This window comes from Triturus cristatus, chromosome 3_2 (assembly GCF_964204655.1).
Source record: "Triturus cristatus chromosome 3_2, aTriCri1.1, whole genome shotgun sequence".
Classification (NCBI taxonomy): domain Eukaryota; kingdom Metazoa; phylum Chordata; class Amphibia; order Caudata; family Salamandridae; genus Triturus; species Triturus cristatus.
In genome coordinates, this window is record NC_140584.1 from 1234190791 (window position 1) to 1235344223 (window position 1153433).

General features: G+C 47.5%; 1 protein-coding gene across 2 annotated transcripts; it reads right to left on the bottom strand.

The window, feature by feature from the left end:
• Positions 1-97830: 97830 nt before the first annotated feature.
• LOC146859549 (CD5 antigen-like) lies at positions 97831-854564 on the bottom strand. 2 transcript variants are annotated; one of them, XM_085650247.1, is made up of 8 exons: positions 854459-854563; positions 852122-852170; positions 746127-746191; positions 576208-576525; positions 513756-514070; positions 432755-433075; positions 343095-343127; positions 97831-98666 (listed from the first exon to the last, which is right to left on the bottom strand). In XM_085650247.1, exons 3-8 carry the CDS (start codon positions 746179-746181, stop codon positions 98098-98100), a joined length of 1611 nt encoding a protein of 536 aa, XP_085506373.1. In that variant the 5' UTR covers positions 746182-746191; positions 852122-852170; positions 854459-854563; the 3' UTR covers positions 97831-98097. The 2 variants fall into 2 exon arrangements, with proteins under 2 accessions (XP_085506373.1, XP_085506372.1); XM_085650246.1 differs by lacking the exon at positions 852122-852170 and having other exon boundaries at positions 854459-854564.
• Between the last annotated feature and the right edge of the window lie 298869 nt (positions 854565-1153433).

Genomic DNA, 1153433 nt, shown 5'->3' on the forward strand with positions numbered 1-1153433 from the left:
CAAATTGCAACTTTTCCTATTCTGAACACTCTGCTCCATCCGTGCCTTTAAGTCCTCCCTATCAGTTCTGGAATATCAATTGCAGATCCTTGTCTAAAAATCGTGACCACATATATGATCTACTATCCTCCACCAAGCCAGACGCCCTGTTCCTAACGGAAACTTGGCTGCACGCTGGCTCTGGCCCAGACGTAGCTAGCGCTCTACCATCGGGATATGTAACAGTCAGGCTTGATAGAAGCACGGGAAAAGGTGGCGGGATTGCGATTATTTTTAAAGATCTACATTCCTGTTCTTTGGATGCTGTCCCTTTTCCTAATTGCGAAGCCGCTCTGTTTAAATTAGCAGTTTCCCCCCAACCGATGCTATCGGGCATCCTAATCTATCGTCCCCCCGATCAGCCTACACAGTGGCTTACCTCATTTGCTGAGCTGGTGGCTCCTCTTGCTATGAAGGCAGCGAATTTTACCATCGTGGGAGACCTCAACCTCCACCTAGAGGACTCACAGAACGGACCCAGCAGAATGTTTCTCTCTGATTGTGAGGCCATCAACCTCACACTACGTAACAGCGGCCCCACCCATCAGGCAGGACACTTACTCGATCCTGTCCTCTCAAACATTCCGCTCGACTGCTCTTCTCCAGCTCTTCCCCTAGACTGGTCCGATCATTTTGCCATACATTTCACTCTCCCCGCTGACACTAAAAGATGCACGCCCCTTCCCGGCTTCAGGAACAACTATAGACCCTGGTCCAAGCCGAATATTCCAGCTTTTAATGCCTCTCTCATGGATTCCTGCCCCGATATCAATCTTGGGTGCACCTCCCTAGCTCAAGAAGTGTCAAATTGGTTAACCTCTAATATTAACCTTCATCTACCGTTGCGCCCGAGTCCACAGACCCCTCATCATGCTCCTGCCCCATGGTTCACAGATGAACTGAAGGTATCCAAATCTAAATGTAAACATTTAGAGAGATCCTGGAGGAAAACTTATGCCCTGAACGACAGACTGATTTACCGTTCAGCACTTAAGCTTTACCATCAAGCCTGTCGAAAGGCTAGAGCCCGGTTCGTCTCTGAGTCAATTGAAAAGGCCATCAATCGCCCAAAAGCCCTTTTCTCCATGGTCAAAAAGTTAGCCGGTTCTAAGACCGTTCCCATCCCACCTGCGTTAGGGGACGCAGAATGCAATGAAATTGCCGACTTTTTTATATCGAAAGTCGAAACCATCTACACTGCCTTATCCTGCGCTTCCCCTATACCCCCTTTCAAACCCCCTTCTAACCTTTCTACCCCGGACTCATTAAGCCTGCAATCCCAAGCATCTCTGATTTCAGAATGGCCTCTGCTAAATCCCAACACGCTGTCTGCCTGCTTGATGAAGGTCAACTCGGGCTCCCCCCTTGACCCGATTCCTTTGAACACCCTCCGCCTGCTTTCCCCTGATACTCTCCTTATCATTCAAACACTTCTGAACTCCTCTTTGCGTGAATCCACTGTTCCGGAGGAATGGAAAAGGGCCCTCGTAGTGCCACTCTTAAAAAAAAATCTGGTGCAGACCCTAAGATGCTCTCCAACTTTCGACCTATCTCTTTGCTGCCCCTGTTTTCAAAAATCCTGGAAAGGCATGTTAACATCCACCTCACATCTCACGTGGAGACTTCAGGTTTTCTTCATCCATCCCAATCGCATTTCCGTTCTCATTTCTCCACCGAAACTACTCTTCTGGGGGTCACCGAGAATCTACGCTCCCGCCTTGACCATGGCGAGACCACGGCACTTATTCTTCTAGATCTAAGCGCCGCATTCGACACGGTCTCACATCCCATTCTTCTGAAAGCCCTAAGATCGGCGGGAGTGTCGGGCTCCGCTCTTGCCTGGTTGGCCTCCTTCTTAAATCAACGCACTTTCCAGGTGGTTTCCTCTGGCTCCTCCTCCTCCGTTCGTTCATCTGCGTATGGTGTCCCGCAGGGGTCTTCACTGAGCCCTATGCTCTTTAATATCTACGTGAGACCCCTAGCTACCATCGTGGAAGACTCTGGTCTTTCCCTTTACTCATACGCCGATGATACTCAGATCCTTTTCTCCCTCTCCTCGGCTGCTGAAAACTCTCCATCTGCTCTCAAATTAGGCCTCAGCCGAGTAGCAGAGTGGATGCAGGCTAACTTTCTGAAACTAAACGGAGATAAGACGGAGGTGCTCATTCTGGGCAAGCAAAAGCATCTCTGGAGCTCTGCTCATTGGCCATCAGAAATGGGCCCTCTACCCATCCCAGTCTCCCAGGCTCGCAATCTTGGTTTTATCCTGGATGACTCACTTTCCATGCGACAACAAGTGGTTAAAGTGGCGGCCACTTGTTTTTCCATCCTAGGGTGGCTCCGTAAAATTCTATGGATGCTTCCACTCCCGACCAGACGCTCAGTGGTCCAGGCTTTAGTCACCTCTCGCCTGGACTACGGTAACGTGCTGTACCTCGGAGCCACCCTAGAGCTTCAGAGGAAACTTCAGCTCGTTCAGAATTCTGCTGCCCGTCTCCTCTGTAAGGTCCTGTGGCGATCTTCCATCTCCCCTTATCTGAAAGACCTTCACTGGCTCCGTATAGATAGCCGTGTTAAATTCAAGGCCTTCTGCTTTTTTCACAAAATCAAACATGGCTCGGCTCCTGGCTACCTGAGGGCCCTGGTCCAACAATACTCCCCTTCCCGCCCCCTCAGGTCATCCACTCAAGGCAACTTCCGGATCCCACGTTTTAAACTGACGAGAATGGGCGGACGCTCCTTCTCCTGTGTTGCGCCAAAGTTGTGGAATTCTCTTCCGACCGTGCTTAAACATGAACCATGGTTGTTAAAATTCCGCAAAGACCTCAAAACCTGGCTCTTCTCCCACTAACAACTCTATGCGTAATCATTAATTCTATTGGCTCCGGGAGACCCCCTGCGGGTAGCTGTGTGCCTTATAAATTTAATTACAAATACAACTTCTCACATTGGTGGACAGCGTGTGGGATTCCAGCTTGCCATTGTTTTTAGGGGTGGGCGAAATTTTCGAAATTCACTTTCGCAAATTATCGCGAAGATGCAGAAGTTTTTTTCCCACCCGTTCGCGGTATTTTCTGCGTGGTCGCGGCTCGCCAACTTACCCATGCGGTTGCTCACGGACGCGGCCATCTTGTTTTCACTTATCTCACGGTGCATGATCGTGAGAAGAAAGACGTGATCGCGCGACGAATGACGTTACTGCGGGCGCGAACTGTCACAAGACAGCGCAAATGGCTACCAACAATCCAACATCTCGGGGAGAACGCGACCGGATCGGGAAAACTTGTCGGCGAACACGGGGATTCAGGTAATGCGATCGCACGCACGCTTGAATGTATTATTTTACAGCGCGAGCAAGCAAAACATTTCCAGTAAAATGCGGATTGCGGAAATTTTGACATTTTCGCGCTCTCCGCGGAACGCGAAAATGTCAAATTATCGCAATTTCCGCCAGCGGAACGGAATTGTAGCCCAGGCCTAATTGTCTTACCAGAAAATCTCTATTTGAATTACTAACTGAAAACCACTAAAGGTACTCAAGGTACATATAAAGTCAAGCTTAGTATCAATACGTTCTACTGAACTTAGAGCTGTTTGTGAAGGGATAAGCACACCCTTGCTACAGCTCAAGCTAGGTTCAGTAGGCCACAAACTAGTGTAGGTAGTACAACACTGCACAATACTAGAATGTCCTTAAAAGGTGGAGCCAGTGGGTCCACCCAGCCTCAGTACAAGGACATGGCCTACACTGACTTGAAGTCCATGTGTGTTGAAAGACACCTGAAGCTAGGATGGAGTCCCTCATCCCAGCACCTGATAGATCAGTTAGTAGCAGATGATCTTAGGCTAGCTATAGGATCTAGTGGGTCTGGATCAGGGGGTGGGTCAACCATAGTCTCTGGGTCTGATGATGAAAATCAAGATGACCTGGAGTCTGTGGGTGAAGGGCCAGACTCAGAAAAGTCTGAACAGGTCAGAGGAATTATCCTTAAGAGAGTTGACAGTGTGGGAGAGAGGCCTAGGTCCCTATCAAGGGTCTCTGACCACTCATATCACTCTGACAAGGATTCTGTCTATCAGAGGAACTCCTACTTTCCCAGAGAGACCTCCTCTGAAAGAAGGTACAAGATGCTCCAGTATGAGGAAGCTAAGCTTAGCCTCAGGACCAAGCAATTGGCCTTTGATAGAGAAGCCTTTGAGCTCCAAAGAGCTTCTAAAAAGGAGGCGTTTGATACCCCTGGTGGCAGCAACAGTGTCCCTAGAGGCTGAGATTACATTCCAGACCATATGAACCTGTCCAAGGTTGTTCCTCCCTACCAGAGTGGGGATGATATCCACAAATGGATAACTTCTATGGAGAGGGCCTGTAAAGTTCAACAGGTCCCCCAGAAACAGTGGGCAGCAATCTTGTGGCTCTCCTTTTCTGATAAAAGTAGAGACAAGCTCCTCACTGTTAGAGAGGAGGATGCTAAGGATTATGAAGCCCTGAAGAGTGCTTTGATAGATGGGTTTGGCTTAACCACTGAACAGTACAGGTTGAAGTTCAGAGATACCCAGAAAGCACAGACTCAGGATTGGACTGACTTTGTTGATTGTGCAACCAAGGGTCTGGAAGGTTGGCTGGTTGGTAGCAGTCAGTCAGTCAATTTAACTTTATTTAGTTTGTTACAACCATAAAAGTGTACATTACATCTGTTTCGTCTATTAAAATACATATATAAAATATATCACATATTCATCATAGCTAAAATAATCCATATCCTATAAAATATTCTAAAATTAATAAAACCAGGTGATTCCTGCGTTTGTACCTTTACATCCAGTATTTCCAATAGATCAATTGCAGGACTGATGTCTTTTCGTTGTGCCATCTCATAACAACGTTTGCGTACACATACAAAGGTTACTCTAAGCCCTTAAGAATCGCTTTGACCTTACACATAAATTTCCCCATGGCGCAAGCTATGTCTAAATTCCTCATTTCCATTAAAAGTTCAACAGCTTGCATCCTACTCATTATTCTGTATTTTATGAATATTGGGCGTAGAATCTCCTTTCGTAAATCTAAAAATTTCATACAATCCAATAAAATGTGTAGAATATCACAGGGGGTCCCCAAAGTGCAAGTGCATTTCCCCCTAAGATCTATCATGAGATTTTTCACCCCATTATTCATATAACAGGGGTTTATCCCCATTCGCACTCTTAGCACCTCACGTCGTAAATAGTGACTTGGTAACCTATCTATATAAGGGTAATGTTTATCCTTTTCCCAAGCCAAAATCATATGTGATACTGAAATTTTTCGTGAGAGATACTCCCGGTCATGTATACATGACGTATCAAAACCCAATGACCTGAGTTCTTTCTTATCTATTCGGGGGTGACCTAACTGCGGATCCAGCATTAAACCTAGTATTCCATACGCTTCCTTTATTACAGATTTTGCCTCTTTTGCCCAGGACAGCTCACTCGTGGCAATTTCTGCTTTACACCACTGGGAAACTTTATGAGACTCCTCTGCCCCTAAGCGCTGCCAGAAGCGTATTAGTGCCATACAGGCTGTTATGGCCCATGAGGTGATCCCCCAACTCAAGCCTTGCTGCTTGTACCATTGATGATTTTGGCAGCGAGAACAAACTTTTTAGGATATTTCCCTCTTCTTTATCCCAGCTGGATTTTCCGCTTAAATATAGTACTTCTATCCCGTACAGGAATTGTGGCGGAACCATTGCTATATAGGCCTTTATAACCGGCCTATCCGACATCTCCCCATATACGCTATTAAATCTTTTTAGGCCCTTCACAGACGCCGCTGCCCGTATTTTTAGCGCTTCCAGATGAGTATTCCATTTTAGATTACTCGTAAACCATATACCTAGATATCTATACTCCGTAACTCTCTCGAGGCGTTCTATACCAAGATTCCATTGAAACTTTGTTTTATTCTTTCCGAAGCATAACATTTTTATCTTCTCCATATTCACTACTAGTTTTTTATTCACACAGTAGTCTTTAAACCTATTTAATTTTCTCTGGAGACCTATCTCCGTCTGGTCCATAATCACCAGGTCGTCTGCATATAGTAAACAGGGTACATGATTCCCTCCCAGTTTCGGGCTAGCCCCTCTGACCTCTCTTAATTTTTGAGGTAGATCTGCTATGAACAGGGAAAAAAGTAGGGGGGCAAGTACACACCCCTGCCTCAATCCATTTCCAATTTGTATCCTCCCTGACAGACCTCCATCCTTATCCAAAATTATCTGTGCCCAGTTTTCAATGTGTAGGGCTTGGATCAGTGCTAAAAGATCATCCTTTATTTTATATCCTATCAGGGTTGTCCACAACTGCTCTCTGTCCACAAGATCAAAAGCCGCGCGGAAGTCCACAAAGCAGCAGAATAAATTACCCCTCTGTTCTATCGACTTCCGCGCTATGGCCCAGAGAGCAAAACAGTGGTCCACCGTCGAATGTCCTTCTCTAAATCCTCCCTGTTCTGGGGGTACTATCTGATTATCATATGCCCAATCCTTTAGCATACCTAGGATTACTTTGGAGAATACTTTTTCGCCTATATCCAGGAGGTTTATCAAGCGGTAATTTTTGGGATCTTTTACATCACCTTTTTTATGTATTGGTCTAATTATCGCCCCTTTCCAGCTATCTGGGAAAATTCCTGTAATCAATATCCTCAGAAACATCTTTGAAAAGAACTCGGCCCACCACTCAGACTTCGTTTTTATAACAACTGCTGGTAAATTGTCCGGACCTGCTGCTCGTGTTAATTTTAAATTTGATATGATACTCTTAATATGATCGGTGGAGAAGTTCTCTTTCACATTTTCCCTGACCCCTGGCCAATTATTTGATAATATTTCCTCTTTCCTTGGCCATTTACCATAGATTTCTTCAAGGTGACTTTCCCAATTATCTTCCACAACCGAACACTGTAGAGTCCCTACAACTTTTCCCATACATTCTTGTATCATTTTCCAGAAGCCTTTGATATTTTTATCTTCGATTGCCTCCAATAAATTCATCCAGCATCTATCTTTATAGGATCTTTTTTTTGCTCTAATGGTTGCCTTATATTTCGTCCTTAATTCCTTTAGTTCATGCAATAGAGCATCATTATAAGTCTTTCTTAGGCGTCTTTCTTTCTGCCTAATAGTGGCTTCTACTTTTCTGCAGTCATCATCAAACCATGGTTTACTATTTGAGGGTGCTTTTGGTCCATTTTGAGACCCATTGTTACCCAGTTTAATATTAATCCTAAGTCAATCTACTAGTTGCCTTATCATATCCTCATACCAGGGTAAATCCTCTCCTGCTAGTTGATTTTCTATTTCCACTAGTAATTGGAGTGCACTCAATTTCCTTATGTGGTCATCACTAATCCTAGTTGTCAGCCGCTTCGGGTATTCCACATCTACTTATAACACTTTTTGCCTCTGCGGGCCCCTGTTTACTTGTAGTTTTATCATCAGTGGGTAATGGTAGTAGAGTAACTGATTTTAAGGGATTGTATAATTTTATAATGAGAGAACAGATCCTTAATAATTCCCAAAACCAGTTGTTGCATCAGTACCTGGTGGACTCTGATCTGACCACTCCCCAAGAATTGGGAAAGAAGGCAAACTAATTGGTCAGAACCAGGGTGAGGCAGAAAACCCAGAACCAAGGGGGTGGCACCAAGAAGCAAGATCCTAAAGGCTCAGATAAAGGTGGGGATAAGTCAAAAGACCAGAAGTCTTCACAAGGGCCCCACAAATCTGCATCTGGTGGGGATTCACAGTCTACAAAGGGAAAAGGCCAAAAGAAGCCCTGGTGCAAATCCTGTAAACAGAAAGGGCACTGGACTTCTTATTGTACCAAGTCCAAAGACCAAACCACCACCACTCCAGCCCCTAAGGCAACTGTTCCCCCTAGTGAAGTCATTGGTGGAGGTAATAATCAGAATAAGGTTGTAGTAGGGTTGACCCTGGTTTCTGATGTGGAGTCTGGCCTAGTCAGAGTACCAACACAGGCATTGCTAGTTTGTGAGGGAGACCTTGATATGTCCTTCCTAGTGAGCCCCAGTAATCTGGGCAAGTAAAACAGCAGCCTATCATAAATGGCAAACAGTCTTTGGCATTCAGGGACACGGGTACTAGTGTCACCATGGTGACAGAGGATCTAGTGGACCCTGCACAGATCATCCTGGGTGAAAGGTACCAGGTGACCAATGCAAGCAATGTCAGGACCAACCATAGTCTGGCAGTTGTGAATTTCTCCTGGGGAGGGGTAACTGGCCTCAAAAAGGTAGTAGTCAGTGCAGACCTGGAGACTTCAGCCTGGTCTGAAGTGGAATTGTGGACTCATGCTGAGATGTTGGGCATACCTGCAGAGGTATTTGCTGTGACCAGGTCACAAGCCAAAATGCATAAAGCTGAACCAGCTCTGGATCCTGAAACTATGGACCAGATGCTACCCAAGAGGAGGAGCAGTAGGGTTAAGGCTGGGCCTTCCCCTCTGTCTAACATCTCAGCTTCCCCTCCTGAGGGAGGAGAAGCAGATCCTGAAGAAGGAATTGCCCCAGAGGGACTTGAGCCTGATCAGGTTGAGTTCTTGGGGGCAGGGGGACCTTCCAGGGAAAATCTGAGTAAGGAGCAACAGTGCTGCCCCTCTCTTGAACCCCTCAGACAGCAGGCTGCTGCTGAGGCTGCTGGGAGTGCTAGTGGGTCCCATAAAGTTTATTGGGATGATGGGCTCCTATATTCTGAGGCTAGAGATCCTAAGCCTGGAGCCACCAGGAGGTTGGTAATACCTCAGAAGTTTAAGGGGTTCCTTGTGACCCTAGCACATCACATCCCATTGGCAGGACACTTGGACCAAAACAAGACCTGGGACAGGCTTGTTCCACATTTTCATTGGCCACACATGTCTGAGGACACCAAGGAGTTTTGTCGCTCCTGTGTCACTTGCCAAGCCAGTGGCAAGTCAGGTGGCACAACAAAGGCCCCCCTGATACCACAACCTGTGGTGGGGGTCCCCTTTGAAAGGGTAGGGATTGACATTGTTGGTCCCCTTTACCCTCCAACAGCATCTGTGCACAGGTTTATCCTGGTGGTAGTGGATCATGCCACCAGGAACCCAGAGGCAATTCTGACTGCAAACACACTTTTCCCCCTCCTGAGGCGGAAGCCGGGAGGTCTCTTGCCTTTCCACTTTATTTTAGCTATTTTAAAAAATCGAATTGTGTATTTTTCACTGTGGCTACATCTGAGCAGTATTTGATGTGCTGTGTCCCCCTGCGCTCAGTAGCGCTTCAGATCCCTTTCACCCCCTCCCCTCTTGCTCCGGTCCTGCTCTCGGCCGAGTGTTGACGCCGAGAGCAGAGCACCGGTTTTGGCGGCCATCTTGGGTCGGGTTGTGGTTCGTGACGCGATTGGCAGCGTCATAAAAGGGACGCTAGGGTGAGTGCTGGTAATTCTGACTGCAAACGCACTTTTCCCCCTCCTGAGGCGGAAGCCGGGAGGTCTCTTGCCTTTCCACTTTATTTTAGCTATTTTAGCTGTTTTTAAAAATCGAATTGTGTATTTTTCACTGTGGCTACATCTGAGCAGTATTTGATGTGCTGTGTCCCCCGCGCTCAGTAGCGCTTCAGATCCCTTTCACCCCCTCCCCTCTTGCTCCGGTCCTGCTCTCGGCCGAGTGTTGACGCCGAGAGCAGAGCACCGGTTTTGGCGGCCATCTTGGGTCGGGTTGTGGTTCGTGACGCGATTGGCAGCGTCATAAAAACGGGCAGGGATGTCTCCGCGCAGCGGACGCGAGCAGCGGACGCGCCGGATCTGTGCCGGAGTCGTGCCAGAGTCCTGCCCGTCTGCGCCCGTCCGCGTCACGGCAGCGACCGGCGCGGCGGCAGACTCTGGCCATAGGCTTACCTACTCCGCAACGGATTTATTATCCTATAACTTGAATATTACGTCCTGTCGGCCTGTCTTTCCAGGCCGTTACAAAGGTAAATGTCGCTGTCCTGGTTGTGGATGGTACCCTAACATCTACCGGGTTTCTGAGGGACCCCACTTACTCTCCGTAAATAATTTTTTAAGTGTTTACTGTTAAATACCCGTTCTTTGCATAGACACGCTCTGGACATTTTTGAGCTATTGACCGTTGAGAAACCACTTTGTCTAATGCTTACAGAAACCTGGCTCAATGAGTCTTCTAACCCTGATATTGCGGCAGCCATTCCTCCCGACTATATAGTCTATAGACAGGATAGGGCACTGGGTAAAGGTGGGGGTGTGGCTCTTGCAGTTCAAAGATCCTTTGCTTGTGCAATCATTCCTTCCTCACCGATCTCTGGCTGCGAATCCCTCGCCTTCTCTATTACACTTTCCCCACACCAATCATTCTCAGGGTTCCTAGTTTATAGACCTCCTGGTCTGCGTGGTTCCTTCTTCGATGAGCTTCAATCAGCTATTTCCACTCTATGCCTGAAGGTGGAACACTGCATAATGCTTGGGGATTTTAACATTCACATGGATGTCGAGTCGGACAGTGAAGCTATTAAAATCACGGACATCACTGCTCCCCTTGGTCTAACTCCCTACATCTTTAGTGCAACTCATGATAAGGGTCACACTCTTGACCAAGTGTTCTCCACCATTCCCCTCATTATGTCCCGTCCCACTCCTGTTTTGTGGCCTGACCACTCCCTGCTCAGCTTTCTAATTCAAGGTAGAAGCAAAATCTCTTGTACTAACTCTGACCAACTGAGGCACCCCAGTAGACCCTTTCATAAAATTACTCAGGAGAGCCTTGTTCAAGCGTATCAAGAACATCCTTGTATCCTATCCGGCCATCTCGAAAGAGACCTTGAAACTTTTCAGAAATGGCTTACGGATAGGCTTGATGATCTTGATCCTCTTTCTACGCCTCGCTCATCCATTAAGCGTAGCTCGGCTCCTTGGTTCTCTAAATCACTGACTCTTGCTAGGCGAAACTGTAAGTTAGCCGAAAGACTCTGGCGGAAACAGTACGATCAGGAAGCTAAGTCCGCTTACAAAGCATCTATCAAATCTTATCATGCGGCTATCCTAGAGGCCAAAAAGAATTATTTCGCCAACAGAATTGAAGCTGCGTCAAACTCGTGTAAAGAAATGTTTTCCATTGTCGAAGAGTTTGTTTCTCCTAAATCGAGTTCAGTCCAGCATAAGTTCTCTGAACCTTGGGTAAAGGAGCTGGCCATCTTTTTTAATATGAAAATCAAACTCATCCAAGAATCCTTTCCTCCAGCTGTCCCCAATGTACCTATGATTGATTCAAATCTGTTGTCTTTTCCATCTGATACGTGCCCCACTCTATCGGAGTTCCCACCTTTATCGGAATCTACTTCTTTGGATCTCCTACTCAGAATTAAATCAGGCTCTCCGCTTGACCCCTGTCCGGCGAGTTTTCTAGCTAGGAATGCCAAGATTTTTAATTCCCTGATCTACCCTGTCTTGAATTCATCCCTGTCCAGTGGCATGGTTCCGCCAGCATGGAAGAAGGCAATGGTTGTTCCCCTTGTAAAAAAACCAGGCCTTGATCCAGAGATACACGCGAACTATAGGCCCATATCTCTCCTGCCCAGTCTGGCTAAGATCGTCGAGAAGCACGTCCACTCTGTGCTTTCTTCCTTCTTGGAAGATCAGGGGTTACTCCACTCTACCCAATCTGGCTTCCGCTCCAATTTGAGCACCGAGACCGCTCTTTTGGAAGTAAACGAAGCCAATAAGGAAGTTCTCGACGCAGGGGGAAGAGCTATGCTGGTGATGTTGGATCTGTCGGCGGCCTTCGACACCGTCCCGCATGAGGCCCTCTTGAGAAGACTTCACGAGATTGGTCTCCGTGGAACGGTGTTGAGCTGGTTGAGATCTTACCTAGCGGGTCGTCGACAAGTGGTCTGGGCCCCGCCGTACTCCGCAGAGGTGCCGCCTATGGATGTTGGAGTCCCACAAGGGTCGGTGCTGAGCCCGACCCTTTTTAACATCTTCATGACTCCACTGGCGGTACTTGCGGAGTCCATGGGTGCCCAGATCATATCATACGCTGACGACACCCAGCTTCTCTTCACCTGCAAGAAGGGCATGGAGTTTGACGGGGAGAGCATCCGTGGTTGCCTGGGGACTGTTTTCGACTGGTTTCAGCGAAGCAGCCTCAAATGCAACCCTGATAAATCTGAGGTGCTTTTCTTCGGCTGTCAAGCAGATCCACCGTGGCAGGAATGGTGGCCGGTGTGTATGTCACCCCCTTCCTCTTCCTCTGTGGTTGCAAAAAACTTGGGGATCAAAATCGACAACACCCTTTCGCTGAAAACACAGATCACAGGTCTCTCCAGCACCTGTTTTGGTCTGTTAAAAATGCTGCAAAAATTTCTTCCTCTGCTCCCTTTAGTCCACAGGAAGCTGACGGTACAGGCTTTGATTTGCTCCAGGATTGATTACTCAAATGTCCTCTACCTGGGTTTACCGGACTACCTCCTGCACCAACTTCAGGTAGTTCAAAACTCCGCAGCAAGGGCGATCTTTGGCCTACCTCGACAAGCTCGGGCTTCAGAGCTGCTTTCTTCCCTTCATTGGCTCCCAGTTAAGAAGCGGATTCCTTTCAAGGCTCTCACTTTAGCCCACAAGGCACTCCATTTGGTTGGGGCCTCGTACATTCAGAAACGGCTTCTTTTCTATAAACCCACCAGATCTCTCCGATCTGAATGTCTTGGCCTGGCAACGGTTCCTCCCATTAGAAGGGTCAGGATAGGTGGTCGTTCCTTTATACATCTTGCCCCAAAACTATGGAACTCCTTGCCTGTGGATCTGCGCCGTACTTCTAATCTGCTTGCCTTTAGAAAGGCCCTGAAAACTTGGCTTTACATGCAGTAACTTGTTATGTTTGTGTTTTCTTCCATCTTCTTTCTCAGTTTGGGGTCAGAAAGCGCCGGGACACTCCCTGGAGTAGCCGTGCACTATATAAGCAACCCCAATAACATAACATAACATAACAATTCCCCTGAGGACCACCACAGCCCCTGTGGTGGCAAGAGCCCTCATTGGAGTCTTCTCCAGGCTGGGTTTCCCTAAGGGGGTCATCTCTGACAGAGGTACCAACTTTATGTCAGGATATCTAACAGCAATGTGGAAGGAGTGTGGTGTCAATTACAAATTCACTACTCCCTATCACCCACAATGCAATGGGTCAGTTGAGAGATTCAACAAAACCCTAAAGGGAATGATTAAAGGCCTCCCAGTAAAGCTTAGGCGAAAATGGGACCTTTTACTTCCCTGCCTTCTGTTTGCATACAGGGAGGTTCCACAGAAGGGGGTTGGCTACAGCCATTTTGAACTTCTGTTTGGGCACCCTGTTAGAGGACCCTTATGTGTGGTGAAGGAGGGATGGGAGTTACCTCTCAAACCTCCCAAACAGGATGTGATGGACTATGTACTTGGTCTCCGCTCCCGGATGGCAGAGTACATGAAGAAGGCAACTAAAAACCTTGAGGCTAGCCAAGAATTGCAAAAAGCTTGGCATGACCAAAAGGTTGTCCTGACTGTTTACCAGCCAGGCCAGAAAGTGTGGGTGTTGGAGCCTGTGGCCCCTGCAGCTCTCCAGGACAAATGGAGTGGCCCCCATACAATTGTTGAGAAAAAGGGAGAGGTCACCTACTTGGTAGATTTTGGAACTCCCAGGAGCCCCCTTAGGGTGCTCCATGTCAACAGACTCAAGCCATATGTGGACAGAGCTGACGTGGGCTTGCTCATGGCAACTGATGAGGACCAGGAGGAGGAGAGTAACCCTCTCCCTGACCTGCTCTCACAGAACCCTGATGATGGGTCAGTTGATGGTGTTGCTTTGGCAAGCAGCCTCACTGAGCAATAGCAAACTGAATGTATTTGTATTTGTATTTGTATTGGCATTTATAAGGCGCATAAATCACCCGTAGGTTTCATAGCGCCCGCAGAAAACTCCTATAATAAACAGATGGTCAAGTGGAATCAGAATAACCAGGTTTTCAGAAGTTTACGAAACTTTAGGTGGTTAGATTCAAGTCTCATAGGGAGAGGGAGAGAGTTCCAGATCAGAGGGGCTATTTTAGAAAAGGATCTGTCTCCATTTCTGACCGTCCGAACTTTGGGGACGGAAAGGAACTGCTTGCAGGATGATCTGAGAGTTCTAGTCGAGTGATAGGCTATGAGCTTGTTGGCAAGATATAAAGGGCCTTTGCCGTTTAAAGTTTTGTGAACCAGGCAACAAAGTTTGAATTCAATGCGCTTTTTTATCGGAAGCCAATGTAACGACCTCAAACTGGGGGCCGAGGGAGTGCGAGAGGGGAGATTGAGGACCATCCTAGCCGCAGTGTTTTGCAGGACCTGTAGCTTGTTCAGTAGATTTTCATTAATGGAAGCAAATAACGCATTACCATAGTCCAGGCGGCTGATAATTAGTCCCTGGACTAGGGGCAGACGGGAGGGAAGAGGGATCCATTTGAAAATTTTCTTCAGGTTGCGCATAAGCCCGAAACTGGAACGTACGATGGTATTAATATGGTCAGACATAGATAGTTTGTTGTCCAACACTATTCCCAGATTTCGGGCTGACGTTTTGGGAGGGGGACATGGGCCTAAGGATGGGGGCCACCAGTCGTTGCTCCAGAATTTGTGAGCATTTCCGAAGAGGAGAATCTCTGTTTTGTCTGCGTTAAGTAACAGATAATTATTAGACATCCATTCTTTTACTGTAATCATACATTGTTGAAATCTGAGTTTGACGTTGCTGGGATCGGTTCCAAGAGTGATGAGAATTTGTGTATCATCGGCATAGGACACGGTTTCAAAACCGTGCGCTTTAATTAGTCTAGCCAATGGGGACACATAAAGACAAGTGCTACAGCAGTTTAGACATGTGTTTAGCCTGACCCCAAGTCAGACTTCCTGGTGCACCCATGAGGTGGACACTGGAGACAGTCTGCCTGTAAAGAGTAAAATCTACAGGCAACCTGACCATGTCAGGGATTGTATTGGGACTGAAGTCCAGAAAATGTTGGAACTGGGTGTTATTGAGCCTTCAAATAGCCCTTGGGTTAGCCCAGTAGTCCTTGTGCCAAATCCTCATACCCAGGGTGGTAAGAAAGAAATGAGGTTTTGTGTTGACTACAGAGGCCTCAATGCAGTCACCAGGACTGATGCCTATCCAATTCCAAGGGCAGATGAACTTATAGACACTTAGGTCAAATGTACTAAGATACTTGGCTGAGGCCAAACAGCTGGCTATTGGCAAATCAAGTTAGCTGATGATGCCAAGGCCAAAACAGCATTCTCAACCCATGGTGGGCACTATAACTTTGTGGTAATGCCCTTTGGTTTGAAAAATGCACCCGCCACTTTTCAGAGGTTGGTGAATAAAGTTCTGACTGATATGGAAACTTATTGCTCAGCTTATCTTGATGATATTGCTGTCTTTAGTTCCACCTGGCAGGATCACCTGGTCCACCTCAGAAATGTTTTGGAGGCCCTGCAAAAAGCAGGCCTCACTATCAAGGCCACTAAGTGCCAGATAGGGCAGAGTCAGGTTGTGTACCTGGGCCACCTTGTAGGTGGAGGCCAGGTTCAACCATTGCAGAGCAAAATCCAAACCATCATGGAATGGGTAGCTCCAACAACCCAGACACATGTTAGAGCCTTTTTAGGCCTGACTGGGTACTATAGGAGGTTTGTTAAAGGATATAGATCCATAGTGACCCCCTTAAATGATCTGACCTCTAAGAAAATGCCAAAAAAGGTTCAGTGGACAGCTAGCTGTCAAAACGCATTTGATGACCTCAAGCAGGCAATGTGCACTGCCCCCAGCAGAGTCTAGATTACAAAAATAAGTTCATTGTTCAAACAGATGCTTCGGACCTGGGTGTGGGAGCTGTACTGTCTCAACTTAATTATGAAGGTCAAGACCAGCCAATAGCTTTCATAAGCAGAAGGCTGACCCCTAGAGAGAAACGTTGGTTAGCTATAGAGAGGGAGGCCTTTGCTGTGGTGTGGGCCCTGATGAAGCTGAGGCCATACTTGTTTGGCACTCACTTCATAGTTCAGACTGACCACAAGCCCCTCCTATGGCTCAAACAGATAAAAGGTGAACATCCTAAATTGCTCAGGTGGTCCATTTTCCTACAGGGGATGGACTATACAGTGGAACATAGACCTGGGACCCAACATGCCAATGCAGATGGACTCTCGAGGTATTTCCACTTAGAACATGAAGACTCAACTGGTCAAGGTTAGTTTAATGTCCCTGCGTATGGGGGGGGGTTGTGTAGGAGAGTAGGATCTGCACTTATGTTGCCCCCACTTTTTTTCTGATGTATACACTGGTTTCTGGCTATAGTCTTGCTGGGTCGCTGCTAATCAGGGCTCCAGTCTCTCTGTTCTCTCTAAACAACTTGGTGTGCATAGTAGATGCACTAGTGATTGGATACTGTGGTACCTTATGAGCCCCTAGTATATGGTACCTTAGGTACCTAGGGCATAGACACTTCACAGGCCTACCAGGGTCTGCAGCATGTATTATGCCACCCCTGGGAAGCATTCTCAATCTGATACCACAGGCCTGCTACTGCAGCCTGTGTGAGGTAGTGTTAGCACTCCTCACTGAGGTATAGGTTCCTATATCTCACCATGCACACACATATAAACCTATCAGCCACCCCTATAGCAGGCCCTATCAATCCTGAGGGCAGGGTGCTTGGTTTACTATGTGAGGGGGTGCTTCTGCATGAGCAGGACCCCACTGGAGCAGGACCCCACTGCAGCTGGCAGAGTCTATTCTTTGTTGCTGTGTGTGGATGCGGTTAAACCATATACTCTTAAGTGCATTATAACCTCACGGTAAATGCTAACTTTGGAATGGCTGCATCAAAACATGTTGTGTTTGGTGTGAAACAACTTGGAATCATACCCCCACACCAGTAACTGGTGTGGGAGTATGATCCCACCCTTCTAGAGGGGATGACATGTACCCACTGTACTTAAACGACAGAAATTTGAAAGAGCCCTGGCATCACAAAATGGATGCCACCAGCACAGACACTGGGCTGCCCTCCTGCTGCTGACTGAAACTCGCAGTGGAGGTGGACCAACAAAAGGCATCCTGTCACAGGGAGGTGTCACCACCTTCCAGACAGGATTTAGTGCTTTGAAGTCCTGCACTGTGGGAGCAGTAGGCTCCTCTGTGCATATGCCAGCTCAAACCGGTTCAGGGGCTACCAGCCCCTGCTCTGGCATGAAACTGGACAAAGGGAAGTGGGTGTAACCACCCCTACCCTGACCCTCCTAGAGGAGTGGTCATAGAGCTAGTCCCTCCCTATCTTCACTATAAGATAGCAAGCATTGCCATTACAAAGCAGATAACCTTGGACGACGCTCTACAAAGAAGAATCCTGGCCCTTCGACATTCCACTACATTTGGAAGACAGAATAATCTCCCTTGGAGTCAAGGGGTGACTCTCCTGCTTGGCAGGCACCAAAAACCTTAATCAACTGTTGCAAACGTTCCCGCTCCCGCCAGAGTTCGAAGTCCCTGCTGCTCCAGAAGTGGATTTCCTGACTTCTTGTCGGCCATTGTGAGTCTTCAGCAAAGCTGTTGTGAGTGGACCCCACGAGTGACGAGGAACAGCAATACCTGGGGACCTTACACTAATGTCGAGTGCAAACCCTAAACCACATTCTACGAACTTCTGCATTGGACCATTTGTGGCCCAAACCTCTGGCAGGTCTTGCACCAAACATCAGCAGCCGACCCCATACCGAGTGACCATGGGCTCCTGTGAAGCATTTCCAGAGGAGACGTCTTTGCGATCACTTGCCTGTTGACTAGTGGGTCCCCCGAAGACTTTCTCATCCACTAAAAGGGCTCCCCTGATTGCTCTAGGCCTGCCCTCACTCACCCTCACTGGGTGAGTCCATCAGACCTTGCTGGTCTGCACCATCGACTTTCATCAGTCTACACAAGACTTGCAGTTGGCAATGCTTGTTGGCTCTAATCCGGTTGCCAACACCGTCATCAGCTGCAGACCTTGTGGGACATTTCGAATCCAGCTGCTGGTCATCATCGATCCTTCCTGGACCTCGTGAGCGAAGAGTCAAAACACCATCGACAACCTGAAATCATGCGACATCTGTGGTCATCCATCTTCCTGGCCACCGGTCACTGCCAAGTGACTTTGAACACTGTCCCTTCAATTTTCAGGTCTTCTGCATCTTGAATCCACGTTCGGATTCCACCGGACACTACTTCAGTCGACGCAAGCAGCAAGTCTTCTTTCGTCTCCATAGAAAAGAGCGACTCGACCCGATACCAAAAGACAGCTATGCACACAACTTCCCTGGGTGAGGTAACTCGTGCACTCTGGTGCCCTAGTGTGTGTTGGCCTTCAAAGTACTTACCTTGTAAGTGGCTTGCTTGTAAACTTCCTCAAAGTACCCTAGAACTTTAAAAATCAAACCGCGACTTGCTCCATTGTAATCAATAGGGAACCCGCGGCTGTGTTCACACACTGCACGCGTCTCCCGTGGGCCTGTTACTTACCTGCTAACACTGCAGTAGTGGAGCCCCAGTGAATCCCCAGGCCCTAGGCATTGTCATTTTGCAAGTCGACATTCTTATACCATTTTTTTTAGTATATGATCTGGTACGCCCCTAGGGCTCCAGCCATATTTGTGCTTAATTTATTGTGAAACGTTGACATTTGAATGTGTACCTGGCTAATCTCATAAAGAGATTAGTAGAGTGTGTCTAGTAATAAATACATATATATTTGATATATATACCTGTGTGGTGTCCTTTCATTTGGTAATTCAAGAGATTATAAGGTAAAACAAGCTGCTTTACATTCCTCAGAGACTTAGCCTGAAGGCTGCTCTTCACAGCTACCACTAGGATAGCTTTCTTTAAAAGGTTGTCTTAAACCTATTTACCATAAGAGTCGAATTGGACTGGTGCAAGGTGGCCACTATAACTAGTGACCAGCATATACCAGGCCAACTTCTCACATCTGGGATGCCCAACATATCTGCCAGGGCTGCGCCTCTCTGCCTGCCACGAGGCCGGTGCCATGAGTGGCAGTGCCTGCGATCCTATGCGTCTTCTGCACCCTAGGCCACTGGTCCCTAGACCCATCTTGTCTGCCCCTGCACACCCTGGCCTCACTGCTCACCTGCCAACACCAGTGTGTGTCATAGAGGGCCCACAACATGCCGGTGCAAGCTCCAAGCCCGATGCCCGTGACCTTGGCAGTCTCCTCAGACCTTCACGGCCTCCACTACACAGGCCCCCAGCTTCCTTCCTCGTTGACATACTCCACCGCTGCCACCGGCCTACAGTGCGGTCAAGTAGGTCACACTTTGAAAGTGAGTCTTGATTTCATGATGGCCAAGTTCATATGTTAATGGTAGTATTTATATCACTGTACTCCCTTTGATGTGGTGCCAACAACTCGGTGAAAATCATTTAAACCAAATGTTTCTGTGGGCCTTGCGGACAATGCGGTCCAGCACTGTGGGGACATCTGTGTACTGCCTACACTGCGGTCCAGCCGGACTCACACAAATCCTATACAGTCCGGACCAGGCAGGACAAGACATCGTCGCAGGCTGCACACACGCTCAGCTCTGGTGCTTCTACCTTCGTCAACCACAAATCATCGCCACATGATATTTCAACGTCATGTGTTAGAGTTCCAGAAGGAGCTGTCTAAACAGCGGTTGGCCCGCACTGAGCGCTGCCTCCGGCCTACACTGCGGTCAAGTAGGTCACACACATTTGGAACTGAGTCTTGATCTTACAATGGGAGAGGTCATATCAGTGTACGCAAGGAGAGGAGTAAGAGGAAGACGCTGTTCAGTCCAGGAGGAAAATGGGATCATCTTTACGGAGGTGATCAAACACTACCAACAACTACAATGGTGCTACTGACTACAATGGTGCTACATTGCAAGCCAACAACACCTGTCTGGGCCCTTGCTGACCACTGGCTCCGGCCTACACTGTGGTCAGGTAGGTCACACATTTGGGACTGAGTCTTGATTTTACAATTGCAGAGGTCATATCAGTGTACACGCCTCATTACAGTCTGCATCACATTTCACCCATGGTGTCATTAACTCTGTGCACCGCAAATCATGGACACTCTCTGGTTGAACTTTGGTGGCGTCTGAGTCTATGGCCTGGGGGTTGTCTTCTTCATCTGCATCATGTCCTGGAAAGACACCTTCCACTGTCTCTCTATACACTCCGCGGCATCCACCTTGTACATCGTCAATGACCCTACCTCAGTGCACCGCAAGTCACCGTCCCATGGAGGCGTGCCTGTGCCTGTGCCAGCTGCAGTGCATCCGAGACTGCTAACTCTGTGCAGCTCAAGTCATGGACTCTCTCTGAATGATTGTTGGATGACCTCTGAGTCGATGGCCTGGGAATCATCAATGCCATGTGTCTGTGTCCCTGCTCTGGTCGCTGCCTCCTGCCTCAACTGCGGTCCCCCAGGGCTCACTCATCAAATCGAGTCCTGACCTGCCCAAACGACGCATCACAGCAGGGTGCACACGCTGCCACCACAAGTACCACCTCCAACCAACGACGGCAAGAGTCGTAAGTGTCTTACAGATGGACTATCAAAGTTGCTCACACCTGTTTGGAATAGCATCATCAGTTTGATACCCTGCTCAGCTCTTCAGGTACCACTAACTCAGTGCACCACAAGTCTTCGTCCTGTGTCGGTGTGCTTGTGCCGGGCGCGGTGCATCCAGGGCGATTAACTCTGTGCAGCTCAAGTCATCATGGACCCTTTCTGATTGTATGTTGGGTGACCTCTGTACTTGCTCCGACTACCACCATGATGCTACACAGTTGATTGTGTGTTCTGCTCGATTTTCTCGGCCCTTTTGTGTTGTAGGGTGATTACTGTGACTTCAGTCTCTTACCATCCAAGTCTAAGGGTTAGAGTAGTGAATGGAGCCTATCTGCTGGGCACTTCGACATGATCCTGTGCTCTTCCCGTAGATCAGGGCTTGCACACATAACCTAGGGGATAGATTTGTTAGTATTAGGGATAACCTGTCCTGTAGTGAGGGGATTTCCTGGAGCCGTGCTGAATTCAGGCCTGGTAGGCCTCAAACGGGAGAGACTCCATCTTTCTTTCTGCTCCGGCAGCTTGGGATGCTTCTAGGTCAAACGCAATATTTTAGTTATGAGGTGTTATTCGCTTGGAGAGAACCGGTTCAGGCCGGCCCTTATCGAAGGATTGTATTTTTCTTCATGCCGAAGACACTACATCAGGCCGGCCGGCTGGGAAAGTGTCCTTGGTACGGGGAGGTACAAGAATTTGGTGGGCGGCAGGTTACGGGCCGGAATTTTCCATGAGGAAATGCACCTCTATATTAGTGAAAGTCCGAGGCAGTTGTTTGGCACTTGTTTCAGTCCGTAGGCGGCGTCTGGCCGTTAGCAGTAGAGCTACTACTTATTCCAGGGAAGACAAACGCCATCTTGAAGGCGGAGAAGAAACCGAGAGACAGATACTCTCCTAGTAGAATAGCCAGAGAGGAGAGAGTAGCCGATGAGGAAGAGGTCCCAGTGGCTCGGAGAAGGGTGAAGGGAACAGATCCGTGCGCGGAGGTGTGACTCCCAGACGAGCCGAGGCATAGACGAGAAGGGAACCTAGATGACCACGGAGTGCAGGCTACACACTATTAAGGTGATGTCGACCCTTTCTTATTAGATTGTACAACTTAATCTTTCGCTTTTCTTTACAGGTTGTGAGTTATATTGTAATGTTGTAATGTTATGTGATTGCGTAATAAAATACCCCAGTTTGTAGTGAACCAACATGTACTGCGTGTTTTTGTATGAGAGGGTAGCCTATTCCTCTAGTCAGCTGCGGCTATATGAACAGATGGCAACCCTGATCAGGTAAGTGGTAACTGAATAAGGGAGAAGAGGAGCCCCTCAAACCAGGGAACAGGTTGTGCTCGAACTAGCAATCTTTGTGTGATCTGATGAATAATGATACCCCAGTTTGTAGTGGACCAATGTGTGCTGCGTGTTCTTGTATAAGAGGGTAGCCTGTTCCTCTAGTCAGCTGCGGCTATATGAACAGATGTTAATCCTGATCGGATGAGTGGTAACTGAATAAGGGAGAAGGGGAGCCCCTCGAACCAGAGAACAGGCAGTGCTCGAACTAGCAGTCTTTGTGTGATGATGTTATGGTAATCATAGGATGAACTTGTGCTGATACTGCCGTCTGGGTAGAGAGTCCTGGGTTCGTATGGGACCGCGAGGCCGCCACTTGTGATACTGCCGTCTGGGTAGAGAGTCCTGGGTTCATATGGGACCGCGAGGCCGCCACTTGTGATACTGCCGTCTGGGTAGAGAGTCCTGGGTTCGTATGGGACCGCGAGGCCGCCACTTGTGATACTGCCGTCTGGGTAGAGAGTCCTGGGTTCGTATGGGACCGCGAGGCCGCCACTTGTGATACTGCCGTCTGGGTAGAGAGTCCTGGGTTCGTATGGGACCGCGAGGCCGCCACTTGTGATACTGCCGTCTGGGTAGAGAGTCCTGGGTTCGTATGGGACCGCGAGGCCGCCACTTGTGATACTGCCGTCTGGGTAGAGAGTCCTGGGTTCGTATGGGACCGCGAGGCCGCCACTTGTGATACTGCCGTCTGGGTAGAGAGTCCTGGGTTCGTATGGGACCGCGAGGCCGCCGATTGTAAGAGGTCTTGGTATGTGTATTAGGAATTCCCTGTCCTTAGGCGGTAGATATATGTGGTTACCTATTGTAGATGGGTCCTAGGGACGAAGAAACGTTCTGGCTGGGTTAGTGAGGCTCTGATGAGCGAATTCCACCTGATCCAAAAACCCAAGCAGAACATTGTGTTAAGTTGGTGTATTCTTTTTCCGCTTTTATAGTGATCACTGTTCAAGTTGTTACCAGCACCAACAACTCCCTGAGTGCTGGCTCACAATCACCCCACACCCATCCAGCACAGGAGTCACTGGTCAGGTGATCCTGCTAATAAAAAGGGTCCGGGCACACGTGCCCGGAGCCAGTTCAACTAGCTATCACAGTGTGTCCGTGTGCCCATTAAGTATGCATGATGGGCCTGGACCCTACCACATTACATTGTGCTGTGTACAGCAGAATCAACCATGTCAACTCAGGCAGTGGTGGTGCTCTATCACCTCAGTGATGATGGTCCTATTTTCCTGCGGACTGAACCTAGTCTTCTTCTTCTTGCCCTTCCGTGACCCCCGAGGTCAGTGGCTGGTCCTCTTTGGGGCTTGTGGTGTTCTTGTCAGCCTCTGTACTTGCTCTGTCTTACTCCGTGGTGCAAGGCATTTTCAATTTTTTTGTTTGTGTATTTTGGTGCTTTTATAGTGCATTTTCCCGCATGATGCGTGTGAGAAGATGGCCTGGTATATGCTGTCCACTAGTTATAGTGGGCACCCTGTACCAGTCCAAACAACCCCTTATTGATGATAGGTTAAAGACAACCTTTATTGAAAGCTATCCTAGTGGTAGCTATAGGGAGCAGCCTTCAGGCTTAGTCTTGAAGGAATGTAAAGCAGCTTTTTTTTACCAGTCTATAATCTCTTTAATGTCTAAATGAAAGGCAACCACACCAGGTATATATATAAAATATATGTATTTATTACTAAACACACCCTGCTAGTCTCTTTATGAGGCTAGAGGTCAAAACACATAAGTTACACTTCAAATATTACAGTAAAATAGCACAAATACAGAATACAGAAAGGAGAAAGATGCTTTGCTGCAGACCAGCAACGTCTGAGTGACTCACCACATACTGGGAAGTCAGGGCATATCTAGAGCAACCAGGAAAGCCCAACGAAAATCAGAGTTGCCTTCACAGGGACCCAAAGGTCGACAAACCAGGGATCACGAAGGAGCCTCGAGCCTAAATGCAATAAGCAGGCTCACGGAACACTTGTGGAGTGTAGGCCCACAATCTTTGGTGCAGATGGTGCTCAGGGATTGGGCTACATGTAACCCAAAGCACGACTTCAAGAGACATCGGGAAGTCAATGCACTTGCAAATGTGCACGGTGAGAAGGAGTTCCAGTTCCACATTACTCACGAGGGCTGTGAGTCTCATATTTGCTGAGGACTTGGGTCGGCCTCTGAGAAGTCTGGAAATCCTCTTCCTGGGCTGCAGATACTTCGGAGTCCATCGGGAGCTTTGGAGATGCATGCTGGCAATTGCTTTTTTGGTGCCTGCCAAGCATGGGAGTCACTCCTTGACCCCAAGGGAGATTTCTTCAGTCCTCTAATCTGGAGTAGAGTGTTGAAGTTCCAGTATTCAGTTGCAGAGTTTCATCCAGGGATATCTAAAGTCCTGTTGCCAGGGGTTCCTTACTTATATCTAAGAAAGGGGTTGGACTAACTCAGGGGACCCACATATGGGAGGGTTTGGAAAGAGGGGCGGCTACACCCATTTCCTTTGTCCATTTTCGAGCCAACGCAGGGGCTGGTAGCCCCTGAGCCAGTTTGAGCTGGACTATGCACAGGGACACCAAATGTGCCCCCAGTGCAGGACTTCAAAGCACTCTGAGAGTGCTCCCACCCAGCCCCAATACACATCAGCCTGTCAGGGAGGTGGTTACACCTCCCTCTGACAGTAAACCTATTGTCCAGGCCTCCTCTGCCAGAGTTTTGGTCAGCAGCAGGAGGCCAGACCCATGTCTGTGGCTACAGCATCCATTTTGTGATACCAGGGCTCTTTTAAGTTGGAACTGGGTATACCGGTGCTGTCATGTCTCTCCCTCTAGAAGGGTGGGATCATACTCCCACTCCAGTTACTGGTGTGGGTGTGTGACACCAAACACGACGTTTCAAAGCAGCCAGTCCGAAGTTAGCATTTACCGTTTGGTTATAATGCACTTAGGAGTATATGGTAAGGCTGCACCACTGACAACCCCGGAGGATTGATTCTGAAGGCTGCAGAGGGGCTCAGTTCATGCCTGGGCACCCTCTCACATATAACCAAGCACCCTGTCTTCAGGATTGATAAGGCATGCCATAGGGGTGACTGATAGGTTTCTACGTGCGGTGATAGGTGAGATATAGTGAACCTATATCTCAGTAAGGGGTGCATGCACCACCTTACCCAGGCTGCAGTAGCAGACCTGTGGTGTCATTTTGGAGAGCTTCCCAGGGGTGGCACAATACATGCTTCAGCCCCTGGTAGGCCTCTCGGGTACCTATGCCCTGGGTACATAGTATACCATATACTAGGGACTTATAAGGGCACCCCAGAATCCAATCTGTGGTGTACCTAAGGTACAAGGAATCAATTTATGAGAGAAAGCAGATAGGCTGGGGACCTGAATAGCAAGTTCCCAGCCAAACTAAGTCAAAAACCATCAAACCACCAAGAAAAAAGTGGGGGCAACCATGTAGTCAGATTCCACCTTCCTACAACGCGTGGGAATTGCAGGCCTGTCGCTGGTTATCACTGAATTTTTTATCGCGTTTGGCCACATCACAACTTTTTGGGCATTTGTGTCTCGCGTTTTTTAGGCGTTGCGTTAATTTTATTGTGAACATTTGACGCGTTATTTTGAGACTATCGCATGCTACCGCCGTGTTGACAATAAAATGTTGACACAGCGTTATTTTCCCGCGATAGACTGTGATATGCAAAGTTGCGTTAAGCAAATTTTGCGATAATTGTCACACGTTCTTGAGAATATGCCCCATAATGTACAAATGGCTCCGCACTATTTGTTGCAATGTTCTGAGAGTGATTCAGATTCATCTCAATGATGGGGCCTGAGGTGGGAGGTAGAGTGCGTGCTTGGCGCATCTCTAGACGTAGATTAGTCGGGTCCCTTTGTTGATGGAAAAGTGGAAGGTAATGATATTACATTCCTAGTACAGACTGGTGCTACCCGTTCTTCTGTGAGAACAGCAGAAATTCCAAACCTACCCCTCTTGGGAGAAGCTATCAAAGTTGTTGGAGTTTCAACTAAGTAACTAAACCAATAGAGGTTCATATTGGAAGATTCAAAGATTTGCATCGGTTTGTGGTATGTGACTCGAGTCCAGTGAATCTTTTAGGTAGGGATTGGTTGTGCAAGATGAATTGTACCATCTATTGTACACAGGATGGTATTGCTTTTCAAACACCAGATGAGGATGCTGCTTCTAAAATGATGATGGCAAAACAAGGCACAGAAGTGAATGATTTATATCCTTTGTTTACAGTAAATGATTTGCCTGTTGAATTAAGAGACACAGTGACAGCTTTTTCAGAGAAGGACATCGGATTGATGAAAGGTGTAGATCCTATTCAGATTATGGTCAAGAAGGATGCAGAAATTCCAAAAACACCACGTATGAGTTGAGTCCTGAGACTATCGTGGGAGTTACTCCTGTAATTGAGCAAATGATTGAATAGTGAATTTTTAGAAAAATATTTGGAAGTCCTTGCAACTCACCTATAATGGGAATTAAGAAACAGAGTGGGAAATATAGAATTGTGCAGAATTTGCAAAAGGTGACTAAGATTGTGGTACCTTGTTGTCCGATAGTGCCCAATCCAGCAGCGATTCTTTATCAAATTCCTTGTGACGTAGAGAGGTTTACGGTGATTGATTTGTGACACCCTTGCAGCTGGATAGCCAATATCTCTTTGCATTCCAGTTCGGAGACCGTGTTTTGGCATGGTGCCGAGTTCATCAAGGGTACACAGAGAGTCCTTCGATTCTGAAAAAATGTCTAGAATCATCAGTTATGCCAGAGGATCATTTTTGGTCCAGTATATTGATGACCTATTGGTGGCATCAAAGTTACGAGAGGCATGTGTGACAGATACAATTGTCTTTCTGAATCATTGAGCAGTAGTTGGGCATAAAGTGTCACCAGTGAAATTGCAGTTTTGTCAAAAAGAGGTTCTATATTTGGGACACAAAATTGAAAAAGGAGTCAGGAAAGTATCACAGGATCAGATGGCTGTGATCTTGCAAATGGGACCTCCCAAAACGCAGAAAGAGGTTTGAATGTTTCTGGGTACCGTTGGCTACTGTAGACAATGGATAAGTGGGTTTTCATTGACAGCTAAGCCATTACAGAGATTGACTCATAAAGATGTGTTTGATCCAATTCAGTTGGATGAAGAGAGCATGAAAGTATTCCTGGAATTGAAAAATAATTTGTCGAGCACCTGCATTTGGAATGCCAGATTATAGAAAAGAGTTTGCATTGTTCTGTTGTGAGAAGGATGGGTGTGTGCTTTCAGTCCTGACACAGACACATGGAATAGCTCGTCGTCCAGTGGCATATTTTTCTGCTACTTTGGATTCAGTGGCTGCAGCGTTGCCAGGTTGTTTAAAAGCAGTGGCTGCTACTTGTGTGAGTCTGGAGCAGAGTGAATCAATTGTGATGGGACATCCAGTGAAAGTGTATATGCCACATTCTGTTGAAATTCTACTAAAGCGCACCAGGACTCAGAACTTAACAAGTAGTCATTTGACTAGATATGAAAGAGTTATCTTGGGTGCCGAAAATGTGACAGTAATAAGATGTAGTACACTGAACCCAGCAACATTGTTGACGAATTCAAGTTGCGAAGAAGTGAAAGATGAAAAAGATCATCATTGTTTGGATGTTACAGAATTGTGTATGAAACCAAGGCCTGATGTAAAAGATGTACCGTTGTCCGAGTCTGATTGTGTTATGTTTGGGGATGGTTCCTGTCTGAGGGACGAAAGAGGTGTTTTGAGTGCTGCATATGCAGAATGTACAATCGCCATGGTTCTTGAAGCATCTTGTATAAGAGGGATAAATTCAGTCAGAATTTCTGTATTGGTTGCTTTGACCAGGGTCTTTATAATTGGCAAAAATCTGAGAATAACCATATTTACGGACAGTCAATATGGTTTCAGAGTGGTGCACGATTTGGCCAATTGTAGATGCAACAGGGATTTCTGACTTCTTCAGGGTCACCGATTCGCAATAGTGAAGATGTAAAAGATTTGTTGAATGCCCCTCAATTGCCCATGGAAATTGCAGTGGTCAAATGCCAAGCACATAAATCAGGAAATGATTATGTGACTAGTGAAAACAGACACGCAGAACAAGTTGCAAGTTTCTATGCACAAAATTCAATTAACAAAGGATCAGAAAAAAAGAATAAGGATTGTTACTTGATGTCCTCTTCAGTTGAAACATGGGATGAAGTTGGAAAATTGCAGGTACAAACTAGTGAAGAAAAAAAAGAGCTTTGGAACAAATCAGGGTGCAGAAAGAGACCCGAAGATGAAGTATGGGTTTATACAGATGAGCGAGTAGCGCTGCCAGATTGATGATTGTCACAAATGGCTAGGTTTACCATGATGAGATTACACATGTGGGAAGAGATGCCATGATTAGACCCTTTAAACAGTTGTGGTTCAATCCAAAATTGAGGGTCATGCAGAGAGTCTGTGCCAGAGATGCGTGACATGCCAGCAGCAGAATCCAGGGAGGAAAACTATTGTTAGTTGGGGCAGAGTTGGGAAAGCAGCAGGACCTTTTACTAGGTTGTAGGCCGATTTCATAGAACTCCCTCCTTGTAATGGACTGATATGTGTTGGTTTTTGTCTGTCTGTTTTCTCGTTGGGTAGAAGCATATCCAACAAGAAGAAGTGACACTCTAACCGTTGCTAAATTGCTTTTGAGAGATTATTACTAGGTTTGGATTTCCATTCTCTTTAGAAACAGATAGAGGTACTCATTTCAATAATAATTATCCATCGTATCCCCGTATGACTGGACTTAGGAATCTGACTAATCGTGGAGGAGATTGGACTCAAGCCATTAACCTTCTGGCGTAGATTGTGGGTGACTCCGGAACTAGCAGTCTATCAGTCAGAGCTAACGGAATTATTGGGCCTCCCGGGTATTTATAAAATACCATGGCTTTCATATATAAAGGATGAATGCTGTAGGCTGGGTATCCCAATCTTATGGAGTAACCCTGAAGAAACGTGCCCGGTAATCTCACGCTCAGAACTAGTAAGAGCCTATAAGTCACTCAAACTAGCAGACATTCAGGGGAAATCGGCACTTGGTCATCTGGCAGTTGATTTTTTAAATATTAAATCCGAGTACCTGATTGAGTCCTTTCTGGATGATATCCAACCCACTCTGGCAAGGAAACTATATATTCAGTTCAGAATAGGGACGTTGCCGCTTCGTGCTCTCACCAACAAATGGCTAAAAGCCACTCCCCTTGGGTGCCCCACTTGCAATTTTGTCGATGAGTCAGAGCTTCATGTTTTTTTTCTTCTATCCTGGGTCGTCCCACTTTGCAGGAATTTGGGGTGTCTACACTGTATGGGGAATTTTGAATTTTGAAATTTAATACCCACCCAGCCATTCTTTTTGACGTATCCCAATTCTTAAACTCAATGTGGCGTAGTCGTAGGGTGCTGGTAAACTTGCCACCGCACTTACAAAACTCCCATAGTGCATGCACTGGTACTTTTTAATCTTTTAACTTACATTTAACCAATTTCATATTTTAACAATTGAGCTTAGTGATGAACTGAAATCTTACTGTAGTTAAATTGTATTTGTTTTCTTTTATGGTTTTAGTGGTTCTAGACAGGATATTCGATTTGGTAGCTTGTTGAGGATGAGATAAAGGCTTGTACCCCACAAACCTCCCACCCGGTGACTACTGTGATGCACTTCAATGCTGTTAAATTTGTGTTTTTATCTTATCTGTAATTTATTGGTTTGTGTTATGTGTTTTTATCTCAACTGTTTTTACAATCTACTTTTTATGCTCTATATTGACCGAAATAAAGTTTGGTGGAATATATATAATGAAATAATTCAGATGATTTGTGCAGCATTACAAATTGAGCTGCATTGTGCCTATCAACCGGAAGCATCAGGTGTGGTCGAGCAAATTAATGGCACTATTAAATCTAAGGTGTGTGCACCCATAACACTAAAATGGCCAGATGATGGGGCGTGACTTGGTCAGCCAACATGGCGGGCGCAGCATGAAAGTGCTCTGCTCATCCATCTCGTTGATATGCCATAAATCCTTCAAATGTTCGCTAGGTCCAGCCCATCCGTAGTCTTGTGGACGACTATTCGCACTGGTGCACCCGGTGCGGTACTGAAAACCCGTTTGCCGGGGCAGGATCGTTGAGACGCCAGTGCGTGGCTGGTGCGTCGCGTGGATTGGGCCCAAAGAAGCCAGCCTGCTACCCGAGCCGTGAAGAGTGCAGCCGGAATGACATGGAGTCATGGACCGCAGCGTGCGGTGAGGAGTGTTGAGATGCGGGCGGGGCTAGGGCGGGTGCTGTGTTTGTGCTGACATCTCGCCCCGTGAGGTCTTGGTGTTAGGTGGCTGTTTCTGCCTTCGGCCACGGTGCAAGTCGCGGGGGAGTCCTTATGGCCCAACTGACTTGCTGTGGGGGCCGAGGGGTTCCCTCGTGTTTGACTCCGGTTGGTGGGGGGGATTGTAGTCCTGGGCCTCCTGCGGTGAGGGTAGGCTGATGCGGCTCTCAGAGCAAGCACATTCCCCTGGGTGCGGCACTCGGGGACTGGACACTGAGGACTTGTCATCTGGGCCTATGGCATAGCGGACCCCATTGGACTTCAGACTGGACGCAGGCAGTTCCCTGTGGCTGGAGAGTCTGAAACAGACCTGGGACATACGCTAGTGCCCCTGGATACATACAGTTCTCTGATACCCTTTTGGAGCCCTGTGAGCCATCGTGAGTTGATTTTGGGCCCCATCCAGACCACAAAAATTATATTTTGCTGCTGAGGCGGGGCTGCACTGTCAAGGTCGAGGAGTGGAGCAATACCACTGAGCCGGTTGTGGGGAGATGTGGTGGGACCACATAACGTGTCCTGTGGACAGGGGGCCTCCGCACATACATAATTCAAGAAGATAGCCTGCAGCACGGGGATGGTTGGGGGTGTAGGGCAGGCTGGTGGCCAAGCGAGCTAGGTCCAGATAGAAGGGCCTGCTTGGATTTCTGTTGCGGGTTGCGGAGGTGGCTGCGCTAGGCCTGGTGCAGCTTGTGGCCTGGAAGTGGGGGGATTCCGGGAGGACCGGCTCACGGTTCACTCTTGAGTGAGTCCCCAGAGTGGCTGTAGGAAGGTGGAATCAGACTGCATGGTTGCCCCCACTGTTATGATGGTTTTTGACTAGTCTGGCTGGGATCCTGCTATCCAGGACCCCAGCCTATCTGCTTACTCTCTTAAATGACATGGTGTGCATATTAGATGCACTAGTGATTGGATACTGTGGTACCTTATGAGCCCCTAGTATATGGTACCTTATGTACCAAGGGCATAGGTACTTCACAGGGCTACCAGGGGCTGAAGCATGTATTATGCCACCCCTGGGAAGCAGACTAAATCTGACACCACAGGCCTGCTACTGGTAGTGTTAGCACTCCTCACTGAGGTATAGGTTCCCTATATCTCACTTTACACACACATATAAACCTATCAGTCACCCCTAAGGCAGGGCCTATCAATCCTGAGGGCAGGGTGCTTGGTTATCCATGTGAGGGGGTGCCTCTGCCTGAGCAGGGCCCCTTTTCAGCTGGCAGAGTCTATTCTCTGTGGCTGTTTGTGGATGCGGTTAAACCATATACTCTTAAGTGCATTATAACCTATTGGTAAATGCTAACTTTGGGATGGCTGCATCAAAACATGTCGTGTTTGGTGTCAAACACCTTGGAATCATACCCCCCACACTAGTAGCTGGAGTATGATCCCACCCTTCTAGAGGGATAGACATGTACCTACTGTGGAAACACGGTAGAATCCTGAAAGAGCCCTGGCATCACAAAATGGATGCCACTAGCACATACACTGGGCTGCCCTCCTGCTGCTGACCGAAACTCGCAGTGGAGGAGGCCCAATAATAGGCATCCTGTCACAGGGAAGCGTCACCACCTTCCAGACAGGATTTAGTGTATTGGGGCTGGGTGGGTGTACTCCTAGAGTGCTTTGAAGTCCTGCACTGGGGGAGCAGTAGGCTCCTCTGTGCATATGCCAGCTCAAACCGGTTCAGGGGCTACCTGCCCCTGCTCTGGTGTGAAACTGGACAAAGGGAAGTGGGTGTGACCACCCACTCCCCTGACCCTCCCATAGGACTGGCCATAGAGCTAGTCCCTCCCTTTCCTTTAGTATAAGATAGGGAACCCTTGCCATTGCAAGTTAGATATCCCTGGATGACGCTCTACAAGAAGAATCCTGGACCTTTGATGTTCCACTACCTTTGGAAGACTGAAGGATCTCCCTTGGAGTCAAGGAGTGACTCCTCTGCTTGGCAGGCACCAACACTTTGAATCAATGGTCGCCAACTTTCTCGCTCCCGCCAGAGTCCGAAGTCCCTGCTGCCCCGGAAATAGATTTCCTGACTTTTCGACGGCCATTGTGAGTCCCCAGCAAACCTGAGGCGAGTGGACCCCACGAGTGATGAGGAACAGCAATACCCGGGTACCTTGCACTATTTTTGAATGCAAACCCTTCACAACATTCTACAAACTTGTGCATTGGACCACGTATGGTCCAAGCCTCCAGCAGAATTTCCACTGAAGATCAGAGGCCTACATTGTCCCGAGTGACCGTGGGCTCCTGTGAAGTGAATCCTCATGAGGCGTCTTCGCGATCCCTTGTTTGTTGGCTTGTGGGTCCCCTGAAGACTTTTTCATCAAACCAAAGGGCTCCCCTGGTTGCTCCAGGCCTGCCCTGACTTACCCTTGCTGGGTGAGTCCCTCAGATCTTGCTGGCCTGCACCGCTGACTTTCTTCACATTCCATGAGACTTGCTGTTGCCAAGGCTTGTTGGCTCCAATCCGGTTGCTGAGACCTCAGTAAGCTGCAGATGTTGTGGGATGCACCGAATTCAGCTCCTGGTTGTCGTCGACACCTCCTGGACCTTGTGGCTGAAGAGTAAAGACACCAGTGATCACCTGAAATCACCCGACGACTGTGGGCATCCATCTTCCTGGGCCCGGGTCACTGGCATGACTTTGACTTTGACTCTGCTTTCTTTGAGGTCTTTGAGGTCTTCTTTCTTCTGAATCCATCCTTGGATTCCACTGGAGACTTCTCCAGTCTTCAAAAGCAGCAAGTCTTCTTTGGCTCCCATTGAAAACGACGCCGCGACACCAAAAGACACCAAATGCACCCGGCTTCCCTGGGTGAGGTAACTCGTGCACTCTGGTGCTCCTGTGTGTGTTGGCCCTCGAACTACTTACCTTGTAAGTGACTTGCTTGTAGACTCTCCCGAAGTACCCTAGAACTTTAAAATTCCAACCGCGAGTTGCTTCATTGAAGTCAAAAGGGAACCCACGGCTGTGTTTTCACACTGCACGCATCTCCCGTGGGTCCTTTACTTACCTGCCTTGGGTGGATTAGTGAGGCCCCAGCGATTCAGAAGGCCCAAGGTCTTGTCCCCTTGCAAGTCGATATTCTTATACCTCTTTTTTAGTATTTGGTCTGGTACGCCCCTAGGGCCCCAGCCATATAACTGCTTAATTTGTTGTGAAACGTTGAGTTGTGCATATGTTCCTGACTTCTGATCTCATAAAGAGATTAGTAGAGTGTGTCTAGTAATAAATACATATATATTTTATATATATATACCTGTGTGGAGTCCTTTCATTTGTTAATTCAAGAGATTATAAGGTAAAACAAGCTGCTTTACATTCCTCTGAGACTTAGCCTGAAGGCTGCTCTCCACAGCTACCACTAGGATAGCTTTCTTTAAAAGGTTGTCTTAAACCTATCTACCATAAGAGTAGAATTGTACTGGTGCAAGGTGGCCACTTTAACTAGTGACCAGCATATACCAGCCCACCTTCTCACAATAACTATATGTGAGAGTCAGTAATTGTGAGAGTAGCTGCATGGATGAGTGTGTATTTGTATCAGTGACTCCATAAGAGAGTAATTATGTGTTAGTATCTGTATGAATAAGTGAAGTTGTGTCTGTATAACTGTATAGGTGAGTAAATGGATGTAGTATTGATTCTTTGCATGACTGACTAAGTGTGTGTGTAACTCTGGATATGTGGCAGTGTGTGAGTGTCTTATAGGTGTAGGAGTGCATATGATAGTGTTGTATTGATGAGTGACTGCATGTATGAGTGACTGTATGGGTGAATGAGTGGATATGTGTGTAGACCTAGGAATCAGTCAGTGCGTATTTAGTAACTGGTTTTGATGTGTCTATTTTTTCAAAAATGGTAGTCTGTATTATAGAGTGGGTGTATCAGAGGTTATATTCAGGTGTGAGGAGGTGCATCAGATTTTCACGTGGATGATGTCATCAGTGATGTCACTGACCATGTCATGAATAATGTAATATGTGGGCCTGCCCATAGAATATCTGCCATCTGTGGAAGAAGGTAGACATTGGCCAGGTCTGGTAAATAAGGGACAGATGCTACAGTCTATACAATTGCAGACCAGGGATGTCTGCCTGCCGTTAAAATATCTGCCATGACTAAATGAAGGTGGAAGGTGGCCAGGTCTTTCAAATGAAGGACAGATGTTCCAGGATATACAATTACAGTCACTGGTTGTCACAGTCACATGTCAGGACCACACTCTTGGACCACAGGCTCTCTTTAATCCACTGTACGCAGCATAAGGTGGAATCACAAAAAACAATATCAGTGATTTCTCACAAGCACCCCCAGCCAACAATGCGGAAGCACAGCAACTGCTTCATCTAGGTCATAGATCATGATAAATCATTTATAGAAAAGGCAGGATGGCATGCTTTTGCCATAACACCAACACTTGTAATGTCACATGTTAGCACACATATACCTGAACAACCAAAATACCTGGAGATATATGTACATAAGAAGTCAGGGTCCATACATCCAACTGCTGTTCCTGCTGTCTTGGTAGCAGATGTGTACTGCCAACCTCTAGGAGACTCTGCTCCCAGGATTAGTCCATGTCCACTTCATGCATCTTAACTGCACCACATACATACTGAAGTCACAACTCTGAAATGTCTAAGTGAAAACGACATGCTGCAGACACCTAAAACTGAACAACACAGAGACATCAGTACAGCATGCATACCATTGACTGAATGCACATTTAGCAATGATGGTGAACCCAGCACAGCACAATAGTACCAAGTGCTTTGGTGGATACCTCAATAAAATACACAATCTGCCGTGTGTCCCATAACCCACATAGTCCCACTCACTACACACTGGATGTATCTCGTCACATCATCACATCAGTGCTCTTTTTGTCCCATCATCACATCTCACAACATACCTGCTATTGGGAGAAGTAGTTCTGGATCAGGTACTGTTGGAAATCTTCACCTTCATCTCCATCACTTTCATTGTCTTCACTTGGCATTCCGAGGTCCCACCTGCTGGTGCTCCGCGGCCTGCCTCCTCATCAAGGAGAGGGATGATGCGTCATAGGGCAATGTTGTGCAGTATGCAACAGGCCACTGTGATCTGACACACATTCCGTGGTGAGTAGATGAGGGATCCACCACTTTTGTCCAAGCTTTGGAATCTGTCTTTCAGGAGCCTAAAAGCCCGCTCCATTGGCTAATGTGTCCTGCTATGGGTCTCTTGGAAGTGGACTTCCCCAGTCATTGTAGGATTTCTAAGTGGGGTCAAAAGTCATGGGCAGTAGGATACACTGAGTCATCTAGACGTGACAAAGATAGAAGTCCAACATGTAATCGCATGCACTCAGAATACCTTACTTCACGTTTTACAAGACAAAGCTAAAAGACTTCACACTTACCTACAAGCCATGCTTCTCCGGTCAGAGATGTGACATCAGTTGTGGAATTCTGCTGTTCTGCAGTACGAAGCCATTATGTGCTGATCCTGGGAACTTAGCACAGACGTGGGAGATGTACAAATCTGCCAGACAGACAACTTGCACGTTTGTTGAATGATAGTGCTTCCTGTTTCTGTACACCTGTTCACAGTCGTGTGGTGGGAACTAGTGGTGGGTGGAGCCTGCGGAGTTCCACTCCGTGAAATTACACGGAGTTGCTGAAAAACTTCATAAAATTCTGCAGAGTTTAGCAAGCTGTTGGAGAATATTGTTTGCTTCCCTCATCTTACCTGTTCCCTCGCCGGCCCGGCACCTCGGCTCTCCAGACTCCACTTTGGTCGGTCCAGCTCAGCTTGCTGCTGCCACGGAGACAGCTTGTTTACTGACGTCATTACCATAGGTGCAGGGACTGACTGGTGCCTACAGGAACATTGAAAGAGCAAAAGGGCTTGCCCTTCCTACTCCTACCCATACCCGTAATTCACCCCTACCCTACACCTACCCACCACCTAAGTAGGCAACATTGCAGGAAATATATTAAGTTTTATTGGTGCTGTGAAAGCTGTACTTGACCCCTCTCTATTGACATGATTCTCACTCCACTATGATGACCCTTTCCTGAGTCTGCGTTCCATGTCCATGCTCGTGGTTACTGGAGCTGAACGGAGATTCGGAGGAGCAGTAAATGATTCTGAGCCTGGGATCGGATTCGGGATGAGCGTTGAGAAGGGCGTCGGGTACTTCACCCCCTGAAGCACACCAGTACACTACGCTCCACCGGCAGGTGACAGAGTTTTGCTGAACTTCGCAAACTTTGCAAACTCCACCGGTGGAGCGGAGTTTGTCTCCCACCCCTGGTGGGACCAAGCCTATATGTGTGCCATCAATGGGTCCACTAACATTTGGGATGTGACCAAGCACAAAGATTTCCCCCTTTGCAGTGGCCAAATCGTCATGTTTGGAAACTGGAAATGGCTGCCTACATGTTTCAACAAAGCTGCTAGCACTTCTGCATGGATATTGCTGAACATTGTCTGTGATATCTCACCAAATGTGGCAACTGTGAATTGTAAAGAACCTGTGGCAAACAAATGCAAGACAACCATGACATTAACAAGTGGTAGGATATTGTGTGGGTTGTTGAGGTCCTGTAAAAAGTCTGGCTTCAGCTGACTAGTCAGGTCCATTTTTGACTGCCGATGAATGACGTGCCATTCCTGCGTGGTCTGTAGGTCTGAGAATGGCCGGAAAAGCGCAGGCCGACATCTCCTTCTCCTAGGGTACCTAGGTGAGAGACAGAAGCAACATGTATAGTGATGTGAGGTAGCTACCCTACATATATGTCAGCTGTCAGAGAAATGTCCTGTGACAGTACAGTTGTAGCTACAAGAAGGACAAAACATGTGACATCATGACAGTTTGACTTAACTGAACCACCAGTGATTCACGAGCTGACATTCTCAGGCATGTAACCTAAGTCTGTGCACCTTCATATCCAAGTCAATACATGTCCGTCAATTACATGTATCAGTGCACAAGTTCTGCCACATATTGCAGACGACATCTTACAGATGAGCACAAGACTGATGTACACAGAATCCGATTTGCTGGGGACATGACGTGTTTACTGCCTACATATTGTAAAGGCCTCATCAAGCACATGTTGCTGTGATATTGCAGACCATTTAGCATCGCATGTCAAAAATAAATGAAGTGCTATGTGGGATACACTTCACATAGCCGCTAACATGGCGGCAGCTTTACATGGCACAAATGACAACTGGAGCCTTCTACTGCCAGCGGTTGATGATAGTGCATCTGGCGGTTGTTTCCACGGTGGTCTCTCCCATAGGATAACATTAGGGATTGTGACCGCAGTGGTCCAATGGCTGTGTGCGTATACGCGCTTGACTGTGTCTGCGCCATACAAGTACTCCATGGTTTCAATTCAAACACACTTGCCTTCTTACATTACTGTCGTCAATACCTATTAGCCATCAGCTGCTGTGTGTCACCTCTGGGAGCAAAATGCCAATCCAAAGAGGTGGGAGGGCACCTGCCTTCACTATGGAGGAGCTTGAAATCCTAGATGGAGAGGTCCTTCCCCTGTATGGCCAGGTCTAAGGCTCGTCAGAGGAGCAAGAAGGATTTGAATGATGCTCGCAGGTTAGCGCAGTCTGTCAATCAACATGTCTCTTGCCTAACACATGCTCGTTAGTATAACATTTTAAGTACTGACACATAAGTTAGGTGTTGACAGCCTCATCAATGTCAGGACTGTGTGGGATGTTGAGTATCTGTACCACAGCTGCACACACTACACACCAATAGTAAAACTTGCACGATATCCAAAGTCAGTGGCATGCAAAATCAGCACCATGCATGTGGTTATGTGGATTAAAAGGGCCTTAACAAGGCAGATATGTGCCAAACTGCCAAATAACCATCATTACATTAGATTGAAAGGTTGGAGATGTACCCATGTCTATGTGCATGCCCATCAAAGCAATCCACAGATAAAAGCACACCCCGGTGCCACGTGGACATGTCAGATCACTATCACAACCATGATAACCACATAGTTGTACACTGTCTTGCTTGACCACTCAATCGCTTTCACTGTCGTATCCATCCAGGTCAACGCCCATCTCCAGCTTCACCATTGGAAAGCCACCGCTCGGAAAGGGCAGTCCTTGGGAGTCCATCACCGGTGCAGCGTCCTCTGCCGTAAGAGGTGGGAAGACCTACAAGGAGTAGCCGCAACTTTGTTAAATTTCAGCTATGTGTTTTGCCCTTTCTCTGGATCACTCTCCATGTTCCATGAAGGCAAATGCCGCAATGTTTGCGGAGCCTAACTAAAATGTAAATGTAAATTGATACTTGTATAGCGCACTACTCACCCGCAAGGGTCTCAAGGCGCTTGTACGAATACCGCTGTGGAACCCATCCTGGCTTTCTCTGTGAGGCGTCTACTCCTGGGCACCCCCAAGGTGGAGGCCAGGCATCCTTAGCGTTGTGGGGGCCGTTGTGGAGATTAGGCAAGCTATTGTCCAGAGTTGCAGAGTGGGACTCCATGATTGGAATGGCACCGAGGCGAGAATTATCAGGTCCGTGGAATTTTTGAGCCCAAGACCCGCCGAGGCGGGGAATTGAACCCTGGTACCAGGCTAGACCTCTGCATCAGGGTCTGCCACTCTAATCATTGAGCCACACTTCTCCAACTACAGTTCTTAATATCCTTTTTGTGCATGTCTGTAGACGATGTTCAGATGTGTCCACTCTGAAAGAGCAACCCACTACTGCAGGACACATGGTGTCTTTCAGCAATGTGCAACGCTGATGGTGAACCTAGTCCTCAATGCAGTCAGTGACCTACATGTTGCAATGAGTGGCGTCATGACATAGAAATTTCATGTATTGGTGACATGTATGCTGACATGAGTCATTTACTTGAGGAGGCTGTCAGTATTTGAAATGGAGGGTGGGACTCGCAGTCCAGTAAATGATCTAGGCATACCATATGTTTGCGCTACATATGTATAGTCAGGGATGTGAGTGTCAGCTGTGAAATCAGTGCTGTGAGAGTCAAATTTACATAGTGTGCACAGACAGTCCAGCAATATGCAGTTACACTACACATGCTTTTTGCACTGTGTGCCTACTTACGGATGAGTTGTTGGGGACGTCAGTAGCATTGGAATAGACATCAGTGTATAGAACAGATTTTCAAAAGGAACTCATTCAACACTATCGGTGTACATGTGGGGACATGGCTGAGGGCATTGTGTCACTGAAGGTATCATAAGGTATGCTCTGTGGACGACGGACAAGATGACGCCTGCCTGGTCGCACTTTTAGTACATTTGTTTTTCAAATCCCACCAGTGGAAGTTCACCGTCCAGTAGGCGGTCTTGACCACAGAAAGCACTTCCTTTAAATGGCATTAGTTGTATTCAATCCCGCGGTCCTATGGCAGTCTCCATGCATGACGTATGGCGACTATGTGGCGTATATGCAAGTAAACGTGCCCATACCTCTTAACTTGCCTACTGCCTCACTGTCATCAAGACCTCCTCAACTGAAGCTACTGTTTTCCTTCTCTGTGAACCATCATGTCCTGTGCAAAAGGGTTGAGGGCCCCAGCCTCCTATCCTGGAGAACTGGAGACGTTGGTAGAAGAGGTGCTCCCTCTGTATGGACAACTCTATGGCTCAGCAGAGGAGCAGGTAGGAATCTAACGTTGACCATTTAATTTGTTGGTCTACATGACTTCCTGTGTCTGGGTCTATGCCGTTGCTCATGTGTGCTTTGTACCATGTGATATGTGAGATGGTGTACCTGGGTAAGATAGTTACAGAACTTTTGAAATTGGCATAGGTGGTCATATTTCTGATAGTTGGTGTCCATTGCCTCAGTGTTTGTGCTGTGTATTTATCCTGTGATGTTAAGGTGGGGATGAAGTGAGGCATGTGTAAAGATGATATACTGACACATGATCGAGCAGTGCTGTTAACACAATGTAAATGAGACCACCTACATGGCACTGGTTCCCTTACTAGGCTCGAGATACATACAAGGTGACACATGTACCTTTACGCAGTCAGTGTACTAAAGATATCTTGGGTATCTGTTTTTCTGTTGTACACTGGGTGCAGGTAATTGTAATTGTAAAAATATTTGAGAGCGCATGGTTACCAAAGGCATCCCCGTGCTAGAGGCCAGAGCTAATGAATAATATGTGTTTATGGGAACAAAAAAGTTTTTAAACATTTACGAAAACCCAGATGGTTAGTTATGCATCGAATATCAAGGGAAAGTGAGTTCCAGAGCCGTGCTGCATTGTAAGAAAAGAATCGGCCACCGGCACAAACTTTCCTAATTCTGGGAACAACTGCCAGCCACTTATTACCTGAGCGAAGATGTCTGGAAGGATGATAAAAGGAGGCGAGAGAACCAATAATAGAGGGGGCAGAGCCTGATAGGATCTTGTGTAAGATGCAGAGCGCCTTGAACTGTACTCTCTGCTGGATGGGCAGCCAATGCAGAGTGGTCAGTGCTTGCCGTGCTGACTGTCGCTTGGGGATGTTCAGTAGTTGGCGGGCCGCACAGTTCTGAACAACTTGCAATGTCCTGACCGTGGAGCAAGGTGCTCCCAGGTAGAGGGCGTTAGCATAATCAAGCCTTGATAAAATCAGGGCCTGAATTACCACCTTTCTTGTACTGGAAGGGAGGATAGGAATGATTTTCCGAGCCATCCTCAATAATCCATAGCAGCTGCCAGCCACCTTCCTCGCTTGTTCCCCAAAATCAAGCTTACGGTCAAGCCATACTCCCAGACTTTTGATATGATCTTTGGGAAGTGGGGGGGGGGACCAAAACAGTTTGGCCAGAAAGATGTTAAATTAGGTATGGTAGAGTTACCCAAAAACATCAACTCTGTTTTTGAGCCGTTCAGCTTCAAAAAAGAGTGGTCCATCCATGCTGATATTTCTTCCAGGCACGGTGCAAGATCTAATGTAGAGTCCTTCACCTGGTTGAAGGCAACAATCAACTGTGTATCATTGGCATAAGTGACTATTTGTATACCGAACGGTTCCACAACCTCTGCCAAAGGGCTCATATATATGTTAAAAAGTGTGGGGGACAAGGAGGATCCCTGAGGAACCCCACACCGAAGTGGTTGAGGATCAGAGATACAGTCTCCGTAACACACTTGAAAAGATTTGTCTTCCAGGAATGAGTGAATCCACTCAAGAGCCAGGTTAGTTACTCCTACCTGCTTGAGCCTATGGATGAGCAACTGATGGTTGACTGTGTCGAAGGCTGCGCTGAGATCCAAAAGGATAATAGCAGCGCAGCCTCCGTTATCCAAGTTTTTTTCAAGGCCGCAGTTACCATCAGGAGGGCCGTCTCTGTACCCTGCATAGGTCTAAAACCGGTCTGTGACGGATGAAGGCAGTTGTTGGTTTCCAAAAACCTGGACAAGACCCGGTTTATGTACCTTTCAGCAATTTTGCTGATGCCTGGTAACAGGGAGATAGGGCGATAATTTCCCAATACCTCCGGGTCCAGATTACGTTTTTTCAGCAGTGCCTTCACCATAGCTTGCTTCCAGGAAGGGGGAACAATACCTTTCTGAAATGAAGCGTTGATCACATCCAAGATAACAGTAGAAACTGTGTCAAAGATGGAGTTTAAGGTAAGAGGCGAAACAGAGTCCTTAGGGGAACCTGACTTCAACTGGCCAAGTATATCTTGAAGAGAGGGAAGATCCATGATAGGGAAGGCAGTTAAAGTGCAGGTATCAGTGCCTCCTATATTCTTAGATGATAGGGCATCTGTTGAAAGAGTTTGGTGAAAGGATATGTAAATCTGTTGAATTTTATTATAAAAAAAAGAAGCTAGCTGGTTGCAGCGAGCTAACATGTCCTCACACAAAGTGGGGGGAAGGGGGTTTAATAAGAGAATTTACAATGCGGAATAGTTCCCGGGAAGAATTAGAGGCTGACAGTATTAGATTTTCATAGTAGAGGGATTGAGCATACTTAATTTCCTCTTTGTACTTTCTAATGTTTTCCCTGTACATTTTTTTATGAGCGATGGAATAATCCGTTCTCCATTTCCTCTCCGATCGCTTACAAGCCTGCTTAAGTGTACGTAATTTAGGAGTGTACCAGTCATTCTTGTTAGCTCCATTTTTGTCCTTGAAACATTTCTTAGGGAGTACTATGTCCAAGGAAGAGCTCAGCCAATGTTCCAGATTAAGATGGGCAGTGGTTGGATTAGGCTCTGGTGCCGGTCTAGTGTCATTAAGTATCGCTACCCAACGTTCTAATGGGAGTTGTGACCATGGACGACAACTCTATGGCTCAGCAGAGGAGCAGGTAGGACCCTAACGTTGGCCATTTAATTTGTTGTTCTGCATGACTTCCTGTGTCTGGGTCTATGACGTTGCTCATGTGTGCTGCGTGCCATGTGATATGTGAGATGGTGTACCTGGGTAAGATAGTTACAGAACTTTTGAAATTGGCATAGGTGGTCATATTTCTGATAGTTGGTGTTCATTGCCTCAGTGTTTGTGCTGTGTATTTATCCTGTGATGTTAAGGTGGGGATGAGGTGAGGCATATGTAAAGATGAAATAATGACACATGATCAAGCAGTGCTGTTAACACCATGTAAATGAGACCACCTACATGGCACTGCTTCCCTTACTAGTCTTGAGATACATACAAGGTGACACATGCACATTTATGCAGTCTGTGTACTCACAAAATCTTGGGTATCTGTTTTTCTGTTTTACACTGGGTGCAGGTGGCAAGTAATGCTGCCTCTTGTTGCACATAGTATTCAAATGACAGAGGCAGGGAGACACCGTCACTGTGGCATTAGCATGTCAGTCCATTGTTACTCCATGGGTTATGTGTTTGTTCTGCATGTCCCCAATCTCACTCCCTTCCCATACTGTATAGTGTAGTTTAGTAGGCTCCCACAAGTAGTGACGTTTGGTGCAGGACAGGTAAAAGCTGTGACCCATTTCTTTGTTTGGCCCTTGCCATACTACTCTCTCTATACCTTGTGTACATGTTTTACAATAGGTTAAATGTTGGCAGCCCCTGATCAGGGGCTTGTCTCTGTTGTCCCACACTGTGGTAATATATATTGGGGGTGATTCCACCTGTGATCTTCCTATGGTGTCTTTTTTCTGTTATTATGGCAGAGGAATTGCTGGTTGAGTACTCATGTCACTTGTTTGACAGTTCTTGGACTAGGCCATGTCTGCCCTCAATCACTTGTTGAGTTTAGCATCTTGTCCTGAGTTATGCTTTGTAGGTGACTTTGGTGATTTATGTATTTGTCTTCCTTGTGACAGTGGAACTGGTAGCAGAGGGTATGTCCTGTGCAAGTATTGGTAAGCACACAGATTCTAACACACTTGTCTTGTACACCCTTTAAGAGGTCCACATGGCCAGAGCATAACAGAGTGTCTCCTTACAGTATGACATATTGTGGCCTTTGTTTTAGACATGATTGTGCTCACCACTGTCATGCTGCATGTGGTATGTGCTTGTTGTGTATGTTCCATATGGCGACATAGTGTGTAGAGACATCTCCAGGTGGCTTCAGTATAATTGGCTGTGTATGGTATTGTGTGTGCCTCTGTAATTCAAGCAGACTACATTTGTGTACAGGCAGAGTTGTTAGACGGTAGTGATTAATGTGAGAGTCTGGATGCCTCATGCAGTGGTAGTATTCATGTGAGGCCTACTCGTGTAGATTGTGAAGAGTTGCCACATCCTTGTGCTCGCTGTCAGCAGTAGTTATGTGTGATTCCAAAATTGTACTAGCCAACAAGCAGTGATCTTGTCTTGCTTGATGTGTTGTCTCTATACAGGTCAATACCCATCAGAAGCAATCATTGTGGAAAGCCATTGCCCAGAAAGTTGGGGCCCTGGGAGTCCATCACTGGTGCAGCGTCCACTGTCGTAAGAGGTGGGAGGTGCAGAAACGCAGCTGGGAAGGTCCTCCCCACCCCAAAGGGGTGTGCGCTGGACCCTGACTCCCCTGATGGACCATGTTCTGCCGGTGCCCCACCCGTAGCTAGATGGGCACTTGAGAGCACACCAGCAGCTTGGAGAAGGTCAGTATTGTGCATGCTCTGCCATTGTGCTCTTACATTTTTCTCCTTTTACAGGTGGAACATTCTATACAAAGGATAAGTGTGACTCATATTTTGAAGCTGATAATTTTTATACCACGGGTGTCTTCATCTTGCACATGACGTTTGAGTTGTGTTCTATATTCAGAGGTGATGAAGGGACATCAGAGTATAAGAGACACATGACTTGGTAATGAAGCATGATGCCTACAAATGTGTAGAGTTGTGTGTGACTGATGTCCACCAAGGACACGTTACTCCTTTGCGTAATGAGAGATGTTACTCAAATAATATGTGCCATTTCCACTGAAGTTCTCACATGTGCCATAGTTGACAATGGGAAGCAGATATATTTCCTGATTTGAGCTTTGAAATGGTGGTCATGTTTGACATTGTGGGATGCGCATTCACACTAGTGCCATGTGTTTTGCTGTTTACATGATTGTATGTGTACCTTGTGATTTTATGTTTGCTTTTTTCTGGCCACATACATGTTCAATGGTAAGGGCCTGTACATGTATGTTGATGATGACAGTGATTGGCCTTTGCATGTGTTGTTAAATGTGGCAAGGGCAATGTTGATATGTTGTGGTTATGTGGGTTGTTGTGTGCACCCAAACAGTGTGTGACATGTGTGAGTTTCTGTGACCAACGTTGTCACGATGTCAATTTCTATTCATAATGGCCTACAATGGGCTATGTTTGTAATGGAATGTGTAGTCACAGTTGTGTTCCACATCCAGGTCATCTATTCCAAAGATGTGGTAGTGAGTAGTTATGTGGAGTACCCGTGTCCAATGTAGAGGGTGCGCTCACATAAAGCTGATATTCATGTGGCATGCGACATGAATATGTGGTGTGGTTATCTGTGGGTATTTGTACACTACTGTGGCCTAGTTTTAGTGTGTGCAAATCATTGATGCTGGTCATTTGCCTTATATATTGGTCACAGATGTACCTCTGTTTCAATGTGTTGTCTTTTAATCTACATCCTAGGCCTTGCAATACTGGACCGTGATACGGAGCTAGAATGCGGTGATGGTGTAGCCAAAAATCTCAATGTGTAGTTGGGATGTCCGTGGCTGTGTTAGGGGTCTCCTACCATGGATTTATGTTAATCATCTGACAGTAGAAATTCAGCCCCTTTGTGCCCATACAAATTGTAGTGGCCCATGTAGGTGCAGTTGTGTATGGCAAATTGATGATGTTATTGTTATGATGTGTGTGGGATGATTGTGGCCAGTAGTCTCACAGCTGTTTCCACTGTCTCTTCAGCATCAACCAAGCAAGGCAGAGGAGACCATGCAGATGACTTTGGAGAGACAGCTGGATAGAGTGGCTCTGGTCAGAAGACTGACAGCAGCGGTGTCACAGTCTCGGAGAGTGAGGGGCATGCCCTGGAGGATAAAGACTTGTCATCTTCATATTCAGTGGACTCAGGCTCCTGTGGAAGCTCTGTGGTGGTGGACCCCACAGAAACGGTGTCTACACCACCCTTGTCCACCACCTGCGATTCAAGCGTCACCCTCCCTGCTGCTCCCCACCAAGTTGACCTCATCTACTCCCATAAAGAGTGTGACGGCTCTTTTGCCCCAGGCACCTCATCCCCAGCCCCAGTGCCCCCAGCTGCCCTGGGTGAGGAGACTATTTCCCTCCTAAGGCAGATCTCTGTAGGGCAGACTGCACTGCTGAGTGCCCTCCAGGGTCAATCCAACGGCATGACATTGACACTGGAGTTCCTGGAGGGCATTCAGAGTCGCCTGTTTGCGCTACAGAGTCCTGTTCAGGCAATGGCCTTCTCACAGACAACAGCCTTTCAGCAAGGCCATCCTTTTACCCCTCCACCTGCCTCTTCCACATCCCATTTCCCTTTACCCATACCCATCCCACACAGATGCAAACATAGGCACACGCAGACACCAACATCCACATGCACCACACCAAAACACAGAAAGACTTTCATACATGCACCCACCGAACAGACACTTACCTCTGTCAGTAGCAGCACAACACACATACTCACAGAGCACCCACAATCAGACACAGCCCAATCACAACCATATTCAAACTTACAAACACCAGCAACAGGTACACAGCCTCAATGGACCTTTGTGCAACTGATGCACTCAGATGATGCAGGGAATTTCAGCAGAACGACTTCAGTGCACACTGATCCATACAGTGCAACTCGGAATAGGGCAGGCGGAGGACCACCGTCAGTCTGCACGGTGGTCCATGGATCACCAGACTTGTAATTAAGCCCTTAGACTAGGGTAATCCTTCCCACAACTCTTCCCTAAACTAAATAAAGACACAAAAACAATGTATGAACATTTACAATACAATGTTAGACTATTTCCAAATAGCAAAGGACTACAGTACCTAGAGGCAATAGCCAAATCTTTTCTTTAAACACAACCTCTAACCAACAAAAAATAGCCCTAAACATAACATCAAACACATACCTAATTTGTAATCATTTAAAAAATATATAAAAATATTATGTTGAGAAAACTAAATATTAATGTAGCAGCAAAAATTGACATAACAAACATATTTTTAACATTATTTAAATAATAGTGCAAATTAAATCAACACCAAAAAAGAAACTACCTAAACATGCTTATACTAATACATCCTGGGGTATATTGACAAGAACATGTGATAACTACCGCAAAAGTACTGTAACGCAACTTTCAATATCGCAGCCTATCGCGTGCCAACGTGGAATCCACAACAAGGCGGTAGCATGCGATAGTCATAAGATAACGCGCCAAATGTCCGCGTGAAAATCAATGCCACGCCACATAAATGCGATACACGAACACATAAAAACTTGCGATGAGGCCAACCGCGGTACAAAAAGTAGTGAAAACCAGCCACAGGCCTGCAAATCCCACGCGTCTGGCGGAACAATGCACCATAAAAACCACAGAAAAAATACACCAAAAACAATCCAAAGTGCGTAGCAACATGGATGGACCCTGACACAGCGCAGGGGCCAACTCGAACCCCACAACCTCCAGAGACTACCAGCAAGGAACAACGGGGTTGGGGAAGGCCAAGGAGAAGAGGGACAGGAAGACAGGATGCAGACCGCAGGAAAACAAGACCAGCGTCACGGAGGCGACAGAACACTACCAGCAACTGACCCACTAGCAGACCACCTGGATTGCAGTCGGAGTGCCGAGGTGGCCAATCCAGGAGGCCAATAGGCGCCGGCATGACATGACCACCGAAACCAGACACAAAACCCGTACCAACAGGAAGGCAGCAATGGCGACAGGAGGTTGCAGTCCAGCACCACCAGAGGAGCTGAATGAAACCCAGGCCACAGTCATCAGTGTGGAGACAGTGCAAGGAGTAGGGAGTATGGACACAGCTCGAGAGGACCTGATATACCATCAATAGGGCGTGCAACAAACAGGGACTGGGGGTACGGGGGGAGTGGGCACAATGGCATTACATGTACACCTAGGTGTAGAACACTGCACACCCACAATCACCCAGGTCCATGGGCCCGATCCGCTTGGAACACTGCAGCACACACACATAGCATGAAGAGCACACCCACATTGACGACAACGAAAAACAACGCGCATAGCCGACACTGCAGAACAGAGGACACAACTGGCTCCGCACATGCACAGAATCATGCCTTCTACATCCGACAGAGCCGTAAACTGGGAAATGGAAATGTACGCATCTTCATCACATCCATCATGTAGACCAAATGTACACTGTCCCGCAGAAGAATCCGGCACCCCCCAAACAGTCACAATGTACATTACCATTCAGTCTGCATGCAAACCTGCACAATGCGCCAACATATATGTCATCGCAAAGTCAATACGCAGCTCCCCGTCACATCGCAGAGGGGCACACAACACCTTCAGCAGAGCACAGAATACAACACTTCAGTGATGCCGGAGAGGACCACCACACCGTCGACACTGACACCCTACAACAGCACATGGATATCCCATGCAACCCTCCCACCAGGAACCGGACAGCCAAGCTACTCAGAGGAGAACACAGAGCCTGAAACAGACCACACAGCAGGAGGCACCCGCAAGTACACATCGCACCCCAATGCCATGTTCCTGCACACCAAAAGGAGGTGGCCCAACAGATGTGGGTGGGGGCAGAACCCATGGAATGCAAATCAGGACACATATGTAGGTGTCCATCACCCTTCAGGGGCCACCAACACCCCACTAAGGAGACCCACACTGCCATAGAGACACATCCAGTTGCACATTCATAGTACAGAACCACGGGCAGGGGCGCTCAAATAGCAGTCACACACCCATGTTGGCTCTGCGTACGATGGCCCTGGACACTCCCCTTACAAACTGAGTGGGTGATGACAAAGCTACATGTCCAAGCTCCAACCCACTGCCTGCAGTGACACGTCTGCATCTGATGTACACAGCACAGGGCCCTCATGCATACAACAAGACCACAGGGACACACGCAGATATCATGTTGAACTGGCTACGGGTACATGTGCCTGGCCCCTTTATTGGCAGGGCCACATGTACAGTGACGCCTGTGCTGGATGTGTGTGGGATGAGTGTAAGCCATTCCGCACGGAATGTCTGGTGCTGGCAACACCTTGAACATTAAACATCAGTTAAACGGAAACAGAAAACATATGCATAACAGAGTCAACTGCTGAGCAACATGGCGGGAGCCGGAGAAAGTCAGGAGGACACCCAACATGCAAACAGAGATGTCTGTGAGTTGCAGTGCACTGGGGATGGGATACTAGAGATGACCGCGCCCATGTGAAGAAAAGATCTTGGATTGTGTCCCTCTGACAGATACCTGATGCAGATGCAGTGGGGTGCATCATACCTGCATCATCTTCCCCCTCAACATCTCAGGGCCCCCACACTGTTTGAGGTCACATAGCTGTGCAAGCTCTCCACAGCTGAAAACTCAATCAGTAACGGACAATGACTTGTGGTGCACTGAGTCACTGGCACATGGAGTGCTGAGCAGGGTATCCACTACAGGTCTGAGCAACACCGTAAGTCTGTCAAGACCACCGTGTCGACTGTGGCAGATGGCTGTTGGAGGTGGTTCTTGCGGTGGTGGCGTTTACCTTCTGCGGTGATGCCACATCCGGGCCGGTAAGGACTAGATTTGGTGTGTGAGCCCTGGTGGGACGCTGTTGGGCCCAGAGGCTGGGTACAGTGCAGGACCACAGAGAAATGCCGTTGATGACCCCAAGGACAACACTTCAGGGGCCATCCAATATCTCAGAAGAAGGGGGTCCCGGACCTGACAAGTACAGAGTTAGTGGCCCCGGATGCACCGCGGCCGGCACAGGCACCCAGCCACAGGAAGGTGACTTGCGGTGCAGTCAGATGGGCCATGCGGCCTGAGCAGGTCACCATCAATGTCCGAGGTGTATGTTGTGGAGGGTTTCGGGGGACAGTGGAAGGTGTCCTTCAGGGCATGATGCCAAAAGGTTTGATTTTATCCGGTAGCAGCAAATGGAGAAGTGGAATGTGACAGCCTCGTTGCCACCACCAATTCGGTATGAGCTACATGAGGATGAAAACTGCCCCCTAGTCCATAGATTCAGACGCCACCAAAGTTCGACCAGAGAGTGACCATGATTGTCGGGGAACAGACTTAGTGGCACCGGGGCTGAGAGGGGATGCTGTCTGCGATGATGCTGGTATGAACTCAGCCATTGCAAAATGAAGAGTCTGTGACCTACTGGTCAGCAGTGGCCCACAGCAACATGTCGTTGGCTGGCGAGGCACAGAGTTAGTGATCTTGTTCCCTCCGGATTGCAACGAGTAATCCTATTACGCCTCTCTGTGCGTGCGATGACATGTATTCTGCCTTTTGAATAACCGATGTTCAGTTTCAAATCTGTGACCCACTCATGCGCAGAGTAGCTCAAGGGCAGTAGTCATGGTGTAATCTAGACTCAGTTCCAAATGTGTGACCTACCTGACCGTGGTGTAGGCCTGAGGCAGCGGTTAGCATGGGCCATTCCCCGAGTGTCGCTGGCACTGGTTGGATTGCCCCACCTGCATGCGTAGTTCAGGTTTAGTGGCACCACGTGTTGGTACACCTCCGTGTATGTGACCCGGGTTTCGTCCGGACTGAGCCACATCTTCCTCTTACTCCTCTCTGTGCAACCACTGGTGTGGACGCTGCCATTTGTGATTTGCACCTAGGTGCTGGATGTGGGACCTACTGGTCCGCAGGGTAGTCCTGGTCCCTCATCTACGTATCACCGGCTGGTGTTGAACAGGTTTAGTGGCACCACGTGTCACCGGCTGGCGTTGAACAGGGTTAGTGGCACCACGTGTCGCAGGCTGGCATTGAACAGGGTTAGTGGCACCAGGTGTCGCCGGCTGGCATTGAACAGTGCTAGTGGCACCATGTGTAGCAAGAAGCCCATATGCCATATACCTCACTGATCGGGTGGGGCCTGGTGCTGTTGCCGCTGGCCCGTATCTGGGGTCACTGCCATTCATGACTAAGGACACAGTTTTCACATGGGACCTCCTGGGCCGAGGAGTAGGCCTGAGGCGGCAGTAGAGTATGTCAATGAAAAAGGACTAAAGTGGCACCGGGTCGTGGAGGCCGTGATGGTCTGAGGAGGCTGCCAAGGTCGCGTGACTTGGGCTGGGAGCTTGCGCCGTAACGTGGTGGGCCCTCCTTGACACACGCCGGTGTCGCCAGTTAATCAGTGATGCCTGGCTGCACTGGGGCAGGCCTGACGGGTTCGTGGTCTGGCAAGCACACAGCATCGCAAGCAATTCTGCTCTTGAGTACAGCATCAGCCTAACGGCGGGGTGAGAGGCACTGCCCTGGCAGAGATATTGGGCTTTCTGGAAGAGGACCACACCCATGGCTACATGCTTCCTATTCACACCACTACGCTGGTGTGGCGTACGCCGAGCCTTCCCACTCCGGTCACGCTTAGGGGGGGATGTAACAGGCAAGATTTCCACTGGCTGTGGTGACATGGTTGCATCTACTGTCCACTACACTTCATACACCAGAGGTGTATGTTGCCATGGATATGTGTGTGTGCTGCATACTGTGGTCTGTCCAGCACATCTCTGCCCCTCTTGGCGTTGTGTAGCTACCCAATCATGGTACTACTGCATCCTTAACACATGCCTGTTTGCCACCTATCCCCACATTTGGCTGTTGTGTGACTGAGGTGCCATGCCGTTGATGGCTCATGTTCACGGCTTGGCCAGGTAACCATTGTGAGTTGTTCTGTCGTGTCTGGTGGATGGGAATGCGGTTATGCATGTTGGTTGTGACTTTATGACGTGCATTGCCAGAGTTGTGATTTGCATGGTTGTGGAGTTGAGGTGAGTGGGGTGTTCATTTGGAACTTGCCAAGGGGCTGTGCATCCTGGGGATGCTGGTTACTGATGGACTGTCGGAGGATGGAGGAATCATGCACACTGGCTGTGTATTTGAAGGTGACATTGTTGGAGGTTCCACGGTGTTCTGTTCTTGCCTGCACATTGGGGTGGGACGTGTGCTTTCTGTTGCGGTGATTGTGTGCTGTGTCACCAGGGGTCACAGGTGGGACATGTGCGCTGTGGATTGCCCCCGACGCGTGCTTGCATCCTGCTATGGTGTATGATCCTTGCTTGGTCTCCGGCGCGTCCTGCGCATTTTGTTGGATGTTCATAGTCAGTACATTGCATAATAACTATGTTCCCCCTTATCTGCCTCATGCATCGTGATGCTCTGATAACTCATAAGGTTCTTTAGTGCTTCACGTTCTCTATGTGTCAAGTTGTCTCTCATACTACCTGTATGTTTCCTTTTGTTCAAGGTCTAAGAGCACCAGTTTATGAAAGATATGCATATTATTACCTGTTAACCCCTTCGGTGCTCATGACGGAACGGTTCCGTCATGAGCCACGGTTGAGCTGTGCTCATGACGGAACCGTTCCGTCATGACCACGCCCGCGCAAGATTCCGTCAGCACAGCGGCGGAATCTGCGCAGCATGGAAGGGGTTAAGAGAGTCGGTGTCCATTTTGACTTTTCCTTCAAGTTACTGGTGATACTCAGATCGCTAAATATGTGCAGATCTCGCATGATCATATCCGAGGTCACTACCTTGTCTTCACCATCAGTTAATGATACTAACAGTCTGGTGTCTAAGACTTCCTGTGTCGAAAGTGCACTGGAGGCAAAGACCCCATGACTTGGTGTCAAAATTAATCATTTGGAAATGTTTCTTAATTTTCATCCGTCTACCAAATTTATATAGATCTATTTTCAGGTCACACATATCACCGATACTGTAAGGGCCAAAACTCATCCCCTTAGTCAGAACAGATGGAGCATCATTTGAAAAACATTTGCCAGTCAAATTCACCACATTTATGTCATCTATTTCTTCTCGTTCCGCTCCTCTCCCTCAGCCCCCTCTCTTTCTCCTCATTGTTTTGCCACCGGTACGGAGTGCCTGCTCTCTCTGTTGCCTTTCTTTATTCTCTGAACCTCTTGTAAAAAATGATTCTCGCTATTAGGAGCATTGTTAGAGCCCTCCCCCCTGTCTGACTCACTGCCACTGGCCTTAACAGTATCCAATGACGTGGAACTTGAACTGATTGTCCCTCCTTATGTCTCTGCTGATTGTCTTTAGGTACTAAGTGATCGTACTTTTTAGCTAAAATGAAGATCCTGCCGTTTAAATAATCTTGCTCATCCCTCCTTAGTTTTCTAGTTTTTCGCTGTTTAATGTCAGATAGATGACGTCATCGTATGTGGGAATTATTTGTGACCTTAAACCCCTGGAAATTCTCTTCACCTTTATGTATTGTTTTAAAGTGGCAGAGTCCCACCATTTGGAAATTTCACTCTTCCTCATCCTCTCCAACCTAATGAATTTCTCCCCTAGACCCTCTTGTCAAAGAGGTTGTCCACCCTCTGCTGACAAAGTTGTGGCATTGTTACCTGACACATTATTAAGAAGATTCTTTGCCTCTGTGTCCCTGTTCATCCTTTCACTTGTAAAGGTTGTCATCGTGCCTCCTGGGCGGCCACCTATAGGACTTGATGATCTTTGAATGGGCAGTGGTATTGAGCTAGGTGAGAGGGCGCCACTCAGGAAAATCGCACATATATTAATAGATCCTAAATTCTGGATAGTGCTGTAAGGTGAGGAGAACCACCAACCTCCCCCAAAATTGTGGTAGAGGCCACTGAATACACAAAGGAAATCCTCAGCACACGTCTGTAGTGTCTCTAAACAATTATCTGCACATTGTACGCATAAATAATAACACAGTATTGTGAGTTTCTTGTATTCCTTTCTTTATTCTTATAGTTTTTCTTCAGCCGACACGTTATTTGTCACATAGACTGGGAAATCATCCTGCGACTTTCTCAAGGCTGTATGAACACAAGCAAAAGACCGATGTAACACCATACATAGACTGGTGTACATTATCACACTAGAAGTTCCCCATATCACAAAGTATAATTATACACCTCTACCCTGCGCCCAATGGGAACAGTCCAGCCCAAAATGCCAGGCCAGGTGAGCAAAAGGACGATGGATGTAACCCAGATCTTTTGACTGGGGGAGAATGTTTGATTTGTCGGCATTCCACCCAACATTTGTTTGCTGTAACACTTATTGCCCTAAGAGGTATGGGTATGCCAAGACTGTCAAAGCCCAGCTCACCTGAGTTTCTGTTCAGTTCTGATGGAGGTTGAAGACAGTCCGTCTGTGGTACTGTAAATTTCGGAACCATGTTGGAAGCATGGTCCTACCATGCCGATTTTGGTATCAACAGACCGGAAATGATTAGAATACTATGCACAAGCATTTGCGTCATATTCGAGTGACAAATTCGTCCAAAATCAGAGTTTCCGTCCTGAACCCTCGGGTTCCATTTTAGAACGACAGCCATTTTAATGATTGCCCTCACATGGGCTAAGGACTAAGGCCATGCATGGGTCTGAAGGACACGCACTCCTTCGCTGACTCCTCTGTGACCTGGGCGAACTGACTCCATTGCCTGGGGTCAAACCTGTTCGGCCGGTTCATTTCCCAGCGGCCTAATGAGATTGGTATCAAGGCCCAACGCATCACGAAACCTTTTCATCTCACACAAACCATGCCTAATCTTCTACACACCTGTCCCTGTTTCCTTCTTTATGACTTGCTTTACGAGGAGGAGGTGCTCGTTTTTATTGGGGGTCCGTCGATATCTGTTGAAAGTACTAAGCCTTGCTGGGTAATTAATTAAGGGCTGGATAAAATGAAATATGGGCTTGTCATCATGACTCTGCTTTTTCTTTGTAGTTAAAAAATGTGAATGATCAACTGTAAAATAAGGAATGTTTGCCTAAAGCATAATATTTAGTATAAAAAGAGAAGGCTGGCTTTTGTTAGGGAGCAGTCTCCTAAGAATATACACAGTGTTGTACTTCTCGGATACCTGTTACTGGCTGCAGCCAATAAATACGATCTTTGACTTCACCTAGAAGACTCTGTGTTTCTGTAGTCTGAAACAGGAAGAACTCGAAGTCTTCGGGTGTGTTCCCTGGCACCGCTGGGTTCCGAAAAACCCAGTACTTCACGACCCCACCCTGAAACCGCTTGTTCCAGCACACTAGTGTAAACCGTGCACTAAGAACCAGAAGCTCAAGGGAAGGGGGGAAGTGGATAAAATAAAAAAAGAGAGAGACAACACCGTTCTTGCGTTTCCACTGTTGAAGTGCCGTTACAAGCTGCGGCCCTCTCTGATTTCTGTAGAAACGGGTGCCTATTGGAATATAAACAAAGAACAGATAAGTGCAACCTATTCCTACATGTCTTCCTGACTAACCCTTAATCTATTAGAAATTCCCTTCTACAAGTACTTCTTGGATCCTGGTCTTTAGCTTCCAGGTTTGGTATGTGTTACTGTTCTGGGATGTGTTTTCTATTACTGTAAAATTCCTATATTCCTATAAAAATCAAACGAATATCATTATCAGAGTTATCAACATCTAACATTCACCTTAATATAACTAAAGCCGAAGTTCTTAATTGTAAACTCACTTTTCACACATTTCCAGACTTTTATAAAACAAATACTGTACTTTAACATCAAGATAACGCAGGTAATTAGTTAAAGTCCTTGCTTTACTGTTGGCCTTGCTGCCAATGATTTCCTCTGTTAGATTTTCAAAAGTTCCAAGTAAAACAATGTTTATTTCACTAAGATCCACAAAGTATTCTTCCACAAGTTCATGGGAGCTATCTTGTTCCAAATTGTCTATACATGAATCCAGAAATCGCCGTCAAAGTTCTTTCAGGTAATAAAAGGTTTTGCACTTACTTGTTGCTGGAAAGGGATACTGATCAGTCTAACCTTGTCCTCTTTCTCTTTTGCAGGTTGATTGCAGTGGGCAGAAGAGGGACTGAGGCAGGAAGGAGCCGGAAACCGGAAGAAGGAAGAGCCAGCAATCACGCCCTTTGAAGCTAATGAAGGTCAGGAGAGAGCAGGAATGCCAGCGCCGAAGGATACGTCCTCAGGTAAGCAGGAGGTAGACGAGCACAAGCACTGGATGAGGCTCAGGGGCTGTCTTTTATAGACAGGACTGGGGGTGGTTCGAAGAGCTGGGTGTGGTTCGAAGAACTGGGTGTGGTTCTCACATGCCGGTGTGCAGAGCTTCTGTTATTATGCTAATGAGTAGCATTAACACATGCTGCACATGTTCTAGAAAGGGGTGCAGAGCTTCAGTTATTAAGCAAATGAGTTGAAGTAACACATGGCCTAGGGAGGGGTTTTCTAAATAAGACTTGGTAAATGCAAGGTCCAATGTGCAATCAAACAGAAAAATCCAAACTTGTGAATACATTAAGCAACATACACAGAAGCCTAGGGAGGGGGCTGAGATAACAAGAAAGGCTTTCTATAGTATGTTTAAAAGAGAGCTATTACTAAGAACACTATTGCAATGAGAGGGGACATGCTCTTTGCTGTGCGCAAACCCTAACAAAGACGTGGATCCCTTGCTCACTGTGCCACTGGATTCAAGCTAGTCTGGCTGATGAAGGGTGCCCGGTGTCGGTGATGCCCGGTGTCAGCGGTGCCCGGTGTCAGCGGTGCCCGGTATCAGCTGTGCCCGGTGTCAGCGGTGCCCGGTATCAGCGGTGTCCGGTGTCAGCTGTGCCCGGTGTCAGCTGTGCCCGGTGTCAGCTGTGCCCGGTGTCAGCGGTGCCCGGTGTCAGCGGTGCCCGGTGTCAGCGGTGCTCGGTGTCAGCCGTGCCCGGTGTCAGCGGTGCCTGGTGTCAGCTGTGCCCGGTGTCTGCAGTGCCCGGTGTCTGCAGTGCCCGGTGTCTGCAGTGCCCGGTGTCTGCAGTGCCCGGTGTCAGCGGTGCCCGGTGTCAGCGGTGCCCGGTGCCCGGTGTCAGCGGTGCCCGGTGTCAGCAGTGTGCGGTGTCAGCTGTGCCCGGTGTCAGCAGTGTGCGGTGTGAGCTGTGCCCGGTGTCAGCGGTGCCCGGTATCAGCGGTGCCCGGTGTCAGCTGTGCTGGGTGTCACCTGTGCCCGGTGTCAGCGGTGCCCGGTGTCAGCGGTGCCCGGTGTCAGCAGTGTGCGGTGTCAGCTGTGCCCGGTGTCAGCAGTGTGCGGTGTGAGCTGTGCCCGGTGTCAGCGGTGCCCGGTGTCAGCGGTGCCCGGTGTCAGCTGTGCTGGGTGTCAGCTGTGCTGGGTGTCACCTGTGCCCAGTGTCAGCAGTGCCCGGTGTCAGCGGTGCCCGGTGTCAGCGGTGCCCGGTGTCATCTGTGCCCGGTGTCAGCTGTGCCTGGTGTCAGCTGTGCCCGGTGTCAGTGGTGCCCGGTATCCGCTGTGCCCGGTGTCAGCGGTGCCCGGTGTCAGCTGTGCCCGGTGTCAGCAGTGTGAGCTGTGCCCGGTGTCAGCGGTGCCCGGTATCAGCGGTGCCCGGTGTCAGCGGTGCCTGGTGTCAGCGGTGCCCGGTGTCAGCGGTGCCCGGTGTCAGCTGTGCCTGGTGTCAGCTGTGCCCGGTGTCAGTGGTGCCCGGTGTCAGCGGTGCCCGGTGTCAGCGGTGCCCGGTGTCAGTGGTGCCCGGTGTGAGCTGTGCCCGGTGTGGCCCGGTTTCAGCGGTGCCCGGTGTCAGCGGTGCCCGGTGTCAGCGGTGCCCGGTGTCAGCTGTGCCTGGTGTCAGCTGTGCCCGGTGTCAGTGGTGCCCGGTATCCGCTGTGCCCGGTGTCAGCGGTGCCCGGTGTCAGCGGTGCCCGGTGTCAGTGGTGCCCGGTGTGAGCTGTGCCCGGTGTGGCCCGGTGTCAGCGGTGCCCGGTGTCAGCGGTGCCCGGTGTCAGCGGTGCCCGGTGTCAGCCGTGCTCGGTGTCAGCAGTGCCCGGTGTCAGCGGTGCCCGGTGTCAGCGGTGCCCGGTGTCTGCAGTGCCCGGTGTCTGCAGTGCCCGGTGTCAGCAGTGCCCGGTGTCAGCGGTGCCCGGTGTCAGCGGTGCCCGGTGTCAGTGGTGCCTGGTGTCAGCAGTGTGCGGTGTGAGCGGTGCCCGGTGTCAGCTGTGCCCGGTGTCAGCGGTGCCCGGTATCAGCGGTGTCCGGTGTCAGCTGTGCTGGGTGTCACCTGTGCCCGGTGTCACCTGTGCCCGGTGTCAGCGGTGCCCGGTGTCAGCGGTGCCCGGTGTCATCTGTGCCCGGTGTCATCTGTGCCCGGTATCAGCTGTGCCCGGTATCAGCTGTGCCCGGTGTCATCTGTGCCCGGTGTCATCTGTGCCCGGTGACAGCGGTGCCCGGTGTCAGCGGTGCCCGGTGACAGCGGTGCCCGGTGTCAGCGGTGCCCGGTGTCAGCTGTGCCCGATATCAGCAGTGCCCGGTGTCAGCTGTGCCCGGTGTCAGCTGTGCCCAATGTCATCTGTGCCCAATGTCATCTGTGCGCGGTGAGAGCTGTGCCCGGTGTCAGCGGTGCCCGGTATCAGTGGTGTCCGGTGTCAGCTGTGCTGGGTGTCTGCAGTGCCCGGTGCCAGCTGTGCCTGGTGTCAGCGGTGCCCGGTGTCAGCGGTGCCCGGTGTCAGCGGTGCCCGGTATCAGCTGTGCCCGGTGTCAGCTGTGCCCGGTGTCAGCTGTGCCCGGTGTCAGCGGTGCCCGGTGTCAGCGGTGCCCGGTGTCAGCGGTGCCCGGTGTCTGCGGTGCTCGGTGTCAGCCGTGCCCGGTGTCAGCCGTGCCCGGTGTCAGCGGTGCCCGGTGTCTGCAGTGCCCGGTGTCAGCAGTGCCCGGTGTCTGCAGTGCCCGGTGTCAGCAGTGCCCGGTGTCAGCAGTGCCCGGTGTCAGCAGTGCCCGGTGTCAGCGGTGCCCGGTGTCAGCGGTGCCTGGTGTCAGCGGTGCCCGGTGCCCGGTGTTAGCGGTGCCCGGTGTCAGCAGTGTGCGGTGTCAGCTGTGCCCGGTGTCAGCAGTGTGCGGTGTGAGCTGTGCCCGGTGTCAGCGGTGCCCGGTATCAGCGGTGCCCGGTGTCAGCTGTGCTGGGTGTCACCTGTGCCCGGTGTCAGCGGTGCCCGGTGTCAGCAGTGTGCGGTGTCAGCTGTGCCCGGTGTCAGCAGTGTGCGGTGTGAGCTGTGCCCGGTGTCAGCGGTGCCCGGTGTCAGCGGTGCCCGGTGTCAGCTGTGCTGGGTGTCAGCTGTGCTGGGTGTCACCTGTGCCCGGTGTCAGCGGTGCCCGGTGTCAGCGGTGCCCGGTGTCATCTGTGCCCGGTGTCATCTGTGCCCGGTGTCAGCTGTGCCTGGTGTCAGCTGTGCCCGGTGTCAGTGGTGCCCGGTATCCGCTGTGCCCGGTGTCAGCGGTGCCCGGTGTCAGCTGTGCCCGGTGTCAGCAGTGTGAGCTGTGCCCGGTGTCAGCGGTGCCCGGTATCAGCGGTGCCCGGTGTCAGCGGTGCCCGGTGTCAGCGGTGCCCGGTGTCAGCTGTGCCTGGTGTCAGCTGTGCCCGGTGTCAGTGGTGCCCGGTGTCAGCGGTGCCCGGTGTCAGCGGTGCCCGGTGTCAGTGGTGCCCGGTGTCAGCTGTGCCCGGTGTGGCCCGGTTTCAGCGGTGCCCGGTGTCAGCTGTGCCTGGTGTCAGCTGTGCCCGGTGTCAGTGGTGCCCGGTATCCGCTGTGCCCGGTGTCAGCGGTGCCCGGTGTCAGCGGTGCCCGGTGTCAGTGGTGCCCGGTGTCAGTGGTGCCCGGTGTGAGCTGTGCCCGGTGTGGCCCGGTTTCAGCGGTGCCCGGTGTCAGCGGTGCCCGGTGTCAGCGGTGCCCGGTGTCAGCTGTGCCCGGTATCAGCCGTGCTCGGTGTCAGCAGTGCCCGGTGTCAGCTGTGCCCGGTGTCAGCGGTGCCCGGTGTCAGCGGTGCCCGGTGTCAGCAGTGCGCGGTGTGAGCTGTGCCCGGTGTCAGCGGTGCCCGGTATCAGCGGTGCCCGGTATCAGCGGTGCCCGGTGTCATCTGTGCCCGGTGTCATCTGTGCCCGGTGTCATCTGTGCCCGGTATCAGCTGTGCCCGGTATCAGCTGTGCCCGGTGTCATCTGGTCCCGGTGTCATCTGTGCCCGGTGACAGCAGTGTGCGGTGTGAGCGGTGCCCGGTGACAGCGGTGCCCGGTGACAGCGGTGCCCGGTGACAGCGGTGCCCGGTATCAGCGGTGCTGGGTGTCAGCTGTGCCCGGTGTCAGCTGTGCCCGGTGTCAGCTGTGCCTGATATCAGCGGTGCCCGGTGTCAGCTGTGCCCGGTGTCAGCTGTGCCCGGTGTCAGCTGTGCCCAATGTCATCTGTGCCCGGTGTCATCTGTGCCCGGTGTCAGCGGTGCGCGGTGAGAGCTGTGCCCGGTGTCAGCGGTGCCCGGTATCAGTGGTGTCCGGTGTCAGCTGTGCTGGGTGTCTGCAGTGCCCGGTGTCAGCTGTGCCCGGTGTCAGCGGTTCCAGCTGTGCCTGGTGTCAGCGGTGCCTGGTGTCTGCAGTGCCCGGTGTCTGCAGTGCCCGGTGTCAGTGGTGCCCAGTGTCAGCGGTGCCCGGTGTCAGCGGTGCCCGGTGTCAGCGGTGCCCGGTGTCAGCAGTGTGCGGTGTCAGCTGTGCCCGGTGTCAGCAGTGTGCGGTGTGAGCTGTGCCCGGTGTCAGCGGTGCCCGGTATCAGCGGTGTCCGGTGTCAGCTGTGCTGGGTGTCACCTGTGCCCGGTGTCACCTGTGCCCGGTGTCAGCGGTGCCCGGTGTCAGCTGTGCCCGGTGTCAGCTGTGCCCGGTGTCAGCGGTGCCCGGTGTCAGCGGTGCCCGGTGTCAGCTGTGCCCGGTGTCAGCTGTGCCCGGTATCCGCTGTGCCCGGTATCCGCTGTGCCCGGTGTCAGCGGTGCCTGGTGTCAGCGGTGCCCGGTGTGAGCTGTGCCCGGTGTGAGCTGTGCCCGGTGTGGCCCGGTGTCAGCGGTGCCCGGTGTCAGCGGTGCCCGGTATCAGCGGTGCTCGGTGTCAGCAGTGCCCGGTGTCAGCGGTGCCCGGTGTCAGCGGTGCCCGGTGTCAGCGGTGCCCGGTGTCAGCTGTGCCCGGTGTCAGCTGTGTGCGGTGTGAGCTGTGCCCGGTGTCAGCGGTGCCCGTTATTAGCGGTGCCCGGTATCAGCGGTGTCCGGTGTCAGCTGTGCTGGGTGTCTGCGGTGCCTGGTATCAGCGGTGCCTGGTGTCAGCGGTGCCCGGTGTCAGCGGTGCCCGGTGTCAGCTGTGCCCGGTGTGAGCTGTGCCCGGTGTGAGCGGTGCCCGGTGTGAGCGGTGCCCGGTGTGAGCAGTGTGCGGTGTGAGCTGTGCCCGGTGTCAGCGGTGCCCGGTGTCAGCTGTGCTGGGTGTCAGCTGTGCTGGGTGTCAGCTGTGCTGGGTGTCAGCGGTGCCTGGTGACAGCGGTGCCCGGTGTCAGCGGTGCCCAGTGTCAGCTGTGCCCGGTGTCAGCGGTGCCCGGTGTCAGCAGTGTGAGCTGTGCCCGGTGTCAGCGGTGCCCAGTATCAGCGGTGCCCGGTATCAGCGGTGCCCGGTATCAGCGGTGCCCGGTATCAGCGGTGCCCTGTGTCAGCGGTGCCTGGTGTCAGCGGTGCCTGGTGTCAGCGGTGCCTGGTGTCAGCTGTGCCTGGTGTCAGCGGTGCCCGGTGTCAGCGGTGCCCGGTGTCAGCGGTTCCCGGTGTCAGCGGTGCCCGGTGTCAGCTGTGCCCGGTGTCAGCGTTGCCCGGTGTAGGAGAGTAGGGTCTGCTTTCTATGTTCACCCCCACTTTTTGCTTTTGCTTTACTGGTTTTCGACTTAGATGTGGCTGTGGGCCTGCTAACCAGACCCACAGCCCTGCTGTTCTCTCTCTAAACTGACACTATGTACTTTAGGTGCATAACCCAATTGGATAGGGTCACCTTATTGGCCCCTGTACAGTGTACCTTAGGTACCCAGGGCATAGGTGTACCCTAGGCCTACCAGGGGCTGCAGCATGTATTATGCCACCCCTGGCTGGCCTTCCATTATGACACAACTGGCTGATCACTCAGCTGGGGCAAGGTCGTGTAATCACCCCTTGCTTAGGTGTAGTATTCCTATACCTACTTTATATATAGACACATGTGTACCTATCAGCCACTCCTATGGCAGGCCTTAACAATCCTGGAGGCAGAGTGCTTGGTAACATGTGAGATGGTGCTCTAGCATGAGCTGAGCCTGTCTGCAGCTTTCGGAACCATGTCCTTATAGCTGTTCTATGATATAGCCTACCATATACTCTTAAAGTGCCTTATAATCTTAGACGATTATGGTAACTATGCTTTGGCTTTATCGAAACATGTTGTGTAAGGTGTCTAACACTGTGGAATAATACCCCCATCCCATTTCTGGGGATGAGGATATTATCCCTCCCTTCTAGAGAGAGAGACATGTTGAAACCTACTTACCCGGTTAGAATTAACCAGAGCCCCAGCATCGCAAAATGTATGCTGCTGCCACAGACACAAGTCTGACCTCCTGCTGCTGGGAGTCCTTCCAGCGAGGGAGGCTTGGACAATAGGTTTCCTGCCTTGGGAGGTGCGAGCACCACCCAGACAGTAGTTAGTGTATTGGGGCAGGGAGGGTTGAATGAAACTAGACATTGCCTGGGGCACACAAGATGTCCCTTGCATAGTCCAGTTCAAACCGGTGCTGGGGCACTCCAGCCCCAGTCCTGGCACGAAACTGGACAACGGGAAGGGGGTGTAACCACCCCCCTCCCAGGTCCCACCCATAAGGCGTGACCTAGCAGGTAAACCAGCCCCCCAGATTAGTATAAGAGTGGGAGCTGGGTCCTTAGGAAATTAGATTATCCTGAACCTGCATCTTGAACAGAAACTCTGGACCTTCGACATTCTACGAAAGAAGAAGACTGAAGAATCTCCCTTGTAGCCACGGAGTGGCTACCCAGTGCAAACAGGCACCATCAAGAGACTTACCCTTTGCTTTGCTGAAGTTCTATGAGGGACCGACTGCAGAGCCCAACCAGAGCCTTGACTTCCAGACTTCTCTGACCCTTCTCCACATCCACAGCTGAGCTGGGATCCGTGGAGGCGACGAGAGACGTGGGACCGGCTACCTGGGAAAAGTGGCGAGTAACTTCCAGCGCAGCTTCTGCGGCACCCTCGAAGTTGTGCTCCGGGGATTGAGAAGCCCCAACCCCAAGCACCATCTGCACCGAAGATCAGCCCCCCACACTCCACGAGTCCTGCGTGGGGCCCTTCTGCATTTTCCTGCTTACCGCGTCTGTCCGGTTGCTTGCCCGTTGGCTAGCGGCCTTTGTGACGACACACCTTTGAACTTCCACCGCTGGTTTGGCTCCTCCAGACTGGCTCCTGCTCCTCTGCAAAAGAGAAGCACCCCAGACCTTCCTGGTCTGCAACAGAAGCAAGTCCTCCTTTCTTCGTGGGGTCCGCTTGCCAAGGCTTGGTGAGTCCTAGCTCGACTTCGACGCCGCCGACAGCAAGAGCCTTCGTGGGACAGCTCGCCTCCTGGTCCTGGTCGTCCTCGACGTCTCCTGGTACCCATGGCTGCTGCGACAAGCTTCACCTCTTCACCTGCAATCTTCAAGACATCGCCTGGTTCCTTCCTGGTTCCACGTGGTCACTGGCTAGTGACCTTGACTCTGTCCCTTCTGCTTGCAGGTATCCTTCCTTCTTGATCCCGGCCTTGGGATCCACTGGACACTGTTCACTGACTGCCTGTCAGCATCATTCTTCAGGCATCCATAGGAGTCGACGACGAAACCCGACGCAACTTCACACCTATGCACCCGCAGCCTGTGGGCTAGGTAACTTGGGTACTTCGGTGCTCACAAGGGTAGTGACTATCCTAGGGTCTAGTTTCTGAGTCTTGACTCTCTAGTTGCTCCAGAAGTGTCCTTAAACTGCTTATTTCTAAACTGTACTATTTCTATCGATTTATACGCATTACGCGTGAGTGTTTCCACTCTGCACACGAATCCCGTGGGCCTCCCACTTCCTAACCAAAGCTAGTGTAGTGTAGCCCCAGCGATTCCCTAGGCCTAGGCCTATTCTATTTCTGTGACAGTGGTTCTTATACCACTTACTTAGTATATGGTTTGCGTGGCCCCTAGGGCCTTACTGTATTACTTACCTGTGTGACTTAATGTATGCTTAAATAATACTATGTTGTACTTACCTCGAATCTCATAAAGAGTGCTGAGGGTTTGACTAGAATAAATACATTCTATTTTTATATATATCTGTTGTGGTGTCCTTTCATTTGGTATTCAAGGGGTTACATATGGTATAACAGCTGGCTTCACATGCCATTCAGAGTTTAGCCTAAGACTGCTCTTGTCCATGGTACCACTAGGATAGCTGGTCTATAAGGTTGACTTTACAACCAATCACCATAAGGGTTGTTTGGACTGATACAAGGTGTACACTAGAACTAGTGACATCATATATCAGGCCAACTTCTCACTCCCGGTATCAGCTGTGCCCGATGTCAGCGGTGCCCGGTCTCAGCGGTGCCTGGGCAAGATAAATGCCGAGCAGTGGGGGTGACACTGCGCTGTTCTCCCCCTTTCCTGCTCTCTGGCGGCTCCTTCATTCCCTACAAATGCACGGTGTGTCTGTGTCGACAGTCGCGGAGGCCCCCGGCCCTAAGAAGCCGGGTTCATCCGGGAATATTTACTGCTTGTGGCATCCCTGGCGCTGCCAAGCATGGATCCGGGGCATGTATTACTCCTCTCAGGTATGTAGTTCTCCAGTCTACGAGCAGCTGTGTTTTTGGGCCTGGTTCGTGTGAGTTGCGGAGCGGGGGGAGGTGGGGTGGTATCAGGGCTTTTATCAGCTCCCGCCGCAGATGTCAGAGGGCATGGGCCGTCTCTCGGAACAGCAGATAGTTTACATGAAGTTGTTGAGGGGATGAGGGGGCTTAGGACAGCCCTGAGAAACTTGGGCCAGCATGGATGTTGTGGCAGGGGGATCTCTGACATATTATCGACAGACACATTATCGAACTACACAAATATCGCATCAAATATATCGACATCAAAAATATCGACATTGTATACTTATTTAAAAAACTACACTAATATCGACACTACAATATCGTAATACAATTATATCGATCACACAAAAATCGCACACATAAATATCGCAATACTAAATATCGACATGAGTCAATAAATATGACACATGTCACAAATATCGATAACCAAAATATAGACATCAATAATATTGTTTTTTTTAAATATATCGACCATTCTAATACTAATAAAACCAATACTTTAAACAACATAAAGACAACATTTTCCGAAAAAATACATTTTCAAATGAGATTCTACTTAAACATAAACATAACATTTATAGCGATCTCAATATTTAACAACATAATAAAAAAACACTGAAATAATTATCACATTGGCATTTCGAACACATTTAAAACAAATTACTACACATTATAAACAATCTTTTTATATATAATGATTTAAAACTCTCCTCCTTTAAAACTAAATATACTCTTACTTAGCATTTTCCATAAAAGGAAACCAATTAACTAAAAAAAATTCAAACCATCCAATAGAAAGGCCACATACAGAAAACAACCAATAACATTCAAGAAACAATTTAAAACCACTATATAAACCAATTAAAACAAGTCTTCTACTGTGCCTTAAACCAAAGCATTGAACGAAGAAGAAACTCTGCTAAACAGAAGAAACCTACATCCTACTACTATTCTAAAAACGTAAGTAAATATTCTTTTCTAACTAAACTGCCAAATTAAACTAAAACACTAATTTATCTTTACTCAAATAAATAACTAACTTATATATTCCATCTCTTTATGTTTCCACTACAGATATTACTCCAAACAGCTAAAGAAAATATTGAAGATTGCCAGAAAAGACTCACTAAAAAGTAAGTATACTATCAAAATACTTTATAAAATATTAATTAAATCCTACTCAAACCCCAAAACATCCTAAACCCCTGAACAAATCCATGTTCTCTTTTTTAAGTTTTAAAAAACCTGTATAAATTAACACCTATAGTCTATACCACTGGGCATGAGGGAAGGCTCTGTTTGCTTAGGGAGAGGTTGGGCTACTGCATCTTATTTATTAGGGAGGAGGGGCACATAGTAAGAGGGGTAGGGGACGGGGGTACATTGACATGTGGTGGGGGAGGGGGGGTAGAGAACTGAGTGGAAAGGTTGTTCCTTCTCCTGAATAATTGGTCTTGATGATAAATGTGTGGTACGTCCGGGACAGGTGAAGGCGGGGGAATGTTTATTGAGTTGTTGATTTGTAAAACAATAAAATATGTTTCAACAAAAAAAATATAGTCTATACCAAACAGCAATACCACCCCACTTAAAAAACTAAACCAACCAAAACATTATGGTGCCAATTCCGATCCGGTAAAAAAATTCCCCGTCCGACTCGTATCCGGATTTTTTTCCGTCCGAATCTTCAAAGTAGCGTACAAACTGCCAAGTACAATTCGAACGGAAAAAAGTCCATACGAATCGCATTGGGAAGATTTCCCCACACGTCCTCGGGTCGGGAAAAGTCACCGACACGTCCCCGGTCGAAAAACCCACCGTGCGGAAAAATAAAGTCCGACAGCGCAAGTACGATCCCTCCCGTCCTCCCCATTTCACAACCGTATGCAAAAAACACCGTCCGAACCGAACTCCCATAGCAACCATGGAGACATGTGCCCGCATACGCGCCGAACACCCCACCACCCCCCCGCCCGCGTATGTACGCACCGAACCCCCACCCCAGCAGTGCATGTACGCCCTGAACCCCCACCCGTGTATGTACGCCCCGAACCCCCACCCGTGTATGAACGGACCGAACCCCCACCCCAGCAGTGCATGTACGCCCCGAACCCCCACCCGTGTATGTACGCCCCCGAACCCCCACCCGTGTATGTAGGCCCCGAACCCCCACCCCACCCGTGTATGTAGGCCCCGAACCCCCACCCCAGCAGTGTATGTACGCCCCGAACCCCCACCCGTGTATGTACGCACCGAATCCCCACCCGCGTATGTACGCACCAAACCCCCCCCCCAGCCGTGTAGGTACGCACCAAACCATCACCCGTGTATGTACGCCCCGAACCCCCCCCAGCCGTGTATGTACGCCCCGAACCCCCACCCATGTATGTACGCACCGAACCCCCACCCGTGTATGTATGCACCGAATCCCCACCCCAGCAGTGTATGTACGCCCCGAACCCCCACCCGTGTATGTACGCACCCAACCACCACCCCACCCGTGTATGTACGCACCGAACCCCCACCCGTGTATGTACGCACCAAAACCCCACCCGTGTATGAACGGACCGAACCCCCCCCAGCCGTGTATGTACGCACCGAACCCCCCCCCAGCCGTGTATGTACGCACCGAACCACCACCCGTGTATGTACGCACCCAACCACCACCCCACCCGTGTATGTACGCACCGAACCCCCACCCGTGTATGTACGCACCAAACCCCCACCCGTGTATGAACGGACCAAACCCCCCCCAGCCGTGTATGTACGCACCGAACCCCCCCCCCAGCCATGTATGTACGCACCGAACCACCACCCGTGTATGTACGCACCCAACCCCCACCCGTGTATGTACGTACCGAACCCCCACCCGTGTATGTACGCACCAAACCCCCACCCGTTTATAAACGGACCGAACCCCCCCCAGCCGTGTATGTACGAACCGAACTCCCATAGCAACCATGGAGACATGTGCCCGCATACGCGCCGAACACCCCACCACCCGCGTATGTACGCACCGAACCCCCACCCCAGCAGTGCATGTACGCCCTGAACCCCCACCCGTGTATGTACGCCCCGAACCCCCACCCGTGTATGAACGGACCGAACCCCCACCCCAGCAGTGCATGTACGCCCCGAACCACCACCCGTGTATGTACGCCCCCGAACCCCCACCCGTGTATGTAGGCCCCGAACCCCCACCCCACCTGTGTATGTAGGCCCCGAACCCCCACCCCAGCAGTGTATGTACGCCCCGAACCCCCACCTGTGTATGTACGCACCGAATCCCCACCCGTGTATGTACGCACCAAACCCCCCCCAGCCGTGTATGTACGCACCAAACCACCACCCGTGTATGTACGCCCCGAACCCCCCCCAGCCGTGTATGTACGCCCCGAACCCCCACCCGTGTATGTACGCACCGAACCCCCACCCGTGTATGTACGCACCGAATCCCCACCCCAGCAGTGTATGTACGCCCCGAACCCCCACCCGTGTATGTACGCACCCAACCACCACCCCACCCGTGTATGTACGCACCAAACCCCCACCCGTGAATGAACGGACCGAACCCCCCCCCCCCAGCCGTGTATGTTCGCACCGAACTACCACCCGTGTATGTACGCACCGAACCCCCACCCGTGTATGTACGCACCAAACCCCCACCCGTGTATGAACGGACCGAACCCCCCCCCAGCCGTGTATGTACGCACCGAACCCCCCCCCAGCCGTGTATGTACGCACCGAACCACCACCCGTGTATGTACGCACCCAACCCCCACCCGTGTATGTACGTACCGAACCCCCACCCGTGTATGTACGCACCAAACCCCCACCCGTGTATGAACGGACCGAACCCCCCCCAGCTGTGTATGTACGCACCGAACCCCCCCCCCCCAGCCGTGTATGTACGCACCGAACCACCACCCGTGTATGTACGGCCGTACCCACACCCCACCAGGGAATGTACGGACCGTGCCCCCACCAGTGCATGTACGGACCGTACTGACGCGAAAAACACATGTACTGAACCAGGACAAACCATATTTACACAAGGAGAGTCAATTAGAGTTTCCCCACACCACCAAACATGCCCAACAACCCCACAAACATCACATACACTGACCTGCAACTGCCAAACTGCCAAACAGAGGCCCAAAACTCAATCACTCCTCATAACACACCCACACAAATTTCAAACACAGCCACACCCACAAATGGACCAATAAAAATGGACCACACACACACACCATGAGCCTTTGCAACAGACCCACTGCTGCCAGAGCCCACAGACGACCCACACCACCATACTTGAACCTCACACTTGCATACCTTCACACAACCACCTACACAAACACCCCCTCATCACATTCACACACACACCTCCACTACCACACCCACACACCCACAACCATCCACACCCACACCCCCACAACCATCCACACCCACACCCCCACAACTATCCACACCCACACCCCACGCCATGCCCACCACCAAGAATCCAAAGTTCACAAAGGAGGAGCTGGAGATCCTTGTCGACAAAATCCTCAGAGTCGAGCCACAGCTCTTCGGAACATTGGTCAGACAGACCAGCATATCCGAAAAAACGGCCATGTGGCAGAGGATTGTCGATTCTGTGAATGCTGTTGGGACCACCAGAAGGACCAGGCACGAGTGCCAATCCAGGTGGTACGATCTGCGGAGGACGGTTAAGAGGAAGATGACTGACAATCACAACCAGGGGAACATCACTGGAGGAGGGCCGCCCCCCAGACCGGTACAATACCATCCCTGGGAGGAGAAGGTGATGTCCACGCTGGCGGTGGAGGGACTACACGGACTACCAGGACTCCCAGACCCTGGTGAGTACACAAACAACTCACCTCACATGGGGGGGATGCCATACACAATCAATCATGCATGCCACCCCCCCCAAGCCACCACCGGACACAACAACACTCCACAAACACACACATGCCACTAGCGCCTCCATGCCCCATGCATCAATCAGGGCCATGCCAAGTCACAGGCCACACAAAACACCAACACAACACAGGATGTGGCCGATGCTGGGAGTGGGGGCATCAAAACTAACATTGAGCAACTCACAAGCACACAACAATGCCCTCAGCCCATATGGCCCAGGGCACAGCCATACAAACTGTGTGTACCCACACAGTACTGTCTTGCCTGCAAATGGTGGCTGCCATGCAGGATGACATGGGTCTGAAGGCACAATTTGCACATAACAGCAGACAATGAAGATGCATCGCTCTGATAGAGTCTCAGCACACACCGCCACAGCAGCAGCCTACACTCAGACACACTGCCCAATGGGTGCCCGGAGAACAGGAACTAACTCACATGAACAAGCCAATGGCCATTCAAAGACCGGCTAACTGTGTGTGCCCAGGAAGCTGGCCTGAGGTGACAGAGGGTGACAAATAGAGGGAGGGAGAGGGGGAATGAGAGGGAAGGAGACAGAGGGGGACACAGGGAGACAGACAGAGGGAGGGAGTAGGGTGACAGAGGGAGACCGACAGAGGGAGGAGGGTGACAGAGGGAGGGAGGAAGGGAGACACAGGGAGACTAAATCACCCTTGGGTGGTGTGGCCATGTCCACTCGTCAGCCGGTGGACTGTGTGCATGCAGACAAGGTCTGGCAGTGCCTCAACCCCCCCCTACCGTAGATGAAGACCGGTCCATGTGTCAATCTGTGCACGAGTCCATCCGTGCTGCAGGCACAGACCTAACCACACACCCAGTATACCCACCCACTGTGTCGGTAAGAACCCTGTCACAAATGCTTCAGTCACCTACCTGCAACATCAAATTGCCTTGGCAAAACACCATTTGGCCACGTACAGTGCAACACGTAAGGCGCCTCTGCATGGCTCGCTACGCCCGCACACCACACTGCTGACTGTGTACCCAAATAGATGCATCAACTAAGATTGTGTCACACATGCGTAAAGCCCTGACAGCTGTGGCCAAGGGACATACCCATGCACAAGTGCACTGTGAGAGGAATGCAAGACAGATCCAACTACCCAGAGGAAGAGTGCCAAATCAGAAATGCATGAAACATGGATGCCACATGTAACACTGTTAACATTGTCTCTCTCACACACAGGTCAACGTCGACGATCACCCCCCAACACTGGGGGGGAAGTCTCACAGGACCAGGCTCTGCGGGATGAGGACCCCACCGCCAGCGACGACTCTCACCACTCCGTGGATGACCCAGACCCAGACCAACCTGGCCCCTCTGGTGTCCAACCACCTGCAGCACCTGCGTCAGGTACAACTGTGCCAACCACCACCCCCATTCCTGCCACATCCCAGGAGACGTCCAGGAGCCCTGCCCGCACACGGTCCTCCGGGCACCCAGGAGGAGGCAGGCGGCAACGCAGATGCCATCCCTCAGGGGTCCCGGAGACCCGATGCGCCCACAACGGCAGGCCAGGTGCACGTGGGCAGGGGTGGCGGGAGTGGAGGACGGCGGAGGCGCGAACCTGACCAGGGAGCTCAGGACCCGGTAGTGTCCCAGGTCAGCAACATCCTGGATACATACCGGCGTGACACCAGGGGCATGGACCAGATTGCGTCCACCCTCAATGACATCAAAGGGACCCTCCAGGAGATGAAGACCCTGCAGGCCCAGCAACATGCCTGTCAACTGCAACACCAAGGAAGGATGGAGGATAGACAGGCTGAGCTCGTGGCGGTGCAAACCCAAATGACCGGTGTACTCCGTCGGATTGCCGACAACATGGGCAACCCTCCCTGTGGCACCAGGCGAAGGCCATTACCAGACACAGGGAGGGATCAGGAGGAGGAGGATTCATCCGACGGAGCGTCACAGACATCGTCACGGCCTGCTTCTGAGGGTCCCCGCAGGAAGGTGGGTCGTCCACGAAAAAGACTGTGAGAGTCAGCAGAACATCACCATCTCCCAGGTCACCTGGCCTGGCACCTGGCCCTCTGGCCCAATAGCAGCACATGACATTCTCTGCCACATGGACTTGCTGGTCACTGTCTGACCTATGTTGACGAAGACTGTGGCATGGACTCTGACATTTCGCTACGGCAAGGATACCAACTCCCCCAGTGAACTTTGGATTCTACACTCCCGCTGTGCACTCTTGTCATCCCCACAAACCCGTACCCCACCACAAATAAATTAATCACACTTACAAGATGATGCCGTGATTCTGCATTATTACAATACATGTGTGTGTCGTAAAGTCAAAGCATGCCTGATCTCAGAATTAACTCCAACCATCCAAACCGTGGGGTCTCAGTCTTGCCCAGGACACACATGGGTCCCAATGTATCATCTGATACAGACATGGAGTACCATACTCACCTGTGCTGGGCCCAACCAGCTGAGTGGTTCCCGCACAACTGTGGCTACAGACACATTCAGGGGAGCAACAGTCATGCGCAGAGGTCAGGGATCATGTGGAGTGACCTGGCTTGCCACTCCCAGGTATGTCTAGACATGTGTCCCTACCATGTCCTGCATGCTAGCGTCAGGCGGATGTTGAGAATGGTGGCTAGGCCAAGGTTGGATGCATGGAGATGCCAGACTGCAGTTTTGGATCACAGTGCCACATGGTTGTGTTGGGGTTGTGGGCTGCATCATGAGTGTGGGCGTGGATCGAGAAGGTCATCCTGCAGCTGGCTGTGAATCATTCCCCCCATCCCGTTTGGACGTTGATGTGGCCTGGTTGCCCGATGCAGTAGCAGAGCTGTGCAGATGCACTCCGGATATGGACAAGTATCATGGGAGTCGTAAGGCACATGTCCGTAGACTGCAGGGTAGGATTCGACACGGATGTTGTAGTTGCCCTGGGGGATGGTCTATCTTGCCTTGAGGTGGATGGAACTGTGCATCTTGTGCATAATACAGTTTCCACTCCCTGACAAACCGCTAGCATCTTGTCACTCTACACATAGACACATATGCACCACCTCTGAAAACTATGCCAGACATGCCGCACGCACAGTGGCAACAGGCCACCATTGACAGGGAAGAGGCAGCTTGGAGACAGAGGGACAAATTTATTAGTCATGTGTGTTGGAATGACAATGATACTCTGTCAACACATACACAGGTCATGTGGATGAACATGTGGGAGCAACACTGGCACCCCCCTTTGCAACACAGATGCTGGTATTCCATTGAACTGGCACACAAGTGACGGATAACAGCTAAACACCCCCTGCTGCCACGGAGAGGCTGCTATACACCATTGAGGCCCTGATGGGGCAATCACACACCATGTGAACCCGGTGCAACCTGTATGTTTCCGAGGCCAGTGTTACACACATTGATGGCCTCATCACAATCCCCAATCCCCTGACACATGACAGTCACCAAGTCTGACCATGGCTCCAGGTGAAGCCTGCCCCATGTCATGTTCCCCATGTAGGATCCACATGTATGCAAATTGACCACACATGAACCGGAGAAGTGCACACAGACTACAAACAATTTACACACCCAAAACGCCGTGAGGCATCCCTTACCCTAAGGAGATTTCCAAACTTGCCCGTGCATGTGACGCAGAATCAGCACATGTTGCTGTGTTCATGAGGAGTAGCAGGAGCACAACAATGCCACCAGCAGACAGCATGCCCATGGACCTGTGGAAGAGAGACACACAAGGAGTCAGCCCAAAGGAGCACATCCGCAAGCATGTACTCAACACGTATCATGTTGTCAACATGACAGGTGACAATGATGACTCTCTGACAACATCCTTCCATTGCGCCATCACTCGAGTGACACTTCAATACACACCACTGACTCACTTGGGAGACATGCAGATGGACACACACATTGCAACACATGCCACACACCGCCCAATGCGTGCACACTCAGACACTGGAACTCACCACTAAGCAAAGAAGTTGCGTATGAGCCGACTCCGCATGTCCTCCACAGCCTCCTCCTCCTCCATATCACTTGCCCCGTCACCAAGGCCTTCATCCTCCACGGGTGGATGGTCCTGGTCATCATGATCCAGTATGAGTGGAACAGCTTCCTCCACTGCCATGTTGTGCAGCATGCAGCAGACGATGATGATCTTGCACACCTTCACCGGGGCATATGGGAGTGCTCCGCCGGTCTTGTGGAGGCACCGGAATCGGCTCTTCAGAAGTCCAAACGTCCTCTCAATGACTCTCCTGGTCCGCCCATGGGCGTTGTTGTAGCGGTGCTCGGCAGCCGTGCTGGGGTTGCAGACAGGCGTCATCAGCCATGGCATGTTGGGATAGCCAGCGTCCCCTACAAGGAAACATCATGGACAGAAGTGTGTCAGCACAGGCAGTGAGATTGGAAGATGACGCCAAACACTGAACTGCCAGAGTCTACCCACCAACAATACATGCTCGCTCGTTCCGCAGCTGCAGCATCATTTCAGGCAGCCTGCTACGCCTCATGATGAAGGCATCGTGTGCTGATCCTGGAAAGCGAACACAGACATGTGAAATCACCATGTTGGACAGACACACCACAAGGGCATTAATGGAGTGATAATGTTTGCGATTTCTATACACCACCTCCTGTGCCTGTGGTGGTACCAACGCAACATGTGTCCCATCTATGGACCCAATGACATGGGGCATCCCTCCCAGGGCATAGAAATCACGCTTGACATCTGTCAACTGCTCACGAATTGGGAATTTAATGTACTCATCCAGGTGAACCAACATGGCCTCTAAGAAATCATGCAAAACACGGCTGAACATCGTCTGGGACATGCCCCCGACGTCAGCAATGGTATGTTGGAACGTACCCGTGGCAAGGAAATGTAGGGCTGCCATCACCTTCAACTTGGGTGTCAGTGCACTGGGATACCTGTGGCGCGGGAGGAGTTGTGCTTCCAGCCGGCCAGTCAACTCATCAATCAACCGTTGGCTGAATCTGTAGCGGCGTATACAGTCCCGTTCATGCAGGGCTGCCATGTCTGGCATACGTCGAGGGAGAGGCGGAGCCCTGCAGTGAAATGGAAGGAACACCGAAGAGTGAGCACTGTACAACGACATTGACAATGCACTGAGCACATGTTAAACAGCCAATACACAAATGGCACATTCTGAGTCAGGTCTGTGCCACATTTCCTGGACACGTACGCCAGTCAGGTGACACTCCTACCAAGGGACAGCCACTAACGGAGTGGGGCAAGCTCACGATGACATGGCATGAGACTAGCTGTGGGCCAGTGTAAGTGAACATGCACACGCATCACAGGATTCACAGACATCCACACATGTGCAGAAGTAGTATGCGTATGGTACAGACAGGTTGGTGGATGCGATATGCACTGGTCACATGTCATAGGAAAAGGACAGCCCACACACATTGCCTTGGAGGAGTACATTTTGAGACAGAACATACATAGAGAGCATGTGGATATGTACTTGTTTTGATACTCCGTGTAGTTGCATACATACACACCTCATGGCAGATCACATATGTGGGCTGGTGTGCGGAACAGTGTGCCATGGCCATCTACACACAGACACATGTTGGCAGCAGCAACTGCTGATGCATTGAACCACACACCTACAGCAAAATCATGGAAACACATGCCACACACATGACATGGTTGCAGCGTGCAACGCAGCCATACACATGTCATGTGTAATATTGCGTGTACCTGGCATCAGGGGACAGGTGCGGGTGTCCGTGACAGGGACATGCAAGTGACTCATGGCTCCACTAGTGTGTACGACATGCACACATGTCAAAGGAGTGCAGGGGATGTGTGGTACAATGCGCACCATCACACACGACATGTGTACACAGCTAATCGTACATATGCTTTGCCCACACCTCAGGGGTAAAGTGCCACATCACATCCTGACACACCTGTGTCACACACATGTGGTATTGCACAGACAATGCATTGGTGTCCACCCTTGGCAAAATCTGACCGCTCCATTCCTGTCTGTGTGCCGCCTGTCACCACTGACAGGTGTGAAACGCACCGTACATACGCTCTGAGTGCGTGTATAAGGTCCCTGGGCCAATATGGGCGCTGGCGTATGCGTACGCCACAGTAGTACGGACCGTACAAGCGCTTGTACGGTCCGGATCACAATATGGGCGCTGGCGTATGCGTACGCCATAGTAGTACGGACTGTACACGCGCTTGTACGGTCCGGATCACAATATGGGCGCTGGCGTATGCGTACACCACAGTAGTACGGACTGTACACGCGCTTGTACGGTCCGGATCACAATATGGGCACTGGCGTATGCGTACGCCACAGTAGTACGGACTGTACACGCGCTTGTACGGTCCGGATCACAATATGGGCGCTGGCGTATGCGTACGCCACAGTAGTACGGACTGTACACGCGCTTGTACGGTCCGGATCACAATATGGGCGCTGGCGTATGCGTACGCCACAGTAGTACGGACCGTACAAGCGCGTGTACAGTCCGTACTACTGTGGCGTACGCATACGCCAGCGCCCATATTGTGATCCGGACCGTACAAGCGCGTGTACGGTCCGTATCACTGCTTGTGGGGTGCCCTAGGGCGTGGAACGCACCGTACCTGTGTGTAAATGTATGAAATCACATAGGGGACACATGAGGGACAAGTATAAGGGCCTAAATGCCTGATGGTTGCCATGGAGACTGAGTTTGATTTTTTGAATTTGAGCACCAGGTGCCCAGCAGAAGTCAGTTTGAAAGAATCTACATTGTTGCAAAGTGGATGTTGACTTGACATCATCATCAAAACTGAAACCATGCAAAGCCACACACTGGGGTAGGTTTGAAGGGATTGGATGAAACGTAGGATGCAAATGTGACTGACCAATCAATCTGTACTCCTGTACATGAACAGGCCAGCCAGGCATATATAAGGCAGCCAGGTCCCATGAGAGAGCACTTGCCTGCACATCCATTCATCCATGACCACTGCTGCTGATAGTGATTCCTCTGGCACCATGTCCAGGACTGTGGAGAGGTCACAGCCATTCACCCAGGAGGAGAACCTTGCCCTGATAGATGTGATCCTCCCACAGTTCCAGAGCCTGTATGGTCGACCAGGGGTTCAGGTGAGTGCAGACTCCACTAGCTTACACTGTGCCCCTTTTGTGTGACAGTGAATTCTGGCATTGTGTCCATGTGTGACAGACATGCACTGTTGTTTAGAGTGGGTCCCAGGGTGTGGAAGGCCTCATGTCACCCATGCAGAGCATGCTGTGTTTCCTGTGTGCACTTCTCACTTGCATAGTGCCTACTGTGACAATGAATGCATTGTGCATGCCACATTCTGCCTGCATACTCCTCCTGGGGATGTTGTTTCCACAGTCCTGATGTGATCCTGTGTTCCCCCCAGTGTGACAGGTGACAGTACCCATGGATGTGTGTTTGTTCAGTGTACCTGTGCTGTGAGTGTCCAAAGGCCGTGTTCGTCCCCTGCACATTGGTGTGTGTGTAAGTCCCCTGTCATGTGGGTGAGTGCATATGGGGAGTGTTGCACACAAGCAGCATGAGGGATGGATATAGCCTGGCCATCCGATGTGAGCAGGGAGCAGTGCTGTGTGCATGCCATGCTGAGCCAGCCCCACACCTGTGACACCCCCGTCTACTGGCACATGGGCAGAGTGAGGTGTGTACCCACAGTTGGCAATGCCATGTGATTGTCCTGTACCTGTGTGTGTCTGTGTACTCTGCTGAGGTAGCATCAGTGTGCTGGGGCAGGTGACTGCTGTGAGGTGCTGTACATAATCCTGGTGTAGCCTGTGAGGCACAGTGTGATCCCTGGTCAGTGAGTGTGTGGTGCCCCTCATGCCACCCGTGTACTTTCAATGACACGTAGTGCATTTGGCCTTCCACAGTGGATAATGTCCCTATGACAAAGATGCAATGAGTTGCATGCATACCATGGCCTGTTCATAATGAGGATTGTACTATATGTGTGTCTCTGTGTCTTTGCTCATGTGGATTAATGTATTCTCACTTTTGCATCCTCACAGGTAGGCGCCATTGCCAAGGGCGAGATCTGGAGGGAAGCCGTCAGTGCCGTGAGGGGTACAGAGGGTCGGAGGCGGAGCCTGTCTCAGGTGAGGAAACGCTGGCAGGACATCCGGTGCTGGACGAGGAGGATTGCACGGCTCCTGCTGGGTGACTCACCTGAGAGCCGTAAGAACCGTGGGCGCCGTCGTCTGACCCACATCCAGAAGCGTGTGCTGGCGGTGGTCTTCCCCGATATGGACAGGCGCCTACAGGAGAAGCAGCAGCAGGAAGGGGGTAGGTACATGTGTGTCAGTTGTGTGTCCCCAGCCAATGTAAGTGCGCAATTGCATGGATACACTGCCAGGGTTTGATTGTGCAGTGCGTCAACTTCTCCCCAAAGCAGCCCGGTGCTGTTCTCACTCCCTCCCTTCACCTCCTTGCCATGTGTTCCCTGGTCTGTGTGTAGCCACTCTTGCACAAGGTTATTTAGGCAGGCTGTTTATGCTGGTGCCCAATGCTAGCAGCATCATGTGTGGGGGTGATGTGTCACAGGTCTGGGGACCTTGTGTGTGCCATGGCCAATTTCAGTCATTGTGGGGTCCATGTCACTTGGCAATGATTGTGAATCACGACATAGGGGTGTGTCTCCAAAGTGTACAGCCTTCCAGCATGCATGTCCAATTGTGTGCCCTCTGACATGATGTGCCTGAGTGGGAGGCCTGCTAAGTGCAGGGACGGTTGCTTAATTTGCAGTCATGTCCATCCTGGACCATGGAGGAGTGTGGGCACTACTGTGCCCTGGGGCACCTCTTCCTAGGTATCATGTGCGTCATCAAACAATATGGACATTCACTGTGTCTTCGCCAGGGGTTGGGTAGGGTGGCATTGAACCCTGGGCTCAACTGTTATGACCTACAGGTTGCTACATGTGTCCACTGTACAGGGGGACCCATTTTGCTTGTGCATACTCACAGTGGGCATTACCTGTGTGTGTTGTTAAGACAATCTGATGATGTTTGCTTGTCAATGATGTGTGGACAGGCGCACGAGGGGCAGTGTGTGTACAGTCATGAATTAGTGGAGGCCATGTGTTTTCATCCCAGAGTAAGGGGTGTACATACTTTCTCTGTCTCCATGAGATTGTCTCAGGTGTGGGTGGTTTGTGCGTACAAGGCCTACATGTCAAGAGCTCCATCCTCCTTGCTGGGTTTGGCCTGTGTGTGATGTTTGACTGGACATGCGCTCAAGGTGCAGTGACCCGGTCATGTTTGGCATGGTTTCATGTATTGCCTTTGCAGCATGTGCCAAGAGTAAATGGATATGATTCCTGCTCATCTCTTTTTGACGACGCAGTGTGGTGCAGATGCTGTGCACATTTGTCCCCAGAGGCTGGCTCCTCTGTAAAATTTTAAGTGAAGTGATTTGCTGTTGTGTCATGCTCTCCATTGTTTCTCAGTGGCATGGTGGGTCGACAAACTGTGTGTTCCATGGCCTACATGTGTACATTGTTTTGTAGGTGTAACTCCTGTTGCTTTTCAGGCTATGCAATGTGACCTATGTATATTTGACTCATGTGACATATGTGTACAGGTGTCTGATTATCTCCTGTCTCTTCACCTTGCCCACAGCATCGCCGGGGGACACGGAAGGAGACACTAGCACGGACCGGGAGGAGGGATTGAGCACCAGTGCCAGCAGTGCTGTCCTGTCTGGCACATGGAGTGGCACGGAGGCCGAGGGGAGTGAGGCAGAGGACCTGTTGACTGCCAACACAGACTATGACGCAGACGGGTCCGAGGCTGAGCTCCCAGAGGTGGCGGAGTCTGCCCACCCAGCTGAAGGCAGCCCTCCACATCCCCCCGCCACCTCAGTTTCCATCACCGGCCTCCCACCTGCTCGTGGCCCTTCCCTCCGTGCTCGGTCCCCACATGTCTCCTTCCTGCCAGGCACCGCACCCCCTGCCCCTGTCACCACTGCTGCGGTGAGTGCGGAGTCTGTGGACATCCTGAGGCAGTTGCAGGTTGGTCAGACTGCGATGCTAAATGTCCTCCATGCCCACACCCAGGTGCTGACCCAGATGGAGGCATACATGGAGGGCATGTCGGCTGCACAGTCTGACCAACGGCAGTTGCTGAGGTCCATAGACTCCACACTGACTGCAGGACTGGATCTCCTGCAGCGCTGCCTACCCCCCCCTACCCCTGCCCCATCCACAATTCCCACTCCCGTGCCTGTCCCACGCACATCCAGACGTCAGCGTGCACGCACCCCAACAGACACAGGCACCACACCACCAGGGAAGTCGAAGCGCACACCTCCTGTCACGCACACACAGGGTGATGTATGCACACCCACTGGGTCGGGGGGGAAACGTACAACACGCAGCCACAGTGGGAGTCCGCAGTCCACACAACCCACTCCCTCCAAATCCACTCCCCTTAGCTCTCCTGGCCAACAGTCGGTGACAGCATCATCCACTGCAAGTGTGCCCCCCAGCCCCAGGATGACACCACCCCGCAAGCGGTGGAGGCGGGACCCGGCCAGGGGAGTTCAGTCCCCCACCCTGTCCACACCCTCCCCCAGTGGCGCTGCGACCCATCCCTCTTCCCCCCCCCCTCCCTGGGGCCTGTGGTTCGATTGGGTGCGGGGGAGTCGCTGGGGGAACTTGCCGACGTGTGCAGCGCCATTCTGTCCTCCACCTTTGGTGCTGGCACCCCCCCTGTGGCAGGATCATCCCTCCCTGCACCCACAACACCTACCCTTGCCCCTCCTGTCCCTGCGGTGCCTGTTTCCACCCTCCCCCCTGATGCCCCCTCTTCTGTGGATGAAATGGACATGTGAACTGTGCAGGCAAGCTAGGGGACACACGTCCCGATGTGTACCCCCCCCCGGACTTTGCTGCTGGCCTGGCCCATGGCCCTTGTACATAGTGACATCAAAACAGAGAAAGTCCCCGAGCACACCCATAATGTTCATACTGTTATCTTCCTTTTTAAATCTTTTTTTGTCTTTTGGCGTGCAGCACCCGTGTGAGTGCGCCGTTCCTTTCGCACTCGAGCTAATACTTTCAAAACTTATGGCCCGCTAAATAGCGGGTCAAAACAGGTTGCACAGCCGTATACATATTGGTATCTCGAAGTAATACGCATCCACCAAAGTAATCCATTCTTATCCATTTTATTTTCTTCATTATTTATCATTATTTATCCACTTGTTTATCCACCACGTCAAAAGCTATGGAATTCATTGAAGAACTTTAAGACTGTAACTTGTTCTATGTATTGCCCATCCAGGCCTATGCATGAACATGTTCCGAATTTCCTCCATGACATTCAATTCACATCGTACTCAATGCATTTCGGTTAAAAACCTTCTTCAGGAGTATACATAGTGGACATTTTCTCAGAGATATTTTCCTGCTGAATAAAGCCTTTTCTTTTGGTTTTGCACACTGATGCTTTCCTGGACTTGCTGTTGGTGCTGGTGCTCCCTGAGTTGGGGTGGTGATAATGTGTTAGGGGTCTGTGAAATGTTGGAGTGTGCTGCTCATGGGGTGTACCCTGCCATCTGCGTGCCATCACAAAGGTCTCTGCCAATGGTATTTGGTCATGTTTGCTCTCACTGTATGGTGACATTGTCCCAAGGTGTGTTCCATCCTCTGTGGAGCAGGCCATTTTCCCTGCAGGGTGTCTCCCAAATGCTGTGCTGTGCTGTGTCTACATTTCCTGGATGTGTGAGGGTTGCCTTTCAATATAGCCATGCTGGCTCAGCGAAGGCTCCACCTGCATCTGGGGTATCACCCTTGTTGGTCACTGAACTTGTTGATGGGGTATATTGTCCTATGTCTGGGCACTGCTGGGAGGACTCTGCACACACCCCTCCTGTCTCTGGCCACTGCTGGGAGGACTCTGCACCCACCCCTCCTGTCTCTGGGCACTGCTGGGAGGACTCTGCACCCACCCCTCCTGTGTCTGGGCACTGCTGGGAGGACTCTGCACCCACCCCTCCTGTCTCTGGGCACTGCTGGGAGGACTCTGCACACACCCCTCCTGTCTCTGGGCACTGCTGGGGGTGTTAGGCACACACCATTCTTATTGCAGGTTAGGTGCGTACATACACGGGTGTTGGTTCGGTGCGTACATACACGGGTGGTGGTTCGGTGCGTACATACACGGGTGGTGGTTGGGTGCGTACATACACGGGTGGGGGTTCGGTGCGTACATACACGGGTGGGGGTTCGGTGCGTACATACACGGGTGGGGGTTCGGGGCGTACATACACTGCTGGGGTGGGGATTCGGTGCGTACATACACGGGTGGGGGTTCGGGGCGTACATACACTGCTGGGGTGGTGGTTCGGGGCGTACATACACGGGTGGGGGTACGGGCCGTACTTCCACGGGTGGGGGTACGGTCCGTACATACCCCTACCCACGCTCTGCGTGCCTGGGTACGGCCCGTACCCATGCCTTTGGTGGGTGGGTACGGTGCGTCCCCCCATTGTTGCGGTGCCGTGGGGTCCGCACCGTACACAGGCCTTGGGGGCGTGGCTACGGGTCGTACCACGCGTACCCCTACATGACCCCAGCAATGCTGTTACGAGCCGTACCAAGGCCTTTCTGACGTGGGTACGGGCCGTACCCACATTGTTGGATTGACGTAGGGGGACGCGTGGTACGTTCCGTACCCATGCTCTTGCGGCCTGGGTAGGGTACGTACCGGTTCACGTGACCATCAACTTCCGTTGTGGCGGACGCTTGCGTTGCTGGCCTCGCCCCCACCCCCTGGAAGTGACCAGGCCCTGATGGTCAGGTATGTCCAGGCCATGTGTGATTTGGTACCATGTGTTGGTGTTGTGTGTCCTGCCCCTGCCCCCCCCTTTGCCCCTGGTTGTTGTGCTGACCTTCTGCGGCATCTGCGTCGGTTCCTGTACGCCAGGTGGACTGCTAGGAGGGCAGGGATGGCACGTAGGTTCGGGTCCATGTCTGTTCGTCGCGTCCAGCTGCTCCTTGCGTGTGTCGTCCTGATTTCCCGGCAGTTTTTGGCAGGCGGTAAATATTTTCCGTGCGGGATGACGTCGGTTCGATTCGTACTTCCTGGTTCGTGAAACGTAGGCTGGATGCGTACCGACGTCAGGTCGGCGCCTTTCAGGATCGGAATTGTGTTTAGATTCTGTTCGGTCGGTGTTTTGTTCGATTCGTACGGAAATGGTGTTTCCGTGCGAATCGTACTTGCATTTTCGGATGGATTTCGCACCGGGTACGAGTCGGACGTAGAAAAGGCTCCGTCCGACGGTTCGTACCAGGTTTTTACCGGATCGGAATTGGCACCTATATGTTCTTTAACTTTCAGAGACTACATCAACTAAACAGCATTTTCTCTAGAAACAACATCTTCATTCAAATACAACCAAAAACACTTGGTAAGTATACATAAAAAAATGCTTTTTTGCTATTTTCATTTAAATATATAAAGTATTATTGCATATATTTTCATATACATTTTTTCCAGATTTCTAACACATCACGATGACAGAAGAAGCCCAATTTATAACTTCGCAGAAAGGAAAATTCCTATTGTGTTACATGGGTTACACATACACCCAAGAAAAGCAGACAGACCGAAAAGTAAACTGGAAGTGTACTAAATATTATTCTAACAATTGCTACGGACGAGCAACAACAAGAGAAACAACTGTACTATATACAAGAGAGCATAACCATCCACCCAATCTCTCTGAAATAGAAGTCAGATCAACCCTTGAAAATATCAAAGAATTAAGCACTGGTTCACAAACTGCTACAAGTGTAATCCTAAAAGAACTATTACCTAGAGTGCCCAAAGAAGCAAGAGGCCAATTACCATCAATTGCTTCTATAAAAAGAACTATTGCTAGGACCAAAAAAGCAACCACGACAACTATACCATCCCCTAAAACTTTTCAAGAGATCATCATTCCACCAGAATTAACTATCACCCACAATAATGAACCTTTTATTTTTTTTGATAACAAAAGCACAGAAAAAAGAATAATAATGTTTGCTACTGCAAACAATATAACTAAACTGCAACAATGCCAAACATGGATGATGGATGGCACCTTTACAATATGCCCAAAACCATTCTACCAGCTTTACACAATACACGGTCAATATCACAACACTTCTATACCTTTAATTTATGCACTATTACCTAACAAACAAAACACAACATATAATGAAATGCTAGGAAAACTAAAACAAGAATCAAATGATTTTTACCCTCAAAGAATTATCATAGACTTTGAGCAAGCCATGATAAATTGCATTCTAAAACTGTACCCCCATACAGCTATCCAAGGATGTTACTTCCATCTAAACCAATGTATATGGAGACATTTACAAAAATCTTCACTAAGCGTAGAATATGCCACTAACATAAGTTTTGCACATCAAATAAAACTTCTAACAGCCCTAGCTTATGTACCAACCACAGATGTTGCAGAACATTACAATCTTTTATTAGAAAGTCCATTCTACAAACAAAATGAAGTAAAGTTATCTCCCCTCTTAGATTATTTTGAGGATACCTGGGTGGGGAGACTACACAGATCAGGCCATAGACGTCAGCCCAAGTTCCAAATACCTTGGTGGAATGTATATGTAAGTACACTCAACCAACAAGCCAAAACTAACAATGCCGTCGAGGGCTGGCATAATGCATTCCTAACTTCTACTGGGAGAACAACTCCAACACTACAAAAACTACTAATTGCAATACAAAAGGAACAAAGTTTCCAAGAATTAAGAATGCAACAATCTGTCCTACAATTAAAACCAAAACAATCTAGACAAACTACTCAAATGTATAATTACCTACAACAACAGGTACAGCTATACCCATCCACAAGAGGACTTGAGTACTTAAATATAATAGCTCAAACTCTCTTCTAAACCCTTTCCTAAATATTAACCCACAATTCTACTAAAACAACTATCACAACATAAATAAACCACTTAATTATATCACATATTTAATTATGTGGTCTAAAATATATAAATCAATTGCATCGACATATATTTAGACAACATAATTAAACAAACCAAGTACACAACAATAATATTAAATATATAAAGTTTTGCCACCAACAATTAAAATATTTAAATGAACTTACGTGTGTAGTTGCTCCAATGGGATAATAATATCCCTTCCAAATAAATCCAGGTAGTTCAAAATCCATAGGTATGAAAAAAAAATCCAAATAAAATGTAAAAATACAACTGTTTATCGAAAACAACGTGAACACAAAAAAACGACTATCCATTAACCATAAAAATCCCGAAAAATATTAAAAAGGTAAATAACCGCTCCTGGAAACCCGAACAATAAAGGAAATGTAAAATAAAGATTAGTAAACACAACTAATACACACTTCCTTTAAAAAAAATAAGGTGTTTGAAACCGACGAAAATATCTTCTCCGTAAAACCTACAAAAGAGAAACAAACATTCCCACCCACCCACAAACACACATAAGGCACCTAAAAACATCACTACTAACGTTATTCAAACACTATAAAACTTTAACACACCGAAATAACAAAACACTAACAAAGCCACAAACACGGAACACAACGTAAATTATAAAACCGTATACAAACTATTACTAACACCCTAACTTCTAAAACATCAATCCATATACACTTATTACAACATTACTACTTCCACAAAACACTTAAAACTATTTAATAATAAAGAAAATAACTCTTACCTTCTCAAACGCGAAACAGCTCCCGACCGCGACCTGGATTCTACCAAAATAACCCAAAACAACAGCGAGCGGTTACAAAATAAAAGACCCAAACAAACATAACAACTAAAACAATACCAATAAATGCCCTAACTATTTATTTAACATTACACATTACTTGAAAAATTTGTAAAACATTAGAATAAAATACTCAAAAAGAATACCTATTGTTTTTATCTATGTGAAAATTATTTAACGTATAATAATAAATATAATAAATAAAATATTTTTATTAATATAATAATAAAACTGTATATATTACCAAAATAAATTGATGAACATGATATAATTAATATATTGTATCTACAACATACCAAAAAAAAATAAAAAGATACATATTCTAAAATGTAAACAATTTCAATATTAATTATGTAATATAAATATTAATAATTAAAATATATTAATCATGTATTTCAAAACATACAATTTCTTATAAATTCAAATAAATTCAAAAAATTTTGAGAGTACACAATATAAATTTAAAAATATTAAACAGCTATAAAAATCATATTTTTTAATTTTTAATTATTTTCTGTGTTCATATATTCATGTCCAAAATATACATTAAACAAATATATATCCATTATAAAAAAATTATGACTATAATCCAAATGTTAAATATTAATTATTTTATTAAATGTTTATTTCAATGATTTAATTATTAGAATATGCGTAATAATAAACAATATTTTCTCTCTAATGAATATACATTCCAACAACTATAAAACAAATCTTATTTTCCTTTCTACTATTTTATAAAAAAAAATGAATTTGCATTCTGATATAACTTCTATCTTTTATCCAACCAAAACTAAAATCTACAGATTTTTTGTAAATTAAAACAAATTAATTTAACTGTTCCTATTCAACTCTATATTTAATTCTGATATTTGCTATTTAAAAACTTAATTAACATACTACTCCCACTACAGACTGAACTTAATTAATGTACTATTCTCACTCCAACCTATATTAAATTATAGTGGGTGCTGGACACTGAACTAAATTAATTTACTATTCCCACTCCAGTCTATATTTAATTAAGATAAGTGCTGGACACTGAACTTAATTAATTTACTATTCTCACTCCAACCTATATTAAATTAGGGTAGGTGCTGGACACTGAACTAAAATAATTTACTATTCCCACTCCAGTCTATATTAAATTAAGATAAGTGCTGGACACTGAACTGAATAAATTTACTATTCTCACTCCAGTCTATATTTAATAAAGATAAGTGCTGGACACTGAACTTAATTAATTTACAATTCTCACTCCAACCTATATTAAATTAGGGTAGGTGCTGAACACTGAACTAAAATAATTTACTAATCCCACTCCAGTCTATATTAAATTAAGATAAGTGCTGGACACTGAACTTAATATGTAGAGGGGGTCTCGCGCATATTGGGGCTTAAAATAGCCCAACCAATCCTCTTGTGAGACATGATTTGAAGGGTTTGCCGATAGACCTCCTCTGCCCCACTTCAGTACGTTCCAAAACAGTCTAGCATCCCGGGAATGGCTGGCCTCCTTTAGGTCCTGCCAAAACATTTCTTCCCATTTTATTTTAGCTTGGGCGATGCTTTTCCTATAAGCAGATCTTGCTGATTGAATAAGTGGCGTGCTACCACTGGATAGGGCTTTCGCCAAGGTGCGTCTTGCACTTTTACATTGCTTGTCATACCACCTTGGTTGCTTGAGCGACGGCTTGGTACCCTGTCTTATTTGCTTGAAAAAAAAAGGGACGGAATCCCTCAAAAAAAGACTCATGTAATCCGATTACTTGGTCTCGGGTTTGCGAAATATCCTCAAGGTTTGCATTAATTACAGAGAGATTAGTATTAATCTGGGCTATTACTGAGTCATTGGACTTTACTGATGCCCATTTTAACCTTCGCAGGTCATTGGTTGGCACGCATGCGTGGGGGGCCAAAATTGGTTCTTTTGACAATGAGCAGGATTCGCCCCACCAGCTGTGAGAGAAACAAATGGGGTTGTGATCGCTCTCCAGTCTTCGCACCACCTCCATGTCAATGGGAAGGGACCACAACCTCATACAGCACAGGACATAATCGATCCTACTGGCTGAACGGCCGTTGTCAAAGGTGGATGCTCCCAACTTGTCCCCTTTTAACTCTTCCATTCAATGCCCGGAGACCAAATTCTAAGCAGAGTGCGTTGACCTGTGTTGCCACCATAGACCACCGTTTGATGGGAGGTAGCGAGAGGGCTGGAATACCCCAGCATAGATCCTCATCGGGGTCAAGCCCCCATTCAGAGTCACTATCTAGAAGGGGTTCGAAGGTGACATTGAAGTCCCCAGCTACGATTAGGTCCCTACTACTCGATTTAGATTCTATGAGTGTAGTTAGGATTTCCAACACACTTGACTTTTTCCCCTTCGTTCCCCAAAGATAGATGTTATATATATATCCACAGTACTCTTGGGGCCGAAAGTGAGCCTCACCAGTTGGATATCCCGGGACTCAGTGTCGATTTCATTAGCACGTGAGAACAAATCCTGGCGAGCCCATATAGTTAGTCCGCCGGAAGGGCGGCCTTTGGGGCCTTTGGGGCCTTTGGTTGCTGGGACATGAAAATTCAGATAACCCGGCATAAACCGGGCCTCGGGAGACCATGTTTCCTGAAATAGGCAGACATCGTAATCATTAATAAATCTGACCCATTCAGGTGTGTCAATTTTGGTCATAATACTGGCCAAGTTCCAAGACAAAAGGGTGCCAAAGTTTTTACTCGGACATATGACATGGGGCTCAGCAAGGCTTCCAGATACATTTACCCTCTCTTCCAACGTAATTGATGACGACAGTGAGGTCACAGAAGTGACTGCCAATCCATCCATAGTTAGACTATCATTAGCCCCTGATACCGTGGGAATTAAGGGGGTATTCATACTATTAAATTGTCAGTGACAAATGGCTGGCGTATAAAAATAGTTTAAGTCGTGCACCTCAATTCCAGATCTAGGACCGTAGGGAGTGTTTTCCATAATAAACCTCGAAAGGCGTGTGTCTTTGAAATTGACAATAATACAATCTCCCCGAATATTTTTGGGTTGGGAACCTACCCATTGGACCCTTCTAACAAATAGAATCCGACCATTCAATTCATTTGGAATTGGTCTATGAATGTTGAGCCAGTGACTAACTTTGTTTTTTAATTGCTCATAAGATTCGTTTTTGTTAGTGGGGAGTTCGGGAACGCCCGCTAAAACTACAACATAGGGGAAGGATTCACGAGGGAGATGGAGTTGGATCGAGGATGGTCTAGAGTCATTACCTTGGGGATCAACGTTTGGGCTGTCTAAGTTAGTGCTCAAACTACCTAGATGCGTGATGTTTGTGTTGGTGTCCTGGGATACTTTACTTAACCTACCCTCCCGCCTCGGTGGTTGGCAATTTTGTGTCGTTCCCGCCTGCCGTGGCGGTTGATGGGTGTTTAAGATTGAAGTCTCTACAGCAATTGGAGCAGGGGCAGGGACAGGCGGTATGTCAGATGTAGATGGAACAGGACCAACGGGACCAACAGGGTAATTAATTTTAGGTATGTCCTTGGTGCGTAATTTAACGACATTCTTCAACGAGCAAAAATTATCCAAGATGGTTTGTTCCAATTTATCTACTTTAGATACAACCATTTCAATCCTTTCCATTAAAGGGGAAATTAAAGTACGAACAATGCATTCTAGCTGAAGAGCAAAGTTACTTGAATCAAATGGAGGTAAAGCGAGTCTACCAGCATCATCCATAGAAGTGCGGAGGCTAATACTTGGTGAATCAAGAGGAACAGTGTTTTTGGGTACTTTGGAAATTTTTGCCGGCCTAGTGCCATCCGTCGCCCCTCCCCTTTTCCTTTTCTGTGTAGCTAGCCTGGTGGATGTGGTAGATCTGGCCCCTGCTCTAGTCTGGGGGCGAGGGGTTTTAGGTGCAAGTATGGATACTGCTTCCTCTACTGGCAATACAGCCACTGAGTCAGTTGTGTCTGGTGTAAATCGTGATGCCTCCTCTCGCGGCTGCTCTCTATCATTACTTGGTGAACTTGCATGAGCTAGGGGGCCCAGTGATGAGCGCCTAACAAATGAGGGGTCTGACGAGAGGCGTCTTTCAGTAATGGCGTTTTCATGGTCCAAGACCGAGACAGCACGGGTGATGAATTGGTCCATGGTCCCTGCAATTGTGGAGGAAGCTACGGGACGTCTCCCCTTCCCTGCCATTTTTACACAGAACCAAACGTGAAATAATAGTCAGTGTTTAAGTAATAATCAATAGTCCAGGTATTGGGACTAACAGCAGCTTACTTCTGATACCAGGTGAAGAGGGTGGGGCCCAGCCCGGCCTCCTTCGGTCCCGGACGGCCACAGACGGTCCCGCCCTTGTCCCGGGCTTCTCCCGGCGCCGCCCGCGCACGGTCCCGCGACGCGGGAACAGCGCCGTGAATTTATGCGCCTCCTGGCGCGCAACTCGAGGTCACGTGGTTCGTGACCGCTAGGGCTCCTGGGTGTTGTGGTCCGGTCCGGTCTCCCCACTGCGGCCGCGCAAGATGGCGGTGCGGTGGCGGGAGCCGGGACTGCTTCAGACAACAAGGGAGCGGAGGCAAGCAGCAAGGTCCACGGGTCACCAGGGCCAAGGAGATCCACGTCTCAGGTATGTTATCGCAAGGAACCCGCTCTGCCGCAACAGCGCCGTGAATATATGCGCCTCCTGGCGCGCAACTCGAGGTCACGTGGTTCGTGACCGCTAGGGCTCCTGGGTGTTGTGGTCCGGTCCGGTCTCCCCACTGCGGCCGCGCAAGATGGCGGTGCGGCGGCGGGAGCCGGGACTGCTTCAGACAACAAGAGAGCGGAGGCAAGCAGCAAGGTCCACGGGTCACCAGGCCAAGGAGATCCACGTCTCAGGTATGTTATCGCAAGGAACCCGCTCTGCCGCAACAGCGCCGTGAATTTATGCGCCTCCTGGCGCGCAACTCGAGGTCACGTGGTTCGTGACCGCTAGGGCTCCTGGGTGTTGTGGTCCGGTCCGGTCTCCCCACTGCGGCCGCGCAAGATGGCGGTGCGGCGGCGGCGGGAGCCGGGACTGCTTCAGACAACAAGGGAGCGGAGGCAAGCAGCAAGGTCCACGGGTCACCAGGGCCAAGGAGATCCACGTCTCAGGTATGTTATCGCAAGGAACCCGCTCTGCCGCAACAGCGCCGTGAATTTATGCGCCTCCTGGCGCGCAACTCGAGGTCACGTGGTTCGTGACCGCTAGGGCTCCTGGGTGTTGTGGTCCGGTCCGGTCTCCCCACTGCGGCCGCGCAAGATGGCGGTGCGGCGGCGGGAGCCGGGACTGCTTCAAACAACAAGGGAGCGGAGGCAAGCAGCAAGGTCCACGGGTCACCAGGGCCAAGGAGATCCACGTCTCAGGTATGTTATCGCAAGGAACCTAATTAATTTACTATTCTCACTCCAACCTATATTACATTAGAGTAGGTGCTGGACACTGAACTTAATTAATTAACTATTCCCACTCCAGTCTATATTTAATTAAGATAAGTGCTGGACACTGAACTTAATTAATTTAATATTCTCACTCCAACCTATATTAAATTAGGGTAGGTGCTGGACACTCAACTAAAATAATTTACTATTCCCACTCCAGTCTATATTAAATTTAGATAAGTGCTGGACACTGAACTTAATAAATTTACTATTCTCACTCCAACCTATATTTAATTAGAGTATGTGCTGGACACTGAACTGAATTAATTTACTATGCCCACTCCAGTCTATATTTAATTAAGATAAGTGCTGGACACTGAACTTAATTAATTTACTATTCTCACTCCAACCTATATTACATTATAGTAGGTGCTGGACACTGAACTTAATTAATTAACTATTCCCACTCCAGTCTATATTTAATTAAGATAATTGCTGGACACTGAACTTAATTAATTTACTATTCTCACTCCAACCTATATTACATTAGAGTAGGTGCTGGACACTGAACTTAATTAACTATTCCCACTCCAGTCTATATTTAATTAATATAAGTGCTGGACACTGAACTTAATTAATTTACTATTCTCAATCCAACCTATATTAAATTAGGGTAGCTGCTGGACACTCAACTAAAATAATTTACTATTCCCACTCCAGTCTATATTAAATTTAGATAATTGCTGGACACTGAACTTAATAAATTTACTATTCTCACTCCAACCTATATTTAATTAGAGTATGTGCTGGACACTGAACTGAATTAATTTACTATTCCCACTCCAGTCTATATTTAATTAAGATAAGTGCTGGACACTGAACTTAATTAATTTACTATTCTCACTCCAACCTATATTACATTACAGTAGGTGCTGGACACTGAACTTAATTAATTAACTATTCCCACTCCAGTCTATATTTAATTAAGATAAGTGCTGGACACTGAACTTAATTAATTTACTATTCTCACTCCAACCTATATTACATTAGAGTAGGTGCTGGACACTGAACTTAATTAATTAACTATTCCCACTCCAGTCTATATTTAATTAAGATAAGTGCTGGACACTGAACTTAATTAATGTACTATTCTCACTCCAACCTATATTTAATTAGAGTATGTGCTGGACACTGAACTGAATTAATTTACTATTCCCACTCCAGTCTATATTTAATTAAGATAAGTGCTGGACACTGAACTTAATTAATTTACTATTCTCACTCCAACCTAAATTATATTAGAGTAGGTGCTGGACACTGAACTTAATTAATTAACTATTCCCACTCCAGTCTATATTTAATTAAGATAAGTGCTGGACACTGAACTTAATTAATTTTCTATTCTCACTCCAACCTATATTTTATTAGAGTATGTGCTGGACACAGAACTTAATTAACTATTCCTACTCCAATCTATATTTAATTAAGTTAAGTGCTGGACACTGAACTTAATTAATGTACTATTCTCACTCCAACCTATATTAAATTAGAGTAGGTGCTGGACACTGAACTTAATTAATTTACTATTCCCACTCCAGTCTATATGTAATTAAGATAAGTGCTGGACACTGAACCTAATTCATTTACTATTCTCACTCCAACCTATATTAAATTAGGGTAGGTGCTGGACACTGAACTAAATTAATTTACTATTCCCACTCCAGTCTATATTAAATTAAAATAAGTGCTGGATACTGAACTTAATTAATGTCCTATTCTCACTCCAACCTATATTTAATTATAGTATGTGCTGGACACTGAACTGAATTAATTTACTATTCCCACTCCAGTCTATATTTAATTAAGATAAGTGCTGGACACTGAACTTAATTAAGTTACTATTCTCACTCCAAACTATATTAAATTACAGTAGGTGCTGGACAATGAACTAAATAAATTTACTATTCCCACTCCAGTCTATATTTAATTAAGATAAGTGCTGGACACTGAACTTAATTAATTTACTATTCTGACTCAAATCTATATTTAATTATGGGATTTGTAAAATTCTAAATTATATTTAAATTTTCAAAATAATTATTTTTTTAAATTAAAAAATATATAAACATATTTATTTAACTTCCCACCCTTATCCCCTATAACCCAACATTCCGCTCCTAAAATTATTTGTAAAATTCTAAATTTAATTTACAATTTCTAAATAATTTTTATAAAAAATTAACAAATATATAAACATTTTTAAAACACTTCCCACGCTTATCCCCTATAAACCAACATCCCACTCCTAAAAATATTTGTAAATATCTAAATTTAATTTAAAATTTCTAAATACATTTTTTTAAAATGTAAACAATATATAAACATTTTTAAAACACTTCCCACCCTTAACCCCTATAAACCAACATCCCACTCCTAAAAATATTTGTAAAATTCTAAATTTAATTTACAATTTCTAAATAATTTTTTGTTTAACAAATATATAAACATTTTTAAAACACTTCCCACCCATATCCCCTATAAACCAACATCCCGCTCCTAAAATTATTTGTAAATCTCGAAATTTAATTTACAATTTCTAAATAAATTTTTACAAAATTTAAACAATATATAAACATTTTTAAAACAGTTCCCACCCTTATCCCCTATAAACCAACATCCCGCTCCTAAAAATATTTGTAAAATTCGAAATTTAATTTAAAATTTCTAAATAATTTTAATAAAAAATTAACAAATATATAAACATTTTTAAAACACTTCCCACCCTTATCCCCTATAAACCAACATCCCACTCCTAAAAATATTTGTAAAAATCTAAATTTAATTAAAAATTTCTAAATAAATTGTTTTAAAATGTAAACAATATATAAACATTTTTAAAACACTTCCCACCCTTATCCCCTATAAACCAACATCCCACTCCTAAAAATATTTGTAAAATTCTAAATTTAATTTACAATTTCTAAATAATTTTTTTTTTAAATTAACAAATATATAAACATTTTTAAAACACTTCCCACCCTTATCCCCTATAAACTAACATCCCGCTCCTAAAATTATTTGTAAAATTCTAAATTTAATTTATAATTTCTAAATTATTTTTGTTTTAAATTAAACAATATATAAACATTTTTAAAACACTTCCCACCCTTATCCCCTATAAACCAACATCCCGCTCCTAAAATTAAATATGCATTTCACATTTTAAATAAAATTTACTAATTAAATTTTACAATATATTCAAAAAATAAATTTACTTTTTTAAAACACTCCCCACCCTTATCCCCTATAACCCAACATCCCGCCCCAAAAACAATATAAATTTTTCTCATATTATACACATTTTAACTATTTATACAAACAACTTCAAAATATTTACTAAACACACAATGACGATATTTTCACATATCGATATTATTACTAACGATATTACTTACATCGACATATCAGTAAAAAAAAACAATATTTTTCACATCGATATTATCTATTTCGATATTTTGTACATTCGATATTTTTGACTCGATATTTATGTCCCTCGATATTAAAAAGTCGATATATAGACTGCTCACCGTGGCAGGGCAGCCTAGCACACAAGATTTCAGTCCGCCTCGGGTCGATGAGTTTTCAGATGGACTGTTCGCCCAGTCTGCATCGCTTTGTTTACAATCCATCGGTGTAGAATGCACCTTGAGGCCAATGTAACCTCTTGTCAGTGAATTCTGGAACTTAAACTCTTTATTCTCATGGTTGTTAAGAGGCCACTCGAGCCGTGTTGAGCACAAATGATTATGACAGAGTGCAGGGAGTAACTCTGACATGCGATCTTGTAAGCAAGGGAGTGTTGGGAAGTTTGTCATGAGATCATTAGCCTTTAGCTCGATTTTGGTTGGAAGCACCTTATCAAAAACACTTTACTTCAGGGGGCTTTTGCTATTAAAATATGAAGTGTAGTCTGCATTGCTTTGAAGGTTAAAATGTGCGTTTGCTTTTGTTCTCTTTGCCTCGTGTGCAACTGAATCATTTTTTTTTCCACATCTAGAAATATTTCTTTGATCACATCTTATTGATTTGGCATACCCTTTCTGTTGAAAAATACGCGAATCTCCTTATAGAAGGGCAACTACACACAGCACATCCTTTAGTGTAAAACTGGAAAGATTGCAAACATATAACCAATGCGCCTGTGTTGTTCAAAAGACCAAATGTCGCTTCAGTAGTACTGCGTGAGGTGAGTGTTCACACTCGTTAGCTAATAGTAGGCACACTAGAGTTGTGCACATCTACAAGACTGTTAACACACAATGACTGAGGGATCAGTTACAGGTCTTTCACCAAAGGGCCATAGCAGCACTCGCGCATCACGTGAGCTGTGCCACCAGCAGCAGGGGCCACACTACAGAAACTTTATGCTGGTGGAATCAAAAAGTGAAAACACACCATCCAACATTTCTCATCATTTTCACTGCTTCTATAATAAGGAATTGGCAAACAAGATAGGCAGGACTCATGTGTGTGATATATACTCCCCTTGGGTAGCTGAGTTGTTTAGCTACTTGCTGGACACAAGTACATGACCACTCTTGACTCATTCTTTCGACACCCTACGTGTATAGTTGTCTGAATCAGTCTAAGAGCAACATTAAGCGCCAAGCATTTATTATTATTTTGTCCAAGTGTGTCATCTGCATTGCACCTAAATGGTCAATTAAAATAAAAGACACACCCTGTCAATGTCGGAGGCTTTCAGACCGGCATTGTAGGTTCAAAGTCCCGCCGCTGTCATTCTAATACATTATAATACATTTAAACCGGCTGGGGAATCTGACACAGTTCCGACGACCTCAAGGAGGCCGTCGGCCAGTCGGAAAGGCCTTATAATGCACTAAGGACAGCGTTTCTGCAGTTGGGATTATGATGGTTCTTTCCAACAGCATGGAACTGCTGTCGGAAAGTGTCTTTGAATGTTGCAATTACAATGGGATTCAGCGAAGTGAACTGCAGCAAGGTCCGTCCATCCCAACTTATAATCTCCCTAAAGCCTACATAAAATGGATATCACTCATGACGCCTGTGGCCCATCGGTGTAGGAGTGCGTAGCCAGCACTGCCTTTGCCTGTGCTCTCTTCACCAGGTGCACAGTAAGAGAGATAGGGGGTGACGTGCAGCCCTCGCAAAACCCTAAGCAGAACCATACAAAAGACCAATGAAACGGCAACATGTTGGTAAAGAGGGCAACCACTGTACTCCTTGACTGAGAGCTGAAACCAATGGATGTTTGATGGATGCTGATGGGATGAGCTCTTCCCCTCTCTCGCACTGAGGGTAAATCAATGGATGTTTGATGGATGCTGATGGGGTGAGCTCTTCCCCTCTCTCGTACTGAGGGTAAATCAATGGATGTTTGATGGATGCTGATGGGGTGCGCTCTTCCCCTCTCTCACACTGAGGGTAAATCAATGGATGTTTGATGGATGCTGATGGGGTGAGCTCTTCCCCTCTCTCGCACTGAGGGTAAATCAATGGATGTTTGATGGATGCTGATGGGGTGAGCTCTTCCCCTCTCTCGCACTGAGGGTAAATCAATGGATGTTTGATGGATGCTGATGGGGTGAGCTCTTCCCCTCTCTCGCACTGAGGGTAAATCAATGGATGTTTGATGGATGCTGAAGGGGTGAGCTCTTCCCCTCTCTGAGGGTGAATCAATGGATGTTTGATGGATGCTGATGGGGTGAGCTCTTCCCCTCTCTCGCACTGAGGGTGAATCAATGGATGTTTGATGGATGCTGATGGGGTGAGCTCTTCCCCTCTCTCGCACTGAGGGTAAACCAATGGATGTTTGATGGATGCTGATGGGATGAGCTCTTCCCTTCTCTCGCACTGAGGGTGAATCAATGGATGTTTGATGGATGCTGAGGGTGTGAGATCTTCCCCTCTCTCACACTGAGGGTAAATCAATGGATGTTTGATGGATGCTGATGGGGTGAGCTCTTCCCCTCTCTGAGGGTGAATCAATGGATGTTTGATGGATGCTGATGGGGTGAGCTCTTCCCCTCTCACACACTTAGGGTGAATCAATGGATGTTTGATGGATGCTGATGGGGTGAGCTCTTCCCCTCTCTCACACTGAGGATAAATCAATGGATGTTTGATGGATGCTGATGGGGTGAGCTCTTCCCCTCTCTCACACTGAGGGTAAATCAATGGATGTTTGATGGATGCTGATGGGGTGAGCTCTTCCCCTCTCTGAGAGTGAATCAATGGATGTTTGATGGATGCTGATGGGGTGAGCTCTTCCCCTCTCTGAGGGTGTGCACTCGCCCAAATAGATAAACCCATCTCATCCATAAGGGCTCAGTGATGTGAAGCACGGACTCATCCAGAACATTCCAGAGCCGGGAAGGGAGGCACAACTGGCATCATTTGAAGAGTTTAGCACCTACGTCATTGCAGGGTTCACTCCCAAAACAGTGCTGTCTAGTGGGCAGGATCTTGGTAGCTGGTCTCGTGTGACTGCCAACATGAGAAGGGGATTCTATCTCTCAACTAAATGGAAGTTTCTACAAGTACAAATCGTGGAAGCCTCTATGTCCTGCAGGTTACAGACCCGACTATGCAGCAGGTTTTGACCCAGGTCACTGTTGTACCACCTTAAATTTTAGTGTTGGGCATAAAATGAAGAGATCTGTAGGACTGAAAGAGAGAGGCCTGAGAATACGGGTGGTGAGGAGCGAGTAATGTGAACAGACCTGCAAGCCCTGTAAACTGGCACATTATTTATTTTAAAGATTCAAGTGGCAGAAAAAAATATATGTTAATTGTATACATTGTTTCATGCACTTCCAGCAGGTACCAGCAAACATGAGCTATTCAAATCCAAAATCCTGTGTCTTTACAAATGGAAACTGCTGCCTTGAAATACATCAACCAGTGCGGAACATGATTTTCAGTTTTTCTTCTGCTAAGGAAGTGAATTATAGAAAGAATCAAAGATATACATTGACAGGCCTGCCCCTCTACAATTTAATTCAGCTCAATAGTTGAAGGATAGAAGATACAAACAAGAGGGAAGACCTTCTCTGTGAAGGTGGCTGTGTAGGTGAAGAGGTGCTCCTGGGTCTTAGCCTTGTAGAAGGACACCAGCCCCCCCTCGTAGTCCAGGTAAACTCCAAGGGGACTTACTAATGGCAGGCTGCTCGCAAGTCTGTCAGGCAAGGCGTGAATCGAGGAAAAGAATGAACTGCTCTCCAAAACCCAGAAGCCATTCTGAGGCTCCATTAGGTAAATGTATTCACTTATAGTAGCAGACTCCGTGGCCACCCCTATGTGCCACAATCTGTAAAATATGTCCAGAATCTCATAATCGTATTGATCAAAGCGAAATCCAGTTTGAACAAAGCTGGTGGGCACAGTCAGCTCCCAGTAATGCTTCCCAGAGGTGAAGCCCACAGTTCCTCTGGCACAACCCACACGCACATATGTCTCATCATTCTTGGTAATATGTTTTGAACTAGTGAGGCGCGTGACTCTCTTCCCATCTGCGGAGATGTCGAGTGAAGAATCAGCTGTGTTCGGATCCAGGAACAGAGATTCTGAGGAGGAAAAGAAAAGAGAAGGTTAATGTACATCAGGCAGTCTGTCCAGCTCTCCGCTCCTCCTGTCTTGTCTCTCTTCCCCAGTCTAACCCCAACAGCTTCTTTCTGTCACCAATCCTTTCATCTCCCCACAATCCCTTCAGTATGTCCATCTGCAAACCCGTCTGCCAACTCTGTTACTTCTTTGCTGCGGTTCAAATTAAAGAGATGCTTTTGAAGGACGTGTGTCCAGAAAGACCACCAGTGAGATGACAATGGGATCTGGAATTGTCCTCAGTCATGTCCTAGAAGACAAAGGGCCTCATGTATGGGATTTGGGCATAGGGCAGCATAGTGAGGTGCCTTTCTGTGCTGCCCTACTTCAGAGTGAAAGGAGAGAGAGAGACTGCCGCGGAAGATCGCCGGAAAGCTGCCGGGGGACAGCGACCGCGATACCGCCCGTAGAGGAGAGGAGCTTCGTGACCAGTGTTAGGCGGTGGGCGAGGAGCCGCCAATATCTCCTTATCCTCCCCAGGGAAAGTGCCGCGACCGGACCAGAGTAGGGGCTGGAGCTAGAGCTTGAGCTTGAGCTCGCTCGCCTTCCACTTCCCTGCAGAGGAGCCTGAGTGCCTGGCCCCGGGTTGCGACGGAGACTGAGACTGGAGCCCGGAGACTAGAGTCCGGCGACCGAAGATGGGAGGCAGGTGAGGCAGGGGAGAAATTGGCTCCTTGCAGCTGACGGTGGCTCGGAGGGAATCCGGAAGAGAGTGGTTTTGGATTTCCTGAGGACACTCAGCGCTGCGCGGGTCCCACTTCGCAGAGGGGCGCTTTCCTTCCCGGGCTGAAGCTGCTGCTGGGGTAAAACAGGGGCTGAGGGCTGCGAGCAAGAGGGCTGGGACTCCATTTCTCAGGAGTCCCAGGAATCCGTGCCCGCTCCACCTGGGCTGCTCTCCCTCCCCGCCCCGCCCCCAACGACCGGGTGAACAAATACCGGTTTGCCTTGTACTCCGTGGGACCTCCTAGTAAACCTGCCATTGCCATTTTGGATTTCCTGAGGACACTCAGCGCAACTTTCTCTACGCCTCGCGGAACCTGCTGCGCGGGTCCCGCTTCGCAGAGGGGCGCTTTCCTTCCCGGGCTGAAGCTGCTGAAGCTGCTGCTGGGGTAAAACAGGGGCCGAGGGCTGCGAGCAAGAGGGCTGGGACTCCATTTCCCAGGAGTCCCAGGAACCCGCGCCCGCTCCACCTGGGCTGCTCTCCCTCCCCGCCCCGCCCCCAACGACCCGCCCATCACCACAACAGCCATAAAATAACGCGTGCTTACCGCTGCGCGGGAGCTCGCCGGGAGAAGTCCGGGATAAGGGCGGGACCGTCTAAGGCCGTCCAAGGACGATCAAGGTTGGGTCGGGGCTACTCCCTTTATCAGTGATTCTAGATCTCTTACTTTAAACTGTTTGGTTGTAAGTTATAGCACTATATATTTAGTTGTTTCCTAGAACCCACATGATGTCTTTGCGCTCAGGGAAGGGTAGACAGGTTACCGTAAAAACGAACAATGGGAAAGCAACTGGAACTTTAGACGATTTTATAACTCGGGCAACTGTGATCTTAGAAAAAGAAATCGTCCTTACTGAAAAGCGTTTGTCCCTAGATCTAATAACAGGCAAACGCTCATCCTTGGGAGATATTGCCTCTAAAACTACCCCCAATAAGGCACCCACTCCCGAGAAAAGTGCAGATAGTGCAGATAGCAACCTAGAGGCTAGTCCAAACTTAGTGGCACTCTCTGACTCCCAGACAATCACGATAGCAGACCCAGGGGACTCCCAAGCTGAAGCACCCACACTCACTCCTATACCTATTTCATCAGGTATCACGGGGGATAACGCCTTAGACGGCAATTTGAGCAATAATGGGCCCATCCACATACAAGATCATGTAGTAGTCTGTGAGCGGGAACCAAACAATCCGAACAAACGTAAAAGAGGGGGAAACCATAGAAAAGGAACCAGATCCAAGTCAGCGAAGCCAGCACCACCCAAAGTTCTGACAAATCCAACTAAACAAAAGGGCACCCACCCAGTTGACGCAGGACAGAAAATTTTCTCTTTTAACACCAATAACAATGACCTACTTTTGGGGGAAATTGAGAAATCGGTTCAGATGCTCTTGCTGCCTGTTCTAGAGAAAATTCAAATTGTTAATTTAAAATTAGACCAATTAGAACACCTTATCTCTCTTAACACCAACTCCCTTGAAACTCTAGTAACTAAAAATAAATCACTCGAGGTGGGGGGTACTAATAACAATAATAAAAACAGTAACGTCAATAATAGTAATTCAAAAAAAGGGGGAGAGAATAAAAATGCCAGTAAAACACCTAAAACACTTATAACTGGTGACCCTAAGGCAGCACCGGTCCCCTTAGCACGAACAAAACCTGTTCCATTAGCTCGTACTTAACTTGCAGTGGCGGGCACTGTGGGGCCCCCTAGTCAAAATATGGGTAGTACAGTACTAACACCAGAAGTTACTACTTCTAAACAGGGAACTACCCAAGGGCCAACACAAACATCTTCGCAGGGGCCTGCAGCAAACAATGACAACGAGAGAGCACATAAAAGGAAATCACCACCTGTAAACTTGCCCCCAGACTCAGCTCCTTTTATGGTAATACTCACAGGAGTACCCCCAGTTTTGTCTAATAAAACGGAATCAAACCAGGAGTTAAAAAACAAAGTAATATACTGTCTCAATAATAACAGACCACTCCCTCCTGATTCTAAAACAAAAATACTTAGTGTACGCAGAGTTCCCTGGGTGGGCCCAAGTGAGAAGGACCTAGAGGGGGACTGTATCCTGATCAACTTCAGCGACACCTGGGTAAAAAATATCATCTGCTGTAAACCAAGATTTGCTAGAGCTGGGGATATTCAATGTATAGGTCTAGAATATTTCTATCCAAATTTGAATCTTGTTCCCCCGACTTTGCTTTACAAAAACGCTGGGCAGACATCTAACAGTGAAACACACCCTGGTTGGGCCCGTAGAAATAGAGCCGTATGGCCAAACCAAAACAACTGGGGTCCTCTGCAACAGAGTGATGGTTTCTTTAGGGGATCAATTTATAACAATAACAACTCTTCGCAAACCTGGTATAATGAACTAAGACCAAGATTCCAGGGGGAAGACTACCTAGGATGGTTTCCAAGTAATATCCCCCTAAGAAACCGCTTTGATGCACTTGCGGGCATGGAAGAGATAGATTGACCATCACTAAGTTCTCCTGGCAATACTAATACTCTGACAACAGGAGAGCCCAGCCAGAGGGAGAAGGGAGAAAGCTGTGACGATAACTCACGGGAGAATGTTTCCGTTGGTGACGATCGTACTTCTAACCCCCAAGTCCCTGAGGCTGGCCTTACTAAAGAAAGCGAACCAAGTCCAATCATCTTAAGGCATAATCCGGAAGTATTACCTGAACCAGTCAGAAAGAACCAAAGCGAAGTAAGGATGCGCCTTATTTCTTGGAACATTGCTGGGCTCGCCTCAAGATTGGAGGATGAGGCATGGTTAGACTTTGTGGGTGACTGTGACATCCTGTGCCTCCAGGAAACATGGAGCCGATCCACTCAGAACATCGAGGGCTTCCAAGCTTTTAATACCCTAGCGATACCTTCACAAGCGGGTAGGGCAAAAGGTGGCCTAATGACAGCAACCTCTTTAAAACTATGCAAACTTGTAACTTCTATGATAGTTGACTCCCCATGGTTTCAAGTGCTAATGTTGGTTAATTTGTTTCCTGAACCATTGTTGTTGATTAACTGGTATTACAACATCTTTGACAACAATGAGACAAGCGTAATGTTGAAATTGGAGGAGGCCATAGCCAGGGCACGCCACGAGCAACCCCTACTATTTGTCATCTGGGTGGGAGATTTCAACTGTTCATTATGCACCTATGGGGACTCGAAGGTGTGTGGCTTGAGAGACTCCCATGATCAACCCCTGTTACACTTCAAACATACACCCCAGGGGGACGCCTTAAACAACATCATTATTCTAAATGATCTATGCATAGTGGAGCCCTGGGTTGGTCCAAATTTTGCTCCAATACCGACGTTTCAGGGAAGTAGAGGTATGATGAGTTTTATTGACTTTGTAATTGTCTCTAGTGGGCACTTTCATCATGTTGATAAGTTGGAAGTAATTGCTAATGCTGCCAGTGACCACAACCCTCTAAACTTATCCCTGCTTTGTCCCGTTAAACCCAAACATTCTGTTTGGGAGCAACCTGTAAAGTATAGTAGGAACCAAGGTATTACACTTAAATGGGGCAAAATAGACGCGGCAGGTCTTGAGGCAGAGATCCTAAATGGATATAGCTCTGAGTACGAGGCATGTCTTAACACCTACAACTACCCCTGAAAAGGTCATAGGGAATTTTGAATCTCTATGTGGGCATGTAGCCGAACGCCTCACAAAACCAATTGGTAAAAGCAAAATGCTATGTCCCAGATGGTTTGATGCCGCATGCTCGGCAACACACAGATCCTTGAAAGCGGCATTAAAACAAAAACCTAGGGACATAGAACTGGTTAGAGCATCTAGACTGGCCTATAAAGAAGCCATAAGAATAAGGAAGTTGGAATTAAAAAACCAAGCCTGGGAAGATCTAGAAAAGGCCTCGGAATTGAAGGACAGCAGGCTTTTCTGGGAAGTTATCAATCGCCCCCTTTTTACAAGTAATGGCAAGGATAACATTGTGATGCAGATTGCATGCGAAACATGGGAATCACATTTTGGGAACATTTTTAACCCACATGGCAGTTTATCCAATGAACCATCACTAGGAGACGCTAGGGAATCGGTGGTCTCTCAATCTTCTTTGTCCTTGAGCTCATCGCTCACCTTACAAGAAGTGGAAGATGCTCTGTCGAAAGGCATACCATTAAAAGCACCCGGCCCTGATCTAGTGCCTTTGGACTTTTTTAAACACAATGTTAAGGTTTGGGCCCCCCTGTTGTTAAATGTTTTTAGAGCAGTTGTCATTAGCCGTATTCCGGCATCATGGAAGGAGGCAGTAGTGGTGCCAATTTTTAAGAAGGGCGATAGATCAGACCCCCGATGCTATCGCCCAATCTCATTAATTGATGCATCGTGTAAGATATTGGGTAGGGTCATTTTAGCCAGACTAGAAACATGGGCAGATTCGGTGGGCCTCATTGTGGACACCCAATATGGGTTCAGGAAAGGTAAAGGTACTGTCGAACAGTGCCTGAACCTGGCCCTGATCATAGGGAAATACATGAAGGCAAGGAAATCCTCCATCCACCTTGCCTTCATGGACCTTTCAAGTGCATTCGACACTGTGTGTCGGAGCAAGCTGTGGCAAATGATGGAGGTCATGGGCTTCGAGGAACCCTTGGTCACCTTGCTCCGTAGACTCCATGAATCCACTACTGTAGCCATAAGGTTTGGGCCAGGGGGAGAGAAAACTAAGTCTATCCTCTCAACTGAGGGCGTTCGACAAGGATGCATATTAGCTCCTTTTTTGTTTCTTGTGTACACCAATGGTCTGGAAAAATACCTGTTGGACCACTGTCATGATTTTCCAAAGGTCCACGGCAGGAGCATTCCAATGCTTTCTTACGCCGACGACACGGTACTTATGACACTCACAGGAAACAGTATGCAGCACTGTCTTGATGCATTCAACAAATTTATGTTGGACCTAGACCTCAAGGTAAACTTCGCCAAATCCTTTGCTATGGTCTGTGGCCCAAAGGGTACCAAAACCAGAAAGTTTGTAGTTAATAACTCCACCATTGAAAAGGTTGAAAACTTTAATTATTTGGGAAACCTCTTCAATAACAAACTAAGCTGGGCCCCGTTAATGCAGACTCGAGTTCAAAGTGCTAGTCGCGCTATAGAGGGTCTGTTTCGTTTCTGTGGCAAACTAGGACAAAAACCTGTTATACATCTAAAAACCTTGTATAAAGCTAAATGTTTGTCGGTTGCTACTTATGGGGCAGGGGTTTGGGGGACTGAAAGCCCTGACACGATACAGATCATGGAGAACAAATTTTTAAAGCGTGTATTGGCTATTCCACCAGGCTCCTCAAACAGATTTGCCCACAACGAAATAGGTCTAAGCTATGTGAGTGACACCATTCGCCTTTCCCCTTTACTGTTATGGGGCAAAATATGGCTATCAGAGGACTTACAGCTCACCAGAGATATCCTCCGGGATTGTTTAAAATTGGCAAATATGAAACAGATCCCCTGGCTATCTTATGTAAATGAAATGCTCCATAAAATAGGCTTGGGTGACATTTTTGACAACCCCGAAAATATACAGGGAGATATCAAAGCTGTAATTAAAACAAATTATTGGAAATCACCGTTTGTGAATTCCCTGGTTAGCCCTTATGTTCCTAAGGCTACTTTGCAGCACCAGTTTTATTTAACCTTCACAAACCATGTGCAATGGCGATTCTACTTGACAAGGTTTAGGCTACACATCTTGCACTTCCTTTTTGCGCTTCCTAAACAGGGGGGTTGGTGTGAGAGACTGCCCCCCTGTCCTTGTAATACCAAAGATAGCCAAAGCACGATGCATATTGTTCTTTTCTGTCCCCTATATAAGGACCCGAGAATCAGGTTTATTAAGCCGATCCTTAAGGAAAAGCAACCATGCCATTATAAAGAGGGTTATGATTTTTTATTATCTCTGTCTTCACCTGGTGTCTGCTGTGCAATGTTAAATTTTATACGGGTGTCACTTTTGATTAGAAAACGGTATGGCTAAATCTGGCCCCAAGAAGCTGACCCTTTGATCATGTATATTGTATATTGTTGCATCGTGATTTTCTTATTTATTTCACCTGCCCTTCAATGCATGCTCCGGCACGAAGAATCTATGAAATCATCTAATTTGATTGAAAGTAAAAGCTATGGGGTCTTCATCTGTGATTATATTAGCTAATGAATTTTATTAGTTTAGTGTTATAATTGTAAGACTGTCTTTTAAAAATGAACTTGAAATAATGCTTGTAAATGAAATTGTTTGACGTTTATGATTCTTTTGCTTTGAATCGAATAAAGTTTTTGAAACGAATAAAAAAAAAAAAAAACGAGTGAAAGGCAGGAATGTACTGTATATTTGCAATACAGTGCATTCCTGTCCTTTCTCCCTGCACTGGTGCCATTTCATCAGCCTGGCGCCATTGTAGGCACCCATACACCATGGTGCAAGGGAGCCTGCATTGCACGCAGGGTTGTTTTTGTGCAGGAAGAGGCACTTTTCTGCGCAAAAACAATCCTACAAAGCGTTTTCCTCTTTCTATGTGTACTGCACTATGAAGCACACATGAAGAAAATACGAGCAGAAATGAACATACTTCTCGTTACTCCTCACCTCTGGAGGTGTACGGAATTGGACTTGCCACTTCCCCAGGTTTATATGGTTTTCTAAATATGGGAAAGTGTCAAAGTCAATAGGTGTTGCGTGGGAATTTTCACCACAACTCCCATAGAACGCCTCCCGGCCGCAGAGTAACGCAACACAACAATTTGCGCTGCATCACCGTACTCATGATTTATGAGGCCTCTCAAAGTGACCCAGGGCAGCTTTGCATGGCTTCATAAATCTGACTCAAAGCCTTCCATCACGCATGTGCCACGTTACTTGGCGCAAAAGTGATCATTACACAGCCCCAACCTATCTCCAGTTATCCTGTGATCGAATGTGTCACTCTGCTGTTTTCCTTGTTTAGAAACAAACTTCCTCTCTTTCAAGTCAACAATGAGTTATCAAGAGATCTCTGGGCACATCCAACCTGGGCCACCTCACTACTACCTCGACTTGGCTTCACAAAGAATTCAGAATAGGAACAAAGACTGTAGAAACTAGCAGGATGAATATGTCTAGAATTTCAGAAACACACTATTTTGAAACCACTGCTGAAAGGTCTCCATTGGTTCTTGTGGAGGTCAAATATTGTAAAGTCGATTAGGGGTGTAGATCTACACCTAGTAATATTAACACAATAGGTCAATTTATGCTCAATTTAAACCTGAGCTCAACCCCCGGTAGATGTAGCATAGAGCAGGCACGCTTACATTTGGAGAACTGTGTATTAACAGTACAGAAAGAGTTGAAAACACACCACAGTAAAAATCCCAGTCCAGTTTATGAAAATAAAGAACATGTTAATGAGCAAATAGACACAAAATTGACAAACATATAGGTGCCGATCACGATCCGGTAAAAAATTCCCCCGTGCGACTCGTATCGGGTCTTTTTACCGTACGAATCGTACAAGTGCCGTACGAACTGGCAATCACGATTCGCATGGTAAAAAGTCCATACGACCCGCACCGGGAATCATTCCCCACACGTCCTCGGGTCGGAAAATGTGTCCGACACGTCCTCGGACGATTTACCTTACAAACGTAAAAAGCCAAGTCCGACCGAGGAATCACGATCCATCCCGTGCGTCCGAGCCTACAACCGTATGGAAAAAACACCGTCCGCACCGAACACCAATAGCAACCATGGAGACATGTGCCCGCATACGCGCCCAACACTCCCCCCAGCCCCCGTACGTCCGACACGTACCCCCCGTATATGTATACCCCCACCCGTCTATGTACACCCCAGTACGTTCCAGTCGTACCCCCACCCCAGTACGTGTCGTACCACCGTCAATGTAAACCCCCCCACCCCTGTACGTGTCGTACCACCGTCTATGTACACCCCAGTACGTTCCAGTCGCACCCCCACCCCAGTACGTGTCGTACCCCCCGTGTACCTACACCCCAGTACGTTCGAGCCACACCCCCACCCCAGTACGTGTCACAGCCCCGTCTACCTACACCCCAGTACGTTCCAGTCGTACCCCCACCCCAGTACGTGTCGTACCACCGTCAATGTACACCCCCCCACCCCTGTACGTGTCGTACCACCGTCAATGTACACCCCCCCACCCCTGTACGTGTCGTACCACCGTCTATGTACACCCCAGTACGTTCCAGTCGTACCCCCACCCCAGTACGTGTCGTACCACCGTCAATGTACACCCCCCCACCCCTGTACGTGTCGTACCACCGTCAATGTACACCCCCCACCCCTGTACGTGTCGTACCACCGTCTATGTACACCCCAGTACGTTCCAGTCGTACCCCCACCCCAGTACGTGTCGTACCACCGTCAATGTACACCCCCCCACCCCTGTACGTGTCGTACCACCGTCAATGTACACCCCCCACCCCTGTACGTGTCGTACCACCGTCTATGTACACCCCAGTACGTTCCAGTCGTACCCCCACCCCAGTACGTGTCGTACCACCGTCAATGTACACCCCCCACCCCTGTACGTGTCGTACCACCGTCAATGTACACCCCCCACCCCTGTACGTGTCGTACCACCGTCTATGTACACCCCAGTACGTTCCAGTCGTACCCCCACCCCAGTACGTGTCGTACCACCGTCAATGTACACCCCCCCACCCCTGTACGTGTCGTACCACCGTCAATGTACACCCCCCCACCCCAGTACGTGTCGTACCACCGTCAATGTACACCCCCCCACCCCTGTACGTGTCGTACCACCGTCAATGTACACCCCCCACCCCTGTACGTGTCGTACCACCGTCTATGTACACCCCCCCACCCCTGTACGTGTCGTACCACCGTCTATGTACACCCCAGTACGTTCCAGTCGTACCCCCACCCCAGTACGTGTCGTACCACCGTCAATGTACACCCCCCCACCCCTGTACGTGTCGTACCACCGTCAATGTACACCCCCCACCCCTGTACGTGTCGTACCACCGTCTATGTACACCCCCCCACCCCTGTACGTGTCGTACCACCGTCTATGTACACCCCAGTACGTTCCAGTCGTACCCCCACCCCAGTACGTGTCGTACCACCGTCAATGTACACCCCCCCACCCCTGTACGTGTCGTACCACCGTCAATGTACACCCCCCCACCCCAGTACGTGTCGTACCACCGTCAATGTACACCCCCCACCCCTGTACGTGTCGTACCACCGTCTATGTACACCCCCCCACCCCTGTACGTGTCGTACCACCGTCTATGTACACCCCAGTACGTTCCAGTCGTACCCCCACCCCAGTACGTGTCGTACCACCGTCAATGTACACCCCCCCACCCCTGTACGTGTCGTACCACCGTCTATGTACACCCCAGTACGTTCCAGTCGTACCCCCACCCCAGTACGTTCCTGGCGCACCCCCAACACAACCTCCTAAGTACGGAGCGCACCCCATGCCCCAACATCACAACCGCATGTACGAGTCGTACAAAGCCACACACAAGGACCAAATCGTACAACCAAATGGCCCAAGTACACACCGTACACACGCTCAAAACGCACGTACACAACAAGGACAAAACAAAACAACTCAACAATACACCATTCGAAAGGCACACAGCCACTAAACATGGCCAACAACCACTAAAATAACACAATCACTGACCTGCAACTGTCAAAAACAAACAGAGGCCCAATACACCACCACTCCTTATAACACACCCACCCAAAATTCAAACACTGCCACACCCACCCATGGACCAATAAAAAGGGCCCACACACACAAACCATGAGCCTTTGCAACAGACCCACTGCTGCCAGACACCACAGAACCAGACTACAAGCGACACCACATCTTACACTTGCACACCTTCACACGACCACCCTCACAAACACCCTCTCATCACATTCACACACACACACAACCATCCACACCCCCCCCCAACATCCACACACCCCCCACACCCACACCATCCCCACCCACACCCCTCACCATGCCCACTACCAAGAATCCAAAGTTCAGTCACCGAGAGTTGGAGGTCCTTGTTGATCAAATCCTCAGAGTCGAGCCACAGATCTTTGGAACATTGGTCAGAAGCACCAGCCAGGCAGCCAAAACAGCCATGTGGCAGACCATCGTCGATGCTGTGAATGCTGTTGCGGACACCAGGAGGACCAAGCAGGATTGCCAGAACAGGTGGTACGATCTGCGGAGGAGGGTCAGAGCCAAGAGACAGGAGGAACACGACCAGGCCAACGCCACCGGAGGAGGGCCCTCCCGCAGACCCGTACAGTACCATCCCTGGGAGGAGAGGGTGATGGCCATACTGCCGGTGGAGGCAGTTGAAGGAGTAGAAGGACTCCGAGACCCGGGTGAGTACACAAACAACGCACCTCACATGGGGGGAACTGCAACCACAACCAAAATTAATAACAGGCACGCAAACACCACAAGCCATCGCATTACTCAACCACACTCCATGAGCAGGCACATGCCACTGCTGCCACCATGCCCCATGCACCCAGCTGGACAATGTCAAGTCACAGGCCACAGAAGACAACAACACATGACACGGTAACCCGGATGGCGGGAGTGTGGGCACCAAGAATCACATAGTGCGACTCCAAAGCAGACAACAATGCCCTCTGCCCATATGGCCTAGGTCACAGCCAGACAAACACTGTGTCCCAACACAGGAATGACTTGCCAGCAAATGGCGGATGCCTTGCATCAACACATGGGGGTGAAGGCACTGTTTTGCACATGCCAGCAGCTAATGAACAGCCAACAGTGTGAAAGAGTGGCAGCACACACCACCACAGCAGCAGCGCACAGACACACAGCAGACAAAATGGGTGCCTGGAGATCAGAAACAAACTCACATCAACAGGCCAAGGGCCACTCAAAGATCTGCTAACAGTGTGTGCCCAGGAAGCTGGGCCAAGGTGACAGAGGGTGACACACGGAGGAAGGGAGAGGGGGACACAGAGGGAGGGAGAGGGGGACTGAGAGGGAGGGAGACACAGGAAGATGGACAGAGGGAGGAGGCTGACACACAGAGGGAGGGAGAGGGGGACAGAGAGGGAGGGAGAGGGGGACAGAGAGGGAGGGGGACACAGGAAGATGGACAGAGGGAGGAGGCTGACACACAGAGGGAGGGAGAGGGGGACAGAGAGGGAGGGAGAGGGGGACAGAGAGGGAGGGAGAGGGGGACAGAGAGGGAGGGAGACACAGGAAGATGGACAGAGGGAGGAGGCTGACACACAGAGGGAGGGAGAGGGGGACACAGAGGGAGGGAGACACAGGAAGATGGACAGAGGGAGGAGGCTGACACACAGAGGGAGGGAGAGGGGGACACAGAGGGAGGGAGACTCAGGAAGATGGACAGAGGGAGGAGGCTGACACACAGAGGGAGGGAGAGGGGGACACAGAGGGAGGGAGAGGGGGACACAGAGGGAGGGAGAGGGGGACAGAGAGGGAGGGAGAGGGGGACAGAGAAGGAGGGAGACACAGGGAGAGCAAATCAGTCCTTTGGTGTGTGGGAATGTCTGCTCGTCAGCAGGTGGACTGCGTGCATGTAGACAAGGGTGCCCAGTGCCAGAACCCCCCCTCTTCATCATGGCAAAACGCAGGGCCATGTTACAACCTGTACACGAGCACAAGGACAGCCACCTGCATCATATGAGTGTGTGGATCCACTCCATGTGCACATGTACAGTGCTACAAGGAAGGCGCAAACGCATAGCTCGGCACACATGCACACTCCACTGCTGACTGCAGTCACACTTGACGCAGCAAGTAAGACTGTGCCACACATAGTTAAAGGGGCCAAATTGGTGCCCAAGGGACACACACATGCACAAGTGCACTGTGAGTGGAATGCAAGACAGATCCTAATTCCAAGAGGAAATGTGCCAACTTTGTAACGGATGAAACATGGATGTTGCATGGATCAAAAGTAACATTGTCTCTCTCACACACAGGTCAACGTCGTGCTGCACCCCCCAACACTGGGGGGGAACACTCACAGGACCCGGATCTGCAGGAGACCGATCCCACCGGCAGCGACCACTCTCACCACTCTGCGGACGACCCCGACCGACCTGGCCCCTCTGGTGTCCAACCACCTGCAGCACCTGCGTCAGGTACAACCGTGCCAACCACCACCCCCACTCCTGCCACATCCCAGGAGACACCCAGGATCCCTGCCCCAACACCACAATGCAGCCAGGCTCGCCAGGAGGGACACGGTGTCCCAGGCACCCAGGAGGAGGCAGGCGACAACGCCAATGCCACCCCTCAGGGGTCCCGGAGACCCCATGTGCCCACAAGTGCAGGCCAGGCGCAAGTGGGCAGGGGTGGTGGGAGTGGAGAGCGGCGGAGGCGCGAGCCTGACCAGTTGGCTGGGGATCCGGTATTTTCCCATGTCCGTAACATCCTGGACTCATACCGGCAGGACACCACGGGCATGGCCCAGGTTGTGTCCGTCCTCGAGGGGATCAAGGTCCAGCAGGCCCAGCAACATGCGGAGCTAATAGCCTGTCTACAGCTACACCAACGGAGGATGGAGGACAGACAGGCTGAGCAAGTGACGGCGTCCCAGGGGATTCACGCTGAACTCCGTCGGATGGCCGACACCATGGCCGACCCTCCCTGTGCCAGAAGGCGGAGAACATCACCACCCACAGGGAGGGATCATGAGGAGGAGGAGGAAACATCCGACGGAGCATCCCAGACGTCGTCACGGCCTGCTGCTGAGGTTCCCCGCAGGAAGCCGGGTCGTCCACGGAAAGGACCGTGAGGGTGGCTGCTACATCACCATCTCCCAGGACACCTGGCCTGGCACCTGGCCCACTGGAGCAACAGCATCACAGCATCAAGAGACATTCTCTGCCACATGGCCCTGCTGGTCACTGGCTGACCAATGTTGACAAAGACTGTGGCATGGACTCTGAGGATTTCCAATGGCAAGGACACCAACTCCCCTACTGAACTTTGGATTCCCTAATCCCGGAAAGGCCCTCACTTGGCCCCCCCCCCCAATAATAAATCACACTATTAAGAGTAGATGCCTGCTGGTAGCATTATTACCTAACATGTGTCTTGTACAGTCTAAACATGCCTGAGTCATCTGTTCACTTCAACCATCCACACCCTGGGGCCTGAGTCTGGCACAGGACACATGGGTCACAGTTTTCTAGGCAAGACAGACATGGAGCACCATACACACCCGTGATGGTCAGAACCAGCTGAGGGGGTGGCCGAACAACCGTGCTGACAGACACATTGAGTACAGCAACAGTCATGCGCAGAGGTCAGGGATCCTGGCCCGTGTCCTGGGGGGCACCCAGGTACGTGTAGACAGGTGGCAGAACCATGTCCTGCAAGCTTGAGTCCGGTGGATGCAGAGAATGGGGTCATGGACAACGTTGGATGCATGGGGATGGCACATGTCACAATACCCACACAGTCATGGACATCATGCCCATTACACAGTCTCAGCACACACACACAGCTTGCATCTTGCCACTCGACACATTGACACATAGCCACAATCAGGGAATACCATGCCAGACATGCAGGATGCACCGTGCCAACACACCAGCATTGACTGAGAAGAGGCACCTTGGAGGCATAGGGACACCTTTAATAGTCATGTGTTTGGGATTGCAGCGGCAACTTGAAGTACACATGAACACATCATGTGGAGTAACATGTGGCTCCAACACTGGCACCCCCCTTCTGCAGCACAAATGCGTGATAGCCATGGAACTGGCACACAAGTGTCGGATAATAGCTAAATACCCACAGCTGCTCACGGAGAGCCTGCCATACACCATACATCCGCTGATGTGGAAGTCCCACGCCATGTCAAGACAATGTTAACCGTATGTGTCCGAGGGCAGTGTCACACACATTGATGCCTTCATCACAATCCACCATCCCATCACTGATGACTGACAACCAGGCAGCCCATCTATTCAGGTGTACCCAGCTGCATGTCGTGTCCCATGGGGATGCCACATGTCTGCAGAGGACCCAAACCCCGACCGGGGCAGTGTGCACACATCGTGAACAACTGCCACACCCAATACATCCCAGATGCATCCCTTACCCCATGGAGACTTCCAAACGTGTCCGTGCCTGTAACGCTGAGTCAGCCCACGATGCCATGTCCATGAGGAATAGCAGTGCCACAACAATGCAACCAGCAAACGGCATGCGCAGGTACCTGGGGAAGAGAGACACACAAGAAGTCAGCCACAAGAAGCACAGCCACTTGCATGTGCAGGTACTCGACACATGTATGTATGACAACATGCTAGGTCACAATTATGCCTGGGGAAATACTACCATCACTGCCACCATCACTCCAGTGACACACCCACACACACCTCTGACCCACGTGCCATACATGCAGGTGGAGACACACATCACAACGCATGCCACACGGGGACCAATGCGTGCACACTCAGACCCTGGTACTCACCACTAAGCAAAGAAGTCGCGTATGAGCCGAGTCCGGATGTCCTCTTGCGGCTCCACATCCTCCACATCACTAGCCCCATTGCCAAGCCCTTCGTCCTCCACGGGTGGATGGTCCTCGTCATCTTGATCCAGGATGAGGGGCACAGCTCTTTCAACTGCCATGTTGTGCAGCATGCAGCAGACCATGAAGATCTTGCAGACCTTCGCCGGGGCATATGGGAGTGCGCCGCCGGTCTTGTGGAGGCACCGGAATCGGCTCTTCAGCATGCCAAACGTCCTCTCTATCACTCGCCTTGTCCGGCCATGGGCGGTGTTGTAGCGGAGCTGGGCCGGCGTGATGGGGTTGCGGAGAGGTGTCAGCAGCCAAGGCATGTTGGGATAGCCAGCGTCCCCTAAATGGAAAGCACATGGATATCGTTAGAACAGGCGAAGCGGTAGTGCTGCTCGGCCAAACAGAATACAGGACAGACAGACTGTACCCACCAACAACACATGCACGTTCGTTGCGCAGCTGCATCATCATATCAGGCATCCCGCTACGCCTCATGATGTAGGCATCGTGTGCTGATCCTGGAAAACGTGCACAGACATGTGAAATCACCATGTTGGACAGACACACCACAAGGGCATTGATGGAGTGGTAGTGCTTCCGATTGCGGTACGCCACCTCCCGTGCGTGTGGTGGTACCAAACCTACATGTGTCCCATCTATGGACCCAATGACATGGGGCATCCCTCCCAGGGCATAGAAACCACGTTTGACCTCAGTCATCTGTTCAGGGGTTGGGAACTTGATGAAGTCATCCAGGTGAATCAACATGGCCTCCAAGAAATCATGCAGCACACCGCTGAACATGCTCTGGGACATGCCACCAACATGAGCTATGGTATATTGGAAGGTACCCGTGGCAAGGAAATGTAGGGCAGCCATTACCTTCAGCTGGGGTGTCAGTGCCGTAGGATACCTGTGCTGCGGTTGCAGGTGTGGTGCCAGTCTCGCCGTCAGCTCCAGAATCAACGGTTGGGTGAAGCGGTAGAGCCGGATCCTGTCATTCTCCTACATGGTGGCCAAGTCTGGAATTCTTCGGGCAACAGGAGGCGCTCTGCAGTAATTTGGAAGTGACAAGGAAGAGTGAGTGCACTACGAGAACAACTCATGTCTACTGAGCACATGTAAATCTGCCAATATGCCACATAGGGAGTCAGGCATGTGCTACATGCCCAGGACACGTATGGATGCAAGGGGACACTCCTTCCAAGACCCAGCTACACACGGTGATTGAGAACCTCCCCATGCCACGCCATGGGAATAGCTGTGTCCCAGTGCAAGTGCACTGCCCGACGCAAGACAGGAGTGACATACACCCACACATCAGCAGAAGTGTGATGCTGATTGCAGAGACTGGCAGCGGAACACTTGAGCCACAGGTCACATGACATTACACTAGTCCAGCCCACACACCTTGCCATGAAGGTGCACATGTCATGACTCCCCACACATTCCTTGTGAGTTTGCTGACATGGCCTTGTCACGCTACTCCGTGTCCCATGCATACATGTGCACCTCACATCAGATACCACATGTGGCATGGTGTGCGGAACAGTGTGCAATGACAATCTACACACAGACACATGTTGGTTGCTGCAACGGCTGCAGCTTTTGAGGGTGCTACAACATCAACCTGATGTAAATCCCGGACACATAAATGACATAGTCACATTGTGCACTGTGGGTAGTGACAAGTCAGGTGTCATGACCCCTGTACCGGGCATCATGGGACACTTCCGTGTGTTGGTGTCCGTGCCATGCCAGTGACGCTCACCCCAAGTGCGCAGTACGACATGCACACATGTCAAAGGAGTCAAGGGCATGCCTGGCACACATTGCACCCTCACACAGTACACCTGTACACATCTCATCATACATCTGGTGCCTCCTCCACTCAGGAGGCATGTTCCACATCACAGCCTGTCACACCTGTGCCCCACACATGTAGTAATGCACAGACGATGCCTTGATGTCCATTCCTGGACAAGTATGTCCATCCATGGACAAGTATGTCCGCCCTATTCCTACCTGTGTGTCGACTATCACCACAGTGATGTGTACAAACCGGCGTACTGCTGCTAAGAGGGCCTGTGTATGTTCCCCAATCACTGTGGGAGTGCTGCCGTATGTGTACCCATCGTGATGGCGAGCGTACAGGCATTTGTACGGTCCGTACCACAACGAGTACGCATACGCGTGCAGAACCATAGTGATAGTGAGCGTACAGGCATTTGTACGGTCCGTACCACAACGAGTACGCATACGCGTGCAGACCCATAGTGATAGTGAGCGTACATGCGAGTGTACGGCCCTCTCACTATGGGTCTGCACGCGTATGCGTACTCGTTGTGGTACGGACCGTACAAATGCCTGTATGCTCACTATCACTATGGTTCTGCACGCGTATGCGTACACGTAGTGGTACGGACCGTACGCTCGCATCTACGCTCACTATCACTATGGTTCTGCACGCGTATGCGTACACGTAGTGGTACGGACCGTACACTCGCATGTACGCTCACTATCACTACGGGTACACAGACCCATAGTGATAGTGAGCGTACAGGCATTTGTACGGTCCGTACCACAACGAGTACGCATACGCGTGCAGAACCATAGTGATAGTGAGCGTACAGGCATTTGTACGGTCCGTACCACTACGTGTACGCATACGCGTGCAGACCCATAGTGATTTTGAACGTAGGCATGCATGTACGGGCCGTTGCCATGCATTTGGGGTGCCCTAGGGCCCGGAAACGCACCGTACCTGTGTGTGATTCTCCTAATTACATAGGGGACAAGTATTAAGGCCTACATGCATGCTGGTTGTCATGGCGACCAGGTTCAAATTTCGATTTTGTTCTGGAAGGTGCACAGCAGAAGTCAGTTGGAATTCTTCTACTTTGTTGCAATGTGTTTGTGGGGCTGACATCATGCAGGAGAATGAAACCGATAGAGAACCCACAGACTGCTAGGTTTGAAGGGATTGGTGGAAACATAGGATGCAAATGTGAGTGACCAATCACTCTGTACTCCTGTGCATGAGACTGGGCAGAAGGCCACATATAAGGCAGCCAGGTCCCATGAGGGATTACTTGCCTGCACATCTTTGCATTTGTCGACCAAGCTGCTGCTACTGATTCCCTGGAACCATGTCAAGGGCTGTGGAGAGGACACAGCCATTCACCCTGGAGGAGAACATGGCTCTGCTGGATGTGATCCTCCCACAGTACCCCATGCTGTATGGGCGACCAGGGTATCAGGTGAGTGCATAGGCCACTGCCACAGACTGTCCCTATGTTGTGACTGTGTCTTCAGGCATTGTGACCCGGTGTGACACACATGCCATGTACTGTCGGGGGGGTACCAGGGGGGGGTGCCTGATGTCTCCCAGCAGTGCCCTGAGACAGGAGGGGTGTGTGCAGAGTCCTCCCAGCAGTGCCCTGAGACAGGAGGGGTGTGTGCAGAGTCCTCCCAGCAGTGCCCTGAGACAGGAGGTGTGTGTGCAGAGTCCTCCCAGCAGTGCCCTGAGACAGGAGGTGTGTGTGCAGAGTCCTCCCAGCAGTGCCCTGAGACAGGAGGTGTGGGTGTGATGCACAGTGTGAGCCTTGATCATTGATTGTGACATTGCCATCATTCCACCTGAGTACCCACTATGGCACGTACTGCCTTTTCCCTCACCAGAGGATGATGTCCCTATGACAGAGGTGCAATGCGTTGGCTGCATTACATGCCATGTAGTAACCAGCTATTATGTTCACATATGTCTCTCTGTGAGATGTGGCTGGTGTATTGATGTGGTGTCACTTGTACTCCCTCACAGGTAGGCGCCACTGCCAAGGAGCAGATCTGGCTGACCGCCGTCAGTGCCGTGAGGCGTGTGGATGGTCGGAGGCGGAGCCTGTCCCAGGTGAGGAAACGCTGGCAGGATATCCGGTGCTGGACGCGGAGGATTGCACGGCTCCTGCTGGGGGACTCACCTGAGAGCCACAAGAACCGCGGCCGCCGCCGTCTGACCCACCTCCACAGGCGTGTGCTGCCGGTGGTCTTTCCAGACCTGGAGAGGCGCTTACAGGCGATGCAGCAGGCGGAAGGGGGTAGGTACATGTGCGTTTGTTGTGTGTCACCGGCATTTGTAAGGGCACAGTGGCATTAATTCACTGGCAGGGTTTAAAGGTGCTGTGCCCATCCAGTTTGCCCAAGTGTAGCGCTGCGCCCCTGCCACCCTTCCCCTCCTTGCAATGTGTTCCCTGGTCTGTGTGTAGTCACTCCTTCACAAGGTAATGTAGGCTGGCGCTTTGTCCACGACAACAATGACTGTAGCATCATGGGTGGTGGTGGTGGGTAACAGGTTGTGGGACCTTGCCTGTGAACTGTCAAGTTCACTGCATGTGGGTTCCATGTCAGTTGGCACTGATGCTGGCTCCAGACATGGGAGTTGGTCTCTCATGTGTCATGCCTTACAGCGCGCATGTCCTATGTAGTGGCCTGTGACATGATGTGCATGAGTGTGCGCTACGCATAGTGCAGGGATGGTGACGTGTGTAGCAGTCATTCCCATTCAGTAGCATGTAGTTGCGTGCCCAATACTGTCCCCTGGGGCACCTTATCCTCAGTGTTGTTTGTGTCATCATCAACGTGGACACTCTCACTGTCTACAGCGTAGGTTGTGCTCTGTGCCATTGTCCCCTGTCACCATGTATATAGACGTGCTATTATGTACAGGTGTCCACTGTGCAGCCTGACCTGATTGTCCCTCTTCATACTCACAGTTGCCAGTGCCTGTGTGTCTTGTTATACTCATCTGAGGATGGGCACTGGTACCTCATTATTTGTACAGGCGCACCTTTGCTGTTTTGCGTCCAATCTTGCCTTTTGCCTGCCACTGTGTTTATCACCCAGACTATGAGATGTTGGTGCCACCTGTGTCTCAGCAATTAGCATCGTGTGGGGGTTGCTTGGGGCGGGCAATGCCTATGTGTCAAATCCTGATTCCTAATTGCTGGGTCTGGACAGTGTGTGATGTTACTGGACACACACGCAAGGTGCAGTGACCGAGTTATGTTGGGCATGTTTGCAGCATTACCTATGCAGCATGTGTCTCAAGTTCATGGATATTGTCCCTGGTCATAGGTATTTTCACAAACGCTGTGTGGTGCAGAGGCAGTGCAGGATTGTCCCCAGGGCCTGGGTGCTATGTCAGACTCCGTTTCCTGTCATCAGCTATTGTCTCATGCTCTCCATGGTATTTCAGTGGCATGGTGGCTCAACCAACTGTGTTTCATGCCCTACATCGGTACCTTGTTTTGCAGATGTTAGGGATCTGCCTCTTCAGGCTATGCAATGTTGACTATGTAGATTGGACTCATGTGACAGATGTGTACAGGTGTCTGATTAATTTCTGTCTCTCCACCCTGCCCACAGCATCGTCGGGGGACACAGAGGGAGACATGGACACGGACCAGGCGGAGGGACCGAGCACCAGTGGCAGCCGTGACATCGGGGCTGGCACATCGAGTGGGACAGAGGCGGAGGATAGTGTGGCCGAGGACCTGTCGACTGGCACATCAGACTACGAAGCTGACAGGTCCGAGGAGGATGTCTCAGAGTTGGCGGAGGCTGCACCAGCAGCTGACAGTGGAACAACACCTGCCACCGCCCCCTCAGTTCCCACCAACCGCCTCCCACTTGCTCGTGTCCCTTCCCAGCGTGCCCGGTCACCGCATGTCTCCTTCCTGCCAGGCACCGCACCCCCTGCCCCTGTCTCCACTGCTGCCGCCAATGCTGAGTCTATGGACATCCAGCGGCAAATGCAGGTTGGTCAGGCTGCGATCCTGAATGTCCTCCATTCCCACGGGAAAACCCTCACCAACATCGAGGCATTCTTGGAGGGCATTCATTCTTTGCAGGCTGACCAACGCAACTTGCTGAGGTCCCTAGACTCCACACTGACTGCAGCAGTGGGTCTCCTGCAGCGCGACCTCCCCCCACCTACCCCTGCCCCATCCACACTTCCCACTTCCATGCCTGTCCCACGTACACCCAGACGTCGGCATGCACCCACCACAACAGACACAGGCACCACACCAGCAGGGAAGGTCCACCGCACTCCTCCTGACACGCACACACAGGGTGAGATAGGCACACCCACTGGGTCGGGGGGCAAACGTGTGACACGCAGCCAGAGTGGGAGTCCGCATTCCACACAATCCACTCCCTCCAAATCCCCTCCCCTCAGCTCTCCTGGCCACATCTCCCCCAAGGACTCCTTCATGGCCGCTCTGTCCCTGAGCCCCACAGTTACGCCACCACGCAAGCGGTCAAGGAAGTCCTCGGTCAGGGTGGTTGAGTCTCCCCCCCTGTCTCCACCCTCCCCCGGTGGCGCTGCAACCCATCCCTCTGAACCCCCCCCCTCCTTGGGGCCTGAGGTCACTTCGGGTGCAGGGGACTCCCTGGAGGACCTTGCTAAGGTGTGTAGTGCCATCCTGGCCTCCGCCTTTGGCCATGACACACCCCCTGTGGTTGAGTCCTCCATCCCTGCACCCACAATGCCGCCCCTTTGCCCTGATGTCCCTGCGGTGCCTGTTGCTTCCCCCCCCCCTGATGCCCTCACCAGTATGGAAGACGATGGCATTTGACTGTGCAGGCAAGGTAGGGGACACACATCCCACTGTGTCCCCCATGCAGCTGGGAATCATTGACTGCCCTATGGCCTTTGTTGACTTTGAACTGCCTTTGATCCACGGACATTGTGCTCATGCTGAATAAAGCTTATTTTTGTTGTCATTCTCACACTCCTGCTATGGTGGTATTGGTGTTGGTGGGGCTGCTACATTGTTTTGGGTGGTGTTTAAGGCTTTGGGTGTGTGGGATTTGTAGTAGTGTTCTGCTCTTTGGGGCCACCCTAGGATCTGTGTGCCATCACAAGGTGTTGGCTAACTTCCTTAGGTCATGTCAGCAGTTACTGCATGGTTCAATTGTCCCAGGGTGTATTCCTTCCTCTGTGTACCCAGTTTCTTCCCTGCAGGGTGTTCCCAATGTTTGGCGCAGAGCTGTGTGTACATGAGCTGTGTGTGTGACGGAGCCCTTCTACTTTGGCCATGCATGCATGGCCATGTCTCCACCTGCAACAATCGTGGCATCCTTGGTGATCACTGTACTTGTGTGTGGAGTCAGTTGACATGAGTTCATGGGGACATGTTCCCTTGTAGGCAGTATGGATGTGGGTAATTGTGGCATCACACACATGTGTTACACCCCTCCTGGGTGTGGACACTGCTGGGAGGACTCTGCACCCACCCCTCCTGGGTCTGGACACTGCTGGGAGGACTCTGCACACACCCCTCCTGTCTCTGGGCACTGCTGGGAGGACTCTGCACCCACCCCTCCTGGGTCTGGACACTGCTGGGAGGACTCTGCACACACCCCTCCTGGGTCTGGACACTGCTGGGAGGACTCTGCACACACCCCTCCTGTCTCAGGGCACTGCTGGGAGGTCTCTGCACCCACCCCTCCTGTCTCTGGGCACTGCTGGGAGGACTCACCACCCACCCCTCCTGTCTCAGGGCACTGCTGGGAGGACTCACCACCCACCCCTCCTGTCTCAGGGCACTGCTGGGAGGTCTCTGCACCCACCCCTCCTGTCTCAGGGCACTGCTGGGAGGTCTCTGCACCCACCCCTCCTGTCTCAGGGCACTGCTGGGAGGACTCACCACCCACCCCTCCTGGGTCTGGACACTGCTGGGAGGACTCTGCACACACCCCTCCTGGGTCTGGACACTGCTGGGAGGACTCCACACCCACCCCTCCTGTGTCTGGACACTGCTGGGAGGACTCTGCACACACCCCTCCTGGGTCTGGACACTGCTGGGAGGTCTCTGCACCCACCCCTCCTGTCTCAGGGCACTGCTGGGAGGACTCACCACCCACCCCTCCTGGGTCTGGACACTGCTGGGAGGACTCTGCACACACCCCTCCTGGGTCTGGACACTGCTGGGAGGACTCTGCACACACCCCTCCTGGGTCTGGACACTGCTGGGAGGACTCTGCACACACCCCTCCTGTCTCTGGGCACTGCTGGGAGGTCTCTGCACACACCCCTCCTGGGTCTGGACACTGCTGGGAGGACTCTGCACCCACCCCTCCTGTGTCAGGGCACTGCTGGGAGGACTCCACACCCACCCCTCCTGTGTCTGGGCACTGCTGGGAGGACTCTGCACCCACCCCTCCTGTGTCTGGGCACTGCTGGGAGGACTCTGCACCCACCCCTCCTGTGTCAGGGCACTGCTGGGAGGACTCTGCACCCACCCCTCCTGTGTCAGGGCACTGCTGGGAGGACTCTGCACCCACCCCTCCTGTGTCAGGGCACTGCTGGGAGGACTCCACACCCACCCCTCCTGTCTCAGGGCACTGCTGGGAGGACTCTGCACCCACCCCTCCTGTCTCAGGGCACTGCTGGGAGGACTCTGCACACACCCCTCCTGTCTCTGGGCACTGCTGGGAGTGATGGGCACCCACCCCTCCTGTCTCAGGGCACTGCTGGGAGGACTCCACACCCACCACTCCTGTCTCAGGGCACTGCTGGGTGGACTCTGCACACACACCTCCGATTTCTGGATATGTGCGCTTGGCACATACACGGTGGGGTTACGCACACTGCATTAGAGGTGAGGGTACGAGTCTACTGACACTGGTGTGGTGGGGGTACGCTCCGTACGTCCGCGGGTGTGGGTACGGGTCGTACTTACACTGTTGGGCAGGGGGGTACGCTCCTTGCATTCGTGGGTGGGGGTTCGAGTCGTACTTACACTGTTGGCATGGGGGGTACGCTCCATGCATACGCGGGTGGGGGTACGGGTCGTACTTACACTGTTGGGCAGGGGGGTACGCTCCTTGCATTCGCGGGTGGGGGTTCGAGTCGTACTTACACTGTTGGCATGGGGGGTACGCTCCATGCATACGCGGGTGGGGGTACGGGTCGTACTTACACTGTTGGGCAGGGGGGTACGCTCCTTGCATTCGTGGGTGGGGGTTCGAGTCGTACTTACACTGTTGGCATGGGGGGTACGCTCCATGCATACGCGGGTGGGGGTACGGGTCGTACTTACACTGTTGGGCAGGGGGGTACGCTCCTTGCATTCGCGGGTGGGGGTACGGGTCGTACTTACACTGTTGGGCTGGGGGTACGCTCCGTACGTCCGCGGGTGGGGGTACGGGTCGTACTTACACTGTTGGGCTGGGGGTACGCTCCGTGCGTCCGCGGGTGGGGGTACGGGTCGTACTTACACTGTTGGGCTGGGGGTACGCTCCGTACGTCCGCGGGTGGGGGTACGGGTCGTACTTACACTGTTGGGCTGGGGGTACGCTCCGTACGTCCGCGGGTGGGGGTACGGGTCGTACTTACACTGTTGGGCTGGGGGTACGCTCCGTACGTCCGCGGGTGGGGGTACGGGTCGTACTTGCACTGTTGGGCTGGGGGGTACGCTCCTTGCATACGGGGTGGGGGTAGGCTCCGTACATATCCGTCCCCACGCTATGTGATGTTTGTGCGGCCCGTACCCAGGCCTTTGCCACGTGGGTGCGATCCGTCCCGCCATTGTTGGGGTGACGTGTGTGGGCGTGGTCCGACTCGTACCCACGCTCTTCAGGCGTGGGTACGGGACGTACCTGTCTGGTTGTGTTGCCGGTTCGCGTGGTGACGGACTTCCGTTGTGGCGGTCGCTGGATTATCAGGACACGCCCCCACCCCCTCGTGGTGACCAGGGCATGGGAGTCAGGTATGTCCAGGCCATGTGTAGTGTGTCACTCATGTGGTTGTTTTGTGGCCTGCCCTGGTCGTGCCACCCCCACCCCACCCCACTTTCCCCCCTCCCTTAGTTATTCTGACCTTCTGCGGCGTCTGCGTCGTAACCTGTAGAGGAGGTGTACTGCTATGAGGGCAGGGATGACTCGTAGGTTCGGGTCCATGTCTGTCCGTCGCGTACTGGTACTCCTTGCTCGCGTCGTCCTGTCGCGTACGGGTCCTCCGTGATCGCGTCGTCCTGTCGCGTACGGGTCCTCCTTGGTGGCGTCGTCCTGTGTGTCCGTCACGTACTGGTCCTCCTTGTTCGCGTCGCCGTCTGTCCGTCGCGTACTGGTGGTCCTTGTTCGCGTCGTCCTGATTTCCCGGCAGTTTTTGGCTGCCGCAAAATATTCACCGTGCGGGGTGACGTCGGTGCGAATCGTGATTCCTGGGTCGTGAATGGCTGGCTGCGTGCGTCCCGACGTCAGGTCGGCGCTTTCCCGGTTCGCATTGGTAGGTGTTTTTTGTTCGGTCGGTCTTTTTTACGATTCGTACGGTAATGGTGTACCCGTGCGAATCGTAATTCCATGTTTGTATATTTTGACGACCGGGTACGCGTCGGACGGAGAATATGCTCCGTCCGACGGTTCGTACCCGGTTTTTACCGGATTGTGATCGGCACCATAGTGTAGGAAACTGTAGATAGAATTTGGTAATATTTTATTTGTTTCTGGTGCCAAAAAATGTAAAGCACCACCCGTAGATATTTGGTTGTGCAAGACCGGGTCCAAGTCAATAGTTACATCCAACAGGGACGGAGCGTAGGACGGATACAGGGAAGCGAGCAGTCCAGTAGAAAATGTAACTTTCTAATTCAGTCTAAGGAATGGAAGGCAAAACATCTCAGCAGGAGAAGGCAGCAAGCTATGAGCGACATGGGTTTCATGAAGTCAGATAGCGATCAGACACAGTTACGGTGAAGCCATTTGCTTTTGGCAGGAGGGTTAAGAGCCGCAGAAATTCAAAATCCACACCAAAGGAAGGCCACTCATAGGCTGGATATTTTTGGTGCCTTCTGCTGGTGAAGATTTCTAACTGTGTACTACACATCATTTGCAGAAGTTAAGCTTCGTTTAAGTGGAGCAAACCAGCAAGCTGAGTCCGTCCAGCAGTGGCATCTGGTTCCTTTTATAATTGTTTTGAAAATGTTTTCAACTGTTCAGCTTTGTAGATCATGATGGGGGGCACGTCCAATCTTTGCCAGTCTTAGGGTCCAGGAAGTTTTGGATACCACTTGAGGGGTTGGGACTCAATCTACTAGTAGCCACCTGCAGGGAACAGGGTAAATCCAGTTGATACTGGTCAGCTGGATTTAGCAGAAACTTGGCCTCCATGCAGCCTTTTTGCTCCTCAAGGATAACAGGAGGTTAGCCAAGTAGCCCTTGAAGATCACTCATCAGTCCTGGAAACAAGTGAGAACAGGCCAAGCCCTTGGGGTTACAGTGGGTACAGACCACTTTCTGAAGTCCAGATTTCAACAGGTGTCTTTCTTCTTTTGTCTTCTACAGGTCCAGAGATGTTCCGAAGAGGGTACCCACAGTGTTGAGACAGAATATCAGGTGACATTCATTTTGTGTCAAGACTATCGTGATAGCAAAAGTCACACAATTGATGGATGGAATGCAGAACAAATCAAAACATTCACTTCCAGTCAAGAGATCTGGGTTAAATCCATCATTCTTTTGCTCACCATACCATCCCAGTTAAGACCTGGCCATATGCAAATCAGTCTTGACCCTGTGCCTCTTGGGAACAATCCAGCCCGAACTGCCAAGAATATTGTGATAGCATAATATCGAAGTAATTAATACCGATGTTAAGAATAGAGAAAATAGATTTAGTTTGAAATATCTACATTAAAAATATTAATGTTAAAATTATAGTTGTATAGAATATCGATTCTTTTTAGAAATGGTATTTATTATGTTGTAATCATTTTTTTAGCAATTGCTAGTGTTGTACATTAATTATAATGTTAATAATAATATAATTTTTTGTAAAATACATTTTTTTGTAGCAGGATGTTGGGTTTATGCGGGGTAAGGGTGGGAAGTAGTTTAAAAAAAATTTGAATTAAATATATCATTTTAAAATTATTTTATATGTAAATTTAAGAATGTTAACCGTATTAGGAGCGGGAAATTCGGTAATTTCCTGTTGCGGGCACTAGGCTTACCCACACAAGTGAGGTACCATTTTTCTCGGAAGACTTTGAGGAATGTGGGGTGGGTGGAATTTTGTGGATCCACGCAGATCCCAGAACTTTGCACCACAGAAATGTGAGGAAAATATGTTTTTTTTTTTAAACTAAGTTTGAGGTTTGCAAGGGATTCTGGATAACAGAACCTGGTGAGAGGCACACAAGTCACCCCATCCTGGATTCCCATTGGTGTCTAGCTTTAAAAAATGTATAGGTTTGCTAGGTGAATGCACTGATGCAGACCTCAGCTGCGACTTTACTTACAGTAACAGGGCTGAATGATGACACACACTACTCTCAATCTCATAACATTAATATGGATGAAGATGTCTCTGTTTCACTGACTTACAACTTTGTGCAGACTGCAGACAGACAAGTAGTGTCTGTGCAGTAGTGCAACTATGCAGAGCTTAGCAGCTGTAACTTTACTTAAAGTACAGGCTGAATGATGGACGACAAAGGTATGGAAACTGATATGTATGATGGAATAGCCAGAGGAGATGGGCTAATGATAGATAGGCAGTGAGTGAGTCTTTAAACTCTGGATCAGGTCACCTGAGACTGACTGGGAAAATGATTCATTTGCAGCGAACAATCAAAGTAATTAATTGGGCGGCACACTGTTGGCGATTGCTTGGATTTAGTTTGTTACAAAAAATAGTGACCTGTGTTAAGGGGCTAACCATGTTTCCAAGAAACTTTCAGAGATTTGTTCACAACATGCTGTCACAACAATTTGATTTCATGTTGTTCTAATCCGAGAATTATGTTTATCCCAGCTATTCAACTGTTGCCTGTTTACGGGGGGGGGGTCAATACTTGTATTCTGAGTGCTCTTGCAGGTCTTATGCATTCACCGGAAGAACATCTTACGGTATGGGCTCAGGTTTAAAGGTTTCTGTGAGGAATACTATGCTTACTCTTTGTAGCCTGAGACAAGCATTTGCCTTCATTAAATAAAAGTGCATTTGGCACATGTAGTGTGACACCAGAACAACAATAAAATTAGTATATAAGCCTAAATTCCAATTTAGTTCAATCGAAAACAACTTCACAACTACAAAGTCAGAAGTAAATCTCGTGTAGCGATCAGGCAGTATTAAAAAAAATTACTTGTGTGTTTTGTAGAAGTCTTGTTGCAGGGATACTGCTCAGGAACAGAACTATGCTTGGGACCATAGGACATTGGTATGTAGGGACTGAGTCACCATACCACCTCCTTATCCTTGAGCCACAGTCCGACTAGATATAGTGTCTCACTTGCCCTCCTACTCATATCCAGATGAACAAATACCACCAGCATCTACATATGAAATACCACTGGCAGCTATCACAGTTGATGCGACCAAGGCCTTTGACCGGGTAAACTAGCTTTACCTGCAAAAAATCTTAAGGCTATCCAATTTAGGGGAGAATTTTTGTAAGGCAATAGAATTATTGTATAAAAACCCAACAGCTAAAGTATTAGTAAATGGAAATATCTCAAGAGTTTTTAATATATATCGGGGGACGAGGCAAGGGTGTCTGTTATCACCCCTCCTTTTCAATTTATACTTTGAACCCCTAGCGGAGAAGATACGAAAACACGACAGTATACTCCCTTTTAAATATCGGTGCTAGGAGATAAAAGTAGGACTATACGATGATGACTGAGTGGTATATACCTCAGAGCTCACCACAGCATTACCAGTAGTGTATGAGCTGGCATCACAGTTTGGGCGGATCTCAGGATGTGAGATTAATGACAGCAAAACGATCATAATGACTTGGAACATCAACTCACAACTGAAGTGTGTTAAAGAGGAAATGAGATACCTAGGTATCAAAATTGTCCAGAAATAAGAACAAATCCCCGAAACTAACTTTCAGAATATCAGCAAGGAAGTGGAGAAATTTCTACTTAGTTGGTCTTATCTCCCTTTGACAATTTATGGTAGAGTCAATCTTGTGAAAATGTCAATCCTCCCTAAGTTTACTTTCTTATTTCAGAATATGCCCATGGCTTTTAAGGAAGAATAGCTCAGAAAAGTTCAGTCAAAAACTACCAGCTTTATTTGGGCCCAAAAGGTGCTCGAATTTCGTGGAAAAAAACAAGAGGAGCAAAGAATCTAGTTCAACGATTTGTTCATTAGTAGAGCTTTAACTTCCCTTTTGAAGGCAAGTGTAGAGGGAATCAGTCTTGTATCCACTGGAAGGGAGTTCCAGATTCTCGGGGCGATGCCAGAGAATGTTCGATGGTAGGTTTTAAGGTTCTTAAATTTCTTTGGCTTGAGCAGCAGTGTGCTAGTGCTCCTTGTGGACTTGGAGCCACCAGAAAGTTCCAGCTTGTTTGTCAGGTAGAGTGAGGTGTTGAAGTGTAGTGCCCTATGGGTCATACAAGCGATCTTTAGTTGTATCCTTGCCTCAACGGGAAGCCAATTGAGCGATTTCATTTCCGGCGAGATGTGGTTGGAGTTCTTAGAACCCATGATGAGTCTAGTAGCAGCATTCAGAGATGCTCTGATAGGGGCTAAACTGAGTTTCGACAGTCCGCATTGAGTAACACTGCCGTATTGTAGTCTAGAGATGACAAGGGCTTGCACCGCTGATTAAAGGTCATCTTGGGGAATGTAGGGTTTGAGTTTTCTTAGGATGCAAAGTTGGAAGTTAGCTCCTTTGGTCGATGATCTGATGTGGTCTTGCATGTTTAGGTTTTTGTCTAGCACAACTCCCAGTGATTTAGTGGAGTTAATGATGTGTGGTGAGCTGTTGAGTGCTGTGAGGTTACATAGATATTTCACCACAGTGGTGATTTGCCTAATGGGTGCAATGAGGAGGAATTCTGTCTTGAAGTCATTTAATTTGGGATGGTTGGAGGTTAGCCAGTTTAGGGTCTTGAGGAGGGTTCCGTTCAGAGATTTGATGTAATCGGGGGGGAAGAGATTTTCATGTAGAGTTGAGTGTCATCCGCATACATGTGATATTGGATGTTGGAGGCTTTAAAAATTACAGTCAATGGCTCAAGGAAAAGGTTAAAGAGTGTGGGGGAGAGTGAGGAACCTCGGGAGACACCAAGTGTGCAGGGACTAGGGTTGGATAAAGACTGGTTGGATTTGACTCTTTGTGCTCTGTTGTTGAGGAAAGAGGAAGACCATTTAAGGACCGTGCCTGAGAGCCCAGTCGTTCGTTCTAAGAGGTAGAGTAGATTGTCATGTTTGACTGTGTCGAAAGCAGATGAGACATCGAGCAGAATTAAAAGACAGGCTTCATTTTGGTCAAGTAAAGTGAGAGCATTGTCCACTATGTGAGTGATGGCTGTTTCGGTGCTGTGGCTGGTACGGAAGCCCGATTGGAATAGGTCGAGAAGCTGGAATTGCTTAATGTGTTTGCGTAGTTGTTCCTGAACACATTTCTGCAGAAGTTTTGCCAGGGTGGGTATGTTTGTGATTGGTCGGTAGTTGTTCAGGACAGCAGGGTTAGCCGAGGGTTTTTGGAGACTAGGAGCACTAGGCCGTCCTTCAGGCAGTCTGGGATCTCACCTTGAAGTACGGCGTTGATGATCTTGGACCAGAGCGGTGCTAGTGAACCTATCATTTCTATGAAGAAGTTGGGGTGGAGGGGGTCATTGAAGTGATTAGAGGGTTTAAGGGTTGAGAGAATATTAAGGATGGTAATGTCATTGAGGGGAGTGAATTGACTCTGAGGCATTGTTTTTGAGGGAGATGTTGTAAATTGAAACCACGATGTGATTAAGCATTTACTAAAGACATGAATTCTCCTTCCTTAGAACATGTCTCTTTCGTTATGGTGACTAAAGTCTGGACTCCATTTTGTATTGTCATGTCTCCACGTGCTCAACACGAGAAGAGTCCTATCTTCGTGTTAGTTGCTCTTGTAATCTGCCTAGTAACAGTCTATAAATAGTTCCTTTGTCCGCCTGGCGCATGCCCAGGCTTGACCACATCTGTTATCAGTTAGTCCTTACTTGACCATGTTTTCGCGGGCTCAAGGAGTATGTCAGCTCCGCCCACATATTGATCTTGTATCGAAAATGTCCATAAAAGGTAACATTCCTTGCCTCATGTTGTATCCACCCACTTATGAGCCCCTCTGCTATGTATAAAAGGGGACCGTATACGCAAGTTCTTTGTGCTACTCTATGCAATACTGAAGGGTGTTGTATGGATTGTAGGACCACCCTTAAGGGTTAATAAACTTTGTCTTTGTACTTTGCAGTTTCCGTGCCAACTTCCTTATAGATTCCATTGCAGGAGAGCGAACCCTTGTGTCCTGCGGGCCTAGCTGGGGCCTGTATTCATCAATTGGCGCCCGTCACGTGGGGCTCATCGGCGACTCGGATGCTCGAAGGATTGGTCGCGACGAAGGTGAGGAATTTGGCCGGGGATGTGATCACTGCCAGAGGCACTTTAGTCCTGGCATCCCGAGGTTTTTCTTCCTTCCCTTCCGAGCTGACCATCTGGGTGGCGCCGGTCCTCGACTGAGACCTCTTCTGTCGGTCCTGCCGTGACAGCTGTTTGGGCGAATTTTGGAGCTTGGCAGTTGGAATCTGGACTCTTGATTGGTAAGAACCGTTGTACGGTACTTGCTCCGAGTTTTTGAAGCCTGGTTTGGCTCTTTGAGTTTGATTTGTGATGACCGGTCATATCTTGTATTGGCTATTGTGAGAATATATGCGTTGCAACACATATAGGCAGGTAATGTGGAGATATTTCTCCGGAACTGTGTAAATTTGATCGGCACAACGTTTAAGTGCCATTTTTGATAATGCTGCATATTTTGCATTATTTTTGAGCATGCCTGCTTTTAGCGCACTCCGTAAGTGGTGCTGCTGCTTTGGAAACCGGTTAAACCTCGAGGAATCTGCTCCAGCCCCCCCTGAGGGGACTCCTAATAGGGATATGTATGTGAAGCATGGTCTTTCCTCCATAATGTACAGCACAGTATGGAGGAAATATACCAGAAAGGATCCTGAGTTACGGTGGCCGTTGTATGGGTCGTTTGATATGCGTAAGATTGAGTATGTGGAACAGTGTATGTGTAAGCGGCGTGCTCGTCAAGACATGTTTGAATGTGTGCGATTATGGGTGAAGGAAGTGCATGAGCGAGAGAAACGTGAGAAAGCGCTGTTTGATAAAGAGCAACGGAAGAATGATCATGTGAGAGCACAGGAAGCAAAGCGTCGGGAGGAAAGAGAACAGACGGAGAGGCAAGAGAAAGAGCGTAGGTTGCAAGTCTCGGGTCAATATGTTGTTCGTCAATCACTTTATCCTGTCCTTAATAATCCTGACGATGATTTTTATTTATTAGATCGTTCTCCGCCCCCTTATGTCGGCGCGTCTGCCCCGAGGCCACAAGATTCTGGATCGGGTTCGGGTAAGGTAGACACGCGGTCCATGTTATCGACTGAGCGAATGGGTGAGCTTCGGCAAGTTTCCTATCGTGCACTTAAGGGCAAGTTATCCCTTGCTGAGTTGTTGAATTCCTGGGAGTTGTGGCAGGATAGAGAAAAGTTGTATTTTTTGGGCCACTTTTCTGAGGAAGTGATTGCTGCTTTCCGGAAATATTCCAGTGTCTTTGAGCCTGACGATGTGGAATTAGATGCTAAAGCATTGCGTAATGGTGTTTTCTCTCCCTCTAAGGCGCCTGATGCGGTTCGGGGGCTGTTTGCGTTGCGGGACGCGGTGAGGGACCTTAAAGAGAAAGCACGCCAACAAGCTGAGGAGGAGAAGCAGTCGGATTCGCATACCGGAGATGGCCACTCATCCACCTCTCAGTCAGATAAGAGCGACCTAGTGCATGCTAAACCAATGCGAGAGGCGGCGCCTTTGTATGTTCCTCCTAAAGGAGCGGGGACTAGCTCGGATATTACCTCCGCCGATGCTAACGGATATTTTGTGTATAATTGGGTTTATACTCCCTGGCACAGGGCTGACGTCATGGCATTAAAGAATGCGTTGCCTGATCCCCGCAAGAATCCAGCGGCCTTTTACGAAGAAGTCGAGGGGGCCTTGAATTCTTGTACTATGACCTTAGCAGATATAGATTTGTTCTTTGGGCTTATTTTACCACCAGATATGTGGCGATCTGTGCGGAAGGTGGACGATGTTGCCGCTTTTAAGGCTCGGTGGTCTGAGCTTGAGGATGAGGATAGGGAGAGGAAGCCCGCGCAGAAACCACCTCAGCTTATCTTAGATCTCCCTGCTGCTATTCTGACTAAGTTGAAGACAATCATTCCCCCTAAAAAGATTGACTGGAATATGCTAGCCTCGTGTAAGCAGAAAGTTGATGAATCAGTTGCAGATTTCTTTACGCGCTTTGAGGAGACGTTTCATGATTTTAGTGGTCAGTCACTTACGGATGATACGGGTCGACACCTCTTTGCCGATAAATATGTGGCGAATTTACTACCGGCGATCGCAGCCCGCCTAAAAGCGAGTGAAAGTTCTTGGTCCACTGCGACCCCGACAGCCCTCCTGACTATAGCTCAGTACTATGAGCGCCAGGAGCAAGAAGCGAAGGGGCAGGAGGAGAAGAAATCGAAGGATTTAAAAACGAAGGTGATGTTAGCGCAAGTATATGGTCCGCCCCGCCGGGGTGTCAATAGAGGTAGGGGAGGATTTTATGGTCCTCCCTCGGGCCGATCTGATTTGAACAGGAATCAATGTGCGTATTGTAAGCAATCGGGACACTGGGCCAGAGATTGCCCTGCGTTGCATGCTTCGCGTCAGGGACACAATCAGGGTGGCCCGAGAGGTAGAGGGGGTTTCTTGAATCTTAGAGGGAATTCTAACGATCACCCTCGTTTTGACCCTGCCGGGCAGCAACGAGATAGGCCTAATGTTTTCGATCGACAAAACCAGTATCAAGTGTCGGGGATTGACCGTTCTGGGTACCATGATTCTCAGCATGCATAGGAATGCGTTGGATGGGGGTTAGAATCAGTTGAGGTGCCGGTTGATCAGAAGGGTCCTTACGTATCAGCTGAGGTTTTGGGTTCTACTGATCAGTTCCTAGTGGATACAGGAGCGACTCGTAGTGCGCTGTCTAAACAATTGGTTCCGAGGGCTCCCCCATCTGGCTTAATGGTTACATCGGTAGGGTTTGATGGTACACTCTCCCGAAGCCCTCTTTCCCGGCCCCTCACATTTCAGGTTGATTCTTTTTCTGCACCCTGTCCGTTTCTGCTTGCCCCGAACACGCCGGACAACATTATGGGCCTTGATATGTTAAAGCACTTCAGAGCTACGATCCGCTGCTCCCCTGCTGGAGTGCGGGTGATATTAAATGACAATTACCCCCGGTCTGAACGGATGTGTGTGGTTGCAGAAGATGCTGTGTTAGCTACCCTCCCTTGTGCTTTGTGGGCCACTTCGGATACTGATGTGGGACAGATGGTGATTCCGCCTGTTCACATTAGTGTCCAGGAGGGGGCGGTGTTACCACGCCTTCCACAGTATCGTATTTCGCAGGAGGGGGAAGAGGCTCTTATACAGATTGTGCAGGATTTGATTAAGGTGGGAGTAGTGGAGGAAGTTCCCTACAACGTCTGTAATAGCCCGATTCTGCCCATTTTGAAAAAGGATACGGATGCTAAAGTCTATCGGTTTATAATTGACTTGAGAGAAGTGAACAAGATCGTGATACCTCAGTACCCAGTGGTTTCTGATATCACGACGTTGCTTACTTTGGTCCCGCCTACGGCGACCACGTTTTCAGTTATTGATTTGAAAAATGCCTTCTTTTCAATTCCTATTCATCCCGATAGTCGATACCTTTTTGGTTTCACTCTAAATAATAGGTCTTACCGATTTTGTAGAATCCCTCAGGGCTACACGGAAAGCCCTAGCATTTACAGTCAAGCTTTGAAAAGACAATTGGACTCCTTTGTTCTGCCCGAGGGTGTCGCCCTCATTCAATATGTCGATGACATCTTGCTGGCGGCCGACACTCCGGAGTTGTGTGAAACGAGTACGTTGTCTTTGCTTTCTTTTTTGGCATCCCACAATCACAAAGTATCTCGGAAAAAGTTACAGTTCTGTAGACCAAAGGTGACTTATCTGGGTCACCTTTTGTCTAAGGAGGGGCGTGCACTCACACCAGATCGTGTCCAAGTAATTCTGGACACGCCGACGCCGTCCACGCAGAAGGACGTGCGTGCATTTTTGGGTCTTGTTTCGTTTTGTAGGCAATGGATACTAGGGTTTTCACACATAGCTAAGCCATTGTTAGCCCTTTTGACAAAAGACACACCTATTCCGCTTCCTTGGACGAATGAGTGTGACACTGCCTTCCAGAAATTGCGACAGGCCCTCTGTTCAGCACCAGTGTTAGGGACTCCTGATTATACCAAACCTTTTTCGCTGTATGTGCATGAGAAAGATGGATGTGCATTATCAGTTTTAGTGCAGATGCACGGCGACAAGCAGCGCCCTTGTGCATATTTTTCAGCTGTACTTGATCCTGTTGCCCGAGCATTGCCTGGTTGTTTTCGCTCGGTTGCGGCGACAGCTGTGTCAATACGCCAAAGCGAGGGAATTGTGTTATCTCATAAGCTGTTGGTATTAGTCCCCCATGCTGTTGATGCCCTGCTTAATCAGACAAAGACGCAGCATTTGACCAGTGCCCGTTTAACGGGATATGAGCTGACGCTTTTGGCTCCTCATATTACGTTAAAGAGGTGCGTAACGTTAAATCCGGCCACATTGTTGCCATACCCCGAGACTCAGTCTGAAGCACGGAAAGCACATGATTGTATTCTTGTGACTGAGGAACAAACAAAGGGTCGTATTGATCTCCAGGATACGCCCTTTCCAGATGTAGATGGAGAACTGTGGGTGGACGGGTCATGCCTGAAGCTACCAGATGGTACGACTTCAGCAGCGTATGCAATTACCACATTGCAAACAATAGTGGAGACAGCACGCATACCACAGAAATCAGCTCAAGCAGCGGAACTGATAGCATTAACACGAGCATGTGAGCTCAGTACAGGATTGTGTGTGAATGTTTATACAGATAGCCGGTATGCCTTCGGAGTAGCGCACGATTTCGGCCTGCTCTGGAAGGAGAGAGGGTTTTTAACGTCACATGGAGTACAAATAATGCATGGGGAGTTAGTTCATAATCTTTTAACTGCATTGACATATCCGAAGAAAATTGCCATCGTTAAATGTAGCGCCCATAGGAAAGTAGTCGATAAAGTTGGAGAAGGGAATGCGTTAGCAGACCGGGTGGCACGAGAGACTGTGATGCAGCCCGGTGCTACTGCCATGTATGTAGTGAAGTCGCAAGTAGAAAGATGGCACGATGCGAAGGAAGAAGTGCGAGAAATACAGAGGACCGCTTCTGATAAAGAACGGGAGCAATGGTCCAGTGAGGGAGAATTGGATGATGAGGGTTGCTGGAGAAATAAGCAGATGGATAGATGGAAATTACCCACGGCTTTTGTACAACCTATGGTTCAGATGGCACATGGGCTAGCACATGTTGGAGCTTCCGCAATTGTAAAATTGCTTACCCAAGTCTGGGAGCATCCAGAGATTGCTAGCACGGCAAAGAGAGTGGTGCAGACCTGTATGATCTGCCTGAGGTACAACCCAGGGAAGGGTACTCGAACTCCAGCAGGAGGATTTGTAACACCTACTGCACCCTTTGAGGTTTTGCAGATGGATTACATCCAGCTTGAGCGCTGTAACAATTTGAAGTATGTTCTAGTAGTGGTTTGTGCCTTTAGCAAATGGGTTGAGGCATACCCTACGAAAGACAATACTGCAATGACTACCGCCAAGATGCTGTTGAAGGAGTTCTTCCCTCGATATGGCGTTTGTAGACTTCTGTGGAGTGATAACGGACCCCACTTTATAGCGGATGTTATAAAGTATGTTTTGAAGGGTCTGGGCATCACCCAGAAGTTCCACGCAGTGTTTCACCCTCAATCTGCGGGACTAGTCGAGAAGTATAATGGTACACTGAAGCTCAAGATCGCTAAAATCCAAGCTTCGACGTCTTTGACTTGGCCAGATGCTTTACCGCTGGCGTTATTGTCAATTAGATCGGTACCGCACTCTCGAACCGGTCTTACACCGTACGAGATTGTCTTTGGACGCCCAATGAATATTTGGGGTCCACCAAAACCTAAGACTGTGTATGATGTACCTTGTGTAATGATGAATGATTATCTGGCGCAGTTAACGGATAACTTGGTTTCTATTCATCAACAGGTCCGGGAGGCGCTCCCTGATCGGTCCACCGGTGAAGGACATAGTCTCCGGCCTGGCGACTATGTCATGGTAAAAATCTTTGACAGGACGAACAGCTTGGAGCCGAGATGGGTTGGTCCTGAGCAGGTCCTACTTGCAACGAGGACGGCTGTGCGAGTTTCCAACAGAAAGAATTGGATCCATTCCCTGCACTGCTGCAAAGTACCGCCCGGATTGGTGGAGTCTGCTGTATTGACCGATCAACGAGAAATTCTGGCTGCAGAGAAAGGCCGTGCTGGGGAACCGAACGACACTGAGGAGCTCTTTCCGGACCACGCGACTCCTGGAGGAAAGCGATATCATCTCAGGCCAAGGAAGTGAATTCTTCAGTATCGGGACATGTTGTCAGAACGGCCCTTGGGTTAGTGAAACGGAGAGCCAATGAGGCAAGGGGGGGGGGGATCAGCCCTGCATTAGTGTAGCGACACCCGTCTTGGCCCGTTGGTGAAGAAATCGACCGCTGCCTAAGGGGAAGAGTTCTGACAAACCTTTTAGTTTCAGGAAGATATTGATTCTTTATTCTGACATGGAGAAAAAGAAAATCCTTTGTGCAACAGGTTTTATGCTCACAGTAGCTATTGTTGGGATAACCACATGGTTTGTGGAGGATGTGACTCCTGCTCGAGAGTTACTTGTGTTGACCACTCCAGTGCCTGAGGAGCACTACTTCTATACCCTTCCGTATCAAGAATTGAAGCATCGTCAGTCTTATTTGAATAACACTTTCATCCAGATGTTGCATCATACCCACGTTGCCACGAATGCTACGAACTGTTGGATATGTGGTATGATGCCAGCTCATCAGAAGAAAGGAGGAACGCCATTCATACCTCTTCCTTTCTCTCATAATGGCTCTTGTAGAGCATGGTACACTTTGCTTTTTGCCACCCGGAAACCCACAGTGGGACGATTACTCTTCAGACTCAATAAAGAATGTCATCAGGATAAAGATGGATATCTGCAAGCGAATGGGACAATTTGGGAATGGGAAGAGTATCGACCAGACAATGAATCCATTCCTTATATTTTCACGAACACCAGAGACACTGTGGGAAAAGACAGATTTGTGATTCAAGTGGCACAAGCTCAAGCGGACCTGTGTGTCCAGAGTGTGGGTTATATTCCTGTTGGTGTTAGTGATTGCATTACCATATTAAACATCGACGGGTTGAATAACAGTACCTTCTTAGCATCCCATAATACATACTTCATATGTGGAAATAAAGGTTATTACCGTCTGCCAGCCGGTTGGTCTGGAGTATGTTATGTAGCATTTCTATTGCCTCCTGTATTTTTGGCACCTGCATCCTATCATAAGGATTTGAAGTTGTTAAATAATGTGACTGTAAATAGGTATAAACGTACTCTATCAATTGATGATGTGGATCAGACTGACACCAGTCTGCAGCAGTATATTGATTTTAATTTAGGATTGTTTTTCTTCGTTGGAGCTGCCCTAAATAGTAGGAAAGTTCGAAGGTTAACAAGAGTGGTAGAGGCTGTGACAAACCAAACCGCTGCTGCTCTTGGGAATCTTACGGAAGAATTGCAGATTACTAGAATTGTTGCATTGCAGAATCGTATGGTGTTAGATGTTATGTTAGCTGACCGAGGTGGAGCTTGTAAAATTATCGGAAGTAGTTGCTGTGTGTTTATCCCTGACCACACGCCGTCAGTCTATAATGCTATCAACAGGTTGCATAAAATTGCAGCTGAAATCCATACAGAAAACGTCACTTGGTCCTTTTCTGGATGGTTTTGGGCATTGATCACTGCTTGGGGTTGGAAGGTTTTAACTGGTCTCTGTATAATTGTAGCAGTTCTGTTTTCTTGTTGCATCTGTGTCCAATGTGGTCCCTTGCTCTGTTCCTTATGTGTATCATTCTGTATTCCCGATAAGAAAGCTATTGCCAATGTCACTTATCAGAAACGTTTAGCTAAAGAAGTAGAAGAAATGATGACAATTGACATATACGATGATTATCCTAATAAATCGGATGTCTTCAGTAAATGCTGAAAGGGTCGTCTGTTGTAAATTGAAACCACGATGTGATTAAGCATTTACTAAAGACATGAATTCTCCTTCCTTAGAACATGTCTCTTTCGTTATGGTGACTAAAGTCTGGACTCCATTTTGTATTGTCATGTCTCCACGTGCTCAACACGAGAAGAGTCCTATCTTCGTGTTAGTTGCTCTTGTAATCTGCCTAGTAACAGTCTATAAATAGTTCCTTTGTCCGCCTGGCGCATGCCCAGGCTTGACCACATCTGTTATCAGTTAGTCCTTACTTGACCATGTTTTCGCGGGCTCAAGGAGTATGTCAGCTCCGCCCACATATTGATCTTGTATCGAAAATGTCCATAAAAGGTAACATTCCTTGCCTCATGTTGTATCCACCCACTTATGAGCCCCTCTGCTATGTATAAAAGGGGACCGTATACGCAAGTTCTTTGTGCTACTCTATGCAATACTGAAGGGTGTTGTATGGATTGTAGGACCACCCTTAAGGGTTAATAAACTTTGTCTTTGTACTTTGCAGTTTCCGTGCCAACTTCCTTATAGATTCCATTGCAGGAGAGCGAACCCTTGTGTCCTGCGGGCCTAGCTGGGGCCTGTATTCATCAGAGAGACCATGAGGCGAGGGCGAGGGTGTGGAGACAGAGGAGTCAAGGGAGGGTGAGAGATTGAGTGCAGCAGACCTAAGATCTGATTCAATTTTATTTGTCTTTACAAGGAAGAATTCCGCAACCGCTTCGCAGTTTGGTTGCTGGTGAGAGAGGTGCTGTGATTGGGTAGAGGTGTTGTTGGATTTTGATTTAATGAGCTCAAAAAGTCGTTTTGGGCAATTTTTGGCTTTGTCAAATTGGTATTTGAAGAAGTTGGCTTTCATCATTCTAATGAGTTAGTTGTATCTACTCCTTTTGAGTCTTAGAGTTTTTAGAAGCTCCGTGGAGGGAGTGGATCTCCAATTGCGTTCAGCTAGTCTTAGGCTGCGTCTGTCCGCATTTAGTCTGTCATTGAACCAAGGTTTGGAGTCTTTTATGGGAATTCTTTATAGTTGAAGGGGGGCCGTATCATTCAAGGCAGATAGCATGCATTGTTATAATGTTCAGTGAGGTCGTGAACATTGTTCATGTTTGCAGGCGTCAGAAGGGAGAAATTACAGCACTCTATGAGCTCATTAATGCTTATGTTATGGAGCGATCTTTTCCAGTGTTTTAGTTTTAGTGGTTGTGCACTTTTGTGGTTCCAGCTTTCAAGTATCAGGAAGTTGATATAATGACGGTCAGACCAGTCACAGGGTAGAATGGATTTGAGATGAATGGAGTTGGGGTTGGAGATGCTTAGATCCAGAGTCTGAGGGCAGTGTCAGCCCAGGTTGGAGGAGATGGTTTCCATGATTTGTTCAATTAGATGGAGGTTATCACTTGGGGGTGGGAGAAGATATGAAGGCTGCATAGGTGTCTGTGTGTGCTAGTAATATCTATGCATAGGTATTCACAGGATGAGAGATTAGCTGAGGGGGACTGTTTTGTTGTTAGAGAGTTGCAGAAGATACAGGCTATGCCACCTCCTGTTTTCTTAACTCGGTTGAGTCTGATAATGTTGTGAATTGGGAGGACTAATAGGTCAAGGATAGGGCCAGAGGAGTCATGTTTCTGTGAGGATAAGGCGGTCTAGTTCTTGGGCAAGGATGAGATCAGCAAGGTCTGTGGCATGTTTCACCGCTGATCTGCAGTTAAGTAAAATGCATTTCAGGTGTGCTTTGTGCATGGTGTCTGTGAGAGTGGGCTGTGTAGTGGGGATCTGCATGAGGTTATTAATGTTTATGGAGTTGGCATTGAGTCTGGGGGCTCTATGAGGGTTGGGTGTGATGCTTTGGATAGGTTCCATATTACCAGGTTTAGGGAATGTCGAACTAGGGGCATTTAGTGGGGTTGTTTGTGAGGATCTAGCAGGGACTGAGATGGCCGAATGAGGAGAGGTGTACTCAAGAGGGAGGAGAGAATATCAAGTTCTGAAAATGTAATATTGGATCCAGCAGGTCGAGATGGGGCGTTATGGTAGGGAGTGGTATTCCAAATCTGGGCAGGGGGTTTCAGCTGGATCATATGTGGGATCTCATGTGATGTCAAGTTGGAAGAAAGATGAGGGATCTCAAGTGTGGACATGTTGTAAGAGAGATCAAGGGCTAGCTCTTCGGTGGACTTAAGGAGTTTTTGGATGACAGTTTTGAGAGTTAGAAGATCCTGGTTTATTTTCTTGAACTTAGAAGCAGGATCTGAGTGTGGATAATGGGTCACGTGGAGGGCAGGCAGAGGCTTGTTCAGTGGGTAGGGCAGAGGGGAGACCAGGGAAGGTGAACAGGAGGGAAGGGGGAAATCCGCTAGTGGAAAGTTCCATCTCCGATGTACGGGCGTGCAAGGCGAGTGGGTGATGGAAGGGAGGTTAGGGGACAGGAGGTTGCAAGAGTTCCTGTTGGAAGCCCGCTGTCGAGTGAGGGAGTTATATAGGCAAGGGCTAGTGGGAGAGGAGGTGGTGTAAGTGTCGGAGAGGTGGACGGAGCGAGAGATAACAACTGCTCTGTGATTACTGGTAAAAGTCTGGTCAGGTCGTGGCACAGTCGGTGCGTTAGGGGAGCTTGGGGATGGAGAAGCTGTGGTCCTGTGTGTGTTGATCAGGGTAGGAGAGGCATTACTCAGGTTGTGGTCCATTAACGGTGGATCAGGGACCTCCAGAGACTGGGTAAGGGGAAGTCCATACCTAGATTGAATAGGGGATTCGCTAGTGACCAAAGATTTTTTAAAGAGGGCAAATCTGTCATCAAAGATTTCCAGGTTGCGATCGGTGGCCTGAATTAGTATAGTCCCATTGTTGTAGATGGATATAGTTGCATTTGCTCTAAAAGTGGGAGACTTCGTAGTCAAAAGTCGCAGACCGTGAGGGAATTTTGTGGCCGAGGTGATTCTGAGTAGGGAGGGGAACGTCAATCTCCACTGAGCTCTTCTTTTAGTGTAGAAGATCAGGTCACTCATAATAGTACCTATGTTTGGACAGAGGTAGGGGTCAGAGATAAGGGTTTCTGGGTTGGCTTTGAGCAGTCTATGTTTCAGAGTTTTAGTCACATTTTTGGAGAGATTGGTTGGACTTTTCAAGTCTGGAGTCCATACTGCGCAAGGGTGGTCGTGGAGGAGAGAGCTTAGTAAACGAGGTAGGATTGAGTAGGAGTCCACAGAGTGATCCACACGGGGTCGTGTCTTCATGGTGCTATCAGTTCTAGAGAGAGAACAGAATTATTGGGGAATTGGAGTCAAGCAATCGACCCAGTTATTATAGTGAGGAGCGGGGTCGGCCGTTTACAGCCCTTAATATCCGGGAGCCTCCTATTGGAGAGATCAGGTCTATGCTGGATGGTGGTCATGTGCTAGGTCCCATTACAGTGTTCCGGATAGTGTGGTGCTGGGGTCATGAGTCAGGTCAGCTATAGCACTAATGAGCATGTGGCGGCCATTTTGGAGAGAGGGTACTTGAATAGTAGTAATGGGGTCAAACAAGCTACCAGTTAATTAGGAAAAACGCAGGGGTTGACCATTTAGAGAAGGTGTGGTGCTGAGGTCATGAGTCAGGTCAGCTATAGCACTAATGAGCAGGGGGTGGCCATTTTGGAGAGAAGGTACTTGAATAGTGGTAGTGGGGTCAGACAATCTACCAGTTAATCAAGATGAGCGCAGGGGGCGGCCATTTTAGAGAGAGGGATGAATCCTTAATAGAAAACAGGGTCATGCACTCGACCCAGATGTTCCAGAGAGGCGGGGCGGCCATTTTAGAGATTTCAATAATGTAAGGAGACGGGGACCAGAAGCCCTTCATGGTGCACTTACCCCAACCTCAGAGAGTAGAGGGTAATTTCTAGGATGTGGCCAATAATATCCGATCCTCGGAGCAAGAGAAGACAGCTCTCGGCGTCAGAGATGCAAGAGCCATGATTCCCTCAGTAGCAGAAGGCGGGAGTGATCGTGGGCACCATAGTCTCAATGCAGATGCCCAGGGCCCCACAGCACCTCTCTGTAGTGGCCGGAAGCACGCCCAGGGGCTGGGGGCTGAAGGAAGCATAGTTACACCAGCGTGGTGGCAGTAGTGGGTGGGGTCATCGGTGGGCACAGTGCTGTCTTTGTGACCCAGGGAATAAACACGGGAAGGGGCTGGGGGCTCAGAGACTCGACATGTGTGGGGCAGAGGGAACACAGGAAGTGGAGTGTCACAGGGATGTTCCAGGTGTCCATTTGGAATATGACCATTTGGTGTTGTGTGCGCTGACGACCTCGGTTCGCGGTGAGGGGTAGGGTCATGCTTGAGAGCATAGACCAAAAGCGGCCTCCTATGAGAAGCTGAGGGTCAGGCCGCATCTTGCTAGTCACTGAGTGATCCTCAGCTTCGATGTAGAGGAGCGCAGGGGGAAAAAAGAAAATCCTGAGCTGCCTCATGCCTTGGGCAACGTATAGGGTCGAGGTAGAAGACAGCAGCAACTGTCTCCAGACTGCCGAGAGTAGCAGGGAGTCAGCAGGTAGCTGTGTCACAGATGAGCCTGGATATCAGCGGGAGCCTGGGCCAAGAAGACTATAGAGTCAGGGAGATCAGCTCGGTTGGTGACCTACGTTGCCATGCCTGGCGAGGAGCTGCCCTGCTCCAGGAGCTACAGACTGACTGACCCAGTCGTAGGCCAAGATGGTGGCGGGTCTCAGTCACTGGGAGTCGGAAAGGAACGGGCAAATCCGTTGGGTTACTCCGTGCAGCACAGGCAGGGTAGGAGCAGGCCGGCAGGGGACAACTCACCCTGCGGATTTGACTACGCCATGGTCACCGCAGACCCGGGTCCCAACGAGAGCTCCAGTCAAGTCGAGGCCCAGAGGGTGGCATCAAGGGAGACCCCAGAGCACAGGTTATCATCTTTTGTCAACCTGGGCAAATGAGGACAAAAAAATAAAAAGAGGAACACATGAATTGATACCCCAGAATACAACACTCCTGACCCTCTTAGGAATTGCAGTGGTAGGACACTCCCTTCCGCTCACACACTCATACTCGTCCACAATAAGATATGAAAGAGACACTATATTTATTTAAACTATCTTGCTCTGAAACGCAGTATACGTGCCACAATAAGAAAACAACTGCCTAGCAAAAATACCATCAGCATTGTCAATAAACCATAGATTAGAAAAAGCCCTGTCATATCATACATACATATGGCTGGGCATACACTGGATCTTCTATTTTCTAAAATCAAGGATACCAACGTCTCGGAGGTCACACCTCTGCCATGGACTGATCACTTCCTAAACTCCTTTCCCATTAACCTGCCCATTAAGCTAACAAAGGCGCCCACACAAACTACAACAACAATAAGACCATGGAGCCTTATTACCCCTGAGTTGTTTGCGTATCATTTTCTGGCTTGCGACCAAAATATTGAGAAAACACTCTCTGCCCAGGCTGAGGCTGGACGTTTGCATAATGACATCATTAATGCATTGGACCTGTGTGCCCCTAGAGTAGTAAATAAATCTAGCAGGGCAATGCCATCTGAGAAATGGTATTCTTTAGAGCTAAAATTACAAAAAAGGAGATGTAAAACCCTAGAACACAAGCTTAGACTATCAAAAGAAAACAATGATAGACTGCTCTACAAAGAGGATTTAAAAATCTATCATAATGCCCTTCAAAGCGCACAAAAACTCTATTATGCAAAAAGAATTGAAGATAATTGTAACTCTTCTAAAGAACTATATAAAATAGTGAAAGAACTCTTTAAACCAGCTGGTATGACCCACACTATGACCCCTTCTGTTGATAATTGCGAGATAATCACAACTTCCGCTTTGATAAAGTCACTAAAATGTACTCCTCCCTCAATAGACAATTCACTGTCAATAAATCAGATCGCAAGACATCAGCACCACACCCCAAAGCACAGGCTGATTTAGGCCACCCGGCCCCTTTCAGAAGAAGTTACAAAAGCTCTGATGGAGGTTAAAGCAGGATCTCCATTCGGCCTCAGCTTATTATCTCAAAACTTGCCTCTGTCCTGAGCCCACATGTCACTCGCATTTTTAATAAATCTCTAGACTCAGCATCCTTCACAGACACATGGAAACAAACCATAGTGTTCCCATTATTTAAAAAAGCTGGTCTAGAACTTTACAACCCTGCTAGTTACCGGACGATCTCTCAATTACCTTACCTGTCCAAGGTGTTGAAAAAACCGGTGAACAAGCAATTGGTAAACTTCCTTGAACCTAATGAATTACTAGACCCTTCCCAGACCGGCTTTAGAGCTAATAACAAAACAGAACCGACTCTACTTGCAGTATCGGATAACATCAGGACCTTGATAGATCAAGGGAAAGCCACTGCACTGATCCTTCTGGAGCTAACAGCGGCTTTCGATACCGTTTCCCATGACCACCTGCTACATATTCTGTACAAAAAAGGAATATATTCAAAAGCCCTTCAGCGGTTCACCTCTTTTTTTATCCAATAGAAGACAAAAAATCCAAATGGGCCACCACTCTTCAAGCTCACGAACTATCAAGCATGGAGTACCACAGGGGTCCTCTTTGAGCCCCACTCTCTTTAACATCTATGTCTCCTCCCTGGCGGAGAGCAGTAGGAAATGGGGTTTCAATAGTTGCTCTTACGCTGCTAATTGCCTTTGAAGACAGGCATGAAAATACCAAACACAACCTAATCAACTGTCTTACAGAAACAGCAACTTGGATGATGGAACACAGCCTGAAACTAAGCACACTTTTTGGTGGAGCACACTTAATCTAGGACAACACCTGGTGGCCCCAGGCGCTGGGGGCTGCCCCAGAACCCAAGCGAGTGGCAAAGAAATTCGGCATTCTCATCAACAATGCTCTAATAATGCAAGACCAAGTTCGAGCACTATGTGGAAAGAGCTTCGCTCTGTTGAAACTATTGCGTTTACTCTTTTCATGGATTCCCTTAAACTGTAGAAAATGGATTACTCAGTCACTACTTTCTAGCAGACTAGATTATGGGAAAGCGCTCTATGTGGGCATGTCTGACTACCTTTTCTACCGATTAAAGGTGGTCCAGAATACTGCTGCTAGATTGATCTGCAACAAAAGCAAGTACAGCTCAGCATCTGAAAGTCTGAAAGAATTACACTGGCTGCCCATTTGCCAAAGGGAGAAGTTCAAACTCCTGTGCTACGTTCACAGAGCACTACATAAAACGGGCCGTCGAATTGTAGGAGATAAAATAAACATTTTTATGCGCACACAAAATCGGGGATCCAGAGTAACTTTTTTAACATGTGAAGCTTGATAAAAACAAGTACTCAGCAATGCATGGACTTGGGACCTCATAGAGAGGGCACTATTGATGTTGATGCCACGGTGTTTTAATGTGGTTTGGGCTGAGGGGGGGATAACTCCACAGGCCACCAATGCCCCAGTTGCTCATGGAAGGCAGGCCAAAAAAGACAATCTCTGATTGGTCAGGGTTTAATTTAAGCTGGTTTGCCTTGAGCCAATTAAACACCTTTGTGAGACAAGATCTGATTCCATCCCCATCAAACTCTGAAACCCTGTCGCAGGTAAAGATCAGCTGCGTATCATCACCACATAAGATTATTTTAGTGCCAAAAAGAGTCTGGCTAAGGATGCCGCCTTCGGGGAGGTGAACGACTTCACTATGCTAAAGATCTCCTTGTTCTTATTGCTAGCGATTTCAATCTTAGCCTTCAGATCCTGCTCAACTTAACTCCACTCACCAGAGATGGCTCACTCAGGACCATTGAGAGCATCCACTCCGGAGCCCCAATAGACCTTTGCCCAAATCACATCTTCCATAGTGCAGCCACCTCCATCGCTCCGAGCTTTGCCGCATCATAAACTGCTCCATCAATACTGCCACCTTCCACGATGACTGGAGACACTCTGAGATCAACCCATCAGCTGACCCAACAGACCTCAAGAACTTCCGGTACATTTTCCAGCTTCTCTTCCCAGCTAAGGTAATCGAGAAGGCCATCAATGCCCAACTCTCTGAGTTCATTGAAGAGAACCACATCCTGGACATCTCCCAATCCGGCTTCCGAAGCAACCACAGCACCGAGATTGCACTCATCCTGGGACCCACCCCCTCAGCTTGGGATGACTCCTGGTGGCCTACCGCACTGGGAACGCCCGACACCCCCATGGACCATGCACATAACCTCGGGATCATAATGGACTCCTCTCTCACAATGAATTTCCTGATCAACACTGTATCCTCATCTTGCTTCCACACACTCCCCACAGAATCCAGAAAGACGGTCACCCCTGCGCTCATCACCAGCAGACTCGACTACGGCAACACATTCTAAGCCGGCATCATCCAGAAACTCCTCAGGAAACTACAGAACGTTCAAAACGCCACAGACAGACTGGTCCTCAAAATCCCCCACCGCAGCCTCATTACTGCATACCTTTGAGAACTACACTGGCTTCCAGGCAACATAAAAATCACCTTCAAGCACCTCACACGTGCCTACAAAGCTCTCTACGATGCAGGATCAGCATATCTGAACCACTGCCTCTCATGCCACATACCCGCCAGACACCTTTGCTTCACCCAACTGGCCCTCGCAACCGTCCCATGGATCCACAAGCCCAAAACCAGAGGAAGATCCTTCTCCCACCTCACCACCAAGACCTGGAACAGCCTGCCTCCCCACCTCAGGCAACCCCTGTTGCTGACCCAATTCAGGAAGGATCTCATGACCAGGCTCTTCGACTGAACTCCTGTGCCCAAGCAAATCAGCACCCCCCTCAGCACCTTGAGACGCTCATGGGTGAGTATCCGCGCTATATAAACCCCCAATTGACTGTTTGATAGATTTCCTACCCATCAGTCTTTGAAATAGTCCATTAGAGGAGTTCATTTTGTTTCTTTTGCTTGGTAGAAGGGACTTTCTATTAGTAGGTTGTAGTGGTTTGCTACTTCAGCGATGAGGACGTAGGCTAGGGCTAATAATTTGTTTTACTTGATATGCAAAATTACTATTTGCTGCATATTCTACACTTAAGGTAGACTTTTGTAGATTGTGTCATATACTTTGGTAAAAGTGATGGTAGCATCCTTGTATTGCTGTGTGGGGATACATTTTTAAAATTGCTTTTATCTTTGCCTGCTCAAAGTCGATTATAATTTTTTGGAGGTAGTAATCATTAGTTTGTTCTTTAATTTGTGTTAGGAGCTCTATGTAAGTCATACATTTTGTATTAGATAGTAATGCGTATTTAAAAGCAATATTGTTGTTGTGGTTTAGGACATATTTTAAATGTTCCATCCGGGTTTCGCATTGTCCCAGTTTTTGTACATTAGCAGGTGTGGCAAAGACAATCATTCTTTTTTCATGACTTTTGTTGTCATAAAGGAGGAACTATTCTTTTTTGTGTGTAATTGTGAATTCAGGTAGGATTCTGCTTCTCTAAATGTTTTTGGGGCTGGTGGTGTTTGGGAGGTGGATTTTTTGTTTTGTGCTATTTGGCATTTTAGAATTGGGATGACAGGCAACTGACCAGTTACGTGCTCTGGGACATTGGTTAAGTTATCTTTTAATGTTTTCTAAAATGTCTCTGACCTCTATTTCAGTGACGTTGGGGGTGGTTATGTTCTTTTACATTTATCACTGTAGTTTCCCTGGTTGTTGCCCTCCCATTGCAGGAATTAGAGTAGCATTTGGTACATTTCCAATGAATATGCTTAGATAATGTTCATTCCTTGCTGTAAGTGTAGTCTGTGTAACAGAGCAAAAAGTTTCCCTTCTTCAGAGGATATGAATCTAGCCTCGTCTGTCATTTTCTGAGCTATATATAGGCATACATTAATAAACATAATGGCTATATTTTCACTGTTACATTTGTATTACTTAAAACACTTACATATATGCTGTGTTTGTATTTTCTTCATTTTCTTTTAAGTCCTCTGTTGTTTTTTCCTGCTTTAATGTTCTGAGTGAAATGTTATTAAAGTTGAGTTTAGTTCAGGATAGTTAGTATTGAGCGGCTTTTCTTTTTAAGTTTATTTGAAATAATACTCACTATTTTCGGTGGATACTTCTGTTTATTTATTGTAATTTGAATATTTGCAGTTGGTGAGGGCTGCAGAAAAGAGGAAAACAGTCAGAAACCATTTATTTATTTCATTTGTTAGGGCATTTAGCATTTAAGATTATTTAGCTACATTTTAAAATTAATTAGCAGTCATACTTATTTTGTTTTATATATTAATAGTTTATTTTCTTGTTTCAGTAATATGCCCAGTTTGTTTTCTCTGTTGTATTTCTTTTTGGTCAGATTTGTTAATTTAAGGTGTTTAAATCTGTAGAAATGTTTAAACAATTGGGTATACATTTATTTATTTTATTTGGCATGTTTTACTGCTTTTAAGTTTAGTTAGAGTATTGTTTGGAAATATTAGCTGCACTTACTTTGCATCAGGTTGTTTAAGTGTAAAAGTTCTGAAGGTCTTCAGTTGTGACAGCAATTCAGCAGGGTTTTGTCCTTCTCCAATCTTTGCAGGTTGTGAGGTAATTTTTTGTCAATTAATTGGCTTCTTTTATACTTGTTTTAATTAGTTGAATGTTTCTATTGGTTTTTGTTGTTTATGCTTTTATTTCATTGGTTGTTATAGCTTCTTTTTAATTAATTTGGCAGGTATGTGTGTAGTTAGAAAACACATTTATATGTGAGAACCTGGGATTCAAGCCTGCATTATTTTACCAGATTGTTGGACTTGGCCCTTCTGGCAAGTTCACCCCCAGAACTTTTTGCATTTATCCTAGCCTTTTTCCTATGTTGCATTAGTGGTTTTAGGCCTCTAGGCGCTTTTACACTGAGTCCCAGTGGAAAGTGCGTGCGCTCTGTGTTACATTGAATGAGACTGACCTGCCCTCCCATAGGAATGCATGGGGAATGTGTGTGTCCATGGTAGTTCCTGATGTGTGGGGAGTGCAGGGTCGAGTTTGGTATGTGCGGACTCGTGAGAGTGAATGCTGCACGATGATGTGTGCGGCGTTACTGTGGCTAGTGTAGAAGTGCCACTTCTAGACGCTGGCATAAATGTGAAGTGACTGTCTGGCTTGTGATTGGCTGGTGTGCCTGGCTCCAGGAGTCAGGATGGGTCTGCCCCGGTGGTGGGTGGAGAGATCTACATCCAGATGGGTGGGAGGAGTACACCTGGGACTTGAATAGGGCTGGGCTTTCCCCCCACAATGCTGGCTCCGCCCCCTGTGGTGCGACTGATGACCCTGGCCTGTTCTGTGAATAGGGAGGTGGGCTGAGCAAAACAAAGTGCTCAGGAACCAGTTGCATCTGGTTCGCCCCTTCCCTGCACCTTGAGACAAAGGAAACCTGTGTATAAAAAGGGGCTGTGACCCCATGTCAAATTTTCTTGTTCTTGGACTAGAAACGACCAGGGGCGTGCTGCTGCTGGGGCCCATGGGAAGGCTTGCCTCCCTGGGCCCTGCCCAGCCCCTGGATGCCTGATGGACTCCTGGGACCTCTGTGGATTCATTTTTCTTTGCCCCAGGACCTTTGCCTTCTTCTAGCGCCTGGGAGCACTTTTACTTATTTGGCCCTTTATTTGAGGAAGAGCGTGGAGGCCTTGCTGCGCTGCTTCCCAGGAGAGAGAGGGAATTCCCAGCTGAAGGATTCCCCCGTGATGACGGCCTTGCGGGTGACCACCCTGCGTATCTTTTGCTTTTGGTGCGCAGGTGCCCACCCTGCGTCTTCGTGGTGCTGGTGGGATTAAAGCGGGTTCCCACCCCGCGTTGTGTGACTTAGCGGCAGCCCACCCCGCATATTGTTGCTAAGATGCACGCCCGCGGCCCGAGCCGCCTTAAAAAAATCACCGCCGAGTCCGCGGCCCGCCTCGTTGTGGGCAGGGCCACTGGACGGAAGCGGAAGTGCGGCCATCTTTTGGAAGAGGAAGTCCCGGAGCCTCGCAGGCTCCTCCTAAAAAGTCTCGGTCCTGAGATGCGGGACCGGTTGAAAACCAGCGTGTCAAGAGGACGGGGCTCTCATGAGGTGAGAGAGCCCCGCGATGACCGCCGCCTGAGTGAGGAATGCCGCCGAAGTGAAGTCGTGTGGAGGACTGGCGGGAGCCCACCCCGCCTGTCTGGATGCCGCCCGAGTCGGTAGTAGCGGCGTCTACTTGAGAAGGGTTCCCGTGTGCCGAGGGGAGCCCTGCCTACGCCCAGAGTTGCCTCCAGAGCCCCGTCCGAAGAGCGGAGACCGGAGAAGAAGAAGCTGCCCCCAGAGCCGGTGAGTGAGGGCTCAAGGGGGCGGGGTGATGCCGGTCGAGGCCCGATCCCGAGGGGTTCCGCCAGAGAGCGGGCCGCTCCACCGTTATTGCTAAATGCCCCCTCTGCGGTGGGGGGGGGTCCCGAGGTCCCGTGCCGCCTCTATGGGCAATTCTCTCCAGCTGCCCCACTTTGCAGGGGTCAGCTGCAACGATGGGGGCACATTGATTTCCCGAGCGTATGGCTCCAACAGTTACATATTGCTCGGAGCCCCGTGTGGCTCCCCCGATGGCCATAATTGTTTTAGACGGGCCCAGAGGTGCCCAGGCTTGCTCAAGTTGGTTCTTAGAGCCTAGATGGCTCCAACGTTTGGCGCATATTAATTTTAGGAGCCCCGAGTACCTCCACAGTACTGGGGGACATGTTGTTTTAGAGCCTAGGTGGCTCCAACGTTTTGACATTATTTCAAGGGCCATTGAGAGCCCATGCCTCATTTGACTTCCCCAGCTGCGCAGCGTTTAGGCCCTGTGCTTGTCCCCAGCTGCCCAGCAAGTAGTGGGCAGCTTCTACGTTTAGGTCCTGGCGCAACCTGGACCCTAATGTGATTTAGGTGTTATTGTGATTGATATACTAAGGCGTTGGGTGTTAGGAAATGTACTGTGTGTAGTATGTTTTGCGCACCCTCTAGATAGGATTTCTGCCTAGGAGGTTGTTTTACCTGTTTAGGTTGATGTTAGGTAGATTATACTTCCCTGTGTGATGTACGCCCCTAGAGTAGTTATACTTAGGAGGTTATGTCTAATGCGTTAGACTAAGGAGAAATTGCATAATGTGTTTATGCCCCAGTGATGGATGCAGGATAGGTTTTATACCTGATTGTAGTGTGATGACACTGAGGTCATTATTGCGCCAGTAGTTACTGGTGGTGCTCAACAGTTACTTTGTGTTTCCTTTGGTATATGTTCTACATTTACTATTGGTGATTTGTGCTGATTGTGACAGTGGTCCATGTGGCCCTGTCCCGTGTAAATAGTCCCTTGTAAAATTCTGCCCAGTGCCAGTTGGCACAGTGTAAATTGTGTGAATATTATCTAATGTGTTTTGGTATAATACAAAGGCTATTTTTATATAATACCTTGTGTGGAGTTTCTTTTGTGGTGGGCCTTGGGTGTTGTTGCTGGGTGCGCGCGCAAACGCTTTACACATTGCCTCCGGGATAAGCCTGACTGCTCGTGCCAAGCTACCAAGGGGGTGAGCAGGGGTTATCTTTGGCGTGTAACTTCCTTGCCCTGACTAGAGTGGTGGTTTCTGCCTGACTTTGGCGCAAGCCTTAGCCAACCAGAAATCCCAGTTCTAACACTTCCCTTTCCATCCAGTGGGTTTGGCTTAACCACTGAACAATACAGCATTACGTTCAGAGACACTCAGAAGACACAGACTCAGGACTGGGTAGATTTTGTGTATAGTGCCATTAAGGTCGCATGGCAGCAAAGTGCTTGACTACCACGGATTGTACAGTTTGATTATGGGAAGCAGATCCTTAATATTTGTCAGAACCATCTTTTGCATCAATACCTGGTGGACTCAAACCTGACTTCTCCCAAAGAATTGGGAAAGAAGGCCGATAAATGGGTCAGAACCAAAGTGAAGCAGATAAATCAGAACAGTGGTGGTGACCAGAAGAATCACAGGATAAGTGTTGGGATAAGAAAGAGTCTTCTCAAGGGCCCCAAAAAACTGCATCGGGGGGAGACACAATCCGCCAAGAAAGGCAAAAAGAAACCTTGGTGTTATATCTGAAAGGTAAGGACCCATTGGACAAAGGATACTGATTGTCCAAAGGCCAAGGAAACGACTACTACCACTGCCCCTATGGCAACTGCACCCCCTAGCTCCAGTACAAGTGGTAGTTCTGCAACCAAGGGATTAGTAGGGTTAACCTTGGGTTCTGAGATGGATTAGTCAGGACTCCAGATCAGGCTGCTTTAGTTTGTGATGGTGGCATAGATCTTGCCACCTTACTTGTCAGTCCCAGTAGTCTGGGCAAGTATAGGCAATAGCCTTTAATTAATGGGAACGAGGCTTTGAACTACAGGGGCCAGTGTCACAATGGTGAGAGAGAAAAATTTGTCTCCTGACCGGTTCATACTTGGACAAATGTACCAAGTGACAAGTACTAGCTATGTAAGGACTGACCATTCATTGGCAGTTGTGATTCTCAGCTGGGGAGGGGTAACTGGACCTAAAAAGGTTGTGGTATCTTCAGACCTACCTGTAGATTGTTTGTTGGGCAATGATTTGGAAACATCAGGATGGTCTGAAGTAGAGTTCAGGACTCAGGCGGAAACGTTGGCCATCTCTGCAAGTCACAACCCAAACATTTTCCACTGAACAGGCCTTAGATCCTCTTACAATGGACCAGGTGCCTTCCAAAAGAAGGAGCAGGAGGGGAAAGGCTGGGCCTTCCCCCCCCAGACTCAGAGTGGGGATCAGTCTCTTGAGGGAGATGATCTTAGCCTCTGTGAAGGAACTGCCCCAGATTAACTTGCACCAGATCAGGTTGAGTTTTGGGGGCAGGAGGCCATTCCAGAGCAGATTTAAGTTTGGAGCAGCAAACCTGCCCCTCTGTTGGGCTCCTTGGATAGCAGGCTGCTGCTGAGGCTGCTGGGAATGCCAGTGCGTCAGTGCGTCCCATAGGATCTACTGCGATGATAGATGTCTTTACTCAGAGGGTAGAGACCAGGAGGTTGGTTATACCCCAGAAGTTTAGAGGTTTCCTACACACCCTTGCACATGATACGTAGGGCAAAGCAAGACTAGGGACAGGCTTGTCCCTCACTTTCACTGGCCCCATATGTCTGAGGACACACAGATGTTATGTTGCTTCTGTGCCACTTGCCAAGCTAGTGGCAAGTCAGGTGGCATCACAAAGGCCCCCTAATTCCACTACCAAGGGTTGGAGTTCACTTTGAGAGGGTTGGGATTGATATAATTGGTCTCATGAACCCTCCTACAGCATCTGGGCACAACTGTATTCCAGTAGTGGTGGACCATGCCACTAGATACCCAGAAGCTATTCCCCTTAGGACCACTAGTGCTCCTGTGGTAACAAGGGCCCTCTTAGGACTTTTTTACAGAGTGGGCTTCCCTAAGGAGGTCTGAACTGACAGAGGTACAAACCTCATGTCACGTTATATAACTGCAATGTGGAAAGAGTGTGGAATTAATTACAAATTCACCACACCCTACCATCCTCAATGCAAGGGGTTAGTTGAAAGATTTAACAAGACCCTAAAGGGTATGATCATGGGCCTCCCAGAAAAGCTTTGACGAAAATTGGATGTCCTTCTACCCTGCCTTCTCTTTGCCTACAGCGAGGTCTTTCAGAAGGGGGTCGACTAAAGCCCTTTTGAACTTCTGTTTGGGTATCCAGTTAGGAGTCCCTAGTTCTGGTTAAGGAGGGATGGGAGTTGCCTCTCAAACCTCCCAAACAGGAAGTAGTGGACTATTTACTTGGTCTGCGCTCCCTCATGGCTGTATACAAGAAGAAGGCAAGCAAACTTCTAGAGGGCAGCCAAGAATTGCAAAAAGCTTGGCATGACCAAAAGGCTGTCCTGACTGTTGACCAGCCAGGTCGGAAGGTGCGGGTGTTGGAGCCTGAGGCCCTAGCAGCTCTCCAGGACAAATGGAGTGGACCCCTCACCATACTTGAACAAAAGGGTGAGGTAATCTACCTGGTGGACCTTGGCCCTCCCAGAATTCCCCATAGGGGACTTCATGTGAACAGGCTAAAACCATTGGTTGACAGGGCTGACGTGGGCTTGCTCATGGCAACTGATGAGGGACAGGAGGAAGAGAGTGACCCTCTCCCTGATCTCTTCTCACAGAACCCCGATGATTGATCAGTATATGGAGTGGCCTTGGCAGGCAGCCTCTCTGATCAACAGCAGATTGATTGCAGGAAGGTCATCAATCAATTCAGGCATATGTTTCTCTGACGCCCAGTCAAACTACCTAATGTACCCATGAAGTGGACACAGGTGAGAGCCTACCTGTTAAGAATAAAATCTACAGGCAGCCTGATCATGTCAGAAATTGCATCAGGACAGAGGTCCAAAAGATTCTGAATTAATTGAGCCCTCAGATAGCCCTTGGGCTATCCCAGTAGTCCTAGTATCTAAACCTCACACCAAGGGTGGAAAAAGAGAGATGAGGTTTTGTGTAGACTACAGGGGCCTCAATGCACTCACTAGGACTGATGTTCACCTAATTCCTAGGGTAGATGAGCTTATTGATAGTTTGGCCTCAGCCAAGTTTCTAAGCACATTTGACCTGACTGCTGGCTACTGGCAAATCAGACTAGCTGAGGATGCCAAACCAAAAACAGCATTTTCTACCCTTAGTGGGCATTATCGATTTATTATAAGGCCCTTTGGCTTGAAGAATGCACCTGCCATATTCCAAAGGTTAGTGAACAAATTTCGCACAGGCCTGGAAGCCTATAGTGCAGCATATCTAGATGATGTAGCTGTCTTTAGCTCCATCTAGGAGGACCACCTGGTCCACCTGAATAATGTTCTAGAGGCTCTGCAGAAAGTAGGCCTCACTATCTAGGTAACTAAGTGCCAGATAGGGCAGAGCAAGGTTTTGTACCTGGGAAACCTTGTAGGTGGAGGCCAGGTTCAACTACTTATGAGCAAAACCCAGACCATAATGGAATGGATTACTCCAACTACTTAGACTCAGATGAGAACTTTCTTGGGCCTGACTGGGTATTACAGAAGATTTGTAAAAGGTTATGGATCCATTGTGACTCCATTGAATGACCTTACTTCCAAGAAAATGCCCAAAAAGATTCATTGGACAGCTAGCTGTCAAAAGGCATTTGATGATCTCAAGCAGGCCATGTGCACTGCTCCCATTCTGCAAAGTCCTGATTACTCTAAAATGTTAATTGTGCAAACAGATGCATCTGAAGTGGGGGTAGGGTCTGTGTCGTCATACCTTTATACAGAGGGCCACGATCAGCCAGTAGCTTTTATCAGCAGAAGGTTGACCCCAGAGAGAAACGTTGGTCAGCTATTGAGAGGGAGGCCTTTGCTGCGGTCTGGGCCCTGACGAAGTTGAGGCCATACTTGTTTGGCACTCACTTCATTGTTCAGACAGACCATAAGCCCCTCTTATGGCTTAAACAGATGAAGGGTGAAAACCCCAAACTTTTGAGACGGTCCATTTCCCTACAGTAACCATACCAATGAGGATGGACTCTCCAGATATTTCCACTTAGAAAATGAAGAATCAAGTGGGCAAGGTTAGTGTCATCTCCTTATGTTTGGGGGGGGTGGTTGTGTAGGAAAGTAGGATCTGCTTCTATGGTTACCTCCACTTTTTGCCTGGTGCTAAGCTCTTATTGACTGTCTGACTGGGATCCTGCTATAATCAGGACCCCAGTCTATCTGCCTTCCCCGTAAATTATTATGTTCAGTACTTAGGTACACCCCAGATTGGATACTGGGGTACCCTTATCAGTTCGTAGGATATGTTACTAAAGTACCCAGGGCATAGGTATCCCAGAGGTCCCCCATGGGTTTAAGCATGCATTATGCCACCCATGGGAGACCTTTTAACCCTTTCTGTTCCTATGACGAGCTGGATTCGTCATGGAGCACAGTCGCCATGTCCCAATGACGAGTCCAGCTCGTCATGACACCCACCCACGGGGGAAGCGCTGGCGCTCCCCCCGTGAGTGGTCGATCCTTTTTTTTTTTTTTTTTTACTGGGAAGGCAGGGGAAGACCTTCCCCTGCCTCCCCCCACCGCCGCGTCATCAATGACGCCAACGCGCGAGCCCTGCTGACGTAATTGGAGGTTTCCCCTTTGTTCTCCATCGCGCAGGAAGCCATTTGCTTCCTGCTCAACGAAGAAGAAAGAGGTGAGTTTTGGGGCTGGGGAGAGGGGATTTGAGTTTAAAATGCCCGATCAGTGGTGTAGCTAGGGTGGGGCGGTGGGGCCACTATTTTGGGGAGGACGAAGGCATTCAGATGAGGCCGGCTTTCATTCGTGGACGTTCGGGGACGAGCAGAGAAGGATTTGGACTCGGGTAATGTCCTCTTCTTTTTGTGCTGGCAGCTGTCCCCCCCTCTCTTCCTATTATTCCCTCTCTTTCTGTCTTGCTCCTCACTTACTGAAAACCGTGACTTGAAGAAACGGTTCACAACCTCTATTTCCTTCTTTCATTTAGTTGCTTCCCTGTGAAATGGATCCAAAAAAGAAAAACACTCCTCCGAGAAATGCCCTTTTTCTGACATTTTTCTATTCCAAAGTGCAGCAGGATGGAAAGAAATAGAAGGTTTTATTAAATATGAAAAATAAAAACATAACTAAATAAAGCAAGACAGAGGGGTTGCAAAGTGGCCAGATTGGTTTTATTTACATCCAAATACATCAGCCTCACTTTACAGACTTTGCCAGTGAAGCGCTGCTTTCGTTTTCTCGTCTTTCTTTGAACAGAATTGTTGTTCCCAGGTGGGAAAGTGTACCATTCCTGGAGGGACTGCAATACCTGGTTGATGGGTGGATTGGAAAACACAATGTGTACCATGGCTCTGTGTTTATGGAGGTGGTATTTTTATACCATACTGCTTACGTTTTGTAAGGATATAAGCAATGGACACTGAAACAGTTCCCTTCAGGGCCCTCTAGTCATGACCATAACTTTTCAGGTAAAACCACTCGCTGATTTCTGAATAGTGAGTGAGAGATCGTTAAGGTAACCATGTTGTTTCTGCTTACATTTCACATGCTTTACTTAATCTTGCATTCCCTATGAGTGGTTGTTTTTTTTTTTTTTTGGCAGCATATTACTCTTATCAAGTGCATAATTTGAATTGAGCCACATCCAAGTGTTTATAGCGGGCACAATTAGGTTATAGCTGAAGGCAGTGCGAGTTTCTCTCAGTGGGGAAGTATGGTGTTTAGTGGGGGAGAGGATGTGGCACTATGGCCAGAGCTGTCGAATTTGGAACTGGGGAACCGGGTTCAGCCTTCATGACCAGTCCACCAGACCACTGTACTGAGGGAGCACATTCCCATGCTAGACCTTAGAAGGCCCCACTAGACCTTAGAAGGCTTGATGTCTTAGCACAAGCAGGTGTACCCTAGTGGTGTCAATTGTGGGTTAACCTTGAAGGCCTGTCCACCACAATCCATACTGAAGTTCATCTCCAGTCTTGCTGCCCGCCCTAGAGCAACAGTGATCCAGTCGCTGTGACTCTGTCACTGAGGTCACATGAACCTTGAGCAGGTTAGGGCGATGCGAACGGTGTGCCCTCACAGGGTACCTATTTCGGGTGGGTGCATAGTGTTTGCAAGTATATTATGGTTTGAAAAAAACTTGCTGCCTCCTTCCTGGCCTCCAGCAATTTTCCGAAAAAATAAAAATGTCATGATAACTTTGGTGATTAATGTTCTTCCTAGAGAGAGATGGAGTTTTGTCTAGTCGAAGGTGTCACGTGCTACGGCGCTTGCCGTTCCTCTCCACCACGACGCACACACAGATACGACCCGGAAGACTCACTTCCGGGTGGAAGTCGAGTACCGGTCTAGTCGTTAGCTTAGCGCAAGGGTCAGGGAAGCCCTTCAGGGGGAAACGCTTAAACACCGCGTTTCCCGCCGGCTCGGCGCTTCGTATTCCTCTGGATTCCCCGAGCCGTGTTGAGCGAGATAGCTTCCCGAAGCAGACAAGCGGAATAGCGAACGCCTTCCCTCTCCGCTAGAACCCGGCTAACTGCCTTCACCCTCACTTCGGAAGACATCACCAGGTACCTCAAGTTCCCCAACCCTTGCACCCTTGACTCTCCGGTCCGTTAAGGGGTTTCTCCTCTTTGTTGTGCCTGGGTATGAAACGAGCCTGCCTCTGATGATTTTGCCTCTGATGATTTTGCCTTCTCGCGCACAGCGCCAGTTATGATTTTGCCATTCATGATTTTGCCATTCATGATTTTGCCATTGATGATTTTGCCTCTGATGATTTTGCCTTCTCGCGCACAGCGCCAGTTATGATTTTGCCATTGATGATTTTGCCTCTGATGATTTTGCCTTCTCGCGCACAGCGCCAGTTATGATTTTGCCATTGATGATTCTGCCATTGATGATTTTGCCATTGATGATTTTGCCTCAGATGGTTTTGCCTTACCGCGCATTGCGCCATTGCTGATTTTGCTTTCGACAATATTGCCTGTCCGCGCAGAAGCGCCTTGATGATTTTGTTTTCTCTACTCTGGAGCAGCGTTTAACTTTGCGTTCGCCTTCCAGGGTTGTTACTGGGAAGTTAGGTTTACTTTCCACTGAACCACGTGCGAGAGCGCTGTATTTTGATTTGCTACATAGCCTGTCCTAAAGCACCTCACCTGAGCAGCAGCCGTGTAGCGACATTCGTCACAGCAGTATGGTGAGTTTCCAGAGTCAAGGACAGGAATAAAATCTGTGTGTGTTTCTACGGTGTGTTGGGGTTCTTCACTGACCTTAGTCTTCCTGTTTATAGGCAATTCAGACATACCCTGCACGCCTACCTGCCGCTTTCGTTCAGGCTCCTTTCCCTGCGTCCATCTCATCCCTGCTGGGTTCTACTGTCCACGAGGGTCAGGTGGGTACAGGGACGGGCGCTCTTGTCGTCTCTGCGGAATCGCTACACAAGCAGAGGTAAGTCTTGTGGAGCACCGGACAGAAGGGTTGACTCCTGGAAAGGTAGCACAGAGGGTTAATGTGCCTGCTGCAAAGAACATGTACCATGCAGATCACAAAGTGCACTGCTTTAATGGGGGGGTCATGTTGAACGGTCATTTAATGTAAGCTGTAGATGATGGATCCCTGAACACTGTCATGTATGTGCATGCTTGCATTGTGTTGAGGGCATTATCAGGTAATTATTCACGCAGCTCTCTGATGGATGTCACATGCGGTTTTTCTGAGTCCCCAGATAGATCATGTAGTCTCTGTGTTCTCTTTTGTACTGCCAGTCACCGGTGTATTCAACTGTGTAGCCTTGGACCGTGTCATGTATGTGCATGTAACTTGCATGATCGTGGTAACTATTAGCGGCTATACTACGTGTCTCTCGGACCTCTTTCAAGTGGTCGCTGTCTTTTTTCCCCAGCAACTCCCCCTCCCCAGGGGTGGCAATCTCAGAGATAGCCGCGGACGCCACAAGCTCTAGCTACGCCTCTGCCCCGATGTCTTTTATGCATTCCTGCTGCACGATCGTGCAGCAGGAATGGCCACTAGCACCAGTTTTTTTTTTCATTTTTTAGGTTTGGGGTTGTTTGTGGGAGCGGCCCCTTAGGCAAGGGTCGCTCCCCTCATGGCCACATTATTTTCAAAATATTTTAAAGTGCAAACAAAATCAAAGAGGTAGCAGACAATACGTTACAAGAGGAAAAAGTGATGTGTGCATGTTACAAAAGAGTACAAAATACAAGTAGAGGTAAAATACTGCAATAAATGGCAGGCACTCAGAAAACAAGAGCAAACGTTACGTTACATGAGGCAATGGTGGTAATTGTGCATGTATCAAAAGCAAACAAAATACAAGAGGTAGAAAACAATATGTTACAAGAGGAAAAGTGACATGTGTGCAAGTAACAAAAGAGTACAAAGTACAAGTAGAGGTGTAAAAGTGCAATAAATGGCAGACACTCAAAACACAGGAACACACTGGGAAGGCACTTCTATAGGCATGGAGAACAGAATTTCCTATAATGTAAATACTTCCATCAGACAATAGAGAGGGCGTGAATTAAGTTTGGAAGTGTCTTTGCAGGAGGAGAACTTTGAGGTCAGTTTTGAAGGACTGGGAATAGGGGGTGGTCCGGAGCTGAGGCTGAGTTCCAGATTCTCGCTGCGTTGCCTGTAAAGGATTGGGCCATCAATCTTTCCTTCTTGAAAGTGGGAGGTTCAAGCAATACATTTTGTGCAGTACGTGATGGTCTAGAGCATTATAAACATATGTGTAGTTGCATTTTTCTGGTAAGAAATTTTTTTTGTTGTGTTTACTCCAAATTAGTAATATTGTAATGTTTGAATGAATTTTTTTGTAAGTGATGCCATAATGGCAGCATATTTAGTTAGTTTGAGCATGAAATTCTTTGCGATGTGTTTTGCATGGTCTTATGTGTAATTTCTTTTCTCTTTCTTTTTTAGTGGGATATTGTTGATCCATACTGTGTCTGTGCAGAGTAGGTGGTGGTGAGTAGTTTAGCTGCCTCTGGCAAGTGAGTGGTATTGTTTTGTAGTATATATGTGTTTTTGATAAAGGTGCTTTTTGTTTATTACTTATTTTACAATGTGTTTGTTGTTGTTGACTTGTTTGACAAGTTACCTTTATTAGTAAGCAATATGGCTAGCCGTAGAATGACTGCTCAACAGGTGGTCGGTATGCTTCTTGAATCTTCCTCTGAGCATGATTATGAGACTGACAGTGCGTCTGAGGGAGATCAGGGAGGGGATGATTCTGGCAGTGAGTTTTCTCTCCACATGGAATCTTCGGATGATGAAGGTACTCTCAGTGCAGATGAAGGTACTCTTGGTGTGGATGAAGCAACTCTCAGTGCAGATGAAATGCCTGTTTTAGAGGAGGAAACTGCTGTGCCGATGGCGCAAGAGGCATCTGGATTGCAGTCTGAGGCTGCTAGGCTTCCTACTGGAGGTGCTGGACTTTGGGTTGATCCAAACATGGTGCAGCCGGTGTTGCCTGCCTTTAGCGGTGATGCAGGGTGTAGAGTGGATTGTGAACATTTTTTGCCTATACAGTTTTTTCAGTTGTTTATGGATGATGTATGTTTGGGTGAGATTGTTGAGCAGACGAATTTGTATGCTGAACAGTGTTTGAGGGACAACAGTGACAAACTTGGGACCCAGTCTAGAGCTACCCGGTGGAGTCCAACAAATCTGGAAGAGATTAAGAAGTTTTTGGGTTTGACTTTATTGATGGGTGTGGTAAGGAAGCCAAACTTGGCTTCATATTGGTCTACTAGCCCATTGTTGGCAACTGCCATATTTCCTGCAGTTATGACTCGTAATCGGTATTTACTTTTGCTACGTATGCTGCATTTTGTTGATAATTCTATGGCGTTGCCACAAGATCACCCTGACTGTGACGTCTTTTTAAGATTCGGCTCGCTCTTGATCACTTTGTAGATCGATTTTCTGAGATCTATACTCCAGGGAAAGAAATATCTATTGATGAGTCTTTGGTCTTGTTCAAGGGCCGTTTGGTTTTTAGGCAGTACATCCCTAGCAAGAGGGCACGCAATGGAATTAAGCTGTACATGGTGTCTGAGAGTAGGACAGGATGTGTTTTTAATTTTCGTGTGTACACTGGTAGAGATTCTACTATTGACCCCCCAGGTTGTCCGTCCACTTTTGGAGTTTCTGAGAAAATTGTGTGGGATCTTGCTAGAAGACTGTTTAACAGAGGCCACCATTTGTACCTTGATAACGTCTATACTGCTGTGCATATTATTTAAGGAATTATATAAAGTGGACACTTTTGCATGTGGCACAATCCGCTCTAACCGTAAAGGTTATCCGAAAGAGCTTGTTTGCAAAAAACTTCAGAGGGGGCAGTGCAGTTCCTTGCGTAGTGATGAACTACTAGCTGTAAAATTTGTGGACAGGAGGGATGTGTACATGCTGACTACCATCCATGATGAGAGTACTTCACCTGTGGCTGTTTGGGGTCAGGTTGCTGCAGTGCGCAAACCTGTGTGCATTCTAGACTACAATAAGCACATGGGTGGTGTTGACAGAGTAGATCTGAGGTTGGAACCTTACTCTGCTATTCGGAAGGCTTATGTTTGGTATAAGAAGTTGGCCATCCATTTCTTCGAATTAGCAAATTTCAATGCTTTTATTGTGTTCAAGGAGTGTTCTCCTGCGTCAAAGTTGACATTTCTTCAGTTTCAGCACTCTGTGATAGCTAGCCTTGTTGTTGTGGAACAGGCAAGTGTTCCTAGATTTGGAGTGGTGGAAGATGTGGTTCGGTTGAAAGATCGCCACTTTCCTGATTACATTCCTCCCACATTTTCAAAATGTTTTCCCACTAGGAGATGTAGAGTCTGTTGGCGAAGAAGTACGTGGAAGGAGTCTCGTTATTTCTGTCCCAGGTGTCCTTCTAACCCTGGGCTGTGTATGCCTGCTTGTTTTAGAGCGTACCACACGCAAAATAAATTTTGGGAGCTTCCATGAGTGGTAAAGTGAACTGCCTGGTCTGTATTGTTTAAAAAAAATTATTCTGTTTCAAAGTTGGCATTAGTGCAATGTATTTAGTTTCAGATTTTGTGTTAGAAGATTTGCATCTATTTGCAATTTGTTTGTGTTTTTTTGTATATAAAATCCTAAATGTGATGGCGGTGTGTGTAGGGTGGCGCTTGGCTGGAGGTGTGCGTGGACAGGCACTTGGCTGGCGGTGTGTGTGTTTTAAAGTGCAAACAAAATCAAAGAGGTAGCAGACGATACGTTACAAGAGGAAAAAGTGATGTGTGCATGTTACAAAAGATTACAAAATACAAGTAGAGGTAAAATACTGCAATAAATGGCAGACACTCAGAAAACAAGAGCAAACGTTACGTTACATGAGGCAATGGTGGTAATTGTGCATGTATCAAAAGCACACAAAATACAAGAGGTAGCAAACAATACGTTACAAGAGGAAAAGTGTCATGTGTGCAAGTTACAAAAGAGTACAAAGTACAAGTAGAGGTATAAAAGTGCAATAAATGGCAGACACTCAAAACACAGGAACACACTGGGAAGGCACTTCTATAGGCATGGAGAACAGAATTTCCTATAATGTAACGACTTTCTTCAGACAATAGAGATCGTGTGAATTATGTTTGTAAGTGTCTTTGCAGGAGGAGAACTTTGAGGTCAGTTTTGAAGGATTGGGAAGAGGGGCTGGTCCGGAGCTGAGGCTGAGTTCCAGATTCTTGCCGCATTGCCTGTAAAGGATTGGGCCATCGATCTTTCCTTCTTGAAAGTGGGAGGTTCAAGAAATACATTTTGTGCAGTACGTGATGGTCTAGAGCATTATATACATATGTGACATTAATGTTTTTTTCTCCTTCTTATTCTAGTCTAAAGCTTTTGATTCCTGTTTCCGGTTTCGACAGTGGTTGTTCTGCAGTTTTGTGTAGTTGCATTTTTGGCTGGCGGTGTGTGTGTTCTGGCGCTTGGCTGGTGGTGTGCGTGGACTGGCGCTTGGCTGGTGGTGTGCATGGACTGGTGCTTGGCTGATGGCATGCGTGCACTGGCGCTTGGCTGGAGGTGTGCGTGGACTGGTGCTTGGCTGGCGGTGTGCGTGGACTGGCACTTGGCTGGTGGTGTGCGTGGACTGGCGCTTGGCTGGAGGTGTGCGTGGACTGGTGCTTGGCTGGCGGTGTGCGTGAAGTGGCGCTTGGCTGGCGGTGTGCGTGGAGTGGTGCTTGGCTGGAGGTGTGCATGGACTGGCGCTTGGCTGACGGTGTGCATGCACTGGCGCTTGGCTGGTGGTGTGTGTGGACTGGCGCTCGGCTGGCGGTGTGTGAGTAGTGACTTGCTGCTGGTCACTACACACATGAATGAATGAATGAATGAATGAAATAAGATTTATAAACGCGCAACTAAGCTCGAAGGCATCAAGGCGCCTAACAACAGAAATCATACAAAGGCATATCCAAGGCTAGGGATAGGCTTTAGCTAATAGCCACGTCTTGAGGGCCTTCCTAAAAACTTGTTTTGAGGCAAGGGATTTGATCTCAGACGGCAGGGTATTCCACAACTTCGGAGTCAGAAATGAAAAAGCTCTACCACCCCATCTAGGTCTACGAACCCGAGGGACTGACAACAAGAGTTTATTCGCGGAGCGCAAAAGTCTGGAGGGGGTATAAGGGACCAAGAGGTCCCTAAGACCTCCTGAACTGGTTGAGGCCAAAGCCCCATAGATCAAACAAAGGGATTTAAACAAAATTCTGGTCTCAATTGGAAGCCAGTGCAGTGTCTTTCTAGCCGCCGAAGCAGAAGCCCGCTTAGGCAAATCCAATACAAATTTGGCGGCGGCATTCTGCACCATTTGCAGTCGCATTAACAGACCCTTGTTAATTCCTAAATATAGGGCATTACAGTAATCGAGTCTAGAGCCTATCAATGCAACTACTATTTGCTTTCTAGCTTGAAGGGGCAGATAGTGCTTAATCTTTCGCAGTATATTCAATAAGCCCCAACAGGTAGAAATAGTCCTCTTTACTTGCTGGTCCATCCCCAGCATAGGGTCAATCATGACTCCTAAGTTCTTGGCCAGAGTGGTAGGAGTGGGGTACACACCCAGAGAGGACGGCCACCATTCCGCCGACCAAATATCCTCCTTTCCTCCGAACATCAGAATTTCTGTTTTTTCGCCATTGAGCTTCAATGAGTTGCAAACCATCCATTGAGCAACTGCCTCCATACAGAGTCTAAAATTGGAAGCAGCAGAGATGACTGGTTGGGCGAGAGACATCAATATCTGTGTATCGTCGGCATAGGAGACTACCTCCATCCCAAAAGATCTAATAAGCCTGGCAAGCGGGGTCACATAGATATTAAACAGGGTCGGACTTAATGCCGAACCCTGGGGGACCCCACACTGCACAGGAAGGGATGGAGATAGAAACTCCCCCAGCTTGACCCTCTGTTCCCTCTGGCCAAGAAAGGAGGTCAGCAAACTAAGTGCGGTCCCCTCCACCCCTATCTCCCTCAGCCTAGAAGTTAACACTGGGGGAGACAGGGTATCAAACGCAGCCGTAAGATCTAACAGGATAAGGAGAGTGGTCTGGCCTTTATCAACCCTGGTGCGTATGTTATCCAGCGCGATGGTAAGGGCCGACTCCGTACTATGCTCTCTCCGAAATCCGTGCTGCGAGTGATCTAAAAGGCCAGAGGTTTCCAGAAAGGCTGCAAGGTGCTGGTTAAGGTGGGTTTCCAGCATCTTTGCCGGTGCTGGAAGCAGCGAAATGGGGCGGAAGTTTTTGAGAACCCCCGGATCTAAAGTGTTTTTTTTTAGCAGAGGTTTAACCACCGCTCTTTTCCATTGCAAGGGGAAGGTCCCATCCTCCATGGCCTTGTTCATAATAACTAGTAACGGAGGCAGGAGAGTCTCCTTGCATTGTTTAAGAAGTTTCAGGGGACAGGGGTCTAAAGGGGACCCCGACCTAGTGTTATTCAGGAGAGCTTCAAGTTCCTGGAGGGAAAGAGGCGGGAAGCTGGACAAACGCCCTGAGAGAGCCTCCTCAGATGATATAGGCAATGAGAGAGATCGACATATAAAGATAGGAAGTGCTGACCTCTGAAGCTCTAGAGCCGAATATATGTCCACAATTTTGGATTGAAAAAATTGGGCAACATCATTGCAGAGCTGCTGTGAACTAACCACAGGATCAGGCATCTTCAATGAAGTGAGCGTATCTACGATCTTAAACAGCTCTTTCGGCGAGGAGAGAGCAGAGGTAAGAGAGGCAAAATACTCTTGCTTGGTTCTTATCACCTCCTTCTTATAGTGCTTTAAGAGAATTTTATGATTATCCCTCTCACGCCAATCCCAACTCGTCCTCCAGAGACGTTCCTGTCTCCGTAACCCCTGTCTAAGCAGTCTTAATGATTCCGTAAACCATGGGGCTGAAGGACTTTTCCTCGCGGAATAGCGCAATGAGGCAGGAGCCAGTTCATCTATCGCTATCCTAATGGCACTGTCCATCCTCATAACTACAGAGCCAACGTCCTCCTCAGGGGAGAACGCCAAACTGGGTAGCATGGGGGCGAGCACATCATTAGTAATGTTTTTGAAATTGCGTCTCAGTTCCATTTTACTAGGCTCATTACCCTTGCTGTTGACCGTAGAAGTCATTAATTCTATGGGAATTGTAAAATGGTCCGACCAAGAGAGAGGGATGGGAGTCTCCATGGTCAACCGGATATCGTTAGAAAAGACCCCATCCAGTGTATGGCCCGCATGGGACCCTTAACCAGCTGTTTCAACCCACAGCCAGAGAAGATGTCCAGCAGAGACAATGTATCAGTGGATTCCATATTTTCCAAATGGAAATTCAGGTCCCCCAGAACAGTGAGATGTTCACGGCCAAAAAATGACTCTAAAATATTAGGCATCTGATGGCAAAAATCAGTTCTGGTCCCCGGAGGTCTGTAAATAAGAAGACCTGTAAATGGTATTACATAAGGACCATTTATGGAAAACTGGGGGGCCTGAAAGGTATCTTGAGGTTCCGACAGAGGGATAGCATGGCAGGAAAAGCAGTCTCTGTAAAGGATACCCAGCCCTCCCCCCATGCGACCAACTCTATCCATCCTCACCAACGTGTAGCCTTCTGGTACTGCCTCAAACAGATCAGGACCCGAGGAGTCTTTAGCCCAGGTTTCCGTAATGAAAACCCAGGCAGGTTTTCTAACCGATACAAAATCTTTGAAGGCGAGATTATTCTTCATCAAAGACCTTGCGTTTATAAGAAACCCCCTATCACTCCTAGGGCTTGTTTTTAGTTTATTGCTCCGCCCGACCAATGTAGCAGCAGCAGGAGCTGACATCAGAGAGGGGGACCGGAAGCAATGACAGCCAGGGGAGGACTGCAGAGATTCCGGGTCGTTCCTATGATGACAAGGCAGTTTAGGCGGCTTGAGAGTAATTAGATCTTGCCAAGAATACCTAATCCATCTGTTCTCACCGTCAGTGTGTCCAGACTCCCAGCCATCCAGCCCGTCCTTAGCGTGGACGGGCGCTGACGGGCTGGACTCTGGCGTGACTCCGGCGTCACTACGGCACACCCGCCGTGCGCACACGCTGCGCGCCTGCATGTCGGGCCTATATAGGACTCTAGCGAGTCAACCTGACTGCTAGACCGCTACCTGCAATGGCGTCCTATCTGCGTCCCCTGCCTACCCCCAGGATGGCGGCGATAGTCCCGGAAAGCGAGAAACGCGCTGGAGTAGACCCGCTGAAATCGCGGTGAGGGTCACAGTTAAAATGCAAGTAAGTGGCCAGGAATTTTAAAAACAGGGGAAACAATTTTAACCAAAATAAACTCAAAAGACAAAACGGGTGATTTTAAAAGTATTATAGAGCGCCTAGCTGAGTGCCACTCCACACAATCCATCAGTTTTTGTAGTTGCTGTGTTAGGAATGTGGGCGTGTGGAAGTGATGGGCCCTTGAATGGCGCTGTCTGCTGGTGTGAGTGTTGTAATGTGATGGGCCCGCAGCTGGCGGCGTGAATGTTTTGTATGTGTCACACGTATGAAAGGTGTATGAATGGCCTGTAAAGAGGTTGGTGCCTTGTCGTGGCTTTACAGCTCACGAGCTGTGTGTCAGTGGTTCAGTTTCTCGTCCTTTCAATTATTAATAGTGCATTTCATTTTTGTGAAATCACTTGCTAATTCAATTGTATATACTGAACCATTACTCACCCTTGTGCCAAATCCAACCAGTATGTGTGTGTGCTTTAGGATTAGATGGCTGTGCAGTAATATTTGTCTTTTTTGTCTTCCTGAAGCAGGGTGTACCTTGTCCCTTTTTAGGTCTCGCTGAGCCCCAGCGCATGCGCTGGCTCGGAGAGACATTTTGTATTTGGGATTTTTTTAAGTGCTGCCTGTGGCCTAAAGCTTGAGTGCACGCGAGCATGCACTCGCGCAGCCGGCAATCACTGCTGCGCGCGCACCACTCGCGTGCTACACAGCGCGTCCCTTCCTAGCGATCACGATCTCTTTCGCTTTGATCGCGATCGCTATACTTTCGCTTTCACGGCCGCGCGGCCGTTACTTTTACGGCCGCGCGGCCAATGCTTGTTCTTTTTACATCCCTGGCTCACTTCTTATGCTGCATTTGATGGTTGGCTAGGCTGATACTTCTGTGATGCCTCTTCGATGGAAAAGAAAACGCTCTGCCTAGAACGTCAAACTTAAAAAAGGAAATTGATCGATGTGCTTCAAGACGATGTTTAAGAGCGACTTTCTGTAGCAGACACAATAAGTGGCTATGTGGGTTAAACTTCAAAAGTATGCAGAATGTACCCCCTGACATTAAATCTGAAAATGTTGAGTCATCTGGGTCTCGTCACTCACTGGTATATAGAGTAGCCTGCTTGCTGTGAAAGAAGATTCTCTGTGTGTGTTCCTATTTCAGATAATCGCAGTGCGCAGTACAAGATCTCTTTTAGGCCAGTCTGTGCTGTTAGCATCCGTGTGAGCCAAGAGTTTGGAAGAGCCGGCGCTTTGCTCACCTGCCAATCTCTTGCATCATCGCTGCGTCTTGGCTCGCGTTGCAAGGTACGGACTTTACACTTTGTGATGAACAACAAATCCAGAGCCAGGAACTGCTTACACCACGCCAACATTATCAAGCCACGTGACGTAGCGCTAGGTGTGACCAAGCGGGGAGGGAAGGCATCCTGCCAGCCTAGAAGCACCTGGCTCTGCCAGAGCCCCAGGCTTGAGAGCTGTGGAGGGAGATGCACAGATGTGTGCACACCTGGCATGGCCGTACTGATGTCCTCTTAGTGGGCAGGACATAAGAGAGGCTATCTCTGCCCGCAGGCACGCTGCCATGGGCAGCACAAAGCACAGGAACTAGTCGACGAGGGAACGCTTGCAAGCACGGAGGAGCCAGGTCTCTTCAACTCCCAGGCAGGCGGAGCACAGCGAAAACGTTTTCATTCTCTGATCTTAGTCGCTGTGCGACTTCTTTCAGTTTGCTTGATGGAGGCTTAACCAAGGAACCCATTTTGTACAATTACTGAAAGTGCTCCTTACAGTGCACACGAAACTGAGCTGACAATATTTGTCATTTAAAACATGCAACAAACATTTTGTTAGAATATGGTAAGATGTCTACAAGATTAAAAAAAATGTATTTCTTTAACAAGCAGAAGCGCTTCACCTTAGTCCATCAGATTATGTATCTGCATAGAGAAGTATTTCTTTAAAAAGTGAGCGTTTTAAAGCATGAACTATGATGCATTATTGCACCCATGACAATTCAATTAGTAAACTAAGAAGCAGGCCAGGGGTCATGTATATAAAGTATATAGCCTAAATTCTTATTATAAATGGAGAAACATTATAAACTTTTACGTTCAAACACGAGAGGCTATTGTAAAATCAACCTCGTGAAGTGGCATTTTGAAGGTGCTTTCATATAAAATAACAAACAAAAAGGAGACTTGGTGAAATAAATTATTTGCCTAGGAACACACAATTTAGTCAAACAGAGTAAACTGGATTGATGCTAGGTTTGCTAGTTTGTACTGTGAAATTCAGCCACTGCATTGTTATCTCTTTCTGACATCAAAGGTTAACGCTGTGTCCTTAATTCTTGGAGGATGAGATTAGAACATGGGTGACGGGCAGAATACACTTTTTATTTTTAGCACTGTTACATAGTGTACACTGTTCTCAGAGATGCCATACAACACAAACAGATATGTAGCGCTCTTTTTTTCAGCACATGGGGATTTGCTGGGAGTTACAGGATCGTGAGCCGAAGCCAGGATTCAAACCTAGATCCCCATGTTGCATGGTTGACAGCCATAGCCCAGGCGCTAGGGTGACCAGAATTTTAAAGCAAAAAACAGGGACATTTCCCAAAAAAAGAAGTACTGCAATTTTACTTCAACACAGTGCACAGAATGACAGTGCTCCTTAGAAGAAAATTACAGAAAAGGCAGAAAGAAAATACATAAAATGCCATTTTAAAGCCAGTTGCATGCCTGTTAACTAAATTTCTCTCCTATAACAGCTGCTAACAATCCCTTCTTTGAGAAACATAAAAAAATACCTCCCACCCTTTTCAGCCGACCCTCTCAAAAAACCGGGACATGGGCTTAATTTTCTGAAATCTGCTAGGACAGCTGCCGAAAAACAGGGACAGTGCGGGCAAATCCGGGATGCCTGGTCACCCTACCAAGCGCGCAACACCCTTTGGGCTCAAAGGGCTTTAGCCCACCCCGTCGCGTGTCACCCCGGGCTGAGACAGCTTCCCGGGCACACACACAGCCTCACCCGAGTAATTCACAGGTCTTTAAGAAACCATTTACGTGTTAATGAGTTTTTGTAACTTTTCACCCCTTTTTAGAGCCCCTGCAGCTCCACTCTGTATATTGCTGGAAGAATCCCCCCCCCAAATGTTTAGTAGCCACCCCGAAATTTGGATCCAGTTGCGCCTCTGCTATCGCCTCTACGTCACATGGATTCCCGTGAGCAATCAGCATGGCTTGGGATTGTGGTTCCAAGAGTACTTCGAGCTGAGCCAAAGCCAAGCATCTGGCTCAATCCTGGCTGAAGTTTTGAGTGGCTCATCCACCTCTACCAATCAGATGTCACATTGAGCATCTATGATTTAGCCAGGTACATGATCCACTTTAATCCCAGCGAACTGTGTTGTGTCCTTTTACAGACATGGGACACATTTAGTGATGTCAGCACTTTATATGTTTTCTATCCAGAGCAGCAACCATCAAGGTCACAAGGACATCTCTTATTTTCTGTTCCTCGTGTTTAGGACTTATTGAGAGGGCTCCAAAAATTGATACCAGGCCAGCCTAGAGCTACAGTGCATGTGCGCGGGCGCACGCGCCACGCTCGACCGCAATTGCTTTCACTTTCGCGGCCGCACAGCCGCTTTGATGTTTGATCGCGATCACTTTCCCGGCCACATGGCCACTTGGCATAGCCAATAGGTCTCGCTTTTGGGACCTTATAAGTATTTAGTTAGGCAACTGTTGCATGGCTAAACACTTATAAGGTCCCAAAGGCAAGACCTATTGGCTATGCCAATGCTTGTTATGAATGTTGTGATGTGTTGGTTTTGTGCCTGGTGGTGTGAATGGTCTTGTGTGTATCAAGCATGAAAGGTGTGTGAATGGCCTGTAAAGCGGTTGGTGCCTTGCCGTGGCTTTACAGCACACGAGCTGCGAGTCATTGGTTCAGTTTTTTGTCCATTTAATTATTGACAGTGCATTTAATTTTTGTGAAATCTCTTGTTAATAAAATTTAATATACTGAAACATCACTCGCCTTCGTGCTAAATCCAACCAGTATGTGTGTGTGAGGAATAGATGGCTGTGCAGGAATCTTTGTCTTTTTAGTTTCTCGGCAAAAGGTGTATGTTCCATGTAAGAATAACCCACCAACTGTAGATATTGTGGTAAACCCATGGGTGTTCATGGTGATGTCTGTCTTGTGAATAGGGGTGGGCGGAATTTGCAAAAGTAACTTTCGCAAATTATCGCGAAAATGCTGAAAATCTCCGCAAACACGCCGGAAATATCACGAAGACGTGGACGTTTTTTTCCCGCCTGTTCACGGTATTTTTTGCGTGATCGCGGGTCGTCAACTTACCCATGCGGTTGCTCACGGGCGCGGCCATCTTGTTTTCACTTGTCCCGCCCTCTCGCAATGCTTACTTCCTGTTCCGGGTCGCGCAATGCATGTTCGCGCCTGTTCGCGGTCGATATTTCCTGTTCGCGACCGCTTTTACTTGATCGCGTTGGTTTTTGCTTGCTCGTGCACGTGGTCGCAATGGGTGCGGCCATCTTGTTTTTCACTCTATTGCATGGTTCTGGGGCCTGATTTTCAATCCTCCCTAAATCTTTTCAATCCTTTGTTTATAGCCACTTTTTTTGGATCTTTATTACTTATTATTTCTCTAACTATTTTCCTGCTTCTATATTTTTGTTTTTTGTCTACTTTTTTTTTGTTTTTTAGCTACTTTTTCTCTTTCTATTGCCTGCTATTTATTTCCTTTACTCCCTTATTTATTTTACCTTTTCTTTCCCGCCCCGTCCCCAGAACCATGTCCAAGGGTAGGGCTGTTCGCCGGCGCAGCCAGAGCCGCGACCGCCTTCCTTGCGGAAGGCGGCGCCCACAAGGGGTGCAGGCACGGGCCTTATTTGGGGAGGTGGAGTTGGCTGCACTAATTTTCTTTGTGCAGCGCCACCTCCCCTCAACCCTGGCAGCAGGTGGCAGGCCTGGGTCCGGGTACGGCCTCCGGGAGCGTCGGCAGCGGTGGGGGAAGGTGCGCCGGGCAGTGTCGCGCATCTCTGGGGTCCGGCGCACCCAGGCACAGCTGACGCACCGGAGGTCCGACATCCTGGACCGTGAGCAGGACCTGCTGGACCTGCTAGGAGTGGAGGTCCCGGGGCTTGGTGAGTACCTATTTAATTATTACAACTTTGTGTCTGTTCTTCTGCTCTATGTTATATATTGCGAATATCTTTTTTCCTTCTAACCAGCTAGAATGTTGCTGCTTACAATACATTCCAGGTTAATAACTTTTAAAAGTCTTCTGTGATTATGACACAGGTGCTCTTCTGCGCTACTACTAATCTTACTTGTTTGCAGCTTTGCGTTTGCGCTTGCTTAGCGTGATTCTTTACGAGTTTATTTTAGAGAAATTAAGTTACGTAATGCTACAGTGACTCACGTCCACTCCTTACTTTGTCCTGGCACTAATAGATAGGGGCGGATTGATACTTAGGTTTAGGTACTTTGTATGAGCTTCTAATTTGTTAGTGGTATGCGTGATGCCCCCCCTCACTCAGTTACGTGTCGTGCTGTTAGTACGGCAGTCTTTAGAACCTTTTCTAGTTTGTTCAATGAGTGGTGGTAGGCTTAGCAGTTACTTAGCAGTAGCAGATCAGCATCAATCAAACCAAAATTTGGTGTATACAAAAAATGTAGTCATGTTCATGTGTCCTCCATGATTGGACCATACGCATTGTTGAGGAATACCGTGGAAATGCATACTTAATGTACAATTGGCATGCCTGGAATAGGTGGGCTAGGTTGGGTGGTACGTTGTACTTAGGCTTAGTTGTAACTTTGTTTTCTGGAATCAGAATGGAAGACTGGATTACTGTTGATAAATAGTAACTTAAGTAGTCGAACTGCGAATCCCCCGATATTACATGTTGACCAGATGAGATCGGTCAATGTAGTTATTGCAATTGTTGTTTACATAAGTGTTTTTTGACCGTTGTTGAAAAATATTGTATTTGTTTGACACCATCCATCAATGTTTGTCTCTTTCTTATATATTTCCTGTTCATCAGCACCCAGGAGCAGACCGACAGGGACTGGGCAGTCGGCGGGACAGGAAGACCACCACCAGGAGGACACCGCTGAGGGCTCCTCTGCTGGCCCCAGTAAGTCTACTTGTTTTTAATAATATTTCTTATTCCATAACTTTTACTCCAAAAAAAAGTCCAAATCCCACCGCTGCCACCAATGTTAGAAATGGGATTTCTGGTTGGCTAAGGCTTGCGCCAAAGTCAGGCAGAAACCACCACTCTAGTCAGGGCAAGGAAGTTACACGCCAAGATTACCCCTGCTCACCCCCTTGGTAGCTTGGCACGAGCAGACAGGCTTATCCCTGAGGCGATGTGTAAAGCGTTTGCGCGCGCACCCAGCAACAACACCCAAGGCCCACCACAAAGGAAACTCCACACAAGGTATTCTATAAAAATAGCCTTTGTATTATACACAACACATTAGATAAGAACACACACTTTACAATGTGCCAACCGGCACGGGCAGAGTTTACAAGGGATTATATGTACAGGGGACAGGGCCACATGGACCACTGTCAGGAATTAGCACTTGTGGAAATTAGCACTTAGAACATAGGAATAATACTTTAGCACATAGCACATACAATAACTGTAGCGCTAAAATAGAACATGTAGCACACAACCAGTAACTACTGGTATCAGGTAAGTACCACCTACGCAACCCTAACCACCTTAGGAAAATATTGCTCAGGGAATCAGGACCTCACTAGCACCACCTGTACTAGGGAGAAAACAACCACCTAAGTATCACAATACCTGTAGGGGTCTAAGAACATAAACGCATGATGCATAAACTACATTCAGCGGTGTAAAGCAAATGGAAAACACATGATGCATAAAAACATTCAGAGGTGTAAGGAAGGAAAACACATGATGCATGAAAACACATTCAGAGGTGCATGGAAAGGTACAATGGCGCAAAAACTCACATTAGCCACTATCTGTGGCAATCCCTGGGCCAACTGGCCTAGTAGGGGCAAGGACGCCCTGTGTCCAGCAGAGTCAGGGCGCGCCGGCGCAGGCTGCGCAAACCAGCGCGCACAAAGCACAACCTACACGTGGCAGTTGCCCACTAAGTGCTGGGCAACTGGAGAAATGCTGGGGCCAACGTTGGAGCCTCCCAGGGCTCTGAACAACTGAAATGCCCCCTAGAGCCTCGCAGGCTCTAAATAATAATGTGCTCTTCGTTGGAGCCTCGTGGGCTCAAGGCAGCTGGAAATGCCCCCCAGAGCCTTCTAGGCTCGAGAAATAATGGCCCCTTCGTTGGAGCGCACCAGCACTCAAAGAAAACAATGCGGGGTGTTGCAGCCCCACGAGCGCTCTGAAATAATATGCCCCCACGATGGAGTCCCTCTGGACCCTTGAAACAATGCCCTCTTGGACGTTGGAGTCCCGCTCGGGGGACTCAGCCGGATAAACGGAGTCCCCCTGAGCCTTGCTGGCTCTGAAACAACTGGGGGGGGGCGCGTTGCAGGCTCGTCAGAGTGTGAGCCCCGTTGGAGCGCACCAGCACTCAGTTACACACAGGCTGCCCTGTGCACCCTCCCACACTCACCGGGCTCTTTGTCCTGCACGATGCTCCTCCTCGACTTCTCGCAGGGGAAACGGCTGCCGGGCTGCACACGGGGCCTCTTCCTCGTCGCTGGGGATCCGGGAGCCGGGACTTCCTGCTTCCGCTCAGCGTCAGGATGACGTGGCGGTTGGAGTCCCGGTTGCCGGGCAACCCCGTGGTTTCCCCAGAGTCCGCGTCACTTCCCTTTTCTGCGGCTCGGGCCGCGGCGGTGATGCGGTGACAATGAGGGGTAGGCTCCCTCGTCCTTTATCATACGAGCGGGGTGGGCACCCGCTCGAGGTCGCAATAATGCGGGGTGGGCACCCGCCAACCAAATAACTAAATAAGCGGGGTAGGCACCCGCGTAGTACACGGCAACAACAGTGGGGTGGGCTCCCGCTGTAAAAATAATGAATTAAGAGGGGCAAATGCCGGGTGGGCACCGACCTCCAGAAATAAAGCACTCTAGAAGCGCTGGGGGTCCAAATAAAGCGCTCCTAGCGCTATAAGCCAAAGAAAAGCGCTCCCAGCGCTTAGGCATAAAAAAGCACCACAAAGTTCTTCCCTGCATGCAGCAGGGCAGGGGTGGGGGGCAAGGCTGGACCCAGAGCCAGCTCACTGGGCCTCCAGGCAGGGAGGTAGTCCAGGTGCTGGTCCTCTGGTCCAGCAGCAGCAGCAGCCTCCCTCAGGTAAGATCCTGGCAGAGAACAGTTTCTGTGGGGACACAGCCCCATTTTTATACAGCAAACCCCTTTGTTCTGGGTTCAGGGTGAGGGGGAAAACCAGTCGCAGCTGGTTGGGGAGCACCCTTGATGTGCTCAGCCCCTCACTCTATTCACTGGCAGGGCTAGGGTCGTCAGTCGCACCACAGGGGGCGGAGCCAGCATTGTGTGTGGAAAACCCTGTCCTATTCAGGACCCAGGTGTACTCCTCCCACCCATCTAGCTGCTGATCTCCCCATTCACCACTTGGTGACTCATCCTGACTCTGGGGAATCCCTAGCCCGTCACATGACATGACCAGCCAATCACGCGACAGACACACTGCACACAGAAGTGCCCACCTCTAGAAGTGGCACTTCCACACTAGGTACATGCACACCGCACACATCATCGCGCAGCATTCACTCCCACGAGTCCGCACATACCAAACTCGGGCCTGCACACCCCACGCATCAGGAACTACTAGGGACACATACATTCCCCATGCATTCCTATGGGAGGGCAGGCCTATCTCACCACATGCACTCAGAGCGCGCACACACTTTACCCTGGGACACAGGGAAAGTGCGTAGAAACCAAAAAATCACCACACCAAGTCACCAGTAAAAAGCAAAAAAGTTCAGGGGTGAACCTGCCAGAAGGGCCAAGTCCAACACAACCCCCTTCCAGCCAAAACGCAGGGCAGACCAATCACCACCGTGATGGACTTCCCTGCTTGGGGCGATAGAACACGGACGCGGGCCCGCAACTGCAGGGACATCCTCCGGTTCTACGCCACGGTGAACCCATGGAACACTTTCTAACACCACTGTCTGGACCAACTGGGCTACCCCACTGGTACTCCCAAGCTGTCCGCGGCCAAGACCAGGCCCTAGGCCACCCAGGTGCCACCGGTCTTTGCCTAATCACAGAGTGGGGGGTAGTAACCCCTGGCACATAGCGGCCATTCTCCACTCTTCCTCTCTGCAAGACAGGACTAGACTGCCACTGGTTCTCCAGCCTAGGGTCTACACCCTCAGGCGGACCAGGAGTCTCAGGGAAGGCTCTCCTCCCCCTACCTCTTCTCCTAGGGTTCCTCCTCCTCTGGCGAGGGGTACACCTAGAACGCCATTCCAAACAAGAGTTTAACCCCTCAGGTTGTACCGGGGGCAGAGGTGGGCTCTCCCACCCTCTGCACCCCCTTCCAGAGCCCTGCTCCCTACCAACTGGGGCGGTACCTCTGGAAGAAGAACCGGTCGGGACACTGATTACAGACGTCCCACCCTTCAGGTCAGGCTGAACCCGAACCTGGCCTTCCAACCTCCGGCCTAGAACCTTTGGTGGAATAATCGCCTGGCATTCCAGGACTTTGGGGGACTTACACTCCCTCCCCCTGAGGCTATCAAATGACACATATGTCGAGCGACTGTCTGTCTGGCGCTGATCTCCCGTCCCCTGTCCACCTGACAGTGCGCGGAGATCCCCCAGAACAGAAGTGGTGTCACCCTGGTCACTACACGGGATCCTAGCCCAACTGGGAAGTCCCTGACCCACCGGCTCTTCCACTGGGGAACTCATCCCCCAATCACTCACGCTGGACTCCTGTACCCTCCCTACCGGAGCGGTACTGCCAGACTCCAGAACCACAGGAGCCCTGGTTACAGGTGCTCTAGGTCCTCTACTCACTAGGAGACCTTCCTCAAATGGGCTAACAGGACAGCCTAGGTCCCCAACTTGGTGTTCCCTCATGAAACCATCCAAGTCCTGAGGCAGGGTTTCGTACGTCCGGGGACCCTCGGTCACCCTCTCACTCCTGCTCCACTGAGCCAGGCAGTGAGCCCCTACACCCTCCTCGCTATCCTGGGACCTAGCTGGGCTACACTGAGCCTCTTCCACCACGCTGGGCTGGAAGATACCTGACCCACTACTTTTGGAGTCACTCCCTAATGACTCTAGAGAACCTCTAGCCCTTTCCCAGCGCTCTGCTTCATCTCCAAGCTCAAATGGCGCAGACACTCCACACCCCAAAAGGTGTTGGCGCAACCCCTGTGGTAAATATTTAAATTACCTGTACTATTTTTTATGCGGTAAAGTCTAGTAAGAATAACTCAGTCAAAATAAGAGGCAGAATCCGTGGTATTAGAGGTTCTGAAAAGGGCTTTATTCCTTACAAAGGAATTATAGTTCGAACTAGGCAACCATATTCCATCACCACGAAGGTTCAGGAAGGGATCAGCAATACATTATTGACAAGTAACAATAGTTATATGGAAAGCATTGCATTAGGACAGATGCAGGAGGCGTAACAGCTGATAATGCAGATAAGAATACACATACGTAATGAAAATAGGCGTAAATACAGGCGTATACTAGAAACGTCATTAAAAATGATGTCACAAGTGGGTGGATCCATAAGAGAATCCTGCAGTGTCAGCAGAAATATTTTGACAGAGATGCGCGCGCAGCCGCATGACGTGTGATTGACGTGCAACTAGAGGGTGAAGGGGAATTGACATTTGGCTCTACATGTGGAGACAGAAGTCTGGGGTGTCAGGACAACCTAGTCCTGAATCATATCTGATATCTTGTGTTTAAGGAACTATATTATCTGGAAGGAAAGGTCTTCTCGGACAGATCCTATTCTATACTGACTGTTAGTGCGTTTACAAGCGTCTATGTGTCTACATGCGATGCGAGGGGGCAGGAATCTTCCATAGTAACAGTGGCTATGAATTACTTAAAAAAAAAGACAGCGAGGCCGAGCCTTTTGCTCGGTAGCTGGAGGGATGTTTACCTAAACTACTTAGACAGGAATGCATTGGATGAGGAGCGGAGCAGATAACTTGAAGGCTGAATACAGTTTTTGGCAGGCAACAGGCCGCACAGGCACCGTTAGCCGCGCAGGGAGTAAGACAAAGTTCATGGACACGGATGTAGGTCCAAGCTGGAGCATTTCAGAGGCAGAAACAGAAAAAGGCTTGATGGCAGAATTCAGGGCCTATTTACCTTAACTACAAAACTAGAAAAGTGAACCACATAAAGTCGGTGGCCTTTCATACTTAGGAATGGAATATTCGACCCATTCATGGCGGATCTGAAAGAGGGCATGTTGACGTTGGACGCACATGTATTTGCGTCTTCATAGCTGGAACTGGAGGGAACATACATGTACTTATAGCATGTACATGGAGCCGTTGGGGTCTAAGATAGGGGACACAATTGACCATAAAAATTCATATTTCCACATTCCCTCCTTGTCCCCTACGGACCCTCATGAAATATCCATCTTCATCAATCCATCAATCTGTTCATATAGCATCATTTGTTCTTCTTTCTTCTTCCGGGATCTTGAATGAAAATTTGAAGGCGGGATACACGATGTGGCACACAGACCACAAATCGCTGGCCCACATTGTAGACACATTTTTTGAAACAAGGGAACCCAAAAAGGTAGTTGAGGACCTTGGGTAATCGTATAATACAAGCAACAGTGATCCTCAAGAGATGGGATGATCGACAGATAAATATAGTACACAATCGAAACTATATTCTAGAAGTCCAGCCGGACAACTGATTTAATGATTAAAGTACATATACAATTTTCAAATTGCAATACGTGTGAGACACAGTCCTGTGTCCAGAGAGAACATTTGACATTTAACAAAACAAACAAGGCATTTCAGGCAAGACAAAAAATGGAGCTTTGTGAGATTATTCGGTGTCAAAAGCTTTTAAGAAACAGCGAATGCACTTTCATAACACAATGGAACAACGTGCATGCTATTTAAAGGGGTCGACGACGTTTCGATCCTATTAAGAGAATTACAGGATCATCATCAGGACTGAGATGTGTACATGCCTGATTCGAACGAAATTGCCTGTGGGGAAAACAAAAGAGTAGATGTAGAGAAAATGGAGGGAAACTTGTTATTTACAAGAAGGGTTGGCTGACCGCTAAGAAGTATATATCTACAAGTGCATGCGATTTATGTGAGCATGCATGAATTTAAATAGAGCAGGGGTAGATGTGAACCGCGTGTGGTGGAACGACGCAAACGATTGGTATGCCGCTATGAGGTATATTTCAACAAGTACATGCGACTTGTATGGGCACGCGTTAATAATTGAAACCGGATAGAAAGCGCGGTGGTCCCACGTATGGGTGATGTGGCAGGGTGTCAATACCTATGCAACTAGCATAGATCAACATCGGTAGAGAGTAGTAGAGACTACGGTGATAGACATGCTGGAATCGTGCCTGTGACCTGCTGAAGGGGTCTAGAACAGTGTGTGATCTCGGGCGGTGAAAATAATGCTGGGTGTATGCAGCCGAGACCAGTGTGTTGCGGTAACGTGCGAAAAATGAATCCGTGACCGTGCAGAGGTGGTGAATCCACTATGCTGGAGGCTCTGACCTGTAATCATTGAGGTAGCCCGTACAATGACGGGGGCAGCTGCGGAGGCTCGAGGGTCTGAGCCGGGCAGACTTACGCGCGGTAAAAGTAAAAAATGAGTGGCCACTGGAAAAAGAAAACCAAGGGTTACTGGTCTGTGACAGGAGTGACGTGAGAAAGCAGGCGTGTATGGAAAGTAGTTTACCTGGAATTTGCCAAAACATTGTAGACACAAGCAGCAACTGAATAGTATGAGAAAGCCAATACCTAGGAAGGATAGGATCCTCCATCCCCAGGCTGACAACACGCTCCAGAACCAACCGGACCAAGTCCAGGTGCCTGGATTCTGGTGTATCTGGCTTACGATCTTATGAAGTCGAGTTATGGCTTTATATACTGACGGCGCGTTTTCTGGTATGAAAACACAGCAACTTGATCCGATGACCCTACAAGCTCCGCCCCTATCGGCCAGAATGACGTCAAGGACAAGACGATTTTGGAGAACAACGATCCGCATCACAGACTGCTCCTCCGTTAAGTTGCCCAAAGCGGAAGTAGTTTCATTCACTACTGCTTCAAGGGTTCTAGTTAATCTACGTATCAGCTTACTATTGGTGACTGTACCTATGTAGGGAAAGAAACCTTTATTGAAATCTGTGTATTTCTCCCATGCTGTTTCAGTGTAGTCGACAATCGGGAGGTCTCTCTGCTGTCTATTGTGTACTAAATGGGTGTTCCTATGATAATCAGGCGGGGCTAGGAAAACAGGTGGCAGAAGGAATGCAATGTAACAGGTACCATCTCAATCTAGGGGTAGGCGCATGTATGCGGTGTGACCACAGATGAAGTAGGAGTGACGGGAAGCTCTAAATGTAGATTTGCCTTTATCACTGAATTCTATTACAGTGGTACATTTACTATGGCCCATGTGTATTGAACCATTCTTTCTTACACATAATTCGCCTCTAACTGGAAATACTGACATAGCGGGCAAGATCGGTGTAGCTTCGGATTCAATATTCAGGATCATAAGATTAAGTGTAAAGTTACCTAATCCATATACTTCATTTTCTAGATCAGTTCCTGTTCTTTTGGGAAGTCCCTCCTTGTTAGGGTAGCAGACTTTAAGTAAAACTAGGTTCAGGTTTCCCCATACCCAATTGTCTTGGTAAACTATTGTATTTGAATCTAGGGAATTAATCAAACTAAACCATGCTCCACAGGAGCCATTGTGTGTGAATGGATACGGAAAGAGGGGCAGAACTCCCTTGTATTTCTGATAGGGAGGGAGTCGGCCACATATCCAACAATTTGTAGCATTGCTGGTCTGATGAGAATGATGTAACATACTAATGAATGTGTTGTTGCGCAGCGCAAATCTATAGGACAACTCATGTGGGGGTAATTCACTAAAAGAATGTTCGGCAGTAGCATTGAAAACATGCTTGGAGATAGGGTAATACATGTGTAATAATATACCGGAGATAATAATCAGAAGACTTAGAAAAAACATAATTAACAATGTCACTATGCAGTGACTACGAAGTGATTTACAGTACGCATGTGTCCTGAGCTGTTTCTGTCCATTTTTCTCTCTATTTCGGTCTAGAGGATACATGTCAGAGACAAATTCAACCGATTCACCTTGGAGAGGACTTAAACAATCAAATTGTCTGACTTGCTAGACCTTAGTTTCAGTTTATAGGTTTCACTCTTGGTTTGTTTAACCAGGGGTAATTTTGAATCAGTCTGTGAGGGAATGCAGGGCTGAGCGTTCACGTCGGACGGTAGTCCATAAAATTTTTTGATGTGGCTCGAGTGCAACCACCCTTTACGTCCCTCAATCTTCACGGCTGTCCTTGTAGTCAACAAGACGAGCTTCGGCGACTGCCACCGAGGCTCCAGCTGGCTCCTCCTGTCAAAATTCCTCACAAACACGAGGTCCCCCGGAACCACGTCGTGGGGTTTCACCTCAGTGTTGTCGGGAAAAGCTGCAGCTACCTGTGAACGACAAGATTGTAGTGCAGACATCAAGGAAGCCAGGTAATCTGTCAGCATATTACAGTCAACATCAGTTATTTTACGAGGTATAGGCGTCCCCCACATATTTGGCGGTCTACCGAAGATCACCTCATACGGAGATAGCCCTGTTTGAGAGTGTGCTACCATTCTCATGTAAAAGAGCGCAACTGGTAAAGCTACTATCCAGTCGACACCTTTTTCTCTACATACTTTGGACAGTCTAATTTTCAGAGTTTGATTATGTCGTTCCACGAGACCTGCTGCCTCGGGATGTCGGACACAGTGGAATTTCCATTGGTAGCCTAACAGAAGTGAAACATTTTTCATTAGTTCGGATGAGAACGGCTGGCCATTATCTGAGTACACGATACGGGGCAAGCCATACCGTGGGAAGACTTCTCGAACTAACTGCTTGGCAGTGGTCGGGGCAGTGTAATCTGAGACGGGATACGCCTCTGTCCACCGGGAAAGAGCGCATACAACTACGAGGACATATTTGAATCCTCGACAACGTTCCATCTGGATATAATCCATCTGGAGGACTTCAAAAGGGTGATCGGGGGGTTGAAATCCACCCTGGTCTACAGGTACGCCTTTTCCTGGATTGAACTGACAACAAATCATACAGGTACGTACTTTCTGTTTAGCTGCTGCTCGTAAGTGTTTATTAAACCAAATGTGTTGAATACTGTCTAGCATAGCTTTCTCTCCTAGGTGCGCTGGACTATGTATTGTGTTAATGATGACCTGAACCATTGAGTCGGGGAGAAACCATATAGATTTTTCCTTCGTCATCCATCCTTGATCCGTTTGGATCCCTCCTAATTCAGTCCATCTCTTTATTTCTTCTGGTGTAGCATGTGTCTGTATGTCAATTACATCAAGGGCGGGATCCTTAACTGTCATGCAGTGTGTTGGTGTCGGAACTATTGTCTTTGTCGTGTCAATTGGACGAGTCTGATTCTGAGCAGTCTGTTTAGCTGTTCTGTCAGCTAGGTCGTTACCCTGAGAAATAATGTCAGTCACTTTTGTATGGGCTTTACACTTCATAATCGATATTGCAGTAGGCAGATGTATTGCATCTAACAGAGCTTGAATAAGGGGACCGTGCTGGATGTGAGCACCGTGAGAAGTTAAATAACCTCTCTCTCGCCACAGCACGCCGAAGTCATGGACGACTCCGAATGCATAACGTGAATCTGTGTATATGTTGACTTTCTTATTTTTGGCTTGAATACAGGCTTGTGTCAGAGCGATGAGCTCTGCTGCTTGAGCTGACAAGGTATCGATACAATTTGTTTCAATAATTTCAGTGTCTGTTGTGACTGCATAAGCGGCCACTAATTCTCCTGTATTTGTTCTCATGCATGAACCATCTACATACAATGTCAGGTCTGGGTCTGATAATGGAATATCTGTCAAGTCTTGTCTGGGTTTCGTCGTAATAGTAATGACTTCAATACAATCATGTGCCAATGGGTCTGTTCCATTTAATGGCAAAAGTGTGGCAGGATTTAATGTACTACAGCGTCTGATTTCTATGTGTGGCTGGAATAATGTTAATTCGTAACCCGTCAGTCTTGCTATAGTCAAGTGTTGTGTTTGGGTCCGGTTCAGGAGAACCTCTACTGCGTGTGGTACTTGTACTGTCAATTGATGTCCTAACACTATGGCGTCTCTTTGTCTGATTGCTAAAGCTGTTGCTGCGACTGATTTTAGGCACGCGGGAAGAGCCTGAGCTACGGGATCTAATGTACTAGAAAAATAAGCACATGGCTTGTGTGATCCTGCTTGTTCCTGCGTGAGTACTGACAAAGCAGTACCTTCACGTTCTGTAACAAAAAGTATAAAACGTTTGCTGTAACATGGCGTTGCTAAAACAGGTGCTTGGCATAAAGCTTTCTTTAAGCTTTCAAAAGCTTGTGTATGTTCCTGAGTCCAAGGGAGGACAGTCGGTGTCGCTGCCTCCTGTGTTGTTAACTGAATGAGTGGTTTAGCTAAAAATGCATATTGGGGAATCCACTGCCTACAGTACGAAGTGAGGCCTATGAAGGCCCGTACCTCCTTTTGTGTCTTGGGTGGTGGCATGTTTACAATTAACTGGATGCGATCAGGTGTGAGCTGTCTCCCCCATTTGGACAGCAAGTGCCCTAGGTACACAACTTGCTGTACACAGAATTGTAGTTTCGAAGGGGACACTTTGTGCCCCTTGTCGGCTAAGAAATGTAAAACCGTCAGTGATGCTTTTTCACATTCAGGTTCGCTTCGTGCGGTGATCAGCAGATCATCGACGTATTGAAGCAGGGCAGTGTTAGCTGGCATGCGAATACTGTCAAGTTCTCTTTTTAGTGCTTGGCTATAGATGCTGGGGCTTTCTGTGAATCCTTGAGGTGCGCGTGTGAATTTAAAACTTCGTCCATTTAAACTGAATCCGAACAAATATTGGCTTTCCGGAGGATCGATTGGGACGCTAAAGAAAGCGTTCTTGAGATCAATTACAGTAAAGAACGTTGCTTCTGAATCTATGGCCGTTAATAATGAAGAGATATCTGGGACCACGGGGTATTGCGGTACAATGCATTTATTTAATTCTCGCAGATCAATAACTAGTCGATATACTGGTGGTGCTTTTGGATCGGTTCGTTTAAGAATCGGAATTATCGGGGAATTACATATATTGGAGTCGGTTTCTACAACCACTCCTTGTGCGATGAGCTCGTCAATGATTTGCAGTAAAGCCACAACAGCATCTGGCGGTAATTTGTATTGTCGCATTCGTGGTAGTACCACTCCTGTTTTGAGTGTGACTCGATATGGTGTAATGTGCATACAACCTACATCAGTGGGGCCTTGTGCCCATAAATGTGCAGGTAGATTCTGTAACCGGTGATCCATGTCTCTTGACACGTAGTGACCTTTAAAGTCACGCAAAAATAGTCGTACTCCTTCCGGAGAACAACATATTACAGCTCCTAGAGCCTTCAATGTTTTTATACCTAACAAGTTTTCTGGACATGATTTCGTAAGTAATAGATCTGTAGTCCGTGTCAATGGACCGACTGTAAATGCAAGTGGTTGCGATACTTCGTTGACAGTAGGCTTTCCTGAAAAACCAAGGGAAATATTTTGTGAGCCTGAGAGGGGTACCCCTGGGACTTCGCTGTGACGGATAGTGGTTCTGCTTGCCCCTGTATCGAGTAGAAACTTTCTATCTTTCCCTAATAACTGACTTTGTACATAAGGACCTTCTTGATCTACTGGAACTTCAATAAGGGGTAAGCCAACTTCCCTCTCTAGGCTATTTCATGTGTAGCGCTGATACTCTGGGTAGTCATTTTGTGCATACTGGTACATCTGTTGTGTCGTGTTTTGTGTTGCAGCAATAGCCTGTGATTGTTGTTGTAGTTGTTGTTGTGGTTGTGGTACGGTCTGTTGTACAGCTGGCATAGGCTGTATATTCTGAGGTACTTGTTGTTGGATCTGATCCTGTCTAGGCGGACGTGGTCTCTCTTTCATTATACCCGTAGAGATATTATGTTTCAGAACTGCGCAATCGTGTATATAATGACCTGGCTGTTTACAATAGTTGCATGTCCCTCTAACAGGACCTACTGAATCATTGGACTGTGTCATACCCTTTTTATGACCGTCAGCTGGAACTGACTGAGCAACAAGCATTTTCATTTTCGTGTCCTTCATACGTTTTTGTTCATGTTCTTGTTCTTCCCTAATTCTATTGTGATGATATTGTAACATTTGTAACATCTGTGACGGTGTGTTTCCTTGCCAGGTACTCTCAAATTTCAGTACTCTACTCTTGACTTGGGGCAGGGAATTCTCAACTAATTTTGTCACAAATAGATGTGGATACGATTCACTGCTTGCTTTTATGCCACTATTAATACCAAAACATTTTTCAAATCGGGAATAGAAATCACTAGTGTCTTCATCTTGTTTTTGTTTACAGGCTGAGATTGCACCCCAATATTCCTTTTTCGTAGTTAATAAACGTGGTAGTACCTGCACTAATAATCCTGGTAATGCTGTAGTCCTTTCCCCAAGCCCTGAACCTGCAGCTCGGGCCTTTTCTTCATTTTCTAATACTGTCCAATCTATCTTTTGGTCTCCCACCTCCCATTCCTTTTCTTTGAGTTTCTCGTAAATACCGGCGGGTAATAGGACTTTTAATATTTTCATAAGGTCGGGGAAGTATACTCTCCCAGGAGTAACATGTCTTTTATCTCACGGTGGAAACCTGCTGGGTCTTTGTCATGGCTAGGTACTACTTTCTTCATCTCTAATAATTCAATTTTAGTTATGGGCGCGTACACAAACACGCGTTTAAAAATATTGTCCTCACCTCTGACTGGGTGCACTTCGCGTAAGGGATTCTGTCTGTCTATGTAATACGTTTTTCTTTCCAACTTGGGGGCAACTGAAACATGCTCTGGGCATACGAAGACAATGTACTGGTGTCGATATTCTAGAATTTCCTTGATTAAATCAGTACCTGAACCTCTCCATTTATTCGTGAGTAATTCTATCAGTATATCAGGCAGGGGACCGGGATCGGAGTGTTGACTTCTATATAATATAACGAGATGTTGTATCATGTATATACCAGCTAAGCGCTGTTCGTCTGGGGTAAGATTCAAAAACGTGTGTGCTAACGCATCATCACTGTATTTTTCAGAACTGTCAGCCCATTGTACTGCTGACCTGGCTAATTCTTGTTCATCCATAGAATCGAGCATATGATACCCCCTTCGGTCTCGGAGTAATTTATCAGCAGCCTGGAATAAGTGTTCAGGGGACTTCATTTTTAACATAGGGGTTTGAAAATATCTGTTACATTCTGGACGTATCGGGCGTATCGGGTCATTAAAGTATCTGGTATTGTTACAAGGTCTTCCCCTACCTACATAAGCTATCGTTTCTAATTGTCCTGTGGGCATTTCTGATTCTTCCTCCTCCTCTCCCTCTGATTCAGTTTTGTCTGCCTCTAATCTGGCTTTATGTATTCGTTCTACTTCTTTGCGGATCTTTCGGCACATAACTACTATGCATGTCTGTTTATCATGCTTTCCCTCGGATATATTCTGACCCCATCGGGTAAGTACTTGCATTTCATCCTGGTCTACCTCGGACCTATCTCTGTCTCTGATCAAGCAGTTTATGAAGAAACGTAACAGTTGTCTCTGTATATCCGCTTTCTGGTATTCCATGGCTTCGTCAATACTTTCAGGGCCTTGCCCTGTTTGGACAAAGCGATATATATTGTCTAAATGTTTAATCATTCCTGGTAGCGTCGTTAAATATATTGAGGCTCGTCGTATACGTAGTGATGAGAGCACCATTCTGTCATTTTTACCGGGCACCGGATCATATCTACAATCTACAAGATGTTCCTTAAACATGTCGGATGTTGCTATTTGGGGTGTACGTTGGTTTGCTAAATCTCTAAGAGACGATTTGCTTCTTGATGGTGGCGTGGCAAAAATTGCTGTCGCACCTTCTGAGGTGCTAGGCATGAAAGGATTCGTGGGGTGTAAGGTAGAGACTGTGGATGCAGGAAAAGCGGTGGAAACAGATGGACCTGTTGGATTGTGCGGAGGAGTTTGTTGTTGCGGAGGTGGGGGTGGATGATCTCGGCGTTGAGCACCATCAACAGGTGGCGTGTGTGGTGGATCATTAACATATTCTGGAGCTACATCGTCTAAATAAGAGGAAAGGAAAATATCTTTTGCGGTCTTGGGATGTGCTTTAGTCGGGAGTAATGGGGGTGGCAAATCGTTCGGTATTTCCGGGGTGGCCTTAGGTAAACCTTCGGTCAAAAGAGGATACATACCATTCATAAGAGTGTTTCGTTGTCTGTCTACTTGTTCTGTTTTTACTCGGATACCTTCCTCAACTAATACGTTTTCTCGGGCTCTCTTTGAGTTCTCCCTACTTTTCTCTTCCAGTCTGAGCGCTTTCTCTGTGCGCCTATGCGATTCTTTACGCCATAACTCAATAGCATCTTTCTGTGACTGTCTGGCTTTCTTTTTCCATAATTCTTCTTCTACTCTCATGATGCAATCTGCATCCCATGTCCCAGCTGCGGGCCACCTCTGACTTTCTGCTAGATCCTTGGTGTAGTCCACCCATAAGTCAAGATATAATACGGCATCTAGGCCATGTTTATGATACATAAAATACCCTGGAGTGTCCCTAGGTGGAATGGGAACAGCTTCTTCGAGTACTCCTTTTCTAGTTTTGATCTGTCTTAATTTTGAAAAGAACGGCATCTTCAAACCTTGTTACTTGGTTCTTACTCGAACTGGACTTGAACACAATTAATACGATAAACACAATATAGAACACTCATTCATACCACAATTTTTGGACACAGTAAAACATTTAACATTTAACATTTAACCTTTAACGAACAATGATAATTAGAAGAAAACTAGTTACTGACATAATACTAATACTAGATAATACTGAATTATATACATGAACATACTGGATATACTGCTAAACAGTACAGATACACTGCTAAAACAGTGCAGACCGGATCTGTGTACCCAAACCCGTCAGGACCGGCACAAATTAATGTGCACGTCTAACTGCCTCCCCAGCAACGGTACTCACCGGGTAGCACGGAACGGAAGGCCTCGGAACTGAACTGAACTGGACCGGACTCGACTCGACTCGGAACTTCGGAACCTGGTGGGCCTCTGTATACCTCGGATCTTGCTCTCTCAGCTAGGCTCTGGTCGGGATACTTCGCACTTCTCACCGCCTCGTCTGGGTGTTGATCGCAGCCTCAGTCACCCCCGCCTGGTCGGAGGGAGATACAGGAAATCCTGCGGGTACGCGTTGTTGTCCGTCCGGCTGTGGCAGGAGACCGGGCCTGCAACGCACCTCCGGCGCGTGAGATGAGAAAGTGTCCCTGTTCGGGCGCCAATTTATGTGGTAAATATTTAAATTACCTGTACTATTTTTTATGCGGTAAAGTCTAGTAAGAATAACTCAGTCAAAATAAGAGGCAGAATCCGTGGTATTAGAGGTTCTGAAAAGGGCTTTATTCCTTACAAAGGAATTATAGTTCGAACTAGGCAACCATATTCCATCACCACGAAGGTTCAGGAAGGGATCAGCAATACATTATTGACAAGTAACAATATTTATATGGAAAGCATTGCATTAGGACAGATGCAGGAGGCTTAACAGCTGATAATGCAGATAAGAATACACATACGTAATGAAAATAGGCGTAAATACAGGCGTATACTAGAAACGTCATTAAAAATGATATCACAAGTGGGTGGATCCATAAGAGAATCCTGCAGTGTCAGCAGAAATATTTTGACAGAGATGCGCGCGCAGCCGCATGACGTGTGATTGACGTGCAACTAGAGGGTGAAGGGGAATTGACATTTGGCTCTACATGTGGAGACAGAAGTCTGGGGTGTCAGGACAACCTAGTCCTGAATCATATCTGATATCTTGTGTTTAAGGAACTATATTATCTGGAAGGAAAGGTCTTCTCGGACAGATCCTATTCCATACTGACTGTTAGTGCGTTTACAAGCGTCTATGTGTCTACATGCGATGCGAGGGGGCAGGAATCTTCCATAGTAACAGTGGCTATGAATTACTTAAAAAAAAAGACAGCGAGGCCGAGCCTTTTGCTCGGTAGCTGGAGGGATGTTTACCTAAACTACTTAGACAGGAATGCATTGGATGAGGAGCGGAGCAGATAACTTGAAGGCTGAATACAGTTTTTGGCAGGCAACAGGCCGCGTCAGGCACCGTTAGCCGCGCAGGGAGTAAGACAAAGTTCATGGACACGGATGTAGGTCCAAGCTGGAGCATTTCAGAGGCAGAAACAGAAAAAGGCTTGATGGCAGAATTCAGGGCCTACTCGCCTTAACTACAAAACTAGAAAAGTGAACCACATAAAGTCGGTGGCCTTTCATACTTAGGAATGGAATATTCGACCCATTCATGGCGGATCTGAAAGAGGGCATGTTGACGTTGGACGCACATGTATTTGCGTCTTCATAGCTGGAACTGGAGGGAACATACATGTACTTATAGCATGTACATGGAGCCGTTGGGGTCTAAGATAGGGGACACAATTGACCATAAAAATTCATATTTCCACACCCCGGGACACAACAATTGAGCAGGTGTTCTCTGAGAATCAGATCACACAGGTGATCATAATCAGCTCCTGTGGGATCTCCTATCCAAGCAAACAGTGCATTCTCACATCCATCCACAAACTCCTCCCAAGACTGGTGAGACAGCTTCCTACTGCCCCTGAATTTTAACCTTAACTCCTCCTCCTGGGGAACAGGTACCAGACTGGGGGAACTGGGACTGGGATTTCCTACACTGGAATCTATCTGGCTGCTACCACTGGACTCAACCCTCCCTGGGGAGTCCAGAAAACCACAACTGCGCTCAGGGGATAACCTACCCTCCAGAGCTAGTTTCTCTCTGGCAAAGGCCCTCTCAGCCTCCGCCATCTGTCTTTTGACCTCCAGCTGTGCCATCGCCTGGGCATGCTGCAACCTGAGCTTTTCTAACGTCAGCTGGTGCTCCCTTTCTCTCCTCCTATCTTCCCACTCCTCTGGGGACAGGGAAAGGGATGAGGCGCTGCCTCCTACTCTGGACCCAGCAAGGGACGCCCTACCTATGGGGTCTTCACTCTCTACTGGCGTCCAGGTATTGTCATCCTCTACCTCCTCTTCTGAATCTTCAGAACTCCCCACAGACCCACCACCCTCCAGGTGTGAGGCCTGGGCCCTTTCCGTACTGCGCTCAAGATCCCTTTGCCTCTTAACCCACTGGATCATGTGGCCCCTAAGTTCACACATAGTGTCTCACTCTCTCACCCCTATGCCTCTCTCTACAGAACCTTTCCAACTCCTGCATACTGTAATAAATTAGATCACTGAGATCAAAAGCAGGCTCCATTCTGGCAGACGTTCTAGAGAAAAGATCACACAGGGAACCTAGGGGTCTGAGCTTAACACCGGAGCAAACAATTCACAAAGGATTCAGCAAGCTCTCTATCCCAGAGAACTCACACTCACTTGCCTAGTGCCACACACCATTCATCCATACACACAACCCTCCCCTCGGACTGGTAAGGCAGTTTCTACCACCCCTGATTTCTCAACCTGACCACCACGTGACACAGGTACCAACTCTGGGCGCAGGGCGGGGGACAAATGTACTGGACACTATTACGCTGCCACCACTGGATCCCACCCTCTGGTGAATCCAGAAACACAATGCACTAAGGGGGATGATCTACCCTCCCGAGCTAGGGACACCTAACTCACAGTGCACAAAAACACATTTCCAAAGAAATGACAATTAAAAACAAACTTAGAACAATAATCCCTATACCATGTGATTTATCTAAATGCAGAGTTTTGTAGTGCGGCCAGTTGCCGCTGCGGTACAGCGCCAACTTAAGTCCAAATCCCACCGCTGCCACCAATGTTAGAAATGGGATTTCTGGTTGGCTAAGGCTTGCGCCAAAGTCAGGCAGAAACCACCACTCTAGTCAGGGCAAGGAAGTTACACGCCAAAGATAACCCCTGCTCACCCCCTTGGTAGCTTGGCACGAGCAGACAGGCTTATCCCTGAGGCGATGTGTAAAGCGTTTGCGCGCGCACCCAGCAACAACACCCAAGGCCCACCACAAAGGAAACTCCACACAAGGTACTCTATAAAAATAGCCTTTGTATTATACACAACACATTAGATAAGAACACACACTTTACAATGTGCCAACAGGCACGGGCAGAGTTTACAAGAGATTATATGTACAGGGGACAGGGCCACATGGACCACTGTCAGGAATTAGCACTTGTGGAAATTAGCACTTAGAACATAGGAATAATACTTTAGCACATAGCACATACAATAACTGTAGCGCTAAAATAGAACATGTAGCACACAACCAGTAACTACTGGTATCAGGTAAGTACCACCTACGCAACCCTAACCACCTTAGGAAAATATTGCGCAGGAAATCAGGACCTCACTAGCACCACCTGTACTAGGGAGAAAACAACCACCTAAGTATCACAATACCTGTAGGGGTCTAAGAACATAAACACATGATGCATAAACTACATTTAGCGGTGTAAAGCAAATGGAAAACACATGATGCATAAAAACATTCAGAGGTGTAAGGAAGGAAAACACATGATGCATGAAAACACATTCAGAGGTGCATGGAAAGGTACAATGGCGCAAAAACTCACATTAGCCACTATCTGTGGCAATCCCTTGGCCAACTGGCCTAGTTGGGGCAAGGACGCCCTGTGTCCAGCAGAGTCAGGGCGCGCCGGCTGCGCAAACCAGCTCGCACAAAGCACAACCTACACCTGGCAGTTGCCCACTAAGTGCTGGCCAACTGGAGAAATGCTGGGGCCAACGTTGGAGCCTCCCAGGGCTCTGAACAACTGAAATGCTCCCTAGAGCCTCGCAGGCTCTAAATAATAATGTGCTCTTCGTTGGAGCCTCGTGGGCTCAAGGCAGCTGGAAATGCCCCCCAGAGCCTTCTAGGCTCGAGAAATAATGGCCCCTTCGTTGGAGTGCACCAGCGCTCAAAGAAAACAATGCGGGGTGTTGGAGCCCCACGAGCGCTCTGAAATAATATGCCCCCACGATGGAGTCCCTCTGGACTCTTGAAACAATGCCCTCTTGGATGTTGGAGTCCCGCTCGGGGGACTCAGCCGGATAAACGAAGTCCCCCTGAGCCTTGCTGGCTCCGAAACAACTGGGGGGGGGCGCATTGCAGACTCGTCAGAGTGTGAGCCCCGTTGGAGCGCACCAGCACTCAGTTACACACAGGCTGCCCCGTGCACCCTCCCGCACTCACCGGGCTCTTTGTCCTGCACGATGCTCCTCCTCGACTTCTCGCAGGGGAAACGGCTGCCGGGCTGCACACGGGGCCTCTTCCTCGTCGCTGGGGATCCGGGAGCCGGGACTTCCTGCTTCCGCTCAGCATCAGGATGACGTGGCGGTTGGAGTCCCGGTTGCCGGGCAACCCCGTGGTTTCCCCAGAGTCCGCGTCACTTCCCTTTACTGCGGCTCGGGCCGCGGCGGTGATGCGGTGACAATGAGGGGTAGGCTCCCTCGTCCTTTATCATACGAGCGGGGTGGGCACCCACTCGAGGTCGCAATAATGCGGGGTGGGCACCCGCCAACCAAATAACTAAATAAGCGGGGTAGGCACCCGCGTAGTACATGGCAACAACAGCGGGGTGGGCTCCCGCTGTAAAAATAATGAATTAAGCAGGGCAAATGCCGGGTGGGCACCGGCCTCCAGAAATAAAGCGCTCTAGAAGCGCTGGGGGTCCAAATAAAGCGCTCCTAGCGCTATAAGCCAAAGAAAAGCGCTCCCAGCGCTTAGGCATAAAAAAGCACCACAAAGTCCAGCAAAGTTCTTCCCTGCATGCAGCAGGGCAGGGGTGGGGGGCAAGGCTGGACCCAGAGCCAGCTCACTGGGCCTCCAGGCAGGGAGGTAGTCCAGGTGGCGGTCCTCTGGTCCAGCAGCAGCAGCAGCCCCCCTCAGGTAAGATCCTGGCAGAGAACAGTTTCTGTGGAGACACAGCCCCATTTTTATACAGCAAACCCCTTTGTTCTGGGTTCAGGGTGAGGGGGAAAACCAGTCGCAGCTGGTTGGGGAGCACCCTTGATGTGCTCAGCCCCTCACTCTATTCACTGGCAGGGCTAGGGTCGTCAGTCGCACCACAGGGGGCGGAGCCAGCATTGTGTGTGGAAAACCCTGTCCGGACCCGGTGTACTCCTCCCACCCATCTAGCTGCTGATCTCCCCATTCACCACTGGGTGACTCATCCTGACTCTGGGGAATCCCTAGCCCGTCACATGACATGACCAGCCAATCACGCGACAGACACACTGCACACAGAAGTGCCCACCTCTAGAAGTGGCACTTCCACACTAGGTACATGCACGCCGCACACATCATCGCGCAGCATTCACTCCCACGAGTCCGCACATACCAAACTCGGGCCTGCACACCCCACGCATCAGGAACTACTAGGGACACATACATTCCCCATGCATTCCTATGGGAGGGCAGGCCTATCTCACCACATGCACTCAGAGCGCGCACACACTTTACCCTGGGACACAGGGAAAGTGCGTAGAAACCAAAAAATCACCACACCAAGTCACCAGTAAAAAGCAAAAAAGTTCAGGGGTGAACCTGCCAGAAGGGCCAAGTCCAACAAGCACCAACCGGCAAATCAATAACATTAAAACAATATACATTGTTACACTTATACAGTTGGGAATTAAATCATGATAACTGAACAGTGGTGGAAGGCAGCACCACCATCCCATAGCAATTTAGTTTATATAAATTTATAAATGAAGATGTGAGTGAAGGGACCCCTCACCTCGGAAGAACCTAGTACTGGTAGTTGGTGCATCGTTCAGAAGCTCTGGTTCGTAGAAGGGAATCTTGCGTCTGTAATGCGAAAAAAGAAATGGTGTGCGTTAGTATATTGCAACTTGCAAGCATTTCTCAGCCGTGTCAAAAAGTGTAGCATCTATGGATAAGCAATATGGACTAACAGTAACAGTAGTACACCAGTTCTTCCTAGAAAAGTGGCTTGTTAATGTTTGTTGACCGCTTGTACGCAGCGCGTAGACTAGACAGTAGCAGTGTGAGGCAGGTCATGTGGGCTCAAAGGTGTCTTAAGAAGCTGCAAGGTAAAGGTAACGTCACATGTGCATGGCTTGGGCTAATCAAGCAAAGGCTACAATGATCATATAACTATTAGTGTCTACTCTGCTACTACCTGATTTGTACAAGTGATGTATGTTAGTATTAACTCATTTTTCAACCTTGCTACTGATCAATAGGGGGGAGGTGTATATGACGCCTAATAAATGTGTAATGTTTTCTAGGCGCACTACCGACCACCATTGCCGGGGCCAGCGAAGGCGACGTGGAGGGCGAGGATGCGGCAGTTGCTGCAGATAGCAACGGAGCGGTAGGGGGAGTGGCAGCACCAGTGGCAGGCGGTGGTAAGTTAGATTCATAATCCTTAACTATTGTTGAACTTGACAGCACACTCACTGCAAGGGTGTACTGTATGTATATGTATACTGTACAGTTGTGACTTAGGGCCCCATTAGGATGGTGGGCGTATTGCCCCCGCCGGGCTGGCTGGAATTCACTGCCGACACCACAGGGGCAAACCTCCCGCCATCCCTGTAGAAAATTTTCAGACATGTCGACCAGGCGGAAAAGGGTTCAATATGGCGGTGGTGTCTCTCTCACCACACCGCCAGCCATATAATCTGCATTTTGGAATGCCTTTACGTGGCGGCATTGCAGAGTATGCTTGGGGGCCCCCATGGAGGGTACCTACCTATGCTATGGTACCCCCCCGCCTTTCAAAGCAAAACGTGACAGGCTCCGTGCGGGCCCGTCATGTTGTGCTTGGAAAAGCAGCACAACATTTTAGCATTGCTTTTAGCAAAGCCAACCAGAATTTAAATTTAAAAAAACAGGGTGCGCCCGCCACTGTGCCGGGCGCATCATCCTAATTAATTGTCCCCACGGGACCCCCACCCTTTTTAGCAGTCGGATGGCGGGCGGACAAAGTCCGCACGCTATCTGATTTCGTAAGTAAGTATGAGTTGTTGGGGACGTTTGAAGAGTGAACTAGAAGACTAGAATTCCCTTTAATTGGTATAGGACTAGGAGCCGGAGTATTGAGTAACCAATGGCCTCATCTATCTGATTTCAACTCCGCTTTGAAAGTTTTATGGAGAAGAGCACCTGGTGCACTGTTCAACTAAAAAGTGTAAGACAGGTGGAAGGAAGAAGGACGGGCGACATTTAAAATGTTATGTACTGCTGTGCTTTATTTTATAGTGCTACTCTACCATGCCACTATGTGTATAAATAATTACCTTGTCCTACTGTTTTATTAAGACTATATTTTACAATTGTCTTGTTTTTTTCTTTTTGATACACAGCTACTCCGAAACTCAACCGGAAGGAGTTGGCCGCCAAGGCACGGCGCCGGAAGCTGGAGGCAATCCAGCTGGAATACCGGCAGCTGGTGGTCCTAGCCGAGGAGGAGGAGACTGCAGCAGCAATTCAAGCCTCCTCCAGTGCACCGGGCCCCAGCCACCGCCCTCCAGCGGTACGGCACCACCGTCTGGCGGTTGCCCGCCACCACCGTGCCATCTCTGGTGCCCCCCCCCCCCACTGTGGCTGCAACTGCCTCGGCCTTAGACGCCGCGTTGCCCATTTAGAGGACGAGATGCGCCAGATGCGTGTCCTCCTCCAGTCCCGCCCCACCAGTTAGTCCCTGTCACTGCCCCCTTTTTAATTCCTGTTCTTGTTCTTTACTCGTTTGGGCATTAGACTTTTTTCTACTGTGGACAGTGGTTGGGGTTAGGGAGGGGGGTGGGTCAGCTTTTGTGGGTTTAGTTTATTTTTGTTAGGGTAAATTAAATATATTTTTCTATGTTACATGCAATGTTGTTAATGTTTTGTAGGTGGGGTAACTGTTTTACATCACACTGTTTCCTTGCTGATGCATGGCCGCCCATAGCCTGTGTTTGATTTCAATAATTTGCTGACTGTATAAGACACAAACAGATAGATGCGACACACCTCACTCATTGACTGGTCCTTCTAGTACTTTCAGTCTGTCCTCTAGTCTATGCATTCTTTGGAGTGGTGTGTGAAAATGAAATCATTGACAACATGTCCATTATTAATTCTGCCTCCCCCAAACTTCTCTCTTACCGGTGCCTGATGTTTATGTCCAACTGTGGCACAGCACTGGCTGCATGGTGAAGATGGTTCCCTTTTTCATACATGCCATGATTGGGGTGGTGGTGGTGGTAGTATAGTAGTAGACACTGGCAGGGTGGCAGCATTTCCAAAAAAAGAAAAGGAGACAGTCAATCGCCTTTGAGAGACTGTTAGAGGAGTAGTTGAATGAAGTACATTACAGAACTTACCGAGCAACAATAATATGCTCAAATATTTGACAAAAAAACTGAATGGTGGTTAGGAGGATAGCCTACTAGACAGAGTTACAAACTATAGTTGTGTCGACTCGAGTCACTTGACTATGCCTACAGTCTAACAGTTAGTGCTGTATATGAGGAATGACAACAAACAAATCCAATCAATGCCGGCAATTCATGCTGAGGTTCCTTTGTTAAATAAAATAACCTCTGAAATACCTACTCATGGGTGGTCAAGCAGAAGAAGATCATCGCTCTGCATTGAAATTGAAGTAGTGTTGCTTTCACCACATCCGCCCCAGCAAGTGTGTGATTAAGTATTGGTGTACATTTAATTTAGTCACACCTCGACAATAAGTCACACAGCCCGGGGGAAGAGGGTTAGGGTTTGTTGAATGGATGGGAAGGGGGATTTTGGGAAAGGTTTGACATAGAAAAACAGTATGCATGGACAAACAAACGACAATCATTGAAGACTACCATATCCATATGTTAAGGGAGAAAAAGGCAATGCATGCATGATGATGAGAGACCCGGATTACATACACTTCTATTTCTTGTTCTGTTCCGGCCTTAATACTTTAACAGATAGCAAATAGAAATTTTAAATATTGGTAGTGAAGAATCGTAAACACAGAGCAAACCTAATGATTGATAATAACAACTCCAAGAACACACTGTTGTAAAGATTGTATACAAGATGTTAATCAAATTATTTAAAAGAAGTTAAAAGTGGATACGGTTACTGTCTTATCCTGGTCAAAAATGTGGACTGGATTTTTGCATCTCGGCATTCCTCTTGCTCCTCTCGTCCATCAATCTTGGGTGTGTCGCCTCGCCACTCGCCACTGCCCGGCTGGAAAAAAAAGGTGATTGATTGGTAAGGTAATTAATATGCATTGTAATGTTTTACAAAGTTTTGGCCAAGGCCCGGCCTGTAATTTTAGATTGAAAACCAAAGAGGATATTGAGAAAGAAAGTGAAAACAAATGCACAAGTGATGGTGTAGTGCAACAAGAACACTTTCCGAGGTGGCATGTATGCATATGCATCATCTCTACTCTAGTCTGTTTCCAGCATTGACCTTCAACAGTAACAGGAGAGACAGGCCCACAGTGCTTAGCATTAGCACATCCTACGTTAACACTTTAGAGTCCATTTTTTTCTCTCAAAGAGTTGGACAAACGCAAAGCACATTATCCATTCCAAACATAGCATTTTACAGTTTAAGTTAGTAAAATCAATGCACTGCAGTCATCCCACCGCTACACTCTATTCCACTTCTACACAGACATTTGGGTCTGCTGTGGTTGTTGTTGACGTGTTTACCTTTAGGCTTTTCCGTTTTATGCCACTCCTGAAACATCCTCCTGACTTCATCATCATCTCTGATACTTTTACTGACTGAAGATCGGCCTGCAGTATAAGTATAATTTTTATGACACAACAAGAGTAGAAATATAAATATTACTGACTTGAGTCATTCTTTATTGTGTACAGAAAGATAGATTACTACTAGTACACTTTGACATCACTTTGTGCACAACAAACAAACAACGCAAACACAAAGACCAATAGCTCTGAGTCAGGTGTCCAATGCATGCCATTAATTGTCATCATTCATTACCTGTTCCTTCTCATCTTAAGTTAACGGGCCATCTCTTTCGCCATCATCATGATGGACGGTGCTGTTAAGTCACAGTCATTTGCATTGCGCAGATTGAGTGAGTCCCCTTCCTGTATTGAATTAAAAGCAATGTATCACCAAGATGCAGGAGAAGTACACATTTCTTGTTTGCAAGAAGGGGAAAATTAGTGTGTTCTGTAGAAAGTTGATTAGTGGCAGTGCACAATTACATCAATTCATGCGCAACACACACAACAAAATCTACATCATTCAGTCTGCGATTCTGCGGCCAATGCATGGCATCAATCATTACCTGTTCCATCTCATCTTGTTAACACTGCAGGCCGTCTCTTTCGCCATCATCATGATGGACGGTGCTGTTAAGTCACAGTCATTTGCATTGCGCAGATTGAGTGAGTCCCCTTCCTGTATTGAATTAAAAGCAATGTATCACCAAGATGCAGGAGAAGTACACATTTCTTGTTTGCAAGAAGGGGAAAATTAGTGTGTTCTGTAGAAAGTTGATTAGTGGCAGTGCACAATTACATCAATTCATGCGCAACACACACAACAAAATCTACATCATTCAGTCTGCGATTCTGCGGCCAATGCATGGCATCAATCATTACCTGTTGCATCTTATTTTCAGTTAATGGCCAGTCTCTCTCGGCTCTGAAAGGAGGATAGCTATAGTAGTCATCTGATTCATGGTCCACTTGTTTTGGAAGGACGAGGAAAGTTTGAATTTGTTGTTACTATCATCCAATCATCATTCATGAGGGAAATGGAATTGAGCAGGAGATTCAGTATGATCGAGTGGAGGAGCTGGATTCTGAGGACTGTAGTGTCAAATGGCAGACACCTGAAACTTGTATCTTAAATTAGAAGAGTAGAAGACGGTGATAATGGATTTGTTGCGATTCACAAGTTTATAACCGGAACGACAGACACATAAACAAAGGGGGAAAAAAGGGAGGAAGACAGTAAGTGCGAGCCTAATTGTCAGGGAAGTATAGCTCGTCCTCAAACTCTGGGGGTTCTTCCAGTAGTGGGTAATCATCTGACACAATACTTCTGTCACCTGAGCCGCTGTCCTCATCTTACTCTGTTGATTCATGCATTGTGTAATTCGGTGGTATGAAGTGCCGATTCATTTTGATCATTGTTAACCTCTCCACGTATTTTGGAGATAGACTGGTCCTTCTCAAGGTTACAATGGAACCAGCAGCACTGAAAACACGTTCGGAAGAGACACTTGCGACAGGGCAAGCCAGATAGCTTATCGCCAGCCTGCTGAGCTGTGGCCATTCAGACCTTTTCCTATACCAATAGTGCACTGGGTTTTGATCAACGTACACCTCTGTTGGGTCGTCCAGATAGGCCTGGACCATCCGCTCAATGTTCAGAGTTGCTGCTGGTAAGCTTTTGTGCTGTTTTTTCTGTGCATCAGCACTGTGCTTACAATAGCCCATCTTTACATACCAATCTGATAATGATTGTACTCGGCCTAATGATCCAGTTATTGTTTCTGTAGTCGATGGTGATGGTGAGTGTTGTGATTGTGAGCCAACTGCACTGCCCTCAGCCGACGAAGTTGCACTTGATTCTGCATGGCCTGCTTCAGTATCAGTACTTGTTGTGGGTTGATGTGGCGGGCTTTTAATTAGCAGCCCTTCCTTTTCAAACTTAATGGCTGCTTGAGCTATACAACTTTTGTAGCGGGCAACATCATTGTCGGAAAAAGCAAGGAATGTCTTCACTAGTCCTAATTTTGCACGTGGATCCAGAATTGTGGCACAAATGTAATGTTCTTGTGACAAAATTTTATTTTGTATCCTTACATTTTCAGTTAAGCGCCTGGATAAGCTCTCCACCAAGTCATGGGCTTGCCTTCTGTCCTCTACACCTTTGTAGGATTCAGACACATTATTCAGCTCATGCTCTAGCATTTGCAACAATGGGATAGCTTGTCCCATTGTACAGTCCTCCTTGCTGACTTCACGTGTGAAGACCTCAAAAGGAGACAGCATCTCAGTCAGGCATTTAATTAGGAACCATTGCTCCCTCTGAAGGGTCATGCCTTTAACACTAGCATCCCTGCTTCTGTACCAGACATATTCATGGAGTGACCTGCGCTGTTCGTACAGACGATCAAGCATGTAATACGTTGAGTTCCAACGTGTTGCCACCTCCTGGATGAGTGCCTTTACTGGCATCCTAAATTCACGTTGGATGATCCTCAGCTGCTTCCGAGCTTTAAAAGAATGGCTGAAATGAGTGCATATTCTTCGGCAGATGGCCAGTAAATTGCGGACTGTGGGTTCTTTTTTCAGAAAGTCTTGCACTATAATGTTTATACAGTGCGCCAAACACGGAACCCTGAAATAGGAACCAAGTTCCATGGCCTTAAGTACATTACTGCCATTGTCTGTGGCAACAAAACCAATACTAAGCCCTCTTGGCCGCAGCCATTCCAAAACCTTGCTGCAAAACTCTTCTAAAATGTTTTGAGCCGTATGAGATTTCTCCATGGCGAACATGGCTACAGTTGCATGTTTCCGAGTACCTTCAAAAATCGCAGCTGTGTCAACAACACCTCGTGCAGATAGTTGATCTCTAACCCCCACAAAAGAGATCCAGTGTGCAGTGATGCACATGTAATCTGTGGCTTGGCAACTGCTCCACATGTCTGTTGTCAGGTGGATATTGTGCACAGCACTCTGCTGCAAACCTTGACCAACCAATTCCAGCACATCATGATGTAGTGCCGGAACAGCAATTCGTGCAAAATAGGACCGGCTGGGAACCTTCCATTTAGGGCAGATGGCAGACACAAATTCAAGGAAACCCACCCCTTCCACAAATGAAAAAGGAAGAAGGTCCAGCGCTAACATTTTAGCCAGCTTCGCATTGTACAATCGTGCCGTTGGGTGGTTGCGTTGGAACTGCCCCTCCAACCTAAACATGCTCTCAATGGTAGGCTGGCTTACTTTCCTTAGTGGTGCTGTTTTCATTAACCCACTAAGGCTCAACGACACAGATTGTCTCATTGAGGTAGTCGCCGGTCGCCTTGGTGTCTCAGCCTGACTCCGAGTATGGCTCTTACTGCGGTGCCACTCGGATGTTACTGAGGAGTATGTGGGCGTTACCACTGCAGTACTGGGGACAGGGCTAGAAATGCCTCCCTCTTCTTCACCTTCCACCACAATAATATCGCTCCCTGATTCACCTTGACTAACTTCAATGGGTTGAGTGTTTCTACTTTCTTTTAACTTAAGTAGGTGAGCCTCCCACACAATATTGTGGTGTATTCTGAGATGACTTGCTTGTCCTCCAGTACCATAGTTTGTACCAAGCTTACCACGCCGAACACCTTGGCGACAAATTGAGCATATAGCAACGTTCTCCTCCTTGGCGCTAACAGAAAAGAAGTCCCAAACTGGGGAGGAGAACTTTCTGGCACTGCTGGATGTGCCACTTTCAACACCAGATGAACTTGAGGGGGTGCTTGAAAATATGTGACCCTGTCCACCTACACTGTGACTTTTACTACCACTACCTACTGAGATGGTTGAGCTGGATGTAGGTCCCTGCCGGGCCTTGGAAAATATGGCAGCTGGAGGTAGTGGTGGTGTAACCTGTGTTGGTGAGATCCGTGCTACATCCCGCTCAGTAGCAGCCTTTCTGGATAGGGTGAGAATGTCGGTCTCCAATCCCTTTGGGGCGGGAGTAATGTGCGTGATGACTGGCTCGTCTTCATCAACATCATCACCTCCCTCTTCTACATCTACCTCCATAACGCTAAGTTTTTCTGGGACCTTCCTTTTCAGAAGCATTGTCTTGTGGCGTACATCACTCTCAGACCGAGCTGGTGGGACCCAAGTGTCATCACGATCATCAGAAGCGGGGCTTGAAGAAGAAGATGATGGACTAAGCCTCCTTTTCCTTGCTGGTGGTCTGGAAGACAATTGATCTTCTGAAACAGTGGTTTGACTTTGCTCCACTTTGTCTGCAGGAAGCTCGATTTCCTGAAATGCCCCTACGTCAGGAGCAACAACTACTATGGTGGGCTGTTGCGGCGGCTGCTGCTGTTCTGGTTGCGGCAGCTGCTGCTGTTCTGGTTGCAGCGGCTTGACACTGATCTGCTGAGTTTGCGCCTGCATTGAACTTGATTGTGTACTACTTTGCGGTAATGACATTTCTTGAACATCGCTGCTCGTTAGTAGACTGGCTACCTCTGCGACACTAAAGCCCTTGGGCCTAGGTTGGTGGGTTTGGACCGCTGTGCTGCTCCCAGCTTGGTTCCCGGACGCTTTGGTGCCAAAAAAAACATTGGCCGGCACACCACCAGTCGTGGTTAATGGCACTTCCTTTTTCTGTTCCTTCTTCTCACCGGCAACTTTCTTGGTACTGGACCTGGTACCTTTCTTTGGGGCAATCTTCTTCAAATGTCAGACAGGAGGCAGATGCACAACAAATTCTTGTCACACGTGGGCGTGATGCGCAGCAGGACTTCTGTCTGGCTGGCAGTACAACGGGTAGCCAGGTGATGCCGATGACACCTCCTACTCTGTCTTTTGTGCACCTAAAAGCAAATAAGACAGGAGAAGAACATCAGTGAAATGTTGCATTTGTTGTTGTGGTTCAGTTACTTAGTACTGTACTAGTGCAAACAAAAGATAGTCTAGCCATTTATGACTTTTGTTTTTAACTAGAGCTATGTTATACTACTAGTACTGTGTACAGCCACACACTACACTCTCAGGAAGGATAGGAAATGTAATAATAAACAACAAAATAAAAATCTAATGGAAGTGGGGTGGACCATTGCATTATTTGAGCATCTCAGCATCCATGGAGCTGCTGCTGGCAAAGGGGGTGGATGGATGGAAGCAGTAAGCCAAAGAGCCAATAGGAAAACCATGCAGGCCTATGGCAAAAGCAGCACACTAATACTCACAGTCCAAACACCCAAAAAGGCCACCAGCCACATGGAGAGACACACAAATCACAAAGAAGCCGGGGGCCTGGGAAACACCAGGAGCTGACAAAAGGCCTATAAAAGCCAGGTAAAGGATGCCTGCTAAAGCACACTGCTCTGACTTTTTAATGCAACAAAATGTAGGAACATTCACAGGCCCCAAAAAGCTCCGCAGGGTGCATGCATTGCACACCAACACACCAGTGACCAGACACATAAAAAAAAGCATGGATTGTCTTTAAGACAACCAACATCAGCAAGGCCACCCCCCGAAAAGCACACTTCCCCAACTCAATCCAATGCCATCCATGCCCTAAATGATGTCTAAATTCAACAGATCACATAGAAAACACTTGATCAATAAAGCTGTGGCTACCTGCTCTGATCCTAGTGGATGAAAAAAGCAGGCCTGTTGGCAGACAAGGCCAGGCAAGCTTGCAGGCCTAGGCCTCAAAATGGCCACCAGCCACATGGCCAGGCCCAACAACATCAGCAAGGCCACCCCCAAAAAGCACACTTCCCCAACTCAATCCAATGCCATCCGTGCCCTAAATGAATTCGAAATTCAACAGAGCACACAGAAAACAGTAGATTGATAAAGCTGTGGCTACCTGCTTTGGTCCTAGAGTGGATGAAAGCAGGCCTGTTGGCAGACAAGGCCAGGCAAGCTTGCAGGCCTAGGCCTCAAAATGGCCACCAGCCACATGGCCAGGCCCAACATCAGCAAGGCCACCCCCAAAAAGCACACTTCCCCAACTCAATCCAATGCCATCCATGCCCTAAATGTGCTTGAAAATGAAATACATTCAAAAAACAAAAGGAACAGTTGCTTTATCATACACACACACACACACACCCATGAGGCCATGCCCATGGCTAGCTCGGGCCTACTACTACTACCCACAAAATAAAAAAATAAAAAAAAGGAATGATGATAATTAATTATCAAAAATAAATTGTAGTTACAACAACTGCAATGCCCACAATCAAACAAACACAACAACCACTTACTTGTAAAATATCCTATTCCAAAAATCCTGAAATCCAATTGCAATGATGCAGCAGACAAAGAGTGATCTTTCCAGCTCCAAATCCAAAGGCAGAATGAGCAGGAGATGGACAAAGCACTGGGAGGAGCCTGCTGAACAGGAAGTTGGAGATTCTGTGTCACTTCCTCCCTCTCTCCACCTTTTAAAAAAATGACTCCTTGCACAAAAAAGGAAAGCCAAATGTCAATGTAAGGAGTTCTTTTCATCCAAAATCAGCATTTGCCGATGGTTTCATGCTGCTAGAGCCGATATTCCTCTCCAAATTGAAAATTTTACGTTGTTGAGTTCTCGAGCTTCACATTACTTCCGCCGGCGTGACGAAAACGACATTATCGCGTTCTCTTCTTTGTCCGTGTCGCGTTGGATATGACGTGTTCGCGGTCTCTTTCTGCTGTTCGCGTTCGATTAGACGTGCCCGCGTCCTCATCCTCTGGCTTGCGATGTAGAATGACATGTTCGAGATCTCAATCTTCTCATACTCGCGCGGTACATGATCGCGAGAAGAAAGACGTGATCGCGCGACAAATGACGTGATCGCGTGACAAATGACGTTAATGCGGCCGCAAACTGTCGCGAGACAGCGCAAAATGGCTACCAAAATTTAACATCTCGTGGAGAACGCGACCGGGTCAAGAAAACTTGTCGGAGAACGCAGGGATTCAGGTAAGGCGATCACGCGCGCGAGAATGTATTATTTTACAGCGCGAGCAAGAAACAAATTATCGCTAAGCTGCGGAATGCGGAAATTTTGACATTTTCGCGCTTTCCGCGGAACGCGAAAATGCCAAATTATCGCAATTTCCGCGAACGGAACGGAAATTTGGCCCAGGCCTACTTTTGAATTCCAAAAAGTTATTTTATCCACAATGTCCTGCAAACCTCAAAATGTCTGTCACATTGTCCTTGCAATATTGTGCCGAAATTCTCACGCTGTAGAAACAAACAACTAATTATGTCAAAACGATCGGGTTTTGCAAGGGGGTCAACTGTCTTTTTGGCCCGTGCTTGGTGGCCATCTAGGGAAACCTATCAAACCCACACATTTCTGAAAACTGGACACCCGGGGGCTTCCAGGGAGGAAAGGTTTGCATGGACCCCCCAACGTTTCCTTATTCAGAATCCCATGCAAACCTCGATTTTAGCTGAAAAAATCCCTTTTTTCACACATTTTTGTGTGGGAAAGTTGTGGCATCACCGGGCTCACTTTAATTTCCCACCACACAGCATTCCCCCGGGTCTCCTGGTAAAAATGGTGCCTCACTTGTGTGGGAGGCCCAAGTACCTGCAACAGGCAAGGGCCCAAAACGTAGAGAGGCAACATCAAAATTGCCTATCTCAAAACCACCTGGTTTTGCAAGGGGGGTCACTTGGGTTTTTGGCCCGCTGCTCAGTGGCCATCTTGGGAAACCTACCAAACCCACACATTTCTGAAAACTAGCCACCCGGGGGCTTTCAGGGAGTTGAGGTTTGCGTGGATCCCCCATTGTTTCCTTACCCAGAATCCCATGCAAAACTCAATTTTTGCTGAAAAAAATCACTTTTTTCACACATTTTTGTGTGGGAAAGTTGTGGCATCACTGGGCTCACTCAAATTTCCCCCCACCCAGCGTTCCCCCGGGTCTCCCGGTAAAAATGGTGCCTTACTTGTGTGGGAGTCCCAAGTACCCGCGACAGGCAAGGGCCCAAAGTGTAGTGATGCAACATCAACATTGCCTATCAAAAAATGTTTTGGGCCCTTGACTGTCGCGGGTACTTGGGCCTTCCACACAAGTGAGGCACCATTTTTACCGGGAGACCCAGGGGAACGCTGGGTGGTGGGAAATTTCAGTGAGCCCAGTGATACCACAACTTTCCCACACAAAAATGTGTGAAAAATTTGATTTTTTTCAGCTAAAATTGAGGTTTGCAGGGGATTCTTGGTAAGGAAACGTTGGGGGATCCACATTAGCCATACCTCCCTGGAAGCCCCCGGGAGTCTAGTTTTCAGAAAGGTATGGGTTTGGTGGATTTCCCTAGATGGCCGCCGAGCACCGGGCTAAAAACCCAAGTGACCCCCCCTTGCAAAACCAGGTGGTTTTCAGATAGGCAATTTTGATGTCGCCGCACTACGTTTTGGGCCCTTTCCTGTTGCGGGTACTTGGGCCTCCCACATAAGTGAGGCACCATTTTTACCGGGAGACCCGGGGGAATGCTGGGTGGTGGGAAATTTGAGTGAGCCCGGTGATGCCACAACTTTTCCACACAAAAATGTGTGAAAAACGTGATTTTTTCAGCTAAAATTGAGGTTTGCAGGGTATTCTGGGTAAGGAAACGTTGGGGGATCCACGCAAGCCATACCTCCCTGGAAGTCCCCGGGTGTCTAGTTTTCAGAAACGTATGGGTTGGTAGGTTTCCCCAGATGTCCGCCGAGCACCCGGCCAAAAACCCAAGTGACCCCCTTGCAAAACCCGGAGGTTTTGATATAGGCAATTTTGATGTCACCTCACTTCGTTTTGGGCCCTTGCCTGTCGCGGGTACTTGGGCCTCCCACACAAGTGAGGCACCATTTTTACTTGGACACCCAGGGGAATGCTGGGTGGTGGGAAATTTGAGTGAGCCCGGTGATGCCACCACTTTCCCACACAAAAAAGTGTGAAAAAAGTGATTTTTTTCACCCAAAATTGAGGTTTGAAGAGGATTCTGGGTAAGGAAACCTTTGTTGTTCCATGCAAGCGATACCTCCCTGGAAGCACATGGGTGTCTACTTTTCAGAAATGTATAAGTTTGCTAGGTTTCCCAAGGTGCCCGCAGAGCTAGGGTTCATAAACTACAGCTAGGCACTTTGCAAAAAAAGGTTCATTTTATACTGCGAAATTGAGGTGTGACCACGTTGTGTTTTGCGCCATTTCCTGCCGCGGGTACTAGGCCGACCCGCACAAGCAAGACTTTGGGGAATGCGTGGTGGGTGGAAATTTGTGGATCCATGCAGATTCCGTAACTTTCCACCACAGAAATGTGGGGAAAATGTGGGTTTTTGGACAATTTTTTAGGTTTGCAAGGGCTTCTGGGTAACAGACCCTGGTGGGAGGCAGTCAAACCACCCCATCCTGGATTCCCCTGGGTGTCTAGTTTTCAAAAATGTATAGGTTTTCCAGGTTTTCCAAGGTGCCCTGCAGATCTACGGTTCAAAAACTACAGCTAGGCACTTTGCCAAAAAAGGGCTATTTTTCACTGCGAAATTGCGGTGTGAACACGTGTTTTGTACCGTTTCCTGTCACAAGCACTAGGCCGACCTGCACAAGTGAGGTACCACTTTTCTCGTAAGACTTAGGGGAACGCGGGGTGGGTGGAAATTTGTAGATCCACGCAGATTCCAGAACTTCCCACCACAGAAATGTGGGGAAAATGTGTTTTTTTTTTTACAATGTTTTAGGTTTGCAAGGAATTTTGTGTAACAGAACCTGGTGGGAGGCAGTCAAGTAACCCCATCCTGGATTCCCCTGGGTGTCTAGTTTTCAAAAATGTATAGGTTTGCAACATTTCACTAGGTGCCGGCAGAGCTAGTGTTCAAAAACTACAGCTAGACACTTCGCAAAAAAAGGGTAAATGTTCATTGTGGAAATGTGGTGTGTTGACGTTGGGTTTTGAGCCATTTCCTGTCGTGGGCACTATGCCTACCCACACAAGTGAGGTACCATTTTTATCGGGAGACTTAGGGTAATTCAGATTTGTAAAGGAACTGTTATTACCTATTGACCTTCGATGCATTTCTGCCTTCCAAATGAAAGACATTGTGTAAAAAAGAAGTCATTTTAAAAAATGACTGATAATTCTCATGCTAGTATGAGTATTCCCAATTTCGGAAATGTGCAAATATCTACTGTTTCTAAACTCTATATTTTGCTTCCATTTCAGAAATACATAGGTGTCTTTCATACTGATTTTTCCATGTACACATTTTTACAGAATAATTACTATATACCCGGTACATAATAAAAAACCATTGCAAGTTACTGCTCAGTTTTTGGCTCTGGGTTCGTCGGGTTCTTGGTGAACCTACAAGTCCTATATATCCCCACAACCAGGAATGTCCAGCGGATGTAACGGTATATTGCTTTCAAAGAGCTGTCATAATTATAAGAAGTTACAGGTGAAAACGTTGACACAAAAGGCTGTTTTTTTCAACTAATTTTCAATTTATCCTATATTTAACTGTTAGTTTCTATAAAGAAACCTTGATGGATCTACACAAATGACCCCTTGCTGAATTCAGAATTTTATCTACTTCTCTAAAATGTATTGCTTTCCAGGATCCATTATTGCTTTAGTACCCATTTCTACCATTAACAGGAAGGAGGTCGAAAGCTAATAAAATAGCAAAAATAGGCTATGTCCCAGAAAAATGCCAAAACTGTGTAAAAAATGTTGGGTTTCTGACATCAGTCTGGTATCTCCTAAACGTTGGGAAAATGGTGATTTCAGCCCCACCAACCCTTTTTTGATAACATTTGCAGGGAAAAACCCAGATGTTTTCATTTGCAGCCCATTTTTCCCCCAAAAAAGCAAAATTTTGCTGTATATTGGCTCATTTCTTTGACCTCTCCAGGGAAATCCACAAACCCTGAGTACCTTTAGAATCTCCATGATGTTGGAAGAAAAGGACGCAAATTTGGCGTTGATACCTTAAGTGGTCAAAAATTTACAGGGGCCTCATCGCGCACTACCCCAAATAGCCAAAAAAAGGCTTGGCACAGGAGGGGTAAATCCTGGCATCGAAGGGGTTAAGATGGAACTAGATGGTTGCCATTGCAGTCCATGTAAGTTGGTGCTAGCGCCACTTACTAAAGATATAGGTTTCCTATATCATGGATCCCTGCACTTAAAACCTATAAGTCACCCCTCTAGCACGCCTCTGCAATCCTGAAAGTAGGGTGCTTGGTTCTAAGTGAGAAGGTGCCCCTGCATGAGCAGGACACCCCTACAGCCTACAGAGTCCATTCTCTCAGGTTGTCAGTGAAGCAGACATATATTATATGGAGCGTTACAACAAACAAATGATGGACGGAATGCTGACAATGCAGACATTCTCCCCCAGTCAAGAGATCTGGGTTAAATCCATCGTTCTTTTGCCCACTACACCACCCCAGTTTAGACATGGCCATATGCAAATCAGTCTTGACCCTGTGCCTCATGGGAACAGTCCAGCCCGAACTGCCAAGCCATGTCTTCCCTGGACCGGAATCAAGCATCCTAGGACCGGTTTCTGGCTATCAGCCGTCATCAGCCAGGATAGCTTGACTCCAGTGGCGTAGTGAGCACGGGTCCCACGTCTGGGAATACCCATCCCACTTAGGGCGAAAAGCGTTACAACAAACAAATGATGGACGGAATGCTGACAATGCAGACATTCTCCCCCAGTCAAGAGATCTGGGTTAAATCCATCGTTCTTTTGCCCACTACACCAACCCAGTTTAGACATGGCCATATGCAAATCTGGCCATGTCTGAACTGGGGTGGTGTAGTGGGCAAAAGAACGATGGATTTTACCCAGATCTCTTGACTGGGGGAGAATGTCTGCATTGTCAGCATTCCGTCCATCATTTGTTTGTTGTAACGCTTTTCGCCCTAAGTGGGATGGGTATTCCCAGACGTGGGACCCGTGCTCACTACGCCACTGGAGTCAAGCTATCCTGGCTGATGACGGCTGATAGCCAGAAACCGGTCCTAGGATGCTTGATTCCGGTCCAGGGAAGACATGGCTTGGCAGTTCGGGCTGGACTGTTCCCATGAGGCACAGGGTCAAGACTGATTTGCATATGGCCATGTCTGAACTGGGGTGGTGTAGTGGGCAAAAGAACGATGGATTTTACCCAGATCTCTTGACTGGGGGAGAATGTCTGCATTGTCAGCATTCCGTCCATCATTTGTTTGTTGTAACGCTTTTCGCCCTAAGTGGGATGGGTATTCCCAGACGTGGGACCCGTGCTCACTACGCCACTGGAGTCAAGCTATCCTGGCTGATGACGGCTGATAGCCAGAAACCGGTCCTAGGATGCTTGATTCCGGTCCAGGGAAGACATGGCTTGGCAGTTCGGGCTGGACTGTTCCCATGAGGCACAGGGTCAAGACTGATTTGCATTTGGCCATGTCTGAACTGGGGTGGTGTAGTGGGCAAAAGAACGATGGATTTTACCCAGATCTCTTGACTGGGGGAGAATGTCTGCATTGTCAGCATTCCGTCCATCATTTGTTTGTTGTAACGCTTTTCGCCCTAAGTGGGATGGGTATTCCCAGACGTGGGACCCGTGCTCACTACGCCACTGGAGTCAAGCTATCCTGGCTGATGACGGCTGATAGCCAGAAACCGGTCCTAGGATGCTTGATTCCGGTCCAGGGAAGACATGGCTTGGCAGTTCGGGCTGGACTGTTCCCATGAGGCACAGGGTCAAGACTGATTTGCATATGGCCATGTCTGAACTGGGGTGGTGTAGTGGGCAAAAGAACGATGGATTTTACCCAGATCTCTTGACTGGGGGAGAATGTCTGCATTGTCAGCATTCCGTCCATCATTTGTTTGTTGTAACGCTTTTCGCCCTAAGTGGGATGGGTATTCCCAGACGTGGGACCCGTGCTCACTACGCCACTGGAGTCAAGCTATCCTGGCTGATGACGGCTGATAGCCAGAAACCGGTCCTAGGATGCTTGATTCCGGTCCAGGGAAGACATGGCTTGGCAGTTCGGGCTGGACTGTTCCCATGAGGCACAGGGTCAAGACTGATTTGCATATGGCCATGTCTGAACTGGGGTGGTGTAGTGGGCAAAAGAACGATGGATTTTACCCAGATCTCTTGACTGGGGGAGAATGTCTGCATTGTCAGCATTCCGTCCATCATTTGTTTGTTGTAATATATTATATGGAGGGCACCACGTAATTACGCGATGACCATCTTGAAAGTGGCTGCAACGTATTCTATCATGTTTGGTATGAAACATGTTGGAATCATGATTCCAAACACTGGGAGAGTCCTCCGTTAGGCTCTCAGTGTTACCGGTGCCAGCCTTCCAGTCCTGTGGTGAGCAAAAGAACGATGGATTTAACCCAGATCTATTGACTTAGGGTGAATGTTTGATTTGCTCTGCATTCTGTCCATCATCTGTGTGTCTTTTGCTTTTTCGCACTATGAGCGTCGGGTATGCCCAGACGTGGGTCCCGGGCTCACTGTGCCACTGGATTCAAGCTAGCCTGGCTGATGAGGGGTGATGCCCTGAAATCGGTCCCAGGATACTTGTTTCCGGGCAAGGGAGGACCTGTCTTGGCAGTTCGGTCTGGACTGTTCCCATGAGACATAGAGTCAAGACTGATTCGCATACGGCTATGTCTAAATTGCGGTAGCATGGTGAGTAAAAGAACAATGGATTTAACCCAGATCTATTGACTGGAGGTAAATGTTTGATTTGCTCTTCATTCCGTCCATCATCTGTGTGTCTTTTGCTTTCTCGCCCTAAGAGTGCCGGGTATGCCCAGATGTGGGTCCCGGGCTCTCTGTGCCACTGGATTCAAGTTAGCCTGGCTGATGAGGGGTTATGCCCCAAAACCGGTTCCATGATGCTAGTTTTTGTTCCAGGTAGGACCTGGTTTGGCAGTTCGGTCTGGACTGTTCCCATGAGACACAGGGTCAAGACAGATTTGCATATGGCTGGGTCTAAACTGGGTTGGCATGGTGAGCAAAAGAACGATTGATTTAACTCAGGTCTATCGACTGGGGGGAATGTTTGATTTGCTCTGCATTCCGTCCATCATCTGTGTGTCTTTTGATTTCTAGTCCCGGACAGCACAACATTGTTGCTGCTGACCAGAGACACATTTCTGCCCTCCTGCTGCTGAGCCAAGCTTGAGCAGGGGAAGGCAGAACAATAGGTATCCTATCACAGGGAGGTGTGGCCACATCCCAGACAGGATTTAGTGTATTGGGGCTGGGTGGGAGCGCTTGCCAGTGCCACCAAGTCTGCATAAGGGGCACATTTGGTTTCCCTGTGCATAGTCGTGTTTAAACCAGTCTTGGGCACCGTTGGCTCCCACTCTGTTGCGGAACTGGACAAAGGACATCGGAGTAACCTCCCCCCATCCAGACCCTCCTCTTGGAGGGTCCCCTGAATTGTCCCAACACTTTCCTTAGGGTACTTAAGGGCTAACATGAGTGTAGGTCCCTAGATTCATCATGGTACAAGATTCAGATCAGACACCACTTCTTCTTTTACCGTCTGTGCACTCTGGACTTTGCTGGACTTTGTTTGGGCTAAACTTCGTCTTTCCTTCCAGTCCGCTGCATAATCTGTGCCTGTGCATGATACAGGAACCTTTCAAAGCCTGTGAAGCATCAAAGACACCTGAAGGAATCTCCCTTGAAGTGAAGGAGCCACTTTCCTGCATTCGCAGGCACCGCAACTAAGTTGACCGGTCTGCTTGTCCTGGGCTCCTCCGGACTCCAAAAGGTTCTGCAACAAAAGTGGTGGTTTTCCACAGCTCTAGAGTCCTGACCTGCCATCTCACCAAGTTTGAGGCCAGTATCCCTTGCGGGTGCTGCAATAACCGAACCCCTGTGCACTGCATCCACTTACAATTGCAAAGGTTTCTTGGCTTCCATCCAGCTAGATCTTTGGGCTCCAAGTAGACCCAACCTAAAGCACCTCCAGAGACCAACGTCTTTGTCCACATCACATCATGTGCACTGTGGCCTGCATCTTTTGGTGAGCTGCTGGAGGTCCTCTTGTGACTCAAGTGCCTCTGGCCTGTGGGTCCTTTTGAGGGTCCCCTTTGTTTCTTTTGGGCTCCCTTGATTGCTTGGAGCCTGGTCTGACCCGCCTGCATGTGGTGAGTCCCCTTAACCTTTCCGGTCTCGATGTTGAACCTTCTTCAGCTTCTGCATTGGTTTCATTTTACAAGGCTTGTTGGTGCTCCCGACGGAAATCGACCCCTCAGCACTCAACATCCTTCATGGAACAGCTTGTGCATGGCTCTGGGTCTTCCTCATCATCGCCTGGTCTTCACAGCTGCAGAGTCAAGTTCCTTGTCAACCATCCTGCAACAACCGACATCGGAGGGCATTCGTCTTCTAAGTCTCCTGGTTACTCCTGAGTGACATAGACTCTGTCCCCTCTGCTTGTAGGTACCTCTCAACATGAATTAATCTTTCTATTCCACCAGACACTTTCTCCTTCCTCCACAGCGGCAGTTTCCTGAAGTCCTCCTTTGGGTTCGATGGCGATTTATGACACCACTTCAGACATTTGCACCCGGCTTCCTTGGTGTAGGTAATGTGGGTACTAGGTTATCCACGGGTGGGGTGGCTCACCAACATTCTGTTTTCCACAGGGTTTCTTCAGGGTCCACTGGAAAGGGTCCTTAATCCTTATGAATCCAACCGCGACTTACACGTTGAAGTGTACGGATCAGTCGATCATGTTCACACATGCTCTGCATGGGTTCCCTATCTACTTACCTTGGGTGGTTTTGTGGGTCCCCAGCAATTCTACATCCTCTCGACTTTGTCCTGACTCGAGTCGTGGTTCTTATACCACCAAGTCTTTAATATCATCTGAGGAATTCTCTTCCTTTTTTGCTGACAAAGCCAAAGCCTTGGAAAATGAACTTAGTGGCACCACATACTCTCTACTCCTTCCTGACCTGCCTCTTCCCCCTGCGCTGCCCCCACAGACTTCACCTAAAAATCAAGCACTCTGGACTGATTTCAAACTCTATGACGAAGACTCCGTCTCTAAAATCCTATCGACCTTAAACCCGAACAACCATTTTAATGACCCTCTCCCCCCCAACTGCCTAGCGGCTGCCGCCCGGTCCATTATTCTTAGCTGGACTGCAATAATTAACGCCTCTGTGGCAGGGATCCATTCCTGACTCTGAAAGTCGGCCAAGTCCCACCCATTTTGAAAAAGCCATTGCTGGATCCAGCTTTCCCCGACAACTTCAGACCTATCTCCAACAGCCCTCTCTTAGCTAAAGTGTTGGAGAAATGTGTACAACAGCAACTAAGTCAACACATCAACAACTTCCACCTACTTGATGACTTCTAATCTGGATTCAGACCCGTGCACAGCACCGAAACAACCATGCTCCACATTGTTGATGATGCTGTCCAAGCACTCGACCAAGGGAAAACCTGCCTCCTAATCCTCCTAAATCTATCATCGGCCTTCAACATGGTCAACCATGTAAAACTACTCAAACGCCTCAAACTCAAGATGGGATTGGATGACTCTGTTGTCGTATGCTTCAGGTCCTTCCTCCAAAACCGATCACAGAGATTCCTAATCAGCGGCAACCTATCTGCTCCCTCTCCGGTCACGATTGGAGTTCCTCAAGGACCAAACCTGTCCCTACCCTCTTCATCCTTTACCTTGAACCTCTTGTCAAAGTTCTACGCACATTAAATATCTCTTACCACATGTATGCTGACGACACTCCGATCTACATCAAACCCTCATCCCTTGAGGAGATTCTCTCACTGAATGAGGCCCTGAAAGTGACTGTCCAATGGCTCGCCTCCAATCAACTCAAACTCAACGCAAAGAAAACTGAATTTCTCCTAATTTCCCCCCCAAAAAAACAATCCCGAGATGCAGACATGGATTAAGGCTATCACAGCCTTAGATTGCCCACCGACCATCGTGGACTCAGCCAAATCTCTGGGAATTACCCTGGACAGCAATTTGAACATGCGGGACCACATCAACGCGATGGCCAAATCAGCCAGGTTCCACCTGACCTACCTTAGGAAACTGAAACCCTTCCTCGACACTGCTGACGTAAAAATAGCAGACCAAGCACTTGTCATCTCCAGACTGGAATATGGCTGCTCTATCCTCTCGGTTTTACGTAAGATCTTCCTGGCACCTTTAAAAGCCTGCCTCAACACTGCCACCAGACTTCTTACCAGCTCAAGAAAATTCAACCACATGTCTCCACACCTGAAAGCTTTGAATTGGCTTCCTCTTGAGGCTAGAATACAGCTTAAACTGTCCTGCATCACACACAAGGGCTTATACTCAAACCCCCTGCTTATCTTGCACAGAAACTTGTGGTATCCAGAGGAATCAGAAACTCCCGATCTGCCAGAGACCTCCTGCTACAACTTGCATGCTTCCGGAAAAAAAACCTTAAAATCGGGCTTCCTCTGGGGCCACTCCAAGAATATGGAACTCTCTCCCACCCGCCACCAGAACAATCTGGGTTTAGGAGTGGTTATTCCACCGAGACGGCCCTGCTCGGGGTCACAGAAAAGATCAGGGAGCTCATGGATGACGGCCAAACGGTAGCATTGGTCTTGTTGGATCTAAGTGCGGCCTTCGACACCATTTCTCACTCCATACTGCTTGACAGGTTGGGGGAGAATGGTGTCGAAGGCAAAGCACTGGAGTGGATTAGATCATACTTATCCCTCCGCACTTTCCAGATCTCCTCTTCGGAGGCATGCTCTGAGGTATTCCACTCTCCTCATGGTGTGCCACAGGGATCGATCCTGAGCCCTTTGTTTTTTAATTTGTACCTACGACCATTGGCAATCTTGCAGAAAATGTTGGTCTTATTTTAATGACTTATGCAGATGATTCTCAAATCCTGTTTTCACTTTCCAAATCTGACTCATCTGCTCCATCTGCATTAAAAATAAGCCTTCAGGAAATTTTTAGTTGGATGTCAGCTAATCAACTTAAATTAAATGGGGAGAAAACAGAGGTCCTCCTCTTAGGGAATAGTAAAGATCTCTGGAGTGATCCCCATTGGCCATCGTCATTAGGTAAACTTCCACCTCCAGCCTCTCAGGTCAGAAACCTTGGGGTCATCATAGATGACAGTCTATCTATGACTCAGCAAGCCAACAAAGTGGCAGGCATATGTTTTACCATTCTTAAATGGCTTCGCAAAATTGTCTGGATGTTACCACCTACTACCCAGAAGACCGTAGTCAATGCCTTAGTGACATCTCGGCTTGATTACGGTAACATCTTGTACCTGGGCTCAAACAAAGCAGTAATAAGACGTCTGCAACTGGTGCAAAACGCTGCTGCCAGACTGCTTTGCAGAATCCCTAGATCCGCTAGGATCACCAAACATCTTAGGGACCTGCATTGGCTCAGGGTTGAAAACCGGATTCGTTTCAAAACCCTGACCTACCTATTTAAAATCAAAGCTGGCACTGCCCCCAAATACCTACAGGACCTTGCTACGCCCTACCTCCCCAATCGCAGTCTTCGTTCTTGCACTGCTGCGAACTTTGCGGTACCGAGGTTCAAACAGGCTAGAATAGGCGGGAGATCATTTTCCTATTTGGGCCCAACTCTGTGGAACACATTACCCATTCATATACGCAAGGAGGAAAGCTATATGAATTTTAGAAAAAGTGTAAAAACCTGGTTGTTCGACAAATAAGTGCTTTAAATGCTCTCTATCCAGTTGTGTTTTGTGTTTTGCTGGTCCGGCGCCGGGAAACCCTTTGTGGGTAGCTGTGCGCCTTACAAGTGTTATAAAATAAATTAAATAAATCCCTTCTCTGGCACGCTTCAAAAAGGAGGCCAAAACCTTCCTTATCGGTAAATTCCTCAGTAAATTGTTGCCTCCAACCAGCAGAGAGACCCTGATCAACTCCCGACTAGCGCCTCCCCTCGGATTACCTAGTCACCTCTCCTAGAAACCTGGGGACTTGTCTCGAGTAACTCTAAAATGTAAACTGTACATACTTGTCCTCTATCCTTCATTTATCCTGCACCCTGCCCCTCTTTAACTTTAGTATATTTTTGTGATTCCAAGCCTATTGTACATTTCTATGATTCCTGTAAAGCGCTCTGATACCCTAACGGGTCAAGTTCGCATTCTATAAAACACAAAAATAAATAAATAAATAAACGTATTAGTATGTGATTTGCTCCCCCCGCTGGGGTCCACTGTGTATTTTGTGCTATTTACTGTGTTTCTGTGCAAAGTATTGTGTGCATTGTGCATATCTTTGGGTGGAGATATTTCTATGTGTTAGAGAGTATTATATAATAAATATATATTTTTATAAAGTTACGTTTATGAAGTGGCTTCGTGGATGGAACACTCTTGTCTCAAGCTGAATGGCAAAAAAACAGAGCTGATGCTCCTGGGTAATACCTTCGGATTAGACCTCAAACAGATCTGGCCCAATTGCCTGGGGCCTGTCCTGATTCCAAAGTCCAAGATAGAAAGCCTGGGCATCTGCCTGGACAGTGCCCTTAATTTCGATGACCAAGCAGTAAGAGTAGCTGGAGCCTGTTTTGGTTCTATTAGACTACTTCGCAAGGTTCTCTCCCTCCTTCCAATGAGTGCAAGGAGGACCCTGATACAGGCCCTGCTCCTATCATGCTTGGACTACGGAAACTGTCTCTACCTTGGAGCACCCAAAGCAACTTTAAGGAAAGTGCAAGTTGCACAGAACTGTGCTGTTAGACTATTGCTAGGGGTGCCATAAAATAAGTCAGCCAAACCGGCCCTGAAGATGCTTCACTGGCTACCTGCCTCTGAAAGAGCTAAATTTAAGGCTCTATGCATAGCCCATAAGGCCTTTTGGGGTATCGGCCCGGCTATCAACAAACCTCTCATTACCCCTACCATCCCGGACAATGCCTCCCCTCAACTAGTCTCCATCTTGCAGAGGGCTTATATTCCAATTCTTTTAGAGAAACCATGGATATTTCTATACTTTTAGCAATTTTGATAGTCTCCTTTAAGGACGGATTGCTCATAGCTAAAAGCTTTTGCCTTATTTGTTTTTCTTTGCACTGACAGACAAATTGGTCATGAATCAACTGATCAGTGAATCCCTCAAACTGACATAAAGCAGCTAACCTCCTTAGAACTGAAATGTATGCGTCTACATCTTCACCCTCACTTTGTTTTCACTTGAAAAACGTATGCCAAAGAACTATGAAACAAGGTTGTTTGTGGAATCTATTTTAAATTTTCAGAATTGTCTCTTGGTACTCGTCCTCACCCTCAGTTTGTGGGATATCCGGTAGATGGACCTCCCCTCAAAACCAAGTGAATGAAGCAACAAGCATTTTTTCCTTTCCAAACAAAATGTAGATGTCCCTATGGCTCCCAAATAAGTCTCAAGAGCATCTAACCACACTTCCATCTTACTGGTGGTTCTCATGGATTGTCTAGGAATGATGGTGGTGGTGTTACAGCATGCAAAGTACACATAAGCAACAACAAAAACGACCTGGAAAAGGGTAAAGGGCAAAACTCTTTAAAGGTGATGGAATTATTAGAGAGTGACTAACAGTGATCCGCTGTGTTCAAGAAGTAAAGTGAGTCAATAGTCGTTAGAACTATGTATTAGAAAAAACAAATATTAGGTGTGCGGATCACCGTGGTCTGCAATACTAGTTTTGAGAGGAAGAAGAAAAAGAAATATACAAAGATGCACAAAAAAGTAAAGAAAAACTGTACTATCATGTGGTAAAAGTACAAAACCTTGGCAGATTGTCCAACAAATATGGCCTCCGAAATAGTAAATGTAAAGTGGAGTTCAAAGCAAAAGTGTGCACATCATTGACATGCAGAACTGGATCTGTCAAACAACATAAGTGTGCACATCACTGACATGCTGGATGATAGGAAGGTTGCCAAGAAAGAGATGAGCAGCGTGAGGAAATTGCTGATGAAGTTACAATGTAGTCCGATAGAGTGTGCACATCACTGATGTGCGGCCTAAACATAAATGCCCACTGGAAATGGAATTGCCAGCAGAGAACATAGCAGATGTGAGGACTTAGATGTTGTGCACGTTACACCATAGTCAGAAAGAGTGTGCACATCACTAATGTGCTGCCCAAACATAAATGGCCACTGGGATTGGAATTACCGGCAGAGAATGTAGCAGAAGTAAAAACTTCAATGTCTTGTGCAATGCTGGAGTGCAGAGTAAGGCACGAGGCAGCTAAAGATGTTGTGAACGGTGCTCGAGTGCAGAGGGAAGCGCGAGGTAGCAAGCGATGACGTGAGTGAAACTTGAGCCCAAAGCGAAGCACGAGGAGCACCACCATGGGACACCCAATAACATAGGAAATAAACGGAAGCACCTGAAGGTATGGCCAAACTCAATCTGGGGTCGCAGATTGACACTAACCATATTAGCAGTGCAGCCATATTCATCCATTCGGGTAAAACTTTACTTGGAATACTTCCCTGTCCAGCGATCGTAATTTGCCATGTGGAGCATTTACTGTTCAGCCCTTTTCGAGACACATCAGCCGTGAAGAGTTACCTATCTGTTCTGCTTTGCAATTGTAAATGATTTAATGAATGTTGTTACACGTTTGAGTGGCACTGGCTGTGAATATAACCACAGGGGGAATAACCAAGGGGATAAAACTGTAATTTACACATCATGTTTTCTATGTTACATGTTGTATTGTTTTGTCAATTTTTTCTCCCTACAGCATATATATATTTTTTTACTATCGCTGAATCTCAAAGGTCAGTTGAACTTCGCGTGGTAAGCACACCTTAGCGAGTGTGTATATTTGCACTACACATGTGGTTTATTTTTACCACTCACTTCTTCACTCATGCACATTATTCACTTATTTAATAGGTCCTGAAGAAAGCGCCAATTTTTTTTTCAACCGAGCTAAAGGATAATCCAGACGCACATTTATTGTTCTTTTAGATTATCCACTGCATTTTTTAAGCATACCATGGGCCACTGGGAATAAAGTATCATATAGTGAGTTTTGGGAAAAAGGGGGTGGTGATGGACAGAGATTCTGAATGATGCAGAATACTCTTACCAAGTCAAGAGATCATGGTTTTAATCCATCACCGTTTTTTAGCTCACTGCACCATCCCAGCTCAGAACCTGGCTACATGCAAATTAGTCTGTACCTGTCCCAGTGCATGATGGGAACAGGGCAAACCAAACTACCAAGCCAATTCTTATACTGGGAAGGAAACAAGCTTCCGGGGACCGGTTTCTGGCATCACAGCCTTCGTCGGCCCGGCTTGCCTGAATCCTGATGGTGCAATGAGCAAGGGACTCACGTCTGAGCATACCCTCCCACACTGAGTGTGGTTAAAAACGATTTGGGAAAAAGGGGGTGGTGATGGACAGAGATTCTGAATGATGCAGAATACTCTTACCAAGTCAAGAGATCATGGTTTTAATCCATCACCGTTTTTTAGCTCACTGCACCATCCCAGCTCAGAACCTGGCTACATGCAAATTAGTCTGTACCTGTCCCAGTGCATGATGGGAACAGGGCAAACCAAACTACCAAGCCAATTCTTATACTGGGAAGGAAACAAGCTTCCGGGGACCGGTTTCTGGCATCACAGCCTTCGTCGGCCCGGCTTGCCTGAATCCTGATGGTGCAATGAGCAAGGGACTCACGTCTGAGCATACCCTCCCACACTGAGTGTGGTTAAAAACGATTTGGGGAAAAAGGGGGTGGTGATGGACAGAGATTCTGAATGATGCAGAATACTCTTACCAAGTCAAGAGATCATGGTTTTAATCCATCACCGTTTTTTAGCTCACTGCACCATCCCAGCTCAGAACCTGGCTACATGCAAATTAGTCTGTACCTGTCCCAGTGCATGATGGGAACAGGGCAAACCAAACTACCAAGCCAATTCTTATACTGGGAAGGAAACAAGCTTCCGGGGACCGGTTTCTGGCATCACAGCCTTCGTCGGCCCGGCTTGCCTGAATCCTGATGGTGCAATGAGCAAGGGACTCACGTCTGAGCATACCCTCCCACACTGAGTGTGGTTAAAAACGATTTGGGAAAAAGGGGGTGGTGATGGACAGAGATTCTGAATGATGCAGAATACTCTTACCAAGTCAAGAGATCATGGTTTTAATCCATCACCGTTTTTTAGCTCACTGCACCATCCCAGCTCAGAACCTGGCTACATGCAAATTAGTCTGTACCTGTCCCAGTGCATGATGGGAACAGGGCAAACCAAACTACCAAGCCAATTCTTATACTGGGAAGGAAACAAGCTTCCGGGGACCGGTTTCTGGCATCACAGCCTTCGTCGGCCCGGCTTGCCTGAATCCTGATGGTGCAATGAGCAAGGGACTCACGTCTGAGCATACCCTCCCACACTGAGTGTGGTTAAAAACGATTTGGGAAAAAGGGGGTGGTGATGGACAGAGATTCTGAATGATGCAGAATACTCTTACCAAGTCAAGAGATCATGGTTTTAATACATCACCGTTTTTTAGCTCACTGCACCATCCCAGCTCAGAACCTGGCTACATGCAAATTAGTCTGTACCTGTCCCAGTGCATGATGGGAACAGGGCAAACCAAACTACCAAGCCAATTCTTATACTGGGAAGGAAACAAGCTTCCGGGGACCGGTTTCTGGCATCACAGCCTTCGTCGGCCCGGCTTGCCTGAATCCTGATGGTGCAATGAGCAAGGGACTCACGTCTGAGCATACCCTCCCACACTGAGTGTGGTTAAAAACGATTTGGGAAAAAGGGGGTGGTGATGGACAGAGATTCTGAATGATGCAGAATACTCTTACCAAGTCAAGAGATCATGGTTTTAATCCATCACCGTTTTTGTAACTCATATAGTGAGTTTTCCATAGGTATTTTTAATATTCACCACTTTCACTACTTCATCACACATAAAATAAACCAAAACCCGCTCCACTGTAATCAGGTGTCGCAGCACAGTTGGGTAGCATTCAGCTACCCAACTGGGAACCCAATGATGAAGCATGACACCAACCAGGTTGGTGTGTGAGGTTCTTTTGAACAACCTCTGTGATGTTTTGACACCATACTTCAACATTATACATTCAGAAATAATGTCATTCAAAACATAGAAGAAGGAAAACTTGCTGTGGATCATCCAGTCACCCAGGCAGAAGCCATGCACTCATCCAATCCCTCATGCACTACCCATGCACTCATCCAGTCACCCAGGCACTATCCAAGCACTCACCCAGGCACTATCTGTACACTCATCCAATTACACAGAAGCTACCCTTGCACTCATCCATTCATGCAGGCACTACCCATGCACTCATGAAATCACCCAGACACTACCCTTGAACTCATTCATTCACTCAGACACTATCCATGAACTCATGCCATCACCCAGGCACTACCCTTGCACTCATCCATTTACTCAGGCACTACCCATGCACTTATCAATTTACCCCAGAAACTACTCTTGCACTCATCCATTTATTTAGGCACTACCCATGCATTCATAAAGTCACCCAGAACCTACCCTTGCGCTCATTCATTCAGACACTACACATGCACTCATCCAATAACCCAGGAACTACCCTTGCACTCAACCATTTACTCAGGCACTACCCATGCACTCATCAATTTACCCCAGCAGAACCCATGCACTCATCCACTCAACCACTCACTACCCATCCACTCATCCATATACTCAGACACTACCCATGCACTCATCCACTCAATGAGGTGTTAAACATGCACTCATCCAGACACCCAGGTGATACTCATTCATCCAGTCACCCAGGCAGTAGCCATGCACTGATCCAATCCCTCAGGCACAACCCATGTGCTCACCCAATCACCCAGGTACTATCTATGCACTTCCAATCGCACAGAAAGTACCCTTGCACTCATCGATTAAAGCAGGCACTACCCATGCACTCATGAAATCACCCAGACACTACCCTTGCACTCATTCATTCACTAAGACACTATCCATGCACTCATCCCATCACCCTGGCACTACACTTGCACTCATCCATTTTCTCAGGCACTACCCATGCACTCATCAATTTACCCCGGAAACTACCCTTACACTCATCCATTCACTCAGGCACTACCCATGCACTCATCAATTCACCCTGGCAGTACCCATGCAACATCCAATCACCCAGTCACTACCCTTGCACTCATCCATTTACTCAGTCACTACCCATGCACTCATCAATTTACCCCAGAAACTACCCTTACACTCATCCATTCACTCAGGCACTACCCATGCACTCATCAATTCACCCTGGCAGTACCCATGCAACATCCAATCACCCAGTCACTACCCTTGCACTCATCCATTCACTCAGTCACTACCCATGCACTCATCCAATCACACCGGCACTACTCTTGCACTTATCCATTCAATGAGGTGCTACCCATGCACTCATCCAATCACCCAGGTGTGACTCATACACTCATTCAGTCACTCAGGCAGTAGCCATGTACTCATCCAATCCCTCAGGCACTACCCGTGCACTCATCCAATCACCCAGTCACTATCCATGCACTCACTCAATCACCCAGGCACTACCCTTGTACCTATTTATTCACTCAGACACTATCCATGCACTCATCAAATCACCCCAGCAGTATACAAGCACGCATCAAATCACCCAGTCACTACCCATTTAATCATGAAAACACCCAGACAAAATCCTTGCACTCATTCATTCACTCAGACACTACCCATGCACTCATCCAATCACCCAGGCACTAAACTCACATTCATCCATTTACTCAGGCACTACCTATGCATTCATCAATTCACCCCAGCAGTACCCATGCACTCATCAAACCACCCAGTCACTACCCTTGCACTCATTCATTCACTCAGACACTACCCATGCACTCATCCAATCACTGAGGTGCTACTCATGCACTCATTCAATCAGTCAGGCAGTAGCCATGTACTAATCCAATCCCTCAGACACTACCCATGCACTCATCTGATCACCCAGGCACTACCCTACCATTCATTCATTTATTCAGGCACTACCTATGCACTCATCAATTCACCCCAGCAGTACCCATGCACTCATCCAATCACCCACTCATTCATTTACTTAGACACTACGAATGCACTCATCCAATCACCGAGGCACTACCCTTGCGCTCATCTATTCAATGAGGTGCTACCCATGCACTCATCCAATCACCCAGGTGCTACTTGTGCACTCGCCCAGTCACCCAAGCAGTAACCATGCACTCATCCAATCCCTCAGGCACTACCCATGCACTCATCCAATCACCCAGGCACTACCCTTACACTTATCCATTCACTGAGGCACTATTCATGCACTCATCTAATCACCCAGGCACTATCTATGCACTCATCCAATCACACAGAAACTACACTTCCACTCATCCATTCATGCAGGCACTACCCATGCACTCATGAAATCACCCAAGTACTACCCGTGCACTCATTCATTCACTCAGACACTATCCCTGCACTCATTCCATCACCCAGGCACTACCCATCCACTCATCCATTTACTCAGACACTACACATGCACTCATCCAATCACCCAGGCAGTAGCCATGTACTCATCCAATCACTCGGGCACTACCTATACACTCATCCAATCACCAAGTCACTATCCATGCACTCACCCAATCACCCAGGCACTACCCTTACACTTATCCATTCACTGAGGCACTATTCATGCACTCATATAATCACCCAGGCACTGCCCATGCACATATCCAATCACCCAGGCACTATCCATGCACTCACCCAATAAACCAGGCAGTACCCTTGCACTTATCTATTCACTGAGGCACTACTCATGCACTCAACCATTCAATGTGGTACTACCCATGCACTCATCCAATCACCCAGGTGCTACTCAAGCACTCATCCAGTCACCCAGGCAGTGGCCATGCACTCATCCAATCCCTCAGGCACTACCCATGCACTCATCCAATCATCCAGGCACTATCCATGCACTTACCCAATTACCCATGTACTATCTATGCACTCATCCAATCACACAGAAACTACCCTTGCACTCATCCATTCACGCAGGCACTACCCATGCATTCATGAAATCACCCAGACACTACACTTACACTCATTAATTTACTCAGACACTATCAAGGCACTCATCAAATCACCCCAGCAGTACCCAAGCACTCATCAAATCACCCAGTCACTACCCATTCAATTATGAAATCACCCTGTGTTGGAGCCGGCCTCGTGGCGTGGTCCTGTCCCTCCTCGCCAAGCCGCACGAGGTCCCCTGCACCTCGGGGCTCCTCTATTTTGGATTGCACAAGACTCTGCGCACCAGCCTACGTGACCCCGCTCAGCCCGGGCTCGGCCACAGCCCAGCCCCGACATCGAAGCACCAAGAACTGACCAGGGGGTACCACGTGAACACTTCTCTACTCCCGGCGGAGGGCAGTATCGATGGGACCCCCAACCGTCCTCCCACACCTAGGTGCGATCGCCCTCCAGGTCTCTTGGGCCTGGCGCCTCTCCTGCTGGGCGTCTGGCCGCTCCCAACCCGGCCTCTCCGCCCCCCGGGCATCAGGGTCCGGACATCAAAGGGCTCCAGAACTATATCTGGGGCGACCCCGCAACAAGACGGCAGTTGTATCCTGGAGTCAAGAGCCCTGCTGATCGGATCGCGGCTGACCCTACGGAGAAAGACTCACCCTGAAACTACACTCTGAGCCCTGCTGACGCCGTCGCGGCTCCACCGTGCTTTAAGACCTTCACGAACCTTTGGGGCCCTGCTGACGCTGTCGCGGCCCGACCTTGTTGAACTTGCCATCAGAGCCCTGCTGACCTTGTCACGGCTCGACCGAAGCGGACCTGCCATCGGAGCCCTGCGGACTGTGTCGCGGCTCGACCCAAGCGGAACTGTCACCCGAGCCCTGCAGACGCCGTCGCGGCTCTCCTCGTCCGAGCTACTTTGAGACCAGCTCCTGCCGCTCCACTCCCCAGAGCCACCTTCGGCCTGACAAGGTCTGGCGCAGAGCTTCCCCGTACCAGGCTGGTACTGAGACTGTCCCGCTACCCTATCCCCACAGAGACATTGAGACTCTTGCTGGATCTTCCGATCCCCCTGTAAATATTTTGAGTGTGCTACTATTGATAAAGAACCTAACTAAGCAACTACTACGGAGTCCTGTGTGGTGGTGTTACTGAGCCTAGTACGATCTTAGGAGAAGGACCTCTCCTCGGAGGCTTCTCAGCGGCGCTCGGCTAGGACTTTGCGGTAGGGAGGCGCCCCGGAGTGGTCCCCCTGACTCCCCGGTGGTCCTCCCTCCAACATTTGGTGGCCAACGACGGGATCCGAGCCAGACGCAATCGTACAAGCAAGTAACACACCCCCTGCCTAACCAGACGAAAAAAGAAAAAGAACCATGAGCAGCCAAGAAATGACCGCGACTGCAACCTTCCAGCAAGAAAGGTTGAAGGAATACACCCACAAAGAACTAAAACAATTCTGCAAAGACAAAGGGATCCCAACCACAGGATTGGGCACCAAGGAGGAAATGCAGAAAGCCCTGAAAGCCTGGGCAGAAGCCGAGGCCACTCCACCCCAAGGCGAAGGGACCTCGGCCCGGGACGAAAACCTGCCGCCGACCATGACCCCGGCAGATGGGGGACGAAGCATTTTGGAAGCCGGCCTATCCCACGAAGAAATGCGAGAACGGGAGAGAGTCCGGACACACGAATTGGAACTCACACGACTCCGGCTGGACGGTGAACTCTTGCTGGCGGAGAAAAAGTTGGCCTTGGAGCAACTACGACTGCAGGAGGAAATCGAAGAGAAGAAACGGCATCGAGAACTGGAAGAGAAACGGCTAACCCTCGAGCACGAGAGGGGCCTCAAAGAACTCGAGCTGAAATTCAAAGCGGGGGAGACCAGCACCCCCGGGCCCAGAGACGCTCCACCACTGACCGAGCCAAAGGTTCATATCCCCAAGGATATCGTCAAAGAATACTATAAGAACGACGATATCCAGCAATGGTTCCGAGCGTACGAAGTAGCCATGACCTCCCATCGGGTACCCCGGAAGGATTGGGGTGCCGGCCTATGGGGAAGGTTCCTCAGCGAGGGCCGGGATACCCTGCTGCAACTCCTAGACGCAGTGATGACCTCGTACGACCACATGAAAGAGGCCCTGCTCACTCGCTACGGATTATCGGCCGAGATGTACCGGCAGCGCTTCCGGGACTGCAAGAAGCTCCCCGGTACCACATGGGTCGAGTTCGTGGACTTCTTCAGCCGAGCCTTTGAAGGGTGGATAAAAGGGAGCAAGGTCACCTCTTACAACGAACTGTTCGACCTTATTGTCTGGGAGCACCTCGCCAACAACTGCTTTGTCGAACTAAGGCAACACCTCCTTGACAGCAAACTGACCGAGCCCCGGAAGCTCGCCGCTGAAGCCGACCGATGGGTCAACACCCGGGTCCCCCGGAACCCCGTGGGAGACTACCAACGGAGTGCCACGGGACCACCTCGCCAGCGAGGCGGAGGAGGAGGGTCCAACCGCAGTCGAGAATTCCTGACCGGGCCGCCCCGAAGCCCGCCACGAGGCCAAGCGGCCACCCACACGTCCCCGACCCTGGTCCGTACGGGGACCCCCATCACCAGGCCTGGACCCCGTCCGACAGTGACCTGCTTCGGCTGCCAACAGACGGGCCACTACGCGAGTGACCCGGCCTGCCCCGTGAACCGGCGTAAAGGGACCGCTGGGCCCCCTCCCCGACAAATAGCTGCCGCCGCCCTGGGGGAAGGAGAAGAAGAGGAAGAGAACCCCGACGTTGGATCCCCCGAGTTGGAGCCGGCTGCCATGTCACTCGCATGCCTGGGCACCCGAGAAATGGTGCCCCGAGCCCCCATCCCGAGCAACACCCAGAAGTACCAGCAGTGGGTCACCATCAATGGGTGACGGGCCGAAGCCCTCCGTGACACGGGGGCCAGCGTGACCGCTGTCCGCTGCCACCTGGTGACCCCCGAACAAATCCTGCTGCATGTCCTATGCCCTGTCCGGACCGCGGACAACACCAAAAGCCTGTGCCGGATGGCCCGGATCCCCTTCGAGTGGGGAGGAGTGTCAGGCACCCTGAAAGTAACTGTCCGCGACGTCGCTCCAGTGGACTGCCTCCTGGGAAACGACCTGGAGAGCTCCCCCTGGGCCCAGGTGGAGCGCCGAGAGCATCTTGTGATGGTAGGGCTGCCCGAATGGGCCTGCGCCACCACCCGGTCCATGGCCGCCCCACCAGCCACCGCTGCAGCTCCTGTCGAACCGGCGGACCCAGAACTGCCACCCCCCTCCAGCACGGAGGCGCCTGACGATGAGGCCGGGCCATCCGAACTTTTCCCCGACGAGGCCGCCTCCCTCAGCGAGATCCCCGAGCTGGCACAGTGGCGACACGACGGGGGCCCCACCCGCGAACAGTTCCAACAAGAACAGAAGACCTGCCCGTCCCTCGAAGGGGCCCGACAGCAAGCGGCCGCCCGGGCCACGGAGGACACCACGGGAACCCACTGGATCTATTGGGACAATGACTGGTTATATAGTGAACAGAAAGTCGCAGAGCTGGGAGCCGGCCGTGTGTTGGTGGTCCCCCTCCGATTCCGAGAGGTTCTGCAGAAATCCCTGGGCTTCAGCCCCTTCGAACTGTTGTATGGGCATCCTGTCCGAGGGCCCCTCAGCCTGGTCAAAGAGGGATGGGAGGCGAACGTCCAAGATGCCCCCCCCGACGTCTACAGGTACCTCTTGACCCTGCAGAACCAGACCCGGAAGTTCCGGGCCCTGGCAGAAGCCAACCTCGAAGCCAGCCAAGAAGATATGAAGCGCTGGTATGACGAAAATGCCTCGACCATCGAGTTCGAGCCGGGCCCGCAAGTCTGGGTCATGTCGCCAGTGGACCCTTGCGCCCTTCAGGACAAATGGACAGGGCCCTTCAAGGTGGTTGAGAAGAAGAGCCCCGTCACCTACTTGGTCGACATGGAGTCCCCAAGGAACCCCCTCCGGGTCCTACACGCCAATCGGCTCAAGCCCCACTTTGCCCGAACTGAACTAAGCCTGCTGCTGGCTACCGACGACGGGGGCAAAAGCGACTCCGAGCCACTACCCGACCCCCTGGGGTCCTCAGACTGAGACGGATCCGTGGAGGGCGTCAAACTCTCCACCACCCTGACCCCGGAACAGCGCCATGACTGCCGGCAGCTGCTGCAACCCTTCGCTGCCCTCTTCTCCCTCACGCCCGGGGTGACCCCCTGGTGCGTCCACGGCGTGGATACCGGGGACAGCCCCCCCCGTGCGACACCGCGCCTACAGAGTGCCCGACCGAGTCCGAACCTGCATACAAAAGAGGGTCTCGAAGATGCTCGCCCTCGGAGTCATCGAGCCATCCGACAGCCTGTGGGCCAGCCCTGGGGTCTTGGTGCCGAAGGCCGCTGCCCCCGGCACCCCCCCGGAACTCAGATTTTGTGTGGACTACCGGGGCCTGAACGCAGTCACCAAGACCAATGCACATCCCCTGCCACGGGCCGACGAGCTGATCGACCGCTTAAGGGCTGCCCGCTACCTGAGCACATTTGATCTCACCGCTGGGTACTGGCAGATCAGGCTCACCCCCGGCGCACAGGAACGCTCCGCCTTCCCCACCCCCGATGGGCACTACCACATTCGGGTGATGCCCTTCGGTATGAAGAACGCCCCGGCGACCTTCCAGAGACTGGTGAACAAGGTCCTGGCCGGACTAGAAGCCTTCAGCGCGGCCTACTTAGATGACATTGCCGTCTTCAGCAACCACTGGGCCGCGCACCTGGGACACCTCAGAGAAGTCCTGGCCGCTCTCCAAAGGGCCGGGCTCACGATTAAGGCCAGCAAGTGCCAGATCGGTCAAGGTTCAGTGACCTATCTGGGCCATCAGGTGGGAAGTGGCCAGGTGGCGCCCCTCCAGTTGAAGGTCGATGCCATTCAGGCGTGGGAGCCCCCCGCCACCCAGACAGCTGTCCGGGCCTTCTTAGGCCTCACCGGCTACTACCGGCGATTTATTAAAGACTATGGCAGTATTGTGGGGCCCCTCACGGGGCTCACCTCCAAGAAGCAGCCCAAGATGGTGCAATGGACGCCCCGCTGTCAGACCGCTTTTGAAACCCTCAAGGCGGCCGTGTGCGCTGCCCCTGTACTACAGGCCCCTAACTACGGCAAGGAGTTCGTGGTCCAGACAGATGCCTCGGAATACGGGGTTGGGGCGGTCCTCTCCCAGATGGACACCGAGGGCCTCGACCGGCCGGTGGCCTTCATCAGTCGATGACTGCTGCCCCGAGAACAGAGGTGGAGCACCATCGAGCGGGAGGCCTTCGCCGTGGTATGGGCTCTCAAAAAGCTCCGGCCCTACCTTTTCGGCACCCACTTCCGAGTCCAGACTGACCACCGGCCCCTGCGGTGGCTAATGCAGATGCGAGGCGAGAACCCCAAATTGTTGCGATGGTCCATCTCCCTACAAGGGATGGACTTCACCGTAGAGCACCGGCCCGGCAACGACCACGTCAATGCCGACGGCCTATCCAGATTCTTCCGCCTCGGCGAGGAGAACCCCCAAGGAGATGGGTGGCTCTCCCTGCCTTCAGCTGGGGGGGACTCTTGTTGGAGCCGGCCTCGTGGCGTGGTCCCGTCCCCCCTCGCCAAGCCGCACGAGGTCCCCTGCACCTCGGGGCTCCTCCATTTTGGATTGCACGTGACTCTGCGCACCAGCCTACGTAACCCCGCTCAGCCCGGGCTCGGCCACAGCCCAGCCCCGACATCGAAGCACCAAGAACTGACCAGGGGGTACCACGTGAACACTTCTCCACTCCCGGCGGAGGGCAGTATCGATGGGACCCCCAACCGTCCTCCCACACCTAGGTGCGATCGCCCTCCAGGTCTCTTGGGCCTGGCGCCTCTCCTGCTGGGCGTCTGGCCGCTCCCAACCCGGCCTCTCCGCCCCCCCCGGGCATCAGGGTCCGGACATCAAAGGGCTCCAGAACTATATCTGGGGCGACCCCGCAACAAGACGGCAGTTGTATCCTGGAGTCAAGAGCCCTGCTGATCGGATCGCGGCTGACCCTACGGAGAAAGACTCACCCTGAAACTACGCTCTGAGCCCTGCTGACGCCGTCGCGGCTCCACCGTGCTTTAAGACCTTCACGAACCTTTGGGGCCCTGCTGACGCTGTCGCGGCCCGACCTTGTTGAACTTGCCATCAGAGCCCTGCTGACCTTGTCACGGCTCGACCGAAGCGGACCTGCCATCGGAGCCCTGCGGACTGTGTCGCGGCTCGACCCAAGCGGAACTATCACCCGAGCCCTGCAGACGCCGTTGCGGCTCTCCTCATCCGAGCTACTTTGAGACCAGCTCCTGCCGCTCCACTCCCCGGAGCCACCTTCGGCCTGACAAGGTCTGGTGCAGAGCTTCCCCGTACCAGGCTGGTACTGAGACTGTCCCGCTACCCTATCCCCACAGAGACATTGAGACTCTTGCTGGATCTTCCGATCCCCCTGTAAATATTTTGAGTGTGATACTATTGATAAAGAACCTAACTAAGCAACTACTACGGAGTCCTGTGTGGTGGTGTTACTGAGCCTAGTACGATCTTAGGAGAAGGACCTCTCCTCGGAGGCTTCTCAGCGGCGCTCGGCTAGGACTTTGCGGTAGGAAGGCACCCCGGAGTGGTCCCCCTGACTCCCCGGTGGTCCTCCCTCCAACACCCTGACACTACCATTGCACTCAGTCATTCACTTGGACACTACCCATGCACTCATCCATTTACTCAGGCACTACCCATGCACTCATCAATTCACCCTAGTATTACCCATGCACTCAACCAATCACCCACTCACTACCCATGCACTCATCCATTTACTCAGACACTACCCATGCACTCATCCAATCACCCAGGCACTACCCTTGCACACATCCATTTACTCAGGCACTACCCATGCACTCATCAATTCACCCTAGTATTACCCATGCACTCATCCAATCACCCACTCACTACCCATGCACTCACCAATCGCCAAGGCACTACCCTTGCACTCATCCATTCAATGAGGTGCTACTCATGCACTCATCCATTCCCCCAGGTGCTACTCGTGCACTCATCCAGTCACCCAAACAGTAGCCATGAACTCATCCAATCCCTCAGGCACTACCTATGCACTCATCCAATCACCCAGGCACTATCCATGCAATCACCCAGGCACTATCTATGCACTTACCCAATTACCCATGTACTATCTATGCACTCATCCAATCACACAGAAACTACCCTTGCACTCATCCATTCACGCAGGCACTACCCATGCACTCATGAAATCACCCAGACACTACACTTACACTCATTAATTTACTCAGACACTATCAAGGCACTCATCAAATCACCCCAGCAGTACCCAAGCAATCATCAAATCACCCAGTCACTACCCATTCAATTATGAAATCACCCTGTGTTGGAGCCGGCCTCGTGGCGTGGTCCTGTCCCCCCTCGCCAAGCCGCACGAGGTCCCCTGCACCTCGGGGCTCCTCTATTTTGGATTGCACGTGACTCTGCGCACCAGCCTACGTGACCCCGCTCAGCCCGGGCTCGGCCACAGCCCAGCCCCGACATCGAAGCACCAAGAACTGACCAGGGGGTACCACGTGAACACTTCTCCACTCCCGGCGGAGGGCAGTATCGATGGGACCCCCAACCGTCCTCCCACACCTAGGTGCGATCGCCCTCCAGGTCTCTTGGGCCTGGCGCCTCTCCTGCTGGGCATCTGGCCGCTCCCAACCCGGCCTCTCCGCCCCCCGGGCATCAGGGTCCGGACATCAAAGGGATCCAGAACTATATCTGGGGCGACCCCGCAACAAGACGGCAGTTGTATCCTGGAGTCAAGAGCCCTGCTGATCGGATCGCGGCTGACCCTACGGAGAAAGACTCACCCTGAAACTACGCTCTGAGCCCTGCTGATGCCGTCGCGGCTCCACCGTGCTTTAAGACCTTCACGAACCTTTGGAGCCCTGCTGACGCTGTCGCGGCCCGACCTTGTTGAACTTTCTATCAGAGCCCTGCTGACCTTGTCACGGCTCGACCGAAGCGGACCTGCCATCGAAGCCCTGAGGACTGTGTCGCGGCTCGACCCAAGCGGAACTATCACCCGAGCCCTGCAGACGCCGTCGCGGCTCTCCTCATCCGAGCTACTTTGAGACCAGCTCCTGCCGCTCCACTCCCCGGAGCCACCTTCGGCCTGACAAGGTCTGTCGCAGAGCTTCCCCGTACCAGGCTGGTACTGAGACTGTCCCGCTACCCTATCCCCACAGAGACATTGAGACTCTTGCTGGATCTTCCGATCCCCCTGTAAATATTTTGAGTGTGATACTATTGATAAAGAACCTAACTAAGCAACTACTACGGAGTCCTGTGTGGTGGTGTTACTGAGCCTAGTACGATCTTAGGAGAAGGACCTCTCCTCGGAGGCTTCTCAGCGGCGCTCGGCTAGGACTTTGCGGTAGGAAGGCGCCCCGGAGGGGTCCCCCTGACTCCCCGGTGGTCCTCCCTCCAACACCCTGACACTACCATTGCACTCAGTCATTCACTTGGACACTACCCATGCACTCATCCATTTACTCAGGCACTACCCATGAACTCATCAATTCACCCTAGTATTACCCATGCACTCATACAATCACCCACTCACTACCCATGCACTCATCCATTTACTCAGACACTACCCATGCACTCATCCAATCACCCAGGCACTACCCTTGCACACATCCATTTACTCAGGCACTACCCATGCACTCATCAATTCACCCTAGTATTACCCATGCACTCATCCAATCACCCACTCACTACCCATGCACTCACCAATCGCCAAGGCACTACCCTTGCACTCATCCATTCAATGAGGTGCTACTCATGCACTCATCCATTCCCCCAGGTGCTACTCGTGCACTCATCCAGTCACCCAAACAGTAGCCATGAACTCACCCAATCCCTCAGGCACTACCTATGCACTCATCCAATCACCCAGGCACTATCCATGCAATCACCCAGGCACTATCTATGCACTCATCCAATCACACAGAAACTAACCTTGCACTCATCCATTCACCCAGGCACTACCCTTGCACTCAATTTATTCACTCAGACACTATACATGCACTCATCCCATCACCCAGGCACTACCCTTGCACTCATCCATTTACTCAGGCACTACCAATGAACTCATCAATTCACCCCAGCAGTACCCATGCACTCATCCAATCACCCAGTCACTACCCATTCACTCATCCATTTACCCCGGCACTACCCATGCCCTCATCAATTCAACCTCGCAGTACCCATGCACTCATTCAATCACACAGTCACTACCCTTGCACGCATTCATTCACTCAGACACTACCCATGCAATCATCCAATTACCCTAGCATTATCCATGCCCTCATCCAATCACCCACTAACTACCCATACACTCATCCATTTACTTAGACACTACCCATGCACTATTCCAATCACCGAGGCACTACCCTTGCACTTATCCATTCAATGAGGTGCTACCCATGCACTCATCCATTCACCCAGGTGCTACTTGTGCACTCATCCAGTTACCCAAGCAGTAGCCATGAACTGATCCAATCCCTCATGCACTACCTATGCACTCATCCAATCACTCAGGCACTATCCATGCAATCACCCAGGCACTATCTATGCACTCATCCAATCACACAAACTGCCCTTGCACTCATCCATTCAACCAGGCTCTACCCTTGCACTCATTCATTCACTCAGACACTATCCATGCACTCATCCCATCACCCAGGCACTACCCTTGCACTCATCCATTTACTCAGGCACTACATATGCACTTATCAATTCATACCAGCAGTACCCATGCACTCATCCAATCAGCCATTCACTACCCATGCACTCATCCATTCACCCAGGTACTACCCATGCACTCATCCAATCAACCAGGTGCTACTCATGCACTCACCCAATCACCCAGGCACTACCCTTACACTTATCCATTCACTGAGGCACTAATCAAGCACTCATCTAATCACCCAGATACTGCCCATGCACTCATCTAAACATCCAAGCACTATCCGTGCTGTCACCCAATAACCCAGGCACTACCTTTGCACTTTTCCATTCACTGAGGCACTACTCATGCACTCATCCTATCACCCATGCACAACCCATGCACTCATCCAATCACCCAGGCACTACCCATGCACTCAAACAATTACCTAGGCACTATCCAGGCTTTCACCCAATCACCCAGGCACTATCATTGCACTTGCCCAATCACCCACGCTTTTCCCCGGCACTTATCGAATTACCCAGAGACCCCATTGCAATCATTCAATCACTTATGCACTGACATTGCACTCATCCATTCACTCATGTACCAACCTTGCACTCATTCATTTACTTAGGCACTATCCATGCACTCATCTATTCACCCAGGCACTACCCATGCACCCATGCAAACACCCAGGTACAACACATGCACTCATCCAATCAACCAGGCACTATGCATGCATTCACGCAATCACCCAAGAACTATCCATGTACTCACTCAATTAAACATTGCATTACCTTGCACTCATCCAATTACCCTGACTCTACCCATTCACTCATCCAATCACCCAGTCACTCCCTTTGCACTCATTCATTCACTCAGACACTACCCATGCACTCATCAATTTATCCCAGCAGTAACCATGCACTCATCTAATCACCCAGTCACTACCCTTGCACTCATACATTCAGTCAGACACTACACATGCACTCATCCAATCACCCAGGCACTAACCATGCACTCACCCAATCACCCAGGTGCTATCTATGCTCTCATCCAATCCTACAGAAATTACCCTTGCACTCATCCATTCATGCAGGCACTACCCATGCACTCATGAAATCACCCCAACACTATCCTTGCACTCATCCATTCACTCAGACACTGCCTGTGCACGTTCCCCATCACCCAGGAACTAACCTTGCACTCATCCATTTACTCAGGCACTACCCATGCACTCATCAATTCACCCCAGCAGTACCTATGCTCTCATCCAATCACCCAGTCACTACCCATTCACTCATCCATTTACTCAGGCACTACCCATGCACTCATCAATTCACCCTGGAAGTACCCATGCACTCATTCTATCACTGAGTCACTACCCCTGCACTCATTCATTCACTCAGACACTACCCATGCACTCATCCAATCACCCAGGCACTATCCAAGCACTCACACAGGCACTATCTGTACACTCATCCAATTACATAGAAGCTACCCTTGCACTCATCCATTCATGCAGGCACTACCCATGCACTCATGAAATCACCCAGACACTACCCTTGTACTCAGTCATTCACTCAGACACTATCCATGAACTCATGCCATCACCCAGGCACTACCCATGCACTTATCAATTTACCCCAGAACCTACTCTTGCACTCATCCATTCACTCAGGCACTACCCATGCATTCATAAAGTCACCCAGAACCTACCCTTGCACTCATTCATTCATTCAGACACTACACATGCACTCATCCAATAACCCAGGAACTACCCTTGCACTCAACCATTTACTCAGACACTACCCATGCACTCATCAATTTACCTTAGCATTACCCATGCACTCATCCAGTCACTGAGGCACTCCCCTGTCGTACTTTAATATTCGGGACCGCGTAGGGGACAGGGCCCTACCCCTGTCTACCTTGGTATTAGCGAACCGCAAATGGTAAATGCGGCATGTACGAGTGCTTTATATATCGTTCTAGCTGTGAATGCACTGTGTACACGTTATTCTGCTCCACTACGCGGGTTCCATTTTGGAAGCAGTGGCCATCTTGTCATTGCCCTCACATAGGCTATAATGGAGTAAATACGGGCCTCACAGTACATGGGCTTTCCCTCTGACTTCTCTGTGACCTGAGCAGCTGGCTCTGCTGCCCCAGGTCAAACCAGTCTCACGAGCTCCCCTTCCTCCGTCCACCTGTGATTAGCATCAGGGTTTGACCCGTCATAAAGCCCTTTCATTCTACACAATCCCCCGGCTAATCTCTTCCACACCTGCTTGTTCCTGCTTTATGACTTGTTTCCCAAAACAGGAGATGCTCATGTTTATTGGGGGGTCTCTTTACATCAAACGTGGGATCTGAACCTTACTGTGTAAATCATTGTGGGCTGGCCGAACTGGAATGTGGGATGGTCATCATGACTCTGCTTTTTCGTTTGTAATGTATACCTTTATATGGCCATATCGTAAACCAAGGAATGTGTGCCTGGAGCATGATATTTTGTATTTAAGATGAAGTCCGTTCCTATGATTTGCAGCAGTCTCCTGAGAACATACACGCTGTTGTACTTCTAGGATACCTGTCATTGGTCTGCAGCCAATAAACGAATCTTTGACTTCACCCAGAAGACTCTGTGTTTCTGTAGGTCCGGAACAGGGTGAACCCAGAAGTCATAGGGTGTGTGCCCCTGCACCGCTGGGTCTAAATTACCCAGTACTTCAGTTTGGCGCCCAACTCGGGACGATTTCAGCGGTACCAGTCCAAGCCAGAGGTTCGTGAGGAGCTTCGTGTGGAAATTCCGGAGGAAGGCCGCCACTTCATCGACCCCTGCATGTCGACGTGGTCCGAAAGTCTTTTCTGCGAGGTTCTCCGCGTCCCGACGGCTACGAAGGACTGCTGCCCTGATTAATCGACCTGTTTTGGACCCTTGACGAGTTTGAGAGAGCGAAACAATCGAGAGAGTCTTCTGGTGACGCCATCGATCAGCAATATTCAGTTAAGTATAAGTGGAGCGTCTCCTATTTGTTTTGGTATCCTTCGGGATCATTTGAATTGGTACTTTGGAGTTTGCAAACGCCAAAACCAGAGGACTCGTGTATTCACGAGAATATCGTATTCGATAATCCTTTGACGTTTGGATCTAGACTAGTGAGCGAAGATGCCTGGTTCTGGACTATTTGGTAGATTATTCTGTTTGGGTTGTGGAAAAGATTTCCAGCTAGAGGAATCATGTCCGGTTCCTCCGGTTGGAACTCCAACTTATGAGCTCTATGTGAAACATGGCGTAGGCCCCATTGCATATAACGAAGTGTGGATCCACTACACCAGGAAAGATGGTGTTTTAAAATGGCCCCAAAATGGTAGTTTTGATACCGACATTTTAGATAATTTGGAAATTAAATTGTTTAAGAAGAAAGCCCGGCCGGCGATGTTTGACTCTTTCCGCTTATGGCGAAAGGAAGCCAAACAGAAGGAAATTAAGCTAGCAAAAAAGAACAAGAGAGAGAAAGGTATGACAGTAATGCAAGCAGCTGTACAATTTAAAGACAATGAAGAAGAGCAAATGAATGAACAATTGCACAGGCAGCGTAAGCTAGGGATTGACAAATGTTACCCAGCTTTGCCACGTTCTAAGCAGAATGAGTCAGAAGAAAAGGAGAAAGATCCCCTGATGTCACATTTGTTGAGTTCACCACCCCCGTATGCTCAAACTACCACGGCGCCTCCCCAGCTTGTAAATATGCCGCCTCCAGTGCATATACTGCAAGCCTTGCCGCAACCGCCAGTTGCTTTGCAGCCAGTTCCTATTCCTGTAGCGCAGCCCTCTCAAGCGCCGCCAGTTGTGCTTCCAACTGCCCCCGCACTTCCTGCGACTTTGCCTAATCCAGTAACTGCCTCCCCTAACACTCTTCCTTCCACCACTCCAGTACCTGTCTCTACATCCTCTTTTCTTCCCTCTGTTTTTCCCCCTGTTCTCGCCTCAGCTTCTCCTTCGGCGCGATAGCGCTTAGCTAATGTGGTTACTACATTAATGTCTCCTCTCTTTGGGTCATCTGGTGCAACTCCTGGTTTACAGCGTAAGCAGTTGCGCAGCCAATTGCCTAACCCCGATGAGAAAAAGGTAATAGATCACATGGCGCGTAGATGGATCGTTTTCCCTTCACTGTATGATGTGGAATCAGTTGTCAACACTTTCCATCAATGGGATGCCCCTAAACAGAGATATGTGTTCGAAAAAATGTGCGAAATTCTCTGTGAAGAATTGGAGGATAGTGGTAGAAATCCGAACTCGCAGGAATTGTGTAGAGTGAGGTTCGATTTTGGAACTGGTATAATTGTGGACCGCGAAGTAGATAAAGCAGTTGCGGTCGTATTGTCCTTTAGGAATGACGATTGCCAACAGTCATTGTTTGAACAAGATGTCCTTGTGGGGAAAAAGGCAAAAGCGCGACAATACCCTATGAGAGAAGTTCCCCCGGTATGGAAGGAAGCGGTTGCAGCTGTCGGTGGTAACCCCGCTGTGGCAGCGCATTTTCAGCGTGTTTGGGTGCATGTTCCATGGAAGCGCTCTGAGGTGTTAGCGCTTAAGCAGTCCTTACCTGATCCCCGTAAAAACCCAGCAGGTTATTATAAAGAGTTGTCACAGACGGCAGGGTCATGCGTTATGAATCTGGCCGACATAGACATGTTGTTTGGTAATGTTGTTCCACAGCCTCTATGGGGATCAATTCGTAATGTAGATCACAATGCAGAACTAGGGGATACATGGGCTAACATTGTTGCTGCTGATGCTAGACAAACTGGTGGTGCGAAACCAGAACCTTTAGTAGCTGAATTGCCTGGTAGAATCATCACGTATATGAAGACAATAATGCCTGCGATGCGCGTAAATTGGGACAAGTTATCTGCATGCAAGCAGAAGAAAGATGAGACAGTGTCAGACTTCTTCACTAGGTTTGAAGAAACGTTTATTGACCACAGTGGGCAAGATATGAGTACTGAGGGTGGCCAACGGCTGTTTGTGGATAAGTTTGTGCAGAATTTACTTCCTGACCTGTGTAAAAAGTTGAAAGATTCAGAGAGTTCTTGGGCTGTTTCTTCTTCAGCGCAAATACTGGCTACTGCACAGTATTATGAAAATAGAGATAAAGACGAGAAAGATAGAACGGAGAAGAAAACGAAGGAACTAAAGACAAAGGTCCTTTTACAGCAGGCCTATCCGCCACGTGGAGGTCAGAATAATTATAGGCAACCCCAAGGTGTCTATCACCAACCCCAACAGTTTCAGAACAACCAGCAAATGAATGGGTATTACCAACCACGTGTCCCTGTGGGTCCCAACCAATGTTCATACTGTAAAGAGGAAGGTCATTATAAATATAGTTGCCCTAAATTAATGCAGCGGAACGGTAATATGTATGGCGCAAGAGGTAGGGGTGGTCAGCAAGCTCCTAGAGGCAGAGGGCGTGGAAGTGTTCCCCAGAACGCGCGTCCTCTGCCGCCTCAAAGTACCATCAATAGCTTTGATCAGCAAGCTAACGCGACTAGTAATACGGCCCAGTATTATAATAATGATTATTATGTAGAGGACGGTGATGCAGAGAGTAATGATTACTAGGACAGCCATAGACAGAGAGAGGGAGTTGTTTCAGTGCCAGTGGATCAGAGTGGACCGTATGTTGAGGTAACTACAGCAAATGTAACGGAGCCTTTTCTGCTAGACACTGGTGCTGCAAAGAGTTCAATCATGCATTCAAAACTCCCTGGCGCACCTTTGTCTGGCGATATAAATGTTTCAGTAGGTTTTTCTGGCGCCCCAGTTAGGAATCCGATTTCCAGTCCCATGTCACTTTCTGTTGGACCTTGCGAGCTGAAAGCACCCCTGATCCTGACAACGGGTTGTGGTGAGAATTTGCTGGGATTAGATTTGTTGAAAAGATTGCACGCTACACTGTATTGTTCTCCTTCAGGAGTACAACTTACATTAGGCAAGAAAGTGGTTTCCCCAATGTATTTGTCTAAAAACACGATGCCACCTGAATTGTCATCCCTTCCGAATGCCCTTTGGGCTACTGGTCCCAATGATGTGGGCCTCTTGGAGATACCGCCATATGTGGTGACTCTAAAGGCTAATGTCAGACTGCCACGTATTCCCCAGTACAAGATCTCTAATGAAGGGCAGAAAGCATTGTTAGACATTGTCAGCGACTTGATTAATAAGGGTGTGATTGAGGAGACAAGAGGCAACATTTGCAATAGTCCGATTTTACCTGTCTTAAAATGAACGGATCCTTCACAGCCACCTGTTTACAGGTTTGTGATTGATCTTAGAGAGGTTAATAAGATTGTTGTGCCACAGTTTCCGGTTGTCCCCGATATAACTGCCTTGTTAACGATGATTCCAGCCTCTGCTGCATGGTTTTCAGTGATCGATTTAAAGAATGCTTTCTTTAGTATCCCAATTGCAGAAGAGAGCAGAGATATTTTTGGTTTTAGTCTGGGAGGCCGAAGCTTCCGCTTCAAACGCGCTCCCCAGGGCTACTGTGAGAGTCCATCAATATACAGTCAAGCTTTGAAAGCGCAGCTTGATGCACTTGTTTTACCTAGTGGCGCTATCCTGATTCAGTACGTGGACGATTTACTGATCGCTGCGGATACTGAAAAGATCTGTAAAGAAGCCACATTGTCACTGTTGCGCCATTTATCCGCTTTCCATCACAAAGTGTCTCTCTCTAAGCTGCAATATTGTCGACAAGAAGTGACCTACTTAGGTCATCTCTTATCGAAGGAGGGAAGGAAACTGACCCCAGAAAGAATTCAAGCTATTGCACAGTTGAGTGTGCCAAAAACACAGAGAGAAGTGCGTGCTTTCTTGGGAATTACCTCATACTGTAGGCATTGGATCCCTAGTTTTTCTTTATTGGCAAAACCTTTGTTAGCCTTAACATGCAAAGACACACCGACTCCTATCCCATGGTCTGAAGAGTGCCAGAAAAGTTTTGTGGAATTGCGTAATGCATTATGTTCAGCACCTGTGTTGGGTACTCCCGACTACAGTAAACCTTTTACATTGTATGTTCACGAGAAAGATGGATGTGCGTTGTCAGTGTTAACACAGCCTTTTGGCGACAGACCGCGCCCATGCGCATATTTTTCATCAACCTTGGACCCTGTAGCGAGGGCATTGCCAAGCTGTCTGAGAGCGACAGCTGCTGCAGCGATGTCTATCCGACAATCGGCTGGTTTGGTAATGGACAATACATTGATTGTTATGGTTCCACACGCTGTAGACACATTATTAAATAGGACTAAGACACAACACTTGACTAGTGCGCGATTATCAGGTTATGAACTTACACTGTTAGCAAATCACATACACATAAAAAGATGCAATACGCTGAATCCAGCCACATTGTTGCCAATTCCAGCAGACTCAGATGAGATTGAGCAACATGACTGTCTGTTCAGAACAGAAGAAGAGACGAAAGGGAGAGTAGATCTAAAAGACACTCCCCTGACTGAGTGTGATGGCACTTTATGGGTAGATGGTTCATGTTTCAAGCTCCCTAATGGTGACACGACTGCTGCATATGCTATCACGACTTTGCACAGGGTCGTGGAAACTGCACGAGTGCCACATAATTCGGCCCAAGCAGCAGAATTAATCGCTCTCACGAGAGCATGCGTGTTGTCTGAAGGAATGAGAGTGAATATATACACAGATAGCCAGTACGCCTTTGGCGTGGCTCATAATTTTGGGCGTTTGTGGAAGGAACGTGGGTTCCTGACGTCGCATGGAGCTAAAATTCAGAATGGCAAGTTGGTGAATGATCTCCTTGAGTCACTGACCCTACCGTTGCAAGTTGCGATCATGAAGTGATGGTGAAAATATTTGACAGAACAAACAGCTTGGAACCGAGATGGGTGGGTCCTGAGCAGGTCCTCCTCGCAACGAGGACGGCTGTGCGAGTCTCCAACAGAAAGAATTGGATCCATTCCCTGCACTGTAGGAAGGTGCCGCCCGGATTGGTGGAACCTGCCGTGCTGACCGATCAACGAGAAATCTTGGCTGCAGAGACAGGCCGTGCTGCGGAGCCAAACGCCACTGAGGAGCTCTTTCCGGACCACGCGACTCCTGGAGGAAGGCGATATCATCTTCGACCAAGGAAGTGAGTTCTCCAGTACCGGGACATACTGTCAGAACGGCCCTTGGGTTAGTGAAACGGAGAGCCGATGAGGCAAGGGGGGGGGATCAGCCCTGCATTAGTGTAGCGACACCCGTCTTGGCCCGCTGGTGAAGAAACCGACCGCTGCCCAAGGGGAAGAGTTCTGACAGACTTTTAGTTTCAGGAAGATATTGGGTTTTTATTTTTTGACATGGAGAAAAAGAAAATCCTTTGTGCATTAGGGTTCATGTTGACAGTAGCTATTGTTGGGATAACCACATGGTTTGTGGAGGATGTAACTCCCGCTCGGAAAATAATTGTGTTGACAACTCCGGTGCCTGAGGAGCACTACTTTTATACATTACCGTATCAAGAGTTGAAGCATCGACAGTCTTATTTGAATAACACTTTCATCCAGATGCTGCATCATACCCACGTTGCTACGAACGCTACGAACTGTTGGATATGTGGGATGATGCCAGCCCATCAGAAGAAAGGAGGAACGCCATTTATACCACTTCCTTTCTCTCATAATGGCTCTTGTAGAGCATGGTATACTTTGCTTTTTGCCACTCGGAAACCAACAGTGGGACGATTGCTCTTCAGACTCAATAAAGAATGTCACCAAGATAAGAATGGGTATCCGCAAGCGAATGGGACAATTTGGGAGTGGGAAGAGTACCGACCAGACAATGAATCCATTCCCTACATCTTCACGAACACAAGAGACACTGTGGGAAAGGACAAATTTGTGATTCAAGTAGCACAAGCCCAAGCGGACCTGTGTGTCCAGAGTGTGGGTTTTATTCCTGTTGGTGTTAGTGATTGTATTACTGTTCTGAACATTGATGGGTTGAACAATAGTACCTTTTTAGCCTCCCATAATACGTACTTTGTGTGTGGAAATAAAGGTTATTACCGTCTGCCGGCTGGGTGGTCTGGGGTATGCTATGTATCATTTCTATTACCTCCTGTATTCCTAGCACCCGCATCTTATCATAAGGATCTGAAATTATTGAATAATGTGACTGTAAATAGGTATAAACGTACTTTATTAATTGATGATGTAGATCAGACTGATACCAGTCTGCAACAGTATATTGATTTTAACTTAGGATTGTTTTTTTTTGTTGGAGCTGCCCTGAACAGTAGGAAGATCCGAAGATAAACAAGAGTGGTAGAGGCTGTGACAAATCAGACTGCTGCTGCTCTTGGGAATCTTACGGAGGAATTGCAAATTACTAGAATTGTTGCATTGCAGAATCGTATGGTATTAGACGTTATGCTAGCTGACAGAGGAGGAGCATGTAAAATTATCGGAAGTAGCTGTTGTGTGTTTATCCCTGATCATACGCCATCAGTTTATAATGCCATCAACAAGCTACATAAAATTGCAGCTGAAATCCATACAGAAAACGGCACTTGGTCCTTTTCTGGATGGTTTTGGGCATTAATTACTGCCTGGGGATGGAAGGTTTTAACTGGTCTCTGCATTATTGTAGCAGTTCTGTTTTCGTGCTGTATCTGTGTTCAATGTGGTCCCTTGCTCTGCTCCCTATGTGTATCACTCTGTATCCCTTGCTAAGAAAACTATTGCCGATGTTGCTCACCAGAAACGTCTAGCTAAAGAAGTTGAAGAAATGATGACAATTGACATATATGATGATTATTCTAATAAACCGGATGTCTTCAGTAAATGCTGAAAGGGTCGTCTGTTGTAAATTGAAACAACGATGTGATTAAGCATTTACTAAAGACATTGAACCCCTTCCTCTAGATCATGTTTTCTCTGTTATGTTGACCGAAGTTCGGACTCCATTTTGTATTGTCATGCTTCCACGTGTTCCCCACGAGAAGAGTCCAACCTCTGTGTTAGTTGCTCTTGTAATCTGCCTAGTAACAGTCTATAAATAGCTCCCTTGTCCCTCTGGTACATGCCCAGACTTGACCACATCTGTTATCAGTTAGCCTTGCTTGACCATGTTTTCGCGGGCTCAAGGAGTGTGTTAGCTCCGCCCACATATTGATTCAGTATCGAAAATGACCATAAATGGTAATGTTCTTCGGCCTCATGTTGTATCCACCCACTCATGAGCCCCTCTATTGTGTATAAAAGGGGACCATGTACGTAAGTTCTTTGTGCTACTCTATGCAATACTGAAGAGTGTTGTGTGGATTGTAGGACCACCCTTAAGGGTTAATAAATGCTGTCTTTATACTTTGCAGTTTCCGTGCCAACTTCCTTATAGATTCCATTACAGGAGAGCGAACCCTTGTGTCCTGCGGGCCTAGCTGGGGCCTGTACTCATCACCTCATGTGAATGTATGGCACCCAAATCGCAGTACCTACCACCTGTCCCCAGCGGTGTGACCAGCACCCCCCCATTCACACAAGTGCGGTAGTGATAGGCATGTAGACATGGGTAAATGGCGGTAGCAATGCACCGCCATCCATGTCACGGCAGCTACCGCTTGGCCCCGGCGGTGTGTCACCGCAATGGAGCTTGCCCTAGAGCCAATGGGAACCTTGATAGCGGTGACTTGATGCAATTTTGAAGATCACAGTAGGCGTGCTCCGCCACCGCGGAGGCGGTCATTGCAATCATTTGAAAGATGCACCATCACGGTAACGCACACCATGCCCCACCGGTGTGTCACCGCCATGGAGCTTGCCCTAGAGCCAATGGGAACCTTGATAGCGGTGGCATGCTGCCATTTTGAAGATTGCGGTAGGCGTGCTCCGCCACCGCGGAAGCGGTCAATGGATGCATTTGAAAGATGCACCATCACGGTAGCGCACACCGGGCCCCACCGGTGTGTCACCGCCATGGAGCTTGCCCTAGAGTCAATGGGAACCTTGATAGCGGTGGCATGATGCAATTTTGAAGATTGCGGTAGGTGTGCTCCGCCACCGCGGAGGCGGTCATTGGATGCATTTGAAAGAGGCAGACCTGGACCATCAATTGCTGCAGCTTGGCACCTTAGAAATGACCCCAGGGGGCAATATATGTGTGGGAGGGAGCCTCACATTTCCACTGCTCCCAGAGCCTGCTGCCTGAGAACACTCACCTGCTGTTGCCTCCAGGGACTGCTGCCTGAGACCCCTCACCTGCTGCTACCTCTAGGGACTGCTGCCTGAAACCCCTCACCTGCTGCTGCCTCCAGGGACAGCTGCCTGAGACCCCTCACCTGCTGCTGCATCCTGGGACTGCTGCCTGAGACCTCTCACCTGCTGCTGCCTCCAGGGACTTCTGCTGCCCCCAGGGACTGCTGCCAGAGACCCCTCACCTGCTGCTGCTTCCTGGGACAGCTGCCTGAGACCCCTCACCTGCTGCTGCCTCCTGGGACTGCTGCCTGAGACCCCTCAACTGCTGCTGCCTCCAGGGACTGCTGCCAGAGACCCCTCACCTGCTGCTGCCTCCATGGACTGCTGCCAGAGACTCCTCAGCTGCTGCTGACTCCAGGGACTGGTGCCAGAGACCCCTCACCTGCTGCTGCCTCCTGGGACTGCTGCCAGAGACCCCTCACTTGCTGCTTCCTCCAGGGACTGCTGCCAGAGACCCCTCACTTGCTGCTTCCTCCAGGGACTGCTGCCAGAGACCCCTCACTTGCTGCTGCCTCCTGGAACTGCTGCCTAAGACCTCTCACCTGCTGCTGACTCAAGGGACTGTTGCCAGAGACCCCTCACCTGCTGCTGACTCCAGGGACTGCTGTCAAAGACCCCTCACTTGCTGCTGCCTCCTGGGACTGATGCCTGAGACCTCTCACCTGCTGCTGACTCCAGGGACTGTTGCCAGAGACCCCTCACCCGCTGCTGACTCCAGGGACTGCTGCCAGAGACTCCTCACCTGCTGCTGCCTCCAGGGACTGCTGCCTGGGGACCCTCGCCACCAAAATCCCCTGCTATTGTCTCACATCCACAGTGATGGCAAGGAAAGCGAAGATCCGTGCCAGTTCCTTCACGAGCGAGGAGGTGGAGGTCCTGGTGGACGAGGTGCTCACACAGTAGCCAAGGCTATATGGTGCCCCAAATGTCGTGGTAAGTCCTCAACAGGGGGGAGGGCACATATGTAGTTGGCCTGATGCAGTATTTGGCTGGGAGTGTGGGGTTGTGTCATGCACTGCCTGACATGCTGTCTCCAGGGGGAGGGTGTGTGTACCCAATGCCACAGGTTTGCCTGCCTGCACAAGGACGTATGAGTGACCTGTGTTGTGTTGTCAGCCATACAATGATGCAGAAAGTTGTTCATGCAGGAGTCAGGACAGTGATTGCTTGGCTGACTGGCTGTGTGTGCCCTTGTACTCCATCTCAGTGTGAGCCCAACTGGCCAGCACAGTCCCCACCAACAAAGACAAGGAAACATCACTTCAGCCACAGAGTATTACCTCAGTCTTTTCACATTGCACTCCAGCTATGGTCCATCTCAGCGCTGTAGATTGCACACACTGTGAAGAGGATTTTGGATTCATGAGATTATGTCTCTCAATGTGACCTCCATGACACAGTCATCTATTCACAGGGCAGGGACATTGAGGGCTGCGCAGTCTTGGACACAGTGAGTCTACCCCAAACACATTTTTACATGTGATGTATGTGTTGCTCAAGCCAAAAATGGACTGGAGATGTGTTCAGGCTACATAGGTTTTTCAGTGCTGGGATCCTGCATGTGTATGAGATGTGCAGGGGCTGTGTTCCCCCTCACACCTCTATGCTTTTACATCAGGTTTTCCCATGCAGGTGTACCATGTGAGATGTACTCTAGTCTCCGTCAGACATATCGTTGGAAATGTGATGAGTTTGTATTTTGCTGCTATACTGATAGATGTCGGTACATGACACTGTGTCACTGATCATTTCCCCCACTTGTCTCCCATGCCTGCAGCTCAAGGTACACCAGCATATGGCCTTGGGGAGGGCCATCACAGCGAAGGTGCGAGCTCTGGGGGTGCCAAACCAACGGCGCACCCACTGCCACAAGAGATGGGACGACATCAGCCTGCTGGCAAAGAACGTGGCGGAGATGACCTTGGGGATGCTTCCTCACACGGGCGTTTGGCACGGTGCAGCATGACACCACTAATGGGGCGCATCTTGGCAGTGACACAGCCTGAGCTGGATAAACGTTTGAAGGAGCATCAGCAGCAAGCCAGGGGTGAGCATTTGCGGTGACTGACTTTGGCTGGGAGTGACTGCATGTGTACAGAGCCTGTGCCAGCGCTGGCATATGTGATGTTGGTAGTGTGATGCTGTGGCATGTAAGTGGCTGCTGGGCTGGGTGCCAGTGGCATGCATTTGCCCTAACTGTACTTACAAAGGTGGTTTGGATGCTGTGCATTCACATTACATTCTGAGTTGTGCTCTTCAGGTTTCTTCTGCATTGGGGTAGTCTTGGGAATCCATGGGAGGGAACGGCAGTGTGCCCGATCTGACTGTGCCTTCATCAAAGCATCCATTGCATGCACCCAGATTGGGGAGGCCTACACATCTGACAACAATGTGCACCATTCTATTGTCCCCAAAGTACAACATGGTGGGTGGCATGGTCTAATGTCCATTGTGGACTGTCATGTTGTAGTCTGTGTCTGTGTTGTCCCCTCCTGTTCCAGCCAGATGGGTCATTGGCAACAAGTTGTGTGCCCCCATTATGTCCCTAGGTGTGCGCAGAGCTAGTTGGGTATCTAGTTGAACAGATCCACAAGCAGGGTGTTGTGCTCTGCGGTTATCACAGTGCTCACTCATGTTTTTGTTTACAGTTTCCACGCACTGCTTGAGTCTATGTAGTGAGTTGGCATGATGTGATTGCACAGGGTGGTGTGCAACATGTAGATTTGGTCATCTTTTGTAATACATTGCTTGCATATGTTTGGTCTGTCACTGCCACTGACCTGACCCTACATCTCTCTCTCTCATGCAGCATCTCCTGTGGTCACGGAGGGACAGGAGACGGACACCAGTGGGGGTGAAACTAGCACAACAGCTGCACAGGAGCCCAGTGACACAGATGTCACCAGCGCCACAGAGGGGAACAGGAGTCTGCTGGAGGAATCCCAGCCTGAGACGCAAAGCACCACATCATCTGATGCCAGCGGGGATGCATCCATGTTGGAGGGCACAAGGAACGGGGACTATGCATCGTCTTCCACCACACAGCGGCCAGTGCCCACCCTCCCAGCCACTTTCTCTGATGCTGCCCATGTCTACCTCAGTAAGAGGGGAGGAGTGTCCTTCACCCCTTGCACCGCTGCCCCTGTCCCCCCTGCTGCCATCAGTGCTGAGTCTGTGGACCTTTTGCACAAGCTATGTGTAGGCCAGACAGCTCTCCTCAATGCCTTCATTGACCACAACAAGAAATTGGCCCAGCTGGTTGCTTTCATGGAGGGCATACATTCAGACGTGGCTGGACTGCACCGGACAGTCCAGGCTTTGTCATCAACAGTGGCATCTGCCATTCAACTGGCACATACTCACAGTCCAGCTCCAGTCCCTTTATCCATCCCCCTGGCAGTGGCTACGTCTGATGATAATGACCACGGTCCACATACATCAAAGTCATGATACAGTACTTGTAGCACACAGCAGCAGAAACCCAAGCAGTCCTGGGCGCAGACACCATCCCCACAGAAGGCCAAAGCCACCCCAGAGGGCAGGGAGAAAAGCCCTCAGAGACATCCCCATCCAAGGACTCTCCTGCCCTAAAGCATTGCGCAAAGAGAAGCATACAGTGTCAGTGCTCACCAAGGAGGTGGTGCATGCCAAGGGTACACCTAGGAAGGACTCCAAGGCAGATTCCCCCACCACCTCGACTCTCATTCCAAGCCCTGTGAAGCAGGGGCCATAGGGCACTGTAGGGGTGACACCTAGTAAGCAGGGGAAGGGGGGCAGAGGCGAAGCCACGCAAAGCGTTCTGCTGGGTCCAGCACATCACCAGAGGGGGTGACAGTGCCTGCACCTGATGCTGTTTTGGTGGTGAGTGTACCTGTTGTGCCCACACCACTTCCCATTGATCCAGATTCAGTCAAGCCATTTAGGATCCCCAAGAAGTGGAAAGGCACCCCTCCACAATCTCCCAGCCACAGCGTGTCTCCCGTCTGCATGACTCCACCTCCGCGTGCCACTACACTACCTGGTCCAAGTAGCCCTCCAGCTTGCCAAACAACTGATAGCTCTACCTCAGCTATTCCACTCTCTCCCAGGTCAAGTGCCCCATCAGTCCCCGAGGCACAGCCAGCTCCCAGTCCGCCTGACAGCCAAGTCTGAGTGTTAGTCAGCCTCACACACCTGTCTCTCACACAGGTGGGCCTGTTTGACCCATTGTTACCCCCTGACTGAGTTGCTGACCATGGGAAGGTACAGCCGCACACATTCCCTGTGCAGCCTTTCCTGGACATACTCTGCACTTCTTATTTTGCCACTAGCCTTGTTGTTCTTTGCTGTGTTCAAGTATTCCCTGTGCAGCTTCTCATGGACATACTCTGCACCCTGCCCCGGCCACTGGACTTGTTGTCTTGCCCTTGCCTGTGCAGCTTCTCATGGACATACTCTGCACCCTGAACTGGCCACTGGACTTGCTGTTTAGCCCTTGCCTGTGCAGCTTCTCATGGACATACTCTTCATTTTGTGCCTTGCTCTTCTCTACTCATGGTGCCTATCTGTGCAATGTGTGAATAAAGACAGTTGCTCCAGTTGTCTATTTTGTCAGTGTTCTTACTGAATAAAGTTATTTTGCTGTGTGTATATGGTTTACTGTGCCACATGTTCTGTGTGCCACTTCAACATAGTCAAAGTTTGGGCTCACTTTTTTTAGGGGTGGCAAGGTCTTCAGTTCTTCCTGACCCAGATACTTGTTGTGGCAATTTACAATGGTTAGCAGTGGTCATTTGCTTACTTAGTTCATGTTGGCTATATTATACACGCAATGGAGAACGCGACTGGATCGGGAAATCTTGTCGGCGAACGCGAGCATTCAGGTAAGGCGATCGCGCGCACGCGAGAATGTATTATTTTACAGCGCGAGCAAGCAAGAAATTTCCGGTAAAATGCGGATTGCCGAAATTTTGACATTTTCGCAATTTCCGCGAACGGAACAGAATTTTAGCCCAGGCCTAGTGCTGCCCAGTCCTCTTGTCAAGTTGTTTCCACATTTGTGTCCCAGACTTGTGCATCTGTTGGTGTTGTGTTGGATGTGTGTGTGTTGGCTGTGTTCTTGCTTCACTTCCTGGGTGTGCTGTTGTCTTTGTGCTGTCCTAATTGGTGTTGTGTGGATCGCTGGTCTGTCTCTGATGTCTGTGTGTGGCTGGTAGGCTTGGTGTGCACACACTGCTTGTTGTGCATGCAGTGCTGTTTGTGTATGTTGATTTGTCATTGCCTGGTGTGCATCCCCTGATGTCCAGCTGTGTTTGCTATGTGATTTTTCTGACTGTGCATCTGTTGTTTGTTTGATGCGGCTGTGTTGTGTGTTGTGGTATGTTGTCTGTGCATTGCTCCTGAGTGATGAGGTTGTACACTCCTGTTGTGTCTGTGCTCCCATTGTCTTTCCACAGTTTAGCTGAACAGGGCATGTCTGTTGTTGTGGTTCTGTGTGTGTTTCTGTTGAGTTATGTGTTTGTGTGTTGTTTTTGTGCAGACATTTGTTGTGGCATCCCTGTGTGTGTGATGTTTTTGGCTACCCTCCAGGTTGTGTGGTTGTTTGTTTGTGTATTGTATGGCAAGTATTGCCAGCCTTCAGTGTGTTTATCACTGGTGTTGTGTGCTGTTGGGGGTATGTGTGTAGATTCCTACTGGTGTTTGTCTGTCATGGAGTGTGTCAATGGGCCATGTGTGTAGTGCTGCTGGTGTACTCCTGTGAAATAGTTGAATGGATGTGTGGCTGTTCACAGTTTGACTTCAGGGTCTTCCTTTCATCATTGTGCCTATATGTGGTTTGCCTTGCTGCTATAGGGGGTCCATCGTTGCTGTCTTGCTGCTTGAGCTCTGTTGTCTGGGGGCAACATCAACTTCGGGACGGACCAGAGGAGATCTGGAGCTCTGACACCCAATCGGCCTACATAGCGCCTCTTGGCACCATAGCGCCAAACCCTTGCTCCAAGGACTACAAATCCCAACGTCCCTAGCCATCACTCCAGGTGCCGCTGGTAAGGGGAACGTTTCAACAAACAAATGATGGACGGAATGCTGACAATGCAGACATTCTCCCCCAGTCAAGAGATCTGGGTTAAATCCATCGTTCTTTTGCCCACTACACCACCCCAGTTCAGACATGGCCATATGCAAATCAGTCTTGACCCTGTGCCTCATGGGAACAGTCCAGCCCGAACTGCCAAGCCATGTCTTCCCTGGACCGGAATCAAGCATCCTAGGACCGGTTTCTGGCTATCAGCCGTCATCAGCCAGGATAGCTTGACTCCAGTGGCGTAGTGAGCACGGGTCCCACGTCTGGGAATACCCATCCCACTTAGGGCGAAAAGCGTTTCAACAAACAAATGATGGACGGAATGCTGACAATGCAGACATTCTCCCCCAGTCAAGAGATCTGGGTTAAATCCATCGTTCTTTTGCCCACTACACCACCCCAGTTCAGACATGGCCATATGCAAATCAGTCTTGACCCTGTGCCTCATGGGAACAGTCCAGCCCGAACTGCCAAGCCATGTCTTCCCTGGACCGGAATCAAGCATCCTAGGACCGGTTTCTGGCTATCAGCCGTCATCAGCCAGGATAGCTTGACTCCAGTGGCGTAGTGAGCACGGGTCCCACGTCTGGGAATACCCATCCCACTTAGGGCGAAAAGCGTTTCAACAAACAAATGATGGACGGAATGCTGACAATGCAGACATTCTCCCCCAGTCAAGAGATCTGGGTTAAATCCATCGTTCTTTTGCCCACTACACCACCCCAGTTCAGACATGGCCATATGCAAATCAGTCTTGACCCTGTGCCTCATGGGAACAGTCCAGCCCGAACTGCCAAGCCATGTCTTCCCTGGACCGGAATCAAGCATCCTAGGACCGGTTTCTGGCTATCAGCCGTCATCAGCCAGGATAGCTTGACTCCAGTGGCGTAGTGAGCACGGGTCCCACGTCTGGGAATACCCATCCCACTTAGGGCGAAAAGCGTTTCAACAAACAAATGATGGACGGAATGCTGACAATGCAGACATTCTCCCCCAGTCAAGAGATCTGGGTTAAATCCATCGTTCTTTTGCCCACTACACCACCCCAGTTCAGACATGGCCATATGCAAATCAGTCTTGACCCTGTGCCTCATGGGAACAGTCCAGCCCGAACTGCCAAGCCATGTCTTCCCTGGACCGGAATCAAGCATCCTAGGACCGGTTTCTGGCTATCAGCCGTCATCAGCCAGGATAGCTTGACTCCAGTGGCGTAGTGAGCACGGGTCCCACGTCTGGGAATACCCATCCCACTTAGGGCGAAAAGCGTTTCAACAAACAAATGATGGACGGAATGCTGACAATGCAGACATTCTCCCCCAGTCAAGAGATCTGGGTTAAATCCATCGTTCTTTTGCCCACTACACCACCCCAGTTCAGACATGGCCATATGCAAATCAGTCTTGACCCTGTGCCTCATGGGAACAGTCCAGCCCGAACTGCCAAGCCATGTCTTCCCTGGACCGGAATCAAGCATCCTAGGACCGGTTTCTGGCTATCAGCCGTCATCAGCCAGGATAGCTTGACTCCAGTGGCGTAGTGAGCACGGGTCCCACGTCTGGGAATACCCATCCCACTTAGGGCGAAAAGCGTTTCAACAAACAAATGATGGACGGAATGCTGACAATGCAGACATTCTCCCCCAGTCAAGAGATCTGGGTTAAATCCATCGTTCTTTTGCCCACTACACCACCCCAGTTCAGACATGGCCATATGCAAATCAGTCTTGACCCTGTGCCTCATGGGAACAGTCCAGCCCGAACTGCCAAGCCATGTCTTCCCTGGACCGGAATCAAGCATCCTGGTAAGGGGAAGGCGTGGTGATCGAGCTTATAGCGCTGCCTCTCTGACCGCGGCACGGGACGCGCGCGGGCCGCGCCTGGGAAAAGCCTGGGCCAAGGGCGGGCCCGTCCTTGCCCGTCATTGCCAGGAAGAGGCAGGGCAGGGCCACCCCCCTTGGCCTTTGAATCTCTGCCTCAGAGACTCTGGTCAGACTGCTTTGGGACTTTTGAATGAAGCTATATTTAACCGGCGCATTAAACTCTTCTTGCAGCTGTGTGGTCCTTCCCCATATCTTTAGCGGGACCTGGTGGTGGATTTAGAGCACATGTAACCCAGTGCCCCACAAGCACAAACCAGCCAAACTGTTCCACTCTAAGCCGTATTTTAATTGTGAAACAACTCATATGCATAGTCTGACCCTCCATTACTTTTACCTAGCATCTTAATATCTTTTACTTTGGCATACAGGGTGTGCAGCAAAAATCTCCTGTTTTAATCTATAATATTGGCTCTGTGCCTTAGGAGGCCCAACGCCTTTTAGGCTTGAATCTGAGGCATTTTTTGTGTTTCTTTTTTTATATTTTTATTTTTATTATTTGTTTTTTACTTAACCGAACATGGGTAGGTGCATATGTGCAGCCAAAAAAGGGCCCCAGGCCCCCATTCCGGCCTCTTTGCCCCAAACCTCAATAGACAGGATGGTCCAGAGGGCTATAGGGGTGGTCTCAAATGAAATAGAATTGACAGAGAGGCATCTGTCTCTAACCCCAGATTTATTTAGACCAGCGTCAGAATCACTTAACCCCCAACCAAATACCCCTGGCTCCCCATTGAGACCAACAGAATCCCTGTCTAGAACATTAGAGTCATCCTCACCTTCACCACAACAACTCCCAGTGAAGCCAACCACCCGCAAAGGTGGCACCATCATTCCCACCCTTAAGACCACTAAACGCAAGACTGGAAATGCGATAGGAAATAAGAGAACCCAGTTTTAACAGACAGTGCCGAGGGAATAGCTAGTAGTGCAAGTATGACTGAACCCCCCACCAATCCCTTGACAGCTTCTGACTGTCCTCCGTGGGCGAGGAACTTGATAGTGGAGCTGCAGCACCAGATGAGAGCTATTGTAAAGGAAGAAGTTGCTCTCTTACTCAAGCATTTAGATGCAGGGCAACAGACTGGTTTGAGCAGTAAGGGCAACCCCCCTGGCACAACTACCATTGTCTTAGGGAAGAGGCAATATTGTAGCTCACAGACCGATAGCATAGCCAAATCGTCCACTGGCAAAAATGGGCCTATGTTGGCTCCAACCTCTGCTGCACTATCAAGCGATGGAAGGGCAGAGGCTCTTACTGCCCTGCTGACTGCTAACCCCTTGACGCACTCTGAAACTTCTTGCATTTATCCTTCCCATGAGCCTAGGGTAATCTCCTGCCCCGCCCCCCTAGGGAGGACTCACATAGAAGAGGGCCTATCAACCCAGAGCACAGTCCCCCGCATCCAAAGAGCAACCTCCGCCAGCAGATTGTTCTCCCACCTCGCCGCAAAGACCTGGAACACCCTCCCCATCCACCTACGGCAGACCCAAGACCTGCTGACCTTCAGAAGACTCCTCAAGACCTGGATTTTAGAGAAGTAGTAGCTTTCCCCTCCCCCACGCCTTGAGACCCTCACGGGTAAGTAGTGTGCTTTACAAATTCAATGAGTGATTGATTGATGTACGTCACTGCCAGGACTTTGTAAATATGGCAGCTGGAGGTGGTGTTGGTGGTATCTGATTTCGTGGTATCACAGCAATTTGAGATGGTGTAATTTCAGTCTCACTCTCCACTGTGGCGTGGCTAACGTCCATGATGACTGCCTTGTCATCATCCTCCTCTTCTACATTTACCTCCATAACTCTAAGGCTTTCAGAAACCTTCCTTTTCCCTAGCCTCGTCTTGTGGCATGTCTCATTCTCACACTGAGGCGGGATCCAAGTGGTGTCTAGATCATCAGAAGGAGAGCTTGGAGAAGAAGTTGGGGACTAACCCTCATTTTTCTTGCTGGCGATCTGGAAGACAATGGATCTCCTGAAAGAGTGGCTTGCTCTTTTTCCTCAGCAGGAAGCTCGGTCTCCTGAACTGCACCCACTTCGGGAGGAACTACTATTGGTGGTTGTGGCTGTTGTTGTCCACCTACCTGAGTTTGCTGCATTGATTGGGTACTACTTTGCGATAAAGATAAGTCTATTTCAATGTCACTGCTCGACTGGCTGCCTCTGAGACAGACATGGGCTTCGGCCTAGGTTGGTGGGGTGCATTCGCTGATGCGGGGATACTGCTCCCAGCTTGCTTCCCAGACACTGCTGCTGCAGGCACAATTTTTGGTTTCCCCAAAAATGTCTTGGACTACATACTAGTGGTGATAAGTGCCTTCTTCTCACTGGCAACTTTCTTGGTACTGGTACCGCTCATCTTTGGGGCCATCTTGAGGCTGTCAGTTAGCAGCGGCACTTAGCTTCAGACAAGTTGAAGAGATGCCTGTGGTCACACATAACGTCATGCGCAGGCCTTCTGTCTGGCAGTGCAATGGGTGATGTTGTCTCTTCCTCCTCTTGTGCACCTAAAAGCAAAGAAGCAAGAAGAACATCAGTGAAATGTGGCATTGTTATAGTTCACCTACTAGTACAAACAAATATAATATCATTTAGTGTGTGGTCACACTTGCTAACTCAGTTATAAAAAAAATAACAATGCAGTGTAACCATTTGTGAGATGACAACAACATAAGATTTCATGGTGTACTGTGTAGTACACTCAGGAAGGATAGGAAAGAACAACAACAACAAATTACAAATGTAACATGTGCATTGTGCCAAGCATCATGTGGGTTGTGGCACTCAGGGAGCTGCAGCTGACAAATGACAATGGAACAAACCCTATACTGTTGTGCATGTCATATATCAGACACTGGGTTAATGGTTCATTCACATTGATGCCAAATCATGTTACTTATGAAACTGAAAAAATAGACAACATTTGAAAAAAAGAACTTTGAAAAAATTGAAGGAAAGAATATAAAAAAATTGAAAATATAAAAAAAGAACAAATCAAACAAATTGGAAAAATTAAAAAATGTAAATGAAAAAAACAAATTAAAATAAACAAAAACAAAAAAACAAAAGAAAATATTTTTTTAAAAATATGTACAAAATAAAAATTACTCTCAAGCATAAGCTGCTGTTATCTCATTGATCAACCATTCATGCAAGCATATGGCAAAGAGGCACACTGGCTGAATGCACAAAATGGCTGTTAGCCAGTGCCACATGGTATATCATCATCAACAACAACAACAAGCAAGAAGAAGGCATTTGAGTACAAAGAGAAGGTATGCAGGCGTATGGCAAAAGCACATTGACTGACTGCCTTCACAAAATGGCTGCCATCCACATGGCCAGGCCACAAAAGAAGCAATAAGCTAAGGGGAACAAAGGGAAAACATGCAGGTCTATGGCAAAATCACACTGACTGCAATCACAAAATGGCCACCAGCCACATGGTCACAACAACAACAAGCAGGAAGCCTGGACAACAATGAACACAAGCAGGCCTACGGAGGACAAAGACTTTACAAAATGCCCCCGCCACATGGGGAACGAAGGCAAATGCATTGATGGCCTACTATTGCAATGCAAACACACTCAATCAAGCAATCAATATACCTTTATTCGGTCTAATACAAATAGGCCATAAAAGTACATAGAAATATTGCACATAGCTATAGTTTCACATAAAAAATTATCATAGATTAAAAACAATTAAAAAGAATTGTTAAAAGTATTAAGAGGGGATAGAGAGAGAACAAAAACTTCAAATAGGGTCTGCTATGCTCTCCTACTATCCCCCAAAAGTAAACCCAACATCTCTGCCAACTCCATATGCTGAGCCACAAAGCACATACAATTCTAACAGACTAGCCCATCGTGGTGTTTCTAGCCCTGAGTGCTGCTTTCAGGAAGGAACAGACACTGAAAACAGTTTTGTGTGTACTTAGGGATTCTAAATGAATGAGAGCTGGTCTACAACATCGGATACCTAGTCTCTGTACCACAAGGCCAGGCCACAACAAGAAGCAATAAGCCAAGGGGAACAAAGTGAAGACATGCAGGCCTATGGCAAAAACAGCACACTGACTGCCTTCACAAAATGGCCACCAGCCAAATGGTCACAACAACAAGAAGCAGGAGGCCTAGAAAATATTAAACACAAGCAGGCCTATGGACACAGACTTTACAAAATTGCCCCTGGCAACATCAGGAACCAAGGCAAATGCTGGCCTACTATTGTAATGCAAATACACTAACACACTGGCCAGACAAAGGAGGCATGCTAAAGAAGAACACATCTTTAAGTTAAATGTAACAATGCCAAAAACAAAAATCCACAGGGCCAAAAAGGTTTGCAAGTTACAACAACCACAAACATCCAACAAAGTCATTGACACACATGAAAAAAAGTGAAATACCATAAAAAACACATGTTGTATTTCAATCCAATGCCGTCCATGACCTGAATGATGTTTAAATTCAACAGAAACCACAGCAACAGTTGTTTCATGCGGCCATGAGTAGCCCTGGGCCTGCTGGCCGAAAGGCCTATTGGCAGACTGCTGGGCTACATAATGAATTAAATCACTATTGCAAATTGATTTCAAACACGGAAAAAATGTAGTGAATTGTGCAACATGTTTCCTTTATAAAAGAAGAAATTTTACTTACAAAGAAACAACTAGGCCCCTACTGAAACTACAGGCCACCCACCACAATAAATTAAAAAAATTGATGAAAAGTACAAATAAAATCTAGGTGCATGTCACCAATCAATCTAAGAACACCAGTTTTCCAACTTACTTGTGAAATTTCAAATTCAAAGTCCTCAAATCCAATAATTTATTATACAGCAGACACAAAGAGTGATCCTTTGAGCTCCAAATCCAAATAAAAAGTGACCAGGAGATGGACACTCTCCCGGTGTCTGATGGCATGCTCGAATTACATGTTTGCGATCGCACACACTCGCGAGATAGCACGGCCAGCTACCAAAATCTCATGGCGCACGTGAACGGATGTCTCCTGAGGCGGAAGCCGGGAGTGAACCTGTCTTTTTAAAAACTTTGCTGTGTGATACTTTGCTCTTTTTAATCACTCACCCCTTGCACTTAAACAGCGGATCTAGCGCTGCAACGAACCATCCATTTCGCCATCACTGAGGGCGAGGCGCCACGGCGGACACGCCCACCTCAGCTGGCCACGCCCCCTTACTCGTCCTTATAAGTGCGCGCAGCTGGAAAGCGCGTCACTTTAAATCGTGAGTCTCCTGAGGCGGAAGCCGGGAGTGAACCTGTCTTTTTAAAAACTTTGCTGTGTGATACTTTGCTCATTTTAATCACTCACCCCTTGCACTTAAACAGCAGATCTAGCGCTGCAACGAACCATCCATTTCGCCATCACTGAGGGCGAGGCGCCACGGCGGACACGCCCACCTCAGCTGGCCACGCCCCCTTACTCGTCCTTATAAGTGCGCGCAGCTGGAAAGCGCGTCACTTTAAATCGTGAGTCTCCTGAGGCGGAAGCCGGGAGTGAACCTGTCTTTTTAAAAACTTTGCTGTGTGATACTTTGCTCATTTTAATCACTCACCCCTTGCACTTAAACAGCGGATCTAGCGTTGCAACGAACCATCCATTTCGCCATCACTGAGGGCGAGGCGCCACGGCGGACACGCCCACCTCAGCTGGCCACACCCCCATGACGCCCATTTCCACAGACATAAATGTGTCTCGCTAGGAAGCGCAGCGGACGGGCGCAGCGGGCGCGCCGTCAGCGCGCCGAAGGCGCGCCAAAGGCAAGCCCGTCTGGGCCCGTCCGGGCCTGGACCGGGCCCAGGGCCAGACCCCCTGCTTTTTCCACTGACTCTGTCCGTACGTGTTGGACCAACACCCAACTACACCTACTAAACCCCCGCCCTTGCTCGACTATCACTCGCTGCATCCCAAACCACCTTGAGTCTGCTCATTTCCTTTGCCCGCAATGCAACTTCACTCTCCCGCCCTACCAACCTTGTCTCCCTCCTCGTCCCCCATCACAGCCACCCTCCTCTAATCTTCGGACCCTGAAAGCTGGCTTGATTAATTGCCGCTCTCTCCCCCGTCATGCCAATGACATCTGGATGTCTATCTCCTCAGACGAATGGGATATTTTATTCCTCACCGAGTCCTGGATCACGGACTCCTCCTCTCCGGATCTCTATCTGGCCATTCCCCCAGGATATGATATAAAATGCTTGAACCGGGCTGGTGGTAAATCTGGAGGCGGTCTAGCCGCCATCCTCAAATCCTATCTCCAGTTGACCTTTACCAAACTTACTAATATTGGTATAATTGAAGCCATGTACTTCTCTATATCGGACTCCGCGGCAGTTATCCTGGCTGGCACATTAGTTTACAACCCCCCCACCGCCACCTCCCCTTCTCTCACTGCCCTCTTCCACCAATTGGCTGATTTATCCCTCAAACACCAATATTTTAGTCCTTGGTGATTTTAACCTCCACGTAGACAACCCTCTCTGCGTGAAGGCAAACAATCTGTTGGAAACTATGGAAAGCCTAAATCTCAAATAATTAGTCGTAGGTCCCACTCATGTGGCTGGTCACACCTTGGACCTCATATTCGCCAATTTCTCGAATATTACTGTCCTCCCACCCCTCCCTCTCACCTGGACTGACCATTACCTCATCCCCTTCTCTCTTGCTCTCGGACGAAAAACTGCCCCCCTGGCCCCTAGGAAGGAGTTGGGAAGAAAGTGGCACAAGGTTACATGTGCCACCTTGGACCCGGTGTTCCACTTTCAGACGGAGTACCTCTCCTCTGATATAGATGAAAATGTCTCTAGGCTGAATGCTGCTGTCGTCAATGCGATTGACTCCATTGCTCCTCAGAAAATCATCACCTCCGCCAGATCGCGACCCTCCGCTCCCTGGTTTTCTACCCCCCTCCGTGAGGAGAAAAGCAGATGTAAAGCTCTCGAACGCAAGTGGAGACTAAACTACGACCCTGAAGCCAAACTTTTATACAGATCTGCCCTGAAAAAATTCCTCAAACTAAAAAAAATCGCTATGAAAGATCACTTTTCCTCTCAAATTACCAAGGCCAAAAACTCATCTAAAACCCTTTTTAACATTGTTAAAGACTTTATTAATCCTCCGGCCAGGGCTCCTCAGAACACCGCGAGTCAGGCTCTATGCGAGGGACTTTCAGACTACTTCCTCGAAAAGATAAATAAACTTTGTGTCTCCTTTCCCATAGGGCCAACCCCCCTGCCTTCCCCCACTAGTCCCCCAGACTCTCCGTCCTTTCTCTCTTTTAATAAACTCAACCGGGATGATGCTATTAGGTTACTCACCCATTGCAAATCCGGCGCCCCCTCCGATCCTGTCCCTGTGAAACTCATGGGAGAACTGGCGCCTTCGCTGGCCTGCTCCTTCCTTTCCATCTGGAATGCCTCCCTCCACCATGGCTTCTTCCCTACCACCTGGAAGGAGGCCTTGGTGATTCCCATACTAAAAAAAGCGGATGCAGATCCCACTGTTTTTGCTAACTATCGCCCCATCTCCCTTCTCCCTAAACCCGCCAAAGTCCTGGAAAAAGCCGTGCAGCTGCAACTCACGGAATATTTGGAAAACCACTCTCTACTGCACGAATCACAATCCGGATTCAGAGCTGGATTCAGCACTGAGACGGCATTGTTGGAAGTATCCGAAACCATTCGGGAATGCGTGGACAGGGGCGAGGAGGCCATGCTGGTCCTCCTCGACCTGTCCGCAGCTTTCGATACGGTCTCCCACCCCATCCTCCTTGACCGACTTAAACAGATAGGCATTGGCGGCACTGCCTTCAGCTGGATCGAGTCCTTCCTCTCGACAAGAAGTCAGAGGGTTTTGCTGCGGCCCTTCAAGTCAGAGAAAAAACCCCTGTCATGCGGGGTGCCACAAGGTTCCGCCCTCAGCCCCCTGTTCTTCAACGTCTATCTTGCCCCACTGGCCGACGTTGTGGAGTCCTACGGAGTCAGGGTGGTCTCTTATGCTGACGACACTCAGCTGGTGTTTTCTTTCAGGGACCACTCGGACTCCGCATTCGCCAACTTCCGCCAGTGCCTCAACAACATCAGTGTCTGGATGACCGCTAACCACCTTAGACTGAATGCAGACAAAACGGAGGTTCTGTTTTTCAATCAGAAAGCTTCCATCCCCTCTTCTTGGTGGTGGCCCACGGCGCTTGATCCCGCCCCCTCTCCCGTTCACTCGGCTCGGAATCTGGGTTTCCAGTTTGATGACTCCCTTTCATGCAAAACTCAGGTTAATAAAGTGACCTCTGCCTGTTTCATGAAGTTGCGCATGATCAGAAAAATTCTTCCCTATCTCCCCCTGGATTCCCGCCGTACAGTTACCCAAGCCCTCATCACGTCCCACCTGGACTATGCTAACAGCCTCTATGCTGGTGCCCCCCAGTATCTGGTAGGCCGGCTGCAGATTGTCCAGAATGCTGCGGCCAGACTGATTGGTAATATCCCCTACCGCCAATCTGTTTCTGCGTATCATAAGGAACTCCACTGGCTCCCAGTGGCTAGACGCATCCAGTTCAAGGTCCTTACCCTCACCTATCGAGCCGTCAACGACCGCGGACCCAACTACCTGAAAAAACGTGTCTCGATATCCCGCTCCACCAGATCCTTGAGATGCAATGACCTCCGCCTCCTGATCTCGCCCCGTTTTAGATTATCTAGAATGGGTGGCAGAGGGTTCAGTGTCATTGCTGCTAAACTGTGGAACTCTTTACCAATCGAGTTGAGATTCTGTCCCTCCGAACCCATCTTCCGAGCCAAACTCAAAACCTGGCTCTTCTCCGAACTCTGAGTCACCCTACTGTTTCTCCTTGCTCTATGCTCCCTCTTCTCCCTTGGAGGCTCAGGTTTTTAGCGCCGGGACACCCCTTCGGGGGTAGCTGTGCGCTCTATAAACTACATAAAATAAATAAATAAATAAATAGGAATACTCGTCAGCGAATGCAGGGATCCCTGTGAATCGCTACAGCGCGCTCGAAAAGCTGAAAACACATTTTTAAAGCGCAAACAAGGAAAAAACTCCGCTACGCCACAGATCGTGGAATTTTTCGTAATTCTGCGCTCTCTGCAGAACACGGAATTGCCAAAAATCTGCATATTCCGTGAGCGGAGCCGATTTTGCCGCCCAGGGTTACTTGTCACCTAAAAACTCACACCCACCCTAAACCCCAAAAATTCCCTTATCATCTAAAAACACACACCCACCCTAAACCTGAAAAATAAACCCATACCCACCTAAAACCATAACATTTCCCTTGCCCCCCAAAAATTCACACCCACACTAATCCTTAAAAATTCCCTTGCAACCCAAAAACCCATACCTACCCTTAACCCTAAAAAAGACATTTGCCACTGAAAAACCCACACCCACCCTAAATGCTGAAAATTCCCTTGCCACCTAAAATTCCATGCCCAACCTAAACCCTAAAAATTCCCTTGCCACCCAAAAAACCAATACCCACCCAAAACCCACCTTACCACCCAAAAACCCAAAACTACCCAAAACCCTAAAAATTCCCTTGCCACTCAAAAACCCATACACACCCTAAACCCTAAAAAATACCTTACCACCCAAAAACACACAAAAAAACGAAAACCTTGAAAATTCAAATATGACCCAAAAATCAATACCCACCCATAACCATACATTTCTCTTGCTCCACAAAAATCCACACCAACCCTAAACTTTACCAAGTGACATGCCACCCAAAAACCCATACCCACCCTAAACCTGAAAAAATACCTTACTGCCCAAAATCACACACCCACACAAAACCCAAAAAATTCCCATATCACGCAAAAACCCATACCCACCCGAAACTGTCAAATTTCCCTTGCCCAACAAATCTCCACACCCACCCTAAACCTTAAAAAATCCCTTACCACCCAAAAAACTATACCCACCCTAAACCTTAAAAATTCCATTTCCACCTAAAAACCCATACCCATGCTAAACTCTAAAAATTTACTTGCCACCCCAAAACCCATACACACCCTAGGCCCTAAAAATCCATTACCACTTAGAAATCCATACACACCTTAAATCCCGCAAAAATCCCTTGCCACCCAAAAATCTATACAAACGCTAAGCCCAAATAATCCATTAACACCCAAAAACACATACCCACCCTCAACCCTAAAGATTCGCTTGCCACACAAATCCCATACCCACCCTATAACCTAAAAATTCCCTTGCCACCCAAAAACCCATACCCACCCGAAACTCTAAAAAATGAATTATCACTTAATAACCCATACCCACCCTAAACCTAAAAATGACCTTGTCACCCAAAAACCCATACCCACCCTAAAACCCCAAAAAATCACTTACCACCCAAAAATCCATACCTACCCTAAAAAATAATTGCCACTCAATAACCCATGCCCACCCTAAACCCTTAAAAAAGCCTTGCAACCCAAAAACCCATTTCCACCATAAACCCTAATATCAATAACTATTACCTACTGGCGGTTGCCAGTAGGTAGTTATAGTTAGGACCAAAGTTTTCATAGGGAAAACGATTTTTGTTTTGCCAATAACTTTGGTGCCACTTGACGAATCTTCACAAAATTTACAAACAACTTACACTGTTTAGGGGCCGAGAAAAATGGTGGGTTCCAAAACACTTTTCCCCCATGTTAAGTCCATAGGGATTTTTCATTTTTGAACACAACTTCAGCCCGAACCGCTGAACGGAATTACACCAAATTTGGCAGAAAGCAAGATGTTGGTCCGTAAACTGTACATTTTTTTATTTGGTGTAAATCTGTTTAGCAGTTATAAAGATATTTAAGTTAAAAAAAAGATATGTGGTAGCCCAAAAACCTACTGAAATGCTACTGAAATTTGATTGGCTGTCAACACTTCAACCTGGAAGTGTTTGAAGCCATCTTGGGACTGATATCCATGATAACACCCCATTGAAATGCTGTTGTTGTTGTATAAGCTTTATTCGACAGAAATGTCATAAAAGCTGCAATTTAAAAAACACATTTTTCCTTTAGACCGGAAATACATACATAAAACATTTCCATTATGTGTAAACAATTAATACAATGAAATAGACTCTTGATCCCTTGATTCGATGAACGATGTTTCGTTTTCAAACTATTAAAAAGACAAGATGAAATTGTCAATCAATTTGTCAAATGTGTTTCTACAATTAAAAGTATAAGAATAATCAATTCATCATCAGAAATGGTAAGAACCACTTTCCTTAATTGTTATTAAAATATTAAAATGTAAAGCTATACCATTCCTAGCAGCAAAGATCTAACAATTAAAGTTCATGTGTGAAAAAAGTGCAAAGTATTTATAATGTTGAATCGTGACTTTGTCGCTGTCCCAGTTTCAATTACACTTATACCACTCTTGCAAGGGCTTTACGTCTTAAAAGCCATGCTTGTCCCAAAAAGTTTGCTAAGCAACATGCAAAGAGCTGAGGATGCGTAGTGCTGTGTGGTGGTCCCGTGTGCCCAATTGCTGGCAAAGCGGTTTCAGCCATTTGGCCCGTGGTGTTTTGTATCCCGGGCAGGCAATTAATAGATGGGCAGTGCTTTCTACGAGGGCCGAGCAGCATGGACAGTTTTTCCCAATGCTGGTGGCCCACTTTGCTGTCGCATCGCGGACAGGAAGAGTTCCAAACCTAAAATATATCTAAAGCATTCTATCTCTTGGTACGTGGATTAGGATTAGGCTTGGAATTCTCACATTGGTCCACCCAACCCCAATATTGGCGTTTAAATTCTTCTCTCATCGGGGGTTCCTGGCTGACCTAACAGGTTCTAAGACCTATGTCTATCAAGGTTTTTTGGATGCCAGCTATCCAACCTATTTTACAGCCAGGGTCTAGGCGGGTTATTTCAGTGAGGGCATCAGCACAGGAGAGAAGTTTGGGAGTCCGCCTAATGCGGGACCAGAAAAAGTACAGGGGGTAACCTGGCTACGTCAGCTATTGACCGCCTGCCCATATCCAAAAATAAGGGAGCGAGAGGGATGTATTTAGGTACCATAACCAGGTCTCTTAGGAATTTGTGCTCTGATCTACTAAGCTCTTCAAGTTTGTTGAAGCCCCAAAGCTCTGCACCATAAAGGGCAGAGCTAACTGCTTTGACTGGGCAGGGGCTATAGGCCTGGTATGCGATAGGTGATGCTCTTTCCCTATTACTCCAGCCACGCGCTTGTGGGCCATCAGCATCTTTGCTAAATGGGGTCTCCAAGAATTTTTTCCAGTAAGTCTTACACCTAGGTAGTTAAAGGTGTACACCTTTTCAAGGGTGCCCCTCCATAAAATGGGCCGTTTCTGAATGACCTGTGGCAGTTAATGACCATAAATTTGTTTTTTGAGTTATTTATTACCAGACCCCAGTTGTCACAGAAGATTTGGAACCTATTGATAAGGTGTTGTAATCCAGCTGGGGTCTTTGATATCAACAGGGTATTGTCTGTGACCAACAGGGTTGTTATCTTTTTGCCCCCCAATGTAGGCGAGTCTGCAGGCTCTTCTAAGAGGAAATTGACCACCCCGTTCACATAGAGGGAGAACAGAGTTAGAGCCATGACGCATCCCTGTTGGACTCCTTGATTGACAGGGATGCGTTCCGTTAGTTGTCCCTACTCTCCCCACCTGACCTGAGCAGAAGTCCCCTCATGGTGCTGAATTGAAATGCATTGTAGTGAATGGCACCACTATACATGATAGCACTAAGCCCGGGCCTAAAACTCCGCTCCTCTCGCAGATTTTTTTTAATTTTGGCAATTCAGCATTCCACGTAGAACGTGAAGGTGCCAATATACTTTGCATTCCGCCACGGAGAGGAGTTTTTTGTGTTGGCGCACCTGAAATGCATTTTCACGCGCATGGAACCGACTCACTGTTCAAGAGTGCCACGACATTTCCTAGGCGGCCACATCTTCCAGCAAGAGTTGCAGTCGTCAACATGTCATTCGGTTGTTCCAGAGATTTTCCGGTGGGGGTTTTATGACAAACGTGATCCCGAACATGCAGGATTTACTGCGATTGCAATTTGGAGAAAGTTCTCCCCCCGAGCAGCATCTAAACCTTCTCAAAATGACGATTTGGAGTAAAAAAACTCCTCAGATTGACATTTGGCTTAAGTTTTTTTGTGCAAAGAGTCTTTTTAAAAAAAAAATGTTTTCAAGATAAAGGAAGTGTCCCAGAGTCTCCAACTTCCTGTTCCTGTCCAGCAGGCTCCTCCCAGTGCTTTGTCCATGTCCTGTTCACTTTTCATTTGCATTGGAGCTGGAAGGTTCACTCTTTGTGTCTGCTGCATCATATATCATTGGATTTGAGGACGATTGGATTTGAGGACTTCTGGATTTGAGTTTTTACAAGTAAGTTGGTGATGTTTGATTGATTGGGGCATTGCGGTTGCTGCAACTACAATTTTTGTACTTGTCATCATTTCAAAAAAAGACTATTGAGGGTAGCGTGTAGGCCCAGAGCTAATCATGGGTACATGATGAAACAACAGTTCCTGTGAATGTCTATGTGGCTGATGGTCATTTCTGGTGGTAGTTATAGGTATGCAGCTTTTGCCATATAGTCCTGTGTGTTGCTCTTGGCTTTCTGCTTCCATCCCCTTTGCCAGCTGCAGCTTCCTGAATGACGTGATGAGCAAATTAATGCCAAACAGGTTCCACTTCCATTACAATTGTATTTTTGTTTTTTCCCTATCCTTAATGGGTGTACCAAGTATACCATGAAAGCCCTTGTTGTGAAAGTCTCACAAATGGCTACACTGTTATGTTATTTTATAACTTAAACTGTGTTAATAATATTTAATAATATAACACTAACAAGTGTGACCACCACACACTAAGTTATATATTTTGTTTGTTTGTACTTGTAGTAATTGAATCACAACCACAAATGCAACATTTCACTGATGTTCTTCTCCTGGCTTCTTTGCTTTCAGGTGCACAAAAAAGACTGAGGAGGTGGTGTCATCATCACCCTTTGTACTGCCAGGCAAAAGTCCTGCTATGCATCACGTCACATGTAACTTGTGCACCTGTGTCCTTCTGACATCGGAAGGAAGAAGATGGCCCCAAAGAAAGGTACCAAGAAAGGTGCCAGTGAGAAGAAGGAACAGAAGAAGGAAGTGGCACTGCCACTTACCACGACTGGTGTGCCGGCCAATATGATTTTTGGGAAACAAAAAATTATGCCTGCATCAGCGGCGTCCGGGAGCAGCACCTCCACATCAGCGGGCCCACCCCACCAAGCTAGGCCCAAGTCTATGAGTGTAGCAGAGGAAGCCAGTCTACTTGCGCGAACGCTAACGAGCAGTGATGTTGAAATGTCATTGTCGCAAAGTAGTAAACAATCAACGCAGGTGAAAACTCAGCAGATAAGTGGGCAACAACAGCCGCAACAACAGCCACAAACACTACCCACAATAGTACTTCTTCCTCCCGAACTAGGTGCAGTTCAGGAAATCGAGATTCCTGCAGAGGAAGGAGAGCAAGCCACTCTTTCAGAAGATCCACTGTCTTCCAGATCCCCAGCAAGGAAAAGGAGGGTTAGTTCATCCTCTTCTTCAAGCCCACCTTTTGATGATCTAGATACTACTTGGAAGCCACCAGCTCAGTCTGAGAGTGAGGCACACCATGCAAGAAGGGTAGGGAAAAGGAAGGTTCTAGAAAGCCTTACAGTTATGGAGGAATACGTAGAAGAGGAGGATGATGACGAGCCAGTCATCTTGAACATCACTCCTGCCCCAGTGGAGATGGAGACTGACATTATTATTACCCCATCCCATATTGCTGTGAGGGATACCGCCAACACAGGTAACACCAATACAATCTACAGCTTCCATATTTGCATTTGCTAAGGCCCGGCAGGGACCTACATCCAGCTCAACCACCACCACTGTAGGTAGTGCACAGAGTCAAAGTCGACGCCCACCCTCCAGTTCATCTGGCATTGAAAGTGGCACCTCCAGCAGCACCAGAAAGTTCAACTCCCCAGTTTGGGACTTCTTTTCGGTTAGCACCAAGGAGGAGAACTTTGCTATATGCTCAACTTGTCAACACACTGTCAGGGTAAGCTTGGTACAAACTATGGTACCGGAAGCCAAACAAGTCATCTAAAAAACACCACATTATCCAGTGGTAGGCGCACCTACTTAGCATACAAAAAAAGCAAAACAGCACCCATTGCTGCTGGTGGGGATGAAGAAGTAGAAGAAGATATGATCGCAGTGGGAGGTAAACAAGAGGGAGACATTTCTAGCCCTGTCCCCAGCAGTGTGGTGGTACCGCCCACATCCTCAGCAACATCTCAGTGGCACCGTAGTAAGAGTCAGGCTGAGACACCAAGCCAACAGAGTACTGCAATGATAAAAAGTATGTCGCTGACCCTAACTGGGTTCAAGAAGTCATCTGCATCAGCTGCACCACAAAGGAAAATAAAAAGCCTACCATTGTCAGCATGCTTAGGTCGGACGGGCAGTACGAACGCAACCACCCAACGGCACGTTTGTTCAATGCGAAGCTGGCTAAAATGTTAGCGCTGGACCTTCTCCCTTTTTCCTTTGTGGAAGGGGTGGGTTTCCTTGAATTCCTGTCAGCCATCTGCCATAACTGGAAGGTTCCCAGCCGGTCCTATTTCGCCAGAGTTGCTGTTCCAGCAGAACATCACGATGTGCTGGAATTGGTTGCACAAGCTTTGCAGCAGAGTGCTGTTCACAATATCCACCTGACAACAGACATGTGGACCAGTTGCCAAGTCACTGATTACATGTGCATCACTGCACACTGGATCTCTTTTGTGCGGGTTAGAGAAAAGATATCTGAAGCAGGTGTTGTTGACACTGCTGAGATTTTTCATGCTACTCGGAAACATGCAACTGTGGCCATGTTCGCCATGGAGAAATCCCATACTGCTGCAAATATCTGGAAGAGTTTAACAGCAAGGTCTTTGAATGGCTGTGCCCAAGAGGCCTTAACATTGGTTTTGTTGCCATGGAAAATGACAGTAATGTACTTAAGGCCATGGAGGATGGTGGCTATTTCAGGGTCCCGTGTTTGGCGCACTGCATGAACATCATTGTTCAAGACTTTCTGAAAAAAGAAGCCATAGTCAGCAACTTACTGACCACTTGTAAAAGAATATGCACACATTTCAGCCAATCTTTTAAAGCCCGGAAGAAGCGGAGGATCATTCAGCGTGAGTATAGAATGCCAGTCAAAACACTCATCCAGGAGGCGGCAACACGTTGGAACTCAGCTTATTACAAACTTGACCGTCTGAGCAGTACAGAACAATCAATGAATATGTCATGCGAAGAGGGGATGCTACTGTGAAAGGCATGACCCTTCAGATGGATAAATGCCTGACTGAGATGCTTCTCCCTTTTGAGGTCTTCACACGTGAAGTCAGCAAGGAGTACTGTACTATGGGCCAAGCTATCCCATTGTTACACATGCTAGAGCAACAGCTGAAGGAGGTGTCTGAAGTGCACAAAGGTGTAGAGGAAACAAAAGAAGCATATGAGTTGATGGAGATCTTATCCTGTCGCTTAACTCAAAATAAAAGGGTACAAACTAGCATTGTAACAGAAAAACATTTCTTTTGTACCACAGTTCTGGATCCACGGTACAAATCGGCACTGAACAGTAAGACATTAATTCCTTTTACTGAAATGGATGTTTCCCGGTACAAAACATGGATAGCTGAGGCAGCCAGTGACTTTGAAAATGAACGGCTGGTAATTAAAGGCCCGCTACTCAAACCCACAAGTACTGCAGCAGGGCATCCAGAGTCAAGTTCCACCTCAGAGCCTGAGGGCCGTGCGTTTGGCTCAAAGCAGTCACCAACACTATCGACAACAGCAAGAACCGGAACATCAGCCCCTGTAAAATCGGCACAGGCTTGGTGAATGTATGACATTACAACGCGTGCAGTTACAACGCGTGCAGTTACATCGCATGCGTTACAACGCATGCGATGTTACAATGCTATGCCATTACAACGCAAGTCTTTACATCGACTTGCGCTAGATGGCGTGCTAACATTAGAAAAGTGTAATTTACTATTCCAACTCCAGTCCACTTAACAGTAGGGAAGGTGTGGGGTTAGTAAACTACACTATTTGTAATACTTCCCAACCATTCATCAAACCCTAACCCTCTTCCCCGGGCTGTGTGATTTATTGAGGTGTGACTAAATGAAATGTACACGAATAATTGATCATACGCTTGCTGGGGCGGATGTGGAGAAAGCAACACTAATTTATTTTTAAGGCAGGGCGAAGATCTTCTTCTGCTTGCCCATCCATGATCAGTATATTTGCAAGGTAATTTTTTGTTTCCAAAGGAACCTAATCCATCATCATTAATTGCCGGCTTCGATTGGATTTGTCATCCTCCCACACAGCACTAACGGTTACGCTTGTGTCGAGTGTAGGCCGAGTCGAGTTACTCGACACAACTATAGTTTGTAACTTGTTGTACTAGACTATCCCGCCACCATTATGTTTTATTTTATTCTGGCATAGTATTGTTTGGCAGTAAGTTCTGTACTGTACGTCGTTCTACTATTCCTCCCACAGTCTCTCTCAGGCGACTGACTGTCTCATTTTATTTTTTTGCAAATGCTACTTCCAGTGTCTACTACTACTACCACCACAACCATGGAATGTTGGGAAACCAAACCATCATCACCATGCAGCCATCGCTGTGCCTAAGTTAAACATCATGCACAGGTAAGAGAAGACGTTTGGGGAGGCATAATTAATAATGGAAATGTTTTCATTAATTCACACACCCCTTGAGTCCAGTTGCAGAATGCAGAGACTGACAGTACTATTAGGAGAAATCACTCAGTGAGGGGTACTGCATCTATCCGTTTGTGTCTTACAAAGTCAGCCAATTATTGAAATAAAACACTGCAGCAGCAAGGAAACAGTGTGATGTAAAACAGTAACCCCACCCACAAAACATTAACAACATCGTATGTAAAGTATAAATATAATTTAATCCCTTAACAAAAATAAACTATGTAAAAAATCCCACAACAACACCTGACCCACCCCTCTCCCCAACCCCAATCAATGTCCGAAACAAAAAAGTCCAACCAATTGTTTATGTCCATAATAAACCCGATTCCCACCCACCAAAAGAAGCAATAAAAAAGGGGCAATCAAACAGGGTCTCAAGTTCTCAACTCATCGGCAGGCTCGCCTCTCCAGGACATTAATTCACTCCTCCAGGTGGGCCACGCGGCGCTTCAATGCGCGACAATTGCAAATACACGGGGGGCAGCAGTGCTAGATAATGAAGTGCAGCAGCGGTCGGCTGCCAGATGGCGGTGTCGTAACACTGGAGGGGGGTGGCTGGGGCCCGGGGCTTTGGAGGAGACTGCATTTGCTGCTGCCTCCTCCTCCTCCTCCTCCTCCAGAACCACCAGCCGCTGGTATTCTGTTTGTATGGCCTCCATCTTCCGGCGCTAGGCCATGGCTGCCAACTCCTTCCTGTCTGGTTTCCCTTTGGAAGGAGTAGCTATAGCAAGAAGAAATAACAAGACTATTGTAACAATATACTCTGAGCGAAACAGTAAGACAAATTAATTCTACACATAGTGGCACAGTAGGATTAGCAAACTCAATACATAACATTTGTGGTATGTATCTATCCTCCCAATTCCTGGCCTCTAACATTTGTTGGAGTTTCAGGCATTCAACCACCCATGCATCTGATTCTTATCAGCCACCTATGCATGCATCCCACGTATCCTTCTCTGCCAGTCATAAATATTACATCTCGCCGATCCTTCCTCCTTCCACCCTTCTTTCCCTTTTCATTCAACCCATCCATCAAGGTCATCTGATCTGACTTTTAGTCTTCTCCATAAAACTTTCACAGCTGAGATGAAGTCAGATAGAAGAGGCCATTGGTTACTCAACACTCTGACTGCTAATGCTATTGCTAATGCTAAGTAAAGGGTGTCTTCTTCAACCGTTCACAACAGTGTAATGTCAATAAGTAAGGAATTTAACTTACCACCGCCAACCCCTGCTGCTGGCTCACCCCCTGCAGCTCCTACTGCAACTGCCACTGCCACATCTCCTCCTGCTCCTTCAGCGGCCACGTTGACATCACCACTGTCCCCGGCACTGGTGGTCGGTAGTACGCCTAAAAAAAACCTTGCACATTTTTTAGATGCCATATACACCTCCCCCTATTTATTATTTTTCATTAGCAAGATAGAAAAAAAAGTTAATACATACATATACAACATACATCACTAGTACAAGTCAGGTAGTAGAGTAGACACTAGTTGTGTTATATGGTCCCTAGGGTCTTTCTAGTCTTTGCTAAGTTAGCCTGAGCCATGCAACCCTTTTTGCTTTGTGTCTTTTAATTTTGGGCACGTTACCTCGCAGCTTGTTGTGTAAGACCCCTTTGAGCCCACATGAGCTCATACTACTGTCTGAGCGCTCTGTACAAGGTCGAAAAACAAGCCACTTTGTTATGGAGTTCTGGTGTTATTCCATATTGCTTACCCATAAAAATGCTTCACTTTTTGGCACGACTGAGAAATGCTTGCAATATACTAATGCGCACCATTTTTCTCATAACAGATGGAAGATTCCCTTCTACGAAGCAGAGCTTTGCAGAGCCTCTGATGTAAACAGTACTAGGTTCTTCTAAGGTGAGGGGTCCCCCAGAATTTGCTCAGAGATCTTCATTTGTAATTTTATATAAATTATGTTCCTACCATGGGGAGGGTGGTTCTTCCACCAGTGATCAGTTATCATGATTGATATCGCCTGTTGTCTTCTATGGACTTGTATTTGTAACAATTATTATTGTATTAATCTTATGCATTTTGTTGTTGGTGCTGGCTCGTATACTGCATTATAGAACAAAGTATAGAGCTTGTCAGTTGAAAATAAACCTTTCGAACTTACTTAGACTCTGTGGTATTTGGTGTGGACTTACACGAGTGAGTGAGCGAAAGGGTGTGCATTGCTTCCACGACTGAGAGGTCGGGAGTGTTATGTTCTGGGTTGTCTAATCATTGGGTATCTTGGGGGTGTTTGGGGAGCTAATGAGACACAATAGCTAGTCGGTCAAGGGATTGTGGTGGGTTCTGACTGAGGTGTAAGGAAGGTATAACCTCCCATCACCAATGTCCTATTTTCTTGTGCAAAGTTCTGTATGTGCAGAATCCCTACAACAGTAGTAGTATGTCCTATCCTATCAAAAATAGTAGTAATATCTGGTTGGGCATTTTGTTGGTGGGAATTGTCGAAAAGCCTCAAGATTAAGAAGACTAGAAGAGGACAACCCAAAGGACTGGACTCAGTGGCTAGAGCTATTGGTGAATCTGAGTTTTAAAATGTTTTAAAAATAGAGTGTGGCCAACTGGGCAAGCTTAGCTACAGACAGACTAATATAGTAGTAGTACAGAGAGTCAGAGCAGAGGCAGTTAGAGGCAGGGATAACTAGAATTTAGAAACAGGTAGTCTAGATTGAAGAAGATTTTGTAAAAAATAGAATTAGGGAATTGAGATAATGATTCGGCAAAAATAAGGTGCAGTAAAAGTTAGGGAAATATAATTATTAATATTAACCACTAAAGAACTTACTGGGGCCAGCAGCAGAGCCCTTGGTAGAGGAGCGGACCTGGCCCTAGGAGGCATCTTGCTGTCCCGCTGACTCTGACCCCGTCTTCTTGTCCCAGGTGCTGATCATGTTAGATTTAATAAAGAAAGAGACAAACATTAATGAATGGTGTGAAACAAATAAAATATTTTAAAAAATGCTCAAAAAACAACAATTGCTATTAAATTGACCTATCTAATCTGATCGACTAGTAGTATTGCGGGATTCACGGACCGTCTAGTTATTATTTATGAACACTAATCCAGTGTTACATTCTGATTCCAGAATACTAACTAAGCCTAAGTACCACCTGACCAGCCCACCAATTCCAGACGGGCCAATTGTTCACTAAGTCTGCATTTCCATTTATTTTAGTCCTCAAAAATGCATAGATGGAGGACGCATGCATACATTTTTGCATACACCAAAGTGTTGGTTGGTGGCTGCTGATGTTCTGCTAGTGATGAGCCTATTACTACTCACTAAACAAACTACAAAAGGTTCTGCTAAGGACTGGGGTAAGCAGCACTTAGCAGCTTGTGATGTGACAGAGGATGTGTCACGCAGACCACTTAAATATTACCAATTAAAACTAATAAGTAACTAAACCTATCAATCCACCACTATCTCTTCTGGCAGGAGGACAAAGGAAGGACTAGAGTCTCTCTATCAATACCTACATTAAGTTCTCTAATGTAAACTCTTAAATAATCAGGCCAAGTGAGCGCAAAGTTGCAAACAAGTAAGATCAGTAGCGCCGAGCACCTGTGTCATAACAATCACAGAAGATTTTTAAACATAAATTACCTGCAATTTTAGCAGCAGCATTCTTGCTGTTCAGAAAAATATATATTCACAATTTATAACATAGAGCAGTAGAACACAAAGTAGTAATATTAAATAGCTACTCACCAAGCCCCGGGACCTCCACTCCTAGCAGGTCCAGCAGGTCTTGTTCCCGATCCAGGATATAAGCCCGTTAGCTGATTATTGGTGCGCCGGACTCCAGAGCGGCAAAACACTGCCCGGCGTACTTTTCCTCACCACTGTCGATGCTCCCGGAGCCTGTACCCGGGCCCAGGCCTGCCGCCTGCTGCCAAGGTTAAGGAGATGTGGCGCTGGACAAAAAAAAAAAAGTGTGGCCATCTCCGCCTCACTAAATAAGGCCCGTGGCTGCACCCCATGTGGGTGCGGAAGGCGGTTGCGGCTGCTGCTGCGAGCAGCCTTGCCCTTCCCCTTGCCCTTGGCCATGGTTCTGGGACTCGCCGGGGGGGCGGAAAAGAAAAGGGAGGAATTAGAAAAGTAAGTAAAATAAGTGAAAAAAGCAAGTTATAAAAAAGAGTGAAAAAGTACAAGAAAGTCACAAAAAGTACAAAAAAACCTCAAAATATAGAATCAGGAAAATTGAGAGATATATAATAAATAAAAAAGATTTTTAAAAGTGTACAGAAACAAAGGATTGCAAAGATAGAGGGAGGATAGAAAAGCAGGCCCAGAACCATACCAATAGAGTGAAAAACATGATGGCAAGTTTGCGCAATATTTACCCCCGAGCACGCAAAAAGCATCGCAAACACGTAATATGCGCTCCCGAACGGGAAATACTCATCGGGAACTGGCCGGAGCATGCAATACGCGACCCAGAGCAGGAAATAAGCTTTGCGAGCAGGCGGGACAAGTGAAAAACAAGATGCCCGCGCCCATTGCTGACTACATAGGCAAGTTAGCAATATATTTCCCCACGAGCATGAAAAACACATCGAGAACGGACGGGACAAGCAATTCCGCGTGTTCGTAGAATGTCCACGTGCTCGCACAGATATTTTACTGTTTAGCGGAATTTTACGTAACGCGAGTACGTAAATTGAGCCCACCCCTAGTGGTAAGGTATTTTTTTCTGGTTTAGTTTGGGTATGGGTTTTTGGGTGGCAAGGGAATTTTTGGGGGGTTTTGGTGGTTATGGGTGTTTAGGAGCTAAGATATTGTTTAGGGTTTAGGGTGGGTATGAGTTTTTAGGTGCAAAGTGAATTTTTTGTGTTGAGAGTGGGCATTGGTTTTTGGGAGGGAAGGGAATTTGTAAGGTTTAGGATGGGTGTGGAGTTTTGTTGGGCAAGGGAAATTTTACGGTTTCTGGTGGGTATGGGTTTTTGGGTGATATGGGAATTTTTAGGGTTTACGGTGGGTGGGTGCTTTTAGGTGGTATGGTATTTTTGGGGTTTAGGGTCGGTGTGTGTTTTGGGGTGGCATGTCAATTTTTAAGGTATAGGGTGGGTGTAGATTTTTGGGGAGCAAGAGAAATCTATGGTTTTTGGTGGGTATTGGTTTTTGGGTCATAATGAAATGTTCAGGGTTTAGGGTTTTGTGTGTGCTTTTGGGTGGTGAAGTATTTTTTAGGGTTTAGGAGGTGTATAGGTTTTTGATTGGCAAGGGAATTTTTAGTGTTTGGGGTGGTTATGGGTTTTTGGGTGGTAATGTAGGGTTCAGGGTGGGTATGGGTTTTTGGGTGGCAAGGGAGGTTTTAGGATTTAGGGTTGGTATGGGTTTTTAGGTGGTAATGTATTTTTTAGGGTTTAGGGTGGGTATGGGTTATTGTGTGCCAATGGAATTTTTAGGGTGGGTATGTGGTTTTGCGTGGTAAGGGATTTTTCAGGGTTTAGTGTTTGAATGGGTTTTTGGGTGGCAAGGGTTTTTTTAGGGTTTAGGGTGGGTATGAATTTTCAGTTGGCAATGGAGTATTTAAGGTTTAGGGTGTGTATGGGTTTTTGGGTGGCAAGGGAATTTTTAGGGTTTAGGGTCAATATGAGTTTTTAGGTGGCAAGGGAATTTTAAAGATTTAGGGTAGATATAGGTTTTTGGGTGCTAATAGATTTTATAGTGTTTAGGGTGGGTATGGGTTTTGGGTGGCAAGGGAATTTTTAGCATTTAGGGTGGGTGTGGGTTTTTCGGTGGCAAGCGATTTTTTTTGGTTTAGGGTGGGTATGGGTTTTTGGGTGGGATGGGAATTTGTAAGGTTTAGGGTGGGTGTGGAGTTTTGTTGAGCAAGGGGAATTTTACAGTTTCTGGTGGGTATGGGTTTTTGGGTGATATGGGAATTTTTAGGGTTTACGGTGGGTGGGTGCTTTTAGGTGGTATGGTATTTTTTAGGTTTACAGTTGGTGTTTGTTTTTGGGTGGTGTGTCAATTTTTAGGGTATAGGGTGGGTGTGGATTTTTTGGGGAGCAAGAGAAATCTATGGTTTTGGGTGGGTATGGGGTTTTGGGTCATAATTAAATTTTCAGGGTTTAGGGTTTTGTGTGTGCTTTTGGGTGGTGAAGTATTTTTTAGGGTTTAGGGTGTGTATAGGTTTTTGATCTGCAAGGGAATTGTTAGTGTTTGGTGTGGTTATGGGTTTTTGGGTGGTAATGTAGGGTTAAGGGTGGGTATGGGTTTTTGGGTGGCAAGGGAAATTTTAGGGTTTAGGGTGGGTATGGGTTTTTGGGTAGTAAGGTGTTTTTAGGGTGGGTATGGGTTTTTGCGTGATAAGGGCTTTTTTAGGATTTTGGGAGCTATAGGATTTTTGGGTCGCAAGGGAATTTTTAGGGTTTTGGGTCGGTATGGGTTTATTGGTGGCACAGAAATTTTTAGGATTTAGTGTGGGTATGGGTTTTTGGGTGGTAGGAACTTTTTAGGATTTAGGGTGGGTATGGGTTTTTAGGTGGTAGGGGATTTTCTAGGTTTTAAGGTGGGTATGGGTTTTGGGTAACAAAGGAACCTTTAGGGTTTAGGCTGGGTGTGGGAATTTGGGGGCAATGGAAATGTTATGGTTCAGGGTGGGTATGGGATTTTGGGTGATAATTCATTTTTAGGGTATAGGGTGGATGTGTGTTTTTGGCTGGTTTTTTAGGGGTTATTGACTGTATGGGTTTTTAGGTGCCAAGGGAATTTTTAGGGATTAGGATGGTTACGTGTTTTTGGGTGGTAAGGTATTTCTTAGGGTTTAGGATGGGGTTTTGGGTGGCATGGGATGTTTTAGGATTTAAGGTTGCTATGGGTTTCTAGGTGGTAATATATTTTAGTGTTTATGGTGGGTATAAGTTTTTGAGTGGTAAGGGCTTTTTTGGGGTTTCTGGTGGATACGGGTTTTTGGGTGGCAAGGGAATTTTTAGGGTTTAGGGTAGGTATGGGTTGTTGTGTGGCAATGGCATTTTTAGGGTTTGGGGTGGGTATGTGGTTTTAGGGTGGTGAGGGATTTTTTCGTTTTTAGGGTGGGTGTGGGTTTTGAGAGCAAGGAAACCTTTAGGGTGGATATGGATTTTTAGGTGGCAATGGATTTTTTAGGGTTTAGGGTGTGTATGGGTTTTGGGTGGCAAGGGAATTTTTAAGATTTAGGGTGGGTATAGTTTTTTGGGTGGTAGGGGCCATTTTTGTGTTTAGGGTGGGTATGGGATTTTTGGTGGCAAGGGATTTTTTTAGGGTTTAGGGTGGGTATGTGTTTTTGGGTGGCAAGGGAATTTTTAAGGTTTGGATTGGTGTGGAGGTTTGTTGGGCAAGGGAAATTTTCCAATTTCGGGTGGATATGGGTTTTTGGGTGATATCGGAATTTTTAGGGTTCAGGGTGGGTTTGTGATTTCTTGGGTTTAGAGTCAGTATTGGTTTTTGGGTGGCAAATTATTTTTTAAGGTTAAGGAGGGTATGGGTTTTTGGGTGACAAGGGAATTTTTAGGGTTTAGAATGGCAAGGGATTTTTTGGTGTTTACGGTGGGTATGGGTTTTTGAGTAGTATGTGATTTTTTTAGGTTTAAAGTATGTATAGGTTTTGGGTAGCAAACAAACTTTTAGGGTTTAGGGTCAGTATGTGTTTTTGGATGGCAATGGGTTTTTTAGGGTTTAGGGAAGATATGGATTTTTGGTTGGCAAGTGAATTTCTTGGGTTTAGGTCAGGATATTTTTTGGATTGCAAGTGATTTTTTTTAAGGTCAAGGAGGGTATGGGGTTTTAGGTGATAAGGGATTTGTTTGGGGTTAGAGTGGCAAAGAAATTTGTAGGGTATAGCGTTGGTACGGGTTTTTGGGTGGGAAGGTAATTTTTAGCCTTTAGAGTGGCAAGGGAATTTTTAGCGTTTAGGGTGGGTATGGGTTTTTTGAGTGGTAAGGGATTTTTTAGGTCGACGGTATGCATAGGTTTTTGGTAGCAAGGGAACTTTTAGGGTTTAGGGCTGGTATGTGTAATTTGGTGGCAATGGATTTTTTAGGGTTTAGGGAGGTTATGTATTTTTGGGTGGCAAGGGAATTTTTAGGGTTTAGGGTGGGTATGTGTTTTTGGCTGGTAATTATTTTTTTCAGGATTAGCGTTTGTATGGGTTTTTGGTTGGCAAGGGATTTTTTAGGGTTTAGGATGGGTAAGGGTTTTGTGTGGCAATTACTTTTTTAGGATTTTTGGTTGGTATGTTTTTGAGGTGGTATGGAATTTCTTACTGTTTAGGGTGGGTATGTGTTTTTGGGTGACAAGGGAACATTTAGGGTTCAGGGTGGGTATACGTTTTTGGGTGGTACAGGATTTTTTATGGTTTAGGGTTTTTGGGTGGCAAGTGAATTTTCAACATTTAGGGTGGGTCTGGATTTTTCAATGGCAAGGGATTTTTTAGGGTTTAGGGTGGGTATGTGTTTTTGAGTGGCAAGGGCATTTTTTAGGGTTTAGGGTGGGTTTGGGATTTTGGGTGACAGGTGAATTTTTATGGGTTTAGTGTGGTTATGGGTATTTGGGTTGCAAGGGATTTGTTAGGGTGGCAAGGGATTTTTTAGGGTTTAGGGTGGGTATGGGTTTTTGATTGGCAAGGGAATTTTTAGGGGTTAGGGTGGATATGGCCTATTCGATGGCAAGGTTTTTTTTTTTTAGTGTTTTTTGACTTTCGTATACCTTTTGCGCTGTTTGAAGAATCTGAACAAAATGTTTCCCAAAAAGTGTGCTGTGATTCTAGCTGTGCATGGAAAGTCTTAGGGGCATAGAAAAAGACGGAGGTAAAAAGAAGTGAGTTTCCCAAGTAATTACCTAGAGTGTTTAGATACTCCTGCAGGCTGAACTGCTGAACAGAATTATACAAAATTTGGGAGAAAGGTAGATTTTGGTCCGGAGATCCAGCTCTTTCTTATTTGGTGTAGATCTGTTCAGTAGTTTTCAAGATATTAAAGGAAACCACATTTGTATATCTGGGCATATGTAGTAATTTTGTAGTACCTTAGTATATATGTTTAAATATAATAAACTTTTAGAAAACACTAACAATCACTGATGATGTCATGTCTTGAGTGATGTATTATGTGAGGTCATAAGCAGTGCATTGCAGGGGCGTGAGTTAAACTGTGAATTTCTCTGGTGTTGGAATGGTGAAACCTGAGACTAACACTAACGTCTCTGTAAGCTTTGTTTTTTTCGGTGAATTTCTAATTTTTTTTAATTGTATTTCCTAACTATTACGTCCCTGTAACCTTTGTTATTTTTCTGTGAATTTCTAAGTTTTTATTAAATGCTAATTCCTAACTATATTGTCCCTATAACCTTTGTTTTTTTCAGGGAATGTCTGTTGTTTTGTACCTAGAAGTCATGTTTGCCGAGTGGTGCAGAATGGGGTCTGGGCCTCTAACCAGCTGTCAGGAATTCCATTGTGTAGGACTTACAGGAGGTAACAGGAGGGCTTCTTGGCCCCCAAGGTCCCTCAAAAGTAAAGTGGACTTCATCCCCCTACCAGTAGTGCAGCATGAGCCGTGTTTACAGAGTGGTGGAGAAAGGGAATGTGGCCTCCGAAGACCACTTGGCAATCCCTCCGTATGAGACTTATTGGAGGTAACAACTTATTGGAGGCACTCTGTGGAGCTTGCGGAGTACGTAAAACTCTGCTTCGCATAGTGCAGCAGAGTTTTTTCCCCGCTCGCGATCGCAAACTTACAGTAAATGGTAAGATTGCTAGCACGAGCTGCTGCTCAGGTAGAATTTCTACCTGAGCGGCAGGAATACCAGTTCGAACTACAGTTTGCACTGCGCTCCACCAGTTGTGGAACCCCGAGGAGTTTCTTTGTAACTTCGTCCAGGCCTGGCTGAGACCAGATTGGAGGCCTGCCCCCTTTCTCCACCACTCTGCAATCGTACCTCCTGGTGCACTACTAGTAGGTGGATGAAGTATTTAATTTTATGGGGATAGTCTTTATTTCGTTTCATTTTTTGACCATATGTTTTTTGCCTCTACCTTCTATTTTGTGGTCTAATCTTCAAATTGTTAGTGTAATTTCCCAAATACAGGTTGCTGGAAGCTGCTGCTCTTTGTTGGAACGGGCAAGTCCTTTTTAAAGGTTTGTTTACGGTTTTGAAGTTGGGGGATGTAGGAAGGAGTTATTGAGGTTATTTATAGTATTGTTTGTAGGATTTTTGTACATTTAGTTCTAGTAATTGTAGTGTGTGTCACTAACTTGTCGATATCTTATGTTATATTGTGTTTTGGTAGTTGCTTTTCGATGATTAAGGGTAATGTGTATGTTGTTTTTGGTTTTACTGTTTATGGCGGGTGGGTATTCTGTTTTAGTTTGCAGGTTTCCTTTGATGAACGTGTCCAATTTTATTTGGATTTTGCTTTTTTCAACATAAATCAGTTTGGGTTTCTAGTAAATCAAAATATTTTACTTCAATTTCCTTTCTTTTTCAGGTTTCGAGGACTGTTTTTCAAATACATTTTCTGTTCTTTTTTGTGGTTCCTTGATACTTTGGATTGCTTTGATGGGTCCCTATTGGATTCAATGTATTTATTTGTTTGTTTATTTTTGGCTTTTTGGAAATTATTTTCCAGTGTTTGGTGGATTATACTTTTTGACTACTTGGATATGGACCATGATATGCAGCTACAGAACAGTAAGTGGTAGTTAATTTCTCTGATTTTAGCGGGATATGGTATATTTTATTGTTGATATTCGTTTTATGTGATTGCTATTTTGATATATTCATTGTATGTGTTGTATTTATTTTTTATGATGAATGGGATTTGTTGTTTAAGTTTTATGGTTGGTGATGTTTAGGTTTTTATATAAATAGTATACTTATATTTTATAATATCAGGCTTATTTAAACTTGGAGTATTAATTATTTTTTTGGCTGATTTAAAAAGATAACATATTTATTATTGATATTCAAAAATCTTGGTTTTGTTGTATTTTTTAGAGGTTAGTATTAACAATAGGCTTTTGGCTATCACTTCTAAGTAGTCTACTCCTATGTTTGTTATGAAGAGTTTTACTTAGGTTTATTGTGTGTTACTGATTGTTCCATTCATAGTTGTTTGTAGTTTTTTTTCTTATTGTAGGGTTTCCATAAATATAAAAAGTGTAGGCCGGGGTCTGATTAGTGTGGTTTGGAAGGTATTGTGCCATCTTTCCACTGCATTGTTTAATTTGACTTCCTGTGCCAAGGTGCTGTCATAGACATTCACCGGTGCTATTTGGAAATTGAGTTGGCCTATGTGTCCAGAGAGATTTAGGACCAAATTTAGAACTTGACGATATTACCGTCATGCCGCTGTGGTGGTAGTTCCAAATACTCTGTCAAGTTGACGGATTTCCGCCAGTCATATTTAGATGTGCCATCAACAGACTGGTTCCCGCCGCATCAGAGGTCTTCTCTGCTGGCTACCAGTACTCCGCCGCCGTGAACCCAGTGGTGTTGCTCAGATCTAGTTTAGATGTTCTTGTTGTGCTGGCGGAGTCATGACAGAATGAGGTAAGGGTGGTGTGAAGACAAGTGAGTACTACTTATCATTATCACACTACACATCTATGTTGGCACTCTATCAATATGTATAGGTAGGTAATGTTTAATGCCCTTTTTCTTACATATAACATAGCATATCAACAGCATATACGCACTGTTGAATGTACACCCACAGGCACCACAAGTACAACACCCACCACAAACAAATAAATATTTTTTTAGTGTCAGTACGAAAAGTTTTAAGATGAATACAAATAAAAAAATTGCATGTGACAGTACCATAAACATACCCGAGGCTAATGCAAATGTCAAAACATGTTTCTCATTGAGACAAGTGACACAGAAGTCTAGCTTAGGTTCCGGCGACCACGGGGTGACTAAGCGTTGTGGAGAGGTAGCAGCACAGGAAGGACCGGGAAAGAGGGGTACAAGATGGAAACTGAAGTGGGAACACGAAAAAAGGTACGTTTTCACCACTTTCCTTTGTTTCTTCCCAACTGATTTTGGAGGTGTCCCCACCACAGTTGCCTCAACATCATAATTGGCTCGGTGGGATTCTTGGTGAGACCCCCTCCAACAGCCGCTTCAGCCTCTGCTGCTGTCAACACAGGAGGGAGATCATGGTGGAGTTGCTGGGACTCTGACGGTCTTCCTGCCATTGACATGCAATCATCTAAATACAACAGACGGCCTCCCAAGCCAGCGGAAATGCGATGGTGGGACCATATCTGCCAACATCTAAATCAGGCCCTTAGTCTCCTAACTCTCACTTTGCATCATTTTGTTGTTAGTAAGGAGTTCATTAGTGAAATGTAGAGGTTAGCTACCTGTGTGACAGGGACATGGGCCGGTGTTTTCATTGTATTGATTGTCTGCACTTTGTGTAGATTGTTGCAGATGTCTCCATCTGCTTTTATTGCAATGATAGTTACAGCCTTGAATGGCTGTGTGTTGGTAGACTTTTAAAATGGTTTGATTCATATTTTTTAAGGTAGTAGTTGTTTGTTTTATGTTTAATGTGATTTAAGAGTTTCTAGTACGTTCTACTTGTTTTACTTTGTAATAGGGAATATACAAAAGGTATAATTGACTTGCAATATACATGATGTATGGTGTACATCTGAGTGAATGGTTTGGGACATATTTTGAAGATCCTGTCCCTCATCCAAGTTTGATAATGGCTTAGATTTAGTAAGTTATCTGTTGTAGATAATATTAGGATTAGTTTCTCCTTCACGCATGCATGCATTACACTCATATGTAGGGCATTTCCAATTTATAGTTACCAACGATGTGCATTATTGGTTGTACGTGAAGCCCATGTAACATAATAATTGCTTTCCTTTTGTGATGTGATATATATCTGCTCTTTTTGCCATTATGTCTTCAAACATTGTAATTGTATAATGTTTAAAAGATTTATTATTTACATTTCAAATTATAACAGGTTTCCTTTTTTATACTTACATGTCTGTGTGTTATATTGCTGTGCATACCTATATTACAAGGTTCACATGTTCATAAACAAAAGCTGCATTTCTGTGTTGTGTCTGGGTGTGAGTGCCTGACCTTCTTCCACAATACTCTAGATAAGGCCAAAAAAAAATGAAATAGCTTTTCAATATCATCAAACAACAAACCTCCAAACCACCCCAAAAAGCCCTCAGATTGACCTTAACTGCCCTATACCTGTCCCTCCTCATCCCACAAAACATTGTATCCTCTCCTTGAAAGATGTGACTGCTTGTGACACATCTGCGGCCCCTGGGTGCTTGCAATGTTTCCTTCAGGCGGTCGTGGTCTTTGCTGGGGCTATTACTCTGTCACCCACCTGAAAGTATGTGGATTCCTTGAGCACCTCTCCGACTTTGCAACTATAGCAGGTGGGTTTTGAAGGCGCTTCCCCATTAAGACTCTGCATTAGGTGATCCCTGACCTTGACAGTTTCCTAATCGCCTACGATCTGGCTTGCAGCTTTGTTGCTGGTGGATCCAAATGGCTCGCCGCTGTGCTTCTGGCCCTTGGGCCCCTGTTGATGTGTGAGGGGATGCCTCTTTATTTCCGCACTTGACAGTGGTCAGCTCTTTGCTACGTCATCCACCAGGTCAAATAAGTATCTCTAAAGGACATGCTTACGAGACCCACTGTGAGTGACCTAAGAGACAAGACACATATGCTTGCTAAGAGCTCTAATACCAAACTGGAGGATCCGGAAGACCCAGTGACAAAATAATTTCTAGAAGTTCTTTTCACTTTACTTTGAGATGACTTACAAGCAGTTAAAGGATATCTCTCAGCTGATCTTTGTGAAGTTTGCAGGTACCTAGAGGAGGGCGGCGACAAGGTGTCTGCCCTAGAAGAGCTTGACTCGTCTCGGGATGAAGAAGTAGAATGACTACAACAAGAAGTTCTCAAGCTGAAGTACCCACACCTCGATCTCCAGGCTCACGCTGAAGATCTAGAAAATCACTCTAGGTGAAGCCATATCTGCATCAAAGCAGTCCCCACTTCAGTTGAAGGTTCTGCTCTGAGTGAATATGTTGAGGCTCTCTTCTGGGACAACTTGGGCAAACCGGACAATACTGAAATTAAAATGGACCGAGTTCACCACGTGGACCTGCCCTGACCAGATGAAGCACCGCTTGGGATGAAAGAGACTATCCTTCGTAAGGCACGGGAGGCCCATCTCTTTCAGTTTTGAGGTCATGCTCACGTGCTATACCAAGATCTGGCAGCTATAACTCTTCAGAAATGCAGAGACTTCTGCCCTGTCACTGCCAACCTTAGAGAGGCTGGCATACCATATTCTTGGGAGTACCCTTTCTGGATCATTTTTTGCAATGAGGGCAAATTGTATCAACTCAGATCTCTAACTGAGGCATGCAGTGTCCTTGGTATTACTGCTTTCCTGGATGTTCCTCATCACACCGCCTCACAAGAACGCCCAAATTGTAAATGGTTCTGCTGGTGTCAGGTTGGCAACTCCAGTGCAAAAATGAAACCAGACCCTGGTACTATGGCTCAAGAAACACCTGAAGATAGAGGGCACTGACAAATCTGACACACCCTGACCTATTTGTATTTTTTTCCACATGATAGTACCAGGTTTGGCAGGAAGGCATCTTGCTGGTTGGGATGGGGGCGTTGAGCGCCTTCACTTGAGTGATAACCTGCCGTCTCTTTCCTTGGGAATCACCCACTTGAGTAATAACCTGCTGCCTCTTTCCTTGGGAATCACCCGCTTGAGTGATAACCTGCTGTCTCTTTCCTTTTGAATCACCCGCTTGAGTGATAACCTGCTGTCTCTTTCCTTGGGAATTGTCCGCTCCTGTGACCATGGTTAGTGCTCCCTGCCTGTATCAGGCTCATGTTTGTGACTATTCACACTGACATGATGGAATTGTTCTATTGTTCTTTATATATTTTGTATGTTCTTTTTTGACAATTTTTTTGGCAGGGGTTTTCGTTTTTCTTTTGCTCCTCCATGCGATCCAGGCTCTCTCTTCTTGGGAGACACCAGTTCTCACAGCACTTGTCCCCCTGATCACATTCCAGACCCTTAAAATAACCATCCTCAATGTGTGGTCTGCTGTGCTTTCACTTCTGGAACAGTCTGGTAGTGATATTGGTCTCCAGGAGAGACACCTATTCTCAAAGATACACCTCGAATGCACTCCTGGTGCTTCCCACACCAAAGCCTCATCAAGGGCCTCATCAAGAAGGGAGGGGCGGCCATCCTGCTCTCCCGTGGATTTAAAGGGGAGCTTCTAGATTCTGTTGCTGAAGTCAAGGGCCGTCTTCTTGCTGTTAGACTTACACTGGGTACTTTTCATTTTACTCTAGTAAACATTTATGCACATAATGAATGCCAAGAATCCTTCATCCTGAATTCCCTGACCCCTGTTCTCAGGTCCTCGGATTCCACCATCCTGATCTGTGGTGACCTGAACTTAGTAATGGACATTGACCTACGCCGCTCTTTGCATTGCTCTGACCAAATCAGAGCTTTTTCTACATCAGGATTTCAAGATGACTGGCGCCATCTCCACCCACTGTCTAGAAATTACACTTTTTATTCAGCTGCCCATAAAATCTAAGCATGCATAGATTATTTCCTTGCAACCCCAACTCTCATGTCCATATTATAGAGACGGTTATTGCCCCCTGATCGCGGTCAGATCATGCCCTCCTATCCATATCTTTCCAAATCAATACGACTCAATCACGGCTCTCTCACTGACGTCTCAGAGATTCTTAGCTGCAGTCCCCAGTGACAGTAGACTCTCTTCACTTTCGTATCACCGGACCAATGATACTGGTGAGGTTCCTTTATCCTCTGTTTGGAAGGCCCTGAAAATTGTAGTTCAAAGAGAACTTATCACGCTCCCAGCGGCCGAGAACCAGAAAATTTGGTCTCTGAATTAGAGGTCATTCAAGAGCATACATTGGGAAATGGTATAATCCAAAGCTCTGGTTTTAATATAAAATCATGGCCTTCGGTTGTCATATAACAAAAAATCCAAGATTTGTAAAAAATATTATTGTTTACAGGTGCCTGTGGAAGACAATTTCTATGGACTGGAATTTTGAGAATGCTAAAGTGATTCTGGTATTTTACTGACCTCTACTACTCGTTTTCTATTACGACAGTCAAATAGAGACGTTGAACAGGAAACAAAAGTCCCTAAGTGAAAGCAGACAAGTCCTAGGGCTGATCTCCATAGCCCACAAAGTACATACACATATAAGTATATACTAAAGTAGATACAAGAGGTCTTGAATGCTCGACTTGATGCCCCATCACTAAATGTGAACAGGAGCATAAATGGCATATGGTAATCATCAACAAAATGCTATGGCCTTGATAGACTGCCCATCCAAAGAACTGATGAAAGCCAATGGCTTAGGGGCCAGATACAAATCCTACCATCTGTGTACTCCTTATTGTACTTCATTGAAAGAATTGAGGACATGAGGCTTTCTGAACAGCTAAAGCCATCTGAGCCACATCTAAACTGAAGAGATATAATTACATTGAGACTTCATATTATTCCAGTGATTCTCACATATCACATATTCCCCTGCTGGATTTGTGAGCACCCAGTCCACTTGCCTTCTGGAAACGACTTCTGACTTCCACCTGGCATATCACTAAGCAGGCCACATCATCTTACCTATTTAATGTAAAGCCAGTCGTCTTGTTCTGTATCTTTGAGAAGTTTTCTTGGGGTAGGTTTGTTCTGTCAAATAACCTAAATAAATGCCATGGTCATTAGGAGTCTTATGCTCTCTGGAGCCTGGTTTTTCCATGCCTATGCAGATGTCTTATCTGGCTACGAAGGAAGTTAAGCCGGTGGAGACTGGGTTGTGGGAACATTTGGATCCCAGGTCCTCAAGTTCAGGATCATTCCTGCAGAGGTTTGGAATGAATGGCTGTGCTGGTCTCAGGCCCCCATGCTGCCACCTGCACTGTCTGGAAGGCATCTTTCTGCTGCAGGGATAGACCTCTCTGGGCAAACGACAACCTTTCTATTCTGAAAGGTCTCAATTTTCTACCTCCCAATCTCTCGCGGGGACTCCTTGAAGCATACCACCAAGAAGACTAGTTATAATTTCTACAGGAGTGCATCACATTGAAAGAGATGCCATACCATTTGAATGCAGTGGTGCTTCTTGCAGCAAAGTATGCTGCCTTCATATATCTGTTTGTCATTCCGGTAGTGGCAACTTGAGAAACGGGGATTGAGCCCTATGCATCCATATTCTCTGACTGAATTTCAGGGGCATGTTTGCTTACTTGTTGATCTGTGACATGCTGCACAACTCTCAGTATTGTATGTGCGAGATAGAGGAGGCAACGTGCTAGTGCCACCACCTTTAAGGGACTGTTCGCTACAGACCTTTGGCCATGCTCCTGAAACTCTGTGAACTTTGCAAGGACCAGCTGAAACTGGAAACAGTGCTGGAAGTCCAAAAATAATTTACATAGATTTTTTTTAAAGGCTGTATCTAGCATAAGGCATTGCTGGGATGACTGGTGTTGCACGTCAAGAACAGTCACATTTGAAAAAATGTTGTTGATGGTTGTCCGAGACAGTGGCGTGCACTATGCTGCTGTAGCTATTAGAATGGAGCTATTTATAGGGCAACATTCCAAACACTTCCTACTTTGAAAGAAATTTGGGGCATATTATCAAGACAGGCGATACAATTAACTGCTGCTAAAACGGCGATAATGGGCTTGATAATATGCTCTATGGAATTCCAATTGAAGCCCATGTTAGATTGGGAGGGGGGTGTCTGGAGGGAACGTTCGTCAACCTAAACAAATGATGACAAGCTGTTTATTTATCCCAGCTAAAACCATGAAAGAGCTTTGATTGCTCAGGAAAGAACCACACACTTTAGTTACTATCAACTGGCAATCTTTTAATAACGGGACCCTCTATAAATAAGGACTTAAATTAGCAACTTCTCTCATTTTTGTTTGCTTTTTGCCCTAAAATAAGAACTAGTCTTTTCAGGTTTGTTTCTGACATACCAAATACTGGTAATTATTACCTTTTCAGATATTCTATCCATCCTCTCAAAAGTTATGATGTCTGTTAAAAACATTCCGCTCTCTACCTTAAGTTTAAGGTTGACATGTTATTTTTATTCTAGAAAAGACTTATTAAACACATTTGTCTGTATGCTTCCTGCAGTGGAGGAACTGTTTATGACACTGCTCAAGGCCTACGCCTGAGGAGGGAAGCAGGTACAACTCTAGCCAAAGAGATGGCGATGAGTGCCAGAGAAACTACACAAAGCTGCAAAGTATCCGCTCTGGAGCACTACTCAGCATTGACTCTTCACGACACAATTATATGCGTTTCTGTACTATTTAACTGTTCTAGGTCTCTCCAGCCCAGATGAAGGCCCGTTGTTTTGACATCAGTGTTGAAACAGGATTATTGCCATTTCTTAAAAATGCCATAGCGCACAGTAAATAGCAGTTTCTCTCTTAATACTACAGTACATTTTTTCCAAATAGAACCAAGCCTCTTCAAAATCTAGTGACCCCAGCGTAACCCTCCAGGTGACCGCCCAGATTGCCACAGTCTCACTTCCCAGTAACAAAAGTCTAACACCCAGTGAATGCTGAGTCTCGCTCTCCCACACACCCCACAGTGACAGATATACGAGCACCCTTGCTCTGCAGCCAAACAACCCATACTCTCTCAATCAGTGATCTGATAGTTTCATCTCTACTAATGCTATTGGTTCACTCTCTGGTAGTAATGTGATCGTCCCAGCCCTCAGTTAATAACTGTCTATCAATTTCCCCAGTGTTCACAGTCTCACCCACTGGTAACAAAGTATCACACCCACTGACCAAGGTCTCATTCCCTCCCACCCCCGTGACAAGTGACCGTGGTCTACCTCAATCTGTGGGAGTCCCATCCACCAAACTGACCACAGATTGTTGTTCTTACACCTGTATGGTCAAAGTCCCACCCACTCCATGACCCTAGGATTTTGAGTTTTCATCAGTGGCTATATTCTCACTTCACAAAAGCCCCCAAAATATCTCCCAGATAAACACAAAATTGTACTCCAGTTTACCACTGCCTCACTCCCTAAATGGCCGTAGACTAACCACTCAGTGACCATAAAGTCTTCCAACCATCCCTGGCACGTGATACATAAAGTGTCCCCCCACGACCAAACTTTCATTTGCCCACCCACTTACTGCTGCCGTCAGACCCTCAATCATCCAGCATCACTTGCAGTTCACTTCACAGTGTAATAACCCGAAGTGACCCCATTCCCCTCTTTGCAGCCTCACCCCCACACTCACCCACAGCTCGCTGCCCCAGTTCATAGTTGCTCCTGGCTCCTCTGGCGGTGTGCTTCCCCGAGAATGACGTGCGTGGGTGCTCCGAAGATAACGACCTCCCGCTTCACGTGGGGGTCTGCTGCTCACCACAATCTTCAGACTAAATCACGGAGACAAGAAGTGATTCCAGGGAAGAGTCACAGAGCCAGCAGGAACAGGCCCGGCCTACAGCCCGAAGCCATGTCCATAACCGATGACCAGCCCTGCCCATTTGTCAAATCACGGCCCCTGCAGTACTGGGTCCCACCCACCAACTAGACATCTCAGCAGGACACGCTCATTTTATATCGACCCGCCCACATAGAGAAGGTAACGTCAAACTCCGCCACATAGTCCCAAAACCACAACAAGCATTTGCAATGCAATAGAACTCGCATTTACGCAAGACCTATTGCATTGGAAACGGGTGTGCAGGCGGGAAGGCACGAATGGGAGTGGGGGATGTAGGGGGGTGCCGAGAAGTCACAGACTGCGGGAGTGGGTGGGGGTGACAGGGAAGAAAATAGTGTTCGGAGTAAAGGGGCCAGTAAACATGGAAGGATACAAATGACAACATGGCCTTCATGAGGAGAGACTAACAAGCATAAAACCAATCAGAAGGCAACATTTAGGACCTAAGCCAATGAAGAAGATGGGCGGATAGTGGGCGGAGCTTCCACAGAGCTTCCATGCTATATGGAATACTGAATGCCTCGCAATGCGAGCAGCGCATGCGCTGCAACGCAAAACTCGACCTAAACATTACTATACTACTCCGCATTTTATATATTTTCCAGGCGCTTTCCTTGACCCCTCCTCCTAAAGCTCTGTGAACCTTGCAATTAGAGAGATATATAACTTCTTGTGGAATGGCAAAAGATATCATCTCCATCAAGGGCTACTTCATCATCAGAAAAAGGACGAGCGCCTAGCGGTACCAATGGTACTTCCATATTGTCAGGGGGGACTACTCTGTTTCCTGGTGCAATGGAGCCACCCAATTTCTGAAAAACATTAAGGATCAAGCAGTTGCAGGCTCTAATAGAGGTCTGGTTAGCATGTAAGCACAGAGCCTAGGGCATATACTCTTCCCCAATCACTAGCTTCATGCACAAAGTATGGCATTCGGTGGCGGTGTGATTTGACGTCACTTCATTTCCATCTTGGATGAAACCAGTTTGAGATAATCTGAATTTCCCTCCACGGCTGGCACCGGGAATGTTTCAACAGTGACATGAAGGGGGTTACAAATTAATGGGATCTCTCTTTGACCAGAATGGGCTTATGCCCTTTAAACAATTATAAGCTGACTACTCTCTTACAATGGCGGAGCATTCTCAATATTAAAAGCTGAGGCACTGGGTGACCTCCTCTGAATATCAGACGGGTGAGGACATCCTCTGACCCCTTTCGAGAAAAGGCTAGTGCTGTAAAAAGATGATAAACATCTCATATTTTTTCACAGAGTTCACCATTCAGCAAACAATAAGGGCAGAAGTGAATCTGCTTACAAGATCACCTCTAACTGGTATCTAACACCATATTGTATTCATAGATGGGACTCAGGGTATTCTGGGAATTGCTCATGGGGGTGTCGAAGTCTCGGGACACTCCTACATCTTTTATGGTATGACTCGAAATGTACTAAATTTTGGGACAAAATTCTCTCTGATGCTGACATTGCTTTTCACACCTCCATCCCTAGATTTTCTGCATACACCTTCTTAGGTCTGCCGAATCCTCAGAACTTTCCATTACGGTCCCTTCAGGGTAGTCAGATGGCACTGGCCCTAGGTGCTGCCCCCAGGTGTTGGTACCAAACTTCTCAGCACATTAAACCCACACTGATGTCAGTGTGGTATTTAATGAAAAATGCACACAGAGGGAATCTTAGAAAAGCCCTCTGAAAAATGACCTACCACTAGTGTCCAGGCTAAGTGGCTGCTTTCCGCTGCCACCACCAGACATGTTTCTGGATCCCTCAGTAGAGAGTCTGCCGCTCTCGGGGGACTGAAACATTGCAAATAGGTGCCACGGCTCCTCCCCCAGGATGGGCAGGGTCCACAAAGGGGAAGCTTCAAAGGCTTGTCGCCTTTGTGAGCTTCCCCGGACCACTTGCTGATTTCAGCTACTGGTCCCCACTGGTTCTGACCCCCACTTTGGGTGGGAGAACCGGTGGGAAAAACAAGTGAGGAAGAGAGGTGTGCCCACCTCTGCCAACTCCACCTCTCAGGTGGGGAGGCGAAGTGAAGCACAACTCTCAGTCCCTGCCATTTTGCAGATGGGGGACGCATCAAACCAGGGAAAAGCTTATGCACCCCTCCCACTGGAAGGTGGCATAATAAGGGGTATACCCACCCCAGAGAAGTGACCCATTGGTCCCAACCTTTTTACTTACCTGTAACACCCCTAAATTTAGTATTTAGTGGCACCCCTGAACCATGCCTCCTTAGGCAAGAACCAACTACAAGAAAAGAAAAGAAGGACCAAACAGCCATGCCAAAGCAAACAAGATGAAGATGCCCACTGACTTGGCCCCAGCCCTACCGGTCTGTCTCCACCTTGTACCTGTTACTGAGAAATCCCGGTGTGTCCTGAAGGCAGCAATCTTGATATCCCCGGAGGACCTTCCTGCCTCCAACCACAAAGACTGTGTCTCCCGTGAACAACGGATTTGTTCATCAACAACCTCTGGCCCCGGCTGGAAACTGCGAATCCGCACGCCTCTGCACCCTCCATCTATGGCAGGACCTCGAGTGGGAAAACACATGTAGGAGGTCTCCCCGGTGATCCTGACCCGAGATCTGGTGACCCCTGACCTGCCTCAAGCCTCCAGCCAACGCCTACAGCCTCAAACCAGATGGTCTCCCCAAAAGCGACCAGGAGCTGGTAAGAACATCCTACCCGAAACGGCACCCCTGCACCCGACTCCCCACGGCCTTGGGTGGCCCAACCGACAGTGCATAACCTACTTCCAACAGCCCAACTTACCTCTCCAAGTGGTGGTCGCAACCAGAAGACCTTCGTCCCCGAGACTGAAGTTCTTTTGCAAAGCTACAGGGCTTCCGACGCCAAAACAGCACACTGCACCCGACCGCCCCAGTGTCGGAGGGTGCAACATTTGTGCTGGCCTAAAGACCCATTTGCCCTGAGCTTAAGTCCAGGAGCTTTGCTCCCACAACCCAGTGGCCTGCTCATCAGCAGCCATCAACCTGAGGCCCCCAATCACACATTGGATAACATTGGGCCTCAGCACTCTGCACCAGGCCGCCATAGTGCCGCTGAGGGTGTAACAGGAGTGCATCCTTGACCCTGAGGGATTCCTGAGTCTAACCTCAGAATACCAACTCCCACAACAAAGTACTTACCTTTAAATCAATAACACTTTTTCCTCCACAGGATAACATTGACTGTTTATCTATGAACATTTTCTAAGTGTGAAGTTGGAAAACCTAAAGAAATTCTTTAAAATTGTACTAGCTCACCAAAACTCTTTTACTTACCTGTTTACAGGAACAGTCCCAAGTGCAGTATCTAGGCATACTGCACTGTGTAAGAAAAGTAATCTCAAAAGTAACTTACCTGTAATTTTGCTAAAAATCCTATCCAAAGTATATGAACTGTATCCTGAAAAGCATTGCATTATCGGTAACACTATTGTGATCAAATCATAGTACATTTACCATTGCAATTCAAACTGTGTTACAACTGTATATTTAATGCAAAGTATTTATCACTTACCTGTGCCAGGCTTGTTTGGTTCTAAGAAATCAAATAACTATTTTTATACAAAATCAATTGGCCAGAAGTCTTTGAGTGTGTAAATTCATTTGCTGACTGAGTGTGTACAGCAAATGCTTAACACTGTCCTCTGATAAAGCCTTACTGCTCGACCGCACTACCACAAATAGAGAGTAAGGTGCTATCTAACTTTACCTCTGCCTACCTTTGGGGCGCCACTGGACTCTGTGCACACTATACCTCAGTTTCGTGTAGTATACACAGAGCCTGCTTCCTACACCAAGGAGTAGCCCCAGGAAGACCCATATCACGGGCACAGCATCGCAAGCATCCTTCACTATCTTTAGCATCCTGTATCCCTTGCAACAGTACCACTAAATTGAAATGTATGCCTACATCCAGGGGGTGATGTGTATTTCACAGCTATTCTTGTTTGTTTTCCTCTGTTGAGGAAATCTAAGCATGCGTGCTGTATGTGTCTAATAATCTCCTATTCAACCCCCGAGGGAATGGACTGTAACAGAAATAACGCCAATGGCAACACATTCATCTTGATAGATGCTATGTGCCCCTGTCATGAAAGCACATCACTAAGGCAACTTTGTAAATTCCTCTAAATCTCCCACACCATTGATAGGAAGGTTGCAATGTGGACCCACAAGTATTTAATGGTTACTCTATGTCTATGTATTGGTTTTTGTAAGGCGCGTATATCACCCGAAGGTCTCATAGCGCCGGCAGATGTTCAGATGGTTAGGTAGGAGACATGCAGAATTAGAATAGCCATGTTTTCAGAAGTTTGCGGAATCTCTGATGGCTGGGTTCAAGTCTTATGTGTAGAGGAAGAGTATTCCAGCTTTTGGGGGCAATTTTGGAGAAGGATCTATCTCCATTTCTGATGGTTCGTACTTTGGGGACCGCTAAAAGGTGAAGGCTGGAAGATCTAAGTGTTCTAGCAGGGCGGTAATTCGTCAGTTTGTTTGCTAAGTAGACTGGACCATTGCCATTCAGAGATTTATGGACTAGGCAGCACATTTTAAACTTAATGCGTTTTTTAATGGGGAGCCAGTGAAGCGCCTTCAGACAGGGGGCAGAGGAGGTACGGGCAGGTAGATTAAGAGCCCTTCTGGCTACGGTGTTTTGAAGAACCTGTAGTTTGTTCAGGAGATTCTCATTAATAGAGGCAAAAAGAGCATTGCCGTAGTCCAGGCGACTAATAATTAGCCCCTGGATTAAAGGCAAGCGAGACGAGAGAGGGATCCACTTGAAAATTTTCTTTAGGTTGCGCAGGAGTCCGAAGCTGGTATGAGAGATATTATAAATATGGTCTGCCAAAGTAAGTTTATTGTCTAGTATTATCCCCAAATTGCGGGCTGCTGGCTTGGGAGGAGGACAGGCACCCAGCGGTGCTGGCCACCATTCGTCGGACCAATGCTTATGAGCGTTACCGAAAAGCACAATCTCCGTCTTAGCTGCATTGAGTAGAAGATAGTTCTCTGTCATCCAGTCCTTTACTGCTAGCATGCATCTTTGGAATCTCGATTTGATGTCGGTGGCGTTAGGTCCCAGGGTGATAAGAATTTGAGTGTCGTCAGCATAGGACACGGTCTCAAATCCATAGGCTTTAATTAGTCTTGCTATGGGAGAGACATAAAGGTTAAAAAGCGTGGGGCTCAAGATAGAGCCCTGGGGTACACCTTTATCTACTTCCTGGTTAGCAGATGAAAATTTGCCAATCTGAACCTTTGAGCTCCGTCCAGTCAGATAGCTTTTGATCCACGCCAAGGCTGGGCCCTCGACACCAACCTCTGTTAGCCGTTCTATCATAATGCTGTGTGAGATGGTGTCGAAGGCAGCAGATAGGTCGGTTAATATTAAAATGCCAGATTGTTTAACATCCAAAGCTAACCTGATGTTATCGACCATTTCAAGTAGGGCTGTTTCGGTGCTGTGGAATGCCCTGAAACCAGACTGGGATGGGTCAAGAATTTTATTAGACTCAAGGTGTTTAATGAGTTGGGTATTGATTAGGGATTCTAGGATCTTGCCAAACAGCGGAAGCAGAGAAATGGGCCTGTAATTCATAGGAAGGGATGGATCGGCAGAGGGCTTCTTCAGGATGGGTCTGACGATGGCTTCCTTCCAGTGTGAAGGGACCGTTGAGTGAGAAAGTGAGAGATAAAAAATTTAAGTTAGGTGAGGTACCAAGATAGGCGCAATTTTAGAGAGGATAAGAGAAGAAGCTGGATCAATAGGTGAGCCAGACTTAATTCTGTTCATGGTATAGGTGACTTCTTCATCCGTGAATGGGTGAAATTGGCTAAGGATAGTGATGGGGACAGGCGGGGTTATATTGATAGATGGATCAGGAGATGGAATAGGAGCATTGAAGTTGATATATGATTTATAAATATCATTTATTTTATTGTAAAAAAAAGACGAAAGGGTGTCAGCCCATTCCCGGGACACATTAGTGACTGGTTGGCAGGTTAAGGGGTTGGAGAACTCTTTGACTATTTTATAGAGTTCTTTGTGCGAGTTTGCAGCCTGGTCTATCCTATTCCCCAAGTAGGTTTTTTTGGCTAGGGCTATGTCGCTCATATATTGGTGGTGAAGTTTTTTATAGTGAGATCTATCACTAGGGTCTTTAGTGTGGCGCCACTTGCGTTCGTGGGCTCTTACAGCCAGTTTCATGGTCTTCAGTTCAACAGTAAACCACGGGGACAATTTATTAGGACATCTCTTAAGTTTACTGGGGGCGATTATATCGAGGGTAGTAGTGATAGCTTGATCTAAGTTGATGGCTGCCAGGTTAGGATCATTGAGTAATTCAGTAGGAGGGGGGGAAAAATGGGAGGATAATGCTTCAGAGTTGATCTTATTCCAAGGTCTACTCATGATGGGATCTTTACTGGGTTGGGGCGTAGGTGAGGTGAGTTGAATCTGGAAATAGATTTTAAAATGATCTGACCAAAGGACGGGTACAGAACAATCAATCGTTATTTTGTTGGAGTTGGTGAAAAGGAGATCCAGGGTATGACCGGCAGAATGGGTGGGGCCGGTCGCTAACTGGTCTAGGCCTAACGCATTCATACTGGTGATGAGCTCAACAGTGTGAGGGTCTTGTGCAAGTTCAGTATGATGGTTAAAGTTGCCTAATAGGAAGAAGTTAGTCGAGGATAGAGCATGCGAGGCGATGGTTTCGGTAAGTTTATTTACGAAATAAGTTTTAGTTATTGGAGGTCTGTAAAGGAGAGCTCCTTTCCAGGCTTCTTTGTTCCCCAGTGTTACCGTAAAAGTACAGATTTCACCCCATTCAGCGACAAGTGAGTTGACTAGGTGAAGCTTGATGTTGGCTCTGTATACAATGGCGATTCCTCCGCCTCTTTTATCTGGCCTATCCAGTCTTGAAATGTTATAATCCTGGGGAAGGGCAGTCGCAATATCTGGTAGTGAAGACTTTGATAGCTAGGTTTCTGTGATAAAGAGAAGGTCGGGCTTCTCAGAGTCTAAGAGTGACCAGATTTCGAGAGCGTGTTTGGGAAGGGATCGAACATTACAGTATAAACAGGAGAGGTACTTCGGTGTGATGGGTAGGGATTTACTGGTAGTGAGTGCGTTTACAGGGTGTCTTCCCAGAGACGATAGTCCGATCGGTACTTTGTTACTGGAGGAAGAGGAGGCATAACCTGCAATGCTTGTGGCTGGGCTGCTGGTGTTCATGGCCAGTAGCTCCCGGCGGGAGTATTTGATAAGAGCCATAGAAAAGGGTAGATGCAAACGGGCAGGGGTCCTGGCGTCTGGCGGCGGTAAGGCGCGGACGGGCGCAGACGGGCTTGCCTTTGGCGCGCCTTCGGCGCGCCGCTGGCGCGCCCGCTGCGCGCGTCCGCTCTGCGCACTCGAATTTAAGTCGGGAGTGGGCGGGACTGCACAAGCATGGAGCGCTACCTTCCTCTCTCACCGGAAGTAAGGATTTGTAAACTCTGTGTCTGCCCCGCCGCTCAAACGACACAAGCCGCAGCGGACTAGGGGGACACCAGTGAAGTAAGTAGGGCAGAAAACAGTAAGCGGTGATCTTTAAAAACACAGTAAACAATTTTAAAAGCAACACGCTATGATCAGTTCTGCTAGACACCTACGTGGATTGGTAGTGGGAACAATCTGTTGCGCGCGTCCTCTCTGCGCACTCGAATTTAAGTGGGGAGTGGGCGGGACCGCACAAGCATGGAGCGCTACCTTCCTCTCTCACCGGAAGTGAGGATTTGTAAACTCCGTGTCTGCCCCGCCGCTCAAACGACACAAGCCGCGGCGGACTAGGGGGACACCAGTGAAGTAAGTAGGGCAGAAAACAGTAAGCGGTGATCTTTAAAAACACAGTAAACAATTTTAAAAACAACACGCTATGATCAGTTCTGCTAGACACCTACGTGGATTAGTAGTGGGAACAATCTGATGCGCCCGTCCGCTCTGCGCACTCGAATTTAAGTGGGGAGTGGGCGGGACCGCACAAGCATGGAGCGCTACCTTCCTCTCTCACCGGAAGTGAGGATTTGTAAACTCCGTGTCTGCCCCGCCGCTCAAACGACACAAGCCGCGGCGGACTAGGGGGACACCAGTGAAGTAAGTAGGGCAGAAAACAGTAAGCGGTGATCTTTAAAAACACAGTAAACAATTTTAAAAGCAACACGCTATGATCAGTTCTGCTAGACACCTACGTGGATTGGTAGTGGGAACAATCTGTTGCGCGCGTCCGCTCTGCGCACTCGAATTTAAGTGGGGAGTGGGCGGGACCGCACAAGCATGGAGCGCTACCTTCCTCTCTCACCGGAAGTGAGGATTTGTAAACTCCGTGTCTGCCCCGCCGCTCAAACGACACAAGCCGCGGCGGACTAGGGGGACACCAGTGAAGTAAGTAGGGCAGAAAACAGTAAGCGGTGATCTTTAAAAACACAGTAAACAATTTTAAAAGCAACACGCTATGATCAGTTCTGCTAGACACCTACGTGGATTGGTAGTGGGAACAATCTGTTGCGCGCGTCCGCTCTGCGCACTCGAATTTAAGTGGGGAGTGGGCGGGACCGCACAAGCATGGAGCGCTACCTTCCTCTCTCACCGGAAGTGAGGATTTGTAAACTCCGTGTCTGCCCGCCGCTCAAACGACACAAGCCGCGGCGGACTAGGGGACACCAGTGAAGTAAGTAGGGCAGAAAACAGTAAGCGGTGATCTTTAAAAACACAGTAAACAATTTTAAAAGCAACACGCTATGATCCGTTCTGCTAGACACCTACGTGGATTGGTAGTGGGAACAATCTGTTAGTACTCTTACTACTTGGAAAGGGAAGTGTTCTTGTTCCCAACGCCAGACATCGGTTACTAAGATAAGACCAAAGCATTTAGACTTGACCACATTCAACTTAAATCTTTGCACCTCAAAAAGGCTTGTCAGCCTTTCAGAAGGGGGTCTAGAGAGACTCTTGGGCCGGTCAGTAATCCTGATCCCTCACAAAGACTTGTAAGTCTTTCAGAAGGAGGGTCTAGGGAGGCTCTTGGGCTGGTGGTAATTTTGATCCATCACAGAGGCTTGTAAGTCTTTTCAAAGGGGGGGTCTAGGCAGGCTTTTAGCCTGGTCGGAAATCTGCATCCTTCACAAATTCTTCTAAGTCTTTCGGAAGGAGGGTCTAGGCAGGCTCTTGGAATGGTCAGTAATCCTGATCCTTCACAAAGGCTTGTGAGTCTTTCGGAAGGGGAGTCTAGGGAGGATCATGGGCTGGTTGGTAGTCCTGATCCCTCACATAGCTCGTAAGTCTTTCAGAAGGAGGGATCTAGGAAGACTCTTGGGCTGATCAGAAATTCTGATTACACATAAAGACTCGTAAGTCTTTTGGATGGCTGGTCTAGGGAGGCTCTTGGGCTGGTCGGTAAACCTGATCCCACACAAAGGCATGTAAGTCTTTTGTAAGGGGGGTCCAGGGAGGGCCTTGGGCTGGGTGGAAATCCTCAACCGTCAAAAAGCCTCATACATTTTACAGTAGGGGTATAGGGAGGATCCTGGGCTGGTCGGCAGTCCTCATCCCTCACAAAGGCTCGCAAGTCTTGTGGAAGGGGGCCCAGGGAGGATCTTGGGCCGGTCAGCAATCCTCATCCCCGACAAAGGCTCCTACATCTTTTGGAATCGTGTCTCAGGAAGCTTTCAGACCGGTCGGCAATCCTATTCCCCCACAAAGGCTCCTATGACTTTAGGAAGGGGGTGTAGGGAGGCTCTTGGGCCAGTCAGCAATCTTCTTCCCCCACAAAGGTGTGTATGTATTTTGAAAGGGGGTCTAGGGAGGCACTCGGGCCATGTGGTAATCCTGATCTACCCCAAAGACTCGTAAGTCTTTCATAGGGGATCTAGGGAGTTTTTTGGGCGAGTTGATAATCCTCATTCCCCACAAAAGCTCAAATGTTTTTCCAAAGGAGGTCTCGGGAGGCTCTTGGGCCAGTCTGCAATTCTCATCCACCACAAAGGCTCAAATGTCTTTTGGAAGGGGCTCTAGGAAAGCTCTCAGGCCAGTTGGCAATCCTCATCCCGCACAAAGGCTTCTACATCTTTCGGAATGGGGTCTAGGGAGGCTCTCGAGCAGGTCAGCAATCCTAATCCCCCACAAAGTCTCCTATGTCTTTTGGGAACGGGGTCTAGGGAGTATCTCGGGTGGGTCAGTAATCCTAATCCTCCACAAAGTCTCATATGTTTTTTGGAAAGAGGTCTAGGGAGGCTTTCAAGCTGGTCAGCAATCCAGACCCCTTGCAAAGGCTTGTCATTCTTTTGGAAGGGGGGTCCAGGGAGGCTCTTGGGCAGGTCGGAAATCCTGACCACTCACATAGGCTTATCATTCTTTCGGAAGGGAGATCCAGGGAGGCTCTGGTGCTTGTAGGTAACCTCATCCCTCATAAAGGCTCATTGGTCTTTCTTAAGGGGGGGGGGTCTAGGGCTGGTCGGTAACCCGGATCCCTCACAAAGGCCTGTAAAACGTTTGGAAGGGGGGTCTCGGGAGGATCTTGGGCTGGTCAGAAATCCTGACCACTCACAAAGGAACGTCACACTTTCATAAGGGGGTCTGGGGAGGCTTTTGGGCTGGTCAGTAATGTCAGTAATCCCTCACAAAGGGTTGTAAACTTTTGGAAGGGGGCTCTTGGGAGGCTCTTGGGCTAGTCGGTAATCCTGATCCGTCACAAAGGCTCATGTGTCTTTTGGAAGGGCGGTCCAGGGAGGCTCTTGGGCTGGTCAATAATCCTGACCCCTCAGAAAGGCTTGTCATTCTTTCAGAAGTGGGGTCTAGTGAGGCTCTTAGGCTGGTCAAAAAACCTGATCCCTCACAAAGGCTTGTTATTCTTTAGGAAAGGGGGGGTCAAGGGAGGTTCTTGGGCTGGTAGGTAACCTGATCCCACACAAAGGTTTGTCAGTTTTTTGAAAGGGGGCTCCAGGAAAGCTCTTGGGCTAGTCGAAAATAGTGGTCCCTCACAAAGGCTCGTCAGTCTTTCTGAAGGGGGGGCCAGGAATGCTCTTGGGCTAGTTGGTAATCCTGGGCCTTCACATAGGCTCGTGCAACTTTTGGAAGGGGGGCTCAGGAAGACACTTGGGCTGGTTGGTAATCCTGACCCCTAACAAAGGCTTGTACATCTTTCAGAAGGGGACTCCATGGAGGTTCTTTGGCTGGTCAGCAATCCTGATCACTAACAAAAGCTTGTCGGTCTTTCAGAGGGGAGCCAGGGAGGCTCTTGGGCTGGTCAGTAATCCTGAACCCTCGCAATGGCTCCTCAGTCTTTCAGAAGGGTGGTCCAGGGAAGCTCTTGGACTGGTCAGTAATCCTGACCCCTCACAAAGGCTTGTCAGGCTTGTGGAAGTGGGTTCCATGTAGGATTTTGGGCTGGTCAGTAATCCTGATCCGTCATAAAGGTTTGTCAGTCTTTTGAAAGGGGGGCTCCAGGTAGGCCCTTGGGATGTTCGGTAATCCTGATCCCTCACAAAGGCTCAGAAGTATTTTGGAAGGGGGTCCAGGGAGGCTCTTGGGCTGGTCGGCAATCCTCATCTCTCACAAAGGCTTGTAATTCTTTTGGAACGCTGGTCTTTGGAGGATCTTGGGCCAGTCGATAAACCTGATCCCTCACAAAGGGCTTGTACGTCTATCTGGAGTAGGGTACAGGGAGGGTCTTGGGCTGGGCAGCAATCTGAATCCCTCAAAAAGGCTCAAAGATTGTCATTCTTTTGGAAGGGGGGTCCAGGGAGGCTCTTGGGTTGGTTGGAAATCCTGACCACTCACAAAGGAACATCACTCTTTCGTAAGGGGGTCTAGGGAGGCTTTTGGGCTGATCGGTAAAGTCAATAATCTTGATCCCTCACAAAGGTTCATAAACATTTTGGAAGGGGGGTCTAGCGAGGATATTGGGCTGGTCGGAAATCCTGAGCACTCACAAAGGTTTGTCATTCTTTCACAAGGGGGGTCAAGGGAGGCTCTTGGGCTGGTAGGTAACCTGATCCCATACAAAGGTTCATCAGTCTTTCAGAAGTGGGGTCCAGGAAGGTTCCTGGGCTTGTCGGTAATACTCTTCCCTCACAAAGGCTCAATAATCTTTTGGAAGGGGGTCCAAGGAGGCTCTTGGGATGGTTGGTAATCCTAGTCCCTCACAAAGGCTGATACGACTTTTGGAAGGGGGGTCCAGGAAGACTCTTGGGCTGGTCGGTAATGCTGACCCCTCACAGAGGTTTGTACGTCTTTCAGAAGGGAAGCCAATGGAGGCTCTTGGGCTGGTTGGCAATCCTGATCACTAACAAAGGGTCATCAGTCTTTAGAAGGGGGTCCAGGGAGGCTCTTGGGCTGGTCAGCAATCCTGATCCCTTGCAATGGCTCCTCAGTCTTTTGGAAGGGTGGTGCAGGGAGTCTCTTGGGCTGGTCGATAATCTCAACCCCTACCAAAGGTTTGTCAGTTTTTCAGAAGGAGGGTTCGGGGAAGCTGACCACTCACAAAGGAACATCAGTCTTTCGTAAGGGGGTCTAGGGAGGCTTTTGGGCTGATAGGTAATGTCAATAATCCTGATCCCTGACTAAGGCTCATAAAAATTTTGGAAGGGGGTCTAGGGAGGATATTGGGCTGGTCGGTAATCCTGATCCCTCACAAAGGCTTGTCCTTCTTTTGGAAGGGAAGTCCAGGGCAGCTCTTAGGCTGGTCGGAAATCGTGACCACTCACAAAGGCTTGTCATTCTTTCAGAAGGGGTATCAAGGGAGGCTCTTGGGCTGGAAGGTAATCTGATCCCTCACAAAGGTTTGTAAGTCTTTTGGAAGGGGTGTCCAGGGATGCTCTTGGGCTGGTCAGAAATCCTGATCCCTCACAAACACTCGAATGTCTTTCGAAAGGGAGGTACAGGGAGGCTCTTGAGCTGGTCGGCAATCCTGATCACTAAGAAAGACTTGTCAATCTTTCAGAATGGGGGTCAAGGGAGGCTCTTCGGCTGGCCGGAAATCCTGAGCACTCACAAAGGTTTGTCATTCTTTCAGAAGGGGGGTCAAGGGAGGCTCTTGGGCTGGTAGGCAACCTGATCCCACACAAAGGTTCATCAGTCTTTCAGAAGTGGGGTCCAGGAAGGTTCCTGGGCTTGTCGGTAATACTCTTTTCTCACAAAGGCTCATTAGTCTTTTGGAAGGGGGTCCAAGGAGACTCTTGGGATGGCTGGTAATCCTAGTCCCTCACAAAGGCTCATACGACTTTTGGAAGGGGTGTCCAGGAAGACTCTTGGGCTGGTCGGTAATGCTGACCCCTCACAAAGGCTTGTACGTCTTTCAGAGGGGAAGCCCATGGAGGCTCTTGGGCTGGTCAGCAATCCTGATCACTAACAAAGGGTCTTCAGTCTTTTGGAAGGGTGGTGCAGGGTGGCTCTTGGGCTGGTCGATAATCTCAACCCCTACCAAAGGTTTGTCAGTATTTCAGAAGGAGGGTCTGGGGAAGCTCTAGGGCTGGTAGGTAATCCTGACCCCTCACAAAGGCTTGTCAGTCTTTTGGAAGGGGGGTCCATGGAGGCTCTTGGGATGGTCAGTAATCTTATCCCTCACAAAGGCTTGTCAGTCTATTCTGGAAGGGGGATCCAGGAAGGCCTTGGGCTGGTCGGTAATCCTGATCACTCACAAAGGCTCGAAAGTATTTCGGAATGGGGTCCAGGGAGGCTCTAGGGCTAGTCAGCAATCCTCATCCCACATAAAGGCTCGGAAGTCTTTTGGAAAGCTTGTTTAGGGAGGCTTTTGGGACAGTCAGTAATCCTGATCCTTCACAAAGGCTTGTAAGTCTTTCAGAAGGGGGGTCCAGAGAGGGTCTTGGGCTGGGCGGCAATACTCAACCCTCAAAAAGGTTATTTTTCAGTAGGAGGTCTAGAGATGCTCTAGGGCCGGTCAGCAAACCTCATCCCTCACAAAGGCTCGCAAGTCTTTCAGAAGGGGGGGCTAGGGAAGATCTTGGGCTGATCAGCAATACTCATCCCTTACAAAAGGTCCCGAGGACTTTTGGAAGGGGGTCTAAGGAGGCTCTTGGGCCGGTATGCAATCCTAATCCCCCACAAAGGCTCCTACATCTTTCGGAAGGGAATCTAGGGAGGATCTTGGTCCAGTCGGCAATCATCATCCATGACAAAGGCGCCTACATCTTTTGGAAGGGGTTCAAGGGAGGCTCTTTGGCAGGTCAGCAATACTAATCCCCCCACAAATGTTCCTATGTCTTTAGGAATGGGGTGTAGGGAGGCACTCGGGCCGGTCAGCAATCCTAATCCCTCACAAAGGCGTGCACTTCTTTTGGAAGAGGGTCTAGGCAGGCTCTTGGGCTGGTTGGCAATCCTAATCCCCACAAAGGCTCCTAGAGAAGTGTAGCTCACTGGTTAGAGGAGGCATACCCTGAAGCAGAGGTTAGACCCGGGACCAGGGTTCAATTCCCGACGCGGCAGGGTCCGGAGCCCAATTGTCCACGGACTCGATAATTCTCGTTTCGGTGCCCACTCTAAGCACGAGTTCACACTATGCAGCTCTGGGCAACAAGCTTGCTTAATCTCCAGAATGGCCCCCCCGCGGCGGGATGCCTGGCTTTCACCTTGGGGATACCCAGTACGGGTTATCTCACAGGAAAAAACCAGGACGGGTTCCCAATGCAAGCGCCAAGATGCCCAAGGGTGAGTTGAGCGCTATATAAGAACACATAATAATAATAATAATAATAATACATCTTTCAGAAGAGTCCTAGGGAGGCTCTTGGGCTGGTCGGCAGTCCTGATCCCCCACAGAGGCTCATAGATATTTCGGAAGAGGGTCAAGGGAGGCTCATGGGCCGGTCAGCAATCCTCTTCCCCCACAAAGGCTTGTACATATTTTGGAGGGGGGTCTAGGGAGGTTCGTGGGCCATTCGGTAATCCTGATCCCCCACAATGGCTTGTAAATCTTTCAGAAGGTGGTCTATGGAGGATTTTGCGCTGTTCTGCAATTCTGATCCCCCACAAAGTCTCAAACGTATTTTGGAAGGGGGTCCAGAGAAGCTCTAGGGCCAGTTGGAAATCCCCTACAGAGGCTCCTAGGTCTGTCAGAAGGGGGTCTAAGGAGGGTCCCAGGCGGGTTGGCAATCCTAATCCACCACAAATTCTCCTGTCTTTCGGAATGGGATCTAGGGAGGCTCTTGGGCTGGTCGGCAATCCTGATCCCTTGCAAAGGGTTTTAAGTCTTTCAGAAGGGGGAAATAGGGGGGCTCTTGGGTCTGGTCGATAATCCAGATCCCTTGCAAGAGCTCGTAATTCTTTCTGAAGGGGCTCATAGGTTTTTAGGAAGGGAGGTTCTAGAGAGGCACTTGGGCTGCTCAGTAATCCTGATCACTCACAAAGGCTCGTAAGTATTTGGGAAGGGGGTCTAGAGAAGCTCTTGGACCGGTAGGCAATTGTCATACACTACAAAGGCTCCTGCATCTTTGGGAAGTGGTTCTAGGGAATCTCTCGGTCCGGTCAACAATCCTCATCCCCAGAAAGCCTAATTCGTATCACTGAAGTGGGTCTAGTGAGGCTCTCGGGCTGTTCGGTAATCCTGCTCCCCCATAAAGGCTTGAGTGTAATACGGAAGGGAATCTAGGGAGGGTGTTAGGCTGATCGATAATCCTCATCAGCCATAATGGCTCAGAAGTCTTTGAGAAGGGGGCCTTATAAGGCTATCGGGCTGGTCAGCAATTCTGATCCCCCACAAACGGTCAGAAGGGGGTCAAGGGAGATGCTTGGGCCGGTCAGCAATCTTGATCCCTCACAAAGGGTCATACATCTTTCAGAAGGAGGGTCAAGGAAGGCACTTGGGCTTTTCGGCAGTCCTCATCTTTCACGAAGGCTCATAAGTCTTTCAGATGGGGGTCAAGGGAGGCTCTTGGGCCAGTTGGCAATCTTCATCCTTCACAAAGGCTTGCACGTCTTTCGGAAAGTGATCTATGGCGGATCTTGGGCTGGTTGTCAATCCTCATCCCTCACAAAGGCTCGTAAGTCTTTCAGAAGGAAATCTAGGGAGGGTCTTGGGCCGGTCAGCAATCCTCATCCCCCACAAAGGCTCGGACATCTTTCGGAAGGTTGTCTAGGGAGGCTCTCGGGCTGGTCCGCAATCCTCATCTCCCACAAAGGCTCCAATGTCTTCCGAAAGGAGGTCTAGAAAGGCTCTCAGGAGGTAAGCAATCCTCATTCCCCAAAAAGGCTTGTACATTTTTTTGAAAGAGGGTCTACAGAGACTCTCAGGATAATTGGCAATCCTTATCCTCCACAAAGGCACCTACGTCTTTCGGAAGAGGGTCTAGTGAGTCTCTTGGGCTGGTCGGCTATCCTCAACCCCAACAACCGTTTGTAGTTCTTTTGGAAGGGGTTCAAGGGAGGCTCTTGGGCTAGTCCGCAGACTTCATTCCACCTCAAAGGTTTGTACGTCTTTTGGAAGGGGATCTAGGGAGGCTCTCAGGCCGACCGGTAATCTTGATCCCCCAAAAAGACTCCTAAGTCTTTCGGAAGAGGTTCCAGGGAAGGTTTTTGGGCGGGTCGATAATTCTCATCCCCCACAAAGTCTAGTAAGTCTTTCAGAAGGGGTCTAGGCAAGCACTTGGGATGGTCAGCAATTCTCATCCCCCACAAAGGCTCCTTTGTCTTTCCGAAGGGCGTCTAGGGAGGCTCTCAAGCCGGTCAGCAATCCTCATCCACCACAAAGGTTCATATGTATTTCGAAAGTGGGTCTAGTGAAGCTCTCGGGCAGGTCAATAATCTTCATCTCCAAAAAAAGGCTTGAAAGTCTTTCAGAATGGGGTCTATGGAGGCTCTTGGGCCGGTCTGCAATTCTGATCCTCCACAAAGGGTTGTATGTCTTTCTGAAGGGGTTCTAGGGAGGCTCTAGGACCGATCACAAATCCTGATCCCCCACAAAGGGTCATATCTTTTTCAGAAGGGGGATGTAGGGAGCCTCATGGGCCGTTCTGCAATCCTGATCCCTCACATAGGCTTGTAAGTCTTTAGGAAGGTGAGTTTAGGGATGCTATTGTTCCAATCAGCAATGCGCATTCTGGCAAAGGCTCATACATCATTCAGGATGGGCTCTATTGAGACTCTCGGGCCGTTTGGCAAACCTGATTCCACACATAGGCTCATAAGTTTTTTTGAATGGGGTCTAGGGAGTGTTTTGGGCAGGTCGATAACCCTCATCACCCACAAAGGCTTGCAAGTCTTTTGAAAGGTGTGTCTAGGTGGGGTCTTGGGTTGGTTGGCAATCCTAATCCCTCAAAAAAGGCTCATAAATCTATCAGAAGGATCGTCTAGGGAGGCTCTTGGACTGGTCGGTAATCCTGATTTATCACTAAGGGTCATAAGTATTTCAGAAGACTTGTCTAGGGAGGCTCTTGGGCTGGTCGGCAAGCCTGATCCCTCATAAAGGCTGGTAAGTCTTTCCGATAATGGGTCTAGGGAAACTCTTGGGCTGGAGGGCAATCTTGATCCCTCACACAGGTGTGTAAGTCTTTCGGAAGGTGGGTCTATGGAGGCTCTTGGGCCAGTCGGCAATCATGATCCCTCACAAAGGCTTGTAAGTCATCTCGAAGGGGGGTCTGGGGAGGCTCTTGGCTGGTCGGTAATACTGATCCCTCACAAAGGTTTGTAAGTCTTTTGGAAGGGGGTCTAGGGAGGCTCTTGGGCCTATCAATAATCCTGATCCCACACAAACGCTTGTAACTCTTTCGGAAGTGGGTCCAGGGAGACTCTTGGGCCAGTTGGCAATCCTGATCACTCACAAAGTCTCATACATTGTTCAGAAGGGGTTCTAGGGAGGCTCTTGAACTGGTTGCCAATCCTGATCCCCCAAAAAGGCTTGTATGCCTTTTGGAAGGGGGTCTAGTGAGGCTCTGGAGCTGGACAGCAATCCTCATCCCCCACAAAGGCCCGTAAGTCTTTCAGAAGCGGGTCTAATTATGCTCTGGGTCTGGTCAGCAACCCTAATCCCTCCCAAATGCCTGTAAGATTGTTCAGAAGGGGGTTTATGGAGGCTCTGGGTCTGGTCAGCATCCCTGATCCCCGCCAAATGCCTGTAAGGTTTTTCAGAAGGGGGTCTATGGAGGCTCCGGGCCGGTCAACCATCCTTATCCCCCACAAAGTCCCGTAAGTCTTTTAGAAGTGGGTCTAGGGAGGCTCGTGGGCTGTCAGCAATCATAATCCCCCTCAAAGGCTCATAAATCTTTCAGAAGAGGGTCTAGTGAGGCTCTTTGGTTGGTCAGTGAGATCAAGATTTCATCAGTGAAAAGAAATAGTTTTAATTCTCCCTACATTTAAAATAATGTCAAAGTCCTAACTTACCCTTTTAAGATATATATAAGTCACTCCTAAGGCAGGCCTATTGAGCCCTGAGGCAGATTGCTCTACATTACACAAGGTGGGCATTTGTTTTTACATGTCCTGACAGTATAAACCCCAAATTGCCAATTTTTTTATACCAAGGCTAGTAGCCCCAATGTGTTACACACTGACCACTCAGCTGTGATACTGCTGAATGGATCTACTAGAGATGGTACTTCTTGGTATCAAAAGAATTGTTGATTTAAACCTGACCTGATGCCCAAGTCAAATTGAATGTAACTTTTATGTAAACCTACCATGGCCGTGGACTGAAGAGTGGTCCCAGGAAGACTCTTGTTACCCAGTCATCATTCTCTATACTCTTGTTACCCAGTCATCATTCTCTATACTCTTGTTACCCCGTCATCATTCTCTATACTCTTGTTACCCAGCCATCATTCTCTAGACTCTTGTTACCCAGTCATCATTCTCTAGACTCTTGTTACCCAGTCATCATTCTCTATACTCTTGTTACCCCGTCATCATTCTCTAGACTCTTGTTACCCAGCCATCATTCTCTAGACTCTTGTTACCCAGTCATCATTCTCTAGACTCTTGTTACCCAGTCATCATTCTCTATACTCTTGTTACCCAGTAATCATTTTGTATACTCTTGTTACCCCGTCATCATTCTCTATACTCTTGTTACCCAGCCATCATTCTCTAGACTCTTGTTACCCAGTCATCATTCTCTAGACTCTTGTTACCCAGTCATCATTCTCTAGACTCTTGTTACCCATTCATCATTCTCCATACTCTTGTTACCCCGTCATCATTCTCTATACTCTTGTTACCCAGTCATCATTCTCTAGACTCTTGTTACCCAGTCATCATTCTCTACACTCTTGTTACCCAGTCATCATTCTCTATATTCTTCAGCATCCAGCTCTCACCCTTGCATCAGGGCCACTCAATTGAAATCTATGGCGGTGCACCCAGAGAACCTGGGACTGGACTGGAAACTCCTTTGACTGCAAGATAACCTACCTGCCAAGCCTCATTGGCCCTTGTGACTCTTTCCCTGTTGAAGTTAATCACCCAATCACCCAAAGTGGACAAGATTAGTACTTTGAAACTTCATAAAAGTTTTCCAACGTTTGAAATGTAACCACTAAGCACAGTAGTTGGTAATTATTGTTTACAATTTGAGTGAAAAGCAGTGATTTATCATTTAGTTGATAATTCATCTCTTTGGAAACCTTTGGCTTGCGTCATGTTTCTTTCTTATTCAACTATTTTGATATTTTTAAATCATTTTCAGTCATTTCATTGACAAAGCCTTACTGCTCGAAGAGACACCTACTAAGGGCACAGCTAAGGTTTACCAAATGAGCAAGACAGGTTTCTGAGTTTGTTGCATGGTGAGGTTGCAGAACAACACCATATAATAGACTGTTTTTTTTCACACTGTGCTTATCCTTGCCCAGCACCATAATCACTGATCCATCCGCCCCTTCAATAAACTGCAGCACTCCTCTGGTCACTCAACCCAGAACTCTCATCCCATTGCTGCTGCCGTACTGCACCGTACAACAAGGAATGAAGTAGACTTTGATTGCATCAAGTGTTTCTTCGCATGCAACAACCCAACCACCGTGACAAAATATACTAGCACTCACCGAGCCTGCACACAGCACAACTCCCACTCCCACTAGCAAATACTAAGATAAACTATCATGTATGTTCCTCAACACCTGCTCACTCAGCAAACACGCCACTGAAATATTTTACATCCTGCACAACAATGCCCTGCACCTCCTCTTCCTTACGGAAACGTGGCTTACCACCAAGTCAGCACCCAACATTGCCACAGCCATCCAGGCAGGACACAAGATTACACAACAGGACTGCCAACACAAACCTGGAGGAGGAAGCACGATAATCTTAAAAAAACCATACATTTTATCAAAGAGAACGCAGCCTCTTCCTGGAGTAGCCGGATTGAAAACTGAATCTTAGCAACTTACACCACGAACAGAACCCTCATTTACTGGGCACCTAGGGGCAGATTTAGAAGAAAGTGACGCATCTGTACAGATGCGTCACTTTCCCTGCGCCACTCTTAGAAACCCTTGCGCCACCATAGATGCGCCGTATTTACAATACGGCGCACTATGGTGCAAGGATTGACAGATGCGTTAGAAATTCTGACGCATCTGTTGGCGGAAAAGTCACGCATTGCTGGAGTCGTGTCGCAAGCACGACGTGACTCCAGCAATGCATGTTGAGGCCTATTCCCACTACACTGCGTCACTACTTACGCCTGCTTGAAGCAGGCGTAAGGTTTTGACGCAGTGGCGTCCTAAAAGTGGCGCAGTGAAATCTTGTAGATTTCACTGAGTCACTTTTACAAAGCCTTCCTGCGTGGGAACGCCCACCCTGCATACATTATACCTGACGCAGGTATAATGTGACGCAGGGCCTTACAATGTGACGCATCTCCCTAGATGCGTCACGTTGTAAATAGGCCGCATTGTTTGCACCGCTGTTGCGTCAAAAAAGTGATGCAACTGCAGCACAAAAGTCACGCAAGGGGCTTGTAAATCTGCCCCCAAGACCACAAGTTGCCCTTGGTGGCAACATCACAGATTTTGTTGCCCCCCCTTGTATCGAATCCGAAGCCTACATTCTACAAGGAGACCTCAACTTAAACCTCAAATAGCCTATAATACAAATTTAAACATCACTTATAAATCTTAACCAATGGTAACTCGTAATACTTTGTTATGGAATTGCAGGTTTGCATTCCTCTATCAGAGTCCAGAAGTTCTCTCATATAATATCCCTCACGAGAGTGAAGGACTCTAAATAGCATATCAGATCTTTGTTCCTGTCCACTTAACAGTTTTATTGCAACAATTAAACACCTTATATCACTTTGCTAGCAAAAAGCTTGTTATCGTAGTGCCTCAGTTGGCATATTTCTTATTTCAAACTGTTGCATTCGTTCTTTTCTTTCTTTTGCATGCTGGTTATGTCACGCTTTAAGTATTCCATGTGCATGCATTTTTTATCTGGTACTTACTGTTCTAGAACTGCTTAATGGCAGATTGTTATACTTGCTTACTCTGGCTGGTTTGTACTGTGCCGCTCTCTTTAAAATCTTTGTAAACTCACCTACCTGGCATCCATCGATCCTTACAAGTGGCGATGAGTGGAGAAAACTACTCCTGCTACTTCATCTTCAGCGGCACAGGTGCGGTCTTGTCTTCTGGACCCAGTTGTTTTTTTTCGAGGCTTCGATGCCCAATCAGTGCTTTGGAGCTTTATCCGAACTTCTGCCTTCAATGGTGGTTACTTCTTTGAAGATCCGATATTCCTTGACCTTTTTGTGTATTTTCGGGCACTTTTGTTGTATCTCGACAGCAGTTGCATGGCTGTGAAGACGCTCCCCTGCAACGCTGCTACCTTGTAAACCCAGGCTGTGTTTGTGACGACGCTGTCCAGCTAAGCTCTCATCTTGGAAATCTAGCCTGCCACGACGCTCCATAGTGTAATGTTGGTAAATGAGCATTCGGAACAAGTGTTATCTTTCCGCTATGTTTATTGGCACAACAGTTGAGCAGTTACACCTAGGAGCGCCGGCCACCTCTATCTCCGCGCTCGCTGCCACGCACCCCTGTCCTCACGCTCCGCGCTTACTCCTGCGCGCGCATCCTGGCGTCAACCTGCGTACCCGCGTCACGTCACGTGACGCGCTAACAACTAGACCGCTACATATCTCCCCCTTTTACCGACCCAACAATACGTCACTTACAGTTCGCAGTCCAGTTCAAAGTCTTGGAACCTGGAAGGCCTTACTACTTGTCTTCCGCTCCTGGTCACCTTACCGCTTGACCCTCGAGCCCCTTGGCTCTGTGTTTCCTCACGTTCTGTCCCTTCGGCCATCGCTCCCCCACTGTTCAGATTACCTCCCAGCCTGTCCATCTCTGCCACTGGGGTCTCACCCCCTTGCTCTCCTCCTTGCTCCTCTCCTGTACCTGCTTCTTCCCTTTCTTCACTTCCGCTCGCCTTATTCTCTCCATCCGCGTCTCCCGTGCCTTCGCCTTCCGTCTCCCACTGTTCCCATCTCAATATTTTGTTGCACCGGGCCATGCGGTCCTGCGACCACACGTTCCCGTCGCTGAGCAGAGCCGCTCTGTCATACACTTCCTTGACCTGCATGGGCTTGCTGTACTTGCTGTCTCCTTTCCTTTGTAGGGTAGCCAACTTTACTCTCACCCATTCTCCTCTCACTAACCGAGTGTCCTTCACACTCCTCCTCTTGTTGTAGTTGTTGGTGTAGATGGCTTGAGCCCTCTCCATATTTGCTCTCACGACTGCCGGAGACCATTCACTGGTCACTACCTTCTCCTTCCAGATTCTGTTGTCGTGCGTGAAAGGTTCACGTCCTCTCAATATTTGGAACGGGCTGTACCCTGTGCTTGTGGGCGTTATCCTGTAGGCCCATACCATATTCTCCACCGCCTTCTTCCAGTCTTTGTTGCAGGTGATGGCTGCTTGAATGGCCCCCATCACCACTCTGTTAAATCGTTCCACCAGACCGTTACCTGCCGGATGGTATATGGCCGTGTGCTTTACCTCGATGCCGTTCCTCCCCATGAACTGTTTCCATTTTTCTGATGTGAATTGTGGCCCGTTGTCGCTTAAGATGGACTTGGGAATTCCCTCTCGGGTGAATGTTTCCGATAGGAACTCCAGGATGTTCTCCGTGTCCATCGTTTCGCTCACTTTTATCTCTGGCCACTTGGAATAACGGTCGATGAGGACACACACATATTTTTGCACGCTCTGGTCATCCAGCACCGGCCCTAAAATGTCTATGGACAACTCTTCCCATGGGTTTGCGGGCGTGTCGAATTTCCCCAGAGCCGGGCGTAATGGCCTCAGCGTTTTGTCCGCCCCTTGGCATTGGGGGCACTCCCTGACATGTCTCTCTGCTCTCATGTCCATGCCTGGCCACCAGTAATTCTGTTTCGATCTAGCTTTGAGTTTCCCAATACCCAGGTGGCCTTCATGCAATAGGTCCAGTAGTTTGTTGATGAGATTCGTGGGGGGGATTACTCTGTCTCCCCGGTATATGAATATGCCCTCATCTCCCACGGTCAGTTCTTCTCTCACTTCATAAAAAGGTTTGAGATTGGGTTTCACCTTTTTCTTGTCAGGCCACCCTTGGGTGATGTGGGCTTTTATCTCCATCAGGTCCGCATCTTCGTCATACGCGGCTGTCCACTCCTGTCTGCTGATGATCTTCTCTTGATCCTCAATGAGAGCCACCATCTCTCCTCTGTCCGCGGGGTCTTCTTCTCCCGGCTCCATGGCCGCCGCTCGGCTCAGGTAGTCTGCCACTCGGTTCTTGTTTCCCGGGATGTACTCTACATCATATCTGTAGTCCAACAATTTTAGGGACATTTTCGATATCCTGGGTGTGGCGCTGGCGTGTCCACACGACGTCAGAACCTTCACTAACGGCTTGTGGTCCGTTTTGAGCAGGAATCGGGTACCCCATAGGAATTGCCGGAATCTCGTCATGGCCCACACTACCGCTAACATCTCCTTCTCAATGACGCTGTACTTGCCTTCTGTCTCCGTCAGTGCTCTGGAGGCGAAGCTTATCGTCTCCACTTCTCCACTTCCTCGGTCTTGCATGAGTACAGCGCCCAACCCCTTGTCGCTGGCGTCCGTGATGAGTATGGTGGCGCCTTGCGGGTCGTAACCCTTGAGAGGCATCGCTTCTAGGATCCCTTTTTTGATGACTTCAAATTCCGCCTGGGCTTCCGGTGTCCATTGGAACACCGTGCTTTCTCTGGTTAGCCTCCTCAAGTTATAGGTCTTGGATGCGAATTGTACCACGAATTTACTGTAGTACTCCGCCATCCCCAGGAAGGACCTGACCTCCTCCTTGTTCTTGGGGGCCGGAGCTTCAACGATGGCCTTCACGTTTTCCATCTTGGGGGTGACCCCTTGTTGCCCTATTTCGTGGCCTAAATAGGTCACCGATTGCATTCCCAACCGGCATTTCGACCATTCCGCCGTGAGACCTTTAGCTTCCAGCGTCCGTAACACCTTTTCCAGAGTCCGGTCATGGTCCCTCCTATCTCTGCCCATCACCAGTATATCGTCCTGGAAGTACTGCACGTCCTTGCAGTCTCTGAACAGCTGGTGCATCATCTTCTGGAAAACGGCCGCCGCCGAGGCCAGCCCGAACGGCATGCGACAGAATCTGTAGCACCCAAACGGGGTAATGAACGATGTGAGACTTTTGCTGTCCGGGTGTAGGGCTACCTGGTGGTAAGCCGATGTAAGGTCGATGGTGGAGTACCACTGGACTCCTCTGGTTCGTGCCAGCATCTCCTCTATCTTGGGAAGGGGAAATTTCTCCACCACTATGTTCTTATTGAGTTCTCTCAAGTCTACGCAAAGCCTGACCTTCCCGTTGGGTTTCATCACGACCACCAAAGGCGCCAACCATTCGGCACAGGTTATGGGTTCTATGATGCCCTTCTTCTCCAGGTCTTGGAGTTCCGTCTGGACAGCTTCCCTTACTGCAATGGGCACATTCCTTACTTTGTGTGCTACTGGTGTGGCTCCTTCCTTCAGCACTATTTTGTGTTGAAATTTCTCCATTTTTCCTACTGCACCCCCAAACACTCTCGGGTAGTTTTCTTTCCATCTGTCTGTGTCCAGCCATTCCACCTGGTCTGTGAGCAGGATCTGTTCCTTCCCCCCTGGGTCGAGTTTTATGCCCAGGTCGCCCTGGTCCAACCATCCCAGGACGGAGGGTCCTTTCTCGGCCACGTACAGCTTGCACCACGCCGTACGGCCTCTGAATTCGAACAACAGGCGTCGGTACCCTAGCATGGGGATGCGATCACCATTGTATGTTACCGGTCGTATGTCTAGTTTCTCCAGCCTAGGGCCCAACTTGGGTTGGAATTGTTCTACCCACACTGCACGCTGTACGATGGTGAATGGGGATCCGGTGTCTGCCACAACCGAGATGGTTATGCCGCCCACGGACATTTCCAGGACCGGTTTGGTTGATCTCTTGGCATCCACGCTCAGTACCTGATCATATATGCACAGTACGGTGACCACCTCCTCCTCCGTGGCGTCTTCCGGGTCTTCCGCGCTTTGGTCCATGTATTTCACCACTCCTTTCTGTTGTTTCTTCCGACACACCTTCTCGTAGTGGCCCATGATACCGCAGTGCATGCATTTGGCTCTGAAGGCCGGGCAACGTCTGTCGTGGGCTTCGTGGGACCAGCTTCCACACCTGTAGCACGTTTTCTTGCTCTCACCGTCCGCTTGTTTCCCTTGCCATCTGCTGGTTCCTTTGGTTGTGGGAGGCTTGGGTTTCTGGTCCCTGCGGTGATCACCCTCCTGTATCCTGTTCACCATGGTTGGGGCGCCTGTGTCTTTTCTGGTAGCGTCGGCGCACCTCTTCGAGAGTTCCGCCCTCTTCACAATGACCATTACTTCCTTGAGTGTGGTGTCCCCACTCGCCCACAGCTTGTCCTGCACGTTTGTACTGGTGGTGTGCATGATCACCTGATCTTTTATAAATTCGTCTTCCCACAGTGCGTACCTGCACGGGGCTGCTAGCTTCCTCAGTGCTGCTACATATTCTTCGATGGATTCTCCCACCTTTTGTTTCCTTTGCTGGAAATTATATCTGTCTACCGAAACACAGACGGTGGGGCGGTATCGCTCATCCAGGTCCTCCACCGCGTGCGCATACACGTCATCGTCTGTGTCTTCTCTCTTCGTGGGCACTAGGCTCTTGTATATTCTCAGCCCTTCAGGCCCTAGATTTAGTAGCAGGATGCGTTTTTTCCTCTGGGGTGTGAATTTCTCTTCGTTCTCGTCCTCCAAAACCCCTATGAAATTGTCTATGTATTCCTTCCAGTCCTCCCATTTCATCATTGGTTCACCGGGTTTCGTTAGGAATTGCACCGGTGCAATCGCATACCCTGCCGGGGTACTCATCTTTGTTTCCTTGGCGCTTGTTTCGACGGTGACTTTACTCGGGGGGCTGCCTGGGGTGTTGTCGTTGTTTCTTGTGTGCTCGATCCTCTGGGGGCTCTTGTCACTGGGCCCCACTTCCTCCTCTTTGGTAGCCAGTGCAGCGCTTTCTGTGCTTGATTACGTGCGAGGGCAGCTCGTGTGCTTTTATTGGTTGAGGACGGCGTCGTCTCTGTGGCCTGTTTGTGGTTTGGTTACTGTACCGTGGCACTGCCACGCTCCTCGGGTGCTCTGTGCCTGGGGTCGATCTCCGCAGTTGGCTGGGTCGTATCTCGTGACTTCCCCCTTCCAGGCGGCCCGTGCGGTGTTTTGTTTGGGCTTGATGGCCTGGTAGCGTGTCTTCCTTCGACTCGTGGGGCCACGTGGAGTGTAGCCTTCTACTGCGCTTCCCCCCGTCGGTCCGGTTTCCGTCCCGACCTCGTCGCCACTGTAATGTTGGTAAATGAGCATTCGGAACAAGTGTTATCTTTCCGCTATGTTTATTGGCACAACAGTTGAGCAGTTACACCTAGGAGCGCCGGCCACCTCTATCTCCGCGCTCGCTGCCACGCACCCCTGTCCTCACGCTCCGCGCTTACTCCTGCGCGCGCATCCTGGCGTCAACCTGCGTACCCGCGTCACGTCACGTGACGCGCTAACAACTAGACCGCTACACATAGCAACGTGTGTGTGACTCTACTATGTTTGGAAACTCTATCACGCGACGTGCGTTACGGCCACAGTGCTCTTACAATCACACTTAGGCGTCATCACGCCGGCGGCCATATTGGATTGGGCTGCATAAACAAGTTGACTTCGACACTGAAAAGAAGTACAGCAGCCACTGGTAAGTACTTTGCTTAATATGTCCCATCAAGACAGCCCCCATGCAGCAACTGCCACAACAGTACAATCTGTGTCCCACGCAGGGAACCAACAACCAGGAATCATTCCAACATTCCAATGCAGATCCACAACACACCCCACTTCCTTCACAATATAACAAAGAAAAAGAAACTGAAACAAATATAACTAACAGGGCAACTCAACATAATCAATACATAACGTAATCATGAAACTTAATAGGGGCAGCTCTTACCCTGGAAGGAAAACTCCTGGAAGTGGTGCGATCTAGACAAAACACCCTTTCTGGAAAGGAATTCATTAGCAGAAGACTAACCAGAATGAACAGGAGTCGCACTAGCAGTAGAGGAACCTGAAATAGAGCGACCTGAATGAGCAGGAGAAGTGTAACCAGAATGAACAGGAGTCGCACTAGCAGTAGAGGAACCTGAAATAGAGCGACCTGAATGAGCAGGAGACGTGTAACCAGAATGAACAGGAGTTGCATCAGCAATAGAGGAACCTGAAATAGAGCGACCTGAATGAGCAGGAGAAGTGTAACCAGAATGAACAGGAGTTGCATCAGCAATAGAGGAACCCGAATGATCAGGACTAGCATTGGTAGTAGCATGAGTAGAAGCATGATCAAAATGAACACCCAACTTCCCTCCAACGTACACAATCTTGGATTGGGGAATGACGGAAATGGCACATTTATTCCATATATTCGCATTCTCTAACAACACCACACAGTCCTTCTCCTCTTTCACTTTTGCCGGAGCTGAGAACCAGGAAGTCCCTTTGTGAACAAAACCGGGCTTCTTGATACTCACCCAATCACCAACACAAACAGGAGAAACTTTCCTAGGAGCAGTAGCATACTTTGATTGTACAGTTGCTCTCACATCCGCTACTTTGCCAAGTTGACGCTGATCAACCTCTTTCCTAGACATCCAATCTTTGTTTAACTTGGAACCAGCAACCCTCCCCTAAGAAGAGTGAAGGGAGAAATGCCGGTACTGATATGAGGGGTAGTCCTGACTGCCCACAGCATGTCAGAAATGGCCATTCTCCAGTGTAAACCGTTTACCAAAGCCAATTGCAATTGATCTTTGATAAAACAATTCATGCGTTCAACAAGACCATTGCTGCGGGGGTGATAATGAGAAGTTAAAAAGTGTTTGATGCCATGTTCCCTAAGAAAATGTTGCATTTCCAAGGAAACCAACTGGGTGCCATTATCAGTCACCAGTTCCTCTGGAAACCCTTCAGGGAGGTACACTTCTTTTAAAGGATTAATGACGGATGAGGAATTAACACACTCCACAAACTTCACCTCAGGCCACTTGGACATGTAGTTCACCAAGACTAGTGCATACAAGGGAGAACTCCCAGTGATACCAAAAGGACCCACAATGTCAAAAGCTAGTTTGCACCAAGGTGAATCCTTCATAACAATGGGGTCAATAGGAGAGGGATGAGTTACCTGTGACTTGTCACTCAAAACACATGCGCAACTGTCCCTAACATAATGCTCAATGGATCTGTCCAACCCGGGCCACCAAAAATCCTCTCTGACTCTGTTTCAGATACCACAAAGGGCACAAATACCAAGATGACCTATGTGGGCAGGTCTAGAAATTTCTTGTGCATGCATACCAGAACAACCAAAAGAGCACCCCTATGTAATATTCCTTCCACCATGGACAACTCTTTGCAAACTCTTTTAAAAGGAATAAGTTCAGAGGAAAAATTCTTGTTGATGGGCCAACCATTAACCAGATAGTCAACAAGCATCTTAATTTTGTTGTCTTCAGATAGAGCCTGTAACTGCTCACACTCCGAAAGTGCACCCTTCACAGTATCTACGACAGCACCCACATTACCCACAATGTTGAGATCTTCCTCTGGAAATTTGCTGACATTTTCAACAAGGGGTAACCAGAAAAAACAGTCAGCTATGTTGTTTTTAGCACCTGCCACATGCATCAAACGATAATTAAATTCCTGTAATCTGTATTGCCATTTAGCTATCCGTGGTGTGGTACGGTCGCCACCCTTTTTGCTTAAAAGGTCAACCAGGGGCTTGTGATCGGTAAAAGGAACAAACTCATTCCCCCACAGAAAATTTAGAAAATACCCCACCATACGGCTGATGCCTCTTTCTCAATGGTGAAGTCAGTGCTCTCAGCACCTGGAGGCAAATGCAATGGTTGCAACCATCACTTCTCTTTTGCATAAGAACAGCACCCAACCCCGCGTTGCTTGCGTCGGTAGAGACAATGCACAGGTCATTACTGTTAAATATTTTCAGGGGGCGTGCCAGCACAATTTTCACAATTTTCTTTTTGAGAAGTTTAAACTGATCATCACATTTGTGTCACCACACAAACCTGGCATTTTTTTTAAGGATTAAGGAGCTCACGCAAACTGGAGGTTTTATCACCAACATTTCCCACAAATTTGGCATAGTACTCCACTAACCCTAGAAAGGAGTGAAGTTGATCTTTATTTCTAGGTGCCGGTACATTTTGAATGGCATCTAAAATTTTCATCTCGGGTTGCACTCCATTGAAGGAAATGGAGTGACGCAGATAATCCACACTCTCCTGAAAGAACTTACATTTGTTCCACCTTAAAGTCAGGCCATGCAACTTTACAGTATCCAGAACGTGTTTGACTCTGCAGTCATGCTCCAACTCAGTTTGTGCATAGACGAGGATATTGTGTTGATAAAAAGCAACTCCCACAGTGTTTTTGAATAAGTTGCCCATGATGCGCTGAAACACTGCAGAAGCTGAAGCCAAACCAAAGGGCATGCGTTTGTAATGGAAAGGTCCTTCTTGTGTCACGAAGGAGGTAAGGTGTCTGGAGTCTTTGCTTAGCTCAACTTGGTGATAAGCTGAGGAAATGTCAAATGAAGAAACATACCTGGCTCTATCTAATGTTGCCAACATTTCCTTTATGTTGTGCAATGATCAGCGATCCACCCAAATGTTGGCTTTGAGATCGCTCAAGTCCACACACATCCTAAGCGATTTGTCAGCCTTGCGTGCTAAAACTATAAGGGCTAACCATTCAGACCCCTCAATGGGCTCAATTATGTCCATGACACACACACGTTCCAGTTCACGCTTAAGTTCAGCACGCAGACTCGTGGGTTCCTTGCGCACCTTGTGTATAACTGCCTTTGCACCATTTTTAAGGATAATGCGGGCTCATAAGTAAGCCATTAAATAGAAAGCTAACGCCCTGCTGACAGCCATTTTTACTCTTAACAGGTCTCTGAGTCGAATGACGCTGGAGCTTATGGTTAAAATATTGAATGGCAAGCTGCTGCCAACCCTAACTTATGACTGCAAAGTTGTTTGTGGCAATGCGGCAAATTTTATGGACATGATTATAGCTAATATTTATAGTCAGGTTTTTCATCTTCCAAAATATTCTTCACCTGCCCAAATCTGCTTGGAATTTGGTGTAAAAGGCCAGATGGTTTGCACATTTAAAGTATGTTTCCTTTTAAGCTAAAGGCTGCTGACTAGGCCTGGGCAAAATTTCCGTTCCGTTCGCGGAAAATGCGATAATTTGGCATTTTCGCGTTCCGCGGAGAGCGCGGAAATGTCAAAATTTCCGCATTCCGCAGCTTTGCGATAATTTGTTTCTTGCTCGCGCTGTAAAATAATACATTCTCGCGCGCGCGCGATCACCTTACCTGAATCCCCGCGTTCGCCGACAAGTTTTCCCGGTCCGGTCGCGTTCTCCATGAGATGTTGTATTGTTTTAGCCATTTGGGCTGTCTCGCGACTGTTCGCGTCCGCAGTGACGTCATGCGTCGCGCGATCACGTCTTTCTTCTCGCGATCATGCACTGTGAGACAACTGAAAACAAGATGGCCGCGCCCGCGAGCAACCGCAGGGGTAAGTTGGCGACCCGCAACCATGCAGAAAATATCGCGAACGGGCGGGAAAAAAACTTCCGCATCTTCGCGATATTTACGCGTGTTTGCGGAGATTTGTGACATTTTCGGGATAATTTGCAAAAGTGAATTTCGCAAATTCCGCCCACCCCTACTGCTGACCCCAATTCCCAGGACTACACAAGCTGGACGGAAAAATCCACTGAGAATAGAACTTCTTCCTTTGGGAAATGTTTGGACGCAGCGTTAGATTAATTCAATTAAGAGATTTGTGGGCTATGCCCGTTTCATTTCAAGAATTCAAAAAAATAATTTAAAAAGTCATGCAATGGCTGTCAAGAACACAGGGCAAGAATCTTTTATCTAAACTCCCTTATGCATGGATGATTTTTAATTATTATACAGTTAATAACAGGCTACCTTACTTGTGTGCCATTCAATCTTTTTAAAAAGAAAGTATATGCACTTTAAATCCATGAGTCTGCCAATGCATGACTTGGCTCCACCATTGATGAGATCCAAGCCTCGCAGGGTCTGTAGGCGATGACATTCAGCGACGGAGACTACTATTCACAACGTGTGCATTTGTTCCCGTCTACTAGTTGAACGGAGATCCTTGTTGATGAAATAGTTTAACAAACAGGGTATTCTCTCCTGTAGAGAGGCAACCACTGGGTACTTGGACCCTAACAATTTGCACTTACATATCCGCTTTACAAAGTTTTTGATACTGGTAGAGAAAAGATCCGCGAAGGACAGCCACTTGCACACTTAATTTGGTCACACAGTGAACTATAACACATTAATGGAATTATAACTAGGTTCTTTTTTAGCCTCGTCTTTGATCATGTCTTTTTAAGTGATTATTGATTTACTGCATCAATTAATATTATTTTTTCAAATAACTGTTTTAACGTTTTTATCAGCCATACATGATGAAATGTTCTGTTAGGTATTGTTGTCTGTTGCTGCTATATTATTGATCAATTACCTGATATTTAGATTCTTAATCAACCAGTTTGTTATGGTTTTAATGACCATAAAAAATAAAGTATTTCATTCAATATTCAATTCAATAAACTTTATTCGGTTTTATAAATAAAACCATAAAAGTGAAACTAACAACAATAAAACAACGACCAGGTTACAGAATGACAAATAAGATACGTCCCATATAATCTAAACACAAGTTAAAAAGTACATGAGTTGCAATAAAAAGATTAATCGCAGCTTGCCCTAAGTCTGACGGCAACCTGAAAAAAGTTAAGAGTATACAGAACAGTGTCACTAGAAAGGAGTTGTAAAAAGATAAAAGCTGGTCTCACCCTCCTAAAACCCATTTTTTTAGGATGGGAATAATAAATAACTTTCTAGGAACAGCATAAAAAGTACAAAATATTAAAACTTGCATCATGTCCTGAGGAGACTCTCTGTCTCAGCCACAGGGCATGAGGCACTGACCTCTGTGGGAGTCACGGGGATGTGCCAAAAGATAGTGAAAATGGTCGAGCCAAAACGTCGTCAAGAAAAAACGATTGTGAATACTTTTGAGACCTAAAAGATATGGCTCAGTGGTTGGCAGTCTTTTCAACACAATGTACTTACGCACGCTAGGTTTACACAGCTCTTTTTCCTCTCTTTCACAGTGGCACCTTCTTAAGAAGCACTCTTTGGCCCAAACAAGGTCCCTCTTACATGTGCACTCTGGTTCAGTAAATAGATCAGCTCTGCCTAGACTCGAGAGGCAGACTCTTATGTATTGTAACCACCCAATGCGCAAAACATGGTCAACAGATAGACAATCCCATAGGATGTGGTTGCTAAGTGAGTTCTCTTGATTAGCCCAGATCTTAAGCCACAATGCCGAGGGACGGAAGGCCAGTTCATCTGAGAGGAAAGACATCCCCAACTCTTCGTGCATGACATAGGACGGGGTGCTTTGCGGAACGGAAAGGACCCGTCGCAGGAAAGAGTTTTCAGCAGGTTGCATGGTCCCTACCTCAATGCGGCCCCATATCTCGCTCCAATAGCTGGCCATTGAAATACATTTGGCTTGATAAATCTTCAAAAGAGCCCCTATTGGTTTCCCTCCCACTCTGCTGGCAAAGTTAAAAACAGCTGCAGAAGCTTTCACTAATTCTCCTTTCTTCCACGTAAGCAGGGGGCACCAACTACAGGTGTTGTCAAACACTACTCCCATGTAGGAGAAAACATTAGTCTTTTGGCATCGACGAGAGTCTGAGCTTCAAGGTAGACTGCTTAGCCTTGCGGGATCCCACCTGAGATTTGGAGTGAATAACCGACAGGTCCAGGTCTTCCATAAATAGGGCAAAAGAGTTCAGGAGAAGTTGTAGACCCCTAGCTGTCCTCGCCAAGAGGACTGCGTCGTCCACATATAAGAGGACAGGAAGGTTACGCATGCCTACCTGGGGACAGTCAGCTTTTGTGTCCAAAAGGGCCTTCTCTGAAGGAGTTTATATATAAATTAAAAAGAAAGGGTGTAATTCAGTCATTCATTTTCACTACTGTGTGACCTAATTCAGCAATAGGATAAAATTGGGTTGCATTATTACACTTAATAAGGGGTAACTTTGGAATGGGAAAAGGTGACCTGTTCATGTTTGGTGTCTTTTGAACTGTAATTAAAAATCCTCTTTAATGGTAAAGTCAGATTCTAAAATACAATTTTGAAAATGCCAATTTTATAAAGGTGTCATTTTCCAGCCTTAGCCATTCAGTGCCTGCAGCCTGCCCCTGTCTCATATGACTGGGTGTCATTGGCAGTTATACTTTGTGTATTCCTCCTAAACAGCCACATACAATAGTGAGCTTAGGTGTGCCTGGAAGGGACATCACTGACAGAATGGGGGGGTGGAGCTGAGTACAGCCCCACTTGCAACTGGATGGGCTGTGTCCTGCTTTCACACAAAGAATTGCATACTCCCTGTAGTTAGGCTGGAGTCAGGGCAGGGGAGGCTGGAAAGCTGAGCGCCTTATTCTGTGGAAACCTTTCCCACTTCAAAGAAGGCACTGGGTTTATATATTGAACTTCAGGCACCACCTCTTCAGTACATGTCTGATCCTGTGGAAGACTTTGCCAAGAAGAAGGATTGATGTGCTGCTGAAAGGACTACCACTAGGCTGGGCTGCTGCCCTGCTTGGCTGCTCCCATGATGGACCACTGCCTTGCTGCTCTGCTGACCACCTGTCTGAATGAGAAGTACTGGACCTGCACCTTAAACTCAGGACCACCAGAGTGACTCAAAGGGCTACAAGGCTGGCTTCCTGATCAGAGCCTCAAGGTCAGAACAGGCTCCTGAACCCAGGGCCTAGACTCATTTTTCTGTGAACCCTTCTATCCCAAGTGCTGCCACCTCAGTCCTGGGCCCTTGGAAGTGGTCCTGAAGGTGCTCTCCCAGTCCAAGTTTGGACACAACAGAACCAAAGCATCTCTTCTGCTGTGCGGCACAAACCCCATCATAACCAACGCATCTCCTCTGCTGCATGGCATCCCAGACATAAGGACTTCGCATTGCAGCCCATCGGAACCGCTACTGCGTGACACATCTCCATGCAAAAACTTTGCATTGCAGCTTTTCAGACCAACAGAACCTCTGCTGCAGGACACATCTCCACACAAGAACATCACATCGCTCCCCATTGGAAGCACAGCTGCAAGATGCATCTCAAAGCAGGGACTTTGCATCGTAGTCTTGCAGCCACTTAGAACCACCACTGTGCAATGCATCTCCCTGCAAGGAGTTGACATTGTTTCCTCACAGCCAATCGGATCCACTGCAGCTCAACCCATATCCTCGCATCACCTCTGCTGCTTGACAAATCCTCGACAGCTGACTCAACAACTTTGTTCAACGGACCAAACCTGGACCCTATATCCGACTCTCTATCATGGGTGGCCTTAACTTGTGATTATGTCTCGGTCCGTCACGACCAGATGACCTCGGGTGGTGCTTTGTGCTCTTTGAAGCCATTTTCACTTAAATATTTAAAATTCCATATCAGGTTTTACTTACTGTATTTTAGTTGTTTTGGTCTTAAATTATATATTACGTTTTACTCTATTTTTCAAAATTGGTGTGGGATTTTTCTTGTGTTGTGTTGCATTTTATTACTGTTTTAATTACTGCAAAAAATACTTTACACATTGCCTCTAAGTTAAGCCTGACTGCTTTGTGCCAAGCTACCATAGGTTTCAGCACAGGTTAATTTAGAGTTTACTCGCGACTTCATCCTAACAAGGATAGTGGTTGCTCTTTGAGTGAGGATTGATTGATTATGAGATAGGTTCTCAATAAGGGTTTAGGTAAATTAGACACTTAAATGTATAAGATGGAACAATAGTGAATAGGAACCATTAGACAAAATAATACAAGTATACAAACTGAGGGATATTTGGAAGACAATACACTTAAACAAGCCCTGGATATACTTCACCTGCAAGATTGGATTTCTTTTGATGCTAAAAGAATTAAGAGCCCATTTTGTCAATATTAACCCCACAATCTTTGCAGGCCACTTGATGGTAGATTTATCAATTATGTGGGGAGGTAAGGTACGAGAGGTCGCGAAGCTGATGTCAGTCAGTCAGTCAGTCAGTCATATTAGCTTTATTTCGATAAAAACATATCTTAATAGCTGTGAAACACAAGTTAAGAAGCTATATCAAGTAATAAATGTACCCTAAGTGACTAAATAACATAATTCGTCAAAAAATCCTTGTGATGGAATAATTGACAATAACATTAAAAATAGTATTTACAAGATAAAATATATAAAAAATACAATTCACAAGGTGCAGGTAGCTCATAGCAGCGACAATACTTAGAGATTGGCTTTCAGGGCTCTCGATCTAATGTTCCATGCCCAAATCAGGAATTTGGCCAAACCGCACGCATGTAGGGCTCGTGCATCAGATCTTAGGATGCGCAACGCCAATAGGTGGCTACGAGTACCCAACTCCCTGCAGAGTGGCTTAAGCCATCGTTCCCATGGCGCTTTATAGGCTGGGCACATGAACATGACATGAGCTATTGACTCAAGATTGGCTTCACAATTCGGGCAGGAGGCTGTTGTCTGATGGGGAGCCTTCCATCGAGTGGTCATTTCATGGGTGAGGAGCGAACCAACCCTGAACTCGAAAAACAGAGCTCTGTCATAAGGTTTTTGTATGACATCTAGGTATGGTTCATAGTAGGTGATATGTTTATGTTGCATGAACTCCTCTGATAACCTGCCTAGTTTAGGATCAAGAAAACCCTTATTGCGGACCCAGGACCAATAAGCTTTCTTAAGTTCTGCCTTTGGTGGAGCAGTTCTGTTTATCCACGCCTCTTTAAGGTCAAGGTCATACAGCAATGTTTTTAGGTCCTTAAGCCATTTGATTTTATGCCATCCATCCATGTTCATTATTTTACTTAACCCCGCTGCATACTTTACTAATTCTGGGGTCCGCCACAAGCGGGCCCACAACAGAAGGGGGCGAAGCCTGGCCAAATCTCTAAATGAGTGACACCCTAGGTCTTGCAGTAGGGGCCTAGAGGGGATCCTCAGGGGCAGCATCATAAGATCTTTTAAAAATTTATTTTCTGACCTCACAATTTGATCTAAGTTAGAAAAACCACTGAGTTCAGCACCATAATGGGCCTTATATATATCAATTGCGGGAGAAATAGGTTTGCTTGTTGAAGTACGACGCTCTTTGAGTATTACCCCCACTGCCCTTTTGTGGTTCAGAAGCATTTTTTGTATATGAGTACTCCAGAGCATGGAGTCAGAGATGCAGATACCCACGTAGTCAAACGTGGTGACCCTCTCTAACGGGACAAAATGTAATACAGGTGGAGTTCTCAGGTTCTTAGGGGGATTCAGCACCAAGTACTTGGTTTTCTCAGAGTTAATGATCAACCCTCTATTGGTGCAGAATGACTGGAAGCTCTCCAACAAACTCTGCACGCCCCTCGGGGTCTTAGAGATAAGAAGGGTGTCGGCGGCGAACAGGAGGGTAGGGATTTTTTCATCCGCCAGGGCTGGTGCGTCAGATGGCATTCGCTGCAGATGCTCCACCGCCCCATTCACGTACAAAGAGAATAGGGTGGGAGCTAAAACACAGCCCTGGCGGACACCCCTGTTCACTGGTATTCTGTCCATCTTCTGCCCCTGGGAGCCCCATCTAACCTGGGCGTAGTTACCTTCGTGGAGACGCACCAAGAGATTTAAAATATACATGGGAACCCCCTGGTCAGCTAGGACCTTCCACAGGCACCCTCGAGGGACTAGGTCAAAGGCAGTCTTTAGATCTATAAATGCAAGATAAAGACTGCTTTTGCCTATTTTGACCACCTTCCAGTAGAGAAGAATTAACCTAAACACCTGCTCAATTGTCCCTGTACCTGCCCTAAAGCCTGCTTGGTAGTCGGAGAGGATCCTATTTTCATCTGCCCATTCCAGGATTCTCTCCAGCACCACCCTCCCAATAACCTTTTGCACTGAATCAATTAGGCTTATTGGGCGATAATTAGCAATGTCGTCCCTAGCACCCTTTTTATAAATAGGGACCACCTCTGCTCCTTTCCAGGAATCTGGTATCGGAGAGCCGGTGTTAATGGCATTAATAAGAATGGCAATGAATTTCGCCCATTTAACGGGATCTGCCCGAAGAAGATCTCCGGGAATGCCATCTGGGCCTGCTGCCTTAGCTGGGACTATACGCCGAATGGTGGTTTCCACTTCCAGTTCGGAAAAAGGATAGCTGTTTAAATCCCCGAGCCTATTCTGGGATCTGTTGATGTGTCTTCCAATGAGAGATCCTCAGAATTAGAATAAAGTTTCAGAAAGTGGTCGTACCAGATAATACTTGAGATGTTACAAGTGATTGATTCGCTATCAGGCCGTGTCTTGATTCTAATGAGATTCCAAAACCGGCTAGCGTCCTTCTCCAGACTGGCTGTTTTTAAATCTTGCCAGTGCTGCTCTTCCCACTCTTTTTTGGCAAAGGACACTGCCTCCTTATAGTCCCTTCTTGCTAGCTGGATCATAGGGAGCGATTTACTTTTAACTGCCAAAACCAGGGCGTTTTTTTTTCGTCTGCAAGTTTTCGTATACCACGTATTATTGCTATTGGGCTTCTCGCACATTGGACGGTGACCTGCTCTAGTATTTGAACAAAAGAAATTCCGAAGAGTACTAATTATTTTTTCATAAATTTTAGGGATTTTCTCAATAGCATCAGGGTCCGTAGAAACCCCTCTCAGTTCGTCTAGATCCTTTGCCACAGTTTCTCTAATGCCACATAATTTCTTGTTGTCCAGAAGAACTCTATGCCTTTTCAAATACCTATTACAGTTAGAGGGAGTTACTTCCCTTGTTGGCATTGGATATTCTAGACCAAAATAGCCAGAATTAGGCAACCATGAAGATTTTAAAATAAGATAGAGTGGATTGTGGTCGCTGTCAACTGTCGATGTTATCACCATATCTATTAGGTGCTGCCACAATTTATAATTCAGTAAGATGTAATCGATTCGCGAGGAGGAACCTACCCTGTTATAGGTATGTGCCCCTTTTACATCAGATAGTGACTGCCATTGGTTGCCCTTAGCCCATGTTCTACGGCTAAAGAATTCAGCTGGACAGCCAACTCGGTCCATCTTTTTATAGGCGGGATATTCAGCTGATGTGGAAATGTAGTGGTGCATTTTTGTAGCGTAACTAAAGCAGGCTAAGCTAGCATGAAAGCACTTGTAATTCTTTTGCATTTGATGATAATTCTACTAATACACAGGGCCAGAAAATAAAGTAAGGGGAGAGAAACAGATGAACATAAGCCAGAGCGGCGGGCAACAGACAGAGGCAGAAATAGACATAGGGAAGAAGGGGACTGGTGCGCATAAGACAAGAATGCAAATGATTTAGGGAAAGTAACTCATAAATATTGAAAATTAACAACAGAAGAGTCCCTGTCCAATAAGGTAACAGTTGAATGATGATGGATTTAACCCAGATCGCTTGTCTAGGGGTGAATGTCTTGATTTGTTCTACATTCCATCCATCATTTGTGTGGTTTTTGCTTTCTCGCCCTAAGTGCGCTGGGTATGCTAGCCTCGCTGATGAGGGGTGAAAAGCGGAAATCCGTCCTATGATGCTTGTTTCCGGTCCAGGGAGGACCAGGATTGGCAGTTTGGGCCATACTATTCCCATGAGGAACAGGGCCAAGAATGGCTGGGTCTAAACTGGGGTAGCATGGTGAGCAAAAGAACGATGGATGTAAAACAGATCTCTTGACTGGGGGTGAATGTTTTGATTTGTTCTGCATTCCGTCCATCATTTGTGTGTCTTTTTCAATAAGGTAGCAGGTTGTTAACAGGACATTATGAGAGTGGTTCAATCTTCTTGATGGTTCAATCCGGTTCTCATAGTGTCCATTTCCAAAATGAGTCATTTAGTCCGTATTTGTTCAATGCGGCTTTTTCTTTTAGGTGTAGAAATCAATACAATGGAATACAATACAATACAACTAAAACACAACACTACACAACACAAGACAAGACAATACAACACAGCACAACACAACACAATTCAGTACAACACAATGGCATTTGTAGAGTGCACAGCTACTCCAGAGAGATTGTCTCAGTTCCCGTTATCACCATAATAACTTGAGATGGTCAATCAGTCTCTGAATGTCCACAGTTAACATACATGTCAACTCTCCTGATTTGGGTGGGAGACTACTGATTTCAAGGCTAGTCTCCTGCCTCCCGGTTCCTCTAAGCAAAAGCCTGAATCCTCATCAGGTTTCTGCAGACACGGACTGGTCTTGTGTGAATCATAGTATACACTGTCAGTAGCCTGCTCCTGACAGCCAGAGCACAACATTTTTGTTACCCTTTCTCTGCTCCTGACAGGTAACGTAAAAAGAATTATATTTTCATTTAGTCCCAGTACATGACAATAGACCAGATTCTGGCCCCAATAGAAGTCAATGGGAAAATCCACCCTCCTCATCTCCCACTTCCCCTTCTGAAATGTTGGCGTGTGTGAGTTAATAAAATGCTCAATCAAGTAGGCAGGACTTTGCATCCGATGCAACTCCTACGCTGTCAAATTCAAATGTAAACCTTCTGAGTAGTCTGGGCCAATGTATAGTTTGCCACAAAGGCAGGTGATCACATACACTACATTATCAATACTGCAGTTAGAAAACCTCTGGGGTGATACTCGGTCATTACCATGTATAATCATCTTGGTTTCATTAATAAGTGGCAGATGCTGCAGTGCCCAGATTTTAAATGTCTAACAAAGGGGGGAGAGTCCCAGATGTCACTGAGAGTGGGTAGCAAGAAAGGCAGAACAGACCAAATGATCTTTAAGATTCCTGTATTTTTTCAACACAAACATAGGAGAGTCAATGCAAGGTCACCAGCTGCCAACACCTTTGAGTATTTCATAACCCTTTAACTGCTGAGGCATTTTCACACCAGTGCTGATCCCTTTTGGCTATTTCGGGTAGTTTAAACTTAGGCCTCCATAACGTTTTTCACATAAGGCATCCATGCCAAATTTGTGTTATTTTGTCAAACATCCTGGGGATTAAAAGGGAATCCAGGGTTTGTAGATTCCCCTGGAGGGTACCAAGAAATAGCCAAAATATAGCTAAGTTCGTAGTTGTCTTAGGAAAAATAGGAAAAAAGTGCTCTGCAAAAAGTCTCCGTTTTTTTCCTAAAAATGGCATAAATTAAGGATTTGCTGTGCTAAAGTCACCATCTTTCCAGCTTTCAAGAATATGCGGATCGAACTAAAAAAAAAAATGGTCACAGTTTCGCCATTTCTCAAAGAGGAAGCCCATTTTTCCAAACTACTTTGAAACCAATGGGTGATCCCGGAAAGCTAATTGATTTCTGAAAAGAAGGAACAATTCTGAATTTAGAAGGGGGCCAACTCCGCAGTTCCCTGGATGTTTTCCCTGAGGAACTTACTGTTGAAATAAATAAATATTGAAAATGAGTAGGAAAAGTACCCATTTATGTTAACGTTTTCTTTCTGTCACTTGACACAATCGTCGATTTACAAAAGAAATAAACCATTTTACTCACTAGACCGTCCTGATTGTGGTGATATATGGTGTTTTCAGGTTGTCTAGAGCCAACAACTGAGCCCCACCTTACAGTGATCTTTCATTGTGCGCTGAGAATAGAGCAACTCATATGGTAAAATATTAAGAGTGAAAAATGGGTATCAAAGAAATCTACGTATTTCTGAAATGTGCAGCAAATACTATGCATGGAAGAAGTGGGTATTTGTACATCTCTGAATTGGTGGGTACCCATACTGGCATATGATTAAGAGGGCATTTTTCAAAATGTCTTATTTCTCACACACTAGCTTATCTTTTGCCCAATTACATTTGGGTAGAAGTTGTGCCTGTAGGAGAGTAGGATCTGCTTCTTATAGTTACCCCCACTTTTTGCTGATGTTTCACTGTTTTTCGACTTTAGTCTGGCTGGGGCCCTGCTAACCAGGACCCCAGCCTAGCTGCTTCCTCTCTAAATTGATTACAAGTACTTTGGGTACACTCCAGATTGGATCCTGGGGTACCCTTATAAGTCCCTAGTATATGGTATACTTAGGCTATTTGGTTTTAGGTTTAAACCTATAATAACTGATAAAACCCCACCGAAAGGAAAATAGCCATCACTGGTATAATCATATAAACACTGAAAAAACACCTTTGCAACCACAAACTAAGTGCCATTCAAAGAAAGGAAAAGATGAGTGAAAGAGTCATTTTTATTTCGTCCTTAAGGTGCCAATACAATGTAACTTTGTTATACAAGGTAGTATCAAGAGAGACTGGGCTAACATTATTCTGCTTCAGTTTTGTTGTTTAGGGATGTCACTGAAACATTGTCTCTTCTTCCTTCTGCTTTTTTTAGGTTTTTGGTCTTTCGTTTAAAGATGCAGTTTTTAGATCTTATTTAGTTATTTTATAAACTGTAGAGAATCGGGAAATATCAAAATCATATTTAAAATTTTGGCTATATTTGACTTCACTGATAGGTAAAATGGCTGGTTTAATTAGAATCTTTCCTAATATGTACCATCACATTTACCCACAGACCGAGAATGGGTAAAATCCTTTGATATATCTGCCCCCCTTTCTAGTGAGTCAGTATTGATTGTAAGTGATTTGCCGAATACCCCAGTTTTTAAACATTCAATGCAAGATGTAGTGACAGGTATGTGTGAAAAGAATGTTGTCACCAAGCATCTGAGATAGTGGTGAAAACATGACACCAGGCGTTTGGTAAACATGGAACACAGTGTCACTTGGAATGCGGCTGAAAACCGTTCCTACCAAGTTCAATTAAGATTGGAGTGATATTGTTTGTATTTGCAGTAATTGAGCTACGTATATGAACAAGTTGTATGATGGCCTGTCAAAATCGATACCTGAGCAGAAGTGCTTCCCTGTAAGAGATCCTTGTCACTCGCTAGATAGCATGCTGAAAGCATCTTTACAATCTTCAGAGTTAATAAAGAATGCTATTAACTTAGTGGTCCATTCTGGTGCAGTAAAAATGTATTTGGTCCTCATATACCCTGTGCACACACTACCTATACACATGCACTATCAGTCCAGAAAGCAAGCAATAATTAAAATTAAATTAAAATTCCATTAACACCGGAAAAACACTGTTTCTGTTGTTTTTAATGGCGCAAAAATGTGTAACCACTGATAACCACTGTTTTTTAAGTTATTGAAAAAACTGAAAAAACCCCACCAGAATTTACCAAAAATAGAAACTGAAAACAGGAAAGCCTAGGTATACTATATACCAAGGGCATAAGTACCCCAGATGCCTACCAGGGGCTGCAGCATGTATTATGCCACCCCTGGGAAACCTTCCAAAATGACACAACAGGACTGTTACAGCAGCCTATGTAAGGTGGTGCATGCACCCCTTACTGAGATATAGGTTCACTATATCTCACCTATCACTGCACATATAAACCGGTCCCCCATAAGGCAGGCCTTACCAATCCTGAAGGCAGGGTGCTGGGTTTTATGTGAGGGGGTGCCCATGCATGAGCAGAGCCCCTCTGCAGCCTTCGTATCCTTTATTACGGGGTTGTTTGTGATGCAGCCAAAACCATGTACTCTTAAGTGCATTATAACCGAAAGGTTAATGCTAACTTTGGACTGGCTGCATGGAAACATGTTGTGTCTCGTGTCAAACACCTTGGAATCATACCCCCACACCAGTAACTGGAGTGGGAGTATGGTCCCACCTTTCTAGAGGGAGAAACATTATTGCACTGGAATCACCCAGTACCACCTTAACAGAGCCCTGGCATCACAAAATGGATGCTGCTGCCACAGACACGGGTCTGCCCTCCTGCTGCTGGATGAAACTCTGGCAGGGGAGGCCTGGACAATAGGTTTCCTGTCACAGGGAGGTGTAACCACCTCCCAGACAGGCTTTAGTGTACTGGGGCTGGGTGGGTGTACTCCAAGAGTGCTTTGAAGTCTGCCCTGGGGGCACATTTGGTGTCCCTGTGCATAGTCCAGCTCAAACCGGTTGCAGGGGCTACCAGCCCCTGCTTTGGTGTGAAACAGGATAAAGGAAATTGGTGTAGCCACCCCTCTTTCCTGACCCTCCCATAGGTGGGTCCCTAGAGTTTGTCCCACCCCTTCCTTGGGTATAAGATAGGAACCCCTGGCTACAGGATTTTAGATTACACCTGGACAAAACTCTGATACTGAATCCTGGAACTTCGACAATCTACATTGAACTAGATGACTGAAGAATCTCCCTTGGAGTAAAGGAGTTACTCCCCTACAAGGCTGGCACAAAAGACGCATCTGACCGGTTTGCATCTCTGAAGCTCCTGAGGACTCCAAAGAACTTTGCAACACAGGAGGTGGGTTTCCGTGTTCTTAGAAGGTGATCACTGCCCACAGCATGTCTGAGGCCTGTGTCCCTCGTCGCGACCGTGCAACCCCAAACCCTGGACACTGTGTCACTTTGCAGAAGCATCAGTTTCCCAATGACTCCTGCAGCTGAGCTTTGGGTTACTTGTAGCCCTGACCCCAAGCAGCAGTTCCACCAAAGATTGCCCGCCTACACTCCACGAGTGTTATGTGACCTGGCCCTTTGTGTTTTCTCTCAAGATCCCTTTGCGATCCCTGGTCTGTCAACTGGTGGCTCCCTGTGAAGGCAACTTTAATTCTAATTGGGCTTACCTGGTTGCTCCAGATGTGCCCTGACTCTCCATTGCTTGGGGAGTCCCCAGGACCTTGATGGTCCGCACCGAAGCATCTTTTCTCTTCCTGCATGGGTTGCTGTTGCCAAGGCTTGTTGGGCTCAATCCAAGCACTGACATTGCAGCACTCGACATCCTTTGTGGGACAGCTCGAATCCAGATTCTGGTTGTTGTTATCACCTCCTGGTCCTCGTGGGTGCAGAGTCAAGCTTCACCACTTCGCACCTGAAACACCTGACATCGGTTTGCATTCGTCTATCGTGCCCTTGGTCACTGGCAAGTGACCCAGACTCTGTCCCCTCTGCTTTCAGGTCCTTCTGAACTTCGATCCAGGCTTGGATCACCCCGGACACTTCTCTTCTTCCAGGCAGTAGCACTTTGCAGCAAATCGCCATTGAAATCAAGGACGGTTCCAGACACCATTTGACACCTATGCACCCGGTTTCCCTGGGTGAGGTAACTTGAGTACTCTGGTTCTCCTGTGGATGTTGGCCCTAGTACCCCCTAAGTCTAAAGGGGTTTGCTCAAAGTCCTCTCCTAAATGTCCTAAACTTGTAAAATTCCAACCGCGACTTTCCCCATAGAATAGAACAGGAGCTCGCGGCTGTGTTCACACACTGCAAGCGTCCCCCGTGGGTCCCCTGAGTCACTACCTTGGGTGGTTCCTTGGGGTCCCAGCGATTCTACGTGCTCTAGTCACTGTGTCTAGTCAAGTCTTGGTTCTTATATCACTTTCTTAATATATGGTTTGGTCCCCCCCTGGGGCCCAGTGTATATTCTGTATTTGTTGTTGTTTTAGAACTGTATTATTGTGTATCTTCGACTCTAATCTCATAAAGAGCTTAGTAGATAGTGTTTAGAAATAAATACATATATTTTATATATACCTTGTGTGGTTCTCCTTTCACTTAGTAATTCAAGAGGTTATAATCTGGTGAACCAAGCTGCTTTTAACTCCTTCAAGACTTAGTCTGAAGGGTGCACTCCATAGCTACCACTAGGTTAGCTTTCAATAAAGGTTGTCTTTAAACCTATTAATCAATAAGGGTTGCTTGTACTGGTACAAGGTGCCCACTGTAACTCGTGGACAGCATGTACCAGGCCATCTTCTCACAGTGCCAATGACAGGTAAGTGCCTAACATTCAACATTGACACATCATATTTTTTCTCACAATGTGGGTAACTGTGGATTTTTGAGCTTGGTATTTGGACCCTAGCTCAGCCGGCACCTAAGGGAAACCCACTAAACCTACATATTTTTAAAACTAGACACCCAGGAATTACAGAGTGGTGTACCTTGTGTGGCACTCACCAGGTTTTCGTACCCAAAATTCCCAAAATGGTCTGCAAACTTCACCCTTTCCTAAAATCACACATTTGTCTTACATTTCCGTGATGGAAACTTCAAAAATCAATAGGAATCCACAACATTCCTACCACCCAGTAATGCCACACATGTCCAAAACAAATGCTGCCCCAGTTGTGTGGCTGGGCCTAGTGCCATAACAGGAATAACTCAAATGAAGGTCAAAGGAAGTTGCTGACATTGTGGGTAAGAAAACCTTGTTGGATCCATGCACGACACACCACCCTGAAATCCCATGGGTGTCTAGTTTTCAAAAAGGTCTGTGGTTGGTAAGCACGGCCACAAATAATATTTGGGGCGGTGCCTACCATACACCAGCTACCCATATTATTGATCTTTTTACATGCTTTAGGGTGTTATGTGTGGCGGTCTCTTGGCTCACTCACACAAGTGGGGTACTGTTGTGATCGGGAGACAGTTGGGAACCCGAAGTGGTAGGAAATTTGTGGATGACTATAGATTCTTAACTTTCTTGCACAGAAATTTGAGGAGAATGTGTGTGTTTTTTGCCAAACTTTGAGGTTTGCAATGGCGTCTGTCATAAGGGCCAGTGAAGATAGGACAATGTGCCACACAGCATGACCCCTGATACCCAAGGGAGATGCATAATTGTTGGCTGTTTTTGCAACCCACTGATTTCGATGAGACACTTTTTCATTAGAATGACACAATAAAAAATTCATTCACTCACTCAATGCATAGACATCAACCGTCAAGCTGGGTGTTGCAGTTTATGTTAGAGATGTCGACTGGGCTGGGGAAATTTGAAAATTGGAGGAATCTTTACCCCCCAAAGGGTAAGGAACCCTTAACTCCATAGCCCCGAAAGAGTAAAAATACATTTGACCAATTGTTATCTTGGCCTATCTCTTAGCTCTTTAGTACTGATTTGAATCACATACATTATAAAAGGCTCCCAGAGTTGTTTCAGGATGGAATGTATGGACAGTGTTAATTCTCCTCCAGTCACCAATGACAACAGACTGTGAACCTACATAAAGGCCATAACCCAACTAGTAGCTCAAGAGAAAGAAGTATTGACCAGCAGCTCCCGCACCTGCATACTCTGCCCTCTGTTTGCAACAACACCCCAGTTTCCTGGATTTTGATGTTGGTGACAATCTTTTGGAGGTGGGTGAGGACTGTCTCAAATCCCTCAAAGTCACTCTCAATATAGCTCATTACTTCTCTCTATTCCGCTCACATTTCATCCACATTTGCTGGCATTTGTCACCCAAGTTGCTTGTGTTCCTCACCCATTATGTACTCTAATGTATAGGTAAATGTTGCCACACTCTGCTGTTTTTATGTGAACTGCACACATGTGCATATGGAACAGGTGGAGGCTTGAGATTGCAAATATTTGGCATTTTCTACTACTATTTGCAGGACTACAAATATACTACATGATGTGGTATCTGATTCAGGACCTATGTGCAGTCTTGCACTCCCATTTGTCCTATCTTTTCCTGTGTGGAGTGCTCCGTCCGAAGTGTGGAGTCTATGACCCAAGAGTGGAGACTCCGGGGCCCAGATTCTCATAGGTTTAGTGATGGGTTAGAGATACTTTTTTAATGCTAACCCTTTGCTAAACCTTTCTGGGGATTAACAAACCAATGCTAATTGGTTGTAGTATATGTTTGTATTGGAAACTAACGTCAAGGGAGCATTACATGGGTAGTGCATGGGCGTTCCCATGCAACCACCCATGCTTTTTAACGCTAAACCCTATCTACTAACATTAGTAGACAGGATTTAGTGGCAAAAATTAACGCCGCTGAAAAGCATGTGTTAAAAGACGAAATGTTTTAATTTCTCCTTTATTTTCCAACTTTGCATGCGTATTGCACTGTGCAGCACACATACAAAGTAGGAAAAGCTTTGAAGTGTGTACCCTTCCAGTACAAAACCCATGCTGGACTCTGGCTCCCACCCTAGCACTAAGCTTTGTGACTGGTGCACGGCAGCATACATTAGCACGGCACTAAGGAAAGGGGAGGAGAGCGCCATATCTCTGTGAATATGGTGCTCTCCTGCTCTCTCCCTGTCACGCAACGCAGCACAGCGCAGCCTCTCTGGAGGCTGCACTGCATTCCAGTTTTCAGAATATGGGCCCAAGTCTCCGCCACGAGTGGGGAGACTCAGCCGTCATAAAGATACTACTCGTAAAGACCTTTGTGAAGACCAAAAAGTAGTAAAGTTACAACAAATTGTTAGTTTACCTTCGTGAATCAGGAGCAAAAATAATCTGACACCCAATTACAAAAAATAGGTTGTACTTTTATCTTTAAATAAAATTCTTAACTGCAAAAGTCCACGGGGGTATTTGGAGACATGAATTTTCAATCAAGGAAATGATTAATCATTGCGTTTTGTTCTCAGATGCAGTAAAGCCTTGAAATGGACCGAGATCGCTGTAAAAATGCTGAGCTTTAATAAAGTTTTAAACTACCATGCAATCACACTTGCCATAACGTCTGGATGCACAGTTACCGTGCCAGCACGTTTAGGGTCCCTAAATCCATCATGGTTCTGGTCACAAAGGGCCATAAGGTCTGGATGCACTGTTACCATCCCAGCACGCTTGGGGTCACTAAATCCATCATGGTTCTGGTCGCAGAGGGCCATAAGGTCTGGATGCACTGTTACCTTCCCAGCATGCTTGGGGTCACTAATTCCATCATGGTTCTGCCATCAAATCAGTCTCCAGTGGAGGTCCAGGCTCTATGGGTGAACTACCATAGCCTTTAATGGACTGATCCTAATGCAAGGGATGGAGGACCCTGAAGATGCTCAAGGATGCTGAGGATGCTGAGCTGGTGACAAGGGGAATCATTGGAGTGGTCCTGATGCAAGGGATACAGGATGCTGAGTATGCTCAAGGATACTGAGGATGCTGAGCTGGTGACGAGGGGAATCATTGGAGTGGTCCTAATGCAAGGGATGGAGGACCCTGAAGATGCTCAAGGATCCTGAGGATGCTGAGCTGGTGACAAGGGGAATCATTGGAGTGGTCCTGATGCAAGGGATACAGGATGCTGAAGATGCTCAAGGATACTGAGGATGCTGAGCTGATGAGAGGGATTATCTTGGGGCCACTGATCAGTCCACAAACACAGTGATAAGACCTCAGCCACAGGGTTCCATGTCTGGGTGAAGCCCAGACAAAAAACTGTTGCCACTGGTCTACTGGTCTCCACTTGGAGCGCATCCAGTGGTTCCCTTTAACTAATGGTAACATCCTTGCTGTGTGATCACACTGCATTCTGATGACTCTCCCAGGTATATCATACTCGGTGCAACTTCTGAGGGTTGGGACTCTGTCTCCCAAGCTAAACGTTGGCACTCAATGGGGATCAGGCGTCCTTGGCTACCAACTCACAAAGGCAGGCTTCTTCAGCTTCTGTGGCCTTGTACAAATAACTGGACGTCAGCCAAATGACTCTTGGAGTCACATCTCCAGTCTGGGCCTTGGGAATGACTTTTCTTTGCGTAGGGCATCACAGGCACGGTTCTCTCTTTGCTGGCCCAAGGAGCAGCAGGTGCAGCTCAGTCTTTTGTACAGTCTCTCTTTGCCGGGTCACGGGCACAGCACAGCAGTCCCTCTTTGTTCCTTCCTCTAGTACAGATGTGATCCAAGGTCTGGGTGCCACTTTTAATCCCAGTTTGTCCCCTGGAGAGATGCAGCAATGACTGGCCAATAGGCTATCGGGCCACCTCCCACCTAGTGATGACTTCCTGTGAAGTGTGGCGTCTGTCCAGTCTAAGCGTGTCAGAACCCCTATCTATTTGTGTGGCCTTCCCTAGCCCATCCCAAAGATGCGACTATCTGGATGCCCAAAGATAAGCAGTTTAGCAGTGGCTTCTCTCAGCCTGTCCCTGATGCCCCTGATGCCACCCTGTCTGCAAGGAACAAAAGAGAATCCCCTCTTGCTTGTTTCTCATCAAAGGTTGCTTTCCCTTTGAAGTTCAACTTTTGGGCTCACACCCTGTTTGGCCTTCCTGCCAGGGAGAGGTCAAACCTCCTCCAATGTCAGGCCCCTTGTATTTCTTCCTGAGAGTCATTCATAGCTCCCCCCAGGAGGGCAGAAGGCTGTCTTGTGCCCGGCAACCATAAATGGTCACTGTTTAACGGAGGGCAACAAAGTAACAACTTTCTAGAGTTGTTAAATGTGCAAACGTTATATTAAATTCGAATTGAGCATCATGTCAGGTTTAATGTAGCAATTATTTTGATGTCTGGAAGTATCAATTTTAGTAGTCCTATGCAGGAGTTAGCACTGTTGGGTTGTCAGCTGTGACCCTGCACTCCCCAATGTGGCTACTAGCTTTTCCACAGCAAAATGGCAATTTGTAAAAACAACAATTTATAAAAACATGTCGAGTTAGAAGAGTGAAACTGTCCTACCCATCTGCAGTGATTGGTTCGGAGACATACATTTGCCTCATCAAAATCAGGGTGACACAATAACTGCTGCAGCCCATGAGGGATACCTTAACTCACAGACCCTGAGTTCACTTGGTAAAATATGCTAGGTACTTATAAGTAAGTTAACATATGCCAGTGATGGTAGAGCTCCTCAGACAAAGACCTCACTGGCACTGAGTACACCTCACTTACCAGAGCCAAAAACCATCAGCATCAGTTCAAAACTTTGGGAGTGATCATGCAAAAAGAGGTATTTCCCTACATGATATATATGAAATACATACACAAAGATCCTAATTAAAATACATGCTATATGAATTACATGTCTAATTATCTGCATACATTGTTAAAAATGCATTACCTTTGTAGATCTGGGGGCGCAATTTCCGATTCTCTGTAAAAAAAAAACAATTGAAGATAAGATCATTGATCTTTGTTTTAAATAGAAATAAAACTCCAAACAACAAATTGTACAACTACAGACTACATCAGAAGCGGCATCACAGTGTGGTGAGACATGGAGGATACAGGCATACAGTCTGTGTTGAGACGTTCCCAAGTTTGCACCACCAATTAAGTACGTTTGAGGGTGAAAAGGAGTTTGTTCCTGAGTCTCAATCTATAAACAGAGAAAAGGCTCTGAGGGGATTCAGCCCCAGAGAAAGTATCCCTAGCTGGAAGCAGGTCCCACGGGAAGCATGTGCTTGTAAGTACAGTTGCCCTCATTCACCTGAAGGTGACATGCTTCATCATAGGGCGATGCTGCTCGCCAGGCCAGCGCTGCAATGCCTGGCGGGCCCCACAAGAGGGTTCTTTGTCGGAGATCTGTTAATAAATATGCCAATTGAGCACCTTAGAACAAGGAATGGTGTGTCCTACAATTTGAGAAGACCGGTGAATGGTGTGAAGATAAAATCAACTGTCAACCAGATGCCAACAAAATATTTAATGTGATATCCCCGGTAGATCTTGAGCTTAAAAAAGAAGGGAGAGACACTTAGGATACTATGGTCTGTGTCTCTTCAAGTGAGAGTATAAAACTGTCACCTATAGACCGTCTAGCAAGCTCTGGCCTAAGTTATAGGTCAACATATTTCATCCCTAAGTGTGAGAAGTTGGCCTGGCATATGCTGGTCACTAGTTCTAGTGGCCACCTTGCACCAGTCCAATTCGACTCTTGGTAGATAGGTTTAAAGACAACCTTTTGAAAGAAAGCTATCCTAGTGGTAGCTGTGGAGAGCAGCCTTCAGGCTTAGTCTCTGAGGAATGTAAAGCAGCTTGTTTTACCTTATAATCTCTTGAATTACCAAATGAAAAGACACCACACAGGTATATATATCAAATATATATGTATTTATTACTAAATATACTCTACTAATCTCTTTATGAGATTAGAGCCAGGTAAACATTCAAAAGATCAACACTTCTCAATAAATTAAGCACAAATATGGCTGTAGCCCTAGGGGCGTACCAGACCATATACTAAAAAAATGGTATAACCAACTCGACTTGCAAATTGAAGAGGCCTAGGGCCTTGGGAATCGCTGGGGCTTCACTGCTGCAGTGTTTACAGGTAAGTAATCAGCCCACAGGAGACGCGTGCAGTGTCTAAACACATACGCGGGCTTCTCATTGGTTTCAATGGCAAAATGTCGTGGTTATTAATTTACAGTTCTAGGGCACTTCTGAGTGGACAACAAGCAAACAACTTACAGGGTAAGTACTTCGATAGCCAATGCACACTTGGGCACTGTAATGCCAGAGTTACCTCACCCAGGGAAGCCGGGTGCATAGGTGTCCTTTGGTGTCGGGTCGCGATGCTGTTTTCAATGGGAATCGTGGAAGTCTTGCTGCTTGAGTTGTCGGGTGAAGTGTCCGTGGAAATCCAACGATGGATTGGAGTTGCAGGCGACCTAGAAATTGAGGGGACAGAGTTCAGAGTCACTTGCCAGTGACCGGTGGCCAGCAGGATAGATGACCACAGCTGTCGCGTCTCTTCACGTCGCTGATGTCATTTTGTCTCTTCACCCACGAGGTCCAGGAGAGATCGATGAAGACCAGCAGCTGGATTTGGAGGGTCCCACAAGGTCTACAGCTGTTGGCAGTGTCGGCACTCGGATTGGAGTCAACACACCTTGGCAACTGCAAGTCTCGTGTGGATAGAAGATTGTGAATTGTTCAGACCAGCAAGGTCCGATGAACTTACCCAGCTAGGGTAAGTGAGGGCAGGCCCAGAGCAACCAGGCGATCCCTTGAAGTAGTTCAGAAAGTCTTCTGGAGAGCTGCTAGCCAATGGGCAAACAACTGCAAAGACGCCTTTGCAGGGAAATTTCACCAACAGCCCACGGTCACTTGGGACGAGGTAGGCTGCTGATCTTCGGTTCCGGACCTGCTAGGGACTTGGACATTAAGTGGTCCAAAGCACAAGTTTGTAGTTCATCGTTCAGGGCTTGCACTCGAAATCAGTGCATGGTTCCCTGGTATTGCTGTACCTCGTCACTCGTGGGGTCCAGATGCTACAGCTTCGCTGGGGACTCAAAATGGCCGTTGAGAGGTCAGGAAATCAGCTTCAGGGGACGCAGGGACTTCGGGCTCCGGCGGGAGCGGTAAAGTTTGCAACCGTAGTTCAGTCCTTTTGGTGCCTGCCAAGCAGGGGAGTCACTCCTTGACTCCAAGGGAGATCCTTCGGTCTTCTAAAGGTAGTAGAAAGTTGAAGGGCCAGGATTCTTCTTCTTAGAGCATCGTCCAGGTGTAATCTAACTTGCATTGGCAAGCTTTGGTATCTTATACTGTTAAAATGGGAGGGACTAGCTCTGTGGCCACTCCTCTAGGAGGGCCAGGGTAGTGGGTGGTTACACCCACTTCCCTTTGTCCAGTTTCGTGCCAGGACAGGGGCAGAGGCCCCTGAACCGGTTTGAGGTGGCATATGCACAGAGGAGCCTACTGCTCCCCCAGTGCAGGACTTCAAAGGCACTCTAAGAGTGCACCCACCCAGCTCCAATACACTAAATCCTGTCTGGAAGGTTGTGACACCTCCCTGTGACAGGAAACCCTTTGTTGGGCTCCCTCCACTGCGAGTTTCGGTCAGCAGCAGGAGGGCAGCCCGGTGTCTGTGCTGGTGGCATCCATTTTGTGATGCCAGGGCCATAGAAGATTTCTACCGTTTAGTACAGTGGGTACATGTCATCCCCTCTAGAAGGGTGGGATCATACTCCCACACCAGTTACTGGTGTGGGGGTAAGATTCCAAGATGTTTGACACCAAACACGACATGTTTTGATGCAGTCATTCCAAAGTTAGCATTTACCGGGAGGTTATAAAGCACTTAAGAGTATATGGTTTAACCGCATCCACAAACAGCAGCAGAGAATAGACTCTGCCAGCTGCAGAGGGGTCCTGCTCAGGCAGAAGCACCCCCTCACATAGTAAACCATGCACCCTGCCCTTGGGATTGATAGGGCCTACCATAGGGTGACTGATAGGTTTATATGTGTGTGTATGGTGAGATATAGGAACCTATACCTCAGTGAGGAGTGCTAACACTACCTCACACAGGCTGCAGTAGCAGGCCTGTGGTGTCAGATTGAGAATGCTTCCCAGGGGTGTCATAATACATGCTGCAGCCCCTGGTAGGCCTGTGAAGTACCAATGCCCTAGGTACCTAAGGTACCATATACTAGGGGCTCACAAGGTACCACAGTATCCAATCACTAGTGCATCTAATATGCACACCAAGTTGTTTAGAGAGATCAGTTAGACTGGGGCACTGATTAGCAGGGACCCAGCCAGACTATAGCCAGAAACCAGTGTATACATCAGAAAAAAAGTGGGGGCAACACAAGTGCAGATCCTACTCTCCTACACAACCCCCCCCCCCCAAACGCAGGGACATTAAACTAACCTTGACCAGTTGAGTCTTCATGTTCTAAGTGGAAATACCTCGAGAGTCCATCTGCATTGGCATGTTGGGTCCCAGGTCTATGTTCCACTGTATAGTCCATCCCCTGTAGGGAAATGGACCACCTGAGCAGTTTAGGATTTTCACCTTTCATCTGTTTGAGCCATAGGAGGGGCTTATGGTCAGTCTGAACAATGAAGTGAGTACCAAACAAGTATGGCCTCAGCTTCTTCAGGGCCCAAACCACAGCAAAGGCCTCCCTCTCAATAGCTGACCAACGTTTCTCTCTAGGGGTCAGCCTTCTGCTTATAAAAGCTACTGGCTGGTCTTGACCTTCATCATTAAGTTGAGACAGTACAGCTCCCACACCCAGCTCTGAAGCATCTGTTTGGACAATGAACTTCTTTTTGTAATCTGGACTCTGTAAGATGGGGGCAGTACACATTGCCTGCTTGAGGTCATCAAATGCCTTTTGACAGCTAGCTGTCCACTGAACCTTTTTTTGCATTTTCTTGGAGGTTAGATCATTTAAGGGGGTCACTATAGATCCATATCCCTTAACAAACCTCCTGTAGTACCCAGTCAGGCCCAAGAAGGCTCTCACCTGTGTCTGGGTGGTTGAAGCTACCCAGTCCATTATGGTCTGGATCTTGCTCTGCAATGGTTGAACCTGGCCTCCACCTACAAGGTGGCCCAGGTACACAACCTGACTCTGCCCTATCTGGCACTTAGTGGCCTTGATAGTGAGGCCTGCTTTCTGCAGGGCCTCCAATACATTCTTGAGGTGGACCAGGTGATCCTGCTAGGTAGAACTAAAGACAGCAATATCATCTAGATATGCTGAGCAATAAGTTTCCATACCAGTCAGAACTTTATTCACCAACCTCTGGAATGTGGCAGGTGCATTCTTCAAACCAATGGGCATTACCACAAAGTGATAGTGCCCACCAGGGGTCGAAAATGCAGTTTTAGCCTTGGCATCATCAGCTAATTTGATTTGCCAATGGCCAGCTGTAAGGTCAAATGTACTTAGATATTTGGCTGAGGCCAAAGTATTTATTAGTTCATCTGCCCTTGGTATTGGGTAGGCATCAGTCCTTGTGACTGCATTGAGGCCTCTGTAGTCAACACAAAACCTCATCTCTTTCTTACCGCCCTGGGTGTGAGGCTTTGGGACAAGGACTACTGGGCTAGTCCAAGGATATCTGAGGGCTCAATAACACCTAGCTCCAACATTTTCTGGACTTCAGTCCTGATACAATCCCTGACATGGTCAGGTTGCCTGTAGATTTTACTCTTTACAGGCACACTGTCTCCAGTGTCCACCTCATGGGTGCACCAGGAAGTCTGACTTGGGGTCAGGCTAAACATATGTCTGTACTGATGTAGCACTTGTCTACATTCAGTTTGCTGATGCTCAGTGAGGCTGCTTGCCAAAGCAACACCATCAACTGACCCATCATCAGGGTTCTGAGAGAGGAGGTCAGGGAGAGGGTCACTCTCCTCCTCCTGGTCCTCATCAGTTGCCATGAGCAAGCTCATGTCAGCCCTGTCCACATATGGCTTAAGTCTGTTGACATGGAGCACTCTAAGAGGGCTCCTGGGAGTACCAAGATCTACCAAGTAGGTGACCTCTCCCTTCTTTTCAACAATTGTATGGGGGCCACTCCATTTGTCCTGGAGAGCTGCTGGGGCCACAGGCTCCAATACCCACACTTTCTGGCCTGGCTGGTAAACAGTCAGAACAGCCTTTTGGTCATGCCAAGCTTTTTGCAGTTCTTGGCTTGCCTCAAGGTTTTTAGTGGCCTTCTTCATGTGCTCAGCCATCCTGGAGCGGAGACCAAGTACATAGTCCACTACATCCTGTTTGGGAGGTTTGAGAGGTAACTCCCATCCCTCCGTCACCAGACATAATGGTCCTCTCACAGGGTGCCCAAACAGAAGTTCAAAGGGGCTGTAGCCAACCCCCTTCTGAGGAACCTCCCTGTATGCACATAGAAGGCAAGGAAGTAAAAGGTCCCATTTTCGCCTAAGCTTCTCTGGGAGGCCCTTAATCATTCCTTTTAGGGTTTTGTTGAATCTCTCAACTAACCCATTGCATTGTGGGTGATAGGGAGTGGTGAATTTGTAGTTTACACCACACTCCTTCCACATTGCAGCCAAATATCCTGACATAAAGTTTGAACCTCTGTCAGAGATAACCTCCTTAGGGAAACCCACTCTGGAGAATACTCCAATGAGGGCTCTTGCTACCACAGGGGCTGTGGTAGTCCTGAGGGGAATAGCTTCTGGATACCTGGTGGCATGATCCACTACCACAAGTATAAATCTGTGCCCAGATGCTGTTGGAGGGTCAAGGGGACCAACTATATCAATCTCTACCCTTTCAAAGGGAACCCCCACCACAGGTAGTGGTATCAGGGGGGCCTTTGTAGTACCACCTGTCTTGCCACTGGCTTGACAAGTGACACAGGAGCGACAAAACTCCTTTGTGTCTTCAGACATGTGTGGCCAATGAAAATGTGGTACAAGCCTGTCCCAGGTCTTGTTTTCGCCCAAGTGACCTGCCAATGGGATATCATGTGCTAGGGTCAAAAGGAACCCCCTAAACTTCTGAGGAATCACCAACCTCCCGGTGGCTCCAGGGGTAGGTTCCCTAGCCTCAGAATAAAGGAGCTCTTCATCCCAATAAACCTTATGGGACCCACTAGCACTCCCAGCACCCTCAGCAGCAGCTTGCTGTCTGAGGGGTGCAAGAGTGGGGCAGCACTGTTGCTCTTTGCTCAGATCTTCCCTGGAAGGTCCCCCTGCCCCCAAGAGCTCAACCTGACCAGGCTCAAGTTCCTCTGGGGCAGTTCCTTCTTCAGGCTCTGCTTCTCCTCCCTCTGGAGGGGAATCTGTGATTTGAGACAGAGGGGAAGGCCCAGCCTTAACCCTACTGCTCCTCCTCTTGGGTAGCATCTGGTCCATAGTTTCAGGATCCAGTGCTGGTTCAGCTCTATGCATTTTGGCTTGTGACCTGGTCACAGCAAATACCTCTGCAGGTATACCCAACATCTCAGCATGAGTCCATAATTCTACTTCAGACCAGGCTGAAGTCTCTAGATCATTGCCCAACAAACATTTGACAGGGAGGTCTGCACTGACTACTACCTTTTTGAGGCAAGTTACCCCTCCCCAGGAGAAATTAACAACTGCCAGGCTATGGTTGGTCCTGGTGTTGCTAGCATTGGTTACCTGGTACATTTCACCCAGGATGACCTGTGCAGGATCCACTAGGTCCTCTGCCACCATGGTGACACTAGCACCTGTGTCCCTGAATGCCAAAGCCTGTTTGCCATTTATAATAGGCTGCTGTTTGTATTTGCCCAGGTTACTGGGGCTCACTAGGAAGGACATATCAAGGTCTCCCTCACAAACTAGCAATGCCTGTGTTGGTACTCTGACTAGGCCAGAGTCCACATCAGAACCCAGGGTCAACCCTACTACACCCTTAGTCTGAGCATTACCTCCACCACTGACTGTACTAGGGGGAACAGGTGCCTTAGGGGCTGGAGTGGTGGTGGTTTGGTCTTTGGACTTGGTACAATCAGAAGTCCAGTGCCCTTTCTGTTTACAGAATTTGCACCAGGGCTTCTTTTGGCCTTTTACCTTTCCAGATTGTGACTCCCAACCAGATGCAGATTTTTGGGGCCCTTGTGAAGACTTCTGATCTTTAGATTTATCCCCACCTTTCTCTGAGCCTTTAGGATCTTGCTTGTTAGGGTCACCACCTTGGTTCTGGTTTTTCTGCCTCACCCTGGTTCTGACCCATTTGTCTGCCTTCTTTCCCAATTCTTGGGGAGAGGTCAGATCAGAGTCCACCAGGTACTGATGCAACAACTGGTTCTGGCAATTATTAAGGGTATGTTCTCTCATTATAAGATTATACAATCACTTAAAGTCAGTTACTCTACTACCAACCAGCCAACCTTCTAGAGCCTTGGTTGCACAATCAACAAAGTCAGTCCAATCCTGAGTCTGTGCTTTCTGGGTGTCTCTGAACTTCAACCTGTACTGTTCAGTGGTTAAGCCAAACCCATCTATCAAAACACTCTCCAGGGCTTCATAATCATTAGCATCCTCTTCTCTAACAGTGAGGAGCTTGTCTCTACCTTTATCTGAAAAGGAGAGCCACAAGATTGCTGCCCACTGTTTCTGGGGGACATGCTGAACTTTACAGGCCCTCTCCATAGCAGTTATCCATTTGTGGATATCATCCCCACTCTGGTAGGGAGGAACAACCTTGGACAGGTTCCTATGGTCAGGAGTATAATCTCTGTTTCTAGGGACACTGTTGCTGCCACCAGGGGTATCTAACCCCTCCTTCTTTGAAGCTCTTTGGAGCTCGAAGGCTTCCCTATCTAAGGCCAATTGCATGGTTCTGAGAGCAAGCCTAGCTTCCTCATACTGCAGCAATTTGTACCTTCTTTCAGAGGAGGTCTCCCTGGGAAAGTTGGAGTTCCTCTGTGAAACAGATTCTCTTCCAGAGTGGTATGACCTGTCAGAGTCCCTTGAGAGGGACCTAGGCCTGTCTCCCACTCTATCAGTTCTCTTAGGGAGAATTCCTCTGTTTCCATTAGACTCTTGTGAGTCTGGCCCTTCAATCACAGACTCCAGGTCATCTTGATTTTCATCATCAGACCCAGAGACTATGTTTGACCCACCCCCTGATCCAGACCCACTTGCTCCTAGAGCTTGTTTCAGGTCATCTGCTACTAGCAGATCTATCAGGTGTTGTGATGAGGGACTCATGCCCACCCTCAGTTGTCTCTCAAAGCATAAGGCCTTTAAATCAGTATAGGCAATATCTTTGTACTGAGATGGGATGGACCCACTGGCTCCATCCTGGTGAGGCATACTAGTGTTGTGCTGTGTTGTACTACCTACACTAGTTGTGGCCTACTAAACCTAGCTTGAGCTGTAGCAAGGGTGTGCTTATCCCTTCACAAACAGCTCTAAGTTCAGTAGAACTTATTGATACTAGCTTGACTTTATATGTACCTTGAGTACCTTAAGTGGTTTTCAGTTAGTAATTCAAATAGAGATTTTCTGGTAAAACAATGGCAAGCTGGAATCCCGCACGCTGCCCACCAATGTGAGAAGTTGGCCTGGCATATGCTGGTCACTAGTTCTAGTGGCCACCTTGCACCAGTCTAATTCGACTCTTGGTAGATAGGTTTGAAGACAACCTTTTGAAAGAAAGCTATCCTAGTGGTAGCTGTGGAGAGCAGCCTTCAGGCTTAGTCTCTGAGGAATGTAAAGCAGCTTGTTTTACCTTATAATCTCAAATATTACCAAATGAAAAGACACCACACAGGTATATATATCAAATATATATGTATTTATTACTAAATATACTCTACTAATCTCTTTATGAGATTAGAGCCAGGTAAACATTCAAAAGATCAACACTTCTCAATAAATTAAGCACAAATATGGCTGTAGCCCTAGGGGCGTACCAGACCATATACTAAAAAAATGGTATAACCAACTCGACTTGCAAATTGAAGAGGCCTAGGGCTTTGGGAATCACTGGGGCTTCGCTGCTGCAGTGTTTACAGGTAAGTAATCAGCCCACAGGAGACGCGTGCAGTGTCTAAACACACACGCGGGCTTCTCATTGGTGTCAATGGCAACATTTCGCGGTTATTAATTTACAGTTCTAGGGCACTTCTGAGTAGACAACAAGCAAACAACTTACAGGGTAAGTACTTCGATAGCCAATGCACACTTGGGCACCATAATGCCAGAGTTACCTCACCCAGGGAAGCCGGGTGCATAGGTGTCCTTTGGTGTCGGGTCGCGATGCTGTTTTCAATGGGAATCGTGGAAGTCTTGCTGCTTGTGTCGTCGGGTGAAGTGTCCGTGGAAATCCAACGATGGATTGGAGTTGCAGGCGACCTAGAAATTGAGGGGACAGAGTTCAGAGTCACTTGCCAGTGACCAGTGGCCAGCAGGATAGATGACCACAGCTGTCGCGTCTCTTCACGTCGCTGATGTCATTTTGTCTCTTCGCCCACGAGGTCCAGGAGAAATCGATGAAGACCATCAGCTGTATTTGGAGGGTCCCACGACGTCTGCAGCTGTTGGCGGTGTCGGCACTCGATTGGAGTCAACAAACCTTGGCAACTGCAAGTCTTGTGTGGATAGAAGATTGTGGATTGTTCAGACCAGCAAGGTCCGATGAACTTACCCAGTGAGAGTAAGTGAGGGCAGGCTGAGAGCAACCAAGCAAGCTCTTGAAGTGGTTCAGAAAGTCTTCTGGAGAGCTGCTAGCCAACGGGCAAGCAACCGCGAATACATCTTTGCAGGGAAACTTCACTAACAGCCCACGGTCACTTGGGACAAGGTAGGCCGCTGATCTTCGGTTCCAGACCTGCTAGGGACTTGGACATTAAGTGGTCCAAAGCACAAGTTTGTAGTTCATCGTTCAGGGCTTGCACTCGAAATCAGTGCATGGTTCCCTGGTATTGCTGTACCTCGTCACTCGTAGGGTCCAGATGCCACAGCTTCGCTGGCGACGCAAAATGGCCGTTGAGAGGTCAGGAAATCAGCTTCAGGGGATGCAGGGACTTCGGGCTCCGGCGGGAGCGGTAAAGTTTGCAACCGTAGTTCAGTCCTTTTGGTGCCTGTCAAGCAGGGGAGTCACTCCTTGACTCCAAGGGAGATCCTTCGGTCTTCTAAAGGTAGTAGAAAGTTGAAGGGCCAGGATTCTTCTTCTTAGAGCATCGTCCAGGTGTAATATAACTTGCATTGGCAAGCTTTGGTATCTTATACTGTTAAAATGGGAGGGACTAGCTCTATGGCCACTCCTTTAGGAGGGCCAGGGTAGTGGGTGGTTACACCCACTTCCCTTTGTCCAGTTTCGCGCCAGGACAGGGGCAGAGACCCCTGAACCGGTTTGAGCTGGCATATGCACAGAGGAGCCTACTGCTCCCCCAGTACAGGACTTCAAAGGCACTCTCAGAGTGCACCCACCCAGCTCCAATACACTAAATCCTGTCTGGAAGGTTGTGACACCTCCCTGTGACAGGAAACCCTTTGTTGGGCTCCCTCCACTGCGAGTTTCGGTCAGCAGCAGGAGGGCAGCCCGGTGTCTGTGCTGGTGGCATCCATTTTGTGATGCCAGGGCCTTAGAAGATTTCTACCGTTTAGTACAGTGGGTACATGTCATCCCCTCTAGAAGGGTGGGATCATACTCCCACACCAGTTACTGGTGTGGGGGTATGATTCCAAGATGTTTGACACCAAACACGACATGTTTTGATGCAGTCATTCCAAAGTTAGCATTTACCGGGAGGTTATAAAGCACTTAAGAGTATATGGTTTAACCGCATCCACAAACAGCAGCAGAGAATAGACTCTGCCAGCTGCAGAGGGGTCCTGCTCAGGCAGAAGCACCCCCTCACATAGTAAACCAAGCACCCTGCCCTTGGGATTGATAGGGCCTACCATAGGGGTGACTGATAGGTTTATATGTGTGTGTATGGTGAGATATAGGAACCTATACCTCAGTGAGGAGTGCTAACACTACCTCACACAGGCTGCAGTAGCAGGCCTGTGGTGTCAGATTGAGAATGCTTCCTAGGGGTGGCATAATACATGCTGCAGCCCCTGGTAGGCCTGTGAAGTACCAATGCCCTAGGTACCTAAGGTACCATATACTAGGGGCTCACAAGGTACCACAGTATCCAATCACTAGTGCATCTAATATGCACACCAAGTTGTTTAGAGAGATCAGTTAGACTGGGGCCCTGATTAGCAGGGACCCAGCCAGACTATAGCCAGAAACCAGTGTATACATCAGAAAAAAAGTGTGGGCAACACAAGTGCAGATCCTACTCTCCTACACTAAGGTAGTCGTGGAGAGATCTTGGGCTATTTTGTCAGGACCAACAGTACATGATGTGACCTAATCTTCTCAGTAGAGTGAGGCGCTCTTTAACTCAAATGCGTGGGTGATAAGGTGGTGGCTGACATCTTATCACAACTTTCGAGAACTGTACTAATAAAGCACTTGGTTTAGGATAACCTGCATAAAAATAAAATGAAAAGTGGATATATAAATGCACAAGATCAAAAATATCTGGTGAAAGTGTCATTAAAAATCTAACATGAGCGCACCCCCCCCCAATCTACCACTAGTAATAGAGTAGTGTTCTGCCCCAACATAACCCATTCTGCCAAAGTGGTCGATGCAAACATGTGCATAGGTAAAGTCTACAGGCCGTGGATCCCATTGTGAGAGAAAGGTGGATACAGAATCCCCTCGGAACAGTATAGTGGTATTTGACTTTGGTTGTTTGGTGGTGAGTGTATTCTGGACTGGTAATCTCCCCGTCCTCTTTTTTGATAGATACAGAGAAAGCCTGTTGATGTCCGTTTTCTCTGTAAGACTTTTGGATTTTCTGTCTGATCAGGAATGACCTCCTCGTAGTTCATTCGAATCTGGAAACATTGAGTTAGAGGCAAGATAGCAGGGTTTACTTGAATGGAGAGTACTCAAGATCAAACTACAGACTGTGAAACGGATTCTGTCAGGGAGAGGGACACAATGCAGTTCTTCCATTGTAAGGGAGTTTCTCTCAAAGTCTATTGGCTAAACAATATTTATGCTACTGACTGAAGAAAAGCTTTGCTTGGTGTAAATTAGGGCTAGCAAGTACTGTGTTGCATCCGTCAATGTATGATAAGGCGAGTGCATGAAATGTGGGGCACAAAATTTGAGGAAGAGAAAAAGGCTGGATTCTGCAGGACAGTGTGGGCTGGATCAATTCTCTTTGGCCTTTCCTTGATACGGTCTTTGAGGACAGAGCTCAGTGGCAAAGACCAAAGTTTTAGGTCTTTGTCTGAGTTTCAATTACCTTTTTGCCAACTTTCAGGTGCCAATAATGCCAGATCTTAACATGCAGTGGTGTCAGCTAACATGACATTAAGGCATTTTTAAAGTCCACCATTGTTAAACATTCAAGTCAACTTAGATTATGTGGAAAGTTGTAACTAGATTATTTTATGACTACAATATAGTTCAAAAGGACAACTGGGTATGCTGACCCAAGGGAATATATTATGTGCCAGATTCACAAAGAGCCTCTGCATTCATGGTGAATGTCCCTCAGGAGTGGGTGAGTCTCTGCACTTGGGACTGAATCTCTGCAATGAGAATTCTCAAATTTGACATACAAGAAAAGAAAAGAAGTTAGGTCGCGCAAAGGATCGTCTTGCCATTTTCCTAAACTCGGTTAAGAAGGATAAAATAGCAAAGCTCCCACTTGAAACAGACCAAATCCAAGCCACCTGTATATAAAACTTGAAAGCAAAGGGCAACTGTGAGGAAAGTGGTGTATTACATGATGCAGTTGTGTGACGTCACCATGTAATATACTCACAATACTATCTTGATTCTAGTCAGGCTCATTTGTAAAACTATAGCTCAACCCTGAGTAGCTGTGACTATGAGCAGTAATGCTTCAACAAAAAAACAAGTGCAAAGAATTTGGAAGTACCAGAATAACCATTCGAGAAAGTCACACAAAACATATTTTTATGAATTTGTAGATAGTAAAAATTAAGAAAAACTACAAGAGATATAGTTTTTTAAGTAAAACATAAATGACTGCTTTTCACTCAATTATCAACAAGCATTGGCAACTACCGCAGTTAGCAGATACTTTGGATCACTTGTTAAAGAGTTGTGTTTGGGTACCGTGGCCCACTTTGGATGACCAACTCCAGCAGAAAACAAGCCAAGGTGACAAGTGAGGAGTAGTCGGACAGTTACCTGTCACCGGAGCCTTTTCAAGTCCAGTTCCAGCTCAAACGAAGAATCTCTGTAGACATGAATGGAATAGTTCTGATGCAAGGAATATAAGATGCTGAAGATGCTGTATGATGCTGAGGATAATGTGTAATCAAAAGTGATCAACCTGGTGCTACTCCTCGGTCCACAATCAGTGTGGAGTGATGTTCCCCACAGGGCTCAATGTCACTCAAGTCCTGGTCAGGGCAGCAAATGTTCAGTTGTCATTGGACTACTGGTTTCTGGTCACAGCGAGCCCAGCAGTTCCTTTTGATGGGGGCGAGTGTCCTTCTTGGGAAACCAAACTTCACTCCAATGACTCTCCTGGGACCAGCAGACATAGGTTTAACTTTTGATTGTTGGGTATTGGTCTTGCAGGCTGCTCGTCAATAGTCAGTGGTGGTCGAGTAATTGTGGTTACTGACTTGCCAGGTGGGCTTCTTCAGCTTGTTATTGCCCTGCAGTGGGAACACAAAGTCATCAAACTGACTCCTTGAGTCTCCTCTTCTACCAGGTCCAGGGAACAGCACTGCAGTCCTTTGTCAGTCCTCTTCCAAGTCCAGATGTGACAAGGCAAAGGCACCTAGTTCTCTCCTTAACTCTTTAACTACTGAAGAACAACGTAGGTAATACAAAAAAACCTAGAAACTATTTATTAAAAAGGAGACCAAATGAACCTAGCAAACTGTTAGATATTGAGGCATTTTAGAAGATCTGGATGGTCGGGTTGAAAAACAGTCTCTGAACCTGTTTGTTCAGACCGCCTTTCGTCATGACTCAGTTGCAGAGCTCACTATACTCGTGGGAAAACTCATTGGAAAAAAGTCATCATTACACTCAAAATTTAGAGATTTCAAAGCGGCCTTTGACAAGGTCCAGCATAATATTCTGTGGTAAAAACTGCAACAATGCAATATTCCGGTACCACTGCTGAATGCCATTCAGATAGCCTACATGATGAAAGCTGGTACAACACTGACCTCAAGGAATCCAAGAGAGCTTGTAAACAGCTTGAAAGGAAATGGAAAATCACCAGAGGAACCACCAAAATAAGCACCTACAAGGCCGTACTTAGATACTATCACCATCAAGTCAAAAAGACCAAAAAAAGGCCCTGAACCTGAGAATCAAATCTAGCTCCAACCATGGCGAGGGACTTTTTTCCATTGTCAAGAAATTAACCAACCCAACAGCTGTGACCAACGCCATCACAGATACAGAAGAACTCTGCTTCAACCTCTCTGACTTCTTCCACGAAAAAATCACCAAGGTCTATAGCAACTTTGAACCCCAGCCACCCCTCATCAACTTGCCCAGCCTGCTAACCTCTTTGACCAAAGACCACCAACTGACAGCATGGAACCCTCTATCTATCGAGGACACTGCAGCAATAAAGAAGACAGTCAACTCAGGGGTGCCTACAGAACCCTGCCTCCACCATGACTGCAACCTGGGAAGAGCCATGAACAGCACTGCACTCACTTCAATCATTAACACCTCCCTCAAGACAGTCACTTTCCCTGATAGCCGGAAACATGACAATGTGACCACCATCCTTGAAAACCTTCAGCCGACTCCGATGTACTCAGTAAATAGCGAACCATCTTGCAGCTCCCCTTCCCAGCCAAAGTCACTGAGAAGAACATCAACAACTCTCTGATAACCTAGAACACCACAAGCTCTGTACGACTCACGATCAGGAATTGAAAACAACCACAGCACTGAACCAGTCCTCATTCCTGCCACAGATAACATCCACATCATCCTCTGCCATAGAGAGACCGCCACCCTCATCCTCCTCAACCTCTCAGCCGCTTTCAACACCATCTTCCACCACACTTTCAATGCTAGACTACACACAGCAGTAATACAAGTAGGGAGGGTAGAGCTTGTGGAGTTTCACTCCAAGGAATTCCAAGGAGTTACATGAAAACTCAGCAAGATTCTTCAGAGTTCCGCAAACGGGCAGAAATTAGCACATCGCGCTACTGGCAATGATTTTTAGTTCAGGGAGCTTGTTCCACACAGCAAAATCAGTGAGAATGTTACCACTTGGCACACCAGAGGGTGCTGCTTCTTTACTGCAGCTCGAGTACATTTTCCACTGAAGCAGCAGCTTTCTCACCGCAAACAGTTGTGACTGCTCACATTGAGGAAATATTGTCAGGTGCCCTCCCAGCGGCTGGAAATCATGCTAGGGAATGCCAATTCCCACTCACACTCGCCAACTTACCACTGGTAAGCCACGCATGAGAAAAAACTCTGCCTTACAGCAGTTGGCTGAGTTTTGCCATAACTCGGGGTTATAATTGTAATGCGGAGTGGCCAAAACTCTGTGAACTCCAATGGCGGAGTAGAATTTATTGCCCACCCCTAAATACCAGGACCAGAACTCAAATGGATAGTTCCATCCTCTCCGGAAGAATGCAACAAGTCAGACTCACGCCATTCGCATCAGAACCCAATGACCTCATCTATGGAGTCCAACAGGGATTGTCACTCAGCCCCATACTTTTCAACTAGTGCATGGCTTCTCTGGCAAACATCATCAGATCCTTTGCTGATGACACCCAGCTCATTTTTCCCTCTCAGATGAAAAAGGTCACCACCAAGGCAAACTTCAAGCAATGCATGACCAGCGTGGCTAATTTGATGGAATAAAACGGCCTCAAGCTCAACACCAACAAAATTGAAGTGCTGATCTTTGGGAATAACAGCTCACCTTGAAACTCTACCTGGCTGCCCGCCAAACTTGGACCCGCACCCTCCCCAACAAACCATGCTTGGAACCTAGTTCTCAGCCTGGATACAATACTCACGATAAAGACCCATCTCAACCCCGTCGCCTCCTCATGCATCCACTTCCTCTGCATGCTATGTAAAATCTTCAAGTGACTCTCATTGGATATCAGACATTTCATCATGCAGTCCTAAATCACAAGAAGAGTTGACTACGGCAATACACTCTACACCGGCATCCCAAACCAGCCAGATTGCCTGTATTTAGGCCCAGCCTCACTACACACCTACACTCACCTACTCAGTGCCAAGATATTCTCATGGGTGAAAATCAGCACTCTACAAATCCATATTACATTATCATTTTGCATGCAGACGAAAAATGTCAAGAAAAATATGGACTTTTAATGGGCTGAAACAGGGCTGCATATTAGACCTCGTCTTAGTTAATATTTACATTGTGGCTCTCTATGATGTGATCGACAATTCACAAGTAGACACACCTGAACTGGATATCCATTAGTCAAGACTTGCTGATCCTGCAATGTGCAGATGATACAATCTTACTCTATAAAACCCCTGTAGGTCTATAAAGATCATTAAATCACATAATTTCTTACTGTGACCCAAGTAAACTAGAAATTAACAATGAGGAAACAAAACCCAAAATACCTTCATAAGAAAAAATAGAAACCGCTCATGAATATAAATACTTGGGCTTATTGTTTGAATATCGAGGCACCGTCGAACCTCACAGAAACTCACTAACCCAAAAGGCAACTTTCTTTGCTCTGGCATTCGAATTGATATAAAAAAAAACATCAATTCCCGGCATGCTCCACTCTCCATGAGGGATGAACAAAACTCTCCCAACAATAACACTTAGCCTCGCTGCCCAACCTTCATCAGTAGCCGGACTCGTTGATCATTTAACAAGTAAAATGTATAGACACGTTTTTAGACTTTACGAATTTGGCCAAGTCAGAAACCAGGTTTGAATTTTCAATAAACTAGTTGAATATTATTCAAGATTTTGCTTCCAGTAAATAAATGCATTAAATAAGATTGAGTAATGATAAAACATTAGTTCAGCTCATTTGGAAAGACATCAACACAAATCTTACTGAACACAGAAATCAGTGTAGGTTTCTTCTAATCACCGATTGGAAATAACTGTTCTTAGAGGATGCATGCTCATTTCAAATGAGCCTCCTATTATTTCAGAAACTGGCAACTAAAAACTGAAAACACATTTCCATGGACCAAGATAAAAGCTCATTCAGTTACCAGTCACTTGAATGGACTGTAAAGCCCTTATTACAAAGGAGATACAACATCTGGATTCTCCTTTCTCATTAGAATTCAATTTTTAAATTCTAAAAATATCACTTTGGCAATTATGGACCGTGTCTCTCCATGGCACCACAATTAAGAGAAAAATAGCCAACTGTATGGTTAACATGAAGAATTACTTTTGCACATTCTTTGCACTTTGTCTGACTCTTAAAAATTCTAAAACCAAGTTTTCTAATCTTGAACATACAAACCTATAATCAACAGCAGTTGCTCCCTATCAGGGGCTTCAGGGTGCAGCCACCCTGCCTCCTTCGAGGCCCCTGTGCATTTATCAGAGTAGCAGTGTTAATGACTTCACACACGCGTTCAGGACACTGCATAACAATGGGCCAGCATATCTTAATAGCCACCTTCACTTCCACCAATCCACCAGACCCTGTCGTCAGCCTCACAACCTCTCGCACATACACCCTGTTTCCTCAAACGTAAATGTGAGGCCTATATTTCTCCACATCGCACCTTGCTACGACCTCTCTCTTCACTTCAGGCCCTCCTCCTCCTTCTTGAATCCTGCAAGAGGCTGAAGATCTGTGTAGTATGTCAATGTACTGATATACATTTTATCTGCCTTATGTTATTATTAATACTACGGAACTTTACCAGAATTTAATTTCAGCAAGATTTGGTTATCAAATTTCATTTTAATAAGGATTGGGAGCTTCGCCGCATATGTATTAAAGTTTGAGTAAATACATTTCCGATACGGTCTCATCCTTTCATTTTGATAGAAGTTCCTCATGCAAGACTTAATTTGTAAATAATATTTCTACTTTGAGAATTGTTTAAGAACATTTAAGCATGCTTAGGATTGTCGTGGAGACCATCGGAATCTTGGAGTAGTGCTGTTTTAAAACTAACTTCCTGATTTTCATAAACATAATTTCTATGCTTGCTGATGACTTAATTTGAAGAAGTCGATTATCGGTAACTTTGACAAAACCTTGGGGCTTTGTCGTCATTGATAACATTCAGTAACATTAGCTAATCTTTGTGTTTTTGTGCCTTTGATTGATGACTCAGCGCTTGGAATTTGATTTGCAGCTCGTATAGCACTTAATAGTTGTTTTATAATTGTCAATCACATTGCAAAAGGGATCGACTTTCTTCGTGAGACTGCATATAATTTGAAAGTTGCTATTGCTTCAAAATTAAACACCAACGTCTCTTTGTTGTCGTTACGATTGAGGAATAGAACTTCTTCATATGTCGCGTCAGGAACCTTCTTCTTCCGACAATCTCAGTGAACATCATCTTGCTGCAGTCATGCAGGCATCTGACGTCATTCCGCAGTATAATCCCACGTGGAGGCCATTTTGAAAGCGACGCTTTCGAGTATCCTAGCAACCTGAAGTGCGCTCAGCATCACTATCGGAAACTACACGCCGATGCGCATGGCTTTTACTTAGTTTTGTTCATCGTGCGCTCAGCATCACAATTTACGCTGATACGCACAGCTTTATAACTTTGAGCTACATTTGGGAGGCACTAAAAATGTATTTGTTTTAGCTCTTACTTATGAACTAGTGACTTTATAGTATAGTGTGCTAGAAGCTGACATACACGGCTACGAGATTACTGCCCTTAGCAGATATACATAACAGTAATTTCTCTAAATAGAATATACTTCGCAATAAGCATAATTGTTTAATAAGCTTTATATTTAAGCCAGTTTGTATGGTTGTTATATAAGTAACACATCACACATTCATGCACAATATTTGAATATATAATAGAAATCTAAAAATGCAAAATGTTACTGCAGCCCCATTTATTTTATCTTAGGCAGGTAATCCTCCTATACAATGGAAGAAGTGGAAAGTTGTATGTGAAAGCTACGCTAGGGTATGTGGCCCTTCACTTAGTGCAGAGAGAAATTCTTCATTACTTTGACATTGTTTAGGGTCGGAGGGCCAAGACGTTTTTGACCACCTACCAGACTTATTACGTGAAGAAGCGAATGGGCTCAACGACGATGAAATATGCATCAAAAAACTAGATAATCATTACTTGCCAAAGGTAAGCACTATTTTAGAAAGGTATACGTTCGGTAAGAGGATGCAAGGTGATGAGGAAACGGTGGAATGTTATGTAACTATTTTAAGGAAACTTGCTTCTTCTTGTAAATTCGATGGCTTAACTGATGAACGTATACGTGATCAGTTCATGTTTTAATGCAATATGGAGAATGTCAGGGAAGAATTATGGTCACGTGATGAGCCTACCCTAGATGATGTTCTGGTTGTACCCAAAAGGATTGAACATTCGATGAAATGTGTTACAGTTTTGAAGAAAGATTCCATGAAAGAGTTCAAGCTTCAAGAAATTAAGAACAAAGGTAAAGTGAGTTATGGATCTAAAGATAGGAGTTACAAAGTAGCCTCATAAAACAAAGAAAAAATTAATGAAAAATGGACCAATAGTAAGTGTTTCAGGTACGGTAAAATGGGACATTTGGCTAATAATATAAAGTGTCCAGCTTTAGGTTTAACATGTCCCAAATGCAAAAGGAAAGGTACCTTTGCCTCAATGTGTAATAGTAAGGTGATATCTAAGGTTAAAGAAGTTGATGTTAATGATTGTGAATACGATGAATCCAACTCTGAAGATTATGAATGTGGTCAGATAGTTGTACAAGTAGTAAGTGGAGAAAAGAAGAAGAATTGTCCATATGATGAAATCTTAGTTGAAGGAGCAAAAACTAGAGTTTTATTCGATTCAGGAGCGAAATTTACAATTGTTTCATGTGGATTTTATATGAATAATTTGAAAGGTAAAGTTACACTTTTGAAGCCAGACATAAGGCCATTGGCTTATGGGGAAGAGCCCATCAAACTTCATGGGTATTTCACAGGTCTGATCGAGTACAAAAAGAAATTTGTTACAGGTAAAATTTACGTATCAATAAAAGGTGATAGCATCATCAGTTGGATCCATCAAGATGACCTTGGAGTCTTCCTTGACCCCAATGCTGATCCTCCCATTCAACTAAGAAGTGACATAAATTCTATTATGAAAAAAGAAAGTGGGGATTTGGTAGATGATCTTAAGAAAGAGTATCCAAATGTTTTCAATAAAAATCTGGGGTGTCTCAAAGGATACAAGCATAACATTATACTTAAAAAAGATGCTATTCCTGTATGTTGCAAAGTGAGGAATGTTCCTCTTTCAGTAAGGGAGGATATGCAAAAAGAAATAGAAAAATTAAAAGATTGGGGATTCATAGAAGAGGTTGAAGGGACAGAATGGTTGCTTCCGGTAGTGGCAGCACACAAACCCAAAGGGGATTTGCGACTCTGCATTGACTTGAGACAAATTAAACAAATGTGCAGTGATCGACAAATATCCTTTGCCAAACATAAACAAATTATTGTTTCTGTTGGGTGGAGCCAAAGTTTTTCATACAATAGATCTTACCTCGGCGTATCACCAGATAGAATTGGAAGAGTCATGTAGGGATTTAACTTCATTCATAACACCTTTCGGCACATATAGATTTATACTTATGCCCTTTGGATTAGTATCAGCCTCTTCAGTGTTTCAGAGAGCAATGGAAAATATTCTTCAAGGTTTATCAGGTGTCTATGTTTACCAAGATGACTTATTAATCTATGGGGATGATAACTGTCAACAAGACTCTCGTTTGAAACTAGCTTTGGGGAAACTTTCAGATCATAATTTAACAATTAAGGCTGAAAAGTGGAAATTTAGAACAAACTCAATAGATTAATTAGGTCACAACATTACTAGTGATGGTGTGAAACCTAAAGCTGATCTAATTAATACAATTCAAAAGATGAGTTCACCGTCCAACAAAAGTGAACTCATGAACTGTTTAGGGGTAGTTGAATACTATTCGAAATGTGTAAAGATCTTTGCTAATAGTGCAGCAAATATGAGATACTTAAGAAAGGCGTGGATTTCAAATGGACTGAATGTTGTGAAAAGGAGTTCATTGATATCAAAGGAAAACTTAAGAAGCACCTTCTCTTGCTAGTTTTAACCCTATGATCAAACCCATACTCATCACTGATGCAAGTGAAAAGGGTCTGGGAGCTGTTTTGCAACAGAAGGGTTCCTATGGGATGCAAACCATTATGTGTTGGTCACAAAGTCTCAAAGATCCTGAAACTAGATATTCAGTTGTGGAACGAGAGTCCCTTGCAGTATTTTGGGCTATAATTTTTTTTTAAAGTTCCTTTGGGGTGTTGATTTCGAAGTGAGAACTGATCATAAGCCCCTGGTGGAGATATTTAGTAAAAAGGGCCTCGATGCCATATCCAGCAAAATAACAAAGTGGGTGATAGAGCCACAAGAATTTAATTTCAAGATAAAATACATACCAGGAGTTGAAAATAACATAGCAGATGTGCTGTCACGTCTCACACCCAACACTTTGTCTGATAAAATTGATTGGGAGGATTCTGATGAATTGGTTTGTATCATTGATCAACAGATCATCAGTGAAAAAAGATGGTGTGATGAAATGGCACTGGATGTGGTTCTAAATGAAGTTTTAGATCTGATTAAGAAGGGTTGGAACAGCAACAAGGAAGGATCTGACTTGGGCCTCCCACACAAGTAAGGCACCATTTTTATCAGGAGACCTGGTAGGAACGCTGGGTGGTGGGAAATTTGCGTAAGCCCGGTGATGCCACAACTTTCCCACACAAAAATGTGTGAAAAAAGTGATTTTTTTCAGTTAAAATTGAGGTTTGCAGGGGATTCTGGGTAAGGAAACTTTAGGGGATCCACGCAACCCATACCTCACTGGAAGCCCCCAGGTGTCTAGTTTTCAGAAATGTGTGGGTTTGCTAGGTTTCCCTAGATAGCTGCCGAGCCCCGGGCCAAAACCTCTTGGGACCCCCCCTTGCAAAACCAGGTTGGTTTGTGGTAGGTCATTTTGATGTTGCCTCAATAGGTTTTTGGCCCTTGCCTGTTGCGGGTCCTTGACCCACTCACGCAAGTGAGGTACCACTTTTGTCTGGAGACCTGGGGGAATGCTGCGTGGGAAGACATTGGTGGATATTCCCAGATTCCAGGACTTTCCCACACAGAAATTTGCGAAAAAAGTGAATTTTTAGCCAAAATTTGAGGTTTCCAGGGGATTCTCGGTAGGAGAATGATGGGGGACACACCCAAGCCATACCTCGCTGGACTCCCCCTGGTGTCTAGTTTCCATAAATGTTTGGGTTTGGTAGTTTTCCAAGATGGCGCCGAGCCCGGGGCAAAAACCCAGGTGACCCCCCTTGCAAAACCAGGTTGTTTTGTGATAGGTCATTTTGATATTGCCTCGATAGGTTTTGGGCCCTTGCCTGTCTCGGGTACTTGCCCTACCCACACGAGTGTGGTATCATTTTTATCGGGAGACCTGGGGAAATGCTGGGTGTGATGAAATTTGTGGATACACGTTGATTCCAGAACTTTCCCACACAGAAATTTGAGAAAAAAGTGAATTTTCCATCTAAATTTGAAGTTTGCAGGGGATTGTGGGTAGGAAAACGTTAGGGGAGCCACGCAAGCCATACCTCGCTGGACTCCCCCGGGTGTCTAGCTTTCAGAAATGTGTGGGTTTGGTAGTTTTCCCTATGTGCCGGCTGCGCTAGGACCCAAAATCCACAGGTAGGCACATTGCTAAAAACAACTCCGTGCTTAGATGGCTTTCTGCCACCTGGGAGGGTATCGGGGGGGAGGGGGTTGCCCCGATATGCCTCCAAAGGGGGCAGAAACACTTTGGCTATTTTTTTGGGGAATGGGGGCATTGGTATGCCCATTCTGGGCAGCCCTCACCCCCACGCATAAAAAAAGCCAGCGTAATCGTTGGCTTCTAGATTGAGAGCTACTGCCCCTATCTGCCCCCCAGGGGGGCAGAAAGTCCACTAGACGCCAGGGAGTTTTTTGGGAAAATTTTAATTAGGGTGGGGGCTGCCCAAAATGGGCATGCCAATGCCCCCACCCTTATTAAAATTTGCCTAAAAAAATCCCTGGCATCTAGTGGGCTTTTTGCCGCCCCGGAGGGGCAGATTGGGGTCTACTGCCCCATCTGTCCCCCGGGGGGGCAGGATGGCTGTAATTTTTGCAGGGAGGGGGTGGTGGCATGGACATGGCCATTTTGGGCAACCCCCACCCTAATTCAAATTTGCCACAAAAAACTCAAGCAAGATGACACAGTGCCCACAAACTGTGGGGCCAGAGAGAAATGGAATATAGAGCTAGATGAGCCACTCAGGGATAAAGACTGGGGCTCTTGCTGCTCTATCACGAGACTGTTGACAGCAAATTGTAATCTGCCATCATCCACTTTAAGTTTTTTCTGCATCTATACTATATTTTGAAACGGTTGAAGAGGTATGGGTTGAGAGAATCAAACAATTGTACAAGATGTCAAATGCAGGTGCTGCAGCGAGGAATCCAAAATCCTCCCTTCGTCACAGACCGTATCTCTCACTAACACATTCAATCAATACATTCATTGGTGGGGCCCATAACACCAACATTCATACATCCGTGGTCTGTTCTTTCCGAGAGATGATTGTTCCAAACGCTAACATGAAAGGAATACCATATAACCTAAAAGTATATTTCATAACTATGTATAAAATATATATAATCCAACACATCCTATACCTAACTTTTTAGATATCCCTTCTACGTAATCTATGGATCTAATTTAGTTGTTTGGTAAGATGGATCTTCAAATCTTCTAAATTACATTTTTAGATTTAAACATTCTCTATGAATAAACAACCCAACTCATTTGTCAGGAATCATTAACAATTTTTATCTTATTTAGGGCAAATTAAAATGGACTGTTATTTGAATCACAGATCCCCATATTTACCTATTCTGGCTAATTGTCGTCCTCTAGGTCAATCAAGTCGTCCTGCAACACGCTACAGTCCCATAGATTGGGTCGAGACCATAAACACATGCCAGTCAATCTCTGCCCATTAGATCTTTACTTTTAGTTCATCAGGAAATTGGGCAGCAATTCAATCCGTCAAAGATTCAGAGAAACAGCTGTCCTGCAGTGTCACCATCCTCTCCGGTTCGTACGCGGTCTGTAGGAAGGTGAGCGCAGCGCTAATTCCTGCTTCACTCTACATGAGTGATCACTTTGGAGCACTGTGTTAAGCCGTGACGCAATTGAGTTGCGAAATACTCCGCTCCACCGTCCTGAAGTTACCGCAGCACACGATAGCTGTGACCCCGGCAAAATTAGGTGTTTAGAAGGCCATCATCTATTGATTGGATGTTCTCCCTTGCTCTACCCCCAGAGCCTGTGCTTGGGGCTATAAGAATGTAAAACTTCATCATCCTTAAAACAAGCTCATGAAATCCCCCGTCCTCCACACAACTTTTGTCAACCCTGATGAAGACCTTCCACAATAAGTGCCACGCAGAAGGTCGAAACGAGTTGGTTACTTGAGGAGGAAAGCCTTAAAAGGAACCATAAGGAACAAAACTGACGTCAAGTCTCTAATACCATCTGTTAGACATCTAAAAATAGTGTCGCAAATCTGGTTTCTTAAATCTTTGCAGGCTACCTCCCTCTGGCACTCAAAAATATCGCTTTTCTATGAGGACAAAAGAGGAATAAGTCCCTGGAACTTTATGTAAAAAGTGTAGGACTTTTCTTACATGTTTGATACTCTATACTCAATGTTTCTAAAAAAAAGCACAATTCAGGATTGTTTTTTGCTTTTTCATGTGAATATTGTCGATGTATATGATTGTCCATTTTTGTATTTGATTTCTTTGTCAAGTTTTTTGAAGTGTTTTTGTTGTCACTTGAGTTTAAGTTGTATAGCACTTAACAGGTCTTGATGAAAAACATGAAATGCAATATATGTATATTATATGTACAAAGTGGAAAATAAAAATCCACTCCAAAAAATTGATAATTTGATTTATGGTGACAGGGGTACCACGTGTTGTTACTGTTACCGTCCTCTCCATCAGCATAATGTCAGGAAAAAGAAAAAGAAGCGCGCAACTCACTATTCTATCGGATTTTTATAGTAAAATCGATGTAAAATTGTAACAAATATCAATTTTAGACTGTTCTCATTGGTGGATTTGGGGTCGGTCGGTGAAGTTCTCACATAGTTCATTAAGTTAGATCTTCGCACTTGCTGGTTCCGGTTTTAAAGACATTCCATTGTTCATTTTCTTTGGCAATTCTCCCAGTATGTCCTTGATAGGAACAGCTTGGCTAGGGTCAGGACGAGGCCACTGCTGTCCTTCATTGCGCAGGCACACTTCACCCAAAACCTCGTGGAGTGTTGTCAGTCGCGTCAAGTCAAAGGAGCGGCCATCTTAGCGAAGGCCCAAATGGTCAACTTAAGTAAAACAAACACAAAACATAATTAAAACATGGAAATGGCTAATAAAATGTTAAATCCTCACTAATTCCCCTATGTGTATGTAATTATCTAGCATAATAGCAACATTCAAAGCCTTTATATTCACCCAATGATGTCATCTGGTGCGACTTACAATTACGTCACAAAAGCAACATATAACATGCAATATTCTAATTTTTCTAATATTAGTATGCGGACATATTTTAGTTTACATATTATTTTGGCCATGCAAATGCAAATCCCACGTGTAATTCATACATTAATAGGGTTAATTAGTATTCCACGGCAAACACTTAATATGGTTATAATTAATTAATTATTCTAATTAGTATGCACATGCAAATTGGTAGGGTATACACAATTTTGCATTACCCGCTCCAGCAATCCCCCCATTAGTGATTTTATCACCACACCTTCAAAATTTAGTATTTTCTTTACGGAAATTTTAAAATGATTTCTTGCTCTTATTCATAATTCAGTTTCCCCTATTTCTTCTCTTTTTGCCGATTCGTACATGCTTTCTTTAAACTCTTCTAATTCTATCTCATCAAATTCCCTTTCTTGTTTCTTGTCTTTTCTCCTTAATTTTTTAACTTTTTCTGATTTTTATTGTTTTTACAACAGATACAACCTAATCTTATCACTAATATTATGAAAATTACACATGTTAATAATATTTTACCTAAAAACGAACTACCTAATTTTACCATGAAATCCTTAATAGCTGATATTTTCTTTCCGATCTTTTCCCAAACACTTTCAACCTCCAGTGGTGCAATTTCGTCATGCAATTCTGTAATATTTTTAATATGAATTTTAAGATCTTTACTTTCATCAGGAATGTAAGTACAACAGTGTTGAACTTTCAGCATTCATTCAAAGTGTAATCATTGAAACATTAACACTGATGACTTCTTTTTCTGTCCGATTTAATCATAAATGACTCAGATCATATAAAAAAACACATAACATTACATTATACCAAAAACCTAAAGGCACATCTCAAAGTGATGTACATGATTTTTTGTATGCATGTTTTACTATTTTTGTAGAGGACACAACACAATAATTTTTTCAACAAAAACCATATGTAAGACAGACATTAAATAAATCACTCATACCCATTCATACAAATCTTATCTGGACAAACAACAATAATTCATATTGAATTGTGGAGACCATCAGCAAAAGTTATATATAATTCAAAAAATGAACTCTGTTTTAATTTGGTTGGAAGATTGGCCTTGAACGTAAGGTCTACGCGTTTCAGATCCCTTTCTTTGAAGAGATCCTCATCAGGACCAGTATTAGACTGAAACAACAAAAAACAAAAACTCTGTTTACTAAATGACCCAACTAATTGAATGCCTAAGCGTTCTATCCGCTATGTGTGCATCTTACCTGCACTTTAATGCAGTGGAAATCAGGAATGCGGGAATTTCCGAAATAGACCTAAAAAGGCACAACATCAAATCTTAATGATACCACACTTGTTCCTAGGTCTCTGTCTGCCAAAATATACGTGAGATACTGTCAGCGTTAGTCATAAAGTGTTACTTGTAATGTCCATGCAGTTTGGGGACCCAACTCTGGGCAGGAGCTTGGAGACTCTGTTAGATGGAAACACGGGCGTATTATTTATGAGTGTGATCAAATAGGCGCCTTTCTTAACCATAGTAACGAGAAAGCAACGTGCCTCCAACATCTTCTCTCTGTGAAAAACAGAAAGGGACGGATTACAATGTTTACATCTCGCGAGTGCGTGCGCCCGTAAACTATATTCTGAGCTGAAGTGTATGCCTCCTCCTCTTTGCCAATACGGGTCTTACCTTCGGTTTTAGTGGTATCCAACGTATCGCATTGTTCACTGCCTTTGAGGCACTAGCGTTTTTCCCGGTTTTGAACTTCCTCCGTGACGTCTATATCACGCGACCTTCTACTGCTTCTGGGATTTGTAGTCTGATGTATCGCTGTTCCGCGTCTGCTTAAACAAACTTTATTGAATTGTCCATGCCTCCTGGATAAAACACGATCGTTCATCTACCAAGCCCTCTTTGTTCAATGGATGTGTTGCATGCACCTTAATGCAATCGGGGCTTAGCAACAGCTGGGCTCATAGTATATTGTGTTGCATTTTCATATCTGGAAGCTTGGCTCAACTCTGAAGGCGGCCGCGTACATGTTTAAAATATTTCCGATATAGAACTCTGCACGTCATTGGTTCAAGTCACTTATATGTATAAAGTGCCTCTTCAAACATCTGTTTACACTGGTTGGATCTGTGTTCACATGTTTACTGCCATTGTTTAGACAGACTATCTTGGCTGATGTAATGACAGGCTTTTGGTGACAGGAGGGGAAAAAACAGGTGATGAGCCTGCTTGCACTAATTTAGGCTGTGTAGCAATATCAAACTTTCGTCCTGCTCATGTATGGAAGATGTTTACAGGTTGTAAATTTCTGATAGTTCATTCAACCCATCAGTTGATGTATTGAATTTAACAATGAGCATTGCTTCACGTCTTAGTAGTTTAGAATCCCAGTCGCCTCCCCTCATGTCTTGTTCGACTTTTGAGATAATGGTCCATCTGATGTCTTTTTCCGTATGATTGTTGGCCTGCCAATGGTTGACCAATGGTGCATTCTGGACATTTTTGCGTACTCTGGATTTATGCTGTTGGATTCTTAGTCTGATTTCTTGATTGGTCTTGCCGATATATAGCTTGTCACATGGGCACACTATTCCATAGACTACATATTTGAATTCACAATTTGTAAATTTGTCGTATTTCCAGTGGATATCTTTGTGTGTGAGATTATTCTTAAGCACCCCTGCATGGGCAAAATATTCATTTTTAAATGTACAGTTTCGTCTTATTCGCAAGAATTGCCCGTAGGGCAAATTCTCTTTAAGACTTCTTGGGTGGCTACTTGAAAAATGTAATGCTTTGTTCCTATCCGTCTTCTTCTTGAAGAGTGTTGTGGCCAGCTTCCCATCTGTGGCATAGACTTCAACGTCTAGAAATGGCATTTTAGATCTTGAGTGATTCAAACTGAATTTAATGTCAGCTGTTCTGTTATTAAGCCAGTCGACAAAGGACTGTAGTTGGTCTTCTTCACCGTTCCAAATCATAAAAACATCGTCGATGTAACGGACCGAGTTGTTAATCCTGTCTGCAAAGGGGTTGTTGTTGAAGACGAAGGTCTCTTCATATTTTGACACAAAAAGTACTGCCAATTCAGGGGCAAAGGGACAACCCATTGCCACGCCCTTTATTTGGAGAAAGAATTCGTTGTTGAAGCTGAAATAGTTATTTTTCGTATTTTTTGTATGAATGGGTATGAGTGATTTATTTAATGTCTGTCTTACATATGGTTTTTGTTGAAAAAATGATTGTGTTGTGTCCTCTACAAAAATAGTAAAACATGCATACAAAAAATCATGTACATCACTTTGAGATGTGCCTTTAGGTTTGTGGTATAATGTAATGTTATGTGTTTTTTAATATGATCTGAGTCATTTATGATTAAATCGGACAGAAAAAGAAGTCATCAGTGTTAATGTTTCAATGATTACACTTTGAATGAAATTTTGTGTCAAATAATGGGCAGCACTGGCAGCTCTTTTGTTTTTTGATATTATTAGGCTAGGCCTTGCTGCCTCTACAGCCAAGACCCGAGATTGTTTTTTCTGAATAATATATCAAGGGCAAGTCGATTTTACATTCCCATAGCACGCATGGCAACCATTTCAGTGTTTACTTACAAAAATCCTCCAGCGGTGCTTGTTCACAAGCGATCCACTACTGTTGATAATTTTCTAATATTGTTCGCATTCAGAGATATTCCCACTGCTGGTATCAATGCTCCAAAAATGTCACCCACAATTTCTGTCCAAGATTCTCTCTTACTACGTGCTAAATAACTACCTAAACTTTGTACACCATCTTCTCCTCTATCCATGTAAAAGATCTTTGGAAAAACCAGGCCTACATAACATGTGCCATACCAATGGTCTGGCAAACGATAATATGCCCTGTTCCCACAAATAAAATATAATCCAGGGAAAACTGGATCTTTTCCACCTTTAAATCCCCATCCACCCATGATTCGGTATGTATCATGGCACTCACTGTTACCTACAAAATAATTATCATACACAGTTTGATTCCTTCGAATGCAAAATTTCCCTTTCTGAGGCCAATCTAAAGCCATAGTTGGACTAGCTTCACCTTTTATTTGTTTTACCATTTCTACATCCCAGACTGTCTTCTCCACCTTTCCTTCAGATGCCTTTCTTTGCATTTTCAGTCTCCTTTCTTCAACCATATCTAAAAAAGTATTTTCCTCTTTCTTTAAACTGCAAGTCAGATTGTTTTTAAATATGTATTCTAATGTCAATTCTTTAGTTTCTAAAAAGAATTCACCTAACACTTTAGCAGGTTTTACCCTATTTAGTTTATTAATTGAAGGTACTTGTGCGAAAATGTTATCTACATCTGAAAAATAATATTCTAACTTTCCTGTTTGATAAAATAAACTTGCTATTACACTACATTTTATTCCATAAGTAACTGGAAGGTGATGATAAGTACAATAATTTTGAAAACACATTGTTAGAAAAATCTGTTATAGACCTATCTTTATGTAAATAGTTTTTATCTACTTCAGTCGGTACTACCCTTTGAATCTTCCCTATATTAGTTTTGTTCTCACTATTAACCCTGGGCGTAGTTCGCGAAGTAGCACTACGCGAAGCTACGCAAAGTGCACTTCGCACTACGCGAGCTACGCGTAGCACTTCGCGAACTGCGTAGTACCCTGTTCGCACTGTGCAAGATGTCGTTTTCAATGATTGCACAGTGCGGACAAGCAACTGGCACTGATCGAGTAGATTTTTACTCGAGCGGCAGCTTTCTCAACGCGAACTGGTAGTTTCTCATCGCGAGCGGTCGCGAGGGTACGCGACCACTCGCAATGAGAAACCTGACCTCCTCGCGTTGAGAATCTCGCCGGGAGGTTTATTTTCCACGCTCGCGATCGCCAACTTGATGTTGCTGATCGCGAGCAAGCAAAAAATGACCGCTGCACTACGCAACACTACGCTACGTGTGTTTGCACTGTGCTACATGCAATTCGCGTAGTGCGAAGTAGCGCAAACTTCGCAAACTACGCAAGCGTAGCATAGTGCTTTGCCCAGGCTTACTCACTATGTCCTTCTAATGTATCTATAGTAACTTTGAAAGAGATCAAAAGAGCAAGTATGCTTCACAGAAGCATTAGTAATCCTGTAGAACAGCAACACATTTTACACCATCTCCGCAAAAATGTACATCTACCTTTGCTACTATCTATGTTTGCCATCTTTGCTAAAATGGATCGTGTCTTTTGACTTAGCCTCTTCTACTTCACAACTTGTTTTCTGACCCAAGGCTCTAACCACCTACTTGTTTCTACCAGTTTCTTTTAATCTTTTTGACTTATTTTAGTGTTTCTTCATCAGCAGCTCTCTTGGTCTATTCAGTTCGGCATCTCATCGTCTTCCACTTTCCTTTCGTGATCCAAATACAGAATTTCCTGAACTTCTGTTTCTTCTTCCCCAATGTCGGAGAAAAGAACTCTCAGGATTTCCGATTCTTCCTCTTCTTCAACCACTTTCAGTACAGTCTCCTCTGGATTTCCTTGACTATCTGCCTCTTCTTCTCTTTCAGGTAGAGCCACGTACGTCCATTCCGGTGACTTATACTTCTGGTTAGGTTTCCTTGTTCTTTTGCTTTCTTTAATTACAATTGTCTCTTCTTCTTTTGATTTCCCCTGACTTGTCCCTTCATTCACCTGTTCAGCCCATGGTGAGTTTACTCGTGTCAATCGATATCTCAATTTCTTTATTTTATTCGACCAAACGTCGTCTTTTGCAGCTCTTTTCAATTTACTTCCTTTATCGTTCTTTTCAGTTCTCCAAGCTCTCTTTCTCAGAACTCGACCTTCAGGTATTTCATCTTCCCTTTCTTCAGACTCTGTCTCGACTTGCTTTTTACTCTCAACAATTTCTTTTCCACCACTTGTTTTGTTTTCCCTACTTCTGTCCCTCCTCGAATCTCTGACACGCAATCTTCCTGCTGACTACTTATCCCTTCACCTAACTAGATGTTGCAGTTCCCTGCACCTCCTCGGGGGTCTTCCGCAGCAATCTGTCCCTCTCTCTCTGTACCTGTCCCTTGTTCACTTAAATTGGTTATTTCAGGTGGAATTTCTCTCAATCTTTCATCTGGTACTTTCTTTTCACTGATTTCTTTTATTGTCTCTTCACTCACTTTTTCTCTGTTCTTTCCTTGTTCTTTTCTGGAGCATTGCGTTCCTTGTTCGTTTTCGGAATCTGAACTGGTATCAGAAATCGGCAATCTTCTTCTCAGAGAGCTACTTCTGGGGACAATCGTTAGACCTGGTTCTGCTTCCCCCCTTTCAGAGTTTTCTTTTGTTTTTGACTCTCTGTCATCTGACTCAGTACTGGATTCTGATTCATCAAAATATTCTTTTTCTGTGCTGTCCACTGGATTTATAATTCTCAATGTATGACTTGCATGAATCCAGTTTTTCAGTCCAGCACACTTTACTGCTGTTGTCGTGGTCAGAATGACTTGTCTTCATTGTCCCCACCTTGGAACCAAACAGTTTCTTCTTCGGTGGACATTTATCCTTACCCAGTCCCCTGGGCTCAGATCATGGGCTGGCTTCTTTTCAAGGGTGGTGGCATCCGCTCCAACCTGATGAAACACAGAACGAACTGCGTCAGCCAGGCCTTTACAGTAATCCAACACCATGTCATCAGTTATAGTCATCAGCTTGTTGACTGGTATAAACACTTGCCGCATGGCTCGTCCCATGATGATTTCATCGGGGCTTAACCCTGTAGTTAAGTCTGGAATTGATCTAATAGTCATGAGTACCAGAGGCAAGACATCAGGCCATTTCATACCTGTGGCTAAACACATTTTCCCTATCCTATTGTTGATAGTACCATTCATTTGTTCAACCACACCAGAAGCCTCTGGTCGGTAGGCACAATGTAGTTTCTGTTGTACATTCAATGCTTCACAAATCAATGTTATGATCTCATTATGGAAATGTCCTCCTCGTTCTGATTCACTTGTCACTGGGAACCCAAATCTAGGAATACATTCTCTCAAAGTAGCTTTGCCACTGTTATCCCATCATTTCTTCTTGTTGGAAATGCTTCCACCCACCTGGAGAATAGGCAGACCATAACCAAAACATACCTCAATCTGTTACAGGAAGACATCTCAATGAAATCCACTTGCATTCTGGAAAAAGGTCCTCCTTCTCGGCCTATTGTTCCTAGACTTACTACTGTCTTTCTCCCAGGATTGTATTGCTGACATATTAGGCATCTTTGACACAGACTTTCTGCTACAAGACTGAACTTTGCATTGTACCAGGTCTGTTTAAACCACCTGATCATATCATCTCTCCCTATGTGTCCCTGACCATGATACATCTGTGCCATGGTAGACATCATGCTATCAGGCATAACTGGTCTTCCATCTCGATAAACCCACACATGATCCTTCTCTCTTGGTGCACATCCTGCTTTAATCCACTGTTTCATTTCCTCATCTCCTGCCTCTTCCTGCAATTGTCTTACTTCTTCCCATGTTCCCACAATTTTAGTAAACATCAAGGAGCAAGAATTAATTTCCCTCTCCTTAGCCCGATTGATAGAATTCTGATTACGTGCACAATACTGTGCCATATCGTTTGCATACTGGTTTCCTGTGGCGATATAATCACCACTGTGACTATGGGCAGCACATTTCACAACAGCCAATTGCCTAGGCAGCTGTATCGCCTCAAGCAGCTTTCCAACCACTTCAGCATTCTTAATGGGAGTCCCACTTAAGGTTAGGAAACCTCTCTGCAGCCATAGTTGGCCAAAATCATGGACAACTCCAAAGCCGTACTGGCTGTCAGTTATCACAGTCACTCTCATACTTTTCCCAATCTTGCATGCTCTAGTTAGGGCCACTAGTACTGCTACTTGGGCTGATTTTAATCCTTTCAGATAGGATGCTCCAGTACTGCTGCGACTATGCATACTGCATATGCTGCACTTAACAGTCCGTCATTCGTTCTCAAACAAGACCCATCAACAAACATCACAAAATCGCTTTCCGGTAAAGATACATCTTTTATATCTGGTCCTGGTTTTGTACAATAATCAAGTACATCCAGGCAATCATGATCTGCTTCATCTTTGACTTCCACATTCTCAGCTTCAGGCAACAACGTTGCAGGATTCACATTCAAACATCTCACAAGGCTTACATTAGTTGCACCTAATATGACCTTTTCATACTTAGTCAGTTGACTATGTGTCATATATTGAGTAAAACTCCTTGTTAAAAGGATTGCCACATCATGTGGTACAAACACTTTCACTGGATATCCCATCACAATTCCTTCACTCTGCTCCAAACTTCGGCATGTAACATCTACTGCTTTCAAACACCCAGGTAAGGCCACAGCTACTGGGTCAAGCATTGATGAAAAATATGCAATTGGTCTCCTCAGCTTTCCATGATTCTGTATTAACACAGAAAGTGCACATCCATTCATCTCACTGCAGTACAACTCAAACTCTTTCTCATAATCAGGCGTGCCTAATGCAGGTGCTTCACACAGTCCATCTCTCAATCGTTTAAATGCTGCCAATTCTTCCTTGTTCAAATCAATGGGATCTTTCACATCACTTCTCGTCAGTCGCACCAAAGGTTTTGCAATTTAGGAAAAATTACTAATCCACTGACGACAATATCCAACCATTCCCAGAAACATTCTCACCTCTCTTTGGGTCATGGGTGCTCTCATTCCTTTTATGATCCTTATTCTGTCTATCATTATTTTTCTCAGTCCTTTCTCAATGTTATATCCTAAGTACTGTACTTCCTTCTTGCAAAACTGCAATTTTGATGGTGACTCCTTCAGTCCTCCGTCTGCCAAATGATTCAACAATGCTATAGTGTCTATCTCACACGCTTCACGTGTTTTCGATGCCACCAGGAGATCATCGATGTACTGAACCAACACCGAATTTTCAGGCATTTCTAGACTTTCCAAAGACTTTTTCAATAGCTGATTAAATATTGAGGGGCTTTCTGTATACCCCTGTGGAATTCGGCACCAAGCCAAAATACGCTTGCCGAAAAGAAATGCAAAAATTTGCTGACTGTCATGGTGTAATGGGATGGAAAAGAAAGCATGACATAAATCAATCACTGTATACCATTCTACATCATGATGAATCTGAAATAAATCACTGATGGATTTGGTACAATGGGACAACATGACACAACAATTTTATTTATCTTTCTCAGATCTTGTACTATTCTGAATTTCCCATTAGGCTTTTTCAGTCCCATTATTGGTGAATTACATGGACTTCTCATTATTTTTCTAAAAATTCCTTGTCTGATCATTTTCTCTATTACAGGAGTTACTCCTTCAATTATTTCAGGTGTCAATTTATATTGAGGGACATTTGGATAGCTTACTCCTTCCTTTACTGTTATTTTTACTGGATCTACATTTATCATTAGTCCTACATCTTCTCCGGTGAAATCCCAATCTTCTGCTTTTATAGACTGTTTCAATTCTTTAGGTAATTCATCAGGGTTAAAAACAGCATAGGTTTCAATAACCTCATTTTCCCTGTTAGCTATTGTCATTTTATACAGTACATCATCATCTGGGGTTTCAAATGCTATCCCATCCGGGGTACAAAATATCAAGCAGTTCATTTTGCACAACCGATCCCTACATAATAAATTCACAGGACTGGTATCGCACACGACAAAGCGGTGCATTTCTGAAAATCTCCCTGTGCTCACTTTCACTGGTTCTGTCAGGTAAGTTTTAATCTGTCTGTTGGATACACCAACTACTTGGATCGTTTCATCCGAGAGAGGAAGGTTCTTAACATCAACTGATCTGACAGTTGATCGAGTAGCACCAGTATCGACTAGGAAAGTAATAATTTCATCATTAACCTTCCCATCTACAAAAGGTCCTGTCTGGTCTACTTCTAGAGTTGCTCCAAGTACGCACTCTTCTTCCTCCCTTCGGCACCGTCAATAGCTTTCTTCTGAATCACTCTCATCGCGTTTTAGCCAATACTGCAAGACAGCGCTAGTGCGTGGCAGCTTGTTTACCTGTTCTTAATCGTAGAATCCCGTTTCACGACTATACTTCTGAGAGTTTCTGCTCTGTGGAAAAGGCGGTTTTGGCACCTGATTCAGGGGTGTAACAACCTGCTGCTGTTGCTGCAGTTGACCACTCACCTCATTCTGCACCTGTGGATTCAATGACGCGATTAGAGGTACGAGTTACTGTGGACTTCTGCTCACGAAGCACCTGGTAAAGGGCTTCCTTGGTCCTTACACTGTATTTTAAAATTGTATTTTAAATCTGTCACGAAGCGCCTGGCAAAGGGCTTCTTGCTCATTTCACCGATCTTAAACTGTGTCACGAAGCGCCTGGTAAAGGGCTTCTTACTTTTGTCACTGTTTTTAAACTGTATCACACACGCCGGGTAAAAGGGCCTCCTGCTCATTCTTACCTGATTTAAAACACCGCACTACACTTACTGCATCACTTGGTCGCCAAGCGTCTTCCCCGGTCCACCACGGATTCTTCCGATTGTGTGGAGGGAACCACGACGCAGACCGGAAGTAGTGCAAAATCCATTGCGGCGGTCAGCAGTCTAGTTGTTTTTAGATTGACTGCTTAAAAAGGGATGCTCGCCCAGACACGCAGCGGACGCGATTAGAGGTACGAGTTACTGTGGATTTCTGCTCACAAAGCACCTGGTAAAGGGCTTCCTTGGTCCTTACACTGTATTTTAAAATTGTATTTTAAATCTGTCACGAAGCGCCTGGCAAAGGGCTTCTTGCTCATTTCACCGATCTTAAACTGTGTGACGAAGCGCCTGGTAAAGGGCTTCTTACTTTTGTCACTGTTTTTAAACTGTATCACACACGCCGGGTAAAAGGGCCTCCTGCTCATTCTTACCTGATTTAAAACACCACACTACACTTACTGCATCACTTGGTCGCCAAGCGTCTTCCCCGGTCCACCACGGATTCTTCCGATTGTGTGGAGGGAACCACGACGCAGACCGGAAGTAGCGCAAAATCCATTGCGGCGGTCAGCAGTCTAGTTGTTTTTAGATTGACTGCTTAAAAAGGGATGCTCGCCCAGACGCGCAGCGGACGCGCGCAGTGGGCGCGCCGCTGGCGCACCGAAGGCGCGCCTAAGGCAAGCCCGTCTGCGCCCGTCCGCGCCACGACCGTGCCCCGGGCCAGGAACCCTGTCCCAAACAACTCAGTCAATCCCAAGAAACACCTATTCTACTCTAGCTCCCAGCTGGTAAATATTGCCCACCTTTCCAACACTGCCTCCTGCCCTCACCGCCACTCCTGCAGGCTAGAAACCAACACGCCCTTCAGCTGTCCCGTATGCCTCTACACACTCAACACCATTGACAGCTACAAGATCTCAGGAATTACTCAGATCCGACAAAATCACTCCGAACAGGAGGACATACATGCCGCACTGGTAAACGCACGCTCACTCCCCAAACACAAATACGAACTAGCAGATTTCATAACCTGCCATCACTTAGACATTCTATTTATATCAGAAACATGGGGAGACCCCTCATCCGGCCCAGACTTCTGCACTGCTACCCCGGACGGTTTTAGCGTAGTTAGACAGGACAGAAATAACAGAAAAGGGGGTGGTCTGGCTATAATACACCGGGATAAATACCTTGTAAGAACAGAAACCCTCCCCAGCATGTCCTGCGAAGCTATAAACTTTTCCATAAAAATTAATAATTCATACACCTTCAAAGGAACCCTCCTATACCGCCCCCCAGGCCCGCGATCAGGGTTTCTCACCTCCCTAAACAGCTTGCTGGAACCCGTAGCAGGGGAAGCAGACTTCACCATCCTAGGTGATTTTAACTTCCATTTAGAAAACCCTGACGATAAGGACACAGCAACCCTACTCACTGAGCTAGATGCCATCACCCTCCAACAATTGGTCACCAGCCCCACACACAGAGCTGGCCACACGTTGGATGGGCTTTTCACTAACAACGCCAATATATCCATTATTAAAACTTTACCCTTGACCTGGACCGATCACTGGGCAGTGTTATTCAACCTCCTGGTAAAAAAAACCTCCCACACCCACAGACCTAGAAGGCCTACACAATTCAGAGCCTGGAGCCAAGTAGACCAACAGCTCCTTAATGATCAATTGTTAGCATCCAACTATGAACCCACAGCCAATCCCTCATTAGCCTCCTCCAGATACTCTGATTGGCTGAACAACGCCTTAAAAGTACTGGTACCCCTCTAAAATCTCTCAAAAAACAGAACCTCCCCTTCGGCACCTTGGTTTTCCGAAACCCTTAGATTAGAAAGACAACGCTGCAGGAACCTCGAGAGACACTGGCGCAGAGATTATAACACTTCCGATAAAACACGCTATAAAGAGGCAATTCACCAATATAAACAGCTCCTAATCGCCGAGAAAAGTAAATACTACACCAATCAAATAGAAGCAGCCCAAGACTCCACCAAGAGCCTCTTTCAGGTAGTCCTCAAACTATCAGGATCCACAGCAAACCCCCCACCTGCCCCTACCCAGGACCTATGCAACGCCTTGGCCAACACCTTTCAAGACAAAGTCAACAAAATTTACGACATCTTCACCACGCAAACAAAAAACGATCTTCAAACCCATCCCGAAAATAACGATAACTCTCCATCATTATCGCATTTTCATCAAGTCTCACCCGAACAAATAAAAGACTACATCCTAACTATAAAATCAGGGTCTCCAACTGACCCCTGTCCACCCACGGTATTAAAACTCATTCCTGACCTACTAGCCCCTAACCTTACAGACAAAAGGGCAACCATCAAACCCCTGCTAAAGAAACAGCATCTGGACCCGCTAGACACCAAAAACTATCGACCCATCACAAACCTTCCTTTCCCAGCAAAAATGTTTGAAAAAATTATGAACACACAACTTACTAATTACATTGAAGAAAACAGTCTCTTGGACGATACACAATTTGGCTTTAGAAAGGGCCACGGGACAGAAACCGCCCTCATCAAAGCCGCTGATGAAATCAGAGCCACCCGAGACCTAGGTGGATCAGCAGTCTTGATACTGCTAGATCTGTCAGCGGCCTTTGACACGGTCGACCATACCACTCTGATCGACCGTGTCTCAAGCATAGGCGTCAAACTTAAAGCAAAGGATCTATTGGCCTCCTTCTTATCCAACCGTACTCAGCTGGTGAGTCTCGGCGAATTCAACTCTCCCCCATTCACCCTCCCTTGTGGAGTGCCACAAGGGTCATCCTTGAGTCCGACACTTTTTAATATCTATGTGTCGGACCTGGCCAAGGTAATTAAAGCTCACGGGATGAGGTTGACATCCTATGCCGACGACACACAGCTCGTACAGACAATTAACAACGACGGAGAAGCAATTGCAGCCAACTTTCAGACTGGCATGCTTGCCATCAGCTCCTGGATGGCTAACAATTGTTTAAAGTTAAACTCCGACAAAACGGAGGTCGTGATCTTTGGCAACCTACATCCAGCTTGGTCCCCCACTTGGTGGCCGACCACCTTGGGACCCCCACCCCTCCCTGTATCCAAAGCTAGAAACCTAGGGGTCATATTTGATGACAAACTAACCTTCTCAGCCCACACAAACGCCATCGTCTCATCATCATTCTACACTCTCAAAATGATCAAGAAACTTTTACCGTTCCTCCCCCCTAATGCAGGAAAGACTCTAGTCAGCACGCTTGTGATGTCAAAAATTGACTACTGTAATGGGCTGCTCATCAATGCCCAACAAAAGATTACCAACAAATTACAGATGGTGCAAAACGCCGCTGCCAGATTAATAACAGGCACCCCCAAACGCAACTCAATTTCCCCAGTGGTCCGGAGTCTGCACTGGCTACCAATAACAAGCCGCATCAAGTTTAAAGCCCTCTGCATTGCCTTCAAGGCAATCCACAACACAGGACCAGACTTTCTAAAAAAAGCCTTCTTTACCCATGTGCCTAATCGAACCCTACGCTCCTCCACCGCCAACATGTTGAGGGTTCCCCGCACTTACAAGGCATCCTGGGGTGACAAGATATTCACTATTGCCACTTCCAAACTGTGGAATTCACTTCCCCTTTGCATTAAAACTTGTCCAACGCTACCTGCCTTCAGGAAACTGATAAAAACCTGGCTTTTTAACCAATGAGCTCCACACTAAACCTCTACTGTCTGCAGTCCATAGCGCCGAGACACCCTCGGGTATTTGCGCGCTCTATAAATTGCTCAAATAAATAAATAAATAAAATAAATAATGATGGATTTCCATTGTTAGTACTTGGGGGAAATTTACACTCGGATTTCCAATGCCCTATTTTACCACAATTATGGCATGGGAACTTCTTTTTAGCTTCTTCTATATTTCCCTTTCCTTTCCCAGGACCAATTTTTTGTCTTGCTCCTGTATTATTCGCTTGTTCTGCTAATTGAGCTTCCTGCCTTTCCGTTACGTTTACTTGTGCCCACATAGCCTTTTCTTTCAATTTTCACTGCTTTGCTTCAATCTCATCACTAAAGTATTTAGCATGTCTTAGTACTTCAACTATTTTCTTATTTTGCCAATCAACAGTATGTTGTTTTATCATTTCACTAATTTCTGGATGTAGGCCATATACAAATCTGTATACAAAATGACTCAAATCCTTTTCACTCAGATTCTCATCTCCACTAAACTGTTTAAAAGCTAGTATTAGCCTTTCGTAATATGCATGCACTGACTCTTTACTTTCTTGATGTGTTCGGTCAATCTTTACCCAATCTGTCTCTTTAGGAGGTAACTTGGGCCCGATTCACAGAACAAATTTAAGACTAAATCCTAAACTTAGTACCATTTTGGTATTCACAGAATGCACTTACTACTTCTGGTATTCACAGAATGAACTTACTACATTTTCGATTCACAGAATGAACTTAGGACTTTTGCTATTCACAGAATGGATTTACGACTACTAAACTTACGTCCGCACCCGGGCCGGAATTTCTGCACCCGGGCCGGAATTTCCGGCTCTGGAGCGGAAAGTAAGCTCACGGGCCGGAAAGTCCGGTCACGGGCCGGAAGTTCCGCTCACGGGCCGGAAGTTCCGCGCACGGGCCGGAATTTCCGCCTACAGACCGGAATTTCCGCCTGCGGGCCGGAAAGTCCGATTGCGGGCCGGAATGTCCGATTTGGTGGTCATTGATCATGTGAGCCAAGGGTGAACACCTGTCCAAGTCCCTACCATCCCCCACCATGCATCAGCTGACACACTCCAGCCAATCCTAGCTCGGCAGCATGTATAACTGCAGAGCAGATACACACAAACCCTTTCAACATGTCACTGAATGTGTTTGTAGCACTGCCCCTTGCCATGCGGCAAAACGACTTGAGGAGGAGGAGGAGGAGACTACATTAACTGTGGCCATTGATCATTTGAGCCAAGGGTAAACACCTGTCCAAGTCCCTACCATCCCCCACCATGCATCAGCTGACGCACTCCAGCCAATCCCAGCCAACAGCTCCAGTTAGCCATCATGTTGCTAGTGCCTACCATTCCCCACCATGATTCAGCTGACGCCAATTAACACTGATTGACCAGCAGCAAAAAACATTTAAAAGCAGCACACAGTGAAGGAACAGGTTTGGCCACACAGAGTTTGTATATGCAAGCTGACACCGGCTAAGAAAAATGGACCTCCTGAAGAGAAAGAGGAACTACACAGCAGAGGAGACCACCATGCTTGTGGAGTTCATTGTAAGGCACCACAAACGCCTCTATGGACTCCAACCCTACTGCACCAGTGGGACACAGAAGGCAGCCCTGTGGCAGCAATTATCCACTGCTGTCACAGCATTGGGGGAGGAGAGGCGCACTGTCCAGGACCTAAAAAAAAAATGGCAGGATGAGCGGCTGAGGGTAAAGGAGAACCAATTGCGAAAGGGGGACCCCAAATACACAAAACTGAACCGGTTTATGCGGGGTAAGAGACAATCAACTAGAAAGAGAAACCGGAACCGGTTGGGAAAATATATATTCTTGGGCCTGAGGAAGGTCCCTGTTATAAAGCAAGACAGAACTGGAAAAGGAAAATAGAAAAATGTGCATCAAATGCCCAGTTGGGATATCTTATTTTGTTTATTTTTTCCTTTCAATTTTTTTTAAATACAGTGATTCATTTTAGTTAATACAAAACACATTTTTTATCAAAGAGATATACATGTAAATGAATAAAACATACATATGAAAAACATCAGTGTATATATATTTACAATCGTGAAAAAATATAAGCAACCAAGGTTCAAGGCCCCGTATACACGCACTCAGATTCATACATTAACGCATTCAATCAAGATCACATTCATCAATACACATCACATTTAATCTAGATTATCCTTTGGTATTTAGATGGATATGGTCGTTGGTGTATCTTCCAACGAAAGCCAGGTGGTATTCAAAGAAGGAGGTCGCCAAATCAAGCGCCAACGCGCGTTTCGGTATCGGACCCACAAGGGGATCCCACCTTCATCAGGGCGGACCAAGGATAATGGGGGGCAAGAACAAGACAGGACACAAAGTGCTTGATAAAACGTAGGTGCCAGTTAATCACACCAATATTCAGGACGCCGTCAGAAATCGGGGAGAAACATCCAGTCTCCTCTAAACCGAAAAGAGTTACATAGGTCACTGAAAACCTTGGATCAGAAAAGTGCGGCGAGTGGACACAGGTAGCCAAAACTGCAATGCGGGTAATATCAAGTCAACGTGCGATTGGAAGCCAGGGTATACATTGGAAGATGCTCGACCGTGATTAGAGTGATGGCGGAGGTTGTATTTACAAGCACAAGCATCCGTAAGAAGGTCAAGGATTCAGGTCCCGCGTTCCCTCAGTGTCCCACGCACGGCATCGGTAGACGTATCAGGATTACCTCGCACATTTTTCTATTTTCCTTTTCCAGTTCTGTCTTGCTTTATAACAGGGACCTTCCTCAGGCCCAAGAATATATATTTTCCCAACCGGTTCCGGTTTCTCTTTCTAGTTGATTGAGGGTAAAGGAGAAATACTCCCGGATTGAATTACAACGGATCCTCCCAGCTGCACACTCTGGACCACGCATCCGCCTCACCCCACTGGAGGAGGTTATCCTGACAACCATACACCCCCACTTGGTCCATGGGCTGCCTGTCAGTGACGTCTGCTACGTGGTACCAGGTAAGTGGGATGAAAAGATAAAGTGCATGAATAGAATGTCTGTGTTGCACTGTCAGTGTGAATAAGGAAGTAGTCCAAAGTGTATAAATAAATCCGTCAGTCAGAGACTCCTGTGTCACCCTCTGTATGTAGCACTACAAGTCCCACAATCCTTAGCGGTGGAAATGGCAAATCCCTCCCCCACTTCAGAAAACATGGGCACTGTCCAGTTGCAGTAATACACCAGCCCGCTAAGTAGCAATAGACAAATCTGAGAAGAGATGCGCCAGTAACAATGCCACACGCAATCCAACTCTTTGCAACCGCCGATGCGTCACATTGACAATGCGGTGCACTGTGGCGCTGGGATAGACAGATGGGTGTCGCAACTGATGGCATTAGGGGGGTGCTCTGCTGGAGTAGTGCCGCAAGTGTGACACAACTCCAACAATGTCCATGGACCGCCTACACCTAACATTCAGGGCCACTCATTACATGTGCCTCAAGCTGGTTTAAGTTTGCATGGCACCACCCTATGAAAAGTGACTACGTGAAATGCCGTCAATTACAATGCATCACTTGTACCAGGCATAACCAAATAAACACACAGCCTGCCTACATCACAGCTGATGCATGTTTAATGTTGCGCAGGACCGCACACCGTGAGGCATCCCCATAGATGCATAACATTGTGAATAAGTCTACATGTGTCACCTGTATTACCCCACCGCTGTGTCACAGAAGTGACGCAACTGCGGTGTAAATGTATGACAAGGGACGTGGAAACATGCCACTAAATATCAAAGAAGTTAATCACCCTGTGCAAGCTTAAAGCACAAAGCAGAAGGTGAGAGAATCATCAGATCCAAAAGTCAGACACCTATTCTGTTGTACATTTCCCACCCTGCCACGCCATTACGTCCCCAATGCACCACTGCTCCTACCTGCCCAGTCAGCGGCAGTACTGCATAACACTGTTAGCATGCAGAAGAAATGGGGAAATCACAGAAATGTTCCACAAGCACATATTCCAGATGTTCAGTTTTCTCTCTTCTCACCCATTGACACATTCAGCCAGAGCACAGACAACTGCCGCAGCAGAGGTCCCTGCATCGACTGGGAGGAATCGCCACCTTACAGTGATAGGCATACCACCCTCACCGACTGGTAAGTCAAAGTGGCCAGGAGATGGTCAAAATGCATACATTGTCAGGAGTGACCGAGGGACATATAGTGCCCACATATGAAAGTCAACCAGAGATGGACAAATAGCTGCATTACAATTGGAGTTGTCAATGGACATCCACCTTTAGCTAATTATAATTGTGAACAGCTTAGGACAATTTATTATATGTCTTGGCTCATCAAACCTTCGTAATTGCGGAACATGACATGTTTTCCTGCAACAGCCCCAGACCTGGCAATCCAATCCTGTTATCGAGTGCCACAACTACTCAAAAGGGTGTCCCCACTATGTTGTAATGGTGTCTGTAGACGTAATCAATCAAACTAATTGACTGAAATATGGCAATGATGAACAAGTGAGATCCCAGGGTCATTAGTATTGACAATGCATACACTGTCCAACTTTGAATGTTTCCAATATAGATCAAATTCCCAGTCCACACAGCTGGTCATGTACCACTTACATTGTCTGGCTTTTGTGTTGCCCATTGTTGGACAGGCCACACGAAGGGCTCGCTCCCTCCCCGCATGACAGGGCCCCAGCCCCCACCGGTTCCCCCGGCCGGGTCAAGCCGCCATCTTGGGCCCTGCACCACGAGGCCGCGTGGCCTCCACCCGACCCTAACCCTGGGCCTGGCCGGCCCCGACATCCCGGCACCACCATCCACCCAGGAGGTGAGCGGACCACTTGGCAGGTCAATGGGAGAACGAAGCGTCAAGGGCTCTTCCCCCGCCAGGTGCCGATCGCCTCCAGCTCCCCCAGGCGCTGGCTCCACCCCCTGCTGGGTGTCTGGACACCTTCATCCCGGGCCCTCCGACCTCCAAGTGCGAGGGTCCGGACATCAAAGGGCGCCTGCCCTATAACTGGGGCAGCTCCGGAGCAGGAAGGAAGTTGTATCCTGGAGTCGAGAGACACCGAGAGAACTCAGCCTTGACGGACTACTGGCGCTGCCGTAGCCCTATCTTGCGAACTATCGTCCTGCCTGCTGGCGCTGCCGCGGCCTTCTGCAACATCCATCCTCGTCGGGACCTGCTGGCGCTGCCGCGGCCCGTTGTAACGACCATCCTCACCGGGACCTGCTGGCGCTGCCGCGGACCGTGTACCGACCATCTCTACCGGGACCTGCTGGCGCTGCCGCGGCCCGTACCAGCTAAACCACCAAGCTCGAGGATTGTGAGCTAATCATCATTTCATCCGAACTACCAGACTGGTAAACAGACTGTCCCGCTACCCCTTCCCTATCCTGAGAGACTTAAATCGAGGGGACCCCTGAGTCCAGACCTCCTTGTACTATTTCATCGTACCTTAAGAAGTGCATATAAAGAACGCTAAATCTTCTCCTTGTGTGGTGTCTGTCTGTGGGGGGGGGGAAGTTATTTATCTGTACGATCGCTGGAGACGGCTCTCCCCGGAGACCTCTCCCCTTGTCCTCGGCCGACCCTCCCGGTCCGTCTAACATTGGTGGCCAGCGGCGCGATCCGAATCAACGCGTAATCGTACAGAGAGTAGCTCACCCCACGACAAAACCACGATGTCAGCCAAAGATAGCGGTTCCACTGAAAGATTCCAAATGGATAAGTTGGAAGAATACAGCCACCGCGAACTAAAAGAATTCTGCATGGAACTAGGCATTGCTACTACCGGCCTGAGTACAAAAGATGATTTGAAGCGCGCCCTTGAGTCGTGGACAGAAACTGGGATCGCCGGGCCCTCCGACCGAAACAGTGTCACACCGGAGGGGAACGCCACGGCTCCCGAGGAGCGGGGAACGGGCCTCTCGCAGGAGGAGATCCAGGAAAGAGAAAGAACCAGATTACATGAGTTGGAAATGGCACGACTCAAGATGGACGGTGAACTCAAGTTAGCCGAGCAGAAACTAAATCTAGAGCATATGCGGCTCCGAGAAGAACGAGAAGAAAAGCAGAGACAGAGAGAGCTTGAGGAAAAGAGAATAACACTCGAACACGAGCGCAAACTGGCGGAAATAGAACTTCGGAAACAGAATAAAGAACCGGGGGTGCCTGAGCGACCGCACACCCCGGGGCCAACCGAGAAAAAAGTCCACATCCCCAAGGATGTTGTCCGAGAGTATGTCCGAGAGGACGACATACAACAGTGGTTCAAAGCCTACGAGATCGCCATGACCTCCCACCGGATCGACCGGAGCGATTGGGGAGCCGGACTATGGGGGAGGTTCGTCAACGAAGGTCGCGATGCCCTGCTGCAGCTCCCAGATCACCAAATGTCGTCCTACGACCACATGAAGGCTGCCCTCCTCACCCGCTACGGCCTCACACCCGAGATGTACCGCCAGAGGTTCAGAGATTGCACCCGGATCCCGGGTACAACTTGGGTGGAGTACGTTAACTATTTCAGCCGAGCCTTCGAGGGTTGGATCAAGGGGAGCCAGGTCACGACCTACGAACAACTCTTTAACCTTATGGTATGGGAGCACCTGTCGAACAACTGTTTCGTCGAGCTCAGGCAGCACCTCCTCGACAGTAAATTGACTGACCCCCGGCAGCTCGCCGCCGAAGCTGACCGATGGGAAAGCACCCGAGTGGGCCGGAGAGGGCCACACGAGCAGAACCGAAGCAACCAAGGCCAGCACCGTCCTCGAGGAGGAGGAGGCCAGGGCCGAGGGAGAGACACCATCCCGGCAACGCCCGTGGCCAGCACCCCGCCCCCGGCCGGCCGGGGCAACCCCCCGATGCGTCCTGGGTTCCGAGCCAACGTCACGTGCCACCGATGCCAGCGAGTCGGCCACTACGCCAATGACCCGAGCTGCCCGCAGAACCAAACACCAAGGCCCCGCCAGGTAGCTGCCGCCGCCCTGGGGGAAGAACGACTATCAGAGGAACAGGAAGAATATGAGCCGGCCCGGCCAGAGTGGGAACCGGCCGCCATGGTTCTAGCGTGCCTCGGGGGAAAAGACATGGTCCCGCGGGCTCCCCTACCCGCCAACACCCGGAAATACGGTCAGTGGGTGACCATTAATGGGCGTCGGGCCGAGGCCTTACGTGACACGGGCGCCAGTGTGACGGCCGTCCGCTGTCACCTGGTGAAGCCCGAGCAGATCCTGCCGAACATTCTCTGCCCCGTCCGCTCAGCCGACAATTCCGAAAGTCTGTGTCAAATGGCCTGCGTCCCATTCGAATGGGGAGGGGTCTCCGGCCTGTTGAAGGTGACGGTCCGGGATGATGCCCCCGTGGACTGCCTCCTGGGGAATGACCTCGAGAGTTCCCCGTGGGCCACCGTCGAGAGAAGAGAGCACCTGGGGATGCTGGGCCTCCCGGACTGGGCCTGCATAACCACCCGGTCCATGGCCGCCCGTGCTGTCCCCCGATCAGAAGAACCGGAATGGCCAGCACCTCCACCCCCGGTCGCCCCAGTAGAGGACAACGACGAGGCCAACCCCCCAGAACCAACGGCCGAAGGAGTCGCGCAACCACAGGACCTTCCCGGCCTGGCTCAGTGGCGTCAAGAAGGGGGGCCCACCCAAGAACAGTTCCGCCAGGAGCAAAAGACCTGCCCCGCCCTCGAGGGACTCCGACAGCAAGCCAGCGCCCAGAGCGCAGGGGACGCCACCGGAACTCATTGGGTCTATTGGGATAACGACCTGCTATACAGCGAACAGAGAATCGCGGAGCTAGGGGCCGGTCGGGTGCTGGTGGTACCTCTCCGCTTCAGAGACTTCCTACTCAACCTGGCCCACGATGTCCCCCTGGCTGGACACCTGGGCCAGGACAAGACTTACAGTCGCCTAGTGACCCACTTTTTCTGGCCGAAAATGAGGAACGACGTCCTGAACCACTGCCGGTCCTGCCCCACGTGCCAAGCCAGCGGGAAGAGTGGCCGTAAGCTGAAAGCCCCTCTGCAACCCTTCCCTGTGGTCACCACCCCGTTCGAGAGGGTAGGAATAGACCTTGTGGGGCCCCTGGACCCCCGCACGGCACAAGGACACAGGTTCATCCTGGTACTGGTGGACCACGCCACCCGCTACCCCGAGGCGGTGCCCCTACGAACCGTGACAGCTCCGGTGGTTGGCCGGGCCCTAATGGGGATCTTCTCCCGGGTGGGCTTCCCCCGAGAAGTCGTCAGCGACCGAGGCACGAACTTCATCTCCAAATACATGAAGTCCCTCTGGCAACAATGCGGGGTCACCTACAGATTCACGACCCCCTATCACCCCCAAGGGAACGGACTAGTGGAGCGTTTCAACCGCACTCTCAAGGGGATGATTGGGGGATTGGAAGAGCCCCTCCGTCGCCAGTGGGATGTACTACTCCCGTGCCTCCTCTTCGCCTACCGAGAAGTTCCCCAGAAGTCCCTCGGCTTTAGCCCTTTCGAACTCCTGTACGGGCACCCTGTGCGAGGGCCCCTCAGCCTAGTCAGGGAAGGTTGGGAGTTGGCCCCCCTAAAGACCCCTCCAGACGTCTTCAAATACCTCCTGGCCCTACGCAATCAGACCCGGCGCTTCAGGGAGATGGCCAAGGCGAACCTCGAGGCCAGCCAGGAAGACATGAAGAGATGGTATGATCACAATACCTCCTCCGTCGAGTTCGAGCCTGGTCAACAAGTGTGGGTGATGTCCCCCACCGAACCATGTGCCTTGCAAGATAAGTGGACGGGGCCCTTCAAGGTGGTCGAGCGCAAAAGCCCCGTCACTTACCTCATCGACATGGGGACCTCCCGGAACCCCCTTCGGGTCCTCCACACCAACAGACTCAAACCACACTTTGTGCGCTCAGAACTCAGCCTCCTGATGGCTACGGACAGTGGGGCAGAGGAAGACTCCGAACCCCTCCCGGATCTCCTGAAGACTCAGGAGAATGACGGTTCCGTGGACGGGGTCCGGCTCTCCGATGCCCTCACCCCGGAGCAACGCCAGGGCTGCCGGAACCTCCTGCTGCGGTTCGCTACCCTGTTCTCCCTCACCCCCGGGGTCACCCCTTGGTGTTTGCACGACGTGGACACCGGGGACTGTCCCCCTATCCGACACCGGGCCTACCGCGTACCAGATCGGGTACGGGCCTGCATACAAAAGGAAGTGGCCAAAATGCTCACGATCGGGGTCATCGAGCCCTCGGACAGTCCCTGGGCCAGTCCGGTTGTATTAGTCCCCAAGGCCGCTGCCCCCGGCACCACACCTGAACTGAGATTCTGCGTCGACTACCGGGGCTTGAACGCTGTCACCCGGACCGACGCTCATCCTATCCCCCGAGCGGACGAATTGATCGACCGGCTTGGGGCCGCCCGCTACCTCAGTATCTTCGACCTAACAGCGGGCTACTGGCAGATCGGTCTCACACCCCGGGCTCAGGAACGGTCAGCCTTCTCTACCCCCGATGGCCACTACCAATTCAGGGTCATGCCCTTCGGCATGAAGAACGCCCCCGCCACGTTTCAACGCCTTGTGAATCAGGTCCTGACGGGGCTCGAAGAGTTCAGCGCTGCCTACCTGGACGATATCGCTGTATACAGCCGCCACTGGTCCGACCACCTCCTCCACCTCCAAGAAGTCCTACAGGCCCTCCAGCGGGCCGGCCTCACAATTAAGGCCGGCAAATGCCAAATTGGCCAAGGGTCCGTGACCTACCTTGGGCACCAAGTGGGAAGCGGGCTGGTGGCCCCGCTGCAACTTAAGATTGCTGCCATCCAGTCCTGGCAGCCCCCCGTCACCCAGACCGAGGTCCGAGCCTTCTTAGGGCTCACCGGCTACTACCGGCGGTTCGTGAAGGACTACGGCAGCATCGTGGGGCCCCTCACGGGTCTCACGTCCAAAAACCAACCAAAGCGGATTAACTGGACCCCCGATTGTCAAGCGGCCTTCGAGAAGCTGAAGGCCGCCCTGTGCACCGCCCCTGTGCTCCAGGCCCCCGATTACGGTCGGGAATTCGTGGTACAGACAGACGCCTCCGACCACGGCATCGGAGCGGTTCTTTCCCAATTGAACCCCGAAGGTCATGACCAGCCGGTGGCCTTCATCAGTCGACGTCTCCTGGCCCGAGAACAGCGCTGGAGCACCATCGAGAGGGAGGCCTTCGCAGTGGTGTGGGCCCTCAAAAAGCTCCGGCCCTATCTCTTCGGTACCCACTTCCGGGTACAAACCGACCATCGACCCCTGCAGTGGCTGATGCAGATGCGGGGGGAGAACCCAAAACTATTGCGCTGGTCCATTTCCCTGCAGGGAATGGACTTCACCGTGGAGCACCGACCAGGCCAAGACCACGCCAACGCAGATGGCCTGTCACGCTTTTTCCGCCTCGACGAGGAGAGTCCCCAAGAAGATGGGTGACTCTCCCCGCCTTCAGCTGGGGGGGACGCATGTTGGACAGGCCACACGAAGGGCTCGCTCCCTCCCCGCATGACAGGGCCCCAGCCCCCACCGGTTCCCCCGGCCGGGTCAAGCCGCCATCTTGGGCCCTGCACCACGAGGCCGCGTGGCCTCCACCCGACCCTAACCCTGGGCCTGGCCGGCCCCGACATCCCGGCACCACCATCCACCCAGGAGGTGAGCGGACCACTTGGCAGGTCAATGGGAGAACGAAGCGTCAAGGGCTCTTCACCCGCCAGGTGCCGATCGCCTCCAGCTCCCCCAGGCGCTGGCTCCACCCCCTGCTGGGTGTCTGGACACCTTCATCCCGGGCCCTCCGACCTCCAAGTGCGAGGGTCCGGACATCAAAGGGCGCCTGCCCTATAACTGGGGCAGCTCCGGAGCAGGAAGGAAGTTGTATCCTGGAGTCGAGAGACACCGAGAGAACTCAGCCTTGACGGACTACTGGCGCTGCCGTAGCCCTATCTTGCGAACTATTGTCCTGCCTGCTGGCGCTGCCGCGGCCTTCTGCAACATCCATCCTCGTCGGGACCTGCTGGCGCTGCCGCGGCCCGTTGTAACGACCATCCTCACCGGGACCTGCTGGCGCTGCCGCGGACCGTGTACCGACCATCTCTACCGGGACCTGCTGGCGCTGCCGCGGCCCGTACCAGCTAAACCACCAAGCTCGAGGATTGTGAGCTAATCATCATTTCATCCGAACTACCAGACTGGTAAACAGACTGTCCCGCTACCCCTTCCCTATCCTGAGAGACTTAAATCGAGGGGACCCCTGAGTCCAGACCTCCTTGTACTATTTCATCGTACCTTAAGAAGTGCATATAAAGAACGCTAAATCTTCTCCTTGTGTGGTGTCTGTCTGTGGGGGGGGGAAGTTATTTATCTGTACGATCGCTGGAGACGGCTCTCCCCGGAGACCTCTCCCCTTGTCCTCGGCCGACCCTCCCGGTCCGTCTAACACCCATCAACAAAACACAATAGTGGACCTCACATCAGGATCCGTAGACATGTCATTGTGATATTGGTTGCATCCAGGTAGTGGGCCCATTTGAAGTCATGTGGGAGCAATCATGAATTTACGTATAACACACTTCAGCGACGCTGGTGCCCACAACTGCTTGTGTTCATCCTTTGTGCCAGAAATCTAGTGCATCACATGTGGCTGCAGGAATGTAAAGTAGCAAAACACATTTATCATTGTAGGTACAACGAGGTCCTCCCAGAATCAAAGACACACACTGACTTCTGCTACAGGGTTGGCTTTGACATCTGTTCAGGGCCCACACACTGTTCCGGTGCTGGGCCAAGGGAGGGGAACCCAAGAATATATCAGGCTGACTGCTCATGAAATGTGCCTTTCACGTCCGCCGTATGTTGTATGTGTATTACAACACTGTTGTCCTGCATCACAATATGCTCACATATGGCATTTGAACCCATGCAAGATCAGACCCTGGTGGCTAATGAAAGGATTACACAAAATGTATGCCAAGTGAGTGCAGAATGGACATTCAATAGTACCATGAGTCATATGAAGTGACCAAAACACAACCTGCTTGCAATTCAATGATAGGAAACACCATGATGAAAATAGCATGGCTGAGGCCAACACTGATGCTAGTAGTGTACCTTTGAGAAGAATCTAGGGCCTGCTAAGGTGAATCTTCATGCAATTACACCTGCTAAATGACTAGGCTGAAGAGCAACACGCTAATCCAGTGCAGGCAGAAGGCATCAAAGCCTCTCAGCCTATCCGCAATGTGTGAGTATAAACCAAATGTTACATTCTGCTTGCCTCCTCTCCTACTGTATTCACATGTATAGGTGAGTGTTTGACATATGAGGTTTGGATGTCTGCTGTACAAGACACCAATCGTCGTCAGCTAAGTAGTACCATGATCTGGGAAATAGAGTACACAAAGAGAGGACACTCAAAGGATGGACATAAGACATCTGTGTTCTCTCATACAAATATGTGTGACTTCATGCGTGGGGAAGCACAAATGAGCAACATCATGTCCCTGACTATTGCTAATCTCACACATGAAACCCTTTCTGACTTGATAACAAACAACATGAGACTCTGGAAATATGTAAGTCTGAATGGCTAAGGTGAAAGCAGTCTAATGGGGAGGAATCCGGGTCATTTATCTCTTCCTATCAGTAATCTTCTCATGCATGTGTGTCTGTTGATGTGTCATCTTAGTGATGTCACTGCTGTGTGGAGTAAACAGCTGGCAACTGCTGCATGTGAGCAGGTGCCCAAATGTAAAGTTCAGGAGCTAAACATGCTGCACATTGTTCTGGATTACCCACAAATGGTCATTGAGAATGACATGTTGGCTCAGAGCAACCATCTGTGGTTGCAAAATATAGACCTGTATGTCTTATCACAGCTGCTGACCGGATGACACCACAGCAGCGGACACCGTCCCGGGGACTGAATGACATCCTGGCTGCAGCAGTTCAACCCTCGCGCACCCGTCCTTCAGGTAATTCTAGCATGAGGTGTGTCTGTTGATGTGCCATCTTATTGATGTCACCGCTGTGTGGAGGAAACGGCTGGCAACTGCTGCATGTGAGCAGGTGCCCAAATGTAAAGTTCAGGAGCTAAACATGCTGCACATTGTTGTGGATTACCCACAAATGGATATTGAGAATGACATGTGGGCTCAGAGCTACCATCTGTGGATGAAAAATATAGACCTGTATGTCTTATCACAGCAGCTGACAGGATGACACCACAGCAGCGTGCACCATCCCGGGGACTGCATGACAGCCTGGCTGCAGCGTTGAAACCATCGCGCACCTGTCCTTCAGGTAATTCTGGCATGAGGTGTGTCACTGGCTTCTACTCCGAAGCCCTGACAGATATCCTGATTCCCCTCTGCATGTAATCAGCAGTTGTTGTGTACAAAGTGAAATACAAATCAGGAGTGTCATGTGCCTGTCTGTCAATTGGTGATGCAGATAATTGAGAATGTTGTCACTTCCCTCTACAGCTGCTGGTTCAGGGACAGCTAGGCCTACAAAAGCCGTGAGGAGACAGGTCCAGCAGGTGACACTAAGGGGGAACACCAAGGGACAGAGAGTTGTGGCTGGAGCTGGTGAGTTTGCCTGTATCTGTGTAACACCTCAGTGCTATGGTGTGAGCTGTCATTTGTGGTGGTACCCTACACAGGTCACATGATCCTCATCTGTTGATGCAAAGTACAGTTAATCCAAACCCTTGTGTTGCACCACATGTCATACCAGGTCAATCCCTAATACGGTTGCAACCTCTGTTCCAGGGGATGCTGATGACGAGGATGACAGGCCTATGACCAGTGCGGGCCGACGGGGAATCAGAGGGGAGAATCTCCTGATCCTCCAAGCTGTGATGTTGGCTGCAAGCACTGCTCAGGAGGAGGAGGATGAATTTCCTGAGGACGTCTACTTGGTGGATGATGAGGACTACATGTCTGATGACGATGAAGATGCCAATGCGCGCTATCGTGCCAGATTGGCTAAATCGGTCAGGGCATCAACTCCTCTGCCAAGCAACGTTCATCAGCCTCCTCCCAAGCATACCATGGCCTGTCCCCAGACTCGAGCAAACCAGCCACAGCACCCACGCATCACAACACAGACATCACTCCCTCACAGTCCTCACGTCCAGGACCAACATAGTGGTTCCCCTACCCGCTCTTCCCTAGACAGTGTATCCCTGGCATTGTCTCCACCATCTGGGGGTAGTACCAGCCCTGTTGTGGTACCGGTATCCCCTGGGCACCATACCCCTGCCCACAGGCTCCCACCTGCCACCCCCCCTGCTGTAGGACCTGCTCGTCCCATCCATGGCTGACAGCTGCAGAGAGGGCCTGCACCTGGCTGTGATGACCAGTGAGAGCAGGACTTCTTCCAACAGCAGAGCGATGTGAGGCAGGACATTAGTGCCATAGGGGCTACCCTGTCCGACATGTCGGACTCCCTGCAGGACATGGTCCACTTCCCTCAGGCGGTGGAGAGGCTGAGCCAAGTGTTGGATAGGATGGATGGGACTTGCAGGACATGTCCAGAAATATGCGAGACATGCTTTCCACCCAAAGGGAAGAGAGTGCAAGACACCATGCCTTGGCCATGAAGATGATGGAGGGCATATTGAGAGTGAGCCAACCTTTCCCTTCACGGTCAACGCAGGGAGGGGAGCCATCATATCTGCCCACAGGACAGCACATCCCCACACCTGTACCAACTGCACAGCAACAGAGCAAAGGGAGACATCCACACCAGCGGCCTGAACTGGCACTCCCAACACCAACCCCTGTACAGGCACTCCCGCCACCTGCACAACCACCACCAACCCCTGTACAGGCACTCCCACCACCTGCAAAACCACCATCAACACCTGTACAGGCACTGCCCCCACCTGCACAACCACCAACAACCCCTGTACAGGCACTCCCACCACCTGCACAACCAAAACCACCCCCTGTACAGGCACTCCCGCCACGTGCACAACCACCACCACCTGTACAGTCACTCCCGCCACCTGCCCAACCACCACCACCTGTACAGTCACTCCCGCCACCTGCACAACCACCACCACCACCTGTACAGGCACTTCCGCCACCTGCCCAACCACCACCACCTGTACAGTCACTCCCGCCACCTGCACAACCACCACCACCACCTGTACAGGCACTCCCGCCACCTGCCCAACCACCACCACCTATACAGTCACTCCCGCCACCTGCACAACCACCACCACCACCTGTACAGGCTCTCCCACCACGTGCACAACCTGCCCTTGTCCAGGCACAACCATCAAGTGTGCATACACCATCTGCCCCAGCACATGTAGATGACCCTGGACAGTCCCTTGGACAGTACTCACCTCCACATAGGCAGCGAGCCAGACCTGAGCACTCCGAGCGGTCATCCCCCCCAAATTGCGGCGTCGCACTCACCAGTGACAGGAACCCAGGACAATGTAACCACGTGATTGTGTGTGCACCAAATAAACACCTACCAAAAATAAAATTCTGTTGTGTATCATGTCCTGTGTAACGATGTAGGTGGCCACGAGATGTGAGAAGTTATGTGTGTGTGTGACACAGTTACAAGTGTAACCCATCATTGCAACAAGCCATTATGTGCATAGCAGATGACTCACCAAATATGTGTCCATATTCAGAACCAGACATTCTAAATGAAGTCAAACAAGTGGAAGCTATTAGTATTCCTAATTGTATTTTAAGAAGGTACAAAAGAACAACCGTCCGTTTGGAAGGGAGAAAGGAAAACAAATGATGATCTTAATGCAGAGGGAGATGGTAACCTGGATTGGGGTGGGGCAACAAAAATATAACACGTCAGGGAGCGTCAGGGAAAACAGTCTATTTACAAGGGGAAAATGAATGAATTGTTCACGTCAAAAGTCAAGTGTCCTTCTGGTCATCCTCTAGGACCACAATGTCCAGATCCTCAGAGTCCGATGCAGGCACACGTCTGGCGGGGGCAGGAACAGGCACCACTTGGGTTCGTGCCACACGAGGAGTACGGGGGGAAACAGTATGGGGCAACGAACAGGGGGAGACATTGACGGTGGTATGGGAAGGGATTGGGGAGACAACAGACGACATGGCTGCGGTCAGTGAATTGATGCTGGTGGTGAGGGTGGCCATTGTTCGGAGCATGTCCTCTCGCATCATGGGTACCTCAATACACACTTGTGTCATGATGCGAGCGGACATGTCTGGCTGACCCTCACACATCCACATCAAGTCCACTGGCACAGCCACAGGAGGAACAACACCGGGAGGGGCCTGAGGGGGACAGGAGGGATGTGGTGCCTGAGGTCCGGAGCCAATGATGTTGTGGAGCTGGCGGCTACGATGAGGGGGACTGGTTGCAGGGGAAGCAGCTGGGGCCCCCGATGGAATGGGGGACTCTAGAGGTAGGGAGGGGCTGATGGCAGGCCCAGATTGTTTGTTGGCCTGCCCCGAGGACACCTCTTCAGGGACCACAGGTGAAGAGTCCTGAGGAGAGTATTTCTCCAACACCTCATGGTCCGAGGTGTCGTGTTCACCCCCCCCCCGATTCAAGGTCTGCAGCCTCCACCCGGGATGTGGCACCAGCATCAGGGTGTCCCTTGTCAGTCCGGGTGGGCGCAATCCCCTTGCCTCGTGATGTTGAGGGTCCCTCCTCATCCTCCTCTTCCTCGCTGGTGGAAAGAGGGTATAGCCGCCGCCGCACTGGTGGCCTTGCGCTTCGGACCTGGTCCTGCTGCCCTTCTGTTTCGCCAGCTGTGCCTGCTAAAATGTAAGCAAAATCCGAATGTTATGTTTGTGTCATGCAGGACGAGACACATTCATAGAGGAGCCAAGGTCAGACTTATTTTCCTCTGATCACACTCAATAGTTGTCAGTGTCTATGAGCTGACATTACGTGTATGTTCACCGTCATTTACTGGATTGAGTCTGACATGGCCATCTCACGTGGATGTGTGTGGCTTACACAACTGTATTGGCCAACCCTCAACCTGGCATTCTGGTGATCTGTGTGTCCTGCCACAGCTACATGTGCAGGTTCCAAAAGCAGTCCACCAATGGAGAACATGAAGTCCAGAATCTCAGATTATGGCCATTCATAGGGAGTCGCAGCTATTTAAGGTCTGGACAAGTGTCATCTGCTTTGTAGCATTGTATGGGACACAACAAGTGGCGAATGTGGGTCACACATGCACTGAGGCTCTGGGCTATTTCTGTAGCTAAATTGTGAGTCTAGCCTTTGGCTGTCCCCAGACATGTTCTGACAATCCAGTGGCACATATTGGCTTTGGTGACTGATATGGTAATGCAGTATACTGCTGAACACTGGGGGAATCTAGTGACAGCTACCTCTACATGTGAAATGTCAAACAGGCCACTGAGGCTGAGACGTCTGTCAGTGGACACCCCTTGCAAATTTAGAAGCGCTTAAGAGTGATGCAAAGATGTCAAAGTCTGTCTTGACTCCATGGCACATGATGTTTTGTCACAATTGGAACCCAAACTCTACAAATGCAATGCAAGTCATAGCATCCAATACCCCTTGGCCTGCCATGCGCACACTGGACAGTGTCTGTACCATTGCTCATCCAATGCACACATGATTTCCTGGTGCCAATTGTAGTGGTGCGGGAAGAGCAGATTTCAGTATAAATGCACAATTATGGCTCATTTAGCCAGTTGTCATGACGAAACTCCAACTCCCAAAATGCACTCTGCCCTGTACAGTCCATATGCCACAGTGCGCCTTCTTACGCTTGGAGACTGCTGCATGGACACGGAATCTGTGAATGGAGGCGTCGGACACACAATGGTACAGCACTGTTGCACTCACATCATACTCCCAGACACATTTAGCATATGATGCACTTACCATGTCCCTGCTGCTCATTCTCCTCCAGCTGAGCATGCAGGGTCGGCCAAGCTGCTCGCAGGACCCTCCTGTACAGTGGGGATAGGCGAGGACGATGCACATGGTGCTGGGAAGACTGGCCCACCAGCTCCTCAGCCTTGTGCCGGGCCCACCGTTTTAGGTCCTCCCTGCGCTTGCGGCATGCCCTCGCACTCCTGGTGTGGACTCCCACTGCACTGCAGCGCTCGGCGATGTTGGCCCACAGCCTGGCCCGGGCTGCATTGCTCAGCTGGTGTTCAGGGTCCCCATATAGCTGAGGACATTTGCCCAGCACCCCCTCAGCCAAGATGTTCAACTCACTTTCAGTGAAAGGGGGTGCCTTCTCTTCGTAACCCTCAGCCATTATGGGGATAATAAGAAGGATGAAAGCAGCAGGATGTCAGAGGATCTGTCTGTGATAGAGGATGACTCAGAATGAACACAAAATGGCTGCCAACTATTTCCTGTGATGTATTTCCTGCCTCCCACTTCCTGTAAAACATTTCCTGAATGAAATTATGTGTTCCGGGTCATTTTCGGAGTTTACGGCCCGTAAGCGCAGTTTCCGGTTCCGGAGCGGGGGGTCCGCACACGGGCCGTACGCTCCGTAATCGGAGCTTCCGCTTTTTGTCCGTAAACTCCGAAAATGACCCGGAACATATAATTCCATACAGGAAATGTTTGACAGGGAGTGGGAGGCAGGAAATACATCACAGGAAATAGTTGGCAGCCATTTTGTATTTATCCAGATCCATCCACAATCAGGAATCAAATCTACTGCCATCCTGCTGTTCTGTTGTGGATAACAAAGAAAAGACAGTGCATGTGAGAATTATTAAAATGTGACAAGAGGGGGAAGAGACCATTTCAAGACATTTCTGCAGTTTCAGTTTCAGTTTCTCCTGCTTTGCATTATGGTACATGTAGTCCATATTAGGTGCTCATTTGCAGAGTTGTGTGATGTGTTACGGAACATTGGGTTGGAGAAGTGTGGATATATCACAGACGCATGGGGGCAGATTTACGACTTCTGGCGCATCTCTGCTAATCAGCAGAGATGCGTCAGAAGAGTTGCGATGCATCTGCCCACCCGTGCGCCAACACAGATGCGCCGCATTGACAATGCGGTGCACCGTGGTGCTCGAATGTGCAGATGCGTGACGCATCCCCCGTTGGAAAGGCGGCGCATTGCTGGAGTTGCGTCGCAAGTGCAACGCAGCTCCAGCAAGGCTCGGGGGTGCCCTATCCCTATGATGCTGCGTCAATCCTTATGCCTGCTTCAAGCAGGCGCAGGGTTTTGACGCAGCATGGCCTTAAAAGTGACTGAGTGAAATATTGTAGATTTCACCCAGCCCCTTTTAGGAGGCGTTCCTTCGCCGGAAGGCCCCCCCCTGCGCCAGAACGCCTACATGTGGCGCAGGCCTTTACATCGTGACGCATCTCCCAGATGTGTCATATGGTACATACCCCACAGCATGGCGCTGACTTTGCACCGCCGCTGCGTCACAAAAGTGACGCAACGGCGGCGTGAAAGGGGCGCAAGTCCCACATTAATCTGCCCCATGGTGTCTGATTGACCCATTGCATCACTCACGTCGCGGGCGCATCATTTGTGGGGAAGTCACATCTGTTGATGGCACAGGGCCGACAATGCTATGGTTATGGACTTTTCTGATTAAGTGACCCATCCTCATGAGGTCCGGCAAGGTCTCTCAGTACATGTATCATCTTCCATCTGCGGCAATAGATTCTTCAGGGACATCCACTACACTGATCGCTGACATGGGCACATGTGCTGAAGCAGGCTCAACCTTTTGACTACTGTCAAGAGCTGTGATTAACATGCAGTTAGTGTGGCTTGCAAAGTTGCCTCAGGAAGGAATTTATTGACACAGTCGTGTATATCCAAGTGTCATCATTGGCAACAGACAGCAATCCACATTTAGTCCATTCCACTACAGGTTGCTCATGTGAAAAACGTGGCAACGAGCTGCTCACGGACTTGCATGCCCTGACCTCGATTATGTCCCATGGTCCGGTTTCCCAGATTCATGGCTAGCCGAGGTTCCAGCGGTATCTGTAAGCCATGCGTTAAGGCAATGTTGTGCAAGACACAACAGGCTAAAATGATCTTGCACACTACTTCTGGGGAGTAATGCAGCACCCCTCCTGTACGGTCGAGACATCTGAATCGCGACTTCAACAGACCAAAAGTGCGCTCTATGATGGCTCGAGTCCGTATGTGTGCCCTATTGTACCTACGCTGTGGTACAGTGTCTGCACGCCTGTAAGGGGTGAGGAGATGTGGGGTGAGTGCATACCCAGCGTCACCTGAGGAGAGGGGAAAGGGCAGTTGGTTACATTTCCCTCTTTGAATTGCACAGGACATGATCTATACTGTATTACATGCATTATCTGTTGGGCCGTGTATCTAGCTTTATGATTCTTATTGTACAATGGTTAATGTTGGTGGGCATTCAGACATTTCAAAAACACATATTCCTCCTTTCTAACGCTTGGTACTTACCCAGTAACCACATGTTGCCAAATTCTCCCGCAGCCATCCGCCGGGCAAGAGGTGACATGCGGAATATGAAGCTGTCATGGGTACTGCCGGGGAACACCGCATGCACATCAATGAACCTCCCTCTGGCATCACAGACAGCTTGTACGTTGATGGAATGCCATCGGTGTCTGTTGCAGAAGATGTGTGCTATGTGGCGGGGTGGCTGAAGGGCCACATGGGTACAGTCAATTGCACCCAGCACACGTGGAAATTGTGCAATGAGAAAGAAATCTCGTGCTGCCCTTTGTCTCAGGGCCAGTGTCGGTGGCATATGTATGTGGTGGTGGGATCTTGCAGTGATGCATCGCAGTACCTGATGCAGGCACCGCGACTGGCTCGCCTGGGATATACCCACATGGTCACTGGAGACCCTTTGGAATGAGCCAGTGGCAAAGAAATGGAGAGCAGATAGGATCTTTAGGTATGCTGGTATTGCATGTGAGCAGCAGGTCACGGAGTCAAGTTCCTGCTCCCACTCACATACCATATCCAAGATGATTTCTGGAGGGAAACGGTACCTGGCCCTTACATCTTCACTGGACATTCCAAATAAGTTGATCCTCTGTCTGAAGATCCTCTCTGCTCTGGCTCTCCTCCTCCTCCTCCTCAAGTCGTTTTGCCGCATGGCAAGGGGCAGTGCTACAAACACATTCAGTGACATGTTGAAAGGGTTTGTGTGTGTCTGCTCTGCAGTTATACATGCTGCCGAGCTAGGATTGGCTGGAGTGTGTCAGCTGATTCATGGTGGGGGATGGTAGGGACTTGGACAGGTGTTCACCCTTGGCTCACATGATCAATGGCCACCAAATCAGACATTCCGGCCCGCAATCGGACTTTCCGGCCCACAGGCGGAAATTCCGGCCCGTAGGCGGAACTTCCGGCCCGTGCGCGGAACTTCCAGCCCGTGACCGGACTTTCCGGCCCGTGAGTTTACTTTCCGCTCCAGAGCCGGAAATTCCGGCCCGGGTGCGGAAATTCCGGCCGGGTGCGGACGTAAGTTTAGTAGTCGTAAATCCATTCTGTGAATAGCAAAAGTCCTAAGTTCATTCTGTGAATCGAAAATGTAGTAAGTTCATTCTGTGAATACCAGAAGTAGCAAGTGCATTCTGTGAATACCAAAATGGTACTAAGTTTAGGATTTAGTCTTAAGTTTGTTCTGTGAATCGGGCCCCTTGTTTTTCAGAAATGCAATAACCTGTTCATATTTCTACATTACCTCGGGGTCTGGCGCCCCTGTTTTTCGATCCCTAGGGTATTCCTGAGTTGGCCAATTCATCATGAGCTTGCACTCTGTCCACAAATCTGCTGGTACTATTATGTCAAATAGACTATTCAGATCAATCCATAATACTTTAGACAATTTTACAAATCTATCCACCTGCCCATACCACTCGACAGGCTTTTCGCGCAGTCAAGGGAAATCATTTGTAAAAGACAAAATGTCCTGTCTCGTCCTTGGGACATGTACGTATCCTCCTCCTGGAATCTCTCTCATAGGGCATTCTGTTACTACCTTTTCCTTATCTCTTACAGGAAATGCTGCAAATGTTTTATCTGAAGCATCATCTCCCTTCCTATATCACCTGCTTCTCCATTTTTCCACATCCCCCCATTTTCTCAACAAGACAATTATTTCCTTAATCTGCCTTATCCGTCCTGTGGTATTCAAATTTTCAATATCATTTTCAGTGAAATCAATTCGATATGGTTTTGAAAAGCCTTTACCTTTTCAATGTCTATTCCCATTTCATTTGCTACTTCTTCTAGTCGCTCATGTAGGTTTTTCACTCTCCATGTCACACTTTTGCACAAAAATAGTAATTCCTCATCTTGGTAAGTTTTTAATTTCTCTGTGGGGATAGTTCCTACTATTAACTCTTCTAGTACCATTCGTAATTTGGCCACATCTATTGATTGGGATTCTTTGTCTTTTCTCTGCAAGCTTCTCAACCATTCACTTAATTCTTCTGTAGATGGACCTACTTGTTTCTCTACATTACCTCGCTCTGAATCCTTCTGTGTCTCTAATATTGACTCCACTGTCATCGTATGTCTTTCTGCTAAATTTTGGCCTATAAAAGGGTTCCTCAAAACATTTGGTTCGATCATACTCATTGACTGTCTCCATGGATTCTCATCTTGGCTCGGCTTTGGCTGTTCAGCCTGTTTATGGCTTTTATAAGAACTGTTAAACAATGATCGCTATCTTTTTGTTTATCGAAAATTGGCATTACTGGACCTATCGTCACTGGAACTGTTACAGCCTCCAGATTTTTTGTCAGTTCTCTTATTTTCTCTGTTAATTCTAAATTTGTCTTTGCTAACTCCGCTGAATTTTCACCATTTATTCTACTCTCTGGCTTCTTTTCTACCTCTCTAATGGAGTTACTCTTCTCTAAATTTTGCGACATTGGTTTTGTCTTAATAATTCGTAATGTTTCAATCATTGGGGCACTTGGTGTTAATATTTCTGGTCCTGGTCGATACAGTGGTGGATTTTGATAAAACATGTCATCAAGAACATCATCCTCTGATTCATTCACTCCATACCCTCTCAAATCTACATTATGTCTTTTCTCTGTACATTTTCGTCCTCCATTATCCTCTGCAGTTCTTACAGGAAACAAACCTTCAGTCATACTAGCATTCCGCCACCTCCTCATCCGATCATCATGACTTTCATGTCCGTACTGTCTACCAAACATGTACCTATATCTTCAACCACTCCTATGTCTCTCTCGTTCATGCATCTCATCTTCCCATTCTGTCAATGCTTCAAATTGTGTCGGTCTAGGTCTTGGTTCTAAATTCATCATTTTCTCTCTTAAGTTTCTCAGAACTGCCAAATTAAATGAACCATGTTCTGGAAAAGCCAAGACTCCGTCATCTCTCGTGTACCTAACCCAGTTGTCTAACCAAATACAAGTATGATATCCATATTTCGCAACCATAAAGGATGCGGGGGGTTTTGGTGGAGGAAGTAACTGTCCTTCCCTAGTCACAATTGTTTTGTCCTTTTTAAACCATTTCTTGATTCTCCCAAACCAGGACTTTTTCTCCTTTTCTGGTGGATCGTAATACATTTTCTTGTCTTTCCGTGTATCGCTAGTCTCTCATTACAACTGTACTGTTATTTAGCGCGACTCACACTAACGCACCAATCCGGAGCGTCTGCGTCACCTTTGTATTTCTCCAACCCAAGCGCGACTCACACTAACGTACCAATCAGGAGCGTCTACGTCACCCTGCAATTCTCCATTCCTAGCGCGGCGTACACTAACGCACCAATCAGGAGCGTCTACATCTCTAGCCAACTGGCCAATCCCAGCACGGTCTTTCTGACATCAACAGCCGCTGCTCCTACTCCTGCTTCTACTGACCCCTCCTTTACAAAATGTTCTCGGTAAGTTTCCAAACTTTTCAAATTTACAAATCTGTTAGTAACTACATAAAAACGCCACCATTGTCCACTTTGCTAACCAAAGAATAGTAAAAAGACCTTTCTCACAAGAATTCCGCCTTTCCCGAGAGCAGCGCTTACCTCTGCCCTACTACGGAATCATTACTTACGTTGATAAAGTTGATGAATATAGGCCCCAGCTAGGCCAGCAGGACACAAGGGTTCGCTCTCCTGCAAATGGAATCTACAAGGAAGTTGGCACGGAAACTGCAAAGTACAAAGACAAAGTTTATTAACCCTTAAGGGTGGTCCTACAACCCATACAACACTCTTCAGTATTGCATAGGGTAGCACAAAGAACTTGCGTACACGGTCCCCTTTTATACACAACAGAGGGGCTCATAAGTGGGTGGATACAACATGAGGCAAAGAGTATTACCTTTTATGGTCATTTTTGATACAGAATCAATATGTGGGCGGAGTAACTAATTTCCTGAGCCCGCGAAAACATGGTCAAGCAAGGACTAACTGATAACAGATGTGGTCAAGTCTGGGCATGCGCCAGACGGACAAAGGAGCTATTTATAGACTGTTACTAGGCAGATTACAAGAGCAACTAACACGAAGATAGGACTCTTCTCATGCTACGCACGTGGAGGCATGACAATACAAAATGGAGTCCAGACTTTAGTCAACATAACGGGAGAAACTCGTTCCTAAAGGGGAATTCATGTCTTTAGTGAATGCATACTCACATCGTTATTTCAATTTTCAACAGACGACCCTTTCAGCATTTACTGAAGACATCCGGTTTATTAGAATAATCATCGTATATATCAATCTCCATCATTTCTTCTATTTCTTTAGTCAGATGTTTCTGGTAAGTGACATTGGCAATAGCTTTCTTATCAGGAATGCAGAGTGACACACATAGGGAACAGAGTAAAGGACCACATTGGATACAAATGCAACAGGAAAACAGAATTGCTACAATAATACAAAGACCAGTCAAAACCTTCCACCCCCATGTGGTGATCATTGCCCAAAACCATCCAGACAACGTCCAAGTGCCATTTTCTGTATGGATTTCAACTGCAATCTTATGCAGTTTATTGATAGCATTATAAACTGATGGCGTGGGTCAGGAATAAACACGCAACAACTACTTCCGATAATTTTACAAGCTCCACCTCGGTCAGCTAACATAACATCTAACACCATACGATTCTGCAATGCAACAATTCTAGTAATTTGCAATTCTTCCGTAAGATTCCCAAGAGCAGCAGCGGTTTGATTTGTCACAGCCTCTACAACTCTTGTTAACCTTCGAACTTTCCTACTGTTTAGGGCAGCTCCAACAAAGAAGAACAATCCTAAATTAAAATCAATATACTGCTGCAGACTAGTATCGTTCTGGTCCACGTCGTCAATCGATAGAGTACGTTTATACCTATTTACAGTCACATTATTCAACAACTTCAAATCCTTATGATAAGATGCAGGTGCCAAGAATACAGGAGGTAATAGAAATGCTACATAACATACCAGGAGGTAATAGAAATGCTACATAACATACTCCAGACCAACCGGCTGGCAAGCGGTAATAACCTTTATTTCCACATACGAAGTATGTATTATGGGATGCTAAGAAGGTACTATTATTCAACCCGTCGATATTTAAGATAGTGATGCAATCACTAACACCAACAGGAATATAACCCACGCTCTGGACACACAGGTCCGCTTGAGCTTGTGCCACTTGAATCACAAATCGGTCTTTCCCCACAGTGTCTCTGGTGTTCGTGAAAATATAGGGAATCGATTCATTGTCCGGTCGATACTCTTCCCATTCCCAAATTGTCCCATTCGCTTGCGGATATCCATCTTTATCTTGATGACATTCCCTATTAAGTCTGAAGAGTAACCGTCCCACTGTAGGTTTCCGGGTGGCAAAAAGTAAAGTGTACCATGCTCTACAGGAGCCATTATGAGAAAAAGGAAGAGGTATGAATGGCGTTCCTCCTTTCTTCTGATGAGCTGGCATCATACCACATATCTAACAGTCCGTAGCATTCGTGGCAATGTGGGTATGATGCAACATCTGGATGAAAGTGTTATTCAAATAAGACTGGCGATGCTTCAACTCCTGATACGGAAGTGTATAAAAGTAGTGCTCCTCAGGCACTGGAGTAGTCAAAACAAGCAACTTTCGAGCAGGAGTCACATCCTCCACAAACCATGTGGTTATTCCAACAATAGCTACTGTGAACATAAAACCTGTTGCACAAAGGATTTTCTTTTTCTCCATGTCAAAATGAAAAATCAATATCTTCCTGAAACTAAAAGGTTGTCAGAACTCTTCCCCTTAGGCAGCGGTTGATTTCTTCACCAGCGGGCCAAGACGGGTGTCGCTACACTAATGCAGGGCTGATCCCCCCCCTTGCCACATTGGCTCTCCGTTTCACTAACCCAAGGGCCGTTCTGACAACGTGTCCTGATACTGAAGAATTCACTTCCTTGGTCTGAGATGATATCGCCTTCCTCCAGGAATCACTTGGTCCGGAAAGAGCTCCTCAGTGTCGTTCGGTTCCACAGCACGGCCTTTCTCTGCAGTCAGAATTTCTCGATGGTCGGTCAATACAGCAGGCTCCACCAATCCGGGCGGCACTTTGCGACAGTGCAGGGAATGGATCCAATTCTTTCGGTTGGAAACCCGCACAGCCGTCCTCGTTGCAAGTAGGACTTGCTCAGGACCAACCCATCTCGGCTCCAAGCTGTTCGTCCTTTCAAAAATCTTCACCATAACATAGTCTCCAGGTCGGAGACTGTGACCTTCGCCGGTGGACCGATCAGGGAGCGCCTCCCGGACCTGTTGATGAATAGAAACCAAGTTATCCGTTAACTGTGCCAGATAATCATTCATCATTACACAAGGTACATCATACACAGCCTTAGGTCGTGGTGGACCCCAAATATTCATTGGACGTCCAAAAACAATCTCGTACGGTGTAAGACCAGTTCGTGAGTGCGGTATCGATCTAATTGACAATAATGCCAGCGGTAAAGCATCTGGCCAAGTCAAAGAAGTCGAAGCTTGGATCTTAGCGATCTTGAGCTTCAGTGTACCATTATACTTCTCGACCAGTCCTGCAGACTGAGGGTGAAACACTGCGTGGAACTTCTGGGTGATGCCCAGACCCTTCAGAACATACTTTATAACATCCGCTATAAAGTGGGGTCCGTTATCACTCCACAGCAGTCTACAAACGCCATATCGAGGGAAGAACTCCTTCAATAGCATCTTGGCGGTAGTCATTGCAGTATTATCTTTCTTAGGGTATGCCTCGACCCATTTACTAAAGGCACATACCACTACTAGAACATACTTCAAATTGTTACAGCGCTCAAGCTGGATGTAATCCATCTGCAAAACCTCAAAGGGTGCAGTAGGTGTCGCAAATCCTCCTGCTGGAGTTCGAGTACCCTTTCCTGGGTTGTACCTTAGGCAAATCATGCAGGTCTGCACTACCCTCTTTGCCGTGCTAGCAATTCTCCGACTTTATCAACCACTTTCTTATGGGCACTACATTTAATGATAGCAATTTTCCTCGGATATGTCAATGCAGTCAAAAGGTTGTGAACTAACTCTCCATGCATTATTTGTACTCCATGCGACGTTAGAAACCCTCTCTCCTTCCAGAGTAGGCCGAAATCGTGCGCTACTCCGAAAGCATAGCGGCTATCTGTATAAACATTCACACACAATCCTGTGCTGAGCTCACATGCTCGTGTTAATGCTATCAGTTCCGCTGCTTGAGCTGGTTTCTGTGGTATGCGTGCTGTCTCCACTATTGTTTGCAGTGTGGTAATTGCATACGCTGCTGAAGTCGTACCATCTGGTAGCTTCAGGCATGATCCATCCACCCACAATTCTCCATCTACATCTGGAAAGGGCGTATCTTGGAGATCAATACGACCCTTTGTCTGTTCCTCAGTCACAAGAATACAATCATGTGCTTTCCGTGCCTCAGACTGAGCTTCCGGGAACGGCAACAATGTAGCCGGATTTAACGTTACACACCTCTTTAACGTAATATGAGGAGCCAAAAGCGTCAGCTCATATCCCGTTAAACGGGCACTGGTCAAATGCTGCGTCTTTGTCTGATTAAGCAGGGCATCAACAGCATGGGGGACTAATACCAACAGCTTATGAGATAACACAATTCCCTCGCTTTGGCGTATTGACACAGCTGTCGCCGCAACCGAGCGAAAACAACCAGGCAATGCTCGGGCAACAGGATCAAGTACAGCCGAAAAATATGCACAAGGGCGCTGCTTGTCGCCATGCATCTGCACTAAAACTGATAATGCACATCCATCTTTCTCATGCACATACAGCGAAAAGGGTTTTGTATAATCAGGGGTCCCTAACACTGGTGCTGAATAAAGGGCCTGTCGCAATTGCTGGAAGGCAGTGTCACACTCATTTGACCAAGGAAGCGGAATAGGTGTGTCTTTTGTCAAAAGGGCTAACAATGGCTTGGCTGTGTGTGAAAACCCTAATATCCATTGCCTACAAAAAGAAACAAGACCCAAAAATGCACGCACGTCCTTCTGCGTGGAAGGCACTGGCGTGTCCAAAATTACTTGAATACGATCTGGTGTGAGTGCACGCCCCTCCTTAGACAAAAGGTGACCCAGATAAGTCACCTTTGGTCTACAGAATTGCAATTTTTTCCTCGACACTTTGTGATTGTGAGATGCCAAAAAGGAAAGCAAGGATAACGTGCTTTTCTCACACAGCTCCGGAGTGTCAGCTGCCAACAAGATGTCATCGACATATTGTATGAGGGCGACTCCCTCGGGCAAAACAAAGGAGTCCAATTGTCTTTTCAAGGCTTGACTGTAAATGCTAGGGCTTTCTGTGTAGCCCTGAGGAACTCTACAAAATCGATAAGACCTGTTATTCAGAGTGAAACCAAAAAGGTATCGGCTATCGGGATGAATAGGAATCGAAAAGAAAGCATTTTTCAAATCAATAACCGAAAACGTGGTCGCCGTTGGCGGGACCAAAGTGAGCAACGTCGTGATATCAGAAACCACTGGATACTGACGTATCACGATCTTGTTCACCTCCCTCAAATCAATTATAAACCGATAAACTTTGGCATCCGTATCCTTCTTCAAGATGGGTAAAATTGGACTGTTACAGACGTTGTAGGGAACTTCCTCCACTACTCCCACCTTAATCAAATCCTGCACAATCTGTATAAGGGCCTCCTCCCCCTCCTGGGAAATACGATACTGCGGGAGGCGTGGTAACACCGCCCCCTCCTGGACACTAATGTGGACAGGCGGAATCACCATCTGTCCCACATCGGTATCCGAAATGGCCCAAAAAGTACGAGGGAGAGTTGCTAACACAGTATCCTCTGCAACCACACACATCCGTTCAGACAGAGGGTGATTATCATTTAATATCACACGCACTACAGCGGGAGAGCAGCGGATCGTAGCTCTGAAGTGCTTGAGCATATCAAGACCCATAATGTTGTCCGGCGTGTTCGGGGCAAGCAAAAACGGACAGGGTGCAGAAAAGGAATCAACCTGGAATGTGAGGGGTCGAGAAAGAGGGCTTCGGGAGAGTGTACCGCCAAACCCTACGGATGTAACCATTAAGCCAGATGGGGGAGCCCTCGGAACCAATTGTTTAGACAGCGCGCTACGAGTCGCTCCTGTATCCACTAGGAACTGATCAGTAGAACCCAAAACCTTCGCTGATACATAAGGACCCTTCTGATCAACCGGCACCTCAACTGATTCTAATCCCCATCCAACGCATTCCTATGCATGCTGTGAATCATGGTACCCAGAGCGGTCAGTCCCTGACACTTGATACTGGTTTTGTCGATCAAAGACATTAGGTCTATCTCGTTGCTGCCCGGTAGGTTCAAAACGAGCGTGATCATTAGAATTCCCTCTAAAATTCGAAGAACCCCCTCTACCTCTCGGTCCACCCTGATTATGCCCCTGACGCGATGCATACAACGCCGGGCAATCTCTGGCCCAGTGTCCCGATTGTTTACAATACGCACATTGATTTCTATTCAAATCAGATCGGCCCGAAGGAGGACCATAAGATCCTCCCCTACCTCTATTGACACCCCGACGAGGCGGACCATACACTTGCGCTAACATCACCTTCGTTTTTAAATCTTTCGACTTCTTCTCCTCCTGCCCCTTCGCTTCTTGCTCCTGACGCTCATAATACTGAGCTATAGTCAGGAGGGCTGTCGGAGACGCGGTGGACCAAGAACTTTCACTCGCTTTTAGGCGGGCTGCTATTGCCGGTAATAAATTCGCCACATATTTATCAGCAAAGAGGTGTCGACCCGTATCATCCGTAAGTGACTGACCACTAAAATCATGAAATGTCTCCTCAAAGCGCGTAAAGAAATCTGCAACTGATTCATCAACTTTCTGTTTACACGAAGCTAACATATTCCAGTCAATCTTTTTAGGGGGAATGATTGTTTTTAACTTGGTCAAAATAGCAGCGGGGAGATCTAGGATAATCTGAGGTGGTTTCTGCGCGGGCTTCCTCTCAATATCCTCATCCTCAAGCTCAGACCACCGAGCCTTAAAAGCGGCTTGATCATCCACCTTCCGTACGGATCGCCACATATCCGGTGGTAAAATAAGCCCAAAGAACAGATCTATATCTGCTAAGGTCATAGTACAAGAATTCAAGGCCCCCTCGACTTCTTCGTAAAAGGCCGCTGGATTCTTGCGGGGATCAGGCAATGCATTCTTTAATGCCATAACATCAGCCCTATGCCAGGGAGTATAAACCCAATTGTACACAAAATATCCCTTAGCATCGGCGGAGGTAATATCCGCACTAGTTCCCGCTCCTTTAGGAGGAACATACAAAGGTGCCGCCTCTCGCATTGGTTTAGCATGCACTAGTTCGCTCTTATCTGAGTGGGAGGTAGATGATTGGTCATCACCGATACGTGAGTCTGACTGCTTTTCCTCCTCTGCTTTTAGGCGCGCTCTCTCTTTAAGGTCACTCACCGCGTCCCGTAATGCAAACAGCCGTCGAGCCGCATCAGGCGCCTTAGAGGGAGAAAAAACACCGTTACGCAATGCTTTAGCATCTAATACTACATCATCAGGCTCAAAAACTTCCGAATATTTCCGAAAGACAGAAATCACTTCATCAGAAAAGTGTCCCAAAAAATACAACTTCTCTCTATCCTGCCACTTTTCCCAAGAGTCCAACAATTCAGCGAGGGATAACTTGCCCTTAAGTGCACGAAAAGAAACCTTCCGAAGCTCACCCATTCGGTCAACCGATAACATGGACCGCGTGTCTACCTTATCCGAAGCCGATCCAGAATCCTGTGACCTCGGGGCAGACGCGCCAACATAAGGGGGCGGAGAGCGATCTAATAAATAAAAATCATCGTCAAGATTAGTAAGGACAGGATAAAGTGGCTGACGAACAGCATATTGACCCGAGACTTGCAGCCTACGCTCTTTCTCTTGTCTCTCCGTCTGTTCTCTTTCCTCCCGACGCTTCGCTTCCTGTGCTCACACATGATCATTCTTCCGTTGCTCTTTATCAAACAGCGCTTTCTCACGTTTCTCTCGCTCACGTACTTCCTTCACCCATAATCGCACACATTCAAACATGTCTTGCCGAGCACGCCGTTTACACATACACTGTTCCACATACTCAATCTTACGCATATCAAATGATCCATACAAAGGCCATCGTAACTCAGGATCCTTTTTGGTGTATTTCCTCCATACCGTGCTGTACATTATAGAAGAAAGACCATGCTTCACATACATATCCCTATTAGGAGTCCCCTCTGGGGGAGCTGGAGCAGATTCCTCGAGGTTTAACCGGTTTCCAAAGCAGCAGCACCACTTACGGAGTGCGCTAAAAGCAGGCATGCTCAAAAATAATGCAAAATATGCAGTATTATCAAAAATGGCACTTAAACGTTGTGCCGTTCAAATTTACACAGCTCCGGAGAAATATCTCCACATTACCTGCCTATATGTGTTGCAACGCATATATTCTCACAATAATCAATACAAGATATGACCGGTCATCACAAATCAAACTCAAATAGCCAAACCCGGCTTCAAAAACTCAGAGCAAGTACCGTACAGCGGTTCTTACCAATCAAGAGTGTCCAGATTCCAACTGCCAAGCTCCAAAATTCGCCCAAACGGCTGTCACGGCAGGACCGACAGAAGAGGTCTCAGTTGAGGACCAGCGCCACCCAGATGGTCAGCTCGGAAGGGAAGGAAGAAAACCTCGGGATGCCAGGACTAAAGTGCCTCTGGCAGTGATCACATCCCCGGCCAAATTCCTCACCTTCGTCACGACCAGTCCTTCGAGCATCCGAGTCGCCGATGAGCCCCGCGTGACGGGCGCCAATTGATGAATATAGGCCCCAGCTAGGCCAGCAGGACACAAGGGTTCGCTCTCCTGCAAATGGAATCTACAAGGAAGTTGGCCCGGAAACTGCAAAGTACAAAGACAAAGTTTATTAACCCTTAAGGGTGGTCCTACAACCCATACAACACTCTTCAGTATTGCATAGGGTAGCACAAAGAACTTGCGTACACGGTCCCCTTTTATACACAACAGAGGGGCTCATAAGTGGGTGGATACAACATGAGGCAAAGAGTATTACCTTTTATGGTCATTTTCGATACAGAATCAATATGTGGGCGGAGTAACTAATTTCCTGAGCCCGCGAAAACATGGTCAAGCAAGGACTAACTGATAACAGATGTGGTCAAGTCTGGGCATGCGCCAGACGGACAAAGGAGCTATTTATAGTTACTAGGCAGATTACAAGAGCAACTAACACGAAGATAGGACTCTTCTCGTGCTACGCACGTGGAGGCATGACAATACAAAATGGAGTCCAGACTTTAGTCAACATAACGGGAGAAACTCGGTCCTAAAGGGGAATTCATGTCTTTAGTGAATGCTTACTCACATCGTTATTTCAATTTTCAACAAAGTAGCACATCCCTCTACTTCACCCTTCTAACAAGCATCAACTAACCGCTTCTCTAGAATTAAGACACCTAGTTGGAGACCCAATGCTCCGGTGAAATAAAACCAGAGTTTCGCATTTAGCCGGAATGCCTTTTCATTCGCGCTCTTTCACACCGGAAATTTATAGTACATTCACACAGAATTCTGTCTTTCCCGAGAACAGCGAACAGTCTGTCCTACTACAGAATTATGACACTCGTTAACAAAGTAGCACTTCCCTCTAACCTGTCCTCCTAGCAAGCTCAGAGAACACCTGCTACCTTTTCAGTGATAAGCGTTATCAGAGTACCTTCCGGCCTCCTGGTACCTAAGACCAAAATTTCACAGGTAACCTTTGCTATCATACACACTTCTCTCATACAGAAAATATGTCTAATGGCAACACACGACGATGTTCCCGAATTGAACCCAGACAATGCGTCATGCAACTTCACTTGTTACACGTTTTCCCGTGTACCTACGGGCAACAACAATTCTTTCTTTCCCGAGAGCAGCGCTTACCTCTGCTCTACTACGGAACTGTTACAAACTTCCGACTTCCTACATCTCAGAAGTCGTGCAAACAACATAGAGCTCAACATAACCCAGCATAGAGTGTTAGTACATAAACCAATATCAATCAATAACCAATAATCAATAAGCAATGTACAAGCAATAATCAAACCAAATCAATAAAAACCATCATCCTGCTACCAGAAAAACTGCTGCAGCGTGGAATCCAAAATCCTCCCTTCGTCACAGACCGTATATCTCACTAACACATTCAATCAATACATTCACTGGTGGGGCCCATAACACCAACATTCATGCATCCTTGGTCTGTTCTTTCCGAGAGATCATTGTTCCAAACGCTAACATGAAAGGAATACCTTATAACCTAAAAGTATATTTCATAACTATGTATAAAATATATATAATCCAACACATCCTATACCTAACTTTCTAGATATCCCTTCCACGTAAATCTAATTTAGTTGTTTGGTAAGATGGATCTTCAAATCTTTTAATTTACATTTTTTGATTTAAACATTCTCTATGAATAAACAACCCAACTCATTTGTCAGTAATCATTAACAAATGTTATCTTAATTAGTGCAAATTAAAATGGACTGTTATTTGAACCACAGATCCCCATATTTACCTATTCTAGCTAATTGTCGTCCTCTAGGTCAATCAAGTTGTCCTGCAACACGCTACAGTCCCATAGATTGGTTCGAGACCATAAACGCAAGCCAGTCAATCTCTGCCCATCAGATCTTTACTTTCAGTTCATCAGGAAATTGGGCAGCAATTCAATCCGTCAGAGATTCAGAGAAACATCTGTCCTGCAGTGTCACCGTCCTCTCCGTCAGCATAACGTCAGGAAAAAGAAAAAGAAGCGCACAACTCACTATTCTATCAGATTTTTATAGTAAAATCGATGTAAAATTGTAACAAATATCAATTTTAGACTGTTCTCATTGGTGGATTTGGGGTCGGTCAGTGAAGTTCTCAAATAGTTCATTGAGGCCCATATGCATCAAAGCAAAACCCGGTCGCTAACGGACAGATTCTCAGAATCTGCCCCTTTGCTCCCGGTATTTTTGCATTTGGGATGCATCATCCCAAATGCAAAATTCGCAATTTAAGGAATCTTTAAATAGCGATTCCTTAAATTGCGATTGCAGTTAAGGAATCCCAAATTGAGATTCCTTAAATGCAATGCATGAAAGTAAAAAAATTAGCGAATTCGCTAATAGGGGGAGCAAATTACCATGAAGTTGAACTTCATGGTAATTTGCAAAAACTTTGAAAAATGCACTTTTGTGCATTTTTCAAAGTTTCATGTTGCGCACACACATGCCCTTAGAGTATGTGTGTGTTCAACATAAGTGCACAGATCAATTTCAGAGGTGCAATAGGGTGTCATTTTGACACCCTTGCACCTTTGAAATTGCATGAGCAATTTGCGAGTACCTGCTGGTACTCGCAATTTGCTCATGCAATCTCCAATTCATTCCTATGGACCTGGAGGCCCATAGGAATGAATGGGACGGCATTCCTTAATTGCTACTTGCAATTTGCAAGTAGCAATTAAGGAATTTTAAGGAATCGCTATTTTTATAGCGATTCCTACATGCATAGGCTTTTGCAATTCCTTAATTGCGATTCCTTAAAAATAGCAATTAAGGAATCGCAAAAGTCTTTGTTGATGCATGTGCCAGTAAGTTAGATCATCGCACTTGCTGGTTCCGGTTTTAAAGACAGTCCATTGTTCATTTTCTTTGGCACTTCTCCCAGTATGTCCTTGATAGGAACAGCTTGGCTAGGGTCAGGACGAGGCCACTGCTGTCCTTCATTGCGCAGGCACACTTTACCAAAAACCTCGTGGACTGTTGTCAGTCGCGTCGAGTCAAAGGAGCGGCCATCTTAGCGAAGGCCCAAATGGTCAACTTAAGTAAAACAAACACAAAACATAATTAAAACATGGAAATGGCTAATAAAATGTTAAACCCTCACTAATTCCCCGATGTGTATGTAATTATCTGGCATAATAGCAACATTCAAAGCGTTTATATTCACCCAATGATGTCATCTGGTGCGACTTTTACGTCACAAAAGCAACATATAACATGCAATATTCTAATTTTTCTAATATTAGTATGCGTACATATTTTAGTTTACGAATTATTTTGGCCATGCAAATGCAAATCCCACGTGTAATTCATACATTAATAGGGTTGATTAGTATTTCACTCCAAAACTTAATATGGTTATAATTAATTGATTATTCTAATTAGTATGCACATGCAAATTGGGGGGGTATACAACATTTTTCATTACCCGCTCCAGCACAGGATGCTGATTTTATGCACTTAGCTTGGGGTTGTGGGAGGGTATATGCATTCTGGGAGCAAGTCACAAACAGGCACATGCATCAATGTTTTTTGCAAGCGCAAATGGTGCGATTCACAAAAATCATCCGTTTGTGCCCGCAAAAAGGCCTGTTGCGATGCATTAAAGTGTCAGGCACTCGCAATTTAGGAAATCGCAATTTGTTGTGATTTCTTAAATTGCGATTGCATTGCGATTTCTTAAATGCAATCCATGTACCCCTTAGAAATAGCGAATTTGCTATTTGGGGCCGCAAAATACAGTTACTCTGGTCTGTATTTTGCAAAAAAATGAAAAATGCACTAAAGTGTATTTTTCAAGGTTTCTTTGGGGCATGTGTGTGAGCAACATGGGTGCACATCACAATTTCAGGGGTGCAACAGGCCGTCAATTTGACACCTTTGCACCATTGAAATTGCATGCGCAATTTGCGAGTACCTATTGGTACTCGCAAATTGCGCATGCAATTTCCCATTCCTTTCTAAGGGCCTGTAGGCCCATAGGAATGAATGGGAAGCTATTGCTTAATTACGACTCGCAATTTGCGAGATGCAATTAAGGAATGTTTAGGAATCGCTATTTTAATAGTGATTCCTACAGGCATAGGTTTTTGAGAGTCTTTAATTGCGATTCCTTAATATTCGCTTTTCTTGATGCATTGTGTTAGAATTGGGAATCTCTGGTTGACACAGGTAGGGACTTGTGCCAAGCAGGGATCCTCTCTTCTAGTCAGGGTAAGGGGTTACACTCTAACAATAACCCCTGCTCACCCTCTAGGTAGCTTGGCATGACCAGACAAGGCTTATCTCAGGGCGCAATGGTTAAGCATTTGTGACCACATACAGTAATTCAATGATACCCCCACAAATGAACTCCTCACTGGGTTTATCAAAAATAATTATTTTATATATAGGCAGACTTAGCACAAGACCCAAAAACGTTAAGCGGGCCCACAATACTTTTAGCAATAAGCAGTTCTTGATTTCAAGCGTATTTCACAAGTTCTGTGCGCTTCGAGTACTTAGTACGGTTCGTACGGGCTGGAAGATGCTTACGAGCGGGGCTCACAAGCGTTGCAGGTGCTCCGGGTGAAGCGTACACCCTGCGGTGCTCACGAGTGGGGCTCACAAGTGTTGCAGGTGCTCCGGGCGATGCGTACACCTTACGGGGCGTACGAACGGGGCTCACACATGCTACAGGTGCTCTGGTGCGGAGCGTACACCATACGGTGCGAAGCGGACACAGTACCTTAGCTTTGGAAGTTCGTCACGGACGATGCGTTGAATCCCAGCGCGTTGTACGGCGCGATGTCCTCCTGTTGCGATGCAAGCTACGGCTCGTAGGGGGCCTCAGTCACGATACTCGAGGGGACGGTGCAGAAGTACGGTGCGCTGGTTCTTCGTTGCGGCGTACAAGCCATACCTTGGAATTGGCGCCTTTTCTTGAAGCGCGGTACGAAGCAGGCAGTACGCTCCGATGGTGAGTGGCGTACCAACCACTCCACGTGCCGCAGCCTGCCCACAACAGGGGTAGGGGGGCACGCTGAGCAGTACGATGCAGAGAGGGGGCAATAAAAGTGCGTCACAAAGTCCTTCCTTCACGTTGCGAGCTACGGCTCGTAGGGGAGCCTTTGTCTTGTTGTCTGGGCCGGACAGCTGGGCACAGGCTTGCTAGTGTATGTGCCGATCTAGGAGGCGCACACTTCTCTCGGCGTCAGCTTCACGGGGAGAACGGTGGTTCTAGGTGGCGATTCTCAAGGGGGGGGGTGAAGTCCACTGGTCCTGGTACTTCGTTCAGGGGGCAAGCTCAGTCACAAGCCCTTGGAGATCTTAAACAGCACAAGTGGAAGTAAAGTTTGTCAGCAATCTTTCTCCTCTCCTTCAGCAGCAAGGCAACCACTGCAGGACAGTCCCCCAGGTCAGGGACAGTACTCCTCCTACAGCTTTCCCGGTTCCTTCCCTCAGGCAGAGGTTCGTCTTGTAGCAGGATCTAATTTCTTGGGAGCAGGGTCCCAATACTTATAGTGCGATTCTTTTATTCTTTCAGGCAAGGTGGGCCCTTGTCTAGTTCAGTCCGGTTTCTGAGCACTTTGTTGACATTCATGCAGGCTTCTGCTTTCAGTGTGCAAGGCAGAGTCATCAGACGTTCCACAGGGGGTGGAGCCAGCATTGTGGTCGCAGAGCACAGCCCTATTCAGAGTCCAGGTGCACTCCTCCCACCCATCTATATGTCAATCTCTCTATTCACCACCAGGCTACCTAGCCCTGCCCCTCTGGGTTTCCCCAGCCCTGTCACTCACACAAACCAGACAGCAGATACACATCAGCGCAAAGGCGGGCTGAAATGGTAAGGCAAGCAAAGGCCAACTTTCTAAAAGTGGCGTTTGCATATATAGGACATTCAAATAAACCTTGCTAAAAGATGTATTTTATTATCCTGAGTTCAGGCATACTAAACTCGATTTTCTACCATGGTCCCTGGGTCTGTTAGGATCATTGGATGTAACAATGCTAACAGCCCATTCTGGCCTATGAGAACAGGTAGCCTCACAATCGTAAAAAATGAAAATGGCTGTAATTCACTATTAGGACATGCCACACACATCAGGGCTTGTCCTACCTTATGCTTACAATGCACCCTGCCCTTGGGCCTACCATAGGGGTGACTAACATGAAGTTAAGGAAAGGTTTAGGGACTGGCAAGTGGGTGCACTTGCCCAGTCAGCATGACAGTACCAGACTGCACGCAGGTTCTGCAATGGCAGACCCTAGACACATTTTACCAGGCCGCTTCTGTGGGTGGCACAAGCAGTGCTCCAAGCCCACCAGCGCGGCATTTGTATTTACAAGCCCTGGCACTCCTAGTGCACTTTACTGGGGTCTGATAGTAAACCAAATAAGCCAATCATGGAATCCAACCAACACATACATTTTATATAGGGAGCACTTGCACTTTGGCACTGGTTGGCAGTGGCACAGTGCTCTGAGCAGCCAACACCAGCAAAACACATGGGGCACAGCGACAAAAAGTGGAAGGGAGACTCACGCCAAGGTGCCAGGTCTTACAATGTGCCTGAAAGTCCCTCTCTGAAATGGTTTTGGAAGCAGTGGAATGAATGCCACAAATGTGCCTACTATGGCTAGCTGGACACTTGCAACCACAGACAAGGTGGTTGGTTCTTATTGCTTTGCTAATAGCTAAGAGGAATATGGCTAATTGTTGGGATAGTAAAAAGGTGCCAGGGCAAGAAAAATGGTTTGAAGATCTTTTATATTGCAGAGACCAGTCGGCATGCTATGCTGAAGAGCTCCCTAAGTCATCTAGGCCTAATGACTTATGGGCCCCTCTGGCGACTTACTCACTTTCTGTGAATGAGAGATACTATGTCGGACAAATGAAAAAATTGGGCAGAAATTTGTAATATATAAATGTGTTGAAATGTGTGCTAGGTGGATGAACAAATGATAGATTATATTATCTGGAATAATATTGTACTAAGCTGTGATGAACATGCCTTGTATGTTTTATTACGTTGGACTGTTATAACTGTATATGAGCAAAATTAATAAAGAAACAAATGTTTACCTTAAACCTTGGGCTCCTCACACCTTAACTAGTAAAGTCTGAAAACACTGGGGCAGTGGTGTGAAAGGGGTTAAATACATGTAAAATATTTACCTAAAGCCCTGGGCTCATCACAACTTGCATAATGAAGACAGAAAACTCTGGGGTGGCGGTGCGAGAGGAGTTACATAGATGTGCAATATTTATCTTATACCCTGGGCTCCTTACACCTTGCATAATTAAGACTGAGAATGCTGGGGTGGTGGTGGGGGAGGGATTACCTACACTTGTACTTTTAATGTTAAATCATGTGCTCCTCACAGATGTCATAATGCAGACTGAGGACAGTAGATCAGTGATTGGGGAGAGGTTACCTACATGTGTAATAGTTATCTTAAATCCTGGGTTCCTCACTCCTTGCAGAATCAACACTGGGAACACTATGGCAACGGTGGTAAGGGTTACTGCATGGGGAATATTGATCTTAAACCCTTGGGTCCTCACACCTTGCATTATAAAGACTGAAAACACTTTGGTGGTGGTGGGGGAAGGATTACATACATGTTTCATATTGACCTTAAACCCTGGGGTCCTCCCACCTTGCATAATGAGAACTGAGATCACTGGGGTGGTGGTGGGAGAGGAGTTACATACATTTGTAATATTTACCTTAAACTCTGGGCTCCTCACACATTCTATAATGAAGACTGCGAACACTGCGGTGGTGGTAGGGGAGGGTTTAGTGACATGTGTAATATTTATATTAAACCCTGGCCTCCCCACACCTTGTATAATGAAGATTAAGTTCACTTGGAGGTGTTGGAAGAGGGGTTACCTACATGTCAAATATTTATCAAAAACACTGGGCTCCTCGCACCTTGCATAATGAAGACTGAAAACACTGGAATGATGGTGGGAAAGGGATACCTACATGCATAATATTTATCTTAAACCCTGTCTACTCACACCTTGCATATTGAAGACTAAGGTCAATGGGACTGTGGTGGGGGAGGGGTTACCTACATGCCAAATACTTGTATTAAACCCTGGGCTTCTCACAGTTTACATAAATGAAGACTGATGACGCTGGATTGTGGAGGGAGAGGGGTTACCTACATTTGCATTATTTACCTTAAACCATTTGCTCGTCACACCTTCCCTAATGAAGACTGAGAACACTGGGGCAGTGGTGTGGAAGGGCTACCTACATGTGTTATGTTTACCTTAAACTTTGGGCTCTTCACACATTCACTAATGAAGACTGAAAAAGTGGGGCAGTGGTGTGAGAGGGGTTAAATACATTTGTAATATTTACATAAATCCTCGTGCTCCTCACAACTTGCATAATGAAGGCTGAGAAATCTGGGGCTGTGGTGGGAGAGGGGTTACATACATGTGTAATATTTATCTTATACCCTGGGCTCCTTACACCTTGCATAATTAAGACTGAGAACGCTGGGGTGGTGGTGGGGGAGGGATTGCCTACATTTATAACTTTAATGTTAAACCAAGGGCTCCCCAGACCTGGCAAAATGCACTGAGAACACTAGATCAGTGATTGGGAAGAGGTTACCTACATGTGCAGTAGTATTTTAAACCCCGGGCTCCTCACTCCTTGCAAAATGAAGACTGAGGACACTGTGGCTGTGGTAAGAAGAGTCACTGTAGGAGAGTAGGATCAGCTTCACATGGGTACCACCACTTTTTGCTGGTGTTTCACTGTTTTTCGACCTTAGTCTGGCTGTGGCCCTGCTAATCAGGACCAAAGCCTAGCTGCTTCCTCTCTAAAATGGTTTCCATGTACATTAGGTACTTATCAAATTGGATTCTGTAGTGCCGTATAAGCCCCTAGTATATAGTATACTATGTCCCTAGGGCATAGGTACCTCAGAGACCTACCAGGGGCTGCAGCATATATTATGCCACTCCTGGGAAGCACTCCAAAATGGCACCACAGGTCACAGCTTTCGGAAATACATCCTTATGGCTGTTCTGTGATACATCATCATTATCGGGGAGACTTTTTTTGCCCCAAAACCAATGACACAGCTGAAACTGCCACTTTTTCTTTCTCGCATCTTTTTTTCAATGTACTCCTTACCATATACTCCTAAGTGCATTATAACCTCGCGGTAAATGCTAACTTTGAGATGGCTGCCTCAAAACATGTTGTGTTTGGTGTCAAACGCTTTGGAATACTAACCCCCCCGCCCATTCTGGCGGCGGGGGCAGCATTCCACCCTTCTAGAGGGAGAGACATGTTCACACTGGCTAAAACCTGTAGGACTTTCCTGAGCCCTGACATCACAAAATGGATGCCTCTGCCACAGACAAGGGCCCGGCCTCCTGCTGCTGACCGAAACTCCGCCAGGGGAGGCCTGGACAATAGGTTTCCTGTCGAGGGGAGGTGTCCCCACCTCCCCAGATAGGCCGATGTGCATTGGGGCTGGGCGGGAGCACTCTCTGGTGCTTTGAAGCCCTGCACTGGGGGCACACTTGGTGTCCCTGGGCATACTCCAGTTCAAATCGGTTGCAGGGGCTACCTGCCCCTGCTCTGGTGCAAAACTGGACAAAGGAAATGGGTGTAACCACTCCTCTTTCCAAGCCCACCCATAGGTGGGGCCTTAGAGTTAATCCATCCCCTAAACTTACTATAAATATAGAAATCCAGACCCTAGGACTTTAAATTACCCTGGACAAAACTCTGCTACATATATTCTGGACTTTTAACGTTCTATCCTGACTAGAAGACTGAAGAAATCTCCCTTGGGGTCAAGGAGTGACTCCCCTGCTTGGCAGGCACCAAAGAAGCAACTGACTGGTCTGCATCACCAGAGGCAGATTTTCAGACTTCCAGCAGGCTACCCTGACTCCACAGCAAAGCTGAGGCCCGTGGCTATCGTGGGTGACGTGGAACCATGACCCCTGGACACCGTGAACTTTTGCAGTAACTCTATCTTACTGGTCCTCCTCGAAGTTGTGCTTTTGGCTTTGAGTAGCCCCAGCCTTTAGCATCTCCTGCAAGGAAGATTGTTGGCCTCCACACCACGAGTGACCCGTGGGCCAGCTTCAAGTGCGACCACTCAAGGCTCCTTCAGCCACTCAAAGCTCCTTCATGATCACTAGTCTGTTGGCTAGCAGGTCCCCAAGAACTCCTTTTCTGTTTGGGCTTTCCTGGTTGCTCCAGATGTGCCCTTACTTACTCTTGCTGGGTGAGTCCCTCAGACATTGCTGGTCTGCATCGCAGTCCTTTCTCTGAATTCCAGTGACCTGCATTCTGGTCGCCGACACTGCAGCACTCAACAGACTTTGTGGGGCAACTCGAATTCGGCTCGTGGACTTTATCGACACCTCCTGGACCTCGTGGCTGAAGAGTCAAGACACCCATCAACTCACCTGAAGCACCCGACATCTGTGGGCATTGGTCCATCCTGCCCTAGGTCACTGGCTAGTGACCCAGACTCTGTCCCCTCTGCTTTCAGGTTCCTTCCATCCTAGATCCAGGCTTGGATCTCTCCGGACACTTCTCCTCTTCACAGCAGCAACAGTTCTTTGCATGCTCCCATTGAAATCGACGACACGACCCGACACCAAAAGACACCTATGCACCCGGCTTCCCTGGGTGAGATAACTCAAGTACTCCAGTGCTCTCGTGGGTGCTAGCCCTAGAACTTCTTAAGTCCAAAGGGTCACCATAGCTACCACTAGGATAGCTTTCTATAAAGGTTGTCTTTAACCTATCACCATAAGGGGTTGTTTGGACTGATACAAGGTGCCCACTAGAACTAGTGGACAGCATATATCAGGCCACCTTCTCACATTGGTGTACAGCGTGTGGGATTCCAGCTTGCTATTGTTTTACCAGATAATCTCAATTGAATTGATCAACTGAAAACCACTAAAGGTACCTGAGGTACATATAATATCAAGTTAGCTAAAGTAAGTTCTACTGAACTTAGAGTTGTGTGTTAAGGGATAGCACACCCTTTCTACAACTCAAGAGAGTTTAGTAGGCCACACTAGTGTAGGTAGTGCAATACACCACACCACAGTAGTATTGTCTAACCAGCTAGGAACCAGTGGGTCCCTACCAGGAACCAGTGAGATCCTTCCGTATAAGTATGAGTATCTCACTTTTGCTCAGCTTAGGGCCTTATGTTCCATTAGGAAGCTGAAGACAGGCAAAAGTCCATCCACCCAGCATCTCATAAATATACTGAAACTGGATGAAATCACAGGGCCTAGTGGGCCTGATGATTTAGACAGTGTGGGTGAGGCAGCACATGGGGGTGGGTCTAGGGGTGGAATCTCCCCTGACGATAACTATAATGCTGACTAGACTGGTGACAATGACCAGACTCTGGTGAACACAGACCACCAGGATGAGGATGAGGAGGATGACAATAATGCCACTTCCTTTATTCCTCCTGGTAGGCCTGACAACAGGGCTAGAAGGGATAGATCTCTGTCAAGGGGATCTATCCAGTCTAACTCCTCTACAGGAACCTCTGTTTCTTCTCACAGAGAGAGGGAAACCTAACAGGAGAGGAGAGAGAGACTGCTGAGGTATGAGCAAGACAAGTTCAACCTCAGAAAGCAACAGATGGCCTTAGATAGGGAAGCCCTGGAGCTCTACAGAGCTAGTAAAAAGGAGGGACTAGAGTCCCTTGGTGGCAGCAATTTCAATAGAGATAGGGAGAGGTCTTATGACCATAGAAACCTAAGTAAGATTGTCCCTCTCTACCAGAGTGGGGATGACATCCACAAATGGATAACTGCCTTGGAGAGGGCCTTTAAAGTACAGAAGGTCCCTCAAGGTCAGTGGGCAACAATCCTATGGCTCTCCTTTGCAGACAAAGGTAGAGACAAGCTCCTCACTGTAAGAGAAGAGGATGCTGATGACTACAAAGTCTTGAAGAGTGCACTGATAGATGGGTTTGGCCTAAACACTGAACAATACAGATTAAAGTTCAGAGACACCCAAAAGGCACAAAATCAGGACTGGGTTGACTTTGTTGACTGTGCTGCTAAGGCTCTGGAAGGTTGGTTATTGGGCAGTAAAGTGTGCGACTTCATAGGATTGTACAATCTGATAATGAGGGAGCAGATTCTTAATAACTGACAAAATCAGCTGATGCACCAGTACCTGGTAGACTCATATCTGACACCTGGTAGACTCATATCTGACCTCTCCCCAAGAATTGGGAAAGAAGGCAGACAAATAGGTCAGAACCAGGGTGAGGCAGAAGGTACAGAACCAAGGTGGTGACCCAAAGAAGCAAGATTCCAAAAGCTCTGACAAGAGTGGAGACAAGGGTAAAAACCAGAAGTCTTCTCAAGGGCCCCAAAAATCATCTTCAGGTGGGGATTCACAGTCAGGAAAGGGTAAAGTCCAAAAGAAACCTTGGTGCAAAATCTGTAAACAGAAGACTCACTGGACTAGTGACTGCACCAAGGCCAAAGAAAATACTCCAGCCCCCACCAATGCCCCTAAGGCACCTGCTCCCCCAGTGCATTTGCAATTGGTGGTGGGAATACACAGAATAAGGGTGTGGTAGGGTTGACCCTGGGTTCTGAGATGGACTCTGGCATAGTCAGAGCACCAACTCAGGCTGTGCTTGTCAGTGATGGGGGCATGGATATGTCCCCCTTTGTGAGTCCCAGTAACTTGGGCAAATTCAGACAGCAGCCTTTAATTAATGGAGTAGAAGCTTGGGCATTCAGGGACACAGACGCAAGTGTCACAATGGTGACAAAAGATCTTGTGGACCCTGGGCAGATTAAACTTGGTGAAATGTACCAAGTGACCAATGCTAGCAATGTCAGAACAGACCATTCTCTGGCAGTTGTTAACTTCTCCTGGGGAGGGGTAACTGGCCTTAAGAAGGTTATGGTAAGTGCGGACCTATCAGTACAGTGCTTGCTTGGCAATGATCTAGACACTTCAGCTTGGGCTGAAGTGGAGCTCAGGACACATGCAGAAATGTTAGGGATCCCTGCACAAGTCTTTGCTGTGACCAGGTCACAGGCAAAAATGTCAAAAGCTGGAAAGGCCCTGGATTCTGCAATAATGGACCAGGTGCCTCACAAGAGGAGGAGCAGTAGGGTTAAGGCAGAGCCTTCCCACCTGTCTCAGGATGGTGATCAGTCTCTTCAGGGAGATGATCTAGAGCCTGAAGAAGGATCTGTCCCAGAGGAGCTTGAACCTGACCAGGTTGAGTTCTTGGGGACACGGGGCCTTTCAGGTCTGATCTGAGCCAGGAGCAGAAAACCTGCACCTCTCTTGAAACCCTGAGACAGCAAGCTGCTGATGAGGCTGCTGGGAATGCTAGTGGCACTCATAAAGTTTATTGGGATGATGGACTCCTATACTCAGAGAGTGCATCCAGGAGGTTGGTTATACCGCTGAAGTGTATGGGTTTCCTATTGACCCTAGCCCATGATATTCCCCTAGCAGGACACCTAGACCAGAACAAGACTTGGGACAGAATTGTTCCTCACTTTCACTGGCCCCACATGTCTGAAGACACAAAGGAGTTTTGTCGCTCCTGTGTAACCTGCCAAGCCAGTGACAAAGCAGGTGACACTACAAAGGCCCCTCTGATGCCACTACCTGTGCTGAGGGGGCCCTTTGAAAGGGTAAGGATCGACGTTGTTGGTCGCATGGATCCCAAAACAGCATCTGGGCACAGATTTATACTGATGGTAGTGGATCATGCCACCAGGTATCCAGAAGCAATTTCCCTAAGGACCACTACAGCACCTGTAGTAGCAAGAGCTCTCGTGAGTGTGTTCTCAAGAGTAGGCTTTCCTAAGGAGGTAGTATCTGACAGGGGTGAAAACTTCATGTCTAGTTACTTGACTGCAATGTGGAAGGAGTGTGGAGTGAACTGCAAGTTCACCACACCCTATCACCCACAATGCAATGGTTTATTTGAGAGATTCAACAAAACCTTAAAGGGCATGATCAAAGGACTCCCAGAGAAGCTTAGGCGAAAATGGGACCTGCTCTTGCCCTGCCTTTTATTTGCATACAGGGAGGTGCTTCAAAAGGGGGTTGGCAACAGCCCATTTGAACTTTTGTTTGGACACCCTGTCTGGGGTCCATTGTGTTTGGTGAAAGAAGGATAGGAGTTACCTCTCAAGCCCCCAAAGCAAGACATAGTGGACTATGTACTTGGTCTCCGCTCCAGGATGGCTGAGTACATGAAAAAGGCAAACAACAACTTTGAGGCTAGCCAGGAACTGCCTAAAGCCTGGCATGACCAAAAGGCTGTACTGACAGTTTACCAGCCAGGCCAGAAAGTGTGGGTGTTGGAGCCTGTGGCCCCAGCAGCTCTCCAGTACAAGTGGAGTGGACCCCACACTATTGTTGAACAGAAGGGAGAGGTAACTTATTTGGTAGACCTAGGAACTCCCAGGAGTCCCCATAGGGTTCTCTATGTCAACAGGCTAAAGCCATATGTGGACAGGGCTGACATGGGCTTGCTCATGGCAACTGATGAGGGACAGGAGGAAGAGAGTGACCCACTCCCTGACCTCCTCTCACAGAAGCCTGATGATGGGTCAGTTGATGGTGTAGCCTTGGCAGGCAGCCTCACTGCCCAGCAACAAGCTGATTGCAGACAGGTGCCCAATCAGTACAGACACATGTTCTCACTGACTCCAAGTCAGACTACCTGGTGCACTCATGAAGTGGACACTGGGGACAGTCTGCCTATTAAAAATAAAATGTATAGGCAACCTGATCATGTCAGGGACTGTATCAGGACAGAAGTCCAGAAAATGTTGGATTTCGGTGTTGTTGAACCCTCAGATAGCCCTTGGGCTAGTCCAGTGGTCCTTGTTCCAAAACCTCACACCAGTGGTGGAAAAAGAGAGATGAGGTTTTGTGTGGACTACAGGGGTCTCAATGCAGTCACTAGGACTAATGCCCATCCAATACCCAGGGCAGATGAGCTAATAGATACTCTGGCCTCAGCCAAGTATCTTAGCACATTTGACTTGACAGTTGGCTACTGGCAGATCAGACTAGTTGATGATGCAAAGCCAAAAACAGCATTTTCTACCCCTAGTGGGCACTATCAATTTGTGGTAATGCCCTTTGGTTTGAAGAATGCACCTGCCACTTTCTAAAGGTTGGTGAATACAGTTCTCTCAGGGCTGGAAGCCTTTAGTGCAGCATATCTAGATGATATTGCTGTCTTTAGCTCCACCTGGGAGGATCACCTGGTCCACCTAAGGAATGTTTTGGAGGCCCTGCAAAAAGCAGGCCAAACTATCAAGGCTACTTTGTGCCAGATAGGGCAGAGTCAGGTTGTATACTTGGGCCACCTTGTAGGTGGAGGCCAGGTTCAACCATTGCAGAGCAAAATCCAGACCATAATGGACTGGGTTGCTCCCACTACCCAGACTCAGCAGAGAGCCTTCATAGGCCTGACTGGGTACTATAGGAGATTTGTCAAAGGGTATGGATCAATAGTGACACCCTTGAATGACTTAACTTCTAAGAAAATGCCCAAAAAGGTTCATTGGACAGCTAGCTGTCAAAAGGCATTTGATGACCTGAAGCAGGCCATGTGTACTGCTCCCATTCTGCAGAGTCCTGACTAGTCCAAAAAGTTAATTGTTCAAACTGATGCATTGGGGGTTGGGGCTGTACTCTCACAATTGAATGAAGAAGGTCAGGATCAGCCAGTAGCTTTCATAAGCAGAAGGCTGACCCCTAGAGAGAAAAGGTGGTCAGCCATTGAGAGGGAGGCCTTTGCTGTGGTTTGGGCTCTGAAGAAATTGAGTCCATTCTTCTTTGGTACTCACTTCCTTGTTCAGACAGACCATAAGCCCCTCTTATGGTTAAAACAAATGAAGGGTGAAAACCCCAAACTGCTTAGGTGGTCCATTTCTCTACAGGGGATGGACTTTACTCTGGGAGTAACCATGCCAAGGCAGATGGACTCTCTAGGAATTTCCACTTAGAACATGAAGACTCAACTGGTCAAGGCTAATTTAATGTCCTTGCGTTTGGGGGGGTTGTGTAGGAGAGTAGGATCTGCTTCACGTGGGTACCCCCACTTTTTGCAGGTGTTCCACTGTTTTTTTACCTTAGTCTGGCTGTGGCCCTGCTAATCAGGACCACAGCCTAGCTGCTTCCTCTCTAAAATGGTTTCCATGTACATTAGGTACATATCTAATTGGATTCTGGAGTGCCTTATGAGCCCCTAGTATATGGTATACTATGTACCTAGGGCATAGGTACCTCAGAGGCCTACCAGGGGCTGCAGCATATATTATGCCACCCCTGGGAAGCACTCCAAAATGGCACCACAAGTATGCTACTGCAGCCTTGGTAAGGGTGTGCTTGCACCCCTTACCGTGGTATAGGCTACCTATAACCACACCTATATACGGACACATATAAACCTATAAGCCACTCCTATAGCAGGCTTTGACAATCCTGAAGGCAGAGTGTTTGGTTTTATATGAGAGGGTGCCCAAGCATGAGCTGAGCCCCTCTGCAGGTTTCAAAAATACTTCCTTATGGCTGTTCTGTGATACAGCCATACCATATACTCTTAAGTGCATTATAACCTCGCGGTAAATGCTAACTTTGAGATGGCTGCATCAAAACATGTCGTGTTTGGTGTCAAACGCTTTGGAATACTACCCCTCCACCAGTTCTGTCGGCGGGGGTAGCATTCCACCCTTCTAGAGGGAGAGAAATGTTCACACTGGCTAAACCCGGGTAGGAATTTCCTGAGCCATGGCATCACAAAATGGATGCCTCTGCCACAATCAATGAGTCATCCTGCATCACACTCTGGGATACCCAAATGGTTGTGAATCACCAAGTGATAGACCTGGAGATGACGTAACACCATATACCCACTGCACCCAATTAGCGCTGTCCAATTCTTCAGCAATCACAACATTACTACATTCTTATCGTTCATGATATTAGTTTTCATAACTGAATATTTCCCTTTGTGCTCCTTTCTCTCACCTGAACATTGCACTCCAGCATCCCTTCTGATGTGACAGGGATTATGTCCCCACGCATCATGAGGACAGTCGAAGAAGGACACCTCTGCTCCTGTGCATCGAATCCGACTCAGCCACACTGGGTGCCATCCTGCTCCAAACACTTCATTGCCACTTAGTGCTCTTAAAGCTGATCCGCATCCAAGATCTCTACAGACTACCTCAGCGTCCTTCATATCCCAGTGAATATCGCAGACCGTCCCCCATCGCTTCCCATGCCTGACCTCCACTCTCCCGTTGCAGGCATCACCAGCATTGACCAAGCGGATCTCATCGGCACCACCTGTGGCCAGTGGGAGACAAGGGAACAGATATTAAGTACAGTGACCACCTCTAGAAGGGAGACATTTAAAGGTGAGTAAAGAGGTACAATATCTCATCAGCACCACCTGTGACCAGTGGGAGAGAATGGAACAGATATTGAGTACAGTGACCACTTCTAGAAGGGAGACATTCAAAGGTCAGTAAAGAGATACAATATCTCATCAGCACCACCTGTGACCAGTGGAAGAGAAGGGAACAGATATTGAGTACATTGACCACCTCTAGAAAGGAGACAATTGAAGGTGAGTAAAGAGATACAATATCAGCAGTCAGCAGGTTTCACTGCTTCTCCTCCCTGAGCTCACAGATGGACAAACAGATATGAGAAGCTGAGCATTGTCTCTGTGAATCCTGAATTTATATACCTAATATTATCTAGCAATAGTCTTTAAATAAATTATGCCATTTTGAGATTCTAGCATTTTAGCGGAAGCTCACCATTAAATACATAAGTATATTAATTGTGTACCAATAGACTGTTGATATTACATGATGCAACATTAGTTACTCGTGTTACACAATCATCTGCAAAAAAAATCAGTTCCATGGGAGTTTTTAGAAGCATACCTTTAACACCATTAGAGTCTATCTTAGAAGAATGTTAAACAATTAGACGATAGAATTGTACAGTGTATGACTCCACTTCTTAGGGCCCAATTTAGATTTTGGCAGGTGGAGTGAAGGCTGTCAGGGTGGTATGTCCGGCAACACTTCACCCACCCAATTTAAAGTTCACTGTCGGCCATGAGGGAACTCTTTGGGTTTGTATGAACCACTATCTCAACGTTTTATACAAAGTTATTTAGAGTGGGAGCTTGCTTTGGCAAAGCAAAAATGAATAGCCCCAACACCAGTGGAGTTTTCTCCCATGGTGTAAGGATAGTTTTTATTTTATATTTTTATTTTAACATTCCCTCACCCCCAGAATATTCATGGATTTGGTAGACAGTATAAAGACATCTGACTACCCATTCTAAATTGGGTGGATGGCTTACCGCTGAAGCTCCATATTCTCTCTGGCCTTCGGAGGAAGGTTTACGCTGAATAGGTAAATTTTGCTCTATCGGTGTAAACCTGGTACTCACCAGACTTTAAACTTGGTGAGCTGACTGAGTGTTAGGCAGCCAAGGTACTCTGTTACTGTTGCCCTTAATGATTCCTTTGTTTATAGCATTTCATCCCATACATTCTTTCATTCTAGCTGTTGTAATTACCAAGGTTTACAATTACTTCGTTCATTTGTACTCAAATTATTGACCACAGAACCTGAGATGCTGAGTTCCAAGCTCTGAGCTCATGATGTGCAGGACACAGCAGATGTCAGAGGGGAGCATGAATCCATTACTGGGTGCTTCCACCTAAAGATAACACTCACTATGAGTCTACAAAGGTAGAACATTGCAATTAGCCCTTGTACAAGCCCTTACCAGTGGGACAAGAACATTAGGCCTGGTTGGGCGAAGGTTTTACAACCAACCTCAATGGACGCAATACAGGTAGTGACTTTATTACACGGTGAGGTCACACAACCACACTATATATAGAAAAACGCTTTAAAGCAAAGCAAGCTCCCAAAGGTCAAGTAATCTATTGATGGCCTGGTTTATATGTCGGTGGGCAGGTTACTCCATCACAACGGTGAAGGATATTTCATCTGCAGAAATATAAATCCCATGGAATATAATCGAATGCATGTTTCCGCCGACGGGATATCCATTCCCGTTGTGACATAGTACCCTGAATGCTGAAATATAAATCAGGCCCTTATTGCACCCGAGTGCACCCGAGTGAGCCCATACTGGAGGCACCTCAAACAGTCTGCGCAGCAGCAAGTCATAACCCCTAAAATACAATATTCTCCTCAGCTTCTAATACAACAAGGAGAGCTGCTTGATAAACTGGCAGATCAACAAGCTGTGTCTACTATAACCATATTATTTCAACACAGAATACAAGCTCTTCCATTACAATGTAATTTACTCGTACATCTATTTTAAATGTTATCAGAAACATGCACTTATGATAGCTTTCAATTGACCATCCCAATGAAGGTTTAAAACATTGAACATATCAGAGTCTCACATCTCATTTCAGCAACCTTTCGAGAACCTAATAGGTAGGATCCAGGCACCGAAAGCATGCCTGAAAAAGCACCAGTTCCTAAAATACTTACTTCAGATTAAAACTTCTCCGATGGTCACTCCTGCAGAGCCCAGGATCCTTAGGGTGGCCACTCCCGTTTAGGCCTCTTGGGGCACTGGAGTCCAATGTGCATTTATTTGTAAGCACCGGACCCTAAGGTGGCATTTTAACCCCTTCGCTGCCAGGCCTTTTCCCCCTCCTGTGCCACGCCCTTTTTTGGCTATTTGGTGTAGTGCGTGCTGAGGCTCCTGTAACTTTTTGACCACATAAGGTATCCATGCCAAATTTGCGTCCTTTTCTTCCAACATCATGGGGATTCTGAAGGTACTCAGGGTTTGTATATTCCCCTGGAGGGGGTCACAGAAATGAGCCAAAATACAGCAAAATTTAGTTTTTGTGGGGGGAAATGGGAAAAACGGGCTGCAAATGAAAGCATCTGGGTTTTTCCCTGAAAATGTTATCAAAAAAGGGTTTGTGGGGCTGAAATCACCATTTTCCCAGCTTTTCGGGGATACCAGACTTTTGTCACAAACCAACATTTTTACACAGTTTTGGCATTTTTCTGGGACATAGCCTATTTTTGCTATTTTTTGTGCTTTCAACCTCCTTTCAGTTAATGGTACAAATGGGTACAAAAGCTATAATGGATCCTGGAAAGCTATACATTTTAGAGAAGTAGACAAAATTCTGAATTCAGCAAGGGGTCATTTGTGTAGATCCATCAAGGTTTCTTTATAGAAACTAACAGTTAAAAATAGGATAAATTGAAAATGTGTTGAAAAAAAAAGCCTTTTGTGTCAACGTTTTCACCTGTAACTTCTTCTAATTATGACAGCTCTTTGAAAGCAATATACCGTTACATCCGCTGGACATTACTGGTTGTGGGGATATATAGGACTTGTAGGTTCACCAAGAACCCGACGAACCCAGATACAAAAACTGAGCAGCAACTTGCAATGGTTTATTATTATGTACCGGGTATATAGTAAATATTCTGTAAAAATGTGTACATGGAAAAATCGGTATGAAAGACACCTATGTATTTCTGAAATGGGAACAAAATATAGAGTTTAGAAACAGTAGATATTTGCACATTTCCGAAATTGGGAATACTCATACCAGCATGAGAATTATCAGTCATTTTTAAGAATGACTGCTTTTTTACACAATGTCTTTCATTTGGAAGGCAGAAATGCATCAAAAGTCAATAGGTAATAACAGTTCCTTTACAAATCTGAATTACACTAAGTCTCCTGATAAAAATGGTACCTCACTTGTAGGGGTAGGCATAGTGCCCACGACAAGAAATGGCTCAAAACCCAACGTGAACACACCACATTTTCACAATGCAAAAATTACCCTTTTTTAACAAAGTGCCTAGCTGTAGTTTTTTAACCCTAGCTCTTCCGGCACCTAGGGAAATCTAGCAAACCTATACATTTTTGAAAACTAGACACCCAGGGAAATCCAGGATGGGGTGACTTGACTGCCTACCACCAGGTTGTGTTACCCAGAATCCATTGCAAACCTAAAAAATTGCCAAAAAAAAAACCTTTTTCCCCACATTTCTCTTGTGGAAAGTTCTGGAATCTGCGTGGATCCACAAATTTCCACCCACCCCACGTTCCCCGAAGTCTTCCGAGAAAAATGGTACCTCACTTGTGTGGGTCAGCCTAGTGCCCGTGACAGGAAACGGTGCAAAACATAACGTGGATACAGCTCAATTTCGTAGCGAAAAATGACCCTTTTTTGGCAAAGTGCCTAGCTGTAGTTTTTGAACCATAGCTCTGCCAGCACCTAGGGAAACCTAGCAAACCTATACATTTTTTAAAACTAGACACCCAGGGGAATCCAGGATGGGATGACTTGACTGCCTCCCACCAGGTTCTGTAACCCAGAATCCCTTGCAAACCTAAAACATTGACAAAAAAAACTCAAATTTCCCACATTTCTCTGGTGGAAAGTTCTGGAATCTGCGTGGATGCACAAATTTCACCCACCCCGCGTTCCCCAAAGTCTTCCAAGAAAAATAGTACCTCACTTGTGTGGGTCAGCCTAGTGTCCGCGACAGGAAACAGTGCAAAACGTAACGTGGACACACCTCAATTTCACAGCGAAAAATGACCCTTTTTTGGCAAAGTGCCTAGCTGTAGTTTTTGAACCATAGCTCTTCCGGCACCTAGGGAAACCTAGCAAACCTATACATTTTTGTAACTAGACACCCAGGGGAATCCAGGATGGGGTGACTTGACTGCCTCCCACCAGGTTCTGTTACCCAGAATCCCTTGCAAACCTAAAAAATTGCCAAAAAAAACACATTTTCTTCACATTTCTGTGGTGGAAAGTTCTGGAATCTGTGTGGATCCATAAATTTCCACCCACCCCGCGTTCCCCAAAGTCTTCCGAGAAAAATGGTACCTCACTTGTGTGGGTCGGCCTAATGCTCGCGACAGGAAATGGCGCAAAACGCAACATAGACACACCTCAATTTCACTGTGAAAAATGACCCTTTTTTTGCAAAGTGCCTAGCTGTAGTTTTTTAACCATAGCTCTGCCGGCACCTAGGGAAACCTAGCAAACCTATACATTTTTGAAAACTAGACACCAAGGGGAATCCAGAATGGGGTGACTTGACTGCATCCCACCAGGTTCTGCTACCCAGAATCCCATGCAAACCTAAAAAGTTGTAAAAAAAAACACATTTTCCTCACATTTCTGTGGTGGAAAGTTCTGGAATCTGCGTGGATCCACAAATTTTCACCCACCCCTTGTTCCCCAAAGTCTTCCAAAACAAATGGTACCTCACTTGTGTGGGTCGGCCTAGTGCCCGTGACAGGAAACGGCGCAAAACGCATCGTGGACACACCTCAATTTTGCAATGAAAAATGAACCTTTTTTGGCGAAGTGCCTAGCTGTAGTTTTTGAACCCTAGCTCTGCCGGCACCTAGGGAAACCTACCAAACCCACACATTTCTGAAAACTAGACACTCAGTGGATTCCAGGAAGGTATGGCTTGTGTGGATCCCCCAATATTTCCTTACCCAGAATGACCTGCAAACCTCAAATTTAGCTGAAAAAATCAAGTTTTTCACACATTTTTGTGTGTGAAAGTTGTGGCATCACCGGGCTGACACAAATTTCCTACCACCCAGCGTTCCCCCGGGTCTCCCGATAAAAACAGTGCCTCACTCATGTGGGAGGCCCAAGTACCCGCGACAGGCAAGGGCCCACAACGTAGTGAGGCGATATGAAAATTGCCTACCAAAAAACGACCTGGTTTTGCAAGGGAAGTCACCTGGGTTTTTTGGTCCGGTGCTCGGCGGCCACCTAGGGGAACCTACCAAACCCACACATTTCTGAAAACTAGACACCCGGGGGATTCCAGGGAGGTATGGCTTGCGTGGATCCCCTAAAGTTTACTTACCCAGAATGCCCTGCAACCCTCAAATTTAGCTGCAAAAAATCAAATTTTTCACACATTTTTGTGTCGGAAAGTTGTGGCATCACCGGGCTGACACAAATTTCCTCCCACCCAGCGTTCCGCCAGGTCTCCCGATAAAAACGGTGCCTCACTCGTGTGGGAGGCCCAAGTACCCGCAACAGGCAAGGGCCCACAACGTAGTGAGGCAACATGAAAATTGCCTACCTCAAAACTAGCTGGTTTTGCAAAGGGATCACTTGGGTTTTTGGCCCGGTGCTCGGCGGCCACCTAGTGAAACCTACCAAACCCACACATTTCTGAAGACTAGACACTCGGGGGATTCTAGGGAGGTATGGCTTGCGTGGATCCCCCAAAGTTTCCTTACCCAGAATGCCCTGCAAACCTCAAATTTAGCTGAAAAAATCACCTTTTTCACACATTTTTGTGTGGAAAATTTGTGGCATCACCGGGCTGATACAAATTTCCTACCATCCAGCGTTCCCCAGGGCCTCCCGTTAAAAACGGTGCCTCAATCGTGTGGGAGGCCCAAGTACCCGCGACAGGCAAGGGCCCAAAACGTATTGAGGCAACAGGAAAATTGCATACCTCAAAACGACCTGGTTTTGCAAGGGGGGTCACTTGGGTTTTTGGCCAGGTTCTCGGCGGCCACCTAGGGAAACCTACCAAACCCACACATTTCTGAAAACTAGACACCCGGGGGATTCCAGGGAGGTATAGCTTGCGTTGATACCCCATAGTTTCCTTACCCAGAATGCCCTGCAAACCTCAAATTAAGCTGAAAAAATCACCTTTTCACAAATTTTTGTGTGGGAAAGTTGTGGCATCACCGGACTGACACAAATTTCCTACCACCCAGCGTTCCCCCGGGTCTCCCGTTAAAAACGGTGCCTCAATCGTGTGGGAGGCCCAAGTACCCGCGACAGGCAAGGGCCCAAAACGTATTGAGGCAACAGGAAAATTGCATACCTCAAAACGACCTGGTTTTGCAAGGGGGGTCACTTGGGTTTTTGGCCAGGTGCTCGGCAGCCACCTAGGGAAACCTACTAAACCCACACATTTCTGAAAACTAGACACCCGGGGGATTCCAGGGAGGTATAGCTTGCGTGGATCCCCCATAGTTTCCTTACCCAGAATGCCCTGCAAACCTCAAATTAAGCTGAAAAAATCACCTTTTTCAAACATTTTTGTGTGGGAAAGTTGAGGCATCACCGGGCTGACACAAATTTCCTACCACCCAGCGTTGCTTGGGGTCTCCCGATAAAAACGCTTCCTCACTCGTGTGGGAGACCCAAGTACCCGCGACAGGCAAGGGTCCAAAACGTAGTGCGCCTCAACAGGCAAGGGTCCTAAACGTAGCGCGCCTCACTACATTTTGGGCCCTTGCCGGGTCCTTAGGCCTCCCACACGAGTGAGGCACCGTTTCTATCAAGAGACCCGGGGGAATGCTGGGTGGTAGGAAATTTGTGTCATCCCGGCAATGCCACAACTTTCCCACACAAAAATGTGTGTAAAAAGGTGATTTTTTCAGCTAAATTTGAGGTTTGCAGGGCATTCTGGGTAAGGAAACGTTGGGGGATCCACGCAAGCCATACCTCCCTGGAATCCCCCGGGTGTCTAGTTTTCAGAAATGTGTCGGTTTGGTAGGTTCCCCTAGGTGGCCGCCGAGCACCGGGCCAAAAACCCAAGTGACCCCCCTTGCAAAACCAGGTCGTTATGAGGTAGGCAATTTTCATGTCGCCTCCCTACGTTGTGGGCCCTTGCCTGTCGCGGGTACGTGGGTCTCCCACACAAGTGAGGCTCAGTTTTTATCGGGAGACCCGGGGGAATGCTGGGTGCTAGGAAATTTGTGTCAGCCCGTTGATGCCACAACTTTCCCACACAAAAATGTGTGAAAAAGGTGATTTGTACAGCTAAATTTGAGGTTTGCAGGGCATTCTGGGTAAGGAAACGTTGGGGGATCCACGCAAGCCATACCTCCCTGGAATCCCCCGGGTGTCTAGTTTTCAGAAATGTGTCGGTTTTGTAGGTTCCCCTAGGTGGCCGCCGAGCACCGGGCCAAAAACCCAGGTGACCCCCCTTGCAAAACCAGGTCGTTATGAGGTAGGCAATTTTCATGTCGCCTCACTACGTTGTGGGCCCTTGTCTGTCACGGGTACTTGGGCCTCACACACGAGTGAGGCACCGTTTTTATCAGGAGACCCGGGGGAACGCTGGGTGGTAGGAAATTTGTGTCAGCCCAGTGATGCCACAACTTGCCCACACGAAAATGTGTGAAAAATGTGATTTTTTTCAGCTAAATTTGAGGTTTGCAGGGCATTCTGGGTAAGGAAACGTTGGGGGATCCATGCAAGCCATACCTCCCTGGAATCCGTCGGGTGTCTAGTTTTCAGAAATGTGTGAGTTTGGTAGGTTTCCCTAGGTGTTCGCCGAGCACCGGGCCAAAAACCCAAGTGACCCCCTTGCAAAACCAGGTCGTTATGAGATAGGCAAATTTCATGTCGCCTCACTACGTTGTGGGCCCTTGCCTGTCGCGGGAACTTGGGCCTCCCACACAAGTGAGGCACCGGTTTTATCAGGAGACCCGGGGGAACGCTGGGTGGTAGGAAATTAGTGTCAGCCCGGTGATGCCACAACTTTCCCCCCAAAAAATGTGTGAAAAAGGTGATTTTTTTCAGCTAAATTTGAGGTTTGCAGTGCATTCTGGGTAAGGAAACGTTCGGGGATCCACGCAAACCATACCTCCCTGGAATCCCCCAGGTGTCTAGTTTTCAGAAATGTGTTGGTTTGGTAGGTTTCCTTAGATGGCCGCCAAGCCCGGGGCCAAAAACTCATGGGACCCCCTTTGCAAAACCAGGTTGTTTTGTGATAGGTAATTTGGATGTCTCCTAAATAGGTTTTGGGCCCTCGCCTGACGCGGGCACTAGGAATACCCACGCAAGTGAGGTACCATTTTTCTCTGAAGACTTTGGGGAACGCAGGGTGGGTGGAATTTTGTGGACCCACACAGATTCCAGAACTTTCCACCACAGAAATGTGAGGAAAATGTGTTATTTTGGACACATTTTTAGGTTTGCAATGGATTCTGGGTAACAGAACCTGGTGAGAGCCATTGAAGTCACCCCATCCTGGATTCCCCTCGGTGTCTAGTTTTCAAAAATGTACAGGTTTGCCTACGTGCCAACTGCGCTAGGGCCCAAAATCCACAGGGATGCACATTTCTAAAAAAAATTCGGAGCCCAGTAGGCTTTCTGCCGCCCTGGGGGGGAATCGGGGAAGGGAGTTTCATCCCGCTATGCCCCTAAAGGGGCAGAAAGAGTTTGGCTATTTTTTGTGGGGTGGGGGCATTGGTATTACCATTTTGGGCAGCCCCCACCCCCACGCATAAAAAAAGCCTGCGTACTCGTTGGTGCCTAGTGGGCTTTCTACCCCCCCAGGGGGCAGATCAGGGGCCACTGCCACCATCTGCCCTCCCGGGGGGGCAGAAAGACTGGAATTTCTCTAGGGTGGGGTGGGGTATTGTCATGCCCATTTTGGGGAGCCCCTACCGCTACATTAATAAAACAAAAAAATCCATGGATTCTAGTGGGCATTCTACGCCCCCCAGGGGGGCCAGATTGGGGGCTACAGCTCCCATCTGCCTCCTGGGGGGCAGAAAGACTGTCATTTTTGTGGGGGGGGGGGTGGGGGCATTGGTGTGCCCGTTTCGGGCAGCCGACACCCTAAAAACAATTGCACAAAAAAAATCCCTGCTGGATAGTTGGCTTTCTGCCCCTCTGGGGGGGCAGATTGGGGGTTACTGCCCCATCTGCCCCCCGGGGGGGCAGAAAGGCTGTAATGGTGGTGGGGGTGGGGGCATTGGCGTGCCCATTTCGGGCAGCCTCCACCCTAAATAAAATCCATCACCCTAAATAAAATTGCGCAAAAAAAATCCTTGGCATCAAGTAGGCTTTGCGCCCCCCGAAGAGGCTGATTAGGGGCCAATGCCCCATCTGCCCCCCAGGGGGGGTAGAAAGGCTGTAGTGATGGCAGGTGGGTGGGGGCATTGGCGTGCCCGTTTCGGGCAGCCCCCACCCTAAAAAAAATCTAAAAACAAAACTCTGGTGTTTAGTGGGCTTTCTGCCCCACCGAAGGGGCAGATTAGGGGCCAATGCCCCATCTGCCCCCGGGGGGCAGAAAGACTGTAATAAATGGGGGGTGGGGTGGGGGCATGGGCCTGCCTGTTTTGGGCAGCCCCCACCTCTATTTTTTTTTTTTTAAATTCCCTGGTGTCTAGTGGTTTTTCTGCCCCCCCCGGGGGGGGGGCAGATTGGGCACCAATGCCCCATCTGCCCCCCAGGGGGGGGAGAAAGGCTGTAATGGTGGCGGGTGGGTGGGGGCATTGGCGGGCCTGTTTCGGGCAGCCCTCACCCTAAAAAAGAACTGAAAACAACTCCCTGGTCTATAGTGGGCTTTCTGCCCCCCGAAGGGGCAGATTAGGGGCCAATGCCCCATCTGCCCCCCGGGAGGTGCAGAAAGACTGTGATAATTGGGGGGTGGGGTGGGGGCATGGGCCGCCCCCACCCTTATTTTTTTTTTTTTTAAATTCCGTGGGGTCAAGTGGTCTTTTTGCCCCCCCCCCCCGGGGGGGCAGATTGGTGGCCAATGCCCCATCTGCCCCCCAGGGGGGGCAGAAAGGCTGTAATGGTGGCTGGTGGGTGAGGGCATTGGCGTGCCCGTTTCGGGCAGCCCCCACCCTAAAAAAAAACCTGAAAACAAATCCCTGGTGTATAGTGGGCTTTCTGCCCCCCCGAAGGGGCAGATTAGGGGCCAATGCCCCATCTGCCCCCCGGGGGGGCAGAAAGACTGTGATAATTGGGGGGTGGGGGCAATGGGCCTGCCCATTTTGGGCAGCCCCAACCCCTATCTTTTTTTTTTTTAAATTCCCTGGTGTCTAGTGGGCTTTTTGCCCCCCCCCAGGGCGCAGATGGGGCCTACTGCCCCCATCTGCCCCTCGGGGGGCAAAAAGACTCCCCGGTGCCAAAATAATTTGGGGGAGAAAAGGCCCTTGCCCAAGGGGCCGCTCCCCTCTCCCTGTTGTCTAGTGGGTGGCTCACTGCTTGGGGATCGCCCTCCTGTGGTGATCCACAAGCAGGGATTCACTGGGGAGGGGTACCATTGGAAAGGGGAGATTCTCCCCTTTCCAACGACAGCTCTCCCGTCTTTCTACGTGCTCAGGGGGCTGAGATAGCTGAGCACATAGAAAGTGAAACTGAAATGAGCCTTCTGGCTCATTTCAGTTTCAGTTTCAGTGTAATGACGTCGGCGCGACGTGCGCGCTGATCGTCATTTCACTGAAAGCAGGGGGGGGCCTCGGGAGCTGGGGAAGCGCTTCCCCAGCTCCCGAGGCTATTTTTTGTGAAAGGGAATCCCTCTGGTGCCCGCACCAGAGGGATTCCCCAGGGAATGCCTCATGACGAGCTGGACTCGTCATGGGCACAGCGCGACTGGGCTCCATGACGAGTCCAGCTCGTCATGGGCATAGGAGGGGTTAAATCAGCTGATCGAGGTGGGTACATTGTCCTTTTTCTCCATCTTTCTTTTGTGCCACTAGTGGGCTTTATTCTTTCCACGAGTGGGTGCTCCTACTGCACTTATAGGGCACCCGCATGCTTCCTCCAAAGACTGCATGGTAAGCCTGCACAGTCAAGTTGGCTCCTACCTTCCATGCATTTGCTCTTTTGCTGGTTGGGGCCAGCTGCTGGGGTCCTTTTTCCCCCCGGCCCAAGTCTCCTTCTCCCAGCATGGCTCTTTCATTTATTAAGAGAGAGCCAGGGGACAAGCAATCATGGGGCAACCATCTGCCTCACAGGCTTCTCACTCAGGCTCTGAGGCTACCTGGACTGTGGCAACAATTAGCTCCTCCCACCTGGGGCAAAAATTAATCATTCGAGTAACACTCTGCTTGTGGATGGAGGGCCGCCCTAGGCACTAGCCTTGCCTGTTGGCGAACATGTCATTCACTGTGATGTGCCTGGCTTCTGCTAGTTTCTTTTGGACATTGTTCCTCCCTTTGAGAGGGGAAGTTTGGAGCATTGTGCACTCTTTCTGTGCTGGAGTCCTGAGATGCTGCACACCCATGGATGCACTTAATAAACATCGAGAACTGGGGCACATTTCTACAGTCCAGCAACCTGGAAAAGGCCACCTAAAAGTGGTATGATTATTATAATTAGAGATCTTAGGCCCTGCTGGGCCTTTTCTTATTGGATTCATTTGCGTTTCTCCTCAGGTATGTGCTCCAGCCAGTATATTATCAATGTAGGGCCTTCTGGTTTCTAATTTATTGCTGATTCCTTTACTGACGTCATTTCCACACCTAGCCTTTTCATCGAGGTACAGAAGTGTCTGTCCCAATATGTCTGCCTGACATTTGAAAAACTCAATAGGGAGGACATTGAGGCCTGAAAAATTCTGAGTTGAAATCTGGGAGATAGCTTTCGCCACTTCATCCGGTGAGATGGATTTACCAATATTAGATGCTTGGTCAGGAGTACGTCATGCATATTGGACGTCTGTTACGCTGCTATGTCTGCCATCCCGTTGATACATGTGATGAATTTCTATATAATGTTACATAGTAATGAGCGATGGTCTGCACTATGCCAGCTGGTCCCTGATGGAGGATGCCATACCCATTCTCAATTTTAACTATATGTGTGAACTTCTCATTACTTTGTCTTAATCAGTGCAATAATTTCCCAATTTTATTTCCATGCTCATAATAGTAACATTGAGAGGCCTTCACAATATCTTGGCCTAATCAAATAAATGTGTTTGGGTTCAAGCATGACTTAATATGTAATTTATAAGAACTGTGTTGCAGGACAATGGAGGCGGTAGGTGAGACCACAGAGTATCAAACGCCGGCAAGTGTCCCTCAAATTGACCGGGACCCTCCATCTTGCCTCTGGATGATTACTTTGCCTCTCTTGAGATAGAACCATAGGCCAGCAAGCATTTAGGGGTAGACCGGTGTACATTGTTAGGTTATCCCTTGATAAAAGGGAGACCTGAAGTCCAAGATAGGGGCATACATTTATTGTTTTTTTGGTCCTGATGAAGTGCCGCCTGATCCTTGGGCTGTCGAGGCACGAAACATGTTGACCACACTTCACTAGCAGCTATCCTGGTACTTGATGACTACATGATAGCATCACTGTTTGTATCTAGTCCTGGTACCCTTCTCCTATAAAGATTTGTTTTTAGGATTGAGGAAATATGAATTTTTATGATCAATTGTGTCCCCTATCTTAGACCCCAACGGCTCCATGTACGTGCTACAAGTACATGTATGTTCCCTCCACTTCAAGCTATGAAGACGCAAATACAATTGTGTCCAACGTTAACATGTCCTCTTTCAGATCCGCCATGAATGGGTCGAATATTCCGTTCCTAAGTATGCCTTGCCACCGTCTTTATATGGTGTACTTTTCACGTTTTTCAGCTCTGGCAAGTTAGGCCCTGAATTCTGCCATCGAGCTTTTTCTGCCTTCTGCCTCTGAATGCTCCAGCCTGGACCTGCATCTGTATCCATGACCTTTGTCTTACTTCCTGCGCGGCTAACGGTGCCTGGCCCGGCCTGTTGCCTGCCAAGACTGTATTCAGCCTTCAAGTTATCTGCTCCGCTCCTCGAGAAATGCATTCCTGTCTAGTAGTTTAGGTAAACATCCTTCCAGCTACAGAGTAAAGGGCCCGGCCTTACTGTCTCCGTGCAAGTAATTCATAGTTCTTGTTACCATGGTAGGCCCATGCCCCTCGCATCTCATGTAGACACATAGACGCTTATACACGCACTAGAAGTCAGTATAGGATAGCCTCTGCCTGAGAGACCTTTCCTTTCAGATAATACAGTTCCTTAAACATAAGATATTAGATACGATTTGGGATTAGGTTGTTCTGACATCCCAGACTTCTGTCTCCTCATGTAGGACTAAATGTCAAGTCCACTTCACCCTCCAGTTACACGTCAATCACACGTCATGCTACTGTGCGCGCATCTCTGCCATGTATTTCTGCTGACTTTGCAGGATTCTCTTATGGATCCACCCACCTGTGTCATCCTCAGAATGACGTTTCTAGTACACGCCCTTATGCACGCCTATTGTAACGCCTTTTTTCATTACGTATGTGTATTCTTATCTCTCTTCTCAACTGTCACGCCTTCTGCATATGTCTTTTACTGTAATGCATTGACTATATATATGACAACCTGTCAATAAAGTATCGCTCTATCCCTTCCCGAACCTTCGTGGTGACGGAATCCGATTGCCTGGTTCGAACCAATTCCTTTGTAAGGAATAAATTCCCTTTTAAAACCTCAAATACCACGGATTCTGCCTCTTATTTTTACTGAGTTATTCTTATTGAATTTTACCGCATAAATTAAGTCTAGGTAATTAAAATTTAACACATAATTGGCGCCCGAATAGGGACACCTCCCCCACCCCACGCGCCGGAGGTGCATTGCAGACCCGGTCTCCTGCCACAGCCGGTCGGACAACTACGCGTACCCGCAGGATTTCCTGTACCTCCCTCAGGCCAACGGAGGTGACTGAGGCTGCGATCAACACCCAGACGAGGCGGTGAGGAGTGCGGAGGATCCCGACCAGAGCCTAGCTGAGAGAGCAAGATCCGAGGTATACAGAGGCCCACCAGATTCCGAAGTTCCGAAGTATCTACGTCACGAGTCGAGTCGAGTCCAGTCTGGTCTAGTCCAGTCCAGACTTTCCGAGGCCTTCTGTTCCGTTCCGTGCTTCCCGGTGAGTACCGTTGCTGGGGACGCATCTAGACGTGCGCATTGGTTTGTGCCGGTCAAGACGGGTTTGGGTACACAGATCCGGTCTGCACTGTTTTAGCAGTGTATCTGTGCTGTTTAGCAGTACACCTAGTATTATGCAGTTAGCTAGTTTTATTCTAATTATTATTGTTCGTTTTAAAATGTTTTAATATGTTTTAAATGTCGTGGTATGAGTGATTGTTCGAACTTCATTACTGTGTTTATTGTACTAATTGTGTTCAAGTCCGAGAAAGAATCAAGTAGCAAGGTTTAAGATGCCGTTATTCTCAAAATTAAGACAGATAAGAACTAGAAAAGGGATACTCGAGGAAGCCGTTCCCATTCCACCTAGGGACACTCCAGGGTACTTTATGTACCATAAACATGGCCTAGACGCCGTATTATATCTCGAATTGTGGGTGGACTACACCAAGGATTTAGCAGAGAATCAGAGATGGCCCACTGCTGGGACATGGGATGCAGATTGCATCATGAGAGTAGAAGAAGCATTATGGAAAAAGAAAGCCAGACAGTCACAGAAAGATGCCATTGAATTATGGCGTAAAGAATCGCATAGACGCACAGAGAAAGCACTCAGAAAAGAAGAGAAAAGTAGGGAGGATTCAGACAAAGCCCGAGAAAACGTATTAATTGAGGAAGGTATCCGAGCAAAAGCAGAACAAGTAGACAGACAACGAAACACTCTTATGAATGGTATGTATCCTCTTCTGGCCGAGGGTTTACCTAAGGCCACCCTGGAAGTACCGAAAGATCTGCCACCTCCATTGCTTCCGACTAAATTGCACCCCAAGACCGCAAAGGACATTTTCCTTTCTTCCTATTTAGACGATGTAGCCCCCGAATATGCTAATGCTCCGCCGCCACGCACACCACCTGCTAATGACGCTCGACCCCGAGATAATCTGCCCCCACTTCCGCAGCAACATACTCCTCCGTCCGTTCCAAACCTTCCGCCCGTTCCTCCACTTATTCCTGCACCTATTCTTCCTACCTTACACCCAACGAATCCTTTTGGACCTAGCACCTCAGGAGGTGCGACAGGAAGTTTTCATACGCCGCCATCAGCGCGTCGATTGACTTATAGGGATTTAGCACACCAACGTACACCCCAAACAGCGAATTATGACATATTTAAAGAGCCTCTTACAGACTGTAGATATGATCCAGTACCCGGTAAAGACGACAGAATGATGCTATCATCAGTACGTCTACGACGAGTTGCGAATTATTTAATGATACTACCAGGAATGATTGATCATCTAGACAAAATATATCACTTTGTCCAAACAGGGCAAGGTCCTGAAAGTATTGGCGAGGCCATGGCATATCAGAAAGTGGACACGCAAAAACTGTTGTTACGCTTCTTTATAAACTGCCTGATAAGACACAGAGATAGGCCAGGTGTAGACGCGGAAGAAATGAGAGCCCTTAACACATGGGGCCAGAATATAGCAGACGGAAAACATGATAAACAAAATAGTATAGAAAGCATGTACCGAAGGATCCGAAAAACAGTAGAACAAATATGTGAAAGAGAACAGCCTGAAAGAGAAACAGATGCAGATAAAACCGAGTCCTCCGGGGAGGAGGAACACCTAGAAATGACAACAGGACAATTACAACTACCAGCTAGAGAAACGATAGCTTACGTAGGTAAGGGAAGATCCTTTAATAATTCAATACGTCCGATACGTCCAGAAAGTAAGAGAATTTTTCAAGCAGCCATGTCAAACCCAAAGACCCCTGAACACTTATTTCAGGCTACTGATAAAATACTTCAAGAACGAATGGGGTACCATGTACTCGATTCTATGGATGAACAAGAATTAGCCAGGTCAGCAGTACAATGGGCTGACAGTTCTGATAAATATAGTGATGACGCGCTAGTACATACGTTTTTGAATCTTTCACCAGACGAACAGCGTTTAGCTGGTATGTACATGATACAACACCTCCTTATATTATATAAAGGCCAACACTCCGATCCTGGTCCCCTACCTGATATACTGATCGAACTACTCATGAATAAATGGAGAGGTCAAGGTACCGATCTAATTAAAGTAATTCTAGAATATCGGCACAGATATAGTGCCTTTCTGTGTCCAGAGCATGATCCAGCTCCCTCCATGGAAAGAAAGACGTATTACATAGACAGACAGAATCCCTTACGCGAAGTGCACCCAGTTAGAAATGATGATAATACTTTTAGACGCGTGTTTGTGTACACGCCTATAACTAAAATAGAACTATTGGAAATGAAAAAATTAGTGCCCAGCCATGACAGAGATCCAGCAGGTTTTCACCGTGAAATAAAAGACATGTTACTCATGGGTAATTATACCTATCCTGACATTATGAAAATATTGAAAGTATTATTGCCTGCCGGTATTTACGAGAAACTCAAAGAAAAAGAATGGGAGGTGGGAGAACAAAAGATTGATTGGACAGCATTAGAAAACGAAGAAAATGCCCGAACTGCAGGCCTAGGGCTTGGAGACAAAACTAAAGCGTTACCAGGATTATTAGTACAAGTATTGCCACGTTTATTAACTATGAAAAAGGAAGACTGGGGAGCAATCTCAGCTTGCAAACAGAAACCCGATGAAGACACTAGTGATTTTTATTCCCGATTTGAAAAATGTTTTGGTATTAATAGCGGCCTGAAAGCAAGTAGCGATTCATATCCACATCTTTTTGTAACAAAATTAGTCGAGAATTCCTTGCCCCAGGTTAAGAACAGAGTATTGAAAGTAGAGAGCTCTTGGCAAGCTAATACACCGTCACAAATGTTACAAATGTTACAGTACCACCAGAATAGAATTAGAGAAGAACAAGAACACGAACAAAGACGTATGAAAGACACGAAAATGAAAATGCTCGTCGCCCAGTCAGTTCCAGCTGACAGTCATAAAAAGGGTGCGACACAGTCCAGTAATTCAGCGGTTCCTGTTAAAGGGACATGCAACTATTGTAAACAGCCAGGTCATTATATAAACGATTGTGCAGTTCTGAAACATAATATCTCTACGGGTAAAACCAAGGAGAGACCGCGTCCACCTAGACAGGATCAGATCCAACCACAAGTACCCCAGAATGTACAGCCTATGCAAGCTGCACAACAGACCGTAGCGGTACCACAATCACAGCCTATTGCCGCAACACAAAACACGACACAACAGATGTACCAGTATGCACAAAATGACTATCCCGATTATCAGCGATACACATGAAACAGCCTAGAGAGGGAGGTTGGCTTACCCCTTATTGAGGTTCCTGTAGATCAAGAGGGTCCTTATGTGCATAGTCAAGTATTAGGGAAAGACAGAAAGTTTTTAATTGATACAGGGGCAAGCAGAACAACTATACGTCACGACGAGGTTCCAGGGGCACCCCTCTCAGGCTCACAGAATATTTCCCTTGGATTTTCAGGAAAACCTACTGTTAATGAAGTATCGCAACCTCTTCCTCTTGCAGTTGGTCCATTGACACGGACTACAGATTTATTGATTACAAAATCATGCCCGGAAAACTTGTTAGGTATAAAGACACTAAAAGCTCTAGGAGCTGTAATATGTTGTTCCCCGGAGGGGGTACTACTATTTTTGCGTGACTTTAAAGGTCACTACGTATTTAGAGACATGGATCACCGGTTACAGAATGTCCCTGCACATTTATGGGCACAAGGCCCCACTGATGTAGGTTGTATGCACATTACACCATATCGAGTTACACTCAAAGCAGGAGTGGTATTACCACGAATTCGGCAATACAAGTTACCTCCAGATGCTGTAGTGGCTTTGCTGCAAATCATTGACGAGCTCATTGCACAAGGAGTGGTTGTGGAAACCGACTCCAATGTATGTAATTCTCCTATTATTCCAATTCTTAAACGAACTGATCCAAATGCACCGCCAGTTTATCGATTAATTATTGATCTGCGCGAATTGAATAAATGCATTGTACCACAGTATCCCGTGGTTCCAGATATCTCTTCATTATTAACAGCTATTGATTCAGAAGCAACGTTCTTTACTGTAATTGACCTCAAAAACGCCTTCTTTAGCGTCCCAATTGATCCGGAAAGCCAATATTTGTTCGGATTTTGTTTAAATGGACGAAGCTTCAAATTTGCACGCGCACCTCAAGGATTCACAGAAAGCCCCAGCATCTATAGCCAAGCACTGAAAAGACAACTTGACAGTATCCATATGCCTGTTAACACTACCCTGCTTCAGTATGTCGATGATCTGCTGATCACCGCCCGAAGCGAACCCGAGTGTGAAAAAGCATCACTGACGGTTTTACATTTTCTGGCCGATAAGGGGCACAAGGTGTCCCCTTCGAAGCTGCAATTCTGTGTTCAGCAAGTTGTGTACCTTGGGCACTTGCTGTCCAAGGGGGGGAGACAGCTCACACCTGACCGCATCCAGTTAATTGTAAACATGCCACCACCCAAGACACAAAAGGAGGTGCGGGCCTTCATAGGTCTCACTTCGTACTGTAGACAATGGATTCCCCAATATGCATTTCTAGTAAAACCACTCATTCAGTTGACAACCCAGGAGGCAGCGACTGCGACTGTCCTCCCTTGGACTCAGGAACATACACAAGCTTTTGAAGACTTAAAGAAAGCCTTATGTCAAGCACCTGTTTTAGCGACACCATGTTACAGTAAGCCTTTTACACTTTTTGTTACAGAACGCGAAGGTACTGCCTTGTCAGTACTCACTCAGGAACAAGCAGGTTCACACAAACCGTGTGCTTACTTTTCTAGCACATTAGATCCAGTAGCCCAGGCTCTGCCTACATGCCTGAAATCAGTCGCAGCGACAGCTTTAGCGATCAGACAAAGCGATTCCATAGTATTAGGACATCAATTGACAGTGCAAGATCCACATTCCGTGGAAGTTCTTTTAAACCGAACTCAGACTCAGCACTTGACTATAGCACGACTGACAGGTTACGAATTAACATTGTTTCAGCCACACATAGAAATCAGACGCTGTAGTACATTAAATCCTGCCACACTTTTGCCATTAAGTGGAACAGACCCATTGGCACATGATTGCATTGAAGTCATTACTATTACGACGAAACCCAGACAAGACTTGACAGACGTTCCGTTACCAGATCCAGACCTGACACTTTATGTGGATGGTTCATGCATGAGAACAAGTACAGGAGAGTTAGTGGCCGCTTACGCAGTCACGACAGACACCGAAGTTATTGAAACGAATTGTATTGACACATTGTCAGCTCAAGCAGCAGAGCTCATCGCTCTGACACAAGCCTGTATTCAAGCCAAAAATAAAAGAGTCAACATATACACAGATTCACGTTATGCATTCGGAGTTGTACACGACTTCGGAGTCCTTTGGCGAGAAAGAGGTTATTTGACTTCTCACGGTGCCAACATTCAACACGGTCCCCTCATTCAAGCCCTGTTAGATGCAATACATCTGCCTACTTCAATATCTATCATGAAGTGCAAGGCCCATACAAAAGTTACCGATATCATTTCCCAGGGTAACGACCTAGCAGACCGAACAGCTAAGCAAACAACACAGAATCGGACTCATGCAACTGACTTGACAAAGACAATAGTTCCGACATCGACACACTGCATGACAGTTAGGGATCCCGCCCTTGATGTAATTGACATACAGACACATGCTACACCAGAGGAAATCAAGAAATGGACTGAATTAGGAGGGATCCAAACAGATCAGGGATGGATGACGAAGGGAAAATCTACATGGTTTCTCCCCGACTCAATGGTTCAAGTTATCGTTAACACAATACATAGTCCAGCGCATCTAGGAGAGAAAGCTATGTTAGACAGTATTCAAAACATTTGGTTTAATAAACACTTACGAGCTGCAGCCAAACAGAAAGTGCGTACTTGCATGATTTGTTGTCAGTTCAACCCAGGTAAAGGCGTTCCTGTAGAGCGAGGTGGATTTCAACCTCCCGATCACCCTTTTGAAGTCCTCCAGATGGATTATATCCAAATGGAACGTTGTCGAGGATTCAAATATGTCCTCGTAGTTGTATGTGCACTTTCCCGTTGGACAGAAGCATATCCAGTCTCAGATTACACTGCCCCGACCACTGCCAAGCAGCTGGTTCATGAATTCTTCCCACGGTATGGTTTGCCCCATATCGTGTACTCAGATAATGGCCAACCGTTCTCATCCGAGCTAATGAAACACATTTCACTCCTGTTAGGCTATCAATGGAAATTCCACTGTGTCCGGCATCCCGAGGCAGCAGGTCTCGTGGAACGTCACAACCAGACTCTGAAAATTAGACTTTCTAAAATCTGTAGAGAGAAAGGCGTCGACTGGATAGTAGCCTTACCAGTTGCACTCTTTTACATGAGAATGATAGTACATTCTCGAACAGGGCTATCCCGGTACGAGGTGGTCTTCGGTAGGCCACCAAATATGTGGGGGACGCCTATACCTCGTAAAATCACTGATGTTGATTGTAATATGCTGACAGATTACCTTGCTTCCTTGATGTCTGCACTACAATCTTGCCGTTCACAGGTAGCTGCAGCCTTTCCCGACAACACCGAGGTGAAGCCCCATGAAGTGGTTCCCGGAGATTTTGTTTTTATAAGAAATTTTGACAGGAGGAGCCCGCTGGAGCCCCGCTGACAAACGCCGAAATTAGTACTTCTGACCACGAGGACAGCAGTGAAGATTGAGGGCCGCAAGGGTTGGCTACACTCGAGCCATATCAAGAAATTTCATGGACTGCCTTCTGATTTGAACTCTCAGCCCTGCCCTCCTCCACAGACTGATACAAAACTCCCCCTGGTCGAGAAAACTGTTTCCCAGGACTATAAACTGAAACTAAGGTCTAGCAAGTCAGACAATTTGATTGTTTAAGTCCTCTCCTAGGTGAATCGGTTAAATTAGTCTCTGACATGTATCCTCTAGACCGAAATCGAGAGAGAGATAGACAGAAACAGCTCAAGAAACGTGCATATTGTAAATCACTTCATAGTCACTGTATAGTGACATTGTTGATTATGTTTTTTCTAAATCTTCTGATTATTGCTGCAAGTATACTATTGCACATATACTATCCTATTTTCAAGCGTGCTCATTCTGCTTACAATGTTACTGCCGAACACTCTTTTAGCGAATTACCTCCGCATGAGTTGCCCTACAGACTTGCGCTGCGCAACAACACATTCATTAGTATGTTACATCACTCCCATCAGGCCAACAACGCTACAAATTGTTGGATATGTGGCCGACTCCCTCCCTATCAGAAATACAAGGGAGTTCTGCCCCTCTTTCCATATCCATTCACACACAATGGTTCCTGTGGAGCATGGTTTAGTTTGATTAACTCTTTAGATTCAAATACCGTAGTTTACCAGAGCAACTGGGTATGGGGAAACCTGAACTTAGTATTGCTTAAAGCCTGCTACCCTAACAAGGAGGGACTTCCCAAAAGGACAGGAACTGATCTAGAAAATGAAGTATATGGATTAGGTAACTTTACACTTAACCTCATGATTCTGAATGTTGAATCCGAAGCTGCACTAGTCTTGCCTGCTATGTCCGTATTACCAGTCAAAGGTGAATTATGTATAAGAAAGAATGGTTCAGTACACCTGGGTCATAGTAAATGTACTACTGTGATCGAATTCAGTGATAAAGGCAAGTCTACATTTAGAACTTCCCGTCATTCCTACTTCATTTGTGGTCATACCGCATATATACGTTTACCTCTAGATTGGGATGGTACCTGTTACATTGCATTCCTTCTGCCACCTGTTTTCCTAGCCCCTCCTGATTATCATAGAAACACCCATCTAGTACGCAATAGACCCCAGAGAGATCTCCCGATTGTTGACTACACCGAAACAGCATGGGAACAATATACAGACTTCAATAAAGGTCTCTTTCCTTACATAGGTGTTGTCTCTAATAGTAAACTGATACGCAGATTAACCAGAACCCTTGAAGCAGTAGTGAATGAAACTACCTCTGCCCTAGGCAACTTAACAGAGGAGCAGTCTGCGATGCGGATTGTTGTTCTCCAAAATCGTCTTGTCCTTGACGTCATCCTGGCCGATAGGGGCGGAGCCTGTAGAGTCATCGGATCAAGTTGCTCTGTTTTCATTCCAGAAAACGCGCCATCCGTATATAAAGCCATAACTCGTCTTCACAAGATTGCAAACCAGATACATCAGAATGCAGGCACCTGGACATGGTCCGGTTGGTTCTGGAGCGTGTTGTCAGCCTGGGGATGGAAAGTCCTATCCTTCCTAGGTATTGGCCTTCTCATAGTATTCAGTTGCTGCCTGTGTCTACAATGTGGACCAGCGATTTGCGGCCTGTGTGCCACATCATGTATTCCACACTCAAGTTCTCATTCAAAATCCCGGAAGAAGAAAGAAGAGCAAATGATGTTACATGAACAGATTGATGGATTCCTGAGGATCGATATCTCATGAAGGGTCCGTAGGGGACAAGGAGGGAATGAGGAAATATGAATTTTTATGATCAATTGTGTCCCCTATCTTAGACCCCAACGGCTCCATGTACGTGCTACAAGTACATGTATGTTCCCTCCACTTCAAGCTATGAAGACGCAAATACAATTGTGTCCAACGTTAACATGTCCTCTTTCAGATCCGCCATGAATGGGTCGAATATTCCGTTCCTAAGTATGCCTTGCCACCGTCTTTATATGGTGTACTTTTCACGTTTTTCAGCTCTGGCAAGTTAGGCCCTGAATTCTGCCATCGAGCTTTTTCTGCCTTCTGCCTCTGAATGCTCCAGCCTGGACCTGCATCTGTATCCATGACCTTTGTCTTACTTCCTGCGCGGCTAACGGTGCCTGGCCCGGCCTGTTGCCTGCCAAGACTGTATTCAGCCTTCAAGTTATCTGCTCCGCTCCTCGAGAAATGCATTCCTGTCTAGTAGTTTAGGTAAACATCCTTCCAGCTACAGAGTAAAGGGCCCGGCCTTACTGTCTCCGTGCAAGTAATTCATAGTTCTTGTTACCATGGTAGGCCCATGCCCCTCGCATCTCATGTAGACACATAGACGCTTATACACGCACTAGAAGTCAGTATAGGATAGCCTCTGCCTGAGAGACCTTTCCTTTCAGATAATACAGTTCCTTAAACATAAGATATTAGATACGATTTGGGATTAGGTTGTTCTGACATCCCAGACTTCTGTCTCCTCATGTAGGACTAAATGTCAAGTCCCCTTCACCCTCCAGTTACACGTCAATCACACGTCATGCTACTGTGCGCGCATCTCTGCCATGTATTTCTGCTGACTTTGCAGGATTCTCTTATGGATCCACCCACCTGTGTCATCCTCAGAATGACGTTTCTAGTACACGCCCTTATGCACGCCTATTGTAACGCCTTTTTTCATTACGTATGTGTATTCTTATCTCTCTTCTCAACTGTCACGCCTTCTGCATATGTCTTTTACTGTAATGCATTGACTATATATATGACAACCTGTCAATAAAGTATCGCTCTATCCCTTCCTGAACCTTCGTGGTGACGGAATCCGATTGCCTGGTTCGAACCAATTCCTTTGTAAGGAATAAATTCCCTTTTAGAACCTCAAATACCACGGATTCTGCCTCTTATTTTTACTGAGTTATTCTTATTGAATTTTACTGCATAAATTAAGTCTAGGTAATTAAAATTTACCACATGATACTAGAACCTATTTTAGTCACCACTCATTCACACCAATAGTAACACAGTTACTTAGGTTCCTCACTTGCACTCATCGATACGGCATTTTTCGGATAAAAAGATCTCTGACAAAGATCCCCCAGGCACATCAGGCATTGCAGCGCCGCCCTAATAAGGAGCACCCAATGATGAACCATGACACCCTAACAGTTGTGTGACGGCACCAAGATCTGACCTTTAGGTCTTCCTGCGACAGGACTACCAGCCACTTGGATCAATGTTTGGTGACCATTTTGACCAAGGAGGAACTACCCCAACCTTGATAATTGTTGATATATCAGATCTATTCAGTTGATATTCACACTCTGCTTCGTGGAGAGAATTCTTAGAATATAGATTTTCTGTTATTTTTCTTTTTTTTGGAAGGCCAACTTCAAGACCACATCTCCCCCAATCCCGTTCCGTATGCCTTCCAGTTTGTCTCAGCAGACCTAACGGACCCCATGTTGATCTGGAAATATTTTATGGAAATGTTCCTAAGGCTATCTCTAAAGACGTTTTGTGCATTAGTTCTCCATGGTGAAGAAGAATGGGAATGGGTGTTTCGCATTTGAATTACAAGGCTGCATGATTGGTCAGTTCTCTTCAATGTACTGTCATGCTGACAATCTAGTTCAATTAGGCATGTAGCAGAAAGAAGTAATCAGGTGAAAAAATGACTTATGCACCCCAGAAAAGAAAGCGTAACCCCAGTTTCTAGATTATGTTTGCACCACGCCTCACACAGGTCAAGGGCTGCAACAAAAGGACTCATGCAAAGTGTGAGATTGAGTGGCCACCAGCAGGGACCCAACTCTACTGACTGTTGCATCCACAAGGCCATTGAGGTTGCCTCCAATGATTGTAAATCCCGAATAATGGACATGATACAGCAGAGGAGATGCGTTGGTTCTGCTGGGATTTGCGTCATGCAGCAGAGGTGATGCATCAGTTCTGCTGAGACCACAGTTGTGCTGACAGAGCACCTTCAGTCTCACTTCCAAGGGTCCAGGACTGGGCTGGCACCACTTTGGAGGGCAGGCTGCACAGTGGCCAGAGGCCAGATTCTGGGTTCAAGGTTGTTGGAGCCTGGTCTGTTCCTAAGGCTCTGATCAGGAGGCCTTCCAACTAGCCCTTGGACTCACTCTGGTGGTTCTAGGTTTCACTCTGGCAGGAGGGAAGCTGAGCAGCAGGACAGTAGGTCAGCAGTCCAGCAGAGCAAGAGTCTATCAGTGTGGCAGTTTTCCAGCAACACTGCAGTCCTTCTTCCTGGTAGAGTCCTCCCCAGGTCCAGAAGTGGACTGAGTGGAGAGTTGGTGTCTGAGGTCCAAAATTTATACCTGATGTCTTGGGAGAAGTTTCTAGAGAATTCCCTATGAAGTGCTCAGGTTTCCTGGCTCCCCTGTTCTGGCTCCAGCCTAACTACAGGGGGTATGCAATCATTTATGTGAAGGCAGGACTCAGCCTATTCAGTTGCAAGTGGGTCTTTGCCCAGCTGCACCCTTCATCCTGTCAGTAATGGTCCATCCAGGCATACCCAAGCTCTTGATTATGTGCAGCTGTCTGGGCAGAATACACAAACTCCAACTGCCAAATTCAGCTAATCATATGACCCAAGGGCAGTCACTAAATGACTGAGGCAGGAAAATGCCAAAGTTCTTAAAGTGGCATTTACAAAACTGTAATTTAAAATCCAACTTTACCATGAAAAAGGATTTTAATTATAATTCCAAAGACACTAAACACAAATTGTGTACCTGTTCCTCAGGTAAAGTACCACCTCGAAACACGTGTCCAGGGATGGCTAACGCGACACTCATTTTCATTTTAAACTTTTGGCATAGGCGTACCCGCCGACGCTACTTCAAGGACCACAATTCTTTGGGGCAACACGCTGGTAGGACTAGCAGAGTGCGGCCAATCGGATTTTTTTTTTTTTCTATTGGCAGGTCTTCTGCCACCCAGTGCTGTTTGTCCACAGCTGATAGACATACCTTTAGGTCTTCCAAAAAGTCTTCCTCAGAGATTAGGTCTATTTCTATTTCCAGAAATACAGCCTTATGTAAGATGTGAGGGGGTACTGCAGCAGGAGTTTCCTCTTCCATTAAGACAACTTCAGTTGTGGATAATGCGTCTGCTTTGCAATGTTGGGGACCTGGTCGGAATTTAATGATAAAATCGTAGTCCACAAAGAAAAGGGACCAACGCAGCTGCTGTGACGTGAGAGCCCAGGCCATCTTCATAAACAACAAGTTCCGATGGTCTGCTTAGATCTCAACTGCATGCTTGGCACCGAGTAGATGGTGTCTCCGCTTTTCACATGCTCATTTTGTAGCCAGTAGCTGTAGGAAGGTGGAATCTGACTACATGGCTGCCCCCACTTTTTTCCTGGTGTTTTTCTGGTTTTTGACTTAGTTTGGCTGGGTCCTGCTATTCAGGACCCCAGACTATCTGCATTCCCCTTACAATTGACTACCAGTACTTTAGGTACACTTCAGATTGGATTCTGGGGTACCCTTATAAGTCCCTATTATATGGTACAACAGGACTGCTACAGCAGCCTGTGTAAGGTGGTGCATGCACCCCTTACTGAGATATAGGTTCACTGTATCTCTCCATATCACTGCACATATAAACCTATCAGTCACCCCTATGGGAGGCCTTACCAGTCCTTAAGGCAGGGTGCTGGGTTTTTATGTGAGAGGGTGCCCATGCATGAGCAGAGCCCCTCTGCAGCCTTCGGAACCTTTATTCTGGGATTGCTTGTGATGCAGCAAAAACCATACACTCTTAATTGCAGTATCACGAAACGGTTAATGCTATCTTTGGGATGGCTGCATAGAAACATGTTGTGTTTGGTGTCAAACACCTTGGAATCATACCCCCATACCAGTAACAGGTGTCCCTGGTCTTAGAGGTCGATCAGTACCCACAGCAAGTCTGAGGCCCGCATTCCTCATGGCGACCGTGCAACCCGAACCCCTGGACACCACATCACTTTGCAAAAGCAACAGCTTTTCAGCGACTCCAGCAGCTGAGCTTTGGTTTACTTGTAGCCCTGACCCCAATCAGCAATTCCACAAAAGATTGCCCGACTACACTCCATAAGTGTTCTGTGAGCTGGCCCTTTGTGTTTTCTATCAAGGTCACTGGGCACGAACACTAGAAAGGGATGCCACAAAAGTAGTTATAAAAAATAAGTATCTTAATATATAGACTTAACACAAGACCAATAACAGTAAAAATCCACAATACTAGAAAATAGGGTTACTCTTAAAATGCTGCAAAAATAGATCAAGGTGTGCAAAGAGGAGTTCAGTTCAAGGCAGTGGTCTCTGCGACCCTTTTACTCACAAGATACCTGGATTCTGTAGCAAAGCAACAAAAATGTCGCTAAGGAGTTGTAGCGATGATTTTCCTTACGCTAACCAGCGATGTGTTGAGTCCTTGCCCGAAGCGAGGATGATGCGCTGGTTTTTGGGCAGGACAAAGCGACAGACTTCTGCACGCTAAGCCGGCGATGCGATAAAATCCTTACCGCGAAGGGAGGATGATGCGCCGAGCCTGTTGCGTGTGCGATCTTGTTGCGATGAAAGAAAATGGCGCTCCGCGGGGGAGCGACGATCTTGATGCGATGCGATGAAAATGGCGAACCCTCGGCATCCGCTCTGCGATGTCGTGAAGCGATGAACTCGATGCGATGATCTTTGGTTAGCGAGCGTTTTGAGGCCCGCAAACATGCAATGCGATAAGCTTCGGGTTAGCGAGCATTTTCAGGCCCGCAGACAGGTGATGCGATGATCTTTGGTTAGCGAGTGCTTTCAGGCCCGCAGACAGGTGATGCAATGACCTTTGGTTAGCGAGCGCTTTCAGGCCCGCACACAGGAGATGCGATGATCTCCGGTAGCGAGTACTCGACGGCAGCAGAGCGACGATTTTCCTTACGCTCTCCAGCTGCAGCGGCTCGCTAACGGGCTTTAGCGACGATTTTCAGCACTCTCTTCTCCACAGTAGAACTAGAGGCCCTGGAACTCACAGAGGCCTCACCTGCAGATAGAAATCCTCGCTGAGAGGAAACAGGAGGCTGTTGCTGGAGTCTGATGTGCCTGAGACTCCTGCAGGACGCTAGCTCTCTTCTAGCCCTTGGGTGATTGCTTTAGCAAATATAAAAGTTCCTTCAAAGTCCTTTTCCTCTTCTTCCAAGTCCAGTAGTAACCACTGCAGGCCAGTCCAAGAAACAGCACACAAGCACAAGGACAGTCTTTCACCTGCAGATTCCTTCAGTTACACGGACAGAGGTTCTTCTTGTTGTCCAGGAGCAATATGAATTGTAGGGGTTCACTTTCAGCACAGATATTTATACCCCAAAAGTCTTTGTTCTCAGAAGCTACAAGTCACTGAACCCACCCAGAACCAGTTCTGCCCAGCCCTGGAGAACTTTGTTTACCAGGCTGCATCCTTCCTTTCAGAAAGAGGGGCTATGCCATCAGACGCACAGTGGGAGGTGGAGCCAGCATTCACCTTGCCAGGCACAGCCCTATTCAGGTCCAGGAGCTACACCTCCCTATACTCCAATGCAAATCTCTCTATTCAACCCAGGTCTGACTCAGCCTGCCCTGTCCCTCCAAAACCAGACAGCCAATACAAATAACAGCAGAGCACACTGGAAGGCTTAGGCAAGAAAATACCTACTTTCTAAAAGTGGTATTTTCAAACACAGAATATAAAAATAATCTTCACTAAAAGATGTATTTTAATATTCTGAGCTCAGGCATACTACATTTGTTTTTCTACCATCTTCTGTGGGTCAGTTAGGACTATAGAATGTAATAGCCAAACCTCCCATTCTGGCCTATGAAGAACAGGGAGCCTTACAGTAGTGAAAAACGAAATTGGGTGTAATTCACTACCAGGACATGCTACACACATCAGAGCATGTCCTACCTTACACATACAATGCACCCTACCATAGGGGTGGCTTACATGATGCCAAGGGAAGGTTCAGGGGCTGGGAAGTGGGTGCACTTCACAGCCAAGATGGCAGCTGTGGACTGCACACAGACACGGCAGTGGCAGGTCTGAGACACACTTTACAAGCTGCTTCTGTGGGTGGCGCAAACCAGGCTGCAGGCCCATCAGCAGCATTTGGTTTACCAGCCCTGGGCACACACAGGCCACGCTACTGGGGACTAACAGGTAAACCAAAAAGCCAATCATGGATGTACCAATTCACATGTCATCTTTACACAGGGAGCATTTGCGCTGTGGCACTGAATGGCAGTGGCACAGCGCCCAGAGCATCTATTACCCGCAAAAACAGAGGAGACACTGAGAAAAATAAAATGGAGACTCACGCCAATGGTGCCAGGTCTAACAGTCTTCAAGACCTGAAGCCAGTGGCTCCTTGTCATCCAAGTATGACGATCTCAAATGCGCGGAATTGAGAAATATGGGTACAGCTAGGAAGCTGAAGACATAGAGGAGTGCAAACACTCAACGCCTCATGGAGGGTCTGCTGTTAGATGATCTCAGAAAGACCCCAGGGTCTGATGGGGCAGGCAGGTTGGGTGGGGCAGCAGAAGAGGAAGGCCAGGAGGTGACAACACCTATGACCTGGACTCTGATGCTGACCAGGGGGATGAAAATGACTCTAACCTGGAAAATACAATCCATCCTGAAGGTGAGGGAGAAGGCCTCAGTGACCCTCACTATATCCCATCTGGGAGGGTTGGTGGTGTGCCAAGAAGATCAAGATCTCCTTCTCAGGAGTCTAATCATTCTGGTGCATCTGTAGGGACCTCTGTCTCTCATAGGACCTCTGCTCATCAGAACAGGGAGCCCTCCTATGAGAGAAAATGCAAACTGCTTGAGTTTGAGAAAGCTAAGCTTAGTATCCAGAGAGAGCAGTTGGCATTAGATAGGGAATCCCTGGAGCTCCAGAGAGCTTCACAAAGATAGGGGTTAGAGCCCCATGGTGGCAGCACAATATCCCTAGCGGTAGAGTAAAGGCTCATTAATATTGGAACTTGAGCAAGATTGTCACTCCCTACCGGAGTAGGGCTGTTATCCACAAATGGATAACTGCACTGAAAAGGGCCTTTAAAGTACAGAGGGTCCCTCAGGAGCAATGGGCACCAATCTCGTGGCTCTCCTTTGCAGACAAAGGTAGGGACAAGCTCCTCACTGTTAGAGAAGAGAATGCTGACAATTACAAAATCTTGAAGAGTTCTCTGATTGATGGGTTTGGCTTAACCACTGAATAGTACAGGTTGAAGTTTAGAGATACCCAAAAGGTACAGACTGAAGACTGGGTTGACTTTGTAGATTGTGCTACTAAGGCTCTGGAAGGTTGGATACATTGCAGCAAAGTGCATGACTTTTTAGGATTGTACAATTTGGTTATGAGGGAGCAGATCCTTAATTATTGTCAACAACTGTTTTTACACCAGTACCTGGTGGACTCTGATCTGACCTCTCCCCAAGAACTGGAAAAGAAGGCAGACAAATGGGTCAGAAGCAGAGTAAAGCCCAAGAATCAGGGGGTGGCCAGAAGAAAGATTCTCCCAAGACCCAAGAGAAAGGTGAGGATAAATCAAAAGATAAGTCCACTACAGGGCCCCAAAAGTCCTCTTCTGGGGGTGGGCCCCAAACTCCTTCCTCCCCTGAAAAGAAACCATATTGCCATGTTTGTAAAAAGCCTGGCCACTGGAAAACTGATCCCAGTTGCAATAGAGTTGACAATAAAGAAAATGTTCCTCCTACCAATACTACCACTCCTCCCGGTACTACCAGTAGTAATCCCCCAGGTGGTGATAGTGCACCCAAAAACTAGGTGCATTGTCATGGGGAACAGAGGTGGACCATAATGTATACATGTCCCCCTCACAGGCATCCTCAGTCTGTGATGGTGGCATGGGATTTGCCACTTTTACTATGAATCTCAATACTTTGGGCAAGTACAGACAGGAGCCCCTAATCAATGGTCAGAAGGTGTTGGCATTCAGGGACACAGGGGCAAGTGTCACCATGGTGACAGGGAAACTAGTCCCCCCATCAGCTTTTACCTGAGTTTAAGTGCCAGTTGACCAACATTGATGGCATCAGAACAGACAATCCAATGGCCATAGTCACTTTCAGCTGGGTAGGAGTCACTGGCCCAAAGAGAGTGGCTGTGTCCTGAAACTTGCCTGTAGATTGCCTTTTGGGCAATGACATTGAAATTTCAGCCTGGGCTGAAGTTGAATACCAGGCCCATGTAAGAATATTAGGCCTCCCTGAGAGAGTTAGTGGGGCTGTGATGGCCACAGCCCAACCCCATGGACATTTTTGAGTGATGGAGCCTGAAAGAATGGCTCACTCTCCTCCACAAGAGAGCACAAGGGACGAAGGAAAATCTTCTTTGCCCCAGACTATAGGTAAGGGTCTGTCTCCTCAGGGAACTGATCCTACCCCTAGTGAAGGAACTGCCCCAGAGTTAGTCAGGCTTGTCCTGGCAACACCCCTGATGGCTGGGGACCCTTCCAAGGTGATACCCTGTCTGGAGCAGCTTACCTGCCCCTCTCTACCCTGCCTCAGTCATCCCAGGGCTGCAGAGGTCAGGGAGGTCAGTGGACCCCACAGGGTCCCCTGTCCAGAGGAACCCCCCACCAGTAGATTAGGGGCACCCAGTCTGGTAGCCCTAGCCGGGTGAAAATTCCTCAACACACTGAGGCATCCCCCTTACCTTTGTGTAGGGACCTCCCCCGTAGGGACTCTGTTGGGCAAAGGCAAACCTGGGACCAAAAGGTTCGTAACCTACCATGTTCCCCCAGTGCTTCAACCAAAGGGACCCAACCCCTAGCTGTAAACAACCAAAGGTTGACCCACAGGGCCAGATACAACTCAGTCATGGAAAGAAAGGCCTCCATGGTGACCAGTGATCTGAGGAAGCTGAGGCCAACTTTATTAGGGCCTCACTTCTCTACTCAGCCACCCCACCAGCCTTTTACTTTACCAAAACACACTACAGGTTGTAACTCCAAATGGTCGAGATCATCCCATACCCTTGGGGTTAGGGATTGCTTAGTGGACCATAAGACAGTGGGTAACCATGCTAGCGCAGGTTCTTCCTTATATGGCCAACTGGCCAATGTTAGCCTTATCTCCTTTTGTTTGGGGGGTTATGTATGAAGGTGGAACCTGACTACATGGTTGCCCCCACTTTTTTCCTACTTTTGCTGGTTCCACTGTGTGATCGCATCCACCTTCCTGGTGTCCATCCGTATACCCTTGACGTTTATGACATAACCCAGGAATTCTACATCAGAGGCATGGAACAAACACTTCTCCAAATGGCAATCAATGAGTTCTTCTGCAGTCTCTCCAGTACAGTTCTTACGTGTGTCACATGCTCCGTTAGGTTGGAGGAGTAGATCAGGATGTTGTCAATGTGCAACATGAAAATAACGGCTAGGAGTCCCTGATGTATCTCGTCCATGAAGTACCAAAAAGCCGCAGGAACGTTACACAAGCCAAAGGGCATAACCTGGTAATTGAAGAGCCTGAATTTCATCGGGAATGTATTCTTCCACTCATCTCCTCTTTCATTCTCACGAGATGATAGGCACCACGGAGATCCAACTACGTAAAGACAGACAAACCCTTCATCTAACACTGGAATAAGAGGCATGGGATACCGTTTTTTCATGATGACTCTATTGATAGCTCTATAGTCAATACAGATCCTCAAATTGCCTTCCTTCTTCGGGATGAAGAAGAGAGGAGAGCAAGCAGGGGAAGACGAAAGATGCATGAATCCATTTGCTAGGTTCTAATTGAGTCTTCAGTTCCATCAAAGCGTAAATACTACTACACCAGATCGTTGCTACTGGAGTCAGATCGATCCTGCAATCATACTCCCTGTGGGGAGGGAGGCGACTCACTTCCTGTTTATCGAATACGGAGCGCTATCTGTTATTCTCGGGGGTAACAACATCACACAACCTAGCACCTGGTCTTCACATCCAACGGATAGGAGATGTGCTTGGAAATCCGATGGTTTCAGCAGCACTGCTCGGTTCTTTGTACAATGCTCTCTGCAGAAAAGGGAATCCGTCGTCACTGAACAACTGGCCCACCCTACCGTGGGGTCATGCAACATCACCACGGCATCCCCAGAATCAGCCGGAAGTGCGGAGTGTGTATCAGGTTGAATTGTATACTTTCATAGTGATCCTTTCCGAACTGCATGACTACAGGTTGTGTATGATACCTGACATGTCCAGTTGCTTACGCTGTTCTATCTACTGCCATCACAGGTTCGGGCATCTCCTTCTTTTGACAAGGCCCTCCAATGTATTTAGTGTACGTCCTATTGACGAAATTATCCGTTGCCCCTGAATCCAACAAAGCTGGTATTTGTGATAATATTCCGTCCTTCAACCACAGAGACAAGCATACATTTAAGTGTGGAACCGAATGTTGCATGGTGTTCACAATCACGGGAGAAACCTCTTTGTCCTTTTTCCCCCAAGCTAGGGATCTCATGCTGGCTCGAGTTTGCTAGTTTTCTGACTTTTCACTTCTGTCCCTGTAATACTACCTGAGTCTTGGACAGAGCAGAGGTGCTCTTTCCGAAGACCTAACTTTGACCTTGCAATCTTTGATGAAGTGTCGTCCTTTTCCGCAATAGAGACAGAGTTGGTGCTTACATCTCTTTTCTCTTTCCTCAACAGTGAAGGGTCCTCGTATTCCATTTATTTTGCATGGTTTCTGCTCCTTCTGGAGCTTTTGTTACTTCTCCGGGAGCTGGACAACCTGTGGTAAATATTTCATTACCGGTACTATTTTTTATGCGGTAAAGTCTAGTAAGAATAACTCAGTAAATATAAGAGGCAGAATCCGTGGTATTAGAGGGTTTTAAAAGGCTTTATTCCTCTACAAAGGAAATACAATTCGAATTGCAGGCTTCACACTCCATCACCATGAGGGTTCAGGAGGGAAGGCGATACATTATTGACAGGTAATCAGTTTTATAGGAAAATGCATTATAGTGTAACAGATGCAGGAGGCGTAACAGTTGATAAGAGAGATAAAATATGCATACGTAACCAAAAGGGCGAACATACAGGCGTAACTTGGAAAACGTCATTATACATGATGTCACAAGTGGGTGGATCCATAAGAGAATCTTGCAATGTCAGCAGAAATATTTGGCAGAGATGCGCACGCAGCCGCATGACGTGTGATTGACGTGCAACTAGAGGGTGAAGGGGACTTGACATTTAGCTCTACGTGTGGAGACAGAAGTCTGAGGGTTATGTTAACCTAATCCCAAATCATATCTAATATCCTATGTTTAAAGAACTGTGTTATCCAAAAGGAAAGGTCTCTAGGATAGAATCTATTCTATACTGACTGTGAGTGCGTGTACAAGCGTCTAAGTGTCTGTATGAGATGCGAGGGGGCAGGAATCTTCCATGGTAACGGGGCTATGAATTACTTGCATGAGGACAGCGAGGCCTGGCCCTTTGCTCGGTAGCTGGAGGAATGTTTACCTAAACTACTAGACAGGAATGCATCGGATGAGGAGCGAAGCAGATAATCTTGAAGGTGAAATACAGTTTTTGGCAGGCGACAGGCTGGATCAGGCACCGTTAGCCGCGCAGGGAGTAGGACAAAGTTCATGGATACAGATGCATGCTCGGGCTGGAGCTTCCAGAGGCAGAAAGCAGGAAAAGCTTGATGGCAGAATTCAGGGCCTACTCGCCTGAATCTGTAAAATGTGGAAAGTGAACCACATAAAGTCGGTGGCCTTTCATACTTAGGAATGGAATATCTGACCCATTCATGGTGGATCTGAAAGAGGACATGTTGACGGTGGACGCACATGTATTTGCGTCTTCAAAACTGGAATTGGAGGGAACATACATGTACTTATAGCATGCACATGGAGCCGTTGGGGTCTACGATAGGGGACATAACTGATCACAAAATTCATATTTCCTCATTCCCTCCTTGTCCCCTACGGACCCTCAGGTGATATCGATCTTCATTAATCCATCGATCTGTTCATATAGCATCATTTGTTCTTCTTTCTTTTTCCGGGATTTTGAACGAAAACTTGGAGGTGGGATACACGATGTGGCACACAGGCCACAAATCGCTGGCCCACATTGTAGACATAAGCAGCAACTGAATAGTATGAGAAAGCCAATACCTAGGAAGGATAGGATCCTCCATCCCCAGGCTGACAACACGCCCCAGAACCAACCGGACCACGTCCAGGTGCCTGGACTCTGGTGTATCTGGCTTATAATCTTATGAAGGCGGGTAATGGCTTTATATACCGACGGCGAATTTTCTGGTATGAAAATGCAGCAACTTGATCCGATGACCCTACAGGCTCCGCCCCTATCGGCTAGGATGACGTCAAGGACAAGACGATTTTGAAGCACAACAATCCGCATAGCAGACTGCTCTTCTGTTAAATTGCCTAAGGCGGACGTAGTCTCGTTTACTACTGCTTCAAGGGTTCTAGTTAATCTACGTATCAGCTTACTATTAGTGACTGTTCCTATATAGGGAAAGAAACCTTTATTGAAATCTGTGTATTGTTCCCATGCCGTTTCAGTGTAATCGACAATCGGGAGATCTCTCTGCTGTCTATTGTGTACTAAATGGGTATTTCTGTGATAATCAGGAGGAGCTAGGAAAACAGGTGGCAGAATGAATGCTATGTAACAGGTACCATCCCAATCTAGAGGTAGGCGTATGTATGCGGTCTGACCACATATGAAGTAGGAATGACGAGAAGCTCTAAATGTAGATTTGCCTTGATCACTGAATTTTATTACAGTGGTGCATTTACTATGGCCCATGTGTATGGAACCATTCTTTCTTACACATAATTCCCCTTTTACTGGGAATACTGACATGGCGGGCAAGATTGGTGTAGCTTCAGATTCAACGTTCAGGATCATGAGGTTAAGTGTAAAATTACCTAATCCATATACTTCATTTTCTAGATCAGTTCCTGTTCTTTTAGGAAGTCCCTCCTTGTTAGGGTAGCAGACTTTAAGCAAAACTAGGTTCAGGTTTCCCCATACCCAGTTGTCTTGATAAACTGCGGAATGTGAATCTAGGGAATTAATCAAACTAAACCATGCTCCACAGGAGCCATTGTGTGTGAACGGATATGGAAAGAGGGGCAAAACTCCCTTATAGTTCTGATAGGGAGGGAGTCGGCCACATATCCAACAATTTGTGGCATTGCTGGTCTGGTGGGAATGATGTAACATACTAATGAATGTGTTGTTGCGCAGCGCAAATCTATAGGACAACTCATGCGGAGGTAATTCGCTAAAAGAATGTTCAGCAGTAACATTGTAAGCACGTTTAGAAATAGGGTAATACATATGCAGCAATATACTAAAAATGATGATCAGAAGACTTAGAGAAAACAAAATTAATAATGTTACTGTGCAGTGACTACGAAGTGATTTACAATACGCATGCTTTTTAAACTGCATCGGTTGATTTCTTTCTCTATTCTGGTCTAGAGGATACATGTCAGAGACAAATTCAACCGATTCACCTTGGAGAGGACTTAAACAATCAAATTGTCTGACTTACTAGACCTTAATTTTAGTTTATAGAGTTCAGTTTTCATGGGTTCAACCAAGGGGAGCTTTGAATCAGTCTGTGTGGAAATGCAGGGCTTAGTGTCCGCACTGGACGGTAATCCATAAAATTTCTTGATATGACTCGAGTGCAACCACCCTTTACGTCCCTCGATCTTCACGGCTGTCCTTGTTGCCAGTAGGACAAGTTTAGGCGATCTCCACCTAGGCTCCAGTTGGGTCTTCCGGTCGAAATTCCGCACTAGGACCATATCACCTGGAACCACGTCATGGGGCTTTACCTCAGTGTTATCGGGAAAAGCTGCAGCTACCTGTGAACGACAAGATTGTAGTGCAGACATCAAGGAAGCCAGGTAATCTGTCAGCATATTACAGTCAACATCAGTGATTTTGCGAGGTATAGGCGTCCCCCACATATTTGGTGGTCTACCGAAGATCACCTCGTACGGGGATAGCCCTGTTCGAGAATGTGCTACCATTCTCATGTAAAAGAGGGCAACTGGTAAGGCTACTATCCAATCGACACCTTTTTCTCTACATATTTTGGACAATCTAATTTTCAGAGTTTGATTATGACGTTCCACGAGACCTGCTGCCTCAGGATGTCGGACACAGTGGAATTTCCATTGGTAGCCTAATAAGAGTGAAACGTGTTTCATTAGTTCCGATGAGAATGGCTGGCCGTTATCTGAGTAGACAACACGTGGCAAACCATACCGTGGGAAGAATTCTCGAACTAACTGTTTGGCAGTAGTCGGGGCAGTGTAATCTGAAACCGGGTAGGCTTCTGTCCAACGGGAAAGAGCACAGACAACTACGAGAACATATTTGAATCCTCGACATCGTTCCATCTGGATATAATCCATCTGGAGGACTTCAAAAGCATGATCGGGAGGTTGAAATCCACCCTGCTCTACGGGAATGCTTTTACCTGGATTAAACTGACAACATATCATACAGGTACGAACTTTTTGTTTAGCTGCGGCTCGTAAATGTTTGTTGAACCAAATGTGTTGAATGCTGTCTAGCATAGCTTTTTCTCCTAGGTGCGCTGGACTATGTATTGTGTTAATGATGACTTGAACCATGGAATCGGGAAGAAACCATATAGATTTTTCCTTCGTCATCCATCCCTGATCCGTTTGGATCCCTCCTAATTCAGTCCATTTCTTTATTTCTTCTGGTGTAGCATGTGTCTGTATGTCAATTACATCAAGGGCGGGATCCTTAACTGTCATGTAATGTGTTGGTGTCAGAACTATTGTCTTTGTCGCGTCAGTTGTATGAGTCTGGTTCTGACCAGTCTGTTTAGCTGTTCTATCAGCTAAGTCATTACCCTGAGAAATGATATCGGTAACTTTTGTATGAGCTTTGCATTTCATAATCGATATTGCAGTAGGTAAATGAATCGCATCTAATAGGGCTTGAATGAGGGGTCCGTGTTGGATGTGGGCACCGTGAGAAGTTAAATAACCTCTCTCTCGCCACAGCACGCCGAAGTCATGGACGACTCCGAATGCATAACGTGAATCTGTGTATATGTTGACTTTCTTATCTTTGGCTTGAATACAGGCTTGTGTCAGAGCGATGAGCTCTGCTGCTTGAGCTGACAAAGTGTTAATACAATTTGTTTCAATGACTTCAGTGTCTGTTGTGACTGCATAAGCGGCCACTAACTCTCCTGTACTTGTTCTCATACATGAACCATCTACATATAATGTCAGGTCTGGGGCTGATAAAGGGATGTCTGTCAAGTCTTGTCTTGGTTTCGTCGTGATAGTAATGACTTCGACACAATCATGTGCCAATGGATCTGTTCCGCCTACTGGTAACAGTGTGGCAGGATTTAACGTATTACAACGTCTGATTTCTATGTGTGGTTGAAACAATGTCAATTCGTAACCGGTGAGTCTCGCTATAGTCAAGTGTTGTGTTTGTGTGCGGTTCAAAAGAACCTCTACTGCATGTGGTACTTGTACTGTCAATTGATGTCCTAACACTATGGCATCGCTTTGTCTGATTGCTAAAGCTGTTGCTGCCACTGATTTCAGGCACGCAGGAAGAGCCTGAGCTACTGGATCTAATGTACTAGAGAAATAAGCACATGGTTTGTGTGATCCTGCTTGTTCCTGAGTGAGTACTGACAAGGCAGTACCTTCGCGTTCTGTAACAAAGAGTGTAAATTGTTTATTGTAACATGGTGTTGCTAAAACAGGTGCTTGGCATAAAGCTTTCTTTAAGCTTTCAAAGGCATGTGTGTGTTCTTGAGTCCAAGGGAGGACAGTCGATGTGGCTGCCTCCTGTGTTGTCAACTGGATGAGTGGTTTTGCGAGAAATGCATATTGAGGGATCCACTGCCTACAGTACGAGGTGAGGCCTATAAAAGCCCGTACCTCCTTTTGTGTCTTGGGTGGTGGCATGTTAGCGATTAGCTGGATACGGTCGGGTGTAAGCTGTCTTCCCTCCTTGGACAGCGAGTGCCCAAGGTAAACAACTCGCTGGACACAGAATTGCAGCTTAGAAGGGGACACCTTGTGCCCCTTGTCAGCCAAAAATTTTAAAACCGTCAGTGATGCTGTTTCACATTCAGGTTCGCTTCGAGCGGTGATCAGCAGATCATCGACATATTGAAGCAAGGCAGTGTTAACTGGCATGTGGATACTGTCAAGTTCTCGTTTCAGTGCTTGGCTATAGATGCTGGGACTTTCTGCAAATCCTTGAGGTGCGCGTGTGAATTTAAAACTTCGTCCATTTAAACTGAATCCGAACAGATATTGACTTTCCGGATCTATTGGGACGCTAAAGAAAGCATTCTTGAGATCAATTACAGTGAAGAACGTTGCTTCTGAGTCAATAGCTGTTAATAATGAAGAGATATCTGGGACTACAGGATATTGTGGTACAATGCATTTATTTAATTCGCGCAGATCAATAACTAATCGATATACTGGTGGTGCTTTTGGATCCGTTCTTTTAAGAATCGGAATTATCGGGGATTTGCATATATTGGAGTCGGTTTCTACAACCACTCCTTGTGCAATGAGTTCGTCAATGATTTGCAGCAAAGCCGCAACAGCATCTGGTGGTAACCTATATTGTCGCATTCGTGGTAGTACTACTCCTGTTTTTAGTGTGACTCGATATGGTGTAATGTTCATGCAACCAACATCAGTGGGGCCTTGTGCCCATAAATGTGTAGGTAAATTCTGCAGTCGGTGATCCATGTCTCTGGACACGTAGTGACCTTTAAAATCACGTAAAAATAATCGTACTCCTTCCGGAGAACAACATATTATAGCTCCTAGAGCTTTCAACGTTTTTATACCTAACAAGTTTTCTGGACAGGATTTAGTAAGCAATAAATCTGTAGTACGTGTTAATGGACCAACCATAAGTGGAAGAGGCTGTGTTACTTCATTAATGATAGGCTTTCCTGAGAATCCAAGGGAAATATTCTGTGAGCCTGAGAGGGGTGCCCCTGGAACTTCACTGCGTCGTATAGTTGTTCTGCTTGCCCCTGTATCAAGTAAAAACTTTCTGTCTTCCCCTAATAGTTCACTATGTACATAAGTTCCCTCTTGATCTACAGGAACCTCAATAAGGGGTAAGCCAACTTCCCTCTCTAGGCTGTTTCATGTGTATCGCTGATAATCGGGATAATCTGCTTGTGCATACTGGTACATCTGTTGCGTTGTTGCTTGAGTGGCAGCAATAGGCTGCGCTTGTGGTGGTACTACGTTCTGTTGTGGAGCTGCCTGTTGCGGAGCTAATTGTTGCGGGGCTGACCTATGTTGTGCAGGAATTTGTTGTTGATTCTGATCTTGTCTAGGTGGACGTGGTCTTTCTTGGGTTCTACCTGTGGCAATATTATGTTTCAGGACTGGACAATCGTGTATATAATGACCTTGTTGTTTACAATAGTTGCATGTCCCTTTCGTTGGACCTGCGGAATCACCCTTTTGATGACCATCAGCTGGAACTGACTGAGCAACAAGCATTTTCATTTTTGTATCTTTCATACGTCTTTGTTCATGTTCTTGTTCTTCCCTAATTCTATTGTGGTGATATTGTAACATCTGTAACATCTGTGATGGGGTGTTACCCTGCCAGGTACTCTCAAATTTCAATACTCTATTCTTAACTTGCGGCAGAGAATTTTCAACTAATTTTGTCACAAACAGATGTGGATATGACTCACTACTTGCTTTTATGCCACTATTTATACCAAAACATTTTTCAAATCGGGAATAGAAATCACTAGTGTCTTCATCTTGCTTTTGTTTACAGGCTGAGATTGCACCCCAGTCTTCCTTTTTCGTAGTTAATAAACGTGGCAGTACCTGCACTAGTAATCCTGGTAGTGCTGTAGTCTTTTCCCCAAGCCCTGAACCTGCAGCTCGGGCCTTTTCTTCGTTATCTAATGCTGTCCAATCTATCTTTTGGTCTCCCACCTCCCATTCCTTTTCTTTGAGTTTCTCGTAAACACCGGCAGGCATTAACACTTTCAGTATTTTCATAATGTCGGGGTAGGTATACTCTCCCATGAGTAGCATATCTTTTATTTCACGGTGGAAACCTGCTGGATCCTTGTCATGGCTGGGTACTACTTTCTTCATCTCTAATAATTCGAGTTTAGTTATAGGCGTGTACACAAACACGCGTGTAAAGTTATTACCTTCACCTCTGATTGGGTGTACTTCGCGTAACGGATTCAGTCTATCTATGTGATACATTTTTCTTCCCATAGTGGGAACTGGAACGTGTTCTGGGCATACGAAAGTTATATACTGGTTTCGAAATTCTAGAATTTCTTTAATCAAATCAGTACCTGAACCTCTCCATGTATTCGTGAGTAGTTCTGTCAATATGTCAGGTAAGGGTCCTGGATCGGAGTGTTGGTTTTTATATAATATAAGGAGGTGTTGAATCATGTATATACTAGCTAAACGCTGTTCGTATGGGGTAAGATTCAGAAACGTGTGTGCTAGAGCATCATCACTGTATTTGCCGGGACTGTCAGCCCATTGTACTGCTGACCTGGCTAATTCTTGTTCGTCCATGGAATCAAGCATATGGTACCCCCTTCGATCTCGGAGTAATTTATCAGCGGCTTGGAATAGGTGTTCAGGGGACCTTGTATTTAACATAGGGGTTTGAAAATGTCTATTACATTCTGGACATATCGAACATATCGGATCATTGAAGCCTCTAGTAGTATTATGGGGTCTTCCTCTACCTACGTAAGCTATCGTTTCTAATTGTTCTGATTCTTGCTCCTCCTCTTCCTCTGATTCAATTCTGTCTGCCTCTCGTCTTTCTTTATGTATTCGTTCTATTTCCTTGCGGATCTTTCGGCACATCACTACTATGCATGACTGTTTATCATGTTTCTCGTCTGATATATTCTGACCCCATTTGACAAGTTTTTGCATGGTATCATGATCTGCCCCAGGCCTGTCTTGGTTCCTGATCACGCAGTTTATGAAAAAACGTGGTAGTTGTCTTTGTACATCCACTTTCTGGTATTCCATAGCTTCGTTAATACTTTCTGGACCTCGCCCTGTTTGGACAAAGCGATATATATCGTCTAGGTGTTCAACCATCCCTGGTATCGTCATTAAATACAATGTAGCTCGTCGTATACATAGTGATGATATGAGCAATCTGTCCTGTTTAACTGGTACTGGGTCGTATCTACAATCCACAAGCTGTTCTTTAAACATGTCGGATGTCGCTAGTTGAGGTGTACGCTGGAGTGCTAAATCTCTAAGAGTCTGTTTATTTCGTGGCGGTGTGGCAAACTTCTCTGTCGTACCTCCTGTAGCACCGTCTGAGGTGCTGGGCACGAAAGGATTCGTTGGACGTAAGATAGAAATTGTAGATGCGGGAAAAACAGTAGAAACGGATGGACCTGTTGAAACTAGTGCCGGAGTTTGTTGCTGCGGAGATACAGACGGATGCTCTTGGTGTAGAACACCATCGGCAAGCGGTGTGTGTGGTATGGTATTAGCATACTCGGGAGCTACGTCATCTAAATAGGAGGAAAGGAAAACGTCCTTTGCTGTTTTGGGATGTGCTTTTATCGGGAGCAATGGAGGAGTCAAGTCTTTTGGTATCTCCGGGGTAGCCTTAGGTAATCCTTCGGCCAGAAGAGGATACATACCATTCATAAGAGTATTTCTTTGTCTATATACTTGTTCTGTTTTTACTCGGGTACCTTCCTCTATTAATAAATTTTCTCGGGTTTTATTTGAATTCTCCCTACCTTTCTCTTCCTGTCTGAGCACTTTTTCTGTACGTCTATATGATTCTTTACGCCATAATTCAATGGCATCTTTCTGGGACTGTCTGGCTTTCTTTTTCCATAATTCTTCTTCTACTCTCATGATGCAATCTGCATCCCAGGTCCCCGCTGCGGGCCATCTCTGATTCTCTGGTAAATCCTTGGTGTAGTCCACCCATAAATCAAGAAATAATACGGCATCTAGGCCATGCTTATGATACATAAAGTATCCTGGAGTGTCCCTCGGTGGAATGGGAACAGCTTCTTCGAGTACCCCTTTTCGAGTTTTGATCTGTCTTAATTTTGAAAAGAACGGCATTTTTAGATCTGTTTACTTAATTTTAAACACACTTAATACAGTAAACACAATAATGAACAGTCATTCATACCACAATATGTAGAACGTATTAAAATATTTAACATTTAACAGTTAACGAACGATGATAACTAATAGGAAACTAGTTACTGACATAATACTGACACTAGAGAATACTTATTTATATGCAAGACATACTAGATATACTGCTAAACAGTACAGATACACTGCTAAAACAGTGCAGACCGGATTTGTGTACCCAAACCCGTCTTGACCGGCACAGACTATGTGCACGTTAAATGCCTCCCCGGCAATGGTACTCACCGGGTAGCGCGGAACGGAAGGCCTCGGAACGGAACTGAAACTGGACCGGACTGGACTCGGCTCGACTGGACTCGGAACTTCGGAACCTGGTGGGCCTCTGTATACCTCGGATCTTGCTCTCTCAGCTAGGCTCTGGTCGGGATACTTCACACTTCTCACCGCCTCGTCTGGGTGTTGATCGCAGCCTCAGTCACCCCCGCTTGGCCGGAGGGAGATACAGGAAATCCTGCAGGTACGCGTTTTTGTCCGTTCAGCTGTGGCAGGAGACCGGGCCTACAACGCACCTCTGGCGCGTGAGATGAGAAAGTGTCCCTATTCGGGCGCCAATTTCTGTGGTAAATATTTCATTACCGGTACTATTTTTTATGCGGTAAAGTCTAGTAAGAATAACTCAGTAAATATAAGAGGCAGAATCCGTGGTATTAGAGGGTTTTAAAAGGCTTTATTCCTCTACAAAGGAAATACAATTCGAATTGCAGGCTTCACACTCCATCACCATGAGGGTTCAGGAGGGAAGGCGATACATTATTGACAGGTAATCAGTTTTATAGGAAAATGCATTATAGTGTAACAGATGCAGGAGGCGTAACAGTTGATAAGAGAGATAAAATATGCATACGTAACCAAAAGGGCGAACATACAGGCGTAACTTGGAAAACGTCATTATACATGATGTCACAAGTGGGTGGATCCATAAGAGAATCTTGCAATGTCAGCAGAAATATTTGGCAGAGATGCGCACGCAGCCGCATGACGTGTGATTGACGTGCAACTAGAGGGTGAAGGGGACTTGACATTTAGCTCTACGTGTGGAGACAGAAGTCTGAGGGTTATGTTAACCTAATCCCAAATCTTATCTAATATCCTATGTTTAAGAACTGTGTTATCCAAAAGGAAAGGTCTCTAGGATAGAATCTATTCTATACTGACTGTGAGTGCGTGTACAAGCGTCTAAGTGTCTGTATGAGATGCGAGGGGGCAGGAATCTTCCATGGTAACGGGGCTATGAATTACTTGCATGAGGACAGCGAGGCCTGGCCCTTTGCTCGGTAGCTGGAGGAATGTTTACCTAAACTACTAGACAGGAATGCATCGGATGAGGAGCGAAGCAGATAATCTTGAAGGTGAAATACAGTTTTTGGCAGGCGACAGGCTGGATCAGGCACCGTTAGCTGCGCAGGGAGTAGGACAAAGTTCATGGATACAGATGCATGCTCGGGCTGGAGCTTCCAGAGGCAGAAAGCAGGAAAAGCTTGATGGCAGAATTCAGGGCCTACTCACCTGAATCTGTAAAATGTGGAAAGTGAACCACATAAAGTCGGTGGCCTTTCATACTTAGGAATGGAATATCTGACCCATTCATGGTGGATCTGAAATAGGACATGTTGACGGTGGACGCACATGTATTTGCGTCTTCAAAACTGGAATTGGAGGGAACATACATGTACTTATAGCATGCACATGGAGCCGTTGGGGTCTACGATAGGGGACATAACTGATCACAAAATTCATATTTCCTCAAACCTCAAGGAACGAAGTACTTGAATTCACTTTGGCTTTTGTCAGTCTTCCTTTCCTGCATCCGATGATCGAGCTGTACGGTTTGGGGGCTGCCCAGGGAATTTATGGGCACTGGATAACTGGAATGGCTGCCGGCCCTCATGTCGACGATGGGGAAGAATAGGGGTGCTAAAATACCTGTGGGAATGGGTGTTGACGGCATAAAGGACCGCCTGTTTGCTGGTGTTGTTGTGGAGGTAATGTCCATTCCATAATGTAAGACCCCCCACCATGCTCGGGCTTGCCCTTTCTAACTAGTCCAGCCACCTCTCTCCATATAGAACCCATTTCTTTCTTGAGGTCCTGGTTCTTGGTTCAAAAAGCATTAACCTACATCTGCATGGCAGACATAGTCTCTAGAATAGAGGTGAGGACTACATTGATGTCCATTGCCCAGGCTGGGTATGCTACTCGGGCTTGTCAATCTGTCAGATTCAGATTGGTTACCAGCACACGAGCCACTAACCTTCAGTAACAGATCCAGCAGGGGGATGTACAGTTCCTCCTTGCACTACTCCCCAGGGAGCATATAATGCCCTACCCTGCACAGTAGCATGCAAGGGAAAGGAGAAAGGGATAAAATAACAAAAGGTAGCGGTCCACCGAAACTGGGACTCTTTGGTCCTTTCCGTAAATAGGAGCAACCCTTCTTACTTAGAGTATCACGCAGCAATGGCGTACCATGCATACAAAAGAAAGCACATCCATTACTACCGTCAGACAACCTGCTATGAAAAATCAGTGCAAAGGGAAGTAGTCATAAATTCCACCAATACAAACTTACATGCCGTTCACACAGACAGGCGTTATCTGAAAGCAGTTGTAACTAATGACAGCACCCAATAGGGCTTGACCAAGTAGCCAAGCTGTGATCCAAGGAAACTATCCAAAAGATAGAAAGATCCCAAAAGTAATATGAGTATTTGCGTGTGCTCGAGCCTCACTGTTAAAGTAGTAACATAAGCCAAGTGTGAGATGTCCCACATGTTACTAAATGAAGAGAAAAATTAGGCAGATGCAGAGAACAATGGCTTTTCATTCTCCGTAAAACAAGGCAAGTTCCCCCCAGTCACGTCTGAAATCCAAAGAGAAGTGTCTTCCCCTTCCAAACAAGCGTTCTGCAATGGAACGCACTAGAAAGTTTCCTACTCTGCGGAGCTGCTGGGTGACTCCGCTTCTATTTGCAGGCGCATGCTCTGCTCGGCATGGTGCTCTGGACCAGAAGCGGTTGAGTCCGTTGGCAGGAGAGAGCAGAGACAGGATTACCACTATGCTGGGTGGCGCTCTGGACCACAGAGTGGTTGATCTCAAGAGAAAGCGGGAATGTGCTCCAGACCACAGAGCAGCAGCAGCATTCCAGGCTTACATGGCTGAACAAAGCTTTGCCACTGTGGACCATCCGAGGTGGAAACCAAATATCCAAAAGGTACGGCAGGAAACTTCAAATACAGAGCCAGAGTCCAACAGCTCTTAGTGATTGACAAGCAACTGCTCTCTCCGGGAAGGGGCTTATATAGGCAGCCCCAAACCCTGGAGAAGACATGGTGGTTGCCCTGTGCATCTTGGATCTTATGGTCCTTTCCTTTATCCCTCAGTCATCACCCATTCACACCGCCCTGCGCCTCCCTGCTTTCTTGGGTGAAGCGGTTTCCCCTTCCCATACTGAGGACCATAACAGTATGGTCAAAATGGTTTCCAGACAATTAGTTAGGACGCGTCTAAACTCAGTACCCTCTGCCCCCACAGGGAACCCGATAAAGCATAAATTATTGTTGCAGGTGCATCGTTCAGCATCCTCTCTACAGAGGGTCAAATCTTTGGATTTGTCTTTAATGCCAGTCATCATGGATCAGAGCTACCTGATGGTGTCCTCAAATTCAGATTCTTCCCTCAGCCTGCATCACCCATTCTACTGTGCTGCAAAGCTTTTGCCACAAAAAAGCAACTTCAACCCCTGCCTCTCCCATATTTAGTTCAAGTGCCATTTTAGAATCTTGTAAAGCCTGATGGATGATTGATGTTGAGGCTTACTCGGGTAGTATCCCTTCATACTGCTTATGAACGGTTTCAGAAGTTGAGGTGTGGAGCTGAGTATATTTGGAAATCTTTCTTTTTTAGGTCATCCTTGAGCTTTATTTTAAGTAGGAGGCATCTACCTAAAGTCAATGCTGCTAAGTAAGTATTAAGGAGAAAAGGGTGCCAGGCCTAATCAAGGGTGTAGTCAATGCCCCAGCCTGTCTACTGAAATTCTGGGGCTGCACAGGCATCCAGGGCCTTTCTTTTCCACATTTCTCTGGAGCCACTTCCAAGTCATTGCACTGATCACCAGTCTGTGGTCGTAGACTTTCGTCTATGCCACTCCAGTATTCAGTGGCACCCCAGGCCAGCCAGGCTCCGCCCACAGGGAAGTCGGCAATTACACTATTGATTGTGCTCCCAGCAGTAGTGCTGTGGACAATTCCTCCCCGACTGGTTTTGGGAAGACCCCAGAGAACCTAACCTCACAGGATTGTGTAAAATTCCAGGTCCTGAAGCCAGAGTGTTAGAAAAACATGTCCGCTAAGTGGGGCTGCCAAGCCATGCCCCAAATGATTATTCAAAGACAGCCTGGCTTCAAATGTCTGAAGGCCTCTTCTGACCAACGCCTGGTTATTCTTGTAACATTGTGTTTACTGTACCTTTCTCTGGCTCAAAAGATAATACATTTTACAACCTGATCCCTGTGACATATTTTAGGAAACAGGAAAGAGTGAAAGAAGTCAGCTGCAGTTTATCAATGTTTTATATCACACATAATTTGAAACATCTTCTTGCATATTGCAGAAAATGACAGCAGCATTAAAACACAGTGGTGCTCATTATTAGAGGTGGGCGAAACATTCCGCCCAACGGAAGAGTTTGTTGAGTTTTGCCCCACTCTGAGTTCCGCATGGAATGCAGAGTTCCAGCAAAACTCTGCCACCCGCTGCATGGTGGAGTTTTTTGTCACGCGCGGCTCGCCAACGTTGTGTTTGCTAACAAGAATTTGCATTAGACCGCCTCCCGGTGAGATTTCCCAATGTGGACGGTCACTGCATGTTACAACCGTTCACATTGAGAAAGCTTCTACTCGAGTAGAAAATTTACTCAAGCAGCAGAAATAAGCAGCCCCTGCTGGCACGCCACGTTCCATTGTGCTAGATTTACAGTGCAGAACAAGCACCAAATTCTAAAAATCAGCACAAGCAACACAACATGCTGAAATCCACCCTTCTCAGTGAACTTCTCAGAATCCATCAGAGTTTTTAGGTAACTCCACGGAATTCCGTGGAGTGAAACTTGAGTTCTGCCCACCCCTACTCATTATGAAGCACACCGTATGTGAGGTGGCAGTGCGGAACCAAGTAAGTACAGCCCCAGTGCAGTATTTATCATGTGTGGTATTAGTTACTCATTCCAAGTTATACAGAGTGAGGCATACTGTGGAGATAGAACATATTTCTTCATGCTCAGGGCTGAAGAAGTGTGAATTTTTTCAAAATGCCCCCTACAGATCCTACCAAGTGCTACCTGACAAAATATGTGCTGTGAGAAAATGCAGCACTTTCTCACAGTTTGCAATCCTCATCCAAGCACAAATTTCAAGACAATAATGCATAGCTCAAATGTTAGCCAAATATTGAACGTGATCCATATTATATATTATTGGAACTTGCATAATGTCTCTCTGAGCACTACACTGAAATCCCTCACAATTGCACAATTGCTCTCCAAGTAACATTTATAATTTTCTCAGCCCTGTGTCTTTAGTGAGTTGATTACTTTCAAAAGTGATCCAGCACCATTGAGAACCACGGACTGCCCAAGGACCCCAGGGAAAGGTCGCATAAACATTTGTTCTATTGTTGAAAGGATCATGGCTGTTACTTGAGTTTATGACATATATGACCACTCTATCCTGACCTCACTGTCCTGACCACTCTTTCCTGACCGCACTATCCTAACCACTCTATCCTGACTACCCTGTCCTGACCACTCTGTCCTGACCATACTGCCCTGACCACTTTGTCCTGACCACTTTGTCCTGACCACTCTGTCCTGATACCTCTGTCCTGGCCACACTTGCCTGAAGTGAAAAGTCCAATTTTAGGCTTCTGGTTACTTTTGAAACAGGCATACAACTTCAAAGTCAGCTATGTAGTACAAGTCAAGAATATTGAAAATAATATAGGGGCAAATGTGTGAAAGAATACATTTGCGATTCTCAAACAGCGATTTTTAGAGAATCCCTATTTGAGAATCGCAAAACGCTATGTATGTAGGATTTGCAAATAATTTTGTGAATCCTACATAGTCCTTAATTGCGAATCGCAAATTGCCATTCGCAATTAAGGAATACCTCCCCATTCATTCCTATGGGCCTAGAGACCCATAGGAATGAATGGGAAGACATTGGGAAGACATTCTCAATTTGCAATTCTCAATTAGAGAATCGCAAATTAAGAATACAATTTCAAGGGTGCCAGGGTGTCAAAAGGACACGCTGTTGCATCCCTGAAATGTGCATGTGTGCACATGTGGCACATATACGTGTGCCACATAGCACTTTGAAAAATGCAGAAAAGTGAATTTTTCAAAGAAACCGAAAATTACCATCAACTTGAAGTTGGTGGTAATTTGCGATTTCTTAAGGAGAAATCGCACAGCTTGGGTGCTTTTTACATCGCATTTAAGGAATCGCAATTTGCTATTCCTTAAATGCTTTTGCAAAGTAAGGAATCGCAAATTTTGCGATTCCCTATTCTGCGAGGGCCTTTTGGGATGATACATCCCAAAAGGCTTTTTCCCGTTTGCGAAAGGGAAATGGGCTTCATACATATGCCCCATAGTCAATTATATTGAGTCTTGTGCTGTGGGGAACCCCTGTGGTGAAATCACTGCAATGCCCTCATTACAACTGGGCAACTAGGTCCGATGGAGTCAGTTACAGCAACTGACCCCTTCAGAATGATAAGGTATTAACTTTCACCCTGAGTTGTGGGTTAAAATGCAGCCAAAAGTTAAGAGTCAAAACTTTGGAAACCAAACCCCGAATTACTGATTCCCTGGTAAGGGTCCAACTTATAACGGTCCAGATTTTCCCCGACCACAGAGTTAATGGTAACTCAGAGGATGTGGCAATAATAAGCCATTTTAGTGCATCCAGCTCTATGTCTGACAGTGTCAGGCTGTCACTGTGCTCAGTCTCTTCTGGCGCCTTCTCCGCAGAAGGGTCTCGGGCTGAATATCCACTTACCAGAGGCTCCCTGAAGAATCAGTATGGGGACCTGCTGTGCTCCTTGTAGCTCACCCCACAAGTCCTTTACCCATGTGCGGGGGGACAATGCAACTGGGCGGAGTCATGACGGAACCGCTCCGTCATGAGCACAGCTCAACCGTGGCTCATGACGGAGTGGCTCCGTCATAAGCACAGCGCCACCGCGCTGCCCCCCGCACCCCCCACAGCGAAGGGGTTAATAACATTACATCTACCTACAAGAGAAAGGTGCAAATTATTCAACCTACACAGTGATCTCTGAGTCGTATTACACAAAGGGGCAAGATTTTCAAACCACGAGCTGGTCGTATTGGCCAGTATATTCACCCCTAGATAGCCTTCATTATTCACCACTCTGGGTCTACCCAAGCTATTTTCTCATTAATAATAATTTGTGTTTTTATATTTGTTTAGGGAATACCTTGACACTTGCCTAAACCTTCGCGTCTTAATTGATAATTCTGGTTCTGGGGTAACCAACGCAATGCCATCAGCATAAGCCATGATTTTTCATGTCATAGCTATCCATGTGTATTGGGAGAATAATCAGGTTATTTCTAGTCTTCTAATTAAAGGATCAATATACATCACGAAAAGCAAAGGAGAGCGGGGCATCCCTGCCGAGTCCTCTGTAAGATCTGAAATTGTTCAGTCATTTCCCCATTTATCTATACACTGGCAGTGGGTTTAATATATATGTAACCTGAGTTGCATCAAACATAGAGATGGCTCTTCTTAGATGGTCTGTTGTACCTCTATCAGGTATAAACCCATGCTGCCATTTGGAGGCCAAATTGCTGATCACATGCGACAGGAGAGAACCTAATATTTTTTTATAGATTTTAGAGTCCCCATTAATTAAGGTAATCGGATGATACAAGCCAAGATCCTGAAAAGGTATATCCTTTTTAGGGAAGCAATGATTTTAGCAACCAACCAAGAATTAGGGGAGGGTACGCCTTTAAAAATTTTCTCAAACAGGGTTTTTATAACCTCCTTAAGTTGGCCCGAGAATATTTTATAGGATTCGGTGGGTATACAATCAGTGCCAGCTACCTTCCCTTCTGGAAGGCTGGTCTTTGCACCAAGAATATCCTACCAAAAGGGGGACTTTCAAGTAGCTCTTGTTCCTCCCAAGTCAATGGAGTCAGGAAAATTGAGTCAAGATACTCATCCATAGCCTTTTATATTAAGTGAGCGTCTCCATCTGTACTCTCTGGGAAAGGTGCCTTAAAGTACTTTTGAAAAGTGGCCCTTATCTTATCCCTAATGGACCATATCTCATTATTTGTTGTTTGCTGCCTTGCTCTTAGTGCTAAGTGCTAAGTGCTTGTTCTTAGTGCTAAGTAAAGCACTATTTTATCACTATATTTATAGGGTCTTTCTCTAAAAGCTGCCAGCTTGGACTCAGCTTTCTTGGCAAAAATGTCCCCAATTGCTGCTTTAACACTCATCACCTCCATTTAGGCTATATCCACTCCACTCCCCTGCTGGACTGCAAATATGAGTTTCTCTTCTGCAAGAGCCATTTTCTTTTGACACTCCTGTAAAAAGCATTTTTCATTTTTTCCCGGCTTCAGAGACAACTGAAGGTTTTCACCCCGAATAAATGCCTTGAGTGTATCCCACACTCCTCCTATTGGGGCAGCACCGACATTCCTGTCCAGAATTTCCGGGATCCACCCTTTCATATATTTACGATAATCCTCGTAATATAGCAAAGCTCTTTCAAAGCTCCATGCAGAAGCCCTCTTAGCAAACCCTTTTCCCTTAAGCTCTAAAATTAGTGGGTTATGATCGGACAAAATTCGAGGGTGCAGCTCTATGTAAGCATCCTGCATTAAAGAGGGGGTAAAAGAAAGTAATCTATATGGGCATGAGACTGATTTGGAGCAGAATAATATGTATACCCATGCTCTGTTGGCTTCAAGCTGTGCCATAGAGCAATAAGCCCATGGTCACAACTTAGATTCCTAAGGGCTTGTAAAACATTTGTTTTTCTTCCGGTGTTTCTATGATGATCATCCATAACCCAATTGCAAGGTAAATTAATATTCAGATCTCCACAAATAACAATTGGCATAGGCCAAAGTTCTAACTCATTTGATATCCAATCGAAAACCCCTGGGTCATAAGCAATGCTACCGTACACTGAGCACAAGGTAAGAGGCATATAAGCAAAATGCCGACATTCGGTAATGACCCACCTTCCATGAGGATCCACCCAAGTCTGTTTAAATGGCATAAGATTGTTACATGCTAGAACTGCCACCCCCATATGCATACACTTTGAGATGTCCCCCAATTAGGGTATAACCCAGAGTTTTTAACTCATCCTTCTGCATTTCTTCAGTGTGAGTCTCTTGTAAGCAGAAAATATCCGCACACAATAGTCGCAACCCTTGAGAGATTCTTTGTCTTTTCTGAACATCATTTAGACCACAAATATTGAGGGTGGCAATCCGCAGCTTCCCCTTTCCTAACATTTGAAAGGGCCTAGTCCCCACCTCTTTGTCACACCTATATTCATAGCACAAGCGGTTTATCTTAACAACAAAATAAAAAACTAACCATAAAGCACTTCAACTTAATCATACATCTTTCCCTGTGCGGACCCCTTCCCCCCCAACCCCAGCTCAAACCCCCAGGCCCTCCAAAAAGGAGCAATCAGGACCCACCTGAATGATGTGCGCCTGACTGGTAAGCCTACCACCAATCCCCCATGCCGAACCCCCCAAAAAATAAGCATTCCAATTCGTTTTTAGGTTCCCCAACCTGATTTTGATTCAGTCCTGCTTTCAGATATGCTCAAATCAGTTGGTTAGAGCTACCAGGTTTCATCTTAAGTTTGTTTAGATACTCTTGAGCTTTGACTTCCGAGGTAAAGCTACGGGCAAAACCATTGAAAATAACTTTTAGCTTTGCCGGACTTTGAAGAAAAACTTTGGCACCTATCTGCTGGAATAGAGCAAAGAGTTGGTGTAAGCGCCACCTACGTTCAACAGTAGCATGTGCAAAGTTGGGCCTGGCAAAAAAAGCCACCCCTTCATGTTCTTTCTTGGAGCTTGGTCGAGCTTGTCATATACAAATTCTCTTACCAAAGCGTTTCCGAAACAAACCAGCATTGCTCTAGGCCTCTCACCTTCATCTGACTGTCTTTTATTTAACATAAAGGGGCACTGTTGTGCACGTTGAATCTCAAAATCCAAGTCCAATTTGATTTAATCGGGGAACGCTCCATTAAAAATATTCACCATGAACTGCCTGACATTGCCGCCCTCTGCTCCTTCTGGGATCCAAGAAGTCGCAGGTTGTTCTGCCGCTGTCTATTTTCTTGATCCTTTAGCTTCCACATCAGTCATAAGGGCCCTTTGGGAGGTACTTTGACATTTCAATGCTTTAACTTCTACCTCAAGCCTCTCCCTCCAATCTTCAACAGAAGTTAAACATTCCACAATGTCTTTACATTTTTTATTCAACTTCCTTATTCCACCCTGCACTTTTTTGGCAGCAGCTCTAGCCTGACAGTTATAACTCTGTTCATCTTCCTGAAATTGCTTTATGGAGTGAAGAATAGGGGACAAAGAGGGTCCCCCATGTCAGTGCCAAACTTATTTTAACCTTCTTGACTGGGCTCTTTAATGGATGCACCCCATCTGGATAAGTTAGCTGTGTGGCGGAATAGTCCCATTTTAATTGGTGATTGGTCCCGTTGTGCTTTCCTTTTCGTTTATTCAATGATGATCTCTTGCATTGAGTTATGACCAAATCTTTCACTGTGAAACTGCTGTTTGAGTCGGAAGGCTTTTCTTCACATGAAGACAAATTTCCATCAATGGAGGATTCAGATCCATCGGTTAGTGAAAATCAAATTTCCCCCAGAGTCTTGGGAGAAGGAACCGCCCGTTGCCTTAGGCCCTAGGGGATGCTGAGCAAGGGGGTAGTACGATGATTAGCACCACAATCTGTTTCTTTTTGAGTTTCCAGTGTCGTGTCAAGGGGAGGGCAGTCACCTTGAACCACTTCCGTGATTTGCTTAGAGTCCTCCTGTGGTGCGGGCACCTGCCCACATATCAAAGAGCCCAGTTGCACTTCTTGTGTCTGCTGCAACAGCGATTCTGGCCCAGCTACGGGAATATTACTCAAAGGTTTTTTGTTGGGTGTAGTCCGAGCCTCTGCCCCACAGCCTGAAGGTTCAATAGAGACTATATCCCCTAAAGTATTGCCAAGTGTTTTCCCTTAGAGACTACAGAGCGAGAGGGGGAAACAAACTAGCGATAGAAGGCTGCCAACACCCCCCTTCAGCTTGCAGAGAGCCTTGGGGTATTCGCTGTACAACTTTTTTTACCTGCTGTCTCTTTGTTCCCTTTGTTGAACATCTCCCGAGAGTTGGCTTCATGGGAGGATTCCGACGGAGCCATGGGGTCCGTTATGGAGGCGCCCGTGCCCCCAAAAGTCAGCAGAGCAGCTCGCATCTTGGCATTCTTCAAGCCTCGAGCTGCCATGGCCCTAGGTGAAAGTGCCCTGCCGAACTGCAGTGGATAAGGCTCACAGGAAACCAAAAGACACAGTATTGAGGCTGCTGCAACCAAAAAGATCACTGTGGCCGATCCAGGACCGCCACGCCCGTATTCTGAGCCGAGGCATAGGTGATGACGTCCTCCGAGCGAGAGATGGCTCAGCGAGCATAGGAGGATTCAAATTCTGGGCGGCATCCCTCAGTTCGTAAAGCCGATCACCGAGCTACCACGGCTTGGTAAGGATGGTAGGCGGAGAAACAAACTACTCAGGTGCCATCTTGCTCAAGAATCTGTAAACAAACTTGTTAACTTTCCATAAGAAGCATTCAAGGGAGTAGCCAGAAAATTTAAATATCTCCCACATTGAACCAAAGCTCTTACATCACTAAGCAAGTGAAGCAACTCATTGCAACTCTTCCCCAGAAGAGCTCTTTTGTCTCTGCCATCCAAGCAGCTATCCATTCATTCTTTCATCCTTCCACCCACCCACCTTTTCACCTTTACATTCTGCCATCCATTCATGCTTTCATCTATCATTTATTCTTTCCCCATTCTATCCATCCATCTGTCTGTACATCCATATACAAACCTATTCACCCATCTACACAGTTATCCATCCATCCATCCATCCATCCAACAATCCATCCACCCTTTAAGCCATCCATCCCTTCATCCTTCTTCCAGTCATTTATCCCTCTGACTACCCTTTCAGTTATCCATTCTTCCATCTAAACTTTCACTCATTGATCAATCCATCAACCCTTTTACTCATTCATCCTTTCTCTCCTCCATCCACTCACCCTTTCACTCCATCCATCGTCCATCCTCCATCCATTCATTCATCCTTTCATCCATCCAACCTTTCTCACATTCATTCACCCTTCCATCCACTCACCCTTTCATCCACTCATCCATCTATCCTTTCACTCTCTTATCTATCCTGCCACCCTTTGACACATCCATTCATTCACCCTTTCGCTCATCAATCCATCCATCGTGCATCCACCATCCATTTCACTCATCCACCCATTCCTTCATTCATCCGTCCTTACATCCATCCTTTCACACATCCATCCATCCACACTTTTACCTACCTACCCATCCATCCACCCTTTCATCTGCAAAGGAGTTCCCAAATTACAATTCCCTTTTTAGGTCTCGCCTAGCGTTGCAGTGCAAATGCATTGCCATCACTTTGCGAGGCATGCAGTATATACTTTAAAGTGGAAGCTTTGTGGAAGCTCCGCCCACTCTCTGCCCATTGGCTTTTGTCTTAAATGCTGCCTTCCGATTGGTTTGAGGCTTGTTAGTCCCTCCTCATTCATCATTTATATCCATCCACGGCTATTGGCCCCTTTACTCCTAACACTGTTTTCTTCCCTGTCTCCCCACCCCACCACCCCCTTCCAAAGTCTGTGACTTCTCACCCTCCCCTGCCCCCACACTCCCGTTTGTGTTTTCTTGATTTCCGGCACTTCCGTTTTCTTCTTCATTATTGCCACCTTGAAATATGCGAGTTCAAGATGCGTGCTGTACAAAAACGTCTCGTGTTTAATGAACTAGATTTTAATGTTACTCTAAATAAAATAAGATTCTAGGCAACATTCGGGGTATGCATGGTAACTGACACCTCTTAGTTCACAACATTGTTGTCGGGCGGGAGGAGCGGCAGTGTTTTAACTCATGCTTAAAACAAGCACTTTTAATAACTTCCTCTCAATTCAGTGCTATAATCTTGTGTACTAAGGTGACGCGCTAAAGAAACGCAATTTTTTGAATTCTGAAGAGACATTATCGCATATTTACATCATGTTTACTGTATGATTAACATGCCGATCATTTTCATGGCTCGCCCACTGGCCCGCATACGCTTGGCTCGTCTCCTGCTGGCTCTACCTGTTAATTAATATATTGGCTCGCGCACCTCTAACAAATAGAGATGAATGGATACATGACAGTGAGCCCGGTAGATGGTAGAGAAATAGACTGGTGCAGACAAACAGACAAAGTCAGTCTCCATTGCCTCACGTCAGAATCATCACTTTCAATCACCTGGAAATCTGCCGGCAACTCCCACATGTCCCAACCTCATCCCCCTCACCTATTCTTAGCAGAAGCAGCAGAATCTGAACTGTGCCCTGCTGGTGCAGAGGAGCACGGCAGAGTCTGTAGAAGCGCTGGGATCCCTAGCCTCTCCGGGTGGGCACCTAAGCCTTCTGGGTGCCTTCACACTCAGGATAAATGAATACATTTTGTTCTGTGCTTTAGTGGCCCCTCTGTGAGCACTGTCTGGTAGATGGAGCTCTGTGTTAATAAACACATTCAGAGAGGTGGTTGTGTACAAACAAACAACAGCCACAATACCCTACGTTTTAAACGTGTAGATTGATACCTGCTCATTGAATACCTCATTGGCTGATCATTCCATGGCACCACCAAAATTTGGATACATTTGCTCAACTGTAAAACACTCCCTTCTAAGGGTCTTTTAACAACTCGGGGCTTTGGGGTTAGATAACCTACTTTGGATGCTGTGTAAAAGAGTAAATACAAAAATTGATGCAGTAAATAAGCAACCAGTACTGTCTAAAACACTGTGAAAACTGACACGCATTCTGGCATTTTGTTTAGTTAATGTAGACTTTCTCATAGATGCAAGTAAAGTCATCTTAATATCTTAATGACATCTGCACACTTTTAACTAATAGCACCGGGCAACCTTTGACAACCAGGCAATTAATGCATTTTCATGTATCCCCAAAGCCCTCCTCCCCCCCGCCCCCTTGGCAAACTTTGTTGCCTCCCAGTGTTTGGGGATAACCAAGACGCAGGAGTTTGAGACAAATAGTCTAGAAAATGAAAGAGAAACCAGGATTCGGTCCCATGCTCCGATCCCTATCGAGTTGGTTAGTCTGTAAGCACTACTTTTATTAATGAGTTTCGCATTAGTAAAGCACCACGGTGTGCATGTGTGGAGACTCTTCACCAATGAGGTACGTGCCAAGCAATTGTTGACACAATCCACACTTTGCGTCTTTTTCAATATATTTATTATGAAGTGCAGGACCTTTCCAAGGGATTTTGCACACTACATATATTCACTCCAAAAATAAAACGTGTAGGTAAAAAACATTGGCATTTTCAACATCAATAGCTCTAACTCACAAATGCGAGACCTATTTGCATTGCAAATGCTTGTTTTTAGCTCGTACCCCCTTTTTAGCATTAATAGACTTCTCCAAATTCCCTATTGACAATAACCGGGCCAACCAGTGTGAAAATAATGGAGGAGCTGGATCAATCCAGGCAGAGGTTATACAGAGCCTGTAAACAGCCATTGGAAGAAAAATTAAGGCCCCACCTTCCCTTCTGCTAATAGAGCCACAAATCCCCAGCAGGATGGTCGTGGGGGTTAGCAAAACGTCCCGTGCTGCTACTTTACTTAAAAAGGCTAATTGCATAATATTTATAAACCCCATTCTGGCTCAGATTAAATCTTGTCTGAAGCTCTTCAAAGGCCAAGACCCCACTGGGCGAATACAGGGCCCCTAGTGTTTTTTTCCTCGAACTATTCCATTTTTGGAAGTAAGAACTCTCGAAAATTCCAGGCAAATTGAAGTTGTTATTAGTGGGGGTGTAATAATTAGGTCTACCCAGCCAAAGTAGTTTACGCATGGCCGTGAATACCTTAAAACCTCCGATAAGGGACTTAAATCTTACCCTCTTAAAGTACCCAAACTCTAATTGGCGCCACAGACAGTCTTTAGCCTCGGAACCCATCAATAATTCAAATGGTGACGGGAGTGTTGTGTGGGAGGTAGAAAATTGATATTGGAGCAATATGGCGCACCCTTGTATAGCCGCAGCCTAATAATATAATCGCAAGTTGTGAATGGCCCAACCCCATCTCTAAAGAGGAAGAGCAAGAAATGCAAGTGATCTTCTGCGCTGAGAATAAGCGCAAAGGAATTGGGAGAACAAGGGTCCAATTTCTGTAGAGCTTGCTTCGTAAACTCAAGAGGGATAGTTCTAAAATAGTAAAGAATTTTGGGGAAGAACATCAATTTGATAACGTTACAGCAGCCCACGATAGTCAAATGTAAGTTGCTGAGCCTTTTTTAGTATCTGCAGCAAGAGGCTCCAATTTCTCGTTTACTATTAAATCGGTGTCTGCCAGGATATTTACCACTAGGTATTTGGCCTTTTTTACCACTGTATGATCAGCCCAATTGATCTGCCCATACATGACAATCTGGGTTTTTCCCTTGTTTAGCGAATACCCCGATATCTTCCCAAAATCCTGTGCTTCATGCTCTACGGCTTTAATGGCCCTCTCGGGATCGGGCGTGATGAAAGCAAAGTCGTGCAATCCGTATCTGTTTATAGCTGGGATTTCTAAATTGTTAATGAGCTTTCTGATAAAGGGGTCTATATATATAGCAAAGCGCAGCGGGGAGCAGGGACAGCCCTGTTTGGTCCCGCGAGTGATCTCAAATTGCTCGGTTTATTGCCCATTTGTTAGAACCCTAGCGGTAGGGTTGAGGTGTAAACCTTTTATGGCTTGAATGGCATTAGATCCAAAGTTCATCCTTTTCATGATGTGCCACAGAAACAGCTAGGAGACTCGATCAAATGCTTTTTCGACTTCAAGTAGTATAAGCGCAATCGGGTCTCCTGAATTCTGTGCTGCGTCGAACAGGGTGATGGTTCTCCAAATATGATCGCTAGTACCCCTCTCCGGAATGAAACCGTGTTGCCATATGGATTCCGGATGTTCAATTTTGGTAGATAGTCGAGAGGTGAAAATGTTAACATAGATTTTAAGGTCACCATTTATGAGTGTAATTGGGCGATACGAGCCCATTTATAAGGGGGATTTGTCCTTTTTAAGGAAGATAATTATCTTGGCTGTCACCCAGGAAGCTGGAGTTCTACCAAAGCCGTAAATATTCCACTAATCTGAGTGGAGAAAACTTTATAGAAGACCACTGGGATGCTGTCAGTACCCGCCGCCTTGCCCTCTGGTAGATTTGCCAGGGCATTAGCTATTTCCTCCCAGGAGGGGGGATCTTCTAATTGCCTACGGTCCTCTGTGTCCAGATGTGGCAATGACACTGCGTCTAGATATTTAGCTTGAGAACAATTACCTTCTTCAGTATATAATCAAGAGTAGAAGTCGCAAAAGGCCGCCCTGATCTCGCTAGTCTCGCTAGCGACATCCCCTGTGGGAGTCTGTATAGAGTGTATCCCGTTTGTAGTAAGATGTTGCCTTGTCCTTACCGCTAGCTGGTGTTCGTATATCTTTTCCTTTGCAGTGACCCATTTCGTGCCAGCTTTTCCTGCTAAGATTGAGTCAATTTCTGCCCTATAGATGGCTAATTCTAACTAGGAAGGTACGATGTCTGCCCCATTCTGAACTGCGCCAATGAGTTTTTCTTCTGCTTGGCCCAGCTTTTTCTGGAGTTTAAAATCTGCTCCCTCTCAATTGTATTCTTTCTTAAGGAAAACTGCAAGGTCTCCCCTCAAATACCTGCCTTCAGGGCGTCCCAAATGGATGTATGTCGTTACAACACGAGTCATTACAACGCGTGCTGTTACAACAAAACTTTTACATCGAACGCGATGTAATGACGCATGCCATTACAACGCAAGTCTTTACATCGACTTGCGCTAGATGGCGTGCTAACATTAGAAAAGCGTAATTTACTATTCCAACTCCAGTCCACTTAACAGTAGGGAAGGTGTTGGGATAGTAAACTACACTATTTGTAATGTTAGCACGCCATCTAGTGCAAGTCGATGTAAAGACTTGCGTTGTAATGGCATGCGTGGTTACATCGCGTTCGTTGTAAAAGTTTCGTTGTAATGGTAGTGCGTAGTAAAATTTGCGTTGTAAAGGTTGTTTACCGTCCCGAATGACCATAATTTGAGCTGATCCAGTATTGACTTCCAAAAAGTCCAGGATCCAGCCCTTCATGTGGTTTAGATATTTTACGTCGAGCAGTAGTGCTCTCTCGAAGCTCCAAGTTGAAGCTGGCTTGTGAAACAATGTGCCCTTTAGACTTAAGATCAAAGGGCTGTGATCTGACAAGATTTGTGGTAAGATATCTATTTTGCTTTCAGTTTTGACCCTGCTCCCCATGGGAACAGTGCAGACCGAAATGCCAGGCCAGATCTTCCCTGTACTATAAAACAAGCATCATGGGATTGGTTTTGGGGTATGACCCCTTATCAGCCAGGCGAGCTTGAATAAGGTAGCATAGTGAGCAAAGGACTCATGTCTGGGCATACCCTGCCCACTTAGGGTGACAAACACAAAAAGAGTAGATGAAGGACGGAATGCTGAACAAATCAAACATTTACCCCCAGCCACAGATCTGGGTTAAATCCATTGTTCTCTTGCTCGCCATGTCATTTCAGCCAATAGAAAATCAATCTTCAACCTGCTCCCCAAAGGAAACGTCCAGCCCGAACTGCCATGCCAGGTGCTTTCTGGACCATAACCAAGCATTCTGGGACTGGATTTGGGATATCCCCCATCATCAGCTAAGCTAACTTGAATCCAGTGGCATTGCAGGCACAGCACCCATGACGGGGCATTCCCTTCCTACTTAAGGTAACAAATGCAGAGAAGAACAGATGATGGACTGAAATCTGAATAAATCAAACATTCAACCCAGTCACAGATCTGGGTTAAATCCGTCATTGACTTGCTCTAGATGCCATTTCAATTCAGAGGCAACCAAATGCAAATCAGTCTTCACCCTGCTCCCCATGGGAACAGTCAAGCATGAAATGCCAGGCCAGGTCCTCCCTGGACCAGAAACAAGCATCCTGGAACTGGTTTTGGGGTATCACCCCTCATCAGCCAGGCTAGCTTGAATCCAGTGGGAAAGTGAGCACGGGACCCATGTTTGGGCATAACCTTCCCACTTAGGGTGACAAAAGCAAACAGAACAGATGATAGACGGAATGCTAAACCAATCAAACATTCAACCTCAGTCACAGATCTGGGTTAAATCCATTGTTTTGGATATCAATCCTCCTAGGACCGGTTTCAACGAGACCAACATCTGGGCATCCTCGTCTCACTTGAGGTGAGAAATGCAAAAAGGATAATTAATGGACTGTTTCCATGGGGAGCAGAGTCAAGACTGATTTGCATATCGCTGGGTCCAAACTGGAATGGCATGGTGAGCAAAACACAATGGATTTAGCCTCAGATCTTTGTACTGAGGGTGAATGTTTGATATTGTTCAGCATTCGACTTTTTAAAAGTGGCATTTTCGAAATGTCAACAATCAATCTGACTTTGCCATTAAAGATGATTTATCATTTCAATTCCATAGGTACTAAACATTATGGATTTACCTCCTCTCAATTAGGAATTACAGTATATTAAATGTAATAAGGAATACCCAATATTTATTTTTATTGGAGGAGAAAGTCTCACAATAGTGAAACATTTATGTATCAGTTCTTCACTACCAGGACATGCAAAACCTAAATGTACATGTTCTACCTTTTACATACACAGACAGCATCCAGGCCTATTAGCTACCTAGGGCCTACCTTAGGGTGACTTAAAAGTAATAAAAGGGGTGTTTAAGGCTTGTGGGGGTTTTAAATGCCAAGTCGACTTGGCTATGTGATGCCACCTTCATGCTGCAATGTCAGGCATGGTACAAGTTTTACAGAGCTTCCCATGTGGGTGGCACAACAGGTACTGCAGGCCCACTGGTAGTATTTAATTTACAGGCCCTGGGTATATGGTATACCAGTCTACAAGGGACTTATAAGTAAATTAAATGTGCCAATTAGGTATATGCCAATCAAACCATGTTTAGGGGAGTGGGCTCAAGAACTTTAGCACTGTTCATCACTGGCCAACAAAAACAAATTCAGCACATAGGGGAGGAAAAAGCCAAAATGTTTCGGGGTGACCCTGCAGAAAGGGACATTTCCAGCAAGCCATGTGTGATATTTTTCCCTGGCAGAATGACTCTGAGACCCATCAACATCGAGCTGGCTGAAACAGAGTATTTTGTTTTGTCTGAGACAAAATGAACTACCTCATCAGAGTATCAAACAGGGACCCCTGGCAAGGAGTGCATCAACATCTTGGGCAGCATTTAGAGGACTATCAATCCATGAGCTTTGCACTGGTGTCACTTAGGCATAGCCTCATACTTTTGTTTCACATTAATGGCTGGTTTTGGGTGCTAACACATCCTCAGCTTTGGGTCCATGTGTTCTGAATGCAGCAATTAATTCTGGACCAATATAATTCAAATCATTTAGTATTGGTCTTGCATTTTAATTTTGGATCCAATCTTTTAGAATAGCTGAACCTGAAGGCTTTGATACTGGCCCACGAAAGGAACTGGGATGAGGAAGTGGTCATGGGGATTTCTTCTTACAATTACTGCTGGACGACTCACTGTGATGCTGGGAGGGTAGAAAGTGTGAATTTGTTTTGTGTTAATGTTCATGGAAAAGGACTGTGAAGAGGGAGGCCTGGACTTGGAGTAATGAGGATTACTGATAATTATCCGGTGCATACATTCCTTCACACTGAACCCTCAGACCCAGCTGCCATTGCTGTAGACTTGTCAAGTGAAATGTCAGCCAACAATTTTTAAAGCTGTTCAATTGCCACTATAAGATCCACAAAATCCGTACCTTTCTGGAAGGCTTCTGATAACTTATCAAAATCTCTTATCCTGGACTGCACCACATAAATGGGTTAGTTTAGCCTTTAAAGCCAAATTATCAGCAGAAAAAAGCCTTTTCCAAAGCTGGAACTACCTTCTTATCTGTGGCCTCAGTTGGAGCACAATCCCCAGGAGTCAGTGTTGTCCCAATTAAGGTTGACAGAATGGCGTCCACCTTAATGGAAGGAGGTAATGCATCATCTGATTGGTCCATCATGTGCAATTCCTGCAGGAACTTTGGAATTGAACACTTGTCCAATTCCTTCCATTTAGACGACCAGATCCCTGATCTTGCAGTGGAAAGGCATTATGAGAGAGAACGATCTAACATAATACAGGTGCTAAACTCCTTCCTCCCCTTCCACTTTGAACAGAGGAAATCCCAAATTTCTTCTCCAATGAGCCATGATGTCAGCCATCTCCTCTGTTCAGATAGTGTGTGATTATTGGCATGTTCAAGTCTCCGCACAGATAGTGTGCGATTATTGGCATGTTCAAGTTTCCGTAGACAGTGTGTCATAATTATATTCAAGTCCCCACATAGAACATTTTATAATAGTCATATTCAAGCCCCTGTAGAGATAGGATACAATGATAGTCATACTGATGTTCATGTAGAAATAGTGATTCATTACATTAATGCTCAGGTCCCCACAAATAAAGCGTTTAATTATACTCACCTTGAAGACCATATTGAGATAGTGTGCGGTTATATTCATGTTGAAGGTCCTCAAATATATTGTGTGATTATAGTTATGTTCAAAATCCCACAGAGATAGTGAGTGATCATAGTTACGTTCAAGTCCCCACACAGAGAATGTTATAATAGTAATGCTCAGGTCCCTGTAGTGATGGTAGGTTATTATAGTCATACCCAGTTGCTTGCACAGATTATAGTCTTGCTCAAGTCCTGCAAGTCTCTCTATAGAAAAAGTATATGAGAGACACGCTCACGTCCCTGCAGAGATAGTGTGTGATGATAATAATGTTCAAATTCCCACAAAGCAGAAGTGTAATTAAATTGATGCCCCGGTCCCAACAGAGACACTGTGTGATTATACATATGGCAAGGTCACCAGTGAGATAGTGTGTGATGATAGCCATGAACAATTCCTCAAGAAGATAGTGTGCAATTAATTATATTGATGTCCAGCTCCCCACAGAGATAGTGTGTGATTGTAGGAATGCCCAGCTCCCCACAGAGATAGTGTGTGATTTTGAGGATGTCTAGGTCCTCACTGAGATGGTGTGTGAGAATGGTGTTACCAGGTTCCCCACAGAGAAAGTGTGTGAATATTGGCAGCAGCAAGTGCCCTGCTGCAAAGATAGCACATGATTGTTTATATTGATGCCCAGGTCCAAACAAAGATAGTGTGTGATTATGTTGATGGCCAGGTTTCCACAGAGACAGTATGTGATAATAAGGATGCCAGGTCCCCACAGAGATAGTGTGATATTATAGTAATGTTCAAGTCCCCACAGATATTGTATGTGATAATAGGGACACCCAGGTCCCCACAGAGATAGTGTGTGATTATAGGGATGGTCACGTTTCCACAGAGATAGTGTGTGATTGTAAGGATGCCAGGTCCCTACAAAGATAGTGTGTGATTATAGGGATGCTCAGGTCCCCACAGAGATAGTGTGTGATTATAGGGATAACAGGTCCCTACAGAGATAGTGTGTGATTACATAAATGCCAGGTTTCCACAGAGATAGTGTGTGATTATAGAGATGCCTGGTCTCCACAGAGATGGTGTGTTATTATAGTATTATAGTGATGCCCAGGTCCCCACACAGATAGTCTGTGATTATAGGAATGCCATGTCCCCACAGAAATAGTATGTGATTATATTGATGGCCAGGTTTCTACAGTGATAGTGTGTGATTATAGAGATGCCAGGTCTGCACAGACATAGTGTGTGATTATAGAGATGCCAGGTCTGCACAGACATAGTGTGTGATTATAGAGATGCCAGGTCTGCACAGATATAGTGTGCGATTATAGAGATGCCAGGTCTCCACAGAGATACTGTGTGATTATAGAGATGCCAGGTCTGCACAGACGTAGTGTGTGATTATAGAGATGCCAGGTCTGCACAGACGTAGTGTGTGATTATAGAGATGCCAGGTCTGCACAGACATAGTGTGCGATTATAGAGATTCCAGGTCTGCACAGATATAGTGTGCGATTATAGAGATGCCAGGTCTCCACAGAGATACTTTGTGATTATAGTGATGCCAGGTCTGCACAGACATAGTGTGGTATTATAGGGATGCTAAGGTCCCCAGATAGATGGTGTGTGATTATAGATATGCCTAGGTCCCCAGAGAGATGGTGTGTGATTATAGGGATGTCACGGTCCCCACCCTTATAGTGTGTGACCATAATTCAAGTCTCCACAATAATGTGTGCAATGATGCTATGTTGAAGATGCCAAACAGATTATATTAGTCAGATGGATCTGTACACTCATGTATTCACTTTAAAGATCGGTGTTTGACCTCCCACTCACACTTTGAATCATGGTGTTTCCACTCAGCTCAACTTATAATTACTTGAGGTAATTTTAACTGGTGAATTGCAGTGTTGTTTTTATTTTAAAATGGCATGTTTTAACTGTCTTTTTCACCTAAGTATAATGTAGCTTTAGCCTTTGGTTTATTCAGTGAATTTCTAAGGTTTTATTTTTTTTAATGTAAAGTAAGATATAATTACAAGTCCTAATGTCCCTTTAACCTTGTTTTTACATGTATTTATGTGTGTGTATATGTGTGTTAGAAATTGGGTTCCTGGTTGACTGGGGTCAGGCAGCAATCAATCCTAGTCCACGTGCGAAATGAAACTTGAGGGGGCCCCCCTGCAAGGTACATGGAGGGGCCCCGCTCCTGATTTACTCCACAGCCCCCAGGTCAGAGTACTGTTCTGAGGGGGTTCCCTGCAGCTCAGGGCCCCCCTGCAGCTCGGGGGTCCCCGCACCACTGGGGCTGCGGGCGCCTGTGTTACGCCACTGTCCTCGTCAGGGTAAGCCATCAAGGTACCTTAAAAGTAGTCTTTGCTCATCGTCTGGTAGCTTAGCAGAGAACGGTCAGGTGTAACTTAAGAGGCAATGTGTAAACCATTTGTGCAACACTTCAAACAGTAACATAGTGTAAACACCACAAATTAATGAAACAAGACCAAAATGACAAAAATCCAATAAATATAACATGAGATGTGAATTTTAAAAGAATGAACTGCAAAATATCGCTTAGAAATAATAAGCACCTATTTGGCATATCTGGTCGCACCGGGCCAAGACAAAGTCAAAAGCTCAGGCTGACCGCGATGGAGCACAGGCCGGATACAGGGACCTCCTGAGGCCCACTGAACAAAAGTACTTTGATCCCAGTTGCGACAACAAAGATGAGGGGTGCAGCCAAGCAATACATCAGTGTTGATCCTGCAGTCGAGGTGACGCATCAATTTTCTCCACCCAGCACTGGCGATGCATCAGTTCTGTAAACAATGCACCATTTTGGAAGTGTGATGTTCCAAAGGCGATGCACTGGGTTTCTCCACGCTGCTGCAATCTTTTCTATGCAGTGGCGGCAATGCAGTGGATCTGACAGTGAAGCGCTGGTTCCGAGTGCAATGCACTGGTCGTGTTCCCGCAACAGTGTGATGTCCAGATTCTGCTCTCTCAGCAAAGGATGATTGGGTTCCCCTGGAGCAGTCCCGTATGCCCACTTCCAATGATTCAATTGGAGCAGGGTAGTTGGAATTCTTTTATGTCCCTGAACCTTCAGTTGAGCAGGCTAGTCAGCTACTCCTTGGAGTCACTCTGGATCGAATTTGTGTTGGTCCAATCTTTAGCACCTGGGCAAGAGAGAGTAGCAGGGCACACAGCAAGGCAGAAGTTCTTTCAGAGTAGCAGCCCAGCAGAGTAGCAGTCCTTCAGCACACCAGTTCATCTTCTTACAGATTGGTTACAGGTCCAGAAGTGTAATGAGTGGGTGGTGTCGGAGGTCCAGTACTTATACCCTGTTGTGTCTTTGAAGTGGGGCAGACTTCAAAGAAGGGTCTTTGAAGTGCACAGAGGTCTTCACTTCCTGCCCTGTCTCCAGACTTAGTATGGGGGATATGCAGCCCTTTGTGTGTGGACAGGACACAGCCTATTCAGGTGTAAGTATGAGACTGTGCCCAGCTCCTTCCTTCCACCCTCCTTGGAAGACCCATTCAGTCATACCTAAGCTCCCTTTGTGTGTGGGTATCTAGAGGGAGTACACAAAGCCCAGCAGTCATGCAACCTATACACTGATCAGAGACAGGCAGCAGACACCAAATGGCTAAGAGCAGAAAAATGCCTCTCTAAAAGTAGCATTTTCAAAATACTAACAATAAATCTAACTTTAAAGAGGATTTATCATTACCATTCCATCGGTACTAAGCAGAGCCAGATAAACAAAGTCTCCTCTGCCTACTTCCTCACCTCCGCCTGCTTTGTAAGATCTTCGAATGGCTCCCTGTACCATCAGATGTGCCATCACACAAGTCCTCATCACCAGTCGCCTGGACTAAGGGAACACTCTTATGCTGGAATCACATCACACCTCCTTAAGAGACTTTAGACCATCCAGAACTCAGCAGCCAGACTCATCCTCAACCTCTCCAGACAGACTCACATCACCCCTACCTGAAGAAGCTCTACTGGCTCCCTGTACACAAGAGATGCCAATTCAAGATCCTGACGCATGCCTTCAAAGCCCTTTGCAACCAAGGACCAGCATACATCAACCACCAGCTGAGCTTCAACCGTCCCTCAAGACTATTGTACTCTGCCTCTCTCTCCGCCACCACACCCCTGCATCAGCTTCAGCAACAATGGAATTCGTTCCTGTTCCTACCTCACAACAAAATCCTGGAACAGACTCCCCATTTACCTGAGGACATATAACTCCCTCCCTCCAGGAATTCAGAAGGGGATTCCAGACCTCACTCTTCAACTGAAATCCCAAGCAGACTGGATCTAACGCTTGGAACCCTCACAGGTGATTAGCATGCTCTGCAAATCCATGATGGATTGACAAATCAACCTTCTCTCTATTAGGAATTACAGCTTATTAAATGTAATCAGGAATCCTCAATTTTATCATATGAGAGAGGTAGGCCTTACAGTAGTGAAAAATGAGTTTGGAGGTTTTTCACAACCAGGACATATAAAACTTAAAATCATATGTCCTACCTTTTAATTACATAGCACCCTGCCCTATGGGCTACCTAGGGACTACCTTAGAGGTGACATATGGAATAAATGGGGTGATTAACGCTTGGCATGGAGTTTTAAATGCCAAGCCAACATGGCAGTGTAACACTGCCTGCAGGCTGCAAGAACAAGCCTGGGCCTAGGTTTAAATGGCTACTAGGAGGGTGGCACAATCAGTGCTGCAAGCCCACTGGTAGCATTTGATTTACAGGCCCTGTGTATTTGGTATACCTGTAATTTACAAGTATATCAAACATGCCAATTAGGTATATATCAAAGAATCTAATTTTAGGGGCGGGAGCACAAGCACTTTTGCATTGGTTAGCAGTGGTAAAGAGCACAGAGTCCTAAGTCCAACAAAAAACAATTCAACAAAATTGGAGGTAAGCAGGCAAACTCCTTGGGGGAAGACCACCCCAAGGCTTTCAGGTCTAACACGTGCCCCTCCCAGTTGAAAGTGGAGAGAGTTACCTAAACTCCTGGACGTTCCCTTCACTAAGATGGAATATTCCTGAGAGACCAAAATTATTGGCATGGTCTCTCCAGGTCAGTGTTCCACAGTAAAGTCCATTCCCTGTAGCGAAGATTCCCTCATTAGTGGCATTTCCAGCACTAGAGATTTCGTCAGCAGGGGGGCGCTAGAGGGCGCCAAGCAAGATAGCTGCACTTTAGTGCAGCTCGGCCGATCTCTCATCCGCCTAAAATCCGCCTAATACTGCATCATCGAAGCCTGTAAACGGATGTCCCTCATCGCGATAGCACCCTGCAACCTGCAGAGGAATCCTGGGTATCTGCTGGCAGCGTGACGGCTGAAAATTCGATTTTCGTGTTCTGCCTGATGAGCGACAAGATGTCAGCCACTGCAGCCTGACAAAAATTCTCCCCACCGCAACAACTCTACGCGTGGCTGGCGAGGGGTTAATCTTCCGGTGACAATCCTGCCGATCAGAGGGTGCTGGACCGATCACCAGTGTGGCCCGAGAACCGAGGTGTGGGCTACTCACTTTCAAAACCAGGGGTCTTCAGCGGAGCACGCCAGCCAGCCAAGTCCTGAGGCTGCTGCCACTGCTTCAGTGCGCATTCACGGAGTCCAGGACAGCTATACTCACTCGCTGTGCTGTGAGGGGGGCAACCAGGAATGCAGCTGCTGCGCTCTAAGGCACCTAAAGATCTGTGGCCTACCTCGCTGCATAGACTGATGCAGACTGAGCCGGGTACTTGCCTGGAGGTGCGTCGGACCCCCGCTGTGTTTGCGCCTGAGGACTGGAAGGCTGGTGGAGCCGACTGCAGGTGGTGGTGAGTGGGGAGTGGTTGGGCTCCTAGTCCTCAGCTGCGGTGGTGGGTGAGGGATGGAGCGTATGGCGGCACTTGGCATGCTGCAGCCTGTGAGCGTGGCTGAGGCAGGGTGGCGCTCGTGTCTCCCTGCACGCCCTGCGATGGCATCCATATTCCGGATAGATCTGGGAGACCTTCCCCTAATGGTGTGCTCTAGTTGATTTCTCCCCATACCATCCAGACCAGGTACCCACTGGGCCTTCTGTGTGGCTGAAGGTGCATCTAGTTGTGCATTGACTCTTTCTTTAAATATTTTGTTCATCCATTGCAACATTCTTGGACCAATCAGAAGAACTCTGTGCCAAACTAGAGATGAGGCGGTACCCCCGGAAGATCATCAGACAGGCTAAAAAAAGAGAAATGAACACCCCACGGAGTGTTTTGCTTCAGAAAAATGGAAAAACAAAAGATGACTGCTTACCTGTGGTCATGACTTTTGACCCTTTAGCCACACAGATTCGTCAGTCCATACGAAAGCATTGGGCATTGTTGTCTACTGAGGATTTCACCATGCCTCCCCGAGGTTCGCTTTTAAAAGATCTAGCAACCTGGGTGACAAACTTGTACACACACGTGTGAAAATGGCACAGAGGCCGACAGAGTCGTCTATCCCCCCTGGACATAATCCATGTGGACTTTGTTCTGTGTGTGGATTACCAAAGAAAACCCAGAGTGTAATCCTTCACTCCGGAAAAATTTGGTATTTGAAGTGTTTTAGTAATTGCAATACCGCTAATGTGGTCTACAGACTGACGTGCCAATGTAACCTTCAATACATTGGACTCACAACGAGGAAGGTGAAAGTCAGAATACAGGAGCATCTGAGTACGATGAGAGTAGGCAAGCTCACGACTAAATTAGTACAACACTGTCATAACACCAAGCATACCTTCACGTGGGTGGTCTTGGAGAAAATAACGGGTTCACCCCAAAACGTTGAAGATCTACTGGCTTCAAAAGAAGCCAGATGGATTTTCCAGGAGAAGTCTGACCAGTTTGGACTGAATGACCAAATTGAGTGGGGGAGGGCAAGATACTGAGTGCTCATCAAATGGACGATTTGTTACTGCCTCTTTAACCCCTGTCTATTTTCGCCAACTCTTGTCTTGAAGAGGTGTGTGTTTATGAGATAACATCTAATCTCTTGTTATTCTTTATACCCCGACTCAATAAAAATAAGACTCCAATAAAAACTGTATTTTAACAATAAACTATATTTCAAAAGATGAACAAGATACATTTTCCATAATGGTAGGGTTTATTTAGATTATAGTTATATGTTGAGAGATATACAGAAAACACATATGATAAGAGTAGAAAGAAAAAACAAGGCATAATGGTGAAAAAGAAAGGTATGGAGACACGTAGGGAAGCACACGTGCAGCATCCCACTATGACTTATTAATGAATCCTTTAGAGAGGTACCTCACTTGGTAGTTTCCATACTGTCGTCCATGATACAATCAGAAACACCAAATAGTGATTTACTCGTTGTGTTTAATTTTGACCTTGGACACATAATCTCCCCATTTCAAAATAGTCCCCCTTAGAATGACTAGGGCGATGCAATAGAATCCTGAAACTAAAAATCTAACCGGCCAGTGGATAGCCAGGTCACTTATTCTACTAGTCAAAGATGGCGCCCATAATGGTAAATGTAAGGCATGAAGACATGCAGGGAAGCGCACGTGTAACACTCCACTGAGAATCACCAATGAACCCTCTGGATAGGAATCCTAGAGGTCAATTCCTAGACTATGGCCCAGGACCTATCCATGCATGAAAAACATTGAATATAGATTGGCACGTGCAAGCGCTTTATCTTGACCTTGGATTTATAGCCCCCCCAATCCAAAATGGCGCTTTTATTTGTTCTGCGAGACGGTGGGCGGTCATGGAGAGGGAATATAATCAGACGCGGGAACACAACACACTCGACCGGCGGAGATAAGGAGCTCCATGAGGCTTTGGGTGGTAAGGAGGTGTTGAATGAGAAGGAGGGGGCTTTACTTGACATAGATGATTCCATTGGTCTATGACCCCGTTTTTAAATACTGTGCTAAATTTCTATCTATGGGCAAAACCTTTATAAAATCCTGAGAGAATGGGGCCAGAATTGAAAACCTTTTCCTAAATGTCGCCTCTCGATGTTGGGTTGATGTTTTTTTGCAGTAGCGGGGTTCCTGTGGCCTATGAGGGAGGACATATCAGTGTGTATGTATGAATGTATACTGGATATTTGTAATCCCAGTACAGCGCTGATAAGTACACAGAGAAACAAGTAAAGGAGAGAGTAAAACTAGAACAGTGATAACGAGGGATTCGTTGTACTATTGTGGGATATTATGTGGCTGATAAGAATGTGTAAACAACAGAAATCTGAGTTTATTGAAATTGCCCTATTTATAGATTGGCATTACAGCTGAATGCTGAACCACCACGAGGACTCACATGAGGAGCCTTAGGGTGACCTGTATGAACGAGCTGGTACGCGAGGCCATGGCTCTACAAGGGTAATTGATGGATTCAAATTGAGAGACAGATATTCGTTCATGTGGAATGAGTTGTGGTAATAGTTAAGTGTTGTGTGTCTTTTACTTTTGGCAGTCCCCGAATGAAACTCTAAGAAGTGTCCCTGGCGTGTGCCAAGCGACTATATTTGCCCTGACGAAATCGCTACAAACACATTTGGCAATGAAACATGTTGGCACAAAATAATGGTATGCATATTTAGCAACCTTTTTAAGTTTTGAACTGGGTGCACTTCTAGGGAAGAATAAAGTTTGAACCTATAGAGGGTGCACCTTGTTCATTTTTTACTTTCACTATTCAGTCGCACTACCTACCTGCAAAAATTTTCTTTGGGTTTATTTTTGTGGACACTTTATTATTCTTGGAGCGTGATGGCAACGGATGATGATAAGAGTGGGCAGAGCTGATGAGTACCAGTCAGCAGGCTCAATTGGCGTTGCGCACGTGAGCTGCCATCTCGCCTCCCTCACATTTTTTCTTTTCAAGTCTCTATCACTATTGGATATATTTCTCTCTTCACGCTTCTTTCATTATTGGATTTGAGAAATACCAGGTGTAATTTACAAGAGCTCGTACACCGTGAGGCTCATTGGGGAGACTGCCCAAAGTAAAATCTTTAGTAATCAAAAATTGAAGGTGGCGAGCTTGTTGGTGACTACCTCAAAATCTGGAAATATGGGGAGTATAAAATACCTTAAGTGATAGGGTTTTGAACCACATGTTACGGCCATTATACCTTCTAAGACCTAGGCCTGTGTAGAAAAATATTGATTGAGAGGAGGGCGACCTAGGCCTTTTTTTCCCTCTGTAGCTCCTTATTGTGTGAATGACCATGGAAACGTCCTGAGCCCTTTCTGTGCATCTTTGGTTGAGCATGGAAACATCCTGAGACCTTTCTTTACACCTTTGGCTGACCATGGAAATGTCCTGAGCCCTTTCTTTACACCTTTGGCTGACCATGGAAACGTCCTGAGCCCTTTCTTTACACCTTTGGCTGACCATGGAAATGTCCTGAGCCCTTTCTTTACATCTTTGGCTGACCATGGAAACGTCCTGAGCCCTTTCTTTACACCTTTGGTTGACCATGGAAACATCCTGAGCCCTTTCTTTACACCTTTGGCTGACCATGGAAACGTCCTGAGCCCTTTCTTTACATCTTTGGCTGACCATGGAAACGTCCTGAGCCTTTTCTTTACACCTTTGGCTAACCATTGAAACATCATGAGCCCTTTCTTTACATCTTTGGCTGACCAGGGAAACGTCCTGAGCCCTTTCTTTACACCTTTGGCTGACCATGGAAACGTCCTGAGCCTTTTCTTTAAACCTTTGGATGACCATGGAAACATCCTGAGCCCTTTCTGTACACCTTTGGCTGACCATGGAAACATCCTGAGCCCTTTCTTTACACCTTTGGCTGACCATGGAAACTTCCTAAGTCCTTTCTTTACACCTTTGGCTGACCATGGAAACGTCCTGAGCCCTTTCTTTAAACCTTTGGCTGAGCATGGAAACGTCCTGAACCCTTTCTTTACACCTTTGGCTGACCATGGAAACGTCCTGAGCCCTTTCTTTGCATCTTTGGCTGACCATGGAAAGTCCTGAGCCCTTTCTTTACATCTATGGCTGACCATGGAAACGTCCTGAGCCCTTTCTTTACATCTTTGCCTGACCATGGAAACGTCCTGAGCCCTTACTTTACATCTTTGGCTGACCATGGAAACGTCCTGAGCCCTTTCTTTACACCTTTGGCTGACCATGGAAAGATCCTGAGCCCTTTCTTTACATCTTTGGCTGACCATGGAAACGTCCTGAGCCCTTTCTTTACATCTTTGGCTGACCATGGAAACGTCCTGAGCCCTTTCTTTACATCTTTGGCTGACCATGGAAACGTCCTGAGCCCTTTCTTTACACCTTTGGCTGACCATGGAAGTGTCCTGAGCCCTTTTTTTACACCTTTGGCTGACCATGGAAACGTCCTGAGCCCTTTATTTACATCTTTGGCTGACCATGGAAACGTCCTGAGCCCTTTCTTTAAATCTTTGGCTGACCATGGAAACGTCCTGAGCCCTTTCTTTAAACCTTTGGCTAACCATGGAAACGTCCTGAGCCCTTTATTCACACCTTTGGCTGACCATGGAAACGTCCTGAGCCCTTTCTTTAAACCTTTGTCTGACCAAGGAAACGTTCTGAGCCCTTTTTTTAAACCTTTGTCTGACCATGGAAACGTCCTGAGCCCTTTCTTTACACCTTTGGCTGACAATGGAAACGTGCTAAGTCCTTTCTTTACACCTTTGTCTGACCAAGGAAACGTCCTGAGCCCTTTCTTTCAACCTTTGTCTGACCATGGAAACATCCTGAGCCCCTTCTTTACACCTTTGGCTGACCATGGAAACGTCCTGAGCCCTTTCTTTACATCTTTGGCTGACCATGGAAACGTCCTCAGCCCTTTCTTTACATCTATGGCTGACCATGGAAACGTCCTGAGCCCTTTCTTTACATCTTTGGCTGACCATGGAAACATCCTGAGCTCTTTCTTTACACCTTTGGCTGACCATGGAAACGTCCTAAGCCCTTTCTTTACACCTTTGGCTGACAATGGAAACGTGCTAAGTCCTTTCTTTACACCTTTGTCTGACCAAGGAAACGTCCTGAGCCCTTTCTTTAAACCTTTGTCTGACCATGGAAACGCCCTGAGCCCCTTCTTTACACCTTTGGCTGACCATGGAAACGTCCTGAGCCCTTTCTTTACATCTTTGGCTGACCATGGAAACGTCCTCAGCCCTTTCTTTACATCTATGGCTGACCATGGAAATGTCCTGAGCCCTTTCTTTACATCTTTGGCTGACCATGGAAACATCCTGAGCTCTTTCTTTACACCTTTGGCTGACCATGGAAACGTCCTGAGCCCTTTCTGTACACCTTTGGTTGATCATGGAAACGTCCTGAGCCCTTTCTTTACACCTTTGGCTGACAATGGAAACGTCCTAAGTCCTTTCTTTACACCTTTGTCTGACCAAGGAAACGTTCTGAGCCCTTTTTTTAAACCTTTGTCTGACCATGGAAACGTCCTGAGCCCTTTCTTTTCACCTTTGGCTGACCATGGAAACCTCCTGAGCCCTTTCTTTACATCTTTGGCTGACCATGGAAACGTCCTGAGCCCTTTCTTTACATCTATGGCTGACCATGGAAACATCCTGAGCCCTTTCTTTACATCTTTGGCCGACCATGGAAACGTCCTGAGCCCTTTCTTTACACCTTTGGCTGACCATGGAAACGCCCTGAGCCCTTTCTTTACACCTTTGGCTGACCATGGAAACGTCCTGAGCCCTTTCTTTACATCTTTGGTTGACCATAGAAAAGTCCTGAGCCCTTTCTTTACACCTTTGACTGACCATGGAAACGTCCTGAGCCCTTTCTTTACACCTTTGGCTGACCATGGAAACGTCCTGAGCCCTTTCTTTACATCTTTGGCTGACCATGGAAACGTCCTGAGCCCTTTCTTTACATCTTTGGCTGACCATGGAAACGTCCTGAGCCCTTTCTTTACACCTTTGGCTGACCATGGAAATGTCCTGAGCCCTTTCTGTACACCTTTGGGTGACCATGAAAACGTCCTGAACCCTTTCTTTACACCTTTGGCTGACCATGGAAATGTCCTGAGCCCTTTCTGTACACCTTTGGCTGACCATGGATACGTCCTGAGCCCTTTCTTTACATCTTTGGCTGACCATGGAAATGTCCTGAGCCCTTTCTTTATATCTTTGGCTGACAATGGAAACGTCCTGAGCCCTTTCTGTACACCTTTGGATGACCATGGAAACGTCCTGAGGCCTTTCTTTACATCTTTGGCTGACCATGGAAACGTCCTGAACCCTTACTTTACACCTTTGGCTGACCATGGAAACGTCCTGAGCCCTTTCGTTAAACCTTTGGCTGACCATGGAAACGTCCTGAGCCCTTTCTTTACACCTTTGGCTGACCATGGAAACGTCCTGAGCCCTTTCTGTACATCTTTGGCTGACCATGAAAACGTCCTGAGCCCTTTCTTTACATCTTTGGCTGATCATGGAAACGTCCTAAGCCCTTTCTGTGCATCTTTGGCTGACCATGGAAACATCCTCAGCCCTTTCTGTGCATCTTTGGCTGAGCATGGAAATGTCCTGAGACCTTTCTTTACACCTCTGGCTGACCATGGAAATATCCTGAGCCCTTTCTTTACATCTTTGGCTGACCATGGAAACGTCCGGAGCCCTTCCTTTACATCTTTGGCTGACCACGGAAACGTCCTGAGCCCTTTCTTTACACCTTTGGCTGACCATGGAAACGTCATGAGCCCTTTCTTTACACCTTTGGCTGACCATGGAAACATCCTAAGTCTCTTCTAAGTGTCACCCTACCTTCATGTTTTTTGCAGTGGCATTTGGCGAGCCGGAGCTCTTATGTTTTCCAGCTTGCTTGTGGTCTTGTTGTTGTGGCTCTGAGAGGCACCAGGGTATCTGCGCAGGCGGTGATCTAGGTGTTGAAGTTAGAGATAGATTTGGGAAGTTTGCTTTTGTGTCAAGGCTGGTGGTGTAGGAGTTCGTAGAGCAAGATGTTTCTGAGATCTTGTGATGGGCTTGCGTCAGAACCCCGTTCAGAGGGCCATGGGGCAAGCAGGGGTTACTGGGGCTAACCAAGGTGGTTGGGCCATTTTCTCCTGCTGTCCTGGTGCCCACCCTTCTATGGATCCCAATCAGCTGGGTCATATGCCTCCTTCTTCACCTGACTCTCAATTGGTAAGATAGCCTGAGCCGTCAACGTTCCCTCGGAGGGAATTGTAGATACAGATTAGTAGACATGACAATTACCTCGATGTGCACGCAGCGCCCACAATAAATGAATGTCCAAATATTTTTTTATGAAAGAAGTATTTTAATTCTAATTCTACACATGCAAAGTTATGATGATAAAAAGATCTGGTCACTACTTATAAACATCACAGGGTATGCTGCCACCACTGCACTTGTGCTGTTGAAGACAGTAGCCTTCCACCACTATAAGAATAGTGCTTTAAGAGACCCTCCCGGTCCAACATGAGTGCAGACCATGAGACAGGCCTATGTTCTGGCGCACATACATGATCCATGTTTGGCTATGACAAAAAAGTCAGCATTAGGAATCCAGACAATATACAGTTGGGTACTCAGGGCAGGGGTACACGTCTTTACCATGCAGAGGGCTTATCCTTCCCAACAGCTTGTCTACTGGGAGTTTGCTGAAGCTGGTGAAGATGGGGTCTAGTAGTTATCTGACAGCATGTGTGGGGTCCACTCACTGAGAGAGTCCGAGCTTGGACAGGCCCTTGAGGATGTTGCCTGTGCCGAAATCAGTGAGGTCCTCGAGTTGGTAGTTGACGTCACCAAGTCAAATAAAGGCACTTGAGTCAAGAATCAGGGAGGTGGCAACATTTGCAATGGTGGCACTGAAGCTGGCGCTTGGTTGGGAAGGCGGTAGATAACAGTGCCTCCCAGGATGTAGTTCACAATGATGAGGAGTTTGAAGGTGAAGTGTTCCATGTTGCTGGTGGTGCTCTCCAAGGTGGGTGAGAATTGGATGGATTCTTTGAAGATAACAGTGATTCCACCGGTCTGTTTGTCTTGTCCTGAGATCTTGTATCCAGGGGACTGCCATCGCAATAACGTGAGCAGACGATGAAGTTAAAAAGGTTTCGTCTGAAAGAGAAGGTCTGGTGAGTGCTTATGTAACAGATCTCAAATTTCATTGGTGTGTTTAGTGAGGGAGCAAATTTTGAAAAGTATGAAGGATATGGAGCGGTGTGGTGTAGTAGGGGTCAGGTATGTTTGGGAGTGTGTTGAGTATGTTGGTTTTGTGAGGTGTGAGGGAGGAGTGAGATGGGTGTGGGAGAGTGTATGTGAAATGGCAGATGGTGCAGCAGAATGCATCTTCAGTGTTGGGTGGCGAAGCTCAGCAGCCGCGCTGGTAGATATGACCAGGGCTCAGGCGTGGTGGGGTGGGGTGGGGTGGCGATGATGGGAGGAGGGTTGGAGGAAGAATGGGAGTCCTGGAGATAGGCTTGGCTTTGACATGCTTTCGGCACAGCACGTCTGCGTTACAGCCTCCATTACGTGATGACAGTTTGACAGGAAGCCAGTCATGTCACTTCCTGGGCAGATGGATGATGGTAAATCAACTAAGGTCACTTCATGTGCAGATGGATGATGGGAAATTACTTTCCTTGCTTGGCTGCTTCTTTTAAAGACACCTTTGGTGGGAAAACAGTGATGTCACTTCCTTAGCAGAATAATGCTGGGAAATCCAGTGATGTCCCCTCATGTGCAGATAAATGATAGGAAATCCATTAATATCACTTCCTTGCCGTTGGATGATGGGAAATCCTGTGATGTCACTACCTGTGCAGTTGACTGAAGGTAAATCATTGATATATAGGATTGTGAATTGAAATTTTGAAGGGGCTCTATAAACACACCCCTTCCAAATTGTGATTCGTAATGTATTTCTAAACACATAATCGCTAAATGAGTTTAGTACATTTGTAAAAACTATTTGGCAGTCACAAACCATGTGATGTATCAAAAAGCAGGGTTTGTGACCGCTAAATGGCATTGTACAAACAGATGAAACAGGAGTTCATCACCATTTTCTTTACCCAGATCAGCCGGGTTGGAATTATCACCGGCGGAGCAGTGAGAACTCCTTCTTCAACAACTTCTCCGTATCCCTTTCAGGTAGTCTTCTTTCCCGCCGAATTTGCCTCACTCTCTGTCTGTCCCCCTTACCCTGTTAACCGTTTACCTCTATGATTCAGTCACTGTCTCGACCCTTTTCCTTCAGACGGCGCTATAATATCCTGTACCGATAACTACTCCATTTCCAATTGTGGTCTGTAGTATGGTCAGAATATCACTATTCAAGTTCTGTACTGTTTCCCTTTCTATTGTTGTGGATGTTACATGTACAGCATGCTGGATTTCGCTTTCTTAGGTTGGATAACATTTACATGCCTATAATGCTTTATTACTAATTATCCCACATCACCCATCACCACAATAAGCTTTGCTGTTTGTTATTTCTGTACCGCTCCCTCAGACTCTCTCCTCATATTTGTATCCTTCTCTCAGTGCCCCAAAAACAGCAACCTTACCAGCGGACTTCAATAACAGCTCTACAAATGCTCAGAACCTCAACAAACATTGTTTTTATCATTTAAACGTGTGCCCAGGACTTGGCTTTTCAGTAACTTGTGTGGGTTTACATCCACATACTTATACGGGGGTTATAGGGTATTTCCTCCGACCTGGTAGCACCGTGCAACACACACACTACAACCACCATACGCACATACAGCAAATCGCCACTCTTCCTGGCATATCCAAAACCCTACTTCCAGACAAATCTAGCAGCTATGTGCAGAATGCTGTTCAGTAGTGCCAAATCTGTGTGTTGATGCTGGCAAGCGAGTGCTCTGTTTATTCTGTGCAGAAATGAGAGTCGGTGCCACAGTGTCGGTATCAGGGTGTCTGCTGCCTCTAAGTTCGATGCGAATATGTGAGTTTTCAGAGGGTTAGCCAGTCTAGAAGTTAAATCTGTTGTTATTGCAGTCAGAGTATATTGCTTGTTGCAATCTTTCACTTTGCATCTAGCCTCAAATATGTGTTTACAGTGTACATTCATTACATTTCTTGAGAAAAGATAACTTTATTTCACTTGGTTTCCATTCCTTACCTGTGCAGGTCACCCCAGCGTCCCTTCCGGTAGGACAAGTATTGTGTTCCCAGCATTGTTGTGGGCACTTCCATAGAGCAGCCTCATCTCCTCTGCAGTGGACATTACTCATGACAACAGGCAGAGAACTCTTTCCGAATGTTGGATTGTACTCATGTTCTTCCGCTGAAATACATCCGAGCTGTCTGCAGACAACTGAAGCATCATCCAGATCCCAGGAATCATCACACACCGTCCCCCACACACCATTGTGCCTGACCTCCACTCTTCCAGAGCAGAGAGAGGCGCCGTTCACCAACCGGACCTCATCAGGACCTGGAAACAGCATAAGTGGACGGATATCAAGCAAGAGTCGCAAAATCAGGTAATGTGTCAACATTATAAATATGTTTGAAGGTTCATGGTTCTTTATTTTTGCACGATTAATCAAAATCATTGCAAATCATTAGATAAAACACTACATGTACAATGGGAAAATATCAATACAAATGTCAAACAAAAGTAACATAGGCCCAGTCTCTTTGTGGTTCATTGTAAACAGATGAATAAATAGAGCAAAAACAGCTGCAAAATGTAATAAAATTCACAGTCTATGAAGTACTGGGTATTTTAGTCCCAGCGGTGCAGGGGCACACACCCTATGACTTCTGGGTTCACCCTGTTCCAGACCTACAGAAACACAGAGTCTTCTGGGTGAAGTCAAAGATTCGTTTATTGGCTGCAGACCAATTACAGGTATCCTAGAAGTACAACAGCGTGTATGTTCTCAGGAGACTGCTGAAAATCATAGGAACGGGCTTCTCCTTAAGTACAAAATATCATGCTCCAGGCACACATTCCTTGGTTTACGATATGGCCATTATAAGTATACATTACAAACGAAAAAGCAGAGTCATGATGACCATCCCACATTCCAGTTCGGCCAGCCCACAATGATTTACACAGTAAGGTTCAGATCCCACATTTGATGTCAATAGACCCCCCAATAAACATGAGCATCTCCTGTTTTGGGAAACAAGTCATAAAGCAGGAACAAGCAGGTGTGGAAGAGATTAGCTGGGGGATTGTATAGAATGAAAGGGTTTTATGACGGGTCAAGCCCTGATGCTAATCACAGGTGGACGGAGGAAGGGGAGCTCGTGAGACCGGTTTGACCTGGGGCAGCAGAGCCAGCTGCCCAGGTCACAGAGAAGTCAGAGGAGAAGCCCATGTACTGTGAGGCCCGTATTTACTCCATCATAGCCTATGTGAGGGCAATGACAAGATGGCCACTGCTTCCAAAATGGAACCCGCGTAGTGAAGCAGAATAACGTGTACACAGTGCATTCATAGCTAGAACGATATATAAAGCACTCGTACATGCCGCATTTACCATTTGCGGTTTGTTAATACCAAGATAAACAGGGGTAGGGCCCTGTCCCCTACGCGGTCCCGAATATTAAAGTACGACAGACCCTCCTTTTGCCCTTACATAGGCAATCACTATACTCATCTTAATCCGAGTCTAGGTCAATGTTCACAAAGTCATGGAGATGTTGCTGTAGCATCATCCTATTACTTAGCTCGTCCCTCGATACAGGTTTCCTTACACATAAGGTAGCACATAGACCACATATCGTAGGAGCACACTGTATGCACAGACAGAACAGGAAAAGAATGGCTAAGATCATTCCAATGACCATCAGAACTTTCCAACCCCAGGCAGATATCAATTCCCAGAACCACCCCACCAGTGACCAATCTCCCTTATCCACGTGTATGGATTCAGATATTTTATGGAGTTTGGAGATGGCTTGATACACTGTTGGAGCATTATCTGGTATGAAAATGCAGCAACTGGATTGGATGACCTTGCATACCCCACCGCGGTCTGCAAGAATAACGTCTAGAACCATGCGGTTCTGCAGAGTCATAAGGCGATCCGCTTGGAGCTCAGCTGTCAGATTACCAAGGGCACCAGCCGTTACATTGACAGTGGATTCAACCACACGAGTCAGCTGTCTCAGGTTCCTACTATTCACCATAGGTCCCCAAAACGGCAGGAAACCCAAGAAGAAGTCTCCTGCTTCCTGACCCGCAGTATCCTCCTTACTAATCACACCTCTCACAACTCTGGTCTTGTGATAGTCAGAGGCAGCAGTAAATGTCGGCGGTAGCAAGTTCGCAATATAACATGTGCCCGAGAAATCAGGGGGCAGCCATGTATATGCTCGGTCATTACAGATGAAATATGTGCCCTTGGCAGCCAAAAACGCAGGGGAAAACTGTGACGGGAAGGTGTACGTTTCAGTACAGTCACTTCTTCCCAGTTGAGCTCTAGGATTCTGACCATTACCCTGTAAGCAGAACCGACCCATGTGGGGTACGACCCAGATTGGAGATGAGATTTTTCGCTGTCTTTCACCCAGACTAATACTATACCCCGTCGCGTTCCATCCTACATAAGGTCTCAACTCTTCTTTGGGAATGGATGAGTATGCATCGATATCCCTACTCATATCGGCAACTCCTTTCATCAAAGCCTTATTATTGGTGATAGGTCTGATGGAACGCGGTTGGCGAGGGGAGTATGTATCTAGAGCATAGAGAAACATGGTCTGGAATGCCCATGACGATCCATTGTAACTGTACGGCAGCACCAGGTAGGGAATACCCTTGTTAATGGTATGTGGCATTAACCCACACACCCAGCAATTGGTCGTATTCAATACCAGTTGGTGCTGGTGCAAGAGTTGGATAAACGAGTTATTTACGAACTCTGATCGTCTGGTCTGTTCGTGCTCAGGCAAAGGGTGAAAAGAGTGAGAGGAGGCAGTAGAAGGAGATATAGGCTGTTCAGTGGGTTCAATGGGCTTTTGAGCGGAGAAGAACACAAATCCTACAATAAACATTATTATGCTACACAGTGTAAAAAGGCACAAAAAGACAAAACATTTACTTTTTACAATTCTACACATCCTTGCGTTAAAGTTCATTTCCTCAATCGGTCTCTCCATCTTAAAAAACTCCATCCTCTACTCGGGCCGCTCGCGGCGGATGAGTTTCTTCTGCTAAGGAGTACGCCTGTCAGTCCAGGGAAACGCCCTAGACCAACCAGAACCGTTGACCTAGCGTCTTCGGCCTGTACCCCAAAGTCTTGGCACCGCGACCCTGCGGCAGAACCCGGATGGTGGTTCGAAAAACAAAAATCAAGAAAGTCCTTCAGATGGGAGAGCAAAAATGTTAAAAAGGAAATAGTGAGGAAATCTTTATTTGTCCATGGGCCTAGGTCTCAAATTATAGCGGAGACGGCCAGGTGCTGTTTGGTCTTGAAACAAAAGTTCAGGCTCAGTGGTGTCCAGTCGATTTCATGGTGGCACAGCTTCCTGCAGAATATTGTCACTCTCTTGGTCTGAAACTGTGTCTTTTATGCGTGCGTCACTGAATGGTACAAAACGAGGTACAGTGTCTGTTTCAGAGTCGGCGATACCCTCCTTGACCCACTGGTCATATGGCAGAGGCAAGGGGACTACTTTACAGTGGGTACCATGGATCCAGTGTTTCTTCCCTTTTACTCGCACTGCTGATCTTGTCGAAAGAAGAACAAGATGAGGGCCGATCCAGCGAGGCTCGTCGTTGCTCTTGCGCTGGAAATTTCGGACTAGCACCCACGTACCAGGGTTGATAGGGTGTCCAGGAGGTTCAGAAGCTTGGGGAAGAGTATCATGTACCTGTTGGTGCAAAACACGCAGTTTAACAGTCAAATCATACAGGTAATCGAGCAGTACTGGATGCTCTATCTCACTGAACTTCGTAGGCCTCGGTACACCCCATACGTTGGCCGGACGGCCAAAAACAACCTCGTAAGGGCTAAGTCCCACTCGTGAGTGTATGGTCATTCTGGTGGACAGGAGTGCTAGAGGCAGAGCGTCAGGCCATTTAAGACCGGTGCTCGCCTGGATTTTGGCCAGCTTGAGCTTTAAGGCTCCATTGTAGCGTTCTACTAATCCAGCTGATTGGGGGTGATTTGCAGCATGGAACTTCTGCTTTATCCCTAGCCCTTCACATACATTCTTCATCACTTTACCCACAAACTCACTTCCGTTATCACACCACACCATTCTTGGCATCCCAAACCTAGGGAAAAATTCCTTCACAAGGGCTTTGGCTGTGGATAGGGCAGTGTTATCTTTCAGAGGATAAGCCTCTATCCATTTTGAGAAAGCACAAACAACCACCAGTACATATTTCAGGTTGTTGCACCTTTCCATGTGAATAAAGTCCAGCTGCAAAACTTCAAATGGACATGATGGGGGTGCAAAGTGACCAGCTGGAGTTGGGGTTCCCCTACCAGGGTTGTACTTCAAGCATACTATGCAATTCTTGACCACATTCTCTGCACACTTGGGAATCCCAGCATTCTGCCATACTGGAGCCAACAACTTGCATATACCTTTCGTACTGATATGTGCCATTCCATGTGCCATAGTAACCACTGGAAGCACATATGCATCAGGCAATAACCATCGCCTATGTTCTGTCAAATCAACCCAACAACCATTCTCATCCAACTTACCCATACTTTCTCTCCACTTGCTTAACTCTTCCCCTGTGGCTTCAGCTTGAAGCGACTTCACACTCTCTATTGTGTTCTCACACATTCCCACATCATTAACCCATCTTGCGGGGCCTGCAACATACATTCTAGTCTTCACATTCTGTGCTGTTTCTTTCGCGGTCTCATCAGCAAACGCATTCCCACGTCTAACATCATCTGTGACTTTCCTGTGCGCACTGCATTTCATGATCGCAACTTGCAACGGTAGGGTCAGTGACTCAAGGAGATCATTCACCAACTTGCCATTCTGAATTTTAGCTCCATGCGACGTCAGGAACCCACGCTCCTTCCACAAACGCCCAAAATTATGAGCCACGCCAAAGGCGTACTGGCTATCTGTGTATATGTTTACTCTCATTCCTTCAGACAACACGCATGCTCTCGTGAGAGCGATTAATTCTGCTGCTTGGGCCGAATTATGTGGCACTCGTGCAGTTTCCACGACCCTGTGCAAAGTCGTGATAGCATATGCAGCAGTCGTGTCACCATTAGGGAGCTTGAAACATGAACCATCTACCCATAAAGTGCCATCACACTCAGTCAGGGGAGTATCTTTTAGATCTACTCTCCCTTTCGTCTCTTCTTCTGTTCTGAACAGACAGTCATGTTGCTCAATCTCATCTGAGTCTGCTGGAATTGGCAACAATGTGGCTGGATTCAGCGTATTGCATCTTTTTATGTGTATGTGATTTGCTAACAGTGTAAGTTCATAACCTGATAATCGCGCACTAGTCAAGTGTTGTGTCTTAGTCCTATTTAATAATGTGTCTACAGCGTGTGGAACCATAACAATCAATGTATTGTCCATTACCAAACCAGCAGATTGTCGGATAGACATCGCTGCAGCAGCTGTCGCTCTCAGACAGCTTGGCAATGCCCTCGCTACAGGGTCCAAGGTGGATGAAAAATATGCGCATGGGCGCGGTCTGTCGCCAAAAGGCTGTGTTAACACTGATAACGCACATCCATCTTTCTCGTGAACATACAATGTAAAAGGCTTACTGTAGTCAGGGGTACCCAACACAGGTGCTGAACATAATGCATTACGCAATTCCACAAAACTTTTCTGGCACTCTTCAGACCATGGGATAGGATTCGGTGTGTCTTTGCATGTTAAGGCTACTAAAGGTTTTGCCAATAAAGAAAAACTAGGGATCCAATGCCTACAGTATGAAGTGATGCCCAAGAAAGCACGCACTTCTCTCTGTGTTCTTGGCACACTCAACTGTGCAATGGCTTGAATTCTTTCTGGGGTCAGTTTCCTTCCCTCCTTCGATAAGAGATGACCTAAGTAGGTCACTTCTTGTCGACAATATTGCAGCTTAGAGAGAGACACTTTGTGATGGAAAGCAGATAAATGGCGCAACAGTGACAATGTGGCTTCTTTACAAATCTTTTCAGTATCCGCAGCGATCAGTAAATCGTCCACGTACTGAATCAGGATAGCGCCACTAGGTAAAACAAGTGCATCAAGCTGCGCTTCCAAAGCCTGACTGTATATGGATGGACTCTCACAGTAGCCCTGGGGAGCGCGTTTGAAGCGGAAGCTTCGGCCTCCCAGACTAAAACCAAAAATGTCCCTGCTCTCTTCTGCAATTGGGATACTAAAGAAAGCATTCTTTAAATCAATCACTGAAAACCATGCAGCAGAGGCTGGAATCATCGTTAACAGGGCGGTTATATCGGGGACAACCGGAAACTGTGGCACAACAATCTTATTAACCTCTCTGAGATCGATCACAAATCTGTAAACAGGTGGCTGTGAAGGATCCGTTCGTTTTAAGACAGGTAAAATCGGACTATTGCAAACGTTGCCTCTTGTCTCTTCAATCACACCCTTATTAATCAAGTCGCTGACAATGTCTAACAATGCTTTCTGCCCTTCATTAGAGATCTTGTACTGGGGAATACGTGGCAGTCTGACATTAGCCTTTAAAGTCACCACATATGGTGGTATCTCCAAGAGGCCCACATCATTGGGACCAGTAGCCCAAAGGGCATCCGGAAGGGATGACAATTCAGGCGGCATTGTGTTTTTAGACAAGTACATTGAGAAAATCACTTTCTTGCCTAATGTAAGTTGTACTCCTGAAGGAGAACAATACAGTGTAGCATGCAATCTTTTCAACAAATCTAATCCCAACAAATTCTCACCACAACCTGTTGTCAGAATCAGGGGTGCTTTCAGCTCGCAAGGTCCAACAGAAAGTGACATGGGACTAGAAACCGGGTTCCTAACTGGGGCGCCAGAAAAACCTACCGAAACATTTATATCGCCAGACAAAGGTGCGCCAGGGAGTTTTGAATGCATGATTGAACTCTTTGCAGCACCAGTGTCTAGCAGAAAAGGCTCCGTTACATTTGCTGTAGTCACCTCAACATACGGTCCACTCTGATCCACTGGCACTGAAACAACTCCCTCTCTCTGTCTATGGCTGTCCTAGTAATCATTATTTTCTGCATCACCGTCCTCTGCATAATAATCATTATTATAATACTGGGCCGTATTACTAATCGCGTTAGCTTGCTGATCAAAGCTATTGATGGTATTTTGAGGCGGCAGAGGACGCGCGTTCTGGGGAACACTTCCACGCCCTCGGCCTCTAGGAGCTTGCTGACCACCCCTACCTCTTGCGCCATACGCATTACCGTTCCGCTGCATTAATTTAGGGCAACTGTATTTAAAATGACCTTCCTCCTTGCAGTATGAACATTGGTTGGGACCTACAGGGACACGTGGTTGATAATACCCGTTCATTTGCTGGTTGCTCTGAAACTGTTGGGGTTGGTGATAGACACCTTGGGGTTGCCTATAATTATTCTGACCTCCACGTGGCGGATAGGCCTGCTGTAAAAGGACCTTTGTCTTTAGTTCCTTCGTTTTCTTCTCTGTTCTATCTTTCTCGTCCTTATCTCTATTTTCATAATACTGTGCAGTAGCCAGTATTTGCGCTGAAGAAGAAACAGCCCAAGAACTTTCTGAATCTTTTAACTTTTTACACAGGTCAGGAAGTAAATTCTGCACAAACTTATCCACAAATAACCGTTGGCCACCCTCAGTACTCATATCTTGCCCACTGTGATCAATAAACGTTTCTTCAAACCTAGTAAAGAAGTCTGACACTGTCTCATCTTTCTTCTGCTTGCATGCAGATAACTTGTCCCAATTTACGCGCATCGCAGGCATTATTGTCTTCATATACGTAATGATTCTACCAGGCAGTTCAGCTACTAAAGGTTCTGGTTTCGCACCACCAGTTTGTCTAGCATCAGCAGCAACAATGTTAGCCCATGTATCCCCTAGTTCTGCATTGTGATCTACATTACGAATTGATCCCCATAGAGGCTGTGGAACAACATTACCAAACAAAATGTCTATGTCGGCCAGATTCATAACGCATGACCCTGCCGGCTGTGACAACTCTTTATAATAACCCGCTGGGTTCTTACGGGGATCAGGCAAGGACTGCTTAAGCGCTAACACCTCAGAGCGCTTCCATGGAACATGCACCCAAACACGCTGGAAATGCGCTGCCACAGCGGGGTTACCACCGGCAGCTGCAACCGCTTCCTTCCATACCGGGGGAACTTCTCTCATAGGGTATTGTCGCGCTTTTACCTTTTTCCCCACAAGGACATCTTGTTCAAACAATGACTGTTGGCAATCATCATTCCTAAAGGACAATACAACTGCAACTGCTTTATCTACTCCGCGGTCCACAATTATACCAGTTCCAAAATCGAACCTCACTCTACACAATTCCTGTGGGTTCGGATTTTTACCACTATCCTCCAATTCTTCACAGAGAATTTCGCACATTTTCTCAAACACATATCTCTGTTTTGGGGCATCCCATTGATGGAAAACGTTGACAACTGATTCCACATCATACAGTGAAGGAAAAACAATCCATCTACGCGCCATGTTATCTATTACCTTTTTCTCATCGGGGTTAGGCAATTGGCTACGCAATTGCTTACGCTGTAAACCAGGAGTCGCACCAGATGACTCAAAGAGAGGAGACATTAATGTAGTAACCACATTAGCTAAGCGCTGTCGCGCTGAATGAGAAGCTGAGGCGAGAACAGGGGGAAAAACAGAGGGAAGAAAAGAGGATGTAGAGACAGGTACTGGAGTGGTGGAAGGAAGAGTGTCAGGGGAGGCAGCTGCTGTATTAGGCAAAGTCGCAGAAAGTGCGGGGGCAGTTGGAAGCACAACTGGCGGTCCTTGAGAGGGCTGCGCTACATGGATAAGAGCCGGCTGCAAAGCAGCTGGCGGTAGCGGCAAGGCTTGCAGTATATTCACTGGAGGTGGCATATTTACAAGCTGGGGAGGCGCCGTGGCATTTTGAGCATACGGGGGTGGCGAACTCAACAAATGTGACATCAGGGGATCTTTCTCCTTTTCTTCTAATTCATTCTGCTTAGAATGTGGTAAAGCTGGGTAACATTTGTCAATCCCTAACTTGCGCTGCCTATGCAATTGCTCACTCATTTGCTCCTCTTCATTGTCTTTAAATTGTACAGCTGCTTGCATTACTGTCATACCTTTCTCTCTCTTATTCTTTTTCGCTAGCTTAATTTCCTTTTGTTTGGCTTCCTTTCGCCATAAGCGGAAAGAGTCAAACATCGCCGGTCGGGCTTTCTTCTTAAACAATTTAATTTCCAAATTATCTAAAATATCGGTATCAAAACTACCATTTTGGGGCCATTTTAAAACACCATCTTTCCTGGTGTAGTGGATCCATACTTCGTTATATGCAATGGGGCCTACGCCATGTTTTACATAGAGCTCATAAGTTGGAGTTCCAACCGGAGGAACCGGACATGATTCCTCTAGCTGGAAATCTTTTCCACAACCCAAACAGAATAATCTACCAAATAGTCCAGAACCAGGCATCTTTGCTCACTAGTCTAGATCCAAACGTCAAAGGATTATCGATTACGATAGTCTCGTGAATACACGAGTTCTCTGGCTTTGGCGTTTGCAAACTCCAAAGTACCAAATTACCAAATCAAACGATCCCGAAGGATACCAAAAACAAATAGGAGACGCTCCACTTATACTTAACTGAATATTGCTGATCGATGGCGTCACCAGAAGACTCTCTCGATTGTTTCGCTCTCTCAAAACTCGTCAAGGGTCCAAAACAGGTCGATTAATCAGGGCAGCAGTCCTTCGTAGCCGTCGGGACGCGGAGAACCTCGCAGAAAAGACTTTCGGACCACGTCGACATGCAGGGGTCGATGAAGTGGCGGCCTTCCTCCGGAATTTCCACACGAAGCTCCTCACGAACCTCTGGCTTGGACTGGTACCGCTGAAATCGCCCCACATTGGGCGCCAAACTGAAGTACTGGGTATTTTAGTCCCAGCGGTGCAGGGGCACACACCCTATGACTTCTGGGTTCACCCTGTTCCAGACCTACAGAAACACAGAGTCTTCTGGGTGAAGTCAAAGATTCGTTTATTGGCTGCAGACCAATTACAGGTATCCTAGAAGTACAACAGCGTGTATGTTCTCAGGAGACTGCTGAAAATCATAGGAACGGGCTTCTCCTTAAGTACAAAATATCATGCTCCAGGCACACATTCCTTGGTTTACGATATGGCCATTATAAGTATACATTACAAACGAAAAAGCAGAGTCATGATGACCATCCCACATTCCAGTTCGGCCAGCCCACAATGATTTACACAGTAAGGTTCAGATCCCACATTTGATGTCAATAGACCCCCCAATAAACATGAGCATCTCCTGTTTTGGGAAACAAGTCATAAAGCAGGAACAAGCAGGTGTGGAAGAGATTAGCCGGGGGATTGTATAGAATGAAAGGGTTTTATGACGGGTCAAGCCCTGATGCTAATCACAGGTGGACGGAGGAAGGGGAGCTCGTGAGACCGGTTTGACCTGGGGCAGCAGAGCCAGCTGCCCAGGTCACAGAGAAGTCAGAGGAGAAGCCCATGTACTGTGAGGCCCGTATTTACTCCATCATAGCCTATGTGAGGGCAATGACAAGATGGCCACTGCTTCCAAAATGGAACCCGCGTAGTGAAGCAGAATAACGTGTACACAGTGCATTCATAGCTAGAACGATATATAAAGCACTCGTACATGCCGCATTTACCATTTGCGGTTTGTTAATACCAAGATAAACAGGGGTAGGGCCCTGTCCCCTACGCGGTCCCGAATATTAAAGTACGACATCTATTCAAGCTCAGTTGAATTATAGCAAAATAGTAAGAGTGCGGCATCCCACAATGATAGTAAGAGTGAAGCATCCCATAATGATAGTAAGAGTTAAGCATCCCACAATGATAGTAAAAGTGAAGCATCCCACAAGGATAGTATGAGTGCGGCATCCAACAATGGTAGTAAGAGTGCGACATCTCACAGTGATAGTAAGAGTGCAACATCTCACAGTGATAGTAAGAGTGCGGCATCCCACAATGATAGTAAGAGTGAGGCGTCCCACAATGATAGTAAGAGTGCAGCATCCCACAAGGATAGTAAGAGTGCGGCATCCAACAATGATAGTAAGAGTGCGACATCTCACAGTGATAGTAAGAGTGCAGCATCCCACAATGATAGTAAGAGTGCGGCATCCCACAATGATAGTAAGAGTGTGACATCCCACAAGGATAGTAAGAGTGTGACATCCCACAAGGATAGTAAGAGTGTGACATCCCACAAGGATAGTAAGAGTGCGGCATCCCACAAGGATAGTAAGAGTGCGACATCCCACAAGGATAGTGAGAGTGCGGCATCCCACAATGATAGTAAGAGTGCAGCATCCTACAGTGATAGTAAGAATGAAGCATCCCACAATGATAGTAAGAGCGTAGCATCCCACAAAGATAGTAAGAGTGCAGCATTCCACAGTGATAGTAAGAGTATGGGGGATAGTAAGAGTGAGGCATCCCACAAAGATAGTAAGCGTGTGACATCCCACAAGGATAGTAAGAGTGTGGCATCCCATAATGATATTAAGAGTATGGCATACCGCATTGAGAGTAAGAGTGCAGCATCCCACAGTGATAGTAAGAGTGCGGGGGATAGTAAGAGTTAGGCATCCCACAAAGATAGTAAGAGTGCGACATCCCTCAAGGATAGTAAGAGTGCGGCATCCTGCAATTATAGTAAGAGTGCGGTATCCCACACTGAGAGTAAGAGTGAGGAATCCCACAATGATAGTAAGAGTGCAGCATCCCACAATGATAGTAAGAGTGAGGCATCCCACAAGGATAGTAAGAGTGCGACATCCCACAAGGATAGTAAGAGTACGACATCCCACAAGGATAGTAAGAGTGCGGCATCCCACAATGATAGTAAGAGTGCAGCATCCTACAGTGATAGTAAGAATGAAGCATCCCACAATGGTAGTAAGAGTGAGACATACCATAATGATATTAAGAGTATGGCATCCCACAAAGATAGTAAGAGTGCAGCATCCCACAGTGATAGTAAGAGTGCGACATCCCACAAGGATAGTAAGAGTGTTGGATCCCACAAGGATAATAAGAGTGCGGCATCCTACAATTATAGTAAGAGTGCAGCATCCCACAAGGTTAGTAAGAGTGTGGCATCCCACAATTATAGTAAGAGTGCAACATCCCACAAGGATAGTAAGAGTGTGGCATCCCACAAGGATATTAAGAGTGTGTCATCCCACAATTATAGTAAGCGTGCAACATCCCACAAGGATAGTAAGAGTGTGGCATCCCACAAGGATAGCAAGAGTGCGGCATCCCACAATTATAGTAAGAGTGCAGCGTCCCACAGTGATAGTAAGAGTGTGACATCCTACAAGGATAGTAAGAGTGTTGCATCCTACAAGGATAGTAAGAGTGTGGCATCCCACAAGGATAGTAAGAGTGCAGCATCGAACAAGGATAGCAAGAGTGCGGCATCCCACAATGATAGTAAGAGTGTGGCATTCCACAGTGATAGTAAGAGTGCGGCATCCCACAGTGATAGTAAGAGTGAGGCATCCCACAAGGATAGTAAGAGTGCGGCATCCCACAATGATAGGAAGAGTGCGGCATCCCACAATGATAGTAAGAGTGTGGCATCCCATAATGATATTAAGAGTGTGGCATACCACAATGAGAGTAAGAGTGTGGCATCCCACAAGGATAATAAGAGTGCGGCATTCCACAGTGATAGTAAGAGTGCGGCATCCCACAGTGATAGTAAGAGTGAGGCATCCCACAAGGATAGTAAGAGTGCGGCATCCTACAATGAGACTAAGAGTGTGGCAGCCCACACAGATAGTAAGAGTGTGGCATCCCACAGTGATAGTAAGAGTGTGGCATCCCCTCAATGATAGTAAGAGTGTGGCATCCCACAATGATAGTAAGAGTGTGACATCCCTCAATGATAGTAAGAGTGTAGATCCCTCAGTGATAGTAAGAGTGAGGCATCCCACAATGATAGTAAGATTGCGACATCCCACAGTGATAGTAAGAGTGCAGCATCCCACAGTGATAGTAAGAGTGCGGCATCCCACATGATAGTAAGAATGCGGCATCCCACAATGATAGTGAGAGTGCGGCATCCCACAATGATAGTAAGAGTGCTGCATCCCACAATGATAGTTAGTAAGAGTGCAACATCCCACAATGATAGTAAGAGTGCGGCATCCCACAATGATAGTGAGAATGCGGCATCCCTTATTGATAGTAAGAGTGCGGCATCCCACAAGGATAGTAAGAGGGAGGCATCCCACAGTGATAGTAAGAGTGCGGCATCCCACAGTAATAGTAAGAGTGCAGCATCCCACAGTGATAGTATGAGTGCGGCATCCCACAGTGATAGTGAGTGTGCGACATCCCACAACAATATTAAGAGCGAGGCAACGATAGTAAAAGTGCGGCATCCCACAATGATAGTAAGAGTTCAGCATCCCACAATGATAGTAAGAGTGCTGCATACCACAGTGATAGTAAGAGTGCAGCATCCCACAGTGATAGTAAGAGTGCGGCATCACACAATGATAGTGAGAGTGCGGCATCCCACAATGATAGTGAGAGTGCGGCATCCCACAATGATAGTATGAGTGCGGCATCCCACAATGATAGTAAGAGTGAAGCATCCCACAAGGTTAATAAGAGTGTGGCATACCACAATTATAGTAAGAGTGCGACATCCCAAAAGGATACTAAGAGTGTGGCATCCCACAAGGATAATAAGAGTGTGTCATCCCACAATTATAGTAAGCGTGCAACATCCCACAAGGATAGTAAGAGTGCGGCATCCCACAATTATAGTAAGAGTGGAGCGACCCACAGTGATAGTAAGAGTGTGACATCCTACAAGGATAGTAAGAGTGTGGCATCCTACAAGGATAGTAAGAGTGTGGCATCCCACAATGATAGTAAGAGTGCGGCAGCCCACAATGATAGTAAGAGTGCGGCAGCCCACAATGATAGTAAGAGTGCGGCATCCCACAATGATAGTGAGAGTGTGGCATCCCACAGTGATAGTGAGAGTGCGACATCCCACAACGATATTAAGAGCGAGGCAATGATATTGAGAGTGCAGCATCCCACAATGATAGTAAGATTGCAGAATCCCGTAATTATAGTGCAGCATCCCACAATGATAGTGATGATGCGGCACCCCACTTGGAGGTAAGATGCGCTGTAGGGTGAGGTGTAATCACACTGAATGGAAAGGGAAGAAGGGGTGTAGGAGCAGGTGTAATCACACTGAATGAAAAGGGAAGAAGGGGTGCAGGAGGAGGTGTATGCAAAAATCTTCCTTTTTGCCCTAATCGCGCCCACCTTTTGCTTGATATTGGTGGTAACTGACTCTGACTGTGCATGGGCTCTGCTTACCAGACCCAGGGCCTGTGCTCTGGTTATAAGGCTTATGGTAATTAGGTAAATTACAATTGGTGCTGGCAGATAGGTTTAGAGGCCCAGTAGACTTTTTTTTTTTAAGAGTTTAATATAGCACGAACTAGACCCGAGACATCGGGTATCAGAGCGCTTTACATGAGCACCAGTTACTGATGAACACATTCATTTTTTTTAGGCACGGGGAGATTAAGTGATTTGCTCAGAATCACAGATGTTAAGCGTCATTGCCAACCTCGAACCCGGTTCTCAGGTCCAAGATTGACCGCTCTAGCCGTAAGGCTACATCCTCTCCCAGTATAAGTATAAATATTGACAGGAGGGAGCTAGAAATGTCAATGACTTAAAATGAGAGTTATGATAAGGCCAACAACTTGGCACTGTTATATTTATAATAAATATTACAGAAAAGAAGTTGCGGAACTTTCTTTTCTGTAAGCCAAAGTCCAGCCTTCCAGCTGCCATCTTCTGATTGGCCTCCCTCTGCCAGGCGAATCCAAACTTTCTTAATGAGGTGTGAAGTGGCCCACTAGTGAGACTAAGATTTCTTGTGGGTGGAGAACTGCAGCTGCAGAAGCACAAGGCATGATGGGGGTGCAGTAGCCAAAATGGTATTAAAATGAAGAATGACACTATATGGCAACACAAGCTCACCCCCACCTCCTGCCTCCCCAGCCACGCAGGAACCCCTGTATTTAGATTAATGAAGGGACAGGAAGGGGTGTGTTAAAGAATCTTAGACACACCAGTGGGTTGGCGTAGACAGATCTAATCCTTCAGGAGAAATGTTCTCCATCTTGGATTTTGGGAGAGAAGTGATTTTTGGGGCAAGAATATACCGAACTTTGGAGGAAGTGGTCATACCTGAGTGTGGCACCCTGCTTCCCATTGGTCAGGTTTGTCCCCCTGCTTAATACTCAGGAACACTGCATAAATATGGAAGAATTGCCAAGCAACTCAGATCTAATGCCTGAAACAAGGAGAAGAAGGACTATCATGCTGGAAATGTGATCTGCACCTAAAGGACTGCACTTTGAAGGATTTCACCTGCTGCACTCTCTGATACTACAGCCCTAAGGAATTTGTCTGGCTTCACCATGATTTAGGAGTGGACTCCCTCCAAACTACAGGTTAACAGAGCTCACCTGCATCATCTCCACCAAGAAGCCTCCATCCTGGAGTGCGTCCAGTGGACTTTTAAGGATTTGGAAAGCTGCATTGTGTGCATTGTAGTCACAACATTCCAAGGACCATCTCAGAGCTTCTAGACCATTGGATTGATGTTTTGGGCACTTTGAATCCTCAACAGCAATTTCAGGAAGAAGTTCCAGACGTTTGAGCAAGTCTTGGAAAAAGCTTAATAAGTGACTGACCTGATGTCGATGGTAAAGACGTCTACGTCAAACTGCAAACCATGCAGTGCCATGGAAGAAACACAGTCTCTTCATACATAACAGTAGACAGGCGCTGCACACATACATTACAGTAGACAGGCGCTGCACACATACATTACAGTAGACAGGCGCTGCACACAAACATTACAGTAGACAGGCGCTGCACACATACATTACAGAAGACAAGCGCTGCACACATACATTACAGTAGACAGGCGCTGCACACATACATTACAGTAGACAGGCGCTGCACACATACATTACAGAAGACAAGCGCTGCACACATACATTACAGTAGACAGGCGCTGCACACATACATTACAGTAGACAGGCGCTGCACACATACATTACAGAAGACAAGCGCTGCACACATACATTACAGTAGACAGGCACAGCACACATACATTACAGTAGACAGGCGCTGCACACATACATTACAGTAGACAGATGCAGCACACATAATTTACAGGGAATATTTCATGTGAGCAGCAGCATCTCAACCATGACCTGTTGCGGAAAACACAATAGTTGCTGCGACACACAGTTGTGTGTATGTAGGCACGGAGATTTATTGAGGTCACATTTTCTGAAACCAGGGAGAAGATGTGGTGTAAAGGCCAGAGATGCCGATTTAGGCGCTGGGGAGGCAGGTTCGAGTATAGGTGTCGGCTCCACATCCTGTGATTCTGGGTAAATCACATGATCTCCCCGTGCCTACCAAAAATGGTATGTGTCCTGTACTAGTGTGACATAACTGGTGCCCATGTAAAGTGCCCCAATACCTTTGGGTCTGGTTGGCGCTATATCAAACTCCAACAACAACAAAAACAAGCATTGGAAATGCAATAGGTCTCGCATTAGTTGGAGTTGGAGCTATTTGCACTGTAAATGGGAATGTTTTTTACCTATGCAATACTTCTTGTATTTGTTGGCTCTATTGGCGTTGTAAATGGCAATTTTTCTAACTTATGTGTTATGGAGTATAAGTATATGGTGTGTTGTGGATTTATGTGGCTTGAACTAGTTAGCTGTGTAATTGTATGGCATGGAATTGTGTGGAGTGGATTTATATATTGGAATTATGTGGCATGGTGTGCTGTGCAATTATGTGGATAGTAATTAAGTGGTATTGAGTGTGCTGGAATTATGTGGAGTGGAATTCTGTGGTTTGGAATGTAATTATGTGGAATGGTACTTTGTGTTGTGGAGTGGTATGTAGTGGAGTTTAATGATAGTTTAATGATATTTAAAAATAGGCCTTCAGGAATTTTTAGTTGGATGTCAGCTAATCAACTTAAATTAAATGGGGAGAAAACAGAGGTCCTCCTCTTAGGGAATAGTAAAGATCTCTGGAGTGATCCCCATTGGCCATCGTCATTAGGTAAACTTCCACCTCCAGCCTCTCAGGTCAGAAACCTTGGGGTCATCATAGATGACAGTCTATCTATGACTCAGCAAGCCAACAAAGTGGCAGGCATATGTTTTACCATTCTTAAATGGCTTCGCAAAATTGTCTGGATGTTACCACCTACTACCCAGAAGACCGTAGTCAATGCCTTAGTGACATCTCGGCTTGATTACGGTAACATCTTGTACCTGGGCTCAAACAAAGCAGTAATAAGACGTCTGCAACTGGTGCAAAACGCTGCTGCCAGACTGCTTTGCAGAATCCCTAGATCCGCTAGGATCACCAAACATCTTAGGGACCTGCATTGGCTCAGGGTTGAAAACCGGATTCGTTTCAAAACCCTTACCTACCTATTTAAAATCAAAGCTGGCACTGCCCCCAAATACCTACAGGACCTTGCTAAGCCCTACCTCCCCAATCGCAGTCTTCGTTCTTGCACTGCTGCGAACTTTGCGGTACCGAGGTTCAAACGGGCTAGAATAGGCGGGAGATCATTTTCCTATTTGGGCCCAACTCTGTGGAACACATTACCCATTCATATACGCAAGGAGGAAAGCTATATGAATTTTAGAAAAAGTGTAAAAACCTGGTTGTTCGACAAATAAGTGCTTTAAATGCTCTCTATCCAGTTGTGTTTTGTGTTTTGCTGGTCCGGCGCCGGGAAACCCTTTGTGGGTAGCTGTGCGCCTTACAAGTGTTATAAAAAATAAATGATGTGGTGTGCTGTTGAGCGATGCCTTCCATGGCACACAAACGCCTGTAAATAATATTTTTTAAATTACTTAATACACGATGTAAATGGCCAAACATGAATGCACTTGGTAAGGATATGCCCTCCCCACCTGCTGGTCTCCTTTCGGCTGATAAATAATTGCGGAATGCAAGGATGAGAGGGGCAAGTAACAGGTAGCCAGAAAGGGTAGGGCACAACGTTTGCAATTAATCCAGGAAAGTTTGGGAGAAAACCTATTGCCTTCCCATTCTGGCCAACATCCAGCAGGTAAATCCATTAGGGGCGGGGAGTTAGACACACTTAGCAGACACTGAATTTTCATAAATATGGACATGGTGGGTCCAAGACAGTGAGAGAATTTGAGATCAAGACGTTGTTTGTTGCCCCTGTCTAGAGAGACACCTGAGTGGGCTAGGCACAGCACTGCGCTGTAGATCTCTGATGCCGACTAAAGACAACAGGTTCAAAGCCCGTTGAAACCAGCGCACTCCTTCCTTCCTCCTCCAATTCCATGAAGTAAATAAATCAGATCGGATAACTAGCGCTAACTATAAAACCACTGAGAAAAATTGATATTGCCGCCATTTAAATATGCAGTCCTTGTAACCAGTAAGGTGCCTTTACGAAAAGTGCACAATTTGGGGCATATGCACAAGCCCTATCGCCACAGAAACGTCTCTTTTAGTGATGTTTCAGTGGTGACAGGGGCTTCTCCTTATTGACAAGGCAGCGTTAAGCCACTTAGCATGGCTTAACGCCGCCTTCTAAATAAGGCCCCTTTCATGCTATGCTTAGCGAGAAAGGGGTGGGCAGTGGGTGTTGTGGTGGGCGTTCCACCGCAACAAACATTGATTTTGACGCTGCCCCCTATTTACGAGGGCAGTGTAAATAGGAGGCAGCGCCAAAATTAAGACCAGGGAAAACCTGCTCTTAAGTGCTGAAACGAGGAGAAAAACTATATTTCTACTTATTGTTTCTATCTCCGTTTGTGCTGCCTTGTGCCGCACACATGGAAAAAGCAAAAAGCCTTTTATTGTTTATGTACAGGAAGGTCCCCCTTCCTGCAAATAAACTATCTTAAAAAAAGGACATTTTGTGACTTCCATGAGTGTGCTGCATTAAGCAGCACACATAGAAATGACAAAATGGCATTTCAAGAAGGGGGACCTTCCTGTACATAAAACAATCCTTCCCCTGCACGCAGACACCCTTGCACTATGGTGCAAGGAGTCCTGGATTGGCGCTACACTGCTAAGTGTAGCACCAGGGCTGGGGGAAACGCAAGGCTGCACCATACTGTTGTAAATACGGTGCAGCCTTGCGTTTCTGAAGTGGCGGAGAGAGGCGTTAAGCCGTGACGGCTAACGCCTCACTCCGCAACTACTGTTGTACATATGGCCCTATGTTTAACACCTGCCGCTCTTTGGGTGTCGCACTGGAAAAAGCAAACAAGCATTTGCAATGCAATAGGTCTCGCATTTACGCGAGTTTAGGCTTTTGCCATTGTAAATGACAATGTCTTTTATTTATGTTATAAAAAACCAATACCAAAATAAGAGGCATATCCATTTACAGTGCCAATAGCTCAAACTTGCCTAACTGTGAGACCTATTGGATTGCAAATGCTTGTTTCTTTTGGTTTAGAGTTGGCAGCGTCCTATGGACCAACAACCTTTTTTTATTCACAAAGGGGCAAGAGGTCCTTTTGTTTTGTGAATGGGTTGCCACCCTAACTTGGCGTGGATGGGTCAGTAAAATTACAATGTTTTGCAACTGAATTTCAGTCGCAAAACATAGATACATATGATACTAATTCGGTGTTTGGACATGCCATACAGCATGCCCTTTCCAGGTACCGAATGAGTATCAATTTGAAATCCCATTTAAGGAGTCAGAAAACCTTTTCCTGGGATTAGTACAGAGCAAAAAGCATTGTGGAGGTTGCAAACACTGAATCAAAGCATCTGCAACAGCTAAAATGCTTTGTCCATCTGGCCCAAGTGCATGGGCTACAAGTGGCCATTGTTTCTTTCAAGGTCTGTCTCACCAGATGCACTTCTAACTTATCGCATATCATGATCCACTGGATGTCAAAGCATAAAGCAACAATCCCCAAGTGCTCTGCTGGTTCCTGTCCCATCGGCCTTTCTCCCTCACAGTCACTCACCACAATGGCCGCAGCCAAACCAATGTGAACTTCATCTCATGGTCACAATCTTCGAAGGCCTCACAAGCAGGGCATGGCTGAGGGACATGCACTGTATGTAATGGACAGACAGCAAATGGGCCAGCACAAGCATAATACAATGGGAGGCCAGATGCACTGGAAGTGAGGGCAGATGGGAGGAATGGAATATCAGAAGCAGAGAAGTTCCCAAACGGAGAAACATAATGGAGACTAAGGAGCTGACAGCCCACCGCAACGTTGTGGACACCTGCCAGGATGCACAGAAGGAGACACAGGAGGATAAAGCTACCCAGGTCAGTGAAGAGCAGGGTCAAGCATTCCTTGTGTTTGCAACATTCACAAAACGAAACTGTTGACGTCACAAGTCCACACAACCATCTACACCCATGTCTCTTTCCTTCTCCCTTACATTCCCTCTCAGCAGCAGGCAATCTACGAAGCGGCACAGTTTGAAAAGAAACCATAGCCTGGGTCAAAACCAGAACACAAACATAATAAACAATGCTTTCTATTGAGCAGACGTTCCTTCTCTTTTTTCCTTGTTAAACCAATTGAAAGGTAGAGCTTGGTGAGACATGCAACAAGGAGCAGATCCCCTCATTTGCATCCAAAGAATGACACGCTAAACGATACGCAGCCTAACATTACGGGACTCTTCATTTTGGCCACTCTAAAATCAAATCGTTAAATGAGGCTCATTTGTTCCCCATTCCTGCTGCACAGCTTAAACAGCGCCTTTCCTGCGCCTGCTTGTATTATACAATTTTTTCATTCTTCTATTTATATTCTCCATTTTTAAACTTCTTATTTTTAGATTTGAGTTCCAATTCAGTCCATGCGTAGAAATATTGTGCTATTTCCAAAGTTTCCCATGTTAGTGTTGTGTCACTCCGGACCTCTTACAAAAACACGAACAGATGCAACGTTCGTCCAAGACAGTGTTTATTGAAGACCCAATGCATTTCGGGCATACCAGTGCCCTTCATCAGGGGTAACTAGAATTAACAATAGAAACATTTGCGTTAACACATTGTACTTTGTTGTGATATTACCTCTACTGTATTAAAAATATATTTCGCTCGTGAGTTACCAAAATGTGTACAACAAACATATAAGAAATTCTACCATCAACTAGCTTTTAGACTAGTGAATCAGTGAAGCCTATACGGGCAGCATGCTGTTAACTCTGAAATCTCCCTTATTTTTCATTGCAACTTGCCGTGTGTAGCCTTAGATAACTAGCGCGAATGATTATAGCCTGTCATTTAACTCTATTATATCCCATTATCAATAGTGCGATGTTATACCAATGTCCCTCTTCATAGCCACTATACCATTTCTGTTGCAGCCATCTGAATGTGACCCACCTTTCTCACAACATCATTGATTCAAAAAGTTTTTTTGAAAATCTTACCAGCGGTCACATAACTTACACGTCCTATCAATAGATGTGAACATCTAACCTGTACACACTCACTGGCTACCTCCTCATTTAACAGTGCTATAATTCCCAAGCATAAACATACCTGCCACTAAAATTCATGCCATACGAGCCTCGTCTCGTGGTGAAAGAAATGCACACACTCTTCATTCGCTCGTTTTTTAACCTCGTACACCTGGCGCAAGTCCCACCTACTGTGTCTAATCTGATTGGCTGGTTGTTCTACCCTATCGTCACGTTCTAATTATGTTCTGGGAAACTGCACTACCCACAATGCACTAAGCTCACTTAGATTTCACACAAAAAATGCATAAAAGAACATAATTATGGTAAAACCAATATACTATTCATATGGCGACATTTAAAAAGGTAAACCACAAACAGTGTCAAATATTGTCCGAATGTGTGAACGTTAATGATCATTCACTAACATAATTCTTAAACACAGTCTTGCTTGCCGAACAACAAGATGTTTCATCATACGCGTGGAAAGTTACTCGATGGTTAAATATGATACTTTGTGAACCAACTTGTTTGTCGGGTGCAATCTCATTGGGGGCAATAATATAATTCATGATTAGAGATTTGAGATGCACTCCTGTTTCATCAATGTTTATACGTTGTCATCAACTTCCTCCATGAATGCGTGCACACAGGAAAAGTGTCTTGCCCTCATGACACTCTGTTAAACATATCGTTAAATGAGGCTCATTTGTTCCCCATTCCTGCTGCACAGCTTAAACAGCGCCTTTCCTGCGCCTGCTTGTATTATACAATTTTTTCATTCTTCTATTTATATTCTCCATTTTTAAACTTCTTATTTTTAGATTTGAGTTCCAATTCAGTCCATGCGTAGAAATATTGTGCTATTTCCAAAGTTTCCCATGTTAGTGTTGTGTCACTCCGGACCTCTTACAAAAACACGAACAGATGCAACGTTCGTCCAAGACAGTGTTTATTGAAGACCCAATGCATTTCGGGCATACCAGTGCCCTTCATCAGGGGTAACTAGAATTAACAATAGAAACATTTGCGTTAACACATTGTACTTTGTTGTGATATTACCTCTACTGTATTAAAAATATATTTCGCTCGTGAGTTACCAAAATGTGTACAACAAACATATAAGAAATTCTACCATCAACTAGCTTTTAGACTAGTGAATCAGTGAAGCCTATACGGGCAGCATGCTGTTAACTCTGAAATCTCCCTTATTTTTCATTGCAACTTGCCGTGTGTAGCCTTAGATAACTAGCGCGAATGATTATAGCCTGTCATTTAACTCTATTATATCCCATTATCAATAGTGCGATGTTATACCAATGTCCCTCTTCATAGCCACTATACCATTTCTGTTGCAGCCGTCTGAATGTGACCCACCTTTCTCACAACATCATTGATTCAAAAAGTTTTTTTGAAAATCTTACCAGCGGTCACATAACTTACACGTCCTATCAATAGATGTGAACATCTAACCTGTACACACTCACTGGCTACCTCCTCATTTAACAGTGCTATAATTCCCAAGCATAAACATACCTGCCACTAAAATTCATGCCATACGAGCCTCGTCTCGTGGTGAAAGAAATGCACACACTCTTCATTCGCTCGTTTTTTAACCTCGTACACCTGGCGCAAGTCCCACCTACTGTGTCTAATCTGATTGGCTGGTTGTTCTCTAAAATCAAAGCATATCCACAATGCTCTTAGTCATTGCTTAGCATGGATACAGAGAACAATGAGGGATGGAAGCCCAAGGTACAAGCAACAACAATGGTGGGGGCAAGCAACACGGGTGAAGAAAGAGAAAAGAGATATGAAATGGCAGTCGCCACTGTGTAGTAATGGTTCAGCCACACTTTACATTGAAAGGGCATTTTTTGATTTGGCTATAACTTCTGTCCCCACGGATAAAACAGGTTATGTCGGCCTGGCAGTTCGGGCTGGACTATTTCAATTGGGGCAGGGGCAAGACTGATTTGCATATAGCTAGTACCAAACTGAGGAGGCATGGTGCGTGGAAAGTTATGGACCAAGTTGCGTCCCAAACGATTAACCATGGCTGACATTATTTCTATTAGTCATGCATCACCTTGTTGCAGGTCTCGCCCTAAGAGCAACAGGTATGCCCAGGCGTGGATCCCGTGCTCACTGAGCTTCCGGAACAAAGCTATAAGTCACAACTTTCTTTTATTTATTTATTTTAAAAAGGACTCAATTTGACGTTTCTGCATGAAATTTGCGAGAGTCGTTACACATTTAGCCTACTCTTGGTAGTTTGACATTTGTGCTTATTGGGGAACAACCTTTACAACGCAACTTTTACAACGCACTACACTTACAACGCATTTTTTACAACGCAAAATCCATTACAACGCATTCCATTACAACGCATGACACTACAACGCATTTTTAAAAACTACCTTTACAACGCATTCCATTACCACGCATACTACCTTTACAACGCATACCATTACAACGCATAATATTACACTACACTATCCAACACTTACCCTACTGTTGCACCCCCTGGAGTTAGAATAGTAATTTTTACCCCTATACTATCCAACACTTACCCTACTGTTGCACCCCCTGGAGTTAGAATAGTAATTTTTACCCCTATACTATCCAACACTTACCCTACTGTTGCACCCCCTTGAGTTAGAATAGTAATTTTTACCCCTATACTATCCAACACTTACCCTATTGTTGCACCCCCTGGAGTTAGAATAGTAATTTTTACCCCTATACTATCCAACACTTACCCTACTGTTGCACCCCCTGGAGTTAGAATAGTAATTTTTACCCCTATACTATCCAACACTTACCCTACTGTTGCACCGCCTGGAGTTAGAATAGTAATTTTTACCCCTATACTATCCAACACTTACCCTACTGTTGCACCCCCTGGAGTTAGAATAGCAATTTTTACCCCTATACTATCCAACACTTACCCTACTGTTGCACCCCCTGGAGTTAGAATAGTAATTTTTACCCCTATACTATCCAACACTTACCCTACTGTTGCACCCCCTGGAGTTAGAATAGTAATTTTTACCCCTATACTATCCAACACTTACCCTACTGTTGCACCCCCTGGAGTTAGAATAGTAATTTTTACCCCTATACTATCCAGCACTTACCCTACTGTTGCACCCCCTGGAGTTAGAATAGTAATTTTTACCCCTATACTATCCAACACTTACCCTACTGTTGCACCCCCTGGAGTTAGAATAGTAATTTTTACCCCTATACTATCTAATACTTACCTTAAATGCAATTTAATATTATGCGTTGTAATGGTATGCGTTGTAAAGGTAGTAGGCGTTGTAATGGAATGCGTTGTAAAGGTAGTTTTTAGAAATGCGTTGTAGTGTCATGCGTTGTAATGCAATGCGTTGTAATGGATTTTGCGTTGTAAAAAATGCGTTGTAAGTGCATGCGTTGTAAAAGTGTGCGTTGTAACGACATACATCCGTGCTTATTGATCAAGTGGGGGTGCTGTTCAACATGGGGGAAGAAAAATGGTTTTGTTGATAAGATTGGCACTCTGTGACAAACACAGAACATTTGCCAGATACTTGGAACAATTGGTTTTCTAGCGCCATGTTCAGTTTGATGCCAATCCCTAGGGGGAAAAGGGTAAACACAAGGAGACCATGAGTGGTGAAATGCCCAAAGATTACTAAGTACTAGCAGCAAATCAACTAATTATTAACCAATATGACAGACCTGAAACTAAATTAGATGTGAAAATCCGGTGTTTGAGGTTTGAGAGGGTGGGAATTAGCGCTACATAAATACAAGCATTTATGTAATATGGGAAGGCACTGGCAGACAGAATATAGGATGGATATGGGATGGGAAAACGATACAGGCATAGAATAATTGCCTCATGGTTATGGATTGGTGTAGGGTAGCAGAGAGAGAAATATAATAGAGTAGGGGTTGTTGAGATAAATATAGGAAGATTTGGGGAGAATGGTGTGAGACGCACAACCTAGACTATGCGTATAACAGTACAATAGGTTGCAGAATCTAGGAGTAAAAAATGGGACACAGGACTAGGCAGATAACATTGAATGACGTAAAAACTGAAGGAATTATATCAAGGCCGAACATTCTATGTGATGCGAAAATTACTGCAATAAGGTGATGGAGATGACCCATGTATGTGGTTTCAGTGAAAAAGTACATGTTACATATAAGCCCTCTTCATTGAAGTTAAGCCTGGATGGCCACGCAGTCGTGAAAGCGGCACGGCCGAGCGGCCGTGAAAGTGAAAGCTTTGTATGTGTGTATGAGTGTTGCAAGTAAAAAAAAAAACAAGCATTAGCAGTCCGGGAGTTGTGCGCGCGCGCCCGCGTGCTTGGCGTTCATGAGTGCTGCTGGCTGGCCTAGCGCATGGCGGCTGTGCGTGTGCACGCTCACATGCACGCAAACGCTAGGCCAGCCAGCAGCACTTAAAAAACTCCCATACAAAATGTCTCTACGAGGCAGCGCATGAGCTGGGCTCAGCGAGACCTTAAAAGTGATAGGTGGAATGCCTGAATTAAACTCAGCTACTAAGAATCGCACATTCCAGGCCATCATTGTTTTCTGCCCACCATGCAACCTCAGGTAGGAATGAATGAATGAATCAGCGATTTGCAATCAGCCTTTGTCCTGCTCCAGTTTTGCATCACTGTAAATGACGTGTACTGCCCTTAACCCTGTGATATCCATGTTATCAATCTCTGAAAGCTATAAGGCTGAGACAGACATCCCTACTGGAATCCAACATGTCTACAGGTTGTGCATTGACGTCTGCAGATGGCACAATAATTGTACATATTACGCTTGATAGCCAGCTGCCTATAATGTGTATTAAACAGAGTGGAACATTCTTTTGTTCTTGATATCAAAATGCAATATTTCATTTGTGCACTTTATGTTTAAATAGTGCTGCATAATATCAATGACTTTACGGCACCAAGAAAAAATAGGAGAAAACACCATTAAAATGTAAGTTCTATTTTAATGCACAGAGCTAAATTTATAAAGATTTCAGAAGGCAGAATTCTTCTGGATTTAAACTACCATTTGATGGGAGTTTGCCCTAGCTCTTTGGTTGGTGTTGTGTGCCCCTGCTAGTGTTTGCTGGTGAGTGTTGGGTGTCATAATGGTTACAGCTTTGACCCCTTCCACCTCTCTACATTAAACAGCTGGGTCACAGCTCTTTATAATGGGCATTAAAACAACCAGTTTATATAACGATCGCATGGACAGAAAGGCAGCAGCAATTGTGGAAAGCAGTAAAAATCACGCAGAGGATTCCCGGCTGGCAGAAGGTCGCTCTGCTGAAGTAAGGATGGGGGTGGGCTTGCCCAATGCTGGTAGCACTAACTGTTCGCTGGGTAGGAGTGCTTCCATGGCTGCAGCGCCTTGGCTGGCGGAGGCTTCTGCTAGCACTGACCCTTCTCCGGCTGGGAGTGCTTCCATGGCTGCAGCGCCTTGGCTGGCGGAGGCTTCTGCTAGCACTGACCCTTCTCCGGGTAGGAGTGCTGCCATGGGTGCAGCGCCTCGGCCGGCGGAGGCTTCTGGTAGCACTCACCCTTCTCCGGGTAGGAGTGCTGCCATGGGTGCAGCACCTCTGCCGGCGGAGGCTTCTGGTAGCACTAACCCTTCTCCGGGTAGGAGTGCTGCCATGGGTGCAGCGCCTCGGCCGGTGGAGGCTTCTGGTAGCACTAACCCTTCTCCGGGTAGGAGTGCTGCCATGGGTGCAGCGCCTCAGCCGGTGGAGGCTTCTGGTAGCACTAACCCTTCTCCAGGTAGGAGTGCTGCCATGGGTGCAGCGCCTCGGCCGGTGGAGGCTTCTGGTAGCACTGACCCTTCTCCGGGTAGGAGTGCTGCCATGAGTGCAGTGCCTCAGCCGGTGGAGGCTTCTGGTAGCACTAACCCTTCTCTGGGTAGGAGTGCTGCCATAGGTGCAGCACCTCGGCCGGCGGAGGCTTCTGGTAGCACTAACCCTTCTCCGGGTAGGAGTGCTGCCATGGGTGCAGCGCCTCGGCCGTTGGAGGCTTCTGGTAGCACTCACCCTTCTCCGGGTAGGAGTGCTGACGTGGGTGCAGCGCCTCGGCTGGCGGAGGCTTCTGCTAGCACTGACACTTCTCCGGGTAGGAGCGCTGCCATGGGTGCAGCGCCTCGGCCGGCATAGGCTTCTGCTAGCACTAACCCTTCTCCGGGTAGGAGTGCTGCCATGTGTGCACCGCCTCGGCCGGCGGAGGCTTATGGTAGCACTGACCCTTCTCTGGGTAGGAGTGCTTCTGATGCAGATTGGGGTGTACAAAATCTCCCTACTTCCACGGATAGAGTAATTTCACAGTTACACGCACATACACTCACCATACGCTAGGGCCCATTTCACTAACATACACTCAAATACTCTACCAGCATTGAACCTGTGGAAAGAAAACTCCTAAACCTCCTAAACCCCACATCTACACCGAGGTCGATAAGACCTAGTTATTGCAATTGTCATAATCTAAACAAACTATACAACAATAATCAAAATAGAGTACTCAATAATTGACAAGAAATAATCACTAACACCATATTTAGAATTGTGATTCTTTATCTAGAATTAGTCAAAAGAAATTAATCAGAATAAATCATTTTCTCATAATTACCTATTCTAGCTAAATGTCAGAATGGGTCATCAGGACAAGTCTCTCAGTAGAAATCTCCCAAGTCACCGTCCTCTCAGCATCGATTCTCACCAACGCAGGTTTGGGAAGCAAAATCCCGAATGCAATGAACGCAGACCCTCTCTAGTCTAGTATATTTATAATGAAACTTGCAATATTAACCCCTTCCCCGCTCATGACGGAACCGTTCCGTCATGAGCCACGGTTGCCGTGTGCTCATGACGGAACGGTTCCGTCATGACAATCCTGTTGGCGGCCGCTCCGCCTGCGCGGCGCTGTTTCCCCGCCTGTGCGGAACCGTTCCGTCATGAGCACAGCTCAACTGTGGCTCATGACGGAGCGGCTCCGTCATGAGCACAGGCCCACCGCGCTGCCCCCCTGCCCCCCCCAGCGCTGCAGCGGAATGTCCGCAGCAGCGAAGGGGTTAAAGAAACATTAAATGTTTACACATCCGCCGAACCGCTGAGCAGAGCGAGCAGGAAAGGATGTAGCATCGCTACATTTGGAAAATCTCCGCTCAGGAAAATCACAAAAATAAAAAGACAGAACAGGAACCAAAAATAAAAATGTATCCTTTAGCAACCACATTTCCTCAGCGATGACACAATGCTCAAAGTTCTTTCTTAACAGTTCCTTTGTCCTCCAAGGCTGTCCAATACATCTGGAAACCTGCCCAGAACTGCTGCTGTCCTCACGGAAAGTTTTAACCAGGCAAGGACTGTGATCAAATGTGTTCAGCAAGGCCTTCTCATCACAAATTCTCACTCGAGGCCAGGCTGCAAACGGCGGACATGTTTGGTTAGGCCAAAATGGACCATCTTAATTAAAAGAGACAAAACAACGTTACCACAGCATAGTGATTAAACAGTGTTAACCCCACTAATACCCTTATGTGTATGTAATTATCTAGCTTTAGCAACACAGAAAAGCATTAATTCAAAAGCGTTTCGTGCTTAAAATAAACAGCACTCAGCAACGTTTATTTAATAAAACATGCACATTGTTAAATAGCAATACAAAAGCATTCCCTCGTGTCGGTTTTCTTCTCATTAGTATGTTGGTAAGTTTAAACATATACACAAAACAAATAATTAGTAATTAATAATTAATAATGTTAACTTATGACAAATAGACAAACCAGAGCTTCAAAACCCTATAGATTTTCATTAGAAAATCCTGCTCCAGCAATCCCCCCTTTGGTGATTTTATCACCAAATAACCCAAAAAAAAAAAAATTAGTGAAATTTAGTCCCATTTTAGGAGAAATTGGAAATGTCTTTTTCCTCCTTACACAACACTACACACCAGACACTCTTTCATCATCCCTCTTTGTTTCTAAGTAGACACTCTCCCTTAATTCTTCTAATTCAATTTCTTGTGGTTCTCTTTTCAACCTTTTATTTCTCTTTTCATTGTTTCTTTTAATTAATTTCTTTTTCCCTCCCCTGTTTTACAACACAAACACACCAATTTCAATATCAATAAAGCAACAATTATACAAGTTAAAGGAAACAATATATTACCTATAATAGTACTACCTATTTTGGCAATAAAACTCTTAACAGCTATCACCTTATTAGCTAATTTAGTCCAGATACTTTCAGCTTCAAGTGGTACTAATTCTTCATGCAAATCAGTAATATTTTTGATATAGACCTTCAAGTCTTTGCTTTCGTCTGGAATGTAAGTGCAACAATGTTGAACTTTCAGCATTCCACAAACTCCACCCTCCTTAGCCAATAGAATATCAAGAGCAAGTCTATTTTGCATAGACATAGCACGTACGGCAATTAATTCCGTATTCACCAAAAGAAACCCTCCAGCGGTATTTGTCGATAAGCGATCCACCACTGTTGACAGTTTCCGAATCCCATAAGCATTTAAAGAAATTCCCACTGCTGGAATTAAAGCTCCAAAAATGTCACCCACAATTTCAGACCAAGTTTCCCTCTTGAAGCGCATTAGTAAATTAATATGTTCTACATCTTCTATTCTATCTATATGAAAAATCTTTGGAAAAACCAGGCCCACATAACACGTGCCATACCAATGGTCAGGCAATTTGTAATAAGCCTTGTTCCCACAAACATAATACACTCCTGGAAAACTTGTATCTTCTCCACCTCTGAAACCCCATCCTGTTGCAATGAAGTATGTATCATGACATTCACTAGTCCCAACAAAATATGTATCATATTGGGATTTCCCTCTTGTAATGCACAGCTTACCCTTCTGTGGTGCATCTAAAGCTAAAGTTGGACTAGCTCCATTTCTCAATTCTTTTCCCATCTCAATGTCCCAAATTGTCTCACTCACTTTATATTTCCCTGCCTTTTCATGCATACTCAATCTCCTTTCCTCCACCATGTTCAAGAAAGCTTTCTCCTCTTCTTCCAAACTACAAGTTAAATTATTCTTAAAAATGTAATCTAATGTTAATTCTTCTTTCTCAATAAAAATCTCACCAAAAATGTTAGCTTCTTTAGCTGGATTCAGCTCTTTATTCATTGGCAAGTGCCCAAAAATACTATCTTTGTTAGACATCTTATAATCTATTTTCCCTAACAGATAAAAAACACTACTTAATACACTACAAGAAATTCCATACGTAGCTGGCAAATGGTGATAAGTAACACCCTCTGAAACGGATGCAGGTAATTGCATACAAACGTAGCAATCCCTTACTTCCATTGTTTTCACATATTCGTATAACAACTTTGAAAAAACATTACTAGAAAAATCATTAATTGACCTATCTTTATGCATGTAAGTATTACTAATTCTAGTTGGAACTACTTTTTGCGAATTCTTTTCTACATTTGTCTCATTCTCAGTATGTATCTCAAATGTACCTATTGAAACTCTAAATGTAACTAATAAAGCTAAAATACCCCATAGTAGCATTAATAATCCAGTACAGCAGCAGCACATTCTACACCATCTTCTTAAGAAGGCACATCTACTTTGATTATTCTCTATGTTAGCCATTTTACTACTTTGACCTTGTCTTTTGACTTAGCCTCTACTACTCCACTACTGTAATTTCTCAAACTTTGGATTACTTCAGACAGCTGAATTTCAGACTTTCTCCTTTTCACTTTCTCCAAGTGATTTCTTCAGTTCACTCAATTTGGATATTCATCACTTTTCACTCCTCCTTCTTCAGCAACATCAAATTGTATCAGATCATCAACAACATCCTGTGCATCTGACTCTTCTCCAATGTCAGTCAGGATAACTTTTAAGATTCCAACAGATTCTTCCTTTTCCTCAACCACTTTTCTCAAGATCCCCTCCGGATTATCTCGAGTCACTTTTTCTTCTTCTCCTTCTTCAGACAGTGCCACATAAGACCATTCCGGTGATCTGTACTTTTGGTTGGGTCTTCTAATTCTTTTTATTTCCTCAGGTTCTCTTGATTCCTTTTGCTCCTTCCTTTTTACTTCGTTTTGACTCGACACTTCATTCACTTGTTCAGCTTTCGATGTATTTGCTCTTATCAGTCTGTATCTCAGCCTCTTTACTCTGTTGTTAGGCCAAAAATCTCCTCTTACGACCTTTTTCGGTCTTGTTTCTGTATTATTTCTTTCTCGAATCCAAGTTCTCTTTCTCAGAACTCGACCCTCTGATTTTCCATTCTCACTTTCATCCGATTCTGTTTCAAATGCCTCTTGTTCTTCAGCAGTTTTCTTTCGCTCCACAGTCTTTTTCACCACTATTTGAGACTTCCCTACTTCTTTCCCTCCTCGGGTCTCCGACACGCAATCTTCTTGCTGTCTACTTGTCCCTTCACCTAGCTTATTAGAAGTATTCCCTACACCTCCTCGGGGGTCTTCCGCAATCTGTCCCTCTCTATCTTCTTCTGACCCTACTTCTTCAGATATAATCTCAAGTGGTTCTTCAATCTCCTCCTCTTCTGATTCAGGAGTAATTTCTGTGGAACTGCTCTTTTCTTTTCTTTTTCCTCCACTGCTTTTTGGAACTTCAGGCTCTCTTTCAGAATCTGATCTCCTTTCTGAGATTTTCAATGGTTCACTTGAACTTGAAGCCTTTTCTGTTTCTTTTCCTGAACTTTGATTCTTTCTCACTGGTTCTGGGTCTTCATCATCACTGGAATCTGATTCTTCAAAATACTCTCTACCAGTCCCATCCTTTGGGTTTGGAACTCTCAGAGTATGACTCGCATGCACCCAGTTTTTCACACCAGCACACTTCACTGCAGTCGTCGTAGTTAGAATGACTTGTCTTGGTCTTCCCCACCTCGGAACCAAGCAATTTCTTCTTCTGTGAACTTTAATCCTCACCCAGTCTCCTGGACTCAGATCATGAGCTTGCTTCTTTTCAAGTGTAGTAGCTTCTTCTCCAATCTGGTGAAACACAGAATGAACTGCGTCAGCCAGGCCTTTACAGTAATCCAAAATCATGTCATCAGTTATTGTCATCAACTTATTGACAGGTACATATGCATGTCGCATTGCACGTCCCATTATAATTTCATGCGGACTTAAACCAGTAGTTCTATCTGGAGTAGATCTAATAGTCATTAGCACTAGAGGCAAGACATCCGGCCATTTCATGCCAGTGGCTAAGCACATCTTACCAATCCTGTTCTTGATTGTGCCATTTATCTGCTCAACCACACCAGAAGCCTCTGGTCTGTATGCACAATGTAGCTTCTGCTGTATGCTTAATGCTTCACAAATCAAACTCATGAGTTCATTATAGAAGTGTCCACCTCTATCAGACTCAATCGTTACCAGAAATCCGTACCTAGGAATTAACTCTCTTAACAGTAACTTTGCCACTGTTACTCCATCATTTCTCCTAGTCGGATAGGCCTCAACCCATCTTGAAAACAAACAGACTACCACTAGAACATACCTTAATCTGTTTACTTGGGGCATTTCAATGAAATCAATCTGCATTCTTGTAAAAGGACCTCCTTCTCTGCCTATTGTTCCCAGACTCACCACTGTCTTTTTCCCAGTGTTAAATTGCTGGCAAATCAAACATCAGCATGGAATTCGGCATTACTGGTCTGCCATCTCTATAGACCCAAACATGGTCTGTCTCTCTTGGGGCACAACCTGCCTTAATCCAATCTTTCTTTTCTTCCTCCTCTGCCTCATCCTGCAACTGTTTCACTTCATCCCATGTCTCTAAGACATTAGTAAACATCACAGAACAAAAAGACATTTCACCTTCTCGTTCCCGATTAATGGACTGGTTATTTTTGGCACAATATTGAGCAATGTCATTTGCGTAACGGTTGCCCACTGTCACAAAATCATCCCCTTGTCCATGAGCAGCACATTTTACAACTGCTAATTCTTTAGGCAGCTGTATCGCCTCAAGTAATTTCCCAATCACTTCAGCATTCTTTATTGGAGTCCCACTCGACGTCAAGAAACCTCTTTGTAGCCAAAGTTGGCCAAAGTCATGCACAACTCCAAATCCATACTGACTATCAGTCATCACAGTCGTTCTCAAATCTTTCCCAATTTCACAAGCTTTTGTCAATGCCACTAATTCAGCAACTTGCGCAGATTTCACTCCTTTCAATGATGATGCTTCCATTACTTCTGAAACCTTACACACTGCCTATGCTGCACATAGCACACCCTCATCATTCCTCAAGCATGATCCATCCACAAACAACACATGATCACTCTCATGCAAGGGAAGATCCCTTATGTCTGGTCTCGGTTTTGTACAGTAATCAAGCACATCCAAACAATTGTGATCATCTTCTGTTTTCACACCCACATTTTCAATATCCGGCAACAATGTCGCTGGATTCACATTCACACATCTCTCAAGAGTCACATTTGATGCTCCCAGAATGACTTTCTCATATTTAGTCAACCGACTATGTGACATGTACTGAGTTCTGCTTCTCGTCAAAAGAATTGCCACATTATGAGGTACGAATACCCTTACAGGATATCCCATTATGATTCCCTCACTCTGTTCTAGGCTTCTGCATGTTGCAGCCACAGATTTCAGACAACCTGGTAAACCCACAGCTACAGGGTCAAGTGTCGATGAGAAGTACGCAATAGGCCTTCTCAGTAATCCATGCTTCTGAATTAACACTGAAAGTGCACATCCATTTCTCTCACTGCAGTACAATTCAAATTCTTTTTCATAATCTGGCATACCCAAAGCAGGGGCTTCACACATTCTGCTTTTTAACTCTTCAAATGCTGCCATTTGTTCTCCATCTAGTTCCAATGGGTCTGTCATCTCACTTTTTGTCAGCTTAATCAGTGGCTTTGCTATCAGCGAAAAATTAATTATCCACTGACGACAATAACCCACCATTCCCAGGAACATTCTCACTTCCCTCTGGGTCTTTGGGGCCTTCATTTCCCTGATAATTTTGATCCTGTCATCAGTCACTTTTCTCAGACCTTTCTCAATATTGTGTCCAAGATAATGCACCTCTTTCTTGCAGAATTGCAATTTGGCTGGAGATACTTTTAACCCTCCATCTGCAAGATGATTCAGTAAAGCTATAGTATCTACTTCACAAGCTTCACGTGTCTTTGATGCCACAAGTACGTCATCAATATACTGCACTAGTACTGAGTTTTCAGGCATGATCAAACTCTCCAATGACTTTTTCAATAACTGATTGAATATTGAAGGACTCTCCGTATACCCCTGTGGGATACGACACCATGCTAATATACGCTGGCCAAATCTAAATGCAAAAATCGGCTGGCTGTCATGATGCAATGGAATTGAAAAGAAAGCATGACACAAATCAATCACCGTGTACCATTCAGCATCATGAGGAATCTGATACAAAATCACTGATGGATTTGGCACAATAGGACAACATGCCACCACAATTTGATTAACTTTTCTCAAATCCTGTACAATCCTGAACTTCCCATTAGGCTTCTTTAGCCCCATTATCGGTGAATTACACGGACTACTCAGTAGTTCTCTCAGAACTCCCTGCTGAATCATTTTCTCAATTATAGGAGTTATTCCCTCAATTATTTCTGGTGTCATCTTGTACTAAGGAATGTTAGGATAAGTAATTCCCTCTTTCACTGAAATTTTCACAGGATCTACATTATTCATCAATCCCACATCCTCTCCAGTAAAATCCCAAACTGTCCTTTTCACTGTGTCTCTCAGCTCTTGAGGCAAATCCTCCGGATCAAACACAGCATATGCACCAATTAACTCACTCTCTCTATTTTCTAGAGTCATTCGGTACAAAACATCCTCATCTGGTGTTTCAAAAGCTATTCCATCTGGTGTACAAAAAATTGTACAGTTCATTTTACATAACAAATCCCTACCTAACAAGTTCACTGGACTTGTGTCACAGACGATAAATCTGTGCATGTCTGAAAATGTCCCTATTTGTACTCTTACTGGTTCAGTAAGACGTGTTCTGATTTGTGTATTGGCTACACCAACTACTTGGATTGCTTCATCCGAGAGAGGAAGATTTCTAATATCTGTTGACCTGACAGTTGATCTTGTCGCACCTGTGTCTACTAAAAAAGTAACACCTTCTTCATTTATTTTTCCATCCACAAATGGTCCTGCCTGGTCTATTTCTAGAGTTGCACCAAGTATGCACTCTTCCTCCTCTCTTCGGCACCGTCAATAATCACCCTCAGACTCACTCCCTTCATTTTTTAACAAGTACTGTTGTACCTGGTTAGAACGCCTTGGTTTGTTTACCTGCTCATCATTGTAGAATCCCGAATCCGGATTATACTTTTGTGCTCCTCTATTCTGCGGCAAGGGCGGTTTTGGCTCTTGACTCTGCTGTCTCACAACTTTCTGCTGTTGTTGCTGTTGATTATTCCCCTCGTTCTGCACCTGTTGATTTAAGGATTTTCCCTCATTATTCACTAATGGTGGATTGGTACATTCAGATCTCCAATGTCCCAGTTGGCCACAGTTGTGACATGGGAACTTCTTTTTAGCTTCCTCAAGATTCCCCTTTCCTTTCCCTGCATACCTAGGTCTATTCCCTGCATTATTTCCTGCATTATTCGCCTGTTCCACCAACTGTGCTTCCTGTCTTTCTGCAACTTTCACTTGTGCCCACATTGCTTTCTCTTTCAGCTTTCTCTGTTTTGCTTCAATCTCATCACTGAAGTATTTTGCATGTCTCAGAATCTCATCTATTTTCTTACTCTGCCAATCCACAGTATGCTCACGAATTCTTTCACTAATCTCAGGTCTCAGGCCATATACAAATCTGTATACAAAATGACTCAAATCCTTGTCACCCAGGTGTTCATCTCCACTGAATTGCTTAAATGCCAGTATCAGCCTCTCGTAAAAAGCATGAACTGATTCTTTTGCTTCCTGATGTGTTCGATCTATTTTAACCCAGTCTGTTTCTTTTGGAGGTACTTTATTTTTCAGGTATACAATCACCTGCTCATATTTTCTCATTACTTCTGGATCTGGTGCTCCTGTTCTCTGATCTCTTGGATATTCCTCAGTAGGCCAACTCACAACTATTTTACACTCAGCCCACAAGTCTGCTGGAACAATTATATCAAACAGACTATTCAGGTCAATCCACAGCACTTTTGACAATTTCACAAACCTGTCTACCTGCGTATACCACTCGACGGGCTTTTCTCTCAGTCGAGGGAAATCATTCGTAAATGATAAAATATCCTGTCTGGTCCATGGAACATGTACATATCCTCCTCCAGGTATTTCTCTCATAGGATAAGTATCCACTGGTTTTTCTTTTTCTCTCACAGGAAATGCTGAATAAGTCCTATCCCCTGATTCTTCTCTCTTTTTGTACCATCTATCCTTCCACTTCTCAACATCACCCCATTTTTGCAATAAAGCGATCATCTCTTTAATCTGTCCTGTTCTACCAGTACCGTTCAAATTTTCTATATCTTTATCTGTGAAATCCATCCTGTAAGACTTCGGCAAAACTTTCACTTTATCAATGTCAACTCCATAGTCATTTGCTATTGCTCTTAATCTGTCATGTGTATTTCTCGCTCTCCAGGCGATGTTCTTGCACATAAACAATAATTCACCATCATGGTGATTTTTTAGAATTTCTGTTGGAACTGTCCCTGCAACAAGCTCTTCTAATTCTACACGTAACCTAGCAACATCAATTGCTTGTGAATCTTTATCCCTCTTTTGAAGAACCTTCATCCATTCATTCAAATCTTCAGCTGTTATTTCAGTAGATTTTCTCACTGGAACCACGTTCTTCTGCGGTTCTAAAATTGGCATCCCTGAACAACTAGCTTCACCAGCATCCAGTCCTGAATTAGACTCCTCTAATCCTTCATTACATGTGTCATGTCTGAATTTTCCTGCCCTTTTTCCTGAATCTCCTGAAGGACCAGCCAAACTTGTCAATCTATTCCCAACATATGGAATCACCAAACCATTCTCACCCGTCCTCTGCTTATCAAAAACAGGCATAACCGGACCTATGGTTACGGGTACCGTAACAGCGTCTAGATTCTTTGTCAGCTCCTTGATCTTTTCAGTCAACTCCGATGTAGTTCTAGCTAGTTCTCTCGTATTTTCGCCACTGCTTCTATTCTCTCTTTCCCTGAAAGGATTACCACTTCTTAACTCAGGTGTCACATTTTCTGTCTCAATGATACGCACTGTATCTCTTATCGGAGAAACAACTGGTGTACTCTCTTCTGGTTCCGGTCTATATGGAGGTGGTCTTTTGTAAATCATGTCATTTAAAACCTCATCCTCATATTCATTAACTCCATATCTTCTCACTTCTGCCTCAGGAACTCTTTCTGCTCCTTTTTCAACTGTTCTCACAGGATATAATCCCTCTGACATACTAGCATCTCGCCATCTCGTCATTCGATCATGATGAGTTTCACGACCATGTCTCCTCCCGAACATATACCTATAGTTGCCTCCAGACCTCTGTTTCTCTCGCTCATGCACTTCCTCTTCCCATTCCACTAAAGCCTCGAACTGTGTCGGCCTTGGTCTTGGGTCAAGACATAACATCTTTTCCCGTAAATTTTTCAACACGGCCAGATTAAATGAACCATGTTCTGGAAATGCTAAAACTCCATCTTCTTTGGTATACCTAACCCAATTTTCCAACCATATACAGGTATGATACCCATATCTTGCAGCCATGAAGGATTCAGGCGTTTTCGATGGAGGTAACAATTCACCCTCTCTCGTTTTAACATCTTTATCCTTGTCGAACCAATTTTTAATCTTTCTGAACAAAGATCTTTTCTTTTTCTCTTCTTGGTAATACATTTTAACGCTTACCAAAACTTTCTAATCCCTTCCGTAATACAACTGCACAATATGATTTTTTCAACCAATAACAGCGCGACTCACACTAACGCACCAGTCCTGGAACGTTACGTCACTAGAATAGTTCTACCAATCCTTGCGCGGCTCACACCAACGCACCAATCTCAGCGCGAGCACTATCCTGATCTAATATCCAATCAGAGCGCGGTCTGTTTGACGTCAGCAGTCGCTGCAGTCGCTTCTGTCTCCTGTCTCTTGTCACTCGTCTACCCCTCCTTTACAAAAATTCTCAGTAGACTCCGTGTCTACTTTCTACAAAATCTATTAGTTACAACATATAAACATCTCCATTGTCTGCTTCGCTAACCACAGAATAGTAAAGAAAATCTATTTCACAAGAATCAACGAAATTCTTTCATACATTCCTTAACTGTTTCCTCTAGGACTTGTCCAAAGAGTCTTACAGTCAACTAAATATACGAACATTCACGCACATTCATACAAGAAAATATAGTACATACACACAGAATCCTGCTTTTCCCGAGAACAGCGAACAATCTGCTCTACTACAGAATTATAACACACATTAACCAAGCAGCTTACTTCTACCCAGTTTCTCAAACAAGCTCAGAGAATACCTATTACTTCTCCCGCGATAAGCTTTAACGGCGAACCTTACGGATCCCTGGGACTTAAAACCAGAGTTTCACAGATAACCTTCACTACCATATGCACTCCTTATATACCAGAAATATTTCTAATAGTAACATACAACAATGTCACTGATTCCGAATCCAAACAATGTGACGCGCAACTTCGATTGTCACACGTTTTCTTTTTCCTGCATACATACAGGACCAACAATCCCGTCTTTCCCGAGAGCAGCATATACTTCCCTCTGCCCTACTACGGAACTGCTACTAGCTCCCAAGTTCCAGAAGCACTACATATAACTCAACATGACAACTCCAACATATAGTATTAGTACATATACCAACATCAAAAATAATCAATAATCAATAAGCTAATGTACAAGCAATCTAATCAGATCGAGACAATCATCAATAACCATCATCACTCTGCTACCAGGAACTTGATGCAGATTGGGGTGTACAAAATCTCCCTACTTCCACGGATAGAGTAATTTCACAGTTACACGCACATACACTCACCATACGCTAGGGCCCATTTCACTAACATGCACTCAAATACTCCACCAGCATTGAACCTGTGGAAAGAAAACTCCTAAACCTCCTAAACCCCACATCTACACCGAGGTCGATAAGACCTAGTTATTGCAATTGTCATAATCTAAACAAACTATACAACAATAATCAAAATAGAGTACTCAATAATTGACAAGAAATAATCACTAACACCATATTTAGAATTATGATTCTTTATCTAGAATTAGTCAAAAGAAATTAATCAGAATAAATCATTTTCTCATAATTACCTATTCTAGCTAAATGTCAGAATGGGTCATCAGGACAAGTCTCTCAGTAGAAATCTCCCAAGTCACCGTCCTCTCAGCATCGATTCTCACCAACGCAGGTTTGGGAAGCAAAATCCCGAATGCAATGAACGCAGACCCTCTCTAGTCTAGTATATTTATAATGAAACTTGCAATATTAAAGAAACATTAAATGTTTACACATCCGCCGAACCGCTGAGCAGAGCGAGCAGGAAAGGATGTAGCATCGCTACATTTGGAAAATCTCCGCTCAGGAAAATCACAAAAATAAAAAGACAGAACAGGAACCAAAAATAAAAATGTATCCTTTAGCAACCACATTTCCTCAGCGATGACACAATGCTCAAAGTTCTTTCTTAACAGTTCCTTTGTCCTCCAAGGCTGTCCAATACATCTGGAAACCTGCCCAGAACTGCTGCTGTCCTCACGGAAAGTTTTAACCAGGCAAGGACTGTGATCAAATGTGTTCAGCAAGGCCTTCTCATCACAAATTCTCACTCGAGGCCAGGCTGCAAACGGCGGACATGTTTGGTTAGGCCAAAATGGACCATCTTAATTAAAAGAGACAAAACAACGTTACCACAGAATAGTGATTAAACAGTGTTAACCCCACTAATACCCTTATGTGTATGTAATTATCTAGCTTTAGCAACACAGAAAAGCATTAATTCAAAAGCGTTTTGTGCTTAAAATAAACAGCACTCAGCAACGTTTATTTAATAAAACATGCACATTGTTAAATAGCAATACAAAAGCATTTCCTCGTGTCGGTTTTCTTCTCATTAGTATGTTGGTAAGTTTAAACATATACACAAAACAAATAATTAGTAATTAATAATTAATAATGTTAACTTATGACAAATAGACAAACCAGAGCTTCAAAACCCTATAGATTTTCATTAGAAAATCCTGCTCCAGCACTTCCATGGGTGCAGGGCCTTGGCCGGCGGAGGCTTCTGGTAGCACTAACCCTTCTCCGGGTAGGAGTGCTGCCATGGGTGCAGCGCCTCGGCTGGCGGAGGCTTCTGGTAGCACTAACCCTTCTCAGGATAGGAATGCTGCCATGGGTGCAGCGCCTCGGCCGGCGGAGGATTCTGCTAGCACTGACCCTTCTCCGGGTAGGAGTGCTGCCATGGGTGCGGCGCTCGGCCGGCGGAGGATTCTGCTAGCACTGACCCTTCTCCGGGTAGGAGTGCTGCCGTGGCTGCAGCGCCTCGGCCGGCGGAGGCTTCTGGTAGCACTAACCCTTCTCCGGGTAGATGTGCTGACGTGGGTGCAGCGCCTCGGCTGGCGGAGGCTTCTGCTAGCACTGACACTTCTCCGGGTAGGAGCACTGCTGTGGGTGCAGCGCCTCGGCCGGCGGAGACTTCTACTAGCACTGACCCTTCTCCGGGTAGGAGCGCTGCCATGGGTGCGGCGCTCGGCCGGCGGAGGATTCTGCTAGCACTGACCCTTCTCCGGGTAGGAGTGCTGCCGTGGCTGCAGCTCCTCGGCCGGCGGAGGCTTCTGGTAGCACTAACCCTTCTCCGGGTAGGAGTGCTGATGTGGGTGCAGCGCCTCGGCTGGCGGAGGCTTCTGCTAGCACTGACACTTCTCCGGGTAGGAGCGCTGCTGTGGGTGCAGCGCCCCGGCCGGCTGAGGCTTCTGGTAGCACTAGCCCTTATACGGGTAGGAGTGCTGCCGTGGCTGCAGCGCCTCGGCCGGCGGAGGCTTCTGCTAGCACTGACCCTTTCCTTGGTAGGAGCGCTGCCGTGGGTGCAGCCCCTCGGCCGGCGGAGGCTTCTGCTAGCACTGACCCTTTCCTTGGTAGGAGCGCTGCCGTGGGTGCAGCCCCTCGGCCGGCGGAGGCTTCTGCTAGCACTGACCCTTCTCCGGGTAGGAGTGCTGCCATGGGTGCGGTGCTCGGCCGGCGGAGGATTCTGCTAGCACTGACCCTTCTCCGGGTAGGAGTGCTGCCGTGGCTGCAGCGCCTCGGCCGGCGGAGGCTTCTGGTAGCACTAACCCTTCTCCGGGTAGGAGTGCTGACGTGGGTGCAGCGCCTCGGCTGGCGGAGGCTTCTGCTAGCACTGACCCTTCTCCGGGTAGGAGTGCTGCCGTGGGTGCAGCGCCTCGGCCGGCGGAGGCTTCTGCTAGCACTGACCCTTCTCCGGGTAGGAGCGCTGCCATGGGTGCAGCGCTCGGCCGGCGGAGGATTCTGCTAGCACTGACCCTTCTCCGGGTAGGAGTGCTGCCGTGGCTGCAGCGCCTCGGCCAGCGGAGGCTTCTGGTAGCACTAACCCTTCTCCGGGTAGGAGTGCTGACGTGGGTGCAGCGCCTCGGCTGGCGGAGGCTTCTGCTAGCAATGACACTTCTCCGGGTAGGAGCGCTGCTGTGGGTGCAGCGCCTCGGCCGGCGGAGACTTCTACTAGCACTGACCCATCTCCGGGTAGGAGTGCTGCCATGGGTGCAGTGCCTCGGCCGGCGGAGGCTTCTGCTAGCACTGACCCTTCTCCGGTAGGAGTGCTGCTGTGGGTACAGCGCCTCGGCCAGCGGAGGCTTCTGCTGGCACTAACCCTTCTCTGGGTAGGAATGTTGCCATGGGTGCAGCGCCTCGGCCGGCAGAGGCTTCTAGACAGATTCCTGTTTTTAGTTGTAAGCGGGAGGCAGCAGGTGCCCCCCTGCAAGTACTCCTCGCATGGAGGGAACTTGGGCTCAATGTAGTCCAAACAACAACATTTAAACGGGCACTATCTCTAGAAAGAAGAGAACCCGACCGCACTTAATAAATATCTCAGCGGCATTCAGATGAGGTGAGCGGACGTGCGTTCACGTTTACTTTCTCTGTATGCTTTAAACTCTCCTTTCAGAACGTTTAACCCGCATTTGAAATGGAGACTAATGTTCTGAAAGAGAATCGCTCGCCTCTTCTGAATAGTGCTGGGTTATTTCTCTGCTAAATGCGGTGGTATTTTCTGGATGGTTGAGCTGTTGTTAAACAGTCCCAGGTGATGAAGCTCACTCTCTCCCGTGATCAGGAGGAGAGGCGGCCATAGAACCAGCGTGGTTTATTGTTGTGTAATAAACTGCGCATGCTCAGAACATGAGATGCTACTCACACAAATACTCATTGCCAACAGCAGGTCTTACTGAGGGTTTGCCAGTCATTAGAGTACGTAAATGTCACATTATAGTAGTGCTGCCCAAACTTCAGCTAAAACACATCCCAGGTGACGGGAGTAACAAGAAGGACGTTACTGTGTTGGTGGGGGAAATAAAACCTTCCAGAAGGCAAAGTGTGATTGTAAACTGACATGGATTCAAAATATTGATAGAGTTTAACGTGTACCACCGTATTGTACCCATCCAAGAAGATAAAGTGCAGCGCTCGTGAAACAGGCGCAGCGCTGATTCACATCTTGGGCACTGCATTGTTATGGGATTGATTTAACACCTACTACCCCTGAAGAAGGGGCTTTGAAGCGCTTTAAGGCGTAGGCAGATGCTCACTGAACCCGACCTCTTCTCATTATGGCTCAGATTGCTCAATCCTGCATTCCTTACATACACTTTGGAGATATTATAGATGTGACCTCCAGAAACACCCCAAACGTGGTCACCAGGACTGAACAGAGAGTAGTGGAGATGAGGATTCAAGGACTGGACAGAGAGTAGTGGAGATGAGGATTCAAGGACTGGACAGAGAGTAGTGGAGATGAGGTTTCCAGGAATGTACAGGGTGTAGTGGAGATGAGGCTTCCAGGACTGGACAGAGAGTCATGGAGATGAGGCTTCCAGGACTGGAGATGAGGCTTCAAGGACTGGACAGAGAGTAGTGGAGATGAGGCTTGCAGGACTGGTCAGAGAGTAGTGGAGATGAGGCTTCAAGGACAGAGAGTCGTGGAGATGAGGCTTCCAGGACTGGACACAGAGTAGTGTTTCCAGGACTGGACAGAGAGTCGTGGAGATGAGGCTTCCAGTACTGGACAGAGAGTCATGGAGATGAGGCTTCCAGGACTGGAGATGAGGCTTCAAGGACTGGACAGAGAGTAGTGGAGATGAGGCTTCCAGGAATGGTCAGAGAGTAGTGGAGATGAGTCTTCAAGGACTGGACAGAGAGTAGTGGAGATGAGGCTTCCAGAACTGGACAGAGAGTCGTGGAGATGAGGCTTCCAGGACTGGTCAGAGAGTAGTGGAGATGAGGCTTCAAGGACAGAGAGTCGTGGAGATGAGGCTTCCAGGACTGGACACAGAGTAGTGGTTCCAGGACTGGACAGAGAGTCGTGGAGATGAGGCTTCCAGTACTGGACAGAGAGTCGTGGAGATGAGGCTTCCAGGACTGGAGATGAGACTTCAAGGACTGGACAGAGAGTAGTGGAGATGAGGCTTCCAGGAATGGACAGAGAGTAGTGGAGATGAGGCTTCCAGGACTGGACAGAGAGTAGTGGAGATGAGGCTTCCAGGACTGGACAGAGAGTAGTAGAGATGAGGCTTCCAGGACTGGACAGAGTGCTCCATATGCAGTTTCTAGACTCACCAAACTGCCCCATGTAGGAGAGTAGGGTCTGCTTCACATGGGTACCCCCACTTTTTGCTGGTGTTTCACTGTTTTTCGACTTTATTCTGGCTGTGGTCCTGCTAACCAGGACCACAGCCTAGCTGCTTCCTCTCTAAAATGGTTTCCATGTACATTAGGTACATATCTAACTGGATTCTGGAGTGCCTTATAAGCCCCTAGTATATGGTATACTATATACCTAGGGCATAGGTACCTCAGAGGCCTACCAGGGGCTGCAATATGTATTATGCCACCCCTGGGAAGCACTCCAAAATGACACCACAGGTCTGCTACTACAACCTGGGTAAGGGTGTGCTTGCACCCCTTGCTGTGGTATAGGCTACCTATATCACTACCTTATACAGACAGATATACACCTATAAGCCACTCCTATGGCAGGCCTTGACAATCCTGAAGGCAGAGTGATTGGTTTTATGTGAGAGGGTGCCCAAGCATGAGCTGTGTCCCTCTGCAGCATTCAAGAATACTTCCTTATGCCTGTTCTGTTATACAGCCATACCATATTCTCCTAAGTGCATTATAACCTCGCGGTAAATGATAACTTTGGCGGGGGGTAGCATTCCACCCGCCAAAGAGACATGTTCACACTGGCTTAACCCGGTTAAAACCTTTCAAAGCCCTGGGATCACCTCCCCAAACAGGCTGATGTGTATTGGGGCAGGGTGGGTGCATTCAGTGAATGCTTTTGAGACACTGCCTGGGGCACACGATGGGTCCCCGTGCATAGCCCAGTTCAAACCTAAATATTAGGAATTTTTGGTTATTTCTTTCTATTCCTTCACAATTCTCTTTATCTCATTATTGTTTCCTCTCTCCGGTTTTCATTTTCTTTTCTTTTTTCTTTCGTGGGTCCTTCCATTGATGCGGTTTAGTCCACGCTGCATTATATATTTTTATATTGCACTTGGGTAGTACTTTCTCTGACTCCACAACTCGGGGGTTTCTTTAGTTTTGGTTAGCTCCGAGTGATGTAAATTTGACATTGCTTTTAATCTTTATATATTTTCATTATTGTCCACAGATTATATATGGTTAATCATTGTATTATTAAGGAGACCCTTCATCTCGCTACTTGCATATAACAAATCTGAAGAAATTTTGGATGGAATATTGACCACCTGATCAACTTTATCTCCTGCGCCCTGACGAAGGAACTGCTGGACTTTAGGTCCATTTGTGAAACGCGCGTCTGCACCTTGTTTTGTTATATATTGGATACAGAAGGTCCCATTTGCTATTTGTAGCCTCATATGTGTTATTAGAGTTCAATTGTGACCTTTGTCATTATTGCTCATCTGATGCACTTTTTGCTTTTTTGTCTTTTTTATGTATGTGTTGCTGGTATGTGTGTTATTTGTATATGTATTATGAATTTGTGATTTTTTTGTGTTGTATATACACTTTCGATTTTGAAGGAATTGCCCAGATTATCTCTACATGCAAAGAGATTTAGAATTGTTTAAATTGAATATATATTAATAGTTTGTTTCTACATATTTTTTTCTTAAAAATAAATCAATATGAAAATATTTTCTGTGGGACAATTATGTTTTTAAATACTTGTGGACATATTAAGAATTGTCCTGGGGAGGTTCTGTTTTTTGCTATTGGATCTCTCCGGACACTTCTCCTCTTCTCGGCAGCAGCAGTTCTTTGCAGGCTTCCATTACAATCGACGACGCAACCCGACACCAAAAGACACCTATGCACCCGGCTTCCCTGGGTGAGGTAACTCAAGTACTCCGGTACTCTTGAGGGTGCTAGCCCTAGAACTGTCCAAGTCCAAAAAGGTTTGGTCCTAGTTGGATTAGAAGTGTCCCTAATCTTTAAAATTCCAACCGCGACATTCCCCATAGAAAGTAATAGGAACCCATAGTTGTGTTTCCACACTGCATAAGGCTCCCGTGGGTCCCCTGTGTCACTACCTTGGGTGGTTCCTTGGGGTCCCAGCGATTCTAGAGGCAATAGGCACACTGCCTATTTCAGTCGTGGTTCTTATACCACTATTTTAGTATATGGTTTGGTACGCCCCTAGGGCCCAAACGTGTATTTGTGCTTTTACTGATGCTTAAACACTTGTAACTGAAGTACTTCGAACTCCAGTCTCATAAAGAGACTAGAGGGGTGTGTGTTATCTTTAATACATATATTTGGAATGTATACCTGTTGTGGTTGTCTTTTCATTTGATCATTCAAGAGATTATAGACTGGTAAAACAAGCTGCTTTACATTCCTTCAAGACTTAGCTTGAAGGCTGCTCTCCATAGCTACCACTAGGATAGCTTTCATATAAGGTTGTCTTTAACCTATCACCATAAGGGGTTGTTTGGACTGATACAAGGTGCCCACTAGAACTAGTGGACAGCATATATCAGGCCACCTTCTCACACCCCAGGTCACCCCCGGAACTTTGCATAGTTATCCTGTTGGTACCACTAGAGTTGTGCGCAGTACTCTACTTCAGACCTCTGGAGCTCACACGGCGCCTGTGATCTTATGAAAAGGCAACTTCTCTTGTTGTTAGTGCTGCACAATAAATACACACACAGCGTTGCTCTCGAGAAGCACTCAGGGGCATATTAACAAGGGCTTTATCTCTTTAAAAGCCAGAAAAGCAGAGATAAAACCAACGCCCTTTCAGCAAGAGGGTGCTAACATGCGTATTCGCACGTTAGCACCCTTTTACACTACGCCTACCTTTGAATCTCTAATGAGATGCAAAGTGGGCGTTCCTGACATACACTACATGTCAGGAGAGCAATACCGCGTCTTTGCGCTATCAGCAAGGATGCCCTTGTATTTTAGCAGACGTTAACGTCTGCTAAAATCCTGACTAAGCCACCCCTAACATTGGGGGTGGATTATGCTGATACGACCACAGGGTCGTATCAGCAAGGTTATCGCGCTTGTGCAGGGAACATCGCTGGAAAACCAGCGATGTTCCCTGCAAAACGGCGATATCATCGCTATCTCTGGAATTTTTATCGCCCTGGAGCAGCGCGTTCATGATAACGCGCTACCAGGGCGATAAAAAGAAGAGATAGCCAGCGATAAGAAAATTATCGCTAAGCACGGCCATCGATAATTATCGCTGGCCGTTGCTGATATGGCCCTCAGTGCTCAAACCGAGATGGGCTTGGCACCACACTCCTGGCGAGGCTTGGCACAACTGTACACAACAATAATCCAGGGGTGGCCCTCACAACACAACTGCAGGTGGCATGTTTTGGGTGGGCACAGTGAAGCTAACAGGCTCTCAGAGCTGGGCACATTGCTCCAGATGTGGTTTTCACAAGTGAACACGGTACTCGCGATGGTAGGGAAATTCAGTGCAAACTGCACCCTCTACTCGTTTACGGCTGTAACCTCAGGGCTCAGGATTGACTCTGGCAGGATCAGATCTACGTTTTATCCTCACAAGGTGGATTACACGTCTGCCATTGCCACTTTAGAAATCTGTGGCCACAGGTTTGAATCTCGGCAGGTTCACTCAGCCTTTCATCCTTCCGAGGGCGATTGAAGGAATACCATTGAGTTGGGTAACTATATTTATCTGTTATTCGGCGCTAAAACTTATTCCAGTGGGCGAGCGAGCGCTGTACAATTACATATGTGTTATTTATTACCGTAGGAACCGGCACAAAAGCGCCTAGATGCAGATACACTCTGTGGAATGTGCTACGTTAATACACATTGCTGTGAATATATGAAACTACTTTCTTCCTCACAAAAGGTCCTATAAAAGCACTTGGGGCCTCGATGGGAGAAAGTAAAGTGCTAAATTGCAACAAACAGTATGATAAAGTACACATAGGAGCCCTTGGCTGTGTAAACACATCACACACAGCTAAGAAGTTTCACAGCCAAGAAGCTGACCTCCCTTTCAATGAAGGCGTCTTTCAAACGTGGCGCAGACGAGGGTATCGTTTCTCTCTTTTATTTGCAGGCGGGAGGTAGCTGGTTTGTCAGAACACCTCCAAGTCCAGGAGAGCTGGGGCAGAGTCAGTCACAGGTGCTCCTACAGTCTGACTTCTGCACAGAGGTCCAGATGTCTTGCAAAACGAAAACACCCAGAAGATTGCCTTTCATTTTCCTGGCTATTCACAGAAAAAAAATTACTTATAAAGGAAAACAATTTACATTAGCCTACATAACTGACACTTAGCATGTCCCGTGGGCCTGTGCTGGACACCCTTAAGAGAACTTTCAGATTTTCTAATGACAGACAGCAGGCAATGGAAGGTAGAACCATTTGCCCACTATCACAAGGTGTGTGTACGAGTGACGCCAGGATTGGAGATCAGAACACCTGATGCTGACTTCCCAGGTGACGGTGTAATGAGCTGGTCTCAGCTCCACAGTCTGTGTGAGAGTTGGGCTGCTGGGCACTCACCTTCAGCACTTCCATTGCCTCGGGTGGTTCCTTTCTCACCAGGAGCTGCGGATTCTGCCACTTGTCCCTTCGGTGGCCCCTCGGCTCCTGCCCGGTCCAGGAAGTGTGTGTTTGGAGCTGGCTGTGCTGCAGCTCTGTCAGCTCGTGAAAGTGCAGCAGACTTCCAAAGTCTGGGTCTAACAAGAGCCAGAGCTGGGCTTCCCCCTGTCCAAACCCAAACTCCCAAAAAGTTATTCCGAGAGGGTGGAGGAGGGTGGAACGGGCCAACGACAGATCATCACGCAGGACTGGGAACAGGAGAGGGAGGTCTGCGAAACACACACACCAGGCCCGGCTGGAGAGAACACCGCCACTGCAGAACCATTTAGGAGTGAAGATGTGAAACAGCATCCAGCCCTTAACTTGCTTCTTCCTAGAAACAAGCATTTGCAATGCAATAGGACTCGCATTTACCCAAGACCTATTGCATTGGAAACGGGAGTGTGGGCGAGCAGGTGAGAAGCCATTAACAACGGGAGTACGGTGAGGCTGAGAAGGCACCGGCTGCGGGGGGGCACAGGAAGAATGTAGTGCTAGCAATCTACTGTGCAACACTTGAAGTAAATGGGCCAGTAAACACGGAAGAATATAAATGACGACATGACAGTCATAAGTAGGGACTAACAAGCCTAAAACCAATCGGAACGCAGCATTTGGCACCTAAGTCAATCAAAATGATGGGCGAAGAGTGGGCGGAGCTTCCATGGAGCTTTCACTCCATACTGAATACTGCAAGCCTCGCTAAGCGAGCAGCACATGCGCGCTGCCGCTATAAGCTCGACCTAAAAATGGGGGAGAGGAATGGAAAAAAAGTAAAAGTGAGACAAAAGCAGGAGAAAGCACTAAGAAAATGAGGGCAGGTTGGAGAAAGCAATAAAAAACAAGGCACAAGCAGAAGAAAGTACTCAGAAAAGCAGGGAAGAGGAAGGAAAAAGAGGTAAAAGACAAGGCAAAAGCAGGAGCAAGCACTTAGAAAAGCGGGGAATGGAAGGTGAAAGCAGTAAAATGAGGCAAGCGTAGGAGAAGGCACTCAGAAAAACATGGGACAGGAAGGAGAAAGCAGTGAAAAAAGGAGGCAAGAGGAGAAGGAAGTAGTCACAAAGGCAGAGGAGAGGGAGGGGAAGCAGTATAAAACGAGTCAATAGCAGGAGAAAACACTCAGAAAAGCAGGGGAAAATGAAGGAGAAAGCAGTAAAATGAGGCACGAGAAGGGGAAAACACTCAGCAAAGCAGGAGGAAACGAAGGAGAAAGCAGTAAAATGAGGCAAAAGCATGAGAGAGCACTCAAAGAAACAGGGAGGGAGCACAGTGGTGCAGCAGCACAGGGAGAGCTGGCCATAAGGCCTGCTCTGTGGGGTCACACTTCGGCTTCATTAAGTAGGTCGTGGAAGGAGGCAGGGGCAATGAGAGGTTGTGGGCAGGGCTAGGCAGAAGGTGGGAAAACAGGGGGCAGGCGGGAGTAGCAGATGAGGAAAAATGAGGAGAAGCAGTGAAAGGTGAGGGAAAAGCAGGAGAAAGGAAGGAGAAAGCAGTAAAAATCAGGCAACAGCAGCAGAAAGTACTCATAAAAAAGCACTCATAAAAAAGCACTCAAAGCAGTGAAAAATGAAGCAAAAGGCGCTCAGAGAAATGGGGAGGAAGCAGAGCGGTGCAGCAGCACGGAGAGAGCTGTGCCTGGTGCAGGAGGATGTCTAATTACAGTGGACAGAAAGGGAAAGCTGTCCCAGGCAGATCGCTCCCCACGCCGCACAGCTCCACTCACTTGTGCCCGTGCCCCTGACCTTGCTGCTGACGCAGGTTCGAGGCCCTCGTAGGTATTTGACTGCTGACGCTGCCCGTTTTCACTTTAACTTGTCTGATTGTGACTCTCACCCTGCTGTAATTCCCGCTGTTGTATTCTGCTCCACTGTTTTTATCTCTCTTGTACTCTATTGTATATTTTACATTACAGCCTTCCTTCCCCTTCCCTGCCACTGCGTCCCCCCTTGCTCGCCCATTCGCTCACGCTCCCCGCCTCCCAGCTGCCCCTCACTCCCAACTCCCCTTATTATGCCGCTGACGTGCTGAAGGTGCACCAAAGGTATAGGAACCTCTGTGATGTTCACTAATGACAAGTCTCATTGTTCACGATGTGATGATTGATGACGCTTCAGGATGAGGTTCACCTTTTGGGCTGTGGAGCTTTGTCGAAGATAATTTCCATTAATAAACATGCTAAAAGCTATTACTAAACCTAGCCAGAAAAGAAAAAACAGTATCCCAGTAATAACCCAGAGTTCAACCCAAGGCAATACCAGGCATGTCTCTTTTAGAAAGTGCAGAAAGTTTATGACTTGTTGCTTGTGAGTTTGTTGGGCTGGCGTCATTTCTGGTTCACTTGGATCCAAGGAAAACATATCAAAGGCCATGAAATATCCACAAGCAGTTTGATAAATTGTTGGAATTGCATCGGGATTTGTTGAAATCGCATTTTGCTCTTGACCTGGCATATTGATGTAAACATCTGTTGTAGGTTGAATTGCATCTTGGGTGTTAAGTTGAGTTTGATTTTGAAGTCAAACTTCAGGTTCAAGAGGAGCGAGTTCCATAGCATTGTTGCATAGTCCTTCTCTCCGTACAGGAGGCCCTTCAAACGTGATGAGTCTTTCTGTTTGAACTTCTTGGATTGTAGCGAGAGGAATGCGTCTGCTAGTCCTCGAGGCCTACTCCTTAGTATTGGCCACAAAGTGTGGTTTGATTAAGCCAATTGAGACAAATCTTTTCTCCTTTTTTCCGGAAAGAGGCGGCAATAGAACAGTTCTTGTTCCATGTACTGCTCGGACAGGTACAGCTGTCTGTAGGATGGTCCACATTCATTTTTGTTCGCTATTTTCGCTCTGACTTTTGGGATCCAGACAGTTCTTGCTGTTACAGCCTTGAATTCCCCAACGGTGGTCTGCTTTAGGTGGATGTTTATTTGTTGTGTCCTGGATTAATTTAGATCCTGTAAAAAAGGCAAACGATCATGGATATCAAATGGTTTCTTATCCGCCACTGCACCTTCACAATCTAGATCAGGTACCCACATTCTTGTCCCAAATAGGACATCATATGGAGTGACACCCCCTAGAGAATTTCTTGGCTGAATATTGAGGGCTCTCCGAACCTCATACAGGTGTGTGACCCAACTACCCCCCTTGCCTAATACACTAGCTGTTAAAGATTGCTTTAAGTCCCGTTTTTTCCTCTCCATGACCGAATTTCCCTCAGGATGGTACGGAGAGGAGTTCCGCAATGCTACGCCCATACTTTCCATGGCCTCTTGGTAAGCCAGAGAGCTAAATGTCGGGCCACAGTCAGAATGAAACGTGCTAAGTGCGTATGTGCCGATAAAGGCTTGCAAATCTTTTATAACAGTTTGAGGGTCAGCCGAATGCTGAGGCCATACCCATAGGAATCTAGAGCAGGAATCCACTGCAACCATGTTATACTTGTAAGCCCCATCAGATTGTAAGGGGCCGCAGTGGTCCAAATGCACACTTACGAGAGGTTTGTCTGATTTTAATAATGGTGTCTGGGCTGGGCGTGTTATGGTGGATCCTTTCACCTGCTGGCAGATGTCACATTTCAAGACGTAGTCCTTAGTTTGTTTTGTTAGACCTGGTCACCAACAGCGCTGTTTCAATAATGAAATAGTCGCTGTAACCCCTGTATGCGCAGAACCCAAACCCTTGCGTGCTGCCACAATCAAACCTTGTCTGAGATCCATATTTGGTATTACTCTATCCCCCACTCCAGGAATCTGAGCATATGGAATGTTGCTTGCATCTAACTTGTAGGAGTACTTGAGTGGAAATGTCTTTGGTACTGCTGTGCTGCCTTTGCGTGAAGCTATGACAGCTACCATAATCTCGCCGTCTATTCTCGTCTTTGTACAAGTGATTGCAGCTATGGAAGCCGTGTGAACAGCACCCTTTGCAGCTTCATCAGACAATTAATTCCCTTCAACGTGAATGCCATTACGTTGATGACTCAGTGTATGGATCACATGAGCCCGTGGTAGTTCGTTTTTCAACTCTACTTCCTGTTCCCATAGCATTTTGTGCTTAATTGTGCCACCTTTTTCATCCTTGAACCCAATTTGTTCCCAGTGGTAAAGATATTCATTATACGACAGCACATAGTAAAAGGAATCACACACGATTAGTATGAGAAATTCATTATCTGTATTTACGAGTGCCAGCATTAATTTTTAACTCAACCAACTGTGCCGTGCAGTCTCCTAGAGATTGCGTTTTAGCGCAACTCGCATGGAATTTTCCAGCCAGCGTGTGACCTTTAACAATAGCACCTGCTGCGCTGTATTGTTGCTTACTCCCTATGGCCGGTTGAGCAGATCCGTCAGCGTAAATAATGTATTCATACTGATCGAGAAGCAAGATTTCAGTTGGTAGAGTATTTTCATGTTCATATTGCAGGAATGCTTGTGTTTTTAAACTTGGATCAAATCTGTATTCAACATCCATTGCAGTAAGAGAATTAGCCCATTGTATCCATCGTTGATGTGAGGCTTTTGCATTTGGAATGTTATCTTTTGTAACAGCTTCTAAAGCCGGTACTAGGGTTACGACAATTATGCGTTTCCCCTGAGCCAGTGCTCTTTCTCTTGCTACAGCAGTCTGAACTGCTGTCAGTATTTTTCTCTGTTGAAGTGAAACGCATTTCTGCATTTGCGTACAGGTGTGATTCATATGCGATTGGTACTGTTTCATTGAAAGTTAAGTAGGTATACCCGCATTGACCCGCAATTTTGCGGATCGCCAAGTGGCGTGAGTTTATGCGTGTTTGTAAGTGTTTTAAAGCTATCATATCTTCTTGGAGTGAACGTAGAAAGGTTTTACTCTTTCTGCGTAATCCAAAAAGTATGTTCTGCTTAATTTAGGAATCTCAGTATGGACTGTAAATGTTTTAAACATTTTGGAGGCTGGAGCAGAGCACACTTTTCTAAAAAGTTAGCTGCCAGACTTTTCTCTTCACTTGACAGCTCATATCCCAAAAATAGGACATTGAGGTTGGCAATATTTGATTTTTTAAAGTACAATTTGTAGCCCGCAGTGGCGAATACCATAATAATGGTGCTCACCCTGGTCAAGTGCCTCTCTAAGTTGTTGTCCGCCAGATAAATTTAATCCACATAGGACAACACTTCTTTGTAAAATTTTTGAAGTAGCTCTGTTACCCTTGTTAAAAAGACCCCCGAGCTGTCCTTATACCCCTGGGGGAAACGACAAAATTGTCCCTGTGACCCCAACGCGGAGAATGCGGTCAGATACCTGCTTTCAGGTGCTATATTTTGGCAGAAAAATCCATTTGAGATATCAAGTGTTGTTTTGTATTTTTCCGCACAATGTTATTCATTAATGCGGCACTATGTGCATTTTCGACATTGAATGTCTTTGTGCATGAGTTTAAGTGTCTGTAGTTTAAAACTAGATGATATGTATTGTCAGGTTTTGATAGGGGAAACAAAGGATTGTTCATTGGTGAGGTGCATGTTTCAATGACCCCTTGGTACTCAAGTAGATCTAAGATCTCCCTGACCTGTTTTTTAGCTTCTTGCTTTATAAGGTATTGCCTCTGAGCATTTGGTGAAACTTTTAACAGGATCACATGGTATGTTGAATCCTCCTCCCATCCGGCATGATTTTTATACAATGCTGGTGCTAGAGCTACTGCCCACTCCTGTGCATATGTATGTTTAAGGTGAATGGGAACATGGTCGGAAAATGCAGGAAAAATTATACTTTCTCCCCTGGGGCACTCCAAAACAAATGCTAGCAGCGAAACTTGTTCTGCTAACAAGAAGTCATACCCAGATGACAGGTTCTTCCAAAAGAGACCTTTTATTTTTATTTTCATGGGCAGTCCGCCATCTTGCTCCTCCGACCGTCCATTCAGCTTTTCCAAAGACCGCTCAAGCATCATGAATACATACATGAATATAAAATGCATTTACAAAAGTGTGCGTACTCCTACGATGCATATCTAGATGTACCTAAGTGTACCTAGCATGTGAGTAGGTGTGAAAGCCAAGAATCCCTCTAGGATTAGCCTAACCCTATTACCTGAATAGAGAGAGTGTGGGACCCCGTCCTGGTCTCGAGTTGGACACCCCGCAAGGGTTGTTTAGACCACTGTCAGCTGGAGCGACTGAATGCAGGAGCCTCAGCGTCTCTGGTCAGTGTGTCGGCCTGGAAGTCTTGGTTCCCTCTGTCTAATGTTAGCAAAAGGTGCTGTATTTTTACATAAAGGGGCAGATTTACAAGAAAGTGACGCATCTGTAGAGATGCGTCACTTTCCCTGCGCCAACTTGCCAAATCCTTGCGTCACCATGGATGCGCCGTATTTACAATACGGTGCACCATGGCGCAAGGATTGACAGATGCGTCAGAATTTCTGACGCATCTGTCAATCCTTGCGGAAAAGTCTCGCATTGCTGGAGTCGTGTCGCAAGCACGACGCAACTCCAGCAATGCTCAGGGCCGCCCTATGCCTAACATGCTGCGTCAATTCTTACGCCTGCTTCAAGCAGGCGCAGGGTTTTGACGCAGCATGGACGTAAAAGTGACTCAGTGAAATCTTGTAGATTTCACTGCGTCACTTTTACGGGGCTTCCTGCGACAGAACGCCCACCCTGCATACATTAAACCTGAGGCAGGTTTAATGTGGCGCAGGGCTTCACAACGTGACGCATCTCCCTAGATGCGTCACGTTGTAAATGGGCCGCAGCTTTTACGCTACCGCTGCGTCACAAAAGTGACGCAACGACGGTGCAAAAGTGACGCAAGGGGCTTGTAAATCTGCCCCAAAGTATATAGAGTTCCTTTTTCCCTTGTCCCTTGTGTTAGCACTTGTTGGGTATGAGGATGACATATGGGATGAACCGTGTATGTAGATGTTATGCAGGTGGATTGACGCCCCTGCCTGGTTTCCAAGAACCCTCATGAATGTTCATTCATACTGTATGAGCACATTGGAGATGTTATAGGAGGCCTTTGTTTGGGAAAAACCCTCCTTCTGTACCTAGACCACAGACTAGATAAGGTTCAACCCTCAGAACTCGTTATTGTGTAGTATAGGGAACTAATGTAAGTGAAAGAGCATGCTTATATAGGGCATCTAAGATCAAGCCTATATTAGGGCATCTGTATGAAATATAACACTGCAGACACTGGAGGCTCCCCAGATGCACCTTTCCATTACACCACTCTGACGGCTTCTCCATCAGTGCACCTGTTATCCATGGTGTCCCTACTCAGTAGATGTACACAAATTCACAGTGTGGAATGGTGAGGTCTTGTTACATTGTTTAACCCGTTCGCTGCGTGCGTCGGCCAATGGCCGTCGCGAGCACTACCTCTGTAGTGCTGCGCACGTCCGTTGGCTGACGCGGCCCCACCCGCACACGGAAACGCCTGCACTGCGGCTGATTTTATGCCATGGTTAACGGGTTAATGCATGTAGTTTTTACATATTTTTATAGGTTCTAATTTTAATTTCCCTGTGACCATATAACCGTACTGTTGAAAATATGATTCAGTGATTTATAATATGAGAAACCTGGAAAATACTCAATAAACAGACTCAAACAAAAAAATGAACCATCACAATCCTTCCCAATGGTCTGCTTCCTGTTCCAAGCCTCTCACTAGAGTCTTGCAAATGTCTTGCAAGAACGTAAAAAAAAGAAAAGTACTTGCTTTATATGTTCCATAGAACAATACATAATTCATTTTTCTAGCTTAGTCAACATGTCTAATGTTCTTTTTTCTTCAAATTTACAGGAAAACACTGTAATTAACGTAATTCTAAATAAACAATCTTGCTAGTATGTTGTGAAAGCGAAACAGGAGGTGCCGCTCCCTTGGAGTCCACAAAGGTGATTGTGCCTCCAGCTCCAGCAAGCGTCTCGCGAGAGCCATCACTAAATCACTATTCTATTATAGACTTACATTAAATAATAAATGAAAACATGATAAAGAACTGTATATAATAGATCACAATGAAATTTAGAACTCTATAATCTCGCAAGTGTCCTGCGAGCATCTCACAAGAGTAATGACACCTTAAAAATAGATTGCTGGTAACGTGTCTTGATATGAGAGATACAAGAACTGAGCAAATACACTATCTATACTTAAATATAGAAAATGTATCTGTTTAATACTCATAGATATTTTAGAAACATTTTGCAAACTGTGAACCATATCCCGTTAGGTTACAATAAAAAAAAGCATTCTTTCAAAATAATGTCTGCACACTTATAATATTATAAAGTCTTTCTATCGTATATAATCTTACTTAACAAATTGATTTACTTTTTTTTTAAACTTAGAAATTCACAGAAAAAAACAGGTTAAAATAACAATATAGTTGAGGGTAATAAAAAGATCAGTTTTCAATTAAAAAAACACCTTAGCAATTCACTGGAAAAACAAAGGTACAAAAGTAATGTTATATTTAGGTGAATTTCTCAGTGACATCATAAATGTTTTTAACTAAAATAAACCACAGAAATTCAGCAGTTATAGTTAGCAGCCCTATCTATAACATGTGAACCCCGCCATGTACTGCTTTGACCCCACATGACATCACTGATGATATGTTCTATGACACAATTTATGACATCACTGTTGATTTTTAATTCAAAATGCTAATGTTGTCACTGAGAAAATCACCTAACCATACCAATAGATGTAACTGGAGTGTATGAATAACAAGCTTTCTGTAAATAACTGGTCTAACTGGGTCACATTAGGTGCACACACATTATAGTTTGTGCACATATCATAGAGTTCTCACATAGTTTTAATTGTTTCATCATACCGTCACCTTCTCCATGGTCAGACCTCCGGAGTCCAAATGTTCCCAATAACCCAGGACAAGGGCATTACCATGGATTGTTTCGTAGAGGTCATGACATAACCAACCATGAAGTATGGAAGTAATGAATCATTTGTTAACTTATAGACTAATATTCCCTAAACATTCCAAGAAAATGAATGTCCTAAAGGGATATGAAGCAAAGACTGAAAGAGAGGGTTAAAAACAGACTGAAATAGAAGAGACGGAGAACAATCTTTCATGAAGCATAGATTATTTGAGCAGGTGTAGAACCTCTGTAGCAGCCTATTGTAACCTTACCTAGTAACGGAACATGAGGGCAAACTGTTGTGTGTTTTTCCTTATTTCTACTTTTTGGGCACTCTTATACAATTCATGTATTCATTCAATATACATTATATAAGTTTACCTTCGACACAGTAGAACTGTCCAGATGGATTGCCAAGTGCAAACTCAAGCTCAATGAAGACAAGACTGAGCTTATGATACTGGGTAATAACCTCAGTAAGAAAGTTCCAACTCCACTGCCTGATTGTCTGGAGGGACTCCCCACTCTTAAAGGAGAAGAAAAAGTGTCTCGGAATGTGGCTAGACTATAGTCTTACCAAGGAGTGCACAGCAAAAAAACTTGTGGCAGGCTGCTTTGGTATCCTTAGACTTTTCAGAAAGGTTTCAAACCTGTTCCCTTTTTTAGCTAAAAAACGAATTGTCCAGGCCCTCAGCATCTCTCGCCTCTATTGTGGAAATGCTCTTTACCTTGGGTCACCTCAATATGTGATGATAAGGCTACAGACCACATGGAATACGGCTGCTTGGCTTCTTATGAATCTTCCTAAGCGATACCAAAGGGGATGATGGATGGAGCGTTTGAGCAAATCAAACACTCACCCCCAGTCAACTGATCTGGGTTTAATCCATGATCCTTCTTTAGCTCACTCCACCACCTAAGTTCAGATATGGCCATATGCAAATTAGTCTGACCCTGTGCCTCATGGGAACAGTCCAGCCCGAACTGCCAAGCCATGTCTTCCCTGGACCGGAAACAAGCATCCTGGAACTGGTTTCGGGTTCATAACCCTCATCAGCCAGGCTATCTTGAATCTAGTGGCAAAGTGAGCAAGGGACCCCTGCCAACTTAGAGCGAACAAAGCGATACCAAAGGGGATGATGGATGACACAGCAATGCATACTTTCAATAAAGGAGGGCAAGCTTAAACACCTGATCCAAAATGCTTATTTTAACACCGAATCCTGCCTGCTGTGGTGACAGAATCTGCGCGACTTCAATCCATTCTTGTAACTTCATCAAAACTTGTCCAGCAAAGACTTTTTGTAAATTGTTTATCAAGCTAATAGGCCTTTAGTTAACTGGGCAGCCTGTGTCTCTCTTTTCAAACACAGGAATTATTTCTGTCCCTCTCCAACAATCGGGAATCCACCCCTAGCTGAGATTGCATTTGACAACAGATTAACATATCAAGCCGAAAGCTTGGGTTCAGCTTTATAAAGGTCTCCCGGTGTGTAATCTGGTCCATGTACCTTTTGGGATTTTAAGCTGTTAACAGCTAAAAGGGTCTCCGCCAAACTAAAAGAAATCTTAGTGCAAGGTCCGCAATCTAGTTCAATAGGTCGTAGCTGGGATCCTCCTGATTATAAGTTAAAGTAGGTTCCTCTTGCCTAACTGTTGAGTAAAGTGCCGGAAAATTTCCTAGCATTTATCAGGTGAAATATGCTAATGCCTTGAACTTTGATGCCCTATATTCTAGGCCTGGGCGGTAAATTCCGTTCCGTTCGCGGAATTTGCGAAATTTGGGTAATTTCGCGTTCCTCGGAGAACGCGAAATTGCAAGAAAATCTACGTTCCGCAACTTCGCGAAATTTTTGCGTGTTCGCGTTCTCAATATGCGTGTTCGCGAGATATTTCACCCCGAGCACGCAAACAGCGATCGCGAACAGGAAAAAAGTATCGCGAACAAGCAATTCCGCGTGTTCGCGGAATTTCTGCATGTTCGCGGATATTTTTTACCGTTTCGCGGAGATTTGCGTAACGCGATTACGCATATTCCGCCCACCCCTACTATATTCCAGTGAGTAATAATTGACTAAAAAGTATGGTTGTCTCTGACTTTGAGAGCCTGGAGCATGTCTTTCCACCTGTTCTCCTCCCATTCTCTCTTGACTTTGTCTGGCATTACCTTATGCCTCTGACGGGAAGTCACAAATTCATCACAATGACGTCCCCTGGCTGCTGTGTTCATAAACCTCTGGGCCAGCTCACATTCCTCTGAGAACCACTTAGGATCTTTCTTAGGGCACTTGAACTATCTCTTTTGTTCCCTATAAAAGATCTATTGAAAAAACATTTATGAATATTTAAGATAATGAAGGATCCACACTCTCAATGTCAACACCAGACATGAAATGTAAGAACAGATGATATGTTTCAGCTTGTGTTTTTGATCTGACATTACACTAGGCCAGGAGATCGTTCAGCCATTATTATCTATAATGGGTTCAGGAGCCATCGCAAGGTTAAATGGAGGTGGTCTATTAAACTCTGTCCCTGATAAAATAGTAGTGAGGGGATAGTGATTACTATTGTCACGTTGTCAACCTTCAGGTCCCTTAATGATGACCATAACTTTACGTCTAGTAGGATGTAATCAATGGTACTGCTCTGTCCACCTCTCCTGAATGAAACTGCCCTATTTATATCAAGAGGAGTTTGCCCATTACATGCCCTCAGACTCCGGCCAACAACTACTGAGGCCACTTGTAGGGCAGTGATTATAAAAGTACGATGTGGGCTCCCTATCAGATTGGGGATCCAGCAGTATTCTGTCTCTTCTTCAGTTACCAAATTAATTGTTGATGAGGACTCAAAAGAAATGTTAAAGTCACTTACAACAAATATTTTAGCTACCTCTTGATATAATTCAATCAATTCATCCAGCATGGTCAAAACTGGTGAATCACAGTTGGTGGGCATTTGACGTGAACAAATGTTCAACAAGATCAAATACATGCCCCTTAAAAAATTAGTTTAATGCCCATTATATCTAGAGAATCTACACTTAAGAGCTCTTGAATACAAGCAACATCATTTTTTACTAGGATCAACAGACCTCCCATTCTCTGCCCTGAATTTGCTGGAGGGATTGCTTCCACACTGCAGGCAGTAAATGCATCCCGGAATACCTTCTTGTTAGCCCAGGTATCCTGAAAAAGCCATACATCATACATCCCCACGAAATCTATCCAGTCTTGGTCATCCAATTTGGCTTTTACCCCAGTTACATTCCACGAGATCAAGGAAAGGTCAGTTCTGAACACTGGTGCCTGCTGAACAGGAGATTCAATTCTTTGTTGTCCATGGATGAATACACAAGTTTTAATTGTTGTTGTTTCAGAATGGGTCATCTCTGTAGGGTCAGTAGTTGCAGAATTTACTGAAGAGACCATCTCTGAGCTGTCAGCTGCTAGCACAAGCTCTCTTTCATCCCTGTTTAGTTGTTCATAACTCAGTCAATCGATTTCATGAAGATTGGAGAACCCTTCACTGACAGGCGTGGTTTGAGTACTTAAGGGCTCTGTCATAAAATTAATATGTTCTGATTGCACCTTTGAATCTATTGTCTCTTGAATTTGTGTTGTTTTGGTGTGGTTATTATTATTACATTTTACCCTACTATTCCAATTTTACATTTTTATTGCTTGGTGTTTTGACTTCACTACTCTTTTGGTGCTGCAGAAATATTTTGCTCCATGAACTATACTTAGCCTCCCTACACGTTGCCATAGCAGCCAGGGGGCTGAGCTGAGGTCGGCAGTCACCAACCCGGCGTTCTTGTGTGTGCTTCCTTGAGAGGAAAGGTGTTCCAATAATTCAAAAACAAATACAATTTATTGTTGACTGTCTCTGTCAGGATTATTGATGATGATGGATTACCTGATACACATAATCTCCTGCTAAAATGTGGAGATTTGTGGGTTAAGTAAGATGTATGTGGCCGCATTTAAAGGTGGACCTATACAAAACTAACACAAGGAAGCCAAGCGAGATACTGGCTGGTGTCTGGTTTGGGTTGAAAATGCTGTGGTTGTGTGGATTCTGTGATACATTTTCTAACCACACAAAATGTTTAGGCTATGCCTCAAGAATGAGGACTGCATCCCAGTATTAACAAACCTCTCTGCTATGATCTTTCCGAAAAGACCTCTAGTCTTGAAAAAAAATAATCAAAATGTAATTTCACTATAACAGTGTGATCTGAAAATTATGTACTAATGTCTACATTCCTCCCAACTTAAACCTGGGTTCACAGCCTCTGGGTACACATCAATCCTCTTCACCACCTTCTCTGTGACCAGCCTTCCTCCTCGAGCCTACTCTCCACACTGTAATGCTCTCCAGTGTAATGTGCAGCACTCTGTTGCTTTGTTGTTAGGTTTGCTTTCCAAGATGCAGATGCATTGGTCACAGTTTGTACCAGGAAGTGAGATCTCATAATATTGCTTGTTTCTTACCTGTGCAGCGCACTCCTGCAGCCTTTGTGGTGTCGCAGTCCTGAGGTACCTTAGTAATGAAGGGACACTCTGAGAGCCGGCGTTCACTTCCCTTGCACTGTACATCTGTTATCAGTACTGGTTCATTAATATTTCGAATAAAGGAAGATCCGGTTGTTGTTGAAACTGGAATTCCACACCCCAGCTCTCTACAGACCACTGCAGCATCCTTCATGTCCCACTGGTGGTTACACACTCTTCCCCATGTAATGGTTTCAATCCGCAAAAACCCAACACAGGGATCCTTGTAATGCGTCAGTATAAGCTTCCTGTAGAAAGCTGCAGAAACATTAGAAATGCAAATCGTTACATTCTGTAAACCCTGTCACTGCCTAGATATTTACAAACTCCTGTGCCAAAGTTTTTGCTAAAATATAAGCATTTGAATCCTCCAAGCATGGATGCACACATTACACCCATAAAAAAGTACATTTTTCATTACCTTCAGGGCTGCCTGCTGGTGTGTAAACCCCTCAATAATATGTCTTTGCACTCTTCAGTTTTCCTCACACAGGAACATATCTCTGCCCTGGCATGACCCAAATCAGAATTTGCCTGGATCCTCAGAGTGTGGGTTTCCATGTGTTTGAGCAGGAAGCCACACTAGACACCCGGGAATGTTTTTTTTAAATGAGGCAAGTTCATAGGAGACACCAGTGGGGTAACATTAGCTCCAGGGGGCCCCTATGGCACTGTGTTCAGTCAGCGGACCCTTGGCCTGAGAGCACCTGACGGGTCTAAAGCATGGGGGGGGCGTCACGTTACACCAACTAGGGAATCCTGCACTATTTTGGTTACGGAGTCTGCCAACACTGAGGGTACCTACCAACAGCAGACATTTCCACACACTTGCAGAGTGGAATTGATGCGGATGGTGCTCACAGAAGCCAAACACGTTATGTGATACAGAATTCTTGTAATTTTCAAAACTACGTTTAAATATATCACACTTTCTTCACTTTTGAGTGACATAAAAGTCCAGAAACTCAAGCAAATGCCTCCCATCAAATATTCCTTATTTTTTTCTGCTAAGAACAGTACCTGCATGTGTAAGAGGGCCTCTTGCATGAGGTAGGAATATACCAAAATAATGACCATCTCAACACCACATTGAAGTATACTGACTTCACATTGCCACAGATTTGATATTTTCCTGTGTGTTATGATACACCTGGATGTGCAGAAATGGACACTGGTTGGATAACTTCTCAGACTAAGAAAAAATCAAATCACCATTGAGCTCCTCATTGGGGCACAGATGTGGGTGGGTGTGACCCAGACAGGAGTCCCTCTTGGTGAATTCACTCATAGAATTAGAAAACCATACATTAAATTACATATCATTTCCAATCTAAAAGCACCCGTCCCATGAGGCACATAGAGATTAAAGCCCTTGCTCCACTATATACTACAGTCTCCTTGTGTCAGTTCTCAGGATTCTCATGGTGAAGCTCTGTTGAGACCCCCCTGACAGGTGGCATAGTGGGACAATCCATTTCCGGTGCACAGCAGAGTATGCGCTGCAGAAAAACAGCCCATGTTCCAACTTCTCATATTTGAGTTTGGATGCCGGACAGAAGGCTACTGGAGGGTTCAGTGCAGAAACGTTTAACCATTTATATCTAAAAAAAAGCTCAAGTTCTGAAATGTGTTTGGAGTTGTGGAATGTAGGCTCCATCATCGTTAGTTGCAGGAGTACATTATATACAAGTATATGACAATGCCTATATAATCTACTGGCGGTCGCCAGTAGATAGTTATAGTGAGGACCTATTTTCCATAGGAAATCCGCAACAATCTATTCCCAATAAGTCTGGCATCGGTTGACGAATCTTTGTGAAATTTTCAAAACTTTTGGACAGCTCCGGTCCGCTCCTATCCTGAAAGTTTCGTGGTGATTCGTCAAGCGGGAGCTGAGAAAAAAGGGGGGTCCCAAAACGCGTTTTTCCAATGCAATTTCCCATAGGACCTGTTGACGCAGCTACAGCCCGAACTGCTGAAAGGAATTACACCACATTTGGCAAAGAGGTAGCCCTTGGTTCACACTTGTGCCTTTTCGTTAAATGGTATAAATCCGTTCAGTAGTTCCTGAGATATTCAAAAGTAAAAAGATAGATATATCTAGGGCCGCAGATCCTCCCGAGCACGAGCTTTATGCTAATTGGCTGCCAACACTCTGAATCAGGAATTGTTGGCAGCCATCTTGTGCCTCGGTAGAACCGAGGCACAAGAAAGCACAAAAAAATCACAATCGCGGTCCGCTCCCGTATCCCGCTCCCGGAAAAAAAAAAAACGCGGACTCCCGTGCTTCGTTTACAATTAGCCCCCAGGGGGGCCAAATCCCGGGGGCAATATTTTATAGTAATTGGGGGCCCAGAGGGGCCCCCCAGCCCCGGAGATCGCCACCCCCCAGGGATTTTGTGAAATATGTGGGGGGGCTCTTAGTCCCCCCAGCCCGGGGACCGCTACCCCATGGGGTTTTATTTACATATTCGCGGGGGGGCTCATGGCCCCCCGCAGCCCCGGAGACCGCCACCCCCGGGGCTTGTTTAATAAATAAAATACCTGTGTGGGGGGGCTCAAGCCCCCCCACACGCCCCAGAGACCGCCACCTCCGGGGGCACTACATTTTTAAAATAGGGGGTCCGTTACGGACCCCCAAGCCTCGGGGACCACCACCCCCCGGGGCTTTAAATTAAGTGGGAGGGGTCATCGCAGTCCCCCCCTGGAACCAATGATGGCCCTGGCAACTGCCAGGTCCATCTGGAGGTTCCTGGTGGGCTAGTTGGCCCCCAGGGGACCTCAGGATTGAAAAGGAATTAATTCCCCAATTTAAAACACGGCACAGGGCGTGTTTGCAGACATGGCACCTCAGGCCCCGCCCCCTTCCTTCACCATTGTGCAAACGCGCCCTGTGGCGCGTTTTAAGTTGAGGAATTAATTCCCCTTCAATCTTGAGGGTCCCTGGGGCCCAACTAGCCCACCACGTACCTCCAGTATGCGCCAGGGAGCTGCGTTGCAGAGAGGTGTTCAGAGGCCACGCCCCTTTTCACACCTCTCTGCAACGCAGAACTGTGGCGCTTACTGGAGGTACCTAGTGGGCTAGTTTGACCCTAGGGACTTTCAGGATTCAAGGGGACTTAATCTCCCAACTTAAAATGCGCCATTGGGCGCGTTTACACACTGGTGAAGAGAGGGGACGGGGCTTGAGGTGATGTGTGCAAACACGCCCTGTGGTGCGATTTAAGTTGGGGAAAAAATTTCTCTTCAATCCTGAGGGACCCTGGGGGCCAAGTAGCCCACCAAGTGCTTCCAGGAAGTGCCACTGCTCTGTGTTGCAGAGAGGTGGCACAGGCCGTGCACCTTAACATCTCTCTGCTACGCAGCTCTGTGGCGCTTACTGGATGTACCTAGTGGGCTAGTTGGTCTCTACGGACCCTCAAGATTGAAGGGGAATTATTTCCCCAACTTAAAATGCACCACTGGGTGTGTTTGCACAGTGGTGAAGGGAGGGGATGGTTTAGGAAATTGGCTCTATATATACTGGACCGAAGTAAAATCAGCCAAACTATGAATTCCGATTTACTCACTTGTTATCAGGAGAGACCTCAGTGCTGCATGTTTGAGCCCAGTACTGATCCTGAAAAGTAATTCTAACCGTACTTACCAGTAACTTCAATTTCCTTCCATAGGATATCATTGCCTGCTTTTTGCTGGAAAAGTTTCAAAGTGTTGATTTTTTAAACTTACAAATATTCCTCTCAAATCAGCCGAACTACGAATTCCGATTTACTCACCTGTTATCAGGAGAGAACTCAGTGCTGCATCTTTTAGCCCAGCACTGACCCTGAAAAGTAATTCTAAGTGTACTTACCAGTAACTTGTATTTCCTTCCATAGCAATCCATTGTGTGGTTTTCAGCAGAAAAGTTTCTAAATGTGGAGTTTTGGGACTTACAAAAATTCCTCTAAAATCAGCCGAACTACGAATTCCGATATACTCACCTGTTATCGGGAGAGACCTCAGTGCTGCATCTTAAAGCCCAGTACTGATCCTGAAAAGTAATTCTAACCGTACTTACCAGTAACTTGGCTAATATTGACTAGTTTCACTTGGAAATTCTTCTAAGTGTGGAGTTTTGGAACTTACAAATATTCCTCTAAAATCAGCTGAACAATGAATTCCGATTTACTCACCTGTTATCAGGAGAGACCTCAGTGCTGCATGTTTAAGCCCAGTACTGATCCAGAAAAGTAATTCTAAGCGTACTTACCAGTAACTTGTATTTCCTTCCATAGGAATCCATTGTGTGGTTTTCAGCAGAAAAGTTTCTAAGTGTCGATTTTTGGAACGTACAAATATTGCTCTAAAATCAGCCGAACTACGAATTCCGATTTACTCACCTGTTATTAGGAGAGACCTCGGTGCTGCATGTTTAAGCCCAGTACTGATCCTAAAATGTAATTCTAACCATACTTACCAGTAACTTGAATTTCCTATTATAGGTTAACATTGACTGGTTTCACTTTGAAATTCTTCTAAGTGTTGAGTTTTGGAACTTACAAATATTCCTCTAAAATCAGCCGAACTACGAATTCCAATTTACTCATATGTTATCAGGACAGACCTCAGTGCTGCCTCTTTGAGCCCAGTACTGATCTTGAAAAGTAATTCTAACAGCACTTACCAGTAAATTGAATTCCCTTCCATAGGATATCATTGCCTCCCACCCCTGTTCCTGTTCAACAGTACTTCCGTGAGTCATTGAGCTGACGAGCTCGTGGATAAAGCACCCGCATGCCTGTGAGAGGTACCTGACCTGAGAAAGATGTTGGCAGCCTAATGAGCAAACCCCAAATTTCAAAGACTGTAATCTCTGCTGATGACAGGTAAAGAACCTGAAACACGTATCTAGAGATCTGCACTATCTGTGCCAACTGTGGCGAAACACTCGAACACTCTTGAAGCGAGCAAGTAACCGAAACTGCATTTACCACAATGCCAGGGGCGAACCTTGCTGGGAGGTGAAGCGGTGTGCTCCCACCCCTGTTCCTGCTTAATAGTACTCCCGTGAGTCATTGAGCTGACAAGCTGGTGGATGAAGCACCCGCATGCCTGTGAGAGGTACCTGACCTGAGAAAGATGTTGGCAGCCTAATGAGCAAACCCCAAATTTCAAAGACTGTAATCTCTGCTGATGACGGTTAAAGAACCAGAAACACGTGTCTAGAGATCAGCACTATCTGCGCCAACTGTGGCGAAAAACTCGAACACTCTTGAAGCAAGCAAGTAACCGAAACTGCATTTACCACAATGCCAGGGGTGAACCTTCCTGGGAGGTGAAGCGGTGTGCTCCCACCCCTGTTCCTGTTTAATAGCTCTTCAGTGAGTCATTGAGCTGACGAGCTCGTGGATGAAGCACCTGCATGCCTGTGAGAGGTACCTGACCTGAGAAAGATGTTGGCAGCCTACAGCAAACCCCAAATTTCAAAGACTGTAATCTCTCCTGATGACGGTTAAAGAACCAGAAACACGTGTCTAGAGATCAGAATTATCTGCACCAACTGTGGCGAAACACTCAAACAATCTTGAAGCAAGCAAGTAACCAAAACTGCATTTACCACAATGCCATGGGCGAACCTTGCTGGGAGGTGAAGCAGTGTGCTCCCACCCCTGTTCCTGTTTAATAGTACTCCCATGAGTCATTGAGCTGATGAGCTCGAGGATGAAGCACCTCTATGCCTGTGAGAGGTACCTGACCTGAGAAAGATGTTGGCAGCCTACTCTGCAAACCCCAGATTTCAAAGACTGTAATCTCTACTGATGCCAGTTAAATAACCAGAAACACATGTCTAGAGAGCAGCACTATCTGCGCCAACTGTGGCGAAATACTCGAACACTCTTGAAGCAAGCCAGTAACTGAAACTGCATTTACCACAATGCCAGGGGCAAACCTTGCTGGGAGGTGAAGCGGCGTCCTCACACCCCTGTTCCTGTTTAATAGTTCTCCAGTGAGTCATTGAGCTGACGAGCTCGTGGATGAGGCACCCCCATGCCTGTGAGAGGTACCTGACCTGAGAAAGATGTTGGCAGCCTACTCAGCAAACCCCACATTTGAAAGACTGTAATCTCTACTGGTGACGGTTAAAGAACCAGAACCACGTGTCTAGAGATCAGCACTATCTGCATCAACTGTAGCGAAATACTCAAACACTCTTGAAGCAAGCAAGTAACTGAAACTGCATTTAAAACAATGCAAGGGGCAAACCTTGCTAGGAGGTTTAGCGGTGTGCTCCCACCCCTGTTCCTGTTTAATAGTAATCCTGTGAGTCATTGAGCTGATGAGCTTGTGGATGAAGCACCGACATGCCTGTGAGAGGTACCTGATCTGAGAAAGATGTTGGCAGCATACTCAGCAAACCCCACATTTGAAAGACTGTAATCTCTACTGATGACGGTTAAAGAACGAGAACCACGTGTCTAGAGATCAGCAGTATCTGCGTCAACTGTGCCAAAATACTCGAACACTCTTGAAGCAAGCACGTAACTAAAACTGCATTTACCTCATTGCCAGGAGCGAACCTTGCTCGGAGGTGAAGCGGCGTCCTCCCACCCCTGTTCCTGTTTAATAGTTCTCCAGTGAGTCATTGGGCTGACAAGCTCATGGATGAAGCACCCGCATGCCTGTGAGAGGTACCAGACCTGAGAAAGATTTTAGCAGCCTACTCAGCAAACCCCAAATTTGAAAGACTGTAATCTCTACTAATGATGGTTAAAGAAACAGAAACACTTGTCTAGAGATCAGCACTATCTGCGCCAACTGTGGCAAAACACTCGAACACTCTTGAAGCAAGCAAGTAACCAAAACAGCATTTACCAAAATGCCAGAGGCGAACCTTGCTGGGAGGTGTAGCGGTGTGCTCCCGCCCCTGTTCCTTTTTAATACTACTCTTGTGAGTCATTGAGTTGGTGAGCTTGTGGATGAAGCACCCGCATGCCTGTGAGAGGTACCTGACCTGAGAAAGATGTTGGCAGCCTACGCCGCAAACTTCACATTTGAAAGACTGTAATCTCTACTGATGACGGTTAAAGAACCAGAAACACACTTGTAGAGATCAGCACTATCTGTGCCAACTGTGGCGAAACACTCGAACACTCTTGAAGCAAGTAAGTAACCAAACTGCATTCACCACAATGCCAGGGGCGAACCTTGCTGGGAGGTGAAGTGGTGTGCTCCCAACCCTGTTCTTGTTTAATAGTACTCCCATGAATCATTGAGCTGACGAGCTCGAGGATAAAGCACCCTCATGCCTGTGAGAGATACCTGACCTGAGAAAGATTTTGGCAGACTACTCAGCAAACCCCCCATTTGAAAGACTGTAATCTCTACTGATGACTGTTAAAGAACCAGAAACACATGTCTAGAGATCAGCACTATCTGAGCCAACTGTGGCAAAACTCTCGAACTCTCTTGAAGCAAGCAAGTAACTGAAACTGCAATTACCACAATGCCAGGGGCGAACCTTGCTGGGAGGTGAAGCGGTGTGCTCCCACCCCTGTTCCTGTTTAATAGTACTCCCATGAGTCATTGAGCTGACGAGCTCATGGATGAAGCACCCGCATGCCTGTGAGAGGTACCAGACCTGAGAAAGATGTTGGCAGCATACTCAGTAAACCCCAAAATTCAAAGACTGTAATCTCTACTGATGACGGTTAAAGAACCAGAAACACATGTCTAGAGATCAGCACTATCCGCTCCAACTGTGGCGAAACACTCAAACACTCTTGAAGCAAGCAAGTAACTGAAACTGCAATTACCACAATGTCAGGAGCGAACCTTGCTGGGAGGTGAAGCGGTGTGCTCCCACCCCTGTTCCGGTTTAATAGTACTCCCGTGAGTCATTGAGCTGACAAGCTCGTGGATGAAGCACCCGCTTGCCTGTGTGAGGTTGTGAGGTACCTGATCTGAGAAAGATGTTGGCAGCCTACTCAGGAAACCCCACATTTGAAAGACTGATCTCTACTGATGACGGTTAAAGAACCAGAACCACGTGTCTAGAGATCAGCACTATCTGCACCAACTGTGGCGAAACACTCAACACTCTTGAAGCAAGCAAGTAACCGAAACTGCATTAACCACAATGCCAGGGGCGAACCTTGCTGGGAGGTGAAGCGGTATGCTCACACCCCTGTTCTTGTTTAATAGTACTCCCATGAATCATTGAGCTGACGAGCTCGAGGATAAAGCACCCTCATGCCTGTGAGAGATACCTGACCTGAGAAAGATTTTGGCAGACTACTCAGCAAACCCCCCATTTGAAAGACTGTAATCTCTACTGATGACTGTTAAAGAACCAGAAACACATGTCTAGAGATCAGCACTATCTGAGCCAACTGTGGCGAAACTCTCGAACTCTCTTGAAGCAAGCAAGTAACTGAAACTGCAATTACCACAATGCCAGGGGCGAACCTTGCTGGGAGGTGAAGCGGTGTGCTCCCACCCCTGTTCCTGTTTAATAGTACTCCCATGCGTCATTGAGCTGGTGAGCTGATGGATGAAGCACCCACATGCCTGTGAGAGGTACCTGACCTGAGAAAGATGTTTGCAGCCTACTCAGCAAACCCCACATTTGAAACACTGTAATCTCTACTGATGACGGTTAAAGAACCAGAAACACGTGTCTAGAGATCAGCACTATCTGCGCCAACTGTGGCGACACACTCGAACTCTCTTGAAGCAAGCAGTTAACTGAAACTGCATTTACCACAATGCCAGGGGCGAACCTTGCTGGGAGGTGAAGCGGTGTGCCCCCCCCCCCCTGTTCCAGTTTAATAGGACTTCCAGGGGTCATTGAGCTGACAAGCTCGTGGATGAAGCACCCGCATGCCTGTGAGAGGTACCTGACATGAGAAAAATGTTGGAAGCCTACTCAGCAAACCCCACTTTTGAAAGACTGTAATTTCTACTGATGACGGTTAAAGGACCAGAAACACGTGTCTAAAGATCAGCACTATCTGAGCCAACTGTGGCGAAACACTCGAACACTCTTGAAGCAAGCAAGTAACTGAAACTGCAATTACCACAATGTTAGGGGCAAACCTTGCTGGGAGGTGAAGCGGTGTGCTCCCACCCCTGTTCCTGTTTAATAGTTCTCCCGTGAGTCATTGAGCTGACGAGCTGGTGGATGAAGCACCTGCATGCCTGTGAGAGGTACCTGACCTGAGAAAGATGTTGGCAGGCTACTCACAAACCCCAGATTTCAAAGACTGTAATCTCTACTGATGACGGTTAAAGAACCAGACAAACGTGTCTAGAGATCAGCACTATCTGCGCCAATTGTGGCGAAACACTCGAACACTCTTGAAGCAAGCAAGTATCTGAAACTGCATTTACCACAATGCCAGCGGCGAACCTTGCTGGGAGGTGAAGCGGTGTGCTACCACCTCTGTTCCTGTTTAATAGTACTCCCATGAGTCATTAAGCTGACAAGCTCGTGCATGAAGCACCCGCATGCCTGTGAGAGGTACCTGACCTGAGAAAGATATTGGCAGCCTACTCAGCAAACTCCACATTTGAAAGACTGTAATCTTTACTGATGACGGTTAAAGAACCAGAACCATGTGTCTGGAGATCAGCACTATCTGCGTCAACTGTAGCGAAACACTTGAACAGTCTTGAAGCAAGCATGTAACTGGAACTGCATTTACTACAATGCCAGAGGCCAACCTTGCTGGTATTTGAAGCGGTGTGCTCCCACCCCTGTTCCTGTTTAATAGTACTCCCGTGAACATGGAGAGACCTCAGTGCTGCATCTACTCACCTGTTATCAGGGGAAACCCAGGGCTGCATCTGTTAACCCATCACTGACCCTGAAGAGTAATTCTGCCCGTACTTACCAGTAACTTGAATTTCCTTCCATAGGCTAACATTGACTGGTTTCACTTGGAAATTTTTCTAAGTGTGCAGTTTTGGAACTTTAAAATATTAATCTTAAATCAGCCGTACAAATACCGATTTACTCAACTGTTATCAGGAGAGACCTCATTGCTGCATCTTTCAGCCCAGTACTGATTCTGTAAAGTAATTCTAACACTTATAAATTCACCCAGGCACTCTCCTTGCAGTACTCTAATCATTCAGTCAGTATCCAAGTACTCATGCAGCGAGCCAGGCATTAGCACATGGACTGCCTCAAACCCCTATCCACTATGCATGCAGTATCCTAACTAACCAACACACTTATAGTTCTGCACTTATACATTCAACAAAAAAAACAATATTTCAGTTTCAATATTTCAAAAAACATTTTTATTTTCATTTAAATTAAAAATATATAATGTAATTTAAAATTAAAATATGTAAAAATAAACAGTCAAAAAACTGTTAAAATCAGTATAAAAAATACATATAACTATTAACATATTTAAAAATTATCATTTAAAAAACCTTCAAAATTCACTGAAAAAACCATAGGTTTTAGACATGTTGTAGTTAGGAATTAGCATTTAAAAAACCTTAGAAATTCACTGAAAAAACAATAGGTTTCAGGGCTGTTATAGTTAGCTGGACATTTCACTCGTACAAAACCATTGAAATTCCTCCGTTATAGTTAGTTCTCCTAACTATAACTCGCACGCCCGCAATCCACTGCTGATGATATCACATATTACATCTTTCATGACATGGTCAGTGACGCCGTGCTGCGTTATTTTCAAAGCACAGAGATGCGACATATTTACAAGAATATGTTGCATGTCTATGCTTCCCCTGCGCTGACGCAGAAACTGCAGCCATGCGCCGGTGCAGGCTCCCTTGCACCATGGTGCAAGGATGCCTGCGTGGTGGGGAGATTGTTCTTGTGCAGGAAGGGACACCTTCCTGCACAAAAACAATCACAAGAGGCTTTTTCCTCTTTCAGTGTGTGCTGTAGCATGCAGTACGCACTGAAAGAGGAAAAAATGAAGAGAAATGAAAACCTTTCTCCTTGTTGTGGCTCACAACGCCACCTCTAGGGTGGCGTACCATTCACACACATCTCCAGAGTTACGATTTCTCGTAAATCAGGAGATGTGTGTAGTTCAATGAGTGTTGAGTGGGAACACCCACAACAACACCCATAGAATACCCCTTCAACGCACAGTGCTGCGTGTGAAGTGGCTGTATTTACGAGGAGAGGAAAAGTCACGCAGGGTGGCTTTTCCTCTCCTTGTAAATATGGTGGAGCCCCCTGCGCCACCAGTATGTCATGAAAAGTGACATAGTGGTGGTGCAGGGGGCTTGTAAATCTGCCCCAGAGATGTTAAGGAAATTAAGGGTAAAACAGACAAAGGGAGTGAGACAGAAACAGAGACAGAGAGCAAGGATCTGAGAAGGAGTAAGGCAGTTAGAATGACTGAGACATATGGAGACAACGAGAGAAACATGGTTGAAAAAATAGTGATGGAGGCAGTAAACCTAGGGGAGTAGTAGAGAAGGAGAGAGGGAGTTACGAAAGAGCAGTAAAGCAAGAAGAGAGAGGGAAGAGGAATGAGAAAAGCAGAGTGAGGAGAGGTGAAGAAAAGGAAGCATGAAAGTGAAGGGGTGAGAAATACCGATATTTTAAACTTACCTGACCAACAAAATAACTTAATTAGAAATAAATGGTTTTTTTAATTGCAAGTAAAATGGATTACATTTCTTACATTTTCTTTCAAGATCTGAAAAAAAGAAAAAAAGTATTAATATTCTAATCATGATAACTTTATTTCGGTCGCGTGACCATAAAAGTACAATAAAATATATACAGGTACAGAATAAGATCATAAATAGAAAAATGTTTGTTTAAAAAACAATTATTAAACAATGAGTTATCATGGTCAGTTAATAAGAAAATAAAAACTGATAAGACATTACTATGGATTAATAAAACTCATTCGTCTCCTCCACATGGCAAATAGGAAACGTGAAACTGCATAGACAATAAGTGGGTTGGTACACATTTTCTGAGGCCCAATATTTTGCACGAAGGGAAAAGCCAGCATTTTCGGGTCATGCTACATGCTGGACAAAAGAACAAAATGTGCACAACATCTTCTTTGCATGATTTACATATTGAGCAGTTGGCCTCAATCGATTTTCCCCAGCTTGATGTAAACACCCCGATTGGGAGGCAACCATATCTTAACTGAGTATAAAGTTTTCTCGCCAGTGGGGGCTGTACTACATCCAAAAATACTTCCAATTTAGGTTCAGTTTTCATCAGTAGAAACTCGGAGGTCAGCCTGCCCAGAGAAGCTATTGGAGTTAAAATTAATATTCAACAATACATTTTATTAAACAGTACATGTATTTTCATATTTTGCAAAGTAATCTTTTGCCCTTTTTTTACTGTTTTCAGAATGTATTGAATTTCACTGAAAATAGTGATATCAATTGTATTCATCATTTAACAGCGGGCAAAAAAATAAACAATCTGAAAGATTGTTTACAAAAGCCCTGAATGTATCCTCACTAAAACATACCTTGATAGAAATGTCACATATATATTAAAAATACCTTCTAAGAACAATAACTATTTGCAATAAATAACGTCTGTAAATCTTGTGGCTTAAGCACATACACCAAAATAATATCTGTCAAAGAAGTCCACAATTGTTACATTTACCTTTCCATGAGGCCAAATGGTAATTTTTAAATCCTTTTTAAGTGAAATATCCAATCTTAATCCTATAAAATTGAAATATTGGTTTCTTCAGATGTTGGAATTTGTATCTAATATTTTGGTTTTAGAAAAATTAAGTAACAATTTGGTAAATCATAAGGCAAACGTTGCTTGAAAATCAATTTAGAATCATTACACAGTGTCCATCCTTTTTCACATTTAAGATAAACAGTGTATGTTGGACAGGCATGGGAGTGGGAAGTGTGGAAGGAGCAGGGGTAGGGGGTGGGACGTAGCGCTGCAGGAGACCCACTGCTGCAGTCAGTGTGGAGTCAATGGACATCAGCAAGTTGCGTTGGTCAGCCTGCGATGATAAAATGCCCTCCAAGTATGCATCCATGTTGTTTAGCACTCGGCTGTGGCCATGGAGGACATTAAGCATCGCAGCCTGACCAACCTGCAACTGCCGCTGGATTTCCACAGACTCGGCATTGGCGGCAGCAGTGGAGACAGGGGCAGGGGGTGCGGTGCCTGGCAGGAAGGAGACACGTGGTGACCGAGCACGCTGGGAAGGGACACGAGCAAGTGGAAGGCGGGTGATGTCAAGGGAGGGGGCGGGGAGAGATGTTGTGCTGCTGTCAGCTGGTGGAGCAGCCTCCGCCCCCTCGGAGAGCTCAGCCTCGGACCCGTCAGCTTCATATTCAGTGGTGGCACTGGACAGGTCCTCCGGCTCACTCCCCTCCGCCTCAGTTCCACTCGATGTGCCAGCCAAGATGTCACTGCTGGCACTGGTGCTCAGTCCCTCCGCACGGTCTGTGCAGGTGTCTCCATCCGTGTTCCCCGACGATGCTGTGGGCAAGGTGAAGAGACAGGAATTAATCATACACCTGTATACGTATGTCACATGAGTCCAATCTACATAGGTTACAGTGCATAGCCTGAAAAGAAAGATGAGTAACATCTACAATACAAGGTACATATGTAGGCCCTGCAACACACAGTTGGTTGACCCACCATGCCACTGAGAAACTATGGAGAGCATGACACAATTGCAAATGACATGATATGGATTTGGACAGAGGAGCCAGGCTCTGGGGACAAGCCAGCACTGCATCTGCACCACACAGCGTTGCCGTAAATAGGGATGAGCAGGGACAATATCCATGAACTTGAGGCACATGCTGCAAAGGTAATACTGAAAAACATGCCCACCATGACTGGGTCACTGCACCTTGAGTGTATGTCCAGACAAACATCACACACTGGCCAGACCTAGCAAGGAGATTTCAGGTTTTGACATGTAGGCCTTGCCCGCACCAACCACCCCCTACATGAGACAATTTGTTGAGACACAGGAAGCACTTACATCTCTTAGTCTGGGTGAAATACACATGGGCTGCAAGAAATCCAGATTGGACACAAAATACCCCAGGTGCGCCTGTCCAAATATATCATGTACAAATGGGCATCATCAGATAATTGTAACAAGACACACAGCCACTGGCCACCGTGAGTATGAACAATGAAAATCAGGTCAGGCTGTACAGTGGACACTTGTAGTACATTTTACGTCAATATACATGGTGCCAGGGGACAATGGCACAGAGCACAACCTATGCTGTAGACACTGAGAGTGTCCACATTTTGTGATGACACACATGACACCTAGGAAAAGATGCCCCAGGGGACAGTAGTGGCCACACAACTCCATGGTCCTGAATGGTACTGACTGCAACACACGCCACCATCCCTGCACTCTGCGTATCGCACACTCATGCACATCATGTCACAGGCCACAACATAGGACATGCGTGCTGTAAGGCATTACACTTGAGAGACATACTCCCATGTGTGGACTCAGCATCAGTGCCAACTGACATGGAACCCACAAGTACTGAACTGGACAGGGCACAGGCAATGTCCCAAAACCTGTTACACACCACCCCCACACATGATGCTACAAGCATTGGTCACGTGGATAAACTGCCAGCCTAGATAACCTTGTGAAAGAGTGACTACACACAGACCAGGGAACACATGGCAAGAAGGGGAAGGGAGGTAGGAGAGTACCGCTATACTGTGGGTAACAGGATCTGCACTGCACATTTAAACCCTGGCAGTGTATCCATGCAACTGCGCACTTACAAATGCTGGTGACACACAACAAACACACATGTACCTACCCCCTTCCTGCTGCTGCTTCTCCCGTAAGCGCCTGTCCATGTCAGGAAAGACCACCGCCAGCACACGCTTGTGGATGTGGGTCAGACGGCGGCGCCCACGGTTCTTATGGGTCTCAGGTGAGTCCCCCAGCAGGACCCGTGCGATCCTCCGCGTCCAGCACCGGATATCCTGCCAGCGTTTTCTCACCTGGGCCAGGCGCCGCTTGCGGCCCTCTGTCCTCCTCACGGCACTGACGGCGTTCATCCAGATCTGCTTCTTGGCAGAGGCGCCTACCTGTGAGGATGAACAAGTGACACTACATCAATACACCTGGCACATGTCACAGAGACACACATTAGAACAATTTTGCTGGTTTCAACAAGGCATAGTATGCAGCCAAAGCATTGCACCTTTGTCATAGGGACATTATCCTCTGGGGAAGGGCAAAAGCAGTACGTGCCATTGAAAGTACACAGGTGGCATGAGGGGAACGACACAATCAATGATCCAGGCTTATGTGCAGCACCTCAAAGCAGTCACATGCCACAGGCCACTGACACTACCTCAGCAGAGTACACAGACACACACAGGCACAGGACATTCACCTGCCATTGGCAACTGCAGCTGCAAACCTCACTCTGCACATGTGCCACTAGACTGGGTGGGGTAACAGGTGTGGGGATGGCTCATCACGGCAGACACACATCACTGTTCCCTGCTCACAGCAGATGGCCAGGGTATACCCATCCCTCATGCAGCTGGGGTGCTACACTCCACATATGCAGCCACCCACATGACAGGGGACTTACACACACACCGATGTCCAGGGTACAAACACATCATGTGGACACTCTCAGCACAGCTACACGACACAAACACACATCTGTGGGTACAGTCACCTGTCACACTGGGGTGACCACAGAATCACATGAGGACTGTAGAAACAACATTCCCAGGAGGATTAGAGAGGCAGAATGTGGCATGCACCATGCAGTGATTATCACAGTGAACACAATGCAAGTGAGGACAGCAGACATGCACCACAGCATGCTCTGGCTGGGAGACATCAGGCATTCCCCCCCCATGGGACCCCCTCTACAGTACAATGCATGTGTGTCACACCTGGACACAATGCCACAAGTCACAGTCACAAAAAAGGGACACAGTCTGTGCTAGTGCACTCAGCACTCACCTGATACCCTGGCCGGCCATACAGCATGGGGTACTGTGGGAGGATCACATCCAGCAATGCCAGATTCTCCTCCAGGGTGAAAGGCTGGGCCCTCTCCACAGACCTTGACATGGTGCCAGGGAATCACGAGCAGCAGCAGTGTAGTTGAATCAAAAGATGTGCAGGCAAGTGCTCTCTCATGGGACCTGGGTGCCTTATATCTGCCTTGCTGGCCTGTTGCATGCACAGGAGTACAGAGTGATTGGTCACTCACATTTGCATCCTATGTTTCCTCCAATCCCTTTAAACCTACCCCTGTGAGGGGGTAGCCTTTTTTTACAAGTGAGCATGATGTAACGTCAACAACCACTTTGCAACAAAGTAGATTGTTCCAAACCGACTTTTGCAGGCCACCTGATTCCAAAAATTCAAACTTTAAACTCGGTCTCCATGGCAACCAGCATGCATCTCTGCCTTTATACTTGTCCCTCATGTGTCCTCTATGTAATTAGGATATTCACACACAGGTACGGTGCGTTCCGGGGCCCTAGGGCACCCCTAATGCATAGCAACGGCCCGTACACGCGTGTGTATGGTCCGTATCACTATGGGTACGCATACGCGAGCAAACCCATAGTGATAGGGAGCGTACACACGCGTGTACGGTCCGTATCACTATGGGTTTGCTCGCGTATGCGTACCCATAGTGATACGGAGCGTACACACGTGTGTACGCTCCCTATCACTATGGGTTTGCTCGCGTTTGCGTACCCATAGTGATACGGACCGTACACACGCGTGTACGCTCCCTATCACTATGGGTAGGCCTATGGCAGCACTCCCATAGTGATAGGGAACGTACACACGCCCTCAGAGCGTATGTACGGTGCCTTTCACACGTGACAGTGGTGACAGGCAGCAGATAGACAGGAATAGAGCTGACATACTTGTCCAAGGCTGGAAATCAAGGCATTGGCTGTGCAGTACTACATCTGTGGGGCACAGGTGTGAAAGGCTGTCAAGTGGCACATTACTCCTGAGTTGTGAAGGCAATAGATGTATGATGAGATGTGTAGAGCTGTTATGTGTGATGGGGCACTATGTGCCAGACATGCCCTTCACTCCTTTGACATGTGTGCATGTGTTACAGAACACTTGAGAGAAGCGTCACTGGCATGGCACAGTCAACAACACACGCAAGTGTCGCCTGATGCCCGATACAGGGGTTACCACACCTGACATGTGACTACCCGCGTTGCACAATGTGACTATGTCATGTATGTGTGGTGTGTTCCCATGAGCTTGATGTTGGCGTTCCCTCAAATGCATCTGCAGTTGCTGCAACCAACATGTGTCTGTGTGTAGATGGGCATGGCACACTGTTACGCACACCAGGCCACATGTGAAATCGGATGTAAGGTGTGTATGTATGCATGGGACACGGAGTAGCGTAACACGGACCTCTCTGCATTCTCTCAATGTATGTGTAATCAGTCATGACATGTACACCTTCATGGCAAGGTGTGTGGGCTGTCCTAGTATTATGTCATGTGACCTGTGGCTCTAGTGTTCCGCTACCTGTCTCTGCAATCAACATCCTACTTCTGCTGATATGTTGATGTATGTCACTCCAGTATTGCGTCTGGCTCTACACTGACACTGGGCCACAGCTACTCCCATGCCATGGGATGTGGATGTTCCCAATCCCCGTTCGTAGCTGGGTCTTGGTAGGAGTGTCACCTGGCAGCCATACATGTCCAGGGCATGTAGCACATACCTGACTCCGTATGTAGCATATGTGTATTGACAGATGAACATGTGCTCAGTACATAGAAATAGTTGTTGTAGTGCACTCACTCTTCCTTGTCACTTCCAACTTACTGCAGGGCTCCGCCTCTTCCCCGAACAATTCCGGACTTGGCTGACATGCGGGAGAATGACTGTATACGCCGCTACCGCTTCCCACAACCGTTGATTGAGGAGTTGACGGCAAGGCTGGCACCACACCTGCAACCGCTGCACAGGTATCCTACGGCACTGACACCCAAGATGAAGGTAATGGCAGCCCTACATTTTTTTGCCACGGGTATCTTTCAACATACCATTGCTCATGTGGGTGGGATGTCTCAAACCATGTTTAGCCGTGTGCTGCATGATTTTTTAGAGGCCATGTTGCATCAACTAGATGAGTTCATTAAGTTCCCAACTCCTGAGCAGTTGACAGGTGTCAAGCGTGGATTCTATGCCCTGGGAGGGATGCCCCATGTCATTGGGTCCATAGATGGTACACATGTGGCTTTGGTACCACCACAGGCAGAGGAGGTAGCGTACAGGAATCGCAAGCACTTCCACTCCATCAATGCCCTTCTGGTGTGTCTGTCCAACATGGTGATTTCCCATGTCTGTGCTCGTTTTCCAGGATCAGCACACGATGCCTACATCATGAGGCGTAGCAGGGTGCCTGAAATGATGACACAGCTGCACAACGAAGAAGCATGCATTGTTGGTGGGTACACTCTGTCTGTCCTGTATTTTGCGTGCACTTCCTGTCCGACTGCTTCTCCTGACCTACTTTTGTCCATGTTGTTTCCATGTAGGGGACGCTGGCTATCCCAACATGCCATGGCTGATCACACCTCTCCGCAACCCCAGCACGCAGGCTCAGCTCCGCTACAACACCGCCCATGGCCGGACAAGGCGAGTGATAGAGAGGACTTTTGGCCTCCTGAAGAGCCAATTCAGGTGCCTCCACAAGACCGGCGGCGCCCTCTCATGCACTGCTGAAGGTCTGCAAAATCTTCATGGTCTGCTGCATGCTGCACAACATGGCAGTTGAGAAAGCTGTGCCACTCATCCTGGATCCAGATGATCAGGACCATCCACCCGTGGAGCAGGAAGGGCTTGGCGATGGGGCTAGTGATGTGGAGGATGTGGAGCCGCAACAGGACATCCGGAGTCGGCTCATACGCGACTTCTTTGCTTAGTGGTGAGTTCCAGTGTCTGAGTGTGGACACATTGGGCCTTGTGTGGCATGTGTTGCAATGTGTCTGTCCATCTGCATGTATGCCACGTGAGTCAGAGGTGTGTTTGGATGTGTCACTCGAGCGATGGTGCCATTGATGAGTGTATTTCCAGAGTCATAATTGTGACCTAACCTGTTGTCATCCTTATATGTGTCGAGTACATGCACATGCAAGTGGATGTGCTTCTTGTGGCTGACTTCTTGTGTGTCTCTCATCCCCAGGTACTTGCGCATGCCGTCTGCTGGTTGCATTGTTGTGTCACTGCTATTCCTCATGGACACGTCATCGTGTGCTGACTCAGCGTTACACGCACGGAGAAGTGTGGAGTTCTCCTTAGGGTAAGAGATGCATCAGGGGTGTTTTGGGTGTGCCATTTGTTTGCAATGTGTGCACACTGCTCCTGTCGATGTTTGGTTCCTCTGCAGACATGTAGCATCACCATGGGACACATTACATGTAGCTGGATTCACCTGAATAGATGGTCAGACTTGTTGACAGTCATCTGTAATGTGATAGTGGATTGTGATGAATGCATCAATGTGTGTAACAATGCCCTCGGAAACATAAGGTTTGCATTGGCTTGACATGGTGTGGGACTTCCACATCAGAGGATCAATGGGGTATGGCAGACTCTCCGTGAGCATTAGGGGGTGTTTAGCTGTTACCCGACACTTGTGTGCCAGTTCCATGGATAGCAAGCATATGTTGTGCAGGAGGGGGGTGCCAGTGTTGGACCCACATGTTACTCCACATGACCTGTGTATGAGAAATCCAAGTTGCCTTTGCATTCCAGAATACATGACTAATAAAGGTGTCCCTATGGCTCCAAGGTGCCTCTTCTCAGTCAATGCTGGTGTGTTGCCAGGGTGCATACGGCATGTCTGGCATGGTTCTCAGTGATAGTGGCTATGTGTCTATGTGTAGAGTAGCAAGATGCAAGCTGTTTGTCAGGGATTAGACTCTGTATTGTGCATGATGTCCATGACTGTGTAGGTATTGTGACATGTGCCATCCCCATGCATCCAACGTTGGCCAGGCCACCATTCTCTGCATCCACCTGACTCAAGCTTGCAGGACATGGTTGTGCCACCTGTCTACACATACCTGGGAGTAGCACCCCAGGACACCACAATATCCCTAACCTCTGTGCATGACTGTTGCTGTACTAAATAGGTATGTCCGCACATTTGTGCGGGCACCCCCTGAGCTGGTTGGGCCCATCACTGGTGAGTATGGTGCTCCATGTCTGTATTGGATGATACATTGTGACCCATGTGTGTCCTGTGGCAGACTCAGACCCCAGGATATGAATGGTTGCAGTCATATAAGTACTCAGGCATGGTTTTACTTTACAACACACATGCAATGGAATAATGCAAAATGTAGGCATCATCTCTTGATTGTGAAAGTTTTATTTGTGTTGGGGGGTAAGACAAGAGGGGCTTTCAGGGTGTGTAGAATCCAAAGTTCACTGGGGGAGTTGGTATCCTTGCCATTGGAAATCATCAGAGTCCAGGCCACAGTGTTTGTCAACATTGGTCAGATAGTGTCCAGCAAGTCCATGTGGCAGAGAATGTCTTTTGCTGATGTGCTGCTGTTGGGCCAGTGGGCCAGGTGCCAGGCCAGGTGTCCTAGGAGATGGTGCTGTTGCGCTGACCCTCACGGTCTCTTCCTGTGGGAACCCTCAGAAGCAGGCCGTGACGATGCATGTGGCGCTCCGTCGGATGTATCCTCCTCATCCTGATCCCTCCCTGTGGGTGGTGATGTTCTTCGCCTGGTGGCACAGGGAGGGTTGCCCATGTTGTCGGCTATCCGACGGAGTGAACGGTTCACTTCCGTGTGCACCGTCAAGAGCGCAGCCAGTCTGTCCTCCATCCGTCCTTGGTGTCGCAGTTGACTAGCATGTTGCTCTGCATGTTGCTCGGCCTGCTGGGTCTTGATCTCCTCGAGGGTCCCCTTCATCTCGTTGAGGGTGGACACAACCTGGCTGAGGCCCGTGGTGTCACGCCGGTATGTGTCCAGGATGTTTCTTACATGGGAATATACCGGTTCCCCAGCCAACTGGTCAGGCTCACGCCTCCGCCGTCCTCCACTCCCACCACCCCTGCCCACTTGCGCCTGGCCTGCCCTTGTGGCACATCGGGTCTCCGGGACCCCTGAGGGGAGGCATTTGAGTTGTCGCATGCCTCCTCCTGGGTGCCCAGTACACCGTGTCCCTCCTGGTCAGACTGGCTGCGTTGTGGTGGTGGGGCAGGGATCCTGGGTGTCTCCTGGGATGTGGCAGGAGTGGGGGTGGTGGTTGGCCCAGTTGTACCTGACGCAGGTGCTGCAGGTGGTTGGACACTAGAGGGGCCTGGTTGGTCGGAGTCGTCCTCAGAGTGGTGAGAGTCTTCGCTGGCGGTGGTATCATTGTCCCGCAGAGCCAGGTCCTGTGAGTCTTCCCCCCCAGTGTTGGGGGGAGATTGACAGCGTTGACCTGTGTGTGAGAGAGACACTGTTATTTTAGTTCAATGCAACATCCATGTTTCATTTGTTTCAAAGTTGGCACAGTTCCTCTGGGTATTTGGATATGTCTTGCATTCCATTCACAGTGCACTTGTGCATGGGTAACTCCCTTGGGCACAGCTTTTGCAACTTTACCTATGTGTGACACAGTCTTACTTGCTGCGTCAATTGTGACTGCAGTCAGCAGTGGAGTGAGCAGCTGTGGCGAGCCATGCATTGGCGCCTTCCGTGTTGCACTGTACGTGGGCAAATGGAGTTGTTCCACACACTTAGATAATGCAGGTGGCTGGCGTTGTGCTTGTGCACAGGTTGACACATGGCCCAGTGTTTTGCCATGGAGAAGAGAGGGGGATTCAGGCACTGCCCACCCTTGTCTACATGCACGCAGTCCACCTGCTGACGAGCAGACATTCCCACACCAACCAAGGGTGAATTGGTCTCCCTGTGTCTCCCTTTCTCCCTCCCTCTCTCTCCCCCCCTCTCCCTCCCTTCCTGTGTCAGCCTCCTCCCTCTGTCCGTCTCCCTGTGTCTCCCTCCCTCTCTCTCCTCCCCTCTCCCTCCCTCCCTGTGTCAGCCTCCTCCCTCTGTCCGTCTCCCTGTGTTTCCCTCCCTCTCTCTCCCCCCTCTCCCTCCCTCTTTCTGTCACCCTCTGTCACCTCAGCCCAGCTTCCTAGGCACACACAGTTTGCAGGTCTTTGAATGTCCCTTGGCTTGTTCATGTGAGTTTGTTTCTGATCTCCAGGCACCCATTGGGTGTAGTGTCTGTGTCTGCGCTGCTGCTGTGGTTGTGTGTGCTGCCACTCTTTCACAGTGTTGTCTGTTCATTAGCTACTGTCATGTGCAAAAAGTGCCTTCACACCCATGTCTTCATGCAAGGCCTCCACCATTTGCAGGCAAGTGTTTACTGTGTGTGGACACACTGTTTGTCTGGCTGTGACCTAGGCCATATGGGCTGAGGGCATTGTTGTCTGCTTCTGAGTTGCAGTATGTGATTTTTGAGGCCCACACTCCCGCCATCCGGGTTACCGTGTCTTGTGTTGGTGTTTTTTGTGGCCTGTCACTTGGCATTGTGTAGCTGGGTGCATGGGGCATGGTGGCGCTAGTGGCATGTGCGTGTTTTTGGAGTGTGCTTGAGTCAGCCGATAGCTTTGGGGTGGTTGCGTGCATGATTGTGAGTTTGGTTGTGGATGGCGTTCCCCCATGTGAGGTAAGTTGTTTGTGTACTCACCAGGCTCTCGGAGTCCTTCTACTCCGTGCACTCCCACCGGCGGCAGCGTGGCCATCACCTTCTCCTCCCAGGGATGGTATTGTACGGGTCTGCGGGGCGGCCCTCCTCCAGTGACGTTGGCCTGGTTGTGGTCTTCGTCATTTTGCGGCGGACCGTCCTCCGCAGATCGTACCAACTGGCTTGGCATTCATGCCTGGTCCTTCTGGTGGCCCCAACAGCATTCACAGCATCGACAATCGTCTGCCACATGGATGATTTTTCTGCAATGCTGGTCTGTCTGACCAATGTTCCAAAGAGGTGTGGCTCGACTCTGATGATTTTGTCGACGAGGGCCTCCAACTCTCGGCTAGTGAACTTTGGGTTCTTGTTAGTGGGCATGGTGAGGGGTGTGGGTGTGGATGGTTGTGGGGGGTGTGGGTGTGGATGGTTGTGGGGGTGTAGGTGTGGATGGTTGTGGGGGGTGTGGGTGTGGTTGTGAAGGTGTGTGTGTGAATGTGATGAGGGGGTGTTTGTGAAGGTGGTTGTGTGAAGGTGTGCAGGTGTAAGGTGTAGTGAAGGTTGTAGTATGGTGCAGTTGTTTCTCTGTGTGGTCTGGCAGCAGTGGGTCTGTTGCAAAGGATGATGGTCTGTGTGTGTTGGGCCTTTTTATTGGTCCATTAGTGGGTGTGGCTGTGTTTGAACTTTGGGTGGGTGTGTTATAAGGAGTGGTTGTGTTTTGGGCCTCTGTTTAGGAGTTTGGCAGTTGGTGGTCAGTTAATAGGTTGTATTTGGGCTTGTTGGACATGTTTTGTGGCTTTGTGCGATTCGAATGGAGTCTTCTTGTGTTGTTTTGCTTTGTCCTGGTTGTGTACGAGTGTTTTTGGCGTCTGTACGGTGCGTACATCGGCCATTTTGTTGTACAGTGCTGTCCTTTGCTCTGGCTTGGTACGACTCGTACATGCGCGATGTTGGGTGAGGGTGCTGGTGTTAGGGCCTGGGGTACGCTCCATACTTAGACTGGTGGGGTGTGTGTTCGCTCCATACATACGCGGGTGGGGGTACGGTCCGTACATACACTGTTGGGGTGGGGGTACGCTCCATACATACGCGGGTGTGGGAACGGTCCGTACATACACTGTTGGGGTGGGGGTACGATCCATACATACGCGGGTGTGGGTACGGTCCGTACATACACTGTTGGGGTGGGGGTACGCTCCATACATACGCGGGTGGGGGTACAGTCCGTACGTACACGGGTGTATATACACGGGTGGGGGTACGGTCCGTACGTACACTGTTGGGGTGGGGGTACGCTCCTTACATATGCGGGTGGGGGTACGGTCTGTACGTACACGGGTGTATATACACGGGTGGGGGTACGGTCCGTACGTACACTGTTGGGGTGGGGGTACGCTCCTTACATACGCGGGTGAGGGTACGGTCCGTACATACACTGTTGGGGTGGGGGTACGCTCCATACATACGTGGGTGGGGGGTATGGTCCGTACATACACTGTTGGGGTGGGGGTACGCTCCTTACATACGCGGGTGGGGGTACGGTCCGTACGTACACGGGTGTATATACACGGGTGGGGGTATGGTCCGTACGTACACTGTTGGGGTGGGGGTACGCTCCTTACATACGTGGGTGGGGGTACGGTCCATACGTACACTGTTGGGGTGGGGGTATGCTCCTTACATACACGGGTGGGGGTACGGTCCGTACGTACACTGTTGGGGTGGGGGTACGCTCCTTACATACGCGGGTGAGGGTATGGTCCGTACGTACACGGGTGTATATACACGGGTGGGGGTACGGTCCGTACGTACACTGTTGGGGTGGGGGTATGCTCCTTACATACGCGGGTGGGGGTACGGTCCGTACGTACACTGTTGGGGTGGGGGTACGCTCCTTACATACACGGGTGGGGGTACGGACCATACGTACACTGTTGGGGTGGGGGTATGCTCCTTACATACGCGGGTGGGGGTACGGTCCGTATGTACACTGTTGGGGTGGGGGTATGCTCCTTACATACGCGGGTGGGGGTACGGTCCGTACGTACACTGTTGGGGTGGGGGTACGCTCCTTACATACACGGGTGGGGGTACGGTCCGTACGTACACGGGTGTATATACACGGGTGGGGGTACGGTCCGCACATACACTGTTGGGGTGGGGGTACGCTCCTTACATACGCGGGTGGGGGTACGGTCCATACGTACACGGGTGTATATACACGGGTGGGGGTATGGTCCGTACGTACACTGTTGGGGTGGGGGTACGCTCCTTACATACGTGGGTGGGGGTACGGTCCATACGTACACTGTTGGGGTGGGGGTATGCTCCTTACATACACGGGTGGGGGTACGGTCCGTACGTACACTGTTGGGGTGGGGGTACGCTCCTTACATACGCGGGTGAGGGTATGGTCCGTACGTACACGGGTGTATATACACGGGTGGGGGTACGGTCCGTACGTACACTGTTGGGGTGGGGGTATGCTCCTTACATACGCGGGTGGGGGTACGGTCCGTACGTACACTGTTGGGGTGGGGGTATGCTCCTTACATACGCGGGTGGGGGTACGGTCCGTACGTACACTGTGGGGGTACGCTCCTTACATTCGCGGGTGAGGGTACGGTCTGTACATACACTGTTGGGGTGGGGATACGCTCCATACATACGCTGGTGGGGGTATGGTCCGTACCTACACTAGTGTACATACACGGGTGGGGGTACGATCCGTACATACGGGGGTGTACATACACGGGTGGGGGTTCGACGCATACATACGGGGGCTTGGGGGGGGTTCGGCGTGTACATACAGGGGCTGGGGGGGGGCTCTGAGCGTACGTACGAGGGCTGGGGGGGTGTTCGGCGCATATGCGGGCACATGTCTCCATGGTTGTGGGAGTTCGGTCCGGACGGTGTTTTTTCCATACGGTTGTAACATCGGACGCACGGGACGGATCGTACTTGCGCGTTCGGACTTCACTTTTTACATTTGTACGGTAAATCGTCCGGGGACGTGTCGGACACATTTTCCGACCCGAGGACGTGTGGGGGAATTTTCCCAATGCGATTTGTATGGGCTTTTTCCCATACGAATTGTACTTGGCAGTTTGTACGGCACTTGTACGATTCAGTCGGAAAAAAATCCGGATACGAATCGTATGGGGAAATTTCCAGGATCGGAATCGGCCCCTTAGTTGTCAATTTGCCTGTCAATATAATAGTTATTCCTTCATGTTGTATTTTATCCACAGCTTCCAGTTTTTTAATCTCTTCATTTTCCAATTTCAAAAGTTCTTGATCGAATATAGAGCATTCATGTAGTGTTGGCATTAAGCAGATTACTGTATTTTTTTCAGCAATTTTCTTGTATATTTTCTCTGCAACTATTTCTTCTGTTGCAAACAAATTACATAGCAATCGACTATGTAAAGCTTTTCTGCCATGTTCTGTGAGTAGTCCAATTCTGATATTTTTGAAAATACTTGCATAATCCTCATCATTTGCTTGCCTCATATTGGTAATGAGTTCTTTATACTGAAAGTATGTCCAAATATTACATCACCTATACTTCCTAACGACTTTTTCGTGTCTTCATGTGTAAGAGTATGGAATACTGGTTGTCCTTTAACTGGAGTGAGCTGTAGTAGATCCCCAAAAACTATGACGTGTTTTCCTCCAAATAACACGTCATAGTCTGTCTTTAGAATTTGCTGCATTCTTAAATGCACAAAGGCAAGCATTAAGTTTGATACCATGCTTACCTCATCAATAATGAGTACTTTCATTTTCTTCAATACTCTTGAAACTTCAAAACATGCTTCTCCTGTTAGCTTGTGGTATTGTATTTTGTTCTCATGCTCTACTGGTAACATTAGCAAACGATGCAAGGTAACTCCTTTTATGTTATACGCTGCTAACCCAGTTGGAGCAGTAACAACACAAGACAAAGTTGAATCCGTTTTCTTCTGTAGGTAGCTTCTAATTACTTTAATTAAGAAACTTTTTCCAGTTCCAGCTTGTCCACTCACATACATTCTGATTGGTTCAAATGATGTGCATGAGCACTCTTTATTTTCATGTAGTAATCCGTGATCGATTTGTTTTCTGACTTCCTCATAAATTTGTTGTTTGTTCTTCATTCAGTTGTTGTTCCAAATTTGGTAAGTTTAGTAAATGTTCCTGAGCTTGATTCACAGCTGTTTCCACTTCAGTCATGGCTATTGCAGCTTCATTTTCTACGATTGGTTGTCCTAGAGGATCTTGACTGAACGGCCCAGAACTTTGTCTGTCTTGAGAACTGTCTCTAGCTACTTCAGCTGCAATTGTTGCTTCTTGTTCAATTTCTTCATTTAACATTTGAACATAAGTTGTGAAAGTACTGCATTCTATGTTATCTTTGCATGCATTAAAGGAATCTTCATAGCTCTGAAAATCTCCAAGTAATTCATCCTCTGAACGCCATGGTTTAAACAGCTGTAAAAGTGCTAAGTAGTAAAATTCCTTTTTGTCAGTAGTATCACAACTCAGCTTCCGGTAATTAATCAAACTTCCTTTTGTTTGCTTCACCAAACATCCTTCCTCACCAGTGACTTTATATTTTCCATTGTTGATGTCTTCTGTGGCATTCCGTTTAAAAATGTAGTTCTGCAGCACTTCATAGAGACACATGTTCTCAAGATGATGACTTCTTTGTGGGTAAAATGTGTCCAACATGTTTGTTCTTAAAATGTCTGTACTTTCTGGTTCGTACTCTGCTAAATATTCAATTTCTGGAATAGATTTCAGTACCCGATTTCGCATTCCTGCAAGGCCTAAAGTTACCCAAATTATTCTTCTGGATTTGGAGTACAGACTTGCAGATGATAACCTATCCGAACATTCGTATGATCCAATTTCTCGATGCGATAACATCTTTAAACTGAAACTGGATAGCTTTTTACTGACAGTCTTCTCGTGAGAAATCTCTTCCCACATTTCTTTCAATTCCGTTTTCTCAGATTTAGTGATGTAAGATGTGACATACCGAGCAACAGCAATAGAATTGTCAGCTACATAGTGAATATCCATGTTAGCATTCCACATGGATAAAATAACTGGTTTGTAGTCATTTATGTATTTCGACTCTTCTTTTCTTCTTAGGTTGTAGGTATTTTTCGGCGATTTTCTTGTAATAGTATGTCGCACAGCTGACATAAAACTGTTTACTCTTCCTTTTGAAAGAACAGGTCGCGGAAATCCAAATCGACATTTTGTGTAGAATTTATCTTTACTCTTGTACTTTCGTCGACAGTATTTTCCACACTGATGACTTTGGAAACGTAAAACTTGCTCTTTTAAGTTTTTTTCTTCTGTGCTTTTAGGTATAGCACATGCTGCATATTCTTCAATGAAAGATAAAACTGCATCATCAGAATCTGTTCCAAATTTTGGGGCATCCTTGATCCACAACAGCATATGAATATGAGGAGCACCTCTTGCTTGGTACTCTTTTCTCCAAAAGAAATCCACAACTTCTCCAAGAGGTGGATTTTTTTTATTGCAGATGAAGGACATCATAGCCTCAAACCTATGATTGAAATATCTGCAAACATTAACCGGATCCAATGAGCACAATTGGTGAACACCCTAAATATCGATTCTAAAATATCGACTGCCCAGAATATCGAAGTTAAAATATAGAGTGGACAGAATATCGAATTATCAAAATATAGATAGGTCAGAATATCGAAATTGGGGTACAAAATACCTATTTCCATAATATAGAATTTAAAAATATACAATTCCATAATATCCAAATTTAAAATATAGAATACCATAATATCGAATTTTTTTTAGTGTTATGTATGGTAGTATATGTGTTAAAATTATGTATTATTTATGTAATGTATGTTTAATTTATTTAAACTAATGAATGTTATGTAATTAAATTTTTGCGTAATTTCATTCCTTAGCGGGTTGTGGGTTTATAGGGGAATAGGGTGGGAAGTAATTTAATTATTGTTAATTAAATATTAATTATATTTGTATGTTTTGATAATTAATTGATTGATAATGAATTATTAATTGGTAATTAATGTGTATTAATTGGTAATTAATTTATATTAATTGATTAATTGATAATTATGTTAATTGTATTTTTTATTATTAGGAGCAGGTTGTGGGTTTGTAGGGGAATTTGGTGGGAAGTAATTTAATTGTAATAAAATAAATAGTTATTTTTTTATTTATGTGTATTGATAATTGATAATTAATTATTAATTGGTAATTCTTTCGTATTAATGGGTAAATAATTTGTATGAATTGCTAATTAATATTTATTAATTGCAAAAATATTTTTATTCATTGATAATAATGTTAATTGTATTTTTTAAATATTGGGAGTGGGTTGTGGGTTTATAGGGGAATTGGGTGGGAAGTAAATTAATTGTAATAAAGTAAATAAGATTTTTTTTATTTATGTGTATTGATAATTAATTATTAATTTGTAATTAATTTGTCTTAATTGGGAATTGATTTTTATTAATTGCTAATTAATTTTTGACAATAGTAATTAATTGTTATTAATTGGTAATTTTTTTTAATTAACTTTTTATTGGTATTGATAATTAATGTAATCTTATTTTAAAAATAAATCATTACTTTCCCAACTTTTGCACTCTCAGGAGTGGGAATAGTATTTTTTACTCTCCGCTATCCAACTCTTTCCCTACAGTTGCACTCACTGGAGTGGGAATAGTAGTTTTTACCCTCCTGCTATCCAACGCTTTCCCTACTGTTACACTCTTTGGAGTGGGAATAATAATTTTTACCCCTACACTATCCAGCGTTTTCCCTACTGTTGCATTCACTGGAGTGGGAATAGTAATTTTTCCCTTCTTGCTATCCAACGCTTTCCCTACTGTTGCACTCTGTGGAGTGGGAATAGTAAATGTTATTCTTCCGCTATCCAACGCTTTCCCTACTGTTGCACTCTTTGGAGTGGGAATAGTAATTTTTACCCCTACGCTATCCAATGTTTTCCCTACTTTTGCACTCATTGGAGTAGGAATAGTAATTTTTACCCCTACGCTATCCAACGCTTTCCCTACTGTTGCACTCTTTGGTTTGGAGAGGGAATAATAATTTTTACCCCTACGCTATCCAACGTTTTCCCTACTGTTACACTCACTGGAGTGGGAATAGTAATTTTTACCCCTACGCTATCCAACGCTTTCCCTACTGTTGCACTCACTGGAGTGGGAATAGTAATTTTTACCCCTACGCTATCCAACGTTTTCCCTACTGTTGCACTCACTGGAGTGGGAATAGTAATTTTTACCCCTACGCTATCCAAAGTTTTCCCTACTGTTGCAGTCTCTGGAGTGGGAATAGTAATTTTTACTCCTACGCTATCCAACGCTTTCCCTACTGTTGCACTCTTTGGAGTGGGAATAGTAATTTTTCCCTTCTTGCTATCCAACGCTTTCCCTACTGTTGCACTCTCTGGAGTGGGAATAGTAAATGTTATTCTTCCGCTATCCAACGCTTTCCCTACTGTTGCACTCTTTGGAGTGGGAATAGTAATTTTTACCCCTACGCTATCCAACGTTTTCCCTACTTTTGCACTCATTGGAGTGGGAATAGTAATTTTTACCCCTACGCTAACCAACGCTTTCCCTACTGTTGCACTCTTTGGAGAGGGAATAATAATTTGTACCCCTACGCTATCCAACGTTTTCCCTACTGTTGCACTCACTGGAGTGGGAATAGCAATTCTTACCCCTACGCTATCCAACGCTTTCCCTACTGTTGCACTCACTGGAGTGGGAATAGTAATTTTTACCCCTACGCTATCCAACGTTTTCCCTACTGTTGCACTCACTGGAGTGGGAATAGTAATTTTTACCACTACGCTATCCAACGTTTTCCTTACTGTTGCACTCATTGGAGTGGGAAAAGTAATTTTTACTCCTACGCTATCCAACGCTTTCCCTACTGTTGCACTCTTTGGAGTGGGAATAGTAATTTTTACCACTACGCTATCCAACGTTTTCCTTACTGTTGCACTCATTGGAGTGGGAATAGTAATTTTTACCCCTACGCTATCCAACGCTTTCCCTACTGTTGCACTCTTTGGAGTGGGAATAGTAATTTTTACCCCTACGCTATCCAACGTTTTCCCTACTGTTGCACTCACTGGAGTGGGAATAGTAATTTTTACCCCTACGCTCTCCAACGCTTTCCCTACAGTTGCACTCACTGGAGTGGGAATGGTAATTTTTACCCCTACGCTATCCAATGTTTTCCCTACTGTTGCACTCACTGGAGTGGGAATAGTAATTGTTACTCCTACGCTATCCAACACTTTCCCTACTGTTGTAGTCTCTGGAGTGGGAATAGTACCCCCACCCATGTATGTACGGAGCGTACCCCCACCCGTTTATGTATGGAGCGTACCCCCACCCCACCAGTGTATGTACGGAGCGTACCCCCACCCGTGTATGTATGGAGCATACCCCCACCCCACCAGTGTATGTACGGAGCGTACCCCCACCCGTGTATGTATGGTGCGTACCCCCACCCCACCAGTGTATGTACGGAGCGTACCCCCACCTGTGTATGTATGGAGCGTACCCCCACCCCACCAGTGTATGTACGGAGCGTACCCCCACCCGTGTATGTATGGAGTGTACCCCCACCCCACCAGTGTATGTACGGAGTGTACCCCCACCCGTGTATGTATGGAGCGTACCCCCACCCCACCAGTGTATGGACTGAGCGTACCCACACCCGTGTATGTTTGGAGCGTACATGGCCAGACATATGAGGGCTGGGTGCAGAGTCCTCCCAGCAGTTCCCAGACATAGGAGGGGTGGGTGCCCATCACTCCCAGCAGTGCTCAGACACAGGAGGGGTGGGTGCAGAGTCCTCCCAGCAGTGCCCAGACATAGGAGTGGTGGGTGCAGAGTCCTCCCAGCAGTGCCCAGACATAGGAGGGGTGGGTGCCCATCACTCCCAGCAGTGCCCAGACATAGGAGGGGTGGGTGCAGAGTCCTCCCAGCAGTGCCCAGACACAGGAGGGGTGGATGCAGAGTCCTCCCAGCAGTGCCCAGACATAGGAGGGGTGGGTGCCCATCACTCCCAGCAGTGCCCAGACATAGGAGGGGTGGGTGCAGAGTCCATCCAGCAGTGCCCAGACATAGGAGTGGTGGGTGCAGAGTCCTCCCAGCAGTGCCCAGACATAGGAGGGGTGGGTGCCCATCACTCCCAGCAGTGCCCAGACATAGGAGGGGTGGGTGCAGAGTCCACCCAGCAGTGTCCAGACATAGGAGTGGTGGGTGCAGAGTCCTCCCAGCAGTGCCCAAACATAGGAGGGGTAGGTGCCCATCACTGCCAGCAGTGCCCAGACATAGGAGGGGTGGGTGCAGAGTCCACCCAGCAGTGCCAAGACACAGGAGGGGTGGGTGCAGAGTCCTCCCAGCAGTGCCCAGACATAGGAGGGGTGGGTGCCCATCACTCCCAGCAGTGCCCAGACATAGGAGGGGTGGGTGCAGATTCCACCCAGCAGTGCCCAGACATAGGAGTGGTGGGTGCAGAGTCCTCCCAGCAGTACCCAGACATAGGAGGGGTGGGCGCCCATCACTCCCAGCAGTGCCCAGACATAGGAGGGGTGGGTGCAGAGTCCTCCCAGCAGTGCCCAGACACAGGAGGGGTGGGTGCAGAGTCCCCCCAGCAGTGCCCAGACATATGAGGGGTGGGTGTCTATCACTCCCAGCAGTGCCCAGACATAGGAGGGGTGGCTGCAGAGTCCCCCCAGCAGTGCCCAGACATATGAGGGGTGAGTGCAGAGTCCTCCCAGCAGTGCCTAGACATAGAAGAGGTGGGTGCAGAGTCCTCCCAGCACTGCCCAGACACAGGAGGGGTCAAAGACCCTGCAGAACACGTTACACATGTGTGCGAGGCTGGGAGTACACACATGCATAGTGCCTAAAAGGGAACATGTCCACATGAAGTCATGTCAATATACCCCATACACAAGTACAGTGACCACCAAGGATGCCACTAATGATGCAGGTGGAGACATTGCCCAGCATGCATGGCCAAAGTTGAACGGATCCGTCACACACCAAGGAAATGTAGACACAGCTCAGCACAACATTTTGGAAACACCTTGCAGGGAAGATGTCAGGGTCCACAGAGGAAGGAACACACCTTGGGACAATGGCACCATGCAGTAAGAGCTTACATGACCAAAGATTATTTGCAAATACCTTGTGATGGCACACAGATACCAGGGTCCACCCCATGAGCAGTACACTACTACATTTCCCAGACACCTAACACATTATCACCACCCCAAATCATGGAGCAGCACCACCAACAGCAATAGCAGAAAAGCAGTAGTGTTCAAATGAAAAAAAAGCATCCACATATATCATTGACAGACAACCATGTGTGTACGGTCCGTATCACCATGGCGTACGCATACGCGAGCACTCGAATATTGATAGAGACCGTACACACGCGTGTACGGTCCGTATCAATATGGCGTACGCATACGCGAGCACTCCAATAGTGATAGGGACCGTGTACACGCGTGTACGGTCCATATCAATATGGCGTACGCATACGCGAGCACTCCCATAGTTATAGGGACCGTACACACGCATGTACAGTCCGTATCAATATGGCGTACGCATACGCGAGCACTCCAATAGTGATAGGGACCGTACACATGCGTGTACGGTCCGTATCAATATGGCGTACGTCTAAGGCAGCACTCCAATAGTGATAGGGACCATGTACATGCGTGTACGGTCCGTATCAATATGGTGTACGCATATGCGAGCACTCCCATAGTGATAGGGACCGTACACACGTCCTCAGAGTGTATGTACGGTGCCTTTCACACCTGACAGTGGTGACAGGCGGCACACAGAAAGGAATTGAGCTGTCATCAATGCATTGTCTGTGCAGTACTACATGTGTCGGGCACAGGTGTGTCAGGCTGTGATGTGGCACATAACTCCTCAGGTGTGAAGCCAATAGATGTGTGATGAGATGTGTACACATGTCATGTGTGATGGTGCACTATGTGCCAGACATCCCCTTCACTCCTTTGACATGTGTGCATGTAGTAAAGACTAGTTGAGCTATGCGTTACTGCCATGGCACAGTCAACAACACCCGCAACTGTCCCCTGATGCCAGGTACTGGGATTTTTACACCTGACATGTGACTACCGGCGTTGCACGATGTGACTATGTCATGTGTGTGTCGTGTGTTCCCATAAGCTTGCTGTTGGTGTTCCGTTAAATGCATCTGCAGTTGCTGCAAACAACATGTGTCTGTGTGTAGATGGCCATGGCACACTATTCCGCACACCAGGCCACATGTGGGATCAGACGTAACGTGTGTATGTATGCATCGAACATGGACTTGCGAGACAACGACATATCAGCGTAGTCTCAATGTATGTGTGATCAGTCCTGACATGCACCCCTTCATGGCAAGGTGTGTGGACTGTCCTTTATTGAGGGATATGTGACCTGTGCCTCTAGTGTTCCGCAACCTGTCTGTAGGATAAACATCCTTCTTCTGCACATATGTGGATGTCTGTCACTCCTATAATGCGTCTGCCTGTTCACTTACACTGGCCCACAGCTAGTTTAATGACATGGGATGTGGAGGTTCACAATCCACGTTTGTAGCTGGTTCTTGGTAGGAGTGTCACCTGGCTGGCATATGTGTCCAGGGCATATTGCACAGACCTGACTCTGTATGTAGCATATGTGTATTGACTGTTGAACATGTGCTCTGTACATTGACATTGTTGTTGTACTGTACTCACTCTTCATTGTCCCTTCCAAATTACTGCAGGGCTCCGCCTCTCCCCCGACCAATTCCGGACTTGGCTGACCTGAGCGATAATGACTGTATCCGCCGCTACCGCTTCCCCCGACGGTTGATTGAGGACTTGACGGCAAGGCTGGCACCACACCTCCAACCGCTACACAGGTATCCTACGGCACTGACACCCAAAATGAAGGTAATGGCAGCCCTACATTTCTTTGCCACGGGTACCTTTCAATATACCATAGCTCATGGTGGTGGCATGTCCCAGACCATGTTCAGCCATGTGCTGCATGATTTTTTACAGGCCATGTTGCTTCACCTGGATGAGTTTATCCATTTCCCAACTCCTGAGCAGTTGACAGGTGTCAAGCGTGAGTTCTATGCCCTGGGAGGGATGCCCCATGTCATTGGGTCCATAGATGGGACACATGTGGCTTTGGTACCACCACAGGCACAGGAGGTAGCGTACAGGAATCGCAAGCATTACCACTCCATCAATGCCCTTGTGGTGTGTCTGTCCAACATGGTGATTTCCCATGTCTGTGCTTGTTTTCCAGGATCAGCACACGATGCCTACATCATGAGGCGTAGCAGGGTGCCTGAAATGATGCTGCAGCTGCGCAACGAACGAGCATGTATTGTTGGTGGGTACACTCTGTCAGTCCTGTATTTAGCGTATAATTCCTGTCTGACTGCTTCTCCTGACCCACTTTTGTCCATGTTGTTTCCATGTAGGGGACGCTGACTATCCCAACATGCCATGGCTGATCACGCCTCTCCGCAACCCCAGCATGGCTGCCCAGCACCGCTACAACAACGCCCATGGGCGGACCAGGCGAGTGATAGAGAGGACGTTTGGCCTCCTGAAGAGCCGATTCAGGTTCCTCCACAAGACCGGCGGCGCACTCCCATATGCACCGGTGAAGGTCTGCAACATCTTCATGGTCTGCTGCATGCTGCACAACATGGCAGTGGAGAAAGCGGTGCCACTCATCCTGGATTCGGATGAGCAGGAACATCCACCCGTGTAGGATGAAGGGCTTGGTGATGAGGCAAGTGATGTGGAGGAGGCGAAGGCGGAAGTGGACATCCGGAGTCGGCTCATACGCGACTTCTTTGCTTAGTGGTGAGTTCCAGTGTCTGAGTGTGCAGGCATTGTGCCTTGTGTGGCATGTGTTGCACTGTGTGTCTCCATCTGCATGTATGCATAGTGAGTCAGAGGTGTGTTTGGATGTGTCACTCGAGTGATGGTGCAATTGATGAATGTTTTTCCTGAGTCATCATTGTCACCTAGCATGTTGACATCCTTTTACGTGTTGAGTACATGCACATGCAAGCGGATGTGCTTCTTTGTCTGACTTCTTGTGTGTCTCTCATCCCCAGGTACTTGCGCATGCTGTCTGCTGCTGGCATTGTTGTGGTCCTGCTATTCCTCATGAACACAGCAACCTGTGCTGACTCAGCGTTACATGCACGGGCAAGTTAGAAAATCTCCTTAGGGTAAGGGATGCATCACAGCTTTTTGGATGTGGTATTTGTTTTGAATGTGTGTGCACTGCTCCCGTTCTTGTTTGGTTACTTTGCTTACATGTAGAATCACCATGGGGCACATGACATGGAGCTGGATTCACCTGAATTGATGGTCAGACTTGGTGACAGTCATCTGTAATGGGATAGTGGATTGTGATGAAGGCATCAATGTGTGTAACACTGCCCTCGGAAACATACGGGTTGCACCGGGTTGACATGGTTTGGGACCTCCCCATTAGAGCCTCAATGGTGTATAGCAGCCTCTCCGTGAGCAGCAGGGTGTGTTTAGCTGTAACCCGTCACTTGTGTGCCAGTTCTATGGATTTCCAGCATCTGTGGTGCAAAGGGGAGTCCCAGTGTCGGTCCCACATGTTCATCCACATTACCTGTGTGTCTGCTCACATAGATGCATTTGCCTTCCGACACACATGACTAATAAATGTGTCCCTCTGCCGCCAAGGTGCCTCATCTCTGTCAATGCTGGTCTGTTGCCACTGTGCATGCGGCATGTCTAACATAGTTATCAGAGATAGTGCATATGAGTGTATGTGTAGAGTAGCAAGATGCAAACTTTTGGTCATGGATTATCATCAGTATTTTGCATGATGTCCATGCCTGTGTAGGTATTGTGGCATGTCAGTCTCCACGACGGCCACTGTGCTGCATGTACATCCATTGTGTGTGTGTGTGCCATGTTGAACCAGACATTCCTTCCTTAACATACACCTTCTGCATAGTTCCTTCCTGACATCCTTGTCTTTGTGTGCAACTTGTGCCATTGTTTTCTTGACATGGCGCATGCTGCTGCAGGCCCTGCAGCAAGGGCACACATTGTCCAAGCACACGAGCTGGTGTTCATCATGGATTGCTTGCTCACATGTGCTATGCTGATCAGCAGCATCTGTGCCTCATGCTGCAGCACACTCTGCATTCTGCACAAGAGCCCCAGTTGCATCCACCTCAAGGCAAGATAGACCATCCCCCAGGTCAACTACAACATCCGTGTCTAATCGTACCCTGCACTCTACGGGCATGTACGTTACAACTCCCATGATACTTGTCCACATCCAGGGTGCATCTGCACAGCTCTGCTTCTACATCTGGCGAACAAGCCACATCAACGTCCAACAGAGATACCGGGAATGGCTCACTGCCAGCTGCAGGATGACCTTCACAATCCACGCCCACACTCAGGATGCAGCCCACAACCATGACCCCAACACAACCTTGTGGCACTGTCATCCAAGACCCAATTGTGCCATCTCCATGCATCCAACCTTGGCCTGGCCACCATTCTCCACATCCACCTAACTCAAGCATGCCGGACATAGTTCTGTCACCTGTCTACACATACCTGGGAGTAGCACCCCAGGACACTCCACATGATCCCTGACCTCTGCGCATGACTGTTGCTCTTCTAAACAGGTCTGTCGGCACAGTTGTGTGGCCACCCCCTGAGCTGGTTTGGCCCATCACGGGTGAGTATGGTGCTCCATGCCTGTATTGGATGATACATTGTGACCCATGTGTGTCCTGTGCCAGACTCAGACTCCAGGGTATGGATGGTTGGAGTTATTTCCAAACTCAGGCATGGTTTGACTTTACAACACACACATGTAATGGAATAATGCAAAATGAAGGCATCATCTCTTGATTGTGATGATTTTTATTTGTGTTGGGGTACGTGTTGGGGGGGATGACATGAGGTGCTTTCCGGGTGTGTGGAATCCAAAGTTCACTGGGGGAGTTGGTATCCTTGCCATTGGAAGTCATCAGAGTCCATGCCACAGTCTTTGTCAACATTGGTCAGACAGTGACCAGCAAGTCCATGTGGCAGAGAATGTCATTTGATGATGTGCTGCTGTTGGGCCAGAGGGCCAGGTGCCAGGCCAGGTGACCTGGGAGATGGTGATGTTCCGCTGACTCTCACGGTCTTTTGCGTGGACGACCCACCTTCCTGCGGGGACCCTCAGAAGCAGGCCGTGACGATGCTTGTGATGCTCCGTCGGATGAATCCTCCTCCTCCTGATCCCTCCCTGTGGCTGGTGATGATCTTCGCCTGATGGCACAGGGAGGGTTGCCCATGTTGTCGGCAATCCGATGGAGTGAACGGTTCATTTCCGTGTGCACCGTCAGGAGCTCAGCCAGTCTTGCCTCCATCCATCCTTGGTGTCGCTGTTGACTGGCATGTTGCTCGGCCTGCATGTTCTTCAACTCATTGAGGGCCTCCACTACCTGGCTGATGCCCCTGGTGTCACGCCGGTATGTGTCCAGGATGTTGCTGACGTGTGAAAATACCGGTTCCTGAGTCAACTGGTCAGGCTCGCGCCTCCGCCGTCCTCCACTCCCACCACCCCTGCCCACTTGCGCCTGGCCTGCCGTTGTGGGCACATCGGGTCTCCGGGACCCCTGAGGGATGGCATTTGCGGTGTGGCCTGCCTTCTCCTGGGTGCCCGGAGAACCTTGTCCCTCCTGGTCAGACTGGCTGCGTTGTGGTGTGTGGGCAGGGCTCCTGCGTGTCTCCTGGGATGTGGCAGGAATCGGGGTGGTGGTTGGCACAGTTGTACCTGACGCAGGTGCTGCAGGTGGTTGGACACCAGAGGGGCCAGGCTGGTTGGGGTCATCCACGGAGTGGTGAGAGTCGTCGCTGCCGGTGGGATCCTCTTCACGCGGAACCTGGTCCTGTGAGTCTTCCCCCCCAGGGTGGGGGGGAGATCGACGACGTAGACCTGTGTGTGAGAGAGAGACAATGTTAATTGTGTTCCATACGACATCCATGTTTCATACATATTCAAGTTGGCACAGTTCCTCTGGGTAGTTGGATATGTCTTGTAGCTATCTCCTCCTGAGGCACAGCCGGGAGTGTTGTCTAAGTAACTGCTGATTGTTTTAAACCTGTATTTTTTTTTTTGCGAATTTTAATACCCACTCACCCTTTACCTGTCACACGATTGCTGTGTGCAGTCACTTGTTCTCACGCTGAACGAGCGTTGGGAAGGGCGAAAATCGCCGCTGTTGACAAACGCCATTCTCCTCACACGGAGTAGGACACGCCCACTATGAGGCCACGCCCCCCCTGTTCAAACTCTATTTAAAGCGCGCTGAATCATGAGGGCGCTGATGTACCTATCTCCTCGTGAGGCACAGCCGGGAGTGTTGTCTAAGTAACTGCTGATTGTTTTAAACCTGTATTTTTTTTTTTGCGAATTTTAATACCCACTCACCCTTTACCTGTCACACGATTGCTGTGTGCAGGCACTTGTTCTCACGCTGAACGAGCGTTGGGAAGGGCGAAATCGCCGCTGTTGACAAACGCCATTCTCCTCACACGGAGTAGGACACGTCCACTACGAGGCCACGCCCCCCTGTTCAAACTCTATTTAAAGCGTGCTGAATCGCGAGGGCGCTGATGTAGCTATCTCCTCCTGAGGCACAGCCGGGAGTGTTGTCTAAGTAACTGCTGATTGTTTTAAACCTGTATTTTTTTTTTTTGCGAATTTTAATACCCACTCACCCTTTACCTGTCACACGATTGCTGTGTGCAGGCACTTGTTCTCACGCTGAACGAGCGTTGGGAAGGGCGAAAATCGCCGCTGTTGACAAACGCCATTCTCCTCACACGGAGTAGGACATGCCCACTACGAGGCCACGCCCCCCCTGTTCAAACTCTATTTAAAGCGCGCTGAATCGCGAGGGCGCTGATGTAGCTATCTCCTCCTGAGGCACAGCCGGGAGTGTTGTCTAAGTAACTGCTGATTGTTTTAAACCTGTATTTTTTTTTTTGCGAATTTTAATACCCACTCACCCTTTACCTGTCACACGATTGCTGTGTGCAGGCACTTGTTCTCACGCTGAACGAGCGTTGGAAAGGGCGAAAATCGCCGCTGTTGACAAACGCCATTCTCCTCACACGGAGTAGGACACGCCCACTACGAGGCCACGCCCCCTCTGCACTCCCTATCTATAAAAATGTGCATGTTTAGGAAGCGCAGCGGACGAGCGCAGCGGGCGCGACGATTGCGCGCCGAAGGCGGGCCCAGGGCCTCCCCCCTACACTGCAAGCGTCAGAGCACAGATATTATAGTGCCGAATTCCTCTATAGCCTTAGGCCCGTTGCCAATATCTGTCCTCGGCATATCTATCACGCCGACGCCCTGCCACTTGTATGTCCTACATGCCATATCCCCCTTAACATTAAACCTAGCCGGAAACTCATCCATGACTACCGCATGTTCCTTCTGAACTGTCGCTCCCTGCCGAAACACAGCGCCGAAATGGCACTGTTAATAGAGGAATATAATCCAGATATTTTGTTTTTGACGGAAACTTGGCTGACTTCTGAGTCCAACCCTGCGGTTGTAGACGCTCTCCCGCCAGGCTTCCAACTTAGTCGGCTAGACCGACCCAAAGGGAGAGGAGGAGGTCTGGCAATTATCTACAAAGAACAATATCACTGTAGAGTTATGCCGGAAAACATCCCGGACTGTGAGAGTCTTGCTTTTAATATCGAACTCTCACCCAACAGTCGCTTCTCAGGCACCCTTGTCTACCGCCCCCCAGGCCCTCAAAGCAGTTCCACGCTAATCTACCATTTACCATTAAATATGGCCGAACGAATCAACACCACGTCCAATCTCACTTTGCTTGGAGATCTCAATTTACATTTTGACTCTTCACTGGACCACAAAGCCGCTACCTTAGCAGATGATCTAGCAGCCCTGCAACTTACTCAGCGTGTTACCACCCCCACCCACGTAAAGGGTCACCTGCTGGACCCCATCTTCAGCAACTGCTCTGATCTCCAAGCCGGCCCATCTATCCCTTTACCCTGGACTGACCACTTCCTGGTTCCATTTAGCTGGACCACGGTCAAACCTCCATTGACCACACCCACTATCAAGGTCATGCGAGCTTGGTCTCGCCTTGCAGTGGATAACTGGGCTACCGAACTTGCTAGTACCCTACCCTGTGATCACTAGGATCCTGGCCTAGCCAACCAGGCCTATGTTAACTGGATCACGCAAACCCTAGATACCACACTCCCTATAAGGAAGACCACACTGAAACGTTCACAAAAGACGGCCCCTTGGTATAAAAACTCTCTTAGGGACAAGAAACGTCTATGTAGAAGATTGGAAAGACGTTGGCGCTTGGACTATGCGGCGGACAATGAATCCCACTACCGCAAATCCCTCAATGAATACAAAATGCAATTGAAAACAGCCCAAGCCACATATTTCTCCAATAGTATAGTGATGGCCAAATAGAAACCAAAGGAGATTTTTCACATCATAAAACAACTAACGAAGCCTCCCCCCGTCGTGCAGGTCGATAAGTCCACCACCCACTGCAACAACGTTGCTGAATTCTTTTACCAAAAAGTAAATACCATCTACTCAGCCTTCCCCCCCTATTAAAAACAGTACCTTTCCGGCCTATCCCGATATAGCCATAGCATCTTACCCCCCCCCCACTTCCCCAACCCACTTTGACTCACTTCCCCCTACTGGACCTCACAACTCTTGAATCCTTAGCAAAGAGAGTCAAATCCGGGTCCCCGGATGATCCAGCCCCCCCTGACATAATTTTGGCCGCCTCCCAGGTGACCCTACCTATAATTAGGGAAGTACTAAATGCTTCAATCATCTCTGGCATGGTACTGGCTGTTTGGAAGCAGGCCATGGTCAGAGCTCTACTAAAAAAAAACACTTTAGACCCTTCTGGCCTGGCCAATTATCGTCCCATCTCCTTATTACCCTGGGTGAGTAAAATCTTAGAGACTCATGTAAACCATCACTTAGTAAATTTCTTGGAGAGTTTTCACCTGCTAGACCCCACACAGACGGGTTTCAGACCAAAACATGGGACTGAGACCGCTCTCCTCATGGTCACCGAGGAAGCAAGAACAATCCTGGATCAAGGTGGATCAGTGGCAGTGATCCTCCTTGACCTAAGCGCAGCGTTCGACACGGTCAGCCATGACACTCTGCTGCACCGTATGTCCTATGCTGGGATTAAGGACAAAGCCTGGTCATGGTTTAAGTCCTTTCTAGAAGACAGATCCTTTAGAGTCTTCGAGGGTGAGTCCATGTCTTCTAGTAGACCTCTGAAGTGTGGAGTCCCCCAGGGTTCCTCTCTGAGCCCCGCACTTTTCAATCTATATATGAGGCCACTGGCTGAGGTCGTCCGCCCTTTCGGGATTAAGATCATCTCGTATGCGGACGACACGCAGCTGGTGGTCTCACTGACGCAGGATGATAACCTTCCTGCGTCAGGCGGGATAAGAGAGTGCCTTGAAGAGGTGAAGACTTGGATGTCCTCCTCATCCCTCAAGTTGAACGGGGACAAGTCGGAACTGATGCCCCTAGGTCCCCCGGATCTTCGTCTCCCCGATGCCCTATGGCCCCCGTGTCTGGGTCCTCCACCATCTCCCAAAGAAAACATCAAGAGCCTCGGAGTTTGGTTGGACAGATCCCTATCATTCAATACACAGGCAACGAAACTGTCAGCTACCTGTTTTGGCATCATGAGGATGTTAAAGAAAATCTTCCCCCTCCTCCCCATGGAAGCCAAACAAGTGGCTATACAAGGGCTTATACAATCACGTCTTGATTTTAATAGTGTGCTCTATCTCGGCGCCCAGACTACGTTTTGCGCAGGCTGCAGACAGTGCAGAATTGCGCAGCCCGTTTATTGCTGGAGATTCCTCGTAGACACTCTGTAAGGGCCGGACTGGCTAGCCTTCACTGGCTACCAGTTCGCCAAAGAGTCCTTTTTAAGGCAATGTGCATGGCCCATCAAGCCTTCTGGGACACTGGTCCAATTATTACTCGTAACCTAGTCACTCACTACACGCCCAATAGAAGTCTTCGCTCCAGCCAGACCTTTCTAGCTGTGATCCCTAGAATAAAACGATCCAGGTGTGGCGGCAGGACCTTTGCCCACAATGCCTCCAGGACATGGAATGCCCTTACACTTCACCTCAGAGCTGATTCTAATCTTACCTCATTCCGTAAACAGCTTAAAACCTTCCTTTTTAATTCACCCCTCTAACCTCGTTCCCCCCCCCCCTGTGTTTTCTGGCTGGTTCTGGCTATCATCAGCGCTTGAACGCCTCAGGGAAGCAATTTGCGCTCTACAAATATAAATACAATACAATACAATACAATGTCTAGCACTCCTCTCACAGTGCACTTGTGCATGGGTATGTCCCTTGGCCACAGCTTTCAACACTTTACCTATGTGTGACACACTCTTAGTTGATGCATCATTTTTGACCGCAGTCAGCTGTGTAGTGAGCGGGCGTAGTGAGCCATGCATTGCCGCCTTACATGTTTCACTGTACGTGGGCAAATGGTGTTGTTCCACACACTTAGAGGATGCAGGTAGGTGACTTGTGCATTTGTGACTGGGTTCTAACACACACAGTGAGTGGGTATACTGGGTGCAAGGTTAGGTTTGTGCCTGCAGCACCGATCTACTTGTGCACAGATTGACACATGGCCCAGTGTTTTGCAATGGAAAAAGGGGGGATTCAGGCACTGCCTAACCTTGTCTACATGCACACAGTCCACCTGCTGATGAGCGGACATGGCCACACCACCCAAGAGTGATTTGGTCTCTCTGTGTCTCCCTTTCTCCATCCCTCTCCCTCCTCCCTCTGTCCGTCTCCCTGTGTCTCCCTTTCTCCCTCCCTCTGTCACCCTCCTCCCTCTGTCCATCTCCCTGTGTCCCCCTCTGTCTCCCTCCCTCTCTCTCCCCCTCTCCCTCCCTCTGTCTGTCACCCTCTGTCACCTCAGCCCAGCTTCCTGGGCACACAAAGTTTGCAGGTGTTTCAAAGGCCATTGGCTTGTTCATGTGGGTTTGGTTGTAATCTCCAGGCACACATTGGGCGGAGTGTCTGAGTCTGCGCTGCTGCTGTGGTGGTGTGTGCTGACACTCTTTCACAGTGTTGCCTGTTCATTAGCTGCTGTTATGTGCAAAATGTGGCTTCACAGCCATGTCATCCTGCAACGCGGCCGCCATTGGCAGGCAACACAGTACTGTGTGGGGACACACTGTTTGTATGGCTCTGCCCTAGGCCATATGGGCTGAGGGTATTGGTGTCTGCTTCTGAGTTGCACAATGTGTTTTTTGAGGCCCACCCTCCCGCCATCAGGGACATCCTGTCTTGTGTTGGTGTTTTGTGTGGCCTGTGACTTGGCATGGCCTTGCTTGGTGCATGGGGCATGGAGGCACTAGTGACATGTGCGTGTTTTTGGAGTGTGGTTGTGTCCAGTGCTGGCTTCGGGGTGGTTGGGTGCATTATTTGGAATTGGGTTGTGGATGGTGTTCCCCCCATGTGAGGTGAGTTGTTTGTGTACTCACCAGGCTCTCGGAGTCCTTCTATTCCATGTACTCCCACCGGCGGCCGCGTGGCGATCACCTTCTCCTCCCAGGGATGGTAGTGTACCGGTCTGCGGGGCGGCCCTCCTCCAGTGATGTTGGCCTGGTTGTGATCGTCAGTCATTTTGCGGCGGACCGTCCTCCGCAGATCATACCACCTGGCTTGGCATTCATGCCTGGTCCTTCTGGTGGCTCTAACAGCATTCACGGCATCAACGATCGTCTGCCACATGGCAGATTTTTTGGATATGCTGGTCTGTCTGACCAATGTTCCAAAGAGCTGTGGCTCGACTCTGATGATTTCGTCGACGAGGATCTCCAGCTCATCCTTAGTGAACTTTGGATTCTTCTTAGTGGGCATGGTGTGGGGTGTGGGTGTGGATAGTTGTGGGTGTGTGAGTGTGGTTGTGAATGTGTGTGTGTGAATGTGATGAGGGGATGGTGGTTGTGTGAAGGAGTGCAGGTGTAAGGTGTAGTGAAGCTTGAAGTATGGTGCAGTTGTTTGTATGTGGGGTCTGGCAGCAGTGGGTCTGTTGCAAAGGCTCATGGTTTGTGTGTGTGGGCCCTTTTTATTGGTCCATTTGTGGGTGTGGCTGTGTTTGAACTTTGGGTGGGTGTGTTATAAGGAGTGGTTGTGTTTTGGGCCTCTGTTTAGGTGTTTGGCAGTTGCAGGTCAGTGAATAGGTTGTATTTGGGCTTGTTGGACATGTTTTGTGGTGTAGTGCGATTCAAATGGAGTCTCCTTGTGTTGTTTAGCTTTGTCCTGGTTCAGTGCGAGTGTTTTTAGCGTCTGTACGGTGCGTACATCCGCCATGTTGATGGACAGTGCTGACCTTTGCTATGGCTTCGTACGACTCGTACATGCGCGATGTTGGGTGAGGGTGCTAGTGTTGGGGCCTGGGGTACGCTCTGTACATATACTGGTGGGGTGTGGGTATGCTCCGTACATACACGGGTGGGGTGTGGGTACGCTCCATACATACACGGGTGGTGGTACGCTCCGTACATACACTGTTGGGGTGGGGGTACGCTCCGTACATACACTGTTGGGGTGGGGGTACGCTCCGTACATACACTGTTGGGGTGGGGGTATGCTCCGTACATACACGGGTGGGGTGTGGGTACGCTCCATACATACACGGGTGTGGGTACGCTCCATACATACACGGGTGGGGTGTGGGTACACTCCATACATACATGGGTGGGGGTACACTCCGTACATACACAGTTGGGGTGGGGGTACGCTCCGTACATACACTGGTGGGGTGGGGGTACGCTCCGTACATACACTGGTGGGGGTACGCTCTGTACATACATGGGTGGGGTGGGGGTACGCTCCGTACATGCACTGTTGGGGTGGGGGTACGCTCAGTACATACACGGGTGGGGTGGGGGTACGGCACATACATACGAGTGCTGGGTGGGTGTTCGTCGCGTACATACGGTGGCTGGGGGGATGTTCGGCACGTATGCGGGCACATGTCTCCATGGTTGCTATAGGAGTTCGGACGGTACGGTGTTTTTTCCATACGGTTGTGAAATGGTCCGGCCGGTACGGATAGTACTTGCGCGCTCGGACTTCGGTTTTCACATTTGTACGTAAAATCTTCCGGGGACGTGTCGGAAACATTTTCCAACCCGAGGACGTGTGGGGGAATTTTCCCAATGCGATTCGTATGGACTTTTTCCCATACGAATCGTACTTGGCAGTTTGTACGGTACTTGTACGATTCGTACGGAAAAAAATCTGGATACGATTCGTACGGGGAACATTTTTCCAGGATCGGAATCGGCACCATAATCTCTACTTTTTTACATTAATTTTATTATGTTAACATTTTAAGCTTTTTTATATTATATTATGTATGTTTTATTTAAATGTTTTTAATATTTAATTACTTTTATATTATTTTTAATACATTTAAAAAAACTCGATATTTTAGCTAACTATATTTTAACATTCTATATTTTGGAATCAATATTTTAGTACTGTTTGAAGATAGGGAGTCGATATTCTGTCTTTCTATATTTTGGCGTCGATATTTTGTGTAGTCGATATTTTGGTCTCGATATTAAGTCACTGAACCAGCACAATTCTCCTGCTGTCTTGTATTGGATGTTTTCAATATTTGAATTTGCCTCTCGAAGAAAATCCAGTAAATCATCCCAAGCGTACTCAGCACAGCTTAGGGTAAGGAACCATGTAGGAGTTCATAAATTCCGTAACATACATTTCAATTCTCCATGGCGTCTGTACCAATATTCATTAGTCCCACGCTGACAAGCCATCAGATTAATCAATTGAGATTCCAAATGATCATCTCGCTGTTGCACTTTGTTGATAAAATCCTTTGCAGACACATTATGTAGATGTACTCCAGTTTTTAAAATGTGATTTACTGCATAAGATAGTGCAGACAAGTCACTTTCAAATAAAAGATGGAACAAATAAGGAATACTTTGACAAAGTCTTGGATCTTCTGCATATAATCTTGTAGTCCGATACTCAGAAGCAGGAATCTGTACTGGACGTTCATCATATCGTCCACCTTCTCCTGTAGGAAACAGCTGGGGAAAACAACGAGCTTCCAAGCTCTCCTCCCATACACTCATGGGAGTTCCTTTTGCTTTTTTCATCTGAAATAGATCAATAGCATTTCCCATAACTTCTTTAGAATGAAGAGGATGTATGCTGAAATGTTCATAAATTTCTTCTTCTTTTGACTTATCCACTTTTTCAATTTGCCCAGTTGGTATTCCTGTGCCTTCTAGTAAAACTTCTTCATCTTCATCCATATCAATTTATTCATACCATTTATTATTTCTTTTCAAATATAAATTTGCTCTTTGTACTTTTCGTACATCTACCAGCTCCTGCCAAATTTTCTTATTCTTTGTAGGTACACCATTAACCAGAATAACTAATGGTTCAGCTTCCAAACTATCTGCATCAATTGTTTCAATATTTTTTTTCAAATCCAATGGCAAATAGACAACGCTTCCTTTTAAAACTCTTTGTAAATCTGAAGAAGGTAATTTACCTGTTTTGGGCTCCATACGAACTATAGTCTGAAACGGATGGACACATTGAATGAGTATAGACTCATACGTATTTAAATCAGAAAGTTCTACAGGAATATCAACCAATTCTAAATTATTATGTACAGCTCTAGCTGGCATTTTATTTTCTTCTAACTTATTATAACAGTATTTACAAATACGCTGATCTTCACCCAAATCAAAACAATTTTCCAGAAATATATATGTAGCAAAATCCTTCCACTTATAATTATCTTCTTTTTCACTTTTTTTATAGAGATCAACATTCCTTGTTTGAATTTTATAATGACTTCTCCGGCAACAAATACAAGTAATATTTGGTCTTTCATTAGAGATGATAGCAAATTTTGTCATTTCATCTTCAAAATGTTTACTAACAGTGAGTTCTACATTCTCTTCCACATTTTTCTCAATAACTGTGTCAATTCCTGCACTTTCTTGTTCTGGACCAAAGTAACAAAACTGAATATCATCAGTAACCTTCACTACATCTGATACAGATCCACGGAACAGAGCATTATTCAACTCATTTAACTTTAGTGCTGGACTTTTAGCAAAATACAATCTTCTCACAAACTTTCTCATTTCAGTATGAAGTACTGCCAGCATCCTAAAATGGTGAAAAACACTTTGACAAACTTTCCTAGAAAGACAAGCCAGAGAATGTCCTTGCAAACCAGTATTCCTTCTCACTGTGCATGGATCTAGTCTTTGAAGCATCTTAATCTTCTGTTTAACACTTTTTTTTACTATATTCTCTTAGAAAGTCACGTAATTTATCAATAGATTCCTGTCGCACAGTACAAATACTACTACAATTCCAAGTGTACACTGGGGCTTTAGGACGTCTCCCCATAACCTCATCAGCCAACACTTCTTCCTCATTTCTTGGAACCATTTTCTCCTTTTCCACTACACAACCATCTTTAACTTCATAAGCTCGACCTTTGGTGTCAACTACATGCAGCAAATTATTACTTTGAAGATAATTCTCTTCATTAAAAAATGGTTCAGTACTTGAACTATGCTTCCATTCTCCTAAGAACACTTTACAAAAGTTATTTTTTTCACTACTCTTTTCCTTTTGCTTTGTGACTTCATTGCATTGACTAATTTATCTAATGTACGCATACTGTTCAAAATTAAAATGAATAGTTTTCTTTTTAATTCCAAAGCCTTTGCAACAATTGATTCAATATGTTTCTTTTTCTTATAAAATTTGGCGTTCTTCTTATATTTTTTCACATCCTTTAGCAAATTTAACATCACTCTTCTCTGAAACATTTTTCTACGAATGTTTTTAAAATCTATTTTTCGTTTTAAGTCATTCTTTCTTACTTCTGATTCTACATTAGCATTTAGTATTTTCTGTCGACTGTGTTGTTGTTTTGTACTTGAAACACTATTTGCAGTGGATATATTTTTAACATTTTTTCTTTGTTTGAGGATATTTTTTTAAAAATCCTTAGTCTGCTTACCAGAAGACTTTTTCTTTTTTCCAACATGAGGTTCTGCAACTATTTTTTTTTGTCCAGTTGTCTTCAAATATATATGTTGTTGCTGTTCTTTTCTCTTTCTTGATTTTATAGGCATCTTTAATTTATCTCAGTGTTGTTCAGCAATACCTGAAAGAAACTAAAGAAAAATACCTTTATGTAATTTAAATATATTACACTTTTTTTTGAGCTTTTCAAATCCTATCATATAAGCTGTCCCTTTCCTACGACTGCAAGTCTTACAGAACAAAAGCAACACAACTTAAATCTCTGACATCAATTCCTGTGTGCAGACAGACTCATGGTGTGATTCTAGGCAGAAAACGATATTTGATTGGCAATTTCAAAACACATTTACTACTGTGGTACAGTAAGTGATAATTACTGTAACAGTCTGACACATTTCCCTTATAGTTTAGAGAGGCAGAAAAGAGCACATGTCCTAACAGCTACTTCAGACCATGAGCATGTGGAACCTGGGTGAGTGATTAGACTAGAGCAAAGGAAATGAGCCTTGGTGACGTTGAATGTGTTAGCGTTACATACTGCTATCTCAAATACCACACACTGCTGAATAGAAAGCATGGGAGTGCAGGAGAAGCAGCTGCCTGTGTGCTAAGAGTGTATTTCTGTACACTGTGTATTGTCAGGTGCAAGAGAGATCTGCATGGACACTTGCACAACTGCATGAAGACTGCAGAGATGTATGTAAGAGTACATGTGTGGTAAGGGTTAATTGGAGTTTTGAACATGTAAAAACTACCTCACACATTGCAGGAGTGGAAGGAAAATCTACCATATTGATTTCAAATGTGTTAGCATTTCCCTCTCATTTGTGAGATAGTGATTTCTGCTGAATGCTAACCATCACAGTTGAAGAACACAAGCTGCCCCTTTCCTGCAAGTGCAAGTCTTACAGAACAACAGCAACACAAATTAAATCTCTGACAACAATTCCTGTGTGCGCACAGACTCACGGTGCGATTCTAGCCAGAAAACGATATTTGATTGGCAATTTCAAAGCACATTTACTACTATGATACAGTAAGTGATAATTACTGTGACAGCCTGTCACATTTTCCTTATAGTTTAGAGAAGCAGAAAAGAGCACATGTCCTAACAACTACTTGAGACCATCAGCATGTGTTACCTGGGTGAGTGATTAGACTAGAGCAAAGGAAATGAGCCTTGGTGACGGTGAATGTGTTAGCGTTACACACTGCTATCTGAAATACCACACAGTGCTGAATAGTAAGCATGGGAGTGTAGGAGAAGCTGCTGCCTGTGTGCTAAGAGTGTGTTTCTGGAGACTGTGTATTGTCAGGTGCAAGAGAGATCTGCATGGCCACTTGCACAACTGCATGAAGACTGCAGAGATGTATGTAAGAGTGCATGTGTGGTAAGGGTTAATTGGAGTTTTGAACATGTAAAAACTACCTCACCCATTGCAGGAGTGGAAGGAAAATCTACCATTTTGATTTCAAATGTGTTAGCATTTCCCTCTCATTTGTGAGATAGTGATTTCTGCTGAATGCTAACCATCACAGTTGAAGAAAACAAGCTGCCCCTTTCCTGCAAGTGCAAGTCTTACAGAACAACAGCAACACGAATTAAATCTCTGACAACAATTCCTGTGTGCGCACAGACTCACGGTGTGATTCTAGCCAGAAATCGATATTTGATTGGCAATTTCAAACCACATTTACTACTATGATACAGTAAGTGATAATTACTGTGACAGCCTGACACATTTTCCTAATAGTTTAGAGAGGCAGAAAAGAGCACATGTCCTAACAACTACTTGAGACCATCATCATGTGTTACCTGGGTGAGTGATTAGACTAGAGCAAAGGAAATGAGCCTTGGTGATGTTGAATGTGTTAGCGTTACACACTGCTATCTGAAATACCACACAGTGCTGAATAGTAAGCATGGGAGTGTAGGAGAAGCTGCTGCCTGTGTGCTAAGAGTGTGTTTCTGGAGACTGTGTATTGTCAGGTGCAAGAGAGATCTGCATGGACACTTGCACAACTGCATGAAGACTGCAGAGATGTATGTAAGAGTGCATGTGTGGTAAGGGTTAGTTGGAGTTTTGAACATGTAAAAACTACCTCACCCATTGCAGGAGTGGAAAGAAAATCGACCATGTTGATTTCAAATGTGTTAGCATTTGCCTCTCATTTGTGAGATAGTGATTTCTGCTGAGTGCTAACCATCACAGTTGAAGAAAACAAGCTGCCCCTTTCCTGTGAGTGCAAGTCTTACAGAACAACAGCAACACAAATTAAATCTCTGACAATAATTCCTGTGAGCACACAGACTCATGGTGTGATTCTAGGCACAAAACAGTATTCCTGGGTAATACCAGTACACCTTAAAGTATGGTGAAGACATACTCCATAATATCTCACAAGTTCAAGGCAGATACATATCTTCCAAAACATAAAATGTAATACACAACTTTAAAAGTGGAAAGAAAATCTACCATGCTAATTTCAAATGTGTTTGCATTTGCCTCTCATTTGTGAGATAGTGATTTGTACTGAATGCTAACCATCACAGTTGAAGAAAACAAGCTGCCCCTTTCCTGCAACTGCAAGTCTTACAGAACAACAGCAACACAAATTACATCTCTGGCAACAATTCATGTGTGCACACAGACTCATGGTGTGATTCTAGGCACAAAACAGTATTCCTGGGTGATACCAATACACCTTAACTTATGGTGAAGACATACTCCATAATATCTCACAAGTTCAAGGCAGTTAAATATTTTCCAAAACATAAATTGTAAACCACAACTTTAAAAGAAGAATCAAATTTCTATTATTTATATAAAAATGCAACATATACATCCCCTCTCAAATTCATAGCTCACCTTTAAAATTAGTTAGTTGAGAAAGAAATGTGGCACTCACACAGCAGATTATCAGAGTCACACAGCAGATTATCAGAGCCTGAATCTCTGAACTGTACTCCTCTCACCAGAACCAGTAAATGGCACAGTTTCCCTCTCTTTTTTCACACATATACATGTTAACTTCAAATCACATTGCTTCCCACATTTTTTCAAATGGAAACACACATTTCTATTGGTTGAAAATGTCAACCCTTTCCAAATGATCCCTACCCCCAACATGACTTCTACCTCCTAGCATAGCAACAGGTCATGGAACACTGGTGTGAGCAGAGAGGTCAGAAGTTCAGCACACAATGTTTCAAATCCAAAGAGCAAGAGTGCTTGACTTTTCAAAACTAACAGCAAATCCAAACTAAGGGCCCGATTCACAGAACTAACTTAAGACAAAATCCTAAACTTACTGCCATTTTGGTATTCACAGAAGGCACTTACTCATTTTGGTATTCACAGAAGGCACTTACACATTTCGGTATTCACAGAAGGTAGGAGTCCTAACTTTAGGACTCCTAAATGCTTTCTGTGAATACCGAAAGTCTTAAAATTAGGATTTTTCGCAGTTTAGTAGTAGTATATATAGTTAGGACTCCTAACTTTAGGACTCCTAAATGCCTTCTGTGAATACCGAAAGTCTTAAAATTAGGATTTTTCTCAATTTAGTAGTCCTAAATTTAGACTTAGGACTACAAAATTGAGAAAAATCCTAATTTTAAGACTTTCGGTATTCACAGAAGGCATTTAGGAGTCCTAAAGTTAGGAGTCCTAACTAGACTACTACTAAACTGAGAAAAATCCTAATTTTAAGACTTTCGGTATTCACAGAAGGCATTTAGGAGTCCTAAAGTTAGGACTCCAAACTTCTGTGAATACCGAAATGAGTAAGTGCCTTCTGTGAATACCAAAATGAGTAAGTGCCTTCTGTGAATACCAAAATGGTAGTAAGTTTAGGATTTTGACTTAAGTTAGTTCTGTGAATCGGGCCCAAATATTCTGTGGTAACACATTTTTCAGAACCAATACAAAACATGCTTGTAAAAATTTAAACATACAGCCTAGTTTTTAGTGTAGAATGGTTTGAAGCAGCCAATGAGTTCTTTTTATTAAAAAAAGTATGTAAGCCTCCATTTTACAACTATCTTTCATTTCATATTGCCATTCTACTGAAAGACACCTTCTGAGTGCATCCAGATCTCCTTGGAAGATGTTCACAGTGTGGATTATAGGTCACAGCTATGTCTTCTGGAGTGAAAAGTATGCAGAAAAAAGAGGTATTGTGAAAGACCTTGCTTTGCCAAATGTAGACATTACATGGATTGGTCAGAGAGAGTTAAAGTGGCACCAATTAATGCCTTTGGTGAAATCCTTTCTACAGCTCCAACAGCCTAACCTTATTATTGTGCACTGTGGTGGAAATGACCTAGGCACTTTAACTGGGGCAGGTCTGGAAATGCTTATTAAGGACACCTTTGTGCCAATGATGTCACTTTTTCCACAAACTGCCTTTGTATATTCTAATATATGCCAAAGGCAAAAGTGGAACTGGTCCAACTAACATTGTCCACAGATTGACAAAGCAAGAAATCACGTCAATAAGTCTGTTTCTGCTTTCCTCAGAGACTATATTATGGGTTCTATATACCACAACAACTTGCGTTACAACATGCAAGGCATTTATAGTGGAGACGGTGTACATTTCAATGATGAAGGGAACAGAGTCTTCCTCTTGAACTTTAGACTCTGCATCGGTACTTACTTGTAGGTACCAAATAACACTCAATAAACACAACGGCTCTTTTTAGAGCCACCTAATATCTAAACACTTAAACTTGATTTTTAATTCTATTACGATTTTTTTTTTACCATGCGCGCACGGTGCGCGCACCCCGCGAGTTTAAAAATAAAAACAAAAAACAGTTTTTTTCACCTTTGGGGGTCCCTCAGAGACCCCCTGACAAAGGCTAGGGGGTCAAAACTCTCTACCCTGTCCCCTTTTCACGTTCTTATGCTTTTTTTTTTTTAAGGGTTTTTCTCACCTGTAATCAGGAGAGGACCAAGTGTCAATTTTGAAACGTACAAATATTCCTCTAAAATCAGCCGAATTACGAATTCCGATTTACTCACCTGTAATCAGGAGAGAACCCAGGGCTGCATCTTTTAGCCCAGCACTGACCCTGAAAAGTAATTCTAAGCGTACTTACCAGTAACTTGTTTTTGCTTCCATAGGAATCCATTGTGTGGTTTTCACCAGAAAATTTTCTGTGTCCATTTTTGAAACGTACAAATATTCCACTAAAATCAGCCGAAATACGAATTCCGATTTACTCACCTGTTATCAGGAGAGAACCCAGGGCTGCATCTTTTAGCCCAGCACTGACCCTGAAAAGTAATTCTACGCGTACTTACCAGTAACTTGTATTTCCTTCCATAGGAATCCATTGTGTGGTTTTCACCAGAAACGTTTTTGTGTCCATTTTTGAAACGTACAAATATTCCTCTAAAATCAGCCGAACTATGAATTCCGATTTACTCACCTGTTATCAGGAGAGAACCCAGGTCTTTATCTTTTAGCCCAGCACTGACCCTGAAAAGTAATTCTAAGCGTACTTACCAGTAACTTGTATTTCCTTCCATAGGAATCCATTGTGTGGTTTTCACCAGAAAAGTTTCTAAGTGTCTATTGTCACAAACTAAAAATATTCCTAAAAAATCATCTGTATGACTTAAACACATTCTTTCAACTGTTTACAGGAGGTTGGCCAGTGCTGGATCCAGGATCCACCACTGAGTAAGAAAAAGTAACGATAACAACACTTACCTGCTAAGTGAATTTTCTGGCTTAGGATAACATTGGTGATTCTATGGGAAAAAGTTTCTAAGTGTCAACTTTTATAATACAATAATATTCCTTAAAAATTACTACTGTAACCAAAGCGATTTTACTCAACTGTTTACAGGAGATGTCCAAGGACTGAATCTAGGATCCAGTCCTGTGGTTAGAAAAGTAATTCATAAAGTAACTAATTGCATTTAAGTAGAAATTCACATTGAGCTCAATGTTGCTTTGTGTTTGAAAATGTGTTGCTCAATGCAACAACTGTAACTACTGTACTTAAAAGTCTGTTGCCTATTTGCCAAGCATTTAAACTAAAGTAATTCATTCTGAGAAAGTATATTTTGTATTCTAATGTGTAATGTAATTATAATGTAATACAAAAAAAATATCTAAAAATAAATAGTTTAAAAAATGTAGTAAATCAGTATAAAAAAATCAGTATAACAATGAATACATTCAAAATTGTCATTTACAAAACCTTTGAAATTCACTGAAAAAACCATAGGTTTCAGGCCTGATATAGTTAGGAATTAGCATTTAAAAAACCTTTGAAATTCACTGAAAAAACCATAGGTTTCAGGGGTGTTATAGTTAGGAATTGGCATTTAAAAAACCTTTGAAATTCACTGAAAAAACCATAGGTTTCAGGGGCGTTATAGTTAGCTGGACATTTCCCTCGTACAAAACCCTAGAAATTCCCCCCGTTATAGTTAGTTCAGCTAACTATAACTCGCGCCTCCGCAATGCACTGCTGATGACGTCACATGTTACATCACTCATGACATGGTCAGTGACATCACTGATGACATCACTGATGATATCTGAAATGACATCACTGATGACATCACTGATGACGTCATCCATGTGATAAATTAGTGCACCTTCTCACACCCTTTGATATACTCAATCAAAATTTCAGACGTCCATTCTCAAAACCATAGATACTCCAATACCAATAACTACATACCCACTCATTGACTCTTAGATCTACCCACACATCCACTCACTCACCTGTACAGTCATTCATACTTCCAGTCACTCAGTACAGGACTATCATATGCATTTATTCACCTACATAGACCCTCACACACCACCAATCATCCATAGAGGTACTCTCACACTTAGTCAGTCATGCAAATAATTAATCACACTCCCATTTACTCACATATGCAGTTATACACACACAAGTTCACTTACTCATAAAAATAGTACCACATTCTTACGCTCTTATACAATCACTGATACAAGCACACACTTATCCATACAGCCACTCTCACAATCACACACTCTCACATATACTCACTTATATACTCTTTCACACATATATACTGCCTTTCACATATGTAGTTACTCACACATGTACCACTGAGATATACATTCAATCACTAACACACCCATACATACACTCACCCAACCATACAGTCCATCACAGATGCACTCTTAAAACCAGGCACCCGTAGAATTCCCCACTCACACATGTATGCACCGAGTCACACACACCCCACCCACACAAACACTCAGGCACCCAAACAGATACTCAGACAACCAATCAATAACCCATAGAGACACTCATATAGCTATTCACAAAACCATGCAGCTGCTTATACACCAACAGACAGACAGATACAGACATTCACACAGATTAGTAACCAGACTGCAGTAAGATACGTTTAATGACTCACTTATAGAGTCAGTCACGCACCTACTAAATCATCCATTCACACACTTATACACCCACTCATTCTTCCATAGGTTCTTCCCTATATATATATTAAACATATTTAAAATTTATGGAAACACACACTCACTGGATGACGTCAGATAAACAAGGAGCCCCCACATTTAAGAAAGGCCTATTTTTACCCAAAGTAGAGAATATTTTAATTAAAGTTTCAATTTTCAATACAAATGGCCAGCAGGTATAGCAAACCAAGGCACTGTTGTTAAAGTTTATAAAGCCTTTCTTGAGGGTCTCTCTAGGCTGGTGATCTCCTTGCAAAATAATTTGACCAAACCCCCAGTGAAGACCTGGCTTGGCAGTTCAGGCTGGACTGTTGCCATGAGGCAGAGGGTCAAGTCTGATTTGCATAAAGCTGGGTCTGTTCTGAGGTGGTGAAGTGAGTTAAAGAATGATGATGGATTCAACCCAGATCTATTACCGGGGTTGAGTGTCTAAAAAGTTTCAGCACTCCATCCATCATCTCCGTATGTTTGCTTTGCTCTGCCAAAGTTGGCAGGGTATGCCCAGACGTGGGTCCCTTGCTCACTTTGCCACTGGATTTAAAGCTAGCCTGGCTTATGAAAGGTGTTACCCAGAAACCAGTCCCAGAATGCTTGTTTCCTGTTCAGGGAAGACCTGGCTTGGCAGTTCAGGCTGGACTGTTCCCACGAGGCACAGGGTAAAGACTGATTTGCATATAGCTGGTTCTGAACTGAGGTGGTGAAGTGAGTTAAAGAATGATGATGGATTCAACTCAGATCTGTGACTGGGGGTGAGTGTCTGAAAAGTTTCAGCGCTCCGTCCATCATCCTCTTCTGTTTGCTTTGTTCCCCCTAAGTTGGAAGGGTATGCCCAGATATGGGTCCCTTGCTCACTTTGTCACTGGATTCCAGTTAGCCAGGCTGATAAAGGATGTTACCGAGAATCCTGTCCAAGATGCTTTTTTCTGGTTCAGGGAAGACCTGGCTTGGCAGTTCTGGCTGGACTGTTCCTATGAGGCACAGGGTCAAAACCGATAAGTATATAGCTGGCTCTGAACTGAGGTGGTGAAGAGCGTTAAAGAATGATGATGGATTCAATCCAGATCTGTGACTGGGGGTGAGTGTCTAAAAAGTTTCAGCGTTCCATCCATCATCTCCATGTGTTTGCTTTGCTCTGCTAAAATTGGCAGGGTATGCCCAGACGTGGGTCCCTTGCTCACTTTGCCACTGGATTGAAGCTAGCCTGGCTGATGAAGGGTGTTACCCAGAAACCGGACCCAGGATGCTTGTTTCCGTTTCAGGGAGGACCTGGCTCGGCAGTTCGGGCTGGACTGTTCCCATGAGGCACAGGGTCAAGACTGATTTGCATATAGCTGGGTCTGAACTGAGGTAGTGAAGTGAGCTAAAGAATGATGATGGATTCAACCCAGATCCTTGAATGGGGTGAGCGTCTGATAATTTTCAGCGCTCCGCCCATCATCTCATTGTGTTTGCTTTGTTCCCAGAAAGTTGGCAGGGTATGCCCATACGTGGGTCCCTTGCTCAGTTTACCACTGGATTCAAGCTAGTCTGGCTGATGAGGGGTGTTACCCAGCAACAAGTCCCAGGGTGCTTGTTTCCTTTTCAGGGAAGACCTGGCTTGGCAGATCGGGCTGAACTGTTCCAATGAGGCACAGGGTCATGATTAATTTGTGCATAGCTGTGTATGAACTGAGGTGGTGAAGTGAGCTAAAGAATGATGATGGATTCAACCCAGATCTGTGACTGAGGGTAGGAGTCTGAAAAGTTTCAGTGCTCCATACATCATCTCCTTGTGTTTGCGTTGTTCGCCCTAATTTGGCAGGGTATGCCCAGACGTGGGTCCCGTGCTCACTTTGCCACTTGATTCAAGTTAGCCTGGCTGATGAAGGGTCTTACCCAGAAACCTGTCCCAGGATGCTTGTTTCCGATTCTGTGAAGACCTGGTTTTGTAGTTCAGGCTGGACTGTTCCCATGAGGGAGAGGGTCAAGACTGATTTGTAAATAGCTGGGTCTGGACTGAGGTGGTGAAGTGAGCTGAAGAATGATGACAGATTCATCCCTGATCTGTGACTGGGGGTGAGTGTCTAAAAAGTTTCAGCGCTCCGTCTCTCATCACCTTGTGTTTGCTTTGTTCGCCCTAAGTTGTCAGGGTATGCCCAGATGTGGGCCCCTTAATCACTTTGCCACAGGATTCATGCTAGCCTGGCAAATGAAGGTTGTTACCCAGGAGCCGATCCCAGGATGCTTGTTTCTGGTTAAGGGAAGACCTGGCTTGGCAGTTCGGGCTGGACTGTTCCCATGAGGCACAGGATCAAGACAGATTTGCATATAGCTGTGTCTAAACTGAGGGGCTGAAGTGAGCTAAAGAATGATGATGGATTCATGTACAGATCTATGACTGGGTGTGAGAGTCTGAAAAGTTTCAGTGCTCCATCCATCATCTCCTTGTGTTTTCTTTGTTTGCCCTAAGTTGGCAGGCGATGCCCAGACGTGTATCCCTTGCTCACTTTGCCACTGGGTTCAAGCTAGCCTGGCTGATGAAGGGTGTTATCCAGAAAACTGTCCCAGGATGCTTGTTTCCGGTTCAGTGAAGATCTGGCTTGGCAGTTCAAGCTGGACTGTTCCCATGAGGCAAACAGTCAAGACTGATTTGCATATAGGTGGGTCTAGACTGAGGTGGTGAAGTGAGCTAAAGAATGATGACGGATTCAACCCAGATCTGTGACTAGGGGTGAGTGTCTGAAAAGTTTCTGCGCTCCGTCTATCATCTCCTTTTGTTTGCTTTGTTCGGCCCTAACTTGGCAGGGTATGTTCAGACATGGGTCCCTTGCTCTTTTTACCACAGGATTCATGCTAGCCTTGCTGATGAAGGGTGTTACCCAGGAGCCGGTCCCAGGATGCATGATTCTGGTTCAGGGAAGTGCTGGCTTGACAGTTCGAGTTGTACTCTTTCTATGAGGCACAGGGTCATGACTGATTTGCATATAGCTGTGTCTGAACTGAGGTGGTGACGTGAGCTAAAGAATGATGATGGATTCAACCCAGATCTGTGACTGGGGGTGAGTGTCTGAAAAGTTTCAGCTCTCAGTCCATCATCTCCTTGTGCTTGCTTTGTTCGCTGTTAGAAATGGGGTTCTCTAGTTGGCAGAGGTAGGTACCTTTGTCCAAATAGGGACCCTTGCCTCTAGTCAGGTTAAGGGGGATACACACTTTAGATAATCCCTGCTCACCCCCATGGTAGCTTGACACGCGCAGACAGACTTATCCCAAGGGCAATGTGTAAAGTATTTGTACCAACACTTACAGTAACACAGTGAAACACCACAAATGGACACCACATCGGTTTTGAAAAATAGTATTTTTATCTAAATTGCAGAGGACCAAAATGACAAAAAATCCAACATACAGAGGAAAAGGTTTTCAGTAAAAATGTCTGTTAAAGGTGTTGCCCAAAAAAACTTGTAGGTTCTGTATTTCTTTCACAGGTGTTACCAAAATAAAACTTGTAGATTCTGTATGTCTTTGTGCGCAAGAGTACTTGGGCGAGACAGTACTTAAATTGGAGCAAGTTATAAGCCCAAACGGGGTATTACCAACACAGGCCACCCCGGCACCGACGGACGATGCCCCTGCTGTTTGAAGCCCTTCAATACTCTTCCCAAGCTGACTACATGGCCAGCGATCATGGAAGTATACCCCCAAATGTGTGGTAACTAAAAGGGAGGCGAAGCACAGGCCCTGGTAGGTCAATCCTCCTACGTTCAAGTGCGAGCAATCGGGGTCACCAGGAGATGAGGCCTTGTTGTTTAACTGGCTGCCTGAGCAGCCCCTTGCAGCCCCGCAGCCTACCCCAGGCAGCGACACACGCATTTACAGCATTGCTCCTTCCCTCGTAGCTGCGGTCTTCGGCAGTCGACTCAGGTCGGTGGTGGTGAAAGCACGCAGCACTTTGTAGGTCACGGCTCGTTCCAGCGGCGGTGAAAAGCTCTCAGTAGTTTTAATCACCCAGAGCAGAATTCTCAGGAATCACAGTGTTGGCAGGACACGCACACAGCGGCACTGCTACATGGGTCGACTTAGATGAACAGCACTTAAAATAATCAGGACCTTTGGATATCACTGCAGACTTTGTTGGAAGGTGGAATCTGACTGCATGGCTGCCCCCACTTTTTTCCTGGTGTTTTGATGGTTTTTGACTTAGTTTGGCTGGGAACCTGCTATTCAGGTCTCCAGCCTATCTGCGTTCCCTTATACATGTATTCCCTGTACTTTAGGTACACCACAGATTGGATCCTGTGGTGCCCTTGTGAGTCCCTAGTATATTGTATACTATGTACCCAGGGCATAGGTACCCCATTATCCTACCAATGGCTGAAGCATGTTTTATGTCACCCCTGGAAAGCCACCCAAAATGACACCACAGATCTGCTACTGCAGCCTGGGTAAGGTGGTGTATGCACCCCTTACTGAGGTGGAGGTTCATTATACCTCACCTATCACTGCACATACAAACCTATCAGTCACCCCTATGGCAGGCCTTATCAATCCTGAAGGCAGGGTGCTTGGTTATATGTGAGAGGGTGCCCAGGCATGAGCTGAGTCCCTCTGCAGCCTTTGGAATCTCTTCTCCGGGGTTGTCAGAGGTGCAGCCTGGTCATACACTCTTAAGTGCATTATAACCAAATGGTAAATGCTAACTTTGGACTGGCTGCACGGAAACATGTCGTGTTTGGTGTCAAACACATTGGAATCATACCCCCACACCATTAACTGGTGTGGGAGTATGATCCCACCCTTCTAGAGGGAGAGACATGGCAGTACTGGGTTAGCCGGTAGAAACTTAACAGAGCCCTGGCATCACAAAATGGATGCTGCAGCCACAGACACGGGTCTGGCCTCCTGCTGCTGACCGAAACTCCGGCAAGGGAGGCCTGGACAATAGGTTTCCTGTCACAGGGAGGTGTAACCACCTCCCAGACAGGCTTATGTGTATTGGGGCTGGGTGGGAGCCCTCTCTGAGTGCTTTGAAGTCCTGCACTGGGGGCACATTTGTTGCCCCTGTGAATAGTCCAGCTCAAACTGGTTCAGGGGCTTCCAGCCCCTGCTCTGGCATGAAACTGGACAAAGGAAATGGGTGTAGCCACCCCTCTTTCCAAACCCTCCCATAGGTGGTTCCCCAGAGCTAGTACAACTCCTTCCTTAGGTATAAGTAAGGAACCTCTGAAGCCAGAACTTTAGATATCACTGGATGAAACTCTGAAGCTGAATCCTAGAACTTTGACGCTCTGCTAAAGACCAGAGGACTGAAGAAATCTCCCTTGGGGTCAAGGTGTGACTCCCCTGCTTGGCGGGCACCAACAAAGCAATTTGCAGGTCTATATTTCTGAAACTCCTGCTGGACTCCGATGTATTTGCAGCCCAGGAAGAGGATTTCCAGACATCTCACAGGCCAACCCAAGCCCCCAGCAAAGCTGAAACCCGTAGCCCTCGTGACCAGCATGGAACCGGAACTCCTGGTCACTGTGCACTTTTGCATGTGCATTGACTTCTCGACATCTCCTGAAGTTGTGCTTGGGCTGACTTGTATCCCCCACCTCGAGCACTGAATCCACCAAAGATTATAGGCCTAGTCACCCCGAGTGACCCGTGGGTCACCATTTTGTGTTTCGTCTCGAGGTCCCTTCCCGATCCCTGGTCCATTGACTGGTGGGTCCCTGAGGGTGTAAAATTGAATTAACTTGGGCTTGCCTGGTTGCTCCAGACTTGCCCCGACTCCCTACCAAGTGGTGAGTCCCACAGACCTTGCTGGTCTTCACCAAAGCATCTTTCTTGTTTCTGCGTGGGTTGTTGTTGCCAAGGTTTGTTGTATTCTATCTGGGCACTGATGCTGCAGCACTCAACATCCTTTGTGGGAAATCTTGAATCCCGCTCCTGGTGATCCTCAATGCTGCCTCGTCCTCATGGCTGAAGAGTCAAGTTTCACCTTCTTCACCTGAAATCTCCCGACATCGGTGAGCATCTGACTAGCGCCTTCCTGGTCACTGGCTAGTGACCCAGACTCTGTCCCCTCTGCTTTCAGGTTCCTTTCATCCTCACCAGACATACTTTTCCTTACAGAAACCTGGCTTTCCCCTGAGGCCGATCCTGCGGTCATAGCAGCCATTCCACCAGGCTTTCGAATCTCCCGCCAAGACCGCCCCAAAGGGAGAGGAGGAGGTGTGGCGATAATCTACAAAGAACAATTTCACTGCCGAGTAGTTCCGGAAATCATTACGGACTGCGAGAGTCTTACCTTCAACATCGAATTAACAACCAATAGTTGCCTTTCCGGCACTCTTATTTATCGCCCTCCTGGCCCCCCGAAGCAGTTTCATGTCAGCCTACCATCTAGCGTGGCTGAACGCCTCAATACCACCTCTAACTATATCCTGTTGGGTGACTTTAACTTTCATTTTGAGTCATTCTCAGATCATGTAGCACTGACTTTAGCAGAGGACCTAGCAGCTCTGCAACTCTCCCAACGGGTCCCCTCTGCCACCCACATGAAGGGCCACCTGTTGGATCCGGTCTTCAGTAATTGCCCTGGCCTCTTAACCAGTCCACCAATTCCCCTGCCTTGGATGGATCATTTTTTGATCCCCATTAACTGGACTGTGTTCAAAACCCCTGAGCCAACACCTACCACGAGACTCACGAGAGCGTGGTCCCGCTTAGCGGTTGACAAGTGGACCAGCAAACTTGCTGAGAATCCACCTAGGACTAATGCCAACCCCAGCATTGCTCACCAGGCCTACGTCAATTGGATCATTCAATCCCTTGACGTTGTTCTACCTAAAAAGAAAATCAGGCTCAAACGCGCCCACAAATCTGCCCCGTGGTATTCGGAGACTCTCAGAGACAAGAAACGACTCTGCAGACAATCGGAGAGACGTTGGCGCTCTGATTACTCCACAGACAATAAAACCCTTTATCGAGAAACTATCAGCGAATACAAAACGATGATAAAAGCAGCACAAGCCTCCTACTTCTCAGCGAAAATTTTACTCGCCAAATCTAAGCCCAAGGAAATCTTCCAAATCATTAACACTCTCAAATCAAATCAAATCAAATATCTTTATTCGGATATTTACAAATAACCATAAAAGATGCACATCATCAAGTCAACATACTTTTGTTAAAAACCACAATCAAATATACATAATACCCTAAAATCATCAATACATAAAAATCCCAAAATGCGAGATCATAAAAAGCAGGACAATTAAGTGCTAAGGTTCATTTGTCGGCAGCCTTCTTGTGCCTATTAATGATTGTCTATGGCAGAGAGGATACTTTATAATCATAATAACAAGGTAGCAGTCCTAGTAGTTAGTCCTCTCCTCTGGTATTTCTTAATCTAACTGCCAGTCGCAAAAAGTGCACAGTGCTAAATAATACAAATGGGTCAGCAGAGAGTTTGAGAAACAAGAGGGCCACTTTAGCCTGTCTAATTCCCGCGCGTTTCAAGATGTTTTTTAGAAACCGCTTTCTGGGAAGGTCGTAAAATGGACATATGAGAACAAAGTGGATGGTGTCTTGCGGAGATCGTTGATCGCAGCCGCAACACCCTTTTTTGCTAATATCACTCGTGTAACCAGCTGGAACTGATAAAATGTGGTGCAGGAGGTTTTATCTGAATCTTGTTATCAGGAATCTGTCATGTCTGTTATGTATATTGGACAGATAGAATTCCATCCCCGCACAATTTTTTGTAAGCTGGTGTTCTCTTACGGTAGATTTCCGCCCTTCCCTTTCCTCTCAAACGTTAGCTACATATAGTGAGAAGTCTGCCTTTATGGCCTCTTTGTCTCTCGTTCCTATTATGGAGGGGTCATCAAAAAAATTAGCATGGCCCAAACTAGTCAGTGTGTCCTTTACGTATTTGAGCCAGGGTATTTGCAGTCCCTTGTCCCCCTTCAGACAGTCCTCCAAAATTTGTCTGCTAAGGCTTGCCTCAGGGTTTATCCAGATTTTAATCCAACAGATGATGGGTTTGAGGCATGCCCTATCGCTAATATAGGGGATACCCAGCTCTTCGTGGACTATGAAAGAGGGGATGCTTTGAGGGACTTGCAAAAGTCTCCTCAAGAACTTATCTTCCTCAATCTGAATTTTTCTCCCATTTGTAAAACCCCACACCTCACTTCCGTACAGGGTTTTGGCGCAGCAGACAAGACTATATAAATGTACAATTTCGTTGGGTGACCAGCGACCCAGTCTGCGTGCATAATTCATAATTGACCCCTCAGCACCAAGTTGTTGGGTACATTTATGACTTACAAGGGGTTTAAAATTTAAGTCTTTGTCAAAAACCATACCCAAGTAGTTAAAATGTTTCACCTTCTCCAGTTTGTGTGTGCCTATGGTGAAAACACAATTCTTGTGTGGGGTTTTTCCTACTTCCATAATGAAAGATTTTGTGAGGTTAGGGACTAAATCGAGGTCTGCCATAAAGCTGACAAATCCCCCAATGAGGGCCTGCAGGCTCCTGCCAGTGCGCGCCAGGAGGACCGCATCATCTGCGTAAAGGAGGACGGGTATTCCTCTCTTCCCTATGCTGGGGCAATCTGCCTCCAGGGCTCCGAGCGCCTTGTCTAGCCCATTGATATAAAGCGTAAATAGGAAGGGTGCCAGGATACATCCTTGTCTCACCCCGCCCTTACACTGAAATTCCTCAGTGACGTCGCCCTCGTTTGTATACCTGACCCGTGCCGTGGTGTTTTGATGAAGCATACGCAGGGCGTGGATCAATCCAGGATCCACGCCCATGGCACTCAGGATCTCCCACAGCCTTCTTCTGTTCACACAGTCGAAGGCCACTGAGAGATCCATGAATGCCAGGTAAACTGTCCCCTCCCTGGCCACAGTATACTTTGCCACCAGGTGGTAAAGGTTAAGGCATTGATCAGTTGTGGAGCGCCCTTTTCGGAAGCCATACTGTACGTCAGTGATAATATTGTTTTCGTCAGCCCATATCATTAGACGATTTAGAATGACTCTTCCCAAAACTTTCGCCGTTACATCTATTAGGGATATTGGGCGATAACATTGAGGGTCATTTTTATTACCCTTCTTAAATATGGGCACAATGACGGCCGTAGACCATGATCTCGGCATGCCCACCTCCATAGCTGTGTTATAAACCCTAGTTAAAATGGGGGCCCAAAGATCTATCTGGCTTTTAAATAGATCAGGGGGTATCCCATCTGGCCCTGGCGCCTTCCTCACTACTAGGCCTTCTATGCCCAAATGAACCTCATCCACCATAATGGGTGTCCAGGCACTAATGGGGCAACCGTTTACTGGTGATAACTGTGCCTCAGGTGCCCCACGATTATACAATCTGGAAAAGTGTGCCTCCCACGCCTCTGGTAAAATATGGGAGGCCAATTGTGGTTTATCCAGGGGTTGGAAACAAGGGGCGTTTATTACCCTCCAGAAACTACTCATGTCTTTAAGCTCGGCAGCCTCTCTTAGAGAAACCCATGCTTCATTTTGTAGGGCTGTTTTCCGTGACTTGGTCGCCTTTTTGTAGCTACTCCTGCAAGCGGCTATCTCACCTTTGTCCTTAGGGACCTTGGTTAATGCCAACTTCAGGTCCCTATGGGCCTTTGAGCAGTTCTTATCGAACCACCTGGGACAAAGTCACCCTTAGGCTTGGGTTTACTTCTTAAGAGACTATCGATGTGCTGAGCAGTGCCTTCGAATGCTACAATTAAGTCCGTCCCCTCTATCTTGGGATCTAAACACCTCCAGATGTGATTCTCAGCATTGTTGAGGAGAGCTCTGTGGAGTTCATCGCCATCAATGTTGCTCCATTTGATTCTTCTCCCCTGGTCCCTGGCTCTGTATTCACCGACAGTAGATACTACAGCCACCTTGGTACCAAGAATGTCCACTAATGACAAAACCAGAGGGTTATGATCACTGAACACGCTTGGCACTATCTCAAAATGGGCTACCCTACTTTCAAACACGGTGGATATAAAAAAATAATCTATAATTGAATCCCTTCCTCTCCCCTTAAAGGAAGGGATCAATGAGTTAGGTGTCCCATTCCTAATCATATCCATTGTGTGGGTTAAAGCAAACTTGCCGAGAATTCTACTTAATGCCAGGCCCTCACTGGAGTGTTCCGGATGCCATCCACTAATAGTGGGACAGGCATCCCACGTCCCATCTTCCCATTTCAGGTGTGGGCACTGATGGCAATTAAAATCCCCCATAAGAATTAATTGGGTGCCAGCATCCCTTGATTCATTCAAACTAGTCAGCCTCTCTTCCAGTTCAACCAAATTTAGCATAGATTGTCCTGCATTGTAAAAATTTATAAAAATGATCTTTATACCCTTGGTTATGAGTCTCACTCCCTGTAGGCAACTTGAATCCCATTCTAGATCTACCCACCTCCCATTCAGTGCCAATGCCACATACATAATTAGCCCTCCCATGGCACGGCCCATAGTTGATTTCCTGGCTGCAACAAAGAATTGCTTGTAACCTTCAATGAATGAGGCGTTGTTACTTGTTTCCCATGTCTCCTGGAGGCAAATAACATGGTATTTCCTAATAAAATCTAGCCAGTCCGAATTATGAATTTTAGATGCCAAACCGGCAGTATTCCAGGAGATCAACCTCAAATCGTTATGGTCTGAGTCTTGTCCTTTTGGTGCACCGGGCGAGTGCCTTGGGGTGGAGCCCCTCAATAAACAATTAGTATGAGGTCTCCTGGATCCAGCTTCTCTACCCAACATGCCTACATCACCAACTGCTACATCTGGGTCGGGGGTCCCCTGAGCCAAATCAGGTACCATTAAGGGAGGCGATTCTACATGATTACTAAAGGTGTCTATGTCTGTCTCCTGCTCCCCGTTGCCTGGTATCGTCAGTCAGTCTTGCTCATCCAGGGGAGATAGGCTTGAAAGGGGGGCAAATCTGTTTGATTGAAAGCCGTGAGCCTCCTCCCTTCTTCCAACTACTGTCCCTGACCCCAGCCAACTAGTACCCTTAGGCGGAGCTCTACTTCTATAAAAGAAATGCAGAGGTAACATCCTAATACAGGACCCAGGGACTCTTTCCTCATATCGATTGTCCAACAAATCTCTGACTAGCTCTGGGTACCTGAAGTTAACTATCACACAGTCGCCCGCAAATTTTTTCGCGGTCTTTCCAATCCAAGCTACCCTCCTAGCCATAAGGATATGCCTGTGCTGCAAACTTCTATCAGGCGTGTTATTGAGTAACCAGTGTGAGGCTTTATTAATCAGAGCGTTGGTTGTTTCCTCTCTATCATTGTTCAGACCCGGCACTCCTACTAAAACAATCGAATAGGGGCTAGAGGCAGGGGGCAAATCCAGAGTCTGGAGGCCTGGGGTACTTTGAACACAAGCATTCGCAGTGTTTTTATCCCTGGTGGCTTGCTCGCTTGGTCCCCAACAGGCCTCGTTTGATTCGGGAGGGAATTGTGTGGAGCCCTGGGCCATGCTACCGAGGGTTCTGTTGCTTGTATTCCTGTGGTCCGGAGGTACTTGCCTATGGGCTCTAAGATCAGGGTCAGGATTGGTTACAGACTTAATCCCACTATCCTCCACTTTTGACTCCTTCTCCTTCCTTGGTGGAGTAACCCCATTGTGCTGCTCACTAACTAAGTTTACCAGCCTACTTATCTTTTCCACTAGATTTAAAACTACGTTCAGGACTGGGTCTAGGTGTTGGGCTAAAAGCTGTTCCATTTTTTCCCCAAATGCTGTGGTGATATCCTGCAGCTCCCCCGCCCTGTTTATATTTTGACAGCCTGGGCATGCTATATTCTCACTGTTTGTGTTCCCTCTTTTGCTAGACGTGGTTCGCCCTCCGCGGCCAGACTTGCTGGGAAGATTAGCAGCACACTTTCCACCATTCTCTAGTTGCCCTGCCGCAAGTTGGGATTTTTTAGAATGTGTGATAACTTCGCTAATGGGTGATTGTATAGGGTGTGAGTTAGGCATTAGTGTTTGTGCACTGGTTGCCCCCCTAGGTACTCCGACCCCTATGGTGTTATTGTCATTGGCCAAATCAATGTTAGTGCTAGTGGGCTGAGGACTGCCTATATTAGTGTGGTCAGTTGTTGATTGACCTAATGAGTCTGAGCCCCCCCGAGAGCAATTATCTATCACTATCGGAGTATCAGAGGACTGAGGCTGGGGTGGATGTGCTTGCGTCGTTTGGGACATGCATGTACCTCCACCCGGTGTGGGGCAGAGGGCTATGTTGCCCAAAGAAGACCGTTTATTAGCAATTAAAGAGTCCAATGAAAGCCTTTTCTCAGTCAACAGAATCTCATGAGCTAGGAGTGACTCTGCGCGTATAATAAAAGCATCCAGGGTTCCCCTCACCCCTCCCTCTGCCCTTGTGTGCTGGTTTTTTGGTTTGACCATGATCTAACTGACTCTACACCACTTGTTTGTTCTTCAGCCTTGATGGGGAATAATGTAACTTGTATGTCTTAGATGGTACAATGTCCCGACAGTCCCTCTCCTGTGGCTCACCTATCACTTACCAATACCATAAACCGAACAATGGGGCCATACACGAACTAAGTACCTCAACAAGATGCGATGATGTCAGGATACGGTGAATATGTCCAGATAGTCCTCCACACGGACAGCGTGTAACTCAAAAATAAGGGACGGGGCCCAGCCCTGCCTCTTCCTGCCCCGGACGGCCACAGACGGCCCGCCCTTTGCCCGGGCTTAGCCCGGCACTGCCCGCGCGCGTCCCGCGACGCGGGGGCTGAGTTCGATTTTAAACGCCTCCGTGCGTGAAACTGACGAAAGCGGACTTCCGCCGCTAAGGCTCCTGGGGGCTGTAGTCCCTCCCACGCTCTGCGGCCGCTATGTGGTGAGAATGCGGCGGCGGCAGGAGGGCAACAGCAGCAACACCGGGACCAGGAGGACAACAGCAGCAGCACCGGGACCAGGTAGGCACAGGACAGCAAGTGTGGCAGCAAACCGCAAAGTTCTAAGAGCGCCCGCTCTGCCGGGGCTGAGTTCGATTTTAAACGCCTCCGTGCGTGAAACTGACGAAAGCGGACTTCCGCCGCTAAGGCTCCTGGGGGCTGTAGTCCCTCCCACGCTCTGCGGCCGCTATGTGGTGAGAATGCGGCGGCGGCAGGAGGGCATCAGCAGCAACACCGGGACCAGGAGGACAACAGCAGCAGCACCGGGACCAGGTAGGCACAGGACAGCAAGTGTGGCAGCAAACCGCAAAGTTCTAAGAGCGCACTCTCACTAAACAGCCCCCTTGCCTGCAGGCGGATAAGTCCACTACCCACTGCGACGATATTGCAGAGTTTTTTCACCAGAAAATAAGTTCTATTTATTCCGCCTTTCCCTCGAGAAACCCTAATCCCTCTACCCCCTTTCCCGATCCCGCTACCCCCTCATCCACTTACTCACTTCCCCCCTCTGGATCTCGCCACTCTTGATTCTCTGGCACGGAAAGTACAATCCGGATCCCCAGAAGACCCAGCTCCTCCAGACACAATAATGGCAGCCTCGCAGGTCACCCTACCCATTATCAGGGAGGTCTTAAACGCCTCCATCTCTTCCAGTACGGTCCCCACCGTATGGAAACAGGCGATGGTCAGAGCCCTATTGAAAAAGCCTTCCTTGGACTCCACCAATCTGAGCAACTACCGTCCCATCTCCCTGCTCCCATGGGCAGGTAAGATCCTGGAGAAATATATTAATTCACAATTAATAAACTTCTTGGAAGATCACCACCTACTCGACCCCACCCAGACGGGCTTCAGGCCAAAACATGGGACCGAGACCGCCCTCCTCATGGTTACAGAGGAAGCCAGAAAAATCCTCGATCAAGGAGGATCAGTGGCAGTGATCCTCCTTGATCTCAGCACGGCCTTTGATACGGTCAGCCATGTCACTCTCCTGGAATGCCTATCCCAAGCCGGGATTAAGGATAAAGCCTGGTTGTGGTTCCAATCCTTCCTAGAGAATAGGTCTTTTCGCGTGTTTGAAGGCGAATCGGTGTCCACCAGGAGACCTCTGAATTGTGGAGTTCCCCAGGGCTCTTCTCTGAGTCCGGCTCTCTTCAATCTGTACATGAGGCCGCTGGCTGATGTCGTCCGCCCTTTTGGAATAAAGATCATCTCCTATGCGGACGACACGCAGCTGGTGGTCTCCATGACGCAGGCCGCCAATCCATCTGCTTGTGGCGGGCTCAGTGAGTGCCTGGAGGCAGTAAAGACCTGGATGTCCCTTTCTTGTTTAAAACTGAACGGGGACAAAACCGAGCTCATGCTCCTAGGTTCCTCAGATCTCAGCCTCCCCACCTCCCTGTGGCCGCCTAGTCTGGGATCCCCTCAAACTCCCAAAAATAGTATCAAGAGTCTTGGAGTCTGGCTGGATAGATCTTTGTCTTTCAATATACAATCCACAAAACTCTCAGCTACTTGTTTTGGCATCATGAGGATGTTAAAGAAAATTCTCCCTCTCCTCCCCTTGGAAGCCAAACAAGTAGCCGTACAAGGTCTTATCCAGGCACGTCTTGATTTTAATAACGTACTATATCTTGGTGCTCCTGAGGCCACTTTAAGAAGGCTGCAGACAGTCCAGAACTGCGCAGCACGCATTCTACTCGACCTTCCCCGCAGACAGTCAGCGAGGTCTGGACTGGTATCCCTCCACTGGCTACCGGTGCGCCAGAGAGTAATGTTTAAAGCTATGTGTATAGCTCATCAGGCCTTCTGGAATGCCGGCCCCAGGATCACTAGGGACCTAATCATCCACTATATGCTCAGAAGAAGCCTACGATCTAGTCAGACCTTCCTTGCAACGGCCCCCAGAATTAAAAGAACTAGATCCGGAGGCAGAACATTCTCCTACAACACGGCAAGGGCCTGAAACGCCCTCCCGCTGCATCTCAGAGCCAACCCCAATTTAACGGCCTTCCGTAAACAGCTGAAAACCTTTTTATTTCACTCAGTTTAATTTTCTCTTCCCTCCTACCTCTGGGCCTACTGGTCGGATTACTGGTATTCTTAGCGCTTGGACGCCTCCGGGCAGCAATTCGCGCTCTACAAATGCACTTCCAATTCCAATTCCAATCCTTGATCTAGGCTTGGATCTCTTCGGACACTTTGCATTTTCCCGGCAGCAGCACTTCTTCACCAGCTCCCACTGAAATCGATGACGCGACCCGACACCAAAAGACACCTATGCACCCGGCTTCCCTGGGTGAGGTAACACGAGTACTCCGGTGCTCCCGTGGGTGTTGACCCTAGAACTTCCTAAGTCCCAAAGGGTTTGGTCCTAGTTCATTTCTAAGTGTCCCTAATCTTTAAAAATCTAACTGCGACTTTCCCCATAGAAGCTAACAGGAGCTCACGGCTGTGTTCACACACTGCACACAGCCCGCGTGGGTCCCCTGTGTCACTACCTTGGGTAGTTCCTTGGAGTCCCAGCGATTCTACAGGTTCTAAGTCTTGTGTCTAGTTAAGTCGTGGTTCTTATACCACTATTTTAGTATATGATTTGGCTCGCCCCTAGGGCCTGACGTGTATTTGTGCTTATTACTGTGATATTTGAAGTTTAACTTATGTGTTTCGACCTCTAGTCTCATAAAGAGTCTTGGAGGGTGTGTTTAGAAATAAATATATGTATTTTATATATATACCTGGTGTGGTTATCTTTCATTTAGGCACTCAAGAGATTATAGATTGGTAAAACAAGCTGCATTACATTCCTTCAAGACTTAGCTTGATGGCTGCTCTCCATAGCTACCACTAAGATAGCTTTCAATAAAGGTTGTCTTTAACCTATAACCAATAAGGGGTTGTTTGGACTGGTACATGGTGCCCACTATAACTAGTGGACAGCATATACCAGGCCAACTTCTCATAGGCTTCACAAAGGTTGCATGCTGTGCCCGGACACATGCACACAGCGTTGTGAAGATCTTGCAAGCTTTGGTGTTCCTGAGTTTCCACGACAGGAGGCCAGCTCTCCTCAGGACCTTGGAGATCTCCTTTGAAGCAGTGGACACTGCACACAGCAAAGTCCTCTTCCCTCCCTTGGCAGAATAGCAACTGCAGTTCAGCCCCAGAACACACAGCAAGGGCAGTCCTTCTTCTTACTTTCTTCCGCTCTTCTCCTTGGCAAAGGTTCCTCTTCTTGATTCCAGGATGATCTAAAGTTCAGCGGTTTCTGCTCTAATACGTAGGTTTCATGGGCGTTATAGTTAGGAATTGGCATTTAAAAAACCTTTAAATTCACTGAAAAAAACATAGGTTTCAGGGGCGTTATAGTTAGCTGGACATTTCCCTCGTACAAAACCCTAGAAATTCCCCCGTTATAGTTAGTTCAGCTAACTATAACTCGCGCCCCCGCAATGCACTGCTGATGACGACAGATATTACATCACTCATGACATGGGCAGTGACATCACTGATGACATCACTGATGACATCTGAAATGACATCACTGATGACATCATTGATGACGTCATCCATGTGATAAATTAGTGCACCTTCTCACACCCTTTGATATACTCAATCAGAATTTCATACGTCCATTCTCAAAACCATAGATACTCCAATACCAATAACTACATACCCACTCATTGACTCTAAGATCTACACACACATCCACTCACTCACCTGTACAGTCACTCATACTTCCAGTCACTCAGTACAGGACTATCATATGCATTTATACACCTACATAGACACTCACACACCACCAATCATCCATAGAGGTACTCTCACACTTAGTCAGTCATGCAAATAATTAATCACACTCCCATTTACTCACCTATGCAGTTATACACACACAAGTTCACTTACTCATAAAAATAGTACCACATTCTTACGCTCTTATACAATCACTGATACAAGCACACACTCATCCATACAGCCACTCTCTCAATCACACACTCTCACATATACCCACTTATGTACTCTTTCACACATATATACTGCCTTTCACATATGTAGTTACTCAAACATGTACCACTGAGATATACATTCAATCACTAACACACCCATACATACACTCACCCAACCATACAGTCCATCACAGATGCACTCTTAAAACCAGGCACCCGTAGAATCACCCACTCACACATGTATGCACCGAGTCACACACAACCCACCCACACAAACACTCAGGCACCCGAACAGATACTCAGACAACCAATCAATAACCCATAGAGACACTCATATAGCTATTCACAAAACCATGCAGCTGCTTATTCACCAACAGACAGACAGATACAGACATTCACACAGTTTAGTAACCAGACTGCAGTAAGATACGTTTAATGACTCACTTATAGAGTCAGTCACGCACCTACTAAATCATCCATTCACACACTTATACACCCACTCATTCTTCCATAAGTTCTTCCCTATATATATATTAAACATATTTAAAATTTATAGAAACACACACTCACTGGATGACGTCAGATAAACAAGGTGCCCCCACATTTAGGAAAGGCCTATTTTTACCCAAAGTAGAGAATATTTTAATTAAAGTTTCAATGCAAATGGCCAGCAGGTATAGCAAACCAAGGCACTGTTGTTAAAGTTAATAAAGCCTTTCTTGAGGGTCTCTCTAGGCTGGTGATCTCCTTGCAAAATAATTTGACCAAACCCCCAAACAAAAATCCTGGTTAGGTTTCATAGTGACAAAAGCAATTTGTTTTGTACAAAAGGATACTGTGATGCAAAAAAAGCATTGATACCCTCATTAAAAATAAAAACTTACAGGAGGTTTGAGCATTAAGAGGGACATACAAGAAAACAACCAGAATGGGGAATAGAGCTAGGGAAGATATATGCTGGGTTGATTTATTGATGGCTGCTAAAATGGGGGCAATGCATTATTTTGGAAAATAATTGCTAATGGGATTGCTAATGGATTCAAGCTAGCCTGGCTGATGAAGGGAGTTACCCAGAACCCTGTCCAGGATGCTTGTTTCTGATTCAGGGAAGACCTGGCTTGGCAGTTCTGGCTGGACTGTCCCCATGAGGCACAGGGTCAAGACTGATTTGCATATAGCTGGGTCTGTTCTGAGGTGGTGAAGTGAGTTAAAGAATGATGATGGATTCAACCCAGATCTATGACTGGGGATGAGTGTCTGAGACATTTCAGTGCTCCATACATCATCTCCTTGTGTTTGCTTTGTCTGCCCTAAGTTGGCAGGGTATGCCCAGATGTGGGTCCCTTGCTCACTTTGCCACTGAATTCAAGCTAGCCTGGCTGATGAAGGGTGTTAGTCAGAAATTTGTCCCAGGATGCTTCTTTCCGGTTCAGTGAAGTCCTGGCTTGGCAGTTCAGGCTAGACTGTTCCCATGAGGCACAGGGTCAAGACTGATTTGCATATAGCTGGGTCTGAACTGAGGTGGTGAAGTGAGTTAAAGAATGATGATGGATTCAACTCAGATCTGTGACTGGGGGTGAGTGTCTGAAAAGTTTCAGCGCTCCGTACATCATCCTCTTGTGTTTGCTTTGTTTCCTCTAAGTTGGAAGGGTATGCCCAGATATGGGTCCCTTGCTCACTTTGTCACTGGATTCAAGTTAGCCAAGCTGATAAAGGGTGTTACAGAGAATCCTGTCCAAGATGCTTGTTTCTGGTTCAGGGAAGACCTCGCTTGGCAGTTCTGGCTGTACTGTTCCTATGAGGACCAGGGTCAAAACCGATTAGTATATAGCTGGCTCTGAACTGAGGTGGTGAAGAGCGTTAAAGAATGAAGATGGATTCAATCCAGATCCGTGACGGGGGTGAGTGTCTAAAAAGTTTCAGCGTTCCATCCATCATCTCCATGTGTTTGCTTTGCTCTGCCAAAATTGGCAAGGTATGCCCAGACGTGGGTCCCTTGCTCACTTTGCCACTGGATTGAAGCTAGCCTGGCTGATGAAGGGTGTTACCCAGAAACCGGACCCAGGATGCTTGTTTCCGTTTCAGGGAAGATCTGGCTCGGCAGTTCGGGCTGAACTGTTCCCATGAGGCACAGGGTCAAGACTGATTTGCATATAGCTGGGTCTGAACTGAGGTAGTGAAGTGAGCTAAAGAATGATGATGGATTCAACCCAGATCCTTGAATGGGGTGAGCGTCTGATAATTTTCAGTGCTCCGTCCATCATCTCATTGTGTTTGCTTTGTTCCCTGAAAGTTGGCAGGGTATGCCCAGACGTGGGTCCCTTGCTCAGTTTACCACTGGATTCAAGCTAGTCTGGCTGATGAGGGGTGTTACCCAGCAACAAGTCCCAGGGTGCTTGTTTCCTTTTCAGGGAAGACCTGGCTTGGCAGATCGGGCTGAACTGTTCCCATGAGGCACAGGGTCATGATTAATTTGTGTATAGCTGTGTCTGAACTGAGGTGGTGAAGTGAGCTAAAGAATGATGATGGATTCAACCAAGATCTGTGACTGGGGGTGAGTGTCTGAAAAGTGTCAGCGCTCCATCCACCATCTCCTTGTGTTTTCTGTGTTCGCCCTAAGTTGGCATGCCATGCCCAGACGTGGGTCCCTTGCACACTTTGCCACTGGATGCAAGCTAGCCTGACTAATGAAGGGTGTTACACAGAAACCGGTCCCACCAGCATGCATGTTTCTGATTCAGGGAAGTGCTGGTTTGACAGTTCGAGTTGAACTGTTCCTATGAGGCACTGGGTCAAGACTAATTTGCAAATAGCTGTGCTTGAACTGAGGTGGAGACATGTGCTAAAGAATGATGATGGATTCAACCCAGATCTGTGACTGAGGGTAGGAGTCTGAAAAGTTTCAGCGCTCCATACATCGTCTCCTTGTGTTTGCTTTGTTCGCCCTAATTTGGCAGGGTATGCCCAGACGTGGGTCCCGTGCTCACTTTGCCACTGGATTCAAGTTAGCCTGGCTGATGAAGGGTCTGAAGGACTGGGTTTTTCTAAGACCCAGCGGTGCCAGGGAACAACACCTGAAACCTTCGCGGGTTACCTGTTCTGGCGTACCAAACACAGAGACACGGGACACTTCCAGCGACGTCAGAGATCAGCGTTTATTTACTGCAGGGATACAGAGGTCACAAGAAGTACACAGCGTGTATGTTCTCGGAGACTGTTTCAATTTGCAAAAGTGGATCGCTCCTTTTATACATGTTTTTCCCATAGAACAGTATAGTGAACAAAGATTACAACTCAGTTCCCATAATAAACTTCAAAAGGGTCGCGTTCATGTTTCAGGAGGCCGGAACATAATTACAACAGTATTGCCAGTTCTCAACTGTAAAAACATATCTTCTCTGCAATAAAACACATTCCATCCTGATCGTAAACACATTAGGAGAAGGGGCAAGAACAGATGCAAAGAAAGGACAAGGATGCACAACAGATTAGAGAAGAGTGTTAGGAGTAATAAAGGGAACTTGATAACGGGATCAGAGACACCGTGTCTAATGTGTGCATGGCTGAAACAATAGACCGGCACGGCAAGATGAGCCTTGAGCGGGGCCATCTGCCTTCGTCGTGTCGTTCCCCTCGTCATAAAAGTCATACTCCAAAGAACACGTGTCCCTCGTGTAAGCTTGGGAGTTCCAGGGTCACGAAGCGGACAAAGTCCATTCGCTGGCTACTTGAGGGCAAGAAACAAAATGGATGCCGTATCTAAAATGGAACCCGAGGGGTCAGATGAACAAACCCAAAAATCAGACGAACCATACGTGGTTGCGTAGCGAAACTGCGTACACCCACTATACTCGTCATTTGCGGTTCGTAGATACCCAACTCACCCATATTCGTCACCACCCAAAAAGTGTCGTTCCGTCCCACACGGAACCTCAGACGCTCCTTTTGCCCTCATGTAGGCAAGCACTAGTCAAGATCGGAATCTATTTCAATATTCATCAGATCGCTCAGTTGCTGCTGGAACATCATTCTATTCATCAACGTCTCCTTGGTAACAGATGGTCGTCTTATACACGTTGTAGCACATAGGCCACATAAGGCAGGACCACACTGTACACAAAGACAACACGTGAACAGAAACGTTACAACAACTCCTACGATCATCAGAATCTTCCAACCCCAAGTTGACATCAGGCCCCAAAACCATCCTAGTAGCGTCCAATTACCTTCGTCCACGTGTATGGACTCGGAGATCTTGTGCAACTTCGAGATGGCTTGGTAGACAGTTGGAGCATTGTCAGGAATAAAAATGCAACAACTCGAATGGATAACTTTACACACACCACCTCTATCTGCAAGAACAACATCTAGAACCATACAGTTCTGCAACATCATGAGTCTATCCGCCTGAAGTTCAGCTGTGAGATTACCAAGGGCACTTGCAGTAATATTAGCAGTCGACTCTACTACACGTGTCAGCTGTCTTAGGTTCCTACTATTAACCATAGGTCCCCAAAACAGCAAGAAACCCTTAAAGAAGTCTCCTGCTTCTTGACCGGCAGTATCCTCTTTGCTAATAACGCCTCTCACAACTCTAGTCTTGTGATAATCTGAGGCAACTGTGAAAGTCGGTGGTAAAAGATTCGAAATATAACAGGTACCCGAAAAATCACGGGGTAACCATGTATATGCGCGTTCATAACATACAAAATAAGTGCCCTTAGCGGTCAGAAAAACAGGGGAGGAGAGCATCGGCAGAACATACATGTCAGTGCAAGCACTGTTCCCAAGTTGTGCTCTCGGATTTCGACCCAGACCTTTCAACCAGAAATTACCGAGGTGTGGTACAATCCATATTGGGGACGAGCTCTTAAGCTGTCTATCACCCACTGACGTACTATACTCAGCCTCGCTCAGATCCTTATAAGCCTGTACCTCTTCATTTGGGATAAGCGATGCATCAAAAACATCTCTATCTAAATCCGCTATCGCTATCGCCAAAGGTTTGTGATACGGCCCAGGACCAAAATTGGCAGAACGTGGCTCTCGACTGGGGTAGGAATCTAGTGCACTACGGAACATAGTTTGGAATGCTCGAGCCGAACCCTGGGAGCTGTAAGGAAGGACCAAATATGGAATACCCCTATCCATGGTATGTGGCATTAACCCACACACCCAACAATTGGTAGTATTCATCACCAACTGATGCTGATGTAGAAGTTGAACGAAGGAGTTATTCATAAATTCCGCACGCCTAACCTGTTCATGTTGAGGCAGGGGATGAAAAGAATGTGGGAAAACAGTGGTGAGGGAGCTCAGTTTAGGAGAAGAGGTAGGTGAAACAGAAGGTAATAACAACTGTACTCCAAAATACACTCCACCCACCAATAACATAGATACGGTCAGGAACAATAGGAACACCTGAAACAAAAAGCATTTTGTACATACAACTCTCCTTAATTCTGATCTCTGCGCCGACATCCTTTCTACTTCCAACAGCTTAGAGAATACCATCCTCTACAGACCGTCCGTGACGTACTTGACGCACTTCGTTCTGAGTAGCGATTATCAATCCCCAGGAGTTCCCAGGAATTGACAAAAGTAACCGACCTAGCGTCAGAAACCTGCTAAACAGAAAGGAGTACCCGCACGGCCCTACGGTGACCCGGATGGAGAGGTTCCCTCGAAAAGTTCAGATTACAAATCTCTAAGCCGTGGGAAAACACATAAAAACTTAAAAAGAAAGGATATAATTGTCCATAATGTTCATAACATCAAAAGCAAATATACAACTAATTTTTATTAGTCCTTGAACGAAGAAAGTATCGACTTCTTCCAGGTCGAGTTTGCTCTACAAACAATTGTTCAGCTGGTGCAACAGTATTCGATGAAGCGGACAACGAGTCAGACCTTGGGTTTTCTGCTACCGATGACTCCACATGTGGGTTTGGCAGTGACAAATCATTCCCCACAGGTTGAGCGTCGCTAAACGGCACAAAGTGCAAAGGAGTCTCAGTTTCTGTTGCCGAAATCCCGGTCCTCACCCAACCATCCGTTGGTAAGGGAATCGGTACCCTTTTCGTATGGCTGGCGTGTACCCAATTCTTCCGGCCCTCCAGTCGAACCGCAGTCCTCGTCGTCAATAAGACTTGAAAGGGTCCTACAAATCTTGGCTCCGAATTACGCTTCCGACCAAAATTTCGGGTAACAACCCAGTCTCCTGGCCGGAGCTGGTGTCCAGGGCCCTCTGTCTGCGCCGGTAGAGCTTCAAAGACCTGTTGATGGATTAACCGTAGTTTAGTGGTCAAATCATGCAGGTAATCAATTAACATTGGGTACTCAAGACTATTAAAAGCCCTTGGTCTCGGGACCCCCCAAATATTCGCAGGGTGGCCGAACACAATCTCATACGGGCTAAGCCCTACTCGAGAGTGTACGGTCGCTCTGGTCGATAGGAGAGCCAGAGGCAAGGCATCAGGCCATGATAGACCAGTCGTAGCCTGGATCTTGGCGAGTTTTAGTTTTAGGGTACCATTGTACCCTTCAACCAAACCCGCTGCCTGTGGATGATTAGCGCTATGGAATTTTTGACGAATTCCAAGACCCTTGCACACACTCTGCATTACACTTCCCACAAACTCACTTCCATTATCCGACCATACAATCCGTGGCATTCCGTACCGAGGAAAGTATTCCTTCAGCAGGATTTTTGCTGTGGACAGGGCAGTGTTATCCTTAAGAGGATAGGCCTCAATCCATCTGGAGAACGCACAAACCACAACCAAAACATACTTTAGGTTATTGCATCTCTCCATATGGATAAAGTCCAGCTGGATAACCTCAAAGGGACAAGCAGGAGGAGCACAATGACCAGGTGGAGTGGGAGTGCCCTTGCCGGGATTGTGCATCAAACACACCATACAGTTCTTAACCACTCTCTCGGCACACTTAGCAATACCCTCATTTCTCCATACAGGTGACAAAAACTTACATATTCCTTTCGCACTGATATGTGACAACCCATGAGCCATCGTCACAACAGCTAATACGTAAGCATCTGGTAACATCCACCTCTGACATTCCGTCAGGTCAACCCAACATCCATGCATGTCCAACTTTCCCGTACTTTCTTTCCACTTAGTCTTTTCGGCTTTAGTAGCTTCGTTCTGAATTGCTTTCACACTCTCAATAGTATTTTCACACATGCCAGTCTCCATCGGCCACCTCACTGAACTCGTGACATACATTCGGGTCGCAAGATCCTTAGCCGTTTCCTTAGCAATCTCATCCGCAAACGCATTACCACGACCAACATCATCCGTCACTTTCCGATGTGCACTACATTTAACAATCGCCACTTGTTTAGGCAGTGTAAGTGCATCCAAAAGGTCATTCACGAGCTGCCCATGCTGAATCTTCGTACCATGCGATGTCATAAATCCTCTTTCTCTCCACAATCTTCCAAAATTATGCGCAACACCGAATGCATACTGACTGTCGGTAAACACATTCACTCGCTTTCCTTTAGACAAAACACACGCTCTTGTCAATGCAACCAACTCTGCAGCTTGCGCTGAATTCTGATTCAATCTCGCAGTTTCCACAACCGTGCTCAACGTCACTACAGCATACGCAGTCGTCACATCACCATTCGGCAATTTAAAGCACGAACCATCCACATACAAAGTACCATCGGGATCTGTCAAGGGAGTGTTTTTTAGGTCCACACGACCTTTTGTTTCTTCCTCAGTTCGTAAATAACAATCATGTGGCGGCACATCATCTGATTCCATATTAATCGGCAACAATGTCGCCGGATTCAGTACATTACAACGTTTGATCTGTATATGACTTGCCAAAAGGGTCAGCTCGTACCCAGACAACCTTGCACTCGTCAGATGTTGAGTCTTTGTCCGATTCAAAAGAGTATCAACTGCATGCGGAACCATCACCATGAGCATATTATCCATAACAAGACCTGCGGACTGCCGAATAGACGCAGCTGCTGCCGCTGTCGCCCTCAAGCAACTTGGCAACGCTCTCGCTACCGGGTCTAAGGTTGAGGAAAAATATGCACACGGGCGCTGCTTGTCACCGAATTGTTGCGTTAAAACACTCAACGCACAACCTTCCCTCTCGTGAACGTATAATGTGAATGGCTTGCTGTAATCAGGAGTACCTAACACAGGAGCCGAACACAGTGCGTCACGTAGTTCAGAAAAACTTTTCTGACATTCCTCCGTCCATGGCAAAGGAGTCGAAACGTCCTTGCACGTGAGAGCTATCAATGGCTTCGCTAACAGTGAAAAATTCGGAATCCACTGTCTGCAGTATGACGTGATACCTAAAAAGGCACGCACATCTCTCTGGGTCGTCGGCACAGTCATTCGAGCAATTGCTGCAATTCTTTCAGGGGTCAACCTTCTTCCCGCCTTTGACAATAAGTGACCTAAGTAGGTAACTTCTTGACAACAATATTGTAACTTAGAAGGTGACACTTTGTGGTGTAAGTCACAGAGATGCTGCAATAGTGACACAGTAGCAGTCCGGCAAACTTGTTCAGTATCTGCAGCTACCAACAGATCGTCAACGTACTGAATCAAAGCCGCACCAGTTGGCAGCACAAATGCATCTAGTTGACTTTTAAGAGCTTGGCTGTAGATCGATGGGCTCTCACAGTAGCCTTGAGGTGCGCGTTTAAACCGGAAACTGCGACCTCCTAACGAAAATCCGAACAAATCACGACTTTCCTCAGCAATCGGAATGCTAAAGAACGCATTCTTCAGATCGATTACCGAGAACCACGATGCAGAGGCTGGAATCAGAGTCAGTAAAGCTGTAATGTCTGGAACCACAGGAAACTGCGGGACAACAATTTTATTTACTTCCCGTAAGTCAATAACTAGATGGTACACGGGAGGCTTGGACGGATCAGTTCGTTTCAGAATAGGCAACACAGGACTATTACACACGTTACCTCGTGTCTCCTCGATAACATCTTTACCGATCAGATCATAAATGATCGCTAATAGTGCCCGTTCACCATCAAGGGAAATACGATACTGGGGTATGCGTGGTAAGCGCGCATCAGCTTTCAATTGAACAACATAAGGTGGGATGCTCAGTAGGCCCACATCATTGGGACCTGTTGCCCACAAAGAAACCGGAAGAGAACTCAATTCCGGCGGGAGCTTATCAATTGACAGATACATAGGGGAGATCACATTCTCACCCAATGTAAGCTCCACACCCGTAGGAGAGCAATACAAAGTCGCATGTAACCTCTTCAACAAATCCAAGCCCAAAAGATTCTCACCACAACCAGTAGTCAAAATCAAAGGAGCTTCTAACTCATGAGACCCAATCGTAAGGGGCAAGGGGCTAGAGACTGGATTGCTAACGGGGGCGCCAGAGAATCCAACGGAAACATTCGTTAAGCCAGACAAAGGCGCGCCAGGGAGTTTCGAATGCATAATGGAACTTTTTGCTGCACCAGTGTCCAACAGAAAAGGCTCAACGACGCCCAATGTGGCTACTGCAACATAAGGCCCTCTCTGATCAACCGGAACTGATACTTCTCCCTTCCTTTGTCTATGGCTGTCCTAGTAGATACCATCCGTATCAACATCATGCTCAACGTAATGGTCATCCACATGATACTGTGCAGATCTACCAGACGATTGTTCACGTCGATCGAAACAATTCTGCGAGTCTGAGGAAGTGGCAAAACACTCGGCCTGATTCTGAGTAACTCCACGACCTCTACCACGTGAAGCTTGTTGAGGACCACCACGACCTCCTCGAGCTGACACACCATTATTCCTATCACGGAGAACCGGACAATTACACTTCAAATGGCCCTCCCCTCGACAGTACGCACATTGATTATATCCCAACACAAAACGAGGTGCGGGAGAGTCATTCCGTGTCTGCGATCTAGAGAACTGTGATTGCGATCTATTTGGCTGTAGCTGTTGCGAATCATTAAAATTTGAGCGCGGAGGATACGCTTGCTGCAATAGGACCTTAGTTTTAAGATCCTTTGTTTTCTTATCTGCACGTTCACTTTCCTCCTTTTCCCTATTTTCGTAATATTGGGCCGTAGCCAAAATTTGAGCAGTGGTAGAAACAGCCCATGAACTCTCAGAATTTTTAAACTTATTGCTAAGTTCGGGCAACAAGTTCGATACAAACTTATCAACAAACAACCGCTGACCACCTTCTGAACCCATGTCCTGGCCACTATGATCGACAAATGCTTCCTCAAATCTCGTAAAGAAGTCGGATACGCTTTCATCCCTCTTTTGCTTGCACGCGGACAACTTGTCCCAATTGACGCGCATCGCTGGCATAAGCGTTTTCATGAGGGTAATTATCCTCTGGGGCAATTCCACAATAAGCTGCTCAGGCTTAGCCCCACCAACTTGCTGAGCGTCTGCCGCTGTAAGGGCAGCCCAATCACTGCCCAACTCGGCCGCGTGATTCTCGTGACGAATTTTCGCCCAAATCGGCTGAGGCACTACATTGCCAAACAACATATCAATATCAGCAAGGTTCATAACAGTCGCATCCACCAATTGTGACAACTCCTTATAATAACCCGCTGGATTTTTACGGGGATCAGGCAAAGTTTGCTTCACCTGTAAGACTTCCGATCGTTTCCAAGGGAGGTGTATCCACACTCTCTGAAAACGGCCTGGGACAGCAGGGTTAGCATTAGGATCACCTGGCATCCATACTGGTAGAACTTCCCGCATCGGATATTGACCAGGTTGTGCCATCCACGCTGCAGTCTCTTCCTTAAACAATGCTCGAGGTTGCACTGTACATCGAAATGATAACAGACGTTCTAGAGCTTCTCGAACCTTGTCACCCACGATCACACCAGTTGTGAACCGATGCTGGAGATCAGAAACCTCTGACGGTACATTATCTACCACATCATGATCCCACTCCTCCTTCAACGATTTACACAATTCCTCAAACACGAATCGTTGAGTGGGCGCTTTAAACTGAGAAAATGTTTCAAACACTACACGCGAAGAGTATTTAACGGGATTACGTATCCATTTACGTGCCATTTTTACCAGCGATTCACGTTCCCTATCATCAGGAAGCTGACTACGCCGCTGAGCGGCATCAGAAAGAGTCGAGCCGAGTATTGGCCCAAAAAGCGGAGAATAAAGAGTCGCAACAGCAGTCAGGAGACGACTACGAACAGAAGGAGAAGAGGAAGAAGATGCAGGCGCAGCAACAGTAGGGGTAGAGGCAATAGAAGTTGACGCGGCACCAGGAGTAGTGGGAACGACAGACTGAGGAGGGACTTGAAAAGGCGCAGTAGGAAGAGAAGCCGGTAAAAGAGGAGGGACGATTTGTGGCACAAAGGGATGCGGGAGAGCGGGAGGAACAGCGGGCTGACCAGCGGCCGCCAAAACAGCAGGTGGAGGAAGAGGTAGAATCACAGGACCCAGAGTATCGGGAGCATAGGGAGGTGGTGATTTCAACAGATAAGACAATAGCGAATCCTCTACCGCTTCTTCACCTGACTTATCGACATTAGACGGTAGCACCGGATAACATTTATCCACCGCCATATGATGAAGTCGAGCACTAACTTCCTGCTCTTTCTCATTTTTGTCTCGCTGATACTGTTCAGCATCTTGCATCACCGCAATAACACCGTCTCTTTTATTTTTCTTACTCTGTTTGATTTCTTTCTGCTTGGCCTCTTTCCGCCACAACTGGAAGGAATCAAACATGGCCGGCCTAGCCTTCTTTTTAAACAGTTTAGCTTCCAAATTATCTAAAACGGCAGTTTCGAAACTACCATGAGATGGCCAACTAAGAACCCCATCATTTTTAGTGTAGCGGACCCAATATTCATTATACACGATAGGACCCACGCCATGGCGACTATAGAGCTCGTAAATCGGAGTTCCAACCGGAGGTATCGGACATGAATCCTCCAGCCGGGAATCCACTCTGCAACATTTGAGAAACCCAAACAAAGTACTACGGCTAGGCATCGCGCACACTAACCGAGTTTACAAAGTTCAAGGGCTATCAAATTTATGATATCCTCGCAAAAAATTTGCGAGACCCTCGGTTTTTGGCAATTGCAATCGTCAAATAAAACCCAACAACTAAGAACCACAAATGCTATGGTACCATGCAAACAACAAAGGAACACTGGGAGCGACCCACAAATACTTAACTGAAAGAACAATGGCGTCACCAGGAAGGCCCGTCTATCGTCTCGCCGTACAAAGGACTACGCCAGGCGCCAAAACAGGTCGACAGTCAGGGCATCAGTCCGTCGCAGCCGTCAGGAGGCGGGGATCTTCGCGGGAAAAGACGTCGGGCCACTTATTTCGACAACTGGATCGATGAAGCGGGGTGCACCTTCCCTCGGAGATTTCACACGAAGTTCCTCACGATCGTCGGGCTTTGGACCGGTACCGCTGATGTCGCCCCACGTTGGGCGCCAACTGAAGGACTGGGTTTTTCTAAGACCCAGCGGTGCCAGGGAACAACACCTGAAACCTTCGCGGGTTACCTGTTCTGGCGTACCAAACACAGAGACACGGGACACTTCCAGCGACGTCAGAGATCAGCGTTTATTTACTGCAGGGATACAGAGGTCACAAGAAGTACACAGCGTGTATGTTCTCGGAGACTGTTTCAATTTGCAAAAGTGGATCGCTCCTTTTATACATGTTTTTCCCATAGAACAGTATAGTGAACAAAGATTACAACTCAGTTCCCATAATAAACTTCAAAAGGGTCGCGTTCATGTTTCAGGAGGCCGGAACATAATTACAACAGTATTGCCAGTTCTCAACTGTAAAAACATATCTTCTCTGCAATAAAACACATTCCATCCTGATCGTAAACACATTAGGAGAAGGGGCAAGAACAGATGCAAAGAAAGGACAAGGATGCACAACAGATTAGAGAAGAGTGTTAGGAGTAATAAAGGGAACTTGATAACGGGATCAGAGACACCGTGTCTAATGTATGCATGGCTGAAACAATAGACCGGCACGGCAAGATGAGCCTTGAGCGGGGCCATCTGCCTTCGTCGTGTCGTTCCCCTCATCATAAAAGTCATACTCCAAAGAACACGTGTCCCTCGTGTAAGCTTGGGAGTCCCAGGGTCACGAAGCGGACAAAGTCCGTTCGCTGGCTACTTGAGGGCAAGAAACAAAATGGATGCCGTATCTAAAATGGAACCCAAGGGGTCAGATGAACAAACCCAAAAATCAGACGAACCATACGTGGTTGCGTAGCGAAACTGCGTACACCCACTATACTCGTCATTTGCGGTTCGTAGATACCCAACTCACCCATATTCGTCACCACCCAAAAAGTGTCGTTCCGTCCCACACGGAACCTCAGGTCTTACCCAGAAACCTGTCCCAGGATGCTTGTTTCCAATTCAGTGAAGACCTGGCTTTGTAGTTCAGTCTGGAATGTTCCCATGAAGGAGAGGGTCAAGACTGATTTGTAAATAGCTGGGTCTGGACTGAGGTGGTGAAGTGAGCTGAAGAATGATGACAGATTCATCCCTGATCTGTGACTGGGGGTGAGTGTCTGAAAAGTTTCAGCGCTCCGTCTCTCATCACCTTGTGTTTGCTTTGTTCGCCCTAAGTTGGCAGGGTATGCCCAGATGTGGGCCCCTTGATCACTTTGCCACAGGATTCATGCTAGCCTGTCAAATGAAGGGTGTTACCCAGAAGCCGATCCCAGGATGCTTGATTCTGGTTAAGGGAAGACCTGGCTTGGCAGTTCGGCTGGACTTTTCCCATGAGGCACAGGATCAAGACAGATTTGCATATAAACTGAGGGGCTGAAGTGAGCTAAAGAATGATGATGGATTCATGTACAGATCTGTGACTGGGTGTGAGAGTCTGAAAAGTTTCAGTGCTCCATCCATCATCTCCTTGTGTTTTCTGTGTTTGCCCTAAGTTGGCAGGCGATGCCCAGACGTGTATCCCTTGCTCACTTTGCCACTGGGTTCAAGCTAGCCTGGCTGATGAAGGGTGTTACCCAGAAAACTGTCCCAGGATGCTTGTTTCTGGTTCAGTGAAGACCTGGCTTGGCAGTTCAAGCTGGACTGTTCCCATGAGGCAAACAGTCAAGACTGATTTGCATATAGGTGGGTCTAGACTGAGGTGGTGAAGTGAGCTAAAGAATGATGACGGATTCAACCCAGATCTGTGACTAGGGGTGGGTGTCTGAAAAGTTTCTGCGCTCCGTCTATCATCTCCTTGTGTTTGCTTTGTTCGGCCATAACTTGGCAGGGTATGTTTAGACGTGGGTCCCTTGCTCTTTTTACCACAGGATTCATGCTAGGCTTGCTGATGAAGGATGTTACCCAGGAACCGGTCCCAGGATGCATGATTCTGGTTCAGGGAAGTGCTGGCTTGACAGTTCGAGTTGTACTCTTCCTATGAGGCACAGGGTCATGACTGATTTGCATATAGCTGTGTCTGAACTGAGGTGGTAACTTGAGCTAAAGAATGATGATGGATTCAACCCAGATCTATGACTGGGGGTGAGTGTCTGAAAAGTTTCAGCTCTCCGTCCATCATCTCCTTGTGCTTGCTTTGTTCACTGTTAGAAATGGGGGTCTCTAGTTGGCAGAGGTAGGTACCTTTGTCCAAATAGGGACCCTTGCCTCTAGTCAGGTTAAGGGGGATACACACTTTAGATAATCCCTGCTCACCCCCATGGTAGCTTGACACGAGCAGACAGACTTATCCCAAGGGCAATGTGTAAAGTATTTGTACCAACACTTACAGTAACACAGTGAAACACCACAAATGGACACCACACCGGTTTTGAAAAATAGTATTTTTTTATCTAAATTGCAGAGGACCAAAATGACAAAAATCCAGCATACATAGGAAAAGGTTTTCAGTAAAAGTGTCTGTTAAAGGTGTTGCCCAAAAAAAACTTCTAGGTTGTGTATTTCTTTCACAGGTGTTACCGAAATAAAACTTGTAGATTCTGTATGTCTTTGGGCCCAAGAGTACTTGGGCGAGACAGTACTTAAATTGGAGCAAGTTATAAGCCCAAACGGGGTATTACCCACAAAGGCCACCCCGGCACCGATGGACGATGCCCCTGCTGTTTGAAGCCCTTCAATACTCTTCCCAAGCTGACTCCAAGGCCAGCGATCATGGAAGTATGCCCCCAAATGTGTGGTAACTAAAAGGGAGGCGAAGCACAGGCCCTGGTAGGTCAATCCCCCTACGTTCAAGTGCGAGCAATCGGGGTCACCAGGAGCGGAGGCCTCGTTGTTTAACTGCCTTTCTGAGCAGCCCCTTGCAGCCCCGCAGCCTACCCCAGGCAGCGACACACGCAGCAGCTCAGGACTTTGGTCCAAGCGTTACGTTACCTGCGGGTTGCGGCTCCTTCTCTCATGGCTGACGTGCTGGCAGGCAGTCCCGGTGGCAGCAGCTGGTTGGTGCAGGGGAATCCCGGTTGCTAGGCAACCCCTTGCCTCCGCTCCATTTACAGCATTGCTCCTTCCCTCGTGGCTGCGGTCTCCAGCAGTCGACTCAGGTCGGTGGTGGTGAAAGCACGCAGCACTCTGTAGGTCGCGGCTCGTTCCGGCGGCGGTGAAAAGCTCTCAGTAGTTTTGATCACCCAGAGCAGAATTCTCAGGAAGAACAGCGTTGGCAGGACACGCATACAGCAGCGCTGCGACTTGGGTCGACTCAGATGAACAGCACTTAAAATAATCAGGACCTTTGGATATCACTGCAGACTTTGTTGGAAGGTGGAATCTGACTGCATGGTTGTCCCCACTTTTTTCCTGGTGTTTTGATGGTTTTTGACTTAGATTAGTTGGGAACCTGCTATTCAGGTCCCCAGCCTATCTGCTTTCCCTTATACATGTATTCCCTGTACTTTAGGTACACCACAGATTGGATCCTTAAGTGCCCTTGTGAGTCCCTAGTATATTGTATACTATGTACCCAGGGCATAGGTACCCCAGAGGCCTAACAATGGCTGAAGCATGTTTTATGTCACCCCTGGAAAGCCACCCAAAATGACACCACAGATCTGCTACTGCAGCCTGGGTAAGGTGGTGTATGCACCCCTTACTGAGGTGGAGGTTCACTATACCTCACCTATCACTGCACATACAAACCTATCAGTCACCCCTATGGCAGGCCTTAACAATCCTGAAGGCAGGGTGCTTGTTTATATGTGAGAGGGTGCCCAGGCATGAGCTGAATCCCTCTGCAGCCTTTGGAATCTCTTCTCCGGGGTTGTCAGTGGTGCAGCCTGGTCATACACTCTTAAGTACATTATAACCAAACGGTAAATGCTAACTTTGGACTGGCTGCACGGAAACATGTCGTGTTTGGTGTCAAACACATTGGAATCATACCCCCACACCATTTACTGGTGTGGGAGTATGATCTCACCCTTCTAGAGGGAGAGACATGGCAGTACTGGGTTAGCCGGTAGAAACTTAACAGAGCCCTGGCATCACAAAATGGATGCTGCAGCCATAGACACAATACTGGCCTCCTGCTGCTGACAGAAACTCCGGCAAGGGAGGCCTGGACAATAGGTTTCCTGTCACAGGGAGGTGTAACCACCTCCCAGACAGGCTTATGTGTATTGGGGCTGGGTGGGAGCTCTCTCTGAGTGCTTTGAAGTCCTGCACTGGGGGCACATTTGTTGCCCCTGTGCATAGTCTAGCTCAAACTGATTCAGGGGCTTCCAGCCCCTGCTCTGGCATGAAACTGGACAAAGTAAATGGGTGTAGCCACCCCTCTTTCCAAACCCTCCCATAGGTGGTTCCCCAGAGCTAGTACAACTCCTTCCTTAGGTATAAGTAAGGAACCTCTGAAGCCAGAACTTTAGATATCCCTGGATGAAACTCTGAAGCTGAATCCTAGAACTTTGACGCTCTGCTAAAGACCAGAGGACTGAAGAAATCTCCCTTGGAGTCAAGGAGTGACTCCCCTGCTTTGCATGCACCAACAAAGCAATTTTTTCAGGTCTACATTTCCGAAGCTCCTGCTGGACTCCGATGTATTTGTAGCCCAGGAAGAGGATTTCCAGACATCTCACAGGCCAACCCAAGTCCCCAGTAAAGCTGAAACACATAGGCCTCGTGAGTAGCATGGAACCGGAACTCCTGGTAACTGTGCACTTTTGCATGTGCATTGACTTCTCGACGTCTCCTGAAGTTGTGCTTGGGCTGACTTGTATCCCCCACCTCGAGCACTGAATCCACCAAAGATTATAGGCCTAGTCACCGCGAGTGACCCGTGGGTCACCATTTTGTGTTTCGTCTCGAGGTCCCTTCGCAATCCCTGGTCCGTTGACTGGTGGGTCCCTGAGGGTGTAACATTGAATTTCCTTGGGCTTGCCTGGTTGCTCCAGACTTGCCCCGACTCCCTACCAAGTTGTGAGTCCCACAGACCTTGCTGGTCTTCTCCAAAGCATCTTTCTTGTTTCTGCGTGGGTTGTTGTTGCCAAGGCTTGTTGTGTTCTATCTGGGCACCGATGCTGCAGCACTCGACATCCTTCGTGGGAAATCTTGAATCCCGCTCCTGGTCATCCTCGATGCTGCCTGGTCCTCATGGCTGAAGAGTCAAGCTTCACCTTCTTCACCTCAAATCTCCCGACATCGGTGAGCATCTGACTAGCGCCCTCCTGGTCACTGGCGAGTGTCCCCTCTGCATTCAGGTTCCTCTCATCCTTGATCTAGGCTTGGATCTCTTCGGACACTTTGCATTTTCCCGGCAGCAGCACTTCTTCACCAGCTTCCACTGATATCGATGATGCGACCCGATACCAAAAGACACCTATGCACCCGGCTTCCCTGGGTGAGGTAACACGAGTACTCCGGTGCTCCCGTGGGTGTTGACCCTAGAACTTCCTAAGTCCCAAAGGGTTTAGTCATAGTTCATTTCTAAGTGTCCCTAATCTTTAAAAATCTAACTGCTACTTTCCCCATAGAAGGTAACGGGAGCTCACGGCTGTGTTCACACACTGCACACAGCCCGCATGGGTCTCCTGTGTCACTACCTGTAGTTCCTTGGAGTCCCAGCGATTCCACAGGTTCTAAGCCTTGTGTCTAGTTAAGTCGTGGTTCTTATACCACTATTTTAGTATATGATTTGGCTCGCCCCTAGGGCCTGACGTGTATTTGTGCTTATTACTGTGATATTTGAAGTTTAACTTATGTGTTTTGACCTCTAGTCTCATAAAGAGTCTTGGAGGGTGTGTTTAGAAATAAATGCATGTATTTTATATATATACCTGGTGTGGTTATCTTTCATTTATGCACTCAAGAGATTATAGATTGGTAAAACAAGCTGCATTACATTCCTTCAAGACTTAGCCTGATGGCTGCTCTCCATAGCTACCACTAAGATAGCTTTCAATAAAGGTTGTCTTTAACCTATAACCAATAAGGGGTTGTTTGGACTGGTACATGGTGCCCACTATACTAGTGGACAGCATATACCAGGCCAACTTCTCATAGGCTTCACAAAGGTTGCACGCTGTGCCCGGACACACGCACACAACGTTGTGAAGATCTTGCAAACTTTGGTGTTCCTGAGTTTCCACAACAGGAGGCCAGCTCTCCTCAGGCCCTTGGAGATCTCCTTTGAAGCAGTGGACACTGCACACAGCAAAGTCCTCTTCCCTCTCTTGGCAGAATAGCAACTGCAGTTCAGCCCCAGAACACACAGCAAGGGCAGTCCTTCTTCTTACTTTCTCCCGCTCTTCTCCTTGGCAAAGGTTCCTCTTCTTGATTCCAGGATGATCTAAAGTTCAGCGGTTTCAGCTCAAATACGTATACCCCAAAATATCTTTGTTCTCTTTGTGTAAGGGGTTTTGAACCCAGTCCAAAGCAGTCCTTTGTCAGTGTGGGCCGGGGTCTTCAGACACACCGCAGGAGGTGGAGCCAGTCTTTGTGGAAGGCAGGCACAGCCCTAGTCAGTTACAGGTGCTACTCCTCCCACCACTCCAAATGCAGATCGGCCCATTCAGCTTAGGTCTTACTCACCCAGACTCCTGGAGCCATGTCACCTCACCGGCCCCTGTCACTTTCAAAATCCAGACAGTCAATCTGCAAACAGGCAGAGGCTCATAGAATGGTTGAACAAGAAAATAGCCACTTTCTAAAAGTGCTATTTTCAAACACACAATTTAATAACCATCTCTATTAAAAGATGTGTTATTAAATTCTGAGTTCAGGCATACTAAACTCCATCTCTCCATCTTGTCCCTGTGGGAAGATATGCTGGTAAAATGTTACACATCATTCCCCATCTGTCCTATGGGCAAGTTGGCCTTTCAATAGTGAAAAACGAAATTGGCAGTATGTAACTATCAGGGCATGTTACATACACCAGTACATGTCCTATCTTTCACATATACTGTACCCTGCCCAGGGGGGTACCTTGGGCCTGCTGTAGGGGTGTCCTATGTGCACAGAAAGGTAAGGGTAGAGCCTGGCAAGTCGGAGCACTTGCCAGGGCGACATGGTGTTTAACAAACAGCGCGCAGGCACTACAGTGGCAGGCATGAGACCTCTATTTAGAGTTACTCATTTGGGTGGCACAATTTGTGCTGCAGGCCCACCAGTAGCATTTGATTTACCAGCCCTGGCACACTTAGTGCACTTTACTAGGGACCTACTAGTAAATCAAATATGCCAATCAGAGAGAACCAATCATATTCACAATTTACGGAGGGAGCACTTTGACACTGATCAGAAGTGGCAACGTGCCCTAAGCATCTAAGCCAGCAAAAATGAAATCCAGCATAGCATCAAAAACATAGGCGGTAGAGGCAATAATTCAGGGGAAACCACGCCAATGATACCAGCTCTAACACGTGTCCCCTCTAGCAGAAAAGTGGGGAGAATTACCCACCCTCTTGGGAGTTCTTATCACTAAGGTGGAAAAATCTGGACCGACCATCAGCATTGGCGTGTTCTGTCCCAGGGCGGTGTTCCACCCTAACGTCCATTCCCTATAGGGAGATGGACCACCTCAACAGTTTTGGATTCTCACCCCTCATCTGCATCAACCATCTGAGGGGCCTGTGGTCTGTCTGAACCCGGAAGTGAGTCCAAAACAGGTAGGGCCTTAGCTTCTTCAGTGGCCAGACCACAGCAAAAGTTTCCCTTTCAATTGCACTCCACCAATGTTCCCTGTGAAGTAGCCTCCTACTTATGAAAGCTACAGGTTGGTCCAAGCCCTCGTTGTTCAATTGTGAGAGTACTGGTCCCACATCATGCTCTGAATCCTCTGTCTGCTCAACAAATTCTTTGGATAATTAAAGGTGCCTTAACCCCTTCAGCGCGGCGCGGATTTCCGCGCCGTGCTGAAGGTTCGGTGCGCGGGCGGGGCCATGACAGAGCGGTTCCGTCATGCGCACAGCGCAACCGACGCGCATGACGGAACCGCTCCGTCATGCGCATCGAAAAGGGTTAAGCATGGATGCCGTGCACATGGCAGCCTTCAGGGCATCAAAAGCGGTCTGGCAGGCTTCAGTCCAGATTAGCTTCCTGGTCTGCTTCCTTGAATTCAGCTCTGTCAAGGTGGCAACAATGGTGCCATATCCCTTGACAAACTGTCTATAGTACCCGGTGAGACCTAAAAGGCTCTCATTTCTGTATGATTGCTGGGGGGCTCCCAAGCCAGAACGGTATCAATCTTCACCTGTAGGGGCACCACCTGGCCGCACCCTACCTGGTGTCCCAAGTACACCACAGATCCCTGCCCTATCTGGCACTTACTCGCCTTGATAGTGAGGCCTGCCCTTTGCAGAGCCTTTTACACTTCGCAGAGGTGTTGCAAATGTTCCTCCCAACTGGAGCTGAACACAGCAATGTCAGCCAGATAAGTGGTTCTGAATTCCTCCAGCCCGGACAGTAACTGGTTGACCAGTCTCTGGAAGGTGGCAGGGGTGTTCTTCAACCCAAAGGGCATAACACAGAACTGGTAGTGCCCCTCAGTTGTTGAAAAGGCTGACCTCTCTTGTCCCCCTCAGTTAAGGCAATCTGCCAGTACCCAGATGTTAAATCAAAGGTACTGAGGTACCGGGCAGTGCCTAACCGATCCATGAGCTCATCAGCTCTGGGGATGGGGTGTGTGTATGTCTTGGTGACCGCATTGAGCCCAAAGTAGTCCACGCAAAACCGGAGTTCCGGAGTTCTGGAATGGCACTGGGTGCAGCAGCTTTTGGCACTTAGGCCACTGGGCTCACCCAGGGGCTGCTGGGAGTCTCTATCACCCGTAACACCAAAATCTTGGAACCGTCTTCCTTGATGCTGTCTCTAACCTTGTTAGCTAAAATTTCTGTTTTTCAGGTAGACTGTCTCCAGTGTCCACATCATGAACGCACCAATTGGTGACTCCTGGTTTTCAGGGAGAACAGGGAGGCGAACTGACCCAACACATGTGTCACAGCACGTAGGTGAGAATGGAAGGTAGAGAGGAGAGAATGCTGCACTACGACTCCCAGAATGCCTGCCAATGAGTGAAGCGGGTGTCCTACTTCTCTTTCCACCTTCTTCTCTATGTAACCTCCTCCCTCCCTGAACACGGGGCTCGTCACCTGATTGCATTGTTAGACGCCGAGTCCCGTCAAGCCCTGAGATTTCGGTGTATCCGGAGGAACCTTTGCCGGGTAAGCCTGAACCTTGCCTCATCCCGTATTCCTTGCCGGAGCCGGAGCGAAGCCGAAGCGGATACCAGCGCTTGTCCCCGAGTGAGCGCTTGTTGTTTGGCTCTTGAACGGCGGTCTGTCCCACGGACCCCAAGTACCAGGCATATGTGCGGAGCCCCGTAGGCAGACAGACCATGCCTACCTTTCCTGTCCGTTACCTGAGCACCCGCGCATAGGAGCGCGAGTCCCTGCACACCGGGGGTGACTTCCACGCTGCCCCATAGCTTCCTGAGCACCCGCGCATAGGAGCGCGAGTCCCTGCACCTCGGGGGTAACTTCCACGCTGCCCCTTACTTTCCTAAGCACCCGCGCATAGGAGCGCGAGTCCCTGCACACGGGGGAAATATCTACGCTGCCACCCCACCGTGGAGATCGCGGAACAAAGTGGCGAAAGCGCAGAAGCGCTTACTACTTACTTTGTGCCATTTACCTTAAAGAGCTGTTGAAAGGCTCATCTGAATATGCGTAGGAGCGCGTTATAATTGATTTTGAGACATAACTTTAGAAAGCTGCGAATAGCACTGACTCATAGGCAAATACCGTTACGTGGCGGTTGGCAACACACGTGCGCCCCAGAGCGCTACATCCATTTATTATTTACATTGTGAGGATCAGCTGCCAGACCAGGATTCTAGTGCAAGACGCACACCTATGAGGACGGCAAGGAAATATGCCGCCTTCCTAAGAAGTATTCTGTGTACCTCCTTCCTGTATGCCTGGGGCATCAAGGTACGTGAATGACATGCAAACTTGTAAGGAGTAGCGGGGAGGGGGGAAATAGGGCCCCATTCATGGTCTTGTTGTGTGTCTTTACTGCAGGAACGAATGACGAGAGAGAGTGAAAGATACAACTCCTTGAAGTTATCCCAAGAGTCCTGCGGCCTCTACATTCCTGTTTCCTTTATCCCTTTTGTCCCTTTCCCCCGTCTTCGTGGTCTTCCCAGACGAGGTGCATCGCTCCTGCTGCAGCCGGCTTAAGGTGAGAGCCTACACTCTACTGTGACAGAGTGACAAGCCCACGGTTACTTGCAGCCTGAGCTATGGATACCAACACCGTGCTTACCTCGGTGCTAGAAACACTGACCGCTTTACGAATGGAAGTGGACGCCTTTAGAGGCGAAAACCAGGAATTGAGAAACGAGATGGGAACCATGAGAAGAGAAGTGGCGGGTCTGTCTCGTGTAACCCCCGCAGGCGCTCGAGGGCCATCCTACATCCGTAATTGGACTCTTCCGCCTCCATCTTCCTCCAACCCTTCACCCGAGCAAGGGGCGAGTGGAGGACCATCCACTATCCAAGTTATCCAACCCTTACACTTGCGGTTAGCCCGTCCTGAGAGGTTTTTTGGGGACCCTAAAAAGTTTAGTGTATTCTTAGGGCAATGTAAGCTACACTTTATGTGCAAACCTGCTGTCTTTCCAAATGATCAGACCAAAACCGCGTTCATAATGTCGTATCTAGGTGGGAACGCGGCTAGTTGGTCCTTTCCTCTTATAGAGAGGAATGATCCAGTCTTACAGGACTTTACAGCTTTTTGCGAAGAAATGCGCAAATTATTTGATAGAAAGGCACATCAGCTTTCTTTAGACAGAGAACTCATTACCCTGAGACAGGGGTCACAAGATCTCTTGTCTTATATCACTAATTTCAACAGATTAGTAGTGGAAACCGAATGGCCAGCTGAAAAACGTTCCTCCTTGTACTATCAAGGGCTGAGAGGAGAACTAAAGGACGTGTTGGCCCAAGTGGTGCATATGCCAGCCACGTGCGATGAGTTAATTGACCTTACAGTCCAGCTAGATCACCGATTACAAGAGCGGAAGACTGATCGGCAACGGCCAGAAGCCAGATACATGCCTATCCGGCTAAAACCCCCTTCAGAGGTAACTGCGGTGCCCAGTGATGGAGCAGAACCTATGCAAATTAGCGGAGTAAGAGGACCCTTGAGCACGGAAGAGAGAAACCGTAGAAGACTCCTGAAACTCTGCATGTATTGCGGGAAATCAGGGCACTTTATTAAAGACTGTAGAACCAAACTCTCTACTACCAACAGGGAACAGAAAGAGGTCAAGAAGGTGCCTGTAGTGGAGCGAGTGTCCGAGCCTCTGGGAAACGACTATGCTCAAACAAGTTGAAGACCCCTTGTTTGAGTCAAGCAGCAGAAGAGGTCTTTGCCGCTCAAAGCCACGTGATACAACCCATGGCTCCCCACCTGCTCATCGGGGTAACGATGCAGTGGCTTGGATCGGACCCTGTGATGGGTTATGCCTTGGTAGATTCCGGAGCCACGGGCAATTTTATAGACCAACGCTATGCAAAAGATATAGGAGTTCCATGCATAAAGAAGGAGATTCCAGAACCAGTGAAAGCGGTGGATGGAACGGATCTATCCTCCGGTCCGGTAAGTTTGCATACACAACAACTAGTGATGCAAATCGGAGCTGAACATTTTGAGGGTATAAAATTTGATCTAATAGATGCCCCTCGTTTTAAATTGATATTGGGTCTGCCATGGCTCACATTACACGATCCCTATGTGAGATGGGCGGCCAGAACGGTGACCCTAAACACCTCCTATTGCAAGGAACATTGCACCTATACCCGAGTTCACTCGACTACCATCCCTGAGAATCCTGCTGTACTACTGGCGCATGGATGTAGCACGCAGGAAGCGGATCCGATCCCGGAGCTGCCCGCAGACTATCACAGATACCAAGATGTGTTCAGTGAAAAAGAGGCCAGCAAGCTACCCCCACACAGAGCATATGATTATGTCATCGACTTGGAACCAGGAGCCAGCATACCATGCAGTCGCATATATGCACTTAAAGAGGCTGAGACTACTTATCTACAACAATACCTAGAAAAACTGCTGGTACTGGGGTTCATACGTCCGTCTACTTCTCCCGCCTCTTCGCCCCTGTTTTTTATACCAAAACGTGAAGGGGGATTGAGGGCATGCATCGATTACAGGGCGCTGAACAGAGTGACAAAGAAGAATCGATACCCTCTGCCATTAATCCCTGTACTACTGGACCAATTGAAGGGAGCTACTGTGTTCACCAAGTTAGATCTCCGAGGCGCCTACCACCTGGTGCGTGTAAGGCGGGGAGACGAATGGAAAACGGCCTTTCGGACAAAATTCGGGCTCTACGAATCCATGGTGATGCCCTTCGGCCTTTGTAACGCCCCTGCCGCCTTCCAATACTTCATGGATGAGGTATTGAGAGGCCTCCTGGATGTGTCTTGTATAGTATACATAGACGATATACTGGTGTATTCACAGTCCTTAGAAGAACATAAGAACCATGTGGCAGAAGTACTAGAACGACTCCAGCGGCATGCGTTATACGCCAAACTAGAAAAATGTTTGTTCCACGCCTCTACCGTCGAATTTTTGGGATATATCATCGGTCCTGAGGGGTTATGCATGGATCAGAAAAAGATTCAAGCTATTTTGCAGTGGACCTCTCCTTCCAGCGTTAAATCCCTACAAAGCTTCCTAGGCTTCGCCAATTTTTATAGGCGGTTTATAAGAGAGTTCTCCAGGATTATTCAACCGTTAACTCTCCTGTTGCGAAAAGTAGCTATCTTTCGTTGGACTGATGAGGCTGAACAAGCATTTCAAACCTTGAAATCATGTTTTACGACAGCCCCTGTTTTACGTCATCCGGATGTTAGTCAACCATTTGTGATGGAAACAGACGCTTCATATTACGCAGTGGGAGGCATCCTTTCCCAGCGACATCCCGAAACGGGACAACTTCATCCGGTGGCCTTCTATTCGAAGAAATTGACGCCTAGCGAAGTAAACTACAGCATAACGGACAAGGAGCTGTTGGCCATCAAAAGGGCCTGCGAAGAGTGGAGACACCATTTAATGGGGGCTCGACACATGGTGGAAATCTACACCGACCATCGTAATCTACTTTTCCTGAAAAGCGCTCGAGCCTTGACCCCGCGCCAACTCCGGTGGTCCTTATTCTTCGCCGATTTTGACTTCATAATCAAGTTCCGACCAGGGCCACAGAATGGAAAAGCAGATGCATTGTCACGAATATCCTCTGAGACAGAAAAACAGCATCTCGAAGAACCACCATGTATCTTGCATAAGGCCACCTTTCAGACCGAAATATCGGCCACCTCTTCGACAGTGGCGTTTCTACGCGATGTGCGTAATGGAATCGAGAGAGTGGACACGAAAGCCTGGATTGCCGAAGACCCCGAGCATCGTGTTCTCATCGACCAACTGCTGTATGTTGATAATCGTCTATACGTACCAGAGAAATCTCTTCAAATGCAGGCCTTACAGTGGATACATGACACCCCCTTAGGAGGACACCTAGGCAAAGATAAAACGATTCAACAAATGTCCAGATACTTCTGGTGGGAAACGATGTCTACAGACTCACAACAATACGTCGCTGAATGCGCCGTGTGTACACAAGCCAAGGCAGTACATCAACGACCCCAAGGGCTGCTACGACCCATACCCATACCTCCTGCACCTTGGCACACGGTGTCGATGGATTTTATTGTTGACATGCCGCCCAGTCTTGGCCACAACACCATTTTAGTGGTTATTGACCACTTAACTAAGATGGGGCACTTTATAGCCCTCACCAAGCTACCCACGGCTGGAGCATTAGCTACCATCTTTCTGCAGAACATTGTCCGCTTACACGGAATTCCAGCAGTTCTAATCACCGACAGGGGAACCCAATTCACCTCTAGATTTTGGAAGGCCTTATGTAACATTCTAAAGATCGAGGCCAAATTATCTACAAGCTATCATCCCCAAACAGACGGCAAAACCGAGAGGTTGAATCAAACCCTTGAACAGTACCTTAGATGTTTCACCTTGCAATATCACGAAGAATGGAGAACACTGTTATGGACTGCAGAATTCACGTATAATAACACCCACCACTCTTCATTAGGTACATCCCCGTTCTTCTGTTTACATGGGTTCCACCCTAACATGTTACCTTTCGAACAGCCAGGAAGATCCGCACTTCCTACCATACAAGAACACCATGCCCGTCTGAAACTCGTACTAGCCAAAGCCAAACTCCACCTAGAACTAGCTCAAGCTCGAGACAAAAATAATGCAGATAAAAGGAGAGTTCCATCCCCTTCCTATCAAGTAGGAGATAAAGTATGGCTGAGCACAAAACATTTACGTCTCAAGGGAAACACTAGGTCACAACCCAAGTTTGTGGGGCCGTATGAAATAGTGGGCTTGGTCAATCCAGTAGCAATGAGACTACAACTCCCAGATACGTGGCACATACATCCAGTCTTTCACGTCTCCCTCCTACATCCTTATCGCAGTGGCACGAGACAACCAGTAAAACCCTCTCCTGTAGAAATAGATGGGGATGTAGAGTATGAAGTACACAAAGTCCTAGATTCCAGAAGGGTCAGAGGGAGGTTACAATATCTCATTGATTGGAAGGGTTATGGGCCAGAAGAAAGGTCCTGGGAACCAGTAACACACTTACATTGCCCACACCTCCTTAGACGATTTCACAGGCGTTTTCCAACCAAGCCGGGTGGTCCGCCGAGACGGCAGACATTAAGAGGGGGTTCTGTCACAGCACGTAGGTGAGAATGGAAGGTAGAGAGGAGAGAATGCTGCACTACGACTCCCAGAATGCCTGCCAATGAGTGAAGCGGGTGTCCTACTTCTCTTTCAACCTTCTTCTCTATGTAACCTCCTCCCTCCCTGAACACGGGGCCCGTCACCTGATTGCATTGTTAGACGCCGAGTCCCGTCAAGCCCTGAGATTTCGGTGTATCCGGAGGAACCTCGCATGACCACAGACCTTTGCCGGGTAAGCCTGAACCTTGCCTCATCCCGTATTCCTTGCCGGAGCCGGAGCGAAGCCGAAGCGGATACCAGCGCTTGTCCCCGAGTGAGCGCTTGTTGTTTGGCTCTTGAACGGCGGTCTGTCCCACGGACCCCAAGTACCAGGCATATGTGCGGAGCCCCGTAGGCAGACAGACCACGCCTACCTTTCCTGTCCGTTACCTGAGCACCCGCGCATAGGAGCGCGAGTCCCTGCACACCGGGGGTGACTTCCACGCTGCCCCTTACCTTCCTGAGCACCCGCGCATAGGAGCGCGAGTCCCTGCACCTCGGGGGTAACTTCCACACTGCCCCTTACTTTCCTAAGCACCCGCGCATAGGAGCGCGAGTCCCTGCACACGGGGGAAATATCTACGCTGCCACCCCACCGCGGAGATCGCGGAACGAAGTGGCGAAAGCGCAGAAGCGCTTACTACTTACTTTGTGCCATTTACCTTGAAGAGCTGTTGCAAGGCTCATCTGAATATGCGCAGGAGCGTGTTATAATTGATTTTGAGACATAACTTTAGAAAGCTGCGAATAGCACCGACTCATAGGCAAATACCGTTACGTGGCGGTTGGCAACACACGTGCGCCCCAGAGCGCTACATCCATTTATTATTTACATTGTGAGGATCAGCTGCCAGACCAGGATTCTAGTGCAAGACGCACACCTATGAGGACGGCAAGGAAATATGCCGCCTTCCTAAGAAGTATTCTGTGTACCTCCTTCCTGTATGCCTGGGGCATCAAGGTACGTGAATGACATGCAAACTTGTAAGGAGTAGCGGGGAGAGGGGAAATAGGGCCCCATTCATGGTCTTGTTGTGTGTCTTTACTGCAGGAACGGATGACGAGAGAGAGTGAAAGATACAACTCCTTGAAGTTATCCCAAGAGTCCTGCGGCCTCTACATTCTTGTTTCCTTTATCCCTTTTGTCCCTTTCCCCCGTCTTTGTGGTCTTCCCAGACGAGGTGGCTCTCGTTTCTCTCTGGTGGGAGCACACAGATAAGGGCAGGGGTACCCAACGTCCAGCATCGCTCCTGCTGCAGCCGGCTTAAGGTGAGAGCCTACACTCTACTGTGACAACATGGCAACAGTCCCTCTGCTGTGCTGGGGTCACGGTAGGCGAGAGGTCACCCCATCCTGCTCCTTTGCTGATAGGAGGTCAGGAAGAGGTTCACTCTACTCCTCCCTCCCATCATCTTTAGCAAGGAGCAGTGTCACATCAGACCTCTCAAAGTATGGCTTGAGGTGGTTCAAGTGTAGGACCCTCAAAATGTTCTAGGGAGACTGTTAGTCAACCAGATAGGTTACCTGACTCATGCGCTCCACCACCTCATATGGACCAGTCTACTTGTCTTGGAGCGCAAAGGGCTCCACTGGTGTCATCACCCACACTTTTTGCCCAGGTTGAAATTCGACCAGAGTAACATTTTGGACATACCATCTTTTCATTTCTTCCTGGCTAGCTTCCAGGTTCGCCTGAGCGAGTTTCCTGAAGTGGTGGGTCTGGTTCCTGAAGGCCAGCACATAGCTGAAAACATGCTGTGGGGTTTTACCAGGAAACTTCTCTCAACCCTCCTTCACCAGACTCAGAGGTTCTCTCACAGGGTGACCCTATAGTAGTTCAAAGGGACTGAACCCTAAGGACTTCTGGGGTACCCCCTGTAGGCAAACAGCAGGCATGGCAAAAAGATGTCCCACTTCTGTCTCATGGGTTCTGCAAGACCCTTGATCATGCCCTTCAGGGTTCGGGTGAATCTCTCAACCAACCCATTCCCTTGAGGGTGGTAAGGTGTGGTAAACTTGTAAGTTAACCCGCACTCCTTCCACAAAGATGCCTTGTACTTCAAAATGAAGTTAGTATCTCGGTCGCGGACTACCTCTGTGGGGAACCCCACACATGAAAAGATCCCCACCAATGCACGGGCCACCATGGGGGCTGTGATTGTCCGGAGAGGGACAGCTTCCGGGTACCGAGTGGCATGGTCCACCAAGACCAAGATACACTTGTTGCCTGAGGCTGTCTTGGGTTCCAGTGACCCCACAATTTCAATGCCCACTCACTCAAAAAGGGTGCTCACCACAGGAAAGGGTTGGAGGGGAGCCTTACACTTCCCTCCACTCTTGCCACTTGCCTGGCAAGTTAGACAAGATCTGCAATGGGTACCAGCATTCCTTCTCATTTGGGAGCCAGTAGAAGTGGGTGACAAGCCTCTGAAAGGTCTTGTCGCACCCCAAATGCCCTGCTAGAGGAACGTCATGAGCCAGGCTCAGTAGGAAGGTCCTGAAGCAGTCGGGTACCACCAGCACAGAGGCTGCACCGGGCTCAGCGACCTTAGGCTCATTATAGAGTAATCCATCCTCCTGTGGTAAATTTAAATTACCTAGACTTAATTTATGCGGTAAAATTCAGTAAGAATAATTCAGTAAAAATAAGAGGCAGAATCCGTGGTATTTGAGGTTATAATAGGGAATTTATTCCTTACAAAGGAATGTTGATGATGGTTCGAACCAGGCAATCGAATTCCGTCACCACGAAGGTTCAGGAAGGGATCAGCAATACATTATTGACAGGTTGTCATATTTATATTAAATGCATTACAGTAAAGACAGATGCAGGAGGCGTAACAGCTGATAGGAAAGATAAAAATACACATACGTAATAAAAAAGGCGTTACAATAGGCGTGCATAAAGGCGTATACTAGAAACGTCATTATGATGATGACACAAGTGGGTGGATCCATAAAAGAATCCTGCAAAGTCAGCAAAAATACATGGCAGAGATGCGCGCGTAGCCGCATGACGTGTGATTGACGTGCAACTAGAGGGTGAAGGGAACTTGACATTTAGCCCTACATGAGGAGACAGAAGTCTGGGATGTCAGGATAACCTAGTCCCAAATCGTATCTAATATCTTGTGTTTAAGGAACTATATTATCTGGAAGGAAAGGTCCTTCGGACAGAGTCTATTCTATACTGACTGCTAGTGCGTGTACAAGCGTCTAAGTGTCTACATGAGATGCGAGGGGGCATGGGCCTACCATGGTAACGAAAGTCATGAATTACTTGCACGGAGACAGTAAGGCCGGGCCCTTTGCTCTGCAGCTGGAGGGATGTTTACCTAAGCTACTAGACAGGAATGCATTTCTCGAGGAGCGGAGCAGATAACTTGAAGGCTGAATACAGTTTTGGCAGGCAACAGGCTGGGCTAAGCACCGTTAGCCGCGCAGGGAGTAAGACAAAGTTCATGGATACAGATGCAGGTCCAGGCTGGAGCCTTCAGAGGCAGAAGCAGGAAAAACTCGATGGCAGAATTCAGGGCCTACTTTGCCAGAGCTGGAAAACGTGAAAAGTATACCATATAAAGACGGTGGCAAGGCATACTTAGGAACGGAATATCTGACCCATTCATGGCAGATCTGAAAGAGGACATATTAACGTTGGACACAATTGTATTTGCGTCTCCCTAGCTTGAAGTGGAGGGAACATACATGTACTTGTAGCATGTACATGGAGCCGTTGGGGTCTAGATAGGGGACTCAATTGATCATAAAAATTCATATTTCCTCATTCCCTCCTTGTCCCCTACGGACCCTTCATGAAATATCGATCTTCAGGAATCCATCAATCTGTTCATGTAACATCATTTGCTCTTCTTTCTTCTTCCGTGATTTTGAATGAAAACTTGAACGTGGAATACACGATGTGGCACACAAGCCGCAAATCGCTGGTCCACATTGTAGACACAGGCAACAACTGAATACTATGAGAAGGCCAATACCTAGGAAGGATAGGACTTTCCATCCCCAGGCTGACAACACGCTCCAGAACCAACCGGACCATGTCCAGGTGCCTGGATTCTGATGTATCTGGTTTGCGATCTTGTGAAGACGAGTTATGGCTTTATATACAGATGGCGCGTTTTCTGGAATGAAAACACAGCAACTTGATCCGATGACCCTACAGGCTCCGCCCCTATCGGCTAGGATGACGTCAAGGACAAGACGATTTTGGAGAACAACAATCCGCATCGCAGACTGCTCCTCTGTTAAGTTGCCTAGGGCGGAAGTAGTTTCATTCACTACTGCTTCAAGGGTTCTGGTTAATCTACGTATCAGTTTACTATTTGAGACAACACCTATGTAAGGAAAGAGACCTTTATTGAAGTCCGTATATTGTTCCCATGCTGTTTCAGTGTAGTCAACAATCGGGATATCTCTCTGGGGTCTATGGTGTACTAGATTGGTATTTCTATGATAATCAGGAGGGGCTAGGAAAACAGGTGGCAGAAGGAATGCAATGTAACAGGTGCCATCCCAATCTAGAGGTAGGCGTATATATGCGGTATGACCACATATGAAGTAGGAATGACGGGAAGCTCTAAATGTAGACTTGCCTTTATCACTGAATTCGATCACAGTAGTACATTTACTATGACCCAGGTGTACTGAACCATTTTTTCTTACACAGAATTCACCTTTGACTGGTAATACTGACATAGCAGGCAAGACTAGTGCAGCTTCAGATTCAACATTCAGAATCATGAGGTTAAGTGTAAAATTACCTAATCCATATACTTCATTTTCTAGATCAGTTCCTGTTCTTTTGGGAAGTCCCTCCTTGTTAGGATAACAGGCTTTAAGCAAAACTAAGTTCAGGTTTCCCCATACCCAGTTGCTCTGGTAAACTACAGTGTTTGAATCTACAGAGTTAATCAAACTAAACCATGCTCCACAGGAACCATTGTGTGTAAACGGATACGGAAAGAAAGGCAGAACTCCTTTGTATTTCTGATAGGGAGGAAGTCGGCCACATATCCAACAATTTGTAGCGTTGCTGGTCTGATGGGAATGATGTAACATACTAATGAATGTGTTGTTGCGCAGCGCAAATCTATAGGACAACTCATGTGGAGGTAGTTCACTAAAAGAATGTTCGGCAGTAACATTGTAAGCAGAATGAGCACGCTTGAAAATAGGATAGTACATGTGCAACAGTATACTTGCAGCAATAATAAAAAGACTTAGAAAAAACATAATCGACAATGTCACTATACAGTGACTATGAAGTGATTTACAGTATGCATGTTTCTTGAGCTGTTTCTGTCTATTTCTCTCTCTAATTCGGTCTAGAGGATACATGTCAAAGACTTAATTCAACCGATTCACCTTGGAGAGGACTTAAACAATCGAATTGTCTGACTTGCTAGACCTTAGTTTCAGTTTGTATTCCTGTGATTCGGTCTTTTCAACCAGGGGAAGTTTTGAATCAGTCTCTGGAAGGGGGCAGGGCTGAGAGTTCAGATCAGACGGTAGTCCATGAAATTTCTTGATATGGCTCGAGTGTAACCAACCCTTGCGACCCTCGACCTTCACTGCTGTCCTCGTGGTTAGAAGTACCAGCTTTGGTGTTTGCCAGCGAGGCTCCAACGGGCTCCTCCTGTCGAAGTTTCGTATGAAAACAAGGTCTCCAGGAACCACTTCATGGGGCTTTACCTCGGTGTTGTCGGGAAAGGCTGCAGCTACCTGTGAACGGCAAGATTGTAGTGCAGACATCAAGGAAGCAAGGTAATCTGTCAGCATATTACAATCAACATCAGTGATTTTACGAGGTATAGGCGTCCCCCACATATTTGGTGGCCTACCGAAGACCACCTCGTACGGGGATAGCCCTGTGCGAGAATGTGCTACCATTCTCATGTAAAAGAGTGCAACTGGTAAGGCTACTATCCAGTCGACGCCTTTCTCTCTACAGATTTTAGAAAGTCGTATTTTCAGTGTCTGATTATGACGTTCCACGAGACCTGCTGCCTCGGGATGTCGGACACAGTGGAATTTCCATTGATAGCCTAACAAGAGTGAAATGTGTTTCATTAGCTCGGATGAGAACGGCTGGCCATTATCTGAGTACACGATACGGGGCAAACCATACCGTGGGAAGAATTCACGAACTAATTGTTTGGCAGTAGTCGGGGCAGTGTAATCTGAGACGGGATATGCCTCTGTCCAACGGGAAAGAGCGCATACAACTACGAGGACATATTTGAATCCTCGACATCGTTCCATCTGGATATAATCCATCTGGAGGACTTCAAAAGGGTGATCGGGAGGTTGAAATCCACCCTGCTCTACAGGTACGCCTTTACCTGGATTGAACTGACAACAAATCATAGAAGTTCGGACTTTCTGTTTGGCTGCAGCTCGTAAGTGTTTGTTGAACCAAATGTGTTGAATACTGTCTAACATAGCTTTTTCTCCTAGATGTGCTGGACTATGTATTGTGTTAATGATAACTTGAACCATTGAGTCGGGGAGAAACCATATAGATTTTCCCTTCGTCATCCATCCCTGATCTGTTTGGATCCCTCCTAATTCAGTCCATTTCTTTATTTCCTCTGGTGTAGCATGTGTCTGTATGTCAATTACATCAAGGGCGGGATCCCTAACTGTCATGCAGTGTGTCGATGTCGGAACTATTGTCTTTGTCAAGTCAGTTGCATGAGTCCTATTCTGTGCTGTTTGCTTAGCTGTTCGGTCTGCTAGGTCGTTACCCTGGGAAATAATATCGGTGACTTTTGTATGGGCCTTACACTTCATGATAGATATTGAAGTAGGTAGATGTATTGCATCTAACAGACCTTGAATGAGGGGACCGTGTTGAATGTTGGCACCGTGAGAAGTCAAATAACCTCTCTCTCGCCAAAGGACTCCGAAGTCGTGTACGACTCCGAATGCATAACGTGAATCTGTGTATATGTTAACTTTTCTATTTTTGGCTTGAATACAGGCTTGTGTTAGAGCAATAAGTTCTGCTGCTTGAGCTGATAATGTGTCAATACAATTTGTTTCTATGACTTCGGTGTCTGTCGTGACTGCATAAGCGGCCACTAACTCCCCTATACTTGTTCTCATACATGAACCATCCACATAAAGTGTCAGGTCCGGGTCTGGTAATGGGACGTCTGTCAAGTCTTGTCTGGGTTTCGTCGTAATAGTAATGACTTCGATGCAATCATGTGCCAGTGGGTCTGTTCCACTTAATGGCAAAAGTGTGGCAGGATTTAATGTACTACAACGTCTGATTTCTATGTGTGGCTGAAACAATGTTAGTTCGTAACCTGTCAGTCGTGCTATAGTCAAGTGTTGTGTTTGTGTCCGGTTCAAGAGAACCTCTACTGCATGTGGTACTTGTACTGTCAATTGATGTCCTAATACTATGGAATCGCTTTGTCTGATCGCTAGAGCTGTCGCTGCAACTGATTTCAGGCACGCAGGAAGAGCTTGAGCTACGGGATCTAATGTGCTAGAAAAGTAAGCACATGGCTTGTGTGATCCTGCTTGTTCCTGAGTGAGTACTGACAAAGCAGTACATTCACGTTCTGTAACAAAGAGTGTAAAAGGCTTACTGTAACATGGTGTCGCTAAAACAGGTGCTTGGCATAAAGCTTTCTTTAAGTCTTCAAATGCTTGTGTATGTTCTGGAGTCCAAGGGAGGACAGTCGATGTCGCTGCCTCCTGGGTTGTCAACTGAATGAGTGGTTTTGCTAAAAATGCATATTGGGGGATCCACTGCCTACAGTACGAAGTGAGGCCTATGAAGGCCCGTACCTCCTTTTGTGTCTTGGGTGGTGGCATGTTTACAATTAACTGAATGCGGTCAGGTGTGAGCTGTCTCCCCCCCTTGGACAGCAAGTGCCCTAGGTACACAACTTGCTGGGCACAGAATTGCAGCTTCGAAGGGGACACCTTGTGCCCCTTGTCGGCCAGAAAATGTAAAACCGTCAGTGATGCTTTTTCACATTCGGGTTCGCTTCGGGCGGTGATCAGCAGATCATCGACATACTGAAGCAGTGCAGTGTTAACTGGCATGTGGATACTGTCAAGTTGTCTTTTCAGTGCTTGGCTGTAGATGCTAGGACTTTCTGTAAATCCTTGAGGCGCGCGTGCGAATTTAAAACTTCGTCCATTTAAACTAAATCCGAACAAATATTGGCTTTCCGGATCGATTGGGACGCTAAAGAAGGCGTTCTTGAGGTCAATTACAGTAAAGAATGTTGCTTCTGAATCAATAGCTGTCAGTAATGAAGAGATATCTGGGACCACGGGATATTGTGGTACAATGCATTTATTCAATTCGCGCAGATCAATAACTAATCGATATACTGGGGGTGCTTTTGGATCAGTTCGTTTAAGAATCGGAATGATCGGAGAATTACATACATTGGAGTCGGTTTCTACAACCACTCCTTGTGCAATGAGCTCGTCAATGATTTGCAGTAAAGCCACTACAGCATCTGGAGGTAACTTATATTGTCGCATTCGTGGTAGTACCACTCCTGCTTTGAGTGTGACTCGATATGGTGTAATGTGCATACAACCTACATCAGTGGGGCCTTGTGCCCATAAATGTGCAGGTGGATTCTGTAACCGGTGATCCATGTCTCTTGACACGTAGTGACCTTTAAAGTCACGCAAAAATAGTCGTACTCCGTCCGGAGAACAACATATTATAGCTCCTAGAGCTTTCAATGTTTTTATACCTAACAAGTTTTCTGGGCATGATTTTGTAAGTAATAGATCTGTAGTCCGTGTCAATGGACCAACTGTAAATGCAAGCGGTTGCGATACTTCGTTAATAGTAGGCTTTCCTGAGAAACCAAGGGAAATATTTTGTGAGCCTGAGAGGGGTGCCCCTGGGACTTCGTCGTGACTTATAGTTGTTCTGCTTGCCCCTGTATCAAGTAAAAACTTTCTGTCTTTCCCTAATACTTGACTCTGTACATAAGGACCCTCTTGATCTACAGGAACCTCAATAAGGGGTAAGCCAACTTCCCTCTCTAGGCTATTTCATGTGTAGCGCTGATAATCTGGATAGTCGTTTTGTGCATACTGGTACATCTGTTGTGTCGTGTTTTGTGTTGCGGCAATAGGCTGTGGCTGTGGTACCACTACGGTCTGTTGTGGAACCGGCATAGGCTGTACATGTTGAGGTGCTTGTTGTTGGATCTGATCCTGTCTAGGCGGACGTGGTCTCTCCTTCGTTTTACCCGTAGAGATATTATGTTTAAGAACTGCACAATCGTTTATATAATGACCTGGCTGTTTACAATAGTTGCATGTCCCTTTAACGGGAACCGCTGAATTACTGGACTGTGTCGCACCCTTTTTATGACTGTCAGCTGGAACTGACTGAGCGACGAGCATTTTCATTTTCGTGTCTTTCATACGTCTTTGTTCATGTTCTTGTTCTTCTCTAATTCTATTCTGGTGATACTGTAACATTTGTAACATCTGTGAAGGAGTGTTAGCTTGCCAAGTGCTCTCAACTTTCAATACTCTGTTTTTAACCTGTGGTAGGGAATTCTCGACTAGTTTTGTTACAAAAAGATGTGGATATGACTCGCTACTTGCTTTCAGGCCGCTATTAATACCAAAACATTTTTCAAATCGGGAATAAAAATCACTAGTGTCTTCATCGGGTTTCTGTTTACAAGCTGAGATTGCTCCCCAGTCTCCCTTTTTCGTAGTTAATAAACGTGGCAATACTTGTACTAATAATCCTGGCAATGCTTTTGTTTTGTCCCCAAGCCCTACGCCTGCAGTTCGGGCATTTTATTCGTTTTCTAATATGGTCCAATCAATCTTTTGGTCTCCCACTTCCCATTCTTTTTCTTTGAGTTTGTCATAAATACCGGCAGGCAATAATACTTTCAATATTTTCATAATGTCAGGATAGGTATAATCACCCATGAGTAACATGTCCTTTAGTTCACGGTGAAAACCTGCTGGATCTTTGTCATGGCTGGGCACTAATTTTTTCATTTCCAATAGTTCTATTTTAGTTATGGGCGTGTACACAAACACGCGTCTAAACGTATTATCATCATTTCTAACTGGGTGTACTTCGCGTAAGGGATTCTGTCTGTCTATGTAATACATTTTTCTGTTTTTACTCGGATACCTTCGTCAATTAATATGTTTTCTCGGGCTCTTTCTGAATCTTCCCTACTTTTCTCTTCCTTTCTGAGCGCTTTCTCTGTGCGTCTATGCGATTCTTTACGCCATAGTTCAATGGCATCTTTCTGTGACTGTCTGGCTTTCTTTTTCCATAATACTTCTTCTACTCTCATGATGCAATCTGCATCCCATGTTCCAGTAGCGGGCCATCTCTGACTCTCTGCTAAATCCTTGGTGTAGTCCACCCATAGATCAAGATATAATACGGCATCTAGGCCATGTTTATGGTACATAAAGTACCCTGGAGTGTCCCTAGGTGGAATGGGAACAGCTTCCTCGAGTATCCCTTTTCTAGTTTTTATCTGTCTTAATTTTTTAAAATAACGGCATCTTGAACCTTGCTACTTAATTCTTACTCGGTCTTGAACACAATAATTACAATAAACACAATAATGAAGATCGAACAATCACTCATACCACAACATTTAAAACATATCACAAACTTTTTTGAAACGAACAATAATAATTAGAATAAAACTAGTTAACTGCATAATACTAAATATACTGTATGTACTGCTAAACAGTACAGATACACTGCTAAAACAGTGCAGACCAGGTCTGTGTACCCAAACCCGTCTTGACCGGCACAAACTAATGTGCACGTCTAGATGCGTCCCCAGCAACGGTACTCACCGGGAAGCACGGAACGGAAGGCCTCGGAAGTCTGGACTGGACCAGACCAAACTGGACTGGACTCGACTCGTGACTTAGATACTTCGGAACTTCGGAATCTGGTGGGCCTCTGTATACCTCGGATCTTGCTCTCTCAGCTAGGCTCTGGTCGGGATTCTCCGCACTCCTCACCGCCTCGTCTGGGTGTTGATCGCAGCCTCAGTCGCCCCCGTTGGCCTGAGGGAGATACAGGAAATCCTGCGGGTACGCGTAATTGTCCGTCCGGCTGTGGCAGGAGACCGGGTCTGCAACGCACCTCCGGCGCGTGGGGTGTGAGAGGTGTCCCTGTTCGGGCGCCAATTATGTGGTAAATTTAAATTACCTAGACTTAATTTATGCGGTAAAATTCAGTAAGAATAACTCAGTAAAAATAAGAGGCAGAATCCGTGGTATTTGAGGTTATAATAGGGAATTTATTCCTTACAAAGGAATGATGATGATGGTTCGAACCAGGCAATCGAATTCCGTCACCACGAAGGTTCAGGAAGGGATCAGCAATACATTATTGACAGGTTGTCATATTTATATTAAATGCATTACAGTAAAGACAGATGCAGGAGGCGTAACAGCTGATAGGAAAGATAAAAATACACATACGTAATAAAAAAGGCGTTACAATAGGCGTGCATAAAGGCGTATACTAGAAACGTCATTATGATGATGACACAAGTGGGTGGATCCATAAAAGAATCCTGCAAAGTCAGCAAAAATACATGGCAGAGATGCGCGCGTAGCCGCATGACGTGTGATTGACGTGCAACTAGAGGGTGAAGGGAACTTGACATTTAGCCCTACATGAGGAGACAGAAGTCTGGGATGTCAGGATAACCTAGTCCCAAATCGTATCTAATATCTTGTGTTTAAGGAACTATATTATCTGGAAGGAAAGGTCCTTCGGACAGAGTCTATTCTATACTGACTGCTAGTGCGTGTACAAGCGTCTAAGTGTCTACATGAGATGCGAGGGGGCATGGGCCTACCATGGTAACGAAAGTCATGAATTACTTGCACGGAGACAGTAAGGCCGGGCCCTTTGCTCTGCAGCTGGAGGGATGTTTACCTAAGCTACTAGACAGGAATGCATTTCTCGGAGAGCGGAGCAGATAACTTGAAGGCTGAATACAGTTTTGGCAGGCAACAGGCCGGGCTAAGCACCGTTAGCCGCGCAGGGAGTAAGACAAAGTTCATGGATACAGATGCAGGTCCAGGCTGGAGCATTCAGAGGCAGAAGCAGGAAAAACTCGATGGCAGAATTCAGGGCCTACCTTGCCAGAGCTGGAAAACGTGAAAAGTATACCATATAAAGACGGTGGCAAGGCATACTTAGGAACGGAATATCTGACCCATTCATGGCAGATCTGAAAGAGGACATATTAACGTTGGACACAATTGTATTTGCGTCTTCATAGCTTGAAGTGGAGGGAACATACATGTACTTGTAGCATGTACATGGAGCCGTTGGGGTCTAGATAGGGGACACAATTGATCATAAAAATTCATATTTCCTCACTCCCAGCAAATCAGATTTGATCCTGACTGATCACCTGCTGCCTGGTCTGCAGCCTGTTGCCACATACCAACAAGAGTAGGGCACTCCATCTGCGCTTTGCAGATTTCCTCCCTGGAGGGACCCCTTTCCTGCTGCCAATGTGTCAGCTCAAGCAAATCTCCCAGTTTGGCTATTTGCTCCCCTGTAAGTTCCAGGGCATCCCCCTCAGGTTCTGCCTCCACCTGGACTGTGGGAACTTCGGGGGCTGGTTTCCCATGCACTCTGCCCTTCCTCTTTCTAGCAGGCACCTGGGTCACTCTTTCAGGATCCAGGTCCTCTTGATTATCCCGACTGGCTGCCTTTGACTGAGTGGTGACACAGACCTACTCAGGCAGACCCAACAGCTCCAAATGAGCCTGGCGTTCCACCTACCTCCAGGGGGAACACTCCAGGTCATTTCCAAGCAGACAGTCTACAGGCATGGATATTTAACAACAACCGTCAAAGAACCTGAGACCCCCCCATTCAAAGGGAACAAGTGCCACCTTACACCAGCGCTCAGGGTTGTCTGCTGCAACTACAGGGTGAAGTACATTGGGAAAAACCTGCTCTTCAGACACCCATTGACACCTGACAGATGTCACACTGGCTCCTGTGTCTCTCAGAGCCTCCACCCTCCTCCCATTGATGGTCACCCGATGCCTGTACTTTTTAGTGTTCTCAGGGAGATAGGGCTCCTGAACCATCTCTCTGTCTCCTAATGAGACAAGGGTCATAACTGCTTTCTCCTCCCCTTCACTGGAAATGAATTCCTCCCCCAATGCTACACTCACTAAACCTGATGACAGAGCACCAGTGGGTGCTGGGGATTTCTTGGGGGATTTAGGGGCAATGTGGCCCACCTCCTAATAGAATTAACAGGTGGGGGGACCCCAGTTTTCACGCCTGCCCTTAGGGGGCCAGGTAGTCTTAGGTTTGGAGGGTTGGGATTCTTTTTCCTGGGAGCTGTTTTGGGGCCCTTTAGAGAATTCCTTTTGGTTACCCGTGTCCTCCCCACCCTTCTGCAGGGGACCCTGCCTTCCTTTGGCTGTGGCTCCCACAACCCCCTTGAGGACCCTGGTGCTAGTCCAGCAGTCCGCCTCCTTAGCAAGCTCACTTGGATCAGTTAGCTTACTGTCCAAAAGATGCTGGTGAAGCTCTGAAACACCCAGACTATTCATGTTCTCCCAACTAATGAAATGGCACAACCCCTTGTAATCAGTTACCTTGCTGCCCTTTATCCAACCTACCAGTGCACACATGTACAGGATCACATATTAAACCCAAGTACTTGAATCCAGCTTTTTAAAGTTCCTAAACATCTGTCTGTACTGTTCTGGGGTGAGAAAATTCCTGAAGCATAATGCCTCCTTCATTTTGGGGTAGGTCAGGGTACCCGTCAGCTCTAAGGGCAGTAGGATATCCCTCCCAGAGGCCTCAAAGTGCTTCCACAGGCCCACCCCCGATGCTTTTCAGGCACTTCATTAATCCTCAAGGCAATCTCATATGATGTAAACTATGTATAAATATCCTCACTCCTTTGGTAATTCTGCACTTAATCCTTGGGTATATACACCTTACCCGCTTGCACTGGCTGTGCCCTGCCACCATTTGAACTGGACTACACTTGTTTGGTCTTAATTTCCAGTTCCCTCATGCTCAACTCATGATCCAAGAAAAATGTGTTCTCTTCCAGAGCAAGAGCGTTCTTGCTCTCCTCAGCTCTCTTTCTGCCTTCAAAATGCAATTGGTTTTCCTCTCGAACACTAGCATCTTTGCTCTCCTCCACCTTGGCCTTGAGTCTCAAGACTTCCAGCTCATGCTATCTGATTCTTTGGTTCTCTTCCCGCTCCTCTGGGGTCAGACTCCCAGAGGAATGAATGCTGCCAGCCCCAGACGCTGCTCTGGCTACCGGCAAATCCTGTGACCTGAACGCATTCCCTGGTGCATTCTCATCTACTTCTGCATCCCCTGCCTCATCAACCTCTTTGGCCTCCCCCAAAGCCCTTAAGGCCTTCTGCAGTTCATCCTTCTTAGAGTTGCTCCTCATGGGACATCCAAAATCTTTGCAAAATTGCTTGAGTTGATCTACTCTGTAGGAATTCAAATCCTTAATGTGAATCTCCAATTCTGCTTTCTCACCTGCTGCTTTACAATTTAGAAACATGATGCGTGGATGACTCATGGGTCACTCAAAAATAGAACCAAAAAAATAAAACACAGTATGTGGTTGCCCAGTGGTCTGCACTAAACTAGTGATGTACACCAATCACTGTGGGTCAAGTACAAATACAGGTTCAAAATCTTCACCGCTGACCACCAATGTTAGAAATGGGGGTCTCTAGTTGGCAGAGGTAGGTACCTTTGTCCAAATAGAGACCCTTGCTTCTAGTCAGGGTGAGGGGGATACACACTTTAGATAACCCCTGCTTACCCCCTTTGTAGCTTGGCATGAGCAGACAGGCTTATCCCAAGGGCAAAGTGTAAAGTATTTGTACCAACACTCACAGTAACACAGTGAAACACCACAAATGGACACCACACCGGTTTAGAAAAATAAAGTATTTTTATCTAAACTGCACAAGACCAAAATGACAAAAATCCAACATACATAGGAAAATGTGTTCAGTAAAAATGTCTGTTAAAGGTGTTGCCAAAAATAAACTTGTAGGTTCTGTGTTTCTTTCAGAAATGTAACCAAAAATAAACTTGTAAACTCTGTATGTCTTGTTGTGCAAGAGTACTCGGGAAAGACGGTCCTTAAATTGCAGCAACTTATGAGTCAAAATGTGGTTTTACCAACACGGGCCACCCCGGCACCGACGGACGATGCCCCTGCTGTTTGAAGCCCTTCAATACTCTTCCCAAGCTGACTACATGGCCAGCGATCATGGAAGTATACCCCCAAATGTGTGGTAACTAAAAGGGAGGCGAAGCACAGGCCCTGGTAGGTCAATCCCCCTACGTTCAAGTGCGAGCAATCGGGGTCACCAGGAGATGAGGCCTTGTTGTTTAACTGGCTGCCTGAGCAGCCCCTTGCAGCCCCGCAGCCTACCCCAGGCAGCGACACACGCATTTACAGCATTGCTCCTTCCCTCGTAGCTGCGGTCTTCGGCAGTCGACTCAGGTCGGTGGTGGTGAAAGCACGCAGCACTTTGTAGGTCACGGCTCGTTCCAGCGGCGGTGAAAAGCTCTCAGTAGTTTTAATCACCCAGAGCAGAATTCTCAGGAATCACAGTGTTGGCAGGACACGCACACAGCGGCACTGCTACTTGGGTCGACTTAGATGAACAGCACTTAAAATAATCAGGACCTTTGGATATCACTGTAGACTTTGTTGGAAGGTGGAATCTGACTGCATGGCTGCCCCCACTTTTTTCCTGGTGTTTTGATGGTTTTTGACTTAGTTTGGCTGGGAACCTGCTATTCAGGTCTCCAGCCTATCTGCGTTCCCTTATACATGTATTCCCTGTACTTTAGGTACAGCACAGATTGGATCCTTAAGTGCCCTTGTGAGTCCCTAGTATATTATATACTATGTACCCAGGGCATAGGTACCCCAGAGGCCTACCAGGGGCTGAAGCATGTATTATGCCACCCCGGGAAAGCCACCCCAAATGACACCACAGGTCTGCTACCCAGTAGGACTTTCCTGAGCCCTGGCATCACAAAATGGATGCCTCTGCCACAGACACGGGTCTGGCCTCCTGCTGCTGACCGAAACTCCAGCAGGAGAGGCCGGGACAATAGGTTTCCTGTTGAAGGGAGGTGTGACCACCTCCCCAGACAGGCAGATGTGTATTGGGGCTGGGCAGGAGCCCTCTCTGGTGCTTTGAAGTGGCACTTGTGGCACGTTTGCTGTCCCTGTGCATAGCCCAGTGGGAGAGGGCTTGGGGGGAGCTGTATTCATCTCTACAGGGTCTTTATTTTTTTCTAATGTATATTTTTATGCCCACATCCTAGAAATGTGGCAAAAGGTCTCTAGAGAAAGTCCCAGTGAGGCTAAGAGGACGTCTACACCTGTAAAGGACACCACAAAGACCCTTCAAAACGTCCACACAACTTCCATTGTGAGCAGGCATGTGCGTCAGGACAAACCACGCTTTGACCTTGTATATATCAACCCTAGAACCAATACTGTATTTAATGCATGCTCCACTTTAGAAGTCAACCCTAATGCCCCAGAATATGAGTTTCTAGACCAGAAAACTGCACTAGGGACACATGTCAACGATACTCCATAGGCTGTCAGAAAGCTAAAATGGCAGCTGAACTCAAAGACCTTAGAACTGGAGAAGGAGTGAAGCGAGAACAGGCCAATGACGAATGCCTAGAGGGAGAGAATGCAAAGGCCAGAAAGGTGTTTACAAGCTTGTCAATCAGCAGCGACAGACATAGGGGTTATGCCCATATGACTAGGCCTACAGCCTACAGTCTCTCATTTATTAATAAAACTGGACTCAGGTGAAATATGTGACTGACTATAGCCCTTCGATTCTTTCGTGCCTCAAGAACAAAAAGCACCTAGAGCTCCTGAAACACAGTCTATACGATCCACCCCCTTGACAATAAAATATAAATCAGCCCCTTATAGACAGCAAATCATAATTGTAGGAGAGAACCTCCCGAGATCCAGACATGTGATGCCCTCAAGGGGTAAAAGCTGAGAGGCTCCAACATCCTGAGCACACAGAAGGGTCCGATGTACGGACTGTAACAGGAACAGCTGCGAGTATGGAGCTCACAAACACAGCCCGTACCTTTCAAATCGGCTGCGGGAGGCTGCCTAGAAATGGATGGGCCAGTAGGAAACAAAAGTAGAATAATAGCGCTGAACAGCACAGGCTTTTAATAAGTACATTTAAAAATGCGCTACACAGCAGCTTGAAAATACATCTGTGCATAGCCTAAGCCCAACCCCCCAAAGTGATTCCCCCGAGAGCTCACCAAAAAGCACGATTCCTCAAGCTGAGGATTCAGCGTCCATGTTTTAGAAGCATTAGAAGCTACAGACATACTGTAGAGAGATTAAACGCTACAGAGCATTACGAGGAATTTAGGTTTGTTTAACCTAGAGCGCATACAGTCCTCTGAGTTTCACTCCGTTATCATAAACAATCTACATTCCTACACTAACAATACAATGCAGTGCTTTCCCTCTAAATTACACATTGGAAACATTTTTTACCTCCCAATCACAGATCTGGGTTTAATCCATCGTTATTTTGCTCAGTACGTCACCCCAGTTCAGACACGGCCATATGCAAATCAATCTTGACCCTGTGCCTCATGGGATAAGTCCGGCCCTAACTGCCAAGCCATGTCTTCCCTGGACTGGAATCAAGCATCCTAGGACCGGTTTCAGGGTTTTACCCCTCTTCAGCCAGGATAGCTTGTCTGCAGTGGCATAGTGAGCACGGGACCCAGGTCTGGGCATACCCTTCACACATAGGGCGAACAGCAAAACACACAAGATGATGGACGGAATGTTGCACATTGGCAAAACATTCACCCCCAGTCACAGATCTGGGTTTAATCCATCGTTATTTTGCTCACCACGCTACCCCAGTTCAGACACGGCCATGTGCAAATCAGTCTTGACCCTGTGCCTCATGGGAACAGTCTGACCCGAACTGCCAAGCCATGTCTTCCCTGGACCGGAATCAAGCATCCTAGGACCGGTTTCAAGGTTTCACCCCTCTTCACCCAGGATAGCTTGTCTCCAGTGGCATAGTGGGCACGGGACCGACGTCTGGGCATACCCTTCCCCCATAGGGCAAACAGCAAAACACACAAGATGATGGACGGAATGTTGCACATTGGCAAAACATTCACCCCCCCAATCACAGATCTGGGTTTAATCCATCGTTATTTTGCTCACCACGCCACCCCAGTTCAGACACAGCCATATGCAAATCAGTCTTGACCCTGTGCCTTATGGGAACAGTCCAGCCCGAACTGCCAAGCGATGTCTTCCCTGGACCGGAATCAAGCATCCTATGAGCGGTTTCAGGGTTTCACCCCTCTTCAGCCAGGATAGCTTGTCTCCTGTGGCGTAGTGAGCACGGCACCCACGTCTGGGCATACCCTTCCCACATAGGGCGAACAGCAAAACACACAAGATGATGGACGGAATGTTGCACATTGGCTAAACATTCACCCCCAGTCACAGATCTGGGTTTAATCCATCGTTATTTTGCTCACCATGCTACCCCAGTTCAGACACGGCCATATGCAAATCAGTCTTGACCCTGTGCCTCATGGGAACAATCCGGCCCGAACTGCCAAGCCATGTCTTCCCTGGATCGGAATCAAGCATCCTGGGACCGGTTTCAGGGTTTCACTCCTCTTCACCCAGGATAGCTTGTCTCCAGTGGCATAGTGAGCATGGGACCCACGTCTGGGCATACCCTTCCCACATAGGGCGAACAGCAAAACACACAAGATGATGGACGGAATGTTGCACATTGGCAAAAACGATGGACTTAGGCCCAGATCTCCCCGAGTGGGAAGGATATGCTCAGACGTGAGTCCCGTGCTCTCCATGCCACTGAAATCAAGATGATGGATGGAATGTTACACATTGGAAAAAATGTTTACCTCCCAATCACAGATCTAGGTTTAATCCATCGTTATTTTGCTCACCACGCCACCCTAGTTCAGACATGGCCATATGCAAATCAGACTTGACCCTGTGCCTCATGGGAACAGTCCAGCCTGAACTGCCCAGCCATGTCTTCCCTGGACCGGAATCGAGCATCTTAGGACCGGTTTCGGGGTTTCACCCCTCTTCAGCCAGGATAGCTTATCTCCAGGGGTGTAGTGAGCACGGGACCCACGTCTGGGCATACCCTTCTCACATAGGGCGAACAGCAAAACACACAAGATGATGGACGGAATGTTGCACATTGGCAAAAACGATGGACTTAGGCCCAGATCTCCCCGAGTGGGAAGGATATGCTCAGACGTGAGTCCCGTGCTCTCCATGCCACTGAAATCAAGCTATCCTGGCTGAAGAGGGGTGAAACCCCGAAACTGGTCCTAGGATGCTTGTTTCCGGTCCAGGGAGGACCTGGCTTGACTGATTTGCATATGGCTGGGTCCAAACTGGAATGGCATGGTGAGCAAAAAAACAATGTATTTAGGCCCAGATCTCTGTACTGGGATGAATGTATGACATTGTTCTGCATTCTGTCCATCAATAGTTCTTTTTGCATTTGTCACCCGGAGTGGGACGAGTATGCTCAGACATGAGTCCCGTGCTCTCCATGCCACTGAAATCAAGCTATCCTGGCTGAAGAGGGGTGAAACCCCGAAACTGGTTCTAGGATGCTTGTTTCCAGTCCAGGGAGGACCTGGCTTGGCAGTTCGGGCTGGACTGTTCCCTTAGGGCATAGGGTCAAGACTGATTTGCATATGGCTGGGTCCAAACTGGAATGGCATGGTGAGCAAAAAAACAATGGATTTAGGCCCAGATCTCTGTACTGGGATGAATGTATGACATTGTTCTGCATTCTGTCCATCAATAGTTATTTTTGCATTTGTCACCCCGAGTGATGAAAGAGAGCTTTCTACAATGGTATAATGAAAACCACAAAAAAACCTTTCACTTTCAAACAGAGTTGAAAGCTTATTGCCAGGCTGTTGTAATTATCCTGCAAAAAGCCTGAAATCTCTTCAGAGATGTTGTGATGGAGATGACTAAACAGGAAAAGAGTTTGAAACCCAGCACCCCCAAATGATAAAATCCATACAATACATAGACCCTTTTCAAAACATTGTGCTTGCTTCCATGTGTATGTCTATCTACAAACACATGTTTTTAATACCTGAAAGCATCGCTCTAGTATTGCCAGACCTGTGTAACCATAACCAGAAACAATATTGAACCCCATCTATCCAATGGGTCATGTACGTGTCTGCCAAGGAAGCATACACATTCAACACGCCTTACAGGGTGGTGAATATCGCATGGGTACTTATTACCTAGATGGGTAAGCTGTAGTTAAGGGTGTGCCAACTGCCTTTGAATACAACAAATGTTTTTACCACGGTTTTTCTTGTTGTTACAAACCCGACAAGTTTAACAGACGGTTGGATACCAAGTTGAACACCTACACAGACCTACTCTGATGAAGGCCCAATATGTTGAAAACTGTGGCTTTGTTACAAAATTCCTCTGGGAGCATTAGTGGTTACATATGCTAACATCCGATACGGAACTCTGCTCTATCATTAACAGTCGAGAGTTGCCAGAACCTTTTAGAGCCCCTCAAAGCCTTATTGGGGGGTTGTACAAATGCTATACAGCTGTACAGGGTAATAGGAGAGGGTGAGAAAATAAATTTCTATGATTTCACCGGTATGTATCCCTTTGTGAACAGATGAACCTATAACCCTTAGGCCACTCGTCATCATATATAAGGACTTTACACTCATATCCGAATACCTTGGGTAGTTAAATGCCAAATCTACCCTCCAAGGTGGCTTCACTTTCCAGTACTCCCATACCAAGTAGATGGGAAGTTAATGTTCCCCTATGTAGAACATGTGATGAAAGTAAAGAGCCCACCGAGTGTAGGCACACTGAAAAACATAGGATGCTCACAGAGACCTAGTGTAGCATTGAGGTACAGGCAGCCTTAGTGAAAGGATACCGGCTAGGAAGAGTGCACGAAGTTTGGCATTTTGAGAGGACCGCAACCCAGCTCTTTTCTGAGTATATTAACTTGTTTCTCAGAGACAAACAGGAGGCATCTGGGTATCCAGAATGCTGCACTAGCCAGGATACAAGGCAAAAGTACATCGATGACTACTACGCTCACGAGGGTGTATGCTTACGGCCCCAACAGAAGACAGTAAGCCAAACTCTGTCTCGACTCCTTATGGGGAAATTTCACACAGCATACAAACCTGTTAAAAACGACCATAATCACAGATCCTGATGAATTGTTTAAGTACCTTTTCGCACCATTTTATGAGGTGTCCAGCTACGAGTTTATCGATGATGAGACCGCAGCTTTGTATTGTAAATTCACAAAAGAGTGCCCCACAACATGTAACAACATAAACATCTTCATAGCATGCTTCACAACCACTCACACATGTTTAGAGCTTTACGAGGTTATAGAAAAACTACAGGGCTGTTGTTTGTATCACAGTACTTACTCAGTTATTTTTGTGCAAAAATTGGGGATAAAGACCCTTCACCAGGTGATTATCTCCACAATTTGACCAGCAAACTTGATAAGGATGAGTATATCATTGCACTCATCTTATCTAGGCCCAAAACATATTTTCACAAAATGACGAACAGCACAGTATGTTTGAAAGTCGATGGCATAAAACTAAATGTTAACAACACCTTGAAAATCAATTTTGACAGTCTAAAGGACATGGTTCATGAATACTCGGCAACGGGAGACCATGAAAATGATAAACAATAGTCGTAATCAGCCTAGATTAGTCAGGTCCATAAAAAAGTAGGAAATTACAACATAGCCCTTACATATAATGTTATGCTCAGTGTTTGATAAAAGGGTCCTGACTGAGGACTACAAAACACTTCTGTCTTTACATAAATGTGGAGGGCCCCTACTCTATGGACACCAGATCGCAACAATTGGCTCCTGCATTTTAGCAGGTCCCTCAAACTGTGGTAAAAGCTACTTTATAAAGAAGCCCTTGGAAAATGCTCCCGGGAGTTTATCCCAAACCCTTAACAGTATTGTGTGGCTTTATTCTTGCTGGAAAGATCTTTATACTAAACAATCCCGAAGGTTACAACATATCAGGTTTATAGAAGGTATACCTAATAAACTCAATGACAATGCCTTGTTACCTACGAATCTTGTAAAAAAGGTAATTGTAGACAACCTTATCCGAGAAGGTGGGGATCATCGTGAGAAAGCTTCTTATCCAATATTCACACCACCACGATCTAAGCATTGCTACATTGTGCAGAACTTGTTTTACAACGGTAAGAGGAGTCATTCTATAGCTCTCAATACCTCATACTTTGTTTTATTTAAAAATCCCCATGTCAAACAGCAAATATCAATCATAACTAAACAGATGTACCCGGGAAATACCCAGTTTTTCATGGAAGCATTTAACGACTCTACCAAGTAACCCAATGACTAATTGCTGGTCCACTTAAAAAATTAATTCTAGAAGACGACAGACTATGGGCTGATATTTTCCTCCCTTATATCCCCATCACTTACACACCTAAGACCAGACCCAGAGCCTATAAAAAGATGAGCTAAAGACTTTTCCTAATGTTCACAATCTAGAACTTAACTGGTGTTGACCATGTCTGGCTGTCTACATCATAATTTAGTCCAACTAAAAATGCTGGTTACAGCCAGCCCCAATCAAACAAAGGCCAACCTGTGCGTGGCTTCAGACGATTTCAGAAATAGCCCTAAACACCCTAAACGGTAACGTCCCTTAATCAGAGCACCAGTTACAGGTGCTGAAGAAGAAGCAGCACCTTATCAAGAAGCTCAGTAATAAAAGGGCAACCCTCATTCCCAAGAGGAAACTGGTAAAGCAGCCGGATGGTTTTAAGGGTTATTTGTTGGGCATAGCTATGCCAGCAATTACAAGTATCCTATCCAGGCAGGGATGGAGCATGTCACGAAGATGTATCTAGTGCCTAGACAACAGTTGGAACAGCTGGTACCGTCTACGGATGACACCTGGGATATAAGGAAAAATTAGACACTCCATCTGGATGCTGAGATGAAAGAAATTTTGAACAAGTGAGATCTAAATCCGTACGAGAAAGTGGGTCTTTACTCCAGCTCACTAAACAACTTTTTAAACTATTAAAAGAAGCGAAATACCAAACAAAATATATGGGCCTGACTCTGAACAGCAGCCATCAAACCCTGTAATGCCTCAACATCTGGCAACACCCACACCTCAATCAATCAATCAATCAGTACATTTGTAGAATGCACTACTCACCCGTGAGGGTCTCAAGGCGCTGCGGGGGGAGGGGTCCTACTACTGCTCGAATAGCCAGGTCTTGACAAGCCTCCTGAAGGTTAGTAGGTCCTGGGTCTGCCGTAGGAGTATGGGGAGAGTGTTCAAGGACTTGGCGGCGAGGTGGGAGAACAATCTGCCGCTGGTGGTCGCTGTTCAGATGTGGGGGACGGTGGCAAGGGTGATGTCGGCGGAGCAGAGCTGTCGGTTCGGGGTGTGGAAGTTGAGGTACGCCGGTCCGGTGTTGTGGATTGCCTTGTGTGTGTGGGTGAGGAGCTAGAAGGTAATCCTCTTGTTTACGGGAAGCCAGTGCAGGTCTCGCAGATACCTTTATTAACAGTCTGTTAAAGAATATAAGTCAAAGATACCGGGGGGCAGCACACATGCTGTGGAGTACATTTGCAGCTTCTAAAGGAGTGTTGGGTCCCATTGGTACCACCTAGACAAAGGTCTCACGTACCCCAAATCAATATCTCTCCAGAATGCAACGGATAACATGTGTGACTTATTCTTCCTATATTCCATTAGTAGATGATACTTGGACTGCAGAACTGGTTGCAATTAACACCTCTAACTATTCAACCTAATTCTGTAATCTTTTAAAGCATTTTAATTACGGTGGTGGCGCCAGAATAAAAATCAAATTCTGAAGTCATGTTTTAAATTCCATAATTTTAGACAGTTGCCATTACACATATATATATTACATGGTGTTACAATGTTGACAAACTGTGTGTTGCATGTTAACAAAGGCATTCAAATACACATTTATAAAATTTCTAAATGTCATACCCTATGACATTTTACTAATAAAATATATACAGTGTTCCCCGCATGTGATAGCTACCCTCATCTTGTTATATTCCCCCTGGCAGCAGCTTTTTTTACATACCTGAATATAGGTTTTGTATAGATGCTATGTTCGGGAAACTCTGCTGAACTGTCAAACACTGTGACCTTGTCAATATCCATAAACAGGGTTCCCCAGTGTGTTCCATCCTCTGTTTTCTGTGATCTGTGTTAAGGACGAGCATGTGGAATCTTTTTACCCCTATTTCCACAGGTAACTTGTCGCTTTGAAAAACCCCGAAAAAATATTTCCTAGCGTATTTATGACAGCTTAAGAACTTCTGTATCTAAATCATGTCCATATCACCATTTTTGAAAGATAGTCAAACAAAATCAGCTGGGCGTGGTTGACCTGAATGACACCTTCAAATACAGAGATTACAACCATGTTCGCATTCACAGGCAATGGTTGACGAAAGTGTATTTCAGCTTTTAGAGTTCTGTTTTTGACAAAGTGATATGGTGTCTGTCTTTCATGTCAGGCGTCAGATCGAATACGAACAGTGTGTATCTGGACCCATATCCTTCTTGTGACAATACGACCCCACATTCCCGAAGCATTTCTCAGTTATCAAAACCAGACAAAGATACTCCCTGATAAAATTGTTGGTTCCAAAACTGGGTGTGTAGGGTTTTGCAGGAATCGCAGATCCCATATTGGCCAGAGCCGTGTAGTTAATGTCAGGGGGCCCGATTCACAGAACAAACTTAAGACTAAATCCTAAACTTACTACCATTTTGGTATTCACAGAATGCACCTAGTACTTCTGGTATTCACAAAATGAACTTACTACTTTTGCTATTCACAGAATGAACTTAGTACTTTTGCTATTCACAGAATGGATTTACGACTACTAAACTTACGTCCGCACTCGGCCGGAAATTCAGGCCCGGAGGCGGAGCTTCCGGCCTGGAGGCGGAGCTTCCGGCCCGGAGGCGGGGCTTCCGGGCCGGAGGCGGGGCTTCCGGCCCGGAGGTGGAGATTTCGGCCATAGCTAAATCTCCGCCACCGGCCAGAATCCCCACCTCCGGGCCGGAAGCTCCGCCTCCGGGCCGGAATTTCCGGCCCGAGTGCGGACGTAAGTTTAGTAGTCGTAAATTTTTCTTCTAGGTTAATCTGGTAACAGTGGGGATGCTGAATACCTTCAGAGCTACACTTTCAATGGGGTACTTGGTGTTCAATATTTGAAAAGCGATGGCATGAGCTAGTCTGACACTTGGTGACACTTTAACTCTCTTTACAGACAGGCTTGCGGAGAGTATATCCAGTTGATACTGGACCGCATCCACACTGAAGAGACGAGTCCTTGTTGTGGTTAAGTTTGATCTTAAGACAAATAGCATTGACGAGCAGTTTATCTTGAAAGAAGAGGTCTGAATGTATGTGCCCTCGGAGGACTGTCTGCGGCGAACCTTGCTCTTTTTACAAAACCTTGATAGTCCCTGTCCAGTTCCTTGTCTTCCAACTGCGCACTTGTATCCTTGTAGAAGAGGCCAGCTGAAAGCTGCGTGTCAAGGGTATCACTACTGTACTTTAGATCAAACATGGTTGTGATGGGGTATGTGATCATCGCCATTTTAGGGGCTTTTTACAACACCGCCTTGAAATTACTGGTTTTGATGCTGCTGGCATGGGTTGCGGGTGGGGGATTTGGGGGTGTCACATGGGGAGTTCACGCAGGGGGGGAGTTTGGTTTATTTTTTTTTCAAATTAAACGTACCTTTCTGCCAGCCGGGTCCTGCGTCTTCTCTGCTCCTGTTCGCCTGCTCTCCTGCCTCCGGCAGGAACAAGAAGTAAGCAGCCAGGCTCCCTCCCCTTAGCCAATTACAATGCTGCAAGCAGCGTTGTGATTGGTGGGGATGCCGCCCAGCCAGTGGCTTATGGGGAGGCCATGTTATCCATGCAGGCTGTATTGCAGCCTGCATGAAGAATGGTAGAGTGCGCAAGGGCCAACCAAACAGACTTTTTACACTTAGGAGTGGGCACACCTCTCCTCCCCTGCCCTGCTGGCAGAGCAGCCCCGCCCCACTCACCCCCACCACCTCACCTGCAACTAGACATAAAATGGTAATACCTGAAAGATATTACCATTTTATGTTTCTGCTTCTCACACTGAGAGAAAGCAGTGGGGCGACGCTCCTCCGCCCCAGTGGAGGAGCCGCCCTTGCTGCGTGGGTTTTGCCGTTGAAAGCACGGTGGCCCTCCATCTCTGGCCTGGTTTCTGTAATAGTCCCATACATAGAATCGTCACCGTATGTTTTCACAACCACCATGGTACCTTCTTAATAGTCACTGTCTGATATGAAGCTTAACAACAAAGTTCCCATACTTAAAGGACACCAGGTCAGTTTGCCCTTCACCTGGACCCGTCTTAACAACGGTGAATAACTATCACCGATCCTCTGTGCCTCTACAATATCACTAGAAACGTTGAGTATATAGAACCCCCCGTTAATATCGGGGCACGTAGGATCCGGTTCGACCTGGCTTTTTATTTGTTGCACGGTACCTAAAACCCTTCTTAAGCTATCAGCATAGCTAAACATGGTATTGCGATTTGGAGATTTAAGAAATCCCATCCTTATAACGTTATTGAACATCAGATGAGTATTCGTATACATTCCAATGCTGACTATGGATGGGTAATAACCGGGTCGATAGCCGGCGCGTATGCTCAAAGGGTCCTGTTCGGGCTCAATGTTAAACTTGGGCTTGTTTGTTGTAAATGTTTTCCATGTTCTTGGGTTCTGGATCTCTGTAGGGCTACCACCCAATCCTATTTCAGGTCCACAGGTTTAGCTACTTCATGGTGCAGGAATATAATTTGGTTGTCTGGGGACATGTCCTTAGAGGCGTTGGACGGTAGGGTAATATAAAGGGAGCAGTCTCCATCTGGACCTGTGCGGTGAGACCGTCCTGCACTAACACACCTTGCAGGGAGCTGGCGAGCACCCAACTGTTAAATTACTCAGGCCATTCCCTCCATTTGAGAAATGGCTGTCTGTTATCCCCGCTACCTTTCCTTTTCAGAATCCTTTCAACCCTGTACACCCTGTACGGATGGTCAGGTACCTTTTGTAACTCCTCCTTGTAAAAGACGCCCGACACTGCTTCTCCATTGTCGTCCTTTAACCTGTGAGTATACACTCCCTCTACAAGCTCCACACTATCCTCTATACATATCTCGTTGCTAAAAAACCCTCTCATCTTTGAAATCCTAACATGATGACCTTTTTGTTAAAACAGGTTTCTTAACCCTTGCAGTGAAATGGTTCCCGTACACCATTCTCCAGACAATTAACGAATTACCCTGTGTTACCTCAACTGTGAGGTGGAGCTTGTGGCTAAGCAGTATGTGAGGGAGACATTGAGTTTCATTAAAATCTCTGGCTGTCAAGGAATCCATGTATAGACTGCGAGAACGTAAGCGTAGTTGCTTTTTTATTGTTGTTTTGATGATAGCATAGTTGATTATGCTTAGGTTCCAGTTCTCTGTCACAAGTTGCAGAAGATCTTTGGTTGTAGCAAGGCAGGCAGACCAAGGGTTACTTAGTTGTAGGAAAATGAATTTTATGATGGCCTTCATGGTGTTCTCCGGAGCCACAGTTGTTAGATAAAAGTATTTCGTCAGCGCAGCCAGCTCTTCTAATTTTTGTTGGTTAAGATCGAATTTTAGGCAAATTAAGATGTTAGTAGTACAGGCTGGTAAACGAAATATCTTTTTAAATGCTGTGCAATGTATTTATTCCAAGTCCTGTGTGAACCTCCCTGGAAATGACTGTTGCGTCTAGTTAAGGGACGGTAGTAATTTAGCCCTCAGTACTCTTTGAATGGCCATCGTTGTTGGACTATCTAAGATGGCGTATAATTTGCAGAGGGCATATGTGACCATCTTTCCTTTCTGCCGCAGTTTGTGGAAGTGGGCCTGTGGCAGGCCCGTTTCTCTGAACCAGGCCCCAAGGTTTATAGGTTTGTACACAGTCCAAAATCAGGGGACCCAACCTCCACTTTGCCAGTTTTTTGTTTGGGTAGTGGCCAAAAATAACTATTTTGAACTTGCTTAGGTTAGTGATCAGCTAGTTTTCGGCGTTATATTCAGAGAGGAAGGTAAGTGTTTTTTGAGGACCTATTTTGGTTTGGTCCAAAAGAACCAGGTCGTCAGCATATTGTATTAGTTGGATCTTTGTGTGGCTGATCTTAGGGGTAGCTAAAGTAAAAAATTTAAATGTATATCCAGTATTTGTAAAGCGCACAGTTACCCGTAGGCATCCCGGTGCTGGGGGCCCTCTGGAAGATTAAGCAAGCTATTGCCCAGAGTCACTTGGTGCTGGGCTGACCTGCCGCCAGTGCTGGGGATTGAACCGTGATCCCCAGCATCCAACGTCAGTTGCCATGGCCACTGTGCCACACCTCTTCCCTTAGCTCAGTACAATGCTCTGCCCACATCTGCAGTGTACAAATTGAAATGCATTGGTGCCAGGATGCATCCCTGCTTTAGCCCCCAATCTGTAGCAATTTTCCCCGTGCAGACTCCCTGGAAAGTTTGACCCTTACCCAGGTTCGAGAATGCAGCGATCTAATTCCTAGTAATAATGATGGGCTGATGTTCCAGCGTGCCAATTTCTGCCAGAGGATGTTGCGGTCAATCCCATCGAAGGCTGCTGAGTAGTCAATGAAGCAGGCAAAGAGTGGACGGGAGCAGTGGGGCACAGCTTGTTGGGCTAAGTATGACAGGGTACTATCTCTGGTAGAACCCCCTGGTCTGAACCCAGTCTGGTAAAAGGGCAAAAGACCTTCGGTACAAGCCCAGTCAACTAATTCCTGCAATAGTGTACTTGCGTAGGCCTTGCCCTCAATGTCCGACTGGGCAATCATCCAGTAGTTCCTGGGGTCGGTGTTTGGCCCTCTTTTGTATATTGGTTTCAGCAGTGAGCCCTGCCAAGCAGTGATGTCCTCCTGAAGCCTACATTATCCATATAGCTGTGCAAGGTTATAGGACCAAAAGTCCATGTCCTCCCTGAAGAGGGAGCTGGCAGTCCATTGGGGCAGGGTGCTCCATTATGCCGAATCATTTTTAGGGTGGTACGGACTACTGCCTTGCCTGGAACAGTTAGATCAACCGGGAATCTGGTGGGCTCTGATGCGATTCTCCCGTATGGTACTGTGGAAGTGTTTGGAGAAGGTACTTTCAAGTCGACAGTGTACAGCGATTTCACATGAGCTACCCAAGTGTCCGCATTAGGTGGGTTCTCTCTGCTGGAAGTCACGTGGATTAGATTATTTAGATATTGCCAGAATTCTTGGGACTTGCACGGAGCCAACCGCGCAAAGATCTTCAGCCATTTTGCCTCTGTGGATTCACATTTTGCCTTCCAAACCTGTTGGGAGTGGGTCATTGCTGCTAATTTTGGTTGCTTTTTGGCGGACTCCGACCCAGTTTTTTTATACTCCCTTCATTTGGTGTTTAGTTGTTTGGCACATTGCTTGATCGCTGGAACTTGACCCCGGGAATGTGTTAAATTAATTGTGATTCTGTATGTGGTGCTTCCTCGGAACAACAAAGCTAGTTTGTATGCGAATTATTTGGGCTGGTCTGCCAGCCAGTCCATGTTGATTTCCATGAGTCAAATTTGTTCGCTCCATGGAAGCACTGCATAAATTAGCCTATCTTTTCGTAGCCTCTCACTTAATAAAATATATTCTATGGTAGTCTGATTGTTGAAGGTAGGTGAATGGATTACCCCTGGCTTGGATGCTATGGCTTGGATGCTGTAGATAAAGAATGAGTTGTTGCCAAATGATATGTCCGAAAAAGGGCACTAAATCTCCCGGTACCCCTAGAAGGGTTGCCATCAGATAACTGCTCCCCTATATTGTGCGTATTGAAGTCCCCAAAACTAGTGGATTCCATGGATGCAAATTGTGTGAGCAGGGTTTCCATCTGTGTAATCAGTCGAGTGAGCTTATCCTTAGAGCTCTGCCCGTGGGGATTATAGTATACATTGATTAAAAGTATTGGTAATTGGATGTCTACCGTGTTGAGGCCTTTCAGAGTACCAGCTAAGAACATGTCAGAGGGGTTCTTTATCTCTGTAAATTGTAGTTTCAGGGCATGCTTAATGTATAAGGAGATACCCCCGGAGGGTCTCCCAAATACGTTTCCTTGGTTGCAGGTTTGAAGTATTCTGCATTGCCTGCTAATGGGATGGATGTGATTACCCACTTTTCTTGGGCCCAGGTTAAATCAGCCTCTTCAAGGAATGTGATCAATGATGGGCTTTGCAGAACCTTGATCATCCCAGCAACATTCCGAGTCATGATGCTTAATGGTTGGGGGCTAGCTGATGTGCATCTATGCTGGACAGACCCATTACTTGGAGAGGACCTGAATTTTGATGGCCAAGGTGCCTTACTTGATGGGGGCCTGAATTTGGTCGGCCAAGTTGGAGGCGACCCAACCCCAAAAGGCCGAATTTGGGGAGGGTGGCGCGCTAAAAGGGGAGATGGCTTGGAGAATGGAAGTGACCTGTCTCCCCCTGCACAATCCATCAACCCTGCACTGGATGTTCATGTTTGCTTGTTCGAGGGTGCCTTCTCCTCACCTGGTCCCCCTCAGTATGCTAATCGTGGGTGTTTTCTTTGTGGGTGCCTGTAACATGAACGGATACTTCTCCTGTTCCTGTCTCCACATGTCGATTCCCCATTCTGCGAATTGTTCTTTTCAATGTAAATACTTGCGGATATGTCCGGGTTGGCCCAAGTTACAATAGTTTGTTCCTTCCCTGCTTGTGAAGGCGAGGGGACAAATTGCACCCTGGCAATGTCCCTGCTTGTAATATGGGATAATGTCTGTGTATGTTGGAGGAGTGTCAGAATATTTGTTCTATTAAGAGTATCAAGGTTCCCCTTTGAAAGGTACAATGGGATCATGCTAATTTTTGCCGAGTAACCTCCACCTAGGACCAGCATATTTGACCTGAAGATGCAGTCATTATGGAAGGGCCTTTGTGTTGTTGTATTTTTGTCCGCATGATTCAGCATAGACTGAGAAACTTTCGGGGGGCCTGGGAAGCCAAATTCAGTCCTTCAGTGCAATCTTGTAGGTTCTGTTCTCATGGAGGTGGTTTGGGCCTGTTGAGGCTGTGGTGTTGGTTTTCCTTTGACGTTACACAAGCTTTTTATTAGATTTTTTCCGTGCCCGGTATCACTGTGGGTACTGATGGGACATGGAGCCTGGGTTGAGGGCCTGGTGGTAACGATAATCCCGATCTAAGGGCCTCCCCCTAAGTCATCCCCACCAATTTGGCTTCCCTATCGTTGTTTGCAGTTAGGCTGGTGGGCGCAGGTGAGCAGTGCTGAGACAGTGTTGGATCAAGACCTGTTGTTGCTATGTCCCCAGGCATGCTACTCCCTGTCTGCCTGGAAGTGCCCCTGTGGCAGTCTCCACATTTGATGGCAGATTGATTGTATGCGTAGTCGATGGGGCTGGTACTGATGGATGTTTAACATGGGGATTCTTGCAGAAAATGGGAAAAAGAGATTGATTGTTTTCCAGTTTGATTGTCAATGCCTGATTTGCTGATTCTTTTTTTTGTTACAAGGCTATTCAATTTCACTGGGGGGTTCATAATAGTTGTCTCTTAGTTTGCTTGTTTTGCTTTTTAAGATGTTTCTCCTCCCTCCGCATTGTTGGCGGTTCAGACTGAGATACTTCCATCGAGATTATGACCCTATGTTGTTGGGGGCAAGGTCTGCTATGTGGTTGCTCCCTCCCGTCGTTCCCTCTGGTTATGAGCGGGGTAAAGGCTGGGTTTCTGTTTTTAGTGATTGGTGGGGTTGGATTGATTCTATGTCTGCATCCCTGGCCACTACAGTATGGTCCTTTATGCTCTTCTCCAGGCTCACAGGGTCTGAGTGTGTTCTGATGCTGAGTTTTAATTCCTCCACCAGCGAGGAAAGTACCGTCAAGAGCGATGACAGTTTGTCAATTAGAATAGGGCACAGACATTTAGGAGAGGGAGTTAGCAGGGTTGGATTGCTAATGGTTGCAGCCAACTTATCGATTTTCTTGGTCATCTCGTCCATTTTTGTTGCCATGAATTGGAGGGTGTCCATTTGTAGTTCGAGCTTCTCCGATTGCCATGTTAGCAGGTTAATGGGAAGTGCTAACTGACCTTAGCAGGTTGTCCTGCGCGCATGAAAGTTCAAACGACAGGAGCGATGGAGATCTGTGTAGGAAGTCACTTGACTCAGGCTCAGGCTCAAAGGATGAGTCTATAGTGATACATGATCCATCCTTACTCTTATGAATTGTTGCGCCTTGTAACAATGCAGCGATGTCCATTTCTTTTTTCAGGGTATGGAAGTGTTTGGATTTTTACACGGACTACCGGTGTCATCCAGTGACCCCCCTGGCTGTTTCAGTGACCAGGTCCCTTTCCAGATTTGCTGCATAGTTTAATGTTTGAGCGTCAAGTAGAGCTGGGGAGGCTCCCAAAATATTGCAAGACTGGGACCTTTTCTTCCTCCTCATAGGCGATGTAGATATGATGGACCGGTGGGGTGGCTCCATTCCCATTGATAGGGGGATTGGTCCTATTTCATCCTCCTCTGTCTGGAATATAGCCTTTGGGCGTGCCTCTTTTATGGTTGTGGAGGTTGTTGTGACTATGAAAGGTTCAGAGCCCTTGGGGGCCTCATTGTCCTTATGTATAGGTGTAGAGGTTCGGAACCCTTGGAAATCTTGTCGTCCACTTTTTCGGCGTCCATGTTTGTCCACACTGGGCTGCTCTCTAAAGAGGCAGGATTTTGGGCCCTTACCCAACTGCGTATAACGTACGATTTGCCAACATTGGGCTGGTCCTTCAGCTGATCGGATACCCCCCCATAGCAGCCTTGTTTATAAGCATGTCCACAGCTATGGGCTTAGGGTTCTGTTTTGATGTTGGCAATCGGGTGCTTTCTTTAGACATTATTGTGCCTGTAGCCGACCTCTGGAAGACGGAAGGAGGAGGGGTGACAGTTAACCCTGGGCGTAGTTCGCGAAGTAGAACTACGCGAAGCTACGCAAAGTGCACTTCGCACTACGCGAGCTATGCGTAGCAAGTGGCGAACTGTGTAGCACCCTGTTCGCACTGTGCAAGATGTCATTTTCAATGATTGCACAGTGCGGACAAGCAACCGGCACTGTGCAATCATTGAAAACGGCATCTTGCACAGTGCGAGCTGTAGTTTTCTGCCGCTCGAGTAGATTTTTACTCGAGCGGCAACTTTCTCAACGCGGACTGGTAGTTTCTCATCACGAGCGGTCGCGAGCATACGCGACCACTCGCAAACCTGACCCCCTCGCATTGAGAATCTCGCCGGGAGGTTTATTTTCCACGCTCGCGATCGCCAACTTGATGCTGCTGATCGCGAACGAGGAAAAAGTCTCGCCGGGATGTCATTTTGCTTGCTCGCGGTCGCCAACTTGACGTTGAGGACCGCGAGCAAGCAAAAAATGACCGCTGCACTACGCTATGCATGTTTGCACTGTGCTACGTGCAATTCGCGTAGTGCGAAGTAGCGCAAACTTCGCAAACTACGTGAGCGTAGCGTAGTGCTTTGCCCAGGCTTAGTGACAGTGGTCCTGTGAGTTGGGATGTTATGTGGAGGGATGCTCAAGGGGCTTAAAGGGATGGAACAGAAGCCGCTAGGCGGGAGAATTGTTAGAACAATTCCAAGATGAGGCAGGCCGATACGAGGGAAGCAATGTAAGACAGATGTACTGAGCAGCCCCTACTGACCCCATGACACAGCCCTTGCCCTTGCCCTTGCCAGTCCACACCCTACCCACTCCGCACCTCGGGGTAGGTGCTAACGCTCACTGGCCACCAGTAGGAGGAAGGGTTCCTGGTTCCTGATCAAAGTCCTGGTCAAGGACCAGGCCCCAGGAGCGAGGGGGAACCAGCCTGCAAGTGTTGCGTTAGATGCCAGGGTCAACGGGGGCAACAGGTCGTATGTCCCCCAGTCCACCCCTGTGTCGTTTCTCGTAATTGCCTATTTTACGAGTGGCAGATGATGGTGGAAGGGGCCTGATGAAAGACTCGTGGAAGGCGCAGAAACTAGGAGTAGACATTTTTGTGGTGGAAAGTTCTGGAATCTGCTTGGAACCACAAAATTCCACCCACCCCGCATTCCCCAAAGTCTTCCAAGAAAATGGTAGCCCGCAACAGGAAACAGGCCAAAACGCAACATAGACACACCCCTTTTTTTGCAAAGTGCCTAGCTGTAGATTTTGAACCCTAGGGAAACCTAGCAAAACTATGCATTTTTTAAAGATAGACACCGAGGGGAATTCAGGATAGGGGGACTTGTCTGGCTCTCACCAGGTTCTGTTACCCAGAATACAAACTTCAAATTGTGTCCAAAAACACATTTTCCTCAAATTTCTGTGGGGAAACGTTATAGAATCTGCGTGAATCCACAAAATTCCATTGACCCCACATTTCCCAAAGCCTTCTGAGAAAAATGGCACCTCACTTGTGTGGGTATGCCTAGTGCCCGCGACAAGAAACAGCCCAAAACGCGACGTTGACACACCTCATTTTCACAGTGAAAACTGACCCTTTTTTATGCAAAGTGCCTAGCTGTAGATCTTGAACCCTAGCTCTGCTGGCACCTAGGAAAACCTAGCAAACCAATACATATTTGAAAACTAGACAACCAGGGGAATTCAAGAATTGGGTGACTTGTCTGGCTCTCACCAAGTTCTATTACTCAGAATACCTTGCAAACCTCAAAATTTGTCCAAAAAAACACATTTTCCTCACATTTCTGTGGTGGAAAGTTTTGGTATCTATGTAAATCCACAAATTTACTACCACCCAGCATTCCCCCAGGTCTCCTGATAAAAATGGTACCTCACTCATGCGGGTGCACCAAGTACTCGTGATGGGCAAGGGCCCAAAACGTATTGAGGAGACATCTAAATGGTCTATTACAAAACAACCTGGTTTTGCAAGGGGAGTCACCTGGGTTCTTGGCCCCAGGCTCGGCGGCCATCTTGGGATATCTACCAAACCCACACATTTGAGAAAACTAGACACCTGAGGGTGTCCAGCAAGGTATGGCTTGTTTGGGTCCCCCAAAGTTTTCCTACCCAGAACCCCCTGCAAACCTCATATTTAGCTGAAAGAATCACTTTTTTCTCAAATTTCTGTGTGGGAAAGTTCTGAAATCTGCATGGATCCTCAAATGTCCTACCACCCAGCATTCCCCCAGGTCTCCCAATATAAATGGCACCTCACTGCCATGGGTGGGTCAAGTACCCGCGATGGGCAAGTGCCAAAAACCTATTGAGGCAACATCAAAATTACCTATCACAAAACAACCTGGTTTTGCAAGGGGGGTCCCATGAGTTTTTGGTCCCTGGCACGTTGGCCATCTAGGGAAACCTATCATACCCACACGTTTCTGAAAACTAGACAACCGTAGGAGTCTAGCAAGGTATGGCTTGCTTGGGTACGCCAGCATTTCCCTACCCAGAATCCCCTGCAAACATCACATTTTGTTGAAAAAATCTATTTTTTCTCACATTTCTGTGTGGGAAAGTTGTAGGATCACAGGGCTGACACAAGTTTCCTACCACCCAGCATTTCGCCAGGTCTCCCGATAAAAATTGTACCTCACTTGTGTGGGTAGGCATAGTGGTTGCAACAGGAAATTGCCCAAATCGTACTGTGTAGACTTCAAAATTACATATAACTAAACTACCTGGTTTTGGGGGAAGCACCTGGTGTTTTGGCCCCAGTGTGGTACTGTAAATTTTGGAACCACGTATTTAACATGGTCCTACAATGACGAATTTGGTATCAGTAGACCGATAATGATTAGAATACTATGCACAAGCATTTGCATCATATTCGAGTGACAAATTCGTCTGAAATCAGAGTTTCCGTCCTGAACCCTCGGACTCCATTTTAGAGCGGCAGCCATTTTAGTGATTGCCCTCACATGGGCTAAGCATTAAGGCCAAGCATGGGTCTAAAGGACACGCACATCTTCGCTGACTCCTCTGTGACCTGGCCGAACTTACTCCATTGCCTGGGGTCAAACCTGTTCGGCCGGTTCATTTCCCAGTGGCCAAATGAGATTAGTATCAAGGGCCAACGCATCACAAACCCTTTTCATCTCACACAAATCATGCCTAATCTTCTACACACCTGTCTCTGTTTCCTACTTTATGACTTGCTTTACGAGGAGGAGGTGCCCGTTTTTATTGGGGGTCTGTCGATATCTGATGGAAATACTAAAGCCTTGCCGGGTAAATAATTACGGGCTGGAAAAACTAAAATATGTGCTTGTCATCATGACTCTGCTTTTCCCTTTGTAGTAAAGTATGTGAAAGATCAACTGTAAAATAAGGAATGTTTGCCTAAAGCATAATATTTTGTATAAAAGAGAAGACTGAGTTTTGTTTGGGGGAAGTCTCCTGAGAATATACACCGTGTTGTACTTCTCGGATACCTGTTACTGGCTGCAGCCAATGAATACGATCTTTGACTTCACCTAGAAGACTCTGTGTTTCTGTGGTCTGAATCAGGAAGAACTCGAATTCTTCGGGTGTGCCCCTGGCACCGCTGGGTTCCGAAAAAACCAGTACTTCAGTTGGCGCCCAACGTGCGGCGATTTCAGCGGTACCGGTCCAAGCCAGAGGTTCGTGAGGAGCTTTGTGTGAAAATTCTGGAGGAAGGCCGCCACTTCATCGACCCCTGCATGTCGACGTGGTCCGAAAGTCTTTACTGCGAGGTTCTCCGCGTCCCGACGGCTACGAAGGACTGCTGCCCTGACTATCGCCCTGTTTTGGACCCTTGATGATTTGGTAGAGCAAAACGATTTAACGAGTCTTCTGGTGACGTCATCGATACCTCAGTTAAGTATAAGTGGAGCGTCTCCCAGTCCTTAGTTTGGTTCTTAGTTTGGTATCCCTTCGGGATCGCTTTGATTTGGAACTTGCAAGTACCAAAGCCGAAGGACTCGTGTTTTCACGAGACTATCGTATTTGATAATCCTTTGAAGTTTGAAACTTGACTAGAGAGCGAAGATGCCTGGTTCTAGTATACTTGGAAATTTGTTTTGTCTGGGTTGTAATAGGGATTCCCGATTGGAGGACTCGTGTCCGGTTGCTCCGATTGGAACTCCAACTTATGAATTATATGTGAAACATGGCATAGGCCCCCTCGCATATAATGAAGTATGGATCCGATACACCAGGAAAGATGGTGTTCTAAAGTGGCCCCAAAATGGTAGTTTTGACACAGAGATTCTGGATAATCTAGAGGTTAAACTTTTTAAGAAGAAAGCCCGGCCGGCGATGTTTGACTCTTTCCGCCTATGGCGTAAGGAAGCCAAACAGAAGGAAATAAAGTTAGCGAAAAGAAATAAGAGAGAAAATGGTATCTCGATAATGCAAGCTGCTTTGCAGTTTAAAGATAATGAAGAAGAACAGATGAGTGAGCAATTGCACAGGCGATGTAAACTAGTGATCGATAAATGTTATCCAGTTTTGCCGCTTCTTCAGCAAGATGCGTCAAAAGAAATAGAGAAAGATCCTTTAATGTCACACTTATTGAGTTCGCCACCCCCTTATGCGCAGAGTGCTACAGCACCTCCGCAACAATTAATTGTGCAACCTCCAGTTATTGTGCCACAAGTTCTCCCACAGCTGCCAGCTCCTCCACAGTTGGCTCCTACCACTACTGTGCAGCCCCCTCAAGGGCCGCCGACTTCGTTACCTGCTTCCTCTGTACTTCCTACGACTTTGCCTACTACATCGACTGCCTCTCTCGGCGCTTTCCCTGATACTGCCCCTGCATCTGCATCTGCGCCTGTCTTTCTGTCCTCTGTTTTTCCTCCCACTCTTTCGTCAACTTCTCCCTCTGCTCGACAGCGATTGTCTGATACTGTTGAAAGTCTTATGTCTCCTCTCTTCGGGTCATCTGGTGTGATTCCTGATTCAGAGCGTAAGCAGACGCGCAGTCAACTGCCTGATTCTAAAGAGAAAGAAATGTTTGACCGTATGGCACGTAAATGGGTTATTTACCCTTTGAGATATAATGTGGAGGCTGTTATGGATGTTTTCCGTCAATGGGAAGCACCGAAACAGAGATACGTTTTTGAGAAGATGTGTGATCTCCTTTGTGAGGAATTAGAGGATAATTTGGAAACAATTCCGCAGGAGTTGTGTCGTGTACGGTTTGAATTTGAAAAAGGCACTATTGTGGGTCCTGATGTTGAGAAAGCAGTTGCGACATTGTTGTCCTTTAGAAATAAGGATCCTCCTCAATCACTGTTTGAACATGAGCATGACTCCTCTGTTGGGAAAAACGTGCGACAATATCCGATGAGAGAAGTTCCTCCGGTATGGAAGGAAGCTGTTGTGGCAAATGCCGCTCAAGGTATTGCTGCTGTACCAGCTCATTTTCAGCGTGTTTGGGTACATGTTCCTTGGAAGCGAGCTGAAGTTTTAGCACTTAAGCAGACCTTGCCTGACCCCCGTAAAAACCCTGCAGGATATAATAAGGAATTGTCACAGACTGCAGAGTCCTGCGTTATGAATTTAGCAGACATAGACATGTTATTTGGGAATGTTGTTCCACAGCCTTTATGGGGATTGATTCGCAATACAGATCACACGCCAGAGTTAGGTGACACATGGGTGAATATTACTGCTGCTGATACTAGACAAGTTGGTGGTGCCAAACCTGAGCCCTTGGTAGCAGAACTCCCTGGTAGAATTATTACTTACATGAAAACTTTAATGCCTGCGATACGTGTGAATTGGGATAAATTGTCTGCGTGTAAGCAGAAGAAAGATGAAACAGTGTCTGATTTCTTCACCAGGTTTGAGAAAACGTTTATCGACCATAGTGGTCAAGACATGAGTACGGAAGGTGGTCAACGGTTGTTTGTCGATAAGTTTATGCACAATTTGCTTCCCGAGTTGTGTAAGAAATTAAAAGATTCAGAGAGTTCTTGGGCCGTTTCCTCTTCAGCACAAATATTGGCTACTGCACAGTACTACGAAAATAGGGATAAAGATGAGAAGGAAACTAAAGAGTTAAAGACGAACGTTCTTTTACAACAGGCTTATCCTCCACGTGGTGGTCAGAGTAACTATCAGCAACCTCAACAGTTTCAGAGAAACTCGCAAAGGTTCGAGTATTCTCAACCGTGTGTTCCTGTAGGTCCCAATCAGTGTTCATATTGTAAAGCAGAGGGTCATTTCAAGTACAGTTGTCCCATTTTGTTACAGCGTACGAATGGTGCTTATGGCGCAAGAGGTAGAGGTGTTCAACAAGCTCCTAGAGGTAGAGGACGTGGAAGTCTTCCCCAGAGCACACGTCCCCTTCCATCTCAGAATACGATTAATAGTTTTGACCAACAAGCTAATGCGTCTGGTGGGACGGCTCAGTACTATGCTGACGACTACTATGCGGACGATGAAAATATGGAAGGTAATGATTGCTAGGACAGCCATAGACAAGGAGAGGGAGTTGTTTCAGTTCCAGTAGATCAAAGTGGACCATATGTTAAGGTGACTACATCAGGAGTGTCAGAGCCTTTTCTGTTGGATACTGGTGCTACAAAGAGTTCCATTATGCATTCAAAACTCCCTGGCGTGCCTTTGTCTGGCAAAATGAATGTTTCAGTAGTTTTTTCTGGCGACCCTGTTAGGAACCCGATCTCTAGTCCTATGCCCCTTTCTGTTGGACCTTGTGAATTGGAAGCACCCCTTATACTGACGACAGGTTGTGGTGAAAATTTGCTGGGACTAGATTTGTTGGAAAGATTGCATACAACATTATATTGTTCTCCCTCGGGAGTACAACTTACACTGGGTAGGGAAGTGATTTCTCCAATGTATTTGTCGAAGGATAAACTTCCGACAGAATTGTCGTTTCTTCCTGATGTCCTTTGGGCTACTGGTCCTAATGATGTGGGTCTTTTGAAAATACCTCCATATGTTGTGACATTGAAAGCTAATGTTAAATTGCCACACATTCCCCAATACAAGATCTCTAGTGAAGGTGAAAAAGCGTTGCTAGCGATCATCTACGATTTGATTGAAAAAGATGTAATTGAAGAGACAAGAGGCAACGTTTGCAATAGTCCTATTTTGCCTGTTTTGAAACGTACTGACCCTTCTCAGCCACCTGTTTACAGGTTCGTGATCGATCTTAGAGAGGTCAATAAAATAGTTGTGCCACAGTTTCCAGTTGTTCCTGATATCCTTGCCCTATTAATTATGATTCCAGCTTCCGCCGCCTGGTTCTCGGTGATTGACTTGAAGAATGATGCTTTCTTCAGCATCCCGATTGCTGAGGAGAGCAGAGATATTTTTGGGTTCAGTTTAGGAGGCCAAAGCTTTCGCTTCAAACGTGCTTCTCAGGGCTACTGTGAAAGTCCGTCAATATACAGCCAGGCTTTAAAAACACAGCTTGATGCGATTGTTTTACCTAATGGTGCTACCCTTATTCAGTACGTTGACGATTTACTTATCGCCGCACATACTGAGGAAATTTGTAAAGAAGCCACCTTGTCATTGGTGCGTCATTTGTCTGATTTAAATCATAAAGTGTCTCTTTCAAAACTGCAATATTGTCGACAAGACGTGACCTATTAGGTCATCTCTTATCGAAGGAGGGAAGGAAATTGACCCCAGAAAGAATTCAGGCAATTGCAAAATTGAGTGTGCCAAAGACACAGAGAGAAGTACGTGCTTTCTTGGGCATTACATCCTACTGTAGGCAATGGATACCGAGTTTTTTTTGCTGGCCAAACCTTTGGTAGCATTAACCTGTAAAGATATATCGAATCCTGTTCCATGGTCTGAAGATTGTCAGAAACGTTTTTCCGAATTGCGTAAAGCATTATGTTCGGCTCCTGTGTTGGGTACCCCCGACTACAGCAAGCCCTTTACACTGTATGTTCACGAGAAAGAAGGTTGTGCATTGTCAGTGTTGACACAGTCTTTTGGAGGCAAGCAGCGTCCATGCGCGTATTTTTCGTCAATCTTGGATCCGATAGCTAAAGCATTGCCAAGTTGCTTGAGAGCCACAGCGGCAGCAGCTGTTTCTATTCGACAGTCTGCTGGCTTAGTGATGAATAATACGTTGATTGTGATGGTTCCACATGCAGTAGACACGTTGTTAAACAGGACAAAGACACAGCACTTAACTAGTGCTCGATTGTCAGGTTATGAGTTGACACTGTTAGCGAGTCATGTGCACATAAAGAGATGCAATACGTTGAATCCAGCCACGTTATTGCCGATTTCAGTAGGGATGGATGATGGGGAACAGCATGATTGTCTTCTCAGAACAGAAGAAGAAATGAAAGGGAGAATGGATCTCAAAGATACTCCTCTTGTAGAGTGTGAAGGTACTTTATGGGTGGATGGTTCATGCTTCAAGCTTCCGAATGGTGATACGACTGCAGTATGTGCTGTCACGACTATGCATACGATTGTTGAAACTGCGCGTGTACCACATAATTCAGCTCAAGCAGCAGAATTAATTGCACTTACAAGAGCGTGTGTGTTATCAAAAGGAATGAAAGTGACCATATATACCGACAGTCAGTATGCTTTTGGCGTGGCCCATAGTTATGGGCGATTGTGGAAAGAACGTGGGTTCCTCACTTCGCATGGAACTAGAATTCAGCATGGTCAGTTGGTGAATGAGCTCCTTGAGTCACTGACCTTACCGTTACAAGTTGCAATTGTGAAATGCAGTGCAAATAAGAAGGTTACCGATGATGTTGGTCGTGGTAATGCGTTTGCTGACGAAATCGCAAAAGAAACAGCAAAGGATGTGACAAATCGAATGTATGTTGCAGGCCCTGCAAGATGGGTTGGTGATGTTGGAATGTGTGAAGATACGATAGAGAGTGTGAAGTCCCTTCAAGCTGAAGCTTCAGACAAAGAATTGAGTGTGTGGAGAGAAAGTATGGGTAAATTGGATGAAAAAGGTTGTTGGGTTGACTTGTCAGAACATCAGCGATGGTTGTTACCCGATGCGTATGTGCTTGCAGTGGTGACAATGGCCCATGGAATGGCCCATATCAGTGTAAACGGGATTTGTAAGTTGTTGGCTCCAGTATGGCAAAATGCTGGAATTCCCAAATGTGCAGGAAATGTGGTCAAAAATTGCATGGTGTGTCTGAAATACAATCCTGGTAGGGGAACCCCAACTCCAGCTGGTCATTTTGCGCCTCCAACGTACCCGTTCGAGGTTTTGCAGCTAGATTTCATCCACATGGAGAGATGCAACAATTTGAAATATGTACTAGTTGTTGTTTGTGCCTTTTCAAGGTGGATAGAAGCATATCCCTTAAAAAACAACACTGCCTTATCCACAGCTAAAGCCCTTGTCAAAGAATTCTTCCCTAGGTTTGGAATGCCGAGAATGGTCTGGAGTGATAATGGGAGTGAATTTGTGGGTCAAGTGATGAAAATAGTATGTGAAGGATTAGGCATTAAGCAGAAGTTTCACGCTGCAAATCACCCCCAATCAGCTGGACTAGTAGAGTGCTATAATGGCACGTTAAAACTTAAATTGGCCAAGAACCAAGCGAGCTCTGGTCTTAAATGGCCTGACGCTCTGCCCTTAGCACTCCTATCAACAAGAATGACTGCGCATTCACGAGTGGGACTTAGTCCTTATGAAATCATATTCGGCCGTTCGGCCAACATATGGGGAGTGCCCAGGCCGACAAAATTCAGTGAGATCGAACACCCAGTACTGCTTGATTATTTGTATGAATTGACGGCTAAATTGCGTGTCTTACACCAACAGGTTCATGATACTCTGCCTCAGGTCTCTGAAGCTCCAGGACATCCTATCAATCCTGGATCGTGGGTGCTGGTAAAAAATTTTCAGCGGACGAAAAATTATGAGCCCCGTTGGACCGGCCCCCACCTCATCCTTCTCTCAACGAGATCAGCTGTTCGAGTGAAAGGGAAAAAGAACTGGATACACGAGGTTACACTGTAAGAGGGTCCCTTTGCCTCTACCGTACGACCGGTGGGTCCAGGAGGGGATCGCTGACTCCGAGACTGAGACTGTGCCTCTTTTTGTGCCGTTTAGCGATGCACGTGTAAAAGGAACAATTTCTGAACAGCAGAGTGACGACATTTTGCAAGAAGCTGTTCCACCGTCAATTTGATTGGACACTACAGAGCCTGAACTTGTGTTTCAAGACCATACAGTACCTGGGAAAAACCGTTATAATTTGAGGTCAAGGACAATGGACAAATAAAAAATTCCTTTTCCTTCCTATTTTTGGAGAGTGCAGCCCACTCTCATCTGAGAAACTTTCTTATTTTTGTTTTTCGAACCGCCATCCGGGTTCAGCTGTAGGGTCGCGGTGCCAAGTCTTTGGAGTACAAGCCGAAGACGTTGGGTCGACGGTTCTGGTTGGTCTAGGGCATTCCCTGGACTGACAGGCGTATTCCTTAGCAGAAGATACTCATCCGCCGCGAACAGTACCATTAGAGGATGGAGTTTCACGAGATGGAGAGACCTGCTGAAGGAATGAGCTTCAAGAACAAAATGTGTAAAATAATGACAAAGAAACGATTTTTGATATTATGTATTTTTACGTTGCTTAGTGTAATGATGTTTTTGTAGGATATGTTTTATTCACCTCTCAAGTGACATTTGCACCCACTACGCAGCCCATGCCTCCTCCTACTGTTTCCTCACACTCCTTTCACCCTCTGCCTGAACACGAGTCCGCTAGAAGATTAGAATTTGTCAATAATTCATTCATTCAGCTTCTACACCAACACCAATTGGTAGTGAACACAACTAACTGTTGGGTATGTGGCCTTATTCCTCATACAACTGACAAAGGTATCCCTTACCTGATCCTGCCTTTCAGCCATAATGGTTCTGTGTGGGCCTATAGAACGATGTTCATATATGCTAATGAAGCAAACCCCCTACGTTCCGTGAAAGATAATTCTAAGAATAGTGCTGTAGTTAAGGGAATAGTAGATATGATTAGGAAAGAGATTTCCTATGAGTCTATCCTGAAAGATGAGACACTAGCATATATTGGATGGAATATGACAGGATATGGAGTTACTCTGAGTGAGAACCAGCGAGCAAAGAGATCCTCCCCAATTTGGATTGTACCCCATCAGGGTCACCTATGTCTGCAAGGTAAAGGCAGGAATCCCAGAGCTCAGTTAGGGAGAAGTACCTGCGCTGAAACCTATGTTTTTGCGTCCCAGACTTCCCCTTCGTTCCTAGCAGCTAAGGGTACCTAATTCGTCTGCCATGATAGAGCCTATACATGGTTGCCCCCGGACTTCTCGGGCACATGTTTTGTTTAGTTCCTGTTGCCTCCCACCTACACGACCGCAGCAGATTACCATAGGACAACGGTAGTTAGAGGTGTCATCTGTCAACAAGACACTGCCGGACAAGAACTTGGAGATTTCATAAAGGGTTCTCTGCCGTTTTGGGGTCCAATGGTGAACAGCAGGAACATAAGGCAATTGACAAGAGTGGTTGAATCCACGGTAGTTGAAACAGCCGGTGCCCTTAGTAATTTGACTGCTGAGCTCCAGTCGGATCGCCTTATGACTCTTCAGAACAGGGTCGCCTTAGACGTCATACTTGCAGACTGAGGTGGGGTATGTACTGTGATCCAATCAAGTTGCTGTGTTTTCATTCCAGATAACGCTCCGACAGTCTACCAGGCAATTTCCAAACTGCATAAGATTTCCGAATCTATTCACGTGGATAAAGGAGATTGGTCATTGATGGGATGGTTCTGGGAACTGATATCCGCCTGGGGTTGGAAGATTCTGATAGTCACTGGGATGATCTTAGCCATTCTATTCATGCTCTGTCTGTGTGTACAGTGTGCTCCTGCAATATGTGGCACCTGTGCTGCATCGTGTGTAAGGAAACCTGTATCAAGAGATGAGCTAAGTAATAGGATGATGCTACAGCAACATCTCCACGACTTTATGGACATCGACCTGGACTCAGACTAGCATGAAAATGGGTTATTGCCCATGTGAGGGCAAAAGGAGGGTCTGTGGTACTGTAAATTTTGGAACCACGTATTTAACATGGTCCTACTATGACAAATTTGGTATCAGTAGACCGATAATGATTAGAATACTATGCACAAGCATTTGCATCATATTCGAGTGACAAATTCGTCTGAAATCAGAGTTTCCTTCCTGAACCCTCGGACTCCATTTTAGAGCGGCAGCCATTTTAGTGATTGCCCTTACATGGGCTAAGCATTAAGGCCAAGCATGGGTCTAAATGACACGCACACCTTCGCTGACTCCTCTGTGACCTGGCCGAACTTACTCCATTGCCAGGGGTCAAACCTGTTCGGCCGGTTCATTTCCCAGCGGCCGAATGAGATTAGTATCAAGGGCCAACGCATCACAAACCCTTTTCATCTCACACGAATCATGCCTAATCTTCTACAAACCTGTCTCTGTTTCCTACTTTATGACTTGCTTTGCGAGGAGGAGGTGCCCGTTTTTATTGGGGGTCTGTCGATATCTGATGGAAATACTAAAGCCTTGCCGGGTAAATAATTACGGGCTGGACAAACTAAAATATGTGCTTGTCATCATGACTCTGCTTTTCCCTTTGTAGTAAAGTATGTGAATGATCAACTGTAAAATAAGGAATGTTTGCCTAAAGCATAATATTTTGTATAAAAGAGAAGACTGAGTTTTGTTTGGGGGCAGTCTCCTGAGAATATACACCGTGTTGTACTTCTCGGATACCTGTTACTGGCTGCAGCCAATAAATACGATCTTTGACTTCACCTAGAAGACTCTGTGTTTCTGTGGTCTGAATCAGGAAGAACTCGAAGTCTTCGGGTGTGTCCCCTGGCACCGCTGGGTTCCAAAAAACCCAGTACTTCAGTTGGCGCCCAACGTGCGGCGATTTCAGCGGTACCGGTCCAAGCCAGATGTTCGTGAGGAGCTTTGTGTGAAAATTCTGGAGGAAGGCCGCCACTTCATCGACCCCTGCATGTCGACGTGGTCCGAAAGTCTTTACTGCGAGGTTCTCCGCGTCCCGACGGCTACGAAGGACTGCTGCCCTGACTATCGCCCTGTTTTGGACCCTTGATGATTTGGTAGAGCAAAACGATTTAACGAGTCTTCTGGTGACGTCATCGATACCTCAGTTAAGTATAAGTGGAGCGTCTCCCAGTCCTTAGTTTGGTTCTTAGTTTGGTATCCCTTCGGGATCGCTTTGATTTGGAACTTGCAAGTACCAAAGCCGAAGGACTCGTGTTTTCACGAGACTATCGTATTCGATAATCCTTTGCAGTTTGAAACTAGACTAGAAAGCGAACATGCCTGGTTCTAGTATACTTGGAAATTTGTTTTGTCTGGGTTGTAATAGGGATTCCTGATTGGAGGACTCGTGTCCGGTTCCTCCAATTGGAACTCCAACTTATGAATTATATGTGAAACATGGCATAGGCCCCCTCGCATATAATGAAGTATGGATCCGATACACCAGGAAAGATGGTGTTCTAAAGTGGCTCCAAAATGGTAGTTTTGACACAGAGATTCTGGATAATCTAGAGGTTAAACTTTTTAAGAAGAAAGCCCGGCCGGCGATGTTTGACTCTTTCCGCCTATGGCGTAAGGAAGATAAACAGAAGGAAATTAAGTTAGCGAAAAGAAATAAGAGATAAAAGGGTATCTCGATAATGCAAGCTGCTTTGCAGTTTAAAGATAATGAAGAAGAACAGATGAGTGAGCAATTGCACAGGCGATGTAAACTAGTGATCGATAAATGTTATCCAGTTTTGCCGCTTCTTCAGCAAGATGCGCCAAAAGAAATAGAGAAATATCCTTTAATGTCACACTTATTGAGTTCGCCACCCCCTTATGCGCAGAGTGCTACAGCACCTCCGCAACAATTAATTGTGCAACCTCCAGTTATTGTGCCACAATTTCTCCCACAGCTGCCAGCTCCTCCACAGTTGGCTCCTGCCACTACTGTGCAGCCCCCTCAAGGGCCGCCGACTTCGTTACCTGCTTCCTCTGTACTTCCTACGACTTTGCCTACTACATCGACTGCCTCTCTCGGCGCTTTTCCTGATACTGCCCCTGCATCTGCATCTGCGCCTGTCTTTCTGTCCTCTGTTTTTCTTCCCACTCTTTCGTCAACTTCTCCCTCTGCTCGACAGCGATTGTCTGATACTGTTGAAAGTCTTATGTCTCCTCTCTTCGGGTCATCTGGTGTGATTCCTGATTCAGAGCGTAAGCAGACACGCAGTCAACTGCCTGATTCTAAAGAGAAAGAAATGTTTGACCGTATGGCACGTAAATGGGTTATTTACCCTTTGAGATATAATGTGGAGGCTGTTATGGATGTTTTCCGTCAATGGGAAGCACCGAAACAGAGATACGTTTTTGAGAAGATGTGTGATCTCCTTTGTGAGGAATTAGAGGATAATTTGGAAACAGTTCCGCAGGAGTTGTGTCATGTACAGTTTGAATTTGAAAAAGGCACAATTGTGGGTCCTGATGTTGAGAAAGCAGTTGCGACATTGTTGTCCTTTAGAAATAAGGATCCTCCTCAATCACTGTTTGAACATGAGCATGACTCCTCTGTTGGGAAAAACGTGCGACAATATCCGATGAGAGAAGTTCCTCCGGTATGGAAGGAAGCCGTTGTGGCAAATGCCGCTCAAGGTATTGCTGCTGCTCCAGCTCATTTTCAGCGTGTTTGGGTACATGTTCCTTGGAAGCGAGCTGAAGTTTTAGCACTTAAGCAGACCTTGCCTGACCCCCGTAAAAACCCTGCAGGATATAATAAGGAATTGTCACAGACTGCAGAGTCCTGCGTTATGAATTTAGCAGACATAGACATGTTATTTGGGAATGTTGTTCCACAGCCTTTATGGGGATTGATTCGCAATACAGATCACGCGCCAGAGTTAGGTGACACATGGGTGAATATTACTGCTGCTGATACTAGACAAGTTGGTGGTGCCAAACCTGAGCCCTTGGTAGCAGAACTCCCTGGTAGAATTATTACTTACATGAAAACTTTAATGCCTGCGATACGTGTGAATTGGGATAAATTGTCTGCGTGTAAGCAGAAGAAAGATGAATAGGCCTGGGCAAAATTTCCGTTCCGTTCGCGGAATTTGCGATAATTTGGCATTTCCGCATTCCGCGGAGAGCGCGGAAATGTCAAAATTTCCGGTTTCCGCAGCTTTGCGATAATTTGTTTCTTGCTCGCGCTGTAAAATAATACATTCTCGCGCGCGCGCGATCGCCTTACCTGAATCCCCACGTTCGCCGACAAGTTTCCCCGATCCGGTCGCGTTCTCCATGAGATGTTGTATTGTGTTAGCCATTTGCGCTGTCTCGCGACAGTTCGCGTCCGCAGTGACGTCATGCGTTGCGCGATCACGTCTTTATTCTCGCGATCATGCACCGCGAGACAACTGAAAACAAGATGGCCGCGCCCGCGAGCAACCGCAGGGGTAAGTTAGCGACCCGCAACCATGCAGAAAATATCGCGAACGGGCGGGAAAAAAACTTCCGCATCTTCGTGATATTTCCACGTGTTTGCGGAGATTTAACATTTTCGCGATAATTTGCGAAAGTCGCTTTCGCAAATTCCACCCACCCCTCAAGATGAAACAGTGTCTGATTTCTTCACCAGGTTTGAGGAAACGTTTATCGACCATAGTGGTCAAGACATGAGTACGGAAGGTGGTCAACGGTTGTTTGTCGATAAGTTTGTGCATAATTTGCTTCCCGAGTTGTGTAAGAAATTAAAAGATTCAGAGAGTTCTTGGGCCGTTTCCTCTTCAGCACAAATATTGGCTACTGCACAGTACTACGAAAATAGGGATAAAGATGAGAAGGATAGAGTAGACTAGAAAACTAAAGAGTTAAAAACGAAGGTTCTTTTACAAGAGGCTTATCCTCCACGTGGTGGTCAGAGTAACTATCAGCAACCTCAACAGTTTCAGAGAAATTCGCAAAGGTTCGAGTATTCTCATCCGCGTGTTCCTGTAGGTCCCAATCAGTGTTCATATTGTAAAGCAGAGGGTCATTTCAAGTACAGTTGTCCCATTTTGTTACAGCGTACGAATGGTGCTTATGGCGCAAGAGGTAGAGGTGTTCAACAAGCTCCTAGAGGTAGAGGACGTGGAAGTCTTCCCCAGAGCACACGTCCCCTTCCATCTCAGAATCCGATTAATAGTTTTGGCCAACAAGCTAATGCGTCTGGTGGGACGGCTCAGTACTATGCTGACGACTACTGTGCGGACGATGAAAATATGGAAGGTAATGATTGCTAGGACAGCCATAGACAAGGAGAGGGAGTTGTTTCAGTTCCAGTAGATCAAAGTGGACCATATGTTAAGGTGACTACATCAGGAGTGTCAGAGCCTTTTCTGTTGGATACTGGTGCTACAAAAAGTTCTATTATGCATTCAAAACTCCCTGGCGCGCCTTTGTCTGGCGAAATGAATGTTTCAGTAGGTTTTTCTGGCGCCCCTGTTAGGAACCCGATCTCTAGTCCTGTGCCCCTTTCTGTTGGACCTTGTGAATTTGAAGCACCCCTTATACTGATGACAGGTTGTGGTGAAAATTTGCTGGGACTAGATTTGTTGAAAAGCTTGCATGCAACATTATGTTGTTCTCCCTCGGGAGTACAACTTACACTGGGTAGGGAAGTGATTTCTCCAATGTATTTGTCGAAGGATAAACTTCCGACAGAATTGTCGTTTCTTCCTGATGTCCTTTGGGCTACTGGTCCTAATGATGTGGGTCTTTTGAAAATACCTCCATATGTTGTGACATTGAAAGCTAATGTTAAATTGCCACGCATTCCCCAATACAAAATCTCTAGTGAAGGTGAAAAAGCGTTGCTAGCGATCATCTACGATTTGATTGAAAAAGATGTAATTGAAGAGACAAGAGGCAACGTTTGCAATAGTCCTGTTTTGCCTGTTTTGAAACGTACTGACCCTTCTCAGCCACCTGTTTACAGGTTTGTGATCGATCTTAGAGAGGTCAATAAAATAGTTTTGCCACAGTTTCCAGTTGTTCCTGATATCACTGCCCTATTAACTATGATTCCAGCTTCCGCCGCCTGGTTCTCGGTGATTGACTTGAAGAATGCTTTCTTCAGCATCCCGATTGCTGAGGAGAGCAGAGATATTTTTGGGTTCAGTTTAGGAGGCCGAAGCTTTCGCTTCAAACGTGCTCCTCAGGGCTACTGTGAAAGTCCGTCAATATACAGCCAGGCTTTAAAAACACAGCTTGATGCGATTGTTTTACCTAATGGTGCTACCCTTATTCAGTACTTTGACGATTTACTTATCGCCGCACATACTGAGGAAATTTGTAAAGAAGCCACCTTGTCATTGTTGCGTCATTTGTCTGATTTAAATCATAAAGTGTCTCTTTCAAAACTGCAATATTGTCGACAAGAATTGACCTATTTTGGTCATCTCTTATCGAAGGAGGGAAGGAAATTGACCCCAGAAAGAATTCAGGCAATTGCAAAATTGAGTGTGCCAAAGACACAGAGAGAAGTACGTGCTTTCTTGGGCATTACATCCTACTGTAGGCAATGGATACCGAGTTTTTCTTTGCTGGCCAAACCTTTGGTAGCATTAACCTGTAAAGATATATCGAATCCTGTTCCATGGTCTGAAGATTGTCAGAAACGTTTTTCCGAATTGCGTAAAGCTTTATGTTCGGCTCCTGTGTTGGGTACCCCCGACTACAGCAAGCCCTTTACACTGTATGTTCACGAGAAAGAAGGTTGTGCATTGTCAGTGTTGACACAGTCTTTTGGAGGCAAGCATCGTCCATGCGCGTATTTTTCGTCAATCTTGGATCCGGTAGCTAAAGCATTGCCAAGTTGCTTGAGAGCCACAGCAGCAGCAGCTGTTTCTATTCGACAGTCTGCTGGTTTAGTGATGAATAATACGTTGATTGTGATGGTTCCACATGCAGTAGACACGTTGTTAAACAGAACAAAGACACAGCACTTAACTAGTGCTCGATTGTCTGGTTATGAGTTGACACTGTTAGCGAGTCATGTGCACATAAAGAGATGCAATACGTTGAATCCAGCCACGTTATTGCCGATTTCAGTAGGGATGGATGATGGGGAACAGCATGATTGTCTTCTCAGAACAGAAGAAGAAACGAAAGGGAGAGTGGATCTCAAAGATACTCCTCTTGTAGAGTGTGAAGGTACCTTATGGGTGGATGGTTCATGCTTCAAGCTTCCGAATGGTGATACGACTGCAGCATATGCTGTCACGACTATGCATACGATTGTTGAAACTGCGCGTGTACCACATAATTCAGCTCAAGCAGCAGAATTAATTGCACTTACAAGAGCGTGTGTGCTATCAAAAGGAATGAAAGTGACCATATATATATATATATATATATTTTTTTTTAAATTTTCAAAACCTTTATTTGAGAGAGTACATCAACAATACAGCCTCACGCCTACAACCCCTCGGGCCGGCCGCTGTCCATCACAATTCTAGCCATCATCTGTAAGGTACACAGCCATTTATCCGACAGCCCGGAGGACCGGTGTCGAGAAGCAGACACTTATCTCCCGCCTCAGTTCAGTCCTGTGCCTACCGAGCTCGGGATCGTACCGGTGCATTTATCTTTAATCTCGCATGTCTACCCTGTGCAGAGCCGGGATAGTCCTTCTCATGGAAATCCGATCAGTAGCCCACTGGCACCTGGAAGGCACCGTCGTCATAGTTATGCAGGATACATAGCAGCGCCCTCCCCCTAGCCTGAGTGAACATGTCCTGCGGCAATATACTCTTCTGCAGCTCCCGCCACAGCGACCCCAGTATTGAGCCGCAAGGAGATACCTCCCTGAAGCCGTGCGTCCACAATCACCACCACCCATCCAGTCTCCCTCACATACCGGACCATCATGCTAGCGTTCCTCCTGCCACGGCTGCGTAAGGAGACCTCCCCTCCTCCATTCCTAGGGCGTCTCCGTACTTGTCAGCACACCAAGCCATCTCCGCAGCAGTGTCTCCTATCCCACGGCTGCACGGTCTTCCGTTAGAGGCCTAGCCCACTCCGTCAGCAGTCGCCCTACACCCAAGCCGGTCATCCCATCGAATCCAAATCACACTACCTCGCCCCGCACACAGCAGTCCCAAGGCTTACCTCGCCCGCCTCCCGAGTTTCGTCCAGCCCAGGAGTGCCCTCAGCCACTAAATATGCTCTGAGCGGGTCCCAAATATCCTTGGCCCTATTACGCGTTGGTTGTGTTTCTGCATATAGTAGGTTCTGTTCCTGACAGTGTAGTAATTCGGCGATCCACTCCTTAAACTTCGGGGCCCGGCCCCTCCCCCACCGACAAGCGACTCTCCGTTTCGCCATCAAAAGTGCGATATCCCCAAACTTCCGATGCACCTTGGGTAGCCTCATGGTATAGCCCAACAGCATCATGAGCGGGTCACAGTCAACCGTGTCTCCTATCATGGTCGTCAGCGCTTTGTGGACCTGTGTCCAGTATTCCGCCACCGCGGGACAAAGCCAAGTGTAAAAAATCCGCCCCCTCCATGTGACAACGCTCACACCTGTCATCTTCTGCCAAGCGAAACCGCAGCTTCCTCGCAGGCGTGTAATACATTCGCAGCAGGAACTTATAATGGATCATTCGTAACCTGCAGCTAGCTGCTATCTGCGAGGTCATCCCGCAGCAGTACGCCCATTGCGCTTCCGTTATGTCCCTCCCTAGATCCGCACTCCACTGCCGGAGCGCTCTGCATTCCCCGTCACCACTATGCTCCCGAATGCTTCGGTACAGGTGGGAGACCAGATGTGTGCCATCCTCTGACGTGAGTACTAGTTGTAGAGGCAACACCACCGCAGGCTCCTCTGGGAAGTGCGGAAGGATGGCCCTCAGTCCCTGCCTTAGCCGAAGATAATAAAAGACCTCCAACGGGGTATGCTGAACCCCATGGAACCACTGCTCCCTCGTCTTAAACCGCCCATCCAGGAAAAGGTCTCCCCAGGATCTAACCCCCAGACCAGCGCACATCTCCTGGAACCCCTTCTCCCGCAACAGGGATAGCTCTGGGTGATAAGCTAGTGGCAATTTTGGCGCGTATAAAAACGGGAGCGCAATTTTGCGGAGGATCCGCTGCCACGCATCCACCGTGCTCGTGACCGTTGCAGCCGGAGTGTCGAGCACCCCGGCCGGGCCGTAAATAATGCCCTTTAGTGGTAGCGGCCGAACAATCCAGTCCTCCACAGCCAGCTGCGGCATAAATGGCGTAGGCGCAAACCAGTGGTACGCAAAGTGGGCCTGAGCGCTAATGTAGTATGCCAGAAAATCAGGGACATCGAACCCCCCTGTCCCATAGGGCTGGGTAATAATGGACCATGCTAATCGAGGCTGCTTTCCAGCCCAGAACAATCTTATCAATTCTGTGCGGAGTGTACGGAAGAAAAAAGCACCCGGATAGTAAGGGATATTCTGGAACAGACATAAAAACCGAGGCAACACCACCATTTTAATAAGCGAGGCCCTCCCAGCCATGGTGAAAGGCAGGGAAATCCATCGTGTCACATCCTCTGTTAGCTTCGCTACCGCCGTACCATAATTTAAACGCACAGTCTCTTCCCTATTCTGAGATATCTGTATCACCAAATACCGCAGATCGGTATCACACCAATCGAGTGGATAATCCAGTGGGAAGCGGCGCACTGCAGGGGTCAGGGGAAAGAACTGCGATTTCTGCCAATTAATTTGTACCCCGGATATCTGGCCGAAAACCAAGAATTCCCGAAGCAGTGGGTTAAGATGCGCCACCGGATCCACCACATACAATGTCAAATCATCAGCATACAATGACACGTCTATCTGACGTTGGACGCATTTAAAAGCGCTCGGCTTGTGCAGTTGTCGAACACGGCAGGCCAATGGCTCAATCGCAATAGCGAATAACAACGGGGACAATGGGCACCCCTGTCGCGTGCCTCTGGTCAATGAAATCGGGCGCGATATTTCCCCATTGATTAAGACCCTCGCTTTCGGATCCGTATACAACAATCGCACCCAGGCAACAAATATTTTTGGAAACCCCATCCTATACAGAATAGCAAATAGATAGTTCCACTCCACGGAGTCAAATGCTTTGGTAGCATCGAGGAATATAGCAGCCACCGGCAACTCCGGCGCTATAGTATGCATCAGGGAGAAAAGGGTACGCAAGTTATTGGCCGTGGAGCGCCCTGGGATAAACCCGGATTGGTCTGGGAGGGCTATTTTGGGCATCAGTAGCGATAATCTATTAGCGAGCACCTTCGCCAATATTTTAGCGTCGCAGTTTAACAGTGAGAGCGGTCTATACGCACCGCAGTCGGTAGGGTCTTTGCCCGGTTTCAACAACGAGGTGATCAACACCTCTCTCATGGACCCAGGCAACACTCCTACTTCCAGAGACTCCTCGTAGACCTCCTTGAGAACAGGGGCCATAATATCCACGTAGCTTTTATAAAATTCCGCCGGCAGCCCATCCAGGCCCGACGCCTTACCGTTGCTAAGAGACATAATGGCTTCCCGAATTTTGTCCAATTCGAACGGTGCCCCTAGAAACTGTCTGTGGTCATCACTCAACCAGCACAGTGCAATATTATCGAGAAACCCCCCAAAATCCACCTCGCCCACACTGCGTGCCGTGTATAGATCTTTATAATGTGCAGTGAATTGCTCCAAAATGCCCTTGGTATCCCGACTGATATCCCCCTCCGACGTGCGTAACTCCAATATGTGTGTATTGTAACGCGGCGGCCGAGTGATTTCCGCTAGCGCGCGCCCTGGTCGCTCCCCCTCGCAGAACCTGCGAGCCTGCCAATATTTGCCACAAAATCGAGCCTCCCTATCTGCCTCTTTTTCATACTGTGTAAGACGTTCCCTGAATTCCGCATGGAGGGGGCCCATCGGCCCCTGACTCATCCTGGTCTCCAACCCTTTAAGTTCCTCTTCTAATTTCGCAAGCGTTTGTCGTATGTTTTTCAAGACCCCAAAGCTCTTCGCTATATAGTAGCCCCTAACCGTCACTTTAAATGCCTCCCAGATGGTTTCCACACTATCCACCGAATCTTTATTGCGGGGAAAGAACTCTGCAATCTCCTCCCCCAGCTCTGCTTGAAATAAAGGGTCCAAAAGGGCCGTGGGCTGCATACGCCATCATGCGGTCACCCCCCCATACCCCGGAAGTGCTATCTGGGCAAGGACCGGGCAATGATCCGAGTATGTCCGAGGTAGATGCACAACCTTCCCCAAGTCCACCGCTATGCCCCGGGACACAAAACAATAATCCAGTCTAGCCCAGGAGTTAGCAAACGCTGTAAAATGCGTGCCCTCCCGCAACCCACCGTGTACGAAACGCCAGCTGTCTATTAAGTGGCCTTCCTCCAAGATACCCGCCAGCGCATCTCTCGCTTTCTTATTGTAGTGAACACTACTATCCGATCTGTCTAATCCAGGGGCCAGCGCCACATTAAAATCGCCTCCCCATAAAATGTGCATAGAGCCAATGTGGAGCACCTGTCCCCATAACTGCGCAAAAAACATCGGCATTGGGGCCGTAGCAGTTCACAATCGTGATGGTGTCAGTGCCCAGCCTACCCCAGAGCATCACAAATCTTCCCTCCGTGTCCACGCGCTCACCAAGCTTCACAAAAGGTACATTCTTTTTGATCCAAATCGCAACCCCCCTAGCATACCCGGAGTAGGACGAAAAACTACGTACCCCCGCCCATCTACTAGCCAGCGTATAGTGTGATCGGGGGGCAAGATGTGTCTCCTGCAACAGTGCTATCTGTACATGGTGCTGTTCTAGATAAGCCAACACCTTTCTGCATTTTCTAGCGTCATTTAGGCCCCGAACATTCCACGATAGCACCATGAGCCGTTCTCTCCTGGTCGTCTCAGTCATCGCTTGGTCCAAACCCATTCTCCCGGCAGCATCTCGACTCCCAGCCCCTCACCTTCACATGCATTTGTGTAGGCAGCCAAGCACACCCCCGCAGCATCAGCAGCAGCCCCAAAAGGGCAAGCAGCACAGGTATCTTCAACCACTCCATCCCAAGTACTCTCCACGAACAACATACTCCCTCCACCCCCAACTCTCCCTCCCCAACGTCAAACTCCGAACATACCTCTCCCCAACGTCCCCCCCCACTCTCCCCCCACCCACTGAAGCAATCCCCAACCTGCCAGCCATGTCCCCTCCCCATCCCTCCCCCAAGTACCCCCCGAACAAGGGCGAAAACAGTCCCCATAGCTCCCCATGAGTTCTCGGGTATTTCCCTTCGGGGAATCCGCCTAGGTGGCATCACTAATTCCCCCTCATCTACTCCAGTCTCCCACCAATATGGCAGTCGGACTCGAGGACCCAGAGGGGGTGTCCGGCGTTATAAGCTTTGGCAACCCTAGCATGCCATCCCAACCTCACCGCAGTTCACAACTTATGGAGGAAACACATCTATGCTATCCACAAACATCTCGTGCAAGAACAAAAACCTGCAACCCTCTCCATGGTCCCCCCCATGTCTCCCCTCCCCGCAGCCCTGAAGAGGGATACGGAGTTTCCAGTCCAATGCTGTGCCCGCTTCAAGTGGTTTAACAGTTCACTTACTCGCCCCCAGAGGATAGTGTAGATTGTGCATCTGCTCTACTTACAGTTCGCCGTCCAGCCTCTCTCCGGGCAGCGGTGCCTGCTCATCGTCCACTTCCGCACCCGATTTGTGGGCACGTTTGTAGTGTTTGAGGAAGTCCTCCACCTGCTGCTGCGGAGTCGCCACTCTCAGGGCCGCATCTCGATCTCGGTAGTTTAGTAACCGGGCAATGATGGGCCTGGGAGTCGCTCCTGGTTTCGGTCTAGGGCCCAGGGAGCGGTGCGCCCTCTCCACTATAAAGTGAGGAGAGAACACCTCTGGGCCAATCGCTGTGCGTAGCATCCTTTCCACATACTCCTCCATTTTGCCCACATTGGTCGTCTCCGGTATCCCTATGATGCGAACGTTGTTGCGCCTGCTTCTCGCCTCCAAATCCTCGTTCTTGGACGCTATGATGCGCAGTAGGTTATCCATTCTGGTAAGCTGCGAGGTGTGCTGTGAAACAGTGTCCTCTGTGTCCGATATCTGTTGTTCCGCACCCTTTAGACGCTCCTCGTGCGCATCTAATTTATGCACCACGGCATCCATTCTCGACGATATCCTATCCACTTTGTCAGCGATCGTCGCGAATCCCTGGCGCATCTCGCGCAGCACCTCCTGCAGGTCCGCCGACGCAGCCGAGGAGTCCCCTGCAGCTCCATTCACTCCAGTCGGGGCCTGCGGCGCTTCCGAAGGTTTAGTCCCCTTTTTGCCGGCCTCAAAAGACAGCTTGGGCTGTCTCGCGTCCGTCTTACCCATCACGATCCACCGGCAAGGCAGGCCGCCACTCCGGCCACTCTGCAGTCCCCTCCGCCGCAGGTCCGGGCCCGCCTCGAGCAGAAGACTCGTGCAAGGGGAAGACGGGGGTAGCTCGTCAGCGCCGGAACCAACCCCCCGATGTGTCCCTGCGTCTGGCCTCAGCTTTCCCCCGACGACAGTAACACCAGTGCCCAGGTCGGTCCAGTCGATGGCCTCCACCAGTGACCTCGCACGTAGCGCAGTTTCCTCTCCCGAGGCAGGGTATGTGATCTGCCACTGCTGCTCCCCTTCGCGCCAATACCCAGCTCCAGCTGGTAGTCAGTCTCAGGCAGCGGGATATGCCGTGCAGGCGGCCTCCAAGGGCCCACAGCCCTCCTGTCCCAGCAAGCGGCTCCCCCTCACCTGCCGTCCAGCCCGGGTAGAGACGTCTCGTAGGTGGCCAGCGCTGCTCCCCGATCCCCCCCCCGGCAGCAAAGCGGACGTCAGCGGTACCTTCCACCGCCTGCTCGGTCTCCGTCTTGGCCTCTGTGCGACGCTGCAGGTCCGCCTGATGGGTGAGCCGGAGTGGGGCCCCTTCGCAGCCCACCCGGTCCTGCTGCAAGCGTCCGCGTCTCCCCCGCAGCTCACAGTCAGCCGAGGAGCTCTCAGCTGCCACCTCCAGCTAATCCTCCGCTGCTATGTCTCCGATGGGGGGGGGGGGAACAGGGTCTCCGCCCGTCTCTCCAGCAGTTCCTCTGACCCGGGGGGGGGGCTCGCGCCGTTCTCCTCCCCAGCGCCGGCTTTCGGAGTCCACTTCGCGCCTCTCGTCCGTCAGCGGCCTGCGGCAGTTATTGCAGCCCCGATCTCGCCTAGTGGGCGTCCCCCAGCAGGCCGGTTCCTGTCCTCCAGCCGCGCAGGTCGCCGTGGCTTCCGAAGCTCGTATCTTCCCCGCTGTAGTGGCTAGCAAGCCAGGACTTGGACAGCCAGCACCGGACCTCTCAGGGAAGCGATGGGTGTGATTGCAGCCTTCTGGGTCGCCAATTAAGGAGTTCTGGAAGGATAAATGTCGCCGGACTGCAGGAGCCTTACACGAAGGCGACCATTCGCTAGTGCGCCACCTAGCGTCCCCAATGAAAGTGACCATATATACCGACAGTCAGTATGCTTTTGGCGTGGCCCATAGTTATGGGCGATTGTGGAAAGAACGTGGGTTCCTCACTTCGCATGGAACTAGAATTCAGCATGGTCAGTTGGTGAATGAGCTCCTTGAGTCACTGACCTTACCGTTACAAGTTGCGATTGTGAAATGCAGTGCAAATAAGAAGGTTACCGATGATGTTGGTCGTGGTAATGCGTTTGCTGACGAAATCGCAAAAGAAACAGCAAAGGATGTGACGAATCGAATGTATGTTGCAGGCCCTGCAAGATGGGTTGGTGATGTTGGAATGTGTGAAGATACGATAGAGAGTGTGAAGTCCCTTCAAGCTGAAGCTTCAGACAAAGAATTGAGTGTGTGGAGAGAAAGTATGGGTAAATTGGATGAAAAAGGTTGTTGGGTTGACTTGTCAGAACATCAGCGATGGTTGTTACCTGATGCGTATGTGCTTGCAGTGGTGACAATGGCTCATGGAATGGCCCATATCAGTGTGAAAGGGATTTGTAAATTGTTGGCTCCTGTATGGCAAAATGCTGGAATTCCCAAATGTGCAGAGAATGTGGTCAAAAATTGCATGGTGTGTCTGAAATACAATCCTGGTAGGGGAACCCCAACTCCAGCTGGTCATTTTGCGCCTCCAACGTACCCGTTCGAGGTTTTGCAGCTAGATTTCATCCACATGGAGAGATGCAACAATTTGAAATATGTACTAGTTGTTGTTTGTGCCTTTTCAAGGTGGATAGAAGCATATCCCTTAAAAGACAACACTGCCTTATCCACAGCTAAAGCCCTTGTCAAAGAATTCTTCCCTAGGTTTGGAATGCCGAGAATGGTCTGGAGTGATAATGGGAGTGAATTTGTGGGTCAAGTGAGGAAAATAGTATGTGAAGGATTAGGCATTAAGCAGAAGTTTCACGCTGCAAATCACCCCCAATCAGCTGGACTAGTAGAGTGCTATAATGGCACGTTAAAACTTAAATTGGCCAAGATCCAAGCGAGCTCTGGTCTTAAATGGCCTGACGCTCTGCCCTTAGCACTCCTATCAACAAGAATGACTGCGCATTCACGAGTGGGACTTAGTCCTTATGAAATCATATTCGGCCGTCCGGCCAACATATGGGGAGTGCCCAGGCCGACAAAATTCAGTGAGATCGAACACCCAGTACTGCTTGATTATTTGTATTAATTGACGGCTAAATTGCGTGTCTTACACCAACAGGTTCATGATACTCTGCCTCAGGTCTCTGAAGCTCCAGGACATCCTATCAATCCTGGATCGTGGGTGCTGGTAAAAAATTTTCAGCGGACGAAAAATGATGAGCCCCGTTGGACCGGCCCCTACCTCGTCCTTCTCTCAACGAGATAAGCTGTTCGAGTGAAAGGGAAAAAGAACTGGATACACGGCGTACACTGTAAGAGGGTCCCTTTGCCTCTAAAAATGACCGGTGGGTCCAGGAGGGGATCGCTGACTCCGAGACTGAGACTGTGCCTCGTTTTGTGCCGTTTAGCGATGCACGTGTAAAAGGAACAATTTCTGAACAGCAGAGTGACGACATTTTGCAAGAAGCTGTTCCACCGTCAATTTGATTGGACACTACAGAGCCTGAACTTCTGTTTCAAGACCATACAGTACCTGGGAAAAACCGTTATAATTTGAGGTCAAGGACAATGGACAAATAAAAAATTCCTTTTCCTTCCTATTTTTGGAGAGTGCAGCCCACTCTCATCTGAGAAACTTTCTTATTTTTGTTTTTCGAACCGCCATCCGGGTTCAGCTGTAGGGTCACGGTGCCAAGTCTTTGGAGTACAAGCCAAAGACGTTGGGTCGACGGTTCTGGTTGGTATAGGGCATTCCCTGGACTGACAGGCGTATTCCTTAGCAGAAGATACTCATCCGCCGCGAACAGCACCATTAGAGGATGGAGTTTCACGAGATGGAGAGACCTGCTGAAGGAATGAGCTTCAAGAACAAAATGTGTAAAATAATGACAAAGAAACGATTTTTGATATTATGTATTTTTACGTTGCTTAGTGTAATGATGTTTTTTGTAGGATATGTTTTATTCACCTCTCAAGTGACATTTGCACCCACTACGCAGCCCATGCCTCCTCCTACTGTTTCCTCACACTCCTTTCACCCTCTGCCTGAACACGAGTCCGCTAGAAGATTAGAATTTGTCAATAATTCATTCATTCAGCTTCTACACCAACACCAATTGGTAGTGAACACAACTAACTGTTGGGTATGTGGCCTTATGCCTCATACAACTGACAAAGGTATCCCTTACCTGATCCTGCCTTTCAGCCATAATGGTTCTGTGTGGGCCTATAGAACGAAGTTCATATATGCTAATGAAGCAAACCCCCTACGTTCCGTGAAAGATAATTCTAAGAATAGTGCTCTAGTTAAGGGAATAGTAGATATGATTAGGAAAGAGATTTCCTATGAGACTATCCCGAAAGATGAGACACTAGCATATATTGGATGGAATATGACAGGATATGGAGTTACTCTGAGTGAGAACCAGCGAGCACAGAGATCCTCCCCGATTTGGATTGTACAACATCAGGGTCACCTATGTCTGCAAGGTAAAGGCAGGAATCCCAGAGCTCAGTTAGGGAGAAGTACCTGCGCTGAAACCTATGTTTTTGCGTCCCAGACTTCCCCTTCGTTCCTACAGCCGGTGCCCTTAGTAATTTGACTGCTGAGCTCCAGTCGGATCGCCTTATGACTCTTCAGAACAGGGTCGCCTTAGACGTCATACTTGCAGACCGAGGTGGGGTATGTACTGTGATCCAATCAAGTTGCTGTGTTTTCATTCCAGATAACGCTCCGACAGTCTACCAGGCAATTTCCAAACTGCATAAGATTTCCGAATCTATTCACGTGGATAAAGGAGATTGGTCATTGATGGGATGGTTCTGGGAACTGAAATCCGCCTGGGGTTGGAAGATTCTGATAGTCACTGGGATGATCTTAGCCATTCTATTCATGCTCTGTCTGTGTGTACAGTGTGCTCCTGTAATATGTGGCACCTGTGCTGCATCGTGTGTAAGGAAACCTGTATCAAGAGATGAGCTAAGTAATAGGATGATGCTACAGCAACATCTCCACGACTTTATGGACATCGACCTGGACTCAGACTAGCATGAAAATGGGTTATTGCCCATGTAAGGGCAAAAGGAGGGTCTGTGGTACTGTAAGTTTTGGAACCACGTATTTAACATGGTCCTACTATGACGAATTTGGTATCAGTAGACCGATAATGATTAGAATACTATGCACAAGCATTTGCATCATATTCGAGTGACAAATTCGTCTGAAATCAGAGTTTCCGTCCTGAACCCTCGGACTCCTTTTTAGAGCGGCAGCCATTTTAGTGATTGCCCTTACATGGGCTAAGCATTAAGGCCAAGCATGGGTCTAATGGACACGCACACCTTCGCTGACTCCTCTGTGACCTGGCCGAACTGACTCCATTGCCTGGGGTCAAACCTGTTCGGCCGGTTCACTTCCCAGCGGCCGAATGAGATTAGTATCAAGGGCCAACGCATCACAAACCCTTTTCATCTCACACGAATCATGCCTAATCTTCTACACACCTGTCTCTGTTTCCTACTTTATGACTTGCTTTACGAGGAGGAGGTGCCCGTTTTTATTGGGGGTCTGTCGATATCTGATGGAAATACTAAAGCCTAGCCGGGTAAATAATGACGGGCTGGACAAACTAAAATATGTGCTTGTCATCATGACTCTGCTTTTCCCTTTGTAGTAAAGAATGTGAATGATCAACTGTAAAATAAGGAATGTTTGTCTAAAGCATAATATTTTGTATAAAAGAGAAGACTGAGTTTTGTTTGGGGGCAGTCTCCTGAGAATATACACCGTGTTGTACTTCTCGGATACCTGTTACTGGCTTCAGCCAATAAATACGATCTTTGACTTCACCTAGAAGACTCTGTGTTTCTGTGGTCTGAAACAGGAAGAACTCGAAGTCTTCGGGTGTGCCCCTGGCACTGCTGGGTTCCGAAAAACCCAGTACTTCACCAGGCTCACCATGATCTAGGGAAACCTACCAAACCAACACATTTCTGAAAACTAGACACCCTGGGGAGTTCAATGAGGTATGGCTTGCGTGGATCCCTCAAAGTTTCCCTACCTAGATTCCCCTGCAAACCTCAAAATTAGCTGAAAAAATCAAAATTTTCACACACTTTTGTGTGGGAAAGTTCTGGAATCTGTGTGGATCCACAAACTTCCTACCACCCAGCGTTCCCCCAGGTCTCCCGATAAAAATGGTACCTCACTCACGTGAGTGGGCAAGTACCCGTGACAGTCAAGGCCCCAAAACCTATTGAGGCAGCATCAAAATTACCTATCTCAAAACAACCTGGTTTTGCAAGGGGATCCCCTGGATTTTTGGCCCCGGGCTCGGCCGCCATTTAGGGAAACCTACTAAACCCACACATTTCTGAAAACTAGACACCTGGGGGAGTCCAACAAAATATGGCTTGCGTGGATCCCTCAAAGTTTCTCTTTCAAGTGCCAGTCCACGCAAACCGCCAGCCAAGGACCAGTCTATGCATACCGCCAGCCAAGCGCCAGTCCATGCACACTGCCAGCCAATTGCCAGCCCACGCACACTGCCAGCCAAGAGCCTGTCCACGCACACCACCAGCTAAGTGCCAGTCCATGCATCCTGCCTGCCAAGTGCCAGTCCACACACATCGCTAGCTAAGCTCTAGTCCATGCACACCGCCAGTCAAGCGCCTGTCCAAGAATACCACCAGTCAAGCACCGGTTCACACACACTGTATTAACATTTTTTTAACACTAGGCCTACCCACAAAAGTGAGGTAACATTTTTCTCAAAAGACTTAGGGGGATGCGGGGTGGGTGGAATTTTGTGGATTCACGCTGATCTCAGAATTTTCCATCACAGAAATGTGAGGAAAATGTGTTTTTTTACCTAAGTTTGAGGTTTACAAAGGATTCTGGATAACAGAACCTGGTGAGAGACACACAAGTCCCCCCATCCTGGATTCCCCTTGGAGTCTAATTTTCAAAAATGGTTTCCCTATGTGCACATTGCTAAAAACAAGTCTGTGCCGAGTGGGCTTTATGCCGCCCGGGGGGAGAATCGGAGCGGTTTACCCCGATATGCTCCTAAGGGGGGCAGAAAGTCTGTGGCTATTTTTTGAGGGGGTGGGGGCATTGGTATGCGAATTCTAGGCAGCCCCAATGCATAAAAAAAGCCAGTGTAATCACTGGCACCTATTGTTCTTTCTGGGGGCGATCCCCAAGCAGGGGTACAATGGCGAGGGGGGCCATTAGAAAGGGGAAATTCACCCCTTTCCAATGATACCTCTCCCATCGTTCTGCATTTTCAGGGGGCTGAGATAGCCCTCTAAGCACATAGAAAGTGAAACTGACATGAGCCTAAAGGTGTGTGCGCTGATCGTCATTTCATAGAAACCAGGGGGGCCTCGGGAGCTGTGGAAGCTCTTCCCCATTTCCCGAGGCTGTGGGGGAGAAAAAGAAATTCCTCTGGTGCCTGCACCAGAGGGATTTCCGGTGCCATGTGCCAGGATGGCCGGGAGTCGTCCTGCGCACACAAGCACTGTGGCGCAAGACAGCTCCCGTGCACCGTACACACAGAAAGGGTTAAATCAAGCAATAGCAAAACAATAAATATTTCTTACGTTGTGCCACAAACTAAGAGCCTCTAGGCCTGGTACCCTGGATAATCTGACATCATGACTTCAGTACACATCTGAACCTGTGGCCACTTTGCCGGGAAGATGTTTTTCTGTGCTGCTGGAAGGACTCTTGCCTTGTTGTGCTCTTGCTTTGCTGAGCTGCCCTGCCATCTGCTGTGCTCCTGCCTGGGTAAGAAGGACTGGGCCTGCATCCTTTGAACACAGAGTGACTTCAAGACTTGGAAGTTGCTATAAAGTGCTGCTTCAACCAGAACCCACTCATCCTCATTGGAACAGGCGCAACTTCACTTTTGTGTGACTTGCAAATAATGCATACTCCTTGTTGCATGAATTGGAGCCAGTGCATTACCTCTAGAATCGACACAGCACCTACTATAGGAGCAGCAACTGCACATCAAGTTTGAAACCAGTACCTCGCACTCAGAGTTGACACATTGCTGCAGTTGTGCAGAAATAATCAACACATCTCGTCCACTGCATTGCTCAACACCGGCACATCGCTCCGGCTGCACCTTGCATCTTCATCGACATCCTTGATAAAGGCACTTTGGTTCAGTGGGCCCAAGTGGGTCCCTGTATCTCTCCCGCTCTCCATCGCAGTTTGATTGAACTTTTGACTTTGCCCATGTCCAGCATGACTAGATAGCCCATTTAAGCAATTATTTCTTCTAAGCGATATTTTGCATTTATGATATAAAAATTCATATCTTGACTTCTATGTGTTGGGTTTTTGTCATTTTCGTCTTGTTTTATCATAATTATTTTTCTAATCCGGAGTGCAGTCTTTTTGTGGTGATTTCGCTGAGTTGCTGTTTGAAGTATTGCACAAATACTTTACACATTGCCTTTTAAGCTAAGCCTGACTGCTCTGTGCCAAGCTACCAGAAGGTGAGCACAGGTAAAAATTTAGTGTGCATCTTACCTACCATGACCAGGACTGTGGTTCCTGTTGGACATGGAGCGTATGTCTGCCACCCAGTAATCCAATTTCTAACACAAAGCAATTGCCATCAATACGATTCAGTAGTGGAATCCTGATGGGAAAGAATGCTTGTCTCTTGATGGGGTTTGGTGGCCAAATTATACAACTCTGTTTTTCACCTTCCAAGGATGGCTTCCCCACACAAGTACACCTAGATTTTGTCATGTTAAATCAAGCAATAGCGAAACAACAAGTATTTCTTACATTGTGCCACAAACTAAGAGCCTCTAGGCCTGGTACCCTGGATAAACTTAACTGGCAAGAGAGCAGAACCAGTACAAGTAAATCACTGCATCTTTAGTTCCTGAACATGGCTTTAGATAAATTTACCAGGCAAGGAATCTTCGGAACCAGGAGCTGGCTCAGGTAGGTTTAAAACACTGTTTCCATCAGCGCTCACAAGGTTAGCAAACTAGAGGACAAGAGCACGTTAGCACAGTGAAGGCATGCCTGGATGGTGCTAAACAGATACAATGCAAAGGTTCTTCAGGTATTTCTGAGAACAAGTTATTCAGATATGTTAAATTGAAGTTCATGCACCATCAATTTGGGTTTTTTCCAACCTTGGACATTTTTCCCAAGTGGTTCAGTTTGCCCGTAGACTCCACCTGCAGGGTCTCCAATACCCGAAAAGAACCCTTATGCATGTAGATTTTTTGTGCACAGCACTTTACAGAGAATGCAGAGAGCTTTTGTACAGAACCTTTTATATTGTTAGTGTGCAGACTTGCAGACAGGCCATTCTGGTGTCTCTGAATCCCTTCAACATCCACTTGAACATGAGGCTGGTAAAGTTTTTATCCAAGTTCAGTGAAAAGCTCATATATAATGATCAATTGCATTAAATCATTTCAATGGTCAAAATATATTTATACTTTAATTTGAATGTTATTTATTTATATCGCACTTCATAATACGCACTACACGGCGAACTGTGATCTACCAAACATATTGTTGAAAACTTATCTGAGCTTCACAATCTCTTAGTTTATCTTTGGCAGTTACGCACAACTTCATCCAATGCAAGCTCTCTCAATAGATCAATCATAAAAAAGAAATAAGACAAGGGTGTCTACTCGTACCCCTGATTTTTACTTTCTCAAAAAAGCTCTAAATACAAAAAAAATTATAAAGAGGCACTAAAAGGATTTACTACTAAAAATAAGTTACTACAAATAGAGTTTATAAAATGTCCTTTTGCCAATGGTATACTATTGTTCTTTACAAACCCAGGGTACAGATTCACAAAGGTAACATTACACTTCCGTGTAAATTACTATTTTTTTTGCTATTCATGAACTTCGATGGATTAGGAAGTTTAGGACTGCGGAAAATCTGCAGTCAGGGAGGAGGGGGGACATAAAGGATAGGACAGGCCTATATGTGTACGTGCAGAGTTCTCCACCCTGACTGCAGAATCTCCACATTTGTAAACTTACTGTTTAATTGAAGTGTGTGAATAGCAAGAAAATGGTAACCTTACACAAAAGTACACAAAAGTGTAAATGTATCTTTGTGAATCAGGCCCCAGCGACTTCTAATATTAAACTGACTTGAAAAATTGTTTAACGTGTCTGGGTTCAAAATTAATTACCAAACATCTCACAGCATAGGAATACCTGACCCTTCTCTTACTACTCACATCCACTTTTAAAGACTTCGTCCCCTACTTGGGGGTCATTATCCCAGAAGAAAGTTGAACGCTTATACAAGAACAATGTTCCCCGGTAACTGTACACTCTCTTCAAGACCCTGGCATCCCCACCACCTCTCTGCCCCTTGCATCCAAATTCTTCTACTCCTGCCCGGGATAGCAAGATACTACACAGCGGCCGTCACCACTGTATACTTACAATTACGTCAGACTTTTCATAGGAAGTGAGTTTTTTTGCTAATAACTTTGATGTCACTTTGCAAATATTCATGAAGCTTTCCAAAGATCCCCCTCCCCCCAGATCCTTCCTCTGAAGGTTTCGGGGTGATCCATCAAGCAGGGACCGAATAAAAGGGGGGTCCCAAAATGCAATTTTTTCATGCACTTTCCTTAGGAAATGTTATACAGTGCCAACGCCAAAAAGGCTGATCAGAAGTAAACCATAAAGCGTGCTTTTTGTGATTTGGTGTAAATCAGTTCAATAATATTGGAACAATCAAGGTTAAAAATGAATTCATTTATTGAAAGCTGGGCTCAGGTAAAAAAAATCAACCCTCTTTCTTGACTGAGGGGCTTTTTGGAGTGAACTCTCTGATTGTGCTTTACAAATACATATTATCAAATGTTACATATTAATTTAATGCACCTAGACAACATTCTGGCCACCCTAGAAAATCATGTACACCATGTGACAGCTGTGCTACCCCCTAAACCGACAGTCTTTATTCTGTAGTTCAAATTGTGATGTTCATGTGATATAACTTGCTTGGTTCCAGTCCAGGGAGGACCTGGCCTGGCAGTTCAGGCTGGACTGTTCCCATTGGGCACAGGGTCAAGACTGATTTGCATATGGCAGGGTCTAAACTGGAATGGCATGGTGATCATTAAAACGATGGATTTAGGCCCAGATCTCTGTACTGGGGTGAATGTATGACATTGTTCTGCATTCTGTCCATCAACTGTTGTTTTTGCGTTCATGTGAAATAAAGCAAAATTCCTGTATTTTATAATCACAACAATAAAGCTCCCTCTGAAACAATCACAAAAGCCTTTAACAAACAGCATCAGTGCTTGTTGGGTTCATGATGCTTGCATGGATCAGGCTTTTCATTGAAGCTTGAATCTTGCCTTGTAAACCTCTGTCTGCAGAGGGCCTTAGAGGAGAGGTGCTCTCAGAAGGTGTTAGAGTATTGCTTACACCAACAAGAAGACCTTGGCATAATTTGTGTAACAAAGAGGTAGTGTAGGTGTGTGTGCTGACGGTGGCACACCTCAGACAGTGATGCACCTGTAAATGGTTCTTGGCTTCTCTGGGACCACACCTCACAGACCCTCCCTCACACCAGCCATCTGGGCTCTCATATGCTTATCTGTGCAGGTCCCATTGAATCTGCCCAGTCTCCTGATCTTTGGGAAACTCTAGGCAGCACTGGGCATCCTCAGCTTTGTGTTCTAGTTTCATAATTCCCACCGCTTTGAAGAAAGAGATACTCTGTGCAGAAGTAATCCGTCCTTTAGCAGGAATGCACACATTCTATATCTCTTTCTTCCTTTATTCCTATAAAATCTATTCCTTTTTCCTGCATTCTTTTTCTATCTCTAAAGTCTGCTCTCTCTCTCCCACGCTCTTTGTCTCTGTCTCTGTCCCTTTCTTTCACTCTCTCACTCTGCCCTCTGTCTCTCTTGCTCATTCTGCCCTACCCCCTCTCTCTCTCTCCCCCCTCTCTCTCACTTTCCCAGAAATGGCTGTTCACAGCAGGGAAAGATAAACTATCATACAGAATAATCTTAAAATACAGAAGTAGAAAAGAAACACACTCACGGATAGCAAAACAGGCACAGACCACTTGAAGGAGGAACAAGACCTTCAGCAACATTTTCAAGATTCTGAAAATAGGAAAAGACAATTTAACATCAGTGTCACTTAGGCTCAAAGGTTTCTTTGACTTACTCAGAGCACTTGAGTATATCTTTACTTGCTACACTAGTATTTCCTTGGTAGATTCACTGTGGGTTAATGAAAGACTGCTCTTTCTGTTCCTGCTCACCCTGGATCTCTTACCTTGTCCTGGATCCCACCCTGTACCTAATTCTCTTCAGTACAGAATATACAGAGCAGGTGACAATCTGGAACCAGCATGAGGGTGAATGAGGCCCACTAGGGTGCCCTGGCCATGTCAGGGCCTCTACCTCCTCAATCTAGGACCAACATGAGGGTGAATGAGGCCCACTGGGGTACCCTGGCCTGGTCAGGGTCTCTACCTCCTCAATCTAAGACCAGCATGAGGGTGAATGAGGCCCATTAGGGTACCATGGCCCTGTCAGGGCCTCTACCTCCTCAATCTAGGACCAGCATGAGGATGAATGAGGCCCACTAGGGTACCCTGGCCCTGTCAGGGCCTCTACCTCCTCAATCTAGGACCAGCATGAGGGTGAATGAGGCCCACTAGGGTACCCTGGCCCTGTCAGGGCATCTACCTCCTCAATCTAGGACCAGCATGAGGGTGAATGAGGCCCGTAAGGGTACCCTGGCCATGTCAGGGTCTCTACCTCCTCAATCTAGGACCAGCATGAGGGTGAATGAGGCCCACTGGGGCACCCTGGCCATGTCAGGGCCTCTACCTCCTCAATCTAGGACCAGCATTAGGGTGAATGAGGCCCACTGGGGTACCCTGGCCCTGTCAGGGCCACTACCTCCTCAGTCTAGGACCAGCATGAGGGTGAATGAGGCCCACTGGGGTACCCTGGCCCTGTCAGGGCCTCTACCTCCTCAATCTAGGACCAGCATGAGGGTGAATGAGGGCAACTGGGGTACCCTGGCCCTGTCAGGTCCTCTACCACCTCAATCTAGAACTAGCATGATGGTGAATGATACTCACTGGGATACCCTGGCCATGTTAGGGCCTCTGTCTCCTCAATCTAGGACCAACATGAGGGTGAATGAGGCCCACTAGGGGACCCTGGCCATGTCAGGGCCTCTACCTCCTCAATCTAGGACCAGCATGAGGGTGAATTAGGCTCCCTAGGGTACCCTGGCCCTGTCAGGGCCTCTACCTCCTCAATCTAGGACCAGCATGAGGGTGAATGAGGCCCACTAGGGTACCCTGGCCATGTCAGGGCCTCTACCTCCTCAATCTAGGACCAGCATGAGGGTGAATGAGGCCCACTGGGGCACCCTGGCCATGACAGGACCTCTACCTCCTCAATCTAGGACCAGCATGAGGGTGAATGAGGCCCCCTGGGGTACCCTGGCCATGTCAGGGCCTCTACCTCCTCAATCTAGGACCAGCATGAGGGTGAATGATGCCCACTGGGTACCCTGGCCATGTCAGGGCCTCTACCTCCTCAATCTAGGACCAGCATGAGGGTGAATGATGCCCACTGGGTACCCTGGCCCTGTCAGGGCCTCTACCTCCTCAATCTAGGACCAGCATGAGGGTGAATGAGGCCCACTGGGGTACCCTGGCCATGTAAGGGGATCTGTCTCCTCAACTTAGGTCTAATCTACAACATGCATTACATTGAAAGAGTGACATTATAGCAATGTCCCGAATACTAACAAATTAGTATGAACAAATGTGTATTTTGAAACTGGTCAAAACATCTGGAAAGGACAGGTCAGTATTGGGGATGAGGGACAGGTAATTGTGGATAACTAAACAGCTGTGGTTCAGAAACACATTCTTTTGCAAAGGCATTGTGTTCATTTCCCTCTAACCTTTGCCCCTGTAGAGAGATTTGCACAACATTTTGTAATTTCCTAGCTTAGTCAGCTAAAGTCTGGGTTGGATTACATGTGCAGATCCGCGCAGGAGGAAAAAGTTGTAATTTCGGCTCTTGTAAGACATTTTGCTTGTGCCTACAACCTCTGAATAGATTTACACCAAACATGGAATGAAAGGAGAACGTTAATTAAATAGGTATGATTTTGTTGGTTTGGTGTTAATCAGTTCAGTAAGTATGTTTAATGTATAGTTAATAGAAACCATTACAAAAAAAGTTCCACAAATGTAATTAAATCATCCCATCATAATTTGCAAACACTCTGATAAAACATCTGGATTAAAAAAATGAGTCTATTGCTGGTGCCTCGATGGCAGACAGTGTGCAAATGCAAAGAACTATCAGTCCATATTTGTTTAAAGTGCTTTGCCTTTCTGGACTCACAAACAATGGTGTTTGTTGCTCATTGTTCTTTTCCAGCGTGCTGCATAAAGTGAATGCGCATTGCGCAAATTGATGTTATCTTTTTTCTTTTATAGAACTTTCCGTCTCTACCTGACCATTGAGCCGGAGTGATACCCGCTGGAGGCCATCACATCCTCATTACATTTCCAATAAAGTGAGAGTGTGTTGTGCACTTGAATGATCTTTTCTCTCTTAGAACGCCATTCATAGCCATCTTAATTAGGCCTGGGCAAAATTTCCGTTCCGTTCGCGGAATTTGCGATAATTTGGCATTTCCGCGTTCCGCGGAGAGCGCGGAAATGTCTAAATTTCCGGTTTCCGCAGCTTTGCGATAATTTGTTTCTTGCTCGCGCTGTAAAATAATACATTCTCGCGCGTGCGCGATCGCCTTACCTGAATCCCCGCGTTCGCCGACAAGTTTTCCCGATCCGGTCGCGTTCTCCATGAGATGTTGTATTGTTTTAGCCATTTGCGCTGTCTCGCGACAGTTCGCGTCCGCAGTGACGTCATGCGTCGCGCGATCACGTCTTTCTTCTCGCGATCATGCACCGCGAGATAACTGAAAACAAGATGGCCGCGCCCGCGAGCAACCGCAGGGGTAAGTTAGCGACCCGCAACCATGCAGAAAATATCGCGAACGGGCGGGAAAAAAACTTCCGCATCTTCGCGATATTTCCGCGTGTTTGCGGAGATTTTTAACATTTTCGCGATAATTTGCGAAAGTCGCTTTCGCAAATTCCGCCCACCCCTAATCTTAATCATAGCTTTTTCCAAGCCGATCACTTTCAAGTCTCAAAGATTTTGTTCTCTGGCAAGTTAGGGGTATTGAGGCTTGCCTGAAGGTGCAAAAGCAAAGTTACAAAAAAGATTGGTTTGAGTAGCTTTTTCTTTGTCCCAAGACAGCTGGGCAAGTGCCAAGAATGAGGGTAAAACTGGTGAAAAGTTTGTGTTCAGATATGCTCGGGCTTCAAGCTATGGTATGTGTTAAGAACTGTTCAATCATGTTGTCTTTTTGCAAATGTTTCTTATCCTGTAGGAGAGACAAAGGGGCATATCATCAAGGGCTTTAAAAGCCAGAAAAGCAGAGATAAAACCAACGCCCTATCAGCAAGAGGGTGCTAACATGCGTATTCGCATGTTAGCACCCTTTTACACTACGCCTACCTTTATATCTCTAATGAGATGCAAAGTGGGCGTTCCTGACATACACTACATGTCAGGAGAGCAATAACGCGTCTTTGTGCTATCAGCAAGGATCCCCTTGCATTTTAGCAGACGTTAGTTTTTGTAGAGAACTGCTGTTTTCTCCAAAAACTAACGTCTGCTAAAATCCTGACTAAGTCACCCCTAACATTGGGGGTGGATTATGCTGATACGACCACAGGGTCGTATCAGCAAGGTTATCACCCTTTTGCAGAGAACATCGCTGGAAGACCAGCGATGTTCCCTGCAAAACGGCGATAACATCGCTATCTCTGGAAATGTTATCACCCTGGAGCAGCGCATTGATGATAACACGCTACCAGGGCGATAAAAAGCAGAGATAGCCAGCGATAAGAAAATTATCGCTAAGCACGGCCAGCGATAATTATCGCTGGCCGTTGCTGATATGGCCCAATATCTTTACTGAGCAGTTACTAATTCGAAAGGAAGCTGCTGTGTCTTTGGGACTCCCCCATGCTTCTTTAATCCTGAGGTCTTTAATTTCCGATCCTAAGTATCTCCCCAAGACATTTGAACTTTTCTTGTCATCTGTGCTTCAATTTACGACCAGCACAAGCTGTTCAGGGAGCCACTCGCCGAAGCTCAAAATGTTCAACAAAACTTAACAAAACCTTTTTTCTTTGCATTTCCTGAATATTTAGGCTGAATTTCATCTGAATCTGCACTGGTGAAGATGATTGTGGCAGACTAAAGACGGCCTTGCAGGCATTCATTTGCAGTGAATTCAGCCTGGCCACTTCCTTTCCATGCAGGATTTCCAGGCCATTTGCTACTGTGGGAGCCAGTTGGGCTGCCATGATTGTTAACAGGTGATCATGCGAAGGGCAGTGAGCGCGCTTTCACCCTCAGAGAAGTAAGATGGTGCTTAAAGGTCCTGTCCTGTTCCGTGGGTATATACAGGTGCTTATTGAGGATAGCACCTCAAATCGATTTCCTCTAATGTGACTTAAACTTGGAGTCTCCAAGGCAGACTACTTTTGTCCACTCAAACTCAATTCAAGGCCTTTTCTGCTCGTTATATCCTGCTGATGGATTTATGGACCTTTGGAGCCCTATAGGTGTTTGACTCAGAATGACCACGTCCTCAGCATATTGCAGGCACACGATTATCTCTGGTGCCGATTTGTGGTTTAAACCTCTCTGCTTGTGACAGGAAGCGGTTCAAGTTGGCCGGGTATGGCTGAAATAAACATGGGCTTAAAAAACACTCCCTTCTTTCAAGCCATTATTTGTTTGGATTTGTGATTGACCCTGCTGCCATTTTCATCTTTGACCTGTGCCCATGTCTCGCTGACCCAGAGGCAGATTTTAGATTGATGAAACATGTGAATAGACATGCTTTTTGCTGTATCGCCTTTTCTGCTAAGATGGTAAGTGTGGACAAACTTATAGTGGTGCCCATACCTGACCCGAAGCCTGTTTGTGTTTTGTTATTATTATTATTATTTTGAGATTTTTATTGCGCAACAAATACCCGAAGGTGTCTCGGCGCATGTGACAAAAACAAGAGACCGAGCCGCAGGATTACTGATTGAACAGCCATGTCTTTAAGAGCCTAAGAAAGCTTATCGAATTGGGGGCAGTTTTTATGGTAAGTGGCAAAAGGTTCCAGAGTTTAGGTGTGGCAACCAGGAAGCGCCTGTCTCCCCAGGTTGGCGTTCTCGTGCGAGGTACCGGAAGCAGGCAGGAGTTGGCGGATCTCAGCTGTCTCTTGGGGCTATACAACTGGAATGCTTCAATCAGAAATTTTGGACCGACGCCATGCACTGCCTTATAGGCAATGCAGAGGGCCTTGAATTTAATGCGGCCCTCTACTCTTAGCCAATGCAGGTGACGAATGGCTGGAGTAGTTGGCTGGCGGCGGGGGATGTCAAGAAGAATTCTTGCAGCCGCATTTTGTATGGACTGCAACTTAGATAGAACGAGTTTCTGAGTATTAAGGAAGAGGGCGTTCCCATAGTCGATTTTGGAAAACACTAGGGTAGAGACCAGGATCTTCCCAGCTGAGGTGGGGAGGTAAGGCAGTATTTTCCTAATTTTCTTTAAAATAAAGAACGCAGATGACACAACCTTGTTGACATGAAGGTTGAATGACAGCTTGCTGTAAAAAATGACTCCCAGGTTTCTGGCCTTATCAACTGGGACAGGTGGAGAGCCCAGCTGGTCAGGCCACCAGGCAGAAGACCAAACCGGGGAGAGATTACCAAAGGTCATGACCTCGGTTTTGTCCGAGTTAAGCCTCAGACAGTTGGAGGACATCCAGGTACTGGCGCTTTGGAAATTAGCTGCCACCGCTGGGCCGTCCTTGTGTATTGCCAGAACCAGTTGGGTGTCATCTGCGTAAGATGTAAGTCGCAGCCCATGGGCCTTTATTACCCTCGCTAAGTCTGCTACATAGATATTAAATAGCGTTGGACTTAGCGAGGAGCCCTGTGGGACTCCACAGGGGAGTGCAGAGACAGGAGAATAGAAGTTACCCAACTTCACTGTCTGGGTACGGTAGGCAAGAAAAGATGAGATGAGATTTCTAACCATACCGTTTATCCCCAGGGCTGTGACACGGTCGACCAGAATATCATGGTCGACCGTGTCAAAGGCTGCGGACAAATCCAGCAGAATCAGGACAGCCGCACCTCCCTGGTCCATAATGGCTCTAATCTCATCTGAAGCTTTTCTTAAAGCGGTCTCAGTTCCATAACCTTTCCTAAAGCCAAACTGCGTTTCGTCGAGAAGTTGGTGAGTATCGATGAACTCTGAGAGTTGTTTATTCATCAGAGATTCGCATATTTTGGCAGGAAAGGGGAGACACGCTATTGGTCTATAGCTGGCCAGAGCTGTGGGGTCCAGGGAGGGTTTCTTCAGGAGAGGTTTGATCACGGCCTTCTTCCAAAGATCTGGATAGTGACCAGTTTGAAATGCGGTGTCACAGATTTTCATAAGTGGATAAGAGATCACCTCGCTAAGGTTAGCCATCACTGAAGGAGGGCAGGGGTCTAAGGGGGAGCCAGACTTGGTAGTAAAGATAAGTCTGCTGATTTGATCTTGCGTAATGGGAGCAAAGGAAGAGAAGAGATCATTATCGGTGGCAGGTTCTACACCACTGCAGACTCTGGATCTTGTCTCTGCGTTCCCTGCAAAGGATGAGTATATATCTGCTACCTTAGTGGTGAAAAAGCTGGACAGAGCATTACAGAGAGACTGAGAGGGTTTGACCCCAGGTCACGTAGAGGGGGTGGACAGGGTGGTGACCACTGAAAACAGTTCTCTAGCAGAGTTGCTGGCATTCTCGATTTGGGCCGAGAAAAATGCACTTTTTCGGGCAATGATAGCCTTTTTGTATATTGTCAGGGCGTCTTTGTAGGAATGCTTGGCTATGGGGCAGTAAAATTTCCTCCAGCGCCTTTCTAAGTTCCTGCAATGTTGTCGGTGGAGCCTAAGCTCTTCGGTATACCAAACCGCCGAAGGGGATAATCTGTTAGGTCGCGTAAACTTCTCCGGCGCCACCTGATCAGCAGCATTCTGAATCCAGTCTTGGAAGTCGGAGGCTGAGAAGACAGGATTGGCTATCCCCATAGGAAAGGATAGTGTCAGGATATCTGCCATCTGATGGATATCCGCATTTTTCCAAGCACGGGTCCCTAACCTAGTTCGTTGCCTGGAATGGGGAGGGTTAGCGTGCCGTGTATGGATCCCAAAGATTTTGGGTTATAAGATTTATTTTTTGACCCTGGCTTGGAGATCTTGCAGAATGCAGGAAGCGTATAGTTTGGCCTCTATGTCTATTTATGCTATAAGCCTGTAATTGAGTGGAGATGACTGCCTGCCATTCTTCTAGATGGGGTGACACTGATGTTGCCAGTCTTGGGATACTTTGGCTCCTCTCACTTTTCTGTCTACCGGTTGAAGTAGAGTACATTTCACAGATGTGGGCCTTTCTATGTCCCTTCAGCTGTTTTTCGGCAGTGATCTTGCCGGGCTTGGGATACTTTGTCTCTTCTCACTCGTTGGTCTGCTAGTTGGTGTGGATACATTTCACAGATGTGGGCTTCCTGTGTCACTTCAGTTGCCTTCAAAAGTGATATTTCTAGCTTTAGGACACTTTGGGGCATATCAGCAAGGCGAGGCAATAGAATTATCGCCGCTTTTGCGGCCATTTTCGGACGAAAAGCGGCGATAATTTTATCGCCTAATTAGCAAACTCACGCTAATGCGTGAAAACTTGCGTTAGCTTAGGAATTCCTAACGCCCAGCTTTGCATCTCATTAGAGATGCAAAGTGGGCGTTCCTGACCTGACATGACAGGAGAAATGTCGCTAAGCGACATTTCTCCTATCATCAAGCCCCACGCTATGAAGCATAGCGACAGGAAAAGTAGCGATAACCCCTGTTATCGCTACTTTCCTTACGCCTGCTTCAGGACTGACTTAGCCATGATATCCTATGGAAGGAGGATACCATGGCTAAGATTGTGAGTCCCTATCAGCAAGCTAACGCCCCATTGCGTGAGATTATCGCTGGGTTTCCAGTGATAATCTCACGTTAGGCAGTTAGCGTGAGGATTTTTATTGCTTTTGAGAAAAGCGTTGCTAATAGCACGCTATCTCCGCGATAAAAATCCACACTAGCCGGCGATAATTATCCTAGTGCTAAGTGCGCTTAGCGATAATTATCACCGGTTGTTGCTGATATTCACCTTTGTGTCTTCTCAGTCATCGGTCTACTCATCAGTGTGGAGTTCATTTCACGGATGTGGACGTTCCTGTGTCCCGTCTGCTGACGTCTACAGTGATATTTCTAGCTTTAGGACACTTTGTGTCTTCTCAGTCTTCAGTCTACTCATCAGTGTGGAGTTCATTTCACGGATGTGGACGTTCCTGTGTCCCGTCTGCTGACGTCTACAGTGATATTTCTAGCTTTAGGACACTTTGTGTCTTCTCAGTCTTCGGTCTACTCATCAGTGTGGAGTTCATTTCACGGATGTGGACGTTCCTGTGTCCCGTCTGCTGACTTCTACAGTGATATTTCTAGCTTTAGGACACTTTGTGTCTTCTCAGTCTTCGGTCTACTCATCAGTGTGGAGTTCATTTCACAGATGTGGACGTTCCTGTATCCCGTCTGCTGACTTCTACAGTGATGTTGCCAATGTTAGGCCACATTGGCTCTTCTCATTGGTTGCATCAGTTGTTGGTGTTGGCTCCTGTATCCTGTCATCTGCCGTTGGCAGTGATCTTCCTGGCCGTAGGACACTTTGGTTTTTCGGCTCATCTGTCTGCTTGTTGATCCGTGCAGGAGCTTTTGAATTATTGGCAGTTTAGAAAGTAGTCATGTGTGCTGTAAAAAGTTAACAATGTAACTTGTGAGTCATGACTCAAATCGTGTCAATAACATTTTGAATTTTTTGAGATATGTGATTGGCTGCTTAGGAGCATGGAACATTTTTCTGGCCATCTTGAAACTGCTTGAAATTACTTGAAACACCGACTCCTAAAATTGTCTCTGTGGAATAAAAATATTATACAGCCCTGGGTGGCCACTAATATAGGTGACTAATCCCAGGGCAGTGCTCAGACTTTCCCAAAGGTGTAAAAACAACAAGGCACCTGGCAGAAAAATAGCAGAAAAATACTGTATGCCTTGGGAGTTAAAACACAGTGTTGTGAAAAATTGTGAGTCATACTTCTGAGTGTCTAAAAAGGTTGAATAAAAATAAGTCAGACAACATATATGTGCGAGATATAGTGATATGTGCAGCTGGTGATAGCTACCCCAGTGGAGATCAGAGCCTGGCCATAGGTCAGCCTTACTCTGCCCCCGCCTCGCTGTGCACAGCCAAAGATAATGCACAGGCCCACCCCATTTAAAATGACCAGTTATGGTGATCAACGTCCACTAAATACACCATAACATGTGCCAACCAACAAACTCAAGACAGTGTTTTTGTGCGTTCGAGCCTGCTCCCATTTGATGAATCTGCACAAAGCTTTCCCTAAAAAGTCCATCCGCCTCAGTTCCTTTTGGATATTTTCTGGCTGATTAGCCAAGTGGGACTTCCACTGGTGGGACCTTGAGGTCCGGAGTCTGCTGGTCTGATCCTAACCCAGATGACACTGGATTTGAATATTCGATTGTGGGACCTGGGATGTACCTACTGATTCCCCCGCTGCCTCGCGGCACGCCCCGGGCTCAATGTTTTAACTGTGAGCAGCATGCTGACTGTGGTGGCTCGACTCTCTCTGTCTGCTGCAGATCCCACCGATGCTGGATTGTGGACTGAATGGCCTGGGAGAAGCTGCTGCTGCCTACAGAGGTGTGACCTCTCTGATGCGCAGCTGTATCTCCCTCGCTTCTACTGCGGCTGGTGAGGCTAGTTGGAGGGGCCTCGGTGAAGGTGGGGTTGCCTGATTGTTGCTTTCCTGTCAGCCCTACACATGGCCCAATACAAGACACTCTGGCACTCGCCTCACACCAGCTTCATTTGTTCTTTGTTGATATTTACTGCCGATGCTGCTGTGGCTCCCCCCTGCTGTGAGCTTCACGCTTGCGGCAGGCTGGAGCCAGATGGCCATGCAGGATCCTCAGGCTCACATCATTTTCCCCTGAGGTTTGGTAAATGTCCAAATGTAAATGTCCAGTATTTGTAAAGCGTGAAAAATTTCTTGAGGGTGTCAAGGCACTGGGGGCCGTCGGGAAGATTAAGAAAGCTATTGCCTGGTGCTGGGCTGATTTGCTGCCGGCACCGGGAACCGAACCTTGAGCCCCCGGGTTCCAGAGTCATCCACCATGGCCTCTGCACCACACCTCTTGCCTTGTGTGGACTGCTTCTGCATAGCTCCATTTGTGCGCAGCGCCCTTTTTGTGTCTACCGGCGCATGGCATCCATTTTGTCATCCTAACTCAGTTAATAGAAATAGATGAGGTGTACTCTCTTCCCTTGATCCTTACACTGTTTGAAATGAAAATGAAAAGAGGACTGCTCAATACTCCACATATGGTGGCCATCTTTGACTGGACTCTTGTGGAAAATAAAACCTTTCCTCCTTTCACATGACTTGAAGGTTGCGGTGCAAGCCCTAGTGATCTCTAAGCTTGAGTATGGAAGCGTAAACCTGTGTGGCCTTCCTTGAGTGAATACGGCCCTTCTCAGGGATACCCTCATAGTGCTGCGATGCTCGTAACGGGCTCGAAAAGAAACAATCATATCACACCAGAGCTGATATCCCTAAATTGGCTCCCTTACGAAGCTAGGATACAGTAAAAAATTGCATATATGGCACATAAAGCCATTAATTTCAATACCCCAATGTACCTCGCTCAAAATTTGGAGCTCTCGGTTGGAGCTAGATCCTCAAGAAGTGCTGAAACCGCAAAAATGTAACCAAAGAAAATCTTACAATCAAGCCTTCTTGGGTATCGCCTGAGGATATGGAACGCCTTACCCCCTGAAGTCAGGTTGAATCCCTCTACTGTCCTTTTCGAAAAGGAAGTTAAATTGATACTGATGAAGAAACTTTTACCATTGTAATCGGTCTTCCAAGTCGCTAGAGAACATCCTTGCTGGTCGGAATATATGAAGACTCTTGCGGTTCTGTCGGTCCTCTATTACCTAAGCCTAATTCCGCTTGCAACTGATATACTGTAAAGTGCTCTAATGCATCCTGTGACCATGTTCACAACATAGACTTTATCCTATACTTCCTTTCTCAAGGAAGTAAAAACATTATGGATGAAGAAACTTTTGTCTGGACTTTTTGCTTCCAATGCTCCCTAGGGCTCCGTGCTTTATGAGACTGTTAAGATAGTTTTTACTGTGTTTGTTTGCTCTGTTTTTTAACCCTTGTATGCTTCCCTGATTTATATACTGGAAAGGGTTCTGGTACCCCCGGTGGCCATGTTCGCGCTATAGAAAACTTTTAAAATGAATAAATAAATGTTCAGGTCGAGCCTACAGCTCTTGCGCTGCAGGATGATCTGTTGTATGTACTTTGTGGGGTTTGACTCCTCCCATCGGTGCTGGTTGGGTTTTGTCTGTTTCATAAAAAAGTGGTAGCCTTCAAAAGGCTTATGGTTGGTGCATCTCCCACCGTTTCTGACAAGATAACTCCCATGGAGTATTGCTGCGGGAGCAAGCAGCGGCACAGACAGCGGCAGCTGCTGCGACAAGACCCACGCTTTGCTCCAACAGCTCTTCTCTCTATGCCTAAGTATTTGTCTGGCAGAAACACCAGAGCTCATGTTTTGAGTCCCTGTTGGTTTCAGGCTGTAACATAATTTATTTACATCTCTCGGTAATGCGTCCGTTCTACGTGTGGTGCTGCAGAGTAATGCATGGCATTAGCTGATTCCAGCACATGCAGTTCATTGAAAGGGCACCACGCAAGGCATCTGCCAGTCACACATTATCAGACATCCACTGGTAAGCCAGAGCGTGATCATTAACCAAATGCTCCAGCCAATCAGAACCAGGCATCCTCTACATTGGGATAATTGTTCATGAACTGTATATGAAACGTGAATGTGGTACTTCGATGCGCTTTGTGTTAAGGCACAAGCATGTGTTCTGCAACAAATGCTAACACACCCTGTGAACCGTACTTGAGCCGTGCCACTTCCATGTAAGCAGGTGCACCTGGGGCTGCAAGAGACATGCAAATCAGAGTCAAGTATCAAAGCAAGCCCACCGAAGCAATGTCATTCATTCTAATAACTTATAATAATAATAAAAGCAAGCCCACCGAAGCAATGTCATTCATTCTAATAACTTATAATAATATTAAAAGCAAGCCCACCGCGGCAATGTCATTCATTCTAATAACTTATAATAATAATAAAAGCAAGCCCACCGCGGCAATGTCATTCATTCTAATAACTTATAATAATAATAAAAGCAAGCCCACCGCGGCAATGTCATTCATTCTAATAACTTATAATAATAATAAAAGCAAGCCCACCGCGGCAATGTCATTCATTCTAATAACTTATAATAATAATAAAAGCAAGCCCACCGCAGCAATGTCATTCATTCGAATAACTTATAATAATAATAAAAGCAAGCCCACCGCGGCAATGTCATTCATTCTAATAACTTATAATAATAATAAAAGCAAGCCCACTGAAGCAATGTCATTCATTCTAATAACTTATAATAATAATAAAAGCAAGCCCACCGCAGCAATGTCATTCAATCTAATAACTTATAATAATAATAAAAGCAAGCCCACCGCGGCAATGTCATTCATTTTAATAACTTATTATAATAATAAAAGCAAGCCCACTGAAGCAATGTCATTCATTTTAATAACTTATAATATTAATAAAAGCAAGCCCACTGAAGCAATGTCATTCATTTTAATAACTTATAATAATGATAATAGTCATAGTTTAAACAGAGCTTACAAAAGTAATAGCTCTTCTGAGAAAGGAACCTGGCTACAGAGTGCATATGTTTCTTTTATGTTGCTGTTGGAATGCCCCCTACACCCTGACAGCACTAGAGGTTTTAAGCAGATATGCAAAAGCCATCTCTGAAGGATTCATTTACATCACTGAAAAGGCTTTAAGGCGCTATCAGTTAGAGCAAACGGCTTTGTGATGGGAGCTAGCCTACCATTCCAAGTACAGTTATTTCTACATTTTAACACTGCCTGTCCTGGAACACACAGGTTAAACTATTTTCTTTTTTTATTTTCATTTCTTACATTCAGAAATTTTACTATACAGCTGTGCTACACAAACAGTAGCTGGCGAGAGAATTTCATTTGTGAGCTGAATAAAAAATCTCAGATTGAATGAGATATTAACAGCACAAGTAAATTGAACCTGTGGCCTAACAGCTGGAGCGGTCGACCTCATAGCTGGGGAACCCCAAAAATGTTGTTTTGTACTTAATTTGTCTCTTTAAAAATAACAACATGGCCATTTTATACTGCCATTTCCCTTCCTCGCATCCTGGTGGAACCAGTACTGGCACCCAGCTAGAGAGGATAGGCTGCATGGCAAAATACTTATAAGTCCCCAAGGTGAATACCAATTGCATTGCAAATGCTTGTTTATGTTAGCTACTTTTTTAGGTCTCGCCTGGCGAAAGCAGCGCATGCGAGGGCCTTTTGCGATCAATTCAGCCAAAGCTGAATGCGCGCGCGTACAGATGGACAGAAATGGCTGCTCTCGCCATTCACCAAGCTAAACATGCACGCGTAGGGACAAAAAAATGCACACGCATGTGGACAGCCCGACGCCATCTTTGCACGCGCATGTTTTTGTGCCTACGTGTGCATGGCGGCGTGCTTTTGCTTTCGCTTTACCTCCCCACCGCCCGCCCGTCCAGCCAGAGCTCTGCAGGCCCACGGTGTGAAACCAAGAGGCCTGCGTTCATCAGGAGTCTTCCCGAAAGTAAACTTTCGCAATGAAAGCCTTATCGCCATTAATTATACTAATCAGTTGAGAGCTTCCAAAGATGCAGGTCTGCGGAAAAGACTCAGAACATAAAAAAAGCACAAGCAACGCTGTCCTTAGCTCATTTACCTCACTTGGAATAGGAAGGAATTGCTAGCTCTCTAACCCGGGACTGGCAACCAGTAAAGTAAAAGCAGGCATGATGCATTTTTACTGACCAAACAGCTCCGCTCTCTCTGCTCCTGGACAGTGCTCCCCCTCCTCACAATGCGTGCATGGGTGCCATTGCTGAGCAAGTGAGACAGAGTCAGAGGCTCGGAGCACTCGAATTCCGCCTGACCTCGTTGCCCAACTTGCCCTGCCCTGGCCTGGGAGTGGGAGTCCTCAAGGAGGATGCCGGTGGAAAAAGGAGACCTGGCCAGGTGCAGCAGTAACATGCGGGACGGTAAGTTGTTTTTATTGTACTTAAATCTGTCCCGCTCCCCTCCCCCCCACAGACCTTTTCGACCCCTATCACCCCGGGAACCCGTGCAACCCCTCCCCTTCCCCCCATCATGCCGGAAGCGACTGCTTGTTCTGCAGAGCAGGTGTTATGTGCAGGGGCAGACATTGCAATGGTCCACTCCCCCCACCAAATTCCTGCACTTAAACAAAATCAAGAGGAAGAGGGCGTAGGGAGAGGATACATGCAACAGTGTCCTTCATAAGACTGGCATGACCAATATAATAACAAGCATTTGCAATGCACTCGGTCTCGCAATACTAAAAGTTTGAGCCATTCGAGTTGAAAATAATAATGCAACGCCAATAGCTCAAACCTTCAGTAACGTGAGTCCTATTGCATTGCAAAATGCTTTTTTTTTATGTGGACATTATTCTGGCCTCCATTACCTTTACTAAATGTTCGTTTGATGACTCTGGGGTTGAAACATCGGCGATAATTACCTATTGGACTCTCACCCTACCACCTGTTAAAAAGGGGACCCTTCAGAATTCAATGTCAAATCTTTGTGATCTCTAGATATTAAAATATTGACTTTCATTAGTTCTATTTTCCGCTTTCTTTATATTTTTATTCTCACACCAGCACGTTTGACGCGCATGACAGAGGCAGACTCTTTCATTGTGGGTGAGAGGAGCACCTGGGAAAGGACTCCCAGTTTCACTTGCTGAATGCAACTTTGCTAACGTTTATGTTACATTTGCATTTGCTAAGTTTGTTTAAATTCCCTGATGTAATGTCCATGCACTCTAGCATTTTATGAATTGCATTCTTGTTCCATGTGGAACCTTGGGGATACTGTGAGGGGCTGTGGTCAGTTGTACTGTCCTGAGGCCACTGATCAGATCTCTTCGGTTGCTGTGCTGCTCACATTAAAATCTACTATAAACTTCATTGGATTACTTCATCTTCATTTCAACAATGGCGACGAGTTATGAGGAAGGAGAACACCTTACCAACCGTACTTCAGCAGCACAGGTGTGGTGTGTTCTCTGAATATTTCCTGTCTGCTTAACTTATGAATCGGACCTGTTACAGCCGCCGATAAAGACGCTGCCTCAGTCACTGCTTGAGCGTCAAAATCCGACTCATCAAGACCTTTGGCAACGCGAGTTATATAATTTAATACAAAATTTAAATTATACATTTGAGCAATGTTCAGCTCGCGGAACTGACAATGGTTTTTAAAAAAATACCTCATTGACGAGTTGCCGTGTGATCGTCATTCGAGGCGTTCCGCTCAGTCATCCCATTAAGCTGCTGGTATTCCAATAAAGAATGCTGCCTTGCTAACAAGAAATTCCCTTGGAGACACTCTATGCGTCACTCTATGGATTACCAAAGCGTTTCAGGGAACACGCATCACCCGCGAATGCGCTTTTCCACTGATGCGTCATTCTTTCCTTCTTTTCCTCGATGCGTCTCCATAACAACGCATTACAACGAAGGATTACATCGACGTTAAAAGGAAAAGTTATAGTGTGCCAAGAATAGCAGATTCTACAGTTTTTTAAGTTAATGTCAACTATTCATTATATTAAAAAAAAAAAGGGAAAATAAATCCTTTATATTCATCCTGCAGTTCAGTGACTCTCTAGTGAACATTACATTAAAATAGTGTGAAATTATTACATTAAAATATTTTTGGGATGAAAATATATACTGCACCAAGCCTGTGACACGTACTTAATATTTAATTTGCAACTCTGTGTGCTTTACTCATTCAAAGTAACAACATACAAATTGATCCACCTGACAAGTTTCTTCAAAACAAAGGCGATCCACCAATTCCTTGGACTTGTTGGCAAGAAGAATTTTTAAATTATATGAAGGCGATTGATGGAGAACGCATGGGAGCAGAAAGAAAAAAAAACATTTTTTTACATTGTTCGGGGTCGGAGGGTCAAATGGTATTCAGAGCTTTACCTCAGGTACATCCGTTAGAAGGAGAAGGTTTTAATGTGTACAAGGAAGCTCTACAAGAAATGGAACACAGATTTAAACCTGTCTCTAACATTGCACTTAACAGATACACATTTTATACCAGGTTACAACATGAAAATGAATCATTTGATGATTTTCTTATGGCTTTAAGAGCATTGAGTATTCACTGCAACTTCGGTGCAATATGTGATGAGATGATTAGAGATCAAATCATCATTCCTGTCAAGAATAAAAAAACTCAGGAACGTTAATGGGAAATTGGTGATCCGAAATTAGCTGAAGAGATTTATACAGCAAAGGCATTAGAACAATCTGAAAAATGGATGCTAACCATAAAAAACAATACCATTAATAAAACTGAAGTATCTGATGACATATGTGTAGTTAAACGTTCATATATACAACAAAGTGATCTTTCTACGACCAGAACAAAACAAAGCGAGCAATCTTCTTCAGGACCAAATTCATTGCGTACTAGTAATCACACTTCCCAAAAGAGGTTTGAAAGGAATGATAGGGCTGGATCCTGCTACAGATGTGGTAGCAGGTTACATTTAGCCAATTATGGAGGTTGTCCAGCCATCAACAAAGAGTGTAGGAAATGTGGTAGAATTGATCATTTTGCTTCTGCATGTAGGGACTTAAGGAGGAATAGTTTCCCTACACAAGGCAAGGTGTCACCGGCCTCTGAAGCAAATGACATTCTCCACAAATGTGGTACTTGTGGTTGCACAGAACACAACAGAAGTTTTGTTGTCTCAATGTATGAAGAAATCTCCAGCATAAACAATTCAGAATCCAACAAATGTAAGAGATCTCCTATGTGTGTTGTGGAGGTCTGTGGTGTATTATTAGATCTCATGGCTGATTCAGGTTCACCATGGACCATCATTTCAAATGATTACTTTCTTGAAAAACTGAGTAAAGTACTGCTTCCTTCTAAATTGTTACATTCTGACATAGTTGCACACGGTTATGATGGTTCTAAAATTGATATGATCGGATATTTTGAGGTAAATCTTTTGTTTAAGACAAGGAAAATAGATGTTAAATTATACATTGCGGTCAAAGGCATTAATGTTTTGGGATGGTGGGATCAATGGAAATTAGGCATTATCCTTAATCCTCGCTCTAGTGAAACCGTTCTACTTGATGAGGAATTACTTGTGAACAACATCTCTATTGTTTCTCAACTCGGAAAAGAGGGTATCATAAAGGAGAACTTCAGTGATGTTTTTACAGATACGTTAGGTAAATTAAAAGATTTTTCCCATAGGATAAAACTTAAAAGAGATGTTCAGCCTGTTAAACAAAAATTAAGGAACGTACCGATTAATGTCAGGGAAGAGCTTAAGATGAATTTAGTCTCAGAAAATATCATTGAACCTATTGATTCGGCTGAATGGGTTTCTCCCATTGTTTTGCTAAGAAAACTAGGCCTGGGCTAAAATTCCGTTCTGCTCGCGGAAATTGCGATAATTTGACATTTTCGCGTTCTGTGGAGAGCACGAAAAAAATGTCAAAATTTCCGCAATCCGCATTTTACCGGAATTTTTTTGCTTGCTCGCGCTGTAAAATAATACATTGTCACGTGTGCGCGATAGCCTTACCTGAATTCCCGCGTTCGCCGACAAGTTTTCCCGATACGGTTGCGTTCTCCACGAGATGTTGGATTGTTGGTAGCCATTTGCGCTGTCTCGCGACACGCAGAAAATACCACAATCGGGCGGGAAAAAAACTTCCGCATCTTCGCGATATTTCCGCGTGTTTGCGGAGATTTTTAACATTTTCGCGATAATTTGCAAAAGTGAATTTTGCAAATTCCGCCCACTCCTAAAGAAAACCAGACAACAAATTTAGAGTATGTGTTGACTTAAGGGCACTTAATGCTGTCATTGTCATTGATTGTCATCCTCTCCCTAATATAAATGAGGTTGTCTCAATGCTGGAAGGTGCCAAAGTGTTTTCCACCTTAGATCTCAGGTCTGCCTACCATCAAATCTGTCTTACTGAAGATTCCAAACCACTTTTAGCCTTCATTACTCCCCAGGGTCTATTTCAGTTCACTAGAATGTGGTTTGGTTTAGCCTCAGCAGCATCTGTATTTCAAAAGGTTATGTTCAACATTTTTAGGGATTTTGATAAATTTGTAAAGTGTTTTCAGGATGATATTCTAATTTTTTCAAAAAATGAGGAAGAACACTTCAAGCATTTAACCGAAGTCTGCGAAAGGTTAAGACGTAGTGGAATAACTCTTAAGGCTAATAAATGCAAAATGTTTAAAGATTCGGTAGAATATTTAGGCCATACCCTATCTAGTGATGGAGTTGTACCCAAGAGGTCTAATGTAGAAGGGATTAGTGAGTACTGCAGTAAGTTTGTTGAAAATGTTGCCACCAAAATGGAACCCTTAAGGAAATGATTAAAACTCAAGGCAGTGTTTGAGTGGGGTGCAGAACAACAACAAACATTTGAACTCATCAAAGCTGAAATCCTTAGGGCTCCCACACTTGAACCCTATTGTATGAATAAAAAATGCAACATTACAGTCGATGCATGTTTGTATGGGATTGGAGGTGTATTATCCCAAAGGTGTGGGAAGGCTGAATGGAATGTTTGTTTTGCATCCCGCACCCTAAATGATACTGAATGCAAATGTGCAGTGATAGAAAAAGAACTGTTAGCATGAGTTTGGGCCATTGAACATTACAGGAACCACATCTGGGGGGGGGAAGTTTGTTCTAAGGACTGATCACAAACCGCTTGTTAACATACTTTCTCCCGGGGGTGGCTGGAACTCCACCACCGCATTGCAAGACTTACTTCAAGGTTACAAGAATATTGTTTCAAACCAGAGTTTGTTCCTGGGAAAAAGAACGTCATGACAGATTTTATGTCCAGACTTCCTTGTCAGGTATCGGATACTATTAAGTTTGATGATTCTGAAGTCATCAACACTATTCAAGATGTGGTGGCTGGAACGTTTGAGGATATTTCTGAAAATAGTTGGAGGTGTTGTGAAAGAGAGGACTCCATCGAGCAAACTGTTAAAGAGTATATTTTGAAGGGGTGGCCAGATAAAAAAACGTTACCAGAAGAACTTATGCCAATGCATAGGGTTTCGGATGTCCTAGTTCTTGATGGTGATTTGATGTTTAAAGATTGTAAGTGTTTGCCTCCTTGTGGTATTCAAAAGATCATTCTAGAGTTGGCACACAAATCACACCCAGGAATATCAGCAATGAATCGCTTGGTCAGGAATTATTTTTGGTGGCCTGGTTTAGATCGCATGGTAGATCGCATGGTCAGAGAGAGCGAGGTGTGTATGGGCAGTGAGAAAAGCTGAACATTCCCACTTTAAAGAATACTGAATGGCCTACTGAACCATGGAAGAAGGTTGCGTTCGACATCTCTGGTCCTTTCATGTGTTTGCCTCACGATTCTCGTTATGCATTTGTGTTGGTAGATTACCACTCCAAATGGCCAGAAGTAAAATTTTCATCAGTTGCTTCAACCAATTTAGTCATGGAGTTCTTTAAAGAAGTTTTCTCTAGGGAAGTGTGTCCTGCCGAACTAGTTACCGATAATGGTGTGCAACTCACATCTAATGAAATGGAGAGTGTTTTAAAATGTCACAACATCAAACACCATACAGTTTCAGTTTATGAACCACATGAGAACGGTTTGGTGGAACGTTTTAATAGGGTCTTAAAGGGTTATGTTTCAGATGGTGTTAAAACAAATTGTTATTGGAAGAATTTTGTGAGAGAAAAAGTTTGGTTGTACCGTATTACACCCCACTCCACGACCGAGGTCAGCCATTTTCGTCTTTTATAGGGAAGAGACCCCGCGCCAAGATATGTCCATGGTGGTTTAAAGAAAAATGCAAGTACAAGTCATTCTCTGACCCCATGCTTACTGGCTTTAGAAAAAGAGTTTGTTCTAAACAAGTGAAGTCTAAGATCTGGTATGACAGGAAGTGGAAAACCAAATCTCACAATTTCAACAGGGGTGATTGGGTCAGATGTAAAAAGCCTGGTTTGACCATGAAATGTTCTGATACTTTTGGTAAGCCCATGAAAATTGTAACGGTCTTTGATAACAGTGTCATAACTCAAGAAGGTAGACTATGAAATGTTAAGCGTGTTGCAAAATGTGCTAATACACCCTGTCAACATTTTAACCGTTTGCCACTACTTTGTAACGATACTGTAGCGTCCAGAGTTAAAGTTTCTAATCGTGTAAAACTTGCTCCAAAAAGATTTGATGATGAATAATTCAGGGTGACTCATCTCATTTGATGAATAATTGGAGTTTTTATCCTTTCTGTATTTGTTCCTGTTGGTTTTCTTAGTTTTTTCTTTAAAAGGGGAGATATGTTACATTTGCATTTGCTAAGTTTGTTTAAATTATCTGATGTTACGTCCATGGACTCTGGCATTTTATGAATTGCATTCTTGTTCCATGTGGAACCTTGGGGATACTGTGAGGGGCTGTGGTCAGTTGTACTGTCCTGAGGCCACTGATCAGATCTCTTTGGTTGCTGTGCTGCTGACATTAAAATCTACTATAAACTTCATTGAATTACTTCATCTTCATTTCAACAGTTAATTTTTTTAATTGAATTGCATTTTGTCTTATGTATTCTACACTGCCGCCGATTAAAAAACGCTGATATTTTTTAATTACACTGCCGATTTGCCTACTATTGTGTGGAGGGACGCTTACGTGCTAGAGGAAGAATTTCCGTTTCCGGCCTTGCTCCAATCAGCTGCTTCCAGCTAATCACGCTGCTCTTTAAATATAGACTGCGTCGCGCTACGCGCTGTTGACGCGCATGACAGAGGCAGACTCTTTCATTGTGATTGAGAGGAGCGCCTGGGAAAGGGCTCCCGGTTTCACTTGCTGAATGCAACTTTGCTAATGTTTCTTTTTTAAATTGAATTGCACTTTGTCTTATGTATTCTATACTGCCGCCGATTAAAAAACGCTGATATTTTTTAATTACACTGCCGATTTGCCTACCTGCATGGAGTCCCCGGTCCACCACCGATTTTTCGGATTGTGTGGAGGGACGCTTACATGCTAGAGGAAGAATTTCCGTTTCCGGCCTTGCTCCAATCAGCTGCTTCCAGCTGATCACGCTCCTCCTTAAATATAGAATGCATCGCGCTACGCGCAGCGGATGCGGCAGCGGGCGCGTCAAAAGCACGTCAAAGGCAAGCCCGTCTGTGCCCGTCCGTGCCAGTCTGTCGCCAGACGCCGGATACGCTGCCCGTTATACTAAAGCTGGGCTGATCTATACAAATAAGGAGTTGCTACTTATTGGGAAAGGGGTAAGCAATTGCGGACAATCCTGTGAGACGACTATTGAGGGTCCTTTTTGTTGTTTGAGCTGTGGCTTTAGTGCTACCTCTATGTTGACTCCACGTACACTCCTTCCGCAACCCAAGAAGGCTGTTAAGATCTTTAATTTTAATTGTCAATCGTTAGTCAGACACCATGCTGATATCTATGATTTGCTGGAAGATTCCTCCCCGGAGGTGCTCTTCCTCACCGAAACATGGCTTTCGGATGAGACAACTGCGGAACCTGTCATGGCGCTTCTCGAAGGATATAGCATCCTTACTCTTAACAGGATGACCAGAGGTGGGGGCATTGCGGTGATTTTAAAATCAGATTACCTTTGTATATTCAACAGGCACACGATTCCCGGTAGTGAATGTGCTCTTTTTAAGATTACCTTCAGCTCCAACTATACTATGTCAAGGCTCCTGATTACAGGCCCCCTGGGCCAGCCACTGCTTTTAAGATTTCACTGGTAGAGGCGGTGAGTGCGCTTGCAATGAATACTGCCAATTTCACAGTCACCGGGGATCTGAACATCCACTTAGAGGAATATGATGACCCTGAGGTGGCAAATTTTATAGCAGATATGGCAGCCTGCCAATTAATACAACTGGTGTCAGGCCCTACTCACGTAGCTGGCCATTTGCTGGACCCAGTTTTCACTAATATAGCTTCACTTACAGCCCTTGCCCCCAAGCCTATGGGATGGTCTGACCAATATTTGGTCCCTATGTCCCTTACGGAGATATCTCCTGTATTGAATCTTGACCAGACATCCTCGCTTAAACGCCCTTGGCATAAGCTTAATTGGGATTCTTTCCAGACCCAACTTTATACAACATGTCCTAGCCTTCTCAACGATCCTGATGAGGCGTATAGGGCCCTTACAGATTGGATTAGTCGGCCACTAGATGACCTCATTCCAGAGAAATTGTCCCTGAATCGCAAAACGCGATCTAAGCCATGGTATACTAGCGAGCTGGCCGATCTGCGTGAAGAACGAAAAAGGCTGGAACGTATCTGGAGAAGGGACTTTAACATCTTTTTTTAAAAAAAATATCTTTATTGAATTTTTACAGCAGCAAAAAAGGAAAAAAAAAAGAAAAAATAATTGATCGGGCTTTACAAATCATACAAGAAGTTAAGGCAGATAATTGGATCAGACTAGGCTTCACTTCAATAACATTTAAATAAATGAACAAATTATCCTTTTGAGATTGAATCCAATTACGAATAGGAGCCCAAATATTTATACCAAAGGCTTTCTTTTTCCTCCCTTTTAAACGATACACCGATTGCTCTAATTGATAAATATTTAGCAGTTTCGATTGCCATTGAAAGAATGAAGGAGGATCAGCATCAAGCTAATGAGAAGTTATACAATATCTAAAGATAGACATAGATATATATAAAAAGCCATCTTCAAGAATTGTCCGCAACTTAACAGGATTTGATTGAACACCAAGAATAACTAATTCAGCAGAGAGTGTTACTGATGAATTCATAATATTATTTAGAAACTTTTGAACTTCAGAAATAAATTGGGTTAAATTAGGACAAGAATAAAACATATGAGCAGCATTTGCACCAGAAAGTTTACATCAACTGCATTTATCGCCTCTGTTAACTTTCCATTTCAATAATATTGCTGGGGTATAATATAAATCAAATATACTCATTGTTGGAAGGCGGGCCTCGGGGAGTCGGAGAGACCACCCAGAGGGGCCCCCACACTGCACGAAGTAGCCGAGCGCTGCTGAGAAGCCTCCTAGGAGAGGTCCTTCCCCTATAGCGTACTAGCACAGTAACACCACCACACAGGACTCGAGGATGTTTATCAAGACGAGCAATTCTTTATCAGCACTTGTGAAGTTACGGTTTCAATATTTACAAGGAAGGGATCGAGGGATCCACAAAAGTCTCAATGTCTTCAGAAGGGAAGGGGTAGCGGGACAGTCTTTAGCAGTAGCTTGGTACGAGGGTACCTGGGGCCCAGTTCTTATCCACAAGCTGGAGGGCCTCCGGATCTCGGAGTGGTCGAGCCGCGACGGCGTCAGCAGGGCTCTGGCGTTCAGTTCGTGGAGATCGAGCCGCGACCAGGTCAGCAGGGCTCTCAAGATGGTTTCTGCTCAGCTCGAGCCGCGACGACGTCAGCAGGGCTCCGAGGGAGGGTTCAGCGAGGTTGGGCCGCGACAGCGTCAGCAGGGCCCCGATGTTCCGGGAGGTTTCAAGGTCTCAACAAGATGGAGCCGCGACGCAGTCTGTAGGGCTCGTGGTAGTGTCTCAAGCAAGACTTCATCTCCATAGGGTCGGCCGCGATTCAATCAGCAGGGCTCTCGACTCCGGGATACAACTACCGATCCGTTGTGGGGTCGCCCCAGATATAGGTCTGGAGCCCTTTGATGTCCGGACCCTTGCGCCCGGGGGGCGGAGAGGCCGGGTTGGGAGCGGCCAGACGCCGAGCAGGAGAGGCGCCAGGCCCAGGAGAGATAGAGGCCGATCACACCTAGGTGTGGGGGGACGGTTGGGGGTCCCATCGATACTGCCCTCCGTCAGGAGCGGTGAAGTGTTCACGTGGCACCCCCTGGCCAGTTCTTGGTGCCTCAATGTTGGGGCCTCGCTGGGGCCAAGGCCGGGTTGAGCGGGGTCACGTGGGCTGGTGTGCAGAGTCACGTGGAAGTCAACAAAATGGTGGAGCCCCGAGGTGTATGCGACCTTGTGCAGCTCGAAAGGGTGGCCCGTGGAGGCCAGGGCGGGGAACGGGCACAATCCAAGGGAAGTCAGGGCCACGCCACGAGGCCGGGTCCAACAGGCGTCCCCCCCAGCCGAAGGCAGGGAGAGTCACCCATCTCTTTGGGGATTCTCCTCGTCAAGGCGGAAGAAGCGAGATAGGCCGTCGGCGTTGGCGTGGTCATTGCCGGGCCGGTGTTCAATGGAAAAGTCCATTCCTTGCAGCGAGATGGACCACCGCAGCAGCTTGGGGTTCTCGCCTCTCATTTGCATTAACCACCGGAAGGGCCGGTGGTCGGTTTGGACCCGGAAGTGGGTACCGAAGAGATAGGGCCGGAGCTTCCTAAGGGCCCACACTACAGCGAAGGCCTCACGCTCGATGGTGCTCCATCGTCGCTCCCGGGGCAGCAGCCGTCGGCTGATGAAGGCCACCGGTCGGTCGAGGCCCTTTTCATCAGCCTGGGACAGGACGGCCCCAATTCCATATTCGGAGGTGTCCGTCTGTACAATGAACTCTTTACTGTAGTCAGGGGCCTGTAGCACAGGGGCAGTGCACATCGCTGCCTTGAGGGTCTCGAAGGCCGCTTGGCAGCGGGGTGTCCAGTGCACTTTCTTGGGCTGCTTCTTTGACGTGAGCTCTGTGAGGGGGCCAACAATGCTCCCATAGTCCCTGATGAACCGCCGGTAGTATCCGGTGAGGCCCAGGAAGGCCCGGACAGCTGTCTGGGTGGTGGGAGGATCCCAGGCCTGGATGGCATCGACTTTTGGCTGGAGGGGGGCCAACTGACCGCTCCCCACCTGATGGCCCAGATAGGTAACCGATCCTTGGCCTATCTGGCATTTGCTGGCCTTGATTGTGAGTCCTGCCCCTTGGAGGGCGGCCAGGACTGCCTTGAGGTGTCCCAGGTGCTCAGCCCAGTGGTTGCTGTACACGGCAATGTCGTCCAAATAGGCCGCGCTGAAGGCCTCGAGGCCGGCCAAAACCTTGTTCACTAGTCTCTTGAAGGTGGCCGGGGCGTTCTTCATGCCGAAGGGCATCACCCGAAAGTGGTAATGCCCATCAGGGGTGGAAAAGGCGGATCTTTCTTGGGCGCCGGGAGTGTGCTGGATCTGCCAGTACCCGGCGGTGAGGTCCAGAGTGCTCAGGTAGCGGGCGGACCCTAAGCGGTCGATGAGTTCGTCGGCCCGGGGTAGAGGATGGGCGTCCGTCTTGGTCACAGCATTCAGGGCCCGGTAGTCTACACAAAATCGTAGCTCCGGGGGATGGCCTGGGGCGGCGGCCTTCGGTACCAGGACGACAGGGCTGGCCCACGGGCTGTCGGAGGGCTCGATGACCCCGAGGGCCAACATCTTTGTCACTTCGGCCTGGATGCAGGCCCGCACCCGGTCGGGTACTCTGTAAGCTCGGTGTCGCACAGGGGGACTGTCCCCGGTGTCGACGTCGTGGACGCACCAGTGGGTCACCCCCGGAGTGAGGGAGAAGAGGGCCGCGAAGGACTGCAGCAGCTGTTGACAGTCGTTGCGCTGTTCCGGGGTCAGGGAGGAGGCGAATTGGACGCCCTTGATGGACCCGTCGTGGACGCTGTTCCGCAGGAGGTCGGGTAGGGGCTCTGAGTTGTCCTCGCCCCCCTCGTCGGTCGCCAGTAGCAGGCTCAGTTCGGTCTGGGCAAAGTGGGGTTTGAGCCGGTTAGCATGCAGGACCCGGAGGGGGTTCCGGGGGGACTCCAGGTCGACTAGGTAGGTGACGGGGCTCTTCTTCTCCACCACCTTGAAGGGCCCGGTCCATTTGTCCTGGAGGGCGCAGGGGTCAACCGGAGCCATGACCCAGACTTGCTGGCCTGGCTCAAACTCGACGGTAGAGGTGTTCCGATCATACCACCGCTTCATGTCCTCCTGGCTGGCCTCGAGGTTGGCTTCGGCCAGGGCTCGGAACTTGCGGGTCTGTTTCGTAGGGTCAGGAGGTATCGGTAGACGTCAGGAGGGGCATCTTGGAGATTCGTCTCCCAGCCCTCCTTGACCAGGCTGAGGGGTCCGTGGACCAGATGCCCATACAACAGTTCAAACGGGCTGAACCCCAGGGACTTCTGCGGGACCTCCCGATAGGCGAACAGGAGGCACGGCAGCAGGACATCCCATCTCCGCCGTAGGGGCTCTTCCAGGCCCTGAATCATCCCTTTTAGGGTTCGGTTGAAGCGCTCGACCAGTCCGTTCCCCTGAGGGTGATAGGGGGTGGTGAATTTGTACGTGACCCCGCACTGCTGCCACAGGGACCGCATGTATTTGGAGATGAAGTTTGTGCCCCGGTCGCTCACCACTTCGCGGGGAAATCCCACTCTCGAGAAGATCCCCATTAAGGCCCGGCCCACCACGGGGGCCGTCACAGTTCTCAGCGGGACAGCCTCAGGGTACCTGGTGGCGTGGTCCACGAGGACCAGGATGAAGCGGTGGCCCAGGGCGGTCCGGGGGTCCAGGGGCCCCACAATGTCTATCCCGACCCGTTCGAACGGGGTGCTGACTGCTGGAAAGGGCTGAAGGGGGGCCTTGACCCGACCCCCCGTCTTCCCGCTGGCTTGGCAGGTCTGGCAGGACCGGCAGTGGTGGTCCACGTCTCTCCGCATCCGGGGCCAGTAGAAGTGGGTCACCAGACGGCTGTAAGTCTTGTCTTGTGTCAGGAATCCCCTCCCGCACATGGATTCCCTCCCACGATGCCACTTCCATGAACCTGGTGCGCTTGGAGGAGAGCGGACTACAACTCCCAGAATTCCCTCCGGCAACAATTGCCTTTTGCCACTCAAGAGTTCTGGTTACATAACACCAAGGGAAACGCCTAGTTTTCATGTTATGCAACTCAAGAGTTCTGGTTGCATAACACCAAGGGGAACGCCTAGTTTTCATGTTATGCAACTCAAGAGTTCTGGTTACATAACACCAAGGGTAACGCCTAGTTTTCCTGTTATGCAACTCAAAAGTCATGGTTATACAACGCCGAGAGTACTACTTAAGGAGAAGATCACTGGGACTCGGCGTCGGATAGTCTGATCTTTGCCGGAGTACCTGGTTGAGGTACACGGACCCGTTGGTGAGTTGAGCGGCGGAAGGAACATTCTAAGGAGCGGAGGAGAGATGCTGGCGTGTGCTTCCTGCCCGTGTCCTGTCCCGTTCTGAGAGCCGTATTCAACGTCATTGGGCACAAGTCCCGTTGGTAGAGCCGAAGCTCCCAACAGCCTGACAAATTGGAGAAAACGAGGTTGGTGTGAGCCGAAGCTCCCAACCCTCGTTCCTTGGGTAAACACACACACGCTTAGAGCTAAGACGCTATCCAGGAGGTGTTTCCGCGTCTTAGCCATCGACACTCGTAGGAGAACTGGGATAGGGAGAGCGGCTGCTCCCATCCATTCTCTGCGTCACCTTGGGTATCATCACTTAAACCCGGATACAAGAGACGCACACCAGGAGGTGTTCCCAGCGTCTTTGTGTTGTGGCAGCACTCTGGGGGATACTGGTAGAGCGGCTGTTCCCAGGTGGTAGAGAGCCCGGCCGGGTGACTCCCACGTGCCCCCCGTAGATTCCACAACCTTGGAACTACCCTTCACAGCGGTCGAGTGGCATTGTCGGCCACTGCTTAGCACTGTGCCCTCCGTTGGAGCATACCGGGTCCGGTGTGCATGCGGAGGACGGTTAGACGAGCTGTGAATGGGTATCGTACTTTAACTGGTGATTCCAGTACCGGTATTCTTTGTTGTCTGTAGTTGTTTATCTGTTTATTAAATCATCCTTAAACCTCCATTTCTCTGGTCCGTCGTCTGTTTGTCCCAACCCCGAGAAAGCCAGGACGTTACATAATATCCGACCTCTTCCATAACTATCTCCTGGTTGGGCGAACGACATGGCCACGATTGAGGATGTGTTGGCCGTCTTAGCCGCGATGCAAATCGAGCTCACCGCTTCCAGACAGGAAACAGCAGACGTTAAGGCTAGAATGGACGCTCGGCAGAACGATCCGCTACAGGCCGGTGCCTCTCACACGGCCACGGCTCCTGCGGTTGTGGTAGAGATGCCCGTAGCCATTCCTTTGGCGACACCAGAGAGGTACAGCGGAGACCCCAACACAGTGCAGGTATTCCTCACTCAAGTAGCGCTGCATCTGTCCTGCAAACCAAAGGCCTTTCCTACCAGCCAAGCCAGAGTGGCCTTTCTGATCTCGTATCTTGCTGGGAACGCGGCGCAATGGGCAGTCCCACTGGTGAGCAGGGACGACCCTATCCTATGTGATTGGGGAGCCTTCCGCGAGGAATTCTTGAAGGTGTTTGATCGAAGGGCGGACTCGTATACTGCCGATCGAGAGATGTTGGAGCTGAGGCAAGGCAACAATGATCTGGTGCAGTACCTTAATGCTTTTCGAAGGTTAGTGGCCGAAACCAAGTGGCCCATAGCCAAACAAACCGCGCTGTTTCACCAGGGCTTGAGCGAAGAGCTCAAAGATGTGGTAGCACAAATCGACCCCCAACCCAAGACATGTGAAGGCTTGATCAACCTGGTGCTACGGCTGGACCATAGATTGAACGAAAGAAAGGGCGATCACAAGAGGAAAGGGAAAGCGCTGCCATCGTATGTTTCGATGGGTGGCCCTGAGACCAACTCCTCCACCAGGACGGAACCCATGGACATAGGAGCTATAAGGGCGAGCCTTACAGCCACTGAAAAAGAATCACGCCGCAAACAAGGCCTTTGCCTTTACTGCGGGAAAAAGGGGCACTATGTACGCGAGTGTCCAGCCAAGCCAAAAACCTCACGATACCGAGCGAACAAAACGGTGACAGCAGTGGTGGAAGCACCGGCGGAAAACTGAGGGACTCCGGATCTAGGGAAGGGGCATCTTGGAGTCACACCCACATCCCTTCCATGTTGAGCCCGAATCAAAAAGGGCGAAGACATTTGTTTATTACCTTACACGTAGGAGTGCAGGACCAGTGGATACCTCTGGTAGCCATGATTGATTCAGGAGCCACGGGCATGTTCATGGACTACAATGAAGCACGGAGACTGGGTCTCACTCTCCTTCCCAAACAGATACCAGAGGAGGTGTATGCAGTGGATAGGAGAAGTCTGGTGACCGGACCTATCGGACAGCACACAGGAGAAATACCGGTGAGGTTCGGAAAACTGCATAACGAACGTATCGATTTTAGCATAATCAGAGCCCCGCAGTACGGGGTCATATTGGGTCTACCCTGGCTCCAAAAACATAACCCAACGGTGGATTGGCCTACGCATCACATTGAGATGACTTCCCCGTTTTGTGAACAATGGTGCGGCATGCGGCAGGACCCCCACGAAGGTGAGGTAGGCGAAGGTCACACGGTCGCCACGGCAGCAGAAAAGGACGTAAAGCTGCCCAGAGTGTATCACAGTTTTGGGGACGTCTTCGATGAAATCCGAGCGGAGGTGCTCCCTCCACATAGACCGTTCGACTGCCAAATCGACCTGGTTCCGGGGGCTAGCGTTCCCAGCGGCAGACTGTATGCGCTCACAGAACCCGAAAACGTACATCTACGGGGATATTTGGATAAGTTACTAGGGCTGGGGTTCATCAGGCCGTCGAAATCCCCTGCCGCATCGCCTCTCTTTTTCATTCCGAAAGCGAATGGCGAATTGAGGGCCTGCGTGGACTTTAGGGCCTTGAACGCGATAACCATAAAAAACCGGTACCCCCTGCCTCTCATAAGCGTTCTCCTGGAACAGGTAAAAAAGGCCCAAATATACACAAAGCTTGATCTCAAGGGGGCATACCATCTTGTGCGCATGAGGGACGGCGACGAATGGAAAACCGCCTTTAAGACCAGGTTCGGGCTCTTTGAGTACCTCGTCATGCCGTTCGGACTATGCAATGCCCCTGCCGCCTTCCAATACTTCCTCAATGAGGTGTTCCGGGAGGTATTGGATATCTACGTGGTCGTTTACATAGACGACATACTCATCTACTCCAACTCAGAGGAAGAACACGTACAGCACGTATCCGCAGTTCTCAAAAAACTGAGGGAAAACATGCTATACTGCAAATTCAGCAAATGTGACTTCCAAGTCACATCAGTGGAATTCCTTGGGGTGATGCTGAGCCCCAACGGACAGGAGATGGCGGAACGCAAGATCAGAGCGGTGGAGGAGTGGCCGGTGCCCCGAGGAGTAAAGGAAGTCCAGAGCTTCATAGGCTTCGCCAACTTTTATAGGCGTTTTATTGAGGGGTTTTCAGGCTTGGTTGCCCCGATCACGCAACTACTAAGGAAGTCTCAGGAGTTCGTGTGGGGACCGGAAGCACAAAAAGCATTTGTGGCCCTCAAGAAGGCCTTCAGCACCGCCCCGGTGCTAGCTCACTCGAATCCGGAATTACCCTGGTTGCCATTCTATCTCAGAGGAATGAGATGTCGGGTTTGCTCCATCCTGTGGCGTACATGTCTCGTAAATTGAACGACGCGGAACGCAATTACCATATTGCGGAGAAGGAACTACTCGCAATAAAGGACGCATTTGCTGAGTGGAGGCATTTGTTAATGGGGGCCAGACACGTGGTTACAGTGTATACGGACCACAGAAACCTCCAGTTTCTGACGGCGGCGCGGCATTTGTCTCCTCGTCAAATGAGGTGGATGATCTTTTTCTCCGGTTCAATTTCCACATCACATACCGACCCGGTACGGAGAACAGGAAAGCGGACGCGCTTTCGAGGCAATCGAATGGCAGGGATCCGCAGCCGGTTGCCGAACATTCCATCATCCCTCCAGGAGTTGTGATAGGGGTGATTCAACCACAGACGTTCCTCAGGGGGGTCCAGAAGGGGACCCATACCTTCATGTGGCGGAGGTGGCTTCGCAGTCACAAGGAGTGGCAGATGAAGGACGGGATTCCGGTGAAAGGACGATGTATGTTGTTACCCACACCTAGGCTTTGAAAACAGGACTTCACCTGGTGCCACGTGTCTCCCTGTGCCGGCCATCTGGGTGTCGAAAAGACGGTAGCGAGCCTAGGACGGCAGTTCTGGTGGCCTGCCATGAGAACAGACGTCCGGAATTGGTGTTCATCATGTACCGTTTGCGCATCCATGAAATCGGACCACAGAAGATCGCAAGGACTCCTCCAACCCCTTCCTACACCGACCAAACCCTGGGAAAACATATCCTTAGACTTCATTGTCGGGCTACCAAAGGATCAAGGAAAGACGGCCATACTGGTGGTGGTGGACTATCTCACGAAGATGGGGCACTTCCTCGCTTGCAAACAGGTACCTTCGGCAGGAGAGCTGGCGTCGTTGTTATTGAAGAATGTAGTGAGACTACATGGCCTACCCAACGTGATCGTGTCGGACAGGGGGTCTCAGTTCACGTTGCACTTCTGGAAAACTTGGTGTTCGGCGTTACACGTCAAGTCTGCCATGTCCACGAGTTATCACCCGCAGACGGACGGCCAGACGGAGCGCCTGAACCAGTCGCTCAAACAATATCTACGTTGTTTTGTAGAGCAAGGGAAGGATAAGTGGGTGGACCTACTTTGGATCGCGGAAATCGCGTACAACAACGCCACACATTGTTCCACCAAGGCTTCCCCTTTTCATAGTAACTACGGCCATCATCCCCGGTTCTTGCCGTTTCTGCACCCGGTCAGGGAAGACAGATTGCCGACAACAGCCAAGAGGCTGGCCCGCATCAAGGAGGCCTTGATGAGTTCTCGAGTTGCCCTGGAGGGGGCTAAGGCCACATATAAAGCCTTTTCTGATAGGAGGAGAAGGCCTGGACCGGTCTACAAACCTGGAGATTACGTCTGGGTCTCTACACGGCACATGAGATTCAAGAAAAGTAGCGTGTTCCATCCCCGCTTCATGGGCCCATATAGGATCCTTCGATGCATCAGCCCGGTGAATGTGAAAGTGTGCCTGCCCCAGTCCCTGCGGATCCATCCCGTGTTCCACGTTTCCCTCTTGAAACCCGTGAACGCGGTGAGGCCTCGTACGCCGGTGTCGGTTACTGTGGATTCGGAGGTGGAGTACGAGGTGGCTGGTATCTTGGATTCCAAGTGGCGCAGGGGCAAACTATGGTATCTGGTGGCATGGAAGGGGTACGGACCCGAGGAGCAGTCATGGGAACCTGCGGCGGGGGTTCACGCTCCTCGTCTGGTATCGTCGTTCCATCGTCGATATCCTTCCTGTGCTGGTCCTGATGGGGGGCGCTGATGGGAGGGGGATGTACTGTCAGGAATCCCCTCCCGCACATGGATTCCCTCCCACGATGCCACTTCCGTGAACCTGGTGCGCTTGGAGGAGAGCGGACTACAACTCCCAGAATTCCCTCCGGCAACAATTGCCTTTTGCCACTCAAGAGTTCTGGTTACATAACACCAAGGGAAACGCCTAGTTTTCATGTTATGCAACTCAAGAGTTCTGGTTGCATAACACCAAGGGGAACGCCTAGTTTTCATGTTATGCAACTCAAGAGTTCTGGTTACATAACACCAAGGGTAACGCCTAGTTTTCCTGTTATGCAACTCAAAAGTCATGGTTATACAACGCCGAGAGTACTACTTAAGGAGAAGATCACTGGGACTCGGCGTCGGATATTCTGATCTTTGCCGGAGTACCTGGTTGAGGTACACGGACCCGTTGGTGAGTTGAGCGGCGGAAGGAACATTCTAAGGAGCGGAGGAGAGGTGCTGGCGTGTGCTTCCTGCCCGTGTCCTGTCCCGTTCTGAGAGCCGTATTCAAAGTCATTGGGCACAAGTCCCGTTGGTAGAGCCGAAGCTCCCAACAGCCTGACAAATTGGAGAAAACGAGGTTGGTGCGAGCCGAAGCTCCCAACCCTCGTTCCTTGGGTAAACACACGCTTAGAGCTAAGACGCTATCCAGGAGGTGTTTCCGCGTCTTAGCCATCGACACTCGTAGGAGAACTGGGATAGGTAGAGCGGCTGCTCCCATCCATTCTCTGCGCCACCTTGGGTATCATCACTTAAACCCGGATACAAGAGACGCACACCAGGAGGTGTTCCCAGCGTCTTTGTGTTGTGGCAGCACTCTGGGGGATACTGGTAGAGCGGCTGTTCCCAGGTGGTAGAGAGCCCGGCCGGGTGACTCCCACGTGCCCCCCGTAGATTCCACAACCTTGGAACTACCCTTCACAGCGGTCGAGTGGCATTGTCGGCCACTGCTTAGCACTGTGCCCTCCGTTGGAGCATACCGGGTCCGGTGTGCATGCGGAGGACGGTTAGACGAGCTGTGAATGGGTATCGTACTTTAACTGGTGATTCCAGTACCGGTATTCTTTGTTGTCTGTAGTTGTTTATCTGTTTATTAAATCATCCTTAAACCTCCATTTCTTCGGTCCGTCGTCTGTTTCTCCCAACCCCGAGAAAGCCAGGACGTTACATCTTGCCCCAGGTGTCCAGAGAGGGGCACATCATGTGCCAGGTTGAGGAGGAACTCCCGGAATCGGAGGGGGACCACCAGCACGCGACCGGCCCCTAGTTCTGCAATCTTCTGTTCACTGTACAGTAGGCCTTCGGCCCAATAGACCCAGTGTGTTCCGGTCTGGTCACCGCTGGCCTGCGCGGACGCCTGTTGTCGGACCCCTTCGAGAGAGGGGCAGGACCTCTGTTCCTGCTGGAACTGCTCTCGGGTGGGGCCCCTGTCGTGGCACCATTGGGCAAGTTCTGGCAGGGCGTCGAGAGAGGCGATCTCGTCTGGGGATGGTTCGGTGGGTCCGGTGTCGGTGTCCGCCTCTCCCTCGCTGGAGGCGGGGGGTGGTGCGCGCCCCGCGGGCTCGGCGGGGTCGGAGGCCAGGGACGAGCGGGGGGCCTGGGCGGCCATGGATCGGGTGGTGGCGCAGGCCCATTCGGATAGTCCCAACATTCGGAGGTGCTCTCGCCGCTCCACTTGAGCCCAGGGAGAACTCTCTAGGTCGTTCCCCAGGAGGCAGTCCACTGGAGCGTCGTCGCGGACAGTCACTTTTAGTAGGCCCGTCACCCCTCCCCATTCGAAGGGGACCAGGGCCATCTGGCACAGGCTTTCGCAGTTGTCGGCCGTCCGGACGGGGCACAGCACATTGGGCAGGATCTGTTCGGGGGTCACCAGGTGGCAGCGGACAGCGGTGACACTGGCTCCGGTGTCACGGATGGCTTCGGCCTGTCATCCATTGATGGTGACCCACTGCTGGTATTTCTGGGTGTTGCTCGGGATGGGTGTGCGGGGCACCATTTCTCGGCTGCCCAGGCAGACCAGGGACATGGCCGCCGGCTCCCACTCAGTGGTTCCTCTGTCGAGGGGTTCTTCCTCTTCCTCCCCTTCCCCCAGGGCGGCAGCCGCCAGCTGTCGGGGCGGGGGCCCGCCGGCCCCACTTCTTCGGTTCAGGGGGCAGGCCGGGTCGCTGGCATAGTGTCCGGTTTGTTGACAGCCGTAGCAGGTTATTGGAGGCCGGGGTCCGGTTCTGGATGGTGCCGTCCCTCTTCGGGCTAGGCTCGGGGAGAGGTGTTGCTGAGGCGCCCTCGAGGCGGGCTCCGGGGGGGCCCGGCGGGGATGTCCCGGTTCCTGTTCGACCCTCCCCCTCTGCTGCGCTGGCGGGGAGGTCCGGTGGGGTTCCTCTGGTACTCCCCCATCGAGTTCCGGGGGACTCAGGTGTTGACCCATCGATCGGCCTCGGCGGCGAGTTTTCGTAGCTCGGTCAGCTTGCTGTCGAGGAGGTGTTGCCTTAGCTCCACGAAGCAGTTGTTGGAGAGATGTTCCCAAATAATGAGGTCGACCAGCTGCCCGTAGGTGGTGACCTTGCTACCCTTGATCCACCCATCTAGGGCCCGGCTGAAGAAGTCCACATATTCTACCCACGTGGTACCGGGGATTTTTTTGCAGTCTCTGAACCGCTGGCGGTACATTTCCGCGGTTAGTCCGTAGCGGGTGAGCAGGGCCTCCTTCATGTGGTCGTAGGAGGTCATCACCTCTTCTGGTAGCTGGAGCAGTGTTTCTCGGCCCTCGCTAAGGAACCGACCCCACAGGCCGGCACCCCAGTCCTTTCGGGGCACCCGATGGGAGGTCATGGCCACCTCATACGCCTTGAACCACTGTTGGATGTCGTCATTTTTATAGTACTCTTTGACAACATCTTTGGGGATATGCACCTTGGCTTCGGCGGGCGGTAGAGCGTCTCTATTACTGGGAGTGCCGGTCTCCCCCTTCTGTGCCTTGAGCTCGAGCTCTTTGAGACCCCGCTCGTGTTCAAGGGTCAGTCTTTTTTCTTCCAATTCTCGATGCCGCCTTTTCTCCTCTATTTCTTCCTGTAGCCGTAGCTGCTCTATGGCCATTTTCTTTTCGGCCAGTTGGAGTTCGCCGTCCAGCCGCAGTCGTGCGAGCTCTAGTTCGTGGGTCCGGACCTTCTCCCGCTCTCGTATTTCCTCTGCGGAGAGGCCGGTTTCCAGGCTGTTTCTCCCTCCGGTTGCCGGGGTCGGTGCGAGTGGTGTGGCTGCATTCAGGGGCAGGGGACCTTCACCCTGGGAGGGCCCTGCCTCGGCCTCTAGCCAGGTCCTCAGGGCTTTCTGCATCTCTTCCTTGGTACCTAGGCCGGTGGTTGCAATGCCCTTGTCCTTGCAGAATTGTTTCAACTCTTTGTGCGTATATTCTTCCAACCGTTCTGGTCGCAATTCCGTGGTCGCGGTGTTTTCCTGGTTGCTCATGATTTCCGTTTGTCTGGATGGGTAGCGAGTGGGTTACTTGCTTGTACGTACTGCGTTCGGCTCGGATCCCGTCGCTGGCCACCAAATGTTGGAAGGCGGGCCTCGGGGAGTCGGAGAGTCCACCCAGAGGGGCCCCCACACTGCACGAAGTAGCCGAGCGCTGCTGAGAAGCCTCCTAGGAGAGGTCCTTCCCCTATAGCGTACTAGCACAGTAACACCACCACACAGGACTCAAGGATGTTTATCAAGACGAGCAATTCTTTATCAGCACTTGTGAAGTTACGGTTTCAATATTTACAAGGAAGGGATCTGAGGAAATATGAATTTTGTGATCAGTTATGTCCCCTATCGTAGACCCCAACGGCTCCATGTGCATGCTATAAGTACATGTATGTTCCCTCCAGTTCCAGTTTTGAAGACGCAAATACATGTGCGTCCACCGTCAACATGTCCTCTATCAGATCCACCATGAATGGGTCAGATATTCCATTCCTAGGTATGAAAGGCCACCGACTTTATGAGGTTCACTTTCCACATTTCACAGATTCAGGCGAGTAGGCCCTGAATTCTGCCATCAAGCCTTTTCCTGCCTTCTGCCTCTGAAAGCTCCAGTCCGAGCCTGCATCTGTATCCATGAACTTTGTCCTACTCCCTGCGCGGCTAACGGTGCCTGATCCAGCCTGTTGCCTGCCAAAAACTGTATTTCACCTTCAAGATTATCTGCTCCGCTCCTCATCCGATGCATTCCTGTCTAGTAGTTTAGGTAAACATTCTTCCAGCTACCGTGCAAAGGGCCAGGCCTCACTGTCCTCATGCAAGTAATTCATAGCCCCTGTTACCATGGAAGATTCCTGCCCCCTCGCATCTCATGTAGACACTTAGACGCTTGTACACGCACTAACAGTCAGTATAGAATAGATTCCGTCCGAGAGACTTTTCCTTTTGGATAATACAGTTCTTTAAACATAAGATATCAGATATGATTTGGGATTAGGTTGACATGACCCCCCAGACTTCTGTCTCCACATGTAGAGCTAAATGTCAAGTCCCCTTCACCCTCTAGTTGCACGTCAATCACACGTCATGCGGCTGCGCGCGCATCTCTGCCAAGTATTTCTGCTGACATTGCAGGATTCTCTCATGGATCCACCCACTTGTGACATCATGTTTAATGACGTATTTAGTTACACCTATGTTTACGCCTTTTTTCATTACGTATGTGTATTATATCTGTATTATCAGCTGTTACGCCTCTTGCATCTGTCTTAATGTAATGCTTTCCATATAAATACCATTACTTGTCAATAATGTATTGCCTTCCTTCCTGAACCCTCATGGTGATGGAGTGTGAAGCCTGCAATTTGAATTGTATTTCCTTTGTAGAGGAATAAAGCCTTTTAGAACCTCTAATACCACGGATTCTGCCTCTTATATTTACTGAGTTATTCTTACTAGACTTTACCGCATAAAAAATAGTACCGGTAATGAAATATTTACCACATAAATTGGCGCCCGAACAGGGACACTTTCTCATCTCACGCGCCGGAGGTGCGTTGCAGGCCCGGTCTCCTGCCACAGCTGAACGGACAAAAACGCGTACCTGCAGGATTTCCTGTATCTCCCTCCGGCCAAGCGGAGGTGACTGAGGCTGCGATTAACACCCAGACGAGGCGGTGAGAAGTGCGAAGTATCCCGACCAGAGCCTAGCTGAGAGAGCAAGATCCGAGGTATACAGAGGCCCACCAGGTTCCGAAGTTCCGAGTCCAGTCGAGTCGAGTCCAGTCCGGTCCAGTTTCAGTTCAGTTCCGAGGCCTTCCGTTCCGAGCTACCCGGTGAGTGCCATTGCCGGGGAGGCATTTAAACGTGCACATAGTCTGTGCCGGTCAAGACGGGTTTGGGTACACAAATCCGGTCTGCACTGTTTCAGCAGTGTATCTGTACTGTTTAGCAGTATATCTAGTATGTCCTGCATATAATTAAGTATTATTTAGTGTTAGTATTATGTCAGTAACTAGTTTCTTATTAGTCATCATTATTCGTTAAATGTTAAATATTAAATGTTTTAATACGTTCTATACATTGTGGTATGAATGACTGTTCATTATTGTGTTTATTTGTATTAAGGTGGTTTAAGATTAAGTAACCAGATCTAAAAAATGCCGTTCTTTTCGAAATTAAGACAGATCAAAACTAGAAAAGGGGTACTCGAAGAAGCTGTTCCCATCCCACCTAGGGACACTCCAGGGTACTTTATGTATCATAAGCATGGCCTAGATGCCGTGTTATTTCTTGATTTATGGGTGGACTACACCAAGGATTTACCAGAGAGTCAAAGATGGCCCGCAGCGGGGACCTGGGATGCAGACTGCATCATGAGAGTAGAAGAAGAATTATGGAAAAAGAAAGCCAGACAGTCACAGAAAGATGCCATTGAATTATGGCGTAAAGAATCATATAGACGTACAGAAAAGGCGCTCAGACAGGAAGAGAAAGGTAGGGAGGATTCGAATAAAACCCGAGAAAATTTATTAATAGAGGAAGGTACCCGAGTTAAATCGGAACAAGTAGATAGACAAAGAAACACTCTTATGAATGGTATGTATCCTCTTCTGGCCGAAGGATTACCTAAGGCTACCCCGGAAATACCAAAAGACTTGACTCCTCCATTGCTCCCGACAAAAGCACATCCTAAAACAGCAAAGGACGTTTTCCTTTCCTCCTATTTAGATGACGTAGCTCCCGAGTATGCTAATACCATACCACACACACCGCTTGCCGATGGTGTTCAACACCAAGAGCATCCGTCTGTATCTCCGCAGCAGCAAACTCCTGCACTAGTTCCAACAGGTCCGTCCGTTTCTACTGTTTTTCCCGCATCTACAATTTCTATCTTACGTCCAACGAATCCTTTCGTGCCTAGCACCTCAGACGGTGCTACAGGAGGTACGACAGACATGTTTGCCACACCACCACGAAATAAACAGACCCTTAGAGATTTAGCACTCCAACGTACACCCCATCTAGTGACATCCGACATGTTTAGAGAACATCTTGTGGATTGTAGATACGATCCAGTGCCAGGTAAACAGGACAGATTGCTAATATCATCACTACGTATACGACGAGCTACATTGTATTTAATGACGATACCAGGAATGGTTGAGCACCTAGACAATATATATCACTTTGTCCAAACAGGGCGAGGCCCAGAAAGTATTAACGAAGCTATGGAATACCAGAAAGTGGATGTACAAAGACAACTACTACGTTTTTTCATAAACTGCGTGATCAGGAACCAAGACAGGCCTGGGGCAGATCATGATACCATGCAAAAACTTGCCAAATGGGGTCAGAACATATCAGACGAGAAACATGATAAACAGTCATGCATAGTAGTTATGTGCCGAAAGATCCGCAAGGAAGTAGAACGAATACATAAAGAAAGACGAGAAGCAGACAGAATTGAATCAGAGGGAGAGGAGGAGCAAGAATCAGAACAAATAGAAACGATAGCTTACGTAGGTAGAGGAAGACCCCATAATAATACTAGAGGCTTCAATGATCCGATATGTCCGATACGTCCAGAATGTAATAGACATTTTCAAACCCCTATGTTAAATACAAGGTCCCCTGAACACCTATTCCAAGCCGCTGATAAATTACTCCGAGATCGAAGGGGGTACCATATGCTCGATTCCATGGATGAACAAGAATTGGCCAGGTCAGCAGTACAATGGGCTGACTGTCCCGACAAATACAGTGATGATGCACTAGCACACACATTTCTGAATCTTACCCCATACGAACAGCGTTTAGCTAGTATATACATGATTCAACACCTCCTTATATTATATAAAAGTCAACACTCCGATCCTGGACCCTTACCTGACATATTGACCGAATTACTCACGAATAAATGGAGAGGTTCAGGTACTGATTTGATTAAAGAAATTCTAGAATTTCGAAACCAGTATATAACTTTCGTGTGCCCAGAACACGTTCCAGTTCCCACTATGGGAAGAAAAATGTATCACATAGATAGACTGAATCCGTTACGCGAAGTACACCCAATCAGAGGTGAAGGTAATAACTTTACACGCGTGTTTGTGTACACGCCTATAACTAAAATCGAATTATTAGAAATGAAGAAAGTAGTACCCAGCCATGACAAGGATCCAGCAGGTTTCCACCGTGAGATAAAAGACATGCTACTCATGGGAGAGTATACCTACCCCGACATTATGAAAATACTGAAAGTGTTAATGCCTGCCGGTGTTTACGAGAAACTCAAAGAAAAGGAATGGGAGGTGGGAGACCAAAAGATAGATTGGACAGCATTAGAAAACGAAGAAAAGGCCCGAGCTGCAGGAGCAGGGCTTGGGGAAAAGACTACAGCACTACCAGGATTACTAGTGCAGGTACTGCCACGTTTATTAACTACGAAAAAGGAGGACTGGGGTGCAATCTCAGCCTGTAAACAAAAGCAAGATGAAGACACTAGTGATTTCTATTCCCGATTTGAAAAATGTTTTGGTATAAATAGTGGCATAAAAGCAAGTAGCGAGTCATATCCACATTTGTTTGTGACAAAATTAGTTGAAAATTCCCTACCGCAAGTTAAGAATAGAGTATTGAAATTTGAGAGTACCTGGCAGGGTAACATCCCGTCACAGATGTTACAGATGTTACAATATCACCACAATAGAATTAGAGAAGAACAAGAACACGAACAAAGACGTATGAAAGATACAAAAATGAAAATGCTTGTTGCTCAGTCAGTTCCAGCTGATGGTCACCAAAAGGGTGATTCAACAGGTCCAGTTAAAGGGACATGTAACTATTGTAAACAACAAGGTCATTATATACACGATTGTCCAGTTCTGAAACATAATATCGCCACGGGTAGAACTCAGGAAAGACCACGTCCACCTAGACAGGATCAGAATCAACAACAAATTCCTCAGCATGCACAACATAGGTCAGCTCCGCAACAACTAGCTCCGCAACAGGCAGCTCCACAACAGACCGTAGCACCACCACCAGCGCAGCCTATTGCTGCCACACAAGCGACAACGCAACAGATGTACCAGTATGCACAAGCAGATTATCCTGATTATCAGCGATACACATGAAATAGCCTAGAGAGGGAAGTTGGCTTACCCCTTATTGAGGTTCCTGTAGATCAAGAGGGACCTTATGTACATAGTGAACTATTAGGGGAAGACAGAAAGTTTTTACTTGATACAGGGGCAAGCAGAACAACTATACGACGCAGTGAAGTTCCAGGGGCACCCCTCTCAGGCTCACAAAATATTTCCCTTGGATTCTCAGGAAAACCTATAATTAATGACGTAACACAGCCCCTTCCACTTACGGTTGGTCCATTGACACGAACTACAGATTTATTGCTTACTAAATCATGTCCAGAAAACTTGTTAGGTATAAAAACATTGAAAGCTCTAGGAGCTATAATATGTTGTTCTCCGGAAGGAGTACGATTATTTTTACGTGATTTTAAAGGTCACTACGTGTCCAGAGACATGGATCACCGGCTGCAGAGCTTACCTACGCATTTATGGGCGCAAGGCCCCACTGATGTTGGTTGCATGAACATTACACCATATCGAGTCACACTAAAAACAGGAGTAGTACTACCACGAATGCGACAATATAGGTTACCACCAGATGCTGTTGCGGCCTTACTGCAAATCATTGACGAACTCATTGCACAAGGAGTGGTTGTCGAAACCGACTCCAATGTATGCAATTCCCCGATAATTCCGATTCTTAAAAGAACGGATCCAAAAGCATCACCAGTATATCGATTAGTTATTGACCTGCGCGAATTAAATAAATGTATTGTACCACAATACCCTGTGGTCCCAGATATCTCTTCATTACTAACTGCTATTGATTCAGAAGCAACGTTCTTCACTGTAATTGATCTCAAGAATGCTTCCTTTAGCGTCCCAATAGATCCGGAAAGTCAAAATTTGTTCGGATTCAGTTTGAATGGACGAAGTTTTAAATTCACACGCGCACCTCAAGGATTTACAGAAAGCCCCAGCATCTATAGCCAAGCACTAAAACGAGAACTTGACAGTATCCACATGCCAGTTAACACTGCCTTGCTTCAATATGTCGATGATCTGCTGATCACCGCCCGAAGCGAACCTGAATGTGAAACAGCGTCACTGACGGTTTTAAAATTTCTGGCCGACAAGGGGCACAAGGTGTCCCCTTCTAAGCTGCAATTCTGTGTCCCGCGAGTTGTCTTCCTTGGGCACTCGCTGTCCAAGGAGGGAAGACAGCTTACACCCGACCGCATCCAGTTAATTGCTAACATGCCACCACCCAAGACACAAAAGGGGGTGCGGGCTTTTATAGGCCTCACTTCATACTGTAGGCAGTGGATCCCTCAATATGCATTTCTAGCAAAACCACTCATCCAGTTGACAACACAGGAGGCCGCCACACCGACTGTCCTCCCTTGGACTCAAGAACATACACATGCTTTTGAAAACTTAAAGAAAGCTTTATGCCAAACACCTGTTTTAGCAACACCATGTTACAATAAACTGTTTACACTATTTGTTACAGAACGCGAAGGTACTGCCTTGTCAGTACTCACTCAGGAACAAGCAGGATCACACAAACCATGTGCTTATTTCTCTAGTACATTAGATCCAGTAGCTCAGGCTCTTCCTGCGTGCCTGAAATCAGTGGCAGCAACAGCTTTAGCAATCAGACAAAGCGATGCCATAGTGTTAGGACATCAATTGACAGTACAAGTACCACACGCAGTAGAGGTTCTCTTGAACCGCACACAAACACAACACTTGACTATAGCGAGACTCACCGGTTACGAATTGACATTGTTTCAGCCACACATAGAAATCAGACGTTGTAATACGTTAAATCCTGCCACACTTTTGCCAGTAAATGGAACAGATCCATTAGCACATGATTGTATTGAAGTCATTACTATCACGACAAAACCCAGACAAGACTTGACAGATATCCCTTTATTAGATCCAGACTTGACATTGTATGTAGATGGTTCATGTATGAGAACAAGTACAGGAGAGTTAGTGGCCGCTTACGCAGTCACAACAGACACTGAAGTCATTGAAACAAATTGTATTAACATTTTGTCAGCTCAAGCAGCAGAGCTCATCGCTCTGACACAAGCCTGTATTCAAGCCAAAAATAAGAAAGTCAACATATACACAGATTCACGTTATGCATTCGGAGTCGTCCATGACTTCGGCGTGCTGTGGCGAGAGAGAGGTTATTTAACTTCTCACGGTGCCCACATCCAACACGGACCCCTCATTCAAGCCCTATTAGATGCGATTCATTTACCTACTGCAATATCGATTATGAAATGCAAAGCTCATACAAAAGTTACTGATATCATTTCTCAGGGTAATGACCTAGCTGACAGAACAGCTAAACAGACTGCTCAGAACCAGACTCATACAACTGACGCGACAAAGACAATAGTTCCGACACCAACACATTGCATGACAGTTAAGGATCCCGCCCTTGATATAATTGACATACAGACACACGCTACACCAGAAGAAATAAAGAAATGGACTGAATTAGGAGGGATCCAAACGGATCAAGGATGGATGACGAAGGAAAAATCTATATGGTTTCTTCCCGATTCCATGGTTCAAGTCATCATTAACACAATACACAGTCCAGCGCACCTAGGAGAAAAAGCTATGCTAGACAGTATTCAACACATTTGGTTCAACAAACACTTGCGAGCAGCAGCCAAACAGAAAGTACGTACCGTTATGATATGTTGTCAGTTTAATCCAGGTAAAAGCATCCCCGTAGAGCAGGGTGGATTTCAACCTCCCGATCATGCTTTTGAAGTCCTCCAGATGGATTATATCCAGATGGAACGATGTCGAGGATTCAAATATGTTCTCGTAGTTGTCTGTGCTCTTTCCCGTTGGACAGAAGCCTACCCGGTTTCAGTATACTGCCCCGACTACTGCCAAACAGCTAGTGCGAGAATTCTTCCCACGATATGGTTTGCCACGTGTTGTATACTCAGATAACGGCCAGCCATTCTCATCCGAATTAATGAAACACGTTTCACTTTTGTTAGGCTACCAATGGAAATTCCACTGTGTCCGACATCCTGAGGCAGCAGGTCTCGTGGAACGCCATAATCAAACTCTGAAAATTAGATTGTCCAAAATATGTAGAGAAAAAGGTGTTGATTGGATAGTAGCCTTACCAGTTGCACTCTTTTACATGAGAATGGTAGCACATTCTCGAACAGGGCTATCCCCGTATGAGGTGATCTTCGGTAGACCACCAAATATGTGGGGGACGCCTATACCTCGCAAAATCACTGATGTTGACTGTAATATGCTGACAGATTACCTGGCTTCCTTGATGTCTGCACTACAATCTTGTCGTTCACAGGTAGCTGCAGCTTTTCCCGATAACACTGAGGTGAAGCCCCATGACGTGGTTCCAGGTGATCTGGTCCTAGTGCGGAATTTCGACCGGAAGACCCAACTGGAGCCTAGGTGGAAATCGCCAAAACTTGTTCTACTAGCAACAAGGACAGCCGTGAAGATCGAGGGACGTAAAGGGTGGTTGCACTCGAGTCATATCAAGAAATTTTATGGACTACCGTCCAATGTGAACACTCAGCCCTGCATTTCCTCACAGACAGACTCAAAGCTCCCCTTGGTTGAACCCACGAAAACGGAACTTTATAAACTGAAATTAAGGTCTAGCAAGTCAGACAATTTGATTGTTTAAGTCCTCTCCAAGGTGAATCGGTTGAATTTGTCTCTGACATGTATCCTCTAGACCGGAATAGAGAAAGAAATCAACAGATGCAGCTTAAAAAGCATGCGTATTGTAAATCGCTTCGTAGTCATTGCACAGGAACACTATTAATTTTGTTTTTTCTAACTTTCCTGATCATTATAACTAGTATATTACTTCGTATGTATTACCCTATTTCTAAACGTGCTTATAATGTTACTGCTGAACATTCTTTTAGTGAATTACCTCTGCATGAGTTGTCCTATAGATTTGCGCTGCGCAACAACACATTCATTAGTATGTTACATCATTCCCATCAGACAAGCAATGCTACAAATTGTTGGATATGTGGCTGACTCCCTCCTTATCAGAACTATAAGGGAGTTTTGCCCCTCTTTCCATATCCGTTCACACACAATGGCTCCTGTGGAGCATGGTTTAGTTTGATTAATTCCCTAGATTCAAATTTCGCAGTTTATCAAGACAACTGGGTATGGGGAAACCTGAACTTGGTTTTGCTTAAAGTCTGCTACCCTAACAAGGAGGGACTTCCCAAAAGAACAGGAACTGATCTAGAAAATGAAGTATATGGATTAGGTAATTTTACACTTAACCTCCTGATTCTGAATGTCGAATCCGAAGCTACACCAATCTTGCCCGCTATGTCAGTATTCCCAGTTAAAGGGGAATTATGTGTAAGAAAGAATGGTTCCATACACATGGGCCATAGTAAATGCACCACTGTAATAAAATTCAGTGATCAAGGCAAATCTACATTTAGAGCTTCCCGTCATTCTTACTTCATATGTGGCCAGACCGCATATATATGTCTACCTCTAGATTGGGATGGTACCTGTTACATAGCATTCCTTCTGCCACCTGTTTTCCTAGCTCCTCCTGATTATCACAGAAATACCCATTTAGTACACAATAGACAGCAGAGAGATCTCCCGATTGTCGACTACACTGAAACGGCATGGGAACAATATACAGATTTCAATAAAGGTTTCTTTCCCTATATAGGTACAGTCACTAATAGTAAGCTGATACGTAGATTAACTAGAACCCTTGAAGCAGTAGTAAACGAGACTACTTCCGCCTTAGGCAATTTAACAGAAGAGCAGTCTGCTATGCGGATTGTTGTGCTTCAAAATCGTCTTGTCCTTGACGTCATCCTGGCCGATAGGGGCGGAGCTTGTAGAGTCATCGGATCAAGTTGCTGCATTTTCATACCAGAAAATTCACCGTCAGTATATAAAGCCATAACCCGCCTTCATAAGATTATAAGCCAGATACACCAGAGCCCAGGCACCTGGACTTGGTCCGGTTGGTTCTGGAGCATGTTGTCAGCCTGGGGATGGAGGATCCTATCCTTCCTAGGTATTGGCTTTCTCATACTATTCAGTTGCTGCTTATGTCTACAATGTGGGCCAGCGATTTGTGGCCTGTGTGCCACATCGTGTATCCCACCTCCAAGTTTTCGTTCAAAATCCCGGAAGAAGAAAGAAGAACAAATAATGCTATATGAACAGATCGATGGATTGATGAAGATTGATATCTCCTGAGGGTCCGTAGGGGACAAGGAGGGAATGAGGAAATATGAATTTTGTGATCAGTTATGTCCCCTATCGTAGACCCCAACGGCTGCATGTGCATGCTATAAGTACATGTATGTTCCCTCCAGTTCCAGTTTTGAAGACGCAAATACATGTGCGTCCACCGTCAACATGTCATCTATCAGATCCACCATGAATGGGTCAGATATTCCATTCCTAGGTATGAAAGGCCACCGACTTTATGAGGTTCACTTTCCACATTTCACAGATTCAGGCGAGTAGGCCCTGAATTCTGCCATCAAGCCTTTTCCTGCCTTCTGCCTCTGAAAGCTCCAGTCCGAGCCTGCATCTGTATCCATGAACTTTGTCCTACTCCCTGCGCGGCTAACGGTGCCTGATCCAGCCTGTTGCCTGCCAAAAACTGTATTTCACCTTCAAGATTATCTGCTCCGCTCCTCATCCGATGCATTCCTGTCTAGTAGTTTAGGTAAACATTCTTCCAGCTACCGTGCAAAGGGCCAGGCCTCACTGTCCTCATGCAAGTAATTCATAGCCCCTGTTACCATGGAAGATTCCTGCCCCCTCGCATCTCATGTAGACACTTAGACGCTTGTACACGCACTAACAGTCAGTATAGAATAGATTCCGTCCGAGAGACTTTTCCTTTTGGATAATACAGTTCTTTAAACATAAGATATCAGATATGATTTGGGATTAGGTTGACATGACCCCCCAGACTTCTGTCTCCACATGTAGAGCTAAATGTCAAGTCCCCTTCACCCTCTAGTTGCACGTCAATCACACGTCATGCGGCTGCGCGCGCATCTCTGCCAAGTATTTCTGCTGACATTGCAGGATTCTCTCATGGATCCACCCACTTGTGACATCATGTTTAATGACGTATTTAGTTACACCTATGTTTACGCCTTTTTTCATTACGTATGTGTATTATATCTGTATTATCAGCTGTTACGCCTCTTGCATCTGTCTTAATGTAATGCTTTCCATATAAATACCATTACTTGTCAATAATGTATTGCCTTCCTTCCTGAACCCTCATGGTGATGGAGTGTGAAGCCTGCAATTCGAATTGTATTTCCTTTGTAGAGGAATAAAGCCTTTTAGAACCTCTAATACCACGGATTCTGCCTCTTATATTTACTGAGTTATTCTTACTAGACTTTACCGCATAAAAAATAGTACCGGTAATGAAATATTTACCACAGATCGAGGGATCCACAAAAGTCTCAATGTCTTCAGAAGGGAAGGGGTAGCGGGACAGTCTTTAGCAGTAGCTTGGTACGAGGGTACCTGGGGCCCAGTTCTTATCCTCAAGCTGGAGGACCTCCGGATCTCGGAGTGGTCGAGCCGCGATGGCGTCAGCAGGGCTCTGGCGTTCAGTTCGTGGAGGTCGAGCCGCGACCAGGTCAGCAGGGCTCTCAAGATGGTTTCTGCTCAGCTCGAGCCGCGACGACGTCAGCAGGGCTCCGAGGGAGCGTTCAGCGAGGTTGGGCCGCGACAGCGTCAGCAGGGCCCCGATGTTCCGGGAGGTTTCAAGGTCTCAACAAGATGGAGCCGCGACGCAGTCTGCAGGGCTCGTGGTAGTGTCTCAAGCAAGAGTTCTTCTCCGTAGGGTCGGCCGCGATTCAATCAGCAGGGCTCTCGACTCCGGGATACAACTACCGATCTGTTGTGGGGTCGCCCCAGATATAGGTCTGGAGCCCTTTGATGTCCGGACCCTTGCGCCCGGGGGGCGGAGAGGCCGGGTTGGGAGCGGCCAGACGCCCAGCAGGAGAGGCGCCAGGCCCAGGAGAGATGGAGGCCGATCGCATCTAGGTGTGGGGGGACGGTTGTGGGTCCCATCAATACTGCCCTCCGCCAGGAGCGGTGAAGTGTTCACGTGGTACCCCCTGGCCAGTTCTTGGTGCCTCAATGTCGGGGCCTCGCTGGGGCCAAGGCCGGGTTGAGCGGGGTCACGTGGGCTGGTGTGCAGAGTCACGTGGAAGTCAACAAAATGGTGGAGCCCCGAGGTATATGCGACCTCGTGCGGCTCGAAAGGGTGGCCCGTGGAGGGCGGGGAACGGGCACAATCCAAGGGAAGTCAGGGCCATGCCACGAGGCCGGGTCCAACACTCATAAAAAATTGAATTTTTAAAGATCCATTAAATAAAACTAAATCAGACAAAACTAAAGCATCAGATACATTAACACTCTCTATACCCAAATCACTTTGCCATTTCATATTAAATGACTCAAGATTATCTTCTACCCGGATTAACATGGTCTGGTAAATCATACCAATTCTATTTTGTTTCCGACAGCATTCAAGTATATCAATTTTCTTGATTTTATTAGTATTTAATACATTTTTTGTAATTAGAAAGCTACGTATTTGCAGGTATTTAAAAAAATCTGTTTTAGGTAAATTATATTGTTGCTGCAAATACGAAAATGAAGCAAATTGTTCTTTCTGATAGAGATCTCCTAACCTAGATATATTAATCCTTTGCCAGTGCTGCATAATCTGATCTGAAAATATTGATGGCAGCATCGGATTGTCAAATAATGGTGTATAGTAGCAAAATTACTATTTAAACAAAATGTTTTCTTAAATTGTTTCCATATTTGGTAAGCTGTCAATATGACTTTGAATCTTGTTTTTTTATAATAGCTTGGGTCTGAAAAACGTACAAGACATTGCCGTGCCTGAACACCAAAAATCATTGCATAGATTGATGGGTATGTAAGATCCTCTAATGATGTTTCTTGAAAAATTAAAGCACTCATATACTTAAGCGATACCGCCAAGTAGTATAAACGAAGATTCGGCAGTCCCCAGCCTCCTCTGCGTATAGGTAGAGAGCACCAATTAAGAGACCGCCTAGCTCTTTTATATCCCCATAAAAATCTTGAAATTATTCTATCTATTTTAGTAAATAGACTAGAAGGAAATAATAAAGGTATAGTACGAAAAAAATAAAGAAATTTGGGAAAGAAGAGCATCTTAATAACATTGGTACGACCATACAGAGAAAGATGGAGGTTATTTAACCTTTCAAGAGATCTATTAGTAGAAGCAAGTAATGGATCAAGATTAAGCCCTACTATATCTTCATCTTTAGCAGACAATTTCGCACCTAAATAAAGGGCTGTAGTAGAATATGTCAGATCAGTTGGTAGACTGACGGCAGAATGAATCATTTGCGTTTTTGCTATATTTAACTTATATCCAGAATATAAACCAAATTCCCGGGCTGCCTCTATAATATTGCGAAATGCTGAATTGATATCCGAAGTAACAATCGCGACATCGTCAGCGAATGCAACAATTTTGTATTCTATTTGATAAATTATAACCGGAGGAATACTTTCCTGATTTATTAGTGTATGCAAATATGGCTCTATATAAAGCGCACATAATAGGGGGGAGCAAGGACACCCTTGCCTGGTCCCCATCGTTATTAAAGATGTATTAGAAATGTCGGAAGCCATTCTTATTGCAGCCCTAGGTTGATTATATAAAGCTTTTAAAGCTATTATAAATTCTACAGGAAAATTTTTCCAAGCCAAAACTTGCCAAAGAAACCCCTAATCGACCCTATCAAACGACTTCTTGGCGTCCAGTAGGGCTACTCCGACTGGGGATCCCGAGGCCTGCGCCCAATCTAAAAGAGCGATAATTCTTCTGACATGATCCGTTGTATCTCTCTTTTCAATAAAACCATGTTGAAATTTAGTTACTAAATTAAGCATTAAATCATTTAGCCTATTTGCTAAAATTTTGGAAAAGATCTTACTATCAGAGGTTATTAGAGAAATTGGTCTATATGACCCAAGATCCATTGGATCTTTTCCTTTTTTTTTAAATACAACAATAGTAGCTAATGACCATGAAGGAGGTGGCCGACCATTAAATGCTTCTTAAAATTTCATTAGCAACTCTGGTTTTAAAATTTTGCGAAACATTCGGTAGAATTCCAAAGGGATATTATCAGGCCCAACTGCTTTACCAGAAGCCAAAACAAGAATAGCCCCTTCTATCTCCTCCCAAGTAATTGGGACGAGCAGCATTACTTTTTGATATTCAGTTAAAGAAAAAGAACGATCTAAATTTAAAAGATAATTGGATGCGTCATTTCTCACACTAGTGCCATCATTTGATTGGTTGTACAATAATTGATAAAAATCTCGAAATGCTTTCAATACACCAGACCTGGATTCTTGGCTCACGCCGTCTAGATCAGTAATTTTAACTATTTCAGTAGCAGCAGCTTTCTGCCTCAATCTTTGGGCTAATACTCTACCAGCTGGCCAATCTGCGTAAAGAACGAAAAAGGCTGGAACGTATCTGGAGAAGGGACTTTAACATCAAGGCGAAAAAAAACTATCGCTTGGCAGTCAGAAGCTATCATAAGGTCATTCAACTGCCGCGGGCTACGTTCTATGCCGACTTAATTCGCAACAGCGATAACCCGGCAAAGAGCATTTTCACGATACTCTCCAGCTTTAAAACACAGCAAACCAACGCAGGGCAGAAAATACAGTCTAGTGAGCAATGCGAGGACCTTGCCACCTTTTTTATTAGGGAGGTAGATAATATCTATAGGTCCATTCCTGCCATAGCCATCACTCCTTTAGGGGTAAGGTGTGATCAACCTCCCAATACCTTGGAGTCCCTCGCCCCCATTTCCACAGACAAATTACAAATACTCTACTAATCTATTAATCACTCTCTACTACTCTCTACTACTCACTCTCTACTTCTTCCTACTACTCACTCTCTATTACTCTCTACTACTCCCTCTCTACTACTCTACTACTCACTCTCTACTACTCACTCTCTGCTACTCTATTTCTCATGCTCTACTACTCTATTACTCACTCTCTACTACTTTCTACTACTCTACTACTCACTCTCTACTACTCTCTACTACTCACTCTCTACTCTACTGCTCTCTACTACTCACTCGCTACTACTCTCTACTACTCACTCTCTACTACTCCCTCTCTACTACTCTATTACTCACTCTCTACTACTCACTCTCTACTACTCACTCTCTACTACTCACTCTCTACTACTCTCTACTTCTCACGCTCTACTACTCTATCACTCACTCTCTACTACTCTCTAATACTCACACTCTACTACTCTACTGCTCACTCTCTACTACTCACTCTCTGCTACTCTATTACTCACTCTCTACTACTCTATTACTCACTCTCTACTACTTTCTACTACTCTACTACTCACTCTCTACTACTCTCTACAACTCTTTACTCTCTACTAATCACTCTCTACTACTCACTCTACTACTCTCTACTTCTCACTCTCTACTACTCTATACTACTCACTGTTGGACCCGGCCTCGTGGCGTGGTCTTAACCCCCTTGGATTGTGCCCATTCCCCGTACCAGCCTACCCGGGCCACCCTTTCGGGCCACCAGGGACCCCTCCTCTCTTCGAGGTCCCTCCTTGGATTGTACCTGTTTCCCTACACCAGCCTAAGCGGCCCCCTTTCCAGGCCGCGCAGGGACCCCTCACCCTTCCGGGGTCCCCCCCTTTTTGGATCATGCTTGCTCCACGCACCAGCCCACGCGGCCCGGCTCCCGCCGGCCTCGGCCAGCGAAGCCCCGACATCGAGGCACCAAGATCTGGCCAGGGGGCATCACCGGGCCACTTCACCACTCCCGGAGGAGGGGAGTTTCGATGGGACCCCCACCGTCCCCCAACACCTAGGTGCGATCGTCCTCCGGCCTCCCTGGGCCTGGCGCCTCTCCCGCTGGGCGTCTGGCCTCTCCCAGCCCGGCCTCTCCGCCCCCCCAGGCGCAAGGGTCCGGACATCAAAGGGCTCCAGACCTATATTTGGGGCGACCCCGCAATGGGACAGCAGTTGTATCCCGGAGTCGAGAGCCCTGCTGATTGAATCGCGGCCGACCCTACGGAGAAGAACTCTTGCTTGAGACTCTACCACGAGCCCTGCTGACTGCGTCGCGGCTCCACCTTATTGAGATCACGAAACCTCACGGAACATCGGGGCCCTGCTGAAGCTGTCGCGGCCCAACCTCGCTGAAACCTCCCTCGGAGTCCTGCTGACGTCGTCGCGGCTCGAGCTGAACCAAGAACACCGTAAGAGCCCTGCTGACCTGGTCGCGGCTCGAACTCCACGAACTGATCGCCAGAGCCCTGCTGACGCCGTCGCGGCTCGACCACTCCCAGATCCGGAGGCCCTCCAGCTTGAGGATAAGAACTGGGCCCCAGGTACCCTCGTACCAAGCTGCTGCTAAAAACTGTCCCGCTACCCCATCCCTACCAAAGACTTTGAGACTCTTGTGGATCCCTCGATCCCCCCTTGTAAATATTGATAACCGTAACTTCATAAGTGCTGATAAAGAACTGCTCGTCTTGCTAAATCTCCTCGAGTCCTGTGTGGTGGTGTTACTGTGCTAGTACGTTATAGGAGAAGGACCTCTCCCGGAGGCTTCTCAGCAGCGCTCGGCTACTTCGTGCAGCGTGAGGGCCCTTCTGGGTGGTCTCTCCGACTCCCCCGAGGTCCGCCTTCCAACATACTCCCTCTCTACTACTCCCTCTCTACTACTCTATTACTCACTCTCTACTACTCACTCTCTACTACTCTCTACTACTCACTCTCTATTACTCACTCTCTACTACTCTCTACTACTCACCCTCTACTACTCTCTACTACTCACTCTCTACAACTCACTCTCTACTACTCTCTACTACCCACTCTCTACTACTCTATCACTCACTCTCTACTACTCTCTAATACTCACTATATACTAATCTCTAATACTCTCTCTCTAATACTCTTTTAAACACTCGCTACTACTCACTTCCTACTACTCTCTACAACTCTCTACTCTCTAATACTCTCTATCTAATACTCTACTACTCACTCTCTATTACTCTCTAATACTCCCTCTCTACTACTCTATTACTCACTCTCTACTACTCACTCTCTACTACTCTCTACTACTCACTCTCTACTACTCACTCTCTACTACTCTCTACTACTCACTCTCTACTACTCTATTACTCACTCTCTACTACTCTCTACTACTCACTCTCTACTACTCACTCTCTACTACTCTCTACTACTCACTCTCTACTACTCTATTACTCACTCTCTACTACTCTCTACTACTCACTCTCTACTAATCTCTAATACTCACTCTCTACTACTCTCTAATACTCTCTCCCTACTACTCTATTAAACACTCTCTACTACTCACTCTCTACTACTCTCTACTACTCTCTACTCTCGAATACTCTCTCTCTACTACTCACTCTCTACTACTCTCTAATACTCACTCTCTACTACTTTATTAAACACTCTCTTCTACTCTCTCTCTACTACTCACTCTCTACTACTCACTCTCTACTACTCTCTGCTACTCACTCTCTACTACTCTCTAATACTGACTCTCTACTACTCTATTAAACCCTTTCTACTTCTCACTCTCTACTACTCTGTACTACTCACTCTCTACTACTCTCTAATACTCTCTCTCTACTAGTCTATTAAACACTCTCTACTACTCACTATCTACTACTCTCTACTACTCTCTACTCTCTAATACTCTCTCTCTACTACTCTACTACTCACTCTCTACTACTCTATTAAACACTCTCTAATACTCACTCTCTACTACTCTCTACTCTCTAATACTCACTCTCTACAACACTACTACTCACTCTCTACTACTTTCAACTACTCACTCTCTACTACTCTATTAAACACTCTCTACTGCTCACTCTCTACTACTCTATTAAACACTATCTACTACTCACTCTCTACTACTTACTCTCTACTACTCACTCTCTACTACTCACTCTCTACTACTCTCTAATACTCACTCTCTACTACTTTATTAAACACTCTCTACTACTCACTCTCTACTACTCTTTACTACTCACTCTCTACTACTCTCTACTACTCTCTCTCCACTACTCTATTAAACACTCTCTACTACTCACTCTCTACTACTCTCTACTACTCACTCTCTACTACTACCTCTCTACTACTCTATTACTCACTCTCTACTACTCACTCTCTACTACTCTCTACTACTCACTCTCTACTACTCACTCTCTACTACTCTCTACTACTTACTCTCTACTACTCTATTACTCACTCTCTACTACTCTCTACTACTCACTCTCTACTACTCACTCTCTACTACTCTCTACTACTCACTCTCTACTACTCTATTACTCACTCTCTACTACTCTCTACTACTCACTCTCTACTAATCTCTAATACTCACTCTCTACTACTCTCTAATACTCTCTCTCTACTACTCTATTAAACACTCTCTACTACTCACTCTCTACTACTCTCTACTACTCTCTACTCTCGAATACTCTCTCTCTACTACTCACTCTCTACTACTCTCTAATACTCACTCTCTACTACTTTATTAAACACTCTCTTCTACTCTCTCTCTACTACTCACTCTCTACTACTCACTCTCTACTACTCTCTGCTACTCACTCTCCACTACTCTCTAATACCGACTCTCTACTACTCTATTAAACCCTCTCTACTTCTCACTCTCTACTACTCTGTACTACTCACTCTCTACTACTCTCTAATACTCTCTCTCTACTAGTCTATTAAACACTCTCTACTACTCACTATCTACTACACTCTACTACTCTCTACTCTCTAATACTCTCTCTCTACTACTCTACTACTCACTCTCTACTACTCTATTAAACATTCTCTAATACTCACTCTCTACTACTCTCTACTCTCTAATACTCACTCTCTACAACACTACTACTCACTCTCTACTACTCTCAACTACTCACTCTCTACTACTCTATTAAACACTCTCTACTGCTCACTCTCTACTACTCTATTAAACACTATCTACTACTCACTCTCTACTACTTACTCTCTACTACTCACTCTCTACTACTCACTCTCTACTACTCACTCTCTACTACTTTATTAAACACTCTCTACTACTCACTCTCTACTACTCTTTACTACTCACTCTCTACTACTCTCTACTACTCTCTCTCCACTACTCTATTAAACACTCTCTACTACTCACTCTCTACTACTCTCTACTACTCACTCTCTACTACTACCTCTCTACTACTCTATTACTCACTCTCTACTACTCACTCTCTACTACTCACTCTCTACTATTCACTCTCTACTACTCTCTACTACTCACTCTCTGCTACTCATCTCTACTACTCTCTAATACTCACTCTCTAATACTCACTCTCTACTACTCTATTAAACACTCTCTACTACTCACTCTCTACTACTCTATAATACTTTCTCTACTACTCTATTAAACACTCTCTTCTACTCACTCTTTACTACTCTCTACTACTCACTCTCTGCTATTCTCTACTACTCACTCTCTACTACTCACTCTCTACTATTCATTCTCTACTACTCTCTACTACTCACTCTCTACTACTCTCTAATGCTCACTCTCTACAACTCACTCTCTACTACTCTCTACTACTCACTCTCTACTACTCTGTCACTCACTCTCTACTACTCTCAACTACTCACTCTCTACTACTCTATTACTCACTCTATACTACTCTCCACTACTCACTCTCTACTACTCTCTACTACTCCCTCTCTAATACTTGTTGGACCCGGCCTCGTGGCGTGGTCCTGAATTCCCGGGGGTTGGGCCCGTTCCCCGCCCTAGCCCCCACGAGCTACCCGTTCGGGCCGCACGAGGTCACCTACACCTCGGGGCTCCGCCATTTTGCCGCCTACCACGTGACCCTGCACACCAGTCCTCATGACTCCGCTCAACCCGGCCTCGGCCCCAGCAAGGCCCAGACATTGAGGCACCAAGAACTGGCCAGGGGGTATCACATGAACACCTCATCGCCCTGGCAGAGGGCAGTATCGATGGGACCCCTAACCACTCCCACACACCGAGGTGCGATCGGCCTCCATCTCTCCTGGGCCGGGCGCCTCTCCTGCTGGGCGTCTGGTCACTCCCAACCCGGCCTCTCCGCCCACGGGCGCAAGGGTCCGGACATCAAAGGGCCCCAGACCTATATCTGGGGCGACCCCGCCACAGGCCGGCAGTTGTATCCCGGAGTCGAGAGCCCTGCTGATTGAATCGCGGCCGACCCTACGGAGAAGAAACCCTTGCTTGAAACAACCACGAGCCCTGCAGACTGCGTCGCGGCTCCTTCTTGCTGAAACCTTGGAGTCCCCCGGAACATCGGGGCCCTGCTGACGCTGTTGCGGCCCAACCTCGCTGAAACCTCCCTCGGAGCCCTGCTGACGACATCGCGGCTCGAGCTGAGCAGAAACCATCTTGAGAGTCCCGCTGACCTGGTCGCGGCTCCCCACGAACTGAACGCCAGAGCCCTGCTGACGCCGTCGCGGCTCGACCCCTCTGAGACCCGGAGGTCCTCCAGCTTGAGGATAAGACCTAGGCCCCAGGTACCCTCGTACCAAACCTCTACCAAAGACTGTCCCGCTACCTCTTCCCTCCTAAAACGAGACACTGAGACTTTTTGCAGATCCCTTGATCCCCCTTTTCTGTACATATTGATCCCGTAACCTTTTAAGTGCTGATAAAGAATTGCTCATCTGGAGACAACCTCCTTGAGTCCGGTGTGGTGGTGTTACTGTGCTAGTACATATTAGGAGAAGGATCTCCCAGGAGGCTTCTCTACAGCGCTCGGCTACTTCGTACAGTGTGGGGGCCCCCCCCTGAGTGGTCTCGCCGACTCCTCGGGGTCCGCCTTCCAACATTTGGTGGCAGCAGTGGGATCCGAGCCGAACGCAGTACGTACCAGCCAGTAACCCACTAGCTAACCATCCAGACAAACGGAAGTCATGAGCAACCAAGAAAACAACGCGACCACGGAGTTCCAGCCCGAACGGTTGGAGGAATACACGCACAAAGAATTGAAACAATTTATGCAAGGACAAGGGCATTGCAACCACCGGCCTAGGTACCAAAGAGGAGATGCAGAAAGCCTTGAGGACCTGGCTGGAGGCCGAGGCAGGCCCCTCCCAGGAAGAAGGTCCCCTGCCCCTGACTGTGGCCACATCCACCGCACCGACTCCGGCTACCGGAAGAAGAAATAGCCTAGAAACCGGCCTCTCCGAAGAGGAGATACGAGAGCGGGAGAAGGTCCGGAACCACGAACTAGAGCTCGCACGACTGCGGCTGGACGGCGAACTCCAGCTGTCGGAAAAGAAACTGGCCCTAGAGCAGCTACGGCTACAAGAGGAGATAGAAGAGAAGAGACGGCACGAGAGTTGGAGGAAAAAAGACTGACCCTTGAGCACGAGCGAAGTCTCAAAGAGCTCGAAATCAAGGCAAAGCAAGGGGGGACCGACACCCCCAGTAATAGAGACACCCTACCGCCTGCCGAGGCCAAGGTACATATCCCGAAAGATGTCGTCAAGGAGTACTATAAGAATGACGACATCCAACAATGGTTCAAGGCATACGAGGTGGCCATGACCTCCCATCGGGTGCCCCGAAAGGACTGGGGCGCCGGCCTGTGGGGTCGGTTCCTCAGTGAAGGTCGAGACACACTGCTCCAGCTGCCAGAGGAGGTGATGACCTCCTACGACCACATGAAGGAGGCCCTGCTCACCCGCTACGGGCTAACCGCGGAAATGTACCGCCAGCGGTTCAGAGACTGCAAGAAGATCCCGGGTACTACCTGGGTGGAATATGTGGACTTTTTTAGCCGGGCCCTAGAAGGATGGATCAAGGGTAGCAAAGTCACCACCTACGGGCAGCTGGTCGACCTCATTGTTTGGGAACATCTCTCCAACAATTGCTTCGTGGAGCTGAGGCAACACCTCCTCGACAGCAAGCTGACCGACCCAAGAAAACTCGCCGTCGAGGCCGATCGATGGGTCAACACCCGAGTCCCCCGGAACTCGATGGGGGAGTACCAGAGGAGCCCCACCGGACCTCCCCGCCAACGCGGTGGAGGGGGAGGGCCGGACAGGAACCGGGACCCCCCCGCCGGGGCCCCCAGGAGCCCACCTCGAGGGCCGCCACAGCAACACCTCTCCCCGAGCCCAGCCCGAAGAGGGGCGACCCCAGCCAGAACCGGACCACGGCCCCCAGTAACATGCTACGGCTGCCAACAAACCGGACACTATGCCAGCGATCCGGTCTGCCCCCTGAACCGAAGAAGCGGGGCCGGCGGGCCCCCGCCCCGACAGCTGGCGGCCGCCGCCCTGGGGGAAGGAGAAGAGGAAGAGGAAACCCTCGACCGATGAACCACCGAATGGGAGCCGGCGGCCATGGCCCTGGTCTGCCTGGGCCGCCGAGAAATGGTGCCCCGCACCCCCATCCCAAACAACACCCAGAAGTACCGGCAGCAGGTCACCGTCAATGGACAACGGGCCGAAGCCCTTCGTGACACCGGCGCCAGTGTCACCGCTGTCCGCTGCCACCTGGTGACCCCCGAACAGATCCTACCAAATGTGCTGTGCCCCGTCCGGACGGCCGACAACAGCGAAAGCCTGTGCCAGATGGCCCTGGTCCCCTTCGAGTGGGGAGGGGTGACAGGCCTACTAAAAGTGACTGTCCGCGACGACGCACCAGTAGACTGCCTCCTGGGGAACGACCTGGAGAGTTCCCCCTGGGCTCAAGTGGAGCGACGAGAGCACCTCCGAATGCTGGGACTGTCCGAATGGGCCTGCGCCATCACCCGGTCCATGACCGCCCAGGCCCCCCGCTCGTCCCTGGCCCCCGGTGCCGCCCAGCCCGAGGGGCTTGCACCACCCCCCGCCTGCAGCGAGGGGGAGGCGGACACCGACACTGGACCTACTGAACCCTCCCCCGAAGAGATTGCTTCCCTAGGCGCCCTACCGGAACTTGCACACTGGCGCCACGAAGGGGGCCCCACCCGAGAGCAGTTCCAGCACGAGCAACAGTCCTGTCCCTCTCTCGAAGGGGTCCGACAACAAGCCTCCGCACAAGCCAACGGGGACCAGACCGGCACCCACTGGGTCTACTGGGCCGAGGGCCTATTGTACAGTGAACAGAAAATGGCAGAACTCGGGGCCAGCCGCGTGTTGGTGGTACCCCTCCGCTTCCGGGAGTTCCTTCTCAACCTGGCACATGACGTGCTCCTCGCCGGACACCTAGGGCAAGACAAAACTTACAGCCGTCTGGTGACCCACTTCTACTGGCCCGGATGCGGAGAGACGTGGACCACCACTGCTGGTCCTGCCAGACCTGCCAAGCCAGCGGGAAGACGGGGGGTCGGGTCAAGGCCCCCCTCCAGCCCTTTCCAGCCGTCAGCACCCCGTTCGAACGGGTCGGGATCCACATCGTGGGGCCCCTGGACCCCCGGACCGCCCTGGGCCACCGCTTCATCCTGGTCCTCGTGGACCACGCCACCCGGTTCCCGGAGGCGGTCCCGCTAAGAACTGTAACGGCCCCCGTGGTGGGCCGGGCCTTAATGGGGATCTTCTCCCAAGTGGGATTTCCCCGCGAAGTGGTGAGCGACCGGGGCACAAACTTCATCTCCAAGTACATGCGGTCCCTGTGGCAACAGTGCGGGGTCACGTACAAATTCACAACCCCCTATCACCCTCAGGGGAACGGGCTGGTCGAGCGCTTTTACCAGAACCCTGAAGGGGATGATTCAGGGCTTGGAAGAGCCCCTCCGGCGGAGATGGGATGTCCTACTACCATGCCTCCTGTTCGCCTATCGGGAGGTCCCGCAGAAGTCCCTGGGGTTCAGCCCGTTTGAACTATTGTACGGACATCCGGTCCGCGGACCGCTCAGCCTGGTCAAGGAGGGCTGGGAGACGAAGCTCCAAGGCGCCCCTCCTGACGTCTACCGATACCTCCTGACCCTACGAAACCAGACCCGCAAGTTCCGAGCCATGGCCGAAGCCAACCTCGAGGCCAGCCAGGAGGACATGAAGCGGTGGTACGATCGGAACACCTCTACCATTGAGTTCGAGCCAGGCCAGCAAGTCTTGGTCATGGACCCTGTTGAGCCCTGCGCCCTCCAGGACAAGTGGACCGGGCCCTTCAAGGTGGTGGAGAAGAAAAGCCCCGTCACCTCTCAGTCGACCTGGAGTCCCCCCGGAACCCCCTCCGGGTTCTACATGCTAACAGGCTCAAACCCCACTTTGCCCGGACCGAACTGAGCCTGCAGCTGGCGACCGACGAGGGGGGCGAGGACGACTCCGAGCCCCTACCCGACCTCTTACAGAACGACGTCCACGACGGATCCATCAAAGGTGTCCAACTCGCCTCCTCCCTGACCCCGGAGCAGCGTATCGACTGTCAACAACTGCTGCAGAACTACGCAGCCCTCTTCTCCCTCACCCCGGGGGTGACCCACTGGTGCATCCACGACGTCGACACCGGGGACAGCCCCCCCGTGCGACACCGAGCCTACAGGGTACCTGACCGAGTACGGGCATGCATCCAGGCCGAAGTAGCGAAGATGCTGGCCCTGGGGGTCATCGAGCCCTCCGACAGCCCGTGGGCCAGCCCTGTCGTCCTGGTACCAAAGGCCGCAGCCCCCGGCCATCCCCCGGAGTTACGATTTTGTGTAGACTACCGAGCCCTGAATGCTGTGACCAAGACAGACGCCCATCCTATACCCCGGGCCGACGAACTCATCGACCGCTTGGGGTCCGCCCGCTACCTGAGCACGCTGGACCTCACCGCCGGGTACTGGCAGATCCAGCTCACCCCGGCGCCCGAGAAAGATCCGCCTTTTCTACCCCTGATGGGCATTACCACTTTCGGGTGATGCCCTTCGGCATGAAGAACGCTCCGGCCACTTTTCAGAGACTTGTAAACAAGGTTCTGGCCGGGCTCGAGGCCTTCAGCGCGGCCTATTTGGATGACATTGCTGTGTACAGCAACCACTGGGCTGACCACCTAACTCATCTCCAAGCCACCCTGGCCGCCCTCCAAAGGGCCGGGCTCACGATCAAGGCCAGCAAATGCCAGATCGGCCAAGGATCGGTGACCTACCTGGGCCATCAGGTGGGAAGCGGTCAAGTGGCCCCTCTCCAGCCAAAAATCGATGCCATCCAGGCATGGGAACCCCCCAATACCCAGACCGCTGTGCAGGCCTTCCTGGGCCTCACTGGGTACTACCGGCGGTTCATCCGGGACTATAGGAGCATTGTTGGGCCTCTCACAGAGCTCACCTCGAAGAAACAGCCCAAGAAGGTGCACTGGACTCCCCGCTGCCAAGCAGCTTTCGAGACTCTCAAGGCAGCAATGTGCACTGCCCCTGTGCTCCAGGCCCCTGACTACAGTAAGGAGTTCATCGTGCAAACAGACGCCTCCGAATATGGGATCGGGGCCGTCCTGTCTCAGGTTGATGAGAAGGGACTCGACCGCCCAGTGGCCTTCATCAGCAGACGGCTGCTGCCCCGAGAGCAACGATGGAGCACCATCGAACGAGAGGCCTTCGCTGTAGTGTGGGCCCTTAAGAAGCTCCGGCCCTATCTCTTCGGTACCCACTTTCGGGTCCAGACCGACCACCGGCCCTTGCGGTGGTTAATGCAAATGAGAGGCGAGAATCCCAAGCTGCTGAGGTGGTCCATTGCCCTGCAAGGGATGGACTTTTCGGTTGAGCACCGCCCCGGCAATGACCACGCCAACGCGGACGGCCTGTCCCGCTTCTTCCGCCTTGACGAGGAGAATCCCCAAGAAGATGGGTGACTCTCCCTGCCTTCGGCTGGGGGGGACGCCTGTTGGACCCGGCCTCGTGGCGTGGTCCTGACTTCCCGGGGGTTGGGCCCGTTCCCCGCCCTAGCCCCCACGAGCTACCCGTTCGGGCCGCACGAGGTCACCTACACCTCGGGGCTCCGCCATTTTGCCACCTACCACGTGACCCTGCACACCAGTCCTCATGACTCCGCTCAACCCGGCCTCGGCCCCAGCAAGGCCCAGACATTGAGGCACCAAGAACTGGCCAGGGGGTATCATGTGAACACCTCATCGCCCTGGCAGAGGGCGGTATCGATGGGACCCCCAACCACTCCCACACACCGAGGTGCGATCGGCCTCCATCTCTCCTGGGCCGGGCGCCTCTCCTGCTGGGCGTCTGGTCACTCCCAACCCGGCCTCTCCGCCCCCGGGCGCAAGGGTCCGGACATCAAAGGGCCCCAGACCTATATCTGGGGCGACCCCGCCACAGACTGGCAGGTGTATCCCGGAGTCGAGAGCCCTGCTGATTGAATCGCGGCCGACCCTACGGAGAAGAAACCCTTGCTTGAAACCACCACGAGCCCTGCAGACTGCGTCGCGGCTCCTTCTTGCTGAAACCTTGGAGTCCCCCGGAACATCGGGGCCCTGCTGACGCTGTCGCGGCCCAACCTCGCTGAAACCTCCCTCGGAGCCCTGCTGACGACATCGCGGCTCGAGCTGAGCAGAAACCATCTTGAGAGTCCCCCTGACTTGGTCGCGGCTCCACACGAACTGAACGCCAGAGCCCTGCTGACGCCGTCGCGGCTCGACCCCTCCGAGACCCGGAGGTCTTCCAGCTTGAGGATAAGACCTAGGCCCCAGGTACCCTCGTACCAAACCTCTACCAAAGACTGTCCCGCTACCTCTTCCCTCCTAAAACGAGACACTGAGACTTTTTGGGGATCCCTTGATCCCCCTTTCCGGTACATATTGATCCCGTAACCTTTTAAGTGCTGATAAAGAATTGCTCATCTTGAGACAACCTCCTTGAGTCCGGTGTGGTGGTGTTACTGTGCTAGTACATATTAGGAGAAGGATCTCCCAGGAGGCTTCTCTACAGCGCTCGGCTACATCGTACAGTGTGGGGCCCCCCCCTGAGTGGTCTCGCCGACTCCTCGGGGTCCGCCTTCCAACAATACTCTTTTAAACACTCTCTACTACTCACTCCCTACTACTCTCTACAACTCTCTACACTCTCTAATACTCTCTCTTTAATACTCTACTACTCTCTAATTCTCACTCTCTACTACTCTATTAAACACTCTCTACTACTCACTCTCTACTACTCACTCTCTACTTCTCTCAACTACTCACTCTCTACTACTCTATTAAACACTCTCTACTACTAACTCTCTACTACTCTATTAAACACTCTCTACTACTCACTCCCTACTACTCTCTACTCTATAATACTCTCTCTCTAATACTCTACTACTCACTCTCTACTACTCTCTAATATTCACTCTCTACTACTCTATTAAACACTCTCTAATCCTCACTCTCTACTACCCACTCTCTACTACTCTATTAAACACTCTCTACTACTCACTCTCTACTACTCTCTACTACTCACTCTCTACTACTCTCTAATACTCTCTCTCTACTACTCTATTAAACACTCTCTACTACTCACTCGTTACTACTCTCTCCAACTCTCTACTACTCACTCTCTGCTATTCTCTACTACTAACTCTCTACTACTCACTCTCTACTACTCACTCTCTACTACTCTCTAATACTCACTGTTGGAAGGCGGGCCTCGGGGAGTCGGAGAGACCACCCAGAGGGGCCCCCACACTGCACGAAGTAGCCGAGCGCTGCTGAGAAGCCTCCTAGGAGAGGTCCTTCCCCTATAGCGTACTAGCACAGTAACACCACCACACAGGACTCGAGGATGTTTATCAAGACGAGCAATTCTTTATCAGCACTTGTGAAGTTACAGTTTCAATATTTACAAGGAAGTGTTCGAGGGATCCACAAAAGTCTCAGTGTCTTCAGAAGGGAAGGGGTAGCGGGACAGTCTTTAGCAGTAGCTTGGCATGAGGGTACCTGGGGCCCAGTTCTTTTCCTCAAGCTGGAGGGCCTCCGGATCTCAGAGTGGTCGAGCCGCGACGGCGTCAGCAGGGCTCTGGCGTTCAGTTCGTGGAGGTCGAGCCGCGACCAGGTCAGCAGGGCTCTCAAGATGGTTTCTGCTCAGCTTGAGCCGCGACAACGTCAGCAGGGCTCCGAGGGAGGGTTCAGCGAGGTTGGGCCGCGACAGCGTCAGCAGGGCCCCGATGTTCCGGGAGGTTTCAAGGTCTCAGCAAGATGGAGCCACGACGCAGTCTGCAGGGCTCGTGCTAGTGTCTCAAGCAAGAGTTCTTCTCCGTAGGGTCGGCCGCGATTCAATCAGCAGGGCTCTCGACTCCGGGATACAACTGCCGATCTGTTGTGGGGTCGCCCCAGATATAGGTCTGGAGCCCTTTGATGTCCGGACCCTTGCGCCCGGGGGGGCGGAGAGGCCGGGTTGGGAGCGGCCAGACGCCCAGCAGGAGAGGCGCCAGGCCCAGGAGAGATGGAGGCCGATCGCACCTAGGTGTGGGGGGACGGTTGGGGGTCCCATCGATACTGCCCTCCGCCAGGAGCGGGGAAGTGTTCACGTGGTACCCCCTGGCCAGTTCTTGGTGCCTCAATGTTGGGGCCTCGCTGGGGCCAAGGCCGGGTTGAGCGGGGTCACGTGGGCTGGTGTGCAGAGTCACGTGGAAGTCAACAAAATGGTGGAGCCCCGAGGTGTATGCGACCTCGTGCGGCTCAAAAGGGTGGCCGTGGAGGCCAGGGCGGGGAACGGGCACAATCCAAGGGAAGTCAGGGCCACGCCACGAGGCCGGGTCCAACAGGCATCCCCCCCAGCCGAAGGCAGGGAGAGTCACCCATCTCTTTGGGGATTCTCCTCATCAAGGCGGAAGAAGCGGGATAGGCCGTCGGCGTGGTCATTGCCGGGCCGGTGTTCAACGGAAAATTCCATTCCTTGCAGCGAGATGGACCACCGCAGCAGCTTGGGGTTCTCGCCTCTCATTTGCATTAACCACCGCAAGGGCCGGTGGTCGGTTTGGACCCGGAAGTGGGTACCGAAGAGATAGGGCCGGAGCTTCTTAAGAGCCCACACTACAGCGAAGGCCTCACGCTCGATGGTGCTCCATCGTCGCTCCCGGGGCAGCAGCCGTCGGCTGATGAAGGCCACCGGTCGGTCGAGCCCCTTTTCATCAGCCTGGGACAGGACGGCCCCAATTCCATATTCGGAGGCGTCTGTCTGTACAATGAACTCTTTACTGTAGTCAGGGGCCTGTAGCACAGGGGCAGTGCACATCGCTGCCTTGAGGGTCTCGAAGGCCGCTTGGCAGCGGGGTGTCCAGTGCACTTTCTTGGGCTGCTTTTTTGACGTGAGCTCTGTGAGGGGGCCAACAATGCTTCCATAGTCCCTGATGAACCGCCGGTAGTATCCGGTGAGGCCCAGGAAGGCCCGGACAGCTGTCTGGGTGGTGGGGGGTTCCCAGGCCTGGAGGGCATCGACTTTTGGCTGGAGGGGGGCCACCTGACCGCTCCCCACCTGATGGCCCAGATAGGTCACCGATCCTTGGCCTATCTGGCATTTGCTGGCCTTGATTGTGAGTCCTGCCCCTTGGAGGGCGGCCAGGACTGCCTTGAGGTGTCCCAGGGGCTCAGCCCAGTGGTTGCTGTACACGGCCATGTCGTTCAAATAGGCCGCGCTGAAGGCCTCGAGGCCGGCCAAAACCTTGTTCACTAATCTCTGGAAGGTGGCCGGGGTGTTCTTCATGCCGAAGGGCATCACCCGAAAGTGGTAATGCCCATCAGGGGTGGAAAAGGTGGATCTTTCTTGGGTGCCGGGGGTGAGCTGGATCTGCCAGTACCCGGCGGTGAGGTCCAGAGTGCTCAGGTAGCGGGCGGACCCTAAGCGGTCGATGAGTTCGTCGGCCCGGGGTAGAGGATGGGCGTCCGTCTTGGTCACAGCATTCAGGGCCCGGTAGTCTACACAAAATCGTAGCTCCAGGGGATGGCCTGGGGCGGCGGCCTTCGGTACCAGGACGGCAGGGCTGGCCCACGGGCTGTCGGAGGGCTCGATGACCCCGAGGGCCAACATCTTTGTCACTTCGGCCTGGATGCAGGCCCGCACCCAGTCGGGTACTCTGTAGGCTCGGTGTCGCACGGGGGGACTGTCCCCAGTGTCGACGTCGTGGACGCACCAGTGGGTCACCCCCGGAGTGAGGGAGAAGAGGGCCGCGAAGTACTGCAGCAGCTGTTGACAGTTGTTGCGCTGTTCCGGGGTCAGGGAGGAGGCGAGTTGGACGCCCTTGATGGGCCCGTCGTGGACGCTGTTCCGCAGGAGGTCGGGTAGGGGCTCTGAGTCATCCTCGCCCCCCTCGTCGGTCGCCAGTAGCAGGCTCAGTTCGGTCCGGGCAAAGTGGGGTTTGAGCCGGTTAGCATGTAGGACCCGGAGGGGGTTCCGGGGGGACTCCAGGTCGACTAGGTAGGTGACGGGGCTCTTCTTCTCCACAACCTTGAAGGGCCCGGTCCATTTGTCCTGGAGGGCGCAGGGGTCAAACGGAGCCATGACCCAGACTTGCTGGCCTGGCTCAAACTCGACGGTAGAGGTGTTCCGATCATACCACCGCTTCATGTCCTCCTGGCTGGCCTCGAGGTTGGCTTCGGCCAGGGCTCGGAACTTGCGGGTCTGGTTTCGTAGGGTCAGGAGGTATCGGTAGACGTCAGGAGGGGCATCTTGGAGCTTCGTCTCCCAGCCCTCCTTGACCAGGCTGAGGGGTCCGTGGACCGGATGCCCATACAACAGTTCAAACGGGCTGAACCCCAGGGACTTCTGCGGGACCTCCCGATAGGCGAACAGGAGGCACGGCAGCAGGACATCCCATCTCCACCGTAGGGGCTCTTCCAGGCCCTGAATCATCCCTTTTAGGGTTCGGTTGAAGCGCTCGACCAGTCCGTTCCCCTGAGGGTGATAGGGGTGGTGAATTTGTACGTGACCCCGCACTGCTGCCACAGGGACCGCATGTATTTGGAGATGAAGTTTGTGCCCCGGTCGCTCACCACTTCGCGGGGAAATCCCACTCTCGAGAAGATCCCCATTAAGGCCCGGCCCACCACGGGGGCCGTCACAGTTCTCAGCGGGACAGCCTCAGGGTACCTGGTGGCGTGGTCCACGAGGACCAGGATGAAGCGGTGGCCCAGGGTGGTCCGGGGGTCCAGGGGCCCCACAATGTTTATCCCGACCCGTTCGAACGGGGTGCTGACTGCTGGAAAGGGCTGGAGGGGGGCCTTGACCCGACCCCCCGTCTTCCCGCTGGCTTGGCAGGTCTTGCAGGACCGGCAGTGGTTGTCCACGTCTCTCCGCATCCGGGGCCAGTAGAAGTGGGTCACCAGACGGCTGTAAGTCTTGTCTTGCCCCAGGTGTCCGGAGAGGGGCACATCATGTGCCAGGTTGAGGAGGAACTCCCGGAATCGGAGGGGGACCACCAGCACGCGACTGGCCCCTAGTTCTGCAATCTTCTCTTCACAGAACAGTAGGCCCTCGGCCCAATAGACCCAGTGTGTTCCGGTCTGGTCACCGCTGGCCTGCGCGGACGCCTGTAGTCGGACCCCTTCGAGAAAGGGGCAGGACTTCTGTTCCTGCTGGAACTGCTCTCGGGTGGGGCCCCCGTCGTGGCGCCATTGGGCAAGTTCTGGCAGGGCGTCGAGAGAGGCGATCTCGTCGGGGGATGGTTCGGTGGGTCCGGTGTCGGTGTCCGCCTCTCCCTCGCTGGAGGCGGGGGGTGGTGCGAGGCCCGTGGGCTCGGCGGGGTCGGAGGCCAGGGACGAGCGGGGGGCCTGGGCGGCCATGGATCGGTTGGTGGCACAGGCCCATTCGGATAGTCCCAACATTCGGAGGTGCTCTCGCCGCTCCACTGGAGCCCAGGGAGAACTCTCTAGGTCGTTCCCCAGGAGGCAGTCCACTGGAGCGTCGTCGCGGACAGTCACTTTGTAGTGACAGACGCGATTCAATGTGGATAACAGCACGTCTTTATTACATCCAACTCCCACGGGCACGACGCTTGCCTGTGGCTTACAGTCAACAATCCCCAACTGTCATAACTGTCAAATACCGCGTCATCGCGAACAGTGCGAGACACAGAATGTACGCCTCGCGCTCTAACAGCGCGAGGCAGAGCCGGCCACTACATATCTCCTTTTCTAGAAATAAAAGAAGCAGAGAGAGAGAGAGAGAGAGAGAGAGAGAGAGAGAGAGAGAGAGAGAGAGAGAGAGAGAGAGAGAGAGAGAGAGAGAGAGAGAGAGAGAGAGAGAGAGAGAGGAGAGAGAGAGAGAGAGAGAGAGAGTGCAGGAGAAACAAAACAGTGGAGAGAAAAAACAACAAACATCATTGACGGAATCTAACAGGAATATTGCATGTTCTGGTACTCCTCCTGACAGTGGCGTGGCTGGGAGAAGAATTCGGGACATCAAGTTCACCGTGAGAAAGCCTAAGAGAGACCTCACTTCTCGACATAGGACACTTGACATCATTGGACATATTTTTGACTTTCGCCACCTTGTTACTATTCCACCAGTCTTTACCATTGACTCGAACAGCATTACCACACACTTTATCTACAACCACAATCTCCCCATACTTGGCTTCTCCTTTCCTTACAAAACCTGGTTTCTTTATTCTGATCTTGTCTCCCACAGTAAATTCTCTGATCTTAACGCGCTTTCTTTCATCGAAGTACTCCTTTTGTTTGACCTGGACCTCCGCAGACTTGGACCTCACTTTAGCATCCATCTCCTGGGGAGATGAATATGATTTATTCCATTTAGACATCCAAGCTGGCCTAAACTCGGTACATGGTTTTCTACCTCTCAGTAGTTCAAAGGGGGACACCCCTGTAGACGAATGGGGAGTGGTTCTATAGAACCACAACATTGTCCTGACACTATGGGGCACATCTTTGTGGTGGGCGAGAGCCCATTTGACACAATCACCAATGACTCTATTAAGTCTCTCCACCAAACCGTTGGTTTGAGGATGATAGAGAGAACTACGGTGATGAATGATGGCAGATTCTCTAAGAAACTCTTGTACCTCAGACGATACAAATTGTACCCCGTTGTCAGAGATTAAAGTTTGGGGAAACCCTTCTCTCATGAATGTTCCCCTTAAGAAGTCAATGATTTCTTGGGAATCAACCTTGGAGACAAACTTGGCCTCGGGCCACTTAGTGTAGTAGTCCACCATGACAATGGCGAATTTGCACTGTTGGGGAAGGCTGTGAAAGGGTCCTAGAACATCTATACCAAGTTTTTCCCACGGGCCACCAGGGAGAGGAATGGGAGTGAGGGGAGGACAACTAGTGTGAAGAGTTTTGTCACTTGACGAACACACGGTGCACTCTTGCACCATTTCCTCAATATCTCTATCCATTTTGGGCCACCAAAAGTACTCCCTTACTCTACGCTTGGTTAAAGTGGCACCAAGGTGCCCCTCATGTGCTTTTGTGAGAAGAGTGGGTCTGATGTCCACCGGTGGAACAAGTTTCTCTAACCTGAACACCAGACCATCTTCAATAGAGAGTTCATCACACACCTTGACATAGGGTTGTAGCACAACATCTACATTCTTTTCCCTGGGCCACCCTTGGGATATATATTTCATAAGGTTTTTAGAGACTTCATCTCCAGCCAACGCCTCCCTCCATTTTTCCTGATCAATAGTACAAACATTGCTAAGTTCAACACTAGCTATAATATAGTCCTCCTTTTCATCAAAACAGCATTCATCTATGCCCTGTATGTCCTGACTCGTATTAGCAGGCAAACGTGACAGAGCATCCGCTCTTACATTTTTTCCCCCAGCAATATGTACAATCTCAAAGTTGTATTGTAAGAGTTTGGAGGCTAGGCGTGCGATGCGGGGAGTGGCCCCCCGGCTATTGGTGCACCCTAAAATCACTACTAATGGCTTGTGGTCCGTTTGAAGAATGAATTTTTGTCCCCACAAATAATTTTTAAATTTTTCAATGCCCCACCAATATGCTAGGAGCTCCTTCTCAATGACCGAATAGTGAGTTTCAGCTTCTCTTAGTACTCTAGATGCAAACCCTACGGTATGTTCTTTTTTGTCTACCATCTGTGTCAACACAGCGCCCAGTCCGTAACTGCTAGCATCAACAGTCAGCGTGCACTGGACCCCTTGTACAAACGGCTTCAAGGCCTTGACCGTGCTGAGTTGTTCCTTGATCCAATCAAAGGCAGTCTTGCACTCATCATCCCACACAAATTCACTTCTGTCTTGAAGCAGCTTGACAATGGGACGAATCTTTGTAGCATAGTCTTGGATAAAGCGGGCATAAAATTCTGTGAGACCTAACAGAGACTTGACCCCAGCTTTGTCCTTGGGAGCGGAGGCATCAACAATGGCTTGAACCAAACTCGGTTTGGGCATGACGCCTTCACTCGATATAGTGTGACCCAGATAATCCATCTTGTCTTTGGAGAATTCACACTTGTCCCTTTTTAGGACCACCCCATGTTCCTGGAATATGGACAGGATCTTGTTCAGTGCCATGTCGTGTTCTTGTTGGTCTTTTGCGAACAGCAGAATGTCATCCTGGAATATGGCCACATTCTTTATTCCCTTCAGTAAATTGACCATAACCCTCTGAAATACAGAGGCTGCTGAGGCCAAACCGAAAGGCATACGACAAAATTGGAACAAACCTGCAGGGGAGTTGAACGCTGTGAAATGGCGTGAATCCTTGTCCAGTTCAATTTGGTGATACGCCGAGGCCAGGTCGAGTTTGGTGAAGACCTTGGCACCCTCGACTACACCCAGCATTTCCGATATGTTCGGTAGAGGATGCGAATCCACCCAGATGACCTTGTTTAGATTGCGCAAGTCAATGCAGATTCTGAGATCATTATTTTTCTTCCTTGCCACGACTAATGCAGAGGACCAATCAGACGACTCTATGGGTTCAATAACCCCTCTTTTTTACATGGACAAAAGTTCTTTCTCCAGGTCTTCTCTGATGCTGAAAGGGATACTCCTTATTTTGTGTTTTACAGGTACCACATCACTCTTTATCTTGATCTTGTGTTTGAATCCTTTGATCTTCCCCAATTCACCTGAAAACACTCTGGGATATTTATTGAGAAGTTCCTCGACCTGTGTACGATCCCGAACCACTAGAATCTGTTCCTTGGCTCCAGGGCACAGCATCATGCTAAACAAACCTTGGTGGAACCATCCTAATATGTCTAGTCCATTGACAGCGACTAATTTAATGAGCGAGCTGACCGCCCTGGAGATGAATTTGATAAACACCGGGCCCACACATGTTAAAGGGCACCTTTTGGACCCCTTTTTTACGAACATGAGGGGTTTATTAGCTATGCCCCCTCTCGTTCTTCCCTGGTCTGACCATTCACTGATCATGGCAAACTGGGAGGTAAAGGAAGATGATACCCTCCCGTCCAGGAAATTTAGAATAGACAGGGCATGGTCAAGGCTCCCGGTAGAGGCCTGGAATGCCCGGTTGGAGGGCTCCCAGCCTGAGAAAGGTCAGGATCCAGTGACTGCAGACGCTATGATGAGGAACTGGCTGACCAACGCAGTGGACCATGTGCTTCCACTCAAGAAGATGCTTATTAGGGATAAGAGAGTGGGGTCTGCCCCATGGTACTCCCCAGAGCTTAGAACCCTGAGAAAGAACTGTAAACGGGTGGAGAGACTATGGAGGAAGAACCCAGAGACAGAGAGCAGGGAAAAATACCGTAGGGAATTAAGGACGTATAAACTTGCTATACGCGCAGCAAAGGCCTCCTTTTTTGGGGAGAGAGTGAGTCATGCTGCGTCCTCATCCAGGGAAGCCTTTCTAGTGATGAAGGAGCTTCTTAAACCACAGGATCCCATTCTTGTCCACGACAGACCACAGGAAAAATGTCTGGAATTGGCCACTTACTTCAAAAATAAAATTGACACCATTATTAGTTCTCTCCCTCCGGTGATGGGAACCCCGACTTCGTCTGAAGACTTAAGCATGTCGGAAAATTTATTGACGTCTTTTGGCCCCGTAACCTCAGGCGAAGTACTGAAGGTCCTCGGGAGCTTGAAGAGTGGCTCGCCTCAAGACCCAGTCCCAATGCGGTATTTAAAGCAGGCTGCCCCATCGATAGGAGAGCCTTTGACCGATTTGGTCAATCTCTCCTTCGCTCATGGCACGGTACCGCCAGACTGGAAGAGCGCAGTCGTTAAAGCGCTTCTGAAGAAGCCTGGCTTAGATCCACAGAACTTAGCCAATTTCAGGCCCATCTCCTTGCTACCAGGGATTAGTAAGGTTGCCGAGAAACTGGTTAACCGCCAACTGTCCAACTTTCTCGAGGAGAATGGTCGGTTGAGAGACTCCCAGACGGGATTCCGACCGGGTCATGGAACCGACACGGCCCTGCTAGCAGTTGTAGAGGAGGCCAGAAGCACTTTGGATACAGGGGGGTCAGTGGCAGTGATCCTCCTGGACCTAAGTGCGGCCTTCGATACTGTCAACCATGGAGTGTTGACACAACGCCTAGCAGAGACAGGAGTCACAGGAGCGGCCCTGGAATGGCTGGCCTCTTTTCTGGAGGGGCGTACCTTCGAGGTTTGGGAAGGCAACGCAAAATCTCCTCCCTTTCCACTTCACTGTGGGGTGCCTCAGGGCTCATCCCTAAGCCCCACGTTATTTAACGTGTATATGGCACCCCTTGAGGGTGTGGTGTCTCCGTTTGGCTTTAAGACCATAAGCTATGCGGATGACACTCAGCTAGTGGTGGGTCTGACACAGCTGGAGAAGCAGCCTGAAACGCTCCATTCATGCTTAAGAGAGGTGTTTGACTGGATGACCAGGTCATCGCTCAAATTGAACGGCTCAAAAACTGAGCTGATGATCTTGGGCCACTCAAACTTCGCCCTCTCGCCGAGCAGCTGGCCCAACTGTATGGGCACTCCGCCTGACCCAAAGAAGGAAATTAAGAGCCTGGGGGTCTGGCTGGAGCCTGATCTGTCCTTTAGGACACACGCCAAGAAGATCGCTGGCGTGTGTTATGGACTGCTCCGCTCGGCCCGTAAGGTTCTCCCCCTCTTACCGGAACTCTCCCGGAAGCTGTTAGTCCAAGGTCTAATCATCTCACGCCTGGACTACAGTAATGCACTCTTTCTCGGAGCACCGGAATCAACGTTCAAAATCCTGCAACAAGTGCAGAACGCGGCAGCCAGGCTGCTGCGGAACGTTCCGGCCAGGCAATCAGCCAGGCCCGCTCTAAAGGCACTCCATTGGCTCCCGGTCAAAGAGAGAGTGACCTTCAAAGCCCTCTGTATTGCTCACAAGAGCATTCAGGGGAAAGGACCTGCTATTCTGAAGGACATGATTCGGCCCTATAAGCCCACCAGAGCCTTACGCTCCGATAATAAACACCTCCTTCAGATAAAGAGAATTAGGAGAGCCCGTTCAGGTGGCAGGAGCTTTTCCATCCATACTGCACACGCCTGGAACTCCCTCCCACTCTCACTACGCTCTGAACCAAACCTGCTCAGGTTCAGGAAACATTTGAAAACTTATCTATTTCCAGAATAATTCTAAATCTGTTCTGCTTCACACAGGCAGCTTGCTCTGATTCTCTATAAGCGCTGGGATGCCTCTGGGTAACCGTGCGCGGTACAAAATTCGTTAATAATAATAATAATAATATACTTTTCCGTAAATGTGTCTGTTCTTGAATATCAAGATGTCCTCAAAGTACCCCATAAGTTCTATACTTCTCCCTTCATAGGATACAGGTTCACGATCAGGCGGTTGCAGAGGTCTGTATCCCCATTTTCTCCTGAACAAAGATTCACTGATCATTGTGATCCTGGCACCAGAATCTACAAGCAGCCTCACACTCTCTTCCCCTATACCGATGATGGCATAGGGATCTACACAGTCATCAGGATTACCACTTTTTATGTTCCCTTCCCTAACAACCACTATCATGTCCTTAAGTTCGCAAAGGGTGTCGTCACTGTCACTCCCACTTGCATCCATGGCACATGCTACCTGTTCTTTCTTATGTTTTTGGCTTTGACAAACCTTATCATAATGTCCCAACTTTCCACATTTGCGACAGGTTGCATTTCTCGCAGGACACGATCTACCACTTTTCACATGGGAGGGATATCCACATCTGTAACATATATCAGTCCTTTTGAAGAAATTATTAGGCTGATAATCTTTTTTCCATTCATGTTTTTTAAAGCGAACAGGAGTAACGACTTCAATGCTTTTACTCTCCAGTTCCTTAATGGAAGATTGTGATGTTTCAATACTTTTCGCTATGCGAATAGATTCATCCAGGGAGGGATTTTCTAAGGATAAAAGTTTTTGTCTTATAGTCTTGTCCAGACATTTTCCAATAAACTGATCACGAATCAACTGTTCACTGAAATTTTCAAATTCGCATTCCGCTACCAACTTCCTCAAAGCAGTAATGTATGTGTCAACATCTTCCTCATTTTTCTGCATTCTTTTAAAAAATTTGTGTCTAGACACCACCACACTGGGCTGCTTATCAAATCTGGCTTTAAGTTTTTTCACTGTGTCTTTGTATTCATCAGTTTCTTCGTCTTCTTCCACACTTACATCCGGTAAATGTTTAAGGGTTTCTCTCCCTTCATACCCCAGGGAATGGAGTAGTAAAAACTTCTTCCTTTCTGCCCTGAACCTATGTGCTCCTATTGCACCCAGGTAATTTTCAAACGCGTCAAACCATTTCCTCCAAGGCACAGGAGGTTCGCCTGGTGTGTCCAGGAAAGGAGATGGTGGCAGAATGGACTGCATCATGTGAAATTTCCTTTGAAAATGCTGATAAGGAAATATGTATTTTAGTAATTACCATGAAGTATTTAATGGTGGCAATCAGAGCGGACAAAATAGTCTGTAAATAAATGTTCTAGATAAGCCACAGCTTAAGAAACTGCCTCTGTGACCTCCACACAGGAGATGGAAAGATAATTTGTGTTTAAATCCTTGTACATTTCAAGGTCGTGCCCTCATAATGTCGTTTTTTTTTCAAATGTATTTTGCTACACAGCGTATGTTCATCCCACTTGTAAAAGCTGCCTAGGTTAATCCAGTCGGAGTTGACTTAAACTGCTGTATAAACCAAGTGCAGAAAAGAAGATGACCCAACTGAGTCTGGGGGAGAGGTGTTGCTGTGGCGGCCCTCGAGGTGGGCTCCTGGGGGCCCCGGCGGGGGGGTCCCGGTTCCTGTCCGGCCCTCCCCCTCCACCGCGTTGGCGGGGAGGTCCGGTGGGGCTCCTCTGGTACTCCCCCATCGAGTTCCGGGGGACTCGGGTGTTGACCCATCGATCGGCCTCGACGGCGAGTTTTCTTGGGTCGGTCAGCTTGCTGTCGAGGAGGTGTTGCCTCAGCTCCACGAAGCAATTGTTGGAGAGATGTTCCCAAACAATGAGGTCGACCAGCTGCCCGTAGGTGGTGACTTTGCTACCCTTGATCCATCCTTCTAGGGCCCGGCTAAAAAAGTCCACATATTCCACCCAGGTAGTACCCGGGATCTTCTTGCAGTCTCTGAACCGCTGGCGGTACATTTCCGCGGTTAGCCCGTAGCGGGTGAGCAGGGCCTCCTTCATGTGGTCGTAGGAGGTCATCACCTCCTCTGGCAGCTGGAGCAGTGTGTCTCGACCTTCACTGAGGAACCGACCCCACAGGCCGGCACCCCAGTCCTTTCGGGGCACCCGATGGGAGGTCATGGCCACCTCGTACGCCTTGAACCACTGTTGGATGTCGTCATTTTTATAGTACTCTTTGACGACATCTTTGGGGATATGCACCTTGGCTTCGGTGGGCGGTAGAGCGTCTCTATTACTGGTGGTGCCGGTCTCCCCCTTCTGTGCCTTGAGCTCGAGCTCTTTGAGATCCCGCTCGTGTTCTTCTTCCAATTCTCGATGCCGCCTTTTCTCCTCTATTTCTTCCTGTAGCCGTAGCTGCTCTATGGCCATTTTCTTTTCGGCCAGCTGGAGTTCGCCGTCCAGCCGCAGTCGTGCGAGCTCTAGTTCGTGGGTCCGGACCTTCTCCCGCTCTCGTATTTCCTCTGCGGAGAGGCCGGTTTCCAGGCTGTTTCTCCCCCCGGTTGCCGGGGTCGGTGCGGGTGGTGTGGCTGCATTCAGGGGCAGGGGACCTTCACCCTGGGAGGGACCTGCCTCGGCCTCTAGCCAGGTCCTCAGGGCTTTCTGCATCTCTTCCTTGGTACCTAGGCCGGTGGTTGCAATGCCCTTGACCTTGCAGAATTGTTTCAACTCTTTGTGCGTATATTCTTCCAATCGTTCTGGCTGGAATTCCGTGGTCGCGGTGTTTTCCTGGTTGCTCATGATTTCCGTTTGTCTGGATGGGTAGCGAGTGGGTTACTTGCTTGTACGTACTGCGTTCGGCTCGGATCCTGTCGCTGGCCACCAAATGTTGGAAGGCGGGCCTCGGGGAGTCGGAGAGTCCACCCAGAGGGGCCCCCACACTGCACGAAGTAGCCGAGCGCTGCTGAGAAGCCTCCTAGGAGAGGTCCTTCCCCTATAGCGTACTAGCACAGTAACACCACCACACAGGACTCGAGGATGTTTATCAAGACGAGCAATTCTTTATCAGCACTTGTGAAGTTACGGTTTCAATATAGGAAGGGATCGAGGGATCCACAAAAGTCTCAGTGTCTTCAGGAGGGAAGGGGTAGCGGGACAGTCTTTAGCAGTAGCTTGGCACGAGGGTACCTGGGGCCCAGTTCTTATCCTCAAGCTGGAGGGCTCCGGATCTCGGAGTGGTCGAGCCGCGATGGCGTCAGCAGGGCTCTGGCGTTCAGTTCGTGGAGGTCGAGCCACGAGCAGGTCAGCAGGGCTCTCAAGATGGTTTCTGCTCAGCTCGAGCCGCGACGACGTCAGCAGGGCTCCGAGGGAGGGTTCAGCGAGGTTGGGCCGTGACAGCGTCAGCAGGACCCCGATGTTCCGGGAGGTTTCAAGGTCTCAGCAAGATGGAGCCGCGACGCAGTCTGCAGGGCTCGTGGTAGTGTCTCAAGCAAGAGTTCTTCTCCGTAGGGTCGGTCGCGATTCAATCAGCAGGGCTCTCGACTCCGGGATACAACTGCCGATCTGTTGTGGGGTCGCCCCAGATATAGGTCTGGAGCCCTTTGATGTCCGGACCCTTGCGCCCGGGGGGGCGGAGAGGCCGGGTTGGGAGCGGCCAGACGCCCAGCAGGAGAGGCGCCAGGCCCAGGAGAGATGGAGGCCGATCGCACCTAGGTGTGGGGGGACGGTTGGGGGTCCCATCGATACTGCCCTCCGCCAGGAGCGGGGAAGTGTTCACGTGGTACCCCCTGTCCAGTTCTTGGTGCCTCAATGTCGGGGCCTCGCTGGGGCCAAGGCCGGGTTGAGCGGGGTCACGTGCGCTGGTGTGCAGAGTCACGTGGAAGTCAACAAAATGGTGGAGCCCCGAGGTGTATGCGACCTCGTGCGGCTCGAAAGGGTGGCCCGTGGAGGCTGGGGCGGGGAACGGGCACAATCCAAGGGAAGTCAGGGCCACGCCACGAGACCAGGTCCAACACTCACTCTCTACTACTCACTCTCTACTACTCTCTACTACTCACTCTCTACTACTCATCTCTACTACTCTCTAATACTCACTCTCTAATACTCACTCTCTACTACTCTATTAAACACACTCTACTACTCACTCTCTACGACTCTTTACTACTCACTCTCTGCTACTCTATAACTCACTCTCTACTACTCTCTACTACTCACTACTCTCTACTACTAACTCTCTGCTACTCTCTCTACTACTCTCTAATACTCACTCTCTACTACTCTCTAATACTCTCTCTACTACTCTATTAAACACTCTCTACTACTCACTCTTTACTACTCTCTACAACTCACTATCTACTACTCTACTACTCACTCTCTACTACTATATTACTCACTCTCTACTAATCTATTACTCACTCTCTACTACTCTCTACTACTCACTACTCTCTACTACTCACTCTCTGCTACTCTCTCTACTACTCTCTACTACTCACTCTCTACTAACCTCTACTACTTACTCTCTACTACTCTACTATTCACTCTCTACTACTCTCTACTCTACTACTCACTTTCTACTACTCTCTCTACTACTCTCTACTACTCACTCTCTACTACCCTCTACTACTCACTCTCTACTACACTTTTACTCACTCTCTACTACTCACTCTCTACTATTCTACTACTCACTCTCTACTACTATATTACTCACTCTCTACTACTCACTCTCTTCTACTCTATTACTCACTCTCTACTACTCTCTACTACTCTACTCCTCACTCTCTACTACTCTCTACAACTCTTTAGTCTCAACTTCTGACTCTCTAATACTCTCTCTACTACTCTACTACTCACTCTCTACTACTCTATTACTCACTCTCTACGACTAACTCTCTACTACTCTACTACTCACTTTCTACTACTATATTACTCACTCTCTACTACTCACTCTCTGCTTCTCTATTACATACTCTCTACTACTCTATTACTCACTCTCTACTACTCTCTACTACTCTACTCCTCACTCTCTACTACTCTCTACTACTCTCTACTCTCTACTACTGACTCTCTACAACTCTCTCTACTACTCTCTCCTACCCACTCTCTACTACTCTCTACTCTCTACCCACTCTCTACGAATCTCTAATACTCACTCTCTACTACTCTATTACTCACTCTATATTACTCACTCTCTACTACTCTATTAAACACTCTCTACTGCTTCCCACTACTCACTCTCTACTACTCTATTACTCACTCTCTACTGCTCACTCTCTACTATTCTATTAATCACTCTCTACTACTCACTCTCTACTACTCCCTACTGCTCACTCTCTATTACTCTCTACTACTCACTCTCTACTACTCTACTACTACTCTCTACTCTTTAATACTCTCTCTCTCTACTACTCTACTACTCACTCTCTACTACGTTCTAATACTCACTCTCTACTACTCTTTTAAACACTCTCTTCTACTCTCTCTCTACTACTCACTCTCTACTACTCACTCTCTACTACTCTCTACTACTCACTCTCTACTACTCACTCTCTACTACTCTCTAATACTCACTCTCTACTACTTTATTAAACACTCTCTACTACTCACTCTCTACTACTCTGTACTACTCACTCTCTACTACTCTCCACTACTTTCTCTTTACTACTCTATTAAACACTCTCTACTACTCACTCTCTACTACTCACTCTCTACTACTCTCTACTACTCCCTCTCTACTACTCTATTACTAACTCTCTACTACTCACTCTCTACTATTCACTCTCTACTACTCTCTACTACTCACTCTCTGCTACTCATCTCTACTACTCTCTAATACTCACTCTCTAATACTCACTCTCTACTACACTAGTAAACACTCTCTACTACTCACTCTCTACTACTCTCTAATACTCTCTCTCTACTACGCTATTAAACACTCTCTTCTACTCACTCTTTACTACTCTCTACTACTCTCTACTACTCACTCTCTGCTATTCTCTAATACTCACTCTCTACTACTCACTCTCTTCTACTCACTCTCTACTACTCACTCTCTACTACTCTCTACTACTCACTCTCTACTACTCACTCTCTACTACTCTCTAATGCACACTCTCTACAACTCACTCTCTACTACTCTCTACTACTCACTCTCTACTACTCTGTTACTCACTCTCTACTACTCTCTACTACTCACTCTCTACAACTCTATTACTCACTCTATACTACTCTCCACTACTCACTCTCTACTACTCCCTCTCTACTACTCTATTACTCACTCTCTACTACTCAGTCTCTACTATTCACTCTCTACTACTCTCTAATACTCTCTATCTACTACTCTATTAAACACTCTCTACTACTCACTCTTTACTACTCTCTACTACTCTCTACTACTCACTCTCTGCTACTCTCTAATACTCATACTCTACTAGTCACTCTCTACTACTCACTCTCTACTACTCTTTACTACTCCCTCTCTACTACTCCCTCTCTACTACTCTATTACTCACTCTCTACTACTCACTCTCTACTACTCTCTACTACTCACTCTCTATTACTCACTCTCTACTACTCTCTACTACTCACCCTCTACTACTCTCTACTACTCACTCTCTACAACTCACTCTCTACTACTCTCTACTACCCACTCTCTACTACTCTATTACTCACTCTCTACTACTCTCTAATACTCACTATCTACTAATATCTAATACTCTCTCTCTAATACTCTTTTAAACACTCCCTACTACTCACTTCCTACTACTCTCTACAACTCTCTACTCTCTAATACTCTCTCTCTAATACTCTACTACTCACTCTCTATTACTCTCTAATACTCCCTCTCTACTTCTCTATTACTCACTCTCTACTACTCACTCTCTACTACTCTCTACTACTCACTCTCTACTACTCTATTACTCACTCTCTACTACTCTCTACTACTCACTCTCTACTACTCACTCTCTACTACTCTCTACTACTCACTCACTACTTCTCTATTACTCACTCTCTACTACTCTTTACTACTCACTCTCTAATACTCACTCTCTACTACTCTCTAATACTCTCTCTCTACTACTCTATTAAACACTCTCTACTACTCACTCTCTACTACTCTCTACTACTCTCTACTCTCTCTCTACTACTCTACTACTCACTCTCTACTACTCTCTAATACTCACTCTCTACTACTTTATTAAACACTCTCTTCTACTCTCTCTCTACTACGCACTCTCTACTACTCACTCTCTACTACTCACTCTCTACTACTCTCTAATACTCTCTCTCTACTACTCTATTAAACACTCTCTACTACTCACTATCTACTACTCTCTACTACTCTCTACTCTCTAATACTCTCTCTCTACTACTCTACTACTCACTCTCTACTACTCTATTAAACACTCTCTAATACTCACTCTCTACTACTCTCTACTCTCTACTGCTCACTCTCTACTACTCTCTACTCTCTACTGCTCACTCTCTACTACTCTATTAAACACTATCTACTACTCACTCTCTACTACTCACTCTCTAATACTCACTCTCTACAACTCTATTACTCACTCTCCACTACTCTACTACTCACTCTCTACTACTCTCTAATACTCACTCTCTTCTACCCTATTACTCACTCTCTATTACTAACGTTGTACTACTGTATTAAACACTCTCTACTACTCTCTACTACTCACTCTCTACCACTCCCTACTACTCACTCTCTACTACTCTATTACTCACTCTCTACTACTCACTCTCTACTATTCTATTACTCACTCTCTATTACTCTCTACTACTCCCTACTACTCACTCTCTACTACTCTACTACTACTCTCTACTCTTTAATACTCTCTCTCTCTACTACTCTACTACTCACTCTCTACTACGTTCTAATACTCACTCTCTACTACTCTTTTAAACACTCTCTTCTACTCTCTCTCTACTACTCACTCTCTACTACTCACTCTCTACTACTCTCTACTACTCACTCTCTACTACTCACTCTCTACTACTCTCTAATACTCACTCTCTACTACTTTATTAAACACTCTCTACTACTCACTCTCTACTACTCTGTACTACTCACTCTCTACTACTCTCCACTACTTTCTCTTTACTACTCTATTAAACACTCTCTACTACTCACTCTCTACTACTCACTCTCTACTACTCTCTACTACTCCCTCTCTACTACTCTATTACTAACTCTCTACTACTCACTCTCTACTATTCACTCTCTACTACTCTCTACTACTCACTCTCTGCTACTCATCTCTACTACTCTCTAATACTCACTCTCTAATACTCACTCTCTACTACACTAGTAAACACTCTCTACTACTCACTCTCTACTACTCTCTAATACTCTCTCTCTACTACGCTATTAAACACTCTCTTCTACTCACTCTTTACTACTCTCTACTACTCTCTACTACTCACTCTCTGCTATTCTCTAATACTCACTCTCTACTACTCACTCTCTTCTACTCACTCTCTACTACTCACTCTCTACTACTCTCTACTACTCACTCTCTACTACTCACTCTCTACTACTCTCTAATGCACACTCTCTACAACTCACTCTCTACTACTCTCTACTACTCACTCTCTACTACTCTGTTACTCACTCTCTACTACTCTCTACTACTCACTCTCTACAACTCTATTACTCACTCTATACTACTCTCCACTACTCACTCTCTACTACTCCCTCTCTACTACTCTATTACTCACTCTCTACTACTCAGTCTCTACTATTCACTCTCTACTACTCTCTAATACTCTCTATCTACTACTCTATTAAACACTCTCTACTACTCACTCTGTACTACTCTCTACTACTCTCTACTACTCACTCTCTGCTACTCTCTAATACTCATACTCTACTAGTCACTCTCTACTACTCACTCTCTACTACTCTTTACTACTCCCTCTCTACTACTCCCTCTCTACTACTCTATTACTCACTCTCTACTACTCACTCTCTACTACTCTCTACTACTCACTCTCTATTACTCACTCTCTACTACTCTCTACTACTCACCCTCTACTACTCTCTACTACTCACTCTCTACAACTCACTCTCTACTACTCTCTACTACCCACTCTCTACTACTCTATTACTCACTCTCTACTACTCTCTAATACTCACTATCTACTAATATCTAATACTCTCTCTCTAATACTCTTTTAAACACTCCCTACTACTCACTTCCTACTACTCTCTACAACTCTCTACTCTCTAATACTCTCTCTCTAATACTCTACTACTCACTCTCTATTACTCTCTAATACTCCCTCTCTACTTCTCTATTACTCACTCTCTACTACTCACTCTCTACTACTCTCTACTACTCACTCTCTACTACTCTATTACTCACTCTCTACTACTCTCTACTACTCACTCTCTACTACTCACTCTCTACTACTCTCTACTACTCACTCACTACTTCTCTATTACTCACTCTCTACTACTCTTTACTACTCACTCTCTAATACTCACTCTCTACTACTCTCTAATACTCTCTCTCTACTACTCTATTAAACACTCTCTACTACTCACTCTCTACTACTCTCTACTACTCTCTACTCTCTCTCTACTACTCTACTACTCACTCTCTACTACTCTCTAATACTCACTCTCTACTACTTTATTAAACACTCTCTTCTACTCTCTCTCTACTACGCACTCTCTACTACTCACTCTCTACTACTCACTCTCTACTACTCTCTAATACTCTCTCTCTACTACTCTATTAAACACTCTCTACTACTCACTATCTACTACTCTCTACTACTCTCTACTCTCTAATACTCTCTCTCTACTACTCTACTACTCACTCTCTACTACTCTATTAAACACTCTCTAATACTCACTCTCTACTACTCTCTACTCTCTACTGCTCACTCTCTACTACTCTCTACTCTCTACTGCTCACTCTCTACTACTCTATTAAACACTATCTACTACTCACTCTCTACTACTCACTCTCTAATACTCACTCTCTACAACTCTATTACTCACTCTCCACTACTCTACTACTCACTCTCTACTACTCTCTAATACTCACTCTCTTCTACCCTATTACTCACTCTCTATTACTAACGTTGTACTACTGTATTAAACACTCTCTACTACTCTCTACTACTCACTCTCTACCACTCCCTACTACTCACTCTCTACTACTCTATTACTCACTCTCTACTACTCACTCTCTACTATTCTATTACTCACTCTCTATTACTCTCTACTACTCCCTACTACTCACTCTCTACTACTCTACTACTCACTCTCTACTACTCTCTATTACTCTCTACTCTCTACTACTCACTCTATATTACTCACTCTACTGCTCTCTACTACTAACTCTCTACTACTCTCTATTACTCACTCTCTACTACTCACTCTCTACTACTCTATTACTCACTCTCTACTACTCACTATCTACTACTCTCTACTACTCACTCTTGACTACTCACTCTCTACTACTCTCTACTACTCACTCTCTACAACTCCATTACTCACTCTCTACTACTCTCTACTACTCACTCTGCTACCCTCTACTACTCACTCTCTACTACTCCCTCTCTACTACTCTTCTACTCACTCTCTACTACTATATTACTCACTCTCTACTACTCTATTACTCACTCTCTACTACTCTCTACTACGCACTACTCTCTACTACTCACTCTCGACTACTCTCTGTGCTACTCACTCTCTACTAACCTCTACTACTTGCTCTCTACTACTCTACTACTCACTCTCTACTACTCTCTACTTTACTACTCACTCTCTACTACCCTCTACTACTCACTCTCTACTACTCTATTAATCACTCTCTATTACTCATCATTCATTTCATAAGGCTTTATTCGGAGCTTAAAACACAAGTCCATAAAAGCAAAACAAATACACAACAAATACAATAAACATTTCATAATAAAAATTGTAGACAGGTTACATGATTTAAGATATTTAAATAATTAAAAAAGCATACCAGGCCTTACTTTGATAGCTGATAGGAGGAAGGTTGCAGTAAAAAAGCATACATCAGGGTATGGTTTGAAAAGCAGCTTCATGGCATCTTGTCTATTCCTGACTCCGTATTTTAAAAGGATAGGTTTAAGATAGGCTTGACGGTAATTATCGTAAAGGTTACATGACAGAAGAAAGTGCATGGTGCTTTGAGCTGATACATTATCACATGGGCATGGGCCTACCGGGTGTTTTTTAATACACGGGTAGGCCACCAAATGATGAGCTATCCCAAACCTTAATCTAGTAATAACATACCTGTGGGAGGGTCGAGTAACTAGACTCAGATATGGCTGAAAACCCTCGTTTTCACAGAATCTGCTGTAAAACATACATGTACTTAAATTACTACTAGTCCTTTCCCTTTGCTCTAACATAAAATTCATAAAAACCGATTTCATCACTTTTTTAGACAGACTGGAGGAGGCGTTACAGTCATCTTTAAGACTAATACCATAAATCTCGAAGTAACAGTTTATGACATATTTAATCCAAGGAATTTTTAGGTGGCCGTCAATGGAGAGACAATCTCCAATAATTGCTCTGCTTAGGGGGGTCTCTTCTTTTAACCATACAGAACGCCACAACATTAGGGGCCTTAGTGCCAGTAAATCGGAGAGGTGGGAGATACCTAGTTCTCTATGGGCCAAATAATTGGTAGCAGATTTAGGCAAACACAGCAACCTTTTTAGAAAGAGGTTTTCCTCCACTTGCAGGTTCCCTGTCTTGGTATGCCCCCACACTCCGGCTCCATAAAGGGCCACAGATAAACATCTCAATTGAAAGATCGTCAGCATATCTTTAATCCGTTTATCACCAATGTTTGTAGCGAATTTAAACACCCCATGCGAGCTTTTTGCCATCCTTGCCTGGACATTATTAATCTCGCTAGTCCAGCTGCCTGATTTAGAAAAGGTGATGCCGAGGTAATTAAAAGATTCCACTGTTGATACCTTATGGCCTTCTAAAAAATAGGCATGAAGTTTTTTACATACCGCACCGCATTCCATAATAAAGGTTTTAGTCTTGTTAATCAACAGCTTTCTGTCGTTAATAAACAGCAGGAACCTGTCCATCAGGCGCTGTAGGCCAATAGGGGTCCTAGACAAAATTACAGCGTCGTCCGCATAAAGAAGTACGGGAACGCTGAAATCATTGATTTTTGCTGCGTCATCCACAATCTCTTTTAAAACTGTGTCCACTTTGTTAATAAAAAGAATAAAAAGTAGAGGGGCACACCCTTGTCTAATTCCCCGTCTAACACTGAACTTAGGGGTACACTCCCCGGCCTGACCATAGCGAACACTAGAGTTTAATTTGGCATAAAGTCTCGCTAAAAAGTAAACAATAGCCTCTGGGGCCCCCATTTCCAATAGCGTGGACCATAAGATGCTGTGATCCACCATATCAAAGGCACTACTCAAATCTGCAAAGCAGAGATAGAGAGATCCTTTTTTAGCCTTAGTATATTTGCCTATGATTAAATCAAGGTTGAGGCATTGTTCTAATGTTCCTCTGCCCCGCCTGAAGCCGTATTGGGAATCAGCCAGGATATTATTGGACTCGGCCCATTCTTCTAACCTTACCATAAGTACCCGGCTCATGACTTTCACCGAGGAGTCCAGGAGGGAAATTGGGCGGTAATTCTTTGCATCCCCCCTGTCTCCTTTCTTGTAGATCGGTACGATGATGGATTCTTCCCAAGTGTGTGGAACCCCGGCGCGTACGGCAGTATTAAAAACCTTTGTAAGCAGTGGGCCCCATATCTCTGGTACAGTTTTGTATACATCAATAGGAACCCCATCAGGTCCCTGGGCCTTCCCACCCTTGCTGGATTTAATACTATCCCACACTTCGGCAGTAGTAATATCCAAGGATATAACAGGCCACCTGTCGTCATAGAATTCTCCAATTCTAGTCGAATCAAAAATCTGGGAGAAATGGGTGACCCAACTCTCCGAACTGACATTTGCTGTTAGTTCTGGGATCTTATCATCCTTCAAAAAGGGACTGTTGACTGTTGCCCAAAATAAAGAAGAATCCGCTGTAGAGGCTGCTTGATCCAATTTATCCCAAGCCTCTTGTCTAAATTCAGTTTTCCTAGACTTAATAGCGGTCTGGTAAATCCCTCGTAATTCCCTAATGGTTCCAATATCTCTCTTCTCAGCTGACAGTGCTATTTTGAGCCTTTTAAGTGCAATAGTGCAGGTATGGTCAAACCATCCTTTAAGCTGGTGTTTCCTACCCTTATGAGATATAGTGAAGTTGCTGTCTATAGTTAAATTAAGATTGGTAAAAGTATGCATAATTTCGGCGTTTCCCTCCTCACATTCTAATATTGCAACTATTTCTGTAAGACATTTTGACACAATGGCATTAGACTGAATGTCCGCTTTATTGCCTTTCCATCTGATACGAATACCGTTAGGGCGATGGGGCTCAATATTAGTAATAATGCACGGAATAAACGCAGGTCGTTCCTTCCATAAGGTTATCTCAGCAGTGATACAATTATGATCACTAATTATGTTGTCTACAACCACGGGGGTAGAACACCTTGGGCCGATACCAGGTGATATACAAATAAAATCAATCACTGTATTGGCGTTCCTTCCCGTATAAGTGGGGACAACTTCACCTGAGTTATTAGTCTGATTAACCAATATTTCCATGTCGTATGTTGTTAAAACTTTGTTCAGTGAATTACCATAAGAGTTGTGAGGGAAGTGGAAGGCACCATCCCCCCAACAGTCAGTAAAGCCACATACCCTTTGAGTGGCAAGAGGACACACCACTGTATTAAAATCTCCCACCCAGATGATATCAAAGACAATATCAAATTTAGTTACAATATCTTCCATGGCGGATTCCAATGCAAGTACAACCTGGTACCTTGAGTTGTCGAAGACATTGTTATAAAAATTAATTAAAAGGGTATTCCTGTCCTGCTCCTGTTGAAGCCATAAATCTGGGAATGTGTACCAACCAAACATGTTTTTTGACTTTGATAGGTATATCTACAGCAATCAAAACCAATAACCCACCCTTAGCTCTACCCGATGATGAAGTCACGGCTGGTAGGTTATAAGAAACAAAACCATTGTAATTGATTGGGTCGACACACCAGGTTTCCTGAAAACATAAGATGTTAAAAGTGTTAATAAATTCTACCCATCCCAGACAGGTGATCTTAGAGGAATGTCCAGCAATATCCCAACTAGCGATCGAGCAAACCCTCTGCCTCCGGGATCTAAGACAAGGAAAGGGACTAATAAGATCAGAAGGTATGGGACTGCGCGGCTGGTCACCGGGCAAGGGGGCACAATTCTCTCCTTCACAGTAGCCAATCTTACCACTGGTAATAACAATCCCATTGGCATCCACTGTGTCAGGTACCCTCACTGCAACAATCCCTCCCTTACCTCCCGCGATATTAGCCACAATAGTTGACTTAGACGGATCTGACCCCAGTCAATCATTCCCATCTAGTCCGCTCAATGCTTCAAAACGGTTTGCCGTAGTGAAGATAGGACCAGGGGAAACATGCTTAACTCTTTCTCTCGCCCCAGTATATACGATGTTTGGACGGGTATTATGATGCCTATAGAAATACCCTAGAGGCCGGAGGGATATCCCTTGGTCCAATGAGGAGGAGGATTGTGCTCTTAACAAAGCTGTGGAAGCAAGGTGGGGGTTACGGAAATTAACTATAATACAGTCACCCCCACAAGTCTTACGCGAGCTCCCAATCCAATTGACTCTTCTAGTACTTATGATATCCTTTGCCAGACTACTGGAAAGCCGCATTCCCGGTGCAACCAATCCACAGTTTTATTTTTCAAAGAAACATGGGTTTCGCTATAGTTACGGCCAGTTTCTTTAACTTGTGGAACATTGGTAAGAACCGCCACAAACGGGGCACAAGCTGGGGGCAAGTCGGGTCTAGAGGTACCAGTATTTTTTACACCGGGACCAGATTGATTCTCGACAGTGGGGGTATATGGCAATCTTTGTTGATCTAAGGTCTGCAGAGAATCAATGGCATTTCTACTCTCATTACCTTGTGCACCATATGATGTCTTAGGGGGGTTGGCCGTTGATTTAACTAACTCAGAGGTCTGTCGGAGAGCATGGCTATTTACTGTGGTTTCAACGATCGTTTTAGTACCAGTGCTCGCATTAAGATGAGATTCTAACAGACCTCCTAATCTAGCCACCTCAGAAATTGCCATATCTAATTTATTCATTAAAGGTTTGATTAATAAATCAAACTTGGCATCAAACATACTAATTAGGAGATCCAACTGACCACTTTCGATAGTGACCGGGTTACTATCTGGCGCTACGGTAGGGGTTTGGGCAGAACTCAAGATTAGAGGATCAGTTCTTTTAGGTAATGCTCGCCCCCCCCCCTCTTAGTATGCACAATCTTATTGTGTGTCTTATTATATGTCCGGCTGGAGCGTAATATTCTTTGCGATGTGGTAGCCGTTGAAACAACAGTCGAAGGGTCTGCAGTACATGTTAGGTCCTCAGAAGGGGGGTCATCTAAGTTATTGTCATCTGCGGGGGCAACCACAATAAGGTCAACCGTATCATGAATCCGATCATTAATTTCATTATTAACATTAACATTATCTTTAGCAGGTGGATGGGTAGGAGGGTTGATATTTAAAAGAATAGGATCGATAACCTCCACCCGCCCCAATGATTTTCTCCGCTCTTGATTTATTTTATCAACCATCTTCACCAGATAATTGTCCATGGTTGATTTAGCCAAGGAAGGTTTAGCTTTAGACATGGGGCGCTCTAATACCACACTACTACAGATCAATGATAGATGAAAAACAGTTATCTACTCTAACAATCCTCTCGTGTTCTCCTTAGACCTACAATATCCAGATCCCAGTTAGTGCCACGGTATGTCTGTCCACAGCGTGCAACAAAATACCAAAGTACCACCGCTTGCAATAGTCACAGTACCTTCACACAGTGTCCGTATCGCGGCACTTAAGGGGGGTGGCCCAGCCCTGCCTCTGTCTGCCCCTGACGGCCACAGACGGCCCGCCCTCTGCCCGGGCTCAGCCCGGCGACGCCCGCGCGCGTCCCGCGACGCGGGGGGAGCCTCGACTGAAGTAGCGCCTCCGGGCGCGCTTTCCGCCGGATGTGGGCGGGTCTCTGGATGGCTGCTGGGGGCTGTAGTCCTCCTCCGCGGCGGCCTCGGTACAGCGGGAGGTGGCGAGGGAGACTGCCAGCGACTCTACCCCCAAGCCCTGGAGCCAGGTGAGGACTGCTGCGTGGCGCTATGTTCGTCGTAGCTCAAAGAACGGTTCCCCCGCTCCACCGAGGGAGCCTCGACTGAAGTAGCGCCTCCGGGCGTGCTTTCCGCCGGATGTGGGCGGGTCTCTGGATGGCTGCTGGGGGCTGTAGTCCTCCTCCGCGGCGGCCTCGGTACAGCGGGAGGCGGCGAGGGAGACTGCCAGCAACTCTACCCCCAAGCCCTGGAGCCAGGTGAGGACTGCTGCGTGGCGCTATGTTCGTCGTAGCTCAAAGAACGGTTCCCTCTATTACTCACTCTCTACTACTCTACTACTCACTCTCTACTACTCTCTACTCTCTACTACTCACTCTCTACTACTCACTCTCTACTACTCTACTACTCATTCTCTACTACTCTCTACTCTCTACTACTCATTCTCTACTACTCACTCTCTACTCACTACTACTCACTCTCTACTACTCACTCTCTACTATTCTAGTACTCACTCTCTACTACTCAACTTCTCACTCTCTACTACTCTCTTCTCTCTACCACTCACTCTCTACTAGTCTCTCTACTACTCTCTACTACTCACTCTGCTACTCAATCTACTACTCATTCTCTACTACTCACTCTCTACTACTCATTCTCTACTACTCTCTACTACTCACTCTATACTACTCTATTACTCACTCTGTACTACTCTATTACTCACTCTCTACTACGTTACTACTCTCTCACTACCCTCTACTACTCTATTACTCACTCTCTACTCTCTACTACTCACTCTCTACTCACTACTACTCCTAATACTCACTCTCTACTACTCTATTACTCACTCTCTACTAATCACTCTCTACTACTCTATTAATAACTCTCTACTACTCTCTACTACTCACTCTCTTCTACTCTACTACTCACTCTCTACTCTCTACTACTCACTCTCTACCACTCTACTACTCACACTTTTCTACTCTATTACTCACTCTCTACTACTCTCTACTACTCACTCTCTACTACTCTCTACTACTCACTCTCTACTGCTCTACTACTCACTCTCTATTTCTCAGTCTCTACTACTCTCTACTACGCACTCTCTACTACTCTACTACTCACTCTCTACTACTCACTCTCTGCTACTCTATTACTCACTATCTGCCACTCTACTACTCACTCTATACTACTCTACTACTCACACTCTACTCTCTACTACTCACTCTATACTACTCACTCTCTACTACTCACTCTCTACTACTCTATTACTCACTTTCTACTACTCTCTACTACTCACTCTCTAGTACTCACGCTCTACTACTCTCTATTACTCACTCTCTACTACTCTCTACTCTCTACTACTCAATCTCTACTAGTCTCTCTACTACTCTCTACTACTCACTCTGCTACTCAATCTACTACTCATTCCCTACTACTCACTCTCTACTAGTCATTCTCTACTACTCTATACTACTCACTCTCTACTACTCTATTACTCACTCTAACTACTCTATTATTCACTCTCTACTTCTTTACTACTCACTCACTACTCTCTACTACTCACTGTCTACTACTCTACTACTCAGTCTCTACTCTCTACTACTCACTTTCTACTCTCTACTACTCACCATCTACTACTCCCTAATACTCACTCTCTCCTACTCTATTACTCACTCTCTACTAATCACTCTCTACTACTCTATTAAACACTCTCTACTACTCTCTACTACTCACTCTCTTCTACTCTACTACTCACTCTCTACTCTCTACTACTCACTCTCTACTACTCTACTACTCACACTCTACTACTCTATTACTCACTCTCTAATACTCTCTACTACTCACTCTCTACTACTCTATTACTCACACTCTACTACTCTCTACCACTCACTCTCTACTGCTCTACTACTCACTCTCTATTACTCACTCTCTACTACTCTCTACTACTTACTCTCTACTACTCTACTACTAACTCTCTACTACTCACTCTCTGCTACTCTATTACTCACTCTCTACTACTCTACTACTCACTCTCTACTACTCTACTACTCACATTATACTCTCTACTACTCACTCTATACTACTCTCTAATACTCACTCTCTACTCTTCTATTACTCACTCTCTACTATTCACTCTCTACTACTCACTCTCTACTACTCTATGACTCATTCTCTACTACTCTCTTCTACTCACTCTCTATTGCTCACTCTTTACTACTCTCTATTACTCACTCTCTACTACTCTATTACTCACTCTCTACTACTCTCTAGTACTCACTCTCTACTACTAAACTACTCACTCTCTACTACTCACTCTCTGCTTCTGTATTACTCACTCTCTACTACTATATCACTCACTCTCTACTACTCTCTACTCTCTACTACTCCTTCTCTACTACTCTCTACTATTCACTCTCTACTACTCACTCTCTACTACTCCCTACTACTCTCTGCTACTCACTCTCTACTACTCTATTACAAACTCTGTACTGCTCACTCTCTATTACTCTACTACTCACTCTCTACTACTATATTACTCACTCTCTACTACTCACTCTCTGCTACTCTATTACTCACTCTCGACTACTCTCTACTACTCTCTAGTCTGTGCTACTCACTCTCTACTACTCTCTCTACTACTCTCTACTACTCACTCTCTACTACCCTCTACTACTCACTCTCTACTACTCTCTCTACTACTCTTTACTACTCACTCTCTACTACCCTCTACTACTCACTCTCTACTACTCTGTTTCTCACTCTATACTACTCACTCTCTACTACTCACTCTCTGCTACTCTATTCCTCACTCTCTACTACTCTATTACTCACTCTCTAATACTCTCTAATACTCTACTACTCACTCTCTACTACTCTACTACTATCTACTACTCACTCTCCACTACTCACTCTCTACTACTCTTTTACTCACTCTACTACTCTCTACTACTCACTCTCTACTACTCTCTAATACTCACGCTCTACTACTCACTCTCTACTACTCTATTACTCGCTCTCTATTACTCACTCTCTACTACTCTCTACTACTCACCCTCTATTACTCACTCTCTACTATTCACTCTCTACTACTCTATTACTCACTCTCTACTACTCTCTCCTACTCACTTGCTACTCCTCTCTACTACTCACTCTCTACCACTCCGTCTCTACTACTCTATTACTCACTCTCTACTACTCACTCTCTACTAACCTCTACTACTCACTCTCTACTCCTCTATTACTCACTCTCTACTACTCACTCTTTACTACTCTACTACTCACTCTCTACTACTCACTCTCTACTATTCTATTACTCACTCTCTACTACTCGCTACTACTCACTATCTACTACTCCAGTACTCACTCTCTACTACTCACTCTCTGCTACTCTATTACTCACTCTCTACTACTCTATTACTCACTCTCTACTATTTTCTACTACTCTACTACTCACTCTCTACTACTCTCTACTACTCTCTACTCTCTACAACTCACTCTCTACTGCTCACTCTACTACTCACTCTCTACTACTCTCTAATGCTCACGCTCTACTACTCACTCTCTACTACTCTATTACACGCTCTCTATTACTCACTCTCTACTACTCTCTACTACTCACTCTCTACTACTCTCTTCTACTCACTCTCTACTACTCACTCTCTACTACTCACTCTCTACTACTCTATTACTCACTCTCTAATACTCTCTACTACTCACTCTCTACTACTCCCTCTCTACTACTTTATTACTCACTCTCTACTACTGACTCTCAACTACCCTCTACTACTCACTCTCTACTCCTCTATTACTCACTCTCTACTACTCACTCTTTACTACTCTACTACTCACTCTCTACTACTATATTACTCACTCTCTACTACTCACTCTCTGCTACTGTATTAATCACTCTCTTCTACTCTATTACTCACTCTCTACTACTCTCTACTACTCTACTCCTCACTCTCTACTACTCTCTACAGCTCTTTAGTCTCAACTACTGACTCTCTAATACTATCTCTACTACTCTCTACTACTCACTTTCTACTACCCTCTACTACTCACTCTCTACTACACTATTACTCACTCTCTACAACTCACTGTCTACTACTCTACTACTCACTTTCTACTACTATATTACTCACTCTCTACTACTCACTCTCTGCTAATCTATTACTCACTCTCTACTACTCTATTACTCACTATCTACTACTCTCTACTACTCTACTCCTCACTCTCTACTACTCTCTACTCTCTACTACTGACTCTCTACTACTCTCTCTACTACTCTCTCCTACCCACTCTCTACTACTCTCTACTCTCTACCCACTCTCTACAACTCTCTAATTCTAACTCTCTACTACTCTATTACTCACTCTCTACTACTCTATTAAACACTCTCTACTACTCCCTACTACTCACTCTCTACTACTCTATTACTCACTCTCTACTATTCTATTAATCACTCTCTACTACTCACTCTACTACTCCTTACTACCCACTCTCTATTACTCTCTAATTCTAACTCTCTACTACTCTATTACTCACTCTCTACTACTCTATTAAACACTCTCTACTACTCCCTACTACTCACTCTCTACTACTCTATTACTCACTCTCTACTATTCTATTAATCACTCTCTACTACTCACTCTACTACTCCTTACTACCCACTCTCTATTACTCTCTACTACTTACTCTCTACTACTCTACTACTCTCTACTACTCACTCTCTACTACTCTATTACTCACTCTCTACTTCTCTACTACTTACTCTCTACTGCTCTCTAATACTCACTCTCTACTACTCTATTACTCACTCTCTACTACTCACTTTCTACTACTCTATTAAACAATCTCTACTACTCACTCTCTACTACTACCTACTACTCACTCTCTACTACTCTATTACTCACTCTCTACTACTCGCTCTCTACTATTCTATTACTCACTGTTAGACGGCGACCTCAGAGGAGCCCGGGAAGGGAGTCCTGACTACCCTGAGACCCACCCTCAAGTATCGTAGCCGGGCACTGGCGGGAGACTCCTCAGGAGGAGAAGTCTCGTAGCGAGGATCGTACTTCGGGCACCACACGACACAGAAACAACACACCGTGCGTTCTCAGGAACCAATCTTTATCAAATAGGTTAGCACTGCAAATATGTACAAGGAGAGCGCGGGCTCAATGAGTCTCGGAAGGGATAGGGGGTAGCGGGACAGTCTTTGGCACAAAAGTTCAAGGTAAGGATGTACCCGGCGCACAGCTCACAATCCTCGAGCTGGGGGGTAGGCTGGTTGTCGTGGGGTCCGGCGGGACCAGTGGAGTCTGTGGAAGCCGCGAGTCACTCAGCGGGCTCAGGTACAAGTTCGGAGGTCTTACGATCTTCAGGGAGCCGCGAGTCACTCAGCAGGGCTCAGGTACAAGTTCGGAGGTCTTACGATCTTCGGGGAGCCGCGAGTCACTCAGCAGGGCTCAGGTACAAGTTCGGAGGTCTTACAATCTTCAGGGAGCCGCGAGTCACTCAGCAGGGCTCAGGTACAAGTTCGGAGGTCTTACGATCTTCGGGGAGCCGCGAGTCACTCAGCAGGGCTCAGGTAGTTCTAAGTTCCAGGAGCCGTGACCGCGTCAGCAGGCTCTCGTTGTTCCAGCGTCGAATCTGCCGGACAGTCCCAGAGCACCCCTGGTTATAGGTCGACCCCTCTTTGATGTCCGGAGTCTGTGCAGGCAGGGGTCTTGTCACCTGGGGGTCGCTTGTCGGGGGTTTCCTGCCATTGTCTTTTGATCCTTTCAGGGCCGGGTCGGGAGGAGTCCCAGACACCCAGCAGGCGTGGAGCCAGCCTTCAGGGAGGCCGGAGGGCCGATCGAAACCCATCGTCCCAGGGGAGTTCAGAGGTGCGATAGAAACTGCTCCTCCCTCTCTCACCCCTGGAAGCGTGATGTCCTCCAGCCGGAGTGGCGCCTCTAGGCCCGGGTCGCGCTGGGGCCGGGCGGCCATCTTGGTGCATGAAGTGGGCACGCGGGCCCGGGGTGGCCGAAAGGAGAGAGGCCATGGACGAGGGTGTCCGGGTTGAGTGCGTGTGTTCTGGTGGAAAGGCTTGGTGAGGCCGGGGGATAGGGGCCGCCGGCACCAGGTTAGGTGGTGTGGGGACCAGTAGAGCCATGTTACGAGGCCGGGTCCAACACGCGTCCCCCCCAGCTGAAAGCCGGAGAGAACTGCCCATCATCTTGGGGGGTTCTCTTCGCTGAGGCGGAAGAACCGGGAGAGGCCATCGGCGTTGGCGTGGTCCGTCCCAGGACGGTGTTCCACGGTGAAATCCATCCCCTGAAGGGAGATTGACCACCGCAGTAGCTTGGGGTTTTCTCCCCGCATCTGCATAAGCCATCGCAAGGGCCGATGATCGGTTTGGACTTTGAAATGGGTGCCGAACAGGTAAGGGCGTAGTTTCTTGAGTGCCCAGACCACGGCAAAGGCTTTGCGCTCAATGGTACTCCATCGCTGTTCTCTGGGTAACAGCCGCCGACTGAGGAAGGCGACGGGCTGGTCCAGGCCTTGGTCACTCATCTGGGACAGGACGGCCCCAATGCCATGCTCGGAGGCATCGGTCTGGACTACAAACTCCTTGGAGTAGTCGGGAGCCTGGAGGACGGGGGCCGTGCACATGGCCTTCTTTAGGGCATCGAACGCCTCCTGGCAGGCGGTTGTCCACTGAACCTTTTTTGGCTGTTTTTTGGATGTGAGTTCTGTGAGGGGGCCGACAAGGCTGCCATACCCCTTGATGAATCTGCGGTAGTAGCCAGTGAGGCCCAGAAAGGCTCGGACCTCCGTTTGGGTGGTGGGGGGTTCCCAGGCCACGATGGCGTCGATTTTTGGTTGTAGAGGGGCGACCTGGCCACTCCCGACCTGGTGCCCCAGGTAGACTACTGATCCTTGTCCAATTTGGCACTTGCTGGCTTTTACTGTCAGGCCTGCCAGGTGCAGGGCGGTTAGCACCCTCCGGAGGTGCTGGAGGTGCTCACTCCATCCGGAACTGAAAACGGCGATGTCGTCCAGATATGCCGCGCTGAACTGTTCTAGCCCGGCCAGGACTCTGTTTACCAGTCGCTGGAAGGTGGCCGGGGCATTTTTCATTCCGAAGGGCATTACGCGGAAGCGGTAATGCCCATCTGGGGTGGAGAAGGCAGACCGCTCCTTGGCCCCCTCGGTGAGCGCAATCTGCCAGTATCCGCAGGTGAGGTCGAAGGTGCTGAGGAACCGTGCTGCCCCGAGTCGGTCAATGAGCTCGTCGGCTCGTGGGATGGGGTGGGCATCGGCTCGGGTGACGTCATTGAGCCCCCGGTAGTCCACACAGAACCGGAGCTCGGGGGCGACACCGGGGGCCGCTGCCTTCGGGACCAGGACCACGGGGCTGGCCCAGGGACTGTCAGATGGCTCGATCACTCCCATGGTCAACATCTTTGAGACTTCGGCTTGAATGCAGGACCGGACCCGGTCGGGGACCCGGTAGGCTCGGTGTCTCACCGGCGGGCTGTCCCCGGTGTCCACGTCATGGACACACCAGTCGGTGACTCGGGGGATCAGGGAGAAGAGGTCGGCAAATTGTCCTAGTAGCTGGCGGCAGTCCTCTTGCTGCTGGGTAGTGAGAGCTGGGGAGAGATTCACTCCCTCCACGGAGCCATCCTGCTCCTTGACACACAGGAGGTCCGGGAGGGGATCGGACTCATCTTCGGCCCCGTCATCGGTGGCCAACAGGAGGCTTAGTTCTGTCCGCACAAAGTGAGGCTTGAGGCGGTTCACGTGAAGGACCCGGAGGGGATCCCGGGGCGACTGGACGTCCACCAAGTATGTGACTGGGCTCTTCCGCTCAATCACTTTGTAGGGCCCGGTCCACCTGTCCTGGAGGGCGCCTGGCTTCACGGGAGCCATGACCCATACTTGTTGGCCCGGCTGGAACTCGACCAGAGTGGCATTCTGGTCGTACCAGCGCTTCATCTCTTCTTGGCTTGTCTCTAGGTTGGCCTCGGCCAGTGCTCGGAACTTCCTGGTCTGGTTCCGGAGGGTCAGAACATAGTGGAACACATCTCGTGGGGTGGTCTGGGGTGCCGCCTCCCACCCTTCCTTAACCAAGCTGAGGGGACCCCGGACGGGGTGTCCATAGAGCAACTCAAACGGGCTGAACCCTAGGGACTTCTGGGGGACCTCTCGGTAAGCGAACAAGAGGCAGGGGAGCAGGACGTCCCACTTAAGCCGGAGGGGCTCTTCTAGGCCGGTGATCATCCCTTTCAGAGTCCGGTTAAACCTCTCTACTAGGCCGTTCCCCTGGGGATGGTACGGGGTAGTGAATTTGTAGGACACTCCACATTGTTGCCACAGGGACGTCTCGTACCTCGATATAAAATTAGTTCCGCGATCGCTCACGACCTCGCGGGGGAACCCTACCCGGGAAAAGATCCCCATCAGGGCCCGGCCCACTACGGGGGCCGTGACGGTGCGTAGGGGGATTGCCTCAGGGTATCGGGTGGCGTGATCCACCAGGACCAGGATGAAACGGTGACCTTGGGAGGTGGGGGGGTCCAGGGGCCCCACGATGTCGATCCCGACTTGTTCAAAGGAGGTACTGACGACCGGGAAGGGTTGGAGGGGAGCCTTGCGCTTCCCCCCACTCTTCCCGCTAGCTTGGCACGTGGGACAGGACTTGCAGTGGGCTTCTACGGCTGCTCTCATCTTAGGCCAGTAAAAATGGGTCACGAGACGGCTGTAGGTCTTGTCTTGACCCAGGTGGCCGGCAAGTGGGACGTCGTGGGCTAAGCCCAGGAGGAAGTCTCGGAAGCGGAGGGGTACCACCAGCACCCGTCCGGATCCCAGCTCCACCGACTTCTGCTCACTATACAAAATGCTATTTTCCCAATAAATTCGGTGCGTGCCAGTTTGGTCGCCTGCGGCTTGGCCCTCGGCCTGGCGCCGCAGTCCGATCAGGGAAGGACAGGTGGCTTGCTCCCGGCAAAACTCCTCCCGGGTGGGTCCACCCTCGTGGCGCCATTGGGCCAACTCGGGTAGATCGCCTAACTCAGGGACCGGGGCGGTGTCGGACAGGGAGGGCTCGTCGCTGGCGACGGGCCCCTCCGATGGGGGGACGGGAGGACCCTCGGGGGTTACTGCTCTGACTTCTTCGGTCGGGGCGTCTTCGACTTCTCCCAGGGGGGTGAGTCGGGCTGACATAGATCGGGTGGTGGCGCACACCCACTCGGGGAGCCCCATCATCCCTAGGTGGGCCTTGCGTTCGACGTGCTTCCAGGGCGAACTCTCCAGGTCGTTCCCTAGGAGGCAGTCGACCGGCTGGGAGGTTCTTACGGCCACCCTCAGTTTACCTATTACTCCACCCCACTCAAACGGCACCAGAGCTACCTGACACATACTCTCTCTATTATCGGCGGAAATGACTGGGCAAAAGACGTTGGGGAGGATCTGCCCCTCGGGACTAAGTGCCTGAGGACACCGGTGATGCTGGCCCCGGTGTCCCGCAGGGCCTCTATTTGGTGGCCATTGATCTTAACGAGCTGCCCGTATTTCTTCGTGTTGGAGGGCAGGAGGCTACCAGGGACCATCTCCCTATCTCCCAGGGATACTAGGGCCATGGCTGCGGGTTCCCATTCCCCGGCTTCCTCAACCTCCTCCCCCAGAGCTACGTTGGCTATCTGTCTTGCAGGGGTGTTTTGGGTGGCCATGGGGCACTCTGGGTCATTGGCGTAGTGCCCGGGCTTCTGGCAACGGAAACAAGTGACGGTTACCCTGTGTCCCCGTCTCCCGGGGGGTCCGGTTACTGGTGGGGGGGGGCGCTGGGAAAGGTGGAGATTGGGTCTTCGGAGGACTAGGCTGGGACTCTCTCTGGCCTCCCTGGTTCCCCCCTCCTCTCTGGCGGGGTGGTCCCTGACTGGCTCGGGGGTATTCTCCTATCATGCCCCGGGTGACCCGGGTGTTGGTCCAGCGGTCTGCTTCCACCGCCAGCTTCCTGGGATCGGTGAGTTTGCTGTCGAGCAGATGCTGGCGTAGTTCCACAAAGCAGTTCGCAGCCAGGTGTTCCCACAATAGGAGGTCGGTGAGTTCCTCAAGAGTGGTGACTTTGCTGCCCTTGACCCACCCATCGAAGGCCCGACTAAAAAAGTTTACATATTCTACCCAGGTGGTGCCCGGGATTTTCCTGCAGTCCCGGAATCGTTGACGGTACATCTCGGGGGTGAGACCGTACCTTGTGAGTAGAGCCTCTTTCATGTGGCTGTAGGAGGTCTGCAGAGAGAGGGGTAGGTCGAGCAGGGTGTCTCTTCCTTCGCTCAGAAATCGTCCCCACAACCCTGCCCCCCAGTCCTTCTGCGGGACCCGATGGGAGGTCATGGCGACCTCGTAGGCCCTGAACCATTGCTGAATGTCATCGTTTTTATAATATTCCTTGACAACATCTTTGGGGATGTGGACCTTCTGCTCCGCTGGGGAGGTCGCCTCTCGGTTTCCCGGGGGCCTCCCTTCCTCACTTCTGGCCTTGAGTTCGATTTCCTTCAAGCTGCGTTCGTGCTCCAGTTGGAGCTTCCTTCCTTCGTGTTCCCGTTGGAGCTTCTTCTCTTCTAGCTCGCCTTGCACGCGCATTTGCTCTACTGCTAGCTTTTTCTCTGCTAACTTTAATTCGCCTTCGATTTTGAGCTTAGCTAACTCGAGTTCGTGATTGCGGCTTCTCTCTCTGTCCGCGAGTTCCTCCGGGGATAGGCCCCCTTCTGGTACGATGTTTCGCACCTGATTGTTGCTGCTTTCGCCTTGGGGAGGTTCGGCCTCGTCGGGGCGCTCCCCCGTGTTTTCCGGGCGGGAGGCCCCGGTATCCACCCAGGCTTTCAGTGCTTTCTGCAAATCTTCCTTGGTGTTGAGACCGGTGGTAGCGATTCTAAGTTCTTTGCAGAATTGCTTTAGTTCTTTGTGTGTGTATTCTTCTAGTTGTTCCACCTGGAACACCCTGTTGGCGTTTATTTCTGCGGGGATCACGGTGTTTCCTTCTGCCATCTTTGTTGGTAGTGCGTCCGTCGTTCACAGTACGATCTCTCGGTGATGGGCCCGAATCCCGTCGCTGCCACCAATGTTAGACGGCGACCTCAGAGGAGCCCGGGAAGGGAGTCCTGACTACCCTGAGACCCACCCTCAAGTATCGTAGCCGGGCACTGGCGGGAGACTCCTCAGGAGGAGAAGTCTCGTAGCGAGGATCGTACTTCGGGCACCACACGACACAGAAACAACACACCGTGCGTTCTCAGGAACCAATCTTTATCAAATAGGTTAGCACTGCAAATATGTACAAGGAGAGCGCGGGCTCAATGAGTCTCGGAAGGGATAGGGGGTAGCGGGACAGTCTTTGGCACAAAAGTTCAAGGTAAGGATGTACCCGGCGCACAGCTCACAATCCTCGAGCTGGGGGGTAGGCTGGTTGTCGTGGGGTCCGGCGGGACCAGTGGAGTCTGTGGAAGCCGCGAGTCACTCAGCGGGCTCAGGTACAAGTTTGGAGGTCTTACGATCTTCAGGGAGCCGCGAGTCACTCAGCAGGGCTCAGGTACAAGTTCGGAGGTCTTACGATCTTCGGGGAGCCGCGAGTCACTCAGCAGGGCTCAGGTACAAGTTCGGAGGTCTTACAATCTTCAGGGAGCCGCGAGTCACTCAGCAGGGCTCAGGTACAAGTTCGGAGGTCTTACGATCTTTGGGGAGCCGCGAGTCACTCAGCAGGGCTCAGGTAGTTCTAAGTTCCAGGAGCCGTGACCGCGTCAGCAGGCTCTCGTTGTTCCAGCGTCGAATCTGCCGGACAGTCCCAGAGCACCCCTGGTTATAGGTCGACCCCTCTTTGATGTCCGGAGTCTGTGCAGGCAGGGGTCTTGTCACCTGGGGGTCGCTTGTCGGGGGTTTCCTGCCATTGTCTTTTGATCCTTTCAGGGCCGGGTCGGGAGGAGTCCCAGACACCCAGCAGGCGTGGAGCCAGCCTTCAGGGAGGCCGGAGGGCCGATCGAAACCCATCGTCCCAGGGGAGTTCAGAGGTGCGATAGAAACTGCTCCTCCCTCTCTCACCCCTGGAAGCGTGATGTCCTCCAGCCGGAGTGGCGCCTCTAGGACCGGGTCGCGCTGGGGCCGGGCGGCCATCTTGGTGCATGAAGTGGGCACGCGGGCCCGGGGTGGCCGAAAGGAGAGAGGCCATGGACGAGGGTGTCCGGGTTGAGTGCGTGTGTTCTGGTGGAAAGGCTTGGTGAGGCCGGGGGATTGGGGCCGCCGGCACCAGGTTAGGTGGTGTGGGGACCAGTAGAGCCATGTTACGAGGCCGGGTCCAACACTCACTCTCTACTACTCTCTACTACTCACTCTCTACTACTCCAGTACTCACTCTCTACTACTCACTCTCAGCTACTCTATTACTCACTCTCTACTACTCTATTACTCACTCTCTACTACTTTCTACTACTCTACTACTCACTCTCTACTACCCTCTACTACTCACTCTCTACTACACTATTACTCACTCTCTACGACTCACTGTCTACTACTCTACTACTCACTTTCTACTACTATATTACTCACTCTCTGCTACTCACTCCCTGCTAATTTATTACTCACTCTCTACTACTCTATTACTCACTCTCTACTACTCTCTACTACTCTACTCCTCACTCTCTATTACTCTCTACTCTCTACTACTGACTCTCTACTACTCTCTCTACTACTCTCTCCTACCCACTCTCTACTACTCTCTACTCACTCTCTACTACTCTCTAATTCTCACTCTCTACTACTCTATTACTCACTCTCTACTACTCACTCTCTACTACTCTATTAAACAACACTCTCTACTACTCCCTACTACTCACTCTCTACTACTCCCTACTACTCAGTCTCTATTACTCTCTACTACTCACTCTCTACTACTCTACTACTACTTTCTAATACTCACTATCTACTACTCTATTACTCACTCTCTACTTCTCTACTACTCACTCTCTACTGCTCTCTAATACTCACTCTCTACTACTCTATTACTCACTCTCTACTACTCACTTTCTACTACTCTATTAAACAATCTCTACTACTCTCTACTACTCACTCTCTACTACTCCCTACTACTCACTCTCTACTACTCTATTACTCTCTCTCTACTACTCACTCTCTACTATTCTATTACTCACTCTCTACTACTCGTTACCACTCACTCTCTACTACTCCAGTACTCACTCTCTATTTCTCACTCTCTGCTACTCTATTACTGACTCTCTACTACTTTGTTACTCACTCTCTACTACTTTCTACTACTCTACTACTCACTCTCTACTACTCTCTACTACTCTCTACTCTCTACTTTTCACTCTCTACTACTCACTCTACTACTCTCTACAACTCACTCTCTACTACTCTCTAATACTCATGCTCTACTACTCACTCTCTACTACTCTATTACTCACTCTCTATTACTCACTCTCTACTACTCTCTACTACTCACTCTCTACTGCTCACTCTCTACTGCTCTCTTCTACTCACTCTCTACTACTCACTCTCTACTACTCTATTACTCACTCTCTACTACTCTCTACTACTTACTCGCTACTCCTCTCTACTACTTACTCTCTACTACTCCCTCTCTACTACTCTATTACTCACTCTCTACTACTCACTCTCTACTACTCTCTACTACTCACTCTCTACTACTCACTCTCTACTACTCTCTGCTACTCACTCTCTACTACTCTATTACTCACTCTCTACTACTCTCTACTACTCATTCTTTCTACTACTCTCTACTACTCACTCTCTACTACTCTAATACTCACTCTCTAATACTCACTCTCTGCTTCTCTATTACTCACTCTCTACTACTTTATACTACTCTACTACTCACTCTATACTACTCACTCTATACTACTCACTCTACTACTCTCTACTACTCACTCTCTACTACTCTCTCTCTACTACTCTCTACCACTCACTCTCTACTACTCTCTACTACTCACTCTCTACTATTCTATTATTCACTCTCTACTACTCACTCTCTACTAATCTACTACTCACTCTCTACTACTATATTACTCACTCTCTACTACTCTATTACTCACTCTCTTCTACTCTCTACTACTCTCTACTCTCTACTGCTCACTCTCTACTACTCTCTCTACTACTCTCTACTACTCACTCTCTACTAACCTCCTCTACTTACTCTCTACTACTCTCTCTCTACTACTCTCTACTACTCTCTACTCTACTACTCACTCTACTGCTCTCTCTACTACTCTCTACTACTCACTCTCTACTACCCTCTACTACTCACTCTCTACTACTCACTCTCTACTACTCTACTACTCACTCTCTACTTCTATATTACTCACTCTCAACTACTCACTCTCTACTACTCTATTACTCACTCTCTACTACTCTATTACTCACTCTCTACTACTCTACTCCTCACTCTCTACTACTCTCTCCTACTCTCTAGTCCCTTGTACTGACTCTCTACTACTCTCTCTACTACTCACTCTCTACTACCCTCTACTACTCACTCTCTACTACTCTATTACTCACTCTCTATGACTCACTCTCTACTGCTCTACTACTCACTCTCTACTACTATATTACTCACTTTCTACTACTCACTCTCTGCTACTCTATTACTCACTCTCTACTACTCTATTATTCACTCTCTACTTCTCTCTACTACTCTACTCCTCACTCTCTACTACTCTCTACTACTCTCTTCTCTCTACTACTGACTCTCTACTACTCTCTCTACTACTCTCTACTACCCACTCTCTACTACTCTCTACTACTCTCTACTCTCTACCCACTCTCTACTACTCTCTGGTACTCTCTACTCTCTACTCACTCTCTACTACTCACTCTCTACTAGTCACTCTCTACTACTCTCGCTACTACTCACTACTACTCTCTACTACTCACGATTGAGTTCTTTAAATATACATAATAATCCACAAGGCATCCCTATCTTCTTCAAGTCCGCCCAAAGTATTTCATGATTCACCTAATCGAAGGCCGCCTAAATATCTACAGAACAGCAAAAATGATTTTCTTTCAAATCAATTGCCTCTCTTGCTATGTCAAAAGAGTGAACACATTTAAATACACCTTTGTCTATGGATATCAATCCTTCATCATCAGTGAAGTATTTTTAAGATTAATTTATTTAAGACTTTTTCCCCACATCCATTTATCTTAGCATCTTATAATGCTTTGAATAAAGGTAGGGACACTTTTTATGAATGGTTTAGAATAGATATGTAGGATAGAAGGATCTCTCTGGCATTGAGACCCCCATTTTTTCCCTGTTGTCAATGTGCTTTGCCTGTAGTTCACTGGGATCCTGCTAACCAGGACCCCGGGGCATTGCTCTCTCCTCTAAGTGACACGGTCAGTACTTTGTACATCCCACAATTGGCATACTGGGGTACCCTTGTAAGTCCCTAGTATATGATACTGAGGTACCCAGGCCATCGGTACTCCAGGGGTCTCCCATGTGTCTGCAGAGCTGTGATTGAAGTCTGTGTGAAATTGCGCTTACACCTTCATTTTCGATATAAGGTTTCCTTTATATGCGGTCACGACCCTTTTAAAATATAAGGAACTCATTTCAAGAAAATGCTTATCATTGTTGCAAGTATCTGATTTTTTGCAATAACTTTCTCATGAGCCTGAAAAGAAGAAGAATATAATCAAAATGTCTAAATTAATTCAACTTTTGTAGTATTTACCTATCACAGGAAGTAGCCCGGGGAGTGTATTGATTAATTGTCACTTCAGCTGAAATGAGTAATATATTCATTTGTAAATACAGAGATCTTTATCAAAACACAAACTCACACACCCAAAAATATATTTATAATGCTAACACAATAAGTGAGGAATAGAAAATAAGTGACATTTGTGACCCCAGATTGACCAAGCCGCACGGTTGGCTTCACTCGACTTTTCTCTTCTTACCATTATACAATCCCCCTGCCGCTCACCCCGCCCTCCTCCAAAACCTCAAGTGAATCCCCAGAATCTCATCATCACCTTTGTACCCAAGTGAACATCCATCCCCATCTCTCATTGCCTGCAAAAGAACAATCCTGCCTTCAGCACAGGCACCGTTGCTCCATGGTGCAAGCGTGCCTGCGTTGGTGCTGGGCTGCAGATTGTGTGCCAGTGCAGCCTGTAAAACAGGCACCGTTGCTCCATGGTGCAAGCGTGCCTGCATTGGTGCTGGGCTGCAGATTGTGTGCCAGTGTAGCCTGTAATACAGGCACCATTGCTCCATGGTGCAAGCGTGCCTGCGTTGGTACTGGGCTTCAGATTGTGTGCCAGTGTAGCCTGTAATACAGGCACCATTGCTCCATGGTGCAAGCGTGCCTACGTTGGTACTGGGCTGCAGATTGTGTGCCAGTGTAGCCTGTAATACAGGCACCGTTGCTCCATGGTGCAAGCGTGCCTACGTTGGTACTAGGCTGCAGATTGTGTGCCAGTGCAGCCTGTAAAACAGGCACCGTTGCTCCATGGTGCAAGCGTGCCTGTGTTGGTGCTGGGCTGCAGATTGTGTGCCAGTGCAGCCTGTAAAACAGGCACCGTTGCTCCATGGTGCACGCGTGCCTGCGTTGGTGCTAGGCTGCAGATTGTGCACCAGTGCAGCCTGTAATACAGGCACCGTTGCTCCATGGTGCAAGCGTGCCTGTGTTGGTGCTAGGCTGCAGATTGTGTGCCAGTGCAGCCTGTAATACAGGCACCGTTGCTCCATGGTGCAAGCGTGCCTGCATTGGTGCTGGGCTGCAGACTGTGTGCCAGTACAGGCACCGTTGCTCCATGGTGCAAGCGTGCCTGCGTTGGTGCTGGGCTGCAGATTGTGTGCCAGTGCATCCTGTAAAACAGGCACCGTTGCTCCATGGTGCAAGCGTGCCTGCGTTGGTGCTGGGCTGCAGATTGTGTGCCAGTGCAGGCACCGTTGCTCCATGGTGCAAGCGTGCCTGCGTTGGTGCTGGGCTGCAGATTGCGTGCCAGTGCAGCCTGTAATACAGGCACCGTTGCTCCATGGTGCACGCGTGCCTGCGTTGGTGCTAGGCTGCAGATTGTGTGCCAGTGCAGCCTGTAAAACAGGCACCATTGCTGCATTGTGTGAACATCTGTCCTTCTGGGTGGAGCTTCAGGTGGACATTTGACCAATACTGCTTTGGGTGTTTGCACGTTCTGTTGGACAATCACCCACATCTGCACTAGCACAGCAACACAACAGCTAACAGCACCTGAAACCAAATTAAAAACCTGAAGAAACCAAACATTTCATTTATGACTTCAAACTGTGACACACTCCCTGGTCCTGTCCTCTCCCAGACTGACTATATTTTTTGTTTTTTTGTTTTCCGGAGTTTTATATAGCGCAAACTTGCCCCGAAGGCATCAGAGCGCTTTACGAGAGCACCAGTTGAATTACACAAGGACACATTTATTTTTTTAGGCACAGGGAGTTTAAGTGATTTGCCCAGAATCACAGGATGTTGAGCGTCGTTGCCGAGACCTGAACCTGGTTCCTCAGATTTGAGCTTGACCGCCCTTGCCGTTAGGCCACATCCTCTCCCCAAATCAATGTGGGGAGACTATGGAAACTCCCTTCTGGCCATCACCACCAAGGTGACTTTTGTCCAATGAAGCTGCCACTCAATGCTTCAATGAGACTGGCAAATGGAAGGAAAAGGTCTGGGTGCATTAATAAAGCATCCTGCTGCACAACCCATGCTTAATGACATTAAAAAGAAACACAGGACTGTCTCTGAGGTGCTGTGGGAAACCATCTACTCTCTGTGAATCTAAACCCAACCTAAAGAGATGAGTGGAGCGCAGTGCACTTGTGAATATGTGAATGTAATATCATGACACAGGCCCTGATTCATGTACACAATTGTATAGTTTCCAGGTCCAGATTAATGTACATTGCTATGTTGCTAGTCAGCTGGGTTCAAGCCTCATTAAAATGCACGAGAGATTCAACTCCCTGCTTGGCACAGAATGAACACAGAATTGAGAAATGACCTTTGACCTGTGATATCCAGGCTGCTTACCTCTGGGACAGTCACAGACGCCTTGTGTGGGTGCTGGTTCGGTCGATGCTGCCCTGGGAGAGCTTCTCCTGTGTTCACTCTGCACTTACTTCAGTTTACTGAAGGAGTGCGTCATACCTTAAGGAGGGAACACACCCCCTACAGCTCTGACGCTTGGAGGGCGGGGCCATCATGGGACAGACAGACAGAACAAACACGAGCCTTCCCACACCCTGGTCTTCCTCCAATATCTTTTCAACGTTTGTGCAACGAGGACGTGGATTGACTCCAGCAGCCTTTATTTACTTTGCGTCATCTTCAGTGCACCCATCCCCGGGGTGAATAACACGTGACAACCACGCTGAGCACTGTGCGACTTAAAAACAAATCACAACAATGGTGGAAGCAAAAAAGGCCTGAGGGGTGAAATGTTATCTACTCTAGAAACAGCAGCACCGCAGCTGGACTTTCACCCACCATCAATCCCAGGAAAAGGCCAACACCCAGCCAGTGGGGCCACCTATGACCCTGGCTTCTTTGCAACTCCTGCCAGAGCCTCTGTGACCCTTGCCTTAGAGATCACAAAGGCAGCACCACCAAAAAAGCATTTGCAATACAATAGGTCTCGCATGTGCGAGAGTTAGAGCTATTGACGTTGTAAATGTAAATGTTTTTACTTCTCTTTTTTGAAGTGAAGTAGATGCATGTGGAATGTAGTAGAAAGGTGTGCAGTGGAATTATATGGAAAGCAATTATCCATGCAGCGCCCGAATTGGCCATACAAGAGGAAAAATGTTAAAACGGCAGGCCTACCCACAACTTTGCAATGAAAAACTCTTAAAATGTTTAAATTAACCTTTCTTTTTTAACAGCTTGCTAGCAAACCTGAGATTTACAGAATGGAACAAGTCGCCGCACAAAAGAGGTCTCAAAATGTCAATAACTCAGCGAACATTGCTTTATCAAAATGCATTTTAAAACATGATCTTATCACATGAGACTTATTGATATATTGCTTTATAGTTGCAATGGTCTTAAATAATCACACAATAAAGGTTGATTGATTGATTGATTGGATAGTAATTATGTGGTACATTATTATCAATCAATCACATAATTTGTAAAGCGCACTACATCCCCATGAGGGTTTTAAGGCGCTGAGGGGGGGGAGGGGTGCTGTTACTCGTCGAAGAGCCAGGTCTTGAGTTGTCTCCTGAAGGTCAGCAGGTCTTCGGTCTGTCGCAGGTAGAGGGGAAGGGTGTTCCAGGTCTTGGCGGCGCGATGGGAGAAGGACCTCTGGATGCATGGGACCGTGGCCAGGGCGTGGTCAGCGGAGCAGAGATTCTTGTTGGGTACGTAGAAGGAGAGTCGACTATTGAGATAGGCTGGGCCGGTTTTGTGGAGTGCTTTGTGTGCGTGGATCAGGATTTTGAAGGGGATTCTTTTGTCAACAGGGAGCCAGTGCAGGTTTCTCAGATGGGGGGTGATGTGGTTGCGGCGCGGGACGTCGAGGATCAGGCGTGCGGAGGCATTCTGGATTCTCTGTAGTCTACTGATGAGCTAGGACGAGGCTCCGGCGTAGAGGGCGTTTCCGTAGTCGAGTCTGCAGCTGATTAGGGCCTGGGTGACTGCGGATGGTGTTGAAACAGGTGGAGGAGACTGCATTGACTTGTTTGGTCATGGAGAGTTTTGAGTCTAGGATGACTCCCAGGTTGCGTACGTGGTTGGTGGGGGCCGGGGGGAACCCCAGTGATGTGGGCCACCAGGAGTCGTCCCATGCGGAGGGGTTGGATCCGAGGATGAGGATTTCCGTTTTGTCTGTGTTCAGTTTGAGACGGCTGTCCTCCATCCAGTCGGCGACGGCCTTCATTCCCTGGTGGAGGTTGGATTTGGTGGTGAGGGTGTCCTTTGTGAGGGAGAGGATCAGCTGAGTGTCATCGGTGTAGGAGATTATGTTGAGGTCGTGCTGTCGGGCGATGCGTGCTAGTGGTGTCATGTAGACGTTGAACAGTGTCAGGCTGAGGGAGGATCCTTGAGGGATGCCACAGATGATCTCGGAGGCCTTGGATCAAAACGGGGGGAGGCGGACTCTCTGCGTTCTGCCGGAGAGGAGGGAGGTGGTCCAGTCCAGGGCCTTGTTACGGATCCCTGCGTCGTGAAGGCGTGTGCGTAGTGTGAGGTGGCAGACGGTGTCGAAGGCGGCAGAGAGGTCCAAGAGGATGAGGGCCACCGTCTCGCCGTTGTCCAGCAGGATTTTGATGTCGTCTGTGGCGGCGATGAGGGCGGTCTCGGTGCTGTGGTTGCTGCAGAATCCTGATTGGGACGGGTCAAGGATGTTGTTGTCTTCGAGGTGTCGTGTGAGCTGGGTGTTTACTATCTTCTCGATGACCTTCGCTGGGAATGGAAGCAGGGAGATGGCCCGGAAGTGGAGTGGGATCGTGTGTTATGGAGAGTAAACGGTATAGGATTTTGTGTTGTGGATTGCTATGTAGAGGAGTTGATTTATGTGGTGTGCTATTGAATTTTGTGGTGTGATGTGGAATTATGTGGTGTGGATTTTATATATGCGGTGTGTTATGTTATTGTGTTGCTGATTTATAGTATGTTTAACTTTAAGTTTATTTATTGTGCATAGTTATTGAAAACCAATGCAGTATTTGCTTTAAAAAGATGCAATAAAATTATTGTTATACAATAAGAAAAACATAAAACATAAAACAGAAGCTAACATTATTATACATTGTACAAAGTTAGCTCATTTATATTATGTGGTTTCTTGTTGAATTATGTGGTTTGTAATGGAAACATGTTGAGTTCATTTGAGGGCCATGGAACTATGTAATGTTGAGTAAAAATAAGCTGAGTGGAATTATGTTGCATGGTATGGAGTATATTTATGTGGATTGTTGCTAAATGTTATATATTGGTTTTATACTGGTTGTATTTATGCGCTAGTGAGAAAATATATGAACTCTCATGCAGTGCTTAGGTCAAGAAAAAAGCAGTTCTTTAAAAGTGAGCAATGTAATGACACCAGTCAATTAGGAATGCTTAAGAGAGTAACAGACACACATGGAAAAGGCAAGTCATCGATTGAGAGTGATTGTAAACTCAACCAATGGTAAGCAGTGGGTGGGCTGCAAGCCCCTTTACGTGTTGGTAACACCACAATGAGGCAGCTGTATGAGGATGTATGTTTGACTAAATATATGTACAAGTGCAAACCCATATTTCATTAAATCCATGAATTTTCAATTGTAAAAACATTATGAGAGAGTGGTACACATAGAATAATATTTAAAAAAGTAGCTTTTAATAATATAGAATGCTCTAGGGTGAGGTGAAATAGCATGTGAGAAGGATGGAGATATTAAATTAATTAAAGCAAAAGAATAAGCAGTGTGCATAATACGCCAGGTCTGGTGACTGGATGTATGACATTACAACGCGTGCAGTTACAACGCGTGCAGTTACATCGCATGTGTTACAACGCATGCGATTTTACAACGCTATGCCATTACAACGCAAGTCTTTACATCGTCTTGCGCTAGATGGCGTGCTAACATTAGAAAAGTGTAATTTACTATTCTAACTCCAGTCCACGTAACAGTAGGGAAGGTGTTGGGATAGTAAACTACACTATTTGTAATGTTAGCACGCCATCTAGCGCAAGTTGATGTAAAGACTTGCGTTGTAATGGCATTGCGTTGTAACATCGCATGCGTTGTAACGCATGCGATGTAATGGCTGCGCGTGGTAAAAACCGCATTGTAATGGCTGTTCCCCTGGTGACTTAGTGGAACAACGTTGCCACTATGAAAATATGTGCTTGGCCTGTCTCAGAGTTTTAAAAACTACAGGGTGGTCACAGCCTGTTATCCTTTGGAGGTCGGTTTAATAAGTACCATTAACATACGTACGTAAGAAAAAGCACCTGTGATTGTGCTCGAAGACGCCTCTAGAGCGCAGCATGTGACGTTCAATTACAAGTGTTATTAACAAAAATGTTCTAGCTTATGTATAAAAATGAACTGATCTCTATTTATTTTGATTTTAACAGAACACACGTCAATGGTAATAAGAATTTAAACTTTGTGTGAAAAAAATATTAACAGACCTAGTAGGGTTGCAGCATATTTGATGTTTTTGTAAAAAGCAGCATAAGGACTGGTACAAAGAGGCCCAAATTCAATTGCAAATGCAGGTCTGGTAAGGGGCAGCTCCTGCCAACACCCTAAAAATAAAATATAAAATAATAATAAACTCTTGTTTATTTTCATCTTATTTTTTTTGCTTGGAGCAAGGGCTTGGGGGCGGGGCCCGCGAGATGACAGGCTGGAGGCAGTGTTGGGCACTGCTTTTCAGTGCGCATGAAGATCTGTCCGGCCGTCTCACACCCCAGCTGCGTTGCAGGGTTAGAGAGAGCGAGGCGCAGGCCGCCGGTCTCACCGGGAGGGCAAGTCACTGGCACTCAGGACAATCCTGATGCCGCTTTCAGCAGCATGAAAGTAGCTTCACAATTGGCCACTGTGCATTCTGGGAGCCTGTGCCTGCAGAGGACAGGGGCACAATGCAGCAACGCGGTGATGTGGCAGGTGCATGTTTGTCTCGTCCGTCCCCCCCATCCTCTCTAAACTCCCCCCACCCACCACTCTGTAAACACACCGGCCACACATGGGTCTGGTAATGACAACATGACAAACACAAGGAGATGATGGACGGAGCTCTGAAACTTTTCAAACGCTCACCCCCAGTCACAGATTTGGATTGAATCCATCATCGTTCTTTAGCTCACTTCGACAACCAAGTTCAGACCCAGCCATATGCAAATAACTCTTGACCCTGTGCTTCATGAGAACAGTCCCACCTGAACTGCCAAACTAAATCTTCCTTGGACCGGAAACAAGCATCCTGGGAGCAGGCTTTCCTTAATCCAGTGGCAAAGTGAGCAGGGGACCCACGTCTGGGCTTACGCTGCCAAATAATGGCAAACAAAGCAAACACAAGGAGATCATGGACGGAGCACTAAAACTTTTCAGACACTCACCCCCAGTCACAGATCTGGGTTGAATCCATCATGATTCATTAGCTCACTTCACCACCTCAGTTTAGACCCAGCCATATGCAAATCAGTCTTGACCCTGTGCCTCATGCCAACAGTCCAGCCCAATCTGCCAAACCAGATATTCTTTGGACCGGAAACAAGCATCCTGGTACGGTTTTGGGGTAACACCCCTCATCAGCCAGGCTAGCTCGAATCCAGTGGCAAAGTGAGCAAGGGACCCACGTCTGGGGATACCCTACCAACTTAGGGCAAACAAAGCAAACACAAGGAGATGATAGACGGAGCGCTGAAATAACAACATAACCCAGCAGTTCAATAAAATAACAAAGACTAATTGTGTGAAGCTGAACATTCACTGTTTTCAAAAAGGCAAAATATTAGTAAAACACACAAGTGTGAGGTTAAGAAGAAGCATCAAGAAAAGAAGTCAATAGAAGCAATAGAACCCGAGGCTCAGAAATTCAGGGAGGTCTCCGGATATGCATTAAATAAGGGAAAACCCAAATAAATGTGAACTATAAAATTTAACTGGATAGACAATAGAGTCGTCACCAAAGCTAGATATCTTGGGGTGAATATCGTGGCCAATACTGATTTCATAGTTGGGGAAATTTAGTCCCATTAGTTTTAGAGATGAAACCGGCATTGCATCGGCGATATAACTTACACCAGTACTTAGTTGGCCAGTAAAACGTTCTCACAATTATTTTTCCCTAAAATGCTATCCTTCTTCAGAGCTATCCCTCTCGAATTTAATAATTCAATGCTAAAGAAATTTGACATTCTTTTCTCACAGTTTATATGGGCTCATTCGCAGCCAAGAAGGTCCCTCAAGTATCTGTCTCTTCCTCGGGAGAGAGGTGGCTGGGCGCTCCCAAACCTACAAATATATTATTGGGCCACCATCATGCAGATATGTCCTGTACTGCTACAAGACCGGCCGCAAGCACAAACTACAGATCTCCCCTCCCCGTTTGAGCTGTTACTTGGACCAGAAGCTTGGGGATGTTTACGGCGTCAGTCGAATATGGGTACTATAAGAAAGTAAGGTTCAAGACCCTTGTAGGAACTGTTAAGGCCTTCACCGCTGTCCGTAGACTATTAGGGATTGGGAGAATGAACCGCTATACGCCTATAAGTAGCAAGGAGAATCTGCCAGATATATTCAGGGGCTCTTACTTTTCAACGTGGCTTAACACCGGTATCAACAGACTGGGGGACTGTATTCTCCTGAAGGGGTCTTGGCATTTGAAGATCTTAAAACACAATTTGCTCTAAGCCATAAAGAGGTTTTTAAATACGTAGCTATAAGGATTTTTTTATCATGGAAGGCAGGCGGGCCCTCGGGGTTTGTTAAATGCGAATTTATAGAAAGACTGACAGATCCAAATACCCCTTGAATCGTGACCATCCATGGCATTCTAATCAGCTTAATGCCGGATGATTTGGCTAGGATCCCCGGGAAACGGCAATTGAAATTAGACATAACTGACAATGTTTTGCAGTCAGCTCTTCGATCTGCTCACACCGATATACTATCGGCCAACTTGCAAGCCCAGTTCTACAAAATGCTTTTTTTCTATTTTATACCCTGAGTAAAATTGGGAACTGGGGAACTGGCAGAGGCACTCAATGCCCCCGATGTTCTGGATGGAGCGCGGACTCTACACATATGTTTGCCATGTGTGAGAAGCTTGCCATCTGTTGTAAGAGATTCAAGGTTTCCTCAATGCAGTTCTATCTCGAGATGTTCTACTAACTCCTACCACCGTTTTAGTGGGAGTGCAAGAACCAATAAACAGAAAAAATGCAGGGGCCCCTATTTGTATTGCTATGGCAATAGACAGGCTTTGTATCGCTTTGGTTTGGCTGGACCCCAATCCCCCTTCATTTCAGCAGTGGATGGCTCATCTATTTTCAAAACTTGAACAGAGTGTGCGCACTCGCACTTAATTAAATAAGGTAATTGACGTTTAAGGTAGGTCGTAGGTGCAGACGGGTTAATCCCCCTGAGTAGGGATGCAAATATAGGAGCGTGTCACTCGTGCTTCACTCAAAAATGGAATTTAATCCTCCACTTAAATAAATGAAGTAAACGGTGGTATTACTCCAAAGTTGCTTGAGTTTATTGAGCATTTACATTCAAAATGTTCAAATAATGTCTTTAACTCATGTGGATTCCAATATTGGTTTGAAGTAGAACTTATTATCTAGAATAGCCTGGATACCCAATGCATTTCGGGCTATCAAAGCCCTTCGTTAGGGGCGACACTGTAAATGAGGGGAAACGAGGAATCAGCCTATGTACTGACAGTACAATGTGTGTAAATATGGAATCAAATGTGACAGTGAACCTCGGTGTTCATAATTTTGAAAAGAAAAGAAAGTGAATGCTGGTCCCAACATGCAGAAGATGATGCTTTAACAGCGAGAGTCATACGTGGATACAACGGCCGTTCATGAGCAGTGTGAAAGCCTCAGTATAGAAAACCTCGTATCGTAGAAACAACGTGTAGAAAAACGGTGAAAGTGCTCCCATAGTGAAAGTTATGCGTCGGTGTCGGAAAAAGAGTCCATAATGGATAGATCACCGTAAATTGCCAGAATGAAACTTAATGGATTATGAGACTAAGCGAAAAGGTGCAGAAAGAGACGAACAACGTGAAAACGCAAACAACGTGAAAAACAATGATGTAAACTTACGGTTTAAGAAGTCTATATTCAGTGTCTGCTGTGTATAAGAAATTCACGGCGTAACCGGAAGCATAACCGCTGGCCAGCGTGTGACGGTTGATACCAGAAAAAACAAGATTAGAACGTGTTGGACTACAAGAAAGAAAGACTTGTAGCTCAGTCTTAGAATGTCGTCGCCAAAAGGGAAAAGAATAACCAGTGCAGAAGAGTGCATAGTAAACAAAACTCGTGACAACTAATGAGTGTCTAGAAAAGAAGATGTGGTATAGCCACGGGGTGTACGGACTAGTGCTGGTTCCTGTAGTGTCCTCAAATAGTGCGTATATCCGTTGTGTTTCTTCTGGAGTGTACATGAAAGTATCAGCTCTGCGTTCAGTGGTATTTTCAATATCATCCATTGGTATATTGGTGCAGGAACCAGCACTAGTACTGTGGTAAATTTAAATTACCTAGACTTAATTTATGCGGTAAAATTCAAGAAGAATAACTCAGTAAAAATAAGAGGCAGAATCCGTGGTATTTGAGGTTATAAAAGGGAATTTATTCCTTACAAAGGAATGATGGTGGTTCAAACCAGGCAATCGAGTTCCGTCACCACGAAGGTTCAGGAAGGGATCAGCAATACATTATTGACAGGTTGTCATATTTATATGAAAATACATTACAGTAAAGACATATGCAGAAGGCGTTACAGCTGAGAAGAGAGATAAGAATACACATACGTAATAAAAAAAGGCGTTACAATAGGCGTGCATAAAGGCGTATACTAGAAACGTCATTATAATGATGACACAAGTGGGTGGATCCATAAAAGAATCCTGCAAAATCAGCAGAAATACATGGCAGAGATGCGCGCGCAGCCGCATGACGTGTGATTGACGTGTAACTAGAGGGTGAAGGGAACTTGACATTTAGCCCTACATGAGGAGACAGAAGTCTGGGATGTCAGGACAACCTAATCCCAAATCATATCTAATATCTTGTGTTTAAGGAACTATATTATCTGGAAGGAAAGGTCTTTTCGGACAGAGTCTATTCTATACTGACTGCTAGTGCGTGTACAAGCGTCTAAGTGTCTACATGAGATGCGAGGGGGCATAGGCCTACCATGGTAACAAAAGTCATGAATTACTTGCACGGAGACAGTAAGGCCGGGCCCTTTGCTCTGCAGCTGGAGGGATGTTTACCTAAGCTACTAGACAGGAATGCATTTCTCGAGGAGCGGAGCAGATAACTTGAAGGCTGAACACAGTTTTGGCAGGCAACAGGCCGGGCTAGGCACCGTTAGCCGCGCAGGAAGTAAGACAAAGTTCATGGATACAGATACAGGTCCAGGCTGGAGCATTCAGAGGCAGAAGCAGGAAAAGCTCGATGGCAGAATTCAGGGCCTACCTTGCCAGAGCTGGAAAACGTGAAAAGTATACCATATAAAGACGGTGGCAAGGCATACTTAGGAACGGAATATCTGACCCATTCATGGCAGATCTGAAAGAGGACATATTAACGTTGGACACAATTGTATTTGCGTCTTCATAGCTTGAAGTGGAGGGAACATACATGTACTTGTAGCATGTACATGGAGCCGTTGGGGTCTTGTTGGACCCGGCCTCGTGGCGTGGTCCTTAACCCCCTGGATTGTGGCCGTTCCCCGCCCCGGCCGTCACGGGCCACCCGTCTGGACTGCACCAAGGCCCTTCACCCGGAGCTGCACGTGGTCGCATACTCCTCGTGGCTCCGCCATCTTGTTGGCATCCACGTCACACCGTGCACCAGCCGGCGCGACCCCGCTCAACCCGGCCTCGACCCCAGCGAAGCCCCGACATCGAGGCACCACGAACTGGCCAGGGGGTGCCGCAGGAACCATTCATCGCCCCCGGCGGAGGACAGTATCGATGGGACCCCCAACTGTCCTCCCCTCTCGAGGTGTGATCGCCCTGCAACTCCCAGGGGCCTGGCGCCTCTCCTGCTGGGCATCTGGCCACCTCCACCCGGCCACTCCGCCCCCTCGGGCGCATAGGTCCGGACATCAAAGGGCTCCAGACCTATATCTGGGGCGACCCCACCACAGCTCGGCAGTTGTATCCCGGAGTCGAGAGCCCTGCTGATTGAATCGCGGCTGACCCTACGGAGAAGAACTCTTGTCGGAACCATCACGAGCCCTGCTGACTGCGTCGCGGCTCCCTCTTGTGAACCCTTTCTGAACCACCTGGAACATCGGAGCCCTGCAGACGCTGTCGCGGCCCAACCTCGCTGAAACCTTCCTCGGAGCCCTGCTGACGACGTCGCGGCTCGAGCTGAGCAGAAACCATCTTGAGAGCCCTGCTGATTGAATCGCGGCTCTCCACGAACTGAACGCCAGAGCCCTGCTGACGCCGTCGCGGCTCGACCCCTCCGAGATCGGAGGTCCTCCAGCTTGAGGATAAGAACTGGGCCCCAGGTACCCTCGTACCACATTCCTGCCAAAGACTGTCCCGCTACCCCTACCCTTCCAAAGAGACATTGAGACTTTTGGTGGATCCCTCGATCCCTTCGTGTAAATATTGAACTCGTAACCTTTTATTGATGATAAAGAATTGCTTGTCTTGAGACAACCTCCTTGAGTCCGGTGTGGTGGTGTTACTGTGCTAGTACGTGATAGGAGAAGGATCTCTCAGGAGACTTCTCGGCAGCGCTCAGCTACTTCGTGCAGTGAGAGGGCCCCCCCCCCCTTGGTGGTCTCACCGACTCCTCGGGGTCCGCCTTCCAACATTTGGTGGCCAGCGACGGGATCCGAGCCGAACGCAGTACGTACCAGCCAGTACCCACTAGCTACCCATCCAAACGAATAGCATCATGAGCAGCCAGGAAAACAACGCGACAATGGAGTTCCAGCCCGAACGGCTGGAAGAATATACGCACAAAGAATTAAAACAGTTCTGCAGAGACAAAGGCATTGCAACCACCAGCCTCGGTACCAAGGAAGAGATGCAGAAAGCTCTGAGGGCATGGTTGGAGGCCGGGGCAGGCCCCTCCCAGGAAGAAGGGCCCTTGCCCCTGACGGAGACCACAGCAACCGCACTGACCCCGGCAACCGGAGGAAGAAAGAGCCTAGAAACCGGCCTCTCCGAAGAAGAAATACGAGAGCGGGAAAAGGTCCGGAGCCACGAGCTAGAGCTCGCCCGACTGCGGCTGGACGGCGAACTCCAGCTGGCAGAAAAGAAACTGGCCCTCGAGCAGCTACGCCTTCAAGAAGAGATAGAAGAGAAGAGACGACACCGGGAGTTGGAGGAAAAGAAACTAACTCTTGAGCACGAGCGCAGTCTCAAGGAGCTCGAGATCAAGGCCAAGAACGGAGGGACCAACACCCCCAGTACTAGAGACACTCTACCGCCTCCCGAGGCCAAGGTACATATCCCGAAGGAGGTCGTCAAGGAGTATTACAAGAATGACGATATCCAACAATGGTTCAAGGCCTACGAGGTGGCCATGAACTCCCATCGGGTGCCCCGAAAAGACTGGGGCGCAGGCCTGTGGGGGCGATTCCTGAGTGAAGGGCGGGACACGCTGCTCCAGCTACCGGAGGAGGTGATGACCTCCTACGATCACATGAAGGAGACCCTGCTCACCCGCTACGGGCTAACAGCGGAGATGTACCGCCAGCGGTTCAGAGACTGCAAGAAAATCCCGGGTACCACATGGGTGGAATATGTGGACTTTTTCAGTCGGGCCCTAGAAGGGTGGATCAAAGGCAGCAAAGTAACCACCTACGGGCAGCTGGTCGACCTCATCGTGTGGGAACATCTTTCCAACAATTGCTTCGTGGAACTGAGACAGCACCTCCTCGACAGCAAAATGACCGGCCCGCTAAAACTTGCCGTCGAGGCCGATCGATGGGTCAACTCCCGGGTCCCCCGGAGCTCAATGGCGGAGTACCAGAGGAACCCCAACGGACCCCCACGCCAGCGCGGTGGGGGGGGAGGGCCGAACAGGAACCAAGACCCTCCCGCTGGGGCCCCCAGGAGCCCCCCTCGAGGGCCACCGCAGCCACATCTCTCCCCGAGCCTAGCTCGAAGGGTGGGCCCGGCCCGACCCGGACCACGGCCACCGGTGACCTGCTATGGCTGCCAACAAACCGGACACTTTGCCAGCGACCCGGCCTGCCCTCTGAACCGAAGAAACGGGGCCGGCGGGCCCCCGCCCCGGCAGCTGACAGCCGCCGCCTTGGGGGGAGGAGAAGAGGAAGAAGAGGCCCTCGACCGAGAAAACACTGAGTGGGAGCCGGCAGCCATGTCCCTGGTCTGCCTGGGTAGCCGAGAGATGGTACCCTGCACCCCCATCCCAACCAACACCCAGAAGTACCGGCAGCAGGTCACGGTCAACGGACAACGGGCCGAAGCCCTTCTCGACACCGGCGCCAGTATCACCGCTGTCCGCTGCCACCTGGTGACCCCTGAACAGATTCTACCGAATGTGCTGTGCCCTGTACGGACGGCCGACAACAGTGAAAGCCTATGCCAGATGGCCCTGGTCCCCTTCGAGTGGGGAGGGGTGACGGGCCTGCTGAAGGTGACAGTGCGCGACGACGCCCCGGTCGACTGCCTCCTGGGGAACGACTTGGAGAGTTCCCCCTGGGCTCAAGTAGAGCGACGGGAGCACCTCCGAATGTTGGGACTGGCTGATTGGGCCTGCGCCATCACCCGGTCCATGACCGCCCAGGCCCCCCGCTCATCCTCGACCTCCGGGACCGCCCGACCCGAGGGGCTCACACCCCCTCCCGCCAGCAGCGAGGAGGAGGCGGACACCGACCCTGGGCCCAGCGAATCCTCCCCCGAAGAGATGGCTTCTCCGAGCGCCCTACCAGAGCTGACGCAATGGCAACACGAAGGGGGCCCCACCCGAGAGCAGTTCCAGCAAGAGCAACAGTCCTGTCCCTCTCTCGAAGGGGTCCGACAACAGGCGACCGCGCAAGCCAACGGTGACCAGACCGGCACCCACTGGATCTACTGGGCCGAGGGCCTGTTGTACAGTGAACAGAAAGTAGCAGAACTCGGGGCCAGCCACGTGTTGGTGGTCCCCCTGTCGTACTTTAATATTCGGGACCGCGTAGGGGACAGGGCCCTACCCCTGTCTATGTTGGTATTAGCGAACCGCAAATGGTAAATGCGGCATGTACGAGTGCTTTATATATCGTTCTAGCTATGAATGCACTGTGTACACGTTATTCTGCTCAACTACGCGGGTTCCATTTTGGAAGCAGTGGCCATCTTGTCATTGCCCTCACATAGGCTATGATGGAGTTAATACGGGCCTCACAGTACATGGGCTTTCCCTCTGACTTCTCTGTGACCTGGGCAGCTGGCTCTGCTGCCCCGGGTCAAACCGGTCTCACGAGCTCCCCTTCCTCCGTCCACCTGTGATTAGCATCAGGGTTTGACCCGTCATAAAATCCTTTCATTCTACACAATCCCCCGGCTAATCTCTTCCACACCTGCTTGTTCTTGCTTTATGACTTGTTTCCCAAAACAGGAGATGCTCATGTTTATTGGGGGGTCTATTTACTTCAAACATGGGATCTGAACCTTACTGTGTAAATCATTGTGGGCTGGCCGAATTGGAATGTGGGATGGTCATCATGACTCTGCTTTTTCGTTTGTAATGTATGCCTTTATATGACCATATCGTAAACCAAGGAATGTGTGCCTGGAGCATGATATTTTGTACTTAAGGAGAAGTCCGTTCCTATGATTTTCAGCAGTCTCCTGAGAACATACACGCTGTTGTACTTCTAGGATACCTGTCATTGGTCTGCAGCCAATAAACGATTCTTTGACTTCACCCAGAAGACTCTGTGTTTCTGTAGGTCCGGAACAGGGTGAAACCCAGAAGTCATAGGGTGTGTGCCCCTGCACCGCTGGGTCTAAAATACCCAGTACTTCAGTTTGGCGCCCAACTCGGGCCGATTTCAGCGGTACCAGTCCAAGCCAGAGGTTCGTCGATCAATTGTGATAAATGAAGTTTAACAGATGCTAAGGTGGAATGTTGCAGCCAAGACTGGCATAACTTCCCTACTGAGTAGGTAGTTACAGTGTGAGAAGATTCAAAATGGGGGTCTAAACGAACCTGTGTATACCCCGGTGCTAAATCCAGAAACCGATATAGACAGGAATCTGAGCTCGTTTGCCATACCAACCACCCTTCCGGATTCAATTCAGAAATATTAAAGGATGTGTTGGAAATGTATGATTGCAACATATCAAGGGACAGATCCGTATGATTATCCCAATTAGGATAAGCACCCAGACCCAGAGTGGAGGGAGAATTTAATTTTTTAGAAGTAGCCAATCCAAAACAGGTTGTCTGAAAAATAGAAGAATTCAAAAATAACATGTGGTTCGGGATGAGGCAGGCACGATGCAAAGCTTCTGTTCCCTGTACCTGCCACGGTTTAGAACCCCAAATCGATTTAAGATCGATAGTAGCTTTCCACAGATCATAGCCTCTGATTGCCAACTCGTCCATAAAGAACTTGGAATACAACAATTTGGTGTGTGTCAGTCTAACTTTAGAAGCAGACTCAGCCGCAACCTTAAAATAAAAGGAGGCCGGATTTGACACACTGAAATGAGAAAAATATGAGAATTTGTCCACCAACGTGGTGGAGCTGCCCACCCTAGGAGCTGGACAGTGTTCCCATTGTGTATAATTTACAAAATTTCGAAACGTATTTGCTTTGTGTAGGAAATGCGTGCCATAATGTTGATAGCAGAATTGCTCATCATAATTAGCAGTATCTAAATACAAATCCTCAGCATCAAATGCAGCATAATATTTCAAATCAGAAAACAGTGCTTCTGTCGCTTGTACATCCCAATCATCCTAGTGGATGTTTTGCTTAACTACATCACCCATAGAAACACGAAATACATTTGGCACATTGATTACTTCAGTGGGGCCATGAATTTGAAATTTTACAGCATCCCAAGCGATCCCATCACGTACAGGCCAGGCAGTAATGTTCACAAAAGTCTGGTCCCTCTTCATGATATGTGATGAGGAGTGGGGGGCCAGAGTTCCATCAATTAGTCTAATTGTAGATCTTTCTTTCAGGTAGTGTCCGTTGATAAGTCTAAAAAACACTACCACAAAGCCAATGGACATAAACAAAAAAATACATATGAGCATCAGCCAAATGTAAGACCAAGGGGGAATCAAAAAATGTCGTTTGAACCAGGCAACAAAAATTGAAACTTTTGACGGGGCAATGGAAGTCATTGAATTAGTGTCAAAGGAGTAGCGTGACTGGGCAACTGTGGTGGATTGTAAAACAGGCAACGGGACATCCGCAGGATAAGCATACTCAATATCTTCAGGTAGACCACCAGGTGTCGGTGGCAATAAAGGACCAGTAACTGTATGCATCTTGATGGCAACATCAGGCACGGTGATAGAAGCTGGGGCCACAACAGAATTTCTCAGCATCGAAGGGCAAGAAACTGCTGGTGTCATACTAAGAAGAATCAGCCACTAGCTGTAGCTTGACATTGTCAATTGAGATGTACCTGTTATCCTTGCGACCAGGAAGTGGAGGTAAAATGACTGTACGTGTGCCCTGTACCCCAAGCACCAGAACTGGTGCACGATAAGAGGGGCCGAACTCCTTCTTGTTCTCCACCTTCTCACGGACCAGATCACCAACTCGAGGTAGCCAGCCAACTACCGGAATCTGAAGCGCAGCATCAGAAGTGGAGAGTACGTGTTCCTTCGCTAGACAGTCTCTGGCTTCTTGAAGATTCTGCAATACAGCACAGTGATCATCTAATTCAAAGGGTGCGGCTGACGCCGCCATGTCTAGACCATCAAGGTCTGGGACAAACATTTGTATGCCAAAGAGCATCATGTATGGTGTCCGCCCACCCAGAGATCTTATAGGGAGATTATTAAGTGCACGTTGCACGTCATACAAGTGGGCTAGCCAGTTCCGGCCAGTACCTAAAACCCTGGCTGTCAAAGATTGCTTTAAGTCACGGTTCATTCGCTCCACCACACTATTACCCTCAGGTCGGTATGGAGACGAAAATTTGACTTGGACCCCCAAATTTCTCATGGCTTCTTTGTTCGCCTTAGAGGCGAACGCAGGGCCGTGATCAGAATGAAAGGTACCACACGCAAAACTTCCAATAAAGACACGCAAATCCTTGATGACAGTACGGGCATCAGCACTCCTTTTTGGCCACACCCACAGAAAACGTGTGCACGAATCCACTGCAACCAAGATGTATTTGTACACAGTATCTGAGGTAAATGGACCGCAATGATCTAAATAAACACAACCCAGTGGTTAATTAGATATGTACAACTGAGTTTGTGGTGGGCGCGCCACAGATGAAGGTTTTATCTGCTGGCAAATGTCACAATTAAGAACATAAGCGCGAGCTTGTTTATATAAACCGCACCACCAGTAACGTTGTTGTAACAGAGATACAGTAGCCGCAACGCCAGCATGCGCGGACGCCATGCCCTCGTGAGCTGCTAATATCAAAGATGGTCTGCAGTCCGCGTTGGGAATCAATCTGTGACCAACTTCGTTAATCCTCACTAATGGGACTTTATCAGGACTTAAGCGATAATGGTAACGAGAAGGGAAACCTCTTGGATGTTTCGTTCCCTTCTCTGTAGCAGCAATAGCTGCCAAGATGTCATCATCGATCTTACTTTGTGATCTTGTAACTGCTGCTACTAAGTATGTCGCCACTGCTGTTTTTGCTGCCTCTTCAGCTAGGCTGTTGCCGACAGCATGGACACCAACTCGTTGGTGACCAAGAGTGTGAATAACATTCACGAGAGGCAGATGTTCTTTAAGTTCTGCCACTCGAACCCAACGTGTTTTATGCTTAATTGTGCTACCTTTGGAATCACGGTAGTCATTTTGAGACCAAAAATGTAGATTGTCGTTGTAAGATTGTACACAATAGAACGAGTCACTCACTATAAGTGTAGTGACTTGAGGATCAGCAAACTCCAGTGCAAGCACTAGAGCACGAAGCTCCGCCAACTGTGCGGTACAATCACCCAATGACTGCGTATGCACGACATCGGATTGGAATTCACCATTCAAGAAAGTACCGACCACAATTGCACAGGCCGCTGAATAGGCATGCTTTGATCCAGTAGCCGGTTGCGCAGAACCGTCAGTGTAAATGACACAATGGTAATCTCGAGTGGGCGCAAGGACAGAGGAGCTGGATGAACAAATTCATATTGCAAGAACTCCTGAGTCTGTAGAGCCGTGTCAAAGATATATGCGACATCGGGCGATGTCAAGGAAGTGGCCCATTGTATCCACCTTGGATGCAAAGCCTTAGAATTAGGTACACTTTCTTTCGTCACCGCCTCAAGGGCAGGATATGGTGTTACCACCAACATGCGTTTACCTTGTGACAGCGCTCGTTCTTTCAGAATCACCATCTGCACCGCCGTCAGAACTTTCTCGACAGCGGAAAATCGCAGTTCAGCCGAAGTGTACAGGTGTGATTTGTAGGCAATGGGGACGGTGTCGCCCTCATTGAATGTTAAATATGTGAAACCCACTGCTCCTGGCACAATTCTTCTGACCAGGTTAGTGTGGTTATCACACGTCAGTAAGTATTTTGAAGCAAGAAGGTCAGCTTGCAATGATTGCAATATAGCTGAATGCTCAGGCAGCCAACATGATTTGTAAAAAGTAGGTTGTACCAAGGCATAAAGCGGCTTGATACGCTGGGCATAATCAGGAATGTACATTCGACCGAAATTCAGAAAACCCAGCAGAGATTGTAATTTCTTCAGTGTCGTAGGAGCACGTAGGCATGCACATTTCTCTAGGAAGTGCGGAGCCAATCCTCGACCTTCATTGTAGAGTTCGTATCCCAAAAACAACACTGTATATTCCGCAATGTGAGACTTCGCAAAGTTGAATTTGTAATCGAAGTCTGCAAACAAAACAATAATGTGATCAACGCGACGCAGATGCGGTCCTAACTCGTCATCTGTGAGATAAATATCATCCACATACGAGTACGCATCAGGGTCTATGCCCTCTAACAGAGAGACTACACGACCGGCAAAGACACCAGGGCTGTTCTTATAGCCCATCGGTAATCTTCTGAAATGTTTTTGTTTTCCGCCCGAGGTGAACGCTGTCCATTCACTACTAAGAGAGGACAGGTTATGGCTATAAAAGCCGTTGGAAATGTCAAGTGTGGTTTTAAACCGTTTTCTCACGAGACTATCGACGAGAGCCGAGTTGTGGGTATTCTGTACTGCGCATGTCCGGCAATGAGAGCTTAAATGCCGGTAATCCAAAACCAGGCGGTACGACCCATCAGGCTTCGTCACAGTGAATAAAGGATTATTCATTGGTGACACACATGTTTCAATTACACCTTGATATTCCAATTGTTCAAGGATAGCCGCGACGTGAGGTCTTGCTTCGCGACGCATGGGATATTGGGGTTGTGGCTGGGGCGTGGACCGCAACAGAATCTCATGGCTGAGAGACAACTTATCCCAGCCCACCTGATTACGATACAAAGCAGGCGCAAGCACCAGAGCCCACTCCTCGGCGAACTACTTAGCTTGGTCCCTTGGCACTGTGTGCGCAAAGTACGGGAGGATCATCTCCTCCCCTCTAGGAGCATCTAAGATGAAAGCCGGGGGCCAGTCCGCCTCTGCTAATAGAATATCATAAGAAGAGGTCAGATTATCCCAAAAAATCCCTTGAAAAGTGCGTTGGATGTCACCTTCAATTAAAAGTACTATATTATATAGTCTGTCAGGGGGAGCCACTCTAGTGTCAGCAGTTTCTACAGTTATGAACATATCAGTTGCCGTCGCCACCAGATATGGACGCAGTGCTTGTCGCACTACTGTAACTTCCGCCGCGCTGTCGAGCAGCGTTAGTGCCCATGTCAGGTTCTGAAGCTGCGTCCGCACTATCTGTGGCATACCTCGCTGTTAGCGAAGCAACTTTATTCTTCTGAAACGGGGGCCGTTGACGTGCAGACTCGTCCTGCTTGCCTTTGCCGTCAGTCTGACGGGGTTGCTCACGACTTTGGGCACCCCTTCCTTTCCCACGGTCTCCGCCACCGGATTGGAAAGCTGATGTATCCTGTGAAGAACGAGGAGAGCGTTGTTCAGAAACCTGAAATCTATCAGGTGACTTAATACGAGATCGATCGTGCAGATCATATGTGCGTTCGGTGGACGACTGCACGGGCGAGGCAGGATGAGACCCCTGTTTCTGTTGCTGCTTCCCCTGTTTCTTCGCTCGCCAACTTTGTTTATGGAAATTGGGGAATTCGTCTTTAGTAGACGAGCTCACCTTAGTTTGCTGTACAATATCAGGAACTACCACAGTTGGTTTAACACCCAAAGCACTCCGGCCCACGGTCCGATAGGCTTGCGCAATTATTTTAGCGAACTCCTTAGGCCTGTCGAGTTCGTCCATGCGGTCCAGCTTATTAGCTACTTGGAACTGCATGGCATCGCCTTTGAGGTTGCCCATCACCATGGAAGCCACCACATCGAACACTCCGACAAGCCCCATTCCCAATTTAACAGCAGCCTCCGCTCCGTGATTCTCTTGAACACGTTTAATGACGTAGGGTAGTACAGACATAGACGGAGTGCCAACGCACTTCAAATAGGTCGTGGCAAAGACCTTGCCCCAGTTAGTGCAATCGGCCATATCTGGGACCAAGTCTTTCGGCAAACTAATGGTGAGAATCCTGTGTTTCTCCACAGGAGTGGTATGCGGAAAAAACGCCTCCAGTTGGTCAAATTTCTCAGCAAGCCAATAAGGAAAATCATCCTTATTCTGGGGCGCTTGCCCATAACCGAATTAACCATAACAGGACTAATAACCACTGCGTGGTGGTCCGTTGGTTGTCCCGCAACAGCAGGTGCCCCCACCTGCACGTTGCGTGACACGTACTACACTAAAGCCCTATGAACTGTAATCAGGGCTGTGTGTAGTACCCGCAACTCAGCCACCGCCACTGTGAGATAGCGGGGATGAGGCGTAAAGCCGGCCAGCACCTGCCATGTGGCCCCTGCAATAGACAACAGGCCCATTCTAGCCGGTACAACCGCATGGGGAAGGGCGCCATTAAACCAAATGGTATGCTGCCAGGCAGAAATAGGAATTTCTTGTGTCCTATACGGCGTATAGACCGCAGGTAGCTGCGTGGGAGTAAAGGAATGTATCATCGTCATCCACCGCCGGAAAAGTCACCCAAGAGTAAAACAACTCATATGGGTAAGACGCATCAGTGCTCACCACAAAAATAACAGCCATCCCATCATCTGGAACCCCATACGTCGTCAAATGACGGCAAAGAGGTGCACGACAATGCGCAGCAATGTCAACCGCTATAAGGACACACTAAAGACTATCAACGATATCAACAGTAGCACTGGGGTTCAGTAAAAATAACCTTTTTAATGATCAAGCTTGAAAGAACCTATTAGTCGAAACACAGGTAGGTTAAACCGTCACTCCTGTTAACCAGAAACCAGAGTGAGGGTGTCGTGGACTAATATAAGCACTACTAAGGGGTTTCAAATCAATAGACCAAACGTTAGGTGCACCATGTTGCAGGGATTCTGCTTATGCACAGAACTATGCACAGGAAACCAGGACCTCAGTGAATTGTGGTGTACCAAAAACTCACCTCAGAACCCAGAACCCCTTATCCGACCAGCATCAGTGTCCCATTCATTATCCGAGTTTTATCTCGGCGGTCCCAATGTATAGACAACCCAGAACAAGCGACTTAGGGTATTCTCAGGAATGGTGGGAATCAGAAATACCTGTTCGTAATTATTCTCATATCAGTCCACAACAGAATAAACAGAGACACGGTAAAGTTTAAAGAGTTTATTTTATAAACCTCGTGTCCTAAGATGCAGTACTTTGGCTTACATAAGCAGACAAATGATTAAGACCAAAACCATCAGCATAGTTACAATACCATAGAAAATGAAAGGAGTAATCATAATAAAATGACAGTGGATGACAACCACCTTCCTTTCGCTAGTAAACTAATATTATTATTACTACTAATAAAAGGTCTCTAGGCTTGAATGGGGAACCCCATACCGTAAGGATCAGCTTAGTGGAATCACACCACAGGATCAGCTTAGACTCTGCTCCTGGGAAAGCTCCTCTTCCGAATGTGTCTAAAGCATGTAGCCTGCAATATTAAAAGCCCTCGACTTTCAGGTATTTGCAGCTGCGCGCATGTTATGGCTAAATAGTGGGCCGATCAACCTGAACCCAACAACATGCACCGTCTAGCGACCCAGACTGTTTCTTGACACAATGTACAGACCAAGGTCGCTGCTCACTGTTAGCGATGTGAACAACAGACAGTTCTCATGTGAAGCAAAGTCGAGCAAGCATTTCTCAATTAATAACATGTAACTACAGTGTCGTGTGCAAAAGCAGCAAAAGCGGCAAGATGGCTTTCTAACATCTAACGCGGTTGTGCTAACTTAGCATTATACGTATGTAGATAACAATCTTCACTACACCCCCCCTTGATCGGACCACTAACCAGTAGGGGGCGCACTTGCAGTAACACAGAGTTCAAGTTCGATAGAACGGAACCAAGGGAATAAATTGTGAGTCCATATAAGGTAAGTGAAAAGTTCGAAGAGAAAACTAAGGGGCTCATTAGCCGATCATAATCCGGGGCAGGAGACACCGAGTTCGACAGGCACAAATCCAGAGCCCATTGGAATGGACAATCTAGGCAATGAAAGACAGGCTGTACACAAGTAAAGTAGGGAAAACGGAAGGACAATCCATAGGCTATGCTTAAAGTCGCCAGTGGTAAAGTGCCATAGTATTCAAGCCTCCGGTTACAAAGATGGAGCAGCCGGGACATGCTGTCGTGAGACGCAAGTTGTGCATCCATAGCATAGTACGCAGATCAATAAAAGCACCCCAGCTACGAGGGCTAGAAGCAAAGGGAGACCTCCGAAGACGCTGGAAAAAATAGAATGAAAAAATGCCGGGATCACACCAAAAATAGTTTGAAAGGAGGTCACAAGGCCGGAGCCCACAATTTTAAAAAAATGAGCCAGGCCACTTGTTGACGAGGCATTAAAGATAGTCTGAATCAGGGCCCCAAAATGAAGTGGAAGATCAGTATTCAAAAGCTCTGTAGGTGTAGCGATGATTTTTAGGCTTTAGCGATAATTTTGAGGCTTTAGCGACGAAATTAAGTCTACTGGTCCTGAGACTTCAGTCAGGGGGCTAGCTCTCTCTCTAGCCCTTGGGTGATTGCAGGTTCAAGATTAAAAAGTTCTCTAACAGCTCCTTTTCCCTCCTTTTTCCAGTCCTATGAAAACTACTGCAGGCCAATCCAGGGAACAGCACACAACACCAGGACAGTCCTCTCCTGCAGCTTCCTTCAGTTCCACGGACAGAGGTTGGTCTTGAGATCCAGGGGCAATACAAATTGAAGGGGTTTCAGCACAGATATTTATACCCCAAAAGTCTTTGTTCTAAAGAGTCACAAGTCACTGAACCCAGCCAGAACCAGTTATGCTCAGTCCTGGAGCAGTTTGTTTACCAGGCTGCTTCTTTCCTTTCAGGGTGCAGGGCAGAGACATCAGGCGCACCACAGGAGGTGGAGCCAGCATTGTGGAGGGAAGGCACAGCCCTATTCAGGTCCCAGGTGCAACTCCTCCCACCCATCTAGATGCAGATCTCTCCATTCACCACTGGGACACCTCACCCTGTCTCCTGGAATTCCCCAGTCCTGTCACTCCAAACCCAGACAGCCCATACACATAACAGCAGAGCACACTGGAAGGCTTATGCAAGAAAATACCTACTTTCTAAAAGTGGTATTTTCAAACACAGAATACAAAAATAACCTTTACTAAAAGATGTATTTTAATATTCTGAGCTCAGGCATACTAAATTCGTTTTTCTACCATGTTCCCGGGGTCAGTTAGGACTATAGAGTGTAATAGTCAAACTGCCCATTCTGGCCTATGGAGAATAGGTAGCCTTACAGTAGTGAAAAACGAAATTGGTTTTAATTCACTACCTGGACATGCTACACACATTAGAGCATGTCCTACCTTACACATGCAATGCGCCCTACCATAGGGGTGGCTTACATGATGCCAAGGAAAGGTTCAGGGGCTGGGAAGTGGATGCACTTCACAGACAAGATGGCAGTTCTAGACTGCATACAGACACTGCAGTGGCAGGCCTGAGATACACTTTACAAGCTGCTTCTGTGGGTGGCACAAACAAGCGCTGCAGGCCCACCAGCAGCATTTGGTTTACCAGCCCTGGGCACACACAGGCCACGCTACTAGGGACTAACAGGTAAACCAAATAAGCCAATCATGGATATACCAATTCACATGTCATATTTACAAAGGGAGAGCATATGCACTTTAGCACTGATCAGCAGTGGTAAAGTGCAGAGAGTCATAAAATCAACACAAACAGGTCAGAAAAAATACAGGCGGAAGGCAAAAAGTTTAGGGATGACCCTGCAAAAAGGGCCATTTCCAACAGTCCTCATATGCGGCAATCTAAAGGTGTTTGTTACAGTGTATTTTTGGGTTTGAGAACATAGTATACACACGAATCCTTCTGGGTGTTCTCTTGCCTTAATACACCAACTGTAAACCTTCCTTCATGAGATAGTAGGGGAACACCTTCATATCTCCCGTTGGATTTAAATGTCTTAATCCTTGGACCGATTCAATCCTTTAATTATTTATGTAAGTTAAACCATAGCTGGCAAGTGGTTCCCAAGTGCTGACCCTCTTTGCAGAGGCATTTATGCAGTCTAGTCTGCCATATCGTCTAATAGGGTTTAACCAAGCTGCACAAGACGGTGGATTACTGGAAACCCAATTACCACAAATTTCCCTACGAGCAGTAACAATCATGATTAATAACAACTGTTCAAGCGCTTTCTTATTCTCCCCATTGAAGATATGTTTATCTGAAATCCCAAAAATAATCAAAGGTAAGCTTACCTCTATGTTCATTTTCATAATTTCTGTCAAAATCTTACCCACTTCTAGCCAAAAGGCATTCACGCTGGGGCATAGCCAGAACATGTGCACATCGTCTGCCTTTGACAGCCCACATTTCGTGCAGCATTTTATTTCTCCTCCTAGTCTGGATAACTTCTTTTTGCGACCAGTAAACCCTGTGCAGAGTGAATACGTCTTTTTTCCTTAAAGGTGCGTATTTAACAAACAAAGTGTATTCATAGATACTTGCCACGGGGTTGTTAGATCGACGTCTGGAAGGACCTCTTTCCATTTTTCCTCCAGTGGGATCATACCGTAATCTTCTTCTTGGACTAGCATCCAGTACCATTTAGCAGTTTCCTTTTTTAGTGCAGGATTATCATGTAGAGCAATTAGGAGCTCCTACTGATGGTTGACTTTGGGCCCAGCTAGTTAATTGCAAGTATTTAAATTTTGACAATGAGTTATTCGTCTTCTGTGATAGCTAGTCCCACAAAATTTGTCTCTGTTCGTCGATTAATTGGCCTCATTTTTCAATTCCAACATTCATTAGTGGGATAGATAGGGAGTCCTGTAAACATAGGGGAGTCCCAGGGGATTTCCAAAGTGGAGCAATTTGGCTATAATAGGGTAATTTCAAGATTCTCCTAACCTGAATCCAAAGCCTGCATCCTGCATTTAGTACCTTCAGCCGAATTTTTTAAAAAAATTTAGGGTGCCCATATTTAAACAAGAAGTGGTTGCCTTGTTCTGCTAGATCTGCAGTTAATGCTCCTAGACAAGGTCGTAATAGCTGAAAGTGTTTAGTTAAGAGTGATCTAATGTTTTTAGCTGGAAAGCCCAGCAGTATAGAAGGAAGTCAGGTAGAGCAAGCCCCCCATCTATCTTTTTTTTGCAAAGTTTTTTCCAAGCATTTCTTGGATTTTTATTAGCCCATATGAAGCTTGTCAGATCACCTTGTAATTTCTTAAACCATTTTAGCTCAAAATATAATGGCAGAGCGTTGGACAGGAACGTCAACTTTGGTAAGATCATAATTTTTATCAAATTCACCCTGCCAATAATCAATAATGGCAGGGTAGACCAGGTTTGAAACAACGTTTTAGTTTTTTTCATCAGTTTAAAAAAAATTATCTGTGCCATTTCTTCCAGGGATTTGACTACCTGGACTCCTAAATATCTTATTTCAGTTTTCACCTGTTCCCTCAAAGTAGATTGGAGATGGGTATTCCAGGTCATGATCTCTGTTTTCCCTTCATTTACCTGATATCTGTCTATTGTGCCGAAATCTTTTAACAGACTCAATGTAATTGGAAAAGGTTCTATGGGATTTTGTGTGTATATTATTAAGTCGTCAGCCTAGAGAGCCTCTTTTTTAACCCAGCCTTGATATTGAAATGGCAGAATTATCGGTTCCTTCCTTATCCTCCTTGCTAAAGGCTCTATATATAGATAAACAACATAGGGGAAAGGGGACAACCCTGCCGTGTGCCTCTGCCTATTTTCAGCTGTTAAATAAGGGCGCCATTAATTAAGATTCTTGCAAAAGGGCATGTATAGATGTTTTTTATAGCATTGATGAAGTTGCTCCCCAACCCATTGTGTAATAAGACAGCATGAAGAAAGGGCCAACTGACCCTGTCAAATGCCTTAGCAGCATCGACAGTCAAAATGGCTAAAGCGAGGTTTTTATCTATGGCCAGATCTATGGCACATACTCTACACAAAACCTAATTTCTCTCTTGCCTTCTGCGGTGTGAGGTTTAGGTAACAGGACCACTGGACTATCCCAAGGACTAACTGAGGATTCAATCACTCCCAAATCCAACATCTTTTGGACTTCTGTCCTTATACACCATCTAGTGATCCATCACCAGGGTTCTGTGAGAGCAGGTCAGGGAGTGGGTCACTCTCTTCCTCCTGTCCCTCATCAGTAGCCATGAGCAAGCCCATGTCTGCCCTGTCAACACATGGTTTTAGTTTGTTGACATGGTGTACCCTATGGGGACTCCTGGGGGTTCCAAGGTCTACCAAGTAGGTATCCTCCCCTTTCTGCTCAACAATTGTATGGGGGCCATTCCATTTGTCTTGGAGGGCAGCTGGGGCCACAGGCTCTAACACCCTTACTTTCTGCCCGGGCTGGTAAACAGTCAGCACATCCTTTTGGTCATTCCAGGGCTTTTGTAATTCCTGGCTAGCCTCAAGGTTTTTATTTGCCTTTTTCATGTACTCTGCCATCCTGGAGCGTAGACCAAGTACATAGTCCACTATGTCCTGTTTACGGGGTTTGAGAAGTAACTCCTATCCCAACAACAAAATACATTAATGGAGGGTCTAAGGGGAATAATCTTTAACGACCAGGCAAACTCCAAACCCCCCATCAACTACGCAAACAGAAAAAGAGGAGAGAGACGGTCAATATGTAAAGAAACTGGGAGTCAAAGAAAAGAAGACAGATTCAGCCCACTAGGTTGAGATAAATCCCATCAGCCCACCGCTTTGGCAGAACATAATCATCTGGGAGTAAGGTGGATCAACTCATTGCAGTGCACCCTATTTCAGGGGAACCATCACTGTATATATGCAATGAGTTTGCAGCCTTCCAGAGAAAAAGTCTCAAAACATAGTGGTGCTGAGAAAGGTGTGAAATGCAGTGCAAAACAGAAGACAAGTGTAATAAAAATGGCTACTTGATAACACCACCCGACTTTATTCGGTGTCAAAAAAAAGTGCCAAGATTAAAAAGGCAAGTGAAAAACTGATAGTTTGAAAAAATAACTATCTTATAGCAATAGAGGTCGACATGTTTCAGCCAAAAGGTTAAAGTTACCTGGCTTTCGTCAGGACCATGTATGGTGGAATGCTACTGCAGAGATATGTGTTTACAAAAAATTCTTTAACAAGAACATCACCGTGACAATACCCTACCAAAATCAAACAGTCATTGATTTGTCCAGTTGTTTAAGGGATGTCAGAGTGTTCCTGAAAATAAAAAATATGTGTTTACAATTTATGAAGTACAAATAATTGACTCTCCGTTTCAATACAGTACTTCGCCTACATATCACAAAGGCTAATAGGTCCATAAATTTTGGATCCTTAAACATTAATTTTGAAAATGAATGCACTCACCCAGCATTATGTGGGAGTACGCCTCACCTCACCCGGCAACTGCTCGGTATTCTGAGGCCCCGCTCTGCATTAAGTGTAAGAAAACACATCCTTAAAAATTAATATGTGATCCTTCTTTTGAAAATTAGAATAAAACTTCCTTGTTAACCTTGAAGACAGACCACTGGCCTAAAAAAACAGAGACTCTTTTCAATGTGGATTACTTGACCTCAAGGTTTCAAACAAATAGTATTTGAAAACTAGAACTGAATATATCAGTCTATAGAAATATTTTTGGGAAAACCACTCAAAAGCAAGCTTGTGATATAGTATACCTGCCATGCATCAAATAAAAGGGAGAACATGGTAAGATAAGTCTCCTGCTGAGCATTAGGAGGTAAAAAGTTCTAAACAAACCAAAAATGTCACGGTCCCTCGGAGGCCTCTCAGGATCGGTTCGTTGCTCAATTGGGGTCCACCTATTGACAACCTCAATTTCAGATATGCTATAAAAGCACAGACATTAGAGGGGGTCAATCGGGGGAAGGAAAGGAAGGGAACAGCGGGGAGGGAGACCTGTGGAAAGAAACGATCATTAAGACACTTAACAGACTGCACCTCAATAAGTTAGCTCACTCCTTCCAGGAAGTACACAACGATATATATACATATATACCTGTAAAGGAAAAGAACTCAAGGATTGCATCTACACCTAGAAGGACGATGTTATCAGCATCTGACCCTCTAAGATAAATGGGATGCTTGTCTGTTTGTTCGTACCACCTGTACGTGATACACAGCAGAGAACTGTGAATACATAAACATTATCAGCAATAACCTTTCTCTATGTCGTTACCACATAATGCTATTTCCTCCGCTCCTTACCCACCATAACCAGTGCGACTGTGGGCCTCACAAGGGAAGAAGGAATTACGCAATATTCTCAGCACCTAAGACGAAACAATACACACAGAAAAAACAATTATGATGGAGAACTGATGTCAGGCAGACAAGTTGCTGGATAACGTAGAATGGTGATATACCACCTGGTACTGGTTCGTAATGTTTACTGTTTAGGTTACACCAAAGCGCTTTGCATGCCATACGGTAGGTACAGCTCCGAGTTCTATGTAACCCCCAAAATGCACAACTCCAGGCGATGTATCCTAAATACCCTCAGAATATGCAGCTATGGATTCTATCCTGCGCTGTTATCCAACGGATCCGCGCAGTGTTGCCTCCTGCGCATGCGCGCGGCCAAGGATGCCGGGACGGGTAGTGCGCCAGAGAGCCCCTCCATATCTCACGCATCTCGTGGAGCTGGATCGCGGATCTCTTCCAATAGGCGCCGTAAAGTCGTCCCTGCAGGGGGCGTGCAGCGGTTGCTGCTGAGGACATGACAAAAAAACAAAAAGAAAGGAAGCTCACCTATCCGTCGGTACCCCTCTCCTTGTCCAAGCCGAAGGGGAGGTACCGATGCATCTGTCAGTGTCTCTTAAATAGTGATGCTAATTGGTTGAATTGAAGCACATGACAGGGGATTAACTGCAAATAGACATGCTCAAGAGAGTAGTGTCACGAAAGACTACTGTTCTATTGGTACCGGCTAGTCACATGTCTCGGGTGGTAAAGAGACTCGCGTATTGGTTGAATTGTGGCACCTGACAGGGTCTAACTGCAAATAGACATGCTCAAGAGAGTAGTGTCATGAAAGACTACTGTTCTATTGGTACCAGCTAGTCACATGTCTAGAGTGGTAGAGAGACTTGCATTTTGGTTGAATTGTTGCACCTGACCGGGGACTGTCTACAAAGAGACATGCTCAAGAGAGTAGTGTCATGAAAGACTACTGTTCTATTGGTACCAGCTAGTCACATGTCTAGAGTGGTAGAGAGAGACTTGACAGGGGACTAACTGCAAATACATTACAAACTTGGCCCTGACATGGATATCATCATTCCTGTCTAACAGGAAACAAGTCATCTCCTTGGGATCTTGTGTGTCATCTGAACGCACTGTCTCAATGGGTGTCCCTCAAGGGGCCCCCTGCTGTTTAACATATACATGGCCCCTCTGATCTCTTTGATCTCTTCCTTTGGAATTGAGACCACATCTTACGCTGACGATACTCAACTCATTCTGTCTTTGGAGGATAAATCAACATCAGCAGAGGAGAACTTTAAAAGCTGTTTCTCAGCGATCATTAAATGGATGACTAACAACCATCTCTGTTGTAACACCGATAAAACAGAGATTCTTCCCATTGGTAAAAACAACATGTTCCAACCCAAGGACTGGTGGCCAGAGGATACGGCAGCTCCTCCATCCATTGTGGAGGTTGCTAGAAATTTGGGAGTTTTGTTTGACACCTCACTTTCATTTAAGCCGCATGTAACAAAATTAACAGGGATCTGTTTTAGCCACATCCGTACTTTGAAAAAGTTCTTCAATGTCATTCCATCAGCAGCAAGAAAAACAGTAACAGTAGCTCTGATTCTGTCACGGTTGGACTACTGCAATAGCCTTCTCGTTGTGATCAATAAATCATCCCTAAGACGGCTTCAGGTTGTCCAACATGCAGCTGCTAGACTGGCTTTGGCTCTACATTGGCTATCAATTCCTAAAAGAATTCTCTTTAAACTCCTCTTGACGACCTTTAGAGCTGTTCGAGGAGTCGGCCCCGCATATCTCTCTGCCAGGTTGAAACCATACACTACTGCCAGAACGTTACGATCTAGCTCGGCTAATCTTTTGGCAGTGGGCAGGTTCAAACTATCAACCAGGGGAGGAAAATCAGCCTCGATACTGGGAGCTAAAGCATGGAATCATTTACCTAGGGAACTGAGGGCAATACAACAGCAAGATCCGTTTAAACGTGCCCTTAAGACCTGGATATTTGGTCTCTCTGATGCCTGCTCTCTTGCTCTAATTTAGCCTGCTTTGTATCAGTATGTCCGGTTATCTCCAGCCGGAGTGACAGTTGCGCTATATAAACTCACCTTTCATTCATTCATTCAAATAGACATGCTAAAGAAAATTACCACCTTTGAGACGGCTGTTGTTCATGATGTTATGGCTTTGTGTGACACCAAACAACAGAAATACCAGAATTTACAGTATGTGGCATTTCCACAGCATCTTAGAAGCTCTTGTGACATGGAGCTTGCCAGCTGCCATTTTGTAAAAGCAAAGACAGAACGAACAACACGTGTAAATGTCATTGGTCATGGAGCTTGTTCGCCTTTTAGCGAAGTAGATACATTAAGATAATACTCTGAGCAAGAGCTTTATTCCATCAACAGCAGACACAGCTCAGACACAGCTCAAACACAGCTCAGACACAGCATTCTTGCTTATTCTCCCACCGGCTCACCACTAACTCTCTCGTAATTCCACCAGTTACTATTGTACCCTTGGAGCATCTCTGGATGGATCATCAGGCCAGTGTTATTCCAAGAGCAAGACACACACAACTCCCTCAATGGAAAGTATCCACTCCTCACAATATTTTACAAAACTGAGCAAGAAAAATAAAAGTCAAAACAAGGAAACAAAAGCATAACAGAGGAAAAATGAAAATGACAAATAAACAAGTACATCCTTTAAAACTCACTCTATACAATGAAAAGGTAAACAGGAAAATGCTTTCAAAACTCATACTACACCTCTGTAAATACAAGTTTGCAATAAATACAGCTCTGGTTTAACATTGCAATGAATACATCTCTGTTTTACTCTCTCTACCGACTATTACCAAAGTCATAATCCATCAAGTAGGAGGGTGTTTTCCTCAAAGGGAAACTGCAATGGTTCTCTTCAGCGCCATCATTGTCTTCATCACCAGATACGTTTACATTGTCACTATTCTTCCCTCTTCCATCACACCTTGCCAACCTCCACACACCACCATCACACAATACAACCGCATTTGATCTCACGCAGACAATGCGTTTCGGATTTCAATATTGCAATTTCCCCTTGGGCGCCCACCATGGTCAATATGTAAGCACATAGGGCCCGATTCACAATGGCAATCTGATACAAAAGTCTAACTTCACAACGTTTGGTGTTCACAGAGGCCACTTGCGAGTCGTATCTTTATGTACGCAGTCAGGCCAGAATTTCCAGCTCAAGCCGAACTCTGTGGCTCGATCCATACTCCCCTGCTCAGGCTACACTCTCAGGCTTGTGCTGGAATCTCCAGCTTGGGCCGGAAGAAGTGTAATCACAAAAAGGAATATTAAGAATGGGAGATGATGGTAGACGGGGTCATGACAGTCCGGGCAGGGAAAAGTGTGTGGCCAGACTCTACATCACATCCCAGAAACGTTTGCTCCTTTGAATCATGGTTCACGCAGTCCACAATTTGTGCTCCCCTCAGTGTTGATTGTACTGTCACACCAAAGTTTGGTGTAACACTACAGACAACACTGTGTGTGGTATAGCACTGCAGATTTTCATGACCTCTTCTACCTTTTTTCTCAAGCTCCTAATGCTCCTTTTTTTTAAAAATTGCATTCCGGCCCATTGATTACACCACATCCGGCCTGACTGTGGACGTAAAGATACGACTCATAAACGACCTCTGTGAATACCAGAAGTTATAAAGTTAGGCATTTGTCTCAGATAGTTTTTATGAATCGGGCGCATAATCGGCCTCATGTAAATTTGGTTCACTTACATTGTGTTTGACATAAAAGAGCTGCTTGTATGTATTATTATTATTTGAGGATTTATACAGCGCAACAGCTACTGAAAGAGTGTTCTAGCACTAACAGTAAAATCTATCTGAACAAATGAAATAACAAAAAAACAACTAAAAGTCTTACCCAAACAGCAATGTCTTGAAATGTTTCTTGAAGAGCAATATGTTCCCAGTGGTAATGAGTTGTACTGGAAGAATGAGATTGTGCCTAGTCAACTATGTGATAGCCTAGCAACCTTCTTTGAGGATAAGATTAGTAATATCATTGATGGACTCAAATCGGATAATACACCCAAGGAATCAACGCCTGCAAAACGGGCAGGAGTGGACAACTCTCACTCCCTAGATCATTTTAACACACTTTTTGCGGAAGAATTCTATAAAATGGCCATGGGGGTATCATCAGGCTCCCCTCTGGATCCGCTACCACATAAAATCTGGAAGGAGCTGGCCCCTGAACTCTTCCCGGTACTACAGCAAATTTGCAATCAATCACTGACCAGTGGTTCTGTGCCAACTTGCTAGAAACAGGCGATGGTAACGTCCCTTCTGAAAAAAGCATCACTTGACCCGGCATGTCCGAAAAGCTATAGACCGATTTCTCGTCTATGCTACCCAGTAAAAATGTTGGAACAATTAGTTAGTAAAGCACTTTCCCAGTTCTTATAAACAAACAATGTATTGGACAAGGTGCCATTCGGATTTTGGCCATGGTACCGAGACTGCCTTGATGACCGTCATGGATAATCTACGTATGCGTGCAAACAACGGACAGTCAGCTATACTGATTCTTCTTGATTTGTCTGCCGCATTTGATACGGTAAACCATGAGATTCTTCTGTCCAGGCTTCAAGAGGTGGGGGTTGTGGGCACCGGCTTAAAGTGGTTCCAATCGTATCTATCTAATAGACAACAGACTGTAGCCCTCCCCCTTTTCACTCCAAGTTTTCCAATACCTTGCACGGTGTCCCACAAGGATCGGCGATTAGCCCGATATTATTCAATATCTATATGAGCCATTTACTTGCTGTTAAAAGGGCTCATAACATTAATCTAGTAAATTATGCAGATGACAACCAGCTTATCTTGTCCTTAGAAGGTGAGCAATCTGTATCCCTAGAGGATTTCCATGCCTGTTTGCAGGACACAGCACTTTGGCTTAGGGAGAAATCTCTTCAATTTGATTCTGACAAAACAGAAATCCTACACTGTGCAGCAGATAGAATTCCCCCTGCACTTACATCTGACTTCTGGCCTACCCCCACTACCACTCCATTGGTTCCCAGCAACTCTGTACGTAATCTCAGAGTCATGTTTGATAATAAATTGACACTTGAAAATCATGTTAACAAAACAGCCGGGTGCTGCTTTACCTTGATTAGAGTATTCTGAAATAGTTTCCCAATGTTCTCAACGAAGGCCAGAACACTGATAGTCAGACGCACGATCCTCAGTAGACTGGACTACTGCAGCGCTCTGCTGCTGGAATCACCGAAGTATCTGATTGAGCGATTACAGCGAATGCAGACCAGGACTGCCAAGCTGGCATCGGCTCTTCCACCTCCCAGGCACTCTCAGAGTTGCACTGGCTTTGAATCTCGCAGAGGATACATTTCAAGGCAGTGTGCATTGTGTTCAACGCCTTGCATGACTAATAGGACACAAATCACTGCAGGACAACCTGGTGAAGATGCCTAGAGTCTGGAAAACTAAACCAGGAGGCAGGGCCTTTAGTACGGCAGCCTCACGCCTCTGGAACAAACTTCCGCCTAATATTAGACAAATAGACGATCGCCTGCAATTTAGAAAAAGTGTAAAAACCAGGCTCTACCCTCAAGTCGGCTTCTTTACATCCTGCTAATTTTCTTTACAGTAAGTGCTTTCCACTGGTATTTACACTCAGCCAGGCATTCGTATCACAGCGCCAGGGTACCCGTAGGGTGTTAGTTGCGCTATACAAATGCTGATAATAATAATAAGAGCATTCCACTCCTTGGCAGCAAAATAATAATACGAGCTACTGCCCCATTTTTTCCTTTTAAATCAAGAGATGACCACCAGCAAGCAATTGGAGCAATGAAGTGACCTAACCTGTGGATACAGAATAAATCTGTTGGATAGGTAAGGAGGGCCTTTGTGATAAAAAGCTCTTTGAGCTAGAACTAGACCTTTGAACCTGACACTTCCTTTAGCAGGCAGAGAGTGCAGGTGTTTTAGTGCTGGCAGGATGTGAGCTCTCCAGGGGAGAAGCAGCAAGATTGAGCGCCAGCATTCTGCACTAGTTGTAGTCTCCTCAGGAGGTAGGCACGCAGCCCCCAATAGAGTGAGTTGGCCTAGTAGAACCTTGAGGGGATCCAAGCCTGGATCACTGTTTTTTGCTGTGCGTGGAGAAGATGGCACAGAATGATTTCTAACATTTTTATCAGGCAACTGAGGAGCAAAAGATGCGGTGTTAACAAAATTCACCCCAGATTACTCGCTGCAATGACTTGGAGGATAGAAGGGGGATATCCTATATCCAAGGGCCATTGTCTCAGATGGGGAGGGAGACCCAAAGAACAGTATTTATGTCTTGCTGGTGTTACAGTGGAGGCTGCTGTCATGCATCTATTGGAATATGGCGGTCATACATGCCTTAAAATTACTCAGAGCATTGGGGGTTTAATGAACTAAAGTGAGGAGAAGTTGTGTATCATCAGCGTGGAAAACAATTTGTCGCCAAACATTTCTAGAAGACTCACTAAGGAGGGTCATACACTCATTGATTAGTGTGCGGCTCATTGCAGACCCCTGGGAACTCCAGAACCTAATGACTTGAGTTCTGAGGTGAAGGGGACCATCCAAACAGCTTGAGATATCTCTGTAAAGAAGGAATGCAGGCCCGCAAGGCTGGACCACCAGTGCCTATTGTACCAAGATGCTGCAAGCGAGTGAAATGCAAGACCGTATCTAAAGCTGTGGATAGATCTGAAAGAACCAGTGGAACCTGCTTCCCTGATCCACCACTAGCCTGATTGTGTCTGCCACCTCCAACAACGTACTCTTGGTGATGAAGCCCAGACGGAAGCCCAGCTGAGAAGGATGGAGTAGCATATTCTGCTCTAAAAAGGCAGAGCGATCTCTGTTGATAAGCTTCTCTTATCTCTTGGCGAAGGGAGGAAGCAGAGAGATAGGGCGATAGTTGGCAAGAATGAATTAGTTGGCCAGTGATTTCTTTAGAAGTGGAATCAGTTTAGATTGTTTCCAACCACTAGGCACTGTGGCTATTTGAGTCAACTGATTTAGAAGCTGATTAAGGAGTGTATTTTTTGTTGTTGTAAATCTTTTTATTGATGACAGGTTTACACATTTTAATCACTATACAAACATTAATATTCAGGGATACAGTCTTATCGCTACGGTGTAATACAAGCCCCAAATCATTCACACTCTTTGCCAATTCCATGTTTGGCCTATTTCATCGTGAGTTACCCTGGGTCCATCTCCAGCTGCACCTGCAGGGCTCACAGATTCCTCCTCTATAACCATTCCATTTCTCCTAAATCTGTAACCACTTCTTAGGGCATCCTCTGGATTCATATAGTGGCTTTTCTGTCCCCATGCACCAGTCCATATCCCTCTGATTTAGGAGTGGATAGAAGCAGCACAGTTGGAAACTAAGATATGAAGGAACAAGGGTTATCGTGTGACACGGATTTGCAAGATCTTAAGACATGGGCAGAGTCCTATAGCGAGATGGGAGAACATTCCTACAATCATTGGCCATCGATTGGCAATAAAACATCTTGCAGAGCTGAGAAGCTGTCAATACTCATTGGAACATTATTCAAAAGGAAGAGGGGGTCCATAATGGTTTTAATGTTGATATAAAAGAAAATTCTAGTTTAGTGCAGAGTTTGAGAGAAGGTGTTAAGTGCTGAAGCAGGGCATCGGGATTGGTACATTTCTTTTCAATTTTAAAAGACCTCACAAATATTGTTATGTGATGAGTCTATCTTTGCTCCAAGTCTCTCCACCACAACAGAATTTACCACCATCATCCGCTCCTCACACTTCACCCAGGCTTGATTCAGGTTGGACCCAGGGAGCGATCTTCTCGGGCATTGGAAAGATGAAATCTTGGTTGGTGGGGGATTGTGAATATGATGACGGTGTGTTAATATTGCCAATATGAAGAACAATATATTAAAGTGTAAAAATGAAATTGCATTTTATTAACAAATTTACCCGTTGTAAACCACACCTCAATATTGACTTTAAAATACATATTCAAGCTCTGAGACGTAGTCCTAAGGTCACTGATTGATAGGTCACAGGTGGGATGGCACGTAGCTGGCAGTCAAATACATGAACATGAAATCCCATATCAATCCCACAGATAGGTGCAGTGACACCACAATGATCCAGAGAGATTGTTCCTAATAAGGAACACATGACCGGAGAGGTACATGTGCTTCTAAAACCTCATAAAGTCAGATGTCACATAAGTTGGGAACATACAGCCAATCTGGACACAGCACAAGCAGTGATCACATGCTCCACATGCAGGACATCTGGGCATGATTCCCACTGACCACTTGGAAATGGACTGTATATAAGCTCATCTCTGATCAATTGTAAGATGAGACAGTCCTCAGACCCTATGCCTGTTATTGTTCTTCCGGCCACAATGTTTATAAGTAGAGGGGGCATGTCAACTCTTAAAATTCCTGAGCAGAGCTCAGAAGGGTCGCCATATGGTTCTAAATGTGTCGGTCCGGGCTATGAGCATAAGGGTTAAGGTTCTCCATCCCCAGAATGCCTCACAGATGATGCAGCCAACCCAGGTGTGTCGGTGCGGTAGCCGACCCCCAGAGGAACAGGATGGTCTGATGGTGGCTCCCAGCGAAATACCTATTTGATGTCTCCTTCGGGATGTGAGGGGGTAGGTTAGTGGGTTAGGGATGCCCAGAAATATGTACGAAGGAAATTTAGGGAGCTGAGTTAAGAGGTGGGTGTCTATGTCATCATGGCCGAGTCCCACAGCGAGGTTATCTTTGGACTGTCCCAGAGTAGATAGATAGTTGTATTCAATCAATGAGGATCATTCACATATAAAAACAGCTCACATCATACATTAGGACATTAGAAAGAAAACAGTAATATTTCCATCATAAAAAGCTTAATGGTTCTGAACATCATTAAAAAGTTATGTAGAAAGTGTGTATCTGGCAAAAACTTAATTGAAACCTCATACAACAATTTAAAATGGTCATTTAGAGACCTCCAAAGGCGCATCAAGTCAGTTCAGGTACATCTTTATGTGCAATGTTCCCCAGGTTTTAGCGATGGACCGTTCCTCTCTGCATTATGCATACACATGACCTAATAGATAACTCACGACTTAGACATGAGCCACCAAGCATTCAGCAAGTATCTCGGTAATGTAAACCCAAGCCCCCTTGTTGTGTCCAAGCTAAACTCACGTAGTGCATGTACGGATCGCGTAAGTGACAGCAAACAACAAGCAGGGATGATCCACCTTTTTCTAATACGGACATAGTGAGGACAAATGGACGTAACATGTTCAATGGTTTCAGGGCTCGTTCCGCACACAGGGCACAGTGGGGTTACATTAGCATTCGCCCAGCTACTTGTCATAGCATTCAGGGGAAGAGCCCCAGTCCTAAATTGTATATAAGTGCTTGTGCTTGAGGAGGTTCATCTCTGTCCATGGAGTTATCAAACTGAAAACAATTTTTTAAAATTAAGAATCTATCAGTTAAAGTGCCTGGCGCCATGACATTAGTATATATAGACTCAACATAGACCCAATATCTTCATTTTAGGAACTCACAGGGTTTGAGGCAACTAAGACTGCACCTATCAGAGTCTTGTGAACGTGTAAGTCAAGTAGTGGAGCAGAGGACTGGAGGTTCAATACCCCTAAACCACCCTCGGTTAAGATACCCTTCAACAGTAAATTCATCAATTTCGACTAGCGAGACTTCGGGACGATTTTCTTCTCATCACTTCATATTTTGAAATGGATAATGGGACAGCACCAATTGTAATGTGATGCTCAGGATATATAGACTGTATGATGCCCCGACATTTCCATGAGTACTTCCTTCACTTGACGAATTGGCTCTAGGGAACTTCAAACATTAAGAGGTTAAAATTACACCCTCTAAAAGAATCAATTAACTTTCTAAGCATGTAGTCAAGACAGGAGAGTAGCATTGAATGCCCTGAAGAAGTCCAAGAGGAAAACATGTGTTGGCTACGTTTTAAATCAAATTGTGATGAAGAAGAGTCAAGAATAAAGGTTCATAATACAGACCTGCTGGATTGGTGTTGAATCCATATAGTTTAAATTGTGTTTTGCTGAATTCAACGACTCATATATGCAACAGTGATTCTGGTTACAATGATGGGTGCTGGACCAAATTGATGAATTTATAGTCCCAATATCTTATTTTGAGCAGGGGAAGCATTTTTTTAGTCATGGACTTTGGGTCGTTCCACAGAGTCCATAACCCCAGTTTGAATAGCCACTGCCTGACCTTTCTAAACCAACCCAGTCACTTACCTATCTCTCAAGGGTTAACAGTTCTTCCAGTGCATCCTTAACCGGGATCTGGGTATTGGGCGTCCAAATTCTCACCCAAAACAGGAACTCCTTTAAGGCAGCAGAATGATGGGCTATATGCCAGGATCAAGGTGTACCGCCAATAATGGGATGTTAATTGGTAAGTTTAGAATTGATCTTAAAAATGAGTTTTCCACAACCTGTACTTGATTTAGTTGTTCCAGTCCCCATAATTCCGCACCATAGAGGGCGTGCCCAACCCTCTGGCCCGATGTATTTCTACTGCAGGGGGAATTGGGGGGAAAGCTGATAGAAATTAGCATCTCTCAAAAGGCAGCAGTGTGAGAGTGCTCCTTTGTGCCTGGGATGACCATGCCAGGTTGACAGTAAGGCTAACTCTGAAATTATTAAACACCTACACCTGATCTAAGTAGTTCGGGCCCAGCATCAGCTTCCCGTTGAAAGATTAATGAGGATTAAAATCCATGAACTTTGATTTAAAACAATTAATTTCAAGGCCCCGATCCTCACATGCTGAAAGCCCCTTGGGGTTTTTGAAATAAGCAGCTTGTCATCCGCAAATAAGAGAGTGGTTATGAGTTTGCCGGCTAGTTTAGGGGATCACCTCCACAGCCATGAGATTTGTTGATAAGCCCATTCATATATAGGGTAAAAAGGGTTGGGGGCAAAATACACCCCTGTCGCACCCCTTTTGAGACAATTATAGTATTGGTTGGTGCAGTTGGACCAGAAGTTAACGCAGGCCACCAGGCAGCCCAAGATCCCTAAGAGCAGCCCATAACTTGGAACGATCAATAGAGTCGAATGCTGATCTAAGATCAACAAGCACAGCGTACAGGTGTCCCTTCTTGATCATAACTTCCTTCCAAATAAGCATAAGCAAGCAGAGCACCTGATCCAGACTGCTTGTAGAAGCCCTAAAGCACGCCTGCAGATGAAAGAGTATACCGTTTTTCACTATCCAACAACGAATATGTGTCAGAATCATTTTACTAAAAACTTTCTGTGTAACATCTATAAGGCTAATAAGCCTAACGTTTGAGGGTCCCCTGGGTCCACTTTCTTAAATATGGGGATTATTTCTGAATCCTTCCAGGTCTCAGGGATGTCCCCGCCCCGTGTTATGGCATTGAAGAGTAACAGGCCCCATATATTTGTCTCGGAGCGATATAAATCTCCTGGTATTGGATCCAGCCACAGTGCTTTCCTAGACTGTAGTGTGCTAATTACAGCCACACTTTAATCTAGGGTGAAACTGACTATGTCCCCTACTACTGGCTCTTAGGTTCAATCGCTCCCAACCAGTGCATTCTCAGACTCACGCTCCCAGTCATCTCCAGAATATAACTTCTGAAAGTGATCTTCCCAGACATGGGGCTGTATGTAAAAGTCCACTTCTTTAACCAAGAAAGTAAATGTCAAGTCTATTATTACCAAGGCTGGGGAAAGTACGGATCCAAGTCCGTCAGTATGCTGATGACATTGTAATAATGGATCATACAGAAAGCCCTAAACGCCCTACATAGGTATAATCAAAAGAACAACCTTCTGACGAATCAGGAGAAGACCAGGATACTCATCTGTGGGAAGTACCACGGAAAGAAAACAGCACAATGGCGCCTATGCGCACTGCAACTTAAAACATGTACAAGCTATAACTACTTGGCATCTGGCTATCGGAAGGGGTAAAACCAACAGTCCATCGGAAACATTTAAGAAGTAAGGGAGCCGGCATTTTTTACAGTCTGAGACATTTAAATCAGCGGCTTCACAGTCCGACAGCAGAACCTATTCCGAAAGTTCTGAAAGCAAACCTTGTTCACTTTTTTAACTATGGTCACCTGGTCTTTCCTGGTGCCTACAACAAGCTCCTCATGAACCTCCAAATCTCTGCCTATAAGAAGGTTCTGGCTCTCCCACGTCAGGCCAGGACAGCCAGAGTAAGGCTGGAGCTGAGACTCACTCGTCTGGATATTACTTGCTCGGGGGATACATTAAAATACTATATTAGCACGCTGCGTGTCCCTGCTTCCTCACTGAAGAGAAGCATCAGACTTGTGCTTCTCTGCTAACACCGTGCAAACCATGGCCCGACTAGGGAAATTCACTGATGCAATTTTGGCCACACTGACACAAAACATTAAAGACATAAGAAGTAATCAGTCGGTCATTAAACAAGAGTGACTATGAGTAAACATCTCCCAAAGTTCGAGGCACCAGCACTTTAGTTACAGCTCGAATAACCGTTTTTAAGGTTTTAATTTTCTGTTTAGTTTTTTAGTAAACCCTGTGAGTTTTAACCTCTTCTCTTTTCTTCTTTATAGTAGATTGTAATGATGGCATATTGGCATATTGTAACGATTTTAATTAATTGAACAATAAAGTACAATACAAATCATAGAGAATCAACGCCAAATTAACTGGCAGTCCTTCAGTCTGGAAGCCTCCACTAGGGTACACCAGTTCTTCACCTCCCAGTTCCTTTTTGCCTCGTCCTTCGTCATCCTATAGATTTTTATGCTCTCTATTATTGTGCTCCTAATTCCCTTCTTTACAGCTGCAGTTAACTCTATTCTAGCTTGCATACCTCCTCGTCATACCAAGGTGCAACATTTTGCCTATTTTTATTGATTTTACACTGACTGTTGAAGAGGCACTTTAATCTATTTAATAAACAGGAGAAGCTAATCATGATGCTTCCATCATTTAAATTAGAATTTCCCAAAAGCAGTCAGAGTTTCAGCCATCTCGGTATAAATGCCAGAAAAGGACATCTCATCAGTGGCCACTTAGGTCCATTTAATTCTCCTTTTATTATTGGTCTTAACAATAGGAGCCGACACTGGGTTGATGAGGGAGGGCAAGATTGGGATACCAGCCACCCACAGGATCAGTCCGTTGTGGTCACTATCCTGGCGATTTAAAACAACCATATCATAAACTTTAGGCCAAAGGTCCAAGTCCACCATAATAAAATCAATCCTAGTCTTGGCATTTCCACATTTAAAGGTAATATCAGCTTCTGGATCTGAGGGTGTCCGCCCATTACAAGTGTGCACCCCATGAGTTAGTGTAAAGGTCAAGACTTGTTGACCAACCTTTGTTCTTAAAATGGGTGATATCTCTAATCTTTTAATTCCTCTAGCTACCTACTCCTCCTGCACTGTTTCATGGACAAAGTCTATGGGTTTATATGCTGTATTAAAATCCCCAGCCACTATAAAATAGTACCCTTTTTTTGAGCTATCCAGGAAACTGGTATTGTGTCTGAGACCTAGTTGCCGATTCCGATCCGTTACAAAAAATTACCGTACGACTCGTATCCGTATTTTTTTACGTACGATTCGTACAAGTCCCATACAACCGGTGAAGTACGATTCGTACGTGAAAAATGCATACGAATCGCTTTGGGAAAAGGCTACGAGACTTCCCCGGATAGTTTTACATAAAATCGTAAAACTGAAGTCCGAGCACGCAAGTACGATCCGTACCGTCCTTCTGAAAACACAAGCGCATGGAAAAGGCTCCTTACGGAGTGAACGCCGTACCACTCGTATCCGGGTAAACTTGTGCCCGGGATACGAGTCGTACAGCCCCCACCTCGCCCCCCATATGTCAGCACCGTACCCCCCATATCCACACTCTAGCCCAGCCCCGTACGTGTACATGCCGTACCCCACCACCATAGCCCAGCCCCGTATGTGTACGCACCGTACCCCACCACCGTACCCCAGCCCCATACATGTATGCACCATACCCCACCACCGTACCCCAGCCCCGTACATGTATGCACCATACCCCCAACACCGTATCCCAGCCCCGTACATGTACGCACCGTACCCCACCACCATACCCCAGCCCCGTACTTGTACGCACCGTACCCCACTACCGTACCCCAGCCCCGTACTTGGACGCACTGTACCCCACCACCGTACCCCAGCATCGCGAATGTACGAACCGAACAACAACATTGCATATGTGAGCACTGTACAACAACATCGCGTATGTACGCACCTTACATACACTAAAACGACTCGTACAGAACCAGGACACTGTAAAACAGCACAAGGAGGGTCAATTCAAATCGCACAACACCGCAAAACACATCTACAGTAGAAAAAACATCTAAAAGACTGACCTGGCACATCCAAACAGGCAAACACAGGCCCAAACTCACAGCCACCTCTTATAACACACCCACCAAAATTTCAAACCCAGCCACACCTGCAAATGTACCAATAAAAAGGGCCCACACTCACAAACCATGAGCCTTTGCAACAGACCCAAGGCTGACAGACACCACACACAAACAACTGTACCCATACACCTTAACTTACACACCTTCACACAACCTCCGTCACACAGACCCCCTCTACACATTCACACACAAACCTACACATTCACACCCACACACCCACAACCATCTACACCCACACCCCACACCATGCCCACAGACAAGAATCCAAAGTTCTCAAGGGAGGAGCTGGACATCCTTGTCAACGAAGTCATCAGAGTCGAGCCACAGCTCTTTGGAACATTGGTCAGACAGACCAGCATAGCCGAAAAATCACGCCTGTGGCAGAGGATCGTCGATAGGGTGAATGCTGTTGCGCCCATCAGAAGGACCAGGAATGAATGCCAAGCCAGGTGGTACGATCTGCGGAGGGCAGTCAAGCGCAAAATGAACGAGGACTACGCCCAGAGCAACATCACTGGAGGTGGGCTGCCCCGCAGATCGGTACATTACCATCCCTGGGAGGAGAAGGTGATGGCCCTGCTTCCGCCAGTGGGAGTACACGGAGTCGAAGGAGTTGCCGAGCCTGGTGAGTACACAAACAACTTACGTAACTTGGGGGTAATGGCATCCACACCCCAACTACAACAAATGCACTCAACTGCCCCCAAGCCCTCCCCGGACACAACCACACTCAAAAACAATGCTCATGCCACTAACATGTGTATGCCCCATTCACAAAGCAAGGCCATGCCATGTCCCAGGCTACACAAACCACAAACCCAAGACTGGATGTCCAGGATGCTGGGAGGGTGGGGATCACAAAACATATTGTACAACTCAGAAACAGACACTATTGCCCTCAGCCCATATGGCCCAGGTACATATCCATGCACCATGCTCAATGCAAAGGGATTGGCAAAGTACTGACAAGGTAGCTGACATTTTGCCCTGCTGTAGGCAGCACAAGGCCCTCCTGTGACCACTGCAAACTCAAACACAAACACAACAAGCTCAGATATCTAGGACAGGAACTCACACTCACTAACATGGCAGCATGCTCCATGGGGGGACAGATACATCACCTGGGAGACCCACTGCCAAATCACACTACACCCACCAGCAGGCACCGTCAATATTAACAATCGATCAGGGTCCTTGTAAGGCGTGCTACTTACCCGTGAGGGTCTCAAGGCGCTGAGGGGGGGGGGGGCTCCACTACTGCTCTAAGAGCCAGGTCTTAAGGAGTCTTCTGAAGGCAAGTAGGTCATGGGTCAGTCGTAGGTGGGTTGGGAGGGTGTTCCAGGTCTTGGCGGCGAGGTTGGAGAAGGATCTGCCGCAGGCGGTCATAACTTGGATGCAAGGGACAGCTGCGAGGGCGAGGCTGCCGGAGTGGAGCTGGCGGGTGGGGGTGTAGAAGCTGAGTCTGATGTTCAGGTAGGCTTGTCCAGCGTTGTGGAGTGCCTTGTGTGCGTGGGTGAGGAGCTTGAAGGTGATCCTCTTGTTGATGTGGAGCCAGGGCAGGTCACTCAGGAGGGGGGTGATGTGGCTGTGGCGGGGGGCGTTGACGATCAGTCGTGCGGAGGCGTTTTGGAAGCGTTGTAGCCGCTGTTGGTGTTTGGATGGGAGTCCTGCGTAGAGAGCGTTGCCCTAGTCCAGTCTGCTGCTGACGAGGGCCTGTGTCACTGTTCTACTTGTTTCAGTCAGGATCCACCTGTAGATCCGGCGGAGCGTGCGTAGGGTGTTGTAGCAGGAGGAGGAGACGGCGTTGACCTGCTTGGACATGGAGAGGGAGGATGCGAGGATCAACCCTAGGTTGCGTGCATGGTCGGTGGGTGTCGTGCTGTCCCCAGAGCGGTCGGCCACCAGGAGTCGTCCCAGGCTAAGGGTGTGGGTCCGAGGATGAGGACCTCTGTCTTGTCCGAATTCAGTTTCAGATGGCCGCTCCTCATCTAGTTGGCGATGGCCCTCAGACCCTCATGGATGCTTGTTTTGGCGGTGTGAGGGTCCTTGGCAATGGAGAGGATGAGCTGGGTGTTGTCGGCATAGGAGATGATGTTGAGGTTGTGGTGGCAGTCCACTTGTGCGAGGGGGGCCATGTGGATGTTGAACAGCGTCAGGCTGAGGGATGATCACTCACCCCTTACACAAGCACACACCCCCGGGGCAGCCAATGGAGTCACCCACTTTCACAAAGGACATGTGACACAACAAGATCAAGCTACAGCCAAAGAAGCATCCAAGCCCAAATTCGACATGTCAAACACGCTGGAGAACATTTCAATCAGTCCCCTGCAACATACCCATCCACAAGTGAACATTGATGTGAATGCTAGGCACATACAACTACCTGGAGGAACTGTGGCAACTAGAAAATGTATGAAACATGGATGTTGCATTAAACAGCATTAACATTGTCTCTCTCTCACACACAGGGCAACGTCATGGATCTCCCCCCAACAATGGGGGTGAAGAACCACAGTCCCAGGCTCGGGAGGAACCTGATCCCACCGGCAGCGACACCTCACAACAGTTCGTTGATGACCCCAACCCACCTGGCCCCTCTGGTGTCCAAGCCCCTGCAGCACCTGCTTCAGGTATATCTGTGCCAACCACCACCCCCATTACTGCCACATCCCAGGAGACACCCAGGAGCCCTGCCCACACTGAACAACTGAGCCAGTCTGACCTGGAGGGACAAGGTTCGCCGGGCACCCAGGAGGAGGCAGACAACCCCGCAACTGCCATCCCTCAGGGGTCCTGTAGACCTGATGTGCCCACAACAGCAGGCCAGGCTCGTGTGGGCAGGGGTGGTGGGAGTGGAGGCAGGCGGAGGCGAGAACCTGACCAGACAGCTGAAGGGACCGGTATGTCACACGTACGCAACATCATGGAGGCATACCGACGTGACAACAGGGCCATCAGTCAGGTAGTGGCGACCCTCACAGACATTAAGAATCAGCAGGCCGAGCAACACGCCAGTCAACAACAACACCAAGGTCGGATGGAGGCAAGACTGGCTGAGCTCCTGGCGGTGCAAACGGACATAAGCCGTTCACTCGGTCGGATCGCCGACAACATGGTCAACCCTCCCTCTGCCACCAGGCGAAGACCAACACCAGCCACAGGGAGGGAGGAGGAGGATTCGTCTGACGGAGCGTCCCAAGCATCGTCAAGGCCTGCATCTGAGGATCCCCGGAGGAAGGTGAGTCGTCCACGGAAAAGAACGTGAGAGGCAGCGGACCATCCACCTCTCCCAGGTCACCTGGCCTGGTACCTGGCCTTCATGCGCAACAGCAGCAACTCATTCACTGATATTCTCTGCCACATGGACTTGCTGGTCACAGTCTGACCAATGATGACCAACAATGTGGTCTGGACTCTGATGACTTTGAATGCAAAGGATGCCATCTCCCCCTGTGAACTTTGGATTCTATGCACCCAGTAGAGCACCTTATTTTTTTCTAACAAAACACGCACCCCACCGAGAATAAAACTATTTATTAATTATTAGATATTGCAGTCATTTTGCATTAGTCCACAACATACGTGTGGGTAAATGTCAAACTATGCCTGAGTGTTGAACTAACTCCAGCCATCCATACCCTGGGATCTGAGTCCGGCACAGGACACACATGGGTCACAATGTATCATCCGATGCAGCCTGGGAGACCAATACTCACCCGTGATGGACTCAAGCTGCTATGGGGGGGCTTGCAATACTGTGCGGACAGACCAATCAGGAAGAGGATGATGAAAGCCTAGAGGTCATGGCTCATGTGGAGGTTCCCGGGGAGGGAGTCCCAGGTATGTTTGGATAGGTGGGAGAACCATCTCCTTCATGCTGGAGTTTTGTGGATGTGAAGAAGGGTGGCCAGGCCAAGTTCGGATGCATAGAGTTGGGCCAACGGGGTCTTGGATGACAGACGTACAAGGTTGATTTTGGGGTCTGGGGTTGTTGACTGCCTCCTGAGTGTGTGTGAGGAGTGTGAAGGTCATCCTGCAGCACACAGTGATCCCTTGCAGCAATCTCAGGTGGACGGTGATGTGGATGGGGTGCGGGATGTTGAAGCTGAGGTGTGCAGATGCACCCTGGATGTGGACAAGTTTCCTGTGAGTTTGGATGTACTTGCTCCGTAGAGGGTGGGGCAGTAGTTGACACGGCTGGTGTTGTGGACCTGGGGGATGGTCTGTTTTTCCTATGAGTGGATCTATCTGTGGATCATGTGCATCATGCAGAGAGTGTTGTAGCATGAGGTACAGATGCTGGTGATTTGCATGGCAAATGTGAGTGACAAATCCATGATGCACACCATCTTGTGTGCGTGGCCACTGGGTGCTTGTGTAGGGCCCCTGCGGGTGGGATACAAGGAGTTGAGCCAGCTGTAAGGGGACAATCCTCAGATGATTACCTCAGTCCTGTACAAGTCCAGCATCAGGTGGCTGATGTTCAGCCATTCATCCACGGACCTTATGCCTTCTTGAATGTTGGAACTGGCAATGGCTGCGTCTTTAAGGGTGAGGAGCACCTGGGTGTAAATGGCATACAACATGATGATGAGGTTGTGTGTGCATGTGATGGTGGAGAGGGGGGTCCTGGACACATTGAAGATTGACACGCTGAGAGATGATCCCTGGGCCATGTGCCAGATGACGCCACTATACTACATGCTGAAGGCTTGAGTCCCACTCCCATGGCCTTGCTGGTGGACGGAGCCGGTGTGGAGTAGGAGGGACATGATCTGGTTGCTGTGACAGGGCCTGGAAGGCAGGGCAGCGCTGTGTAGGCAGTTGGAGTTGCACACTCAGCATGCAAAGGTGTTGTGTGTGCGCTTAGGGTATGCCTGAGAGCAGGCGGTTGATTTTCGGATGGACATTGCTTGGAGGGTGGCTGCAACAACAGACTGTAGTGTGATGTGGGTCATACAAGGACATGAGGGTCGTGCAATGTGCACGTTGCATGTGCTGACGGTCCTGCCTTTTGCACCGCGTGGCCGCAACAGTGGCACATACAAGATGATGACAGCCAAATGAATGGGTGGAGGGAGGCAGGGAGGGGCATCTTTGAGGCGTGTGTGTTGCCGAATCCCGCTACTTTGTGTGCCCTTGCTGCCGGGGCCGCAGCAGCAGGCGGTATGTCCTGGAAACTATGCCAAAAGTAGCACACAAAGACAAGGATGTCAGAAAGGACAACTGCAACAGGCGTTTGTAAAGGAAGGAGTGTCCGGTTACCCATGGCACACCCAGAGAAAATGGATGCACAGTCACCAAATATGACTGACACAGGATCAGGAAACAGAAGGCCGAGCTGCGCACAGGAGACACACCCTCAGCAGGCATTGACGGCCCGTCGTGGTGACCAACATGCCCAAATACATACACAACCATGGACTTCATGCACAATAGAGTTTCTAACCCATGAAGAAATGCATGCATGTAGCCAAACTACACATAGACTCATATGCACAATCTTAGACAACTATGCCAGAGATGCTGCATGCAAAGTGGCAAGAGACCTGCATTGACAGAGATGAGGCACCTTGGAGGGTGAGGAACACCTTTATTACTCAGGCTCACACTAAGGGAAATGCATCAATATGAACAGACTCACAGGTCATTTGGCTGAACATGTGGGACCTACACTGGACACCCCCTTCACAACACAGATGTTGTAAATCCAAATGGCCTGGCACACAAGTTAAGGGGATGAGCCAAACACCCCCTGCTGCACATGGAGAGGCTGCAATTCCCCATTGAGCCTCTTATGGGGATGTCCCACACTATGTCCACCCGTAGCATCCCTTATGTTTCTGAGGGAAGTTTTACACACATTGATGCCTTCATCAGAATCCACAAACCATTACAGATGACTGTCACGAAGGTTGACTATCAATTCATGGGAGTCATGCTACATGTCATGTGCCCCATGGTGAGTCGACATGTATGCATGGTAACCCAACATGCACAGAAACAGTCCCCACACATTCCAAACACGTAACACCCCCAAAATGCCTTGCTGCAATCCTCACCCAAAATGACTTGTCCCCATGTCCGTGCATGGAACGCTGATTCAGCACACGTTGCAATACTCATGAGGAATAGCAGGAGGCCAACGATGACACGACCAGACAACATGTGCAAGAACCTGTGGATGACAGACACACAAGAAGTCAGCTAAAAGATTGTTATCCGCATGCATGGTCATTTACTCTACAGGAATAATGTTGTCACCATGTGAATTGAAAATTTAGTGTCTCAGCTAAAATGAGTGGAATGACATCATAACTCGAGTGACACATCAGAACACACATCTAAGTCACTTAGCATACGGTCAGCTGGACACACACATTGCAACACATGCCACACAAGGCTCCAAGCGTGCACACTCATACCCAGTGACTCACCATTATGAGAAGAAGTTGCGTATGAGCTGACTCTGGATATCCTCCTCCTCCTCCTCACTTGCCTTGTGACCAAGCCCTTCATCTTCCACAGCTGGATGTTCCTGCTCATGCTGCTCCAGGATGAGTGGCACTGCCTTCTCCACTGCCATGTTGTGCAGCATGCAGCACACGAGGAAGATTTTGCAGATCTTTGCCGGTGCATATGGGAGGGACCCGCCTGTCTTGTGAAGGCAACGGAATCGGCTCTTCAGGAGGCCAAACGTCCTCTCAATCACTCGCCTGGTCTGCCCGTGTGCATTGTTGTAACGGTGATATGCAGCTGATCTTGGGTTGCGGAGAGGCGTCATCAGCCATGGCATGTTGGGATAGCCAGAGTCCCCTACATGGAAACATCATGTAAAGAAGTGGGTCAGGAGATGCCGTAAGATACAAAGATACTGCAAAACACAGGACAAACAGAGTATACCCACCAACAAGACATGCTTGTTCATTGTGCAGCCGCAGCATCATTTGTGGCACCCTGCTACGCCTCATGATATAGGCATCGTGTGCTGACCCTGGAAAACGTGCACAGACATGGGAAATCAGCATGTTAGCAAGACACACCACAAGGGCATTTATAGAGTGGTAATGTTTACGGTTGCGATAGGCGACCTCCTGTGCCTGTGGTGGTACCAAAGCCACATGTGTCCCATCAATGCACCCAATGACATGGGGCATCCCTCCCAGGGCATAGAAATCACCCTTGACACCTGTCAACTCCTCAGGAGTCGGAAAATGGATGAATTCTTCCAGGTGCTCCAACATGGCTGCTAAAACATCATGCAGGACACGGCTGAACATCGTCTGTGACATGCCACCAACATCAGCTATGGTGAATTGAAACGTACCTGTGGCAAAAAATTGTAGGGCTGCCATCACCTTCATCTTGGGGGTCAGCGCAGTAGGATACCTGTGTCGCGGTTGGAGGTGTGGTGCCAGCTTGGCGGTCAAGTCCTCAATCAACTGTTGGGTGAATCTGTAACGTCGTATGCAGTCACGTTCCCTCATGGCACCCAAGTCTGGCATTGGAATGAATAACGAAGAGTGAGAACATAACAACATCAATGTCAATGAACTGAGCACATGCTCAACTGCTAATACACGTACATGTACTACCAGTGCCTACATGTACGTGTTCTACCAGTGCCTACACTTACATGTAGGCACTGGTACTACCAGTGCCTACACGTACGTGTACGCACTGGTAGTACACGTACCCATACGTGTACTACCAGTGCCTACACGTATGTGTACTACCAGTGCCTACATGTACGTGTACGCACTGGTAGTACACATACCCGTACGTATACTACCAGTGCCTACACGTATGGGTACGCACTGGTAGTACACGTACGGGTACGTGTACTACCAGTGCCTACTCGTACGTGTAGGCACTGGTAGTACACGTACGTGTAGGCACTGGTAGTACACCTACGGGTACGTGTACTACCAGTGCATACACGTACGTGTAGGCACTGGTAGTACACGTACGTGTAGGCACTGGTAGTACATGTATGGGTACGTGTACTACCAGTGCGTACATGTACGTGTCAAACGCACTGTGCAACTGGTGCCGTAGGGGTATGTGTGAAACGCACCGTAGCTGTGTGTGGATTTGAAAATTACATAGGGGACACATAAGGGACAAGTGTTAGGACATAAATGCATGCTGGATGTCATGGATACAGTTTTCAGTTCAAATTTTTCCATCAGGTGTCCTGGAAAAGTCAGCTGGCCATAAAATACAATGTTGCAAAGTGGTTGTTGACTTGACATGATGCTCAAAATTTGAACAATGCAAATGCTGCCACTGGTGTATGTGGAAAGGGATTGGAGTAAACGTAAGATGCGAATGAATCTGACCAATCACTATGTACTCCTCCAAATGAATGCCCCTCAGCAAGACAGATATAAGTCAGCCAGAACCCATGAGAGGGCACTTGCCGGCACAACTTTCCTGTTGACATCACTGCTGCTGTCTGTGCTTCCTCTGGCACCATGTCAAGGTCTGTGGAGAGGGCCCAGCCATTCACCCAGGAGGAAAATGAGGCATTGCTGGATGTCATCCTCCCACAGTACACCAGCCTGCATGGGAGACCAGGGGAGCAGGTGAGTGCTGACTCCACTACCTTTGACTGTGCACCTTTTTTGTGACTGTCACTTCTGGCATTGTGTCCAGGTGTGACAGACATGCAATGTAGTTTAGAGTGGGTCCCAGGGGGGGAATGGCTTATGTCTCCCATGCAGAGCATGATGTAGTTCATGTGTGCACTCCTCACTTGCATTGTGCTTACTGTGATATTCACTGCATAGTGCATGACACATTCAGCCTGCCTAATCCTTTGTGGCATTTTTTGCCTATAGTCCTGAGGTGATTCAGTGGTCCCCCCGGTGTGACAGGTGACTGTACCCACAGATGTGTGTGAGTTGAGTGGAGCTGTGGTGAGAGTGTCCAAGTGATGTGTACGCCCCCTGGAAATTGATGTGTGTGAATGTTCCTTGTCATGTGGGTGAGTGTCTATGTGAAGTGTTGCACCACAGCTGCATGGAGGAGGCAACAGCTCTACCCATCTGATGTGAGAAGTAAGCCGTGCTGTGTGTCTGACTTGCTGATCTAGCCCACACACATGTGACACCCCACAGGCAAGTGGCACCTGTGCAGAGTGAGGTTTGTATCCACTGTTGCCAATGGCATGTGATTGATCTGTGCCTGTGTGTGTCTGTGTACTCTGCTGAGGTTGCGTCAGTGGCCTGGGGCATGTAACTGCTTGAAGATGCTGTCCCTCAGCATGGTGTTGCTTGTGATGCACAGTGTGTGCCATGATCATGGAGTGTGTTGCACCCCTCATGCCACCTGTGTACTTTCAATGCCATGTAGTGCATTGGGGCTTCCACAGAGGACAATGTCCATATGAAAAAGATGCTATTCCTTGGCAGCATCCTATGCCCTGTTCAACATATCAAAGGTGTTCAAATATGTGTCTCTCTGACATGGAGCAGGTGTAGTGATGTTGTCTCACTTTGTCATCCTCACAGTTAACTGCCTACGAGAAGGGGGAGATCTGGAAGCAGGCCGTCAGGGCCGTGAGATCGGTGGAGGGTTGCAGTCGGCGCCTAGCCCAAGTTCGAAAATGGTGGCATCCGGTGCTGAACCCGGAGGATCGCCCGGGTCTAGCTGGGGGACTCACCTCCACGCCCCCACGGCGGGCGCCGACGCCTGACCCACCAGATGATGCGTGTCCTGGCGGTGGTCTTCCCTGACATGGATAGGCAATTACAGGAGATACAGCAGCAAGGAGGGGGTAGGTACATGTGTGTTTGTTGTGTGTCACCAGCTTTTGGAAGTGCTCAGTCGCCTGGATACACTGCCAGGGTTTATATGTGCAGTGCATATCCTGTTCCCCTAAGTCAACCGGTGCTGTTCTTCCTCCCTTCCCCTCCTTGACATGTGTTCCCTGGTCTGTGTGTAATCACTATTGCACATGGTCATCTAGGCTGCCAGTTAATCCAAGTGCACATTGCTTTCTGCATCATGTGTGGGGGTGGTCTGTGACATGTGTTGGTACCTTGCCTGTGCCCTGTCCTGTTCAGTCATTTGGGGGTCCATATTTGTTGGCACTGATGCTGAGTCTCAACATAGGAGTGTGAGGTTTCAAATGAACAGACTTGCAGCATGCATGACCGATGTTGTGGCCTCAGACATGATGTGCATGAGTGAGAGATATGCATAGTGCCGGGACGGTTGCTCATGTTACAGGCAGATCATTCCAGGACCATGGAGCAGTGTGCCCACTACAGTCCCCTGAGACACCCTTGCCTCGTAATCATGTGTGTCATCCAAAAATGTGCCCATTCTCTGTGTGTTCAGCATAGGTTGGCCTCTGTGGCCAACCTATGCTGGTGTGGGGCTAGATCAGCAAGTCAGACACACAGCACGGCTTACTTCTCACATCAGATGGGTAGAGCGCCTGGATACCCGTAGGGTTACAGTTTTTGTTTTCTCTCAGCGCTATATAAATCCTTATATTATTATTATTATTATTATTATTATTATTATTATTATTATTATTATTATTATTATTGTTCCCTGGCCTCATTTGTATTTATCTAAAGTGTGCTACATGTGTCCACTGGACAGGATGACCCCATTTGGCTTGTGCACACTCACATGCATGTGTCATTTGTCCTCACATCCACATGTGGTGTGTCATGCAGTGGGGGAAATACATCCATCCTCATGGGAGTGGGACACTGCTGTCAGTGATGTGTTGTTATGGCACTATCAACATAGTCGAAAATTAGGGATGCGTACATACACCCATGGAGTTGTGGTCATCTGATAATGATGTACACACCCCCATGTCTCTGTCCACTGCTGGTATTCCTCTGCACCCACCCCTCACATGTCTTTGTTCACTGCTGGGAGTGATAGGCACCCACCCCTCACATGTCTCTGTCCACTGCTGGGAGTGATAGGCGCCCACCCCCATGTCTCTGTCCACTGATGGGAGTGATAGGCACCCACCCCTCACATGTCTCTGTCCACTGCTGGGAGTGATAGGCACCCACCCCTCACATGTCTCTGTCCACTGCTGGGTGTGATAGGCACCCACCCCCATGTCTCTGTCCACTGCTGGGAGTGATAGGCACCCACCCCCATGTCTCTGTCCACTGCTGGTATTCCTCTGCACCCACCCCTCACATGTCTCTGTCCACTGCTGGGAGTGATAGGCACCCACCCCTCACATGTCTCTGTCCACTGCTGGGAGTGATTGGCACCCACCCCCATGTCTCTGTCCACTGATGGGAGTGATAGGCACCCACCCCTCACATGTCTCTGTCCACTGATGGGAGTGATAGGCACCCACCCCTCACATGTCTCTGTCCACTGCTGGGATTCCTCTGCACCCACCCCTCACATGTCTCAGTCCACTGCTGGGAGTGATAGCCACCCACCCCCATGTCTCTGTCTACTGCTGGGAGTGATAGGCACCCACCCCCATGTCTATGTCCACTGATGGGAGTGATAGGCACCCACCCCTCACATGTCTCTGTCCACTGCTGGTATTCCTCTGCACCCACCCCTCACATGTCTCTGTCCACTGATGGACTCTGCACCCACCCCTCACATGTCTCTGTCCACTGATGGGAGTGATAGGCACCCACCCCTCACATGTCTCTGTCCACTGCTGGGAGTGATAGGCACCCACCCCCATGTCTCTGTCCACTGATGGGAGTGATAGGCACCCACCCCTCACATGTCTCTATCCACTGCTGGGAGTGATAGGCACCCACCCCCTCACATGTCTCTGTCCACTACTGGGAGTGATATGCACCCACCCCTCACATGTCTCTGTCCACTGCTGGTATTCCTCTGCACCCACCTCTCACATGTCTCTGTCCACTGCTGGGAGTGATAGGCACCCACCCCATGTCTCTGTCCACTGATGGAAGTGATAGGCACCCACCCCTCACATGTCTCTGTCCACTGCTGGTATTCCTCTGCACCCACCCCTCACATGTCTCTGTCCACTGCTGGGAGAGAGAGGCACCCACCCCCATGTCTCTGTCCACTGCTGGTATTCCTCTACACCCACCCCTCACATGTCTCTGTCCACTGCTGGGAGTGATAGGTAGCCACCCCCATGTCTCTGTCCACTGATGGGTGTGATAGGCACCCACACTCACATGTCTTTGTCCACTGCTGGGAATCCTAGGCAGCCACCCCTCACATGTCTCTGTCCACTGCTGGGAGTGATAGGCACCCACACCTCACATGTCTTTGTCCACTGCTGGGAATCCTAGGCAGCCACCCCTCACATGTCTCTGTCCACTGCTGGGAGTGATAGGCACCCACACTGTTAGAAGGCGACCTCAGAGGAGCCCAGAGTGGGCCCTGACTATCCTGAGACCAACCCTCGAGGTATCGTAGCCGGGCACTGGCGGGAGACTCCTCAGGGGAGGAATCTCGTATCTAGGATCGTACACTCGGCGCCACACGACAAAGAGACACCACACCGTGAGTTCTTAAGAACAAATCTTTATCAGATCGGAGTCGTAGGATCTTTATGATCAGCAAGGCAAAAATATACAAGTAGAGCACGGGCTCACAGAGTCTGGGGGGGTAGGAGGTAGCGGGACAGTCTTTGGGGATATGGATCAAATGCAGGGGCGTACCCGGCGCACAGCTCACAATCCTCGAGCTTGGGGATACGCTTGTCGTCGTCGGGGTCCGGCGGGACCAGGAGAGTCTGTGGGAGCCGCGAGTCACTCAGCAGGGCTCAAGCACAAGTTCGGAGGTCTTACGATCTTCGGGGAGCCGCGAGTCACTCAGCAGGGCTCAAGCACAAGTTCGGAGGTCTTACGATCTTCGGGGAGCCACGAGTCACTCAGCAGGGCTCAAGCACCAGTTCGGAGGTCTTACGATCTTCAGGGAGCCGCGAGTCACTCAGCAGCGCTCAGGTGTTTCCAAAGGCGAATCTGCCGGATAGTCCCAGAGCACCCCTTGTTATAGGTTGACTCCTCTTTGATGTCCAGAGTCTGTGCAGGCAGGGGTCTTGTCACCTGGGGGTCGCTTGTCGGGGTTTCCTGCCATTGTCTTTTGATCCTTTCAGGGCCGGGTCGGGAGGGGTCCCAGACACCCAGCAGGCGTGGAGCCAGCCCTCGGGGAGGCCGGAGGGCCGATCGAAACCCACCTTCCCAGGGGAGCTCAGAGGTGCGATGGAAACTGCTCCTCCCTATCTTATCCCAATGGGAGCGCGATGTCCTCCAGCCGGAGTGGCGCCTCTAGGCCAGGGTCGCGCTGGGGCCGGGCGGCCATCATGGTGCATGAAGTGGGCACGCGGGCCCGGTGTGGCCGAAAGGAGGAAGGCCACAGACGGGGAAGTCCGGTCGGGTGTGTGTGTGGTCTGGTGGGAAGGATTGGCTCGGCCGTGTGCTCGGGGGCTGCATGAGTTGCGTGGGTCAGGTTATGTGGTGCGGGGACAGGGATGGCCATGCCACAAGGCAGGGCCTAACACACACCTCACATGTCTTTGTCCTCTGCTGGGAATCCTAGGCAGCCACCCACCCACCCACCCGCACCCTTGGTGCAGTACACTGCTGTCCTGGGCATACACACACCCCAATATACTGGTTATATGCTGCACCAGGCCCTAAGCCAACATTCGTGGCGTGGGTACGCTTTGTATCACAAATGTACTGGTGCCCTAGGGGTACGGCTGATGCAGACCGTACCCCCGCATTCATAGGGTGGGTACGGTCCATACCACGCGTACCCCTACGTCACCACTACAATGGTGGTACGGACCGTACCCACACTCTGAGGGCTTGGGTATGGTCCGTACCACGCGTATCCCTATGTCACCACTACAATGGTGGTACAGACCGTACCCACACTCTTAGGGCGTGGGTACGGTCCGTACCACGCGTACCCCTACAGCACCACTACAATGGTGGTACGGACCGTACCCATGCCCTCAGAGCGTGGGTACAGTCCGTCCCACCATTGTAGTGGTGACGGGAACGCGTACACATCCACTTCCGTTGTTGCGGTATGCAGGGATTGGTGGACACGCCCCCCGAAGTGACCAGAGCCAGGAAGTAATGTATGTCCTCCATATTGTATGTTTTAATTTGTTTAGGGGGTATGTTTCATGCCCCTCACCCCCCCTTGACCCATGGGTGTTGTTCTCACCTTCTGCGGCGTGTGCGTCGGGTTCGGTGCACCAGGTCGTAGGCTAGGAGGGCCGGGATGACACGTAGGATGGGGTCCATGGCTGTCTGTCACGTACCGGTGCTCCTTATTTGCGTCGTACTGAATTTCCCGGGAGTTTTTGGCTGCCATAAAAAATTAGCAGTGCGGAGTGACGTAGGCACGAATCGTACTTGCTGGTCCGTAAAACGCTGCCTGACTCCGTACGGACGTCGTGTACGTGATGTCCCGGATCAGAATTGTGGGTATTTTTTAGCCGTACGTAGTTTTGTATGAATCATACGGAAATGGTATTTCTGTACGAATCGTACATACTGGTTTGTAAGGTGGATCTCCCGGGTACGAGTCGTACGGAGAATACGCTCCGTACGACCATTCGTACCCGGGTTTTACAGAATTGGAATCGGCACCCTAGTGTTAGCTACTAAAATGATTATATAAATTAATTATTCTTATATTATAATTTTCTTTAAGGGGTACCAGATTTATTCCCAATATGTCCTGTGAGCCTATTTCAAGCCTATTTATTTTGCCTGCCAAGCTAGTCTTAATCCAAATTATTAAGTCTCCAGCGGGTATACCAGCGGGTGATGGTCTGGCTGCAACACTAAATGTATTATACCCCACCCCATGGATTTGCTTGGGTGCCCACGTTTTTTGGAACATGCATATGTGGCTGCTATCCACCACTCCGGGTCATTTAATTTGAATGTTAACCCAGCCACATTCCACAAGATAATTTTAACTTGTTGATCATCATTTACAGTTCCCTGAAATGAGTATCCTGCTGTTTGGTTATGTCTACCTAAGGTTTGGTCAGAAACAAGTTGGGCATGCGGGGAGACTGAGCTTTGGGTCTTATCTTCTATCGTAGTGTTATTATACATGGTGTCCCCCCAAGCTAGACCAATTAAGTCCATGACAGGAATTACCACAGATTCATTATTTACCTGGCTTAAGTCATTCTGGATTATGTAGCTCAGTCAGTGCTTGATATCTATTGCTTTGCTATGTAGGCATCGGATATGGTTGGTGCACTTGAGAACGTAAGGTGGCTATAATAAAGCCCCTGATCAGATACCACCCGAGTGGTCTTTCCCCATTTTTAATCAATATTTCTGCTAAAGCTGTGGATCTACAGTTAATCACTATGCAATCCCCATATATAGATTTGCGTAGGGGGCCAATCCATCCCACTCTTCTGACAAACGAAACGTCATGATAACTGGAATTTGTGAAATCAGGTTTGCGAGATAGCCAATGGCACACTTTATTTTTCAGGTGGCTTGTGGTTTCTTTATTGATATCCGCAAGCTTAGGGGCATTTCATTGTTAGAATTGCCACATAAGGGCAACACTCAAGTGGAAGATCCACATTCACCTGATTAGGGTTGTCAAGTGTGTCAGTGGCTAATGTGTTCAACTGTCCATGGTTTGATTTATCATTTGCACTCGGGGGGGGCATCCACCCTTGCTCTCGATCTACTGAAGGTTCACCCACCTACTGCTGGTTGACAGTCTTGCTGCAAATCTCTATCTTCAGCCAGACACTTCCCAGGTCTAAGACCCTTTTTTAAGTGGCATTTTCTGGTGTCGGCCTTATAGGTGTGGAACGGTCTAACAGAGAGAGTTGGTAGTGCCGCCATTACTAGCTCAGTGCATACTTGCTTCAACAGTTATCAATAGTTGACAGCATTTGTGCACTCCAGAGTCAGACATAGCTGAACCCTCAAATATGGAATGGATTCAGCCGCCCAGCCAATTGTCTAGAATTGTTCAAAAATCTCAACTGTAGCAGAAGAAACTGAGATGTTGAGGCCCTCTGACTTATGAATGTTCATGCGGATCCCAGACATCCCCTCAAATTCCTCCATCTCTTTTAGGAAGTGGGGTAGGCTCTCATGAGGGTCCTCTAACTTGTTCATTATGTCATCTGCGTACAGGCTGATTTGGTGTGCCTCCCCACCAAGAAGACTTCCCTTGATCCCGGGATCATTTCTCACTCGCTGCACAAAGGGTTCGATGTATAGAGCTTAGAGGAACGGTGAGAGAGGGTAGCCCTTCCGGGTGCCCTGACGATTGGGAAACTCTCACAACTATGACCGTACTGCAGCTACTGGGGACCCATAGATGCTCAGGAGCCAGGATCGAAACCTTTCCCCTAACAAGAAGTGCGCCAATGTCGCTGTCAATTTGATACCTGTCTAACATTCACATTTGAACAAAAACCAAAGACAAAGTATTTGGAAGGGATGGGACTTCCAGCTCAGTCCTCGCCAACATGTGGAGTCCATGTTAGCCATTTGTGTCCATGAGGGGTTGCTTCCCCTTCTCGGCCACGGATGGCGTCAGTCTTGTACCCATGATTAAGATTTAACCTCAGTCTCTCAGTCTGTGTTTCCTTGGGTCAGGTCTCCAGCTACGCTCTCCAATACTGCCTTTCTGTCTTGGGCCATGATGGCTGAGTCTGTCCCTGCGAGGCATCTGCCCTGAGATCTCATTTTCCATTGGGATCGTTGACTGGGTCGGGTTCCTGATCTCGCCTTGCTCCCAGGAGACCCCTCTGGTGGTCCAATCTGAGGAAGGTCGCATGCTGCTTTGATGGAGCACAGTTGGTGGGATTTCCTCTTCCCAGTTAAAGATCAGAAGGAAAGGGTGACCCCATGAATATGAGGTATTGTATTCTCAGAGGTAGGCAGTCAGTGGGCGAAATTCCCTCCGCTTCTGCAGTGTGATCGCTGAGAGGTCCTGGAAGAGTTGAAGTGGATGGCCACGAAAGTGTATCGTGTTGGTACCTCTGGCCTTACAAGGAATGCGCTCCTTCAGAGGGAAGCTATGAACATACGCCATAAAGTCTAGGGGGGTAGGTGCGCTGCATTTGGTAGGGGTTACCCGGTGAAGTCTGTCTAATCTAATGTCGAAGGCATGTGTATCCCCCAAGATCTGTGCAAAGAGCTCCGCAACGTATTCCTCCACATTCCCTGCCTCTGCAGCTGTTGGGGCATTCCTGATTCTGATATTGTTCCACCTTGATCCGTTTTCGAGATCCTCCACATGGGCATGAAAGTCTATCTGTTGATTCATGAGGCAAATTAGTTCCTGTCTGAGCTGCTCAATTTCTTCATCCCTGGTGATCTCATGGTCTTCTATGGCATCCACCCTGTCTCCTAAGTCTGAGATCTTTTTCCGTATCCCCTGCAGCTCTTGTGCCAGTTCTCTCTTGATCAACTTTAAGTCCTCCCTCAGAGAAAAAAAGAAGGTCACAATGTGTCCTGGTGACCGGTGCTTCTCCCCTTTCTTTATCTCCCAGAGGCCGAGGGCCAATGGAGAGGCCAGGGTGGTCCACCTAGGGGGGGCAGGTTGTTTGGCAAGCATATCCTTCAGTAAGTGATCTTTCTTAGCGGGGGCACTGCCATATCCACTCCTGTAGATGCAGGGCTGCAGTTGCAGCAACACTGCCATGTTTGGATGTTCCCTGCTGCTTGCTCTTCAGTGTTCAACAGTGTGGAAGCTCAGTGGGGTAAGTCCCAACGCCAGTGAGTCAACGGGTGAGTCTGTTTAGGCAGACCCAGGTGCAGCAGGCCCTCCGGTCATGGCTATACTTGACGATATCCCTTCAATTAATCCTAATGGAGGGGAAACATGCTGCCCTCTTTGCTACATGCTATGGTGGTTATGCCTTGGCTTTGTACTTGCACCCACCTGCCTGCCCTCCACAGCTGTTCAGCAAGCACCACTCAACAAATACTGGCATACCTGGGGTAGTTCATGTGGGCTCCAGTGGTTCCCCTCTGAGTGCCAGTTCTTCCCGAAGTGGTGTGGGCCCCAACAGACTATGGGCGATAACACCCCTGGCACCTTTAATCCTCTTCAAGCTCTTCTGTGGCTCTCACCTTGCTTTCTGGGTAAGTACCTCCCTGCGTGCACCTCTGTGGGGTGCTGAATGCCAAGTAGGGACCATGATGCCACGTGGGGAACTTTCTTTGCCCGCTATACTCCTTGGGCCTTTCTCTCATCAGGGGGAGTGGCCCTCACACTCTCTGCTGCCTGGATTTGCCACCCTTTGGCTTGGTGAACACCACCTTCATGGCCTGTTCTTAAGTCCTGAGTGCTTTCAGGTGGGACCTCAGGCTTCAGCGCCTCACGACACCATCTGTGAGTGTGTCTGTAAGGGCCTTTCCGCTGCATGACCCTGCGCATCAATCACGCTTGCCACTGCGCCCCTCTCTCCTTCTACGTAAAGGCGCCTGGCAGGGCTGCCCGCTCTCAGTGCCCCTCTGTCATCTGATGGGGTCGGGGTGCTTGTGCGGCCACTGACTTGCCCATCTTAGAATTGGGCACTCTGCTCACCTGCCACCCAATGGCACCAAGTTTGCTTGCCTCCTTCGGCCTTAGGGTTAGATTGTTCATGGCGAGCACCGCCCTCCATGGTTGTCTCCACAGACCGGGTGCCTCTGCAAGGTCCTAGAGCTCCTTAGGGCTTTGGAACTTTAAATGCCCCTCCGGGGGGCATGGGTGCAAAGGATTCACTGAGCTTTTGCCAGTGCTGGAGCGGAAGGACTGCAGTGCGCGTCTGCTCAATCCCCCATCTTGGCCATACCCCTAACCAACTTCATTTTTTTAAACAACATAGCGAGGACCCGCAAGTGTATATGTGTGTGGGAGGGCTGAGTTAGGCACATACACAGCCTGCTTATACCTGCATAAGGGTTCACTCATGCTGCAATACCATGTGAAGTCTGATGGGCTAGGATAGCTGACTCAAGCAGGCTCTAGAGCTCCTGGACAACCAAAAGGGCATGACTGCACCACCAGTTGATCATCAGGCAACAAAACTGGCCGCATCCTGTTATGTCATCCTGCGAATGCTCCGCAAAGTTCTTCTGCTCCTCCCCTTCTCAGTAAGGAGATTCATGGCCCAGGCATTAATCCTCTCTGGCCTCGACTATGGAAATGCTTTGTATCTTGGAGCTCCAGGGGCGACCACAAACAATCTGCAAGTCGTTCAGCACTGTGCTGCACGTATGCTTTTTAAGATCCCCCAACAACCTCTCTGCAAAACCTGCCTTAAAAACCTTGCACTGGCTCCAGATTGCGGGTAGGATTACATTCAAGTCCCTATGTATTGCTCATAAATCCTTCTGGAAAAAGGGCCACCCCATCCTCCAATCCATCATCTCCCCTTACCGCCTAAACACATGCCTCCGCTCATCCGGTCTCTATCTAGCCTTGGTTCCCAAAAGCAATAGAATGAGAAGTGGTGGCTGGTCTTTCTACTACACTTCTGCTAAGCTTTGAAACACTCTTCCCCTCCATTTACGTTCAGAAGCCAACCTCCTTCCCTTCTGTAAACTTTTGAAAAAGTGGTTTTTCCAAAACCCCACCTACTAAGCTGCTGTGACCTGCCTTGCCCTGTCTTTCTGCTAGTGCTGGGACGCCTTTGGGTAGCCATATGCTCTACAAATACTCCTAACAATAACAGTGTTCTGTCACCAGAATTGATCTGCACCGAGCCATGTGCCCGCAAGACCTGATAGCAGTGGGGCAGGCCTTGGGGTGGAGCTGTAGCTATTTCCCCACCACCCCCAAAGTGGGCACAAAGGTTAATGGCCAAAGAAAACACACACACAAATGCAAGTCTCATGTAGGACAGGGGCAGCATCACACTGTGTGAGAAGCCACCGCAAACTGCTCACCTGAAAATTTCTGATGGGATGCTTCCCTACCATAAAACAACAAACACGTCAATCAGAAGCTGGAGGCGGGCTGTAAGCCCACAGATTGAATACAGCATGTGGAGAGACAGTTCATGTGCTGCCAAGGCTCGACCTAAAAAGACAGGTTCAGCGACTTCTGCTGCTACAAAATGTTTTCTCAGCAAAGTGTGTCAGAAACTGGTGATTCAATATATCCTAGGGTGCAGACCTCATGCTGATGGCTCTTGCTGTGTAGAGCAATGTGTTTGAGCCTTCACAATTTGTTTTCAAAGGAGAGCTAATGGTCTCCTATTAGCACTACGATAAAAGAGACCATCTGCACTTCAAAGCTGATCTCTGCTCATTCCATCTTGACTGACGCTCTTTGAATTATTCTAAGAAAACAAGGCAGAAAATGACAAATTGAATTGTGTTGAATTGCATTTATATATAGCGCTTATTACCTATTAGGAGCATCTGCAAGCATTATATAAAAGCAATAAAGGGGAGAACTTTTTTAATATGTTTGCAGTGGTTCAGTATCCACCAGACAGTCCAGACTTTTCTATAAATACCATTGTATCTTGCATTCTGTTGGGGCAGAGGAGCTTTCAGTTTTTCCCCTAAGATATGCGTGTAGTGGCTAAAAGAAAATATCCTGGAAAGTGGTTTTAGTATATAGGGTTATGGGCAGCACTTTGTTTCAGTGGTTGCTGGTGAGAGGCACCAGCACTTATAAACAGAGGGGCATATCTACAAGGCGGCGATATAAAATTATCGCCGCTTTTGCAGCCGTTTTCGGCCGAAAAGCAGTGATAATTTTATCGCTTTATTAGCAAGGTCACGCTATCGCGTGAAACCTTGCCTTAGTGCCTGAATTCCTAACGCCCAACTTTGCATCTCTAATGAGATGCAAAGTGGGCGTTCCTCCCCAGGATAAACAGAGCCAGTGGAATTATATAGTAGTGGATGACCACATTTTACAGCAAGGTTGGCTAAATTATGCGGCAAGAGTAGGAATACTATGCCATGTAATGTGGCACATTTTGTGATAGTATTACTTCATTATTTCATCATTCTTATACATCTGGACTAAGATTTGACTTCACGAGTACTACTCCACATCCAAATAAAAGAATAAGTAACGACTGATTACAAGTTATCATTTGCGTAAGGCCTTCAAATGTTAATCATCACATTTGCTGCATTTTCAGTAACTCATGACCCATTCAATCTGGAAACATATTTTTCTGGTTAAATCTGTATTATGCGGCAAATGCAAATCCATAAGAATGCAAAAAATACTGGGGCCACATCCTTTCATAATTCCAGTTGCATTACTTATTAGTGGGGATAGGCGTATTTGAAAAATGGTACCACATGCCACAGGAAGCTGTTCAGACATTCTGAGTAAAATATGCCAGGCTTACTGCTCTATCTCTGAAGGAAGGCCAGCTAAGACACAAGCACTGATTATTATTATTATGCAAGATTTGTAGTGTGCACAGCTACCCTGAGGGGTCTCCCAATGCATGAAAAGACAAGATGAGAACCTCAGTGTACAGCTAGAAAAGCCATCTTCAATTTCTTACGTAAGGGCAAGTAAGGAGTTGCAGTTCCTGAGAGCAACCAGAAGAGAGTACCAGAGATTCGGGCCCAGATGGGCAAACAAGCGTCCCTTCATCCGAGCCAGGCGATACCAGGGTGTTGCGAACATAGACTGGTTGGAAGATCTCAACTGCTGAGTAGGCACAGAGGGTGTCACTAGATCTTGAACATGTGAAGGGGTCGAACCAAGTCGGGCCCTGAACATGTAGCACAAGGCTTTGAATTAATACCCTGATCAATCCTAATCCAATGCAGGGCATGAAGCAGAGGAGAGGCCAAGGCATTTCTAGGTAGCCGGAAAAGTAGACGAGCTGCCGCGTTCTGAATGATTTGTAAATGACAAATCGAATATTTATCAGTGTCCAAGTACAGTACATTGCTGTAACCCAGTCTAGACATCACCAGAGCTTGGTTTACGGTTCTTTGGGAGGCCGGAGTAATTAGCCAAAGGATCGTTTTGAGCCACTTGAGAACAGAGAAGCAGGTGGGAGTTACCTTGGACAGCTGTGGGTTCCGGGTGAGCTTGTTGTCAGTAATGATCCAAGATTCTTGACCTTGGTCGCAGGAGTTGGTATTGGCCCAAGTGAATCCGGCCAATAATTAGATCCTCAGAACTCCGGGTTGTTTCCCAGAACCTAGACCTCAGTTTTAGCACCTTTAAGCGTCAGTGAGCTCTTATTCATCCAGAGGGAAACATTCCTCAGGCCCAGATGGAGTAAGAAGATATCTTGATGTTGAGCAGCTGATAACGAACAGACAATCTGGGTATCATCAGCGTATGAAAAGAGAGTGAGCCCTGACTTCTCAACAACATCTGCCAACGGACGAACATAAATGTTGAAGCACAGTAGGCTCTAGATAGATCCCTGAGGAACACCCAAGGACAGAGCTGAAGTCTTAGATCTAACATTGGCCGAGAAGACCTGGAAGGTGAGAGGACACCCACCTCAGGGCTAAGCCTTCTACACCTAAGGCTTCAGGTCTACCTGTCAGAATGGAATATGACACTGTATGGAACGCTGCACTTAGATCAAACAAAATGGAGCAGCCGTAGCACCAGAGTTGAGCTGTTGCCTAAGACATTCTGTGACCCCAAGGAGAGTTGATTCGGTGCGGTCCGAAAACCAGACTGTGACAGGTGGAGCATCTGATGAGACTCAACAAATGAGGAGAATTGTCAAGCCATCACCCTGAGCTAATACTGTACAACAGACTCACAAACAACATCAGTTGCAACTTACTTTACTGAGAAAAGTAGTAACTCCCAACATTGTCAGGAGATTCTTTTTAAAGTAGTAAATGAGCTCTCGGCAGCTAGCACACTCTGCCTCATCTACTCTTACCCAATATCTTTGTGACGAGTTAGCTAGGTTCTTTCATATCAAAGTTGATACCATTCACCATCTACTAGCTGCAGACACCGCAAACGTGCCCTCCATCTTGCCCTCAAATCCTGTAGTCACTCTCCTCGCTCCTCCTGCTGCTGCCTCCTCTCCTGCTCCCTGTCATCCTCCCTTTTCATTCCCACTTCATAAATTTCACTTTTGTCTTTTTATTTATTCACTGCTTTCTCCTCTGCCTCTACTTTTCAGCTCTTTCTAAATTTACTCACTACAAATGTAGTCCAAAAATAGTGTTAAATTGACATAAAAGCAAGGTGTAGGAGGCTGGTTCGCTATATAGTGCACACAAATGAAATACACTGTGTAGAGTGTACAGTGGTTCCCTTATTGGTTAATAGAGGCAACACAGATAACACTAACGCTCTATTTTGTGGTAGTGTGGGTGAACAGTTAGGCTTATCAGAGGACAGTGTTGAGCATTTGTTGCACTCCCAGAGGCAATACATGGGCCACACACTTAAGAATGAATTTGAGACCAGTATAGAAAATAACAAGCCTTTTATATGTGTATTTTTAACTGAGAGCTTGATTTATAGGCAAGCATGCAGTATGTTAGCAGTTTATCAGAGTTAAACATAAAACGTACAGTGGTCAGCAATTATGCACAATGCATTCCTATGGGAAGAACAGCAATTTGCAATAAAACACAGTGCACTTGGAGTCAGGGGTTCACCTTCAGTAATCAGAGTAGTATGGAGCCAAGGTACAAAGTTCCACCAGCAGAGTTTAAGAAGCCTCCCGGATTTAACCGGTAGCAGGGGGGTGAGAGAGTAAGACGTTGGCACTAAGAAGAAGGGGGGACATCTAAAAACAGGCTGCACTGGGAGACAAGTGCAAGGGCACTCAAAAGAGTGTAGAGGTCACCAGGGTCTTAGGATCATGGGAGCAAAGTGGTTAGTCATTAATCAGCCAAGGCAGGCTGGGTGCTGAGTAGGTATGTCGTCTTGGCTGAGGTGCACAAAATGCACATTGAGGTCAGGGGCTTGAATGGCCACTCTCGGAATAGATCTCAGGGGAGATGATATCACCGAACAAGTTCTTGCTTCCTGGGCAGTTGGAGTCCCATCTGGCCTCTTCGTGGTCGATCTTGGTTGCAGGGCATCTGGCACCCCAGGGTTAGTGCTGCATGGACCTGGTTGGTCCTGGTGCCTCCAAACTTTGTGGCGAGGCATATTTGTCCTTCCAGTGCGCAAGTACCTTCTCCTGAGCATTTGCTGCATCGGCGAGGCCGGGGAGCTGCAAGTGAAGAGTTCTGACTCTGCGGGTTTGGTGCGTGTCGTTGCAGGAGAGTAAGCTCCTCTACTCCAAAGAAGTTCTAAGGCAGTTTTGGGCAGTGCTGGTGGGTCCTTGATGTTTGTTGAGGTCTCTCAGCTGCAGCTGCAAGACAAGACAATTGTCCTCTATTGTTGAGTTTTTAGGCGGTAGGCAGTTCGTATTGCAGCTCTTCTTTGTCCTTGCTGTGAGAAGTTGGCCTGGTATGTGCTTTCCACTAGTTATAGTGGACACCTTGCACCAGTCTTATTGATGATAGGTTAAAGACAACCTTTATTGAAAGCTATCCTAGTGGTAGCTATGGAGAGCAGCCTTCAGGCTAAGTCTTAAAGGAATGTAAAGCAGCTTGTTTTACCAGTCTATAATCTCTTTAATGACTAAATGAAAGGAAACAACACCAGGTATATATATAAAATATATGTATTTATTACTAAACAAACCCTACTAGTCTATTTATGAGGCTAGAGGTCAAAACACATAAGTTACACTTCAAATATTACACAGTAAAGTAGCACAAATACACGTTAGGCCCTAGGGGTGAGCCAAACCATATACTAAAATAGTGGTATAAGAACCATGACTTAAATAGACACAAGGCCTAGAGCCTGTAGAATCACTGGGACTCCAAGGAACCACCCACGGTAGTGACACAGGGGACCCACGGGGGCCGTTTGCAATGTGAGAACACAGCTGCGAGCTCCCGTTAGCTTCTATGGTGAAAATCGCGGTTAGATTTTTAAACATAAGGGACACTTAGAGATGGACTAGGACCAAACCCTTTTGGACTTAGACAGTTCTAGGGTCAACACCTACGGGAGCACCAGAGTACTTGAGTTAACTCACCCAGGGAAGCCGGGTGCATAGGTGTCAAATGGTGTCGGGTCGCGTCGTCGTTTTCAATGGAAGCTGGCAAAGAAGTGCTGCTACCGGGAAGATGCGAAGTGTCCGAAGAGATCCAAGCCTGGATTGAAGATGTGAAGAACCTGACAGCAGAGGGGACAGAGTATGGGTCACTTGCCAGTGACCAGAGTCACGATAGACGAATGCCCACTGATGAAGGGTGTTTCAGGTGAAGAAAGTGAAGCTTGACTCTTCAGCCACGAGGACCAGGAGGTGTCAAGGATAACCAGGAGCTGGATTCGATCTGTCCCACAAAGGATGTCAAGTGCTGCAGTGTTGGTGTCCAGATTGGGCACAACAAGCCTTGGCAACATCAACCCACGCAGGAAGGAGAAAGATGCTTCAGTGCAGACCAGCAAGATCCGAGGGACTCCCCCAGCAAGGAGGAGTGAGGGCAAGTCTGGAGCAACCAGAGAAGCCCAAAGAAGGTCAGAGTTACCTTCACAGGGATCCACCAGTCAACGGACCAGGGATCGTGAAGAGACCTCGAGAGGAATCACAAAATGGCAGCCTCGGGCTGACAAGGCTGACAATCTTCAGTGGATCTCTGTGCTCAGGGTCTGGGCTACAAGTAACCCAATGCACAGAAGACGTTGAGAAGCTGATGTACTTGCAAATGTGCACGGTGTCCAGGAGTTCTGGTTCCACTGTACCCACGAGGGCTATGGGTCTCAGCTTTGCTGGAGACCTGGTTCTGCCTCTGGGACGCCAGGAAATCTACCTCTGGGGTTGCAAAGTCTCTAGCGTCCAGGGAGAGCTTCAGAGATGCAAACCGGACAGAGGCGTCTTTGGTGCCTGCCAAGCAGGAGAGTAACTTCTTTACTCCAAGGGAGATTCTTCAATCATCTGGCATTGAACAGATCATCGAAAGTTCTAGGATTGAGTTTCATCCAGAGATGTCTAAAGTTCTGGTTACAGAGGTTCCTTCTTTATACCCAAGGAAGGGGTTGGACTAACTCAGGGGACCCACCTATGGGAGGGTTTGGAAAGAGGGGTGGCTACATCCAATTCCTTTGTCCAGTTTCATACCAGAACAGGGGCTGGTAGCCCCCGAACCGAGTTGAGCTGGACTATGCACAGGGAAACCAAATGTACCCCCAGTGCAGGACTTCAAAGCAATCTCAGAGTGCACCCACCCAGCCCCAATACACTGGGTAGAGGAGTTGGCCTAATGGTTAGGGCGCTCGACCTCGGACCTGGGGGAACTGGGTTCGAGTCTCGGTAATGACACTAAAAATCCTGTGATTCTGGGCAAATCACATAATCTCCCCGTGCCTAACAAAAAAATGAATATGTGTCCTCATGTAACTTAACTGATGCTATGTAAAGCGCTCTGATACCTGATTAGATTCGGGTCAAGTATGCGCTATATAAAACTCTGCAAAAAGCCTGTCTGGGAGGTGGTGACACCTCCCTGTGACGGGAAACCTATTGTCCAGGCCTCCCCTGACGGCGTTTCGGTCAGCAGCAGGAGGCCATACTCGTGTCTGTGGCTGCAGCATCCATCTTGTGATGCCAGGGCTCTTGTAAGTTGGTACCGGGTATACCGGTGCTGTCATGTCTCTCCCTCTAGAAGGGTGGAATCATACTCCCACACCAGTTACTGGTGTGGGGGTATGATTCCAAGGTGATGACACCAAACACAACATGTTTCCATGCAGTTAGCCCAAAGTTAGCATTTACTGTTTGGTTATAATGCACTTAAGAGTATATGGTCAGGCTGCATCACAGACAACCCACAAGAAGAGATTCCAAAGGCTGCAGAGGGGCTCTTCTCATACATGGGCACCCTCTCACACAAAACCAAGCACCCTGCCTTCAGGATTGATAAGGCCTGCCATAGGGGTGACTGATAGGTTTCTATGTGCAGTGATAGTTGAGATATAGTGAACCTATATCTCTGTAAGGGGTGCATGCACCACCTTACCAGGCTGCATTAGTAGACCTGTGGTGTCATTTTGGAGGGCTTCCCAGGGGTGGCATAATACATGCTTTAGCCCCTGGTAGGTCTCTGGGGTACCTATGCCCTGGGTACATAGTATACCATATACTAGGGACTTATAAGAGCACCCCAGAATCCAATCTGTGGTGTACCTAAAGTACATGGAATCAATTTAGAGAGGAAACAGCTAGGCTGGGGTCCTGATTAGCAGGGCAACAGCCAGACTAAAGTCGAAAAACAGTGTTACAGCAGCAAAGAGGGGGATAACCATAAGAGGCAGATCCTACTCTCCTACACAACCCACCCAAACACAGGGACATTAAACTCACCTTGACCAATTGAGTCTTCATGTTCTAAGTGGAAATATCTGGAGAGTCCATCTACATTGACACGGTTACTCCCAGGTCTATGTTCCACTGTAAAGTCCAACCCTTGTAGGGAAATGGACCACCTTAAAAGTTTGAGGTTTTCATCCTCTATCAGTTTTAGCCATAAGAGGGGCTTAGGGTCCGTCTGAATAATGAAGTGAGTACCAAACAAGTATGGCCTCAACTTCTTCAGACCCCAAACCACAGCAAAGGGCTCCCTCTCAATGGCTGACCAACGTTTCTCTCTGGGGGTCAGCCTTCTGCTTATGAAGCTGATCCTGACCTTTATCATTCAACTGTGATAGTAGAGCCCCTACCCCCAACTCAGATGCATCTGTTTGCACAATTAACTTCTTGGAGTAATCAGGACTTTGCAGAATGGGAGCAGTGAACATGGCCTGCTTCAGGTCATCAAATGCCTTTTGACAGCTAATTGTCCACTGAACCTTTTTGGGCCTTTTCTTGGAAGTAAGGTCATTCAAGCGGGTGACAATGGATTCAGAACCTTTTAGAAATCTTCTGTAATACCCAGTCATGCCTAAGAAGGCTCTCACGTGAGTCTGGGTAGTGGGAGCAACCCAGTCCTTTATGGTCTGGATTTTGCTCTGCAATGATTGAACCTGGCCTCCACCTACAAGGTGGCCCAGGTACAGAACCTGACTCTGTCCTACCTGGCACTTAGTAGCCTTGATAGTTAGGCCTGCCTTTTGCAGGGTCTCCAAAACATTCCTCAGGTGGACCAGGTGATCCTCCCAGGTAGACAACAATATCATCTAGATATGCTGCACTATAGTCTTCCAGGAATTGATTCACCAATCTTTTGAAAGTGGCAGGTACATTCTTCAAACCAAAGGGCATTACCACAAATCTATAGTGTCCACTAGGGTCAGCAAATGCTGTCTTTGGCTTTGCATCATCAGCTACTCTGATCTGCCAGTAGCCAGCTGTCAAGTAAAATGTGCTTAGAAACTTGGCTGAGGCCAAAGTATCTATTAGCTCATCTGCCCTTGGGCTGGGATAGGCATCAGTCCCAGTGACTGCATTGAGACCCCTGTAATCCACACAAAACCTCATCTCTGTCTTGCCATCTTTGGTGTGAGATTTAGGCACAAGGACTACTGGACTAGCCCAAGGGCTATCTTAGGGTTCAATGACTCCCAAATCCAACATATTTTGGACTTCTGTCCTCATACAGTCTCTGACATGATCAGGTTGCCTGTAGATCTTATTTTTCACAGGCAGACTGTCCCCTGTGTCGACTTCATGAGTGCACCAGGTGGTCTTACTTGGAGTCAGAGAAAACATATGTCTAAACTGGTTGAGAAGTTTTCTACAGTCAGTTTGCTGCTGGACAGTGAGGCTGCCTTCCAAGGCTACACCATCTACTGATCCATCATCAGGGTTCTGAGAGAGCAGGTCAGGGAGTGGGTCACTCTCTTCCTCCTGTCGCTCATCAGTATCCATGAGCAAGCCCATATCTGCCCTGTCAACATAAGGTTTTAGTCTGTTGACATGAAGTACCCTATGGGGAATCCTAGGGGTTCCAAGGCCTACCAAGTAGGTGACCTCCCCTTTCTGTTCAACAATTGTATGGGGGCCACTCCATTTGTCCTGGAGGGCTTCTTGGGCCACAGGCTCCAACTCACACACCTTCTGCCCTGGCTGGTAAACTGTCAGCACAGACTTTTGGTCATGCCAGACCTTTTGCAATTCCTGGCTAGCCGCAAGGTTTTTCGTTGCCTTTTTCATACACTCAGCCATCCTGGAGCGGACACCAAGTACATAGTCCACTATGTCCTGTTTAGGGGGTTTGAGAGGTAACTCCCATCCCTCCTTCACAAGACACAAAGGACCCCTAACAGGATGCCCATACAAAAGTTCAAAAGGGCTGTAACCAACCCCCTTTTGTGGCACCTCCCTGTAGGCAAACAAAATGCAGGGTAAAAGGATGTCACCTCTGCGCCTAAGCTTTTCATGGAGACATTTGATCATGCCCTTTAAGGTTTTGTTGAATTTTTCAACTAAACCATTGCATTGTGGGTGATTGGGTGTGGTGAATTTATAATTCAATCCACACTCCTTCTACATTGCCGTCAAGTAACTTGACATGAAGTTTGCTTCCCGGTCGGATACTACCGCCTTAGGAAAACCCACTCTTGGGAATACTCACAAGAGGGCCCATGCCACCACAGGTGCTGTAGTGGTCCTAAGTGGAATTGCTTCTGGGTACCTAGTGGCATGGTCCACCACCACCAGGATAAATCTGTACCCAGATACTGTTTGTGGATCCATGGGTCCAACAATGTCAAACCCAACCCTCTCAAAGGGAACCCCCACCACAGGTAGTGGTATCAGGGGGGCCTTTGTGGTTCCGCCTGCCTTCCCGCTGGCTTGACAGGTTACACAGGAACAACAAAACTCCTTAGTGTCTTCAGACATGTAGGGCCAATGAAAGTGAGGAACAATTCTGTTCCAAGTATTGTTTTGGCCCAAGTGTCCTGCTAAGGGAATATCATGGGCTAGGATGTATGACGTTACAACGCATGCTGTTACAACGCATGCTGTTACAACGAAAGTTTTACAACGCGAGTGCATTGACAACGCAGGACATTACAACGCAAGTCTTTACATCGACTTGCACTAGATGGCGTGCTAACATTAAAAAAGTGTAATTTACTATTCCAACTCCAGTCCACGTAACAGTAGGGAAGGTGTTGGGATAGTAAACTAATGTCCTGCGTTGTCAATGCACTCGCGTTGTAACAGTTTCGTTGTAATGGTAGTGCGTTGTAAAAGTTGCGTTGTAAAGGTTGTTCCCCCATGGGCTAGTGTCAGTAGGAAGCCACAAAACTTCAAAGGGATTACTAACATCCTGGAAGCACCAGGCTTGGGGTCTGTACACTCTGAATAAAGAATTCCATCGTTACAATAGATTTTATGGGTGCCACTAGCATTCCCAGCAGCCTCATCAGCAGCTTGCTTCTGAGGGGTTCAAGAGAGGGGCAGGTTTGCTGCTCCTGGCTCAGATCTGCCCTGGAAGGGCCCCCTGTCCACAAGAACTCAATCTGGTCAGGTTCAAGCTCCTCTGGGACAGTTCCTTCTTCAGGTCCAAGATCATCTCCCTCAGGAGGCTGATCTGTATCATGAGTCGGGGGGGGGAGGCACTGCCTTAACCCTACTGCTCCTCCTCTTGGGAGGATCCTGGTCTAATCTTCCAGTGTCCAGGGCCTGTCCAGTGTTATACATGTTGGCCTGTGACCTAGTGTTAGTTTTGGGGGTCTCTACATGGAACAGGTAGTTACTTGTGACAAAGAGGGACCATTGCCTCTTGTCAGGGTATGGGGGTACACTCCTAAAATAACACCTGCTCACCCCCGTGGTATCTTGGCACGAGCAGACAGGCTTCTCTCAGAGGCAGTATCTAAAGCATTTATGAACACATACAGTAATCCAGTGACAATACTACAGATGGACACCACACAGTTGTATATTAAAAATAAATATTCTTTAAATAGATTTAACACAAGACCATAAACAACAAAAATCCACAATACTGTTACTTTAAAATGGTAGAATTTAGCTTAGTTCTCTTTTGATCTTAAATGTGACACTTTGATTCAATGTACCTCAAGATGCGATGCGCAGGGCAACGAAAGCGTTGCAGGGAAGGTGATGCGGTAGGTCCTTACACGCAAAGGCGGTGATGCATTGAAGATCTTGTGCAAAGAAATAAAGATGGCTTCTTCTTGTTGATGCGACACGCTTCTCCGATGTTGCGAGATGTCTCCGCTCACTGCATCAGCTGCAGCGGCGACACCCTTGTCCAGTGATGTGAAGACAGCGCGTTTGGCGGTGACACTCTTCTCCAACGATGCGAGATGCTTCCGCTCGATGCGACAGTTGCAGCGGCGACACCCTTGTTCAGTGATGCGACGACAGCGGCTGCGACGGCGGCATGCTTCTCCGTGGATGCGAGGTGCTTCTTGTGATGCGGTGCAATGCCCAGCTCCAGCAGCGACACCCTTGTTCAGTGATGTGACGGCAGCGGCTGCGACGGCAACACGTTTTTTCTGTGTTGCAAGACGCTTTTCGTGATGCAGTGCAATGCGACAGCTATAGCGGCGACACCCTTGTTCAGTGATGCAACAGCAGCGGATGCGACGGCGACACGCTTCTTCGGTATTGCAGGACGCTGCTCGTGATGCGGTGCATTGCGACAGCTACAGCGGCGACACACTTGTTCACTGATACGACGGCAGCGGCTGCGATGGCGACGCGCTTTTTCTTCTTGAGTCGCACTTCCAGCTCCTTGCGACACGCTGTCCCTCAGAAGACCCAAATACAGTTGCAGGCACTTCCAAAGAACCCTTGGGGAGCTGGTGGTTGAAGTCTGTTGTCCCTGAGACTTCAACAGGAGGCAAGCTCTTTTCTCAGGGCCTTGGAAATCCTTTACAAGTTGAATAAAGTGCACACAAAGTCCTTTCTCCTTTCTTTGGCAGTCAGGCAACCACTGCAGGCCAATCCCCCGAGCAGCACTTCAGCTTAGGGATATTCTCTCATCAGTTTCTTCTGGTTCCTCTCCTCAGCAAAGGTTTCTTCTTGTTGTCCAAAAGTGATCTAAAGTTCTTGGGTTTGGGTCTCAATATTTATTCCATGTTTCTCTTTGTTCTCTGAAGGCAAGAGGCCTTTGCCTAGTCCAAACCGGTTCTGGTCAGTCCTGGAGCACTTTGCTAATATGACTCCTTCTTTCCTTTCAGAGAGCAGGACAGAGACATCAGACGCACCACAGATGGTTGAGCCAGCATTGTGGAGGGAAGGCCCAGCCCTATTCAGGTTCCAGGTGCAACTCCTCCCTCCCATCTAGATTCAGATCTCTCTATTCACCACTGGGCTGACTCACCCTGTCTCCTGGAATCCTCCAGCCCTGTCACTCAAACTCCAGACAAGGAATACACAGCCTAGCAGAGGCAGGGTTGAATGGTTAGACAAGAAAATATCTACTTTCTAAAAGTGGTATTTTCAAACACAGATTATTAAAAACAACTTCGCTAAAAGATGTATTTTATCATTCTGAGTTGAGGCATACTAAATTCGAATTTCTACCATGTTCCCTGAGTCAGTTAGGATTATAAGGTGTAATAATCCAACTGCCCATTCTGACCTATGGGGAACAGGTAGCCTTGCAATAGTAAAAAATGAAAATGGCTGTATTTCAATATTAGGAAATGCCACATACATCAGGGCATGTCCTACCTTATACTTACAATGCACCCTGCCTTTGGGCCTACCATAGGGGTGTCTGATTTGAAGAAAAGGGAAGGTTTAGGGACTGGCAAGTGGGTGCACTTGCCCAGTCAGCATGACAGTACCAGACTGAACGCAGGCTCTGCAATGGCAGGCCTTAGACACTCTTTTACAGGCTGCTTCTGTGGGTGGCACAACCAGTGCTGCAAGCCCACCACCAGCATTTGGATCTACAAGCCCTAGGCACTCCTGGTGCACTGTACTAGGGTCTGACAAGTAAACCAAATCAGCCAATCATGGAATCACTAATCCATACATTAATTTACAATAGGGAGCACTTGCACTGTGGCACTGGACAGCAGTGGTACAGTGCCTAAAGCATCTAACACCAGCAAAAACACATGAGGCAACATCAAAAATGGAAGGGAGATCCACGCCAAGGTGCCAGGTCTAACACGTGTCCCCTCCAGCTGATATGTGGGGAGAACTACCCTCCCTCCTGGGAGTTCTCATCACTAAGGCGGAAAAATCTGGACAGACCATCAGCGTTGGTGTTTTCTGTACCAGGGCGGTGTTCCACCGTGAAATCCATCCCCTGTAGGGAAATGGACCACCTCAACAGCTTTTAATTCTCACCCCTCATCTGCATCAACCATCTGCGGGGCCTGTGGTCTGTCTGAACCCGGAAGTGAGTCCCAAACAGGTATGGTCTCAGCTTCTTCAATGCCCAGACTACAGCAAATGACTCACACTCAATAGCACTCCACCTCTGTTCCCATGGATGTAACCTCCTACTGATGAAGGTTATGGGTTGATCTAGGCCCTCCTCACTCATCTGTGCCAGAACAGCCCCAACACCATCCTCTGAAGCGTCTGTTTGTACTATGAACTCTCTGGAGAAGTTGGGTTCCAAGAGGACGGGCGCCGTGCACATAGCAGTTTTAAGGGCCTTAAAAGCTTTCTGACAGCTGTCAGTCCAAATCACTCTTTCAGGCTGCTTCCTGGAAGTCAGCGCGGTCAAGGATGCAAAAATGTAGCCATAACCCTTGACAAACCTCCTGTAGTAACCCGTGAGTCCTAAAAAGGCTCTCACCTCTGTCTGGGTTTTGGGCAGCTCCCAAGCCCGAATGGTTTCAATCTTGAACAAATACATGTGCAGGGATCCCTAGCATTTCTGCATGGGTCCTGAGCTCCACTTCAGCCCACGCTGAAGTTTCCAGATCATTGCCAAGCAAGCATTCAACAGGGAGGTCTGCACTTACCGCAACCTTTTTGAGGCCAGTTACCAAGGAATGGTCTGTCCTGACATTGCTATCATTGGTACATTTCACCAAGTATAATCTGCCCAGAATCCACAAGATCTTTTATCACCATTTTGACACTTGCTCCTGTGTCCCTGAATGCCAAAGCCTCTTTTCCATTAATCAAAGGCTGCTGTCTGTATTTGCCCTCCTTTGTGGGACTCACAAAGGAGGACATGTCCATGCCTCCATCACAGATCAGAACAGCCTGTGTTGGAACTCTGACTACGCCAGAGTCCATCTCAGAATTCAGGGTTTACCCTAGTAAACCCTTATTCTGAGCATTACCACCACCAATTGTAGCTGTACTAGGGGGAACAGTTGCCTTAGGGGCAATGGTGGATGGAGTTGAGTCTTTGGACTTGGTGTAATCACTAGTCCAGTGAGTTTTCTGCTTACAGATCTTGCCCCATGGTTTCGTTTGGCCTTTTCCTTTATTGGATTGGGATTCCCCCCGAAGAAGATTTTTGGGTACCATATGAAGACTTCTAGTCTTTACCCTTCTCCCCACCCTTGTCAGAGTTCTTTGAATCTTGATTCTTCTGGTCACCACCTTGGTTCTGAACCTTCTGCCTCACTCTGGTTCTGACCCATTTGTCTGCCTTCTTTCCCAATTCTTGGGGAGAGGTCAGATCAGCATCCACCAGGTACTGATGCAACAGCTGATTTTGATAGTTATTAAGGATCTGCTCCCTCATAATTAAATTGTACAATCCTTGAAATTCATGCACCTTGCTGCCAAGTAACCAACCCTCCAGAGCCTTAGTAGCACAATCTACAAAGTCCACCCAGTCTTGATTCTGTGCCTTTTGGGTATCTCTGAACTTTAACCTATATTGTTCAGTGGTTAGGCCAAACCCTTCAATCAATGCACTTTTCAGACTGGAGTAATCATCAGCATCCTCCTCCCAAACAGTGAGGAGCTTATTTCTACCTTTGTCTGCAAAGGAGAGCAATACGATTGCTGCCAACTGCTCCTGGGGGACCCTTTGAACTTTTCAATCCCTTTCCAGCAATCCATTTGTGGATGTCATCCCCACTCTGGTAGGGAGGGGCAATCTCGTTTAGGTTTCTATGGTCATGAGACCTCTCCCTTACAATAGAGATTTTGCTGCCACCATGGGACTCTAGTCCCATCTTTTGTCAAGCTCTATGGAGCTCTAGGGATTCCCTTTCTAGGGCTATCTGCTCTCTCTTAATTTTCAGCTGAGTTTACTCTAGCTGGAGCAGTCTCTCTCTCCTCTCCTTGGAGGTTTCCCTCCTATGAGTAGAGATAGAGGTCCCTAGGGATGAACCAGACTGGTTAGACTCCACTGAGGGAGATCTGGACCTTCTAGGCCCACCACCAACTCTTCCAGGAGGGACAAAGAGAGGGCCCTTGTGGTCCTCTTCCTCATCTTCCAGGGGAGCTGGGTTTTCCAGGTCAAGATCATTGTCATCTTCCTGGTCAACATCAGAGGTCTGGTCATGGGGAATTTCACCCCTAGGCCCTTCCTCATCTGCTGCCCCACCCACTCTACCTACCCCTTCAGACCCTATAGGTCTTCTGAGATCATCCAACAGAAGTACGTCTATGAGGCGTTGTGTGTTTGCGCTTTTGCCTGTCTTCAGTCTCCTGGTACTGCATAATGCTCTCAATTCCAAGAATGGGAGATTATCATACTTGGTTGGAAGAAGCCCAGTGGCTTCTGGCAGGGACCCACTGGTTCCTGGCCTTGAAGACAGGTGTGGTGTATGCACTACCTACTCTAGTGTGGCCTACCAAAGTCTCTTGAGTTGTAGAAAGGGTGTGCTAAGCACTTGACACACAGCTCTAAGTTCAGTAGAACTTACTGTATTCTAAAGCTTGTATTATATGTTCCTCAGATACATTTAGTGGTTTTCAGTTAGTCACTCAATTGAGATTATCTGGGAAAACAATCGCAAGCTGGAATCCCACACGCTGCACACCAATGTGAGAAGTTGGCCTGGTATATGCTGTCCATTAGTTATAGTGGGCACCTTGCACCAGTCCAACCAACCCCTTATTGATGATAGGTTAAAGACAACCTTCATTGAAAGCTATCCTAGTGGTAGCTATGGAGATCCTTATTGCTATGAAACTTAGTAGGACTATTAACTATATCCCTGGAGCAGTATTCTAGAACTGGAATTTTGCAAAACCTCCTCAGTCAAACTCCCTCAGATAATAATAACGAAACAACAACGCTCTCACCAATTCATGCCGAATTAGCCTAGCTGGAAAACTCCTTCGCTCGCTGAGAAAACTACTCTTTAACCCAGGTTCAGGAAATAAACGGGATGTTCTGGAAGTGAGGAGAAGCGAAATACAGAAACACTTAGGACCCTCAGAAAACTTCAGTTGAAGTGTGCAGCGCAATCGTTGAGCGTGCGTGAACACAGCTGTGGATGAATCACCTCACTTAAACAGATCCAAACGTCACAGGCCAATTCACCTCCTTTGCCTCTGAATTCTTTTCTTTTAACTCTACCCCGGACTCTTCCCATGTAATGATTTTAAAGTTGCTGCCAGAGGATTTATTATAAAATTTGTTTCACACAAAAGAAAAGTTTTTCAAGAGAAGAATTCCCAGTTACTTGCTAAAATCAAACACCTTGAATATGCTTACTACCATTCGAATTCTGAATCCGCATTAAAGAATCTTATTGAAGCAAAATTCACATTTAATAAGCTATCTACTGAAGCCGCTTCCTCTTATCTTTTAAAAAGTAGTGCCCGATACTATGGAGGCCAAAATAAGATGGGAAAATTGTCATAGCGAACTACTTAAAAATCAGACGTGAACGGACCAAAATAGAATGTATATGAAACGACTCTGGTTTATCTTTCTTTAAAGATAATGATATATTAAATGAATTTGTTTCTTTTTATAAAGATTTATATACCCCTGAATAACAACCAACCCCAAAAGATCTCTCTACTTATTTTCAGTCTATTGAGCCTCCTTTGCTCTATGACACAGACTTTTCTTCCTTAGAATCAGATATCACTACATCCGAAATTTTGCGCACTTTGGGCCATATGTAGGTAGCATACAAGTTACCACTTCTTAAATACCGATTCGGTAAGTGGTAACTCGTATGTAGGTAATCATTCGGTAAATATTGAATCAATGGGAAGGTATGCCTCATTACCGAATCGGTAAATACCGATTCGGTAATGGGGGGAGCACATTCAAGGGTGGCAGGGTGTCACATTGTCACCCTGTTGCACCCCTGATTCCTGCATGTGTGCACATGTGGCGCACATACATGCCCTAAGGGCATGTATGTCTGCCACATGGCACTGTTAGTCCAGCAAAATATTTGGTGCTAAATACTGAATTATTTTCCCTACACATCACTCATTTGAGTGTCACCTACATCTCATTTCTAGAGTCTTTTTCAATATCCTTAGCAAAGCGTCTTCTCTTGAATACCCCATTGCTGCTATAGCATTAGACACGGAAAGGCGTTCGACAAAATTGGTTGGGATTTTATGTTTCAGGCATTAAAATGGATAGGATTTCCCCCTAAACTAATATCCCATATTGCTATACTATATTCTGGTCCCAAAGCTTCTATTTTTGTAAATGGCAAAACATCAGATTATTTTGCACTTTTTTGGGTAGTGTGTCAAGGATGTCCCCTCTCTCCTCTTTTATTTATAATAGTCTTAGAACCTTTTTTAACTAAGATTAGATCGGATGAAAAAAATTACTGGCTTCCAACTCGATTCCTCTCATGTCAAAATGTCCGTGTATGCGGATGATATTCTTTTGTAATGTTCCAACCCGACAACCTCCATCCCTTACTTTTTATCTCAGGTTGATATTTTTTCTCGAATATCGGGGTATATTCTCAATTCGGATGAAGTGAGGTCTTGCCTCTAAATGTTCTATGTCTCAAACAAGACTTCATACAAACAGACTTTTCCTGGCAAACCTCTAAGATTAAATATTTGGGCTTGTGGTTTTCCTCCAACATCCGTGAAACTTTAAAGATAAATTTTGATAGCATTATAAAAACCTTAGCAGACTCTTTTGAACGCTGGCACCCACTTTTTCTTTCTTGGTGGGGACGTTTAGATTCCATCAAGATGATGCTCTGCCCTTTGATTTTTTATCTTCTCTCTATGATTCCTGTTCACATTCCTGTCTCTTATTTAATGAAAATTGACTCTCTTTTAACCAAGTTCCTTTGGAAAAACAAACCTTCTCGAATTGCTCTATCTGCCCTAAAAGCAGACAAGTAATCTGGAGGTGTTAAATTTCCTGACTTTAAATCATATCAATATGCCTTTTCTCTAAAACAATTCTCTTGCTGGCTCTCTGAAGATCAACTTGTTCACCCTCCTATCTGGTTGAATATAGAAAAATATTTTGTATCCCCTTTTGAATTCAAAGAATCACTTGCCTTTACCATCATCATGGTGTTGTCCAACTCAGTGTGCAGTGTACAGAGTGAGTTCACATTCCATATTCATAATGCAATGGATCGGCCTGCAGAAGAAGTACAATTTTGTTATTAAAAAACAAGGAGGGAAACATTGACTTGAGTTACTTTTAGTGTGTAGATTAAATAACAGTACACAATAAATTCACTTCATGCACAACAAACAACAACAACACAAATCACTCAGTCAGTGTCCAATGCATGCCATCATTTATTACCTGTTCCTTCTCATCTTAAGTTAAGGGGCAGTCTCTCTCGGCTCAGAAAGGATGATAGCTATAGTAGTCGTTATGTTCCCCTTAGTTATTTTGGAGGGACTCAACAAGGCAACATTTTCTTTTTTCTTCTATTATACATCCAATCATCATCTGTCTGGACTCGGAGGAGTGGACTTCAGTGAAATGCAGAAATCTGCAACTGCAATATGGCAATAAAAAAACTAGAGGATGGTGGAGATGGATCTGTTGTGATTCAAAGTTTCTAACTAGAAAGACAGACACACACAAATAAAAGTAATTAAGGGAGGAAAAAAGTAAGAAGTTCAAGCCTAGTTGTCAGGGAAGTATAGCTCATCCTCAAACTCTGGGGATTCAACCAGAAGTAGATAATCATTATCCAATACACTACTTCCATCACCTAAGTTGCTGTCTGCTTCAGACACCTCTTTCAGCTGTTGCTGTAGCATGTGCAACAATGGGATAGATTGGCCCATAGTACAGTCCTCCTTGCTGACTTCACGTGTGAAGACCTCAAAATGAAGAAGCATCTCTGTCAGGCATTTAACTGGGCACCATTGGTCCATCTGAAGGGTCGTGCTTTTCACAGTAGCATCCCCTCTTCGCATGACATATTCATTGATTGGCCTGTACTGCTCAAACAGACGGTCAAGCATGTAATAAGTTGAGTTCCATCGTGTTGCCACCTCCTGGACGAGTGCTTTGACTGGCATTCTACAGTCACGTTGAATGACACTCAGCTGCTTCCGAGCTTTAAAAGAATGGCTGAAATGAGTGCATATTCTTCGGAAGGTGGTCAGTAAGTTGTTGACTATGGCTTCTTTTTTCAGAAAGTCTTGAACAATAATGTTAATGCGTTTCGCCAAACACGGGACCATGAAATAGGCACCATCCTCCATGGCCTTAAGTACATTACTGCCATTATCCGTGGCAACAAAACTAATGTTAAGCCCTCTATGGAACAGCCTTCCAAAGACCTTGCTGTTAAACTCTTCCAAAATGTTTGCAGCCGTATGAGATTTACCATGACGAACATGGCTACAGTTGCATGTTTCCGAGTAACATTAAAAATCTCAGCAGTGTCAACAAGACCTGCTTCAGATATATTTTCTCTAAACCCCACAAAAGAGATCCAGTGTGCAGTGATGCACATGTAATCAGTGGCTTGGAAACTGGTCCACATGTCTGATGTCAGGTGGCTATTGTGAACAGCTCTCTGCTGCAAAGCTTGTCCAAGCAATTCCAGCACATCATGATGTAGTGCTGGAACAGCAACTCTGGCCAAATAGGATCGGCTGGGAACCTTCTATTTAGGGCAGATGGCTGACAGAAATTCAAGGAAACCCACCCCTTCCACAAAGGAAAAAGGGAGAAGGTCCAACGCTAACATTTTAGCCAGCTTTGCACTGTACAAACGTGCCGTTGGGTGGTTTATTTATTTCTAAAGTTTTATATAGCACGAACGGGACCCACAAGGGTATCAGAGCGCTTTACAGTATACAGTATAAAACATAAACAAATGAGGTAGTATACAAGCATTTGAAATGTGTCATTACGTACAAAAGAGATATATAATATATGGATAACAAACATAGGTGACCCAGAATCAGCCGGACATTGCACAATATACAGTTATTGAGCATTAGGAGGTGGTGCTAATAAACATACATATAATATTCTCCTTCGATTCACCATGGGTATGAAGTATATGGATAATATAGGAGACCCATGGCCAACAAAGCTTTACACTAAATACAGTTATTTAGCATTAAGTGGCTGTGGTAATAATCTTACATATAATGATCTCATTCATTCCACCAGAGGTAGGCAATGATATGCGGGATCGTATAGGTGACTCGGTGTCAGCCTAGAATTAAGACTTAGGACGTGAATTTGTTCATTAGTAGTATTTTTACTTCTTGTTTGTTTGTTTTGTTTGCATTAACTTATTTTCAATCTTCAAGAGATTCCACGCACCACTGGAGGTAAGGAGTTCCAAATCTTTGGTGCAATCCCTGAGAAAGCTCTGCAACCAGTTCTCTTCTTATGGAAGGATTGTGGTTTCAGAAGTAAAGTACTCACACTTTGAAGTTGTCTGCAACCTCCCCACATTTCTAGATTTAGAGCTAAGTAACTGGGTGTATTGTTATGTAGTACTTTATGGGTCATCTTTAGGTGTATTCTTGCCTCGTAAGGCAGCCATTTTGGGCTTTCAGGGTCAGAGAGATGTGGCTATTTCTTTTAGTTCCGGAGACCAGTCTAGCCACAGCATTAAGTGATGCCCTCAGCTGAGCCAGCTTGTATTTTGGGAGACCGCAAAGAGTGGTGCTTCCATAGTCTAATCTTGGTAGCACTGGGGCTTGCACTGCCATTTATAGGTCGGCCTGAGGGAGGAAGGGTTGGAGTTTCCTTAGTATACTCAACTTGTGATTAGCACCCTTGGTGTCAATAGAGATGTGCGACTGCATATTCAGGTGTTTGTCTATGGTGATTCCTAGGGATTTTGCTGAGTCAATGATGAGGGGAGCACAGTCAAAGGAGGTTAGGTGTTTTAACCTTAGGTCTATCTTAGGTGTGTGATTCGGTGGAGAGATGAAAATGAATTCCGTTTTTTGGTGTTCAGCATGAGGTGGTTCCAGCTCTGCGTGTTCTGTCATATAGCGTTGAGGGAAATGAAGTCTTCTGGAGTGGAGATTTTCAAATACAGTTGGGTGTCATCCGCATACAGGTGATATAGAATGTTCGCTGATTTCAGTGCGTTCGCCAAAGGTTCCATTAGTAGGTTGAAAAGAATGGGTGACAAGGCTAATCCCTGAGGGACACCCAGGGTGACCACAGAGGGTTGCGAGAGTGAGCTCTTCATCTTGATTCTTTGTGTTCTGTTATTTAGGAAGGAGGAGAACAATTGCAACACTGTGCCCGAGAGGCCCATCCTTCGTTCCGATAGGGACAAAAGGTTGTCATGCTTGACCGTATTGAAGGCGAAGGATAAGTCCAGAAGTATCATTAGGCATGACTCGTTGCGGTCAAGCTTTTTTAGTATGTCGTCCGTAATGTGTGTGAGTGCAGATTCTGTGCTGTGACCTTGACGGAAGCCAGATTGGTGACTGTCTGAGAGGTTGTAATTCTCAATATGATTGCACAATTGAATTTGTACACATTTCTCCAGCAGTTTCGCCAAAGTGGGGATGTTGGATATGGGGCGGTAGTTATTGAGATCAGATGGGGTGGCGTCAGCTTTCTTTAGTATAGGTGTGTACTGCCCTATTTTAAAACAGTCCGGAATCGCGCCTTGTCTCCAAGAGGTAGGATAGTTGTCTTTAACATTTTGAATAGGGGGTCAGAGAAGTGATTGGAGGGGTTGATTGCTTGAAGAGTGTTATCAATTATTTGTTGAGAGTTTGGCGAGAAGGTGTGCCATGAGGCATTGTTTTTTGTGACTTTCCCTGGAGTTTTAAAATGGACTTTGAGTAGTACGCCACATTTAGGGCCTCATGTAGGTAGCTAAATACCGGTCGGTAACGGCCGAAATTCGGTAAATATCCTGTTACCGACCGGTATTTAGGCATTTGAGATGTAGGAGGCATGATTTAAGGATTCGGTAATCTACCGAATCGGTAAGGGATCGGTAAAATACCGAATCGGTAAAATACTGATTCGGTAAATTACCGAATCCTTAAATCATATGTAGGGAGCACTCAAGTGAGTGAAATTCAGTAGTAAGGATTCGGTATTTAACACCAACTACAGGTTGATGTTAAATAACGAATACCTTTCAAAAAGCTAAATTTGGCTGCTTTAAAAGTGCCATGTGGCAGACATACATGCCCTTAAGGCATGTATGTGCGCCACATGTGCACACATGCACGAATCAGGGGTGCAACAGGGTGTCAATGTGACACCCTGCCACCCATGATTATGCTTCCCCTATTTCCGATTCGGTATTTACCGAATCAGTAATAGTACATGTCTTCCCATTCATTCCTATGGGCCTCCAGGCCCATAGGAATGAATGGGAAGGGATGCATTATTACTGATTTGGTAAATATCGATTCATAAATACCGATATTTACCGAATCGGTAATAATTACCGATTGTTTACCTACATACTATTTACCGATTCATAAATACCGAATCGGTAAAATTCGGTATTTATGAATCGGTAAATAGTATGTTCCCTACATATGGCCCCTAGTATCTTGTGCCATAGATTGTTGGAGAGCCTTCTTGGATTGGATGTCAAGCTCGATGGCCTTAGTCTTTTCGCGGAAGAAATTGGCAAGCACATCACAGGTAGGTGTAGCCAGGTCATTTTGTTCCCTAGAGTTAGTCGTGTTGCATGCTTGTTGCTTGACAATTTCAAATTGTTTTTTTGGATGGTTGATTGCCTGGTTCAGCTGGGTTCTGAAAAAGTCTGCCTTTGCCTTAATAATCTTCCTGTTGTATGAGTTCCTTAACCTTCTAAGGTGATCAAGGTTATCAGTGGTGAGAGCTGATTTTCATAGTCACTCCACAATTCTTAGCTTGCGTCACTCTGAGTTCAGGGTCTCATTGAACCAAGGTTTGGAAATTTTAAAGGAGTCATTTTTTTCTTGGAGGGGCGCTGTAGAGTCCAGGATTTCAAGCAAAGTGGAATTGTAGAAGGTTGTGATGTCATGTACATAAGTCATGTCCACCATGTGGGTCAGGGCGGAGTTGCATCGGTTTACCAAGGTGACGTGGTTGATATTTTGTAAGTTCCTTATCCATTGTCTTGTTTTTGAGGGTTGGCCCCTTTTTTGAGTTACTTCGATATTGATGGAGAAGAATAGGCAATAATGATCTGACCAATCGCATGGGGTGATGGATTCTAGTAGGATAATGTTCGTTTTTGCAATGATGAGTTCCAGTGTCTCTCCCTTGTTGTGCGTTGGGCCGTCACAGAATTGAGATAGCTCCTGGTCTGACAGAAACTCTTTAAGACAGCCTACACCATGATCGTTTGCGTTGTTCCAGTGGAGATTAAAGTTAACCAAGGAAATTTGAGATACTTCTGAGTTGATGTTGGATAGAATGACCTCCATTAGCGCGCCAATAAAAGTCAAGTTATCACCCGGGGGTGGTAGAATATATGAAGCTTGCTGGTGATGCGCTTATCATCAGAGATATTAATACAGAAATAATCGCAGGAGAATAGTCCGATGGAGTCTGCTTGCTTGCTTGACTGAGTTTGAGTTACTCTAAATTCAGGCCACCCCGTCTCTGTCTAGGCAAATTAGGTCGTTAGTAGGAGGAACCAGTAAGTCAAGGATGGGAGAGGATGAACTATTTAGCCATGTTTCGGTGAGGACAATAATATCTAAATCATTCTCTAGAATGAGGTTGAATATGTCAGGAGCATGTTTTCTAGCAGATCTGCAATTAATGAGCTCACACTTCTTCTTGTTAATAGAGTGGATTAGGGTAATCTGCTCTATGTTGATATTTGTGAGGTTATCTCTATTTACGGATCTGTTGTTCTGAGTCGGTTCTCTGAGGGGATTAGTTACAATGGATTGGATAGTGCCATATAACGACTTACTGTTATCTGTTGCCCGGGTATAAGATGTGAGGAGGTCGTCTATGTCTCTGTCAGATAGTTCAACACTTGCCCTCCTAGGCCAAGATGGGGAAGGTAAATTACCCTGATTAGTGTTTCCGGGGTGTAAGAATGTGGGTATGTGTCTACTAGGTTGGACACTGATTTGGATATTCTGACTAGTGTTCTCGGGGTGTGAATTCGTGGGGATGTAATTTCTTGTTTGGAGACTGATTTGGTTTACGGTGTTGTTGGTGGCACTGTGTATGTTTAGAAGTTCTTTAGTGATATTAGATAGGTTATGCATCTCGCCCTTGAGATGGGATAGGCCTGTGGCTAACTTATTGAGGCGTGTGATCCAGACGGAGTTGGGAAAGTAGAAAGTAAGTGTGGTTGTATGATTAGTTTTGGAGTGCGATCCGCCAGTAGGGTCTGTTTGCATGATCACGTTCTCCAATTGCTTGGGGATACCTTCATTAGGTGTGGGTGTATGATCAGTTATGGAGGGCGATCCACCGATAGGGTCTGTTTGTATGATCACGTTCTCCAATTGCTTGGGGATAACTTCATTAGGGGTCAATGTGAGAAGGTGAACCGGGAGGTTGGTGTGGGTGTCATGTCAGTGATTGGTATTATATATAGGCGAGGCAGCTGGATAGGGGATGCCGCATGAGGTTGGGGAATGGTCATTGTGCGCTATGATTGGATAGGTGGGATGAGTGTAGCGGGTGTTAGGGTCCTCTTGGATATCAAGGAGGACAGTGGGTGAGGGGGGAATCTGCTTTGGATGAAAGGGGGGAGAGGAGGTTGGTGTGGGTGGCATCCCGTTTGGTGCCATCCTACTCGTACGTCAGGGATAACATTGGTGTGTGTGCTATGAAGAGATCGGTAGTTAAGACTAACCCTGTCCCTTCTGGACTGGGGGATCCAGGTGTGGAAGCGACCAATAGGACTGGGGGTAGGGATTACTGGGGGTTTCTGTACTGCTGAGGTTGGTGGCTAAGTACAACCCTGTCTCACCTAGGCCAGGGGACCCATGCATATTTGGATCTGATGTGTCTGGGGGAATGGGCACGATGTCGGTGTCAGCATTTGTCGATTTGGAAGAGTTTGATGTGGTATTGTAGTGGAGCCGGAGTTCCATGTACACACATTACTATGTTAGCATAAGCGTCTTACATGTAAAACGCCATATTGTCACTTTTTGCTGCTTTTGCACACGACACTGCAGGTAGCTGTTGTTATATTTTTATAAGAAAAACTGCTTATTTGCTTTTTCTTCACATGAAAACGGTCTGTTGTTCACATCCCTAGACTTGCACCGCGACCTTAGTCTGAACACTGTGTGCAGAAGCCATCAAGGTGAAATAACAGTGTATGCTTTTGAATTCATGTTGATTGGCCCACGCTCTAGCCATAACATGCCCCCAGCTGCAAACATCTGAAACTCTGGTGCCTTTAATATTGCATTTTGCATGCATGATTAGGACATTTTGGAGAAGATCTTTTCCAGACACAGAGCAGAGCTGATCCTGTGATTCACCTAAGCTGATATTTACGGTATGGGGTGCCCCATTCAAACCTAGAGACCTTCTATTAGTTTCATAATACTAGCTTACTTGTGAAGCGAGGGTGGCTTTATTCCATTATCATTTATAACATGATTTCTCCCTTCATTTTCTATGGTATTGTAACAATGCTGATGGTCTTTTTTGTAATCATTTGTCTGCTTATGTTAGCCAAAGTACTGCATTTTAGGGAACGTAGTTAAAAATAAACATTTTAAACTTTACCGTGTCTCTGATTACTCTTGTTGTGGACTGATATGAGAATAATAATGAAAAGGTGTTTCTGATTCCCACCATTCCTGAGAGTACTCTAAGTCGCTTGTTCTGGGTTGTCTAATCAATGGTAGCTTCGAAATGATACGGAGAACGAATGAGACACTGATGCTAGTCGGATAGGGGTTCTGGGTACTGAGGTGAGTTTTTGGTACATCACCATTCACTGAGGTCCTGGTTTCCTGCGCATAGTTCTGTGCATGAGCAGAATACCTGCAACAGTATTTTGAAGAGGAGTTAGGCATGCAGTGAGTGTGCTATTCTTACTGTTTACTGCTTTCTTGAGAGTAGGGAAGACCCTGTCTGTGGTATCGAGATTAGAGTTGGAGGCTTGTATAAGGATATTACCGTTGTTGTAGATAGTAATTGTGGCATTTCACTTTGGAGATTCGGAGCAATGCGTAAAAGATATTTCTCCATTGGGCACGTTTTTTTGTGTGAAAGATAAGGTCGTTGGATATTATGCCTTTATTAATGCAGAAGTGTGGGTCTGAAATAAGAGTCTCAGGATGGTTTATCATAAGCCTGTGCTTGAACTACTTTGTAGCATTTTTGGAGAGGTTGGGAGGGTAGAGAATGGTGAAGGCGTTGCAACCTGAGGGTTCAAGGTCTATATCGATTGTTTTTCCTTTTTATTTTTCTTCTTCATTTCCTACCTTCCCCCATCCATTGTGGGTAGTTGTAACTTTCAGATTAATTAATTAATTAAGCTTTGTCCTACCAATTTATTTGATATCCAACTTTTCTGAACACATCTTTGTGATTGTTAAATGAGGAGATAGGGGTGTCAGCCCTTCAATATGAATCAGATCAAAATGGCCACTCTGTATACACCCTCAATCTATCTCTGCAGTGTGTTCCCCTTTTTATTTCCTTTTCATTAAGTCTCTTTGTCCTAGACCTGTCTCTGCTGTGTGTTTCCGTTGAGAGGACTTCTGTGAGTGTAGTCCTGTTTCCCTGTTTATCAGCAGTTTAGGCGAGAGGCCGGGTGTTGCTGCCTTCATTTTTATTTTTTTTTATTTTATTTTGCGTCTCTACCGGGCACCATTTTAAAGTCAGGCGCCCGGCTTCAAAGCTCTTTGCCGCCTTTCAGGTCGTCAGTGATAACTTATATTCCGCTTCCCAGGCTTAAATTATATCCCCGTGCAACTTGCTAAAGGTTCCAGGCAGAGGAGCTTATCTAGGGCCAAGAGGAGGGGCAATCGAGGAGGAAAGATTTGAAAATGGTGCCCATCCATTGCGTCCACCGGGGATGGTCAATTTGGCTTCATGGGTGTCCCCTTAGTTCCGCGATCGGGCCTCTGGAGTGGACGGGCGGTGGACGCGACTCACCCCAGTTGCTCCCGCCTCCAGCCGGAATTCAGTGCAGATTCGGGGTGATGCACAGTGGGTATGCGAATGCCCAGTGTATCCTTCATAGGTGTGCATCCGTAGAGTTGTGCAGTACGATCCAGGTGTAGGTGGGTGGTGGGCCGGTGGTACGGTTTTTACAGGGATATCTACCAAAAGGTAATCCCAAAAACCGGTTGCTCCTGTGGGAGGCTCCTACTCGGCGGCCATCTTTTCTGCCTTTTCTGGTTGTGTTCGTACTGCCCCTGCAACCTAAGCATGCTGTCAATGGTAGGAATGTTTTCCTTGTGGTGCAGCTGTCTTCTTGAACCCAGTTACGCTCAACGATACACTTTTTTTCATTGCAGTACTCTGTTGCCTTGGTGTCTCAGTCTCAGCCTTACTCTTACTATGGTGCCACTGAGATGTTGCTGCGGATGTGGGTGGTGGGACAGGGCTAGAAATGTCTCCCTGTTGTTCACCTTCCACCACGATCATATCTTCTTCTATTTCTTCATCCCCACCAACAGCAATGGGTGCAGTGTTACTTTTTTGTAAGCAAAGTAGGTGAGCCTCTGGATGAAGTGGTGTTTTTTTAAATGACTTGTTTGGCCTCCGGTGCCATAGATTGTACCAAGCTTACACCGCCTAACAGCTTGTTGACAAATTGAGCATATAGCAATGTTCTCCTCCATACTGCTAACCGAAAAGAAGTCCCAAACTGGGGAGGTGTACTTTTTGGTACTGCTGGAGGTGCCACTTTCAATGCCAGATGAACTGGAGGGAGGGCTGCTGAAGTGGTGGTTGAGCTTGATGTAGGTCCCTGCCGGGCCTTAGCAAATGCAAATATGGAAGCTGGAGCTGGTGTTACCTGTCTTGGTGGTATCTGTGCTGCATCCCTCACAGAGATAGAGGAATAATGTTGGTCTCCATCTCCTCTGGGCAGGGAGTGATGTTTGTGATGACTGGCTCATCATCATCATCACCCTCTTCTACATCTACCTTCATAACTCTAAGGCTTTCTGGAACCTTCCTTTTCACTAGACTTGTCTTGTGGCGTGCATCACTCTCAGACTGATCATCAGAAGCGGGGCTTGAGGAAGAAGTTGATAGACTAACCCTCCTTTTCCTTGCAGGGGATCTGGAAGACAATGGATCTTCTGAAAGAGTGGCTTGCTCTACTTCGTCTATTGGAAGCTCGATTTCCTGAACTGCCCCTACTTCAGGAGGAACAACTACCATTGTGGGCTGTTGTTGTTACTCTTATTACTGCTGTTGTTGCGGATGCTGTTGCGGCTGTTGTTGTGGCTACTGTTGGGGCTGCTGTTGCGGCAGTTGTTGCAGCTGTTGTTGCCCACTTATCTGCTGACTTTCTGCCTGCGTTGACTGGGTACTACATTGCGATAATGAAATTTCAACATCAATGCTCGTTAGTAGACTGGCTACCTCTGCCACACTCATGGGCTTGGGCCTAGGTTTGTGGGGTGGGCCCACTGATGCGGAGAGCTGCTCCCAGCTTGATCCCCGCCGGACAACGCTGCCGCTTACCAAAAAATCAACGAGGGCGGCACACCAGTTTTGGCAAGTGCCACTTGCTTCTTCTCTTCCTTCTTCTCACAGGTACTGGAGGACCTGGTAACTTTCTTTGGGGCCATCTTCTTCAGATATCAGCAGAACGCTGTTGCACAAGTTGTTAGCAGAGCTGTCTGTGGCCACACGTGACGTGATGTTGTGAGCAGCAGGACTTCTGTCTGGCAGTACAACGGGTGATGATGATGACACCTCTTTTTGTGCACCTAAAAGCAAAGAAGCCAGAAGAACATTAATAAAATGTTGCATTTGTTGTTGTGGTTCAATTATTTCTAGTACAAACAAACAAATATATTATATAACTTAGTGTGTGGTGGTCACACTTGTTAGTGTTATATGGATGAAAGGCCTGTTGGCAGACTAGGCCACAAGCTTGCAGGCCTATAGCAAAAGCACAGTGCCTGGCTTCAAAATGGCCACCTGCCACATGGCCAGGCCCACAAAAACAACAAGAAAGTGAAGTAAGGCAATGTAGGCCTATGGCAAAAGCACACTGCCTGGCTTCAAAATGGCCACCAGCCACATGGCCAGGCCCACAACAACAAGAAGCCTAGGCCAAAAAGAACCAAAGGAAACACATGCAGGCCTATATGGCAAAAGCAGAACATTTATATTACTACCACCACAAAATGGCCACCAGCCACATGGATACTAACAGTCACAAGCAACAAGCAGGAGGCCTGGAATACAATGAACTGAAACAGGCCTATAACCAGGCAAATGAGGCATGCTAAACAACATAGATTTTATGCAATAAAATGCAAAAACAAAAATCCACAGAGCTAAACAACATGTGCAAGGAAGGTGCACAACACACACACACACACACACACAACAAAGGCATTTATTTCACACACACCAAAAAGGTGAAATACCCCCAAAAATACACATTTTGCAATTCAATCCAATGCCATCCGTGCACTAAATAATGTTTAAATTCAACAGAACACACAGAAACAGTTGTTTCATGCACCCATGACTACCTCTGGGCCTACTGGATGAAAGGCCTGTTGGCAGACTAGGCCACAAGATTGCAGGCCTATGGCAAAAGTACAGTGCCTGGCTTCAAAATGGCGAACAGCCATATGGCCAGGCCAACAGCAACAATGAGAAAGCGAAGAGAGACAACGCAGGCCTACGTCAAAAGCACACTGCCTGGCTTCAAAATGGCTGCCAGCCACATGGCCAGGCCCACAACAACAACAAGCATAGGCCAAAAAGGAACAAAGGAAACACATGCAGGCTTATACGGCAAAAGCAGCGGATTTATATAACTACTGCCACAAAATGGCCACCATCCTCATGGACACTCACAGTCACAAGCAAAAAGCAGGGGGCCTGGAAAACAATGAACTGAAACAGGCCTATAGCCAGGCAAAGGAGGCCTACTAAACAACACAGCTTTAATGCAATAAAATGCAAAAAGAAAATTCCACAGAGCTAAACAAGGTGTGTAAGGAAGGTGCACAACACACCACACACACACAACAGAGGCATTTATTTAACACACACCAAAAAAGTGAAATACCCCCAAAAATACACATTTTGAAATTCAATCCAATGCCATCCATGCCCTAAATGATGTTTAAATTCAACAAAACACACAGAAACAGTTGTTTCATGCACCCATGACTACCTCTGGGCCTACTGGATGAAAGGCCGGTTGGCAGACCACAAGCTTGCAGGTCTATGGCAAAAGCACAGTGCCTGGCTTCAAAATGGTCACCAGCGGCCAGGTCCACAGTAACAACGAGAAAGCGAAGTCAGACAATGCAGGCCTATGGCAAAAGCACACGGCCTGGCTTCAAATGGCCATCAGCCAAATGGCAAGGCCCACAGCAACAAGACGCCTAGGCCAAAAGGAACAAAGGAAACACATGCAGGCCTATATTGCTAAAGCAGCACAATTATATAACTACCACCACAAAATCGCCACTAGCCACATGGACAGTCACAAGCAACAAGCAGGAGGCCTGGAAAATAATGAACTGCAGCAGGCCTATAGCCGGGCAAAGGAGGCATGCTAAACAACACAGCTTTAATGCAATAAAATGCAAAAATGAAAATCCACAGAGCTAAACAAGGTGTGCAAGGAAGGTGTACAATACACCACACACACACAGAAAACAAAGCCATTTATTTAATAAACTGAAATAACCCCAAAAATATACATTTTGCAATTCAATCCTATGCCATCCATGCCCTGAATGATGTTTAAAATAAATTCAGCACACACCAAAGGAACAGTTGTTTCATCATGTACCCATGACTAGCTCTGGGCCTACTGGCTACCCACAATAAAGTTTATTAAAACAAATGATGAAAAGTTCCAAAATTGTAGTTGCAGCAACTGCAATCCCCCAATCAAACAAACAAGAACACCAACTTACTTGTAAAATCTCAAATCCAAAAGTCCTCAAATCCAATGATATATGATGCAGCAGACACAAAAGGTGATCCTTCCAGCTAAAAATCCAAATGAAAAATGAACAGGAGATGGACAAAGCACTGGGAAGAGACTTCTGGAGAGGAACAGGATGTTCGAGACACTGTGGCACTTCCTTCCTCTCCTTGTTAAAAAGGACTCTTTGCACAAAAAAGTACAGCCAAATGTCAATCTGAGGAGTAGTTTTCATCCAAATCATTATTTTAGAGAAGGTTTATGCTGTTTGAGTCATTATTCTGCTCCAGATTGTAAGTGTTGTGTGTTTGGCATCGCAAGCTTCACCAAACTTCCGCCGGATGACCGATGGCGAGTCTGAATGACGTGCTCGCGATAGCACACTTCTTTGGGACGATGCGGCCGGCTACCAAAATCTCGTGGCGCACACGAACGGATAGGAAACTTGTTGGCAAAAACAGGGATCCCAGTAAGTCGCTACCGTATGCGCGAAAACACATTTCTAAAGCGCAAGCAAGGAAATAATTCCGCTACGCCGCAGACCGCGTTTCTTTTGGTAATTCAGCGTTCTCCGCGGAATGCAAAATTGCCAAAAATCCGGTAATTCCACAAGCTGAGCAGATTTTAACGCCCAGGGTTAGTCATGACAAGTATCAAGCCCATGTACTGTCTATGGCTTCCCTGTTCACTCACAATATCCAAGAATGAATTTAGATACTGTAGGGCCATATCTACTCTAGCAGTCAAAATCACATCAGCAACAGGCTAAAAGTAGGGGGCTACCATGTCGAAAAGAGGCACTTCCTACACATTGACTGTCAAGACGACATTCACTACAAAGCCTGGATGGTGAAGAAGAGGTGGGAGGAAGAGAATGCAGAAGACAGTGGATAAGAGGTAAATATAGATGAGAGGTTCAGCTGTAATGGAACACATCACATGTCTAGTGTGTTGCTCCACAACTTACCAAACAAAGGTTTAGGACTGCTTGGGATGGAGAAGCACATTTCAGTGCCAGTTTTATTATTATTTATTTATTTAAAGATTTGTAAAGCGCCTGGTGACCTGGAGGCATCCCCGCGCTGTGAGAGCTTGAAATTGGCCAAGAGGGGAGGAAAAAACTTATTTAGGGAAAAGCAGAGTTTTGAGCTGCTTGCGAAAACGCAAGTAGCAGGGTTCCAACCGCAAACTGCGGGGAAGCGAATTCCAGCGTATGGCTGCCTTTACGGAGAAGCGACGGCCTCCAGTACGCACCCTCCTAAACTTGGGGACATTTGCCAATCGCTCATTGTCCGAGCGCAGAGATCTCGAGGCTTTGTACGGGGTAACCATATCTCCTAGGATCGAAGGGCCTTGTCAATTGAGGAGCTTGTGAGCGATGCACTTTGCCTTAAACTCGATCCTCTCTCGCACTGGCAGCCAGTGGAGAGCCCTAAGCGCAGGTCTGGCAGAGGTTCTGGAAGGAAGACCTATCAGCATCCGGGCAGCCGCATTTTGGGTTCATTGTAGCTTGCCCAGAGTAGCTTCAGGGGCTCCTAAATAGACAGCATTGCTGTAGTCCAATCGTGCAAGGACCAGTCCTTGAACCAGGAGTTTCCTGGATTGAAGGGGAAGCAGAGGAAGGATCTTGCGGACTGACCGCATAAGTCCAAAGCAGGTTCCAGCTGTTTTAGTTGCCTGGGTTTTCATTGAGTATTAAGGAGAAAAACTTAAAACCAAAGCGGATTACTCGTCTTGAGATAGGGATGAAAATCTAGTAGACATGAATGAGTTCCTTCACTGATAAAATTAGTTGCTGCATATTCGGAAAGAGTGACAGTCTATCACAAACAGGTCCCATCTTCTTGTAGAGCTGATCTGCAACACAGACACTGTTGAGTCCCTGCACACAGTGTTGACCTGTTCGCAGACTGAGCAGAGTTCAAGTACAGATGGAGCAGAGGTCAATTAAATATATTGTTGGGATCCTTTACAAACAGTTGATTTCCTGCATCAAACTAGAACTCATTCTCTGGTGTACTTAGAGAGCCAGTTTACAAGTCGAGTTGTGCTATCTCTTTACTCCTTCCAAAAAATAAAGGCTGATCTCGGTGGGAATTAAGATACTTTGCACCAGGGGGGCGTGGCTCGACGCACGGCAAGATGGTCGCATAGTAATGCAGCTCTGCCAGGCCAACGACACAATCCTCCATCTTTCCTGTCATCTCTCAGTCATCGAACCTGCCAAAGCCGAGGCGTCTGCCACATAGACATCGGGCGACAGAATTGCGGCGCTAGCGGAGGATGAGTGGGCCTGAGAAGGTAGAAAGCAGCTACTTTGCTGACACCGTGCCCAGGGCAAAATGGCCACCCTCCACACTACAATGCAATGCGATGGGCCCGGGAGAGGTGACACGGCTGTGGTGTCCGGATCTCCCCTGGCTGACACCCCTGTTGTGTCGAGCTGACTCCGGGGGCACAGTCGGCTGCTCGCCTGCTTTGGAGACCCCGGCGCGGCAGACACTGGGGAGCTGCTGGCTGACGGGCCTGCTGGCAAGGAAATCAGAGGACTGAAGGTCACTTGACTGGTGCAACTGGGACTGGGGGGGTGCTGCGAGACCAGCGAGATGCTGCGCAGTGCGACTCTGGCACTGTGAACACCGATTCTACAGCGGCAAGAACATTAAGGAGGTGAGAGCTGGGAGTTCAGTCTTTAGCGGCGGTCACAGGATATCCTGTGCCACGCTCTAGATGGACACAGTGGGGGCCGCTGAACATCCAAATAAGGAGCAGATATAGAGACACATGAGCAGGGGAGCGCTCTCCATGTTACAGTGCTGAGGGGGGCTGCAGTAGGATATGAACGATCACTGCGCACTAGCTGGCCGAGACTTGTTTACACCAGGGGGCCCGCAGTAGTATATTCCAGTGATGCGATCACGGCTTCTGCGATCCTTTGTGCCCGGCAGTGCTGCAATACCGTGCCGGATGGCAGGAGACCTGTGCCGGATACGGTGGGAAACGCCGATTGACCACGGACCAGTGTTGATTTGCAGCGAGGACCGGGAGGCTCAGCTACTGCACTGTACAAGCCCATACTGCAATGATCTAGACTGATGGGTCTCTGTGTGCTTGACTGGACTGCTCTATCTCTCGCTGTGTCGCTGTGGCACCTCTCATCATCTGGAGAGCTACTGACCCCTGCATGGTTCCTGGTCACATCACATCTACTGCAACTGGATCTGGCTCTGCATGGCCTGACGAGGTTTGACCCGACCTTGGCTTTCTGCAAATCCTGGCATCTGCAATAGGCGGTAACCCTGGCAAAGGTGACCCCTCATATACCCTTGAGACTCGACGGGTACCGGCCTGTACCGGAGCCTGGGCGGACTGAATACTGAGCAACATGCTCTGCTGCCGCAATTGTAAAATACAGGTTCATATTGCACTCTGCTGGTCTAGTGACCTGGGAAAGACCAGCAGTATTGGTACACCCATTGCTACTCTACCTCCACAGACATTGACCAGTAGCACCATGTGCACGTCCGCCATTCGCCATGGGCAAGTCCGACAAACACCAGCCACGTCTCACTTTCAAACTGCGCAAATCCGGCAAGTCTCAGCAAACTGCGGCATCAGACTCAGAATTACACAATGCTACTTTGGCCCCGACGGTGCCGCCATTCAAATAAGTCTACAATCCATAAATGAGAATATGGAGGCCCTCAACGGTCGCATGGATAGCATATCAGCTAAACTTGACAGACAAGGAGTGCGCATGGGTGAGGCAGAGCAGCGTATATCGAATGTGGAGGACGGTCCACAGAGGGTCGAGAAGAAAACATCTGACATTGAGAAACTTCTGGCGGTTATTCAAGACAAGAATGAAGACCTTAAAGCGCGCTCATGGTGCAATAACATACGCATCTTAGGCCTGTCGTTATCGACCAACGTGGGGTGCCTGGAAACGTATGTAGAAAACCTTATAAGGGTGATGTGCGGCAACGACAACCTATCTGGTATGTTTATCGTGGAGCGGGTAAATCTTTCCCTGGCTGCATGCCCGCCCCCAGGAGCACTGCCCAGGCCGATCATCACCTGATTGCTCAACTACAGGAACAGAGGTGTGGTACTCCGTGTCTCCAGACAAAAGGGCAATATCAGCTACCAAGGTAACACCCTCTCCTTCTACCCTGACATCAAGGCAGCAGTACAAGCAGCGTGGAAGGAATTCAATTGGCAAAGAAGATTCTGATTGCTGAAAGCATCCCATATGCTATGCTTTATCCAGCACTTCTCCGTATAGGGTCCGATGATAAAGCTAAGATCTTTGCCAACCCCAAACATGCCCTGGATTTCGCCAAATCTTTGTGTCACTAAAAGAAAATGTCTCTCAAAGCTTCGGACAATGAGGACTGACCAGTACGCTCCTCCACTTATAGGACAGTGTTTCTACAAAGTGCTGATGTGGATGTCTTTCCCAGTACTTCCCCGAGCGCTCCTTGTTAGAGACCTCGCCATGTTGAACTCCCAACCTGTGCAGCCAGCCTGCCTCAGACAGAATGCACTCCTTATATCCTTTTTGAACGCAGGTTCTTGTTACCTTGTTACCAATGTAAACATTTCAATGCACGTAGTAGTGGCACGATGAGTAAACTTTCTTATTTCAAGGATAGACTTGATGACTCTGGGAACACAGCAAAAACCAAAGGAAATGATGGAAGTGTTGAACATTGCAAGCACTCACCCCCCATCAACTGATCTGGGTTTAATCCATCACCGTTCTTTAGCCCACTCTGCCACCCCAGTTCAGACATGGCCATATGCAAATCAGTCTGACCCTGTGCCTCATGGGAACAGTCCAGCCCAAACTGCCAAACCATGTCTTCCCTGGACCGGAAACAAGCTTCCTAGGACCGGTTTCTGGCATTTCAGCCGTCTTCTGCCAAGCTTGCTTGAATCCAGTGGCAAAGTGAGCAAGGGACTCACGTCTGAGCATACCCTGCCAACTTATGGCGAACAAAGCAAAAACCAAAGGAAATGATGGACGGAGTGTTGAATATTGCAAGCACTCACCCCCAGTCAACTGATCTGGGTTTAATCCATCACGGCCCTTTGGCCCACTCTGGCGCCCCAGTTCAGACATGGCCATATGCAAAACAGTCTGACCCTGTGCCTCATGGGAACAGTCCAGCCCGCACTGCCAATCCATGTCTTCCCTGGACCGGACACAAGCTTCCTAGGACCGGTTTCTGGCATTTCAGCCATCTTCAGCCAGGCTTGCTTGAAGTGAGCAAGGGAGTCACGTCTGAGCATACCCTGCCAACATATGGCGAACAAAGCACAGGGTCAAGACTGATTTGCATATGGCCCTGTCTGAACTGGAGTGGCGTGGTGAGCAAAATAACGATGGATTAAACCCAGATCTGTGACTTGGGGTGAATGTTTTGCCAATGTGCAACATTCCGTCCATCATCTGGTGTGTTTTGCTGTTCACCCTATGTGGGAAGGGTATGCCCAGACGTGGGTCCCGTGCTCACTACGCCACTGGAGTCAAGCTATCCTCGCTGAAGAGGGGTGAAACCCCGAAACTGGTCCTAGGATGCTTGATTCCCGTCCAGGGAAGACATGGCTTGGCAATTCGGGCTGGACTGTTCCCATGAGGCACAGGGTTAAGACTGATTTGCATATGGCCATGTCTGAACTGGGATGGCATGGTGAGCAAAATAACGATGGATTAAACCCAGATCTGTGACTAGGGGTGAATGTTTTGCCAATGTGCAACATTCCGTCCATCATCCTGTGTGTTTTGCGACTCTGGGAACACACCTGTGTAATCAATGGCCACCTCCCTAGTTCACCAGGGAGTTGATTGTGTTGCGATGCCCCTCCAAATGGGTGTACCCCATATTGCTGCACTAATGTTTCTTTCATTGTTGGGGTATTATGTGGGTATTGGGTATGGCTTTGGCAGTTTTTGGGTGCTAAAGTTGGAGGGGGTGGGATAGTTCTGTATTGTTGTTCTAGAGTCAGTTCAATGTGATTGTATTGATACACGAAACAAGGTTGCGTCTAACATGACATGCACGGTGATAGTCAGTGACCACCTTTAATGAGGCTATAAACACATAGGCGCTGTGATGGGTGAGAATTACAAATGTTTAACATGGAATGTTCGCGGCTTGAACTCCCCCCAAAAAATGTGTCAAGTATTTGCATATCTAGACCGGCATACTATTCAGGTGGCTCTTTGCTGGAGTCGCATCTGACTAGGTATTCCGTAGCCAGAGTCACGCTTAAATGGGCGGGATACAAGTTGGCATCCTCCTACTCCTCTTGTGCCAGGGGGTTTCTCATTCTGATCAATAAAGGCGTTCCCTTTACACCAATCAAAACCTATACAGATGATGGAAACCGGTATGCCATGGTTAATGGTAAGCTTGGAAATTCATAAATTCATATATGCCTATTGCGGACGAGCCAGAGGTATTTTAGCGCATGTATGCAAGAGAATGGCCAGACACAGCGATACTCTGGGGGGGACCTTAACACACATCTAAACCCAAATTTTGACAAATCCAACCCGCAGGGTGCTTGCATGCCAAAAGTGACCTGTAGCATTAATTATGCATTGCTGTAGTTTGGGCTGGTGGATGTGTGGAGACTTCGAAATGAGGCAGCGAGGGAGGGTACACACACCACGCCAGTACACAACAGTTGGTCCAGATTGGACTATTGGCTTACTAGTGATGGGATAGCCGAGTGGGTTACAGATGTCACCTTTCTTCCACGCACCCTCTCTAATCACAACCCGGTACAACTGACCTTTAGCATCCCAAACACAGTACACCGCCCATTCACGTGGCGCTTCCAATCTGAGGCTTTACTTGACCCCTTTTAAATGGACATGATTCCGAAAGCCATGGTGCAATACTTTGAGATCAATCTGGGTACCATTGATAGTGCCGCACCCTAATGGGAGGCCTTTAAAGTCACGATACGAGGGGTCTGTAGCAGTACCACTGCTGGAATCTTAAGAGACATCAGAGGCCAACTGACCAAGATAGAGACCTCCCTTTCAGGGCTTGAGACAACCTATGCTGCAAGGCCAACTGACCAAGATAGAGACCTCCCTTTCAGGGCTTGAGACTGCCTATGCTGCAAGGCCAACTGACCAAGATAGAGACCTCCCTTTCAGGGCTTGAGACTACCTATGCTGCAAGGCTGAACCAAGAAATGCTTTCTCGCATCAATGAACTGATTCATGAATACGACGCATTAGCGGAGTCTGAGATCCACTATCTATCACGTAGACATGTAGTCCGGGCATACAGGGAGGGCGGCAGAGCTAGTAAGAATCTGGCAATTAAACTCAAAGCCCGAGCCGAATATCATCATATAGATATAATAACTGATTCACAAGGGGTGGAACACTATTCTCAGTTAGAACAAGTGGAGCAATTATGTGACTAATTTACCGAAATGTACAGATCACGAGGGAACGTACCTGGCTTAGACATTGCAGAATATTTGACAGATATTGCATGTGTGTGGTTAGCGGATGGGCATTGTGACTATCTATCTCAACCAATTGGGGAATCGGATATCAAAGCGGCAATACATGATTTACCTAACAACTCCAGGGCCTCAGGGCTGAATTTTATAAGGAATTTTTGGATTTACTCGCGCTGCATCTATTAGAAATCTATGCAGAGGCACACGAGTCGGGTATTCTGCCACCGTCACTTCGTCAGGCGTTGATTATCACTTTGCTAAAAAAAGATAAACTACCTGTCAGATGTGAGTCATATAGGCCACTATCTCTGATAAACCTAGATGCCAAAATACTTGCAAAAATTCTCGTTACACGACCACAAATATTGATGTCCTCCTTGGTCCTTCCGGACCAATCCGGCTTCATTCCGGAGAGATCCACTTCTCACAACCTCAGAACCATCTTTGCAATGATGCACATTCTTGACCCGAGCCTGCATGCAGTGGCGGTAATGCTAGACGCTGCTGAGGCGTTTGACTCTATAGAGTGGAATTACATGTTTGCCATTCTACAAAGACTGGGATTTCCATTGTTATATCTGGACTGGGTGCGGCTGCTCTATAATGACCCATCTGCACGGGTAAGAGTGGGGGGCTTAACGTCAGAACCGTTCGTGATTAACCGTGGCACCAGGCAGGGCTGTCCCTTATCGCCCCTAATGTTCGCTCTGGCAATCAAGCCCCTGGCTTGCGTGATCCGTCAAAGACATAGGGAAACAGCACTTAACTTCATCCACCGGCCGGTGGGTATATCCCTCTACACTGAAGACATGTTCTTTTTCATTAGGGAGCCAAATCCGTACCTGACGCAGGTACTGAGAGAATATATTAGATTTAGGCTCCTCTCTGGTCTTGCTATAAATTGGGACAAGTCCGTGGTTATACCCTTGACAGCCATTACTTCCCCGCCAACTATGGAATACCCTTTAGTATGGACTTCAGATCCTGTTAAATACTTGGGAGTTTGGGTTTATCGAGACCCAGCAGTTGTCATACAAGAAAATTATGGGTGAGCATGGGCCGAACTTGATCAACAGATTGTGAGGTGGATCACTCTGCCGCTATCTCTAGCCGATCGCATCGCAATTATAAAGATGCTCGTCCTCTCGAGATTTTCGTACCTCTTCTCCAATATCCCATTAACACTTTCACAACATTTCTTCAAAACTATGCACACAGCCTTGCTAAAGCTAATTTGGGGCGGCAAGCAAGCACGCGTGGGTTGGGCAACCCTTACACTTGACTATCCTAAGGGAGGATTCAGCGCACCGGACTTGTATACATACTATCTAAGCGCTCAAGCACAGTATGCATTTTACAGGTTTAACCCACACGCTTACACTCCACTCGTGGCAGTGGAAGATGTTGATGCTCATCCGACCCCCTATCAGTTATCCTCACTCACAGTCAACGTGATACCCCCAAAACTGAAATCAACAAAATAGATACCACAATCGCTGCATGGCAGCCCAAAGGTCGACTTGCCTCTAAACTTCTCATCTACGCACCGCGCTGCCTATAGCACACCATGACGCTATATCAGTGACACAGGAAGACGGCCCAGTGAAGGCCCTAAGGGAGGTAGTATTTTTTACTATGCATGACCTCTATCCAGATGGCAAATTTCTCACAGTCGATGATCTTCAGAACATCACCAACCCCACATCTCTATTCCAATTCACTGTTCACAGACTTAGAAATGCTGTTAAATCACACTACACTATGTACCCGGATGAACCCCCTGCACTTCAATCTCTACAGGTAGTGGTACCTGTTCCTTCACGGCACAAGCTGGTCACCAAACTATACAGGGCAATACGGGCTGAAACAATCGGTGTTAAGAGCCTTGCTTGCTGGAACAATAAACTGCCCACCCCCTCACACTTCCACAATGGGAACATGTATGCAATCTTACCAGTCAACTCACGCCTAACAGCAACCAACGCATCATACTTTTTACGTATCTCCACCAGATATATCACACACCTCTCAGACTATACAAATGTGGATTAAGGGAGTCTAGCAGATGCGCACGCTGCATTCAATTAGAGGCGGATTTCTGGCACCTTGCATGCGAGTGTGGCTCTGTAGCCAGATTCTGGGGCTATGTGGTGCAGCACATACACCAAATGGCTGGGATAGAGTTGCAATGTATGCCATTGATATGGTTGCTGTGCTTTGTTCCACATGTGAAGGGGACTCTATGTAAATTTGTAAGAATTGCAAGATTTATGGCTAAAAGACCGGTCGCTATAACATGGGGAGGGACGCAAGTGCAGAAACTTGCACACTGGCTCAAAGATATGGTTTATTGCAAAGAAAAACGGGAACTGTATACATAGGAGTTACCAATGTCTTCCAAACCCAAAGATATTTGGGAACCCCTGCTTACCATATATAGTAACTTGACACACTGTATCATTTTGCATTATTATAGTAGAATCTAATGTGGTCACTGACTCGAAAGCGATGTTTGCCACAATCATTAAAACGCAATAAAAAGAGTTAAAAAAAAAATAAGATAGTTTGCACCAGCTCATATTAAGTGGAAGTACCACAGACGTATCGCCCAGGTTAGTCTCCAACATGGCCGATGTCTGATAGGAAGTAAGGAGAAGGTGGGAAGGAGGACAAGTGTAAGAGAAGGGATTGATGGAAGTAATTGTGGAATGAGATAGATCAAAGAGATAGATAATAGTGCAAAAGAAGAAAGTGAACGTGGGAAAGTATATGGAGGGAAGAGAGCAGAAAGAAATCAGAGGAGAATATGACTGAGATAGCAAAGAAGAAAGGAGGAAGACACAGGAGATGGTAGAGTGAGCGATTTGTGAGCAAGAAGCACAATAATGATGAAAAGGCAGATTATACAGCAGATTTTAACAATTCATTCTGCTCCCTTATTCACTAGTCGTGTGGATGTCACCTCTCAGTGGGGGGTGCCTGCGATGGCAGCGGATACTGCAGGAACCAATCTCCAACAAAACATTCTGGACACCAGTCCCTTGACTCCTGGGGACTCCTGGGGACTCCTGGGGACTCCTGGGGTCCTGGCTTTGGATCCAGCTTGGCCCTTTGAAGGAAACTTCTGCAGTTCTGGGCAAATTCCTTCATCTCACTGTGCCTAATCCTTAAATCTGTGAGATGCTAGTGCAATCCTGTGTATTTCAAAGATTTAAGGCCCTATTTGAGATCACGCCTCATAATGTATAGTGCTCCAGGGCTAGCGACTTAGGTCCGTGCAATATAAATATCAACACATGCTTGTGATGACGTTGTGAACATATATTTCACTTATTCTGCTTTGTGAAGACCCCTATTGTTTGAGCTCTTTGTGACCCATCCTCATTTTGTGACAGCCAGATATAATCCAGCATAAATGTATTCTTCTGAGTACATGCTTCACATCACTAATGAGATTCATATCAATCTACTCCTCTGTGTGTGCGGGAGCTCATTCATGTGCTAATGGGAGATCCTTCCACAAATATCTTTTTCCTTGGAAGCGCTTGTTTATGATGCAGATTATGTTGCTTTTAGTAAGAAAACCCACCTTTCCAGTAAGACTTCAGTATTTTCATTTCTTTGTGTCAGACATGAAGACCAGACACAAGGCTCCCTTGGTACCATCTGGCAAAAACATCTGATGCTCACAGGTCTGTAGAACACTCTTGAAGCACTTTGCCAACTTGTGCACTGTCGTCTCGAACTCAAAGTGCACAATTAGATGCTCCCTGGACCTTTCATTAATGCTGTGTGTATTATACTCAGGTGTGCCCACCTTCTGTGTCTAAACAATGTATAGGTGATTGACTGACAGATGTTGAGGTATATGTAATAGAACTAGAAAGGAACAGTATCTTTGGGCGGGTTTCATTTTGTGGGACCGTTGTTTGACATATCCTTTGCTCTCCTGTGGAGACTGCTTACATCACACCAGCAGACAGACGCGGCGCCAACATCCTCCCTCCAGACAGGCGCCAGGGCGGTATCTTCAGAGACTTCAGTTCATATTTACTTTGAACAGCTTCAGCACACAAGGCACTTTCCTGGCACTGACTGGGGCAGCAGGTTCCATCTTATAGTGATGTGGCATTTCCACAGCATCTTCAAAGCTCTTGAGCTGTAATTGAAAAGGTGCTTGCCACAGAGTGACGTGGCGCTTGTCAGCTGCCATTTTGTAAAAATAACGTCACAGGTAAATGACACTAGTCATGCAGCTTGTTTGCCTATTAGCTCAGTAGATCCTTTTGGGACCATTAAATAGTATTTTATACCTCTATTTCTATTTTGACACAAACCTTAGTGATAACTAAAATGACTCCAGCTACTAAGGCCGAGCCTGCGAGAGCATGCACCTATTTAACTTATCCACCGTCTCTGTTTCCACTGATCCCACACCTGGTTCTTCTGAAGCTGTGTTGACCTTAGTGACGGATGCATCTTTGGACACAGAGAAAGCTCTATTTGGAAGTGCAAGCTCCCGGTGTGATTGAAGGTCACGGTTTGACCTTTATAGAACACTATAGCCAAAATCCTTAATTGACCTGTGTACCATTGGTTTTTTCTCACAGACTTTTCTAGATTTGTAGCGTTTTGAACCAATCAATCAATCAATCAATCAATCAATCAATCAATCAATCAATCAATCAATCAATCAGTCAATCAGTCAATCAATATATCAGTCAGTATTTATCGAGCGCAACTAATCACTGGTAACAGTTGAAATAGTCTATAGTGTTTCCCCCTAGAAAACACACCATTAGCTAGTTGGAAAGGAGTTCCAGACACCTTCTGTGTTTAGTTTAGTTGTGCTGTAGCATTAAGAGCTGGATAAAAAGAAAGACTAGGTTAATTTTAACGTTTCCCTAAAAACAATACTTATGTTTTCTGAGGTTTAGGTGCCTCCTTGTAACTTTCAGGATAGGAGAATAGATAAAACGGGGTTGTAAATAAAAACGTCTTAAATCTTCAGTGCCTCAGCTTGTAGAAACAGGATGAGGATGAGCTGGGGGAGAGTAGTCACACTGACTAGGTCACTGGCAAGAAGAGCAAAACCACTGACCTGGGCAGTGTGACTGATCTAACCAGCGAAGCACCACTAGTGACTGTTGCCCTCTGCCCTCAGAGCCCCCTGAGCTCTCTGTTTTCCAGGTGTTTGGGGGACTCCTCCACCCGCAGGCTCCTGCCTGCACCTCATCCCTGGTGGTCCAGAGTGAGAGCACTCTTCTGCTCTTATGCTGTTCTGCCTCTCCTGGCTTTTTCTGTGTCTTTTTTCCTATTTATCTCGCTCTGCTCTCTTTTCTCCCTTTTTTCCCTTTTGTCTCTCCTCTCCCTCTTCTCTGTACCCGTATTGTCCATGTCTTTGCTGCCCCCGCGGCTCCTCACCCCGACCCCTACTGAATGGTGGTCACGCACCAAAGATATGCCAAAGGCAAGCCTGTCAGGACCTGTCCGCAACCCAACTGCAACCAGTTTCAGGGACACTGGTCCCCGACCCGCTATAGCCAAGCAACCTCCACACTCTCAACTCCGGATGCAGCAAAAACTGCTAGTTTTCAATGCCGAGCAATACCAAAGTTCTGATATCCTGTCGACACTGCTGCTGCAACTTCAGCCACCTCTGGATCCCAGCAGCAGCCCCCAGCCTACTGGACATCACCACTCAACTGCACCCTCCTCAATGTGCGCTCCCTATACAAGCACGGCATAAAAATCTGGGCCAAATTCATCAGACATAAACCCGACGTCTCCTTCCTTACAGAAACCTGGTCCAATGCCAACTTTGCACCCGACATCGCCACAGCCATCCTCGATAGATACAAGATTGTGCTGAAAGACCAACACACCTGCCCAGTAGGAGGCATCGCCATCGTCCTCAAAAGCACCCTTCGCATGACAACCACTGTCCTGGCAACACTACGAACCCCATGGAGTATTTCTACTTCCAGATACATACCAACCCTAAAATGCCCCTCCATGAAACCCTCATCAACAGGCCGCATGGCCCCTGCACAAATTTCATTGAAACCATCACTGACCTCATCGCAGCCCACACTCTCGCTCTTGCCAAAGAAGTTCTACAATCACAACGCTGCTGCACAGCCCCTGAAAGCCCCCCTAAAGTTTGCATGCAACTCACACATTTTTGGGACAACACGATCAAAGAAATAGTTGAGGCCTTAAAGGTTTCTGTTCCTTTAATATCTAAAACGCGAAGGGGCACATTTATGAAAGCATTGCGTCATGTTTCTACCACGCAAAGAGGTACATGCATGAAAACAAGGCTCTGAGTCAGACTTATGAAGCCACACAAAGCCACATTGTATGGCTTTCAGTGACCTCATAAATCTTGAGTAAGGCAACTTAGTGCAAATTGCTATGGTGCCTTACTCTGTGCAAGGGAGGCGTTCCATGGGCACTGCGGTGGATGTTTCCACGCAACTCCCAATGGTTTGGATGTATTTCCCAGATTTACAAGGACTTGTAAACTAGGGAATGCGTCAAAATCTTACTCCTACCCAGGGAAGGCGTAAGGAGGAGAAATATGTGCATTTCTTCTCGTTTTGTCCTCTTTCAATGTGCGCTGCACCTTCGATACCATTAAGGTCCCAGTGGACCAGGGGAAGCAGGTGTCACTCTTGCTTTTGGATCTATCGGCGGCATTCGATACGGTCTCCCATACTATTCTTCTTCAGCGACTGAGTAACATTGGGATAGTTGGGGCCGCCTTGACATGGCTTAGATCATTTCTATCTGACATTGTTTCTATCTGACAGAAGCCAGTCAGTTTAGATGCAACTTTTAGCTTCTGACCTTAAACTTTTACGATTTAAAGTCAGTGAGTGCTCTGCCCAGAGTCCTAACTAATATGAGTACATGACTCCCCTAGTAGTTCTAATAAAATCATTTGGGGTTCAGGTTGTGTCCTACGCTAATTGCACATGAAACCTCCACATTTTGGACACTAAGACTCCCAACGTGCAGGATAGATTTTTAGCGTCTGTCAGCAGAATTTCATTATATGGGACTGAGCAATCTCCAATGCAACACTAGAAAGATGCAGGTCTTAGTCTTCAGGACCACCCCATCCTTCCTGAAGAGGTATGGTGCAGCAGCCAGGGCCACTGCCTCCAGAACACAGGGCACGTGGTTCGATACCCGGTGGCAGCGGCAGGTTAGACCAGCACTATGTTACTCTGGGCAAAAGTTCGATTAATCTTCCCTGGTGCTATGAAACCCTTTGGGGTGATTAGTTTGTGCTTTACAAATACCGGGTTATTTACTTCTGGCCTAGATCTGCTCCTTCTACCTCCCGTCATAGTTGCTCGTAATCTGGCGGTAAAATCTGACAAGTAACTATCATTTAGTTCCCAGGTGGACAGTCTGGTAGGAATTAAGCCCAGTGTAAACTCCGTTCCACTCCACTCATAGAGTTTCCAGAATTCAGGAAATTCCTGAATTCTACCTTTCAGGTGCGCAGCAGAGGTTGTTTTTCCATTTGCGCTCTCGAGCATGAGCCCAGGACTCTCGGGCCGCTTGCATTTGCATCCGAGACTTCTCAGACTAATAGTGAGCTCCGGCAAGACTTCGCATTCACTTGCACAGCTTCCAACCGCAACTTCACCAATCTAGCATTCTTAGTGCCGATCGTGATCACACGTGGAGCGGTCGAGCAGCATTTCTGCTTGAGAATGCAGCTGAGAGGCATTTGGAGTGGATTTCCTTATGAAACTGGCTGTTGGAGTTTTTTTGTGTGAGAAGCTATTTTTTTTATTTTATTTTTTCAAACCAGAACGAAGTGTCCCATAGACTCCAAATTCCTCTTCCTGTCTTTTCCCTGTTGTGGTCACTTTTTATTGGGATTTGGAGCTAGAAGGATCAATTTCCTTGTCTGCTGCGTATATACCATTAGATTTAAGGACTTTGTTTTTATGATATCAGTAAGTTGAAAAACTGGTGTATAAGGGTGTTGGTTGATTGAGGGCATGCACCTGGATCTATTTGTGCTTTTATTTGACTTTTTAAATTTATTGTGGTAGGTGGCCTGCAGTTTTAGTAGGGGTCTAGGTATTTTTTTCACATCTGATTTTTCTTCTTTTGTGATGGAAAAATAGTTGCACAGTTTACTACATTTTCTCCCCGTTTTTTAATAAATTTGAAATATTGATTTAATTCACTTTGTGGCCTTGTCTGCCAATGGGTGTTCCGGCCAGTAGGCTCTGTACTATTCACGGGTGCATGATACAACTGTTTCTGTGGTGTCTGCAGAATTGAAACATCATTTAGGCCATGGATGGCATTGGATTAAACAACAAAATGTGTTTTTTGTAGTATTTAACATTTTTTTCCCTGCAAAAAGTGGTTAGATGGGCTAATGCCTTTGGAGGATATGTGTTGTTGTAAAAATGTTTTGCCCTGTAAATTTTTGTTTTTGGCATTGCTGAATTAATGCTGTGTTCTCAGTGTTACCATGCCTCTTTTGTCTGGCCAATGTGTGTGTATGTGTGTTTGCCACAGGCCACCATTTGTCTTTGTTGTTCATTATGCCATGTGGCCATGGCCGATTTTGTATAGTCAGTGTCAACACTAGACCTGCATGTGTTTTTGTGTTTCCCGGGACTCTTGCTTTTTGTTCTGACCATGTGGTCGGCAGCAATTTTGTATATCCAGCCAGTGTGCTTTCCACATAGGCCTGCATGTAATTTTTGCTGGTTGTTGTGGTTGTGACCATGTGGCTGCCGGCCATTTTGTGTAGCCAGCCAGTGTGATTTTCCCATAGGCCTGCATGTCTTCCCTGTTTTTACCAATGTGTCCTTGCTGGTTGTTGTTGTTGTGACTATGTGGCTGGTGGCAATTTTGTGTAGCCAGCCAGTTTTCTTTTGCCATAGACCTGCCTTCTCTGTTGTGACCATGTCTCCAGCCAGTGAGCTTTCCTCATAGGCCTTCATGTCTTCTTTGTATGTGGCCATGCCTCCTTGTTCGTTGTTGCTGTTCTGACCATGTGGCTGGTGGCCATTTTGTGTAGCCAGCCAGTTTTCTTTTGCCATAGACCTGCCTTCTCTGTTGTGACCATGTCTCCTTGCTGGTTTTTGTTGTTGTCTTACCATGTGACTGGTGGCCATTTTGTGTATCCAGCCAGTGTGCTTTCCCCATAGACCTGCATGTCTTCTTTGTTTGTGCCCATGCATTCTTGCTGGTTGTTATGACCGTGTGGCTGGCAGCTATTTTGTGTAGCAAGCCAGTGTGCTTTTGTCACAGGCCTGAATGTCTTTCCTTTGTTCCCAATGCTTCCTTGCTTGCTGCTTGACCACGTGGCAGGTGGCAATTTTGCGTAGGCATCCCTCTTGCTTTTTCCATAGGCCTGCATGTCTTCCCTTTTGTGAGTGACCGTGCCTCCTTGCTGGTTGTTGTCGTTCTGACCATGTGGCTGGTGGCCATTTTGTGTAGCTTGTCAGCGCGCTTTTGCAATAGACCTGCATGTCTTCTCTCTGCTCCCCATGTCTTTCACTTTTCTTTTTTTTGTCCCCATTCGCCCTGGAAAACAGAAAAAACTCCAGGGCACCTTGATTAGCACATGTGTTAGATATTTGTTTAAAGCTAAGGATAGTTCAAGTCCCATAGCAACCCTCCTTCCGTTGGCTGCTCCAACCAAAAGGCTGCCTGCAAACCACACCTGAGAAGAAGAGAGGACCAATAGTGAAGAAGCATAATCCACAGACTATAATCTACCCCAACAGCAATGTGAGTGGTGTCAGTTCCTAAGGAGGAGGGGGAGGATATAAACAGCCAAGTAGGCTGTAAGACAATGTCAGGTGTCTCCAAAAAAAGTTTGAGTGTGCCAAGAAAGTGAAAAAGTACTCCTGTGTGGATCTAGAAGTACCCTCACACACCCTTGCGGGTGTTTAGCATCATCATCGGGCAGGTGCTCCTCGTGGGGGTGGCGCTGCAGTCCCTCACGAGCCCGTTTTACGGGGCTCTCTGGTGGAGATCTTTTAGGAGTTTGCCGCACTTGTGCATGGGGGTGTGTGGGTCAAAAAAGTGGTGATGAGTGAAATATAAAAAGAGCCAAAGGACAGTTTATTGAAGAGGTCCTTTGAGTCTGAAAAAAAGAGATCACGGGGATGGAGACGCAAACTTTTTGCCTATTTGAGAGGGGAAACTGAACAAATAAGATCCCACTTCTCTCAACCCGTGTAGTGAATATCAGAAAAAGTGTGTAGATGTATCATGGGGTCGACATGTTTCGCACTAATCAGTGGTCCCTTGTGGATCCTAGAGCGCTTCATCAGGACCAAAGAAAAGGGTATAAGAAATGGGAATGGGAAAAAGACGCCCTATATACCCATGAGTCCTACTTAAAGGGTAAGGACTAGAGGTATTAGCTGTGGGACACGTCGTTATGCGTGTCCCTATGTATGGCCCTCCCTCGCTGAAGGATGGACCTCCTCAGCGTGGCCGTGGGAAGGTAGAGACAGTTAGTGCTCTTCCTATGAGTGCGGGATAACCTACGCGGTACTCATGGGAATTTAGGGCATCTTTTCCCCATTCCTTATACCCTTTTCTTTTCCATATTGGAGCGAACCCACTATAATAGGCAAGTTTTATCTCCTTTCTGATCTGATACCATGTCAATGCTTGGCTCTGTAGGATCTTAATCACTTTTTTTAAATATCTGGGACCTCTGAATTGATACATGAAACCTTGCTCTCCGCCCCCAATGTCTGAGCCATCTGGTTAATTTAAAAGCATCCTCCCATTTCTTAATAAAAATGTCCATGCATAGTAGGAAAGTGCCGGCAAACATAAACTACACTTGTCTTTCTTCCTTCGTAGCTTTTTCCAGGCAATCTGAGATCCCTTTAAAGCACAGATAAAGCTTCTAATCTTAGCCTGCATTTTTTTGAGCCACTCCTCTTTGAAACTTTGAGGAATCGTCTGGAATAGGAAAGTTAATTCAGGGAGGATTGACATTTTCACCAGGTTCACTCTTCCAAGAATCGTCATCGGTAAGAGTGACCAACCTAACAATAAATTACATGTTTCCTTGAATACCCTGAAGATGTCTACTTCCGAGATTTTCTCAATATCCTGTGTGATCCTAATGCCTAAATATCTTGGGGCAGATTTACAAGCCCCTTGCAAGACATTTACGCCGCCGTTTCGTCACTTCTGTGACGCAGCGGCGGCGTAAACCATGCGCCATGTTGCGCCTTATTTACAACGTGACGCATCTAGGGAGATGCATCACGTTGTAAAGCCCTGCGCTACATTAAACCTGCGTCAGGTTTAATGTATGCAGGGTGGGCGTTCCACGGAAAAATCCTCGGAAATGTGACGCAGTGAAATCTACAAGATTTCACTGAGTCACTTTTCCGACGCTGCTGCGTCAAAACCCTGCGCCTGCTTGAAGCAGGCGTAAGGCATGACGCAGCATGTTTGGTATGGGCAGCCCCTGAGCATTGCTGGAGTTGCGTCGTGCTTGCGACACCAGCTCTGCGCCGCCCTTATGCCATCAGATGTGTCACGCATCTGTTTATCCTTGCGCCATGATGCGCTGCATTGTAAATGCGGTGCATCTGTGGTGGCGCATGCTGATTTGCATGGATGTGCCAGGAAACATAAATCTGCCCCCTTATCTCTCTTTGAACAGTGTCATGATTCATAGCTAAGTTCCAGGCCATTATCTCAGTTTTTCCCTATTCACTGCATATCCTGCAAAGCGACCAAACTGTAATGCTAAATCGTTTATCAGCAGGACAGAAACTTGGAGGTCTGAAGTGTATACCATTAGATCCTCTGCATATAGGGCCACCTTTTTCTCCCAGCCCTCATACCTAAAGGGGGGGTACTCCATTTTCTTTCCTGGTCTTGGTTGCCAGTAGTTAGATGTACACATTGAAAAGCAGAGGAGATAGAGGGCATCCTTGTCTAGTTCCTCTTGAGACTTTGAAAGGCGTAGAGTGATATAACAGATGGGCTCCAGCATGCTTAATGTCCTACACACATTCTTTAATCTCCTGATCTATTAAAAAGAAATCAATTCTCAATTGATACCCATATTTGTTGTTATTATAGGTGAATTCTTTTCTCGCACCCATCTTCTCCCTCCATACATCACACCATCCTAGCTGTTTGATTGAAGTGTTTTAATTAAATACAGCATCCTATTATTTGCCCCTGCTCTACTGTTAACCACTGTCTAAAATCACATTAAAATCTCCAGCAAATATGACCTGATGCAGGAAATTCAACAGTTCTGTCAGCAGTCTTCTTAATTGGCTAGGGTTGTCTATGTTTGGGTACATTTTTGGTAATGGCATTATATTTTCACAATGACCCATCTACCTACCTTATCTACTCTACTATCCTCTATGGTAATACACAGATTTTTTTTAACCAGGATAGAAGTTCCCTTTTAGTCAACTGTTGACTGGTACAGTCAACCTTTTGAACCCAACATCTAGACTGGAATAGTTCCCCCATTTCACTGTCAGTCAAGTGTATTTACTGTAGGATAATAATCTGAGTGGGGGCATCTTTTAAGTATGGCAGAATGTTTTCCCTCCTAGCTTTTCCTCTTAGACCATTTACATTCAATGATAGCTTCTCAATCTGACACTAATACAGGAATGCAGAACACACTAAATAAGGTAAGTAAATAAAAAATAAAATAAAAAATATAGTGTAAATATGTTGTATAAGACAAAAAAGGGGTTGAGTTCAGCAGGAAGAGAAGGGGGAAATGGGGGGTAAAGCAGTCTTTTTAATCTGAGACTAACTCACCACTCCCTCATACCTGATGTTCTCATCTCTCATCCCTCGCTAACTGATCCCAGCTTCAGAGATGGTTTTTATGAATTTCCTCCAGTCGCGGAAAATTCTGAATTTTATTCCTTATGCATCACTCGCAGTGTAGCAGGGAATTTCAACTGTGCTGTGGTGCCTAAATTCCTCAATGGTTCAAGCAGGTTCCCTAGGTCCTGTTTCAAAGCTTACTCCATCCATCTAAACCATCTTCAGATTTAACTCCTTGGAGAGGATGTTTTCTTTTATTTTGTATGTTTGAAAGCGAGGACATAACGAATGGTCCTAAAGTATGCTAAGAACCGTTTTGGTCTATTGAGGCAGAAAAATGTTGACCTTATCCTAATAGGGAACATCTCTATCCCTATTATCACTGAGCTTATTTTAATCTATCCACTCGGAACATCAATAAAGGATTGACCCTGTCAACCAGGAGTTAGTTTTAATTCACATTTTAAGAATTGTTTTGTACTCTGCCCTACATTGGATGACATAAAACACCTCACGCTCCTCTCCTGTGGGGGAATTGTAGCCCACATTGGGTACCTTGCGGTCCCAGTGTGCAAAAGGGAGCCCAGTGATGAAGCATGTCACCTTAGGGTGAGTGAGGGTTCTCGTCTTAACACAGGTGTGCGTCGGTCCCTTCCCCCCTCACTTTGATTCTTTGGTGAGTAGCTTGGGTCCACCATACGGTGACCTTTTTGTGAGTTGAGATCATATGGAGTGGTACCGTGGATGGTAATAATTCCTCCCTCTAGAACCCCTATAGTGAGGTTGTATCTGTACTCATTCCTTTGTTTCCTTCTAACAACAGACTGATGGCGAATGATGTGCGGCTGCTTATTGCCCAGATGAATGTTGGCCGTGTGTTGTAGTGTTTGTCTTTGTCAAACTTTTCCCTAATCCCATTACTCATCCATTCACCAAACCCCTAACCCTCTCCCACCGAGTTGTTTTATTTATTGAGCTGTGGCTTAAATTACACCATCAGTGGATCACACACTTGATGTGGCAGATGTGGTGAAAGCAACACCAACCTGCTGTAGAATCTTCAAAGCAGCCGCCCAAACCAGCCCGTTACCAACTTCCTCATTTCCATATTTGTTTAGAACATCAGTAGTCAGCGTGATCATCATTCAGGCCGGACCTAAGCTTGTTGACTCCAGTCTTTAATTTAACTTAGTAAGAAATATATTAACTGCTACTGTTTTTTTCTAGATATTTCAGAATTTCAACACAATATAGGTCATCACAGCAGCATTCCTCATAATGCTCAAGATAGTTAGAGAAGTAAAAGCCCAGACCCTGTAACTAAGTGGAACACTCTCTCTTAAGTTACAAGCACATAAATAGGCTTCATAATACTCCTTGAAGGCAGCAGTGCAAAGTAAAAGTAAAATAAACTACTTCAGACATTAATTTTCATCAGAAAAAATAGTTCAACCATTTATTTATTTACAGCTCAACCCACCCTCTCTACCCAAATAGCATGCCCACCCCTCTCTCAAACAAAACTGACCCAAGCCCCAAAACTATAAATGTCCAAGAATGTCTCTCCAGTCCCAGCTGCCTTTGCACCCTCACCACCCAGCCCCAACAAACAACAAATCCTTCCCACCAAAACAAAAAAATCAAAAAAGGTTCAAAAGAGGGCTTTGTGGACTTTGGCCTGGAGCTGGTCCACGATCAGCTCCATCGAGGTGAGCCGGTCCTCAATAGTGTCCAGCCGCTGCAGGATGCTGCACAGCAATGGCGTGTTGCTATTCTGGCTGGGAGTTGGCAGCAGTTGGCTGGCGGCAGCACCGGCGATAGGATATCCGGGAGGCCGGGGGGGACTGGCTGTTCTACATTCATGTCCCTCTCCTCCTCTTCCAGGACCACCAGCTGCTGGTATTCCTGCTGGATATACTTCGGCCTCTGCAAATGGCACCCCCTCTCCTGGCTGTCGGGTGGTCTAGCTGGACCGACAGGAGCAGCTATTTTGAGAAAAACAAAAAAAGACAAAATGTAAATAATGCTCTGTGTAAAACATTGTTTTAAATAAATGGGTGGCACAGTAGCAGTACATTGCTGGTCCCTTACGGCCATTTGAATGTATTTGATGTGGTTATGATTAGGAGAGTCACAAGGACAATTTTATGTTTTAGCCACACATGTTGCCAAATGTAAAAAAGCACTAACTGTGTGGCAGAAAGTAACAGGGGAGAATAACATCACAGGATTAAAACAAAGAGTGATTTTATTTATATTTTTTTCTAATGGCTTTTCAAGTAACTATGAACAGAGTCTGACACTTTGAGTTGAAAATAAAGGACTTCCCATAGATGAGTAGAACATTATGCATTATATGGGGCACAAGTTGTGTGTGGTGCTAAAATAGCAGACAGTAGCAAACTAGCCAGTGCCTCTGCGAGTCTGCCACTGTCTGCAGCTGTAGGTGACAGTTATTTATTTCTAATTCCAATGGCGCTTCCAATGCATTTCTCTTTCCACCCTCTCTCCAATGAGGCAGATGAACAATAAACGAGATCCTGCATCAGTCACACGTGTAATATGTATGAAATGCAGATATTGATATATTATTATGTCTTCCGTAATTAGACGTTGAGGAAACTCCATCTAATGGACTGCGCTACAGGTAAAGGAACGGACTATATGGATTTTATTTGGCACATTCATCACTGTGTATCTCGTGTGCCAAACTTGACATCACATCATGCACTTACTCCTACTTCACTCTGTGGCCGCTCCCGCCACCACGTTTTCTAACAGATTCATTTGCTCGGCAGTAAACAAGGAAAGGAAGCTTGATTTCCTCTCCTGCAGGGGGCAGTGTAGAGGGATCAGACAGGTAGGGCAGGACTTTGTTTTATATACAGAAGAGGGACCACGGCACTGAACATCGACCCATCATCCATGGCTCATTCATTCCTGGTTCAATGCAAAGGGAAGAATCTGAACAAGTGTAAAATAAATCTGTTAAACCGTCAAATATGTTCTGGAATCACTCCACATGGGTGTTGCATGTTTAAATATGGCACATGCCAAGAATGGATTTTCCAGTTTGGTAGGCTAGGACAGATGAACTTAGGAAAAATAAAGGAGTGAAGTACTAAGAGGTGACTGACTGGGCGAAGGGACAACACACCTTACGTGCATCAAAAACATGGTAAATGCGGCATTAACTAGTTGGTGCAAAATGCTGCTTCCTGACTTCTCCAAAATCTCTGAAAATATGACCATATTCATGTTCACCTCAAGGATCTGCATTGGCTATCTATCTGTCAAAAAGTTAATTTCAAGTGGCTTGTAATGGCTTACAAAACTTTCTAGAAGGCTGGCCCATCTACTTGGCTTAGAGACTCACTCATTACCTTCCAATTAGAGCCTTGTGCTCCTCAGGCTCCTTGCTGCCTGTTGTGCCCAAAACCAGGAGGGAGAAATAGAGCTACTCCTCCCTCTCAGTTCTTGCAACCTTCAGCTGGAATGCACTTCCCATACGGACCACCAAAGACAAGAGCTCGTTCAAACGTTGCCTGAAAACCTGGCTGTTCAGCCAGGCCTTTTAGCCCTCACCTTCATCCGACTAGTGTTTAGTGGACCTTAGCAGCAGGAAAATCAAAACGTATTACAGAGCATCGGAGCCACATAAGAAGTAAGACACTCTCAAACAAACTGACAAATCATTTAATTGAACAAGGCCACACCGCTAATGACTTGCACTGGATGGTATCACTAGCGACAGTTCAAGATATGTCCAAGTTCCTTTTTGTCAAAGAGCAAAGGTGGGTGTTCAGGCTGTGAAGCCACAAGACTAGTCTGAATGAAGAAATACAGTGGACCTGCACACCTTAGCACTCTTATTTCCTATGTTACACGCATGATGTACTCAATCCGACTCCTCAGATTTCCTGTGTTCCCAGTGACAGTGACACTTGCCTGTTGGGCTTGAACACTTGATATTGTGTGGAGCTCACCCTTTCATTCCTCCCACAATACTAGCAGTCTGGCATCCTCCCTTATGCTGTGTCAATCTCCTAAGGGAAGAACTCCTTTTACTATGGTTCCTTAACCAAGGTCCTTGCAGTGTAACATTAACATCAGTTAACTCTTTACCATGTCAAGGTATATCACTCATGGTCACATAGACACGTTTTGTTGCTGTTTAAACTAATGTCATTTCATGCTTAATGTGGGACAGTATCAGTTTGCATATATATATATATTATTATGTTATTTTTAGACAAGAACATGTTGTGGCCACATCCTCTGGGCCACCTACCCTTTCATTGCAGCTGAACAACTATGGGGCATATCAACAAGGGCATTATCGCCGCTTTAGCGCCAGTTTCCGGTGATAAAGCAGCGATAATTTGCCCTATCAACAAGGCGACACTAACCCCTGTCAGCGTTACTTTTCCGGCGATAGCGACCGGAAATTTATCGCCTTTCAAGCCAGCGATAATCAACGCTAATGACATGCAAAGTAGGTGTTCCTGACTGAAATCCCACAAAAAAAGTCGCTAGCACAGCTTCTCACTAAGGATATCGCCAAATCACTTAGCTGCAAAAAAACGCACGCTAACTCCAGTTATTAACACCTGATAAAAACCTGACATACACTGGAGATAAGTGGGTGTATATAAGGGAGAATCGGCCCGAGCTTCCCCAGAACAGCCACAGAAGTCATGGAGGTAGTCATCCTGCAGATTGGAGTCCCACCAATGCAGCAACAACAACAACCACCGCCAATGCCACCACCACCAGGACCAGCACCACCCATGCAGCGACGAAGAAGACAGCGGGCACTGCGCAGACGTGTGTACCTCGCAGATTTAAGGCCAGAGGCCAGAGAAAGTCATAGCCCACTACAGGCTCAAAAGGACATCCATCCAGCACATCCTGACCCTTATTGCACACAGGCTGACACCACCAACACAGCGGACAACCAATATCCCCCCGCAGACAAAACTGCTCGCTGTGCTGCACTTTTTGGCCTCTGGGACATTCCAACCAACAACAACCAGAGTCGGTGGAGTATCACAGGCAGCCTTCTCAACCTTCCTCCCCACTGTCTTGGATGGCATACTCAGCCTGATTCCCCAGCAACTTCACTTCCCCAACACTGTGCAAGAGCAGATTGCCATCAAGCAAGGATTCCATGCCATTGCTGGCATACCACAGGTGATCGGTGCAATTGACTGCACACATGTACCATTTGTGCCCCCTGCGGACAGCGAACACATCTACCTCAACAGGAAGCACACCCATTCAATGAATGTGCAGGCAATAGTGGACCACCGCGGACTGTTCACAAATGTAATTGCCAAATTTCCAGGGAGTGTGCATGATGCATTCATCTTCCGACAATGCATCATAAACCAGCGCTTCCAGGATGGCACATATGGAATTGCATTGCTTGTCTGTAAGTACCAACTGAACACACCACATGCACAAAAAACACTATCATGTTCACCCATCAAGAGGGAGGATGTAAATACATTGCCTAGGTACTGATTGGGGGGTGGGCACAAAATGCATGGGCACATGCTGATGTATTGTGTACGAGGATGAGGTTTACAGGCTCCACTGCGTAGAGCACGGGTACTCACAGTATGGCCCACCTGCTGCCAGCGGCCTGGCAAGACTTTCTTGTTGGGCCGTGGACCTTGCAGACATTGTACCTGTGTGCCATGTCTGCAGATTTCATAAGAGTGCCACCAAACACTGCCGCACCAGCGCAGACTCCGAGAGACTCTGCACCATGGGGGCTGTGCGAGTCCAGCAACAGTCAGAGTGGCGATGCATGTGCGCCAAGAGGTGAAATATAACAAAAACTCGTTAACAAATAAATGGTCCATGAAAGACCTGTGAAGTACTGGGGTGTGGCTTTGTGTGTGTGCCCAGGAAGCTGTCCCAGCCCAGGCTGCCAGGGGGGGAGGGGACAGAGGGTGAGAGAGGGAAAGCGACAGAGGGAGGGAGACAGAGGGTTGGAGACAGAAGGATGAGGGCGATGGAGGGAGGGAGACCGAGGGCGACAGAGGGAGGGAGACAGAGGGAGGGAGAGATAGAGCAAGGGAGGACGAGATAGAGCAAGGGAGGGAGACAGAGAGAGGGAGGCAGAGAGGAGAGAGAGAGATATGTGTGTATGCCAGGCCTGGTGGCTCAGTGAACGAGGGTTTCCACACCAGGGGCCTGTGTCCAACCACATGGTCAGTTTCCTTTCTCACTAGCTCTGCCCTCTTCCCCACTGACCCCGCCCCTACCCGTGCGGCACACTGCCACAAACCACACTGCAAATTTGGGACCAGAGAGAAAGTATTTGAGTACCCATGGTGTAGAGTAACCCGCAGAACCTGGCCATCTATGTACCTAATCAAAGTCATCCTCACTGGTATCCCAGTCCGGTGTGCGGTCGCATTGTTGATGAAGATGCTCATGTTGCAGTTCTTGTTGCTGGTGACCTATTAGGGTGACCCAACGTTGCATAAGAACTCACACATGTACAATCACTGTGTCAATTCAGAGGTTTGTCATGACCAAGGTTGTAACAATGCACTTTGATTGTAGGAAGTGCAGAGTGTGGCAAATGTGCATGCTTAGACCGGAAAATGTGTTATGAAACCACCATACAGCGCCATTGGTGTTGACTGCAGTGTTGTTGGTACTGCTGTTAATGGTGTCTCGTAGCATCTCCTCTCTTACTCTGCCACACATATTTCTCATTCTCACCCCTGTGATATGGAGTGTTATGTGGTTGCCCGATGAGTAAGTGGATGTCTATTCGGCCACTACTTGTGTGTTGAAATAGATAGGTCAAATGCTAAACAATTACAAATGCTAAGAAATGTGCAAAGGTGAGCCATGCCATGTGTATCAGCATGGTGAAGTGTGTGGCCAGTCAGATCTGGTCAAATAAACCACATAGTGTAAATGATTTGGAGAAGTGGTGTCATGTGAGTTTCATGCCCTGCTAGTGACAGATGACCCAGGCCATGAAGTTTAAGTCGTGTCAAAAGTTATTGTTGATGGTGTTCTCAAACCTTCACGGTCTCCAGTGGGCCCTGCAGGTGAGGTGGCTTCGGACTCTCCCTCGTTATCTCACAGAACATACAATTGCATTGCTTGTGTGGTGTCACAGGTCTGCCATCAGCATGAGATGCATGTCTGAATGTGAGCTGTGTCATGCGTGGCCAATGTCATTTTACCATTCACATGGCGGTGACTGCGAGGAGTGTGGATCAGTGCCCTGGCTACATGTCAGGAGAGCCAGGCTGCCTGTTGGTGTCTGTGGTTTTAGGGCAGGTCTCAGTTCCATTGTGTACATTTGTAGTGACACGTATGCAACTGTGCAGCAAACACAAGCTAAATGGCTGGTTGGACGATCAACACTGAGGCAATGTACTCAGCATTGATGCTGCTAAATAGCCAGAAGCAACACATGTCTAACCTAAGTCTCAAAATTGCTAAAATCACAAGATAATAAACTGTCAACACTGCCAACATAGTATGCCTAATGAATCATGTACCCATCTATCCCTCACATGTCATAGGTGATCAAGGATATGCTCTCTGCCCGTGGATGATGACCCCCATACGAAACCCCACCACCCAGGTACAGAGGCAGTACAATGCTGCACATCGACGCACACGTGGTATCGTGGAGCGTACATTTGGCGTGCTCAAGTCACGTTTCCGTTGCCTGGATATTACAGGTGGTAAATTGCTGTACAGACCAGAAATGGTGAACAAAATAATACTGGCATGTTGTGTATTGCGTCGGGCGATGAACAGGATGATGACGAGGATCAGCGAGGTGGCCCACACCCCACAGCCATTGCGGCTGGATTTGCCCGAAGGGACAGGATCATAAATAATTTCTTAACATGAGCACATCAGATTGTGAATGTCAAAAGCAAATACATGTATGTAGAAAAGGACCTCAATTAGTGTTTGTGACAATAAACAAACGCAACACACATACCCTGTCTGCAAGTTACTCTCCTGCATCAGTATAGCACTATGAAATGTTACCATTGTACAATAATTGCAAGTAAGAGTACCAAAGTAAAATCATGCTGTGTATGTTTCATCATCCCAGAGAGTTGCAATAGTGCGTCAAGCGTGTACAAGCTGACTTTAAAATGGGTAAAATCGGGAACACAACTCACCAATGGTTGTGTCAAATACTATGCAATTCACGATTCACAGGGTGTACTTGACATGATAATTTATAATGTATGGTCTATGAACTGATAAAAAATGATTTCATTGGTTAATTCATTGTTAAATATAACTGTTAAGGCCGTGAAAAGGGGGCCAAATCAGAAAACTGGGTGTGGAATGGGGGCACTATCCTGAGATGTGGGTGTGGAATGTGCCCAATGTGGAGAAGTGGGTGTGGAATGGGGCTCAAATCTGAGAAGTGGGTGTGGAATGGTTCTCAATTATGAGAGGTGGGTGTGAACTGTGTGTCCCAGCAGAAAAATGGGTGTGAATTTGGTGCTCAATTTGGTAAAATGTGTCCTAAATTGGGTGCAAATCTTAAAAGTGGGTGTGAACTGTGGGTCTAAGCTGTAAATTGGGTGTGAAATGGTGTCAAATGGGGGAAAGAAACTCTTCATGCTTCCAATACATTGAATGAGCTAACAGCAAGGCTCACATGCACACCATCCCTAGACACCTTCATGAAAACCGTCAAGACCGGTCACGATGTTTAACAAATTGGCTCATTGGCAGTATGACCCAACAGACAAGATGAACTATCTGGCCATCTCCCTGCAACCCGTGGTGGACAAAGTCACCGAGAGACCCATAAACACCCAGCTGACTTGCTACATTGAAGAGAACTCCATCATGGACCACTCCCAGTCTTGTTTTGGCATCAAGCACAGCACCAAGAATGTACACCATGCTGACAATGATTAAATATGCATGCCACTTGACGTGTGTCACATTGCGGACAACACATCCTACTACACCTCTATGCAGCCTCAAATGCCCTCTCACACACCACACCCCAGATGCCAGACACCACCACAAGGGGATACGAGGAACAGCCCTCACCTGAGTCCACTCCCTTGATGAAATTCGATTTTCGATCGTGAGCGTATCGACCCGCCATTTTGTGCTCCGCCGCCATTTTGTGTTGTCCTCACTCAGGCAGCACGGCGAACAAAGTATTTTCTGCTTTTCCTGCAGCATCATGTCGAAATAAGCCTTCTGCCTCTATTTACAGAGCTGGTGTTAGGACTGGCCGAGTACACTAATCCCCGTCTGGTTTTCCTAATCCCTGTCTCAACTATCTGTTGGTTCACACTATTCTCTTCTGACATTATCTTATCATCTGGCCTTCACTGTCCTCTGCTCATATTCTCTCATTTCACAACTGTCCTCCAAAACATATAAAGGTGTCTCGCCATCTGCAAGTCAGTTACAAATCCGTTGATACATTAACCTGTGGGGAGGGGTGACAAACACAGTTGGAGGAGAGGCTTCTTCGGGTTACTTGATACTTCTGTTTTTCAACTTTTCCTATTGGTTCTGTTCTGTTTTTCATTTTCTCTTATTGGCTCCTTTTATATGTTTTAGGTGTGTTCTTGGTTAATGTATATGTCACCTATGTACTATATAAGATTGTGCGCCACGGAGTGAAGTGGCAGTCTCCTGAGAACCTACCTTGTGTACTTCTGGGATAACTGTACTAGCTGCAGCTAATAAATCCGATCTTTTACGCCTAACAGAGTGTCCCGTGTCTCTGTGCAGCTAAGCAGGAGAACCCCGGAGATTTTAGGCGTACCCTGCGCCGCCAGGCCCATAAGGTTCTGGTTCTTCAACTGGCGCCCAACGTATGGCGGCTTCAGTGGTAGTGGTTCTACCTGAAGGTCGTGAGGAACCCCGCAAGAATATTCCTGAGAAATCGCGAACCATGTCAAGCGACCCCTGTATGTCGAAGTGGTCCAAAGGTCTTTTGCAGCGTGGTTACTCCTTCCTGATGGCTACTGACGACTGCTGCCCCGACTGCCGCCCTGCCTTGGCCCTTCTTTTGGTGATTTATGGTAAGGCGAGACGATAGACGGGCCTCTGTTGGCGTAAGAAGACGTCCTTAGTTAAGTATTTTGGTGGGTCGTGCCCACAATTTTGGTTCTTTGTTCTTTGTTTCTTTTGGTCCTTAGATTCGACTATTGCAATAGCCGAAGCCTAGGGGTAAGTGCATTTGTGCTGTGTAACGAATTTACCCCCTTGAAGTTTGTGAACATTCCGGTGAAATCACGAGATGCCTGGTCTGACTAAGTTTCGAAATTTTTTTTGCTTTGGTTGTAATAGGGATTCCTGGCTTGAGGTCTCTTGTCTGATTCCTTCGGTTGGATCTCCCACTTATGAGCTCTATTCAAAACATGGTGTTGGCCCCATTGCCTTTAACGAGACATGGACCCGATACACGAAGAATGATGGTGTTTTAAAATGGCTAGAAAATGGTAGTTTTGAGCCTGATGTGCTAGATAATTTAGAAGCAACGTTATTTAAAAGAATAGCCCGGCCGGCAATGTTTGACTCTTTCCTCCTTTGGCGTAAGGAAGCCAAACAGAGAGAAATTAAACAAGCAAAACGAGATAGGAAAGCACAGGGTATGACAATTATACAGGCTGACCAGCAATTCAAAGATGACGAAATAAATAATGCGATGGAAATTTCAGAAAGACAGCATCGTATGGCGATAGATAAATGCTATCCAGTATTGCCTGTTTCCCCTCCCGATAACAAAAAAGACTTAAAAGAAGATCCCCTGATGTCTCACTTATTGAGATTGCCTCCGCCCTATGTACAAGGTGCTAATGCACCCCTGTTGTTACAGCCTGTTCAGCCGCCAGCAGTATCTCCGCCTGCTCCGGCTCTTCCAAATTTGCCCCTTCCAGTATTACCGCCTCTACCAGCTTTACCTTCAACTTCGATTTCTTTGCCCTCATCTCCCGAACTTCGATCTCCTTTGCCTTCTGCTCCTCCTGCAATTACAGGTTCTCCTTCAGTCAGTTTGCCTAATACCTTGTCCCCTATCCTTATGTCTAATTCTCCGTCTGTGCGTAAGCGACTCACGGACACTGTCACTGGTATTTTATCTCCTTTCTTTGAAGCCTTAAATGTGTCTCCGGCTTTTGCTTGAAGACAATCTCGTAGTCAGTTCCCAGCTTCTGAAGTACGAGAAAAGTTGGACTCTCTCGCACGCAAATGGATCGAGAGAGGTCCCCAATATAGTGTGCCCGATATTATGCCTACCTTTTCACAATGGAAAGCGCCAACGCAGAGATATGTTTTCAATGTAATGTGTGAAATTCTTGCTAAAGAATGGGAGGATATGAATTTGAGTCCGGTTCCACAGGGTCTGTTAGATGTTCAGACTGATTTTGATAAAGGACTTGTTGTGGGTTCTAAGGTTGAGAAAGCAGTGAGGACACTTATTACCTTTAGAACCTTATTGTCCTCTCAGACTTTCCTTGACTCCGATCCTTCGGTTAGACTGACACTGAAAAATTATCCTATGAGAGAGGTTCCCCCAGTATGGAAGGAAGAGGTTGCAGCTCATGGTAATAATCCAGCTATTCCTGCTCACTTCCAACGTATATGGGTACATGTCCCCTGGAAGAGATCTGAAGTTTTAGCACTTAAACAGACTCTACCGGATCCTTGTAAGAACCCTGCAGGTTATTATAAAGAATTATCACAGACTGTTGATGCTTGCATCATGAATCTAGCTGATATCGATATGTTGATGGGAAATGTAGTTCCACAAGCATTATGGGCTAAGATTCGTAGAGAGGATCACGTTCAAGCATTAGGTGGTGATTGGAATGCTATAATTGCCGCAGATGCAGCTCAAGTGGGTGGTGCTAAGCCTGAAGTTTTGATCTCAGAATTACCCGGTAGGATTATTACATTAATGAAAACGATGATGCCTGCCTTGAGAGTTAATTTGGATAAACTGGCAGCATGCAAACAAAAGAAAGATGAGAGTGTCTCCGATTTCTTCACTTATTTCGAGGAGACATTTATCGATCACAGTGGTCAAGATATGGCTACAGAGGGTGGACAGCGATTATTTGTAGACAAATTTGTATTCAATTTGCTTCCTGAACTGTCACACAAATTGAAAGATTCTGAAAGTTGATGGGCTGTTTCTTCTTCTGCCCAGATATTGGCTACTGCACAATATTATTAAAATAGAGATTAAGAAGAAAAAGAAAAGCAAGAGAAAAAGAGGAAAGAATTAAAAACGAAGGTTCTCTTGCAACAAGGTTATCCTCCTCGTTATGCTCAGCCTCAGTTTCAACAGCCTCCGCAGTTTCAAAGGGTGTATCAAAAGCCTGAGCCATATATTCCGCAACCTTTGTTAGGTCCTAATCAATGTGCCTATTGTAGAGCGGAAGGTCACTTTAAGAATAGTTGTCCGGTTTTATTGCAGCGCAATGTAGCACTATCTGCTCCACGAGGTCGTGGTGGCCTCCAGTCAGCAAACAGAGGTAGAGGTCGAGGTGTGTTGACTCAAGAACAGCGTCCCCTTCCTCCTCCTAATTCTGTGAATTACTTTGATCAACAAAGTGTTAGATCTACACCGTACTACAATGAAGACCATTATATTGATGGCGAGAATGAAAGTCTTCATGCTAACTAGGACAGCCATGGACAAAGTAAGGGAGTTGTGTCGATTCCAGTAGATCAGAATGGACCTTATGTTAATGTCACTACAATGGGTGTTTTAGAGTGATTCCTTTTAGATACTGGTGCAACGAGAAGTTCTATCATTCATTCTAAACTCCCTGGGGCACCTTTGTCTGGCTTAACAAATGTATCTGTAGGATTTTCTGGCGCCCCAGTTCGTAATCCGGTTTCTTGCCCTTTGCCTATTTCAATTGGCCCCTACGATTTGGAAGCTCCGCTTCTTTTAACAAATGGTTGTGGCGAGAATCTGTTGGGCTTAGATTTGTTGAAGAGAATGCATGCTACGATATATTGTTCTCCTTCCGGTATATATCTTACTTTAGGACAGAAACTGGCTTCTCCAATGTATTTGTCTAAAGATCAATTTCCACCTGAATTGCTCTCTCTTCCTGCAAAGCTTTGAGCTACAGGTCCGAACGATGTGGGTTGTCTTGAGATCCCACCTTATGTTGTTACTCTCAAGCCTAATGCTGAATTGCCACGTATTCCGCAATATCAAATTTCCACTGAAGGTGAAAAAGCGCTTTTGGAAATCATTCATGATTTGATTCAGAAGGGTGTGGTTGAAGAAACGAGAGGGAACATATGCAATAGTCCTATTCTTCCTGTTCTTAAACGCACCGATCCTTCTCAACCTCCTGTATATCGTTTTGGAATTGATCTTCGGGAGGTAAACAAAATTGTTGTACCACAATTTCCGGTGGTCCCAGATATCACTGCTCTGTTGACAATGATACCTTCCACAGCAAATTGGTTTTCTGTCATCGATCTAAAAAATGCCTTCTTTAGTATTCCCATTGCAGAAGAGAGTAGGGATAGTTTTGGCTTCTCTCTTGGAGGCCGAAGCTTCCGGTTCAAGCGCGCACCACAAGGCTATTGTGAAAGTCCCTCTATTTACAGTCAAGCTTTGAAATGTCATCTTGATGCTTTTCATTTACCGTCTGGTGCTACCATTATCCAGTACATGGACGACTTGTTAATCGCTGCTGATTCAGAGGATATTTGCAAGAATGTGACTGTTGCATTGTTACGTCACTTGTTTGATCTGAATCATAAGGTTTCACCATCCAAATTACAATATGTTCGTCGAGAAGTTACTTACTTGGGTCATCTCTTGTCAAAGGAGGGACGACGATTAACCCCAGAACGAATTCAAGCGATTGCTCAAATGTCTGTGCCAACCACACAAAGAGAGGTACGTGCCTTTCTGGGCATTAGTTCTTATTGTAGGCAGTGGATCCCAAACTTTTCCTTGATGGCTAAACCTCTGTTGGCACTCACTTTGAAAGATACACCTCAGCCCCTTCCGTGGACTGACGAATGTCAGAAGAGTTTTTCTGACTTACGTACTGCTCTGTGTTCTGCTCCTGTGTTGGGTAATCCCGATTACAGTAAGCCTTTCACGCTCTATGTCCATGAAAGAGAGGGTTGTGCATTGTCAGTTTTAACGCAGCGTTTTGGCGACAACCAGCGGCCATGTGCCTATTTTTCGGCTACGTTAGATCCAGTAGCTAAAGCATTGCCTAGTTGTCTTAGAGCGACAGCAGCAGCAATCTATATTCAACAGTCTGCTGGAATGGTGCTAGATAACACTCTTATTGTTATGGTGCCACATGCAGTGGATACTTTGTTAAACAGGACGAAAACGCAGCATCTTACGAGTGCTCGTTTATCTGGATATGAGCTGACACTCTTGGCTAGTCATGTACACATCAAACAATGTAACACTTTGAATCCAGCTACTTTGTTGCCTCTACCAGTAGATAAAGGTGTTCAAGAACAGCATGATTGTTTCCTCCGTACTGAGGAAGAGACAAAAGAAAGGATTGATTTGAAAGATACACTGTTAGAAAATCCGGATGGAATTCTATGGGTGGATGGTTCTTGTTTCAAGCTTCCTAATGGAGAGACAACTTCAGCCTATGCTGTAACTACGTTACATACAGTTGTAGAAACTGCACGTATTAGACACAATTCAGCCCAAGCAGCAGAATTGATAGCTTTGACTAGAGCATGTGTGTTGTCGAAAGGAAAAAGAGTGAACGTGTATACTGACAGTCAGTACGCGTTTGGTGTGGTGTTCAATTTTGGGCGTCTCTGGAAAGAAAGGGGATTCCTTACTTCGCATGGCACTAAAATACAGCATGGTCAGTTGGTGACTGACCTTCTTGAGTCACTTGTTTTGCCTGCTCAGATTGCGATTGTGAAGTGTAGTGCACACAAGAAGATTACAGATGATGTTGGCCGAGGGAATGCATTTGCAGATGAAGTAGCGAAAAAGACAGCGAGAGATGCTACAAGTCTAATGTATGTTGCGGGTCCTGCAAATTGGGTTAGAGAGAGAGGAATGTATGAGGATACAGTAGAAAATGTAAAATCGATTCAAGAAGAGGCTACAGAGAAAGAATTGAGGAAGTGGAAAGAAAGTACAGGAATGTTAGATGAGATGGGATGTTGGGTGGAATTGTCTGAGCACCAACGTTGGCTTTTACCAGACGCTTATGTATTACCAGTAGTTACTATGGCGCATGGTCCAGCTCACCTAAGTGCGAAAGGCATATGCAAGCTTCTAGCTCCAGTGTGGCAAAACAAAGGAATTCCGAAGTGTGCAGAAAATGTAGTAAAACATTGTATTGTCTGTCTGATGTACAATCCGGGAAAGGGAACTCCAACTCCAGCAGGTTACTTTGCTCCTCCGACATATCCCTTTGAAGTGTTGCAAATCGACTATATTCACATGGAGCGGTGCAAAAACCTTAAATATGTTCTGGTGGTAGTGTGTGCCTTTTCTAGATGGATAGAAGCATACCCTCTAAAAGACAACACAGCTTTATCCACAGCCAAAGTTCGACTAAAATAATTTTTCCCCAGGTTTGGTTTGCCGCGCATTGTCTGGGGTGACAATGGGAGCGAATTTGTGGAACAAGTTATGCAGAAAGTTTGTGCGGGTCTTGGTATCAAGCAAAAGTTCCATGCGGCAAACCATCCACAGTCAGCGGGTTTAATAGAATACTACAATGGTACACTCAAGCTTAAGATTGCGAAAGTGCAAGCTAGTACATGACTTAATTGGCCCGATGCTTTACCATTGGCTCTTCTATCCACCAGAACAGCAGTACACTCTCGTTTGGGACTTAGCCCTTACGAAGTGGTTTTTGGACGCCCAGCTAATATATGGGGAGTCCCTCGCCCTAAGAAATATTCAGACTTGCCATATCCAATGCTGATTGATTATTTGGTCCTCCTTACTACTAGAACAGCGGTGAAAGTCGAAGGAAAGAAAAACTGGATTCACGGCGTGCATTGCAAAAAAGTGCCTTTGCCTTTACTGTTTGATCAGTGGGTACGTAAGGGCATTAGTGACTCTGAAAGTGAGAAAATTCCACGATTTGTACCTTTCAGTGATGCACGCCTGAATGGAACATTGTCAGAGAAAGAGGACGACAACATTCTTCATGAAGCAATGCCACCACACCGTCGCTTGAACACTACCAATCCACGAACATTGTTCCGAGACCAAACTGCACTTGACAAGGAAAATTATAACCTAAGACCTAGACTAAAGAACACTTAAGATTTTCTCTCCCATGTAGTTTTCTATCCCAGTTGCAGGGTCACGGTAGGAGTCTTAGTTGTGACCTGAGTAGTGGCAATAGGCCTGCAGGACTTGCAGTGTCAAAGGAAGGCAGACAATCGTGACTAAGTGATTGAGGAAGATTGCCGTGAGCATCCACTTAGAAAGATGGAGACTACATTAGGGAATAGAGAGAAAAAGAATAAAATGAGAAAAGAATCCTGTAAAATAATGTACAGTCGTTTTAGTATAGCTTTATGTATTTTTATATCATTGTGTATTCTTTTGGCGTGTATAAGTTGGATTATTTATGCTCTGCAGCGAAAAGTTGTCCCTCCTTCTATCTCTTTGTCTTCTACTATCTCTCCACATCTATTTCATACACTTCCTCAGCATGAACTCATTAGACGAACTGAGTATTACAATAATTCATTTATCCAGTTGTTACATCAACATAAATTAGTAATTAATACAACCAACTGTTGGGTATGTGGACTTGCCACAAACCACAGAAAAAGGGATGCCGTATTTAGTTCTTCCATTCTTCTATGAAGGTTCCGCTTGGGCTTATTTTGTTATCTTCTCCAATGCCTATCAAAGTAAATTCAAACGATCCGTTAATCCATATATTGATGGTCCAGATTTTAGTCACAGCTCATTGATAAAAGGAATGGTAGCTATGGCTAAAATCATGGAAAATAGTAGGATTTCCGTTGATGAAAGAAAAGCGTATACTAACTGGAACGTCACCCATTATATCACTAGCCATGGTGATAAAGTTAAACAGGGAAAATCTCCACCGATTTGGACTATTCCTCATCAGGGAAATTTCTGTCTGCAGATAAATGGTCAATCTGCTGACACTGTACAAAGAAACAACTGTTCTCACACATACGTCTACTCCTCTCAGAATTCACCGCCGTTAGTACCATCTCAAGGCACATATTTTATCTGCCACGATAGGGCTTACACGTGGTTGCCGACTGGTTTTTCTGGTATCTGTTATATAGCTTTCCTTCTTCCCCCTACATACACTGTTTCTGCAAACCATCAGAAAAATAGATATGGCAGAGGGATTATTGATTCCAGGGACACAGCAGGACAAGAGGGAGGAGATTTCCTCAAAGGATTTCTTCCTTTTTGGGGTCCTATGACCAATAGCTGAAATATAAGGCAATTGGTTCGTGTCGTATAAACCACTATAGATGTCACTGTAAGAGCCTTAAGTAATATCACAGCAGAACTACAGGCTGATCGTCTTATAGCTTTACAGAACAGAGTTGCCTTAGACTTTGTTCTTGCGGATCATGGTGGAGTGTGTAAATTGATCGGGTCAAGTTGCTGTATTTTCATACCTGATGACGGTCTGACAGTATACCAAGTTATCTCTAAGTTACATGTAATCTCCGAGTCGATTCATCAGGACGAAGGAGATTGGTCATTAATGGAGTGGGTTTGGGGACTACAGTCCAAATGGGGTTGGAAGCTATTGACATTCCTTGGAATAGTTTTAGCCATCATTTTCTCTTGTTGCCTTTGTATGCACTGTGGCCCCGCCATGTGCAACCTTTGTGCTACTGTGTGCATTCCTAAACCCAAGTCACAAAGAACAGAGAATATTAGAATGATGCTACAGCAACAGCTCGATGACCTCATGGCCATCGACAATGACTCAGATTAACGTGAGTCTATGTACCTTACCTAAGTTCTGGCAAAAGGAGGGTCTGAGGAAATTCGATTTTCGATTGTGATCGTATCGGCCCGCCATTTTGTGCTCCGCCGTCATTTTGTGTTGCCCTCACTCAGGCAGCACGGCAAACGAAGTCTTTTCTGCTTATCCTGCAGCATCGTGTCGAAATAAGCCTTCTGCCTCTATTTACAGAGCTGGTGTTAGGACTGGCCGAGTACACTAATCCCCGTCTGCTTTTCCTAATTCGTGTCTCAACTATCTGTTGATTCACACTATTCTCTTCTGACTTTATCTTATCGTCTGGCCTTCGCTGTCCTCTGCTCGTATTCTCTCGTTTCACAACTGTCCTCCAAAACATACAAAAGGTGTCTCGCCATCTGCAAGTCAGTTACAAATCCGTTAATACATTAACCTGTGGGGAGGGGTGACAAACACAGTCGGAGGAGAGGCTTCTTCGGGTTACTTGATACTTCTGTTTTTCAACTTTTCCTATTGGTTCTGTTCTGTTTTTCATCTTCTCTTATTGGCTCCTTTTATATGTTTTAGGTGTGTTCTTGGTTAATGTATATGTCACCTATGTACTATATAAGATTGTGCGCCACAGAGAGAAGTGGCAGTCTCCTGAGAACCTACCTCGTGTACTTCTGGGATGACTGTACTAGCTGCAGCTAATAAATCCGATCTTTTACGCCTAACAGAGTGTCCCGTGTCTCTGTGCAGCTAAGCAGGAGAACCCCGGAGATTTTAGGCGTACCCTGCGCCGCCAGGCCCATAAGGTTCTGGTTCTTCACCCTCTTCCCCGCAATAAGCCAAAGGACCATCACCCACCCCTATCTCCTAAACCACAGGCGACAACTGCGGAGTCTCCTCCACCTGCTTCAACTCCCTCCGTATGCTCCGCAAGATCTACAGATGGATCCCGACAGACACAAGGAAAACAGTCACCTAGGCCCTAGTCAGCAGCAAACTCGACTACGGAAACGCACTCTACGCCGGAGCCCCGACCAAGCTCATCAACAGACTGCAAAGAATCCAGAATGCCTCTGCACGCCTGATCCTCGACGTCCCACGCCGCGACCACATCACCCCCACCTGAGGAACCTGCACTGGCTCCCCGTCGATAAAAGAATCACCTTCAAACTCTTGATCCACGCACACAAGGCACTCCACAAGACCGGCCTGGCCTATTTCAACAGTCAACTCTCCTTCTACGTACTCAACAGGAAACTCCGCTCCGCAGACCTCTCCCTGGCTACCGTCCCTCCCATCCATAGCCTTTAAGCACTGGCCCTGGGGCTTCTACTCTTTGCCGGTTAGGGCGCCCACCCACAAGGTCTTGGACAGGGTGGCAGTACGGAAGGGGTGGACCTCTTTCCCCCTCACCGATGAACTTCAGCATGGATAACCCGCCCTTGCCCCCGGGTCAGGAATCAGCGATATTCTATCGCTGGTGAGAACAGGGCTGCAAGAGCATAGGGTCATTCCTTGATCCAGAAGGGCTTGTGCCATATCTGCCGCCCCTACTGGATTATGATCTGCCCGCTGCTGATGTGTATTCATAACGCCAAATAACACACTGGGTCACGGGACTCGATGTTGGTTACGTCATATGAGAAGTGGTTAGCGCGTAAGGAGGACAAACATTCCCTCATATCTGAGCTGTACAAAATGCTATTTTCACCAGTCCGAGTGGTCAGTGCACAAAAGGGCAGGTTTTGTGGGAAATGTAGCTGGTGAGGCCGATTACCTCCAAGGAATGGGAGCGTAATCAATCAATCAATCAAAACACTTGTATATCGCGCTACACACCCGGAAGGGTCTCAAGGTGCTTGGGGGAGGGGGGCCACGCCTGCTCGAACAGCCAGGTCTTGAGTTGTCTCCTGAAGGCGAGGTGGTCCTGGGTTAGCCAAAGGTGGATGGGGAGGGAGTTCCATGTCTTGGCCGCCAGGTAGGAGAAGGATCTGCCTCCAGCGGTGGCTCTTCAGATGCGTGGTACGGCGGCCAGGGCGAGGCTAGCGGATCGTAGCTGGCGGGTGGGCGTGTGGAAGGTAAGGCGGTCGTTGAGGTACTTGGGGCCCAGGTTGTGGAGAGACTTGTGTGCGTGGGTGAGGAGTCTGAACGTGATCCTCTTGTTGACGGGGAGCCAGTGCAGGTTCCTCAGGTGGCTGGAGATGTGGCTGCGTCGAGGGATGTCCAGGATGAATCGGGCGGAGGCGTTTTGGATTCGTTGTAGTCTTTTCTGTAGCTTGGCTGTGGTTCCGGCGTAGAGGGTGTTTCCGTAGTCCAGCCGGCTGGTGACGAGGGCCTGGGTGACCGTCTTCCTGGTTTCGATCGGGATCCATCGGAAGATCTTGCGGAGCATGCGGAGGGTGTGAAAGCATGAAGAGAAGATGGCGTTGACTTGTCTAGTCATCGAGAGGGAGGAGTCCAGGATGAAGCCCAGGTTGCGTGCATGGTCTGTCGGCTTGGGGGCGGTGCCCAGGGCTGGGGGCTACCAGGAGTCATCCCAGGCGGAGGGTGATGGTCCAAGGATGAGGACTTCCGTCTTGTCTGAGTTCAGTTTCAAGCGGCTGTTCTTCATCCACTTCGTGGAGGCTGGTTCTGGCGGTGTCGGGGTCTCTGGTGAGGGAGAGGATCAGCTGGGTGTCGTCGGCGTAGGAGATGATGTTGAGGTTGTGTTGGCTTGCGATGGCAGCAAGAGGTCTCATGTAGACGTTGAAGAGGGTGGGGCTGAGTGATGATCCTTGCGGGACGCCGCAGATGACTTCGGTGGCTTCGGAACGAAACAGGGGGAGGAGGACTCTCTGTGTTCTTCCAGCGAGGAACGAGATGATCCACTTCAATGCCTTCTCTTGGATGCCGGTGTTGCTGAGGCGTTGGACTAGGGTGCGGTGGCAGACAGTGTCGAACGCGGCGGAGAGGTCCAGGAGGATGAGTGCTGCTGTTTCCCCGTTGTCGAGAAGGGCTCGGATGTCGTCGGTGGCTGAGATGAGGGCGGTCTCGGTGCTGTGGTTGGCTCTGAAACCGGACTGCGAGGGGTCGAGGGATCCATTCGTCTCGAGGAAGGCGGCAAGCTGTCTGTTGGCGATCTTCTCGATGACTTTGGCAGGAAAAGGGAGGAGCGAGATGGGGCGGAAGTTTTTGAGGTCGGTAGGGTCCGCTGTTGGTTTCTTCAGTAGGGCGCTGAGCTCGGCATGCTTCCAGCTCTCCGGTAAGGTGGCGGTGTCGAAGGAGGTGTTGATGACGTCTCGGAGTTTGGGTGCGATGGTGGAGTCGGCCTTGTTGAAGACGTGGTGGGGGCAGGGGTCAGTCGGAGAACCGGAGTGGATGGTGTTCATCGTGCGGGCTGTGTCTTCGGTGGTCACTGCGGTCCAGGTGCGGAGGGTCTTGGTGGGGTGCGTTGGTTCGACGGTTGGGTGCGAAGATGGTGTGCCGAAGCTGTTGTGGATATCGGCAATCTTGCGGTGGAAGAACGAGGCGAGAGAGTCGCAGAGGTCTTGTGAGGGGGTGATGTCATTGTTGCCGGTGCTGGGGTTGGAGAACTCCTTGACGATGCTGAAGAGTTCCTTGCTGTCGTGGGCGTTGTTGTCCAGTCGCTCCTTCAGTGATTTCTTCTTGGTGGTGCGGATGAGCTGGTGGTGCTTGCGGGTCGCGTGTTTGAGGGCGGTCATGTTGTCAGTGGTCCGGTCGAGTAGCCAGGCTTTCTTGAGGGTGCGGCAGGTCTTTTTGGAGTTCTTGAGTTCGTCGGTGAACCAGGGGGCCTTCTTGTCTCTGGGTTTGCTGGGAGGGTTCTTCAGTGGTGCGAGGTCGTCGGCGCAGGTTGTCAGCCATTGCGTGAAGTTGCAGGCAGCTTCGTTGGGGTCCGGTGTGCTGGCAGGTGGGTTCTGGCTGAGGGAGGTGGTGAGCTGGTCGGCGGTGATCTTGCTCCAGCTTCTGTGGGGAACCTGTTGCGGGTGGTGGTGGGTAGTGGTTTTCCTGAAGCTGAAGTGGACGCAGCTGTGGTCGGTCCAGTGAAGTCCGGTGGAGTGGTTGAAGGCGATGTGCTTGCTGGATGAGAAGACGGGGTCAAGCGTGTGGCCAGCGTAGTGGGTGGGGGTGTTGACCAGTTGCTTGAGTCCGAGGTTGGCGAGGTTGTCCAGCAGCGCGACGGTGTTGCGGTCCTTGTTGTTTTCCAGGTGGAAGTTCAGGTCCCCTAGGAGGATGTAGTCGGCAGAGGGGAGGGCGTGTGGGCTGATGAAGTCCGTGATGTCTTTGCTGAATTGTGTGCGTGGTCCCGGGGGTCTGTAGATGAGGGTGCCTCTGAGGGTCGTCTTTGGGTCGGTGTGGATCTGGAAGTGGAGGTGTTCGGCGGCGGTGAAGGTGTCGTCGGCGTCGGTCGTGATGCGGATGGTGTTCTTGTGGACGATGGCGATGCCTCCTCCGGTCTGGTTGACGCGGTCCCTCCTGATGATCTTGAATCCATCCGGGATGGCGATGGCGATGTCGGGGGCTGAGGAGGCGTTCATCCAAGTTTCAGTGAGGAACGCGACGTCTGGTGATGTTGTGTCGAGCAGGTTCCAGAGTTCGATGGCGTGTCTGTGGACGGAGCGGGTGTTGAGCAGGATGCACTTGAGGTGATTGTTGCTGGTGCTTGGCTTGGTGGGTGCGGTGCAGGTTCGGAGGCAGGTGAACTTGCAGCTAGTGCAGGTGAAGGGTCCGTGGAAGCGTTTGGGGGCGGCTCGGCAGCAGGCAGGGTTCCGGCCGGCGTTGAGTGCGTTGAGGGCGGCGGCGTCGTAGGTCCTTCAGTTCGTCTTGCGTCGGTGGGGGCCAGGGGTCCTGGTGCTGGGCACGGTCCAGGCTCGGACGGGCGCAGACGGGCTTACCTTTGGCGCGCCATCGGCGCACAATCGGCGCGCCCGCTGCGCGTGACCGCTGCGCGTACGCGCGGTCGCCATTTATCGCGCACACCACACTGCGCACTGTGTACCGGGGGCTGGAACCTCCTTCAAGGTTCGCTCTCATTGGTGTTGCACACCTGTGCAACTACATGTATGGGCTAAAAGAAAGCCAGATCGCTGCTGTCGGGGATGCTGAATGACTGGTACCCTCGTGCACTCACTCTGGCATTGTCCAAAAATGAAAAGATATTGGGGTGAGTCCTTAGATAACCTAGATACAGCGTGCGACATTGCAATACCTGGTGCACCAGAGTACACTCTCCTTGGCCTCTCACATCTGAAGGCCTTCCCACTAACATCCCTCAGGGGTAGGCAAATAGTCCCAGCGTTGCTGGCGGACAGGCAGGTTATTCTAGCACAGTGGGGTACAGTGACAGTTCAAGGGCTCCTGTCCTGGTTACAACATCTAAGAAACCTATTATCTATGGAGCGTCTGTCTCGGGGTGCAGAGGGAAGGGTGAGAGATTTTGCAAATCTGTGTTGCCCCTTTGTGATTTCATTGTCCCGAGATGTGAGGGAAGTCACATGCCCAAAATACTTGCAGGTCGGACGCATTCTACCGATGGGGCAATCATCCGCCGCTGTTCACCCAGTGGAGTGACGAGGGGGCTCCCTTCCACACATATTGTGTATGATTACTATCATCTAGGTAGGCTGCAACCGGTGCGGAAGGTGGGGTTGTGGGAGGGTTTTGGTGGAGGGGTTTCTTTTCTCCGTTGTTCTTGATTGTTTCACTTGTCTGTTTTACATGGTTATTCTTTGGAAAATGGAAGACGCTCTTAGTGGCTTGTTCGCTCTTCCGGTATGCGGCTGGACTCCGGGTTGCGGCTTAAACGCTGTGTAAATGCTCACAATGCTTGCACATGGCTGCACATGTGCATTGTACTTTTGATGCAGCTGTCTGTCACAGGATGGGAGAGGGTTGTGATGTGCACGTAGGGGTTATGCCTTCCGAATGAAGTCAATTGCACATGTCACCCAGAGCCCGGTTGTCCAATGGTGCCATGTTTGTAGCGTGTCATTAGCTTTCAGTTGTGTCAGTGCATGTGATAGAGATCAGGGTGTATATAATATCCCTACTTCCACGGATAGAGTAATCTCACAGTTACACGCACATACATTCTTCATACACTAGGGCCCATTTCACTAACATACACTCAAATACTCTACCAGCAATAACCTGTGGAAGGGAAACTCCTAAACACTCTGCATCTATATCGAGGTCGATAAAATCTGGTTATTGAGACTGCCCTTAAACATAATCTAAACAATCTATACAATAATAATCAAAATATGATACTCAATAATTGACAAGAAATAATAACCAACACCATGTTCAAAATTATATTGCTTTATCTAAAATTAGTCAAAGAAAATCAATCAGAATAAATCATTTTTCTCATAGTTACCTATTCTAGCTAAATGTCAGAACGGGTCAGGACAAGTCTCTCGGTAAAGTCTCTCAAGACGAAGTCCTCTCAGCAACGATCTTCACCAACGCAGATTCGGAACGCGGCAAAAGGCAAATGGCAAGTGACAAAAACCCTCTCTAGGCTAACAATTCTTATAGTGAATTAAACAAAGGAAAAATATAATTTGTATTGACTTCTTCCGTCGAACCTCTGAGCAAAGCGAGAAGGAAAGGATGTAGCATCGCTACATTTGAAAATCTCCGCTCAGGAAAAATCACAAAATAAACATAACGGAACAGAAACCAAAAAATACATTTGTATCTTGTAGTTTCCACGTCTCCTCGGCAATGAAATCATAGTTCAGAGTCTTTCTTTAAAGCTCCTTTGTTTTCCAAAGCTGCCAAGGACGTTTCATTTCATTTGGAGATCGCCCAAAACTGCTGCTGTCCTCACAGAAAGTTTTAACCAGGCAAAGCACGGACTGTGGTCAGCTGACTTCAGGACCATATTCAGCAAGGCTCTCTCTCGTCACAGTTTTCTACTCGAGGCCAGGCTCTACATGTCGGCCATCTTTATTTAGGCCACAATAGGCCACAATAGACCATCTTAATTAAAAGAGACAAAAACAACGTTACCACAGCATAGTGATTGAACAGTGTTAACCCCACTAATACCCTTATGTGTATGCAATTATCTAGCTCTTGCAACATAGAAAAGCATTAATTCGAAAAGCGTTCTGTGCTTAAAATAAACAACACACAGCAATCTTTAAACATGTAAACACGCACATTATTATTAAACAGCACACTTATGCGTTCCCACGTATAATTCTCTCTTGTTAAAACAAACGAGTTGATTAGTATAAACACTTACACAAGACAAATAATTAATAATTAATAATTAATAAATTAATATAACAAATAGACATGCCAGAGCTTCAAAATCCAGTTAATTTTCAAACTGAAAACTCTGCTCTAGCACATGTACCATGCCATGCACTGTCATGTCAGTCTCCACAGCATGTAGTTATTGAATCATGCTTAGACATTGGGTTTAACAGGTCAGCCTTTGACGTAACAGGTTGAAGCGGGTGTGTTGCCTCCCATGTTGTTTTTAACTTGTGATACAGATATCATGTTGGACGGTTACATAGTGTAGGGGACAGAAAACTGACATAGATTTATTTTCTTTCAGACAACATGACACCTCAGGAGCAGCACAAATTCCAGGTCGCCAAGGACTGATACCTCCATGTGAGGAAGGTCCATAAGGGATTTCGAATGATGGCAAGGAGGTACCGGGCCGAGAAGAAGGCAGGGACCTCGAAGTTGCTGCCGGAATGTGTCCTGACTGGCAGCCGCAACATACCCTCAACCTCAGGTGCCAGTGTGGGCTCCCAACCAGTCAATCCCCCTGCCGCAACACCCGCACTGGTGACAGGCCACCATGCACCGCCACCTGCACCAGCACCAGCACCTGCACCTGCCCCCATGGATCCGGCACTGTCCCAACTTATCCAGATGGTACGCAACAACACCAACATCCTGACTGACATTCGCAGGGAACTTCTGTACCTGAACCGGCATCTCCACGAGATCCGGACTCACCTTGGACTGCAATGAAGACTGCCCCTGTTCTCACCCATCCCCCTCTTCTCCCTTCCCACAATGTCCCTATTTTTGTAATATGTTGTGTTATGTCATAGTTGTGTGTGTTATTTAGAATAGTTTTAGTGTAGGCTTAGTTAGTAGTAGATTTAGACTTTGTTACTTATTGAATGTTATAGGATTTGGGGATAGGTTTCATTTAGCTTTGGGTGGGGGTTGATGTCTTTATTCATGTTGTGTGTTTGTAAATAGTTAGGGTAGATAGCTTTTGTTAGTAAAAATATTTGTAGTTAGTTTAGGGCTAGAGTTAGGGTCATAGATTAGTGTAGGGTTTTTGTATATATCATATTGTTGAATAAATCTTGTTAATTTTAGATTTCTGCTTGCACTTATATCATGACTGATGCAGGGGAGTGGGGCTTGCCCCATTGTGTGCAACTCATACCATCACTGGAGTAATCATTGTATGTGTAACTATGGTCCTGACCTGTCACTCAGCAGGATGGATTGAGGCCAGATACCTTAGATGTGAGCACAATGACCTTGCATGTCTGATAGATTAGCAATTATGGTTTACGGCCTACTCTGGTGACAGTTCATTGTGACCTCAAACATCTGACGTGTTCCTGGCCATGGCCAATCGATCTCCATTCCATGCATGCTGTTGGTCATTTGTGGGTCCATTGTTAACGTCACTTGGCACAACAGTGTTAGTGAGTCACATGAGTTATATGAGACTGAGTAATGAGTTTGGAATAGAGGTCACTCACAGGTGTCTTGGAGTATTAGCACTGTCCGGAATACAGACTTAACTTCGAGTTTCTTGCTTTTGTGACACACTTAATCATTAGAGTTTTGCTTTTGGACCTGATGATGTTTGGTTGCAGGCACACAGTTCTGCTACACACAAGTGGTGACATGCTGCATTGCTCCCTGTACCAACAGTGCCATAGCCACTCATCCCAGCTGTAACTTTCGCATTGGCTCATAGTGATGACACCCTTGTAATCTTGCCACTGATTCAGACTATATGCTAAGTTCAGTTCAACTGACATCCGTGGGCACATTGGCCAATATGTGAGCACTTCATGGCAGTGCTCAGAAGTTTGTTTGACATTGTTTGTGCACAGGTAGGGGCTGACTGACGCTATGCACTTTGGCTTCAGTAACTATTGTGGACTCAACTTCAGTGTGGCTTACTTTGTAGTTCCATGTATGTATGTTAGACCTGTGCCCTTTGGTCTCATCAGCAATGTGAATTGTTGTGAACACCTAGAGATGTGACATGCAATGTGCTACATCACAACAATCTTTGACCAACACCTCCTGTGTAAGGCGATATGCCAGGAGATTATGCTTTGCTATCCTTCTTGGTAACACTACTTGTGTCCTGCAACAGATTTGTACATGTTGTCACACATGCATATTGTGATAAAGTGGCTCTGTATATACTGTTCCCAAATAGGTACAGTGTGTACAGAGTCCACAGTTCCCAGAGGTTTGGCAGAGGTTAAAGTTAGATATAACCTTACTCTCTAAAGTGGTAGCTTGGTCGAGCAGTAAGGCAGTATCAGAGGACAATATAAAGCATTTGTTGTACACACTCAGTCAGCAAATGGTTTCACACACTCAGATACTAAACTCTAGGCCAATGGTTTATATAAAAAATATATGGTTGTTTAATTTTAGAACCAACAATAGGTATCAAAATATACGTCCTCAGAATGAGATGCTTTAGTTACATACTTTTGCAATATGCAATTGACTTCGGTAGGTAATAGTTACAAGTTGTTGCAATAGGCAACACAATTTCAAACACAATAATACATTGAGCTCAATGTGAGTTTGAAGTTATTTGCAATAGATTACTTCCAGGATTACTTTTCTAATTCAAGGACTGGATCCTAAATTCGTTGTAGTTACTGTTGTGATTTTTAGGCAATATTTTGCTATTTCAAAAGTTGACACTTAGAAGAAATTTAACATAAAAAAATGGCAATGATTGCCTATGGAAGAAAATTGTGTTATTGGTAAGTACGGTTGTGAGTGCGGGTGCAGAGTGAGTTCGGCCCAATGTTATCCTATGGGAGGCAGGGTGGCCTTGGCTGGTGGCTGCTGACTAGCAGGCCATGCGGCTGTGGGAGCTGGGCTTCTGGTCACTTGCTCAGGGAAAATGGGGAAGTAGGTAGGCGTAGAAGTTACACTGCCAGGGCCACTCGGGCGGCGGGGTTGTTGTAAATTGGCAGTGATTGGCTTAGCATTAGCGGAATCCATCTTGTATTTAGAGGCTATCTTGTCCATTTTGTGGAATCCATTTTGTATTTCTGGCAGCCATTTTGTTTGCCATGTGCTGCCATGTGCTCACCATGTGCTTTGTCCTCCCTCAGTGTTGACTGCTCTTGTAATCTGCCTAGAAAGGAACTATATTTAGCATCTTCCACCTTTGCACATGCCCAGTGAGTTTTCAGCTGTCCTTGCAGCTGTTAGTAGTATGTAACTGTCAGGATGTGTTTACTAGCATTGGCAAACTGTTAACTCCTCCTACTTGTCGACTGTGCATTTCTATATGACCTTATATGTACATAAAACCTTCTCCTGTACTTGTACCACCCTCTTTTAAGCCCCTGTGTGGGTATAAAAAAATCATGCTCCTTCTGTTCGGTGTGCTACTTTCATGCATTACCGAAGGGTGCTGTGTGAATGTAGTTCCACCTCATGCGGTTTATTAAACTTTGTATTTTCTATTTCAGTTTCTGTGCCAACTTCTTCCTATTGGTCTGAGGACTCTGTGCAGAGAAGGACGAACCCCGTGCACTGGTAGGCCTAGCTGAGGTCCACTTCTTCAAATTGGCGCCCAACCAGTGGGGCTCATCGGCGACTCGGATGCCCAAAGGATTGGTCGTGACGAAGGATTGGAATCTCGCTCTGGACGCGATTGCTGCCCGATGACACATGAGTCTTGGCAACCACGGTGTTTTTCCTTTCTTTCTGATCTGACCATCCAGGTGGTGCCGGTCCTCGACTGAGATCTCTTCTGTTGATTCGCCGTGCAGTGACCATTTGGTCGATTTTAGAACTTGGCAGTTGGAATCTGGACACCAAGTGATTGGTAAGTGTCATTCTGCAGCGCTTACTGTTGGTTTTTATGCCTGGGATTGGTAAGGTAGTTTAGTAACACTTACTGCGGCTTTTGTATTTTGGAATTTGTGTTGGCCAACTTGGATTTCTATGTGACTTGTATATAAATTGCAATTTATATAGGCAGGTAATGAGGAGAATTTTCTGAATTGATTTGAACGGCACATCGTACTAAAGGTACCTTAAGTGCTACTTTGTTTATAATACTGCATATTCTGCACTGTTTTTGGCATGCCTGTTTTTAGCACACTTCGTAAGATGTGTTGCTTTTGTAGTGGTACCAATTTGAGACTCGATGAAGCACAACCGACCCCCCCGGAGGGGACGCCTAATAGGGATATGTATATTAAGTATGGTCTTTCTTCTATAATGTACAGCACATTATGGAATAAATACACTCGTAAGGATCCTGAGTTGCGTTGGCCTATGCATGGGTCATTTGATTTACGAAATATTGAGTATGTGGAACAATGTATGTTTAAGCGAAAGACTAGGCAAGATATGTTTGACTGTGTACGAATGTGGGAGAAAGAAGTGCGTGAACAAAGCAGTGTGAGCAAGCCTTGATTGAAAAAGAACAGCAAAAGAACATTTATGCAAAAGCATTAGAGTTGAAAAACAAAGAAATAAAAGAGAGAGAAGATAGGGAGCGCAATTTACAGGTATCTGGCCAATACGCTGTTCGGCGGCCCCTTTATCCTATACTTAATAAACCACAAGATGATTTCTTATTATTAGATCGTCCTCCACCTCCGTATACTGTTCCTTCTGCCCCTCATGAGTCAGATGAAGACTCCAGTTCAGAGCGCCAGAAGGCACCAGAAACTCGTTCAATGTTGACCGCTGATCGTGCGTCCCAGCTTAGATCTGCTGCTCGTAAAGCAGTTCGTAGCACGGCCCCCGCCTCTGAACTTCTAGATAGTATGAAAGGGTGGAAGGAAAGGGAGCAGCTGTATTTTACTGAGCTGTTTGCCGCAGAGGTCCTTGAGCTGTTTAGGAAATATTCTGAGGAGTTAGAGCCCGAAGATATAGCAGATAATTGTAAGCAAATGCGTGATGGTCTTTTTGTTTTCTACCAGGTGACTGACACAATCAGGCATTTGGTTAAACGGCGTGTTGATGCAGTCCGTTTGCGAGAGGGGAAAAAGGTTGCAGACGTAGCTGCACAGACTTCTCAGACCGGCATGGCACAAGCTTCTATCTCCGGAACAGATAAGACTATGATAGTTCATGCGAAACCTATGCGGGAGGCCGCGCCTTTGTATGCTCCTCCTAAAGGACAGGGTACAAGTGATGATAAGGCCTCTATCGATGCAAAGGGTTATTTTATTTATACTTGAGTTTACACTCCTTGGAATAGGACGGATGTCATGGCACTTAAAACTGCATTGCCTGATCCGCGGAAAAATCCAGCCGCTTTTTATGAGGAAGTTGAGGGTGCTATTAGCCCTTGTACTGTGACTTTGCCTGATATTGATTTATTTTTCGGATTGATATCACCACCTGATATGTGGAGAACTGTTCGTAAAATTGATGATCGTGCAGCTTTTGGGGCGTTATGGAAAGACTTAGAACAAATGGATGTAGAAAGGGAACCCGCACAGAAGCCATGTCAGTTAATTTTAGATCTTCCCGCAGCTATATTAGTTGAGTTAAAAACGATTATTCCCCCTAAAAAGATAGATTGGACTGTTTTAGCATCTTGTAAGCAAAAGGCAGATGAATCGGTCTCTGATTTCTTTACACGTTTTGAAGAAGCATTCCACAATTTTAGTGGCCAGTCATTGACAGATGACACGGGCAGACATCTGTTTCTCGATAAATATGTTGCTAACCTGTTGCCAGGAATAGCTAGTCGCCTAAAAGCCAGTGAGAGTTCATGGACTACCTCTTCTCCGGTTTCTCTCTTGACTATGGCTCAGTATTATGAACGCCAGGAATTAGAATCAAAGGGTAATGAGGATAAAAAGACTAAAGAATTAAAAACGAAGGTTATGTTGGCTCAGGCTTATAGTCCGTCTTTTAGAGGTAGTGATAGAGGTGGACGTGGATCTTATGGTTCGTGTTTCCCTTCTTATACTCGTTCGAATGTGTCTGTTGACCAGTGCGCGTACTGTAAGAAACTTGGGCATTGGGCTTCCGATTGTCCAGCACTGCGTGCTCAGCAGTGTCCTTGTGGTCGGGGACAAATGAGAAATCGTTCAGGATTTTCAGGGCCTAGAGGAAGCACAGGTGATCGTGCTAGGTTTGATGCTAATATACGTGGGCAGGATGGGTTTAACACTTTTGATAGAAGGAACCAATATCAAATGTCCGACTATGTGCCGTCTGATTTTCAAGATTCTGCTCATGCATAGGATTGCCTAGGATGGGGTAAGGAATCAGTTGAAGTTCCAGTAGATCAGAGGGGTTCCTATGTTACAGCACATATTTTGGGTTCTACTGATTAGTTTCTGGTTGACACAGGAGCTACTCGCAGCGCCTTGTCTAAACAATTGGTTCCAAGGGCTCCCCTGTCTGGCTTAACCATTACATCGATAGGTTTCGATGGAACCCCTTCCCTTAGCCCACTGTCACAACCACTTGCATTCCATGTGGATAAATTTACTGCTCCATGTCCATTTTTGCTTTCCCCGAATACACCAGACAATATTGTGGGTCTTGATATGCTCAAGTATTTCAGGGCTACGATACGATGTTCTCCAGAAGGTGTACGTGTTATCTTGAATGACAACCATCCTGTGACGGAGAGAGCTTGTCTTGTTAAAGAGGATATTGCATTAGCTTCACTCCCTAGTATTTTGTGAATACCGAAGTGAGTAAGTGTCTTCTGTGAATACCAAAATGAGTAAGTGCCTTCTGTGAATACCAAAATGGTAGTAAGTTTAGGATTTTGTCTTAAGTTAGTTCTGTGAATCGGGCTCTATGTGCCTAAGGCATAGGTACCTCAGAGGCCTACAGGGGCTGAAGCATGTATTATGCCACCCGTGGGAAGCACTCCAAAATTACACCACAGGTCTGCTACTGCAACCTGGGTAAGGGTGTGCTTGCACCCCTTACTGTGATCTAGGCTGCCTATATCACTACCTTATACAGACACATATAAACCTACATGATCCCAATCAGACACTGCCCAAAAAATTTGCCCTTTATAAACGTGAGACACCTCAGGTCTGTGTCTGTGTTTTCCTAGAACACTTTTTTGGTCCAAACATCCAGCAGGTGAAGGATGACGCTGTGATGAAATACCATCATCAGTAGGACATGGTGGTAGAGGGGTGTAAGCCTGTCAAATGACAATGCAATTGAACTCACAGCCGCTCATGTGTTGTCTTCCTGGTAGGGCTCATCATCGAATGGACCAACTCAGGAACCTTAGGCAGAGGCTCCTCTGCAACAGGCTCCTGCCGACACTACTGGAAGATCTCCTCTTCATCCTTAGATCAGTCTATTTGCACAAGCTGAGACAGTGAAGAATTCAGACATTTTTATTTACAACCCAGTCTTGTCTTTTACTTCTATCCTAAAAATTACAACAATGCGGCTATACCTCGGAAAATAAAAAAACATAATTTTTAGGAAAACTTGAAAGTTAATACTCAATGATTGTCTTTTTTTTCTTTTTCCTTTTATCCAGCTCTAAATGCTACAGCACAAGTGAACTAAATACAGAAGGTGTCAGGAACACCTTTCCAACTAGCTGAAGGTGTGTCATCTAAGGGAAACACTATTGCCAATTTCGACTGACCAGCGAGAGCCTAGCACTTAGATCCTCTCAAAGGTGATTAGTTGCGCTCGATAAATCCCAACGGATTTATTGATTGACTGATTGATTGATTGATTGATTGGTTCAAAGCGCTATAGATCTAGAAAACCTGTGAAAGGGATCCAATGTTACACAGTTCAGTTGTGGTTGGAATACTGTTCTCCCTGCGCACAGCTCCATGGTATGTCTCCTCTTCTCTGCTTCCTGGCTGACCATGGATCGAGGAGAGTGCCTCGCCCCGCTCCTGTCTCTTCCATCTGCTCTCACCCATTGCAACGTCTGCTCCCTCCACAGGCACGTTGGGAAATCTGGGGGCTCCTCGCCTGACGTAACTCAAGACCTGTCTCTTCGATGAAGCACCCTAACATCCTGGAGCAGCTCACCTCCCCCCAGCACTGAGACCCTTTTAGGTGAGTAGTTGTGCTTCACAAACCCATGATTGATTGATTGATTGAATAACAGATTTTTGCTATAGTGTTCTATAAAGTTCAAACCGTGACCTCCACTGACACCGGGAGCTTACACTTCCAAACAGAGCTTTCTCAGTGTAGAAAGATGCAGGGTAAAGCAGCTTCAGAAGAACCAGGGACAGGAGGATAAGAAACAGGGGGATGAGTTAAATATACACATGCTCTTGAAGGCTCCACCTTAGTAGCTGGAGTCATTTTACTTAGAGGTATAAAATATTATTAAATGGTCCCAAAAAGATCTACTGTGCGAAAAGGAAAACAAGCTACTTGACCAGTGCCATTTACACGTGGCGCTTGCTCTGTCATTGCTTTTTCAAAATGGCAGTTGACAAGCTCCATGTCAGCCTGAGGCCTTTCCAAGCACAGCCCAAGAGCTTTGAAAATGCTGTGGAAATGCCACATCACTATAAGATGGAACCTGCTGCCCCAGTCATTGCCAGGAAAGTGCCTTGTGTGCTGAAGCTGTTCAAAGTAAATATGAACTGAAGTCTCTGAAGATACCGTCCTGGCACCTGTCTGGAGGGAGGATGTTGGCACCGCGTCTGTCTGCTGGTGTGATGTAAGCAGTCTCCACAGGAGAGCTAAGGATATGTCAAACAACGGTCCCACAAAATGAAACCCGCCCAAAGATACTGTTCCTTTCTAGTTCTATTACATATACATCAACATCTGTCAGTCAATCACCTATACATTGTTTAGACACAGAAGGTGGGCACACCTGAGTATAATACATACAGCATTAATGAAAGGTGCAGGGAGCATCTAATTGTGCACTTTGAGTTCGAGACGACAGTGCACAAGTTGGCAAAGTGCTTCAAGAGTGTTCTACAGACCTGTGAGCATCAGATGTTTTTGCCAGATGGTACCAAGGGAGCCTTGTGTCTGGTCTTCATGTCTGACACAAAGAAATGAAAATACTGAAGTCTTACTGGAAAGGTGGGTTTTCTTACTAAAAGCAACATAATCTGCATCATAAACAAGCGCTTCCCGGGAAAAGATATTTGTAGGAGGATCTCCCATTAGCACATGAATGAGCTCCCACACACAGAGGAGTAGATTTATATGAATCCCATTAGTAATGTGGAGCATGTACTGAGATTAATACATTTATGGCGGATTATATCTGGCTGTCACAAAATGGGGATGGGTCACTAAGAGCTCAAACAATAGGGGTCTTCACAAAGTAGAATAAGTGAACTACCTGGTCACAACGTCATCACAAGCATGTGTTGATATGTATATTGCACGGACCTAAGTCACTAGCCCTGGAGCACTATACATTATGAGGCGTGATTTCAAATAGGACCTTAAATCTTTGAAATGCACAGGATTGCACTGGCATCTCACAGATTTAAAGATTAGGCACAGTGACATGAAGGACTCTGCCCAGATCTGCAGAAGTTTCCATCAAAGGGCCAAGCTGGATCCAAAGCCAGGTCCCCAGGAGTCCCCAGGAGTCAAGGGACTGGTGTCCAGAATGTTTTGTTGGAGATTGGTTCCTGCAGTATCCACTGCCATCGCAGGTACCCCCCACTGAGAGGTGACATCCACACGACTAGTGAATAAGGGAGCAGAATGAATTGTTAAAATTTGCTGTATAATCTGCCTTTTCGTCATTGTTGTGCCTCTTGCTCACAAATCACTCGTTCTTCCATCTCCCATGTCTTCCTCCTTTCTTCTTTGCTATCTCAGTCATATTCTCCTCTGATTTCTTTCTGCTCTCTTCCCTCCATATTCTCTCACACATTCACTTTCTTCTTTTTTTGCTATTATCTATCTCTTTTCTCTATCTCATTCCACAATTTCTTCCATCAATCCCTTCTCATACTCTCGTCCTCCTTCCCAACTTCTCCTTACTTCCTATCAGACATCGGCCATGTTGGATACTAACCTGGGCGATACCTCTGTGGTACTTCCTCAGAATATGAGCTGGTGCAAACTATATATATATTTTTTTTAACTCTTCTTATTGCGTTTTAATGATCGTGGCAAACATCGCTGCTACCATGCAAGGTAGCTCAGTAAAAAGAACCAACATAAACAACATGTGATTGATCGGTACAAGGGTTTGTGTATTACAGCTATCCAGTCAGCAACCACAATAGATTCACAATAATGACGCACAATTATACAGTGTGTCAAGTTACTATATATGGTAAGCAGGGGTTCCCAAATATCTTTGGGCTTGGAAGACATTGGTAACTCCTATGTATACAGTTCCCGTTTTTCTTTGCAATAAACCATATCTTTGAGCCAGTGTGCAATTTTCTGCACTTGCGTCCCTCCCCATGTTATAGCGACCGGTTTTTTAGCCATCAATATTGCAATTCTTACAAATTTACACAGAGTCCCCTTCACATGTGGAACAAAGCACAGCAACCATATCAATGGCATACATTGCAACTCTATCCCAGCCATTTGGTGTATGTGCTGCACCACATAGCCCCAGAATCTGGCTACAGAGCCACACTCCCATGCAAGGTGCCAGAAATCCGCCTCTAGTTGATTGCAGCGTGCGCATCTGCTAGACTCCCTTAATCCACATTTGTAAAGTCTGAGAGGTGTGTGATATATCTGGTAGAGATATTTAAAAAGTATGATGCGTTGGTTGCTGTTAGGCGTGAGTTGACTGGTAAGATTGCATACATGTTCCCATTGTGGAAGTGTGAGGGGGTGGGCAGTTTATTGTTCCAGCGGGCAAGGCTCTTAACACCGATTGTTTCAGCCCGTATTGCCCTGTATAGTTTGGTGACCAGCTTGTGCCGTGAAGGAACAGGTACCACTATCTGTAGAGATTGAAGTGCAGGGGGTTCATCCGGGTACATAGTGTAGTGTGATTTAACAGCATTTCTAAGTCTGTGGACAGTGAATTGGAATAGAGGTGTGGGGTTGGTGATGTACTGAAGATCATCGACTGTGAGGAGTTTCCAGGTGCCCCACGTTGGTCGATAACGACAGGCCTAAGATGCGTATGTTATTGCACCATGAGCGCGCTTTAAGGTCTTCATTCTTGTCTTGAATAACCGCCAGAAGTTTCTCAATATCAGATGTTTTCTTCTCGACCCTCTGTGGACCGTCCTCCACATTCGATATACGCTGCTCTGCCTCACCGATGTGCACTCCTTGTCTGTCAAGTTTAGCTGATATGCTATCCATGCGACAGTTGAGGGCCTCCATATTCTCATTTATGGATTGTAGACTTATTTGAATGGCGGCAAGAGTTTTCTCCAGCACCGTCGGGGCCAAAGTAGCATTGTCTAATTCTGAGTCTGTAGCAGCAGTTTGCTGAGACCTGCCGGATTTGCGCAGTTCGAAAGTGAGACGTGGCTGGTCTTTGTCGGACTTGCCCATGGTGAATGGTGGACGTGCACATGGTGCTACTGGTCAATGTCTGTGGAGGTAGAGTAGCAATGGGTGTACCAATACTGCTGGTCTTTCCCAGGTCACTAGACCAGCAGAGTGCAATATGAACCTGTATTTTACAATTGCGGCAGCAGAGCATGTTGCTCAGTATTCAGTCCGCCCAGGCTCTGGTACAGGCCGGTACCCGTCGAGTCTCAAAGGTATATCAGGGGTCACCTTTGCAAGGGTTACCGTCTATTGCAGCTGCCAGGATTTGCAGAAAGCCAAGGTCGGTTCAAACCTCCTCAGGCCATGCAGAGCCAGATTCAGTTGCAGTAGATGGGACCAGGAACCATGCAGGGGTCAGTAGCTCTCCAGATGATGAGAGGTGCAACAGCGACACAGCAAGAGATAAAGCAGTCCAGTCAAGCACACAGAGACCCACCAGTCTAGATCATTGCAGTATGGGCCTGTACAGTGCAGTAGCTGAGCCTCCTGGTCCTCGCTGCAAATCAACACTGGTCCGTGGGCAATCGGTGTTTCCCACCGTATCTGGCACAGGTCTCCTGCCATCCGGCACGGTATCGCAGCGCTGCCGGGCAAAAAGGGTCACAGCAGCCGTGATCGCATCACTGGAATATACCTCTGCGGGACCCCTGGTGTAAACAAGTCTCGGCCAGCGAGTGCGCAGTGATCGTTCATATCCTACTGCAGCCCCCCGCAGCACTGTAACATGGAGAGCACTCCCCTGCTCATGTGTGTCTATATCCGCTCCTTATTTGGATGTTCAGCGGCCCCCACTGTGTCCATCTAGAGCGTGGCAAAGGGTATCCTGTGACCGCCGCTAAAGACTGCACTCCCAGCTCTCACCTCCTCAATGTTCGTGCCGCTGTAGAATCGGTGTTCACAGGGCCAGAGTCGCACTGCGCAGCATCTCGCAGCACTCCCCCAGTCCCAGTGGCACCAGTCACGCGACCTTCAGTCCTCCGATTTCCTTGCCAGCAGGCCCGTCAGCCAGCAGCTCCCCAGTGTCTGCCGCACCGGGGTCTCCAAAGCAGACGAGCAGCCGACTATGCCCCCGGAGTCAGCTCGACACAACAGGGGTGTCAGCCAGGGTAGATCCGGACACCACAGCTGTGTGAACTCTACCGGGCCCGTCTCATTGCATTGTAGTGTGGAGGGCGGCCATTTTGCCCTGGGCGCGGTGTCAGCAAAGTAGCTGTTTTCTCCCTTCTCAGGCCCACTCATCCTCCGCTAGCGCCGCGATTCTGTCGCCCGATGTCTATGTGGCAGACGCCTCGGCTTTGGCAGGTTCGATGACTGAGAGACGACAGGATAGATGGAGGATTGTGTCGTTGGCCTGGCAGAGCTGCTTTACTATGCGGCCATCTTGCCGTGTGTCAAGCCACACCCCCCCGGTGCAAAGTATCCCCACAGGGATCAGCTCTTACTTTTTTGGAAGGAGTAAAGAGATAGCACAACTCGACTTGTAAACTGGCTCTCTAAGCACACCAGGGAATGAGTTCTAGTTCGATGCAGGGAATCAACTGTTTGTAAAGGACCCCAACAATATATTTAAATGACCTCTGCTCCATCTGCACTTGAACTCTGCTCAGTCTGTGAACGGGTCAACACTATGTGTGCCGGGACTCAGCGGTGTCTGTGTTGCAGCTCAGCTCTACAAGAAGATGGGACCTGTTTGTGACAGACTCACTCTTTCTGAATACGCAGCAACTAATTTTATCAGTGAATGAACTCATTCATGTCTACGAGATGTTCATCCCTATCTCAAGACGAGTAATCCGCTTTGGTTTAAGTTTTTCTCCTTAATAAAACTGGCACTGAAATGTGCTTCTCCATCCCAAGCAGTCCTAACCCTTTGTTTGGTAAGTTGTGGAGCAACACACTAGACATGTGATGTGTTCCATTACAGCTGAACCTCTCATCTATATTTACCTCAGCTTCTTATCCACTCTCTACTGCATTCTCTTCCTCCCACCTCTTCTTCACCATCCAGGCTTTGTTGTGAATGTCATCTTGACAGTCAATGTGTAGGAAAGTGCCTCTTTTCGACATGGTAGCCCCCCACTTTTAGCCTGTTGCTGATGTGATTTTGACAGCTAGATAAGATGTGGCCCTACAGTATCTAAATTCATTCTTGGATATTGTGAGTGAACAGGGAAGCCATAGACAGTACATGGGCTTGATACTTGTCATCACTAACCCTGGGCGTTAAAATCCGCTCAGCTTGTGGAATTTGTGGATTTTTGGCAATTTCACGTTCCGCGGAGAACACTGAATTACCAAAAAAAACGCGATCTGCGGCGTAGCGGAATTATTTCCTTGCTTGCGCTTTAGAAATGTGTTTTTGCGCATGCGACTTACTGGGATCCCTGTTTTTGCAGACAAGTTTCCTATCCGTTCGTGTGCGCCACGAGATTTTGGTTGCCGGCCACGTCGTCCCACAGAAGTGTGCTATCGCGAGCACGTTATTCAGACTCGCCATCGGTCATCCGGCGGAAGTTTGGTGAAGCTTGCGATGCCAAACACGCAACACTTACAATCTGGAGCAGAATAATAACTCAAACAGCATAAACCTTCTCTAAAATGATGATTTGGATAAAAAAACTCCTCAGATTGACATTTGGCTGTACTTTTTTGTGCAAAGAGTCCTTTTTAAAAAAAACTTTTCGGGGAGAGAGGAAGGAAGTGCCACAGAGTCTCCAACATCCTGTTCCTCTCCAGAAGGCTCTTCCCAGTGCTTTGTCCATCTCCTGTTCGTTTTTCATTTGGATTTTGAGCTGGAAGGATCACCCTTTGTGTCTGCTGTATCATATATCATTGGATTTGAGGACTTTTGGATTTGAGATTTTACAAGTAAGTTGGTGTTCTTGGTTGTTTGATTGGGGCATTGCAGTTGCTGCAACTACAATGTTGGTACTTTTCATCATTTTTTAAATAAAATTTATTGTGGGTAGCCAGTAGGCCCAGAGCTAGTCATGGGTACATGATGAAACAACTGTTCCTTTGGTGTGTGCTGAATTCATTTTAAACATCATTCAGGGCATGGATGGCATAGGATTGAATTGCAAAAATGTGTATTTTTTGGGTTATTTCAGTTTTTGGGTGTCTGTTAAATAAATGCCTTTGTTTTGGGTGTGTGTAGTGTGCTGTACACCTTCCTTGCACACCTTGTTTAGCTCTGTGGATTTGCATTTTTTTGCATTAAAGCTGTGTTGTTTAGCATGCCTCCTTTGCCTGGCTATAGGCCTGTTTCAGTTCATTATTTTCCAGGCTTTCTGCTTGTTGCTTGTGACTGTTAGTGTCCATGTGGCTAGTGGCCATTTTGTGGTGGTAGTTATATAAGTGTGCTACTTTTGCCATATATGCCTGCATGTGTTTCCTTTGTTACTTTTTGGCCTAGGCTTCTTGTTGTTGTGGGCCTGGCCATGTGGCTGGTGGCCATTTTGAAGCCAGGCCGTGTGCTTTTGCCATAGGCCTGCATTGTCTGTCTTTGCTTTCTCGTTGTTACTGTGGGCCTGGCCACTGGTGACCATTTTGAAGCCAGGCACTGTGCTTTTGCCATAGGCCTGCAAGCTTGTGGTCTGCCAACCGGCCTTTCATCCAGTAGGCCCAGAGGTAGTCATGGGTGCATGAAACAACTGTTTCTGTGTGTTTTGTTGAATTTAAACATCATTTAGGGCATGGATGGCATTAGATTGAATTTTAAATGTGTATTTTTAGGGTTTTTTCACTTTTTTGGTGTGTGTTAAATAAATGCCTTTGTTGTGTGTGTGTGTGTGGTGTGTTGTGCACCTTCCTTACACACCTTGTTTAGCTCTGTGGAGTTTTCTTTTTGCATTTTATTGCATTAAAGCTGTGTTGTTTAGCATGCCTCATTTGCCTGGCTATAGGCCTGTTTCAGTTCATTGTTTTTCAGGCCGCCTGCTTTTTGCTTGAAAATTGAAATTGAAAATTGATACTTGTATAGCGCACTACTCACCAGCAAGGGTCTCAAGGCGCTTGTACGAATACCGCTGTGGAACCCATCCTGGCTTTCCCTGTGAGGCATCCACTCCTGGGCACCCCCAAGGTGGAGGCCAGGCATCCTTAGCGTTGTGGGGGCCGTTGTGGAGATTAAGCAAGCTATTGCCCAGAGTTGCAGAGTGGGACTCATTGATTGGAATGGCACCGAGGCGAGAATTATCAGGTCCGAGGAATTTTTGAGCCCAAGAGCCGCCGAGGCGGGGAATTGAACCCTGGTCCCGGGCTAGACCTCTGCATCAGGGTCTGCCGCTCTAATCATTGAGCCACACTTCACTCTCTGCTTGTGACTGTGAGTGTCCATGAGGCTGGTGGCCATTTTGTGGTGGTAGTTATATAAGTCCGCTGCTTTTGCAGTATAGGCCTGCATGTGTTTCCTTTGTTCCTTTTTGGCCTAGGCTTGTTGTTGTTGTGGGCCTGGCCATGTGGCTGGCAGCCATTTTGAAGCCAGGCTGTGTGCTTTTGACGTAGGCCTGCGTTGTCTCTCTTCACTTTCTCGTTGTTGCTGTGGGCCTGGCCATATGGCTGTTGGCCATTTTGAAGCCAGGCACTGTGCTTTTGCCATAGACCTGCAAGCTTGTGGCCTAGTCTGCCAACAGGCCTTTCATCCAGTAGGCCCAGAGGTAGTCATGGGTGCATGAAACAACTGTTTCTGTGTGTTCTGTTGAATTTAAACATTATTTGGTGCATGGATGGCATTGGATTGAATTGCAAAATGTGTATTTTTGGGGGTATTTCACTTTTTTGGTGTGTGTGAAATAAATGCCTTTGTTTTGTGTGTGTGTGTGGTGTGTTGTGCTCCTTCCTTGCACACATTGTTTAGCTCTGTGGATTTTTGTTTTTGCATTTTATTGCATAAAAGCTATGTTGTTTAGCATGCCTCCTTTGCCTGGCTATAGGCCTGTTTCAGTTCATTGTATTCCAGGCCTCCTGCTTGTTGCTTGTGACTGTGAGTATCCATGTGGCTGGTGGCCATTTTGTGGTGGCAGTTATATAAATGTGCTGCTTTTGCCATATAGGCCTGCATGTTTTTCCTTTGTTTCTTTTTGGCCTAGGCTTCTTGTTGTTGTGGGCCTGGCCATGTGGCTGGTGGCCATTTTGAAGCCAGGCAGTGTGCTTTTGCCATAGGCCTGCATTGTCTGTCTTCACTTTCTCGTTGTTGTTGTAGGCCTGGCCATGTGGCAGGTGGCAATTTTGAAGCCAGGCACTGCGCTTTTGCGATAGGCCTGCAAGCTTACACTAACAAGTGTGACCACCACACACTAAGTTATATATTATATTTGTTTGTTTGTACTAGTAGTAATTGAACCACAACAACAAATGCAACATTTTATTGATGTTCTTCTGGCTTCTTTGCTTTTAGGTGCACAAAAAGAGGTGTCATAATCATCACCCGTTGTACTGCCAGACAGAAGTCCTGCTGCACACAACATCTTGTGACGTGTGGCCACAGACATCTCTGCTAACAACTTGTGCAACAGCGTTCTGCTGACATCTGAAGAATATGGCCCCAAAGAAGTTGATTTTTTGCGAAGCGGCAGCGTTGTCCGGCTGGGATCAAGCTCGGAGCAGCTCTCCGGATCATTGGGCCCAACCCACAAACCTAGGCCCAAGCCCATGAGTGTGGCAGAAGTAGCCAGTCTACTAACGAGCAGTGATGTTGAAATTTCATTATCGCAATGTAGTACCCAGTCAACGCAGGCAGAAACTCAGGAGATAAGTGGGCAACAACAGCTGCAACAATAGCCGCAACAGCAGCCCCAACAGTAGCCACAACAACAGCCGCAACAGCATCCGCAACAACAGCAGTAACAACAGCAGCAACAACAGCCCACAATGGTAGTTGTTCCTCCTGAAGTAGGGGCAGTTCAGGAAATCGAGCTTCCAATAGACGAAGTAGAGCAAGCCACTCTTTCAGAAGATCCATTGTCTTCCTGATCCCCTGCAAGGAAAAGGAGGGTTAGTACATCAACTTCTTCTTCAAGCCCCGCTTCTGATGATCTAGATGCCACTTGGAATCCACCAGATCAGTCTGAGAGTGATGCACGCCACAAGACAAGGCTAGTGAAAAGGAAGGTTCCAGAAAGCCTTAGAGTTATGAAGGTAGATGTAGAACAGGGGGATGAAGATGATGAGCCAGTCATCACAAACATCACTCTCAGCCCAGAGGAGATGGAGACCAACATTATTCCTCTATCTCTGTGAGGGATGTAGCACAGATACCACCAAGACAGGTAACACCAGCTTCCATATTTGCATTTGCTAAGGCCCGGCAGGGTCTTACATCAAGCTCAACCACCACTTCAGTAGCCCACCCTCCAGTTCATCTGGCATTGAAAGTGGCACCTCCAGCAGCACCAGAAAGTACACCTCCCCAGTTTGGGACTTCTTTTCGGTTAGCAGTACGGAGGAGAACATTGCTATATGCTCAATTTGTCGACAAGCTGTTAGGCGGGGTGAGCTTGGTACAATCTATGGCACCGGAGGCCAAACAAGTCATTTAAAAAAACGCCACATCATCCAGTGGGAGGCTCACCTACTTTGTTTACAAAAAAGTAACACTGCTCCCATTGCTGTTGGTGGGGATGAAGAGATAGAAGAAGATATGATCGCGGTGGAAGGTGAACAACAGGGAGACATTTCTAGCCCAGTCCCACCACTCACATGCTCAGCAACATCTCAGTGGCATCATAGTGAGAGTCAGGCTGAGCCTGAGCCAAGGCAACAGAGTACTGCAATGAAACCGTACCCCCCCAGCGGGGGCTGGGGGGGTACGGCACGTACATGCGGGGGCTGGGGGGGGGTTCGACGCGTACATGCGGGGGCTGGGGGGGTACGGCACGTACATGCGGGGGCTTGGGGGGTACGGCGCGTACATGCGGGGGCTAGGGGGGGTACGGCGCGTACATGCGGGGGCTGGGGGGGGTACGGCGCTTACCGGGCCACCTACTCTGGTCGTTTCGCGCCGTACTTCGCATTTCCGGCACTTTTTGGGTGCCGTAAAAATATTGCCGTCCGGACTGCTGTCGGTTCGAATCGTACTTCATGGGTCGTGAAACGCTGCCTGGAAGCGTCCCGACGTCACGTCGCAGCATTCCCGGATCACATTTGTATGCATATTTTCGTCGGTCGGTGTTTTTTACGATTCGTACGGAAATGGTGTTTCCGTGCGAATCGTAATTCCATGTTTGTAATGTTTTACAACCGAGTACGAGTCGGACGGAGAATACGCTCCGACCGACGGTTCGTACCCGTTTTTTACCGGATCGTAATTGGCACCATAATATCCAACGACCTTATCCTCCACACAAAAAAAAACCGTGCCCAATGGAGAAATATCTTTTACGCATTGCTCCGAATCTCCAAAGCGAAAAAAAACCTGCATGCCCTTAAATTGTCTGTAACCGCCTCAGACCTATGCCCTGCAATTGCCACCATTACTATCTACAACACCGGTAATATCCTTATACAAGCCTCCAACGCTAATCTCGATACCACAGACAGGGTCTTCTCTACTCTCAAGAAAGCAGTAAACAGTAAGAATAGCACACTCACCGCATGCCTAACTCCTCTTCAAAATACTGTTGTAGGTATTCTGCTCATGCACAGAACTATGCGCAGGAAACCAGGACCTCAGTGAATGGTGATGTACCAAAAACTCACCTCAGTACCCAGAACCCCTATCCGACTAGCATCAGTGTCTCATTCGTTCTCCGTATCATTTCAAAGCTACCAATGGTTAGACAACCCAGGACAAGTGACTTAGAGTACTCTCAGGAATGGTGGGAATCAGAAACACCTTTTCGTTATTATTCTCATATCAGTCCACAACAAGAGTAATCAGAGACACGGTAAAGTTTAAAATGTTTATTTTTAACTACATGCCCTAAGATGCAGTACTTTGGCTAACATAAGCAGACAAATGATTACAAACAAAACCATCAGAACTGTTACAATACCATAGAAAATGAAGGGAGAAATCATGTTATAAATGATAATGGAATAAATCCACCCTCGCTTCGCATGTAAGCTAGTATTATGAAACTAATAGAAGGTCTCTAGGTTTGAATGGGGAGCCCCATACCGTAAATATCAGCTTAGGTGAATCACAGGATCAGCTCTGCTCTGTGTCTGGAAAAGATCTTCTCCAAAATGTCCTAATCATGCATGCAAAATGCAATATTAAAGGCACGAGAGTTTCAGATGTTTGCAGCTGTGGGCATGTTATGGCTAGAGCGTGGGCCGATCAACATGAATTCAAAAGCATACACTGTTATTTCACCGTGATGGCTTCTGCACACAGTGTTCCGACTAAGGTCACAGTGCAAGTCTAGGGATGTGAACAACAGACCGTTTTCATGTGAAGAAAAAGCAAGCAAGCAGTTTTTCTTATAAAAATATAACAACAGCTACCTGCAGTGTCGTGTGCAAAAGAAGCAAAAAGTGACAAGATGGCATTTTACATCTAAGACGCTTATGCTAACATAGCAATGTGTGCACATGGAACTCCAGCTCCACTACAATACCACATCAAACTCTTCCAAATCGACAAATGCTGACACCGACATCGTGCCCATTCCCCCAGACACATCAGATCCAAAATACGCATTGGTCCCCTGGCCTAGGTGAGACAGGGTTGCACTTAGCCACCAACCTCAGCAGTGCAGAAAACCCCAGTAATCCCTACCCCCAGTCCTATTGGTCGCTTCCACACCTGGATCCTCCAGTCCAGAAGGGACAGGGTTAGTCTTAACTACCGATCTCTTCATGGCAGACACAGCAATGTTATCCCTGACATACGAGTGGGATGGCACCAAACAGGATGACACCCACACAAACCTCCTCTCCCCCTTTCATCCAAAGCAGATTCCCCCCTCACCCACTGTCCTCCTTGATATCCAAGAGGAACCTAACACCCGCTACACTCATCCCACCCATCCAATCACAGCGCACAATGACCATTCCCCAACCTCATGCGGCATCCCCTCTCCAGCTGCCTTGCCTCTATACAATACCACTCACTGACGTGGACCCCACAACAAACCTCCCGGTTCAGCTTCTCACATCGACCCCTAATGAAGTTACCCCAAAGCAATTGGAGAACGTGATCATGCAAACAGACCCTATCAGTGGATCGCCCTCCATAACTGATCATACACCCACACCTAATGAAGGTATCCCCAAGCAATTGGAGAAAGTGATCATGCAAACAGACCCTACCGGCGGATCGCACTCCAAAACTAATGATACAACCACACTTAGGGCCATATGTAGGTAGAACGTGTTTTGCGATTCTCTAATTGCAATTTTTAGGGAATCGCAATTAGAGAATTGCAAAACGGAATGTAGGTAGGATTAGCAAATAATTTTGCGAATCCTACTTATTCCTTAATTGCGAATTGCAACTTCCCAACTTCCTACTTTCCCAACTCCGTCTGGATCACACGCCACAATAAGTTAGCCAAAGGCCTATCCCATCTCAAGGGCGAGATGCATAACCTATCTACTATCACTAAAGAACTTCTAAACATACACAGATCCACCAACGACACCGTGAACCAAATCAAATCAGTCTCCAAACGAGAAATTACATCCCCACGAATTCACACCCCGAAAACACTAGTCAGAATATCCAAATCAGTGTCCAACCTAGTAGACACATACCCACGTTCTTACACCCCGAAAACACTAATCAGGGTAATTTACCTTCTCCATCTTGGCCTAGAAGGGCAAGTGTTGAACTATCTGACAGAGACATAGACGACCTCCTCACATCTTATACCCGGGCAACAGATAACAGTAAGTCGCAATGTGGCACTATCCAATCCATTGTAACCAATCCCCTCAGAGAACCGACTCACAACAACAGATCCCTAAATAGAGATAACCTCACAAATATCAACATAGAGCAGATTACCCTAATCCACTCTATTAACAAGAAGTGTGGGCTCATTAATTGCAGATCTGCTAGAAAACACGCTCCTGACATATTCAACCTCATTCTAGAGAATGATTTAGATATTATTGTCCTCACCGAAACATGGCTAAATAGTTCCTCCTCTCCCATCCTTGACTTACTGGTTCCGCTTCCTCACGACCTAAAATGCAATTGCAAAATAAGGAATCGCTAAATTAGCGATTCCTTATTTTGCACGCAGATTTGCCCTCCTACATACCACTTAGCAAAATTGCGATCGCAAACGCCTAAATTCGGCGAATTTCGGCGTTTGCGATCACAATTTTGCTTTCTACATATGGCCCCAACTTCCTACTTTCCCAACTCCGTCTGGATCACACGCCACAATAAGTTAGCCACAGGCCTATCCCATCTCAAGGGCGAGATGCATAACCTATCTACTATCACTAAAGAACTTCTAAACATACACAGATCCACCAACGACACCGTGAACCAAATCAAATCAGTCTCCAAACGAGAAATTACATCCCCATGAATTCACACCCCGAAAACACTAGTCAGAATATCCAAATCAGTGTCCAACCTAGTAGACACATACCCACGTTCTTACACCCCGAAAACACTAATCAGGGTAATTTACCTTCTCCATCTTGGCCTAGAAGGGCAAGTGTTGAACTATCTGACAGAGACATAGACGACCTCCTCACATCTTATACCCGGGCAACAGATAACAGTAAGTCGCAATGTGGCACTATCCAATCCATTGTAACCAATCCCCTCAGAGAACCGACTCACAACAACAGATCCATAAATAGAGATAACCTCACAAATATCAACATAGAGCAGATTACCCTAATCCACTCTATTAACAAGAAGTGTGGGCTCATTAATTGCAGATCTGCTAGAAAACACGCTCCTGACATATTCAACCTCATTCTAGAGAATGATTTAGATATTATTGTCCTCACCGAAACATGGCTAAATAGTTCCTCCTCTCCCATCCTTGACTTACTGGTTCCGCTTCCTCACGACCTAAAATGCAATTGCAAAATAAGGAATCGCTAAATTAGCGATTCCTTATTTTGCACGCAGATTTGCCCTCCTACATACCACTTAGCAAAATTGCGATCGCAAACGCCTAAATTCGGCGAATTTCGGCGTTTGCGATCGCAATTTTGCTTTCTACATATGGCCCCAACTTCCTACTTTCCCAACTCCGTCTGGATCACACGCCTCAATAAGTTAGCCACAGGCCTATCCCATCTCAAGGGCGAGATGCATAACCTATCTACTATCACTAAAGAACTTCTAAACATACACAGATCCACCAACGACACCGTGAACCAAATCAAATCTGTCTCCAAACGAGAAATTGCATCCCCACGAATTCACACCCCGAAAACACTAGTCAGAATATCCAAATCAGTGTCTAACCTAGTAGACACATACCCACGTTCTTACACCCCGAAAACACTAATCAGGGTAATTTACCTTCTCCATCTTGGCCTAGGAGGGCAAGTGTTGAACTATCTGACAGAGACATAGACGACCTCCTCACATCTTATACCCGGGCAACAGATAACAGTAAGTCGCAATGTGGCACTATCCAATCCATTGTAACCAATCCCCTCAGAGAACCGACTCACAACAACAGATCCCTAAATAGAGATAACCTCACAAATATCAACATAGAGCAGATTACCCTAATCCACTCTATTAACAAGAAGTGTGGGCTCATTAATTGCAGATCTGCTAGAAAACACGCTCCTGACATATTCAACCTCATTCTAGAGAATGATTTAGATATTATTGTCCTCACCGAAACATGGCTAAATAGTTCCTCCTCTCCCATCCTTGACTTACTGGTTCCGCTTACTCACGACCTAATTTGCCTAGACAGAAACGGGAAACCCAGGGGAGGGGTAGCCTGAATTTAGAGTAACTCAATCTCAGTCAAGCAAGCAGACTCCATCGGACTATCCTCCTGCGATTATCTCTGTATTAATATCTCTGATGATAGGCGCATCACCAGCAAGCTTCATATATTCTACCACCCCCCGGGTGATAACTTGACTTTTATTGGCGAGCTAATGGAGGTCATTCTATCCAACATCAACTCAGAAGTACCTCAAATTTTCTTGGGTAACTTTAATCTCCACTGGAACAACGCAAACGATCATGGTGTAGGCTGTCTTAAAGAGTTTCTGTCAGACCAGGCGCTATCTCAATTCTGTGACAGCCCAACTCACAACAAGGGACCTCATCATTGTAAAAACGAACATCGTCCTACTAGAATCCATCACCCCATTCGATTGGGCTGATCATTATTGCCTACTCTTCTCCATCAATATCGAAGTAACTCAAAAAAGGGACCAACCCTCAAAAACAAGACAATGGAAAAGGAACTTACAAAATATCAACCACATCACCTTGGTAAACCGATGCAACTCCGCCCTGACCCACATGGTGGACATGACTGATGTACATGACATCACAACCTTCTACAATTCCACTTTGCTTGAAATCCTGGACTCTACAGCGCCCCTCCAAGAAAAAAATGACTCCTTTAAAATTTCCAAACCTTGGTTCAATGAGACCTTGAACTCAGAGCGACGCAAGCTAAGAGTCGCAGAGCGACTACGGAAGTCAGCTCCCACCACTGATAACCTTGATCACCTTCGAAGGTTAAGGAACTCATACAACAGGAAGATTCTTAAGGCGAAGGCAGACTTTTTCAGAACCCAGCTGAACCAGGCAATCAACCGTCCCAAAAAACTCTTTGAAATCGTCAAGCAACAAGCATGCAACACGACTCACTCTAGGGAACAAAATGACCTGGCTACACCTACCTGTGAGGTGCATGCCAATGTCTTCCGTGAAAAGACTAAGGCCATCGAGCTTGGCATCCAATCCAAGAAGGCTCTCCCACAATCTATGGCCCAAGATACTAAATGTGGCGTACTACTCAAAGTCCATTTTAATACTCCAGGGCAAGTCACAAAAAACAATGCCTCATGGCACACCTTCTCGCCAATCTCTCAACAAATAATTGATAACACTCTTCAAGCAATCAACCCCTCCAATCACTTCTCTCACCCCCTGCCTCCACATGATAAAGGCATAGAAGCGATTGAATCTTTCTTAGTAAATACAGCCAAACCCAATAATCTCAAGATATTTCTGATTTTACTTTGTATCATAGTTACTTTGAGTGGTCTAAAATGCTTTACATTCAATGCTCTGGCACTTCCATGGGCAATTGTGCTGCCCCTACGTATGCCAATTTGCATATGTACAGATTTGAACTGGATAACATTCTTTACAAATCAGAATGGGTTGACAATCTAATCCTTTACAGAAGGTACATTGATGACATTTTCATCTTATGGAAAGGCTCAAGTGATCATCTGAAATCTCCTATTCAAATCCTGAACACAGTTGACTGCCGGATTGAATTTACCTATTCCATGAACAAAGACTCCATAAAATTTTTGGACACTTTTATAACAAACAATGAAGGAAATCTGATTACCCAAGTTTACACCAAACCAACGGATCGTAACAATTTTTTACATTACCATAGTTTTCATCAACCTTCACTGAAAAAGCATCTTCCGTATTCACAATTACTAAGATTAAAAGGAATATCAAGTACCAATGACTTATATGAAACCAGCAAATCATCTTGCATTGCCAAGTTTGAACAACGGAAGTATCCACCAGACATTCTTGAATATGCCATTGTCAAGGCTGAAAAAGCGACACGCAAAACACTGCTTCAACAAAAACCTGCGAAAACGCCAGAACAGAGAACGACATCCAAATTTTCCACACAAAGTTTCCACATCAAGAAAACCATTCTAAGATACTGGCCGATGCTCAGTACCGAAGCAGACTTCAAAAACATCTTTGACATACCCCCAAGATTCGCGTATCAGAGGTTGCACAACTTCAAACAAATTCTATCCAAAAGCAAGGCACCAATCATAAGCATTTTCAAAGGTACTACTCCATGTTTAAATTGTGGTAGTTGTAATTCCATCATTAAGGGTACCACAATTCAACACCCATTACATGGATACCCGATTAAACTCAAGGTGACAGCGCCATGCAACAGCCAAAATGTAATGTAATTTACATGTTGAAATGCCCATGTGGCCTTGTCTATGTGGGAAAAACAGAAAGAAAAATTTGTATAAGACTCAACGAACATAAGAGCAACATACGAACCAGACAGATGAAATCGTCAATTGCAAACCATTTCTATGAGTTTCAACATAACATATGCCAATTGCGTTTTCTAGTTCTTGAACAAATACCTATTATGAAGGACGAGACAACAATACATACTTGTTGCAACAAGAGATTTTTTGGATAAACAAACTTAATTCCACACAGCCTAAAGTTCTCAATGAACGTTACGACCTTGGCTGCTTTTTGTAATGAGTCTATCTTTTTTCAGACTTTTAAAAAAAAATTCCTTCTTGGTACCTGCTTACTTTCACATACCGGTCTTTAACTGTTTAATACTCTTCTTGTTTAACACACAACTGCGCTGTATCACAATGTACTATGATTGACATTGAATACTGAATTGTTTTTTAATCTTATTTTGTTTTGGCAGTGCCATGATGCATCTATATGGTACGACACTAGGTTTAAATGTAGATACATAACCAAAATTGAATCAAGTTAAGTTTTTTCGTGTTTTTATAACTCAGCTACATTATTTACCCAAGCCGCTGAGCGGATTGCATTATCATTTACTTTTATTCTATTTCTTTTTACTACATGTACCTAAACTTTTGAGACCACCTTCTTTAAATCGCATGATCTATCAATCACGTAGTCTTGCATCTTCAGTCTTTTTCACCTTCCTTTAATCGCATGATCTATCAATCACGCAGTCTTGTACTTTTTGAAAAAACTACGAGTCTTTCCTCGCTGTAGTTTCACTTCCTTTCAACTTTTTTAACATCCACAACCTCAATGTCACATGACCGCCACTTATTGGAATCATTCACTTCACTAACGGATTGAATCGTTACACACGCCAGCAGAGACGCCCAACATTCGAACGCTTTATCGTAAGTTCACTTCGGTACTGGGAGCACGATTCTATTTGAAACTCTTTCTACTTTGTTATCGACCACTCTTCACTTTCTACTCGAGTTTCAGTTACGGGTGAATAGATACATGTTTCCACTTTACATGCACTTTATGTAATCCAACACAAACGTTTTTCTCAACATCGTTTATTTAAGATTCTGTTCGCAGTTTTATGTCCGTATGTTTCTAATCTTACACATTTTGGGATATGTACACCCTTTTTCGGTACCTTGTGGTCAGAGTGTTAATCACGATTACTTCGGAAGAATTTGAAATCTTCTTACTATAATTAACAATCACTTAGGCTTCTAATTTCAACGTAGAATTTTTTCTTTTTCTGAACCTTTGTATATTTTCGAACATTATGCTGTTCAGCTGACAGTTTATTTAATTGTTTGAATACCTAGGCTGGTATTTTCTTTTTATAGTGCTGCCCCTGAAGAAGGGCTTCGACAGCCCGAAATGCATTGGGCATTCGGATAAATGTTACACCTTACCTACAGAATGTATACAACTCTGAATGATTATTTGAAAACGGTCTAATAAATTCGATTGACCATGGATCAACTTTTTGTCTAAATAACTTTATTGAAAACGACGAATTGTTCTCTAATCAGAGTGCAGCACGAGTGACACTATCCTATCCAGGAAACGTGCTTACAAGTCCTAACTGGAAGGTTCCCAGTCAGTCCTATTTGGCCAGAGTTGCTGTTCCAGCACTACATCACGATGTGCTGGAATTTGGTTGGACAAGCTTTGCAGCAGAGTGCTGTTCATAATATCCACCTGACAACAGACATGTGGACCAGTTTCCAAGTCACTGATTACATGTGCATCACTGCACACTGGATCTCTTTTGTGCGGGTTAGAGAAAAGATAGCTGAAGCAGGTGTTGTTGACACTGCTGAGATTTTTCATGCTATTCGGAAACATGCAACTGTGGCCATGTTCGCCATGGAGAAATCTCATACTGCTGCAAATATTTTGGAAGAGTTTAACAGCAAGGTCTTTGAATGGCTGCGCCCAAGATGCCTTAACATTGGTTTTGTTGCCACGGAAAATGACAGTAATGTACTTAAGGCCATGGAGGATGGTGGCTAGTTCAGGGTCCCGTGTTTGGCGCACTGGATTAACATCATTGTTCAAGACTTTCTGAAAAAAGAAGCCATAGTCAGCAACTTACTGACCACCTGCAAAAGAATATGCACACATTTCAGCCAATCTTTTAAAGCCCGGAAGAAGCGGAGGATCATTCAACGTGAGTATAGAATGCCAGTCAAAACACTCATCCAGGAGGCGGCAAAACGTTGGAACTCAGTTTATTACATGCTTGACCGTCTGTTTGAGCAGTGCAGAACAATCAATGAATATGTCATGCGAAGAGGGGATGCTACTGTGAAAGGCATGACCCTTTAGATGGACCAATGGTGCCTAGGTAAATGCCTGACTGAGATGCTTCTCCCTTTTGAGGTCTTCACACGTCAAGTCAGCAAGGAGGACTGTACTATGGGCCAAGCTATCTCACTGTTACACATGCTAGAGCAACAGCTGAAGGAGGTGTCTGAAGTGCACAAAGGTGTAGAGGAAAAAAAAGAAGCATATGAGTTGGTGGAGAGCTTATCCTGTTGCTTAACTCAAAATAAAAGGGTACAAACTAGCATTGTAACAAAAAAACATTTAATTGGTACCACAATTCTGGATCCACGGTACAAATCGGCACTGAATAGTAAGACATTAATTCCTTTTACTGAAATGGATGTTTCCCGGTACAAAACATGGATAGTTGAGGCAGCCAGTGACTTTGAAAATGAACGGCTGGTAATTAAAGGCCCGCTACTCAAACCCACAACAAGTACTGCAGCAGAGCATGCAGAGTCAAGTTCCACTTCAGAGCCTGAGGGTCGTGCATTTGGCTCAAAGCAGTCTCCAACACTATCGACAACAGCAAGAACAGGAACATCAGCCCCTGTAAAATCGGCACAGGCTGGGTATTTACAGCATGGGGCTTGCTAAGTCCAGTGCTGATGCAAAGACAAAAGAGGCCAAGCAAAGTGTAGCACCCCTGAACATTGAGCACATGGTCCAGGCCTTCTGAATGACCCAACAGAGGTCTACATTGATCAAAACCCATTGCGATATTGGTATGGGAAAAGGAGCCAATGGCCAGTGCTCAGTAGGCTTGCGATGAACTATCTGGCCTACCCTGTCGCAAGTGTCTCTTCTGAACTTGTTTTCAGTGCTGCTGGTGCCATTATAACAGTGAAAAGGACCAGTCTCTCGCCAAAAAACGTGGAAAGGTTAACCATAAACAAAATGAATCAGCACTTTAAACCACCGAATTACACAATACATGAATCAACGCAGGAAGTTGAGGACAGCAGCTTAGGTGATGGAATTAGTGTGTTAGATGATTACCTACTTCTGGCTGAACCCCCAGAGTTTTAGGACGAGCTATACTTCCCTGACAAATAGGCTTGAACTTCTTACTTTCTTTCTTCCTTATTTACATTTATTTGTGTGTGTCTGTCTTTCTGGTTCGAAACTTGGAATCACAAGAAATCCATCACCACCGTCTTTGAGTCTTTTTCTTGCCATGTTGGAGGTGCAGCTGTCTGCATACTGAAGTCCACTACTCCGAGTCCTGCTCCTCCATCCTCCTGACTCACCCTAAATCCATTTCCCTGAAGCCAGATGATGATTGGATGTAGAATAATAATAGTACAAGCAAGAAAATGTTGCCTCGTCGAGTCCCTCCAAAAGTAGTGGAACATGATGACTACTATAGCTATCCTCCTTTCTGAGCCGAGAGAGGCTGTCACTTAACTTAAGATGAGAAGGAACAGGTAATGAATGATGGCATGTAGTGTTGTTGCTGTTTGTTGTGCATGAAGTGAATTGTTTGTGTACTATTATTATTTAATCTACACACTGAAAGTAACTCAAGTCAATGTTTCCCTTCTTGTTGTTTAATAACAAAATTGTACTTCTACTGCAGGCTGATCCATTGCATTTTGAATATGGAATGTGGACTAACTCTGTACACTGCACACTGAGTTGGACAACACCATTATGATTACCACAGTGAGTTTGCAGTCACTCAGTAGGATCGGAGATGATTGATGGAATAATTCAGGGCATTTCATGAATGGCATAAAAGGTAAACAAGTCAACAACAACCACACTAGACCTACATGCCTGTGTAGTGGTGGAGTTGAGATGAGTGTAGTGGTATGAGTGACAGTGGTGCATTTATTTAGTCACTTAATTTGTAAAATGCTATGTTGCTGTAGATGTGCTTTGTCTGCCTCTGTCAAAAAAGGTACGCTAAATGAAGGTTTGGTCACGGCCTGGTGCCGTGGGCCTGCTCTGTTCTGTTGTTGTTGTTGCAGGTTAATGCTGGAAACAGAGTAGACATGATGTATCCATGCGGCCACTGAAAGTGTTCTTGTTGCACTCCACCGTAATTTATGCATTTTTTCTCCTTGATTTTTCAATACCCCTTTTGTTTTTCCATCTACAATTACAGGCCGGCCCTTACCCTGTGCTATACTGGGAAAAACAACTCACACTTACCTTACCAATCCACATCCACCAGGCAGGCAATGGCGTCACCCAAGATTGATGGATGGAGCGTCCATGGAAGGGAGGACCAAAAGGTATGCCGAGATGCAACTCCCCAATTTGACCAGGATAACACCATACAGTAACAGTAACAACATTCATCATTTTTTAAATAATTTGATTAATTTTTTATCTTCAATCATTACGACGGTGTGTTGTTGTTATTATGTTTGCGCTCTACTTCTAATTCATCCCTACAGCAATGTTTTAATTTTCGTTGCTATCTTTAAAAGTAAGGCTGGTACAACAGAACAGAAACTGTATGTAATTTGGGTCTCTCTGAGGGCAGACAGGCAAGGCACATTGCATAATATACTGCTGCCCTGTACTGTCTAATTGTCTAGTAGTAGTTAGTAAGTACTACTTATCATTAACCATCAAGTTATAAATATCATCATCATGCAAGCATTTCCTTTTTCTCCCTTAACAGATTTATGGATATAGTCGTCTGCCAAGATTGAGTTTTGTTGTTTGTCCATGTGCAGTGTTTTTCTTTGTCAAATCTTTCCCCAAACCCCACTTCCCAACCATTCATCAAACCCTAACCCTCTTCCCCGGGCTGTGTGATTTATTGAGGTGTGACTAAATGAAATGTACACCAATAATTGATCACACGCTTGCTGGGGCGGATGTGGAGAAAGCAACACTAATTAATTTTCAAGGCAGGGCGAAGATCTTCTTCTGCTTGCCCACCCATGATCAGTAGATTTGCAAGGTAATTTTTTGTTTCCAAAGGAACCTAATCCATCATCATTAATTGCCGGCTTCAATTGGATTTGTCATCCTCCCACACAGCACTAACGGTTACGCTTGTGTCGAGTGTAGGCCGAGTCGAATGACTCGACACAACTACGGTTTGTAACTTGTTGCACTAGACTATCCCCGCCACCATTATGTTTTATTTTATTCTGGCATATTATTCTTTGGCAGTAAGTTCTGTACTGTACTTCGTTCTACTATTCCTCCCACAGTCTCTCTCAGGCGACTGAATGTCTCATTTTATTTTTTTGCAAATGCTACTTCCAGTATCTACTACTACTATCACCACAACCATGGAATGTTGGGAAACCAAACCATCATCACCATGCAGCCATCGCTGTGCCTAAGTTAAACATCATGCACAGGTAAGAGAATAAGTTTGGGGAGGCATAATTAATAATGTAAATGTTTTCATTAATTCACACACCCCTTGAGTCAGGTTGCAGAATGCATAGAGTAGGAGGAGAGTCTGACAGTACTATTAGGAGAAATCACTCAATGAGGGGTACTGCATCGATCTGTTTGTGTCTTACAAATTCAGCCAATTATTGAAATAAAACACTGGCTGTGGCCCTGCAGCAGCAAGGAAACAGTGTGACGTAAAACAGTAACCCCACCCACAAAAAATTAACAACATCGTATGTAAAGTATAAATATAATTTAATCCCTTAACAAAAATAAACTATGTAAAAAATCCCACAGCACCTGACCCACCCCTCTCCCCAACCCCAACCAATGTCCGAAACGAAAAAGTCCAACCAATTGTTTATGTCCATATTAAACCCGATTCCCACCCACCAAAAGAAGCAATAAAAAAGGGGGCAATCAAACAGGGTCTCAAGTTCTCAACTCATCGGCGGGCTCGCCTCTCCAGGACATTAATTCACTTCTCTGGGCGGGCCACGCGGCACTTCAATGCGCGACAATTGCATCCACAGGGGGGCAGCAGTGCTAGATAATGAAGTGCAGCAGCAGGCGGCTGCCAGATGGCAGCATCGTAACACTGGAGGGGGGTGGCTGGGGCCCGGGGCATTGGAGGAGACTGCATTTGCTGCTGCCTCCTCCTCCTCCAGAACCACCAGCCGCCGGTATTCTGTTTGTATGGCCTCCAGCTTCCGGCGCCGGACCATGGCTGCCAACTCCTTCCTGTCTGGTTTCCCTTTGGAAGGAGTAGCTATATCAAGCCTCTCCTTTGTGAACCCTGCCCATCCTGGGGGAGGAGGCTTGGCATCTCGTCCCAGGATGTGCATTGTTTCCGGCCACCGAGAGCAGCAGGCTCTCGGCCGAGAGGTCCTGAAACAGGTCTGTTGGTGGCAGCCTAAGCAGCCACTCAGTCAGGTCACTAGGAGTTGGTCGAGTTTCAGGGGACATCTCTAAGATGCCCTTTGTTGTGCATTTTACATTAAATCCCACACTGGCATCAGTGTGGGTTTAATGTGCTGAGACGTTTGATACCAAACTTCCCAGTTTTCATTGTAGCCATTATGGTGTTGTGGAGTTCATTACGACAAATGCAAAAACACCAATTGATGGACAGAATGCAGAACAATGTCATACATTCACCCCAGTACAGAGATCTGGGCCTAAATCCATCCTAAATCCATCCGGTCCTAGGAAGCTTGTTTCCGGTCCAGGGAAGACATGGCTTGGCAGTTCGGGCTGGACTATTCCCATGAGGCACAGGGTCAGACTGATTTGCATATGGCCATGTCTGAACTGGGGTGGCAGAGTGGGCTAAAGAACGGTGATGGATCAAACCCAGATCTGTTGACTGGGTGTGAGTGTTTGATTGGTTCTGATGCTCCGTCCATCACCACCCCCTTTTGTAACGCTTTGTTCGCCATTAGTTGGCAGGGTATGCTCAAACGTGAGTCCCTTGCTCACTTTGCCACTGGATTCAAGCAAGCCTGGCTGAAGACAGCTGAAATGCCAGAAACCGGTCCTAGGAAGCTTGTTTCCGGTCCAGGGAAGACATGGCTTGGCAGTTCGGGCTGGACTGTTCCCATGAGGCACAGAGTCAGACTGATTTGCATATGGCCATGTCTGAACTGGGGTGGCAGAGTGGGCTAAAGAACGGTGATGGATCAAACCCAGATCTGTTGACTGGGTGTGAGTGTTTGATTGGTTCTGATGCTCCGTCCATCACCACCCCCTTTTGTAACGGTTCGTTATGACAAACTCATAGCACCATATACTCTTAATGGCAGCACTGCACTTACAGTGCCCAGGAATGGACTTGGCCAGTGTAGGGGTACAGGGCTCAAGCACCTGTACCCTCACCACTAGCATAGGGCTCCCAGCTAGAGGGGTGACAGATGTATGCCAGGGCAGTGGTTTGTGGGCATGGCTCACAGGGATGTGTGCCATATTGACTCTTCACTTTGTTCTGCACCAAGACACGCAGCCTGCAAAGGCAGTGTGTGGATGTAAAGGCACAGGGCCTCTAAGGGTGGCACAATAAGTGCTGCCGCCCTTACAGGTCTTCCCTGGTCACAGTGCCCTGGGTACCTGTGGTACCATTTACCAGGGGCTGACCTGTGGCCAGAGATGCCAATTGGGTTAGTTTTAGGGAAAGAACACAGGCCCTAGGAACCTGATTGGCAGGGACACATGGCACACCAAGAAAAAGTGCATCAGTAGTCTGGCAAAAAGTGTGGGGGTTGCTGCAACAGAAAGCCACTTTCCTACAGGCCAGCATCGACACCATGGTGCTTCACCAAGGTGCTAAAACTGGCTGTTGATGCAATAACGTATGGGTTTCAGATGAATAGTATTTCTGGACGACATACTCCTCATGAATCATGACCCTCATTGACTGAGTGACTAGCTGTGGATTACAGTGTTGCTCCTTGAGGGTCTGGGATTTGTAATAAACAAACAGAAATCAGAACTCGAACCCTGTGAGATTACCTTTTTGGAGGTTTGTGATAGACAATTCAGCAAACACTGAAACTTCCCCAGAGGAAGATAGCTCATCTAAAAAGGACCTTGAAGTATTGGGAATTTTAAGCCCAGCGGTGCAGGGGAACACACCCTAAGACTTCGGGTTCTTCCTGTTTCAGACCAACAGAAACACAGAGTCTTCTAGGTGAAGTCAAAGGTCGATTTATTGGCTGCAGACCAATTACAGGTATCCGAGAAGTACAACACAATGTATGTTCTCAGGAGACTGCTTAAAGTTACAGAAACGAGCTTCTCCTTAAATACAAAATATCATGCTTCAGGCACACATTCCTTGTTTTATGGCATGGTCATTCACATGTATACATTACAAACGAATAGGCAGAGTCATGATGACCATCCCACATTCCAGTTAAGCCAGCCCACAATTATTTACCCAGCAAGGCTCAGATCCCACATCAGATATCAACAGGCCCCAATAAACATGAGCATCTCCTGTTTGGAAAACAAGCCATAAAGCAGGAAGAGTCAGGTGTGAAAGAGATTAGCCGGAGGCTTGTGTGGGATGAAAAGGCTTTATGGTGTGTCAAACCCTGATGCTAATCACAGGTGGCCGTAGGACGGGGAGCTCGTGAGACCGGACTGACCTGGGGCAGCGGAGCCAAGCTGCCCAGGTCACAGAGAAGTCAAAGGAAGGCACATGTGCTGGAGAAGGTGACCACTTTACACCGACCTCGCTAGCGCTAGCTGCGCTTTTCGCTTGCTCAATAGCTTTTAAATAACCCGTTTTTGTATTTACTTTTATTTCTGTTAATTTACCTTGTTTTTATCTGCAGCGACCCCCCTGGCCTCATTCTGCACTTTAAAACCCCCCTTGGGGACCACCACCACTGCCTTTGGCGGGTCCGGGATCACGGGGTACCGGGGACGAATTTTAGCGCCATCTTGGATCGGGCTCGGGCACTCTCGCGCATTCTCGCGAGATTTCGGCCTGCTGAGCCTACTTGAGGCAGCGAGAGACGGTAGGTCAGCCTGGAGAAGGTGACCACTTTACACCGACCTCGCTAGGGCTAGCTGCGCTTTTCGCTTGCTCAATAGCTTTTAAATAACCCGTTTTTGTATTTACTTTTATTTCTGTTGATTTACCTTGTTTTTATCTGCAGCGACCCCCCTGGCCTCATTCTGCACTTTAAAACCCCCCTTGGGGACCACCACCACTGCCTTTGGCGGGTCCGGGATCACGGGGTACCGGGGACGAATTTTAGCGCCATCTTGGATCGGGCTCGGGCACTCTCGCCCATTCTCGCGAGATTTCGGCCTGCTGAGCCTACTTGAGCCTTCTATCGGCCGCGCAGCGGTGACGCGCAGCGGTGACGCGCAGCGGAGCGCCTTCATCGCGCCTGAGTCCAGCCAGAGTCCTGCCCGTCTGCGCTCGTCCACGCTAGGCAGGGCCTGGCAGGGCTCTTTGCCATTTCAGGATGTTATCCTCCGAAGATCTACGCGCGTTGCGCCGCGGGGTAAGTGGATGCCGCCATGGTACCTTGGATCCTCTTTGTGGTCCTTATCAGTGCCCTATTTGTTCCTTCACTCTTCCGGCACCACAACCCATCCTGTTCTTTCAACCTAAATCCCCGAGAGCTCGCATTACTGGTCCCGTACGGGCCTCTGATATCTGTTCGCCTCTTAAAATATTTCTTTTGAATGTAAGGTCATAGGCCTGCCACTCGCAAGAAATCTTTTCACTGATTATTGATGAAAATCCAGATATTTTCTTTTTCACCGAAACGTGGCTTCACGATAATTCTATGGCTGTGATTAACTTAGCCCTCCCAGTAGGCTATACCATGCACTCATCCCATCGTAATGGCAGAGGTGGCGGCATCGCAGTCGCGGTAAAAACTTGCTATTCGTGTGCCTGGTCACCCACCACTATAGCTGGATGTGAGAGCGCGCACTTCAACATCACTGTAAGTCCCCACTTCACCTTCGCGGGACTTTTAATCTATAGGCCTCCCGGTCCTGATGGAGCTTTTCGTGTCAGCCTTCCGGATGTGGTCTCTTCTTTAGCTCTGAAAACCAATAATTTTACGGTCATTGGTGATCTGAACCTCCATATGGAAGCACCACTTTCCAACCCAGTCCAAAGCTTGCTTTCTGATCTTGAGGCATTTCAATTAGTCCAACTGGTTAAATTCCCGACTCATATCGGCGGACACCTGCTGGATCCTTTTCTGACAAACATCTCCTCTAATATTGAAGTGCTCCAGCCCAAGCCTATGGCCTGGACTGATCACTATCTGATCGAAACGCATATTGCTATTAACATCCCTCTAGCCAATAACAACTTGCCTAAGACTCTCAAGCGTCCTTGGAGAAACTTAAACCTAGAGCACTTTCACCATCTGTTGCTGCAGCACCAACCTCAACCTCCTCAGGAAGTTTCCCGTGGCTATGACGATTTTTGTAAGTGGCTTGACCAGTCTCTGGATACCCTTATATCAGCTAGGTGGAGCAAGGCTAAATCCGGCTCCCCCAGTCCCTGGTATGACGAATCTCTTAGGGTACTGAAAGCATCTTGTAAAAAAGCAGAACGCGCTTGGCGCAAAAACTATGATACTGATCTTAAAGCAGCCTATAGATCTTGCATCAGGATGTATCATAGGGCCATATGTTCAGCCAGGGCTGCTTTTTACTCACAAGAAATAAAAACCAGTACTAACCCTACCAAGACCATTTTAGGGTGTGCAAGGACCTCACCAACAAAAGAACCGCCTCCACGTTCATTGCCTCTATGACACACTGCGAAGATCTGGCCTCGTTTTTCGTTGAAAAAGTGGAGGCTATATACAGGTCGTTTGCTATGCCTTTCGTTAGTGAAATTAACAGTGCCCCTCTGACCTCTAAATCCTTATTAGCCATTCCAGGTCCTACCCAAGAGGAGTTCCTAAATTTGACGATCAAAGTTAAATCAGGTTCTCCGGATGACCCTATGAGACCCATGCAATTTCGCCGATTGCTGTTACCCGGCGATGCAGAGCTTAATTGATCTCTCTTTTAGAACTGGTAGTGTTCCCACTGCTTGGAAGCAGGCCACTATTATACCAATTCTAAAAAAACCTTCTCTTGACCCTTCCAAATCAGAGCATTACCGACCTATTCCCCTCCTTCCTTGGATGGCTAAATTAGCCGAAGCTCACGCCAACAGGATTTTATCCCTCCACCTGCAAGAAGCAAACATACTAGATAACTCCCAGAATGGGTTTCGAGCCGGTCATAGTACCGAGACCGCTCTCTTGGCGGTGGTGGAACATATCAGGAAAATACTAGACCAAGGTCAGACGGCGGCACTGATCCTATTGGATCTAAGTGCCGCTTTCGACACGGTCTCCTACCACATCCTTTTACACCGCCTCGTGGAGGCAGGAGTTGGAGAACAAGCGCTCGACTGGTTTCGATCATTTCTTACGGGTCGAACCTTTAAAGTTTCTACTCCTCCCTACATCTCTGCCCCACGCCCCATTCTGCAGGGAGTTCCACAGGGTTCGGCCCTCAGCCCCACCCTTTTTAATTTGTATGTTGCACCGCTGGCGCAGGTAGCTGCCAGCTTTGGTCTTACAATAGTGTCATACGCCGATGATACACAGCTGGCTGTATCACTTAATGGCGATTCCAACATGAACGCCCCCACCTTTCAGGCAGCCCTCAAAGCTGTCGCCGGTTGGATGGCGAACAATCGCTTACAACTCAACGCCACCAAGACGGAGGTCATTCTTTTTGGTAGAGACAGCGAGCTCTGGGGAGACCAATGGTGGCCTCCTGAATTGGGTCCTATCCCTACTCCAGTCGCCGAAGTCAGAAACTTGGGCGTATGGCTTGACGATCAATTGTCTTTTATTCCCCACATCAAGCGTGTCGCGGGAACTTGTTTTGGTGCTCTACAATGCCTACGGCCTATTTTTACATTTTTTGACGCAGACACCAGGCAGATCATAGTCCAAGCTCTGGTGCTGACCAGATTGGACTACGTCAGTTCCCTGTTTCTGGGTGTTAATCAAGCTGAGCTTGCCCGCCTTCAGCGGGTACAAAATGCGGCGGCCAGGATGCTGGTCGGCCTCCCTAAATTTGTTTCTGCTCGCAGCACTATCCATGATCTCCATTGGCTTCCAGTAGGCCAAAGAATCAAGTTCAAGGCTTTGTGCCTTACTTTTAAAATTCTCAATTTGGCCTCCCCTCCTATTCTCACCCAGACCATTCTCCATTATGTCCCCTCAAGAGCTCTTCGGTCTGCAGGGTCCAATCTGGCCATTGTTCCTCGTTTTAAAAAGTCCAGAATGGGTGGACGCTCCTTTTCGGTGATGGCGGCTACATTATGGAACTCTTTGCCTGCCTCACTTCGTTCCATCCACGATTTGTTTCCGTTCAGGAAACAATTAAAAACCCATTTATTCTCCTCTGTATAGTTCAGTGTTCTGGTCTTCATTGTTGTGTTGTGTGTTCCATCTCCTAAAGCGCCGGGACGCCTCTTGGCTGCGGCATCTGTGCGCTATATAAGAAAATAATAACATAACATAACATAACATAAAGGCCCGTATTTGCTTCATAATATGTAGCCTATGTGAGGGCAACCATAAGATGGCCACCGCTCTAAGATGGAACCCACGAAGTCAATGTATAATAACGTATACATAGTGCATTTATCACTAAAACGTTATATAAAGCACTTGTACATACCGCATTGACCATTCGCGGTTCGCTAATACCGGGATAGACAGGGGTAGGGCTGTGTCTCCCACGCGACCCCAAATTTCAAAGTACCACAACCTTGTAAACTACTTGAGCTGTCCACACATGCTATCTTCCCAGTATGATACATTTCAGAGCTTTACAGAGACTAATAGCAGCTCACCTAAGGAGAGGTCTAAGATATTTGGAGTTTGTGACACTCACCTAGGAGGCAAAGATGGATGCGATAGTGGCTGGACTATATGGAGGCCTAAAAATGGTACGGCCATATTTGGTTCCGTTCCAGATCTTGTTATGGAATCCAACATGGAGATCGTGTTGGTGACACCACTTAGGAGATCGCAGGCTTGGTTTCCACTACTTCTGGAACTTGCTTCAGATTCTCCAATCCAAATTCCCCAGACTCTGAACTTTCTGAGGGATGCTTAGGACAACTTGCACCAACTAGTGCATAAAGGAACTGTTGGACAGGCCACATGAAGGGCTTGCTCCCTCCCCGCACGACAGGGCCCAAACCCTGGACTCCCAGGTGTTACCCCCAAGGGCAACCCGCACCCCGTCTCCCACCGGAACTCCTGCCCCCGGACATCCATGTATCATGGGGCCGAACCACTACCGGCTTCCCCGGCCGGATCAGCCGCCATCTTGGACGCTGCGCCACGAGGCCGCGTGGCCTCAGCCCGACCCTAACCCTGGGCCTGGCCGGCCCCGACATCCCGGCACCACCATCCACCCAGGAGGTGAACGGACCACTTGGCAGGTCAATGGGAGGAAGAAGCGTCGAGGGCTCTCCCCCGCCAGGTGCCGATCACCCTCAAGCTCCCCCAGGCGCTGGCTCCACCCCCTGCTGGGTGTCTGGACTCCCTCATCCCGGACCCCCCGACCTCCAAGTGCGAGGGTCCGGACATCAAAGGGCGCCAGACCTATAACTAGGGCAGCTCCAGAGCAGGAAGGCAGTTGTATCCTGGAGTCGAGAGACACCGAGAGAACTCAGCCTTGACGGACTACCGGCGCTGCCGTAGCCCTGCCTTGTGAACTATCGTCCTGCCTGCTGGCGCTGCCGCGGCCTTCTGCAACATACATCCTCGTCGGGTCCTGCTGGCGCTGCCGCGGACCGTTGTAACGACCACCTTCATCGGGACCTGCTGGCGCTGCCGCGGACCGTGTAACGACCATCTTCACCGGGACCTGCTGGCGCTGCCGCGGACCGTGTAACAACCATCTTCACCGGGACCTGCTGGCGCTGCCGCGGCCCGTCCAAGCTAGAACACCGAGCTCGAGGATTGTGAGCTATCCACCATACCATCTCAGCTACCAGACTGGTAACCAGACTGTCCCGCTACCCCCTTTCCCCAAACCAAGAGACTCAAATCGAGGGGACCCCTGAGTCCAGACCTCCTTGTACCATTTCATCGTACCTTAAGAAATCACCTATAAAGAACGCTAAATCTTATCCTTGTGTGGTGTATATCTGTGGGGGGGAAGTTATTCATCTGTACGATCGCTGGAGACGGCTCTCCCCGGAGACCTCTCCCCTTGTCCTCGGCCGACCCTCCCGGTCCGTCTAACATTGGTGGCCAGCGGCGCGATCCGAATCAACGCGTAATCGTACAGAAAGTAGCTCACCCCACAACAAAACCACGATGTCAACCAAAGAGAGCGGTTCCACCGAGAAATTCCAGATGGATAAATTGGAAGAGTATAGCCATCGCGAACTTAAACAATTCTGCATGGAACTAGGCATTGCTCCCACCGGCCTGAGTACCAAAGACGATTTGAAGCACGCCCTTGAGTCGTGGGCGGAAACCGGGGTCACCGGATCCCCCGACCAAAACGGTGTAGCACCAGAGGGGAACGCCACAGCTCCCGAGGAGCGAGGAACGGGCCTCTCGCAGGAAGAGATCCAAGAAAGAGAAAGAACCAGATTACATGAGTTGGAAATGGCACGACTCAAGATGGACGGTGAACTAAAGTTAGCCGAGCAAAAACTAAATCTAGAACACCTGCGGCTCCGAGAAGAACGGGAAGAAAAACAGAGGCAGAGAGAGCTCGAAGAAAAAAGACTAACATTCGAACACGAGCGCAAACTGGCGGAAATAGAACTTCGGAAACAGAATAAAGAACCGGGGGTGCCTGAGTGACCGCACACCCCGGGAGCAACCGAGAAGAAAGTCCACATCCCCAAGGATGTTGTCCGAGAGTATGTCCGAGAGGACGACATACAACAGTGGTTCAAAGCCTACGAGATCGCCATGACCTCCCACCGGATCGATCGGAGTGACTGGGGAGCCGGCCTATGGGGGAGGTTCGTCAACGAAGGCCGCGATGCCCTGCTGCAGCTCCCAGATCATCAGATGTCATCCTATGACCACATGAAGGCTGCCCTCCTCACCCGATATGGGCTCACACCCGAAATGTACCGCCAGAGGTTCCGAGACTGCACCCGGATCCCGGGTACAACTTGGGTGGAATACGTCAACTATTTCAGCCGAGCCTTCGAGGGTTGGATCAAGGGAAGCCACGTAACGACCTACGAGCAACTCTTTAATCTTATGGTGTGGGAGCACCTGTCTAACAACTGCTTCGTCGAGCTCAGGCAGCACCTCCTCGACAGTAAATTGACTGACCCACGGCAACTCGCCGCCGAAGCTGACCGGTGGGAAAGCACCCGAGTGGGCCGGAGAGGGCCACACGAGCAAAACCGAAACAACCAAGGTCAGCACCGTCCCCGAGGAGGAGGAGGAGGCCAGGGGCGAGGGAGAGACACCATCCCGGCCACTCCCGCGGCCAGCACCCCGCCCCCGGCCGGCCGGGGCAACCCCCCGATGCGCCCGGGGTTCCGAGCCAACGTCACGTGTCACCGATGTCAGCGAGTCGGCCACTACGCCAATGACCCGAGCTGCCCGCAGAACCAAACGCCAAAGCCCCGCCAGGTAGCTGCCGCCACCCTGGGGGGAGAACAAATCTCCGAGGAACAGGAAGAATATGAGCAGGCACAACAAGAGTGGGAACCGGCCGCCATGGTTCTAGCGTGCCTAGGGGGAAAAGACATGGTCCCGCGGGCTCCCCTACCCGCCAACACCCGGAAATATGGCCAGTGGGTGAACATCAATGGGCGCCGGGCCGAAGCCCTACGTGACACAGGGGCCAGTGTGACGGCCGTCCGCTGTCACCTGGTGAAACCAGAGCAGATCCTGCCGAACATTCTCTACCCCGTCCGCTCAGCCGACAATTCCGAAAGTCTGTGTCGGATGGCCTGCGTCCCCTTCGAATGGGGAGGGGTCTCCGGCATGTTGAAGGTGACGGTCCGGGATGATGCCCCCGTGGACTGTCTCCTGGGGAATGACCTTGAGAGTTCCCCGTGGGCCGCCGTCGAAAGAAGAGAGCACCTGGGGATGCTGGGCCTCCCGGACTGGGCCTGCGTAACCACCCGGTCCATGGCCGCCCGTGCCGTCCCCCGACCAGAAGAACCAGAATGGCCAGCACCTCCTCCCCCGGTCGCTCCAGTAGAGGACAACGACTATACCGACCCCCCAGAGCCAACGCCCGAAGGGGTCGCCCAGCCCCAGGACCTTCCCGGCCTGGCTCAGTGGCGTCAAGAGGGGGGGCCCACCCAGGAACAGTTCCGCCAGGAACAGAAGACCTGCCCCTCCCTCGAGGGACTCCGCCAGCAAGCCAGCGCCCAGAGCGCAGGGGACTCCTCCGGAACCCATTGGGTCTATTGGGATAACGACCTGCTATACAGTGAACAAAGAATCGCGGAGTTAGGGGCCAGTCGAGTGCTGGTGGTGCCCCTCCGTTTCAGAGACTTCCTACTAACTTTGGCCCACGATGTTCCCCTGGCTGGACACCTGGGCCAGGACAAAACCTACAGTCGCCTGGTGACCCACTTTTTCTGGCCGAAGATGCGGAACGACGTCCTCAACCACTGCCGGTCCTGCCCCACGTGCCAGGCCAGCGGGAAGAGCGGCCGCAAGCTCAAAGCCCCTCTGCAACCCTTCCCAGTGGTCACCACCCCGTTCGAGAGGGTAGGAATAGACATTGTGGGGCCCCTGGACCCCCGTACAGCACAAGGACATCGGTTCATCCTGGTACTGGTGGACCACGCCACCCGCTACCCCGAGGCTGTGCCCCTGCGAACTGTAACAGCTCCGGTGGTCGGCCGGGCCCTAATGGGGATCTTCTCCCGGGTGGGCTTCCCCCGAGAAGTCGTCAGCGACCGAGGCACAAACTTTATCTCGAAATATATGAAGTCCCTCTGGCAACAGTGCGGGGTCACCTACCGGTTCACGACCCCCTATCACCCTCAAGGGAACGGACTAGTTGAGCGATTCAACCGCACACTCAAGGGAATGATTGGGGGATTGGAGGAGCCCCTCCGTCGCCAGTGGGATGTACTACTCCCGTGCCTCCTCTTCGCCTATCGAGAAGTTCCCCAGAAGTCCCTTGGCTTTAGCCCGTTCGAACTCCTGTACGGGCACCCTGTGCGAGGGCCCCTCAGCCTAGTCAAAGAAGGCTGGGAGATGGCCCCCCTATAGATCCCTCCAGACGTCTTCAAGTACCTCCTGGCACTACGCAATCAGACCCGGCGCTTCAGGGAAATGGCAAAAGCGAACCTCGAGGCCAGTCAGGAGGACATGAAAAAATGGTACGATCAGAATGCCTCCTCCGTCGAATTCGAACCTGGTCAACAAGTGTGGGTGATGTCCCCCACCGAACCATGTGCCTTGCAAGATAAGTGGACGGGGCCCTTCAAAGTGGTCGAACGCAAGAGCCCCGTCACCTACCTCATCGACATGGAGTCCCCCCGGAACCCCCTCCGGGTCCTCCACACCAACAGACTCAAACCCCACTTTGTGCGCTCGGAACTCAGCCTCCTGATGGCTACAGACAGTGGGGCGGAAGAAGACTCCGAGCCCCTCCCGGATCTCCTGAAGACCCAGGAGAACGACGGTTCCGTGGACGGGGTCCGGCTCTCCGATACCCTCACCCCAGAGCAACGCCAGGGCTGCCGGCACCTCCTGCTGCAGTTTGCTACACTGTTTTCCCTCACCCCAGGGATCACCCCTTGGTGCTTGCACGACGTGGACACCGGGGACAGTCCCCCTATCCGACACCGGGCCTACCGCGTGCCAGATCGGGTGCGGGCCTGCATCCAAGAGGAAGTATCCAAGATGCTCACGCTCGGGGTCATCGAGCCCTCGGACAGCCCCTGGGCCAGCCCGGTCGTGCTGGTCCCCAAAGCCGCTACCCCCGGAACCACTCCTGAACTCCGATTCTGCGTCGACTATCGGGGCTTGAACGCTGTCACCCGGACCGACGCTCATCCTATCCCCCGAGCGGATGAATTGATCGACCGCCTGGGGGCCGCCCGCTACCTCAGCATCTTCGACCTGACAGCGGGCTACTGGCAGATCGGTCTCACACCCCGGGCCCAGGAACGGTCCGCCTTTTCTACCCCCGATGGCCACTACCACTTCAAGGTCATGCCCTTCGGCATGAAGAATGCCCCAGCTACTTTTCAACGTCTAGTGAACCAGGTCTTGGCGGGGCTCGAAGAGTTCAGCGCCGCCTACCTGTATGATATCGCTGTGTACAGCCGCCACTGGTCCGACCACCTCCACCACCTCCAAGAGGTCCTGCAGGCCCTCCAGCGGGCCGGCCTCACGATTAAGGCCGGCAAGTGCCAAATTGGTCAAGGGTCCGTGACCTACCTCGGACACCAGGTGGGAAGCGGTCTGGTGGCCCCTCTGCAACTCAAAATTGCTGCCATCCAGTCCTGGCAACCCCCCGTCACGCAGACCGAGGTCCGAGCCTTCTTGGGACTCACCGGCTACTACCGGCGGTTCGTGAGGGACTATGGCAGCATTGTGGGGCCCCTCACGGGTCTCACGTCCAAAAACCACCCGAAGAAGATTAACTGGACCCCCGACTGTCAAGCGGCCTTCGAGAAGCTGAAGGCCGCCCTGTGCACCGCCCCTGTGCTCCAGGCCCCCGATTACAGTCGGGAATTCATTGTACAAACGGACGCCTCCGACCACGGCATCGGGGCGGTTCTTTCCCAGCTGAACCCCGAGGGTCTTGACCAGCCGGTGGCCTTCATCAGCAGACGTCTCCTGGCCCGAGAACAGCGCTGGAGCACAATCGAGAGGGAGGCCTTCGCAGTGGTGTGGGCCCTCAAAAAGCTCCGGCCCTATCTCTTCGGTACCCACTTCCGGGTGCAAACCGATCATCGACCCCTGCAGTGGCTAATGCAGATGCGGGGGGAAAACCCAAAACTATTGCGCTGGTCCATCTCCCTGCAGGGAATGGACTTCACTGTGGAACATCGACCGGGCCAAGACCACGCCAACGCAGATGGCCTGTCACGCTTTTTCCGCCTCGACGAGGAGAGTCCCCAAGAGGATGGGTGACTCTCCCCGCCTTCAGCTGGGGGGGACGCATGTTGGACAGGCCACATGAAGGGCTTGCTCCCTCCCCGCACGACAGGGCCCAAACCCCGGACTCCCAGGTGTTACCCCCAAGGGCAACCCGCACCCCGTCTCCCAACGGAACTCCTGCCCCCGGACATCCATGTATCATGGGGCCGAACCACTACCGGCTTCCCCGGCCGGATCAGCCACCATCTTGGACACTGCGCCACGAGGCCGCGTGGCCTCAGCCCGACCCTAACCCTGGGCCTGGCCGGCCCCGACATCCCGGCACCACCATCCACCCAGGAGGTGAACGGACCACTTGGCAGGTCAATGGGAGGAAGAAGCGTCGAGGGCTCTCCCCCGCCAGGTGCCGATCACCCTCCAGCTCCCCCAGGCGCTGGCTCCACCCCCTGCTGGGTGTCTGGACTCCCTCATCCCGGAACCCCCAACCTCCAAGTGTGAGGGTCCGGACATCAAAGGGCGCCAGACCTATAACTAGGGCAGCTCCAGAGCAGGAAGGCAGTTGTATCCTGGAGTCGAGAGACACCGAGAGAACTCAGCCTTGACGGACTACCGGCGCTGCCGTAGCCCTGCCTTGTGAACTATCGTCCTGCCTGCTGGCGCTGCCGCGGCCTTCTGCAACATCCATCCTCGTCGGGTCCTGCTGGCGCTGCCGCGGACCGTTGTAACGACCACCTTCATCGGGACCTGCTGGCGCTGCCGCGGACCGTGTAACGACCATCTTCACCGGGACCTGCTGGCGCTGCCGCGGACCGTGTAACGACCATCTTCACCGGGACCTGCTGGCGCTGCCGCGGCCCGTCCAAGCTAGAACACCGAGCTCGAGGATTGTGAGCTATCCACCATACCATCTCAGCTACCAGACTGGTAACCAGACTGTCCCGCTACCCCCTTTCCCCAAACCAAGAGACTCGAATCGAGGGGACCCCTGAGTCCAGACCTCCTTGTACCATTTCATCGTACCTTAAGAAATCACCTATAAAGAACGCTAAATCTTATCCTTGTGTGGTGTATATCTGTGGGGGGGGAAGTTATTCATCTGTACGATCGCTGGAGACGGCTCTCCCCGGAGACCTCTCCCCTTGTCCTCGGCCGACCCTCCCGGTCCGTCTAACAGGAACCCTTACATTAATGGAATGGCAGATTACAGAGGATGCTGGCACATCCTGTGGTTCATCAGGAAGGCAAGGGCCGAATCTACAATCAAATGCCATCGCTCAGCTGGTGTTTGGGTCGGGGTTTGTATCCTTTGGGTGGCAGATGTAGTTTATATCCTGAACTTCCTTTCTGAGGTGGCTGTCTGCAGATCGGCTAGCTCGGCGGGCGATCAATGGGGTACCCGTAGGGGACCATACACTAGTGTGTAGGCTCCTGAGAGGTGTCAGCTTGTCAATGCCCCCACAACACAAATACCAACAGGTGTGAGATGTGATTGTGGTGGTACTGCTCCAGAAATCTTGTCAGGATAGCCAATTCCTGATGAGGAAGCAATTTACAGGTAAGATGTAAAAATTTTGTTATGCCTTATTTCCTGTAAGAGAATATCGGATGTGCGTGTGTTGGGTGTTTCATCCACACTGTTCACTTCAGAGGGAGAATCCTTCTCTATCTCTAGAAACACTAAGTCGCTCATTAGAGTCTATGAAGCCAAAATGGAGGAAATTTAGCCTCTAGCTAAGTTGCAGGTCAAGAAACCAGTTTCATTCCCCACCACTGCAAGTTGATTCGCTGGATTATGCAGGACACAGGCATAGATACTTCCATTTTAGCGGCTCATTCAACCAGAGAAGGAACAGCCTCTAAGAAGTTCCTTCTATGGGGGTGTTTGGAAGACAGCCTCAACACAACAGAGTGGTCACCAGATTCTACTTTTAGGAGATGCTGTTTTAAATTTGTGATGGGGTGGCATCACTAGTGGTCAAATAACTTGCATAATATGAGCCTCCAGTCCTGATACAGAATGCAAACTTTCCTAGATATCAACAAGTAAAGTTGAAATTCTATTAAGGAGGGGGTGGAGCTTGCCCAGCCTGAAGATGGCCGACATTTAGGCGAGCTCCTGGTGCTCCAGTTTGCCATATTGCCACCACTGTCATCTATCTGCTACCCTGCACGGTCTGTGGCGGTGCTGGGGCCTAAATTTTGCAAAAAAAAGCATACCAGCATGCCCCGAGGAACAAATCGCAAATGGCCACGCTTGAGTGTGGGCTTTAAGGACTGATCGCTGTTGAGCGGGGTCCGTGCTGAGCTCAGAGGCTGACTGGGGCCCTACTCGTGGAGACGAGCCTTGATGCACTATTTCCTAACTCATGGGGTGGGGGTGCACTCCTGATTCCATTTCTGAATTGAGTCAGAGCCAGCGGTCAGGAGCCGCTTGTTGGTTCTCAGAGGGTGCCCAACCCCTGGGGCAAAGTTAAGGATAGATTGCGGCAGCTATGCTGGGGTAGCCCAGAGCACCGCTGCGGGCGTTGATTTTGCCTCATCTGGGCCATGTGAGTAGTGTGGGAACTCCGTGTCCCTCGTGAATGCTGTGTCAGCAGTAAGGAGGACCCAGACTGCCAAAGTGAGGCCTTCAATACCTTCAATACCTGTGTGAGTCGAGGTGGCAAGGATGGAGGATGAGAGGTTAAAACAGTGACACTGGGGCTCCTGCAATGCTGGAGATGCTGTGCTGCTGTGGTGGCAGGCGGTGGCATGGCAAACAGGCTGGCTCTAGTGATTGCGCATAAACGGTGGTGAAGGGTGCACTGAGGGCCATGGTGGATTTTTGGGGCCCGGTCTCCTCCAGTGACTGGGCATGGACATGAGTGTGGTGCACAGCCTGGATCTGGGCTTCCTAATCTGGCAGCCCCGGGAGACTGTGGGATTGTAGGAGGTGGGGGGTCTGCCTGGCCCAGATCCTGGTGCAGCCGCTGGGACATATTGCCCATCTATCGGTTTGCTCCTTGCAGCATCTGTGAGACTGGAGGTGCCTACTACAGTGGCCTGGTGGGGCAGCTCCTAATAAAGGGCAAAACAAATAAAACACAGCCCAAACTGCAGTTCGAGCTGCGAAAGACGCCCAAAGCCAGTGACGATGACACAGCCATGACAGACGCTGGGCAGAACGCAATGCCTCACTACAATTTACGGTAAGATACGCTATCCTTCAGGAGCGGCTAGACATGGTGGAGAAGCACATATCGAAGGTTGAGTATAAACAGGTCACCCCCTTGGCGTCCCAGAAAAGATGGAGAAGGTGCTTACTTCCTTGCAGGCCAAGGCGGGGGATCTTAAAGCTCGATAGCGCAGTAACAATCACTGGATAATAAGTTTGGCTTAATCCACAAACATTGGCAACATGGAGAAGTATGTGGACCAACTTTTCATAGACCTGTTGAGGCATGAGACTTTTTCTGCCATATTAGTGGTGGAGTGCGCCCACCGCTACCTTGCACTGTGTCTGGTGCGGAGGGAGGGGGTGAGACCTCTCTCGATCACAGCGTGGCTGCTAAACTACAGGGACCAGGATGCGTCGCAAGTCACAGGAATGAAAGGTGCTCCAACATGAAAGTGCGGAATTGTGCCTTTTCCCAGATTTCACGCAGCAGGTCCAGGAGACGCGGTGGCAATTCATCCCAGCCAATCGCAAATTGCAGGAACTGTGCCTGGAATACAACATGCAGCATGTTACATGCTCTAACCTGCCCGCCTGTGGGTGCTGGTGGATTGGAAGGCAAAGACTTTCAGTGACTTTAAACAGCTACAGCAGTTCCTCAAGCAACGTGCAGCTGCGGGAGCTCAGCGGGACTCACCACGGTCACGTGAGGGTGAGCCGTCATCATCACAAGACTTGGAGGAGCAAGACTAGCATTCCTTATGCCTCAGACTGGCTACCCACATTTGAACTGTGATCTCGTGGCCTTGTCTGGGCGGCAGACACCCAGTGCTACATGGCTCTGTGGGGTACCTGGTTACTCATATTCTACTTATTTGCTGTTTGAGGTGTCCATGATAGCAGCTCCGGGATTCGGCTGTGGATGCCCCACTGGGGGCAAATTGTGCTAGGACAGTCAAGGATTTCCAGCTGCCTGGGTGTGACAGTTCACTGCTCCAGCAGCTCTACATGAGATTAGCATCCTGCAGGAGGACAAAGTCTGCTGCACCCAGTATCTGACGAACAAGTTACATACCTTCCATAACTATGTATCTGTAAGAGACATATGTTAGTTATAAATACCTTACCTTAGAATTTCTCCCAGGCGTCAGACTGGATCTGGAGATTTTTTTCTCTAGCAGTACCCCTGTGCGTCAGTAGGTGGCATTGGTCAACTACGCGCCTGTCATCAGTGTCGTGGTCGCTAGGATGGCATTGCACTGCCTACTTAGGCGCCGCCCCTGATTGCTGACGTCAGTTCTGACATGACTTTCCACGCCAGAAGCTCAGAGCCATGCAAGACCCTGACCACTAGTGCGCCACAACTAGGGCCCTGTAAGAGAGTCCCTATCCGTAGAAATCAGTTTGCAGAGCGGTGAGGATGGGTGGAGCGGTATGTAATCTATAACAAACATATGTCTCTTACAGATACATTGTTACCGAAGGTAAATAACTTGTTCATCTGAAAGAAACAGTTAGTTATAGATTCCTTACCTACCTACTAGATACTAGATACCATCCCCGGAGGAGGGACTTCGGACCAAGTTCCCAGCAGATAGTCCTGGAAGACTGAAAAGGCAAAGTAGCCGTCCCTCTGGACTTGGCCTTCCAGGCAGTCATTTCTAGTAAACGTGTGCCCAGATGCCCACGTCGCCGCCTTGCAGATGTCAAGGAGTGGGACTCCACGTACCTATGCAGTAGTTGCTGCCATAGCCCTAGTCGAGTGAGCACGCAGCCCCACAGGAGGATCTTTCTTAGCTAGAGAGAAGCAGATTTTTATGCAATGGACAGCCCATCACAAGATGGCCCGTTTTTTAACAGCTCTGCCTTTCTTAGCACCCACATATCCAATAAAAAGCTGCTCATCCACCCTGAAGTCTTTGGTGCCATCAAGATAGAATGACAGCGAACGTTTAGCGTCCAGACGGTGGAGTCTCTCCTCCTTCTTGGAAGGGTGCAGAGGTGGGAAAAAGGTGGACAAAGTGATTGCTTGCCCTATGTGAAAAGGTGTACCACTTTAGGGAGGAACAATGGTCTCGTCCTAAACACCACTTTGTCCGGATGCACAAAGAAGGGGGGCTTGGAAGATAGAGCTTGAAGCTCACTCACCCTGCGAGCACAGATGATGGCAACAAGGAATTCAGTCTTTAGAGTAAGGAGTCAGAGAGGACAGTAATGAAGAGGGTCGAAGGGAGCACACAGAAGGAATGTAGGAACAAGATTCAAGGCCATATGCAAATCAGTCTTGACCCTGTGCCTCATGGGAACAGTCCAGCCCGAACTGCCAAGCCATGTCTTCCCTGGACCGGAATCAAGCATCCAAGGACCGGTTTCTGGCTATCAGCCGTCATCAGCCAGGATAGCTCGACTCCAGTGGCGTAGTGAGCACGGGTCCCACGTCTGGGAATACCCATCCCACTTAGGGCGAGAAGCGTTACAAAAAACAAATGATGGACGGAATGCTGACAATGCAGACATTCTCCCCCAGTCAAGAGATCTGGGTTACATCCATCGTTCTTTTGCCCACTACACCACCCCAGTTTAGACATGGCCATATGCAAATCAGTCTTGACCCTGTGCCTCATGGGAACAGTCCAGCCCGAACTGCCAAGCCATGTCTTCCCTGGACCGGAATCAAGCATCCTAGGACCGGTTTCTGGCTATCAGCCGTCATCAGCCTGGATAGCTCGACTCCAGTGGCGTAGTGAGCACGGGTCCCACGTCTGGGAATACCCATCCCACTTAGGGCGAAAAGCGTTACAACAAACAAATGATGGACGGAATGCTGACAATGCAGACATTCTCCCCCAGTCAAGAGATCTGGGTTAAATCCATCGTTCTTTTGCCCACTACACCACCCCAGTTTAGACATGGCCATATGCAAATCAGTCTGGACCCTGTGCCTCATGGGAACAGTCCAGCCCGAACTGCCAAGCCATGTCTTCCCTGGACCGGAATCAAGCATCCTAGGACCGTTTTCTGGCTATCAGCCGTCATCAGCCAGGATAGCTCGACTCCAGTGGCGTAGTGAGCACGGGTCCCACGTCTGGGAATACCCATCCCACTTAGGGCGAAAAGCGTTACAACAAACAAATGATGGACGGAATTCTGACAATGCAGACATTCTCCCCAAGTCAAGAGATCTGGGTTAAATCCATCGTTCTTTTGCCCACTACACCACCCCAGTTTAGACATGGCCATATGCAAATCAGTCTTGACCCTGTGCCTCATGGGAACAGTCCAGTCCAAACTGCCAAGCCATGTCTTCCCTGGACCGGAATCAAGCATCCTAGGACCGGTTTTTGGCTATCAGCCGTCATCAGCCAGGATAGCTCGACTCCAGTGGCGTAGTGAGCACGGGTCCCACGTCTGGGAATACCCATCCCACTTAGGGCGAAAAGCGTTACAACAAACAAATGATGGACGGAATGCTGACAATGCAGACATTCTCCCCCAGTCAAGAGATCTGGGTTAAATCCATCGTTCTTTCGCCCACTACACCACCCCAGTTTAGACATGGCCATATGCAAATCCGTCTTGACCCTGTGCCTCATGGGAACAGTCCAGCCCGAACTGCCAAGCCATGTCTTCCCTGGACCGGAATCAAGCATCCTAGGACCGGTTTCTGGCTATCAGCCGTCATCAGCCAGGATAGCTCGACTCCAGTGGCGTAGTGAGCACGGGTCCCACGTCTGGGAATACCCATCCCACTTAGGGCGAAAAGCGTTACAACAAACAAATGATGGACGGAATGCTGACAATGCAGACATTCTCCCCCAGTCAAGAGATCTGGGTTAAATCCATCGTTCTTTTGCCCACTACACCACCCCAGTTTAGACATGGCCATATGCAAATCAGTCTTGACCCTGTGCCTCATGGGAACAGTCCAGCCCGAACTGCCAAGCCATGTCTTCCCTGGACCGGAATCAAGCATCCTAGGACCGTTTTCTGGCTATCAGCCGTCATCAGCCAGGATAGCTCGACTCCAGTGGCGTAGTGAGCACGGGTCCCACGTCTGGGAATACCCATCCCACTTAGGGCGAAAAGCGTTACAACAAACAAATGATGGACGGAATGCTGACAATGCAGACATTCTCCCGCAGTCAAGAGATCTGGGTTAAATCCATCGTTCTTTTGCCCACTACACCACCCCAGTTTAGACATGGCCATATGCAAATCAGTCTTGACCCTGTGCCTCATGGGAACAGTCCAGTCCAAACTGCCAAGCCATGTCTTCCCTGGACCGGAATCAAGCATCCTAGGACCGGTTTCTGGCTATCAGCCGTCATCAGCCAGGATAGCTCGACTCCAGTGGCGTAGTGAGCACGGGTCCCACGTCTGGGAATACCCATCCCACTTGGGCGAAAAGCGTTACAACAAACAAATGATGGACGGAATGCTGACAATGCAGACATTCTCCCCCAGTCAAGAGATCTGGGTTAAATTCATCGTTCTTTTGCCCACTACACCACCCCAGTTTAGACATGGCCATATGCAAATCCGTCTTGACCCTGTGCCTCATGGGAACAGTCCAGCCCGAACTGCCAAGCCATGTCTTCCCTGGACCGGAATCAAGCATCCTAGGACCGGTTTCTGGCTATCAGCCGTCATCAGCCAGGATAGCTCGACTCCAGTGGCGTAGTGAGCACGGGTCCCACGTCTGGGAATACCCATCCCACTTAGGGCGAAAAGCGTTACAACAAACAAATGATGGACGGAATGCTGACAATGCAGACATTCTCCCCCAGTCAAGAGATCTGGGTTAAATCCATCGTTCTTTTGCCCACTACACCACCCCAGTTTAGACATGGCCATATGCAAATCAGTCTTGACCCTGTGCCTCATGGGAACAGTCCAGCCCGAACTGCCAAGCCATGTCTTCCCTGGACCGGAATCAAGCATCCTAGGACCGTTTTCTGGCTATCAGCCGTCATCAGCCAGGATAGCTCGACTCCAGTGGCGTAGTGAGCACGGGTCCCACGTCTGGGAATACCCATCCCACTTAGGGCGAAAAGCGTTACAACAAACAAATGATGGACGGAATGCTGACAATGCAGACATTCTCCCCCAGTCAAGAGATCTGGGTTAAATCCATCGTTCTTTTGCCCACTACACCACCCCAGTTTAGACATGACCATATGCAAATCAGTCTTGACCCTGTGCCTCATGGGAACAGTCCAGTCCAAACTGCCAAGCCATGTCTTCCCTGGACCGGAATCAAGCATCCTAGGACCGGTTTCTGGCCATCAGCCGTCATCAGCCAGGATAGCTCGACTCCAGTGGCGTAGTGAGCACGGGTCCCACGTCTGGGAATACTCATCCCACTTAGGGCGAAAAGCGTTACAACAAACAAATGATGGACGGAATGCTGACAATGCAGACATTCTCCCTCAGTCAAGAGATCTGGGTTAAATCCATCGTTCTTTTGCCCACTACACCACCCCAGTTTAGACATGGCCATATGCAAATCAGTCTTGACCCTGTGCCTCATGGGAACAGTCCAGCCCGAACTGCCAAGCCATGTCTTCCCTGGACCGGAATCAAGCATCCTAGGACCGGTTTCTGGCTATCAGCCGTCATCAGCCAGGATAGCTTGACTCCAGTGGCGTAGTGAGCACGGGTCCCACGTCTGGGAATACCCATCCCACTTAGGGCGAAAAGCGTTACAATAAACAAATGATGGACGGAATGCTGAAAATGCAGACATTCTCCCCCAGTCAAGAGATCTGGGTTAAATCCATCGTTCTTTTGCCCATTACACCACCCCAGTTTAGACATGGCCATATGCAAATCAGTCTTGACCCTGTGCCTCATGGGAACAGTCCAGCCCGAACTGCCAAGCCATGTCTTCCCTGGACCGGAATCAAGCATCCTAGGACCGGTTTCTGGCTATCAGCCGTCATCAGCCAGGATAGCTCGACTCCAGTGGCCTAGTGAGCACGGGTCCCACGTCTGGGAATACCCATCCCACTTAGGGCGAAAACCGTTACAACAAACAAATGATGGACGGAATGCTGACAATGCAGATATTCTCCCCCAGTCAAGAGATCTGGGTTAAATCCATCGTTCTTTTGCCCAATACACCACCCCAGTTTAGACATGGCCATATGCAAATCAGTCTTGACCCTGTGCCTCATGGGAACAGTCCAGCCCGAACTGCCAAGCCATGTCTTCCCTGGACCGGAATCAAGCATCCTAGGACCGGTTTCTGGCTATCAGCCGTCATCAGCCAGGATAGCTCGACTCCAGTGGCGTAGTGAGCACGGGTCCCACGTCTGGGAATACCCATCCCACTTAGGGCGAAAAGCGTTACAACAAACAAATGATGGACGGAATGCTGACAATGCAGACATTCTCCCCCAGTCAAGAGATCTGGGTTAAATCCATCATTCTTTTGCCCACTACACCACCCCAGTTTAGACATGGCCATATGCAAATCAGTCTTGACCCTGTGCCTCATGGGAACAGTCCAGCCCGAACTGCCAAGCCATGTCTTCCCTGGACCGGAATCAAGCATCCTAGGACCGGTTTCTGGCTATCAGCCATCATCAGCCAGGATAGCTCGACTCCAGTGGCGTAGTGAGCACGGGTCCCACGTCTGGGAATACCCATCCCACTTAGGGCGAAAAGCGTTACAACAAACAAATGATGGACGGAATGCTGACAATGCAGACATTCTCCCCCAGTCAAGAGATCTGGGTTAAATCCATCGTTCTTTTGCCCACTACACCACCCCAGTTTAGACATGGCCATATGCAAATCAGTCTTGACCCTGTGCCTCATGGGACTCATGGGATTTGTTTGTTGTAACGCTTTTCGCCCTAAGTGGGATGGGTATTCCCAGACGTCGGACCCGTGCTCACTACGCCCCTGGAGTCAAACTATCCTGGCTGATGACGGCTGATAGCCAGAAACCGGTCCTAGGATGCTTGATTCCGGTCCAGGGAAGACATGGCTTGGCAGTTCGGGCTGGACTGGTCCCATGAGGCACAGGGTCAAGACTGATTTGCATATGGCCATGTCTGAACTGAGGTGGCGTAGTGGGCAAAAGAACAATGGATTTAACCCAGATCTCTTGACTGGGGGAGAATGTCTGCATTGTCAGCATTCCGTTCATCATTTGTTTGTTGTAATGCTTTTCGCCCTAAGTGGGATGGGTATTCCCAGACGTGGGACCCGTGCTCACTACGCCACTGGAGTCAAGCTATCCTGGCTGATGACGGCTGATAGCCAGAAACCAGTCCTAGGATGCTTGATTCCGGTCCAGGGAAGACATGGCTTGGCAGTTCGGGCTGGACTGTTCCCATGACGCACAGGGTCAAGATGATTTGCATATGGCCATGTCTGAACTGGGGTGGCGTAGTGGGCAAAAGAATGATGGATTTAACCCAGATCTCTTGACTGGGGGAGAATGTCTGCATTGTCAGCATTCCGTCCATCATTTGTTTGTTGTAACGCTTTTCGCCCTTAGTGGGATGGGTATTCCCAGACGTGGGACCCGTGCTCACTACGCCACTGGAGTCAAGCTATCCTGGCTGATGACGGCTGATAGCCAGAAACCGGTCCTAGGATGCTTGATTCCGGTCCAGGGAAGACATGGCTTGGCAGTTCGGGCTGGACTGTTCCCATGAGGCACAGGGTCAAGACTGATTTGCATACGGCCATGTCTGAACTGTGGTGGCGTAGTGGGCAAAAGAACGATGGATTTAACCCAGAGGTCTTGACTGGGGGAGAAGGTCTGCATTGTCAGCATTCCGTCCATCATTTGTTTGTTGTAACGCTTTTCGCCCTAAGTGGGATGGGTATTCCCAGACGTGGGACCCGTGCTCACTACGCCACTGGAGTCAAGCTATCCTGGCTGATGACGGCTGATAGCCAGAAACCGGTCCTAGGATGATTGATTCCGGTCCAGGGAAGACATGGCTTGGCAGTTCGGGCTGGACTGTTCCCATGAGGCACAGGGTCAAGACTGATTTGCATATGGCCATGTCTGAACTGTGGTGGCGTAGTGTGCAAAAGAACGATGGATTTAACCCAGAGGTCTTGACTGGGGGAGAAGGTCTGCATTGTCAGCATTCCGTCCATCATTTGTTTGTTGTAACGCTTTTCGCCCTAATTGGGATGGGTATTCCCAGACGTGGGACCCGTGCTCACTACGCCACTGGAGTCAAGCTATCCTGGCTGATGACGGCTGATAGCCAGAAACCGGTCCTAGGATGCTTGATTCCGGTCCAGGGAAGACATGGCTTGGCAGTTCGGGCTGGACTGTTCCCATTAGGCACAGGGTCAAGACTGATTTGCATATGGCCATGTCTGAACTGGGGTGGCGTAGTGGGCAAAAGAACGATGGATTTAACCCAGATCTCTTGACTGGGGGAGAATGTCTGCATTGTCAGCATTCCGTCCATCATTTGTTTGTTGTAACGCTTTTCGCCCTAAGTGGGATGGGTATTCCCAGACGTGGGACCCGTGCTCACTACGCCACTGGAGTCAAGCTATCCTGGCTGATGACGGCTGATAGCCAGAAACCGGTCCTAGGATGCTTGATTCCGGTCCAGGGAAGACATGGCTTGGCAGTTCGGGCTGGACTGTTCCCATGAGGCACAGGGTCAAGACTGATTTGCATATGGCCATGTCTGAACTGGGGTGGCGTGGTGGGCAAAAGAACGATGGATTTAACCCAGATCTCTTGACTGGGGGAGAATGTCTGCATTGTCAGCATTCCGTCCATCATTTGTTTGTTGTAACGCTTTTCGCCCTAAGTGGGATGGGTATTCCCAGACGTGGGACCCGTGCTCACTACGCCACTGGAGTCAAGCTATCCTGGCTGATGACGGCTGATAGCCAGAAACCGGTCCTAGGATGCTTGATTCCGGTCCAGGGAAGACATGGCTTGGCAGTTCGGGCTGGACTGTTCCCATGAGGCACAGGGTCAAGACTGATTTGCATATGGCCATGTCTGAACTGGGGTGGCGTAGTGGGCAAAAGAACGATGGATTTAACCCAGATCTCTTGACTGGGGGAGAATGTCTGCATTGTCAGCATTCCGTCCATCATTTGTTTGTTGTAACACCTTTGAAACTCCAACGCGCAAAACTGCTGACATTGCGCGTTCTCTTCGGTGTCAAACAGATCTAACCAGGGCTTTCCCCACCACTGACAGAGACCTTGCACCACCTCTGAGTGAAGAGGCCATTCATGATCGACCAAGCACCGACAGCTGAGTTTGTCCGCCGTGGCATTCAGAGAACCCACCAGGTGTTGAACCACCAGGGTCATGCCCTGATGTTCCAGCCATGCCCAGAGGCGAAGAGCCCACGACCCCACTCTGCCCTGTTTGTTGTAGTACCACATGGGGGTGGTGTTGTCTGTGAACACCTGCACCACCTTCCCCTTTGAGAGAGGGAAGGAATGCCTTCAGAGCGGGTCGAATCGCCCGGAGCTCCAACAGGTTCATATGGAGCCCGGCCTCCGCCAGAGACCAGACGCCTCTGATCTCAGCCTCTCCCTGATGGCCTCATCATCCCAGGAGTGACGCATCTGTCACCACCATTAGATCTGGTTGGGAAAGGGAGACGGATCAGCCTTTCACCCAATCTTGGTTTGTCAGCCACCACTGCAGTTGTTGTGCAGTTCCCTCTGAGATCTGAACGTAGTCTGAAAGATTCCCTTGGTGCTGCGCCCACTGGAACTTCATGTCCCACTGCAGAGCCCGCATATGCCATCTGGCATGATCCACCAGCAGGATGCAGGAGGCCATGAGAGCCGACAGCCTCAGAGTCATTCTCACCGAAATCCGGGATAGGGGCTGAAACATCGGTTATCATAGCCTGAGTATCCTGGACTCACTTCTCGAGAGGATAAGCCTGAAACTGCACTGTGTCCAGAACAGCTTCGATTAAAGAGAGCGTCTGAGAGAGAGAGCCAGGTGTGACTTCGGCACGTATATAGTGAACCCTAGCGAATGCAGGAGGTCTGCCGAAGTCTGGAGGTGGGAGACGACAGCCTGGGGCGAGCCCGCTTTTAACAGCCAGTCGTCGAGGTAGGGAAAGACTAGAACCCCTGATCTGCGCTGCCGAGCTGCCATCACCTTTGTGAACACCCGAGGGGCACTGGTGAGGCCAAAGAGGAGTACGGTGAACTGAAAGTGCTCATGGCCCACCGTGAACCGTAGAAAGCGTTTGTGGGCTGGCAAGACGGAGGAAGCGTTTGAGGGCCCTGTGGTCTAGAATAGGACGCAGGCCTTTGTCCTTCTTGGGCATTAGAAAGTAGTGGGAATAGCAACCACGACCTAATTCTGGCACTGGGACCTTCTCTATGCCCCCATTGGCCAAGAAACTTCCTGGCCGAGTAAATGCGCCAAATAATCCTCTGACATGCGTTCGAAAAATGGTGGCATGGATGGAGGGGGAGTCTCAAAGGGGAGGGAGTAGCCCTTTCAGACTATTTGCAAAACCCACCTGTCCAACGTAATGTATTGTGAGTGGAGGAGGTGATGGCAAATCCTGCCTCCCACTGCCCATTGATGGGCCTGAAATGTCGGACTAGGAAGGTTTGGAGGCTGCGGCAGGGGGAATCCCAGACCCGTGAGGTCGATGGGTACCACGTCCGCGGCATCGCAGAGGATGGGCAGCTTGCGTGAGCCAGTGACTAGACTGGGCTGAACGTGGTTGGCGTCCCTTCTGTAACCACGAAAGGGACGAAAAGCAGACTGGAGTGGACAAGAAGGCGCAGCGGGGCACAAAGTTCTGGCCGTAGCTTGAGAATCTTTAAGAGCTCCAGCGCCAAGTCTGCTTTGTTGCCAAAAAGACAACGGCTTTCAAAGGGCATGTCCATCAATGTTAACTGGACATCCCCCAAAAAGCCGAATGTCCTCAACCAGGCCTAGCTCTTAAGGGCTACAGACATGGCAATCATTCTGCCCAGTGAGTCAGCGGTATCTAGTCCACATCTGATCATGAATTTGGCCATCTCTCCCATCCGCCACTGCCTGGGAGAGAATGGCCTGGGGCCTCCTCCAGGCACTGAGGCAGCACCTGCACAACCATATCCCAGATGGTGTGGGAGTATCAGCCCAAGAGGCACGCGGTGTTCATGGACCGCAGTGCCAAGCTGGAGGAAGAGAACATACGCTTTCCAAGGTGATCCCGTTTGGGCCACCAAGCTCTCGGGGGAAGGGTGTTGGGTCAAGAACACTGGGTTGCCTGAGGCCGGGCATTGGCAGCAGCGGGCAATCATCCTCTCCACAGGAGACCCTGTGCTGGGCTTGGACCAGGTGCCCAGGAGAACATCAGTGAGGGCTTCGTTAAACGTCAATAGGGGTTCAGAAGTGGATGCCACAGATTGAAGCACCTCCGTTATGAGGTCAGTCCTGACTGCCATCGAAGGGAGCTCAAGGCCCAAGACGTCAGCCGCCACCACTGCATAGGACGCTCCCTCCTCCGTTGTCACAGTAGGGGGGAAAGCAAGCCAGTGTCTGGAGAAGTGTCCACACCACTAGCGTCCCCCAGGTCCTCTCGCCAGTTCGGTTCTTCCAGCTGGTAAGCTAAAGGGTCCAATGACCCCTTGCAGTCCTTATCACCACCCTCTGGTTGATAGGGAAGACCAGGGATGAACAGGGGAACAAAAGTTGCCTGCGGCGTTGGTTGACATTGGTCCGGCTCCGGGTCCGGCTCAGGGATGGGTACGACGATGCCCCTGGCATCGGTGCCAGGGAAGGTCTAGTAAGATCGACCGGCAGTGGTCCGGAGCCAGGACTGGATGCGCGGGGGGCCGCTGGGGCCGGAGCAGCCGGCATTGAATATATCTATATATGTTGTTAAGTTTAAGATCATGGACCCACAATTGACTTTTGACTTTTTAAAAGTAGCTTTTTGCAAAATGTTTGTTACAAATACGACTTTACCAATGAGTTAGGAGTATAAGGAATATTTTAAAAAGCCCCAAAATAAACTTTGTACTGGTTCCTAAGCAGATATACAATTACTTATTTGTACTATTATATCCCAATGCCTTCTTTTGGAACAGCTAACCCTGCTAAAGTAAAAATAGCTTTTGTGGCCTTGTCACTGTAAGGCGATGTTTAATATATTTTTTTAAAACACATTTTATTTATCAAATAACACATATGAGCAGAGCTCTGCAACCCAGAGACAGCTACACGATCAAGATTCAGCATTACGACTTTGACTTTTTACTAATGAGATCAAGGAGAAAATGAGAGCAATACATATGAAATATTTCAAATGAAACCCCCCCCAAATTCCCCCTCCCCCGTCGCACTAACAGCCTCGTACACAGCAGCGTAGCTGTAAATTATGCTCCATTACTACTCACTCTAGAAACTTAAACCCAGAGAACAACATCCTGTAGCAGCGAGGAATCATCGATCCGGATGGGGGTGACCCGGTGCAGTGACCGGCTCAAGCAGCAGGCCCCGATAGTCTGCCCAACGCTTCCACACTTTAAAGTGCTTCTGCGGGCACCCTCTCGCAATGAAAATGGGAAGTTCCAGGACCATGCAGAAGTCCAGTCCTTCTTCCATGTTGATACCAAAGTTGGTGCCGGCGCCTTCCATGCCCTAGCTATATCCCTCTTCCCCAAAGTAAACCCCAACAGCATAATATTAAGTTTATAGACATTGGGCCCGATTCACAGAACAAACTTAAGACAAAATCCTAAACTTAGTACCATTTTGGTATTCACAGAATGCACTTACTACTTTTGCGATTCACAGAATAAACTTACTACTTTTGCTATTCACAGAATGGATTTACGACTCCTAACTTTACGTCCGCACTCGGTCCGGAAATTCCGGCCCGGATGCGGAGCTTCCGGCCCGGAGGCGGAGCTTCCGGCCCGGAGGCAGAGCTTCCGGGCCGGAGGCGGAGTTTCCGGCCCGGAGGTGGGGATTCCGGCCAGTGGCAGATCTCCGCCACTCCGGGCCAGAAGCTCCGCCTCCGGGCCGGAATTTCCGGCCCGAGTGCGGACGTAAAGTTAGGAGTCGTAAATCCATTCTGTGAATAGCAAAAGTAGTAAGTTTATTCTGTGAATCGCAAAAGTAGTAAGTTCATTCTGTGAATACGAGAAGTAGTAAGTGCATTCTGTGAATACCAAAATGGTACTAAGTTTAGGATTTTGTCTTAAGTTTGTTTTGTGAATCGGGACCATTGCCTCCAATTCCCTCCAGAACATGTAAAAGCACCAGTTTCTGCGAATGAGGCAAGTCCCAGCCCAGCCAAGCACTTCAGAAAGACAAGTCACCACCCCTCTCCAAAACCGTGACAGGGACAGTGCCAAACCGTGTGCATCAGGGTCCCCTCCTCCCGCTCGCACCGAAGACACATAGGGGAGGCCACCAACCCCACCGTCCACAGCCGGACCCGCGTAAAGTAGACCCGGTGCAGGCATTTAAGCTGAACTAGGCACAACCGCACCGCTATGGTCGCCCCGGGGGCGGGGGGGGGGAGGGTAGGCCAGGGCCTCGGTCCAGTCCTCTTCATCAAGTGGACCCACATCTTCCTCCCAGGCCCCTCTGAGTGTGGGGGAGCTTTGAGTCACCAGGGTTTGGTAAATCTTAGATATTTTATGATCGTGGAGGTCCCCCATAAATACCTTCCCCTCAATCGGGCTAAACTCCGTCAATGACTCCAGACCCTCTAAGCTAGGCAAAAGGGCATGCCGAATCTGTAGATATTTGTAGAATTGGGTTTTTGGCATCTGGAAATCCCTTTGTAGATCTTGAAAAGACCTCAAGGTTAGCCCCCGCATGACGTCCCCCAGGGTAGAGATACCAATGTTGTCCCAACCATGGAACCCTAACAGAGCAGCCAATTGCGACAGGCGGCCATTGTTCCATAGAGGTGTCTCCCATGTCAGTGTATTCCACCATCCCATCCTCCGCAAGGCTTGCCACCAGAGTTGAAAGACCACCTGTGTTGCTGGCGGCAGGGATCTATGCACCGGTGCCGAGTACAGAATCGTAGAGAGGGAGAGATCCCCCATAAGGCACCGCTCCACCGCATATGCAGGGTCATCTATATCCCCATATCACCACTCATTCAAAACCAGGAGGTGCGAAGCCATGTAGTATGAAAATATGTCAGAGGTCGTCAGTCCGCCGCAGTACGTAGAGATAAAACCTGTCTGTAGGGCGATTCTGGCCACGACCCCCACCCTTAAAAATTGGCCCAATGCCACATTGACCTGCCGAAACCATCTAGGAGAAATCAGATAGGAGTGGTTCTGCAATTGATACAGCAAGCGGGGGAGCAATACCATCTTAAAAATGGCCGATCGGTCATAGATGGATAATGGCATTTGTGACCATCAGGCACACGCATCAAGATAGGATTTTGCGAGTCCTTAATTGCGAATATTAAGGATTCGCAATTAAGGACTCGCAAAATCCTATGCATGTAGGAATCGCTATAATAATAGCGATTCCTACACATTCCTTATTTGCGACTCACAAATAGCGAGTCGCAAATAAGGAATAGCTTCCCATTCATTCCTATGGGCCTATAGGCCCATAGGAATGAATGGGAAATTGCAAGCGCAATTTGCGAGTACCAATTGGTACTCGCAAATTGCTCATGCAATTTCAAGGGTGTCAAAAGGACACCCTATTGCACCCCTGATATTGATCTGTGCACAAATGTTGCGCACTCACATGTCCCAAGGACGTGTGTGTGTGTAACCTACAACTTTAATGTGCGCCTCCTAGTAGCGAAATCGTGGTTCTTGCATTGCATTTAAGGAATCATAAAATGCGATTCCTTAAATGCAAACGCAATTTCTCAAACTGTGAGGGCCTTGACCCTTGATGCATCGCAAAAGCTAATTTTGCGATTGCAAACGGACGATTTTTTAGATTCGCACCGTTTGCAATCGCAAAAAGCTTTGATGCATGTGCCAACATGTCTTGAGATCGTCCCGCACACGCTCCCAGACCGGAGCCCAATTCAGCTCCCATGACACGGTAGGTGAATCTGAAAGAAAGACCCCAAGATACTTATTCCCGTCAGTAACAACGGACGGACGAGGCCCAGGTGCCCAAACCCGACGCATCCCCCAGGGACCACAGGATAGACTTACTGGTAATCAAATAAAAACCCGATGATTCCCCGAAGATTTGCATTATACGCAGCAGCCGTGGCCCCGTCCTGTCCAGGTCTGTAAGAAAAAATAAGACGTCATCAGCATATAAGGCAATACGATCCGACAAGCCATGCGCCCATTCGAAGCCGGTCACCTGCGCATCCATGCGCACCCAAGCAACCAAAGGTTCGACCGCCAGTGCAAACAAGTATGGAGACAACGGGCATTCCTGCCGGGTACCCCTCCTGAGCGAAAAAGTGGAGGAGGTGGAGCCCGCGACGCTTACCGACGCAGTAAGATCAGTGCAGAGTAAGGACAAGTAGGACAAAAAGTGCGGACCAAGATAAAGTCGGCGTAGCAGCGCGAAGAGGTATACCCAGCTCAGGGAGTCGAACGCCCTGTCCATATCTGCCAAGAGGAGCTCCGCCCGCGTGCCAAGCCCCCGGATAGCGGTCACTTTCAACTGTACGCGACAGATATTATGTCTGGTTGCCCTCTGAGAAATAAACCCAGCCTGATCTGGGTGCACCAAGGTGGTAATGGGGTATCGCAAGCGATTGGCTAGTGCCTTGGCCAGTATCTTGGCCTCCACATTTAGAAGCGAAATGGGGCGGTAAGAAGCGTGCTGTTCTGGGGGTCTACCGGGCTTATGAAACACCACCACCTCCACGTGCCTCCAATCCCTAAGAAGACAGCCTCGGTCGCTGGACTCCTCCACCACCCGAAGGTAATGGGGTCCAAGCTGCAGAAAGTATTTCTTGAAAAATTCACAGGGAATCCCATTTGGCCCCGGGGCCTTTCCCAAATTGACTTCTCCCAAGGCGGCACCCATCTCTTCCACTGTAAGCGGGAGATCCAGCTCGGCTCTCTCCTCATTTGACAAAGCCCGCGGCAGGAGGTAATCTAAAAACCGGCCTATCACATCCTCATGAAGGCATTCTCTGGGGGCATACAACTCCGCAAAATAGGAGGAAAAGCTCTCAGCAATGTCAAGGGCATCCGTGAGGGGCCCTCCAGTCAGGTACACAATACCGGGAAGGGGCTGGGCATGAAACATACCCTGGCACAACCGATGAAGCATCTTGCTGGATTTGTCTCCCCACTGGTAAACCCTACTCTGTGTCGCCAACCAAATAAGACTGGCCTCATCCCTAAGAAGAGCTGCATAATTCTGTTGCGCCAGCAGCAACTGTTGCCATATGAGCTCACCCCTCTCACCCCTACTACGCCGCTCAAGCTCCACAATATTAGCCTCCGCCGATAAGAGAGCCTCCCTCTGAGCCCTGTGGGCTGACGCGCAAAAGGAGATATCCACGCCCCGTAAAGTGGGCTTTAGCTCCTCCCAGAGAGGCTCAGCCCCAGAGACCGACCCAACATATAGGTGGCGATTACGATCCGGTAAAAAATTTCCCCGTGCGACTCGTATCCGGTCTTTTTACCGTACGAATCGTACAAGTGCCGTACGAACTGGCAATCACGATTCGCATGGTAAAAAGTCCATACGAACCGCATTGGGAATCATTCCCCACACGTCCTCGGGTCGGAAAATGTGTCCGACACGTCGTCGGACGATTTACCGTACAAATGTGAAAGGTGAAGTCCGACCGAGGAATCACGATCCCACCCGTGCGTCCGAACTCACAACCGTATGGTAAAAACACCGTCCGCACCGAACTCCCATAGCAACCATGGAGACGTGCCCGCATACGCGCCGACCCCCCCAGCCCCCGTACGTACACGCCGACCCCCCCCCCAGCCCCCGTATGTACGCGCCGACCCCCCCCAGCCCCGTACGTACGCGCCGACCCCCCCCAGCCCCCGTACGTATGCGCTGACCCCCCCCAGCCCCCGTACGTACGCGCCGAACCCCCCTGTATGTACACCCGTGTACGTGTTGAACCCCCCGTGTACGTTTGAGTCGAACCCCCGTGTACGTTCGAGTCGAACCCCCCCGTGTACGTTCGAGTCGAACCCCCCCGTGTACGTTCGAGTCGAACCCCCCCGTGTACGTTCGAGTCGAACCCCCCCGTGTACGTTCGAGTCGAACCCCCCCGTGTACGTTCGTGTCGAACCCCCCCGTGTACGTTCGAGTCGAACCCCCCGTGTACGTTCAAGTCGTACCCCCACCCGTGTATGTACGGTGCGTACCCCCAGCGCGTAACGTACACGGGGGGGTTCGACTCGAACGTACACGGGGGGGTTCGACACGAACGTACACGGGGGGGTTCGACTCGAACGTACACGGGGGGGTTCGACACGTACACGGGTGTACATACAGGGGGGTTCGGCGCGTACGTGCGGGGGCTGGGGGGGGTCGGCGCGTACGTACGGGGGCTGGGGGGGGGTCGGCGCATACGTACGGGGGCTGGGGGAGTCAGCGCATACGTACGGGGGCTTGGGGGGGGGGTACGGTGCGTACCGGGCCCCCTACTCTGGTCTATTCGCGCCGTACTTCGCTTTTCCGGCACTTTTTGGGTGCCGTGAAAATATTGCCGTCCGGACTGCTGTCGGTTCGAATCGTAATTCCTGGGTCGTGAAATGCTGCCTGAAAGCGTACCGACGTCACGTCGCAGCATTCCCGGATCACATTCGTATGTATATTTTCGTCGGTCGGTGTTTTTTACGATTCGTACGGAAATGGTGTTTCCGTGCGAATCGTAATTCCATGTTTGTAAAGTTTTACGACCGGGTACGAGTCGGACGGGGAAAACGCTCCGACCGACGGTTCGTACCCGGTTTTTACCGGATCGTAATCGGCACCTAAGTGTCAGGTATTGGTCAATCGCACCCTCCAGGCATTCCCTGTAATCCGGATTCTGGAGATTCCAAGTCGAGGGGCGCCAGCGGAAGGGCTGCTTTGTCCAGCCCATCCAAAGCGGGCGCCAGCGGAAGGGCTGCTTTGTCCAGCCCATCCAAACCGTCAAAGTAATCGGCGAGTGATCTGTGAGACCCCTCGACAGATATCTGCCTCCACTACCCTTCCTGCTGCTATCTGAGGGACAAACAAATAATCAAGGCGAGAATAGTAGTTGTGAACCGCAGACAGGTACGTGTAGCTCTGAATATTCCGATGCAGCCGGTGCCAGGGGTCCACCCAATCAAGCCCAGACACCAACGAGGAAAGTTTCATACCCTGGCTAGCGGCCACGCCCTTCCCAGGCCTCCAGCGATCCCAGGCCACATCTAATACGTCGTTCCAATCTATAGAGAGGCCATCAGGCATATCCGCCCATAAAGACATAAGCTGCTGAACTAGGCCCCACGAAAGCGGAGGGTGGGCATATACACAACCTAGAATCACTGGTTCGTCTCTGACCCTTGCCTGTAGGAAGGGATAGCGCCCCTGGGCGTCAGCCCACGTCTTCACATCTGTATATAGAACCCTGCGGTGTATCATAATTGCCACACACGTGACCCCCTTACAAACCCTGAATAGAACACTTTAACACAGCCATAACGTTGGAGGCAGAGCGCCTTGGAACCCATTAGGTGTGATTCTTGGAGCTTGAGTACATCGGCATGAACCCTCTTAGCCTGCTGAAGAACAGCCCCCGCTTAATCTTATCCAGGACCCCCTGACATTCCAGCTCACAATTCTGAGAGTACCAGGGGACACCCGGGAGCAGTTACCTGAGTCGGCCATGAAAGATCTCTATATGAGACGCTGGTGCAGGAGAAAGCAGGTGGTGCATAGAAGGAGATCTAAGTGTACTGTAGCACAGTGCGACCTGTGGAGAAAAACACAAACAAAAACAACCCAACAATCCCCTCACCCAATACTTCAAAAACGATGAAGCATCTGTTGCGGCGAGTGCGGCCCGCAGACCCCAACTGGGGGTCCCGGCCCACCTCGACCAAAGGATCTCCAAATTACAGCCCAAAGTCAGCAGGCCCCCACTACGTCGGACGGTCCAACAGAGAAGCCGGCCTGTACATGAACTCCTCTGATCCAAACAGAAATGACAAAGTTACAGAGGACTGCAATCCCTTCACCGATTAGGAAGCCAATGAAATTTGCTGGGAGGCCAAGCCGGGCCGGGAAGACGTACTGCAGGAGCGTGATCGACGAATGGACCTGGAACGCCTGCGATCTTTAAGCTCTGTTTGGGGCTGCCCATGAGTGGCCTCGCTGGAAGAAGAATCGGACTCCCTCCAAGGAGGCGTGTGGGAATGCAGTCACACTGTCTCATCTGTCCACTGAACCACCTCCTCCGGCGAGTCCAAAAAATGTGTACAGGATCTATACACCACCCACAGGGTACAGCAGCGCATAGGGAAGATTAAGATCTCGAAGTCGAGCCTTGGCTGCCAAGAAGGACTGTTGCCGCTGCTGAACCAACTTCGTATAGTCAGGGAAAATTAATATGCACGCATTATCAAAGAGCAGAGGTTCCTTGGCCCTGCCCTGTTTGAGTATTACATCACGGTCATCATAGTTCAGCAGCTTTGCAATAACAGGTCTCGGGTGGGCGCCTGGCGGAGGTTTCTGCACAAGAGCCCTGTGGGCACACTAAATGATGAAACAACGGGACAGGGACTCCGGGGGAAGCCAGCTCTCCAGCCACTGAGTGAGGAACTGTTCCATGTCCCCCCTTCGCACCCCTCTGGAAAACCCACAAAGCGGAGGTTGTTGTGCCTGGCCCAGCCCTCTGCATCCTCCATATGCTTCGCCAAGACCTGCTGGGATGTCTCGAGGGTAGCCACCCGCTTCCGCAAGCCGGCGACCTCATCCTCCACTCCAGAGACGCGCGTTTCAATTTCCGTGATGCGGGCCACAGCGCTCTGTAGGTCCTGCCGAAGGAGCATGACATCCGAGCGAACTGCCCCAATTTTTGCATCAAGGATATCTCTGGACTGCGTAATAGTGGCCATGAGCGCAGCATTGTCCAGAACATCTGGTGTAGCCCCCTGAGACCCTTCAGGCGCCGCCACGGTGGCCGTATATTTGTCCATCGTGCGCTGTTTGGCCAAGCCCCCCCCCCTGTCTTGTCTCTCGTCATTGCGCCCGCGGGACCCAACCAGCCGTCCGGCCACTCGACCCCGGCTTCTCGAATTGCCTCGCTCGGCGGTCTCTGGCACGTCTGCGTGAATAGGTAAGTGTCACACCCCTGTGACCGTCGCTGGCCAGTCTCAACCCCCCCCCCCAGGCGCAGGAAGAGGCAGGGCGTAAATGGTCCTCAGGGCTGTAGATTTAGGTCCCACGCGACCCGAACCGGCCACCGAAAGTGGGACCACCAGCAATCCCCCATATACGAAGTACAAGCGAACCCCCCCCCCCCACGAGGCAGACCAACTGCGAGGCCACCGCTCACTGCAATGGGGCGTCGCAACCAGAGTAGTGGCCACTGATCCTAGGGTTAAACAACGGAGATCCTGGGTGTCCACCCCTACTTGTCCCAGGGCCACAGCAAATGTCCACCTCCTACCTCTGGGAGAGTCAGGCAAGGACCACCGCAAACACCAGCAGGTCCGCAGTACGACCCTGCTGCCACCGCCGGCTCGCGCGACCCGAAATGGCCGCTGATGGAGCTCAGGGCAGCGGATGGCTCCCCAGTTGTGTGAGGCTCAGGGGGGGCGCACACCCAGCACGTGGCAGCACAACGGCCGCCTAGCACCAATCTCGGCACATCCTTTACTCAGCGCCCCCGGCAGTCCTAAACAGCCGCTGAGCGGCCAAGCCACTGGCACCCCGCAGCCCGACAAGGCCACTGACAGCCTCGCCTCGGATCCAGCAGGAGAACGGGGTTGAGATACGAGCATATGGACGGCTCCGCTGCCAATTCCTGCGGGCCGCCGCTGCCGACCTCCCGCTCTGCACCAGCCGCCGCCGTAAGGGCACAATCACAGGTGCCGCTACTCCTCGGGACCACTGGCGCACCACACGCTGGGCACCAGCCTCCACTCAAGGCCGTGGGTCCGCCCTGCGTTGCCCGGCCACAGCGTAGGCCACAGCCACCACCGCTCTTCTCGTGCGGATACGAGACAGCTGAAGGCACCGAATGCAGCCCTCACTCGTGCTCCACCAGGGACGCAATCAGCGCGAGGAGTTCAGGATCGGAGGACAGGATAATGAAGGAGAAATGATGAGGCTGGACGGAGCGGGCTCTGCTCACATCCACCATCTTGGCTTGCCAAGCAACGCCCCGAGATGTTTAATAATTAACTTTTACATGCCCTTCTTTTAAAGACCATGCACCCTGCCTCACTTGGAGCCTCACTTGGGGGGGAGACTTATTAATATTTAAAAGGAGAGTTGTGAACCTGTCAAAATTGATTATTTTAACTGGTCCAAATTGCAGTTTTAAAACTGCACAGACATGCTCCAGTGTTGTTTTCAGTCGTGTTTTGCGCTGTCGCTCTAGTGGTGGCTCAACGTGTGCTGCTTTACAAAAGTGACAACCTTTGCCCCGTATACTAGGGAGTTATAGGTGTTAAAGTTGACAATTAGGACTATAGCCAATTTCAACATGCTAGAGACGTCAGGACAAATGCAATGGGGCCTGGTTAGCAGAGTACTAGTGCACAGAGTTAAATAAAAAAAAAAACAGCAATAAAACCTAATAAAAAGAGGGGATGACCAGCAAAAAGGTAAATTTTCCTACAGATTGACAAATGGGAATGTTTCAGTGCAGAGCTGCATGTACTGGAATAGCTTAAAATGAATGCACATGATGTAGTTACAGCTATGGAACTAACTTTCCCAGCCACAGTGAAGACACAATTAGTAGCAGCTAATAAATCATGGGTTAAGATTTCATTTCATAGGGAGTCTCAAGGAAAATCTTGATGACTTATTTTATTGCATGGATTAGCACTGTTTTGAAACCACGGACGAAAAAAGATAATAATGATTTATATCTGAAAAGGTATCCTTTTACCAATTATGTTAAAACCTACACGGCATGCCATTTGTCAGAGGCATATTATCCTAGAGCCTGGCTTACGAGCTTTAGTGAGAGATACAAAATCATAATCTTATAGAAGAAAAAATATTTATAGGTCATTTCATCTAATTTGAATAGGGTCGTTAGTTTTGGGATTTGATTACGATTCAATAAACATGTATTTTTATGAAGCCGCCTTGCAGATACAGAGTCACAGATTATGTAGCCTACCACTCTAGAGCAAAAGACGATAAAAACACTTCACTCGTGATTCCATAATTGATTGACAGCATAGCTGGAGACAGCGAATGCCAGCAAAAAATATGCTGCATGTTTTATATCAAGGACCATTTGTACAGTGCCCAGGTTTTGTCATTCTCATTTTATGTTCGGTGACTACAGATTTGTCGAAAAAGTCTATCACGCATCTCAGTAATGAGTTTCTGATATATGTACTTATGTTTATCAGGTTCCTAAAAATGAGTGGTGCTAATCCTTTTTTTTTTTTATTTCATCAGAACAAAATACAGCTGAGACTTAGATTCTCCATACTTATAATACAATGGATAAGCATCTATATAAAGTATATACAAATCCATTATCAAAAGAGACCATATACTGATATGAAACCAATAACAATATGAAATCTGAATACAGGCAATAAGATATATATAAGGGCAGCCTTTTATAGCGATCATAGCCATACAATTCATTCTGGCCGGATAAGTGGGGAAATCCAGTTTGTAAACAAGCCCCAGATCTTATTCCCTTTTATCCTGCCCTTTTTTCCTCTCTGTTCGTAGAGCGCTTTCTCTAAATTATAAATATGTAAAAAGCGGCTTTTCCACTTGAAAAGTCGGAGGTTGTGGATCCAACCAGGCAGAGGCAATACACAGTCTTAAAACTGCCATTGCGATAAAGATCAACTCATCTCCCTTCTTCCCTATTGATTCGCTCACCCCCAATAGAATAAGATGTGGTGAAAGGGGGACCTCCTCTCTTAAAAAAAGCTGAAGAAATCCAGAAATGTCTTTGCCAAGTAGCTCAATGCAAGGACTTGTGGAAAAGATGTGTATTGTATCTGCCGCCTGTGCCTTGCACCTAAAGCAATGAGCTCCTTCCATACCTCCCCCATTTCGCAATTTTAGCAGGCGTGATATAAGTCAAACAAGGTCTTAACATGTTGAGATTTCAAGTTGGCTGCACACAGCACAGAGTTCCCCAGTTCAATTGACTCCAAAAAGCGGGAGTCCAAGACCCCCAGTTTATCCTGCCATCTTTGGCTACGTTTATCTAAATCATCTGGCAATCCCTCAAGCAGACAGCAATAAAGTTGTGAGATAGAGGAGCCAGAACTATGAGTCAGCAATTCAGCTAATGCCACTAATCCAAAGCCTGTAGAGGCACCCGCTTTTTTGAGAGTCTCTTAACTTTAAATATTTAAAGAAGTCACGGGGGCCTATACTAAATCGTTCACGAATTATATCAAAGGAAGCTACATGATCCCCTTCCAAAAAATCGGCGATCCGATAAAAGCCACTCCTGAACCATCTTGCCAAGCATGCCTCTTGTAGAGCAGTAGGAAGGTGGGCCTTCCCAATCAAGGGGGTATATCTGTTATATCTGCCCATTCCCAATTTTTTCCTTATACCAGCCCAATTACAGCAGCTATTAGAACCTTAAATCGGGTTTTTTTAAAGTAGCTACGCTCATAGAATTTTAAAAGACATCCTTTAGCCCGAGTATCGATCAAGATTTCAAATATTGAGGGAACATAGCTAGGATCGTTCCTCTCCCTACCCTTAACTCCTAGGAGAGATCCATAATATTGCAGAACAGCAGCTATATAATATAGTTTAAAATGTAGAAGTCCCCATCCCCCTCTCTCCCTTGGGAGGGAAAGGTATGCATTAGCTCTCCTTGTTCTGCCGTACGACCAAATAAATCTCGCTACTTCCCTCTCTATTAGATGAAACCAAAAATTATGTATTTCGAGGGGAATTGTACGAAAAATGTATAACAGCTTTGGGAGAACGATCATTTTAATGAAATTGCATCTCCCCATTACTGACAGCTTCAGATTGTCTCAGCGCTGGAGATCATTTTTAATTCTCCCCATGATAGCAGCCATATTTAACTCAACTATTTCCTCAACCTTTGCAGTGATACAGACCCCTAAATAGACGGCTTTCTCAACAATTCGAGCATCTGAGGCTGTAACAAATCTATTTGTCAGGATCTGAGTTTTAGTTTTTTTCAACAGATAGCCCAAGTGTATCCCAAAATCTTCCGCTAAACTTTCGACGGCTCGCATTGCTCTGTCGGGGTCAGATGTAATTACAGCCACATCATCAGCATAGGCAAGGATCTTGGTGTCCCAGCCGTGCAGACTCACCGGAATGATGCAAGATGAGGCCTCTAGCTGTCTAAGGAAAGGGTCTATATATAATGCAAACAGCAAAGGGGAGGACGGGCAGCCCTGTCTGGTCCCCCTTTTGATTAAAAAAGGCACTGAATCCTCACCCAATATTCTTAAACGTGCAGTGGGATTTAAATACAAAACCCGTAATGCATTGATAAATGAGACACCAAGGCCGTTAAGCTCCAAAACCTTCAATAGATAGTCCCATGCCACCCGCTCAAATGCCTTCTCAGCATCCAAGAAGGCAGCCCCCATAGGCTTGGAGAGGACTTCAGTGGCATCAAAGAGTGTAATCAGCCTTCTGACATGATCTTCCGTCCCCCTATCCTGTATAAATCCATGTTGCCAAATTGAAACCAATTGATGCATCACCGAGTTCAACCGGCTGGCTAAGATCTTTCAATATAGTTTAGCATCGCTATTGAGCAAAGTAATTGGCCTATATGAGCCCAGACTGATAGGATCTTTACCCTTTTTTAAAAGAAATAACGATATTAGCTGTGCCTCAGGAGCCGGGTGGTAAAGCACCCTCCCTAACCTCCTTAAATACCCCAAGCAAGACCTGGCATATCTCTGTAGAAAAAACCTTATAAAACTCCATAGGAATACAATCTGTGCCAGTAGCCTTACCTGCAGGTAAAGATTGGATTGCACAAAATAACTCCTCTTGCGATATTGCCAGCCCCAGTTGTATACCCTCCTCCAGTGATATTTTTCCGCTCGGGCACGATACTGAAAGATCCTCCTCCGAAAGAGTATCAGGAGAAACGATACTGTATGAATCCTCATAAAACTCTCTAAAAGCCTCCCTGATATCCCCTGGGTCTGTAACAACCTCCCCCCTCATATTCTTAACTCGTTCAGTATGACCTGAAGCGACCTGTTGTCTAGCCCTGATTGACAATAATCGGCCGACCTTTTTGCTAAATTCATAGCAGTCTTGCCTTTTGGCTTGGTATTTCCCTGCTGTCTTTTCATTTTTGAAATCAGATAAACAAGATTTAATTACCGAAATAGAATTCAAAGTTGCGGAGAGATCTTCTCCCTTAGCTACTTTACCTATTAGTTCTGTTTCTAGATCTGCAAGTTTCTGATAGAGTGATTTATTTGTGTGGCCCCTTTTATCTGCTTAGTTAGGCTATATTGCAATGTCTCCCCTCTCATTGCTGCTTTAAACGCATCCCACATCATCCCGGAAGGGGCACTACCGATGTTATTCTCAAAAAACTCTCTAATCCAACCTCTCATATATTCAACATATTCGTTATCTGATAGCAATGCCCTCTCAAATGTCCAGCTAGTATGTTCCTTTCGTACCCCACTGAGGTGCCGATCACGATCCGGTAAAAACCCGGTACGAACCGTCGGACGGAGCATATTCTCCGTCCGACGCGTACCCGGTCGTCAATTTCTACAAACAAGGAATTACGATTCGCACGGGTACACCATGACCGTACGATTCGTAAAAAAGTCCGACCGAACAAAAAAACACCTACCAATGCGATCCGGGAAAGTGCCGACCTGACGTCGGGACGCTCGCAGCCAGCCATTCACGACCCAGGAATCACGATTCGCACCGACGTCACCCCGCACGGTGAATATTTTGCGGCAGCCAAAAACTGCCGGGAAATCAGGACGACGCGAACAAGGACCACCAGTACGTGACGGACAGACGACGACGCGAACAAGGAGGACCAGTACGTGACGGACACACAGGACGACGCCACCAAGGAGGACCCGTACGCGACAGGACGACGCGATTGGAGTACCAGTATGCGACGGACAGACATGGACCCGAACCTACGAGTCATCCCTGCCCTCATAGCAGTCCACCTGCTCTACAGGCACCGACGCAGACGCCGCAGAAGGTCAGAATAACTAAGGGAGGGGGGAAAGTGGGGTGGGGTGGGGGTGGCACGACCAGGGCAGACCACAAAACAACCACATAAGTCACACATGGCCTGGACATACCTGACTCCCATGCCCTGGTCACCACGAGGGGGTGGGGGTGTGTCCTGATAAGCCAGCGACCGCCACAACGGAAGTCCGTCACCACGCGAACCGGCAACACAACCAGACAGGTACGTCCCGTACCCACGCCTCAAGAGCGTGGGTACGAGTCGTACCACGCCCACACACACGTCACCCCAACAATGGCGGGACGGATCGTACCCACGTGGCAAAGGCCTGGGTACGGCCCGCACAAGCATCACATAGCGTGGGGACGGATATGTACGGACCCTACCCCCACCCGCGTATGCATGGAGCGTACCCCCCACCCCAACAGTGTAAGTACGACTCGAACCCTCACCCGCGGACGTACGGACCGTACCACCACCCCCACCAGTGTAAGTACGACCCGTACCCCCACCCGCGTATGCATGGAGCGTACCCCCCACCCCAACAGTGTAAGTACGACTCGAACCCTCACCCGCGGACGTACGGACCGTACCCCCACCCCCACCAGTGTAAGTACGACCCGTACCCCCACCCGCGTATGCATGGAGCGTAACCCCCATGCCAACAGTGTAAGTACGACCCGTACCCCCACCCGCGTATGCATGGAGCGTACCCCCCACCCCAACAGTGTAAGTACGACCCGTACCCCCACCCGCGTATGCATGGAGCGTACCCCCCACCCCAACAGTGTAAGTACGACCCGTACCCCCACCCGCGTATGCATGGAGCGTACCCCCCACCCCAACAGTGTAAGTACGACTCGAACCCTCACCCGCGTATGCATGGAGCGTACCCCCCACCCCAACAGTGTAAGTACGACCCGTACCCTCACCTCGAATGCATGGAGCGCACCCACACCGTGTATGTCCCAAGCGTACATATCCAGAAATTGGAGGTGTGTGTGCAGAGTCCTCCCAGCAGTGCCCAGAGACAGGAGGGTGTGTGCAGAGTCCTCCCAGCAGTGCCCAGAGACAGGAGGGTGTGTGCAGAGTCCTCCCAGCAGTGCCCTGACACAGGAGGGGTGGGTGCAGAGTCCTCCCAGCAGTGTCCAGACCCAGGAGGGGTGTGTGCAGAGTCCCCCCAGCAGTGTCCAGACACAGGAGGGGTGTGTGCAGAGTCCTCCCAGCAGTGCCCAGAGACAGGAGGGGTGGGTGTGGAGTCCTCCCAGCAGTGCCCTGAGACAGGAGGGGTGGGTGCAGAGTCCTCCCAGCAGTGCCCTGAGACAGGAGGGGTGGGTGTGGAGTCCTCCCAGCAGTGCCCTGAGACAGGAGGGGTGTAACACATGTGTGTGAGGCCAGAATCATCCACATGCATACTGGCTACAAGGGAACATGTCCCCATGAACTCATGTCAACAGACTCCACACACAAGTACAGTGATCACCAAGGATGCCACGATTGTCGCAGGTGGAGACATGGCCCTGCATGCATGGCCAAAGTAGAAGGGCTCCGTCACACACACAGCTCATGTAGACACAGCTCTGCGCTAAACATTGGGAACACCCTGCAGGGAAGAAAGCTGGGTACACAGAGGAAGGAATACACCCTGGGACAAGTGCACCATGCAGTAACTGCTTACATGAACAAAGAAAGTTAGCCAACACCTTGTGATGGCACACAGATCACAGGGTCCCACCAATGAGCAGCACACTACTACACATCCCACACACCCAAACCCTTACACACCACCAAAAACCATGTAGCAGCCCCACCAACACCAATACCAGCATAGCAGTAGTGTGATAATGAAAACAAAATTAAGCTTTATTCAGCATGAGCACAATGTCCGTGGATCGCAGGCAGTTCAATCTACACAAAGCCCATAGGGCAGTCAATGATTCTCAGCTGGATGGGGGACACAGTGGGATGCGTGTCCCCTACATTGCCTGCACAGTCAAATGGCATCGTCTTCCACACTGGTGAGGGCATCAGGGGGGGGGGAAGCAACAGGCACCGCAGGGACATCAGGGCAAAGGGGAGGCGTTGTGGGTGCAGGGATGGAGGACTCCACCACAGGAGGTGGGTCAGTGCCAAAGGCGGAGGCCAGGATGGCACTACACACCTTTGCAAGGTCCTCCAGGGAGTCCCCTGCACCCGAAGGGACCTCAGGCCCCAAGGAGGGGGGGGGATCAGAGGGATGGGTCGCAGCGCCACCGGGGGAGGGTGGAGACAGGGGGGGAGACTCAACCACCCTGACCGGGGACCTCCTTGACCGCTTGCGTGGTGGTGTAACTGTGGGGCTCAGGGACAGAGCGGCCATGAAGGTGTCCTTGGGGGAGATGTGGCCAGGAGAGCTGAGGGGAGTGGATTTGGAGGGAGTGGACTGGGTGGAATGCGGACTCCCACTATGGCTGCGTGTCACACGTTTGCCCCCCGACCCAGTGGGTGTGCCTACCTCACCCTGTGTGTGCGTGTCAGGAGGAGTGCGGTGGACCTTCCCTGCTGGTGTGGTGCCCGTGTCTGTTGATGTGGGTGCATGCCGACGTCTGGGTGTACGTGTGACAGGCATGGGAGTGGGAAGTGTGGATGGGGCAGGGGTAGGTGGGGGGAGGTCGCGCTGCAGGAGACCCACTGCTGCAGTCAGTGTGGAGTCGATGGACCTCAGCAAGTTGCGTTGGTCAGCCTGCGATGAATGAATGCCCTCCAAGAAAGCCTCGATGTTGGTGAGGGTTTTGCCGTGGGCATGGAGGACATTAAGGATCGCAGCCTGACCAACCTGCAGTTGCCGCTGGATGTCCACAGACTCTGCATTGGCGGCAGCAGTGGAGACAGGGGCAGGGGGTGCGGTGCCTGGCAGGAAGGAGACATGCTGTGACCGGGCACGCTGGGAAGGGACACGAGCAAGTGGGAGGCGGCTGGTGGAAACTGAGGGGGCGGTGCGAGGTGTTGTTCCGCTGTCAGCTGCTGGTGCAGCCTCCGCCCACTCGGAGACATCGTCCCCGGACCTGTCAGCTTCGTAGTCTGATGTGCCAGTCGACAGGTCCTCGGCCACACTCTCCTCCGCCTCTGTACCACTCGATGTGCCAGACCCGATGTCACGGCTGGCACTGGTGCTCGGTCCCTCCGCCTGGTCTGTGTCCATGTCTCCCTCTGTGTCCCCCGACGATGCTGTGGGCAGGGTGGAGAGACAGAAATAATCAGACATCTGTACACATCTGTCACATGAGTCCAATCCACATAGGTAACATTGCATGGCCTGAAAAAGAAGATCCCTAACATCTACTGAACAGGGTACCGATGTAGGGCATGAAACACACAGTTGGTTGAGCCACCATGCCACTGAAATACCATGGAGAGCATGAGACAATAGCTAAACACAGGAAAAGGAGTCTGACATAGCACCCAGGCCCTGGGGACAATCCAGCACTGCATCTGCACCACACAGCGTTGGCGAAAATACCGATGACCAGGGACCATATCCATGAACTTGAGACACATGCTGCATAGGTAATGCTGAAAACATGCACAACATGACTCTGTCACTGCACATTGCGTGTGTGTCCAGACACATCACACACTGCCCAGACCCAGCAAGTGGTAATCAGGATTTTACACATAGGCATTGCCCGCCCCAACAAGACCCTACACGAGGCAAATTGTTGAGACACAGGTGGCACCAACATCTCATAGTCTGGGTGATACACACAGGGGCAGGCAAAAAGCGAGATTGAACGCCAAACAGCCAAGGTGCGCCTGTACAAATAATGTGGTACCAGTGCCCATCCTCAGATGAGTATAGCAAGACACACAGGCACTGGCAACTGTGAGTATGAAGAAGGACAATCAGGTCAGGCTGCACAGTGGACACCTGTACAAAATAGCACGTCTATATACATGGTGACAGGGGACAATGGCAGAGAGCACAACTTACGCTGTAGACACTGACAGTGGCCACGTGTATGATGACACATACACCACTCAGGAAAAGGTGCCCCAGGGGACAGTAGTGGGCACGCAACTACATGCTACTGAATGGTAATGACTGCAACACACGTCACCATCCCTGCACTATGTGTATCGCACACTCATGCACATCATGTCACAGGCCACTACATGGGACATGCGCGCTGTAAGGCATGACACATGAGAGACCAACTCCCATGTCTGGAGTCAGCATCAGTGCCAACTGATATGGAACCCACATGCAGTGAACTTGACAGTGCACAGGCAATGTCCCACAACCTGTTACACACCACCCCCACACATGATGCTACAGACATTGTTCCCGTGGACAAAGCGCCAGCCTACATTACCCTGTGGAGGAGTGACTACACACAGACCAGGGAACACATTGCAAGGAGGGGAAGGGTGGCAGGGGCACAGCGCTATACTGGGGCAAACAGGATCTGCACAGCACCTTCAAACCCTGCCAGTGAATTCATGCTACTGTGCCCTTACAAATGCCGGTGACACACAACAAACACACATGTACCTACCCCCTTCCGGCTGCTGCATCGCCTGTAAGCGCCTCTCCAGGTCTGGAAAGACCACCGGCAGCACACGCCTGTGGAGGTGGCTCAGACGGCGGCGTTTGCGGTTCTTGTGGCTCTCAGGTGAGTCCCCCAGCAGGAGCCGTGCAATCCTCCGCGTCCAGCACCGGATATCCTGCCAGCGTTTCCTCACCTGGGCCAGGCGCCGCCTCCGACCATCCACACGCCTCACGGCACTGACGGCGGTCAGCCAGATCTGCTCCTTGGCAGTGGCGCCCACCTGTGAGGTAGAACAAGTGACACCACATCAATACACCAGCCACATGTCACAGAGAGACATATGGGTACAAATTAGCTGGTTACAACAAGGCATGTCATGCAGCCAACGCATTGCACCTTTGTCATTGGGACATCATCCCCTGGTGAGGGAAAAAGCTGTACGTGCCATAGTGGGTACACAGGTGGAATGATGGCAATGTCACAATCAGTGATCAAGGCTCACACTGTGCATCACACCCACCCCTCCTGTCTCAGGGCACTGCTGGGAGCACACTGTACCCACCCCTCCTGTCTCAGGGCACTGCTGGGAGTGATAGGCACACACCCCTCCTGTCTCAGGGCACTGCTGGGAGGACTCCACACCCACCCCTCCTGTCTCAGGGCACTGCTGGGAGTGATAGGCACACACCCCTCCTGTCTCAGGGCACTGCTGGGGGACATCAGGCACCCCCCCCTGGGACCCCCCCAACAGTACATGGCATGTGTGTTACACATGGACGCAATGGCCGAAGTCACAGTCACAACATAGGGACAGTCTGTGGCAGTGGCCTATGCACTCACCTGATACCCTGGTCGCCCATACAGCATGGGGTACTGTGGGAGGATCACATCCAGCAGAGCCATGTTCTCCTCCAGGGTGAATGGCTGTGTCCTCTCCACAGCCCTTGACATGGTTCCAGGGAATCAGTAGCAGCAGCTGGGTCGACGAATGCAAAGATGTGCAGGCAAGTGCTCCCTCATGGGACCAGGCTGCCTTATATGTGCCCTTCTGCCCAGTCTCATGCACAGGAGTACAGAGAGATTGGTCACTCACATTTGCATCCTATATTTCCACCAATCCCTACAAACCTAGCAGTCTGTGTGTTCTCTATCGGTTTCATTCTCCTGCATGATGTCAGCCCCACAAACACATTGCAACAAAGTAGACAAATTCCAACTGACTTCTGCTGTGCACCTTCCAGAACAATTTCGAATTTTGAACTTGGTCTCCATGACAACCAGCATGCATGTAGGCCTTAATACTTGTCCCCTATGTAATTTGGAGCATCACACACAGGTACGGTGCGTGTGGGGGCCCTAGGGCACCCCAAATGCATGGCAACGGCCCGTACATGCATGCCTACCCTCTCCATCACTATGGGTCTGCACGCGTATGCGTACCCGTAGTGGTACGGACCGTACACTCGCATCTACGCTCTCTATCACTATGGGTCTGCACGCGTATGCGTACCCGTAGTGGTACGGACCGTACACTCGCATCTACGCTCTCCATCACTATGGGTCTGCACGCGTATGCGTACTCGTAGTGACAGTGAACGTAGATGCGAGTGTACGGTCCGTACCACTACGGGTACGCATACGCCTGCACACCCATAGTGATAGTGAGCGTAGATGCGAGTGTACGGTCCGTACCACTACGGGTACGCATACGCGTGCAGACCCATAGTGATAGAGAGCGTAGATGCGAGTGTACGGTCCGTACCACTACGGGTACGCATACGCGTGCAGACCCATAGTGATAGTGAGCGTAGATGCGAGTGTACGGTCCGTACCACTACGGGTACGCATACGCGTGCAGACCCATAGTGATAGGGCCGTACACTCGCATCTACGCTCTCTATCACTATGGGTCTGCACGCGTATGCGTACCCGTAGTGGTACGGACCGTACACTCACATTTACGCTCTCCATCACGATGGGTACACATACGGCAGCACTCCCACAGTGATTTGGGAACATGCACAGGCCCTCTCAGCAGCAGTACGGCGGATTTTACACATCACTGTGGTGATAGGCGACACACATGTAGGAATAGGGCGGACATACTTGTCCATGGATGGACATACTTGTCCAGGAATGGACATCAAGGCATCGTCTGTGCATTACCACATGTGTGGGGCACAGGTGTCACAGGCTGTGATGTGGAACATGCCTCCTGAGTGGAGAAGGCACCAGATGTATGATGAGATGTGTACATGTGTACTGTGTGAGGGTGCAATGTGTGCCAGGCATGCCCTTGACTCCTTTGACATGTGTGCATGTGGGACTGCGCACTTGGGGTGAGCGTCACTGGCATGGCACCGACACCAACACACGGAAGTGTCCCATGATGCCAGGTACAGGGGTCATGACACATGAATTATCACTACCCACAGTGCACAATGTGACTATGCCATATATGTGTCCGGGATTTACATCAGGTTGATGTTGTAGCACCCTCAAAAGCTGCAGCCGTTGCAGCAACCAACATGTGGCTGTGTGTAGATTGTCATTGCACACTGTTCCCAACACCATGCCACATGTGTTCTCGGATGTGAGGTGCACATGTATGCAAGGGACACGGAGTAGCGTGACAAGGCCATGTCAGCAAACTCACAAGGAATGTGTGGTGAGTCATGATATGTGCACCTTCATGGCAAGGTGTGTGGGCTGGACTAGTGTAATGTCATGTGACCTGTGGCTCAAGTGTTCCGCTGCCAGTCTCTGCAATCGGCATCACACTTCTGCTGATGTGTGGGTGTATGTCACTCCTGTCTTGCGTCGGGCAGTGCACTTGCACTGGGACACAGCTATTTCCATGGCGTGGCATGGGGAGGTTCTCAATCACCGTGTGTAGCTGGGTCTTGGAAGGAGTGTCACCTTGCATCCATACGTGTCCTGGGCATGTAGCACATGCCTGACTCCCTATGTGGCATGTGTGTATTGCCAGATTTACATGTGCTCAGTAGACATGAGTTGTTATCGTAGTGCACTCACTCTTCCTTGTCACTTCCAAATTACTGCAGAGCGCCTCCTGTTGCCCGAAGAATTCCAGACTTGGCCACCATGCAGGAGAATGACAGTATCCGGCTCTACCGCTTCACCCAACCGTTGATTCTGGAGCTGACGGCGAGACTGGCACCACACCTGCAACCGCTGCACAGGTATCCCACGGCACTGACACCCCAGCTGAAGGTAATGTCTGCCCTACATTTCCTTGCCACGGGTACCTTTCAATATACCATAGCTCATGTTGGTGGCATGTCCCAGAGCATGTTCAGCGGTGTGCTGCATGATTTCTTAGAGGCCATGTTGATTCACCTGGATGACTTCATCAAGTTCCCAACCCCTAAACAGATGACTGAGGTCAAGCGTGGTTTCTATGCCCTGGGAGGGATGCCCCATGTCATTGGGTCCATAGATGGGACACATGTAGGTTTGGTACCACCACACGCACGGGAGGTGGCGTACCGCAATCGGAAGCACTACCACTCCATCAATGCCCTTGTGGTGTGTCTGTCCAACATGGTGATTTCACATGTCTGTGCTCGTTTCCCAGGATCAGCACACGATGCCTACATCATGAGGCGTAGCGGGATGCCTGATATGATGATGCAGCTGCGCAACGAACGAGCATGTGTTGTTGGTGGGTACAGTCTGTCTGTCCTGTATTCTGTTTGGCCGAGCAGCACTACCGCTTCGGCAGTTCTAACGATATCCATGTGCTTTCCATTTAGGGGACGCTGGCTATCCCAACATGCCTTGGCTGCTGACACCTCTCCGCAACCCCATCACGCCGGCCCAGCTCCGCTACAACACCGCCCATGGCCGGACAAGGCGAGTGATAGAGAGGACGTTTGGCATGCTGAAGAGCCGATTCCGGTGCCTCCACAAGACCGGCGGCGCACTCCCATATGCCCCGGCAAAGGTTTGCAAGATCTTCATGGTCTGCTGCATGCTGCACAACATGGCAGTTGAAAGAGCTGTGCCACTCATCCTGAATCAACATGACGAGGACCATCCACCCGTGGAGGACGAAGGGCTTGGCAATGGGGCTAGTGATGTGGAGGATGTGGAGCCGCAAGAGGACATCCGGACTCGGCTCATACGCGACTTCTTTGCTTAGTGGTGAGTACCAGTGTCTGAGTGTGCACGCCTTGGTCCCCGTGTGGCATGTGTTGTGATGTGTGTGTCCACCTGCATGTATGGCACGTGAGTCAGAGGTGTGTGTGGGTGTGTCACTGGAGTGATGGTGGCAGTGATGGTAGTATTTCCCCAGTCATAATTGTGACCTAGCATGTTGTCATCCATACATGTGTCGAGTCAATGCACATGCAAGTGGCTGTGCTTTTTGTGGCTGACTTCTTGTGTGTCTCTCTTCCCCAGGTACCTGCGCATGCCATCTGCTGGTTGCATTGTTGTGGCACTGCTATTCCTCATGGACATGGCATCGTGGGCTGACTCAGCGTTACAGGCACGGACACGTTTGGAAGTCTCCATGGGGTAAGGGATGCATCTGGGGTGTATTGGGTGTGGCAGTTGTTCACGATGTGTGCACACTGCCCAGGTCGGGGTTTGGTTCCTCTGCAGTCATGTGGCATCCCCATGGGACATGACATGCAGCTGGGTACACCAGAATAGATGGGCTGCCTGGTTGTCAGTCATCAGTGATGGGATGGTGGATTGTGATGATGGCATCAATGTGTGTGACACTGCCCTCGGACACATACGGTTGACATTGGCTTGACATGGCGTGGGACTTCCACATCAGCGGATCTATGGTGTATGGCAGGCTCTCCGTGTGCAGCTGTGGGTATTTAGCTGTTAGCCGACGCTTGTGTGCCAGTACCATGGCTATCACGCATTTGTGCTGCAGAAGGGGGGTGCCAGTGTTTGAGCCACATGTTACTCCACATGATGTGTTCATGTGTACTTCAAGTTGCCTCTGCAATCCCAAAAACATGACTATTAAAGGTGTCCCTATGCCTCCAAGGTGCCTCTGCTCAGTCAATGCTGGTGTGTTGGCACGGTGCATCCTGCATGTCTGGCATGGTATTCCCAGATTGTGGCTATGTGTCAATGTGTCGAGTGGCAAGATGCAAGCTGTGTGTGTGTGCTGAGACTGTGTATTGGGCATGATGTCCATGACTGTGTGGGTAGTGTGACATGTGCCATCCCCATGCATCCAACGTTGTCCAGGCCCCCATTCTCTGCATCCACCGGACTCAAGCTTGCAGGACATGGTTCTGCCACCTGTCTACACGTACCTGGGTGCCCCCCAGGACACGGGCCAGGTTCCCTGACCTCTGCGCATGACTGTTGCTGTACTCAATGTGTCTGTCAGCACGGTTGTTCGGCCACCCCCTCAGCTGGTTCTGCACATCACGGGTGTGTATGGTGCTCCATGTCTGTCTTGCCTAATAAACTGTGACCCATGTGTCCTGTGCCAGACTCAGGCCCCAGGGTGTGGATGGTTGAAGTGAACAGATGACTCAGGCATGTTTAGACTGTACAAGACACATGTTAGGTAATAATGCTACCAGCAGGCATCTACTCTTAATAGTGTGATTTATTAGGGGGGGGGGGGGGGACAAAGTGGGGGGCTTTCCGGGATTAGGGAATCCAAAGTTCAGTAGGGGAGTTGGTGTCCTTGCCATTGGAAATCCTCAGAGTCCATGCCACAGTCTTTGTCAACATTGGTCAGCCAGTGACCAGCAGGGCCATGTGGCAGAGAATGTCTCTTGATGCTGTGATGCTGTTGCTCCAGTGGGCCAGGTGCCAGGCCAGGTGTCCTGGGCGATGGTGATGTAGCAGCCACCCTCACGGTCCTTTCCGTGGACGACCCGGCTTCCTGCGGGGAACCTCAGCAGCAGGCCGTGACGACGTCTGGGATGCTCCGTCGGATGTTTCCTCCTCCTCCTCATGATCCCTCCCTGTGGGTGGTGATGTTCTCCGCCTTCTGGCACAGGGAGGGTCGGCCATGGTGTCGGCCATCCGACGGAGTTCAGCGTGAATCCCCTGGGACGCCGTCACTTGCTCAGCCTGTCTGTCCTCCATCCTCCGTTGGTGTAGCTGTAGACAGGCTATTAGCTCCGCATGTTGCTGGGCCTGCTGGACCTTGATCCCCTCGAGGACGGACACAACCTGGGCCATGCCCGTGGTGTCCTGCCGGTATGAGTCCAGGATGTTACGGACATGTGAAAATACCGGATCCCCAGCCAACTGGTCAGGCTCGCGCCTCCGCCGTCCTCCACTCCCACCACCCCTGCCCACTTGCGTCTGGCCTGCACTTGTGGGCACATCGGGTCTCCGGGACCCCTGAGGGGTGGCATTGGCGTTGTCGCCTGCCTCCTCCTGGGTGCCCGGGACACCGTGTCCCTCCTGGCGAGCCTGGCTGCATTGTGGTGTTGGGGCAGGGATCCTGGGTGTCTCCTGGGAAGTGGCAGGAGTGGGGGTGGTGGTTGGCACGGTTGTACCTGACGCAGGTGCTGCAGGTGGTTGGACACCAGAGGGGCCAGGTCGGTCGGGGTCGTCCGCAGAGTGGTGAGAGTGGTCGCTGCCGGTGGGATCGGTCTCCTGCAGATCCGGGTCCTGTGAGTGTTCCCCCCCAGTGTTGGGGGGTGCAGCACGACGTTGACCTGTGTGTGAGAGAGAAAATGTTAATTTGGATCCATGCAACATCCATGTTTCATCCGTTACATAGTTGGCACATTTCCTCTTGGAATTAGGATCTGTCTTGCATTCCACTCACAGTGCACTTGTGCATGTGTGTGTCCCTTGGGCACCAATTTGGCCCCTTTAACTATGTGTGGCACAGTCTTACTTGCTGCGTCAAGTGTGACTGCAGTCAGCAGTGGAGTGTGCATGTGTGCCGAGCTATGCATTTGCGCCTTCCTTGTAGCACTGTACATGTGCACATGGAGTGGATCCACACACTCATATGATGCAGGTGGCTGTCCTTGTGCTCGTGTACAGGTTGTGACATGGCCCTGCGTTTTGCCATGATGAAGAGGGGGGGTTCTGGCACTGGCCACCCTTGTCTACATGCACGCAGTCCACCTGCTGACGAGCAGACATTCCCACACACCACAGGACTGATTTGCTCTCCCTGTGTCTCCCTCCTTCTCTGTCCCCCACTCCCTCCCTCTCTGTCCCCCTCTCCCTCCCTCTGTGTCCCCCTCTCCCTCCCTCTGTGTCCCCCTCTCCCTCCCTCTGTGTCCCCCTCTCCCTCCCTCTGTGTGTCAGCCTCCTCCCTCTGTCCATCTTCCTGTGTCTCCCTCCCTCTGTGTCCCCCTCTCCCTCCCTCCATGTGTCACCCTCTGTCACCTTGGCCCAGCTTCCTGGGCACACACTGTTAGCAGATCTTTGAGTGGCCCTTGGCCTGTTGATGTGAGTTTGTTTCTGATCTCCAGGCACCCATTTTGTCTGCTGTGTGTCTGTGCGCTGCTGCTGTGGTGGTGTGTGCTGCCACTCTTTCACACTGTTGGCTGTTCATTAGCTGCTGGCATGTGCAAAACAGTGCCTTCACCCCCATGTGTTGATGCAAGGCATCCGCCATTTGCTGGCAAGTCATTCCTGTGTTGGGACACAGTGTTTGTCTGGCTGTGACCTAGGCCATATGGGCAGAGGGCATTGTTGTCTGCTTTGGAGTCGCACTATGTGATTTTTGGTGCCCAGCCTCCCGCCATCCGGGTTACCGTGTCATGTGTTGTTGTCTTCTGTGGCCTGTGACTTGACATTGTCCAGCTGGGTGCATGGGGCATGGTGGCAGCAGTGGCATGTGCCTGCTCATGGAGTGTGGTTGAGTAATGCGATGGCTTGTGGTGGTTGCGTGCCTGTTATTAATTTTGGTTGTGGTTACATTTCCCCCCATGTGAGGTGCGTTGTTTGTGTACTCACCCGAGTCTCGGAGTCCTTCTACTCCTTCAACTGCCTCCACCGGCAGTATGGCCATCACCCTCTCCTCCCAGGGATGGTACTGTACGGGTCTGCGGGAGGGCCCTCCTCCGGTGGCGTTGGCCTGGTCGTGTTCCTCCTGTCTCTTGGCTCTGACCCTCCTCCGCAGATCGTACCACCTGTTCTGGCAATCCTGCTTGGTCCTCCTGGTGTCCGCAACAGCATTCACAGCATCGACGATGGTCTGCCACATGGCTGTTTTGGCTGCCTGGCTGGTGCTTCTGACCAATGTTCCAAAGATCTGTGGCTCGACTCTGAGGATTTGATCAACAAGGACCTCCAACTCTCGGTGACTGAACTTTGGATTCTTGGTAGTGGGCATGGTGAGGGGTGTGGGTGGGGATGGTGTGGGTGTGGGGGGTGTGTGGATGTTGGGGGGGGTGTGGATGGTTGTGTGTGTGTGTGAATGTGATGAGAGTGTGTTTGTGAGGGTGGTCGTGTGAAGGTGTGCAAGTGTAAGATGTGGTGTCGCTTGTAGTCTGGTTCTGTGGTGTCTGGCAGCAGTGGGTCTGTTGCAAAGGCTCATGGTTTGTGTGTGTGGGCCCTTTTTATTGGTCCATGGGTGGGTGTGGCAGTGTTTGAATTTTGGGTGGGTGTGTTATAAGGAGTGGTGGTGTATTGGGCCTCTGTTTGTTTTTGACAGTTGCAGGTCAGTGATTGTGTTATTTTAGTGGTTGTTGGCCATGTTTAGTGGCTGTGTGCCTTTCGAATGGTGTATTGTTGAGTTGTTTTGTTTTGTCCTTGTTGTGTACGTGCGTTTTGTGCGTGTGTACGGTGTGTACATGGGCCATTTGGTTGTACGATTTGGTCCTTGTGTGTGGCTTTGTACGACTCGTACATGCGGTTGTGATGTTGGGGCATGGGGTGCGCTCCGTACTTAGGAGGTTGTGTTGGGGGTGCGCCAGGAACGTACTGGGGTGGGGGTACGACTGGAACGTACTGGGGTGTACATAGACGGTGGTACGACACGTACAGGGGTGGGGGGGTGTACATTGACGGTGGTACGACACGTACTGGGGTGGGGGGGTGTACATTGACGGTGGTACGACACGTACAGGGGTGGGGGGGTGTACATTGACGGTGGTACGACACGTACAGGGGTGGGGGTACACGGGGGTACGACACGTACAGGGGGGGGTGTACATTGACGGTGGTACGACACGTACAGGGGTGGGGGGGTGTACATTGACGGTGGTACGACACGTACTGGGGTGGGGGTACGACTGGAACGTACTGGGGTGTAGGTAGACGGGGCTGTGACACGTACTGGGGTGGGGGTGTGGCTCGAACGTACTGGGGTGTAGGTACACGGGGGGTACGACACGTACTGGGGTGGGGGTGCGACTGGAACGTACTGGGGTGTACATAGACGGTGGTACGACACGTACAGGGGTGGGGGGGTGTACATTGACGGTGGTACGACACGTACAGGGGTGGGGGTACACGGGGGTACGACACGTACAGGGGGGGGTGTACATTGACGGTGGTACGACACGTACAGGGGTGGGGGGGTGTACATTGACGGTGGTACGACACGTACTGGGGTGGGGGGGTGTACATTGACGGTGGTACGACACGTACAGGGGTGGGGGGGTGTACATTGACGGTGGTACGACACGTACAGGGGTGGGGGTACACGGGGGTACGACACGTACAGGGGGGGTGTACATTGACGGTGGTACGACACGTACAGGGGTGGGGGGGTGTACATTGACGGTGGTACGACACGTACAGGGGTGGGGGTACACGGGGGTACGACACGTACAGGGGGGGGTGTACATTGACGGTGGTACGACACGTACAGGGGTGGGGGGGTGTACATTGACGGTGGTACGACACGTACTGGGGTGGGGGTACGACTGGAACGTACTGGGGTGTAGGTAGACGGGGCTGTGACACGTACTGGGGTGGGGGTGTGGCTCGAACGTACTGGGGTGTAGGTACATGGGGGGTACGACACGTACTGGGGTGGGGGTGCGACTGGAACGTACTGGGGTGTACATAGACGGTGGTACGACACGTACAGGGGTGGGGGGGTGTACATTGACGGTGGTACGACACGTACAGGGGTGGGGGTACACGGGGGTACGACACGTACAGGGGGGGGTGTACATTGACGGTGGTACGACACGTACAGGGGTGGGGGGGTGTACATTGACGGTGGTACGACACGTACTGGGGTGGGGGGGTGTACATTGACGGTGGTACGACACGTACAGGGGTGGGGGGGTGTACATTGACGGTGGTACGACACGTACAGGGGTGGGGGTACACGGGGGTACGACACGTACAGGGGGGGGTGTACATTGACGGTGGTACGACACGTACAGGGGTGGGGGGGTGTACATTGACGGTGGTACGACACGTACAGGGGTGGGGGTACACGGGGGTACGACACGTACAGGGGGGGGTGTACATTGACGGTGGTACGACACGTACAGGGGTGGGGGGGTGTACATTGACGGTGGTACGACACGTACTGGGGTGGGGGTACGACTGGAACGTACTGGGGTGTAGGTAGACGGGGCTGTGACACGTACTGGGGTGGGGGTGTGGCTCGAACGTACTGGGGTGTAGGTACACGGGGGGTACGACACGTACTGGGGTGGGGGTGCGACTGGAACGTACTGGGGTGTACATAGACGGTGGTACGACACGTACAGGGGTGGGGGGGTGTACATTGACGGTGGTACGACACGTACTGGGGTGGGGGTGCGACTGGAACGTACTGTGGTGTACATAGACGGGTGGGGGTATACATATACGGGGGTACGTGTCGGACGTACGGGGGCTGGGGGGAGTGTTGGGCGCGTATGCGGGCACATGTCTCCATGGTTGCTATTGGTGTTCGGTGCGGACGGTGTTTTTTCCATACGGTTGTAGGCTCGGACGCACGGGATGGATCGTGATTCCTCGGTCGGACTTGGATTTTTACGTTTGTAAAGTAAATCGTCCGAGGACGTGTCGGACACATTTTCCGACCCGAGGACGTGTGGGGAATGATTCCCGGTGCGGTTCGTATGGACTTTTTTCCATGCGAATCGTGATTGCCAGTTCGTACGGCACTTGTACGATTCGTACGGTAAAAAGACCCGATACGAGTCGCACGGGGGAATTTTTTACCGGATCGTGATCGGCACCTGAGTGTTAACTCCAAGACAATAGGGTTGTGGTCTGACATAACTCTAGGGAAAAGCTCCACTCGAGCCCGCTGCATAAGTTCGGGAGAGGCTAAAAAATAATCAAGCCGAGCAAATTTACCATGGGGGGACGAATAATAAGTATAGCCAGGATCATCAGGTTTTAATTTAGCCCACACATCGACCGGACCTATACCTTTTAATAAATTAATATAGGCCCTCATAGAGCGTGGTTTGCGCCCTTTGCTAGAAACTCCAACATCACCTGGAGTTCCCCTTGAGCCATTTATGTTTTGATCTCCACATACCACATATAGGAAATGCAATGGCTCCGGGTCGTCTAACACTGGAGCATATACAGAGCAGAGTGTAAAAGAGCCTGCACCATTATTGCCCTCCATTATGACCCATCTGCCATTCCTGTCCACCATCTTTACCCCCCCAGAGAGGCTAAGCTACTCTTTGAGAGAATGGCAACCCCCTCAATCTTAACATCTTGCAAGGTAGATGCTAAGACCTTCAGCCCCAGAGATCTATACAGATCACAATCTTTCTGTGCAATATGAGTTTCATGCAGACAATACAGATCGGCCTTAAGGACTTTGAGATCTTCTTGTACCTTTCTCCTTTTGTTGCCATCATTGAGCCCGCAGATATTGATAGTAGCAATTCGCAATTTAGCCATTATATCTTTTCGAAAGTTTCAGATTGTACCGCCACTTTACCTTAACTTGAATATTACATTGCCTGTCAGATCCACTAATCATGACGTTCAACACAATTAGTCCATGGTTCACAGCACTCTCAAAAGAAACACAAAAATCCACCCAAAAACATTTCAGCTGTTGATCACCCTTCACCGTTTTGACCTGTGCCCCCCTCGCCTATTCCCTCCCCCACCCTGAACATTCCCTTCCCACACCCCCACCCATTTGAAAGCAGCCGGACCCGTAGGGTCCGAGTGATGGAGGTAGCTAGGACACCGCAGCCCCTCCCCAGCCCCTTCTGTACCTCTTCTGTATCCCCCTATTCAAGAAAAGGAAAGAAAAACCACAACCAACCTATAAAGTTATTAGAAACAGGGATGGCCTAATCTAGTCCTTGTCTCGTTACTTATTTCCTGATAACTTGTTCCAAATATTCTCTCGCCTGAATTTCTGAGGAAAAAAACTTAAAATTGCCTTTAACAACAGTCTTCAATCTAGCCAGAGCTAGTAAATATGCCTCGAAACCTGCATCTTGGTAGGGTTTGATTAACTGGTGCAAACGCCACCTACGTTCCACCGTGATATGGCAGAAATCGGGGCGAACCTAGAAGGAAGAGTCCTCATACTGTCTTCTAGCTTCGAGGCGAGCTTTTTCAAAAATAGCCTGTCTAAGCAGGAAATTACCAAAAAAGACTAAAATAGCCCTTGGCTGATTAACCTCTCTGCCAGGGGTTTTATGGAGGACAACTGGGATCGGGGTACCCTCTGTATTTCTTGCTCCCAATCCCAGCCCCACAACTCCGGGAAGGCTGACTTAAGTAGATCAAGTATAAAAGCACGGATGTCCTCCCCCTCCAGACCTTCTTTAGTCCCAAGAAAACTGAGATTGTTCCTCCTCTGGCAATTTTTCATATTGTCCAGCTTCCACATTGCGTCTTTTAATTGAGCTTCATGGGATGTAGAGTCTCCCCTCACAACAGATAGTTCTTTTTCGACGGCTTCAGTTCTCTCCTGAATAGCACTTATCCGTTCCACCGATCTCTGCACAGGTTTTACCAACGTTGCGGACAGCACCTTCTAGCTTTTTTATTGCTTGTCTAACTTTCTTGCCATCCGCTCTAGTGTCTGCACGATGTTCCTTTATTGATTCTAAAAGCATACTTAATGCAGAGTTCACATCTGTTGTCTCTTTATGTTGATACTCCGCAAGAACTGTGATCGCAGGCATCGCTGATTCCGCGGGACCGATGATCCTTGTATGAGAATAGTCCCATTTTAAATCAGTGCCGGTAGACCGTCTTCCCTGATTTTTCTGCAGCTCAGCAAAGCCCTTACTCCCCTTAGAGGGCCTTCGCTGTTTTTGACGCTTTAAAGCAGTCTCTGGCGCCTCAAGAATGCTATAGTCCGAAGTCAAAATACCATCCTCGCTTCCACTGTGATCCAAGTCCGAAAGACCTGATAAGGAATCCTCAGGAAGTGAATAGAATTTATCTGTATTGTCCGAAATAATGTCGTCAATAGTACCTTCTTGAACAGTTATGGATATACCAGCAGAAAGGTCAGGTATAACGCAGGATTCGTCAGCCGTAGCATCCTGCGCCAAGTCGTTTGGCATGCTGCCCCGGTCTTCTTCCAAGATTTCAGACTGTGTCAAGAGCTCGCCCGGAGAGTCTCCTTGAATCTCATAAAAGGACTGGACCTGGACCTGAGATTCTGGATTCATAACTTGCGTGGATTCAGAAATACATAACTTTTGTAAGCCATCTTTAGTTTTAAAAAATTCTGTAATAGCCAGCTGTGGCGGTACAGAGTTTGGAGCAGGACCATCATTCGTGACAGCCCCTCCTTCTTCCGGCGTCTTTGAGGCTATTGTCTTCCACCCCACTTTGCTTTTTCCAACGAGGTTACGTGGTTCACTAGTGTTGGACTTGGCCCTTCTGGCAGGTTCACCCCTGAACTTTTTTTCTTTTTACTGATGACTTGGTGTGGTGATTTTTTGGTTTCCTGCGCACTTTCCCTGTGTCCCAGGGTAAAGTGCGTGCGTGCTCTGAGTGCATGTGGTGAGATAGGCCTGCCCTCCCATAGGAATGCATGGGGAATGTATGTGTCCCTAGTAGTTCCTGATGCGTGGGGTGTGCAGGCCCGAGTTTGGTATGTGCGGACTCGTGGGAGTGAATGCTGCGCGATGATGTGTGCGGCGTGCATGTACCTAGTGTGGAAGTGCCACTTCTAGAAGTGGGCACTTCTGTGTGCAGTGTGTCTGTCGTGTGATTGGCTGGTCATGTCATGTGACGGGCTAGGGATTCCCCCGAGTCAGGATGAGTCACCCAGTGGTGAATGGGGAGATCAGCAGCTAGATGGGTGGGAGGAGTACACCTGGGTCCTGAATAGGGCAGGGATTTCCACACACAATGCTGGCTCCGCCCCCTGCGGTGCGACTGACGACCCTAGCCCTGCCAATGAATAGAGTGAGGGGCTGAGCACATCAAGGGTGCTCCCCAACCAGCTGCGACTGGTTTTCCCCCTCACCCTGAATCAAGAACAAAGGGTTTCAGTGTATAAAAATGGGGCTGTGTCCCCACAGAAACTGTTCTCTGCCAGGATCTTACCTGAGGGGGGCTGCTGCTGCTGCTGGACCCGAGGACCGCCACTTGGATTACCTCCCTGCCTGGAGGCCCAGTGAGCTGGCTCTGGGTCCAGCCTTGCCCCCACCCCTGCCCTGCTGCATGCAGGGAAGAACTTTTGCTGGACTTTGTGGCTCTTTTTATCCTTAAGCACCAGGAAGGGCTTTCCTTTCCCTCATAGTGCTGGGAGCGCTTTATGTGGGTCCCTAAGCGCCTGGAAGCGCTTTTATTTTCCTTAGCGCTAGGAGCGCTTTATTTCTGAAAGCCGGTGCCCACCCGGCGTTTGCCCCGTATTTGCTGATTCTAGAGTCTCCTGGCAGGTGCCCACCCTGCCAGGGACATTGCCGTAGCTGCTTGCGGGTGCCCACCCCGCTTATTTGCTTATTCTTGCGGCGGGTGCCCACCCCGCCGTATACCGCATCTACGAGGGAGCCTACCCCTCTGATTACCAAGATTGAAATTCACCGCCGCAGCCGGGCTCCCAGAGGAAGTCAGGCAGTTTGTGTTGGGACGGGGGTGTGGTTTAAGCAGGAAGCCGGCGGGAGCCTACCCCGCGCTCCTGCGTGTGCCCGGTGAGTGCCGCTGCTCTCTCTGCAGGACGTCCGGCCGAGAAGAGGAGCCGGGAGGGGTGCGGACCTGAGCGGGACTCCGGAGAAGCAGAGGGAAGAGCTTCGTATGCTGCCAGAGTCCTGGGAAGCCTTCTCCCCCAGCGGAATCGACCCGGTGAGTCAGGGTGGCCTGATTGTGGGAAGGGCGCGAGGTCGCTCCCAAGCCGGGCGCATTGTTGTTCAGAGCCCGGTTGAGGCTCCAACTACTAGGGGGCATTTTCCTTCTACCAGTAGAGCGGCCCCGGAAGGCAGCGGGCCGCTCCAACGTTGCCCCACATTCCCTTCAGAGCCCACGAGGCTCCAACAACGTGGGGCACATCATTTTTAAGCGCTGGTGCGCTCCAACAACGTGGGGCACATCATTTTTAAGCGCTGGTGCGCTCCAACAACGTGGGGCACATCCCTTTAGAGCGCTGGTGCGCTCCAACAACGTGGGGCACATCCTTTTAGAGCGCTGGTGCGCTCCAACACTTGGGGGCATTCTTTTTCTTTGCAGAGCCCAGGGAGGCTCCAAGGGGGCACAAGTATTTAGAGCGCTAGGCGCTCCAACATTGAGGCACATCGTTCTAGAGCCCACGAGGCTCCCGCGCTGTTTATGGGGCATTGCTGTCTCAGAGCCCAGAGAGGCTCCACGTGAGTGCTGTATATTGTTTGAAAAGGCACAGTGGTGCCCCAGCATCTCCCCAGCTGCCCAGCACTTAGTGGGCAGCTGCAACGTTTAGGTTGTACATTGTGCGCCTGGCTTGCGCAGCCTGCGCAGTCCAGCCCTGACTTTGTGGACAAAGGGCGTTTGAGCCCCTGAAAGGCCAGGTCGGCCGGGGGACAGTTTTGCTGTGTCGTGCCCTCACCTAGGGTACCTGTTGATGTTTACATATGTACTTTTGCGCCTGCGCAATGCCCTTATGCTATGTTGATTGCTAGCTGTACCTATGCGTAGGGGAAGGTCTTTCCTAGTGTAGGTTGTGCTTTTATGCGTCATGTGCCTTGTGTTTGCACCTGAAATGTTTTTATGCATCATGTGTTTTATTTCCTTACACCTCTAAATGTATTTTATGCATCCTGTGTTTATGTGCTTAGACCCCTACAGGTAGAGTGATACTTAGGTGGTTGTTTTCTCCTTAGTACAGGTGGTACTAGTAAGGTCCTAGTTCCCTGCGTGATATTCCTAAAGGTGGTTAGGGTTGCGTAGGTGGTACTTTCTGGTTACCAGTAGTTACTGGTTGTGTGCTATATGTTCTATTTTTAGTGCTACAGTGATTATATGTGCTATGTTCTAAAATATTATTCCTACGTTCTAAGTGCTATTTCTACAAAGTGCTAATTCCTGACAGTGGTCCATGTGGCCCTGTCCCCTGTATATATAATCCCTTGTAAATTCTGCCCGTGCCTGTTGGCACATTGTAAAGTGTGTGTTTTTATCTAATGTGTTGTGTATAATACAAAGGTTATTTTTATAGAATACCTTGTGTGGAGTTTCCTTTGTGGTGGGCCTTGGGTGTTGTTGCTGGGTGCGCGCGCAAACGCTTTACACATCGCCTCAGGGATAAGCCTGTCTGCTCGTGCCAAGCTACCAAGGGGGTGAGCAGGGGTTATCTTTGGCGTGTAACTCCCCAGCCCTGACTAGAGTGGTGGTTTCTGTCTGGCTTTGGCGCAAGCCCTAGCCAACCAGAAATCCCATTTCTAACAACTAGGCTTAGGCACTTGGCTTGTGCCTTGAGTCTGCACAAAATTCTTCCCAACAAGCTCTTTTCCAGCTTTTCAGGTTTTTGGAGGCATAATTCTGTGCTTTTCAATATAACTGGGGCCAAAGGCTATTCTCTGCAATTTCAGCAGATTCTGTGCCAATTTATGCCCAAAGACTGGAGCAAGATCCACCCAGACCCTCCAGCAGAATCGGAGCGGCAGGGAGCTGGTAATCAATGGGTGACACTGCTTTCTTGCATTGACGATCGGCTCAAGGCCTGGCCCCGCCTCCTTGCTTCGCCGTCCAGAGGTCTCGCTCGGAGTTTCCACCGGCGTCCTGCCGCTTGGATGGAGCCCCGCAGCCGATCGAGCCAAGCCGCCCATCCGACGGGAACCAGCCTGCGCCCACAACTGCAGCGAAAGAGGGGAAAAGGTGAGCTACAGCGGGTATTCTTTCTTTCCCTCTAACGATGACCTATTACGGGCACATCAGGGCTGAAGGGGGAGCTGCTGCGGCGAACTACGCTGCGTCTGCCATCTTGCTTTCCTGCGACACTTCAGAGTGGTGCTGATCCTTAATGTCACTTTCGGTACACGTGGCATTTTGATGAATTTTTATATTCTGACTGCTATTGCCTAGAATGCGAGATTGTGCAGCATTACGGAGTGGTGCTAATCACAATAATAACACTCAATAATGCTGCCACTCCAGCTAGTTGTTTTACTTATTTTTTTTTAAAAAATTCACACAGTTAAATATTATAGATGAAAATATAAACATGGAGAAAGCCTCAGCATGGGATCGTTCGTACATGCCCAGGAGGTCAGATTCAGCCAATGTTCTCATATTATTATTATGATTTTGTCTGTAGCCACAGTTTGAAATTCAAACCATGCTTTAAACATTCAGGGCCACTGTTATAAGTTTTAGAAGTTCATGTCTTTCAAACAGACCTTTACTTATCGGCTTTGACAGAGGTTTCATACACAATACATCCCTGACCTTCAGCAACAAGATGCCACACTCAAGAACCCACTGTCTATGGGCGTTGAAAATAAGTTTTCATAATCAATAACGTAGTGCCTATCTGCTTTGATCAAGGCTTTTTCCTCAAAGTAAACCACTGCAGTGACTTTGACAAAAGCGGCCACACTAAGTGGGCCCTGCGTAAAGTTTGTTCACTGGATCACAAATAGCTGCACCAATGTATTATGGGCCATGTAGTTTGTCTTAGTTCCCAAGGTGCCCTGGTCTTTGGACACAAGTTTTTTTCTTTCAAAACATCTGCCTGGGATGTTTTGGGGAAGGCCTGGCATCAGTTGCGACCACCCAAACTCCTGCTGTCCCCATCTGGCTCACACAACGCAGGGGAACGTCGCTTCTGAGACCTCACAGTGAAGTTTCAATTGACGACTTCGCCTCAGACACTATCGCGGATTCAAATGCAATTTGTGAGGTTAGAGTCCTTCCACACCTACCTGACCATCTGATACACCTTCGGGTCAGATGAGGGACTCAGCAGGGTTCAGTGTTCTCAACAAAGGCAGCTAAGCAACACTAAGAGGATTCAGAAACAAAATGCAGCATGCCAGAACTTTGGGCTGGCTGATTCCTTACTCTGGGTCACACACAGAGCTTGATGTAGCAGATTTCAAATCCTTCCTGTACAGCTCCTTCACTCCATGCAGCTGGGCCTTGAGATCCTTCTAAGTCTCTTCATTCTATTATGGCACCTTCAGTACCTATTGCTACACAGTACTGGGAGACTGGACAGAACACTTCCTTCAAGGCAGATCCAGGCAACAATTCTAGCCGAAGGCAGAACTTCATTTTCTGTCCCCAACCAGATATGAGAGCTGGGCGTCTAAAGAATTCAGCCTTGCAACTTAAAACTCTTCTCTAATCTCCAACACACTGGTGTTTGTTGCCTGGACTTCAGTGAGTGAGAAATCACTCAAACAATGACCTGGGGCGCCTACCCAGTATTTATCCCTGGCTGACAATCATAAATATGAATTCCAGAGCCCATGATTGGATTTGATTGGATTAAATATGGTTTTTGGGGTGTTAGTGAGATTCACACAAACAGATCCAGCGACTGTATTTTAATTTGCAGAATAAGCAGGAAGAGTGGAGTTGGAGACTCCTTGATTCCCAACTCTACCGAAACAAATGTGTGCACTGACACTTTTGAAGAAAGACATTACCCTTTGATGTGATGTTACCCTCCAGCTCCTAGACCCTGGTTCACTTAAAAAAAAGGAGTCTGTGAAAAGTTCCGGGCCTTCCTTCAAACAACAAATAACCTCAGCAGACTCACTATCCTTTTCCATTGTGTTAGACACTCACACAAAGGAGTTCCTAGATGTCTTCCTGTTCCAGTACAATGAAGCACAACATAGACTCAACTCAAATCCTACCTTATACATACAGAGAACACATGCATGTTGGATCCGGCCCTTTTTGCAGGGCGACCCCCAGATTTTTGCTTTCTGTTGCTGAAACTGTTTTTGTTGGCATTAGGACTTTGTACTCTTTACCCCTGCTAATCAGTGGTAAGGGTGTGTGCTCTCTTCCTAAAACATGGTACAATAGGCGAATACCTGATTGGTACATTTAATTTACACATTTGTCCCTAGTATATGATACTACATGTACCCTGGGCCTCTAAATTAAATGCTACTAATGGGCTGTAGCACCCATTTTGCCACTCACTAAAGTCTCAAACCTGCCACCACAGGCTGTGGTGCAGTGTTTAATTGTCATTTCAAACTGGCAAAATATTTCTTTAGCTAGAATAAACCCTCGATTTGAACACTAATAAGCCACCCCTAAGGTAGGCCGTAAAGACTTTTATAAGGTAGGGTGCATTGTATTTAAAAAATAGGGCATGTGTACTTAGATTTTAAATGTCCTGGCAGGGACAAGTTCCTCAATACATTTTTCCCTGGGTAAAGGCATTTCTCTCCCATTGACTAACACTGGGTTATGGCATTACATTTAGTAAGTGTTAGCTTGGGACTGGGAGCAGATAGAGATATACTGTTTAAACACAAATTAATTATAATTTAGGATCCTCTGTATTGGTAAAGTTTGATTTTAATTCACAATTCTGAAAATGCAACTTTTACAAAGATGGCACTCTCTAGTCCCAACTATTTGTGGCTAAGGTGTGATCAAGATAGGTCATCCTGGCAGGATGACTGGGAAAGTGCTGTACCCAGCCCCACTTACACTTCAAAGGTGCCAAATAGATATGGTGACATGTGGTTCAGAAGATGGTATACCGTATTGAGGGGTACAACTTGTCATTGAACCCTTAAGATCTATGGTACTCTTTTGGAATATCCATGTCACTGATTGGTTTGGATGGCAAAAAACATGTGCTAAAAGGCTTTTTGTGTGTTTATTTATAGGACATGTGCCATTAGAGGGTCATGAAAAATTCTTATTGATAGAAAGCAAATCGGTACAATATGCTTGGAGAGTTGGATGTGAGAAAAGTTTTACTAATCTTATGTATCTCATGTATTTGATTTAGGAACATGGTATTATACACAGGAAGTTTGAGAGATGTCGATATTTTGTGATCTTAGGTTTTCCACCATGAAGGGACTGATTAATAATTACATAAGATGACACACGTAATTGAGGACAATAGTACATAAATTGAACATTGATTGTCTTAATGATAATTTATATGTGGACATGTCTGAACTAGCATGAATATCATGTGCTTCTTAGTATGTGAAGATATACTCTACTGCACAGTCCATTGACATGATAACCGTTTGATTAATATGAAGGTATATACAGGGGCCAATGTTTTAATGAAATTGTATTTTATTAATATTTTTCTAATTTCTATATAGTGTATGTATATGTCTTTCTACAGCCCTGCGGAAGTCCTGTTGTATAGGACGAAACGCGTTGGCTTGGTTGAAACAGTATATGCTAGAAGATAAAAGAATAAAGATAAATTTATCATTCACAAGTCTTCCTGAATCAATGGACTGAACTGAGAGAAGAACTATACATGTGGACTTTGAAGAAATATGATCTAATTAGATATCAAGGATTAAGGCTTCTTCTTGATTAATTACCGCCCGATCAGCCTTATTGATTCTCTCCAAAAGGTCATTGCACGAATGGTCTTAGGTAGAGTTCAGGGTTGGATGGTCTCCGAGGGCATTTTGTCTCCCATGCAAGCAGGTTTTAGATCCGGTATCAGCACCATCGACCAGGTGTTTAGATTTTGTCTGATTTACTGGAAGGTGGTGCTGTTAGGCGGGGGAAACATTTTTGCTGCTTTTATTGATCTAAAAGCGGCTTTCGACGTGGTCCCGAGGGCTAAACTGTGGCGCGTCTTGAGAGACTTGGGTTTACCCTTGGAACTACTGGATTTAATTGTTAAATTGCATGAGGACAATTTTGCTAGGGTTCGGTGGGGCGGTCAAGGACAAGTGACGAACAGCTTCCCAGTAACACGCGGGGTTCGTCAGGGATGTGTCCTGGCGCCCACACTCTTCCTGTTATTTATTGACCAGGTAGTAAACTTTTTCAAGACCTTCCCAACTGACGCTCCATCCCTGGCTGGGAAGAAGTTCCCCATGCTTATCTTCGCTGACGACACTCTGCTCCTCTCTAAGACCAGAAGCGGTTTACAGCAGGCTCTGAACCGCTTTGAGGAGTTTTGTGTCATCAACGATTTGAAGGTAAACGTGGGCAAAACTAAGTTTATGGTTTTTACTAAGAACATTTTGGTTCGGAGCTCGGTAAGGATGGGTGGGGCTAACTTGGAACAAGTAGATCATATGTCCTACCTAGGGGTTACCCTAGACTTTCGCCTGCGATGGAAGGAGCAGATAGCCGAACAGCAGCTTAAACTGGCCCGCTTAACTGGCTGTCTCCTCAGGGAACAAAAGAGATCCATCACTAAACGTGTGCACCCAGCGCTAAAAATTTATGACGCAAAGATTAACGCTGCTATTTTATATGGAGCGGATCTCTGGGCGTATATGGATCTTTCTAGCCTGTTTAAAGCACAGTGCAAGTTCTTGCGGAATCTAGTGGGGCTACCGCAATCAACTCCATCTATACCCCTTTGTTTGGACTTAGGATGTAATCCAATAAATGAGATGGCGAGGTTCAGATTGGTTGCCTTTTGGAGACGGATTTGGTCTTCTCCTGACCTTGCCATATTTGCTAATGAACTTGTCGAAGTTAGGTCCATTGTGGGATCCGGGAGAATTCCATGGCTACGTACGGTTAGAACCATTTTGGTTGAAATTGGATTGGAACAGCTGTGGATGTCTCCAGGAACCAATGTGTTTCCCTCCAAACAAGAATTTAAAGCATTGTACTGGGCCTCAGTTCGACAAACCTTAGTGTCTGCTTCTAGTTCCACAAGTCTAACAGGAAGGTTCCTGGCTAACAAGTTGGATCCTTCCCGTGAGAACTACTGGGATATCATTACAAGGCCGCTTGACAAGAAACTCTACCATCAGTTTCGGGTGGGATCTTTGCCCTTGAATTCATTCACTAAAAATTGGGGTTCTGGAGTAACCGAATTTTGTCAATGGTGTCCTGGTCATAAGGAGACTGAGGGTCACTTCTTATTTGCCTGCCCCATGTACCAAGACCCACGTAGAAAATGGATAAAACCTCTGTTTCAACGCCTTACATGTAGTAGGTCCGCGGAGGCCATTCGGGCATTGAAGACCAATACCTCAGAGTTGTTTGTGGTGAGCACAGCGAAATTCCTTGGCTGGGTCTGGATCATTAGAGCCAATAAATAGTTAGAAATGATTGCTCATCCGATTCGTATTTAAATCATTCTATCCAAAGATGGATATTGTATAGTATTTTAAGATGGTTTTTATCTATTGATTTTATGTTTTTAAAAAAAAATACATAAACGGATCGTCTAAATACAAATGGGATGTTTAACAAGGGTTTTTTAATGTATAGTTTTTATTGTGTGTAAAAATATTTGTAAACTGGACAGTATATGGTGATTGTAAAGCATGGTCCAAACTGTTTGCGTAATTTTTGCTGTCTTTTATGATTTTATTATCGAAATAAAGACATTAAAACCTGAAACCTGAAACCTGATTAATTGTTAGAGTGTTACCCTCTTTTGTTGAATGTAATTGAACAATACACAGCTGACAATTGTTTAGAAAACTGGGATATGAAATGCATTTGGAGAAAATCTTGGTACATTCGTTTATTTGGATAGAAACTCCACCTGGAGTAAAGACTCTAACTGCAACTTTGAATCCTTACACATTTGAGACTCTGCTGCAAGAAATAAGGCATGGGGTAAGAGTTAGCTTGGCTGACAATTGTTGACGAGTGAAGAAAGAAATCTCGAGTCAATTCTGTAAAAATCTAAGGAAAATATCGACATACAAAAGATAGTATCAGCGAGGGACAGAAGGATTTGAGATACCCTGCATAATCTTACAGATCAACAGGTGCTCACCAATTTGTTTTTCGCAAGAGGAAGATTGCCAGTGGAGATGGATGAGCGCAAGTTGTTAACCAACTGATCAGCCATTCCGTCTGCCACCAAGGGTGAAAGAAAATTCACTGCATGTGGTAAGTGTGCCCCCACAGGCTCAATATGCTGTGGATCACACAAACTGACCAATCGATGCCAAGCAAACAAATTCAGCCTCCTCCAAAAGTCCAGGTAGGCTCTAGCGGCCCCTGAAAGACGCCATGTCAGAAGCTGCAAAGATTCCTGCAGCACAAGAGGATGAAGGCCCCCTGACGGATCCATCAGAAGTTCCGGGAAAGGCAGGAGTTCGACAACAAAGTCGCCTGTGAGATCCATCAGAGCTGGGAACCAGGATTGAGCTCTTCTGAGAGGGGTCACAAAAACCAAGTTTGCCCACAGAGGTCTCACCTGAGCCGCCACTCGAGGAATCATCAGAAAAAGAGGGAAGGCATACATTAGACTCCAGTTCAATAGAAAAACATCTGTTGCTAAGGCAAGAGGGTCTGGTCTCTAACTAAATCTGTGACAGCTGACTGTTGAAACGTAAAGCAAACAATAGTTCTGACAAGGACCCTATAGATGTTTAAGCCATTGAAAGAGGCGGATGAAGCCTGCCATTGCTGACATTCCTCAAAAACCTGGAGTTCCAGTCGGCAATCGCATTGGATCAGCAAAGACGATGCTCTGTGATCACTGTGATCTTGTGCTGTAGGCAAAAGTGTCAAAAATCTTTAGCGATTTCCGCCAATATGTGAATCCTTGTGCCCCTCAGTTTGCTGACATGGAGAACAGCAGACACATTGTCCATTTGCAAGCGGATGCACTTTGAGAAGGGGACAGAGCCCTGAAGGCAGAGGACCCTGCCAGCAGCTCCAGGCAGCTGATGTGAAGGGGAAGCTCTGTCTCTGAACAACGCCCCCACCCCTGTGGAGTCTGTGCTCCCCGGGCCCCTCAGTACCATCTGCCCGCATCTGACTCAATGACGTCCAGTTGGGACCCAATGGTCGCTGTGCCATTCCACCCCTCTATATGATGCAACCACCATGCCATCGCTTCCCTGGTCTGCCGGGCCAGAGGATCCAGGTCCGAGTAGGACAAACTCCTCCGGGTGTGGTGGATTTAGAGGCATTGGAGAACACATTAATGCAGAGGGCACGGGAAGATGGCCTGCATGGAGGAGACGAAGTCCCACGATTCGAGCAATCTGTCGTTAGGAGACCAGTGTCTTGGAAGGAGGGAAACTCATTTCCCTTTCGATATCACAGACTTTCTGTGAGGGCAATAACAATTGCGTTATCAACAAATCTATTTGAAAACCCAGAAATTCCACTGAACCTAAGGGGATCAGCATGGATTAGTCAGGTCCCTCTCTTTGGCTAGGATTAAGAGTTCATCCAGATAAATGATGAGCGAACTTCGTTAGCCTGGAGAAACTGCAATATGGGCTTCATCAACTTGATGAAACACCAAAGGGTAGATGACCGCCCAAATGGAAGAGCTGAATACTCGAATTAGCGGCTCCGCCCTTTAACTGTAGGAACTGTTCGGTGAGAAGGATACATCGGTTCTGTTAGGTAGATGTCCTTCAAGTCCAGATGGACCATTAGTCGCCTTCTCTGAGTAGATCCCTGAGGACATGAATGCCCTCCCTCGTGAAGTGGCAGTAGTAAACACAACCGTTGAACTCGCTAAGGTTCAGAACCAACCTGTGTCCTCCCCCACATTTGGGAACCAGCAAAATGGTGCTGCAAAACCCTCTTGGGTGATGTTGAGAGGGGGATATGGCCCCTTTCTTCATTAGATCCCAGATTTCCTTGTCTATGACCGTTCGGTCTGGAAGGGAAGAAGACAGCGTACGGGAAATAACTTCCTGGGTGAGGGTCCTATATAACTCTATATGATACCTGCACCATCTGGAGAATTCAGGAGGCCGCGATAACAACCGCACTAGCAAAATGGCCTGTGCTTAATAAAAGGATCACCAAACAAAAGTCTGTTAGCCACTAGGCCAGCCTCCGCCAAAGCCAACTCCGAAAGTTTCGGATCGATGCAGGTTCTGTGCAGATGACCAAGTTCGCATTACCGACCCAGTAAATGGAGCATTGGACCCAACATGCCAGGACCTCGGGATCAATAGGGACACTAGACTCTTTGGCGTCGACTTCCAGTTCCAGAATTTTTTTCAGGGGCCCGGTGAAGTCTAGTAAACGGTCTTGGCACGACCACCAGGCCCGGTTGATGCCCTTCTTGGTATCTTTGGCACACTTTTTAAGAAATGCGTTCATATTCTTGTCCAGCAACATAAGGAGTGGGTATTCAGTGCGGAGTCTCGCACGTACCTCCATGTCAAGTCCTTTGCCGAGGTGACTGTGCATGTAAATTGTTACCTCAGTGCAAGTGGACCAGTCATTGGATCTTGGGTGCACAATGTTGTCAAGTTCATAATCAAGTTCTACCTGGTTGGTAGTGGTCCTCGAGAGAATTGGCGGTTCTTGGGGGGTACCAGGCTGACATCAGAAGGAGGAGAGAGCGATGGGTCAGAGGGAGAAGAGTCATCATCCTGTTGATTAGGGTCAGAGGTGGGCAGGGCACAGGACATATGATCTATCATGAATGAATGAGTGAGGAGAGCAAAGGCGTCAGAACAGAGCAATCTGTTTCCCTGGAGAGTAGGTTCTTTGCAGGGGCCTGAGAAGATCAGCAGAGATCAGGGCGTGTTCAGCAATAAGGCATACTTGCCAGGTTAAAGGGGTAAAGGGTGAGTATTAGGACTTTGTTTGTTTTGATGGAGGAATCAAGGGCCTCAGCTAGTACTACCCCCAGTTGTAACTCCTCTGGACCATAGGGCTCATAGCGCTTGGGCAGAGCCAGACTGATCCATAGCTGAGCAATAGTCAAAGAAAACACCCCAGGAACATAATGGGTAGAGACTGGGAAAGTACCAGGTACAATCGGGGGAGCTACTGAGTTCCCAGTAGTGTGGATTGTCTCCAGCAGGGTCTTGTGGTTCCAAACAAATTGTACTCTCATCGCTGTGAATTATGAACTGGTAATAAGCCACAAGGGAAGCTTGTATAAACAGCATATCAGGCTGAGTATTGAAGCTAAGCGTGCTGGAAGGCAATGCGGCAGTGAAAGGCCTGCGGAAACGGCAACTCAGATCCGCTTTGGTAGAGGAAACAGCTCGGACAAAACTACCTAGCAACTTGTTGACTCTGCACATCTCTCCTCAGGTGGATGTGCAGAGGCAGAATTGGCTCCCCAAGTAGTGAAGTAGAAATTAGACTGACACCAAAGCCGGCAGTCGGGGAATCTAGCGGGCATGGAATGCACAAGCATAGCACACAATCAAATTGAAATAAATGAGCCTTACAGAAAGTGACTATAAGGCCTGGAATTAAAGAGAATCACACTCCAATACAAGCATCAACTGTAAAAAACATTAGAAGGAATACACTTGCATCGTCACATGAAGAGTTTATGAGAGAAATGGTACTTAGCTTTGGATGCAGCAGCAAAGAAAGAGGAGTCATTCTGGGTGGCCTCTAATATAAGGAGCGGTTCGCCCTAATTGGTTAATGAGCTTATGTGAAGTGTTGTTTGTGTATTTACTGTTTTAATTGTCTGATGAAAAAATTGCAGTAATGTTTCAGAAGCATAAGCTGAGCCTCCAGGCCTGACATGGAATTCACTGTGGAACCCGCTCTTGACATCAGACATACTTTGTGGTCTTAAGACATTACATAGGAACCATCAGGGAACACGCGGGATTGTTGTGCTTATTGAGGCAAAAATAAAAACCTTCAAAGACATGCTCAACATTTCTAGCAGTATGACACAGGGAGAGGGAACATTTTCCAGAGCCAATATGGAGGGGAGGGCATTTACATACCAACAAGTGAAAATTCAAAAACTTATTTCTACTGACCCAGCAGCAAGGAGTGGTCTCCAAACGGTTGTGGGACCCTAGGCAGCAGGAGCCAAATCATGGGGCACAGTAGAAGATGGTGCGCCGGCCCTGGGGATGAACAGGATGATGGTAGGCCAGGAGGACCTTTTCTTTTCCCAGCCCGGGCTGGGACTGCAAGAGGATCTGGGGACCACAGAACACAGCCTAAGACAAACAGACTGGAGGTGGCCCACAGACTGGAAGCTAGGCGCTGCCGGCCTCCCGACGGCGCTTGTACTGGCAGTAGCTCTATATTTAACCCACATCTAGCATGACCACATATAAGCCTAATCTATGGGGTGTAGTAACTGAAATAAACCACTCCCTGATATGACAAGCCAGGTATATCTATATTCTGCAATATGGGGGCCACCCTGGAGACTTTCTCTTGCTGGAGGCATGGACCTCAATAGACTGCACCATGTCTGAATATGGCACCCATGCCGAAGACCGTCTAGGGAATATGGTGTGCCACAAACAGAATATGATGACGCAGAGAGCTAGGGCATACAACCTGAAGGTGAGCGAGGGTGCGAGACAGGTGGTGGAACGACACTAAAGGCCCACACAGAGAGAATTTTGGCAGCAATACAAAAATAGCACTGGAACAGAAAATTGAAACCATGGCCCAGGATAAGGGCCTGCTGCAGGCAGATCATGAAAAACTAGCGGCTAAGGTAGTGGACACAGAATGATCTTTAAATGAGATTACGCCGCTAATCATAAATCAAGCCACAAAGTAAGGACACCTGCAATCAGAAATCAACATGGTGACAGCCCAACTGGATGATAAAAAGGGCCAATCCAGGTGCAACAATGTGCGTCTAATTGGGGTCCAGGAACACGCGGAGGGGCCCCAGCACAGAACTATATTTAAAACAGATGCTGGATACAGTGCTTGGGGGTCAGGCCTTCAATATGTTTACGGTAGAACGTGCTCACAGAGTCCCGGGGTGGCCACCTTCACTAAGAGCACCACCAAAGCTGATAATTTTAGACTACTAAATTTCAGAGAAGCAAGAACAAAGGGCTTGTGGGGGATAGAGGGCAGTCAGGTCAATATGTACCCTGACTACACCACAGCAATCCAAAAGCAGAGTGAGACTTTTTGGCCAATGAAAAAAGCACTTGTGAGGTCTGATTATAAAATATGATTTACTAGTCCTTGCAAAACTAAGAATATCTATAGCGTGGGAGTTGTTCCTCTTTGCCACAGTAATTGAGGTTTGGGGCTGGTTGGAGCATAAAGACTACCTGGAGCTAGGATTGGCTGAGGGGAGCTGACACCCGGAATGGCGGGAGTGGAGAACTATCTGCTCCGTTAAACAGAAAAGTAAGGGAACTCCCACAAAGGACCAAGCCCAAATGGAACGATTGAAAGTGGTGCAGAAAGTCCAGAAGGGAAGCCCATGGTCAACGAACAACAAATGGTTAACTCTGGCGACAGAATGCCCAGAATCTGGAGACAGTACATGTAGTATCTGGGGATGGCGTGGAGGATTTGGTACGCCAGTGGTCACCCCCATGACAGTGAACAAAATTGTGAAGAGGCCCTAACCAGGGGATACTCCCCCTGGAGGGACTGATATTAGGAACCCCGAATAATGAAGCCCAATAAGCCAGAGTGGATGACAAAAGGGATGCTGCAGGACCCAGTGTTACCTCACAGAGTTGCAAGACTGGTTGGGTGATTTATAACATGTTTGCGGGAGGGGACAGGTATCTTGGCCACTGGAGAGGTGGGTAGTAGCAAGCTTGCAGCACGAGGTGACAGGGCGGGTTATGGAGTTGGGGAGAACATGAGGAGGACAGATGGGGGATAGTGGGTGGGGGAGGCAGAGAGGCAATCAATGGACATATCCTTACGGTGTACACAATAGAACACAACACCTTACCAGTAAGGTTGGAGCATCCTGCACAGTTTTATCGTAGAACATAAATGGAATTTGTAACAAACTGAAAAGGGGAATGGTATTAAAATTTCTGTCCAGGCACATGCCGGAAATTGTCCTTTCACACGAGAACCATTTACTGGACAACAATTGTGGCTTCCTGGGCACGGGTAGAAGCACCTTGCTAGAAAATGCAGGATTTACAGCAGGTTCAAGGGGCACCTGAATATTGGCTCGTAAATCCCTCCCCATACCAAATAGCAAAAAAGTCGGTAGATCCCCAGGGATGCTGGGTGGCCACAGCGGGCACCTGACAGGGGTGAGAAATGATATGTTGGGTCATGGTACCCCCTGCCAGGCCTCCGGTCACTTGGCCTCGATAGGATGTCAGACTGGATAACATCCATCCATGAGGCGCTGCTAGTGGTGGGAAAGATCTTAACCTCACCCTTCATGGGACAATGGACAAGGTCGTCGGTGGGCGGTGTCGAGGAGCGGGGGGGACCTAGGGAATATACTAGGTTGAGTAGCTTCCTGGAGGATCCATGGTGAATCCCCCATCCCAATGAGAAACAATACGGCTAACGCGTAGCAATCAATGTCCAAGACTGATCATTTCCTGGTCCAGTGGGGCAAATGGGAAGGTTCAGAAATGTAAGGTATTTACCAAGGAGAATTTCATATCACTCACCATTAATTATGCAACTGTTACAACCCATATCAAATGTGGGTCCTGGATGGAGACTAGACATATGGGTAACGCAATGGTCATCAAAACGCTTCATGCAGAAGATCATAGGGACATACTTTAAGAAGAATAAGGGTTCAGTGGCCTGAGGGCTTATAATGTGGGAGACCCAGAAGTCAGGACCAGCCAAGTACCACAAAACAGTCATACTTGGCCAGCTAATTGAACATATGGTAGGCAAGAAGTGTGAAACAAAACAGGCGTATTGGGAGCTGGAGCAAATGCTATCGGTATAGGAGGCCCAATACATGGCACAACCAAATGAGAAATTGGTCACCCAAATAGAAGCTAAGAGAGCAGAACATCACAGACTGGCACAGCAGGAAGCCAGGTCAATATTTACAGCCAAACAATATAGATTATATGAAGCGGGGGTTAAAGAAGGGAAGCTGCTAGCGGGGCTGGCACAGAGGGAGGAGGGCCAACGGTGAGTGCCAAAAAAAACTACAGAAGGGGCCACATAGTGGAGACAGCCCCAGAGACAGCAGGGTCCTTTGCAGCACATTTAGAAGACCTCTACACCCAACACTGAGCAATGTTCGGTCCTGGGAGCTGGATGACTTCCTCAAAAATATCACACTAACGTAACTGGGGAGAGAGGTAGAGAAATTCCTCAATGGAGATCTACAAGAGTTGAGATAGCAGAGGCCCCGGCACAACTGAAAGGGGGGAAAACACCGGGCCCCAATGGTTTGTTGGTGGAATTCTATCGATGTGTACAAAGACATGTTGTAAAAGCACTAAGAACACTGTTCGTGAAGGAAAGGTCAAAGGAAAAAATGACCATAGACCTTAGTCAGCAGGCATAGTCTTAATCCATAAGCAAGGTAAGCACCCTAAAGTCTGTTCCTCACATAGACCTATCGCTCGCCTCAATATTGAAAAACAAGGTCCTAGCGAATGTCCTGGCAATCGCCTGCTGCCAGCGATCCATACTATTGTTGCCCGGATCAATCAGGCTTCACGCCCTATTGGTCAATCAGACAATATTAGATGCCTTTTTGGCTGTCTACCCAAGAGGACCATCTGTGGGAGTCAGCAGCGCTGCTGGCACTGGATGCTGACAAGGCTTTTACTTATTTAGAATGGCCCTACTAGTATGAATGAATGAATGAATGAATGAATATACACTTATAAAGCGCATGGCTACCAAAGGCGTCCCAGCGCTAGAGACAGAGCCATCAACCGAGATGTAGCAAAGGATTCAAGGGAACAGCAGTCTTCAGGAGCTTGCGGAAGAAAAGATAATTGGCCTCAAGCCGAACATGATCTGGTAGCTGAATCCAGCATTTCACCGCAATGAAGGAAAACAGACATCCACCGCTCCGAACTCGGTTTACTCTGGGAGCGGCTGCTAGATGTTTCTTCTCGGAACGCAGTGATCATTTTGGGAGGTATGGGGAAATGATAGATCGAAGAATCAGTGGGGCCCTAGCCGAGAGCGACTTATGAGCAATGCACAAAGCCTTGAACTGGATTCTTTCGGCCACCGGCAGTCAATGCAAAGAGATGATACGAGGTTTAGCAGATTCCCCATTATGAGCCTACATGAGGAGTCACGCAGCACAATTTTGGACCATTTGCAATTTTTTAATGGTAGAACAAGGAGAGCCTAGGTAAAGCACATTGGCGTAGTCAAGCCGCGAGAGAATCAAGGCTTGCACCAATAGTTTCCTCGCATTAAAGGGCAGAAAGGGTAGAATTTTCCTAATCATTTTCAGGATACCATAACAGGTACCTGCCACCCTATGCGCCTGCTCCTTAAAATTCAGGTTGTGGTCCAGCCACACCCCGAGACTTTTTATTTGATCTTTGGGGGGGAGGCATTACACCTAGACATTTAGGCCAAAGTATGCTGGTATCAAGGTTAGTAGTCTTACCCAAAAACATCAGCTCAGTTTTGGCTGCATTCAGCTTTAGGAAAGAGCCATCCATCCACGTGAAAACATTTTCCAAGCAGTTGGTCAGATTGATCTTAGTATTATCCAAATGATGAAGGGACACAATCAGCTGAGTGTCGTCAGCGTACGAGATGATCCTAACCCCAAAGGGCTTGACCACCTTGGCCAGAGGGTGCAAATAAATATTAAAAAGCGTGGGGCTCAGGGAGGAGCCCTGAGGCAACCCACAGGCCCTGAGGCACCCCATAGGCTTCAGTCTGTCCTTTTGGGCATGGATTTGCCTTTTGTATACCTGCTCCACAGCCCGTGTAAGGGTCAACAGCACACTATCGACAGAGTTTGCCCTGGGGAGGAGAACAAGATAGGGCTGGCCCCTGTTTCTACTCTCGGCGCAAATAGCAATAGAGAACTGAATATGCAGGGAGGCCCTGGTACGTGGAGTCCGCTGGGAACATGTGTGGGAGGATATCGTCTAGCTACAGGAGGACGATGTCCTCCTATACCTAGCTAAGCCAGGAAACTCCATTACTAGAATACTGGAGATCTTTGATGTCTTTGGTTCCCTTTCCGGGTTGCGTATTTACTGGGACAAATATTGTCTTTACCCACTAGCGGATGGAAGACCGAAGAGGACTGGTGCTGCCTGATTTCCACTGAGGAGAGAGGGTTGTGATATTTGGGCATATAGTTACCAGAAACGTACAGTTCTTATACGTTAATATCCTGGGCAGGCTGCTAAACGACTCTCTTGGAGGGAAGTAGGATGTTAGCGTAGACTACCTTTAACCCTGCTAGGGCGTGCCGCTCTCTACAAAATGATATACTTGCCCAATTTCTATATGGCTGGCTGAATTCTCTTTTTGAGATCCCAGATAGATGACGAGGCAACTACTGTGGGATGGCAGAGCTCCCAGAATAGCGATATCAGTACTAACCAGGAAAGCATTCGAAGGGGGTATCGCTCTGCCGCACCTCCGTTCATACTACTGGGCAACCCAGCTGGTAGTGATCAATGATTGGTCATTCGTGGCGCAGAGGGAGCCCTCCCTAGTGGCGGGCAGCAGAGTAATTGAACTCTGTGGCTACAATAGGCAGCTATTTGGCAAGAAGACATTGACAACGTTCTCATCCCCCACTGCCATGGTGATCAAGGCCTAGGAGGAGCCACACAACACATTGGATGCTAGGGCATCCTCACATTGGAAACACAGTCTAGGATGCCAAAGCATTAGTGCCATTACGGGGAGTTGAAGGAGGAAAGAAATGGACATCCTGGGGATATTGAAACTGGGAGACATTTGGAGCATGGGGAGCCCAATAGCTTTTGAGGAGCTCCGAGCACAGCATGAACTAGCGGGGAGTCAATATCTGCAGGACGTAAAAACCAGGTACCTCCTATGTGGTTGCATAGGCCCGACTAAAAAGATCCCAGAAGACAGTACCCTAGAGTTTAGGGTCCTATGCGCCCCACTACACAGGTATGCCATCTCAGCAATACATAACACATTATCAGCTTATAGCAGTTCACCGCTCAGAGACAGATTGGAGAGTGATCGAGGCAGATTCGAAGATGATGAATGGGGGGAGAGGCATGCTGCTACCCCGGGGAGGTGGAAATAAGGACAAACATCAGGTTAATCCAGCGCAAAATACTCCGTCCTTTCATCCCCTTGGATGCATTAAAAACGGTGGTCACAGCCCTGGCCCTATCACGACTGGACTACGGCAATGCCCTATATGTGGGACTTCAGTCACAGTTCCTACTCAAACTTCAACGAATGCAGAATGCAGTGGCAAGACTGATTCTGGATATCCCTAAACATGAACCAGTCTCCCTTCGACTGAGAGATCTCCACTGGCTCCCAGTGGGAAAGAGAATTATATTCAAGTCGCAATGCCTAGCATATAAGTCCCTAGAGGGGAAAGGGCCACTGTATCTGAGGACACACCTCAGGAAATATATGCCAGCTAGAAATTTAAGGTCTGCTCTGGCACAACTACTGTCAATCCCTAGGTCCAAGCAGGCTCGCTGGGGGGGCAGAAGCTTCCTATTAGGAACAGCAAAGATCTGGAATTCTCTACCTATGTCGATAAAAAACAGCAAGTCGCTGATGTCATTTAGAAGACTGCTAAAAACATGGTTATTCACTAACTGAAAGGTCAGAAGTACAATGAACCAGCACATTTCAGCACTTCTGCCATTCCCAGCGCCAAGACGCCCTTGGGCATACGCACGCTCTATAAGTGTGTACATCAAATCAAATCATAGGGCATGCTTCCCCAGATCACAGCTTTTTGCTATGAATAGATGCCTGACAGGCAGCTGCTCAGGGGGATGCACATCAGGGCACACACTGTGGGCGTGTCCGAGGCTGGGCCCCTTTTTGGATGGGGATCAGACCTAGAGTAACTGATGTCCTAGAAACCCCATTGAAATTCACACCCAAATGAATAATAATGCTTGGCATCTGGAGAGAACAATCACTGTATCTGTATGTGCTTATCTATTCTATAACATAGCTATAATGGTGGCCAGATGAGATGTAGGGGATTCTGCCTGTACTGCGATCTCGTGTGGTCATTCTGACAGGTGAAGATCCATGATCCAACATTGAGGTGGCCATTATTTTGTTATCATTGTCATCCTGGTTTTGTACCTGTAGAGTTTGATGATTACTGTTTGTATGAATGGATTTGGGGGAAATGCATAGAGAACTTTCCCTGCTAATTTATCAAAAGGACTTTCCCTTTCGACCCTGGCTGGAAGAATCTAGGTGCATAGTCTCAGCAGTTTTTTGCAGTTTGCATCTGCAAATTAATCTATTTCTGATTAGCTCCAGTCTTGGAAAATGTCTTTTAAGACTTTGTCGTTTAGAACCCAGTTGTGATTTCCTGAAATACCAGACTGAGTGAATGTACTTGTATATTCTGAACCCCTAGAAGATGAATGGCCATTATGATTAGGTTTGTGGCTATTAACCATTTCCATATGACTTCAGCTTCGAGAGATAGGGGTCAAGAGTGAGCCCTTCCTTGCATTGTTTTTATACTGTCGGTCTGAACAAGTAGGAAGTTTGTTGTTATGGATGAAAGAAGAGATTTCAGAGTCAGACAGCTCTCAATTCAAGAAGATCGTTAGTGTTTTCTTTGCACGAGCGAATCCCTTGGGTTTACAAGTGTCCCATGTGAGCTCCACATCCCTGGAGATAGGCATCATGATCAATGTTTGAGTTGGCAGATCCTGATGGAATGGTATTCCTACCAAGAGGTTCTTTGGTTGTTTCCACCAAGGAAGAGACTGAATTGCATCCTGTGATAGGGTCATCTTCTCTTCCCAATGGTCCTACAGTATTCCACTGGTCCTCTAGGCATTGCTGCAAAGGCAGCGTGTGAAGTCTTGCATGTTCAACTTTAAAGATTTGTGTGGGCCTAGTAAGGATGCAATCTGTTTCGCTGTTCAATGACGAGTATGTAAGAGATTGTGACCCCCAAAGGATACACTTTTGAGATTTGGGTATTCAGTACTGCTCCATGGTATTTTCTTTTTCTTTAACAGGGCAGGCTGCAGGCTTTGAGGTTTACTTGCAGACCCAGATTAGTTCGTGTTTTGAGACTGAACTGGTAAATGTAGTCTCCGCAGGTGACATATCCTTTATTAACTAGTCATGCAGGTAAGGATAGACTAAGATCTTTCCTTAGATAAGTTGCGACGATGGCCATACATTTCGAAAAAGTTTGTGGAGCTGATTTTAATCTGAAAGCTCAGACTTTGTATTGGGAATGATGAAATCCTACTTTGAATCGAAGAAACTTTTAATGCTTTGCTGATTTGGAATAAGAAAGTAGGAGTCGTGGAGGACTATTGAACATATCCAGTCACCTTAACGTAGTTGTGGCTAAACCGAGTATAATGCCAACATTCAGATATTTCCTGTCTTTATGTAATTGTTTAAGATCTAGAATGCATCTGAATTCTTTTTTTGGCCCTTTCTTTTGCACCAAAAAATATTGGGAATAAATCCCCAATCGTCTCTGGTGATGAGGAACCTCCTTCACAGATTGACTTCTTTTTGCAGTAGGTCTTTCGAATAAACCAATGTTTTGATCACTAGAATTGAAGGCGGAAGGGACTTGAAGAGAATATCAATTCTGAGCAATAATCAAGACCCCTTTCTCTGTTGTAAATAAGCGCCACTCGTCTAGATGCTTGGTAATACATCCCCCCATCTGAGTGGGAAACTGAGAAGGGGGAAGTAATGGCTCATTGTTTAGCTGGAGGTTTCCTGTGGATGCAGAGTGCTGCTGGGTTCCTCTACCTCTTGATGGTTTTTGAGGGTGATGTTGTTGCCTTGACTGCTGCTGGGCTCCTCTACCTCTTGATGGTTTTTGAGGGTGATGGTGTTGCCTTGACTGCTGCTGGGCTCCTCTACCTCTTGATTGTTTTTGAGGGTGATGGTGTTGCCTTGGCTGCTGCTGGGCTCCTCTACCTCTTGATGGTTTTTGAGGGTGATGGTGTTGCCTTGGCTGCTGCTGGGCTCCTCTACCTCTTGATGGTTTTTGAGGGTGATGGTGTTGCCTTGGCTGCTGCTGGGCTCCTCTACCTCTTGATGGTTTTTGAGGGTGATGGTGTTGCCTTGGCTGCTGCTGGGCTCCTCTACCTCTTGATGGTTTTTGAGGGTGATGTTGTTGCCTTGACTGCTGCTGGGTTCCTCTACCTCTTGATGGTTTTTGAGGGTGATGTTGTTGCCTTGACTGCTGCTGGGCTCCTCTACCTCTTGATGGTTTTTGAGGGTGATGGTGTTGCCTTGGCTGCTGCTGGGCTCCTCTACCTCTTGATGGTTTTTGAGGGTGATGGTGTTGCCTTGACTGCTGCTGGGTTCCTCTACCTCTTGATGGTTTTTTAGGGTGATGTTGTTGCCTTGACTGCTGCTGGGTTCCTCTACCTCTTGATGGTTTTTGAGGGTGATGTTGTTGCCTTGACTGCTGCTGGGCTCCTCTACCTCTTGATGGTTTTTGAGGGTGATGGTGTTGCCTTGGCTGCTGCTGGGCTCCTCTACCTCTTGATGGTTTTTGAGGGTGATGTTGTTGCCTTGACTGCTGCTGGGCTCCTCTACCTCTTGATGGTTTTTGAGGGTGATGGTGTTGCCTTGGCTGCTGCTGGGCTCCTCTACCTCTTGATGGTTTTTGAGGGTGATGGTGTTGCCTTGACTGCTGCTGGGTTCCTCTACCTCTTGATGGTTTTTGAGGGTGATGTTGTTGCCTTGACTGCTGCTGGGCTCCTCTACCTCTTGATGGTTTTTGAGGGTGATGGTGTTGCCTTGACTGCTGCTGGGTTCCTCTACCTCTTGATGGTTTTTGAGGGTGATGTTGTTGCCTTGACTGCTGCTGGGTTCCTCTACCTCTCGATGGTTTTTGAGGGTGATGGTGTTGCCTTGACTGCTGCTGGGTTCCTCTACCTCTTGATGGTTTTTGAGGGTGATGGTGTTGCCTTGGCTGCTGCTGGGCTCCTCTACCTCTTGATGGTTTTTGAGGGTGATGGTGTTGCCTTGGCTGCTGCTGGGCTCCTCTACCTCTTGATGGTTTTTGAGGGTGATGGTGTTGCCTTGACTGCTGCTGGGTTCCTCTACCTCTTGATGGTTTTTGAGGGTGATGTTGTTGCCTTGACTGCTGCTGGGCTCCTCTACCTCTTGATGGTTTTTGAGGGTGATGGTGTTGCCTTGACTGCTGCTGGGTTCCTCTACCTCTTGATGGTTTTTGAGGGTGATGTTGTTGCCTTGACTGCTGCTGGGTTCCTCTACCTCTCGATGGTTTTTGAGGGTGATGGTGTTGCCTTGACTGCTGCTGGGTTCCTCTACCTCTTGATGGTTTTTGAGGGTGATGGTGTTGCCTTGGCTGCTGCTGGGCTCCTCTACCTCTTGATGGTTTTTGAGGGTGATGGTGTTGCCTTGGCTGCTGCTGGGCTCCTCTACCTCTTGATGGTTTTTGAGGGTGATGGTGTTGCCTTGACTGCTGCTGGGTTCCTCTACCTCTTGATGGTTTTTGAGGGTGATGTTGTTGCCTTGACTGCTGCTGGGTTCCTCTACCTCTCGATGGTTTTTGAGGGTGATGGTGTTGCCTTGACTGCTGCTGGGTTCCTCTACCTCTTGATGGTTTTTGAGGGTGATGGTGTTGCCTTGGCTGCTGCTGGGCTCCTCTACCTCTTGATGGTTTTTGAGGGTGATGGTGTTGCCTTGACTGCTGCTGGGTTCCTCTACCTCTTGATGGTTTTTGAGGGTGATGTTGTTGCCTTGACTGCTGCTGGGTTCCTCTACCTCTTGATGGTTTTTGAGGGTGATGGTGTTGCCTTGGCTGCTGCTGTCATTGTTGGTGAGACCACTGAGGTGTTTGAACTCTCCGAGGGGGGGAAATCTTCTAACATAGGGTCTATACCTTCTACAGTATTTTTATCACTTCTCCAGACCAACAAGCACTGGCAACCTTCATGGTAGATGCTGATGTTCCACACATCTGCTTGCCAACAGTATCTATTTGTTTGCTTTCCTTGTCTGGTGAAGGAAGAAGGAGCAACTGTGTGGGACTTTCCTGCTGCCGCTACACTGACCAAATCTGCAGGAGTGTCTGATATAAAGAACAGTGGCTCCTGCTCAGGTGGTTTATATCAGACTTCACTGATGCAGGCGTAAGGAATAACTGCATCACAGGTTCTAGTAGGCCATGAAACAGGGGAAGTAATGGTTGTGTAGCTGTTCGCTGATGTAAAGTCTCAAAAATCAGAGAAGACAATGTAGTAGGGGTAGGCATATCAATATTTAACTTTGTTGCCCCTATATTAACACCTTGTTAAAGGTAAGAAGGTCATCTATGGGAGGCATTCTTGCAGGAGGTGTATCTGTCAGAGTAGGTGAGTAACCTCTGACTGATGAGCAGTAGAGATAGACCAAGAAGGAGATCTTCTTCTGTGTCTAGAATTTGATCTTTGAGATCTGGATGCAAATCTGGTTCTGGGTGTCACTGTAGATCTGGAGCGGTGACATAGTGGACTCCTAGATCTTCGTTTACACTTATGAGGTGGAGCTGTAATCTTCAGGCTACTAATGAGCCCTGTTGGATTCGTAGGGAGCACAGATTGTATGCCTAGAGAAAACTGGGGAGATGCAGACCTTCTCGGAGATAGTTTTTCTGGAATTTGGATTTTAGGTGTGGCACTTGATGTTAAATAAGAAAGAGAGCACTCAGAGTCCGAAGTATGTGGCACAGGAAATGCTGCAAACTTTGAAGCCAGTGTGGAGAGATATTTAAAATTGATTGGGATGTAGCCCTAGATGTTGAGCGAGGCATAGATCTAGTTGTGGGTGCTGGCAAATACTGTGTCGGATGCTTCAATGTCAAATGTGATTCCCTCAACAACTGTTTCGCCGCTGGTTTTGACGTTGATATCTGCTACGGAGATGGGTGGTGGACTGTTGACGCCGACTGGGACTTTGATGCTGATGTGTGTTTCGACGCCAAACGAGGATGCTTTGACATCGTGTGGTAGATTGGCTCACCTTTGATGGTGTTTCCGACGGTGAGTACACCGATAGTTGTTCTGTCTTAGACGTCATACTTCTAGACGTCAACAGGGAACGGCCCCTCCTGTGGTGACAATAATGTCTCTCTCTGTCTCGCACTGCGAGAGTCTTTGGAACAATCGGAGGGCTCTTTGGAAACATACTGACCTTCCTAAAGGTCTCTTGATGAGCTAGTTGTAGTGACTTACCTTCTTTCTCGGAGACCATGCAGTCTTTTCTCTGTCCTTAAACACACTCTTGTAGAACTTCTGCAGTGACCATATGTCTCAGGATGATGAGACAGAGTGAGGGTCTGCCTGAGCCTTTTTCTTCCCACAGAAAGGACACTTCACAAAAACGTGAAGGCATTCTTGATAGAAAAATAAGCTATTTTTGTCAGAAAAAATGTCTATCTGCACTCTAGGTGCTGAAAATGCCTAATGACTTTCAAAAGCAAGGATTTGGAAAAAAATTCTAGTGTTTTTTTGGTCAAAAATGCAGAGCTCAGCACTCCTTGATCCTGTGTCCAGGTACCAGGAAAATTAATTGACCCAAGCGTCGCCTGTCTGGCATGATGAGATCCAGGGGGCGCTGTGAGGCTCTTAAAGGCACAGTGCCCGTTCTCTCTACTATTCTTTGAATAGCAGCTTATTGGGTAACAATGTCTCAAATGGCCCTTGTTTTTCCTTTTAAAAAAGGTTTGTGAAAGATTTTCTAGAGTCATTCTTTATTAATGATAAATTTGTATGTAATTGTTTTTTTTTTTTTTAAATGAAAATTCAATGTAATCTGGGCATTTTTAGCCTTTATTTAGGCTGCTGACATATATGTAATGCACTATGTACAAAGTTTATTACATATAAATAAAATGTTTAAGAGTGCATCCGCACACGTAGGCGGGACTATTTAGTGCCTATGGTTTTGATGAGGACTACAGTAATTCCCAGAGCACGACACGCCACTCAGAAAATGATGTAAGTCGTATGAGTAAGCCTACACACTGTACATTTCTGACTTTGCAGACCTGACATTTTTAAAATGATCTCACAGTTCATAATACGTCACAGTATTGTATCTCGTAAGCCTGTTAAAATGCACTTTGCACCAACAACAGCAAAATATGAAAATAACCTTGGTTTACGACTTTACCCAATTGTGGGAGCCGGCCTCGTGGCGTGGTCCTGTTCCCCCTCGCCAAGCCGCACGAGGTCCCATACACCTCGGGGCTCCTCCATTTTGGATTATACGTCACGCCACGTGACCACCTGCGTGACCCCTCTTCACCCGGCCTCTGTCCCAGCGAGGCCCGACATCAAGGCGCCAACCCCTGGCCAGGGGGATACCACGTGAACCCTTCCCACTCCCGGCAGAGGGCAGTATCGATGGGACCCCCAACCGTCCTTCCACACCTAGGTGCGATCGCCCCACAGCTCTCTGGGGCCTGGCGCCTCTCCTGCTGGGCGTCTGGCCGCTCCCTACCCGGCCTCTCCGCCCCCTCCGGGCGCAAGGGTCCGGACATCAAAGGGCTCCAGTCCTATATCTGGGGTGACCCGACAGCAGGACAGTAGTTGTATCCTGGAGTCAAGAGCCCTGCTGATCGGATCGCGGCTGACCCTACGGAAGAAGACTCATCCTGAACCCACCTCTGAGCCCTGCTGACGACGTCGCGGCTCCACCGTGCTTCAAGACCTTCACGAACCTTTGGGGCCCTGCTGACGCTGTCGCGGCCCGACCTTGTTGAACTTTACCATCAGAGCCCAGCTGACCTCGTCGCGGCTCGACCGAAGCGGAACTACCACCCGAGCCCAGCAGACGCCGTCGCGGCTCGACCCAAGCGGAACTATCACCCGAGCCCTGCAGACGCCGTCGCGGCTCTCCACGTCCGAGTCGCTCCGAGACCAGCACACAAGGTCTGGCGCAGCGCCTTCCCGTACCTGGCTGGTACTAAGACTGTCCCGCTAACTTATCCCTCTAAAGACATTGAGACTCTTGCTGGATCCCTCGATCCCACTGTAAATATTGAATGTACTACGATTGATAAAGAACCAAGTTAAGCAATTGATACGGAGTCCTGTGTGGTGGTATTACTGGGCCTAGTACGAACATAGGAGAAGGACCTCCCCTAGGGGGCTTCTCAGCGGCGCTCGGCTATAACTTTGCGGTAGGAAGGTGCCCCGGAGTAGTCTCCCCGACTCCCCGGTGGTCCTCCCTCCAACATTTGGTGGCCAGCGACGGGATCCGAGCCAGACGCAATCGTACAGGCCAGTAACGCACCCACTACCTAACCAGACGGAAAGAAAAGAGAACCATGGACGTCCAAGAGGCAACCGTGGCCGCAACCTTCCAGCCGGAAAGGTTGGAAGAATACACCCACAAAGAACTGAAACAATTCTGCAAGGACAAAGGGATCCCAACCACAGGATTGGGCACCAAGGAGGAAATGCAGAAAGCTCTGAAAGCCTGGGTAGAACCCGAGACCACTCCACCCCGAGCCGAAGGGACCTCGGCCCGGGATGAAAACCTGCCAACCCTGACAGATGGGGGGCGAACCGTCCCCGAAACCAACCTGTCCCACGAAGAAATGCGAGAACGGGAGAGGGTCCGGACACACGAGATGGACCTCGCCCGACTCCGGCTGGACGGTGAGCTCCTACTGGCGGAGAAGAAAATAGCCTTGGAACAACTACGGCTGCAAGAGGAAATCGAGGAAAAGAAACGGCAGCGGGAACTAGAGGAGAGACGGCTAACCCTCGAGCACGAGAGGAGCCTCAAGGAACTTGAACTAAAAGCTAAAACGGGGGAGACCAGCACCCCCGGAGCCCGGGACGCTCTGCCACTGACCGAGCCAAAGGTTCACATCCCCAAGGATGTTGTCAAGGAGTACTATAAAAATGACGACATCCAGCAATGGTTCCGAGCGTACGAAGTAGCCATGACCTCCCATCGGGTACCCCGGAAGGATTGGGGTGCCGGCCTATGGGGGAGGTTCCTCAGCGAGGGCCGGGATACCCTGCTGCAACTCCCCGATGCGGTGATGACATCATACGACCACATGAAGGAAGCCCTACTCACACGCTACGGACTATCAGCCGAGATGTACCGGCAGCGCTTCCGGGACTGCAAGAAGCTCCCCGGTACCACGTGGGTCGAATACGTGGACTTCTTCAGCCGAGCATTGGAAGGATGGATCAAGGGAAGCAAGGTCACCTCATACAATGAACTGTTCGACCTCATTGTCTGGGAGCACCTCGCCAACAACTGCTTCGTTGAACTAAGGCAACACCTCCTGGACAGTAAACTGACGAGCCCCGGAAGCTCGCCGCCGAAGCAGACCGATGGGTCAACACCCGGGTCCCCCGGAACCCCGTGGGGGACTACCAACGGAGTACCACGGGACCTCCCCGCCAGCGAGGCGGAGGAGGGGGGTCCCACCGCGGTAGGGAATTCCCGGCCGGGCCCCCTCCCCGGCAAATAGCCGCCGCAGCCCTGGGGGAGGGAGAAGACAAGGAGGAAAACCACGACGTCGGGACCCCCAAGTGGGAACCAGCTGCCATGTCGCTTGTATGCCTGGGCTCCCGAGAAATGGTGCCCCGAGCTGCCATCCCAAGCAACACCCAGAAGTACCAACAGTGGGTCACCATCAATGGACGACGGGCCGAGGCCCTCCGGGACACTGGGGCCAGTGTGACCGCTGTCTGCTGCCACCTGGTGACCCCCGAACAAATCCTGCCGCATGTCCTATGCCCTGTCCGGACCGCGGACAACACCGAGAGCATGTGCCGGATGGCCAGGATCCCCTTCGAGTGGGGAGGAGTGTCCGGCACCCTAAAAGTGACTGTCCGCGACGACGCCCCAGTGGACTGCCTCCTGGGGAATGACCTAGAGAGCTCCCCTGGGCCCAGGTGGAACGCCGAGAGCATCTGGGGATGCTAGGACTGCCCGAGTGGGCCTGCGCCACCACCCGGTCCATGACCGCCCAACCAGCCGCTGCCACGGCCCCCGACAAGCAGGCGGGCCCCGAACCATCACCCTCCTCCGGCACGGAGGAACCTGACGAGGAGGCCGGGCCATCCGAACTTTCCACCGACGAGGCCGCCTCCCTCAGCGAGATCCCCGAGCTGGCCCAGTGGCGCCACGACGGGGGCCCCACCCACGAACAATTCCAGCAAGAGCAGAAGGCCTGCCCGTCCCTCGAGGGGGCCCGACAGCAAGCGGCCGCCCAGGCTGCGGGGGACCCCACGGGAACCCACTGGGTCTATTGGGACAATGACTTATTGTATAGCGAGCAGAAAGTCGCCGAACTAGGGGCCGGCCGGGTGTTGGTGGTCCCCCTCCGATTTCGAGAGTTCCTCCTGAACCTGGCACATGACGTGCCCCTCGCCGGACACCTCGGGCGGGACAAAACGTACAGCCGCCTAGTGACCCATTTCTATTGGCCCCGAATGAGAAGAGACGTGGACCATCACTGCCGGTCCTACCCAACCTGCCAAGCTAGCGGGAAGACTGGGGGTCGAGTGAAAGCCCCCCCTCCAACCATTTCCAACCGTCAACACCCCGTTCGAACGAGTGGGGATCGACATCGTGGGGCCCCTCGACCCCCGAACCGCCCTGGGACACCGCTTCATCCTGGTACTGGTCGACCACGCCACCCGATACCCCGAGGCCATCCCACTCCGCACCGTGACGGCTCCAGTGGTGGGTCGGGCCCTGGTGGGCATCTTCTCCAGGGTGGGGTTCCCCCGAGAAGTGGTGAGCGACAGGGGTACGAACTTTATTTCAAAATACATGAGATCCCTCTGGCAACAATGTGGGGTCACCTATAAATTCACCACCCCTTACCACCCCCAGGGGAACGGACTGGTCGAGCGGTTCAACAGAACCTTGAAGGGGATGATCAAGGGCCTGGAAGAGCCCCTGAGGAGAAGATGGGATGTCCTGCTGCCCTGCCTCCTGTTCGCCTATCGGGAGGTACCCCAGAAATCCCTGGGCTTCAGCCCCTTCGAACTGTTGTATGGGCACCCCGTCCGAGGGCCCCTCAGCCTGGTCAAGGAGGGCTGGGAGGCGCAAGTCCAAGATGCCCCTCCCGACGTCTACCGGTACCTCCTGACCATGCGGAACCAGACTCGGAAGTTCCGGGCCCTGGCAGAGGCCAACCTCGAAGCCAGCCAGGAAGACATGAAACGCTGGTATGACGAAAACGCCTCAACCATCGAATTCGAGCCGGGCCAGCACGTCTGGGTCATGTCACCCGTGGACCCCTGCGCCCTGCAGGACAAGTGGACCGGGCCCTTCAAGGTAGTTGAGAGGAAGAGCCCCGCCACGTACCTATTCGACATGGAGTCCCCGAGGAACCCCCTCCGGGTCCTGCACGCCAACCGGCTCAAGCCTCACTTCGCCCGAACTGAACTAAGCCTGCTGCTGGCTACCGACGATGGGGGCGAAAGTGACTCCGAGCCCCTTCCAGCCTGGGGTCCTCGGGCCAAGACGGCTCCTTGGAGGGCCTCCGCCTCTCTGCCACCCTGACACCAGAACAGCGCCATGACTGCCAGAAGCTGCTGCAACCCTTCGCTGCCCTCTTCTCTCTCACGCCCGGGGTGACCTCCTGGTGCGTCCACGACGTGGATACTGGGGACAGTCCCCCTGTGCGACACCGCGCTTACCGAGTACCTGACCGGGTCCGAGCCTGTATACGGACCGAGATCACCAAGATGCTCGCCCTCGGAGTCATCGAGCCATCCGACAGCCCGTGGGCCAGCCCGGTGGTCTTGGTGCCGAAGGCCGCCGCCCCCGGCACTGCCCCGGAACTCAGGTTTTGTGTCGACTACCGGGGCCTGAACGCAGTCACCAAGACCGATGCCCACCCCTTGCCACGAGCAGACGAGTTGATCGATCGCTTAGGGGCCGCCCGCTACCTAAGCACCTTTGATCTCACCGCTGGGTACTGGCAGATCAAGCTCACTCCCGGCGCCCAGGAACGATCCGCCTTTTCCACCCCCAATAGGCACTACCACTTTCGAGTAATGCCCTTCGGTATGAAGAACGCCCCAGCGACCTTTCAGAGACTCGTGAACAAGGTCCTGGCCGGACTAGAAGCCTTCAGTGCGGCCTACCTCGACGACATTGCCGTCTGCAGCGACCACTGGGCCGCGCACGTAGGACACCTCGGAGAAGTCCTGGCCACTCTCCAGAGAGCCGGACTCACCATTAAGGCCAGTAAATGCCAGATCGGTCAAGGATCTGTGACCTATCTGGGCCACCAGGTGGGGAGTGGCCAGGTGGCGCCCCTCCAGTTAAAGGTCGACGCCATCCACGCCTGGGAGCCCCCCGCAACCCAAACCGCTGTCCGGGCCTTCCTAGGCCTCACAGGCTACTATCGACGATTCATCAAGAATTATGGCAGCATTGTGGGCCCCCTGACGGAGCTCACTTCCAAGAAACAGCCCAAGGTAGTGCACTGGACGCCCCGCTGTCAGACCGCTTTTGAGGCCCTCAAGGCGGCCATGTGCGCTGCCCCTGTGCTACAGGCCCCTGACTACAGCAAGGAATTTGTAGTCCAGACCGATGCCTCGGAGTACGGGGTCGGGGCGGTCCTCTACCAGCTAGACGCCCAGGGCCTCGACCGACCTGTGGCCTTTATCAGCCGCCGACTGCTGCCACGAGAACAGAGGTGGAGCACCATCGAGCGGGAGGCCTTCGCCGTGGTATGGGCTCTCAAGAAGCTCCGGCCCTACCTTTTCGGCACCCACTTTAGGGTCCAAACGGACCACCGGCCCTTGCGGTGGCTCATGCAAATGCGGGGTGAGAACCCCAAGTTATTGCGATGGTCCATCTCGCTGCAAGGGATGGACTTCACTGTGGAACACCGGCCCGGCAACGACCACGCCAACGCTGACAGTCTATCCAGATTCTTCCGCCTCGGCGAGGAGAACCCCCAAGGAGATGGGTGACTCTCCCTGCCTTCAGCTGGGGGGGATGCGTGTGGGAGCGGGCCTCGTGGCGTGGTCCTGTTCCCCCTCGCCAAGCCGCACGAGGTCCCATACACCTCGGGGCTCCTCCATTTTGGATTATACGTCACGCCACGTGACCACCTGCGTGACCCCGCTTCACCCGGCCTCTGTCCCAGCGAGGCCCGACATCAAGGCGCCTACCCCTGGCCAGGGGGATACCACGTGAACCCTTCCCACTCCCGGCGGAGGGCAGTATCGATGGGACCCCCAACCGTCCTTCCACACCTAGGTGCGGTCGTCCCACAGCTCTCTGGGGCCTGGCGCCTCTCCTGCTGGGCGTCTGGCCGCTCCCTACCCGGCCTCTCCGCCCCCTCCGGGTGCAAGGGTCCGGACATCAAAGGGCTCCAGTCCTATATCTGGGGCGACCCGACAGCAGGACAGTAGTTGTATCCTGGAGTCAAGAGCCCTGCTGATCGGATCGCGGCTGACCCTATGGAAGAAGACTCATCCTGAACCCACCTCTGAGCCCTGCTGACGACGTCGCGGCTCCACCGTGCTTCAAGACCCTCACGGACCTTTGGGGCCCTGCTGACGCTGTTGCGGCCCGACCTTGTTGAACTTTACCATCAGAGCCCAGCTGACCTCGTCGCGGCTCGACCGAAGCGGAACTACCACCCGAGCCCTGCAGACGCCGTCGCGGCTCGACCCAAGCGGAACTATCACCCGAGCCCTGCAGACGCCGTCGCGGCTCTCCACGTCCAAGTCGCTCCGAGACCAGCACACAAGGTCTGGCGCAGCGCCTTCCCGTACCTGGCTGGTACTAAGACTGTCCCGCTACCTTATCCCTCTAAAGACATTGAGACTCTTGCTGGATCCCTCGATCCCACTGTAAATATTGAACGTACTACGATTGATAAAGAACCAAGTTAAGCAATTGATACGGAGTCCTGTGTGGTGGTATTACTGGGCCTAGTACGAACATAGGAGAAGGACCTCCCCTAGGGGGCTTCTCAGCGGCGCTCGGCTATAACTTTGCGGTAGGAAGGTGCCCCGGAGTAGTCTCCCCGACTCCCCGGTGGTCCTCCCTCCAACACCAATATCAATTACAATTCTGACTTATCAGCTACATTGCGTTCGTTTCTACCACCGATTAATACCAAACTGATCCATCCCGCTACAAAGTTCAGTGGCATATGAGGACTTGTTTACAATCTGGATTGATGAGCTTCTCCAGATGCGCATAAATAAAAGACTTGTTACTGCTCAGACCAAAAAAAGTCACCTTAGTGGAACAAAAAACAAGACAGTACTTTGTGAATGAAAATAATGGGAGCTCAGTGCTTAATTTGAGCCAGTGGCTGCAAGTGGGAACCACAGGAACTCATTTTCTGGAGACCAGCATTTAATTTTCCACAACGAACGTGGATCCAGAGCACGCAAGAGAAAAGCACAAAAGGGGTGAATGAAGAAGGAACAAAAAGATGGAAAAACAGTGACAAAGGGAGAAAGCATGGATGACAAGAACCTGCAAGAGTTAGAAAAGTGCCTGCGAGTCTCTGGTTTGAAGAAGCATGGGGTGGAATCAACACTGGCCAGCCTTGGTATTTGGCCCCCGACCTTGTAAATTGATACTTGTATAGCGCACTACTCACCCGCAAGGGTCTCAAGGCGCTTGTACAAATACCGCTGTGGAACCCATCCTGGTTTCCCTGTGAGGCGTCCACTCCTGGGCACCCCCAAGGTGGAGGCCAGGCATCCTTAGCGTTGTGGGGGCCGTTGTGGAGATTAAGCAAGCTATTGCCCAGAGTTGCAGAGTGGGACTCCATGATTGGAATAGGCAACGAGGCGAGAATTATCAGGTCCGTGGAATTTTTGAGCCCAAGACCCGCCGAGGCCGTGAATTGAACCCTGGTCCCGGGCTAGACCTCTGCATCAGGGTCTGCCGCTCTAATCATTGAGCCACACGTCTCCACATTTATCACTCATAGTTATTTCTGGAAGATCCTGTGGGGTAGAGCAGACAGAGTTGCTTTAAAAATATCTCTAGTAAACAACACATTACCACTTGTTACATTTATCAGAGAAAACGATCATACAGGTTTAACATAATGCTGTGTCTACAAGCACATTCACAGTTTGCAAATAACTGTACACGGGTAATGCCACTTTGTGGCAGGTATTAGCACCCTGTTCTACATTAATATACGCTGACCAATCTTCCTTTATAACATGGCGCTTTATTGCAACCCTTGATGTTGCAACATTTTACAGTCACATTTTAAAAAACCTGCTCTATTTTAAAGGATTCCTATTTTGAGTATATGAAGAGAGCCCTGTGAAACAATAAAGTTCCTTATGGACTTCCAATTTATTTTCTAAAAAAACAGGGAAAAGAATATTGAACCCTTTGTCCGGGATCAGTGAAACAGAATCGAATTATAAACTCTAAAGAACGGAATTGAAAACCAGGGTCTCATGCTTGTCTTTCCCCCTCCATCGCCTCTCCGCTATGTTCCTGCTACAGGGATACCAGATACACACAGCAGAAAAATATGTAACATTTGTACAAGATCTTTTGACTTGTTTCAGGGAACATTTCTGAACCAATTTTGGAGAAAAAAACAATCTATTTGCCTGACATGAACTTCTAAAACTGATAACAGAAATCAAAATGTACAAGGCACGGTATGAATTTGAGACTGCGGATAAAGACAAATGAAAGATATGACGAGGACCATGGATGAATCTGACCAAAGGGAGCCAGAAAGGAAAGCGCCTGGGGCGACGCTTCCTCACTGCACCAGTCTTTTCCTCTTCTACTTTGAGGGGCAGATTTATGTTCCTTGGCGCATCCCTGCAAATCAGCAGGGATGCGCCAGGAAAGATGCGTCACGCAAGTTTACTCTTGCGCCACCACAGATGCGCCGCATTTACAATGCAGCGCATCGTGGCGCAAGGATAAACAGATGCGTGACGCATCTGATGGCGTAAGGGCGGCGCATTGCTGGAGTCGTGTGCAAGCGCGATGCAACTCCAGCAATGTTTAGGGGCTGCCCATACCTAACATGCTGCGTCATGCCTTACGCCTTCTTCAAGCAGGCGCAAGGTTTTGACGCAGCAGCGTCGGAAAAGTGACTGAGTGAAATCTTGTAGATTTCACTGCGTCACTTTTCCGAGGCTTTTTCCGACGGAACGCCCACCCTGCATACATTAAACCTGACGCAGGTTTAATATAGCGCAGGGCTTTACACCGTGACGCATCTCCCTAGATACGTCACGATGTAAATGGGGCGCATCGTAGCGCAGGGTTTACGCCGCCGCTGCGTCACAAAAGTGACGCAATGGCGGCGTAAAAGTGGCGCAAGTCTAACATAAATCTGCCCCTAAATATTTATTACGATTTTAAAGACGCCCCCTCTCTTTGGCTCCATTCAGAAATCTCACTGAACCATAGTGGATGTCTGCTTTGGTGAGAGCAATGCAGCGAAAGCCATCCTCCACGCAGAAATTAATACATTGAAATACCAAATGTAAGTAGCCTTTAGTTCTCTCTAACCTCCCCAAAATTACATTTCTGTATCTTCTTATCAATACTTTTGCATTGTTTTAATACATTTAAAACAAATGGAACTAAGTAACAGAATCTCAGAGCCCAGAGCTCGCAGGATAAGTTTTAACACATCTGTAATATGCACTCGTGTGAATGGTGGAGTGGTGTAAAAAAACAATATTTGAAGTAGAAGGTTTGAGTTCTTTGAACAGCATGTGCAAGTGAAATTCAATGTATTTTTGGAAGAAACCATTGCATTCTTTAGAAAGTAATCTTTTGAAAAGCCGCTGAAAATTAGGTTTCAATACCACAAAGGCCATTCCAAAGAAAATGTATCAGTCTGTGGCATCAACTTTTCAACCATTAACAGAAAGGCCATGGTAATCAACAATAACTGGTAGCCAAAAACTATTTGATTTTCTGCAAATTAACATTATATGCAGTACGAAAAAACACCTGAAATAAACATGGGAAATAACAAACCTGACAACAGGGGTGAGGAGTTGTCCCAATGGCTAGGGCGGTCGACCTCGGACCTGGGGAACTGGGTTCGAGTCTCGGCGATGACGCTGAACATCCTGTGACTCTGGGCAAATCACTGACACTCCGCCCAACAAAAATGAATGTGTCCTCATGTAACGCAACTGGTGCTACGTAAAGCGCTCTGATACCCGATTCGGGTCAAGTTCGCACTATATAAAACTCTATAAAAAAATATTTTAATGAATTATGAAATTTTGAAGCCTATTGAATTGCACTAATATTCACAACTGGGCAATAAATGACATTAGCTCATAAAAACACACATTATGTTGTTTGCAATAATACTCTTTAGATGCACACATCAAAGCATTCATTGAAATTAATGATATGGAGCAATGGCAAAACTCATTCGCTTTTGGACTCCCACTACTCCTGCTGATGGCACTGGTGCCATGAAAAGGTGTTAATAAAGCTGGTGTACATTCAATCTTCTGAAGCAGCTACCGATGTATATACTGAACAGTTATGCTAAAAGAGCGTGAAAACAATACTCACTTCACGACTGAAAAAAGAACGTTTGCACCGACTCTGGCCCCGCATTGCCCAGGCGGCAGTATTCTATGTGCCTCGAGTAATAGTACCTGACTGGGATTAACAGTGCAGATCACACCATAAAAAAAACAAGCATACTTGAATTTGAAAAAAATACTTTGGAACAGAAATTGTTGCATCAATCTCTTTGAATGAAAGGAAAACACCAATTTCAAAACAGTTCTAACAATCCACAAGACCATTAATGTTACCAAATCCATGGATATGATAACAATATTGGCACATGTCCCTAATCTTCAATTGATCAAGGAATCGTAACAAACTACAATAGTCTAACACTAAGATAAAGAGTCTCTTCTCAAACCCCAGGTCAACATTTTTCATAAGTGAACTGCTCAACTGACAAAGCAGGCCAACAAAGTAAATGCTACAAAACCACTAAAAAGGGGCGTGGCTACGGCGCGCATGGAGCGAGACGTGCCTTGCTGAGCCTCCGTTCCGGGGCATCCTGTAATCGCCTCTAACCCCGACCACCGGGCCGGTTTTCGCTGCTGACAGGCTGTCCTGCGTGGTGGATTGACGGAGCTGCTGGGTGCGGCGGGGGACCGCCGGATCCTTCCTGTGGGGCAGTGGATCCCCGGCGATCTCGGGCGCCCTTCCATGCGGGCTCCATCTTGAGTGTCGGCGGTGACCGAGCCAGGCCGGACGATTGGCGGCCCTGCCTCTGGGCACTGGGGGACCTCGCCTCCACCGGAGTGCTGCCGGATACTGGTGCTGACGTTGAGCCAGTTTTGGGGCCTCATAAGCGGCTTGGGCCTTTCCCCACCTTCATTGCTGCCTGGCCCGGGTGCCGCTCGAGGCCTTTGAGCTGGCTGGTGCGCTTCCTTCCCGGGGTCCCGCCACATCTGAAGATCAGGTACGGGGAGAGAGACTGCTGTGCTTGTCTGTGCCCGGATGGGCCCCTGCTGCCTCTGCCTTGCCGGCTCTGGGTCCGCCTTGACTCCTTGCCCCGGTTCCAATCAAGGTTTGTGGTGCCCCTGCCAGCACACGCCGGACAAGGCAGCGAAATTGGGCCCTTCCCTGCGCAGGGATCTACACTGGGGCTTCCGGACCTGCCTCGCCTGCCTCCACCCTCCTGCCCCCTGCCCCATACAGCCTGAGACACTGCCTGAGAGGGCTGGGGGGGCACCTGCTCCTGTAGCGGACTGTGTTTGGAGGAGTGCCACCACGCAGCTGCAGAGGGCCTCACAGACAGTCTGGGACACATTTATACTCTGCGGCCCTGCAGAGCACCCACCCCTTGCTTTGATTGCTGGCTGGCTACCCCTTCGCCCTCCTCGTTTCTGGGGACTGACACCAGTGGGCTTCCCCTGTGTCGGCCGGACATCCCTTGACGGGTGGCCCACAACAGCTTGCTGACAGCTACGAGGGGAGAAGTTGGTGTGTTCGCCGAGTGGTTGGACAAGCTTTGTTGCCCCCGGCCTCTTGGTCTTGCCTCTCTCCGCCCGGCCCGGACTGCGGCCTCAGGTGACTTTGTCTCCGCCCCAGTGGTAGTACCCGCGCTGCCAGGATGCAGGGTCGGACAGCCCCTCATGTGAAGGCCCAAGCAGAGTCTACTTCTTTAGCACTACTTGGTGGTGGTTGGCCTATCGAGATCTCCCTCCTGGTTGGCCCTGCGAGCCCTGCTGTGTCTGGCGCTTCCTCTCTCTCTTTCAGGGATCAGACTTGGAAAATAATATATTGTGGGGGTCCTCTTACCTCTTGGCCCATCATCGTCATCCTCCCCAAGGGGCCTCTCTTTGCACCTCCTCCACGCTTGGACCCCTGCCTCCCCGGTACTCCCTTTTTCACAGCTGGGTACTTGGCCTCCCTTCTCCCGGCCGCCATTCCTCCCAAAAACCTTGGCAACAAAGACACTGACTCTGCGGCCCACTGCAACAACCTGGTCACTTCTTTGTGGTCTAAGGTGACCCTGCACTCGCAGGAGGACTCCTCTTCTTCTTCAGCACCCGCTGGGTTGACCGCCCCCAGCGTACCGATCACCCAGGCATTTATGTCCTCCTTTCAACAGGAGATTGAAGATGAGATTGGCGCCCTCCGGCAGGATTTTAAGGCTGGGCTCACAGAGATAGGCGATAGGGTGGATGGTCTTGAACGTACGATGGACACCCGTACGGAAGACCTCGAACACCTCTGGCACAAGGTATCTGAGCTTGAGGACCAAAACATCTCCTTACAGCTGAAGCAAGAGGATTTGGAGAACCAGCAGAATAATTTACGCATCAGAGGTTTTCCTTTGGGTACGGAAGGGGCGGATATCTTGAAATACACTGCAGACCTCCTGCATGCTGTACGGGAGGGTGACGGTCCCTCCCCGCCAATGCTTGACAGAGCGCATCGTGTACCTGGCCCCCACAATCGCCCTGAATTCGTTCCGGATATCATCACGAGAATCTACTTTTTCACCAAAAAGGAGGCCATCCTTCGAAAGGTACAGGGGTTCAAGTTGGTCTCCTACAATGGACTGTCCATACAAATTTTTCAGGACCTGGCTCCCTCCACACTCCGAAGAAGGAAGGAGTTCGAACCTGTAACTGACAAACTGAGATATCTTGGGATTAAATACCAATGGAGCCATCTGCTTGCTCTGATGTTCCTCCGGGAGGGTCATCGACGGGTCCCTTGGTCTTTACGGGAGGCGCGGCAGCTCCTCCATCTTCCTGATGAGGCTGAAGATGATGACCTTCCCTCCTCCCGTGCACGACTGTCTGGCACTTTCTGTCCTGAGTGGTCTACAGTCCCTCCTCCCAAGTCCAGACGCCGATCACTGGGACTCGAATCCTCGCAGGCCAAGCAGGAAATCGTCGGACACATCCGCTCCTTGAGTGGCTCCCCGTCACTTCCAATCTAGATACCTGGATCTATGCAACTTTACACATTGCAATTTCACCTCTGACCCCCGTCGGGTGATCCCCGTAGCCCGGGCCCAGTGGTCTGGTTGCCTTTCACTTATTCCACTGCTACACGGTATGCAGACGGCGACAGCTCTCGACTCCCTGTGTGTCTGCTGCCCCCCCCCCACATCGGAGTCCCAAAGGAGAGTGATGTCTCCGAAATGGTCCACCTTCGGGATCATGGACTGTCTCCATTAGACTCTGTACTCACTTGGCCCAGTTGGTAGGTTGTTTTTTTTTTCTCTATGTCCTCCTTATCTTTCTTCACTCTTCTTTCTCTATTGCCCCCATTTGAACGTGCCTCGGCTAGAGGCTGTGACACTGCAATCATTCGGAGGTGGTTTGGGTGGTCCTTTATGGTTTGGTGTGATCGACTGTTGGTCTGACTATGTCCCCTTCCTGATTCTCTCCCTGCATCCCCTGTCCTCATGCCGACCTCTCTTTGCAGCGTGTCCATGGGGGACTACACCCTCCCTGTTCTTGGGGACTGTCTTACTGGGGCCTGTTGGGGTGCGCCTGACTACTGACATGACCTGGGTTGACTTGGCTCCCGGCTGGGTGGAGGCGACACAGGCTACTCCCTTCTCCGTGGTATGACAAATACGGTCAAATTCCTCTCCCTTAATATGAAGGGGCTAAACTCCCCTAATAAGCGTCGCCAGATTTGGCGTTATCTGCTCCACCACGATCCTGATGTCGTTTTCCTTCAGGAAACCCATCTGCTTTCTTCCGACACCCACCTTATGTCCCACCATAGGTACCCCATCCAATACTGGGCATGCTCTTCTTCCAAGACTTGTGGTGTGGCCATTTTCTTTAAGGCAGGCTGGTGAGAAGCGACCATCAAAAGTACAGCTGACGCTGAGGGAAGATATCTCACGGTGCATATGATTTGGGGGTGGGGTTCCTACACTTTCATTAATGTATATGCTCCCAACCAGAAACAAGACGCATTCCTTCATTTGAATTTGGGAGCTCTTCTCCACTCCCTCACTACTCCTATTGTCCTTGGCAGCGATTTTAACTTGGTTTGGGACCTTCAAAGAGACCGTATTGCGCAGGCGCACCATTAGACCGGGGCAATGTTGGCGTTGCTGCAGGACGCCCTTACCCATTCTGGCCTTGTTGACGCCTGGAGACATCTACACCCGGACTCCCGTGATTACTCCTTCTCTCATGTGCACTGCTCCTATTCACGTATTGATTACTTTTTCTTGTTGCTCCCCCTGATCCGTCAGTTACGCTCTGCGGAAATCTCTGATATATCGATCTCAGACCACGCTCATGTCTTGCTTATGCTTCAACATCCGGACGCTCGGCGTGAACCTCTCCCTCGGTGGTGACTGCCCCCCCCCCAGGTCCTCCGCAATCCTGTCAATGTCACTGAAGTTTGCAAAGAAATTGAGGCCTTCTTCGTCGCCAACTCGCTCTCTGACGCCCCTGCAGACGTCTGTTGGGACGCTTTCAAAGCTACCATTTGGGGGGTTATTATTACCTCAATATCCATTGCCCGGTTGAATCCAACCTTTCCAGGGATATTAAAGACCTGGAGTGCAGGGACCATGCGCATCTGTCCCTTAGCAACAAGCGGCGCCTTGCAGACCTCCGCGGCCTTCAGCGAACCACCAAGGCGGAAAGGCTTTTAGTCACTCTAAAACAAAAGTTTTATATGGGCGGCGATAATGTCGGGCCGTGTCTTGCAAGGCGCCTTCGGGCCCAGACTGCTCGATCTCACATCGCTAGACTCCAGAGACCGGATGGCTCTTGGGCCATCTCGGAAGTTTATAAGAGCCTTACGCTGGAGGACTTCTACAGGGAACTCTATGCTCCTGCCCCTTGCCCTCCGGAGTGTGTTGCGACCTTTTTAGACTCGTGTTCCTGGCACCCTATCGATCCCTACTTCGCAAAGTTGTTTGATGATCCGATCTCCCATGAAGAAATCGCTAAAGCGCTGAAACAGCTCCCGGTAGGCAAAACCCCAGGCCCTGCCGGTCTGCCGGTCACTTTTTATCGGGTTTTTTATCCACAACTGCGGGACCATTTGCTCCACTTCTTTAATAGCTTTATCGATCATTCGGGCCTCTCTCATACGATGAATGAGAAAGAAATAGTGCTGATTCCCAAGCAAGGCAAGGACCCGACTCAGCCTGCCTCCTTCAGTCCTATTGCCCTGCTGAATTCAGGCGCCAAACTATAAACAAAAATTCTGGTGAATCGCTTGGAGCCCCAGCTACTTGGGTCTCCTCGACTCCGACCAGGTGGGATTCATTCGCCACCGCCACGGCCCAGACAACATCCGCCGGATAGCCCACCTGGTAGAGAAAGCGCGTATCAGAAACATCCCGGCCTGTTCGGTTTCCCTTGATGCCGAAAAGGCCTTTGACCATGTTGATTGGGGCTTCCTTAGGGTGGTTCTTCAGAAGTTCGGCCTGGGTCCGGGAATGATCTCTAAACCGATGGCTCCTTATGTGAATCCTATCACTCGTATTCGGTTTAATGGCTCCTTAACAGCCCCCCATCCCCATTAACCGCGGTACCAGACAGGGGTGTCCCCTCTCCCCCCTCTTATTCATCCTTGCGGTTGAGTCCCTAGCTATCGATATACGTCGTAACCAAGATATCCATGGCATACCTATGGCTGGCATAAAGCATAAAGCCTCCCTCTTTGCTGATGACCTTCTCCTGTCTTTGTCTTCCCCTTCGACCTCTCTTCCGGCGGTGGCAACGCTTCTGGGGACCTTTAAAGCCGCTTCCGGATATCGAATCAACCTTGCCAAATCCTATGCCCTCAATCCTACGCTCCAGGCCCCGGAGGTTTAGGGACTGCGGGACGCTCTCCCAGTGCAATGGACTGACGTCGCAATTCGCTACCTCAGCCTGGAACTCACTCCTACACTGGCGTCTTGGACTTCGGCTAACTGGCCCAGATATAGGAAGTCAATTCGGGACAAGATGTGTAGGTGGGAAGGTCTTCCCCTGGCGTGGTTGGGGTGACTTAACATCATTAAAATGTCCCTTCTTCCCAAAATTCTCTACCTTTTTCAATCTCTTCCTACCCCCATACCACAAACGGACATTCTGGCCCTCCAGCGCAATTTCACTAAATTCATCTGGGGGAAATCACGTCCGCGCTTCACTCACAAAATTCTTATGCTTCCTAAATCTTGGGGGGGTCTCGCTTGCCCTAACCTGTTGGAATACTATTGGACCTGTCATCTTCGGTTCATTTCTGAATGGATTGTTCCTGAGAGTGAGAAACATCGGTTTCATATGGATCGGGCGGTGACCAGTCGGCTTTTATGGGACCTTGCCTGGATCCCGCGAGAGGCCCGCCCCCATAGTGCTTACATAGCCACTCCAACGAGAACGACGGTCTTGGAGATCTGGGATAGGTTGGCGGTGTCATGGGGCCTCACGACATTTCCTTCTCTGAATACGCCCTTAACACCCAACCTTATGTTCCCCCCTGCCCTGGCGCCTCCTGCGTTTGACTCCTGGGCTGTGGAGGGATGCCGTGTCATCCAAGATTTTTTTCAGGGCACTGCACTCCGCACCATTTGATTTTAATTTGATTTTATAATTTTATATAGCGCTGAATCACCCCAAAGGGTATCTCTGCGCTTGCAACAGCGGACTATCTTGAACTAGAAGAGGTATGTTTTCATCAGCTTTCTAAAACGGAGGAGGGCCATTTCCATGCGAAGATATTGGGGAAGGCTGTTTCAAAACAAAGGAGCCAAGTACGAAAAGGCCCTGCCACCAGAACGGGCTTTATTTATTCTAGGAACAGAGAGAAGATTTTTTGATCCTGATCTAAGTGAGGATATAGGATTATATACCTTCAGTTTCCTGGTTAGATAGCAAGGGCTAAGCTCATTTAGAGCCTTGAAGATCATGCAACATGTTTTAACTGGCACTCTTTTACGAATTGGCAACCAATGTAATTCATGCAGTAGAGGCAGAGAGGGGGTTCTGGCCGGAGAATCCGTTACCAGTCGAGCAGCTGTATTTTGAATAACCTGCAATTTGTCCAAAGAGGCAGCATGAGCAGAGAGAAGAAGAGCATTGCAATAATCAATCTTGCTCATGAGCAAGGCCTGAATTAAGGTCTTCCTGGTGGATACTGGAAGCAGTGGAAAGACTCTTCTAAGTAAACTTAGAATGTGGTAACAAGACCCAGCAATTGTACTAACATGGGTCTGCAAAGTAAGTTTGTTATCAAGCTTAATGCCCAGATTTTTAACTACCTCTTTAGGTGCAGGGGCTTTACCCAGCTCCTCCGGCCACCAACTAGGTGACCAACAGATGTCAGCACCTCCGAACAGCAGGATCTCAGATTTCTCAGAGGTTAACTGGAGATAGTTGGTTTTCATCCAGGAGGCAATAGCCATCATACCCTGAGAGAAGATGGTATGTATGTCAGATCTCCTTTTGTCGAAGGTGAGGAGGAGTTGAGTATCATCTGCATAAGAGATGGGGTTAAACCCCAAGTCCCTCATCAGTTTAGCCAGGGGCGTCACATAGATGTTAAATAAGGTAGGGCTCAAACATGAGCCCTGTGGGACGCCTCTGGTGACCTGTGAACGAGCAGATGTAAAAGGACCCATTGACACTGCCTGAGTACGGTTGGACAAGAAATCTGACAACCAGCTCAATGCAGATCCGTTGATGCCAAGCTCTAGTAGTCTGTGCAAGAGAACTTGGTGGGAGATGGTATCGAATGCTGCTGAAAGGTCAAGCAGCACCAGAAGTGCCGCTTGACCTTGATCCAGAGCCATTCTGATATTATCCATCACCTCCTCCAAGGCAGTCTTGGTGCTATGCTTAGCACGAAAGCCTGACTGAGAAACATCCAAAGCACCAGAGGACTCAAGATAAGCAGATAAATGCTTGTTGATATGCTTCTCCGTGATCTTGCTCTGTAGCGGGAGCAACAAAATCGGGCGATAGTTTGACAATTCCTCAGGAGAGATGTTAGAGTTTTTGCGGATGGGAAGAATTTGTGTGTGTTTCCACCTTTGAGGAAGACAAGCAGATTTTAAGAAGTATTGATTATAGAGCAAAATGGGGGCGCCAGCTGAGCCGCAAATCTAGAGGAGATTTTAGCAGGGATCGTGTCCAGAGGGGATCCAGATCTGGTGCATTCCAGGAGTGTTTGCACTTCTGTGATGGTAATAGCAGGAAATGTAGTCAGACGAGGTCCTTCACTATTGGGGTGTAATATGATCTCCGCAGGAATAGGAGTAAGAGTATTGGAGAGGATGATATTTTGATAGATTCTCTCAATTTTTTGTACAAAAAAGGAGGGGATATCATCACATAATGTCTGAGAAAAACTAACCCTGCTCTGGCAGGATTTGGGGTTAGTAAAATCTTGTACAATTTGAAAACCATCCTGGCATTGTTACCAGCCTGTTCTAAAGTTTCTGCAATGTGAGTTTTACGGGTGTCAAGAATTCCTGTCATGCGAGGGGAGGAAAATGGACTACATCTCCCAGGATGCTTAGCGGTTGAGAGGTTATGTAAACAGGAGAGCTGTTACATAACTCAAGGAAAACACGCCCTATAAAGGGAGGAACCGGGAGGTACAAGGCTGTCGGATATTGTGTTTACACCGACGTACCTGCTTCGTGAAGAGCAGTGTTCCGGAGTGGTGCTCCAGTAAGGCAAGAACGGAGGTAGGTCGAGTCGTTACTCCCTGGGCCGTGTCTTGCCCCATCGTCACCTGTGAAGGACCCGGAAGCTCTACCGGTCAACCATTGAGCTTCGCTTTTTGACTCGGCTGAGTCCAAGCGCAGTGGCGCTTTTGCTGGTTGGAGTCGTAACTCCCAGCCCGACCAGAGACACAGGGACTGCCAGCTGTAACGCACACCAGGAGGTGTTTGCCGCGTTACAGACTCGGAAGTCCACAGGATCGATCGAGCGGCTGCTCTCGGTTCAGTCTTCTTGCTTGTGATTGGGGTATCGGTGACGCATCACCAGGAGGTGACTCCGCGTCCCGGTGCAGTCTGAGGAAGAGGTTGAGCGGCTGCTCCCTTCAGGTAGAGACCCCGGCTGGGTGTTTCCCTGACTCCTCGATTCTCCCCAACACTCTTCGTGCCCCTCACAGCCTACCGATTGGCATTGTCGGCCATTTCATTTCTGCCCTCTGTTGGCATACGCCGGGATCGGCGTATATGCAGAGGACGGTTAGGACCATCCGTGCTGTGGGCTGGTAACGTACTTAGCCTGGAGGATTCCAGTGACTATAACTTTTGTTTGTTCTTTGTATTTTATTTGCCTTCATTAAAAGAACTAACCCTTCACAAGTGGTTGCGTCCTCATTGTCGTGTCTGTTAAACGATCCTGAGAAGTTCAGGGCGTTACAAAATATCCGACCTTAATAACACTAACTGTCTCCCGGTCGATAACAGACATGGCAACACTTGATGATGTGCTGGCTGCTTTATTGGCCATGCAAGTTGAAGTGGCTGCCTCTAGGCAAGAAACAGCCGATGTAAAAGCCAGACTGGATGCTATCCAATTGGACCCGCTCACGCCCAGCACCTCCCTCACGAACCAGACCCCTGCGGTAGTAGTGGAAATGCCGGTAGCCATCCCCTTGGCAACACCAGAGAGGTACAGTGGGGATCCTAACACAGTGCAGGTATTCCTCACACAAGTGGCGCTACATTTATCGTGCAAACCAAAGGCGTTCCCCACGAGTCAGGCTCGTGTGGCTTTCCTTATATCCTATTTGGCTGGAAACGCGGCACAATGGGCCGTACCTCTGGTGAGCAGGGACGACCCCCTCTTATGTGATTGGGGTGCTTTTCGCGAGGAATTCCTGAAGGTATTCGACAGAAGGGCTGACTCGTACACGGCGGACCGTGAAATGCTTGAGTTGAGACAGGGATCCAACGACCTGGTGCAGTATCTCAACGCGTTCCGAAGGCTGGTTGCGGAAACCAAGTGGCCTGTTGCTAAACAGACGGCGCTCTTCCATCAAGGGCTGTGCGATGAGCTCAAGGACGCCGTGGCTCATATTGACCCTCAACCCAAGACATGTGAGGGCCTTATCAACCTGGTATTACGGCTGGAACAAAGGCTAAGTGAAAGAAAGGGGGATCATGGGAGAAAAGGAAAATCCCTTCCATCCTATGTGACGGTGGGAAGTCCTGAAACTTCCACCGCATCCAAGGGAGAACCCATGGACATCAGCGCAATACGAGCGAGCCTCACAGCCACGGAGAAAGAGTCACGCCGTAAACAAGGATTGTGCCTATATTGTGGCAAAAAAGGCCACTACGTACGTGAATGCCCTGCCAAACCGAAGACGTCACGTTATCGGGCCAACCGGTCGGTAACAGCCGTGGTGGACATACCGGCGGAAAACTAGAGGACTCCAAGACCAGAGAAGGGGCATCTCGGAGTCACTCATCCATCCCTTCACTTTCCAACTCGGTCACTAAGGGACAACGACACCTGTTTATCACGGTGCACGTGGGAGTGCATGACCAGTGGATACCCGTTGTGGCCATGGTGGATTCAGGGGCCACTGGCATGTTTATGGACCACAACGAGGCATGCAGGCTAGGGCTAGTGCTTCTTCCCAAAGCAGTACCCGAAGACGTCTATGCGGTAGACGGAAGGCGATTGGTGACGGGGCCCATCGGACAGCACACGGGGGTCCTTCCGATGAGATATGGGAGGAACCATTTGGAACAAATCGATTTTAACATCATCCGAGCGCCCCAATATGGCGTCATATTGGGATTGCCGTGGCTACAGAAACACAACCCCTTTGTGGATTGGCCAACACATCGCATCGAAATGACGTCACCGTATTGCATCCTGCATTGTGGAAAAAGAACGGAATCCCTTGACGCAGATGAGAGCGGGAGTCAGACGGTGGCTACAGCGGCAGAAAAAGATGTGGCTCTCCCCCAGGCTTATCACAGTTTTGAGGATGTATTTGATGAGGTGAAGGCGGAAGTGCTACCACCACATAGACAGTTTGACTGCCAGATCGACCTGGTGCCAGGGGCCAGCGTTCCCAGCGGCAGGCTGTATGCCCTGACGGAGCCTGAAAACGTGCATCTCCGGGGGTACCTGGATAAACTCCTCAAGCTAGGATTCATCCGCCCGTCCAAGTCTCCGGCCGCCTCGCCACTCTTCTTCATCCCGAAGGCTAATGGGGAGCTGAGAGCCTGTGTGGACTTTAGGGCATTGAATGCGATAACCATAAAAAATCGGTACCCCTTGCCTCTCATCAGTGTACTTCTGGAACAGGTCAAGAAAGCTCGTATCTACACCAAGTTGGATTTGAAAGGGGCATACCATCTGGTGCGCATGAGGGACGGAGACGAGTGGAAGACCGCCTTTAAGACCAGGTTCGGCCTTTTTGAGTACCTCGTCATGCCGTTCGGTCTGTGCAACGCCCCGGCAGCCTTTCAGTACTTTTTGAATGAGGTATTCAGAGAGGAGTTGGATATCTACGTGGTCGTATATATCGACGACATCCTCATCTATTCGTCCAGTGTGGAGGAGCACGTACACCACGTCAAAGCTGTGCTCCAAAAGCTGAGGGAAAACATGCTGTTTTGTAAACTTAGCAAGTGTGACTTCCACGTCACATCCGTGGAATTCCTCGGAGTGATGCTGAGTCCAGAGGGACAGGAGATGGCAGAACGAAAGATCAAGGCGGTGAAAGAATGGCCGGTGCCCCAAAGCGTGAAGGACGTCCAAAGTTTCATTGGCTTCGCCAACTTTTACAGGCGGTTTATAGATGGATTTTCAGGAGTGGTGGCCCCAATCACACAGCTACTGAGGAAGTCCAAGGAGTTTGTCTGGTCCCCTGAAGCGAACAAAGCCTTTGAGGCCCTGAAAAGCGCCTTTGGTAAGGCGCCGGTGTTGGCTCACCCCGATCCGGATCTCCCCTACGTGGTGGAAGCGGACGCGTCGGATGTGGCGCTGGGGGCTATCTTGTCCCAACGCAACCACGACACAGGGGTGCTTCATCCCGTTGCGTACATGTCCCGCAAACTCAACGACGCCGAACGCAACTACCATATTGCGGAGAAGGAGCTTCTCGCAATCAAGGACGCCTTCACCGAATGGAGGCATTGGTTGATGGGGGCAAGACATGTGGTATCGGTGTACACGGACCATCGGAACCTACAGTTCATGACGGCCACTAGACACCTTTCTCCCAGGCAGCTGCGGTGGATGATCTTCTTTGCGGGGTTCAACTTCCGCATCACATATCGGCCGGGGACGGAAAACCGGAAGGCGGACGCCCTGTCCCGTCAATCTGCAGTTAAGGAACCATTGCCTGCAACCGAGCGTTCCATCATTTCCCCGAGGATGGTATTGGGGGTTATCCAACCGGATACTTTCCTGAGGGGAATAAAGAGAGGGATCAGGTCATTCACATGGCGGAGGTGGCTCCTCAGTCACAGAGAATGGCAGCTGAAGGACGGGATACCCCTGAAGGGCAGGTGCCTATTGATACCCACGCCTAGGCTAAGGAAACAAGCATTCATCTGGTGCCATGACTCTCCATGCGCAGGTCATTTGGGCTTTGAAAAAACGGTGGCTAGCATGGGACGGCATTTCTGGTGGCCAACCATGAGAGTGGATGTCAGGAGGTGGGGACAGGAGTGTCCTACGTGTGCTACCATGAAGGCCGACCATGGCCGAACCCAAGGGCTCTTACATCCACTTCCGACCCCGGATAGACCATGGGATAGCATATCACTGGACTTCGTGGTGGGCCTACCGGTAGACCAGGGGATGACGGCAATACTGGTGGTGGTGGATTACTTGACGAAAATGGGGCACTTCATCCCCTGCAAGAGAGTCCCTACGGCCGGGGAATTGGCGTCACTACTCCTAAAGAATGTGGTACGACTGCATGGATTACCTGGGGTGATCGTGTCGGACCGGGGATCGCAGTTTACTGCGCAATTCTGGAAGACTTGGTGCACTGCGCTGCATGTTAAGACCGCCCTGTCCACCAGCTACCACCCTCAAACGGACGGCCAAACCGAGCGCCTAAACCAAACGCTCAAACAGTATCTGCGATGTTTTGTGGACCAGGGCAGGGAAGAATGGGTCGACTTGCTATGGGTTGCAGAGATAGCCTATAACAACGCCACTCACAGCTCCACACAGTCATCTCCGTTCTATAGCAACGATGGCCAACATCCCAGGTTCTTGCCATTTCTACATCCGTTCAGAGAGGACAGGATTCCCGCCACAGCGGACAGGGTGGCACACATAAAAGACACGTTGATGCGCTCAAGGGCTGTCCTAATAGAGACCAAGAGAAGATACAAGGCTGCGGCAGACAGGAAGAGAAGGCCCAGGCCACTGTACCGCACTGGAGACTACGTCTGGATATCCACAAGAAACATGAGGTTTCGAAAGAACAGTGTGTTCCATCCCAAGTACATGGGCCCCTATCGAATTACCAAGTGTATGGGTCCCGTGAACGTGAAGGTGTGCTTGCCCCAGTCATTGCGGATACACCCTGTCTTTCATGTTTCATTGCTCAAACCAGCACCCTCCAAGCCGTCTGGGACACCTAGGCCGGTATGCGTGGAGTCGGAGGTGGAGTATGAAGTGTCGGGCATACGGGCGTCCAAATGGCGCAGGGGGAAGCTGTGGTACCTGGTTGCGTGGAAAGGCTATGGCCCGGAGGAGCAGTCATGGGAACCGGCTGAAGGGGTTCATGCTCCGCGCTTGGTCTCCTTGTTCCATCGGTGTTTTCCTGCCAGCGCTGGACCCGTGGGGAGCCGCTGAGAGGGAGGATGTACTGTCAAGAATTCCTGTCATGCGAGGGGAGGAAAACGGACTACATCTCCCAGGATGCTTAGCGGTTGAGAGGTTATGTAAACAGGAGAGCTGTTACATAACTCAAGGAAAACACGCCCTATAAAGGGAGGAACCGGGAGGTACAACGCTGTCGGATATTGTGTTTACACCGACGTACCTGCTTAGTGAAGAGCAGTGTTCCGGAGTGGTGCTCCAGTAAGGCAAGAACGGAGGTAGGTCGAGTCGTTACTCCCTGGGCCGTGTCTTGCCCCATCGTCACCTGTGAAGGACCCGGAAGCTCTACCGGATAACCATTGAGCTTCGCTTTTTGACTCGGCTGAGTCAAAGCGCAGTGGCGCTTTTGCTGGTTGGAGTCGTAACTCCCAGCCCGACCAGAGATACAGGGACTGCCAGCTGTAACGCACACCAGGAGGTGTTTGCCGCGTTACAGACTCGGAAGTCCACGGGATCGATCGAGTGGCTGCTCTCGGTTCAGTCTTCTTTGCTTGTGATTGGGGTATCGGTGACGCATCACCAGGAGGTGACTCCGCGTCCCGGTGCAGTCTGAGGAAGAGGTTGAGCGGCTGCTCCCTTCAGGTAGAGACCCCGGCTGGGTGTTTCCCTGACTCCTCGATTCTCCCCAACACTCTTCGTGCCCCTCACAGCCTACCGATTGGCATTGTCGGCCATTTCATTTCTGCCCTCTGTTGGCATACGCCGGGATCGGCGTATATGCAGAGGACGGTTAGGACCATCCGTGCTGTGGGCTGGTAACGTACTTAGCCTGGAGGATTCCAGTGACTACAACCTTTGTTTATTCCTTGTATTATTTTTGCCTTCATTAAAATAACTAAACCTTCACAAGTGGTTGCGTGCTCATTATCGTGTCTGTTAAACGATCCTGAGACGTTCAGGGCGTTACAACGGGCCAGTTTAACATTTTTATGATAGATTGCCATAGCTGCTTTATAGGTATTTTTAGCTTGCTCGTTATGCGAGCGTCGCCAAATCCGCTCCAGTTTTTTACAGGCACTTTTCTCCACACGTAATCCAGGCGTATACCAACCAGTAGCAGACCTTTTAGGTGAAAATCTGAGAGGCTTAAGAGGAATTACTCTATCGAGTAACTTACCAACTTTCCAATCAAAAAGTTCAAGCTGCTGATCTACATCCCCTTGCATGCTGTTCCAGTCCCACTCAGCGAACAGTAGGGAAAGATGGTCGGCCGTTAGTTTGTGCCAAGGTCTGTACTGACGGGTAACAGATTTATTATTTATCGCACAAGGATGGTCAATAGGACCCAACAATTGGAAATTTATCATAAAGTGATCAGACCAAGTAAGGGGAAGAGTATCACCACATATAATATCCAAAGAATTGGCAAGGATAAGATCCAGAGTATGACCGGCGATGTGGGTGGGAGCAGTGTTAATAATCTCTAGGCCTCCAGCAGCTAGCTCTTGTAAGCACAGTCTAGCATCTTGATTGGAGGCATCTTCACTGTGGATGTTAAAATCCCCAATCAAGAGAAACTTGCGTGTAGAGATTAGATAGGGAGAGATAAATTCAAGCAGTTGACTAGTGAAATTAGATATTGATCCAGGGGGTCTATAAACTAGAGCGCCTTTCCAAATACAGCATGCAGAGAGGTCCAATCTAAAAACAATACATTCAAATGCTTCCATCCCCATCTGATCGAGGATAGTGACAGTCAGTTCCTCTTTATAAATTAAGGCTATACCCCCGCCCGTTTTGCCTATTCTATCCCGCCTGAGAATCCGATAGCCCTCAGGTATAGTTAGAGCGATGGCCGGAGTGGAAGAAGGTTTAAGCCAGGTCTCAGTAATGAAACCCATATCTGGCTTCTGATCGGTTAAAACATCCCATACCTCCGCGGAATGCTTGACCAAAGATCTAACATTAGCCAGAATACAGTTCCATACCTGGTGCTGCACAATGGGAGGCGAATAACTATGAGGCTCCAACCGGAGAGTGTCCGGTAGGCACAAACAATCAGGTGATAATGTGGTAAGCAAAGTGGGACAGTAACAATGCATACTTTGAAACTTGCAACTCGGACATGACAAGGGACCCTCAAAAAGGCCATTGCGCAAAGTTTTACAACACATCCTATTTAAAGATAGCAACTGCTCACGTGAATATGACCACGCTGGATTGTTCACGGATCCTAATAATAACTGCAAACTATCAGGGTGTCTGGCGGCTGGTGGCGTCCTTGCGCGGACGGGCGCAGACGGGCTTGCCCCTGGCGCGCCTCTGGCGCGCCATCGGCGCGCCCGCTGCGAGCGCGCGTTGCGCGCTAGCATGGGACTGCTCTTAAGGCCCCCGTGAAGTGAACACTAGAGCGCTCACCAAGATGGCGCCCAGTAATGTCCCAGTCCCTCAGAAAACCCCGAGAGAACTCGCTAAGTAGCGAGAAATGGATCCAATTTTAGTGTGCCGGTAAGAGAGAGTGAGCACAGAAATTATAATACAATTTTAAAAACAAATAAGTGAGCTCCGCATAAAATACACATACAAACAGTTACACCGGCAATCTCCTTCCCTACGTGTTAGGGGAGGGGAGGGAGCCGGGAAGTAGATTAAAAAGGATCTAACGAGCAGCTACAGCGTTCAGCCTACAAAACACAGTTCCTTCAAGGAATCAGCTGTCGCTTGAGCATTGAGCAGTGCAAACAGACTTTTTAACTCTCGGAAACCACGCACATGCAGTATTACCAGTTGAGATATTGGCTTAGCTCTCCAGCTCACGCCCGGGAGCCAACTCAACAGCTTACCCCCTTTGAGTCGTTGGTCCGCAGATTTAACGGTTGAACTTATTCTGTCCTGCGGCACTCCCAACAACTCCCACCTCATGGATAACAAACGCGGTGGGCGTCTGACTTGGCAGCTAATATCTCTCCGGGGGAGTGGACATCCCTGAGGTGTATCGTAGTACTCCCCAGCACGAATCAGCATACAAATTGATGACACAATGGTACTATACCCCCCATTCGCCTTCATTGGATGTTCCCGAACTCTCCTTCGCTCTGCTGGAGATGCCAGAGTGCCGAGGGGGACTTCCTGCACATCTGGTGGTCATGCCCGGGTCTTGCACTGTTTTGGAAGGAGGGCCTCAGCCTTATCAAAGAAGTAATGGGGTTCCCAATCCCTCCTGTCCCGTCACTAACTATTTTGAGCATTAAACCAGGCACGCTTAAGGCTTTGACCACAGCGGAATGGCACCTGATCCTCCACCTATTGGGGGCGGCGAGACAGTCCATTGCTGCCTGCAGGAAGAGGCCCCATCCTCCCCCCATAGCAGCTTGGTTCCTGCGATTGTGGGAAGTCCTGGCTCTCGAACTGCTCACGGCACGTCTTAATCACACGGACACCCGTTTTGAACTTATTTGGCAACCACTCATACGACACTTTACTAAAACTGAGCACTCTTGCCTGATGCCCCCCAGGTTATGAGCCCTGCAACTCTTTGAGGACTTCCTGGAACCCTTCTCTCGGGGTCGGAGGCCGGTGTCTCCGAGCTGACCTATCTAACCTAACGGGCGGGTCCCTCCTACTCCTGGGCTCACTGGACCCCACTCTGACCATCGGATCCCCTTGGCCCACCTGGCGTTGACTCCCCCCCTGCCCCCATTTCCCCCTCCTCCCCTTGAACGGGGGCTCTCCTTTTCTTCTGTCGACTTATTTATTTTCTTCTTGTACTTTTCTTTCCTCTCTCCTTCTGCTTCTGTCTTCCTTTTGTTGGTTGTTCTTGTTTGATTTCGACAAAGCACAGATTGCTTCCTAACAACGCAATGTGATATAGCTATTCTCTAGGTGGGGATAACATCCAGGATATTGGAGCTTCAGTTATTTAGCTTTTACTGCATGCCCAGTCACTTTGCTATGTTATCCTTTTAGTGGACCTACAGACTCTATATGGGCAGTTTTATTTTGACCCCCCTCACGAGCCCTCCTTGGACTCAGGCTGCTGCATGTGCCCCGGGAAGACTCTACATCATGCCTTAAGTCAACTCGCCATGTTTGGTGGGAGGGGATTGCCTTGATGGGTAGAATTATGCCACTCTTGCGCACTGTCCAAAATAACCTGTGATGCTCCCGCCTCGTTATCACTAAAACGACATGTATGTATGATTTGCTTGATTTCCATAAACAGAATTTAAACAAAACCACCAAAAAAGAGCTAAAGTTAGACACTTTGATCAGTTCCAGTGGTCTACAGAAGTTGACATTCATATGTTAGTAAGCACTTGAAAACACGTGTGCCCTATAGGAACAAACAGATGACTGACAGGAAGGGGAATTGAAGGGATACACAGTCCTAAAATGAGTTACCCTGATGTAAACCTGCATAGTTTCTTTTCCTTTCTGTGGATTCCGATATTTTTCGTAAAAGTCTCTCCTCCTCTTTGTTTCTTTCCTCTCTCTCTGTTGGCTTTACCTTCTCCACTTCAAGATAGTTTCCATTGGGGTTCAGCACTCTCACCGCATGGCAGACGGCTCCTCCTCTCCAACACAACACTTGTTAGGGCTTCATACAAAGTGTGTTTCATTGACCAGAATGTTTTCAGAAAAGGAAGCAAAAAAACCCATTTACTGAACGTCCATTGAAGGCCTAGAATAGTCGGGGGTTGCTATCATTGTGGAAAAGGTGCGCTGTGTCCCATATAAGCAAAGTTATGAGGGTTTTACACCCCGCTAATGGTAAGACCCTTGTTGGAGTAGTTTAATAGATCAAGGCCATTTCATATTGTAACCTTGATATCAAACAATTATGTCTTATGCATATTTCGTAATAAAACTGACTTAGGGCCTCATTATGATGGCGGTGGGACCGCCACTGTCAGGCCTTTGGTGGCGGTCCCTATGCCATCGGCCCATGCCCCTACATATCCCTGCACCACGTGGCACGCACAGCATGGTGCCTGCCACATGGTGCAGGGATATGCAAAATGGGTTTCTGTGTACTGCCGCGTGGGTTGTAGCCCGCAGCACATGCCGCACTGCAAAATATACACACTGCAGCTCCTTGAAGTCGGTCGCATCCTAATAGCGATGGTGAGACTTCTGAAATCTAGTCAGGCAGCCCCGTTCGCGACAGAAGTCCGACCGCCATCATAATGACGCCTTTAATTCTTTGAAAAAGAAATGGAAATGTGGTACTGTCACTAATAAAAATCTGCTATCTTAAACTATTAAAATTATACTTGATACCACTCCTGATGTTTGAGGCCGTCTGCTAATAAGCTTGTACTTTCCACTTATTTTTGCCTTTTCTCTTTTATTAAAAATAAATCAATTGTCCAACTATCACAAGCATGGACATGAATAATCTCTCTCCTATGCCATTAGCAAATCCTCCAAAATAACATGTTCGAATGTCAACAAATGTTATGCAAAATCCTGTGCCCGGTTATACATTATCAGGTTAAGTGAATGGGGACAGTGAACGGGCCCCTTCAGAGCTTGAACACAAGTCTTTAACCAGAAAATCTAGAACATTCGGAGGCTAGCACGGAAAGACAAGCGCAAAGTTACACATTATAAACCGTGTACTGGTATCTAGATTTATAGATGGTAAAGTATCGTTTTTTAATTTTTAAAAGTGTCGATAATCATGGTACAGAAACAAGTTCGAAGATCGGCAGGTTTACCATAACTTGTATGCGGGACAGTTGCGTCATTTCTATGGATTCTAAACCACCAGTGACACTGACTCCTACTTAACACCACGAATCTAATATGAACACGCCACGAGCTTCAAAACAACTAGATATAAAAAAAAGCGGCGTCACTAGGGTTGGGGTCACCCAGTGCGTCAAGTCATGGTGTCACCCGTGTGGACCGCACCCCCCTAGTGACGCCACTGGGTGCGCAGGTATATAAAAACGCAGAGGAAACAAAAAGAAGGGCACTTAGGGGAGGCCTTACTTAAGCTGCTCGCTCTGGGAGTGAGAAAAACATTTTCCTGCAAAAACGCGGGCAGAGAGAGAAAGAAAAACAGCGCTGGTATGCAGGCTTAAAAGACAAACATGCTGCGGAGGCAGGAAAATCCCTCGATAAATCATGCACCTCTTCTCGCTGGTACATCTCACAGTACACTAGCATGTTTCACATGTAGACAAGAGCTTTATGTTTTTACCAGAAATCTGCCTTTCACATAAGCCGCCTTTCGTGGTGCGACCCAGTGGAACCGTTCATGACGAAAAGCTCTTCAGACAGAGCGGGCATCCGCAGCTGGATGAGCGGGCCTTGGAAAGGGTCGGGGTTTGCTTGAAAGAGAACTAGGCCTCACATTTCAGGCGCGGGCCACTCCGAAAGCAGCGCAGGATCATCTCAAAAAGACAAATCCAATTGGTCGCACACTGCTCGTCCTATCAGCGTGTAACCCCGAAGCATTGTGGTCCATCTCAATCAGCTGCCAAGCATTGGACCAGTTCAAGCACCAAGAAATGACCCACCTGCGAGCAATTGTACCACCTCAGCTATTGCCTCCAACACAGCACGCTCGGCCCGAAGCCGGAAGCAGGGATCTGCTGGATATCCACCTATCAAGGCACAGGCTTTAAAAGGTGTGACGTATGTTACAGAAGACCGCCATGATGGCTCATCTCACGCTAGATGATTCTATGCCTATACTATGACGCGCAGGGCTGTGCACTCGTCTCTTGGGGTATGACGACATCTCGTCACTATGCCTGTCCCACACCCTCCACACTCCATGGCTCATAGGATGGCGGAGAAAAGACCACGGTGCATCAATGTAGAATTATGGAACAATTTGCTACCAGACAAAAGGTGCAGAAACACAAACTCCTGTGTTGCAGCTAATATTCGCTTCATTGAACGTGCTTCACCTCGGGGGCTAAGAGTGGTTTCCATTTGTGTTTTGTCGCGCTGTTCCCGTGTGTTTGTGAACACGGCTGGGCTTCATGTGTGCGGCAGCGTGCCAGAAGCAGAATTCATTCCTTCAAAAATGAATAACCTCACGATAATGGAGAAATAACACTTTCCCTCTTCCTAATGAAAACAATGGGGGCAGCAAACTCAAGGTGACACCTTGAGATGTTTTGTGATGCCTTTGTGCGGGCTACAGTCTTTCAAAACTGAGATGTTCCAAAATGATCCCTTTAAAAATATGTCCTTTTTTGTTCTCATTTTTGTCCTTTTGGGGACACGATGAAGGAGTGACAGCGAGCTTGCATGGAATTCAATTCCTAGATAGGAGGAACAAGTAGATACAAAAAACAGCCTATAAGCAGTTTTACAGGTCAGGTAAGAATCCCGCTGACCTATAACCCTCACAAACAAGGGTCTCCATTGAACTACAAATGACACATCTTTAGTTGATTATGGCGCGCGCTTCAGAATGGCAAACCTTCTACTCAATTAGATCTGCTGAAGCGAAATATACACTACAGCTGCCCCTTCGTGTATTTCAATGTTGCGTCCTTAGGCCCCTCCCATAACACACTGTAAGGTTGAAGGACTGAAACCCGATGGTTTGCTTCTATCGCACGCACTTCACTAGTTTACACAAAGTGCCCCACTGTTTACTGCGTCTTTCACAAGTTTTTGCACCCTTCTAAAAAATACCTTTTACCCCCCTCTGCACCTACCAAAAACAAGTTTTTTTTAAAAGGCCGCTATTACGCGCCACTAAGCAGTGCCCCCCCCCCCCCCCCCCTGGTGCGAGTAACACAGTCAAACTGTTGCATGGCTAAACACTTATAAGGTCCCAAAAGCGAGACCTATTGGCTATGCCAATGCTTGTTGTATAAGGTTCAGTGGCTGCATGTGGCTATAAGTCAGTGGTCTCATGCTTAAGCCTAGAGAGCTGCCTGCTATGGGGGACCTTAAGGCTTAACTAGGCGGACTCGTCAATGACCCCGGGCATCGTAAGCGCGCACCGTGTTACAGAGCTCCTTCAATGTTCAATGCGCCGGCATACCATATATTACACTCGAAAGGGTCATCTGCAGTGCAGTGGCGTGACTGACTCGGGCATGCCAACGCTGCCGCTCCACGGGACGATCAGATGAATGACAACAAATTACATTTTCATTTACGACCAAATGCCCTCGAACCCTGCGCGTGCGGGCTCCAGATTACACACGCCTTTTTAATGAAGGGGGGGGCGAACATCACTCAGGAGGTGTTTACACGAACAGAAGTAATCAAGGGAAGTGCTCCCTATCACCCCACATCTCATTTCAATTACCCCACAGATCTGTCTGTGCTTGAGTGTGATTGACACATGCATGCTCGCTCCCTAATAGGTATTATATGGAGAGTGAAGACGCGCAGAAACCGATTTTAGTACTATCGGCGTTTTGCATTAAATAAGGCCAATCAGATATTGAATATATCAGTTCAGGGGTGGTTTAACAGCGATATTGTGTATTTTCCCACTGGGGAAAGGTATATTACTCTTTCCAATGAAGAAGGCCATTCATTCTTAACAAACCCCATCTGTAACTTCTTAAATGCGCACGCAGACCCCCAGGAGGAAGAAATGGACCCTCTTTCAAATAATGAACCAAGTCTACAATGAACCATTAGTTTCTCTTCAAAGTTTACAGATGTCGGTATAATGTATAAATATATATAGATTTCTGCGAACTTCCCTGATCTGATTTTAAATAAACCTGGAAGATATAACAAGAAAGTGCAACAAGCATTGGCCACGCGGCCGTGAAATTAACGCCGCGCGGCCACGAAAGAGAATGAGCCACACGGGTAACATGGAGGGGGGGGGGGGGAGGGGCAGTCAGTGCTAAAGCAACACAGGGAAGGCTGGCATATGGTGAGCACTATCGCGGCCGCTTTGATGTTCTCAGCTGGCTGACAAATGGTGCGCGCGCCCGGTGCACATGCACTGTAGTTGGGGCCCTGAAAAGCACTCGTTTCCACTTCCAAATCCCCGTTTTCTATAGCTCTCACCAGAGCAGCGCTAAAGCGCTGGCTCAGGCGAGACCTAAAAAGGTCGCCATAGGGAAAAAAAAGCCTCCACGCTTGATTGGAATAAGTTGTCTCCTAACGTGTCTACCTGCCCTCTTGCAGGCGAACTGCAGATGTTTTAACCCCATCCACTGCAATGTAGTCACCCCACAGTAGGGTACTGGAATACAAAGTGCCGAATGCCGGACTATTTGATGGTGCACACACCGCGGTATCTACTCACACCAAGCGAAACAAATGAATAAAAAACAGAAAAATAAAGACTTGATCCCTTTTATTAAAGACACAAGCAACAGCACGGAAACAGATACAATCGCAACACTAGAAGGCAATTTACCTGCAGCAAGGACCCCATCAATCTAAAATGACAGCCCGCTGCCCAGGACTATACCAGTTTTTAAAGGCCCTGAGCACGAGTTACAGGCGGAGCGGCAGGCGAGCCTATAATGAGGATAGGGCATTCACAACCGGAATAGCCCGAGGCAGAAGGGGCAAGGCTATTAGCACATTCCACTCACTAAGCTTGAATGTTCTCAATTTAAAAGGGAGAAACAGAAAGGCAAACATTGGACTTTTGAAGCAGGAGGCTTATACCAGCCAATATAAGCTTGGAGCCACACCATTCAAAGGAGCTCTCAACGTTCCAAGGTTCTCAGATTTTTAGTCTTCGGGAGAGAGGCATATACTAATCACTACTGATTAAAGACTGTGAGGAAGGGATACAGCTGGCACAGTTCATATTTACACTATTAAGACATTTTGGGGGGTGGGGTTGTGGCCAGCAGTCAATAAAGGCCAGATCGGCCTTGAGCCGGCTTTCATCGGACTGTACAGGACAATTATGTTATTCTGCATCATCAGTCCCATAATCTTCCTGAGGCAGCAGCAACTGAGTTAGGAGGTTGCCGTGAGTCTTTCAGAGGCACACAGAGACATGCAAGGAGGAGATCCCAGTGTCGGTAATGGTGGCACCCGAGTGCTGATCGATCAGCCCCACAAGAACAGCGGAGGAGGTGCCAGGAGAAGACTGTAATTGAAGGCCATGGCAGATCGGAGGTGGTCCAACCCATCAACGCTGCAGAGCAATGTCAGGGCATTCCTGAGAAAGCTACACTGGGCCATATCCAATCCATATCCAATCCAAGATGGTGGCCTGGTGTTGATTACCCAGGTTCAAAGCGGAATACGACAGGGAATACGACAGGGAGTGTTGGTGGGCAATGGCATCGGTAAAGAAGAACTCAGACCAGGCATATTCTACGTGGGATACACACTGATGGAGTTGGGGGTGTAAGACTCTTCCTTTCTAAAGGAGAATCCTACCGGGAAGGAATCAGCAACAAACGTTTGACCGGGTTGTGAATTTAACATCACCATTCTTAGGTGCATCTTCACAGTTGCCCTGAGGTGTGGAATGAGCACGCTCACCCCTGGCTGCTGGCTTCCGATGAGAGAGGATTGATTGAATTGTGACCCACATGCGAAAAGCTAAGCTCCAAGCTACAGGGGACTTAGAGCTCCTAAACAATTTGAGTATGAAAAGCTTGTGAAGTTACCCGGTGTTCTTAAGTTGGACAATAGAGAGATCTTATGTGAAATATTTAAGCGAGTTTCAAGGTAGTATCTGTGTAGGGCCACAGCAGTCTTTCAACTGTCCGTGTGAATATTGGCCCAAGCCTGAACTGGATTACCTGGAGCTGCCAGGGGCTTATGGTGAGGACACTATAGGTTATTTGCCATAGACTGCTCATTTGTAGTAGGCCACGTTTTCTGGATGGATAATATGAGAAGGGGATCATGGGTAGACACAGAAAAACAAAAACTGTTAGTTTCAACACAGAGTAAGATGTGCCTGCTGAGGGTCTGTGCAGCGCTGACTGCACAGGCAGGACCAGATAAGCTGCAGAGTGTCCTAATAGAGAGGCACGGAAGGAAAAAATGTGTACAGTGCATTGGTTTATATCTTGCTTGGGGCTAACCTGCAGAAAACAAGCTACAGAGTTTCTGCAACCGAAACACTGGACAAATTTCACCCCACAGTACTAGAGATTTAAAAGCAAATGGCCTTTATGCAGCAAAAGATTCGGACCTTGGAACCCAGAACTGAAGATGTAGAGGGATGATCCTGTTGTAATAACATAAGAAACATGGGGTTACCAGAACAAACAAAGTTGAAACACAGCCAATGTCCGGGTGAAGATGGCTCCTCAGGGTATCTAGCTGCATTTTATCATCAAGAGGGCCTATATGATGCCAGGCCCGGTGTGCTGTCAGATCAAATACTGTGTAATGGCATGTTGCCCAGCTAAAGGATCAAACTAAGACACAGAATTGGAACAGATGAGAAAGTAGAAGAAAGTGTCGACTCTGACTTGCTGGTGACAACCTCAATGACATCGGACGAGATTATCACCTACTCAGACAGTGGCCTCGTGGAGCAGAAACATGAAGAGGCTGATGGGCACCGAAACATGCGGATGCTTGGTAAGTGGGAGTTCCCCCACACCTTGCCTTACTTCCTACAGGTCCTTTCACTGAGCATACTTTCCAAGTTTAGCGTTGAGATTAGTTTTGGATATAGTAGGACCTGAGAAAAGATTTTAGCAAGGACTTAGTGAAGGGTTAGATGGAGATTAAGCTTTATGGTGGGTCTCAAAAGTGCTCCTACCATTAGGTGCCTGTAGAGTACATGGAGCAGGGACCAAGGCCATGCTTACCCAATTATCTGATTTTAGTGTTAGACTCAGGAGGTATTAGTTAATAGGCGAAGAGTATCTATACTTGGACTTGAGTGGGTTTTATTTGGGCCTCTTCGTTGTTTCCGTTAGATCGGCACCTATGCATTGAAAGGGATGAAGTGGTCATGTGGCAGCTGGATCAGCAGATTCGGTGGGGCTCCGGGAAACGGTGAGGATGCCGGCCTTGTATACTCTGTAAGCAACCCATGTTAACAATAATATTATTTCAACTGTGAATGGTTGTGACTTGAAGGTACAAGTTAATATGCTGAAATGTGAAGGGGTGAGAATCTTAATGAAATGGTTCGAATGCATGCCTATATCAGGAGTAGAAGGGTGGACATTGTTTTCCTACAAAAGCCCTCTTTATTAGAGCGAACTGTAGAAGCTGAGCCTTAGATGGAGCAGGCATATTTTTGGTACTCATAGTATGCCTGGGGAACGCTAATTTGGTTGGACACAGCGGTACCAGTTGAATTAATTAGACATATAAATGAGGGCAGGTGCAGAGCACTGGAGGGCAGCTGGATGGGTGCTCAGTTTGGTTTGTTGATGTCCTGAACACTGAGCAACCAAAGTTTCTGGATTTTTTAAGACTTACTATCCAATACTATGAATGTATCATGATATGTGAGGGCGGGACTGTAACTGTGTCACGGGCACTCAGAGGAATAAGTACTTCTGGCTCTTCTGTGTACTCAGGCCCACTGTAGCGAAATAGGTTCTGTCCATTTAATCCAACTGGAGTTTTTACTTTTAGATCACCTGCTTTTGGACTTTTTACTGTGGTTGAGCCTCACAAATGTAGTCTCACCCATGGTAATCATACGGTAGATGGACTGCGCGTGTTTACCACCAATGTCTGCCTTTTAAGATAAGGACGCTGTGGAGCAGCAAGGTTATGGGGCACTTGGCTGGTTGCACATAAACAAGTGTGCACATGTGTGAGGGCTGCATGTGTGAGACTACCATCGTGCGCAGTCTTGGAACTGAGCACTGGTAGCCTGGCACTGAGGGAACTCTGCAGGGATAGATATTGACTTGGGCTAGGCGTTATATTAGTGGGCATTCACAGGTAAAATCAGTATGGTTTACTGTTTTGTTTGCAGTGACACTTTATTTTAAACCTATGAGGAATCTGCCTGTGTGCAGTTTTGTTTCCTTTTGGCCTACAAATTCCAGCGAGATACCAAACTGGGGTGAAAAGTGTGCACTCAATTGAAATGTGCAAGTCCCAAGCAGATGTGTGTGCACCTTATGGGTTGTCCAGAAATGTATTATTTCTCTAACTCAGCTGAGGTTCAGAGCCCAGGCCTTTTGTCAACCCGCTGGGCCAAGGTAATTACACTAATCTCCAGCACAAGGAACAAATTGAGCAATCAGTGCTCCACTCAGCTCCTGAGGAGGAAGGGCGTGGGGGAAAAAACCTACATCTGTCACACTGTAGCAGGATTGGGACAGCCAAGGTCACTGAACAAAGGAGGTAGCCCGAATCTCTAGAGCAGACACCAGAGAGGGTTCCTCTTTGAAGCTTTGGTGGGAAAGGCTCTGGCAGTGATGTCAGCTAGAGGCAGAGCTTAGGTTCCCAGAGGACATGTGACCAGTGACTTCTGGACGGCACCACCTTGAACTGTCCATGCATGCTGTGCAGGAGGGTTGGGACAGGGGTGGAGTGTGATGTGGCACCCTAAGATTGGCCTGGGGTGCCTGGCTTCTGGAACCTTCCACCCCCATGTAAAAATCTCTTGCAGAAGGGAGAATGCTATCTGTAGGAGCTGGACATTGGGACTGGACGGTGGCAGCACCTTGAACAACTGGAAGACCAACCTCCTGATGACCTCATCGACTAAGAACTCTGCCTACAGTTGATCCCAGGATCAGTGGGTTACTCTCCAGGACCAGAGACGCTGGTCCCATTATATCCCCTAAGGACCAGTTGCCCATCAATGAAACCAAAGCTCTCTCATGGGAGCACCCCATAATGTCCTGCTGAGCTAAAACTGCCCAAGGTTTCCCAGGATGTGGTGGCCCCCAAGATGTCAGGGGCACCAGCAATGGTTCCAAAGGAGGCGAAAGGAGGGCAGCAGTCTCCACCTCCCCCCCCAAGGAATTTAAAGTACTGACCGTGATCAGAGAAAAGATGACCCACTGGCTTTCTCAGTTGAAGTGTAATATTCCTAAGTCTGTTAATTTTGTTCTGCAGCCTGAGTGTGTATTGACCTCTACTGGTTAGTTCCACAGCTGTAGGTTTTTTGACCCAAGTAGGCCAATGAAAGAGATATGTATATGGTTTTACAATGCTTTCTTCAAAGGTGCTGTTTTAAGATGCTCTATTCAGACTTACTGCTGACAGTGATGTTTCATAAAGTTTAAAAGACTATTTAAAGATAACTGTCGGCAGTAATGATTTCTCAGGCTTAATTATAAAAAGTGCAGATTATTACAATGCGTATTACTTTTAAGGATTGCAGATTGATGACTGCTTCTGAAGTCAGTGATAGAGTGATGCAATAGGATATGTAACACTAGTCTTTAAGTGTGATAAAATTGATCACGCCAATACTTGTAAATTACTGTGTAATAAATAAACATTTCCTTTTCTAAAGAAAAAAGCACAGACTGGACAATCATTTATTGAGTATTAGGATTGCCTGCAAGCAGATGGGGATTACTTGCCCACACCACCTCCCTTGAGTAGCCCTTAGATTGCTTCGCTTTACTACACTGAGAAAGTAAAGCGCTACAATGTGGTGCTTGGTTCCCAGTGAGGGGGTAATTGTGGACCCATTACTTGTGCTGGCCTCACAAATAATGGGCTATTGCTTACACCCAGCAATCTGCCAAACTCACTAGACACTTAACTAATTGAAGGCTGGCTGACAGATGGCACACAATGCACCCTAAGAAGAGAGCATACTCTTTTTACTCGCATCTCCACATGTTACGTATGCAAATTGACCTATTTTTGTGTATTTCATGATAGCAGGATATAATCCTACACTCCGAATATTTAAGCAAGACCATTTCAGATCATGGCCTGCTAAACTAGTGATAGCATAGGGTATATATATTGCAGAATTGCTGTGTGACACCTAAAATCGTCTGCCCTTCTGTATGCTCAGTATTCAATGATACTGAAGGCACGCCCTGTGGTCCTACCATAGCGTGGTAGGTCTTTAAGGCATCGGTGAGAGGCCTGTGTTTAGGAATGACATACGGGGTAAAGAAGGTGCTGGAGAGGGGAATAATGTTCCTGGAGAATACACTAACAACATTACAAAATTGAAGGTATTAATTCTGAGATGAAGCTGCCCTTGCTGACGTAACCTAGGAAAATATATAGGAATTCTCTAGCTAGACTGGGACTATAGCATTATAAGGCATATATGGCCAGGAGACATAGTGAAAAGAACAAGTCTGGTAGAATGCATGGCTTGCTGATCAGAGCTAACAGAGCACAAACACTAATTACTGCACTTCAAGTTGGTAAGGATGCTGTGGTTTTTTTCCCGCCCATTCGTGGTATTTTCTGCATGGTCACGGCCAACTTACCTATGCGGTGGTCGCGGGCGCTGCCATCTTGTTTTCACTCTTCTGGCGGTGCATGATCACGAGAAGAAAGACGTGATCTCGCGACCAATGACATTACTCCTTGCAGGGAAGACATTCCATGGGCATTGCGTAGGTGTTCCATGGTTTTTGACACATTTCCAGATTTACCAAACCTCATCAGGGCTTAGTAAGATTAATTTTTTCATAATCGTACAGATCCATGGAAGGAGAGTCCTCACACTTATCATGGTGTGAAGCTGTAAAATGTTAAGCCTACCTCCATCTGAAGGTGAAAATGTTTGAGATGCATCCTAATGTCGCATTAGAACTGTACCTTACTAATCCCTGATGAAGTTCCACAGTTTTATTCTGGGAACGAAACGCGTTGGCTATTTTTTGTGTTTGAATATGATTTCACAGACGTTTACATGGGAAAGAAAGAGCGAGCGCACATGACCAAAGACAGAAGTATTGTATGGTGTACTACAATAATTTTAATTTGCAAAAATCTATTTGGACCTCATATACACTATACTTACACTGTCTATATACCATGAGCAATCAGTGCAAAAAGCAAGCAAGCGTTCAATAAACACCGGAAAAACACTGTTTCTGTTGTTTTTAATGGCGGCAAAATGTGAAACCACTGATAACCACTGTTTTTCTAAGGTATTGCAATCACTTGAAAACACTGGAAAAAAACCACCAGAATTTACCAAAAATAGAAATTGAAAACAGGAAAGCCTAAGTATGAACTTTAGAATAAAGAACTCTTTTGAGGAAATCACTATGGACTAAATTTACTTTTCGGTGCACTTCCTTTTGTTCAACAAAAATCACAATCTGTACTCTGTGACACGTGCTGGATGAGCTGTTCATGACTCTCAAAGACTTATTTGCAGCAATAATGTGAGGTGCTATACAACAAGTCTGTCACTCTGTTTCGCTTTTGGTT

Excerpts from the sequence above, each read along its gene's own strand:
- LOC146859549 (XM_085650246.1), bottom strand. The coding sequence starts at position 746,181 with ATGTTGCTGAAGGTCTTGTTCCTCCTTCAAGTGGTCTGTGCCTGTTTT. Across the intron at positions 514,071-576,207 it reads TGCAGGAGTGCGCTGCACAG|GTCCTGATGAGGTCCGGTTG; the intron begins GTAAGAAACAAG and ends TGCTGTTTCCAG. Across the intron at positions 343,128-432,754 it reads TGCTGGAGTGCAATGTTCAG|AGAATCGGAAATTGCGCCCC; the intron begins GTGAGAGAAAGG and ends TTTTTTTTACAG.